General features: G+C 41.4%; 4 protein-coding genes and 1 long non-coding RNA gene across 21 annotated transcripts; 3 read left to right on the top strand and 2 right to left on the bottom strand.

Moving 5' to 3' along the window:
• Nucleotides 1-19,111: 19,111 nt before the first annotated feature.
• HECW1 (HECT, C2 and WW domain containing E3 ubiquitin protein ligase 1) lies at nt 19,112-498,260 on the bottom strand. 8 transcript variants are annotated; one of them, XM_060304845.1, is made up of 29 exons: nt 497,944-498,260; nt 343,594-343,651; nt 275,948-276,272; nt 265,737-265,844; nt 240,105-240,199; nt 201,693-201,768; nt 191,613-191,782; nt 144,561-144,703; nt 141,222-141,322; nt 138,305-139,588; nt 133,456-133,557; nt 128,191-128,341; nt 120,331-120,473; nt 118,148-118,269; nt 115,771-115,956; nt 99,726-99,860; nt 91,110-91,215; nt 90,093-90,189; nt 84,012-84,095; nt 83,502-83,611; nt 78,600-78,720; nt 77,513-77,626; nt 76,535-76,687; nt 43,360-43,458; nt 42,551-42,680; nt 30,966-31,112; nt 29,270-29,384; nt 27,030-27,228; nt 19,112-20,307 (listed from the first exon to the last, which is right to left on the bottom strand). In XM_060304845.1, exons 2-29 carry the CDS (start codon nt 343,618-343,620, stop codon nt 20,196-20,198), a joined length of 4,755 nt encoding a protein of 1,584 aa, XP_060160828.1. In that variant the 5' UTR covers nt 343,621-343,651; nt 497,944-498,260; the 3' UTR covers nt 19,112-20,195. The 8 variants fall into 8 exon arrangements, with proteins under 8 accessions (XP_060160828.1, XP_060160825.1, XP_060160826.1 ...); XM_060304842.1 differs by lacking the exons at nt 343,594-343,651; nt 497,944-498,260 and adding exons at nt 496,483-496,716; nt 496,967-497,201; XM_060304843.1 differs by lacking the exons at nt 343,594-343,651; nt 497,944-498,260 and adding exons at nt 496,483-496,716; nt 497,011-497,201.
• LOC138842806 (uncharacterized) lies at nt 497,024-499,539 on the top strand. The gene is made up of 3 exons (XR_011377691.1): nt 497,024-497,241; nt 497,992-498,148; nt 499,100-499,539. It is a non-coding gene; the product is annotated as an uncharacterized lncRNA (long non-coding RNA).
• A 76,775-nt stretch (nt 499,540-576,314) lies between these two features.
• MRPL32 (mitochondrial ribosomal protein L32) lies at nt 576,315-583,851 on the bottom strand. The gene is made up of 3 exons (XM_030871192.3): nt 583,688-583,851; nt 582,202-582,383; nt 576,315-579,794 (listed from the first exon to the last, which is right to left on the bottom strand). The coding sequence occupies exons 1-3, from the start codon at nt 583,815-583,817 to the stop codon at nt 579,540-579,542; spliced, it is 567 nt and encodes a 188-aa protein (XP_030727052.1). The 5' UTR covers nt 583,818-583,851; the 3' UTR covers nt 576,315-579,539.
• Nucleotides 583,852-584,008: 157 nt separating this feature from the next.
• Nucleotides 584,009-594,435, top strand: PSMA2 (proteasome 20S subunit alpha 2). Of its 2 annotated transcripts, XM_030871189.2 has the most exons (8): nt 584,009-584,097; nt 587,709-587,785; nt 588,823-588,955; nt 590,385-590,507; nt 591,238-591,319; nt 592,828-592,901; nt 594,009-594,066; nt 594,154-594,435. In XM_030871189.2, exons 1-8 carry the CDS (start codon nt 584,057-584,059, stop codon nt 594,268-594,270), a joined length of 705 nt encoding a protein of 234 aa, XP_030727049.1. In that variant the 5' UTR covers nt 584,009-584,056; the 3' UTR covers nt 594,271-594,435. The 2 variants fall into 2 exon arrangements, with proteins under 2 accessions (XP_030727049.1, XP_069902366.1); XM_070046265.1 differs by lacking the exon at nt 590,385-590,507.
• Nucleotides 594,436-598,990: 4,555 nt separating this feature from the next.
• Nucleotides 598,991-923,687, top strand: C9H7orf25 (chromosome 9 C7orf25 homolog). 9 transcript variants are annotated; one of them, XR_011377686.1, is made up of 8 exons: nt 598,991-599,226; nt 613,130-613,203; nt 673,609-673,694; nt 708,365-708,442; nt 773,932-774,049; nt 841,674-841,874; nt 908,411-910,232; nt 922,365-923,687. XR_011377686.1 is itself a non-coding variant. In XM_030871188.2 (2 exons), the coding sequence occupies exon 2, from the start codon at nt 600,178-600,180 to the stop codon at nt 601,441-601,443; it is 1,266 nt and encodes a 421-aa protein (XP_030727048.1). In that variant the 5' UTR covers nt 599,056-599,226; nt 600,157-600,177; the 3' UTR covers nt 601,444-601,823. The 9 variants fall into 9 exon arrangements, 1 of the variants encoding a protein (XP_030727048.1); XR_009565145.1 differs by lacking the exon at nt 773,932-774,049; XR_011377690.1 differs by lacking the exons at nt 908,411-910,232; nt 922,365-923,687 and adding an exon at nt 918,293-918,382.
• The last annotated feature ends 4,621 nt before the right edge of the window (nt 923,688-928,308 follow it).

Here is a 928,308-nt window from a genome sequence, read left to right as displayed (position 1 = left end):
AAACATCAGAGAGTTTCAAAAGCAGCAAGAACTCGGGTGACTAAGATCCTGGAAAGAAGGGCAGCCCAGAATGACACCACTTTCCCATGAGGCATTTGATAATTCCAAAGCAATGACTGAAAGGGTGAGAAAATAAGTAGGACTTTAGGCATCTCACCAGGCTGGGGAGATGAAAAATTGGAGTTTAGGATCTACTAAGGAGAAAGAGCTGGTAAACACACTAGACTTGCAGTTGGCACCCCAGAGTGCTACATCCTAGGAGCATTGGTAAAAAGGAAATAGACCAGCCCTCCCAAGGACTGAAGAACAGCTTCAAAACTCGATAGTAAATCCCCTCTGGAGAAAAACACAACCATCCAGAGCCACACATTATCTGTACAGCATTTCATACCCAATGTCTGGCACTTTTAAAATTTTTAAAAGGGGCACACGAAAAGAATTATCTTAAACACTGAGAGGAAAAGGCAGAAAACAGAAATAAGCAAGCAGGAGATCCAGATACTGAATCTTAAAGACAGCTTTTTGAATAATTCTGTTTAATATCTTCAAGAAATTAAATGACAAGATAGAGAATTTCAGCATAGAACTGAGAACTCCAAAGAAGAATAAAATGGACTTTGTAGAATTGGGGGGGGAACCCCACAAACTAAAACTATGACTGAATAGGGACGGGTTTAATAACAGATTTGATACAACTTAAGAAAAAATTAGTGAACCTGATTAGTGAACTTAATAGGTCAAAAATTATGCAAAATGAAACACGAGATAAGAGGACATAATGTTCAGAAAACAGAATATAGTAAGTCTCCTACATATGAACGAATTCAGTCCCGAGAGCGGGTTCATAAGTCCAATTTGTTCCTAAGTCCAACAAAGTTAGCCTAGGTACCCAACTAACACAATCGGCTACATAGTAGTATACTGTAATAGGCTTATAATGCTTTTCACACAAATAATACATAAAAAACAAAACATAAAGAAAACATTTTAATCTTACAGTACAGTACCTTGAAAAGTACAGTAGTACAGTACAACAGCTGGCATCCAGGGACTGACATCAAGTGAACAGGCAAGAAGAGTTACTGACTGGAGGAGCGAGAGGAGGTGGGAGATGGTAGAGCTGCAGGATCGCCAGCAATAGGAGACGGAGGGCAAGCTGCAATTTCACTCATGCCTGATGTTGATGGCATAGGTTCAGGTTCCTTGCTGGATTCAATTGTATCTATCCTCTTGAAAAAACAATCCAGTGATGTCTGGGTAGTAGCTCTTTTTTTCTCATCACAGATGACATGGTAGCACTGGATTGCATTCTGAATGGCTGCTGCAACCTTCGTGTACCGTTCTACGTTTGGGTCCTGTGCCTCAAAAACTAACAGCGCCTCCTCAAATAAAGAAAATCCCCTTGCCGTTTCCTGAGTCGTGAATCTCAGCAGTACCAGCTACAGCACTGTTGCTTTTACACTTGCTCCTGGACATCCTGAGCTTGAAATAAAGATACTGTACTATTGTAGTTTATACAGTACTGTACAGTAAAGTACACAAAAGCACAACCACTTGTAGAGGATGCACACACATGACAACGTATGCCAGACAGGTGAACTAACTTACGTGACTGGACATGTGAACGCACGTTTGCATCTTTGAAAGTTCGCAACTTGAAGGTTCGTGTGTAGGGGACTTACTGTAAAGCATGTAAGGTATGTGTTAAAATGTTCTAACACACATGTAATTGAAGCATCAGAAGGAGAGGGGAGAGAGAAAAAGAAGCACTAGTGTAAAGGATAGTGGCCAGGGATTTTTCAAAACTAATGAAAGACAACAACTCACAGAATCAAGAAACATTGTGGATATCAGCAGATTTCAAGCAAAGAAAACCATACCTAGGCAGATCACAGTAGACTACTGAGAATTAAAGACAAAGAGAAAAATCTTCAAAAAAAATAGGCACAGGAAGCAGATATATTACCTGCAATAGAGCAACAGTAAGATCAAGAGCTTATTCTCAAAGACAAATTGGAAGCCTAAAGACCTTCAGATAGCTTCAAAATACTAGAAGAAATTAGCTGCCGATCTAGATTATATACTACCCAGTAAAAAATATTCTTCAAAATTGAAAGTAAAATACAGGCATTTTTATGACAAACATTAAGATCATCAGCTGACCTACATTAAAGGAAATTCTAAAAGGAATTTTTTAGGTAGATAGAAAATAATCCCAGATAACATTGTGCAGATGTCTGAAGGGATGCAGAAGAATGAAGGGACTAAGCCGTGGCTAGATATAAATAAAATAGGAACTGTATAGAATAAGAAAATAGAAAGCAATTTTTAAAGGGACAAATATAATAAACTCATATCAAATGTTTAAATTTGCTAGAAGTCAACGAAATTATAAATTAACCAATGGGGCCATAAAAAGAAATGAAGTTGAACTATTTGTAGTGAGGTGGTTGGACCTAGAGTCTGTCATACAGAGTGAAGTAAGTCAGAAAGAGAAAAACAAATACCGTACGCTAACACATATATATGGAACCTAAGGGAAAAAAAAAAAAAAGGTCATGAAGAACCTAGGGGTAAGACGGGAATAAAGACACAGACCTACTAGGGAATGGACTAGAGGATATGGGGAGGGGGAAGGGTAAGCTGGGACGAAGTGAGAGAGTGGCATGGACTTATATATACTACCGAATGTAAAATAGATAGCTAGTGGGAAGCAGCTGCATAACACAGGGAGATCAGCTCGGTGCTTTGTGACCACCTAGAGGGGTGGGATAGGGAGGGTGGGAGGGAGACGCAAGAGGGAGGGGATATGGGGATATATGTATATGTATAACTGATTCACTTTGTTATACAGCAGAAACTAACACACCATTGTAAAGCAATTATACTCCAATAAAGATGTTTAAAAAATTAAAAAATAATTAACCAATGGGGTTCCATTTTTGCAAGTCAAATTAGCAAAACATTTTAAGGTAATTCAATGCCCATCACTAGTGATGATGGATGGAAAGACAGGAAGAATAAAAACATAAGTGCTTTTTTTTCCTTCTTTTGTTCTAATCTGTGTTTTTCTGCACTTTTCCAAGAACTCAGATATCACTTTCTATAGGGTATCTAACCTCATTCTACCAGGTAAGAGTCTGGCCTCCCTGCTTCCATATCAACCTGAACTTATCTTTATCAAACTGCGTTCTAAGTGTATAATTCTCTATTTTCCTAGTTAGAGAGGACAGAGACCATTTATTTCTGTATCTCAGTGTATATAAGTAAAACTCCATAAATATTGATGAATAAATGTGGTTGAATTGAATATGCAACACTCTAAGTGTCTCTCTGTAGGAAATAATTAAATGAATTATGATATATTTACTTGATAGGTCATTATGCAATAGTTTCACAGGGATTAATCACACTGCTTTATACTTGTTTTGCAATGATAGCTATAAAAAAAGAACGATTCGAAATTGTTTCTATTGTATAGTATACTTTTAAAGTGCGCTGAAAAGAGGTGACATGGCATTAGCACTCTAATAGTGATTCTTTTTGAGGTATGTGACTATTGTTGAGTAACTTTCTTTTATATTTTGTATTTCCAATGTCTTTAGATGATTATATATTACTTCTATAACTAAACTAAGTGAAAAGAATTTTAAGCTTTGTTTTTAAAATAAACATTCCATAGTCCTGCCATCCAGGCATGGACTATGGTTATTATTATTACTTTTAACATCTTTGTTGGAGTACAATTGCTTTACATGGTTGTGTTAGTCGCTGCTGTATTACAAAGTGAATCAGCTATACGTATACACACACCCCCATATCCCCTCTCTCTTGCGTCTCCCTCCCACCCTCCCTATCCCACCCCCCTGTGCTATGCAGCTGCTTCCCACTAGCTATCTATTTTACATTTGGTAGTGTATATATGTCCATGCCACTATTTTAAACACAACTCACACCTACCCAGCTGATCCTAACTTTCCATCTACTGATGGGGAATTAAATCACATTCTCTTTCTCCTACTTCAAATTGAAGCTTGTTGTACGTCCAAACTTCGATTATGTTTTAAATACCAGAGCACTCTCTGGGAAATTATGTGTAAGTTACAGATCTAAGCTCTCTGAGGATGAATATGCGTTTGAGATCAGCATTTCAGATAAACAACATAATTTCCTTTGACTTCTGCTGTTAAAGAAGATGGATTTGTACTTCTCATTTGGGTGCCAAAATTAGCATTTAGGTCAAATGTAAGACTGGACTCTAACCTTTCACTGACCATTTTTCATAATTTAGCTTAGGAAGGGGCAACTCACTAGGGTCATCTCTTCTCTCTTTTCCTTTGCCATCTAGCCTTTCTAAATCAGGTTGACATGTGAGAGAATGACAATTGTTCTACCAGAGTTATAAAAGATAACTTTGGGGAGATTTATTGTGAAACTAAATACAAATTTACACACATGTGAGGGTTCAGATTTGAAAGCACATGGATCTGAGAGAACACAAGTGAAGCAGCTACAGCATGTCATTCAATAGCTGTTCAGTGAATGTTGTGGAATCTAACGAAATGATCAGCTAACACACTTTGAAATATTGATAAATGGGCAACTCAATTCCCAGGTTAAAATTTTCTATATGACTTCTGAGGTGTTTATCGATTAAGAAAACTAAATATCTTTTTCTTTTTTTTTTTTTTTTTCCGGTACGCGGGCCTCTCACTGCTGTGGGCTCTCCCGTTGCAGAGCACAGGCTCCGGACGCGCAGGCTCAGCGGCCACGGCTCACGGGTCCAGCCGCTTCGCGGCATGTGGGATCTTCCTGGACCGGGGCACGAACCTGTGTCCCCTGCATCGGCAGGCGGACCCTCAACCACTGCGCCACCAGGGAAGCCCAAGAAAACTAAATATCTTAATAAATGTAGACGAGCTAATGAAAAGCATAACAAATATTTTCATGAATTGAATGAAATTCTCTGCAATTCTGTGTTTTACAGTGCAAACTCTAAAAGGAGCATATCAGCTCAAGAGAGAAAATGTGTATCCACTTCAGATTGGTTGAAAATGTAATATAATTGGTATTTCATCGACTGTAATGTTTGGAGTTTTGAATTATTATTATGCGAAATACATAACAGATTGATGGAAATCTTTGAGCACGAGAAAACAGCATCATCAAAAGAGCCTACACATCTAAGGAAGCATCAGCAGCACAGGAGCCTAGAATCCCGTCTCCTAACTTCTCATTTAAACACTCATGAAGAAGATGCCTAGAGGAAATAACCACATGAGCTCTAGAAAATAAAAGGGGGAAAAAATCAATCTTATAGTGGACTCTAGGTTTAGTTTCTATGATTTACAGTTCTGAGGTCTGAAGATACAGAGTAGAAAACAAGATTAATGGGCACACTCACAAAATCATTTCTGGTGATCTCCTCTTGGGAAATGAGAGTAAAGGTCAGCCTTTTATATTCTGCGAAGACTCTGGAAACACAGAAGTAATTATTTTGTACTGGACTGGCCTTTACTGGCCTGACATAGGAATGCTTTAATTCCTAAATTCTGTTTCCTATGCAAGATAAGGTGGTTCAGCCAGAAATAACATTTATAAATTCCCTAATGTATTCTAGGTACTGTTTTTAAAAATTTACCTGTACTTTCTTGAGGCCCCAAAATACCACCATCTTGATCTGTAGATTAAACACAATCCCAATCGAAATCCCAATGAAGTATCTTGTGGATACTGACAAGCTGATTCTAAAGTTCATATGGAGATGCAAAAGACTCAGAATAGCTAACGCAATATTGAAGGAAAAGAACAAAGTCAGAGGGCTGACACTACCAAACTTCAAGACAAACTATAAAGCTATAGCAATCAAGACAGTGTGGTAATGGCAGTATGGTGGAGTGTGAGGTCCCCAGCCCACATTTCCTGGGATCCAGGAAGGAGGTTGTGAAACCCCAGTGGAGCCAAGGACTGAGGAGGGTCACCTTGAGAAGACAGGCTTGTGCACCACTGGCAGGCCTGCTGACCATGGTCCCAGCTGTGGAACAGAAGTGGCCCTGTTCCTCTGTGGACTTGACTTTAACCTTCACTTATTTGTCCTTCAATGCTTGTCCTTTCTTTATACAGTTCTGAGTTCCTGACCTATATTATTTTCCTTTCCTCTAAAGCCTTTTTTTTTTTTTTAGATTTATTTATTTATTTTTGGCTGTGTTTGTTCTTCGTTGCTGCACACGGGCTTTCTCTGGTTGTGGCGAGTGGGGGCTACTCTTCTTTGTGGTGCATGGGCTTCTCATTGCGGTGGCTTCTCTTGTTGCAGAGCACGGGCTCTAGGCGCGTGGCTTCAATAGTTGTGGCACATGGGCTCAGTAGTTGTGGCGCACGGGCTTAGTTGCTCCGCGGCATGTGGGATCTTCCCGGACCAGGGCTCGAATCCATGTCCCCTGAATTGGCAGGTGGATTCTTAACCACTGCGCCATCAGGGAAGCCCTAAAGCCTTTCTTTTAACATTTCGTTCGAGACAGTCTACTGGCAACAAATTCCCTCAGTTTTTGTTTGTCTGAGAAATTTTTATCCTCCTTCACTTTTTAAAAAAAATTTATTTTATTTACTTATTTTTGGCTGTGTTGGGTCTTCGCTGCTGCGTGCAGGCTTTCTCTAGTTGTGGTGAGTGGGGGCTACTCTTTGTTGCGGTGCATGGCCTTCTCATTGTGGTGGCTTCTCCTGTTGCGGATCATGGGCTCTAGGGCACACGGGCTTCAGTAGTTGCAGCATGCGGGCTCAGTAGTTGTGGCTCGCAGACTCTAGAACACAGGCTCAGTAGTTGTGGCACACGAGCTTAGTTGCTCCGCGGCATGTGGGATCTTCCCGGACCAGGGCTCGAAACCGTGTGCCCTGCATTGGCAGGTGGATTCTTAACCACTGTGCCACCACAGAAGCCCTTCTCCTTCACTTTTGAAGGATAATTTGCAAGGTACAGAATTCTAGGTTGGTGGAGATTTTTCTGTCACCACTTCAAACATTTCACTCTACTCTTAATTTCTGAGGAGAAATTGGATGTAATTCTTATTATTGTTCCTCTATAGTTAAGGTGTTTTTTCCTTCTGGCTACTTCCAGGATCTTTTATCTTTGGTTTTCTGTAATTTCAAAATGATATGCCTAAGTGTAATTTATTTATTTATTTGCATTTATCCTGCTTTGGTTCTCTGAACTCCTTGGATCTGTGGTTTGGTCTGATATGAAATTGGGGGAAACTTTATAGTCATCACTGTTTCAAATATGTCTTCTATTCCTTTTTCCCTTCTCCTTCTGGTGTTGCCATTACACACGTGACATCTTTTTTAGTTGCCCCACAGACCCTGGATATTGTTTAGCTTTTTCTGGTCTTTGTTCTCTTTGCTTTTCAGTTTAGGGGGTTACTATGGAGATATCCTCAATTTCAGAGATTCTTTCCTCAGCACATCTAGTCTATTAATCAGCCCATAAAAGCCATTCTTCATTTCTGTTACATTGTGTTTGATCTCTAGCATTTCTTTTTCGTTCTGTCTTAGGATTTTCGTCTGCTTACATTGCTCATCTGTTCTTGTCTGTTGTCTACTTTATCCATTAGACCCTTAGCATAGTAACCATAGTTGTTTTAACTTCCCAGTCTGGTAATTCCAACGCCCTTGCCATGTCTGGTTCTAATGCTTGCTTTGTCTCTTCAAATAGTGTTTTTGGGGTTTTTTTTCTTCTAGTATGTCTAGTAATTTTTTTCTTGATAACTAGACATGAGGTGGTGTAAAAAGAAGTGCTGTAAATGGGCCTTTAGTCACGTGGTGGTGAGGTGTGGGGCAAGGGGAAGCATTCTACAGTCCCATGATCAGGTCTCAGTCCTTTAGTGAGCCTGTGCCTCTGGACTGTGAACTTCACAAGTGTTGCTCAGTTTTTTTCTCCCTCCTTAGGTGGGAGAGTATGACTAGAGTAAGCTGGAGTTTGGTATTTCCCTTTTCTGAAGTCAGTTAGGCTCTGGAAAGACCCCAGCGGGTTAGGGTCTGTTTAACTAGTTTCCCCTGTAGGCTGGCCTTGTTAAGAAGAACCAAGTGCTCTGGCATGTTTGGGAATGGTTCCTTTTCCCCACTCCCTGCCAGAAGCTTGAGGGTATTTTTCTCTGATATTTGCTGTGGGAAGCTGGTTGAACTGGAAATAAGTCTCACAAGATTGTGGAGACCTCCCTATGATTGTGGGGTCCTCCTGGAGTTTTTAACCCTCAGATTTGTTCACATTGAGTTTCCAGCAATTGCTCGATGACAGTTCAGCGTTTCCTCCTCCAGCACTGGCTCCTGTGGCAATTTCTGAGGGTCTCTGCTCCGATAAGCCAAGACTCCCTGTATGTGTCCGTCTGTCTCTCCAGTCTTGCGGGCCCCGGTTGGCCCTGTGTCTTCCCCTGTCTTATGGAGCCAAGAAGAGTTGAGCTTTCAGTCTGTTTCTGCTTTTTATGAGTTGTTAGGACGAAGTGATGACTTACAAGCTCCTTACATGAGGAACCGGAAACTCTTATTGATTTTTTATACCCTGTATGAAATTCATTCATTTATTCAAGAAATATCCAGTGATTAATTAAATTTGATTAATTAACTAAATTAATTCATGACATTGGTATTTAGCCAGAGCTGTTTTAGGCCTTGGTGTTATAAGGGTAAACAAAACAACATCCCTGCTTCTCTGGAATTTACATTCTTACGGAGGAGGCACAATAAACAAATAGAGATACGTCAGGTAGAGATAAGTAGTAATAAAAAAACATGAAACAAGAAAATGAGATTGGGAGGGTCTGAAGACTCTACTTCAGATTTGTTGAACAGAAAAAGCCTCTCTGGGAAGGTGAAAGATGGAGAGCGACCTAAATGGAGAGAGGGAGAGAACCTCGCAGACACACAGGGAAAGAGAATTCCAAGCAGAGCAAATCATGACTGCAAAGGCTCTAGGGTGTTTGGGTGTGTGGCTGGGAGAGAGAGGTCAGAGATAAGCAAAGCAGCCAGAGGCATGTCAGGTAGGGATCTATACACGGATGGGAAACCATTGGAGGGCTTGATCTGGGGAGTGTTGTGATTTAACATGTTTTATACAGATTATTCTCGCTACAGTGTGGAGGATAGACTGTAGGGTGGTGAATTGGATCCAGGAAGGCCAGCTAGGAGACTGTGACACTAATACAGATGAGAAATCACTGTGGGTTGGACTAAGGGAGGTGACAATGGAATTGGTGAAAAGCAATGGAAATTCTCTCCAGGTAGGTCCAGCAAGAATTGCTGGTGGATGAGATGAAGAGCTTGAGAGAAGGATGTCTTTTTGCAGTTTCTCTGAATCCTGGGTCAGGTATGTGTGTAGCTCCATCATGAAAGTAGCCGTCACTTTCAACAGGTCACCAACATGCTTGAGGCAGCTTCTAGTTTGTTCTCATGGGTTTCAGTTCATCCTTGTGAGCTTCCTTTGTCCTGGTTCTCCCCTGCTGCAGATCTGGCTTCTCTTCCTGATTCAGACCAACCATTGTCTGCAAAAGCTTCAATGGGTTTATTCACCAGCCCCACAGCTGTGCAAGGTCCGGCCCTATTATAAAGTCCTTATTCTGTATCATTCAGAGTGACTCTACTTCCCTGAGCAAAACCTTAACTGATACAAGTTTGATCTGTTTTTCAGCCCAGTGAATAGAGATGTTCATGGGCCAGTTGGATATAAAGTCTAAGAGATGTTTTAGCGATATTCATGAGTCGTGAGTATCTAGTGTTTTCTTATAATCCTGTGGTAAATAATTTTTAAAACTCTTCGCTTCTAATTACGTTGCATTGTGGTCAGAGAATGTGGGACTATGGCTTCTTTGGCATTTATTGAGACATTGTCTATAGTCTTATTTATTTATTTAGGAAATGCTTTTGTGCTTGGAAAGGATGCATATTTTCTGCTTGTTGGGTAAAGGTTTTTATGGGTATCTACACAATAGGTAGGATGTGGATACCCATAAAATCCTTAATAACTCTTAAAAATGAAGACAAAAGAATTTTAGGTTAATATTGTTGGGGTGTAAGACAGTCACTACATATTTGTAAAATAAACAAGTCACCAAGTAGACCCAACCATCATTAACTTATATACACATAATACATAGCCTCAAAATAAACGAAGCTTACTGAATTACAAATTCAAAGAATTTTGATTTATAAATTATTTATAAAATTGACCAAAACAAATTAATAACAATAATTAACAAACCAAATCATATTTATGTGTGTTTCTATACCAAGGAAACAAACTATACTTCTTATAACAAAAACAAATTTGAATGACATTGATTAAGCCCCTACACATCAACGTTTTGGAAGCTGGGGCTCAGCGTTCTCAGGGTAGAAGTCCCGCGTTCTTATCTCAACCTAATAGTTTAATCTACAAAATAAATATCAACTGAGCAATATTTGTTTGTACCATATAATTATGACAAAACTACATTTTATAAACAAATATATGAAAAATATAGATTCATTTATTTTAGAAGCTATATCTTTCAAGTACCATGAGCTGCTACACTTTTTCATATGTTAAATACTTAAAGAGTTCAAGTGGCTTGTTCCAGCAAAAGACATACAAACAAACAAAAAAGCAAAGACACAGTATTGTTCTTTTCATACCTGCTTTTTCAAAGTTTATAATCTGCCATCCCTGATTTACATATTTTATTTCTTCTCTGTCTGAACATTTCGAAGTACTTACTTTATGCCTCTTTTAGATTGCAGTAGTATTTCAGTTTCCCCTTGTTCATTCTATCTGGCAGTTCCTCACGTATTTTATAATTTTTTGTCGATGAGCTCATATAAATACGCCAATTTCTCTTCTCGCGTCAGCATCATTATTAATTTAAATTAAACAGTGGCCACCATGCATAGTAAGGTTAAGCCAAACTTTCAATGCTTGGTTTCAAAAGTTATCCCAGAAAGGAAAGGATGCCTAATGGTCTTCGAATCAGTTATCTATTGCCACCATAACAATGTACAACAATTATAAACTATCACTGGCATGTAACCATGTCTCAGCTGGAGTTTGGCTGGGTGGCTTTCATGATCGTGGCTGAGTTTGCCCTAATACCTGGGGGTCAACTGGCTGTTGGTTGATCTAGCCTGGTCTCAGCTGGGCTCCCCCTGTTTCTCATCCTCCTCTTACACTGGGCATGCACTCCTCACGACAGGAGAGCAGCAAGAGAGAGAAGTCAAGCTCAATTGTGCAAATACTTTAGAAGCGTCTGCTTGCAGTATGTTGGCCAAAGCAGGTAGGTCAGAATGCTGAGATCCCAGTAGGAGGTGACAGCAGAGTTAGGAGTGTGGAAAAGGGTGTGGCTATAGGCAGGGGTGATGAATTCCATTTTATGATCTACTATAATCTTAGAAAAGAGATAGTCCCCACTGTTATTTAATTTTTTCCACCAAAGGAATAAGCTTGAAAGAAGAGAATCTCTTTTTATGGGCAAATATAAAAGTTTGGATAAAAGTCGTGACCCAATTTTTTATTACATTTAAAAAATAATAGGTAACACAACATTGTAAATCAAGTATACTTCAATTAAAAAAAGTAATAGGAATTATGTAACTATAAAGGCAAAAAGAAAACTCTATAACATACACTCCTTGGAATAAAATGAAAATTAAATGGAAAAGAAATACAAGTTCTTGGGCATATAGGAGATGGCTAATGAAACACGTTTTAACACTAACTCACTCAGAGTTCCCAGACATTAAAAAAATCTCTATGTTCTCCCAGCTCTTCAAGATGCGAAGGTTTTAAGGCTGATTTACTCACTTCTAGGCCCTTCTCTGCTTACCGTTTCAGGAAAAACATGTTTCTCTCTCGGTGATAAACCTAAATTATTTTCCCCAATTTTATACATGCTCAAATCCTGCCGCCATTATAAACACATTTCTGTCTGACTTTCCTCTCCAGCGGAGCCAATGGCTTCTGTTCCCTTTCCCCATAGCATTTTGCTTATTTATTATTATTATTTTACAAGGACATCACATCTTACTCTGGGGCTGGGGTGGGGAATGGGAGAGGGACTATGCATATTAAAAACAGGGGCCAAATCTCAAATGAAGGGGAAGAAGGCAGTGTTATTTGCTGGACGATGGACTCCCTGAGGGCAAAGACTCCTAAGCACAGGACCCAGCATGTAATAAGTATTCAAAAAATGCTTAAAGGAATGAAGGTGGTGGGTAGTGGTGGTTGAGTGCTTGGACCCTGGAGCCAAGCTCCTTGTTCAAATCTTGGCCATACATTTACTTTGGGTAAATTAACTTCTCTATGTTTCAGGGTTTTTTTTTGTTTTTTTTTTTCCAGCTTTAGATGGGGATATAAATGTAGCTAAGGCAATACTGGGTTGGCCAAAAAGTGCCTTCAGTTTTTAAGTAAAAATAAAAGACACATTTTTCATTTTCACCAAGAACTTTATTGAACGTATTCACCCTTTTGTTCCACTACCTTCTGCCATTTTTTCAGGCAACTTCATAGTTCCGTCTTCCCAAAACTTTTAATCTTTTTGAGCAAAGAACTGTTCCAGGTGCCTTTTACAGTCTTCCAGAGAATTGAAATTTTTTCCATTAAGAGAATTTTGTGAAGACCGAAATAAATGGAAATCCGAAGTTCTAATGTCTGGTCAATACGGTGGATGAATCAGAACTCCCCAGCCAAGCTGTAACAGTTTTTGCCTGGTCATCAGAGAAACATGCAGTCTTGCGTTATCCTGATGGAAGGTTAGGCATTTTCTGTTGGCTAATTCTGGACGTTTTTCGTCAAGTGCTGCTTTCAGTTGGTCTAACTGGGAGCGGTGCTTGTTGGAATTAATAGTTTGGTTTTCCGGAAGGAGCTCATAATAGAGGACTCCCTTCCAATCCCACCACATACACAACATCACCTTCTTTGGATGAAGACTGGCCTTTGCTGTGGTTGGTGGTGGTTCATTTCACTGGCACCACGATCTCTTCCATTCCACACTGTTGTACAGTATCCACTTTTCATCGCCCGTCACAATTTGTTTTAAAAATGGAACGTTTTCATTACGTTTAAGTAGAGAATCGCGTGTGGAAATACGGTCAAGAAGGTTTTTCTCACTTAACTTAGGTGGAACCCAAACATTAAAACGATGAACATAACCAAGCTGGTGTAAATGATTTTCAATGCTTGATCTGGATATTTTGACTACGTTAGCTATCTCCCGCGTGGTATAACGTTGATTGTTCTCAATTAACGTCTCAGTTTGATTGCTATCAACTTCAACTGGTCTACCCGACCGTGGAGCATCATCTCCAGCAAGAAATCTCCAGCATGAAACTTCGCAAACCACTTTTGACATGTTCGATCAGTCACAGCACCTTCTCCATACGTTGCATAAATCTTTTTGTGTGTTTCAGTTGTGTTTTTACCTTTCTTGAAATAATAAAGCATAATATGCCAAAAATGTTGCTTCCATCTTCAAGATTAAAATGGCTACACAAAAATTCACCGATTTTGATGTCTTTTTTGAAATGCACGCTGATATGATGGCTGTCACATACAATCTAACAACATGGTTTCGAATGAAGTTAAAGACAGCTAAGTGCTACTAGAGCCATCTTACGGAAAAAACGGAATGAACCTTTTGGCCAACCCAATACATGAAAAGCTCCAGTTCTTTTTTTTAAGTAGTGAAAAATTTACTGTGGTCCCAGTCATCTTCATTAATCCATTGATTAAACAGATACTATAATTTTAGTTTTTTTAAAAAAGTGGATCTTTTATTTTTTTAATTTATTTTTGTCCATGTTGTGAGGCTTGAAGGATCTTAGTTCCCCGACCAGGGATTGAACCCAGGTCATCAGCAGTGAAAGTACAAAGTCCTAACCACTGGACCACCAGGGAATTTCCTGTAATATTAATTATTGATTTACTATATTAATCTATTTTATTTTTTATTGTAGATAAGGTATTTCTATTTTATTTAAATACTGCAAAATGATGATAAAAATGTTTTAATGTTTACTTTTGAGAAAAGCAAAAACAATAAGAATTTAGCTGGGAAGGGACTAATATAATAGAACTTAGTCATTTATTTTTATTTAAAAATTTTCTTTATTGAAATATAGTTGATTATATTAAACTATTTTAAATAGCAGTAACTTATAGGTAACAATTTTATTCCTTCCATGATGATTATTATTGCAATTAAAAAGCCTTTGGTAAATTTGTGGTGAATCGTGTGGTTCTAAATATGATAGCTTTTATTATTATTACTATTACTGTTGGGGCTGATGACACTGATTACTGTGGCAGGAAGGAGGATGGCATGGATTGAATTGTATCCTCCAAAGAAGCTGGTTGGAGCCCTAACTTCCGGTACCTCAGAATGTGACCTTGTTTGGAGTTAGGGTCTTTATAAAGGTAATCAAGTTACAAAATGAGATCACAGGGTGGGTTCTAAGGCAATATGACTGGTGTCCTTATATAAAGGGGACATTTGAACACAGACACACAGACACACACAAACACACAGAAGGCAAGAACATTACCCGAGGATGAAAGCAGAGATCTCCAAGCCAAGGGACGCCAAAGACTGCCAGCAAACCACTGGAATCTGGAAGAGAGGGAGGGAACAAATTCTCTCTCTCAGCCTCAGAAGGAACCAACCCCACCATCACCTCGATCTCGGACTCCTAGCTGTGTTGAAGCCACTCCCTTTGTAGTCCTTTGTTATACTATACTTTGTCATACAGCAAACTCATAGAGGGTGAATACACACTGGCTGTGGATTCTTGGCCTCCCCTATGGTACCCCAGGTGGATCTTGGTTCCATTTCTTCTACCCTCCTGGCAAATTTCCCAATAGTTATGCCAGGTCCAGAGGCCCAGGACCCCAAGGGATATTCTGTGACAGGGCATACCTTCTGTCCCCAAGATAAAGCTTAGTGGCCTGAGCAAATGACCTCTTCTGGTCTCAGATTCCTTGTTTCCAAGATAAACTAGTCAGACAAAAGTATCTAAGGGCCTGTTCCCAGCTATAAACGTGATGATTCCTGTGGCACTGATAAAGGTTCGCCTGACTTTCCATAACTCCCTTCATTTATTCTGCTAGAGAATAATCCTCTATAAACATATTTAAATCACATCTTGAATATAAGCTATACATGTCAATTTTTTTTTTTTACAGTATATAATTAATGAGTGGTCAGCACGGTGTATTGGAAAAGTATGGCCATAGAAATCAGGAGATCTGAAATTTAATTTTGATTTCAGAATGATCAGATTAAAACACAAGATAATATCATCTATTCCTCTTTGTCAATTATGGTCTAAGATCATTTTTTTTTCTTATATCTAAGAGAAAAATTATTTTCAGTTTGAAATGAGTCTCACATAAACCCAACACGGGTATAAAAATGCAATAGTGAGACTTCTCAGGTTTTTCCTTCTCTCAATTCTACACATACTTCTTTTCTAATAATAACATATTTTTCCTCAAAGAATAAATCAGCTTCTGACCACCCAGTGAGAGCCACATGGTTTTCTTTTTGAGACTTGGAAGGAGGTAAGGAGAGAATATCACTGTGTTATTGGCAATCACGGTATGTGCCATTGGACTCAACACTTTTGCCTAGAGTGTGTCAGGCTATGGCCTGAAGCCTTTGTAGAAGCATCTCAAACAGGGAGGAATTCAACAAGCCAGTGTATGCTTGATTTGATATAAAGCACACTCACAAAATCCCATAGTTTGTGTGCCGTTCTCATAGGCATACACCAGGAACTTGTTACAAAAGCTGTCCCTTTATTTGTGGACTTGTGAGCACAGTACTTACGCTTTTTTGATAAATAATCTTCCCGGGGAGTACTTACCGTAGCAGCTGGTAGTCTTCTGTGTTGTTTCATTGCGTACACCCAGCATGAGCGTGATGCAAACTGTTATGCGTGACCCTAGCCTTCTCTTTGCAATAAGGAGCACACACAATGCCATACCAAAGTGTTTATTGACATTCCTTGAAGGTGGCAGGATGGAAGAGAAAGCTCGGCCTGAGTATTACGTGACATTTCTCTTGTCAATATAAGCAAAATCAACCCAAGAACAAGGACTTCTCCTGCTATTGACTAAAACAAAGACTTTGAACAAAATCGTTATAGACATTTCCTTAGGTAACTTGGAAGCTTCAGGAAGTAGGTTAATGGAACAATATTTACTCTAAATATTACCTCTAGGCACCTTTTTTTCCACTAGAACAAAGGGACTACATGTCACTAACAAGAAAATAACACTTTCTCTTTTGGACTTTACGATAGCTGGAACATCCATCCCAGATTTTGATGATATAGTATTGCAGTAGTTTTAAGAATGAACACTGAAGTACATAATAATAATAATAAAGCACCACATTTGTTATGTAAAGTTCTAACTACTTTCATGTGAAAGTGTTTCATCTTGACTGGGAAAACATTTGTGGGAACTGAGAAATTTTCTGAACCCAAATTTGGGACACATGGTTTGACACACAGACTGATGGTGCCACAGATGTAACATTAGAACTGTTCTGGAAGGTCCAGCTCGTGGGCTGGCCACACAAATGCACTTACTGTTAAAGCACACATGGTCATGTATTAGAAGAGAAAAAGATTGAGATTCTGCATAAAGCCTGCCAACAAATCATATATCACTTTTTCTTAATTTTCTCACTGCATGACAATCGTGGTAGCAGTAAAAAATTTTCACAACCACGGTCAACTTATAGACATAGGGATGACAAAGAAATTAGTAGCTTTATAGTACTTCTCCTGATCCTGCAGAATCCATTTCTGTTTTTAGGATTATCACCTTCATATGATAGAATAAAATGGGATATCCATGAAATTATCATAAATATTTCATAGTATTTTTGAAGCATTTTTCTAATGGAAGCATAAGTATTCTCTTATTTATTGTTCTTATTTGTCTCCCAATCAAAGGTAATACACTCTTACTAAAAATAGCTCTAGGGCTTCCCTTGTGGCGCAGTGGTTGAGTCTGCCTGCCAATGCAGGGGACACGGGTTCGAGTCCTGGTCCAGGAAGATCCCACATGCCGTGGAGCAGCTGGGCTCGTGTGCCACAACTACTGAGCCTGTGCACCACAACTACTGAAGCCTGCGCGCCTAGAGCCTGTGCTCCGCAACAAGAGAAGCCACCACGATGAGAAGCCTGCGCACTTCAATGAAGAGTAGCCCCCGCTCGCCACAACTAGAGAAAGCCCGCGCGCAGCAACAAAGACCCAATGCAGTTAAAAATAAAATAAATTTAAAAGAAATAGCTCTAAAAGATCTTGTTTTAGGGAAATAGTGGTTTATAAATGATTAATTTTATACTATGCCTCCATGGAGAAAACTAATACTTTAAGTTAAAAGGAAATTTACACAAGGTAACAAATGGGTGAGATCTATCTTGTCCATTATGAATTATATGATTTGGGGTGGTTTGCACCTCCACCTGGTGAAATTAATAGCACAATCGAGTCCTATAGCTGTTTTGTTATATGTGTAAATATATATATATATATATATATATAATGTTATACATAATTTAAAAATCAGCCTCATATATGAGGGAATATTAACTGAAGAAACATCATCTGGGACAAAGAGAAATAAAGAGTTTTCCATAGCAACTCTCTGTCCTCCTCTGCTCTTTGTTTTCCTTCCTTAGGGATTCTGTGCAAGGCTGTAATGGAAATTGGGACCCTATTAAGCACACTTCACACTTTTTCAGGGACTCTGACACCAGTATGTCTTTCTGGAATTTTATACTTTTATGAAATAGTGCTCCTGGATGCTTTGTGGGATATATCTGAGCCATGGCATTGGGTGGGGCAGTGGGAATAAGGAAAAGTTAGTTAAAAATCATTCATGCCCAAGTTTTCCATCTATATATAACTTCTATGCTACCTTGTTCCTTCTGTATGTGGGAAGAATAGTCATCAATTAATCTAATTAACAGATTAATTAGATATGTGTGTAAATTGTGAAGCTCCCCGGGAGCAGGTTCCATCTTCGGATCAGCCTTCTCCCTTGTCAATGTTCTAATAGAAGAACTGAAAAGAAGAACTGAATGCTTGAATTGAGTATTTACATATATCTAACACCAAATTCTAAAAATGAAAGATGCCCCCTGTACTAGAGATGCTATTCTATATAGGATGGTGAAACGATCTGCATCACCCTTATGTCCTGATTTCATAAACAACAGCTCCACATGCTGAAATGTGTCCTGAAGTTTACAGATCCCTCATTCTGTATTATGTAACTTACACATTCCATCATCCTATCTTGGTAAATATTCTTTTTAGACAACAACAGAAGGGCAGATTTCTGTAACACACATATTCCCTGATTGACAACAGGTACACAGCAGCAAGGGGTGCGCACGAGCATTCTAATCCCTGCTAAAGGAAAGTCTCCTTGTACAGTGCAGGAAGCACAATTAACACATTGTCTGGACGCAAACCAATATGAACTCTAGACCTGGCTCTGGATGAAATTAACTTTCCCACATTTCTCACATTTCTCCCTTGCTTAATATACTGAAGGACAACAATGTGACATTTCAACAGCTCTTTTCCCAGTGAAGAAAAACACTTTCATTAGTGACATATTTCAGACGACACGATAACAAGGTTAGACAAATAGCAAATGACCATCATGTTTGGGTTTATGGCAAATGTAATTGAGAGGTTAGGCTGTCCCTGGAGCCTGCAACTGTTGTTCTGAAAACACTACGTTTTCTGAGACGTCTCTTTACTGAATGCTAAAAGAAACTGGATCCCTATTTTGACACAAATCAGCGTGCCTTTGGGGAGTTAGGTCTTTGCTCCAGGAGGACCACTATGGAGGAAGGAGATGTATTATATTGCCCTTTGGGGGGTTAGGTCTTGCGCCAGGGATGACTGCTACGGAGGAAGGAGATGTATTATATTGCCCTTGATTCCTAACAAGCACCATCGCTCTCTGCGGCTTCCGATTTAGTGCGGTCCCTGTGGACAATCAGATGTGAAGGAATTTGAACACTCTGATGAAGGAAAAAAAAAAAAAACCATGAAAAAATGAAAACACTATCAAAGTTGAAATAAAAGTTTGTTTGCCAAACAGGTAATTACTTGGCTTGAACAAAAGTCATGAGATTATCAGGACATTTTTCTTCCTCTGGGAAGGAGACCTGTGGCTAGATGGAACAAAGCAAAAGAAAACAGTACAGGACTCAAGTATTCAGACCAACTGAATATGTCCTTCTAATATGCCCTAATGCCCTTCTCCCCTTTCTCCTGTTTGCTTCAACGCGTTCTATACAACACAATGGGGGTAGACGCCTCGTTGTTTATGCTACATAATGAGATCTCCTTCTTGGACTTGTGCACAAGTTTGTGCTTCTTGGGTGGTGGGTGTTCACGGGGGGTGCACCTCCCTCCCCCCCCCAGGACTTCTCTGAACTCAAGTCGAGCCACAATCCCCACAACCATTGGGATGCCCTGTGTTGCATCAGCAGGAGGTGTTTTTCTTAGTGTTATTATTGGTTGGAAAGTGTAACATTTGCACCATATGTCTAGGCTAGTTCCAGGTGACGGGACCAATGCCACATATGAATCATGAGTTGAATGTATCAAAATTGTGGTGTTGTCACTGCTGTTTTTGGATGGATTGGATGCCCAGGGAAAAAGTAGAGGGGGAGGAAAAGAAAGAGTTGATCAGCTCCTATTCTGGCGTTTGTTGTTAGAAATTATTAAAAATGGTGGCTCTGCTCAGAAGAGATGGGTATAGAAAAGCTCGGAATGCTTAATGCTCAAATTTCCCCTTAAATCATAGAAATGGAAGTAAACATTTATTACCATTTGGTCAAGTGTAGCATAACTTGCATTCATATTTCATTGTCAGTAATGGAGGTATGTGGAGATATACACAGACCTTGAGACAGCTGTTTGTTTGTTTGTTTGTTTTTAAATATTGCATACAGGCTAGCAGTTCATTGAAAGTAGAGGAGATAAGCCTGAAGGTAAGATCTGAGAAGAAGGCAATGCTTCATGCACAGCTCGTCAATCCTGATTTGGTTTGAAAACGAAAATCATGGAATACCAAAATCAAAGGAGAGTTGATTCAGGGAAAGGGAAAGGATGATGTCACTGGCCAGGAAAAGTTTTGAGTTCCTCATTCAAGTCCAAAGGTGCTGGTTTCTTCCACCGCCGTTAACAGCTTTTCATACAACATGGAGTACGAGGGATAAGGTGGAAGATCCAATCGATTGAAGCACGTGTGTGCCCTGAATGGGGGAGAAAAGGCTGGTCAAGGTGTTTGTTTCAATGGTACAACTGGCTTGGCTAGTTCTGTGATCAGTCTGAATCTGTGAATCAAAAGTGAATCTAAAGAGGGTAGAACCATGTTTTAGGACCACCATAACACACCTGCAAACTAAGAAGCACAGCCTTGGGTTTCCCTGGTGGCGCAGTGGTTAAGAATCCGCCTGCTAATGCAGGGCACACGGGTTTGAGCCCTGGTCCGGGAAGTTCCCACATGCCGCAGAGCAACTAAGCCCGTGCGCCACAACTACTGAGCCTGTACTCTAGAGCCCTCGAGCCACAACTACTGAAGCCCGCACGTCTAGAACCCGTGCTCCGCAACAAGAGAAGCCACCGCAATGAGAAGCCTGTGCACCGCAATGAAGAGTAGCCCCCGCTGGCTGCAACTAGAGAAAGCCCGCACGCAGCAACGAAGACCCAATGCAGCCAAAAATAAATAAATAAATAATTTTTTAAAAATTAAAAAAAGACAGAACCACAGCCTTCCAGACAGGAATAGACCAGTTGAAGGACTGGAATATCTAGAAACTGGAGGGGTGGGTTTGCATTTGGAAGCACACCACGTCATACTAGCACTGCACTAGCAAACCAGCGACATTTTACAACTGAGAGATGAAGTTGGATGTGGCCAGCAAAGGAACATAATTAGTATTAGAGGATTATGTTCCCAAGTCTCCTTGCCCAGCTCTGATTTCTGGGCCTCTGTAAACCCTGTGCATTGACCTAGAGGTGCCAACGGATACCCTGGAACTCTCGAGATCCAATGCCCCATCGAGGCAGGTGTGATGGAGCAATGACAGTCCGACTCCTTTACCATTCATAGTGGGGCCTGCTTAACCTGAAGCAGAGATGCCGCATTTCCAAGAACAGCTGAGCTTGGGGGATAATCCTCCCTGCGGCATCCCGGTGCCACTTGCCCTGGGTTCAGCTTATTTGGTCATGTACTTCATCCTGCGGGCCCATCTGTGTGGGCCAGTGTTGGGCCTAGACAAAGAACGGCTTTCCCTGCTATGTGCCAATGCATGGACCAGGACCAGACCCTGCTAACCAAGTGAAGAGAGGCAGAAAAATGCCAAGTGTGCTTCTGGAACTGGCTGGGTTAGCCAGGGGCGGGATACGGGCAGACAGCATCTTCTTGGTTTTTTTTTTATCTAATCATTTTCACTGTCACTCCGAAGTGGAAATAATACAGAAAAAACAAATCCTATTTAGAAGATAGCTGGGATCAGATTAATTCTGTAAAAGATAATTTCTGGGAACTGAAAACAGTAGCAAATGGCCCCTCTTCAAGACCTAGTCTGAACACCCAGAGTTTCTTCAAGAGTTGTTCTTAGTGCATTAATCTATAGGCCTGGTTAACTCTTAAATAAATCCTAGTTTGTAATCTAGAATGAATGAACACAATCAAATCACGATTTGATTCCTCATTCCTAAGTCCTCTCCGCTCTCCACGTGTGGTCCTGACAGCACGGAGGACCTGCTTACTTCATTACCTGGGCACTGGACCCACGGCTCCCAGGTGGGCTGGGGTCGTGGACAGAATCTGGAACCAGGGTTCGGAAGACCTCTATTCTGGTCACGGTCCAGCCACTGACTAGCTTTATAACCTTGGGAAAGTCAATGAATCTTCCTGAGCCTCAGTTTTCTCACTTATAAAATGGGATAATAATACACATTCCATGCACCTCAGAGGGCTGGTGTGAGGACAGCACATAGATGCCTTCGTAAACCGTGAATCATCATTTGAGCATCAGGGTCGCTTACTAATCATGCGACCACCATTGCAGTCATGACTTTAGGAACTGTGTCACCCACGTGGGGACTTCAGACCCATGGCCTCTTCCACGTGACTGCAAGCAAATGAATCAGCCTCATCTCGTATTTGTGAGGTTGATATTTTGGGACTCCACTGGATCTGTTCAGTTGTGTCGTGTCAGATTCCACGCTGTCGGTGTTATTCTAGGGTTCCAGCATTTTGAGATCATTTTGGACGGTACTACGTGTGATACTTCTAACCTGTGTCATCTACACAGTCGATCTCTCCGTCTCCTCGAGGTTTTCCAAGTTACCGACTAAAATGTGCACCAAGACAGTACCGAAGCCGGTCCTGCTCCTCTGCAGTAGAGACCACTCTAAGCTTGGTTATGAGCAAACGATGGAAAGAGGCAGCACCGCTACCGCGTGCGGCTGTGAGGCCAGTTCTTTAAGTGTGACTCCTTTTCAAGTCATCTTCTCCCACCGCCCAACTACGGCCTCAATCTCTGGACAGCTTCTCACTCTATCACTGCTGAATCTACTCTTTTCCAAGTTTGTCAATGACCTCTCGATTCCCCAATCCAGAGGCACATTTTCTATGCCCACCTCCTCAGGCTGTTTGAAAGCATCTGACAGCTCTTCCTCTGAACATCTCTCTTCCCTTGGCTTTCTTTTTTTTTTGCGGTACACAGGCCTCTCACTGCTGTGGCCTCTCCCGCTGCGGAGCACAGGCTCCGGACGCGCAGGCTCAGCAGCCATGGCTCACGGGCCCAGCCGCTCCGCGGCACATGGGATCCTCCCGGAACGGGACACGAACCCACGTCCCCTGCATCGGCAGGCGGACTCTCAACCACTGCGCCACCAGGGAAGCCCTTCCCTTGGCTTCTTGATGGCTTCTCAGTGGCTGTCAGTTTCTCTTAGGGACTCCCAATGGCTCCCTCATGCCTCCTTTGTAGCCCGACAGCCTACAGAGCAGGGCTTCCCACCCGGCACCACTGACACTTTGAGCTCGATGACTCTCCAACGGGAGGGACTGTCCTGTGTCTTGTAGGTGTTTCGCAGCATCCTCGGTCTCTACCTGAGAGAAGCCAGGAGGACTCCTCCCCGACAACCAAAAATGTCTGCAGACATCGCCAAGTGTCCCCTGCGGGGACACAATCACCTCTTTCCTGCCCTCCCCCACTTGAGAACCATCCCTATAGAGTAAGCCAACTACCAACTTAACCAGGCCTCCACCTTCATCCTGGGCTTGGGCTCAGTTTACATCTGCACTGAAGCATGTTTGTGTTAGAATTTTAGTCCTGTTAATCCGCCCATGACTCATACTTCTGTTGCCCCTGGTCCTTACTCTAAATGTAAACCCCTAAGGTTTTCTCCTCTCCTTCATCTTATCTCCACGCTGCCTGTGCTGGGTCTACCCTGACCAGCTCCCGAGTTTTCTTTCCTCCCAAGCCTTTCCTTGTCAAGTTCCTCAGTAAGGAAACTCTCCCACCTCCTGGTCTGGATGTGGCCTCCAAGCTCTGGATGTGGTTCTCAGCACTCAGGAGTGGAGATGGTCACCGTTCACCCTGCTGCATGCTGGGCTGTGGATGGATGAGCGACTTTTCCACTCCCCACTGCCCATTCTACATCATTACTTTTCAATCTTTGATCAAACATTTCTGTTCCTCTGAATCTCATGCCATTTAGATATTTTTTCCCCCAAACTACAGGTTTTGTCCGGCATTTTATTTCAATGAAATAGGATAGGGTAGGAAATAGGGTATTACCTGCAGGTAATAAGGATGAAGTATTGTTTTGAAGAACATGTGTTTCAGATACACACACACAGGAGTACCTATGCATGTATTGTGTTGGGATGTGAAGGGCCCTTCTCTCTGTGGGCTGTAGTTAAGACACGTTTGACCATCAGTGATCTAGACGTATCTTCCATACCTTCTGACCTTCTGGGTAACACATTTATCAAAATCTCTGGTACTTGGCTTCAATGCTCTCCATTTTCAAGTCTTCCCACCAGACTGTGTAGCATCTGAGTCCACTTGGTTGGCTGTTCAGTGCCCTGGCCTGCCAGCTCCTTGACCCCAACCTCCGTGACCATTTCACCCCTCTTACGCTCCAGCGATGGTGGTTTATGAAGTTTCTTCACCAGGCACTGTAAACTTAGAGCCTAGAAACCTCTACCCTCAGAGTCCTTTGTCCTAATCCCCACACACTCTGGAAAGCACGGACTGATGTATGGTTTTGCTGTGACGCTCCCTCGTCTGGGAGGCCAGCTGCCTTTCTAGAGGGAAGGTCTGAGGAGAATGCAGCTCGTCAGAGCGTGGGTTGCACACGGGGCTCACGGTCTCTGGGGAGCCCTGGGTCACCCCGAGGGTGTTCGGTGCTCCTGCTTGCCTCAGGCTTCTATCACCTGCCATATGGCCAGGCCAGGTCTTTCTGAACTACCATTATTGGAATCCAGAGGTTCTTTCTTTCTCTCCACACATAGGTGACACTTTCTAGGTTCTTGGATCATCAGAAAATGCACAAGGGAGACTAGTCGGGGGTTACTACTCAGAGGGTCGTCTTCACTGTCCCCTTAGAGGCATCTCAGCACTTGATTCTTGGGGCCCTTCTGGCCTACGGCAAAGTCCCCGCTTCCCCCAAGAACCCTCTCTGGGATTCGTGGGGCAGCAGCCTTTTTAGGAGCGCCTTGGCCCAGATGTGCTGAGCCTGTTCATACGCCTGACGTCCACCCTATAAGTTCTCTGTGTGGGTTGATAGGATTAATGTACATTTCAAAGCTGCCCAGAGCATATATGTAATTAGACTCAATCTCTGACCCCAAATGACAAAAGCAGTGACTTCCCTTTCCTAAAGAGTAAAACAGACTCCTCAGCGGGTCTTCTCTCCGTGGCCCACCAAACTCTCTCTATCAACTGCGTCCCCTGCAAGTGTCGCACTGGACATCTTGTCCTCCAGGCCAGCTTTGTGATCTTTCCTGAACACAGCCGACCCTTCCCACCCCCAGGCTTTGCTCCTGCTGTGGCTTCAGCCCAGAATCCCCTCCATCCTTCCTTGCCCCTCAGGGCTCACCTAAATGCCAGCTTCTCTGTGTCATCGTCTCCTGTCAACTCAATCAGGTTTAGGTCTCTGTTCTACAAACTCACAGCATCCTGCTTTTATCTTCCCTTCTTACTGCCCCTCTGATTGCACCTGGAGTCGTAATGACATACTCTTCCGCTCCGTTCCTCCCTAGACTGTAAGCCCCTCTGGGCAGGTTCATTGCTGTAGCTCAGGCCCTCCTTCAGGTGCACACTGAGGTGCCCACTATGAGAGAATCATCAAATGTGACTCAAATTCACTCCTCTAAAGTAAGAGCAAAATGTTTCCCAAAAACCTCATCCTCCAAATCTATCATTCAACTCGACAAATGGAAATCTTGCCTTTTTAGCCTTATTTTCTTGCCAGACTTCGTTCAGCAGGTTCAGTGCTCAGCAGAGCCGTGCAAATGAGCACTGAGGGTCTGCTGATCGAAGTGGGTGAAGCCAGGGCTGAAAAGTGCCCCAACGCTTTAGGCTGTTATTAACCAGCTGGGCATGCACTCTGCCTCCTGGGCCTGCTAATACGCACCGTCATCAGGTGAATTATCTCCGGGATGCTAGAAAGTCTAGGAAAGCTAGATGAAAATTATAGTTCAGTCAATCCTTCCACAATAGGGATTTAGCAAAGTGTCTGGGAGGCCATGTAGAAATACAGCTGAATTAAATACGAATCTTCTGTTATAATTAGAAAATATCACAGTAGAAGAAAATAATGTGGATCAATCTTATGTTTGCTGAGCGGGTTTTAATACTATAGTACCTACACAGAAGTATCTCTTTAGTGCTCCTTATTTCACCGATGAGGAATATGCTACCCAAAGTGGCACAGAAAGGACGGAGGAAGTGTTGGGATGAAAACTCATGGTGCGGGGAATTCATTCCATTAAACTGCCTGGAGCCCTAGTGCCTCCTTTTTTTTGCATTATCTTACAATAATTTCATCAATAGCTTACTGCATAGAAGCCACTATAGAGACCGGAGATATACACGTGGTCTTGTCTGCACACAGTTTGAAACATAGTAGGAAAAATGCAACATGCACATGCTAACTATTCCAGGGAATATCAAGTGTATCCAGTGCTACGTCATAGTGAGACAGGCTGGGACCTGGGATCCTTTACTGCAGTGCTTGCACCTGGACAAACATCTCCTTGAGCAACAGAATACAAAGAAACTCGAAGGGACTAAAAATAACTGCAGGCACGGGCAGTTAGGGGCAATTATGAACAATAAGATACAAAAAGGCCACAAACCAACTGCCACTTCTGAGATGCCGGGAGCAAAAACGGGGGACTGTGTGTGATCCCTGCACACAGCACCACCAAGGGGGTGTGCAGAGCACCGAAGCCCCGCCTCTGGCCCCACCCAGCCATTGGCCCCCACCCTCACCCCATTTAAGGGAACAGCTCACCACCCTGCCTTGGGGGCAAGTCCCAGTAAACCCTTTCCTGAATTTGTCTGGCCTCTTATCAATTTCTGTTGATTAAAGTATCCAAGAACCCGGGTGGGTAACAGTAGAAGTCCAGACACAGTGCTGGCAGGGCCACTTTGGACGCTCCCCCAGATGAGGCATTCCTCTTTCAATTAAATTGGGCTACGTAGGACTGACACATGGACCGTGATACCACTAGCCCAAATACCATCAGTCAACAAAAAATCACTAAGAATATGGTCTAAATGCACCTCCCTGAGACTTCTCACCCACACCTTTCACTAATGACTCACGGAACAATACTTTGGGTGGCAGGAAAGAATTCCATCCCAACGGTTAAGTGCCCAAGCTCAAATGACAAAGGGTACTTGGCCTTCTTCGGCAGGTTTCCCAAAGGTGGGCAGGAGCTCCATACCTGGGGAGAGATGTAATTTTCCCCCATTTCTCTATGCAAAAACGCCGAAGCCCGTTGCTCCCTCGAAGGGCTGCGAAGCCTTCGTAGGGCACGCTTGACGTTCCCGTGACGAACTGCAGTAATCTGAGTCTCTGCTCGTTGTTGAAACGTTCCACCGCAGCCCAGAACCAGCGGATCACGAGATGCCCATCGTGATAACCTGAGTGGAGCAGGAGGGAGACCGAGAGGATGTGTAGAGGGGAGGAGGGAGTGGTGGGGGGGAGATGAAATACACATCAGGTGTGCCAAGAACTGAACAGCAGCTCTTGATCTGCTGATTTCTCTCGTGATGGCCTTTCGGTAGGTCTAAAACAATTTGTATAACTGACTCCAATTTAAAAACAAAAGTATTTAGAAAATAGGCACTTTGTAAAAAGGCTGTATGCTGTGAGGGATGTCCTCAGAGATGTTTGCTTTCTATTTAAACAACTGGGACCCCGGGAGTCCTTTTCCTGCCTGATATAAATGTGGACAAGGAGTGACGAGGCCTGGTAGAGATCTTTGGGGTTCCGAAGAGACAAAGCTCTCTACGAATATGGTATTTCCTGGTATTGTCTTTGTTCTGATGTCTTAGCTCTCGGGACCCACATACTGTGGCGCGTCTAGGACTTAAGAAAGGCTGGAGGTGAATGTGAAACTTGGTCCACGGAAGATGCCGGGCTCTCCAAGTGCCGTTGGAGCCGCTGCCCCCAGATCAGCCCTGGGCCGCAAAGAGTTGGGCCCATGGAAGTAGTATGGGGCCTCTCACAGGACAGTAAGGAAACCAAGCTTGGAGCAATCCCTTATGATAAGGTAGATGGTTCCCCACTGACTGCAAATGCACGAAACACTCAAAGATGCAGAAATCTATGTGGACTGGGGCAGAAAGAAGGAAAGCTTCACAAGGGAAGGGAGGTGTGAGTTCGGCATGTGAAGGGCTTGTGGGAGTGCAGGAGGGGAAATAGAGAATGATAAGAATGCGGAATCAATATGCAGGGAACAGCAAGCGGACTAGACCAGCATAGACCAGCATAGACCAGCATAGGGGTTCTGCTGAGGACTGAAGGGACCTTGCTGGGGCCTCAGACACCTTAATAGCTAGGCAGAGACACTGTGACTTGACACCTGAGGTCGGTGGCTTTCCTACCAAGCCAGGAAGGGCCTCGTGGTCCCACAGAGGTTTCCTGCTACATGGCTGAGTGTACCGGGGAGACAAGGTAGGCTTAGATGATGGGCCCCTTGTTCACCCTCTATTATATTGATAGGGGTTTCTCTGTAATATTTTACATGAAGAAAGGATTTTCAGCTTAAAGAACGTTCAAAGGTTTCTAAGTAATAAGGAGCTTGATTGTTTTGTGGGGTGGGAAATGCCCTGATCAAAATAAATGTTTCAGGAAGGCTGGTACGGCAGCGTGAAGGTGAATAGCTAGGAGGGGTCAGACATTAGATTTGGAGAGATGACAGTGAGAACCGTGTTGCAGCAAACCAGGACTGATGTGAAGGGGGCTTCACTTCTACAGGGAGCAGGACACCCTTTCCTGCCAGCAAACGACCCAGCTCTGGAGATGGCCCGTGGACGGTGGCGTTCTCTGGAACGCATCTCCACCGAGTTATGCCAGAGACGACCAGCAGGGATTACTGTCACCCAAAGGAAAGTCTAGGTTGGAAGCTGGCGGAAGGCATGGACCAGAGCCTACCTTGCACACGTACTGAAGTAAGGCCAAGTTTTTTGTAACCTTCAAAAAGTGATATTATTTTATATTTATATTATCACTACATATGGAATATATATATGAACAGTATTCAGCCATAAAAGGGAATGCAGTAGTGAATCATACTACAACGTGAACAAACCTTACTGAGTGAAAGAAGCCAGACCCCAAAGGCCACATACAGTATCATTCTATTTACATGAGGTATCCAGCACTGGTACATGCACAGAGACAGAAGGCACACTGAGGTTTGCTGGGGTGGGAGGATGGGGGAGAAAGGGGGAGTAACTGCTTCCTGGGTCCAGGGTTTCCTTTGAGAATGAGGAAAACGTTTTAGAATTAGCTAGAGGGGATGTTTGCACCGCACTCTGAGTGCGCTAAACGCCACCACGTTGTTCGCTTTAAAATGATTAATTTCATGTTACGTCAGTTTCACCTCAATAACATTTGTTAAGAAGTGAAGGACTGTGTCTGTGAGAGCCGATCCGTCAACAAGCCCCGCTCGCTCACCTCCCCGGTACTCAGCGTTGTTCCGCCAGTCGACTAGGTCGATCTCCGCCGTGCCCGCGATCACCAGCTCCAGCTCCCTGGCATCGAACACGGAGACCAGCCTCGAGTCCACCACCTGAAATCCACATTAGGCCTCAGCCTCCAGGCTCAACCTCCTGGAGAGGTTACATTCATTATTATTTCTGTGGGTTAAGCTGGGAGGCTGACCATTGTTTACACCTTTTTCCCCCAAAGTGCTATCGTGTTTAAGTTCAGAATCAGGAGCATTTTGAGACACTACCCCTTCATGAGCTGGGAACTCAAAAAAGGTCTGCTGCTTTTCACTGCTGTGATATTCCCTCTCGGAATGATGTTATGAATAAGCCTGACTTGACATTCCAGAGTCACATTTAAGTTTCCAAATAACGTCACCTTTTGAAGGCAAAAAGTCCAAGTCCCTGGACTCCTCTCCTCTACATAAAGGGATCCTCTCCTCTACATAAAACTAGGACTTATTTCCTAGGAATGGACGTTATATATTAAAATGACTGCCTTTTCCTTCCTTTCTCCCCTTACTTCCTGAATTCCTCCTTCAAAGATCCGGGAAGATCTGCTTGGTTAGTGTTCTAAGCTCCGGCTTTACATCTTGTTGCCAAATATATCAGGTACAACTGAACACCTGCAGTGGGTACCTCCTTTAATCAAACCAGTGGACCAGCCAGTCACCCACGCTGTTCTCTATCACAGCAGCAAAGAAAACCTTCCAACACCCAAACCCTTGTTTCTAAATTGCAAAAGTTTAACCATGTCAATTTTTGGTGCACACAAAGGCTAGCAGTTGTCACTGTCCTTTTTTTTTTTTTTGATTACTATTGATCGCTGATGCTTTTTTTAAAAAACTTTTTTTAATTGAATGAAAGATTCTTTAAATTCTATAGTGCTTTAGAACTTTCAAAAGTTTCACACACGTGATTTCATACAATCCCATAATACGTCACTGTCCTCCTGATTTACCATCTCAGCATGGATCATGTGGTACAAAGTGACACTAGGAGCATATCTCCTTTTATTGTGTTTTGCTTTATTGCATTCTACAGGTACTGCTTTTTTTTTACAAATTGAAGGTTTGGGGCAACGCTGCATCATCAGATGATGGTTAGTTTTTTCAGTAATAAAGTATTTTTTCAATAAGTTATGTACATTGTTTTTTCTAGACATAACGCTATTGCACACTTAGTACACTACAGTACAGTGTAAACATAACTCTTATAAGCACTAGGAAACCGAACAATTCACGTGACGCTTTATTGTGACATCGGCTTTACTGCCATGGTCTGGAACTAAACCTGCAGTATCTCCGAGGTCTGCCTGTGTAAGAAAATAAAAATCAAGCGAGAGCGGACAAGGCCCTCCACTTCATTTCACTCATGTTTATTTCACTGAGTGAAAGGAGATGCAACACGCACATGTCTTGGCAGGACGTGTCATGTGTTTTCACAGGTGGCACAGCAGGGCCACACCAATGCCAGTTTTGTGAGACCACGAGAGCTGGGTTTCCCAGAGAACTCTGACCCCTCACCCTCTACCCCCAGGAGGCCCTCTTTGCACGCTGGTGAGTAGAGCTGAGCCCTCTTCCTGCCTTGCTTGTCCTCTCCCTTCTCCTAACAAGCTGTGTCGGGGGTGAAGGCCTGGCGTGCCTGCCGAGCCTGGGTCTCACCTCGTAGAAGCCCCGGACCAGGGCCTCGGTCTGCTGCACCGCTCCGCGCTCCACCCGCCACCTCACCATCCTCTCGATGTACTCTTTCTTGTTCTTTTCTGTCACTTGGGTGTTCGCTCCTCCAGACTTTAACTCCCTCTCCGTTACCTTGAGGGGAAACAAAGATCATGATGCTTGTTGACTCAGCTTATCTTACAGTGAGACAGATCGATTTTAGGAGTATGAACTCTTTGCAAAAAGTCGTCTTCACAAGCATTTGGCATCATTACTTTCTTGCTTCTTTTTCCTTTCCTGGAAGTTACTAGAAAGGTTCTGGTTGTTCTAAGCAGATACTTCAGTACCTTAGAAGCATTTTTGTTTTATAAAGAGAAAATGTGTTTCTTTAACTCAAGAGGCTTAATGGAAATAAAAGAAAAATGCCCCTGGTTGTCCCTAAATGGACTGGAATGTCCTTATCCTATAGTCACATACTTGATTGCCCCAAATCCCAATTAGATCAAATTCTTAACAGCCAAATTCTTCCCCAACCACAGCAGATCATTGGCAGGAAAACAGTGGAGGGTGGGAGGATACTTTTGCAGCCAGGTATAAGAGTGGCTGAAGAGTGACAGCCTGACCTTGAGAAAGGAAACAGAGATTGAAGTTGCCACGTAGTATGAAGATGCATGTTTGTTAGGACAAGCTAACAAGAAAAGTGATGATCTGCGCTTTACTGTTTTGAAAGGCAAGAAGGCACATAACATATTAGACATTTTTATCAAAAAGAGTTGGTGTGTTAAATTAGGAAGATGGCGGAAGAGTAAGACGTGGAGATCACCTTCCTCCCCACAGATACACCAGAAATACATCTACACGTGGAACAACTCCTACAGAACATCTACTGAACGCTGGCAGAAGACCTCAGACCTCCCAAAAGGCAAGAAACCCCGCACGTACCTGGGTCGGCAAAAGAAAAAAGAATAAACAGAGACAAAAGGATAGGGACGGGACCTGCACCAGTGGGAGGGAGCTGTGAAGGAGGAAACGTTTCCACACACTAGGAGCCCCTTCGCGGGCGGAGACTGCGGGTGGCGGAGGGGGGAAGCTTCGGAGCCGCGGAGGAGAACGCAGCCACAGGGGTGTGGAGGGCAAAGCGGGGAGATTCCCGCACAGAGGATCGGTGCCGACCAGCACTCACCAGCCCGAGAGGCTTGTCTGCTCACCCGCCGAGGCGGGCGGGGGTGGGAGCTGAGGCTCGGGCTTCGGTCGGAGCGCAGGGAGAGGACTGGGGTTGGCTGCGTGAACACAGCCTGCAGGGGGTTGGTGCACCACGGCTAGCCGGGAGGGAGTCCGGGGAAAAGTCTGGACCTGCCGAAGAGGCAAGAGACTTTTTCTTACCTCTTTGTGTCCTGTTGCGTGAGGAGAGGGAATTAAGAGCGCTGCTTAAAGGAGCTCCAGAGACGGGCGCGAGCCGCGGCTATAAGCGCGGACCCCAGAGACGGGCAGGAGACGGTAAGGCCGCTGCTGCCGCCACCAAAAAGCCTGTGTGCGAGCACAGGTCACTGTCCACACCCCGTTCCGGGGAGCCTGTGCAGCCCGCCACTGCCAGGGTCACGGGATCCAGGGTCAACTTCCCCGGGAGAACGCACGGTGCGCCTTAGGCTGGTGCAGCGTCACGCTGCCCTCTGCCGCCACAGGCCCGCCCCGCATCCGTCCCCCTCCCTCCCCGCGGCCTGAGTGAGCCAGAGCCCCCGAATCAGCGGCTCCTTTAACCCCGTCCTGTTAAAGGAGAACAGACGCCCTCCGGCGACCTACACGCAGAGGCGGGGCCAAATCCAAAGCTGAGCCACTGGGAGCTGTGAGAACAAAGAAGAGAAAGGGAAATCTCTCCCAGCCTCAGGAGCAGCGGATTAAAGCTCCACAATCAACTTGATGTACCTGCATGTGTGGAATACCTGAATAGACAACCAATCATCCCAAATTGAGGAGGTGGACTTTGAGAGCAAGATTTATTATTTTTTCCCCTTTTCCTCTTTTTGTGAGTGTGTATGTGTATGCTTCTGTGTGAGATTTTGTCTGTATAGCTTTGCCTTCACCATTTGTCCTAGGGTTCTATCCGTCCGTTTTTTTTTTTCTTAAAAAATTTTTTTCTTAATAATTATTTTTTTATTTTAATAACTTTATTTTACTTTATCTTACTTTATTTTATTTTCTTTTATTTTCTTTCTTCCTTCCTTCCTTCCTTCCATCCTTCCTTCCTTCCTTTTCTTTCTACTTTTTCTCCCTTTTATTCTGAGCCGTGTGGGTGAAAGGCTCTTGGTGCTGCAGCCAGGAGTCAGTGCTGTGCCTCTGAGGTGGGAGAGCCAACTTCAGGACACTGGTCCACAGGAGACCTCCCAGCTCCACATAATATCAAACGGAGAAAATCTCCCAGAGATCTCCATCTCAACACCAGCACCCAGCTTCACTCAACGACCAGCAAGCTACAGTGCTGGACACCCTATGCCAAACAACTAGCAAGACAGGAACACAACCCCACCCATTAGCAGAGAGGCTGCCTAAAATCATAATAAGTCCACAGACACCCCAAAACACACCACCAGACGTGGACATGCCCACCAGAAAGACAAGATCCAGCCTCATCCACCAGAACACAGGCACTAGTCCCCTCCATCAGGAAGCCTACACAACCCACTGAACCAACTTTAGCCACTGGGGACAGACACCAAAAACAACGGGAACTACGAACTTGCAGCGTGCAAAAAGGAGACCCCAAACACAGTAAGATAAGCAAAATGAGAAGACAGAGAAACACACAGCAGATGAAGGAGCAAGATAAAAACCCACCAGACCTAACAAATGAAGAGGAAATAGGCAGTCTACCTGAAAAAGAATTCAGAATAATGATAGTAAACATGATCCAAAATCTTGGAAACAGAATAGAGAAAATGTAAGAAACATTTAACAAGGACCTAGAAGAACTAAAGATGAAACAAGCAATGATGAACAACACAATAAATGAAATTAAAAATACTCTAGATGGGATCAATAGCAGAATAACCGAGGCAGAAGAACGGATAAGTGACCTGGAAGATAAAATAGTGGAAATAACTACTGCAGAGCAGAATAAAGAAAAAAGAATGAAAAGAACTGAGGACAGACTCAGAGACCTCTGGGACAACATTAAACGCACCAACATTCGAATTATAGGGGTTCCAGAAGAAGAAGAGAAAAAGAAAGGGACTGAGAAAATATTTGAAGAGATTATAGTTGAAAACTTCCCTAATATGGGAAAGGAAATAGTTAATCAAGTCCAGGAAGCACAGAGAGCCCCATACAGGATAAATCCAAGGAGAAACATGCCAAGACACATATTAATCAAACTGTCAAAACTTAAATAGAAAGAAAACATATTAAAAGCAGCAAGGGAAAAACAACAAATAACACACAAGGGAATCCCCATAAGGTTAACAGCTGATCTTTCAGCAGAAACTCTGCAAGCCAGAAGGGAGTGGCAGGACATATTGAAAGTGTTGAAGGAGAAAAACCTGCAACCAAGATTACTCTACCCAGCAAGGATCTCATTCAATTTGATGGAGAAATTAAAACCTTTACAGACAAGCAAAAGCTGAGAGAGTTCAGCACCACCAAACCAGCTTTACAACAAATGCTAAAGGAACTTCTCTAGACAAGAAACACAAGAGAAGGGAAAGACCTACAATAACAAACCCAAAACAATTAAGAAAATGGGAATAGGAACATACATATCGATAATTACCTTGAATGTAAATGGATTAAATGCTCCCACCGAAAGACACAGACTGGTTGAATGGATACAAAAACAAGACTCATATATATGCTGTCTACAAGAGACCCACTTCAGACCTAGAGACACATACAGACTGAAGGTAAGGGGATGGAAAAAGATATTCCATGCAAATGGAAACCAAAAGAAAGCTGGAGTAGCAATTCTCATATCAGACAAAATAGACTTTAAAATAAAGACTATTACAACAGACAAAGAAGGACACTACATCATGATCAAGGGATCGATCCAAGAAGAAGATATAACAATTGTAAATATTTATGCACCCAACATAGGAGCACCTCAATACATAAGGCAAATACTAACAGCCATAAAAGGGGAAATCGACAGTAACACATTCATAGTAGGGGAATTTAACATCCCACTTTCACCAATGGACAGGTCATCCAAAATGAAAATAAATAAGGAAACACAAGCTTTAAATGATACATTAAACAAGATGAACTTAATTGATATTTATAGGACATTCCATCCAAAAACAACAGAATACACATTCTTCTCAAGTGCTCATGGAACATTCTCCAGGATAGATCATATCTTGGGTCACAAATCAAGCCTTGGTAAATTTAAGAAAATTGAAATTGTATCAAGTATCTTTTCCGACCACAATGCTATGAGACTAGATATCAATTACAGGAAAATATTTGTAAAAAATACAAACACATGGAGGCTAAACAATACACTACGTAATAACGAAGTGATCACTGAAGAAATCAAAGAGGAAATCAAAAAATACCTAGAAACAAATGACAATGGAGACACGATGACCCAAAACCTATGGGAAGCAGCAAAAGCGGTTCTAAGAGAGAAGTTTATAGCAATACAATCCTACCTTAAGAAACAGGAAACATCTCGAATAAACAACCTAACCTTGCACCTAAAGCAATTAGAGAAAGAAGAACAAAAAACCCCAAAGTTAGCAGAAGGAAAGAAGTCATAAAGATCAGATCAGAAATAAATGAAAAAGAAATGAAGGAAACGATAGCAAAGATCAATAAAACTAAAAGCTGGTTCTTTGAGAAGATAAACAAAATTGATAAACCATTAGCCAGACTCATCAAGAAAAAAAGGGAGAAGACTCAAATCAATAGAATTGGAAATGAAAAAGGAGAAGTAACAACTGACACTGCAGAAATACAAAAGATCATGAGAGATTACTACAAGCAACTCTATGCCAATAAAATGGACAACCTGGAAGAAATGGACAAATTCTTAGAAATGTACAACCAGCCAAGACTGAATCAGGAAGAAATAGAAAATATGAACAGACCAATAACAAGCACAGAAATTGAAACTGTGATTAAAAACCTTTCAACAAACAAAAGCCCAGGACCAGATGGCTTCACAGGCGAATTATATCAAACATTTAGAGAAGAGCTAACACCTATCCTTCTCAACCTCTTCCAAAATATAGCAGAGGGAGGAACACTCCCAAACTCATTCTATGAGGCCACCATCACCCTGATACACAAACCAGACAAGGATGTCACAAAGAAAGAAAACTACAGGCCAATATCACTGATGAAAATAGGTGTAAAAATCCTCAACAAAATACTAGCAAACAGAATCCAACAGCACATTAAAAGGATCATACACCATGATCAAGTGGGGTTTATTCCAGGAATGCAAGTATTCTTCAATATATGCAAATCAATCAACGTGATACACCATATTAACAAATTGAAGGAGAAAAACCATATGATCATTTCAATAGATGCAGATAAAGCTTTTGACAAAATTCAACACCCATTTATAATAAAAACCCTGCAGAAAGTAGGCATAGAGGGAACTTTCCTCAACATAATAAAGGCCATATATGACAAACTCACCGCCAACATCGTCCTCAATGGTGAAAAACTGAAAGCATTTCCACTAAGATCAGGAACAAGACAAGGTTGCCCACTCTCACCACTCTTATTCAACATAGTTTTGGAAGTTTTAGCCACAGCAATCAGAGAAGAAAAGGAAATAAAAGGAATCCAAATCGGAAAAGAAGAAGTAAAGCTGTCACTGTTTGCAGATGACATGATACTACACATAGAGAATCCTAAAAATGCCACCAGAAAACTACTAGAGCTAATCAATGAATTTGGTAAAGTAGCAGGATACAAAATTAATGCACAGAAATCTCTGGCATTCCTATACACTAATGATGAAAAATCTGAAAGTGAAATCAAGAAAACATTCCCATTTACCATTGCAACAAAAAGAATAAAATATCTAGGAATAAACCTACCTAAGGAGACAAAAGACCTGTATGCAGAAAATAATAAGACACTGATGAAAGAAATTAAAGATGATACAAATAGATGGAGTGATATACCATGTTCTTGGATTGGAAGAATCAACATTGTGAAAATGACTCTACCACCCAAAGCAATCTACAGATTCAATGCAATCCCTATCAAACTACCAATGGCATTTTTCACAGAAGTAGAACAAAAAATTTCACAATTTGTATGGAAACACAAAAGACCCTGAATAGCCAAAGCAATCTTGAGAATGAAAAATGGAGCAGGAGGAATCAGGCTCCCTGACTTCAGACTATACTACAAAGCTACAGTAATCAAGACAGTATGGTACTGGCACAAAAACAGAAATACAGATTAATGGAACAGGATAGAAAGCCCAGAGATAACCCCATGTACATCTGGTCACCTTATCTTTGATAAAGGAGGCAAGAAAGTACAGTGGAGAAGGACAGCCTCTTCAATAAGTGATGCTGGGAAAACTGGACAGGTATATGTAAAAGTATGAGATTAGATCACTCCCTAACACCATACACAAAAATAACCTCAAAATGGATTAAAGACCTAAATGTAAGGCCAGAAACTATCAAACTCTTAGAAGAAAACATAGGCAGAACACTCTATGACATAAATCACAACAAGGTCTTTTTTGACCCACCTCCTAGAGAAATGGAAATAAAAACAAAAATAAACAAATGGAACCTAATGAAACTTAAAAGCTTTTGCACAGCAAAGGAAACCATAAACAAGACCAAAAGACAACCTTCAGAATGGGAGAAAATATTTGCAAATGAAGCAACTGACAAAGGATTAATCTCCAAAATTTACAAGCAGCTCATGCAGCTCAATAACAAAAAAAAAAAACAACCCAATCCAAAAATGGGCAGAAGACCTAAATAGACATTTCTCCAAAGAAGATATACAGATTGCCAACAAACACATGGAAGAATGCTCAACATCATTAATCATTAAAGAAATGCAAGTCAAAACTACAATGAGGTATCACCTCACACCAGTCAAAATGGCCATCATCAAAAAATCTAGGAACAGTAAATGCTAGAGAGGGTGTGGAGAAAAGGGAACCCTCTTGCACTGCTGCTGGGAATGTGAATTGGTTCAGCCACTATGGAGAACAGTATGGAGGTTCCTTAAAAAACTACAAATAGAACTACCATACGACCCAGCAATCCCACTACTGGGCATATACCCTGAGAAAACCATAATTCAAAAAGAGTCATGTACCAAAATGTTCATTGCAGCTATATTTACACTAGCCAGGAGATGGAAACAACCTAAGTGTCCATCATCAGATGAATGGATGAAGAAAATGTGGCAGATATATACAATGGAATATTACTCAGCCATAAAAAGAAACGAAATTGAGTTATTTGTAGTGAGGTGGATGGACCTAGAGTCTGTCAAACAGAGTGAAGTAAGTCAGAAAGAGAAAAACAAATACCATATGCTAACACATATATATGGAATTTAAGAAAAAAAAATGTCATGAAGAACCCAGGGCTAAGACAGGAATAAAGACACAGACCTACCAGGGAATGGACTTGGGGATATGGGGAGGGGGAAGGGTAAGCTGTGACAAAGTGAGAGAGTGGCATGGACATATATACACTACCAAACGTAAAATAGATAGCTAGTCGGAAGCAGCCGCATAGCATAAGGAGATCAGCTCGGTGCTTTGTGACCACTTAGAGGGGTGGGATATGGAGGGTGGGAGGGAAGGAGACGCAAGAGGGAAGAGATATGGGAACATATGTATATGTATAACTGATTCACTTTGTTGTAAAGCAGAAACAAACACACCATTGTAAAGCAATTATACTCCAATAAAGATGTTAAAAAAAAAAGTGTTGGTGTTTGAAAGGGGTTAGCATCAGTTATCTTAAATTTGCTTAAGGGGTTCACCTTGCTGCTCAATGCTGTAAGAAAAATGAGGCATAACTGTACTCAGTTACTGATTGAAAAATATATGTATATATTTGGCACTCATGGACAAGGTACTTAAACAAAACAGTTCACAGAAGTCTTCTGATTACATTTTCTTCTATCACTTGGGTGACTAAAGTAAATATGAAATACTTGTCAATTATAACATTAATTTCCACCCAAGATCCATATTCTTCGGAGCCTCTGGATTTTAGCTGCCCAGTTAAAGACTATTTCCTGACACTAAGTGTGTGATGTAATTAAATTCTGGCAATTAGGTATAGCGGGGGTGTTGTACAGCACTTTCAGGGGGCCTCCTTAAAGGGAGGGGCTATGCCCCTTTGTCCTGCTACTTCAGACACGGACGTGATGGTTGGGGCACTGTATGCATCTGGGTCATGAGTGCAGGTGGCCACTGTAGGGATTGCAGCCTTGGGTTGCCTGCCTCCACACTTTTATGTAAGAGAAAAATATACTGTTCGTTTCCGCAGGGTCATTGGGTTTCTTCATTAGCAGCTGAACCTAATCTTAACTAACACACCCAGGAAAAGCCTATGGTGTCTTTCAGCTGCATCTGTCTGTCTGCTCTTCATAACTTGCCAAAAGAAGGGCTGAGACTCGATCTTCTAAAACCAAAATCATCATTCTTGGTGACCTCATTTGAAAAGAAACAGGATCGTTTAAGCTTTAAACAGATAGATATTATTCTAGATCTATAACACATCCTGATTTTTATCACTGGGAACATTTTGAACTTTCTCTGAGGTGTTCAACTCCTACGCTATATACACCTGAAAAATTGCTCTTTTTATTTTCAATGTTATTTTTTTCCCTCTAATTTATGTATTTAGTCATTTGTAGTTTACTTGATTTCTTCCTGTGTCCATGGAATAAAATTTAAGTGCTGTAAATGGCCATACAGTGAAAAGCAAGTTTCTCTCCCACCTCATCGCCTAGCCATACAATCTCTCTACTTGGAGAAAATCACCCTTCCTTCCCTTCCAGGGAAGGGGGATGTATACACTAGGGATGTATACACTAGGGATGTATACATGTATCAGTGTATACACTAGGGAATACGTATAGATCATCTCTTTTCCCATAAATGGTAGCATATTATACACACTGTTCATCATCATACTTTTTCAATTAAAAATACACCTTGACCATTGTTTCATACCAATTTAGACCTGCCTTATTCTTTCTTTCTTGTCGTTATACTACTCGGTTTATTGTTTATGATTTATATGTAAATGGATGGGCTGGGGTGTCAGACCACACATCCCACTAGTCCACTATTCCGCTGTGTGAGTGAATCGTCATTTATTTCACCAATGCTCTACTGCTGAACATTTAGATTGGTTCGGATCTTTTGCAATGATCAACAATGCTGCAATGAAGATCCGAATCCATTAGTCATTTCAATTGGATGTGAATATGTCTGTAGGGCAAATTTCTAGACGTAGATGCTGAGTCAAAGGCAGGTGCATTTAGAATGAGGATAGATATCACAAAGGTGCCTTTCATAGAGGATGAAGCAAACTTCTGCTTACTCCCACCTACACTCCTGTATAGAGTGCCTGTTTCTCTACACCATCTCCAAAATAGAATACTGCTAAGCTTTCTGATTCTTGACATTCTCATGAGGGAAAATGGTATTTCACAAGGCTTTAATTTACATTTTACAAAATAGTGAATGAGGGTGAGTATTTCCTCCCCTGGGAACTATCTACTTATATTCTTTGCTAATTTTCTATTGTGGGGCCGATCATTTCTTACTGATCTGCAGAATCTCTTCCTATATTGAAAGAAATGGCCTTTTGTCTGTTTTATGCATTACAATGTAGTAAATATTATGCCATTTTACTTTATGTTGTATTTTTGCCATGTGGTATTAAAAAAGTAATTTTACTTGACTATCTCAATCTTTTCCTTTATGACTGACAGTTTGTGTCACATCTATAGCAGCATTCCTTACTGCAAGATTAAAAAGGAAAATCCTGTCATTTTCATCTTTTTGTTGTTTTTTTAAACAGTCAACTTTTTCACCCACGTGGAATTTATTTTAGCATAACGCGTTAGGTTTGGGATCTAAAGTTTTTTTAAGATGGGTTCCCATTTGTCTTAATATATTTTGCTAAATAATTGTGTTTATTTTACAAATTTACCCTCTACTATAGGGCAAATGTGAAGGATGGGCTAAAAAGTAGTTATGCAGAGGAATAGTGTATTTTACACGTTCCTCTGGTATACAGGAAGACAGTTAAGTGAATCATACATTCTTGAACATAGTTACAACATATAGTTGTAAGAAATAATTTTTTGTCAAATATAGAAGAGAATATCCTTCAGAGGTATGTTTACACACAGGCAATGCACCAGAACAGTGACATTTTCCAGGACCTGTCCAAGATGCTTGATTGAAGCTGTGGGTGATGGGAGGTCTGCAAGGTTCAGTGGGTAACTCTCACCCATGGACTCAGCGTGCTGTCCACAGTCACGCAACGTACTTATAAAGTAAACCAGCTTAATTCTCACAACATCCCATTACAAATTGCACACGTCATGGAACCTCTCGTAAATGATATTCTCAAAACCTTAATTGCTAAATCTGCTCAGGCTGTGGTTGGTCTGATAAAACTGTAACCCAGAAAATTCAATGTTATATAAACACGGGTAGAAAAAGAAATGGAGAGCTTATCTTATTAAAGAGTACTGAAGTATATGCATTTTGGAGAAGTAAATATCTGGACGCTAGTGATAAAAGAAGTATTATTGTAGTTGCACAGATAAGAGAAATACCTTACAGATGTATTGCACACTTTACAAAAATGCTTTCTGATCCATTATCACATGTGATTTTCAAAAAAACTCTATAAACTAGATCCATGTCAAAACAAGAAAAAGAAGACATGGGTACCTTTAATAAAGGGAATAGTCCTCAAAGAACTATATCTTAAATGAATGACAGTCCTTGTTTTTAAATACAAAACCCCATTACTACGTGATCCTGCAATCCCTCTTCTGGGTATATATATCCAAAAGAATTGAAAGCAGGGACTTGAACAGGTATTTGTACACCTGTGTTGATACCAGCATTATCCAGGATACCCAAAAGGTGGAAGCCACCCAAGCGTCCATCAACATATCAATGGCTAAACAAACTATGGTATTTACATACTATGGAATGTTATTCAGCCCTAATAAAGGAGGCAATCCTGTCACGTGCTGTAACGTGGATGAACCTTGAAGATATTACGCCAAGTGAAATAAACTGGTCGCAAAAAGACAAACACTGTATGATTCCACTTATATGAGGTACTCAGAGTAGCTAAATTCAGAGAAAGAAAAAGTAGAATGGTTGCCAGGGACTGGGGAGAGGGAGAAATGGGGAGCTATTGTCTAATGGGCACAGCTTCAGTTTTCCAAGATGAAGGAGTTCTGGAGATGGTCGCACAACACTGTGAATCTGCTCCACCACACTGAATGGACTGTACCCTTCAACGTGGTCAAGATGGTAAATTTCATGGTATGTGAATTTTCCACAGTAAAACCCCAAATGTCTTTTCCAAGACCCACATCTCACAAACCTGGCCAAAAACTTCTTCATTAACCGTGAATGTGAGGTCGAGGATGTCTGTGATGTTGTTGTCTTTCATCCATTGCAAGCTCTGGTGGAATTCCTCATCCAGATATTCCAGGTCACTCAAATCACAGGGCCTGGGTGTATTCAAAGGGAGAAAGGTAAACGGATTGTTTCAATAGACAGCTGCCCAGACCTCATGCCAAAATGTGGTTATGTCACTCCTGGCTAAAGTGACACAGACGTATTCTAACAATTGGATACTTTTGAATATACTGATGAATCTTTTTAGTTCATTCAGTAGTTTTTTATTGGAAAAGGAAATTTTAAAATGTTTACAATAATAAACACAAAACGATTACTGACTCAGGGGCTCTCCATGGCCGTTGGAGAAGAGTATCATTTGAAAACAACTAAATTATAGACAGATCAATTCTTTTTTTTTTCTTTTTCTTCTTCCAGTTTTATTGAGATATAATTGACATACGGCACTGTATAAGTTTAAGGTGCACAGCATAATGACTTACATACAAGGACAGATCAATTCTACTTAGTAGTTTCATGCAATGCTTGTAATGTTACTATATTTATATAAACTGATTTATATCTGTTATATGATGTTTTCTTATGCTTACATTAAAGCTCCAAATGCATTTTTATTGGACTAAAAGGTTTATGTGATATCTAAGCACTCAGAAAAGTAAATCACCATAAACCTAACAGGAATGATTAGGGGAAAAACAGGGACAAAAGGGTCAGAGGTGCCAGAGAGGCCAGTGCCTCTGGTCCCACAGGCAGGGCCGGGTGGACACTTACAGTCTCAGGAGTGCCTTATAGAAGGGCCTTGTGAAGAAAGCGTCCAGAAGGTACTGATGGATCAGAGCCAGGCCTAGGATTCGACCACTAAACCTGAACCTGGAACACAGACAAGGCAGAGCAACTGAAGGGCAGCTGGGAAATTACACTGTTAAATATTTTCATTTGTACTGTTATCTGATATGTTTCTTCATAGTACTCATCTTTTAAGTTGCTTGAAAAGTTTGCCAATTGATGACACAATGGAGGCATCCATTCTTCTTATTCTTTACCATAAACAATGCCTATGAACTAGGTATGTACTAAGGAACCCTCCTCTCCCCCAAGTACCCAAATAGAATCATTTTGCTGCAATCCTTTTCTCAGACCTGAGAGTATAAGGACCTAAGTGATGAAAAGAGCTGGTGGAGGGGAATTCTGGGACCCTAGACAAACAGTCAGCATTTAAAAAAAATTATTTATTTATTTTCTTTGGACACATTTTTTTTTTAACATCTTTATTGGAGTATAATTGCTTTACATTGTTGTGTTAGTTGCTGCTGTATAACAAAGTGAATCAGCTATATGTATACATATATCCCCATATCCCTTCCCTCTGTGTCTCCCTCCCACCCTCCCTATCCCACCCCTCTAGGTGGTCACAAAGCACGAGCTGAGCTCCCTGTGCTATGCGGCTGCTTCCCACTAGCTATCTATTTTACATTTGGTAGTGTACATATGTCCATGCCACTCTCTCACTTTGTCTCATCTTACCCTTCCCCCTCCCCGTGTCCTCAAGTCCATTCTCTACATCTGCGTCTTTATTCCTGTCCTGCCCCTGGGTTCTTCAGAACTTTTTTTTTTAGATTCCATATATATGTGTTAGCATACGGTATTTGTTTTTCTTTTTCTGACTTCACTCTGTATGACAGACTCTAGGTGCATCCACCTCACTACAAATAACTCAATTTCATTTCTCTTTATGGCTGAGTAATATTCCATTGTATCTATGTGCCACATCTTATTTATCCATTCATCTGTCGATGGACACTTAGGTTGCTTCCATGTCCTGGCTATTGTAAATAGTGCAAACGGTCAGCAAGGAACCTGAGGGTCTGAATCTAAGGATATGGAAAGTTTTCTGGACCATGCATCCTCACCTATTCGGGCATTCCAAAGATACCACCTGAAGGTCTAATGTGTGCCTGACCCTATGCTGGGAGGTGGGGGACCTGAGTATGAATCACATATGGCGGTCGTGCTCACGGTCAGTGGGGAGAAGTACGTGGAATCCCACTGTGGTAATCGGTAAGTGGAGCCTACGTCGTCACACATGAAGAACAAGGTCTCTGCTGGGAGGAACTGATCACATAGACCTGGTCACCTCCAGATGTAAGCGCCTTCACTGATTTAAAACCTTGTTGGGGTAAACTGCTTCCAGGCAGTTTTGCTGGTGATCTGCCTAGCTGCCTGCCACGGCTCCCGAGGGCTTGGCCCCATCGTTGCCCTGCTCCTAAACCAGTTTCCCATCTGCCTGGTCTAGCACGCTGTTTCCCTCACCCTGTGTTCTGCCCATCCCTGGTGCCTACCTCCATGATTGGGGTCTCTCCTGTCTCTTCCTATCTAACTAGATTTTCACCTAAGCATAGACTTAGCTGTGACTTTTCTCAGATCCTCCCAGTTGGAATTTCCAACTAAGCCATGACCTTTCATGAGGCTCTTTTTAGACTCAAAAGACTTTGTACTCTGTAACTGCTATAAGAATGGTTTCAATGAATAGATTATCAGATCCTGTAATAAGTGTAATCAAATTGCCACTTTGGAAGGAGTCGATTCTTTTTGCGTGAAATAACATGTAAATATTATTGACTCCGGGGAGACCAGAGGCGAGTAGAACGTTAGTAAAGGTGCTAAAGGGGCACTGTGGACGGGGAGGCTCATGGGACAGCTGAACATCTTACAGTCCTTGAGGCCGGGCTACACCATCGGTGCTGCATTCCCCCAGGGCTCTTTCCTGATACCCCAATAACCAACGGGTCCCCAACATGGCGGCCACAATCCTGCGTACTCCATGCAGGCTTACCCACGCTAACGGACTCTGAGGCATCACAACTGATGCTCCTAACATGATGTGGGGCTGTGGCCATGTGGTGGAGACGGCGAGACCACCCACAGTGGGAAGAGAGCAAACGTCCACACAGAGGTGCCTGCCAAGAACCTCCCTCACTTAGAGGTGGCCCTGAAAGGCCTAGTAAAGAGAAATGGTAATCTCAGCAGGCAGTAGTGTCTGCAGAAATGGAATAGATAAAAATATTACACGAGAATACTATTTTCAGCTCAATGTTAAAAAAGGGACTATCTCAATAAATTGTAAATTCTCCAGCAAAATACACATTCTTCAAATCTATTCAAGAAGAAGAACTTAAATAAACAAATGACCATAGTATAAACTAGAAAACTTTGAGGAAAAAGAACTATGTTCAAAATTGATGCTGGGACAGTCCATACATGGACAGAAAACACCCCTACTATTTAAATAGCTCCAGAAACCAGAAAAGGGTAGAAAACTTCTTACTTCATCATTATGAGCTACCATAACCACAAAATGGAATCTGGAAAAAAGGAAAGGAAACTAAAGACATCTCACTCATACATTAAAAACATCATAAATAAAACACAAGAGAAAGTACCAGTCCATTCCCTGAATAATGCCAGATGATTCAGGATGTTTGATTTTAGGAAACTAAGGACAATTTACTATTAGGCATTCTCTTATTAAAATTAATAACGATGTCAAGAGACAAAAATCATATGGCTTTTCTTTTTTTTTTTGGTTAGAAGCTGAAAAGTTACTTGAAAATATTCACCATCTATGATATCACTTATATGTGAAATCTAAAAAAAATGACACAAATGAACTTATTTACAAAACATAAATAGACTCACAGACTTAGAAAACAAACTTATGGTTACCAAAGGGGAAAGGTGGTGGGGGAGGGATAAATTACGAGGTTGGGATTAACATATACACACTAGTACATATAAAATAGATAATCAACAAGGTCCTACAGTATAGCCCAGAGAACTCTACTCAGTACCCTGTAATAACCTATATAGGAAAAGAATTTGAAAAAGATTTTATATAAATATGTGTGTGTTTATATATATATATATATATATATCTGAATCACTTTGCTGTATATCTGACAGTAACACAACATTGTAAGTCAACTGTACTCCAATATAAAATAAAAATTTTTTAAAATGGGGTAAAAGGGGACCAAGAAAAAAAAATATCCACTGTCCATTTCTGAAGAAAAAAAATCTTTGTAGTAAACAAGGAATAGAAGAATACTTCCTTACATAATGAAGAACATTCATCTCAGCATCGTATCTGACAATAAAAATACAGGGTGCTGGTTACCACCACCCTTCACACTGTTCCATCAGTTCTAGTCACTGTAGTTCATTACAAGTGAAAAATGGGAAACAGATTAGAAATAACGTTTATGGGATGCCGATTGGGCCAACACATATGATGTTACCTTGTTGATCCTTGCTGCACTATTTTATGACTATGGCTATCTTCATTTCACAAGGAGTCTAGGGTCAATAATTAGCCCCGGGCAAGTGGTACACTGGGGAAACTGACCCATGCCTGCCAGAAGCCCGACCAAGCCTTTTCCTTTGCGTCCATTTTGAGAAGCTGGACAGTAGTGAGGTTAATCCTCTGGTCCAGGGGCCAGGTTGCCTGGTGTGTGACCTCGTGCCGGGACTTAACCACCTATGCTTCATTTCTTCTTCTGGAAAACGGCACCCTTCAGGTGATAACTATTATTATTTTATGTTGGCTTCCAATACCTCCTTGTGCTAATTAGGAATATTTTGATTCAAGTAACCTTCCACGAGTTTAAGCCAAAGGGGGAATTCATTATAAGGTCCTGGCAGTGTCTAAAGAAATGCAGGGGCAGGAATGCAGTTGAGCGTCAGGTACTGGGGTGACTTCACCCTCCCTCACCCAGTGTCTCCCCTTAGCTCTTCTCTGTGCACATCTGCTCCTTTCTTCTCTCTCACTGCCAACACGGCTCATGTCTCTCAGCCTGGAGTTCAAGCCCCTAGAGAGACCAACTTGACTTTCACTGACCTAGGTCCAAATTTCCAGCATGATTCCGTGATTGTCCCAACTCAGCTTGGATGTCCACCCTGCACCAATCCTGAGCGGTCAGGAAAGCAGGGTCTGGGGAAGAGATCTCAGAGTCTGGTGTCCTGCTCAGCACTTTGAAGCTAGGATCAGCGTGGCTTGCCTCTGTCTCCACCAGGGGCTGGGATCAGATGGAGGGTGGCAGATGGGGTTGTTTTCAGCACATGGGATTGCAATGCAGACCACCCACTGAGAACTGTTTATTTGCTTTGAATGGGGTCAGGCATAAGATGGAATTTCGAAAGACAAAATCATATTGGTTTCACAGGCTGACGTGGGCAACTCGTAGGCCCTTGATATTTTCTCATAGCTGTGCGAGCAAGCCATGATAATGTGGTTTGGCTTTATATAAACACAGACAGGATGGCTCATAGCCAGTCCAGTACATACAGTAAAATATATTCCAGAGAGATGAACTATGGTCTGGGATGTGTTAGTACAGAGCACATAATACAGGGACTGCACAATTCAAATCCAAACAACAGCTTAAAAGGCAGCGACGGGAATGGAAAGCCTTTCCCAGTTGATGAATTGCCCTGACAATCTCACGAGAAAACATCTTCCAGTGCTTGTACATCTCCTTATCCGTCTCACCCAGCTTGAACGACTGCTTGCTGGGAAACTGATTGTGCTTGTTGCCAGCATTGGTTGGAAACGTGTAGGAATTAGGAGACGGAAAGAAAGTCCTTTTCTTTAGCCTACGGATGGATCACTGGAGAAACCATCCAGATAATTTAAGCAAAACAAAAGAAAAACAGTTTACTTTTTTATTTTATTTTATTTTGCGGTACGCGGGCCTCTCACTGTTGTGGCCTCTCCCGTTGCGGAGCACAGGCTCCGGACGCGCAGGCTCAGCAGCCATGGCTCACAGGCCCAGCCGCTCCGCGGCATGTGGGATCTTCCCGGACCGGGGCCCGAACCCGCGTCCCCTGCATCGGCAGGCGGACTCTCAGCCACTGCGCCCCCAGGGAAGCCCTCATCATCTAATTTTAATAGACTCCAAAGTATTTCATTTTCTGAATGTTCTATGCTTGGTTTGGCCCTCCCCACGCTGATGGAAACCTAACTGGTTTTCATCTTTACGCATCTGCTCACAGGTATTGGAGGGGGACAGCATACAGCCAGTCAACTCTGGGACCATGGGAGAACCTCTGAAATGGGCAGATGTCCCTCTTCAAGCATCCTCATCAACACCTCAGCAGACATCCGGGAGATTAACTTGAGTTGCCTCGGATAAAAGCAACTGCAGCCACTCTGAGCTTTCCTAACGATGCTGAGGGACATCACGGCAGGAAAGCTGAAAGCAACCCATGTTACTGGCAAAGGTTTATCTCACTTCCATCTCGGTTTTGCACATTGCAGTGAGCGTTCAAAGGCAACGGAGTTTCACATATTTCCAGCACATCTTCCCACCTGGTTTAAAAGGCCCAGCAAAGACTTGACTCTCCCCTTGAGAGGGTTACTGTTTGTTGATTCATTACTCTTTGGGTTGTTTGCCAATAATCCAAGAAAAGCAGTATAGTGGAGAGGACCACGTTGCAAGCTCTGATGTCAGGCTGCTTCGGTTTAACTCTTCTGACCTGTGTGACTTTGGGCAAGCTGCTTACCATCCCTGGGCTTCAGTTTACTCATCTGCACAATGGGATCATAATGGTACCTACTCTATAGGGCAATTGCTAAGATGCTGAAAGGCTTTGCCCAGGGACTAGTGGAGGTCAGTCTACCTGGATGTTTATCCAGAGACTGGCATGCCTGATCCCTTTTCCAGGCTGAGGATCCTAGGGCTACACATCCAGGCCTGATCAAAGGACGAGAATGTGGGGCTTCCCTGGTGGCGCAGTGGTTGAGAGTCCGCCTGCCGATGCAGGGGACGCGGGTTCGTGCCCCGGTCTGGGAAGATCCCACATGCCGTGGAGCGGCTGGGCCCGTGAGCCATGGCCGCTGAGCCTGTGCGTCCAGAGCCTGTGCTCCGCAATGGGAGAGGCCATAACAGTGAAACCCGCGTACCACCAAAAAAAAAAAAAAAAAAAGGATGAGAATGTGGACTTGACCAGTGGACTAGCCTGCACTTTCCTGCTGTTACAGAACTGCAGACTTCTGCTTTGCTTACAGACAGCACTCCTGTATCGCAGTGCCTGGCTACGGGCGAGGGCACAGTCCAGATTTGCTGAATTGAATTAAATCGAAAGTTATCATTTGGTTTGATTCCAGTGGATAAACTGTACAAACCTACTGAAAATTCCTGAAACATCATTTGAAGCTTGTTCGATGAGATTAATTGTTCACATTTCCAATATCCTGAGTAGGTCTCTGATCCGAAAGATGGACAGAAAGACCAAACTGCAGAGAAGACTTGAGGTCATGGAGTCAATGTATGGGCGAATATGATGAATGTTTCACACCCAGAAGCTGAACTAACAGGTCTCTCTCTCCCTTTCTCTCTCCCTCTTCCATCTCTCTAATGAAACTTTGTGTAGGAACATGTTTTAGCAGCAGGTAGGATGTAATGACTTCACGGTGTACTTTTCAACTGATTCTTTAAACAAAAGCAGTTTGCGTAATGGCAAAAAATTTAGCCAGGAAGTTTGGGAGAGGGATTTCTTGTCCACACGTCAGATTTATGGAAGGGGAAGCAGGATGGTTTGCCAAGTGAAGAAAATAAAAGACCTAATTACACAGCATTGTAAATCAACTATACTTCAATAACATTAAAAAAAAAAAAAAAGACCTCATTACCCAGGAAAGACATTTTAGATAGTGCAACAAAACCCTTTAAAAAGGCTTCTAGTTAATTCCTTTATATGAAAGGGATATAAAAATGGGATAACACCCTCATTGCAGTGCCCAGGCAACATCTCAAGTCTGAAAGGTTCTGTCGTGGTCTTTCTGGTAGTTTGATGCCCTGGCATAAAACTTGTGCCCCTGATAATTGTCTCACGGTGTCTTTTCGTTCCGGCGACCGTCTCAGGCTCTTCTTGACCTGTAAGCCATCCATCTCTCCCTGTATGATTCTTGGCTTCTGCATCTTTTCATGCATCACCGCTAAGCATCAGAGATACTCCCTGTACCAGCTTCAGCCTTGAGGAACCCAAAGCTGGTCCCATCTCTGGGCCTTCCTGCCTGGAAAGGGCATCAGACAGTGTATTAGGGAGCTGTAAAGAGCTGGACACTTGGTGACAATGTGCTTGGCTCTGCTGCCTTTGGTGAGGGGACGGGGGACTGAGGCAGACACAAGAACAGCTGGCGGGACACTGAGATCTGCTCAAAACCCGGCACAGAGTCAACAGACCTTGATGGCTTCTTCCAAACACCATGGTATCTTCCGGAGCACAAACACCTTCAGAACCAGCACTGCAATGGCAAATACCAGAGGCTCAAAAACATTTTCTTGGTCACTGAGTGAAGCCAGAGGGCTGCTAAAACTGCCCCCGGGCCTGAATGCCCCCAGACCACCGTCACAATGGCCTGTCTCCCAAGCTATGACTCTGGGACTGAACCCACCTGTGCACGGCCTACCTCCTGCAGACTGACAGCTGAGTTCTAGAAGGTTTTCTCTGCAGCAGTCATGTTTTCCATCCCTGCTCATTTCCGGCTCTTCCCCCATCGCTACTTCCCTGGCAATGGGCCAGGACTTGCAGGGGTTAAGGTCCTTTAAGATGGCTTTGCGGTCCTCCGAAGAACAGAGCCGGTTCCTCAACTGTAGCACAGTTGGCATTTGCTGTCCTGTGCCCTGCAGCGTGTTTCACACACCCACCCTGGCCTCTGCCCACCAGACGTCAGTACCACCCATCCCCCCAAAGTTGCGATCACCAAACTGTCTTCAGACATTGCCAAATGTCCCCTGCTGGGGCTGGGGCAAAACCACCCTCTTCAGGAGCAGGATATCCTAATAGGTGGTCATGGTCTCCTTTCTGACACATGGGCACCGTCTGCCTCTCCTGGGCTCTCGAACGCAGTGAAGGTCACAACCTCCAGGCTTTGTGCTCCACTCTGCACACATCTGAGCAGTTTTCATCACTCCCTTAATTTCTTTTTTTTTTTTTTTGCGGTACGCGGGCCTCTCACTGCCGCAGCCTCTCTCGTTGCGGAGCACAGGCTCTGGATGCGCAGGCTCAGCGGCCATGGCTCACAGGCCCAGCCGCTCTGCGGCACGTGGGATCTTCCCGGACCGGGGCACGAACCCATGTCCCCTGCATCGGCAGGCGGACTCTCAACCACTGCGCCACCAGGGAAGCCCACTCCCTTAGTTTCTAAGTGTGCTTTCCGACTCCACCAAACCTCATTTCAGACTCCCGCCTAGAACTTGGGCTCTAGGTCTCTCTTGGGAAAAGGATGGGAGGGGAGAATAATGCCTCCCAAATGTACCAGATTATGTTATCCTTTCTGAGGGGATGATGTCTGATCTGAATTAAGAAAAGGAGTGAGCTTCCAGGAGAAGGAGCGTTGCAAGCTGGGGGAACAGCAATGCCAGAGGTGGGATCATATATGGTTTGCTTGAATAACAATAAAGAGGGCAAAAGGGCTGGACACCGGAGAGAGAACGAGAAGATGGGAGAACATGAGTTTGGAGACACTCCCCAGGAGACAGGTCATGCAGGGCTTGGCAGGCATGGGAAGGAGTGTGGATTGTATTCTGAGTGTGATGGGAATCCACTGGAGGTCCCCTGGAGGGCTGATGGGATGAACTGATTGATGTTGGGAATGATCACTCTGGATGCCGCAGGGAGAGAGGGGAGGCTGGCAAGCGTGGGAGCAGACACTCCCAGGAGACACTGCAGGAGTTCAGAGGCTCCTGCAGTAACCCAGGTGGGAGGTGATAGCAGATGACACTGGGGTAGTGGGGGTGGAGGTGATGAGCTCAGATTCGGGATGTATCTTCATGACAGAGCCAAGAGGATTTGCTGATGGATTGGATGGGAGACGTGAGAAAAAGAGGCATCAAAGACAGTCCGTGGTCTTGGGCCAGAGCAATTGTGTAGATGGTGGTACCATTTAAGGAGATGGGAAACACGAGAAGAGAAGGTTTGGAAGAGAAACTTGAGAGTTCTCTTTTAGGCCTATTAAGTTTGTGATGCTTACTAAATATCCAGGTGGAGCTGTTGAGTGGGCAGTTTGACCAATCAGTCAGGAACAGGGCCAGGCTGCAGATGTTAATGTGGGGTCATGAGGACGGAGCTACATGAATCCATGACGCTGGATGAGATCACCAAGGAAGTGCGAGCGGTTGGAGCAGTGGACCAAGGGCTGAGCCCTAAACAGTGCAACATCCAGGGGTCTGGAAGTTGACAACAAAGGCAACTGAGCAGGAACAGCGGATGAGTTAGGATGGGAACCAAGGGATGTGGAGAGTGTTCAGGAAAGAGGCAGAGACCGACTGTGTCAAGTGCCTCTGAGATCAAACAATAGGAGGTCCAAGAGTTGCCCCCTGGGTTTGGCAACCCTGATGAGAGCTGTTTCTGTGGAGGGAAAGGGGAGGAAAGGCTGGAGAGAATGGTAGAAGAGAAAGCAGAGAAAGTAAGCACAGATAACTCTTTGTAGGAATGTTTCTTTAAAGGGGAGCTGTGAATCAAAGTGGTAGGTGGAGGAGGGTGTGACATCTAAGGAAGCTTGGATTTGTTTTTAAATGTGAGAGAAATGACAGCGTGTTCATGCATTTTTTTTTTTTTTTTTGCGGTATGCGGGTCTCTCACCGCTGTGGCCTCTCCCGTCGCGGAGCACAGGCTCCAGACGCGCAGACCCAGCAGCCATGGCTCACGGGCCCAGCCGCTCCACGGCATGTGGGATCTTCCCGGACTGGGGCACGAACTCGCGTCCCCTGCATTGGCAGGCGGACTCTCAACCACTGCGCCACCAGGGAAGCCCCATGCATTTTTAATCTCAACAAATTTACCGAGTGCCTCCTCTGTGCCAGGTGTGTACAAAGATATGAAGGTAAACGTTCGTTCTGAAGAATGTACAGTTCGATAAGGGGGAGAGATCTAGCAATGCAGCATTTCATTACCATGTAGCACGTGCTGTAGAAGAGGGCACAGGAGGTGTGAAAACCCAGAGGAGGGAGACTTAGCTGACTTGGGAGGGATTAAATCTAGGTAGGCTTCCTGGAGGAAGTGATGACTGAGGTGAGCTTTGAAGAATGAGTAGAAAATTAGTCTGCTTCAGAAGGCAGGGAAGGGCTTTCCAAGAAAATAAAATCATATGAGGAAAGAGTCAGGAAACAGAATGGAATATGTTTAGAACAGCAAGAAATTCACAATGACTAGAGCAGAAAGAGGGAAAAGGGGCAAGATGAGGCTGAAGAAAGAGGAAGCGGGAGGTCCTGGAAGGTCTTGTTCTCCATGCCAGCGAGTTCAGCCTTTAAATTGTAGAGAATGGGGACCCACTGAAGGGCTTAAGCCAAGGGGGTGACATGCTTGCTTTGGGATTTTAGAAAAATCAGCCTGCAGCCATGTGAGGGATAGTTCTGAGGATGGACGGTGGGGGGGGGGGTATTACAGTATGTCCAGGGAATTGTGAGGAACATTTTGGAGATAAAATTTGCAGGACAGGGAGCTTTATGTGAGCAGAAGGAGAAGAGAAGGATGACAGGAAGTGGCTCCTGGGAGAAATTAGATCTTAACTTCGAGGGGAATCAAGTTGACAATGTTTAGCAGGGATAAAAGCTGAAAGAGTTTGAAGCTCAGCAGAGAGGTCAGGATAAAAGCATAGATTTAGAATTCATAGTTTGACATGGAGAGAACTTTATGGAAGTTTATTTTGATTCCATTGCTATAGTTTCTGTAAAATTATATCTTTCCATCTATCTGTCTGTCCATCCAGCCAGCCACCCATCCATCCATCCATCCATCCACCCACCCATCCATCCATCCAATAAAATAGCATGGAAGGACTTAAGGCAAAATATTAATAGCATTTATTTCTGTGTGGGCTTATTTCCTTATGTATATTAAATATTTTTACAATGAATGTGGGTTACTGATGTGATAAAATTATATATGTTTATTTGCATATAATAGAGATACAAGGAAAACTAGAAGACACTGGTGTCTCAGAATCTAAGGGAGTAGACTTTGAGGTAGGAGTCCATATCTACCGCAGTGATGTTTCCATTAAGGTAGAGAGGGATAACAGTCCCCTAAGTTTGCGATTAGGTGGTCTCCACTGTTCAAGGAAAGAGCAATTTTGGTGAATACTGAGGTCAGATTTCAGTAGGTAAAGGAGGGAATGAGGGAAAGGAGCCGTAAGCAGGGGGGAGAGAGTAAAGTATAAAGACAGATGAGAAAGAGAACATTTCTGGAGTAAGGGCATGGAGGAGATGGGAACAGAGGGAGCCAGAACCTCAGTGGGAGATCTGCCTGGACCGGGAGAAGGGCGATGCAGGGAAGTGTCAGGGTCGAGTGGGTATTTGTAGTCATGGTGGGAAATGGAAGTGGTCCCCTCAGAGTTTCCACTTCAGTAAGATCTGAAGGCATCTCCTCAACGTGAAGGAGTCTGGTTGGTAGGGGCTTTCAGGCCAGTGGAATGAAGGATGCATCAAAGGACAGGTGAGCTTTGCCTGCAGAGCCTGCTGAGGTCAGAGAGTATGAATTAGGATTGTACCGTCTCTCAGGATCATTTCATTTTCTCTGGTGCTAGAGGTGCCGGGAACAGCTCCGGTGTTGAACATGGGAGACTGAGTTCTGATATTGAACCAAGGTGGCGTTCTGCCCATCAGATGGGGTGTAAGCGTGGAGGGGAGGGGGAATTGTGTACAGGGGAAAGAGGCGTTCAGGAGGCCTGGGGTGAAGGCAACCATGCCAGATGGGCAGGGGATGGTGAGTCTGAGGTGCAAATGAACTTGGTAAGCAGCTGCGGTAGTGGGAGGAGGTGGGAATACTGGCTGTAGAATGAGGGATGGAGGGATTTTAGAGTCGTCAATTTCAGATATGGCACAGTTCTGGGTGATAATGAGGCTGGGAGGGCCATTGTGGGAGCAGGTGGCTAGAGTGGAATGTAGGTCAAGGTCACTGGGGCTAGGAAAGTTAGTGTTTTTTTTAATCTAAACTAGTATATATATATACTATTTAATTTTTTTATTCAAGTAGAGTTGATTTACAATATTGTGTTAGTTTTAGGTGTACAGCACAGTGATTCAGTCATATATATATATATATATATATCTGAATCTATATATAATATATGTAACAGTTTTATATATGTATATATATATGTATTCTTTTTCAGATTCTTTTCCCTTATAGGTTACTACATAATATTGAGTAGAGTTTTCTGTGCTATACAGTAGGAAGTTAAGTCTATTCTCTTCAGCACCTTTACTCAGATAATGTTTCAAGGCATGGGTTGAAAGGCATCGCCTCCCTCATCCCCCCTCAAATTGTTTAAATATTGTAGATGCGAGGCCTGATTTATATTTGGCTTTCATAGCTTCCCTGTGTGTGGAAACAGCACCGCAAATTGGCTGAGAAAACTTGAAGTTTTCTTCATCTGTCCTGAAAGAGACCCTGCCAACACAAGATAATGACAGGATATGGTCTTCTGACTGCTAATTAGCAACTGAAATGAATGTGTCTAGCCCAAGTGCCCTTCACTACAATTAGCCCTGCAGGGGGCAAAGGACTAAGACCAGGGCTGCTTATTCCTCAACATGGCAACATGGTGGCCAAATGGGCACCTCCCGTTCAGAGAAAGCTCTTCTAGAAGTAGATTATGCAGATTATCTGTATCTGTAGCGGGTTGAATGTGCCCCCCAAAGACGCATCGTCTTCCTCAACCCTGGATCCTGTGACCTTAAGAAAAAGGGTCCTAAAAACAAAAAAAAAAAAAACAAAAAACAAACAAAAAAAAAGAAAAAGGGTCCTTGCAGATATCATTAAGGATCCCAAAATGAGATCATCTTGGATTATCCACGTGGGCCCTAAATCCACTGCCAAAAGTGCTTATAAGAGACAGAAGAGGAGAAGACACAGAAACAGAGGAAAATGCCATGTGAAGACAGAATCAGAGACTCAAGTTATGCAGCCACAAGCCAAGGAATGCCTGGAGCCACCAGAAGCTGAACGAGGCTGGGAAGGATTCTCCCCCTGAGCCTGGGCAGAGAACATGTCCTTGCTGACACCTCAATTTTGGATTTCTGGCTTCTAGAACGGAGAATACCCAGTCTGTGGTAACTTGCTAAGGTACCTCTTGGAGAATAATATAGTACCCAATGCAAAGGACACCCCTCTTCCTTCATCTTCTTGGACATTGATCACTAAATCTATAATTGCAGAGTTTATACGTTGACCCACTAAAGTCATATTTTTAATTTCATGCAAGAGGAGAATTTATCTAATTTTCAGTAAGACATAGACTCTGGTTCCATGCCCAGAATTATATAGGGAAGTTGAGCAAAACATGCTGCTTGCCTGGATAACTGAAATGTTCTGAGATCTGCTGGGTAAAACAGGAAGGTGAAGGTTGAAAAGGTCTTAATTATCTGAGCTGCAAAGACCAGAGAATAAAGGAATAACAGTGTCACTGTGCTCTAGGCAAAACCCATAGCGCCCTACTGACCCTTTAAATGTTGTGTCCTTCTCTGCCTGTGACTCATTAAGCAATGCACAGTATTACACAAAAACTGAGTCAGGGGAAAAAAATAATCAATTTGATATAACCTAAACAACTTTTAGGTTTTTCATTCATTCAATCTTTCAACAAATCATATTGAGGTACCTACCATTTTTGAGGCACTGTCTAGTTGCTGGGGTACTTAGAGCACAACAGACAAGGCTCCCAAGCTTCCATGGGGCATACAGACTAGTGACATTATGGTTCAGGAAATTATTAGAGTTACTGAACTACTACCTAAGTCTCAACTGAAATGACATTCTGTAATTTTCACCTGACTGGCAAAATAATAATGGCTCTGACAACATCATGTTCTCATGCTACACAAAAGCATACGTACTGGTATAACCACATACCAGGAATACCTGAAGCTATCTAAGTAATTGGTTCTGAATTAATTGTATTGGTAGAGGGGAAGTAGGAGAAGCATAAACAATATATAAATGAATCAACATGATGTCAGGGCTTGCGACTATGTTCTATTTAGCTTGATTGTTTTGAAGATTTATCGACTGATTATATTTTTCTTTACAGCATAGAATTAGTTGATATTCTTTGAGATGAGAATAGAAGAAGAAAGTCCCTAGAAGTCTGGATAGTAAGGAAAGCCAATCTTGGAGTCTACGTTTGCTATTCATCATCTGAAACCTGAAAGTCCTTCATGCCCCTTTGTGCCCCAGAGGTCCCAAGGCATCTGTCTGGTCCGTTCCCAGCCTGTGCCTGAGGGTCTGTCTCCTGGATTATGTCACACACTTTCTTAGATGTCTGGAGTGATTCCCACGTGTCTGTCGTAATGATGTTCCTAATCATTAGATTTATGCGTCTCCACCAATTATTCCCCTTCTCAGATCCCGAGACCCTTTAGGTACCTTGATCCTGTTCTCAACTTGACTAGGGTTGAACTTTTGTCCCAGGTCCACCTGTGCAAATGTCCTTTTCAATACATTTTTTTTCCCAGACAGCTTTACTATTCTTAACTTAGGAAATCCATTCCAGGTGGTTGACCCTGACCCTGGCCCTGGCCCTCCATTCATTCCAAATTCTGTTGCTGTAAAACTCTTCACCCTTCCCACTGCTCTGAATATATATTTCCTCTAATGAAGTTGAGGCTAGAAAGAAGATAAACCTTTGTATTTTCACATAACTTATGTTTATAGAAAAGCTCTTCCAATAGACAAAAAGTCTTTTGAAGACGAGATGTTGACTCTCTTAATTCTGTTTGGTATTTAAACAAATCCGAAAATGAACACCTCTCTCGGACAGTACATCTTTCGATGACTTAACCAATAGTTGCAATTTTTAACATTTTTATACTTAGAAAGGGTCAAGCGTAAGGATTTCTCAGCCATGATATTAACTACATATTGTAACTTATTCTCGGGCTTGTACTGTTACTAGAGTATTTTCAGTTCCTTTGTCCTCAAAGCAAATTTTTAAGGTGGGCAGGATCCATTTCCATTTACTTAATCAAGCCACAATGTATCCACAAAAAAGTCTGAGGCACATAATCGAAGCCTAATTTTTAATCCCCAGGTTACATGTTAGGACACTGAAGTAAGGTAATGTAAACAGCCTGGTCAAATTAATCAACTTTGATTCTTTTGAAACCTTTGCTCAGTTTAAATCCTAACACACCAGGGAAATTAGGAGAATAGGAAATGGCATCTCCCGCCTCTGTGCAGCACAGAAGCTTATTCACACCTCCACCAGTGGTCACTTATACAAAACGTGCTGTGACATCTTGTCCAATCGTATACGCATGCAGGAGAGCTAAAGGTGGGAAACCCAGATCTCTATGGCGGGAACTTATTATTATTTTTTTAAGTCCTTTCAATGTTAGGTTGAAACAGCCTCTCCACTTCTCTCTCCCCATCTACAAATAAGGGATAATAATGTTCAATTTTGCTTACCTACCTCGAGGGAGAATTTTAGAAAAGAGTACTTTAATGTTCATAGGTTCTTTGAAGATGAAACAGCACTCCATAATTGCTAAATTCTATATTTTAAAAACCCATCTCAAAGATACTCCTTTTTCCTTATGCTTGTAACTTTGATTAATTAAAAACAATGATCCTTTCTCAACTTCACTATTTAAGTGCATTATATGTGTTTCCATGCTCTACCCAATATTATTGCCTTCCTCTTTGGAACTTCATGTTTTCTAACTTCTCATGTATTGGTAAACGGAGTGAAAATCTATTGTTTCTGGCTGGGGTGATTTCATTTCTTTGTGTGAAAACTGCACCCGCATCTGGCTTTCTTCTTCTCACACTCTCTGGAGGGCTCCTGAAGCCGCCGCCAGCATCTGTGGCAGTGTTTCTCCAAGGGTGGCGATCCTTCCTTTGGCATCAGGTTCCCTGGGGTGCTTGTTCGAATATAAGTGCCCGGAGATTAGACTCTCTATGGGGTGCACTCTGGGAATCTGCATTTAAAACAAGCTCTGCAGTTGCTGACTGAAGTGTGAGGACCACAGACTCCAAGTCCCTCATCCTTTTTTTTTTTACGATGGAAAAATATGGCGTGAAAGTCGGAAGTGAAGTTTTGACTTAGGCAACAGTCACTGTGCTCTATGCGTGGGCACCAGAGAAGGATGGAGTTCAAAGACCTGTCTCTTCCAAAAGCAGAGGATGTGAAGGGTCCTGCTTGGCCTCTTCTCAGCCCAGTGGCCTGCATCCATGGCTCCTCCTGTCCCACTAAATAGGGGAGGGGTTCTTCCTTTTGTCCCAAGCTAATCCCCTTCTTGTGTCACCAGCCTGTACGCGGTGACACTTGCCATGCGTTTCCCTCCAGTCCAGAGGACGAAGGGCTGCCCTGGTTTCAGTTTCTCTTTCCACCTGTGCCGTACAAGTCTTTCCCTTTCTTCTTTCATCGTCTCCTCAAAAACCTTGCACCCTTCCAGCTGCCCCACCCAACTGAGCTTCCAGAAAAAGCAGTGATCAGGTCTACAGACGGCTAATACAAATTAAAACAAACAGAGCTCCCTTTGGAATGTGAACGCAGTGCAAACAGCGGGGGCAAGTACCAGCAAAAAGCGCGTCCCTGCTATGCCGTCAGTATTTGGGAAGGGCAGTGTTGATTCTTTGCAGCTCCCTGTACGTACAGAACGACGTTTCCCGCTCCCACGCCACGCCCGGCGCGGTCTGCATTCTCTCTGCTGGGCGCACATTCCTGCCAGCTGAGTTCAGGGTTTGGCCCTAAGCTAGTGTCCCATCTCTACAGCTAATCGTGGGTTGGGCTTGGTCCTGACATCCCGGGTTTGCTCTGTAATTGTTCCCTCCTGGTCTGTGGGAAGACTGAGGCGTGGCATCTGGCCCTCCTGCACACGCAGGCCCGCGGGGAGGGACAGGGTGGCCTGCCGCTGGGCAGGTGACAAAACCACCTGCCTGAACACTCCCTGCCCTCTACCCTCCCAATCACCCAGGAATGCTGTGGGAATCCTGATTCCCAAGGGGCGTGGTGTCTGTCCCTGAATGAGTCGGGGAGGCAACCGTCCTGGGAAGCCTAGAGCGGTGGGATAGGGAGGGAAGGAGGGAGACGCAAGAGGGAGGAGATATGGGGATACACGTATACGTATAGCTGATTCACTTCGTTATACAGCAGAAACTAACACCATTGTAAAGCAATTCTCCTCCAATAAAGATGTTAAAAATAAAAAGCAAGTGGAAGAATTACTGCTGAAGAGGACTAACTAAATAATTTCATTTCTATGAAGTTCTAGAGCATACCAAGAAAACAGGTGCTGAAAATATCTATTCAGTGGTTTCAGGGAGTTGAGAGGGGTCACAGATAGACTGGGAAGGCCCACGAGAAGATTTCTGAGGTGACAGAAAAATTCCATATCTTTTTAAGGGTGTAGGATATAAATGTATATACGTTTGTCAAAAATATACAGATAAAGTTTGTGCACGTAACGTGCAAATTTTACTTTAAAATGTCAAATCCAGGTCTGGAGAAGTGTACAGGTTCTTGAAACTGGGTGATAAGAGCATTAGGCATGTCTGTTGTTTGTATATGTTTGAAACGACTCACAAAGGGTGTTAAAAACAAGGGGAAGCAAGTGGGAGGTTCCCTTCTGGATGGACTTGAAGGGAATCAGAGCGTGGACTCAGCTCAGGGGCCTGACTACACGGTGGCTCTTGCCCCGTCCCCGCTCAAGGGCTGGGTTACGCTGGTCCAGGAACCAGAGATGTTGAATATGAACATGTTTTTTTATAGAACTATAGGCCAGGGAAGTATTCTTAATCCTGCAAAAATATTGCTGCCCTTGGTCAGCCATGTGACACATTTATTTTCCCAAGCTTTTTCCATATGGGAACATTAAAGCCATAGTTCTCAATAGGGACATATTTGGCAATATCTGGAGACACTTTTGGTTGTCACAACCCCGGGATGGTGGTAGTGGTGGGACTGTACCTAGTGGGCAGAGGCCAGGGACGCTGTTCAACATCCTCCAACGCACAGGACAGTCCCCACCATAAAGAATCATCTGGTCCCAAATGTCATAGTGCCAAGACTCAGAAACCTGGGATCAAGAGAACCAACCTAGCTTTCTCTAACGCTTTCTGATGTCCCTATAAGATACACACATACACTCAAGGACAGAACGATGGCATCCGCATCTGTTAAATGCCTACTGGGTACCAGTCACTTTTCCGGTACCCTTACGACCATCACACAGAATAGGCACTGTTATCACCTTTTCATGGGAAAGGAGGTTAAGATTCAGACCCTGCCCAGGGTCACACAGCAGCTGAGAGTTGCAGCAGGAAGTTACTCCTCTGGCTGTGTGGCACCCTGCCTCAGGAACTGAAGGGTGCTGCCTGTATGCCAGAAACCATGCTGGTTGCAAGGGGCGATAACGTGCTTGCTGCTTGATCCAGTTTCGAAGCTAGCACGAATCCTTACCATACAGAGTAGCCAGGGACAGATGGAATGAGAAATGCAGACAGCCCAGAGTGGTGTTTTATTCAAACTGTTTTGCACAGAAGTATAAAGATGGGGGGGGGGGAGGAAGAAGAGTCTGAGTGGACAAATGACCAGCCCCCAGACTCCCTGAAGGAGACTAGCTCCACCTTCTTCTGTCCTAGATACTGGGACTGAATATAAATTTCATTGGAAAGCAAGGTTTCAGCTAAAAGTGTCTGAAAACCTTTGTTTCTAAAAGAACTCAAGGGGATTTTCCTGGTGGTCCAGGGGTTAAGACTCCGCGCTCCCAATGCAGGGGGTCCGGGTTCAATTTCTGGTCAGGGAACTAGACCCTGCATGCATGCCACAACTAAAGATCCTGCATGCCGCAACTAAGACCCGGTGCAGCCAAATAAATAAATATTAAAAAAAAAATAAAGAACTCAAGAGAAGATGAACTTACTCTTCAGAAGAAAGTTCAGGAAAGAAGTCACAAGAGTACTATAAAGTATTTTAAATGGGCTTTAAGGGTGGGTGACACGTGGACCCACCCTTAAATGAGAGAACAGAGGAAATGATGGGGCCCTTAAGGGAGAGGAGCGCGCCTGACGGAGCTCAAGGACTGGGTGGAAGAGCTGGCGGGAGAGGTAGATGGTGTCCCAAGACAGGTGATCTTGCACCTTGGGGAGTCCCTGAGGATCTGAGGCATCTGGACTTCATTTTGTAGACACTGGGAATTATTAAAGATTTGGGGGCTGAGGAAAGGGAGGGCAAATGGGATGGAGAATGGAAGACACCAGAGGTAGAGTGAGCGAGGTGGGAGTGCGTCTGTGTGGCATTTCTAATACACCAGAGGCTCACTGACTGCCTAGCAGTTCGTGCGACCAGCATCGGGTCCTCAGAAATCGGAGGGCGCATTGAGGAATTCACGTCTAAGACACTTGTTTCTTTCTAATAACTTAGCTAAGCCATTTGTACCGAATGGCATTTCAGTCGTTAGGGATTTATTTTTAAAAATGTATACACACTTGTAATTTTTATATTAATTCATTAATATGCTCATAGACACTTTTTTATTATCATTAGTTTCGTCTCCTTCTGGCCTGGTTGGCTGCTCTCTCATCTCATCTCCTGGGACCCATGCTGACTAAGATGTATCCTTCCATATTTTTCCTCTAAATCAGGTAATCACAGACTAAGTTATTTATATATATATATATATTTTTTTTTTTTTTTTTTTTTTTTTTGCGGTACGCGGGCCTCTCACTGTTGTGGCCTCTCCCGCTGCGGAGCACAGCCTCCGGACGCGCAGGCTCAGTGGCCATGGCTCACGGGCCCAGCCGCTCCGCGGCACGTGGGATCTTCCTGGGCCAAGGCACGAACCCGTGTCCCCTGCATCGGCAGGCGGACTCTCAACCACTGCGCCACCAGGGAAGCCCAAGTTATTTATATTTACGTATCTATTTCCATGCAGGTACAGGTTTTGCATCGTTATTTTTTGGTTTTTAAATTGTGTTGTTCATAGTTTTCTGCTTTTCTTCCCTTAACAATATCTTGAAGAAATCCTCTTCCGTCATCTGGTAAGATTCTAATTCAGCTCTTTTATGCCTCATATCATGGTGCAGTGTGGAGCTGCTGTGATGAAGTTAACTGGTCTCTGCTGATGGACACTTGGGTTGCTTCTACATTTGTGTCTTTACAAACGATACTGAAATGAACATCCTGGTATGTTTTGTTAGGGAGGATAGGATAGCTTTTAAAAGTCTGCACTGGAGAGCCATGCTGCCTGGGTTGGATTCCCGGCTCTGCCATTTATTAGCTATGCTACCTTGGGCAAGTACTAAACCTCTACGGGTACCAGTTTCCTCATTTGTAAAACAGGGAGATCATAACAGGATGTGCAACTCACGTAGAGCTTTTACAAAGATACCTGGCCCATAATAAGGGCTCAATAATATTAGCTGTTATTATAAGAGTCCTTATAGCAGTGCTTTTATTTCTATGAGAGAGATTCATGGGCCAGAGGGTATATGGGTTCAAAAGTTTTAGTATATACTGTTGATTGTGTTTTTAAAAAAGCCTATCAAAATTCATGTTTCTATTGGTGATGGAAGAGAATAAACGTTCACCCATGTCCTCCTGAAAAGAGGTAATATAATTCTTTTTAATATTTGCCAATTTGATTGTAATAAAGTGATATATCATTGTTTCTTTATTTTGCTTAAATATCCCTGCCACTGATAAAACTGAAATTCTTTTTATGGGTTTGGTGATTATTTGGATTTTTTCTTCTCTGAACAGCTTTTTTCATTTTCTTTGCTGATTTTTCTAGAGTTGTTTCTCCTCTTCTTTTCGAGGTGGAAGAGCTCTTTGAAATCTATATCGCAGATTTTCAGCCTCTGATTTTCCTGAGTTGCAAAGATTATTTTTCAAAATCAAAGCTTGCCTTTTGCCTTTATTTATAGTATTTTTGCCATAAAAATATTTTCATTTTTATCTATTCAAATATATTTTCCTTTTCTTTGCTAGACTCCAGGGTTCCAACCTTGAGTGAAAAAGCCTCTACCACTCAAAGTTTCCTGAGTTTGTTTTCTGTTCTCAATAATGTTTATTTTCTAGAATATATAGTAAGTCACCCAGAGTTCTTTGAAGAAATCTTACTGTTACATTTTCTACATGTGCTTTCAAGTTGGAGAGGAATTTAACCTAATTTTTTTTTGGTTGTATATTGGCCTCATTGACTACATAGTCCATTCTCTTCCAACTGACTTGAACTGCCACCTCTGTCATATAAATCTCGTACATCCTTAGGCCTATTTCTGCATAAGGCAAGTGTTGAAAAAGAGTGTTCTCGCTAATTGTTTTGAAAGCTTTACTAGAAGTTTCTCGCAAGTTCTGAAGAAAGCTAGGTTAAGCAGTGGACATAGTCACAACCAGACATGCACATTTTATGGTGACTTCTCAGCTAATGTGTGCCCTGAGCCTCTCTAGGGCGTTGCTAGGAAGGCTACTCAGATGCAGCCAGAGACGGAACCAGGGAAGCTCTTGTAGGTGCCTAGGAAGGAACCTGGGGGCTGCTATTGGGATGACGTGGCATGGGGGAGCTTATCTGACCCTTGACTCAAATGAAAACGACACACTGAGCTCTTCTCTCAGGAGGGGCCCTTGGGGGTTGAAGGGCCAGGAGACATCCGATGGAATCTCGCGATATTGTGGTTCCTACCTACTAATTCAGACTCTGCAGATATAGTAAGGGATATTTAAAGTGTGTTATCCATGACTTCTTAAGTTCCATAAAACTCTGCAATGATACTTAATACCCACTTGGCCAAACTCTAAACACGCTCCAAGAAGCCTCCCTCCCCCCTCCCCCTCCTCTTGCTAAACACCTGAAAACAGAAGATTTTTGCCACCTGGGTAGTGCCTGCTTGGAAAGGGAGAGGTCAGAGCAGGGGGTAGAAGGACAGCGGGGAGTCTGGGTCACAGTTAGCAAAGGTTCTTGGAGATTTTGGCTTGAGAGGTCCCAGGATTTCTGGTTATGATATAGGAGGGTTAGATCTGTCACCATCACTGACATGAAATGAGCAAACGGATCTTCTGGTGGTTGCACAGAAACTGATTAAACAGCATCAGATTTGAACCCTGGCTTCTGAAAATTCTTCCTACACTGATGATTATGTAAAGAGTGACTCACATCACCATGACTTCTTAAAATGAGACGTGCTAATACTTAACGAACAGCGCACGTCGACACTCTGGCACTCTTCCTCAAAATAGAGAAGTTCACCTCTTTCAGCTGTTTAGTGCATCTTAGATTTGCTCTGGGAAAAGTGGCGTTCAGAATCATTGAAACAGAAAAAGAATTTCCAGTGGTGATTTCAGAGAACATCTAGTAGAACTTAAATGATGCTTGACAATGACCCGTTTTTCTGAATTACAAATATTCTGAACTAAAAATTGAAATGAGATTGAAACTCATCCATCCATCCATCCATCCATCCACCCATCCTCCCTTCTTCCCTCTGTGCCTCCTGTCCTTCTTTCTTTCCTTCCTTCCACACTCATTTATTGAGTGCCAAGTTTGTGACTAGGAAAGCAAGACCTCAGTCTTTCAGGGGGAGAGACACACAGTAATGAGTTACAAGTACACAATATAAATCTATAAATACAGTTTATTTCAGAGAGCGATAAGTTCTGTCAATATAATGAATTAAGATGTTAAGTTGGAGAGTTATAAATGGCTGCGCTCTTTTAAAATGAGTGCTGAGGGAAGGCCCTTAGAGGAGATTTTTCAGCTGGAATGTGAATCTTTTCTATTCAAGCATAATGATTAGAAAATATATACATTTTGCTCTATTCATAATTTATTAGATATAAAAATAAGTTTGGAGCTTTTCACATTTATAGTTTTGTTGTTTATGCCTCCATTAAAAATAGATAAGAGGACTTCCCTGGTGGTGCAGTGGTTAAGAATCCGCCTGCCAATGCAGAGAACACGGGTTCGAGCCCTGGTCCGGGAGGATCCCACATGCCGCGGAGCACCTAAGCCCGTGTGCCACAACTACTGAGCCCACATGCCACAACTACTGAAGCCTGTGCACCTAGAGCCCGTGCTCTGCAACAAGAGAAGCCACCCCCATGAGAAGACTGTGCACCACGACAAAGAGCAGCCCCCGCTCGCCGCAACTTAGAGAAAGCCCGCGCGCAGCAACGAAGACCCAACACAGCCAAAAATAAATAAAATTAAATTAAAAAAAGATGAGAACTTTTGACCTGGTATTTTCATATACATCATTTTGTGCAAGTGGGAAATTTCATATACCACCACTGTCTATAATCCATCACCAAGTTTTGCTCATTTGCTCATCCTGCTTATGAAACAGCTTTCTGTCCTAGTTTGATTCTTTATCCTCTTTTCAAAGAACTATTTCAAAGAACTGCCACTTAAATGACAACCCCATTTCCACTCCAATTCACCTACTTATAACCAGGGTTGACTTTCTAAAATACAGACCTGATCAAGACATTCCTCTACCCCCCAAAAAATACATCGTCATCTTTGGGATAAAATCTAAACTCCCTGGACGCCATTAAATGCACTTCCCTATTTGACACAAGGTGCCTTTACAGCCTTTCTCTTTCTCTTTTTTTTTTTTTTTGGCGGTACGCGGGCCTTTCACTGTTCTGGCCTCTCCCGTTGCGGAGCACAGGCTCCGGACGCGCAGGCTCAGCGGCCATGGCTCACGGGCCCAGCCGCTCCGTGGCATGTGGGATCTTCCCGGACCGGGGCACGAACCCGTGTCCCCTGCATCGGCAGGTGGACTCCCAACCACTGCGCCACCAGGGAAGCCCCTCTTTCTCTATGTAGCCAAATCCAACTGACATCTGCTTGCTCACCTGCCATCCTGCTATGAATTTCGGGCCCTCTCCCTGGAAGTTTCCTCTCCCCATCTCTACCAGCCAACTAACTATTCTCACTCATTTTTAAAGCTCCTTGTACCTAATACTTATTACCATGCAATGTGATAAGTTCTATAATAGAGGTACGTATAGCATTTATCACATTGTATTGTAATTTGCCCAATTAAATATCTTGACTTTGCCTTAATGGGGGGCTAGAGCCTGACACCGGAGCCAGGTTTTCTGGGTTCCAATCCCAGCTTGGTCTGTGACTATCTCTGTGATTTTGGTTATATCTGCACCTTATTTTCTTCATCTGTAAAAGCAGTATACTAAGTAGTATCTGGGCTATAGTGCTGTTAGATGAAAGTGTCTAGAACAGTGCTTGGCATGTTTAATAAGTTTTCAATGGGTGTTTCATTGTTTAGTTTTATATTAACTTCTGTATCTCCAGGGACATAAAATCAACATGCAATGGTGATTAAAAGAATAACAAGATCATCATATGAGCACCTCACTAATATGCAAATGACAATCATAATCAAAGAATGAAGATATGGAATTTGGAATATTACTTTAAGATTTCTCGGTCGGGCTTCCCTGGTGGCTCAGTGGTTGAGAGTCCGCCTGCTGATGCAGGGGACGCGGGTTCGTGCCCCGGTCCGGGAAGATCCCACATGCAGCGGAGCGGCTGGGCCCGTGAGCCATGGCCGCTGGGCCTGTGCGTCCGGAGCCTGTGCTCCGCAACGGGAGAGGCCAAAACAGTGAGAGGCCCGCGTACCGCAAAAAAAAAGAAAAGAAAAGAAAAGAAAAAAACAAGAGGGGGCTTTCCTGGTGGCGCAGTGGTTGAGAGTCCGCCTGCTGATGCAGGGGACGCGGGTTCGTGCCCCGGTCCGGGAAGATCCCACATGCAGCGGAGCGGCTGGGCCCGTGAGCCATGGCCGCTGGGCCTGTGCGTCTGGAGCCTGTGCTCCGCGGCGGGAGAGGCCACAGCAGTGAGAGGCCCACGTACCGCAAAAAAAAAAAAAAAAGATTTCTCGGTCAAAGACACATACAATTTAGCAAATGGTAATATTTCTAGTGGATGGATTGAAAGTCCTGAATGGTAGAGGCTCCTCTGGTTACTTTCAGTCCCTGCCTTACACCCCTCATGGGTTTCGCACAGTTTTCTGTCCTGCTCTGTGACCTTGGGGACAGGCTGCTATGGGCTGCAGTAGCTGGAGATCCTGTGCCCTCTGTGCATGGTTGGCTTGGCCAATGGGACTGGAGGATGGAAGAGGGTGTTGTGCTCTTTCCCGGCCCCTCCAGGTGGGGGGCAGGGCTGCATCCATCTGTGACCACAGCTCCCTTGGGAGGCTCAACGGGGTTCCAGCTCCACCTCCTCTCTCTTACTTGGCATGAGTGTTACCCTTGCTGATTTTGACAGGGTCCTTATCAACTGGGAAAGTCAGTGGTACAAATGCTGCCATAGATGCTCCAGGTCTTTGCTCAAAACCTGCCAACCCCCGCCTTTAGCAGGGATTAACATAAATCTTTAAGTTAAAGGGTCCAGAGATAAGAAAGGAAGCTATAGGGGCTTCCCTGGTGGTACAGTGGTTGAGAGTCCGCCTGCTGATGCAGGGGACATGGGTTCGTGCCCCGGTCTGGGAAGATCCCACATGCCGCGGAGCAGCTGGGCCCGTGAGCCATGGCCGCTGAGCCTGCGCGTCCGGAGCCTGTGCTCCGCAACGGGAGAGGCCACAACAGTGAGAGGCCTGCGTACCGCAAAAAAAAAAAAAAGAAAATGAAAGGAAGCTACAAACAAATAAAAAAAACCCAGATGGAACCAGCTGGGACCAAGATGGCAACGAATCTGACCTCCAACAGACCCTGAGTCTCATTAGACACTGATTTTACTACATTAGCATACTAAATGACACAACTACCCTGGCCATGACCGGACATTAAGGACCAAAAAAGGATAAGGGCGTGGCATCCTACTCCCTTGAAAAAGCCCTGCCCCTTCCCCAGTAGACTAATGCATAAGCATCTCCATCATTAGCCTCATTCCTGCTCCCCTTGTCTTTACTCCTAAAAATTAAGTCTCTTTCCTGGTGGGTGAGAAGTTGATCTGTGAACTTAGTTCCTGCTTCTCCGTTCTTTGGTTACTGAATAAAGCTTGTGCTGTGTCGTTCTCAGCTTTGGTTTCATTATTTGGTTGCTCCAACCAAAGGGAAAAAGAACCCTCCCCTGTTGCTGCAGAGAGCCTGGTGGGGCTAGGGTCCCAGCAGGGTCCATACAACTTAATTGGGTAATACACATAAGTCATGAAACAGCAATTACACGAATTCCTTTTAGGCTGAAGTTCAAAGAAACAGATTTTTTTTTCCGGTTTACTTAATGCGTGTATATAGAAATGTCACCACATTTATTCATATTAATATCTCTCGACGCTTGACTAGGCATAAAGGGAAGGAGGTTGAATCGCTGTGCCCCGTATGCAGGCTTTTGATTTCCGGTCTGTATCCCAGGGTATGCAAAACCCACACACAGGGAGCAGGAAGCAGAGAATTTCAAGCAGCTACGGTCAAGGAGGAGCTAGCAGGAGAAGGATGTGGTGCCAGAGGCCTCTCTGCCCATCTCTGGGGTAGTGCCTGACCTGGAGGTGGCAGTGTGAGAGGGGGCGGGCACTGTGTCAGTAACAAGCTGAGTGTGGAGCTCGTGCAGAGCTCAGTGCAAAGCTCCCAGGGGACATGCGTGTTTATTGCCGACACCGTAAGGGCTTTCAAACCAGAGATGACAAATAAAAGTGCGACCTTTGAGCAATGAATTGCACATGGAAGATACGAGCCCTCTGTCTTAACGGCCCTGGTACAAGGAAGTGGCTGGTGTGGCTTGTGGAACCATTCTCACTTATGCACCCAGTGGTCAATGAAATGTTATTTTGAACACCTCAAAGTGCCAGGCCTGTGCCAAAGTAAAATAAGACAGACCCATCTCTGCTTTCACGGAGCTTACGCTTTAAAGGGGACACAACAGACAAAACAGAGTGTGGGACACAAAAGAAGGGCCAGTGGACAGATAAAGAACCAGAATAATAATTTACAAAATGACCTCTCCCAGCCATACGCGAGCAATGTTTCCATCCTGGGTGATGTTTAATCCTGTAAAGCGGATCAGTTTTCTCCCTGTTTATTTCTGGTCTGCAGGGCCTCTCTGCAGAGGGGAGAGGAGGGCAGGGGGCAGAAGCCACTCCCCTTCCAGGCGGACTCCTGCTCTGGCCTGTCCTGCATCAGGGACAACTTGTAGCTTTACAATGTCAAGGCTGTGACTGTGATGAGCCCTGTAATCTTCTGGTCCCTGTTTTCTTATGAGTGATGTGTTGGTCCTAGGAAGTGTCATCTTCCTCACAGCCCACGTGGATCACGGGATAAAGGGTCCCAGCGGGGAGTGAAGAAGGAAGGCGGGCCAGGCGCCTACATCTGAGATCAGCCCCAGCCTTGCCCACCCTGCCGGTGGGGAGTGGCACCCGGTTGGGCAACAGAACTGAGAACTCGGGAGTCAGGTTTCCTCAGTGGCATCGACCCCTGACTGCAGGAACCACAGTGACAAAGCCGCAGGCAGGGGGTCTCACCACCCGCTTGCTGCCTACACTTTGCGTAAGGCCCGGAGCGACTTCATTCAGGTGTTGAGCCCTCCTGCGTGCCCTTTGCCAAAATGGCCCAGCGCTCAGGGGTGCTTGGTTTTCTTATTAAATCCATTTGGCCCAAGGTGCAGGATGGCTTGTAGGAAAATACACAGAAGGAATAACTGCAGCGTTACCGTCGGGTTGAGACACCCACAGCCAAGCAGGGCCTCCCATTCAAAGCCACAGCAGGCTCGTACCCAGTGGCTCAAGTTCTCTCTGTGCGACAGTGACGCCCAAAGGAAACCCTCTTCCTTCCCCCAGGACCTCTGAAGCACTGATGAGACAAGAGTCTGACCCCACGTGAGGGTGGTGGTACCATCTGGGACCAGTGCTGGCTCTGCATCCTGGCTCTTCTGCCAGCCCAGGGCTCAGGGGACTGAGGTTCAGAGTCAGAGCCTCGGATCGGAGGGGAGGCCCCGGCTCACTTCATGACAATTCATCATCCAACGTTGAGCTAAAAGGGAGCTCTCACCTGCATGAGCTCCGTTTACACTGCTAGTTGCTCAGTGAGGTACCTGCCATTTTGCTTCCGGGCTACACAGCAAATATTCTCAACAGGAGTGGGAACCTCAGCGGGTGAAATTCCTCACGTCCTTTCCTTTGCAAAGACAGAGGGTAACTAGCACTTCTGGGCCAGGCACTACGGGCCTCTGACCTTTATAAAGGATCCATCCAGAGAACTTTGCTAATTCTTAAAACATCCCTGTGGTGTCCTTCCTCCAAGCGCTGAACTGTAGCAGACATATTGACACGGGCTGCTCCAGCCAGAGATGGTCAGAGACAGCAGAGTCAGGACGAAAGAAAGCAGGGGCTGGGCAGTTGGCGAGGTGCTTTCCCTGGTGGAAAGTGACTGAGCAGGCCAGGAGTCCAGCGTTTCTCCTGTGCTTTTCATCAGACCTTTGCCTGTGGCCTTCCCCTGCGTCTGTGCTGAGACATGCTGGATCCCAAGGTTTCCTCCAGAACACTGGGTTCCCTTCACGCCGCCAGGGCGCTCACCCCCATGAACCTCTGCCACCATCCAAATGCAGCTCCCTTGGTCATCTGAAAGCTCTCCCTACCCTGGTGTCCTAAGCTCCGTCCTCCCAATCCTGGGCTCTGAACCCCTGGGGACCCCTTTCTATTGCCTGCACACCTCCTCTGGCCGCCACCTTCTCAGACTGTCTTCTTCCCCATTAGCAGGTCCTCGTCGGAGCACCTCCTTCTCTGTCCCATTCCTCCCAGGCTAAGCGCTCTGACCACTCCTTCTTCCTTTTTTAAAAAAAAATTTATTTATTTATTTGGTTGTGTCGTGTCTTAGTTGTGGCTCACGGGCTCCTTAGTTGTGGCTCACCGGTTCCTCAGTTGTGGCATGTGAACTCTTAGTTGCGGCATGCACGTGGGATCTAGTTTCCTGACCAGGGATCGAACCCGGGTCCCCTGCATTAGGAGCGTGGAGTCTTAACCACTGTGCCACCAGGGGAGTCCCTGGCCACTCCTTCTTAGCTCCCCCCAGGGACCTTTGGCTCCGCCCGTCCCTGACACATCAGCATGGGCCACCTCTCTGCGAGCTCCCATCTCCTCCCATGGCTGAGCCACTCCTGCTGTGTTGGTATCTCTCAAACTCAGTTTCCAGCCCAGCTCCCCTCCTGCTGCCCAGGGCCATATTCCAGTTACATACTAATACATCCGTGTGTATTTATAAGGGAAACTGCAAATTCTACGTGTCAAAGGGTGAATTCCTCATCCTTCCTCTAAGTATCATCTATTTCACATAACTCCCATCACCCTGAATGATCCCAGTCCAACGCACGGTGCAACCAGAAACTTTGAACTTATTCTATATTTCTCTCTCCCCCTCACCTCAACATTAAACCAGTGAACCAATTAGTTCAGTCTCTTCTCCCTCCGAGAAGTTCCCAAAGTCAGTCCCCTCCTCTCTCAGACCCTGCTTCTGCCTCAGTTCTGACCGTCTGTTTCTCCCCAGGATGTATCAACAGCTTCGGAGCTGGTCTCAGCTCTTTCCAGCCTTCCCGCCTCAACATTTTCCCCACATTACAGCAAGCTTTACTTTTTGAAAACACGAATCCAATGATAGCATTCTCCCTATGGGATGAGACCATCTGCCTCTCTGTCTCCAGCCTCATTCCCACCACAACCCCAAAGGCCATCCTTGGCTCTGATCCATCTACACTGCTTGCCGAAGGCTCTATTCCCTCCCACGCCTTTCGAGTGTTGCTTCCAATTCGGGATCCTTAGAACGTCTTTTCTCCCCTTCCCTGCCTAGTCTCCTACTCAACCGCCCCTTAAGGCTTGGCTCGTATACCCACTCACTCTAGGAAAAAAAAAAAAAGATGGCACAATTATCCCCTCTCTTTATGAGATCCCCTGGTTTCACTCCCCACTCCCCCATCCCTTGCCTTGGGCTGAGTGAGACATTTTCCCTTGTGACTTAATACAATTCCCAGGCTTATATATGCATCTCGGGGCGCTCTCTCTCTCTCAAACACACACACACATGTGTATTATGTATGCATAACCTGGTATTTAAGATATCGTAGTGGAATTATTGATTTACTCACATGCTCCCCCCTTGAGGGAGGAGATCTCATTCACTTCGTCTTTGTATCCTCCTAGCATATAGCACATGCTTGACTTACAATTGCTTAATTAATGAAGGTATCCCACAACACCCGGCGTAGTCCTTCCTATATGCTACAATATTTGATGAAAATATTTCCTGACTCTAATTCATGACCTTCAAGACACCATCTTAAATTTCATGCTCACAGACTAAGAGAATTAAGGGATTATATGAAGTATAATCTGTACGTATATATTCTTGTGGCATGGGGTACGGCACTCTCCACTGCTGGAGTGAACCCTGCCTGAACGTGACTAAGTTAGATGTGGCCTTCAATTCTCATTCCTATGTCCCCTCAGTGGCCACTTCCTGCTCTGCCTGCCCCATCTACGTGTTTCTGCCTCCCAGGTTTCATCATCCCCTTATTTGATAAGTTATAGGAAAAGGAACAACAAAGGGCCACATTTGCTTCTTCACCTGCGGAGAGTCAAGAGACCTACTGTAACACTTGATGCAGACATGCCTGCTTCAGCTCAAGAACTTCAGAGCTGACACATGCAGATCAGTGAAGTTAGAACACACCCTCGCACCATACACAAAAATAAACTCAAAATGGCTTAAAGACTTAAATACGAGGCATGACACCATAAGTTCTTAGAAGAGACCATAGGCAAACATTCTCTGACATAAATCGTACCAATGGTTTCTTAGGCTAGTCTCCCAAGGCAATAGAAATAAAAGCAAAACTAAACAAATGGGACCTAATCAAACTTACAAGCTTTTGCACAGCAAAGGAAACCATAAACAAAATGAAAAGACAATCTACGGACCGGGAGAAAATATTTGCAAATGATGTGACCAATAAAGGCTTAATTTCCAAAATATACAAACAGCTCATACAACTCAATAACAAAAAAGCAAACAACCCAATTAAAAAAATGGGCAGAAGACCTAAAGAGACATTTCTCCAAAGAAGACATGCAGATGGCCAGTAGGCATATGAAAAGATGCTCAATATCACTAATTATTAGAGAAATGCAAGTCAAAACTACAATGAAGTACCACCTCACGATGGTCAGAATGGCCATCATTAAAAAATCTACAAATAACAAATGCTGGATGGGGTGTGGAGAACAGGGAACCCTCCTACACTGTTGGTGGGAATGTAAGTTGGTGCAGCCACTATGGAGAACAGTATGGAGGTTGCTCAGAAGACTAAAAATAGAACTACCGTATGATCCAGCAATCCCACTGCTGGGCATATACCTGGACCAAACTATAATTCAAAAAGATACATGCACCCTTATGTTCATAGCACACTATTTACAATAACCAAGACATGGAAACAACCTAAATGTCCATCAACAGATGAATGGAAAAAGAATATGTGGTACACACACACACACACACACACACACACATATATACATACAATGGAATACTACTCAGCCATAAAAAAGAATGAAATAATGCCATTTGCAGCAATATGGATGGACCTAGAGATTATCATACTAAGTGAAGTAAGTCAGACAGAGACAAATACCATATGATATCACTTATTTGTGGAATCTAAAATATGACACAAATGAACATATCTACGAAACAGAAACAGACTCACAGACATACAGAACAGATTTGTTGCCAAGGGGGAGAGTTGGAGGGGGTGGGATGGATTGGGAATTTGAGATTAGCAGATGCAAACTATTATATATAGAACAGATAAAAGGTAAACAGCAAGGTCTTACTGTATTGCACAGGGAACTATATTCAATATCCTATGATAAACCATAATGGAAAAGAATATGAAAAAGAAAAAAATATAGATCTGAATCACTTTGCTGTAAAGCAGAAATTAACACAATGTTGTAAATCAACTATACTTCAATAAAATAAATTCTAAAAAATGAAAAAAAAACGAAAAAAGAACTTCAAAGCTGAGAGTGTTTGGAGAGAGAGGTCATGGGCTGTAGCTGGCAGCCGTAGCAGAGGTGGGTGGTTCTGTTGCCATAAAACCAAAATATGGGGATTTGGGCCATACGCCCAGCAGGCCCAGGTGTCACCCGAGAAGCACCCTTCACCAGCAGCCCCATGACACATCATCAATAAGCAATGTCAGACAAAAACCCACATCAGCAGTTTCCGAGACTTGTTTCCCTCCTCATGGCAGAAGGTCCTGCAGTGAAGTCAGGGGTACTTTTCGAGTCAGGTGTGGTGGTGACACAGTAGGAAGGTGCAGGCATCCCAGATGTCCCATGCAGCATTCTGGAGACTTCTAACACCCATATCTGAGGTATCTCACCCACAGAACTACACAGAATTGACTGATACTGATCTTCTTACTCATTTCAGTAAGTGGCAACTGATGTCTCAAGAAGAGGACCAAAGAGATATTGGATTTTCAAGTCAGAAGGATGCTGAGAGATCATCTGACCCAACAGACTTATTTTACAGCAAGATGCAGAAGCTGATGGCCACAGTGTGAAAGCCATTGGTCCAAATCAGAGAATTTCCTACAAATACCTTCAAGAAGCCTCTGCAGGGGACTCTTAGGATTTTAGTAGAATTATCAACATTCGGAACCTATGTCTACTTACCTTCGCATCTCCTCAGAAGGCAATGACAGTATCTTATATCAATTTGCAGTTGATAGGAAATTTGTATGTCTTTAGTAATTTATTTTGTATTCTGAGTGAAGACTGGCAGAGAACCTTCGCTCTAGTGCCTTGTTATTCACTCCCATCAGCCCTCATGATATCGGGCCGCTGCTCCAAACACAGTGGCCCTCAAGAAACACCACCGTCTTCTGACTAAGGAAGACCAGAACTTTCCAACACGAGAAAGTAAAAATTCCAGCTCTTACCATTCAAGATGGTTTTCTACAAACGCAGACATGGGGCTGATCTGCACGGTGTAGGTGTCATTGGCGGAGTACTCGAAGAGTCCATAGTAAGGGTTGAAGAGCTCCTGAGACAAAAGGAAGAAGAACTCTCGCGAAGGACCACTGTAGTCCAGGCTGCAAAGGAAGCAGAGGCCCGGGAAGCTCATTACGTGCGAGAGGCGGGGGACCTGTCCCTAGGCAGGGGCTGGCTTGCCCTTTCAGAGTCAGTGCTAGGAAAGCAAAGAGCAGCCTCTGCTCTTTACAGTGGATCCCAAGGGAAGGATAATTTGCTGTAGAAAATGAGAATGCAGTGATTGGTTTGGGGATGATGTCCTTACTAGACGGCCATGCACCAATGCTATGGCAGTGTTCCTTAACCTCTGTCCTCAATCATATCATACCTTTTGGATAAAACACACAACTGGCCCATTCAAAACTGGGACTTCATTGTGGGAGGTACAAAAGAATTTCCTGTGATGGTGCATGTGTGCATGTGTATAAATTGAAAACACTTTCAAATCCATTCTGCTGTGCCCTCCTGGGTGGGCTTGCCCTCCACGGTGGAGATGGCTTGCCAAGAAATCACTGAAATTATATGAAAAATTCGGTATGTAGTTATATACGTGCACGCTTGGGGGAAGAGTTCTTTGATCAGAAACTCAGAAGGGTACCCACATGAGAAAGTAAAGATGCAGTAGTTTAGGTCTGTCTTTTTGGCTTATACTTTGACCATGTGACCTCAGACTCTAGAACATGCCAATCATCTTAGGCTTTTAGAGAACATGAAACCTAAAGATTGGCAACACCTGGAGAGAAAGGCCTCCTGGGAGGACATGATCAGAATCACCTTGGGGCAAAGGCTTAGAGACATCCTGCTCCTTCTTGAGAAGAATCACCCAGGATCTGGGGTCTCTGGTCTACCCACACTAAGGTGTCTCCATAAAAGTGCTGGTGCCTCACCCCTCCTCTCCAACAAAGGTGATGTAGAGCTTGTTTCGCTGGAGCTCCTTCCGGGAATAGGCCATAACCTGATTGAAGGTTCCCTCCAACAGGTGGTCTCGCCGAATGATGAGCCTGGAAAGGAGAAGAAGTCATGTGGGTGGTGAGCGGGTGCTCGGGCTCCGATGTTAGGGAGTGTTCTAGGCGAGCTGTGGGGACCCAGGCTGATGGTCTCATGGCCCAGCCTCTCCAACAAGGTATAGATTCCGTCAGTTCAGCTATGGCCTTATGTTGACACTCTTTTCAAAACCATGAAAACACAAGGACAACATGCACTTTCATAATGGGACATATTCCATCATGTTGGACTACCTTTAGGATTCTTGTTTTTTATTTATTTTTATTTTTTTGTGGTACGCAGGCCTCTCACTGTTGTGGCCTCTCCCGTCGCGGAGCACAGGCTCCGGACGCGCTGGCTCAGCGACCGTGGCTCACAGGCCTAGCCACTCTGCGGCATGTGGGATCTTCCCGGACCGGGGCACGAACCCGTGTCTCCTGCATTGGCAGGCGGACTCTCAACCACTGCGCCACCAGGGAAGCCCTAGGATTCTTTTTGATCAATTCCAAAAAGAATCTCTTAAGTTGGATTCCTGAGTTTGGGTTTGGCTTTTCAAGATGAAAATAATAAACCCAAAGTGGAAAAGACCACAACTCTTTACTTAGATCCGAAGATCAAAGCTATCTGACTAACGAGTAGGTAAATTTGTCCCAAGAATGTGTAAAGGGAAACATACGATTTTTTAATTTAGTTCAAGATACCTTGTTTTCTGTAAAGGTCTACCATTGATTTTATACATGGTTTTGTTTGCAATCTACTTTTCTTTCTCCCTCTCCTTCCCTTCTCTTCTCTTCCTGCCTCCCTTCCAATTTCTTAACTTCCTTTCTTCTTTCTTTCCAACTTCCTAACTTTTTCTTTCCTCCCTTCTATGAAGATGACTGATACTACACCATGGCATCCAATCTCCAAACACATAATACCAAGTTATAGGGGAGAAAAGGATAGAAACATCTACCCTCTGAGTTCAGTGCCAAGCACTGGAGCACTCACTTAATTTTCCCTGGACCCTGACCAAATCCTTTGGCTTCCAGTTTTCGGTAGAAATTGCGGAGCTTGGCCTCAAAGTCTCTCCTGTAGGGTGAAGGGGCTCTTGCACTGGCTCTCTGTAAACCTGCAGAGAGAAGCACACAGGCTGAAGGTCATCATCTTTTATTGAAGAACAAATATGCAGGGCAACGGAGGAGAAAGGGCCAACCAGAGGCACAGTCCTGCATCTTCGTGTTTTACTTCTCCAAGACATTTCCCTTCATTTCTGTCACTCCCTCAGTTACTTTTATAATAAACAGGTATAATATAATAAAGAGAAAACTGAATTCTGAGGACAGTAGATATTTATGTCTTCCACTCCATTTCAAGTTGCTTTTCTCTTCAGAACACCTCGATGAGCATATTTCTTGGTCTAAGTTATGCTGGAATATTCTAAAACAACATAAATCAAACTAGACTCTTGTACGTTACTATATTATAAGAAGTGGTTGTAACTATAATGAAGCAACTAGGATTGTAATATATGTGTACTTTGTACTTCTCTAACTATATTGACGCTAAAATAAATATACATGTCCCTTAGGCCCCAGCGCATGCAGGAGTTTATATCAGATTACCTTGCACTGTAAAAGCAAAATTAATAACAATTATTAATAATAATTCCTTACTCTTTACAGAAGAGAGTTTTTGTATCACTGAGAGTGCTTTGTAGATGCTTTATTATCTTTATGTACCTTTTAATGAAAAAAGGAATGGAAAAAATAACATTCTTCTCTAAGTTTCGCAGATGGCTATGATCGTGGTTTGCCCCTTCAATAACTATTCATTAGTTTATATTCCAGGTACTGAATTTATAATCTAGATAAAACTGATACAACCAAACTCACAGAAATGAGATTATTATTATTAGTTGAGATGATTCCTACCCATGAAGGAAAGGAACTTAGTTCTTTGAGGTCACAGAATACTCTGGCCAAGTTCAGGAAGGCTTCCCTGGGGAATAGCTGAAGGATAAGTAGGCATGAATTAGATTGAGTGAGTTAGGAAGGGCTTCCACTTAACTTAAGAGAAGAGATGAGCTGGGGGAAGAGCAATCTAGGTAGAGGACCAGCACATGCAAAGGTACCGTGGCAGGATGGAAAATGGTGCTCCAGTCTATCTGGAGCATAGGGTGTGAGGACCAGAGTGATGCAAAACAAGGCTTGAGAGGTGGGCGGGAGACAGATCAAACAGGATAAGGTACACTGTATTAAGCAATTTTGTTTAATGTTAAGCGCAACAGGAAAGCCGTTGTGTGGGGACCAACGTGATGTGTCTTGAGTTATGAAAACCTTTGTCTTTCTGCAGTAGAGAGAAAACACCGGAGAGGCCCAGAGTGGATTTAGACAGTCTGCATTGCACTAGGGTGGTGTCAGTGGAGATGAGAAATGGGACTACATCAAAAAAAAAAAAAAAAAGAAGAAGAAGAAGATAGATTGGAGATGTGTTTAGGAGGCAATGAACTGGATATTGGTAGTGAGGCCCAGGTGGGTTTCAGACATCATAATGGAATGGCCTGTGGTGACATTCACTGAGATGGGGACAAATGGAAGAAGCACAGATGGGTGAGATCACGAGCTTGGTCTTTGACGGCAGTACGTTCGAATGCTTGATTGGAAAAAGACATAGCTTGAGAGAGAGGAGAAAAAAACCTGGCACAGAGTCTTGAGGATGGTTGGAAGGGAAGGATGAGTCCGCAAAGGTGGCCAAAGACGTAGATGAAATGCCCACAGCTTGTGTCCCAGAAGCCAACTGAAGAGGTGACTTAAGGGGAGGAGCCATCAGTAGTGTTCAATGTGGCTGAAAAGTCAGGAGGAGGGCTGAGAATTACCCATAGGACTGGGTACCCAGAGCTTGCCGCGACCTTAGTGAAGACGCCCTCTCTAATGCACAGGTGTGAAGGAGGAGAGGGAGGTGGCAGCATTGGTAGGCTTGTAAGATGGGCAGCAGGCCTTTGAGACAGTTTCTGTCTAAGGGCTTCAATTTTCTCAGTGAAGGAAGAAGGCACATCATTTGCTAGGAGAGACCCAGGGGTTGGAAGTTTGAGAGGAGCGGCAACGTTTGAAATAGCAGTAGAGAAGAGCATACGTTTACCAGTGAAATGTGGTTGAATTTTCTTTTGGGTGTTTATGGTCCGTGTGAGGTGGAGAGATGACTAATTTATAATTGATAATCTGCCTTGTCAGGTGAATTTGCCCAAGAATGCCTGACTACAGATGTAGGGGAAGCAGATATTAAGGTGACCTACGAGTGGAACTCTGTAAATGAAATGCAGAGGATCGGGGAGCTCAGGGCATTGTCAAGAAATGATGAACCAGGGATCCTATGCTGGAGGAGGGAGAGGCAGTTAGAAAGGAGAGGCGTCCGTGAACTGGAGGTCCTGATGAGGGCACAGGGTGGTATCGGGGAGAGCAGCTGAATAAGCACGTTGGATGGGAGTCGGATGCTTGAGTCAGTGACGTCAGAGATGACAACAAGACAGGAAGGGGATTGTGGGACCAGTGGTTGAGGAGGAGGAGGGCAGGGCAGACAAGGAAGCCCAGAAACTGGGAGGCCAAGGAACTGCACGGGTGCCCTGTGGATGCTGATGTCATCCAGGATGGCGGAAGGACTTGGGGAGGAGAGGGAGACTGTGAGACGGGTGCCACAGTCTTTAAGAATGAGAAGAAGGTCGGTGGATGACAGCAACTAGGGGCAGAGATACGGCTGATCTGTGTTAGCAAGGAGGCACACGGGGCACCAGCGGCACCAGTCTCACCAGCGAGTCCTGCAGCATCTGAGGTGTGGGGGGAACAAGCAGCCACCACTTGAAAAGGAAAGAGTCTCTGCTGAAATACTACGTTTCAGGACATAGGTAGAACTAGAACACAAGTCTGTAGGTGCAAGTATAGTTTTCTGCCATCAGATTACAGTATATTTTATAATACAACTTTCATTACTGCTGGTACTACCACTATGGCCCATGGTCCCTACGATGCATTTTTCTAATAATTTAAGCTTTACAAAGTGCTTTGGCATGTATGAGTCACTATGTTGCCCCAGGTAAATGTCATAAAGGTCTGGAAAAATGGGAATTGTAAAGTTTAACCTCAAAATGCCTGGCTTACATAGTCTAGGACCCCAAGGTCAAAGCTAGGAGAGTAAAGAATTACGCACTTTGACAACATGAACTGGATGATTCTTTGTGTTCACGGTGTCAGTAACGCCTGCATCAGGAAGGTTGATTCCTTTTATAAAACTTATCCAAATAATCCGCAGTTAGCAAGTAACTCTTTATACTCCCTTATTCTTTCTATTTGCAGTATGGTATCTCCCCCGTGTAATGATACTCTACATACCAGAGGTACGCAGACACTCTACTGCCAAAGGTTTGGACCAAGATGTAGACACATTATCAGGCTGGGACCATCTCTACAACAAGATGGCAGATCATCATGCAGACCGACAGGTCCCCCAGATGGAGGTCTCTGCCCCCCAGAAGGAAGTCATCCTGTGCACACTGGAGACAACTGATTGTCCTGATGCTGGCTCTGACAAAGCTCCGGGTCCTCCTTTTCCCAAGCCGTGTCATCTCAGCTATGCTGTACGTCAGACGCAGCACACGTGGGACATTTCCTCAGCAATGCTACTGATACACTTGTTTGGAGGAAGCCCTAACAAGGAGATACTGACTTAAAAACAGATTTTAGGAATTAGCGAAACTACCTCTAAGAGATAGTCCTGAACAACATGACGGGGGTCATTCTGAACAAATGAAAAGATATTCTAGTTTTAGAGACCTAGGGCAGTATTGAGTGACACTAGCTGAATGAGACATCCCTTCTGGGGGACACAGCGTATTGCTAAATTCTGTTTTTCTTCTCCATTTCCCCCCGGCTTCAAAAGCCAAGTTTGAACTCTAACTCTGGAGGTCATAAGATAAGAAGTTACTAGATTTTTCAACTACACCAACACCCATGACAATGTGATCTTGTAAACCAAGACAATGGGGAAAAGCTCTTCAGTATCTGGATCCCATGTGGGAGTACGGATTTGCCTAAAGCTAATTATCTTGATGAATACGGATTTGCCTAAAGCTAATTATCTTGATGAACCCAGGAAATACTGGCTTCTTTTTCCGCTAAACGGTTCAATAGATACTTCCTCATTTGGAATGGAAAATACCCACAAAAAATATCATGAGTTCTAATTCTAAGTTCATTCTAATACACAAAGGAAACTCTAGGGAAACAATTTCACATCACGTTACAAACTTCTTTGGCACCTTCACGGGGGCACAATGGTGGTCCCTAGTAAGCATGTAACCTAGTGACTCCTTTATGACTTAATAGAAAGTTACTCAAATTGGTATCTAATAACATTCTGATTCATGAGGCAGAATGTTCCAGAAAGGGCTCTTCCCTTTTAAATGCTCAGAGAGTGTGTTTTAGAACAAAACAGCGATTTAGCGCAGGGGTCTGCAGACTTTTTCTGTAAAGGGCCAGATAGTAAATATTTTAGGTTTTGGGGGCCATACGGTCTCTGTCGCTCTGCTGTTGTAGCATGAACGTTGACACAAAATATATAGATAAATGGGTGCGGCTGGGTTCCAATAACATTTTATTGATAGACACCAAAACATGAATTTCATATAATTTTCATGTCATGAAATATTGGTTTAGTGAAAAATGTTTCCAAATCATTAAAAAATGCAAAACACATAATAGCTTGGGGTCATTACCGAAACAGGTGGCACTGTGTCAACACCCAACTTAGTGTGCAGATGATCAGAAAATTGAGAGGGGACTAAGGGAGAGAGGGCACCTTCATCAGGTGGAAACACAGGTGGCCACTTGCAGGAGACAGAATGCCAGACCCTCACGTTACCTGGGGAGTTCTGAGGTGACGAGCAGGGTGAACAGCGGGGAGAGAAGCTGTACCCAGGGTGGAAGGCAGCCTGCAGGGGGACATAGGACATAATCTCTTCTTCAAAGAGACTGCAAAGTAAAAAAAAAAATTTAAAGTTGGTTCTCTGTCCATGAGAGCATGTTCACAAATTGGTGTAAGAGTGGTTACAATTCTCACGAGACAACAAAAGCACTTAGATTCACTTAGATGGGCACATCCCGGCATGCAAACTCTCCCTGTCATTTTAAACCCTAATTAATCCTACAACAAGGTCTCCATCAAGTACCATATGTAGCTCTTGATACCCCAGTCTTACATGTAGAGAAAGAGGTGAATAGCAGGTATAAGGGTGGGAGCCCTACTTCAGTTGCAGCCACTAGAATATTCTAGAACAAGCAACGTGTGTTTCAGTCTGGGCTGTCCTGGAGAACTGCCCAGAGCAGCTTTTCCAGTTGCTTTTCCAGAACTGTTTCAGGCTCAGCCCCTTACCTCAGCAAAATGACCAGATCTGCATCACAGGACAACTTTTCAAGCCCATGATTACCCTCGGTCCGAATGTAATGGATTTTCTCCCTAGAATAATGTGGGAAGGAAAATAAGAATTACACACCGATGCATAAGTTAAGGAACGAAACCCATTCTGATCCCCCTTTCTCTTCCAATAGGGCTGAACAGTGATGTTCTAATGTCCAGAGTATTTCGAGGTATTTAAGTTCATATTGAAGGTTCCCATGATGCTCTCCAAGGGATCACCTTTCCTCAGACTCACACGGGGACAGAAGCCAAGGAGCACAACACAGGTAGGTCCTCAGAGAGCCACACAGTTGGGAGTGGAGCTGGGGTGGAATGTTGTGGGTTCACGGCATCTTGGAAGCCATGGGAAGAAAGAGTGACGAGGTGTCTCCTGAGAAACCTTATGCCTGATGGAAAATGAATTAACTCCACACTCAGTCCAGAGAGGGTCTGGCCCCAGAATACAAGAGAGTCTTCCAGGTCAATCTGAGTATAGGCATCAATTTCTCTCTGTTTAATTACAACTCATGCATTCTTTTTCACAACCTCCAACTCCAACCTGGCAAAATGATTCCAGTAAGTCTACGGATAAATAGCGTTTCTTTTGATCAAATGAACTTTGTAATGTGCTTCTCTGACATTCAGATATTCAAAGATTACAAACACTATGGCCAAGAATCATTCCCTTATAGGTATGCTTCAAAGAAGTTAAAAGTTTTTCCCTTTTCTTGAAGAGATGCAGCAGAAATCTGAGAAGACTTAAGGATTGATTTTTTAAAAATATTTCACTTTTTTTCTTTTTTTGTTTAAATTTTTGAGATGATTTTAGAGTCGCATGTACTTGTAAGAAATTAATAAAGAGTGGTCTAGTATACCGTTTACTCAGTTTCCTCTAATGAAAGATTAAAAATAAATCTATTAATAAAAATACTATAGATACAACTTTTTTCTCTCTCTGATTATACTAATGTGAATCCAAATCTTCATCATAACTTGCATATTTTCAGGTAAAAATATAATGAACTTGACATTTTGGTGTGGGTATTTTTAAGAAGACAAGAGAAACTTTTTGGCTTCTACAAAGATACACAAAATGGGAGTAAACAGAGATGCACTGTGGTCCAACCTGAAGTTATGGGTAGAGTACTGCTGCAGTAAATGCCTTCTCCAAAACCTGTGGGTGATCATAGTGGCTCCTCTGACCAGGGACTTGGAAACTGGAGCAGACCTGTCCACACATCATTTTTCAGGGAGGAGGTGGAAGCCTGGCCAAGGGTACAAGCATCAAGCCTCCTCCACCAGCTGCTTCTCCCTCCACATCCCTGTGCCCTTGACTCCGTGTGCCTGAGCACTGTCCTGCAATCCTGACAGCATCTCACAGCCCTCTTGTTTGGAGGATTCTCGTGGACCCTGTTCCTCTGGTTTACCAACTGCAGCCCCACGAGGGACTCTCAAATTGATGTGTTCCCCCAGTGGCAATGTCCCTGGGGCAGGTCACCCTGCTGCCCCAAGGGACCCACATCTGGGCAAGCCTCTGGTCTCCCTGCCTGGGGAAAAAGGGGGAGAACATTCTAGGGGGTCACTCTTTATTCCCTGGGTTCCTGGGGAAACAAAGTCCAAAGAGAGTCAAGTCCATGAGGGCAGGAGAGCACCCTTCCCAGCCACGGGAAGTGGCACCCTCTATAGTGGTTCTATCATCACCCTACCTACTCAGACCACATACACGTATCAGAAAGCCAAGCAGAGTTTTCTGAGAGCTTTGGTTGTTCTTCACGGGACATTACACCCTCTGTCATGTATGTGAAAATCTCATGCAGACCTAGTGTTCTGAGGGGCCTCCAAATGTCCCTGGGTCCAGACCAAAGGCACTGAGACCTGGGGGAGATCTCTGAGGGTGAGAATGCCAACCGCCTCTCCTACACGCATCCCATCAGGAAAACTCCAGTGTAGAGCTCAGGTCAGTAGAGCCACCTGCCTCCTTGACATCCTGGCATCTTTATCTGTGGCCTCAAAGACCTTAAAACTCAATATCCACAAGGAAATCCTTGCCATCCTTCCATCACTATCACTCAATTCTGATCATGTCCTTCATGGCCCATAATACAATCTATAGCTCTATATTTGGCTTTAAAAAAAAGTCACACTTGTCTATCATCCGTCTTCCCCAATAGACAGTAAGTCCCATGAGAGAAGGACCGATGTCTGTTTGGCTTAGATACTGGGTACACAGCCCTCGCACAATCCTGATTCAGAGTAGCCGCTCAATAAAAGCACTAGTTGAAGGAAAGACAGAATGAATGAGGACGGCTACCATGACCCTGAAACTTAACAGATGTCATTAACCCCTGGGTTTTATGCCTCCGTCTTCCCTCTCCCCATGCGGTTTCCTTATGCTTCGTTACTTCTGCTCAACACAGTTTTCTGAGAACTCATCCTCCACCCTCTAACCCAACGACTGGCTTTGCAAACCCAAGACAGTGGATCCATGGCTCCTGGAGAATAGCAGTGACCATGGGGTCATGGTCCCCATGTGGGAACCACAGAGGAAGCAGTAAGTTAGTTCTTCCTCTGGGCAGAGTCATGGGGAGAGGAGGTTTTCCTTTCAACTACTGGATCTTTAAAGTCAAGCTGACTCACCCTCACACCACATCTAGGCGCAGGCAGAGGCCTAGTCATAGGCCCAGTGCCCTGTTTTTTGGATTCTTAAACCTGACACCCTGAAGAGCAAACTCTTGCTCTTGTTCTGCCTTTTGGATTCCATGACCTCTTACGTCAGTTTCTGATGTCACTGTGGGCTTTCTGGTTTTGATGAGCTCTTTGGGTTTTCAACCTGGGGTCTACAGGTCCTTTAGGATCCATTAACTCTTTGAAATTATATGCAAAGATTTATGTTCGTATATGGAGGAGAGTCTATAAGAGCTTTCATCAGACTCTCAAAGGAGTCCTTAACCTTAAAAAGGTTATTAGTTTCTACATTAATTTCCAATATTTTTCCAGTTCCAATATTCCCTAATTCCAAGTCACCCACATCTGGAAAATCATAATTGTACAATTCCACACTGCAACCCCCCCCCCCCCCGCCCGCCAGAGGTTTCTTAGATTCTGTTATAACGTGATACTACACAACAGTGCTGAAATTGTTTACTTCCCTTCAGAAACACATTCCACTCTTCTACACAGGGGATTAATTTGATTACTTTAAAAATGATTTAAACAGGACTCTAGGGCCTTTGGGGAGCTCACATTTCTCCCAAAAGTAAGCAGTGAACTCCTTATTTAGTGGTAGAATCTGTAACGTAGAAATGTTCAAGAGCAGTGATGTGTCAGAAAGTTTTCAGATAGTACAACACCTCTGAAAATCCCTTGGAAATTCCCTTAAATTATTATGTACCGTGAGCCAGAGAGCGGCCCACGAATGGACCGAGGATGGCCCTGCCTTCCGTGACACAGTAATAAAACTTGGGCAGAGGTGAACACAAGTGGAAGTGATGATCAGTCAAGCTGAAGTCCTTTTGTTCACTCAAAAAGTAATCAGTGTTTCCTATCTTCGAAGTAGAGGAACCAGGCTCTGAGGCAAGAGTGGTTCAAAGACTAAGAAGATATAGACCCTGCCCTAAGACACTTCCAGTGTCGTAGGAAGACATTAGTACATGGTAGAATACGAGGGATAATGGGAAAATATCTTAGAGGTACAAAACCAAATGCTATTAAATCAAAGCAAAAGAACTACTGAAGTCTGCCTAGATCACCGAGACTTTGCGTTTGACTTGAGCCTTTAAAATGGGTTGAAATGCCTTTAAGAGAGAAGCCACTCCAGGAAGGGTGTGGGTAGGAGAGGGCACAGGCTGTTTGACGGAGGTGGAAGACACCAGAAGGACGTAAGTACAAGCACAGGATGGTGGAGAGTTAGATTAGAGCCAGTCTTAGGAGACTATGGCAATTGTGCTTAGAAATCTTGACTTTATCACATACCTAACAGGAACCATGGGAAGTTTTTGTGTGGGGGCATTATTTTGTTGGTATTGAGTAATGAAATTGAAAGTATTTGTCAATGAATTTTGAAATCCTGGAGAGAAAAGCTGTAGAAGTGACTCAATATAGTTCATCTAGTTCTTCAATGGCAAAGAATTCCAGTCTTACGAGAGGGTTTCCATCTTTCCTTAGCACGAGCTCTGATGTAAGAAAGGTTCCATCGAAACCAGTTCCTTTTTGGAGAGGGAGCTGGTAGTTTCATAAGGAACTGAACAAAGAATTCCTCCCCCGCCCCAAAAACCCCATGTATATAAGCCAGTTTTATTAGTTGGTGCATTTTTCACAAGTTCTCAAAGTATGCTCAGATTCCACCTCCCTCCCCCTCCATGAAACTAAGGTCTTATACTAATGGGTAGGCAGGAAAACCTGCAGTAGATCTACATAAATAGCCTCTTTCATGTGGCCTCAAAACCTCAGGAGGTGGGCAAGAGTCCCTGAGTCACAAATCTGGCCTAAACTGCTCAGTGGACTGGCTAGGGTGGGCAGAGCAGGGATTAGAAGAAAGGCAGGGCTGACCAGAGGCCCTGCGGGGGTGAGGGCCAGCGGCCGGGTCTGGGACAGAATGCCAGCCGGCCCCCTCACTCACAATGAGGTTAGTATCACATGCCCATCTCTGCCTTCCTCCTGCTATTGTGTGGTGTACTTCCTCAAGGACTGAATTCCAGAGAGGGTCCTTAGCTGCTCTGAGGTCCCCCGAAAGACAGTCTGAGAGCCACTGCGGCGGCCAGCCCTGAGGATACTCCACGGGAAGCTTTTTTCAAGGGTGTGGGTGACACGGGTTATAAGGAGGTAATGCTGTTTGTAGTAGAGCGATAGGGAGTATCTTCTTAAGAGATCCCTGCCAAGTCCGGGAGAGAGATGATGAGACTCCAAACCTAGGCCACGGCAGGGAGAAGAGAAAAGAAGGGCTGGAAGCAAGTGAGGAGATAAATGTTTAGATGTGAAGCTGAAGAAAGAGGGCGGAATTGAGATGATGGGCATTTGGGAGGATGCAGGTTCTAATTTGCACAGAGTAAGACCACAGGGAAAAGAAGTGTCAATGGGGGTGGTGATGGAGGGGAAAAGAACAGTGAGTGATCCATCCTGGCATGACTAGCAAAGAGGTTATTTTTAGGTGTTGGTGACTCATCGAGGAGGTCAAAGTAGAGGATTACAGTTGTCAGCCACATTCAAAAGACCACCGGATGGGAGGTGAGGAGTTAGGGGCAGTCACTGGCTGCATCCCTGCCCACCTTGCCTGGTCCTTTATACACAAACCCAGTGAAGCATCTTAATGGTGCCCACATTGTGACCCTGTCTCAATGATTGAGGAGGCTGAGGGTAGAGGATTAAATGACATGCCCCCATCCCTGGTCCCTAAGGGCTGGAGCGAGTATTCAAACTCTGAGTGCACACACTTAACCATTGTTCATCTCCAGCTTTTGAAATGCTGGGTAGTAAACTGAAGGAGAGATATGCTTGAATATCTTGGTGAGAAAGTGGGATTTAAGTTCAGAGGATATTTTCTCTTTTCATCACTTTGGGTGGCTTTTCCTTCCAAATAAAGTGATTCAGAGTTTCAGAGACACTCATTCAGAAATGACCGTAATGGACATTAGGATTTAAGGTGTTAGAACACATGTGATACTTTTTGTTCGCTGGTTTATTTTTGAATATCGTCATCTAATATCTGGTGCACCATCAGACAATTATATTCTTAAAACAAAAATAATTTACATGGTGCTTTACATAAATAATTTTTTGATGAAAACTATTTTGCTCCCTTTCCATGCTTCTCTCCAAATCAATGGAAATCATTTTAGCATCGTAAGAATAATAGGTAACCTGGCATGATAACTATCTCTGACTGCAACCCTTTAGAGAACATTAGAAACCCCTGGATCCTTCATTTTAAATATTCAGGTTATAATTTAAATGCATGAATAAAACACATCTTAAGTGTCTGCCCTCTCTCCACAGAGGCTGCCCCACCTGGAAAACCAGCAGGAGAGACCTGTAGGTAGAGGGTGGTAGACAGGCCCCTACCTGAGTGTGTGGTTTCTCGCCAAACTTGGCTGACGCTCTTGCAGCATTTCAAAAATGTTAGGCTGGCGAAGAAATGCCACAATCTTGTCATTATATGCTGAAACAGACAAAAGCACAAGTTGTGGTTGAGTCTTCAGCCCAGAGATAATTTTGCTCATGATTGGAAAATGGCAACTAGATACCAGGATTTAACGGAGGAATTGAAAAGGCAGGGAGCAAACTCATCAAAAAATGTAAGCTCTTGAGGGTTTTTTTCTGTGACATAATGGTAGGAGTACTTTTAAAAGATCAAACCCAAAGTGAAGCAGATCTAAGTTAATCATCTTTAATATTCTAGGAACTTAACTGGGTGTTAACTCATCCCCTTGGGAACAGATGGAGAAGAAAATAGATCTTCCAGGAGGGGAGTACTACTCTGTTCTTTCTGACTTCTCTTGCCATTTTGCCACGGCAAAAGATTCTTTATGAGTTCAAAGAAATCCTCTTCTGAGCACTTGCACTTATGACTTTGGCCATCCGTTGATTTCCCAATGGTGATAATGAAAACATCCGAATCCATTTAGACTCTCTCACCTCATTTCCCTTGATACAGGCGGCATGTGTTTTGGAAAGAGGTAGCTGAGGTTAGGAATGGAGACTGTGCCAGTTTATCCCCATACATGCATGGGAAGAGAGGTCTAAAGTAAAAAGTGCACCTAAAAGCAACAAAATCCGTCACCTCATTTAAACTATGCTCTCCTGGGACCCAGCTAACAAATCACTGAATGGAATAAACAAGGCGGGGGGAGGGGAATGACGGTCTGGAAGAGACGGGAGGGAAGAGAGGGAAGGGAAGAGAGAAGGACAAAATGAGGAGGAAGGGAGAGGGAAAAGCGGCAAGTGGGGGGATGGGAACAAAGGATAGGGGTGTGGACTATACCATACGAGAGGAAAAACAAAACACAGAACCCTGAATATTAAAGGAGTCACGATAAGAAACACAAAGCTATCCAGGGGTTCACAAAGCGTGATACATACCCAGTGGTAGTGACTCATGTTGATGTTGGCTTCGAATAGCAGCTACTAGGCTGTGTCCTGGCCTAGCCAGTAGAGAGGCTCCTCTGTTTCTAGAGACTTCTGAGGCCTAATTGCAAAATAAAATTGTTAGCGTTAGAAATCTCAGCCATTTCGGATGAGCTCTGGAAACTAATTTTTCAAAACGAGGGGTAAAAAGGCCCTGACATCACCTCAATTAAAGAAGCAATGAAGTTATAATCCTCAAAGTGATGGAAAATAAGCAAGTTTTAAAAAAATGACTCAGTAGAATGGTCATTAATACACTGAATAGACTAAGAAATATTTCTCATCAGAAATACGTTAAAGAGATGTAAATAAATTCTACATGAATATTACTGGTAAGGTAGGTTTATGACCTTCATCTCTAACAGGCAGCACTGAACTCCGTAACTGAATGTGGAATGGGCTCGTTTTCTTAAATAGTGTTTATTACACTCAAATGGCATTTCTTTGTTTAGTGCCTATTCTTTCGTTCACTGTGCTGGCTACTTCACATAGTATCTCATATCCTCACAGAATTCAGCAAGATAAGCATTATTCACTCCCCTTTACAAATGGGGAATCTGAGGATCAGAGAAAATTAAGTCTTTCCAAAACTTTCAAGTGTAAGAGAGAGAACCAGGATACTTACTGATGACTGATGGCAAAGAATTTTGTTTACTTCCCCATACTACTAGCCTGCATCCAATGTCTTGGTTTGGGTTGGACCTTTTGACATAACTTCATGGAATATGGAATTTGCTTAGCTTAAAACTGATACTTGTGATGATTAACTTTAATTTAGCTTGACTTAAAATGTATATAAATTCCCTAGGTTCTAGAGCATGACAATGAGTTTCTACCATGCTTCCATTCATATTTTCCTCCTTGTAGGACCCTTGCAGGGTAAGCCATTTAAACCAAGGCACCACAATGGAGATTTTCCACATTGGAGTACATTCACCAGATATACTGGGTTTGGTGTAAATTATGACTCATTCTATGATATTCGGCAGAGTAGCCAAAACAGACTTTAAAATATTTAAGAATTTTGAAGATGACATTGTGAGATACTCATAAAGGGCTCAGACATCCAGACAGAAAAAGGAAAGAAAATTCTGAGACCAGAATTCACTCACACAGAATTCACGAGAGGTGATGAGCTCCTATGCTCCAAACCCCAGAAAGGTCCAGGTCAGTCTCAAAGTGGTCACTTAAGACTAGGCCACATGTGATATTGCAGATGACACACTAGGGCAGATGACTTAGGGTTTCCTAATTACAGAAATGGTAATTGCTGGTTTTCCTTTAGGTCCTACTTTCATGTCTCACACAGACAAGAATCATATCCTTCGTATGAGATGTGCTACCAGTTTGCTATCTGTATGTGGCAGTCTTTGAACTGCTCTTCTGGAATTAGTAGGGATACAGATCCATCCTTTTCCTCTCCAGATCCTTCTCCTTGCCCATGGCTCACTTGAGGGACAAGGGAATAGATTTTGTGCCACTCTGGGTGACTTCTCACTTTGATGCCATTAGCACCCAGCTCTGTTCAGTGGGTGTAGCCAGCCACCGACATTTAGACGCCAGCGCTTCTGTAACAGCACTTTCTGGTTATATGGTTATAATGCAAAGTGATGAAAGAAAGGTTTGCTGATGGCTTACATGCAATAGTGAGTCTCATATTTCTTTCTTCTCCATGAATTAATAAATACATAAAGGCTTTCCGGGACTGAAATATCTCTTTTCCTTCAAGGGAAATGTGTCAGTCCACCTTAATGTGTGTTTAAAATATTTTTTGATGCTGTAAAGACAGGAATCTCAAAAAACCCTCAGTTGAAGATTATCCAAGTGATGAATTACAGAGAGAAATTGGGGAAGCAGATAGATTTGAGAGCGGAACTCAAGAAGACTTGGCTGTGCACTGAACCTGGGCGATGCCTGCAGTCACACCCCGAGCAAAAGTGGCTAATTGTCAGTAGTTGTCTGGAAATGAATAAGGCTTTGAAACAGGAAGAGGCTCACTTCTCTTCCTGGGGGGGGGGGGTCATAGGGAATTCAGGTGTTGCAGATATGCCTTAGGGAAAACTGGTGCCTACTTCTGAGGTCACCTACTTACTGGCAAAACTAAGCCAGATTGAAAGACTTCAGAAGCACAGGAAGGTCAGCTACTTTGAAGGCTGAGGGATATGCCACGAGTGAGATGGAGGAAACAACACAGGGTAGCGGTGGGGTTTCTGGGGTCCGCGGGCCACGGAAACGACGGCCAAGAATAGAGGAGGTGATTGTGAAGTGGTACTGGATGGCTTACAGGGGAGAGAAGCTGAGAACGGGAGGGCTGAATAGAAACGTGCTTCTCCAGCCAGGGGCCAGGAATTTACAGGGATGGAGACAATTCAGGTAGGGCTAAGGAAGGCTCTAATATTCTAAGATTGCGTAGAACTTGGTATGTACTAGGATCTTTGTGGCCCAGAAGTGGTACTCAATGCTCCATCCTGAGGGATGTCTGACATCAACTGAGTGACCGATTTGGATCTCACTGCGAACATGATGCTAACACTTGCTTTCCTAACTACTGAAAATACCTAGAAGAATGGCGTTCCTATTTAAAACCAAGATGATATGACTCACTGAATTCCCCAGAATTTGACATTTTGTCTCACTGAGGTTTTCAGGCAGGGCTGTGTGTGTGGGTGAGAGGGTGAGAGAGAGACAGAGAGAAGAGAACCCCATGTGACTACTTTTAAGATTTCTTTCCCTTTTGATGTTGAGATAGCTTCAATCATAATTGCAAATGTGCAAACTTCAAACATTTAGCTCTCCAGACAACACGAAATAGATATGCTCAGAAAATAGTTTTCAGTGACTGGTAAACAAGCTTCTCTTCTGTGTTGCAACTTGGAAATGTAAATTGGTGGTTTTAAAAAAATCTGTGATTGCAAATTGTAGGTTTTAGACTGAATTTGGGTTAATAATCAGCTAATGCTCTCTTGAAAACACTGGAGACCTGATGATAAAAAAGAGCGAGTTCAGGGGAAAAGCCCAAGGGATGAATTTACGTTCATCTCTCGATTCCTTCTGTACTCTAAAAATGGAGAATTAACAAAGTTTGGAAAGCAAAGAGAGATCTATGTTTGAGTTTTTCAACATATTTATAATAGTAAAAAGTGGGTGATAAACAGAATGTCCAGAGAAAGGCTTGAGTCAAATTATGGCAAATCCATATGATAAAGTATAGCAGAATTCTAATGGCATAGAAACTATCCACAATGTACTATAATGGTAAAGGAAGATACAGAACCATAGACAGTGTGATTCAATTGTTTACTTCTATGTTCACCAGGAATTGTCTCCAGATGGGGGACTGTACCTGCCTTTTAACTTCTTTTCCATCTGTGCTTGTATTTTCTCCACTCATTATACACTGTTTATAATTCAAAAGTGTATTGTCACAGGTGTCTGAATTTTACAAACTTCCAAACAAACTGTAACCAAGTACAGGTTACATGGAATCAAGAGGGAAACTACCGATTTTAAAACACAGTGCAAAAGCTACCCTCCCCAAAGGGCAGCTTCCTGCATGATGGCCTCTGTCATCAGAGCTGATGCAATCACTTTTGTCGTAAGAACAGCTCACTGCAAAGAATGACTCACGGTGACTTCTGCTTTGAGAGTGAAAAGTCAATTTTCTTTCCTGCCAGACTCCTGCCCTTTCCTTGAGGCAATTACTGTTAAGCATTTTTATGTGTACCCTCCCAGAAATTTTCTTTCACTAATGACTTTCTAACCTGACCAAGATAAGGTGGTGAAAGAAATTAACATTATGTGTTCTGCTATCCTTCCTTATTAATGTTAATTTATACTGCAAACTGCAGTATAAACAAGACAAAATTTGACCTTCCGTGATTTCCTTACTGATAGAGAGATGGGATCCAATATTTATGGCCCCATGTGCCCCTTCCATTTATCTATGTCCAATTCCATTTGGACACTATGGAAGAAACCAAGCCTGTTTTGTTGGTACTTAAATATATTGCACACAGATGTGCCACTGTATTAAAATGCATGTTAGGGCTTCCCTGGTGGCGCAGTGGTTGAGAGTTCGCCTGCCGATGCAGGCGACACGGGTTTGTGCCCCGGTCCGGGAGGATCCCACATGCTGCGGAGCGGCTGGGCCCATGAGCCATGGCCGCTGAGCCTGCGTGTCCGGAACCTGTGCTCTGCAACGGGAGAGGCCAAGCAGTGAGAGGCCCGCGTACCGCAAAAAAAAAAAAAATGCATGTTAAAGTGTCAAATAATGATCTTTTTATGCATAAAATCAAATATTCCTGACAACTGCTTTCAGGAAATGGCCTGAACAATTTTCAGGTGAGGTAAAGGCTAATTCAAAAGATGTTGAGCAGGGTCTCTATTAATAACCTATTGTTGTGGTTTTGAGGGGAATTTTTACCATTTAGGATCTTGAATATAGAAATTGATTTTGTTTTTTGCCTCGCCGCACGGCATGTCGGGGTCCTAGTTCCCCGACCAGGGATCGAGCCCACGCCCCCTGCAGTGGAAGCGCGGAGTCCCAACCACTGGACCTCCAGGGAAGTCCCTAGACACTGATTTTAATTCCATCCTTAAATGCAATGGATAAAAAAGATCAACCCCTGGGTAACACTCAAAAAATGGCTCACAAAGGTGAACAGAAGAAAAAACTGGTTCCTAAAGTTGAGGTCTAAGAAACATCTATAGTGAGTTCCCCATTGCCCATGAGAGGTGACACAGAAAAATCGCAGATTATGGAAACAGTTCACTGATATTCCTGAGTCTCATATTTCCGTCTGCTTAGCTGTCATTTCTAATCGGCTCTCCTACTGTTTCCATACTCATCAACTTACCTAAAGGCACACCTACCAGCCTCCCCACCTGGCTTTCCTGCTCATCTTACCTGTGAGCTGTTTTGGGGACTGTGGGTCAAGCCTCACAGACTCTAAGAACCACAGAGCTGGAAGGGGCTTTAGTGGCCATCCAGTCCCCTTGTCTCCAGATGCAGACGGGGAAACTGAGGCCCCGGAAAGGGAAGGAAGGCGCAATGGCACACAGCACCTCTGCGGAGAAGCCACAGCTGGGACTCCCATCTGCTAACGCAAGTCCCAGGTACCCCTCCTCCACAGCCCTCGACTCCCCTGAGGTTTTGCTGTCTCTTCGTCACCCCAGCTTAGGGCCTCATCACCTCCTACCCGGTCTGGGGCAGTGGCCTCTCATGGCCTTTCTCTCTCAAATCTCTCTGTGCCACAATTCTGCCTCTTCTTGGCTGTCACTGTCTTCTTTAAAAATATGAGTTTATACTGGACTGGGAGTTGGGAAATCTGGACTTTGGTCCTGAACTCCCTGGGTGACTTGAGCTCTTGATATTTCAGTGTACTTGACTGTGAAATACGATTCTTAACTGGAGTGGAATTACCATCTAGGAGTGTTTGGAGATGCTCAGGGCTATTTTGTTTTGTTTTTGTTTTTGTTGTCATAGTAACTGGTGAGGCGGGGACATTCCTGAAATTTAATGGATGGGACCAGGAGAAAAGATCCTGCAATGGCAAGGGATGCTTTCACGCATCCGAGAACTGTCATCCCAAATTGTCAATAGTCTTCTCCTTTGGAGAAGCAATGGGCGAACTGATCTCTAAAAGCCCATTTTTACATATCAATCATCATATTCTTCTTCTCAAATTCATTCAATGGACTCATAAAAAAGTCCCAGCTCTTCTACGTGGCATTCAAAGCTTTCCAAAATTCAAGACAAAAACCAAGTGAAAACGTACTATTCTGGTCACAGTGAACTATTTATTCCTCGTCTTTCTGCAGACCTTTCTCAATCCCACCTCGGCACTGACGCTTGTGCCGTGCTCTCTGTGGGGCTGTCCTTCCTCTGTCTTTGTACTTAGCTAGGTTTTACCGATTTTTCTAGGTCTAGGTCAAGTACCTTCTTTTAAAAGATACTTTTCCTTGGCCTCTTTTGAACTGTGGCATCTGTCCTAACGTCTCTCTTGGCACTCAGTCGTATTCTAATTTCTCCTGTTACCTAACTCTGTGTGTGTTTTTGGCCTGGCTTCAAAAATAGAATACAAATTTCTCCAGGACAGGGATCGTATCTCATACATCTTTGCACTTCACAGTGCTCATGGCAGGCCATGCACTTAATCAATGTTTGGGGCACAGCAAACACAATTAGCATTTCTGCCACACCCCTCTCTCTATTTTTATACCCAGGTCCTCCTGACTCCTCAGTCCCTAGGCTGTGCGTTCTCACAGCAGGTATTTGTTTTCACAGAGGCTGGGTCTCTGTTTTCTCTGGTGCGCTGCCTCTGGGTCAGATATCCTCTGCCTCCCAGCTTCTCTCTTGGTTGCTTTCTTGGTTTTCCCTTGTGTCAGTGAAAAGCTGCCAGCAGAGAGAGGTTGGGCAGAGAGATGAGAGGGGTTTAAAAACCTGACGGACAGTCAGTTGGAGACTGAATGAATTAGGAGGCAACCAGATGGCTGAGGCACACTGACACCCTTTTGTCATCATGTGTTAGACTTTCTTGGCTTGATTCAGACGGCATTTTGTTATTAATATTGATATTCAACGTGACTGTGTTTGGGCTAGTCAATCACATCAAATAAACGTTTTGGAACAGGGAATGCAAGTAATGCTCACGATCTTAATCTTGTTCTTTCAACAGGAAGGCTCTAATATTTACATTTTCGGGTTAATTTCGTATATGTGTAACAGATCTATATGTTTAGGGTTTTCACTGAGTGATTGACTTTAAAAAAAAATGAACCGTGGTGGATCTGTCTGCGGTACCGAGCTTCTTTTATCTTATGCAGTTACTCTATGTTAACACTGAAATTACCTTAATAATATTAAATATTAAAATTAAATAAATTAAAATTAAATAATATTAAAAATAAATATTAAATATTTAAATACATTAAAATGGCATATTTCAAGTTGATGCAGAATTTTGAATTTATCCGTTATCATATGAAGACAATACATCTTGAAATTTCTGACGTGTTATAAAAGGGAGGGGGACTATACGTGTTGAGCTGAGAAGTGGAGGCTTGGCTTTCTGTAGCCTGTGAACGTGTCTGCCGCTGAGTGCCTGGTATCTGAAGCGTCCTGAAACCCACAAAACCCTTGGGGAGGTATAATACTCCCTCTCTGCATGGTCACATACAGATATTACGTATATGCAGAAAGAGTTAACATGCTTTCAGAGGCATCCTAAAACAATGATATTTAAGATGACTCCATGAAAGAAAAATTCAATTTATCACACTGGCCTTAAACCATGAGTACCCTTGGTTGGAAATAGTTACGTTTCTCAGTGTATACAGATGAGTCCCCCGAAAAACCAGTGAAGATTTTCTTTTTGTGCACTAAGCTTTCATTAAAACAACAAGCTCTTCCCTTGAGACTCATGTTTATTCTCTGGAGGCTGTCAGGTAGATGGTTATTTTCTGTTTCTCCAGAGACGTCCACTGTGGCTCTCCCTGGAATGACTCTCTGTGGGACCGCATAGATATATTTCTTTGCTCCCTATACCACTTTCTTCATTTTTTAACCTCACGGTAATCTAACTCTACAAGCTGCTTCATGGGAAATGGTTTTCAGAGCCCACACCTCCTGAGATCCTGGTGGTTTGTATGAAAAGAAGGTGTAGCTATTCGGGAAATGTCAGTGAGGACATAAAGGGATTTGCTCATTTTAATATCAAGAGCTGATTAGCGATAGAAGAGAGCTATGTTTTGAGTTTTGGTTTGAGAAAGGAGAACAGGAAAGGGTATGGGATATAGAAACAGGAATTCAGAAAGGCAAGGAACCTGATGTTTAAGAAAGGGGGCAGCCTTTTAGGTTGTTACGTAATATTGAGCAGTATTCCCTGTGCTATAGGAAAAGAATTTGAAAAAGAATAGATACATGTATATGTATAACTGAATCACTTTGCTATATACCTGAAACTAACACAACATTGTTAATCAACTATACTCCATATAAAATAAAAAGTTAAAAAAAAAAAAAAAAGAAAGGGGGCAGCCTTTCACGGCCCAGCAGAAGATAATCATGTCGAGTGAAAGAAAATATAAATCAGGGAAGAGCAGATGGTAGGGTGGGAACAGAGTATTCATGTGGCCCAGTTGATTCCCCCAGTTTTCGGTCCACGAATGCATTACTGAAGTCTTTTCCAGGATCCAGGGAGAGGTAGAAGTTTAAATGCAGTCATATGCTGCCTAGCACTTCCACGGTCTTTTAAGAATTTACATGTGACCAGTGGGCCTGAGGAAGCACCTCTCCAGTCATAAGTGTAGGGATGCATTTTCAGTCTCCTTTAAACTAGATCAATTTTTCAGTAGCGTGATTGTGTAGGACAAAAGAGGAGGCAGAAGGAAGGCAATCTGAAGATGGGTCTAGGGCACAAAGTGGGTGCCCCGAGTCCTCATGCACTCTGCTAAAGAGCATATGGATATGGCTCAGCTCCTGGAGGAACAGACAACCCTAGATCCTGGCTCCACCAGCAGAGGTAGAGTCCATGGTCCTGTGAACGGTGGGGCAGGGGGAGAGGGGTTTACCTCTCCAGCGCTGTAACTTCGGAGTCTCTGGAGGTGCTGTCGATGTGTCAGATGGTTGGGAAGACGCCCATTCTGAAGAGGGATTCGGGGGTCAATGAAAGTGGTAGCTCGACTGTTGTGGTCCACGAAGAAAGACTATGGACAGACCAGGAAAGAGCACATGCATGAGAACCAGCCAAATGAAGCCAGTGATACCAGGGCTCAGTCATCATGTTTACGTGTGTCCCTCCTTTTCATCTACTCAAAACTAGATGGAAGATGTGCCTCTGCTGCTGCTTGCTCAGCAGTTCAAAGAAGCAACGCCAGTCGCTGATAATCACTTTACACGGTGGAGTCATGGAACAGTGAGCATAACACCTTACCTATCATGGAAAATAAGAGAAATAGAGCCTTTCATGGATAAAAGTCATTCTAGTAATTAATCATTTGTAGAGCATTTTGTTTATTTTTTAAATAAATGCTCTTTTTTTTGATTATAGGATTAGCATAGTCTCACGGAGAAAAAAACTTGAAAAGGATAAAAACGTGGGAAGAAGGTAGCTAAAACCATCCCAAATATTACAATCTAAAGGTAATTGCCGAAATATTTTGGTGAATGTTTTCCATTTTTTTCTCTTCCTATGCAAATATACAAATATATACATACCTTCCCACATCAGCACCTACAATTTTGTTGTAAGATTTTTTCACCTATTATTTTATGAGCCTTTTCCTATGTTATTAAGTATTCTTTTAACACAGAATTTTATTGATTATATGGTGTTCAGTTTGATGAATGCATAATAATTAATTTCAGTACCCTCTATCATTGGACACTTGACTTTTTACTGTTTTATAATAATGCTTCAATAAACACTCTTGTGTATAAATCTTTGTGGCATGTCTGATTAGTGTATAAGTTCCAATATATGACAAAAGTCATTCTTTAAAACTAAAATTAGTTACCTTTCACAAAAGAGAAAATTAATACTTATTTTTTTTTTCTTTTACAAAACCTTCTGTACTAGAAAATAATCTTTCAAATACTCTCTTCTGAGCAAAGTGTAATATTTGGTAACGATATCTTTGCCTTAAATGACCTCAACCAGTGCTTGTTTTAGACATGTTCAGGTGTCACCTGACAGAAGTAGGCCAAGAAATATTATACAGATTTAGAAATTATTCTTGGGGAATATGAGCTTATGATTTAAAGTACTGTAAACAAGACTCATTGTAAACCAATCTTTTAAAAAGCTTTATAAAATGTCATACAGGAAGTGGGTTTCATTAGGGAGATCAAAAATACTCACAGATACTAATCATGTGAATTAGTATCTGTGCCTGGTAATAAAATTTCCCAGAACAGCTTCCCACATAGAGCCAAAAAAGAGCTGTATGTCCAACAACAGAGGGGACTGAAATGATGTCCCCTGAAACACCGTGTTAGATGCTCAAAAAATGATGCCAGTGAGATAAAAAAAAAACAAGAATCTGAATAAGAATGCAATGTGAGTGGGAAAAAACCCAACATTTATCAACATGTTTACATGAGATTTTAAACACGCAAGTATAAGCTAAATTAGTGTATAGTAAAAGGAGACATTATTCAACTATATGTCAAAGTTTATAAATTAAAGTTAAATGGGTTCCTTATATATATGTATATGTGGTAATTTTTTAGTATAAATTCCTAAAAGGTGAGTTAATTACTGGGTTAAAAGTTAGGATAACATTTATGTTTATTGATCCATATTAACAAACTACCTTCACAAGAGCCGGACATATTTGTCATCTTACCAAAAGTCCATGAACCATTTTCACGGACTTTGCCAGTGCTGAGTATTGGAAAGAACTCTTAGAAATGTTGAATGGTAAATAATGATGAATTATAAGGGAAGCCAAACATTTTCTCCTAAGTTTATTTGTCAATTTCTTCATTGGAGTGTTGTCTACTTTGCCTTTTCCCTTTTTTGTTGTTAGGATGTTAAGATTTTCTTTAATTTAAACGTGCTTACTCATGTGCCTTCACACTGCTTTTGATTTTCGTTGGCTTTGTTTTTTAATACACAGAATTTTTTAGGTTCTTATGTATACAAATCTCTCAATTATTTCTCTCTAGCTAGAGGTCAGTTAAATGCTTAATTATATTTTTCTAGCTTTATTTTTGGTGGGTTAATTGTTTCTGGAAACTTGTTTTGGTATGATGTGAAGTTGTAATTGGATTTTTTTCTCCAAGGGCTTATTTTTCTAAATCACCCATTCCCTATCGTTTCATTAAATATAAATTCTTATAAATACCATGGTGTGTTTCAGGAATATTTTATCTGTTCCAATGGTCTGTGGGAGTTTCACTGTTCCAATTATTAATGTCTGTAGGGCAAGTTTCCTCTTATTATTTATCTTTTCCAAAATTTTCTTAGGTATTCTTGCCTGTTTATTTCACTTTTCCAGATGAACTGATATTAATTTTATTAATTTCCAAAATAGTTTTAACTGGCAAATAATGATAATTTTGTCTCCTTTTTTACAAGGGCTCTTTTACCTTTTACCTCCTTTTTTTGTAATACATGCAAGAACTTCCAAAACAATGTTAAATAAGATACGGCCGCTGCAATCTTCTTGTTCTGTATTTTGATAGGAAAACTTACTAGGGTCCAATTGTAAAACAGGACATGGTTCATTATGTTAAGGGAGCCTTTATTTTGTCATGAAAACACACTTACTTTCCTACTTTTCTAAGACTATGTTTTATTTTTAAAACATAAATGTGTATTTCATTTTTATCAAGTACTTTTCTAGTATTTCTTAAAATGATCAACTGATATTCCTCCTATAAACTATTGGTTAAAATATTAGAGATAATAGATTAACTAGTAGTAAATGACCCTTATATCTTTGGGAGAAAACCTATTTAATTGTGGTGGGTCATTCTTTTAATATACTGTCAAATTCAACTTCATTTTAATTTTTTTAATTTGTTTTTTAATTTTTGTTTCAAAAGCATTTATTTATTTTTTGTTATGCTAATTACAGTCTTCACCAAATAGAGTATAAACTTGTATCTGCTAGGACAGTGTTTTACTTATCTCTAAACCGCTCATGCTGTGGCACTGTATTAGGTATAATACATAACTCAACAATTTGTGAGCACAATTCATGAATGCATGACATGAGAACTTTGATTCCAAACACTTCATTTTTAAATATGAGCTTTTTGGAACTCAAGTGAATTTTGTGTATAGTTTTTTTAAAAATTCAGATTTCCCTAGTTCTACTTGTACTCATCTGTTACGTTTAGTTTTACACAATTTAATCATGTTCATGTATCCACCACCACAGTCAAGATACTGAACAGTTCAATCACCATAAGGACCCTTCATGGGGCCCTTTCCAATTACACTTACCTCCCTTCCTTATTCCTCTACCCCATTCCATCCTTGACCCCTAGCCAATAACTGTTCTCCATTTCTGAATTTTTGTCACCTCAAGAATGCTATAAAAATGGAATCATACAGTATGTAACCTTTTGAGATTGACTTTTTTCACTTAATATAATTTCTGTGAGATTCATCCAAGTTGTTACATGTATCAGCAGTTCATCCTTTTTTTTTCACTGCTGATTACTTTTCTATGGTATGGATGTACTAAATTTGTGGCAACAGTTTTTGCTTTCCGCCTAGTTTCATAAGCAAAGTTATAATGGCTTCATGAAATAAACTATGCAGTTTCCATTTTTTCCCATGTTCTGGAGTAGAGCATGAAGATATCTGGGAGTGGGAAATGCATTCACTGATACATTCTCCAAATTATTCTATAAGTCTATTCAATTTTTTATATTTACCAAGTCAAATGTATATGAATATATATATAATATGTAAATTATTCATTTCTTCTAGATTTTCTGTGATATCAAACATTTATTGAACTATTTGTTAAATAAAGAAAGAAATGTATTTTCTTTTTTCCTTTTAAAAATTTCCCTGCACCTGCTACATCTCATTTTGTTGATTTTATTTACTATTTATCTCTCTTCTACAACAACTCTTACATTTACTTCTTACATTGTTTTCTAATTCATACACTTCTGCCTTTTATTTTTTTCAAATACACATTAAAATACATTTCTGCTTTAATTACTGTTGCTTTTTTATCTTCTCTAAATCATTGATTTGGAAGCTTATATTTTATATTTATTTTTCTTCTTTGATAATAAAAACCAGTGCTGCTAGCCCTTTGAGTACATGCTTTCTTATCTCATGCTTTATTAAGTACTACTTTCTTGCATTTTCAATAACTTCTTAAAGATTTCTAAGTCTTAATTTTATTTAAAACCCAACAGTCACATAGAATATTGTTTTGAATTTCCAACTAGCCCAGTTTTTGTTTCTGATGGTGGTTTTTAAATTTGTTATTTAAAATTGGGCTTTATTGCTTGCGGCCATGGAATGCAACTTGAGTATTTTCTGCTTTTTTGTTTTCTTTGTGTTATAGAATGTTATCACTTAGAAAAATGGTCCATAGATCTTGAAAAGATGTTGTAAGCTCTTTTTTTTATTGTATTTATTCCTTGGTATTTTATTCTTTTTGGTATGATTTTAAATGGGATTATTTTCTTCTTTCTCTTTCTGATAGTTCACTATTAGTGTAGAGAAAAGCAACATATTTCTATATATTAATCTTGTATTCTTCAAATTTACTGAACTCTATTAGTTCTAATAGTTTTTTGGTAGACTTCAGGGTTTTCTATACATACTATTATGCCATCTGTAAATAGTGACTCTTTTACTTTTTTTCCTTCCAATTTTTGATATTTTTTATTTCTTTTCCTTGTCTAATTGCTGTGGCTAGAACTTAAAACACTATGTTAAATAAAGGTGGCAAGAGTGGGCATCCTTGTGTTGTTCCTGGTTTTAGAGGAAAAGCTTTCAGTTTTTTACCATTGAGTATGATGTTGGCTGTGGGTGACAGTATGATGTGGATGTTTGTCATAAATGGCCTTTATTATGTTGGGATATGTTCCCTCTATACCAACTTTGTTGAGAGTTCTTTATCATAAATGGATGCTGAATTTTTTTTTTTTTTTTTAACATCTTTATTGGGGTATAATTGCTTTACAATGGTGTGTTAGTTTCTGCTTTATAACAAAGTGAATCAGTCATACATAAACATATGTTCCCATATGTCTTCCCTGTTGCGTCTCCCTCCCTCCCACCCTCCCCATCCCACCCCTCCAGGCTGTCACAAAGCACCGAGCCAATATCCCTGTGCCATGCGGCTGCTTCCCACTAGCTATCTACCTTACTGCGTTTGTTAGTGTGTATATGCCCATGACTCTCTCTCGCCCTGTCACAGCTCACCCTTCCCCTTCCCCATAACCTCAAGTCCGTTCTCTAAGAGGTCTGTGTCTTTATTCCTGCTTTACCCCTAGGTTCTTCATGACATTTTTTTCTTAAATTCCATATATATGTGTTAGCATACGGTATTTGTCTTTTTCTTTCTGACTTACTTCACTCTGTATGACAGACTCTAGGTCTATCCACCTCATTACAAATAGCTCAATTTCGTTTCTTTTTATGGCTGAGTAATATTCCATTGTATATATGTGCCACATCTTCTTTATCCATTCATCCAATGACGGGCACTTAGGTTGTTTCCATCTCCGGGCTATTGTAAATAGAGCTGCAATGAACATTTTGGTACATGACTCTTTTTGAATTTTGGTTTTCTCAGGGTATATGCCCAGTAGTGGGATTGCTGGGTCATATGGTAGTTCTATTTGTAGTTTTTTAAGGAACCTCCATACTGTTCTCCATAGTGGCTGAACCAATTCACATTCCCACCAGCAGTGCAAGAGTGTTCCCTTTTGTCCACACCCTCTCCAGCATTTATTGTTTCTAGATTTTTTGATGATGGCCATTCTGACTGGTGTGAGATGATATCTCATTGTAGTTTTGATTTGCATTTCTCTAATGATTAATGATGTTGAGCATTCTTTCATGTGTTTGTTGGCAGTCTGTATATCTTCTTTGGAGAAATGTCTATTTAGGTCTTCTGCCATTTTTGGATTGGGTTGTTTGTTTTCTTGTTATTGAGCTGCATAAGCTGCTTGTAAATTTTGGAGATTAATCCTTTGTCGGTTGCTTCATTTGCAAATATTTTCTCCCATTCTGAGGGTTGTCTTTTGGTCTTGTTTACGGTTTCCTTTGCTGTGCAAAAGCTTTGAAGTTTCATTAGGTCCCATTTGTTTATTTTTGTTTTTATTTCCATTACTCTAGGAGGTGGGTCAGAAAGGATCTTGCTTTGATTTATGTCATAGAGTGTTCTGCCTATGTTTTCCTCTAAGAGTTTGATAGTTTCTGGCCTTACATTTAGGTCTTTAATCCATTTTGAGCTTATTTTTGTGTATGGTGTTAGGGAGTGATCTAATCTTGGATGCTGAATTTTGACAAATGCATTTTCTGCATCTATTGAGATGATCATGTGATTTTTATCATTCCTTTTGTTAATGTAGTGTATCCCATTGATTTGTGGATGTTCAACCATCCTTGCATTCCTGGAATAAATCCCACTTGATGATGGTATATGATCCTTTTAAGGTATTATTGAATTTGATTGGTTAGTATTTTGTTGAGCGTTTTTAATCTACATTCATCAGAGATATTGCCCTGTAATTTTCTTCTTTTCATAGTGTCTTTGTCTGGTTTTGGTATCAGGGTAACAGTGGCCTCTGAGAATGATTTTGTGAGTGTTCCTGCCTCTTCAATTTTTTGGAATAAAATACCTAGGAATAAACTTAACCAAGGAAGTGAAAGACCTATACTCTGAAAACTATAAAACACTGATGAAGGAAACTGAAGATGATACGAAGGAATGGAAAGATATCCTGTGTTCATAGATAGGAAGAATTGTTAAAATTTCCATACTACTCAAAGCAATCTACAGATTTAATGCAACCTCTTTCAAAATACCTATGACATTTTCCACAGAACTAGAATAAATAATCCTAAAATTTATATGGAACCACAAAAGACCCCAAATTGCAAAAGCAATCTTGAGGAAAAAAGAACAAAGTTTTCATGCTCCCTGACTTCAGACAATACTACAAAGCTACAGTAATCAAAACAGCATGGTACTGTCATGAGAACAGACACACAGATCAATGGAACAGAATAGAGAATGCAGAAATAAGCCCATGCACTTATGATCAATTAATTTATGACAAAGAAGGCAAGAATATACAATGGAGGAAAAACAGTCTCTTCAATAAGAGGTGCTGGGAAAACTGGACAACTATATGTAAAAAAATGAAATTAGAACATTCACTAAACCATATACAGAAATCAACTCAAAACAGATTAAAGACCTAAATATAAGACCTAAAACCAAAAACTCCTAGAAGCGAACACAGGCAGAACACTCTTTGACATAAATTGGACAAATATTTTTTGGGGTCTGTCTCCCAAGGCAAAAGAAAGAAAAGCAAAAATAAACAAATGGGACCTAATTAAACTTAAAAGCTTTTGGACAGCAAAGGGAACCATTGACAAAAAGACAACCTACTGAATGGGAGAAAAATACATGCAAAAGATATGACTGATAAAGGTTAATAACCAAAATATATAAACAGTTCTTATAACTCAATATTAAAAAAAAAAGAACCTGATTAAAAATGGGCAGTAGGGGCTTCCCTGGTGGTGCAGTGGTTGAGAGTCCACCTGCCGATGCAGAAGACATGGGTTCGTGCCCCAGTCCAGGAAGATCCCACATGCCACAGAGCGGCTGGGACTGTGAGCCATGGCCGCTGAGCCTATGCGTCTGGAGCCTGTACTCCACAACGGGAGAGGCCACAGCAGTGAGAGGCCTGCGTACCGTGAAAAAAAAAAAAAAATGGGCAGAAGACCTGAGTAGACATTTTTCCAAAGAAGATATACAATTGGTCAACAGGCACATAAAAAGATGCTCAACATTGCTAATCACCAGAAAAATGCAAATCAAAACCAGAATGAGATATGTCACCTCACCCTGTCAGAAGGGCTATTTTCAAAAAGTCTACAAACAACAAATGATGGTGAGGATGTGGAGAAAAGAAAACCCTAGGACATTCTTTTTTTTTTTTTAACATCTTTATTGGAGTATAATTGCTTTACAATGGTGTGCTAGTTTCTGCTTCATAACAAAGCGAATCAGTAATACATGTACATATGTTCCCATATCTCTTCCCTCTTGCATCTTCCTCCCTCCCACCCTCCCTATCCCACTCCTCTAGGTGGTCAAAAAGCACCAAGCTGATCTCCCTGTGCTATGCGGCTGCTTCCCACTAGCTATTTATTTTACGTTTGGTAGTGTATATATGTCCATGTCACTCTCTCACTTTGTCACAGCTTACCCTTCCCCCTCCCCATATCTTCAAGTCCATTCTCTAGTAGGTCTGTGCCTTTATTCCCGCCTTACCCCTAGGTTCTTCATGACTTTTTTTTTTCTTAGATTCCATATATATGTGTTAGCATATGGTATTTGTTTTTCTCTTTCTGACTTACTTCACTCGGTATGACAGACTCTAGGTCCATCCACCTCACTACAAATAACCCAATTTCGTTTCTTTTTATGGCTGAGTAATATTCCATTGTATATATGTGCCACATCTTCTTTATCTATTCATCTGTTGATGGACACTTAGGTTGCTTCCATCTCCTGGCTATTATAAATAGGGCTGCAATGAACATTGTGGTACATGACTCTTTTTGAATTATGGTTTTCTCAGGGTATATGCCCAGTAGTGGGATTGCTGGGTCGTATGGTAGTTCTATTTGTAGTTTTTTAAGGAACCTCCATACTGTTCTCCATAGTGGCTGTACCAATTCACATTCCCACCAGCAGTGCAAGACTGTTCCCTTTTCTCCACACCCTCTCCAGCATTTATTGTTTCTAGATTTTTTTGATTATGGCCATTCTGACTGGTGTGAGATGATATCTCATTATAGTTTTGATTTGCATTTCTCTACTGATTAATGATGTGAGCATTCTTTCATGTGTTTGTTGGCAATCTGTATATCTTTGGAGAAATGTCTATTTAGGTCTTCTGCCCATTTTTGGATTGGGTTGTTTTTTTGTTATTGAGCTGCACGAGCTGCTTGTAAATTTTGGAGATTAATCCTTTTTCAGTTGCTTCATTTGCAAATATTTTCTCCCATTCTGAGGGCTGTCTTTTCATCTTGTTTATGGTTTCCTTTGTTGTGCACAAGCTTTTAAGTTTCATTAGGTCCCATTTGTTTATTTTTGTTTTTATTTCCATTTCTCTAGGAGGTGGGTCAAAAAGGATCTTGCTGTGATTTATGTCATAGAGTGTTCTGCCTATGTTTTCCTATAAGAGTTTGATAGTTTCTGGCCTTACATTTAGGTCTTTAATCCATTTTGAGCTTATTTTTGTGTATGGTGTTAGGAAGTGTTCTAATCTCATACTTTTACATGTACCTGTCCAGTTTTCCCAGCACAGAGAATCCCAAAGATGCTACCAGAAAACTACTAGAGCTAATCAATGAATTTGGTAAAGTAGCAGGATACAAAATTAATGCACAGAAATCTGTGGCATTCCTATACACTAATGATGAGAAATCTGAAAGTGAAATTAAGAAAACATTCCCATTTACCATTGCAACAAAAAGAATAAAATATCTAGGAATAAACCTACCTAAGGAGACAAAAGACCTGTATGCAGAAAATTATAAGACTGATGAAAGAAATTAAAGATGATACAAATAGATGGAGAGATATACCATATTCTTGGATTGGAAGAATCAACATTGTGAAAATGACTCTACTACCCAAAGCAATCTACAGATTCAATGCAATCCCTATCAAACTACCACTGGCATTTTTCACAGAACTAGAACAAAAAATTTCACAATTTGTATGGAAACACAAAAGACCCCAAATAACCAAAGCAATCTTGAGAACGAAAAACGGAGTTGGAGGAATCAGGCTCCCTGACTTCAGACTATACTACAAAGCTACAGTAATCAAGACAGTATGGTACTGGCACAAAACCAGAAATATAGATCAATGGAACAGGATAGAAAGCTCAGAGATAAACCCACGCACATATGGTCACCTTATCTTTGATAAAGGAGGCAAGAATATACAGTGGAGTAAAGACAGCCTCTTCAATAAGTGGTCCTAGTACATTCTTGACGGGAATGTAAATTGGTGCAGCCACTGTGAAAACAGAATGGAGGTTCCTCAAAAAAATTAAAAATAGAACTACCATGTGAGCCACCAATTCCACTCCTGGGTATATATCTAAAGAAAATGAAAACATTAATTCAAAAGATACATGCACCGCAGTGTTCATAGAAGCATTATTTACAATAGCCAAGATATGGAAGCAATCTAAGTGTCCATCAACAGATGAATGGATAAAGTCGATGAGCTGTATGTATGTATGTATATATGTGTGTGTGTGTGTGTGTATACACACACACACACACACACAGATTGAAATACTAATAAGCCATAAAAAAGAATGAAATTCTGACATTTGCAACAACATGGATGGACATATAGGTTATTATGCTTAGTGAAGTAAGTCAGACGGAGAAAGACAAATACTGTATGTTATCACTTATATGCAGAATCTAAAAAATAAAACTAATTAATGAATATAACAAAGGAGAAACAGACTCTCAGATATAGAAAACGAACTAGTGGTTACCAGTGGGGAGAAGGAAGGGGGGGAGGGGCAAGACAGGGTAGGGATTTAAGAGATACAATCTACTATGTATAAAATGACTAATCAACAAGGATATATTGTACAACACAGGGAAATATAGCCATTATTTTATAATAACTGTAGATGGAGTACAAGCTATAAAAATATTGAATCACAACTGAAACTAATATTATATTGCAAGTCAATTATACTTCAATTAAAAAAATAAAAGATTATTATTAAAAATTGTGGTAAAATATAAAATTTGTCATTTTAATTATTTTTAAGTGTACAATTTAATGGCATTAAGTACATTCTCTTTGTTGTGCAGCCATCATCACTATTCATCTTCTAAATTTTTTCACTTTTCAAAACTGAAACTATGGCTCCATTAAAAAATAACTCCTCATTCCCTCCTCCCCTCACTTCCTGGTAACCTCTATTCTACTTTCTGTTTCTATGAATACTATTTTAGATATCTCATATGGGATATAATATTTGTCCTTTTGTGTCTGACTTATTTAACTTAGCATAATGTTTTCGAGGTTAATTCATGTCGTAGCATGTCAGATTTTCATTCCTTTTTAAGGATGAAAAATGTTTCATTGTATGCATATAACACATTTTGTTTACCCATTCATGTAAGCTCTATTTTTCCACCTTTATTGAGATACACTTGACAGATAAAAATTGTTTGTAATTAAGGTCATAGGTTTTTGAAAGAGATTGCATTAAATTTAAATAAAAGAAAAGAAAAATAAAGTTTTCTTTATATAATATGTATGTTGTTCTTTGGTTCACAAGGTGTATATGATTATTGTATCTTTATTTTAATTGCACCATTGATTAGTATAAAATTTTTCTCTGACTCCATTTTAATGATCTGAATTTCAACTCTCCTTTGTATGATATTAATACACCATCACTGATTTTTCTGTTACTGTTTTCACACTATATTAAATATTTATTCTTTTACTATTAAACTTTCTGAATCATTTCTTAGGTATGTTTCTTTTTAAGCTGGGTTTGTTTGCTATCAAATCTGATAGTATCTCCTTTTGGTAAGGAGATACTATTTCTTACTAGGAATACTAAGTTCATCCTATTTCCACCTGCTGCCACGACTGTTATGCCTGGCTTTACTGTTGTTATTTTATTTTATTAATTTAATTTTCTTTCCTTCCTTGTGGATTTTTTTGTGCGTTTTGTTTTATCAACTGTATTTTGTTTGATTTTATCTTTTGTAGGAATTCAAAAGAGAATACTCTTGCTTTAAATGGTAAAATGGTTGCTTTTTAAGTTTGTCAAATAACTATATTTAGCCATTGTTTTTCAAATTATCCGCTTTGACCCCCCTTACACCCAACTAGGAACTTAGCACAACTTTCCTTGCCCTGTTCACTAACCCACTTCCTGTTTCCTTATTTTTTAATTCTGGTCTGTGGATATTGGTCCAGATTGTTCTTATACACATATTCCATTTTTATTATACATATTTCCCATATTTTATTGAGCCTTTTCCAATATATTTTAAAGCATTAAAATCTTAAAGCAATTATTTACACTTGTATTTGTGGATTTGATTGATTTTAAATACCCACCGCCATAGTTTTTAACGCTATGATTTTCCCATTATTGATTTCCTCTGCTTTATTTGTGAGTCGTCTGGAGAATGGTTTTCTTAGGGCAGGCAAAAGAGTAGGGTGAGCTCTGAAGTCTTGTACATGAGGTTTTTTCCCTACTGTCATCACACTTCAGTGATAACAATTTTTCTGGAAATAGGATTACTGGGCTACTACCTTTCTCATCAATAACCTGTAGTCATTGCTCTCTGGGTTTCTACAGTTTAGTTTTATGGATGGGAAGTTTGAAGCTTGTCTTATTTTAATTCTTTTGTAAATAACGTTCACATTATCATGGCTGTATATTGATAAGATTTTTTAAATCTCTAAAGACATTCCAGAGTATGTGTAGAGATAGAATTTATTTTAATTAATTTTACTATAACTCAGTGAGTCCAATTAACCTGCCCACCTGAACAGTTTGTTGTAGATCAAAGTTGTATTTTCAATATTTAACAATTTAATATATTTAATATTTACTTATTGCTACTGCATTCTGATTTCTTCTTGAAGAACATCTATAAGTCATTCATCCAACAGAGATTTATTGAGGGCCAACTATGTGGCAGGCACTATTCTAGGCCCTTAGAGGTTTCATCAATGAGTAACACAAAGATCCCTGCTCTCAAGGAGCTTAAAATTCTGCCAGGAGAAACAGACAAAACAGTAAATCAAGTAAATATGTAACTTATATAGCAGAGCACACGGGTAAGGGATCTTGAGGGATCTTGTAATATTAAATTGGTCAATATTAAACTGGTTCTTGCTGAGAAGATGAGATATATATTTTTTCTTTTTTTTTGGTTTTTATATATTTTTTTTCACTTTATGCTTCACTGTTTGCAATGTGGTGCCTTCCCTGTGCTTTGGGGGCTGTTTCCATGTTCATATTCTATATTAATGATTTGATTTTACATAGTGTCAGTTCTGCTCTGTTTTATCCCTGTGCTATTACATTTTGTTGTTCCCTGCAATCTTAAAACATTTATTTAGCCCACGTCCTTTTCTTTTCTTGTTTTTAATTGTAGTAAGAACACCTAACGTGAGTTTTAGTTTCTTACAAAATTTTTTTAAAATTTACTTATTTATTTATTTTTGGTTGCGTTGGGTCTTCACTGCTGCACGCGAGCTTTCTTCAGTTGTGGCGAGCGGGGGCTAGTCTTCGCTGTGGTGCGCAGGCTTCTCATTGTGGTGGCTTCTCTTGTTGTGGTGCACAGGTGTGTGGGCTTCAGTAGTTGTGGCACGCAGACCCAGAAGTTGTGACTCATGGGCTCTAGAGCTCAGCCTCAGTAGTTGTGGCGCACGGGCTTAGTTGCTCCGTGGCACGTGGGATCTTCCCGGACCAGGGCTCGAACCCGTGTCTCCTGCGTTGGCAGGTGGATTCTTAACCACTGTGCCACTAGGGAAGTCCCTGCAACAAATTTTAAAGTGTATAGTACAGTACTGTTAACTATAGGTACCATATTGTATAGCTGATCTCTAGAGCTTATTCATTTTGTGTAACAAAGACTCTCTACCCATTGAACAGAAACTCCCCACTTCCTCCTGCTCCCATCCCTTGGCAACCACCATTCTACTCTGTTTCTATGAGCTTGAGCAGATCTCTTGTATAAACGGAATAGTGCAGTTTTTGTCCTCCTGTGACTACCTAATTTCATTTAACATAATGTCTTCCATGTTCATCCATGTTGGAACATGTGTCAGAATCCCCTTCTTTTTTAAGGCTACATAATACCCCATTGTATGTATACACCACATTTTCTTTATCCATTCATCCATCAACAGACATTTAGGTTGTTTCCATATCTTGGCTATTTGATTAATGCTGCAAAGAACATAGGAGTATGGATATCTCTCTGAGATTTTGATTTCAGTTCTTTTGGATCAATACCCAGAGTGGGATTGCTAGATCCCACGCTGGTTCTATTTTCTTATGTCTGCTTCCTCTCAGATTGTTTTCTGTGTGTGGCTTCTTTGTGCTCAACAGAAGTCATACCGTCTCGTGCCCTTCTGTGTATGATAAGCAGATTATCTTTAAAATATTCATTTCTATTTTCTGAAGAAAATTATATGCTTTTTCTCAAGATAAAGATTCTGTTTCCTTCATGTAGTAGTAGGTCTTCAGAGGTCCCTTCTTATTTTGTTGCTATGTGTTCAGTCCTTAGGAGAGGCCGTCTCCATCTCATGCCTGCCACAGATGGGGTCTCACCTGTCTCACCACCTGAAGCCCCACCACCTCTTGGGTAACCATCCTCCTTAGCACAGCCCTGGAGCCAACTTGAGGCTCACATGCAATCTCCACCGATGCTGGGCGGAGGCCGTGTCCACCTTTCTCTGATTTCCAAGACAACAGATGAGTCAGAGGCCATTTTGTCCTCCTTGTGGGGATGACAGTGCATTCAAAGACACCAGACAGCTCGGCCCCAGCCCTCCTCTTCCTACGCAGTACACACTAAAAGTGAAGGCTGTTGACTCTGAACATGTCAATAAAGAAAGAAGCAGACTGGCCGAGCGAGGAACAAGAAGATGGTCCAGTGTTCTGGAAGCTGCTCTGTTTCTTTTGCACAGAAAGCTATCACCACACCATGAAAATGACCATGTGTCACTGTCATTCTCCCAGTGGAGGCAACACTCAGTAAACAAGGAAGTCCTGGGGAACGAAATCTGGCTGTGGTGGCTTTTTGCATACACGAGGCACCCCTCGCCCAGTTCATCCCCAACTACAGAGCTGGTCATAGACAGTCATCGTACTGACGGACTTGCATTAATTAGTGGACACAATCTTTCCCCCCATACTCCAGAGAGCCCAGGTTCTTAGGCACGATAAAATGTTTGTGGGGGGATTTCTGGCTCCCAGGGCACGGTGATGTCCCATCAACCCACTTTGGGGAACCATGGCTTTGCACGTTCACCATCACAGAGGAAAGGAGCTGTGTGATGCAGTTTCCCACTTAGACACGTGTCTGCTGGCAACACTTCTGATTCCTTTGCCACTAAAAGAGGGAGGGATTCTCTCTACCAAAGTTTGTAAAAGATTACACAGGGACAATTCCTTGGTAAACTGTTTGGCCCTGTCTTATAAGTGCACTGAGATGACTGATGGTGGTTAAGGAAAAGCATCCTCGCCTTAGCAGACTCAGCTAGGCTTCTAGAGCATCCCTGGGAAAGCCCAGTGTTGGTTAAGGTCACATGAAAGCAAAATGCAAGCCAGGAACATTGCACGGGCCCAATTCACCCGGTCCCTGTTTGCCAGGCTGTTTTAATAACTGAAGGCTTATTAGGGAAATCACAATGAGTAATCTAATAATGTCACTCCCAGTTAGCTAATAATTTCATTACCTGAGAGTGAGCTGTCTAAGGAGGCAAAACAATAGAAAGGTCACGGAACAGAATCTGGTTTCAGGTTCCAAACCGAAAACCAGTTCCAGATCTCAACTGGGCGTGACACTGTCCCCCCACCGCCAACACCCCACCCCTTCCCCACCCAGAGAACACAGAGCAATGTCACAACTTGGTGGAGGTGCTGCTGGCACCAGTGGGCAGAGCCAGGGATGCTTGAAGACATCCCGCACATCACAAGACAGAAACCCAGGTGTGGGTAGTTACCCCTCCTTCCTTCCTGGTGGCCAATGGCACGTCTGAGGCACAGCCTTCCCTGTCCTCCCCATGCTCCCTCCTCACTGCCTGCTCACCAGTGTTCTCCTTTTGCTGTAAGGCCCCCCACTGCAGTCAGGCTCACCTTTCCCTGCTGGTCTGTTTTGACCTCCCAGCCCCGGGGCAATTCCAGCCGAGTGTCCGCAAACATGTTGATGAAATTCACCAAGTCCCGGTTGTGCTGGTAGCGTTCAAAGTTGCGCGCGTCCCGCCGGACCTTGAGGATCATGTGCTTCAAGCAGGTGCTACTGGTGAAGACTCGGTAGGCACTCTGAGAGGGGTCGGGGCCGACGGGGAAGGCAGTGGGGTTAGGAGAAACACAGACCAAGCGTACTTTGAGCCCCTTGATGGGATGGGATGTGATTGCTACACAGGGATTTACTGGGAGCCTTGGGCGTTGGGGGTGGGGTGTAGAGCTCTTGCTGCCCCCCGGAAACACACATGGACCTCCGGGCTGTCTGGCTCTACCGCTGCTTCAGCACCCTGGATGCTGTCGACCTGCCCTGCATCTCAGAGCTGCCCTCCTCCTTCCTCCCTCCTCCCGCCCCAGCAGGGCTCTGCTCTCTCAAGTCTCCCTCTGACTCTCTGAGCATCTCCTTCCTCTCCATCCGGCTGCCTCCTCTCACTGCACAGGTGCGCCCGTGCTCCATCTTAGATGTCTTTATAGCAGGGTGTATTAATTAAGGTTCCCTGTGGATTTAGGGCTGACCTTCAGAGGTCTGCCACTCCTTGCTAGGTAAAAACTGTGTGTGTGTGTGTGTGTGTGTGTGTGTGTGTGTGTGTGTGTGTGTGTGCGTGTGTGTGTGTGTGTGTGTGTGTGTGTGTGTGTGTGTGTGTGTGTGTGTGTGTGTGTGTGTGTTGGGGAATGAGAAGAAGTGAAGAAAGTTTCAGGAGTTCCTCATTGTGCCAAGTAAGCATTTTATGCTACCTGGGGCTGGTGTGTGTGGGGTTCCAGGAGAGACTGCTCACAGCCAGAGCAGGCTGGGGCAGTGGCTCCTTCCGGCTCAGGGCCACCTGGTGCCCAGCGCTGAGGGCATCGCTACTGGCATCCTTGCCCCCCTTCGTGACTCCCCCACCTGCACCGCTGGGCAGCTGCTCCGGGTCTAACCACTGGATGTCCCAGAGGCTTCTCTAATATAACCTGCTCAAATCTGGTCCCTCCTCCCCTGCCATAGCCTGCATCACTTAATCAAACTACTGCTAACTGGGGACATGACCACCTAACTCAGGGGCCCGAAGCAGAGAGGACTCACTTTCTGGAGTCCTCATCTCCCATCCCCCTCCATCACAGTGGCCCCAAGCGCGACTGAAATAGCTCCCGAGCAGAGTCCTTCTTTCTCTGCTCCCGGCCCCTTCCGTAAGGCAGCCCTTGATCATCGCTCACTTGAGCGCTTGAACCAGCCTCTGGTCTTAGTCCCCTCAGTCCCTCTCCCACAGTTCTGCCAGAGAAAAGAATTCCTCAAACACTGGATCATGTAACTGATGATAACATCGGAGACTGCTGGCTCCTGTCGCCTACTGAGGTAGATCCAGGTTCCTTTCCGTGACGTACCAGGCAATTTGCTGCTCATCTCTCCACGCCCTCTTCCCAGATCTGCCTGTTGCCACACTCCAGGCTCACTGGACCCAGCCCCAGGCTGAGTCCTTCCTCCTGCAGCCAGGAACCTCTGCCCCTCCCACTTTCAACCTTCAGGACTGAATTCAGCGGTCACCTCTTCAGGACCACTCCCTGTGTTTCCTGAGCATCTTGTTCCTCCCTGAGGTCAGGCACTGTCCTGTCACGTTAGACACATCTCTGCACGTCTGTTGCTCCACAAAATGAGGAGCTTCTGCTCAGCAGGTGTCACCCTAATCTGTCTTTATGACTCCAGCACTTAGATCTGTGCCTGAACTGCAGGAAACATTTGTTGAATGAGAAAAGTAATGACTATAGTAATATAATGTCATTGCTTCCTCGACAATAACAAAAAAAAAAAAAAAAAAGGAATAAAAAAACTACATATGTAAAAATCACATCAAATTTACCTTAAGCATGTTACTTGCAAAACTAATTACAGGAAAAGGAAACCTAGTTATTTATCTATTCTAAAATTTCTTTAATGAAAGTGATTTTATAAAATGATTCAGGCTGAAGGGAATCCGTCAACTTCACAATTGTGTTCCTTAAAAATTTTAACAATAATAAAAACACATCTTTGTTTCCAAATCACTTTCACTGCTATTAACACATCTGAACCTAACAAAAACCCACAGAAGCTACAGCATTTCCAAATCTAGCTTTTCTCCTTTTTGGGAGACTCACAGAGAGCAAAAAAGAACCATCTTTTTTCTTTTCTCTCTTTTTTTTTTCTTGCCTTAGTTAAAATGCTATCCTCTTTAATCTATCCAATGACTTTGCAAAGTTGTGTTTCGGGTCTTGCTGGAAGCCAGGCCAGGCCCCTTCTGTGTGTGGGAACACTCACGTAATTGGCGTGCAGTACAGTGAAGAACTCGGGGTTGGTGATGAACTTGACAGCCGGGGACTGTAGCAGCAAGGTGATTTTTTGTGAGTTCACTGGAGAAAGTGACCCATCTCTCCTCAGATCTGGAAAAAGTGAAGCAAAGCAATGAAAGGCACTGGGAAAAGATCGTTTCAAATAGAGGACTTCTCTCTTGTGGCACCAGCAGCCCACAAGGTTCACCTGCACAGCTGGAGAGGACTGTTGTTTTGAATAGAGATCTGACCAGCTGTCGCAGTGATAGGGCCAGGTGTTCTATCACTCGGTGTCTGTCAGTTAAGAATCATTATTTTCTAGGAGTGTTCCTGTACAACGTCAGTTAGGATCAAGTCCTTGAATACCTCATCCCTTTTATCCCAATGACTTTTTTCTTACTTTCTTTATAAGTTGCTCACCATAGCTATGAGAATTTGTTTGCAGAAAGGACCACAATTCTCCCCCCCCCCCCACATCCCCATTGGTATGGAACTCTGCAACCCTGTTGAATCGAGCTGGCCTTGTGCCTTGCTTTAACCAACAGAATTTGCCAGAGGTTCTGAGCGGCCTGTGGGTCCCCACTTTCTCTCCCTCAACACGAGAACAGTCTGTGCAAGATGAAAAGCCATGGGGAGTGGGGACAAGCCGCCCCGGCTGAGGTCACATCAGGCCAGCCAGCTTGCAGCTAATTCCACAGCTGACCAAGGATGCAGGTGTGAGCCCAGTGGCCTGAGGAACCACCCGGCAGGGCTCAGCTCAAGTTGCCCACCTGCAGGATTGAGGGCTAAATGCATGGCTGTGAACTTAAGCTTTGGATGGCTTGTTATACGGCAAATGCCACCGGATCCAATACCAAACCCAGAAAGAAATTTTCTTTTCCTTTTTCCTCATGTTTCTTATTACTCCATCACTTTACTACATCTCTCTCAGAGATGAATAGAAATTAATAATAGAAATACATAAACTAGTCACTTTAGTATATCTGATAAAATGAATAGAATGGAGGCAATTAAAATAGTTGGTGGAACTGTGTACATACATATTTAAAAGAGGGCGTGAAAACGTCCACTCTTCTGCTTTTGCAGAGACAGCTGAGACCTGGCAGTACAGGAAGCACATGGCTGTTTGCTCCGAATGTTCTAGAGCCGTCAATCTGCCATCATTTACCCAGTTCAAAAAGAAACTGGATTATTAGGATGTTACAGTAATAATCTTACGCTATTACAGGTATAAAAAGCAGAAGCCAATCTCTTCAGAGAAAACAATCTTATGGCTACCAAAGGGGAAAGGAAGGGAGGGGATAAATTAGGAATTTGGGGATTAACAGATACACACTACTATATATAAAGTAGATAACCAACAAGGACCTACTGTATAGCACAGAGAACTATATACAATATCTTGTAATAGCCTATAATGAAAAAGAGTCTGAAAAAGTGTATGTATAACTGAATCCGTTTGCTGTACACCTGAAACTAACACAACATTGTAAATCAACTCTACTCCAATTAAAAAAAGAAGAAGTCAATCTCTTAACGCCTTTTGAATATTCTCGTCTGAGTTCCACTCAGTCAGATTCAAAGAAATGAACACCAGACCCCCCTAGTGGATGCTGATGGTATTTGCTAAAAAATGCTCCCAGGCGGCCATGTATAATCGTAAGCCTGCCGGTTCTCTTTACTCCCAGGTTCCTCCCTCAGGGGGGATTGTATTTTATTCTTTAAAAAATTTTTTTTTTTTTTTTTACTATTTCCTATTTTTTTAAAAAACATCTTTATTGGAGCATAATAGCTTCACAATGTTGTGCTCGTTTCTGCTGTGTATTTTATTCTAAATGCAAACAAGTCTTCCTATTGTTGTCATGTGGCTCCTTGGAAGCAGACCATGAATTCTTATCGTATGTTTTATTTATAAGCGGAAAACAACCTTAGGACACCAACAAATAAATTTACTTAATAAGAAGTGATTAAGCCACCGAAACCAAAAATTGCCTTGATGCACAGGTGCAAGGTCTCTTCACTGTGAATCCACTTTCCCTTTACGTTCCTGGTGGGAAACGTCTGTCTGTTTTACCCTGCTGGTGCCAAGCCCCTTTCTCCCGCTGGCCCTCGCCCACGCCCCGCTTTCCTTTCCCCATCCGCATCCCAGGAGTCTGGGCCCATCCTGCATACCTATGCTCGACTGAGAAGTTTCAGCCTCTGAATCACTCCCGCCACCTCCTCCGTTGCCTCCTGCTGGGACCTGCTCACAACTTTGGCTGCCAGAGTCTTCTTCAGGCCTCTCTGTAGCAATGGTTCGCTGAATATTTTGGTACCTTTGTGTCAGAAAGTGCAAAGACAGGAGTTAACTTTGGTTTGGTGGCTCGTGGAGGGGCTGATGCTCTGAATCAGATAAGTGGGGAAATCAGTAAAGGATTGTCCTGGAGGTCAAAAAAGTCAGGAAAGAAATGCTCAAAATCCCCACAAGATACCCAAGACAATTAACACTCCAAGTATCTCTGGATGATTTGATTTCTTTTTGTTTTGTAAGCTGTGATGAGTTTCAAGTACGGTGACTTCAAAAAACTCACCCTGCGTTAAATGAAATTAGGCTAAATCTAAAATAATGGTATGGGAAGGAACTTAAAATATTACAACTAAGATATCAAAGCACCTCTCCCTGATGGTGATAAGTCTACAAACTAAAATAAAAGTTCTACTCACTTGTTTTTATTTAACAGGTAACTGACAGGACTGGCAAGGGGTGTGCAAAGGTTACACGCTAAAAACACACTGGCAGACAAATAAATGCTTTCTGCTTACTTGAATTACTTTGAAGTAATTGAATTACTTTGATTTTTCTTTCCAAGTTGGGAATCAGTCAGTCAGTTGGCCAGTCAGTTGCCTAACCAGGTGCTTACTAAATATTTACTGACTTTTCCAGTGTGTCTGGCTCTGCGCTGGACTTCCAGACCAAAGAGAAGACTGGAATGCGATCTCGCCCTCTGAACCCTCACGGTCAGGACAGAACAAAGAGGGGAAATGCACATAAACCGTGACTCTAGTGAGGTGAACAAGCTGCCCTAGGTGTGTAAGAGGTGTGGACACAGACGAGGAAACACCCAAGGCACATGCGTCCTGAAGTCAGAGTATGACGTGTCGGGGAGCTTGTAGGGAAGGTACACGGAGGAAATGACATGTGCAAAAGGCTGCAGCTGGGAGAACTCCAAGAAGGTTGGTGGTGGCGTCAGGATGTGTGGGCCTCGGGCAGTGCCAGGGAACCAGCAGGGGCGGCAGGGAGCGCCTAGCAGGTGGCCAGCGGCGGCTGGAACGTTTTTCTCTAGGCCCAGGTCCTCCAACTTGAGCTGCATCAGGATCACCTACGGGGCCTGTGAAAACACAGGCTCCATCCCCAGTGTCTCTCTGATTCAGCAGGTCCAGGGATGGGGTGGGGGAGGCAAGAATGTGCATTTCTGACTAGTTCCCAGGTGATGCAGTTTCTGCTGCTGGTCCGGGGACCAACTCTGAGAACCGTCACTGCAGGGGCTGAGCAGCTGCTGGAAGAGAGAGGCAGGTCCAGTTCTACAAGGACCCCCACCTGTGTGGAGGGTGCGGGAGGAGAAGACCCTGGAGTCGGGGAGAGCAGCTGAGAACGACTGCATCGCTCCAGGCTGGAGATGCAGAAGCCTGGAACCAGGCAGGGGTGGTGGAAAAAGCTGGTGTCTAAGGATGCTGCTGGGGGCAGGGGACACCCACATTCTGTAGGGATACTAAGATCACCTATATCTGCCCACAAAACACTCACAGAAATTTCCTAAACCTCCCTGCCTAATTCACACTGTGTTTTGTAGGCAGGTGTCCAGCTGTCTTGTTCCTTTTTGCTCTGCTCTGCGTCCTTCACTCTTTGTAGCCCCTCTTCCTCCTAGCTAAATGACCTTGACTTTGCCTGCTGTCTCTCGGCCCCACCAGGGCACAGGACAGGAATTCCGCTTCCCTTTTCTTCTCGGCACAGCAGGAATGAGGGAAGCGGTCAGACTGACGAGATCTTTAGTGGCAGAGTTTGTAATAACTTTACATGTAGACTCAGCAGAATTTGGGACCTGACTGGGTATGGAGGTTGGAGAAGACAGAGGAGACAACTGTGAAGTTCGAGGCGCCCACTTAGAGCAGGTGGGTGGAGATGCCGGTACTGATGAAGCCCATGTAGGATGGGCAGGTTGGTGGGAAGATTTTAGTGTGGATTTGGACATGGTGACCTGGAGGTCCTTGAGGTCATACAAGTGACAATAGCCAGGGGAGCGTTGCTGTATGGGTCTTGCGCTCAGAGAAGTGAAGTGGGAGTGGAGGAAGAGGCGTGAAGAGGAGGGAGCCTCCAGGGAGCAGCGAGTAGCCAGGTCGCCAGGTGCAATCCAAGGTGGGGGCATGGGGAACGTATTATTACACGGACAAGCTCTTCCATGGCAGGGATTCTGAAGACTAGTGACCTCTCCTTGACCTTTAGAGAGGAGTTTTGGGGACTTCCCTGGCGGTCCAGTGGTTAGGACTCCACGCTTCCACTTCAGGGGGCACAGGTTCGATCCCTGGTTGGGGAACTAAGATCCTACATGCCACCCGGCCAAAAATAAATAAATAAATAAATAAATAATAAAGAGGAGTTTTGTTCTCAAGTGTGGTCTCCAGACCACTTGCCAGAGAATCAACTGGGTGATAATTATAATTACAGAAATTGGGGCAAAATTGAAATCGGCATTTCTAACAAGTTCTTCAGGTGGTATTATCTACATCTAGGTTTGAGGCTCTCTGGTGCGGGGCTTTCTTTAAGTTTTATTTTATCTAAAGAGACTCAGCCACTCGCTCCTGCCACCTGGCGGAAGACGGCTCTGCCTGCAGCACTTACTGGGAGGCATTCCTGAGAAGGCCTCTTATGAGAAAATGCGGAAGGGGTAGGAATGAGCAAGGAATCGGAGAGAGAAACACTTGCTTTTATTTACCCCTCCACACGCCTGTGGCAGGGAGGCTGTGGGGAAGGTGCAGGCTGTCTGTCTGTGATGTTCTTTTTGCTGGAACTCAAGTAATGCAGCCACACGTGGGGTACTCAGTGGGTCGGTGAGAAGCCACCTGAGCTTGTGACCTTGACCTGGGAGAGGAAGGGGGACTGCCAAAGACCAAGGAAGCTGCTGTTGGAGGATCTCCTAAGTGGCTCAAGGCAGGCTGCATTTTCCAAAAGTGGCTCAACGATATTTTCAGTCCACAGCTTCTTCCAGAACCTGACTACTCTCCTACTAAGAGGCAGAATCAATGTCCCCTCCCCTTGAACCCGGGAAGGTCCTGTGGCTACCTGGACTAACAGACAATAATGAAAGCGACAGCTTGTGATGGAACACAGAGGCCATGCTGTGAGGAAGCCCAGGCGACGTGGAAAGTCCACGTGGAAGTGCTCTGGTTGACAATCACAGCTGAGATCCCAGCCGACAGCTGGCATCAGCCTCCAGATATGTGAGCCTCCAGCCCAGCCACCCTCTGACTGCAACCATGAGGTACCCAGAGGAGGGCCTCACTGAACCCAGTCAACCATGAGAACCATGAGAGAGGATGATACTCATGAGGATAATGGTGATAATAGTCAGTTATTGTTGCTTTAAGTCACCCAGTCTGGGGTGCTTTGTTACTCAGCAACAGATGCCTGGAAAGGGCTTAGACAAACCTCACGTTGTAGCCTCTCTTTTACTTCCCAAATTGCAGTGATCACTGAAGAGGATTTTAACGAGGAAATATTTTATTTTTATTATAATTTTATTCGATGGAAATGTCAGCAATTTCACAAACTGCTTCACATGTCCTCAGTTGCACCTGGTTTATCTCACGCCTTACTAAGTCAACAGCCTCAAATCCCAGGTGCCAGACCCAACCCCTGGCCTTGGCTGAAGTCAGGACAGTCTTGGGGAAGCAGGACACACAGCAGTTGGTGGAGGATCACCCAGCAAGGGCAGGGCTGCAGCCTCAGAGGCTCTCTTTGTTCTAAAGATGAGAGAGGGGATCAGAGAGTTGGTTCTCTTCTATTTCATCAAAATTTATCCTTCAGGGGCTTCTCTGGTGGCGCAGTGGTTGAGAATCCGCCTGCCAATGCAGGGGACATGGGTTCGAGCCCTGGTCCGGGAAGATCCCACATGCCGCGGAGCAACTAGGCCCGTGAGCCACAACTACTGAGCCTGTGCGTCTGGAGCCTGTGCTCCGCAACAAGAGAGGCCGCGACAGTGAGAGGCCCCCGCACCACGATGAAGAGTGGCCCCCGCTCGCCGCAACTGGAGAAAGCCCTCACACAGAAACGAAGACCCAACACAGCCATAAATAAATAAAATTAAAAAAATATATATATCCTTCAATGCCCCCCTCACACTTTATTTTTTTGCAGAAAAAGGTTAAATATTTATATTATATAGGGTTTATGGAAATTGGTAAGGAAGGCAGCTGGAATGTCTAATTTGCAAAGGGACACACAGAGGAACACACACAAAACCGAACCGGGAATAAAGAAACCTTCCAAAACCAAACCGAACTGAACCAAACCAAACCGAAACCAAACGAACAAAGCCCATAGGAGCAGACGATTCTCACGGGAGGAGCTAAAATTGGGAAAAGAAAAGCTCATGGAAACAGAAGTTGACCTTCCCTCCAAGAAGTGAAATGTAAGAAGCACCAGAAAACACGAGGAGAATCACTTAAGTCAGCAAAAACCCACCAAAAGATGAGATGGAAGGCAAGGTATTGCTGCTAGCAAAGTAAACCCGTAGAAACACACTTTAGAAAACCTTTAAGCATTGATATCAAATACCAAAACCACGCAGATCTCTCTTGGCCTGCTCTTTTGGGAATATAACCCTGAAGAAACACTCTAAGACAATTTTAATATTTTACATACACTTGGGCCTTATCCAAAATAGTGATTAAAAGCAATAAGTGAAACATCCAATATGTCAGATTAACTAAATTACATCTGTTCATTGGAATACCATCGTTTAAGTGATCATCTTAAGACTATGTAGCAATATGAAAATGCTTATAATGTAGGAAGTGAAAAATGAATATAAAGCTATATTATCATTAGAGCTGTATAAGGACTGTGCATATGAAATTTGAAGATAGGTAATTTTTTTAAGAAAGCTAATCCTTCGGGCAGTAGGATTATAAGCCTTTTTTTTTTGCTTATTTAAAACTTGCATTTCTCAATAGTATAATAATTTTATCCAAATAAGTAAAACATCAAACTTGAGTTGATGATTTAAAATGAGATTATGTATTTATATTTTCGGTTTCCTCAATAAATATTTGCGAAGAAGGTAGAGTTAGTTCGTTCAGGATATTTTGAACGTGTAGGAATGAACTCGGGAAATGGTCTTGTACTGAGTCCTGGTAAACTCTGGCCCCATCCAGGCACCGGGACGAGGGACACAGAAGAATGAGAAAGAAGGGAAGGACAGTTACCAGTGGCAGGCATGATGGGCCATCAGTCATGGGGCTGCAGAGGAGGTGGCCACTGGCTCTGTGCGGAGAGCTCTGGGGAGGTTCCAGGGACCATGTGACATTCGGGTTAGGCTTTTGCAGGATGGAGATGAGTGCCAGGTGGAAGGCACGCAATGAGGGACTTTCCTGCAGTGGAAGCGTGTGGTAAAGCCACAAAGGCCACTTGGGGGGTGGCCGAGGGAGTGTGGTCACCGCACACTACATTGTCCACTCATTTTGCAGTGTGCATCTCCTTGCACAAACACATTTGTCTTTCACAATCACCCTGTCAGGAGTCAAGAGAAACTCCTTCTTGCAACACTGAGAAATATTTCCATCTTGCTGTGAGAAGGTGATGAGTGCAAATTTCTCCTGCTAACCAAACACATGCCCCCCTGTGTGTGATCACATCTGCGATGGATAAAGGACTGACAGTATACCTTCTGTGGCTGCCATTATCAGGCCAAATCACTGGAAAACTGTAAATGCTTGAAAGCAATAGGTTAAAATAAGCATTGAAGAGCCTGAATACTTATCTGAAGGTTATCTGACCTTCCCTAGGTAGGATTTTTCACAAGAAATAAGCACTTTCTCAAATCACTCAGTTCCTTTTCTTTTTATCTGTCCACATGGATGCAGCAAATACAACTTGCTATTCAGCAAAGTCTGGTCTCTCTCAGCATGTTCAGCTCCACTGGAGGGCACAGGGGTTTACACATCAAAGCCTGTACACTTCTCTAGAGGCCTGGTTCAGGATGGAATTGGCTTCTTTTTTTTTTTTTTTTTTTTGTGGTACGCGGGCCTCTCACTGCCGTGGCCTCTCCCGTTGCGAAGCACAGGCTCCGGACGCGCAGGCTCAGCGGCCATGGCTCACGGGCCCAGCCGCTCCGCGGCATGTGGGATCTTCCCGGACCGGGGCACGAACCCGTGTCCCCTGCATCGGCAGGCGGACTCTCAACCACTGCGCCACCAGGGAAGCCCTGGCCTCATTTTTATATCATACAACCTGAACATCGTGAACGAACTTCCAAGGATTTTTATGTCACAGGTCAAGGTGTTTACTTCTGCTTCTGGTTTACTGTTTTGTTTTAGTGTTCAAACTACACCTCTTGTAGATATAGACTGATGCTGCTCTCCGTGTTTCTTAGTCTGGTAAATTATTTCAGCTTATTTGTCTGGCAAGACAGACCCTGAGGCTATTTCTGCCTATGGCATCTGAACACAGTCTCTATGTAAAATGAGCTTGCTGCGTCCTTTGCATTTTTAGTTGTAGGAGTCTTGTTGCAATCACCATGAAAGGACACTCCCAAGGATTTTGGTGCATTTATATTTAGTATGTTCTTCCTTGTAATATGCTTTCTTTCTGTGGGAATGACTAGAGAAGTACACTGCCAATAAAAACCGGTTATGGTTCTTATTAATGACCGAAAACACTCAGATACTGATGGGGAGAAATGGAAAGCAAATGTCTTCCAAATGCTCAAGCAATAGAAGAACCCCTGGTGATTTTCACCTAAAGCATCCTTCTCTCTCTACAACAACGGTAAGCAGAAGTTCAATGTTTTGTTTCTGTGCAATTTTAATAGGACTGAATTGTCTACTTTTTTTTTTTTTTCTGGAGGCTACAGTTAACTTTCAAAAGATATTTGTTATCAATAGCTGTGTCCCCCAAACCCAGTTAGTTATTCTTTTTAGTCCCTCTCCACCTTTTTCCTTTATTTTACACTAGCAAGACATCATGTGGATACAAACGAAGTTGGGCCTGCAGTCTGCATTCCTGGCTACTAAAAGTATCCAAAAGCCACTGTCCTGGTCTTAAAGAAGCAAGATATTGGGTATGATGCTCATACTAGCTTATGGCATGGGAGAGGTGCTGTTTAGGGTTTCATTTGCATGTTGAAAACAAAATGACATCCTTACATACTTACTAAAAACTAGTAAGGGGTCTAGTTTTTAGACAAAACAATTCTCAAAAAGTATCTTTAAATGTTTCTCTTTCTATGATGAAAGCTTTTTAAGAATGTATATTTCTGAGTATATAGCAATTCTGGGACCAGGGTAGGCATGAATATAGAGATATATGAGGCAGCTTTTTCTCCAGGCAGCTTTTAGTATTCTGTTGACCCTATCCTTGGAATGTTTTCAAACTGTTTGGGTTCTGGACCTGTTTGAGAATCTTATGACAGATATGTATGAGTCTGGTAGATAAACGTGCATCCGTGTATAATTTTGCATATAGTTTCTGGACGGTTCCTGGAACACTGACGCCCTCAGTGAATACCTGGGTGGGGGGTGGTCCATGGGCCCTTGGCCAAGAACACCTGTGTTCGAGCCTGGGCCGTCAAGAGGATTCCCCGTCTTTAAATGACACTTAGGCTTAGCTTGTCTCCTCAGCAAATTTTAAATCTAGCTTTCCAGGTACTAACTATGAATGGGTTAATTACTTTGCAGTTTCCTCATACAATCTGAGCAGGAGAGTATAAAAGGGGGTTTCTTTAGCTGCCCTTCTCCTTTCACTGCTTTACAGGGGCTCACCGCACGCTGATCACCCACCGCCTGTTGAGTTGCTCCATCTGCTGGATGGACCCGGATCTCCGCATCCCGTCGGGGGTGGCTGCTGATGTGGGACGCTGCCAGGTGGTCGTGCGGTTCACGTGGTCCACATAAAAGACCCGCCCGTGGCTGTCAATGCGAGCTTCCCAGTCTAGCGCGTGACGAAAAGGCAAAAAGAAAAATCAAGGACAAACTACGGATCCATGTGAAACAGACACCACTTCCAGGTCTTTTGCAGTTGCTGAAGACCAAGCACTGCCCAGAGCACCTGGGTGACCTCTGAGGCATTGGCATGGAGTTGGCATTCCAGGAAAGAGCCCATGGGACTCAGATGCTCTGCTGGGCCATTTTAAACAGTAACTGGGGATACTCAAGTATGACCTGTGTTAAAATTCTAACAATTTCTAAAGAGAAAATGGAATGTTTATTTCCTTCTTTAAAAAATTCCATCTTGTCAATTTTCTTGGCTACTCAAATGACAGCTGGAAGACTGGAAATGTCCTCTGGTGACAGCTGACACTCTAATGCTGGAAGAATCCTTTCTTTGCTAAATCTGATGGAGGATGGCTGCTCAGAAGGGAATAATGGCCCTCATATTAAAACCAGGTTGGACTACAGTTCTCAAATGCACTGTATGTACGTGCAGCTTCATATAACCTCTATCTAATACTTAGCAGCCTTAATTGATTGCCATTCCTCTTGAGAGAAAGAATGGACACATTCAATCCTTAGAGTTGTGAATTCACAGTGTACGTTCAACCCACCTGTGGCTGCCAAATATCTCTCGACCAAAACAAAGCCAATCACGACTATTAACTAGCTTTGGAGTATCTCCTTGTTGATAAATAACTATCCCAAACAGTAGAGGGAGCCCAAGATAAAGCTAAATTCCTTTCCTTCTCAAATTTAAGCACAGCAACAAACTAAAAGGTGGAAGCATAGATGATACAGTCCATGATAAATGTAGGAGCTGGGCTGGGGTGATAGGATGAAAAAGTGCTCAAAACTGAGAGAGCTGGAAGTCATACGTACACACCTGAGCTAAAAAAAGATGAGCAATGTCTGCTGTACAGAGATGCGCAAAGCTTTTAGGTTCCACGTGTAAAACTGTGGTGGAAATAACAGCTTCATGATAAAGTTATGCTGAAAACTACGTTAGACTAAAGAAGAAAAAGCAAAAATGACTGCAAATGAGGAAAACCATTCAGGCTTTTAAGTGAGAAAAGCCATAGCTTTTGGGAGTAGGTCAGATGTTTAACAATTCTATTGAAAAAGTATCATTCAGGTAATGACATAGCAACTCCCAATTGTTTTTAAAATGAAAACCTCAATATATTTGGTATAGTTATGGTTTGATATGTGTGTGGTTCAAGCTGTTTGAGAACATGATGGCTTATGTCTGACATTTACCTGAGGGATTGCCAAATAATGCCCAAGGAAAACTAAAACTACCAGAAAACACCAAATTCAGCTTATAAGACAAATTGAAGAAAAAAAAATGTGGTCAGATTGTATAAATATATTCTAGAAGGTTGTGATTAAAATTGCCTACTAGATGATCCAGTTGTCAACTGTTAGTTGTAAATGTTAATTAGCTCATTGATGAAATTGTATATTTGTGTAACTACTAGGTAATTAATCTCGAGCCAAACATTAAAAAATTTCAGTGATTTCCAAACTAGCAGCAACTGGGTGTTTTTTTTTCTTGAACCCAACATGACTGTCATCCAACAAAGAATGAGTGTTAATCTTTGAAGAGTATCGTGTTACTCAATTCAGTTGAACAAACTCCTCCTTGTACTACGAACTAGAGACCATGCCAGGTCCTGAGGACACATTGCTGACTAACACACATCCCTGCCCTCCAGGTGCCCACAGTAAAGGAAGGATTCCTTCAAAGACAAGCCTCCAGTCTGATAGATTCTCCAAGGAAAATAACTCAAGTATGGTGCAGCGAGAATAATAATTTCTATGAGTTTCAACATTTCCAAGCCACTCATGGAAAAGAATGGCAAGCCAGACAGTTAGGCCCTCTTGTCAATACATTAAGGACCTGGAAGGCAGAGTGCTAATTAAACTCTTATCAATAATCAGAAAATAATAGCTAAGCGCAATTAGAGATTATAAGTGTGTTTTCTGGGTTGCTTTGTAAAGAATTTGCTTTCACATACTGTATAAACAGTATCGCATAAAGAAAACACGTTCCGAATGGAACTTCAGTCCTCAGCATGTCTGATGCACTTGGCCCTGTGATGCCAAAACAGACTCCTGAAAATGGTACCTTTACGGATGACCTTGGGAGAGTTAGAGTCATTCATGTGTGTCCATTCATCTGTGGTTGGGGAGCCTTGTCAGATATTAAACTATATATTTTCCATGAAGTCTAAGAACAATGTAGAGCCTAATAATGAATCCTATTTTAATTACTATACCATGAAAAGCCTGTAAATTTGTACTTGTACATTAACAAGTGCAATACCATGTTTGTAGTTTAGACCTTTATCTTGAACTTCAGTTGCATCTCACTGTCTTCTCAACACCGATACCTGGATGACATCTCAAATATAACACGATCAAAACCAAGCTTCAGCTCATTCCCACCCAAACCTGCTCTATCTGCGCCCTTCTCTTCCTTTCTCAGTTAAAGGAAGCTCCATCCTTCCAGGTTAAAACTCTTGAGGTCATTCTTGACCCTTCTCTGTATCTCACACACCACAACCAATCTTTCAGCAAATCTACCCACAAAATATCTGGCCAGGATCTGACCACTTCTCACCCCGTCCTCTGCTCCCCGCCAGCTCAAGCCACCACTCTTTCTCACCTGCAAGCATCTTATGTTGGGTCTCGGGCTTCTATTTTTCCTCCTCACAATTTGATGCCAACACAGAAAACCTTTTAAGTCCTAAGTTAGGCAATGTCACGCCTCTGCTCAAAAACCTACAACGTCCCCCTTTCATCCACTGTAAAAGCCAAAACCCTTAAGTGGTCTACAAGGCCCTAGGGGATCTGGGCCCCCGATAGACGGACCTCTTCCTGCTGCTTCCTCGCTCCCAAATCCGCTCCATCCAGACACACTGACCTTCTTGCTGTTTCTCAAACCCACCAGGCAGGCCGCTCTGTTTGCTCAGAAAGCTCTTCTTCCCCAATACTTGGGTGGATAACCTTCTTAACACTTCTAAGTCTAGCTTCAAATGTTGCCTTGTCAGCGAAGTGTACCCAACCACCCTATTTAAAATGGCAATCCAGCCACCACCACATGCTCCAGATTCCCCTTACCCTGCTCTGCTTTTGTTTTCCCACAGCACTTAAGACCATCTAATGTGCTGCACTATTTCTTCATTTATTCTTTTTCCTGTTTATTATCTGTCTCTACCAGCCTAGACTGTAAGCTCCTTGAGGGCAGGGATCTTTGCCTTTTTTGCTTGCATAGAGTAAGCATTCAATAAATACTTATTCAATGAATAACTATCTGATGAAGTCATCCATGTACTATGTGAGATTAAGAAAATTCAGTTGTTAGCTTCACTACCAACTTTTCTAATATTTTTCAGTGTCACATGGACAGAAAATTGAAACCTATCTGGAAGAAATTTGTTTCATTATCAAAAGCAGCTTATATAAAGCAATTCTTTAAAACAGAATATATTATATTCAATTATCTATAATATCTGTATGAATAACTAGTTATTACTCTTGCATGGATTGAGGGTCAATTCATGTACACACCCACTGATAGGTTTTTCTGTTGTGGGGAAAATGTTCCTTTCTTGGAGAGAACATGCTATAGGTATTTTTCTAAGTAGGAAGTACCTTCAGTGACACTGAAATTTTACTATTCATTTATGGAATATCCATAAATCAATGTATAAAGAAAGAAATCAGGGATCAAAAGTTAAAGAACATAATGTTTGTCTTGGTCTCTCCAAACAAATGCGGTATTCCTTTAAGTTATTCTACATATTAAAGACACTGTTTATCACTGATAAATTACAATTGAAAAGAAGAATGGTGTAAATGTAAAATATATCACATTGCCAAGAATAGATGAATTAAGGAATAAACCTTTCTTCTTTCAAAACTGTAACGGCTTAATGTAAGCACGGGCAAAAGAATGGAAAGAAACACTGATTCTTTGCATCCTGGAAAGATCTTGCAGTTGTAAAATTTATCAAATTTTAAAGGTTATCTTTGCTTGAAAAATGAGCCCAAGCCAAAACAGGGATGTTCTAGAATTCACGAACATATCTGATGCTAAGTGAATATTTAATGTCTGGGGTGTCACTTCCTTCTTACAAATGTTACATATAAGGGAATATTATAAGGGTAAATTACACTGGAATGATATCTAGAGACTATCTAGTCCAAATCTAGCATTTAGCAGATGAGAAAATTAAAGCTTTACTTTACAACTAAGAAAACTGAGTCACTGAGATTGATTTTCCCAAGTTCAAATGACCAGTTAGATAATTATCAATTACACATTACGGTTACCAGGAGAATGTGCTATTGAATTCTATCCCTAAAGATGATACTTTGCCTGGAAACCTCTAAGAACTACAGAAAAAATTTGAGGCTGTCACCTACTGGTGCAAATTAGAGTAAGGAAAATGCAAGTTCATGGGTCCTGATGGGTTGAAATGTTTTATTACGTGGAGATGCTTGAACCATAAAAGGTCCCATGGAGAACAATAGGATTATTCCATCTCGAGCTGCAAACTTTTAAATATAATACAGTAAAATTTGCGAATTAAGGGTCATGAACAGTTTGCAAGGCCTAGTCAAGTCTTGTAAAGAAATGCTCTCCATTTCAGAAGTTGAAGGGTGCTGAAAATACTGGGTTTTCTCATTAAGATCACATCCTGAAACCACACGAGAAAAAACCAACCAACCAAGCAATTTCTATGGTAGGCGCCATATTGGTTTTTTTTTTTTTTTTTTTTGTGGTACGCGGGCCTCTCACTGTTGTGGCCTCTCCCATTGCAGAGTACAGGCTCCGGACGCACAGGCTCAGCGGCCATGGCTCACGGGCCCAGCCGCTCCGCAGCATGTGGGATCCTCCCGGACCGGGGCACGAACTCGTGTCCCCTGCATCGGCAGGCGGACTCTCAACCACTGCGCCACCAGGGAAGCCCCCATATTGGTTTTTGATCACAGTGTGAGGTATGGAGTGGAGGAAGAGTTTGGATGTTTATATACAAAGTTCATACCGACCTGCTTACACTTGATGGGAAGTTATGAACATAGATTTTCAAAACTAAAGCTTACTTGGTGGAAGAGGCTCATCGATTGTTGGGTAGTGATGATGTTCAGGCCTCAAGGAAGGAAGCTGGCTTACTGGCTGGGAATTATGGAGTATAGGACATTCACCTACGGACAAGATAGTCGAGACATTCAGATTCATTCATTGCCATGGCAATGTCAGCAAAAAAGCACGACTGTAAAACAAACTACTGCAAGAAAAAACCCCAAAGAGCGGGCAATTGGGGAGATTGGGATTGACATATATACGCTAATATGTATAAAATGGATAACTAATGAGAACCTGCTGTATAAAAAAAATAAAATTCAAAAAAAAAAAGAGTAGGCAATTGATTTTTTTCTGTGTCAGTTTGCTACATACAGAGTCATTCATGAGCCAGTGAATAGAGGGAACTATATCTTTTAAGAAACTCGAAAAAAGCCAGCCAAACACTCCATGGCTGTGATCTGTACCGCAACAGACCAATAGGTAGGATTGGGGTCTGATGCTGTAACCACCCGGATTTTCTTGAGGGGAAGGTGGCATCAGAAAGGGACACAAAAGAAAATGAGCAGAGCCTGAGTTTAGCCCAGGAAAAGAAACAGGCCTTTTGGAGGGAAGGGCAGCATTTATAAGGTCTCATAAAAGTTCAAGGGGTCTGTGCAAAATGACAGCTCCTTGTTTGGATAGGTTTCATCGGAGGGCTACCCAGAGGCCATCTTTCAGAGATTTTGTGTTTGGAATGAAACTCTTAGCTGGTGCCTTTCTGAGATGGGGTTAAGGAACTCGTGTAGTATGGAAGCTAGGGGCTGGGGTACAGAGCCCAGGAGCTATGGCATCTTGTGATTGGTCCAGATTATTCTGAGGAAGAATCTGATAAGCCAGGGTGTTCTGGAAGAAGACAAGAGACGAAGGAAGTAGATAAGAGGTGGGAAGACCGAGACAGGAAAACTTGAAACACAGAAGTGGGATAGACGGAAGAAGAAAGACAGACATGGAGAAATTTTAGAAATAAACATATTCACAGAATGCGCACCCTCAGTTATAACAGACACAGCTAATAGTACTCTCAGGCAGCCTTATGATGAACTGAACGATGTTGTACAATGCAGCTCCTATTTCATGATGTCCTCTGGCCATGTGCATGGAAGGCCTACAGCACCAGCTGTTTGGGTCACATAATCAGAGGCAATTGCTCTTGATCTCTGGGGAGCTAGAAGGGCCCAGGCCACGAGACAGCTCTCAGACTGGTAACCCCCCACTAACACTGCCTTGGATTTCTCACAGTAGCCCCTGTTGGCCAGAGGACAAAGGTCAGGCCTTTTCCTTCCTCTGCCCTCCACGGCTCATGCAAATACCAAGTGTTCCATTATTCCTTGGGCCAAAGAGAGAGAAACTGTGAAAAACAGTGGTTAAGATCTTCGTGGGATCTCAAATTTCAAAAATACTCCCCAGAATGTCCACACATGGAAAGGATGTTTATTTCTTCTCACTCTAGATCCACAGAACGGATTTAAAACATAAAGAAATTAGCTAGGAAGGAAGTTAGGTGGATTTAATTTAGCCATTTAATTCCTAGAGCTAACTGGAAAACAAAAACAGGGATGTATTCCGGAACAAAGCGTCCTTTTAAATGTTAAATATGTAACATTATTTCTTGTGCAAACTCTGGTGTGTGACTGAAATTCTTGGGGTCCCTGGAGACTAAGGGCAGTCAAGGAAGGTGCTCCTCATGCCAGCACATAGCTCCTTGCAAACAGACTCCTGTTTCAAAGTTGGGCTCTGAATTTAGTGGATACCACACTCATGTTTGTCTTTATATATGTTTAGTGTCAGAAACTAAAAAAACAATGGTACAGTTGTTATGTCACCAGCTGCTGCATTTTTAATTTAGTTTCTTAACAAAAACAACCACAACAAACTTACCTCATCATAATTAATTCAACCAATCAGGTTAATTACTCCTCCAAGCTAGTGGAAACATAATATTGTTGCTTGCTGGAGTTAATGGAGCTGACCCCACCTGCCTGTGAACCCCAAGCAAACGCAATGATGTGACTGAATGGAGCGCACAGAGGAAGCGAGCAATCCTGTTCTGCCGGCGGTCGCGGCTCCACACCATCCCCTTCGCCTCAAACACAAAGCAAGTGTCAGACCTGCTAGACCTTCTGAGAAGGAAACTTATTCTAATTTAAAAGGGAGTCTCGCTGCTCATCTACCTGGAGGAACCCTCACTCAGTGAGGGGCTGGGCGCATCATACGAATCATCTCATTGAATCTTTCCGATAACCCCTCAGGGTACGTTCTACATTTGCACCCATTTTACACGTGAGGCTTGGAGCAGTTAGGTAACTTGGCTAAGGTGTCATGGCTGGGAAGTGGGGGGGACTGAATATAAACCCAGGGGAGCCTGATGGCAGGGCTGAGCTCATAATCATATTACGTTACTTTTTTCATTTGATCGGCAGGTTTTAAAAAACCATTTTATGTTGAGATTGAAAAAAAAGGTTTTTATGGAAGGAAAAGCAGCAAAAAGTAGATAAAGAAGACATCCTCCACAAGCTGCTACAGACTCGTCCGCGTGGGCATGTATATAGTACATCTACCTTGGCTAACCTTGGGCAAGAATTTGCAATCTTCAAAGTCACGGTGAGGGGGCAGCAGAGACTCTTAAGGGAGAAGAGAGCACACATGCATATAACCAGGCCTATGTGCTTTCTTTGAGCAGGTGCTCTTGGAAACATGGTGGTCAGTAGGGGACAGATCTGCCACGCCGATCCCATTAGCCCCGGGGATGCACTACCAAGGGAGAGAAGAACTGGCTGGAGAATGTCACATGCCAAGGTATGCACAGCTTTCATGAGATCAACAGTCCTTCCCAGGAATCCTCATGTTGCCCTTGGTAACCACCACAGTGAAGCATGTAGGTGCTTCTTAACTTTTTCCGAGTTTACAATCTGCAAAAAATTCAGGAAGCGAGAAATTTCTTTACAAACACAGACTTCCACTATGGCCCTGAAACACTTTCCTGTCCTTTCAGTTAAGGGGATGGCTTCCCCCTCCTGGACTGTTAGGCCCTCAAAGGCGTGGGCAGTGTCTTTTTTATGTTGTTGTTAAACATGCTTTTATATCAATGTATACTGAGTCAATTTTCAATTACCCATGTGTGGACTGTCTCCCAACATGGTGGTCAAAGTATACCCATTGGCTACAACAGGTTGACAAACTCCGAATCCAGCCTTGTTTTTGTATGGCCCTGGGCTAAGAACGGTTATCACACTTCTGAAGGTAAAACTGTTTTTAAAAATACCCCTTAGGTGAGAAGAGTTTTTTGATTTTGCCTCTTGACCTACAAAGCCTAAAAGTTTTACTATCTGGCCCTTTACAGAAAAAATTTGCTGAACTTTGGTCTAAACATCGCTGGCAGCTCCGAGTTATGCTGTTGTAGGGGTGTATCCCCCAAACTCCTTGTAATATACTTATTTGCAATTCTATTGTAATTATTGAGTTCCTTCCACACAGATCTACTGCTGAACCATCTTCCTGTGCCCAGCACAAAGCATCTGGCTCAGAACGAAGAAGGGACTCAAAACCACCTTGTTAAAGAAAGGAATTGTCCACGCCATTCTCACACTCACGGGTGCCTTTCCATATTGTATGTCACTATGGTTTTCCTCCCTGTGTCTCTTTATTACCAATTTCCTTGGGCTTCTCCTTATCCTATGTGCCACTTTCCCTCACCCCTTCTTTCTCTAAAATGTAGAATTGGGCATTGTTAAGTACTTAAAATTATTTCTTTTTAGCTCGCGTTAGTTCCTGTAAAAAATCTGTAGGTGCTAGGCATTTGTTTAGGGGCTGAGAATTCAAACATAAAGATGCTATAACTCTGGCCCTTGATGAGCTAGCTAGCCGTCTAGAGACAAGACCAACGCATTTTGTTTGGAGGCTAATTTAAACAAATGAGAACAGCAAAATAGCAGAATCTATATCTTTCTCTTTTAAAACAACTGAATTATTTCCTATTATTATGTGACTTTTAAACGATTTCCCTTGATGTCACTGTCACTTGATTGGAAGGTGGTTCCCAATTCTGGATAAGGAAATGCAAATTAAATTTATATATGATTCCACAGGCATGACTAAGAAGGAAGGTCTTTGGTTAAGACACAGAATACATTTTGAAACTAAAGGGGGTACCTACTGGATTAGGATCTTACTTGAGACAAAGCGATTTACACATTCATGTTATTCTTCCCTTCCATTAGAAAAAATAGCCCCCGGACCCCCAAAACAACACAAAACAAAACCAACAACAATAACAGAATTGAGGAGACAGAAATCATGACACATACATGTAGGCTATACGTATCCGTTTGCACACAGGTTAGCTAAACTCTAAAACAGGTAATCTCAATGTTCCTCCAGTTATATTAACTTACTGCTAATCTTCAATAAGTTTTGGGGATCAGCAGATGCTGACACATTATCCACCTAATGTTGATGATCATTTCCTGCTTATATTATTTGATACTAACCTCGATGCTCCAGTTGTTGTCAAGACTAGAGGGTAACACGTACCCTATAACCAGTGATTAGTTAAAACCGAGAAGCACACATACAAGTATACGCTCACATCCAACTAGCTGTAATTCTTGGTGTGTATCTGGGCAGTGGCGGGGTGTCAGCTACCCACAGTCTGGAGTACTGACATACACATATACACATGCACACATGTACGTACAGGACAGGCACCCACGGCTGCTACAGCAACCTCATTTGGGACTGACCCTCTCCCTCTTGTTTTGAAACCATGTTGGCGAGACCTGCGTCCCCCTGGTGGTCCTATTTTCTCTCTGATTGGGTGTGAGGTCTAACCTTCTCTCCGACTGCTCGGCCCTGCCACGGGGGACTCCAGACCTTCCACGGTTCTGGCCACGCTCCCGGTGGCGGCAGCCGACTCGTCTTGCCACCCCGCGCCTTTCGCCGACTCCGGCTCCAGCTCCGGGCTCTGCACCGAGTCGGGCACCGACTCGAAGGCGCTGTTCTCCTCCTCCTCGTCGTCGTCCTGGGAGGAGAAGACGGTGCTCTCGGAGATCTTGGCGCTGTCCACGGAGGAGAAGCGGGTGTGGCTGGCGAACCTGCTGCCGTTGTAGCAGGAGGGGCTGTAGCAGGAGGCGCTGTAGCAGGAGCTGCTGTAGCACGAGCTGCTGTAGCACGACGTGCTGTAGCACGAGGGGCTGCAGCAGGATGCGTCGCAGCCCTCGCAGCTGTGGTCCCCGCCCTGCCGCGGGCTGGAGTCGCTCTCGCTCCCCGTGCTGGGGAGCGTGTCGCCACCTGGGACAGAGCCGTTGGCCAAGCCCGAGTGGCCCGGGGGCGCTGTGCCTGGAGTGGCCCCCTCGGGGGCCCCTCCATCCTCTTCCGGGGGAGGCGGCTCGGCGGCGACCGTGTCCACCTCGCTGAGCGCCTCCTTCTCCGAGGCATCCTTGAGGGTGGCCTCCTCCTCCGCGCCATCGTCGTCTGCGCTGCCGCCCTGCGCGGAGGGCAGGCTGTGCAGCAGCGTGTGGAGGCGGATGTAGTGGGTCCGAGGCGTCTCGGGCTCCCCGCAGGCTGACGCGATCACCGTCTCCAGCTCGGACACAGGCAGGGAGCACGGCCTGCTTTTCCTCTTCACCGAAGCCCGCAGCTGCAGCCTGTCCTCCTCCTGCCCGCCAGCCCGGCTCTCTGTCGCCGCCTCCTGGGCCACTGGCTCCCCGGGGCTGCCCGGGGCTCGACCGTCCTCCAGCAGCCCGGGTAGGGCCGCCTCCCCGCCCAGGTCCAACCGCTCGGCCAGTTCTTCCGCGCTCAGGGCGGGCTCCGTGTCCTCTGGCCAGGGGGCCAGAAGCTCCCCAGCCGCCTCAGGCCTCACACAGACCGTGCCATCATCTCCTGCCTCCGTGGTACCTGCGGCGGCCTCAACCGGATTGGCAAGCTCCAGGCTCTCGTTCCCTGCAGGGCCCACCGCGCTGCCCTGGCTCAGCTGCTCTGGCCCTGAGGTCCCCGAGGGCTCTGGTGCATTAGTGCAAGGCGGCTCCCCACGGCTGCTTGCCACCAGGTTATTCATGGGGCTGTCCTGAATTTCTGCAGACTCAGGTTCGGTACTCAGGGAAATCTCCTCATCATCTGCAGACAAGAAGAAAATGTCACTGTAGTGTTAGCCTGCTCCGGGGGACTGAGCCATCCTAGGGATTTCTGCCTTAGGATATTGGATGTAGGGGTTGATGAGGGCTTCCCATTGGCCAAAGCTCTGCTAAAAATACTGCAAGAATGAGTTCTCCTTATGTTAAGGACACTTGCAGTCATGATATATTTAAGAATTCTGTTTCAAGGAACTTCATTTTTTGGTTAAAATGCCCAAAGCCTAGCATTACCCCAGTTCTAGGCACATAAATGTTTGCTACATGTTAGACCTCAGAGATGGGGGGCACGGTTTATAGTTCCTTGCTGGCTCCAGGCAGGACTAATTATATTGGTTCAGAGTGTTTACAATGGCTGGGTCCCCCAGGGTGGCAGAATGGGGTTCTTAGGTGACCAGAGAGAAGAAAAGGCCAATGATGGGAGCAACCACAGTCATTCAGTGGCTCAGACTGGAAGGTTTCCAACATATGGAGGTACTGCAGGGGAAGATAAACCAGGTCTCCATACCGAGCACCCATTCAAGGAGCGGCAAGCATGGTTTACCTCTACCTTCCCCCAGTTGCTCTATTGCATCCCTGCCAGACAGGAATTCCCATTTCAAGCTCTAGTGCTATTCACTCATCGAAGAAAAGCAATCTCTCTGGTGCACTGTAAAGCTGTCCTTACTGAAGGAAGAGTCAGTTTTATTCTCAGAATGTAGAAAATGCTGGATTTGAAAGGACGAAACAGTCAAGTGTTTTCTTACAATCTGCTTTGTATATTGGGCATAGAAGAGTGCAACTTCTGTTTGATGAGTGGGCAGTGATAAACTTCAGACCCTGAATTCTCAGAAGCTATATTAGCTTTAATGGCAACCTATAAATGTGGCCCAGGAGGACCAGACAATTCTCAGTGTGATCTACACTTATGAGGGGGCTTGTAGGAGAAAAGCAAGGGGGGAATTAAGAGGTATCTCATCATTCTTATTTGGAGATATGTTTTGGCCTGAAAAACTGAACACGGGATGATTCTCAAGTTTTCTGTCCAACTTATAGTTTCCATTTTTCCTGCGATATTGTAAAAATCCACTGGGTAATCACAGTTCAACACTATGATGGGTATCACATTCATTCACTCACTCACGTATGTAATGATTCAATATCTGTTGAGCAAGTCCTATGTGGATGCTGGGAGTAAAATGATAAATTAGACATGGCTCCATACCCACGTTGGCCTCTTTGTCAATTCCCACTCGAGTGCCTAACCCTCTACCTTTGGATCACCGAATGAAGAGGAGCCTCTCAATCCAGGGGACAACAGAGACTTCCCTGGTGGTCCACTGGTTAGGACTCTGTGCTTCCACTGCAGGGGGCCCGGGTTTGATCCCTGGTCGGGGAACTAAGATCCCACGAGCCATGTGATGTGGCCAAAAAATAAAAATAAAAAACATAAAAAGGGGGACAGCAACCTGGCTTCCAGAACAGATCACTGGCTTCTAGGCCTCAAATGGAGAAGATGGATAGAGAACCATAAAACCTAGGACATGTCTGGAGAGAACAATGGTTATTGTATTTTGGGGAAAGGAACCACGCTATGACACTCGGCTAGGACAACACATGAAAGTACATGCTGAAAATACCTGGGTGGATGGAGGAAGTGATCTCAAATCGGAATTGCAGCTGTCCACTCACATGATCTGTTGGAAGCCTGCGGCCAAGTGTGTAGCTGACCACCCTGTCCCTAGAAGGAAACAAACACCGTCACAGATCTGGTCAATACCTGTCCTCCTAAAGACCACGCAGTGTGCTTTCTGTGTCAGTGGGCAAAGCAGCCCAGCCCAGGGAGGCCCTGCTATTAGGAGGTGGTGATCTGCTCGGGTACATATGAGATGGTCCTAAGGGAACGATGGGAAAGTACATCTGCTCAACAGCGATGAAAACCTTCAAGAAAATCCTTATCGAATACTCCTAAGCAGGGATCAGGAAACTACAGCCCACGGGCCAAATCTGGCCCATCACTTGTTTCCATAAGGCCATGAGCTTTTTCCATTTTTAAATAGTTGGAAAAAAAGCAAAGGAAGAGTAGTATTTTGTGACATGTGAAAATGATACGAAATTCAAATTTCAGTTTCCATAAATAAAAGTTTTATTAGAATGCAACCTTGCTTATTATTAAGTTTACTTCTTGTCTGGGCTGACTTCATGCTACAATGGCAGAGCTGAATATCTGGGACAGAAACCATATGGCTTATACAGCCTGAAACATTTACTATCTGGCTCCTTATAGAAAGTTTGCCAACCTGTGTTCTAGAGAAAAAAAGAAAAGATATGGATATCCTTTGCTGCTTTTCCTGTGCAGGGTGATATTTTCCAAATATGCCCTTAATAATAGACAGTGCCAGCAGCAGATGTGTGTCTTGCGATATCTATCTATCTATCTATCTATCATCTATATCTAATATCTATGGAAGGATGCTGTCCTGGTTACCAGGGACCCTGTGGAGGGGTTCAGAAAGGGACCTGCTGCGGAACGGAGCAAAGCAAGACTTGTGGGCTGGGTCCACTGGCCCATGACCTCTGATTACACCAACTCCAGGGTCCCACAGAGAGACTCTGAAACTCCACCCTGGACTCTGGCACCATTCCCTCTTCCGACTCAAGGCAATTTTTAATTACTAGGAAGACAATTATCCAGGGAGAAATCAACCTGAAACTTTGCTATTATAGTTTCATCAACAATGCAGCTTCAGCAGAGCACATGGTCCCCTACCTTCGCCTAAATAGGAAGAGTGATTACCTTGGGATATTCAGAAATGAACAAATCCACTCTATCCAATAATAACAAAGACATAGTCCCAAACCAGTTGTTACTTAGATAATTCTGTATTCACTCCATTTATTCATTTGTGACATTCAAATAAAAAGATAAGTCACTGGCTGGTAGTGTTTTCATGTTTCTTCCTAGAAAGCACCAGCATTATGAAACAACATATATCCCAGTGATCCACTGACTTCGTATTTCTATTTGGGAAGCCCTGGTTTCATGCTTGGAGTTTCTAGGAAGCCCACTGAATAAGGCATTATATGCAGGGAAAATAGAATGAGCTACAATATTGACATGGGCCTTGGTCAATATTATGAGGTAGGTCTACTAGGACCATAAGAGATCCTGAACCCCAAACCATGCCGGAATCAGAGGAGGCCTAAAGACCATCAGACAGTGAGACAAAAATTAAATCGATCACGCTTTGCATTTGTTTTCCACGTGTTTCTTTCCTTTGCTTTCCACTCACTTTATCAACAAATATTTTTTGAGCCTCTCGCAAGTCAAAAGTAATTCCGGTGATATACAGCAGGTAGTGCATACCGCTGCCTTTAGACAGCTTACATCCAGCTGGGGGCATGAGGCAGGACCACTACATAAAGGGCTCAAGGCAGCGGTGATATTTCCAATGTGAGGCTGAGGCAGGCATGGGTAGAGGACTTGAGGGAGGCAGACAGCCAGGCAGAGAGCTGCGGGCTGCGATACAGGCCAAGGGATTGAGGGAGATTTCTGAGCTTTATTTTAGAATTTTTTTTTTTTTTTTGGCCGCACAGCATGGCATGGGGGGGTCTTAGTTCCCCAATCAGGGATGGAACCCACGCCCTCTACAATGGAAGCGTGGAGTCCTAACCACTGGACTGCCCAGGAAGTCCCATGAGCTGCCTTTATTTTATTTTATTTTATTTTATTTTTTTACGGTACGCGGGCCTCTCACTGTTGTGGTCTCTCCCGTTGCGGAGCACAGGCTCCGGACGCGCAGGCTCAGCGGCCATGGCTCGCGGGCCCAGCCGCTCTGCGGCATGTGGGATCTTCCCGGACTGGGGCACGAACCCACGTCCCCTGCATCGGCAGGCGGACTCTCAACCACTGCGCCACCAGGGAAGCCCTGCCTTTATTTTAAAAGGCATACAGTTTGCTATTTTAAAAATGAACAGTTTGGAATCATTTAGTCTCTATGTGCCACAGACAGCTTTATGTTCTTTAGGTATATTTTTGCTTGTTTGTTTGAGTGGAAAATGCAAACACCTTGTTCGACACACGACTGTAGCTTCGTAAATGTCAACTCCCTTTGGCTTGAGAATTAACACGTGTCTATGTGCACACGGCTGCACACACGCTATCAGGTTCTGATTACATGTCCTTATGATAACTGTGAGTGATTCCAAAGTCCTTCTGAAAATCCAAAGAGCTTTAAATTAAGACCCTTGGAAATTCTGCATAATTTTCCTCATTCCTTTGATATCATTCTAAGTATTGCACTGAGGCATATCTATGACCAGAGAGTTAGTGTTTTCAAACATAGTTGCCATTACCTACGGAAATACATATTATGTACAAGGATTTTATCTGGACAGAGTTCAATGAGAACCTGAATGGACACGAATGTAGAAGATACAAAACACAGAAACACATTCTCATATACAACTGAACGATGCAAGCAACATAATTGTGGTTGCACCATAAGGATTCACGCTTTTAAAATTTCATACATATTATCTAGCATTTTCTATAAATACTAGTGTTTTCTAAGGCACTCTGGTCTAGTAACCCAGCATTTCATCTTGTTATGGAAATGTCACAAATGATTAAATCCTACACACAAGACAGGCATATGAATGAAATGTTATCCTTTGTAGTAAAACAAATTTTAATTTCTATCTGTACAGAAAAAATGCTGCATTAAGGGCTTCTTTCACTATAGTGTCTTAGGAATTTTTACTCGCTTGCATAAGTAACCAGTGGTACGCAAACTAGGGGAAAGAGAAGGGTCTGTTTAATTAAATGTTGTAGCTCAACAACATAATTAATGGGAGAAGCCAAGGAAATACAGCACCACCTTTTCAGTTCAAGTCTCTATGAGACTGTATTGTTGCCTCCCTTGGGCCTGGCCTGCTGGCTGTTGCCTAGTGATACTGAGCTCTTGGTCAAGGTTTACCCTATGGCATGTCTTTCCAGGAGTCTCTGAACGGGCATCGACAGCTTTCCCAAGAAGCGCTTGATGATGGGGCGGCTCTTGGCAAACTTGTCCTTCACCTCAATTTCCAGCACATCAGTGGGCAAGGACACAAAGCTGAATTGCTGCAATGAAAAAACATGTGGCATCAATTAATTGCAAGGTGAGAGAGCTGGTCAGTCCCCAGTCCATCTGCTTTGAATGATGTCATTGTCAAACACCCCAGCAGCAATATCTCTATCTATCTATCTATCTATCTATCTATCTATCTATCTATCTATCTATCTCAACCTATCTCTATCTATCTATCTCAAGGTTTTAGAAATGCTGCGAACCCTGTTTATTCAATAAATGAATAATGGTCACAATGAGATGTCTTCTCAGTGCTTAAAAATAAGGTCCTTTTCTTTTTTTTTTTTTGGCCACTTGGCTTGCAGGATCTTAGTTCCCTGACCAGGGATCGAACCTGTGCCCCCTGCAGTGGAAGTGCGGAGTTCTAACCACTGGATTGCCAGGGAATTCCCTAAAAATAAGGTTATTCTTGGAGATTCAAATAATAAAATCAACTCACTTTAAAGGGAAAGAATGCTACCCAGGCCTCACCATACTTGACTGAAGGTATCAACCTACTTAAAGAAAGAACAAGCAAAACTCACCTATAATTAAGGAAATGCACTTCAAATCAACAATGCAATACCTTTTTTTTTCAGGATTATAATGGCAGAGATTTTTAAAAGTTTGATCATACACCGCCTTCTGGAAAGTGGGAAGGGACAAGAACTCTCACACTGTATTGATGGAAATGCAAATTGATTGGACCCTTGGGACGGGAATTGGTAATATTTTTTGGCATTTAAACTACAAACTCCCTTCAACCCAGAATTCTACTTCTAGGAATTTCCTCTCTGGATTAACTTGTACAAGTGTGCAAAATACATTTTTTTAATAAGGATGTTCAATAGAGCATTATGAACAATTACAAAAGGCTGGAAAGATTTAAAATACGCCTACCAACAGGAAACCGGCTAAATGAAGGATGGTAAGTTTTTGAAACAGAGAACTCTGCTGCCATTCAAAAGAAATAGGTAAATAAGTATGTTCTGACATGAAATGATACCTGACGAATTAAGAGAAAAAAGGCAAGATGTAGAAAAATGTGAAGAGTGGGATTCCGTTTGTATTTTGAGTTGCAGAGGAAATGCCTGGAGGGTACAATCCAAACTGAACTTGAGGATGTGGGCTCATGGTGGGGTTGGTGGGGAGAGAAAGCAGATCCTTTTCCTTCTGTTGTAAACTGTTCATTTTTAAAATAGCATACTGTAGGGCTTTGAAAATAAAGGCGACGACAATTAAAGGCAGACTGTTATCATCAGAAGTTGGCTTGGCTATCAGTAAGTGTAGAAAAGGAGAGAGAGGAAAATATTTTCATTGCCCAGCTCAGACTCTCTGGGAGGGGGGAGTTGATTAAAAGTTATAGTACCCTTAATTGAGGGTTGTGAAACAGCTAAAATATATAACTACTTTCTTTTATTCTGATGAATTCCTAACAGCATTCTTTTCACCTTAGTTGATTTCTAATTTCAGAGGTTAAATATGTCAGGCATACCAATGTTAATATCCCCTCCGTACCAGTCAGTATGGGCTGGGGTATGCTGCAGTAACCAACCAATTCCACGTCTCAGTGACTTATGGTAGCAAAGTTTTTTCCTTGCTCATTGTGGGCCGGCAGAGGGCTCTGCTCATTAGTCACTCAGGGGGCCAGACTGATGGAGCAGACACACTCTCTAACACTGCCAGCCATGGTGACAGCAGGAAAGAGAACTCTGGAGGGTTTTCCTCCTGCAAATAAGTATTCACTTTCAAACCCAAGTCTTCGTCACAACTAGACACATACCCCAGCCACCCCTGCCACCCCTAGGGAAGGAGGCCTGTGAGCATCCAGGCTCCCTAACTATCTCGGGTCCCAAACTCCCATTTCTTCTGCCTAGTAATTCCATTCTGAAGTGTACTGTAATGGATCTCCTAACCTAAAAGCTCAACCATAGGCTAGGAACATTGTAGTATATGTATATGACAGAATAGTTTATAATTTTCTAAATTACAATAATTTATATTATGATTGTACCTAAATATGCGATTACAATTATAACACATTAAATGACAATAAGATAGAAAATGCTTATTTTCCAATGCTAAGTGACAAGAGCAAGGAACAGGTAGCTCATGATCACAATAATGTGAATGAAATGAATAGAAAAAAGACTGGAAAGAATTACAACGAATTTCAACAGCAGTTGCTTTACCAAGTAAGATTATGTCCCCCACCCATTTCTTTCTGTGATGAACATGTATTATTTTTATAACGAAAAACGTAACCACCTTTAGTAAAACACGAGTATTTCCGGCACTAGCAGCCTACATGGGACACGAAAGTCAGCTTACTAAGACGTTCTCTGAAACTTGGTGGTAAATCCTGAGCTCTTTTCCTCCCTCCACAAAGACTTCCTTCTCAGCCTCTCTTCACAAATCCACCCCTTCATGGCTGGCATCAACCCCTCCCCACCAGGCCCTTACTTCCATGCCATGGTTACTGGAGTCCATGTAAACTTCCAGCTAGGTCAGGTTCTTCTTTTTTTAAAAAAAAATTTTATTGGCGTATAGTTGACTTACAATGTTGTGTTAGTTTCAGATGTACAGCAAAGTGAATCAGTTATATATATATATATATATATATATATATATATATATATATATCTCCATTCTCTTTCAGATTCTTTTCCCATATAGGGTACCACAGAACTTGAGTAGAGTTCCCTGTGCTATACAGGTCAGGTTCTTTTAAGAACCAGTGAGCAGCTCGAAAAATATAAAAGTCTGCCTATTCCTGAGCAAGCTATTTGCACCCGTGGGTCTGAGGCCAGGGTGATGAATTTTGTCTGGCTGCTGACCTCGCTCTTACTTTGAGCCCCTGAAGAACTTGCGGAGTGAGGTGGACTTGGCTTTTTTTCCTAGATCTGCACATCTAAGTTCTTGACTTTCTCATGCATGACCTCACTGAACCTCAGCATCTTCAACTGTAGACTAGGAAAAGAAGGTTCATGTTGTGTAAGATTAAACTGCATCTTTTCCTCTCCATTCCTGGTCTATCCAGATTCTACCTGCCCCATCCTCTAATATTTCCTTCTCCTTTTGACTCTTTAATTATTGGACTTCTTTCAAATCTACGACCTTATTTCAGCTGGTCCTTAACAACCAGTAAGTCTATAAAAGTGATTGTAGTATCCGTAAACCAGGTCCAAATGCCTAGTGCACAAACAAAAGCTACAGTTCTCCTACTACTAATGCCCACTCTGTCTTTCCATCCAGAGAAATGGCCTGGTTAATGGTCAAAAGAAAAATCTGTGAACTATATCTGCACAGGATTAAAAAAAAAAGATGCATTATTGATCCAAGCCCCCGCTCTTTGTGGAATTCTGTCACCTTGCATCCTAGTTCATCTGTGAAAGAAACCAATGTGGCAAATGAAAAAGCCAATCCTGGATCCTTAGGGATGGGAAGTCTGGCCATTTCCCACATCATCCTCCTTGAGGATGCTTGAGAGCATCTAAGGGTAACTGTACTCCATGCTTGGACCAATCAATCAATCAATGTCTCCTTATCTCTGCGTAAGTCATGAAACTATCCTAGATAAAGGAACTCCTGGTGCCTTGAGGGTCAGAGAGTAAAGTTCCATAAGTCACCTTTCCATCAGAACATTAAATTCGGAATTCTCTTTCCTGGCTGCACTTGAGGAACCAACTGTCAGACCTCTTATGATTGGCAACAATGGCAGGAAGAAAGCTGTATGAGGCCCAATGCTGGGGCATGAGCTGGAATGAATACAGTATTCTTACAGCATCAATCCTCCTTTTGGTTTTGTTTCAGCACAGGTTGTGGGACTCTTACTTTTGCTTTGGGCCATTGGTACTTAGCCCTGGCTCCCATTAGAATCATCTGGGGAGCTTTAACAAAAATACCCATTACTGAATCCCATCCTTGACTAATTAAATTAGATTCCCTTGGGGGTAGAGCTGGGTACTGGTAGTGTTTCTAGCGTCCCAGATTACCGTGCAACCAGAGTGGAGAATCACAGTTCCCACAGTAATAATCCATTTTAACATAGAATAATCTCATTGTTATAAAAATATTTCTTAGATCAAATATAAATCTTTCTCTGTGGCCTGAATATTTAGCCCAGTGATTCATAACATATTCTTCAAATCCCAGCTTAGTAGTACTAAGCTGGGATTATTAAATTATTAAATTTAATAATATTATTAAATTTAATAATATTTATTTTAATAATAATAATTAATAATAATATTTAGTTTTTTGGTCTTGGCATTCTGATTAATAGCAGTAGATGGTAGTGGGCCTCTATCCAATAGATGCCAGTAATACCCTTCTAGTTGTGACAACCAAAAATGACTCCAATCATTGCTCAACGTCTCCTGGGGGCAAAACTGCCCTTGTTGAGAACCACCGATGTAGGCCTACCTTCTTCAATTTTCCAGAGAGATGTTAGACTAGTGTTGCAATATAGGGGGTATCCATTTATTTTGGTTTGCATTGTTACTCAATAGGCCACTTACAGAAATAAGATGCTTTATTTATTTATTATATTCTATCTTGCTTCAGAAAAGACACGGAGTAGATCTTCTATAAACAGAATTTCCGTAAACTGAACTTACTGAAATAAAAACAAAGTAGAGAACCAAAAGAAATATTAAATTAGAAATTATGTTAAATTATGGCAGCAGTTCCATAATGGGCAAGTGAGGCAGAGATCAGGAGAATGTTGGTCATAAAGCAGCCAATGGCTCAGAAGAAGGGAAGGGTTACTTATTCACTCAAAAACACCTCCTGAGCACTGACTCTGAGCTGGGTGCTGGTGACATGGCCACGTCCCTACGAGCTCGCAGTCTTATGCTGCAGGTAGACAATGACAAAGCAGACAGTTCCACGGTAAGAGTCCCCAAAGGCTCAGCCTGATGGACAGGTACAGAGAAGGGGTGGCGATGGTGGTGGGGAGAAGGCTAATGAACAGGCAGAGACAACTTCCCAGAGGAGGTGATGCCTTAACTAAGTCAAAACAGTTAAGTAGGCATCAGCTGGATGAAGAAGGTGTGGGAGGAACATTCCAGGTAGAGAGGACACTATTGGCAAAAGGCTGAAGTTCACAGAGTGCACGGGTCCCTTTGGGAAATGTGGGTGCCTCACTGTGTCTGGATCATAGAAGGGGTCAACTTATGAGAGGAAACTGGATAGATAAGCAGGATCCAGCTCACAAACAGCTTCCTGGACAGAGCCTAGACTTATCCCAAAGGCATCTGGGAACAATGGAACTGAATTATGCAAATGACACACTCAGATGTGCATTTCAGAGACGTCACTGTAGTAGTGCTGAGGAGGTGTCCATAGATGGTCAGGCCAGGAGGCAGACAGACCAGCTGAAACAATGGAGGAGTGAGGAGGAAGCCTGGCAGGGAAGGAGGAAAGGGGTGGCAGATTTGTGGACTGGCTAAATGTCAGTGAGAGCCATGGCATGAGGGAGAGGAAGAGACCTCAAGTTCCCAAGGCTGGATTTGCAAGATTGAGGGCATGTGGGAGGATTAATAGCTAGAAGAGTGGGGATGAGTGATTGAATGTCCCAAAGCAATGAAGGTACAGAGTGATGGAAATAGGGGTTGGTTATGGAAGGATATTAGGTTGTAAAGAGAAAGCTGGGAAGCCTGTGATGTTTTCACATGATCGAAGGTGTAAGCATTGGAATGGATGACTGGTGATAAATGGAAGTAAAGGTCAATGGGATCGAGGACGTTAAGGAAATTAGGTCATTCATGTGGACTCTGTGATCATCCAGAAGAATGGTTGGTCTTGGGTAGAAAGGGAAGACGGTGCCACAGGTAGAAAGGACGAGTTGTAGCCGAGTAACTAATGGGACCCATTAGTGCCTTGATGTAGCCAAAACAATAAGGACATCAGTGTGAGAGGGGACACTATAATCAAACATGAAGAAATAGTTGTGGGACGTTTCAGAGAAGTGTTCAACATGATTTGGAAAGTATTTTCACTCAGGCATTTAGGGGCAGGTATGATAAAAGATGATCCCAGTCTGAGAGAGCAGAAGTGCAGTTGATTCACTTATGTCCACTCATAAACTTACGGAAGTCGGGAAAGGTTGAGAAGGGAAAAGTGGTAGGGATGGTTGACTTGTTTTGGGTCATGTTACATTCGAAGAGGTAGGAGGATGTTGAGGAGTAAGGCAGGAATACCAACTCGAAGCCAAGACTGGATGCCTGGTGATGTAGGGGAGGAGTGGTCCTAACTGTTGTGTGAAATAGGTCATGATATGCAGTTAGAGGGGCATCTCGTTTTGCCTCTCTTCTCTTGCAGACATAAGGGGAAAATAAAACACCAACTCCATTCACAAGAGGCTGCCTGGTGCGATTCAGCCAACACCATTATTCATTACTAGTGAAAGTTAAATGGACTAGGCTTAGCGCTTCCTGTGCAAAGGTTCTCCAAGGAGAAGGAAAGCAGGAAGGAAGTAAACGGAGCATGCAAACTGCAGCTACTCTTCCTTAGAACCTTGCATGGTATGTGACTTTCAATTCAGGTGGCACTATTCATTGAGCTTAAAAATGACACTCAAAAACAGTGCTGCCTAAAGTCAAGGATAACAATAGAAAACAACTTCACTAGCAGAGCAATCATTGAGTCAGGAGCAATGTTTTTCTCTCTCACTAGCAATGTCACAGGGTTTTATATTAAGGGGTGATGCTCTTGGACTCTGGGCATAGGAGACCTACCCCTCCAAGCAGTGCATAGCCTGACTCTACCCCAGGAAGGACATGCCAGAATCCTGTTGAGATGTGAGCCTTGTATCTGCAGAGAATCTAACTGCTTTGAATATTAAAGGCTGCTCTTACAAATCTGTCGTATATGGAAAGTTTACATTTCTTCTTATGCATAAGAACAAGGGAACTGGTCTTGACTGGGCCTCCACCGTCTCCGTATCAGGCACTGAGAAAACTCAGCCACAGAAAAGAATATTATTAATTTTATTTGCAGGCACTGCTGTGGCAAAATTAGGCCAAGATTTAGGCTTGGCAGAGTGGGAAGCAAGGTCTGCAAGTGTGTGCTTGTAAATATGTAATGTTATATACTTTTATACTATATATAAAATACATCAAATACAAAAGTATGTATTATACTTACTACTTACATGTATTCTATCTATATCTGTATCTATATCCATATTCTTAACCACAGGTGTCCCTAACCCCCAGGCCACATAGCAATACCGGTCTGTGGCCTGTTAGGAACTGGGCTGCACAGTAGGAGGTGAGCGGCAGGGGAGTGAGTGAAGCTTCATCTGTATTTACAGCCGCTCCCCATCGCTCGCATTACTGCCTGAGCTCCGCCTTCTGCCAGCATTATGGAGAGTTGTATAATTATTTCATTATATATTACAATGTAATAATAATAGAAATAAAGTGCACAATAAATGTAATGCACTTGAATCATCCCCAAACCATGCCCCTCCCTCCCTGGTCCATGGAAAAATTGTGTTCCACGAAACCAATCCCTGGTGTCAAAAAGGTTGGGGACCACATCTACATGTCTAAGTCTTTTGCTTCTGAAGATGATTCATTTCAATGCCTATAAAAAAGGAATAGGATTAGATTACTAGATTGAAAACCAAGAAGACCAAAATTTGCTGTGTGATCATAAGCAACTTAATCAACCTTTCTGTGTCTACTTTATAGTACCCCTAACAGAGAAGAAGCACCGTCTGCACAGGCTTTGTGGGTAAATTGTCATCTTCACTGTACAGTTCCTCAAATGCATACCTTGGTCATCCCTGCATGTTCTTTGTACCTTTAGGAGCCTATATCCAATCAGTCATTGAATCTAAACTCTCTAGAGTCTGTTCTCTCCTCCCCACTTCTGCTGCCACTGGCCAATGTCATTCCCTGCCCATGGAATAACCTCTTAACTGGTCTCCCAGTCTTCAGCTTCTCTCTTACAGTGGCCAGTAAAGTTATGTCTCTGAAACACAGATTTGGTCCTTTCATTCTCTTGCAGAATAACTTTCCCTGATTTTTTTCTCACTCACGGGATGAAATCCAAATTTCCCAATGACGCGTTTGGTTCCTGCCAATCTTTCCACCTTCACTTATTATACTCATTCCCTGGCAACCTCATTTTCTTTCACACATTTTCACAGACTTACTATTTTCCTAGAAGGTGTTCTTTCCCAACTTCCTGGCCATGCCAAACTCCTACTCATCCTTTAAACACCCATTCAAGTAAAATTTCTTCTGTGAAGCCTTTTCTGACTTTGGGAACCACCAACAGAGACAGCTGTTTTTTCTTCTGCTTCCATATCTCCTCTATAGTTTTTATCACGTTATTTATTTTCTTGTGGTTAATAAGGATGCACACAGAAATGTGTAATTTGAATATGGAAATGAACATTGACAAGAGAGGGAATCAGTGACTGGCTACTCCTGGAGGTATTTCCACCAGAAGTCACATATTGATGCTGCAAGAGTGGAATATAATACAAGCTTGTGTGTAATCTAAGATGCACTCTCTATGAATGCTAGATTGCAACTTCAGTGCCCAAGCCATTTTAGTTATTGTTCCAGCAGAAAATCTAAGTACTAGATTTTAATAGAAATAGAAAATATGAACAGACCAATCAAAAATACTGAAATTAAAACAGTGATTAAAAAACTCCCAACAAACAAAAGTACAAGACCAGATGGCTTCACAGGCGAATTCTATCAAACATTTAGAGAAGAGTTAACACCTATCCTTCTGAAACTATTCCAAAAAATTGCGGAGGAAGGAGCATTCCCAAACTCATTCTATGAGGCTGCCATCATCCTGATACCAAAACCAAAGATACCACAAAACAAAAGAAAAAGAAAATTACAGGCCAATATCACTGATGAACGTAGACACAAAAATCCTCAACAAAATACCAGCAAACTGAATCCAGCAATATATTAAAAGAATCATATGCCATGGTCAGTTGGGATTTATCCCCGGGATACAAGGATTTTTCAATATCCACAAATCAATCAGTGTGATACACCACATTAACAAATTGAAGAATAAAAACCATATGATCATCTCAATAGATACAGAAAAAAGCTTTTGACAAAATTCAACACCATTTATGACAAAAACTCTCCAGAAAGTGGGCATAGAGGGAACATATCTCAACATAATAAAGGCCATACATGACAAACCCACAGCTAACACCATACTCAACAGTGAAAAGCTGAAAGCATTTACCCTAAGATCAGGAACAAGACAAGGATGTCCACTACTGCTACTTTTAGTCAACATACGTTTGGAAGTCCTAGCCACAGGAATCAGAGAAGAAAAAGAAATAAAAGGAATCCAAACTGCAAATGAAGAAGTAAAACTGTCACTGTTTGCAGATGACATGATACTATATGTAGAAAATCCTAAAGATGCTACCAGAAAACTACTAGTGCTCATTAATGAATTTGGTAAAGCTGTAGAATTCAAAATTAATACATAGAAATCTGTCGTATTTCCATACACTAACAATGAAAGACCAGAAAGAGAAATTAAGGAAACAATCCCATTTACCATTGTATCAAAAAGAATAAAATACATAGGAATAAACCTACCTAAGGAGGCAAAAGACCTGTTCTATAAGGCACTGATGAAAGAAATCAAAGATAAAACAAGCAGGTGGAGACATATACCATGTTCTTGGATTGGAAGAATCAATATTGTCAAAATGACTTTACCACCCAAGGCAATCTACAGATTCAATGCAATCCCTGTCAAATTACCAACAGCAATTTTTTTTTCAGATCTAGAACAGAAAATGTTAAAATTTGTATGGAAACACAAAAGAACTCAAATGCCAAAGCAACCTTGAGAAAGAAAAATGGAGCTGGAGGAATCAGGCTCCCTGACTTCAGACTATACTATAAAGCTACAGTAATCAAAACAGCATGATACTGGCACAAAGACAGACTTATAGATCAATGGAACAGGATAGAAAGCCCAGAGATAAACCCATGCACATATGGTCAATTAATTTATGACAAAGGAGGCAAGAATATACAATGGAGAAAAGACAGCCTCTTCAATAAGTGGTGCTGGGAAAACTGGACAGCCACATGTAAAAGAATGAAATTAGAACATTTCCTAATACCACACACAAAAATAAACTCAAAATGCATTAAAGACCTAAATGTAAGACCAGATACTATAAAACCCTTAGAGGAAAACATAGGCAAAACATTGGCTCCACCTCCTAGAGTAATGGAAATAAAAACAAAAATAAACAAATGGGTGCTAACTAAACTTAAAAGCAAAGGAAACCATAAACAAAACAAAAAGACAACCCAAAGAATGGGAGAAAATATTTGCAAGTGATACGACCAACAAGGGATTAATCTCTAAAATATACAGACAACTCATGCAGCTCAATATCAAAAAAGACAAAAAACAAAAAGCAAAAAATCAAACAACCCATCAAAAAATGGGCAGGAAATCTAAGTAGACATTTCTCCAAAGAAGACATACAGATGGCCAAAAAGCACATGAAAAGATGCTCAACATTGCTAATTATTAGAGAAATGCAAACCAAAACTATACTTAGTTATCACCTCACACTGGGCAGAATGGCCATCATCAAAAAGTCTACAAATAGTAAATGCTGGAGAGGGTGTGGAGAAAAAGGAACCCTCCCTCCTGTTGGTGGGAATGTAAATTGGTACAAACACTATGGAGAATAGTATGGAGGTTCCTTAAAAAACTATAAATAGAGCTACCATATGATCCTGCAATCCTACTCCTGGGCATATATCTAGAGAAAACCATAATTTGGAAAGATACATGCAGCCCAATGTTCACAGCAGCACTAGTTACAATAGCAGAGACATGGAAGCAACCTAAATGTCCATCGATAGGTGAATGGATAAAGAAGATGTGGTAATTTTATACAACGGAATATTACTTAGGCATAGAAAAGAAGGAAATAATGCCATTTGCAGCAACATGGATGGACCTAGAGATTATCCTACTAAGTTAAGTAAGCCAGATATGGAAAGACAAATATCATATGATATCGCTTATATGTGGAATCTAAAATAAAATTGATACAAATGAACTTATATACAAAACAGAAATAGACCCACAGATATAGAAAACAAATTTATGGTTACCAAATGAGAAAGGTGAGGGGGGATAAATTAAGAGTTTGTGATTAACCTATACACACTACTATATATAAAATAGATAACCAACAAGGACCTACTATGTAGCACAGGGAGCTATACTCAATATTTTTTAATAACCTGTAAGGGAAAAGAATCTGAAAAAAAATATGTATGTATGTATAACTGAATCACTTTGCTGTACATCTGAAACTAACACAACACTGCAAATCACCTATACTTCAATTTTTAAAAATGCTATTGCACATTTAAAAAAAAGATACATCACCATACAAAAAAAGAGTGGAGTAAAAATAAAGACATTTTCAAATATAAAATGACTTTGAGAGTTTACCATCCATAAACTTTCAGGACTTTTTTCAGACACAGGTTACAATTATAATTAAAAGTCAAGACATCAGATTAAGAAAAAGAGATACAGTAGCAATATAAAAAATCATGGTATATACAGACATTCCTTGACTTGCGATGGTTCAACTTAGAATTTTTGACTTTACAATGGTGTGAAAGTGATATGCATTCAGTAGAAACCATACCTTGAGTTTTGATTTTGATCTTTGCCCGGGTAATGAGGTGTGGTACAATGATACTCTGTCGTGATGCTGGGCACTGGCAGCCACAGCTCCCACTGGACCACACGGGTGAACAACCCATACACTTACAACCATTCTGTACCCAAACAGTCATTCTGGTTTTTACTTTTAATACAGTATTCAACAAATTACATGAGATATTCATCACTTTAGTATAAAGTAGGCTTTGCGTTAGATGATTTTGCCAAACTGTAGGCTAATGTAAGTGTTCTGAGCAGATTTAAGATAGGCTAGGCTAACCTATGAAGTTCAGTAGGTTAAGGGTATTAAATGCATTTTTTAAAATGATGTTATTTTCTTTTAAAAAACCTTTTTATTTAATATTGGAGTATAGTTGATTAATAATGTGTTAGTTTCCAGTGTACAACAAAGTGATTCAGTTATACATATACATGTATCTATTCTTTTTCAAATTCTTTTACCAATTAGGTTGTTACAGAATATTGAGCAGAGTTCTTTGTTGGTTACCCATTTTAAATATAGCAGTGTGTACTTAGATATTTTCAACTTATGATGGGTTTATTGGAATGTAATCCCATCGTTAAGTAAATATCTATCTATCTATCTATCTAATCTACCATTTATCTATTGATATAGATATAGCCTCCACATTTTGGTGTGTATTTTGTATATATTTTTGTGAACAACTTTATGAAAATAGAAAACATAAACCATGGATACTTTCTAGAAAAATAGTTTTAAAGTTGATTCAAGAGAAAATAGAAAACCTGAATAAATCAATAAACCTTTAGGAATTGAACTGATAATCAAACATCTTGTTACCAAATCACTTTATAAGTAAATTTTACCAAAACTCCTTAGAATTCCTTGGAATCTCTATCTTATATAAACTGTTTAAGAAAAAATGAAAATAAAAAAAAGAGACAGCTACACAAATCATTTTCTGAGGATGACATCATTGACACAAACTGTACATGGACATTGTAAGAAAACTAAAGACATCTTAACTCTTAACACAGTTGCAAAAGTCCTAAATAAGAATAGCTGCAAATCAAAAATAACATTTTAAAGAAAAAAACCAGAGTGTATCTTCCAGGCTGAGTGCTACCTGTGTGACCTCTCCTCTGAGACCAGTAGCCCCCTCCTCCTTGGTCATTCCTTATGTTCTTGCAGAGGGTATGTAAGATGTGAGACATTCATTTTATGTACTTACTTTATTTCATCTTACTTTTTACTCAAAAACTTCTCTGATTTCATTTTTCTCACCTATATTTAAATACATTTTTCTTGCTGTATTGTATGCATTTCATATATTTTCAGGAACAAGAAGCGATATGCTGTGTGCTCTCAGATTTGACACTTCCTATGGGAAACGTCAGGTCACTAAGTGACCCGTATCTAAAGAGATGGGCCAACAGTTGAGGCCAGTACCCCTCCTCTTCCCTCCAGCATCAGGCAGCCCATTAAGTAAGAAGACCTCTGCCTCCCCTTTTCCCAATCCTAGCTTCCAACAATGGAGCCATTATCCCTGCAGGAAAAGGTGAGGGGATCCCCAGACTTCTACTATGATTTCATTTCTCTTGAAGGTGCTGGAGTGGGGAGATGGCAAAAAAGAAAAGGGTTTGTCTCCTTTCCACTCGAAGACCCTCAAACCACAATCCTGGTCTGTGGTGGATGGGAGGAAAAGAGATTTAAACTAGATTTGATTGGATTATAACTAAAAGTGATCAGCAAGTTACAGGATGTGCCCAAGACATCTTTAAGAGATAGCTGAGCATGGCTGAATGCCGTGACTGGAAGAAATTAAAACTGATTATGGTATCACATCACTGAATTGAGGCAGCTCAATTAAGCAGATTGTCTGTCTGTCTGTCTATCTATCTATCTATCTACCTACCTACCTACCTACCCACCAATCTATAGTGTGTAGTTTGGCAGGCATATAAAATATCTGCTTCTCAAATATTCTCTTGGTTATTTTAGCTGGGTTTGAAAGCTTATTGCTAATTTAATCATTATGGATCTGCCATCTACTGTTCCATATTATCTGTGGGCTGCACAATATTCCCTTTTAATTACACTGTAAGTCATTGGACTTGTGCTGTATTTCTTCTGTCTGTATGTTTCTCTCACAAATATACTAAGTTATACCCATATCCGTTAAATGCCTCGCTTAAATGTAACGTTCTTTTAGCCAAAGTTGGATACAGCCTAAATGCTTACCGTAACCTTTTTATAAAAATAAACAAAATCTCAGAAAATATGAGATTAGCTAATTAATCATGGTATTACTATAAAAATAATTTTGTAATGTATGAAATCAATAACCTAAACAAAAATTCAGTCATTACGAAATTGCAAATTAAAGTCATTGATAATATGACAAGAACTCTACTGATTTTCCCTGATATTTTTAACTTGAAAATGCTGTTGTTTATATTGGCTTTTGTTCATATTTCTTTATTAACTTTATTCTAGGCTAATTATCCAAAGCACTGAAAAAAGCTGAGAAAGCTAAATAGAGTAAAGCCTGATGTAACTCAAGATTTTCCACTCGGCACAGCCATTACTTCCCGCAAGACAATCTTGATGGAGAAAAAGATGAGAACCTGCTAACAGACCCCCCAGAAGGATGGAATCATAGTCAGAAAAGAGCCTTGCTGAAGTGGAATTTCTGCTGTGTAAGGAAAGCGCGTCCAAAGGATTTGGCCATTTCTATGACTTAATCCCCATTGGCTATTTCTTTTTCATTCTTTAAATGTGGTCCGTTTGTGTAGATATGCCAAGGGCAACTACATACCACCTCTGAAATTCCCTGGATCGTCTCCCACCTGCCTGCCCCATCGTTCCTGAACCTTGTCTCTCCTGGTTCCTAAATCCTCCTCTTTGGCTCATCTGTGCTTGGTTTCTATTTTTCTCAAGACTGCATGCTCAGAAATGCACTTAGATTGGTTCTCCCTGACTCTAGCCCTACCTTTGGTTTTTGGTATCAGCCAAAACAGGATGTCGCTTCTGGTGCTGGTCTTTAGCTTAACAAATTTCAGTCAATGAGAGACGCACTACCCGGCTCTGATTTGCAGTGTTTGCCAGTTTTCTTGGTGTAAATACTCACACCTTGGCTGACTCCACTAAATGTGGAGCTGGGAAGAGATGTGCACGGTGGCTCCTGGGAGCCCACATGAGTCGCCTCCGGCACACCACTGGCCCCATGGATGGTGTCCTAAGCCAACCCCTCACCCAGTTCACTCTATTCCTCCATGAGAAATTAGGAGGCACTTGGTTTTACTGCTGCTCTCAGAACCTCTGCTTCCATCTTATTTCTTCAGAGACTGCAAAATGATGCTAACAGACAAGTACAAAAAATACTTTAGCCAGTGGACATCAAACTGTGTGTCTCTCTGAGTCCTAGGTTCAGTGGCAGGCATCACCTGGGAACCAGAGGCAGTACCACTGGAGTAGCGTGCCTTAAGTTTTAAAGTTGGTGTTCCTTTCATAAGAGTTTAGCCAATGGAAGAAATGATTTGGTGCTTAGGTGATGGTTGTCTATATCAAGGAACTTCAAGAATCTTTTTTTCTTTTTTTAAAACTATTATCCTGGAGCAGGGCTGCTGGTTAGGGCTTCTTGTACACTCACTGCCAGTGCCAGCTTTGCATGTTGAAGAATGCTTTTCTTCCATAAAAATGAATTTTGGGTTTATGATCCTGTTTCCCTTGTCCAGGTCAAAGTGCAATTTAATTTCTGATTAAATTACTTCTTAATTTCTAATCAATCAGGACAGAAGTTAACAATCTATTTCAAACCAATCAGCTTGGTTAAAGCTCATTAGGGTTGGCTTATTACAGTAATCATTTAGCAATTGTGCTTACTTTCTGGGGATCAGGGGCCTCGGCCAGGCACCTGTATTTATCTCTAGAGGATGGGGGTGCTTTTAGCTTAAGCTGGTCTGCTTGCTCTGCTCAGTCAATCAGGTTTTGGCAATTTCCCCACCCAGTAGGTCTCATTCTTATTTACTCATGATGATGTGGGGATGATTAAGTGTGATAACTCTGGTAAACAACTTATTATTACTGGCTATATAGAAGAATACTCTAAGCCTGACCCTTGTGAGTTTATGCTCATGCTTGACTCAAGTTGTCAGGGCAGTGGCTTGTGGTTTGGTTAACTGTACGGTAATGTCTGGGTTATTGGTGTCTACTCACAGCCAGTCCCAGCACTAGAAGCTGCCCTGATCTACCTGCACTGTTCTTCTCACATACCAGAGCCCTATTTTAAGTGCACTGTAGCTGGGGGATACTGAAGGGACCCAGTAGACAAAAGTGAGTAATAACAGCTAACTAAAGTTACATCTACACTTCTCCATATTCACTGCCACTGTTCTGGTCCAAGCTTCAATATCTCCCACCTAGTTTCTTCCACTGCCTCTTATCTGATGCCCTTTCTCCACCTACGTGCCCACACCCCTCACCATGCATCAGCAGCACAAGAGTCTTATTTGTTTCACATCTCACCAGCATTAGATACTGATCTTCATTTTAGTCATTCTGGGGGATGTGCAGTGGTATCACAACAGTATCTTTAATTTTTACTCCTGGATGACCAGTTAAGTTGAGCATCTTTTTATATATTTATATTGCCATTTGGACATCCTCCTCTGTGAAGTGCCTGTTCAAGTCTTTGGTCCATTTTTCTGTTAGTTTTTGCCCTTTTCTTTTGGATTTGTAGGGGCAGTAGGGGTAGTATGTGCATTCTAGATACTAGTTCTTTGCTATCTAGAAATAGCTCAATATTTTCTGTGGCTTGCTCCCAATGTAGAGTTTTGATGAACAGACATTCTGAATTTTAATGTCATCCAATGAATCAATCTTTTATTTTATGGTTAATGTTTTCTGTGCTCAATTTAAGAATTTTTGAGGGAGGGATCAAGATGGTGGAGGAGTAGGATGTGGAGTTCTCCTTCTCCCACATATACATAAAAAATACATCTACACATGGAATGACTCTCACAGAACATCTACTGAATGCTGACAGAAGACCTCAGACTTCCAAAAGGGCAAGAAAATCTCCATGTAACTGGGTAGGGCAAAAGAAAAAAGAAAAAAAAAAAAAGAGAAAGGAATCGAGACAGGACCTGTGGCTCTGAGGGAGCTGTGAAAGAGGGAAGGTTTCCATACATCAGGAAGTCCCCTCACTGGTGGGGACGGAGGGGGAGCTTTGGAGCCTTGGAGAACACAGCAACAGGTGTGCTGAGGGAAAAGTGGAGAGAGACATGCAGAGAGGGTCAGTGCTGACCAGCATTCCCCAGTCTGAGATGCTTGTCCGCTCAGTCCTCTGGGGTAGGTGGGGGCTGGGTACTGAGGCTCAGGCTTCAGAGGTCAGACCTTGGGGAGAGGACTGGGGTTGGTGAAAACAGCCTGAGGGGCTAGGGTGTGGTGCTCCACAACTGAGGGAGTCTGGGAAGAAGTCTGGGCCCACCAGAGAGGCAAGGTGCCATTGTTGGGAGGCACACAAGGAGAGGGATGGGTCCACTATAGGCCACCTTCTCCTGGCACTTAAGGTGGCAGGGCACTGCCTACACGAGTTCCAGGGGCAGGCGGGAGCTGCTGTTCCCATCTTGGACTCCAGAGGCAGGCTCGGACTGCTGCTGCTGCTGCAGAGGGTCCTATGAGCAGGTGCAGGTCACTGCCCCCACCTTCCCAGGAGCCGGCACATTGTGCCACTGCTGAGGGTCCCGTGACCCAGTGCCAACCACTTCTTCCTCCTCCCCGGGGGCATGCAACCCACTGCAGCCACTGCAGAGGGACCTGTGACCTGACTGGAAGCCAACTGCTGCCCCTGCCTTCCTGGGAGCCCCATGCAAGCCGTGTACCTGCACACCTGCATGCCCCCTATCAAGGGGATAACAGCCAGCACACACTGAGGAAAGAGATGGCAAGCATCCAAACCAAAAACAGCCCTCATGCCAAAGAAATATTAAATGAACACAAGCTGTACCAGGATGCTCCTGCTTATAAATAGCCCTCCAAGACTACAGTAGATAATTGTTTCTCCTAAACTCACAGACTAAGAGAAATATAAACAAAATGAAGAAGCAGAGGAACCACTCTCAGCTAAAAGACCAAGAAACTTCCCCTGAAGGTACAAACAATGAAACAGACCTCCTCAGTCTAACAGACACCAAGTTCAAAAAGAAGGTAATGAAAATACTGAAGGAATTAAGAAAGGCTGTCAACAGAAATGCAGAGCACTGTAAAAAGGAACTAGAAATTATCAGGAGGAGCCAAGAAAAATTACAAAATTCATTTGCCAAGACGAAAGCTGAGCTCAAGGCAATGAAGAGCAGAATGAATAAAATGGAAGAAAGAATAAGTGATCTGGAAGACAGACTAATGGAAATTACCCAATCAAAATAGCAGACAGAAAACCAAATGAGAAAAAAATGAGAGTAATATAAAATAGCTGTGGGATAATATAAAGTGGGCCAATCTATGCATAATAGGGATTCCAAAAAGAGAAAAAAGAGAAAAGGGTATTGAGAATGTATTTGAAGAAATTCTGGCTGAAAATTTCCCATACCTAAAGAAGGAAACAGATATCCCGATACAGGAAGCACAGAGGGTCCCAAACAAGATGAACCCAAACAGACTTACACCAAGACATTTTAAATAAAAGTGGCAAATGTTAAAGATAAAGAGGATTCTAAAGGCAGCAAGAGAGAAACAAAGAGTTCATTACAAGGGAGGCCCCCATGGGCTATCAGCTGATTTCTCTACAGAAACACTGCAGGCCAGAAGGGAGAGGCAAAAAATATTCAAAGTCTTGAAAGAGAAAAATTTGTAACCTAAAATACTCTACCCAGCAAGATTATCATTTAGAATAGGAGGAGAAATAAAGAATTTCTCAGACAAGCAAAAACTAAAAGAACACAGCAATACTAAACGTATCATAAAGAAATAGTGAAAGGTCATCTCTAAAGAGAAAAGAAGCAAGAAGAAATAGGAAGGAGGAAATCCCAATTGGAAAGTAAATCACTTAAATTAGCCAGTATACAGATAAAAAAGAAAAAAAACCTATTTGTGAAAGCAATGATAAACACAAGGAACAGCAAAAGACTAAACATAAAAAGGGACATCAAAATCATAAAATGTGGAGAAGGAGAGTATGCAAATGCAGATTCTTTTTCTTTATTTTAGAATGTGTTTGAGCTAATATGACTATTAGTCTGAAGAAAGCAGATATACGAAGGGGTTAACATATTTGAAAAATAGGGCAGCCACAAATCAAAAACATACAACAGACTCACAAAAAGCTAAAAGAAGAGAACACAAGCATAAAATAAAAGGAAATCATCAAACCATAAAAAGAAAAAGAAAGGAACAAAGAAGAAACAAAGAATCAACTGGATTTGGTTTGAAATGGCAATAAATACATATGTATCAATAATTACCTTAAATGTCAATGGACTGAATGCTCCAATCAAAAGACATACAGTGACAGACTGGATAAAAAAACAGGAGCCTACAATATGTTGCCTACAAGAGACCCACCTTAGGGCAAAGGACACACATAGATTGAAAGTGAGGGTATGGAAAAAGATATTTCATGCAAACGGAAATGACAAGAAAGTGGGAGTTGCAATACTCATATCAGACAAAATAGACTTCAAAGCAAATACTATAAAGAAAGATAAAGAAGGACACTATATAATGATAGAAGGATCAATACAAGAAGAGGATGTGACACTCATCAACATATATGCACCTAATAAAGGAGCCCCCAAATACTGATACATAAAACAAATACTAACAGACATAAAGGGAGAAATCGACAGGAATACAATAACAGTAGGAGACTTTAACACCCCATTCACATCAATGGACAGATCTTCCAGACAGAGAATCAGTAAGGCAACAGAGGTCCTAAATGATACAATAGAACAGTTAGACTTAATTGATATTTTCAGGACACTACATCCAAAAAACAAGAATATACATTCTTTTCAAAGGATTGACCACATATTAGGCCACAAAACTAAACTCAATAAATTTAAGAGTATAGATATTATTTCAAGCATCTTCTCTGACCACAATGGTATGAAACTAGAAATCAACCACAGTTAAAGAAATGAGAAGAAAATGATTATGTGGAAACTAAATAACATGCTACTAAAAAACCAATGGGTCAATGAGGGAATCCAAAAGGAAATAAAAAATACCTTGAGACAAACAACAATGAAAACACAACCATATAAAATCTATGGGATGCAGCAAAAGCAGTTCTTAGAGGGAAGTTCATAGTGATACAGGCCTTCATGAAAAAACAAGAAAAATCTCAAGTAAACAACCTAACCTACCATCTAAAAGAATTAGAAAACGAAGAACAAACAAAACCTAAAGTCAGCAGAAGGAAGGAAATTAGAAAGATCAGGGAGGAATAAATAAAATAGACATTAAAAAGACAACAGAAAAAATCAACAAAACCGAGAGCTTATTCTTTGAAAGGGTAAACAAAATTGACAAGCCTCTGGCCAGGCTCACCAAGATAAAAAGAGAGACCCCAACTAAACAAAATAAGAAATGAAGAAGGAGAAATCTCAATTGATACTGCAGATACACAAAAAAAGTAAGAGAATACTATGAACAATTATAGGCCAACAAAGTTGACAACCTAGAAGAAATGGGCAACGTTCTACAAACATACAGCTCACCAAAGTTGAACCAAGAAGAAAAAGACAGTCACTGTTTGCAGATGACATGATACTATACATAGAGAATCCTAAAGATGCTACCAGAAAACTACCAGAGTTAATCAATGAATTTGGTAAAGTAGCAGGATACAAAATTAATGCACAGAAATCTCTTGCATTCCTATACACTAATAATGAAAAAATCTGGGAGAAATTAAGGAAACACTCCCATTTACCACTGCAGCACAAATAAAATACCTAGGAATAAACCTTCCTAAGGAGACAAAAGACCTGTATGCAGAAAACTGTAAGATACTGATGAAAGAACTTAAAGATGACACAAACAGATGGAGAGATATACCATGTTCTTTGTTTGGAAGAATCAACATTGTGACAACGACTGCACTACCCAAAGCAATCTACAGATTCAGTGCAATCCCTATCAAACTACCAATGGCATTTTTCACAGAACTAGAACAAAAAACTTCACAATTTGTATGGAAACACAAAAGACCCCGAATAACCAAAGCAATCTTGAGAAAGAAAAACAAAGCTGGAGGAATCAGGCTCCCTGACTTCAGACTATACTATACAGCTGCAGTAATCAAGACAGTATGGCACAAAAACAGAAATACAGATCAATGGAACAGGATAGAAAGCCCAGAGATAAACCCACGCACATACGGTCGCCTTATTTTTGATAAAGGAGGCAAGAATATACAATGGAGAAAAGACTGCCTCTTCAATAAGTGGTGCTGGGAAAACTGGACAGCTACATGTAAAAGAATGAAATTAGAACACTTCCTAACACCATACACAAAAATAAACTCAAAATGGATGAAAGACCTAAATGTAAGGCCAGACACTATACAACTCTTAGAGGAAAACATAGGCAGAACACTCTTTGACATAAATCACAGCAAGATCCTTTTTGACCCACCCCCTAGAGAAATGGAAATAAAAACAAAAATAAATGAATGGGACCTAATGAAACTTAAAAGCTTGTGCACAACAAAGGAAACCATAAACAAGATGAAAAGACACCTCTCAGAATGGGAGAAAATATTTGCAAACGAAGCAACTGACAAAGGATTAATCTCCAAAATATATGAGCAGCTCATGCAGCTCAATATCAAAAAAACAAACAACCTAATCCAAAAATGGGCAGAAGATCTAAATAGACATTTCTCCAAAGAAGATATACAGATTGCCAACAAACACATGAAAGGATGCTCAACAACACTAATCATTAGAAAAATGCAAATCAAAACTATGAGGAGGTATCACCTCACACGGGTCATAATGGCCATCATCAGAAAATCTACAAACAATAAGTGCTGGAGAGGGTGTGGAGAAAAGGGAACCCTCTTGTACTGTTGGTGGGAATGTAAACTGATACAGCCACTATGGAGAACAATATGGAGGTTCCTTAAAAAACTAAAAATAGAACTACCATATGACCCAGCAATCCCACTACTGGGCATATAATCTGAGAAAACCATAATTCAAAAAGAGTCATGTACCACAGTGTTCATTGCAGCACTATTTATAATATCCAGGACATGAAAGCAACCTAAGTGTCCATCGACAGATGAATGGATAAAGAAGATGTGGCACATATATACAATGGAATATTACTCAGCCATGAAAAGAAACGAAAGTGAGTTATTTGTAGTGAGGTGGATGGACCTGTCATACAGAGTGAAGTAAGTCAGAAAGAGAAAAACAAATACCATATGCTAACACATATATATGGAATGTGAAAAAAAAAAAGGGTTCTGATGAACCTAGGGGTAGGACAAGAAGAATGGACTTGAGGACATGGGGAGGGATAAGGGTAAGCTGGGAAGAAGTGAGAGAGTAGCACTGACATATATACACTACGAAAGCTACCAACCACTACCTAGTGGGAAGCAGCTACATAGCACGGGGAGATCAGCTCAGTGCTTTGTGACCGCCTAGAGGGGTGGGATAGGGAGGGTGGGAGGGAGACGCAAGAGGGAGGGGATATGGGGATATATGTATACATGTAGCTGATTTACTTTGTTATACAGCAGAAACGAACACAACATTGTAAAGCTATTTTACTCCAATTAAGATGTTAAAAAAAGGAAATAGATAATTTGAACAAACCAATCACTAGAAGCAAAATAGAATCTGTGGGAAAAAAAAAAAAAACTTCCTGCAAACAAAAGCCGAGGACCAGATGGCTTCACAGGCAAATTCTACCAAACACACAAAGAAGAACTTATACCAATTCTTCTCAAACTCTTCCAAAAGACTGCAGAGGAGGGAACACTCCCAAAGACATTCTGTGAAGCCACTATCACCCTGATACCAAAACTAGACAAAGATACCACCAAAAAAGAAAATTACAGGCCAATATCTTTGATGAACATAAATGCAAATATTCTCAACAAAATATTAGCAAACCAAATCCAACAACACATAAAAAAGATCATACACCATGACCAAATGAGATTCATCCCAGGTTCACAAGGATGGTTCAATATATGAAAATCAATGTAGTACACCATATTAACAAAAGAAAAGTCAAAAACTACATCATCATCTCAAGAGATGCAGAACAAGCATTGGACAAAATTCAACATCCATTCATGTTAAAAGCTCTTACCAAAATGGGAATAGAGGGAACATATCTCAACATAATAAAAGCCATTTATAACAAACCCTCAGCCCATATAATACTCAGTGGTGGAAAGCTGAAAGTCTTCCTACTAAAATCTGGAACAAGACAAGGATGTCCCCTCTCACCACTTCTCTTCAACATAGTATTGGAAGTCCTAGCCACAGAAATCAGACAAGAAAAAGAAATAAAAGGTATCCAAATTGGAAGGGAAGAGGTAAAACTGTCACTATATGTAGATGACATGATACTACATATAGAAAACCCTAAGCATGCCACACAAAAACTACTAGATCTAATAAATGAATCCAGCAAAGTAGCAGGATGCAAGATTAATATTCAGAAATTGGTTGCATTTCTTTACACTAACAATGAAATATCAGAAAGGGAATGTAAGAAAACAATACCTTTTAAAATCATACCAAAAAAAACCCCCAAAACAAAACAAAAGCTAGGAATAAACCTGACGAAGGAGGTGAAAGACTTATACACTGAGAACTATAAAACATTAATAAAGGAATCTGAAGAGGATTCTAAGAAATGGAAAGATATCCCATGCTCTTGGATTGGCACAATTAATATTTTTAAAATGGCAATATTACCCAAAGCAATCTACAGATTTAATGTGATCTCTATCAAATTATCCATGACATTTTTCACAGAACTAGAAAAAATAATCCATAAATTTATATGGAACCATAAAAGGCCCAGAATTGCCAGAGCAATCCTGAGGGAGTAAAAAAACAAAGCAGGAGGCATAACTCTTCCAGACTTCAGACAATACTACAAAGCTACAGTAATAAAAACAGTGTGGTATTGGTACAAAAACAGGCATACGGATCAATGAAACAGAATAGAGAGCCCAGAAGTAAACTCACACACTTACGGTCAGTTAATCTTCAACAAAGGAGGCAATAATACAAAATGGGAAAAAGATAGTCTCTTCAGCAAGTGGTGCTGGGAAAGTTGGACAGCTGCATGTGAATCAATAAAGTTAGAATACACCCTCAAACCATGCACAAAAATAAACTCAAAATGGCTTAAAGACTTAAAATTAAGACATGACACTATAAAACTCTTAGAAGATAGCACACGCCAAACATTCTCCGACATAAATTGTACAAGTGTTTTCTTAGGTCAGTCTCCCAAGGCAATAGAAATAAAAACAAAAATAAACAAATGGGACTTAATCAAACTTACAACCTTTTGCACAGCCAAGGAAACCATAAAAAACAAACAAACAACAAAAAAAGAAAAGACAACCTACGGAATGAGAGAAAATATTTGCAAATGATGTGACAGACAAGGGCTTAATCTCCAAAATATACAAGCAGCTCATACAGCTCAACAACAAAAAAAACAAACAACCCAATCAAAAAATGGGCAGAAAACCTTAATAGATATTTCTCCAAAGAAGACATACAGAAGGCCAGTAGCCACATGAAAATATGCTCAACATCACTAATTATTAGAGAAATGCAAATCAAAACTACAGTGAGGTACCACCTCACACTGGTCAGAATGGCCATCACTAAAATGTCTATAAATAAAAAATGCTGGAGAGAGTGTGGAGGAAAGGGAACCCTCTTACACTGTTGGTGGGAATGTAAGTTGGTACAATCACTATGGAAAACAGTATGGAGGTTCCTCAGAAAAGATCCAGCAATCCCACTCCTGGGAATATACCTGGACAAAACTATAATTCAAAAAGATACATGCATCCCCATGTTCACAGCAGCACTGTTCACAATAGGCAAAACATGGAAACAACCTAAGTGTCCATAGACAGATGAATGGATAAAGAAGATGTGGTACATATATACAATGGAATACTACTCAGCCAAAGGCAAAAGAATGAAATAATGCCATTTACAGCAACATGGATGCAACTACAGATTATCATACTAAGGGAAATAAGTCAAAAAGAGAAAGACAAATACCATATGATATCATTTATATGTGGAATCTAAAACATGGCACAAATGAACCTATCTACAAAACAGAAACAGACACATAGACATAGAAAACAGACTTACGGTTGCCAAGGGGGAGGGGGGGAGCGAGAGGGACGGACTAGGAGTTCTGGGTTGGTGATGCAAACTATTACATTTAGAATGGATAAACAACAAGGTCCTAATGTGTAGCATGGGGAACTATATTCAATATCCTGCAATAAACCATAATGGAAAAGAATACAAAAAAAAATGTATACCTGTGTATAACTGAGTCACTTTGCTGTGCAGCAGAAATTAGCACAACATTGTAAATCAACTATACTTCAATTAAAAAAAAAGAATATTTTGCCTTCCACAATTTATGAAATATCCTTATATGTTTTGTTATGAATTAGAAATCAATTATTGTTATATTAATTATTGTTATTTCATAAATAGATTTACAATCTATTTGGAATGAATTTTTGTATATCTTGTGAGACTGCATTCAAAGTTCATTTGTTTTATATATGGATAGCAAACTGACCCAATTCCAAGTTTTGAACAAGCCATCCTTTCCTTACTTCATTGCAATATTACCATTGTCATAAAACAATAACGATATGTGTGTGCATCTACTTCTGGATTATAATCAATTCTATTACCTGTTTGTCTATTATGTGCCAATGCTGTACCATCTTAATTCTTACAGCTTTGTATGTGTTGTGACATCTGGTAGTGTAAGTCCTTCTGCTTTTTTTCTTCAAGATTCTCTTGCCTACTCTTAATCTTTTTCATTTCTATATAGATTTTAGAATTAGCATGTCAAATAACATTAAATATACCTCTTAGGATTCTGATTGATACTTCATTGAATTTACAGATCAATCTGAGGAAGAACTGACACCTTAACAATTTGAATTTTCTAAGCCTTGAACATATAATATCTCTCCTTTTATTTAGACTGCTTTTAATTTTCATAGAAATGTTGTAGTGTTCAATATGGATATTTCCACATTTTTTGTTAGATCTATTCCTAGGTATTTGATGTTTTCTGATGCAATTGTAAATGGTATCTTTATTTATTTATTTATTTATTTATTTATTTTGTGGTGCGTGGGCCCCTCACCACTGTGGCCTCTCCCATTGTGGAGCACAGGCTCCGGATGTGCAGGCTCAGCAGCCATGACTCACAGGCCCAGCCGCTCCGTGGCATGTGGGATCTTCCCGGACCGGGGCACGGACCCACGTCCCCTGCATCGGCAGGCAGACTCTCAACCACTGCGCCACCAGGGAAGCCCCAATGGTATCTTTAAATTGTTTAAAATTTCTATTTGCCTAGAGAAATGCAATTTACATTGATCTTTATTTATTTAGTGACATCACTAAATTCACATATTAATTTGAATAGTTTGTTGATTCTTTTACACTGTTCACTTATACAACAATGTTATTTGGAAGTAAGCACAGTCTTCCTTTCCACTTCTGATGTATTTTACTTATTTATTTTTGCCTTATTGCATTGGCTGGGATCGCTAGTACATTATTAAATCCCAGTGGCTAAAGGGTGTATCCTTGTCTTGCTCTCAGTTTCAAGGAAAAGTATTTCAACATTTTATCAAGTATGATGTATGCTGTGGATTTTATTCTTCTTCTTCTTCTTCTTATTTTTTTGCAGTACACGGGTCTCTCACCTGTGGCCTCTCCCATTGTGGAGCACAGGCTCCAGACGCGCAGGCTCAGCGGCCATGGCTCATGGGCCTAGCCACTCCGCGGCATGTGGGATCTTCCTGGACTGGGCCACAAACCCGTGTCCCCTGCATTGGCAGGCGGACTCTCAACCACTGCGCCACCACGGAAGCCCTATTCTTATTATTTTTATTATTTAAAATCCTGTATTGGATTGAAGAAGTTCCCTTTTATTTTCTAGTTTTCTGAGAGTCCTTAAAAATAAGGAATGAATATTAAATTTTATCAACTATTTTTTCTGGATCTACTGAAATAAACATACAATATTTTTCCTTATGTTGTCAATGTGGTTTCTCTTATTGACTTTAAGTTTATACTTTAATAGGACACATAAAGAACAGAAGACAGACAACTATTGTTACTTGCTTTTAAAAAAGTCCAAATACTGGCAATGTCTAGAAAAACGTACAAGAATTGTTTGTAATTGTTATACAGTTGAACTATGGGCACTTGTTCACTGAAACAAGAAACTGGCATGGAATAAGTTCTCCATATTTGGGGGTTTTGACCTGAATGAAGCTATAGTCACTGTAACAGTGGTACAGAGCAGATAAAACTCCAATAAAAATTCTATCATCTTTTTGGCTGGAAGATCCAGGCAAAGGAGCCCAGGGAAACCGGTGTTACTAGAGAATGAAAGTGGAACACTAGAAAGAAGAGAGGCAAATTCTGTATATAAACTCAGCCCAAGTTTCTGGCCAATCCCAGAAACATAAAAGCAGAGGGCAAATGAAGCCAGCTTGCATTTAGGGCTTAAAGAACTGAACTGTGATCTGAGCTACTGCTTACCATATGCATGAAAATGTGAGCTCAAGCCATATTAATTCAGTACTCTTTGAAGCAATATAACAAAATGCAGAATCTCTTCAACATGGCATTCAATGTTCAAGATATCATCCAGAATTACTCAGCATATGAAGAATCATAAAATGTAATCCACATCATAACTACCAAAGTCAGTAGCTTATCTTAGGGTTAATTCTTGCTGTTGTATATTTTATTAGTTTGGACAAATGTATGACTTATATCCATCATTATAATATCACACAGAGAATTCTGACTTTCCCCAAAGTCCTCTGTGCTCTGCCTGTTCATCTTTCCCCTCCATAAACCCCTGGAATCAACTCTTTTTACTGTCTCCATAGTTTTGTCCTTTTTAGAATGTCATATAGTTGCAGTTATACAGTCTGTAACCTTTTAAGATTGGCTTCTTTCACTTAATATGCATTTAAGGTTCCACCATGTCTTTTCATGGCTTGATAGCTCAAAATAATATTCCACTGTCTGGATATAAAACAGCTTATTTATCCATTCAACTGCTAAGGACATATTGGTTGCTTCCAAGTTTTGGCAATTATGAGTAAAGCTTCCATAAACATTCATGTGCAGGCTTAATGTGGACATAAGTTTTCAGATCCTTTGGGTAAATACCAAGGAGTTAGACTGCTGGATCATATGGTATAAGAGTATGTTTAGCTTTTCAGAAACTGCAAAACTGTGTTCCAAACTGGCTGTACCATTTTGTATTCCTGCCAGCAACGTATGAGAGTCCCTGTTGCTCCACAGCTTCATCAGAACTTGGTATTGTCAGTGTTCTGGATTTGGGCCATTCTAATAGGTGTGTAGTGGTATCTCATTATTGTTTTTATTTGCATTTTCCTGATGACATATGATGTGGAGCATCTTCTCATATGATTATTTGCCATCTGTATATTTTTTGGTAGTCTGTCAGGATTCTTGGCACTTTTAAAAAATTAGGGTGTTTGGTTTCTTATTGTTGAGTTTTAAGAGTTTTTTGTATATTTTGGATAATGTTCCTTTACCAGATGTTTCTTTTGCAAATATTTTCTCCCACTCTATGGCTTTACCTCTAATTCTATTGATATTGGCTTTCACAGAGTAGAAGTTTCAATTTTAACGAAGTCCAGTTTATAAGTTATTTCTTTCATAGACTGTGTTTCTGATGTGGTACCTAAAAAGGCATCATCCTACCCAAGAAACCACCCTACCCAGGAAACCCATCTAGGTTTCCTCCTGTGTTATATTCTAGGAGTTTTATAGCTTTTCATTTTACCATTAAGTCTATGATCCATATTGAGTTAATTTTTGTGAAGAGTGTAAGGTCTACGGCTAGATTCATTTTCTTTTCATGTGGATGTCCAGTTGTTTCAGCTCCATTTGTTAAAGAGATTTTCTTTTCTACATTATATTGCCTTTTGCTCCTTTGTCAAAGATCAGTTGACTATAAGGGGGTCTGTTTCTGGGCTCTCTATTCTGTCCCATCGACCTATCTGTATGTATGTACGTATGTATTTATTGGCAATACCACATTGTCTTGATTACTGCAGCTTTATAGTAAGTCTTGAAGTTGGGTGGCATCAGTTCTACAACTTTGCTCTTCTCCTTCAATAATGTGTTGGCTATTCTGGGTCTTTTGCCTCTCCATATAAACTTTAGAATTAATTTGTGAATACTATAAAAATAACTTGCTAGGATTTTGATTGGGATTGCCTTGAATCTGTAGATCAAGTTGGGAAGAACTGACATCTTTACAATATTATCTTCATATCTATGAAGATGGAATATATCTCAATTTATTTAGTTCTTCTTTTATTTCATTCATCAGTTTTGTGGTTATCCTCATAGAGATCTTGTACACATCTTGATAGATTTATACCTAAGTATTTCATTCATATATTTTTAATTTCAAGTTCCATTTGTTCATTGTTGGTATATAGAAAAGCAATTGACTTTTCTGTATTAGCCCTGTACATTGCAATTTTGCTATAATCAGTTATTAGTTCCAGGAGTTTTCTGTTGATTCTTTTGGATTTTCTAAATAGACAATCATATAATCTGTGAAAAATTTTAAGTCTTCATTCCTAATCTATATACCTTTTATTTCTTTTTCTTGCCTTGTTCCATTAGCAAGGATTTCCAGTACAATGTTGAAAAGGAGTGGTGAGAGGGTACACTGTTGCCTTATTTCTGCTCTTAGTGGGAAAGTTTTGAGATTATCACCATTAGTATGCTGTTAGCTGTAGGACTTCTGTAGAGATTTTCTATCAAGTTGAGAAAGGTTTTCTCCGCTCCTAGTTTACTAAGTTTTAATACTGAATGGGAGTTGGATTTTGTCAAATGCTTTTTCTGCACCCATAGATATGATCATGTGACTTTTCTTAGTGTGTTGATATGATGGATTACATTAGTTGACCTTTGAATATTGAATCAGCCCTGCATACTTGGTATAAATCCTACTAGGTTGTGGCACATAATTCTTTTTATGCTTTTTTGGATTCAAATTGCTAATCTTTTGTTGAAGGTTCTTCATCTATGTTCATGAGAAACATTGGTCTGCAGTTTTCTTTTCTTGTAATATCTTTGTCAGATTTTGGTATTAGGGAATGCTGACCTCACAGAATGAGTTGGGAAGTATTCCCTCTGCTTCTATCCTCTGAAAGAGATTATAAAATTAGTATAATTTCTTCATTAAATGTTTGTTTGAATTCATCAATGAACCCATCTGGGCCTGCTGCTTTCTGTTTGGGAAGGTTATTAGCTGTTAATACACTTTCTTTAACAGATATAGGCCTGTTCAGATTATCTCTTTCCTTTTGTGTGAGTTTGGGAAAATTGTGTCTTTCAAGGAATTGGTCAATTTCATCTAGATTATCAAATTTGTGGGCATAGAGTTGTTCACAGTATTCCTTTATTATCCTTTTAGTTTCCATGGGTTCTGTAGTAATGTCCTCGCTTTCATTTCTGATGTTAATAATTTGTGTTCTCTCTCTTTTTCTTAGTTAGCCTAGCTAGAGGCTTATTGATTTTATTGATCTTTTAGAAGACCCAGTTTTTGGTTTCATTAATTTTCTCAATTGATTTCTTATTTTCAATTTCATTGCTTTCTGTCATAATTCTTCTTATTTCTTTTCCTCAGCTCCTTTGGGCTTAATTTACTCTTCTTTTTCTACTTTACTAAGGTGGAGTCTTAGATTATTGAGTTTAAATCTTTTTATTTTCTAATAGATCCATTCAATGCCATACATTTCCCTTTAAGCACTGCTTTCACTGTATCTCACAAACTTTGATAAGTTGTGGTTTCATTTTCATTTAGTTGAGAACAGTAAAAATTTTCTCTTGAGAGTTCTTCTTTGATCCATGTCTTATTTAGAAGTGTGTGGTTTAATCTCCATGTATTTTGGGATTTTCTAGTTATCTTTCTGTTACTGATTTATAGTTTAATTCATTGTGGTCTGAGATCAGACACTGTGTGATTTCTATCATTTTCAATTTGTTAAGGTGTGTTTTAAGGCCCAGAATTTGGTCTGTCTTGGTAAATGTTCCATGTAAACTTAAGAAATATGTGTATTCTGCTGTTGTTGGATGAAGTAGTCTATAAATGTCAACTATATCCAGTTGACTGAAGGTGATACTGAGTTCAACTCTGTCCTTACTGATTTACTTCCTGCTGAATCTGTCCATTTCTGAGAGAGGTGTGTTGAAGTCTCTTACTGTGATAGTGGATTCATCTAGTTTTCCTTGCGGCCTACCAGTTTTTGCCTCATGTAGCTTGACATTCTGTTCTTGGGTTCATACACATCAAGAGTTATGTCTTCTAAGGATCAATACTGTGAAAATGACTCTACTACCCAAAGCAGTCTACAGATTCAATGCAATCCCTATCAGATTACCAACGGCATTTTTTACAGAACTAGAACAAAAAAATCTTAAAATCTGTATGGAGACACAAAAGACCCCGGATAGCCAAAGCAGTCTTGAGGGAAAAAAATGGAGCTGGAGGAACCAGACTCCCTGACTTCAGACTATACTACAAAGCTACAGTAATCAAGACAATATGGTACTGGCACAAAAACAGAAATATAGATCAATATAACAGGATAGAAAGCCCAGAGATAAACCCATGCACCTATAGTCAACTAATCTATGACAAAGGATATATAATGGAGAAAAGACAGTCTCTTCAATAAGTGGTGCTGGAGAAACTGGACAGCTACATGTAAAAGAATGAAGTTAGAACACTCCTTAACACCATACACAAAAATAAACTCAAAATGGATTAAAGACCTAAATGTAAGACCAGACACTAGAAAACTCTTAGAGGAAAACATAGGACGAATGCTCTTTGACATAAATCACAGCAAGATCTCTTTTGATCCACCTCTTAGAGTAATGGAAATAAAAACAAAAATAAACAAATGGGACCTAATGAAACTTAAAAGCTTTTGCAAAGCAAAGGAAACTACAAACAAGACGAAAAGTCAACACTCAGAATGGGAGAAAATATCTGCAAATGAATCAACGGACAAAGGATTAATCTCCAAAATATATAAACAGCTCATGCAGCTCAATATTAAAAAAAACAAACAACCCAATCAATAAATGGGCAGGAGACCTAAATAGACATTTCTCCGAAGAAGACATATAGATGGCCAAGAAGCATATGAAAAGCTGCTCAACATCACTAATTGTTAGAGAAGTGCAAATCAAAACTACAATGAGGTATCATCTCACACCAGTTAGAATGCACATCATCAGAAAATCTACAAACAACAAATGCTGGAGAGGGTGTGGAGAAAACCCTCCTGCAATGTTGGTGGGAATGTAAATGGATACAGCCACTATGGAGAACAGTATGGGGGTTCCTTAAAAAACTAAAAATAGAATTACCATATGACCCAGCAATCCCACTACTGGGCATATACCCTGAGAAAACCATAATTCAAAAAGACACATGCACCCCAATGTTCATTGCAGCACCATTTACAATAGCCAGGTCATGGAAGCTACCTAAATGCCCACTGACAGATGAATGGATAAAGAAGTTGTGGTACATATATACAATGGAATATTACTCAGCCATAAAAAGGACCGAAATTGGGTCATTTGTAAAGATGTGGATGGATCTAGAGACTCCCATACAGAGTGAAGTAAGTCAGAAAGAGAAAAACTAATATCGTATATTAACGCATATATGTGGAACCTAGAAAAATGGTACAGATGAACTGGTTTGCAGGGCAGAAATAGAGACACAGACGTAGAGGACAAACATATGGACACCAAAGGGGGAAAGTGGCAGGTGGTGGTGGTGGTGTGAGGAACTGGGAGATTGGAATTGACATATATACACTAATATGTATAAAATGGATAACTAATAAGAACCTGCTGTATAAAAAAATAAACAAAATTCAAAAATGCAAAAAAAAAAAAAAGAAAAGAAACCAATCTAACCACATGTATCCTTAAAAGCAAATAACTTTCTCCCACTAAAGGCAGAAGAACTGTAGCAGAAGGTTGTCAGAGAAATTAAAAGCATGAGGAGGACTCTCTGTGCTGTTGCAGGAATGCAGGCAGTCTTTAGGAGGTGAGAGGACTCCAGCTGACAGCCAGCAATGAAATGAGGACTTCAGTCTTACAACCACAAGGAACCGACTCTGCCAAAGACCTGAGTGAGCTGGGAAGCAAATTCTCCTCCAGAGCCCACAGATAAGAGTCCAGCTCTGCCTGTATCTTGATTTCAGCCTTGTGAGACCTAGACCAGAGGAACCAGCCAAGGCAACCCAAGGCTTCTGATCTAGAGAAACCGTGAGATATTAAGTGCGTGCTGTTTTGAGCTGCAAGGTTTGGGGTAACTCGTTACAGCAGCCAAAGAAAACAAATACACACTTCCTATAGCTGGAGGCCTGAGGCACCTTCTCCAGGCCTCCACACCATCCTTTTGAAAGGCAGTCCAACCCTTTACTCCCTAGCCTTCCCCCTGCCTTATTACACTAATATCACATAGCAAAGATCACTTTCTAACAATTTATATAGTTTCCTGATTGGCTGGGTTTATTGCCTGTTTCTTTGCACAAGGACAAGTGCCAGGAGCATAAGAAAATGCTTTTGAAAATTCAATTTAAAATTGAATGAATGAATGAATGAATATTGCTGTATTTCCAATAGGTTTGGATTGTGGCAGTACGCAATTAAATCCATGGGACTTGGGTCAAGAAGTCCACGAATATAAAGCTATAAAAAAATAAGTATCAGTGCCACTGACCTGCTCCATGGATTTGGACGGTCACTGGTCACCTGAGCAGCAGTGTGTCCTATGTACATGCTCACAGATTAATTAGTAATTTGCTTCAAAGGACACCTAGCTACACATCGTTTCGCTCATTGATTGTCCAGGACGTGGCTAGACCCTTCCTCCCTCTTAGATATCCTGGAGCCACCCATTTAGTGCAAGAAAGCTGGTAAACCTTGACTTCAGCATTTTTTTAGCTTACAAATCACATTGACACCTGTGATCTGGTTATTCTGGTGAGGTCATTCAACTGAGGTCCAGGCAATACAGTCTCCAACTGAGAGATAAACTGAAGCTCAGAAAGATAGTCATTTGCTCAGTCATGCAAGTAACTGCAAGCAGAGCCTGCACTCAAACCCATGGTTTTTCATTTCAAAGTCCATATTCCTCACATTGTGATACGCTGTCTTTTGGTTTGACTAGTTTAAAAAATTATGAATGGGAAAGAAGACATGTAGAAACAGAGAAATTGGTTTAAGAGATCTAAGTGTGGGAGAGTGAGAAGATTTTGAGAAGGGAAAAAAAATATAGGGCATAATACATTTAGAAAGAGTACCAAAAAGCTTTATTTTTGAACATGGCTAAAAACAGACCACGTACATTAAATATGTACATAATCATTGGGGATTCAACCACATATCTTATTAACCTGGATGTGACCCAGGGAAAATTCTAATGAAAATCATGACTCCAGATGCTCTTTTCTCAATGCACTGAGTACAAAATAAGGAGAGAATCATAAGCAGTGCTGAAGTCAGAACATCTTAAATTATCATCTTTCCTCAAGCCCCCTGGCTTTCACCTGACTAGGAAAGAACATCAGGTATAGGTGACAATGCTTTCCTCATGCCCCATGCTGACTGCTACCCAGCTCTTCTTCTAAAATGGAGGCTGCCACGATTGTGCCTATAACATGTATGGTTTTTAAAAACGGGGAGATAACTACAAAAGTAATACTTGGTTATTTTAGAAAATTTGAAAAATGGAGAAAAATATGAAGTGTAGAAGAATATTGCCCCAAATGTTACCTTCCCCAGTCACTGCCTATTAACATTTTAGTATACCTCTGTCCAACTCATTTTTGTGGGTTCTTGCATATTATAAAGAAAACGTTATAAATAAAATGGAAGTACTTTAAATTCTCCTTCTCCAGATCCATTTTCTTCTCTCCCCAGAACCAGCTGCTTTCAAAAATGTCATATATCCTTCAAGTTAATATTTTATTTTTTTGTTATATACATATTTGTATTATTTTGTTTTTAATTTTTTTGCACAAATGCTACCATACTGTAGTAAAGTTCTCTTCAACTCAGTTTTCTTCATTCAACCTGTTTTTAAAATCTATCCTTATTGTCAAAAGTGAATGCATTGCTCATGGATTTTTAACTGCTAGATAATATTTCATTATATGACTAGACCACAATTTATTTATTCCCTCTGAATAACATTTACTTTTCCATTTTTTCTCTTATATTAAAAAACACTACTATGTATGTAACTATGTTATGGTGGCAAATGTTAACTAGACTTATCGTGGTGATCATTTCGCCATGTATACAAATATCGAATCATTATGTTGTACATCTGAAAGTAATATATGTCAATTATATCTCAATTAAAATAAAAAATAAAATCTTTTCACATTAAAAATAAATAAATAGGGCTTCCCTGGTGGTGCAGTGATTGAGAGTCCGTCTGCGGATGTAGGGAACACGGGTTCGTGCTCTGGTCCGGGAAGATCCCATGTGCTGCGGAGCAGCTAGGCCCGTGAGCCCTGGCCGCTGAGCCTGCGTGTCCGGAGCCTGTGCTCCACAGCGGGAGATGCCACAACAGTGAGAGGCCCGCATACCACACACAAAAATATAATAAATAAATAAATAAATAAAAAGAGTTATGTCTCCTAGGAGAATTTACCCCTTTTACCATTATGTAATGTCCTTCTTTATCTCTGGTAACTTTCCTTACTTTAAAGTGTGCTTTGTCTAAAATTAATGTAGTTAGTCATCCTTTCTATTGATTAGTGTTAGCATGGTACATTTATTTCCATCCATTTTCTTTTAATCTATATGTGTCTTTATATTTAAAGTGGGTTTCTTTGGACAACACACAGCTGGATTGTGTTGTTTATCCACTCTGACAATCTCTATCTTTTAATTAGTACATTTAGACCATTGGCATTAAAGTGAGTACTGATATAGTTGGATTAATATCTACCATATTCATTAATGTTTTCTATTTCACTTGTTTCACTTGTTCTTTAGTCCTACATTTGTCTTCCATTCTTTTTCTGCCTTTTGTGGTTTTAATTCAGTATTTTGTATGACTTATTTTCTCTCATTTCTTAGCATTAAGTTGTTCTTTCTTTTCCCTGCATTTTTTAGTGGTTGCCCTAGAGTTTGCAATACACATTTAAAGCTAATTTAAGTCCCATCTCAAGTAACACTATACCACTTCATGGGTAGTGTGAGTACCTTATTATAACAAAACAATGCTAATTCCTTCCTTCAATTTCTTGTAACATTGCTGTTATTTATTTCATCTATACATATCATACATAATCATATATATAAAATACATATATACATGACGTACATAATTGAATATATTGCTATTATTTTGAAAAAAATTGTTATGTTAGATCAACTAAAAATAAGAAAAATAAAAGTTTTTATTTTATCTTCACTTACTCCTTCTTTGATACCCTTTATATAGATCTGAGTTTCTGACTTAATATTTTTCTTCTCTCTAAAGAACATCTTTCAACATTTCTTGCAAGGCAGGTCTACTGACAACAAAATTCCCTCAGTTTTTGTTTTTATGAAAATGTCTTTTTTCTCCTTAGCATTTGAAGAATATTTTGCAGGGTACAGAATTTTAGGTTGGTTTTTTTTTCCGCTCAACCACTTCTCACATCATTTCATTCCACTTTCTTCCTGTTTGCTTTGTTTGTGAGAAGTCAGATATGATTCTTATCTTTGTTCCTCTGTAGGTAAAGGTGGTTTTTTCTCTGGCTTCTTTCAGGATTTTTTATCTTTGACTTTCTGTAATTTGAAAATGATATGCCTAATGTGTCAGCTTCTGGCATTTATCCAGCTTTGTATTCCCTGAGCTTCCTGGGTCTGTGGTTTGGTATCTGACATTAATCTGGGGAAATTCTGATCATAACTGTTTCTTATATTTCTTCTGTTCTTTTCTCTCTTTCTTCTCCTTTTGCTATTCCCATTATGTATATGTTATTCCTATCGTAGTTGCCCCACATTTCTTGGGTGTTCTGTTCTCTTCAGTCTTTGTTTTTGAGGATTCTACTGATATATTTTCTAGCTCAGAGTTTTTTTCTCAGTTGTGTCCAGCCCACTAATTAGCCTGTCAAAGGCATTTTTCACTTTGGTTACAGGTTTTTTGACCTCTATCCTCTCTATTGGTTCTTTCTTAGGATTTCCATTCCTCTGTTCACACTGCTCATTTGTTCGTGCATGTTGTCCAATAGAGCCCTTCCCATATTAATCATGGTTGTTCTAAATTCTTGGTCTGATAATTATGACATCCCTGTCATGGCTGGTTCTGATGCTTGGTGTGTATCTTCAATTTTTTTTTTTTTTTTTGCCTTTTGGTGTGGCTTATAATTTTTTCTTGATAGCCAGACATGATGTACTGTATAGAAGAAACTGCTGTAAATAGGCCTTTAGTAAAGTGGTGGTACGGTGTAGGGAAGGAGGAAGTGTTCCAAGTCCTATGATTAGGTCTCAGTCTTCTAGTGAACCTAAGCATCTAGTCTGTGAACTTCACAAGTGTTTTTCAGATTTCTCCCCTCTTAGGTGGGACGGGATGGCTAGAGTAGACTGGAGCTGGGTATTTCCCTTCCCCCAGGTCAGTTAGGCTCTGATAATATCCGAGCAAGTGAGGCTCTGGTTAGATAATTTCCTTAGTGCAGGCCTTGTTAAGAAGAACACAGTGCTGTGATTTATTTAAAAAATGGTTCCTTGTCCCCTCCCCGTGCTAGGAGCATGAGGGGATTTTTCTCTGATGTTTACTATGAGAACCTAGTCGGGCTCCTGGAGGTAAATATCACAATATTGTAAATCTCCACCCTACAACTGGATTCCCCTGGAAGTTTTAACTGTCAAAATGGTGCACACTGTGCCTCTAGCAATTCATCAATTACAGTTTGGGTTTCCCTACCCCGACACAGATTCCTGTGGTAGTTTCTGCCGAGAGTCTCTGCTCTGGTAAAGCCATGACTCCCTGTATTTGCCTTTCTGTCTCTTCAGTCTTGGGGACCAGTTTACTCTGTGTCCTCCTCTCTCTCATAAATCCAAGCAGAGATGTTGATTTTTCCAGTCTGTTCAGCTTTTCATCATTGTTAGGATGGACTGGCAACTTGTAAGTGCCTTACATGTGGAACCAGAAACTGAAAGTTGCTGAAATAATTTTTTTAAATGAAGAACAAAGTTGAAAGACTTTTACTACTGGTTTCAAGATTTACCAGAAAGCTACATTAATCAAGACAGAGTCATAATGATGAAAGACAGATCGCTCAATGAAATAGAATAGAGAGCCCAGAAACAGACCCACACATATTTGTTCAATGGAAATTTGATAAAGGTACCAACACAGTCCAAGGAGGAAGGAAAGTCTTTTCAACAGAGGGTGCTGGAACCACTCAACATCCATATGGAAAGAAATGAACATTAATCCTTACATCATACCATACACAAAAATTAACTGGAAATGAATCCTAGAGGCATATAAAAAAAAGCTAAAACTATAAAACCCCTAGAGGAAAGTTAGTAGTTATCTTTGCTAACTTTGGTAGATTAATTAGATAGAATGAAGAAAGCATGAATCATAAGAGAAAATTACTTAATAAACTGGGTTTTATAAAAATAAAAAACATTTCCTCTTTGAAATACACCATTAAGAAAAAGGCAAGCCACAGAATGGGAGAAAATATGTGTAAAATATATGTGTGACTAAGAACTTGAATCAGAATACATAAAGAACTCTCAAATCTCAGTAAGTTAGACATCTCCAAATACTTCTTAGGAGAAGATGTACAAATGGCCAATAAGCACATGAAAAGACGATCCACACCATTAGTCGTCACAGGAATGCAAAGTGAAACCACAGTAAGTTACCACTTCACATCTATCAGAAGAGCTAAAATTAGAAGAGAATACCAAGTGTTTACGAGGATGCAGAGCAACCAGAACTCTCAAACACTGCTGGTGGGAATGTGTACTGGTGCGATCACACTGAAAAACTTTTTGGCAAGTTTTCACCTACCAAAATGATCCAGCCATTCCACTCCTAGGTATTTCCTGAGAGAAAGACTGTACCTGCATGTTCACAGCAGCTTTGTTCACAATAGTCAATATCTGTAAACAGTCTGAATGTCCATTAACAGGTGAGTGGATAAACAATATGTGGCAGAGCCATATAACTGAATGGCACTCAGCAGTAAAAGGAACAAACTACTGATGTATGCAACAGCATAGATGAATACAAAAACATTATCCTAAGCAAAAGAAGCCAGAAAGAAAAGAATGTATACTGTAGGATTCCATTCATATAAAATGCAAACTAATCTATTGTGATAAAAGAAATAGTTCAGAATTGGACAGTGGCCAGGAATGAAATCAGGTCGGAACTGTGAAATGGTACCAGTAATCTTTTGGGAGCGATGGAAATGTTCTGTGTCTTTAATGTGGTGTGGTTTCATGGGCATCTAAAATTGTCAAAGCTCATCAAATTGTTTTGAACGAATGCATTTTTTTTCACTTGTATGTAATTAATTGTATTTATTATGTAAATTATCTCCTAATAAAGATAATAAAGATAAAAATACTCATGAAAGGCATATTAGAGACCAAAAAAAAACTACAATTGAAAAATCAAAAAAACAATGCCAAAGCCTGCGTCTGAGCACTTTTTTCCTATTTGCAGTTATATACTTAAGAAAAAAAATTCTGATACTCACAATTACCAATAACAGGAAGATTGCTGTTGTTTTTTTTTAAGAGAATGAAATTTTTACCATTATGGTATCAACAGTTTTTAAGCACATTCTCCATATGTGATTTTCCTAACTGGGTATCGTATGGAACAGTTGCTGTGGGGAGCATACAGCTTGGTGACTTTGAACAAAAAATCAATAGCAGTGATCTGGAAGTGCAGATCTGGTTGAAGTCCTAAGCAGTTATTATACCAGATACTGGAGGGAAGTTCATGAACTAGAAATTAGGTGAACTTCTGGTAACGTTGGCACACTTTTGTGAACAAGTTTTGTGTCTAATTGCTTCCCGGGTGTTTTGCCATTGGCAGATTTGTGGGAAGTCTGCCTGTTATAAACCACAGCATAGACAACTAGTTACTCCCTTTTTTGTTCAGCTGGAGTTCAGAAAATGATGAGTTCACTGGTGCCAGAAAGAAACTGCTGCATTGATTGATGTTTTTTTAGTATTTGTATTCTGGGAATAAACACAATTTGGTAAAGTATTAGCCTTTTTATATTCCTGGATTCAATTAGCCAATGTTTTATTTAGGATAACTACACAGATTTTCATGAGAGAGCTTGGACTGTAATTTGCATTTTTTGTATTGACCTTGTCAGATTTTGGTATCAAAGTTTTGTTGGTCTTATAAAACAAGCTGACCTCTTAAAACAATTTTCTTTTCTTTGGAAGAATTTCTACAAGATCATTGTTATTTCATTAAATGTTTAGAATTCAATAGTGACAATCCTTGTCCTAGGAATTTCCTTGTAGAAACGTTTTAAATTACGTACCAAATTCCCTTAAGAGATAAAAGACTACTCAGCATTTCTGTTTATTCTTGTATCAGTTTAGTAAGATATGTTGCTCTAGGAATTTTCCATTCAAATTTACTAGCATAAATGTTATAACATTCTCTTCTCTTTTTAATAAATATAAGAACACATTTTGATTTTTGTTAATTTTCTCTGTTATGCATTTGTTTTCTAATTCAGTGATTTTTGCACTTATCTTCATTATACTACCCTCTGCTCTTTTTGTTTGATTTGCTCTTAATTTTATAGCTTATTCACATGGAAACTCAAACAGTGATATTCAGCTCTTCTTCTTTTCTAATTTAGCTGCATCCCACAAGTTTAGATATGTCATATACTCATTGTTATTTAGCTCAAAATATTTTCTAATTTTTGTTGTGATTTCTTCTTTGAGTCAGATTTTTAAGGAGCTTTTCCTGCTTAATTTTCAATTTAGGGCATTTTATAGTTACCGTTTTATTGTTTATGTCTAGCTTTTTAAGTTTAAAAACACATAAAAAGTATTTAAAATCTATGTCTAATAACTCCAATAATAAACCTCCATGTGTCTGTTTTTATTGTTAGTGGGGTCAGATTATTTTATTTAATCAGGGACTGAGCTGTCTGAGCTGTCTTAAAGTTTTCTACCATAGCTTGGCCCTGATCCTGTACTTAGCTAGCCAGGGGTCCATGTGAGAATCCTCCTTGGAGGATCCAGAACTCCTAGTTTGCCTTTTCAGTACTGTGAGATTACAGCAAACTCCTCTTTGACCTTCAGTAGCTTTTTGCCTACTTGCTTATCCCTCTTCTAAAACGTAGTAGCAGAAAGATGGCTCACTTGCAATTCCTTTCTCTCCAGGAGCCTGACTACAAGAGTTCTGGTTGATTAAACCATTCTCAGATGTCATCACCATTTTTTAAGTTTTGTATTTTATCTGGCCTTTCTAGGTGGTTTTGCGTTAGTGTGCCAACATGCCGCTCCACGAAAGCCAGAAGCGAAATCGACTGCTTTCATCTTAGCCTCTGTATAATCCAATCCACACATAGCAGCAGGACCATTTTTATAAACTTTTAATCAGTGTGATGCTTCCCTGCTCCAGTGGCTTCTTACCACATTTACAATAAAACCCCAACCACTTTCCAGAATTTACAAGATGCTGGTCCCTGCCTCTCTCTCCAACTTCGTCTTAGACTCCACCCCATCCCTTCCGCACTTGCCATCCTCCAGCCACCGTGACCTTCTTGCTTAGACATCCAAACCCGTTATATGCAGGACTTCACACTGGCTGTTTCCTCTGTCTGAAATGCACATCCAGCCTGGTCTGTATGTCTGGCTTCTCAGTTCACATGACAGCAACTCAGAAAGGCCTTCTTGGACCACCGCTATCTAAGGCAGCTCTTTTCCATCAAACACATCATATTATGATGTGGTGGTTCCTTCATGTTACTTGTCTTCCATTGAAATTATCTTGTTATTTATTTTGTTTTGCTTTTCTCACATTAATGTAAATTCCACAAGGCCAGGCCTTATCTACCTAATCTTCTAATCTTATGACCAGACTGGAGTAGCCGATAGCGCATGTATGGGGATTAATCCACCCAGCTTTGAGGGCAGAGACAGGGAGAATGGGGTAGAGATTACTATATACCAGGGCCCCAGGCCTGATTTTAATATAATCAATCTTCTTGATGTTTCTGAGACTCTGCTTTTAGGAGTTCCCTGTTTTACTTAGAGGTACAAATATACAGTCTACATAAGCACTCTGAACAGATAACCCGAGACACTTTAGTTGCTGCTGTTTCTGTTTAACTTCTCTGTGAAGCTATAATCTTATAAACGCTCATTATATCCATACTGGAGAGTAAACAGACCTAAAAGTCAAGGACAGTGTTCCCAGAGTGAAAACAGTTTCTAATTACAGGAATAAAAAAGAGGAGATAAATCAATCACCATGGAAGTCTTCTTTTTAATTTCTTTAGTTTGCATTATGTTTAACATGTATTTCTCTCAATTTTCCCTCATTTAAAACTTCTGACAGTAACTTTATTTTTTCTCAGATTTATCATGTTTTAATTAGCAAAAATATGTTTCCAGTTTGAACTTGAATAAATTTGAAAAAAAACACGTAAGACTTTAATGCAACATTAATCAAAGAAATAAATTGAGCATTTAAACTGCACATTAAAGGGTATTCTTGCTCTTAAGTGCAGGCAACTTCGATGATTTCTCACTGAACATCCTTGGTATGTTAATCAACAAATACGGAAAGTAGGACAGTTTAGTTCTCCTTTACCTTCTTGCATACAGAATCTTGCAGGAACAGGGAATCTTCATTTCACTCACTACGGTGCAATGTGAGACCCCAGAAGCCAACATTAGCTTCCATTTGTAAGCAATCAGGAAACCACGCCAGATATGCATGATTGAAATAAGCCCAGCCCAGTCGCCATCTCTTATCTGAGAACACCACAAGCTCCACCCACATTTCTGAACAGTCCCCTAAGTGTCTGTGGTTGCCCTGGTACCTTTGCACATGTTCCATCCACCTGGAATGCTCTCCCCGTCCCCCAAATATCCTGCCACTTGTCAAGACCCAAGTCCAAGAGCACACCCTCTGTGAGATCTTCCCTCAGTGCTTTGCAGCATTCTGTCCACACCTTGATTAGGACATTTATTTCATCGTATTTTCTCCTTCCACTAGCCTGCAGGGTCTTATCTATCCATCATTTTTGCCGCTTCGATTTCTAAAACGGAGTACATGCACAATAAATATTTCTTAAATGAATTAATAATCAGCCATGAGAACTTCACCTTGCTTTCCCCCATTTAAAAAAAAATTCATTTATCCTTCAAACTTATCCTCCAGAAGGAGGGGCTCATATGATTAGCAGGAAAGACGAATTTAAGCTTTTGATAACTGCCTTTGGCCTTATCACTCAATGCTGTCAATTTTAACTGATTTTTTTAACCAGAAATAAGAGGAGGTATAATGATCATTTTGAGTATCTGATATAAGCTATGGATATTTTCTCCAGAATTTATTCACAACCACCTGTGCACAAAACTGATCAGTATCAGGCTCTGAACTGGTTCAAATTCTGGTTCTGCCATTTACCAGCTGTGTGACCTTGGGAAATTCACTTGACTTCTCTGTGCCTTGGTTTCCTCATCTTTCAATGGGGATAATAATAGTCCATATTTCATAGGGTTGTTGTGAGGATGAAATGAGTGAATTATATAAAATGTTTCAAACACTGCTTGGCATAGTAATCCCTATAGAACCTAGTAGTATTAGGTCCAGGAACTGGAGGTATCAAGATAAACTGGATGTGATTCCTTTCCTTGAAGAGTTCAAAGTCTCGTGAGGAAGACAGCTGTGCAAATAGAAGACACTATGTAGAGGTCTGGACAAAGGAGCAAAGAGGAGGAAGCACTTTCCTTCTGAGGCCTGGGATGGGGTGCCAGGTAGGAGGTGGTATTTTAGCTGAGAATTGATGCGTGAGCAGGAATCTCTGGTTGGATTAGTTGAGGATGTACAGATTAGGTAGATATAAGCAAAGACACAATTTATGCAGCCATGTGAAAGCACAAGGGGCCCTGGGGCACAGCAGCTACTGACAGTGGTCTTAGTGTCATGTGGGAGGTAAAAGGTGCTGGAGAGCAAAGCCGAAGCACATTGCAGACACTATAAACTGGTTTATTCAACACCTATGTTCAACCGTCTAGTCCCCGGCCCTCCCGACGAGAGAGTCAGGGAAGCGAAACACTAGATTTTCCCAACCAGGTGAGGTCCTGTGATAGGTAATAGGGCTTCTCTTACAGGACAGTAATTCAAAGCCTTTCAAGGAGAAAGCTTCTTCGTTTTTTTGCTTTCTTCCTACCCGGAACTTGGGTTTGGAGGCTTTAAGACAGGAAGAAGAGAGCCACCTGCTAAGGTGTAGTGGCAAGACCCAGAGAGCTTGGGTCCCTGGTGGCCATACTCAGTAGCTGCACTGCCTGGACCACCTCCTTCTGGACTTCCGGTTTGTGAGAAATATCACAGCTGACCAGGCTTCCTCTAGCTTAGAGCCTGAGGCATCCCTAACTGACACAAGTGGAAAGCAATGCTGGGTCACTGAGGCCTTGAATGTTCTGCCTCGGGGCTGAGACTCCCACATTTGAGCTCTGGGTACTGTAAGCTAATTTAGGGGTTTGAAAATACAGCTTTGCAATCACGCAAACCACGCTGTGGTTTAAATCACGGCTCAGCCAGTTCCTTGCTGTTTAACTTGAGAAATCAGTTATCCTCAGTCTGAGCCTTGTCAGGGAGACATGTGGTGAAACTTACCTTAGGAAGCCGACCTCCACCACAGCACACTGGAAAGAACAAGGAGGTCAAGAGCAGAGGGAGAGTGAGGGTTGGCCTGTGTCCTTGCAAAGTATAACTGAACTAAAGATTCGGAAATAATTTCAGGACTTAAAGTGGATTCTAGCTGACATTTTTAGCCAAAACATATTCTGATGGTACTGGATTTTATAAATGTTCTTTGAGACTTATAACACCTTTATGACTAAATGTCTTAGTACAAGCTGCTCTAAAGTTCTTTAGGAGAGGTTTTTTTTTTTTTTTTTATGTGCTATAAATTCCTGTGGCATCTTGTATTATCTCCAGGAATGGAGTGAGGAGTCCATAAATAATTGGCGAGAACAGCCAGGACTGAAGAAACAAATAATGTAAGATTCACGATTCCATGCTAGCGGTCCTGTGGGTGCTTTAGAGTCTGCTGATAACCAAAGTAGTAAGAAGTTCAAATACAACTCTATTTCCCTGATGGCCACTTAAAAGCTCTAATGTTGATCTTCTGTAAAACCTGGGTCAGGCTAAATTAAACCTAGGAAGTAGGTGGTATCATTTAAGAGACAATGAAAAAGCTTTGGCCCCAAACATCTACACTTTCTTGTCAAGGATGCTTGAAAGTTCTGCATCAGAGATGATCTACTTTGAACAATAAAGGAAGGAACCCCGCCCAGAGCGAGTGCCCAGGGTAGTAGTAACACATTTCCATCAGCACCAGCCTGATGAGGATAATCTGATGCCCAGATTGAGGATAACTGATTTCTCCAAGTTATACAACTGGCGGGGCTGGGATTTGAACCAAGGTCTGTGTGACTGCAGATCTGTACTTTTAACTCCTACATTATATACTGTGGCATTTCCATGCCCTAAACCCCGCTGTCTCCCAAGCCATGCAGTTTGCAGGTTATTCCCTCAAGCTAAAGCAGGGAGCTAGGCAGTCAATGGGTGTGACAACTTCCTGCTGTTTCTCTAGGACAGGACTTAGTCACTGGGAGGCTGGGCCTGATGAGGAACCTCCTAGCTCCCAGCTGGTGGTGGAGACACGTGTAAGAGAGGAGAAGGGCCTGTATCAGATAAAACAAATATCTGAAACTCCAGCAAGTTGCCTAGCACTGTGTAAACCAGGAAGACGGCATGAACAATCAGCCTCCGGGTCTATTTCAATCAAACAATATGCAACCCCATATCTTAGTGTTATTTTAAGGCTTATGGATTTACCTGTCCTAGGAAACCTGACAGTTTCAGAATCTCTGGAACCGGCCCAGAGGGACACAATTCAAATTTGGCACTCTTGCGTAAGGACCACATGCGTGGGAAGAATGAGAATGCTTGGATTAAAACACATCACTTCCTTCTCCTGTCCTGCTTTCAGGTGCAAGTTCAGAATCAGAGCAAGAGGCTATTATAGTTGTCCCTCGGTATGTTGGGGGACTTGTTCCAGTACCGCTGAGGACACCAAAATCCATGGAGGCTCGAGTCCCTTACATAAAATGGCGGAGAATTTGCATATAGCCTACACACATCCTCCTGTATGCTTTACGTTATCTCCAGATTACTTACAATATCTAATACAGTGTAAATGCTATGTAAATAGTTGAAAATACAATGTAATGTTAGGTAAATAGTGCCTGTGTGCAGCAAATTCAAGTTTGGCTTTCTGGAATTTTTTTTTTTCCCCAAATAGTTTCCATCCGAGGTTGGTTGAATCCCTACATGCAGAACCTGCAGATACAGAAGGCTGACTGTGTATGGCTACTGAGTGCAGCTGCAAGGAATAGTTTCATGGTCCCACGCTGTGAGACTAATCAAGATGTCTAGGAGTTGTAATCCAAAGAGAACATGGTGACTTTCCAGGACCAAGAGAACCATGAACTTAGCAGCAGAGTTTGGGGCTCCAAGGAGGGAGGGAGTAGCATGTGGGCTTCAGGGTCAACTGTTTTGTTGTCCCTTAAGCTCCTTTTCAGGGCCAGGGCACTCACCTCGGCCTGCCAGATGGGGTTCACGGTGTTGCCGATAATCTTGGATCGCCTCTCCTGTCCGTGGTGTGGGAGGGCAGGGAAGATGCTGTGCTTCCCAGGCTGAATGGAAATCTTCAGGTAAGGGTCTGGGTTGAAAAACATCCCTTTCTTCAACCCCATGGCCTGGAAATCTATAAAACAGAGGATATTCTAATATCACGTGTGTTAGCAAGGTTAAAGATTATATTAGGCTTCACACAAGGAGAAGAGTCCATCTGAAACGTGTAAAACGTTTTTCAATCTTTAGACCATTTTCCACCTCATTACAAATATAGACTGATATGTCTCCAGAACCCATTACACGGAACATTTACTGATTTAAATGAACATTTACTGTATTAAACTGTTTTGGTTAAGAAGTGTCTGTAATAAGTCAAGACTGGCATTGTGGTCACTATGCTTTTCAAGAGAGGACTATTGGCCCCTAGTGGTCTGGGCTTCTGGCGTTCCTCAGGCAGGTTGGGGTGAGGGGCTGAGGGTCACCTCGGGAAACCTGGTGCACACTGAGGGAGGAAAGCCAACTTGGAAAATTCAGTGGGTCCAGGTGAATTTTATTTTATTTTTGGCTGTGTTGGGTCTTTGTTGCGGTGTGCGGGCTTCTCATTGTGTTGGCTTCTCTTGTTGCAGAGCATGGGCTCTAGGTGCATGGGTTCAGTAGTTGTGGCTCACGGGTTCTAGAGTGCAGGCTCAGTAGTTGTGACGCACGGGCTTAGTTGTTCTGTGGCATGTGGGATCTTCCCAGACCAGTGCTTGAATCCGTGTCCCTTGCATTGGCAGGTGGATTCTTAACTACTGCACCATCAGGGAAGCAGGAACCACTTCTTCAAATAGAAGACAGAAAACCAAGGGCTCTAGCCTCACAATAAATATGATTTTCACTGAGTAAGGAGACAGTGCATCAGAAGAAATAAAGAGAAAGGTGAGGATTAAAAGAGCAAAGAGGGCTTCCCTGGTGGCGCAGTGGTTGAGAGTCCACCTGCCGATGCAGGGGAAACGGGTTCGTGCCCCGGTCCGGGAAGATCCCACATGCCGCGGAGCAGCTGGGCCCGTGAGCCATGGCTGCTGAGCCTGCGTGTCCGGAGCCTGTGCTCCACAACGGGAGAGGCCACAACAGTGAGAAGCCCGCATACCGCAAAAAAAAAAAAAAAAAAGATGGTAAAAAAAAGAGAGCAAAGAGCACAGACATTGGAGGAAAGGAAAAAACATGGCCTCCATAGAGCTAATGCACATCAGTGAGGAGAGTTCTGAGGAGAGACCGTGTGGTCGGGAGGGAAGGCTTTGACAACTGAGCCGTTCCATGTAATTGAAAATGTCTGATCATGTACAATTTCATGCTCTGTGTGGGGGAGAGAGAAAGAGGTCATTTGTGATAATGGTTTATGGCTGTTCTGAGATAATTTGAAATCATCTTATATTAGAAATATATGATATCAAAAAATATAATTAAAATTTTTCTATTATCAAAGTACTTTTCCCCCCAAATTGTTCATATTTATATATAAGTGAAAGAAACAGGTAAAAATACATTGAACTGATTCTCAAGTATGGTATAAGTTGTGAGGTGTTGGAGGAATTTGTTACTGATGAGAAAAGTACAGAATTTTTCATGTGCATTTACTTAAATGTTATTTTGAGTTGATTCAAGGATGTCTCCATAATGAAATTATTCTTACTCTCTTGCATTATAATATACTGCCATGAGGCGGAATAAAGGTTAGAAAGTACAAACATCACAGAAATTTGCAAAACCCAGGCTACACCCATGGGAATGTGTGCAGAAAAGAAGTAACAAAGCAGCCCGAGACTTCTCTCCTTCGAAAGGTCTGTTTCTCGGGTTGGTCCTTGGCTAGGATCTGGGAACTTGGATCTCAGGAGGGTTCCCACATCTCAGAATTGATAAGAGTGGCTCTCTGTGCCTCAAGTGTCTGTGCAAACTACGTGGTTTATGCTGAACACCTGCTTTTCTTCTGGGAGTCTGGAATTTTGGTAGGTGCTAGGAGCACTTCGGCCGTATGACCAGCCCCCAATCAAAACCTTGGGCTCTTGAGTCTGTAATGCGCTTCCCTGGTATATAGTATTTCATAGTATTTCACAAATTGTTGCTGGGAGAAATAAACCCAAGCTGTGTGACTCCAGTGAGAGAGGACTCATGGAAACTTGTGCCTGGTTTCCTCCAAACTTCATCTCAGGCACCTTTTTCCTTTGCAATTTGCTGTGTATCTTTTCAATGTAATTGATGACATTGATTATAGTCAATGTAATTGACTATTGATTAGAGTCACGAGTATGACTGCATGCTGAGTTCTCCCAGTGGACCATCAAATCTGGGGGTGGTGTTGGGGAATATGGCCCAGAGTGTGACATATAGATTTATCCATCATAAAATAATGACTACCATCACCTTCATCACCTCCATCACCACCAAAAAAAAAAAAAAGACAACTTTGGCATAGGTCAAATTCTCAAGCATAAATGGGTCTTTTTTTTTTTTTTTTTTTTTTTTTTGCGGTACGCGGGCCTCTCACTGTTGTGGCCTCTCCCGTTGCGGAGCACAGGCTCCGGACGCGCAGGCTCAGCAGCCATGGCTCACGGGCCCAGCTGCTCCGCGGCATGTGGGATCTTCCCGGACCGGGGCACGAACCCGTTTCCCCTGCATCGGCAGGCGGACTCTCAACCACTGCGCCACCAGGGAAGCCCATAAATGGGTCTTTTTAAAAAATTCTCTTCCATCAAACAACTTGTCTAAATCTGCATAATGTTTTTATCATACGTCTGATACCTGATAAGCCTAGTTACTCTTTATTGTTCTTGTTTTTTCCCAAAAGAAAACATCTTTCTTTACCAGTCACACATTTATTCTTCCGGATTAATCTTTTAATTTTTTAATCAGCTCCCCTCCAAAAAATTGAGATTTTGATTGGAATTGCATTGAATCTATAGATTAATTTTGGGAGAAATGGTAACTTTACAATACTTCCTATTCAAGAACATAGGTTTCTTCATTTTTTCATGCCTCCTTTCATGCCCTTCAGTGAGCTTTTATAGTTTAAGTTCAATTTGTATACTTATAAAAATATATGTTTCACGGAGTAAAAATGTTTGAAAACTGCTGCAATAAGGAGCTAATTAGGAGTTAAAAGAACATTCGGCTGGGAGTCAGTATATCCAGATTTTAGTTCTGGAACACTCTCTATTGAACTTTGTAACTTTAGAAAAAAACTTCTTCAGGTCTCAGTTTCTTCAACTATGAGATTGTTGGAATGGATGTCTATAAGAACACAGAGTTTTGTGATGTTCCAACAGTAAATGATACATTAATGGGAAAATACTTAATTTTCCCCCATTTTTTCCTGCATTGTTTTTTGTTCTGATGATAAACATGATGCCTACTGTAACTTTTTTAAATATAGAAGGAAAAGAAACAGAATTTTAAAATTATTTCAAATTGTACTGCATAGTGGCAAACATTGCTAGACTTTTTTTTTACTGCCTTTCAGTAATTTTCTTTGCATAGTTGCAACCATACTTCTATACAAATTTGTACCCTAAATTGTTTCTTTTGCCTGGATTATACCGTAAGGATGTCCCATGTCTTTTAGAACATTTTGTATACATAATTCTTAAACAGTATATAATTATTTGGCTCTGTGGTAATTTTGAATATTTAAATTGTCTCCAATACTTGTGAAAAAAAATCTGTATTTGCATTTATGATTTTTAAGGTTGTAGTGTTAATTCACTGAAAATTAAAGGGATAGTAGTTACACAGGAAATTTATTACCACCAAGGAGTGGTAAAAACTGAATATATAAACAGATTTGAGAAGTAAAGCATTTGCATCAACAATCTTGCTTTGACATGCTACTCCGTTCTGGAAATTTTCCAGAGGAGACAATTCCATGATCTATCTTTCTGGCTATTTCTCATTTTAAATTCTAAAAACAAAAGCAGTCCAATTATATGCAGTATCTCCAGTTCTTGAGTTTTCTTAAATTAATCTCTCTGTATGCTGGCGTGGATGTTCACATATTACTTTAGATAAGATGCAAAGATGAAGTTCTTTGAGCCCTAGCAAACCTGAGAATGTGTTTTTCTTGCCTTCTTACATAAATGACAACCTGGTGGGCACAGAAATCTTCGGCTAAAACATGCTACCCTTAAAACTCTGTAGCCTTTGTTTCATGATTTTAGCATTCTGTATGATAAGAAGACAAGTCTGAGATTAACATGGTTTATTCTTTTGTAAGTATCATGCTTTTTCCACTCAGATATCTACTGTGTCTGCATTTGAAAATTTCTTTAAAAAAATTGGCATTTGTCTAGATGTTGGTCTCTGTACATACATTTTTTTCTTAGCACCTTATAGTCTAATTTAAAGATTCAAAATCACATTCAACTCAAGAAACCTTTCTCCTATTATTTCCTTTCAATTTGTTCTGATCATTTCATCAAAAACATTAAATATCTATGTATTGGCTCTGTATATGTCATCCATCTTTTTACTTCCTTATCCTTTTTATGTCTGACCCTTCTTCTATGTTTTCTAGGAGAGAAGCTCAAGTCAGTCTACCATATCATTGATTCTAATTCTGTAGTGGTGAGTATGCTCTTACTGCTTTCTAAAAGCTCTCAAAGCTCACTTTTAATTCTGTGATTGCATCTTTTAGAATTTATTTTAAATCTCTCCTTGACTATGATAGACAGAAAAATGGTCCCTCACAGATGACCATAACCTAATCCCTGGAACCTGTGAATATGTCACCTTACATGGTAAAAGGGACTCTGCAGATGTGGTGAAGGATCTTTATTGAGATGGAGAGATTAGCCTGGATTATCCAGTTAGGCCCAATGTAATTATAAGAGTCTTTATAAAATGGAGGAAGGAGGGGCAAAATGAGGAGAAAGTGATGTGACAACAGAGCAGAGATTGGAGTGATGCAGCCACGAACCAAAACATGCAGGTAGACTCTAGAACCTGAAAGAGATGAGGAGTGCATTCTCCTCAGGAGGCCCCAGAAGAGTACCAGCCCTGCCTGTTGACACCCTGATTTTAGTCCCTTAAGATTCATTTTGGACTTCTGATCTCCAGAACTGAGTGAATACATGTCTTGTTTCAGGCCACTAACTTTGTGGTAGCTTGTTACAGCAGCAACAGGAAACAGATACACTTGACTTTCTTTTAGCTTCAAAGAACTTCAAAGATATCCCTTACCATTTTTCTTCATCCTAGACCTCTTACTTAATAGGTCCTGCACTTTCCTGTATTTTATAGAGAGTACAAGCAGACGAGTGATAAATCCCTTATTTCTCTTGAGCAGATATTTGCCAACAAAATACTTGTCTTTTTCCTCTTGAGTGTTATGTCCTTCAACGTTTTTTGTTTTTTTTTTTTAAGGTAGAATCTATTCTCCACACACTCTTCAAGCCACAATGTCTATTCTTGATCCATGAGTAGGTTGTGTACCCCTGGTATTGTCCATCTTTAGTTAGTTTGGTTGTCCAACGAGCTGCTATTGGAATCCTCGTCCCTACTTTTACACCTGGAGATGACCAGCATCTAGTCAACTTTTTGATACTTTGTGGGCTTTGCTTAGCTGTAGATTTGATGATCTTTTTATCTATCTCATCTTTCTTTGAGGCATGGAATTGATTATGCTACTTTAAGCAGTATTTACTTTTATTTTTCCTTGACAGACGTAGTGAATTAAACATATACACATTCAACTACTAAGTATTACACTTCCACGACCATTCCAGGCTTGCTTCTTTAGTTGCTAAGTTTACATCTCCAGTCACATTTCATTGCTGGCAATCTTTTCCTTGCGATAAGTGTAAGAAAAATGATATATTGGGGGCTGTAGGAGATAAGTCCGTCCTGATCACCTTATAAAGTAACTTTTTGAACCAAGCTGCTGGTGGTGGTGGTGGGGGCGTGGTTTCCTTTCCTGTGGTGAGTCTGTGAGCCCATGTCTACATGGTAGAGCCAAAATGGGAACCAGTGACTGGATATTTCGTCTCCTTCCCCAGCCCCATGCGGTCCCTCCTGTATGGCATCCCTCTTAGGCTTTAGGATTTTAGTGAGCTTTGGTTAGTGAAAATTCTTCACTTCTGGCAGACAGTAGAGTAGTTTTCCTCGTTTCTACTGTTTCTGAAGGTTTGTACAAATAATTGTTATCAAGCATTTCAATGGGAACATAAGAATAACAAATCAGGAGTTGTTAGTTTTCTGTCCTAGTAATACAAAAGTATTGAGTTTCTTCTTTTTTCTTTTCTTTTTAAACCTAGACAGACACATGCTAATGTTGTCAATGGGTTTCTTTTAAGACTTAATGTTTTAGATTCACAGCAAAATTAAAAGGAAGTACAGGGATTTTCCCATATACTGCCTGCCCACACATGCATCGCCTCCCCCATTATCAACATCCCCTACCGGAGTGGTACATTGGTTATAACTGATGAGCCTACATCGACACATCATAATCACAGTTGAGAGATACTTCACTTCTTTTCCCAAAATCCATCGTTTACGTTACAATTCACTCTTGGCATTGTACACTCTCTGGGCATTGATAAATGCATCATGACGTGTACCCATAATTACTGTATCATACAGGGTATTTTCACTGCCCTAAAAATCCTCTGTTCTCTGCCTATTCATCTCTCCTTCCCCTATCTCCCAGCAACCACTGATCTTTTTATCATCTCCATAGTTTTATCTTTTCCAGAGTGTGATATAGTTGAAATCATACAGTACGTAGCCTTTGCAGACTGGCTTTTTTCAATGAGTAATACGCGTTCAAGATTCCACCATGTCTTTTCATGGCCTGATAGCTCATTTCTTTTTAGCACCGAATAATATTCCATTATCTGAATGTACCACGGTTTATTTATGCATTCAGCTACTGAAAGACATCTTGATGGCTTCCAAGTTTTGGCAATCATAAATAAAGCTGCTGTAAATATCTGTGTTTGGTTTTTGTATGAAAATTACTCCATTTGGGTAATTTCCAAGGAATGTGATCATGGGGTCATGCGGTAAAAGAATGTTTAGTTTTGAAAGAAACTACCACACTGTGTTCCAGAGTGTCTGTGCCATTTTGCACTCCTACCAGCAATAAATGTGAGTTCCTTTTGCTCCACGTCCTCACCAGCATCTGGTGTTTTCAGTGTTCTGGATTTGAGCTATTCCAATAGGTACACAGCTGGTATCTAGTCGCTGTTTTAATTTGCATTTCCCTAATGGCATATGATGTGGAGTGCCGTTTCATATGATTACTTGCCAGCTGTATAGCTTCTTTGGTGAGATGTTTGACAAGATCATAAGATCTTTGGCCCATTTTTCAACTGGGTTGTTTGTTTTCATATTGTTGAGTTTTAAGAGCTCTTTGTATATTTTGGATTAACTTTCCTTTATCAGATGCGCCTTTTGCAAATATTTTCTCTGAGTCTGTGGCTTGTCTTCTCATTCCCTTGACATTGTCTTTGGCAGAACAGAAGTTTTTAATTTTAATGAAGTCCATCTTATCAATTTTTTTTCATGCATTGTGTCTTTGGTGTTGTATCTAAAAAGGTGCCACCCTACCCAAGGTCATCTAGGTTTTCTCCTATGTTATCTTCTAGGAGTTTTATAGTTTTGTGTTTTACATTTAGGTCTATGACTCATTTTGAGTTAATTTTTGTGAAGGGTATAAGGTCTGTGTCTAGATTCATGTTTTTTTTGCATGTGGATGTCCAGTTGTTCCAGCACCATTTGTGGAAGGGACTATTTTGCTCAACTGTACTGTCTCTGCTCATATTTCAAAGATCAGCTGACTACATGGGGGTCTATTTCTGGGCTCTCTAGTCTATTTCATTTATCTATTTTTCTGTTTTTTTTTCTTTTTTTCACAAGTACCACACTGTCTTGATTACTGCAGCTTTATAGTAAGTCTTGAAGTTGTGTAGCATCAGTCCTCCAACTTTGATATTCTCCTCAACATTGCGTTGGCTATTCTGGGTCTTTTGCCTCTCATTATAAATTTTAGAATCAGTTTGTCAGAATTCACAAAATGACTTGCTGGAGTTTTGATTGGGATTGCATTGATTCTATACATTAGTTTGGAAAGACCTGACATCTTTACAGTATTAAGTCTTCCCATCCATGAACATGGAATATATCTCCATTTATTTCGTTCTTCTTTGATTTAATTCATTAGAGTTTTGTAGCTTTCCCTATAAACATCTTGTACATATCAACATTTTTTTAGATTTATACCTAAGTATTTCATTTTGGGGAGGTGATAATGTAAATGGTATTGCGTTTTTAACTTAAGTTCCATTTGTTCATTGCTGGTATATAGGAAAGAGACTGACTTTTTGTATATCAACTTTGTTATTATCACTTATCAATGGATTTTTAGACACACGTTTGCTTTACTGGGGGCTCACTTAGACGTGAAAAGCCTCAGGTGACCATCCGTCTCCCAAGGACACTCATGAACTTCATTTCCGTGATCTCAGATCTCTGATATTTATGGCCTACAATATTTGTTGGTTTGATAATAAGTGAAGCAATAGTTTTCAAACTGTGCTGAACAGTTCTGTGCCCTACAGTTTCATGCCATCGTGTCTTCACAAACACCACGTAGGGTGAAATTGAGTGCATGGGGCTCTGAACTCTGTATATCATTTTAGCCAGAGCAACTCAGTTTTTGTTTATAGTTTTAATTTTGAAATTACTTTAGATTCACAGAAGAGTCTACCCAGTCTCCCTTACTGTTAACAGGTTACAGAACTAAGGTACATGATGAAAACTAAAAAATTAACTAAATTACTCTTAACTATTAACTAATTATGATTAACTAAATGACAGGCTTTTTTTGGATTTCACTGATCTTTCCACAAGTGTACTTTTTTGAGCAGCTCAGTGTTTAATCTGTTTTACCAACTGGATTTCATGTGAGATTTTATTTAGACCAAGGGTCTGCTAGCTGCTGCTTGCCTCAGGCTTTCCCCTACCTCCACTTTATAAACTCTCAATTACTGCTAGTTAGCCATGAAGGAAAAGTAGAACGGTAGCTTCTCTTCTCATCATCTCAACTCATCTAAGGAATGCATCTATGCCTTATTGAATCCTCTTGTACCCTTATGAGGTCAAGGGGTGAGAAATGGAATGTTTCCTGCCATATCAGTAAACAAAGGATGTCACAGTCATCAGCGACTGCAGCCACCACCCATGGTGAGTTGGTGAGCCCTGAGGAAACTCAGGATATGAAAACACAGGATACTGGCCCCAGATAGCTGAGGTGCATATCAAAGGAATGCAGACTCTTGCATCTTCCCAAACACAGAAAAGCACTAAATGCTTTAACTTGAGATCATCTGGTTTTCTTTACTTAACAGTAATCTTTTGACATTCAGACTACCTGCCCTTTTGTGCAAAACTCCTATATACACTACCAAGCATAGGGTAGCTAGCTAGTGGGAAGTAGCCGCATGGCACAGGGAGATCAGCTTGGTCCTTTGTGAACGCCTGGAGGGGTGGGATAGGGAGGGAGGGAGGGTGGGAGGGAGGGAGACACAAGAGGGAAGAGATATGGGAACGTATGTATATGTATAGCTGATTCACTTTGTTATAAAGCAGAAACTAACACACCATTGTAAAGCAATTATACTCCAATAAAGATGTAAAAAAAAAAAGAAAATCAGCTGTAACCAATACAATAATAAATTTAAAAAAAAACAAAAAACTCCTATATATCCTAGCCCTACCCTTGCCTCCTCCGAGCAGTTCTCTTGGGGTTACTTGAGACGCTACCTCCCCAGCTTGAAGTCCTAAAAATTCCCACCAAATAAAACATAACTCTCAACTTTTAGGTTGTGCCTATTTTTTAGGCAACAGGGGAATGGAGCGGATATTTTAAAATTTTGTTTTACAGGTGGAGAAACTGAGGCACAGAGATGTTGAGTAACTTATAGATAAGAGTCAAATTGAAGGGGTCTCCTGACTGTTGACTGACATTCTCATTCACTCCACAAGGCCTTCATATGAGCAATACACACCTGAGAGAGAAAAGCTGATCAGCCTCCGACTCCCTTGCCCTTGCACAGTCTCATCAGAGCCAATACTTTTAAAAATCTGTAAGAAGACAGAAAATGGGAGACAAGCAAAAAAAGCATTGAAATAGATACTTACACTTCAATACAAACATGCTTAATCACAGTTATTTCTGTAGCTACGGAATACAAAGACAGTAGCATTGTGACTTCATGAGGCTACTACTGATTAAAAGAAGCTTTTAGCAACCTAATGTCTTTCCCAGGAATAGAGTGGGAAATGCTAGTGGGGATGAGGGGTACTTTTCAGAGAAATGGAAATCAACAAAAATAACTACTGTAATATTAGAGGCCCTTTATAACCACTTATGTAAACAAGGCCTTTTCACATTCAAATTTGCAAAAGGTATTTATTAAAGCAGACCCTAAGGCAGTAGAATGATAGGTCAATAGATGTTTACTGTTGTAATTACAATATGTTTCCATTAGCAAAGTATAGCGTTAAACTGCTGTGTCTTCATTCCTTCTGATCTGTATTACTACCTAGAGATTTCCAGGAAATTCTGTTTATTAGGGAGGAGACTGAGCATGGCATTAAGAAGCTATTCTGAGGTCTCTTTATTTAACTGCCTTCCTGGGATGTTTCAGAACACAGTTGTTACATGGGTTATCTTCGTCTAGTAGGTATTTGCAAACCAGGTTGCCAAAATCTTTTACTTTCCATCACTGCTCAATATTTATCTGTTAATGGATTAATCAAAGCAGCTAGAGTCCCTGCTTCCATTCTCTTCTAGGCAAGTTTTACTTAGAAATGATTCTGAGTATTTATTCAAAGGCAGGGTTATCTTTGCATACGTTATATATTTGCAGAAAATAATATACAAATCTGAGCATTAAGCAAATCCATACAGTGTCCACTTTTTAGAAGGTAATCTGTACTGAAGGAGCAAAAAATGGAGAACTCGATGACCTCTTGCGCAAAGTCTCTCTGTTTCGAGGTTCTGTGGGCTTGCTCTCTTCCTACTGCCTCTCAGTATTTTTGATGCTGGAAGAGTTGTGACTGGATGTGACCATCATCTTGCCTTACATGAGACTGGGAGTAATGACCGGGCATCACTAGGGCTCACAGCTTTCTCCCAAGGAGAATACAAAGGGATTATGAGAACACCTCCTCGTAAAGCAGGTGCCCCTGGTGGGCCTACATGCTCGGCTGCAGCTCGTGTGCCAATCTTCTCAGTATGTCTGCTTTTAGGCCCACATGCAAGAGGCATTTCGGGGATGCTGGGCTGCTCAGCAGAGGGAACAAATGTGGGTGACATACGGAATGGGGTGAGTCAGAACGCTGGTTGGGCTGAAGGATCAGCCCTCTTCACAATGGACAGCCTGCTCCTTCCCAGTCTGTGTTTGCTCTTCTCTTTGCCTGGCTGACCCCAAGCAGCAGAGGTCAACAGTTCAGAGGCTGCATCCTCAGGTTGGACGACTCTCCTAGTTCTCAAAGTGGCCAATGTGCATGGGCCTCATCAGGGTTCAAAATCCCTTCATGTTGAGGATTTTTCTTCATTTTCAAATCTATGCCTGGGCAAAGGCCATGGGAGACTTGGGCAGGCTGGCCACACTCCCTTCCAGTGATGTACCCGCCTATGTGGGACAATTACAATTGACTGTTCCTAATTCTAGTTTAAAGATGTCCACATCTAGCTTGTTCCATCTCAGAACATAAGTTCCTTGAGGGCACAACAAAAAGTATACTTTTAATAGAGCCTTGATTTTACACTGTTTAAAAGGTAGGATTAAACTGCACATTTCATGCTAGTCTAAATGAGCTTAAACTTGCAATGATAGCAAAGAATAGTACATCTGTTCCTTCTTATTTAAAACATAATTTTGATCCCTCGTATTTAAATATTTTTCTGCTGGAAATTCAAGGTATTTACAAAAAGGTCCTTCATATTTATTGCATCGAAACAAGCCTGTAGACAAGAAGATAATGTATATTTTTCAGAAGCTACTAAGTTCAGAGAGGAGACACACATTTAAAACTTCATAAACATTTCCCTAACTCATGGCTTTTTGCTAACGTTATTTATCAAGTCATCTCAGCGCCAGACTGATGATACAAAGGGGGAGGCAACAGGTGATAAACAGTTTCCAGGAAGTAAAGATGTTTGGGAAGGTTTTGCATCCTGGCTTTTTGCTCCAGATGAGTTCCAGAGGCTGGTCTCAGGTTCAGAAATCTGCTGTATTACAGAGATATGCTCCACCATTTACTGACTGTGAAAATGGTGTGAAGACTCAGGAAAAGTAGTCTCACCCTGGAACAACCTAAGACTGAGGGGAACATCAGGGAATTGCTCATCTTCTCAGGTCTGCACATTCCCTCGGCTTTTCAGCCTGTCTGATGCCCAGTTGTTATTCCAAGCACTGGGCACTGGGTCATGATGTCCCCTCTTAGACGCAGTGCACAGTGTCACCGTGTTTTGCATGCAACTTATTTCCACAACCAAGCCTACTTGGCAAATGGTTTAACAGATTCAAGGCTGAATCTTCTGGGAGGGGGGGATCAAGAGGGTGGAGCAGGAGTGTGTGGGGCTCACCTCCCCCACAAAGACAGTGAAAATTACATCTACATGCAGAACAATTCTCACAGAAAACCAACCGGAAACTGGCAGAAGATCCCTTATACAACCAAAGCTGCAAGAAAGATCCCCATGTAACTGGGTAGGATAAAAAAAAAAAAAGGCATCAGGATGGGACTGGTGCTCCTGGAAGGGATCTGTGAAGGGGGAGTGTCCGCACAGGAAGGCTCTTGCTCTGAGAAATCCCTGTCTGCTGGGAGGTCTGCTGGGACAGATAGGAAGCTGGAGGAGCCTGTACTCCACTTGCAAGGAGTGTCTGCATGCTGGCTTGCTAGCAATAAGGGCAGAGAGAGACTGGTGTTGATGGCTGCCACCTCTCTGTACCTCCCAGTCCAAAATGCATGCTGGGTGGGGCTGCTAGTACAGGCATCAGCTAGGCACTAAAACTCAGGTGGAAGAACCCTGGGAGAGGACTTGGTCTAGCTGCACGGAGACAGCCTAGAGGGCCTGGCGTGTGGGCCAGGCTGCCACGGTTAGTGCACTTGAGATAGGATGTGCGTTCACCATTGGAGCCCTACTATCAGAGTGGTGCCGGGTGGGGCACGGGTCCGCCAATGAAGCCCCGCTGTCAGTGTGTTCACAGCAAAGTGCGACTCTGGCTGTTGGCGGGCTTTGCGGAAGACTGATAATGGACTCACATACCAGTTTCCCTGGTGGGCAGCCCCTGGGGAGGAGTATGCAGAGGTTCCTTTCCTGGTGGGTGCACTCCTCACATGGCAGCTTGGAGCCAGATCTCGGTGAAAAGGTCCAGGGAGAGCCCTACCATAGAGGCAGCCTGGGTCCCAGGCAGCAGCACAACCACCTCAATGCCTGCAGTCACGATGCTCCGGCCCCACTGTCAGCCTAGCACTAGGGTCTGGGATGAACACAACAGAGAAAGGGATGTGACCTTGGGCTGCTTATGTGCAAAACCGCAGATACCTGCACGGGCACAGCGCATAGGTTTGCTGTGACCACAAGGGCCTCAATGGAGTCTGTGCTCACCTCCTTGGGGACATAGGACATACAGCAATGAAACCTTATAAAACCCAACCCTCAGGGCTTCTACTCCAACAATTAGGGAGCAGACCCTGCCCCTGACAAGGCTATGACAGCCATGCAGCAAAGAGGAGGACCCACCCAACATCTGCAGGCTCTGGATACCACATGAATCACACCTCCTATCAAGGGGATAATGGTCAGAACACTGAGGAAATAGCCCTCACACCAAAAATATTGGACTGACACAATCTACACAGGGACGCTCCCACATAAAAACAGCACTTCAAGACCACAATAGACAACTATTTCTCCTAAATTCATAGAGACAGAAATGAAAAAGCAGAGGAACTACTTCCAATTAAAAGAACAAGAAAAATCCCCTGAGAAAACAAAAATGAAATACCTCTCCAGGCTACTGGACCCCAAGTTGAAAAAGGAAGTAATAGAAACACTAAAGGAATTAATAAATATTACCAATAGAAATGCAGATCGCTGTAACAATGAACTAGAAACTATAAAGAGAAACCAATCAATATTAGATAACTCAGTTGCCAAGATAAAAACTGATCTAAAAGCAATGAACAGCTGACTAAATAGTGCATAATAATGAATAAGTGATCTGGAAGACAGAATAATGGAAATCACTCAATCAGAACAGCAGACAGAAAGACAAATGAAAAAAATGAAAGCAATGAACAAGATCTATGGGATTATATGAAGTGTGCCAATCTACACATAATACAGGTTTGAGGAGGAGAAGAAAGAGAGAAGGGGACAGAAAATGAAAAAATGTATTTGAAGAAATTATGGCTGAAAACTTCCCAAACCTAAAGAAGGAAACAGGTATCGAGGTACAGGAACACAAACAAACCCACATTAAGACATATCATAATTAAAATGGCAAAAGTTAAACATAAAGAGAGGAGCACCAAGAGAAAAACAGTCAGTTACAAGGAAACCCCCATAAGCCTGTCAGTTGATTTCTCTACAGAAACTTTGCAGGCCAGAAGAGGGTAGCATGATATATTCAAAGTCCTGAAAGGGAAAAACCTGCAACCTAGGGTACTCTACCCAGCAAGATTATCATTCAGAATAGAAGGAGAGAAAAAAAATTTCTCAGACAAGCAAAAACTAAAAAATACAGTAATACTAAACCTATCATGAAAGAAATATTGAAAGGTATTCTCTAAATTGGAAAGAAGCAAAAATCTACAGGAAAGGGAAAAATCACAATAGGAAAGGCAAATATATAAAAGGACAGAAGATCACTTAAATAAGCCAGTCCATAGATTAAAAAATAAAACCATTTTTGTAAAAGTGATCATAACCTCAATATAGTAAAAGGATAAACATGAAGATGTAAAATAGAGCATCAAAACCACAGAATGTGGGAGAGGGGAGTTAAAAAATATGGATTTTAAAAAAACATGTTTGAACTTACATGACTATCAGTCTAATCAAGTAGATATAGCTATGGGTTACACTTGAAAACCAAGGTAACCACAAATCAAAAATATACAATAGATTCACAAAAATAAAAAAGAAAGGAACTCAAGCTTAATACAAAAGAAAACCATCAAACCACAAAAGGAAAAATAAAAAGAACAAACGTGGGATTCCCTGGTGGTGCAGTGGTTGAGAATCTGCCTGCCGATGCAGGAGACATGGGTTCGTGCCCCGGTCTGGGAGGATCCCACGTGCCGTGGGGCGGCTGGGCCCGCGAGCCATGGCCACTGAGCCTGTGCGTCCGGAGCCTGCACTCCGCAGTAGGAGAGGCCACAGCGGTGAGAGGCCCGTGTACCAAAAAAAAAAAAAAAAACAAGGTTTAAAATGGCAATAAATACATACTTAACAATAATATCTTTAAATGTCAATGGACTAAATACCCCAATCAAAAGATACAGAATGGCAGACTGGATAAACAAACTAAGAACCTACAATATGCTGCCTACAGGAGATCCACTTTAGGCCAAAAGACACAGATAGATTGAAAGTGGAGATAGAAAAAGATATTTCATGCAAATATAAACAACAAGATAGCAGAGGTAGTAACACTCATATCAGAGAAAATAGACTTTAAAACAAAGTTTGGAAAGAAAGACAAAGAAGGACACTATATAATGATAAAGGGATCAATACAAGAAGAGGATATTATACTCGTTAACATATATGCACCCAGTATAGGAGCACCTAGATATATAAAACAAATACTAGCAGACATGAAGGGAGAAACTGACAGGAATACAATTATAGTAGGAGACTTTAATACCCTTCTGACATCAATGGACAGACCTTCCAGACAGAAAATCAATAAGGCAACAGAGATCCTAGAAGACACAACAGAGCCATTGGACTTATTGATATCTGCAGGACATTACATCCAAAAAGCTCAGAATACAAATTCTTTTCAAGTACACATGGAACATTTTCTAGGATTGACCAGATACTAGGACACAAAACAAGCTTCAACAAATTAAGAGGATAGAAATTATTTCAAGCATCTTTTCTGACAACAATGGTATGAAACTAGAAATCAACCACAGAAAGAAAAAGAGGAAAAAAACCCACAATCACATGGAGACTAAACAATATGTTATTAAAAAAACCAATGGATCGGGGCTTCCCTGGTGGCGCAGTGGTTGAGAGTCCGCCTGCCGATGCAGGGGACGCGGGTTCGTGCCCCGGTTGGGGAGGATCCCACATGCCGCGGAGTGGCTGGGCCCGTGAGCCATGGCCTCTGAGCCTGCGTGTCTGGAGCCTGTGCTCCACAACGGGAGAGGCCACAACAGTGAGAGGCCCACATACCGCAAAAAAAAAAACAAAAACAAAAACAAAAAAACCAATGGCTCAACAATGAAATCAAGGAGGAAATCAGAAAATACCTTGAGACAAATGATAATGAAAACACAACCTTACAAAATGTATGGGATGCAGCAAAAGCAGTTCTAAGAGGCAACTTCATAGCAATACAGGCCTTCCTCAAGAAACAATCTTGAGGCCTTCCTCAAGAAAAATCTCAAATAAACAACCTATCCTAACACCTAAAAGAACAGGAAAAAGAACAAACAAAACCCAAAGTCAGCAGTAGGAAGGAAATAATAAAGATCAGAGAGGAAATAAATAAAATAGAAATTTAAAAAACAATAGAAAAGATCAATAAAACCAAGAGCTGCTTTTTTGAATAGACAAAAAAAGTTGACAAACTTCTAGCCAAGCTCATCAAGAAGAGAGAGGAGCCAAATAAACAAAATAAGAAATGAAAGAGGAGAAATAATAACTGATACTGCAGAAATATAGAAAATCATAAAAGACTACTATGACAACAAACTGGACAACCTAGAAGAAATGGACAAGTTTCTAGAAACATATAGCCTGCCATAATTGAGTCAAGAAGAAACAGATAATTTGAACAGACCAATCACAAAGCACAATAGAATCTGTAAAAACAAAACAAAAAACAAACAAACATAACTCCCTGCAAACAAAAGTCCAGGACCAAATGGCTTCCCTGGGGAATTCTACCAAACATACAAAGAAAAATTTATACCAATCCTTCTCAAACTATTCTAAAAGAAGAACTTATGTCAATCCTTAAACCATTCCAGAAGACTGAAGAGGAGGGAAAACTCCCAAAGTCATTCTATGAAGCCACCATCATCTTGATACCAAAACCAAAGATATTACAAATAAAGAAAATTACAGGTCAACATCTCTGATGAATATAGATGCAAAAAATCTCAACAAAATATTAGCAAACTGTATCCAACAATACATAAAAAGGACCATACACCATGATAAACTTGGATTCATTCCAGGGTCACAAGGATGGTATGACATAAGGCAAATCAATGTGATACAACACATAGTAACAAAAGAAGAGACAAAAACATATGATCATCTTAAGATATGTACACAAACCATTTGATAAAATTCAACATCCATTCAACATCCAAAATTCAGACAAACCATTTGATAAAATTCAACTTCCATTGGATAAAATTCAAAGTGAGTATAAAGGGAATATATCTCAACATAATAAAAGCCATTTATGACAAACCACAGCCAATATAATACTCAGCGGTGAAAAGCTGAAAACCTTCCTGCTAAAATCTGGAACAAGATAGGGATGCCCACTCTCACCACTTCTCTTCAACATAGTATTGGAAGTCCTAGCCACAGCAATCAGACAAGAAAAAGAAATAAAAGGTATCCCAATTGGAAGGGAAGTGATAAAACTGCCATTATTTGCAGATTACATGATACTACATACAGAAAACCCTAAAGTCTCCAAACAAAAACTACTAGAACTGATAAACAAATTCAGCAGAGCAGCGGGATACAAGATTAACATACAGAAATCTATTGCATTTCTTTGCACTTACAATGAAATATCAGAATGAGAAAGTTAAAAAAAAAGATCCCATTTAAAATCACATTAAAAAAACCCAACAACCTAGGAATAAACTTAATCAAAGAGGTAAAAGATCTATATGCTGAAAACTATAAAATACTGATAAAGGAAACTGAAGATGATTCAAAGAAATGGAAAGATATCCCATGCTCTTGGATTGGAAGAATTAATATTGCTAAAATGGCCATACTACCCAAAGCAATCTATAGATTTAATGCAACCCCTATTAAAATACCCATGACATTTTCCACAGAACTAGAATAATCCTAAAATTTACATGGAACTACAAAAGACCCAGAATTGTCAAAACAATACTGAGGGAAAAGAACAAAAGCTGGAGGCATAACCCTTCCAGATTTCAGACAATGATAGAAAACTACAGAAATCAAAGAGTGTAGCATTGGAACAAATACAGGCATATAAATCAATGGAACAGAATAAAGAGCCCAGAAATAAACCCATACACCTATGGTCAATTAATCTATGACAAAGGAGGCAAGAAGATACAATGGAGAAAATGGACAGTCTCTTCAGTAAGTGGTGTTGGGAAAGCTGGACAGCTACCTGTAAATCAGTGAAATTAGAACACTCCCTCACACCAAATATATAAATTAACTCAAAATGGTTCAGAGATCTAAATATTAGATATGACACCATAAAATTCCTAGGAGAAAATGTAGGCAAAACATTCTCAGACATAAATCATAGCAATGTTTTCTCAGATCAGTCTCCCAAGGCAAAAGAATTAAAAGCAATGATAAACAAATGGGATTGAATCAAACTTATAAGCTTTTGCACAGCAAAGAAAACCATCAACAAAATGAAAAGACAACCTATGGAATTGGAGAAAGTATCTGCAAATGATGAAATCAACAAAAGGTTAGTATCCAAAATATACAAACAGCTCATACAACTCAATATCAAACAAACAAACAATCAAAAAATGGGCAGAAGACCTAAATATACATTTCTACAAAGAAGACATACAGATAGCTAACAACCACAGGAAAAGATGCTCAACATGGCTAATTATTAGAGAAATTTATATCAAAACCACAATGAGGTATCACCTCACACTGGTCAGAATGACTACCAAAATGTCTACAAATAATAATGCTGGAGGGGGTGTGGAGAAAAGGGTACCCTCCTACACTGTTGGCGGGAATGTAAATTGGTGCAACCACTATGGAAAACAGTGTGGAGATTCCTTAAAGAATGAAAAATAGAGTACCACATGATTTAGCAATCCCATTCCTGGGCATATATCCAGAAAAACACAAACACTTTAATTAGAAAAGATATATGCACCCCGCTGTTCTTAGCAGCACTATTTACAACAGCCAAAACATGGAAACAACCAAGTGCCCACCAACAGACAATTGGTTTAAGAAGATGTGGTGTACTGATATACAATGGAATATTACTCAGCCATAAAAAAGAATGTAATAATGCCATTGGCAGCAACATAGATGGACCTAGAGAATATCATACTAAGTGAAGTAAGTCAGGCAAAGAAAGACAAATATTATAAATCACTTATATGTGAAATCTAAAAAATAATACAAATGAATGTATATATAAAACAGAAACAGACTCACAGACACAGGAAACTTATGGTTACCAAAAGGGAAAGGGAGAGAGGGAAGGAATAAATTAGGAGTACGTGAGTAACCGATACAAACTACATAAGGTAGACAAGCAACAAGGATTTATTGTATAGCACAGGAAACTACATTCAATATCTTGTAATAACCTATAATGGAAAATAATCTGAAAAAATGTATATATAATTGAATCACTTTGCTATATACCTGAAACACAGTATTGTAAATTAACTATACTGTAATAAAAGAAAGTAGTTTATATCTACACAGATGAACATTTTTTATTACTAGAGTGAGACAATTTATCACCAGTTTTATTCCTTCTTATGTACACATTTGAGACAACTGTTCATATATAGAAGTAGCTGCAAATACAAGCAGCTTTATTATAGTAATGTCCTTCATTTTCTTTAAATCTCTACAATCTATGTACAAAACAAAAACATAGTAATCAATCAGTAAAAATTAATTTACATTGCCTATCCACTGACAATCCCTTTAAGTCTTCCTTCAGCTCTAATGAGAGCCAAGAATTGGAACCACCTGAGTTGCAAATGGCAATCACTGCAATCACTGCAGCCACTCACTTTCTCAACAAGCACCAGGATTCTGAAGTGCCTGCTTGGTTGCTCCCTAGATGCTTCTCCACCCCAAGCCAATGCACATAATAAGATCTAGAATGGGTGAGACCGATGCCTTTCCTTAACTATGTGTGAAAGAGGAAGAGTGAAAGAAGTTGGAAAAGAGAACCTACAGACCAAGGCAATTCTCAGGCAGATCAATTTCAGCAAAGCAAACATATGGAAACTGAGAATCTGGAATCATTGCTCCCGTTACTCCTGGGAATGCCATCATATATGCCCAGGGAAATATTTACCCCAGGTTGAAAACAGGTGGGATAGGTGAACGGGGTAACACCTGGTTTTGAGACAGAGCAATGCTAACTGCAGATGGTTGAGAAGTACCTGAGAGACAGATGCCCAGCTGAGGTGGCAATGATATTCCGAGCATATTTGTAACTATTTCGCACTCCAGAGATTCCCAGAAATAGTTGGTGATAAAAACTGGATTTCTTGCAGTCGATGTGAAGGAATCCCAGAGTATTTAACCATGTAAATGAAATAGCATTTGATTTTCAAATGAGAGGAAAAAGCTGTTCCCCTATCATCTCATGAGTCACCCAAAATCAACAAGGAAAAGAAAAACAAAAAGGCAAACTCCGTCTTCAATAAAACCACAAAATATCTATAACTCTGAGCACAATATATGAAGTGTGGCCTCCATATGCACTGGAGGTAAAATTGGGGTGTGGGAAGACACCAAGTCAAGATGCACAGGACTACAAATGAGGAGAAAAAAGGTAGTACATGCACCTGGGGATATACTGAAGAAATATGCAAAAGAAGAAAAAGATATTGAAAGGCATACCATGTTCCTGACATGATAACAATTTCAACATAACAATTTCAGCACTTCCTTAATCTATATTTTTATACGATCCCAATGAAACTACACATAGGATTTAAAATTAGAGAAGCCGACTCAAATTTTCCTATGGGAGAAAGAAAAATCAAGAATAAACTGGATTCTAAAAGGGGAAAATAATGAGGAAAATATGCTATAGAAGATACTTAACAATATAATGAAGCTAGAGTAATTAAAACAGTGTGGTGCTAGTACATGAATAGCCATAGCAACAAAATAGACTAGAAAGTCCAGAAATAGACCAAAAATGTTTTTAAAAACCATACAGGAATTATAATAAAGGTGAATTTTCAAATCAGTGGAGAAAATATGGATTATTTAATAAATGGTGTTGGGACATCTGGATAGTAAATCCGGAAGAACAAAACACATTTGGATTAATATCTCATATTATATAATAGAAAAAATTCCAAATTGATCAAATATTTAAAATTTAAAACCAAAATCATAAGAGCATTAGGGAAAAAGTGGAAGAACATTTTTAAAATATCAAAGTTGAAAAGATCTTCCTACAGGTTAAGAAAAACCCTGAAGTCACAAAAGAAAACATTAATAAACTCAACTCTGGAAAAAATTAAAATGCATACATGGAAAAACCACCATATATCAAAAGATAAATGACAAACCTGCATAAGTATTTCCAACTCACATTATATTCAAAAGCCCAATTTCTTTCATGTCTAAGAAACAAAAACGACGACCAAAGGAAAAGAAGCATGAACAAAGCATATCAAAAGACAGTTCATAGAAAGGAAAATCAAACAATTCTAAAAATTAAGAGGTATTCAACCTCAGGCCCAATAAGAAAAAATGCCAATCAAAACTACAAGCTCTGAGTTTTCACCTGTCACGGTGGCAATGAGCAAAAAGTTTGAGAACTTACCAGCGTGACCTGCCAGGTTTTGAGCTGTCTTTCCACTCCATTCCCACCCTTCTAAACTGTGACGCTGGAGCGGAGACTGCTCACCCCGTCTCTGCTTTGCCACCTGGCGCCTGCGCAGGCACTGCCAATAGGAGACGCCACAGTGAAAGAAGGAGGCTGAAAGAGGAAGAAGGGACTAGCTCCGCCCTCTCTGCTTCCTGTGCTGGTCCACGTTAGCCCAGCAACTGTTTCCACCTGCAGCGTCAATGCTTCACCTTTGCAGCAGCAGAATCCAGTTTTGGGGTTTTTCCAGCACTTTAAGATTCAGTCTGACCTTTTCCATCTCAGTGAAGCATCAGTAACCTTCTCAGAAGTCAGGTCCAGGCCCATGGGGTCCCTCCTCCAAGCTCACAGCACGGCTGAATAAAATCCTCCTCCAAAGAGGTCTGCGTTTCAATACTGCGAGGTCCCTCCTCTAAGCTTCTAAGTTGATTATTTCAATCTCTTCACTTGCTCCTCGAGACTTACAGATGGCGGCTGTTTTTGCAATTGCTACCTCCCTGATACCTTAGGATTCTCTTCTTGTTTTCTTAACAGCTTTATACCTGTTTAACAATTATTCATATGAAACTCTAAGTAATTGGTATGGCGTCTAATTGGCTCTTAACTGGTACAGTGGATAAAGGTGTGGAGACACAGGGAGCCTCATACATCATTGGGGAGAATGTTAATTGATACACACGCATACACCCAAGAAAGCTGGCAACTGACCATTAATTTCACGTCTAGGAGCTTATCACAGCTTTACTTATTTGTGTGTGAAATACTGTGTATAAAAGGAAATTTATTGTAGGTTTGTTTATATAAAGCAAAAGATTGGAGGGGAAATTAAAGGTTAATCAATAAAGGAATGTTAGATAAATTACAATGTATTCATTAGTTAAACACCTTGCAGAAATTAAATACTTTTTTTTTTTTTACGTAAAAAAACCCCCTAATCTGTTGGTGGCCTGCAGAAGTGTATATAAGGTTACAGTAAGTCCCCTACATATGAACCTTAAAGTTGCAGACTTTCAAAGATGCGAACGTGCACTCGCACATTCAATTACGTAAGTTAGTTCACGTGTCTGGCGTACATTGTCACGTGCATGCATCCTCTACAAGTGGTTGTGCTTTGTGTACTTTGCTGTATTGTATAGAGTACAGTAGTACAGTATCTTTATTTCAAGCCCAGGATGTCTGGAAGCAAGCGTCAAAGCAGCAGTGATGTAGCTGGTACTGCTAAGAAGCGCCAAATGATAACGATGGAAACAAATGTGAAAATAATCGAGAGTGGAGTGAGGCCATCACTGTGAATGGGGTTTGGAAGAACCTTTGCCCACAGTTTGTTCGTGGTTTTCCTGGATTTGAGAAGGTAGATGAGTCCAAAGAGATCTTCAGCAACTTAGTGACACTCAGCAAGAAGCTGGAGCTAGATCTGCAAGAGGACAACTTCACTGAACTCCTTGTTGTGCAACATAAGAAGCTTACTAATGAAGACCTGATGGAATTGGAGGCCCACAGAAAGGACTAAGAGAGACAAGAGGAAGAAGTAACTGAAGAGATTCATGATGCAGGAAATAGCAAGAGGATTTTCTTTATTTGAGGAGGCACTGTTAGATGCTGAGGCACAGGACCCGAACGTAGAATGGTACATGAAGGTTACAGCAGCCGTTCAGGGTGCAATCCAGTGCTACTGTGTCATCTATGATGAGAAAAATAGAGCTACTACCCAGACATCACTGGATCAGTTTTTCAAGAGGGTAGATAGAATTGAATCCAGCAAGGAACCAGAACCTGTTCAATCAATGTCAGGTGTGAGTGAACTTGCAGCTTGCCCTCCATCTCCTATTACTGACGATCCTTCAGCTCTACCATCTCCCACCTCCTCTCCCTCCTCCAGTCAGTAAGTCTTCTTGCCTGTTCACTCGATGCCAGCCCCTATATGCCAGCTGTTGTACTGTAATAATGTATTTTTCAAGGTACTGTACTATAAGATTAAAATGTTTTCTTTGGGATGTCCCTGGAGGTCCAGTGGTTAAAACTACCTGCTTCCAAAGCAAGGGGCGATGGTTCGATCCCCGGTTGGGGAGATAAGATCCCACATGCTGTGCAGCGTGGCCAAAAAAAAAGGTTTCTTTATTTTTTGTGTTTGTTTGTTTTTTATGTATTATTTGTGTGAAAGGTATTGTAAACCTAAAACAGTACAGTACCATATAGCTGATTGTGTTAGTTGGGTACCTAGGCTAGCTTTGCTGGACTTACAAACAATTGGACTTTACAAACGTGCTCTCAGAATGGAACTCTTTTGTATGTGGGACTTACTAGAGTCCCACTTACTAATTTTTACTTTGTTGCTTGTTGTGGTGGTGTTATATCCAAAATATCGTTACCAAGACCAATGTCAAGGAGCTTTTTCTCTATGTATTCTTTGAGGGGTTTTATGGTTTCAGGTCTTTCATTTAAGTCTTTAATCCATTTCAAGTTAATTTTTGTGAGTGGTGTAAGACAGGGGTCTAATTCATTCTTCTGCATGTGGCTATCTAGTTTACCCAATACCATTTATTGAAAACACTATCCTTTCCCTACTGAGTGTTCTTGGCTCCCTTGTCTAATATTAGTTGACTGTATACTCGAGGGTTTATGTCTGAGCTCTCATTTCTGTTCCATTGGTCTGTTTCTATTTTTATGCCAGTACCATACTCTTGATTACTACTGCTTTGTAGTAGAGTTTGAAATCAGAAAGCGTAATACTTCCAGTTTTGTTCTTCTTTCTCAGAATTGCTTTGGCTATTTGGAGTCTTTTGTGGCTCCATACAAATTTTAGGATTTTTTTTCCTATTTCTGAGAAAAATGCCATTAGAATTTTGATAGGGATTGCAATGAATCTATAGGTGGCTTTCAGTAGTGTGGACATTTTTAAAAAATTAATTATTTCACTCCATGAGCATGGAATATCTTTTATTTGTGTCTTAATTTCTTTCATCAAAGTTGAGTACTTTTCAGTGTACAGATAGATCTTTTTCCTCCTTAGTTAAATGTATTTTTTTTTCTGAATAACTTTACTGAATCAAAGATGGGTCACTAAGGAAATATATAATTATAACATGGTTAAATACATTTCTAAGTTTTTCATTGTTCTTGATGCTACTGTGAATGGGATTTTTTGCTTTCTTTTTATATTTTGTTAATATATAGGAATACAATTGATTTCTGTATGTTGATCTTGTATCCTGCAACTTTCCTGAATTAATTGACTAGTTCGAATAGTTTTTTGGTATAGTCTTTAGAATTTTCTCTATATAAGATCATGTTATGGCAAACAGACAATTTTACTTCTTTCTTTCCAATTTGTATGTCTTTTATTTCTTTTTCTTGTCTGATTACTCTGGCTAGGACTCCAGTACTATGTTGAATAGAGTTGGTGAGACTAGACACCTTCGTCTTGTTCCTGATATTAGAGGAAAAGCCTTCAACCTTTCACTGTTGAGTATGATGTTAGCTCTGAGCTTGTTATATATGGCCTTTATTACCTTGAGGTATGTTCCTTCTATGCCCTATTTGCTCTATGTTCTTTATCATCATGTGTTTTCTGCATCTGTTGACATAATCATTTGATTTTTATTTCATTCTGTGTTTCTCATTGATTGGTTTGCATATGTTGATTTGCATACTGTTGCATATTTGCATCCCAGGGATAAATCCTACTTGGTCATATTGTATGATTCTTTTAATGTACAGTTGAATTATGTTTGATAATATTTTGTTGGGAATTTTTGTATCTATATTCATCAGAGATATTGGTCTGTAGTTTTTTTTTTTTCTTGTAGTGTCCTTACTTGGCTTTGGTATCATGGTAATGCTAGCCTTGTAAAATTAGTTTGTAAGTGTTCCTTCCTCATCAATTTTTTTGAAGTTTGCAAAGGATTGACATTAATTCTTTAAATGTTTGATTGAAATAATTGATAAATCATCTGGTCCTGGGCTTTTCTTTGGGGAGCTTTTTAGTTACCGAGTCAGTCTCCTTACTCATTATTGATCTGTTCAGAATTTCTATTTCTTCATGATTCAGTTTCAGTAGGTTGTATGTTTCTAGGAATTTATCCATTTCTTCTAGGTTATCCAACTTGTTGGTGTAAAATTGTTCATATTAGTAGCTTATTATCCTTTGAACTTCTGTGGTATCAGTTGTAATGTCTCCTCTTTCATTTCTGATTTTGAGTCTTCTCTCTTTTTCTCTTAGTGTAGCTAAAGATTTCTCAGTTTTGTTTATCTTTTCAAAAAATTAGTTTTTAGTTTGTTAGGCTTTTCTATTGTTTTTCTGGTCTCTAGTTTACTTCTGCTCAGATTTTTGTTATATCTTTCTTTCTCCTAACTTTGGGCTTAGTTTTCTCTTTTTTTTTTGTCAGTTCCTTTAAATATAAATTTAGCTTATTTATTTGATATATTTCTTTCTTCTTACTGTAGGCATTTATTTTTATAACCATCTCACTTAAAACCGTTTTTGCAGCATCCCAGATTTTTTTTTTATTGGAGTATAATTGCTTTACAATGTTGTGCTAGTTTTTGCTGTACAATGAAGTGAATCAGCTATATGTATTCACATATCTTCTCCCTCTTGGACTTCCCTCCCATCCTCCGCATCTAGATCATCACAGAGCACCCAGCTGAGCTCCCTGTGCTATACAGCAGGTTCCCACTTGCTATCTATTTTACACATTGTAGTGTATTTATGTCAAACCTAATCTCCCAATTCATCCCACCCTCCCCTTCTCCCACTGTGTCCACATGTCCATTCTCTATGTCTTCATCTCTATTCCTGCCCTGCAATATGTTCATCTGTACCATTTTTCTATATTCCACATATATGTGTTAATATATGATATTTGTTTTTCTATTTCTGACTTACTTCACTCTGTATGACAGACTCTAGGTCCATCCATATCTCTACAAGTGACCCAATTTCGTTCCTTTTTATGGATGAGTAATATTCCATTATATATATATATACCATATCTGCAGCATCCCATAGGTTTTATTATGTTATATTTCCATTTTCATTTGTCTCAAGGTATCTTTGGATTTCCCTTTGACCCAGTGGTTGTTCAGGAATGTGTTGTTCAATTTCCATGTATTTGTGAATTTTCCAGCTTTCCCTCTGTTACTGATTTCTAGTTCCATACCTGTGTGGTTGGAAAAGAGATACTTGGTATGATTTCAGTCTTTTAAAATTTGCTAAGCTACCTTTGTGATCTATCACATGATCTGTCCTGAAGAATGTTCCATGTGTGCTTGAGAACAATATGCGTTTTGCTACTGCTAGATGGGGTGTTTTATATATGTCCATTAGCTCTATTTGATCTAAAGTATGGTTCAAGTCCAACATTTTCTTATTGGTTTTCTATCTATATGACCTATCCATTGTTGAAATTAGGGAATTGGAGTTTCCTACTATTATTGTATTATTGCCTGTGGCTCTCTTCAGATATGTTAGTACTTGTTTAGTATATATTGGGGCTCCAATGTTGGGGGTACATATACATTTATAATTGTTGTATCTTCTTGATGAACAGGCACTTTTATCATTATATAATGACCTTCTTTGTATCTTGTTAGCGTTTTTGGCTTAAAGTCTACTTTGTCTGATATAATTATAGCTACCCCTGCCCTTTTTTGGCTTCATTTGCATAGAATATCTTTTTCCATTCTTTTATCTTGAGCTTATGTGTGTCCTTAAAGCTAATTCTCTTGTTGGCAACATAAGTTGTGCCTTTAAAAAAAAATCCATGTAGCTACTCTATGTCTTCTGATTGGAGAATTCAATCCACATACATTTAGAGTATTATTGATAGATAAGGACGTACTAGTGCCATCTTAAGAACTGTTTTCTGGCTATTTTGAAATTCCCTTGTTCCTTTCTTCCTCTCTTACTGCTTTCCTTTGTGAATTGATGATTTTCTACAGTGGTATGCTCTGAGCTTCTCTTTATCTTTTGTGAATCCAATTTAACTTTTTATTTTGTGGTCACCGTGAGGCTTACATAAAACATTTTATAGATATAATCATCTATTTTATGCTGATAACTAAACTTTGATTGTATACAAAACTCTACCCTTTTACTCCCCTTGTCTTTAATGTTTTTGATGTCACAATTTACCTCTTTTTATATTGTGTATCCATTAACAAATTATTGTAGCTACAGTTATTTTTAATACTCTTGTCCTTTTCCTTTATCCTAAAGTTATGTGGTTTACCCTCCACTATATTATAGTATTAGACTATTCTGAATCTGACTATATACTTACCCATAACAGTATGTTGCACATTTTCATATGTTTTCATGGTACTAATTAACATGTTTTCATTTCAGCTTAAAGAATTCCTTTCAAGCATTTCTTGTAAGGTAAGTCTAGTGGTGATAAACTCCCTTAGTTTTTGTTTGCCTGTAAAAGTCTTTATTTTGCCTTCATTTCTGAAGGTCACATTTGCCAGGTAAAGTATTCTTGGTTGGCAGTTTTTTTCTTTCAGTACTTGGAATATATCATCCCACCCTCTACTGGCCTCTAAAGTTTCTGCTGAGAAATCTGCTGATAGCCTTATGAGTGTTCCCTCATAAGTTAACAAGTTTTTCTCTTGCTGCTTTAAAATTCAATTTGTCTTTGATTTTTGATGGTTTTATTATTATGTGTCTTAGAGAAGATCATTTAAAGTTGATTTTGTTTGGTGAGCTTCATGAACTTGGTGATACAAATCTCTCCCCAGATTTGGGATTCTCAGCCATTATTTCTTTAAATAAGCTTTCTGCTGCCTTTTCTCTCTCTTCTCCTTTTGGAACTCTAATAATTTGTAAATTGGTTCTTTTGATGGTATCCCATAGATCATGTAGATTTCATCACTCTTTTTCATTCTTTTTTTTCTTCTTGCTCCTCTGGATAATTTCAATTGATCTGTCTTCAAGCTCACTTATTCTTTCTTCTGCCTGGTCAAGTCTGCTCTCTATTGTATTCTTCAGTTTAGTCATTGTTTTCATCGACTCCAAAATTTCTGTTTAGTTCTTTTTTATGTTTTCCAAGTCTTTGTTAAAGTTCTTACTTTATTCTTGTATTGTTTTCCTGATATTGTTGAATTACATATCTGTGTTCCCTTGTATCTCTCTGAGTATCTTTAGAACAGTCATTTTGAATTTTTGGCCAGGTAATTCTTAGACTTCTGTTTCTTTGGGGCCAGTTTGGAGGTTTACTGTATTCCTTTGGTGGAATCACATTTCCCTGATTCTTCATGATCCCTGTAGCCTTGCATAGGGGTCTGTGCAATTTAAGAAGCAATCATCTCTTCCAGACTCTATAGACTAACTGTGGTAAGGGAAGACTTTCACCTGTGGGTGGGAACATGCTGGAGCATGCTGTGACCTCAGGTCTAGTGTTGCAGGGTGCTAACTGCAGGGGCTTTTGGAAGCTCTGAGTCTAGGGGGGACACAGTGTCTCTTTGGCCCAGGCTGTTGGGGTTTACAGCATTGACAACTTTTTGGTTCACTGATCACTGTTGGGGGGCATCTGTTGTGGCTGCCAGGGCTACTGTGGTCTTCAGCAGTCTCTCCAGGTCCAGCAGCTAGGGACCAGGGCACACAGTGGTGGTGGCCAGAGCCAATGGTGAGCACACACTCAACTGTGAGGTGCAGCTGCAGGTGCTGTGTAGTGGCAGGGGCCGGTTGCAGACACACATGTAGTGGTGAGGGCCAAGGCAGGCAGCAAGGGCTGGGGCCAACTGTGGGTGCTGTGGCTTTCAGCACATACTACTGTTCCTGCTGAATCTTGCCACGAGTGCACAGCAGTGGAAACTGGAAATGGGGGTCAAGCGAGGGGTGTGCAGGTGCACAGCTAGAGGGGCTAGCTTCAGGTAAGCACAGTGGTGCAGGCCAGTGACAGAAACCAGTGCCTAATTTGGGCCCACAAGCAGCTGTGGGGGCTTTGGCTGTTAGTCGTGCTCTCCTGTGGCTGTACAGTCTCCCCTTGAGTGTGTGCACACAGTGCAGGCTGATGACAAGGGTCAGGCTGGCAGCATGCAGGTGCACAGCTGGAGGAGCCAGCCCCGAGTGCATGCACGATGGTGGTCAGCCATAGGGTGTTGAGGATGGCATCTTACACTTGTGCATCCTCAGAGGCCTGGGGTGGCTCTTGTTGTGGTTCCCAGGCTCTGGCAGGGGCAGGGAGGGACCCAGATAGTTTGCATGAGCAAACGCGAATACCTGTGGGGCAAAAGCTGCTAAAATCTGCAGTGGTTCCACTGCAGGTGTGCTGGTCATTGGTTCCTTCTTCATTGGTAAAAGCTGCTGGGTTTGTTTATAGAGCAGGCCACTGTGGACCACCATCACTCCCACCTCATGGCGGCTATTGGTAGATCCTGCTTTTCTTCCTTGTTCTTAGCCATCTTGATTTTGCTGGTCTGGGTGCACTGAAAGCCAAGAAGGACCTTTGTGTGATGCCCCCAAAGCCTGGAGAAGCTGGTTGCTCATTCTGCTTTCCCTTTCCTAGTGAGGAGAACTCTTTCTAGCTGGGGAGTTCTCTTCTGGTGCTGAGCAGTGCCAGCCTGGGGAATGGGATGATGCAAGCAAATGAAGCTGTCTTCCTTCTCTTCTTGTGTGATCATTCTCAGGTTTTCTGTTGACTATGTTGCTAAAGTTTCTTAAGTGGACTCCACAGATCTCCCAGAGCTGTGTTTGTTAGTGGATAGCTGTCTAATTGTTGATCTTTGTAGGGGGACAGAGATGGGGTCTCCTATACCAGCATCTTGATGATGTCATTCTCACAGTTTGTTTCCTACTCTGGTATTTAACCAAAAATTGATCTTAGCCATTGGTTTAAAGATGATTTTATATAGTATAATAACCAATTAATGTTTTATTCCTACTTTGCAAAGAGATGAAAAATTCAGGAATGGATGTTGAATTTCCTGAATCTGGAGTGAACAGATGGACAGTCTGGGCATTTATGGAGGTTGTGATAGGCAGGTATACAATATGATGTTGAGAGCTCGAGCTGGTTGGTGCTCCCCTTTCTCTGCCAGCTCCTCCCCATACCATGAGTCTCAGAGACAGGCAATCAATTCCACTAATTCTCAGTTTTCCTTTCTAACAAATGGAGGCCAGAATAGAACTACCTCACGAGTTCTCCTGAGAACTAAATGAGATGAAGCACGTACAACACTTAGCATGAAGGTTGGCGCATAGTAAGTGCTCTAACTTAGGCCAATTATTATTTATATTGTTAGTTGTTTTTTAACCTCTGACCTTTTATTATTAAGAATTATGTTAGCAGATTGTCTAATATTTGATTCTTTACTTTACAGACCAGAAACATGAAGCACAAAGAGGTCAATAAAGGGACATGCTTGGCTGGCTGTGAGAAAGAGATGTGACCAAAAGGTAGTTCTGGAGGCTCTCTCAGCCCTTTCCCTACGGCTAGATCATTTTTCTGCTAAGGCAGACTGTATTATAAATATACACCTCAGGACCACAAATGGACTGTCTGCTGTGCCACATTCATCTGGATTAACTTAATATGCTTGGAGTCTTGTCCATATTTTTCTATCCTCAGTTTTCCAACAAATTCATGTCAAGCTGCTCTTTTAATCATTTTTCAAGCAAAACCTGGCCTTAATGAAATAAAGAAAAAAATAAAAGCAACAGTGCAGTGAGCTTATGTTCACTTCTACACCCTTCATTTGGCAGACGAGAGAGCTGATGAATGCATCTCCCTCAGCTCACTTTGGAGCTGATCTTAGGGCCCATGGACCTGGGATGAGGGACCATGGTTAGAGATCCTGGGATGGGTGGCCATGGTTAGAGATCCTGGGATGGGTGGTCACAGGGCTGATGTGGCCTGGGAGGTGGGGGTGGGCAGAATTTCTGGAGGCATTCCATCAGAAGACAGGAGAAGCAGGTAGGGAGTTAGGGATCAGGCTGAATATAGGGCAAGAACTTGTCAGCTCATGGGGGAGGAAAGCTGTTTGAGGCAGGGCAGCATTCCTTTCTCAAGGACCAGCACTGGGAGTGGGCTTCTATATTATGTGGGTATTTAGGAATTCTGGACTGAGTTGGGATAGCTTGTCTGCTCTGTTTCCTCCTCCATCTTCAACTCCCAAACACCAGGAGGGCTGGAGGGGCCCTTTCAAGCCTTTGTGGCAGGCAGAATTCTAAGACAGGGCCCCAAGATTTCCTGCCCCTGGTATATGAGCCCTGCATAATCGCAGGGACTGTGAGTTATTCCTGTGATTAGGTTACATTATATGTCACAGATGACTTTGAGAGAGGGAGATTATATTGATGGGCCTAACCTAATTACAGGAGACCTTTAAATTTGGGTCTGGAGGTGAGAGAGGGAGAGAAAGAGGGAGAGAAAGAAAGGGAGAAGGAGTGAGAAAGAGAGAATCGGAGATTCAAAGTGAGAAGGATTTGATGTGCTATTGCAAGTTTGAAGAGGCAGCAAAGAAATGGGAACCTCAGTCCTACAACCACAAGGAACTGAATTCTTCCAACAAGATTGAGCTTGAAAGCAGGATTTCCCCTAGAGTGTCCAGATGGAACTCAGCCTGGCTGACACCTTGATTTCAGGTATTAACCTGCAGTACACTGAACAGAGGACCCAGCCATCTGTGCAGAGCTTCTGACCTGCAGGACTGTGAGCTAATACATGTCATTTTAATTGCTAGCTTTGTGGGAATTTGTTCTGTGACAATAGAAAACTGAGACGACTTTCTTCACTTTATTTCCTTGGTGATCCAGAACTCATTTTCAACACATTGTTTTGCCTTGCAAGAAATATCTGCCTGATCATAGAACCAACAACGGTTATGTTTCTCCTGAGCAACTGTGGTCAATTTTCAGCACCCTAGAAACTATGAACAGTATAACTATCCTTGTTCCTTTTCTAGCAAGGACCGATTGAACACTTAGAGATCAGTGTGCCTGCTACTGTCACGGGCACACTTACCTGATCCTGGAGCCCCACTCTTCACTGGCAAAAAGTACATGCTCATGTATTTTGAAAGTTAGCCTGAAATCTTTTCTGGATCAAGGCAGGGCATGTGCCTGTGTACACACACACACACACACACACACACAATTTTCTTTGTGTTTACAGACTTTTAGGACACTTAGTAGGGCCAGAAATTGGCAGCTCATGATTAACAATTGAATTCATAGCTTTAAATTTAAAACACCAGGAGAGGTGTTCGGAGGCAAAGAAAAATATATTAACTATATTATTTGGAAATATAGCTACCTGTTCTAAAAGTGAGTTTCCCAACTTTTTGGAAATACATGTGTGTGGATAATACACTTGATACAGCATATAGAATAATTTATGTTCTGCATTATACGTGTAAGACTATCTCTCTAGTCTCCTTGAATGACAACCTCCCCTTAAGTAACAATCCTTTTATCATCCCATGTTCCTTCTGTAACTGCAACCATTCTGTGTGCTGATGCACTGACAGGTCATACTAAAGTCAAACCATGGCAGAATATATTCTGAAAGCCAGAGGGACAGAAGTCGGGGGGGGGGGTGTCACAAAAGTGCACGAGGGGGAGAAATGCAGTGAGAGAGGTGAGCGAGGGGCTGCTGTGAGTGTCACAGGGGGAGGCTTGCCCACCGTCATCACTCCTGAGGCCCTGGAGAACCAGGGGGAACCTGGCATCTTCTGTTAACAAATTAATCTTTGACAAATGGGGCAACCCACTGCTTCACTACTTCACAGTTGGAGATGTGACCGAGGTTTGCTCAGAAGGCTGAGGGTTCCTGAACTGGGAATCTCTGGATGAGAAGGAATGAGCCAGGGGAGGACGGGGAGGAAGGATGCTGTGGGCAGAGGGAAATGCAGCAGCAAAGGCAGGGAGATGCACACCAGCTTGGTGTTTGGGGAGCCACAAGCCCTTTCACCTCCCTGGGCTGGAATGTGTGGTGGCCGTGCGGCTCTGCAGGGGATGGGCAGTTCCATGTTTGAGACATTTTAATTATTTTTGTTTCTTTTTGATTGTGGTATATGTTTAGGAATTTGAACTTTACCATATAGGCAAGAGACAGCCATTGAAAGTCTGGCTTTATTTTTCGGTAAATAACATTTTAACACATATATGTGGAATCTAGGAAAATGGTACAGATGAACCAATTTGGAGGGCAGGAACAGAGACGCAGACGTAGAAAATGGATGTGTGGACACAGTGGGGGAAGGGGGGGTGAGGTGAACTGGGAAATTAGGACTGACATATATACATTACCATGTGTAAAATAGATAGATAGTGGGAACCTGCTGTATAGCACAGGGAGTTCAGGTCAGTGTTCGGTGGTGAACTAGATGGGTGGAATGGGGGGGTGTTTAGGAGAGAGGTCCAAGAGGGAGGGGATATACGTATAGATATAGTTGATTCACTTTGTTGTACAGCGGAAACTGACACAGCACTGTAGAACACGTATACCCCAATTTTAAAAAAAAAGATAAAATTTAAGAAGTAACATGTACTCATTGAAGACGATCAGAGATGCTCTGGACAGGGGACTGCAATGCTTAGATTGTGCTCTGAAGGTTCACTGAGCGACAGCCCAGAGGCCACAGTGCAGGGGTTTTCTGTAGGGGCAAAGGGCCTCTCCAGACCAGGGGAGGCAGACCCTGTGGGGGTGGACCAGAATCAATCCTGAAAGCTCCCCAGGTGAGTCTGAAACCCAGCAGGAACCTTTGGGGCTCCTGGGCATGGAAGCCTTTCCATGTCTCCCGTTTCTTGTTTCTAGGGAACAGCCTCCAGCCTCCATAACCTTCCCTGAGTTCCAAAGGGCAGATTTGAACAGTTGCTAATCAGGGAAGAGAGGGGATGCAGAGACAAGGGAGGAGCAGTCAGGAAACAATAGTGCAGCCTTGGGGCAGGATCCTGGTTCCCCCTCAAGGGATACACATAACAATACCTTTGAGCTCTTCTACAGAACTAAAACTCCCAACAAATGGAAGATGTCAGCATTCTTCATTCCAGAGAAGATCACCTGAGGCCAGATGAAAGGAACCAGAGAAGCTCATCAAGAGAGTACCTGATACCAGATTAAAGCAGTGCAGGCCCTGCAACTCACTCTAATCTTGTCAGCAATGCCACCCTTGAACCATTGCTCTAAAACTCCTCCCTAATCCTCCCAGGTTGGGGGACACAGTTTTTGAGGGGCGCATGCCCACTGTGTCCCCCTTTGCCTGGCAAGGCAATAAAGCTGTTCTTTTCTACTTCACCCAAAACCCTGTCTGAGATTCGATTCGGCACCAGTGCACAAGGCCGAGTTTTTGGCATCAAGTCCAGGGTGGACCCCAGGCTGAGAACCATGAATTTAGAAAGCACAAGATAGAGGCAGAGGACTAATTTGGAGACAGCTGTAATGGTCCAGGCAAACCCTAAAGAGGGTCTTGACAGTATGGTTGGGAGGGCAGAGCGGAGGCTTGTACCATTGGATGATAAATGGATGGAATTTGGTGACTGATTGGAAGAGGGTGTTGAGGAAAAGAAAGGAGTCCCTATTTGGACTATCTATTTCTTTGTACTCTCTTTAAATTTAGCATCTCTTTTTTACAGATTATGAACTTCCTCAAAATCACTGTCCTTCAGATGCTGGTTTTGTCCTTTACCACCAGCAAGTCCAGCTAAGGATGGAGGAGTGACAAGAATTAGGTCTTTGCATCTAAGTCTATGAGGTTGGAGGGAAAAAAATGCTTTAATTCTACTTTTTAAAAACAGCTTTTAAATTAATGAACTGCAAAACCTTTGGGTGAGTTAGATCATAGGAAGTATGTCAGCTGCCTTTCCATCTGGATCACACAGTCTGTTCAGTGAAAGACAGGGACTGCATTCTGCACAGAGCTCTCTGCAGCCACCCACTCCCTCTGACTGAATAGACAGGCAACGTGAGGGATCACCCGGGGAGGGATGCACACGGTTCATCCGCAAGAGTGTTTGGTGAGACTGCAACAATATTTACTCCTCACAGAATGAAAGATGTTCCCGAAAAGATGCCTATAAAATGATTTTGCTTTCATGTAAACCATTCCCCCCTCATTGACTTGCTTTAAAATTTCTAAGATGTATTCCCATGGAAAAATATACCTAGGTTCTAGGCAAAATGTGTGTCTCTCTCTAGTGCAATGTCTGTCGTCCCGTGACATGGCACAGGGATACTCATCTTCCGTGAGAAGTTAAGCAAAGCCCACTAAGGTCCACGGATGGGCTTGTTAGCCCCCAGGCACGCTGCCACCTCAGGGCCCTCATCCCCTCACAGCAGCAGCTGCCTTACCTCCAAATGCATCGTGGAGGCTCCTGCTCTCTACAACTTGCTGGATCACGTGATGAGTGGGTACCTCCCCTTCTCTCAGATGGCAGGAAAATTCTTGCTGTTTCCTTAAATACTGGACAGCATCCGAGAACCTCATACCGACGCCCTCTGCCTTTCCAGGGGCTGTGTGGGAAGCCGAGGTCCACCCTCTCGTTGCCTACATTGTGATTTTCTAAGACAAGGTCTCTAAGCAAAAGACTCACTTGGGCACTAGAAATAATCTGTAGTACTTCTGACCTAGTTCTTTTCCCACATGTTAAACTATAATCCACAGTTCAGGCATCATTTTGAACTACTCCTCATTCATCCATCCATCCATCCATCCAACCATCCATCCATCTCACAGGTACTATTCTTGGGGCAGTGAATTCCTTTAAAGAAAACATCTTGATTATACTCCAATACAGATGTTAAAAAAAAAAAAAGAAAGAAAGAAAACATCTTGAATGAAAGAATTAAACCCTTGATTATGGGTAGTAACTCATTCTTTTTGGCACTTTCAACCTTTCTGTATATTGTTTAAATATGCGTTTAGCTTCACTGAAATCTATGTATTTTGCAACCAGAGAGGTGAAGGAGACCCACAGAGAAACAGTGACAGGATCAGCTCATGAGACTCATACTACAGATCAATTCTTACTGTATCCTCACTACATGCTGGGCAGATGCTGAGCGCATCCATGGCATCATTTCATCTCATCCTCAGACAACCTTTTAACGGTCTGATGAAGCGTGTCCTATTTTTATCACCCATCTATATTGCTGTAGATTCAGAAATTGAGCCTCAGAGAAGTTAAAGGCCACCAAGTTAAGCGGCCGAGCCAGGGTCTGGACCCATGCCTATTGGGTACAAATGTTTTATGGAGGGCCTATCACATGCCAGGTATTGTTCTAGCCAGTGCTGGGAAACAGCTCTGAATAGGACAGGCAGGCGCATCCTTGACCTTAGAGGCTATACTTTAATAGGGGGAGCAGATGCACAGAAATTACACCATGAGCACCATGAGTGAAAACAAAGCATGATGGAGCCTGGAGAGTGACTGCAGGTGGGTGGAGGCTGTTTTACATTGGGTGGTTACGGAGGCCACTCTGAGGAGGCCTTTGACATTGAGAAAAATCCTAAATGAAGAGGGGGAGTAAGCCATTTCAGTACCTGGGGTAAATGTTCCCAGCATCAAGTACAAAGGCCCTGAGGGCAGACTGGCTTGCTGTATTCAGGGGTGGGAAAGACAACCAGTGAGGCTGAAAGTAAGTGGAAAAGGAGGAGACAGCAGTAGGTGGGAGCAGGCCATCTAGGACTTGAAGGCTATGGAAAGAATGTTGTATGAAAAAAGCCACTTTTGAGCAGAAATGTTACGTGACGAGATGGGAAAGTTCCAGCAGAGAGGAGAATTGACTATGCAGGAGACAGATCTCAGGACCAGAGCTTCTTAGAAGGCAAGATGGGCTAGGATCCTGCGCACAAATAGAGAGGTTGACCTGAGACGGTGGGAACAAGAAAGAACAGAGCCTGTGAGTCCACGTGCAGGCAGGTTAGCAGAGTGGGTAGTGCTGAGGCAAGTTGGTTGGGTTCTGATGGCCTCCATTGTCTCAGCGAAGGAAGGCAGGTCATCAGCTGCTGATGGTGGAGAGGGGACAAGTGCTATAGGTTTGAGGAAAAAGAAGAAACTATGAAATAGCCTTCTTTAAATGTGGGAAAGGTGAGTGCTTCCTGGCAGTGCTAAAGGGCCCTTGAGATTTGTGGTCAGAAAGACTCTTCTGCTGCCTAGAACAAGTAAAGGGTAGACAGAATTGGGTTTAACCAAGGTTGGACTTTGCCAGATGAGCGTGACAGAGAGATAAAGGGGCAAGTTATATATGGAGGAATCTCAGCTAAGGAGGGAGGTGAAACATGGGTGCAGTCATGTAGTTAAGAGCAATAGACTGCAGGCAAAGAAGCGAGCTGCAAAAGGGAGAGATGATGGTCCATGAGTGGTGTACTTGGATCTGAGAGTTTGGAAGCGATGCAGTCACTGGTGTTGGGAAGACCTAGAATAGAACCACGGGAGTCGACGGCTGAGGTAGGTTGGCCTTAGGAACTGAGAAGCCAGAGTGTGGGATGGATTGTCCCTTTTCTATGAATACGGAAGCCATCAAGAATCATAACAGAGTTATCTCTTAGCTGCATGTTATAGTACCAGTCTGGGTAGTAAGAACAGTAGTCACTGAGTTTTGCTCATGCTCACATACAGGATTAGACTCGTGGAGGACAGAACCCTGGACCCATAACTACTACTTCTGGACCTTAATTCTACATGAGTAATCCTGATGGTCAGGAGTATGAACTCATCTTCTGCTATCTCTGTTTCACTGTTTGGCAAATACAGGGCAGTGGGGTATTTTCTCTAACATTCGGCAACAAATGCTTGCTAAGCGAATGAGAAAAGGCATTAGTCCCATTTTAATTCGCACAACCCGAGTTAAGAAGAAAGATGGTGAGAAAATGGTATTGCCCGTTACTTTATTCCATTCTTTTTCTGTATTATTCAAGAAAGGATTCTAAGAGTGGCAACTGAGTGTAAAAAGGAATGAGGCAAGAAATGCCCATGTAACTGTTGGGTTTGGGTATCCAACTGGCCTGAAACGGTCCCTTTGTCCCCCTTCAAATGCCCACAGCTAGGAAGTCCGAGAGCAGGGATTTGAATCCAGTTCTGTTGGATTTCAGTGTGATCTTCGCTTCCTACTCTTATTAGTCCTACAAGGTGGACTAATGTCCAACAAGGTAGACAGAGTGTGTGTGTGTGTGCATCCCCTCCCCCACCCATAAGCAATAATTACCCCCACGTCCTACACCTGGAATGGAGGTTGTCCATACTTTCTTTTCAGTTCCAAGTATTTCAACAATGCGTATTTGGGATGTCTGAGGGCGCAATGCAGAATCTTCCTAAGGCAGGTTATCTGACAGAGCTCCACCCATAGACCACGGGGTTGTTTCAGGTTATAAAGAACTCTTTGAAAAGTTAGATTTTCCTGCTTGAATAAACCTCCTCCTTGACAAGTCTCCCCCTTTCCTCACCAGTAGTCACTGTGCACCCAGGAAAGCAAAATCACCTCAGATTGGCTAAGTCGTTAAAAAAAAGGCAACTAAAGAGACTTAGAAATTGCTAGAAAGGGTCTGGAAAGAAAAAGAATAATGACTTCAAGTAGCTAGATTAAGAAAAAAAATCTTAGGTTAATGTTGCCAATTTTAAGCAAGGAAGATTTTTTTTTTTAATCTGAAAGTGTAACACGCAAATAGGCTGATAAAATTAGAAAGGCTCCAGTTAATCTCAGGGAACTCTCTAAAACAACCTGTTAGTGACCGTGTAAATGAACCTAGTTGGGTGCACAAACAGCTGTACCCATGAACTGAAGCATTAACGCTAAGGTTCTACTAACCTCCTGTGAAAAGCAGTCCTCTTTAGGTTCTGACAGAGCAGCCATTTTTCGTAAAAGTTAATTGCAGTCAAGAACGTGGGCAGGGAAATGGTCCACAGCCCTGGGGGGAGGTGTAAGAAGATCCCGAGGGGCAGACTCTGCTTTGGATCCTAGGGCTGCCTGATAATTCCGACTTCCCCTTGGCTGGACACAGACAGGGGCCTTTACACCCTCGCATATGCCTGAGGACTTCACTCATTTAAGGGCTTCTGCTACCTTTGTTAAGAGCAACACAGGAAAACTCCAAAGGAGAAAAAAATTATCTCCGTGCATCAGAATGCACGGGTTTGCTCCTGAGTTTTGGGGACTCCTTAATGAAACAGCCCTGGAGAAGACCCCTGATCTAAAAGTGTGGGCCCTGACTCCCCGGGCAGCCAAAGTACCTTAAATTCGGGGCCCAGTTCAGGTGGTTGAAAGGGGTAGGACCTAATGATCTACCAGACGCAAGATTAATTATTGTGAGGGGCAGGGAGGGCGACAAACCCTTGAGTAAGCACATTTGACGGCTCTGCTCCTCAGACCGGTCTTGTAGGTCATGTGTTTTGAACCAAAGACATGAGGAGAGCAGAGTTAATCCGCTCGTTAGTCAACCTGAACTTTGCTCTCCTCATAGACCAAGAAAGACAAAAGTACTGATGTCAGTTTGCTGTACAGGATAACTGTGGAACTCTTAATTAGGTCTGAAATTGGTGGGTGTAAAGGAGGGTGGCCCTCTGGGTGTGGGGAGGAGGCCACCTGGCCTGCCCTTCTCTCCAGCTGGCATCCCAACCTGTGTGGGCAGTGGGTTACTTTCCTGCTTGAGGTGGGGAGGACCTGGGCCCTACCTGCCAATCCCAGGTATCTCTGACCTACTGGATGCTTGATACCCTGCCTTCATTCACTCTGCTCACAGGTCAGATTTAATTTACTATGTCAGCTCTGTGAGGTCCTTGGGAAGGAAGAACTTACCTTCTCTCAGACTCTTTCCCTGAAGGAACGTTTTTCCCGGAGTGTGACTGCTGAGTTGAACACTTGAGCTGAAAGATGCAAATCTGGAATCTTTATAATTTGAGATTTCTTATCTTTCAGTGAAATGTTAATAAAAAGTGTTTTTATAGAAAGGCCATTTAGGGTTTAAACCAGAGTGTTTTCAGCCGGACTTTTGTCAACCTGATGGCCATTTATCGGACACTTTCTGTGTAAAAGCCACCGTGCCAGTGGCCCGGAGGGTCCACGGAGCCAGGTACCGGCTGGCCACCCTCTCACTGTGACACTTGTTGACCTTATTCCAAATGCTGTCTCCAAGGCCAGAGTCAATCAAAAGTCCTTCCTTTCTGCAAGTTCCTGAGGCTCTTTGAGTGGTAGGATTATGGGTGATTTTTTTCTCTTTGTTTATAAATATTTCCAAAGAGGATACATTATTTGCGTATTTTTAAAGTGTTAAAAATGGTGACATCCTATATACTTATTTTGGTCCTCATTTTAGTTTAAAAAGTCTCTCGTGTTTCATGGTTAAGTATTGGATGAGTATATGTTTGTTTTGTTGGACTGTGTAGAAATGATCAAGTTCATGTAAATAAAAATAAAATAAAATTATATATATATAACTGTATATAAACATATATGTGTATATATAAGTGTGTGTATATTTATATGACCAGGGAGACAGGACTGGCTCTTTGAGATCAGGGGTCTTCTCCAGTGTTGTTTCATTAAGAGTCCCAGAAAATTAGAATCAAATCCTGTGTGTGTGTGTGTCTGTCTGTCTGTCTAATAACAGTTAAAAGATAGATAGATGAATGATTACTCCTGGAGCACAGAGACTGCAGCAGATGGCTGGGATAGACTTTGTCAAGTCAACCCAAGGAGACAGCGGGTCTCTGTTATGGACTGAATTGTGTCCCCCCGCCAAATTCATATATTTAAGCCCTAACTCCCAATGTATTTGGAGATTGGGCCTTTAGAGAGGTAGTTAAGGTTAAATGAGGTCTTTAGGGTTGGGCCCTAATCCAATAGGGCTGGTGTCCTTATGAGAAGAGGAAGAGGCACCAGGGGTGCAGACACACAGAGAAAAGGACATTTCTGGATACAGTGAGAAGACAGTGGTCTGCAAGCCAAGGAGAGAGGCCTCAGGAGAAACCACCCCTACGGACACCTTGATCTTGGACTTCAGCCTTCAAAACTGTGAGAAATAAACATCTGTTGTTTAAGCTGAAATGAGGCTGGTGGGGAAACTTTATCAGGAAACAACAACTCCAGACTCAAGACCCCAAAATACCACGTTAGAGCGAACTTTGAACCTCTTCCCCTAAAACTGAACAAATTTCTTAATCTTGGGCCAGGATGGGATCTGAACTTCTGGGGTGCCTCTTAGGGAGGGGTGACTGTGGGCAGGGCCTGGGTAAATCCTCCAAGAGAGGATGCCTGTCGTGGCAGTGACTTCCCTTCCGCTTCTTTCTCTTTTGGAAGAGTGAGTCCATCTGATGTGTTAACCAAAATACAAGTATCTAAATATCACCCTGCTTTAGTTTAATCAAAACCTCAAGGGACTTTTGCTGAAGCTACGCATGTGAATAGCAGATCCCCACACTCTGGGTTAAACTGGCATAGACAAAATAAAGGGCTTGATCAGGAATCGCGGCTATGGTGTGCAGATGACTGGGTTTATTCCATCTAGAAAGCCCTCCATCACGTTCTGGGCCTGCCCATCCTGGCTCTTCCCAAAGTGTCCTGTAGGTCCACTAACACGGCACATGGAAGAGTCCTTTGTCATTGCCTCTTTTCTCATCTGTCTCCCCACTACTCACTTGTCCCATCCCAGGCAGGTGGCTTCATGAGGATGGGGGTTTATCTTGTTCAGTTTTCTGTACATTGTGATTAGCATAGAGGAGCTCACTCACACATATTTACTAAAAAAAATTATTGAAGCCACAGGCTACACAAAGATGCACGAAATAACTATTGCTAAGCAGACCTCCAAAGTGGGGGAATCAGAGGACTGCATGTACTGGCAGGCGGGTAGGTGCTGAGGAGGTGGGAGTGGGTCCTGGGGAAAGAGGATCAGAGGCAGGAGACTCTGAGCACCATACATCACTTTGCTAAATTGGGAGTGAGATGAAATGGGGCTGTGGATTCTCAGCTAGAAGAAATTATATGTTCTGTCAATATCTGTCAACCTCTCTATCCCCCTTAGAAACTCCATTCCCATTCCACCCATGGCTTTGTGGAATGGAGACAGAATTTAAAGCTACAATAGCCCGGAGATCTTGTCAAATACTGCCTCACAAAACCATTCTAAGGCTCACCAGTAAATGTCTGGGCAACACTGATCCCTTGCATGTAAATAAATCATGTGTGCAATTCTAGCTTAAGCACTTGACTTTACACGGATCATGTTTCATCTGTAACATATGATTAATAGCTTCTACAAATCGAAATATTCCCTTAAATTCTCCCCTAAGGAAAGTCCAACAGAAATACACACGAAAGAAAGAAATGAAAAATTAGAATATTATACTGTGCAATTGCTTCAGACTTCTTGCAGTCTTAGTGTAACAGATTATTTCATTCAGAAACCAATTTTCAGAATATTAGGGACTGAGTCCTAGACTTTTGTCTTATCATAGGATCGCCGATGAAGTTCCTTTTTAGTGCCTGGTTTGACATGCTGCAAAAAATAAATCATGAATGTGTTGGTGAGGCAACAGGCAAAACAGAATAAGTTCATAAAAGGCTCCTATGGCTATTACAAAATCCAAGTCATAAAAAAAATATCATGTCATCTTCCCAAAATGTCATGGGACCAGGTTTCCAGATCAGGACTGGAAATGAGGGCAGATTTAAGAATATGATATGACTGTATGGCATGAATCTGGTGAGATCACGAAAGGCTTGATTCTGACTAAATCCTCACGAGGCACTGTTGTCTGATGATTTAAGGAAAATGGATCTAAACTTTCCTCAAGTTCCTCTTTCCTTGTGTAGAGGCGATTCTTCACATAGCATAACTGATTAAAAACTGAAATGGTGAAAAAATAACTTAGGAAATGCTTCTGTCCAGAAGTTTGTTTAAGGCTGTCTCTGACTCGGGGGCTGTGAAGATCACTGGCCAGTCTCTGGAGGATCTCAATGCTGGGGCCCCCTTCCCTAGAGTAGTACAGTGCGTCCCTGTTAAAAAGAGAAGATAAACTCTCTGCTCCTTCATGAATTTTTTTGATTCTCCCTCTTGACACATTTTGGGGTGAAGTTGAGACTCTATGTGGACACACAGGATGAAGGGGACCCTTTGGTAAATTGGGAGACCTTCATCCCCAACGGATGATACATTGTGATTGATGTTCACCAAGAGCACCTTCCATTGGCAACAGGTCTTGCCACTTAATCTCTGCCAAATACAAGGGCACACGATCATTTATTACAAAACCCAGGTGCCTTCCAAATTCACTGGCTTATGTTCTAACGATTCTAGATGGCTGGTCACATCAGTCACCTGTGAATTAATTCTGCAACTAATTTTGTTGGAGTGTTTTCCAGCTGGTTTCATAACTTTAAGTTCGCTGTTCCACAGCTGCTTTATTATGATTTAAAATACGTTTTGAAAGATCTGCTTTTAAAACTCTCAAGTATTACTATTGCCAACCTTAATAACTTAGAGTTTGGGGGTTATTAATCACCTATTTGTCTGTTGCAGGAGACCCAGACTATCTGTGGAGGAAAATCCTGACCTGATCCTACCTTAGAGTATGGATTTAACCTACATTCCCAAGGAAATGTCCTATTGAGTTGCTTTTTTTTTGAGAATATCGACTCTACCTTTGCTTAGGGGTCTGACAAAGCAAATGAATCTGTGAACATGAACTCACAGAAAGATATTTCAAGTTTTGGCAGAGAACTTTACTTTGAACTTTATGCTGTTCAATTATTATCAAAAGCTTGGTTTCAGAGACACTAGATGAAAATGGTGGAAGAAGAAGAAAAACTTGAAACGTTCACTTCCAATTTCTAGAAGTACAGACTATGTAAATAGATAGACAATAGCAATGTGAAGTAAGGACAAGAAACATCCAGCATAATGAAATCCTGAAGGGATTTCCACAATTTTTAACGTTGGTGAAGACAGAGTAAGAGATACATTCTTGGGCTGCACATGGTCTGGCCTCTCAGTCTGGGGGACCCTCAACGCTTGGCCCCAGAGAAGGTAGGAACATTCCATCCTCTGCCTGCCCCCTCACTCTAGTGGTCTCTCCCCCGCTCCTTGGGCCCCGCCCCCTGGGCTTGCAGGTGTCATCGCTCCAACAGCCACCTATTTTCTGTGTCCAGAGGTCTAGTCCCCAGGTCTCAGCACTGCTGGGGGCAAGGGAAACGTGGTGGCCACTGCACTGCCAAGTGATTGCTCCTCAGAGCAAGTCTTGGAAACGAGGCTCAGGACTTTGAACTTATACTGAGAACAGCTACGGATGCGTCTGAGTCTCCGCACTATGGGAGAACCCAGCAGGCAGAGGGAGCGCCCTCATCCCATCCAGAAGATGCCCACCTATCAGAGGATGTGTGATGGTCCCACAGAGGGAAGGGCGGATGTATAAACCTCCTGTCGAGACACAGACCTGGAGGGAGAAGCTTGAAGGCTCACACAGTGGAGAGTGCACTGAGCTGAGGACTATTTATGCATAGATTTCTGTCCCTTGATGTATAAATGGAGAGGGGAGAAAACTATCAGAGGCTTATTCAGAGACTTTGAAGCACAAAGGGAAGAGAGCCTGGACAAAAATATTGAGAGGAAGAGCTTACTTTTGAAAATGATTTTCTACAGAAAATAGAAGAAAAATATAAAGCATATGCTAAGTGCTCCCAGTAAGATACAAAATCCATGAAAAACAAAATGCAGGGTGATATATGGAGAAAATGGAGTAAGTTATATGTTCTTTAGACCTGACACAATTAGGTCTGTTCCCCACCAGGCCTGTGACATTTCATACCCCTGTGATCTTGCACATGCTGTCCAGGCTGGGCCTTACTTCCCTTCCAAACCTGGCAAAGTGCTCTTTATTCGTGCCGGCTGACTCAGCCTGCACACCACCTCCTCTGAAAGCCTTCCCAGGGGTTACAGGCACCAACTCACTGATTTCTCTGCACACAGCACAGTGGGTTTTCATAATCCAGTACTGGACATTTCAGACAGTATTATCATTTATAACAGAATAACTATGCCTTCTCTATGACACAGCTTATATGACATGGACCTCTATGACCCTTCCTCATCACAGATTCTGATATACAATTAAGACTAATAAATAAATGAGAGCCTCTGAAAGATAAATGACAACTCTTTTTATCACAGGGACCTCAACAGATGTCAGTAGAACAAAGGCAAAAGATAAAGGGAAATGAGAAAAGAAACACACAACAGAGACCCTGTTCTGCTCAAAGCATTGAAGTGCTCGTTATACTAAAGGAAAATGGGAATCTTTTCCTTCCTTTTCAAAGAATTACGGTTTTAGCATAGTGCCACAAACTCACAAAATGACTTTCGGGACGTGATAGAGAGTGGCCATAGAGAAACAACTCTTCATAAGAGATTAGTGCAGCACCAGACATCCTCAATTTAAACATGGATACTCCAAGTTTATTGACAAGTTGATTTTGGAAAACTTGAACAGCCCTTTCTGCTTAGAAACAGTGAGCTTAACTCCCATACCAAACTGCAAAGGCTTATTCAACCTGGAAGTCTGCTAGATTATATCAGTCACTGAACTGAGTTGCAGAAAGCAAAGACTAGATTTAATTAAGCTCCACTAGCATATAGCCCATGGTCACTTAACCAAAAAATGCTTCCCGCCTGTCTCACAGCTGTGCTGTGAATCACCTAGAATACTGCAAGTAAAATGCCTTTGAAAAGTACACCATGGTACAGAACGATAACGTCCACCAAGAGTTTAACTATTACAGAACCCAAATGCACATTAAAATACTCTCTTGCAAGAAAATGCATGCTCTCTTCAGCCACAGGACTCATCACCGATGAGGCAGTGGGAAGATTACCCTCTGCCCCGGCCAAGCCTGCCAGGGGAAAGCTGCAAGCCTGCGTCTGCACCACCTAGACTCCACTTCCAACCTCTTCCTTCTCTCTTGTGTGTTCAGTGCATTCCTGCTTTGTCCACCTCAATCCACCTCGCCTCTGGTTCAATTCAGACCCAGCTTCACTGCCTCCATTTAGCCCTCGCTCCTGCCTGAACAGCTGGCAACATGCTTCAGCTTTTCTGTGTACGCTCTTTGGAAGATGGACCTTACAAATGCGTCTGGAAATGGGGGTCTGGCACTCTGGGGATACTTCCTCAGATTCTCACACTCAGAGTCCTGACCCACCCAGTAAAATGACAGACATCACATTCCAGTTTGCAGGGAGAGCGTAGGGAGAAATGGTGGGGTCAGGGAAAAGCGTGTCTGGCACCTCCCTTGCTTCTCCCTGCCCCTCCCGCTGTGTGTCCCCTCACGGGAAGCCCTGTCCACTCCCACCCTCCTTCTGCCCCAGCCCGGTGTCCAGTTCTGCTCCATCTGCAAGAATGGAAGCAGATGGGTTCCTGGTCCTCAAGCCTGTTTGTCTTACTGCTCCCACCAAGGACTCAATACAATCCTCTTCAGCACATGGAAGAAATGACTTGTGAAACAGCAAATAGTATCTTTTAGAGCCGAAATTCTTTCTGAATCATTCACATTTCATTTGAATTTCTCTCTTTCTTCCTTTTCTCTCTCTCTCTCTTTTTTACATAGGAGAAAGACCCAAATCTTTTTTACTTACACTAGCGTGACAAAGTCTTCAGTGGTTTTTGTCCAGCCTCCCCAAGTCAGTCATTTTTAAGTTACATGAAAGGAAAAGGAATGCCGTTTGTAAGGAGATTTCAGCTAGCCTCATCTGATGTATTGAGAACTAAGGTAAGAAGCACAACAGAGGTAAAAACTAGCTGTAATTGAGGAAAAGATGGCATTTATCACCATAGAACTAAGCAGAGCCACAAAGTAGGGAACAGAAGGTGTGATTTAAATGCCTGATCTACAGCTAGCTAGCTGTGTGACCCTAGGTACATTACTTGAGTTCCTTGGGCACACTTTCCTCATTTATATAAAGAAAAAAAAGGATCAGAGATTCTAGTCTTTTCTAGGTCTGTCATCTTATAATCCTATGACTAAAATCAGTCTAAAATCATAAATTCTATCCCAGAAATTTACTTAAAAGCCTAAAAAATTTGAAATATACAGAAATTCAAATACTTAACACCAAGGAATTAAAAAAAAAATGTGTCCCAAAGAGACTTATCATTCACTGCTATTACGCATGAGTCTATTAGAAATATCTGGCTAGCCTGACATTTCTCTAACAACGAGTGGTATGTGTGCCTTCCAATGAGTTTACTTCGGACCTCATTCCTCTTCAGGATTTTGAGATGCGTTTCTATCTGTCTGTCTGCCTACCTATTTATAATCTATCAACATATCTCCATATGTGTGTGCACACCCCTACGCCCAACACACACACACACTAAAACATACGAACAGAGCAGGAAAGTAAAGAAGCGCCAGAGTTAGCTCTGACCAAAGAGGAGGACACAGGACTTACAGGAGCTGCTGAGTTTTTGACGGTGACACTGGGGGTGGTGGCTCGCAAGGCTCCACTCACTCCATGGTAGTATTTGAAGCAGATCTTAGTTTCAGCTGAAAGACAAAAATAAAATGGTACTGAGAAGTAGGGTATAATCCAGGAAGAGAAGCCATGGCCAGAGAGGACTCCCCCAGGAACTTCTACCCAATTCCTCCCATGAGTCAGGCAGCCACACCTGGTAACCCTGCTTCACTTGTGGCTTCATGAACAGGTCCAACTTCTTTCTGAAAATCCATCATCCAAAATTGTTTTGGTTTTAGCATTTTGTACCCAAGTTAAATCCATCATTTAGACTTCTCAGCATCCATCCTATCCCATCAGAAGTTATTGCTTTTAAACTCTCAGTTCTAAGATTTCAGGTGGTACCAATCTGTTTCTTCTGTAATTTTCTGTTATTGAATTCACTGTGATTAGCATCTTGGTGATCTGAAGGAAGACTCTGAGAAGTTATGGAAATACATGGATGAGAGCCATATTTTCTGATGACGATGACTAGACAATAATGCTGAAACTCCATAACTTTTTGGCATTTTGTACAGAAAAGAATCTGTGGCCAACCTGAGTTTGGTTCATTGGAAGGTGACCTCCTTTTCCCAATTTACTGTTTATAGCATGTTCTTCTTTAAATTTGAAAAATTTACCAGGCTTTGTCTTAGTCCCTTACATTAGTTTTGTTTGGAACAACATGAGGAATCTCCAGTTAGAGGTCCTGGTTCTCAAATGTGGGAATTTGTCTCCAATTATAATGTTTTTATAACTAATGTCTACAATTTTCTTAGCAAGCATTTTAATGTTCATTACGGAAAATATGGACAATGCAGAAAAGTATAAAAAATCTTCTATGGGTTTTTTTTTGCATACTTGAGTGTATGAACTTTAATAATGAATTTTAATCTTTTTTTGAAATCAACATTATTAAATAAGCATTTTCAACTACTAATTCCAAACTTTGTAAATAACATTGCTTGTTCTATGGAATCATTGAATCAATCTGTAACTTGGAAATACTTCCCTGATCTTGGAAATTTGGGATTTTTCCCTTAAAATTAATGTCTTTTTGAAAATTATTTTTAAGTTCAAGTTTGCTCTCTAGGATAATGGAGCAAAAATTGCTACTTCTCTATCAAAACTCATTCTCCCTTTCCTCCTTAATGACTGAATCTCAATTTTATTTTGGGTGGTAATGCCCAGATAAAGAACTACGTTTTGTAGCCTTGCTCGTAGATCACAGTTATGTTGTTTGCTGTTGTTATTTTGGATTTTCTATTATATGTAGTTGAACCTAAACCTAGCTAACGTGGAAAGGTTTCTTTCTATATATCATATAAATGATACGAGAATTGCAATATTCTTCCTTAGAAGATAGGACTATTTTAAGGATTCTCCCTTCCTGTGGCCAAACTGCTTTCCAAAAAGCGCTGTGTACTTCCACCAGAAAATGTAACTCTGATCATCTCTAAGATAGCATCTCATTTTTATATCATTTATTTACTAGTGAGATTAAACATGGTTTATCAGATTTTAATTAGACATTTGTATTTAGGTTTTTTTTTTTAATCTATTGAATTGTAGTTGTTAAGACTTCCCACTGCCTGGATGATGTCTGGGTGTTTACCTTTTAGTGGACATATTCTTACTTTACATATATCAGTACTTTTTGTTTCCTCCCTTCATTCTTTCCCTGCAGTGATTTTGCATATCTGTGATTGCCTTTTAAGCTCTTGGTGGACAATCTTATAACTTAGTTCCATATTCTCCAAGGCACCCCACATTAGGTCTACAGATCTAGATCTACTACTGTCTCAGCCTGAGAGGCAGGTATCTTGTAGGTTAGGGATCATGCGGGGACCATGAGCAGCGAGCTATATGGCCAGGTAACCACACCGAGTCAGTGCAGTTCAGAATACGAGTTACTCTGCCTGTAGGTGCCACTGAGATCGGCATGGAGGGGCCGAATGACCTCACCTCAAGTTTAGTTGCACAGAAGGAAATTATATATACCAGGTATCCTGGAAAGGCAGTACTAGCTTTCCTGTCAAAGAAAATTATCCCAGTGCCTTGGAGTAAAAAATGTCAGGGAAATTATAGACAGTCTTGTACTGAATCCTTTTGCTAGGTGAGCAGGTCAGTTCATGTTTAGAGCCAAGAATGCATGGAAACCTTCAAAGTATTGTAATCTTTTTCTGCAAAATCACTGGCAAAGGTTGTATTTTTTTTCCTAAGCTTTTTAAGAGTCTGTTCCAGTATTTAGCAACTTGATTATTAATGGATCTTCCTTTTATTTAATCTAAATAATTGTAATTATATTATAAACTGTAATTTAAAATGATTCCCTATTTAGTCTTGAAAGAGATATTAAATTATTTAAAATTTCTTATTTAGGGATGGGCTCTGAAGGGAAGTCACCCACAAATGTTAAAACACATGCAAAAATATAATATACAAGCGATTTGTCGTATGGATTAAGATTACTTCACCTCGCAAAACTCCACGCTGCTTTGGTGACAGTTACATTCAACTGGTCTGTTTGATTAGCCCCACACTGAGTTTTTGCAGAAGAAGGAGACTAAATATTATTTATCTTTATATTTCCGGTGTCATGTAGCGTAGGGATTCTCTATAAATGCCTGTTAAAAAATGACTGATGAACTACTGGTTTCCTTTGATTGACTCCACTGCCTTACTGTTAACCCAGGAGCAGGTACAGTGTCCTGGTGGGTCCTAATTCTTCACAGAGAATTTTCTATGGCCTAATATTACATGACTTTTGGAATAGATTCAAGTATAGATAAAGACATTGCTACATTTTCGCTATTACTGCTGCCTCTGAGAAAAGTATCAAGGTTCAAAGGCCAAGAAATATTAGAGGGTTGTGGGTTATTATTTCAGATACTTCATCTAAGGAGACCTGTGGTAGGTAGTTCTATCTTCCTCTGCTTTTCTAGTTAAAATGATAATAATTCAAAAATCCCCTCAAAGTCTGAACACAAGGCATCTCTGTTATAATAGTTTTTATTGTTTATTTGAGTCATTATGTATGTAGTAACAGAAGTTTAGGAAGGCACAGTGATCTAAGGAAAGAGTAGGAATGTGGGAACAAATCGATGTAAGTCCAGTCCTTGACTTGCCCGTCATTAACAGAGTAAGTTATATAGACTCTCTGGGTCTTAGATTTAATGTAGAATGGTGATACCATTGCCAGCTTTGTATGTATTGTTTCATGTATGGCTGTTGTACACAGCAAATGGAATAATGGGTGAAGCCTAGTATGCGTGAAGTAGTCAACACATAAGAGCTGCCCTTCTTCATCGTATATTCATTTACCGTCAACAGAACTGTCTTGTATAGTTGTTCAGGCATGTCCTACATAAAGCTGTCCAACCGAGGGGTGAGTAGGGGGTTGAAATCCAGCCCATACTCCACTCACCAATGGGTGTAGTCCTTGCCCTTCCAGAGGAAGAGGTTCACATCTTAAAATCTCGTGGATTAATGGTGGACCTGCAATAGATCTCCTTATCACATTTTGGTTGCTTTTGCCTGGCACATGATTTGTTTTCAGATTTGGGCACGAGTGACCAGCTCATTCACAAAGCGGAATGATACTGAAGTTTCTACCTCTACAAATTTGTGTGTTTACAACTATAATTTTTATTGGGTGGGCATGTATTCAGAAAGTATAGACTGTTTCACTTTACTTATAGTATCACTTAAAGAAACAAGAAAACTATCGTTTTTCTTCCTCTCCATTTTTTAGGGATTAGTAGGCCTGTTGTAGCACTTGAGACATCAGTATGTAATGATGGTAGTAGCCCTGGTGTAAGTATAATATTTGATTTAGTTTAAAAATTATAACAAATTGGTCTTAACAGTTAATTAGCTCTTAGTATGCACCAGACCATTCATACTATTTTCTAATTTGGCCCTCACAAAATCCCTGTGAAGTACAGGTAATTATTATTAACCTTTTAAAAAAGTGCTTAGCACAATACTTGGCATATAACAAGGCCTCAATAAATGTCATCTATCATTCCTATTTTACATCTAAGGAAAATGAGGCCAAAATGTAAGGCCACTTATACAAGGTCACACATGTAGTTCATGGCAGCTAGGATTTCAGCAAACATATTAACTTTTCATTTGGTAATTTGTCTCTAAAAAAATTTTTTTAATAATGCTAGATTGTTGACCGGCTAGCAAAAGTGAACTTCCACTTTGAGTGATGATGTACTAGGTAATTCAGAGAACATCTAGACAAGCTGGAAAAATATGGAAATAAATCTGCCTGAAGTAGGATTGCTGGATAAAATACAGGACACCCACTTAAATTTGAGTTTCAGATAAACAGGGAATAAGTTTTCAGTATAAGTCTGTCCCAATTATTACAATGGACAAAAAACTATAAAAAGTATTCACTGTTTATCTCAAATTCAAATTTTATTAGGAATCCAGTAATTGTTTCCTCCTAAAACTGGAAATCCTAGCCTGAGGACATCAGAGACCTAGCAAGACAATGGAAAATACTGAAGACAAGATCCAGAAGAAGAAAACTTCTGCTGTTTCCCTTGGTGGGGGGGCTGTGTTGATTCCAGAAAAATGCACTGAGAGGCTGGGAAGGTGAAAAGAACTTTTGACAGACTTGCAGGGCTAAGGGGATAAAAACTTAAAGAGTTCAGAGCCTGCCAAAGAGGAGGACTCTGCTAAGTCCTTCACAATTCAAGTTGGAGCCCTGAACAGCAGAACAGATACCAGAGAAATACACCAGCCCTGGCCCTTCAAATCATTTTAAGTCTTGAAATTCAATTGAGGTTATTCTGGATTGCTAGGTATAGCCCAGAAGGAAATGCAGATCCTCTCAGCAGGAAAAGAACCCATTCTAAGCCTCAAATTATCTCCATAAGTTTTCATTTACAGTGTCCAGTTTTCAACTAAAATTGATCAGGCACATGCAGAGTATTTTTCTACTGGTAAAAATACCAATAGAAAGACCAGGCACTATAAATAGACTTATAGGGTTTTCAGATATCGGAGTTATCAGACACAAGCTTTAATGATCATATATTTAAAGCATTCAAAGAAATAAAATATAAGATTGAAAATATCAGCAAATAATGAAGACTCTATAAAAGAACAAAACAGAAAATTCTGGATCTGTAAAACTACAATTTTGAAATAGTGTACTCCATGGGTGGGTTTAAAGCAGATTTAACAAAATACAGGAGAAAGCTTAGGAAACTGGAACATAGGTCAGAAAAAGAAATCCAGAATAAGGCATGCAGAGAAAAAGGATATAAAATATTGAAGAGAAATAATAAACATATGTGATACTAGGGGGTGGTCTAAAATACCTGTAAATTGTAATCCAAAAAGAGAAGAGAGAGACAGTGGTGCTAAAGTTAAAAATTCTCCAAAAGTTATGAAATACATCAAGCTATAGATACAAAAAGCCCTATGAATCCAGAAAGAACACAGCAACCAGACATCACTGTAAAAGTTCAAAAAAGAAGAAAAATGATCACTTCATCAGCCAATGAAGAAAAGAGCTAGGTTACCTTCACAGGAGCAACAGTTAGACTGACAGATGACTTCTCAACATAAACAGAAACAATGGAAGGGAAGGGAATGACAGCTTCAAAGTGCCGAAAGAAAATAACTGTCAACAGAGAATTCTGCAACTGGTAAAAGTATTCGTTAAGAATAAGGTGCTTACTCCTGTTGCTATCTGGACATTGCACAGGTTGAAGCACCACAAACATCTGAACTTCATAGCAAGTTTTTAACTATCCATATGTTACAATGTCTGCAGTGCAGAAATGCCCAAATCTCATGAACAGAAGTGTGATCAGAGTTGATAAACTAGACAGACATATGGATCACTGCATTGGCGAAATGTCTTCCATTGTGAATCACTTATTTGTGTAAAAGGAACCAAATTATCTATGTAAGTAACATTCTTTAGCAAGAACAATGAACGTAAGTCTATGAATCTTTCATTTGCAAAATAGACAGGAGACAAATGTAAACCACATCCTCAAAATCCAGGAAACCCAATTTTAACTCAAGAAGCTATCATCACTGTGAAAGAAACAGTTTCAGTAGTAATCTAGAAGGAGTAATGGAAAGTACAATATCTTCAAATGATCAAAAAGATCAAGAAGCAATGCAATAATAAGACATAAATTAACTTTTGAGTCTGAAGAACATTTAGCTTCAGTAAGAGGAAACAGCAAGAGCAGTTCTTTCAAAGAAATAATCAACATTAATGGTATAAAACCTGAGGTCCTCCCAGTCTATCCTACATGGCAGTATGTTCACTTGTACTTGGTTTTTTATTTAAAAATATGAATTAAATGGGTTTTAAGAAATAAGCAGCTTAAAGAAAGGCTGTGACTTTTGATCAAAACAAAAGGAAGGGTGAAGGGCTTCTTAACAAATGGAATGCACTTGTCAGTGCATTGACAAGGCATCTAACATTGCAGATTCTACTACATATGTAAAGATATAACATTGGAAAGGTATTTTAATTTAAAGTTGATATTGCCTGCTAGATCTCATTAAGGTAAAGTTTTAAAGCTCCTCACACAGGGGGCCCTGGTTTTAGACCAAATCCAAAATGAAGCAGTCACCTTGTACACACGTTTGTTCCGTTACATTTAATCTCAGCAACTTGAATCCAATACCTCATTCAAAAGAAAAACATTATATAGGTGTATAAACCATATTAAGTTTTACCAAAAAAAACTTTGCTCTCCTATAAACAGCCCTGAAAGACATGGTGTTTCTATTTGGTTCTCAGATGATATCTTTTGTAGTAAAATTCTCATTAAAGTAATATATGACTCTAACAGAAAAAAGTCACCTTATTATATTAGAGAGTATCATATTGATTTGTCAAAATTTTGTAATTTGGTAAAGATATAATCTTACTTGGATCTGCACTTCCAGAAATGATATAGAAAGCTGTATTATGGACTAATTATATTCACTTTGTACAAAATTGGAAAATAAGTGAAGAAAATAAAGTCATAAATTTTGAATGAGCAGAGAAGATATTTGCATCTTTAGGTATTCCACATTTGCCTAACATAAAAATTGCCATGTGATAAAGTCATGCTTCTCTAATAGCTAACTTATGATTATTTGAATGAAAAATGGTTAATTGTAACTTTTTTTCAATTGTGTTAACTGGTACATCTTTTTAATACCAAGAACTGTATATCATTTGACTAATTTCCTATTTAGAACAGCAGCATAAATCCTATGTTAATGCTTCAAATATGGTACCACAGCAAATGTGGGAGATTGATGAAAATGAATCACTATGTGAAATGATGCTAGAACTTTACTTTATGGGAAGTACTTATTTCGGGTGTTACAAGGCCAAATCCAAACTCAAAAACAATCCAATAAATGCTTTTTTTTCCTATTTCAGTGCTGGTTATTATCACCCCCTAGACAGTGTTTCTGTTCTCTGGGATCACCGCATGTGGAGTGTTTGCTAAAAGGCAATTAGAGCCTTCCTCTTCCTGCTAGGATAGAGTAATTGTAGCAGATTAATGCTTCTGCTGCCAACTAGATAAGCTTTTTTTAAAAACAAAATATTTAAAGCACTGCAGAATAATGGAAGCAACAAGGACCACAAATTCTAGACGACGGAGTACTGGTGAGACGAGCTGATTACCTGCAGTCCCTTTGTCCTGCTGGCAGGGAAACCAGCAGAGCTGCTGTGGCCCTCTGGGGCCAGAGTGAAGGACCAGAGACCTCAAGTACCCAGCTGGTTTCCCCTCAGACATTTGCTGAATCCTGCATCATGAAAACGTCTGAAAAGTGAGCCGAAATCTTCTGTCTCTTGGTGCTGAGGAGACCTGGCAGGGAGAGTCACGGAAGGGTCCCAGGTGAAAACCCTCGGCTCTCCATGAAAGACCTGGAGAGGGATCTCTAGGAAGAGGGCGAGCTAAAGGGAGACTGAGGCTTACCAAGACTGTTCTTCACTCCACTAAGCTCATCCTCTTATTGGGTCAAGGCCACCAGCACCCCAACAAGCTCACTGAGGGAAGAGCAAAATCTTCTGAGGGAAGATGCCATCGCCGAAGTATCTACAATATTCCACATCCAGTTTACGGCAACTGAAAATCACCAAGTATGATAAGAGACAGAAGCAAATGACCAAAAGCAAGAAAGAAAATGGAACTAGGATCCTGATATTGAAGTCATTAGACAAAGACCTCAATGAAACTATGATTTTATACATGCAGAAAATGAAGTGCAGACTTTGCCAGAAAATTAGAACCAACAGAAAAGAATCAAATGGGGATTTAATTATTGAAGAACCAAAGAGTTGAAATTAAGAGCTCCATACGTGGGGTTAGCTGCAGATCAGATACAGCAGAAAGAGGGTTAGTAAAGTGGAGCATAGGTTGATTGAAAATATCCAAGGCTTCCCTAGTGGCGCAGTGGTTGAGAGTCCGCCTGCCGATGCAGGGGACACGGGTTCCTGCCCCGGTCCGGGAAGATCCCACATGCCGCGGAGCGGCTGGGCCCGTGAGCCATGGCCACTGAGCCTGCGCGTCCGGAGCCTGTGCTCCGCAACGGGAGAGGCCACAACAGTGAGAGGCCCGCGTACCACAAAAAAAAAAAAAAAGAAAATATCCAGGTTGAAGAAGGAGAGAGAAAAGAGGATGGAAAGGACAGAGGAGAGAATAAGGGACACAGTGGAATGAGTGGGGCAAAGGCAACTTTTGAGGAGACAATAACTTATTTTCAAGCCTAGATAATAACAGGAATCACTTGTAAGCATGTCGTAGTTAAACTCCTGAAATCCAAAGGCTAAGGGAAAAGTCTTAAAAGCATCAGAGTAAAAAACAAACAAAAAACAAAAAAACCAAACCTACATTATCTTCAAAGGAAAGACAAAAACACTAAACTTGATTTTTCAGAAGACAGAGAAATGACATTCCTAAGTGCTGAAGAAAAGAACAGCTAACCTAGAATTCTCTGTATCTCGTGAAATCATTGCTCAAAAGTGAAAGTGAAATAGTGATGTTTTCAGACAAACAAAAACAGAGAGGATTTATCACCAGTAAGCTTGCACTAAAAGAAATACTAAAAGGGAGCTCTTTCTGTTAGGAGGAAAATGATCCCAGAGAGAAGGAAGGAGGCAAACAGAACAGGTTGACATGTGAATTAGGCTCTGCTTCTTGATTTGGGTGCTGTGTACATGGATGTGTTCACTTTCTGAAAATCCCTAAACTCTGCATTTAAATTTATGCCCCTTTCTATGTGTGTTTTGTGCTTCACTTAGGATTTTACCAAAACAAAGCAAAACCAAACAAACTGCTAAGGGGAAAACTTACGGCCTTACATGCATACACAGAGAAGAAGAATAGCCCCAAACCAATGAGCTAAGAATCCATCTCAAGAAGTTAGAAAAAGGAAAACAAATTAAACCCAAGGAAAGTAGAAGGAAGGAAATAATAAAAAATAAAAGTAAGAGCAGAAAGTAATTACACAGAAAACAAATATATATAGAAGATCAAGAAAACCAAATGTTGGTTCGTTGAAAAGACTAATAAAATTTAAAATCCCTGCCCAGTGAAGCGTAGAGGATTAACGTGTATGTGAAATGAAACAGGAGTATTGCACAGCTGCTGGCCCTCTTAGCAGTCCTCCCTCCTGGATGGAGTGGGCTGAGCTGTCTCGGAGCTGCCCTGGGGCATTCAGGCTGAGGTGGGGGTTCCCAACAGATCCTCCAAGGCCAAATACAGACCGCAAAGTCAAGTGCCTTCTCTGTCGTATATTTTTGTCCCAAATCCTGGCTTACTGGGATGGGTCTCTGCATTTCAGTCCAAGTGGAGGGGAGGGTCATGGCTGGTCAGACGGTGGAGGACTGAGTTGCCTGGAACTGAGATAGGACACAAACCAGAAGGCTGTAGACTGACAGACTACCATATTGAAGAGCTCCAGAGGTAGAAAGTATGGGTCCTAGCATGAAGGCAGAGGGCCATACCGAGACCCTTCCCCATATCCTGTGCTGATTACGTATGTCTTGAGTCAGCTCTTGACTTGCTAGAGGGTGTTCCAGAGGTGTTTCTGGGAAGTACGTACTCTTGTTAGGTATTAGCCAACCTCTTCCAGATTAGGTGACAAGAAGTGTGAGGATATACTGGGGGATCAGTCTGATGTATGAAGAGTAAGGTTTTTGAGAGTGTGGGGTGGAGGGGGGATGCAATCTCAGCATGACTTTTAAATGAACCCTTTACAGTCAGGGAGAGGATTTTGAATGTCACCTTTTAAAACTGGATGGAGGTGAGAGCCACAAATGAATGGCAGGTGGCTATTTTAGAAGATGTAACAGATGAACAGGTTTCATGATATTGGAGCATGAGATACCCCACAATTTCACAGTAAAGAAGGGTAGAGCTCAAACTCATGGCTGGTCTGGAGGCTGGGAGGGTTACAGTAACCCTTTGGGCTAACCAGGTATATCCTTGGCCACACACAGATCTTAGGAATGGTAGTACGAGGCAGGGTATACTTTCTGATGTGTGGTCACCAGACATTCCTGTGACCTTATTAACAGGGCTGATGTGTTACCAACTCCAAGGGCGCCATTCACACAGAATTCTATGGAAATGGCTCTCCTGGAGTTATGTAGCAGGCAACCATGCTTTAGTCTCGTGAATGGGCTGCATGACAAGGTGAAATCCTCAAGGGTAGGCTTCCTTGGCAAGAAGTACAGGAGTCCATCCTAGTGGGGAAAAAACTGCTCTTACCTGGATTCCCCCTTTCCTCTCAGGGTGTCTCTCTTTTCTCCCTGCCCAGTTTTCCCTTGGAGATTCCAAGGAGACATCGTTAAAGTTTCTCACAATTTGATGCTCAGTTGGGACTAACTTGGTCAGCTGCAGATGGGGCTGAATGACCATAGTTTTCTATGGAGAGATTTTGCAGCCTGGGAACACTCAAACCTGTAGTTCTGGGCCCCGAGAGCACCCACCCACCCACCATTTTGGCTTCCTGGTACATAGAACTTGGTAACTCAAAGCACATATAAAAATGCTAGGCCATCTGGCATGCTGCCTATTGGATTGGCTGCTGCCTTTCTCAGTTGCAGTTGATTCTATAAAAAATTAATAAACAGAAACCTACATTCAATAGAGTTAGGAAACCAGAAAGGGGAGCTGTCTCGCCCTGTGGTGATAGCAGAGCCCAACAGGAAGAAGAAAACCTCCTCTTCTTTCCTGGCAAGGACTCAGCCAATGAAAAGCCATGGACTCTTTGTTTACTACAGCCCTTCCGACTTCCTTATCCTCTCTATAAAGTGTTCTGCCCTTGCTGTAGGGGGACGTGCAAGTGGCTCACCGTGGTTGCAGACCCTGAACTGTGGTTGCAATCCTCTGCTGATCCTGAGTAAATGATCTTTGCTGGAGAAATATCTAGCAGTCCATTTGTTTCAGGTCAACAATTCTGACCTGGGATACAGTAACTGGATGCTGGGTCCCTCGGAGGGATCCCTGACACCAAAAAAGCAGCCTGAAAAAGGAACACTGCACTCCATTGGTGTGGGTTTCATGAAAAAAAAAATATTTGCAGGTTTGGAGTTTACTGGAATTGTTGCCTCTTGGGAAAAAACCATGTCTGAGTGGAGGCACTGATCTTGAATATTTGGCTGATTTGTGGAGGTCAACCGGGAAGGGTCTGCAGACATGAGATGCTTTGACTGGGCAGGTTAGTGTCAGGGCTGTTAGAGAAGAAAGGGATGAAGGAGGCACAGATGCCATCCTGTAAAACCTGGGAACTATCAACGCAGGTTAACGGTGCTGCCTTTGTTCAGCTGGCAGGGGTTCCCTTTTTGTCTAGAATGTATAGGCCACTCAGCTGAACTGGAAATTTCAGCATCTTTTTCTGGGTAGGCTTAGCGATGTGTCTATACCAGATGACCAAGAACTGTCCTGGAGGAAAGTGTGTGGAGGTGGAAGAGGTGATAGAAGACCCTCTGCACACCAAATTCAGGCTCTTGCTTGTATGGTACTGACTCTACCACTTACTCGCTTCTACCCTTCCTCTGGGTACAAGAACAAGGCTTTATGAAATTATTCCCATCATGCACTCACTTTAGCTTGGTGCCCACTGACAGCTTGGAGCGTCCTATAAGCTTCGTGTCATCCTCCCGTGTTTCGTACGAGGGCTCTCAGGACACCTTTCCTGATCCCTTTGCTGAGTTCCAAGTTCCTGCCTGTTGTCCAGCTTCAGCCGGTGTCAGCAGCACGCTCTTCCTGCTACTCTTCGCTTGGCCTCCGGGGACCTGCCGACAGAGGGCGCTGCAGGGGCTGCGCAGCCGGAAACCCCACCGGAGGTCCAGCCGAGAGCTGAGCTGGAGCCGAAAGATGGAGACGGAAGGAAGTCTTGCCCATCTCCATCCCGGAGAGCGGGCTGGGTCTTCTTTCAAGAGTCCAACCCTTGTAAGCATTTGCTTTGTACTGTTGTAAGGTCACTGTGGTCACTTCATCTGTGTCAAGTACCCAGGACTTCCATTTAACTGGTCTTGATGTTTCTTAACATTGAGTTTGCCTGTATTTTTCATTGGGAACTGCCGATGATTAGGCTAGTGAAAAGGATGAAGTCTAATCGTAGGTTATTTTAACTATTACTTCTTTTCCATGTTCCCATACTCTTTTTACTGTTTCCCTTCTATTATTATTTTTTGTTTAATTTTGACATAATCCACTCTTCCCCCTTTGAAAAATATTTCATATTCCTTCTATTCTTTGACTACTTATCTTTTCCTTTGTTAAAGGCTCAGCCAGGCCTTAAAGGTTTAGTTTTCACTAGAAATTTGTGTTCTCTGTTACAGAAAACTCACACTGTAAAATAAATCTCTTTTTTTTCAAGGGTAACTATTCATGGAGAGAGAAAGAGACTAACAGGTTTTAAATATAAGGAATAGGAGTCCCATGAAAAGGCTTTAAGTCTATGGGCTCAAATTTATAGATTTTGTATAAAAGTAGGAGTGTTTCCTATATGTCATTCTCTGGTAGAGGGTGCAGTATTTATAACTCTATTTTTTCCCAAGGAGATGGAAGCATAAGACACAATTCCCCACTTATTAGATGAGTTCTCTGGTTTGGATTTTCAGCTCATTGGCCTTGAGCAACCTGGGAGAAACTGGCATTCATTCTGGTGAAGGTTAAAAACAATCAGCTCCTTTTTCCTTTCTGCGTTTTGTCTGCCCTCTTCCCTCCAGTAACAGCTGGCAATAGCAATGTGGGCATAAATACGGACCAGGTGCTGCAGACTGTCGTTTTGCTTGGAAAGAGGGAAACATGGCTTAGATTAGCAGCTGCTGCAATGGATGAGGCATTGCTTGCATCTTCTAGATTTTGTGGGTGTTGGTGGGTTTTGCAGTATTCTTGGGTTTCGTATCAACTCTGGAATTTGGGGCAAGTGAGATACATGAGAATTTGTGAGGAGTTTTTACTTTTTCCATATTATTTGGATTCTGAACTCTTTCCTGGCTGTCCAAGGCTAATGTGGACAGTATAGCTGTCATCATTTGAAAATGGCTTTGGAGTTGACTAGAGACCTATCTTGGCTAATGTCAGAGACTCCTGGGGGTGACCTCTGAACTGGCTCCAGGTACGTAGTGTCCGGGAAGGTACACACGGTGTGCAGGCAGGACCACCCTGACCTCTGTGGCTCTCTGTCTTCACCAAGAACTCTGCAGCTGTGCGTGACCAAAGACTTGGCCGAAAGGCTCAGGGGGTCAAAAGAGAAGAATGAGGTGGAAAACCGGAAAATTCTCCCTTCCTACTGCTCTTCTGGCATCGACTTCCTGGGCCTGAATCAAGGGAGGAGGTGCTACAGTGTTTGGTGAGATTTCCAGTGTGGACTGGGCTGTGTTCACTAGAGAGCAGAGTCCTCTGCTTTAAAAGGTGGTACCTCTCTGCCACCTCCATACTCCAAGAAGCTGGGTGGGTTAGTTGACTCTGTTCTCTTTGTGGTACCCTCTTGCTGTGGGTCTGACCAGAGACATCGTGGCTTCTGCCCTCCATCTGTGTTTCTCTGTCTCTTTGTCCTGATGGCTCAGGGGCCATCGGTGGGAAAGATAAGACATGACGGTTGTAGCCCTTGAGCACAAATCTCCTGCTTCCTGCACAGGTGTTTTGAGCACTAGCTTCATTCATTCATTCATTAACTGAATAAATACTTACTAAGCCCCTCTAAGGGGAGATGCTACCAGCAACAACAAAAATCTTTAAAAATGTTATTTTTGCTGAAATGATGGATGCTGTTTGATATTTTCCTCAAAGTGTCTAGAGGGAATAAGTAATACTTTTAAAAATGTGTACACAAATTGGATTTATACACATATAACAAATACATTGAAATGAAGGACATTCTGGATTTGTGTGGGAGGAAGTGACTGAAACCTTGGATAGCCTCTGTCTTCTAGTTTGACTTTCTCACAGCTCTTTATGGTGGGGACTATGGAGCTCCCCATTCAGAATCATCTGGAGGGGAGGAAGGCCATGTTAACCATCTTGACTTTCCTTCCTCTAGTTAAGGATTTGCTAGCCCAGTGACAAATGCGTTCCCACTTTGATGCCCAGATAATTGCCTTGCCAATCACTCCGGGAGGAAAGCCCCCAGCACTGACTCCAACTTCAGAATTCTATCTAATGTATTACCTGGTATCCAGCCCTCCATGGGATCAGAACTCTGTACCGAATCTCCACCTTAGTGGTGGGGACCCTTCTGGCCAACTTTAGTCTTATCAGGACATCATGGTGGCTAAAGAGCAGGCTCAGAGGTCAGACTGCCTGGGTTCAAGTCCTGACCCCACCATTTGTTTGTGACTTGTGAATCTTAGACCAGTTGCATTTATCTTCCTGGACCTCAGATTCCTTATCAAAAAAGGGGGGAAAAAAAACCCTGCCACCTAGGGTTTTCATGAAGATTAAATGGGGCAAGATGTGTGAGGCACTCAGCATGGTACCTGGCACATTGGGAGAGCTCAGAGACAGTTAGTTGCTGCTATTACTATTATTATTCCTCTATTCAGGACAGCAGCCTTACCCCAAATGATAGCCCAGGGGTGGGATCTTGTGAGACATGCACAGATTCCCCAGGGACAAGCACAGGCCACCCTCCTGGGATGGCTGCAGCCACCTCATTCCCATCTGCTGTGTCTAATTGGACATATGGCAATGAGCTTGCTATGCCCTTCAGATACCTGGCTGTAGGTCCAGACACGGCATCTTAGTTAGGTCAGTTTCTCTTGTCTGCCCCACATACTCTCCTGCCAATTTGGCCTCTGTCGGCCTTGGCCTGCCACAGGCCTTTATGAGAGAGCTATTGTCCCCGTTTCATGGAGATTAAAATGGGCACAATACTCCCTCCTTATCTTGCTGAAGCCTTCTCTGGAGGCAGAGATATGGAGGGCCTCTGCAGCCCTGGTTGTTTCTAGCTCCATGTGTCTGCAATTTATAGTAGAAGAGATTCATTCTGTGTATTGAGTGGCTTTGAGGGGGATGGAGAGAAACCGTTCTGTAGAGTTCTAATTTGACTCCACCACGTCTGTATAAGTGATAATCACTCCTGAGTTCTTCCTGTGTCGTCTTCTTTCCCTTCCAATTAGGAAGAGGGGCACCATAGAGTGGTCAGCATAACACATTTTTTTCCTTCCCTCTCTTCTGTCCCCATCCTGTCCCACCCACACTTCTGACTGGAAGTCCATAGTGGGTCAAGGGCTTCCAGGAAAGCTTGGACTCCTTAACTGTTCTCTGCATCCTGTTCCTTCCAACTCCTCATGGACCTCAGTTCATTAAACGTCCCTTCTGTGTCCCGCATCTCCAGCATGCCCATAGACCCTTCCCTTGGGCTAATGAGCACAAGCAGATAAGCCTGGTTTAAATTCCAGCTCCACCACCTGCCACAAAGACTACCATGTCTCTGAGACTGTTTTCTCCTCAAATGCAATGGTGATGGCACCCAACTCATGGTGCTCTTATCAGCGTAAAATAAAAGGCTGTATTCAGACTATACTACAAAGCTACAGTAGTCAAAATATATGGTATTGGCACAAAAACAGACACATAGATCAATGGAACAGGATAGAAAGCCCAGAAATAAACCCACGTCAATTAATGGACAACAAAGGAGGCAAGAATATACAATGGAGAAAAGGCAGCTAATAAGTGGTGCTGGGAAAACTGGACAGCTACATGTGAAAGAATAAAATTAGAACATTCTCTAACACCATATATGAAAATAAACTCAAAATGTATTAAAGACCTAAATGTAAGACTGCATACTGTAAAACCTAGAGGAAAACATAGGCAGAACACTCTGACATAAATCACAGCAGTATTTTTTGGATCCATCTCCTAAAGTAGTGGAAACAAAAGCAAAAATAAACAAATGGGACCTAATTAAACTTAATTAGGTTTGCATGGCAAAGGAAACCATTGATAAAACAAAAAGACAACCAACTGAATGGGGGAAAATATTTGCAAATGATATGACTGAAAAGGGATTAATATACAACATATATAAACAGCTCATACAACTCAACATCAAAAAACCCCACACAATCTGATTAAAAAACAGGCAGAAGAATGGAATAGACAGTTTTCCAAAGAAGAAATGCAGATGGCCAACAGGCACATGAAAATATGCTCAACATTGCTAATCATCAGGGAAATACAAATCAAAACCACAGTGAGATATCACTTCACACCTGTCAGAATGGCTATCATCAAAAAGTCTACAAATAACAAATGTTGGCAAGGATGTGGAGAAAAGGGAACCCTTGTACACTGTTGGTGGGAATGTAAAATGGTGCAGCCACTGTGGAAAACAGTATGGAGGTTTCTCAAAAAACTAAAAATAGAACTACCATAAGACCCAGAAATTCCACTCCTAGGTATATATCTGAAAAAGATAAAGATACTAATTCAAAAGATACATGCACCCCAATGTTCTTAGCAGCATTACGTACAATAGCCAAGACATGGAAACAACCTAAGTGTCCATCAACAGATGAATGGATAAAGAAGCTGTGGTATACATATATATACATGCACAATAGACTATTACTCAGCCATAAAAAAGAATAAAATTTTGCCATTTGCAGCAACATGGATGGACTTGGAGGGCATTATGCTAAGTGAAATAAGTCAGACAGAGAAAGATAAATACCGTATTATATCACTTATATGTGGAATCTAAAAAATACAACAAACTAGCGAATATAACAAAAAAAGCAGACTCACAGATATAAAGAAGAAACTAGTGGTTACCAGTGGCGGGGGCAATATAGGGGTGGGGTGTGGGAAGTACAAATTATAGGGTGTAAGATAGGTTCAAGGATGTATTGTATAAAAGGGGGAATGTAGCCAATGTTTTGTAATAACTGCAAATGGAAAGTAACCTTCAAAACTTGTATAAAAATTAAAAAAAATTTTTAAAAGGATGTAAGATCCTTGCCAAGAAGTGGACACAAGGATATCCTAAATAAAGGAGAGCACTTACTTGTAGGCTCATTTCATTCAGTCCTTACACGTGTTCAAGCTCATCTCCATTCTGTTTCTCGTGCTGCCCCCTCAGAGTCACTCTCACAGCCACCCGTCCTGGAGGATGCTTCACACACTTTGCCTCTTCTCTATAGACACAGATTTACTGGGGGGCCCTCACCATTCCTGTGTGAGAGGTTTCCTGGGACTAGGGACTTTCATGGCCCAGATCAGGATTAATCTGAACTGGCCATTCTAACTCTTCAGCCTGCAGTCTTCCTCATCAGCTCCTTAAATTATTTTTTTTGGCAAACATCACCGCAAGCCCCATGTTCCAACCCTCTGCCATGCATTCTAGACCACATGTCCCTTGAGTCCTCTGATGGCACTCACCAGGTCCTGTCGACGACGCTCCCTTTGATAGCTTCCCCGCCTTTGACTTCCATGGCCCTGTTCATCTGGATCCCCTGATGCTACAGTTACTACTGCTGCGTAACAATCAAACCCAAAACGTAACAGCTCTGTACTATCATCTCTCAAAGTTCTGTGGGGTGACTGGGCTCAGCTGGGCAGCTTTCCCTTGCTGCCTTGCATGCTGTTGCCATGGGTAACAGCTGGCTGGCCCTCTGCTGTGCCCTGGGTGGGGATGGCTGGAGCAGCTGTCTCCATGCAAACTTTCACATGGCCACTGTGAAAGCACAGCTGTCTCAGGGCTCCAAGAGCGAGTGTTCTAAGAGATAGGAAGTGGGAGTTACCAGTCTCTGAAAGCCTGGCCTGGAAGCTGCACAGCCTCACTTCAGCATGGAAACCAGGGCAGGGTCACAGAGCCCTCCCAGGCCCAAGGGGAGGGGACACGGACCGGGCCTCTTGATGAGAGGAATGCCAAGGAACTTGTGGCCATACTTAACCCTCCACACTCAATGATCTCTCTTCCTCAACCTCTATCCCTTCCTCCTCCTTGTCCTTCTCTTCCTTTTTCTCAGCACTCCACCCTCAACTCTCACATCTGCATGCCTTCATGCCTTTGCAAGTGCTGTTCCTTGCCTAGAATGATCTCTCTACCTCTTGGCCCCCAATGCCGGTCCTTCCTTCCCACTGGCCAAGTCTACCTACTGGCTCCTCTTATCCATGGGTGGTGATCAACTCTGGGCCCCAAAGCCAGGTTTTGTGGTCCCCTTCACTGACACAGGACAAAAAGAAGGAGGTGCTTGTCCCCACTCCTGCAATGTGAGAGCCTCAGCGGGCAGGGACCAAGCCTTCACCTGTAGATCAGAGTCCCTGGAGACCAGCACAGTTCCCAGCAGGCCTCCAGCACTGTAGGCTTCAGAGAGGCAGGTGAGGCTGTATGTTCTCTTAATGAAATGGAAACTCAAGGTAAATGTAGAAAAGTCTCAGTTTGGGTTATTAGGCCTTTGACCCTTTATCTGTGTTGATTTAGAGGTTTCATCTCATTGGAAGAATCTGACACACACCAAACTAGAAGGTAGCTCTATCTATATTGCTGCAAATCTGAACTGAATGATTTGGTTGTATCTTTCTAGCTGTTTTCTGTAACAATGCTTAGTCACTCTTTAATGGTCTGATATTTAATCTATGGACTAAAGATGCATTTTGATGCCCCAGATGTAATGGACTATTGGACCTGGTAAGAGATGGTTGCACACAACATTTGGGCTCTTCACCTTGGGTGACCTGAAGATGAGCCTGCTATGTGTGTCCCCTCATTCCTATGTCCTGTCTTCCCACCTGGACCCCTGCCCTCCCACTGCCACACTCCCATTGTCTCATTGGTCCCTTTCAGTCAGAACCGCTGCACCTTTATGTTGGCCTCTGGAAGCCCAGACGTTATTACTGTATGAATATTTCCAACCATTTCACTCTGGTCTGCTCAAGTGTGAATTTGGTGGCTTGGGTTCCTTCTTCTACCATTCCAGGACGCTTCTCTCTAGCAAGAGTACTTCATTTAGGCTTTTAAAGCAAAATGTGCTGGAAATCAGGAAGGAAGAAAACCAGCATGCGGTGAGGAAGGTTTATGGAGAAGTTTAGCGGGAGGAACACCAGGGGAGTTGTGTGGCAAAAGGACACAGGTGAAAGAGGAAATGCATTTTAGGAGTGCTGCTGTGAACTGTAGACTCTTTTCTCCAGATTTAAGAAAGGCAAGTAAGAACAGAAGCAATACCGAAATTACTTTATGATTGTGTAGAGTGCAATTTTGACCATGGTTTCTCTTTAGGGTAGTGTGAACCTGGATAAGCGATGGGGGTAGTCATGGCTTCCAGGGAATTATATAGTAAAATTAAGATGGCATAATAATAAAATAGCCATTATCATGCAAATATTTACGGAGGCGCACTTGTTCCTAAAGGAACGCCTTTGTGAAGTGGTATGATTGTCATAAGATTATGATACACTTTTACAATTTAGTCTCTCCAAGTAGACTTCCACAGAGCCTATGACTCAAACGTTTATTGCGGTACAAAAGGAGACATAGCTCCTCGGGAAGAACAAAACAGTGATTGAAAATGGCAGCCCACAGTGCAGTTCTTAGCCATACCAGTTCTAAAACCAGAGCAGTCCTGGTGGAAATATGTCCAGATTTAAATAAAAAGCTATACCAACGTGTCACCTGAACCATCTGGATTGCTGACCCGACGGGATCCCTGCGGCTGCTCTGGGCAGATCCGGGTGGCCTTCTGGCCCCAGCACAGCTTGTCCTGGCTCTGCCGCATTGCCGCAGAGGAGAAAGCACCAGCCAGAAGTGCCAACCAGGGGAGTCAGCTAGTTCTCCTGGAGCCCTGCTTTTCCTTCAGTGCCCATCGGTCTCCAACTTTGGCTGCAAAGGCTTTCCCCACGGGAAACTCCCAGAATAAGCCATTCAGTTCACAGCTGTCACCAAGACACCACCATGTCCATTCCCAGAGGAGAAATGCACTGCAATCCCTAATTCGAAGCCTTCTCATTATACCGCACACCTGGCTGTACCAGACACGTGGCTGGCCCTTCACGTGTGCTTTCTCAGTCTTCATGGGGTCACCGGTGGGGACTGTACATTAACTTCCTTTTATAGTTGAAGGAACAGAGCCTTAGAGTCCAAGGGCCACACCGGGTAGACACTGAGTCCACAGGCCTCTCACTGGGAAGCCACCTGCTGAAGGGTGGGGAAAGGAGGCAAACTCTGCCCCCTGACCTGTGTACATTTCACCTTGCCACTCTCAAGGGGTGTTGTTAAAAACTTTGTTAATCAACTATACTCTAATATAAAATAAAAATTAAAAAAAAACCTTACAGCACGACTAGGTGCTTAGATTTGCTGTTATGTGTAACCAGGGGCCACTGTGTTTTTTTAATTTGGGAGGACGTGATGGAAAAGGATTGGGAAATGATGTACTGAGAAGGGGTTTGAGGTTCGCTCTTCTGACAAATGCAGGGAGTGATGAAACCAGAGCAGGTAGCAGTCAGGGTGTGAATCTGGAAGCGAGGGCAGAGATGGGGAAGGGGCTGAACGTGAGGGTCTGAGCTGCAGGCGATGCATGACCAGTGGTTCGGAGTGGGCAGGAAGCCACGGCAAAACAGAGCAGTCGGAATGACTGCAGATTTCTGGTTTATGCCTGGACAGCTGCAGAAGGCTGTGATCATGACCGTGATTACATGACTTGACACAAGGGTGGGAAGAGAAAGGAGGTCCGTTTGGGAGAAACTCTCTTGGCCGTAATCAGCTGTCCTTCCAGACCCACTACTCTATTGTTCCTGCTAGCAATGGGGAGTGACAATGAACAGGGAGCTACACGTAACAGGTCTGGGCCAGAGATCAAAATAAAGATACCTTCCAGGCAGAATCAATACCTCGCTGCAAGGCAAGCCCTGATTCTGAAGGACTTCTTTCTTCTTTAACTTCGATTGGAGTGTAGTTGATTTACAATGTTGTGTTAGTTTCTGCTGTACAGCAAAGTGAATCAGTTATACATGTACATATATCCACTCTTTTTTAGATTCTTTTCCCATATAGGCCATTACAGAGTATTGAGTAGAGTTCCCTGTGCCTTACAGTAGGTCCTTATTAGTTATCTATTTCATAGGTAGTAGTGTGTAGATGTCAGTCCCAATGTCCCAATTTATCCTTCCCCCCACCCACTTACCCCCTGGTAACCATAAGTTTGTTTGGGGAGCACATAGTCAACAAAGACTGTGGTAGCTCCTGAAGGCTTCAGACTGGCCCGCTGAGCCCAACTGCACACATTAGAATATAACATTTGAGTTACTATAACAATAAAACATTGTAAGATTTTGTCAGGATAGGTAAAGCTAAAATTTCACGAGTTCTTTCTTTTGTCAGTGTTAAAATTTGCATCTTTACAGCTCTCATATTACAGCAATTATTACCATAGTCAAATAGCCAAGTGCCCTCTAGGGCGAAATTATGCAGGGACCATAGGAAACGAGTCAGGAGTTATTTTCTTCTGTATTTTATCATGTTTGCAACTCCTTGGAGAATACAGAAAGTATTTGTTTTGAATGTTTCTAATTTGGGGGTACTTTCAAAATCTGATTTAATCAGACCTTTAAAATATCATATAAATCAATAGCAATTACCTAATTCTAAACTGAATCATAACTCTGAAAGAAATGTGCGATTAGAACAGATCCCAGACAATCAGTGATATACCTCTACTTTCATAAAAGGAAGTAATAAAAGGTAAACATAAAGAGAAAAATGGAAAAACCAAAACAAAACCTCATTTATTATTTTAACTCCCACTTGGAATGACCTCCTGTTGTACTTCAAGATTTAATGTTCAAAGTTGATAAAGTTATTTTTATTTTAAGAACGTCTAATTTACCAATTAGATTAATGTGTTTATTGCTACCTAGAGACCGTGAAGAGCTTATTTGTGATTCGTAACAAAACTTCTCTAACCTTTCCGGATAATGGCCTGAATTCTGCATTTTTATACTATAGCAAGAGGACCTCTGATGCTTTGATTTGCATACACTTTGATAGTTACGTTAGAACATTCTGTACATCCAGTCTCTTCCTGTTCCTTAATTTGGCACTTGTTCTATCAAACAGGTTTGAAAATGCAAATTATTTCACATTAAAAATATAAATTTTTATAGCATATTATATAGAGTTTTAATGCATTCAGACTCCTATAATTCATTATTGTTTTAATTTATCTGATTTTTTTGTGTGCCCTGAGTCCACAGTCCAATCATTTGCAAACTCAATTAAGCTTTGTCTCAATGAATTTTTACTTTTTGACAAATCGTTACATTTGTACAGAAATACATTCTTAGTATATTATTCATTCATTTGATACATTTGCAAAATGGAAATTCATCCATTTTCTGAAAGCACTGAGGTATCGCTAGTCTAAGAGGTATATTTGGAGTGGGATTGTCTCCAGTTTGCACTTGAAAACATGTCAGTTTTCTAAAGTGCTGAACTTTTAGTTTAGTTTTTTTTTTTTTTTTTTTTTTTTTGCGGTACGCGGGCCTCTCACTGCTGTGGCCTCTCCCGTTGCGGAGCACAGGCTCCGGACGCGCAGGCTCAGCGGCCATGGCTCACGGGCCCAGCCGCTCCGCGGCATGTGGGATCTTCCCGGACCGGGGCACGGACCCGCGTCCCCTGCATCTGCAGGCGGACTCTCAACCACCGCGCCGCCAGGGAAGCCCCTTTTAGTTATTTTGAATATGACTTGGCAAACTATCTGTTTATTCTAGGACGTTGGAACTTCACCAACTTTGAATACACTTTCACTCAATTATGACAACATTTTATGTATTTTACAGAGCTGATTTTACATTATAATACCTGTCTAATGATATTTAAAGTGTGTCTTCATACTGCTCATGAAGACAATTATGTTAAATGGTTTGTTATTTGAGCTGAATGTACAGGAAATGCTCTAAATGTCCCAGAAATCTTGGAGAACTGCCTTGAAAGGAATGGTACTAGTGCTAGATTAATTTACACACAAATCCCACTTTTTCACACTGGCTCATGCAGAATGAAGACAGAGTCATGAGGTTTCATATTATCCTTAATATTTATTTCCTTGACTCTAAAAAGATAAAAGAAACACCTTCAAGGTGTGTTTATGCCTGCACATTTTGAGCTGATACTGTATTATGACCCTGAATTATGTCTATTTCTCATTTAGTTAAAACCCAAAAGAACAAAATGGGTATGTAGTAAGGAAGGACTCTTCCACTGAACTTCCAGTGTAGACTGGGGCATACAGTCAACAATTATATCTAATATTCATTGCTACTGCAAGTTTTCACCTCTTTTGTTCTTACTGGCATTTGGGAAGTCATATTAGGTACCACTAGCTGGAGCCCATCTCTTTATCCCCACATCAAGCCTGGCCATGTTCTTTATGATAAATGATGCCATTTGTGGGATAGCGAAAGATGCTGGCATGACTAGGGCAAAGGAGGGCCTGCTGGGGAGGATGGAGAAGTAGGGTTGAGGGATGTGGTGGGTTTTGTTGGGGTTTAGCAGCTGGGCAGAGAGGTTTCAGCTGATGTAGCATGAAAGCGCAGCCATGAGGCTTGGGGGCACATGGTAGCAGGATTGCGTTCAAGACATTTTGTCTGGGATCAGCATGCAGGATGGATTAGAGTGCAGAAGAGCGGGGGAGGTAAGTATTAAGGAAAAGGAACTCTCTTGCTGGGAGTTTCATCATGCTTAACGCAAAGTCAAGGTCAGAAAGCACATAACGCAAAGTCTTGTCCCCTCTACATCTGATAGTATCAAACCTCCTGACTGTCTACTCATTCTGCATGTGCCAATGCAAAAAGAGGGGCATTTGTGTCATTTCCCAGGGCAGAGACACCATAAGTAGAGGACAGACACTGAGGCTTTCATCTCCAATCTCTATTCTTTGGAGTACAGGAGGTCTTATAAAATGTTTATTAAGTGAATGAAAATGAGAGTTTTCATCTGGAAAAAAATGGAAGCAAAACATTCTAGAGGATAGTTTTCGTGAACTACAAGTCAAATGATAATAGACAACTTTAGGGGGACTTCCCTGGTGGTCCAGTGGTTAAGAATCCGCCTTCCAATGCAGGGGACGCGGGTTCAAGCCCTGGTCAGATCCCACATGCCACGGGGCAACTAAGCCCGCGCGCTCTACAGCCTGTGCGTCACATCTAAGGAGCCCACGTGCCGCAACTACTACTAAGCCTGCGTGCTCTGGAACCCGCGCACCACAACTAGAGAGAAGCCTGCGTGCTGCCACAAAAGATCCCGCGATCCACAACTAAAGACCCGATGCAGCCAAATAAATAAACAAATAAATAAAATATTTTTTTAAAAATAGACAACTTTAGGTTCCTGGCCATGTGTCATCTCCTCTGAGCACCAGGCAGCTGGAACAATAGACTATTCCATTTCCTTTCAGAAGTGTTATGCTGAATGAATACCTGCTATGAACCAGAAAATGCATGAAGGGATTTGTGCACTTAGCACTCTCCAGTACCCATGTGGGAGGGGAAAGGGTACATTATAGGTAGTCCGTGCATTCCTTTGGGTGGCAAATATGAGGCCCATGTAGATATTTCCTCATGCACCAGTATGGGACCTATGAAAAATTCCTTCCATAACTGCAAAATGACTTATTTTCAAAGAGAGTGGAAAATTTTAGAAAATATAAAATAAGATACATGATGATGAGTTTATACATCCAGAAATGTCAGTAGATCAGGAATGAAGGAGACAGATTGGTGATAGTAATGTATCGTTCCCATCCCGAGGAATTCCCCAACACACTGGGGAACAAGAAGCCTTGAAGAACTGGGTTAAGCAAAGCCCAAACTGGACAGCAGGATACAGAAGGGGCAACCTTCACAAAGTTGGAAAGCGCCTGGAGGAGCCAGGGAGAGAACGTTAAGGGCCACGGGCTGGTGTGGGTGGCTGCTACCCAACTGCTCTACAGCTCACTACTCACTGTCTTTTAAGCACCTCATTCAATCCACATCTTTCACATATGGCACATTTCTAAGTGAGGCAATGCAGCACAAGAGCAAAGCAGTTGAATTCCGCTTCATCCCGAGCAACAGGAATGGGAAAGGTACTCACGCTCCACAAAGTAAGAGCTGGCGTCAATCTTCCAGATGATCTGGCCCCGATGAGAACCAGTGACTCCACGGTTCTTATAGTCCAGAAAGTTTTCCGACAAGACCTCATCTATATTCCCAGGAAAGAAAGAAAGCAGAGTAGAGAAACACATCAGCTAACAGCAGATTTAGAAAAAAAAATAATAAAAGAGCAAAGATATTAATGCCACCTCCAGCTCAACAGAAGAAAAAGCACCTGGAATCATAGAATCAGGGAATTCTAATTTTAGAATTTTAATGCAGGAATCTCTTCCCCTCTCCTCAACACTCCTGGCAAGTGATCATCTAGCTGGTTCTTGAACACCTCCAGAGACAGAAAAAATTGCTGCTACAGCAGTTCATTTCACTTTTTCTTCTTTATTTGCCTGTGCCGTGCAGCATGCGGGATCTTAGTTCCCCAACCAGGGATCGAACCCAAGCCCCCTGCAGTGGAAGCTCAGGAGTCTTAACTGCTGGACCGCCAGGCAGTTCCCTCATTTCACTTTTGAAAAACTCTTACACGTGGGGAGTCTCAGTGTGAAAATCTCCCTCCCAAAGCTTTCATTAACTGGTCCCTATTTGGGTGTGAGAATGAGGCATAAAGAAAACATCCAACTGTACTTTCTATCTGGGGCCCTGTTCGCATGGGCTCCGTCCTATATGATCTCTTCTCCAGTGTGGACACCCATCAACATCCAACACTTGGGGACCATCCATGAATTTATCCATCCATCCTTCATGCAGCCATGTCTGTTCATTCAACAGACACTTATCGAGATCCAACCATCTGCCAGGCTGGGAAGGTGCAGGGGCCACGGTGTTGGGCAAAACCTTTCTGAACTAAAACCACAAACAACTGAGGACACAGACTTTAAACACTAAGTAAAGAAATAAGTGCATTATTACAACTTGTAAGAGGGGAGAGGAAGGAAAAGAATGGACTGCTCTGACAAGAAGCTACAAGTAGGAAGGCCAACAGGGGGTCAGGGGAGAGCTGAGGGATGAGAAGGCGCTGCCAGGGTGGGGATGGAGGGTGGGTGGGTGTGTGAAGGGTGGAGCAAGGCCCCCATGGGGTGTCCAAGGCCCGAGGGGGGCAGAGCCTACCCTGTGCGAGCACTGAGAGGAGCTGCGGGGGGCGGGGACGGTGCTCCTCCCATCTCCTGCCCTTCCTCTGCTTGTTACATTGCAACCCATCAACATCCTTCTTCAAGCTGGTGCCCAGAGAACAAGGCAGCATCCTTAGAGAGGACAGATCTGTGAAGCCCGAGCCGACTGCCTCCCCCTTGGTTCCAGACCTCATGTTCTCAGTGCAGGCGAAGACAGGGATATGAATTTTACCTTAATCTTCGATGGGGCCCTTGCAGTACCCACTTCACCCAGAAAGGAACCATCTGAGCTAAATGGATCTGAAGCTGTGAGACAACCATGTTCTGAGAGTCCAAATCCACTGCGCTGGTTGGGGGGAAAGCCAGAACTCAGGACCTCCCGAGGGGAGGCCCAGAGCCCCAGCTCTGCAGAGAGGGGCTAGGTCATGGTTGCCCTCTTTGCAGCTGAAATATTCTGAGGTTCACTTCCTGCAGCTGGATGGATTTGGAAAACAGAGGAGGAGGTGAAAGAGGGCAGAGCTTATAGCGAAAGGACCCAGCTCCAAGGACCTTTGCGCCATTTACCAATACTGTCATTTCTACAGCTGCAGGCCCTCATCTGCGAGATGGGGGGTGGTAATAACTGGGACCTCATGGGGGTGGGGGGCATGGATTACGTGAGATGACTGGTAAGCGTGCTTGTGACCTGCTAAGTCAATTGCACATTTTTGGCTGCCTCTTCTTTGGCCGAGATGATCAGACAGACTAACACCGTCTCTGCCTCATTAACAGCAGGAACTGTTTGTATCCCTTGGAAAATCACTTGTTTGCAAAATTCGTCTGTCTTTATAATCACAGTGTGTGCTCACAGCCCTGTTTGGGCTGCTAAGATGATTGCATAATACGTCTTTTACAGTAATTGCCTCATTTCTGCAAAAAAAGGCATAATGTTTTCCTAGCTCCCTAGGTCTTCAGTACCCAGATAGAAATTTGCCTCATTATGGCAATTCTCCAAGGAGAGGTATTTTCCTGAATTTATCCACTCTGATCACCAGAATATTCACTTTAATAGTCATGATCAGGTATCCATATAGAGTAACACCTAGAAAGGGGGTGTTCATTCATGCACTAGGTAAATGTGTATTGAGTATTTATACTCCACTCTAGCTAGTATGCTAAACCCTGGGGATATACTGCTGAACAAGACAGGGCCTATGTTCTCAGGAAGTTCTGAATAGATTTGAGGATTTATTCCAGAAAACAGGCAATTTCATTAGAAGATAGTGGGTATAAGAATGGGTTAAATATCAAGGAACCACAAGGGCACAAATGAAAAAAGGATGGGCGTGAGTAAGTGGGAGGAATCAGAAAAAATCCAAAGAGAATGGCAAAGTAACACACATTTTAAAGACAACAAGATACATTTCGCTGTACAGGTTTAAACACGTTTTCAGAGACTGCCAGTTGGTCCTAATGAGTATCCCATTCCCTTATTATAACAGTAACACTTCATAACAAATATCATGCAAGAAAATAGAAGAGTCGGTATTCTTGCCTGGACCATCTGTGCTGAGAAGTCAGCTCCCTCCCCCAAGGCATGTATTACCAACTGTTAGAAGTTACTAATCTTTGCTTGGGAATCCAAGTGTATTGTCAGGGTCAGATGCAGGAAAACAGAATCAGACCAGATATTTTATGCACTAAGGGATTTTATGTAGAGAATTAGGTGCTAGACAAATGGACGCTAGGCACAGCCTCAGCAACTGCCTCTCCACCCACAAAGAGAGTGACCAGCTAGTGGCAAGCTGAGTAGGCTCCTGCCACTACCACCGGGCTGCCTGTTCACAGCCAGGAAGCGAGTGAGGGGACGCTAGGATGCCGTGATAGAAAAGCTTAATTTCTGAGAGCCATGCTTGTGGCAACCACAGGCTAAACATCAGGAGGAACCACCCAGCTCACTTCCGCCTTCCCAAACTTGCACAGGTGCGTCTAAATGAAGGGACCAAATTTGCATCTGGAACATGGCTGCACAGGAGACTGAGAGACGTAATTTTCAGGGACCAGAGTCTACACTAGAGGAAGGCACTGGAGGAGAGAAGAGAACTGGGATGGATGATGGGGACCAAGGCTTGCTCTCCATCACACTGAGGAATGGCAGCCCCCTGGCTCCCTACTGCGAGGTTCCCTTTTCTGCATCCTTTGTCATGGTACAAATTTTTGTAGGAGCAATGTTTGTGTGGTTACAGGGATATCTACAGCCACCTTGAGAGAAGTAGTTAGGGTACCATTACTAGCTATGGGATCTTAGGCATTATACTTAATCCCTTTGTGTCTTTGCTTCCTCACCACAAAATGGGGATAATATTAATCCCAACCTCAAAGTCTGTTGTGAGCAATATATGAACTAATACAGGTAATGGTCTCAGAACAGTGTTAAACATCTAATAAGCAGCTATTTATATTTATAGTATGGGCTAAAAATACGGCCCTCTTTGGCAAAGCTCCATGATACTGTGCAAAACCACTAGTAACCTGAAACATTAGCTTAGGCCAGTACTATTTAAATTTTTCGCATTACTCATTCTGTACAGAACATATAGAGATGTATTAAGTTTCTCAAAAAAAGACTGCATTTGCTAGATGATACTTTTTTCTTCCAGTATGAAGAATCCTACCTCCTGCTCCACAGTTTACAATAGAGAAAAGATCTTTGCAAAATTTTGAGTCACAAAGTTCTAGTGAAGCTTGCAGAAACAAGCACATCTAAGAAACCAGGAGTATTTATCTTGCTTTGTCTTCAAAATGAAAACTAGAGCTGTGCTTCCTACACTTTAATCTACAATAGAAGAGTATACAACAAAGACTATTGCTGTTGAGAACAGAATGGGCAAGTGAGCACAGAAGCAATTAAAGGAAGAGTTGATCCACTACCTAAGCCCAACAGAAAAAATACAACATTGCTTCCATTTCGCAGAGGAACTTGTGCCTTCTGATAACCAATCTCAGAAGAATCTCCAAGGATTCTCCCACTATCTCTAGACTATGGATTTACCAAATAGCAGGCCAGGAGATCTGGGGACAATCTACTTGCCTTTCAAAGGCAAGTACAAAGCCAAGGATGTAGAATCTCTATTCTCTTGTACTAGGAAGGGAATCTAAGGATAAATGGCAGGGGAGGTCCTACATATCAGTGCCACTCTGTTTTCTGTTGCTTTTCCCTCAGATTGTTTATTTGAACACAAGTATTCTCACTGGTTGTGCCATAATTAGGAAGCACAGCTTCAGCTCTTCTATATTCTAATAGAGTGTCTGATGTACAAGAAAATCTTCAGTTCTTCAAGAATTGATGTCCATAAGGAAGCATTCTGGGAGTTTCTGTGTGAAGGTATCTAGCCAGAGAGAAAATTTTAGCTTTCATCCTAAATCATTACATTTTAAGGCTCAGCCTATTAAATGCTTCTTAAGGGCAAGGGTTGGGTTTCTATTCTATAACTTCCCATAACTCCTAATGTGTGGTTTTCCACAGTGGAACACCTGACAGGCAAATATTGGGAAATAAGAAAGTGTTTCTTGCTCATGAAGGTATAGGAAATGCTGGGTTACACCAAGTAAAGTGTGCTGCTTACTCCAAGCTTCTCAAACCTTTAATATATATTGTGAGTCTCTAAAGTGGGGCATTGTAGGCAGATTTTTCCATCCTTATTTAACCATAGAACTATTTCCCCATGGAGTGATAACTCAAATCCACTGAAACTAATGTGTAGGATATGAGTGCTATTCATGTGGCTATTATATTCATGCCTTCATCCATCATTGCACTATCCTACTATAGTGTATGAGTTTTGGTGAAAAATGGATTAGGAAGCCAGAGATCTGATTGAGAAACACTTCTAGAAAAAAAGTTCAAAAATATACAAGAAAGACTAAGGGATATTGAGGATAAAAGGAAAAGTGTCCATATCTGGAAAATCAAAGTCCTGGAAGACCAAAGGAACATGAAACTACACTGGATGAACTACCAGTCTGTTGGAAAAAGAGATATTGATGAGATTAAAAAAATAAATGGGGGTGAATATGGTGGTCTAGACAGGGCTTCTCAACCTTGGCACTGTTGATATATTGGGCTGGATAACTGTTATCTTTGTTGTGGTGGAGCTGTCCTGTGCATTATAGGCTGTTTGGTGGCATCTCTGGCTTCTACCTTGCAGATGCCAGAAACACCTCCTACAATGTGACATCCAAAAATGTCTTCAGATATTACCAAATGTCCACTGGGAGGCAAAATTACCCTTGATTGAGACCCACTGGACTATGATTAAAAGCAGTCCATAAGAACAATAAAAAATGTATAACTTTGAAATCAACAGATCTAATGGAAAGCAGAAAAGAAGAATCAAAGAAACAAAAAGAAAACACAGTAAATAAAGAATCTAAAGAAAGATGGCAAAAATAAGTCCTAATAGAACAGTAAGTATAAGAAATATAAATGTGCTATTCTAGCCAATTAAAAGTCAGAGACACCCAGATCAGAATAAAAAAGCACACACAAAGAGCTACACTTAAAAAAAGATAAAGGTTGAAAATAAAGAAAAGACAGATCAAGTAAATATGAAGCAGAAGAAAACAGAGAGACTAGCAGCCTTAAATAGTTAAAAAAAAACAAAACAACATTCAAGGCAAAGAATAGCACAAGGGGCACTGGCAGATCTATAATAATAACTTGTAAGAAACTGTAGAGGAAAAAGATGTAAATATCATGAACATTCATGCACTTAGTAATCAGCATCAAATCTGCAAAGTATAAAACTTACAGAAGCAAAGGTAGAAATAGATGAACCAATTAAAACAAAATTTTTGGCTAGTGATTTTGAGACACTCTATTCAAAAAATGGAAGAGACAGAAAATTAGAATATACAATTTATGTGATTGAACTGAAATACACACACACACATGAGAGAGAGGGAGAGAGAGAGAGGATCCTTGCTTTGTGAGTTACCCTATGAACTGAAACTTGTACATATCCGAATTGTGTCCTGTTTTGCATGGTTCTATGGGAACTGTTACCACTGTATATTTATATAACATAAAAATATTTATATATAAATATTATATACACGTATATTAAACCTTTGTATATATTGATATCTATGTATAAGATATCTATATCTCTCTATATATAAGATATTCTCTATCTCTAGATAGGTGACAGATAGATAGATAGGTAGAGTGAACCTTATTCACAACAAAAATACACTTTATGATCATACATGGAATATTTATAAACATTGAACAGGGATAGGTCACAGAAGTCTCAAAAAATTAAAAAAATAATCAGTTTGATACAGACCATAATCTCTAACCTCACACAGATAAGGCAACCAAAAGGTATGGAAGAGAATATATGTCCTCAGGCACCAGTCTATGGAGATCCCTCAAAGATGCCATTTTAGGAAATTTTAAATCTTAATTTTGCTCTGAGTTATCATCTCTTGATTTGTTGAAATTTAAATGCATGAATGTACTCTAGCTTCATTATGATTTAAATTACTGAGCAAATTCTAGCATGGTATAGGGATAGCATGGTATAGCATGGTATAATAATGATATGATTTATTAAAATGCTAAATTTATCAGAAGGCTAGTTTTGTGAATTATGAGCATATTATGCCCACTTTACCAATTCAATTATATTTTCATAATTTTAATTGCATACTTACTTCATGTTTCAGCAGTTTTAATAAGGGCTCCTTCCAACAGAGTCAAAGGAATGGCTATTAAAAAAAATTGATCATCCTAAAGAGGGTTTTAAGATATTAAAATCTTTAAAATACTGGAACGTAAAATGAAGAGGTGAAAATACTTGAATAGATCTGCTCTAATTAATTTAGCATTCTTATGGTTAGAGGTCTTGTGTTCTTCAAGTTATGTATCCTAACCCAGTTATACAATACTGTTCCCTCAGTGTGCTGAATCTTTAACACTAAGTATAGGACTCACAAATAATTAGCTTTTACTTGTCAAAGTCAAGTAGGCATCACTGAATGAATAATTGCAAAACTATTTCCTAGGAATACTGATGACTAGCGAATCTGCCACGAAGTACTTGTTTTTGACCAAATCACAAGCTTCTGCCTGTTTACTGACAATTAAGATCTCTTTCCAGGTCCCTGTGGGTTTGGTAAGAAGCTTTTGTCTATAACATACAACTGAAACAACTGAGCACACGTCTAAGGGCCATGGTTAGGCTGAATGAAGCCTGGGAATTAGGGTAATTTGCCATAATGCATCCAGAGACTAGAGCTACCTGACAAGTTAAATCAAGACGTATTTATTGATCAACAGGCAGTAAACGCACAGTATCTCGTCAATTCCATTCAATGATCCTGAGCAAGTTATTTCTCTATTTTGAAGATAAGGAGGCTGACGTTCTGATGACTACCTGGCTGAGGCCACACATCCAGCCAGTGGCAGAGTATGATTCTAAGCCAGGTCAAGCTGTCACTGAAACCCCAGGATCTTTCCCCTTTCTGTGTCACTAGGGGAGAGAAAACTTCATCACGCTCCTCCAGTTCAGGAACCACTCCATAAATGAGGGCAACCAAATGCAATCTCGCTGTGAAAGTAATGGTAATACTTTTATTGTCCCATTGCTGGGTTCCTGGCTGAAGACAGCACTGGTGACTCGGTGACAGTGTCAGTGAGCAGGGCCACACATCCCCTTCCAAATCCAGATATCTCACTCACTATGGCTGGAGAAAAGTCACGTTTGTCCGGAGAGCTCTGGAGGGCAGAGCTGAAAGCATCACAAACCTGGCCTCATGGGGACATTTAGGTTGCCCACTGATGTGGAATGGCCCATACGTGATATTGCACCCAAATGTGCCAAGATGTCCTCATGGTCATTGTGGGGTCTGCCGCCAGGGTAGGCAGCTGTGTGGCATTGGGAACCACTGACTTGGCATTTCCTCAATTGTAAAATGACAGATTAAATGAAATCACAGAGCTCTATGATTTGCTCTTTGGCAAGGCACGGCAAATCTGGAAGGTGAGTTACTAAGGACCCACCAATGATGAACTTTTAAGATTCACGGAGAATTCTGGATTTGGAAGTTGCTTTTGAAACGCTATTCTGCCGAAAGTGTTGGCATTTTGCATTAAATCACTTCACAGTTATATATGTGCAGCTACTGTGAGAAGAATAAACTGTCAAATTGAGATTCTCAGAGGATGAACTGTGTTTACTTCTGTCTCAGTCAAAATGTCATGTTAACACCAGATCTTGTTCATTCATGGAGCTTCCGGACACTTCATCCCGCCGACCATCCCTTCCTTCCTCAGACACCCTCTCTCTCGTCTTCTGTGACGTGGTCCCCTGATTCTCATCCTACCTCTCCATCACGCCCCCATCTCCTTTTTGAGTTCCTCTTCTGCCTCTCTCTCTAATAGGGACCTTCTGGTGCTTTCTTTCTACACCCAATCCACGAGTGAATTCGTCTGCTCTCAGGGCCAATTATCCCAGATCTACACCGCAGCCTGGATCTAGGGCTGAGCTCCAGATCCATCCATCCCTTCCCCATGGATGAAGGTATCCACCTTTCCCCCTGCCACGCTCTACTCCAGCTGTTCCTTGACTTGAGAGATGCATGCCACTGACACCACTGCAGGAAGGTACAGCTGTGAAGAGCTGCTTCAAAACTAGATCTGGGGCCAAAAATCTAATTGCCTAAGGCGCTGAACAAGTAACCATCAGCATTAAAGTAGGGACAGGTGGCAAGGAGTCAAAAGGGGGAAGTTAATGCTTGACTCTAGCCCACTAGAGCCACAGGAATTATGGGATCAGTCAGCCAAACGGAGAGCTTTTGCACAAGAAGCCAGAAAGGTGGATTTCAGCGAGAAACCTCTACTTTTTGAAATACTGACAACGAACCAAATTTAAAACAATATGGACTAAACAGAATGTGCTTGGTGGTCTGTCCTTTTGCAGGTTCTGTTTGAGATTCATGGTACTCAAACACTGATTCCAGAACTATTTTTAAAGCCAAGTAAATTTTACCTGTTTGGAAGTCCAATTTAGTTGAGTAACCACTATTTGTGTAACAATTTCAAAAATTATGTTTTTCCATCTTTACAGTAGTGTGTGTATTGCAAATACACTAACCAAACTGATCGCAAAACCTTCAAAAGACCCAAAAAAATTTCCCTGACAGCTAGTTAGTCAGACAAGAGCCCCCGAATTTTATCATAAAGATGATCCGGGTTGTAAAATACTCATAACAATCCTTTGGTGTCTTTGATAGTCCATGATGCTAAATCTGGCATTGTGTGTCTGAATGTGCAAATGTTTCGTTGTGCAGACTGAATGCAGAAGGCCTGGCCTCTGTTGAACTTGAACCGTCCCCTCACCCCACCAACAATTACAACCCTCACCTGTGGATTTACCAGCGTGAATGTGTCCCTTTTCACCACATCTGATTCCACCATGGAAAATAGGTGAAATCCATTTTCATGTCAATTTCTCTTCATAATTTCAAATTTGTGAGATTTATTTTCTCCAGTCACTCTCCTTTCAGCCAGCACAGCTATTCCTTAGCCTGTGGTGTGCCTGCTCTCGCTGGCTGTATCATCCATTATGTTTTTGGAATACAAAGCAGTAAGAATCTTGAAAGAGCAGGTGAAAAGAGGTCTACGATCATGTTGAAAACTTAAGTGAAATGACCCCACATACATGTGCATACCTTGGTGTTGCTTTGGTCTTACAGACACATGGATTTGAAAACAAGCTTCTCATATTAACTTACTCATAAGCAGAAGAGCTTCTATAGTTGCAAATGGTAATGACATTTGCGTTCAGCCACACCTCGCCCTGCTATCTCATGATTCTTTTCCATTGAATAGAGCTGGCAGGTGAAGCCTCATGTGCGGTCCTCTGTGTGTTAATGTGGTGTATAACACATTTCATGGTGAATGGTGCGTTTTCATGAAATGATCGAGTTTGCTGAAATAGTAAGGCATCCGTTAAAGTGAATTATGAATTAATGTATTTGTTGGATACCCAAACCACACTGCTAAGACCATTATTTCCGTGGCACTAAGTGCTGTTCTACTCACCGATGAGGTACATGCCAATCCAGTCCCCAGCATCCACTTCCTCCTTTATGTCCCAGTGGATCACCAGGTCCTGCGAGTGCCCTATGTTGTAGTAGGAGCTGCTGACCATGAGTGTGGAGCGGCTGTCTGAGGTGACCAGGTCGGTGTCGCTGGTGGAGCGGGGGATGGTGACAGCGCCATGGGGGCCGGTCCTAATGGCCATGCTGTGGAACTGGCCCGGGTTGTAGCTGTGGCGGAGGGGCTCCTTGCACCGGCGTCGGTTCTGGGAGTTTCTGGATGGAGATGCCATGGCGGCCAGGCCTAAGAACCTGTTCTGGTACAGATTCTGTCGGGGTAAACAGACAGTCAGCAGGGGCGGGAGATGCCGGCTACACCGTCAGTCACTGTTTTCACAGGGAAGGGAGGATGGGCTGGGGGAAGCCAGCTGGGACAGAGCAGCCCTTTCAGGAAGATTTGAAATAGACATAGAGCATCTTCCTCGGGGCCAATGCTGTAGCTGTGGTTCATGCCGGGAAGGCAAGAACTAAATGCACACTCACCAAGGGGCCGTGCGTTTGCGCTCTGCTGGGGTCCCAGCCTCCTCTAGCCTGCTTAGCACCAGAAGGCCAGGAAAGTCTGCAGAATGGCCCTGGAGGTATGACTGCCCCCAAACGAAGTGTCATCTCTTGAGTTCTCCAGCATAAATTCAACTGGATCCAATTTTACCCTTCTTTAGGGTAAATGATGGTTATTAGCATTGCACATTTTAGTGATCCCTACAGCATTCAAGACCCTACACACAGCTCAGAATTAGAGGCGGCCCCTGCTGGGTGAGGCAGTCACTTTTTCTCCATTTACAGCTTTTTCACTCTATAGAATGTCTCTGGACCACCTGAAATTCCTATAAGGATCTCAGATATCCCAGTAATATTCAGACCGTTTTCACTAAAACCCAATCTCAGAGGACCATGTCTCCCTCTGAGCCAATGTTATTGTAGAAAACATTGCTTCTGTGGAGAAAAAAAAATGCATGTTTTTTATCATTTACCACATGGAGCACTTAAAACTAGCTGAGCTGATGCAGAGCAATGACCCGGTTGTTCTGGAGGCAGAGAGCTTTGAAAACATGGGGAAAGGGGCATCCTATGGAATTAGAACAAGGGATTCTTTTTTTTTTTTTTTTTTGCAGTACACGGGCCTCTCATTGTTGTGGCCTCTCCCGTTGCGGAGCACAGGCTCCGGATGCACAGGCTCAGCGGCCATGGCTCACGGGCCCAGCCGCTCCACGGCATGTGGGACCTTCCCGGACCGGGGCACGAACCCGTGTCCCCTGCATCGGCAGGCGGACTCTCAACCACTGCGCCACCAGGGAAGTCCTAGAACAAGGGATTCTTTTGTGAAACAAGCAAGGGTGATTTTGACTTCATCAAAGTATACTACAATTGGGATTTAAATGTACAATTTGGGGGCTCCTGGCTATAAAAGTACAAGCTGTTGTACAAAAATAAAACTTTTGTTTTCAAGAAGAGAAGATTAAGGCCTTAAAATGTGTTGAATCATGCAGTTTAGGTCCCAGAGACTGTAACTTATTATACACATCAATCAAATGCAAGTTATTGACTTTTTGTTTACCAGCCACAAGGACCAGACCCCAGCACCAGTCTACTCTTCAGATTATATAAGTCTATTTAGCAGTAATTTAGGCCTATACTTGTTCCATCTTCCAAGACCAGGGCATTTGTAAAGAGTCTGTTAACCTGATTAAGCACAGCGTTGGTATTTGGAGTCTTGGGCCTTAATGGCCATATGGCGGGCCTATTCATTCATTATCTGAGTCTTTTGTTAGGAATTTTTCTAGCCCCACTGGTGGTTACCATGGAATTACTATTGGTGGAAAAGCCAGACTTCAGAAAGCATCTCATCACACTATTGGTACCATATGTCCTATGTTTTAAGCAAAAAAAAAAAAAAAAGCTAGTCACTGCAACAGTATGAAAATAGATGGACCACAGTGTTTCCTGGAAACCAGTCCACCTCTCAGGAAGACAGGCACAGCCTTGAGCCCAGGAAACATGGACAGTCCAGCCACCTGACAGGCACCCTGCCTTTTCAGGGCATCTCCAAGAGGATCCCAGTAACCTCATCATCCTCCAGGGTGCTTTGTTCAGAGACCTTTGTAAAACCTCCAAAACAAGGAGGGCTGTTGCTAGAGCATAACCTTTCTTCGGTTCACGTGTACTTTATGTGCACTAGTAGTAACTTACAGTATTATCATGGAGATTAAAAATGACTACTTGGGGTTAAATGAGATAATCAAGTATATCTTATGAGTTAGACCAAACTATGGGCAAATCTGGAGCAGCACCTCCCAGTTTCCAAGCTGTGTATCCCTGGACAACTTACTTGATCTCTCTAGTTCTCTATTTCCTCATCTGTAAAGGGGCTGCTATCAGAATTTAATGAGATAATGCAAGCCAAGCTCTTACTATAGTAAGTGCTCAATAAATAAATAAAATAAAAATAATAATAATAAATAATAATAATATTATTATTAAAAATAATAATAATAAAAATCTACTAAAATATTCAATACTACTGAAACAGAGGTCCCGGGCAGTCAGCCAGGCTCCCGCAATGGCCAAGGGTCCCCTCATGTTGTCCCCAGAGACTCACACTTGAAGTCATTCAACAGCAAACCTACAAATCATTCGTAGTCATGACCCTCCAGGTTTCCTCTTACAAAACTGAAGTTGCAAACATTGAACAGGCTGGCATGTTTGGAAAGGTGTCCTATCTACCAATTTTTTGATAAATCTTCCTTTTGCTTTTTGGGGAAATAAACCTCCTTTTATTTGTCAGGTTACTACCTGAGTGGGATATTTTTGCATTCATGTTGAGGCTGAGAGATTTTTATCCATGTCGTGTCAGTCAGGGCCTCAAAAAAGACTACAGAGTGCTTTTCTTTTGTTGAAGACACTTCTGCTGTGGTATTATTATTAGAATTCCGTGGAAACCAGACACTGTCAAATTACACCAGTGAACACTGTCTACATGGTGGGAACAAAAGCACAGAAGGAAACATGAGTCAGGGAAGACATTTGTCAATAATTTACTAGACTGGAATAATGATATTTGCCTGGTATTGGAAGGGCAGCCTCAACGCTGCTCCCCTCACCCCACCCCAGCTTTGCCCACATCCTCCCCACTCATACTTGCAGGCAGGATTTATATTCTGCTTTGAGGTTATGCTCCAGCACCAGCCCTGCTATAACCTCTCCTTACATCCTTTCCCATTCCCAAGAGAGCGGGGCTTTGTGCTCCATTATCCCACAGGAATCCCATTGCCCTGCAAGGATTCTCATTGCATTATTGCTAGTTGACCTGTCTGTGTTCTGCCCTAAACCATGAAGACCCTGAGGCCAGTGTTTCCTGCTGGAACGGCAGGACATCTGGCACACACAGAGAAAAGCGCTAAAAACTTTAATTCATAGAATTTATTTTATTCAATTATGTCCCTTCTTGTTCCAGAAAGGGCTTAAGATGACTAATACAAATAGATAAGATACAGAACGATGTGATAAGTTAGTAGTAGATGGTGCAGAGGTGAAAAAAATAGACAAAAAGTTACCTAGGAAGAAGGCTAACGTCAAACTTTAAGCTGTCATGTCCTAAACAGGTGTTACTGTCAAAGGCTCAAAATAGCTGCTTCTGGAATGCAGCAGGCGGATAGTTGGTTCCCAATGCGTGGTTCCTTTGTGGCCATGTTTCCCCCAGGTCTTCACACGTGTTTAGTTTACACTATAGACTCATCCGGCTGGAAGAAGCAATTTAATCATTCTCCCTTCACATCTGAACTGTGGAAGATAGATGAGCATCTGTCCTGTTTTTAAATAGCCCTGGACAAAAGACCACTCTCTTCCTAGACAGTGATTCCAATGTTTTACAACCTCACAATTCTTCTTCATCTCTCAGGCAAATCCTGTCTGACAGAGATCTCCCTTCTTTCTCCAGGCTCTCCCACTTGACGGATGGTGAGGAAGTTAACTGGATCACTAAAGTTTTCCCAGTGTTTCCTCCATCCCATCAAGTAATTCAAATATCCTTTATCTTCTCTTACATTGGTGATAGGTAATAGACATGGATAAGAAAACCACAAGAATATTGGTAACAGTTTCAGTAACATTATAATTTTCTAATTATTGGTTGTAATCAAGGTCACCTAGTTATGGGCTATGCTGGGCATAGATTTTAATTGACCCTTGAAAAAGTAGGTCCAGTGAGTGAGCCAACGTGTGAGCCGCTGGAAACAATCTGATCACACTGTGTTCTGCTCAGTAGGAAGTGAGATTCCATGTACTGGTTTGTTTCCTATTTGTCTCCGAGGATCCAACAATGATGTTTTGTTTACTTGTTTTGCTTTCTGATTTAAATAACTTGTAATTGTGGAGATGTTTTGAATTAAGTGATATGTTCTTTGATTATTTTTTAAATCTTGGAATAGGCCTGTGTGTTTAATCTGTTTAGTATGCATTATAGTATATTAGCAAAGACAAAACCTTCCAGAAGGAGACAGAATCTTAAAAGCAAAAAAACCCATCACTTCTAGGGAAGGAACAGTTGCTATGTATATCCCTTTTTTTTTTTTTTTTTTGTTAATTTGAGGAACAACATAGGGTGACAAAAGATTCGGCTATGTCAATTTCTAACTGACAGAGTCATTAATAGCTTTTCTGTTTTGGAATATAAAGCTGTGAGTGAGTGCTGTCTCAGAAATGAAAAGAAAGTGGACAAAAGGCATATCTAGAAGACAGAAAGTGATTCTTAAAAATTGCCTCTACACTCAGGAATCAAAAACTGTGAGTGGAAAACATAGGCCCTGAAGGAAACGTCATTAAAGTATACAAGACGAGGTTATAGAAACCGGCATTATTTAGCTGGAGAAAGAGCATAAGAGTTATTTGAGTTCATGGACAGATTGTATTTTGAGCAAGCAGCTGCCTGAAGCTTTCTTATCCTACACTCAGATCTTGTTATGCCAACAGGGGGGTAATGGAACTTAAAAGAATTATATAACGTGTCTCTTTCTACAGTGGATTTGAGAAAATTTACAACAAAAGAAATGGACAAGGAAATAGAGAAATATAAACCAGACAAAAATCGGGAAGTAGCAATAAGAAAGAGGGTAATAATATTAGCAGCATTTACTCTATGTAAGGAACTTGGTACGTTATCTCATTAAAACCCTATCAATGATCACTCTCCCCATGTTGGTGAGAAACCCAGCTCAGATGGTTCATAAACATTCCCAAGGTCACGCCTCTTGCAGCAGGAGGTAGGGATTTGGGCCATTCTGTGTGATTATAAGTGGGCACTTGGACCACTCGTAAGCACTCTCTCCAAATTAAAACACGGGAAGATGAAGTTGCAGTAATTGAGACTCAGATTCTCCTCTGAGATTCTTGGCAGCCAAAAAGATAAAGGAAAATGTAATTCTCGCGATCAGAATATCGGAATTTTTTTCTCCCTCCAAGTTCTCAATAACATGCTTCATTTTTAACTTTACGTAGGGGACACTACATGATGTGGTGAACAACATCTTAAAAGAATATCTTTTTCTAAAATCACAAATGTAGCGGCTGATTGCTTGGACAATCTTTGACAAAAGCTGAGGTCATAATACAAAGAGAGTTTAGCAGGGGCTGAACGAATGGGTTCAGATACTGTTGCCTCTGATCACATTCAAAAGTCCCCATGGCTTATTGCACCGCGGAAGCCCCAGACCTTCTGCTCTCATCTCTGTTCTCAATTCTGAATCTCCCTCTCTGGCCTTGATGCTTATAAAATAAATTTTCACATATTGAGGTGCGGGGAGGTCATTCTGGCTTGTACACGAGTTAACTTGAATTTTACCCCAGCTAGAACAGCCTGTTTGTGGCCTAGCAAACATACATTGTACATCTGCTTTAATTATTAAGGAAAAAGGCACATTGACCAGAAGTAAGGAATGTCCATGTTAAGAATCAGGATTGAATGCCTCCCTTCCTGGGTGCCAATGCTGGTCCTCCTTCCATGATAAGACTCCCTTTTCAGGGGCCAAGTCCTTACTGATGCGCTGTGTACGTGCCGATCTGTTTTCCTGGAAACCTTGAAGGAATGTATCCCTGACTTGTTTGGTGTTCTTTGTTCTAACAAGACATAAAACCGTGCTGAAAACCATCTCCGGAGAAGTTCCTCAGAGTTGTCTGAGAGACTGTCTTTTGGGATATAGTCCTCAGTCTGGCTCATATAAAACTCTTCTCTATTCCTACTAGAGATTGTTTATTGATTATTTTCATTGACAGTGCAAGTAAACCAGAGCCTGATGGACATGTTCTCTCTGCAACTGTCTTGTTAACCTACTTCTCATCAGTGCTCCTCCACTAAGACGCAGGCGCCAGGACAGCACGGTCCCTGCCTAGTTCCTTTAGCATTTCCAGCTGAAGTAGTGCAGGGCAAGGATGCAGTGAATGTTCAGTGAGTGAATGAATGAGTGGGCGTGTGTGGGATGCAGGCTGGAGTGTACCCGCCTCCTCTGTCTTGGGGTCACCATGTGACGCTCTGTTCCCTGACCTCAGGAACCCATCTCAGTGCCTTTTTTGTCTCAAGCACATGACTTTGGTGCCCAGAATTCCCCGAGTTACCGGTTCCCGAATGACACGGGTCAGAAAGGAGAGGTGAGGGCAAGATGAAATACCGCCCCTGGTCGATCCCCTTCTCCACCTCACATCCTGAGATCTGAGTCCCATGAGTACATTCCTATCTCTGCTGTTGTGAGTGAGACTGTGGGACAGAGGTGGGCGTGAGGGGCTGAGGTGACCCTGACCCCACCCGACGGCTGTGTACGTCTCAGAAGGAGAGTGGGAGGCAGCTAGGATAGCATCATCTCTGTCCAACTCTTCAGCTCCTGGGCACCCGTCCCTGACACTGTGCCTCCAAACTGCTTTTAGCCTCAAAGCCATGTGTTGAAAGCTCTGTCTTTTATGCCGGCCATTGTGCACAAGAGTATCGCGGAGTTACATAAACTAAATTGTGTGGGCTTCCTTTCTTTGAAGGAGAAACAGAATCCCACACATTGCCGGCTGAAAGGGAACGTTAGGCAGAGAAAAATTTAATAAGCAAAGCAAGGCAAGCCACGGCATATCTGCCTAGGAAGTCAGGATTTACAAGACATGGGACTTGTTAAAATGACAGTCAACACGTTATTTTAGGAACACATAGAGCCTGCTCACTGAGGACGAAGTCCCGCAATACGCCTATTAGAGTTGCTCAACCCCACCCCACTTCCCTTGGGCCCCACTTACGGGGAGGAAAGTCTTTGTTTGTGGGTCAGGTGCCTTCTCTCTGCTCACACCTAAGAGCACCTAAGAGGGGTGAGTGGGAGGCCCTGCCACGCTTTGCTGGGTGTGTGCCTTTCACCGCTATGGTCAAGTCTGGAATTTCTTGGTGAAACTCTGGGCCACTCTGGAGGTTTATGCTTGGAGGTGTTCAAGAACCAAGTTGTCAAAATCTGGGCAGTTTGTAGAGCCGGAACCGTGGGCAGGGGCTGGAGGTGAGGGGAGATAGGAAGGCGGGAGGTAGGGGGGACTTCCCATGTTTTTTAGGAGAAAGCCCCGATCCCTAGCACCTCCTTCCGTTCTACGTTGAAAGGAAAGGTCCTTGAAAGTGGTATTCCTGTGTGTGTGTGTGTGTGTGTGCGTGTGTGTGTGTGTGTGCGTGTGTGTGTGTGTGTGTGACAGACAGATGACAGAGAATGAATGGGCACGCCCAGATATGAAAAAGGTCCTGTCTTTCCCTTTTCAATGTTAAAGAGGTCTGTTTCCTCCTCAAGAGTGTCTCATCCTGATGGATGTTGGTAAAGTTCCTTCTTTCCCTATCGACACTTGCAGGAGAAAAGGAAATACTTTCATCTCTCAGAACCACAGTGATGGTCAGGCCAGGTCAGGGCACCCAAGCTCTCAGGGATCCTGCTGACCGCTAGGGAGGCCCCTGGTGGGAGCGCAGGGGAGCAGAATGTCTGCACGTCACCAGTGTCCTCCTCCTGGCGTCCAGCACTGGGCAGCCATGAGGAACATCCCGACCCCCAGAAGCTCCGCTCCCGGAACTCAGCAGGGTGCCAGGACACTGGGGTGACGGTGTCTCTCCCATACCCAGGGCGCCTGCTTGGTGACAGTCCTGTCTCCCAAACCCAACCCAAAAAACAGTCATGCGGACTCCCAGAGTGAGTCGTGGGAGGTCCTGCCCAGCCCTGCTCCTGCCCGCTAGAAGCAGAGGCCCCCAGAAAGGCAGCATCAGCACCGACCACAGCAAGTGAGCAGCAGAGTCTCGAGGGAACCCGAGGCCCATGGCCTGCCTCCCTCAGCAGGGACGTCGGGCTTCTGGAGAACATGAGGCACTGTGTGTTTCCCTCCTATTTTCATGATTCTGATCAGATTTGCCAGCTAATTGGTAATGCGGCCAGGCAATGAATACAGCTGTAAGAAGGACATTTCAGGAGGACTTCAAATGAGGGGCTAAGTTTGCATACATATTGGACTTAATACTGAAAAGTAAGTGATTATCTGTTGTGGAGGTTCGGGGTGTCATATAGATGCTTTCTTTTAAATTCTTCCGCCCCCTGGAAGGTTGGACCCAGCATAGTTGGGTGGATTTTTCAGTAAACTCTTGGCTTTCTTCTCCCTTCCTTTATCCCGTTCAACGAGCAAATGTTTATTGAGTCATTAGTATGTACTAGACGCTGTGCTCAGTATTGAGTATGGAGGAGAGATGAATTAAACAGTGTTCCTCTCCTCAAAGAGTTCTGTGCAGGAGGCGCACATCTAGGCAGTCCACCATGACACAATGACCAGGGCAGTGACGGGAGCGGCGGCAAGGTCCTGCGTGGGAGGGAGACAGATGCTGGCAAGGACTTCCCAGGTGGCGGAACAGCGAAGCAGTATTTGGAAGGAGCGGTAGGAAGGTCGCCAGCTGGGCAAGGGCAGAGGGAGAGCCAATCCAAGCAGAAGGAACTCGGTGTGTAAAGGCACAGTTTTACAGAAAAGCATGGTGTGCTCCTGGATTGAGCAGAGCTTCTCCCAGCTGCCTGCCAGAGAATCAGGCAGCACAGCTGAAAGAGTGGGAGGCGGGTCTCCCGCATCACACAAGAAAAAGGACCTCCTCCCTTGGAGGATGGGAAGCCACAGGACAGAGTTGATCTGGGAAACACAACAATTTGCTCACCTTAGAAGCATCACCCTGCAGCAATAAGGAGGAGAGCAAGAAGCCTGCTGTGTCTGGGGGAGCTTGTGCTAAAGCAACTCTGAAAGTCAAGTCCATGTGGAGGGAGAAGCTGCACCAGTCAGATGGTCCCTTAAGTCTAAACCCTCAGTACCATCTGCAACGTAGCCACTAAGTCTCATTGTGAGAGGAGGAGAAGTAAAGGAACAACATACATCCTGGGTCCTTGAAAGGGTGTGTAAATGAAGGGCAATGTGAAGGCACAGTCATGGAGACCTCGGAGGTACCACACATGGCCTGTTTCTACTGGGATCTCACCACCGTTGCAGTCATCCTGGAGTACGGCAATGTCATGTACCGTGCGGCGCGTTCTAAGACAAATGGTACTTGTGCCTAATTTCACTGTCAGAAAACTTTGCATCATTTAGTAGCACGTGCTCTAGAATACTCTGCTTCTCAGAACTAACTGGGAGAAGTACCTTTCAGGATTTTTGCACTCTTCATTTGCAAAGCTTGCCCAACACATCAATACAGAGTGAATGAGACCAACTTTCTGGAACATATTATATTTGTAACCTTATCTTGCCATAGAATTCAGTACAAAGGCTATCCTTCCTGGTTATATAGCAAAGTAATGTTACCAGTGGTGACCAGGGCCAATTAATATGTATGTTAAGTTAAACACACATGAATACTTACAATGTGAGCTGTACCACACTGGGGATGAGGCTTTGGGCTAGCGTCTATCGAGTGCTAAGAGATGCATAAGCAATCATTTCAGCACAGGGTGACAAACCAACAAGTTTGGGAAGACACAAAGGATAGGGAGAGAACTACTCATTTTGTCTGATGAGGAAGGAAATTAAGACTTTAGGGAGAAGCGGAGAAGGTATATTTTAGGCAGAAGGAATATATGCAAAGGCATGCGAGTTCTAAAGCCCATCCACGCGTGTTCAGGGGACAGGAAGAAGACCAGTGTGTCGGGGGCAGGATGCTTGGGGCAGGAGCAGTGGGAGGGATGAGGCTGGAGTAGAGACAAGACTGATCTAAAGGCCCTGTATGCCAAAGTAAGGAGACGGGCGTTTCTTCTGGGGAGAGTGAGCCCTTCCGACGATAGGAGAAGATGTAGTAGCGGGCTCACCTACATTGTGCTTTCACAAATGCTGTGAAAATGCTACTGAACGACTTTCTTCAGGAGCAACTTGGTAGAAGTTTCTGCCAAGCTACTAGGGGCAGCTACTGGGAGGATAGATGGATACTGCACAGCTGTCACCGCAGGAGTATGGGAGGTTGTCAGCACTTCCTTTTTCAGATCACCTATCAGGACAAAGGAAGGCACCATCTTGGACTCCAGCTCTAACAAAGGTGCCAGTTGTTAGGACCGTGGACCATAAAGACTCATTATCAGGACACAAAGGAATTGGGCTAGCAGCAGCTCTTTGCTTCTGTTATCAACATGCCCAGGAAGAACACATCCAGACCTGATACAAATTCAATACCTAAGACCACTTTTGGAAGACAACTTAGGGCAGAAATGAAGAGTAAAACGTAAATAGCATTTGGCAATATAAATGAAATGCATCTGATCTCTCTTTATTTCTGTTTCATGTCCCTCCCTCTGCCTCCCTTGAGAAGTGAAAAAGGCAGTTCATATCCTGGATAATACATTCCTTCCCAAGTTCCTTCCTTGTCATTCTTGGGGCCACTCCTGTGATATTTGTAGCCCACATGACTCAATTCCAATTCTAGCTGTCACTCATTCTCTTATCCACTGCAGACTGCACCAACTCAGCACCCAGGCTATAAGACGAGGAAAGGCAGAGATGGCTTAAATCAAGGGTTATCTGTGGAAGAAGAAGGAAATAAGAGACAGCTGGTGCTATCAAAAAGGAATTAAGTGTATCTTCAGTAATTTACGATGAAATGATTGGGACAGCTGAAATGATAGGGAGGAAAATCGATCCAGCGGAGAAAAGAAACTTAGCTACTACCTCTTAAACATGCTCACATCACACTCGCTACTGAAATTCTTCTTTTTTTTCGCTACTGAAATTCTTGAACAGCCTCCACAGAAAGTCCCTTCTGACTTTTTTGTCATACCAATTAATCTTTTGGATTTTTCAGAACTCAAGAGAAGGGACAATCCGTCGAGGCAGCTTGGAGACCTTGAACTCATGGGCAAGAGCTGTAGTCCGCTGGGGATTTTAGAGAGTATTTCCAGTTTTACAGACTAGAGAAAAGGAATGATTTTCTCATAGGCATCTCTTTCTCTTGGATGCCTGGGACCATCACCTGAGCTTGTCTGTGATACAGAAAAGATGCAGCTGCCACAATGAATGACAAACGCCACTGCCTGTCCCACCAGTTCCTGGGGGAATCTTTGCTCAATAGTATGGTATGGGCTTACATAAAATTTAATACAAGTTAATTTGACTCTCTATAGCCATCACCAGAAGGCAAACTAGATGATTATCAACTGGCTAAGACAGTTTTCACTCGGAAGCTGATGCCTAGAAGTTGAGGGTCTCAATGATATGGTAATCTATTCCAGGGCACTCACTGCCATTTCAATCACTTAAAAGACAAGCCTCCTACACCCGGACAAATAGAAACTCAGAAGTCTCAATGATCTAGATATTTTAGAATTTTTTTTCATTTGAGGCTGGAATTAATTATTCAGATAACATCTCTAATTTTCCATTTTCCCCTGCAGGCAGAAAACATCAGAGATGAAAGTTTTGTCCTTCCAGGGATGTGGGAGCAGCAGACACAGCTCTCACTTCGTGGGGCGGCAGCGACAGAGAATCTGTCATCTGCCTGGGTTACCATTCAAACTGCTCATTAAGCTTTTGTGCCAAGACCCAAGAGACAGCGGAATTAAAAGGAAAATGAAAAAAATGAAGTAATTCAGGTTTCTGAAAGGCTGTTCAAGACGAAACCTGAGTTCTGAGGAAGAAAGCACCACATGGTAAACATTAGTTCTGAGGAAGAAAGACTCATGGTAATGAGCCTTAAACGCATCCATTTCCAAGATGTTAGCTTTGTTCTTTGCAGGCAACAGTCTCATCCCCACTAGTCCTGGGAAGGTGACACACTCCATGTCAGCAGCTTAATTATGACCCACCCATCAGAGGCCAGCATTTTACTCTTCATTAAAATTACTCTAAGGTCGTTAAAGCCACACATCAGTGTGGCATTAAACTGCTAAGACTGCATTTCCCAGACAATCTTCATTTATTTATTCATTCAGTCAACAAATGAACGTGTCAAACACTGGAAAATGAATCAGAGTGTAACTACGGCTTACATCTGCCCTGGAAAGCCAGGTCACACTCGTATGAAAAACTAACAACGGCCCAGGGTATTCTCTGCAGTCTTATCTCCCCAACTGCCAAAGTAAGTGTCGCCAAGAAGAAACACAAATGCAGGGCCGGAGTAGGATGGGTCTTCCTGACAGGGAGAATGGTGCCTGCCCAAACGTAATATAGAGGATCCAGGACACGTACTTTAAGTCCTACCCAATTTAGGTTTTTAAGAAAAATACTGCAAGCACTGCTTTCTAGTGACTCTATTTTATATGTGTTTCAATGGACATGTTATCAACACACTGAAGAAGGATGCTTAGAGCCGAACCCAATGTAACTACCTCATGTAGCTCAGAAAATACTGCTCTGTCTTGGGATACCCATCGAAATCTGGGTAGCCATTGTCATTTTCACCTGTAGGGCATGTAGGGCGTTTTTACCTGTAGGGCATGGGGAGGATCCTTGCTGGGACTGGTGACTAGAAAGCCTTGCAAACCATTTTGGTGAATGGCTCCTTCTGCCTATTATCTGAACCATCTCTCTTCTTGGCCGCCACGTCAGCACTATCCCTAGAGAATACTGGCCACACACAGCAAAGGGAGACCGATTCCACATAGCCTCTGTTTTACAGGATGCAGAAACCATCTGAAAGATGATAAAAAGCCGTCTCTGTAATTAACGTTTCCATCTGCTGATTAGGAAGTGTCAGAAATAAACAAAAGTAATTGTGGCATTTTGACAAGGACTTGAATACCAGGACTCAACTGTGCCCTTGCTTTGATCGTCTATAATTCAATTCTGTTTAACAATATCCACTGAGTATCTAGTCTTTGCAAAGCTCTGGGCTAGCTGTTTAAGACATGATCCCTGGTCAATATAACTGAGGCAGTAAAAGCTGACTGTACGAGATGAAAACAAAACTAATAAAACAAATGGGCTGACTTCATAGAGATTCTAACTCAGCAGACTGGGGTGGGGCTCAGACAACTGTAATTTAACCATCCCCCCAAAGGGTCCAGCACTGTCTCTAATGGGTGGTGGTCACAGAAAGCCGCCAAGAGGAGGTGGCCATTGGGATATTTTAACAACTGTGCATTAAGTGCCTTGAAGGCATGCATCAGACTTAAGGAGGCAGAGGATGCAGAAGGAGGCGGTTTCCAGCCAGAGGCAGAGCTACAGAGGCTGCCAAGTGCACCCTGAAGGCTGCTCTTCAGAGGTGCCAGGAAGAACCTTGGAACGGTTCATTTCTAAACGAATTCACCAGCCTTACTTCACATCCGGGCTCATTTCTCAATCTACAGTGGTCGAAAGGGTCATAAACCTGTCAAGTGAAAGTGACATGGAAAAGTTTGCTCTGGACCTGAGAGCACCAGCGGCGGACGAGAGCGGAGACTGTCCCTAGCGCTTCTTTTAGCTGGAATCGCCCCACCTCAGATTTCAGCTTCGTTGCTGACCTCAGAGCTGAACATGTGGGTGTGTCTTGTAAGGGCCGCAGACCTTGCCTTCACCACTCGGCAGACACTGTCACAGCCTTTCCTGGGCATCAAGAAAAAACAAGCCATATTCTGCAAATTCCAAGGACCTGAGGGAGTCCAGAGTTGGGACTTTTGAGTATAAAAATGATACATGCTAACATGTTGAAAAATACACAAAAATTAAATTTAAATGAAAAATTAAAAAAAAATTCACACCCCCATAACCAAGCCACTCAGAGGCTACCAGAGTGGTCATCTGCCAATATTTCCTTCCATTTCTCTTTATCCATTTTGTTAGATAATTGAGACCACACATTTTTGTATTCTGCTTTTTTTTAAAAACATCTTTATTGGAGTATAATTGCTTTACATTGTTGTGCTATACAGTTGCTACTGTATAACAAAGTGAATCAGCTATGCATATACATATATCCCCATAACCCCTACCTCTTGTGTCTCCCTCCCACCCTCCCTATCCCACTCCTCTAGGTGGTCACAAAGCACTGAGTTGACCTCCCTGTGCTATGCGGCTGCTTCCTACTAGCTATCTATTTTACACTTGGTAGTGTCTATATGTCAATGCCACTCCCTCACTTCGTCTCAGCTTACCCTTCCCCCTCCCCGTGTCCTCAAGTCCATTCTCTATGTCTGTGTCTTTATTCCTGCCCTACCCCTAGGTTCTTCAGAACCATTTTTTTTTTTTTTTAGATTCCATATATACGTGTTAGCATACAGTATTTGTGTTACTCTTTCTGACTTACTTCACTCTGTATGAGACAATCTGGGTCCATCCACCTCACTACAAATAACTAACTCAATTTCATTTCTTTTTATGGCTGAGTAATATTCCATTGTATATATGTGCCACATCTTCTTTATCCATTCATCTGTCATTGCACACTTAGGTTGCTTCCATGTCCTGGTTATTGTAAATAGGGCTTCAGTGAACATTGTGGTACATGACCCTTTTTGACTTACGGTTTTCTCAGGGTATATGTCTAGCAGTAGGATTGTTGGGTCATATGGTAATTCTATTTTTAGTTTTTAAGGAACCTCCATACTGTTCTCCATAGTGACTGTATCAATTTACATTCCCACCAACAGTGCAAGAGGGTTCCCTTTTCTCCACACCCTCTCCAGCATTTATTGTTTGCAGATTTTTTGATGATGGCCATTCTGACTGGTGTGAGGTATACATCATTGTAGTTTTGATTTGCATTTCTCTAATGATTAGTGATGCTGAGCACCCTTTCATGTGTTTGTTGGCAATCTGCATACGTTCTTTGGAGAAATGTCTATTGAGGTCTTCTGCCCATTTTTGGATTGGGTTGTTTGTTTTTTTGTTATTGAGCTGCATGAGCTGCTTGTATATTTTGCAGATTAATCCTTTGTCAGTTGCTTCATTTGCAAATATTTTCTCCTATTCTGAGGGTTGTCTTTTCGTCTTGTTTATGGTTTCCTTTGCTGTGCAAAAGCTTTTAAGTTTCATTAGGTCCCCTTTGTTTATTTTTGTTTTTATTTCCATTCCTCTAGGAGGTGGGTCAAAAAGGATCTTGCTGTGATTTATGTCATAGAGTGTTCTGCCTATGTTTTCCTCTAAGGGATTTCTAGTGTCAAGCCTTACATTTAGGTCTTTCATCCATTTTGAGATTACTTTTGTGTATGTTGTTAGGGAGAGTTCTAATTTCATTCTTTTACATGTAGCTGTCCAGTTTTCCCAGCACCACTTATTGAAGAGGGTGTCTTTCTCCATTGTATGTTCTTGCCTCCTTTATCAAAGATAAGGAGACCATATGAGCGTGGGTTTATCTCTGGGCTTTCTATCCTGTTCCACTGATCTATATTTATGTTTTTGTACCAGTACCATACTGTCTTGATTACTGTAGCTTTGTACTATAGTCTGAAGTCTGGGAATCTGATTGCTCTAGCTCCATTTTTCATTCTCAAGATTGCTTTGGCTATTCAGGGTCTTTTGTGTTTCCATACAAATTGTGAAATTTTTTGTTCTAGTTTTGTGAAAAATGCCATTGGTAGTTTGATAGGGATTGCACTGAATCTGTAGATTGCTTTGGGTAGTAGAGTCATTTTCGCAATGTTGATTCTTCCAATCCAAGAACATGGTATATCTCTCCATCTGTTTGTATCATCTTTAATTTCTTTCATCAGATTCTTACAGTTTTCTGCATACAGGTCTTTTGTCTCCCTAGGTAGGTTTATTCCTAGGTATTTTATTCTTTTTGCTGCAATGGTAAATGGGAGTGTTTCCTTAATTTCTCTTTCATATTTTTCATCATTAGTGTATAGGAATGCCAGAGATTTCTGTGCATTAACTTTGTATCCTGTTACTTTACTAAATTCATTGATTAGCTCTAGTAGTTTTCTGGTAGCATCTTTAGGATTTGCTACGTACAGTATCATATCATCTGCAAACAGTGACAGTTTTACTTCTTCTTTTCCTATTTGGATTCCTTGTACTTCTTTTTCTTCTCTGATTGCTGTAGCTAAAACGTCCAAAACTATGTTGAATAATAGTGATGAGAGTGGGCAACCTTGTCTTGTTCCTCCTCTTAGTGGAAATGGTTTCAGTTTTTCACCATTGAGAATGACATTGGCTGTGGGTTTGTCATATATGGCCTTTATTATGTTGAAGTAAGTTCCCTCTATGTCTAGTTTCTGGAGAGTTTTTTTATGATAAATGGGTGTTGAATTTTGTTGAAAGCTTTTTCTGCATCTATTGAGATGATCATATGGTATTTTTCCTTCAGTTTGTTAATATGTTGTATCAAATTGGTTGATTTGCATATATTGAAGAATCCTTGCATTCCTGGGATAAACCCCACTTGATCATGGTGTATGACGCTTTTAATGTGCTGCTGGATTATGTTTGCCTGTATTTTGTTGAGGATTTTTGCATCTATGTTCATCAGTGATATTGGCCTGTCGTTTTCTTTTTTTGTGACATCTTTGTCTGGTTTTGCTATCAGGGTGATGGTGACCTTGTAGAATGAGTTTGGGAGTGTTCCTCCTTCTGCTATATTTTGTAAGAGTTTGAGAAGTATAGGTGTTAGCTCGTCTCTAAATGTTTGACAGTAGTCACCTGTGAAGCCATCTGGACCTGGGCTTTTGTTTGTTGGAAGGTTTTTAATCACTGTTTCAATTTCAGTGCTTGTGATTGGTCTGTTTATATTTTCCATTTCTTCCTGGTTCAGTCTCAGAAGGTTGTGCTTTCCTAAGAATTTGTCCATTTCTTCCAGGTTGTCCATTTTATTGGCTTATAGTTGCTTGTAGTAATCTCTCATGATCCTTTGTATTTCTGCAGTGTCAGTTGTTACTTTTCCTTTTCCATTTCTAATTCTGTTGATTTGAGTCTTCTCCCTTGTTTTCTTGATGAGTCTGGCTAACGGTTTATCAATTTTGTTTATCTTCTCAAAGAACCAGCTTTTAGTTTTGTTGATCTTTGCTATTGTTTCCTTCATTTCTTTTTCATTTATTTCTGATCTGATCTTTATGATTTCTTTCCTTCTGCGAACTTTGGGGGGTTTTTGTTCTTCTTTCTCTAATTGCTTTAGATGTAAGGTTAGGCTGTTTGAGATTTTTCTTCTTTCTTGAGGTAGGATTGTATTGCTATAAACTTCCCTCTTAGAACTGCTTTTGCTGCTTCCCATAGGTTTTGGGCCATTGTGTTTTCATTGTCATTTTTTTCTAGGTATTTTTTGATTTCCTCTTTGATTTCTTCTGTGATTTCTTGGTTGTTTAGTAGCGTATTGTTTAGCCTACATGTGTTTGTATTTTTTACAGTTTTTTTCCTGTGATTGATATCTAGTCTCATAGCGTTGTGGTTCAAAAAGATACTTGATACAATTTCAATTTTCTTAAATTTACCGAGGCTTGATTTGTGACCTAAGATATGATCTATCCTCGATCACATTCCATGAGCACTTGAGAAGAAAGTGTATTCTGTTGTTTTTCGATGGAATGTCCTATAAATATCAATTAAGTCCATATTGTTTAATGTGTCATTTAAAGCTTGTGTTTCCTTATTTATTTTCATTTTGGATGACCTGTCCATTGGTGAAAGTGGGGTGTTAAATTCCCCTACTATGAATGTGTTACTGTCGATTTCCCCTTTTATGGCAGAAAGCACATGTCTTATGTATTGAGGTGCTCCTATGTTGGGGCATAAATATTTACAATTGTTATATCTTCTTCTTGGATTGATCCCTTGATCATTATGTAGTGTCCTTCTTGGTCTCTTGTAATAGTCTTTATTTTAAAGTCTATTTTTTCTGGCATTAGAATTGCTAATCCAGCTTTCTTTTGATTTCCATTTGCATGGAATATTTTTTTCCATCCCCTCCACTTTCAGTCTGTATGTGTCCCTAGGTCTAAAGTGGGTCTCTTATAGACAGCATATATATGGGTCTTGTTTTTGTATCCATTCAGCCAGTCTATGTCTTTTGGTTGGAGCATTTAATCCATTTACATTTAAGGTAATTATTGATATGTATGTTCCTATTACCATTTTCTTAATTGTTTTGGGTTTGTTATTGTATGTCTTTTCCTCCTCTTGTGTTTCTTGCCTAGAGAAGTTCCTTTACCATTTGTTGTATAGCTGGTTTGGTGGTGCTGGATTCTCTTAACTTCTGCTTGCCTGTAAAGGTTTTAATTTCTCTGTTGAATCTGAATGAGATCCTTGCTGGGTAGAGTAATCTTGCTTGTAGGTTTTTCCCTTTCATCACTTTAAATATGTCCTGACAATCCCTTTTGGCTTGCAGAGTTTCTGCTGAGAGATCAGATGTTAACCTTATGGGGATTCCCTCGTATGTTATTTGTTGCTTTTCCCTTGTTGCTTTCAATATTTTTTCTTTGTATTTAATTTTTGATAGTTTGATTAATATGTGTCTTGGTATGTTTCTCCTTGGATTTATTTTGTATGGAACTTTCTGTGCTTCCTGGACTTGACTATTTCCTTTCCCATATTAGAGAAGTTTTCAACTATAATCTCTTCAAATATTTTCTCAGTCCCTTTCTTTTTCTCTTCTTCTTCTGGGAGCCCTGTAATTCAAATTTTGGTGCATTTAATGTTGTCCCAGAGGTCTCTGAGACTGTCCTCAATTCTTTTTGTTCCCTTTTCTTTATTCTGCTCTATGGTAGTTATTTCTACTATTTTATCTTCCAGGTCACTTATCTGTTCTTCTGCCTCGGTTATTCTGCTATTGATTCCTTCTAGAGAATTTTAAATTTTATTTATTGTGTTGTTCATCATTGTTTCTTTGCTCTTTAGTTCTTCTAGGTCCTTTTGAAACGTTTCTTGTATTTTCTCCATTCTATTTCCAAGATTTTGGATCATCTTTACTATCAGTACTCTGAATTCTTTTTCACGTAGACTGCCTAGTTCCTCTTCATTTGTTTGGTCTGGTGGGTTTTTACCTTACTCCTTCATTTGCTGTATGTTTCTCTGTCTTCTCATTTTGCTTATCTTACTGTGTTTGGGGTCTCCTTTTTGCACACTGCAGGTTCATAGTTCCCGTTGATTTTGGTATCTGCCCCCTGTGGGTAAGGTTGGTTCAGTGGCTTGTGTAGGCAACCTGGTGGAGGGGACTGGTGCCTGTATTCTGGTGGATGAGGCTGATCTTGTCTTTCTGGTGGGCAGGACCATGTCCGGTGGTATGTTTTGGGGTGTCTGTGAACTTAGTATGATTTTAGGCAGCCTCTCTTCTAATGGGTGGGGCTGTGTTCCTGTCTTGCTAGTTGTTTGGCATGGGGTATTCAGCACTGGAGCTTGCTGGTCATTGAGTGGAGCTGGGTCTTAGTGTTGAGATGGAGATCTCTGGGAGAGCTCTTGCCAATTAATATTACATGGGGCCAGGAGGTCTCTGGTGGTCCAATGTCCTGAACTCAGCTCTCCCACTCTGAGGCTCAGGCTTGACACCCAGCTGGAGCGCCAAGACCATTTTGGGAGGTCTGAAGTCTTCTGCCAGTGTTCAGTAGGTGTTCTGTAGGAGTTGTTCCCCATGTAGATGTATTTTTGATGTATCTGTGGGTAGGAAGGTGATCTCCACATCTTACTCCTCCACCATCTTGGAGGTCCTCCCTGGAAAACTATTGAGTCTTTTTTGTATTCTGCTTTTTAGGTTTAACTATTACAGTATATAAGAATTTCCCCTTGTTATGAAAAATATATCATATAAAATTTAATAACTACAATATTTTAACACATATATATTTATAATAATTATCACACAAATTCTATTTTTAGAAATTTAGACTGTTCTGATTTTTGTCTATTATAAGTAATGCTAGTTAAGCTGGCATGACCACATATCAGTGAAAATATTCAAGTCAAAAGCAGCATTTTGTTTATAGATTTGAGATTTTAAAAATAATTAAAAACAATATAGTGATGTCACAGATGCCATTAATATTTAAAACCAATTTAGTGAATCTTTTTCTGTTTGTCTGGTATGAATGGGCTTACCATCACTTGTTTTTCTCTCACCACAGTGATGTAAGAACTATTGATTAGGGCTATGAGATGGAGAGATAATCGGATAGAAACAAAGCTTGATTTGAGAGTCTTCAGAGGGGCTGGAAAATATATGTGTTATGTAGACATCCTCCTCCATTAATCACTCAGCCTCACTCTTGCCTCTGGCCACCTCCCTGTCCTCTGGTCTTCCCTGTATTCTATGGAAAGCCTCACCTCCAAGAGGGGGCTGATCTGGGTCCAGTGCTCGTATGGTCTTCAGTCAGTCCTGCTGCCAGCATCTAGGATGACAGGGCAAGGGAACATCCTTCCCAGTAGTATAAAGGCAAGGGATTGGGGGCAAATGTCTCTGAAGTCAAACTTGGGCATAAATACTCTTCTACCTGCTGTGTGATCCTAAACAAATCACTGGTTCTCTCCAGGCTTCATTTGACTCAGCAAAACAAGACCTGACCTTCTTCTCCTCAGAGAGTCATTGCCACAGCCAGAATTGGACTGGGATGTGGATTAAGGAGCCAGGTGTTAGCAAAGGGAATATTCTGTGTTTGCTTGGCCTTATATAAGACTGCTTCCTGTGGGACTGGAAGGAGCTAGTTTTACAGCAACGGTGGCAGCCAATCCCCTAAGATTTCTCTGAGTCACTCCACTTCTCTCTGCCCAGAAAATGGTCTCTCAGAAATACCCTCCCTCCCACCACCCCGCTCCCAAGCCCCAGAAAGGCTGGTTGTAGGACTGTTGCCCTTGTCTTGAAGGTTTTTCCTGTTGTGGTCACCCGTGTGGGTGTGCACGTTGCTCTCAAAGAGAGGTGACGGACATGTGGAAATACTAGAGCATCTGAGGCCACAGGCGATGCAGCAGTAAGTTTTGGCCAGCTGGCACCGAGAGGTTTCTCTTTTAATGTATGTTAGACTTTTTCCCTCTGGGTTTAAAGGTTATATAATGCACTTAAGGTTGGTTCTAACTAAGAGAAACAAAATCCCACTGCCACACCAGAAAACACATTTAGATCTGAGAGCGCCCTAAAGCATGTGATGCCCGAGGTTGAGGACTGGACTTTGGAAAGGTGCAGATGCCAGCAACGGAGCATTATTTGATACAAACATCCAGAGTTTGCCTTGTACCATCAGAAGAGCTGAGCTGAATGCAAAGCGCCCACAAGTCCCTGGAAAATGTTTCCTTGCATTCATGGTAAAGTCACAGAGGAGTGCAGGGTGGTGTGGGGAGTGCTGGGTGGAGGAGGGTGTCATCCAAGCTCACAACCTGCCTGGCTCTGTCCTCCAGCCCTCCTCTTGCTGCTGGTGGTACCGAGCTCCCTCTCAGGCTCTGGGCCACCCCTGTGCTTAGTCCTTAGAGGGGAACTTTGGTGACGCAGCGTGAATTCCAATTTGCTTCTATTCTGCCGTGACCTTGTGGCCTGCTTATTAACTGGGCTTTGGTTGGTCTTGTAGCTTATCTCTACTTTGGCCCCCTGTGACTGTGGCTGGTTCCCTGGAGCCACATGAGATACAGAGGAAAGAGCACTTGCTTTGGATCAGGACACACCTGTGCCAAGCAGTGGCTGTATCACTGACTAGTGATGCGGTCAAAAGCCAGCTACGCTTAGCCAGAGAGTCCTAATGTTTCCTTCCTTTCTGAGCATCAGTTGCACCAGCTGGACAACTATCCTGGATGGTTATAAGAAGTAAAGAGAACTGAGGCGAGGTACTGGGTCCAGGGGGGCTCCTGGCAATGGTACATGTTACTACTGAGTATTCTTACCTCTTGTCTTGATGGAAACCTCATCCCTCTCCTTTAACCTCTGGAACTGGGTCCCTGTCTTGTCCTGCCATCCTCCCTGGACAGGGAAGTTCAGTCTCACCATCAGCTCTCAGACCTCTACCATGTCAACAGCCAGCCTGGATCCCCAAATGCGGCCTCCTAGACTCCCTCTGTGCTTCACACACCGGTTACTCCTTGTTGGGTTTCAAGGATACTCTGCCTGCATGGACCTGCCAGTTGTCACTATGGGCTCTGGATATTATGACCTTCCCACCTACCTCCCCTGTACCACCTGTGGGCCCCATCAGTCCTGCACATGCCTGATACATCAACAGTGGTTTAATAACTGTCTCCAGGTTCTCCTTCTCTTCTGCTCTAGCCCATGACCTCGTAGCAAGTGAGAACATCAAGGAGGTCTCAGAAAGGGGCTAGAACCCAACCCCATCGGGTGGTGCTACCATTCACACAGGAACAGCATTACTGGGAGACTGCACCCCATTCCTTCATTGGACAATATTTGTTGAATGCCTGCTACTAGCCAGCGCTATTGTGGGCAATGGGATAAACCAGTGAACTAAAGAGACAGAAAGCCCCACCCATGTGAAGCGGACATCCGATCAAGCCCAGCACAGCGGGATATTGACCTAGTTGGAAGGTGAGGATAAGGCGGGAGAGACAGGCTGCGGCCAGATTTGGGGAGCCTTGAATGTAGGCAGGCGAGTTTGTCTTTGGGATTCATTATCTCCGATGGGGAAGCACATGCCATTACACATTCTTCAGGAAGGGTGGATGGTAACGGGATGACCATGAACTTCTAGCCAAACCAGTCTGATAGAAGAGGTGGGTGAATAGAAATAGCAATCTTTCACACAGCATTTGCCAGCTTGTAAGAGGCCTCCTCAGCCATCATCTCTAAAAACTCTCCCGGTGGTGGTGGCCAGGGAGACAGATCAGAGTCCCCATCAGAGGAGGAGCTGGGCTCGGAGGGCAGCACTTGCCTGGGGTCCCAGAGACAAAGAGCAGCAAAGTGGAGCCTCGGACCTCAGGCTTGCGACTCCTCGGTTTCTAGTCTGTGTACTTCCTTTCCCAGCTAAACTTCCATTTACTCCAAATACACTGCATATCTTCTCATCAAGAAGAAGATCTGGAAAACTTTATCACAATGTTCCCAGAAAAATAGCAAAGCAAAAAAAAAAAAAAAAAAAAAAAAAGCAAAGCAAGAGAAATACTATCAGAACTCCCTGGGGATTTTTTTCCAAATACATATGGGCACCCTGTTCCCCCCTCCCTGCTCTTCCCCCAGATTCTGACAGTGTCACCTCCATGTGTGCAATTTGCCGGAGATCCTGGGACTCTAGCATCTATCAGCCTTCACTATGGCCTGTCCACTAATCCCCCACCCCTCCCTTCACTGACGAAGCTCAGTCCCGGCGGTTTCAGCTGTGTAAGCCCTAAGAGAGAGATGTTAATACAACACTCCCCGTGAGAAGAGACTTGGGGAGCACGTCCGCATGTGTAACATGCAGAAAATCATCCGCTCAGTGTTGGTGGGTCTCCCCTTCCAACCAGCTACACCTTCGTGGATCTCTAATAGGCATCTCAAGCACAGTATGTCCAAACACAAGTCCTTGGTCAACCCAGCCCCTGGTCTGCTCTTCTGCATCTCAGGAGACGGTGACTCCATTATTCCAGGTGCTCAGGCTGAACATCTGGAGGCATCCTTGCCTCTCCCGCTCACACCTCCGATCCAGCTCAGCACAAATGCCAACAATGCTCGCTTCAGAACAGGCCCCGCCACCGGCAACTTCTCAGCCTGTCCCCCAACTGCCGTCTTCTTAACTTCAGCTGCCAGGGTCTCCTCCAGACTAATGGGTCCCTCTCCTTCCACCCGACATTTTACTTCCCACTCAACAGCCAGAGCAAGCTTTAAAGGATGTATTTAAATCGGATCACGTCTCCTTCTGCCAAACCCTCCACAGTTTCCTTCTACCACAGTTTAAATCCAAAACATTTACCACGGCTTCAGGGCTTCCGTGATGTATCCTCCCGCCCTAAGTCCCCAACCTCAGCTCCCATCCTCCCCCTCCTCCCGGGGCTCCAGCAGCCCCGGCCTCGTGACTATTCCTCCAGCCCACCAATCACAGCCGTGACACAGGGCCTCTACCCTTCTTGCTCCCTTGGCCAGGATACTCTTCCTCCAGGATCTACACCTCTCCATCTCCCTTCCCTCAGGGCTCCCCTCCAACGTCACTCATCACCTACTCATATGCTCATCCCTCATCTCCCTGCAGCAAGTACCATCCTTTTCCCACGTTCTCTCACTTTCCCCTTCCCCCTGCGCTCTCTTCATAGCATTTAACACTGCTGACCAACAAATATGCATCCATTTGTCCATTGTCCACCTTCTTCCATGTTTGGAAGAACAGTCCTCGCTCTCAGGAAACATGCCTTTCAGCTGTGTAAGCCCTAAGAGAGAGATGTGAATACAACACTCCCCATGAGAAGAGACTTGGGGAGAACGTCCGCATGTGTAACATGCAGAAAAACAATCATGTTTCCTGAGAGCGAGGACTGTTTTGTTCACTCCTGTATCTCCCTGCTGCCCGGGACACAGCAAATCACTCACTAACTTTTGAGTGGGTAAATGAGTGTTACTACCATCATGGTTGTAAATCCTTTGCAGATCTATTGTCTTTCCCATTTAATTAGTACGGAGACGTTAAAGGACCACCCCAGGAAGTTCACGGTTCTTCACGGCAGGCATTTATGCAGCATCATGGAATTTTCTAAACCCTGTCCGTGACCTTCTAATTGTAATAAGCAGCCAGAACACCACAGCTATCCAGCAGAGCTAAACGGTGTGATTCTGGGTGAGGATGGTTAGTGATGCTCCTCTTAGGGGCGTCAGTTTGGATTTCTACTGGATACGAAACCTTTTAAGTGCCAAACAGAAACTGTGTATCTGCCAATAGGAGTAGCAACGAAAAAACAGTAGCTACAATTTTTGAGAGCCTACAATTTGTCGACATTTTTGCTAAATATTCTTAAATATTTATAAATATACATATAATGAAATACATAAATATACAAATAATATAAAGATAAATGTACAACGAAACTGACTTTACTTTTTCCAGGGCAGAAACTGAGCTGTGATCAACTGAACAATCAGGAGAAAGGAAGCAAGAGCAGAAAATGCCACAGCCAGCCTTCCTGCTGTGCTACACTCTTCAGAGGACCCAACCAAGCTGCAGTCTAAAGGAAGGCGTCCTAAGGGCTCCCCATGGCTGCAGGACAGGTCGGTCTTGGCAGCATCATCACTGGGCTTCATAATTTGTGATGCAGTCAGCGCCAGTGCAGGCTGTTTGGACTGTGCTGATTTCTCATCCCGTCTCTGTTCAATTTGCTTCTCTACCTGCCCTCCCTGACCCCCCCACTCCTCAGGGTCTTCCCTTGGAACCAAGGGCAATGATATATTTGCCCTTGGTCTGTCCTTTCCCTCCTGGAAACAGCTTCAAGGCCTCTGTCATCCCACCTCTGTGCTCTCTCATTAATTTGCAGGGTGTAAGTATAGACTTACAGACCACAGACTAAGAGACCTCTCCCCAGTTCTTGCATTTAGACCACTGACCTTCGCCAAATTGGACTCCTGGTGCTTTCAGTGCGACCTATTCTTCCACCTCTAAGCATTTTCCTGGGATTAAAGAGATTAAAGTTGGCTGCCACAGTATTTGCTGGGGTTTTTTTGTTTTTTTCTCCAGCCTACTCTGAGTCCTTTATTTTTTGTGACCCTGAGTAACTTCATTCCTGACTGTACTTCCAATAAGTAGTTAGAATCCAAGCAGCATATGACTTGTGAACTTCAGGGAACCCCAGTGATCTTTGCAGGGATGTTTCTTGACTTTCTAGTCCACTGGTTGTCAATCCAGAAAGCACTTGGAGTAGCCTAAGGAGCTCATACCTGGCTCCCACCCCCCAGATATTCGAACTTAATTGGCCTGGGCATCCCACTTTTTCAAAGCTCCCCATGTGAGACTCTGATTCAGTTTGTCTAAACATCTAATCCTGGGAAGCTCTCACAATGACCTATTTCCCTTCCCTGAACCCCATCCCCTGCCTTTGTCTTGAAGGCTCAAGGAATTAATTACACTATGTCTATAAATATTTTCCCAGCAATTCCCAGTTACTGGTAAACCTGCTCTTTTTAAAAAGAGCCAGCTCATTTTGTAACAAAAAATTATACTAAGTTCATATAACTAAGTTTAATAAATTTAAATAAAAATCAAAGCCTTAAAACAAGAAAAAAAATCCCTACACAAAAAAGACAAATGTGAATAAAACACAACTTGAATAAGATCAGAGCCCTTCAAGATTCTGAATGACAAAGGCTGCTAAGGTCCTTGCTTTACCACATGCTAGACTTGCAATCTTGGGCAAATCTCTTACTCTCTTACCTCCTCCATTTCCTCATTTTTAACATCAAAACATAAACACTATGACTTCTCAGGTGGGAAGAAAATGGAATAGTGCTTGTGAATGTATCTCATTTGTTTAATTCAGAATAGAATGAAAATTAATTCAGATTCTGGGGAAGACGGTCCTCCCACTTTTCACAGTAAGATGACCTGTAAGTAGGCAAGCCTGCAGACCCAAGAGAAAGGCTCTGAGTCTTGGGACTCTGCTTTAGAGAAGCCACAAGTCCCAAACACAGGAGAGTCCCTACTGCTGGGGACCCCAGACCCCAGGGACATGCTCCCCACCTGTACTCCCCAGGTCCTTCACTCTAAGGGCAGCCGCTGTGTCTGAGCACCAGAAAGGAGATGGGTGGTTGTTCCACTGCTGACCCGGAAGTAGCCTCTGCTTTGGGGAGGATTTGAACAGAGCAGTGCTCAGATAAGAGGTGAAGAAGATTTCATTAACTTGTCAAGTGTGTCTCTCAGAGAGCATAAAGAACATAGATTGTTGCATAATAAAGGATCCTTTCCCAGCAGGGTCAAGCTCTTGCTTCTCTTCCTGTTCCAATTCAGTGTCCTAGAGGTCTCAGGACCTAGTAGGTTAGAGTCTGTGGGACATTCACATCATTAAACAATACCTATTACTCTTAAAATGGTATTCTTGTAGCTCTAATTCAACAGTTCTGTATTTTGGTTTCAAGATCGCTTTACACCCTCAAATATTGTTGAGGAACCCAAAGGACTTTTATTTATGTGGTCTATACCTATCAACATTTATCATATTATATATGAAATTAAGACTGAAAAATATTTAAGTATATGTATTAACTCATTAAAACAACAATAACAAACTTAAATTAACATGGATAACATTTTATGCAAAATAACTATATGTTTCAAAATTAAAACATAGTGGAAACTGTAGCATTTTACATTTTTGCTACTCTTTTTAAGGTCTGGAGTAATAGAAGACAGTTGGATTCTCATGCCTGATTCCGACTTTAGACTGCTGATATCATCCACCATGAAGCTTTTGAAAAACTCCAGAGCACATATGAGAGAAGTGAGGTAAAAAAGGCAAAAAAAGTCTTGATATCACTATGAAATTAGTACTGACCCGACAGACCCCCTGAAAGGCTCTTGAGGACTCCTTGGGGTCCCCCAGGCCATACTGTGAGAACTTCTTTTCTAGATATAACGTGTGAAGCACGATATGATTCTTTCCATTGGCAATTAGATAACCATTAAAGGCTAGAATGGCGGATGGCCTTGTAAACTATTTAATGAAATGTAATGAACTTTTGAGTTTTAAAATCAGCTCTGTTGAGATAACTTTGATATAAATTTGATATTTATTTTACTTAACAATTTAAAACATACATTGAATAATATTCATTCATTTTCTTATATTGAACCATTTGCAGCTAGTTTTATAACTTCCAAATGTTTAACCATATGGTATGTGGGCCTCCATGATGACTCTTGCTGTGCTCTGGGGTGGGCAAGTGGTCGGATTCGAGATGCTCATGAGCACTGAAAACCAGGCAAGAAGCCCATCAGCGGGGGGTAGACAGTAACTGTAAGGGAAGCAGTTCTGACCCTTCTTGACAGCTTCCCGAGGTCTGGTTGGCAGCCAGGGAAGGAAGATCTCAGCTTATCAGTGAAATCAGCCAGACAGAATGTGGTGCAGCAGCGTCACTTTGTGAGCGTATGACCTGTCACACCACCTGCCTTTACACCCCTCCCACTCTGTTTGCTGAGGTGATTGTGCCTGCAGATTGGCGGGGTGTGGCCGTCAGGCATCCTGTCTAGAAGGGCATGAGAGACACGCAAACATCCATGAGAGGGATGTGGGGTATCTAAGCTGAGCAAGACATGGCTCCTGCTTTAAATAAAGGTCCCTCAATCTAGCAGTAGACATTAAACACGTAACTACGTAATCACACTACCATAATCTGAGGCAGAGAGCAGTAGAGAAGTCACAGTGTTCAATGATAGCTGGAAGGGAAAGGATGGGATACAGAGGAAATCACAGAAGGCTCCATGGCAGGAGGTGTCATACGTGTTGGGCCTTGAAGGACGGACACAGGGGTTGGTGGGGCAGGGCTTTGAATACACTGCACGTGCAGGATGTGGTCTGAGCCACATTCTGCAGGCAGACCTAGAACAGGCACACCTAGAACAGGCACAGTGAGCAGTCTGGCTGGTAGAGTGCGGTGTGTTGGAGGGAGAGCAGAGGTACAGCTCAAGAGCTGAGGCTGGGAAGGGAGCTGCGAACTTGAAAGAGCTGATGTTGGAGTCCAACCTGGGTTTAAATTCCATCTCTACACTTACTATTTCTGTAGCATACGAGTTATTTATCATCCTGAAGAGCAGGTTTTCCATCTCTAAATGGGGGAAAATCCTATTTCCCTGATAAGGTTGTTTGAAAATTAGGGCTCATGTATAGAGCTTGGTACCCAGCAGGTGTCCTGTCAATGTCAGCTGTTGTTGGAACAGGTGGTGGAGAGCCTGGAGACCAAGCTAAGGGGAGGGACTTGTTCTATAGGAAACAGGAAGCCGGGAGTCAGGGAGCATGAGATGCGCTGATCAGAGCTGAGCCTGAGATGGTGACGCACGATGCCAGTTATTCAGCTGGAGCTCTCTGCCGCGGAGGGGGCCAAAGGCTTGTGAAGAGAGCCTCTCAACATCACTCTTTGCTATTCTCTCAATCGGGGGAGGGTCTGGCAGCTGGTCAGACAGAAGGTGCAGAAATGCTGTGCAGACGAGCAGCCACATCTATCCCGGCGCGAGAGAAGAGGGTCAGAAATCCCCCATTCTCCATGCTCTCAGCCTGGGATCCCAGAATCTCAGAGCCGTCAGCAATCTTAAATGGGGCAAAGAAAATACTGCATCAACGATGCATGAAAGCCCAGCACTTGGATTACATGTCCAGTCTTCCTCTAACGGGCTTTTCTTCCCCCTTTCACCTGCCTTCTGCCTGTTCCTCAAATCCATTTAGTCCTCATGACCAATACTGTAATTTTCCAGATTAGGAAACTAGTTGGCTGGGGTTTTATTTTTTCCTTCAAGAATTTCAGGGTCCTCAGGTTATGGTGTTTATGGTCTTTCTGACAACTAAGACGTGAAAGGAATGAACCAAGACGTCACGTGAAGTGAAATGATGACCCAGTTCAGATACCAGAGGGGGGGCACTGGCTTTCTCATTTTACTAGAATTAGCATGACTGGTTGCACCTTCTCCCAGAAGTCTTCTGAGTGTGCTCTTACACTACTTGGTTAAATTTGTGAAACCTGTCTCCTTGTATTTACAGCCACTAGGAACTACAGTTCATCAATGAAAGAGAAAGCAAGGTGGGCTCTGTTGCTGGGGGTGTCAGCTACAGGAGGCGTGCTCTCCTTTAAGCATCTGTCCCCTCGCGGGAGAGGGGGTAGAGAGGCCCAGTCCTGACCCAGCATCTGGGCTAGACTCATCCCAGGAGCCAGAGTTCTTGCACTCACCACTCCCTTTCTGTATTTGATGCACTCCCACCCAACTCTGATCTTCTCTTCTGCATCCCCGATGGGCTGTGCACACCCAGTGGAGGGAGTGCTGCTGACTCATGAACGAGGGAAAGTGCCCAGTGGGCATCCACTGTGACAGTCACCCAGCTGCTGGGTTTACACGGCTGACCACCACAGGCATGGCCCATCCTCAGGCAACTTATAGCTTAGGGAAGGCAGTCAAGCCTTCGCTAAATAGAGAAAGAAAGAAAGGAAGGAAGAAAGGAAGGAAGGAAGGAAGGAAGGAAGGAAGGAAGGAAGGAAGGAAGGAAGGAAGGAAGGAAGGGAGGGAGGGAGGGAGGGAGGAAGAGACAGAGAGGGAGAGAGAGGGAGGGAGGATGGAAGGAAGGAAGGAAGGAAGGAAGGAAGGAAGGGAGGGAGGAAGGAAGGAAGGAAGGAAGGAAGGGAGGGAGGGAGGGAGGGAGGTAGAGACAGAGAGGGAGAGAGAGGGAGGGAGGATGGAAGGAAGGAAGGAAGGAAGGAAGGGAGGGAGGAAGGAAGGAAGGAAGGAAGGAAGGGAGGGAGGAAGGAAGGAAGGAAGGGAGGAAGGGAGGGAGGAAGGAAGGAAGGAAGGAGGGAGGGAGGGAGGGAGAAAGAGACAGAGAGGGAGAGAGAGGGAGGGAGGATGGAAGGAAGGAAGGAAGAAAAAGGCAACACTACAAAAGCCTAAGACTGTCCTGCTCTTCAAAATGAGTTCATGAAAATGAAACTTAGTTCATTAGCAGAGAGTCCCCTCAGCTGGAAAGAAAGAGCCCTTATTTAGACCTCAGATCGAACACCTGCACCTTGAGCCCACTGCAAATGTTGCATCTGAGATAAATGAGTAGGAAATGTAGGCTAGACCCAACTCAAAGGAATAAAATTTGCCTCTACACCCGTGTCCTCGTTCTTAATCACTGAAAACCGTTGGATTTATTCATTCATGCAACTAATTTTGGTAGTGCCTACTGTGCTAGGCATACTAGATGAAGCAGCAAACAACAGAGAAAAACCTCTGCCTTCAGAGCTTCAATTCTCATGGAGGAGAGACCATAAGTAAGACAATTAAATAAATTATAGACCATATTCGAAAGGGATGAGGCCTGCAGAGAAAGACAAGGTGGGAAAGGGAGTGAGGGTAGTTTCAATTTTAAATGGGGTGGTCTGGGAAGACCTCCTGGAGGTGGTGTCTGAGGAGGAGAGGAAACAGGCCACCTAGACATCAGGGGAAAGAGCATCCGGGGCAGAGGGGAGACCAAGCAAGAAACCCCCAGGCAGGCAGGCCTGGAGTGTGGGAGGGACAGCAAGGAGGCCCATGCGGCTGGAGCAGAGTAAGCAAGGAAAGGGGGCCAGATCATGCAGGGCTTCGTAGGCCACTGAAACGGCTTTGGGAGCCATGGGAGGCTCAACCAGAGAAGCGACATGCTCCAGATTAGGTTTGAAAAGGTACATGCTGGTGGATGGGTAGCCATATGTGCCAAAGGCGGAAACAGGAAGAGCAGTTAGGAAGCTGCTACAGTAATCAGGGCAGAGATGCTGATGGCCAGGGTGGGTAGCTGTGGACGTTCTGAAAAATGATCTATTTTTGAGGATAGAGGTTTGGATGTGGGGTGCAGAGAAAGGATGAGTCAAGGATGACTCCACAGTTTTTGGCCTGGGAAACAGGAAGGATGGAATTGCCATCAACTGACACCAGGGAGACTGTGACCAGAGGAGGTTGGCGAGCAGATGAGGATGCCAGCTGGAGAGTTTAAATGTGAGGTGTTTATTAGGCATCTTACTGGAGATCTCAAGCAGGAGCTGAATTCAAGTTTGGAGTTCAGGGGAAAGGTCTGAAATGGACATAGAAACGTGGGAGCCACTAGCCTACAGATGTTTTTGTAGTCATAAGAGTGGATGAGACCACAAAGGGGGAGGTGTGTGTACAGACAGGAGGAGAGGACTGAGGTCTGAGCCCTGGGGCAGCCCCCAGTTCAAGGTCTGGGGGAGTCAGGGTAAGAGCCCAAGACGCAATCAGCAAATTAGGAGAAAATCCAGGAAAGGATGTTTTCCTGGAAGCGGAGAAAGCAGCGTTTCATGAAAGGTGATGTCAACCGTGTCAAGTGCAGGAAGGTGAAAACTGAAAGTTGACCAATGGATTTTCCAAAGCGGAGACTAGTGATGACTAACAAGAGCTTGAGTTAAGGAAGCTTGAGCAGAGAACTTGAGGGAAAGTGCAGGCAATCCAGACACCTGACTGGAGAAGTTCTGCTGAAAGGGGGAGGAGGAGATGGTGGGGAGATGGAGAGGGACGTGGGTGATGAGATGAGATGTGGGAGAAAGAGCTGGGAGTGATCTCACAGAGAGGGAGGGGCGTGCTGGGGTGGTGTCCTCAGCAGGCGACAGCGGGCAGGGTCTAGTGCACAAGTGGTTTAGAGAGGACCATGGGCAGTTCTTCTACCATAAAAGTCAGGAAGGTTTTCCTGATCCTTTCAATTGTCTCAAGAAAGTATGACGCGGGGTCATCCATCACCTGAGTAGGTGGTTGGGAAGGAGATGACGGAGATTTATTCATTGTCACATTTTAAGTGACTAATGGATTGGTTTTTCTTTTACAAATATAAACTCTGTTCCTATGTTATATGGAGAAAGAAGACGGCAGGACTAGAAGAGGAGGAGAGAAAAGAGCCCTGAGCATCCTGAGAACCCAAGAGAAACCCCAAATGAAGCTTCCGGCCAACACTCAGAAGATCTAACTGATGTTTTCTGAGAGACAAGGAGAACCTGACAAAGTGGGATAAGAGACGTTTGCATTTCTGCTGAACGAACTTTCTATTCCGTGGGCAAAGGAAGGCTATGATGAATTCTGTGCATCTCAGGTTAGTTGACTGCATTTTAGAGAAAGCAAAACAGAAAACAGAAAAGCTGGAACATGTGCCCAAAATAGGAATCACTCCTCAGCAAATAATTCTGCACATACTATCAAATATTAATTGGCTTCAGTTTGAGGTCTACTTCAAATGTGGAATAAATATGTCAGTGGACATGCGTGTTCCTGGAAGAGGTTCCCACACTTTCACATATTCCTAGCATTCTTGGCCTGTTCCCTTAAGACATTTGGCTGGAGGCACCTAGCTGTGCAAAAATAAATAGTATCATCCAAAAAACTCCCACATTTTATTAGGATTAATAATTTATAATGAAGGAGAGTTAGGGAGTTTGAGACTGACATTGTCACACTGCTATATTTAAAATGGATAACCAACAAGGATCTACTGTACAAGCGCAGGGAACTCTGCTCAATATTCTGTAACAACCTAAATGGGAAAAGAATTTGAAAAAGAACAGATACATGTATATGTATAACTGAATCACTTTGTTGTACACCTGAAACTAACACAATATTGTTAATCAACTATACTCCAATATAAAATTAAAAGTTATAAAAAGATAATAAAATTTATAATGACATAAAGATGATAGAATTCTTCTTCATACAGGAGAAGAAAGGGCTAATTATCACAACTTTAAAAAAAATCATGTGAATTTCTGCCTACATTTTATTTCGAATAGCATGTGGTAAAATAAAATTTAAAAACAATTAAATTTAACATCTACTTAAATTCTGCATGCCACTGTGTGAGACGGAGACGCTTGAAATTTTTTTTCTTTTCTTTTTTTTTTTTTTGCGGTACGCGGGCCTCTCACTGCTGTGGCCTCTCCCGTTGCGGAGCACAGGCTCCGGACACGCAGGCTCAGCGGCCATGGCTCACGGGCCTAGCCGCTCCGCGGCATGTGGGATCTTCCCGGACCGGGGCACGAACCCATGTCCCCTGCATCGGCAGGCGGACTCTCAACCACTGCGCCACCAGGGAAGCCCTTGAATATTTTTTAAATCAGTGACAAAGTGTGAGCAGCAACACTGAGGGTCTCTAGTCACTTGCTAGGACAAAAGGGGAATTCTCAGGGGAGTCACTTGTACCAGGAGTTATGAGTCTTGACGTGGAAATCAATGTTGCTGGCCTTTAGACATCTCTAAAGAACAGGCCAGGTGGTAAGTCAGTCTGTTAGACTGATCCAAACAAGCTGTCCATTGCATGGTTTTTATGTAACATGATTTCTCACTGTTTCTGCTATCCTCTACACAGACAACAAGATAAATAAAGGGTCACTTCTCACCACAGGGCCTCCATCAACTGGAACTAGAGCGAGCCCTTTGACAAGGGATCTTAGGCACAATCAGTTCTTGAAAACTGCCTCTGCCTCCTTCCAGCGCCAGTACTGAATGCCATTCCCAAGAACAGATCTTAATCTATGAAACAACTGTAACGGCAAAAATCCAGTAAGGAAATTCAATAAAATCTGACACCATAAAATGCTATAAATCCCTAGAGGAAATGGCTCCTTGGATCAATTAGCAGGATATTGGCAAAAATGCTACAAAACATTTGATTGAATAAGCCTAAAGCTACCTCTCCAGTGAAAGAACAATGACTGACTGGATTTGTTGCAGGTGTGTGTGCGTGTGCGTGTGCGTGTGCGTGTGTGCGTGTGTGTGTGTGTGTGTGTGTGCGCAAGTGATGGGTGGGGATGGGTGGGGGGAAAGAAAGAGAGATTGTTTAAGTAATCAGGAGGGATGAACTAATGACCAGGCTGCAGGGCAGCACCATAATATAAGCAGATATTTCCTGCATCTACATTACTTCCTCCTCTTGCCTTTTCAAAACTTAATACTATTTCTTCCGTATTCACAGTTTTTAATGATAAAAACAATGCTAGCTAATAATAAATAGCTTACAAACAAAAGCATACAGAGAACCAAAAACCACCTCAAGCCTCATCACCCCGAGATAAGTAAATACTCTTGATACATCAAGGATTTCCTTCCCAACTATTTTCAATGCAAGCATATGTGCTTCTCAGCCAGAAAATATTGTGCTGCATATAGCAATAATAGTGTGCTTGACTTACGTAACATGTCATGAGCAATTTTTATTCTATTAAATATTCTTTGGAAATCTGTTTTATAAAGCTTATACATTATTCCATGTTATGGTGTTACTTTAAGTACTTTAATATTTTTGTTGGATTCTGTAAGATATTTCTAATTTTTCACTACTGTAAATATACTGCAAATAAACAATTTACAGCTTATTTTTGGTACCAGTATCTGAGTATTTTGTTATGTTATTCTCTGAGGACCCCAGTAACTCAGCCATACTCGATGTGTCCTGCCAAGCTAAAGGCTGGCAGAACTCAGCTCACTGACACTTCCTCTGCATTTTCTGAGTGCCTGTCCCAGTGCATTTTCAACGGCATTGAGTAGTATCGTATAAAAATTTTAGTTTGGTAGGCAAAATGGCAGAGTATTTTTCATTAACTTGTGTTTCATTTTTTAGTACAGCTAAATATATTCTCACTGCTTTAATCATCTTTCACATATGTGACTCAAACCCATCACAGTGTCTGGGACATCGTAGGTGCTGGATAAATATATATCAAATGAATAACTAATGGAGAGATGACTCATGTCTTTTCTATTTTTGAAATAGGATTGTACTGCTTTTCTTATTATCATAAAAGCATACTTACTACTATCCAGACTTTTCAATACATATGACAAAATTTCCCAGTATTTACTTGTCTTTTCATTTTGTGTATGTGTATTTTTATTTTAACTTACAGAGAGTTTGTTATATTGGCAAATATCTGGATTTCTTTTCCATTGTTATCATTCTGTTATTTTATGCCTGGAATCACTCCCTCTCTCTTTCCCCAACTCAAGATAATATTCAACCATATTGCCTTTTGACTTATGACTTCACATTTATATTTAACTGAAATCTATTAGGGCCTGGTGTGTGGCTAAAGGAGGGAATATATATTAGGGTTTTTCAAAGTAGTTAATATCAGTAGCACTTATTGTGTAATATGTTTTTTACTCAAAGAGATTTTTATTCCATCACTATTATTTTTTATTTATGAGTCAGGATCCTTTTTTTAATTTTTCTTTTTACTACTTTTTTAAACATCTTTATTTGAGTATAATTGCTTTACATTGTTGTGTTAGTTTCTGCTGTATAACAAACTGAATCAGCTATATGTATACTTATATCCCCATAACCCCTCCTTCTTGCATCTCCCTCTGCCACCCTTCCTATCCCACCCCTCTAGGTAGTCCCAAAGCACCGAGCTGATCTCCCTGTGCTATGTGGCTGCTTCCCACTACCTATCTATTTTACATTTGGTAGTGTAAATATGTCAGTGCAACGCTCTCACTTCGTCCCAGCTCACCCTTCCCCCTCCCCGTGTCCACAAGTCCATTCTCTACATCTGCGTCTTTATTCCTGTGCTGCCCCTAGGTTCTTCAGAACCATTTTTTTTTTATTCCATATATATGTGTTAGCATACGGTATTTGTTTTTCTCTTTCTGACTTACTTCACTCTGTATGACACTCTCTAGGTCCATCCACCTCACTACAAATAACTCAATTTTGTTTCTTTTTATGGCTGAGTAGTATTCCATTGTATATATGTGCCACATCTTCTTTATCCATTCATCTGTCAGTGCACACTTAGGTTGCTTCCATGTCCTGGCTATTGTAAACAGTGTTGCAATGAACATTGTGGTACATGACCCTTTTTGACTTATGGTTTTCTCAGGTTATATGCCCAGTAGTGGGATTGCTGGGTTATATGGTAGTTCTATTTTTAGTTTTTTAAGGAACCTCCATACTGTTCTCCATAGTGACTGAATCAATTTACATTCCCACCAACAGTGCAAGAGGGTTCCCTCTTCTGCACACCCTCTCCAGCATTTATTGTTTGTAGATTTTTTGATGATGGCCATTCTGACTGGTGTGAGGTGATACCTCATTGTAGTTTTGATTTGCATTTCTCTAATGATTAGTGATGCTGAGCACCCTTTCATGTGTTTGTTGGCAATCTGCATATGTTCTTTGGAGAAATGTCTACTGAGGTCTTCTGCCCATTTTTGGATTGGGTTGTTTGTTTTTTTGATATTGAGCTGCATGAGCTGCTTGTATATTTTGCAGATTAATCCTTTGTCAGTTGCTTCATTTGCAAATATTTTCTCCTATTCTGAGGGTTGTCTTTTCGTCTTGTTTATGGTTTCCTTTGCTGTGCAAAAGCTTTTAAGTTTCATTAGGTCCCCTTTGTTTATTTTTGTGTTTATTTTCATTTCTCTAGGAGGTGGGTCAAAAAGGATCTTGCTGTGATTTATGTCATAGAGTGTTCTGCCTATGTTTTCCTCTAAGAGATTTCTAGTGTCTGGCCTTACATTTAGGTCCTTCATCCATTTTGAGGTTATTTTTGTGTATGGTGTTAGGGAGTGTTCTAATTTCATTCTTTTACGTGTAGCTGTCCAGTTTTCCCAGCACCACTTATTGAAGAGGGTATCTTTCTCCATTGTATGTTCTTGCCTCCTTTATCAAAAATAAGGTGACCATATGTGCGTGGGTTTATCTCTGGGCTTTCTATCCTGTTCCATTGATCTATATTTATGTTTTTGTGCCAGTACCATACTGTCTTGATTACTGTAGCTTTGTAGTACAGTCTGAAATCTGGAAGCCTGATTCCTCCACCTCCGTTTTTCTTTCTCAAGATTTCTTTGGCTATTCAGGGTCTTTTGTGTTTCCATACAAATTGTGAAATTTTTTGTTCTAGTTTTGTGAAAAATGCCATTGGTAGTTTGATAGGGATTGCACTGAATCTGTAGATTGCTTTGGGAAGTAGAGTCATTTTCACAATGTTGATTCTTCCAAACCAAGAACATGGTATATCTCTCCATCTGTTTGTATCATCTTTAATTTCTTTCATCAGATTCCTACAGTTTTCTGCATACAGGTCTTTTGTCTCCCTAGGTAGGTTTATTCCTAGGTATTTTATTCTTTTTGCTGCAATGGTAAATGGGAGAGTTTCCTTAATTTCTCTTCCAGATTTTTCATCATTAATGTATAGGAATGCAAGAGATTCCTGTGCATTAATTTTGTATCCTGCTACTTTACCACACTCATTGATTAGCTCTAGTAGTTTTCTGGTAGCATCTTTAGGATTCTCTATGTATCGTATCATGTCATCTGCAAACAGTGACTATCTGTTTCTTCCTGATTCAACTTTGGTGGGCTGTATGTTTCTAGAAAGCTGAATTTCTGCAAACATTGCCAATCATCCCCTTCAGGCAACTCACCCTCCATGCCCCTGCTCAGAATCACTGCTTTGTTCTCTTAGCTACATTAGACCAACTGTGTGTTGTCAGACAGTTTAGATTTTGACCACACTTATAAGTGCTCCAGAAACGCCCCAGTGTTCTATGTACTGGTTATTCCTTAGATTTGCTGCATTCACAGATGACTTGTCCTTTCCATCCATTAATTTTCTTTAGTTCTCCCAGTATCCTCTCCAGCTTCATTCACTCCTGTATTAAAATTGTCTTCCTAACCCAAATCTGTTCCAAGTTTCAATTTCATGTAACCCTAAAATAAAGTGTTGTGTATGTTAGGGAAGAGCCAGGGAGAGCAGTAGATGCATGTCCAGGCCTGGAGTATCACAGAAAACCTCCTGGAGAAAATGGCATCCACACCGAGATGGGAATGAGCTAATCAGGTGAAGTGTGTGGGTCATAGACAATGCCAGACTGCTACAGGCAAAAAGAGGAGAATACGGGAGTGCTCTTTGGCCAGTGAAGCATGACACGTTCCAATTATATAGGATTTAGTGCGACTAAAATATGAAATGCCATTGGTAATTCGATAGGGATTTAATGAATCTGTAGATTGCCTTGGGTAGTAGAGTCATCTGAACAATATTGATTCTTCCAATCCAAGAACACAGCATATCTTTCCATCTGTTTGTGTAGTGTTCAAATCTCTTCCTCAGCGTCTCATAGTTTTCAAAGTACAGGTCTTTTGCCTCCTTAGGTAGGTTTATTCCTAGGTATTTTATTCCTTTTGATGCAATGGTAAATGGGGTTGATTCCTTAATTGATCTGATATTTTTATTGTTAGTGTATAGAAATGCAACAGATTTCTATATATTAATTTGTATCTTTCAACTTCTACTTACAATAGCCAAGACAAGGAAACAACCTAAATGTCCATTGACAGATGAATGGATAAAGATGTGGTATGTATGTGTGTATGTGTGTGTGTATATATATATACATATATAAAATGAAATGTTACTCAGCCATAAAAAAGAAAGAAAGAATGCCATTTATAGCAACATGGATGGACCTAGAGATTATTATACTAAGTGAAGTAAGTCACAGAGAGAAAGACAAATATCATATGATATCACTTGTGTATGGAATCTAAAAGAATGATACAAATGAACTTATTTACAAAACAGAAATAGACTCACAGACATAGAAAAAAAACTTATGGTTACCAAAGTGGAAAACAGGAGGGATAAATTAGGAGTTTGTGATTAACAGATACACACTACTATACATAAAATAGATAAACAATAAGGCCCTACGATATAGCACAGGAAACTACATTCAGTATCTTGTAATAATCTATAATGGAAAATAATCTGAAAAAGAATATACACACACACACACGTATATATGCATACACATTGTTGTTTTAATTTGCATTTCCCTGGTGATATGTGTGTGTATATATATATTCACTTTGCTGTACACCTGAAATGAACACAACATTGTAAATCAACTATACGTCAATAAAAAATATATGTATGCATGAAATGTTCCCAGCATGCTTGTTACAGGAGCGGCTGGGAGCATGAATGGCAAGAAGGCTGGAAGAGTAAGGAGAAGTCCCACCAAGGAGCATGGTAGATGGAGTCAGGAGATATTTAAGAGAGAAACTGTCAGAATTTTATTAAATATAGGATTTCAATGGCAAGGGAAAGAACGGCACTCAAATTTCTGGTGTGAGCAAGTGGGTAGATGGTGGTGTCATTTACTTAAAAAAAATGAACCCAGGAGGGGGCAAGGTTTTCAGGGGAAGATGACACATATTGAGTTTGAAGTGGAAAAGTATAGTGGACAGTTAGTTATGGCTCTGGTTCTCAGAGTCCTCCTCTAGAAAAACAGGTCTGAGATTCACATCATGTGCTAGGGTTTTTCAACCAGCACTATTGATATTTGGGGCCAGATAATTATTTGGGGGACCATCCTGTGCACTGCAGGATGTTTAGTAGCACTGCTGGCCTCTACCCTCTAGATGCCAGTAGCAGCCTCTCCAGTTGTAACAACCAAATGTGTCTCCAGACATTACAATGACCCCATGGGGGCAAAATCACTCCTTGTTGAGAACCACTGGGTTAAAGATTTCCTAGCTAATAAAGCAGCAGATCTTTGATACAAATCCTAGGGGTCTGGCTCTAAACTACATCTCTTAACTACTGAGCCCCTTGTTACACACTGTCATAGCCTATTGTGTATCTCCTTCTACTTATTTTGTAGTTAGTTGTGTATGTCTGTTTTCCCCACTAGATTGGTCAATTATGAATAAAAATGCTATAAACATTTGTGTACATATTTTTGCATGTATATAAGTTTTCAATTGGTTAAGTTCAATACCAGGAAGTGTGATCACTGGATCCTATGGTAAGAGTATGTTTAGTTTTGAAAGAAACTGTCAAACTGTCTTTCACAGTAAAGGTACCATTTTGCATTCCCAACAGCAATGAATGAGGGTTCCTGTTGCTCTACATCCTCACCAGCATTTGGTGGTGTCAGTGTTCTGGATTTTATCCATTCCAATAGGTGTGTAGTGGTATCTCATTGTTTTAATTTGTATTTCCCTAGTGACATATCATGTGAAGCACCTTTTCACATGATTATTTTCAATCTGTAAAACTTCTTTAGTGAGGTGTCTGTTAAGATTTTGACCCATTTTTAAATTGGGTTGTTTGGTTTCATAGTTGAGTTTTAAGAGTTCTTTGTGTATTTTGGATAACAGTATTTTATCAGATGTGTCTTTTGCAAATATTTTCTTCCAGTCTGTAGCTTTTCTTTTCAGTGTCAACATTGTCTTTCACAGAGCAGAAGAGTTTAATTTTATTGAAGTCAGCTTATTAATTATACCTTTCATGGATCTTTCCTTTGGTTTTACATCTAAAAATCATCACATTACCCAAGGTCATTGACATTTTCTCCTATGCTACCTTCTAGGAGTATAGTTTTCATTTAACATTTAGGTCTATGATCCATTTTGAGTTAATTTTTGTGACAGATGTAAGATCTGTGTCTAGATACATTTTGTTTTTTTGCAGGTTGATGTCCAGTTGTTCCAGCACCATTTGTTGAAGAGACTATTTTTGCTCCATTATATTACCATTGCTCCTTTGTCAAAGATCAGTTGCCTGTATGTAGGTCTCTCTCTGGGCTCCCCATTGTATTCCATTGATCTATATGTCTATTTTTTCACCAAAATTACACTGTCTTTAAAATGTCTTGAAATCAGGTATCATTAGTCCTCTTTGTTCTCCTTCTTCAATATTGTGTTGGCTATTCTGGGTCTTTTGCCTCTCTGTATAAAGTTTAGAATCAGCTTGTCAGTATCCACAAAATAATTTGCAGTGAATTTGACTGGAATTGTATTAAGCTATAGATCATGTTGGAAAGCACTAACATCTTGACAATATTGACTCTTCTAACCTATGAATGTGGAATCACTCTCCATTTATTTAGTTCTTCTTTGATTTCATTCGTAAGAGTTTTGCAGTTTTCCTCATATAGATTTTGTACAATGTTGTAGATTTACCTCTAAATTTTTTGGGTGCTAATGTAAATGATACTGTGTTTTTAATTTCAACTTCCACTTGTTCATTGCTGGTATATAGGAAAGCAATTGACTTTTTGCATATTAACCTTGTATCCTACCACCTTGCCATAATTGCTATTGGTTCCAGTATTTTTGTTGTCATTGATTTTTTTATTGCTGTTGTTGATTTTTTTCTACATAGACAGTCACGTCATTTGTGAACAAAGACAATTTCTTCATTCCCAATCTGTATACTTTTTATTTCCTTTCTTTGTCTTGTTACATAAGCTAGAACATCCAGTATGATACTGAAAAGGAGTGATAAGAGGGGATGTCCTTGTTTTGTTCCCAATCTTAGTAGAAGAGCTTTGAGTTTATCACCATTAAATATGATGTTATCTGTAGGTTTTTGTAGATATTCTTTATCAAGTTGAGGAAGTTCTTCTCTATTCCTAGCTTACTGAGAGTTTTTATCATGAAAGATTTTTGATATTGTCAAATGCTTTTTCTGCATCTATTAATATGACTTTGTGATTTTTCCTTTTTAGTCTGTTGATGTGATGGATTACATTAATTGATTTTCAAATGCTGAACTAGTCTTACATACCTGGGATGAATCTCACTTGCTTTTGTGGTATAATTCTTTTTATACATTGCTGGATTCAATTTTGAGGGTTTTTGCATCTAGGTTCATGAGAGAAATTGGTCTGTAACTTTTTTTTTTTTCTTATAAGGTCATGGTCTGGGTTTGGTATTAGGCTAATGTTGGCCTCATAGAAAGAGCTGGGACTTATTTCCTCTGCTTCTACCCTCCGAAAGATATTGTAGAGAAGTAGTATAATTTCTTCCTTAAATTTTTGGTAGAAAAAGTTTTTGATAAAATTTGACCCCCTTTTATGATAAAAACTCTCCAGAAAGAGAGCACAGAGGGAACCTAACTCAACATAATAAAGGCCATATAAGACAACCCCGCAGATAACATCATTCTCAACGTTGAAAAGCTGAAAGCGTTTCCTCTAAGATCAGGATGTCCACTCTCACCACTTTTATTTAACATAGTTTTGGAAGTCCTAGCCTGGCAATCAGAGAAGAAAAAGAAATAAAAGGAATACAAATTGGAAAAGAAGAGGTAAAACTGCCACTGTTTACAGGTGACATGATACTATACCTAGAAAATCCTAAAGATGCTACCAGAAAACTACTAGAGCTCATCAATGAATCTGGTAAAGTTTCAGGACACAAAATTAATGCACAGAAACCTCTTGCATTCCTATACACAAACAATGAAAGATCAGAAAGAGAAATTATGGAAACAATCCCCTTTACCATCGCATCAAAAAGAACAAAACACCTAGGAATAAACCTACCTAAGGAGGTGAAAGACCTGTACTCTGAAAACTATAAGACATTGATGAAAGAAATCGATGACACAAACAGATGGAACGATATACCATGTTCTTGGATTGGAAGAGTCAATATTGTCAAAATGACTACATTACCCAAGGCAATCTACAGACTCAAGGCAATCCCTATCAAATTACCAATGGTATTTTTACAGAACTAGAATAAAAATTCTTAAAATTTGTACAGAAACACAAAAGACCCCGAATAGCCAAAGCAATCCCGAGAGAGCAAAACAGAGCTGGAGGAATCAGGCTCCCTGACTTCAGACTATACTACAAACCTACAGTAATGAAAAAAGCATGGTACTGGCACAAAAACAATAATATAGATCAATGGAACAGGATAGAAAGCCCAGAAATGAACCCATGCACCATGGTCAATTAATCTATGACAAAGGAGGCAAGAACATACAATGGAGAAAAGACAGTCTCTTGAATAAGTGGTGTTGGGAAAACTGGACAGCTACATGTAAAAGAATGAAATTGGAACGTTCTCTAACACCATACACAAAAATAGAATGAAAATGGATTAAAGACCTAAATGTAAGGCCGAACATTATAATACTCTTAGAGGAAAACATAGGCAGAACACTCTTTGACATAAATTGTAGCAAAATCTTTTTGGATCCATCTCCTAGAGTAATGAAAATAAAAACAAAAATAAACAAATGGGACTTAATTAAACTTAAAAGCTTTTGCACAGCAAGGGAAACCATAAACAAAAAGACAACCCACAGAATGGGAGAAAATATTTGCAAATGAAGCAACTGACAAGGGATTAATGTCCAAACTGTACAAACAGCTCATGCAGCTCTATATCAAAAAAGCAAACAACCTAATCCAGAAATGGGCAGAAGATCTAAATAGACATTTCTCTAAAGAAGACATACAGATGGCCAAAAAGCAGATGAAAAGATGCTCAACATCACTAATTATTAGAGAAATACAAATAAAAACTACAATGAGGTATCACCTCACACTGTTGGAGCGGCCATTACCAAAAAATCTATAAACAATAAATGCTGGAGAGGATGTGGAAAAAGGGAACCATCCTACACTGTTGGTGGAAATGTAAATTAGTGCAGCCACTATGGAAAACAGTATGGAGGTTCCTTAAAAAACTAAAAATAGAACTACCATATGGCCCAGCAATCCCACTACTGGGCATATACCCTGAGAAAACCATAATTCAAAAAGATACATGCACCCCAATGTTCATGGCAGCACTATTTACAACAGCCAAGACATGGAAGCAACATAAATGCCCATCAACAGAGGAATGGATAAAGAAGATGTGGTACATATATACAATGGAATATCACTCAGCCATATAAATAATGAAATAATGCCATTTGCAGCAACATGCAGCAAACTAGATTATCATACTAAGTGAAGTAAGTTAGAGAAAGATAAATATATCACTTATATGTGGAATCTAAAAAAAAAATGATGCAATTGCACTTATTTACACAACAGAAACAGACTTTGGAAACAAACTTATGGTTACCAAAGGAGAAACATCGGGGGGAGAGATAAATTTGGAATTTGGGATTAACATATACACACTACTATATATAAAATAGACAATCAACAAGGACCGACTGTAAAGCACAGGGAACTCTACTCAATATTCTGTAATAAACTATATGGGAAGAGAATCTGAAAAAGAGTGGATATATGTATATATATATATAACTGAATCACTTATCTGTGCACCTGAAACTAACACAGCATTGTAAATCAACTATAATCCAATATAAAATAAAAATTAAATTAAACAAATGTTTGGTAGAATTCACCAGTTAATCCATCTGGCCCTGGTGCTTTCTGTTTTTGAAGATTATTAATTGTTGATTCACTTTCTTTAATATATACAGACCTATTCAGATTGTCTATTTCTTCTTGTGTTAGTTTTGGAAAATTGTATTTCAATAGATTGGTATATTTCATCTTTGTTTTCAAATTTGTGGGTGCAGATTTTGTATTAAAAAGATAATAAAGGAATACTATGAACAAATACCATAAAATCTGTAGACATTTGTTCATAGTATTTATCCTTTTAATGTCCTTGTGTTCTTTAATAATGCCCCCTTTTTCATTTCTGATATTAGTAATTTGTGTTCTCTCTCTTTTTTTCTTAGCTTGGCTAGAAGCTTACTGATTTATATTTTCAAAGAACCAGCGTTTGGTTTCATTGATTTCTCAATTGATTATCTGTTTAAATTTCATTGATTTCTGCCCTAGTTTCTATTTTTTTTTCTTCTGTTATTTTGGATTTAACTTGCTCTTCTTTTCCTGGTTTCATAAGGTGGAAACTGAGATTATTAATTTTAGATGTTTCTTCTTTTCTAACATATTCATTCAATGATATAAACGTCCTTGTAAGCACTGCTTTTGCTGCATTCCACAAATTTTAATAAGTTGGTTTTCATTTTCAAATAGTTAAAATATTTTAAAATTTATCCTGAGGTTTCTTCTGTGACTCGTGTTATTTAGAAATGCTTATTCAATCTCCATGCATTTTAAGATTTTCAAGTTATTTTTCTGTTATGATTTCTAGTTTAATTCCATTGTGGTCTGACAGTACATATTGTATGATTTCTATTCTTTCATATTTTTTAAGGTTTGTTGTATGCCCCAGAATGTGGACCATCTTGGTGAATGTTCCTTATGAGCTTGAGAAGCATGTGTATTCTGCTTTTGTTGGATGTAATAGTCTATAGATCTCAGTTAAATCCAGTTGACTGAGGGTGTTGTTGAGGTCGACTCTGCCCTTATTGATTTTCTGCCTGCTGGATCTGTCCATTTCTGATAAAGTGGTGTTGAAAGCTTCAACTATGCGAGTAGATTAATCTATTTCTCTGTGTAGTTCTACCAGTTTTTGTCTCATGTAGTTTGATACATTGTTGTTTAGTGCATAAACATTAAGGACTGCCTTGTCTTCTTGGAGAACAGACCCCTTTATCATTATGTAATGCCCTTCTTTATCCCTGATAATTTTCCTTGCTTTGAATTTTGCTCGTCTGAAGTTACTACAGTTCCTCCTACTTCCTTTTGATTAGTGTTAGCATGCTATATTTTTCTCCATTTACTTTCAATCTATATGTCAATTATATTTACAGTGGGTTTCTTGTAGACAACATATAGTTGGGTCTGGTTTTTTGATCCATTCTGACAATCTCTGACATTTAATTGGTAAATTGAGCCCACTGATCTTCAAAGTAATTACTGATATATCTGGATTCATATTCACCATATTTGTTGCCCTGTTCTTTGTTCCTACTTTTGTGTTCCACTCTTTTTCTGTCTTTTGTGGTTTTAATTAAGCAATTTATAGGATTCCATTTTTTTCTCCTTTCTTAGCTTACTGGTTACGCTTCTTTTCCTCAGTTATTTTCTTGGTTGTCCTAGAGTTTCCAATGTACACTTCAACTAATCTAAATCCACTCTCAAATAACACTATACCACTTCATGTGTAGTGTGAGTACTTTATAATAACAAAATAATCCTAATTCTTCCTTTTCCTCCCTTCTAACATTACTGTCATTCATTAACTTGTATATAAGCACACATAAGCATAACCATGTAGGTGTGTGCATGTGTATACACACATACATAAGATATGCACATAAGCATATACAATCAAATATGTTGTTATTTTGAACAAACTGTTACCTATTAGATCAATTAAGAATAAGAAAAATAAATTTTGATTTTATTTTCACTTATTCCTTCTTTCAAGGTCTTCCTTTCTTTATGTAGATCTGAGTTTCTGACCTATGTTATTTTCCTTTTCTCTAAAGAACTTCTTTCAACATGTTTTTCAAGGCAGGTCCACTGGCGACAAATTCCCTCCATTTTTGTTTGTCTGAGAAAGTCTGTATTTCTTCTTTATTTTTGAAAGATAATTTCACAGGGTACAGAATTCTAGGTTGGTGGTTTTTGTCTCTCAACACTTTAAATATTTCACTCCACTCTCTTCTGGCTTGCATGGTTTCTGAGAAGTACCTGGGTGTAATTCTTTTCTTTGTTCCTCTATAAGTGAGGTGTTTTCTTCCTCTGGATTCTTTCAGAATAATCTTTGATTTTCTATAGTTCGAATATAATATGCTTAGGTGTAGGTCTTTTGGCATTTATTCTGTTTTGTGTTCTCTGAGCCTCCAGGATCTCTGGTTTTGGTGTCTGACATTAATTTGAGGAAATTCTCAGTCATTATTATTTCAGTGACAATGGCAATAAATTTCTTCTCTTCCTTTCTCTCTTTCTTCTCCAGTTTCCCATTATGCATATGTTACACCATCTGTAGCTGCCCCACAGTCCTTGGATATTCTGGTTTTTGTTTATTTGTTTCTGCTCTCTTTTATTTTCAGTTTTGGAGGTTCCATTGAGATATTCTCAAGCTCGGAGACTCTTCCTCTGCAAGGACCAGTCTTCTAATACGCCTGTCAAAGACATTCTTCATGTCTGTTACAGTGATTTTGATGTCTAACATTTCTTTTGGGTTCCTTCTTAAGATTTCATCTCTCGTTTACATTGCCCATCTGTCCTTGCATATTGTCTACTTTATTCATTAGAACCCTTAGCATAGTAATCACAGTTGTTTTAAATTCCCGGTGTGATAATACCAACATTCCTGACATGTCTGGTTCTGATGCTTGCTCAGTCTCTTCAAATCGTAGTTTTGGGCTTTTAGTATGACTTGTCATTTTTCTCTTCAGAGCTGGACATGATGAGCTGGGTACAAGTAACTGCCGTTAACAGGCCTTTGCAGTGGCGAGGTGTGGGGGGAGGGGACATGCTCTCTAGTTCTGTGACTAGGTCTCAGCCTTTAGTGAGACTGCACCTCTGAAATGTGAACTTCACAAATGTTTCTATTTTTCTCCCCATTTAGGTGGGACAGGATGGCTAGAGCGGGCTGAAGTTGGGTATTTCTCTTCCCCCAGGTCGGTTAGGCTCTGATAATACCTCAGCAGCTTAGACTCTGGTTAATAAGTAGCTTCCACCAAGAGCAGGCCTTGTTAAGAAGAACCAAGTGCTCTGGTATAATTCAAGTTGGTTCTTTTTGCACTGCTCCTGCCAGAAGCACAAGGGGTTTTTTCCCCTGATATCTACTGTCAGAACCTGGTTGAGCTCCTGGAGACAAATCTCACAAAATTGTTGGTGTCCCCCTAAGACTAGGTCCCTAGAGTTTCTAATTCTCAGAGTCATCCACACCAAGCCTGCATCAGTTCAGGTTTTTCTACCCCAGCACTGGTTGCTGTGGCTGTTTCCATTTACTCTGGTAAGCCATGACTCCCTGTATTTACCAGTCTGTCTCTCTGGTCTTGGGGGCAGTGGTTTGCCCTGTGTCTTCCCTTTTCTTAAAGATCCAAGCTGACTTGCTGATTTTTCAGTCTGTTCAGTTTTTATTTGTTAGGATAGGGTGGCAACTTCCAAGCTCCTTAAATGTGGAATCAGAAACTGCCACACAGAACTGGAAACTGGTATAATTTAAAATTTTATATATTACATTTGATTTCTATGCAATATCCTTCATCTCATATTAGTATGCCAAAGAATGAGTTAAAACTCTCAAAAGAAGTACATATCTGCTCATTTTGTATACTTTTTGCTTTAGCTATTTAAATGCGATATTATTCAGAGCATAGAGATTAACTTTTATCAATATAATATTATCATTGTTGTTGCATTAAGGACTTTTTCCCATCAAAAACTACTTGATTTGATATAAGCTTTTATTTTATTTTAATTTCTCAATTTTATTTTTATACCCATCTCTTCTAAATACAATATAGATAAATTCTGTAGTTTGGTTCAGTTTGAGAATTTTCTGTTCTTAGGAGATACTTATTTATGTTAATTCTTGTAAGAGGTTTGTCGTTTAATAAAATATATATATTTGGTCTTTGTCCTCTGTTCCTGGCACAGAGCAACTAAAACCCTTGTAATTTCCTGCATGATAGAAGTTTTTGTTATTCCCAATGAGCCCCTTTCAACAAAAGCCGAATTTATGCTAATGATGTGACTCTGGTGGGTCCCTTCAGGATGGGGGCTGGTCACCAGAAAAACCAAAAATGTGATTAGCGAGTTGAAAGTTTCAGATTGCAATGAGGTGAGAGGGGCTGAAATTGAGTTCAGTCACCAATGGCCAATGATTTAATCAATTATGCCTGCGTGATGAAGGCTCCGTTAAAGCACCTAAAGGAGAGGGTTCAGGGCAGCTTCCAAGTTGGTGAATACACTCACATGCCAGGAGGGTGGTGCACCCCGACTCCATGGAGACAGAGGCTCCTATGCTTGGGACCTTTCCAGACCTTGCCCTATGTACCTCTGGATGTTCACTTGTATCCTTTATGATGAACTGTAATAATAGGTATAGTGTTTTTCTGAGCTCTGTAAGTCATTCTACCAAATTATCGAACCCCAGGGGAAGGAGTTGTGGGAACCCCAAAATTTATACTTCACTGGGCAGAATTTATAGTTGGCCTGCAGATGGGTACCCTGGGCATGCCATTTGTCAGTGGGGCCTGAGGTGGGACTGAGTCTGTAGGGTCTGCACTTCTACAGGAATGTCACAATTGAAGAACTTCTGGACACCCAGTTGGTGTCAGAGAATTGGTATGGGAAAAGCACATACTTAGTGTCAGAATTTGTGTCAGGAGAAAGACAACGTGTTTTAATCTTATTAGTGTGAGTCTTATGAAATTGCCGTTTTTGTAGGTTAAAGTAGAATATTAGCAATTATGTACAGTTCAACACATATTACCTGATACTAGGGTTTCTCTCTAGTATGCTTCCTTTCAGTGATAAAATCTGTGCCCTTCTCCAAACATGTCTTCCCTCAGCTGTCCAGGCACACGGTAGGATGTCATTTCCTGGTCCCTTTGTGGTTAGGAGGGCTACTGGACCAATAACCGCCAAGGAGTTGTGTGTCATTTTCATGTTGAGGTGTTTAAATGGCTCTGCAAAACATTTCAGAACTCTCCTCTGAGATGGCAGCTGGCAACACTGGAGATGGTGGCTGTCTGCCACCCAGGACCCACAGTGACTACCACGAGCAGAGTAGAACCATGGACTAGGAATTCAGTGAGCAAACATAGTATTTGTTTAAGCCACTGAGACCTTGGGGGTTGTTTGTTACCACAAATAACCTATTTTTCCTGACCTATTTTCTGTCCACTTTGTGTTCCCAATTTCTTTATTATATGAACAATATAATTTTGCTTCTATGTGCTCAAGTTTTCGTGGTAAATAAGAAGAAATGGAGGGATGAATTTAATATACTAAGTCATTTAGACTAATTACCTTCATAATAATATATTTCATGAAAGGAAAGCAGACTTTAGATACATTTATTTCTTAATAATAGTAATTATTTCTTACTGAAGGCAGATACCTTAAGAAAAGCAAAGAACAAAATTTTTAGATTTATGCATTTTATCATTTTTTTTGTATTTTGTGAATGGTAAATAGTGAAAAAGAAATGTAAGGTATGGAAAAATATGAGCTTAAGCTTAAAAAAAATGATACTAGAAAGAATAAAATAAATCCTAGAGCCTCTTTCTCTTCCTCTCGTTTTTTCCTCCCTCCCTTCCCTCTTCCCTAGTATTTCTCCCTGTTTTCATTATTGGTAACAGAGCTCAGAATATTTTAGCAATAGATGACTTGCTCTGCAGAACTATTCCTGACAATAATTTGCAATTTCCTATAATTCTTTGTGTTTACTAGTAAATTAATGAAAATCCACACCTGTACGTCTCTTTGAAGAGGCAGAGGTCTCTTTAATGTTTTTAGATGCTTTAGTGAAATTACGACTTCCTCTCTGAGGGAAACAATAAATTTTCCCTCTTTAGAATGTGGAAATTAAATTGCATTCTTTTCTTTTTATTACATAGGTAAGTAGGATCAGGACATGGAGATGAGAAAAATTATTCAAAATCCTACCAACCCTCAATAACCACTCTTGTCCTTTTGGTGTCTAGTCTTTTAAGTGCAACTTTTGCATACAGATGTGTAACCTGCGTTTTTCAACAAACATATAATGTAACCGTATATAAGAGGTTGCATCGGAGGGTATGGATGTGAATGTATGGCAGGAGGAGCTGGGGGTGGGGAGGTGGGGAGAAAGTCGATGTAACAATGAACAGGAATACTGGTCCTGCTTGTCTCCCAGGGCTGGTGGCAGTTACTTGTACAGTCTTTTTGCTCTACCTATAGAAGCTGTTCAGAGGAAACAAAGCAGGAAATGGCATTTTTAACTATGAAGTAATTATTTTTAATAGTCTACTTCTCCTAAGAATGCACGTTAACCTCATTACTGGATTGAAGACTCTTTGGGGAGAAAACTAGGTCTTATATTTTCATAACTTAGTTCTGATAAGACAATTGCTAACTAATTATACAATTGACCTTTGAACAACATGGATTTGAACTGTGTGTGCCCACTTACATGTGGATTCTTTTCAGTAATAAATATTATTGTACTACATGATCCATGGTTGGATGAATCCCCAGATGGGGAACCATGGATACAGAGGAACCCAACTGCAGATATGGAAGAACCCCCAGATACAGAGAGCTGACTACAAGTTTTTGACTGCACACAAGGTTGGCATCCCTAACCCCCATATTGTTCAAGGGTCAACTACAAGATTTATTTGGAGACATCATAACATAGGGAACAGAACCTCAGGTTTGGACCCCACAAAGCCTGAGTCTGAATCTCACCTCCACCTCAGTAGTTATGGGTTCTTGGAAAAGGGCCATGACTTCTCAGAATCTGTTTTTTCATGTATGAAATGATGATATCATTGATACCTTGTTGGTTGCTGTGAATGTTACATCATATAAAATAACATAGCTGATGTGTGGACATTATTTAGTCACTGATAGCTATTATTTTCTAACTTTCTTGTATCTTCAAATATTTATCAATTTCATAGATTTGTAGATTTTTTACTGGCTAATTTGGCTAGGCAAGGAATAAGCAAATAACACTGAAAAATAAAAATCTACCAGTTACTGATTTGTTACAAAACAGAAGCACTAGTGATGGGCCCCTCACCACCAAAATAAAGATATAATTAGTATGGCTAAAATTCATGAAATCTGAGTGTTAATTCTGTCAACAGCCACTTGCTAAAAAACTACAGCATTGGTGTGGAAGAAAACACTTTCTGGCTTGTCTGCCTGCTGGTGTGGTTATCCCTCCTGTTTAATGAAGATGCTGTGTAACTGGTGTGGAAGTTGTAAACTGTGCCACATATTCCAAGAGTCACAGAGCTGCCTGGTCCTGAGGTCCCACCAGAAGCAGCCAGGACACAAGGGGTTAAAATGCCTTGCACGTGGGGCAGAGCTTCCAAGGGTCACTAGAGGGAAGCAGACAGGTGCAGACTTGTAACCGTGATGACAAAAAGACATTCAAGTAATGCTGCTTGTTCTGCCCCATTCAGAGAGCATACTTGGGATGCTATGCAGAGCCCAGCAGCAAAACTGGTACTCTAGACATAAGGTTTTTAAGGAGAAAAGGCAATTTTACCTACATCCAAGACAATCTACCTACTCAATGCCAATAACCTTCAAATATTCCCCTCTAGCCCAAATCTCTCTTCTGAGTTCCCTCCGTATATCCACTCAGTAAATGTCTCAGTCTCTTGACACTCATTATCTTTATGCTGTCCTACAGGCAACTTGGCATAATGGTCAGGAACATATTCTCTGGAGTCAGACTGTCACCTCTCTCCATCTTTACCAATACCACCCAAGTCCAAGCCACCACCATTTCTCACTGGAATGACTCCTATGGCCCCCTGATCTCTCCTCAGCTACACCTGTTTCTACTTTATCCAGCGTTCTAAGAGTTTTTCAAAGCACAAACATGTTTTTAAATAATCCTTCCTGCTTAAAATTCTTTAAAATCTCCCCATTTTTTCTTAGAGTGAAAACAGAAGTTAATACTGTGGGCTGCAACAGCTAGCCTGGCTCCTATGTTTTTCCTTGATATCTGTGTTCCACCTACTTTGGACCTTTCGGTTTTTCCATGCGGCATGTCTTCTCTTGCCACAGGAACTTTGCCCATACCTGGAACATCTTCCCTACTCTTGCCTACTTAGCATCTCATCTTTCAGATCTTAGCTCAGATGATACTTTCTTGAGGAAGCCTTTCTTGACCCCTTGACTAGGACATACTGTCTGTTATTTGTCCCCAGAGCACGGTGCATTCTTCCTCCACACAACCTTTCTCAATTTAAGATCCCTTTCCATTGCCTTCTTACTTTAATTGTTCTTGATAAAAAGTCAGCCACCTTTTTTTTTGTCATTGTTCCCCTGTATGTAATGTGTTATTTTTTTCCTGTGCCTGTTTGCATGATATTTTCCCAATCTCTGGTTTCCAGAAATTTGACTGTGATGTGCCTAGGTGTGGTTCCTTTGTATTTCTACTGTGTGGAGTTCACTGACATCTTGGATCTGTAGTCTGATATTTTCCCATGATATCTGAAAATTTTCAGATGTTATTTTTTCAAATATATGTCCTGGTCCATTTTCTCTGTCTCTCTTCTCAATTTGGAATTCTGAATACATGTGTGTTAGGCCACTTGACAGGTCACTGATGATTTGTAAAGTGTTTTACAATATTTTTTCTCTCTGTGTTTTAGTTTGAACAATACCTACTAACCATCCTTCAGGTTCACTGATCTTTTCTTTCACAGTTTCTATTCTTCTGTTAGGCCCACTGCCACAGACTCAATGTTTGTGTCCCCCCAAAATTCATATGCTGAAACCTAGTCCCCAGTAGGATGGTATTAGATGCAGCCTTTGGGAGGCAATTAGATCATAAGTGTGAAGCCCTTATAAATGAAATTAGTGCCCTTATAAAAGAGGCCCCAGAGAGGTCCCCCATCCCTTCCACCATATGAGGTTACAAGTAAAAGATAACTGTCTATGAACCAAAAAGTGGGCCCTCACCAGATACCAAATCTGCCCATGCCTTGGTCTTGGACTTCCCAGCCTCCAACACTGTAAGCTATAAATTTTTGTTGTTTATAAGTCACCCCTTCTGTGGTATTTCACTTTAGCAGCCCAAACAGACTGAGATACCCACCTAATCTATTTCTTTATTTCAGATATTTTTAGTCTAGAACTTCTATTTGGTTCCTTTTTTATACTTTCCATTTCTCTGCTGAAATTCTTCATCCATTCATCCATTCTAGCTTTCTTTTTCAGAAAATCCTCGAATGTGTTCACAACAGATGTTTTAAACTCCTTATCTTTAGTTCTGATATCTGGTTCATCTATGGGCCTGCTTCCACTGATAGATTTTTTTGTTGATTTATCACATTTTCTTGCTTCTTTGCATGTTTTATAATCTTCCAAATTATCTATGGAACACTGTTTATATAAGAACAATGGAGCCTAAAGTATACTATTTTTTTGTCTGTTTGTTCTCCCATTACAATTCCAATTCTTTCCTATATCTGGAGGTTAAGAGGAGGAACGGATCATTCATATTTTGCTAAGAGTTCAGCTGGTTTAAAGCTGTGCTGCATCTCCCATGGCTAGATGTATGGATTTTCTATCCTAGCTTTCATCCTACAGAAGCCACTTCCCACCCTCAACAATATAACTGCTGCCTAGCTCACAAATTTTGCCTTTGCCAGTTCTAACCACACACACACACACCACAAATATTTTTGCCAACAAGTTAGGTCAGTGCCAATGCCAACTCTATGAGTACAGGTTGTTTAACAAGTAAATATGACACTTTCAATCACACTTGACTCCTACTGGACAAGTGGAGTGTTTCTAGATTTCCTGGGCCAATACATCAAAAAGAGTCTGGGTCTGTCCTGCCTGTCTATATTCCTATTCAATTATGCCACCTTAGTCCAGTTTTGGAGCCATTCCTGATTAATATCTAGCTGCAAATGAAGTCTATAATTAGTCCCAGTATCTGTATGCCCCTGAACTTCATATTAGAATGTTATACTAGAAAAGACATGGGATTTGGAGTTAAACTAACTTGAGTTTATCTTTATTTTTTAAAATATGTTGGGGGTAGGAGTTTATTAATTTATTTTATTTATTTTTGCTATGTTGGGCTTTCTCTAGTTGTGGCAAGCGGGGGCCACTCTTCATCGCGGTGCACGGGCCTCTCACTATCGCGGCCTCTCTTGTTGCAGAGCACACGCTCCAGACAAGCAGGCTCAGTAGTTGTGGCTCACGGGCCTAGTTGCTCTGCAGCATGTGGGATCCTCCCAGACCAGGGCTTGAACCCATGTCCCCTGCATTAGCAGGCAGATTCTCAACCACTGCGCCACCGGGGAAGCCCGAGTTTATTTTTTTTTATTATTATTATTTTTTTCAGTTGTGACTTTTTTTTTCATCTTCATTCGAGTATAATTGCTTTACAATGTTGTGTTAGTTTCTGCTGTACAACAAAGTGAATCAGCTACATGTATATATCCCCGTATCCCCTCCCTTTTGAGCCTCCCTCCCACCCTCCCTATCCCACCCCTCTAGCTTGTCACAAAGCATCAAGCTGATCTCCCTGGGCTAAATGCTAGCCCCACTACTTCTTATATGTGTGATCCTGGCATCTTATTAAACTTTCTGAGTCCCAGTTTTGTTATCCATAAAACAGAGAAGACAATATCTGCCTCATAGAATTGGGAGGATTAATGAGCATTTAGTAAGTAATGAGCACTGAATGAAATCTTGCCATGTGCCAGGCATTGTGCTAAGTGCTTCTCCCATGTGATCTCATTTAAATGTCACAATGTTCTTTACAATTCATATTGCTATGAATTTATTTACATTTACATATGAAAAAATGAGCTTTAAAGAGGTAAAGTCACTTGCCTCAGGTCATATAAATCAGCAGCTGTAAAACATGGATATAAACCTAAAAGAAATCTGAATCAAGAGCCTGTCGTCTTTATCCACTATGCTGAAATTGCTGGAACTTACTGACCCTCAACACAGTGCTTTTACTTTTACTAATTAAAATTATACAATTAATAATGTAAATAAAATCAATCCCCATTAAGTCGACTTGGTCTAGATGACTATGCTCTATCTTAGTTTTCTACCTCCTCGCCACTAGAGGTTTGCTGCTAAGCCCGCATCAGAGTTAGAACTCTGACCTAGACCCCATGCCTCTTGCTTGAGGCCCTAACCTGTCCTGCTCATATCAGTTTCCTTACTCAGAGGTAGAGTCTCACTCAACTGCTTAGATGAACATTCCCAGAGCGTACTCAAGGAATCATGTTAGTAGATGGTATGTTTTTTAAAATGCCATACAAATGCTGCATTTCTAAAACCCCTTCTCGTCACATATTAAACATTCTGAGAGGTCCTTCAGCTAAGAAATCAGATGAAGCTGGTTCGACCTAGTGTTTCCCAGGCTTACGTGAACACGGAACCCTTTTTTGAACAGCTGTTGATACCTCACCTTGAAGTGTTAACACATATACTGCCTTTATGTAAACATCTGTTTGTGTCTTGTGCCCTTGGGTGCCTCACAGCCCCTAATGCAGAAATCAGTAAAGGCTCACAGAATGCATGAATGATGGAAAGAATGAGCAAACACCTAGTAGTAATCATTGTGACACAAATTGCTAATCTGGAAGGGGAAGAGAGTAGACATTTTTCCTTTTTGTTCCCTGACTTCTGTATCAAGTATACTAAAATGTTTAGACTCAGGTTGAAATGAAGCCTTAGATAGCACAAATGGAACCAAACAAGCAATTCACAATACATTATCTATATACACGTCTTTCCTTTTTTGGGGGGAAAGAGGAACCACAGAGAGAAGGGAGATAAAGGAAGATCTGTCCTAGGAAATGTTGCTTTAGTGCAGCAGCTCTTACTGAACTAATCACTCCCTTGGCACACGTTAGGTTAATGTCTTACTTACTAATTATTCCAGTATTGTACTGTGGTATTATTACTCAGGAGAAATTACTTTGGTGCTCATCTTTTATTCTATTATATTCTTACTTGGCTTGAACTGTAATTCTTCCTTTTTACAGTGCTCAGTGGGCCTCTTACACCACATAGAGCTTTATGACCAACATACTCACCCTTCCCATTCACTATTTTGGGTAGTATGATAAAGTACATAAAAAGTCATTATTCTTTTCCTTGAAAGCTCTCAAAATACTGATGAGCGCCTACTATGATATGGACCTAGAGTATGCAATAACTTGAAAAGCAATTGCCCAGAGCAAAGAGTCAAAATCTACCTACTTAATAATAGGAGCTGGTGTACAAGGTAATGAGCAGTACACTTTGAAAATTAAAAAGATGGTTCTAGAAAAGACCAACTAAAAAGTACCACTTGTCTTATTTTTATACCTGTTTATATTAAATAATGAGGTCCAGATTTTCTTAGAAGCAGATGACATCACTTTTTGTAATAAGGAAGAGATACTATCCGCTCTTATCTAATCAACTACAATTCATGTTTCCGTTTCCAAGGCAGCATCCCTTCCTTAAGGACACTTCATAAATCCAGGTAAAGTTCTCCCCTTGTCTGTGCTCACAGAGCTATGGTCTTTGCCTTCAGAATACCCTTATTGGCTATGATTTGAATGAGTTTCCCCTTCACTGGACTGTAAGCCTGGAAAGTCAGGGCTGGCTTTGCTCACCATTTTATTACCTGCACTTAGCACAGCATCTGGCCCCACAGTAGCCACTCCACAAATATTTATGAATAAATAATACATGTTAAATAGTACATATTTGTGGAACAACTCTTGCTGCATACAGTGGTGACTGAAGTTCTCAAGGCAACGTAGTATCTGAAACGCTACTTGACTCCTCAGTTGTTTCTATTTCAAACATTTTTCCTCCGAAGTAGAATTCCAGATAAGGAATGAATACAAGTGAGCTAGCAACTTGGATCCCACTGGGCACACTTATTCAGCTTTTAGATGCCCTAATTCTTAAATAATATAGAGTTGGGGTTCTAACTTTTAACTCATTGTATTGATTAATAGGACACTGTGCTTCTCCTTCTTGACTTGTAATTGTACTTTTCCACACATGTCTGCAATAAAGAAGGGAGTGGGTTACTGGACTGAGGGAATAGAGATGCTATTGGGCAGCCCAGTGAGGAAAGACAAAGTGATCCCGGAGAAAGTAATTAAATACCCCTCCTTCTAGTAACACCTAAGGGTCTTAGGGGTATAAGTGACTGTGGTGGAGACAAATGTAGACAGACAACAGGTACAATCGGTTCTGTGGTTTGCAAGGAAGTAAAGTGTGACTCTTTCTTGGGGAGAGAGACCAGTGTCGGAAGCGGGAGGAGAGAAATGATAATTCAATGGAGGTAGAGCTGAGAGGAGCCTGGCTCCCCGTCCGCTTTCGCAAAGGATGTTCCAGGGCAGCTGGGGGGATGAACTGTCTGCTGAGGAAAGCAGAGGTTTTTATTGAGTTCCTGTGTGTATGATGTCATTAGATTGTATATTGACTTAATGTTGATATGTGCACTTTCTAGTATATTCTGCTGAATTCCTTGACATAACTTTCCAGCGAGAGTGCTTGTCTGGTATGTCAGATATTTTCAAGAGGGCTGGGAAAACAGAAAAGAACACCTGGCAATATTTCATAAAATTAATTACTTGGGGGAATTCATGAAAAATTGCAGATACACGTGCTACAATATAAGGTTAGTGGACCATGTCATATTTTCTTCTAACAATTGCCTACATTGTGTTATTTTTCACTTAAGTGAGACTCTATTAGTTTACCCTTAGTGGTCACTGATTCTCCAGTGAAAAAAGGATCCTCTGTGTTTGGTCTCAGATTTGAAAAGACCCGAAGATAAGATGAAATTGGAACCTGACTCAGGAAACAAAGCTATTCCCAGACAATTGTTAATCTAACCTGGGGAGACTTATTAACAGTCAGTCACGATTTGCCTGGAAAATTCCCCTTAATATGAGCTTTTGGTAGACAGATGGCGGTCTTTCTACACAGATCCTCAGTCCAAAGACCTGAACTCCATTCCAGGTTGTTCAGTGGGCAGCTTTAAGCAAGCCCCTTGCTTCCCTCAGCCTGTTTCCTCAGGTATCAAATGAGGATAAGTTCCTGTGATAGCTCTGTCCACCGCTTATGATTGGAGGGAATGTCATGGACATTAAAGCACTTGGAAACTTGAAAGTAATGAACAAATGTAAAACAGAATTATTAAAAGGGTGGACTCAAGCCTGCTGCAGACCTACCGGCAGCCATAATAAAATAATCATATTTAATCTGGTAATTTGTTAATGGACCTCCATACAGGCCCATATATAAAGGGAAGCTCATAAAGAATGTAGATTTGTCCATATCCAGATGGTGTGTGAATGCAGCCTGCATCGTCATCACTGTTGCCACCATCACCTCCATTATCACCGTCATCAGCATCACCGTCACTATCAGTATCATCACTATTGATGTTGGACAACCACTGTGCGTCAGGCATGAGACAGGGCTTTTCCCTTCACGCTACCATTAAGTTCTCTCAGCAACCCACAAGACTGCTCTTTTATTATCCTCCTTTGAGAAAAGAGGGGCTACAGGCTCCATGAAGTTGCCAGTGGTTCCCAAACTCAGCTGTGCATCAAAATGACCTGAGGACTTTTCAAAAATGCAGATACCTGGGTTTCACATAAAAGCTACTGAAGCGGGGACTCTATTGATGGATCCCAGGCAGCTGGAAATTTGTTTTCAAGCTCTACAGATGGTTATCCTGAGCAGGCAGACTTGTGAATGACTGGGCTAAGTAACTTCCTCAAGGTCGCATAGCTGGGAGCAAAGCTGGACCCTAACCCAGGCTAGCCACTGGAAACCCATGTCAGCTCTCAACCACTTTTCTGTCTTGCCTGCCTGCAATCTATTTAACTGAACAACTGTCTTTTAATGACTTTAATTGGCTTTTCCACATTCTACCTCCACTATTAAACTATACTGCAAGATTACTTTTCCCTTAATGACCATTTAAATGTTTCATATGAATGACTTAGTTCCCAAGGATATTTTATACTGTGGCCAGTTGCTAATGATATGATAGCATTTACCTATAGCTGAACGTAATAACTAATAAAAATTAAGATCACAAAATGTGTGGGTCTGTGTTTGACTGCGGGGAACTCACAACCACTGATCAGAGAATATCCATTCGGTGCTGAAGGAGTTTTGTACAAGGGGCTGTGAGGGGAAGTGGATAGGGCCCAGGGCAGTAGTGGAAGCCTATGCTTTTTCTACTTAAAGGTCCACGTGAATTTCCCAGGAATCATACTAAAATGCATATGTTGATTTAGCATTTCTGGAGTGGGCTTGACAGTCTGCATTTCTAAGCTCCCAGCTGGTGCTAAAGCTGCTGGCTCCTGGGTATAGGCAATTGTAACCGTAGGGTGGCTATGAGGAGATCCACTCTCAGAAGAATGAGCACAGGCCTGAGAAGTGAGGCCTCAGACTGCCCCTCACTGATGGGGATACTGAGTGTGGAGGACACCCAGAGGTATGCTTCCGACATGAGAGAAGCAACATGGGGGACGCATGGCCCAGCAAAGACTCTTTTATCTACTATGGAGTAGGGAAAGGTTATTCGTTTAAGTAAAAAGCACATTTAAATATTGATTAGAGGGCTTACAAACATACGGTTATGAAATTTATATACATTTGGAAATATTCTGTATAAGTCAAATGAGTGAATTCTAGGCCAACGTCGGTTGACCAGCTGGAACAAGAAGGAGGGTGCTGCCGAACGCTGACTTTCTTGGGAGGATCCCATGAGCCAAGGCTCCCGTGGCACGTGCCCCGTCTAGCTCAGGGACACTGCTTCCTGTAGTCGCTGTGGCCACATCCCTACCTGTCAGGTGATGAATGGCATGGTACTCTGAAAAGCCACATAGAAATGAAAATAAACAGCAATTGGAACAAAGCATGTGCTTTGGCTAATGCATTTTGTTCTTCAAGTCTGGGGAAGGTTTTGCTGGTGGAATTGTCTAAGGGACAAAAGATGAAAATAACCAGAGAACGGGCTTGCGTTTTCATTAGGCAGAAGTGTAATGAAACCGTAACTCTAAGACCTGCGACTGTCCAGAGTGAAAATATACTAGGTGTGGTGAATTGCATTAAGTCTCCTGCTCTGATGGGCCAAATGAAAGCACTCTGGGATTGCAAAAGGATGGGGCTCATTCTTCGACTAGATGGCTTCTCCAACTTCACCTGGGACCACGTGAGCTTGGCAACGCCCTGACAGTCCCTTGCAGCAGGCAAAGAGAGTTAAATCTACAGAGAGTGATTGGTGGGGAAGGAAGGAGGAGAAAGTTTCACAGTGCCCATCCAGTAAGGAAGGGTCCTGATGCTGGAGACATCACTGCCCTGCACATGTGCAGGGCTGGCATCAGAACAGGCTGGAACCATGGCTGCCTTCAGAGGCCAACAGGAGGCGAGCTAAGTGAGAATAATGACGATCGGAAGGTCCTAACAGGGACCCCCTCATTTAGCTCTTGCCCACCGCTGCCAAGCAGAACGTGAGTCCAGGGCTGCAAGAACTTTTGCTTTGTTTCAAAAGGAGCTATGATTCGAAAATTTTATATAAAATTATCCGTTTTTCTAAGTCATCCACAAAATCACATCCAAAAAATAAATAAATAAAGCCACTGGCAGCTAAATAAAAATAATGTCATTAGGGAGTGTAGAGGTGGTGACCATGGGGCTATATTTTTACACAAGTTCAGAGACGGCATGGGTTTTCAGAGACTGAACCCAGAGGTGGGATGCGGTAGCAGAGCAGGTGAACACAGGGTGTCCCCAGGTCCTCTCTTCTCCATCCATCTTTACTCTGTTCTTTCTTTCTTCTTAGCCCTTCTCCATTCCTGACATCATGTTAGAAACTTATTTGTGACCTTCATCCTCTGACAACCCCTCTCCTCAACTAGAATGAATGCTTCATGAGGGTTGGGGCTTGTCTGTCTGTTCTCGGCTGTCTCCTCCACACCTCTACCATGTCTGGTACGTAGTAGGTGTTTGCTTAATAGGTGCCCCGTGAATAATAAACGACTGGTACGTGCCTCCACCTAGAACATCGAAGCCAGGATGAACTTGTGTCATAGGGCCCTTACTCCAGAGTCTGATGTCCAATTTCTAGTGGTTCACGAGGCTGCTTTCGGCCAGGGTGACCCAGGATAACGTCTATACGAAAATTTGAAGGAGAACAAAATACTCCCAATCCTACTTCTACCTTGTTTTAAAAACTCTGCAAGAGAGAAAGGCAAATACACATCCATTTGTGGTGTGTATTTAGCTGTGATCATGAAAATACTGACTTATTATTTGAAATCGTGTAAAACAAGAACTTTCGTTAAGAAAGCATAGCTGAACAAACAGACCCAGGAGCCATATCTGCTGACACACAGTGCCGTACTGAGACCGAAGGAGGACATCAGCAACGCCGCATTCTCTAAGAATTCTGCACCACACAAACTGGCCATGAGGGGATAAAAAGAATGCTGGGGAACTTCTAGCTCTTTCTGAAAAAGAAAATCCTGGCTCTAAATCTGGCACTACCCAGTAAGAGGGGCATCTCATCTGTGGCTGCCTATAAAACTGGCACTCCTTTGCTTGAACAAAACCACTTACTATACACTACTTCAAATAAACAAAGCTCAAAACAGACACACATGCATGTTTTTTTGCCACCTGCTGTCTGAGGAAATTAGCTATGCAACCTGTATGCCCTAGTTTAAACCAGTCTTTGAATTTCACACAAAAGCCTCCTTCCTCTACCAATTTCCCTTTCTAAAGTTGAGTCCACAAAAGGACTAGAAATATATTTCCTGTTCAGTGAGAAAAAAAATATGTTTCAAGGGCAGTCCAGACCTTTTGTAAAAACACTTACTTTGAAAGAACAGGACAGATTACGTATTCAAAACAAGACACCTTCTATAGAGCAGACCAAAAAGCTGTTCAACGCCCTGGTCTTGCTCTGTGCTTGCAGCTCCGGCCCTGCTGGGCATAGTTAACAGAAAGGGTTGAGCCTGCATGGTCTGGTCCTCTGGGGCTGCTGCATCAGGAGGATGTTCAGAACAAGCACTGGGACAGGCTGTGAGCAACTCAGCAGGGCAGTCTTATCTCTGTGCTGAGGCTACTGCTTCCTAATGGGGAAGTATTGGTGGTAGAGCTCTCCCTTCAGGGACAGGCAGAACCAAGGCTCCCCAGATGATCTGACTCTGGAGGAGGGAGGGGCGCCCATCACCTGTTAGGCAGAGGCAAGCAGTTCCTGAAGAAGGCATCCTTTGTCAGGTCAGACCCCTTCCAGACTCACCCAAGGCTATTGGTCTCCTTGACATAGTTTCTTGACTCTGCCGAGGGCGTGACCCAGCTCACTCACTAGCAGTGGGGATCACACTATTTCTCTCTCATAGTCAGGAGGGCTGAACTGAAGGCAGTGACCAGAGAAAGGTTAGAGGGGAGACCACGGTGGTCTCAGTGAAGTTGAAACTCAGTGAAGTTGAAAGCTCGTGGCTTCACATGCAGGGAGATCTAGCTACAGTAGTCATTGAAATACAGTGGCTTAGGACTCTGGAAATTGAAGGCTATTTTCGGGTGGGGGAGGGTGGGGGAGGGGGAGGAAGGGGGAGGACAGCAGTCAGCTTTTTAATTGAGTTTCCAAATGAATACGTGTAGAGAATAAATGATATACTGATTTTCTACTGGTGTCAAGATGACAAATTGTGGGGTGGAATGGAAGGCTTCTGATGACCTTTTCCTTTTATGCCTGGATGATACCGTAACTGAAAAGCGAGACAGAGATATAGAGGAAATTTAAGGAAGCTGGCTGTGGGCTTCAGAAGCCCAAGGATTCACACCTCTGTCTAGTAATACATTCTAGACACGGAGCTCACCACTGTGGACGTGATGGGGTGGGGATAAGTTGTAGGAAATCCTGGGATCATTTTCCGTTTAGAAGACGTAAACAAGAACACAAAAGTTATGGAACCATGAGGTGTCCCTTATCATACAGAATTTGGGGTCAAGGAGAAGCAGTGGGCCAGGAACATTCCACATCAGGAGTCGTGAGCAGACACGGGTCTGTGGGGTGTGCAGTCATGAACGGACAGGAAGCTGAGTGGAGCTCGGGACTGAGCCTGGGGCTCCCCTGGGCCCTGCCATCTCTGGGTGATCCTGGATAACACACAACCTCTCTGGGCTTCAGTTTCGGCAGGAGGAGGTTTAAGATCCCTGGAATTTTAATGCACTGTTCTTCTAAGTCTGTCCACCTAGCACATGCCCTGATCCAGAGAGAAATCGAATGAGCCATGCTTTTCCCCCTATTTCTTCCATTCCCTCCCCAACCTTCCACGTAAGGCAGTAAATTCCAGCAAAGGACCATTTCTGACCAAATTCTGAAAAGCCCAGAAGAACAGATTTTCTGGAGTCTTTGGAGTGTTGCAGATGAGCTGCTGGGATACTCCTTTAAGAAAGGACTCCTCGCCCGGCGGCTAGGAGGGTGGCAGCTGACAGCTAGACAACTCCTTCAGGCCCACCTCAGCCTTGGGGTGTGCGTGGTCTTCTTAGGGGGCCCTGAGCTACGAGAGGGTACAAGGGCCTGGTTGATCCCACCCAACATGGGTGTCTCAAAACAGGCAGGCTTTGCTCCTGAGGGCTCACGGGGCTGGAAGGGACTGTGAGGCTGCAGCCCCAGCCTGATTCTACGTCCTTCTTCTCTCCCAGGCTTTACTTCTCTCTTGAACAACCAGCATCTACATCCCCGTGGACCTGACAAACAGAGATGCTACTCACTGTAACGTGTAAAGCCTAAGGTTTTTTTGTTTGTTTTTCCGAAAAGGAACATTGACAGACTATCTTTGAGTAAGAAGATTCTCTTTGTAGCATAAAGATATGCAGTGTAGATTTCTTTCCCATTCTCTCATTCACAGACACACAGAGACTTAGTTCCCACCAGCTGTAACCACTGGTTCTCAACCAGAGGTGCCTGTAAGACATTTTCAAAATGCAAATGCCCAGACTCTACATGCAAAGCTATACTTAGTGGTTTGAGATGTACCCTGGTTGAGAACCACTGGTTTTAGCATGAATGCTTCGTCTTCTTCCAGAGATGAGCATTTATCCTGCTGAGGACCGTATCTACAGAAGCTGAAAAGCATATCTACATTAAATGCTCAATTAAATGATCCCTAGTTCACCTCCAGCTATTTTGGTAAACCCAGCCCGTAATGCTGCAGACTCATTCTGCAACATGGTGAATCTTCTTGGAAAATATTATAGAGAGGTGTAGAAAACCTTAGGATCGCTTCCGACTTTGAAGATTTAAGCGAAAAAGGCCAAAGTTATGGGGCCATAAGATTTCCTTTACCTTGCAGCGTTTGGGGCAGGGAATTTTAAAGCGAGTTTCCACGGAAACTGGGAATAATGCAGCTGGTTCCGTCCCCTCAGCTTTCTAGCGTCACCATGGTGCCAGAGGTTGTGGCTATGCACATTTCACAAACTAAGTCCTTTGGGAGCATCAGTCGTGCTCGCTGTCTTCTCTCCCCTGTTAATCAGGGACAGCTCACTCACACAAATGTCAGGGGAGAATATTCGATGATGGTGTTTCCTGCATCACTGAATAAAGTCCCCTGAGATGATGTGTGTGCCCATGTAGCTTTGCTATTGGATTCAGAGAGGTTTTCTTCGAGGCAAGGTTTGTATCTGAAGACACACAGGAACTGAGATTCCCTAGGACAGGGAAGCCCTCCACTTGCCAAGGACATTAGTCTTGGAAAGAGGAAAGGGGGGGGCATACTCCCAGCATGTTAAATGCACCCAAAGGAACTACTTGATATTTTAAAAAGATTTCTCACTATATGTTCACAGCCAAAAAGAAAATTCAGAAGTCCCAGGGGAATGTAAACGGATGAGAAGGCTGCGCATCGGGGAAAATTTTCTCTTAGCAAAAGTCAAGTGTTCTCCATTTGGGGAAGACGAGGGGCGGGAATAACTGAGTGAACTTCGAGAAAGCAACTGTGCTGACAGCACAACCAACTGGGACGTGCAATAAGAAAAGGGCATTTAAAGTCACTGCACTGTGACTGCCCCTGGACATTTCGCAGCACATGATTAAGTCCTAATTTAATGCTTCCTGAATACAACCCATTAAATGCTCGTCTCTAAGTGCGTTCCTCAAAACTCACTAATTAAGAAAGCGCCCCTCTGGGTGCTCTGGAAGCGGTGCCCTGGGGTGGGGTGGAAGAGAAGAGCGGAGTCTGAGGCTCCCTCTTCCTCCTGCGAGCTGGGCAAGACCAGGATGCTCACGAAACACCCCACGCTTCCTTCTCCTTACCGCACGGTTATTTCCGGGATTAGCTGAGTCCGCATGTGGATATGCTTAGTAAATCTGTGAAGAGCTATGCAGATATGAGCTTTTATTATTATTAGTTTTTAAAAGCCTCATCTAAAGATTGGCAGCATCAGGGGCCGGGAGTCCAGCTCAGAGAGGCTGGCCGCATTGGAATTCGTGTTCCTCACTTACCCACCAGGAGACTTAGAGCAGTGATGTAGCCCTCTACGGCCCAGTTCTCTCATACATAAGATGGGAACTATGGTCGTACCTACCTCTTCAGATTGTCATGAGTGGAGAGGAACTCACGCAAGAAAAGCACACTATACAAATCATGATGTACGGTGTCCAGTAAATGTGGGCTGTGATTATTACAAACCAGGGCTGCCACTGAAAGCTGTTAAACTGTGCAGTACTAGCAGGAGAGGACGTGGAGGGAAGTCTGAGGGGTCTGAGGAAGGTCCTTCTGGGAGAGCCACCAGCTGCTCGGGGCCCCTTGCAATGACCTGGCAACCTCCCAGCAGCCGGCCCGACTCTGAGTAAGCAGGAGAAACCGTTGCTCTGGTCTCCAGGCATACTCCTCAACTGTAAGATAAGTACCCACCGCCCAGCAGAGCTCTCAGCTGTGATTCTGGAAGGACCATCAGAGAGTGTTCGCTTCCAGGTACAAATTCACTTGTGACAACTAGACGTTCACATCACACAAGAGGAACTCGACATGCAAACCAGATCATCTCAAAATGGAGCACAGTCAAATTCGGGGTGGAGGCAGGCAGTGGGGGAGGGGTGGGTGATGGAGCTCAAATGTCAGGGCTGCACTCGAGAGAACTCCTGGGCTGGGGCAACCGCGAAGGGCTCCGGGTTGAGGCACATTCCATTATGAGTGGAGTGGGTTTATAATGGAATGACATGGATGGGTTCTTATAATCAGAAAAACACACTGACCTTCACACTACACAGGTGCAGCAGCATAATGACCCACCACGTGTACGCGCATCAATTCCTGGGGAAAGTCCAACGAGGTTAACTCAGCGTGTATCCCAAGCAAACAAAATCAGTGACATCACCCGCGTGAGGCACACTCTGCCCCCACCCCCGCCAAGAGAACTGGTTTGGGCAACCGACATGTACAAGGAAAGATGACACGAAGATCATACTCACTTTGAAAAAAAAAAAAAAAAAAAGGACAAATGGCAGCATTATTTTATACTGTGAATAATTTGACTTGGATTTTTAAAATTTAAGGGGTAAGAATCATGGGTCTAGAAAAAAAATTAGTTTTCCTTTTCAGGAAACAAGGATTTGGTGTGGGATCTGAAGGGAGGGAAAGTTCTGTTCCCCCAGCCTTCTGAGAAAACTACCTAAAAGCGTCCTCAGATACGTTCCACTCGTAAGACCCCCTCAACCAGAAAACAACCAGATCTGTAGTTAAACTGCTGAAAGTGTCACTGACTTATCTAGGCGCCTTTAGTCACTCAGGCATTTACTCAGATGTCAAAGACTCAAGAGGAAGCCCCATCCCCTTGCAGGGTGTCACCCCAAACGGCAGTCACTCGTCACGCCATCAGCACTTTAAATAGAGAAACCACGTCAAAAATTAGGACTTGAACAGAGAGATGCCAGGTGTAGGTATTCCACCAGGGTCCTCTTCATCTGGGGATCGCTTTGGTTCCTGAGTTTTAAATTCTCATTTTATTCACTCATCTTCCTCTGAAGGTACAGTTGTGGTCAGAGTAATCAATACACCCTTATCCCAGAAGAAAGCAGTATGCGATCCAGCTTTCCCAAACCCCAGTGAGACCTGAAGCTTTGCTGATAAATGGATTCGTGTAAGAATGAGCTGCAAGCTTGCATTTTGTGTGCCTGGATTATCTTCCCGTCCCTGGTCCAAGCAGATTTGGATAGGAAAGAGAGAGAGGTTCAGCCTCCGTATTCTAAGATCCCGCTCTATGCCAACGTCACGTTGGGCACTCCTGGGCTCTGCATGGGTGAGGCCCCTTTCCCTGACATGACCACTGGCCTCCCAGCTGCTCTTAGGCTGCTCCCAGCTGAGCTCCATCTGCAGGCTTTCCCATGTTGGAAGTCCCCAGACCCTCCTATATCCACACGAGGGCCCCTATTCCCACCTATGGCCGCGATGACTCTCTCAATATTGACAACATCCACGTTTCGTTGACAGTTCAGTGTTCTCATCTGAAGTCCAAACCCAGCATCCCCCGGGACTTCTCAGAGCCCCTCCAAACACAGTGCAAAAGGAGCTCAGGATCTTCATCCTCAAGCCTGACTCAGTCAGGGTTCCTCATCCACTGGGTCTCCCGCTGGGAACTCTGGCATCACCTCAGGTCCTCTGTCTCCCCCAGACCATCCTCTACATCCAACCAAGCCCCCAGTTCACTCACTCGTTCCTCTTAACCATTCTAGATCCATCTGCTTTTCACCATTTCTACCTTCTCCGTAATGGCCCAAGCCTCCCTTTCCTTCCCAGTCTCAGTTGATCCTAACTGGTCTCCAGCCCCACCCCAAAGACATTCTCTGCAACAGGCAGAACGTTTCTTAAAAAGGGAACATCTGAGCACGCCACTTCCTTGCTTCGGTGGCTTCACACTTCTTTTAGGCTAAAGTGCTAAATACCAGTTTGACACTTACTGCAGACAAACGTGCCAAATGAATCTGGCCCTGCTTCCTCCCTGGCCCCGCTGCTTCCCTCTCTCCCCACCCTCTGGCCACTCGGGGAGTTTCACAGCCTTCAGAGGCACTCGCCTCTCTTTTCTTGGAGGCTGCAGCATGCTGTTCCCTCTGTCTGAAACACGCTTCCCTCAGCCCTTTCCTCTCCACAACCTTCAGGTCTTGGTCTCCCTGGGACCACCCTGCCCCACCTCTCACACCCGGCCAGAACACATGCCGCTGGAACAGAGCTCTGTATTTATTTTAGCAGGTTTGAAAATAATTCTAAAGAACTAGGTATGTAATTTATTTAACATCTGTCTTGCAAAGATGACCTGGAATTCTCAGAGCTGGGGCTGTACAAGGAGTGCTCTCTATGTGCAATGAGAATTGGACAAGTGAATGAATGAATCATCAGGGACTGTGTACACCCTTGAGGAACTCACAGTCTAGACTTCAGAAGATATAAAAGGAGCCTTTTGTTGCATCTGCCCTAAGCCAAATGTTGAACCAATTAATAAAACACACACACACACACACACACACATTAGGAGAGTAAGCAGAAAAGAAAAAAAAGACCATTCAAATTAGACATTACCTATTTAGCACTCAGCCCTGGAGATACTGGTGTATTTCATTTTACAGTTTACCGTAAATTGTTTTCTTACAGTTTACTAACTGTTTAACTGCAAAGCTGGACTCTGGCAAAGAAGGAGGAGAGCAGAAGTGGAGACTTTATAGATAGAGTGAATGAGATTAAAAGGGACCCATCTCTAGATCCCCAAATTCCATGCCACCCTACCAAAGAGGACCCAGAGAGAAACCGCTCCCCTCAGGAGTAACCTGGAGCTCAAGGAAATTAAGGAATGAAATGGGCACCAAGTGACCTGTCTACATGAAAGCAACCAGATATGTCTCTATCCTCTGCTTTCAACCCGCCTAAGCTTTATAAATCCACAGGGGCTCTTCCCAGTGATTTAAGGCAGCTCTAGCCACTTCTTCTATTGCTGTGACCCTTGGGGAACACTACTGGAGCCCAGCGCACAGAGCGGCAGGGAAGTCAAGTGGGAAGGACACACACGAAGACCCTGGCAGCAGTGCCTGCGGTAGAAGCCCCAGGAGAGCAGGGACTGCATCGCAAGGACAGTGCTCGACGAGCTGCTCCTTCACGGGTCCCTGCGTCAGCTCTCCAAGCCCCTGGCATCCACACTAGCAACCTGTTTAAAAACCTCCGACAGTGCCATTCTATCGGTCGAGGCTGAAAGGTGGCAAAAGCTGTGAAATATGGAAAGGAGGGGACACTGTGCCTCCGCTACTATGTCACCTGGTTAGAAGTTACCATCATTAAAAATCAAATAAACCAGTTAAGATACTACTCCAGGGCCAATATTGATCCCGCCCCAATCCAAATGGGCTAAGATTAAAAACCCAATCCAGAAAGCATGACACTGGCCCTCAGACCACACGGTGATGTATCACGTGCTAAAACAAACTTGTTTTCGTTTTGCTTCCCTCCTGTTCCGTTCTGTCAGCATCTGATAAGTGGAGGATTATTGAGGAAGAGATCAAGATCGTTCACAGGTGGAATGGATGAAAGTGGGCAACGTACAAGATGACACCGTTTGAAAACTTTTTTTGTAATTATAGAAACAGTGTACATTTGCTGTTTAAAAAGCCAAGCCATACAGATAATACGAAGAAAAGTCACTCATAACCTCATCCCTGAAGAAAGCCAGAGATTCTGGTTGGCACTGGATTCCTCATTTCTAAGGAGTCCTCTGAGGAAAGTCTAACCACGGTGCCACCTTCTGGGTGGCCAGGTCTTTGCGGTCCTTCTGGCCTGTAGGTGGGCATCACGGGAAAGGAGCCCCAGAGTTGCTGGCCCTCAAACGAGGTTTGTGATACTGAAAAAGAATTTACACTACCTTTAAATGGATGTATCTCTTATCTTCAGAAACCCGGTCAGCTAGTTCAATCACCCCACCATCATGACTATCAATCACTTTAACTTGTCCTCAGTACGGATGATTGACACCTAGAATCTGCTGAGTTCCGATGAAGGATGCCAAGTTGCAGAGACATTTAAAGACCTCCAGTTTCCATTTCAGAAGCCTCAAGCCCTCAACAAAATCTAATACCCTCCTTTTTATCACCTGCAAACACCCTAGCCCAGTGACCACCATCTGATAAATATTTGTTGACTGAGTGAATGAGCAGATCAATGGATATGCGTTCCTGCCACTGGGGGAAACTCCCAGGATACCACACCAGACTCCCTGGGAAGGACGAATTACATTCCCTTGTACGTGTTTTGAATGAGACTATGAAAAACTTATTTCTTCTTAGAGACCAGAAAAATTCCATTTGCTAATTTAAGAAAACGATTCTCGTTGGGAGATCTCAAGAACAAGTATTCAGTAGTTTCACTAGATCACCCCCTCCTGTTGGCATCACAACAAGGACTCGTCAGCTGACAGCAGTGAGGATAGGATGCTGAAACAAACGGCGGTTTGGTCCTGTGTTCAACTTTGTGACCAAGGGCCCATCAGTGCTACTGTTTTTACCATCTGACTGGTTTTGTTGCATCCCAAGCTCATCTCTTTTGGTCCCTTGTCTGGATCCCAGTTAAATGCTCAGGAGACATAAGATTGACTATCACACAACCTTAAGGGTTTTATTATCATCGAATTTGTTTTCCTGGGAGGAGGTCTCTTCATGAGCCAGTATCGAAGAGCATCATTTTCTGTCATTACTGACTTACAATGTCTTCCAATTTCTTAGGTCCCTCTTTTCTTATAGATCATCTCTCAAATTGAAGAAAAAGGCTTTGACAAACAGGTCAGGCTTTACTTGAAGAGCATGGACTTGGTGTCATAGCCAGTGAGCTATTTATTCATTTTCTTAACACTCATTTTAACATATTTTAATTTTTCATTTATTCATATATTTCTCTAGTTCTGCAGCATACCCCTGACTAAATCTCTACGAATCATAATGCATTATTACTATCAAAACTTCCCATCTGACATTTTCTTCCCAAGCTGATGGACTCACGCTGGTTCTAAGGAAGACTGTTTCCAAAGATGGCCAGTGTGTCCTCAGACAGGCAGTTCCAACTCCATGACCAGGCGACATAAATGCGTGGGTGCGGCCTCCCCCGTCCCCAAACCTTGTTCCTCAGACCCCAACTCTGAGCGGCAGAGGGGCAGTGCCAGGCGGAGGAGTAAAGCTGAGCCCTACAGCCAAGGTGGTGAGTACAGGGTCGGGGCAGCCCGCAGCCAGCCCTTCTGCCGGGGTCAGCGTTCATGGCCATGGGCTGGGTCCTCTCCCCACTACTCCCTCCCTCCCTCCCTCCCAGTGCTGTGAGTTCCTGCTGCTTGGCCAGGGCTATTCGCTCTTCCCCAACCTTCACGTTGCATCGAAGGACATCTGTGATGAGGAAACGCTCAGAATAGAACTCCATACTTGACTGACTCCACAACAAAGCCGTCTTCTAAGAATAAGAGCTGATCCCAGGATGTTTTCATTAAAAACAGAGTTCAGTGACAGACTATCAAAACATTTCCCTTGTATTGTAAGCAGTATGATGGGACAGAATTATACAAAACATATGGGCTTAACTCTGCCCTCCGCAACTAGGGGCTCGCTGCCACTGGATTCAGTAACTCATTTCACTTACCCATCATGGGTTTGCAAACAGACTTTGTCCTGTTCAGTGCTTTTTCATGCTCCAAGTGGCAGAAGAAAAACAAAAAGGCTGGTGAACTGCTTTTCTGCCTCTATTTTCAAAATCTGTCACCGGTTGCCTTTGAGGGGTGGGATTCGCTTGTAGCCTGAGGCAGTCAGAGAGGTGCGTTATAGCAAAGCAGGCTCAGAGTCATTCAGCGCTTACTGACCATTCACCATGCACCCGGCATCACTTCAGCACCAGAAAATACAGTGACGAAAGCTACCATCCAGCATGTATATAACTTTCCATGCGCCAGGCATCCTTTGAAGTCCTTTATGGATACGAATTCACTCAGTCCTCGCAGTGACCCCACAGGGCAGTGCTAGTATTGTCTACATTTTACAGATGAGGAAACTGAGGCATGGAGAGGTTATGTCATGTGCTCAACGTCACACAAAGAGTACGGAGCAGAGCCAGGACTCAGACCCAGGCACCGGGCTTCAGAGGTCAGACAGACCTGGCCCCTGCTCTCAAGGAACCAACATCCTAGTGTATCTGTTAAGAAACACTGAACAGATAAACTGAATACACAGAATGCCTCAGGTCACTGAATTGAAGAGCCAGGGAGGGTCCAGGCAGTTTCTGTTCAGTGATTTAAAGTTTATTTTGGTCATAAATACCGTGAAGACACTGAGGAGAATGTACCTTCCCTCTTCCTGTCACATCTGAAGCCCCAGCCTCCCTTCAGGTAAATAGACACCCTTTTTCGCTTTTTAAGTTTCCTCTTTATAGCCTAATCTTTCTGAAAGTTATCTTTGTGTGTGGCTTATTCTATTGACTATCTCTTTCATTGTAGGCTTCTGCCCCCCAAATAGGTTTGCAAGTGCTGTTAGTTAAGCACTCATTTAATATGCTAGAACATACTAAGTTTGTTATAAACTCACATGTATTTCAGGATTATCAATCTCTTCTATGTTTTTTTTTCTATTCATATACTGACACAAAGTTTTCAGTTGTGCATCAGTTTACACAGACTAAAACATATAAACTTATGTGTTAATATTTATAATAATATATCTCATTGGGTAGCACAAGTACCTCCTTCATTAATTTTTGAAGTAAGTGCTTCTCAAAAATCTCCTAGCTATGCTTGCGTTTTTATCTGTCTAGAATCTGGAGAGCTGTGTTGTTATGGCCCCAAATGGGACATGGGAGACACCTACGAGAGCATCATGGTTACAACCATGGGTTTACAAAGCAGGGGGCCCAGGGAGTGCTGGCCACACTCCCTGCCCAAGATTCAGTGGAACTTCATACTTACACTCAAGTGCCACTTTCTAGAACATAAACATCACATAGATATTGTTAGTTGGATTAAACTAACAAATGAATATGAGAAGGTTTTATGCATTAAGTTATCCCATCCAGGAGCATGGTTTGGGGTCCACCAAAAGCCAGGGAGGGCAGAATCCCACCTATGCCCCTCTCTAGGGAGGGCCCAAATCTCCTTCTCCTGCAGCCAGGGCTGGAGTAGGGGCAGTGGGTTTCTGTGGGGTCCCCCTCCAGGGAGGAGCCCTTGGGGATGGGATTTGCCTCTTCCTGCAGCATTTTAAGGGGCAGAGCTCTGCACGCCCTTGGGCAAAGCTCTGCCCAGTTCCAGGTGAGCACTCTCCCTGTCCAGGTCTTCTGAGGCAGGTGTCCTGTGGCCAGGCCTTGGAGAGACAAGTGTGGTCAAGACTTGGGCCTGGACCATGGGTCTGGCAGGGGATTGGCCCTGGAAATGAGGCAATGTTAGTGAACCACAGACTACAAGCCCTGGCTGTGGAGCTCATGTTTGAGGGAGAGAACAACAAAAATCATAATAAATAAGTAAGATACACGTTAGGTGGTAGGAAATTTTAAGAAGAAAGAAACGAGAAACGAAGTGTTAAGATGTGGGTAGGAGGTGACATTTTAGACTGGGTTTCTCAAAAATGGAGAGATTTTTGAGTAAAGATTGGAAGGAAGAAAAGGAAGTGACCAATGAGATGTCCAGGGAAAGGACATTCCAGGCAAAGGGAACAGCAAGTGCAAAGGTCCTGAGGTAGAGAGTGCCTGGGTCTTCTGAGAAACAGCAAGGAGGCCAATGTGGCCAGAGCGAAGAGAGGGGAGAATAGTAGGAGATAAAGTTGAAGATGTGATGAGGGGCTGGCTGGTGGTAAGGTTCCTAGTTCAGTGGAAGGGCTTTGGTGTCCACACAGAGCAAGGCGGGGAGTCATTGGAGAACTCTAAGGAGGGAGTGACACAACCTGCCTGGCAATGAACAGGGTTATCTCTGGCTGCTGGTTTAAGAACACACTGAAGAAAGGGCAAGGGAAGAAGTTGGGAGACCTTGAAGAATCCAGGCAAGATGTAAAGGTAACACGATCAGAGTGGGGGCAGAGGGGGTCATGAGAATTTGATCAGGATTGTAGCTGGAGGAGAGCTGTTACTGGTGAGGCCGCATTGCATTGAATTTGTAACGCCTCTAACTAACCTTGTGTTTGTCCAGCACAACCTGCTCTTGCAGGCTGAGGAGGGATGCTAGCTGTTCCTTAGCTGCTTATCGGACTCCTGCAATGAAGCTGATTTCTGGATAATCTGAGGAAGCTTCTCCTCCTCTTGCCAGAAACTATCATCTGTTCCCACATCTATCCCTGAATCTGCCTTTTCTTACTGGGGGGCATCACAGCTCTTATTATGCCCATTGTATCTATATATCCACTTCCAGCTTTGCCCATTTTGGGGAGTGGAAGACCGCAAGGGAGAACAGGAAGAGTGGAGCAAATGGAGCCTAGGAGGTTGGTTGGTACAGGCCTGGAGCTACCGAGGGCAGGCGGAGTGTGCGGGCAGGCAGAGGTCTGGCCCTGGTCTTCAGGGTCCCAGTCCCACTTTGTATCCTGGAAATCAGTCTTGGAGTCAGATATATCGATCACTATTCCTGGGTTCCAGAACAGTATCGTTTTGCATCATTTCTGAAAGCTTTTCATAGAATTATTTTTATGGAACTTGTTCTGGGAGGAGAGAGAGGCATCCAGTAAAATCTATCACGACCCATTAGTCAGCTTGGTAACTGGATGTCACCCCATTTTCTTCAGTCTTGTATTTTTCCACTGGCTCATATTTTAAGACTCCACAGACACATAAAAGTGTTTCTCAGACATTGAAAAGCAAACAATAGCAGCTTTCCTTTGAATACATAATCCATTAAAGATAAAAGAAATCCACAGGCGTATGCTGACCCAGATATATGTGACTGCGTGTGGCCAAACCTTGTCTTTTCCACAATAGCATCTCAAAACTCCTGGAGGCTAAACGTAAATAAATCATTCGATAATAAGGTGTTGAGGTCCTGAGGCAATGATAACATCCAGCTGTACTGTGTCCACATTGATGATGTACAAAGACATAAAAAGAGTTTCCAAATGTAATATCCAACACCGTAACGCCAACCAGCTGGGCAGGGAGAAGGAGTGTTCGATTTTGGACCTGGTCTCAGTATTTCAGCCAAAGGGAATATTTACCCACTGAGAACTGTGAACCTATGGGGACCAATTTCCACAACTCTGAAGGCTTGGGTCTACTAAACCTAAGCAACAAAAGTCAGAAAGTTAAAAAGCTCAAGTGCCAGGAAAAACGCTCTATGAATATTTTCAAGTTTCTGAGCAGAGAACACTGGCATCTGGGTTAAAGGATTATAGGTGGTTACCCCAAGGACAGAGATCTCTGGAAAGATACAGTCGTATCTCCTCTGGAGACATCTATTTACATCCCAGAGTCTTTTGCCTTGTCTTCCCAGAGAAGATTTTCTTATATTCCAGAACAAAGGTCCTCCCTTTTTCTCTCCAGAGGGTAAGAGGGCCAGATGTGCCTGCAGCTCCTGTTTAATCTCTGAGAGTCATAATTTCCGGGTTTCTCTCCTGTGGCACAAATCCCTGTATGTGCAGGGAACATCTGGCTCCCATCACTTCACCCCATGGGGAGCTGAGCATGGGGAAATGATGATGAGATTGCTATGGTAAACAGTCTGTTTTCTGATCTGGAAACCTCATGTTTTCTGTCACAATAAATAAATACAAATAGAGGTATAACTTAATAAAAGGAGAGCTGGCAGTGACAGTAGTACCATTCACTATTGTACAGCACATTATCATCATAATCCATCCATCAATCGTTTCATTCTCCTCTTCAGGAGCATCATACAACCCTCCTGCCATGGGACTTGCCCGTGATGCCTGTGGGGAGAGTATACACACCCACCTCATAGGTTTTGGACTTGGCCATGTAATATGTAATACGCTTTGGCCAACCAAATGTGATATTCACTTCTGAGCATCATGAGAGGCCTTTTAAGAGGCATCCTGAGTTTACACCAGCCTCTTGCTCTTACTGCTTCTCCCGCAACAGCAGCATGTTCTACTTCTAGACTGGGCTGTGTCTTCAGCCTACACTTCAGAAGAAAGAAGACATATGCAGCACATCTGAACCCAACTCACAAAGTGAAGGTGCGCGGCAGCTGACCCACAGCCTAAATGTGAACCAGGGGAAGTAAGCCTCTAGCACCATCCAAGGGCTACTTCTCCTCCTTGAATCTGCTGTTTTGAGTCCTTTTCAATCTCTTAGCTGGCAAACAGCAAGTCCGAATTAGGGCACTAACACAATTATAATATTGGAGTTTAACAGACTTAAACTGGGTCCTCCTGGAGGCATTTACACTTCAGAATGAAGAGCAGTCTCACATCACAGCAGCTGGAACAGGGAGGGAGTAAGAAGAGACCTGCCAGGAGAGGTTAGTGTCTGGTCTCTTCTCACCGTCTACCATGGCCAGGAGAGGCTTCTGACAAAACAGAGCCAGAGTGTGTTAGGGATTGCTCATATCAAGCCAAAGAGCTCAAAGGATCTCAAATCTACAGACTTAACGAAATAGCTCACTGCTTCATTTTCCCTATCCAAAATCCATTCGTTTAAGGGATTTTAGGGCAAGACTTCAACGTGATTTTAGTGGTGGGACACTGAGCAAAGTGAGGTAACACACTTTGGTACATATCAATCCTGGAAATCCACGTTGTGTGCAGAGACCACGCAGATGCTTTTAGATTGGTAAAAAGAGTTACACTGAAAGGGTTTTGATGAGAGAGACAGATGATTTCCAGATGTGGAACAGACAGAAGAGCAGAGGGAGGTGGAGGAACCCAAGTTCAGTCTCATTCTGCCACTTCTGGCTCTAGATTCTTGAGCAAGTTACTTAACCTTTCTAAATGGTAGTTTTCTTACTTGTACATGAGGATTATAACTGTAACTACTCCCTAGCCCTGTCAACAGATATGGGTGGGAAAACTGAAAGAAAGGCCTTAGCAGCACCAGACGCGTGGCACCTGTTGCCTAACAAGACAGAGAGCGCTCAGTGAGAAAAAGCTGTGTCAAGTTTAAGAGATAAGGGGCCTTTATACTCCAGCCAGGGTCCTAAAGATGTACTAGCGCTTGGCTAAGCAGGCAATCAACTGGCCACTTTCTGCTTTAATTTTGACATGTTTTAAATACTTTCAGAAAAGTCACGAGAATATTACAATGAATGATCTAAAATATTTCACACAGATTCTCCAAACGTTAATTTTTTGCTACAGTTTTTCCTTTCTCTCTCTGCATATATGTGTATATATACACATATATAATTTATATGATTATGCATACTTATATATAGACATATGTGTGCATATCTATTTTTTCCTGAACCATTCAGAAAAGGGAATCTGTAGACAGGATGCCCCTTTACTCCATAATTTATATGATTATGCATATTTATATATAGACATATGTGTGCATATCTATTTTTTCCTGAACCATTCAGAAAAAGGAATCTGTAGAGACAGGATGCCCCTTTACTCCTAAATACTTTGGTGTATATTTCCTAAAAACAAGAAATTCCCTTACATAACTATAATACAATTATAAAAATTAGGAAGTTGACCTTGACATAGTTCTATTATCTGATCTACAGACCTTATTCAGATGTTTCCATTTTTTTCAGTAATGTCCCTCATGGCAAAGGAAAATCCAAGATCCAAGATCACGTGTTACATTCAATTGTCTTTCTTTGTCTTTCATGACACTGATCGTTTTCCAGGGTACAGGCCAGTGATTTTGTAGAATGTTTCTCACCTTGAGTTTGTCTGATGTTTCCTTGTGACTCGAATTCAGGTTATGTACTTTGGGCGGGAATACCACGGAAGCCATGCTCACTCTCCGTGTACCATATCCGATGCAGATGCTGTCACTAGTCCCAGTTCTGGTGATGTTAACTTTGATTACTTAGTCAAGGTGGCGTCTGCCAGGTTTCTCCACTGTGAAGTTACTACTTTATCTTTTGTAATTGTAAGTATCTTGTGGAGAGATACTTTGAGATTACGTAAATACACTATTACCCCTTAAACTTTCACCCACTTCCTATAGCATCCATTAATTATTTTTGCCTGAATCAGTTATTGTTTTGATGGTCCTATCCTCTTTCTTAACAGAAGTTTTGAATTTTGTCCTTTGAGGAATATTTTCCATGGCAGTGGATTTTATAATGAGTCTCACAAATGCCACTACATTGTAAAGCACATTTGTAAAAACTGAGCTCTTGCCTGGTGTCAGCTGGTGCAAAGACTTCATTTTAAGGAAGGTGAGAACAATCAATGACGGAAATGCAGCTTATTTGCCAGAAAGTGAGTAAAAATTAAATTCCTCTTGAGTTTAAATTATAGCCATTTTACACCTGGTTTCAACACAGCATTGTTAGTTCTTCCTTTTTTTAAAATTATAAGTCATTTTCATAGTGGAAAATCCAAATGCTATAAAAAGCAGAAAACAGAAGAAAAAAAGACCCCCATAATCCCGAATCTATCACTGTTAACAATTTAGTATATTCTTTGCAGTTATTTTTTCCCTTTTCTTTTGTCTTAAGACATATCGTCTGTATCATTTTATATTCCAATTTTTCAATAAAATATAAGCATCTCCAATGCTGTTAAGATTTTTTCATAAATAAATCTTAATGGAGGTCTTTGAGAAACATACCATAATTTAGTTCCTTGTTCCCTATTTTGGACACTTAGGTGGTTTTTATATTTCTGCTATTTAATAATGATGGGACAAACATCTTTGCATGCACAAAAAATATTTTCTGCATTTTGCGTTATTTGTGCAGGAAAAATTATGGCCTGAATGAGTATGGCTGGATTAAAGTCCATGGCTACGTACTGGCAAGTGGCCTTACGCAAAGGCCTCACCAATTGATACCCCAAGTAACAGTCCGTAGAGTGCTGTCTCCACACACACTTACCAACACTGGGTGTTCTCATGGTTCTATCTCCTGATTATACTTTCAGCCTCCTATTGCCCTTTTGTTAACTGTCTGCTCTTGCTTTTTGAGTGCTCATCTGATGAACTGGGGTGTTATTTTTTACTTAAGAATGTAAGCTCTGTGCACCCTAAAATATTCAGCTTTTGTCCAACGTATGTGTTGCAAATATTTTCCCAGTGTATTATTTACCTTTGAATTTTGTGTATTTGGATATTAATGGAAGATTTCCAATTTTATGTAGTTAAAACTCTTCTTTCTGATTCCTTCTAACGCCTTTAATCTTAGAAAGCCCTCCCCTCTGTCCCTCCTGCATCCACCTAGTATACTATGGCACTATTGTGAAAACCTCAGCTCTCTGTAATTCATTTGGGAGCATGGGAATAACATCCCTCTTCCTTGCTGACACCTGATGCACCTTATCATGTATCACACTTTCCATGTGTTAGAACTGACTCTCAGTCATGCAGTTTCATGGAGCTATTGCTTTTCCTGGAGTTGGGACCACATTTTTATTCATTATTGAAGCTTTAAATATGGAAATGTTCATCTCACTTCATTCCTCCTCTTTCGCCCTCTTAAAATCCACCTCTCCTGGCCTGTTTATTCTTTCAGAATATTTTAGAATAATTTTATTAATTTAAGTCAATATTTTAATTAACAGGAAAATTGAGTATATTTTAATTATAACATTGTGACCAGTATATGAATTAACATGAAACAGATCAACAACTTTAACATACTCAGTTTTCTCATGAAAGAACATGGGGTGTCTGTAGATTAATTAAATCTTTTATGCTTCTCAGTACAGTTTTAGAGTGTTACTTTCTGCTCTTCGTGAGTATGCATGGACAGTTTATGTTTTCATTATCACTATGAAGAAGAGGCTCTTAAATGACTTTTTAATTTTATATTCTGAGTATTAACTTTGCAAACTGTCTTAATAATTCAATTAACGAGCTATTTCTCTTACATTTCACAGGGATACAATCATATCTCTAAAAATAATGATCATTTTGTTCTTAATTTTGTAGCAGCATCTAGAGCTTTGGCTCTATATCTTACTTCATTAGCCAAAACTTCAAGGTCAATGGTAAATAATCACTAAAAATGGTGGTCAATCAATTTTACATTGTTTCTGACAGTGACAAGAATGTATTTAACATAAAGCAGAACCACTGGCCATTAGTTTGAAATAGACATTAAGTTCCATCTTATAACATCTAGATGAATATATTTTTAATGTCATTTTGCTATAAGGAAGGGCAGTTATGGTCATCAAACACAAAACACGATCATAGGTAGTTCTCATGACACTGTAGCAGCCGTGAAAACACAGCTCTCAGATTTCTGACAGCTGGAGGTGGAACCCATGACCTTCACACAGTCCCAAGGCCATGCCTCCACAGGCAACTCCCACCAAGGACTGGCTATGGCAGGGGATGCCAGGGTGGGCCCATTCTTGGGAGAGGAAAGGCTCCTCTGTAAGGTGACTCTCAGCATCACACTGTGGCTCACGAGGCTCCCTCTGCCTTCCAGACCCCCCCCATCGCGCCACCCCCCAGGCTCCTCCCCAGCTCGGCACCTGCTCAGAGGACCCAGAGTAACACAGACATTAATTGTTTTGGTCCATGCATAAAAAATTCAGACTGTTTTGCTGACCTTTCGGTTGAGTGACAATGTTATTTTGAAATCTATTACTTCAGTAAGATTAAAAACAACAACAGCATTTGGGCAGTGAATTACTGGCAACAAGCATAGAGGCACTTGTACTTTACAAAGCCCCTTTCCTGGACACTGTCTCACCGTCATACCATCGGAGTCAGGGAAGTTTTCCTGTCTTCATTTTACAACAAACAGTAGAAATACTGGGGAGTTTATAAATCTGAGCAAAGTTGCATTAAGAAGAAGAACAGAACCAGGGATAGAGCTTATAGCTTTTTAATTTTTATTCAAAACCCTTTCCATTTTAACCCCAATGTTCCCTAAATTCACATAAAACATGTTATTTTTATCATCTGGTTTACAAAAGAAAATATGATATTTAGCAGCGTTTTGACTTTTCATGTCTGCAACTAAAAATAATCTAATAATGCAAACCAGAGGCATATTCTATTGGTAATCACTGTACCCTATGCATATTCTATATTGATCTCATAGAAAATGGACAGAATTTTCTATTATTACTCTTGCTTTTTAACTAACCTTTTTGGTAGCATGAATGATTTCACATTAGTATGAAAAGAAGTTCTTCACGTTTTAGAAATAACAACTTTATATTTGGAATATTTACCTATATTAATACATAGTTGTCGATTTCCGGTTTAATCATTCTATAATATCTCATTGACGTGTATTCCAAAATATATTTATCTAGTCTCCTCCTGACTAGCACTTAGGCTGTCTCCAGTTGTTTTTTCTTTCTTTTGCTATTACAAGCAATCTCACTTTCTTGTAATAGCCAGGGCCCCATCATGCACACGTATGAGAGGTTCCCGAGAACATACACGGTTATGGGTTCGTTGGAACAGGAAGATTTCTCATCCCACACCTTGCCAGATGGGGCCCTGGTGCTCACCAAAGGGGCAGAACCAGTTTATTCTCCCATCATCTGGGTAGCTCCCATGTTCCTACAATCTTGCCAAACTTCCTACTGTCAGCCTTCTTTGTTTTTAACTGGATGGATGTGAAATAGCATATCACTGTGGGTTTAATGTCTATTTCTCATATTACTAGTGCTTATGACTTATTCCCCAGTCATGACTCTGGCTATTAAAAACAGGCCCATCACCCTTTAATATCTCTGCAAGTCCCTGGGTCCTCCTCACTCCACTGCCAGGCCCTAGACAATCCTGCAGCATCTCAGCAGCTGGCCTTCATTCTCCCTCATCCTCCCACAATTCCACTGGAGGTATTTACCTACCATCAACTTAATCACGTTATCTCTTTGCTTAAAACACTTAATGGTCCCCCGTTGCCTAAGGATCAAATCCAAACTTGCCAGCACTATAAACACCCTCCACCGGCTGGCCTCACCCTTCTTTTTCCAGGATTATCCCAGCCACTCCTGCCTGCATACCACACTCCATCCTGCTGTCCGGTGACTCCACAAACACTTCTTACCTGTATCCCTTTTCACATGGTGCTGTCTCTAGCTCATAGATGCATGGCTAATGGAGTAGGGCCTGGTAAATACTGGGTGATCCACACATGATGCTTTACATTAAATGGGGTTTAGTTTTCTTTGAACAGCAAATATTACTTCCATTCATTTGTTTTATGTGCCTTTCCCAGATTCTAGGAACGCAACAGCGAATCAAACAGTGGAAACTCCTTTTTCCACCATCATGGCGCTTACATTCTAGAGTGAGAAAACGGATAATGAACAAAAGTGATTGACTTATGTAGTGTTGTAGGAATTGATGTGAACTATGGAGGAAAAGAGAGCACAGACATGAGATAGGGACTGTGGCCACGGGGGTGTGCTGTGATAGGGCTGAATCCTAGAAGGGGCAGTGGAGGACGATGGATGGGAAGGAAGGAGGGAGAGAGCCATATGACTGTCTAGGGGCAGAGCTTTCCAGGCAAAAGTCATGGCGAGAGTAAAAACCCAGAGGAGGGAGCGTGCCAGCCCGCTGTGCTGGAGGCAAGCTGGAGCAGAGACTGAGGAAGAAGCCTGGAGACGCAGATGGAGAGGGGAGGGAGGGAGGCACTCAGGTGGCATCTCATGAGTCAGTAAGGACTCTGCCTTTGCTCCTAAGAGATAGGAAGCCATCGAAGGGATCTGAGCAGAGAAGTTGTAATGGGCTCCCTCAGAGTGCTGTGCTATGGTCAGCCTGAAGGTGACCAAGGAGAAAAGGAAGGAGAGAAACTAGGAGCCCCTGCAATAATTCCAGTGAGAAGTGTTGGTGGTGTGGATTAGGACGGTGGCGAGAAAGTTGTTGCTGGATTCTACACATGCCTTGACGATAGAAGCAAAGGGTCTGCTGCTGGATAGCACGTGGAGCGTGAGATCAAGAGACGGATGACTCCATTTTTTGACTTGAGAAAATTATAAGGATGGATCTGCCAGGAACTGAGATGGGGAAGGGGAGGGAGCAGGGTTTGAGGGGAAAACAGGAGTTCCGCTTTGGACATTTTATGTTTGAAAATGCTTATTAGACATCCAGGTGGAGAAAGAAAAACAACTCTGGCATTCAGGGGAGAGGCGTGAGATGGGAATAAAAATTTGCAAGTCATCAGTACACAGGTGAAACTGAAAGTCCTAAGACTGGATGGGATCATCAGGGTGATGAGTGGAGAGAAGAGAGGAGGCCAAGGATGGAGCCCTGAGGCACCCCCATGAGTGCAGGGGAAGGAGGAAGAACCTGCAAAGGAGACACAGAAGCCAAGGTGGCCGGGAAGGTCACTTCGTGGCTACAGGAAGATAAACTGAAGGTCACAAACCTCAAACGGATCAGGTTTCCAGATTAATTTGGTAAACCGAAGCATCTGTGCAAGCTGCCCCCCACTGAACTTGTCTGTTTATAGAAGAAAAACAACTTCTCCAGATTCTAATTCAGGAGTGGCAGCAGAAGAAAGCATTATTAAACGATCTGACCCTACACAGGGGCACTGCAGATTTCTTGTGCTGTTCCTCAAATCACTTCAACCATCCTCTTCAAAGTCCACATTTTGAAAACAGCTCATCTTCAACATGCCCCCAGTGCAATCCCTCATACACAAAGCACCTCCTAGACATGAATATTCTATAATTTTGCAAGATGTGTAAGATACAGAGATGGAACCAGACTTTATTGGAAAGAAAGGTGACTCAGTTCATCATGGTGGCATCTGATTTCAGATCAAAACACCAGATTGTCCAAACTGATCAAGACTGCTTCCCCCTAACCTGCAGTGCTCTACCCCAGTGGTTTTCCTGGGGAACTGTGAAAAATACTGAAGCCTGGCTTTCACCCACAGAAAGTCTGACTTAATTGTTCTGGGATTCTAATTGCCACTAAGGTTGAGAAACACTGTTCTAGAATGGGATTCTTAAACTCAGATGCATATGAACTTCCCACAGAACTGTAAAAATGCAGACTCTGATTAAGTAGGTTTGGTGGGGGCCTGAGATTCAGCATTGCTATAATCTCCCAGGTGAAGACAGGATCTGGTCCAAGGACCACATTTCAAGCAGCAAGGATCTATACTGTATAATCGTCTCTACAGAAGTCATTTGGCATCATCATGTATGATGATAAAATGCAGTCAACTCGACTATTAAAAGCTAGTTCTCCAGACATTTTATTTAGCAAATATTTAAGGAGCACTTAACTATGCATGAGGCTTGGCGTTAGAGGCTTCAAGAGATACAGAGGTTAAGGGGAGAAAAAAGTCATGGCTCTGACCAGAGTTAGGAAGGGCAAACAGGCTTCAATTAGAGTATCTTCTCTGATTGATTGGTATATATGTCATCCTTGTCCCAAGACAGCAAAATATAAAATGACCTGGAAACTCAGCATCAGAAACCACAAACTCTCCTTAATCCTCTAATGTGGTACCAGGTACCATTACATTCTTTAGGGCACATGAAATGGGACCCCTGGCAACTGTCTGTCCAAACTCCCTTAGCCTTTAAGCCCAGGTATTTGATAAATGAAATACTGCCTGCCTTATCAGTAAACAAAGGATGTCACAGTCACCAGCGATTGCAGCCCTCCAACGTGAGCCAGTGAGCCCTGAGGAAACTCAGGAAGGAAAGAATACCTGCCATCTAGCAGCCATCAGACTGCATCCGCTCCCTAAGGTGAGCCCTGAGGAAACTCAGGATGTGAAAACACGCGGTACTGGCCCCCGAGAGCTGAGGTGCATATCAAAGGAATGATTTCAGTAAGTCCAGACTCTTGCATCTTTCCATACACAGAAAAGCACTATATTCCTTAACTTGCGACTTCTGGTTTTCTTTATTTAACAGTAATCTTTTGATGTTCCGACTACCTGCCCTTTGTTGCAAAACTCCTATATATCGTAGCTCTCCACTTACCTCCTTGGAGCAGTTCTCTCAGCGTTACTTGAGATGCTGCTTCCTGGGCTTGAAGCCCTAAAAATTCCCGCCGAATAAAACATAACTCTCGACTTTTAGGTTGTGCATATTTTTTTAGTCAACGTAATTAACCACTAACCCCTCTATTTGACAAGGGACCTATAAACCGTGCTCAAAGTGCTTCCAGGTCCTTGAAGAAAGATTCTTTAATGCATTCAGCAAGCCCACAGCATCTTGCATAGGTGGCCACCAAATGATGCACCCAAATGTCCCTCTAGGGGTGCAGGATCTGACATAAATATGCATTTCTCATGACTTCCTTCTGTGAGACCAGCCACATCTGATTACGCACAGTGAAGCCTGTGAGTTTCTGGTCCAACTCTGCCCATGTTTAGAGACAAGGGGCACCATAATGGGAAGTGCGTAAGAAGCTGGTCTCCCCCTCCCCTTCATCCTAGGGTAAGGCCTGGGGGGAGGAAGGGGTTGTTTGCTGCCCTGAAGCTAATATCTGGTTGTCTGGGACCATACCTTGCCACCTGCTCAGCCAAAATGACTAGGGGTTCCTGTGTAATAAGGAATGTGGCTGGCCCTTGTCTCCAGCTTGTGGGAGGAAGACTCTAAATCCTTGACACTTCTCAAGTGACAGCACTGTCTTTGCTATTCATGGTAGGCCCTGATAGTTTATGCTAATGAGGTTACGGATGGTGGCCCCCCAGATAATTGACACTCACGAGATGACTCAGGATGGGAGCTGGTCACACCAGGAAGACCAACCATGTGATTAGAGGGTTGGGGCTTTGAGTCACGTGATATCAACCTGACATCTGGGGAGGTGGGGGTAGCTGAAGATGAAGTTCAACCACGGGACCCACGATTCAATCAATCCTGCCAAATAATGAAACCCCAATAGAAGCTCTGAACAGCAAAGCTCAGGTGATCCTCCCTGGTTGGCAAGACTCTGCATATTGTCACACAGTGATGGGCTGGTAGGGTAACCCACTGTCCACATGGAAGGGACACTAGAAGCTTTGTGCTTGTCATCTTCTCAGACCTTGTTCTATACGTCTCTTCTTTGGGCTGGTTCTGATTTGTATCCTTTTGCTGTAATAAAACTGTAATTTTAAGGATAGCACTTTCCTGTGTTCTGAGTCATTCTTGTCAATTACTGAACTGGAAGAGGTAGTGAGAACTCCTGAATTTGTAGCTAGTTGGTCAGAAGTGTAAGTGACCTTGGGGTCCCAAGCTTGTGGCAGTGGTGGATGGAGGCCGTAACTTGTGAAGTGTGACCCAGCTCCAGGTAGTTGGTGTCAGAACTCACTGCCGGAGTCTGTCTCAGTTTCCTGAGTAGCACTGCCCTGGAGGGCTGCCTGACTGACTGAGGCTGTGCCAATGTCCTCCAGCCAAAAGAACCTTCCCCTATTCACCTCCCAACCCTGCTGGGGATTGGCTCCCAACTAATGAACATGACATTTTCTTCACCTTGAACTTTGCTCATCAAGTACCATCAATCCAGACGATGACTTAGGCTGCAACAGCCCATCAGTAAAATGCCTATGGGGACACTGAGATGTGTGCAGTGTCACAGGCACACTGTAGCCAGGCTTTCCCTTGAGCCCGGCCACACCCCTTTCCCTGCCTCTTTTCCTTCTCCACCAAAACACATGAGGTCCCAGGTGCTCCTAGGATAAGGCCATCCACCAAGAGGTGCTATCCTGAGTCACTGTCATTTTCAAATCCATGATACATCTGTTCCTCTTGTTTGGAAAAAATAGCCCGAGCTCTAGAGAAGTTAAGAGCAGGGCTCTCAAGGTGACCCAGTGCCGCTGCATGAGAAACAAGAACCAGGACCTCCTGACTCCTCTCACCATTCTCTCAGATCATGCTGCTGCTCAGAAACAAAAATTCAATCCGTGATCTAAATATACCTTAGGTTGAATGGTCCAACATCACGATATTGATTTTTTTTTAAGTTAAAAATACAAGATGACCTATCGGTTTTCGCCTGCAAAATTCTGTTCTGAAAGCTTCACAAGCCTTTTTGACACAGAATCTGTTGGGCCATTTACACAGGTCTTCTCCAGAGGGGAAGATACAGCTCCTCCTAGGGCTTGGTGGTACTCTGCCTCTTCCGCCTATACACCGCACAAGCCTCCCTGCCTGTCCTTCCAGCTCAGACTCTCCTCTTCTGGGAAATTCTTCCCTCTCCATGCCCATGAGGAGCAGCGGCTGGCGGCCAGGTTTGCCCTGGATGACGCCACTCCTGGGCCAACACTGACTCCCAGAGATGGATGTGGCCCCAACTAATTAACTGGCTGGTCAGTAACCAGCAAGAGTTCCTTTCCTGACGATTCTAAGATACTTGAGTGGTGGGTGTTCTGTGAGGTCATCCAAACCTCAAGGCCATGTACAGGGACACGTGCAAGGACATGTACAGGGACAAGCAAAGGAATACAGTCCAGAAAGAAAACAGGAGAGGAACCTGTGCCCGTTATGATTTTGCAAGGGCATGTGTCATGTGATTGTACAACACTGTTCCTTCTCTACTTTGTTTTTCATCATTTAAATAGGTTCCTCTTCCTTGCAAGCAATGATTCGAGAGGGAGTAAGACATACCTTCCTCTCTAGTACCCTGAGATTCACCTACAAGTGGAAAGAAGCTGCAACAGATCTCATTAATGTGATGTAGACATTCAACCATAATCCAACACTGATCCTATCTAACAGAACACACGCATTTTAAAGTAGGAAGAAACCTGTTTCCTATTTCTTATCTGCATGCCCAGGGAGGGACTTCATTTAGCTAGAGCCAAGAATATATTTTACAAATCTGAGACTCAATTATAATTTATAGTACTGGGTTCTGGATCAGAACTCAGGCATGAATTGTCTACGAAGCAAAATACAGAGAGAAGATAAAAGTAAGGGAGTCTCAAATTTTTCTAGTCCATTTAAAGATTTCTTTTTATTAGATCAGGGGCCAATTTGATAGCGTAATTGGTAATAAGCTGCTGCCATTAAAACCTGTGCACGGTCTAGGGTTGGGACACAAACAGGAAAGGGTGATCAGAGTAGGAGTGTTCAGACGGTGTCACAAAGGACTCTAATGCCACTGTGACCAGATTTTGAACAGCATTCCCTTGATAGCTAGTCCAAGGATGCTTTTAGTCCAGGGATGCTTTAAGTATGTGACAAAGGCACAGCGTCTGTCACTCTGTTAAAGGCAAGCAGGATGTATGCTGAGACCTTTGCCCCTGGGCTGACAAAGCATCTGGAAAGCAGCACCAGGCAATGTTTTCAGCTTATTGTGGCCCAGGAAACACAGAAAAAGGCAACAGTGCTGATGACTAAGCTGGACGGACTGCTTGCTGCCATAGCTGAGACCTTTAAGGTCTTAAAAACCTGCTTCATCTCACCAGATTCAAACTTCATCTCATCAAACCAAGATCACACAAAATGACAGTCAGACCCACCCATGTGACTTCCAACTCTGCCTTCTCTCTGACTCAGAGGGCCCGAGTCTACTCCCATGAAACACTGGAAAAACATTTCTCCTTCATGGGCGTCAGGCGTTTTGAAGAAACTACGGTGGTTTCTGCCCAGCCCCCTCCTCTGCCCGGATCTCCCACACTGTCCCTACGTGTCCTCTGAGACAGCAAAGACCAGAACCAGCTATGGAGGAAAGCTTTCAAGATCCTGACAACCAAAGAACAGACTTTGTTTTCTAATATCTGTGGGCCATTTACAGAAATCAACTATACAAGGGTCGTACACAAATACTGGATAAATTACAAAATGCGGCACGAGTATGGATGACATTTTCTGACCACAAAGCAACTAGGCTAGATATTAATAATCCAAGTTTGAATTTTAACGCTACCTCAACCAGTTTAAAACTAAGAACCCAAATAGCTTCTTGGTGAAGAAGAAATTCTAAATTGCAGTTACAGACTTTAGAAATGAATGACGATGAAAAGGAAGACAAACAGAACTGTTCTCAAGAGGAGAATGAGTAGCATTAAATGGGATTGGCACCCAGCCATCACTCACTGGTTTGGCCATCTTACTGTTAAAACGTGGGAACACTTTTCAGTGGGTTGGCAAATAGCACCACTCTGAGCCTCTCCCCTGGGATTACCAATCCTTCAATTCTGATTGGTCAGTTCCTACACAGGATTGGTAATTAAATATTGTATAGTTTAATTGCTTTTGTGATAAAACAAAAAAAATAAGATAAATAAATGAACTGAGCATTCAATCCTCACACTTTTTAAAATTAGGGGAAAAAAGCAAGAGTCAACGCAAAGAGAGCAGGAAGGATGAATTGAGGAGAACCACAAATGTGAGAGATATCTTCTGTCTGCTTCTCTTGTCCCACCTCCTCTGCCTGACCCAGCGGAGGCACTAATGGTCTCCCTCGCCTTCTGTGGTCCAGTCGGTTCAGCCAACCGTGAGCACTGCAAGAGCCTGGAGGGAGGGAGAAGTGGGAGGCTAGAGGTGTCCTTGAGGCCCCTCACGGCCAGCTGTGAGCTGGCTCGAGGTCCCGGCCCCCTCAGGGGACCCTCTCCACTCGTCTCTGTGTTCCTTCCACATTGGCTCCTGTGCTCACTGAGCCGTGGAGTGGTTTCCTCCAGTCCCTTTACTAAAGTCTCCTCAAACTGCCTGCTTTGAGGTTGCCATCATTTCCTGATGGGACCCTGACTGATGCACTAACAGTGATAACAACAGAATAATGAAAAGGAAAACGTGGGCAGGAAAATTAAACAGCCCAACTCCAGTGTGTCTAGTGTTTTGCATATACATTATTCAGGAAATTTCCTTGAATGTGTCATTTCCTGAATCTATTTATGATAAATAAATAAATTACCCAAGACCTTTAGATAGCTTTCTTTTATTCCTTAGAAGTTGTCTTCCCTATCCGTGGTAGTTATAACTTCCTTTCCTATCACTCATCTTGTTTGCTTCATTCTCTTTAATTTTATATGTATATATATGTATACAAAAAGAATATATTTGAAAAACTAAAAAGGAACTAGAAAAATTAGAAATATATATGAAAAACTAGACATGCTAGAGAAATAAATACATGTGTCTATGTACATACATATGTGAATTACACGCACACACAAGCACGCACACACAAGCACGCACACACACAAATTAAGAAAAGAAAAGTTAGAGGGAAAAAACAAATATGCAAAATTAGTAATATGAAAGGAAATTATAGTTACTACTGTTGGTAGGAAAAGTGGTTTCAAATTATAAAAGAAAGGTACCTAAAGTGCTAATAAAATAAATTCCCAAATCCTGATGAAATGGTTAATTTTTCTGAAAATTTGACTTTTCTTCTACAGACTTTCCTTCTGAAATAAATAATACTGAGACTTATAAATATGGAAGAAACTCAAAACAATTTTCAAGTGTTTTTTGCTTCCGGAAAAATTATTTCATAAATTCAAGGAATTAATAATTATATAATTTCTCTATTTCAGAAGGTACAAGATAGTTTCCTAATTTATTTAAAAAGCAATGTATATGTCATACCCCCTCTTCAAAAATTAGAGTCTTTGCATTCTTAAGGTAAACTACGCAAAAATTCTAAATCAAGATACAGAAAATGAATCCAGAAATATGTTTAAAGAAAAATAATACATGAATGGAGGGGAGTTTGGCACCTTTACTCCAGTGGTGTGCTGGTAAACTGGCTTTCTGGGGTGGCAGGTGGTGTCAGCTGGTTTCTGGGGGGTAAAGCCCCTACCATACTGATTTCACGTTATCAATGGTTTAACAGCAGGCTCCCAAAATTCCTGAAAAAGTAGCAATTTTTCTTATGAGTCTCTGTGTGAGTGAGTGCTCTCCAGGGCCCACGGCTCTTCCATGCAGCAATCCCACCTCTAGGAAAGTAAACTGAATATTCGCCTCCAGAATATGAAAATACAGATGCATGAGGGCATCCACAGGAGGTTCCTTAAAAAACTAAGAATAGAACTACCATATGACCCAGCAATCCCACTACTGGGTGTATACCCTGAGAAAACCATAATTCAAAAAGAGTCATGTACCACAGTGTTCACTGCAGCTATATTTACAATAGCCCAGAGATGGTAACAACCTAAGTGTCCATCGACAGATGAATGGATAAAGAAGATGTGGCACATATATACAACGGGATATTACCCAGCCATAAAAAGAAACAAAATTGAGTTATTTGTAGTGAGGTGGATGGACCTAGAAACTGTCATACAGAATGAAGTAAGACAGAAAGAGAAAAATAAATACCGTATGCTAACACATATATATGGAATCTAAAAAAAAAGAAAATGGTTCTGAAGAACCTAAGGGCAGGACAGGAATAAAGACACAGACGTAGAGAATGGACTTGAGGACACAGGGAGGGGGAAAGGTTAGCTGTGACAAAGTGTGAGAGTGGCATGGACATATATACACTACCAAATGTAAAATAGATAGCTAGAGGGAAGCAGCCGCATAGCACAGGGAGATCAGCTCGGTGCTTTGTGACCACCTGGAGGGGTGGGATAGGGAGTGTGGGAGGGAGACACCAGAGGGAGGAGATATGGGGATGTATGTATACGCATAGCTGATTCACTTTGTTATAAAGCAGAAACTAACACACCATTGTAAAGCAATTATACTCCAATAAAGATGTTTAAAATTTTTTTCATAATCTTTGAGCTATACATTCAATCATTCTATTTATGGAAAATATCTACCATATAACATAAGTGGTAAAGCCAGTTCTCTTTGTCAAACCAATTACCCAGATTAGATTTTTTTGGTCCAAAAAATGTCCGACCTCATTTTCAAATTTGAAATCAATGTGCTAATGTACATTTCAAAGAATATTATGAACATGACTAGAAATAAGGTGAAAGATGCAATTTGTAAGTTAAATTACTAAAAACTTCCAGTAAGATTACAATGATATAGATCTAATATATTTATCCTTTTTAAAGTAAGTTGTACAAACAAGATACTAAATTATTCTCATGTCTTAATCTGTTCTAGTGCAATGTAATTTGCAGCTGAAATTACCAGTTATTGGAGAAGAGTAGAGCATGATAATTGCCTTGGCATTCTTTCTGTAATTGTGGTTATATGGTTTGGTTCTGAAGGACAATTAAATGAGCCTCATTTATTATAAAAATCCAAAATAATTGCAATAATTTCATTAGACATAGTTATTAAAAATTTTACATCTATTTTAAAAAGTGAGAAGAATGCAGTGCTAAAAATAATCAGTCTAGCAGCTAGTATATATTAAAATTTTGTAGTAACAGGAAGAAAATATTAAACATTTCATAATATGACAAATAATTGTAAAGAAAGATTATGATATGATTTTAAAAACTAGGTTTTGACTGCCTTAATTAATAACATTTTGCTAATATAAGCGAAGCCAGGTAAAAGTTACATTCAGGAATTTTATTTAATAGCCTTGAAAATGCTGGTTGTTCCAGGAAACATCTGGAATGAATGACTGGCTCTCGGGGTGAGTACTGAGGACAGATGTGAAGAAGTGATTACATTTAAATATGGGTGGGCCTGTTTTTTAGTTTCATTATTTTGTACAGAAGCTCTTTTTGCTTTGATCCCCAGTAAATCTCCCTTAAGAACTTCTTTCACTACAGGCAAAGAATGGACAAGAAAAAGTCATTAAAATGAAACCTACCCTTAGTCCACAGACCATGTATCTGATGGATTCAGAACCTTGCAAACATGCAGGGCCAAGCATCCCCTTTCCAACACCACACTTCATTCTTAACAGAAACTTAGAAGACAGCAACAGCGGGGGGATGTTCTGAGGGTTTATGGTGTCTTGATTTATTATTTTGAAAAAGGTTTTCGCTCTGTTTGATGTCCTTGACGTTTACAGTCTGTGGGTAATACACCAGGGTAAGAGGTCTGAGGTAGATGTGGGGAATGCCTCCTTTTTGTGAAGAGACATTGTGAACCCAGGTTTATCCAAGCAGATTAATTTTAGAAAAGAATAGAGAGAAGTTGAGGGTATGAGAACAGAGTTCTGTAAAATATTCATGCTTGAGTATTCCTTGGAAAGTCTTCTTTAACCCCCACTTTGAATCATGTTTACCAATTTGAGGACAACTGTCCCATGAGACTGTGAGTTCCCTGAGGAGAGACAATCTCAGCTACCCCTGCATCTGTGGCCCCTCCTGGCACAAAGCATCACAAATAAACATTTACTGAAAGGATTAGTTCACTGATTTGCAGAAGAGAAAGGCGGGACGTTTCAGAAGGGACTTAAAAGTGGGGACTGCTTAGTAACTCATATAGCTCAATATTAAAAAAAAGCAAACAACCCAATAAAAAAAATAGGCAGAAGATGTAAATAGACATTTCTCCAAAGGATACATCCAGATGGCCAACAAGCACATGAAAAGATACTCAAAGTTGCTAATTATTAGAGAAATGCAAATTAAAACTACAATGAGGTACCACGCCACACCAATCAGAATGGTCATCCTCAAAAAGTCTACAAACAATAAATGCTGGAGAGGGTGTGGAGAAAAGGGAACCCTCCTACACTGTTAGTGGGAATGTAAGTTGGTGCAGCCACTATGGAGAACAGTATGGAGTTTCCTTAGAAAACTAAAACTAGAGCTGCCATATGATCCAGCAATCCCTCTCCTGGGCATATATCTGGAGAAAAACATGGTTTGAAAGGACACATGCACCCCAATGTTCATTGAAGTGCTGTTCACAATAGCCAAGACATGGAAGCAACCTAAATGTCTATCAAGAGATGAATGGATAAAGAAGATGTGGTACTTATATACAATGGAATATTACTCAGCCACTAAAAAGAATGAAATAAGGCCATTTGAAGCAACATGGATGGACCTAGAGATTATCATACTAAGTGAAGTTAGTCAGATAAAGACAAATATCATATGATATCACTTATATGTGGAATCTAAAATATGATACAAACGAACTTATCTACAAAACAGAAACAGACTCACAGACATAGAAAACAAACTTACCAAAGGGGAAAGAGGGGGAGGGATAAATCAGGAGCTTGGGAGTAGCAGATACACACTCCTATATACAAAATAGATAAACAAGATCCTACTGTATAGCGCAGGGAATGATAACCAACACCTTGTAATAACCTATAATGGAAAAGAATCTGACAAAGAATATATACATAACTGAATCATTTCCTTGTACATCAGAAACACAACATTGTAAATCAACTCTTCTTCAATAAAAATTTTTAAAAAGTGGGAACTACCTGAATAAGCCAAAAGCAAGTGTATTCATATAAAAGTGTAAAAGTTGGATTTTTCCATCCTGATTTTTAGCCTACCTGCCTTCCCAACACACACACACACACACACACACACACACACACACACACTTCTATTTAATACTTCTTGAGTCCCCTCTGAGCCTTCCCCAAGCATGCACAAATTCTGTCTTTTAGATTGTCCGAGTCTCTGTACTATTCTACAAGAGCCGTCTCAGGGCCTTGTAGGTTTCCTATATTCACTCTGCTATGGTCTGAATGTATCTCCCCCCAAATTCATATGTTGAAGTCCCAATCTCTAATGTGTTGGTATTTGAAGGTGTGGTCTTTGGTGAGGCTATTGGGTTTAGATGATGTCATGAGGGTGGAGCCTCTGTGATGGGATTAGTGCTCTTGTAGGAAGAAGAGGAAGAAATCGGAGCCCTTTCTCTCTCTGCCATGTGAGATAGAGCAAGAAGGCAGCCATCTACACACCAGGAAGGGAGCTCTCCCTAGGAATCAAATCAGCCGGCATCTTGATCTTAGCCTTTCCAGCCTCCAGAACTGGGTCTCCTGACCCAGGCAGACTAACAGGCTGCAGGGGTCCTGTGGTTGAGGAAAGCCCCAAATCAGACCCCATAGGAGGCTGCCTCCAGCCAGGCCAGGGACTGTTGGTTCCATAAAGTCAAAAATCAAGGACAGTGATTTCAAATCTCTCTCAACTCTGCCCACCCCTTTGGGAGAAGAGCCCATAGTTAGAGCTGTGGCGTTTTTATTAGTGCAGTTCCCCCCCTGATGCATCCACCACATCACCTTAAATGGAGACGCCGTGGGGCTGTGAACGTCAGATCACCCCACGGCAGAACACCAGCACTGGTCCTCCTCTGTGACTTTGTGCTGTTATTAGTCCTTCACTCGCCTGGAAATCCAGCCTTACTTTACTCTGGCTCCTTCCCATCCGCATTCAAACATGTTCACTCCTCTCCCACGTTCCTCTCACCCTAATAATCAGTTTATCCTCTTCCCTTCTCAGCAGACTTGTAGAAAGACGTTTATACTCTGGGCTTCACTTCTCCACATCTTCCTCAAATTTTTCCCAGTTGTATCCTGGCTGCAAACTCACCCTCCAACTGAAACTTCGCTCATAGAGAAAAAAAATGGGGTGGGGGCTTCTTCTTGCTAATTCCAATCTGTATGACACAGGAGAGAGGGGGAGAGGTTCCCTCACAAATATTACAGGGCTTCACAGAGCAGACAGGAGCCCTGACATATCCCTGAGAAAGAAAATCATATCAGCCTGAAAGAGACAGAGAACTGGAATCCAGAAGGAGCCACTCAGGAAGCAGAGTGATGCCTCTTGTGTCTGGAGAACGTCACATACCCACGGTCACTGACTTAGGACATCTGCCTGGGAAGGCTCATCTGCTCTGAGTCAGCAGCAGTGACAGGGAAGCATCCATCTTCAGTGTGCCCAATGCCATCCTGAAAACATTCATCACGACAGCACTGTGGGCAAGTTTATCAGGAAGGCTTGGCAGTTTTGATGTCAATGTTATGCCAGCTTCATAAAACAGTTTGAGGCCTCATGCAACACGGCCAGCTGAGTTGACGTGAAAGGCCCCTGCCTCCCACTCCTGATGCTGCCCTACCTGCTTCAAATTCAGCTGACCGGGACTTCCTGGTGGCACAGTGGTTGAGAATCCGCCTGCCAATGCAGGGGACATGGGTTTGAGCCCTGGCCCGGGAAGATCCCACATTCCACAGAACAACTAGGCCCGTGTGCCACAACTACTGAGCCTGCACTCTAGGGCCCGCGAGCCACAACTACCAAGGCCTGCGTGCCACAACTACCGAAGCCCGTGCTCCACAAGAAGAGAAGCCGCCACAATGAGAAGCCCGCACACTGCCACAAAGAGTAGCCCCCACTCACCGCAACTAGAGAAAGCCCACGCACAGCAACGAAGACCCAACACAGTCAAAAATAAATAAATTAAAATAAATAAATTAAAAAAAAATCCACAATGAGAAACATTTAAAAAAAAATTCAGCTGACCTTTGAAGAACATAGGTTTGAGCAGCTCTGGCCCACTTAAATGCAGATTTTTCCAATAGTAAATATTATAGCACTACACGATCCAATTAAATTTTATTTTTTAACAGCTTGGTGGCAGGATCAGGACTGAATCAAACTTCTGATGGCATTTGGGGACAATAAGAAATGCAGGCGGGCTTCCCTGGTGGTGCAGTGGTTGAGAGTCCCCCTGCCGATGCAGGGGACACAGGTTCGTGCCCTGGTCCGGGAAGATCTCACATGCCGCGGCGCGGCTAGGCCCGTGAGCCATGGCCGCTGAGCCTGCATGTCCGGAGCCAGTGCTCCGCAACAGGAGAGGCCACAACAGTGAGAGGCCCGCATACCACAAAAAAAAAAAAAAGAAATGCAGGCATGGTGCCCTTGAATCCCTGCTCCAGTTCACTGTCTTTTTCACCATTTCCAAGGGCTGTTGGTAAGTTTCTCTCAGTTGATCACCACTATTTTTGCATTCAAGTATTGGATCTAATTGCCTTTTCAGACCACAATTCCTGAGCTTTTGAGTGGAAAACGTCAGGCCTTAATTCTGTCCCTAGATTCCACGTTGGGAGCTGCTGTAGTTCCCCATTTGTTAGGAACCCTTCCCAGTTCCACATAATTGGGAACTGCTGGTGGCAGCTGCAGGTCTCCATTTGTTCAGAATCAGTCTGCAGTCCCCATACTTTGAGGTATGCTGGGTTCAACCCCTTCCCCGGTCCAAAGTTACATGGGATTTGGTGGTGGTTACTGGCAGAGCTGGACTGGGTCCGACTTGAGAACTGAACTGAGTCTGATTTAAGAACTGGACTGGGTCAGAACTGGGTCTGATTTGGACTGTACTAGGTCCAGCAGGAGGCTTCAGGGAGATAGTAAATAAAGGCCTTGCTAAAGAAATGGGATACTTTATATTCAAAGAGTTGAGAGCGGCACCTTCCAACACATCTGTTTATTTTATGTTTAACAATTATAGTCCTGGAAGTTGCAGATATCTAACAAGAGGGCAAGATTTTACTAAAAACCTAGAACTACAATGGTCATTTTGGGAAACGCTTCAGTTAGACAAGATTGTTCATTTAAGAAGTACACTTGATGTCCATCGACAGATGAATGGATAAAGAAGATGTGACACATATCTGCAATGGAATATTACTCAGCCATAAAAAGAAACAAAATGGAGTTGTTTGTAGTGAGGTGGATGGACCTAGAAACTGTCATACAGAGTGAAGGAAGTCAGAAAAACAAATACTGTATGCTAACACATATATATGGAATCTAAAAAAAAAAAGGTTCTGAAGAACCTAGGGGCAGGACAGGAATAAAGATGCAGACGTACAGAATGGACTTGAGGACACGGGAAGGGGGAAGGGCAAGCTGGGACGAAGTGAGAGAGTGGCACTGACATACATACACTACCAAATGTAAAATAGATGGCTGGTGGGAAGCAGCCGCATAGCACAGGGAGATCAGCTCGGTGCTTTGTGACCACCTAGAGGGGTGGGATAGGGAGTGTGGGAGGGAGACACAAGAGGGAGGGGATATGGGGATATAGGTATATGTATAGCTGATTCACTTTGTTATAAAGCAGAAACTAACACACCATTGTAAAGCAATTATACTCCAATAAAGATGTTAAAAACAAAGATAAATAGCTCAACCTTCCTGGCTTCAGCTATACCTGGAGAGCTGATAGGATATATTTTTGCACATGACCCAAGGACGTGAAGCCACACCAAACAACCCAGCTCCATTTGGTTCCCAACTTAAAATCATCGTGTGTCTAAAAGCTATTTGGTAAAGAAAGAAGAGCTGCATGAAATCATGACCATTGTAGATAACTATGTGCGATAAGAATTTGCTGTACTAAAAAGCCTATCCTAATTTACTGCCATTGGCATGTCATCCTTCAGGGCAGTTGTTCTCAACCAGGAGTGATTTTGCTCCCAGAGGACTTTTAGCTATGTCTGGAGACATTTTTGGTTGTTATAGCTGTGGGGTGCTACTGGTGTCTATTGGATAGAGGTCAAGGATGTCGCTAAACATCCTATAACACATTTGTCCCTTATGACAAAGAATTATCCCGTCTAAAATGTCAATAGTTCCATGAAATCCTGCTTTAGGGGATGTCAGTTTCTATTGTGTATTTTTATTTTACTTTTGTTCTCATAAGTTTTAACTATTTGTTACCAAAAACCAGAAGTGTCACCCATTTTTGACAGAATGGAGTCCTGGCCAGCAATAGGTAAAAGCAATTATAGGGAATCACTATGTTCAGACGTCTTCCTTCTCAAGATTCCCCATGGGGTATTCAAGTGATGTCTAGGACCTGGCGACTGGTACCACAGGAACTGCAGTGGGCCTTGTCTGGATTTTTCCCAATGCGAGGTCTCCTTGGGCTACCCTGTGCATTCTGACATGACACTGAAGTTGGTGTTAGTGTCTCGTGATCATTTCACTTAGCCCAGGTTGGTGCTGGCCCACTCCTGTGCTCTCCCTAATCCAGACCGAGAATATAATTTTCAGAGGAAAAGAACCTTGACTCTCAAGTCACTATCAAAATGTTTGAAAGTTTAAAAAAAAAAAGAAGTGCACTTGAGACCAAGGAATCCCAAACTTGACAAAGAGAATGGATGCCTACTTTAATTGGTACGCAGAGGCTTACAGAAGCCTTCAAGATGCCAAAACAGCTTCATTACAAAAGGCTAATGAAAAATGAAAGGCACAAGAGGTACCAAAAACAAAAGACGATAGGACTGAGGTGACTCTTACTGCCCCCTCCCCATTCCTTTTCACCGGAGTCCTGAAGCACTCACATTTTACTAATTCTCTGTCTCAACTGCCTTTCTACTCCAAAGAGACTATTAGAGAGCTGGCATTTAAAATAAAAAACTCCCCAAGGTCACAGACAAACCTCCTTAGGTATCTTGCATACCTTGGTCAAAGATTGAACTAAGAGCATAGTTAAAGAATTTCCTAAACCTAGAAAGGAACCCCAAAAGTTTTTTGAAGAATTTAGAGTTATTATCAATCAGGGCTATGTCTCCAGATTGCCAGACCTTTATCAGCCTGTGCACATGCTTGTAGGACCTGGGGAAGGCCCCCAGAATGGATTCAGGAAGCAAGATGGCAAGGCCCCAAGGATGATATTCAAGATACTCAACTGGAAAGGGCTCGAAAAATAGCAAGTAACTTCTACAAGCCGTTCTTAGAGTCTTCCCTGCCTGCACGGATGGTCTATTATTCAAACATGCAAACAAAAGAGAGATGAAACTGGCCAACTTTAAAGGCCCCTTGGAAGCCCTCTTCTTTTGGCATCCTGGGTTCCAAAACATAAGTAAGGTTACCCAGGCTGCTCTAGATGCCCTCCTTGTAAATGGATTGTCTCCTGAGATTAGTAGATCAATAAAAAGGCAGAAAATAGGATGAGAGGCCATGGGCCTGACCAAACTCATGACTATGGACAAGCGTTTTCAAAGGACCCTGGAGCAAGATGGTAAACAAAAATCCACCAGGCTAATAGCGCTATAGCTACAACAGCTACCAGGGCCAGAGACCCAAAATAACACGTAGGCCTTCTGCACTGCATTCCCCAGGGGGCCATCATCAAAACACTGGTCTAAAGATCGATGTCTCAATTGTCATCAACTGGGACGCTGGAAAAAGAGAGCGTCCTCAAAGTTCCTATGCAAATTCCTCTCAAATGCCCTCATATCTATCTCCAGGGGAGGGCCCCCATGTGCGCCCCTCCCACAGTTGGCAGGGCTTCGAGGGGTTCTCTGGGAAACTATTACCAGTAATCTCCTTAAACAGCCAAGGGGAAGTCAAAATTAAAATTAATGAGAAATTTTGTCAGATGCTAGTTGATATCGGAGCTATGCTTTCTACTTTAAATCCCACCCTAATAGAACAAGAAATTCCTAAAAGTAAAAAAGGAGGTTTCTATACTGGGGGTATCTAATAAAGTTCAGGGAGAATTTTTATCTCAACCAACACAAATGACTCTGGGACCTTTTACTAAAAACACATTCCTTTGTATATATTGTATATATGTACCACATCTTCTTTATACATTCATCTGTCGATGGACACTTAGGTTGCTTCCATGTCCTGGCTATTGTAAACAGAGTTGCAATGAACATTGTGGTACATGACTCTTTTTGAATTATGGTTTTCTCAGGGTATATATACAATGGAATATTACTCAGCCATAGAAAGAAATGGAGTTATTTGTAGTGAGGTGGATGGATCTAGAGTCTGTCATACAGAGTGAAGTAAGAAGTCAGAAAGAGAAAAACAAATACCGTATGCTAACACATATACATGGAATCTAAAAAAAAAAAAAAGGTTCTGAAGAACCTAGGGGCAGGACAGAATAAAGATGCAGACAGAGAATGGACTTGAGGACACAGGGAGGGGGAAGGGTAAGCTGGGACAAAGTGAGAGAGAGGCATGGACATATGTACACTACCAAATGTAAAATAGATAGCTAGTGGGAAGCAGCCGCATAGCACAGGGAGATCAGCTCGGTGCTTTGTGACCACCTAGAGGGGTGGGATAAGGAGGGCGGGAAGGAGATGCAAGAGGGAGGAGACATGGGGATATATGTATACATATAGCTGATTCACTCTGTTATACAGCAGAAACTAACACACCATTGTAAAGCAATTATACTCCAATAAATGTTAAAAAACATTCCTTTTCTACTATGTGAAACAGCCCCAGTCAGTCTATTAGGCAAAGGTCTCCTGTCTAAATTTAAAAGACTGATGTGTTTTACCTCCAATTCTAACCTTAGAATTTCCTTCACCAACCTGAACCTGCTCTTTTATGTTCCTTGCTGTTTGTCCTTGATGTAGAAGAATTTCAACAAAAGTCCCCTGATCTAGTTGAGGTACCCCAAAATTTGTGGGTTACTTCTAATACTGATATTTGAAGAGTAAAAAGCTAAAAAACTATAAAGATTCAGATACACATGATTAAATTCTCCGTCAATTACCTCAATATCCATTAAAGCCTGAGGCTACATAAGGCCTCACACCCACAGTAGAAGACTTAATCACCCAGGGGCTAATCATCTACCTGACTCAAAAGGGTTCACTGCTGTGAACTTTTGTCCTGGCTTTTTTGGCATCCCTGTAGATGCCAACAGCCAATGTCTATTTGCCTTTACTTGGAAGGATCAACAATATACCTGGACACTCATGCCTCAGTCGCTCACTGAGGCCCCTTATTTCTCCCAAGTGCTCCACTAAGATGTAAGCCCCCTCCAGTCCCTGAGAAATCGGCCCTTTTACAATATATAGACGACTCTCTGCTGTGCTCAGTAACCAAAAAGGTGTCCATAAAAGATTCCATTTATTTATTGCAACAGTTAGTTGTAAAAGGACACAAAGTCTCTAAGGAAAATTACAATTATCTCTAGACACTGTTCATTACTTAGGTCATCATCTAAGTGCTGAAAAATCCAGCTATCTCCAAAAAGAAGTGAACCAATCCAAGAATTTCCTAGACCCATAGCTAAGTGCCAGCTTCATGGATTTCTATGTCTGGCTGGTTATTGCAGACTATGAGTCCCTATTTTTTCTCTATTAGTTTCCTATTAGCTTTCTTTTAACTTCTATGAACTTACTGAAGTTTCAGTCCCTGAACTCTTTCCTTAGGAAGACAAGTATGAGCAGGCTTTTATAAGACTAAAACAAGTACTCCAAGCACCACCTGCCTTAGGGCTACCTAACTGTTCAAAACCTTTAACCTGATTTGTGGATGGAAGAGATACCCAAGCCCTGGGAATGCTCACAAGACCATGGCGATAAAACATGGCAATAAACATAGGCCTGTTGCTTATTGCAGCATTCCGCTTGGTTCAGTGGCTCATGCCTGTCCCAGCTGTCTTAAGGCTATTGCTGCAACTGCAAAGTTAGTAGAAGCCTCAGCAGATCTATCCCTAGGAAATGATGTTTATTTATACACTCCTCACACTGTCCAAAGTCTTAACTCTGAATTGACTCAACTTTTCTCTGAAAGCAGACCAACCTCCCGTGAGATCCTTCTGCTTTCACCTCCTAATCTGCATCTTAAACGTTACAACGTTCCTAATCCTGCTGTGTTACAACCTCTCCCTGGTGAAGGCAAGCCCCATGACTGCCGTCCCATTTTGTGACACCGCATCCTGATTTACGAGACACCCCTTGAACCAATCCTGATTTAATCTCGTTTGCTGATGGGTCATACTGTAGAAACAAAAAAGGGAATTTTCAAGCTGGTTAAGCCATTACTACCCGATATGACCTACTCAAAAGGGGAAACGTCCCATAAGTTAAATCAACTCCACAAGCACAGCTGCATACCCTTACCCAGGACATGCCCGTTATCAGAAGACAACTGTTAATACTTATATTGACAGCCAATATGCCTTTGGGGTCGTCCATGATTTGGGGATATTATGGAAACAAAGATTTTTTTCTTACATCCTCTAGAATTCTAATCAAAAATGTGAAACAAGTTAAAAGATTTTTTTATTGCTATTCTCTTACTTTCTGAAATTGCTGTCATCAAAATTGAGGCTCATACTAAAAGGGCTGAACCTGAGTGTCAGGGAAATGCCCTGGATGACTTTCATGCAAAGATAGCAGCAACAGAATCTATAAAGGTTACAGCATGTGTGGATGAAGTTCATTCTACTTCTGCAAAAAAAAATGGCCCCTCATTGCCAGACTTTTGCTGTCCTGATGTCCTTGTAACATGGAAACAGTCTGCTACTGAATCAGAGAAATTAAGGTGGGCAAACAATGGCTGCAATTCAATAACTAGTTGGGACTATGGGAAACTCAAGACAGCCACTTGGTTCATCCCAGCTTCCTGGAAAATGCCATTTTTTTGTTTTTGCCTTCTTTCATCCGCCATAGTGCATTTAGGATGACTCAAATTATGAATAGATGTTGATGGGGAGATGTCTATAAAATTGTGAAAACAGTTTACCAGCAATATTTGACCTGTCAGGTCCATAACCCTGGAAAAACTATTTTTGTCCCCAGACCTCCTCCCTCTGGACCCTTTGAGCACCTGCAGCTGGACTTCATTCAACTGTCATCCAGGATGGGTTATCAATAGGTTCTTGCCATTGCACGTATGTTTTCTGGATGGGTTGAAGCCTTCCCTTGCTGCAAGGTTGATGCCCTCACAGTAGCAAAAAATTGTTAGAAAATGCATTTCCTACTTGGGGTGTTTCTTCCACAATCTCCAGTGATCGAGGCACCAACTTCACTGGGCAAATCATCTGAGTTTTAGCAAAAACCTTGCAAATGTAGGAATTATCACTATCCTTATCACTCTCCATCATCAGGGAAGATCAAAAGAACTGGATTCAAGCAGAATAAGAATGAATAACATGTAACTGATAAGGATGAACGTAACTGATAAGAATTAACTGATAAGGATAGTTATAATTTTTATGACTTTGTCTTTCAAATATTGTTGGTTCTTTAATGTTTTTCCCAGATTTGAATAAATCTTTCCTCTTAAGCTATCAGTAATTTGGTAAGATATACCTTTGTGAACAAAGATGAAACATTTACTTTTTCTCCCTACCCGATCTTCCAGAATTCAGAAACTCTTAGTGAGTATTCATTCTTATTGTCATGCTCCTTGTTAATAGGACACAATTAGAAACAAGGCTTTGGCTGGAATGTCCTATTTGAGAGAGGTGTGCATAGACTCAGATATGACCAGACAGCTTGGAGGAAACACTTGGAAAAACTGACCTGGTAGGTACCTTGCCTATGGAGTTCCAGCAAAGCAGTCTTAAAAAGAACTTATACAGTCAATGATAGTCTTGCTGCATTTATATAAATAATCAGGCCAAGTTAAATATAAAAAAATCCGTTTTACTGTGATTATCTCTGGTAAACGATCGGGGTCATTGTGGAGAGAAGAGTTATGTTCGTACCTTTGTAGACATTAGCTTCTAGTCCTGTTAATTGTCTTTGAGGTTTTGTTATATACATGTAAACTGGACTGGATCCTGAATTCTTCTAGTTTCCTCACATATCTGGCTAAAACTCACAAAATTAGTGTTTCTAATTTTCTCCCACCCTTTTGATTTAGAATCACTAAGAACAAAGGCAGCCTTCAAGTCCCGTTCTGACCACTGATCCTGCTGCAAAACTAGAAGGTATTGAGCCTTGGGTGCACACCTCACAGGTAAGGAGGACTCCACCTGACACCTGGTCCTACACAAACCTGGAGGCCTCCAAGTACAATTGACTAGGAAGAGAAGTGGCTGACATTGAGGTAGACTGTTTCCACTCAAGATGACAGATCAAGACGTTACACTTTAGTTAAACATGAAACTTCTTTTCTTTCTTTCCTTCACTCTGGCATTGACCTGGAAAGATAATGCCATCATCCACAACTCTCAGGCTCAGGAGGATAATCTCTGGAATTTATAAAACCTTTTTATTTCAGGTTAGGATAAAAATCTAACTGACACCTACCTTGAATGGGCAAATGCAACAAATTCTTGTGAATCTATTAACAGTGCCACCTTCATGGAAATGTCTTGTGCCCTGATAAGCCACTGTCTGTGTGGTTATCATTTTCTTTGGGCCTATAAATGCCTAAATGGCTGTCACATATAACCAGACAATGCCTCTTAGGTTATCTAACTGTGCCCCTACCTGTTCTAGAAAGGACCTACCAGGAGGCATTCACTGTTCAGGTACCACATCCTTTGGCAAGGCCATATTTCCCTGTTGAGGAATAAATACAAATGAGAATATGATCCTGACTCTTAACTCTTAAAAGTATTGCAGAATCTGCTGCTAAAGCATTAGCTGCCCAGCAAAAATCACTAGACTCTCTGGTCACAGCTGTTCTTGGTAATAGGATAGCTCTTGTTTCTCTTTTAGCCAAGCAAGGAGGTGTCTGTGCTGCGGTCAACACCGCCTGCTGTACCTGCATTAACACTCCTGGAGAAATTGAAACTCAGCTACCTAAGATCACTGAGCAAGCCACTTGGCTTGAAAGGGTGACTACTTTCAACGGGGCCTTTCTTTGATTGGTTTGGTCTTGGGGACCATGGCTTTGGAGTGCACTCTGTAAGGGAACAAAATTTGCCACCCCAAAATGTCTCTTTAGCATACGGATTTATTTTAAGCTTATTTTAAGCTGAAAACAAGGCCCAAAAGACTCAAGAAGATCCTTTGACCTTCCCTCTAACTGCCTAAAAATGCAGACAGAGGACCTGTTCCAGGAAGAGAGCTATCCCCATAGATACCTATAGTATGAACTAGGTGTGTAGACAGGGAGGAACCTAGCAAAGTCTGTTTGTTAAAACTTCTATGTGTCCCATTGTCTCTGCATGGCCCAGCAAATATTTTTTTTACCAAACATTTGCTTTTCCATTTCCATGTCAATTGCCTCTCTCCCCTTTGAGGTCCCAAACTACTACCCCCAACATCCTCTTCTGTCTCTAGCTGAAGATGGTATTTAAGGTACAGGTTTCAGCCATTTTGGTGAGTTATTCAGTTTTCCTTCCTCTCTCCCATGTACACATGTTATTAAACTTTTGTTTGATTTTCTCTTGTTAACCTGTGTCACGGCAATTTAATTCTTACACCAGCCAGAGCAACCAAAAAGGAGAGAGGAGAATTTCCTCCCTGATAACTATAAACATTGGGAATTATCCTGTTTATTATAATCATAGCAATCCCCCTGGTGCATTATATTCTCTCAAAAGCTTTAAATGCATGTTTGCAGCTGCTAACTACCAAGCAAATGATCTCCCTAAGACTGGAACATCAGAAAAGGAACAGAGAGAATGATCGACTTAAAGACTGTGAACCTGAAACTGTAACCTGTGAACATCCCAGGGATTAAGCAAAAACATCATGACCTCTGGATACCTCACCAAAGATCAACAAAGCTGTGAAAACCTTAGCTGAGAGTGGCCTCATGCCTTAAATTTTGATCACATCTTTCAGGCTGAAAGCTTTGATCAAAAGGGGGAATTGTTAAAGAGAAAAACCGTGGGCCCAAAATGGCATCACTTGTGCTAAAACCCATGATACCAAACCTAGATTTAATACCTAACCTAACTGTAGTTTCAACTTTCCCCAGAAATGTAATCTTAATCAACCAGTTTGGAGTTGTCTGGTCAGCACCAGTGAGGTAACCTGTCATGTGGGCCTTCTGTATGATAAAACGTGTGCCATTCCCTTCCCCCAAAAAAGAGATGACCTGGCCCAAAATAACCCTTTCTTTTCTTTTGCTAATAATTCCCTTATCCCACCCTCCTTCCTGAAAAACCTTCCATTTTGAACCCCTCCTTGGAGTGCCCTCTGCTTGCTAGGTAGAATGCTGTCTGATTCTTGAATGATTGAATAAAGCCAATTAGATTTTCAAATTTACTTGGTTGAATTTTGTTTTTTAACAAATTAAGAATGTCACCTTAAACTGTTCAAAGAGACAAAGGAAGGTATAAATCATAAGACAATAACAGGATCCTACAGAAAAAGAACAAGTCGATTTGCAAAAGAGGCAAAGAAACTCTACATATGAAATATCTAGTCATGAAAACAGATAAATCAACACACAGGTTGAAGAGACCTCAGAGAATTAGTCTGTTAGAAGAAAGGTATGAGAAAATCACCCGGAAAGCAGCAGTAAGAAGCAAAGATATGGAAAATAAGGTTTAAATAATAGGGAGGGAGAAAGAAAATAATACTATGTATTAACAGGAGTTCCAGAAACTTAGAATAAAAATGGGGAGGGGCGATATTTGAAGGAACGACAGTGGAGAAATTTCCAGACGTGAAGAACGATATAATTCCTATGATTTGCAGAAGCACAGTGAGTCCCAATCAGTATAAATTAATCTACAAATACAGCACAGTGAATCTTCAGTACAAAAAGAAATAATTTAAACATCACCAAAAGGAAAAAGAAAGATTATCTAAAGCGTAATGGCAATTAGACAAAAGTACATTTTTTTCCTAAGCAACAAAAGACTCTGGAAGACAATGTAATGATATATTCAAAGTGCCAAGGAGAAATGGAACAGCTAGCCTAGAATTATATACTTAGCAAGTCTGTAATTCAAGAGCAAGGGTTAACTTTCAGATATAACAAAGACAGAGTTTTTTCCCATTCTAAATAGCTGACAGATTATACCAGCACACAGGATATTGAACCTATAAGTGAATTGGATTTAAGACACCACATGAACCAAACACTTTGGTTCATCTAAATGTGAAATGACTAAAAATAATGATAAATGACCAGACTTGGAAGTTCATGAAAAAAAGGAAATAAAAGCAGTGCTAAATATGGCAGACAGAGGAGGGGAGCTGGGCATTTTAAGGCTTTTGTGTCGTTAGAGGACAATGCAGAGATTAATGAGTTTCAGTGTTTGTAAAGTGAACTATGCCTCTTAAAAATGTAAAGTTAACCAATAAAAGAACTGAAACAGAACACATTACTTCCTGCGGGGGAGGGGAGAAAACGATAAAGAAAATGTGACTGATTCAATAGAAAGAAGAATAAAGGAAGACAAAAACAAGCATGACAGGCTTTTTCAGCCAGCCGTCCCCTTTGCACTGTGCCATCCCCGCTTCTGCCTACCTACCCCGGCTTTACGGAAGTGGAAGTACCGACGCCTCCTGGAAGACTCCTGTGTCTCTGCTGCAGACTGGCTGATGTGTCCCGGTACCTTGCTACTGGAGCTCCCTTACTTTCTCACCAGAACCCTTAAATTGCTCCTTGTAAGTGCTTCTAGCAGAGTCTTATCTAGGTGTATTTATCTATGTACTTCCTGTGTTCTTTAATTTGCTCTTGCCACTGCAAAGAGGAAGAGAAGACAGGAAGGAGGCCCAGCTGTAGGTGTCAGACAATGTCTGCTTATAGAGATTTTACTCTCCAGGTAGAAAGGGCAGGGGGCAGGGGGCGTCCTGGATGGGAAGGTAGGTAAAGACCTTCTCCCTGGAGGACCAAAGGACAGGATGAAAGGAAGTTGGGGCTGAACTGTGCTCAGTGAATGGATCCACCCACCCAGTAGTTTGAACCACAAATAGCCGAACAGTCTAATGCCCTCAAAAGAGAATGAGGGACTTATATGTCATGGGTGGGGACAGGAGAGGAGGAACCTTGCCCACAGACAAAGAAGGGACTGAAGAGAACCAACGGGGAATTCTTTTACCATCGAAAGTAGCTGTGTTCACAGGACTGCTGCATGTGGCCGTGCAGGCTGTGCACTGAATAACTCAGGGGTAGGTAGTCATTCACGAAGGCTATGAAGTAAGTGGAACTCCTAGAGTTGTGCAGTGTACAACTTGCACACCATTCCTGGCACTGACACAATAAGCCTTGTTTTAACTGGCTCTTTAAAAGACTCTTTCCTTGACCAAAATTTACTTAGGCTCCTGAGCCCAGTTCTCCACTAGGCTTCAACATTGGCCTATAAGGAGTGCAACACTCAGCACAAACAATTTTGTCCACTGTCACCACACCCCCTCCCACACACAAACACTAAGAAATCTGAACAAACACTAGCACAGTTCCTATCAGCTCAAGGTTGTGTTCCTATGATGACGACTCCAGCCCCCTTTAAACACCTGCCTGAGAAAACACAATGTGGCGGAAATAATTTATTGTTTGTTCTAGCCTAAAACACTTCTTTAGAAAGCTTGCTGTTACAAATCTTTTCCCTGCCTCTTTTAGATGTAAACCTTAGATGTAAACCACCCAGAAATGTCTCCTCGAGGTCCTAGAAGCTGTCTCTGAAATGCAGAGGGCTGGGAGATACTCCTTTCTCCCAGTTTCTGTGGGAGGGTTTAAGACACTAACGTCTACGGCTGCCTTGTTCCAATTTGCAAAACTACCTCCTGCCCTAAAGAGATGAGGAAGCTGTTTCTCCTCCAGTTAAGCACCAATGAACAAACCCAGGGGCCTAATCATGTAGCCCGACCCCCTTTAACATCATTATTACCTTTCCTTTAGCACATCCCAGGTTTTAAAGGCCTTCTGCCTTTTGTTTTGGCAGAAAATTGAGCTCAGGTTACACTGAGGTCTCTCTCCTACTGCAGTAGTACTGAATAAAATCTGTCTCACTGCCTTTAGCGTCCAGCTCTGTTTTTCTTTGACAGCCCCAGCTGGGCTGTAAGTTCCATCAGGGCAAGACCATGCCTGTCTTGTACAATTGGCTATCAGAAGAGTGAAGGTGCTCAATAAATATTTGCATACTGAATAAATGAGTAGAATATTCTTTTTCATTTCATTTGGACTCTGATAGTGACTCGCTCCCTTTAACTGTCATCTTGCAAAAAATACAGTGCTGGACAAACTGATCCACAAAGGAAATGAGTTAGCGTTTCTCAAATAAAATCAGCAAATAAAAAAAAATGGAGTGATCTCACTGCTTTAGATTTCTTTTGTTTATTCAATAAACTATGCATGATTCATGCAAAATGATCTTTAGTTTCAAGCCTTTTTCAGTGATTTCCTTATCATAAGGATGAACTTACACAATGATAGAGCAACAAAAGTAGCTGCTTTGACACCTACTGTTGAAGAAAGCAAAAATATTTATTGTGATGGCGGGGTAGGTAAAAGATTTCTAACCATAATCTGCCAATAACTGCAGGAATTATTCATACCCTGAGCTAAATAGCCACAATCAGTATTCTTGTTAAATGAAACTTCGTGATTACTTCAAAATAAATCCTTTGGGTAAGACAAAGAGACTTTATTTATATTTCAATTTGTCCTTTTTTCAGCAATACACACCTAAAACAATGAATACAAGCTATTAATATGTGACAGTCAAACATGTAGGCTATTAAGTATATGTAACTTAAGAAAGTGGGGTACAGTTTGCAAAAGGATTGTAACATTAAAATACATGAACACTTGTGAGATTGTGGAGGAATGGATAGCACACTACATTACTGATGACCACATATAGCCACCCATTTGAAAAGTAATGTGACTTCTTTTTTTGCAAGCAACAAAAAAGTTCTTATCTAAAAGTCTAAAAATGTCTAGTAATCTCCCTCCTGGGAATTTATCCTTACGAAGCAACCCAGAAGAAAGAAGAGAAATAATGTATGAGATGTTCACTGCAACGTTATTTGCAATATCACACAAAAAAGGAAACCAAGAGAAGACAGTCTCAATAGATTATGGAATATCAACTTACTGAAGCAATTTACAACTATTAGAATGATTAAAAGATGATGTTTCAAAATAAAAGTATTTGAAATAAAGTAAGTAGAAAAAGTAGGGAGCAAAATTTTATCCATCCTATAATTATAATCTTACAGCAATTGTGAGTATATATGTACCTAGAAAGGAATATAGAAAATTAAAGATACTTTTCCTTTCAATTCTGTAATCATTGTCATTATCGCTATAGTATTTTTAGTACCCACAAAACTCCAAAATATGCACACAATTTTTTAAAGATGAGAGAAGGATCCTATAGGGTATAGATCTTCACTGAAACATATGAAAAATCTGCTAAGGCAAGTGTGCATAGTACAGACTCTAGAACCAGAATCTGAGTGTTCAAATTCTGGCTCTGTTAGGTATTCTTTGGCAAATTACTTAACCTCCATGTCCCTTGATTTCCCCATCTGCAAAATGGTAATCTTAACAGTACCTACCTGTCCTTCTTAGAGTTACTGTGAAGATTAAATGAGTAAGTGCTTAAAATGGTATCTGGAGCAAAATGAATAGCTCAATGTTGGCTAAGTATTATTTTTATTATTATTAAAACCCTTCTTCACATAGAAGTCTTGTTACAAATCTCTCTGAAGATTTCATAAATAAAGCTTCTATCCCAGAGTTCTATACTCACTTCACATGTGCCATAATTTACTCTCCTAAATATTTTTGGACACTTAGGCGTTTTCTTTTTGCCTTTATGTTACAATGTTAGTGAAATTTTCATGCACATAATTTTTCACCTAGTAGCAAAAATCTGGCATAAATATTTCTTTCCACACAAGACAGTTCTCTAGACATAAGTCATGGAAAACAAATGCTCTAAGATTCTCTAGCCTAGCATTTAGGAGGATTGCTGAGTTTTTTCTGGAGACTTTGTGTAGGAAAAAGCTTTGGAAAGTTTGTGAAGAAAATGATAACTTTAGCCAATTATGTACTACGAATCACAAATGTACCATGGGAAACATAAAGACGAATTAATGCTGGCCTTACTATTTTTCTGACAATAATTATCCCAACAATATGACAGGTTTACAGAAAGACTCCCATCACAGCCAGGAGGTGTCCTTCCTCCATGGTGTACACAAAGCACACTTTGCCCTGCACATTCAGGGTCCCTTCACCTCACATGTCACCTTTACAGACCCGTGGACTGCTGTGACCTCACCTATCACCCCCTTGAGAAAGACCCAGAAATCTGCATTTGTAATTTCCAAAAGCCCCTATATTGGAGACCAGTGACTGGAACCATCTCTTCCTTTTGGATTGCCCTCAAAGTAACCACTCCCTTAACTCTGCACAGCATGAAGGAGGGACTCAAACAGGCCAGTCAAAGGAGATCTTGATGAAAAGGAACCAGTGTGTAAAGAATCTGAGTCCAGTCTAGAGCAAGGCTGTCACTTCATGTTCTCAATCTTCAAACTGGGTTTGCACACACTTCCGTTTCACAAATGCACTCTTTCCATGTTCCAAAAAACCAAAGGTATATCTGTCCCCCACCATGAATCTTACATTGACGGTGGATATAAAACCTCCTGGAAAACAAAGGATTAATGTGAACATATTCCTGAAGCTTATTTCAATCAAGGTGCTTTGGTAAGGTTTTATAACTATTTTTGTTAAGGTCAAAGCATAGAAACACAGAGTCAGAAATGAGTATTTTAGCTCATGCTGCCACGCTCGGTAACAAGATGTACTATCGAATGGGGAGGCAAAGTGGTGATAATTTTTAAAGACCCTGCCTCTTCAATTTCCCATATGCGGCTCCTGAGAGAGACTCCCACAAGAGCAAAGCAAAGATCCTGATGCAAAATACTGGTGGCAGAAGGGCTTTATTTCATCAGCAAGAGATTGGTAGCAAAGCTTGGGGGCTTATCTATGTAATTATCTCAGAAGGAGAATTCAGAAGTGAGATGCAGCAACACGTGTTAACACACTGTGTGAATCTAAAAAAATAAGAAGATAAAATTTTCTGACACAGAGTAAATCTGACTTGGCTAATTGTTTTGTATATTTGGTTAAAACTGACTATTTTACCAATTAAGTAACATTGGGACAGGAAGAAAGGGGGCAGGGCATAATTATTAAAAAAATGACGCAACCATTAAGAACAGGACATGACAAAAATTGCTTAGAACCTACTAGGCCCAAGATAGCAGGAGATTTGACTTCCAGTGGACCTTGAGTCTCATTATACACTCACGTAATACATTAGCATATGCTAAATGACACACCCACCAGCGCCATGACAGTTCTATTTAATTTAATTTAATTTTATTTTATTTTGCTATCAACATTTTTTAACATCTTTATTGGAGTTTAGTTGCCTTACAATGGTGTGTTAGTTTCTGCTTTATAACAAAGTGAATCAGCTATGCGTATACATATAGCCCCATATCCCCTCTGCCTTGCGTCTCCCTCCCACCCTCCCTATCCCACTCCTCTAGGTGGTCACAAAGCACTGAGCTGATCTCCCTGTGCTATGCAGCTGCTCCCACTAGCTATCTATTTTATGTTTGGTAGCGTATATATGTCAATTCTACTCTCTCACTTCACCCCAGCTTACCCTTCCCCCTCCTCGTGTCCTCAAGTCCATTCTCAACATCTGTGTCTTTATTCCTGTCCTGTCCCTAGGTTCTTCAGAATCTTTTTTTTTTTTTTTTTAGATTCCATATATATGTGTTAGCATACGGTATTTGTTTTTCTCTTTCTGACTTACTTCACTCTGTATGACAGACTCTAGGTCTATCCACCTCACTACAAATAACTCAATTTCGTTTCTTTTTATGGCTGAGTAATATTCCATAGTATATATATGCCACATCTTCTTTATCCATTCATCTGTTGATGGACGTTTAGGTTGCTTCCATGTCCTGGCTATTGTAAATAGTGCTGCAATGAACATTGTGGTACATGACTCTTTTTGAATTATGGTTTTCTCAGGGTATATGCCCAGTAGTGGAATTGCTGGGTCATACGGTAGTTCTATTTTTAATTTTATAGAGAACCTCCATACTGTCCTCCATAGTGGCTGTATCAATTTACATTCCCATCAACAGTGCAAGAGGGTTCCCTTTTCTCCACACCCTCTCCACACTTATTGCTTGTAGATTTTTTGATGATGGCCATTCTGACTGGTGTGAGGTAATACTTCATTGTACTTCTGATTTGCATTTCTCTAATGATCAGTGCATTTCTCTAATGATCAGTGATATTGAGCATCCTTTCATGTGCTTGCTGGAAATCTGTATATCTTCTCTGGAAAAGTGTCTATTTAGGTCTTCTGACCATATTTGGATTGGGTTGTTTGATTTTTGGATACTGATCTGCATGAGCTGCTTGTATATTTTGCAGATTAATCCTTTGTCAGTTGCTTCATTTGCAAATATTTTCTCCCATTCTGAGGGTTGTCTTTTAATCTTGTTTATGGTTTCCTTTGTTGTGCGAAAATTTTAAGTTTCATTAGGTCCCATTTGTTTATTTTTGTTTTTATTTCCATTTCTCTAGGAGACAGGTTAAAAAGGATCTTGCTGTGATTTATGTCTGGCTAATAGAGTGTTCTGCCTATGCTTTCCTCTAAGAGCTTTAGAGTGTCTGGCCTTACATTTAGGTCTTTAATCCATTTTGAGCTTATTTTTGTGTATGGTGTTAGGGAGTGTTCTAATTTGATTCTTTCACACGTAGCTGTCCAGTTTTCCCAGCACCACTTAATGAAGAGGGTGTCTTTCTCCATTTTATATTCTTGCCTCTTTTATCAAAAATAAGGTGACCATATGGGCATGGGTTTATCTCTGGGCTTTCTATCCTGTTCCATTGATCTATATTTATGTTTTTGTGCCAGTACCATACTGTCTTGATTACTGTAGCTTTGTAGTATAGTCTGAACTCAGGGAGCCTGATTCCTCCAGCTCCATTTTTCATTCTCCAGATTGCTTTGGCTATTCGGGGTCTTTCGTGTTTCCATACAAATTGTGAAATTTTTTGTTCTATTTCTGTGAAAAATGCCAGTGGTAGTTTGACAGGGATTGCATTGAATCTGTAGATTGCTTTGGGTAGTATGGTCATTTTCACAGTGTTGATTCTTCCAATCCAAGAACATGGTATATCTCTCCATCTATTTATATCATCTTTAACTTCTTTCATCAGTGTCTTATAGTTTTCTGCATACAGGTCTTTTGTCTCCTTAGGTAGGTTTATCCCTAGGTATTTTATTCTTTTTGTTGCAATGGTAAATGGGAGTGTTTCCTTAATTTCTCTTGCAGATTTTTCATTGTTAGTGTACAGAAATGCAAGAGATTTCTGCGCATTAATTTTGTATCCTGCTACTTTACCAAATTCATTGATTAGCTCTAGTAATTTTCTGGTGGCATCTTTAGGATTTTCTATGTATAGTATCATGTCATCGGCAAACAGTGACAGTTTTACTTCTTTTCCAATTTGTATTCCTTTTATTTCTTTTTATTCCCTGATTGCTGTGGCTAGGACTTCCAAATCTGTGTTGAATAATAGTGTGAGAGTGGACATCCTTGTCTTGTTCCTGATCTTAGAGGAAATGCTTTCAGTTTTTCACCATTGAGAATGATGTTGGCTGTGGGTTTGTCATATATGACCTTTATTATGTTGAGGTAGGTTCCCTGTATGGCTACTTTCTGGAGAGTTTTTATCATAAATGGGTGTTGAATTTTGTTGAAAGCTTTTTCTGCATCTATTGAGATGATCATATGGTTTTTATCCTTCAATTTGTTAATATGATGTAGCACATTGATTGATTTGCATATATTGAAGAATCCTTACATTCGTGGGATTAACCCCACTTGATCATGTTGTATGATCCTTTTAACGTGCTGTTGGATTCTGTTTGCTATTATTCTGTTGAGGATTTTTGCATCTATGTTCATCAGTGATACTGGCCTGTAGTTTTCTTTTTTGGGGACATCTTTGTCTGGTTTTGGTATCAGGGTGATGGTGGCCTCATAGAATGAGTTTGGGAGTGTTCTTCCCTCTGTTATATTTTGGAAGAGTTTGAGAAGGATTGGTGTCAGCTCTTTTCTACATGTTTGATAAAATTTGACCATGAAGCCATCTGGTCCTGGGCTTTTGGTTTTGGAAGATTTTTAATCACAGTTTCAATTTCAGTGCTTGTGATTGGTCTGCTTATATTTTCTATTTCTTCCTGGTTCAGTCTCTGAAGGTTGTGCTTTTCTTAGAATTTGTACATTTCTTCTTAGTTGTCCATTTTATTGGCATATAGTTGCTTGTAGTAATCTCTCATGATCCTTTGTATTTTTGCAGTGTCAGTTGTTACTTCTCCTTTTTCATTTCTATTTCTGTTGATTTGAGTCTTCTCCCTTTTTTTCTTGATGAGTCTGGCTAATGGTTTATCAATTGTGTTTGTCTTCTCAAAGAAGCAGCTTTTAGTCTTATTGATCTTTGCTACTGTTTCCTTCATTTCTCTTTCATTTATTTCTGATCTGATCTTGATGATTTCCTTCTTTCTGTTAACTTTTGGATTTTTTTGTTCTTGTTTCTCTAATTGCTTTAGATGTAAGGTTAAGTTGTTTGAGATTTTTCTTCTTTTTTGAGGTAGGATTGTATTGCTATGAACTTCCTTCTTAGAACTGCTTTTCCTGCATCCCATAGGTGTTGGGCCATCGTGTTTTCATTGTCATTTTGTTTGTAGGTATTTTTTGATTTCCTCTTTGATTTCTTCAGTGGTCTCTTGGTTGTTTAATAGCATATTGTTTAGCCTCCATGTGTTTGTATTTTTTACAGGTTTTTTCCTGTAATTGATATCTAGTCTCATAGTGTTGTGTCGGAAAAGATACCTGATACAATTTCAATTCTCTTAAATTAACTGAGGCTTGATTTGTTACCCAAGATATGATCTATCCTGGAGCATGTTCCATAAGCACTTGAGAAGAAAGTGTATTCTGTTGTTTATCGATGGAATGTCCTATAAATATCAATTAAGTCCTTCTTGTTTAATGTGTCATTTAAAGCTTGAGTTTCCTTATTTATTTTCATTTTGGATGACTTGTCTGTTGGTAAAGTGGGGTGTTAAAGTCCCTTACTATGATTGTGTTACTGTCAATTTCCCCTTTTATGGCTGTTAGCACATGCCTTATGTATTGAGGTGCTCCTATGTTGGGGCATAAATATTTACAATTGTTATATTCTGTTCTTGGATTGATCCTTTGATCATTATGTAGTGTCCTTCTTCATCTCTTGTATAGTCTTTATTTTAAAGTCTATTTTTTCTGGCATTAGAATTGCTACTCCAGCTTTCTTCTGATTTCCATTTGCATGGAATATCTTTTTCCATCCCCTCACTTTCAGTCTGTATGTGTCCCTAGGTCTGAAGTGGGTCTCTTGTAAACAGCATATATATGGGTCTTGTTTTTGTATCCATTCAGCCAGTCTATGTCTTTTGTTTGGAGCATTTAATCCATTTACATTTAAGGTAATTATCGACATGTATGTTCCTATTTCCATTTTCTTAATTGTTTTGGGTTTGTTTTTGTAGGTCTTTCCCTTCTCTTGTGTTTCCTGCCTAGAGAAGTTCCTTTACCATTTGTTGTAAAGCTGGTTTGGTGGTGCTGAATTTTCTTATCTTTTAGCATGTCTGTAAAGGTTTTAATTTCTCAATCAAATCTGAATGAGAACCTTGCTAGGTGGAGCCATCTTAGTTGTAGGTTTTTCCCTTTCATCACTTTAAATAGGTCCCTTCTAGTTTGCAGAGTTTCTGCTGAAAGATCAACTGTTAACCTTATGGAGATTCCCTTGTATGTTATTTGTTGCTTTTCTCTTGCTGCTTTTATAATTTTTTCTTTGTATTTAATTTCTGATAGTTTGATTAATATGTGTCTTGGCGTTTTTTTCCTTGGATTTATCCTGTATGGGACTCTCCATGCTTCCCGGACTTGACTATTTCTTTTCCCATGTCAGGGAAGTTTTCAACTATAATCTCTTCAAATATTGCCTCAGACCCTTTCTTTTTCTTTTCTTGTTCTGGGACCCCTATAATTCGAATGTTGGTGTGTTTAATATTGTCCCAGACATCTCTGAGACTGTCTGTCCTCAATTCTTTTCATTCTTTTTTCTTTACTCTGCTCTGCAGTAGTTATTTCCACTATTTTTATCTTCTAGGTCACTTATCCGTTCTTCTGCCCTGGTTATTCTGCTATTGATTCCTTCTAGAGAATTTTTAATTTCACTTATTTTGCTGTTCATCATTGCTTGTTTGCTCTTTAGTTCTTCTAGGTCCTTGTTAAACATTTCTTGTATTTTCTCTATTCTATTTCCAAGATTTTGGATCATCTTTACTATCATTACTCTGAATTCTTTTTCAATTAGACTGCCTATTTCCTCTTCTTTGGTTAGGTCTGGTGGGTTTTTACCTTGCTCCTTCATCTGCTGTGTGTTTCTCTGCCTTCTCATTTTGCTTAACTTACTGTGTTTGGGGTCTCTTTTTCACAGGCTGCAGGTTCATAGTTCCTGTTGTTTTTGGTATCTGTCCCCAGTGGGTGAGGTTGGTTCAGTTGCTTGTGTAGGCTTCCTGGTGAAGGGAACTGGTGCCTGTGTTCTGGTGGGTGTGGCTGGATCTTGTCTCTCTGGTGTGCAGGGCCACATCCAGTGGTGTGTTTTTGGGTGTCTGTGAACTTAGTTTGGTGTTAGGCAGCCTCTCTGCTAGTGGGTGTGGTTGTGTTCCTATCTTACTAGTTGTTTAGCATGAGGCGTCCAGCACTGGAGCTTGCTGGCCGTTGGGTGGAGCTGAGTGTTTGTGTTAAGACAGAGATCTCTGGGAGAGCTCTCACCAATTGATATTACGTGGGGCTGGGAGGTCTCTGGTGGACCAATGTACTGAACTTGGCTCTCCCACCTCAGAGGCTCAGGCCTGACACTAGGCCAGAGCACCAAGACCCTGTCAGCCATACAGCTCAGAAGAAAAGGGAGAAAGAAAGAAAGAAAATAAATAAAAATTTAAAAAATAATTAAAAACTAAAAAAAAATTATTAACATAAAAATTTTTTTTAAAAAAGCAGAGAGCCACCAAACCAATAAACAAATCCACCAATGATAACCAGTGTTAAAAACTAAACAAAGATAAATATAAATATCAGAAACAAATCAGTCGCAGACAGCAATATCCTAGTCGACAGTTGCTCCCAAAGTCCACTGCCTCAATTTTGGGATTATTTACTGTGTATTCATGTATTCCACAGATGCAGGGTACAAGCTGATTGTGGAGATTGAATCCTCCGATCCTGAGGCTGCTGGGAGAGGCTTCCCTTTCTCTTCTTTGTTCGCACAGCCCCTGGGGTTCAGCTTTTGTTTTGTCCCCACCTCTGCGTGTAGGTTGCCCTCAGGCATCTGTTTCCCACCCAGACAGGAGGGTGTTAAAGCAGCAGCTGATTATGGGGCTCTGGCTCACTCAGGCCAGGGGAAGGGAGGGGTACAGTAGTCATAATTGGAATGCAGGGCAAGCCTGCGGTGGCAGAGGCTGGTGTGACATTGCAACAGCCTGAGGTTCACCGTGTGTTCTCCCGGGGAAGTTGTCTCCCTGGCAGTGGCAGGTTGCACAGGCTCCCGCAGGGTGTGGATAGTGACCTGTGCTTGCACACAGGATTCTTGGTGGCAGCAGCAGCAGCCTTAGCGTTTCATGCCCGTCTCTGGGGTTCGAGGTGATAGCTGCAGCTTGTGCCCATCTCTGGAGCTCGTTTAGGCAGTGCTCTGCCTTCTTTGGGCAGATGGGGAAGGAATCTCCTCTCCTCGCGCACCCTGAAAAAATTGTCTCTTGCCTCTTTGGCAGGTCCAGATATTTCCAGGGCTTCCTCCTGGCTAGCTGTGGCGCACTAGCCCCCTTCAGGCTGTGTTCACACAGCCAACCCCAGTCCTCTCCCTGGGATCCAACCAAAGCCCGGCCTCAGCTCCCAGCCCCTGCCAGCCCTGGCGGGTGAGCAGACAAGCCTCTCGGTCTGGTGAGTTCTGGTCAGCACCAATCCTCTGTGCGGGAATCTCTCCGCTTTGCCCCCCGCACCCCTGTTGCTGTGCTCTCCTCTGTGGCTTGAAGATTCCCCCCCACCCACACCCCGTCTCTGCCAGTGAAGGGGCTTCCTAGTGTGTGGAAACCTTTCCTCCTTCACAGCTCCCTCCCAGAGGTGCAGGTCCTGTCCCTATTCTTTTGTCTCTGTTTTTTCTTTTTTCTTTTGCCCTACCCACGTACGTGGGGATTTTCTTGCCTTTTGGGAGGTCTGAGGTCTCCTGCCAGCATTCAGTAGGTGTTTTGTAGGAGTTGTTCCATGATTTATTTCTGATGTATCTGTGGGGAGGAAGGTGATCTCCACATCTTACTCCTCCACCATCTGGAAGGTCCCCGCCTCCCACTGCCATGACAGTTCTGAAGCCGACCATAAAAGGCCAAAAACGGGCAGTGGCCCAGTTCCTGGAAATCCTCACCCCTTCCCCAAAGTAGCTGGAATAATCCTCCCACACGTTAGCCTATGAAATTACCCAACCCCCCAAAACTAACCACCCCCATACCTCAGGGCCACTCTCACTTTCCAAGATGACCCCATGCCCTGGGGCTGCCCCTCTCTCCTTCTGAGAAGGCCCACACTCTGTCTATGGAGTGTGCACCTCTCTGAATAAACCTGCTTTCACTTTATCATGTCTCACTCTTTAATTCTTTCCTGCCTGAAACCAAGGACCCTCACTTAGTGGCCCGTCCCAGGGACTCACTCAAGACCTGGGACATGACCATCTTCTCAAGCCCCATTTTTCCTACAACATTAGTGAGCTAAAATTGTCAACTTTGAAGTTTTTGATAAAAACATTAAAAAATATAAGATTAAAAAACATTGTATCACATTATCAGATGCACATTAAGTTAAGAATATTTCAATCTTACCCTTTCTAACTATACAGATCGAGTTATAGAAGGTGCCTCTAAGTGAAAGAGTAACAGGTATAACTAACACTCATTTAGGAAAGCCTTTTTTGTTACACGTTCCAGAAACTGGGGAAATAAATGACTCTGATGACTGGGCCACTCAAGTCCTTTTGAAAGGACTATACCTTTAGAAACAAATTGAAGAAGAATCTAATCCAAATATCAGATAATAGAACCACTATTATATATAAATAGATAACTAATAAGAACCTAATGTATAGTACAGGGAACTCTACTCAGTATTCTGTAATAACCTATTTGGGAAAAGAATTTGAAAAAGAGTGGATATATATATATGTATAACTGATTCACTTTGCTGTATATCTGAAACTAACACAACACTGTAAATCAGATATACTCCAATAAAAATTTTTAAAAAATAATTTTTGTGATTTTTACCATGGACCCTAGAAGGAGTTTAAAAACACTGAGTAACACTGAGTGACTTCTTCTCTATGTCATTCACAGATTATTACTATAACCATGTCTCTAAAACTGAACAGAATTAAAGCTGAAAATTGTTCCCATTACTTTTAACTCTGGAAAATTTGTTTAAATGTGCAGGACTGATGACTGTCTCAGTCTAGCAGTAAATAATATTCATCCATGGGTACATGAACACTGGAGAGATACACAATGCTTCCTACCACTAAGAGATGCAGTTCTAATACAATTTTATATTTTTCTTGATAAAAAATTTATAATACATTTATGTTGTGATCTATTGTGTACTAATAATTGTAACAATATATCAACTCATATATTTTTAACACATAGAAAAACTTTATGTTCAAAAGGAATTTAAAGAAACTTAATTCCTACTTATGTACATAAGTTGCAAAACTTTGTTGCAACTTCCCTGCATAAAAATATATTTATATTAGAGTAAAATTCAGTGAAGTCAAAGAAATTAGAAATATGAGTTCCAGAGGGCAAAGAGTAATGCAAATGTCCAATTGTTAAAGGAAAACTTTACAAGTATTTTATAAATCATGATGATGACTACTGAAGTACTATAATATTTAGATTCCACTGGGTATATATTTTTAAACAAAATAAGAGTTTTATTGTAAAATCTCAACAGTAAAATAAGAAATGATATACCTTGCAACTGTTTAGACTTAAGAACATTTTTTGAATGCCAATTTAAAAGTGCAAAAGAGTTCACAGTTTAAAAAATTCTTTTAGGGAGGACTTGTGTGACAGAGCACAAAGAGCACTACTGCAGAGAATACTCAGTAAGAGATACACAGTGTGGCCTGAAAACATCTGTGAGCCGAAGGGAGAGATGAGGACAGGCAAGCACACCTTAATTGTGACAGAACATTCCGAGTGTCAGAAGGAAAGCACAAAGGATGGTCCCTGAGTGAGAGGTAGTTTAGCTTCTCTGGAGAAGGGAGTAGAGAGAGGCAGTATGGAATGAGGTTCTGCAGAATCGTGAGCATTGAGGTGGAATGCTTGGACTCTGTTCTAGAGACATTATGAAGCCATTCAGGGCTTTGGATTTGGGAAGGGAAAGCATTTAACATTACAGAACAGACACAAGGGAGGAAGCACACCGTTAGAACCTTTAGAGAGAGAATACCCAGCTGGGTCCTCTCGGCAAGACTGCTGGAAAAGTGTGGTTCCATTTTACAATCCTCTGTGGCCCAAAGTGATCTTGGGAGGAGTGTGTGTGTGTGTTGAGGGTCAGGACGGCCCAGGGGCAGAGCCATGAAGATGTGGGTTTTGCTGCTCAGACTGCATGAGGCAGTGACAGCTGAAAGGGAGCCCTAGGGTCCTGGACAGACCTCATACATGTGGGACCCACACCTGCGCTTGGAAGAACCCCACACTGCCATCACCACCTTGAAATTCTGAGTAATTTTTTCACAAGGTACCCCACATTTTCATGTCTTATTGGCTCCCACAAATTACGGAGACAGTCCTGGAAGGGGCTGCCCTGATGAGAGGGTCCCCACCTCCCCACTGGGCAGAGCCCTACATAGATTTAGGAGCTCAGAAAATGGAGCAACTGCTCAGGGCTGGGGGACCTGGGGAAGACCAGAGAGAAGACTCATAGCAACTGCTCTGTGCGTTGACCCCTCTGCCTTCTCTTCAGGACCATCGCCTGCAGCCATCCAGATGTCCATGCACACCTCCAGGGGAGCCATTCACCCAGCAGATATCACGGCTTTGAAGCATATTATTACTACCCTCCCACAAATGGCAGGAAAGAGCTCTCAAGAAACAGTGCCTTGCTCTAATCTGCATGAAGTCATTATACAGAAAACGTGTGTAAGGGGTTTTCTGCTCCCACCCCCTCCCTTAACGAGTGCCTCCCATCATAAGACAGTGAGCCTCACCGATATCCACCCCTCCCAAAGAAATGCTTTTCTGTTTTCTTCTTTCTTATTTTCTCGAATGTACACAGGGTAAGAAATATTTTTCTAAAAGTTGTACTTTTGATTATATCACCTTATAGAAAGGCATACTGGGGCCAGGGATGAAATGTCTTTATATTCCAATTAATAATACATTTTCATTTTATTTAAGACATGTTCCTTTTATTTAAGGATTTATTGGACTATATGAATGGGTTCAAGATAGATGAACTTGTCCTCTAAATGGCTCACTGCTGTCCTACAATGAGCAGATGCCTTTATGAAATGAACACACACGCACACAAACATGCTCATACACTTACATGCTTAAAACAGCTCAAGTGCAGGGAAAACCAAAACTCTCTTAAAACTAATTTTTTTCTTATGAATGCATGTATGTGTATATAAACTATCACAAACTATTCTTTTTATAAATAAATGTATTTATTTATTTTTGGCTGCATTGGGTCTTCATTGCTGTGCGCGGACTGTCTCTGGTTGCAGCGAGCGGGGGTTACTCTTTGTTGCAGTGCGTGGGCTTCTCATTGCGGTGGCTTCTCTTATTGCGGATCACGGGCTCTAGGCGCGCGGGCTTCATTATTTGTGGCACGCGGGCTCAGTAGTTGTGGCTCACGGGCTCTAGAGCGCAGGCTCAGTAGTTGTGGTGCCCCGGCTTAGTTGCTCTGTGGCATGTGGGATCTTCCTAGATGAGGGCTCAAACCCATGTCCACTGCATTGGCAGGCGGATTCTTAACCGCTGCGCCACCAGGGAAGCCCTCACAAACTATTCTCTTTTCTTTTTTTTGCAGTACGCAGGCCTCTCACCGTTGTGGCCTTTCCCGCTGTGGAGCACAGACTCTGGACGCGCAGGCCCAGCGGCCATGGCTCACGGGCCTAGCCGCTCTGCAGCATGTGGGATCCTCCCGGACCGGGGCACGAACCCGTGTCCCCTGCATCGGCAGGCGGACTCCCAACCACTGCGCCACCAGGGAAACGCACAAACTATTCTTTATGTGACTTTTAAAACCACCGTGTGTTTACATTTTCAACAAATAAAGGTATGCAATTTAACTCTAAAACTTAACTAAAAACCAGCGGAAGTGACTTCTTAGCTGATGCGTATGGTGAAAGAAGCCATTGAACCCACACTCCTAGCATCTCAATCTGAGCCCAGCCACGTCTCTGACTCAGGGTGGCTCTGACCCTTGAGTGGGCAGCTGCGTCTCTGAAGGTGTTGAATCAAGGAGGCAAGAGACTTCGTGCACAAAAAATTACCCCCAAGAGTCAGAGCCAAAGAGCTAGGATGCGTGTGGCAGTCCCTTCCTTGGACAACACAAATGCTGAATTACGTCATCACTGAGGGGCTGGCTGTTTGTCATCAAAGTGTGATTCACTCCCTGCAAAGCGCAACAACTGAATATGAAAAATCCCATCTGGGCCCTAGATACTTAAGAAAATAATGGTCTTAGAAATAGTAAGACATGTTTGGGTTAAGATACAATCAAACTTATGGTTACTGGGGGAAAGCTGGGGATAAACTGGGAGATTGGGACTGACATATACACACTACTATATATAAAATAGATAACTAATAAGGACCTACTATATAGCACAGGGGACTCTACTCAACACTCTATAATGGCCTATGTGGGAAAAGAATCTAAAAAAGAGTGGATATATGTATATGTGTAACTAGCTCACTTTGCTGTACAGCAGAAACTAACACAACACTGTAAATCAAGTATACTCCAATAAAAAATTAATAAAAAAAGATAAAATCAGGTGAAGATAGAGATCCAGTCTATTTTTTGAATTAAAATACCCACAAAATACCAAAAACTTAAAAATACAAAAAAATTGAAGTGCTACAAAATGTCAAAATTAAGAAACAGACAGAAAGGACTATCTCCTAATAGTATCAGGGAGGAAGGAAAACAGCCACCCATTTGTCATTAGGAAGGATTCCCACGAATCACAGCACTGATGGTGCCAGCCTGAGGAGCAACTCATCCCCCAGGGCTTTGCCCTCTGAAGCAGCAGAGTGTGAAGCAGGGAGGAGAAGGGTTTGGCTCTACCCAGGGGCCCTGGGTTCAAGTCACCAAGTACACCAGCAGCCCAGCATATCACCTACCACAGGTGACAGTTATCTATTGTTCTCAAGTCATTTTTACCATCTGCCTGTCCCTCTATCTAGAGAACAAATTAGACCTGTTGCAACAAACAAGGGGAATACAGCGATTTCCAAACTCCTGCGAAAAAAAACCCTTCTCCCTCATTAAAAAAAATCGGTTTGCTGCTCTTTCAATGTTCCCTGCAGAGAAAACTTCCTCATCGAACCCCCCTCGCATGAGCCAGCAGAAGGTTGGATGCTGGCTACCACAGCCCAGCTTTCTGGTTCATGGAAAGTAATAGTAGGTTAAAACACCACCTCCCCTCCTGTTGAAGCATTTCCCTGGTTGTACCCACAGAGCTGGGTCGCCATAATGAATTTAAGAAACAGGGGTGGAGGTCAGCTAACCAAGGAAAGGACATCATCTCTGAATTTGGTGAGGTTTTGTGGAAAAAAGGAAGAGCAGGACGGGGGGCACACACACTGGGGTTATAGTGTTTCATGTACTGTTACTGATCAGAGAAGAATGACAGAGTACCCCAGATTCTTAAGGACAGAGAAAAATCTCATGTTAGGTCAGCATTTAACGCAAGATTAAATTCCCACTAAGTGCAGAAATTAGACTATGTCCTCAACCCAACCTTTCTAGCTTTAGGAACTGTTACGTGGGTATGTAAACTGCAACACCCTAATGGAGTGTCATTTTTGCATATCTATCTCTAGAGCCTTAAAAATATTTAGGTGCCTTCAACTCGTTATCCTACCACCATCCTTTGTAAATAATATGAAAGAGCAAAAATGCCTTATTCCTAAATCCATTCACGCAGCGTTACGTACGTTATAGAAAACCCAGAACACTCAATAAATCCACAAAGAAGGACATGATTTATTGAGTTACACACTCTAAAAAAGATATATTTGCACTAAATGAATTATTTATCAAGAGTTTATACATAGTAAGATAGGAAGCTGCGTATGTGGTAATATCTAGGGAAAAGTCAGGATACAGAAGTAAACCTAAAATCTTAACAGTTGAGGAAAGATGTCTACTAAAACAAGACTAAAAACTACAGCACACCAAAAGTTGACATTGACTTTCACAAGGCGTGGCATCAAGGATGACTTTTGTTTGTCCTTTATACTTCTCTGTATTTTCCAATTTCCTAAAATGAACATGTATAACTTACAATTAGGAGAATTAGTTGAAGAACTTCTTTCGAAAGAATCTTCACTAATGGACCATTTGTTAAAGCAGCAGCAATTTCAGGCTAAGCCACCACACGTGCACTTTTCACAGTGTGTTTTTCCATCAGTTCTCCTACTCTTCTGCATCATGTGAATTTGCCGTCTCATTTGAGACTATTCGATTCAGTTGAAGAGACAAGAAAAGCGAATAAAACGGATGAAATGCATAAGCAATGTAAGGCATAGAGGGTGAGTTAGCAAGCGGCTTGTGAGCTATAGGAGAAGCTCATAGTATATGTTAGGTATAGATGATGATTAAGCAAGTGGCTCGTGAGGCATGGATAGAATTCATAGCGTGTGCTAAATACAGTAAGTTAGAAACCCATAATGCTAAAAATACATAGAAAATATAATGGCACCAATGTAAATGGTACTCAAAGTTAGGAATGGATGGACAGACTGAGTCAAGAGCTGACACCTAGGTCACCCCTGACATCAACCGTCCGTTGGTGACACCCACTGTGTCCCTGCTCTTGTCTCACACATGCTTTGCCCAAGAAGTACAATTGGAAACTGCCTGTTTCGTGGCTAATTGGTAAACTACAGCCATGGGTCAGCCATACTTGCTCCCATGTTTCTCCCACAGAGCAAGGGTGTGTCAATGTTCCCAGGCACCTTCAGCCTGTGGGCCCCATTGCCCAAGCCCAATTCTGGCACCACTGGGGAAGTTTGCTTTGATAGAGAGACAGGACACATCAGCTTTACTAGCCCAGGATTTCGGTAGTGTGGCCCTATCCGCTGATCTCCTACCCCAAGAATGTTAATCTACCCCATCGTTTCCCCTTGTTTGTGTTTTAAGTAGATTTATTAAACTTGGGGGGATTCAAGCATCTTAATTCGGTCTTCAAGCCTTTCTGTTTTGTGACTTTTGGAATATCTTTCCTGGTAGGTACTTGCATCGTGGTCCCTTCCTGTGTGACATACGGAAAGGGAAATGTTCTCCTCTAGTCTAGTCTCAAGAATGATAGTTGAGACAGACTCAAGTTTGGGATTTGATGTGAACTCACACAGTAAACCTATCAGCAGTCAGAAACCAAGATTGGACCTAGATCAGGAATAAATAAACCATTTGTGTAGAATAATCCTTTACAAACTTAGTGGAACTGAACAAGGTAGAGCAGAGTTTGGAGTATGGAGGGTAAGTATCATGGGAGGAGGATGTGTGTGCAGATGGGTTTGTTTGTAAACCATGAGACTGCCCCAGTTGAGATGGGTGGTAGAGGGGCCATTTCTCAATTTATCCTACAGCCACAAGCTCTCTGGTCCTTGGACACACTCTAGAAGATGAGGACCTGAAATTATTCTTGTTGTAAATACATCACTGACGAACTGACTTTATGAGAAATAATTCTCAACCCATGGCTCCCCCTCACCAATGTATTTCATTGTCATTATTCTTTTGAAAATCCCTCAGGCTTATCAGGATTTAGTTGTACCGGGAAGAAATTCATTCTCCCTCCCATTTCCTACTATAACTATGAAATACATTCCCCCAGCAGTGACCATGGGTGGGTGAAGGCAACGTCAGAGTGAAGAGCATTTATTTGCTTTAAATCCACTCAGCTCAGCTCCTTCTATCCTCAGAGTAACCTTGAAGCGTTGAATATCTACCACAGTTAATAATCTTCCCTGTATTAGAAAACAAAGCAATACACAAAAAGCTCCAAGGTTCAAGGCATGTTGCAGGTCTGCTATCATATTCTGCGGAAAAGGTACCCCTGGAACTAAGCAATGAGGTGGTCCTGCCTGAGTTTTTGTCAGATGCATCTGGTTGGAGGCTGGTTAACTGCTGGAAAGTCTTAGTACCTTCCATTGGTAACCGTGCACTCCATGTAATATAGCAGAAGCTCTCTTCTCCAACATGACTGGTCAGTTAGTGGGAAAAGTGTTTTGAGTAGGGAGTTACTTAAAAACAAATGAGCACCAGAAACTTTTACTCTTAACCCCAAACATCTATTTTTCATAATAGGGTCAAGGTCTTTTCTTTGACTATTTCTCCAGAGTGGGGTTCACACAACCTTTGCGACGCAGCCAGATCTCATGCAATTTCCATGCTCCCCATGTCCAGCTTCTATAAACTGCAACAAGATCATAGAGAACTTCAAGCACAAGAAGGGTAACCTGAAAACCATATCCTTCCGGATTTTAATGATGTTCCAATTAGCTTTTGTAACTGTCTCATAATTTGCTATTAACAGTGTGATCTGTGGACCAGAAGTATCACTGTTGACTGGGAGCTAGTTGGAAATGCAAGGTCTCAGGCCCCACCCAGACCTGCAGGATCCATCTGCCTTTTAACGCCATCTCTGGGTGATTTGTATGCACATTAAAATTTGATCAGCACTGATGTAGCTTTTACATATTTCAGTAGCAATTTTTAAAGAGATCCATCCATGCTTCTTTCTGTCCTCATATTTTATAGTATTATGTACTATTTAACTGAACATGTAATTATAACAAGTAAGCATAACTGGCAAGTTTGGGAGAACACTCAGCTGACTCTTTGGAAGCATTCAACTCAACCAGTGGGAAGGGACGCAAGTGAGTGTGGTTAGCTGAGTGCTCATCACGCTGTGGGCACCACTCAGGATGTTTGACAGAGGAAAGAGAGAACTTCTACTAATCCAGGGAGTGCTTTAAATGTAGACTGTTTAAAAGCACCAGTACTGCCATCGTAACCACTATTCACTGATGAATTTTTGTGAATGGTTTTTAACCCTAACAACAACATCGTAAGAGAGCACAGAGGTAGACATTGTGCCTTTGGTAGACATCTCCAATTCTCCTGCTTCCGGACACCTGCAGGATGGCTCTGGCCCGCTTGGGGCATGGGGGCAGAAGGCTCCTATGGTCAATGAGTTGTGAGGAATAACACATTTCATTTTCAGCAAGAGCATTTAATGTTTACTATGAGACCTGCCAGAGCACTCTCTTTCCCATTGGCCCAGAGACCAGTGACATCAAAGGGACTCGGCCAGCAAGGAGACACCTCTGATATTCTAAGATTCTGGGGTTTATTGCAGAAGAACATAGTCCATTCTGACCAAGACCGTGTTCTTACTCTGAGTGTAGAGTTAGCGGCAATTTGGTGACCGAGATGGTTAGCTATATGCGTCAACTTGATTGGGCTAAGGGACGCCCATATCACCGGTAAAGCATTATTTCTGGGTGTGTCTGTAAAGGTGTTTCTGGAGGAGACTAGCATTGAATCAGCAGACGGAGTAAAGACATCAGCCCTCACCAATGGGGCCGAGCGTCAGCCAACCAGCTGGGGCTCTGAATAGAACGAAAAGGCAGAGGAGGGCGAATTCTTGCTCTTTGTGAGCTGACACATCCATCTTCTCCTGCCCTCAGACCTCAGAGCTCCTGGTTCTCAGGCCCTCGGACTCAGGCTGAATCACACGACTGGCTTTCTCGGGTCTCCAGCTTTTGGATGGCAGACTGTGGAACTTCTCAGCCTCCGTAACTGTGTGAGCCAATGCCTATAATAAACCTCCTCTTACATCTATCTATATATATCCTATTGGTTCTGTTTCTCTGGAGAACCCTGACTACATTACAGAATTCAGACGATGAAAGGTGTGAAACATGACACATAACAAAACTGCAATGATTCAAATAAATGTTCGACAAAAGGAGAATTTTATTGGCCTAAAAACTTTTAAATCTGTAGCTCTCCATGGTTAAATATGATGAAATTGGGTTGGGGGGGGAGTGCTGGGAGAATCTCTGTTTAATTCTCCTTATTAAATTCATTAAGGAGATGCTGAGGGCAGCCGCAGAGACAGAGAAAAGAAATCTTTCAGGTTCTACAGTTTATAGTGTGGCCCTATGCTCTCCATGCTTACTGCCTGTGATTTCAAAAACATTTTCATAGTAAAAGTAAAATGTAGATAATAAATCCTATATTAAGGAAATGTGAGATTAAAACCATGCAAAACAAAAAACAAGTGACTGCGAAGTTAAAGGTAGGAAGAACCCAATAAAGAGAATAAAAGGAATGATTAATATGTAAGGTAAAAATAAATTTAAGAAACTAAATTTTATGTTATGTTTCAGCAATTAACTTTAACACACCTCAGTACAGATGGTACGCTTGAGTTTAATCTATAACCCAGGGGTAGTTAATTGACACCTGAAGTTCCCTGACTCAAAGTCCCTGCTTCCCACTCAACAGAAGCAGTTAGCTAGCTTTGGAAGGGTTGTAATGAAGAGTCTTCAGAATATGACTGTTCTTCAAAAATCCCTGAATCTGCATTAGAAAGATGATTAATTGGTCTATGGGATTTGGAAACAATTGTTCATTGACCAGAAGTATTGTTCAGGCACTTCCAACCTGGTATGAATGCGGCTGAAGAATCCAAGAAGCCAGGAAAACAAACCCCTTGGGGGAGACAACCTAAGTCTAGAACTCCATTCAGTCCTGTGCCCACAGAGCATTCTCTCTCCTGATCCCACCACAGGTTAGCTCATCCTGTCATCAGGATATTTGCTACACTAGCACCGGAATTAGTCTTTCCTGCCAGGTGTGTTCTAGAATTGTGAAAGGGCAGCAGGTGGAGTCTTCACTGAGTTTACAGACAGGACATACAGCTCTTTTGTACCTGTGCCTGCTCGCTCATATATGTTTGCACACGTGGCCCAATTCAGTCTAAGACTTCCTTTTGTCGTAACATCACTCCTTAGTGTGCCTGTTGGAGATACCAGAGCTCTTACTCACCTCTAAGTGTCAGAGGTTACCCATAACCATCAAAGACCTGACAATTATCACAAGAACCTGTTTTGGTTAAACTGGGTCAGTTTGCAACAGTTAAAATATAAAATAGGTGGAAGTTTCAAATCAAAAAGACAGACTAATGGAGATAAACAAGGAAAGTATAAGGAGTTAGAAGTAAATCCAATTATTGAAAGATTATCATAGTTAAAATAGAAAAGCAAATATTAATACAAGTGAAAATTCTGAATTTGATCATATAAAATCAATAAATGTTTCAAACAACATTAATTAAGACTATTAGTCATAAAAGTCATAAACAAGACTTTAGAGTGAATAAAAGGTAACAGTGTCTATAAGAACAAAATACAGATAATGCAATGAACCATTAAAAAGTAAAATAAAAATCCTAAAATTTGAAAGCATAGATTAGAATAACAAAATGGACTAAAGTTATCTAAAACTATGGTATGTGGTGGTTCAAAATATGTACACAAACTCTTTCACACTCCCTTCAAAAGGTGTGGCCTAACTTCTCTTTCTTTGAGTGGGTTGAACATCATGACTCACTTCTAATGAACAGAATAAAGCTGATGTGGTGTGCGACTTGTGAGACCTGGTCATGGAAGTCTTCACATCCTCCTGCCTCCTCTGTCTGGGATCTCTCGCTCTGGCCAAAGCAGCAGCCACTCAAGCAGCCCTATGGAGAGGTCTACACAACAAGGGAAGCAGCTGTGGGATGAGTCATCTCAGAAGCAGATCTTCTGGTACCAGCCAGGCCTTCAGATGCTGCAGTCTTAGCTGACATCTCTACTGCAACCTCATGAGAAACTGAGCCAGAACCTCTAATCTAAGCCACTCTCAGAAACTGAGTGAGAAGCTAAGTATTTATTATTTTAAGTAACTAAATTTTAGGCAATATGTAAAGCAGAAATAGATAATGAACACAAACTGTTAGAACTATTTTTAAAATAAGCAAATACATAATCTGTAGAGGATAGAAAGGAGTCAAATAAGGAGTGTTCTAATGGGACCCTCTCACTCAAGAAAGAGAGGATCTCAAAGCATGAAATTCCCAGAGAAGCTCTCTGAGGATGATCCTACTCTTGACCTTTGAGCAGGGAAGCCCTGGCAACTGTTCCTTATCCAGGACCTTCCTCTTCTGCAAACATGTGTGAGGACTCTTAAATGCATGACTTAACCCATATGCCATTCTGGCTTGCTGGAGCAGGCCCATCCTCTTCTGCAAACATGTGTGAGGACTCTTAAATGCATGACTTAACCCATATGCCATTCTGGCTTGCTGGAGCCAGCTCACACTGGCTTGTGAGAGAAGACTGTCAAATTTTCAGGAACTCTGCATGCCAGTTGTTAACTAAAACCATGAAATCATTATGAAAATTAAATTATATAAAATTAAAATTAAATCTATTCTATTAAAGAAACAGGTAATAGGGTTTTAATGAGTTTGCCCCTATCCTCAGCAGTGTGGGTGAAGCTGGTGTCTGAAAGTTTCCAGACTGCTGAAGAACTCCTAGAGAAGTGAAGGACTGAGAGGAGCTTCAAGATGGTGGAAGAGTAAGACGTGAAGATCACCTTCCTTTCCACAAATACATCAGAGATACATCTTCAAGATGGTGGAAGAGTAAGACGTGAAGATCACCTTCCTTTCCACAAATACATCAGAGATACATCTACATGTGGAACAGCCCTACAGGACACCTACTGAACACTGGCAGAAGACCTCAGACCTCCCAAAAGCCGTGTGGATGAAAGGCTCTTGGTGCTCCAGCCAGGCATCAGGGCTGTGCCTCTGAGGTGGAAGAGCCAAGGTCAGGACACTGGTCCACAAGAGACCTCCCAGCTCCATGTAATATCAAAAGGTGAAAATCTCCCAGAGATCTCCATCTCAATGCCAAGACTTAGCTTCACTCAACGACTAGCAAGCTACAGTGCTGGACACCCTATGTCAAACAACTAGCAAGACAGGAACACAACCCCACCCATTAGCAGAGAGGCTGCCTAAAATCATAATAAGGCCACAGACACACCAAAACACACCACCACACGTGCACCTGCCCACCAGAGAGACAAGATCCAGCCTCATCCACCAGAACACAGGCACTAGTCCCCTCCACCAGGAAGCCTACACAACACACTGAACCAACCTTAGCCACTGGGGACAGACACAAAAAACAATGGGAACTACGAACCTGCAGCCTGCGAAAAGGAGACCCCAAACACAGTAAGCTAATCAAAATGAGAAGACAGAAAAACACACAGCAGATGAAGGAGCAAGGTAAAACCCCAGCAGACCTAACAAATGAAGAGGAAATAGGCAGTCTGCCTCAAAAAGAATTCAGAATAATGATAGTGAAGATGATCCAAGATCTTGGAAATAGAATAGAGAAAATACAAGAAATGTTAAACAAGGACCTAGAAGAACTAAAGAGCAAACAAACAGTGACGAACAACACAATAAGTGAAATTTAAAATGCTCTAGAAGGGATCAATAGCAGAATAACTGAGGCAGAAGAACGGATAATTGACCTGGAAGATAAAATAGTGGAAATAACTACTGCAGAGCAGAATAAAGAAAAAAGAATGAAAAGAATAGAGGACAATGTCAGAGACCTCTGGGACAACATTAAATGCACCAACATTTGAATTATAGGGGTCCCAGAAGAAGAAGAGAAAAAGAAAGGGATTGAGAAAATATTTGAAGAGATTATAGTTGAAAACTTCCCTAATATGGGAAAGTAAATAGTTAATCAAGTCCAGGAAGCACAGAGAGTCCCATACAGGATAAATCCAAGTAGAAACATGCCAAGACACATATTAATCAAACTGTCAAAAATTAAATACAAAGAAAAAATATTAAAAGCAGCAAGGGAAAAACAACAAATAACACACAAGGGAATCCCCATAAGGTTAACAGTTGATTTCTCAACAGAAACTCTGCAAGCCAGAAGGGAGTGGCAGGACATATTTAAAGTGAAGAAGGAGAAAAACCTACAACCAAGATTACTCTACCCAGCAAGGATCTCATTCAGAATTTTTTTTCTTTGTTTTTTTCACACACACACTGTATTTTATTTTTACAAGAGATAAACAGACTGACACCAAGCATTGTAAATGGATGACCACAACAAAAGCAACAATGATTGCAATTACCAAGCATGAAGCACACTCATACTATGTCATAATATTGACATTCAGTCCAGTAGTCCTCCACTGTAACAGCTCCTTTACTTTGCAGTGAAAATTGATTTGTATATTTTTTGCCTCTGAGTCCTTGTGGGGTTTTTTTTTTTTATTCAAACAGAAAGTCACAAAAATTATAATCATCCTCATCAGTTCACTCAGTCCCATGTAATTGATTTTTTTTCATCTTGAGCTTTTGTTAGCACTTTTATGAGTTCATCAGTTTTCCATTACAGTTCTGAAAATGCTTATTCATTCAGTTCAGCAGTACAGTCAGTTACCAGAAACCTGTACTTGTCAGAGTCTTTTCCATGAATTCCTTGAAGATGAAACCCTTCTATAGGAACATATTTGCAAAAGCATCAGAGTACACCCAACACTGTCTGTAAATGACAAAAGACTTAAAAATGACCACAGTTAAAGATTTGATGAAAGTTCATAATAATGTAATTGACAAGGAATTTAGTTATTTCTGAGATAAACATTTTAAACTAATAACTAGAATTATGACTTATAACATTATACCAGAACATATAAGATTTTTAGAAATTTCATGTAATGTCTGAAACGTTTATATTAACCCTCATTCAGATTTGATGGAGAAATTAAAACCTTTACAGACAAGCAAAAGCTAAGAGAATTCAGCACCACCAAACCAGCTTTACAACAAATGCTAAAGGAACTTCTCTAAGTGGGAAACACAAGAGAAGGAAAAGACCTACAATAACAAACCCAAAACAATTATGAAAATGGTAATAGGAACATACATATTGATAATTACCTTAAATGTAAATGGACTAAATGACCCAACCAAAAGACATAGACTGGCTGAATGGATACAAAAACAAGACCCGTATAATATGCTGTCTACAAGAGACCCACTTCAGACCTATGGACACATACAGACTGAAAGTGAGGGGATGGAAAAACATATTCCATGAAAATGGAAATCAAAAGAAAGCTAGAGTAGCAATTCTCATATCAGACAAAATAGACTTTAAAATAAAGACTATTACAAGAGACCAAGAAGGACACTACATAATGATCAAGGGATCAATCCAAGAAGAAGATATAACAATTGTAAATATTTATGCACCCAACATAGGAGCACGTCGATACATAAGGCATGTGCTAACAGCCATAAAAGGGGAAATTGACATTAACACACTCATAGTAGGGGACTTTGACACCCCACTTTCACCAATGGACAGATCATCCAAAATGAAAATAAATAAGGAAACACAAGTTTTAAATGACACATTAAACAAGATGGACTTAATTGATATTTATATAACATTCCATCCAAAAACAACAGAATACACATTCTTCGCAAGTGCTCATGGAACACTGTCCAGGATAGATCATACCTTGGGTCACAAATCAAGCCTTGGTAAATTGAAGAAAACTGAAATCACGTCAAGTATCTTTTCCAACCACAACACTATGAGACTAGATATCAATTATAAGAAAAAATCTGTAAAAAAGACAAACACATGGAGGCTAAGCAATATACTACTTAGTAACCAAGAGATCACTGAAGAAATCAAAGAGGAACTCAAAAGATACCTAGAAACAAATGACAATGAAAACACGACGACCCAAAACCTATGGGATGCAGCAAAAGCAGTTCTAAGAGGGAAGTTTAAAGCAATACAATCCTACCTTAAGAAACATCTCAAATAAACAACTTAACCTTACACCTAAAGCAATTAGAGAAAGAAGAACAAAAAGACCCCAAAGTTAGCAGAAGGAAAGAAATCATAAAAATCAGATGAGAAATAAATGAAAAAGAAATGAAGGAAATGATAGCAAAGATCAGTAAAACTAAAAGCTGGTTCTTTGAGACGATAAACAAAATTGATAAATCATTAGCCAGACTCATCAAGAAAAGAAGGGAGAAGACTCAAATCAACAGAATTAGAAATGAAAAAGGAGAAGTAACAACTGACACAGCAGATATACAAAAGATCATGAGAGGTTACTACAAGCAACTCTATGCCATTAAAAATGGACAACCTGAAAGAAATGGACAAATTCTTAGAAATGCACAACCTTTTGAGACTGAACCAGGAAGAAATAGAAAATATGAACAGACCAATCACAAGCACTGAAATTGAAACTGTGATTAAAAACTTCCAACAAACAAAAGCTCAGGACCAGATGGCTTCACAGGCGAACTCTATCAAACATTTAGAGAAGAGCTAACACCTGTCCTTCTCAAACTCTTCCAAACTATAGAAGAGGGAGGAACACTCCCCAACTCATTCTATGACGCCACCATCACCCTGATACCAAAACCAGACAAAGATGTCACAAAGAAAGAAAACCACAGGCCAATATCACTGATGAACACAGATGCAAAAATCCTCAACAAAATACTAGCAAACAGACCCCAACAGCACATTAAAAGGATCATACACCATGATCAAGTGCGGTTTATCTCAGGAATGCAAGAATGCTTCAATATATGCAAATCAATCAATGTGATACACCATATTAACAAATTGAAGGGGAAAAACCAAATGATCATCTCAATAGATGCAAAGAAAGCTTTCGACAAAATTCAACACCCATTTATGATAAAAACTCTCCAGAAAGTAGGCATAGAGGGAACTTTCCTCAATGTAATAAAGGCCATATATGACAAACCCACAGCCAACATCATCCTGAATGGTGAAAACCTGAACCCATTTTCACTAAGATCAGGAACAAGACAAGGTTGCCAACTCTCACCACTATTATTCAAAATAGTTTTGGAAGTTTTAGCCACAGCAATCAGAGAAAAAAAAGAAAAGGAATCCAAATCGGAAAAGAAGGAGGAAAACTGTCACTGTTTGCAGATGACATGATACTATATATAGAGAATCCTAAAGATGCTACCAGAAAACTACTAGAGCTAATCAATGAATTTGGTAGATAGAAAATTAATGCACAGAAATCTCTAACATTCCTATATACTAATGATGAAAAATCTGAAAGTGAAATTAAGAAAACACGCCCATTTACTACTACAACAAAAAGAATAAAATATCTAGGAATAAACCTACCTAAGGAGACAAAAGACCTGCATGGAGAAAATTATGACACTGATGAAAGAAGTTAAAGATGATATAAATAGATGGAGAGATATACCATGTTCTTGGATTGGAATAACCAACATTGTGAAAATGAGTATACCACCCAAAGCAATCTACAGATTCAATGCAATCCCTGTCAAACTACCACCGGCATTTTTCACAGAAATAGAACAAAAAATTTCACAATTTGTATGGAAACACAAAAGACCCCGAATAGCCAAAGCAATCTTGAGAAAGAAAAACAGAGCTGGAGGAATCAGGCTCCCTGACTTCAGACTATACTACAAAGCTACAGTAATCAAGACAGTATGGTACTGGTACAAAAACAGAAATATAGATCAATGGAACAGGATAGAAAGCCCAGAGGTAAACCCATGCACGTATCCTCACCTTATCTTTGATAAAGGAGGCAAGATATACAGTGGAGAAAACATAGCCTCTTCAATAAGTGGTGCTGGGAAAACTGGATGGGTATATGTAAAAGTATGAAATTAGAACACTCCCTAACACCATACACAAAAATAAGCTCAAAATGGATTAAAGACCTAAATGTAAGGCCAGACACTAGAAATCTCTTAGAGGAAAACATAGGCAGAATGCTCTATGACATAAATCACATCAAGATCCTTTTTGACCCATGTCTTAGAGAAATGGAAATAAAAACAAAAATAAACAAATGGGACCTAATGAAACTTAAAAGCTTTCACACAACAAAGGAAACATAAACAAGATGAAAAGGCAACCCTCAGAATGGGAGAAAATATTTGCAAATGAAGCAACTGACAAAGGATTAATCTCCCAAATTTACAAGCTGCTCACGCAGTTCAATCAAAAAAACAAACAACCCAATCGGAAAATGGGCAGAAGACCTAAATAGACATTTCTCCAAAGAAGATATACAGATTGCCAACAAACACATGAAAGAATGCTCAACATCATTAATCATTAAAGACATGCAAATCAAAACTACAATGAGATATCATCTCACACCGGTCAGAATGGTCATCATTAAAAATCTTCAAACAGGGGCTTCCCTGGTGGCGCAGTGGTTGAGAGTCCACCTGCCGATGCAGGGGACACGGGTTCATGCCCCGGTCCTGGAAGATTCCACATGCCGCGGAGTGGCTGGGCCCGTGAGTCATAGGCCACTGAACCTGCGCATCTGGAGCCTGTGTTCCACAACGGGAGAGGCCACAAGAGTGAGAGGCCCGCGTACCACAAAAAAACCAAAAAAACCAAAAACAAAAACAAAATCTACAAACAAATGCGGGAGAGGGTGTGGAGAAAAGGGAACCCTCTTACACTGTTGGTGAGAATGTAAATTGATACAGCCACTATGGAGAACAGCATGGAGCTTCCTTAAAAAAACTAAAAATAAAAATACCATATGATCCAGTAATCCCACTACTGTGCATATACCCTGAGAAAACCAGAATTCAAGAAGAGTCATGTACCAAAATGTTCATTGCAGCTCTATTTACAACAGCCAGGACATGGAAGCAACCTAAGTGTCCATCAACAGATGAATGGGTAAAGAAGATGTGGCACATACCTACAATGGAATATTACTCAGCCATAAAAAGAAACAAAATTGAGTTATTTGTAGTGAGGTGGATGGATCTAGAGTCTGTCATACAGAGTGAAGTAAGTCAGAAAGAGAGAAACAAATACCGTATGCTAACACATATACATGGAATCTAAGAAAAAAAAGGTTATGGAAAACCTAGGGGGGCAAGACGGGAATAAAGACACAGACCTACTAGAGAATGGAGTTGAGGATATGGGGAGGGGGAAGGGTAAGCTGTGATAAAGTGAGAGAGTGGCACGGATAAATAAACACTACCAAACGTAAAATAGCTAGTGGGAAGCAGCCGCATAGCACAGGGAGATCAGCTCAGTGCTTTGTGACCGCCTAGAGGGGTGGGATAGGGAGGGTGGGAGGGAGGGAGACGCAAGAGGGAAGAGATATGGGAACATATGTATATGTATAACTGATTTACTTTGTTATAAAGCAGAAACTAACACACCATTGTAAAGCAATTAAACTCCAATCAAGATGATAAAAAAAAAAAGGCAATAAATACTGAACATTCATCACATCCTAATTATTTTACTACTTTATGCTATTATCTGTGCTTTTGAGGTACTTTTTGTGTATTGAATCTATACGGTAGAAATTCCGATTAATGATCTGACACTGTAAACCTCTTCCCAACTGCTTGTTCAGTGGGATCACACTGGTACCTGGAAATCAGCCACGTTGGGGGTATTTACACCCTTGGAATTGATAAATGCTACAAATCAGGACTTGGTTTATTGGTTTTTTTTAATTGTCTATTCTTTAGAAAGTGATGGAGAAGATGTTAATAATGCAGACTGAAGTGTGTCTTTTCTATACCTGCTACATTTGGAATAGCACAAAACTGAGGAAATATTCTCCCCGTATTCAAAAAAATTATCCAGTTCATCATGGATGAATGAATGAGGGTCTAATACACGTTTTCATTGTTTCACTTTTGTCTTTCTAGTTAAAGTAAATGAAAATATCAAACAATATTCACTCATCTGTCAGGTGTAACCATAGGATGACTATGGATACAAAAATTTGCCAAAAATCAACATAAACTTTCCATGAAAATCAATTGACTTTATAGAACTTACAGCAAGAGGATTGTACATTTCATTATAATTTGTAAGATGTTTGCTACACATCGTTTATATCAGTAAAATTTTCAATAAATGTATGTATATTTCATTAGGAAAAAAAAGCCAGTTTTTAAACATTTATCAGTATACCAGTGACACTAACGCTGACTACAATACGTAAATTGTTTTTCTTAACAGTAAGCCAACACTGATCGGCAGGGACTATGCTTAGGGGCAGGTATGTTAGGGCATCTTTACCCGAGGGCAGGATCAGGAATGCAAGAACAAGGCAGGAGAACCAGGTATCTAGTCTCCAGGCAGATGGGTCTACAGGATCCATCCAGATCTACGGGATGGAGGGCTTGTGGCAGAAGCTGTTTTCACAGGGGAAAGGTTTAGGAAGCCAGTGTTACCGTAACCTAAGCAGTGAGGCCAGATGTAAATGACAGGTGAGCACCTGCACACAAAGACCACATCTTACACTCTTTGCTTCACAAACCAGCACCCACCCTCACAGAGTCTAGTAGACACTTGATAAATATTTGGTGAAACCTGTATTAAAATAAAGATGGAGAGTTGCTTTCACTTTATAATTGATAATTGTATACTACCGGCAGGGGTTTTGTATGTGCACTTCAGGGATGTCTGGGGAGGTTCCCTTGAAAGTTACAGCCAAAGTGGCACTGAAAATATACAGAAAGAAGAATATATTTGGTGCAAACAAGCCTAAGTCGATCTGGATACTCAAAACTGTTGGGTTCTTTGGATAGCCTCTAGCCATCAGAGGGGATGGAACTAGGGAGGCTTGTACCAGGAGCCATGGTGCGGTGGCAGGAAAGCTCCGTCTCAGTTGGAAGCGAGCGCTCCTCACCCACAGGCTCACACAGTCATACAACTTGTTCTGTAGACTGGTCACGTCCCCAGCCTTTGTCTGATTATTTTACCCTCTGCAGGCAAAGGTGACTGTAAAACCTTCCAGGTCATATGGGACCTTTACTCATTTCACCAATGAAAAATTACTCCTAACATCCCTTGTGCTAATTAACGAATCTTTTAGGACTGATTTGGATGGCGATAAATAAAGTTCAGCCATGCTCTGGGTAAAGAACTTTTGTAGTTTTACACAACCCTGAGGTATGGGCTTCTGATTAGGAAAATCTGGTCGTTACCTAACTTCTCTAAGATATCAATAAGGTAATCATAGTCTATGCTGCCGTATTTAATATGGACAATACACAATACTAAATATATTAAAAACACACTTGTTTTGTATTCATCTGTTTTTAAAACTGGAAGTATCATTTTTGCATTTAGATATATTTGATCTCTCAGCCAAACAAACAAACAAAGCGTATATAAAATTTCCCCAAGTAACCTCCGGTCTTCATTTTAATGGGTGAACATAAAGGGGTTCGGGTACTAATAAAATATAAAAACTGTTCAATTTGAATATCACACCTAGGCTCTCACACACAGGGAACTTCTACTGAAGCACAGGACAACTTAAGCTAAGGCTGGCATTAATAACACACTTGGAGCTCTAAGATTGGGAGTAAGAACGTGATGGTACAATCTCCTTTGCTCTCAGTGCAGTAGATTTCAGCTTCACCTTTGAGGTCTCACAAATAATACAGCTTGATTCAAACTGGAGCCCTTCGGTGGAGCTGTCAGCCACTCTCTCCAGCATCCTAGGATGGCTATTTTCCGTGTATTATTTCCCATGGAAAGCAAGAATCTCTTTTGAGTGTCAACAACTTTGATGGTTTCTCACTGCAGGAGAAAAGTGGATGAATTATTCTGGAGAAAATACTTTCTCTTCTCTTGGTGATATCTGTAAAAGGCCCGGCACTTCCAAGAAACTGGCTGCTATTCTCTGGGGCCTTATCCTCTAGACAATATTATGTTCACGGTTTCATTAATTTAAGTCAGGTATTATGCTCCAGAAAGAAGATATTTTCAGGAAGAGGTCTGAAAACGCCACTTTTTCAGTTGAGCTTTCCATTTCACTGAGCCCTCTCTAATTGAAAGAATATACAATGAAAGGACCTCTGCAGGACTTAGAGTGGCCCAGGATAGGGCTGGGGGCATCAGAATGGTGCAGCAGTTCGAAGCGTGAGCTACGCTTGGCTGTCTGGATGAAGAGCGTCGCCTGCCATATCAGTAAACAAAGGATGTTGCAGCCATCAAGCCGCCAGCCACTGCAGCCACCACTGACTGTACACCCTGAGGGGAAAACAGGATACTGGTCCTAAATAGTTAAGGTGCACATCAAAGGAATGATTTCAATGAACCCAGACTCTTGCATTTTCCCATACATAGGAAAGCACTAAATTCATTACCTTGAGATGTCTGGTTTTCTTTAATTAACAGTAATCGTTTGATGTTCCCACTACCTGGGGGTTTTTTTCTTCTCCTTTTTTTTTTTTTTTTTTCCAAAAACTCCTATATATCCTGGCTCGTCCCTTACCTCTTCAGAGCAGTCCCTTAGAGCTAACTAAGAGGCTGCCTCCTGGGCTTAAGTCCTCAGAAAGTCTGCCAAATAAAACATAATTCTCAATTTTTTTTACATCATTATAATTGTTAATTAGTATAATTGTTTTACAATGTTGTGTTAGTTTCTGCTGTACAACAAAGTGAATCAGCTATATGTATATATATCCCCATATCCCCTCCCTCTCAAGCCTCCCTCCCAGCCTCCCTAGTTCTCAACTTTTGGGTTGTTCGGTTTTTTTTTCTTTTTTTTTTTTCAGTCAACAGCTGTACAATCTCTAACTGTGGGAACCTGGGCACCTCTCCCTCACCTCTTTAAGCCTCCACATTCTCACTTTTAAATTCAGGTGTAAGAGAACCCATGTCAAAGGGCTCTTGTAAGGATTAGATGAGGTAGAGCTTTAGAGTGACCAGTGCATAATAAACACCAAACAGCTATTCAATAAACATATACTATTATATAAAGCAGATGATTGGTAGACAGCTGTCTGGAGGCCAAGCTGTAGAATCATTTGATATTTGATAATGTCTTCTGGGTTACAAAGTCCCTCGTTTACTCCACCAAATTTATGGGCAATGTAGAAGACACGCTAAATTCCCGTCTATTAATGACTAGCATTAAAACTAACTTCTACCTAAATGTCCATCAACAGAGGAATGGATAAGGAAGATGTGGTACTATATACAATAGAATATCACTCAGCCATAAAAAAGAATGAAATAATGCCCTTTGCAGCAACATGGATGGACCTAGAGATTGTCATACTGAGTGAAGCAAGTCAGACAGAGAAGGACAAATATTGTATGATGTTGCTTACATGTGGAATCTAAAAAAATGGTGCAAATGGACTTATTTACAAGACAGAAATAGAGTTACAGATGTAGAAAACAAATTTATGGTTACCAGGGGGGAAAGGGGTGGGGAGGGATAAATTGAGAGATTGGGATTGACGTATATACACTACTATATATAAAATAGGTAACTAATGAGGACCTACTCTATAGCACAGGAACTCTACTCAAAACTCTGTAATGACCTATATGGGGAAAGAATCTTAAAAAAGAGTGGTTATATGTATATGTGTATGGATAACTGATTCACTTTGCTGTACAGCAGAAAGTAACACAACACTGTAAATCAACTACACTCCAATAAAAATTAAAAAAGAAAAAAAAACAAACCAACTTCCAATTCAGTACCTTCTATGTGCAAGAAGGCGTTTGGCTGTGTCCCTGGGGATAATCAGACAGGAATCCTGCCCACAGGGAACAGGGGAGATAAGACAGATACATGAAGTCACACACCTTGTGATAACTTTTGACTTATTTTTCCTCTTTTCACTTAACTTCAGATATATCTCAAAAGGCATTTGGTGACCCGCCCACCAAAAGGAAACAGCGCATTTGATACAAACTGTCAAGAACTAAGTGTCTAGTTAAGTTTTCCAAATAAAAAATTTTCTCCTGTGAAATCTGATACCTTCTACTCTAAACAATGACATATATGTATGGAGCAGACATCTTATCAAAGTGATGAGATAATAAGTACCCCCATCACACCATCCTATAATTTTAAATGAAAAAATTATTTATACTTTCAACAGAATTTTGAAAAACATGTCACGGTTTTTTTTTATTTTAAAAACTAAAATAAAAAGTTATTCCAAAATAAAGTTGCTGAGTACAAAAATGGCAAAAAAGAGAAAAAAAAAAGTCACACAAAGTAGGGAGTGGTCAATGCCAAAGAAAGATAAGAATAAAATGTTACCGGTATTTAGGAGAGGGAGAGAGCACCTCCTGCAGGGGGGAGTAATGGGAAGATCCAAGAAGACTTCAAGGAGATGGACAGGCAGGGGGTAGAGAAGAGGGAAGGCAGAGGGGCAAGAGCAAAGGTGCCAGCATTTGTGCTCTTCCCTGTGTGCCAGACACCATGCTAAGCTCCATGTCTGCATGGACTCTTTTAATACTCCCAGAGGTTTGCTGAGGCACGTGCAATCATTCTCATGTTACTAACCATGAAACTGAGGCTCAGTGTGATTAAGTTACTTGCCTGGAATCACACAGCTGACACGTGGCAGTGCCATGGCTGGAGCTCAGCACTGTCTGACCCTGCAATACATGCGGAATAAAATGGTTGACAGAGCACATGGAGGACGGCTGGGTGGAATAGACTGAACAACTTCCTTAGGGACCAGCCCAGCCCAGACCGATTCTTGTATCAGGTGAAAAACTCATTACGTAGTGGGAAGCACAGGGAATTTTTGAATGAGGGGTAACGTGACCAGAACTGAGAACTGGTAGAATAACTGCGAAAGTCCTCATCACCTATGGACTAGAGAGGGGAGCCCTAGGGCTTGGTTCTGCCAAGTTCTCTGAGCCATTAAGCCTCTTTGGGTGCCATTTACTACGGAAGCCAAGCCACTCAACCCGAAATCGTAAAAAAAGGCAGTATTAATTCCTTCAGGGCCCAAGCGTTCTGTTTCCCAGAGTAGTAGTTCCAAATATTTTAACCATCATGGAAAAATGTTCACATGCAAATCACCAGAATATCTGCATACAATTTCAGGAGACTTCCGACCCTGAAACTCTAAAGAAGTGGTTCTCAAACTTCATTGCACAATAAAGAACAGCCAGAAGGGCTTGTTTAAAATGCAAATTCCCTAACTCCAGCCCTCAAAACAGTAATCCAGGGGCTCTGGGGTGAGACCCAGGAACTTGCCTATTGACAGACACTGCCAGGTGATTCTAATGCAAGTGGCCTCTACACAAACTTCCAGAAGCTCTGATCTAGAGGTCCCCAGACCCCAGAGGAAGAACCCCTATGCTACAGCATCACACACACATACTGAAAAATGACCCCCAAATACAAAATAACAGCTGCTTCACAGCCCCTCACTATAGCTCCATTGTATAGGTCTCCTGGCTGTAGCCTGTCTCTTTCTTCTTCCCGAAAAAAAATATGGCGGAGCAAAAGGAGACACTGGGGGTCTCTTTTACAGTGCCCCCACAAAGCACTTTGCACACAGTAATGGACTCCAGAATTGAATCCAGGGTTACAAAAGGTCCACTGTCATTTATCAGTACTTGCCCACTTTGCCACTCTATCTGCAAATACCATCTCCATCAGGTAATCCATTTTTCCTCCTCAAGGAATACTTGCAAAATACATAAATATTATGCCAAGAAAATATTCTGTGGCCCCCTGAGAAGAATTATCTAAAAGGTTACTCAGATGTGAGCACGCCGTTAGCCACTGTGAATATTAAGAGGCAAGGTGCTCTGGTGGGACAAGGGAAAAATAAAACTTGAGACATAATTAGATATTGAAAAGGCAGCAGAGCTCAGAGACTGTTAAAAATAAGGTATGACTGTAAGGAGGACTAGAATATCCAAAAACCCTCCATGAGAGGAGTGGTTTTATCAAAATGGGAAGTTTATGGAAAGGAAGTGAGTCAAATGCCACCCCAGTGCCCCCATGAGTTCTTTGTTACGTAAAAGCTTCATGCTCTTCCCAAAATGTTTCATCTTACACCACGGAGGAGATCTGACAAATGTTAGTAGATTTACTCTGCTTGCCTTCAAATCAGTAGCATTTTGGCAGTGATTTACTGTGTTTATAAAAAGCCTTTCATCTGAAAATTCACAATCTCTAAGGTGAAGGAATCTCCTACCTACTTGAACAAGAATCAACCAGCATTGATAGAATATTTTGTTACTGAAACTCAGTCTTTAACATTCCAGAAGAAATTTTACTTTAAAAATGGAAATGTTCACACTAAAATTCTTTTAACCTTCCTATGTGATTGGAAATTTTCACAATAAAATATTGGGGAAATGATGTCAGGAAATCAGGAGGATGGGTGAGGACAGCACATAAGTAGTTGTGTAAACTACCCAGTGGCGCAGGACCCTATGGGGCCTTCCCAGGACAGACCTCTCCATGTCCTCTGCCTGCTTTTTGTCTGTAGAACTTTAGCCAAAGAATAAGTTTAATCAGAGAAGCAAGAAAATGCAGAAGCAAAGGCAAGCAATCAAACAGGACAAAGCAATAATGGTTTAGTCATTAAGCAAAGTCAAGGACTTCTAGTTCCTCCTCAAGGGCTACAGATAATATTCTGGGCCATGTCCTTTGAGCTGTTTTGCAGATACTAAAACCCCCACCAGGTGGAAGATGTTAACTACATGATGACCAGACTGTAGCCATGACACAGCTGCTTCATCTTACACAATTTCGAGAACTGGCCTCAAGAAAATGGGAACAAACTGACCCTGGAACTGAAGATTATCTGTACTTAAAACAATCAATATGACGTTGATCAGACTACTGCATGACTAATTTCAAGGTGACTGTCAGAGCTGACTGTGCTGCTCTGCACATAGCCCCCTCCCTTTGCCTATACACTCCTCTAACCCCCCTTTAAAAGCTCTTGCCCCCTGATGAACAGTGGGAAGTTGGCTTTTTGACATGAGTCCACCTTCTCCCCAGGTTGCCAGCCTCCTGAAGAGAGCAAACTTTCCTTTCCTACCAACACTTGTCTCTTGAAAGTACTGGCTTTCAAGTGGGAGCAGCTGAACCTGAGTTTGGTAACCGTTTCAGCTGTTCTAATTCTTAAATTGCAAGATGGGTTGCTTGCATTAATATGCCTCATCACTTACATATACATATATTTCTTTTTACCAAAGATTATAAAATAAAAATTTTAAACAGAACAACAACAGAACATGATCACAGGAAATTAAGTGTATCCCATTTGAGTTGCTTTTGAGGTCAGAGCAAATGTCAACTATTTTAAATCATTCTATTTTGCTTACTATCCACGGACAGCCCAGAAGAGGCATTTTGATAGTGTTCCCCATGTGTCAATGAGTGGGTTGAAATAAAAACTTTGTACATCTGGCAATAAGGAAACAAAATTCTCTAGAGGTGTTTCTGTTACTGTGAGCTGAAAATCTTGTTTTATGAGCAAAAAAAGCTCTGAAGACTGAGGGCTCATTTCAGCACCTAAGAAGGTCCAAGGTAGGGCTGGAGAGTTATTTCTTGGTCCAGGCTGACACTGGGAGAAGACTGAGGAAGCAGAGCAGGAATTAGGGGTCATATCTTGGTCATATCAACAGTACACAGAACAAAGACAGTTTGGAGTGAGGAACAGAACAGTTGCAGAAGCTAAGGAAGAGAGAGTGTTTGGGGAGGGGGCTGGGAGGGGGCACTGCTCTGACACCACCTACCCATCATGACCCAGGAAACCCAGATTAATAATATTCCAGCTTCTTCAAAAGAGTTTTCCATGGACCCTTCAGTGGCAAAGATGATGCTTCAGACACTGGGGCTTTGTCAGGCACTAGGATAAAAAACCCCTCCCTACGCAGTAGGACATTTATGCCATCTTTCTGAGCCTACCTGAAATTCCACTTACCAGGATTCTTTTAAAATAACAGGCATCGAGGTAGGTGGTGGTGGTTATACTGTGAGTCATCCACACCCTGGGTAACTTAATTTAATCCGATTGTTTTCCTGACACAAGGTTAGGAGTGGACATCCTCTGGAAGGCAACATATGGTCACTGGTGCCAAGGGAGTAACAATCGTATCAGAACTTCACATCTGACTGTCCGTAAGAAGGTTAGTGTCTTCTCCTTGAGTCCCAAGATTTATTGCTTTCTTCACTACATAAGGAGCCTCCACTTCATGCCTAGTTTATCACCAACCTGAGGACCACTCTCAGGTGGCCCAGGTATGGTGGTCACTTACAACTGAAAGCTGGGGTTTGCTGTCTTTATTGTTTCCCCAGAGAACCCTAGTTTCAGATTAAATTTTACACAAAACCAAAATGTATCAAACAGAGAACTAGGGAACCTTCAGCTGTAAGGGGTGGGAGGTCTGAACTCTTCCCCAGGATCTGAAACTTCTGTGAATATAGAGTGTGAATCACTGCCTTGGAGGGAATCAGGGTTAAGAACCCCAAACAGTGGGTACTTCAAGGCCCAGTTAGGGATTTAACAAGAGCAAACAAACAACCCAGGTAGGAGTGAAATGGTCCAGTTGTCTGTGTCCTCCAACTGCTCATCTGTTCCATCCTGAGTCAAAAAGCATCCTGTTCACTGCACACATGGCTTTCTACAGAATCTCTTCATGCTGTGACCAAGGACCGCTTGGAATGCAACTGAGAAAATAAGAGTATTTCCCAACACCATGTATTCCTTTGAGCCTCTTATAATGAGGGCAGCTTTCTAATTGTCACATTGGTTCCCTATAGGGATCTGTGCCAGTTAAGAGGATTCTGAGCTCTGGGAGAGTGGAATAGGGTGAGAAGGGCTTAGCCCTAAGCATCTCACATCTCTTTTGATTGTTTATTTTCCTCAAACCTAAAACATGTTTATAAAAGTAACATTGAACCTTAATTAACACATTACATTCAAGTGAATATATAGTTTAATTAGTACATAAGTATAATTTGACCCTGTCTGTATGTGTTTGATTTCAAACACAGGCATATGTGAAAGAATTTATTTAAAAAATCCTAAGTCTCTAAAGCCCATAATGAAAATACTAAGAGTTGTAGTTTTCCTGTTTTTCACTTATAATGGACATAAATGACACTCAGTGACTGTAAAAATCTTGCATCTGCTCAAATATTCAACTCTTCGGAACTTAAAGCTCACAGCACACAAATAACATTAAACTAATCTCAAAAGCTTTCAGATGAAATACCCAAAAAGTATTTTACTTTTATTACCTAAAAGAACCATCTTCCTGGAAATGATTTCCTGCAGTGCAGTTGACAACAGGGAGCGGGTAAGAGCCTTTGAGGAAGAGTCTGTATTAAACACTTTCAAGTCTGATAGCTTATCATTCACAGGAAATTCTTTAAAATTTCAGAACTGGAGATTTTTCTAGGATATGATCTAAAATTCCCTCCCTTTCCCTTCCATTGTTTCTCATACCTCTGTTATGGTCCATTGCATTGAATTATATTTTATGAGACTGCCTTTTCCCACTAGGTTGTCTGAGCGGGGCTAAGTGTCCTATCCATGCAGGCTGGCCAGCGCACAGTGGCTTTACTGAAAGCATGATGCTTAAATTTTAAATGTTTGCTCAAACTTTGAGCAGGACCTAAAGAAATACGACTTGAAAAATGAGATTTTATAACAACAACATAACAACTTAAACGCGTGTGTGTGTATAACTAGTGGCTCAACACTGAGTGGATTACCTTTCCCATCACTCAGGATCGTTTTGGAACTCCTTGATTGTAGTCATAATTTTCACCCCATATAAGAAAGTCAACCACTTTATTTTTTTAATAAAATCACACACTTTCATCTGTTTTTATTTTAAAATTAAAATTTGAGGAAAGGAAGAATCAAATACAAATACATGGGCTTTTCATGCTTGCATTCTCATGTCTAGCCCACCTGCCAACCTTTTATAAGTGGGCATGAATGCATACCAAGCCTTGATGGTATCACATTCTCCAAGTTAAAGGATGCTGGTTTCATTCATGTTCCCCTTGCTGCCTAATCTTTTGCAGGAATATTCTCCTTTCCTCGCTGTGTGCAAAAGGACCTTTGCCCTGCATATGTGCTGCTCCAGCCCCATTTCCAGCTGAACCCATCGTCTGACTTCCTTGGGATCTGCACACTTGCTGTGTCCCCACTGGCACCATGATCAGCAGAACCACTTTCATCTCTCATTGGCTGCTGGCATCTACTCAGTGGCTTCTTCCTCACCCTGCTCTCGCTCCCCAACCCAGCCTCCAGGCCTGGACGATCCGTGACTTAACACCTTCTCTTCCCTGTGGACAAATCACACACAATCCCTGATGCCGCTGACAAGTTCCCCTGCTATCACTCTGACTTTGTTTTCCAGCTCTCTGATCTCTGCCTGTGCCTGCTCCCTTCAGGGTCTGTCCACAAGCTGTAATCTTACGGTGGCTGACCCCATCTTTTGGCTTAAACTAGTTTGTGTGGGTTTCTGTTACAACCGAGATCCTGAATGCATATATGACTAGAAGCCAAGTGTGTCCACTGGAATGATCGTCTGTCCAGAGGCTCTGATGATGCTCAGCAGACAAAATAACCACTTCCTCTCTGTCCTTGCACCACTCTGAGCTACCCTGGAGGGTCAAAACCTACCAAGCCTTGGCAAGTGGAGAGTTGCCCCTACCTGGGCGTGGGGAGTGTATCTAAGGTACAAAGATAAAAAAGCAATAAATATAATTTTGTCAAGGAATGTATAACAGCTGTTGTTTTAGGGAACAGCAAAGTACTGTATATAAAAATTAAGTCCTTTATCTTTTTTTCTTGCAGACACGGAACGGGGCTAAGTACGATGCTTAAGTTCTTCTTCTGGGCTTTCCCTAGACCAGTGGTTTTCCTTGGAGGTATGGGTGTGTCACCCAGGGGAGATCTGTCAATGTCTGGAGACATTTTTGGTTGTCCCAAATTGGGAGATGGGTATGTAACTGAGCAGGACACTATGGGGCCTTCCTGGGACAGACCCTCCCATGTCCTCCCCCTGCTTCTTGTTTGTAGAAAAGTTTTAGTTCCCCAGGCCTCCCCTGAGTCACAAAAGCCTGGCTCAAGAATTAATGATTGACAGAACGTGAACATCTAGTAACAAAAAAAGAGCAGTTGGGCCAGGAAAACTCATAACAATTTAAACAGTAAATCAGCCATATAGCAATCACAGAATCTTTAGTTCCTCCCTGAAGGACACAGATAACAGTCATGCACAGTCCTGAGCTGTTTTACAGATACTAAAACCCCCACCAAATGGACAAAGTTAACTACATGATGACCTTGAACACGTAGCCCCCAGACCAGCTGGAGCCTGAGAATTGATAACGTTAACCCCTGTGACATCCCTATTACCATGAACCAATCAGAGAATTGTGCATGAGCTGATCACACACCATGCAACTTCCCTTCCTCACCTTGCCTTTCAAAGGTCTTCCCAGAAACCCATCAGGGAGTTCTGTCTCTTGAGCACAAACTGCCCTGACTCCTGGCTTGGCACTTGCAATAAACACTGCACTTTCCTTCACCACAACCCAGTGTCAGTAGATTGGCTTTACTGCGTGCATCTGAGCAGACCCAAGTTTGGTTTGGTAATCAGCAAAAGCCAGGGAAGCTGCTGCACATCCTACATTGCAGAGGACAGCCCCCAATAACATAGAAACGCCTAGTCCAAAATAATAGTACTCCTCTTGAGAAACCCTGCTCTAGACACTATATTTCCCCTCTGGAAACTGGTATTTCCTTTATTACCAGATTCCACCTTACTAATCCTTAAAATGTAATGGAAAGATAACAGAATTGGTAATGAAAGTCCTAATTTTCCTGCTGTGAAAGTAACAATGAATAACACAGATCATGATTCCTTGTAATTACCCAATAACACAAAATGAGGAGAGGCAATGATTCCTTTCTTTATTAATTTAAAATAGACAAGTAAGGCATGAACACATTCTCCTAGTAAAACAATTTAAACATTACAGATAAAAATAGAGTTTCCCTAGCAACCACCTCCCTTTGCCCTCAGAAATAACCATTTCAGTTTATTCTCAGTTTGGTTTGTATTTTTCTGTGGCGATAACACAACTTTCCTGCCCTCCTTAAACTGTTTATTTCAGCAATCTGGTGGGAGTAAAATAATATTTCTTGTTGCTTAACTTGCATATTGTTAATTACAGGTAAAACTGAGTATGTGATCATTGACTCTTTATTTCCTCTGAGAATTGCTTTTTCATTTCCTTTGCTCATTTGTATCACTATATACGAATGTGTCCCTTATCCCCACTGAATAAGTACATAAATACCTTGACAATTGCACGCGTATGTACTGCAAGTAGTCTCTCCCAGACTCTCTCTGGGGAAAACACATCTCTCTTCTCTGCTTATATTTTATTTTCGTGACAGTCTCTTGGACAGAAGCTTTCAACACTGATAAGTCAAATTTGCCAAGCGTTTCCCTTCAAGGTATAGCTTTTGTGTTTTGTTTAAGAAGGTCTTCCCAAATCGGTGATTTCCAAAACTGTCCCCAACTCTAAAATTCATTCTTTCAGAGTGCAGGCCTCCTACTCTTCAGACAGCTCCTCCAATTCAGGGAGCCCAGGATGCAAAACGCAGCCCCTCCGACAACGGCACACAGAGCTGCGCAGCTCACCAAGCCCCAAGCCAGAGCATTAACTCCCTTTCTCCCAAATGCTCCTCCCCTGAGGCCCAAGTCAACCTTGACCCCTCCTTTTCCCCACCCCCGCTTTTTTTTTCCATAGTGACTTGCACATATGTAGCAACAATGTCATTTGTCACACTTCTTGCAGTCCCATAAAAATTAGTAGTGTTTGGACAGTCATAACCTGACAATGTGGGGATCCTGCTACCATCGCTCCCAGCTTTTACTCACATATGGAAAGGAGAAAAAAATGACAAACATTAACTAAAAGGATGCTTATAATATGATACAGAGTCACTTATATGTACCACAACGTATTACTTGGGTTAACATGAAACTCTCATAGACAGTTTGTGCGGTTGTCATTTTTTGCCTTCCACATCCTTCCCACAGTCAGTGGTTTTGTCTGGATAGACAGAGCCAACATAGTTATATTTGAAACATTCAGAGACACAGAAACTGATACTTAGCTACAATCCTTGATTTTCCTGAGACCTCGAAGCTCAGTGAGAAAAACTCAAATCCTATACCCTTCAATTAAGCTAAAGCCTTATGGAGACATGGCTGATGAAACAGGATAGGCATGCAAGGTCATGGCCAAGATAAAATCATTACAAGTTGTTAATTAGATAGAAAGACACGACTTCACAAGAGTGCTTGGACATTGGAAAGAACTAGTTGTGTTCTCATCTTTTCACAGAAATCTTTCTAAAATAGATTTACACAAAGTTGCTGTTTGAAACAATGAATTTGCTGATGTTTGAATGGGCTTTCAGTTACTTTGATGTGTTTTTGCTCTGAGAACCCTTCCAGGCCCACTCCCACTTCTGCCACCAAGTTCTTTTGATCCTACCTTCTAATGGTCACCACTTTTTTTTAATTAAAAAAATATATAAATTTTTTTAATTAAAAATTAAATTTTAATTTAATTTTAAAATAAAATTTTAATTTTTTTTAATTAAAAATCTGCCCTGGGTCTTAGTTGCGGCATGTGGGATCTTCGCTGTTGTGTGTGGGATCTTTGTTGTGGTGTGTGGGATCTAGTTCCCTGACTAGGGATCAAACCTGGGCCCCTTGCATTGGGAGTGCAGCGTCTTAACCACTGGACCACCGGGGAAGTCCCTGGTCACCACTTCTCGTCCCCTCTCTACACCTGGGCTGTCACCCCTGGCTTCTCACTGCCCATACTCTCCTCCTAGATACACAGCTGGCTCTCAGCTGACCCTCCTGCCTCCAGTCTCATCCCCTTTTAGCCTATCTTCCACCATGAGGATGCCTGAGAGCTCTCACCAACACTTGAGTTTGATCCTTTGACTCTTCCACTCTTTAAAGTCTTTCCATCGTTTCCTCTGGATAAAGGTGAAACTCCTCGGCACAACACAAAACGTTCTGATGGTCTTGCTGCTGCCTACCCGACCAAGCTGATCTCTGGCCACCATCCTGCCCTCCCCACCTTCAGCTATACTGAGCCACATGCAGGGCTCCAAACAGACCCTGCTCTGTCTGCCTGGAACCGTCCAGGGCCACCTCTACCCACCCCTCCAGGTGCAGCTCAGGCCTCAGGGCCCAGGAACCTGCCCTTCTCTGAACCTACCCTCTCCCTCCCCAGCAAGTCTGAGGTGAGTGCCCCCCTCTTAGGCACACCTCAAGGTCCTTATGCTCACTTCTACCTGGCACACAACATACTGTTCAATAACTGTATGCTTCCTTGTCTCTCTCTCACACAGGCAGGACATCTAATTGTATTCTGGATTATTACTAGTCCTTTAGTCAGCGGACACTCATGAATATGATCTTTGTGCAATGCAAGGTGTAAGACACTGGGGGCACCAGGCAAAAGTGAAACGGGTCCAGATCCTGCCCTCAGGACACGTACACAAATCTATATATAAAAATAAACTAGCTAGAAATTGACAAAGGCCCAAAGAGAACTACAGACCACACGGCATGAGGGTTCAAAGAAAGGAAGACTAACTTTACCAGTAGCGGGTAGGGGTGGCGGTGGGAACATGTGATGTGTGAGTATTTGGGAGCCGTGGCTTTGGAGTGCCATAGGCTGGTTCAAATCCCAGTTACAACATTTCTTTCCTAGCAAGTCACCTGACCTCTCCAAGACTCAGTGTTTTCATCTTTAAAATGGGGTGGGTGATCACAATAGTACCTGTTTCTGAAGAATGTTTAAGACTTAAATGAGATAATGCTAGCAACACTCTTAGCACAGCGCTAGCCATAAAGTGAGGGATAAAAGTGTTAGAGAGAGTGGCATATGAGCCAGGACTTAAATGACAGAAAACACCTAGATGTGTAGACAGCAAATTTTGTGAAGACTGTATTTCTAATCCATAAGCGTTCATCCTTCTTTTTAAACTTTCCTCCCTCATTCTGCCTAAACACACTCTTATTGAAACCTGCCTACACAAGCTCTCTCTCCCTCCCCTTGTAGGTGCCTCCCTATAATATCTTCCCAGGTCCTTCTAGAATCTGATTATCTGAATCTCTTCCAACCTCTTCCCATCTGTCGTGGACTGACCAGTGTGCCCCCAAATTCACGTCTTCTTGGAACCTCAGAGTGTGACCTTACTTGGAAATTGGGTCTCTGTAGATGAATTAACTAAAGATCTCTAGATGAAATCAACCTGGATTTAGGGTGGATTCTAAATCCAATAGCTAGTGTTCTTATAAAAGGGGAGGTGCCCCCAAAGACACAGGGAAGAAGGCCATGTGAAGACAGAGGCAGTGGTTGGAGTGATGTTGCCATAAACCAAAGAACGCCTGGGGGCCCCAGGTGCTGGAAGACAATATAGCAGGATTCGCCTCTACAGCCTGTGGAGGGAGCATGGCCCTACCCATACTTTGATATGAGACTTCTGGCCTCCAAAACTGTGAGAGAATAAATTCCTCTTGTTTTAAGACACCATATTTGTTATAGCAGCCCTAGGAAACGAATCCACCATCCATCAGAGCGTAATCACCAGGATCTTTCTGAAACACCCCTCTCTGATCATGCCTCTTGCCTGTCTAGCATCCTCCAGTGGCTGCCCAGAACTCTGGACTTCCTATCGGGCCATTTCTGAACTCTGCAGATGCTCCTGTCATCACTCTTGACCAGACACGCTTGTGCTGCCTTTCCTGGCCCCACCACCCAGCCTGGCATCTGGTAACTTCTACCCTTCTCTAAGATCAAGAAATCTGGGTATATATCCGAAGAAAATACTAATTCAAAAAGATACACGCATCCCAATGTTCCCAGCGGCATTATTTACAATAACCAAGATATGGAAGCAACCTAAGCATCTATCAACAGATGAATGGATAAAGATGTGATACATTGTTTGTGTGTGTGTATACACATACATACAATGGAATACTGCTCAATATAAAAAAAAGAATGAAATTTTACCATTTGCAACAACATGGCTGTACCTTGGGGGTATAAGGCTAAGATTATAAGACAATAGAGAAATAAGACAAACAGAAAGACAAATACTCTATGTTATCCATGGAATCTGAAGAGTAAAACAAATGAATGAATAAAACAAGAAAGAAACAGACTCACAGATATGAAGAACAAACTAGTGGTTACCAGTGGGAGAGGGAAGAGCAGAGGGGCAAAACAGGGGTAGGGGATTAAGAGATACAACCACATAAAATAGGGCTTCCCTGGTGGTGCAGTGGTTGAGAGTCCGCCTGCCAATGCAGGGGACACGGGTTCGTGCCCCGGTCTGGGAAGATCCCACGTGCTGCGGAGCTACTAAGCCCGTGAGCCATGGCCACTGAGCCTGCACATCCAGAGCCTGTGCTCCGCAATGAGAGAGGCCACAACAGTGAGAGGCCCGCGTCCCGCAAAAAAAAAATAAATAAAAAAGAACGAAAAAAAAGAGATACAAACATATAAAACAGATAAGCTACAAGGATATATTGTACAGCACAAAGAATATAGCCAATATATTGTAATAAATTTAAATAGAGTATAATCTATAAAAATATTGAACCACTGTGTTGTACACCTGTAACTAATATAATATTGTAAATCAACTATACTTCAATTAAAAAAAATTCAAATGAACACCTCTACTCAACACAGAATGACTACAGAACCATTAAGGTCATTCACCTTAATTCCTTATTACTCTCTAATGGGCAAAGGTTCCTACTATACTTTCTCTCAAGTAACTAACCATCTATAATATTCTATAAAACATAATCTGAAATGTAATACACAATCTGTAATGTGAATTAAACAATTATTAACATTTTTTGGCAAAGGAAAGCTTTTAAAAAAAAAATGTGGTTAACTGCCATCCTTTGTAAAAATATCAATAATAATGAAGATTTGGCTCAGACGTCAGCTTCTCCAGGCAACCTTCCCTCACGCATCTCTGCCTTGCAGTTTGATTAGGTGTTTCTTTTATTTTTTTTTTAAACATCTTTATTGCAGTATAATTGCTTTACAATGGTGTGTTAGTTTCTGCTGTACAACAAAGTGAATCAGCTCTACATAAACATATATCCCCATATCTCCTCCCTCTTTTAGACTAGATAACGTTATATCTTGGGCAGCTTCTAGCTTAATGCTTAGCATATTAAAATCATCCGATTCCTTGCCAATCTCCTTCACCAGATTGTAAGGCCTGTGCCCATGTACCATTCATGTTTGTGTCCCAGTGACTGTAAATGTGCTTTGAACCACGTGGGTGCTCATAAACGCTGGTTGAAAAACTGAATGAATGAATGGAGTGAGAAGGGAGGTCTCCCTTTTGGGACCCAGAATCTCAACACATGCCAGTGGCTTACAACATGGTTTCTTACCTCTGGCACAAGTGATTGGTAGACATAGTCTCTAACTTTATTTGTCTGAATATAAAGCTCATAACATGTTTTCATAACTGCTGGCAGGATTGACTGATAGGGAAACCACTACCAAAAGAGTTAAATGATTATACTACGTTCACAATGCTTGTCTGTGGATTAAAAACTTCAAAGAAATGCAAAAAAATCTGTACAGGAAAGCCATGTCCTTTTCAAACACACAAAGAGCAAGAGGAAAAACACCCCGATGTTCTCAAAGTAATCTAAACTTCACAGAATAAAACTCTTATACCTTTATGGATAATTAATTGAGTTGTTATTAATAACCTCTGATAGTGAAAGAAGACTGGATGTCAGAAGATGCTTTATTCATTCACACACACACACACACACACACACGTTTCCAAAAGTCCAGGCTCCTTGAAATTATTTTCTAATTTTGTAACCTCACGATATGTATATTCTAACATAATTCATACATAGTGTATTAAAATTAGAAATTTCATATAAGTGGCTACCAATGTGTTTTGGAAATCTCCACCTCTGGACACATGAGTCTTTGAAAACTTCGGAAAAGGAAAAAAATATACATATTAATTTTATATATACACACATATATACACAATAAACATCACAAACAGTTCAGCAACGACCTGTAGTCACACTTGAAATACGTGCCAGTGAAAACTGAAAATCTTTCATTTTCATTATTTCATTCTTTTCATTATTTAGGGACTGAGAAACCCTTGATGTTAAAGCCAAACTTCAAACTAGACTAATTTATGGCCTTTCTGAAAAAGTGGAAAGGTTCCAAAGCAGGTGAGTGGTTAAAAATAGACGGATATATTCCCAGCTCACAGACGGGAAGGGGCCAGTTCTTTCTTCTGCTACCAACCAGGAGTCCTCACTCCTAAGACACCCCCTGATAATGAGTTCTTATTGTCCTGACCCGCGGACTGTGTGTCAGCATCTAAAGAAAGCAGCAGGTAAGTGCCGCTACACTCTCGGCATCCTTTTTGACTCTGTAAAGAAGGGTCTGCGCCTGTCCCCCACCTCTACCACGCTAGGGCGTGCTTTCTCCTCCTCCACCCTCCTCCATCACTTCTTCTCCCTCCTTCCACGCTAGGTTCAGCCAAGGTCACCAGGCTGGGCCAAGGTTGTGGCACATGCAGGAGACCCTGGGGGCCGGCTCCCCCTCCGTGCAAATGGAAACGAAATGTGCCTCACTGTTCAGAAATGGGCTTCCACCTTTGGCTGTTGCTGTACTTTTTGTTAGATGGCTCCACTCTTTTTTTTTTTTAAGTAACTGAGGTATAAATCAATCATAAAAACAAACGAGAAACAGTGAATGGCAATGGAGCAGCCGTTCTTCCTCCTGCCTTCGCTGCCAAATCCCTGTCTCCAGCCCTTGCAGACAAGATGCCCACGCTGACTGCCCCTTACAGCCCAGCCTGGTCCGTGGCCTCCCTTCCAGGAAGGGAAAGAAAACCCAGAGCATGTGCGAGTCCACGGGTCAGTGGTGACCACAGCAAGCTCACGGTTGGCTGGCCGGTGGCCTTGACCTTCAGATGGGAGGTCCAGAGCTCGGTCACGGTGGGTTAGGGATGCAGACTGGAGCAGTTCCTGCTTCCATATCCCGACTCTTCCTGGCACCTCCCTCCACACAGAACGAGGGAGGTGGCTGGCAGACAGACCGCAGTCCTGTCGCTGCACACAGGACAGGAGTGGGTGTGTGTGTCTCCTTTCCATATCTGGTTCACAGCCCTCCCCAAGACCATTATCTATTTGGTATCCCCAAACCAACGACAAATCTGATGGCCTTTGCATTCTTTCTCCAATAGCTTGGCAATGGAAGGAAACTGCTCTGGAAACTCAGCTGGGTTTTTTTGCTTTCTCTAAACTGGGATCCCTTCCCAAGGGACAGGACACAGTAGATGGCTTCGAGATTGTTCTCTAACTAATCTGGGCCACCGCACTCCTAGTCTACTTCCTCCCCTGCCTTTGCATGTGCAGGTCACAGGGGAGGCTGCATGGCATCTGTTACTGTGCTGAACGGTCATGGTTACCAATACAGGACTTGGAATCTACCAAATGGGACTCTCCCACCTACTGCTCACATGACCTTGGGCAAGTTCCTTAACTTCTCTAAGACTATAAGACAACACTAATAATAGTTGCTTCCTCACAGACCCGAATTAGCTGAGGTGTTGCTAGCAGAGTGAGTCAGAACAGTGCCTGGCACATAACAAGTGCTCCATAAATTATAGCCGCTATTATCGCATTACTATAACAGTCATATGGGATCTTTGTTAATAGAGACCACTAACTCAGCAGAAAGTGGCATCCCCAGGATAACCAAGTGAGACCTCACTCAGTTTCCTTTTCTCCCCACAAGATCTCCTGGCTTATTGCCATAGTGGCATGAATGGTGGTCCCCCAAACAGATATGTCCAAATCCTAATCCATGGGAATGGTGAGTGTGACCATATTGGGGGAAAGGGTGCACATGTAATTAAGTTAAGGATCTTGAAATGAGAAGAACATCCTGGATTATCCAAGTGGGCCATAATCCAGTAACGAGTGTCCTTGTAAGAAACACATGGAGGAGAAACAGAAGAGGAGGCAATGTGACCACGAGACAGACATGGAATTGACGCAGCCATCGGCCAAGGAACTCTTCAAGCCACCAGAAGTGACAAGAGGCCAGGAACTGATTCTCCCCAGAGACGTGGGAGGAAGCACAGCCCTGTGACACCTCCTGGCCTCCAGAACTTTGAGAGGATAAATTTCTGTCATTTTTAAGCCACGAAGTTTGTGGTCATTCATTCTGGCAGCCACAGGAAACCCATCCACTTCTATGTGCTTTAAATTATCTTGGATTTATTTTTTATTTCCTTTTAAAAGTTTAATTTGTTTTGTAAAACAAAATGAAGCAAACAAAAACTAGCCAAAAGCGATTCAATCATAAAAGAGGTAAACGTCCTAATCGATAAATCTCGACGTTCGCTGAAATGGACATCCAACTGTCTGGGGTGTTTAATAACATGGAATCACTTTTCTCCTTCCATCGTTTATGAAAAAAGAGAGATCACAGAGCAAGTGACAGATGGTTCCATCACATTTGCATATTCAATAAAGACAAATGGGCTTCGCAAGCCGCACGCAGATGAAGGGCAGAGGCATTTCCCAAGGAACTACCAGGAGGTGGAGGGGAGCTGCACTCATAACTTAGAGGACGCGCACGCACGCAAGCCACACAACAAACAAGCTTTGTACAGTAATGAATAAAGGGAACTAGGGCAAGGAGAAAAATGAAAGGAAGATTTTACAACATAAACTTAATTAGCCAGGAATAGCAGAATCACTGGATCTTAGTGACACGGGGACCTCACCCTCCAAGAGAATGAAGGTAGTAATCACCTCCACAAAACCCACAGACAGCCATCCTTCAGCCTCTGCTTGAATACTTCCAGGAACAGGGAGTTTACTACCTCACAAGCCTGCATTACCTGAAAGCTGTCTTTGAAAGTTCCTTCTTAATCAAAACAAGATAAAATATATCTCCCTACATCATTCATCCACTGGTGATGGTTTCGATTTAAGAACTTTACAGATTTTTGCATTAGTTCACTGAACAGAAAGTGACCAGGCCTATGAGGCAAGCACTATAATACACGAGGATCTAGAGGCTCCAGAAGCAGTCTGCTCTCAGGGCTGGGCCAGTCACACAGGGTGAGGCAGGTAGGGAGCAGAAGGGACAGGGCAGCACTGCTCACACAGTTATGACAGGATATCTGAGAGGGGAAACCAGCCTGAAGGAGGAGATTAACACACAGAGTTTCCTGCAAGAGGGAGCCCATTAGCTGAGTCCTTAAAGTTGATTAAGTCTCAGCCTGATGAAGGGAGTGTGTATGTGTGCTTTTGTGTATATGTGTGTGTGCGTAGAAAACACAGGGCACCTCTTGGCAGGAGAGGGTCCAGGCTTTCAATCACTGAGTCAAATATATGTGCTGTTTGACCTATATGTGCTGTTTTCAATGCTGAGGATACACAGAGAAGGAAATAAAACACCCAAGCCTCATGCAGCTTCCATTTTGGTAAAGGACACAGACAATAAATTAAATTGTTGACAATAGGGACAATAAACAAAATAACCAAGAAAATATATTGTCTATCTGGTGACAGCAAGTGCAATGGAATAAAATGTAAAGCAGAAAAAGGGACCAGAGAGTATTTGGGTGGAGAGGTTGATAATAAATAGGACGTGCTTAGCTGAGCAGAGCGAACCAGGGAGAAGCCCAAGGAAAACCATGTGCTGACTGTTCTCTCCTCCAAGCCCCCAGGTTGGCCCTCAGCACGTCTGACAGTGTCTAGCCAACCTTCCCTTCATCAGCTCGCTCTTCTTATTCTCAGGCTAAGTCTAAACCGTTATTGATATGAATACCATTAAACAGAATAATGAGAAAATAATTGTATAATAGCATTTAAAAAAACCCAAAGTAATCTCAAAAAACACTATCATAGAAACCAATAAATAACTGCACCTTTTGGGAAAGTGACACTAAATTAAATTATTTTGTCACCCTTCATGCCCAATCTTCATTCTCAATCAGTCAGGACAAACAGCCCCACCTGGACCCGGCAAGAGAGACCCCTGCCCTGGACCCCAAGCTTTCAAAGGCCCTGCCAACCCCTCCAGCCCTGCATCGCCCCCTGCCCTGGGTCAGGGGACACACACACCCGGAGCCCACATCCCCTCAAGAAAACTGCTGATACAGAAGGAGAAATTAGCTATATAATTGAGGGAAAGACAAGTTACAAAAATTAAATAAGGTCAATAAATTGGATAAGGTAAACAAAATAAAACAAATGAAATCAATGGACAAAGGGGCAGAACCCTGGTCTGGAACAGTTGAAGTGTTGAAACTCATGAAAGAAAGAACTTGTTATTGAGGTGAAATTTGACACAATTTTTTGGCTTCTCTGAGGTGAGACAAAATAACATTTTCTTTGGAAGCAGTAAGCCATTATAATTGCTAAAGATATTTGGGGAGGGGGGGAAGGAAACGAAATTAATGAAATGTATTAAAACATTTTAAATATCAGCTAATTAAAAGTGAGACAGGTTCGACAAATCAATGGAACAAAAAGAAATTCTAAGAACAAACCCTAATACGTTTAAGACCTTGCAGTTGATAGAAGTGGCATTTCCAAATAATGGAGCATGGATGTATTATCCAACAAGTGGTTCTAGGACATTTATGGGGGGAAAACTATATCTCTGTCTTCTCAAAATAAAGTCTAAACATTGAAACATAAAAAGAAATCAACAAAAGTATTAGTAAAAAACACAGAGAGATAATTACATCCTGTTGGGGGTAAAGGTGGTTTTTGTTTTCTAACCATAAGGCTAAAACCCAACACCATAAAGTGAAGGATTGATAGCTCTAAGAAAGGAAAAAATTATTTGAAAAATAATCATAAACAAAATCTAAAGCCAAACACGAAACAGGGGGAAATTCTGAAAACATATATAAGACAAAGGTTGATATTCATTATAAATAAAGAGTATCTGAAATTATAAAACAAACAGACACCCAGAAAAATGGGCAAAGTTCATGAAGTTGCCACCCAAAAATCAATAAGTGCAGAGGGACAAAAGCATATGAAAAACCGATTAATCTCACTGGTTACCAAAATAACTTGAAGTTAAACAATAGTTTCATTTTCTCATTTATCAATTGGCGGGGATTTTAATGAATGATAAAATGCTCTACTGTATTTGCAAAGATACACAGAAATGCATACTTTCTTATATATCGGTAGGATTTTAAGTTTATAAAAACTTTCTGATGGGCAACCTGGCAGTAAAGACCAAAAAAAAATTTGCGTACACATGGACCCAAGTTCTGCTTTTAGGAAAATTTTTGAAGGAAACTAACAGTTCTGTGTGTAATTTACCTAAAAGGATATAAATGTCAGAGTTACTTGATAAGGGAAAATGGATGGTTAAGTTAACTGTCAGATTCACACAGTGGAACAAATGTTTAGTGCAATGGTTCTCAAAATGTGGTCCCTCCAAGGAACATCTGGGAACTTGTTAAAAATACAAGTTCTCTGGCTCTTCCCAGACCTACTGAATCACAAATTCTCGAGGGTTATGCCCAGCAATCTCTGGTTTAAGAAACATTCCAGGTGATTCTGATGTTTGCACACTACAGTTTGAGAACCTCTCGCTCTGTGTAAATCAAGGGTTTTAGGAGGAACAGGATGGGACACTCAAACTGGGTAGTTTGAAGAATTTTTAAAAGGGACCATTTACAAAAGTGAGCTAACCACAAGAGGTGGTGCTGAGACTGATAAGAGTGGGGCTGCATTCTCACGCCTGGAGGGGATGTAACTAGACCCAGAGAGAGGTAGCTGGATGGGAATGACTGTGACCTAGATGGGGGCCTCAGCAAACCCCCAGGGACCCCATAGCAGGAGAGCAGTAGAAAAAATACCTCTGCCTTGCTTGCCTTCCTCTTGCTGATCTCCTGCTGGGGGTCCCCACTGGATGAACCCAGAAGGCAGGGGGGCCCACTGATGTGGTCCACTCCAGCAAGTCCCCAGGCACAGGCAGGATGAAAGGGTAGAGGAGGGCTTGGAGGTGCGACTGAAGATACGCAGCACGTGCAGCCATGGAAAAGGATTACGCAAAATATTCATGTGGAAGGTATTTATGAAATATCAAATTTTTGAAAAGCAGAATATGATCCCTTTTTCATTAAAAATATATATCATACATATTTTGTGTATACCCACACATATACATGAAAAAATGCTTGCAGGACATCTACCAAAGTATTAATAGTAGTTATTTCTAGGTCTTGAGATAATGAGTAAGTTCTTATTACTTGATTGTTTTTGCTTGTCTCTATTTCCTTGTTACTTGATTCTTTTTACTTGCCTATATTTTCTAAAAGTTCTATAATAAACATGTAAGAATAAAAGTTAAGGCACTCAAACAAAATCATGAATAAAGGAATCTCAAAGAACCTTAGAAAACCAGTATGTTTTTCTAATACCTGACTTTATTGTTTATGAATAATACACACCCATATGAGTCAACATTTATTGCCTTTTAACTTTAAGGAATGCTGGAAACAATGTGACTATAGAAAGAGAAAATGTAATGAGTAACAATATGAATTAGTACTGTTTAATACAATTTCTTGAGTGACTACTATACATAAAGCATGTGAACACAGTGCTTCCTGCCTTAACTTAATCAATCCTCACAAGAAGCTTCAAAGATGGGAGCTTTACTTCTACTGTATAGATAAGAAAACTAAAAGTCTTACACATGAGAGTAACTAGCCTAAGACTTCACATCTTATCAGTGGGGGAGCAAGCATCAGATCAGAAAAAGGCCAAAATCTGTGCTCTACATATCTGTGGACGTGAGTGAATTTGATTTTTAAAAGAACATGTCAATTCTATCCTTATAAAAGTAAACCCTGTGACAGAGCAGTTCACTGCATAATTTCACACAGTAATTAATTAGCTTAAGAGCAGATGATGGTTTCATGTTGAGGTAAGTGAAAATTATTACTTTAATGGTCCAGAGAAAATTTATATATCAAATATGAAAACATTTCCATTTTTTCTGACTCTAGTCTTAGTACAGCCAGAGGAATGAATCTGCTGATAAAATATCTTCTCAGTATTTGACAGAAGCTACTGGTAAGAATTTGTTTTCAACTATGAAACTATGAGTTTAAAGATGTTTAATTCAAGCCACTGTACCTGAAGCAACACCTTCCACAACTTTTAATCCATCCTATAAATGTTAGACTTATTGTACTTATATAGGCTGACTGGCTCTGTTTTGTGCATCTGCCTCTCCTATTTGAAGGTAAACTCCTCTGAAGTAAAGATGCATATTTTACTAGCACGGGCTTCTGCTACGCCTAGCACAATGCCCATTGTGAATGGGTGTGTATTAGCTGTGAATGGGTGTGTATTAGCTGTGAATGAACGTGCATCAGTGAGGACAGGCTAAATCACACTGTGGTAACAAATAAGATGCAACCCCAGGTCTCACTGGCTGAATCCAACCAAAGCGTCTTTTCTGAATCACACTGCATGTCAAATCTGGGTTGGCAGGGGAGGTCTCTGCATCAGGAACAGACACTGATGGTAGCTTCCAAGTGACACATGCTTTCCCAAATACCTCTGTGTGGAAGAGAATGTGGTGAAGAGCCTCCTACATCTCCCCCTAGAGGTAATGCCTATCACTTCCACTCATAACCCATTGGCCAGTGTAAGTCATATGGCTACACCTAACTTCCGGGGAGGGAAGTACAATCCTACCCCAGGCCTGGGAGATGGAAAGCAAGAAATATCTGATGACTATATTAAGGACTGCCACAAAAGGTTTCAGGAATGAATCATGAAGTTGTTAGTTAGTACTTGTTAATACATTTCCTCACTGGTGATGGTTTACAATGTCAGTTTACCATTTTGGGTACTAACAAGAACCAAACAGAGAAACAGATAAGTTTTATATATCTCCCTGACACTACAGTTGTGTCACTGCTGAACTATCTATTACTGCTACTTCATCATGTGTGGCTAATTCATATCTATTATAAATTTTATTCCCTAGTTTCATCTTTCCATAGGTACAAAGACAAAAGAAATAACCATTGATTAGTAATGGCCAATAGGACAGATGAGAGAAGAAAAAATGGCTTGAGGGCACCCCATAATTCATTCACTTGATTCAGTGAACATCTACTGAGACCTGATACCTGAGACATGCTAGGGTTATGAGGATGACTAAGCCATAGATTCTGGCCTCAGGCTGAAGGAAAGTGCACCAAAATATTAGAGTGTTGGAATGAATAAAATTTTTTCTTTATATGGTAGTCTTTCATGTATTAGACTTTTGATATCATGTGTTTCTTTTACAACTTTGTTAAAAAGTAATTTTTAAAGAAAACCTCTCTAATTATCTATCCTTTTCATCAGAGCTCAAATTGGTGTAATTTACTTTCCCTAATTAAGTGTTCTTAGGTACTTAACTGCAGCTGCTAATTTTCTTCTTGTCTAGCTGTCATAGGATTCATTCTGGATTTAATGTTTTAAACACTTAAACAAGAAAGGGACAAGTGAAATGTTTCTTGCCAGTTCAAGTGGCTTCATCCATGAATACAAGACTTTACTGAGGGTTTCCCTGGTGGTGCAGTGGTTAAGAATCCTCCTGCCAATGCAGGGGACATGGGTTTGAGCCCTGGTCCGGGAAGATCCCACATGCTGCAGAGCAACAAAGCCCGTGCGCCACAACTACTGAGCCTGCACTCTAGAGCTTGTGAGCCACAACTACTGAGCCTGCATGCCACAACTACTGAAGTCCATGTGCCTAGAGCCCGTGCTCTGCAACGAGAGGCCACCACACTGAGAAGGTCACACACCGCAGCGAAGAGTAACCCCCACTCGCCACAACTAGAGAAAGCCCACGTGTACAACGAAGACCCGACGCAGCCAAAAAGAAATAAATTCAATAAATCTATTTTTTAAAAGGACTTTATTGAGCACATGCTTCTTCTGTTCATTCATAAATTTATTAAACATCACATCTGTGAGATGATGCCAGGCACACAAGGTTGGCAGGACCTATCTGAGCACAGCAAGCCAGTGAGTGCAAGCGTTGCTACCAAGTCCATTTCCTAAAACAGGTGTTTGTTGTATCCCATGATAAATGCCTGCTAGCTTTTATTATCTTGGCGATAATAAAAATTATCATAGAGAAAGAGCAAAACAATAATACTCAACGAATATATGAATACAGACTCATAGGAATACAGACCCAATAAATCTATCAACCAGCATGTTTAAATTATCTTCACACGTTTAAATAATATATATTTACAATTCTTTTGCCAAAATACAATTCAATTTCCGTAAACACTGCATAGGCACTTTTAATAAACTCAGGTTTCTTAAAACATAGATTTATTTTCCCTGTTCGCTAATTTTACTTTACACCTTCTATGTGTTCTTTTCATCCAAAAAAATTGTCTCTAGTGAGTTCTAAACTATTTTTGGTGCCAAAGTCCTCTTTGTTTTTCCCATTCCCAGTTGCCATGGATCCTAACTGGCTTGGTGTGTTCTTTGTTTATTGTTTATTTAAAACAATTTTATGTCCTTGAGGACATTTGAAAGAGCTGTTAAGTTTGACGTCAGTACAGCACATCTTCATAAGGATGTTTACACTGATGTGCAGTTTCATACTTTGTACAAACTTTCCTGTATGTTATCTCATTTGGTAGAGCAACGTACAGGTTTGTTATTTTGAAGGTTATGCCACCAGTTAACCAGCCACCCAGAGGCTGTTAGGTACATGGATATACTTCATGGTTTGAAAGCAAAAGGCAGACTCACTAAGGACTTCAAGTCACAGACTCTGGTTTGCAGTCTGTACCCCTTAGAAGCTAATGCAAAATACAAACTCCTCCAGAACCAGAGGGTAGGGGGCTGTGAGACAGGCTGGGATCTTGAATCCTTTGCTGCAGTGCTTACACCTGGACAAACACCTCCTCCTGCAGCAGAATCCAAAGAAACTTTAAGGGACTAAAAGTAATTGTGTACATGCACAGTTGAGGCAAATTATGAACAACAAGACACAAAAAGACCAAAAACACAACTGCCAATTCTGAAGGGTCTGGAGCAAAAGCAGGGTACTGTGTATGATTCCTGCACACAGCACCATCAAAGGGATGAGTAGACAACTCAAGCCACCCCTCTGGCCCAGCCCATGGATCTGCCCCTACCCTCACCCCATTTAAGGGACCAGCCATGCCCTCCCCGCCTCAGAGAGTGGGCAAGGGAACTGATTTCTTGTTTGTGCTGCATCATGAGTCCCAGTAAAGCCTTGCCTAAATTTCTCGTTTGGCACCTTATCAGTTGCTACTGATAAAGGAGTCCAAGAACCCTGGTCAGGAACAGGTGCACCCAGGTAGATTCAGAGGTGTTCTAATATTCTAGTTCGGAGGTTAAATACCTTCTTTTATATTTTAAAATTTATGTAATTTTAAAAAGAAAAAAGATAACCCCTAATATTTCCACAGAATATTATTCAACTTGTTTCACTATGTAAGAAACATTACTCTGCAAAAATACATCTGAGAACCTACCAATGACAGTAGCTGTGAGAGAAGAGAGAGACCTCTGGCAGGACTGTGACCTGGCCTTTGATGGAGACGTGATTAACACCCCAGCATAGCTTAACACTCCTGCCTGCCTGCACTCAAATAGAGGGTGTTCTGGAAATTTCCTCATTATAATGCAAACCCAAGAATTGTTTTAAAAAATGCTATCAGAATTGATATGGAATTCAAGTAACACATCAGGATTAAAGATATTTCTCCAAAGAGAAATTACTTTTCTAACAACTATCAAAGAACACTTAACAATACTGAAAGTAAACTTCCCATTTACTGTAACAACAAAAACATAGAATAAGTACACACGGATCTGGAAGTACCTTATGCTAATGAAATAGTAAAAAGAACTATTGATACCACAGAAGTCCACCCACTGGAGTGAAGGGTCTGAGCCCCACGTCAGGCTTACCAACCTGGGGGTCTGGCAACGGGAGGAGGAATTCCTAGAGAATCAGACTTTGAAGGCTAGTGGGATTTGATTGCAGGCCTTCGGCAGGACTGGGGGAAACAGAGACTCCACTCTTGGAGGGCACACACAAAGTAGTGTGCAAATCGGGACCCAGAGGAAGGAGCAGTGACCCATAGGAGACTGAACCAGACCTACCTGCTAGTGTTGGAGGGTCTCCTGCAGAGGCGGGGGGCAGCTGTGACTCATCAAGGGAGAAGGACACTGGCAGTAGAAGTTCTGGGAAGTACTCCTTGGCATGAGCCCTCCCAGAGCCTGTCATTAGCCCCATCAAAGAGCCCAGGTAGGCTCCAGTGTTGGGTTGCCTCAGGCCAAACAACCAACAAGGAGGGAAGCCAGCCCCACCCATCAGCAGACAAGTGGACTAAAGTTTTACTAAGCTCTGCCCAACAGAGAAACAGCTAGCTCTACCCACTACCAGTGCCTCCCATCAGGAAACTTCCACAAGCCTCGTAGACAGCCTCATCCACCAGAGGGCAGACAGCAGAAGCAAGAAGAACTACAATCCTGCAGCCTGTGGAACAAAAACCATATTCACAGAAATATAGACAAGATAAAAAGGCAGAGGGCTATGTACCAGATGAAGGAACAAGATAAAACCCCAGAAAAACAACTAAATGAAATGGAGATAGGCAATCTTCCAGGAAAAGAATTCAGAATAATGACAGTGAAGATGATTCAGGACCTTGGAAAAAGAATGGAGGCAAAGATCGAGAAGAATTAAACAACAAACAAACATAGATGAACAATACAATAACAAATGAAAACTGCACTAGAAGAAATCAATAGCAGAATAACTGAGGCAGAAGAATGGATAAGTGACCTGGAAGACAGGATGGTGGAATTCACTCTGTAGAACAGAATAAAGAAAAGAGAATGAAAAGAAATGAAGACAGCCTGAGAGACCTCTGGGACAACATTAAACACAACAACATTTGCATTACAGGGGTCCCAGAAGGAGAAGAGAGAGAGAAAGGACCAGAGAAGATATTCGAAGAGATTATAGTCGAAAACTTCCCTAACGTGGGAAAGGAAATAGCCACCCAAATCCAGGAAGTGCAGAGTCCCATACAGGACAAACCCAAGGAGAAACATGCTGAGACACAGAGTAATAAAATTGTCAAAAATTAAAGACAGAAAAATTGAAAGCAGCAAGGGAAAAATGACAACATACAAAGGAACTCCCATAAGGTTAACAGCTGATTTCTCAATAGAAACTCTACAAGCTAGAAGGGAGTGGCATGATATACTTAAAGTGATGAAAGGGAAGAACCTACAACCAAGATTACTCTACCTGGCAAAGATCTCATTCAGATTCGATGGAGAAATCAAAAGCTTTACAGACAAGCAAAAGCTAAGAGAATTCAGCACCACCAAACCAGCTATCCAACGAATGCTAAAGGAACTTCTCTAAGTGGGAAACACAAGAGAAGAAAAGGACCTACAAAAACAAACCCAAAACAATAAGAAAATGGTAACAGGAACATACATATCAATAATTACCTTAAACATGAATGGATTAAATACTCCAACCAAAAGACACAGGCTCGCAGAATGGACACAAAAACAAGACCCATCTATATGCTGTCTACAAGAGACCCACTTCAGACGTAGGGACACATACAGACTGAAAGTGAGGGGATGGAAAAATATATTCCATGCAAATGGAAATCAAAAGAAAGCTAGAGTAGCAATTCTCATCTCAGATAAAATAGACTTTAAAATAAAGAATGTTACAAAAGGCAAGGAAGGACATTACATAATCATCAAGGGATCAATCCAAGAAGAAGATATAACAATTATAAATATATATGCACCCAACATAGAAGCACCTCAATACATAAGGCAACTGCTAACAGCTCTAAAAGAGGAAATTGATGGTAACACAATAATAGTGGGGGACTTTAACAACTCACTTACACCAATGGACAGATCATCCAAAAAGAAAATTAATAAGGAAACACAAGCTTTAAATGACACAATAGACCAGATAGATTTAATTGATATTTATAGGACATTCCACCCAAAAACATCAGATTACACTTTCTTCTCAAGTGCACACAGATCATTCTCCAGGACAGATCACATCTTGGGTCACAAATCAAGCCTCAGTAAATTTAAGAAAATTGAAATCATATCAAGCATCTTTTCCGACCACAACGCTATAAGATTAGAAATCAATTACAGGGAAAAAAACATAAAAAACACAAACACATGGAGGCAAAACAATATGTTACTAAATAACAAAGAGATCACTGAAGAAATCAAAGAGGAAATAAAAAAATACCTAGAGACAAATGACAATGAAAACACGACGATCCAAAACCTATGGGACGTGGCAAAAGCAGTTCTAAGAGGGAAGTTTATAGCAATACAGGCTTACCTCAAGAAACAATAAAAATCTCAAACAATCTAATGTTACACCTAAAGGAACTAGAGAAAGAAGAACAGACAAAACCAAAGTTAGCAGAAGGAAAGAAATCAACAAGATCAGAGCAGAAATAAATGAAATAGAAACAGAAAACAATAGCAAAGATCAATAACACTAAAAGCTGGTTCTTTGAGAAGATAAACGAAATTGATAAACCATTAGACAGACTCATCAAGAAAAAGAGGGAGAGGACTCAAATCAATAAAATTAGAAATGAAAAAGGAAAAGTTACAAGAGACACCACAGAAATACAAAGCATCCTAAGAGACTACTATAAACACCTCTATGCCAATAAAATGGACAACCTGGAAGAAATGGACAAATTCTTAGAAAGGTATAAACTTCCAAGACTGAACCAGGAAGAAATAGAAAATATGAACAGACCAGTCACAAGTAATGAAATTGAAACTGTGATTAAAAATCTTCCAACAACCAAAAGTTCAGGACCAGATGGCTTCACAGGTGAATTCTATCAAACATTTAGAGAAGAGCTAACACCCATCCTTCTCAAACTCTTCCAAAAAATTTCAGAGGAAGGAACACTCCCAAACTCATTCTATGAGGCCACCATCACCCTGATACCAAAACCAGACAAAGATATTACAAAAAAAGAAAATTATAGACCAATATCACTGATGAATATAGATGCAAAAATCCTTAACAAAATACTAGCAAACAGAATCCAACAACACATTAAAGGATCACACACCACGATCAAGTGCGATTTATCCCAGGATGCAAGGATTCTTCAATATACGCAAATCCATCAATGTCATACACCATAATAACAAATTGAAGAATAAAAACCATACGATCACCTCAATAGATGCAGAAAAATCTTTTGTCAAAATTCAATGCCGATTTATGATAAAAAACTCTCCAAAAAGTAGGCAAAGAGGGAACCTACCTCAACATAATAAAGGCCATATATGACAAGCCCACAGCAAATATCATTCTCAATGGTGAAAAACTGAAAGCATTTCCTCTAAGATCAGGAACAAGACAAGGATGTCCACTCTCACACTATTATTCAACAGAGTTTTCGATGTCGTAGCCACAGCAATCAGGGAAGAAAAAGAAACAAAAGGAATACAAATTTGAAAAGAAGAAGTAAAACTGTCCCTGTTTGCAGATGACATGTATTATACATAGAGAATCCTAAAGATGCTACCAGAAAACTACTAGAGCTAATCAATGAATTTGGTGAAGTTGCAGGATAGAAAATTAATGCACAGAAATCTCTTGCATTCCTATACACTAATGATGAAAAATATGAAAGAGAAATTAAGGAAACACTCCCATTTATCACTGCAACAAAAAGAATAAAACACCTAGGAATAAGCTTACCTAGGGAGACAAAAGACCTGTATGCAGAAAACTATAAGACACTGATGAAAGAAATTAAAGATGATACAAACAGATGGAGAGATATACCATGTTCTTGGATTGGAAGAACCAACATTGTGAAAATAACTCTACTACCCAAAGCAATCTACAGATTCAATGCAATCGTATCAAATTACCAATGGCATTTTTTACAGAACTAGAACAAAAAATCTTAAAATTTGTATGGGGACGCAAAAGACCCTGAATAGCCAAAGCAATCTTGAGGGAAAAAAACGGAGGTGGAGGAATCAGGCTCCTTGACTTCAGACTATACTACAAAGCTACTGTATGGTACTGACACAAAAACAGAAATATAGATCAATGGAACAGAATAGAAAGCCCAGAGATAAACCCATGCACATATGGTCACCTTATCTTTGATAAAGGAGGCAATAATATACAGTGGAGAAAACACAGCCTCTTCAATAAGTGGTGCTGGGAAAAATGGACAGCTACATGTAAAAGAATGATATTAGAACACTCCCTAACACCATACACAAAAGTAAGCTCAAAATGGATTAAAGACCTAAATGTAAGGCCAGAAACTATCAAACTCTTAGAGGAAAACATAGGCAGAACACTCTATGACATAAATCACAGCAAGAATCTTTTTGACCCACCTCCTAGAGTAATGGATATAAAAACAAAAATAAACAAATGGGACCTAATGAAACTTAAAAGCTTTTGCACAGCAAAGGAAACCATGAACAAGACGAAAAGACAACCCTCAGAATGGGAGAAAATATTTGCAAATGAATCATCGGACAAAGGATTAATCTCCAAAATATATAACAGCTCATGCAGCTCAAAATTATAAAACAACCTGATCCAAAAATGGGCAGAAGACCTAAATAGACATTTCTCCAAAGAGGACATATAGATGGCCAAGAGGCACATGAAAAGCTGCTCAGCATCACTAATCATTAGAGAAATGCAAATCAAAACTACAATGAGGTATCACCTCACACCAGTTAGAATGGGCATCATCAGAAAATCTACAAACAACAAATGCTGGAGAGGGTGTGGAGAAAAGGGAACTCTCTTGCACTGTTGGTGGGAATGTAAATTGATACAGCCACTACAGAGAACAGTATGGAGGTTCCTTAAAAAACTAAAAATAGAACTACCATATGACCCAGCAATCCCACTACTGGGCATATACCCAGAGAAAACCATAATTCAAAAAGACACATGCACCCCAATGTTCATTGCAGCTCTATTTACAATAGCCACGTCATGGAAGCAACCTAAATGCCCATCGACAGATGAATGGATAAAGAAGCAGCAGTACATATATACAATGGAATATTACTCAGTCATAAAAAGGAACAAAATTGGGTCATTTGTAGAGATGTTGACGGATCTAGAGACTGTCATACAGAGTGAAGTAAGTCAGAAAGAGAAAAACAAATATCATATATTAACGCATATAGGTGGAACCTAGAAAAGTGGTACAGATGAACCAGTCTGCAGGGCAGAAATCGAGACACAGATGTAGAGAACAAACGTACGGACGCCAAGGGGGAAAATGGCAGGGGGTGGTGGTGGGGGAGTGAATTGGGAGATTGGTATTGACATATATACACTGATGTGCATAAAATGATGACTAATAAGGAAATAAATAAATAAACATTTTTAAAAAATGGGAGTACTGCATCCATGGAGAAATGAGACCAACCTGTAAAAGAAAAAGAAAAACAAAGAACTATTACTTTTTATCTCAATTCTGTATGCTTTTTACACAGACTCCTCCTAATTCTCACAACTCCACCAGGTGGCTGTTAGGTCCCACTGGGACCAGTGGAAAATGAGGTCAGGACAATTGAGTAAACTGTCAGATGACACAGCTCTCAGCAGAGTCAGGCTAGGAACCTTTGTCCTTCTTCAAAGCCTCTTCAAAGTCTCTTCAGTCCCCACCATCCTTTGATCAGCACGACCCATACAGAGAAAACTGCAAGACGCTGCAGAGGATGCTCGAACTGAATATAGATTCATCAATGTTCCCAGATGGGAAAACTGGATAGTAAAAAGAAATCTTTTTTTTTTCTCAAAATAACATACAGATTTAATGTAAGGTCAATCAAAATCCCAATGGGACTTTCTTTTGGAGGGGGATAGCTTTTTTGTGGAAATGTTACACCTAAGTTCATTAATATGCATAAACAGGGAATCAATGCACTATCTTAGCTCTGCCCCCTCCTTCCAAGCTGATGAGAAAGCAGTAGAAGACTTTAAAAGCCATAAAGCCACAGGAACAATACAAGAGATAACGACAGTGAATGAGATAATCCACATATTTTTTTTGAACACTGGATGGTGTGGGGATAAGTGATTTAAAAAATAAAATGCAGAGAGCAAAGAACTAGCCCAAAGAAAGAGCAGTCAGTAGGAAACAAGCCAATTCACATCACAGAATCAAAGAAAGTTCCAGAACTGAAAGGGAAAGAAGAGGGGGCCAATCATAGGAGAAAGTGTATATAGAGTAAGATGGCCTCTTCCCCACCACAGCAATAAATAGAAAATTTATTTTCAGAGGAAATTTTTGGAAAGAACCTCCAGTTTTTGAGGCACCAGGCACAGAAGAGGGGAGAGGTGCATTCCTGAACTAAAGGATGCTGACCTCTGCCTGTCCCAGCTCCTAGAACTCTGGCAATCAAGCTCTGACCCACAGGAAGAAGTCTGGAGGCTGCTTCTCCAAGAGAAAATGACCAGGGAAATACCTACAGATGTTAGGATTAGCGGACTCTTCCAAAAGTGAGGTCCACCAACTGATAGACTGTCTCATTCTTAAATATGACCAGATAACCAAGGATGACCAGATATTTTAAGCAAGCTTCTAACAGGAAATACAGAGATGGAAACAAATAGGCATGTGAAAAGAATTTGGAAGAAACAAACATCAAGGAGCAGAAGAAAACTAACGACAACAACAAAAAAAGTAATGGTATGCCTTTATATGAGAGAGTTGGTCCATGAAAGAAGAATATATAAATAAATAAATCTTTATTAAAAAAAGTCTGTAAAAATAACAGTACAGTAAATAAAGCTCTCAAAAATTAAAAATGAAATATTTGCCTCTCCACCATGTAATTTTTAAAAAATCATATGGAGCCTCAGTTCCAGATTGTTATTATGATGTTAATTTATGTGTCTTATTTAAGGATTTTCTTGTGCATGGTTATATTAAAGTTCCACACATTTCAAAACATATTTTGGCTTACCTATGAGATTACCAGTTTCAGTGCTTATACCTATTTCCTGCACGCACTTTCCCTTTCATTGGTTCTATATTCCAATGGATTTTAATGAACTTTTTTTCCAGAAATAATGCACTGATAGACTATTTCCTAAGAATTGACATGTCACAAGGTGTATTTCTTTTGTGCTGTACAAGTACTGGCTTGTCTCTACGAAGTACTCTAGGTCCACAATCCTGATGAATCTTGTTCCTTTGTCAGCAGGCAGCGTGGCAAATGAGCTAGCTGACAACACTACTGGTCTCTTCCATTTTTTAAAAATTTAAATGTTGATAGAATTTTTCTCTTTACCCGTGCAATTGAAACATATTGTTAGGATATGTATATGTTGTCTGTCTTTTTCAATACCTTATATAGGCTTGGGAGGATTTTTCCACCAGAAACCTCAAATCTTTCTTTAGCACAGATAAATTTTCTTTTATATATCTTTAAATATTACTACTTCCCCATCTGTTCCATGTTAGAGTGGATGAGGGGAATAAACATATGTTAGATACACTAAATCTATCCTCTCACTTATCTTTTATAATTCCTACTTATTTATATTTTCACTCTATGTTCTGTGAATGTTCCTCAAAATAGTTTCTAAATCCCCATTTCAATTTTTAGCAGTGTTTAATTGGTATTTGTTGCCAATATTGGTGGGACTTTTCCAGCAATCAAATTTTCAATTTCCTTTTTCATAGCAGTCTACTTTTTTAGCACAATATCCCCCTCAACTTTCCTCGAGGTTGGTAATTGGGGTGTATTTAAATGTCTCTTCTGTTTAGATTAATTCTATTTAATGCATTTTCTCTGAACAATCAACATCTCCACCAATTTGCCCTGCTACTTTACTCCAACATAAAATAAAAAGTTAAAAAAAAAACTTCCAGTTTAAAAAAGAAAAGATTCCTTATTGTTTGCCCATGTTTATCAAAGGAAAAGTGCAAATCAATCTTTCTCTGTGCCAAGCACAGTGCTAAATAATATAAAGTTTGTCATGTAAACCCCAAAATAATCTGAGATAAATGTTGTTATCCTCCCTGAGTGTCACCTGGAGGTGAAAAGACATAGGTTGCTGTGCTGAGTTAGGGATTCCGTCCAAATTGCTGAGGTCTTTTCGGCCCCTCAACCCCACTGGCTCTCCTAGCCTCTGATTGGGACCACAGGTTCATCTGGGCAGTCAGAGCTGCAGGTACCCAGAGGAAGTCTGGGAAGAGACCAAGAACCAATTTTTCTCTTTTCTCTGTATTTATTTATTTTTAGTTTTGGTTTTTTTTTTTAATTTTTTGAATGTGCTCTGCGGCATGTGGGATCCTAGTTCCCCGACCAGGGATGCAACCCGAACCCCCTGCAGTGGAAGCGTGGAATCTTAACCACTGGACCACCAGGGAAGTCCCTCTCTGTATTTATTGTGCAAGTGCAGAGTCAGTGGAGACCTCCTGTCTTCTACCCAGGTGGGAGCCAGCCAGGGCCCAGACCCATGTCCATGTACCTAGCCAAGCAGCCCCCAAGTAAAGCTGGGGGTGAGACTACAGCTGTCCATGGGGGATGCTCAGGGACAACTATCAAAGTCCTTCTTCTCCCACCCCACCCTCCCAACCTCAGTGGCTCAAGGGCAGGAGTTTGCAGGGTCGCCCAGGACACCCATCTTCTCTGGACTCCCTGCTTGGCCTGTACTGGTCTGAGGATCAAAAGCCGCTGACTGACTTCTTGGTCATTCTGCACTCATCTTTAAAATGGTGGTTCAGTGACGCTACCCTCCCATGTTAAAAATAAATATATCTGAAATCAATTGTAAATATTATTAAGCAGACATGTAACTAAAAGCTTAGGTCCTGGACTAAGATAACCTTGGTTCAAATCCTGGCTTAAAAAATTACTACATGAGGGCTTCCCTGGTGGCGCAGTGGTTGAGAGTCCGCCTGCCGACGCAGGGGACACGGGTTCGTGCCCCAGTCCGGGAAGATCCCACATGCCGCAGAGTGGCTGAGCCCGTGAGCCATGGCCGCTGAGCCTGCGCGTCCAGAGCCTGTGCTCCGCAACGAGAGAGGCCACAACAGTGAAAGGCCCGCGTATCACCAAAAAAAAAAAAAAAATTACTATGTGAACTTGAGCACGCTATTTTACTTCTCTAAATATTTCCTTTTCTGTAAATTCAAGATAATAATAGGGTTATTGAGAAGAATAATGAGATAAGGCATTTAGCGCAGTGCCTGCTTTGCAGTAAACACAACAGATGTTTGTTGTTATTTTTGACTGACCTCCAGAGTCAGTAAAGCTACCAAGGGATATAAGATCGACACAGTGGTTTCGAATTGTTTGAGTTCTAGCTTTTTTGGGGGAAAAAGAGGTATAAATAAAAAATTAAGGGCAAAATCATCATCATTTGCAAGTGAAATGATAAAGAAATTTAAAGTCTAAACAAATCTACTGTATGAGCATTTTTGTATATAAAAATGTCTGAAAAAAGTTTTAAAGAGTATATCCATAGATTTGTGGTTTTTTTACTTTTTATTTTTAAACAATTTAGGCACATAGAAAAGTTGCAAAAATAGAACAGAGTTCCAGTTTATCTTCTACCAAGTATCCCCTACTGCTAACATCTTACACTATCACCATGATGCCTTTGTCAAAACTAAGTATTTGTGCAATACTATAAACTAGAGACTTCATTTGCACGTTTTACTGTCCTTTTTCTGTTCCAAGATCCAATCTGAGGCCCCCCTCCCCCAGTGTATTTGTCATGTCCCCTCGGCCTCCTGTAATCTGTAACAATTCTCCCGTCTGTCTTCCCTTGTCTTTCGTGACCTTGACACTTTTACAGAATTCTTGTCAGTTGTCTTGTAGAATACCCCTCATTTGGGGTCTGATATTTTCTCATGATTAGATCGAGGTTGTGTGTTTTGCACAAGTATGCCTGTTAGTGATGCGTTCCTCTCAGTGCACCCTATGGGGAGGTCAACATGTTTTACTAGTGGTGATATCAACTTTGATCACTTGGTTAAGGTGATGTCTGCTATAAACTTATTTTTTTCCCTCTGTAATCAGTAAATCCTTGGTGAGAGATGCATTGATAGTATACAAATATCATGTTCCTCCTCAAACTTCCACCTTCTAATTTTAGCATCCATCCACAGATCCTACCCGAAACAATTATGATAGGGATGCTCGGTGATATTCGCTTTCCTTTTTTTCTTCTGTATTTACCGACTGGAATTCTTCTGTAAGGAAGAGCTGTCCCTAAATGTTTCAGACCCACTGAGTTTCAGAGCTGGAGGAGACTTAGGGTCTTCTGAGATCTCAGATGCCGGCAGCTTTGGCATCACCTGAGCACCTGTTACAAATGCAGAATCTCAGGCCCCACCGGGACCTACTGGAACAGACTCTGCATTTTAACAAGATTCTTGAGTGATTCATGTGCTTCAAAGCTCATTTTAGCTCCACCTTAATGGACTTGATAATTGAGGTCACACTTGGAATGTGTGGCAGGGGCAGCCAACGCTCCGTCTCGTGACTCCCAATTCATGCTCCTCTTCTAACTTGGTTGACCCGTTCCCAAAAGAAATCCAGAGCACTCAGGCTTTGAGCTCGGAGCTGAATTTAAACATTTAACACTGTTGTATCTATCTGCCTACCTATCTATCTACCTATCTATTCATTCTTAGGCAAGCTAGTCAACCTCTCTGAACTTCAGTTTCTGTACCTGTAATTTGATGGAAATATTAAATTACATTAAGGATAAGAGTGAAGACAAGAGATAACATGTGGAAAGCACCTGGTGGAGTAAGCCGGCACCTGACAGACCCAGATGTGCATGCAGATGTGGCCCAGCTGTTGGGAGTGCTATCCATACACCCCTTCAGCTGTGTCTTCAGCCCTTCCAGGGTCTGCCTCGGTGGTAGAGAGCTGCCTCACCCAAGGTCAGGCCCTTCCAGTGGTGACCCGTATCCAAAGACAGGAATGGCAAGGCCCAGTCATTCCGGTCCCACATTATAACTCTGACAACCACTTCAGCTCCAGAGGCACACTCGGCTAAACATCCTAAACACCCAATTCCATCTCAGAGTCCATTTCTAGGGTGCAAACTGCCATATGATACAAAATAGATTCTTAAGAATCGGGAACAACTATTATTAATATGATTGCTATGCCTCGGGGATAACCTTTGCAGACTGTCCATATCACTAAATACAAATGGACCCAAATATGTATTAAACACCTATAATGCATCTGGCACCATGCTAGTTATAGAAATGTAGAGTGCAGCAAAACAATGCTTGCTGTCAAATGGGGAAGACTGAAAACTAAACAAGACTGTGCAATTAACCAAAATACCATTTTGGCAAAATTACTGTTGCCAGTGGCTAGTCCCTTCTCAATCCAAACTCTCCTAATATTTGAATCCTGATACAGCACCATCAAGGACTACCCATCACTGGAGAACCCTGGAGTTGGGAGGTGGAAGGCCACCAATGGCTTTCTAACAACAAAAAAATATAAAATAAAGACACGACCTGATTTTAAACTAAAGAAACGAACAGCTGTTTCCTGGACAACTCTTTGCTTACCCTTGATACAAAAAAGTCCACAGATAGGTGTCAGCAAGTTCCAGACATCCAAATCACAAAGAATGTGAAACTGAGTTTTACAGCCCTGCTTTTAAAAGCACCTTTAAATGTTTCTCTACACCTTCATTCCAGCTGTTCTGTGATAACAAAAGGAAAAGTACATTGTGTTTCTATTGCAAAGGAATGTGCCTGAAAGCCAAGTGAAATCATGCTTCTTCAAGAAAAGGGCAAAATTGCACTCTGTCACTATTTCAACAGGCAGAAATTGTGTAAAGCTCAATTATTTACTCTGATGAAAGCTCTCTTAGCCTGAAGTGTTGTTAAAACACACCCACACCACATTACCACATGATTAGATCTTCATTACCATGAGAAAAATCAGAACAGGCACGTTAAAATGCTCACCTGGGCACTACCTATGATTCTGGAGCTCTGGCTTTGAGAGCTTACTAAAGATTTCCTTGGATGACAGACAACCTAAATAGTCTTTCACAGAAAATTTAAAAAGTACAAAATTTCCATTACCTACTCCTGTCCAGAGGCAAGTCCCTCAAGGGGTACACCATTCTACTAGCACATAAAGCAGCCTTCAAATAGTCGTTAGAAGCAATAAGACCCTGACCACAGAGTGCCAAATAACCCAGTTCTGTGTCCCAATTTGATCGTCTCTATGACCAACTCATGTTCTCTGCCTTGGATTTTCCCCACAGTGTGTGGACGTGGGGCTTGGCCAGTGCCCTGCTACTGCGGGCTGCTGATCTGCCCCACTTGTCTTCCTGGTTTGTAGACGACTGGAGTGGCTGTACCCAGAGGAGCTTGTCCATTACACTATTCCTATTTCTCTGCTTCAGAAGCTTCTCTCTTTAAAAACACGGCGCCAAATTCTGCTCTAGAACCACCAGGTGAATATACCCCCAGGGGTTCGGAACTGTGGCAGCGACGCCCGGGCCACTCAATAAGCCTCTAATTTCTAGGTCCATATGTAAATACACCATTCCCTGCTTTTTTCCACCTGTTTAATGCTTATTTCATTATTTATTATTTAGCATTTTGAACATTGCCTTATAGCCAAAAATATTTTAGTGATGACATAAATACATATCATCCAATGGTCCTCAACCAAGGGGCTATCTTGCTCTCCGGGAAACATTCGGAAAGGTCTGGAGAAATTTTTACTTGTTACAACTGGGAGTGAGTGGGGTTGCTGCTAGTGGGCAGAGGCCAGGGATGTTGCTAAACATCCTACAAAGCGTAAGGGCAGATCCCCACAAGAAAGGATCATCTGGCCCACGATGTCAATGGAGCTGAGTTAGAGAAACCCTAAATCCAACATTATAAAAAATCGAAGGGAGGGACCTCCCTGGTGGTCCAATGGTGAAGAATCCGCCTTCCAACGCAGGGGATGAAAGTTCGATCCCTGGTCGGGGAACTAAGATCCTACAGGCCACGGGGCAGCTAAGCCTGCGTGCTGCAGCTACAGAGCCCATGCGCTCTAGAGCCTGTGTGCCACAACTAGAGAGAACCCTGTGCACCACAGTGAAAGATCCCACGTGCTACAACTAAGACCTGATGCGGCCAGAGATAAAAAAATATTTTTTAAAAAGAGTGAATGGAAAAGGAAATGAGGACAATCCAAACATTAGAAGCAGGATGGCAAAATTCAGTCAGAGGCAAATATTTTGCTGTCAATGGACCACCGATGTGGCTCTCAGTTTCCTATCAGCCAAACCATAGAGGAACATACCGTGTGATTGAGGAAACTGACCATAAGATAAAAAACAAATCACCAACCACCCTGGGAAAGTTTCTGCTGGACCACAAGCCTGACAAGAATTCTTCCAGAGGCCAGCAGGAAGGAGATACAGAGTGATGGAGAGGACCCCATCTTCCTTCCTAAAGTCCCCAAATGATAAATCCAAGCGTGTTTCAGTGTGGCTAGTTCTCACAGCAGCCCACAGTGCAAGGATGGGACAAAAATCAACACAAGAGCAAGTCTACAAAGGACAAAAATCAGTAGACCCAAGGTCTACATCTACTTAGTTTTCTTTTGCTCTTTTCTGCCCTTGGGGTAACCTGGAGAATAAAAAGTGTTGGGTAGACCATAGATCTTTCAGGAAATGTTTTATGTGCCCTGTTTCTCACAACCACACCCTGATAATGCTTGGGCAGTGGAGAGTTTGAAGTTATCTTCTGTGGCAATAAATTAGAATAGACTTCCATTAAGGGATTTCCAGAGGAGTCAACTGAAAGAGCTCACAAGCGGCTAATGCAACACGAGGGACACTCACAGCAAGAAGACACACAGCCATTGCATCTAGAAATTGTTCATTAAGATATAAGAAAAAAGGAGATTAGATTGAGTTCACACAGCTTAACCCATAATCCAATCAATCAATATCTCAAGATTCAAAGGCCAAGGAAAAATTACTTAAAAAGTGTAAAATAAATCCTATTGAGGATAAACTAGTAATTTATTTTGGAAAAATGTAGAATATCTACTTTATGCCATGCACCAAAAACACAGCTCATATATTTAAAGATTCAAATGTTAAAAAATAAAGCCAATGGGCTTCCCTGGTTGTGCAGTGGTTAAGAATCCGCCTGCCAATGCAGGGGACACGGGTTCAAGCCCCGGTCCAGGAAGATCCCACATGCCACGGAGCAACTAAGCCCGTGCGCCACAACTACTGAGCCTGCGAGCCACAACTACTGAGCCTGTGTGCCACAACTACTGAAGCCCACGTGCCTAGAGCCCGTGCTCCACAACAAGAGAAGCCACCGCAATGAGAAGCCCACACACCGCAACGAAAAGTAGCCCCTGCTCGCCGCAAACAGAGAAAGCCTGCGCACAGCAACGAAAACCCAACGCAGCCAAAAGTTTTAAAAAATAAAAGAAACAAATAAAAAAAAAATGTTCCTATTACTTCTCTTTAAAAAAAAATAAATAAAAAAAATAAAGCCAAGAAATAACTAAAAGGACATATGTGCATATATTTATGTCTAAATTCATGTCATCCATCCATCTATTCTTAGAAAGAAGGCATTTCAAGTTTGTTCTTCTTGCAAAGCAAGAAAGTAGTAAGTAAAATATTGATAATTTTATTAAATAAGACTTAGTTGCCATAAAATGCATCAAAAATGCCATAAAACCCAGGACCCAGATTTTAATGTCTAACTTCATTCTCCAATAAAAGAAACCACCTCCTTGGAGAAACGGCTGATTCTAGGACTGAAACAGGAAAGACTCAAGATGAGCCTGGGTGCCTTTTCTTGTTTTTTCTCTGGCCGCGCCACGTGGCATGTGGGATCTTAGTTCCCCGGCCAGGGATCGAACCCATACCCCCTGCCTTGAAGCGTGGAGTCTCGACCACTGGACCACCAGGGAAGCCCCCTGAGTGTCTTTTATAGTGCCAGAAAGTAAGGAAATGATCAAAAAAACACAAAAAAATGCACACAATGGTGAACATGTCAAAAGGACATGGGAGTCAACTGAAAGAGCTCCCAATGGCCAAATCTGGGACAATTGGAGCAACAAAATAAATAATGCATCACTAGATTATAACTTGAAATATGAAATAAATACACGAGTCCATACTGACATAAATGACTGAATCAACTAATAAGTGGAGGAGAAGGGACAAATCTGTGGAGAAGAATTCTAAATAATTTATGTAGGTAGTCTGCCCACAAGGAGGTGAAAGCATAGTCCTTGACCCCTTGTGTGTGAGCTGTACATAGTGACTTCTTTCCAAAAAGCACTGTGTGGAAAGGGGAAGAAAGAGGAACTTTACAGTGGAAAAACCTGACAAGCACCATCTCAGGCAGTTGATCAAGGTCAACATCAACAGTGACAAACTAGTCACACTGATAGCATGTACCTTTGATATGACGTGATGAAAACGGCACTTTACCTCTGTGGTCTTCCAACTCAAAACACATAACCCCAGGCTAATCGTGATGAGAAAGTTCAGACAGAGGGACATGCTACCAATACCTGACCAGTACTCCTCGAAACTGTCAAGATCATCAAAAACAAGGAAAGTGAGATACTGTCACAAGAAGAGGAGCCTAAGAAGGCATGAGGACTGAATGCAATATTGTATCCTGGGCTTGATGAATGGAGGTGTGGGGGTGAAACCGAGCAGGACCCTGTGGGGCTCCTGGGCATGGAAGCCTTTCTGTGTCCTCCGTTTCTTGTTTGTAGGGGATAGACTCCAGCCTCCATGACCTTCCCTGAGTTCCAAAGGGCATATTTGAACAGTTGCTAATCAGGGAAGGGAGGGGCAGCCAAGAAACAATAGTGCAGCCTTGGGGCAGGGTCCTGGTTCTGCCTCAAGGGATACACATAACAATATCTCTGAGCTCTTTACACAACTAAAACCCCCAACAAATGGAAGATGTTAGCATTCTTCATTCCAGGGAAGACCACCTGAGGCCAGAATAAAGGAACCAGAGAAGCTCATCAGGAGACCTCCTGAGACCAGATTAAAGCAGTGCAGGCCCTGCACACGCCCTAATCTTATTAGCAACCCCAGCCTTGAACCATTGCTATAAAACTCCTCACCAAATCCTCCCAGGTTGGAACACACAGTTTTGAGAGGCACAAGCCCGTTGTGTCTCCCTATGCCTGGCAAAGCAATAAAGCTATTCTTTTCTACTTCACCCAGAACTCTGTCTCCAAGATTCGATTTGGCACCAGTGCCCAGAGGCTGAGTTTTCAGCATAAGGGGCTTCCTTTTAACAAACAGGATAAGCCACCCTATGCATACGTAGCCCCAGGACCATGCCTTCTCAGGGTTAATGAGGATAGATAAACCAACCCTCAGAATGTCCTGGGAAACTGCCAATAGCAGAAGGTCTCCCCATGTCCCTTACGGGCTCCTCTATCTACTCTGTAGATTAACCAGGCGAGTAAGGCAAAGTTACTGACACCTAATCAGAAAGGAAAGTGAGGTCTACAATATTGAAATGAATGAGTTGTCCTTTGATTAGAAAGCTGAGAAATCTTTTTAGAATTCAGAAGCATCTCCCCTGAGTTATAAAGTGACAAAAAAATTAAACTGTCGACCAGATCTGGGCCAGCCCAGGACCAGCCATTGCTCTCAGCCAAACACTGCATCTCCCAAACTCATGTACGTTCTGTGTGTTCTTTTTTCTTTATTAAGTTACAGAAAATTTTTAGAAAGATTTAAACTTGCTAAGAAACAGTGGCACCCTTTCCAAATTCTGATTCACATGTTCTATCACTAAGTGGTTCACTGTGTTTTGGGGTGTGTGTTGAGGGGGTGAGTGAGGATATGTGTGTTTGAGCTCATTAACAGTTCTTTTCAAACTAGGAACTGGAAGAGAAACCTCAAGGTGCGGTAGATAAAATCTTAACTTATTAGGATATAGAAGGAGAAAGCCCTGACTTAAGCTTCGGGGCTCTTCAGAGAGCACCAAGTCTCCCACTGAATCTGACACTTTCTTTCTTCTCAGCCTGTGTCCAAGGAGCTTCAGGACACCTGTGTGTAAATTAAGATGAGCGAAGAATGAGCACTTGCTAATGATAGTGAACAATTACTGATACTTATTAAAGGGTACTTATTAAAGGGCCAGTCACAATGTTAATCACATTACGTGTATTTCCTCATTTAAGCCAATAACGACCCTAGGAAATGAGTGCAAGAATCATTCCAATTTTACAGAGGAAGAAACTGAAGCTTTAAACTTGCCCAAGGCCCATGGCTAAAAATGGCTGGAGAGTTCACACTCTTGACCTCCACGTTCGTCCACTCTGACAGCTGCTTCACAGATCTGCACATTGTAATGGTGCTGAGAGGTCTATGACCCGATGAAGAGAGTCTGAGGTAACCAGGGAGGAGTGAGGGACCCACAAAGGGGTGGAAAGTCCAAAACCAGGTCACTCATCCAAAGATTATCAGAAGTGGACACTGCCAAAGGGAAAGATAGAGTGGGTAGTGATGTCCCAGGTGCTGACATGCCAGCATCATCCAAGGTGACGGAGGGAGAAGCTGAGGCATCAGGGAGGTGACAGAGTGACCACATATTTCCTTGGGGGCGAGTCCTGTACTTCCCGCTGACTGCACTGAAGGGGCTAAAGTAGAGGAGCCAGACCGCTCCTCACAGCTCCCCACCCCGAAACAGCAGGGAGGGAGAGGACTCCCCAGTGGGTGCAGGGGGAGGCCCTACTGCGCTCCCATGGGCTGCTTTTCCTCCCAGCCCAGCAGGTGACGGAGCCAGCTGAGGGCAGGATGGTTGTGGATAGAGCAGCAGGCGGGCTACCAGCTCCATGAAGACCGACACCCTGGGCAAGCAGAAATAGCAGCTGGTCCTAGCAAAGGGTCCTCTTCCCTTCTTTGTGATCAGCACTGGGAACAGGTGGGACTTGGTGAATCCACGTGGGGTGGCATTGGTGTTTGTGCCTGTGTTTGGCTCGATAACAAGGGCACCTAGGAGCTCTGTCTCAGAGCTTCCCTCCTTACAGGATGCCTCTCCCCTCCACCCTGGCAGAAGACCCCTCCTGGGGGTAGCAGATCAGATAAGAATTGTGGAGATACAAAAAGGAGAAGAGAGCTTTCAGGGGATGTCAGAGCCAATGTTGGTGACAACACTGAGACAAGACACCGTGTGGGGCTTCCCGATGAGGGTAGGGGCTCAGGGTTTACAAGAAAGAAAGACCAGGGCCCAGGGACATCATGGGCAATGAAACATAGCTCCACCTCTGGGCACATACAATGGATGTATGGCCCATGGGCCACTCAGCAGCTGCCTCCACCTCCACGTCCATGAAGGCAGGTTAGGTTCCAGCAGGCAGTGGGGCAGGTCAGACCAGAGCTTGGCTAAACACTGCATTACATCCTGAATCTACCCTGATCTCAACCCTGAGACTTGCACCCATTGCTCAAAGTGCTAGGGATGTGGTACTTGGTCTCTCCAGTTGGGAACGATGTGTAATGAGGGGTTTGAGCAAGTCCTCTGCAGTTCTCGGTGGGAAGGGTGTGGTCACTCCACATGCCAGGCTTTTGTGGAGAAAAGCAAAACCCACTCCTACCCCAGGGCATGCGAAGCCATTCTGCCAGGCAGTGAGTCGGGGCTGAGGCATTGTAAGGGAGAAAATACAGGTCCAAGTGGGTGGACAGAATAAAAGGTTGGTGGGTGGGGGAGGGGAGGGCTGGGAAAAAAACAGAAGCTTCAGGTGCCCTGACCCATTAACTTTGTAAGAATTAATTAAAGTTAATTAATTAAATTTAAATTTGGGGGCAATGATAGAGGTAACTCATTCTGCTCTAGGTGTGACTATGAGGTAGAACCTGGAGCAGCCTGCCCCCAACTACAGCTAAAGGACCCTGGTCAAGTCTTTCTTTTCCCTTAAGGTGTGTACTTTTATTGAAAAGTCTCAGCCAACTCCCTGGGAGACCAAGAATCTTCATACACTGAAAGTTGGATGACAAAATAGGGGTCATGACAACTGACCATTCAAACTGAAACAAAATAAAAAGAGCAAGTGTTCAGGCAGAAGATTCAAAAATTTGGATTACATAATTTACACAAAAGCAATGCTATCACCCTCCCCTGAGTGAACTTGGGTGAGGTCTGGGCCTTTCTCCTTAGGGAGACATGAGGAGGTGTTTGAGAAGGTATGGAACTTCCTCTAACAATGCATCTCATGATATTCGGAATGACTCTTTAAAAAAGGCCAGTCAAAACACTCAGCCACATTGCAGATCTTTGGGGGATGCAACTTCAACTGACTGCTATCACCTTCACCATTCAACTAATAAATGCTGGAGAGGGTGTGGAGAAAAGGGAACCCTCCTACACTGTTGGTGGGAATGTAAATTGTTGCAACCACTGTGGAAAACAGTATGGAGGTTCCTTAAAAACTAAAAGTAGAGCTACCATATGATCCAGCAATCCCACTCCTGGGTATATATCCAGACAAGATAAAAACTCCAATTTGAAAAGATACATGCACCCTAATGTTCATAGAAGCACTATTTACAACGGCCAGGACATGAAAACAAACCAAGTGCCCATCAACAGAGGATTGGCTTAAGAACATGTAGTATATATATATATATATATATGTATATATATACACACAGTGGAATATTACTCAGCCATAAAATGGAAAGAAATATTGCCATTTACAGCAACATGAATGGACCTAGAGGAAATCACACTAAGCCAGGCAGAGAAAGATAAATATTATATCATTTAGGTGTGGAATTTAAAAAATAATAAAAATGAATCTATGTACAAAACAGAAGCAGACTCACAGAAACTTATGATTACCAAAGGGGAAAGGGGCAGGGAGGGATAAAATAGGAACTTGGGATTAAAAGATACACACTACTATATATTGATATAATAAACAACAAGGTCCTACTGTATAGCACAGGGAACTATTGAATATATTCAATACCTTGTAATGACCTATAATGTAAAATAACCCGAAAAATATATATATATAAATATAACTAAATCACTTTGCTGTATACCTGAAACTAACACAATATTGTAAATTAACTATATTTCATAAAAGAAATTAGTTTATATACAGAGATGAACATTTTGCATTACTATGATGAGACAATTTATCATCAGTTTTACTCCTTTTTTATGAAGCATTTGAGACAACTGTTCATCTATAGAAGTAGGTGCAAATGCAAGGAGCTTAATTATAATAACATCCTTCACTTTCTTTAATTCTTTACGAGCTACATACAAAACAAAAAATACAGTAATCAATCAACAGAATTAATTTACATTGCCTACCCATGGACAATCTCTTTAAGTCTTCCTTCAGCTTTAATGAAAGCCAGGAATTGGAACCACCTGAGTTGCAAAAGGCAATCACGGCAATCACTGCAGCCACTCACTTTCTCAACAAGCACCAGGATCCTGAAGTGCCCGTTTGGTTGCTCCCTAGATGCTTCTCCACCCCAAGCCAATGCACATAGTAAGATCTAGAATGGGTGAGACCGATGCCTTTCCTTAACTATGTGTGAAAGAGGAAGGGTGAAAGAAGTTGGAAAAGAGAACCTACAGACCAAGGCAATTCTCAGGCAGATCAATTTCAGCAAAGCAAACATATGGAAACTGAGAATCTGGAATCATTGCTCCCGTTACTCCTGGGAATGCCATCATATATGCCCAGGGAAATATTTACCCCAGGTTGAAAACAGGTGGGATAGGTGAACGGGGTAACACCTGGTTTTGAGACAGAGCAATGCTAACTGCAGATGGTTGAGAACTACCTGAGAGACAGATGCCCAGCTGAGGTGGCAATGATATTCCGAGCATATTTGTAACTATTTCGCATTCCAGAGATTCCCAGAAATAGTTGGTGATAAAAACTGGATTTCTTGCAGTCGATGTGAAGGAATCCCAGAGTGTTTAACCATGTAAATGAAACAGCATTTGATTTTCAAATGAGAGGAAAAAGCTGTTCCCCTATCATCTCATGAGTCACCCAAAAGCAACAAGGAAAAGAAAAACAAAAAGGCAAACTCCGTCTTCAATAAAACCACAAGATATCTATAACTCTGAGCACAATATATGAAGTGTGGCCACCATATGCACTGGAGGTAAAACTGGGCTGTGGGAAGACACCAAGTCAGGATGCACGCGACTGCAAATGAGGAGAAGAAAGGCAGTGCACGCACCTTGGGATATACTGAAGAAATATACAAAAGAAGAAAAAGATATTGAAAGGCATACCATGTTCCTGACATGATAACAATTTCAACATGATAACAATTTCAGCACTTCCTTAATCTATATTTTTATACGATCCCAATGAAACTACCCATAGGATTTAAAATTAGAGAAGCTGATTCAAATTCTCCTGTGGAAGAAAGAAAATCAAGAACAAGATTCTAAAAGGGGAAAATAATGAGGAAAAAAATGCTGTAGGAGATACTTAACCATATTATGGAGCTAGAGCCGTTAAGAGTGTGGTGCTAGTACATGAGTAGCCATAGCTGAAAAACAGATTAGAAAGTCCAGAAATAGACCCCCCCCCAATTTTTTTAAACCATAATAAAGGTGAATTTTCAAATTGGTGGAGAAAATATGGATTATTCAATGAATGGTGTTGGGACATCTAGATGGTAAATCAGGAAGAAGGAAATACATTTGGATTAATATCTCATCTTATACAATAGGAAAATTTCCAAATTGATCAAACATTTAAATTTTACAACCAAAACTATAAAAGCACTAGGGGAAAAAATGGAAGAACATTTTTATAATCTCAAAGCTGGAAAGGTCTTTCTACAGGTGAAGAAAAACCTCGAAGTCACAAAAGAAAACACTGATAAAACTCAACTCTGTAAAAATAAACATGCACACGTGGAACAGCCACCCTATATCAAAAGATAAATGACAAACCTGGAAAAATATTTCCAACTTATATTATATTCAAAACCCTAATTCCTTTCATGTCTAAGAAACAAAAACAACGACCGAAGAAAAAGAAGCATGAACAAAGCATATCAAAAGATAGTACATAGAAAGGAAAATCAAACAATTCTAAAAATGAGAAGGTATTCAACCTTGGCCCCAATGAGCAAAAACGCTAATCAAAGGTACAACAAGCTCTGAGTTTTCACCTGTCCCGTTGGCAATGAGAAAAAGTTTGAGAACTCACCGGGGTGATCTGGCAGGTTTTGAGCTGTCTTTCGACTCCATTCCCACCCTTCTAAACTCTGCGATGCCGGAGCGGAGACTGCTCACCTCATCTCTGCTTTGCCACCTGGAGCCTGCGCAGGCACTGCCAATAGGAGATGCCAGAGGGGAAGAGGGAGGCTGAAAGAGGAAGAAGGGACTAGCTCCGCCCTCTCTGCTTCCTGTGCCGGTCCACGTTAGCCCAGCAACTGTTTCCACCTGCAGCGTCAGTGCTTCACCTTTGCAGCGGCAGAATCCAGTTTGTGTTTTTTTTCTAACACAGGAAGAGTCAGCCTGACCTTTCCTCCTTCAGTGAACCATCAGTAACCAATTAGCGCTCATTTCTCAGAAGTCCACTTGGGGCCCATGGGGTCCCTCCTCCAAGCTCACAGCACCAGCTGAATAAAATCTTCTTCCGAAGAGGTTTGTATTTCAATACTGTGAGGTCCCTCCTCTAAGCTGAAATACCGAGTGTTATGAAAGAGAAAATGTGACAGTAATAACATAGCAAAACAGGAGTGTCTATGCAGGAAATGGGTTCCCCCAGCATGGTCTGCCCACAGGACTAACATGCAATCTTCAACACACGTATGCTATGAAGAGGGTCTTCTGAGCATTTCTGAGCTCAGAGGCTAGAGGCTAGAGGCTAAACTCTAGCAAATCTCTAATTTTCCCTTGATGACAGGATTTGTAACAGCCCAGGCTGAGGTTTGACCCGGTGTTTTCCATTAAACACTATCCCTGAAAGATATTCTTTTAAGGAAAAAAGCCTCATGCCAGGTACTTCTGGAATGCCACTCTAGTCCCCTCTGTGGTCACCTCACTGGACCCCTCCCAGAGGCACAGTTCCCCAACAGTACCTGCACCAGTCTGCCAAAAGCACTGAGAAGTCCTGCAGCACAGAAACCTGTTTCCTTTTGTTCACACCGCCTTTTAATCGACTTCTGTAATCCGCCCCCACCCCCACCCACCCCCGCTCTTTTCACAATGAATAAGCTCTATTTTTATCCTAAAGCAGTTTTATGGGAAGCGCTTTGGAAAATGCTGTCCTAACAGTGGGTCACTTGGTCCAAGAGAGAGGACAGTCTTTTACTAAAACACAGACCACTGTCCGAATTGTCCAATTTATTTAAAAGCAAATGTTATAGACATAAATCAGGAAGATGATGCTTCTGTGTGGCTGGTAAATATATCCTGCAGGCAGGCACATATGCAGACAGAAAAGTTAGGCCTTTTGTAACAGCAATTCAGGAACCAGAAATGTGGGGAAAAGGACATGATAAATGAACTCCACCAAAGCGACCCTAAAGTCCTGCTTTCCAGAAGAAAAGCCACTTGCCATTTGTGATTAATTTACTAGCAGTGATAGAGCAACCTGTGCTTTAGGAACACCAAACAAACAAGCAAAACAACAACGAAAAACCCACAAACAGAAATGAAAACCCCCAGAAACTTGTGTTTTTAATAAAGAGATATTTAATCTTCAGCACAGATTCAACCATTGAACACGTGTGCTGAGAAAGTATAAAGCATAAAATGATGACTTCACCCCGCATCCCAATAGTCCCTGTGCAACTGGGGTTATGCCAACCTGAGCAGCACAATTTCAACTGCAGAGACTAACATCTTCTTACATTACCTCTCAAAGTGCGATGGTTATTATTCTGACTTATAGCTGGGGGGAGGGGGGAGGAAAGGGTACTTATCGCAATTCTTTTCAGGAATAGCACAAATAAGATACTTAAGTGAGCGTGATGTGAAAGAAGTCTCATACAAGGGGAAGCTGGGATGAAGTGAGAGAGTGGCATGGACATATAGACACTACTAAATGTAAAACAGATAGCTAGTGGGAAGCAGCCACATAGCACAGGGAGATCAGCTCGGTGCTTTGTGACCACCTAGAGGGGTGGGATAGGGAGAATGGGAGGGAGACACAAGAGGGAGGAGATATGGGGATATATGTATATGTACAGCTGATTCACTTTGTTATAAAGCAGAAACTAACACACCATTGTAAAGCAATTTATACAATAAAGGTGTTAAAAAAAGTCACATACAAATCCACTGAAATAATTTCCAAATGTGTACATCTCTCTTATTTAGTTTATAATGACCAGAATCATTAAAAATATATCGGTCAGTCCAAACTGACAGCTGTATTTGAGCTGGGTCTTTGAGCAGGGGTAAGATCTAATCTGGTGATTAAAAAAATGCAGAAAACATTCCGCTAGAAAAAAGTCATAAGTAAAATCTAAGATCTGATGATTAGTATAGTATGGATGTGTGGAATAGACTAATGAGATGAGTATCATTTTATTTTATTTTATTTTTTAGTATTCATTTTAGAGAGTAGTGGGAAGTAGCACTGAGTGGATGAGTGGAATTCAACTATGAAAGGTCTCTGAACCAGATACTGCAGGTCAAAGGGAGGAAATGACAGTTCCTCAGCAAAGTAGTAGCATCCCTGAAGCTCTGCCTAAAAGATCAACCTGAAATTGATCTGCCTCTTGAGAGGGAGCGGGGAAGAGACATTAGGAAGGAGATGAGCAGAAATTCTCCTTCGGTGATTCATACATGAAGTAATTAAATTCTGCACAATAGTGGCAGCAATGAGAATGGAAAAGATGGAAAGTGAAATTCTGGAACAATCTCAACGGCATTTAGAGAGTGATACTTCTTGTGTCTGATGCTTAACGCCAACATGTTAACTTGGTCACGGGTCAAGTTTTAAGGGCTGGGAGAGTTACAATGTCACTATAAGGAGGTCATAAATTGGGCTTTAGACGTATTAAACTTGAAACGATAAGAGGATTTCTCAGATGAAATGCCTTGAAATCTCAGTGGGATCAGGCTTAGGTCAGCAAAATCCTGGGCTGGATTTGGCCACCACCAAAACAGAGGTGAGTGTGGACTTCCATTGAGGGTAATGGTCCTGAAAGTACAGCCCTGGGAATTGAGGATACTGACCAATATTTTTAGCTCCCTGGAAGAACTATCTCTTAGCTGCAGTGTGGATAAACTGGATTACAAAACTGCGATCTGCTCAGGGGGTAACTTTGAAGAAAACGGGGGAGGCAGAGGGAGCTTCCACCTGTAGCATACCACCCAATGCCAGAGATGAGGCAAGAGCCACACCCCGCCAGAAAATGTGCCTGGCTCCTCCAGCACTGGAGGAATAGCTTCCTCAGGTCATCTGTTTTTACTGGCTCTCTTCCCTGAGTGCTCTCTCTTTACGTCTTTTGGGAGACGAGGTCACCTCCCTCCCTATATTTCAACCCAGCTGAGGGAGCATCATCAGGCATATAAGATCTAACTTGGTGAAAGATCTAACTTTCTTGCAGAAATCATTCCAAGCAGGTAAACACATCATAAATATCATCTAAGAGTTGAGGTTGTGTATAGAAGGGACGTGAGGAAGATATACTGAGCTGAGCAACCATTTTGGTGAGCAGTGGGAAGTGACACTGGGTGGACGAGTGGAATTCAGCCATGGAGGGTGGCTGAACCTGATATCACAGGTCAAAGGGAGGAAACGGCAGTTCCTCAACAAAGGAGCATAACCGAGCAGGACCCTATGCGGCCTTCCCAGGTCAGACCTCCACCCCACTCCACCCAATGTCCTCTGCCTGCCTCTTGTTTGTAGAAAAGCTTTAGTCTCCCAGGCCTCCCCTGAGTCTCAAAAGGCTGGCTCAAGAGTGAATGATAAGGAAATGTGAAGATGTAGAAACACAGAACCCTTGCTGGGCGGGGAAACTGGTAACAATTTAGACTATAAACCAGCCACAGAGCAGAGTCCCTGAACTCCCAGTTCCCTGAACGATATAGATAAAGGTCTGACACACATTCTCAAGCTGTTTTTATAGGAAGCAGACCCCCGCCAGTTGAAAACTGCTGACCTCAAGCACGTCGACCCCACACCGGTTGAAAGCAGAAGATGCTTGAAACTTCACCTTGATGCCAACCAGTCTAAGAATTGTGCACGAGCTGTTCATGCACCCTCAGCCTCTCCCTCATACTGCCTTTAAAACCTCCCAACCAGCAACGTGGAGATGGTCTTGGGATATTAGTCCACCATCTTCCCGGGTTGCTGGCCTCCTGAATAAAGCAAATTTTCCCACCAACAGTTGTCTCTCAAGTACTGGCCTTTTGAGTCGTAAGCAGCTGAACTTGGGTTCAGTACCGGCCTCGTCTGGTTACAGGAGTAGCATCACCAAGGCTCTACCCTGGGATGGGAACTGGCCTCCCTTGGGAAGGGAGAGGAAAAGCCCTGCAAGTACATCCCTGGAATTGTTATCTGGGGACAAACCCGATGCCAGTGATCAAAGAACCACATACGGCAATGCTGGGAAGCTACTTATTCAAAGTAAGCCCCACTAGATAAGCTCCAGTAGAGAAACGCCAAGGAGGCACTAAAATCCGGCTGGAGCTATGTATCTCAGCACACCCCTAGTTAACATTGGGACTACTCTGATTCTAGCAGAACTCACATAGAAGTGAGGAGAACAGACAGGAACATGGGCCGCTAGTCATCTGGTAAACATCAACCTGGATGGTTCTACTGTCCAAAGGTGAATAAACTGAAACAAAATGTGTAACAGGTCGATAAGGGGAGTACGACTTTAAAGATTCAGGGAAAAGCATACTTTGAGCTACAGCAAATAATAAGGAAGTCTAAAGTGTATTTTGCATTCTGAATAAATGTCATAAATTCATGAAAGGCCTTGTGAGACCAGATGAAAGATGAGGTGGAAAAGAAGTTAAGAAACTTAATTTCAGAGGAAACTTAAATTCGGAGATAAGAAGAAACTGAATGAAATGCAAGTTGAAATAACAACAAAACTATAGCAAGAAAAACTAAAAGTCAACAATAGAAATAAAGTCTGCTTTGGAGTGAAAATTCAAATTAGAGAGGTAAAAAAGAAATAAAAAGCTCTCTAAGAATACAAAAGATAGGGTCAAAAGAAAAAGCAATGCATGAAAAGATGATAATTGTAGACAGTTTACCTTTAGGAAAGAGGTATGTTTATCAGAGAAGGATTTTGTTCAAAGATATTGACCAAAACAAGCCACTAATGGTGGCTTAGCCAAGAGACAAGTTTATTTTTCCCTCCTGTAGCAAGAAGTCCAGAAATGACAGATCTGGGCTGGTAGTAGCAGTTACCTTACCAGGGACCCAGACTTTTTTTAGCCCTTGCTACACCATCTTTAGTCTGTGGCTCTCTTCCCCAGCTTACAAGATGGCTGCTGGCACTCCAGCCACCATAACCACATTCCAGATTGAATATGGAGGAAAAGGAAGAGCAAATGCAGCATACCAGATGAGTCAGCTTCCCTTAAAGAGCTTCCCCAGAGGCCCCCACCCAATGACTTCCAAATATATCTCACTGGACTCAAGTATGTCATATAACTACTTTTACCTGCATGGAAGACTGGGAAATAGAGCTTTTAAACTGAGACCATTCCAAAATTAAAACAGAGTTCTATGAGTAAAGAAAAAGGAGAGAGGGGATATCAGTTGACAAAGAGCAGCTTATAACAAAATTCCTGAGATGAATGACAAAGGAGCAGAACCAAGTCACAAAAATATACAGATGAAGATTGTCCTGTGCTGATTTCTTCCAATGCAAATCAGAAGATTTCAACATGTTTCCAGTAAAGTCCAATAAAAACAATAGCGAGAAAAACCTATATTCCTAGATATCTTGGAAAAATGCTCTAATTCCATTTTTTAAATCCTAAAAGTATCCAAGCAATAAAATTTAAAAAAAAAAGGTTATCTAGAAAGAATATAAATTTAGGCTAACCTCAAACTTATCCATGATCTCCAAAAGTAGAGAATCACAAAATAATATCTCAAGAGTCTTGGGGCAAAAGTTATTACACAAAAATAATAGTCACAGTCCAAAAACTATTTATAGAAGTAAGAGAAATATACCCCCCAGAAATCAAAAGACTCAGAAAATAGCCACTTAAAAACTTGCTTAAACATATGTTTTCCTTCCAAATCTATGAATAGGAAACTCATTCTGTTCATGTTTAAGAATAAATTTATTCTGGATAGACCTAGAAGTTATCATACTAATCGAAGTAAGTCAGACAGAGAAAGACAAATATGATATCACTTATATATGGAATCTAAAATATGATACAAATGAACTTATTTACAAAACAGAAACAGACCCACAGACATAGAAAACAGACATATGGTTACCAAAGGGGAAAGAGGGTGGGGAAAGGATAAATTAGGAGTTTGGGATTAGCAGATACAAACTACTATATATAAAATAGATAAACAACAATGTCCTACTGTACAGCACAGGGAAATATATTCAATATCCTGTAATAAACCATAATGGAAAAGAATATGAAAATGAATATATGTATAAGAATAAACTTATTCTTAAAATTTAAGAGTGAGGAACATGGACTATAACACACCATAATTTGGATAAACTGGAACATAGTAAACAGGTCTTGCAACCAATTATATTTTCCAAAGATGGACACAGCCGTACCTTCCATCCTACATGTGACGATGTATGGCTCCATGTTGAGAAGAGTTCTTAGAACATATCTGTGCTCAGCAGGAAAGGATGACTGGCTTAAAATTACTAACACGGCAAGATGGAAATAACCAAATTAGCTTTTTATCCAAGACAGCATAAAGAGAAAAAAGTAGGACTTTATGGGGCCTTCCCAGAACAGACCTCACCTCCAGTGTCCTCCACCTGCCACTTCTCTGTAGAAAAACTTTAGCCTCCTAGGCCTTCCCCAAGTTACAAAGAGTAAATTTAATCAGAGAAGTGAGAAAATGCAGAAAGAAAGGAAAACAGTCAAGCAAGACAAAATAATAACACTTTAGCCATTATACAAAGTCAAGGACCTTTAGTTCCTCCTCAAGAGCTATAGATCATATCCTAAGCCACGTCCTTTGAGCTGTTTTGCAGATACTGAAATCCCCACCAGGTGGGAGAAGTTAACTGTATGCTGCCCACAAGCACCTAGACCCCAGACCAGTTGGAACCAGAAGGTTGATCATGTTGACTCCTGATCATCTCACCACCAACCAATCAGAAGAATGTCCACAAGCTGATCGCACACTTTACAACCCCCCTCAACCCTGTCTTTAAAAACCTTTTCCTGAAAGCCTTGGGGAGTCCAAGCCTTTTAAGCACTAGCTACCTGGACTCCTTGCTTGGTGCTCTGCATGCACTTTCCTTCACCATAACCCAGTGTCAGTAGATTGGCTTTACTGCGCATGGGCAAGCGGACCCAAGCTTGGTTCAGTAACATAAATAGTGCAATCACCATGAGATGAATGAATTAACTTATCAGACAGACCCTGAAAAGGCCTAAAGCCCAAGGAGAGTTTACAGATAAATGTTTTCTAAATTCCAGGTAATAATAATCCTGACATCATATTCATTTTTCAAGACAATTAAAGCAACAGTTTCCTGATTCATTTTGATAAATGGCAAATACATAGTATAATAAATATGCAAAAAATAATCTCATCCATTCATTTATATTTAGTTATATATAATACAATAAACATATTTATTACATGTATGCATATATAAAACTAAGCATAGTGAATCAGCACAGAATTCAAAAAACATAAAAAATGTTCAAATTGAGTGTATTTGAAGACAATAAAGATAGTTTAATTACTAGGAAACCTATTAATGTAATTGATCGTTTCATTAGGTTAAAGGAGAAAACACCCTGCTTAATTCAGTAAATTCCCCCTTGAATGCAAAGTTTACGACATGATTCTAAACTAGGAATAGAGTAACACTAACTTTAAAAACTGAAATAAGCAGCCTGTACTATTTAACAGTGGAAAACTAAATCCAATTTAATTAAGGACAAGGACAAAATAAGGTTTCTTTTTACCACTATTACTTAATATTGCTATGGTTTTAGCCAATGTTATAAACACCTCCTACCCCCACCAAAGAGACAGAAAAGAAAGAAGCGATGGAGGGAAGGAAGGGTAGAAAATTACAAAGACATGTAAGCATTCAATTTCTTGTGTTTGAAATAACATAAAAGCTCCCACTGGCCAAAATTGTGTTAATTTGAGGATCAAAAAGAATCACAACTGTAATTGATTATATCACACTGAGTAGATAAAAATCTACTAGGACACAGTGATTTCTCTCCTCCCAAAAGAAGAGAGCAGAAAAAAAAGGAAAGCTCTTTTTCACAGAAGAATGGCAGCTAATAAACGTGGAAGGAATTAGATCATTGGAAAGTCACGAATTTGCAGTCCCCAGTGGATAACGGATTCTGAGAAGGAAACAGTGGAGGATAAAACAATTAAGTGACAGGTTATTGGGAAGTAGGAATTTGCCCCTATTATTAATTGTGAAGACCAACTGTAACTTTTGTTGCAGACATCTGAAGATCACCAGCTTAACCAGCAAGTCATCATAAATAAAATTAAAAGACATATTACAACCACATCAAATATGATAGAGTTAATATCTATAATAATAAAGACTTCATACAAATTGGAAAAAGGCGCACCAAGGCCTTGCCTGGGGAGGAGGTGTTGGTACAGTACAGGTATAGAGGATTTACAGAAACAGCCTCACTGTTCCTTTGTCCCTTCACTGGAAGTGGATAGGATGGCACCTGCCTGAGTATCAGAACCCCAGCATCGGAGACTTCATTAATCTGGGGTATTTTTCCCATGAGGTACGCAGAGGGACCCAGGACCCCAGACCTCTTTCCTTTTGCTTGCTATTCCTAACCTTCAGCTTCCTGTCCTCGGCTGGAAGAAGTGGAAGGGCAAAGGGAAAAGACTTGTGCCAACCGAGCCTGTTATTTTTCATCCAGAAAAAACATCTTTCCCAGAAGTCACTCTCAGAGGAGTCACCTGGTCACACAGAGAGCCAGCCTCCAGCCCCCCTCTTTCCTTGACAAAAGAGCAAAAATAAAATGGATAAATCATAGTACTTGGTACTGAATATTTGGAGATTGGCACTCACAGACCATTGGTATATGGCATACGTTGTTACAACTTTTCTGAAAAGCAACTCTTCAGTGTGTTTAAGGAAACTTCAGTGTACCTCTAGATTCATCAGTTCTGCTTTGGGGAATCATTTCTATGGAAATAACGTGAAATGTAATTAATGGTTTATGTACATTGATATTCATTAATGCAATATTTCTAATATGCAATCCCCTGACAAAAACAAAAGGATAAATTTAACTTCAGTGTCCAGTAATAGTTGAGTGGTTGAAAATATAGGGTCAGTTGTCAGAGAGCTGGGTGAGTTGGCCACAGAAACACTTCAGGTCTCATTTGTAAAATGGAGTTAATAATACGTCCCACATAAGCACTAAGAAGGATTAAATAAAATTTTATATGTAAAACATACCTCAAATACCACAATAAGAATCAATGCATAATATAAGGAATTCCCTGGTGGTCCAGTGGTTAGGACTCCGCCCTTTCGCTGCTGAGGGCTGGGGTTCAATCCCTGGTCGGGGAACTAAGATCCCACAAGCTGGTGGTGGTGCGGCCCCCCCAAAAAAATCGTTGCATAATAGATATATACATGGAGTATTATATAGATTAATATATAGTCGATTAAAATAGCATAGATGTAGAATATTAAAAATTGTATGACGAGAAAATTCATCTGCTGTTAAATGAACACAAAATTGTGTTTATAGTGTGGTTTCAATTTTATAATGTATATATGCATTAAAATACATTGAAAAGCCAACGGTTGTTACATCTGGTCATTGCGGGTGGTTATTATTTTATCCTTTGTACATGTTCTTGTTTTCAGATTATCTATCTGGTATAATCATTTTCATATAGATCAGGGGTCAGTAAACTTTTCCTTAAAGGGCCAGTTAGTAAATATTTTAGGTTTTTTAGGCCTTATGATCTCTGTCTTCACTACTTAGCTCTGCTATAGAGAAAGCAGTCATAGATAACATATAAATGATGGGTGTGACTGTGCTCTGATAAAACTGTACAAAAACAGGAGGAAAGCTAGCCCTAGTTTGCAGACCCTTGTTCTAGATAATGATAAATACATGCTGTATTAAAAAAAAATTTTTTTTTAAGGTGGTGTAGCAAAAATCAAGAAAAGAGGAATTTTCCTAGTGGTGAGTGGGGATGTAGGAGGTGAAGAAGGCTTGCACAATGTTTCATGGACAAGAGAGAACAGAGCAATTATGGGGGAAAATAAGAAGTAATCCCTTGGTAGAAGGAATCAAGCTGATGGGGTTTTATATGAAAAAGAAAGAATGAGAGCTATATACACATAATTTTATCTCACTGGATTTGCCCTGAAAGCTTTTGACCCATTTCCCATGGCATACTGAGGCAGCAGGAGACTCCCAGGATGACTGCAAAACCAGTTAGAGAACAACCTTGGAGTTTATCACCAAGTCGGTCGTGGAAAATGCTGGTACCCTAGGCCTCCATCCAGCCTCCCAACAAAGGGCCCGGTGACCTCTGCTCAGTGGCACCCTGGCACACTCATGCCTCATTCCTCTTAAATAATTCTGAGTAACAGAAAATACTTATTATTGAGCCAAAATCCTCTGCCCACTAGTTTTTTTCCGGACTTGGAGCAAGTACCTCTGCCACCTTTCAGATTTTAAATATTTGAAGCCGTGATCATGGTCCTTTCTTTCCATCCTAGAAATCCTCAAAACACAGTTTTCCTAGAGGAGAAGTTGCAAATTGGAGATTTACAGTTACACCTGGCTGGGCCCACTGAGTATTGTAAAATCATTAAATTAACTTTGTAAAAAAAATCTTGAAATCATAAAATTTCTCTTAAATATCCAGGCTTTTGGTTTTCTTAGAAAAATCAGAAGAATTACTGACATTGGATCACCATCCACATGCCAACAGTTGGCTTGAAGCTGACTAACGACAAGCATGAGCTCCTGGTCCAGTCCCCCTACCCGCCCCCCCAAACCTGAAACCCACATCTGCCTAGACCCCAAGGATATCCGAGTTTCCTGCTCTGATCTAGATGAGCTAGCAAAGGATGCTGCAGAGCACTGAGCCAGGAGCCCAGAGACAGCTTCCCATCTCAGCTTTAACAGATGCAAGTTCTGTGACCCTGGAGCTGGCTGTTTCATCACATGAAATATTAGGGGGTTAAGTGCGATATGGCTCAGGTTCCTTGCCCAGCCAGCATTCCATGAATCTATAAATGGCTTAGCTAATTTTCAAATCTCACTGAGCTCATTGCCTGAAAAATGCCTGAAGTCATGAGTTCCACCTGCTAATATCACTTTGAAAAAAAATAGATTGGAAAAATAAAATATCTGGATCTCTCAAAAGCAATTTGCAAATTCATACCAAGATATGCTAAATGTAAAAACAAAGGCATTCACTCTTTTGCCTCTAAAATGAAATTTCAAAGGAGAGAGTTCTAAAAATTAAGAAAAAAATCCTGTCCCAAAGCTTAATGTTTCTGTAAAAATAGCGCATCAATTACACTATTCAGTAGAGACAAATGAACCCTGGAAAAGGGGAGAGGTCAGGACCACAGAACTATGGGCGAGCTTGACACTTCTCCCACCCAATTCCTACCCTCCCCAGTCACTCCCACTCCCATACAATGTAGGTTTAGATTTGTTTTATTTCTCTTGCTGTAAACCCTGAACTTTCTCTATCCAGCTGAAATGCTTCATTCAATGCTTTCTCCAAGAAACTAAAAACTATGCCAGGTTAGCGTCATCTACACCATTAAAGCAAGAGCAAGACGCAGACCTCTAGAGACAAGCGTCTGGCCTTTGGTAATCTTGTTTCCTCTCCCCTCCCCACCAGCATCCCACCCCACCAGAAGAGCTTCGATATCACTATTTCACAGCGTAAGGTAGGCAAGCAGGCTGGGGCCTGGCATTCAGTGTAGTCTGTGAATATCAGACACCACTTGTGCACCAAGCCAGGCCATTCACTTCACCTGGTCCTGGAAGCCTGTGGGTCCACAGCAGGTGGCGAGTATGATAAGAAAAAAAAAAGTGCTTCTTGTTCCAGAAGATTCTCTGGATCAATGTGAAAAGGAAAATTTGTGGCAAAGCTTCAAGTCAGGAGGGGAGCATGTTCCTACAACAGTGAGCTCTCAGGTAACAGACTCAGTGTCTTGGCCCTAAGGTGCCTGAGATCAATGACAGGAGCATTCAATTTTGGTAAAATTAAGCTTAATCAAAGAATATCACAGTTAAGTAAGTTCTAAGTCCCTGACAAGGGAGATGTCTGTTTAATGACCAGGAAGCAATACTGTAAATTGGAGGACCTCAACTCTAAGAATGTGACTGTATCTATTCACCATGGTAATCCAGTTCCCAGTCCACTGCCTGGTATATAATAGATGCTCCATTAATAGTGTGAAGAATAAAATAATCACTCTTAAAGGACACAACTTTTTCAGTTTGCCTTCTACAACTAGATGTTCCTCTGCGGCAGGGATTTAATTCTGCTTTGTCTTTTGCACATTTTCACCTTAAACTGTAAGCAGATTTGTCTGGTTGGAAAAATCTCACAAACAACAAAAACACTTTTACAGTCCTCATATAATAGTATGCATATATTATACTATACACACAACATAAATACTCATATAACAGAAGCTTAAGAAATGTCTTCTGAGTGAATGAGTAATTGAAAATTACTGGAAAACAGTTAACAAAGATTTAAAATATATATACATATATATATACATATATTTCTGTTATATATGTTTCTATATATTTGCATATATAAATGTGTGTTTACATACATATAATGAATTTTTATTTTTGTTTGTGATTTAACAGTCACTTGGTCAAATTTCTCATTCAAAGCCTGAAGCCTCCTCTTTTTAAATTTTTTTAATTTTTAATTTTTTTTTTTTATTGGAGTATGGTTCCTTTACAACGTTGTGCTAGTTTCTGCTGTACAGCAAAGTGAATCAGCCACATGTATACACACATCCCCTCTTCCTTGGATTTCCTTCCCACTTAGGTCACCACCGAGCATTCAGTAGAGTTCCCTGTGCTATACAGTCTGTTCTCTTAGTTCCTTATTTTATACATAGTAGTGTATACGTGTCAATCCCCATCTCCCAATCCATCCCACCCCCACCCCCCTTGGTATCCACACGTCTGTTCTCTACATCTGTGTCTCTATTTCTGTTTTGCAAATAAGTTCATCTATACCATTTTTCTAGCTTCCACATATATGCGTTAATATACAATATTTGTTTTTCTCTTTCTGACTTACTTCACTCTGTGTGACAGTATGCATATGGTGATATTTTTCCTCTATCCTGGGAAAAGGATGAAAATAACAATTTGTGACTTTCAACTCTTTTTCTCAGGGATGTCACATCATGATTTGAATGTATGTTTCTAAGAAAGATAAATTTTACTTGCTTGCAACAAAAGGATGGTGAATGTTCGCAAAGTTCCTGTGGGAGATATCTCAACAGAAACTGTGCTAGGTTGCCATTGGAAGTTTCGTGAAGATGGGGAGTAGCATTGCCAATAAGGCCCCCACTGAAATTGTGAGTGGGTAACTTCACTGCCAATTATTTCTACCACTGCAGGGATTCTGAGACACACTGACCACCTCATCGTTCCAAGTAGACACCACGTCTAAGCAAGAGTCCCAAGCACAGCCCACCAAAGTCAAGGGTCCACATCTGCTTAGGTATCTGCATTTGCAAAATGAATGGACCACACAAGCAGAAAGAGAACCAGTGTGGGAACAAATACATGTTGTCTCCTGTTGCAGAGTCTCCGAGTCCTTTGAAATTCTGCTGTTTCTACTTTGTTGCTTCTTTCAAATGATCTAAAAAGTTAGGCTTCTTCTAAAGAAGGAAGTCCCTCAGACGGGATTGGTAAGGAAGCAACACCAGTGTTGGAAAAGGATAACGGGCATTCTTACTTCAGCTCTGACACTATTCATGGAAGAAAACAAGTTCCCTGTCCAGCTGTGTGATCTCGGGAGAGCCTCTCCAGTCCACAGGTTTGCTCATTCATATAACAAGGATATTGGAAATTGAAGATGTCATCCAGCTGTAAACTGCATTCAGTCTTTAAATAGTTACTGTGTTCTGTTACCGAGCACTGTTCTGGGCACTTAGGAGAATCAATGAACAAAGCAGATAGAAATTCCTGTCCTGTAGAGTTCACCTCTTCCTTGTTCTACTTACCATTATGATACGCATTCCATGGATGCACACGCGATGTATAATGCTGTTCTAGAAGTAATAAAATACAGACCTTCTCAACTCATTCATTTAACGTTCAGAGAAGTACCTGCAGAGAAGTACCTTCAGAATACTAAGGTAAATGTGACACAGTCTTAACCTTGAGGAGTCATCATTTGGTAGGGAGACTAAAAGGCAGGATAGTTAGTCACGAGCATACAGTGATACCCATCACAGGGGAGCTCAGTGTGGGAGAGTCATATCTATTGGGAGACTGAGGGATGGCTCCTGTTACAAGGTGAGGTTTAGGCTAGATCTTAAAAATGGGTAGATTTATAGAGGAGTGGGGAATCTAAGAGGAGAAAAAGCATAAGGAAAAAAGTACATAATTATAGGAAAGCACAGAGCATGTTTAGAGAAATGGAAAAAAGATCCATTTGGCTGTCGCTGAAGCCAAATGGTACACTGGGCACAGGGTGGGCCACAGCCCACAGACCTATGAGGCCAGCCTGGGGAGCTGGTTCTTTATGGCATAGACTTTGGCGGCTCCCAGGGTTTTGGACACAGGAATGACAGGCTCACATTGAAGATGCAAAGTCAAGTGGCCCCGAGGAGGCAGAGACCAGAGGGCAGAGAGCAGTTTTAGCAAGTCCTGGCAACAACAGTAAAAACATAGGAGGGGATATGGGGATATAAGTATACGTATAACTGATTCACTTTGTTATACAGCAGAAACTAACACAACAATGTAAAGCAATTATACTCCAATAAAGATGCTAACAAACAAAACAAAACAAAAACATAGGAGGGGCCAATTCAACAATAACTGAGTGACCAGTGGCTGCATGTTGGATGTTGAGGAGGAAGCAAAGACAAGCTGGAGCTCTAACAGTCAGAGAACACCGGCCAGGATAAACAACACAGAGACCCAGTACCAACAAAATGCCCACCTTGAGGAGTGGGGGAAATAGTTATGGAAAAGAAAAAGTATTCTCGGAGGATCCAGAAGCCTAAAAATACCATCCAAACTCGAATCCAGCAGATTCTAAAGGGATTTTTATCCTGTAAAGGATGTCCATTATATTCCAGGCACTGGGCAAAGAGACAGGTCCCTGATTGAATGAGTTTACAAGTTAGAAGGGGAGACAGACAATAGACACACAAGAAAGAAAATACACAACAACGGATTGGTTCAAGATGGCCAAGTAGAAGGACGTGCGCTCACTCCCTCTTGTGAGAGCACCAGAATCACAACTAACTGCTGAACAATCATTGACAGGAAGACACTGGAACTCACCAAAAAAGATATCCCACATGCAAAGACAAAGGAGAAGCTGAAATGAGACGGTAGTGAAACAGGAGGGAAGGAGGCAGGGCACAACCTTTGAAAGAATGACATAGCCAGAGGACATGACATAAACTGATTAGAACCAAATGGATCCAAGCTGGTGGACGAGTCGACTTTTTCCACTACACCTTGGGCCTCAGAATCAGCAAGCTCACATCAGCAAGCGAAATGACACACCCACAGGCGCCATGACAGTTCCAAGACTGACCATAAGGATCAAAAGTGGGCAGCGGCCCAATTTCTGGAAATCCCCGCCCCTTCCTAAAATAGCTGGAATACTCCTCCCATTCATTAGCCTATGAAATTACCCACCCCTATAAAAACTGACAACCCCATACTCTGGTGCCTTTCTCACCTTCTGAGATGGCCCACACTCTGTCTGTGGAGTGTGTTTCTCTCTAAATAAATCCACTTCTTACCTATCACTTTGTCTCTCACTGAATTCTTTCTGCAATGAGACATCAAGAACTTGAGCTTCATTAAGTCATGAAACCAGGTGTGTGATCTCAGTTGGAAGACTGTGGGTTTTGGCTGGGTTCGAGTCCCAGCCGTGTGGGTTCTAGTCCCAATCAGGATTTTGGCCAGGTTCAAGTCCCGGCATGTGGGTTCAAGTCCAAATCTGAGGTGCACGGTTTTCAGTAGGAGGGGCGCAATCACAATAAAATCAAATCCCATAACCACTGGGTGGGTGACTCACAAACTGGAGAACAATAATACCACAGAAGTCCACCCACTGGAGTGAAGGTTCTGAGCCCAACGTCAAGCTTCCCAACCTGGGGGTCCAGCAAGGGGAGGTGGAATTACCAGAGAATCAGATTTTGAAAGCTAGCGGGATTTGATTGCAGGACTTTGACAGGACTGGGGAAATAGAGACTCCACTCTTGGAGGGCACACACAAGTAGTGTGTGCATCAGGACCCAGGGGGAAGGAGCAGTGAATGCATAGGAGACTGAACCAGACCTAGTGTTGGAGGCTCTCCTCACTGTGGGGACAAGGACACTGGCAGCAGAAGTTCTGGGAAGTACTCCTTGGCATGAGCCCTCCTGGAGTCTGCCATTAGCCCCACCAAAGAGTCTGTAGCCTCCAGTGCTTGGTCACCTCAGACCAAACAACCAACAGGGAGGGAACTCAGCCCCACCCATCAGCAGACAAGTGGATTAAAGTTTACTGAGCTCTGCCCACCAGAGCAACAGCCAGCTCTACCCACTACCAGTCTCTCCCATCAGGAAACTTCCACAAGCCTCTTAGATAGCCTCATTCACCAGAAGGCAGACAGCAGAAGCAAGAAGAACTACAATTCTGCAGCCTGTGGAAGGAAAACTACATTCACAGAAAGACAGACAAAATGAAAAGGCAGAGGCCTATGTATCAGATGAAGGAATAAGATAAAACCCCAGAAAAACAACTAAATGAAGTGGAGATAGGCAACATTCCAGGAAAAGAATTCAGAATAATGATAGTGATGATGAGTCAGGACCTCAGAAAAAGAATGGAGGCAAAGATCGAGAAGATGTAAGAAATATTTAACAAAGACCTAGAAGAATTAAAGAACAAACAAATAGAGATGAACAATACAACAACTGAAATGAAAACTACACTAGAAGGAATCAATAGCAGAATAACAGAGGCGGAAGAATGGATAAGTGACTTGGAAGACAGAATGGTGGAATTCACTGTCATGGAACAGAATAAAGAAAAAAGAATGAAAAGAAATGAAGACAGCCTAAGAGACCTCTGGGACAAAATTAAACCCACCAACATTCACATTACAGGGGTCTCAGAAGGAGAAGAGAGAGAGGAAGTACTGAGAAAATATTTGAAGAGATTATAGTCGAAAACTTCCCTATCGTGGGAAAGGAAATAGACACCCAAGTCCAGGAAGCACAGAGAGTCCCATACAGGATAAACCCAAGGAGAAACATGCCAAGACACATAGTAATCAAATTGACAAAAATTAAAGACAAAGAAAAATTATTAAAAGCAACAAGGGAAAAAAACATACAAGGGAACTCCCATAAGGTTAACAGCTGATTTCTCAGCTGAAACTCTACAAGCCAGAAGGGAGTGGCATGATATACTTAAAGTGATGAAAGGGAAGAACCCACAACCAAGATTACTCTACCCAGCAAGGATCTCATTCAGATTCAACGGAGAAATCAGAAGCTTTACAGACAAGCAAAAGCTAAGAGAATTCAGCACCACCAAACGAGCTCAACAAATGCTAAAGGAACTTCTCTAAGTGGGAAACACAGGAGAAGAAAAGGACCTACGAAAACAAACCCAAAACAATTAAGAAAATGGTAATGGGAAAATACATATTGAGAATTACCTTAAATGTGAATGGATTAAATGCTCCAAAAGACACAGGCTCGCTGAATGGATACAAAAACAAGACCCATATATATGCTGTCTACAAGAGACCCACTTCAGACCTAGGGACACATACAGACTGAAAGTGAGGAGATCAAAAAAAGACACTCCATGCAAAGGGAAATCAAAAGAAAGCTGGGGTAGCAATTCTCATATCAGACAAAATAGATTTTAAAATAAAGAATGTTATAGGAGACAAGGAAGGACACTACATAATGATCAAGGCAAGGGATCAATCCAAGAAGAAGATATAACAATTATAAATATATATGCACCCAACATAGGAGCACCTCAATACATAAGGCAACTGCTAACAGCTATAAAAGAGGAAATCAACAGTAACACAATAATAGTGGGGGACTTTAACACCTCACTTACACAAATGGACAGATTATCCAGAGAGAAAATTAACAGATGAATGGACAAAGAAGATGTGGTACATATATACAATGGAATATTACTCAGCCAGAAAAAGGAATGAAATTGAGTTATTTGCAGTGAGGTGACTGGACCTAGAGTCTGTCATACAGAGTGAAGTAAGTCAGAAGGAGAAAAACGAATACCGTATGCTAACACATATATATGGAATCTAAAAAAAAGGGTTCTGAAGAACCTAGGGGCAGGACAGGAATAAACATGCAGACATAGAGAATGGACTTGAGGACACAGGGAAGGGTAAGGGTAAGCTGGGACGAAGTGAGAGAGTGGCATGGACTTATATATACTACCAAATGTGAAATAGATAGCTAGTAGGAAGCAGCCACATAGCACAGGGAGATCAGCTCGGTGCTTTGTGACCACCTAGAGGAGTGGGATAGGGAGGGTGGGAGGGAGACACAAATGGAGGAGATATGGAGATATATGTATGTGTATAGCTGATTCACTTTGTTATAAAGCTGATTCACTTTGTTATAAAGATATATGTATGTGTATAGCTGATTCACTTTGTTATATTCACTTTGTTATAAAGTGTTATATATTCACTCCTCCACTTTGTTATTCACACAAATGGAGGAGATATGGAGATATATGTATGTGTATAGCTGATTCACTTTGTTATACACCATTGTAGAGCAATTATACTCCAATAAAGATATTTTTTAAAAAAAGAAAAAAGAAACACAAGATTTAAATGAAACAATAGACCAGATAGATTTAATTGATATTTATAGGAAATTCCATCCAAAAACAGCATATTACGCTTTCTTCTTAAGTGCACATGGAACATTCTCCAGGATAGATCACATCTTGGTTCACAAATCAAGCCTCTGTAAATTTAAGAAAATTGAAATCATATCAAGCATCTTTTCCGACCACAATGCTATGAGATTAGAAGTAAATTACAGGGAAGAAACATAAAAAACACAAACACATGGAGGCTAAACAATACGTTACTAAATAACCAAGAGATCACTGAAGAAATTAAAGAGGATTTGAAAAACTACCTAGAGAAAAATGACAATGAAAACATGACGATCCAAAACCTATGGGATGCAGCAAAAGCAGTTCTAAGAGGGAAGTTTATAGCTATACAAGCCTACCTCAAGAAACAAGAAAAATCTCAAATAAACAATCTAAACTTACACCTAAGGGAACTAGAGAAAGAAAAACAAACAAAACCCAAAGTTAGTAGAAAGAAGAAAATCATAAAGATCAGATCAGAAATAAATGAGATAGAAACAAAGAAAACAATAGCAAAGATCAATAAAACTAAAAGCTGGTTCTTTGAGAAGATAAACAAAACTGATAAACCCTTAGCCAGACTCATCAAGAAAAAGAGGGAGGGGGCTTCCCAGGTGGCGCGGTGGTTGAGAGTCCGCCTGCCGATGCAGGGGATATGGGTTCTTGCTCCGGTCCAGGAGGATCCCACATGCCGCGGAGCAGCTGGGCCCATGAGCCATGGCCGCTGAGCCTGCGCGTCCAGAACCTGTGCTCCACAATGGGGGAGACCACAGCAGTGAAAGGCCCGCATACCGCAAAAAAAAAAAAAAAAAAAAAAAAGAGGGCGAGGACTCAAGACAATAAAATTAGAAATGAAAAAGGAGAAGTTACAACAGACACCGCAGAAATACAAAGCATCATAAGAGACCACTACAAGCAACTCTATGCCAATAAAATGGACAACCTGGAAGAAATGGACAAATTCTTAGAAAGGTATAACCTTCCAAGACTGACCCAGGAAGAAATAGAAAATATGAACAGACCAATCACAAGTAATGAAATTGAAACTGTGATTTAAAATCTCCCAACAAACAAAAATCCAGGACCAGATGTCTTCACAGGTGAATTCTATCAAACATTTAGAGAAGAGCTAACACCCATCTTTCTCAAACTCTTCCAAAAATTTGCAGTGGAAGGAACACTCCCAAACTCATTCTATGAGGCCACCATCACCCTGATACCAAAACCAGACAAAGATACTACAAAAAAGAAAATTACAGACCAATATCACTGATGAATATAGATGCAAAAATCCTTAACAAAATACTAGCAAACAGAATCCAACAGCACATTAAAAGGATCATACACCATGATCAAGTGGGATTTATCCCAGAATGCAAGGATTCTTCAATATATGCAAATCCATCAATGTCATACACCATATTAACAAATTGAAGAATAAAAACCATATGATCATCTCAATACATGCAGAAAAATCTTTTGACAAAATTCAATGCTGATTTATGATAAAAACTCTTCAGAAAGTGGGCATAGAGGTAACCTACCTCAACATAATAAAGGCCATATATGACGAACCCACAGCAAACATTATTCTCAATGGTGAAAAACTGAAAGCAATTCCTCTAAGATCAGGAACAAGACAATGATGTCCACTCTCACCACTGTTATTTAACATAGTTTTGGAAGTCCTAGCCACAGCAATCAGAGAAGAAAAGGAAATAAAAGGAATACAAATTTGAAAAGAAGAAGTAAAACTGTCACTGTTTGCAGATGACATGATATTATACATAGAGAATCCTAAAGATGCTACCAGAAAACCACTAGAGCTAATCAATGAATTTGGCAAAGTAGCAGGATACAAAATTAACGCACAGAAATCTCTTGCATTCCTATACACTAACAATGAAATATTAGAAAGAGAAATTAAGGAAACAATCCCATTCACCACTGCAACAAAAAGAATAAAATACCTAGGAATAAACCTACCTAGGGAGACAAAAGACCTGTACTCAGAAAACTATAAGACACTGATGAAAGAAATCAAAGATGACACAAAGAGATGGAGAGATATATACCATGTTCTTGGATTGAAAGAATCAACACTGTGAAAATGACTCTACTACCCAAGGCAGTCTACAGATTCAATGCAAACACTATCAAATTACCACTGGCATTTTTTACAGAACTAGAGAAAAAAATCTTAAAATTTGTATGGAGACACAAAAGACCCTGAAGAGCCAAAGCAATCTTGAGGGGAAAAAATGGAGCTGGAGGAATCAGGCTCCCTGAGTTCAGACTATACTACAAAGCTACAGTAATCAAGACAGTATGGTACTGGCACAAAAACAGAAATATAGATCAATGGAACAGGATAGAAAGCCCAGAGATATACCCACGCACCTATGGTCAACAATCTATGACAAAGGAGGCAAGAATGTACAATGGAGAGAAGACAGTCTCTTCAATAAGTGATGCTGGGAAAACTGGACAGCTACATGTAAAAGAATGAAATAAGAACACTTCCTAACACCATACACAAAAAGAAACTCTAAACGGATTAAAGACCTAAATGTAAGACCGGACACTACAAAACTCTTAGAGGAAAACATAGGAAGAACACTCTTTGACATAAATCACAGCAAGATCTTTTTTGACCCACCTCCTAGAGTAATGGAAATAAAAACAAAAATAAATAAATGGGACCTAATGAAACTAAATGAGGGGTGTGAGGAAAGAGGGGAGGTAGATGGCACAGTGTAAACAGAGGGTCAAGGAAAGCCTTCCTGAAGGTTTGTTATTTCATTAACTGAGGGGGCAAGCTCAGGGAGCTGGGAGAGATGCCCTCGGTCCAGGGAACAGCATGTGAGATGAGAATGTGCGCGGCATGTTCTAGGAAGAACAAGGAGATGGGGGACTGGGACCCAGTGAGCAGGGTGAAGAGAGAGTGAAGCAGGAGCTGTAGGCTCAGGTATACAGAGCCTTGGAGGCCAAGTGAGGGGTCTAGATTTCATTTTGAGCAGGATGGAACCATTGGGGGATTGTGGGCAAAGATATAACAGGGATTTGTGACTGTTTGTGTCATGTTTCCGTTACATGCCAACATTTAAAATAATGCCTGACACATGGAAGATATTTAGTCAATATTTATTGAATGAATGAATGATCACTGGGGCTGCTGTAGAGAGACTAGACTGCAGATGGGCAAGAAATGCAGGACACTGGTTAGGAGTCAAGGGCAAAAGTCAAGCCATCGTGCTAGCTTAGTTAGGGGTGGTGGTCCTGGATGAAGCGGGTGAGGTGGAGAAAGAATCATCTACTGAAAACTAGATGTGGGTGAGAGAGAGAGAGAGAAATCAGGGGACTCAAAGGCATTTGGCCTGAGCAACTGGAAAAACAGAGCTGCCGCTTACGGAGATCACTGGAGGGGAAGCAGGTTTGGGGAGTGAAAATCCAGAGTTGTGTTTTGCACTATAAATTTAATAATGCGTGGCATTCACGGGGAGGTGCTGGTGGTAGTATATTCAAGTCGGGCATTCCGGGAATGAGTGAGGACTCGGGAAAGAAACTGGGGATCACCCGCATGAAGGCAGTATTGAGACCAAAGGCGGAAATATATATACGTACAAAGAGACCTGAGAGCCAAGTCCTGCAGAATTCCATCATGTAGAGGTCAAAATGCAGTAGGTCAGTAGGGATAGAACTTCAGGGGCCATCAAGAATGCCTGAGAAGGAAGACCCAGAGAGGCAGCAGGAAAACCTGGAGAACCCAGTGTCCTAGAAGCCAGGGGCTCGAGAAAGAGGGAGTGGTCCTCGGTGTGAGATGCAGCTGAGAGATGGAGAACCGTCTTCTCCTCCACAGGGCAGACAGCACTGGTGACTGTCATGGGAAGAGTGGAAGGGATGGATGGGGACAGGAGCCTGGCTGGGGTGCTGCCGAGAAAGGCAGAGGGAGAGATGAGACGGGGGCACCAAGAGAGCCTCAAAGGAACGGACGGTGCTCTGGTCTCAGGCTGCATGGCGGGTATTTGTTTTGCTTTGCTCATAATCTACATGTGTGTTAAGTGTGTTATTTGTCTAAATCAAACACTATACATTAAAATGTGTTTTAACAGCCTGAGATGGAGAGAGTGGAGAAACCCCGTGTAGACCATTTTCTCGAGGCTTGTTCTAGAAGAGGAAACAGACCATCGATGGTCAGGGGAGGAATCTGTAAGGTGTAATATGTTAACAGTGCACTTGTGCACCCACTGTTTCCTTACCATGATCCCCTTTAGCTGCAGGTGCTGTGCCTGGTCACTGACAGAGCAGACACGGAGGGCTGGGGGGAGGGGAGAGAATGCCAGCAAAACCCTCAAAATGATTGTTTTTCCCTCAGCTTCAAAAAACTCACTGCCACAAAAATAACTTGTGCTCAAAATAGAGGGAAACGTTTGTTAATTAAGTAGTTTTAAGGTTTGATGGCAAAGGGGATTAGGAATAACAGTAAAGAAAAAGAGAAGTCCTTTTAAGGAGAAAAATCTATTGATTGTGTTCTGTAGTTTTCCCGCTGGTCAGTGTATTACAGGAAGGAAGATGACAAATAGCTCATGGGTCCATTAGCTTTGCTACTCACAGTAAACAAGCAAGGTCTAATTTGTTTATTTCTAGTCTCCCCATCTTTTTCCCCCCTTAACCTGAATCTCTGAATTTCAATAATGTGTAGGACTGAGATTTCTGTTTCTGAAACTGCTGTGACTTAAACCCCGAAAGCAAAAGCAGAAAAATTTGTACAAGTTAAATGGGTGTCGATTTAAGGACAAAGTGATTGAATTACAATCTGTGGCCGTGGATGTGAATTCTGGTCCTTTTTTTTTTTTTCTTTCACACGCATGATATTTCCCTGACATCTGTGCAATACAAATAGATCTAGAAAGTGTGAAAGGGAAAATCTGCTCTACTAAATCTATAAAAGGGACCCCGCATGAAGTCTCCATGATAACATTCGTCATCATGGGCACAGATGGCGTCCTTTCCCAGCTCTCCCCACCTGCCCCCCCTCCAGTACCGGTTTAAGCTCCATCCACTGAATTCTCCCCAAGATATTGCAATGCCATAGATGCCTGATCACACCAGAAGAACCCGTCTGTACAATATATCCTCATTTTTCAGTCCTCCCGTGTGCTTCAAACTTGGGGCTATAAATCAGGTGGGTTCTGAACTAATCCTGTGAACAGCGCACATCACTTGTTGCTATGGAATCCAGATGTTTTCTCCAGTGACCTGGGAGCTTAGTCGTCCTTGTGATATCTTGCCAAGAAGCAGCGGTATTATTGTCATCCCACACCGACTACTTATTTTCCCTACAGTGCCCATGTTATAGAACGTGACAGCCATTTACCAATACCCACACATCCAAATATTATGGAGTGAGATATATAAAACATCTATCTAGTGCTTTGTTTCCTGAAGTGTTTAAGGAGGCTTTAAGACAGAAAGGCCCAGTGGTCAGAAAGTCTGTGAGGCACACACAACTACTATAAGCACAATTAGCCGACGAGCAGGTCTGCCTCTATCCCTCTTTGTATCTTAACTTGAGAAGCAAAGCTCATGAAGAAAGAAAAGGCTGCGACAAGGAGGAAAGTTATGAGGCTTCGACACCTGCATTTGGTGGGGCAGGGTGGCCAGTGCTACTACAGGCATATGTTTTATGGGTGGGACAGGAGGTCAGTGGAGTTTAAGGAAGAACAAAACCAAGAAAGAGCAAAATGAGAAGCAGACAGAAATGGAAAGGGACGTTGCTGGATGAATCTCAGGGAATACTTTCGAATGCAAGAGTTAGTTACTCAGCTGGGAGACACACTCAACGACCAGAATAAAAATGCTTTACAGTAGCTCTTGGAACTTTGACCATCAAACCCTAAAACTCTAAGCGTTTGATCCAGGATTTAGAGATGGTTTGTTCTTCCACCACTGCCCTCCTCCCTGGGATCCGGAACTGCCACAAACCTTTGCTTTTAATACAGCAAGTTTTACAAATAAGAAAGAATTACTATACTTATAAAGAAGAGTGTTAACAGAGGGCTCAAAGGGATTATTAGATAACCCGAAGCTGACACACGTGGCCTTAAGTATTTCTACTCTGTATATCGCAAAGTTAAATTCTCGCTGATATATTCTGCTCTCCAACTGGCACAATGGCATAAACGGAGAAAAACGATCACAGAATCATGGTGTTAATCCTTTGGGATTACCTGGTTCAACTCCCTACTTTTAAGGAAGAAGAAGGTAAACCTCAGAGAGGAAAAGTGTCTTGATAAACACCCCTTTATCACACCTTTTTCTCTAAAAGTCCATGAACAGCAAACATGCCCAGGACTGAATTTTAGAAATGGCACGTGGGCACTTAACTTCCTGGTTTCCTAACCATAACCTGTCCTGTTTTCTAAGATGGAAAGGAAGGAGGTGATGGGAGAGAAGCAGGGGTCTCTCTGATGGGAGATCCCGTCAGGGTGGGCTGGCCAGCAACAAGGGTTGTCTATGGGCTAACTGCTGGCTTGTTTCAGAAGCTCAGCTGAGGGTGGTTAAATGTGATTTGAACAAACAATGCGTCCATCAGTGGCTTTCCCTGGATGACTCCATCGTCCTAGCAACCTCTGGGTGGTGGGACCAAGACGTGGAGAGAAGGAGGGCTGAGGGGTGCTCATCCCTTCCGTGTAAGTGCAGGTAAGAGAACAAAGTGCTTGGGCTGGACACATTTCCTTCTAAGGCTACACCAAGAAGAGAGCAGTGGTCAGCTTGGGGTTTCTCCACGCTCTCTGTCTCAGCTCGATTTGTCAAAATGGACAATCCAGGTCTTAAAAAGTTAAAAAAAAAATGCTTTTAGTTTAAAAAATAAAATAAAAATAAGTAAAAAAGAAAAGATTTAAAAAATAAAACAAAAAATAAAGAGCCCCAAGCTGCAGGATCTGAACTTGCAGTTTACATGGCTTTTTACTGAGGGTGGGGCTGGAACCTCTCTGCCTGGATTTGAGTCCCGGCTCACTGGTTCCCTTCAGCGTCTTACATAACCTCTCTGATTTGCCCATCTGATTCACGAAGGGAAGAATTCCCACCTACTTCCTGCCTAAACAAGTAGAGGACATTTTTCTGACCTGAAACCCACTCAGTCAATATTCCGCTCAGGGCAAAGTCTGAGGTGCCAGAGAGACGAGAGATGAATTTAACAATGCCCTTGTCCTCAAGAAGCTCACACCAGGAGTGACACCAGGGGACTGTGCCCATTCACAACTCATGTAACTGCAATATGATAGGTGATGCCTTAGCGGTGTGGGCGAAAAGGCTGTGGGAAAACAAGACCAGAAGCGATACATTATGCTCGGCAGGTACTGTTATTCCAGGATGTTATTTTGTTCGTAACTTTAAAAAAAAAAAAAAAAAAAAAGAGCACACTACTGGGGAAAATTGTGTGAATGAGCATATATCATTAACCAAATACCCCAAGTACCCCTAAATTGTAAAAATTGCTATAAGCACGTGAAAACACTTTGCTTGCCTGTTTAAAGTAATTGTTGCCTTATCATTTTTGTAACAGCCAACAGTCCTAGCGAGTTTTAGGAGCAACACCAAATTCGATCAGGGAAAGTAAGTTGGATGCTACAGACAATTGCTATGTAGGATTAAACAGCTACCCAGAGTCTTTCATTCAAGGCAGACAAACAAAATCAATGATTGGAAATAAGCTACATTCTTGATTATCCACAAAAGATGGGGCAGGAATCGATAATGAAGCCACAATAAGGAGAAAATCTGTTATCCAATTAATTCAACATTCTTCTCTGTCCCCCCAATCCCCATTAAATCTCTTGATATAGTGGAAAGAAAAATGAACTGTTGGCTAATTGCATCTATGGGAAAAATGCAGATGCTGAGGTTAAAAAAATGCAGGTGTAAAAATAAACCATAAATTCTATAATCAGTCCGTGGTTTGCTCGTATAGTTTTGGGCTACAGTTAGCCTTGCTAAATTGGGTGACTTTTCTTACTTCTCTACCATTATCATATAATGCTGGAACTGGAAGGAACCACAGAAATCAACTAGTCCAACTTACGTTACAGATAAGGAAGGGGACCGCAGAGGCTTGCCCTCCCATGGTCACATCTGGCCTTTTAGCATCTCCTATATTAACGGTCATATCTGATGCAAGTACCGTAGAAGGTAAAACTTAAAACAATCTTTGAAAGCACCCATCCTTAAAAGCCAGAAGTGTAAAAGGAACCAAGTGATGCTATGTGCACACATCTCAGCGGCTGCAGTCCCTCAATACTGATGCATTGATAGGCTGTCCCGGCTTGGGATGTGGTCTCCTTATCCAGTCAGTAATGTCATAGTCTGAACAAACTTAGGTGATTCGCCTTCATGAAATAAGTACCCCAGACAAAAACAACTGGCATTCCACAAGGCTGCCGACTTGCACTAGCCTGGGATCCCAGAATGAGTCAGAACATGGTTTATTAAGCAAAACACTCTGAAATCCAGCATGCCTGTAGGTCTAGGAATTAAAATAGTGCTGTTGTCTCAATGCCACACTCCAGAGGAGGGAGCGAACAGGAGGGGGCAACAGGAAATTCTACCACACTCTATCTCTCTACCAAACAGACACACACATCATACCAGGGTAGACATGTGGACTCTAATCCCTTCTTAGTGGAAAACACACATTTTCAAAATGAATCCCCGATCTAGGATGAATTACCGTAAGAGCCACAGCCGGAGCTAGTCCGCTGATGAGAAACGCAGATCTGGCCACCTGCTTTGAGATGCCTTGGGCCACGACACTGCCGGGGTCTTTAAAGGCTGGTCTTTTCTGGTAGGGCATCTGCCCTCCTAAATCGCGTTTAAATTCCAGAAAAAGAGAGACGATGCCTCCCTTGGTCTTTGAACTATGCTGCTCTTCCTGTATCCATTTCTGCTGAACACAGCTTTATCTCTTCAAAGAGAAAAAAAATAAAAACAAGAGGAGAATTGCACCACTGCAGATCCCAAGAGAAGTAGGCACAAAACTACAGCAACGTCAAATAATATCTTCAGCAACTAGGAAAATCCCCACACGCTAGCTGGTGTCAGCCCAATGCAGACTGGGGCGCGCTGTGCCCGGAACCACAAGAAGCCGGGCAGCTCTGCAGCCTGTGTCCCTGCCAGCTCCCCCCACGCGCTGAAATTCGGCAGGAAGAACTTACGATGCCCAGCCTCTGTATGCAAGACAGACAGACAGATCACGCACCCACACACCGCAAATCTGCCAAGGGGCCGGGACATCCAAGAGGCAGAGCGATCAGAAGGCCCTGGAGAAACGGGTGATGGTTTGAGCCCACAAGGTTTGAGCCCTCGGATTTTGCTGCACTGTCACGATCCAGGAATGTAGCGGCAGGAGCAAACGCACCTCCAGCCAAAAATGGACCGGACGCGTTTTTCCCCGCGGCTCCCTCCCCGCCTGTGTGCAGGTCTCAATACGGTAGGCGAAAGGACCGGCCGCTCCCGCTGAAACTCGGCTGGCAGGCCCGGCTGAGCGGCCGGGGACGGGGCGGCGCTGGAACAGCCTGGATGCGCCGCGCATCCTCCCCGCCTGCCACCACCCAGGGGAGCAGGGGCCGCACCTGCCACGCGCCCCCTGAGCCAGCACCAGCGAGCACCTGCGGGGCTGCGGGCGTTCGCTCGGCTAACCCAGGGCATTGCCGGGGACACAATTGTCCAAGCCAAAAGGGAGCCCGAGGCAAAGCCCAAATCCAGGGCTTTGGTTCACAAGGGGTGGGTGTGGGCTGGGAAGGTGGATTACGTAGGTCTCTCCGCCCCCTCCCCTGATACCTCCTCACCACTGGGAGGGCGCCGGGGGGGAGGGAGGGAGGGAGGGAGGCGGAGGCGCCGCGAACCCGCTTGAGGGCTTCTTTGTTTCTCTCCGTGCCCGGCAGGAGGGCCCGGTGTGCCCGCCGTAGCCAAGCCGGGGTCGCCACCCGGGGACGCCTGCCCAGCCCGGGTGGCGGCACGCCCCAAGCTGACAATTGAACCTCGCGGGAGAAGCAAGAGGGTGGGGAGGAGGGTGGATCCAGGGCCCTAGGGAGGGAGGGCGCTGACGGGGCCTCGGGAGCGGCGGGGAAGCCGCCCAGAGGAGGGCGGGGGAAGGGGCGGTAGGTAGAGTCCCCGCCCGGAGCCCGCTTACCTTGGCAGCCCCGGCCTGGGCACAGATCATGCTCCCATCCGCGCGCAGGTTGGAGCCGGGGGGCGCACGTGCCCTGCCTGGCGCGCCGGACGCTGGGGACCTGCCGGGGGCGGTGATGACCCGGGCGCTCACCCGCTCTCGTAACGCTCCTGGTGCCTGGGGAGAGCGGCGGCCACGGCCACGGCGGAGGGGCGCGTATGACTTGGTGAGTGTGTGCGCCAGGAGAGGGCCGGCTGGGTCAGAGACGCACCGTATTCCTGCTCCAACAACCGCGCCTGATGCGCGGTAACGCGGCGCACTTCATCGCTTTATCCTCCCGCCCGCATCCCCTCCCTCCCTGCCTGCTCTTCTGTGGGTACCAGACTCCCGAACCAACCACAAGACGGGCTTGCTCTCATTAGCGCTGCCCCGCCCTGCAGCCTCCGCGCACCCGCCTCCCTCGCCCCCGCCGTAAATATATATTGATTCTTGTTACCGCCGGTCCCATCCTTCCAACCCCCAGCACGAGTACTGGGCATATCCAGCCCCAGCCCCAGCCCTTTTGTGTGCGTGCAAACAGTGCGTTCAGAAAGGATGTGGTAGAGACACCCCAGCAGGTACCCTATGACAGGTGTTCTTGGCCTCTGTCTTACCCACTTTCCTTATCTACGTTATGCACCGTTGTGCGCACTCACACATGTCTGGGCACCGTCCTGTATTTGCACCGCAAACACACGAAACAAACATGGTAATTAATTACAAAGGCAAAGGATGAAAATCGCTCCCCGCCCCCCGAAAATCTATTGTTGGGCAAGACTGGCTTTCAAACTGGGTTCTACATTAAACTGCACACGGTGTCAGAATGCTGGAACTGGAAAGACATAACCTCCACAGTCTGTGATTTCCTGCATTCTTCACAATGTTTTTTTTTAAATTTCTTCCATCTCCTGCCCAGCATCCTTTACAGTAGATGTTTTTTCACATCCTGAGAAGTTATCTTTATTCCCATATGCCAAATGCAATCCTCCCTAAACTAAACGAAAGACCCTGACTCCAGACTCCTGACTGAACACCAGAGGACAGACCTCCCAAGTTCCAGACTGTATGATGGGCTGCTTTTCAGTGGCTCTCATTTCACTGACCCGCCTCTTGGTTTTGATTTCTCTCTCATGACCAGAACTTTCCAGAAGTGGAAACCTTGGAAGATGTGAAGGCAGCTTCACCAGCTGTACCCCTTTCTCCAAGGAGACACACACATCATCAAGCCTTCCCTTTCCGCATTGCCCTGGCGATGGGGGTGCCCAGGCCTCCGCCTTCCCTGAGAGACACCATCTCTTTGCCTGACGCCCTTAGATCTCAAACCTCAGCTAAGGATCCATGCAGAAAGCTGGGCACACAGTTCTCCAAGAGATTTTTACATTTCAATTATTATCAACTCCTAGATGAAGAAACCCCTCCAAGAGTAGACTAGGGCAGGCTGAAGCAGTGAAGAGCAGCATTAACCAACCATGTGATGTTTCCAAACAGAGACTTGCATGGAAACAAGAACTCTGCATTAACCAGCATCCATGGTTTCTAAATCGGCACAGGATCACCAAACCACAATAAAGGCTTTAATTAATTTTTAAAAAGCCAATATTTCGTAACAACGGTAAATGGAAAATAACCTTTAAAAATTGTATGATTGAAAAAAAAAAAAAAAGACCGATGACAAGATTTTGGAGAAGACTAGTAAGTTATTCTTCCCAAATTTAAAAAAGAAAAAGGGTAATTCTTTACGTCAATTAATTGCCAGGATGTTCACCTCATTGTTTTCAGTGATGAAGCGTCCACTTGGCTCAGAGATCCTTCTCTCTGTTCTCTCTATCAAAGAGAGAACTTGACAAGTCAACGTCTCTCCTAAAGACTATTGATGTAACAATCCTGAGATGGGCTTTATTTTCCTCTGGAGAGTTTCTTTTCTTATACTGAAGGCAAAAAATACGAAAGAAGAAGTACATAAAGTTTCACATTTTAACATGTTGGATTGATAAAGTCCTTGTCAAGCACCTCCTACATGCCAAGTGCAATGGCAACGTACACTCCTGTGTTTTGTCCTGTTTATCTCTCACCTCACATGGTCTCACTTATTCCTCACAGTCCCACTGCAGTCTGAGAATAATAGCATCATCTTATTTTACAGAGGAGAAAAGCAAGGCTACATAGGGCTCTATAATTTCCTTAAGGTCTCATTGCCGGCAGAAGACCTCAAATCTAAAGTTAACTGACTTCAGCTGCCCTAACCTTAAAGTGAGGCACATTTGGTGGAGAAATGACAAGACTTGCCATGGATTTTAAAGCCATCCATTTATTAATCACATTTATCAAGCTTCTAAGATACTCCAAAAACTGTTAAAATACAATAGTAATGTCACAGTCCCAATGCCCCCAACAATACTAACCTCATATAATGGCATAAGATGGTGAGGGCATTTGGAGAAGCATATAGAAACGCCGTGTACTATCATGATGCCAGTACATCCCCATGTTCCCATCTTTTGTAACTCAGGGTCCAGCACGATTCAGGCAGGAACTGGCATGCCTGCCCATCTCAGGCTACATGCAGGGAAAGGCGAGCAAACAGGGCAAGCGGTGCCTACTGTGCTGAGAAAGCTATGACTTGGGCTGACCTGGGGCTTCACCTTGGGGAACAGACCTTCATCGTAATGTCAGAAGTAAATAGCCTGTGGCTAAGGGAGGGAAAGGACCAAGCTGTTGGAACTGCACTCCTGGTGTCAAGTCTGACACAGTCTATCGCCGCAGGACTAACTCTAGCCAATGATACCAAATTACAATTTGAAGACCCCTCTGGTCCTAAGGCTTAGGATACTAACCCAGAGGGCAGGTGTCTGACTTGGTCAGCTGAGCAAGTTACCAGAGAAAGCAGGCCTCCTCTGATGAAAGGATTTTAATTTTGAAGGGTGATTATACCTGCACATGGCTGAGGAGTGGCAGTGGCTGTCTTGGCAGCTATAAAAACCTTGGGTGGTTTTGGGTCAGGGAGGTCAAGCAGAGCCTGAGATTACATGAAGTAGCATTGGACTTTTCTTATGTGAATTTATTCACTCAGTCTACCATCTGTAGTATGCTAATTTCTGGAGACGTAACATTAAAGATGGAGTCTCTGACCATGGAGATCAGAGTTGAGAATATTAACATCTTTAATTAAAACAGTTAGCACTACATATTTGATAGATGAAGTGATAGGTCAAATGGAGGGCCATCATCACAGGTTACAAAGGCCACTAATCTAGACCCAGGTGAAGGGAGTGAGGCTGGAGTTCCAAGGGCAGACTTCTTGGAATCAATGGTGCCCACCTGAGTCTTAAAGGATCAGTAGCAGTTGGCAGGTGAAGCGAGTGAAGGAAGGGCATCCCAGATGAATATGGCAACGTCAGAAGACAGTCAGAAATGTCTGTAGTATATTCAAGAGAATTTCTGTCCTATTGAAATGCAGGCAGCTGCATATGTGTAGTAGAATCTTTCTGTGATTTTAATTTGCATTTTCTTAATGACCAGTGAGGATGAGCATCCTCATAAGTGCTTATTTTCCATTTTTGCTGAAGCGTTTGTTTAAAACTTTTGTCCATTTTTAAATGCGTTATTTCCCTTCGTGTTGTGAGTTTCGAGAGTGCTTTCTATGTTCTAGATATAAGTTTTTGTCAGACTGTGATCTCTAAATATTTCCTCTCAGTGTGTGGCGTACCTTTTCATTCTCTTGGTAGCATCTTTCACAGAGCAAAGATTCTAAGGCTGATGGAGTTAAATGTATCAACATTTTTCTTTGATGAATCAAGCTTTTAGCATCATATCTATTATAAAACCCCTTTGAATAACCCAAGAGTTGTGTTCATGTTTTGTTTTACAAGTTGTACAGTTTTATATCTTACACTCAGGTCTTTGGTTCATTATTTTTTAGTGAAGGCATGGGTTTTTTGGTGTTTTTGCATAAGGATGTCCAATTATCTCAGAACTATTTATTGAAAAGACTATCTTTTCTTGATTGAATTGCCTTTGCAAGTTTTCAAAAATAAGTTGACCAAATTTGTGTGGATCTCCTTCTGGAATCTCTATTCTGCACCACTGATCTATCTATCCTTTTGCCAATACTGCGTTATCTTAATTACACAGATTTATATGGTCTTAAAATCAGATAGTGTGAGTCCTCCAACTTTGTTTTTCTTCTTTCAAAACTATTTTGGCTATTCTTATTTCTTTGCCTTTCCATGTAAAGTTTAGAATCAGTTTGTCAATATCTACTAAAAAATTTCTGCTGGGGTTTTGATTGTGATTGTGTTAAATTGATAGATCAATATCAGAAAAACTGAAATTTTAACAATCTTCCAAATTCTTATAGTATTCCAATCCATAAGCGTGGTATGTTTCTGTATTTACTTAGGTTCTTTGATTTATTTTATCAGTATTTGGAGTTTTCAGCACACAGGTTTTACACATTTTTTGGTTAGATATATACCTAAGAATTTCTTTTATTTGGTACTATTGTAAAAGGCATTGATTTTAATTCTGAATTTCGCCTTGTATTAAAATGTATCTGGGATTTATTTTAATCAATTATGGACATGCAGACACAAAAATGATTTTCAAGAAGGAAGAAGTTTATACTCACAGATCCCTAGAAACAGGAGCCATGAGGGGCCGCGTGGGGAAGCACAGGGGTCAATCAGAAGCCGGGGGGCAAGAGGAGAGCGTGGCCCAGAGCATCTATTTTGTTCTCTGCAGAAAAGGGTAGAAGAATCAGACCAGGCAAATTTGAACAAATTTAGGATTTGATAATGTGAATAATTTTAGAGGGCTCTGGGCTAGAGGGGTAATCTTGGGTTGTTCTGTACTTGGCCCGGGAGTGACTTAGGGCATGAAAAATATTGGATTGATGTGTGAGAGTTAGACATAGGAAGTGGCAGGGAGCATGGACTCAGAATTAGTTGGTTTGTATATGGAAGATGTGCTCATAAGAAAGTTGTTTGCTGTCTCTAGGAATTAACTAGTCCTGGGAGGGGATCTCTCCCCAGACAACAAGGCCCCTAAGATTTCAAAACATCATGAAATACAGAAAATAAAAAACATGATTAATACAGACTTGTTCATTGCTAGAACAGGGGAAAAAATGTGGGTTTTTTTTTTTTTGTATATTTACTTAGTATCTTGTGATTTTACTAAAATCATTTATTAGTTCTTTTTTTTTTTGCGGTACGCGGGCCTCTCACTGTTGTGGCCTCTCCCGCTGCGGAGCACAGGCTCCGGACGCGCAGGCTCAGCGGCCATGGCTCACGGGCCCAGCTGCTGCGCGGCATGTGGATCTTCCTGGACTGGGGCACGAACCCGCGTCCCCTGCATCGGCAAGGCAGGCAGACTCTCAACCACTGCGCCACCAGGGAAGGCCTCTAGGAGCTTTTGTGTAGGTCTCTTGGAATTTTCAGTGTAGACAATTATGTTGTCTGTGAATAGAGAGAGTTTTATTTCTTCTTTTTCAATCCGTATGCCTTTTGTTTGTTTCTTCTTTTGTATTACCTTTTCTATTCCTTGAATATATTTTAACGTTATTAATTAATTTAATAATTCATTATTTGCTGAGCTTCAGTTGGAAGATGAATAATATTTAAAGAGCAAAAAATGTGTGGTCAAGTTAAATAGTTAAGTACAATATGATGTAAGCGCTAAGACGGATGCGTGCTGTCAGTGTGACAGGAGTGAGCTTGCTAACTATGGCCAGGGAGACTGGATGCTTCCAGTAAGAGAGTTTTAGAGGAATAACAGGAGTTTGTTGAAAGACCAAAAGGAGAAGTGCATCCTAAGAAGAAAGAACAGCATAGAGACCGAAGGAATAGAATGTACTTGAGAAATGGTGAAGAAGAGCTCAAATTAACTGGAGAAAAGAGAGAGTAGAGTCAGGGATAACTGGAAAGAAAGATTTGGGACAGATTATAATGGGTCAAACATGCCCTGCTCCAGATTTTAGAATTAATTTTGTGAGTGATGAAGAACCATAAGGATTTTAAAGTCAGGAAGTAAAATAACAATATGTGTAATTTACATATACAGCAAAGCAAAATTTACATTGTGACTTCAAGTTTGTAATGTTTTGATAACAGAAGTGTCAGGTTAGGATGGCAGTTGACTAACTTGCCCTCACCCACCTTTCTATCAAAATACTTCTTAAAGAGCACAAGACATGGAAAAGTGGCAGACGATCATGAGGTATGAATGTTTAGCAACAATTTATCTCACTCCAGAAGGATTTTCACTAATCCTTCATGGATTAGGAAACATGGATTAGACATTGAAACACAGCCAGATAGAAAAAAACAAAAACAAAAACGATATGACTGGTTTCCCTTTCCTCAGAAGTGCAATGCCTCCATTTAGGAAAGGAGGATAGTGGTGAAGAGTTTGGACTCTCCAATGATCTGGTTTAAAAATGTGATTCTAATATTTACTTGTTCTGTGTCCTTCAAAAATTTATTTAAATTCAATTTCCTTTTATGTATAAAATTGACTTATTTATATTATTTACCTTAAAAATTGTTGAGGTTATGTGGGATAACAAATGTGAAGTTCATAGCATTGTGCTTAACATACAAGAGTATTTAATGTTCCTTAGCTTGTTCTATTAATAATGTTCTTTATAAATCCATTTGAAGATTCCAGCATGCTGTAATGCATGTGACTAAGTTTTAAAGTGTTTGCACAAAAGTTAGATATTCAAAATATGTAAAGAGTTTTTCAAAAAGATTTTTAAAAATCAATTTGTATAAGAGAAAAATGGGACAACATTCAAAAACTTTGACAGATGATTTAAAATTAACAATGAATGCATGAAAAAATTTAAAATACCCCTATGAATCAAAGAAGTGCAAATTAACAGACCATTTTCACTACTTAGGTTGCACCTAAAAAATACACATTTAGGAAATTCCCTGGTGGTCCAGTGGTTAAGACTCTGCACTTCCACTGCAGGGGGCACGGGTCTGATCCCTGGTTGGGGAACTAAGATCCCTCATGCCACGCAGTGCAGCCAAAGAAAAAAAAGTACACATTTAGCATAATTGCTACTTAGGGTGCAGTGTATTTCTGCTGGTGAGAAAGTAAATCATGCCAACTTATCTGAAGAGAAATTTGTGACTTGTTTCACAGATCTTTAAACAACTCATGTGTCTAAATGTAGGTGTATTAGTTAGTTGTTGCTGCAAAACAAACATCCCAAATATTAGTTGATTAAAACAACAACCATATATTATTTCTCATGAGTCTATAAACTGGCTGTAAATTGCTGATCTGGGCCAGACTAAGCTGATCTCAGCTGGACTCATTTATATGGGCAGTTGACAGGTTTCCTGAGAGCTGGCTGATCTCAGACAACTTCACCTGGGACAACGGTGCTCTCTTCCAAGTGATCCCTCATCTTCTCACAAACTGGTCCAGGCTTGTCCTCATGGCAGTGGCTGGGGCTGAGGAGAGAGGGCAGAAATACATGAAGCTTCTGAAGTCTAGGCTCCCATTGACCATAGCCCGTCATAAGACCAGCCCAGGCACAAGGGGAACGGAAATAGATCCCACCCCTTGATGGGAGGAACTGTGAGGTCCCGTTGTAAAGGGTATGAATATAAAGAAAGATTGAGAATTGAGGCCCCAAAAGTGACTGTTATGAGAAACAAGAGACAAGACCACATTGACCAAGATCTTGGATTTGAACAATTACATCCTTGATATGAAGGACTGAGAAGTACATTCTTGGACTATACTTCACAAGTTCCATCCTTTAGCATACCTCATATGACACCAAATAAAGTAAGATAAAACTCTGGACCCTCTCCCGTTTTTCTGCAATCTTCTGAACTAGCTAAAGAAAATCTTGCAACTGCCTCCTTTTTTTTTCTCTATGCATCTACTCAGATCTCTATTTCACAAAATAGACATAACAAAGAATAGAACGGCCAGCCATGGATGCACTGCTCTCCAGAATGCTTATTTATCCATGACAAAAGCTTTACAATCTAAGCTTGAGCCAGGATAAGCTGTGGAAACAGTGGATACTGCAGTAGGAGTACAGACTAAAATAAACCATGCTGTTCAACAAAACTGCAAACTGAGTCTCTAATTTAGTTAAATAACCTGAGCTGTCAAAGGAAGCACACGTTTAACCACAATCCTGCACACCCAGGTCACCTGCAAGTTTCTGAATATTAAGTGGAAACTGTGCACCCACAGCTGACTTTCAGGTTTATATCCTGAAACCATCAAATGAGCAATGACAGGGCTAAGAATGTTCCAGCCAACCCATGTCCACTGAAACTGGATAACCCTCTGGCCATAAGACAAACAATCCAAAAACAAAAATGGGAGTTCTGAAAGAAAGAGAGAACATTGCTCCTAGAAATTAAAAAGCATATCTATGAAATGACTTTTTATTGAAAAAATATTTTTACAACTTGGAAAGTATAAGCTAGGTACCTTCATGAAGTTGACAAAGGAAATAAAAAGAGAAAAAATGTGATGCGGGTAGAGATGTAAAAAGGAGAGTGAGAAACAATAAAAATGCAAGAAAACTTCAAATGCAGGTACAGACTGAAAATCCATATTGGAGACTGAAAGGGGAGAAAAGACACTACCGGAAAAAAAAAGATTGATAAAATGATATAAGGATAACCCTGAGAAAAGTGTCAAACTCTAGAGGAAATGACAATGAAACAAATGAGAGAAAAAAATGAAAGCCATATATAGCAGGTAAAGGAGCTCCACCCTTAAAACTGTTATGTATTCCTTGGGAGAATGGGGAAACACTTGAACCAAAAAATCAAAAACATTTTAGAAGCAATCTTTCCCAGGATGAAGTAATCCTTGGGTCTACAAATCTAGAGGATTCTTCTGTTCAAAAGAATAAAAATCCTACACCTAAATACGTGCTAAATTTTAAATCATCATCAATACAGAAAAAAATGATACAGGTTGCCAGATTAGAAATAGAAGAAAAACAAAGGAATGAACAAAGTCTGGCTGGACTCAGATTTCTACTCTGCAACGTCAAATGCTAAAACACAATGAAAGAGCATTGGGGAGGGCAAAATGTTTTGTAAATAAAAATTCTCTATCTTTTCAAGTTATTCACTTGCAAAAGTGACAGAAGCTATCTCAAGATACAGAGGAATTCAGAAACATAACACTCATGTTCTCCCCTCCCAAAATAATTCCTCTAAGACATGTCAAGGCAGCAAGATAAGATATAAGCGAAAATGAAGAAATGCAGGACTACCCATGAGCATTGAAACCAAATAAATATGTAGAGTTCCGCGTGACTTCGGTAAACAGAGTCACATCAAATGCAAAAAAAAATTTTAAACCTCTTATTGAAATAGATCTGTAAGAAAAACTCATAAAATAATAATTGTGTGATGATAAATTAGCTTGATAAGGACAACAAAATTAACGTCAGGTGGGAGGTAATGATGTACCGTATTTCCTGTTCTGATTCTGATAATTTAAAAAGTACATAGTTAATCAGAAATTTTTTGGCAAATCATAGAAGAATTTAAGATAGGGATTCAGGACTTCCCTGGTGGTGCAGTGGTTAAGAATCCGCCTGCCAATGCAGGGGACACGGGTTCGAGCCCTGGTCTGGGAAGATCCCACATGCCGCGGAGCAACTAAGCCTGTGCTCCATAACTACTGAGCCCATGTGCCACAACTACTGACGCCCACGCATCTAGATCCTGTGCTCCGCAACAAGAGAAGCCACCGCAATGAGTAGCCCGCACACTGCAACGAAGCGTAGTCCCCGCTCGCCACACGTGCAGCAACGAAGACCCAACACAGCCAAAAATAATTAAAAAATAAAGTTGGGATTCAACTACTTAAATGTGGACTTTAAAACAGGATTTTATCTACAGAAATAGTAGAATTTAAAACAAAATTTTAATTGTTTCTTCAATCCAGAAGATAGAAACAAATAATAGGTTGTATTCTTAATAACATAAAACAATGACAGAATTGAGGTTAAGCATACCGTTTTGGGCTGATAGAAGTTACCCCATTTAAAACCAACGGGTTAAATTCCCCTATTAAACTTCTTCAAAAACAAAATACAACAAACTAAATCACATATATAAATTATATATGCATATATTAAAAGCCTAAAAATGCTAACATAAATTAAAAATGAACAGTAGGCAAATTAGGATAAGCAAGTGAATACATTAAAATAACATTTGCAACCCTGTTCACAGGCAAAATTCCAGCCTTAAAAATACCAACAAAGCAAAAAAATGCATAACAAATAATTTTACATTGATATGAATTATCTATAAGAAGTTTTAAAAGTCAAAATGTAGAGAGTAGCCTTCTATCAAAATGTTTACAAGTGTTAAGCACAGAGATTTGTTCCTACTATCTTTTTTTAGGAGACTTTAGCATGTCTCCAGCAGTCAAGGTAGACTGCCCAGGGAAATTTAAAGTACATATGGTTAGAAAAATATGATGGAAAATCTCAAGTAGGAGACATATATCAAACGTTTTAAAAATCAAACAGATGTGTTTTATTTAACCAGCCATGAAACATTTATAAAAATGGACTATATACAAGGCTACAAAGTAAACCTCCAGAACATCTAAAGTAAGACATTTTATACTCCATATATTATATTAAAACTTTTGCATTCCCTCACATTTTCCTCCACAGGATAAATATTTTCTGGTCATTTCTTCCTAGGTCTCAACCGCAAAATCTCAGATCATGCTGGTACACATTAGCCAGGTCCTGCATTTCCTTCAGTGTGAAACCTATTTCCTTCCGGAAGATAGACAGTGATCATTAGTACTTGACCCTAACTTATCGGAATGGAGACAAGGACAGGAGATGAAGGATAAGTGTCATCTTGTAAGGCTCTCATGTCAGGTGAACCTCTGCAAGACTTTAAGCTGGGGAAGCTTCTCTCCTCTAACAAGGGACATTGTCCCATGCCTGGGACTTTTAGGGCAATCAACCAAATAGCCCATTCTCAGTTCTCAGGGTCCCACTGTTTTCTTACCAGAGACCTAACTTTGACATAGGGGACCTATCAAGGATCCTCTGCATCACTATCTTACAATAAGATCCTAGGTCCGATCTTCAGCAGCGCCTGCCCTGCGGCTGAAAGACCTAAGGGTTTCCCAAAACCCTGCCTAGAGACCTCTGGTTTTCTGTAGTGTGCCGTAAGTGGATAGCTTATTAAAGAATTCCAAAGCAATTTAAAAGACCCAGCCAGGATATCATTCCCGTGCACCTACAAAGAGAGGGTTATACATTTGTTTTGCTTCGTTGCAAATAGCGTGCATCCAAAAAGGTACCCATCCTCTTTCACTGCCGTAATCTTCACCCAAATAGTCAATGCCTTCGTGACCTAGATGTCATGTGGAACCTCTGTTCACTATGGTTCTTGATATCTTCATGATTGGCTCAAACTCTAATTCCACACTCCGAGAAAGTTCAAAGCCTTTTCAAGGGTTCTTCAAATTGCTAGTGTGCATGCATCTTCACAGGCATCTCTGGCCGTGGACAACTTCTTCCGTGTGTTTTCATAATGCACAGATGTGATGCTGTTCTTCACATAACCAAAAAGGAAAAACGAAAACAAAAAACAACTACTGACAAAAGCATTTCTGGATGTTGGGGGTAGGTTGTGGGAAGGAGAGGTGGCATTGCGAACATTTCCTGAATCAACGTTTAACAATCCCTTTGTTAAAATTCTTTTGGGGCACCCTGTCACAGGAGCTTTGCCCCGTCCCACTGACTCTTCTCTTTTCTCTGTTCCTTGTTTCCTCCCACCCAAATTGCCTGGGAAACCAAAAATTTTTCTCCTCACCTTTGTAGACAGCAATTCAGCTTTCTGCTAACTCTTACTCCCAAACTTTCCCACACAAACTCTTCAGCCAAACCAGAAAGGCTGCTATTCAACACCAACTACACAGACCGTAAATAATAAAAACTTTTTTCTCTTACACTGTTCTGATGTTATGACTTTTTGTTATCTTCCAGTAGTCCCAGAGATGTAGCTCCTAAGTACCTTCTGCCAACTCTTTTATGAAGATGCAAGAATACTCTTCAAAGGTCAAGGTTTATTTATCCCATGGTAAAAACTTCTCGAATTCTGCCATACTTTATCACCTTATGTAGCCCTAAAGCCCAGTTCCTTCTTTTTCTAATGATTTCCAGCAAAAGTGGCTCAAGTGTCTTTGGGTATGTTTTTCAACCTTTGTGTCAGTTTCCTTCATTTGGAAATGAGAAGAAGAATAATGTCCTCAGCATAAAGTTTGTTATGATGATTAAATAAATACACTTAGAACAGTGTCTACCTAGCACAAATAAGGGTTCAGTGTAAGTTAATCATTTTTGTTTTCTTTATACTTATCATATACAGACCCAAGAGTCTCTTAGTTGCTCCAAAGAATAAAGTAAAGAAGCATAATGTCACAGAATGTCAGCTAGGGGCTGGACAGGGGCTATCTGAAAACCCTACTGCAGGGTTAAAATAGAACTCCCTACAAAATCCCATTTTGTTCCTAACATCTGACTCCATATTTAATTTAATACCTCTCTAGCTAGAGACGATCAAAATAGACTGAGTCCCATGTTTTCTCCACATACACCTACACTTACATATACACAATGTATGAAAAGAGAAGCCTAGATAGTATCAGAGAGATTGGAGAGAAGATCCACATGACATCTTTTCTAGCCATGCCTCAAAAACCTCCAGATTTCAGAGCTTCCTCCTAGACATAAAGCCCATCTGCGACAGTCCTGTTTCTATGCATGTTGAACAGCACATTTTCTCTCCCAGGGACTATTGGGAACATGTACTGCCAACATCCTGGCAGAGCCTTCCTGGGGAACCACGCTCCTCTTTTTCTTTGGCTCTCAGAAGTGACTTATACTCAAATTTGCCTTTGTCAAATGGAGAAGACAAGCAATGTGTCTTAAATAGCACTCTTACAGTTAGAAATATGCATGCAAAGATTCATTTTGGAATTTATGCTTTTTTTTTTCCCTGAAGAGCATAATTTTCTAAAACCTTGGGGGAAAAAACGTTTATGTTCTCACTACCTTTTTAAAAACAACAGTCTCAAGAAACCTTCTTTTTCCCTCAAATTTCATCTTGCAAAGTGAATTTTGTAAGCTGAGCATAAATGCAAATGGTAAGAAAAACTAGGCAACCTTTTTGGTCATCCATAGGATGGAGAAATCCGTATTTAAAGATTACAAATTGATGAGAAAAAGGAGTGATCTATTAAAGAAAAAAATTAATCCAGATATGAAAGAATTGCAAGTGACTAAAAAACATGAAAAATGTTCCACCTAACTAGTAATCTAAGATAAACAAATGTTAAAACAATAATGATGGGACTTCCCTAATGGTCCAGTAGTAAAGAATCCACCTTACAATGCAGGGGACGTGGGTTCGATCCCTGGTCAGGGAACTAGGATCCCACATGCCGCGGGGCAACTATGCCCGCATGCCACAACTACTGAGCTCGCGCGCCTCAACTAGAGAAGAGAAAACCCACATGCCACAACTAGAGAGAAGCCTGTGCGCCACAATGAAAGATCCTACATGCATCAACGAAGATCCCGCATGCCTCAACGAAGATCCCGCGGGCCAAAACTAAGACCTGACGCAGCCAAAAATAAGTAAGTAAATAAATCTTAAAAAAAACCACATAAAAACAATAATGAGAGCTCATTTTGCCTAAGAAATGTGCTGATACTAATGATAAAGTAAAAAGAAAAATATTTGATTTTGGTGATGGGGGTGGTAAACTGACACTCTCTTATAGTATAGAATAGAAGGAGGAGAATTTGCTTCAAATTTTGTAGAAGGCAAATTGGCAATGCATTCAAAATTTTATCCTTCGATCCCCAAATCTCCCTTGTAGGAAACATACCTAAGCTATATTTAACTACTTATCTCTGGCGATGCTTAAGGGAGTATCTTTTTGTAATGAAAAAAATTGTAAACAACCTAAAAACCCAAAATAGTGGATTTGTTAAAAGTAATATGACACATTCTTAAAATGGACTATTACGCTGAAGCAGAAAATGATAATTTATAAAGATTATGTATGATACGGAAAAATATTTATGGCTTTTTTTTTTTTTTTTTTTTTTTTGCGGTACGCGGGCCTCTCACTGTTGTGGCCTCTCCCGTTGTGGAGCACAGGCTCCGGACGCGCAGGCTCAGCGGCCATGGCTCACGGGCCCAGCCTCTCCGCGGCATGTGGGATCTTCCCGGACCGGGGCACGAACCCGTGTCCCCTGCATTGGCAGGGGCAGTCTCAACCACTGCGCCACCAGGGAAGCCCTTATGGCATTTTTAAGGGAGGATGAAGGTGAGAAAACTATCTCCCTAGTCACACTTCTTCTTTTCTTAACACGATTCAAACCTTCATCACTCCTCAAAGTCCCTAACCAACACACTTTATTCATCCACAGGGACAATTCTCAACTCTTTAACGGAAAAGAATCTGCCAGACGGGACCTCTCTCCACTTCTATCGTGACACCTACAAGTTTCCTGACTTACACCCACAGCTGCTTAATTCTCTCTCATGACAATGGAAGAGGCACCCCCAATTCTAGCCTCAAGCTCATTCTACCACCTGGGTTTTTGGTAGCTATCTGTCTACCTGTAATGTACAAGGGACGAGGCAGATTTCAAATGAAAACTCATATATATGTGTCTAAACATTTTAGTCATAAATCAAGCTAACTCTTCTGTAAAACACGTTCCATCTTTCTGATGAACAAATATGCCTCTCTGAGGACCTGAGAAACAAGAGTTGGAATTCGAATTCTTGGGAAGTTCTGAGCCAGAATGGGAGATGCGCTCTCAGCCTGCTCCCCTTCTCTTCCCACTCTCATTGCAGTGTCTTTTCTTGTTGCAGAGCACAGGCTATAGGCCCACGGGCTTCAGTAGTTGTGGCACACGGGCTTAGTAATTGCGGCTCACGGGCTCTAGAGCACAGGCTCAGTAGTTGTGGTGCATGGGCTTCGTTGCTCTGCGGCCTGTGAGATCTTCCTGGACCAGGGCTTGAACCTGTCTCCCCTGAATTGGCAGGTGGATTCTTAACCACTGTGCCACCAGGAAAGCCCCCTCCAGTTTCTTACTCCATTGGTTAATACCTCTCAAACTCATTGAGAACTGCAGTGACAGCAGGCTTGGTCTTTGTCCTGACTTTTTTTTTTTTTTTTTTTAACATCGCTGTTGGAGTATAATTGCTTTACAATGTTTTGTTAGTTTCTGCTGTATAACAAAGAGAATCAGCTATACATAAACATATATCCCCATATCCCCTCCCTCTTGCATCTCCCTCCCACCCTCCCTATCCCACCCCTCTAGGTGGTCACAAAGCACCTGGCTGATCTCGCTGTGCTATGCAGCTGCTTCCCACTAGCTATCTATTTTACATTTGGTAGTGTATATATATCCATGCCACTCTCTCACTTCGCCCCAGCTTACCTAGGAATATTTTCAGTATTTCCCTATTAATTACAATATAGGTGGTAGGTATTTATTGCATTAAACAAGCCACTTTTAATTTTGGTTTTATTAAAGTTTATGTATCTATTTTAAAATCAGGAGAGATGATTAATTTTACAAATACTTTTTCAGCCTCTGTGACTCAAGGATCTCGGTCCAAGTAAAACTAAGTCTGACTGATCCTGGGTAGCCCAACCATGCCCAGGGAAGGGAACCAGGACTGCAAAGTCCTCAGGAACCGAGGGACATCACCAAGATGACCCCCAAATCATTGCATGAACCAGTGCAATAAGATCATTTCTGAATGCCAGATGACCCAGGTGATATTCCTAGCACAGCTACCCTGCAGCCCCAGAGCTGGGGCATGGTACCACCACTGCCCCTACTTCTTTGCTTTACCTACTTAATTTTGATTTAAACCCAGTGTCAGTGTGGTTGGCTAATTCTAGGACATGTACTCATGCCCCGGATGCAGGAGAAGCTGCTTTCATCTTCATCCTCACACCAATACTCACAAGGTACAGGATTCGCCAAACAAATGAACATGGTTTTGATGCTGGGTGGTCGCCCACACACAGTCAAAAAGTTGGCTTCTCCACTTTAATTAAAATTATTGAATGGGTTGTCTCCTTTAATCTATTAAAGAGAAAAATATATGTATTATTAGAGTCTCCAGTGTTGCTCATCTGGAAAGTCAATTCTCTTTGGCTGTGGTGCATTATTCTTCATAGTCCTGGGTTTCAACTTGTTCATATGTACCTATATTTATCATCAAGAGTGGCCAGTAGTTTTCTGTGCTAACTCTGTCAGGGTTTTCAGAGCTACACAAAATGTGGTGGGAAGATTTCCAATTTTATCTAGGTCCTTGAGAAACTCATGTAACAGAGACATCATCTGTTCTTGAAGGGATTGGACTAAATGACCAATAAAACAGCCTGGTCTAGCATATTTTGGGACAGTTCTTTGACAATATTCCCAAAGTTTTCCATGATTGTTGATCTATTCAGGTTTGTGTCTCTTCTGGAGTGAACATCTTAGAAAATGTCAGAGGTTGAAGTTAGTATGTTAAAAGCTGTGAGATGCCAGCAAGAACTGGTTTCTGGTCCATGAACATAAGTTACAGAGATTGCAAATGAATTATCTTTAGAGGGTGTGTAAGAGAAGCCCTTTCAGCTTAGTAAGGCTGTCACACTGTTTGTTGTTACCTATGTTGGATATATCGAGGAAGCCTCTGTCCAGAGCTTGAAAACTGATGGTGTTTGTTTTGACGTATAGGGTAGATTTCTTCTTAACTGAGCTGGTTCATTCTTGTTTGCTACGGTTTCTCGAATTCCCAGGCTTTGTCACACATTCACATCGTCTACAAAGCCCTGCAAGCATTCAGGTCTGTTTCCCTTTATAGTACCATTTTTTAATTCTTTTTTTGAGCTTTGAAAATTATAACAATAATACATGCATGTTGCATAACAAGTCAAATAGTAACATTATCGTATATATATATGTACATATGTAAATATGTATAACAAAGCTAGTCCTCTCCCTGACCCCTCACCCATCCCTTTGAGGTAACCAGTATTAACAGCATGCTATATACCTTATTCATACGTACTCATTTAAACATATATGCTTTCTTTGTATCTTTGCTTGCTTTTACTGACATGGAATCCTACTATACTCAGTCAACAAATTGTTTTTCCTTTAAGGTTGCATTGTGGAAAAATCTCAAACATATAGAAATAGAGAAGATATTATAATAAATCCCTATGTACCCACCACAGAGCTTCAACAATTATCAGTTCAAGGTCAATTTTGGTTCAAACTCTACCTTCATTTCTCCACCCTCCCACCCCCGTGTATCTTGGATTATTATTTTTGTAACATGCAGAATTTTCCCCCCAAATTTTTAGTTTAAAAATTCAAACCTATAAAAAAATGTAGGCTAGTACAATGAAAACTCCATCTATCCATCACCTAGATTTACCAGTTGTTTTTCATCATAGACAATATTTTATGGATGGCTCTATATTTAGATATAACTATCCTTTTCCCCCTAATTTCTTGGTGCATAACACACACATATATTACTTTATATAATTACTCATTTTTATAGAACACCATTGACGTGCGGAAGCAAGAGCTGGCTGAGATGCTTAAAGCAAGGTGGTCAAGTTCACCCAAACAGAAGGATTGAACCAAAACAGACGCCAAAGGGAACAACATAAAAAGAAACTGTATAACAGTGGCACTCTTCATGCTTAGCTGGAAGAAACTCTTCATGCTTAGCTGGAAGAAACTCTTCATGCTTAGCTGGGGAAACTCCAAAAACCTCTTCTGCCAAAGTGCTTGCAGACACCTCACTTTGGGCCCAGGCACCTGTCTATGTGAAGTAGCCTCACCCCCTCAGGGGAGAGAGGGCCCATGAGAGCACTAGATCTTGGCCTTGAGCTCAGCAGACCTCTCCAATGGCCAATTGCTGGCCAGTTTCCTTTAATAAACTGTTGGAATAGTAAGTCATTCCAAGACAGCTATTTTTAGATTGCTCCAATTGCCTTTTGGATTGGGCAATGTTTACCACTAATCTTGTATTTTTCATCAATTCTCCTTGTATCTCTAATTGTGCTTTATACACTTTCCCAAAATATTATCAGGCACATCAAAATTCACGATTACAGCTTCATTTTAAATTTCAGTTTTTACAAAAGAAAAACGATCCAATTTGACCCTGACTAGTAACAAGTAGCACACAGTTACCTAACCTTCTCTGAGCGTATCTCCCACCTCACCCTGCAGCAGCAGGAAGCAAGCCTTCTAGATCTGAGAAAATTTGAATACCAACCCTTTCTCTCCATATACATTTTCCTATCTCGGACAATGATGAATTACATCACAGACTAAACCCCACCTAGGTAGTGTTTAGATCTCCCTTCCAGATTCAGATATGAAGGGGATGTTGGATTTTGACCTGAAGTCTACAGCAACTAACATTAGCGTGATCCCAAACGCGTTTTGGTTTGCATTTCCCTGATGTGCTGTTAGCCATTGGAATAGGTTTAATGTATCCTTTTGTTCGAGGTTTGTTTGCTTTAACTTTGTATTTGTTACTTATTGTTGCACAACAAATTGCCCAAACCTTAGTGGCTTAAACTGTACCCATTTATTATCTCACAGTTTCAGTGTGTCAGGAATTCAGGAGTGGCTTAGTTGCGTGGTTCTGACTCAGGGTCTCTCATTAGGTTATAGTTAGGATGTCACCCAGGGCTGCAGTCACCCGAAGGCTAGTCCAGTGCTGGAGAATCTGCTTTCAAGATGGCTCCCTCTCATGCCAGGTAAGTTAGTGCTGGTTGCCAGCAAGATGCTTCAGTTCCTCACCGCTGGACTTCTCCATAAGGGTGCTTAAAAGTGTATCCTCATGGCATGGCTGCTGGCCTCCACTGCCGGGACTGATCCAAGAGACAGGCAGGCAGGAAGTCACAGAGCCTCCTGACATCTTGTTTCAGAAGTTACACATTATTGATTCTGCCATATTCTATCCACCGTAGCAAATCACTGAGTCTCCACTTAAGGGGAGGAGAATTAGGCTCCACCTTTGGGAAGGAGTATTAAATAATTTGTGAACCTCTTTTTAAACTGTGATAAACTCTCATATACAACAATAGTTGGAATTTTTCTGGGGACACAATCCAAGGCTCTTTGTCATCTAACCGTAGAGTTTAAAACATTTACATCAATTATAAATCATTGATCTCTTAGAGAGGCTTTCATCTCTTCTTATTTTATTCCTTCTGATGTTATGCATTCTCGCTGTTTTGCTCATTTTCTTGAACTGTAGGTCTACTAGTGAGTTCTTTCAGGTTTTGTGTGTCTGAAAAGCTCTTCATTTCACCTTTTTTTTTAAAAGACATTTTTGCTGGGTATAGCATTCTAAGTTGACAGTGTTTTTCTGCTTTTGTTGTTTTTCTGTCAGTATTTTTAAATGTATCGTTTTAAATTTTTATTTTATATTGGAGTATCATTGATTAACAATGTTGTGTTAGTTTCAGGTGTACAGCAGAGTGATTCAGTTATACGTATACACGTATCCATTCTTTTTCAAATTCTTCTCCCATTTATGTTATACAGAGTATTGAGCAGAGTTCTCTGTGCCATACAGTAGGTCCTTGTTGTTGTTTATTTTAAATATAGCAGTGTGTACAGTATTTTAAAGATATTGTTCCACTGTGTTCTGGTTCGTAACAGCTTATATTGTTCCCAATAAGAAGTCCACTGTCACCCACAAGTTTTGTTCCACTGTACGCAACATATCTGTTTTTACTCTGGCTGCTTTCAAAATTTTCTCTTTATTACTGGTTTTGAGCAATTTGATTATATGATCTTCCATAGCGAAGTTTTCTTCATATTTCTTATGCTTGAATCATTGAGCTTTTAGAGTCTGTGGGTTTATACTTTCATCACATTTGGAGGAATTTCAGCCATTGTTTCTTCAAATACAAGTCCCTACCCTTCTGTAGATTTCATTACATGTGTACTTGGCAGCTTGAAACGCTACCACGTATTATTGGTGCCTCATTTATTTTTCTAAATCTTCTTCTGCAGTGTCCAATTTGCTGTTCGTTCCATTATATTCTTTTTTCTAACTTAGACATTGAATTTTTTATCTTCAGAAGCTTAATTTGGGATTTTTTTTACACCTACCATGTCTCTCCTTCACATGCTCATTCTTCGCTCCTCTTACTTGAACATATGAAATATAGTTGTTCCACTTTGGTTGGTAAAAATGCAAACTGTTCTTGGTCCTGTGTGAGTTCCCAGGATTGTTCCTTCTAATCCCCTTGGGGATTGTTCCTTCTAATCCCCTTGGGTAGGTGTTTCATCAGCACCCAGTCGTTTCATCAGCTACCTTGGGTAGTTTCCTCACACATGTGTGCAGAGTAGTGCTCAGCTGGAGATTTGAGGGGAACCCTCTGTAGATCTCTAGAGCTCCCTCTTTGTACAGCTCTCTCTTCTCTGAGCAGGTCCCTACTCTCTGGTACTTTGCTCTGTAAAGTCTAGCCTCTCTCGAATCTTGAATTCTCTATCTATCTCCTTACCTTAGGGAGACTGCCAGGTCCTATTCCCTTCCCTGCACTGCAGTCTGGAAACTCTCTCTGGGCAATAAGACGAGACAATCTTTGGGCTTATCTCACTTATTTCTCTTCTGTCGGGTTCTGTGCTGCTTGTTATCAGCGGTTTGAAAATCTTTGATTCCTATATTTTGTCTGTCTTTGTAAATACTTAAGAAAGGAGAATACATCTGATCCTCATTACTCCACTGGGGTTAGCAACAGAAAGCTCTCCAGAAATTGGTTTTGAGATCAATAGTCTATAGAATCATCGTATCTGTTACCTATGTTGTGCAATAACACCCCCCCCCAAACTTGTAGTTTAATATCTTAACCACTTATTTGCTCACAATTATATGTGTTGGCAATTTGGGTTGAGCTCAACTGGAAAATTCTTTTGCTCACTATGGTGTCAGTTGTGCTAAGTCATGCATTTGAAGTCAACTGGCAGTTGGGCTGCTGGCTGGGCCAGGAAGACCTCACTCATATGTTTGGCTATTGGTAAAGGCTTTTGTCTGGGCTCCTTCCTCTTCATGACCTCTCACCCTCCAGTACCCTAAACTTGGCTTTTTAAAAAATGTGATTACAGAGCATACCGTTCTTTCTATTTTTTATGGGTGGCTATATGGACCACACTTTCTTAACCTTTCTTTGTCTAGTGTAGTATTTTGGAAGGTAAACATGTATGTATCGATTATTGTGACAAAGAAGGCCAATAGTTAGTTCTACTCTCCTTCCTGGACTCGAAACTAACTACATTTCAAGCAACTGTCCCTCCCCCAACCCACATCAGCTGTGACCTTGTGACTATCCATCGAACGTCAGCCCTGGCCATGAAATAACCAGCACCATCTTCCTCATGCACAGTCTCTCTCCTCCTCTGCATGGCTGGAAGTGATGTTCTCCAGGATGGTTGGAAGAAGCCCAAATTCCCGCGGAGGGCCATCCAACCAGAAGATCTGCATTGGACTTTGGGTGACTAAAGAAATAAACCTCTGCTGTGCTAAGCTACTGTGGTTTTGCTACAGCAACCTGTGGCTTACTGAGTCTAATACAATTACCTTCAATTATCAAGTGTTCTTTACGTTTCTCTGATATCGTATGGAGAGCATGTTTTATCCATGCTACTTAAGCTGAGGACTCTGTAAACTTTCAAGTTTCTTTCCTTCCCATCCCATGCAATTCTTGTTACTTTCTTTATTAATATAACATACATTGATAATAGACAGGCAAACCTCACCTTATTGTGCTTTGCATATACTATGTTTTTTACAGATTGAAGGTCTGTGGCAACCCAGCATCAAGCAAGTCTTTGGGGGCCATTTTTACAACAGCATTTGCTCACCTCTTGTCTCTGTGTTACATTTTGGTAATTCTTGCAATATTTCAAACTTTTTCATTATTGTTATGTTTATTGTGATGATCTGTGATCAGTGATCTAAATTTGATGTTACTATTGCAATTTTTGTTTGTATTTTTAAGTTAAGGTAGGTGCACTTTTTTTAGACTTAAAAGACACTTAATGGACAACAGTATAGTGTAAACATAATTTTTATATGCACTGGGAATCCCCAAAATTTGTGTGACTCACTTTATTATGGTATTTGCTTTATCGCAGTTGTCTGGTACCGAACCTGCAATATCTCTGAGGTGTGCCTGTAATATATATACATATGATTCAATTTTCAAATTTTTTCTTAGTAAGTGTCTAGATATAAGTCTCTTTCTTTTGATTTTTGCTTAGAATATTGTGAGGAAAAGATTTATAATTTGATGTTTTATCAGCTAAAGAAAGTTTTCTTAAATGATGTCTTTAATTTTAATGGCTTGTTTCACTTGTCTGTGTTTCTTGCTTAAGGGAACTGTCATTCCTCAGTTGGATCTCTGTTCTCTGCATATCATATACAGACTCTACAGTCCCTTGTAATGTTTATGTTTTTCTCCTTTTGTCTTGCACTCTGGGAGATTTAACCAGGTTTGTTCCTCATGTTATTTACTCTGTGGTAATACATTTCCTTCTTCATTTCCTGCCATCATATGTGCTTTAATTCTTCTGATGTATTTGGGGTTTCCTTGCATGATTTTCCTACCTTAACAGTCTCACTCTGCACCTTTAAAATTTTCTCAGGCTGTTCTCTCCTTATGGATTTATTTTAGAAATCACATCTTCAGTTTGATTTGAGGGTACAGAAAATTTTGTAAAAATCTCCTGATATATGTGCTTCTTCTGAGACTTTGTGGTTTTACTCCATTTGCTGGATTCTGCATACTTTTTCCTTAGCACTCCCTTCCCTACCCCTATGATAGTTTGAATTCATCCTGGAGTAAGGGGTTATTTGCAGACTGGGGTATGTTAACTTGCTTTCTGACCCTTTTCACTGTCCATAGGTGTTGTTGCCAGACTTTCTTTTTCCTTTTAATTTCAGATGTTTAAGAAAAAGAACTCTTAAACAGAGTTTCAAATAAAAATAACAGATGAAAATTTTATATGGCCATAAGTCTGTTCTTGTTATTCACAGTAGTTATGTTTATAAAGTTGCCCTTGACATCGAATTAGTAAATCCTAAACCATTGCTCCTAGCGGAAGTATGCGGTCGTGTCCCAGCAAACTTCTGGTAACAACATTTCGTCAACTGATCAAACATAGCCTTGTTTTACGTGACTTTCTGTTTAAAGATACCTTGTTTAACATTTACTGTTGATTCACTAACATTGAACTCATGGCCAACAGCACTATAGCCCATACCTGAATGACGTTTATCTGCACACATATTTTCTCCATAAGGCACACCAGAGCCTTCTTGTGTTTGGGACAACTGGACACCAATTCAGCACTACTCTTGGGGACACTTTCTTTTTCTTTGAGGTACGCGGGCCTCTCACTGTTGTGGCCTCTCCCGTTGCGGAGCACAGGCTCCGGACGCGCAGGCTCAGCGGCCGTGGCTCACGGGCCCAGCCGTTCTGCGGCATGTGGGATTCTCCCGGACCGGGGCACGAACCCGTGTCCCCTGCATCTGCAGGCGGACTCTCAACCACTGCGCCACCAGGGAAGCCCTTTTCGCATTCTTTGACATCTCCCTTTGAAGAACTTGAAAAAATATAGTGCTCTCTTTTGTGTTCCTGGCTTCCTGAAGTGTTGGGATAAAAGCCTGAAGGCTTTGCATCTGAAAGAGTTAAAACAATCTGCATGGCAGAATATCAAATCCCACTGCTTCTCCCTGCCAAATGGAAAAAAAAAAAAAAAAAAAAAATCAAAGCAAGCAGTAAGAAGGAAGAGAAAAGGGGAGCATCAGTGTTAGTAAATCAATCAGGTCCTGTACAATAATCTTCTTAAATCCATCCCTCAAAGTGGGGAGGGCCTTCTTTGGGTCTTTGGTGAAATTGACACCAGAGTCTGTCGACCCTCTCCTGGTTGATGGTCCACAGTTATTTCTATTTATCTGGATATCAGGAAATGATCCTATGGAAATGATCCACTAGCACAGTTATATGAGTACCTAGTAATTTTATCCCTTTACTTATTAATACTAATTAGTGTTCGGAGGGGAAAGAGGACAGAGAATGGCTTCTCCAATCCAAGATAATTAACTTTCTCTAGCTTCTATGAAAGTGAGAAAGCACTTTATTAAAAACCGTAAGATAAGCACTCGAGGGACTCTTATTTTCTGCTTAGGCTAAACTGTGATAACATTTGGATTTGAGAGACTCCTACGAATTGCCAGTGAGAATAAAAGGATCATTACTGGAGAGCAGAGTCTCCAGCATGGTTTCCAAGGCACCCACTCAGTTGGTGTTAACATAGATTTGATGTTTTCATGCTATTTTAGGAAATGAAGAGTGGTTTCCAAGCTTCCTATACAGGACATGATGCTATTCCAAGTGACCAGGAAAAGTAAGAGAACAGAAGTAGTTGTTACTTCTTTTTTAGTCACATGGATTGATATGTTATCAATACTGAAGCAGTGAGCTGAAACACTTTTTAATCTAATGCCTAAAATGTATTTGGTGTCCAGCTAGTATTAGGACACTTTTCTAAACCAAAGATTTCATTAGACATATTTACTATCCCCTAGGAATGAAACACTGTAGCAACTACATAAGGGTGGGTAGCAATTAGAAGCTATGCATTCCATGCGATTTTTACCATAATATTTATTCCTTCATTTGTTCTTTTGACAAATTTGATGGAGTACCTACTATGCAGGAGGAACTATATTGAGCTCTAAAACTTTAGAAATCAATGCAAAAAAAAAAAAAAAAAAGCTATCCTAGTTTCCCCTCATGTTTATGCTCTCTGTTTGTCCAAGTCCTTTGAGAAGCAGACACCGAGACGGGATTAAACATGTGAAGATTTTATCCGGTGATGAAATAGATAGAAAATGGAGAGGGAGCTGGGAAAACTAAGAGAGCTATCAGATTGCATTGCAAGGCTGTCCTCTAAGAGGAGAGAGGGAAGGAAGACTGTGTGGGACCCGGTCCAGACCCCGGTGCAGCCAGCATAAAGAACATGCAGCAAGACTGTCCAGGTCGGGGTGGGGAACTTAAAGGACAGGTGCCTGTCAAAGGAGTCCCGTTTCTCCCCTAATGGGCCTACTTTAATATTCCTGCTGTGCTCATTTCCTGGCTGGAAACATCCCATGGGAAGCATGGCTTTGACTCACACAAGGCAATGAATTTCCTAACAAGTAGCTGGGCTACTGGTCAGCTATAATTCTTGCACTTAGAGGCTGTGAGAGGCATTCTCATGGCTGCCACAGGCTCTGTTCGTATCTTTATTGCAACTTGTACCTATTTTAATTTGTCTTCCTGACTGATAGTGAACAAAAAAATGGAATCTCATTTATGCCCAAATCATCAAATGTTGATTCTGTTCTGTAGAATTAGATTTTGGAAACTCTACTGTAAAATCCCTAAAATATCTGGTATTTCAGTCCAAAACCTAAACTTATTTCTGGTTTATATATTCAGTGCTTGATGCTAACCTAATGGCAACGAAATGTATTTGCAAAAAAAGAGCAAAGTTTAAAAATCTTTTATAGCAAAATTGCATGTAAAATATAGACAATAGAGGAAAGCTTCTGGGATGTCCTAATAGTATTTTATTTCTTCTAAGCATCTTGAGTTGGTATTTTTGAATTGATGTCAAAGTTGGTGTCTTTCCATTGTTTGAAAACAAGGTCATTGTGAATTCAAAGCATTGTCAAGCCTCACTGATATCCTTTACTTCATCAGTCTAATTTGAGGCCATTGATTCTTACTGAGCTTTTGCCAGTTTGGACCTTGATTTTTTGTTGTTGTTGCTCTTTGCTGACAGTAATTCTCTATTTTAAAATGGCCTTACTGCTTTAAGGATTTGTTTATTTTTTTAAGCACTTTTGCAGCAGAAGTTTTGAAGGCTGTGTCATATGGTGTAAAGATCGTGGTCTTTGAGGTCAAATGGATGTATTTGGGTCTCACTTCTACCACTTTTTTATTGCATGACTTTAAACAAACTGATGAACCTATCTGAATTTGCTTTCTTCTCTGTAATTTAGGGATAAAAATTCCTACCTCTCAAGTTGCTGTGGGAAAGAAATGAGGCAGCTGCACGAGCTGACCCTGAGGCTCCCCATCTGGACCGTCACATTACCCAGTATTTTGGCCTCCTTCTCACTTGGGGTCACTGGAGATGCACAGACCTCAAGCCTGCTCAGTCTAATCGCCCAGGTCTCCAGCACAGCCCCTCTGCAGCTGGTTGCATGGTGCCTTAGCTGACAGGGCCATGACTCCTTGGCCTCCTAGGGTCTTGTGCAATCCCTCCTTCAGCACAGGTGTCAAATGCTACCTCATCCTCTCATGCCCATCGCTATCGCATAATTATAAAAGAGGGAGAGTGTGTTGTCTGAAAAGGCCCAGGAGTACAGGAAGCAAGTCCCTCAACGTCCCATAGACCTAGACCTGCCCGTGGTCTGCAGTCATTGAGGTCCAGCAATCAGATGTGGCATGACTTCTCTTCTTGTCAGGTTTGCCATTCATCTTTGAAACTGAGCAGGACCCTGTGGGGCCTGCTCAGGGAGAGACACCCCCTGTATCTCCCACCTGCCTCTTGTCTGTAGAAAAGCTTAAGCTTCCTAGGCCTTCTCCAAGTTCCGAAGAGCAAATTTAATCAGAGCAGTGAGAAAATGCAGAAACAAAGGAAAACATTCAAGTAAGACAAAATGATAGTTTAGCCATAAAACAAAGTCGAAGACCTTTAGTTCCTCCTTAAGAGCTATATATAATATTCTGAACGATACCCTTGAGCTATTTTGCAGATACTAAAACCCCCACCAGGTGGAAGAAGTTAATTGCATGCTGACAACCAGTATGTAGACCCTAGACCAGTTGCAACCAGAAGGTTGATGACTGAGATTCCCAAAATATCACTCTGTTACTTCACCATCAACCAATCAGAGAATTGTTCACGAGCTGATCACACACCCTGTGACCTTCTCCTTCACACTGTCTTTTAAAACTCTTCCCTGAAAGCCATCGGAGAATTTGGGTCTTTTGGGCATGAGCTGCCCATTCTCCTTGCTTGGCCCTACAATAGATGCTGTACTTTCCTTCACCACAACCCAGTGTCAGTAGATTGGTTTTGCTGGAGACACAAGTTTGGTTGGGTAACATCTTCTATAAGAGCTTCCTCAGTCAAGGTTCTCATACCTATCATCTTGGCTCTTAAAATCCTGTTCACCCTACTCTCTTAACTGCATTCTCTAATTTCCCACCTCCACACACTTCAATCACATACCCTCACAGACAGAGGGTCCCTACAGTGCTGGGCACCTGTGTGGCAGGGGCTCAATAATGCTCTTCTCCTGGCTTCCTGCCTCTCAGTCTGTGTGGCCTGAGCTTGACAGCTCTGCGGTGCTCAGCACATGTCCCTGTGTGAGATTCTCCTGTGAGCTGTTTGGTCTTTGAGAGACAGTTTGTGTTGGATATTCCTTAGAGACTCTAAATGACAGAACTTCAGCTGAAGTATTTTTAAAGGCCTTTTTGTTGCATATGTAGAGCTGCAAATAATCTTGTGTACTTAGTCCATAGTGTGTTTGCATTTCATTCGTGAAGTCACAGAAAGAAATACATGCTGAGCAAGGAGAAACTTCGAGTTTGTGTGATTACCCATTCTGTGGTCCACTGGGAATCTGTGGGCAGGGCATTTGTTATATGCCTGCTGCTTGTTTGGTTTCCTCAACTTTTTGTATCTAGGAGAGCACAGTCTCAATTGCGATGAAGGGTCTGGTGAGTAGAGGGGCTCTGAAAGTGCTGGGGGAGGTGCTAACATCTCCACGCTCGTGATGACATGCACAGACCAAGGGTTATTACTGATATTGGTATCCAGGGATAGAGAGTGTTTGAATATTGAGAGGTAGGATCAGGGTAAGGTAGGTAGGCACTTGCCTTGGGTGAAAATTTTGTAAAGAATATTTTAATGCATTTTTTTTTTGCCATGTCCCATGGCATGTGGGATCTTAGTTCCCCCATCAGGTATTGAACCCATGCCCCCTGCTTTGAAAGTGCAGGGAATCTTAACCACTGGACCGCCAGGGAAGTCCTTAGTGCATTACTTTTGAAAACGCAAAATGTATACAAAAAATCCATCATGAATGAAATGTCAAAACTGTAAATGAAGATAGGGTTAGTAACGGTGTCTCACCAAGAGTCAAGCCATAATGGAGCCTGCAGCAAAAGGGAAAACCAGGAATGCTGATTCTGGTTTTATTTAAATTTTTAATATTTTATTCATCATGGACGTTTAGCATTCATTTGATTTTTCAGAAGATTGCAATAAAGTATTATTTTTCTTCATTACTGCGTCTTCTAGCATCCCTTAAACTTTGAGCCCAAGGCCAGTGTTTCACTCACCTCATCCTACTTGCAACCCTGCTGAGAGCTGCTGGATTTTAAGGTCATCAATTTTGTTTCCTTTCATCTCTTGCCTACTGGTCGAAGGTAGTTATGGCCCAAGGGCACAAAACTGCTGTATATCAGAAACTGCATTGACAATATTTAATATGAATTTGCATGTGATTTATTTGGGCTTTGTAAATCAATCTTCTTCTCCACCAGAAATCCTTCAGGGGGGAATTGAATAGTACTAGAATAAATTAGTAATAAAAAATAATAAATGATTTTTTTTAAATAGATTTTTCAAGCACTATAAACCTTCAGGGTGTGTTTAAGTAATGGCAATATTTTTCACTCCAACACGTTTTCTAAGTAGAAGGATAATCATCTTGTTTATGAGATTACTGCATGGTGGTGTATCTGAGGCATATTTCAAACTTCTGCCAATTGGGAGTCATCATCGGCGTTAGCTTGTGTGTGTAGAGCAGCTGGTAGAAAGCTTGTGCTTCACTTTATGCCTCGCTTGTATCACAAGATGACACAGAGTAAGTGCACAGGATTCACAATCAGAAGCCACTGATTCCTATTTGTCACTTATTACCGGAGTAAGCTTCAACTTCTCTAAGTCTTGATTAACTACATCCTTTCAATAGAAATAAAAATAGATTCTTCCCAGGGCTATTGGAAAGAACAAATTGAATCACAGGGGAAAGTGCTTTGTAATCTGCCAAAGGGCTTTACAAATAAAATGAGTTCTTGCCTTGATCAATCCTCCACCACAGAGCTGATGAGTGTCTGATGGAGCTGAGGTTGATTTCTCTGCCAGAAGTCGAGAGAATATCTACCAGCTAGGTTGCATTTTCAGTTGTAGCATGTTATTCTAAAACACACTACCCAGATAAAGGGATGGTGAAAGGAAATCCTTCATTGAAAAGTTTATGCTTATAAAATGCAAAGCAATCATAAAGAGTAACTTGCAACAAAGCTTCCTGAGAAAGGTATACAGACTTCAGATGAACTCTAGCTAACTGCACAAGATTTTCATTGATGTGGCAGTGTCAAAATAATGAACAAAGGAACGGAAATATGCCCCATGGAGAAGACAATTGTTTCTTCAGGAAATGCAATATTTGCACCAATTCCTGGAAGCCAAGGGCCAATACATCCTAACTAACTGGACAAGCACTTGGTCATCTTGACTTTAAAAGTATCCTACCTATTGGAGACTGGAATAGTCCCTTAACATACCTAAGGGGAAAACCAAAGGGATAAAGTTATCTTTTAGAATTTTCATCTGTCAGGTAAACAGACACCATTTTTGAAGAGTAATTACTTTTTAAATAAAACCCTTAATTCAGAGAATGAAAGTTTCATTGATTTCGTTGCCCTTGTTTGTGCAAGATGTACGGAGCGGGTGATATACAAAAGTCAGGTCTTCAGTTAAGCTGCTGGCAATTCCTGTGGCGAGGAGAAGACGTTCTTAGATGGATCTGCATGAACGCATAAGAGAGCAAGCAAACTGTCGATTTCTTTTTGAAAACGCAGTTACAACAGGAAGAAGGAGCAGAGTAATATGTATCATACGTGAGCCCAATTTTGTGGAAGAAAATGGATGTTAGGATTTTTATGGCTTTCTAGTCATTACTTTTATTTTCCCAGGTAAATTTCTCCTTGCTCATTTGCAACTTCCCCATGAGGTTTTTTATGTCAGATGATTTATGAACTATGGCATAACATAGTATGTTTCAAGCGCAGTATTGTAGTAAATAGGTCCTAAGTGATAGGAAAGTTAATAATCCATACAAACTAATAAACACATTCTAAAACCTTAAAAAACAAACAAACAAATAAAGAACATTCTTTGCGGACTGCACTGTAAGATGGTTATGTCTGAACGTGAAATTAGAGGTGAATCAACTCCTATCTGACAAGGCCCTTGATTGGCATTAGTTTGATCTTTGGAAAACCTCAAAGCCCCAGAAGAACTCTCCAAGGAAAATAGCACTGCCTTCAAGGAGAAAGTTGGCAGGGGCTCACTTCTACCATATACTCATCCCAGGTCCCAGGAATGCAGTTCCCTGCAGTGCAGGGTTTACTTGGTGTTGTGTAGTGGTCAAGTCTCCTAAAATATCTGTCAATAGTAGACTAAAATATCTTGGTAGGTGAGGCTATTTTAAACAACATTGCTCATTGGGCAGCATTTTAAAAACTTGAGGATTGTATAGAAGCCGTCAAAGGAAAGTAACAGACACCCGTTACTGATTTAAATTATTTTTCTTATACTGTTACTTAAAACACAATGAACACTGTGATGCACTGAGCAGAGTTGTAGTGTGTACACACTGGGTTGCCTGGGTGATGAGCGAGCAGGGACTGGGGGACCCTTCTCCCCCGTGGCTGGCAGCTCCTTTCTCCCGACAGCAGGGCCTGGGCTGTCCTTTGCAGATCCACTCCTGCAGACAGCCGGCACCCACATCCCCACTAATGGTTTGATTATCCCCACTGAGGAGACTGCATCCCATACTTGTCATATAAAGAGGAAGACTTACATAAGGAAGGTCCCTCTATTGGGACACAAGCTCCAGCGGGTGCCTGGGCTTTCCTCTCCATGGGGCATGGGAAGGTGGGATATCCCATGACTTCTCTTGTGTTAATCCGGTCTTGTTAGTTTTTTTCTTTTCTCAGTAAAGCCTATTCCTTACCTTTTTCCTTGTGGAATTTGTCCCAAAGCACGATAGATGACAGATGAAGACTGTTGGGATCCAGTTTTTATGACAAACATGAAGTTAGGTATAAATGCCCTATGAGTTTGGCTCTTTTATAACCATGAAACTAAAATTTTAAAATTAACTGCAAGTGTAAAAAAATCATATTATAACATTAATTATTATTAATAATAATTGTTGTCTTGGTGAAACTAGATCATACAAGTTGTGTTTAATAAAAGAAAAGAGTATCCTTAGTTTCAGTTGTATATTAATCCATTTTATATTTTAACTTAAATGATATTAAATTTAGAGAATGCATGTTTGGGTAAGTTTGATGGGCAAAGTGATATTAATAACTTCAAGGCTTTTTCAGTAAATAGAGCCTCGTTTAACCAAAATTCTTGCAACAATTCTTGAGTGTGTATTTTGAAGGGATGTCACATAATAACTCGGAAAGCTGATTCGTTCACATGAAAATAAGGTCAGCGTTGTGATGATATTGAATTCACTATACCCGGCGTCTAATCCAATTACTGGAGGAATTAGAAATAGAAAAGATTCTTTATTGTAGTTCTGACAGTTGCTGCTAATGAATTGCTCTAAGTCAGTGCAGAGGAAGATGGGCTGGACTGTATGCTATGCGCCCACCCGAGATGGGAACACAGAACTATTGCTCATCTGGTGCAGGCCCTTCGAGTTTTATGAAATTAGTACCACACACTGTGTGAGAATTCACATCTTCCACCACTGTTCCCTATTTTTAGCACGATGAAACTTCTATTTAAGCAATGAGTTATATGTGATTTGGCCTATATTCCACTCACTCATCCATTCATCTATCAGAAACTTAGTTAGCACATACCACGTGCCAGGCACTGTTCTAGGCAATTACGCACATCAGTGAACAAAACAGATAAGATCCTTGTCTTCATGGAGCTCATACTCTAGCAGAAGGAGATAGAAAACAAAGCATGCTAATAAATGAGCTTTATAGTGTGTTTAAAAATGATAAATGCTGGGCTTCCCTGGTGGCGCAGTGGTTGGGAGTTCGCCTGCCATTGTAGGGAATACAGGTTCGGGCCCTGGTCCGGGAGGATCCCGCGTGCCGCGAGCGGCTAGGCCCGTGTGCCACGGCTACTGAGCCTGTGCTCTAGAGCCTGCATGCCGCAACTGCTGAGGCCTGTGCGCCTGGAGCCCGTGCTCCGCAACAAGAGAAGCCACCACCATAAGAAGCCCGCGCGCCGCGGCGAGGAGCGGCCCCCACTCGCTGCAACCGGAGAGGACCAGTGCGCAGCGGCGGACACCCAATGCAGCCAAAAATAAATAAATAAATTAAAAAATATATATATATATACCTCATATAGCTGAATATATGATAACATTGGGCAGACTTCTATTCTGAATTACATATGTGTGAACATCCCCATAAACATTTATTTAGAAAACAGAATGTTTCTACGCTTCTTTTAATAATAGAAAGATTAAAAGAGAAGTTGATCACAACTGGCTTCCACCTCGAGCCATGGAAAAGCCACTGATAGATAGGGATGAGGGAGCACCAAAACTTTTGGTGAGGAAGGGGTGCAACAGAGAATGAGCTTCTCCTGAGAAGCCATTTAGGTCTTCCCAGGACCTGCCCACTGGAGCCCACCAGAGCTGCAATAGGTCACCCCCTCTCTTCCAGTTGGTCTCCAGTCAAACACGTTCTCCAGTAGAAACACCCTGAAACCTGCTCTCATTCATCTATTGACCTGGCTCAGTGAACTGTGGGTTAAACGAGCTTCTTGAACTTGCCTGAATGTATTTTTTCTTAAATGGAAAAGTTCATTTTGCATTTCAAACAAGCAACTTAGAATACAATCAATTGTAACTAAAGACTTGTTCATTTCTTCTAATGTGTTACAATTGTAATTGACAGTCTCTGGGATTGTTTATCAATATTTCTCCCATATCGTGTTTATATATTTGCAGTTTATATTTGCAAGACTTTAAGTAGTATTCACTGCATGTGCAATATATTTGTATGTAATGATTGATATTCTATGCAGTGTTTTTCCAATATACCAGTTGCTTGATTTGGAAAAGCATTGTCTTGAAATGGTAAATATTTTTCAAAGGACATTGTACTAAGCCCAACAATTCAAGGTGTGTTTCATGGAAAAAGAATAGAGAAGCAGAAATCACACTGATTTCAGCTTTCTTTTCTAAAAGAGACCTAATGTGGCTCTAAACATGCCGATTCATAGTTGTTTTATACAAAACAACAAAATTTGGACATTATATATAGCCAAAGTAGTTTTTCTGTGATTGTGTGGAGGGGAATTTTCCTGTAATATATTCCAAAAGTGTAATTTGACATCTGGGGTTTAATTCCTGCAATATAAAACTGTAATGCACCATTTCCTTCATTGAATTGTTTCCGAACTTTTAGATCAAAAAGTAAAGAACTACAACACCTCTTTCCACTGACAGACCCATCATTTAAATATGACCAAAAGGATTTTTATGTCAATTAAATTTTATACATCTTTTTACTCTTGACAAAAATAGTACATGCTCATTGTGGAAAACTAAGAAAATTCAGATAAACAAGAATGGTGCATGTTGCAAGTAGAGAATGTATGTTTTTCAATTTACATGAACTATTTATAAAAGTTATCCAGGTCACCATCTCTGAGTACAGTATGAAAAAACTCAAATTAATTCAAAAAATAAAATTAGGAGGGAATTAAAAGTAGACTTTTCTAAATAAAGCTTGAATAAAAAGGAAAATTAAGATCAAATCACAGACTACTAGATAATATACTACATTTATAAATGTAATGGGATATGGTCTAGGTCATACTTAAAGAAAATTCCTGACTTTAAATATTCTTATTATTAAACAAGAAAAAAAATACTTGGTTAAGCATTCAGAAATACAATGTAGAAAACACAAATGGATAAAAGACACCATAAAGAAGAAAATAGAATTAAATGTTAATAATTTCTGTTAAAAACCCAAATAATAGAATTGTTTAATTTAAGAGCAGGTAGTTCTCCACTGTTTCCAGTTTTGCTCATCTGAGGAGATTAACTAGGAGAACTGGCTCCGTATCTTTTAGTGCTGTGTTTGGTTGGTCCTTTCATTATTCTTGACAATTATGTCTTAATTTTAGGTCCTGCCTTTGGTTTATGAAATGGCCCCCATTTCCCCAGTGCTTCCTTTTCCCTTCATTCTAGTTGGTCTGATATTAATATTGTCATGCTACTTTCTATCTGTGCTTATCTGATGTATCTTTGTCCATCTCTTTAAAACTTTTTTTTTGTGCTTCAATTTGTTTTACAAGTTTCTTGAAAATAATATTTAGCTAGATTTTGTTTTTCTGACCAAATTGGAAACCAATCTCTGTTAAAGATGGAATTTGACCCATTTGCACTTTATCTCAGTTAATGCAATTGTGTGTCATGCTTCTCTGTTGTTCTGTTCTTCACTTTTCCTGTGGTTTTGTGGGGGCTTGGGGGAGATGTACCATATTTTATCTTTCTACTGATTTGGAGAATATACATTCTACTCATAGTCTATTCAAGAGCATCTTTCATTAAAAATATGTAAACCCTTCTTGCCTTGTTAATATTATCAGTAAAGCCTCAGTGTCTCATATGAGGAATTTTAACTGGCTTTACATTTTTTCTTTTTTCCTTACCTCCCAGATTGTGTTAGAATTATCTCAGCTTTTTAAACTAGGGTGTTACACTTAAGCTTTTCACTCTGTAGTTTCTCTTTCAAAACATTTTGACATTTTAATTACATATAACCATCCAAACAACAGTTATTCAATGGGGACTTTGTTTCATTGGTATTGCTATTGTTCATCTCCTTTACTTCCTTCCTGGGCATTTTTAATATGACAAGCGTGTTCCACTTTCTGAGTAATGGCATGTATCAGAATATGTTTATCATCTCCTAGTGCTGGGATGGTAAGTTTTCTCCGTTTAGAACTCTGGGCCACTCCCTTTTCCCTCAAAACTCTGTGGATTTTGTTCCACTATTTTGGCAAGATTCTATTACATAGAAGATGGGAGCTAGAGTCTGAAGTTTACTTGGTTTTACTGCTTGTGTCCTTGATCTTTAAAAATCTGAAATGTCACCAAGACATTTAGATGTAAGTCTCTTTTTGTTTTCAAGGCAAAAAACAAATCAAAACCATACTCTGTTATTTGAAGTCTCAAAACTTTCTTCTATTATTTCTTTGTTTTTTCTTCATTTGCTCTGTTTTTTCCACTCTGAATTTCCTTATTCCAGAACTTCAACCCACTGTCTTTTTCACTGATATTCTAGTTTCCATCTAAGTCTCTTCTTCTAGCAAATTTGGGAAGGTTGCAAGGTTGGGAAAGAGGCAGGGAGAAAGGTGTATGACTTTAGCTGTCTTGCAAATTGGCATCACTGCAGAGAGGTGTGGCCTATTAGCCCCCCAGGCTGCTGAGATGGTGCTCATAGGCTCTCAAGGAGTCTGGATTCCCAGCACCCACATCACCTGAACATTTGGGCTGTTCATGGACTCTGCAGACCCATTTCTCTGGACACCTGAGCTTCTGTGTGATGGATATGATCTCTTCCTTTGTAACTAAGATTAAGCTGCTGACATTGGCCTGCTGTAAACAGAATTCTCAGTCATCATCTTGGGCAACTTCTTTTGCTCTCTTTCCTAGAGATGCATTCCACAAATGAGTATATTCCAGCATTCTTTCTGTTGCAGGAAGGGGACTCTTTCCAGGGCCCGAGAGTGGGCTCTTGTCTAACACTCAGAAATGAATTGTCCGAGGAGACACACGTGCTGACAAAACAAGAGACTTTAGTGGGAAGGCGCGCCCTAGCGGAGAGCAGCAGGGTAAGGGAACCCAGGAGAACTGCTCTGCCGTACGGTTCACAGTCTTGGGTTTTATGGTGATGGGATTCGTTTCCAGGTTGTCTCTGGCCAATCATTCTGACTCAGGGTCCTTCCTGGTGGTGCACGCATTGTTCAGCCAAGATACATTCCAGTAAGAAGGATTCTGGGAGGTTGGTAGGATATATGGACTGGCGTCTCCTCTCTCCTTTTGACCTTTACCAAATTCTACCGGTTGGTGGTAGCTTGTTAGTTCTACCAGGACCTCCTATTTAAGATAATTCATGCGAGTGGTAACTATCAGGCCTGGCCAGGGCAGGTGGTTTCAGTCAGTGTTCCCCCTAACATTTCCAGAGTTCTGACCTGCAGCTGGGGTCCTGGCGTTTCTCCTTCCTGCGTGTTCCTTCTCTGGGACCATCTTCTTCCATTCCAGCTCTCACTTTTCATCTGGAGTATGTTCGGGCCCGAACATTTTCACTGTAAGCTTTTGTTATGGTTGTTTCCTTCTCTCATCCCACCAAATCTGCATCTTCTTGACCAGGGATTCCCTGGAAAATTGACAGGTGTCATATTGTTGATTTTACTTTTTAGTTTGTTCCTTTCAGCCATGAACTCCATAATGGTCTTTGGATATGGACTCCAAAATACTCTAAATAGCTTCAATAAACATGAATGGTACCCCATTCATGGCCTTTACTGGGAAATAATCCAGCAGCAAAGAACATGCATTACAGAAACGTTGACTTAAAAAATACACACAACCTAAAAGTTGAAAGTTATGTTTTATTCGGAGAAAATTTTTAGGACTTAAAGCCCGGGAGGTAGCAACTCAAGTAACCCTGAGAGACCGGCTCTGAGGAGGTGAGTAGAGAGCTAGGATATATAGGAGTTTTGCAACAAAGGGCAGGTAGTCTGAATCTCAAAAGATTACTGTTCATTAAAGAAAACCAGATATCCCAAGTTAAGGAACTTAGCACTTCTCAATATACGGGAAGATGCAAGAGTCTGGGCTCACTGAAATCATTCCTTTGATATGCACCTCAGCCCTCTGGGGCCAGTATCCTGTGTTTTCACAACCTGAGTTTGCTCAGGGCTCACCTTAGGGAGCGGATGCAGTCTGATGGCTGCTAGACGGCAGGTATTTTTTTCCTTTCTGATTTCTCCCAGGGCTCACCAGCTCACCATAGGCTGTGGCTGCAGTCGCTGATGACTGTGACATTCTTTGGTTACTGATATGACAGGAAATATTCCGTATCTCAGAATGAATTTCCATGCCCTCACACTGGTAATCAGAGTCCACCTTTCCCAGACATAGGAATCCTTCAGTCTTGGGACTTTGTTCTTTCAGACACCTCTGGGGCTGTACTGTGAGAAGCAAAATGTCGGAAGACCATCATATATTCATTAATTCTTGTGGGGAAGAAAGGGCTGGCTCCCAGCACCATCTCAAGCTCTCAAATTCTGCTTTTGATCCTGTTAGCACAAGTTTGTGTGCCTGACGCACAGTGAGGCCAGACACACCAAAACTTCGAGTCTGGAGCAGAGAAAGGTTTATGTAAGGAGATGGGTGGCTCACGCCCTAAAAAGCTCTGAGTTCCCTGAAGGGTTTTGTCAAAGCATTTTTAAAAGCCAGGTTGGGGGTGGGGTCCGCAGGGTATGTGATCACCTTCTGCACAATTCTCTGATTGGCTGATGGTCAATCAGAACAGGGCATTGTCACAGGGGTTAACTTTATCAGTACTTAGGCTCCAGGAGGCCTGGGGGCTATGTGCTCATGGTCATCAAGTAATTAACCTCTTCCATTTGGTGGGGGGTTTTAGCATCTAAAACAACTCAGGAGATGTGCATCAGATACTGTTATCTAGTACTTCAGAGAGGAGCTAAAGCAGAGGATATGGGGGAAGGCCTGTCCCAGGAAGACCCCATAGGGTCCTGCTCAGTTACAATTCCTCTGCGTCACTATCCACCTTTTAGGAAGGATTTGACACATTTAAGCCCAAATTCACTTTGAGGAGTGCCTTTCTTCTGCCCACCAAGTAAGCCTAAGGAGGTTAAGTGTCCTTTTACCATTTACAGATAACTTCCCTGAGCCATTTACATTGAGCCCATTCTCCCCTTCCCTGCATTTTGTCCATGGATCTCCAACTGCTCCACCAAGAGATGGAGATTCAACTGGGATGGCCAAATTCCACAACAGAATCTAGAAACCTTTCTTCAGCTCCTGGCCTTTCAACAGTGTTACAGTTTGTAGCTGTGTCCTGCCTCCTAGACCTGCAAAACTGGTGTCTGGTTTATATTAACTAATGACTTACTAGAACAGCAAATGTCAGCATGGGGTCAGAGGTGGGCTGTGCTGGGCTGGACAAGCCACCAGGGCCTGGAACACCTGCTCACATTCTTTTCTCCACTGACCTCCAATTATTTAAGAGGATCGTGACTCTCTTCCTCCTCTTGTCTTCCAAATGCTCCTCTGCGCTTCTCTCCTTACCAGGGACCCAGTTTGGAATGGAAACCCTGAGGTTGGATAATTAAGCAACTTTGCAATCATGGAATAATTTTTTATCAACCTTCCGCTGTCTGCGGTGACTCTCGCGTTCATGCTGAAGGCCCACAATGCCAAGTTTCGAATTTACTGTTGTTCCTTCTGCTTTGGTTTTGCTTTCTCTTTTTAAATTTCCCTTCTCCATTTTAGTTTGTTTTGTATCTTCTATGTTCTCTATACTTTATTTTCCCTGGAGATTTTTTTACTTATAAGAAAGATTTTTGATATATGCACTAGTTTAAATCCTATGTTTCACTGCTAGTGCTGTACCTACAACATCTATATAAACCTGCAATTTACTTATACCAAAATTTTGCTATTCTTTTATTAGTGTTTCAATTAACTGGAATATGTTTCGATAAATCTATAGGAAGGTTACATATGAGGTATATTTCAAAATTATTTCATATGTGATCATATCTCTGTTGTTTTCTTTTGGTTTTATTTTTATATATCATGTAATATTGTGAAGGTGAAATCTGAAACAAGCTTGATTTCTTTTCATTGTAGGTAAGTTAAGTGAGTTTTCTTCCTAGGCTGAAGTAAAATTTTTAATTTATATGTGGGGTTGTTTGTGTGTATGTGTGTGTGTTGTCTCTGTGTGTGAATGTCTGAATGCTTTTCTAAAGTCTTTCTTTAACTTTGAAAATCAAAATTTCCCTATGATTTGTTGAGATCTTTTGGGATAAATGCATGGAGTGGAAATACAGAAGACCAATGAAATTTAAAAGATGTTCAGTCTCCGTGGTAATTAGGGGATCCCAGATTAAAACCGTAACACGATACTTTAGGTTGTCAAGCATTTTTAAACTTTTTGTTTGAAGTATAATATATGTACATATCCTAATTGTACAGCCTGACACATCTCCATAAACTGAACCTTGGTGTGTAACCGGTAGCCGGATCAAGAGCAACACCGTGCCGGCTCCCCAGAATCCCACTTTGAGCCCCATCCAGCTATTCCTCAGCAGAAGCAACTGACTTCTAACAGCCTAGATAAAGTTTGAGTTTGGTAAACAATTTCAAGTTCGATGACATCACGCAATGACAAAATTGGGGGAAAGACTTCTCTTTCACAACTGGGGAACGTGTAAATTTGCGCAGCCGTTTGGAAAGCAGCCAGACAATGCCCACGTTCTCAATCTGTCAGTCTTCCTTTTACATCATCCATTTCTTACTCTCCTTGTCCTCTTTAATGCAGGTTTAGTTGTGTTTCCTCTTACCTAATTAGGATCTGGCCAACCAACCTTTGCTACCGTATTTCCTCATTAAACAAGCTTGCTCTTAGAGATGACTGTGAATGTTGACCTACGATGCCTCTCACCTTCATCAATTCTATGCTGCCTGTCAAATGTATCTTGCTTCCAAATATCTTTTTCAATGCCACCCTGTCCTTCCGGTCATCCCCAATCCATTGATTACTTCCCTGAATAAAAGCGAAATGTCTGCCAACTGCAGAAACATACTTAAAGCTCCCCACAAATGGAATAAGTGGAAATGATATCTCACCATCTAGCACAGAGCGTGTAGTTAAAAAGGGGAGTCTCCTTCCTTTGCCCCTTAATTTCAAAAGCCTCACTTTTAACCTCAAAACATCATGAAAGGCCACACTGGAGCACTTGCATAGAGTGGAAAGAATCCTTTTCTCTTTCAGAGAGATGTTAATTGGTGGGTTCAAGTTTTTAAATAATATTTTGGCTTATCCTTTTGACAGTGATAAATACAATCTATGAAAACGTAATTTCCTCCAGATTAATTAAAGTGTTTTCCAATTGGTAAAAGCCTTGTGGTGTTTTGTACTCTGAGATGAGCAGAATGAGTGGGGACTGAAAGCAAGCAGTGAAACACAAAGACGTGGCCGGGGCATGCAGGGTACATCACCTAAAAAGGCAGAACATAGTATTGTTTGGGGTAGACGGCAGAATGTATCCCAGCGCATGGTCTCCTGGGCTACTTCAGGTACTGCAACATGGTGACATTTAGCCAGATTCTCCCCATTTCCATATTCCTCCGAAATGACTTCCCCCAGTTTGCTGTGGCTTAACTTGTCCGACTTAAAATTATGCCACAGTGCCCCAGAAAATATTTACTGTGATAGAAACCTAATTTTTTTTGGATCTAGAGAAGTAGGCAAGAAGGCTGAGAAATGGAAACATCCCTTCAAAAATGAGCTGCTGGAAGATTTACAGAAAGAGTTGTAAATTTCATGAAACCACTACTGGCTTATAGACACCAAAGTAAAATGCCATCCTGCACTCAGAGAAGGCTCTTTTCTTTCTATAGTTCAAGTGAACGTGCTAAAAAGTCATGCACGGATATATATGTGGAGGTGTCTTTTATTTCCTGGTTGGAGTGGATTTGTACTTAACTCCTTCATCTGCCTCTTTCTCCAGCGTCCCACGTCACCGTGACACAGAGCTTTGAATTTATTTAACTTGCTTATTTAATTATTACCAAAAGCTTAGAGAATAATCTGCAAAAAAAATATCCCTTTCAGAGACTGCATCTTTAATCATGGTCTCATGAGTACCTCTGCCCATGGAAATAACCAACATCTTGGACAGATGCAAAGCTACAGTTAGTCATTGAGAAGTCCTTTATTTGTTTCACCGTCCTCACTAAGGTTAAGTGGATAACTTCTTGGCCCTTGATCTTCTGAATCTCTCAAACACTGTTTGTATAACTATGGCGGCCATCATCGAAGGGCTCTATGACTGATCAGAACTCGAGGGAAATTGGAAGCCCAGCATGGAAACAACTATTCTTTCTCTAACTTCTCTGCTTCTCTGCTTTCCTGCCCCGGGCCACAGCCTTGCCCTGCAGCTCTATCCGAGGGCACCTGTTTTTCTCTCACTGTGCCTGGCTGCTCAAGGTCCTTGTTCACTTTCTTATTTCCTTCGGGAGTTCAGGACAAGCCACCCCTAAATGTGCCACTTTGGTATACTGATTATTTTGAGCTGAAGACACTTGAAAAACAGCAAATGCAGGGACAGGCTTTCTTTTTCTGAACTCCCCTCATCTGCCTGAAACCTGATCCTCCAAAAGGAACTCAATTGTCATAAAGCCCCCCCCCCCGGAAGTTTCATCAACCAGGGAAGATGACCTAATCACCGGAGAGGAGACTAGAAGTTGACACCACATCCAGGCACACTTTGTCACATGCTGTCATACCTCCCATCTATTCTGTTAAGGGCCCATTCATCTCTCCGAAAAATCATTTCCCCTCCTTTAAATTGCCTACACCCCTTCTCTCCTTCCCCTATTGAGACAGGTATATAAACTCTCAAATATCTTTTGCCTATTCACATTTTTTCCCCTGTGATGCCCCTTGTATGTAATATTAAAAAATAATAAATGTGTCTACTTTTTCTCCTGTTCATCTCCTGTTGTCAGTTTATTTTATAGAGCCAGCTACAGAAGTTAGGAAGGGAGAAGCAAAGCCTTTCTTCCCCTGCACTTTGATCACTCCATCCTGATGAGTACGTAACCAGTCCATAGACACGTGATCACCAATTTTCTATTTCAGCGTCTTCGAGGATATTGCCATTTAGATGGCTCCACCTCCCTCACTTCCAATAAATGCACCCAGAGCTGCTTATTTCCCCCCGTCTCCTAAAACCAGCTTCTCTTTCCCATTTCTGGATTAATTCTGGTTAGATTTTCCAAAAGACTGTTGACCCGATCTGGAACCTGAAGTGTACAAAGTATTTATTTTCTTCTGCGTTGGTTAGAACAAGGGATGATGAGCTTCTTGAGGGTAGGAATTACTCTGCATGATTTGTATTTCCTATAGTGCCTAGTAAAGTATCTCAATGAATAGCTATGGACTGACTGATTAAAATGCCATGATAAATGAGGCAAAATATTATACACCCCCAAATGCGATCAGCCATTAACTAAAAATGTGTAAGAAGATGTACAGCCTCCCCATTTCTGCTACTACCAAAACACTTACAGGTGCCCGGCTTGCCTGGTGGGCAGGTAGCAAAGTTTCTGATCCCTAACTGTCAGCTTTGGTCCTATTTAACCAAACTTGTGGGGTGGACAGAGATAGAAATGACTTATGCTTTACTCATTTAATTTTAACTGGCCCTTTGGGTGTAAAAGATAATAAATTAACCCCGAATGGTGAAATCCTAAGACTATCTTCAATCATGGCATTATCATAATAGTACACGGAGTAACTAAAAACAAAACAAAATAAAAACCAACAACCTTCATTCCAAAAATATTCAAACTTCCTTATAAAGGTAATGATTCTGTGTGCATAATCACTTTGTGCAATACACCATTAAGGGGACTGTGTATAGCCTAAATTCTTCAAAGGCATTTTTTTTTTGAGAAGGAGAATGTCTTCAGAGACTCTAACCTATAGTGATACATGAACTGTTTACTTTGATGCAAGAAAAACAACAGCAGAGGCTTACTGAGAGGGGCCTGAGAAGTAACACTCCTTCCGTTAAGAATTACCCTGGCGTCCTAGATAATTAGTCAACTGCGCAAGATTTCTTTCCAGCTTTACAAACTAACTGTATTGCCATTCAAGATTAGAAGGTAGGTTGGCAGGATTAAGGGTTTTGCTATTAGAAAACAATGGCTTGAATACCTAGGGTGACTTTGTTAGAAAGATGTCACAACTCCCCGCTGTGATATCCTTAATGGAAGGGATACAATGTGACTGCTTTGGAAAATAATTACCTTTTCAAGCGATTGTTGTGAAACCTATTTACAACATTCTTTAGTTAATGTCTTCCTGCTTATTGCATTTTCTTTTTCTAAGCCTGGAATTGACAATTAAATGTGTTTTGTGGGCTATCATCTAACTTTGGGGTTAGATGGGTTTTTAAAAGGTGTTTTCCTAGTGTTTAATGATAGGATTATGTATGTGTGAGTAAATTAGTTTCAAATTTACAGAACTAAAAAAAATGTAGCATATAAGTCTTTACAGCTCTCCTCATCTTTGAAAATAGGACCCATCGTAACGGTCCTACCTTCATTCTGCTGCACTCAGCACAATAGGTTGAGTCAGCAACTTGTGTTTATTGTATTCTGCTAATGTGTGCACAGCCTGGCACCCGTTCACTTTCTACTACGGGCACAAAAAGAAGCGTAATTCCTCCCCTGTGCAGGATATGTGAACAGCATATCCTGCTTGGAGAAGCAGGGCTGGGAGCCGGTTTCCTTCCCCATCCATAAGTGATCAAAGAAATCATATTCTGTTTCCACTGTGATCATCAGTAAGGCTGACGGGCTGTTTTTCAAAGCTAAAAGTAGAATAAGCATCTGTTGAAAGAATTAACAGGATTGCTTATTTTGTTTTTCAATGAAAAATAAGAGGTTGTAGATATTGGAAAAGACGACACATATCTGGTTTGGAACATCATTAGGATAGGTTTTTCGTCTTGTGATCTCTCAACAGATATCTACTGCACATCCAACCTTCTGATAATTACACGTCTCTTCTGCAGTTTTGTGGATGCATTGAAACCCCAATTGCCTAGGCTCTGCTGGCCAAGGGAAATATTAAAGAATAGAGGAAAAGGTCAATAAAAGAACTACCATGTACTAGATACATTTTATATATTATAAATACTTCATAGTAAGTCCACTGTAAATATTAGAAACTATTTTGGTTAGCTATGGGTGGGATTAGAGGAAGGTTTGCAAGATTGGATTGGAAAATCTTGAGGCCAACCACATGTCTGTGACCACAGACGAGAGCTATGCTGCTTCTCTCCTCCAGGTAGAGGGAAGGATGCCTGAAGATGAGTGGTTGTGTCAAAGAGTCACAAGGAAGTATGACCTATTGTTCTCAGCCAGTCTTTCTGCCTTCCACGAGGAAAAATATTTCTCTGCCTCAGCCCAAGCCTCACCAGCAGAGAAGACAACCACCCTCCAAATACTCATTGTCAGAACTTGGACAAGTGCTTTTGTCTTTAAGCCTAGGCCTCCCCCTCTGTGGACTGAGCAGGTTCTCCCCAGTGATCTCTAAAGCCCTTCTTGTTCTAAATTTTGATTATTCTTTTTATCTAGGGACTTGTCCTCTAAAATAACTCAAGAAATTATTACTTTTAATACCCCGTGAGAAAGGGACAACTATTGTTCACCCTCCTTAAGGATGAATAAAGAAAGAAGGAGGAATTAATTTTGTACTGTATCCATAATAACATATGATTAGTGAAATAACCAGAAATAGATTACAAATACACAGATGACTTGACTTCAAGTCAGTTTAGCATCCGGCTTTAGCAAAGCGCACGACGTAAAGGGTCAGAACAGATGTCAGGGTCAAGCAGGCAGGAACCTGAAGTCCAGTTCCACTTCCACGTGAGCCCAGTTTACTTTCCTCCTTCTCTGGGGAGTGGGAGACACCGTACGATTCAGAATTATTGCAGGACTGAAATTATTAAGCTATGTAACTAGTACGATGTTTGATGTGCAGTAGTCCTCAATAAATCTTTGTTTCTCCCATAACCACTCTCTTTTTCTGTTTATCTTCATTTCACTAGCCTTTCTAAGGGTCTATCCAGGAAAACCTTTGATTTTTGTAATCGCCCTTGCCCATTACTACATTCTAATTATGTACCTGACACCATGCTAAATCCTTTACCTGCATTTCTTCTTTCAATATTTGCAAAAACTCCCTGAGGTAGACAGTATTCTTATTGCCCACATTTTCTAAATAAGGCAGCTCTGTGTTTAGAGATGTATTATTCACCAGGGTTACACAACTAGTAGGCCCCAGGATTTGAACAAAGTTCAGTTAAGTACCAAAGTCCATGCAATCAGCCACCACATTATAATTTATTATTTCCTGTCTTGAGAGGCGTAGAATAAGAGACCATTATTCTCTTTCCTGGTGGAATAAATAACAAATTAGTAATCAACTGCACTGCCAGCCTTGGTTTTGTTACCTAAAACCTAGAAGGTACAGTTTAGACAATGAGTCTTCATGAATGAAAAATGTCCACATAACCTTCTGGTTCTTGACTTTTAGGTAATAGTTCCAGTGGCTGCTGTCACTGGACAAAGCACATGCCTTCCAAGAGTTAATTGTTGCTATTTTGCCCCCTGACATTCCATCAACTAAAAGAAATACACATTCTCTTTTAGAAAGAGAGAGAGAGCGAGAAAGAGGCTGCAATATAATTAGTGATCATGCAAGATATCAACTCTTTGAAAGTTGGGATGCATGCTGAGTTCAATAAACAGATATGTACTTTCCATTATTGGTATTGTTTTGAGTAAAAATTCTTACATGCAGCAATGAAGATGTAAAACACCTGTGAGTTAAAAGAATTTTTTCTGAGATATGCATTATTACTCGAAGACTTTGGTATAAGCTTCCTTCTTTAACAGGAGAAAAAAGTAAAATATTTTGATTTTGCCTAAGGCTGTTCTGCATTAAATTAATGGGTATATTTTCTTTAAATGCAGTCTTTGCTTAATTAGAGGAGAAGGTGTCTTATAATGGCAAGGATATTATGGTATACAATGATAGCATACGTTTTAGCGTCAGACAGACATGTTCCAAATGTAGCTTCACCCCCTACTAATTGAGTGGCCATGAAATTTCATACATAAAATGAGCACAGTTATTCTTAGTGTTGTTGAGAGAACTAAGTGGGCTTCAGTTTAAACCTGGGAGCTTAAGCACACACTACTGCTACTCTCTTCTTTGACCCCTTCAGAATGGGAGAAATAAAGTAAACGCATATAAACCCAGAAGGGAAAACAGAATGGGAAAGAAAAGGGTAGCAGTTGAGGGATATCAGTACATTTTTTGGAAGATGAAAAGGGGAAGAAAAAGTGGCAACTGACTTAGCAGAGAAAGTTAAATCCTATGTGTTTGAAGAAGGCTGAGAAGCAGGCAGACTGTGTCACAGAAATCCAGAAAGACCCAGGAACTGGAGGCATGGGTGGGGAGTACACTAAATACAGGAGGATTTATGAAGAGCCTTTGCAAGGAATACCTAGACCCATAGATCTAACTCGTATCCCCACACAGTCAGGTGACTGCCCCTCTCCTACCCCAGCATAAGAAGGTAAATGTACCCTCTGAAGGAATAGAGCACAGGTGGCACAGAACTCAGAGGCAACAGGTGTGGCAGAAGGTAACTGTGAGGGGCACAATGAAGCAGGAAGATTAAGAGAAAGTCTACTTACTGAATGGTGATGCCAGCATGATTGATATGAAGATAGAGAGACACAGTTAGAGGATGTAAAATTTCATTAAAATTTGGCAAGTATGAAAAATTAGAGAGAGAATTACATGAGCAGAGGACAATATAGCATGAGTCCAGATGGAAATGAAGGCTTCTTGGGACACTTAAGTGTTTCTTTAAAAGGTCACATGCCGCTGCTGTTATCACTTGCCATGCATGAGGGAAGGACGACCCAGTTCTCCTAACAGGGTTTACAGGGTTTACCTTTCTTATAACCCAATTCTACATCACTGTTCTGCAAACTTCTTACAAATCCTCATGATCACCAGGTATAAGTCAAGACTGAAAAGCAAACCCAATATATCCCTGAAGTTTTACTAGAAGATTGGATGGAGTGAAGATCAATTGTCCAGTCATAGCACATATCAGCCTGTAAGGTCCTTTCTGAAGCCAACTTCCATAAAGCTGCAAGTTTCATTCCAGATTACTCCACTTAGAAATAAATGACAAGATATGACCACATAAAATGACTGTAATCAGTTTTTACATGCTTCGCTCTTAAGTAACAATGCACAGTCCAGGAGAATTAGTCATATGAGAAACTAATTCTCTAATTAAAAACAGAGATGAACACCAAACAGAAAAAATAATGACAACACAAGGAACATGAGAAAGTTACATGCATATGTGTACACATAGGTGTGTATATGCAAGTGTGTGTTCCAGACAGAAATTTAATAAAATATCATGAAATATCAATAAAGTGCTATATAAAAAAAGAAAAATTAGAGGTTATTCAAACTCTTACACTAAAGAGAATTAGAATGCTGGAAAAGAAATACATAAAATCTGCTTGACTGAACCAAGAAGGTGAAAGACTTGTACATTGAAAACTACAAAACATTGCTGAAAGAAATTGAAGAAGACAAGATAAATGAAAGGTATCTTATATTCATGACTTGGAAGACTTAAAATTGTTAAAATGCCAATACTACCCAAAGTGGTCTACAGATTCAATGCAATCTCTATCAAAATCGCAATGACTTTTTTTTTCTGGAAATAGAAAAGTCCATCCTAAAATTCATATGGAATCTCAAGGAACCTCAAATAGCAAAAACAATCTTGAAAACAAAGAAAAATGTTGGAGGGCTCACACTTCCTGATTTCAAAATTTACTATAATGCTACAGTAATGAAAACAGTTTGGTACTGGAATAAAGACAAATATGTAGATTAATGGAATACAATAGAAAATCCCCAAATAAATCTTCACACATACAGTTTATGAAAAGAGTGCCAAGATCATTCAATGGTGAAAGGGCAGTCTTTCAACAAGTGGTGTTGGGAAAATTGGATATCCATATACAAAAGAACGAAGTTGGGCCCTTACCTTATACCATATCCAAAATGGATCAAAGATCTAAAGTAAGACCTAAAACTGTAAAACTCTTAGAAGAACACGTAGGGTAAAAACTTCACGACATTTGATGTGGCAATGGTTTCTTGTTTATGACACCAAAAGTACAGGCAACAAAGGAAAAAAATAGATAAATTGGACTTCCTCACATTTAAGAAACACTTGTATATCAAAGGACACTATTAATAGAGTAAAAAGGCAACCCACAAAATAGGAGTAAATATTTGCAAGTCACATATATAGTAAGGAATTAATAACCAGAATATATAAAGAACTTCTAAAACTCAACAACAAAAAACAAACAACCCAATTCAAAAAAGGGCAAAGGACTTGAATAGACATTTCTCTAAAGAAGATATACAAAAGACCAATAAGCACTTGAAAAAATACTCAACATCATCAATCATTAGAGAAATACAAATGAGAATGACAATGACGTACAATTTCACATCGATTAGAATGGCTTTTTTTTTTTTTTTAAAGCAAAACCAGAAAACAAGTGTTGGAAGGATGTGGAGAAATTGAAGCTCTTGTGCATTGTTGATGGGGAGGTGAAATGGTGTAGCCACGGTGGAACACAATATGGGAGTTCCTCAAAAACTAACATAAAACTGCTACATGGTCCAGCAATTCCACTTTTGGGTATACTCCCAAAAGAACTGAAAGCAGGGTCTCAAAGAGATATTTACAACATGTTCATAGCAGCATTCTTCATAATAGCTATGGTAGAAGCAACCCGAGTGTCCACTGATGGATGAATGGTTAGCAAAATGTGGTATACATACAATGAAATATTATTCAGTCTTAAAAAGGAATGAAATTCTGATGCATGCTACAACATAGATGAACCTTGAAGATATTATGCTAAGTGAAATATATGTCAAACATAAAAGGGCAAATATTATTATTCCGCTTATATGAGGTACAAAATATAGTCACATTCATAGAGACAAAAGGTAGAATGGTGGTTACCAGTGGCTGGGGGAGGAGGGAATGGGAACTTATTGCTTAATTGACACAGAGTTTCAGTTTTTGGATGATAAAGAAAAGTTCTGGAAATGGATAGTGATGATGGTTGTACAACAGTGTGAACGAGCTTAATTCCACTGAACTGGACACTTCAAAATATTTAAAATAGTAAGTTTTATGTTGTGTATATTTTTGCCACAGTAAAATAAATCTGCTTGAAGTTATCAGAGGCCTGACAAGAAGGTAAAGATAACTAAGTTAAGTCCCAGAGAAGGCAGCCAAAACCAAGCAAAAAAAACCTAAAACAAGAAAACAAGAAAGATAAGCCCATCATTTGGGATACCTTTCTGCCCAGGGACCATTGCCAATGCGGACAAGGTAGCTGACAGTCTAATCAGCATTTTTCACAGCATTGTGGAGTCTGAGAGAAGAAAGTATTCAGGAAGAAGTAAGAGCTCAAGACTACTACAGCTGAGGTCCCTGGTAAACTCCACATGCTCTGGGGTGGGTCCTGAAAGGTTGTACCCTAGGGAGGGAGAATTGGAAGAAAATGCTCATGCACATTGCATCCCATCTTCAAATCATCTGAGTGGCCCGGAAATGCCAGTTCTGAAAATGAATTGATGTAATCTGGATTGCTAGGATCCTACAGGGACATGGCAAGAGTAAATAAAAATTGTTTTTGGAGGAAAATGATATGACCCCAGGTTTCAAGTTACTTCTACAAATTTTTAAATACAATTCTTGAAATGCCCCTCTCCACCTCCAAAAAAATAAATAAGTCACAATCAGAGTCAATACTACATAAAGGAGAATCAGCAGAAACAATAAAAATAAAAATAAAATAGCTCTGCAGTAAAAATAGCTCTGTAGCTCCAGACATTCCAATTAATAGGTTTAAAATCAGTCTTCTTATTCTGGATTAGGAGCTAAACCACAGGATTGACTATTTCTTCACAGATCTAGGAAACAAAAAATAACATGTCTTTAAAAAGAACAAAATGTAATTACAGATAAAAAGTTTAAATATAATAAGTCAAATTAATAACTCAATGTTAGAGTTAACAGAAGACTAGAAAAAATTGAAGAGAAAATTAGTGAATTGGATAAAAGATCAGAAGAAAAATATCCAGAAGAAAGCATAAAATAAAAGAATGGAAAACACAAAAGAGAGGATAAGAAATACAGGGAATACAGTTAAAAGTCCTAACAAACACAATGGCTTTGAAGTTTCCAAGATGAATGAAATGCATCAATTCGCAGATTCAAAAATTTCAAACAAAACCCAAGCCAGAAAAATAAAAAGAAATCCACACCTAAAAATACCAGAGTAACACCAGGGACAGTGGTGGCAGAGGCGGGGTGGGGGTGGCAGGGCGGTGGGGTAGAGAGACAAGAAAAAATAAAAGAAAAAGTATCATAGAAGCAGTCAGAAAAATTACTTTCCAAAGAACAAGGATGTCTAAAGTTAATGGGATCGTATCTGCAACATTCTGAATCCGATTTTGCAGCAAAAACATCCTTCAGAAATGAAGGTGAATTAAATATATTTTCAGACAAACAAAAACTGAAATAATTCATCACTAGCAGATCTAGTTTTAGAGAGAAAACTAAAGGATATTCTTCAGGCAGAAGAAGATAGATAGAAAGTTATTCCAGATAGAAATTTAAGATGCAGAAATGAAAATAATAGATATATAGATTAATCAAAACTAATATTGACTTATGCTATTATTTTCATAAGGTTTCTATTGTAGGCAGACTTAAAATCGCACAACAGGAGAATAAACTGAACTAAAGTGTTCTAATGTCCTTGCAGTACCCAGGAAGAGGGTAAAAGTGCAGAGTAATGTACAACTCTGATGAGTCAGGATGCATGCTGTGATCTCAGGAAGAACTGCTAAAAGAATCGTAAGAGGGCATATCTTCCACACTGCCAAAATAATGAAATAACTTTTTAAGTTAATAACTTTTTAAGTTAAGAAAAGAGAGACAAGAGAATATGGAATAAGTAAGAAAAATAGACATTATAAGGGTTATATATAGAATTATATTCAAATGTAATATAATATACAAATGTAATATTTGTATGTTATACTCAATATAAAAGAATAATAGCTCAAATAAAAGACAAAGCTTATAAGTATGATAAAAAAAGTCTATATGCAATTTAGGGGAGACATCTAAAACACAAGGATACAGAGAAATTGAAAATAAATCAATAGGAAAAATATTTCATGTAAACATAAACCAAAGTAGAATGAAATAGCAATATTAATATCAAAGTAGATTTCAAAGCAAAATCATATTGATATTACTAGATAGGAGGAGAGGCACTTCAAAATAATAAAATATCTAATTACATAGCATCACATGTATGTATCTAATAACATAGCATTACAATACATACAAGAAAAAGTGGGAGAATTACAAGGATAAATAGACAATTAGTGGTAAATGATAAAACAAATAGGGAAAATACCAGTAAAAATTTAGATTTGAATATATAATCAGCAAATCAGATCTAAAGAACATCTATAGAGTACTGCAGCCAACAACTGCAGAATGAGCATCATTGTCAAGGGCAAATGGACCACTTACAGATATTGATCATATATTGAGTCATAAGGCAACAAGCCTCTACAAATTACAAAAGATTAAAAGCATACGGTACCTTCTCTGACCACAAAGCAACTAAACTAGAAATGAAACATAAAATATAGTTAGCAAAACATCATGTGTTTAGAAATCAAGAAAAGGTTTATAAATAATCTAAAGGTAAAGAAAGAAATGCAGGAAGGAATTAAAGTTGAAATTAAAGAATAATAAAAATCAGAAAATACTGCAAGATGTTAATTAAATAGTCCATATCAAAACCTGTGAGAAAAAAGCTGTGCATAAAAGGAAGATTTTAACTCTAAATGCTAGAAAATAATAAGTAACTACATCAATAAATCAGAAAACAGCAAAACACACAAAAGAAAGTGGAAAAAGTGAGTAATAAAGATAAGAGCAAAAATTAACAAAATAGAAAATAAATATACAAATAATTCAACAAACCAAAAGTTGTTTTTCAAGTTGATGTTTTCTTTTTTTTTTTTTTTTTTTTGCGGTACGCGGGCCTCTCACTGTTGTGGCCTCTCCCGTTGCGGAGCACAGGTTCCAGATGCGCAGACTCAGAGGCCATGGCTCACGGGCCCAGCCACTCCATGGCACGTGGGATCTTCCCAGACCGGGGCATGAACCTGTGTCCCCTGCATCGGCAGGTGGACTCTCAACCACTGCGCCACCAGGGAAGCCCTCAAGTTGATTTTTATTGAAGAATATTATGCACACAGAAAAGTTCACATATTATAAGTATACAGCTCAATGAATTTTCACAAAGTGAACATTCTTGTAATCAACACCCAAAGTCAAGAGAGTACTATCAGCATCTTTCATGCCTACCATGCTACTCTCTCAAGAGAAACTACTAGCCTGACCTCTGACACCATAGATTAATTTAACCAGTTTTTTATTTATATTAATGGACAACAATTCATTTCTTTAAATAAAATTGATATATCCCTGGAGGAGGCTTATTAAATTAAAAAAGAGAACAAGTACAAAAACAGCCAATGTCAAGGATGGGAAAGGCAAACATCATTATAAATCCCACAAAATAAATGTAATAACTGAATATTATTAAAATCTTAAATGTAACGGGAAATTATTTTTTAAGTTCCATCTTAAAAAAAACAGAAATGAGAAGAAATAGAAATCTGAATAATTCTGTAACTAATAATGAAATTAAATATGTAACTTAAACCTTTCATGACAAATCAAAAGGGCCATATGTCTTCAAAGGGAATTCTTCAAACATTTATGGTTGGAATAATTCCAATTTATGTAAACTCTTTCAGAATATAAGGAAAGAGGAAATAGTCTCCAATTCATTTTATAAAGCAAACATATCTATGTTACCAAAACTTGACCAGGATATTATGAGAAAGGAAAATTATAAATTAATATCACTCATGTTCATCAGTGCAAAAACCCTAAATACAATATGAGCAAGCCAAATTCAGTGAAATATAAAACATCAAAATTAACTTTATTTTTTCCAAGAATACAAAGATAGCTGAACATTAGAAAAAAGTCAATGTACTTTGCCACATTAACAAAATTGTGTAATAATCTCAATAAATGAGTATGGTAGACTGATTTATTGATCTCAATTCTGTACTCATCTGCCACGATTAGTTATTGTCACTGCCACATTGTGGAGTTGGCCTTGTGATTTACTTTGACCAATATGATATTAGTAGATGGGATACAAGAAAAGACTTAAAATGTGCTTGAACAGTTGGAATTGCCCTCTTGCATTTCTGCCATCATCATGCTAAGAATATGCCCCCAAGAAGCTTGCTGTTTCCAGAATGAGAAACATGAGGAACAGACTTGAGCCCAACTCATGGTCAGTTCTGGGACCAACCAAACCCAGCAAAGCCCAGTCTACATCAGTTGTTCAGTTGTCACAAGTCACTGAGTTTTGCTGTGGTTTGCTAAACAGCATCATTATGACATTGGCTGCCTGATATTATACATGAAAAGGATTTGGTAAAATCCAACATGTTGTTATAACACAAACTCTTAGCACACTAAAAGTAAAAGAGAACTTCCTTAGTTTGATAAAGAATATCTACAAACTCCTAGAGCTAATATCATACTTAATGATACGGTTGAATATGTAGAAAATTCAGAATCATCTGTAGATAAATTATTAGAATCAATAATGGGTTTATACAGATGGCCAACAAACACATGAAAAACTGCTCAACACCACTGATTATTAGAGAAATGCAAATCAAAACTACAATGAGGTATCACCTTACACCAGTCAGTATGGCCATCAGCAAAAAATTTACAAACAATAAATGCTGGAGAGGGTGTGGAGAAAAGGGAGCCCTCTTGCACTGTTGGTAGGAATGTAAATTGATACAGTCACGGAGAACAGTATGAAGGTTCTTTAAAAAACTAAAAGTAGAACTACCATATGACCCAGAAATCCCACTCCTGGGCATATACCCAGAGAAAAACCATAATTCAAAAAGATACCTGTACCCCCATGTTCATTGCAGCACTATTCACAATAGCCAGAAACTGGAAGCAACCTAAATGCCCATCAACAGAAGAATGGATAAAGATGTGGTACATATATACAATGGAATATTTCTCAGCCATAAAAAGGAACGAAGTTGTGCAATTTGCAGAGACGTGGATGGACCTAGAGACTGTCATACAGAGTGAAGTCAGAAAGAGAAAAACAAATATCATATAATATCACTTATATGTGGAATCTAGAAAAATGATACAAATGAACTTATTTGCAAAGCAGAAACAGAGACACAGACATAAAGAATGAACATATGGGTACCAGGGATGGGGGTGGGGGGTGAATTGGGAGACTGGGATTGACATATATACACTATTATGTATAAAATAGATAACTAATGAGAACCTACTGTACAGCACAGGGAATTCTACTCAGTGCTCTGTGGTGACCTAAATGAGAAGGAAGTACAAAAAAGAGGGGATATATATATATATATATAGCTGATTCACTTTGCTGTACTGCAGAAACTAACACAACATTGTAAAGCAACTACACTCTAATACAAATTAATTTAAAAAAATAATGGATTTCGAAAGACTGCTGGACACAGGCCAATATACAAAAACTAATTGTAGGGTTTCCCTGGTGGCGCAGTGGTTGGGAGTCCGCCTGCCGATGCAGGGGATGCGGGTTCATGCCCTGGTCTGGGAGGATCCCACATGCCACGGAGCGGCTGGGCCCGTGAGCCATGGCCGCTGAGCCTGCGCATCCGGAGCCTGTGCTCTGCAACGGGAGAGGCCACAACAGTGAGAGGCCCGTGTACCGCAAGAAAACAAAACAAACAAACAAACAAAAAACTAATTGCATTTCCTTATACTAGCAGCCCAGGTAGAAAATATATATAATAGCAAAACCATATACTAGCAACATTTTACAGAAAAATAAATTTTTAATAAGGTATTATATACAACATCAAAATAAAGTAATTATTGGGAATTAATCTTTTAAAATAGTTTTGAAGAATTCTAAGCAAAAATGTAATAATACTGTGTTGAGAAAGAATTATAAAAATTAATTTATAATAGAGATACAGATTGTGTTCATGAAATGGAAGATTCACTATTGCAAAATATCTCACCCAAATTGAGAGATTCAATGCAAACCCAATAAAAACACCAAAGTATTATTTCTGCATGTGTGTGCATAAGTGAAACTTGACGAGCAGATTTCAAAACTGCTATGAAGGTGCAAGAAGAATTTGGGAATACTTGTTCTATTGAATATGAAGACATAATAAAGGTGTGGTGATTGAGATAGAGTGGAATTGCTGCATGGAAAGACAAACAGACAAATGCAACAGAATCAAAAGCCCAGAAACAGAAGCATGTATGCATGAACACTTGATTTATACTGTAATGAAAACTACTACAGAGCAGAAAACAAGGACAGATTTCAATGAATAGCTCTGGGAAAATAGGATATCCTCATTTAAAAAAACTTGACCTTGCCCTCACACAATCTATAGTATCAATTTCTAGTGAATTTTAACTGAAACGTGTACAAAAAGTAGTGAATCACAACATCATCTGTCATCAAGAATACATACATTAAAACCACAATAAATTACTATCTCACACTCCTAGAATGGTTAAATTAGGAAGCTGACAAGTCTAAGAGTTGGTGAGGAGCAACTGGAACTCTCACACTGTTGGGTGGAGTGGGAATTGGGAGAACATATTGGCAAACACTTTGATTTTCTTTACTAAAGTGAGGATGTGCTGACCCTATGACCCAGAAATCCCACTCCTAGGTATATGTCTAACATAAATATCTATCAATGGTAAAAAGGGTTCATGCATTCTAGCATATTTATAGAATGCTGTAAAGACTAAAAATGAACTTACAAGCAGCATGGATGAATTTCTCAGACATAATGTTGAGCAAAAGACTAAAAATAACATATATAGTATAATTCCAGTTACATAATGTTAAAAAAAGAAAGGCAAAACTTAGCTGTAGTTTTTAAGAATGCATGATGTGATGACTATTACTCTAAAGAAAGCAAGGAAATGGCCATTTCCAAGGTCACGACAGTGGTAACATTCAGGGAGTAAAAGGAGATTATATCTGGGGAGGAGTATGTATGAGCGTACTGGGGCAGCTGACAGTGTTCTATTTCTTACTTAGACTGGTAGGTATCGGGGCTTATTTTATAATAATTCATTAAGGTGAACATTTATTATTTATACACTGATTTTCACGCGTTGCTTTACAATTCTTAATAAAGTTTAAAAAAGGAAAAAATCACAGAATAAAAACAGGTCTTAGAAAATCAAAATATGATTTCAAAAAAAAAACAACTCTAGAATATAAAGTCCAGTATATTTCTTAGAAAGACAAAGAAATAGAAAACAGAAAATAAATAAGATAGAAGATCAACCTTGAAGGTGTGCATTGAATGGTTAGTACATCTGAAAATAGAAAAGAGAGAAAGTGGTTGGGAACATATTCACAAAGAGACAATGAAATAGTTTTCCAGAATGGGAGGACATAGTTTTTTAGATAACAAGGGCCCCTTCAAAATAGCCCACACTAAGGCACATTATTGTGAAATTTCAGAACACAAGAGGTGAAGAGAAGATTACAAGTTTCCTGGAAACAAACAAACAAGATAAGCTTACTTAAAGGATCAGGGATCAGAATCCTGTTGTGCTTAACGACAGCAATGCTGGAAGCCTTCCAGTCTCTGGAACATTATTACCAATTTGTAGTTCTACCCCAACCATGTTGTCAATCAAGTGCGAGGGTGGAACACAGAATTTTAGACCTGTGAAGTCTCAGTTTGCTTCCTTGTATTCTTTCTCAGAAACTGAAATAATGCTTCCTAAAATGAGTTAGTACAAAGTGATACGTCATCTGATGCAAAAGAGAGGATTCAAGGTGATAGAGCGAGAGCAATTTCAGGAAGAGGTTGAAGAGGAGAGCCAGGCTGCCATCAGTGCTGAGAGAGAAAAAGACAGATCTGACAGGAGGTGAACAAAGGGTCCTGGGAGTGTGTCGGAAAAGAAACCAGGAGCTGGTAGATTTCCTAACTGGTGACTAGTGAATGTATTGAGGAATTCTAGAGCTTTTAAAGCTTCGGGGCTTTGGCAAGATTTAACAATAGTATACAGAAAATCAAGCAGATGAAAAAACAAGGTAATGACTAAATCCAGGAAAACAAAACATGTATAAGAAAAGAAATGTAACAGTGAAAGAAAAATAATTAGTATAGATTCAGCCAAATATTTTATGAATCTATTGAAAGATGGAAGGAGCGGGAGAGAGTGTGGGGTAGTGGGGAAGGGTTCGAGGGCTAGAAGGTCTAAATTGTAATATTCAATCATTAGGCAGTCGATCAATAAGGACTAAACTTGTAAAGTCAAGGAGTAGGATAGGCATGTTATTTAAACATAAAAGCTCAAGTATAAGACTTCCAAAAGAAAGCATAATAGAAAATCTTTGAAACTTTGAGCTAGGCAAAGAATTCTTGGACAGGACATATTTTTATATTATATGCATTATAGCACAAGCTATAAAAAATTGATAAATTTGACTACAATAAAATTGGCTAAATCTATACTGTCTTGATTACTGTAGCTTCATAGTAATTCATGACGTCAAGGAGTCTAAGTCCTCCAGTTTTGTTCTTTTTCAAGAATGCTTTGGATATTCTAGGTCCTTTACATTTCCAGAGTCATTTTATTTCATTTTATTTATTTTTATTGACATATAGTTAACTTATAATGTGGTATACAGCAAAATGATTCAGTTATATATATATATATATGTCATATTCTTTTCCACTATGGTTTATTACAGGATATTGTATATAGTTCCCTGTGCTATACTGTGTGACATTGTTGTTTATCTGTTTTCTATACAGTAGTTTGTACCTGCTAATCCCAAACTGCTAATTTATCCCTCCCTGCCTTTCCCCTTTGGTAACCATGTTTGTTTTCTATGTCTATGAGCCTGTTTCTGTTTTGCAAATATGTTCATTTGTATCATTTTGAAAGATTCCACATGTAAGTGATATCATATATTTGTCTTACTCTTTCCCAAAGTCATTTTAGAATTAGCTTGTTAATCTCTACCAAAACAGCCTGCTGAGATTTTGACAATTTATTATACTAAAACTATATCAAAGTTCTTGACAATTACTTAAAAAGCCCCCAAATCTCCATGTCTGAGTTCCGCTGTTAACCGAGTATTATATTTGTGAATTGGGGGTGTGGCTTAGTGGTCAGGATGTCAGTGCCATAGCTACATGGCTCAGGTCCAAATCCTGGCTCTGCCAGTTACTAGCTGTATGACACGCACATGGTACTGATGAATGCTCTACGTCTCTACTGCCTAAGGTGTAGAAACCCTGTAATAATTGTACCTAGTCCATGAGGCAGTAGCAAGGTAGATGAGTTAATATGTAGAAAACTCTTAGGTCAGTGACTGGCGTGTATCAAGTACTATGTGAATCTTTGCTCTTACAATTATATACTGTATATATATTTTCCTTACCTCATCCCAAAATGTATTTAAGGTGGCTTACAGTGGTACATAAAACATCAACATAGTTAAATTAAAAATCAGAACAAAAGCAAAGAAAAATAACTTGCACTAACTGATTCTGGATTTTTCCGTATTTTCCAAAAGTTCTCATTAAAGATTTTTTTTTCCTCTCTCTCATGGGCATTATTTTTATGAGGAATTTTACATTTCTAATTTAGATACATGGATGTAAGAGAAAGTAGATCCAAAAGGAGCAAAACTGTGAGCAAAGCCTCAAGGGGACCTGTGGAAAACCAAAACCAGCAGAGCATCCGGAGCAAACATGCACTGGGAGTAACAGGAAGGGAGAGGAGTTCCCACAGAGTCACTTTACAAACAGCGTGGAGCTCACGCTGAGGAATCCCATCGAGGGTAACAGGCTTTTGAGAAAGGAGTTTACATTATTTGACTGATGTTTCAAAATATGAATCTGAACTTGGTCCTTATTAATTTCATAATCAGATGTGTAAGAGTCATTGTGGTGAGATCCAAGTAAACTTTTAGTAAAAGGAAACAAATATAAAATAAAATGACGGTAAGGAAATCAAGCTCTTCTCTTCATAGGGTCGACCACGCATAGCACACTGGCGATCACTCGTTTTCAGAAATCTAGGTCTAAAAAACATATGGCCTTTAGGTAACTTATACTGAGCATCAAAGGGAAATATTTTAAGGCCTCAGAGCTCCAGACTTTCTTACATTTTTCATATCATTTTCCATAGTGCAAAGACATTTAATAGAAAGAGGGAGAGCCAGTGTTCCTGAGAAATGACTTTCCTTTTTCACCCTTCTTTGCAGTCAAGGTTGAAGTAGGCTGGGAGACATTTACCCTGCAGGTTCCAGTGGCCTGGGACTCTCACTCGTCCAAGCTACTTCTAGGCAGCTGGTTAAGTTCACAACTTTGCTGTAATATCATACCCAGGACTGAAACAGAAAACCCCTGAAGGCAATGGACATTTACTTCCCTGAGGGGTGATCTGCTCTTTCTCTAGTTTCCTGGGATAAACAGGGAGGTGATGGAAGATGAGCCCTCAGCACAGAGCGGTGATACTCCCTCTTTTTTTCCCTCAATTTTCCTTTCTATAAAACTTTTCCAGTAAGTCATAGAGTAATAGAAGGTTCAGGGGCTTGATTAAAGTAGAAAAAAAACACATTCCAGATCACTAACATGAAACCAACAGTATTTTAAATGTAGGAAATATAAAATAGAACAGAAGGGAAAATGGCATAGGGTCCAGTTACAGTATCTATATTGCCAAACCTACAGAACAGGGGAAATCTAAATATAAAACTAAATAGATGTGTTTGTTTATTTAAAGATAGAGGGAGGTTAAAGATAAATAAATAAGGTTGGCTAGGACACTATATCCCGCATTACAGGTGAATTTTAATTTGGACAGTAATAGTTGTATGAGCAGAGGACCATATGATCCAAACATTCCATAAACAATATTTCCTTGTTCCACGATGTCATTCTTTCTTTTGAGAGGAGAATAAATTTTTCTTCTGGAAACAGCCAATATGTCTGTTTTTAATAAAAATCCCTCAGTTGAATGCCTGAGCTGCATTCTGTGCTTCCTGAGTCAGAATCTCAAGGTGGATGGAAGCATCCCTACATTCTTTTCATGCCAAAGGTGATTCACAGGGTTCTTTTCCAGCACTCTTCCACGTTTGGCTGAGAACTATACCCAATGACCGTATTCGTTGCTCAGGCTCTAAAAGCCGGTTCTGTTTTTAGCCAATACTTTTCTTCCCTTCTAAATTACAAAAGAATCAGCTTTTCTCTCTCAAATTTCTTCTGGATATTTTTCAAGAGCAAACGAATTCTGAAGCAGGAGAGGAAACCGAAAACGACAAGGTTCAGTGAATGGGTTTTATCAGCCTAGTTAACATTAAAGTAAATTCAAGGTAAGATTCCAGGGGAGAATAAAAACATTTCTTGTTATGCTAAAGTACTGTAAGCATTCATTTCATTATACATTCATGTTGCATCTTTTGGTGACATTTTTTAAAAAATAAAGGAATAAAGAAAAGGGAAGCTGTGTTAGTCATATATCAAGTCTCGACTCAGTCTGCTGTACAATGAAAGGTTGAACGTGGGCGAAAGTGCCTTGAGGTTGGAAACCTATTACTAATTCAGGAGCAAATGCATTAGGAGGTGCTTCAGAGCAGTGGTCCCATCAGATACTATCAAAGAGCTGCACATGGAGACAGCCTCTTCATAATTCATAGGGCAATTCCACTTTCTTTCGGTGGAGGGGAGAAGGTTTCTTATCAACAGAAATGTGTCCTTGTGAGTAAATTGTTAGGAGTATCAATTATGTGCCTGAGTATTTAATTCTACAGATATTTTTAGTTAAGTCGTGAAAGCATGTAGCTGATCAAAATCGAATTTCAGCATCTTTCTTACAGTGTCATTCTTCGATAGCTCCAGTCTTGTTAAATGTGGGTTAATACAAAGTGAAGTTTATTAGGAATAATTTCTTTGATGTTCAGAATAGCTCTAAGGCTCCCCTTCTCCCAAATCACTGAAGTATCAATGCTCTAGCTGCCCCCTGCCCCTCAAAATACTCCTGACTTTGATGCAAGAAAAGTAACATTTCCTTTTTATTCAGCGTTTAATGTTCTCTTCTTCTTGACTTACAATGAAAATGATTCCCAGCAAACACTACTGATGAAAGCAAGTGAATTCATTTACAATCAGTTGTCTATGTATTTTAAGATGTTAAAAAGGGACTTCCCTGGTGGCGCAGTGCTTAAGACTCCGCCCTCCCAATGCAGGGGGACTGGGTTCAATCCGTGGTCAGGGAACTAGATCCCACACGCATGCCACAACTAAGGAGCCCACATGCCACAACTAAGGAGCCCTCAAGCTGCAACTAAGGGGCCCACCTGTTGCAACTAAGACCCAGCGCAACCAAATAAGTAAATAAATACTTTAAAAAGATGTTAAGAGAAAAACTTGGTGGGGGGGTTAGATTGGGATTTCTTGCCTATATATATCTCTCTTAATGACTCTGTGTTTTTTAAAAAAATTATTTCCCGTCTACTACTAAGAGTTACTGAGTTTTAAGTGTTCATTTGCTGGAATTCAGTCCAGTGCTGACAGCATTTAAGGGCATTTCACAACTAGACAGGGCAAAAAAAGTAAAAAGTTTAAATGGAAAACAATGAAAAGTCTACATAATCTCTGAGATTTACAAAAACCCTAAATATTAGATCTTTACCAATTATGACAGAAAGGGACTGATTCCTTTTCTCAATGTAAGAATAATCCTAGGAAACCAAAAGGAGCTTTGAAAAGAAGATACGTAGGGAAACGTACTCAGTCTTCCAAAAATTTATAGTGGGGAATATTTTACTGGAACATACCCAAATACCTTTGCCTTTTTATTTCCAAGAGTGTATATTTTAGAATTCTAAGAATAAAATTTTTGAAAAAGACATCAAAATCAATGAATGTAATATACAGCCACTGGAAAAATGAAGTCTCTAAGATTTATTTATACTGAGTACTGAAAAGTAGGCATGAGTACTGAAAAGTAGAGGGGAGTTTGGGCCATGGCTTTTTTCTGGGGGTGCCCAGTGGTGTGACCTAGAAATGGCCAGAGCAAAGGGGATTTAGGGGAGAGAGAATTTCCCAAGTGGATGGAAACTAGCAGTGTCTCCCTTTCTACCATAAATGATAAAGGATTCAAGATTATGGTGTTATGCAAGAGGGCAGATGTGGCATCCAGGAAGAAACACCAGTTTTAGGAAGAGATTCTCAATGGTAGACATTGAGTGTGGTTTGCTGTCCAAGTCTAAAAAGCAGTTGGAAAAGCTGACCCAGATCAGGAGGGTGATTGGTCTGAACATGGGGCAGCAAAGGTAGAGCAGACCCTAGGTTAGGATGCTTTGGTGAGAGGACCAGAGATTCCAGAACTAGATTTGGGATATATTCGATATTAGGGGGAAGGAGGCCCTGGTGCCAGAGATAGGCTTCTCCATGGCTTTTAATTTAATGCACACTTAATTCTCAGTATAGAGATTTATTTAGAAAGTTGGGTTATTTTCTTGATATTGGGTAGGGAGAATTTCTAAGGGTTCATGTTAATCACTAAATTACGTTAGGCTTAAAAATAGCACGATGTTTCATACAGACTCCCACTGAGTGAGCACAGTGTAGTAAATAATTTAACATTGTTCAGCCAGGCAGGTTTTTTTTAAACTGAAATACAGTTGATATACAATGTTATGTAAGTTTCAAGTGTAAGACGTAGTGATTCACTATTTTGAGAGGTTATACTCCATTTATAGTTATTACAAAATATTGGCTATATTCCCTGTACTGTAGCTTATTCATCTTATACCCAGTAGTTTGTATCTCTTAATCCCCTACCCTTATCTTGCCCTTTCCCCCTTCCCTCTCCCTAATGGTAACACTAGTTTGTTCTCTATATCTGTGAGTCTGTTTCTTTTTTGCTATATTTACTAGTTTGTTTTACTTTTTAGATTCCACATATAAGTGATATGATAAAGTATTTGTCTTTCTCTGTCTGACTTATTTCACCAAGCATAATACCCTCCAAGTCCACCCACGCTGTTGCAGATGGCAAACTTTCATCTTTTTTTATCAGCCAGGTAGTTGTTTTCTCTCTTTTTATTTTATTTTTCCCCTTTACTTGCTACCACATCTAATACTGACCAGCAATTTCTTTGCAAGGCAAGGTTATTCTCTATTTCTTTATCTTCCGCACAGGTCTTGAGAAATAGAATTAATTTTTTAAATTGAAGCAGTCGAAAGATTGCTGACTAGATACAGTTTTGCATGTGTGAGTTGTAACAATATTGGTTCCTCCAAAAGACATTTTCTGCATCTGACTGAAGACAAGCTCTTGCCTCAGTTAATATTACCAGATTCTAACAGAATGCTTTCTTAAAATCTGAAGCACTCAAAAGACAATGATGATTTCAAATCACATCTTCAAGATTTAGTTATCACTCAAATCCCTAGTAAGGTGTTTACATTCTAGGCCTTATACCCATATGGCCACAGCAGCCAATACAAAGGCAAATTTATGATATGGGGATGGAAGCCTAGCTTTCGTTCTATTGTACCTAGTACTTCTAGTTGCCTCTAACTACTGGAAGAGATTATTCTCTCTGAAGGGAAGGTGGTAGCAGGGCCACGTGGCCAGAGTGAGGTTGGGTCTCTCAGATTGTGGGTTGGGAGCAGGAAACTGTCACCTGGGACAAAGGGAGAAATCAAGGAATAGAGTAGTTGGAGAATCCAGAGTCCATAAAGGAAATGTGAGGATCAAATGCTTGGGGGAGTAGAGGTGGAGCTGCACCAAGATGAAAGCTAAACTTGGAGTTTGGGAGGCAAGAGGATGTGAATGAGAGACCAGGCACAGGGGCCCCGAGCTGCTTTCTGGAAAACTACTTTCGGGAAGGCTTCTTTGATTTCTCTAGCTGGTGTCTCCTCCTTTAACTCCCTATTAATATCTTTTTATGGTACAGCTAGTAACGTGCGTTATGATCTTTTGAGGGTATATTCACCGCACCAAGTCCACTGCGCCCTTCATTCTGTGTCTTAGTAAAGGTAAAAAGGAGATAAGAAAACAGGCATTTATGGAGCACCTGCTATGCAGGAGGTACATGTATGCATTATTTAATTAAAGAGTTTATGTAATTGACAGACAAGGAAACTGAGGCTCACGATCGCTGAACTAACAAGCAAGGGAAGAGCCAGGACTGAGTTCACGCCCTACCCCGTGGTCTGCTTCTCACAGCATCATCAGCCTGCTGGCCATGAAGGAGAGAGGGACCCCTGTTCCTGCTCTTGAAGCAGGAGGAGGCCCACAAGCCACAGCTAGCTCCTGTTTGCTCCAAAGTGGACGCTCCAGCTTGCGCATTATTCAAGCCCTGGCTTCTTAATTTGCCTGTTCTCCTCTTACTTCATCTTTACTATGACCTCCACCCAGGGAAGCAAAGGCAGGACAAGGAAGGAGAACTCTGGTGTGGATTTTACTCTTCATTGGAAGCTCCGGAGAAATTTTGCAGATAGAAATTATTTGCTTAAGTTAGTTTTATGGAGTGACTTTCTGACTTCAGAGAAGCTTAAAATTTCCTTTTTTTTTTTTTTGCCACACAGCAGCATACGAGATCTTATTTCCCCGACCAGGGATCGAACCTCTGCCTCCTGCAGTGGAAGTGCGGAGACCTAACCACTGGACCACCAGGGAAGTCCCAAATTTCCTATTTTGAAGACGTCGAAGGGATCACCTGTATTACGCGTTTGCCTCCTATTTCTCATGACAGATAAAAGTGACTTATAAGCACACTCCGGAGATCTCTGGAGATAAAGGCCTATTGTTATCTATTGTAGAGAATACCTTTACTATTATTTTTTAAAATATCTCTATCATTTTAATAAGAAAGGGGGCAAAGCTAAGTCTCCAGAATGCCTTCCCTTTTGACTGTAGAACCTCAGAAGGTAGATATTTAGCAAGGAATCTGCTAAGCTGGAGACTAATTCCCTCCAACTTTGGTTTAATTTCTGACCCCTCCATCTAAACCTCCAAAAGTAAAGTTGTTAGGAATGTTCATTCCTGTCTAAGAGCCGGTGTGAACCCCAGATAGTTGTGAATTTTAATTTTTTTTAAAAAATATTTATGCTGCTCTGGGTCTCAGTTGCTGCATGCAGGATCTTTAGTTGCAGCATGCAGACTTCTTAGTTGCGGCATGCATGTGGGATCTAGTTCCCCGAGCAGGGATCAAACCCGGACCCCCTGCATTGGGAGCACAGGGTCTTACCCACTGGACCACCAGGGAAGTCCCAGATAGTTGTGTTTTAAGCACAAAGGTCCCGTGCACAAGATTTGCAGCATCATTGAGAACCCTTCTGAACACCTCTTTCTAAAAGATACTTTCTCTTTGTGGCTTCCATCATTATGATCTGATCCCAGGCTCCATCTCCTCTGTAACCTCTCAGACAAGTAAAAACTGCAGTTGTCTTTGAATGACAGGAAATAAAATGAAAAGTAATGAGGAGTTTCTGCCAGAGAGGTTTTGTTTTGATGCTTTCTCCCATCTCCCTTTACCTCCCCTGTGGGGAAAATTAGGGCGATGCATTCATCAGCTTTTATTATCTTGATTTATAACCTTAGGTCACAGTTGGGAGGTAAAACATAAAGGCATAGATTTAAATATTGCCAGTTGTGCCGTCTCCATTTTGTTCTGATCTCTCTTTTGCTAGAAATGAAATTCCTCATGCCCTGTAATTGTGTATAGATCCGCCAGTGCAGAGACTGTGTCATTGCTCCCTTGTCTTTACTTAACACTACCCTTTTCTGCATTAACTCCAACCCACACGCTATACATTTGTGTCCTTTCATGTCTGGTTTGCACCCATTCAATTAGATGTACAACGTGCCTCCCCTAGTTTAATGAGTTGATTATGACAAGACTTGAGACGAACGACATTCAGTAGCTTCAACTGATCAGCCAGAAATTTTCATTGTCTGACATCTATCAGGGAATTAAAAGAATAGCTAGTAAGCTGACCTATTGTGAGTCTTCATTCTCTTGCATCATTTCACATTCATTACGGTTCACAGTGCAAAACGATGACATTCAGTCATTCATTCAAACAAGGTTCATTAAGTTGCCTTCTATGTATCAGATACCAGTCGAGGTCCACGGGCAACAACAGGGAGATGACAGGCAAAATCCTGGCTCTCAAGAGGCTAGCCAGCTAGGGGCAGGAAGGATCTCAGACCAATAAACAGTCTGTTTTTAATACATCCAGGGGGATGACAGTAGGCAAAGGGCTTGTGAGCCATGGAAGGGAACTGAGGTCCCGGGAGTCTGGAAGACCTCTCTTAGAGGTCTTAGGGAAGACCTCTGGGTAGCCTTCCAAGCAGAGGGAGCAGTGCACGTCACGAAGCCCAGGACGGAGCAGGTTTGGCATGTGTGAGGAACAAAAGGACACAAAATCTGGGGCACAGGGAGCAAAGGGAAAGTGGTTGAGAGAGTAGGTGGCTGATGGACAGACTTAGGTATGGCCTTGTGGGTCAAAAATAGCAGCTTAGGACTTCCCTAGTGGTGCAGTGGTTAAGAATCCACCTGCCAATGCAGGGGACACAGGTTCGAGCCCTAGTCCAGGAAGATCCCACATGCCGCAGAGCAACTAAGCCCATGTGCCACAACTACTGAGCCTGTGCTCTAGAGCCCACAAGCCACAACTACTGAGCTCATGAGCCACAACTACTGAAGCCCGTGCGCCTAGAGCCCATGCTCCACAGCAAGAGAAGCCACCGCAATGAGAAGCCCACGCACCGCAATGAAGAGTAGCCCTTGCTTGCCACAGCTAGAGAAAGCCCGCACGCAGCAACTAACTCAAAGCAGCCATAAATAGATAAATAAAGTTATTTTTTTTTAAATAGCAGCTTACATTTCATTCTGATAAGGTGTGGATACCACAGGAGGGTTTTGAGCAGAGGGGGCATAATCTGACCTTTGTTTCAAAAGAGTCACTCCAACTGAGAATGGACTATAGGGGTAACAGTAGAAACCAGGAAGGCAGTTATGAGTTAATCACAGTAAGCCAGTGAAGGACCAGGATAGGAGTGGTGGAGGGGAGACAGGCAAGGTTAGGTTCATGCTGTACTTTGAAGGTGAAGCCAACAGGCTTTGCTGAAAGACTGGACATGTGGTAGGAGAGAAAGGAGACAAGGATAACTCCAAGAGCGGGGGACGTACTAGATGAATAATGCTAGTGTTTACTGAAAGAGGGAAGCCTGAAGCAAGAGAAGATCAGACAGAAGGAGAAAGAAATCAAGGATTCTCTTTCGGACATACTAGCTTAGAGAAGGTTGTTGGATCTGTAGGTGGAGATGAAGTTCAGAGTTGAGGTTAGGTTGCAAATGTGAGTCCAGCCTCTTTTGACATCTATATATCAAGCTAACCTTAGGTTTGAGTCTTGTTTATGTCTGAAGTTTAGTTCCTTTTTTTCTCTTCCCTTACCCTCACATCATTTTATTTCCCCTCAGGAGTAGACCTTCTGATTTCCCCTGTCCCCAGCCCACAAACCAATATTCCCAGGGTGCTGCATGTGAACTCAAGCACTTCTTCAGAAAAAAAACAAATTCCAAAAAGAAAAAAAAAAAGCAAATTCCTCTTCTCTAAAGTGTGTCTTGATTACTCCCTCATATGCCACTTACACAGTATGACCGAGAGCCTTCACATTTTGAGAAATGTGAAAGATTCTTTTGGGGAAAGTAGTTGCCTGTAGAATAAAGGCTGAACTTGTCAGGCTGGCATTTAAGTTTCTGAATAATCTCACCCTGTCTCACCTCTTCAAGGCTCCATGTGTTCAAATTCAAATCTCAGATCTGACCTCTGAACTTCAAGAGTTGGTCTAACCTTCACTCGGCGGGTACAGGCAGTTACTCCCAGACACTCAGGGAGAGCAGGTGGTCACAGCATAAAAGGAAGATCCACATGAACAGAAGCTCAGTCCCAGAGGGAAAGACCCTTAATTTTGAGGACAGAAATGGCCCTGGAAAGATGATCTCCTGTGTAGGGAGGAGCGATTCCACCACCCCCAGAGCTTCCATGCTCTTTTGTGATTCCATGCTCTTTTGTGATTCCATATCTCCAGAGCGATTCCACCACCCCCAGAGCTTCCATGCTCTTTTGTGAACATCTAGTATCTTGTTCCTGCAAAGAGGGGTGCCCTAAATTGCAGAAGAAGTATTTGGATCATTGGAAACAGGGCTCCCATCACGATCATCACTAATTAATAAATTGTTGTTCTTCTTATAGACAGATTAGTCTCATTTGCTGCACAGAACTATGGTTGAGCATGGTCCCTGCTGCCTGTCTACCTGGACTTGGAACCTACCCATCCTGGGTCTGTGATGTGGAAGAAGTGACTTGACTTTTCTGTAACTCAGTTTCTTTCTTTTTTTTTAACTTGTTCTTTATTTTACTTATTTATTTTTAAAATATTTATTTAATTTATGCATTTGGTTGTGTTGGGTCTTAGTTGCGGCATGTGGGCTCCTTAGTTGTGGCTCGCAGGCTCCTTAGTTGTGGCACGCAGACTCCTTAGTTGCAGCATGCAAACTCTTAGTGGTGGCATGCATGTGGGATCTAGCTCCCAGGCCAGGAATCAAACCCAGGCCCCCTGCATTGGGAACGAGGAGTCTTAACCACTGCGCCACCAGGGAAGCCTCTGTAACTGCGTTTCTACACCTGCAAATCTACTTCAGAGGGTTAGGGTGAAGAGCAAGTGACTTCATAAACATAATGTGCTCAGAACCATGCTAAGCATGGAGCCACTGCTTAGTGAATGAGAGGTATTGTCATTACCATCCGTCCACCAGGACTGAGAATCTGATCATCTATGGGTTACGAAGAAAATGCAGTTGAAGGAATTGAGAAATGTTGACTTAGAAACTGGTTCGGCCATGGTGGCATCCTTGAGTGGTTCTGCCAGTGAAGGGCCACCTCTCCACGGCCCTCTCCTCTCAGACCCAATCCTGACCCCCATCCAGGCAGATCCACTGTCTTTCTTTGTTTCTCCCTGAAAAATACTTCTTCACTGGGGTAAAGTTAGCTATTGCTGAGTAAAAATTACTCCAAAACTTAGTGGCTTAAAACAATAAACATTGGGCTTCCCTGGTGGCGCAGTGGTTGAGAGTCTGCCTGCTGATGCAGGGGACACGGGTTCGTGCCCTGGTCTGGGAAGATCCCACATGCCGCGGAGTGGCTAGGCCCGTGAGCCATGGTCGCTGAGCCTGCACATCCGGAGCCTGTGCTCTGCAACGGGAGAGGCCACAACAGTGAGAGGCCCGCATACTGCAAAAAAAAAAAAAAAAAACCAAAAAAAACCAATAAACATTGACTATCTTGCAGGATCCAGAACCCGGCTCAGGCACACAGCTGTTGGTAGGAGGCCTCAACTCCTCACCAGAGACCCCTCTGCAGGGCCACCTCATGCAGTGGCAGCTGGCTTCCCCCAGGGTGGGTGATTCAGGACAGCAAGAGGGAGCCATGATGCCTTTTATGACTAGTTTCAGAAGTCACCTACTGTCACGTCTGCACATTCCATTTGCTAGAAGTAAATCTCTAAGTCCCACTCATGCCCGTGCAGTGAGGAACTGAGCTCCACCCTCTGAGGGGGAGATTGGCAAAGAATTGTAGACATCTTGTAAAACCGCAACCATCGGTGACTGACACTCAGAGCTAGTGAGTTATAACATTCAGGACAATATAGACTCCCTCCTCTTTAAACCTCTAACTGCTTTATAAGACCTTGGGCCATCCACCCAGATATTCACTAAAAACTCTGAGAACCCCAAAGCAGTGCTTTGTGGTCATAAAACTGAGCAGGGGGCTGCAGGGTCCTCCTGGGTACGAAAGCCTTTCTGTGTCCCGTTTCTTGTCTGCAGGAAAAAGGCTTCAGTCTCCTATACCATCCCTGAGTTCCAAAGGGCAGATTCAAACAGTAATTAGGGAAGTGAGGGAATGTAGAAACAAGAGTGGATTTTGTTTGTTTGTTTGTTTGTTTCAAACCACTGAGATTTCAGTGCTGTTTTAATATAGGCAGACCCTAGCCTATCCCAATAGATGCAATTGTTAAGCAGAAAAGGCAAGTGCTAAGAAAACTTTATTTCTTCTGTGTCCTTACATGAAAGAAGGGGGAGAAATATAATAGATATAGGTATTTGCTTACATTTTCAGAAAAACAGTGAAAGAATAAAACAAGAACAAAATTTTAAAAAATTATTAATAATGAAAGAGAGGAAAAAGAGTTAAGAGGATACGGATGGAAGGCTGACTTCTCTAATTATGTCTTAATATACAGTACTCATTTTTGAATCACGTAATTATCTTCCATATTTAAAATATAAATCAGGAGAGGGGTCCTTGTGGTGATGGAATTGTTCAGTATCTTGACTCTGATAAAATTATTTAGAGCTAAACACACACACACACATACACATACACACAAGTACAAGTAAAACTGGAAGAATCTGAGTAAGATCCATGGATTGTTTGAAGGCTGATATTCTGGTTGTGATATTATACTACAGTTGTACAAACGTTACCATTGGGGGAAACTGAGTTAAAGTATATGTATGATCTCTCTATGATTTCTTACCATGTGAAAAATAGCATTTCATCCCAAGAAAGTTTTAAATATTCAAAACACAAGAAGAAAACTTCAAAAACTCAATTGTCATGGAAAGCTTTAACTCATTACTCCTACACTATGACAACAGATGAAAAACATACTTAGATTTGACTAATTTTATTTTTATCCGTTCATCTATTTAGATAAATGGATATTTATGAAATAATAAAGGCAAAACTCTGATGAATGAATTGAACAAGGAAAAGAGGGTCAAATTTATAAATAAGTACAGAAATTGTTTCTTTTGAAGAAAGGATCCTAAAATAGAAACACATCTGTAAAATGGATTCAGTGTTGGTGATGTCACAGTGAGATGGATTTTCACATGTAAGCCTGGGGAATTGTAAATTATCATTCATTTAACTAATATTGTCTTAAGTATAAAATACAGAGATGAGTAGAGGGTGTGTTAATCCCAGTATTTTGACACTAAGGAGACTTTGAAAATTGAGAGTGTTCAGAGTGAACTCCATCAAATCCGTTTTACTCCTTGATCAATTTTCTGTAGAGCAGTGCTGTCCCACGGGCCTTTCTGAAATGATGGAAACGTTCTACATCTGCACCATTCAACATGGTAAACCTAGTGTTAGAAGGAAATCACCAGGTCTATTGTACTTACTACTCTTTGTATAAACTGGTATCATAACCATGGGAAAAGAAGTATTGTTACCTCCAAAAGTTACAGTGAGAATGTCTCATCACCTCAATTTCTGATGACGTTTGGTATTTGTGTTATTAAAAGAATGAACATTTGCAAAGTCATGTATGGCCAGGATCATGATCCAGGTAAACAGTTCTAGACCCACGTGTAACATTCGTTAGCTTTGTGATCCTGGGTGAGTCTAGGCTTGAATGTCCTGAGCTCCAAGTGAAGCCATTGGACACATCATTTCCTTTCAAGCTTGAACAAATTCTACTATAAATATCCATATGCCACCTGGGAAGCTGGCCAACATTTGTTCTATAGAATTAAAAGGTGCAGCTTTAAGATGTGCACACACCGACTCTGCGGAGGCCGTGAGGAGGAACCCAAGCTGGCCTCAGACTCCACCTCCCCACTGTGAGCTCCGGGCTGTGGATAAATGTGTGTCATTTTTTTTTTTTTTTGCGGTACGCGGGCCTCTCACTGCTGTGGCCTCTCCCGCTGCGGAGCACTGGCTCCGGACGCGCAGGCTCAGCGGCCATGGCTCACCGGCCCAGCCGCTCCACGGCATGTGGGATCTTCCCAGACCGGGGCACGAACCCGTGTCCCCTGCATCGGCAGGTGGACTCTCAACCACTGCGCCACCAGGGAAGCCCTCTATAATGTTATTTTAAAGATTATTTATAACGTATGTAAAATGTCTGGCATATAATACATGTTCATTAAATGTCCCCCATCACAGTGAAGAAAATGGTTTTGAGTTTAATATAAAGACTGATAGTGTTTTCGAATGATGGCGTTAACTGGAAATAATAATTTTTTAAAAGACTTTGAGAATTTATCTTTCCTCTTGCTCATTTTTATCTCCTGACAACCACATCCGATGCTAGCTCAAAGTATATACTTAGATGTCCCTGGCCTTCATATTCTGGAAGATTGTATCAGCAGAAATAACCATTAAGCCTCTGGAATGACACATGACACATAACACCGGCCATTAAATCATCAATATATTGACCAAATGGAATTATTTGCTTCATCTAAGTCTAATGGCAGGAAAATGGGAAAAGCAAAATTATAGATTGGGCTGTTGTGAGGGCAGATTCAGAGACTCAGACTTCTAGGTATATTCCAGAAAAGTATGGAAATGAATCAGGCTTCTCAGATATCTTTTGGCTTCTTCAGCTACTCTGGTAAATAGGACGTGTCTGATGGAGGTGGAAGCTCCACTGGCTGACTAATAGGATACAGTCTCCTCTCCACTGCCAACATTTTGGGTCAAGGGCATTGAACTGACCCTTGCAATGAATGCATGGGATCCGTATGAGGAGAACCAGAGAATCTTAATTAAGGGTAGGAAATAAGATGAAATAAATATAGAAAATACCATGTTATGTAGAAAGACTAAATATGCCGAATTCATTAAATTTTAGGGTTAATATTATCCCAAGCAAAATCCCAATGAATACAATACTGGCCCAAATGATTCTAAAGTCTGTTCTGAAAAATAAATATAGAGCTAATTTTTTTTGAGGCAATGAAGAGTAAGGAGGAGATACCTCCTTTACCATGCAGGAAAATGCACTATAACGTGGCAGTAATTAAAATGGCATTGTTGTGGTTCACGAACAGAAATGGGAAGGAAGAGCCTGAGACAGACCCTACCATATGTAAGAATTTATAATGGAAAAGTGTGTAAATGTTAAATAGTATTCATCTTTTGTGCATCAAAGGATGTCATTCATAGAGTGAAAAGGAAATCCATGAGAAGATATCTGTAAACCATATATTTGATAAGGGGTTAATATCCAGAATATATAAAGAACTCCCACAATTCAACAACAACAACAAAATCAAACAACCTGATTCAAAATGGGCTAAGGACTTGAATAGACATTTCTCTAAAGATGAAATCAGTGATGTACCCGAGGGTAAAAAACAATCATTTTAGATTCTGTCCATATATCACGTATCAAAATTAATTCCAGATGTAGTAGAGCTTTGCATGTAAAAAGGAAAATCAAATCATAGGAAAGTTGAAGAAACGATTTTTGTTAATCTGACAACATAGAATAAGGTCATAAGCATAAAAATAAAACCTAAGAAAAGTTATCATACATGTGGCTACCAGCCTGGGGATTCAAAAGAGTTAAGCTGCAACTGTTGTTTCCTTTGCAAAACCAAGTTTTAGTTTCTCCCCATAAATACTACAACTACTCTCTACTTATTTTTTAATTTTATATTGGAGTATAGTTGACTTACAATGTTGTGTTAGTTTCAGGAATACAGCGAAGTGATTCAGTCATATATATATATATATATATGTGTATATATATATATATATATTCTTTTTCAGATTCTTTTCCCATGTAGGTTATTGCAGAGTATTGAGTAGAGTTCCCGTGCTATATAGTAGGTCCTTGTTGATTATCTATTTTTTATATAGTTCTACTCATTATTTTTAATGAGCAAAACCATTTGCTTGATACGAACTTGGTGCAACCTTGTCGCAGGTCTTCCTCCTGGTATAACCTTCAGATGTTAGGTTAGAGGGTGCATTCCTCTTTCTGAAGAGTGAGCCTTGCGCCCATCCTCTCACTTCATTAAAGACAGCTCCCTCTATCTGGCTGTCGGGTTGTCTTTCTTTCCATCATTTTGCCAACAGTCTCCTCTTTTACTGGATAATTCCCATGAGCATAAATACATGCTTGCTCTCTCAGTTTGCAAAACACACGCGCACACACACACTCGCACGCACACACTGGCCCCTCCCTCCCCACCCCTCCTCCAGCTGTTGTCTCACTTCTCTACTCCCCTGCAGAGCATGACTGTTGGGAAGACCTGTCTAGGAACACAGCCTCCATATATCCTCAGTTCACCTGTCCTTCAGCCCACACCTATCTGGCTTCTGCCACCAACACACAAATGAAATCGCTTTTGTCATGTCACAAACCAATTCCATTTGCCGCAATCGTTGGGCCCTTTTCAATCCTCATTCCAGGCACATTTGACAGAATGGATGGCTTCCTCTCCTCAACATGCTCTCCGCTCTTGGGATCTGTGGCAGGACAACATCTCCTGATTTCCCCCTCAGTTTATGGTTCTCTTCTCTCTCTTGAATACTTGCCCTGGATAATCCCATTCATTTCCATGGCTTTAAAAACATCCCATCTGAGGGAGTTCCCTGGTAGCCTTATGGTTAGGATTCTGGGCTTTCACTGCCATGGCCCAGTTTCGATACCTGGTTGGGGAACTAAGATCCTGCAGAAAAATTCCATGTGCTGACTGTTTCTGACTTTACACACTCACATGTCCATCAGCTGCCCCTACATCTCAGCTTGGAGGTCCAATAGTATTTCAAAAAAAAACTTGTCAAAAATGGGCATCTTCAGTTTCCCCCATAAGCTGCCTTCACCTCACACAGGCTTCCTAATCACATCTCCTGTGTTGCTCAGGCTAGGAACTTGGGAATCATCCTTGATTCATAATCAGAGTCCCATCTATTCTGTTTCTGAAATACATCTCAACTTCCTCGCGTTCTCTCTACGTCCACTGCCACCATCCTGGTCTGTACTATATCATCTCTGACCTAGATTACTGCCCCAAGACGCATTCTTGCCCCTCCCTAATCATTCTCTTTGCATCCCTGCCTATGGCTCCAAACCAATTGCCTCAGGTCTCTGATATGTCATTGGGATAAAGTCAAGAGGAGTTGCTTTTGAATTCTATGTCCAATGAGAAGGGAAGAGAAAAATCAAGAATGACTAGGGTTTTGCTTGAGCAACTTTGCACGAGGCAATGACTGTTATCAAGGTGGGAAAGTTTGGGTCAGGTACAGGTTTGGCTGATGGGATGGGTTGGGGGGGTGATCAATAGTTTTTCCATGTGCTAATCTTGAAATGTCATTTAGCCAAGCAGGAGTGTGCTATAGTTGCAAAGAAATATTAGACAGGATAGATGTTTGTTGAATGAATAAGTGAACCAAACTAGGCTACCAGAGAAGCAAATTCTGGGGGAAAGATTTGGAAGAGTTGGTAAGGCTGTGAGGTAACATTCTAATGGAAATCCCTGGTATTATTTGGATATATGGGCCTGGAGAGCAATAGGAAAATTAGACCTGGAGGCTTAGAACTGAGGGTTATCTTAAGAATTTAAAGTAGGGAAAAGATAAGATGAAAGTGAAACTTCTAAAAAACTAAAATATTTTCTTTTCACATATTTTATTCAAAATAAAATTAGTTTTATTGAGTTTGATGGGGAAATGTTTAGTGTCATCCCTTTCTTTTACCCACTAGGAGCCAGTAGCTCTCCTCTCCCTCCACTCCAAGTGGTGACAACCAAAAATGTCACTAGACATTTCCCATCCCCGGGGTCGAGGAGAGAATCGCCCCTTGATGAGAACTACAGGATTACAGCAATGGCAATGAGAACATCGGTACTTCGTTGTAGCCACTGAAATGTTAATATTAGAGAATACTGGAGAGATAACTACCAAGTAGTGGCATTCTGAGCTTTTACCCTGCAAAAAGCTCTTGGAAAGAATTTGATCATGAAGCAGGCTGCGTGACTGCGAGGGCGTGGGGTCGGGAAAGAGGGTGGAGGAGCGCTCCCACGCAGGAGAGCATCGCTGAAGGCCAGGGCAGAGGAGAGCAGCCAGCACCTGGGCTCAGCGTTGCAGGCAGCGCTGTCTCCCCGTGAAGCAATCCTGGCTGCTCTCCACACGCGGATGGCTTTGGTGGAAATAGGCATGTCCCAGCATTGCCGAACCCGATGGGTGTCGATCTCATTGGAGATGACTCAGTACAGTTCACCTGCTGCCCCCTAGCGAGGCGGCTCGGGATGCCTGGTAAGTCGTGGTACCTCCCGAACTGCGTGTCCAGGCTGAATGCCAAGCTGGCTCTGAGCGTGAATAACAGGGGTGGTGCTGTTTGCAGCAACCTGGATGGACCTGGGGATTGTGCTGGGTGGGGTGGGTCGGACAGAGATCGAGGTGGTGTCGCTTATGTGCGGAATCTAAAAGAAAGGTGACGGGGGTGAACTTATTTGCGAGGTGGAAACAGACAGAGAGAAGGAGCTTGTGGTCGTGGGGGTCGGGGTGGGAGTGGGGGGAGGGAGAGTTAGGGAGGTTGGGATTGACATGTACCACTGCTGTATTTAAAATAGATGACCGGCGGGGACCTGCTGTGTAGCTTGGGGAACTCTGCTCAGTATTATGTGACGCCTAGATGGGAGGAGAATTTGAAAGAGAATAGATACACCTATATGTATGACTGAATCATTTTGCTGTGCACCTGAAGCTGACACGGCATTGCTAATCAACTATGCGCCAATATAAAATAAAAAGTTTAAAAAAAACAAAAAACACACAAAAAACCAGGATCCAGGAGACCGGAACAGGTTGGCCTTCTAGCTTTCCTCCCGTCCTTGCTCCAAATAGCATCCTTAACAGTCACTAGCGACTTCCCAAACGTGGCGAAGGGGACGGCACAGGACGTCAATGGGACAGCGGGGGCGGGGGGGCTGGTGGTGACGGAAAGGCTCGATCACTACAAGTGCTTCCCAGGCGAAAAGTAGCCCGGCGAAAAGTGGGCTGGGGCAGCCGCTAGGGCACCAGGAACATGCTCTCTCGGTCGCCCTCTGCTGTCGAGACGAGTGAGGACAGCTCCTGCAAGAGACACCGTTCTGTTCCGGAGGCACAAATTAAGATGCTAGGCACCGATATAGGCCACGGGATGACATTGCTTCTTACCAGCTGCAGTGAAGACAGATCATCTATTTCAGTGTGTGTGCCAGGAAAAGAAACGCTAATCATAGACCGTAGAGTCCCAAAGCACAGATTTAGTGATATTGAGGGACTAATCCTGTCCCTGAAACATAACAACTGCATATGGGAGGATAGCAGTAGGGATAAGAATTAGTTCTCTGAGGAAAGTGTTAAAATGATCTCCATACCGGGGATGTATGCAAGGCCCCTACTCTTTGTACTTCTTTTGAGAGGAAATCTTGAGTTTAAGTCATACCACACGAATTATGAAAAAAATCATTCATATATTAAAAAGATTTATCACAACTTCTTTAAATAGAGGTCATTCTAAATACCTAAAATATTTTTGATTTACCAAAACTTACAAGGAATTTGTATATATACATATGTTTGTGTGTTTGTGTTGATCACATAAAGCAAAAATCCTCATGTATCTGCATGTTTCATCTGAGTTAAGGTTTTGAATAAAGGAATTTGAAGAGAGAGGAGACATGATTAGACCTGTTTTGCAAGGATTCTGGCTGCTGTGTTGGGAATAGACTACAGGAGATCAAGGTGGTGGCAGGGAGACCAGTTAGTGGGGTACTTTGGTTTTCTAGGCAAGATGATGGGGGCTGTGATCAGGGCAGTAGTGGTGCAGGTGGTGATGAATGGTCAGAATCTAAGTATATTTTAAATGTAGAACCAGTGGGATTTGTGGATGTGCTTACAGATTGGGTGAGAGAGAGAGACAGAGAGAAATCAAAGTCAAGGATGACTGAGCAACTAAGAGAATGGACTTGCCATAAACCGAGACGGAGGAGATTGTGGTCGGGGTGGGAGGGCAGGGAATAGTAGGACCTGGAGAGAAAAGATTCTGAGTGTAGACACTGAGTGAAGACATCTGTTAGACATTTGACTGGAAGGCCAAGCATAGTAAGTCTCCTACATACGAACGAGTTCTGTTCTGAGAGCACGTTCGTAAGTCCAATTTGTTCCTAAGTCCAACAAACGTAGCCTAGGTACTCAGCTAACACAATTGGCTATATAGTAGTATACTGTAATAGGTTTATAATACTTTTCACACAAATAATACATAAAAAACAAACTAAAAATAAAGAAAACATTTTTAATCTTACAGTGCAGTACCTTGAAAAGTACAGCAGTGCAGCACAACAGCTGGCATCCAGGGACTGGCATCAAGTGAACAGGCGAGAAGAGTTACTGGCTGGAGGAGGGAGAGGAGGTGGGAGATGGTAGAGCTGAAGGATCGTCAGTAATACGAGACGGAGGGCAAGCTGCGATTTCACTCACGCCTGACGCTGATGGAACGCGCTGATGCATCTTTGAAAGTTCGAAACTTGAAGGTTCGTATGTAGGAGGCTTACTGTACACAGTTGAATATGAATCTGGAGTTCAGGGGAGAGGCCTATGCCAGAAATTTGGCCCATCCCAAATTGGAAGGCGTCAAGATAGAGTTGCCGTTTAAAGCCATAACAGTGTATGAGACCCCCAAGAATGGAGCCTTGGGCACTCTCAAGAGGTTAGGGGGAAGAGAAGGAATCAGTAAGGGGGTCTGAGAGGAAGACTCAGTGAGGTGGGACAGAGTGGGCCCAAATGGGGATGGGGGGGTGATGCGTGCTGAGGAGGGCGTCACAAGCTCTGCTACACGTGGTTATGATTTCAACAAACTGAGGGGTGGGGTGTGTACCTCGCTGTGTTGGGAGGTGGGCACAAAGACTGGGACAGATCGTGCGGACACCAGAGCGGGTTTCATTAGGAGTCTGGTTTTGATCAGGGAGTTATACGATCAGAAGTGTTTCAGAAACCAGAGTGTGGCATTGAGAAGCATATACTCCATAGCGGTAGAGTAACAATTCTTCACTTTTCGCTTATACACTGTGCATTGCTTCATTAACTATAGTGATGTATTAATTTTGTAAGTGAAAAACTATTAAAATGAATGAGAAATACGAGAAGGCTGAAAACCAGTAATTGGAAAGTGCATTGTAACAGCTCGGAAAAGAGATGATTAGGGTTTGAAGGAGGACCCTGGCTAGGAGATGCAGTGAAGTCAGACGCTTAGACCTTCAGCATCTGGCAATCTGCTAGGAACTGGCTAAAGGAGACAGGAAGATGGAGGGGACTGTCACCAAGCTCAGAGGGGACATCACCTCCTGACCCACCTCTCCCAAACAAAACTTGGACCCCTCCTTCCAAAAGTAATCTGTCTTAACATCTTGATGACGCAGACAGGTAGGGATGAAGTTCATCTCTACCGTTCAGAACATGAACGAATCGGTTACGTAAATGATTTTATTCAAACTCATGTGTTTTCTTTTTCCTGAGAGTAAAAAAAAAAAATGGAGGTATTAAGTGATATAATCTGTTATAAAGATAACTTTGTGGGGACAACCTCTTCAAAAACAGTGATAGGCACTTTCCCTAATGACATGGCTTTCTGACATGAACCAGATATCTGGTTTTGCTAATTTGGGGATGCATTTGGTGTTTATCTGCCCATGAGTAGCAAACAGAAAAGTGGACCTGCCCACACATTCTCATTAGGTTCATCTGTGTGGCTTTCTGCTAAATCAGTGGACAATGTTACCCAGACATACACTTGGCAATCTGTTAAGAGAGTCAACTGAGATGCTGAGTAGGCGGTGGAAGACTCAGGTGTGTACTTTTTAGCCTTAGCTTCCAAGTATACCTACCTGAAGTTTGACACTAGGCATTTCTAAGGCTTGTCAGAGTGAAAAATCAGTATCTGCAGAGGATTGCCTTAATAAGAATACGCAGACAATTCCTCCAGAATTTGTTTTTTTTTATGTGTGGGTGGAGCTAAGTCTTAAAGAGCTATTTACTGGGACTCCGGTACTTTGGAAGATTTAAGGATTTGCTCTCACTGAATTGCACTCCGATAGATCATCGATCTGTACTGTACCACATGACATCGATCATTTTACTTCTAGGAATGTTAACATGGATGACCCCATCAGAGTCCTCATGAAGTCCCAGGGGCAAAACTTACCCTAGGCCTCAATACCAGGATAGAGGTATACTTCTGGATTATGTCTTGTGGAGACTTATCAATGGACGTCCTTTTCAAGGCAAAGCAAGTTCAGGGTTGAATTCACTGCCTAATTCTTGTAAGTACTCAGGCTACTGTAGCATGCATTTTGTTTTGAATATATCCCTGGGCTTTATCTTATTTTACCCATTAATTTTCCATTCAACTGTAATTCTCTTACTTTGTGTTTTAATACGCCACCTCACTTTTATCATTTTTTTCAGCGAGGCAGGAAACAGCAAACCTTGGACTCAGGGTAGACACAGGAATGGGGGAAGGAGACGGAAATATGAAATGAATTGCGTTAAGTTAAAAAGGCCATTGCTATAGAGAGAAATATGATGAAATGTGAAATAAACTAAAAGGTCATCCTAGAAGGAAAATGCAAGGGCAACCCCCTCAGCACATTTTCTGTGTGCTACTGAATTCACTCACATCTCCTTTAAAAGATCTCTCTCCCCGGACTACAAATTACAGCTCTCATGAGCCATCTAATGAATTCTGAATGTCATCTTGATTTAATGCGATCAAGAACTACTTCTAAGTAAACGAACATGTCTCCTATAAGTGCCATACAGAGGCCATTTTAATTTGCTGAAACAAAAAACGAAAAAACCAAACAGAACGAACTTTTTCTTCCTGCTACATCTACCATCTTAAAAAAGCGATACCCAGAATTTAAATAACCTATTTTCAGGTGTTACTTAAACAAAAGCATTTGTGTAAGTATTCTTGTAAGAAAAACCAGTGGCAAACAAACAAAACCAGAGCCCAGACGCATAATTCTGGCTGCGAATTTTAAATTAGGTTTCATTTTTCTGTCCTGAAAATTCTGTTCACTAAAACTTCATAGTATAATAGAAACAGACACATAAATCCATTGAGCCTCCGCATAAACAAACATTTTCAGACTTTACTCCTGATGCATTCTTCAAATTACCCGCAAAAAACTAAGTGCTTATAAAGAATGTTTTAGGCTATGCTGATGATTTAAAAACAAGCACACAACCAACATAAAAACAAAGAATCTTCCTCTTTTTCAGGAGAAACGACTTGTGTGAAGTTATCCTCTAGAAACATGTTTGCTGTCAATTCTGGGTGAACCAGGATGGCCGCTTCCGTTCTCGCTCGATGATCCTCTTGCCCTGGTCTTGCTTGGAGGGTGTCTCCCCCAAGTACAGCACCATGGTCTCCACGGTAGGAGCCTTGAAGGGGCCTCCCTCTTGCTTCCCTATCTGTCGTCTGATTTCCGCTGTCTCTTTACGCACCTTCTCATAGCAATAGCCACAGAGGACGTGTTTCTGTTTCAGGTGACCGCATTCAGGACAAACGTCTATATTGTTCTTAAAAAAAACCCAACCAAACAAAAACATTTTAACAAGACGCAATATAACGCACACATCACTGACAGGAATGAGGCTTATATGTAAACTTTCTTGGAATGTCCATGCCGCACAAGGTCACAGGACCACCCAGTTCAACCTCATTTTAATAGGGAAACTGAGGACACACATTGATTTGAATTAGTAGAAAAATTGGGACTAGAATTCAGGTCTACCGACTTTGAATCTGGTACATTTTTACTTAAATACAACAGTCTTATTATGTGAAACGGTACTCCATTCCCCCATCCTCAAAAACTAAACATCTGATAAGGAGCCCATCAACACATTGGGGTGAACCACACAGCCAGCATCTTAAATAAGACATCAAGGTAAAGGGAATTGACTTTTTCTTTCAGTCTATCTTGGGAAGAACAAGGTGATAAGCACATTACAAGTTGGCTTCCCCTGGTCATCAGAGTGTAATTCAAATTCCTGTATGGTATGTGGTGTGAGTTTTCTTCCTATAAATTAACACTGATTATTCCTTAATGTAAAACTCCCTATATATTACAATTTGAGGGTTTCATGAGTTTTATATGTCTACCCAACTTTAATAAGACAATTCTAACCTCTAAAGAAGTCCTTTCATTGTGTTCTAAAGGTAGGTTTGAAATATAAAGAAAAATAGTAAACGGGAACATCAAAGAAACTCTGAGCACTTCCGAAGATTAATCTACAAACATCTGTGAGGCAGACGACAAAAAGAACTCCATTTTCTGAACGAAACAAAAAACCTTGCAAATCATTTGCCTCACCGACTTCTCATCTTACTCCAATACCTGGAAAACTGGATCGCACATCCATCTTCGAGGTATGGAAAAAATACCCACCGTCACTTGGTGCCCTTTTCCTAACAAATCCCTCAGCATAACACACTATATGTAGCAGAAAACAATTCACCAAAGGAAATTAATGCACAAGACAAGAGATATTCTTTTCCCTCAGAAAAAACAAAGTCAGGGAAGTCATGTAACAGATCACATTCCTAAACTCTTAAATTCTCTCAACCAAACTGTATGAATTATTGGTGCCTTAATTAATGAAGTATTTTTCAGTTGCACATCTTAAATCTGGTCCCAACTGTGACTCAATAATACTTTAGAGCTTAAGTTCTAAGGGTTTGGTTTAATACTGAACGTGGAGGCTCATGAAAGTCCATTTTCTGTCCTTGAGTTCCATCTGTACTGCCCCATTGCTGGGGAATGCCGTGGAGTAAACAGGAACTCAAATCACGGCTATTAAAGCCATAAATTAACAAATCAAAGGTAAGAAACGCTGGGCTTCCCTGGTGGCGCAGTTAAGAATCCGCCTGCCAATGCAGGTGACATGGGCTCGAGCCCTGGTCCGGGAAGATCCCACACGCTGTGGAGCAACTAAGCCCGTGTGCCACAACTACTGAAGCCCACGTGCCTAGAGCCTGTGCTCCACTACAAGAGAAGCCACCGCAATGAGAAACCCGAGCACCACAACAAAGACAACAGCAACTAGAGAAAAGTCCATGCGCAGCAACGAAGACCCAACACAGCCAAAAATAAATAAAATTTTTTTTTTAAAAAAGGTAAGAAATGCTAAAATTTTTGTTACTAGATCAATGAAGAAAGTGTACCCATGGGACATGGTGGGGAGGGTGAGGAAGAAGAGCACTGAGATCTAGAACTGTCTGAGGATAGGAACACACACAAAGTTTCAAGAGAAGAATGTGACTTCAATAGGAGACTGCTAGGGTTCAAATCCTGCTTCACCTTTTAAGTCTGAGACCACGGGCAAATTCTTTTTGCCTCAGTTTCTTCATCCTAAAACTTAGCAAAACAATATTTACTCTGGAGGATTGTTGTGAGAATATGATGAGAAAATTCATGTAAAGCGCTTAGATACATCATTAGCACTTAATAGATATTAGCTATTTTTATTACTTATCTAAGGATTTTCCTTCACAGTACCTTATTGGATACAGTGAAGAACAGAATAAATCTGTAAGGGCTAGTAAAACCCCATAATCGAATAGATCTACGCTTCTGACTTTAATTTTAGGGTCTGCCATAGTTAAAATGTTTATTCATATATGGTTCAAAATCACACAGCTCAGGACTGGCACAGCTCACAATACGAAAGTCACACAGACTCTTAACAACCCAGTCCTCTGTCCAGACTCTAAACTCCCTCCTTGACTATGTTCCTAAGACTTAGGCTACAAGACAGTAGATACACACACATACATAACGAGAATATTGTATTTAATTTAGGCCAGAGGAATGTAGGCATGTAAGATCTGAAAATAATTCACTCATGGGTTATGTGAATAAACCAACAGAATATGCGGTGGTGGACACGAGAAAAAGCACACCCACAAAAATCACCATCTTACCTTAACTTTAATAAGCTTATGAGGGTTTCTTCTCCTACACCTGTTAACTTCAATGCTGCGTCTGTTTTTGGGAGCTGCCATCCAAAAGATGTTCTCCAAAAAGCTGGAAATCTCCTTACTGCCATTGGTATCATTTGCTGGTTCTGTAAACATAGCTGGACCTTGGACCGCTAATGCTGGTCCTACAAAACAAACATGGAGATACAGAATCAGTTTCTAACTTCTAAATGACCATTTACAGGTATCATTCTCCTTAACAATCAACAATGATATATCAAAAGGCACACATAAAATATTACACTCAACAGGCATTTAACAGGAAACCTTAGTAGCTACTGAAATATAGTAGAGCTCACACATAATTTTAAAGAACACAGAATTTTTCTTAGTGGCATCTGCTTAAATGAATCGGTTAAATTCTACCAAGAGTTTCTCATAATACAGAACTCAGGGGTTTAGTAGTAAACATGAATAAATCTAAGCTTGAGATTTCCAAAATCCACTTCCTACTGGCACTGAGATAACTGTTGATTGCCCTTTTATATTACATTCAAATTGGGTTAGCTCCTCAGTCATATCCTGGTAGGCCCTTTAAGTCACTTCGTTCTTCATAATATTTAATCTCAATCCCCGTCAGTTCTCTAAGGAAAAGAACTAGCTCATCACTCTTTGTAGAATATTAATTGATTTATGTGATCATCAACATTTCACTTTTGTTTTTAAAATTGTTTATAAAATCAGAGAGATTCCTTTACCCTCTCTTTGCAATATTCCTCAGACTTGCAACAGTTCTTTTGACTTTAGGAACTCTTAAAAATATACAAAGCTGTCTAACACTTAACAACTTGTATTCCTTGTCAATATATCTAAAAGTATTGCTACGCATAGCCTGATGTAATAGCGCAGGCTCTGGAAGGTCTGTGTGACCTTGAGACCTTTCTGAGCCTACTTCTTCAGTTGAAAAGTGGAGACACCTAATGGGATTGTTGTGGAGATTATCTCAGGAAGCACATGTAGGCTTTGACCTATAGGAGGCTCACGGTTCAGACTGCCTGGGTATTATCATTATTACGTTCGGGATACCTTGGAAATCGAGTGGAATGTAAATGTCAAAGCATGACAATTTTAACAACCAAGACATTTCCCTTTAAAATCACTTTCCGGGGAAAACATGGGATCCGGATTCAACTTCACAAAGCTCAAACGCCACAGAGAGCAAATTGCTTTAGGGGGTGGGATGACTGGAAAGGAAAGATAAGAGAATCTAGATAGTGGCGTCCCTTGATGCTAAGTTAATGAGCTTTGGCTACATTCTGTGTACGAATGGGACGATCAGAGGACTTTTTTTCCTGTTTCTAAGTAAGTGAAAGTCCAGGACAACGTCCCCTACGCGTGGCCGAAGATCAGGACGCGGAAGCAGGGCAGAGCACGAGCGGTGCCCACCACTCTGCCTGGGGTCCCCTCCCCACCACCCCTCTCCACGTACCCCACTGAGGACTGGGAAAGCCTGGCCGGCTCTGCCGAAGTTTCCGCTGCAGTTGCTCCCAAAAGTTCCGGAGGAGTCCCTGGGCTGCGGGCCACAGCAGAACCTTCCGCATCAGCATGGCGGGCGCCATCTTGCTCCCGTAAACCACGCCCACCGAACCGCTGGGTCCCGCCCCTACCTCGAGCATGCGCGCACACACGCAGAGGCGGGCAAACGCGCACCTAGAACTACAACTCCCAGCATGCCCCTGAAGCGTCTCTGACTTTCCTCCAATCAGAGAGAGGGAAAGGAACGCGCGGGGAGGGGAAATGAAAAGAAACGGGCCGCAGTGCGCATGTGTGCGGAAGTGCGCTGGGTCTTCGGGTAAAGATGGCGGAGCGTGGTTACAGCTTTTCGCTGACTACATTCAGGTATGGAAGGGGCCCCGGAGGTCCTCCTCGTAACCGAGGTTGCAGGAACTCTGCTGACCCGGTTTTTACCGTCATGGTCTCTGGCTTGGTGCTTCCGGAGGGCCCAGTAGGGAACGGGGGTGGAAATGCCACTTTGCAAAGTCATTTGCAGGGCCCTCCCGCGGCCTGGGGAGCCGTAGTGCCTGGGGTTCGTGGGAACGCGAGTCGGGGGGTCCGGGGCGACCTTGACGCTGCTGGAGGTTGAGGCCCTCACCCAGGGATTTTCTTTAGTTTTGGAGATTAGGGAAGAAGGTAGCTTTGCATTAGTTGTCTCCGGGTGTCCCGTTCAGAATTCAGGATTTCCTTCCTGACCGAAGTAGGCCTGATTCGGGAGTTTCTGGAGCTCGGAATCTTGGTCAGACCTATGGGGGGCCCTTTTTCTCGGAAAGCCCTAACTTTACAGTTTGGTCCGGGTCTTAGTCTCCATTTGGCACTAATGTCTCTCGAAACCTCTTCCCGCTTTCGTTTTCTTTGGTGCCCCCACTGGAAGCTTAAGGACTGAAAGTGAAAGCGTTATTTATCTTTCTATTCTCTAGTCTTTGTAGGCGCCAAACTACTAGGCTACATTTGCGTTTTGGCTGTTATTTTGGGAAGGGGATGTATTTATTTAAAAAAAAGATTGTAGGCTTTTTAAATTTTAGAACAGGTAGATAAGTATATTTTTCAAAGTAAACTTGAGTTAAGCTATCATCATTCCCAATGTAAGAAAACCGTCACCAAAGGATTTAACAAATCGACTGGGGAAGGATTCAGTTTGCCCATTTTCCTACAGACCAGTGATGCCCCGTTTAATTAAAATGTATTCTTACCTGACTGCTGAAGGCGGGCCGCATCTGACTTGTTGAGGACTTTCTGTGTGGGTGGAGCTTAGTCCATCTCTTTGGGCTACCATCTGTGATAAATGTTATCTCAACACCTTACAGATGAGCTAACCACAGCTCAGGCAAATTAAATAACTCGTCCCTGGTCATAGGTGAGTAGCTGAGTTAACATTCAGACTGGGTTCTTTCTGACGACAAATTTAATACACTTTCCATTACTGTGCGACGTCTTCTTAAAATGCTAAAATACCTTTCTTTTAATAAAAGGTCTCATCATATACAACAATAGGGAGCAATGCTTGCCAGGTAGTCACTGTTCATATTCGTGAACAAAGCAAACCTGGACCTTTATCTTTAAGAGAGTGTAATCCTAGTGGAGCTGAAACATAAAACAACCATATGTTAGCAGGGACTGAATCTTTCTATAATAAATTTCCTTATTAAAACACACTCTTTTGTTTTTTAACATGATAGTGCATGTCTGTTTTAGAGTAAAAAATTTGTTTCCAGCCTGTTGTACTCAGAGTTAAACTACTAAAGGTGGAATGACAAGAGACTGTACTATAGGAGGTGTTCTTGTGGATTACATTTAGTTGGGGATATTGACAATAAGTGGATAATCAAATGGGTGCCTACTAATGCATTCTGAAGAATGTTTTTCCTTTACTCAGGAATTTTTATCAAGAGAGGGAGAAAGAAGGAACAAAACTTTAGATTGGGTAGTCAGGAAACACCAGTGTTCTGGGGGACTGAAAGATGAAAGGGAGCCAACTGTTTGAAGATTTAGGGATAGAGAGAGTTGCAGACAGAGGGAAGAGCATGTATGAAAGTGCCAAAGTTGAGAAGGACCGAACTGATAAGGCCAGTGTGTTAGAGTATAATGAGCAGAGAGTTAGCATGGGTCAGGCCAATTTTGCGGGGCCCTGTAGGCCAGAGTAAGGAGCTTTTATTGTTAAGTGAACCAAGAAGTTATTATAGCATTTAAATGGGGAATGGCATGGTACAAAAGTAACTCCGGGTGGGGGAAGGGAAATAAGAGTGGAAAAGATGAAAACTAGTTGGACGGCTATTTCAGTCAGTTTCAGGTAGAGATGCTGGTGCTTTGGAATTGGGTAGCGGCATGATTGAATACAAACATGGTTGATAGCTCGGTGAGCTCCCAGGTTCGTGAGCTTTCATACAGAAAGATGCGATGACAGAAGTGTACATGTGTGATTATGGCAGCGGAAGAAAAGCTAACTTTTAAGTTTACCTAATCCTTTAAAATGTCCCCAGAGGTATTTGAACTAGGTATTGAAGAATAATTGAAAGCTGGATGGACCCAGAAAGTCATGATGTGATTATCGAAATAGGGACCATTAAAGGAAAACAAGTACAGCCTAATTTAAAAAATGTAAATGCTTATTGCTGTTATTCTGCTCAAGTCAGCTAATTTTGTCATTTAACAGTCTTTAAACTGCTGCCCCTAGGCTTATTCCTTAAATAGGTCTAGATGTGTGTCTTGTCAGTCAAATGAACCTGGTCATAGGCTGTGTGTTGGAGTACTGACTGAACAGAGCTTACACTTTGTAAATGTTGAAAAAATAATTCAAGTATGATGAATCTTAGCCAAAGAGGAAGCATAGGACAGTATAGGTATGAGTGTGTGGGATTCAACCTAGTCTGGGTGGTCAGGGCAGCTTCCCTGAGGACGTGACATTTCTACTAAGGATTAGAGGATGACTTGGAAGGAGTTCACCAGACAGTGGTGAAGTGCATTGCAGACAGAGGGATTAGCTTGTCAGAGGGGTTTTTGAATGTTGAGTAGTTGTGTGTCTGGAGCAAGATGGGATGGTGTGAGTTGAGACTTGAGTGACAAAGAGAATATCTATAATTTTGTGAAGATAAAACAGATGACCTTCTGAAACTGAAGATTATATTTTCAGTAGTAGACTGGAGATGTGGACCTAGCTGTGTGTCACTTTGGACAAATTACTTTTCATTCAAGGACTTTGTCAATAAAATAGAAAGGTTGGTGACGTTTATAGTATTTGTTCTAACTCAACAGCTAGGTTGAAATAAAATGTGACCTAAAAAGCCAGTTTGGGCCTAGCTAGTAGCATTTGGCTGCCAAACTCATGGAACCAGAAATGTTAAGTATAACCAGCTCATGGCATCTCGAAATAGTTTTGTATTATATAGCAGATACTTTGTTGTGACTGATATCTAGGTTTTATGTCTTAGGCCATGTTTGCTTTATAAAATGTTTAACTCCACCCACATGGATTATTTGCTGTTATTTGGTATTTAACAGACACATACCTGTTCTTAATAATATTACTTTTTGGTATTTGCTTGCTGCTAATTTTGTGCCAGGAACAAAAGGCATCACTTCATTTAATCTTCACAACAACCTTTGAAATATTCATAGGTAACTACTATACTCCTATTATCCCCTTTACAGATGAGAAAACTGAGACACAGAGAGGTTAAGTAATTTGCCCAAAGTCACAAGGTTGGTAAGTGGTGAAAGGCAACAGTAATGATGCTGCTTTAAGGGGCAGACAAGAAAAAGCAACCTAAGGAAAGAGATTAGTGTTACACTATGAATAAACTTAGTTTCCGTACAACTTCATGATAAATTTTCGAAGCCCAGCTATTCCTTGATGCTTGATTAATGGATTTGGCCTACTTACCTGCCCTTTCTCAGAGGTGTTCCTCTAATAAGTATTTGGGAATGTGAATTTAGCAATACCTTTGTTTCTCTTTAAGCCCATCTGGTAAACTTGTCCAGATTGAATATGCATTGGCTGCTGTAGCTGGAGGAGCCCCTTCAGTGGGAATTAAAGGTAATTAAATGCTTCATTCATTTCAGATTCCTGTTATTAGTTGTCATAATGTGTTCTTTTGGAATTAATAGGTAATTAATGTAAAAGTAAATAGCTGTGGCAGCATAATTTTTTAACAGTTCTTTTTGGGTTGTTTTGTTTTATAAATTTATTTATTTATTTATTTTTGGCTGCATTGGGCCTTTGTTGCTGTGCGCGGGCTTTCTCTAGTTGCAACGAGCGGGGGCTACTCTTTGTTACGGTGTGCAGGCCTCTCACTGCGGTGGCTTCACTTTGTTGCAGAGCACGGGCTCGGGCTCTAGGCTCATGGGCTCACTACTTGTGGCTCGCGGGCTCTAGAGCGCAGGGTCAGTAGTTGTGGCGCACGGGCTTAGTTGCTCCGTGGCATGTGGGATCTTCCCAGACCAGGGCTTGAACCTGTGTCCTGAGTTGGTAAGTGGATTCTTAACCACTGCGCCACCAGGGAAGTCCCAACAGTTCTTTTTATTAATCTACAGTATTTTGATGTTTAAAGAAAGTAATAAGCCAAAGAAGATGAATATTTTTTTTCAGAATAAATAACCGCACCTTTATCTATTGTGATAACCCACAAATAGTTTTTCCTATTCAGAAAACTGAGTATTCTTTTGTTTTTTTCCACTGATTATGTATCACTGTTCTCTGGCAGTTTTTTTCTTTCCATAACTTAGAAAAGGTTAATCATAAGATAACTTATAAAAAACATATCATTGGTTGTAAAATTTCAGATTATAAGAACAGTAGGCCAAGTAGGCAGAATTCCATTAGTTTAAAACATATGGACTCTTTCTTAAGAAAAGTTGTGTAATACCTTTAGCTGAGGGACTTCTTAGTGCAATCCAGATGACCATTGAGGGAAAGTTGATTTACCTTTCCTTGGGTAATTTTAATATAGAAATCCAGAAGAAAAGCTTTTATAAATAAGAAGAAATAAAGGAGTTTGGCTGAAATGCTTCCGCAACTAGAAAACTGTTGAAGCAGAGTCTTTAAATAACATTTAAGTCTTCTTTTTTTTAAAGCTGCAAATGGTGTGGTCTTGGCAACTGAGAAGAAACAGAAATCCATTTTGTATGACGAGCGAAGTGTCCACAAAGTGGAACCAATCACCAAGCATATAGGTTTGGTGTATAGCGGCATGGGCCCAGATTACAGGTACCTTGTACCCTTTATTCTTTTTCTCACCATCTCATGAATTCCTTGTAATCTATACTTTGAGGAGAAAAATCGAAGGATGTTTTTCCTTTAATCTCCCAACTTCTCATCGTTGGCAGCTGAACTTAGTTTGCTAGTATGAGACAGACTGGGGCTTATTTGAAGGAGAAGAGCTCAGTGCCACTCAGTCGTAAAAGAGGAGATGGATACTTACCCCTCTCATCTCTGTTCAGTGGTTTTCCCTTCTGATCATAATACCTCTTCTACCATCCAAGGGCTCAGCAAGGGCTTTGCTGTTCTCTAAATGTATTTTAAAAACAACAAAAGCAATACATGTTATAATAAACTATATATTTTTAAAGTTGTCAGACAGCAAAAGAAAGCATACCATCCAGAGTTAACCTCATTTTATTTATTTCTGTTTTTAGCAAAGGGACAGAATTCTCAAAAGGCCACTGAAAGTTGTGGAGTATGACAGCCAGTGTGGATCCAGATGTTTATATAATCATTCCTTTGATATTTCACAGGAAGAGAGTAATCCTGTTACATCAGGGTGCCAGCAGGTTTAAAGAGATTGGCAGCTTTCTGTTTGTCATTTAAGAAGCAAAAGGAATATTATTACTTCATTCTTGAGTTTGTGGAGTAAGATAGGTAGAGCCAAAATTTCATGAGTTAGAAAAAGCACCAGTGTCACTGGCATGTGATCAGGCTTCACTACAGTGGATCCTGTTACCACTGCACGGAAGGGAGACTGCAGTGTACTAGCACTCACAGAATAAACTGACACCACAGGAGTATTGTTCAGAGGGCTAATGTGCAGAGCTCAGATTAGCACACGAGCAGGTAAAGGTAAATCCTGCTTCTCTTGCTAGTATATTTAATTGTTACACTTTTGACAAATTTTACATTTTTTTAAGTTATAATTAGTTTCACGCTGTTCATTCATCTCTGGAAGGTACCCTTTGAATTCCAATCTGTGGAACAAGATTGAGGCAGAGTGAGAAACATATGCCTGAACACGTGTGTGTGTGCGTATTAGCGTGTTGCCTGGAGTGAAATATAAAAAGGCAAGGTGCCTGCCCTTGGGATAAGGGGCGCACAATCTTGAAGACGCTGTGGCGAGATATAAAGTTCTTGTATACGCTAGAGCCATGGCTGCTAAGCTAATGGGTACCCCCCAGTCCATAGTTTCCTTCCTTTTGCCTTGTTCTTGTTCATCTATGGTTTGTCTCCTCAGTGATGCTCTGATATTTTCTTGTAAATTAACCATAATCAGATTTAAGAACAAGACTGGCTTAGAGCGAAGAGCTACTATTAGAGATACATGTCAAACTTGTGCTATAGGTATATGCCTACAGAAGGAGAATGAGTCTCTAGATAGTAAAGCATCTGAATTTTAATTAAATCTTATTTCTTTTCTGTTTGTCAGAGTGCTTGTGCACAGAGCTCGAAAACTAGCTCAACAATACTATCTTGTTTACCAAGAGCCCATTCCCACAGCTCAGCTGGTACAGAGAGTAGCTTCCGTGATGCAAGAATACACCCAGTCAGGGTAGGTTGATTTTATTACTTTAAATGTGTCATGAATTAGAAAAAAAATCATTTTATGAGTAGACATATTTTTTTAGAAAGGGCTTAGTATTCCTATATTTCCTTAATCAGTGGAGAAAATCACTATGATGAACACTTCTGATCTTAACTGGACCCGAAATATTTTTTTAAAGAGAAAATGGGAATGTTTTCTTGCTGTTCGTATAGTAGCAGAAACCAACTTCTAGATAAAGTCCTTTTGCTAGTAATTAAAACATTTCTGTATGGGCAGACAGTCATTGCTGCTTCCAAATTTATCTTCTAACCAGAAATGATTGTAAGCACATGATGAAAGCAATAACTCTGACACATCCGTATTTATTTAATTCCAGTGTTCTTCAGCTTGGGTGTGAACACGGATGAGGTAGCTGCTGATTTGTAAAGCCAGTGGAAAAGCTGCGTTTGTTGAAATGTGTCATTTTGTTAGGACACTGTTACTCCACACTTATTAACCCTGATGTTTGTATCACTCCATTTACCAAAATGATTTGACTGTCTTTTCTCAGTACCATAAAGAAAATTCATTTTGAATTGATTTGTGTAGAATGGTGTTAAATACTTTTTAAGGAGCTTAGAAGTCTAATTCGGTTTACCTGATCACTTGCTTTACTTGAGGGTATTAATAAATTCTTAGCTTAGGTTGACTTTAACACCATGAAGATGGCAAGTAATTTTCATTTCTCTCTCTTCAGTGGTGTTCGTCCATTTGGAGTTTCTTTACTTATTTGTGGTTGGAATGAGGGGCGACCATATTTATTTCAGTCAGATCCATCTGTAAGTATCATTAGATGTATTGGAGGGATTTGTCGAAGGGCTCTTTGAATATCTAGTAAAAATAGAAGCCATAAAAAGCTTAAAAATTAGAGTATTTTCTCTTTTTGTTTTTCATTTGGGCTTTAGAAGTGGTGTATATTCACTTGCACATTTAAAATGTTGGTAATTCAGTCTTCTGATAAGGAAGCCACTTTAGTTCTGCCCCCCGTGTTCTTCTGGTATGTTGCTTGACTTCACATACTTTGAATGATTAGTTGAAATAGTTGTTATCAAGTCTCTTTAAATCTGTGGAATTCTTTTACTTTTAAAAAATTATAATTAAAGGTAAGGGTCTGGGTGGGGGCAGTGCCCTTGGCAGTCAGTTTAATCTTGGGGCTGACTTCAGTGTGACTCTTCCTGTACAAATATTGATGTCCATCTTGAATTCGATGTTTTGCAAAATGGGTGAGTTGTCTGCTCTAAAGCAGAAGATTGGTGTTCAGGTTAGCAGGTGTCTGTAGAGGGTACCACTCCTCCACGTGTCTCACATCTGTCACTCATGTTTGCTGTGAGGAGACCTGAAAGAAAAAACTCGTGATTAGAAACTGATCTGTCATAGTTTATAGATCACTAGATAATGGCAAGTTCACTCAATTCAAACTAGCTTTGTAATCTGAAAAGGCAAAAAAAAAAAAATTTTTTTTGGTTGTTACTTAAATCAGAAAAATTAAGTATTTGGGGAACTTTGACAGTGTCTGCTACCCCATATCCGAGCTTCTGAAGCTAAGTGACATGCCCTCTTACCTCCCTTTCCTGGGGGTAGCAGAGCCAGCATCACTGGCATCCAGCTTTCACCTTTTGCCCTTTTCCCCCTGTTGTGTCTAAAAGGCAGTCGGTTCTTTTAAAATAGGTTTTGTCTGTTTCTTTCAGTGTCTGTGTGTATGTGTGTGTATGTATTTTTTCAATAGATGAGTCATGTTATATAGGACATACTGCTGCTGCTTTCATTCAACATTAGATTACAAAATATCAACACCTTTGAAAAATTTTAATGCAAAGCTGTGTCTTTTTAATTTATTTGCTGCTGCTGCTGAAGAACTGGTCACCATTTTTCAGATATATATGACAGATTTCTAGAGCCCTTCAGTCCTAGTAAGCTACAATATTATTTGTGATTATTTGCTCTGAGTCAACCTCAGTTTCTTTTTTTTTTAACATAAATTTTGTACAATAAGTTGCACATATTTCAAGTGTACAGTTTGTTGGGTTTTTGATGTATGTAAATGCCTGAGAAAACCATCACTACAGTGAAGATGCTGGACTTCTCCATAACCTCCAAAAGTTTCTTCATGCCTTTTTGTTATTTATCTCACTAACGTATTTTATGGTGTATTCCGTTGCATTCCAGTAAATATTTTGTGACCTTAGAAGTTAGAGACGAAATTATTGAACTGAGACATAAATGTCAGCATCCTAAGTAATTAGGTTAATGATTTAAAATGTTCTTTTCCTCTTCCCTTCCTGACTAGGGAGCTTACTTTGCCTGGAAAGCCACAGCAATGGGAAAGAACTATGTGAATGGGAAAACTTTCCTTGAGAAAAGGTGGGCTTATAAAACTAGATTCATTAGCAAACTTACTTTACAGTTTTCAGCTCTCTTTAAATAATACCATGAATCTAAACAAATTTGTTGTATGACTGTGTATTCAAGCCTATTTACCTGATAGAACAAACAAACTTTTCTCTACTCTGGCTCCCCAGCCTTCAGTATATTAAGTGGTAATATTCATTTCTTACGAACTTCTCTTCCTGCATTCTCATGCTTTTTTTCCTAAATATTATTTTTATTTTTTTACTTCATTTTTCCTACTATCTCAAAGAAAAAAAAAAAGACCATTGGATTTGGAGTAAAAAAATTGGGGAGGAAAATTTTTAAATGATGTAAGTGATAACAGCTTACATTTTGACGATTACAAAAAAAAAAATTGTGAAGCCAAACCCGGTGTTGATGGTGGATTAAAGTTGTGATGTATGTACTTGATAAAAAGCGGGGCGATGTGTAAAAATCTGTCCTGCCAGCACAGCAGACTGCTTTCCCTTACTTCCAGCTGTATTCTAGACTCAGCATTATTGTAGCCCACCAAAAAATGTCCTACATTTTGAATGGGAAGAGTTCGCAATTGATTTTAACCACCAAATGAACCTTCTCAGTACATTTTCACATAATATTCATGTTAAGATTATTTAAAAATCTTAGACTCGGGATTAATTGGTAAATTTAAATAAGCTTCGGATTTTAAAGCAATTTTTTTTCCTTTTACATATTAGTGAGTCTTCCAAACATAAAAAACATAAGAAATTTTAGCAGAAGTCTGATTTCTCTGCTTTATTTTTATAAATTGTTATAATATTGCCACCACACTCTGATTGTATTAAAATGTTTATACTTAAGGAAGTTTCCTAAAATAAACTCACGTTAGGGTTACACTCTTCGTGATGTCGGGAATGCACACCAAATAATTGTCAATTTCTTATCTGGGGGCAGCTAGCTCCGTGAGGTGACAAAAAGAATTAATCTGTAACTTAATATTTTTAAGAGTGTTTTAGATGTTTAAGAAATCTTACGCTGTTGCTATCATTGTGTTTACATAGTCATAAATAATGTTAATAGTGCCGTAAATCATTGGGTTTTTTTCAAAAAATTCTTCAGATATAATGAAGATCTGGAACTTGAAGATGCCATTCATACAGCCATATTAACCCTAAAGGTTAGTTCAATATCTAACAGTTGGATTTGTAGTGATTGTATAATTAACTGCTTAGAAAATTGAAATTTTTCCCTCCCTCTTGATCAGGAAAGCTTTGAAGGGCAGATGACAGAAGATAACATAGAAGTTGGAATCTGCAATGAAGCCGGATTTAGGAGGCTGACTCCAACTGAAGTTAAGGATTACTTGGCTGCCATTGCATAACAATGAAGTGACTGAAAATCTGGAATTTCAGATAACCTCTCTACTTAAACATGTTTAAAGTATGTTTTTGTTTTGCAGACTTTTTGCATACTTATTTCTACATGGTTTGATGGACTGATGTTTTTAAAATGAGACTTATAAATCATAATAAACCGTTAAATTCAACTTCCTGCTTTTTAGGAATTAGTAAAATTTTAACATAGTTATATCCTGCTTTTCATCACAGTTGATTTCTGGAAACTACAAAGCAGAATGGTGAAACTGTCTTTAGTCCTCATGCAGTTTGGGTTAAGTCAAATCTTGTTACTCTCTTTGCTGTCAGATGTCTGCTTCAGTAAAGCAAAATGCTGATTTCGGTAAACATCACTGCTTTTAGAGCTGGGAGAATCTGCAGACTTTCGTGGATTCTGAGACAAGGTGGAAGCATAGATGTTTTTCAGGCACCGTTCAGTGTGTGTCAGTGAAACCCTAGCATGCTCTGTGAGGTTGCGCTGGAGCTGCCAGGAGTGCTAAGCCAAACAGTCTCCTATAGGAGATATATTGTGTACATACGTAAAAAATGGTGCGCTAGTTCCTGTTGGTTTTCCCATCGCAAGTAGGTACATGTATTTAAAAAGAGCCCCCTAGAATCTACTAAATCTTTTTAACTCAAGGATGAACGTGAGTGCTGGAAATAAAATACTAATACTTAAATGTCAAAATTATGGCTTAAGTCTCTCCCTCGTTCATGTAATCTCAGTGTAATCAGAACCTTCACTGCAAATTAAGGCTCATAGAAGCAAGCAGATAATGGGGTACCTGAAGCCTGTTTTCATTATATGTGAAGGCATAGCACTTAGTTTTCTTTTTTTGTTTTTAAGGCATTGTAGGATAAGAGAGATCATGTCATTAGTCTTGCTCACAGAGCATAGAGTTTATGAATGTCACTGTTCTTACCAACAAAGAGATCGCGGGCATTTCTGTGATTTAAATGTGGCTCTAAAGATCTTGATTATGATCTAGCCAAGTTTAGGCTCTTTAGGCAAGAGCCTTATCTTGGAGCATGTCTGTCAGGATTCCCAGTTTTACCCACTGTCACTGTAACACCCCTGTAAGTGGCTGAAGCGTTATGATGGGAGATGGGAGATACCAACTTGACCTATTTCTAGACATTTGTCTTGAACGCCTCAGTTAACATAACAGTCTCTCCTCGTCGGCTCTTGGTACCTTGTGAATCCAGCACGCTAGAAGGTGAACTGTTAAAAAGGAATGGTTTTTGGAGTTAGGTCTCAACTCTCCCACTTAACTGGCCAAGTGACTGCACAAAGTAATTATCTCAGAGTGTTTTCTCAGGACTAAACTTGATTATGCAAGTGAAAGGCCTGGCAAGGTTAATGGTTAAGTACCCCATAAGTTTTAGCTCCTTTGAATTTGCTTAGGCTCTCTCTAATGTCTCATATTAAGAAACCAGAGGAATGCCAAAATTCTACAAATCAAAGAAGGGAAGAGTAAAGGCATTTTTATTTAGGACAAAAAGAAAGCAACGTGGAGGTTCTTATTGAGTGCTAACACAGTAAGTCCTATGGAATAAAGAAAGGAAGAATTAGCTGAAGCAGATCTGTGTCCAGGTTCTATTCTTTGCCTCTTTGCCCCATTAAGTACAAAGCCTAGCCCAGCTGAAGCTGCCTAGAACTCCCTTGGTTCTCAGTTTGTTCTTTCCATTGACCTAAATTTTCTCTTGTCCCCTTTTGTTCCATTTCTTGGGAAACTCAAGTTTTTGGTCTGACAACCCATTATGCATCCCTGAATGTTCTCCAACTCTTCTGTCATTTCTAGCCAGTGGATTCTAGCTTCTTTTAATCTTATTTAAGTATCATAATGCTCCTAATATACAGTCCCCTCTCCATTTTTGGTCCAATTTTTTTGTATCTTCTCTTAAAAAATTTGCTTCCACTTGTTTTCCTCTTCCAGTTCCTCAACTGAACCGTGAATCCAAGTTTGCAAAACAATTATTAGCAGTGAAACATGGAAATGTTTAAAATTCACACATGGGGGGAAGAGGGAGTTGAAAAGGAAAGGGAAATAAGGAAGAAAAGTAATATTGATCTTTATCCAGTGCTGGCTTATTGGGTACTGATTAGGTGAGAAGGGTGATCAAAGGATTTTTCATCTATTGTTCGACTATGTTCATGGACTGAAACCGCCAACTCTAAGCCTTAACTTCACCTCTTTATCACGCGTCTCCTTGCTGATGTAGGCAAGCTCTGAGCCCCTGTTGTAAAGAAACACAAGCTGATACTCAATGAAGTGCCTGAGAACATGTAAGAGTTGGTAACTCCTTTGGTTTAGAATCCTAATTTCCTGAAACCCAGTCCAGTGGTCCTGTATTAATGTCACGTTGCCTCACACGGTTCCTTCAGTTCAGACTCCTCCCTTGACCCTGCTCTCAAGTACCTTATTATCGAACCAGCAATACCTGCCTGCCAAGTAAGTGATAGCTTCCTAAGCATGAGCCTATTTTAAAAGTTAGATAACTTTTAACACTTGATCAAAGGCCCTGTCCCTGAGTTTCATCACTTTTCCCATTTTGAGTATTCCATCAGGTACTCCCATATTTCAAAACAGTAGGCTTATTGTGGTTATTTCTGGATTCCTGAAGGTCAGCCATCATATAACCATTTTATTCTGCAAGATGAGAATTTAGAACTCTTATACCACCCTCACTTCCCTTCTGCTTTAATTAGATCACAATGTTTAGCATAAAAGATTTTTATTAGGGGTATGTAAGTATACTGTGATTGCTTTTCCTCACTTTTTTGCTTTGTTTTCCCTGTAGCTGTCACTAATTCTTGCCAGTTCCCCCCTAACGGGATTGCAAAACCCTCTGCACAGTTTTCCTCACTGTCAGATACAAGGTAATCTGACAGTTCTCACCCAACCCTTCGCAGCCCCTCTCCCCCAGCACCATTCCAAGAAGTTTCTTGAAACCCTCTCTTTCTGCTCTAATCCAAGCTGGTTGCGTCTTTGAAACTCTTTCTTCTCCTCTTGTCTCTTGATTGGCTGGGTTTAAAAATTCTAGGTTAGAAAGAAATGTCTCCACATTTAAACTCCTATTAATTGGATACTGGAGCCTTTTGTTTTTGCTATATTTTTCACCTATTTTTTTAAATCTACTTTTTAGTAGATTTTTACACTCTTCTTTTCTATTGATGTTTTTAAGATTTGGGATATTTTTAATTTTGAAGAACTCTTTCCTATACTCCATTATCTCCCCTTTAAAAACAATTCTTCTTTGATTTATGGCTGAAATATCTTCTATCTGAGGAGGCTAGTTAAAGATATTTAAAAAAAATTTTTTTGTTGTTCTGCTTTCTGTTTCCTTTAGATTCCAAACAGAAAAATGTTTGGAAGTGCTGTGTTTGTGAATCCCAAACCTACCTACTGGGGGATGCCGAATATCAGCACCTATAAGCCATTTCTCTGTGGTCTTTCATTTGCTCTGTTTCTGCAGAGAAAAAGGGTTTGAGGGAGAGGGTGATGAGAGGAGTGGGACAGGAGTGCCAGCGTTCCGTGAGGGGCAGAGAAGGGGCCGACAGCATTTTACTGTTCAGGACGAAAACTTAAACTCTTTTCATAATGTGTCTGGAACCCCTCTGATTCCCTGTCTTCAACATCATAAACTCGACTTCCGCCTGGGGAAGGATGGGTAGCTGTCCCAGCTCCACAGGACGGGAGAGAGGACTTGGTGTCTGTTCCTTATACAACATGTAAGCAATGCCCATTTTCAGCCCCTCCTCACTGCCTCCTTTCCTTCCAGGCATCTGTAGTCTACTAACTACTTCCGCAGAGAGGCTTCCTGGCTTCAAATAACCTCTCTCTGGCGGACTTAACTCTAAACCATATCTTTTAGGCTCAGAGGATTGAATAAATATGTTGAAAAGCACTTGGAACAATGCCTGCCACATAATAAGCATTGAATAAGTGTCATTATTGCTCTTTGTCTTGAAAAATGTATCGACATATCTCATGTGCAATCATCTCTTGTTCTTTTTAGTCTTGTGGGTTTATTCCTTTCCTGTCATTTAAGTAAGGTTTAGGAAAGGAGCAGGCAGACATAGGATTAATTTTAAAGTCCTCTTAAAATTTTAAAGTTAGCCTTACTTTATGGGTGACTCTGGACACTCTACTAAAGCTAATATCAATTTCCCAGCCCTTCAGAAGCCAGCCACCGATCGTTTGTCCTCTTCAGAAAGGCAGCGCGTCTCTAATATGACACTTTCTAATGGAGAGCCCGTGGTGGCTCAGTGGCAAGTGCTTTGGGGTGGGGTCGAAATCCCAGCTACAGCACTTAACAGCTGTGAAACCTTTGACAAACCTCTCCAGCCAGTTTTCTGTTAAAATGAGCCAAACTTTTTCTAAGACGACAACCACTGTCTGGCACTCGTAGGGGTTTGAGCTTGATGGCAAAACGGTGTACTTGACCCGCGGAGAGGAGGTGGGCGCGATCGGGAGGTTTTCTCCACCAAAATGCACCGACTGCCGCCCCAGGCAAAGTCTAACCATGATTAGATGCTAGGATACGGGTTCAGCCTGCCTGGCACGCTGGGGATCGAGTGGCTGGTGCCCCAGTGGGAGATCATCTTTCCTGGGGCCAGGCGGTCGCGCGCCCCGTACTCGCCTCGCGGCGGGAGTGGAAGAAGCCTCTTCCCTTAACAAACATGGCCGCCGCGCTAGCGTCAGCCCCGCTCTGGAGGCCGCGCTGCCGCCTGGGAATAGCGGGCTCGGCGTCACCCGGCGCGGGGCCACGTGACGCGGGAAAAGCCCGAGGCGGCGGGGCTGGCGCAGGCGGAGCTCGCGCCAGCGGAGCAGCAGCTGAGGCCCTGGTGGGGAAGGGGCTGCCCAGTGAGGTTACTCGACGGGTCCCGGCCTCGCGCGCACGTGCCCGCCTGCTCGCGCTCGCGGTCTTGGGCGCTGACGGTGAGGAGCCGGGGAACGGGCGAGGGGGTGGGGGAGCCGGGCGCCCCTTCCGAGGCCGGGAGGGGGTTGGGCCGGGTCGGCGGGTCGGGTGGCGGGCGCCGAGCCGCCGAGTCGCCGAGCGCTCTCTGCCCGCGCCTCCGTCCCGGCGCTGGCCGTGGGGCCTCTTGGAGCCCGAGCTTGCCCGACGGGGCCAGCGGTGCAGGTGGACCGAGCAGGGCCGGATGCCCGCCCGGAAGGCCCCGCCGACCTCAGGCCCGCCCGCCCGGGCCGCCGCGGGCTGCTCCGTGGAGTTTATCTTCGGGCGTTTTCCTCGGAGTGGGTGCGGGAGCCGAGTTGGTGGGCGCCTTCGGTCTTTAGAAATGGCCTGGGTTGACGTCACATGCAGGTACGAGGCGGTCTGGATTCCTGGGCGTGTGTACCGTGTGCCCCTGGGAAATCACGAGGCAGCAGGTTGAAGGAGACCCACTCATGGAAGGTTAGCGTGGTCAATTGAGGAGAGAGTCTCCTGTTTTGGACAGTTTGTTCACCAGCTAGTCTGTGTGGATACATTTATCTTAATCATTTTTATCTTGACCCTTCCACTAAAATTTCTCGACAACCGAACAGTAAGGCTGCTTATAAGGGAATTCCTTATGTAGCAGGTTGCCAGCCCCCTGCGTTTTATCCTAACCCGGGATATACTGTGGATCCCATGACCTTCAAGCTGAAGAAATGAAGGCGCAAAGAGTGTTAGAACCCAACGGACGTAAGGAGCAGTTCAGAAGTCTAGCTATCATCCTTTCCTTAGCTCTCAGAGGAGGGAGTCACTTCAGAATCAGACACACAGAATCCCAGGTTCATAGACCCGGCCTCCATAATCTTTGTGGTCCGAATGAAGTCTTAGACTCCTGAGTGGAGAATTGCTTGCGGTTGATTTGTTTCTTTTCATAGGAAAGGCATAATGCTGTCAGCATGTCTGCACACTCCATGCTTTGTGAGCGGATCGCCATAGCCAAGGAACTGATGAAGAGAGCAGAGTCACTCTCCAGGTCGAGAAAAGGTGGCATCGAAGGTAGTGCCAAGCTGTGCAGCAAACTGAAGGCAGAATTAAAATTTCTGCAGAAGGTAGAAGCTGGGAAAGTAGCCATTAAGGAGTCCCATTTACAGAGCACTAACCTGACACACCTAAGAGCCATCGTGGAATCGGCAGAAAACCTGGAAGATGTGGTCAGCGTTCTCCATGTATTTGGTTACACAGACACCTTGGGCGAAAAGCAGACCCTTGTGGTGGATGTCGTTGCCAATGGTGGTCATACCTGGGTGAAAGCCATCGGCCGGAAGGCTGAAGCTCTGCATAACATTTGGCTGGGCCGGGGCCAGTATGGCGACAAAAGCATCGTTGAGCAGGCTGAAGACTTCCTCCAGGCCAGTCACCAGCAGCCGGTGCAGTACAGCAACCCTCACATCGTCTTCGCATTTTACAACAGTGTCTCCAGCCCCATGGCCGAGAAGCTGAAAGAAATGGGTGTATCTGTGAGGGGAGACATAGTAGCCGTGAACTCTCTGTTAGAGCCCCGTGAAGAGCTCCAGGCCAGCGAGAGCGAATCAGACGATGATGGCCCCGAACTTTTGCGGGTGACCAGAGTAGACCGAGAAAACATCCTAGCCAGTGTCGCGTTTCCAACGGAGATCAAGGTTGACGTGTGCACAAGAGCCAACCTGGACATCACTACTTTAATCACATATGTATCCGCCCTCAGCTATGGAGGCTGCCACTTTATCTTCAGAGAAAAAGTGCTCACCGAACAAGCAGAGCAAGAGAGGAAAGAGCAGGTTCTGCCACAGCTGGAGGCATTTATGAAGGACAAGGAGTTGTTTGCCTGCGAATCTGCCGTCAAGGACTTTCAGTCTATCCTAGATACCTTAGGAGGACCCGGGGAGAGAGAGCGGGCTGCTATGCTAATTAAGCGAATTAACGTGGTCCCAGACCAGCCTTCTGAGCGTGCCTTGAAACTAGTGTCCAGTTCAAAAATCAACAGCCGCTCTTTAACGATTTTTGGGACAGGAGACACCCTAAAAGCCATCACAATGACTGCCAATAGTGGTTTTGTCAGAGCTGCCAACAACCAGGGTGTTAAGTTCAGTGTGTTTATCCATCAGCCCAGAGCACTCACTGAGAGCAAAGAGGCCCTAGCTACCCCCTTACCAAGAGACTGCACAACTGACAACCAACACTGATGATATCCTTTAAATACTGTCATGGGAATAAGTTATTTATACCAAAGGCTGTGTCTTCCCATTCTTAATTGGAAAAAAAATGGTCTATAGTAAAAATAATGCTCTTTAATACTCTTTAGAGCTCTTAAACCAGTCAGGTTGACTGTCTCATCTATAAGGTATATAACCTAAAGTACGCAAAAAGCACAAGAGGCAACCTTATTTATCAAACTGGCTACATTATAATTAGAACAGAAATACATCTGTATAAGGCTTGTAGCTGTATCACGGTATTTTGATTTGTTTCATTCAGTAGGGCTATCACTCCCCTAATGGTAACCGCCTCTCTTGGACTGTGGCTACGTGGCATCTTGCATTAAATATCTGGAGAAACCTCTGAAGCTTGTTTTTCATTGTGTTGATTTAGCAATCGATATGGGTTGAGGCTGGGAGGTAATAGTTTTCAATGAATTTTAGATTCCAAAGTTATGGCTGTTACTGAAAAGACACTTGTTTGATTGTTATCTGTCAGGTGCAGTCTGGTGGTTATGTTTACAAAGAGGACATTAATATAGAAGGAAATAAAGGGAATTCTGATCATGGGAGTCCCATGAATCTCTTGATACACCATCGTGAGAAGATAGACAACAGTCACACTACTACAAACCTAAGGTGTTTAAGGTTAAATATTTATTTGAATATATTGAAAAAGAATTATATAAAATAATAGGTTTTACTTTTAAATACAAATGGCCCCCACATTAGCAGTATTTGGATTATGAATACTCCTTTTCCCATTCCTTTTGCAAGTGGGAAGGGACAGCTGCATTATTACGTCTCTCTCGTGAAACTGGCAGGGAGATTCCATGCCTGTTTCATGACACAGTTGTAATTAAAAAGAAATTTTTATGTCCGTATTGTGCTAGGTGTTTCATGAATGTGCAGTGAGGACAAATTAGCAAAGTAGGTACATAGTCACATTTAAAAAATTGGGAATTGAGTCTTAAAGCTGAAGTATTAACTTGTGCTGAGTGTAGGAGCCATTATTAGAACTTGATTTTGTGTTCTCACAGCCTGGCCTTTCCACTGAGCCAGCCCCTCTTCTGTGAGTAGGGAAACTTCAATTTCCAGCCACAGTGTTGAGACCGTGGAACTTGATTGTCAGGGCCCATGAAATGAAATGCAAAATTACGTGTATGGGGCGGGGGGTTTCTCCTGGGAGAGATTCTGTTACTAACTCAACACATTTCCTAGGGGAAAAGGCTGTGATTGGGGCTCCAAGTTAGTGTGGAGAGGTAGATTTAACTTTCACTGGAGCAGAAATTGTCTAGTGTTAGAAATTGGGCTTAGGCCTTTTCAAGCACCTATTAAAGTACTAATTACTTGGTACTATTATGTACCAAGCATTGTAACAGTTATTGGTATAAAAGATGAATAATTGCTCTTTGGTCTAAGGGGTTCTTCATCTGAAATGGAAGGAAACAATTGAAGTATAATTAATGTACTAAATTTTCTAAAAGAGTTACATTTAAAAGACTGGGAACAGAGTAAGGGAGTAGTTCGTGCTATGGGGACAGGAAGTCAGAGAGGCAGTGACCTCTGAGGGGTTGGGTGTGAGACTCAACAGGAAGTGTACAGGGAGTGGATTGGAAAGGTACCGAAGTGTGAATATGAGGGCCTGTTCAGAGACAGGGCTCATGTGGACAGTTTATAAAACTGGAAGTGAAGTAGAAAAGCAGGCAAAGTTCTCTGAAGAGTTTGGCATTAGAGAGCCATTGGCCATTTTTAAGAAAGGATGGGTCATGATCAAATCTCTTAGTAAAACGAAGACCTGTAGTGTGGAGGAAGAATTAATGGAAGGAAAGATAGGATTATAATGATAGCTAGTACAATATGGTGGAATGTAGTATATGCTGGGTGTGTTCAAGGCAGAATTGATGTGATACTCATTCATTTAATAAACATTTATCAAGTTCCTGTCATGTCAAACACAGTTTGCCATAGAGCAATATAGTTGCAGGTATCAAACAGGAAATATTACTGATACTAAAAGTGAAACCAAGCTGAATCACTTCCAAGGGGCAAGGGTGGAGAATACATGTGGTCCATATAAGAGAAGACAAGTCAAAAGAATTCTCAAGGGAAGCATAAAAACCAGAAAGTACAACATAAGAGAGCTGTAAGACCAAGAAAGATAAAACAGCTTTGGAGAAGCTATAATTTCCCTAATTAATTATAGGGAAATATACAATAGCTAGATACTATTTTGATAAGTTTAGACATCTCAGTGAAACAGATGATATTCTTAGGAAATAGGAGTTAAAATTGAGGAAGAACTAGAAAACCTATTTAACCCATAGTCCTTGAGAAGATTGTTCAAGTAGTTAATTAACGACCTCCAAAAAATGTCCGGGTCCAATTAACTTCTTTAGGTAAGTTTTTGCTTACATTTAAATATCAAATAATCTCCTTGCTCTAAAAAATAATGTGGGCAAACTGAATCTGACACATAAGTATCATGCCAATTCTGCCCTAAACAACTTGGGGTGATGAAAATGTTTTGGAACTATATGATAGAGATGGTAGTTACACAACATTACGAATGTACTAAATTTTTCGCTTTAAGTCAATTAATTTTATGTTTTGTGGATTTCACCTCAATTAAAAAAAAACAGTACCCCTAAGTGGGGTGGAACTATTTAGCATGGTAAGATGTGATGTTCCATTTACTCGCCCTCCCCTACCCCCAAATGAGAACTTGGGCTGCTCCTGCTTGAGGACAGGGTCCTGTGGAGGTGTGCAGCCTGGGAGCTGTATCTTAATTTGTGTAATTGCAAGCTGGTTGTCTCAGATCATTACTGTATTGGGAATGTTTTCAAATTCATTTTGTGGAATATAAGCATGATTCTGATACTAAAACAAGATACCCTAAAAAAGAAAGCTGCCTGAAAATTTCAATCCCAGGCAAAGAACACCTCACCCTGTGGGAATCTTGTTTGCCAGAGGATAAAAGACAGAGACGATCCCCCCAACTTAAATATTAGGAACTTGGGGATTAATCTCCACGCTGCAATAAAATTGGAGGCAGGAGGCTTACTTTGAGATAAAGAGGTAACCCCAAGACTCCTCCCTGCATGAAACCGGAATCTTGGAAAGGCTGGAGTCCCTGAGAAAAAGGATCTTGTAAACACTGCCCAGGGTGACAGCAAGGAAATGTGACTCCAGTGGCTCTGAGTGGAAGAAAAGGAGCCTGAGGGATGTCAAGTCCAGACTGTGCTCTGCTAGGAGCGTCATGGGGAAGGCCCAGGCGTGTGAAATTAGTATAAAAATGGGTCCCAGGTAAGTACTATCGTTCAGATACCTCACAGAAACACTCATGGCATCATTCGTGACTTGTGGGACACTTCAGTTTCCCAAGCTTCACAGAGTCCAATGGAAATGAAGCTTTGCTTGGATGGGCTTTCAGTGAGATATTGTGAAATCATGTGAGGAAATCTTCCACCACCAGTGAGTCAGCAGCACAAAGTTCCTCAACAACTTAAGATCATAGTAAAATAATCTGATAAATAATATAAAGTAAATATGGAGGGTTTGACGTGTTCCCCACGTATATTATTAAAAAAAAAAAAGAGGAATGAGTCAAAGAGGCAGATAGAGGCTAAAATACCATCTGTGACAAAACACTGCGTGTAGCTAAGATGGAGGATGTGGTTTATATCTGCAGAAAGTGGGCTGAACCCCAGAATTAGGCAGATGCTACCCACCCAGGCACAAGTAGTGCTGGGCGTGTGATGGGAGAGCATGTCTGGTGCAGAGGACACCTCACTTGTGGGAAGCTTGTTCCCAAGAGGAAAAGGGCAGAGCTGAGCAGAGCATCCCAGGTGGTCCAATAAATGACTCTGTGTCCCCAGAAGGGGAGAAGGGCCAGGAGTGCACTGTGGGGAAGACCTCCCCCGACCTGGCATCGTGGAATCAGAAATCTGTCTCCATATAAATAAAAAATGTTTTAAGAAGGTAAAGTATAGAAACCGTAAGGAGAGAATACAGGCAATCGGGAGTTCTAGTAATAGAAAAAGCCTCACTAAAATGAGAAGTTCAGAAAAAACTTCGAAAACGTCAGTCAGACAAAACTAAAGAAAAGATTCTGAACTGAAACATAGCTCTTAATAAATTTCCCAGAATGCGGCAAAGAAGTAAAAGGATGGGAAATCCGAGAGGCTGAGACCTGGAGGACAAATAGTGAGGTCCACAAAGGTCACAGCAGACAGCAGGAGCCAGCACACTGCACCTGGTCCAAGTTCTCCCTGCCTTTGCCTGCCTGTCCTGTAGGGGCTGGAAGCACCCACATCCTTGCTCTCTTAGCCTGAAATCCTTGCCAGTGAGACCCAGGGCAAGTCTGTTAGTTCTGCCTCCTCTTCCTTCCATCTTTTTCCTGATTTGACATGGACAATGGCCAGGCTTGCCCCGTGGAGGAATGCTAGCTAGTGCGCCAAGGAAACAGTAGAGTCGGGGAAATCACCATTTTGTGACAGAATAAATGATTTTATAAGGATGAGAGGAAGGCCGAGGGAACGTCACAGACTCTGGTGCTGACGTCAGCTTCCCTCAGGACTTCTTGCTGAGAGAAAATATAAAACCCCGATTTATTTAAGCCACTGGAGTTGGCTTTTCCTTTCGTCTATTAGGAAATATTTCTAACTGCCATTATGGTTTTTTGTCCCCAAAAGGAAGAATAGACAAAATGGGAGAGAAGCAATAAATACAGTTTTCAAATGTACAGAAAAACAATTAGAATAGAGTACGAGCATTCATATACCCATCACCTCAGTTAAACAGGTGTTATTATTTTGCCCTATTTAAGTTTTTCTTTTGCTGAAATATTTTAAAATAAATTACAGACACCATGATGTTTTTACGTATACCTCCCTCAGTATTCAGTTCCAGAAAGAACATTTTTTTGCACAACCATGATTCCATGAGCACACCTAAGAAAATTAGCAATAATTCTGAACATCATCTAATGCCCAGTTCATATTCTGATGTCAGGGGTTCTGTCTAACCAGGATCCAGTCAAACACTAGGCGTTACTTTTGGCTTTAATATTTCATAATTCTATTTTGATTTAACACATAATCTCACTCTTTCATGACTTTGGCTTTTGAAGATACCAGAACTGTTGTCTTACAGGATATCCTATATTCTTGATTTGTCTAATTGTTTCTGGTGGTAAATTTTATTTCCTGTAAACTGGAAATGAGATCTAAAAGCTGGATTAAATATTTTATAGGTGATACTGTATTCTTCATTTGCATTACACCAGGGGTCATATCATATCTGGTTGTTCCACTGTTAGTAATGTTAAGTATTGTCCCTTTGAATAAAGTGGTGACAGCCAGAACTTTCCATTGTAAAGTGATGTTTTTCCCCTTGGGACTAGTAAATTAACTATGAAATAATACTTTTGCACTATGTGAATATTCAGTTCCCCATTGTCCTTTCACCTGATGATTTTAGCATGCATTAATCATTATAACCTTGAATCAATTATTTCGTTCAGAGTGACAAAATGGTGATTTTCCCACTTCTACCATTTCCTTTACACTTATTAGGTATCATTCTTCTATAAGGGTACGGAAAAGCTTTCCCTATGAGCTGGGGCCGTTTTGTTGCTCTGAAATATAGTTTCTTCTTGAATGTCAGGGTATCCTTAATTCCTTTTCTCTAATTAATGGTTTTCAGAGTATGGGATTGGTATAATAGTCACCTTCAGTAACAGCAATGAAATTTTTGGAGGGAGATTCTATTTTGTGAGTACCATATTGGACTCATGAATTATTATATATTTAAATGTGCCCAAATCAATTACACTTCTTTTTTGTTACAATAATTTATTTCATTTTATTTTATTTTTTACTAATGATACCGAAAATTGGCCTTTGTATGCCGGCGCCAAATTGAATCTCGGAGACAGAGTTTGGATGAAGTAGAAAGGAATAACTTTATTGCTTTTCCAGGCAAAGGCGGGCTAATGCCCTCAAAACAGTGTGTCTCAAGCCAGGGGGGTTTGTGGGGAGTATTATAGTCAAGGAGCAGGGCTGCTGATAAGGATCAGGGTGCTTGCAAGGCCTGCATTCCTTCAATCCAGAGGTCGCCTGGCTTCAGGTGGTTTTGTGATGGGCTTCTGTGACCTTCTCTCTGGAATGAAGAATGCTTCATTAAGTAGGTAACATCTTCCATTTGGTGGGGGGTTTAGTTCTGCAGAAGAGCTCAAAGATAGTGTTAGGTATCCTTGAGGTAGTGTTAGGTATCCTTGAGGTAGTGTTAGGTATTCCTTGAGGAGGAACCAGGACCCTGTCCCAAAGGTATCCTTGAGGTAGTGTTAGGTATTCCTTGAGGAGGAACCAGGATCCTGTCCCAAAGGTATCCTTGAGGTAATGTTAGGTATCCCTTGAGGAGGAACCAGGACCCTGTCCCAAAGGTATCCTTGAGGTAATGTTAGGTATCCCTTGAGGAGGAACCAGGACCCTGTCCCAAAGGTATCCTTGAGGTAGTGTTAGGTATCCCTTGAGGAGGAGCCAGGACCCTGTCCCAAAGGTATCCTTGAGGTAGTATTAAGTATCCCTTGAGGGGAACCAGGACCCTGCCCCAAGGCTGCACTCTTGTTTCTTGACTGCTCCTCCCTTGTCTCCTCAACCCCTCACTACTCTGATTGACAACTATTTGAACCTGCCCTTTGGAAATTAGGGAAGGTCACGGAGGCTGAAGGAAGCCTACTTCATACAAATAAGAAACAGGGGACATGGAAAGACTTGTGCAGGGGATATGGAAAGACTTTTGTGCCCAGGAGCCCCACAGGGTCCTGATCAGTTTCGCTAAGACTTTATGTTTTTTTAGAGAAATTTTAGGTTCACAGCAAAATTGAGAGGGTAAACATACAGAGACCAATAAAGTACAGAGATTTCCCATAGCTGGCTGACCCTTGAACAATGCAGGGGTTTGGGTGCCGAGCCCCAAGCAATCAAAAATATACGTATAACTTTATAGTCAGCACTCTGTATAGGCAGTTCCACATCCAAGGATTCAACCGATTGCAGATCGTGTGGTACTGCAGTTCCTATTTATTGAAAAAAATCTGCATATAAGTGGACCCGTGCAGTTCAAACCTGTGTTGTTCAAGGATTAACATACTCTCTGAACTCCATACGCACAGCCCCCCCATTATCATCCCCCACCAGTGTGGTACATCTGCTACAATTAATGAACCTACAGTGACATGTCATAATTGCCCAAAGTCCATAGTTCATATTACTGTTCACTCTTGGTGTTGCACATTTTATGGGTTTGGACAAATGTATCATGACATGTATTCATCATTATGGTATCAAAGAGTGTTTTCAGTGCCCTAAAAATCCTCTGTGCCTCACCTATTCATTCCTCCTTCCAACCTCCCCCAAACTCTTGGCAACCATTGATCTTTTTACTGCTTACATAGCTTTGCCTTTTCCAGAATGTTATATAATTGGAATCATCCAGACTTTTCAGACTGGCTCCTTTCACATAGTATTAGGCATATAAGGTTCCTCCCTGTCTTTTCATGAGTTGATAGCGGGTTTCTTTTCAGTGCTGAATAATATTCCATTGTCTGGATAGACCACAGTTTATCCATTCATCTAGAGAAGGCCCTCTTCATTGCTTACCACTTTTGGCAATTATGAACTGAGCTGCTATAAACATCCATGTGTGGGTTTTTGTATGGACATAAATTTTCAACTCTTTTTGGCAGATACCAAAGAGTGTGATTGGTTCTCCCTTCAGGTCCATTAATATTTGCTTTGTATGTTTAGGTGACCCTATGTTGGGTGCATAAATATTTGCAAATGTCATATCCTCTTGATATAATTATCATTATATAATGATTTTCTTTGTATCTTTTTACAGTCTTTGGCTTAAAGTTTATTTTGTCTTTTATGAGTATAGCTACCCTTGCTTTCTTTCATTTCCATTGGCATGGAATATATTTTTCCATGTCTTTACTTTCAATCTCTGTGTGTACTTAAAGCTGAACTGTGTCTCCTGTAGACAGCAAATAGTTTGGTCTTGATTTTCTGTTTGTTTGCTTTTATCCATTCAGCCACTGTATATATTTTAATTGGAGAATTTAGTACATTTATATTTAAAGTAATTATTGTTAGGTATGGACTTAACTATTTCCATTTTGTTAATTTTTCTGACTGTAATTCCTTTTTCCTTTCTTCTTTCTTTGCTCTCTTCCTTTGTGATTGGTTGATTTTCTGTAGTAGTGTGCTTAGATTCCTTTCTCTTTATCATTTGTATATCTAGTCTAGGTTTTTGCTTTGTGAATACTACACTGTTTTGATCACTATAGCTTTTTTTCTTTTTTTTTTTTTTTGCGGTACGTGGGCCTCTCACTGTTGTGGCTTCTCCCGTTGCGGAGCACAGGCTCCAGACGCGCAGGCTCAGCAGCCATGGGTCACGGGCCTAGCCACTCCGCAGCATGTGAGATCTTCCCGACCCGGGTCACGAACCTGTGTCCCCTGCATCGGCAGGCAAACTCTCAACCACTGCGCCACCAGGGAAGCCCTACTGTAGCTTTATAATAAGTGTTGAAGTCAGGTAGTTTCAGTCCTCCAACTTTATTCTTCTTTAATATTTTGTTGTCTATTCTAGACCTTTTGCCTCTCTATATAAACTTTAGAATTGATTGTTGATATATGCAAAATAACTTGCTGGGATTTTGAATGAGATTGCATTAAATCTATAGATCAAGTTGAGATAAACTGATACCTTGACAATATTGAGTCTTCCTATCTATAAATATGGAACATCCCTCCATTTATTTAGATCTTTGATTTCATTCGTCAGTTTTGTAGTTTTCCTCATATAGATCTTATGCATATTTTGTTAGATTTATACCTGAGTATTTAATTTTGGTGGGTGCTAATGTAAATGGTATTGTTTTTAATTTCAAATTCTACTTGTTCATTGATGATATATAAGAAAGTGAATGACTTGTATATTAAAGTGTATCTTGATGTCTTGCTATAATCATTTATTATTTCCAGGAGATTTTTTTTTTTTTTTTTGCTAACCCTTTCAAATATTCTACATAGATGATCATGTCATCTGAGAAACAGGACAGTTTTATTTCTTCCTTCCCAGTCTGTATACCTTTTATTACCTTTTCTTATTTTATTGCATGAGCTAGGACTTCCAGTATGACATTGAAAAGAAGAGGATATATCCTTGGCTTGTTCCTGATCTTAGTGGGAACATTTTGAGTTTCTCATTATTAACTATGATGTTTGCTGTGGGATTTTTTTGGCTATTCTTTATCAAGTTGAGAAAGCTTCTCTCTGTTCCTAGTTTACTGAGAGTTTTTATCATAAATGGGTGTTAGATTTTGTTAAATGCTTTTTCTGCACTTATTGATATAACCATGTGATTTTTCTTTTTTAGTGTATTGATAGATTATATTAATTGATTTTTGAATGGTGAACAAGCCTTGCACACCTGGGATAAATCCCACTTGGTCATTGTGTGTAATTCTTTTTAGATGTTGTTGGACTCAATTTGCTAATTTTTTGGAGGATATTTGCATTTGTGTTCATGAGAAATATTGGTTTGCAGTTTTCCTTCCTTATAATGTCTTTGTCTTTGTTTGGTATTAGGATAAAGGTGGCCTCATATAATGAGTTAGGAATTGTTCCATCTGCTTCTATCCTCTGAAAGATTGTAGAGAATTAGCATAATTTCTTCCATCAGTGTTTGATAGAATTCACCAGTAAACCCATCTGGGCTGGGTGTTTTCTGTTTTGGAAGGTTATTAATTCTTGAAGCAATTTATTTTATATATATATGCCTATACTTGTTATCTGTTCTTCTTGTGAGAATTTTGACAGACTGTATCTTTCAAGGAATACTCTATTTCATCTGGGTTATCACATTTGTGGCATAGAGTTGTTCACTGTGTTCATTTCTTACCTTTATGTCCATGGGTTCTGTAGTAATGTCTCCTTTTTCATCTCTGATATTAATTTGTGAACTCCTCCATTTTTTCTTAGTTACCCTGCCTAGAGGGATTGATTTTGTTGATCTTTTCAAAGAATCAGATTTTGGTTTTACTGATTTTTCTCTGTTGATTTCCTGTTTTCACTGTCATTGATTTCTGCTCTATTCTTATTTTTATTATTCTTTTTTAAATAAAAATTTAAATTTTGAGATCATTATAGATTCATGTGCTGTTGTAAGAAATAATACAGACAGAATCCATGTACCCTTTACACAGTTCTCCCAATACTGTAGTAACATCTTGCAAAACTATAGTACAATAGCATAGTAAAATATAGAACATATCCATCACCACAGGATTTCTCATGTTGCCCTTTTATTATGCTTTTTGATGCTTAAGTTGTTCAAACTTTGGCCAGTAGGAACCCTTTTGACTTCCCTGTGTCTTTTTATGTAATTACATTATCTTTATTTTCTTGCTTTCTGGCAGAACGAGATGTCTCAAAATTACCTGTACTATTTTACCAGAGACCTGGAATCAGCTATTTCTTCAAGGAACCTTTAATAACCAATGGCATTTCAAAACAATATTCTGATGGCCAGGGCATCATTTCTCCTGGGCACTTTCAAAGCATAAAGATGAAAATGTTTACATATTTCAAAGTAATTATACTGATGTCATCAAATTAAATCAACATTATAAGATTTTACTTAATATTAATTTCAAACTCTTTTCTCCTGCTCTGAAGATCTTTTCTTCCTAACAAGATTGCTTATTTGACTTATGCTACAATATACATTAAAAATTTCAAAATTCTATTATTACTGATTATAATAAAGTCACTAAATAAATGTGAATATTTCTTTGTAGTTCTTATCCTTATAGCCTATTAAAGAGATATGGTTAAAGTACTGTTTTAAAGTCATGTAACTATTTTTTTTCCTTGCAGTGTTATGTTACTAATTACATATCTAGTTAGGTTCACTAGTATCAGTTTACTATTGATTTTAGAGTTTTAAAAATTAATTTTATTCTTTAAAATATGTAAATTTATGTGGTTCAAAAGTGAAAACTATATAAATGTGTCATCAGAAAAATATTGTTTCTATCTCTCTCTCTCACATAATTTCCCTCCACCCCAATAGAAACCCATTTTTATTCATTTCATGTTTTTTTCCTTCCTTCATTCCTTCCTCCCCTTCTTCCTTGTCTCCCCTTCCCCTCCCCTCCTTTCCATCCTTTCTCCCCTCTCTCCCTCCTTCTGCTATTTGGCTCTTGTTATTTTATTTTTTTAGCTTGAAATGATATAATCTGTTTCCCAACACTTATTTACAAGTAAATCAAGGAACTAATCATACTTTTTCCTTTCTTTTTTTCTCCTTTTTAAGTTGTGCTGTTTTTACTTTGTCAGGTGGTTTAATGTTTACATACTGTTCTTTCACCCTTATTCTCACCTTTGTTTTAGTCTTAGATCTTCAGTTAAATATATTTAATGCTCCCTACTAATTTCCTTTTACCAGTTTTTCCAAGTATGAGCTTCCTCACAAGGAGCTCATCGGTCATATCCCCTGAGTTTTTGCATGTTCAAAACTATTTTTCTGTAGCTTTGATATGTGAAGGAAGGTTGCTTGGATATAAAAGCCTCATTTCACACTCTCTTTTCTTGTTTTATTGTAGATGTTTCTCCATTATATTCCTGCGGTAAATGTTACTGTCAAGAAACCTGATGCCAACTTGATTTTCTTCCTTTGGTAAGTGATTTGGTCATTTTCCCTGGAGGTTCAGAAGATTTTTTCTATAAATTATAATAATTTCTTTGGTTATGACTTGGAGTCTGTTTTCATATATGTGCTATACCTTTTTAATATGTAGATTCGGTACTTCTATTTTTCAGGAAAGCTTTCTTAAATTATAGTTTTACGTATTCTAGTTCTTGTATTTCATTTTTCTTCTTCAGGTATTCTACTTATATTTGTGTTAGATTTGATTTGCATTCTTGTCTCTCTGCTTCCGTTTTCTTGGCTTTTCTCATTCCTACTTGTGATTTCTATTTGTGATGTCCCTTATGACATTTTTTTGGTCATCCTATTCTCCCTTAGGCACCTAGTAATTTAATCTTTACTTCTGAGATGTTTTGTCTTTTATCTCAAATTCTTAACCGAATTAGGTCAGTTCTTATTTTCGTCTTATTGTTTATCTGTTTTCTGAGATGTTATGTAATATCTCCAATTGCTTATTTAATTATTCTTTCCAATCAGAAACATTACCCTTAGAAGTAACCATTATTCTGACCTGGATAGGTCTTATTTGTTTTGCATTCTATATAAATGGAGTAATACATTATGTATTCTTTTGTTTCTGCCTCTGTTACTCAATATTTTTTCCTCAGGATTCATTAATATTGTTGCGTGTAGTAGTAGTTATCTTTCATTTCTCTAGGGCTCTATTGTGTGGACACAAGACTTACTTTCATTGTAATATTGATGAGAATTTGTTGTTTGCAGCCTTTAGTTATTATGCATAAAGTTGCTATGAATGTTGTTTTATGTGTATTTTATAGGACATATGCACTCATTTCTATTAGGTATATACCTAGAAGAGGAATTGCTGGGTTGCAGAGTATATGCATGTTTAGTTTTGCAGAGTACCACCAAGCATTTTTCCAAAGTGGTTATACACATTGACACTATTAGAAACACTGTAAGTGTTTTAGTTATACCACATTACTATCAAACACCCAGTATTTTCAGTCTTTCTGTCTTAGCCATTCTACTGAATGGGAAGTGTTATCTCATTGTACTTTTAACTTGTAATTCTTCTTACTGATGATATTGAGCAACTTTTGTGCTTAATTTTGGCCACTTTAATATTCTTCTATGGTAAAGTTCAAGTGTTTTGCCTATCATTTAATTGGCTTGTCTGTGTCTCCTTATTAATTTGTAGGAATTCTTTATATATTCTGAATATGAGTCTGTTGTTAAAGCATGTATTGCACATATCAACCCTCATTCTGTGGTTTTCTTTTTCACTGTCTTGTGGTGTTGTTTCATGAATGCATGTTCTGTTAATGATGTCCAATTTAATTATATTTTATTTTTTATTAGTAGTTTTTGTTGCATTTTTAAGAAATATTTGCCTACTCTTATGACGATGTTCTCCTGTATTATTCTCCTATATTTCTTTTATAAGTTGCCTCAACTTTTATATTTAGGTTGGTATAAGGTAGGGGGTTCAGGTTTGTTTGTTTTTTCTGTATAACTGTCCAACTGACCCAGCCCCATGTACCTTTTCCCACTGAATTGCAGTGGAGTTTTTCCCTCACAAATGAGATGCAGGAGGCTTGTGCATCTGTTCTGAACTCTTATTTCTATTATATTGGTCTCTTTGTGTATTCTAGTAACAGTACTGCATTGTCTTAATATCTGTGGTTTTTTAGTATGTTTTATATCTAGTGGATTAAATGCACTAGCTTTGTTCTACTTCTTCAGTATTTCCTTGGGCATTTTAGGTCCTTTGCACTTCCATATAAATCTTAGAATCAGCTTATCCATTTCTACCCAGCTCCCCAACAAAAAAGAAAAACGATTAGGATTTTATTGGAATTGCCCTGAATTTATAAATCAATTTTCGGAGAACCGATATCTTAACAACATTGAATTTTCCAGTCAATGATTAGGGTACACCCTTCTATTTACTTAAGTCTATTAAAAAAATTCCCATTAATGCTTTGCAGTTTTCAGTGCAGACATTTTATACATCTTTCATTAGATTATTTAGAGATATGTTATGTTTTGATGCTATGGTAAACGGTAATTCTAAATTTTATTTTCTGCTTGTTTGTCACTCTCATATAGAAATACAACTGATTTTTGTATAGTGATCCAGGACCCTTGATAAATTTCTTAATTATCAATAGTCTGTTTGTAGGTTTATTTGAATTTTGCTCATTTTTCTCATTTATTGTTTTTTCTCATTTATTTTGTTAATGTCATTAATTACATTGGCTTTCATATGTTAAACTAGTCCTTTATTTCTGGAATAACCCCCATTTGGTCAAGACGTATTATTCTTTTTTTTTTTTTTTGGGGGCACACGGGCTCAGTAGTTGTGGCTCACAGGCTCTAGAGTGCAGGCTCAGTAGTTGTGGTGCACGGGCTTAGTTGCTCCGCGGCATGTGTGATCGTCCTGGACCAGGGCTCGAACCTGTGACCCGTGCATTGGCAGGTGGGTTCTTAACCACTGCACCACCAGGGAAGTCCCCCCACCCCAAATTTTTGTAAGTAATTTTTTCTCAAAATTGTATACACTAAGGAAAATAATTGTCCATAATCTAAAGATTAAGGGTGGAATTCCTGAATGAGGGGGGTGTGTGTGTGTGTGTGTGTGTGTGTGTGTGTGTGTGGAGTGGGGCCTAAAAGAGGGCAGAGGGCTGTGTTTCCTAAATCTCCAGCTCAGAAAAAAAAGGCAAGAGCCTCTGACACTGCTTCTCCTGGGACAGTTCACAGTGAATAAAGGAGGAGGAATTCTCAGCCAGTCGGACCCTTAGAAGATGAAAATGAGGACAGTAGTAATTATAATACTGGTAATACCAATATCGATATAACAAAAATGTCGTCTCTGGGCCTAATTTAATCACTTGTAAAACAAAGAGAGTGAACTGAATAAATTATCTTTAACTTCAATTCTAGCTCCATTAGCTCCATTTTTCCCCCAGTTTTTCTTTCCTTTTTCCAAAAAAGACAAGTATGGAGGTGGCTTAATGGTCTTACATAGGTCCCTGAGGATGTGCTAGTCGTTTCTGAGACCCTCTGGTGTGAAAGACAACTGTTCCCAGTGCCGAGAATGCAAAGGTGACACAAATGAGTCATAATGTGTAATTTATAAATTCCGGGCTGAATAAATCGGCATCAATTTGGTCATGAAGTCAGGATACTTAAGAATCGATTTGATACGTGGACATATTTTTGCAAATCTGGTGCAATGAAGAATGCTGGGTAAAAAATGGACTTTGGAGATCATTTTTGCCCAACCCATCTCATCTCATAGGTAGAAACAGTTTTAGAGAAATGAAGGAGGAACAGCTAGAATTCATGTTTGGTAATTACCAGCTCTTGCCACTGGGAGGCAGCACAAGGTAATGGTCAGACCTCACCTGGGAGGCAGGCAGGCCCTGATTTGATTCCTCATTTTGCTACTCTTGGCATGAACCCTGAGCAAGTGACTTAACCTCACCAAGCTTTAGATTCCTTATCTGCAAAATAAGAATAGTATCTGTTTTACAGGGTTGTTATGAGGATTAAAATGAAATAACACACTGTATGGACAGCATTTAAAGCAGAATCTGACACATAATAAGGCCTAGTAACCAACAGTTCTTGCGAGTTGTCATACTTTTTGTATATTTTACATATGATTGCTTTGAATTTTCATGCTGATTATTTCTTTTTGGAATAATTTATACATTTATATTATATATACTACATATGCTACACACACACGTGTGTGTGCATGCACGCACCCAAACTTTTGGAACCCTTTCTTTTGCATCATTCGACCCTTTATTACTTTGCACCTCAGCTACGTTTCATTTTGAGAATTCCAATTCCTTCTGATTTTTGTTTGAATCCTAAAATAATTACTCCCCTTTCCTGAACTTCTGGTCATCATTCTGGCAATAATTCAGACATGGCAAGTAGAGGACCTTGGCAATGGCACTGCACGACCACACAGCTTCCAGAACAGGGTAGGTATTGTTAGGGGATCCTAACAATTTTAGGGTCATTTTCAGTGTCTGTGTTGAAGAGCACACGGACTTGGGAGACCTTTCCTGTATGTCTGTGGGTCTTCGGGGGTGGGGAGCGTGGAGTCGGGGGGAAGTTGGGACTTTTGTGGGCAGGAAAGCTGTATGTGGGTCAGGGGAGTTACAATGCTGATGGCGAACAAAGATGTACAACTGGATGTCGGTCTCCACGTTCCAGACTGTGCCTCTACACGTGTGCAGCTTGCCATCTGCTAACTACATTCTGAGTTTTACGTCTGCCCAACCACGGGGGGGTGCGTGGGTTAGATGGCGGCGGGAGAGCAGAGATGCCACACGCATTAGAGTCACCCAGGTGGGGCAAGGGGAGCCACACGGCATTCATTCCTAGAGATCTGCTTCAGTTCTGATTGTAGGTAAAGCTCTGGCCTTTGTTTACCCTTTTTCCTTCTCACCTTAAATCCTTTTTTGAATCAAAGTGGTGATGCAAGTAAAATAAGCTCCTATTAAATGTCCTGTGATTTTAATAACCATCAATTTATTATTTAAAGTCATGTATGACAAAAAGGAGTGAACCCTACAATGTCACTAGCAGAGCATTTTTGGACGTGACGCGTGATTCTGTGTTCCGTATTTTACCACGGATAATGTGGAAGAAATGAAGCTATTTGGCAAGAGGCAGAATTTGGGAGGGGGGAGCCATCTCACAGTATTTATATTCTTTGTGTCATTTTCAGACTTGATGACTCTGTCATCAGTTCTAGTTTGTTCCATTATTAATGCCACCATCTGGTGAGATTCTAGCCCTCTTGGCATTTCTTCTGTTGAAGATTCTCGTGATCCTAGTCTATAAAAGAAAAACAAATGGGCATAGTGTGAGTAAGGCCCAGAAAGTCAATTTACTTCTGCCCCCTAAAAGGGTGCCCATGCATTCTCTGCTGTGTCCCTTTTCTCTTTCAGTTTTGCACAATGTGTATTGGAGATAGGGAACATATATTCTGCCTGCATGATTTCTAGAACGTAGAACACTGTTTCAAAAGACAAAAATGTGACAGTAGAGCAAGGTTACAGCTCTAAAGAAAATTCTGCAGGAAGAAAATCAAATGGGAGAGGCTAATAAGTCCTACTGATTTTTGAATTTCTGAGAACCGAGTGAGGTGATGGCTGGACCACAGCAGAGTGGTTGTTTTGTTTCCATATTTATCAAGGATGGTAGGGTGGGAGCCAAGCAGACTGGTGGATTGTAAAAGGTACATGAATGAAGAGGGAAAAACCGACACAAATAGGGTGATCAAAACAAATCTGGAATGTCAACCAGGAGTCCCTACCTAAAGTCAGGGAGCAGAGTGTGCTTAGAGGCAGTGGAACTCCCAGGTGGGTCTGTTGGTGTTTCCTCAGTGGCACCGCTGGTCTCTGAGCAGCCATCATGTCATTCAGGTCGGTGACATTGATGACGTCTGGTTCCTGGACTGACTGGTCTCCTGGGGGAGAGGGCAGATGGTCCATCCGTGGTTGCTTCATTTTCAGCTGGCTGCATAACCACAGTGTAATCATCTGTTGAGCCTTGGCTAGATGGAATAGTGCTTTCTTCTGTAAGCATTGGACTTAGGTTCTCAGGTGGCAAAGTTTGAGATAACACTGGAAAATAACAATGACAACAGCAACGAGTGAAACATGACTCTCTATTAGATTATTTTCTTCATTCAGTTGCATTTATCCCATTCCTAAATCAAGGAAATTAAGTCAGAGAAAAGGGACAATGACAAGCTATTTTAGGAAAAGTCTGCTTTCACTAAAAATCACGCCTGACATCAAAAGATGCTCAACATTGCTAATTATTAGAGAAATGCAAATCAGAACTACAGCTTCAGCTCAAACCTGTCAGAATGGCTATCATTAAAAAGTCTACAAATCATAAGTGCTGGAGAGGGTGTGGAGAAAAGGGGACCCTCCTGCACTGTTGGTGGGAATGTAATTGGTACAGCCACTATGGAGAACAGTATGGAGGTTCCTTAAAAAACTAACAGTAAAGTTGCCATGTGAGCCTGCAATCCCGCTCCTGGGCATATACCTGGAAAAGATGAAAACTCTAATTCAAAAAGATACATGCACCTCAGTGGTCACTGCAGCACTATGTACAATAGCCAAGAGACAGAAGCAACCTAAGTGTTCATCAACAGACGAATGGATGAAGAAGATGTATATACATGATGGAATATTTCTCAGCCATAAAAAAGTGAAATATTGCCGTGGGTGGACCTAGAGATTTATCATACTAAGTAAGTCAGACAGAGACAGACAAATGTTATATGATTATCACTTATATGTGGAATCTAAAAAAAATGCAAATGAATCTATTTACAGAACAGAAACAGACTCACAGACATAGAAAACAAACTTATGTTTACCAAAGGGGAGAGGGAGGAGGGATAAATTAGGAGTATGGGATTAACAGACACACACCACTATATATAAATAGATAACGAACAAGGACCTACTGTATAGCACAGGGAACTGTATTCAATATCTTGTAATAACCTGTAATGGAAAAGAATCTGAATATATATATAACTGAATCACTTTGCTGTACACCTGAAACTAACACAATATTGTAAATCAACTATAGTTCAATAATAAAAAAATAATCATGGTTGCATCACATGGTCCAGTTAATGCAAGCCCTCCTCCATTTCCTTTTATAAGAATTGCTCTTGGCCTCTAAATGTTGATACAATGATCAGATAACCAGGTCTGGAAAATAATGAATTTACAAAATTTGTACATTGTAAGGTATTTGTTATGTTAAATCAAGGCAATGTCTTTCCATAATACGGCACTTGTATTTGAATGTGTCCTGGGAGGGGAAATAATCTTTCCTATAACTAGAAATCAACAGAAATTCATGATAGTCAACCCAACATATTTAAATTTCAAGAAATTTCTTTTACCATGCTTGCTATTCCTTGCTCACATCTCTCCAAACAGTGGTTTAGATGACTGACGTGTTCTATGCTTAGCCAGGGATGAGACAGTCGCAAGCCAGGAACACAGAGAATAAACTTTTCATTCAAGAAGAACCTTTTCATTAAGGAAGAAACAAAGTCATACTGAGCAGATTTTCTTATCGATGAACTCCTAAGTCGGAAAGTACAGAAAAACATTTTTCAACTTCAGAATCATCATAGCAAAATACAAGCAAAATACATGCTAAGATGTCTGGCTGCCAAAAGTCACCTAGAGTATAAAAGCAACTATGTTTTTAAGAACTCGAACATGAATCATTCGCTCCGAAAACGTCAGCTTCTCCAAAGGGTTTGTGGTGACTGGGAAAGAGAAAACTCAAATTCAAACTGGAAAGCAGCTCAATTCAGGTGCTGAGCTAGAAATAATATAGACATCAAGTGCAGGCTGGAGGGATTGCTGCCCTGAGCTCTCCTGCTCCAGCAGCTGTTAATTAATATTGTGTTTCATTCATAATGCCTGTGACTTCAGCCAGCTGCCAGCTACAACCTGGCAGTTGCCACCTGCCTCTAAAAGGACTAAGCCACACACCGCTGCAGCTGCTGACCTTCAGCATCCCCTGAAAGGGGCTCAGGGTGGAGATCAGGAAGGAGGCACCCTGTGCTCTGGGAAAAACCGGCAGAACAGGCCTTTAGATAGTTAGATATTTTCAGGAGAGGAATTTTTTTGGGGGGGTGGGGGGAGGTGTGAATCTTTTTTTAAAAAATTTTTTATTGGAGTAGAGTTGATTTACAATGTCGTGTTACTTGCTGCTGTACAGCTCGGTGAATCAGTTATACTTGTACATATAGCCACTCTGTTTTAGATTCTTTTCCCATATAGGTTATTACAGAGCAGGAGAGGATTTTATGAGCCCAATTCTTGCATCTTCTCATATCTAGAAAAGCACTAAAGTCATTCGCGGTGAATCTGTTCCTCGCGACCAGCAGCAAGCCTTTGTGAAAGCATGTGTGCGCGCCCCCCTTCACTAAGACCGTATATAACACTGACCTTCCCCCCTACCCCTTTGGAGCAGTTTCTCGGAGCTCTCTGAGATGCTGTCTCCGGGGCTGTGGTCCTCATTTTGCCCCAAATAAAACTTAACTCACAACTCTCACGTTGTGCTTTTTCTTTTCAGTTGACACAGCCCAGGCATTCATTCATCACCCACCTTTCCCTCCATCTTTCCTTAGTGAGGCATGGGGGAACCATCCCCAAATTTATCCTGTCTGAGAGCATGTGTCCAGCAGGCAGAGGTGTGTGGGAGATAGATGAGCTGTGTCTTCTGAGCTATGCTCCATTCTTACTTCTTCCCTAAACTGCATATTTCTTCCAAAATCTAGTTCATAGTTGCTCCTGCCTTAGTTAGTACATTCCCAAGGCCACCTGGGGTCTGGACTGTTCCCAGCGCTCAGAGCATTTTCTCAACTGCAGCGATCGGGCTCTCAGGACAGCAGGCTCACCTTCCTGGGTCCTTGTTGGACCTGGTCACCTCTGTCACCCAAGTGGCCCAATGGCCCAGGCTCAGAGGCACACTGGGCCTTAAGACGCACAGTCCAGTGGGCAGAAATTGAAGATTTTACAGAAAGATGTAAAATAAGACCTTCGTAGTCTCACCCTTGAGGATATTCTCTGTCAACCATTTGGTTATACATCCCTGTAGACATTTTCATCTCAGATGCTACATTATCATCGCAAAAGAGTGAAACTCTACGGACATTGCTTAGGAATTTGCTTCCCCCTCCCCCATTAAAATACATATAAATTGAGCATTAATCATATCAGCTCCGAAAAACCTGTCTTCAGGCGTCCTAGACCAAAGGGCCAGTTTCTTCACAGGAGAAAAATGTTGGTTTGTTTCCTATAGAAATGTACCTTTTCCTTATTTATTTATTTCTGTAGGAATGTACCTTTTCCTTTCCAGAGATTTTTACCTTCATGCCAAGTGAAGACACTGTGTATCTGCCTTTTATTCTACAAGAACGAGGCCTAACCAAGGATAAAACAAGAGCCTTTCTAAAGACAAAGCCCACTACCACCCTTAGAACCAGTGGGTGCCCGTTTCTGAAAGCTTTATGAGTTCTCTTTCCTTGAAATTTTAGAATACCACTGAAGACATTATTGTGGTCCAGTCTCAAAGTAGCAATCTACTTTCCATAAAATTTGTAATATTAATAAACTTTTGTGTGATCATTAATTATTTTTCACTTTACTAGACAGGAAGCAAAAACCCCAGACTGTCTGCTTTGTCACATACATGAAAAGAAATCCATAAGAATTCATTTAGAATGAATTTAGAACCATTGTTCCACCGAAGTAATTTTTGGTTTCCTTGATGAAGCTTTTGTTATCTGTTCAACCAAATCGTTCCGTCCCTTAGCCTGTGAGATTGTTACTTGACCCTGTTGATTCTGTCAGAGAAAACCTTAGGAAGATTATTCAAGACATCTTTAAACAAACAAAAGGAAAGTCAAAAGGGCATGGAGACAGGCGCTGTGAAAAGGCTCACCAATTAGCCCTCTGGATTAGATATTCAGGAAATGTGAGTGAGGGAAGTTGGTTTATGAGCACTTTATTTCTCCTTTGAAAGATGATTGTTGACATCCCCAGGTCCTAGTGTACATCTGATCCCTCTACAGGATCTCAGTTGTTAGGGGATTTGTCTTGCTCTGTAGACATAATAGCAACCTTTTAACCCTTTGATTGGAGATGTCCCTGCCATGACCAGCCCAGTGTGCTCTATTGAAAGGTTTCACGTTTCTCTTTGCTCTAATCCCATCCTGCACCTGGGAAAATACATACCACCTACATCCCGGATCTCTCTACTAGCAGCTTTCCTATCACAATATTTTAGTAGGGCGTCTGAGGACCCAACAGCAGCTATGGCTCTTCACCCGCCCATGAACCAGAGACTCTCATCATGTCCCACGGGCCCTCTGCATCACTGAGAGGAAACAGGAACTGGGCCGATGTTCTGGGTGGGCCTCTTTTTTAAAAAATTTCATTTTATTTAATTTATTTTTTAAAAATTTATTTTATTGAAGTATAGTTGATTTACAATGTGTTAATTTCTGCTGTACAGTATACATTCTTTTTCATATTCTTTTCCATTATGGTTTATCACGGGATGTTAAATATAGTTCTCTGTGCTATACAGTAGGATCTTGTTGTTTATCCGTTCTCTTTATAATAGTTTATACCTGAGCAGGCCTCTTTAAGATCTTCACCAGGGGGCTTCACCAGCCACCTCTCTGTCTTAGCTTCCCCAAACACCATGACCAGCCCTAGCGCATCGCTGGTCTTAATGGGGACTCCTTTGTGTAATGCTGTCACTTTATTCCTTCAACTGCCCATGACTTTGGGAAAGGAGACCAATAAATGTCTCCTCCAAGGACATTTCCCTCTCTCTAGTCTCTCCTTTTGCATCTGTCAAAGTCCCTCGTATCACATGATATGGTTGCCCTCTGTGGCTCTTCTGTGCTTTGAAGCGTTTTCCCAAAGCTTGTTGAGGGTACTGTCTGCTCCCAGTGCCTCTGCACTCTCCCGTAGAACAGTGTACTCCTCAGGGAGAGGGACAGAGAAGTTATGGCCACACACCACGGTCACCAGTTCAGATGGTTCCCTGGAACAGGTGTGGGATTCACAGCAACACACCAAGATGTTTAGTACGGTGGACTCAGTTTTCAGGTGAGGAAGCTGGGGCTCTGGGCGGGTAAGTGACAAACCCACAGCGACAGGGTCCTTGGTCCCGTGGCTAGACTAGGGACCAGCTCTCCTAATTCTCTTCTGCTCACTCCCATTCTCACCATTTGCTGCAAACACAGCTCTGCTGCAAACATAGCTCTGCTGCAAACAGGTATAACCAGGCAGGATGGGAACCCTCGTGATTTTGAGTTAGAAACATATACGCTTCAGAAATGATGAAAATGTACATGTATCTTTAAATCAGGAAATTCACCAAGATGTAAGACTTCACCAACCGACACTTCCTATTACTTGAGAGATCTATCTAGACAAGGGTTTGTTTTTCTAAGAATTAGCTAGATTTTTTTCCTACTACAGATAATCCCTGGAAAGATAACTTTTCTTTTGTCTTTTAATTATGGGTTTCTACTACTCTGACAGTTTCTAAATTCCTGTCATATTTAAAAGCATTGTAATAGTAATAGATAACTCTGTTTCTGAAAATCCAAATTTGGAAAATTTTGTTTCTAAAAGTGCCCTGGTTTTATTTGTTTCAACCAGAATTTCATCGTTAACAGACATTCATATATTAAAATATTTATTATTTTTATTTTTCCAAGTAGAAAAGTGACATGTGTATTAACAAGAACATTGGAAACCACAGAAAGTAGAAAGGACTTCAAAGTACTCCATAATTCTACTCCTATAGTTGACATTTTAGTACCTTCTTCCAGTCTTTCTGTGTCATTTTTTGTACATGTATAATGTAATATATATTATATATATATAAAACATATGTAATATACATAACCTCTTATATGTAAATTTCATATATATGAAGATCACTGTGTTTTATATATACATATATATATGGTAATTTGAACATTTGTAATAGTAAGAACATTAACAAGAAAATTATCCAAGTGTTATTATAAAAATGTAGATAGAAAAGACAGTTGGTTTTTAAAAGCAGGAATATGGTTAAAATGATGGAGCCTGTCTTCAAATGTAAATAAGAACACTGATGGACTCAAATAGCTATACGTAATAGATGAATGAAAGTATAAAAAGATGCATACCGGAAGTTAAGGAGGAATATTAATAGCACCTATTTATTTACAATACAAAGCACTTTGTTCCAAAAGGTCATTTGCAGATTGTGCTGGGAGGTTTGCATTGAGGGCCCGAGGACATCTTCCCTGGCAGAGGGGCGGTGGGCACTTTCATGCCCCAACACTGGTTGGGGGGTCCCGGGGTTGGGCCTGGCTGGGCTCCAGAGGTGTAAGCGAGGGGCAGGCAGATGAGGCTGCAGAGAATGGGGCTCAAAGGAGTTCCTCTGTGGGTGCAGCTCTCTTTCCTATTTGCCTTCCTGCCTCCCCTCTCTTCCTCTGGCTGCTACTGAGGACAGCACTGAAGTGGGGGTCAGAGAAGGGGAATGGTGAGGGGCTTCCCTTCCCTCTCTCCTTGCATCGTCTCCTCTCTTTCTTCCTATCCCCTCTTTCCACCAGATATGCTTTCAGAAGACTAGATGCTCCTGGCCCGGGATCTGGGGGTCAGAACCAAAGAAGTGTAAGGATGGTGACAGGTGAGGGTGGGCTTGAGTCTGTAGGTAGGCTAGCAGCGTGTGGGCCAGGCAGGAGACCCTCTTCGGCTTTAAAGAGAGAAGGGGGTTATTTCACAGCCGTACGCATGCAAACAGCCACTGATCTACAAGGCGCATGTGTGTCTTATGGACAATTGAACAGCATCACCTTGATTTAAAATCCTGGTCACATCAGTCAGTAGACAAATCAGTAGGTATATCCAGCTCTAGGAGGTGGAAGGAAAGAAACTGAAAAAGCTAAGTCTACAAGGTACAGGGCATCGAGATAATTCTTATTTAAGAAGTTGAGTGCACATTGGAACTTTTGCAAATTTAGAAGAGGGTGACTCATACCGTACATATGTACGTATGAACTTAGGAAATTTTAACATTGGTTCCTCCTCAATGGTTTTTACACCTCCAAGAGGCACGTCGTTTTCTTCTAAGAGATTCTGGTACTTGTTATCTTCTTCAGGTTTAACCTTCTTGTTCATAGGTGCTTATTGTTACGTTGGGCCAAATGACACCAAGTAATGAAATTTATCCAGATCCAGCATCGATAGAGGACGTAGATGGTCAACCCTTACGTGTATCACCAAGCATCAGGAAAAGTCATACCGGGATAGCAAGGGAAACAAAGTTAAACAAAACAGTATATTATTTCCAGATTATCTCGAGGGTGGAAGGAAGGCAGGGAACGTGTGATGATAGGGCTGAGCAGTGAAATCACAGCGCTTTTGGGGAAGAGGTTCATTGGCAAAGTTGAATGGAGACAGACATAGAAAATGGGAAAATAATCGAAATCGGGCATAAACAGCCAGTAACTCTTTATTAAGTGCCCACAATGTGACGAATGTTGTTCCAAAAAAAGGCTAGAAAATGTGAAGAAATTATCCCAAGTAAATCTTTCTAAATGATTTGGTTGGTTAAATGTTGCTAGAAAGAAAAAATGGCCTGGCATTCTTACTGAGTCTCAGTTCAGAGGCAAGCAGATTTTGATCTTGGCTAGAAAAGTGAAATGAGTAAGTCAAGTTCTAAAACAGTAGGACCTTGGGAAATGTCTGGGGGACGGCCCTGAATCCAGCAAAGGTGGGTGGTTCCTGATGCAGTATAGGAGACATCCTGGCCCCAGGCATCCTGTTGCCATGGGCCATCATTGGGTCTCAACACTGTTAATCTGTAGACTGTCTCGTCTGTGGCAAGGGCCAGAGCATGGGCAGAATTGCCATAAGCAAAACTCACAAGACAATAGTGACGGGGAACCTCTCGTATTAGTCTTTTAAAAAAATGTTTATTTAATATTGGGGTAGAGTGGCAATGTCGTGTTAGTTTCAGGTGTACAGCAAAGTGATTCAGTTATATGTATCTATTCTTTTCTTTGTTAAAGATGTGGTTTTGATGTGGACCATTTCAAAGTCTTTATTGAATTTGTTACAGTATCGCTCCTGTTTTATGCTTTGGTGGTTTGGCCCCAAGGCATGTGGGATCTTAGCTCCCTGACCAGGGATTGAACCCACACCCCCTGCACTGGAAGGTGAAGTCTTAACCACCGGACCGCCAGGGAAGTCCCTCTATTCTTTTTCAAATTCTTTTCCCATTTAGGTTATTACAGAATGCTGAGCAGAGTCCCCTGTGCTATACAATCAATTTAAAAATAAAATGAAAACAATTGTTCGTTTTAAGACTCACAGATTTAGAAAACAAACTTATGGTTACCAAAGGGGAAAGGTGAGGGGAGGGATTAATTGGGAGTTTGGGGATTGACATATACACACTACTATGTTTAAAACAGATAACTCGTATGAGTCTTTATCAAAGCCTGTGACTGTTCCGCCGGCCAGAATGCTCTGTCAGCTGATCACATGGTATCAGGGGGGTGATGACACCCAGGAAGCCCAAAGACCCTGGAAGTCACCTAGGAGCAAGGGCACCTGAGTTACCTGGACACTAGCTAGAGTATTTTCTTTTCTGTTTGGTCATTTGTTTCGTTTCTTAGCCTGGTTTCTCCCGATCCTGCTTGGGAAGTGGCATGCTTTTTAAGAGGCATGTTAGGGCTTCCCTGGTGGTGCAGTGGTTGAGAGTCCACCTGCCGATGCAGGGGACACGGGTTCGTGCCCCGGCCCGGGAAGCTCCCACATGCCGCGGAGCGCCTGGGCCCGTGAGCCATGGCCGCTGAGCCTGCGCGTCCGGAGCCTGTGCTCCGCAACAGGAGAGGCCACAACAGTGAGAGGCCCGCGTACCGCAAAAAAAAAAAAAAAAAAAAAAAAAAAAGAGGCATGTTTGAACAGATCTGTATTGTTTTTACTCGTTAACTCTCAGAGCGGGAGCTGGGCAGGCCTAATCGCCAACCCTGGGCATGGATGGGCGGCAAGGAGCGCTATCACAGAGGGTCCTTGGAGAAGGTACCTTCTCGAAGGGAAGGGAGCAGCCTGAGTAGAGTTCAGGTTTGCTTCTGTGCTGTCCGGTGTGTGTACGAATTTCTAGGAAATACGCCTAAAACTAGGTGAAACTTCCTTCCTTCCTTCCTCTTGTTCCCCTTCCTGCTGTTTTCATTCAGTACTCCATTAAACAACTATCCGTGTTGCTCTAGTCATGTTTAGCTTATTGCTTCTAAGCACATCTGTCCTGTTTCCTTATCTCTTCTCCTGCGATGGACCTCTAGGTAGCTTCCAACTCCCCATGAATACAAATAACTCTGGGATAGAAATCCTGATGTGCCTAAGAACCGACTCATGAGAGTTTCTTGGGGTACATCCCGGAAGGGGGATTTCTGGATCCCGAAGGATGAGCGTATTAAAGTCCAGAGTGACTGCACTCCGTTACATTCCCCACCTACACTTACCTACGCTGCCAACAAATGCATTTTCTCTTCACTGTATCTAGAATCATGTGGAAGCCCAGTTTCTAGAATGGAGCCCAAGGTTGTCTGTTGGCTGGTAGTGTGGAAATACCAGTTTGACCCCTCCAGATTAAGGTTAGGTCCTCGGGCCAGCTGAGTCTGTAGGTGGGGTCGGGTGGTCTCACCCAAAGGAGGGTGTGTTCTTGAGGCAGTTTTCTCACCCTGGCTGTCTAGACTCGCTGAAAGAGACATTTAGGCTCCAGTATCTGCATTGGTCACAAGCACCTCCTCCCCACACGCGTTCCCTCCCCAGTGATTCTGCTACAGCTTGAGAACCACTGGGTTAGGTCAAGCTTGGATAGAATAGAGATAGTGAATCTGCTGGGGTGGAACATTAAGCCATTCACTTTCATTCATCACCATCATCATCATCATCACTGTCATCATCAATACCTAATGCTAATAGTGTAAGAACAAAAAGTTACTGAGCCACTTTCCCGTGCTAGGCGCCAAGCTAAACCCCTTATGACAGAGTCCTATTTATCAATAATTCTTACAAGAATCCTACCCCTGGGTACTACTCCCACTTCAGAGATGCAGACCCCTGCCAGGGAGATACAGGTCTCACACATACCACTAAGACACCAGGCTCCTGGAACCCCGCAGCCTGGCTTTCATTCCCTCAGTGCTGCCTTTGATGAGCTCCTTCTGAGATGGAGGTTTGTGGGCCTGTGGAGGTCTCTTGGGGGGCGCCCTTGGCGGCAGTACTGCACGGAGTGAATGGAGTAGGGTTTTGCAGAGGGACTAGTTAAAATTCGATGCACAGCTGAGGCTGGGGAGCCTGGTGCAGTGGCAGCCCTTCAGAATTGCCCAACATGAGGCACCAGGGCTCAGTCTCTGTGCCCCTCTTTGGGTCACTGGTGTGATCTTTTCCCAAAGAGGGGCATCACTTTGGGCAGGAGGCTCCCCTTGGCACAGAGCAATCTGAGGGGAGAGGCCTGTGTCAGAGCTGGGCAGTAAAGTGTAAAAGCAGATTTTATGCAGGACTGTTGCAAAAGGGGAAAAGTGACCTCAGGATAGAAGCGGGCTTGATTCCATACGCAGTGAGAGCAAGCGGGGATTTATAGTGAAGGAGCAGAGTGGGGACCAGTGGATGGAAAATTACCAAGAGGAAACATCGGGGGTGAAGGAGATTCTGGCTAAACCGACCTAACAGGATCTTTGCTGGAGGCGGAACCCAAAGAACAAGGATGGAAGGGCACCAATATTCACCCCATTTGGCGTGTGTTCAGTCTGAATTTTGCCCTGGCATTTGTCGCAAAACTAGGAAAGTGTCTACCGAACAAGCTTTGCCTAAACTTAGGCTCTGAGCACATTTCAGTTTCAATCATTAGAGAAATGATAAAGGTTTGGCCTTGGAATGGAATGATCATCTAGCCCGATGCCCTGATTTTGCAAAAAAGAATGGAGGCCGAGGGTGGTCATAACCTGCCCAGGGCCTCACAGTCAGAGAGAGCTTCCCTGGCAGCAGATACAGAAGGGACGTGGCTGGGTGAGGCAAGCTGGGCTTGTATGTCTGCTCTGCCGTGTGTTCCTGGGCGAGTCACATCCCCTCTGTACCACAAAGACAGAAACGTCGGCCCCCTGGAGCTGCTATGGGGACTGAGTCCCTCTTTCCCTTTCTGATCCCCAGACCCGTGCTCCTTCTGCTGCCTTGAGGCTGCCCCATTCATTTATGTGGATGGAGTGCCCTCTCGGAGAAAGTCAGATCCTTTACACTGTTATTTTTTAGGATTCTTGTCTATTTGGACCCATTGATAATTTACTATAAAGCAGAACAAAGCGTCTACACCTTTTTATATGCCGAAGAGGTAGAAATCACCTAAGACATTTGCAGGAGCTAACGCGTAAGACCACAAACAGACAAAATAATCCAAACCTTTTAGAAATATCATGATTGGAGATTGTTGTTCTCTTCCAAAGAGAAGTAATTTATTTTTGATTACAGTTAGGATGGGAGATCTTGGTTAACATTTAAGAGTGTTATCAGACCTGGGACTTCCCTGGTGGTCCAGTGGTAAAGAATTCGTCTTACAATGCAGGGGAGGCGGGTTCGATCTCGGGTCAGGGAACTAAGAACCAACAGGCGACAGGGGCAACTAAGTCCGCACGCCACAACTACTGAGCTCCTGCACCTCAACTAGAGAGAAGCCCGTGCGCCGCAACTAAGACACGATGCATCCAAAAATAAATAAAATAAATAATAAATAAATCTTTAAAAAAAAATAGTGTATCAGACCTGGCAAAGTGTGCTCTCTTACAAGATCTGCTGTCTTAGGACAGAAAGGGATAAGGAGGCATCCAGCCGCCTTTATGCGTTAAGCAAGGCACGGCTTGCTTTAACCTGTACTGGCCACACGGGGGCGCTTTAGTCCTTTTCTGCTTAGTCTAGTCGCCCCTCTAATATTAATTGGGCGGCTCCAGGACCAGAACCACATTTTAACCAAATGTATGACCCCTCTTTTAACAAGTACACCAAATGGTCATTTGAGGTGGGCTATGTCACTAGAAATCAGTGTTAATTTAAAGATACGTAGGAAGACAATGCAGATATTGCAATGATTGCTTTGTGGAAATGGCCTGTGTGGAACAGGTCATCTTTGAAGCGGAAGAAAATTTGCAAGTACGTCCCAGACTGCATATGTTCTGTTTTTACAGGATCAGTAAATAGAATTTGTTGCCAAGTTTGGAAGGGGGAAAAGGCGCTATTTTATAAGGGTTCTTGAGCTCTTTGAAAACTTTTTTATTATTGAAAATTTCAAACATATACTGAGAAAACAGTACAGTGAACCTGATGGATCATTACTTATTCATGTATATCCTATTCATGTATATCCTATGCAATTGTAATTATCAATACCTGGACAATCTTATTTCAACTATACTTTCTTCAATGTTATTCTGAACCCAGATCCAGACCAAACCTTCTCATTTCATCTGAATATTTCATTATGTACCTCTGTAAGAGAGTCATAATACTATTATTCCACCCAAGTAATAAACATTAATTCCTTCATATTCCTGGATATCAAATATCTAGTCAGTGCTCACAGTTTCCTGATTGTCTTGTACATTTTTTTAATAGTTTGTTTTAATCGCAATCAAGATGTAGTCCATATGTTGCGGTATTTCTCTTATGTCTCTTAGGATCTATATGTCCTTTCTGTTGTTGTTGAATAAACTGGGTCTTTCGTCCTGGAGAACTTCCCACAGTTTTGATTTTGTTCTTGACTTTTGTTCTTGTATTGTTTCACACGTTTTCCTATCCCCTACAATTCCTATTGGGAGTTTAGAGTTATAGGCTTGGTTCGATGCAAATTATCTCTCTGGATTCATTAATACTGAGCAGTTGCTAAATAGTGATACTCCAATTCTTTTTCTGTTTATTAGCTGGAATACTTCCACAAAGAGACTATGCCCCTCATCAACTACATGGCTCACTTAGGTTCAGATCATACAGAAGAGATGGGTAAATGGTGGAGGATTTCTCTCTATTTACCACTTTTCTCAACAATGTGTTCATTCCATAGCATCCACGAAAGGTGACCGATAAAGTTTATGTTGTTGCATCGCTATGAATTGTGGATTTTAAACATATTTGATCTGTTTCAACCCATTGCAGTTATTGCGTTATCTTTGCCAGGTGGGGGCTTATGCAGGTTGACTTCTGTCGTGATCTTAGTGGTCACCAAGAGCTGTGTTGCTATTTGGTAAGGCAAGATGTCCCAGGCTCATCTTGGACTCCTGGTTCCTTTGGTGAGAAATGATATTTAAGGCCATAAACTGGGTGTGCCAGACATTTTATGCTTTTCATCTCCTGAGTCATGAGGAGAAGAGGACCGGGCATTATCAGCCCACTTGTAGATGTGCTGGTAAGATCCAGCAGCAGTGTGCCGTGTTCTGTCCTTGCATCTTTTTCTCCGTATAGCCAACCAGTACTGCTGCGACAGTGCAGTCAGCAAGGGACTGGTGACTTCTGCTCAGTCTGGGCATTGGATGCACTTGTTTCCTCATGGAACTTAAGGGGAGACCAACTCAACTACAGATGGTGGCCTGACATTGTGGAAAGAAGCAAGGGCATCGAGCTCACTGACAACCTAAATCCAGGTCATGGCCAGCCAGTTATTAGCTCTGAGCCATGGCCTAGTTATTTAAACTCTTTGAGCCTCTGTCTCTTAATCTCTAAAATGGAATGGATAACATCTAATACATTTTTTTATGGGGATTAAAATGGATGATCTTTTCTAGCTTACAGACAACCCGTAAAGAGCCTAGCATAGAACCAGATACACATTAATATAGACCATTACCTCACACCCTAAAATAGTAAATTGGGGATGACCATTTTAATCCTAGATAGTAATTAGATACCCTACTTCTAATTAAATCAAGCATCATGCTGCTGTGAAAACAAATAAATAATGAGGAAGAAGTCCAAATAAGGGAACATGTGAGCTGTTCCCTGGTCTGATTTTATCCATTAGATTAAGGTCTAAAACATTTCTGTTTTTTTGTTTTGTGGTACGCAGGCCTCTCACTGTTGTGGCCTCTCCCGTTGCGGAGCACAGGCTCCAGACGCGCAGGTTCAGCGGCCATGTCTCACGGGCCCAGCCGCTCCGCGGCACGTGGGATCTTCCCGGACCGGGGCACGAACCCGTGTCCCCTGCATCGGCAGGCGGACTCTCAACCACTGCGCCACCAGGGAAGCCCTAAAACATTTCTGTTTTCAGATAAATTTGTTAAGGTAAACACCTTCCCACTTCTCATCTCCCAATACATTAGTGGTAAGCATATAATAAACCTTCAATTTATGAAATCAGGCAAGAGTCCATTTCATAAGCATGAACCTAAAAAGGCCACGTCCAGATGGAAGGGCACCTGAGACCAGTAGATTTCCAAGAGTTTCCAACATGGTGCCGTCTTTGTCCCTGTTTTGTCATGTTTATTCCCCTCTGGGAAGGTACCTTCTTCCACCCCGTTTCACCTTTCTAGTTTGGCCCAGTGCAGTGATTCCTTACTATCCAAAGTTCAATTCTTTGACCCTGTTTCTCACACTCATAAAAATCCCCAGAAGTAGGACTGGGACCATTGCCTATGTAAATATTTGTACATGAAATCAAGCCTGTGACCAGCACTCTTACGCCTTTTGAAAAACAAAAAAAAATCAAAGATCCCAAAGGAAGAAATGAATGCAGGTAGAAGTATTCTTGTGTATCACATCATCAAAATGCAGATAATATATTCTGAGGCTCAACTGTGGGACCCCTACCTACAGTGCTATGTACACATATCTGTTCACACTTACCTTACCACACTGCATTCTTCGTTTAGTTGACTGAGAGCAAGGACTATTTTTTTTTAATGTTAAGTGGCAGTGGTGTTACATGAAAGCTTAAAGATACTTCTTTAATGGTGGTCACTGAGCTCTATTAAGATTCCTTCCAAAAGACTTGTTTTCATTTTAAAATAACATATTTGAATTGTACAGAATTTGGAAAATAATGACAAGAAAAAAGATAAACGATCCTCTCATCACCTATATAACTACTGTGAGCATTTTGCTTTCTTCCTATACATAATGAAATTTTAGAAAGTTTACACATTTTCAGTACTGTGTTTTTCTTAATCTAACATGGTATCATAAACATTATGTTGTTACATAGTTATTATGGTCATATTTAAATAGTTGCACTATTTTGGAAACTTAGATTATTTCCTGTTTTTCTGGAAATAATAAATAGCACCATAATAAATATGTTAGTGCATATAACTTTTAAATGCATTTTGAATTATTTCTCCATGAAAAAGTTAAAGATATGGAATTTCTCTATTAAAGGATATGAATATTTTTATGGATGGTGACACATATTGTCCAGTTACTCATAAAAATTTTATATCATGTTATAACCCCGTCACTCTTATGCATGAGTATCTGTTTCACCACACTTTGGTGAGATGTGGGTGTTTTTCTTTAAACTCTTGGGAAGAACGGAATTGCATTTGGTTATCGTTGAGGATAAGCGGTTTTTCATGTTTTGTAACTAGTTGTTCTTCTTTAGGTTATAGAATGATGGATCTTGACTAGATCTTAGCAATCATCTGGTCCAGTGTCCTTCAGATTTTTTTAATCACAGTAGTATGCACTTTTCAAATGAGATTTACACACTCCAGTCTCTAGAACAGCTACACATACAAGTGCTCTGGTTGGAGTGGGAGTGGAGAGTCCTGTAAGCCCTGCCACTCAACTTTCCTTGCACTCATGAGACTGCTCCATGAAACCCCTGGTCTCTGGGAAAGAGTGTGCAAATCACCCATTTTCCTCTAGCGTGGTCTTACCCCCTTCGTAGCCATTCCTGCTGAATCCCTGCAGGAGTAACTTAGTGACCTGTGGAAGCACAGCCTGTGTGATCAGAAGGTACAAAGTGCTGTGAGGGATGCCAAGGACCACCCACAAAATCCCACTGGGCAGGTAGGCAAGGCGTGGTGTTGAGGAGGTGTGTGTGGGTGGGTGATGGTGCTGGGAATATTTCTGCTGAGGAGGAGATATAACCTTTCTTTTATAGGACAGCCTTTTACATTACTGAACAGTACACCTAACATTGGTATCTAAACATTTATCTTGCAAAGCTGAAACAGTATAATGGGTGTAGTGACTCACATTACAAAAGGACCATAGGGTCTCTTTAAGTGGCATCTTCTTGGGAGCTTATTTGCAAATCATTAACTACTTAATAGAGGGAGAAAGAAATAATTGATGTGCTCTGGGCCACTGGTGTTTAAGCAGTAATCAGATATGAAAACAAATCGGGTCTGAAGTTACACTGATTTATGTGTCTGATTTTGAAATTTTGCCTTTTACTGGCCAGGGAGCTAAAGAATGAAATGATGCAATTTTATATCTAGGGACCTGCCAATGAAAAGTTGTTTCTCCAGTCCATACATACCTGCTGGTGTTGCCTATGCGGTACGTTTCAATGTGCATACCAGCCCCCTGGGCATCTTGTTAAAATGCCCTCTGGGGAGGGAATGGGGCATCTTCATTTCTGACAAACTCCCAGGTGGTACCAATGGTGTTGGTTTCTGGACCACACTTTGAGTGGTGAGGGTCTAGGGAACCTTTCAACAGAATCGAAATTTCCTCCATTGTTCCTCTCTTGGAACAAATTAGGACCACTTTTTTTCCCCTACAGATAATAGTGTTCAAATATTAGAATCACTCACTCGAATGAAAGACACCACCGACCAACTAACTGATCAATAAACTAACCAAACACAGAAACCCCAGAAGTTTTTCTGCCCCTTACAATACTCTCATGGTCGTCACCAAATCCCGCTGTCATACTTGTTATCTCTACACCTCGTAGGTTAAATACAAACAACTCACAGAACTGAAGAGCCACTGAATGAGCAGATATTGAGCACAGTGTGTGAATTTCTGGGGTTTCTCAACATTTTGGACTGGATTATTCTTTGTTCTGGAGGGCCATCTTGTAGGATGTTTAAGAGCATCTACTCACTAGATGGCAGGAATATTCCAGCTCCCCCCCTCTCCCCCAGCCGGACACTGTTCTGGACAATCAAAAATGTCCCCTGGGGGTTGGGGAATCACCCTGGTGGAGAACCACTGCTCCAGACTGTGCATGGCTTGGGGAGCAAACAGAAAAAACTTTTGAGTGGAGCAAGGAAGAAAGCAACATTTTCGCTTGTCGGATCTCGACATCGACAAAGTCAGGGACAAGGTGCTGGGATCTCTGCTTCAGCCACTGCAGAGTAAGGGCCACTGTACTTGAAGATCTTGGCTGCCACCCTCCAAACTTTGTATGGGTGCGTCTCACTGGGGGAACCCAAAGCATTTGCTGAACCCTACTTTCAAGGGTGTTCAGGAAATGTGGTGGTTAGTTTTTCACCTCTGCAGTGAAGGAAAGGCTCTCTAGAAGAGTGTGTAATGGACATAGAGTGGGCCAGTCCATAGGTCCACCCCTCCCCTAAGCCTCAGAATTCCCTGGTAGCAGCTGCACCTGGAGAAATGGAACTTTGGCTAAACCCAAAGGCCCACTAGAGCTTTTTGTAACAGCAGGGCAATTCTCCTGAATAGTTTTAACGCGATAATTTGCTTCTTTTCCACCACCATAAGTAAGATTAGTTATCACTAGAGAAATATACAAAGCCTATACAAGACATCTCTCACCAGGCCCATCTGTGGCTGATTGTTTATGATTAAAAAATGTGCAGACGTTCCATCAGTAGAATGGCCTTTCCACCTGGGACCTCATGAAAGATTAACAATCATGGCTGCTGCTTATAGATGTTTCCTGTGTACCAGGGGCTATTTTTAAGGACTTTTTTCTATTGTGGTGGCTATAAATGCTTCTCAGAATATTTCCTACTTTACTTAAGCAAAGGCAGGCCTTCATCTTTGAAAACTTCAGTCTTGAGGACAGGGCTAAATCAATGTATCGTTCATGAAAAATTCAGACTAAGACTTTATCCATTTGGCTTAGAATGTCATTGTGTTTTTTTAAATAATTGATTTGTATCTATTTTATAGATTCTGGAAACTTCTAACTGTAGAACTGGTTTTATGAGCAAAATAAATGTATTCATTGGGAAAAAAACTAAACGATATAGTGAAAATATCGATGAGTATTCTTGTTATAAAAATTAATGTAATTATGGAATTATGTTAACAAATATGTGCCTGTTTCCTCATTGAAATTGTGAAAATTCATGTCTTCTATGTATGTGCTTTTCGGCTTCTTTCCCAGAACCAGGGCTGGTTCTTGGTCCAGCGTTTACAAAGGGTGGGGCGGGGTGGTGTGTCAGATGCTTCCGTCTTTTGCCCCATCTAGGCTTTGGATTCTTCATTTTTGAAGGTAACCTCGGAAGGATGTCTTGGCATTCATAGGATACTGTTCTGTGGTTTAAAACCTGGTTTACTATTCAGAAATAGTCCCGGTTAGTGGTAAAAGCAGGGGAAAAATTGTAATGACTCCATTTACAGCCCCAATTTAGGACATTTAAATGGCACAGACTTTTTCTCAGAGCAAACATACTTAGCCCCGGAGAAGAGGCTGAACCTCGGTGTTCTAACTGTGAGATGGCAGGATTCATCGTTCCTCAGCGGAGCCAGTGGTCGGGAACTTAGCACAAGGCTGACTCGTAGCGCAGTGCTCAGTGTACTGTGGCAAGAAGGAAGAGCCACTGCTAATCATCAGTAGCACGAAACCTCGTCCTATCTCAGCAAGACTGCAAGGTGATCCAGGGCTCTGGTTAGCAATTTCATAGCTCTCCTTTCCAGAAATTCTCTCCCACTTGGGATTGTCACCCCCTTGCCAACTTCTCTTTTGACCAGATGCCCACTGTCTTAGGTTCATTCCTCCCCTTGCTTCCCCTTCCTCCCCCCTCCCCCCTTTCTTAAGAGAGAATCTCAGGGCTTTGACTCTTGCTGTAAGCACTGTTTTGGACAACGGTCCACAGGTTGCGTGTAACTGCGTCATCCAGGGCACTTAGGAAACTGAGGTCCCTCAGTCCCAGTTAAGACTTGGATCAGGTTCTTGTTTTAACAGACTCTTTTTTATATTTTAAATTTTTCTTTATTATTTTCTTTTATTTTTAAAATTTTTAACAGAAGTACAATTGATGTACGATATCATGTTCGTTTCAGGTGTCCAGCACAGTGATTCAGTTATACATACATATATTTTTTTCGTATTCTATACCTTATAGCTTATTACAAAATATTGAGTATACTTCCTTGTGCTGTACACTAGGTCCTTGTTGGTTATCTGTTTTATATATAGCAGCGTGTATATCTAACAAACTCTTGAGCTGATTCTCAGTGCTCTAAATTTTAAGAGTCAATGCTCTAGGTACGAATGATTCCTCAACTTTAAACATAAAAAAATACTTAAAAGGGATACATGGTTTTAGGTCAAAAACATGGAGCTTAAATTCTGTATTTCAGGCGTTAGGAAGAAGGCAGGAGAGTCTGAGACACTCGTGGGAACTCTGGAAATTCTACCCAAGTTGTTACTCACTTTCTCCGTCTACTTGCAAAACCGGCCTCACTAGACCCAGTGATTTCTAGCACCCTCCTCCCCAGACAAGCCATTTCGGAGGTTAGAGTGACCTCTCTAGAAATGAGTTATTCAGGAGTGACAGATCTTTCAGAAGTCATAATTCAAGATCTTCGGGCAGGGAGGGGTGTGGAATAATGACCAGACTAAATCCCAAGTTTTAATTGGAGAACGCTAACTTAAAAACTTTGGAAAATATCAGGGTGCTTGCTTGTGTGTGTGCGTGTGGTGTGCCTGTGTGTACCAGTGTGTGTGTGTGAGTGATAGGGGTGAATATGAGTGTGTGGCATACGTGTGATTGTGTGTATATGGTACGTGTGTATGTGGGTTGTGTATGTGCTGTGTGTGTGTGTGTGTGTTTGTGTGTGTGTGTGGCAGGTTTTGACCTCTGCTGAAACAGCAGTGCAGGTGATGGAAGCCTTCTGTTCAACCACAAAACAGATTGTTTTCCTCCAGATCCCTCAGACGTTGCCAGACCTCTGAGCCAGGGTCTCTATCCCCACCATGATAAACACTGTAAGGCTGACAGATTCCCAAAACGAACTTTAGCTTGGGCGCCTCTTTACTATAAGTTCCTAAGAAAATTATTTGAGAACATAATCTGTGCTCAAAATGCCTCAGTTGGAGTGAGCTGTGGGACGGAAGAGACGATTTGAGTGTTAAATCTGTAAAAATACCATATCACGTCTTTTTGTTTTATTGTATCTTTATTGGAGTATAATTGCTTCACAATACTGTGTTAGTTTCTGTTGTACAACAAAGTGAATCGCTATACGTATACATATATCCCCATATCTCCTCCCTCTTGTGTCTCCCTCCCACCCTCCCTATCCCGCCCCTCTAGGTGGTCACAGAGCACCAAGCTGATCTCCCTATGCTGTGCGGCTGCTTCCCACTAGCTCTCTATTTCACATTCGGTCGACATATATTCATGTCTTTTTTTTTTAAAGATGTTTTTTAGAAGCAGCTCAGGCAGCATCAGTAGCCTTTTCTTCCCTGGCTAATGCCTACTTGCTCCTTTTTCCTTCGGCTTTTCTTTCTGATCCATCACCCATCATTCCAGGACTTGCTAATCCAGCACATACTTGCTGTTACCAAGTCCAAGCTCATTCTGCTCTTCACTTGACAGGCCAATAAATCGGGAGATGAGGGGTTAGGACGTGGAATAGTGACTTTAATTCAGAAATCTGGGAGTACAGGAAGATGGCGGACTAGTGTCTGGAAGAACCATCTTACTGGGGTCTGGTTGCTAGTTTCTTTTATAGAACAGAGAGACGGGGGAGGTGAGGAGGTGAAGTAAAAAGGCCATAAGTTTTGTAAATGTCTCCTGGTTTTGCCCGACTCAGGGAGGGGATGTGTTAATTTCTTCTTTCCTGCAGCTGTTCATAGGTGGGCAGGATAAGGATGCTCCCCTGTGAGCTGAGCAAAGGCACAGTAAGTCCCCTACGTACGAACCTTCACGTTGCGAACTTTCAGAGATGAGAACGTGCGTTCCATCCACATCAGGCGTGAGTGACATTGCAGCTCGCCCTCCGTCTCCTGTTGCTGGCGATCCTGCAGCTCTACCATCTCCCACCTCCTCTCCCTCGTCCGGTCAGTAACGCTTCTTGCCTGCTCACTCGATGTCAGCCCCTATATGCCAGCCGTTGTACTGTACTACTGTACTTTTCAAGGTACTCTACTGTCAGATTAAAAATGTTTGCTTTATTTTTTGTATTTGTTTTTTATGTATTATTTGTGCGAAAAGTATTACAGTACAGTACCATATAGCCGATTGTGTTAGTTGGGTACCTAGCCTAACTTTGTTGGACTTATGAACAAATTGGACTTACGAACGTGCTCTCAGAATGGAACTTGTTCGTATGTAGGGGACTTACTGTATTTTAGTTTAATATTCAGGCAGAGGGGGCAGGGTTTCCTGAGATGGGCCATTATGTATGCTTGTAGCTACAGGCAACATCCTTTTAGTGACTAACTTGTATCAAAAGCAACAGAAAGCAAAGGTTAAAGTAAAAGAAACAGATCTAATAGGGAGTCAGATTTGTTCTTCCCTGTTACATCACCATCCTAATGATCCCATGGACTTGGACGCAGACCTCCAGGTGGAATATACTGGACTCTTCTCAGGCAAAGAATAAGGACTCTGAACCAGCAGAGGGAGCTTTCTATCCAAACTGAACTGCCTCCGAATTTGCTGCGTGGATCCACAGCCTCTCCCCTTTTAAAACTTCAGAATGAGTTTTCATGCAGCCTGGCTGAACTTGAAATCCCAGCCTGGCTTGGTGCATCGAATGGCCTGTGTAATTCCAGATCTGAGGCATGTGTTCAAAGCTTCTCACCAGCACCTTCCATGCGGTGGTTTGAGGCTGAGAGAGAAGGCCTAGGACATCCTGTGGGTTGACTTCAGGTTAACTTTCCGAATCCTGTTTCACTGTCCTGCCCTTGTCATAAAACCATGGTGTGAGATTGGACTCTCTGTGAACTTTCTTGTTCTTTGTTCCTTCATTTATAAAACGAGGCTGCTACAGCTATGTGGTAAGACAAACAATGACCTCAGCAAAAGAATACAATGCCGTGCTCGAGCCAAAACCAGGATCAGAGAATCACAGCATCTTGAAGCTGGAAGGAGATGGGAGGGGGCACCTGATCCAGCCCCCATCTGAGAAGGCAGAACAGCTTCCAGGATGGAAGGGCAGTTTTCCCTTGGCAGCCAGCCCAGGACTTGGGATCGCAGCCTATTGTTATCCGGGATATTGGGTTTCTGCAGCCTTGTGTGTGTGACCCCGTGGAGCCACAGTTTTTGACTCTGGGACAGGGAAAATGAGCTCTCTGATGTGGCTGATGCATGACCCCTGGGTCCTCCCACGAAACAACACCATTTCAGCTTTTCTCTGTTTCTACTCCATCTGCAGAATTCACTTGTTTTATGTGCTCATTCATTCAGCAAATACTTTTGAGTTCTTCCTGAGTATCAGTTACTGGACTCCATAGTGGGGCTGTTGCCATGAGACATCACTGCCTTTGCACAGCTTACAAAGAAAGCTGGGATGAATGCAGCCCATCTGACTTTCTTACATCTTCACCTGCGTCCACATCCATGGGTATGGCCTTCTGTCTGAATCTCCATACTGCACTTTGATGCCAGTTGAGTTACTGTTTCATTTACTTTCCATGGTGCCATTCATGTAATTCACCAAATATTCCCAACTGCCTTGCAGTTTGCACGTCCTGGCCCTTTGGACTTGAGTGGGGTCACGTGACTAGTTCTGGCCAGTGACCTGTGAGTGTGATGGGTTTTGCTTCTAGGTCAGAGCATTCATCATGGGTTCCAGACTCTCCAAACAAGAACAATTCTGGAGAAGGAATGATGGCTGCTCCTCTGCCTGGTGTCCGAAGTGACTGTAACAAGCACAGTCTTCTGCTGACACACCAGGACCATGTGTTAGGAATGAGAAAAAAATGACCACTGGGCTGTTTCTTAACCAGGAGCCTATTCCAACTGATTACTCTCTTATAGAACAAGCAGTTTGGCTCCTGCTTTCTCTGGGCTAAGCAATGGGATAAATTCACTTATCTATTCATGAATCCAGAAATAGGTAGCGAGTGCCTCCTGTGTGTCAGATGCAGTTAGGAGGTTGCAGCGTGAACACAGAGTCAGTAACTGGCCCCTCATGGTGCTTACTTTCCAGCAGAGAAGAAGAGGCAGGATCACAGTCACCTCCAAATAAAAACAGAAACACAAAGCCCATGGGCTCCACAGTTAATGAGGCTATTCCTGATACATCCTGACATTTCAGAGTGTTGTGCACAATGCGTGTGGATGACAACACCAGAAACTCCCATACTGCCATCCAATAGATTGTGCTCAAAGGACACCTCACGAAGGACTAGGGGGCCCCCGGCGTATAAACTTACTGGGTACCACTGTCGAATACTTTGAGGCATCAGGTCATATGAGGAGAGACCGGGAGCTCCCCAAAGCAGTCACGTGAATTCCAAGACTGAGGAGATTCTCCCCACTCATCTGCTTCCCAACTCCTGCTCTCACTCAGCTCCATCTGGCCTATTCTTTCGCCACATGGGTGGGGTCAGGAGTTAGTAGGAAACAGAAAATAGTCTTCACGGGAGTAGAGGGGACCATCTGTGAAAGGCGGGGTGGTCTCTTTCCCCTTTTTCCAGGCACGAAGGTGAGAATGAAGCTCACAGAGAATGACTGTTACTGTTGTTTAGAATCATCTTCAGGTGGACTTCTAATCCTCTGCTTTCTCGTCTGTGTGGCCTTGGCAAGTCACTTCCCCTCTTTGAGCCTCAATGTCCTCCTCTAAAATGGGAATACTAGCTACCTTACGGTATCACTGTAAAGATGGGAGGCAATAGGAAGAGTGCCTGACCACACACAAAGTACTTACTGGTAGCCATTATTTTATGGAGGTAGAACATCTTTCTCCAAGGGTGTTAGAATCTACCGTCTCCTTTCTTATTTACAACACTCCCAAAGGGGATGGCGGAGAGGCACTGGCATTGTTGTGGTTCCCCCAAATAAGAAAGATGCACACAGTCTACATAATACTACCTTCTTGTTATTAGGTCACTGTGGTTTTTTCTTGAGACATCTGCTTTCTCCTGAACATCAACTTTTCTATTTCAAATAAAGAAACATCTGTAAAGGTGATTGAGCAGAGAAGTGGCAAGCCTTTTAAATACCTGGGTCGTGGGGGTTCTGAATGCCAAGTTCTGGGTTGTGTTTGGGACTCATGAATTAAGAAATACTTCTAATGCAACATACTCATAGATATAGAGAACAGACTTGTTGCCAAGGGGGAGGTGGGATGGGGGAGGGATGGATTGGAAATCTGGGATTAGCAGATGCAAACTATTATATATAGAATCGATAAACAACAAGGTCCTACTGTATAACACAGGGAACTATATTCGATATCCTGTTACAAACCATAATGGAAAAGACTATGAGAAAGAATATATATATATATATATATATATATACACTTATAACTGAATCACTTTGCTGTACAGCAGAAATTAACACAACATTGTAAATTAACTATGCTTCAATAAAATAAATTTAAAAAAAAAACAAAGATTTTGGTGCCAGTGGCTTTAAAGTCACTAGGTATTCATCCGTTCAACTAAAAAAACAAAAGAAAGAAATGCTTCTAATGGTACTTATTAGTTGGTACATTAAGGAACTTAACATCTAGTGCAAGTATTTAGACCTATCCCACCTGTGGTTGTGGACTCCTAGGAACAGACATAAGCCTAGAAGGTGTGAACTTGTGACTGCTCACCTGAGCTGAACCTGTGGGCAAGACCTGTGGGCTGCCCTTTCTCAAGAACTCAGACTGGTTCTTAAGTTTATTCTGTGTGGGAGGTATCCTGGACTCCAAATCCTTAAGCAAGCATCCAGGTTAGAGTTCATGGTAGTTTATACATGAAAGCAACCTTGACCATTTACTTTTTCTTTTTGAGGTGTTGGTTAAGGCCACCTGGGCACATTATACTATGGAAGACCTATTGCTTTCTAGAAAATGGTTCCTTCCTTTACATATGTCATGAAACTATGTGTAGGTGTCGGCCTTTGGTATTTTAGATGATGAATAATAAGAGATACTGAATCGAATCAATGCTTTTTGTTATCACTCTAATGGCGTGTTGGACATTATTGCTCTAATGCCCTTAAAATAACTGAGTGAAAAATGAAAAACCCTCTTTCTGTTCAACTACAGCCAGTTAACTTCCTTATATAAAAGATGTAGGTTCTTTTTTTTATTAGGCTACAAAACTATTTCAAGAAAATGAAAACCAAATGTATACCAAACAAGCCCATGTGTCATTGGTCCATGCCTTTGGGCTCCAGGGCAGAGATCAGCCAAGTCTCCCTCTTTCCTTTGTGCCTTGAGGTGGGAATAAAATATATACCTGTTAGGAACATGCTTGTGTCATTGGATTAAATAAATGATGTATTAAAATAGCCCCAAGCATTTTGAATGGAACCATTCCAATATTTGGTTAAAAGCTACTTAAATACTAAACACAGGATCATTAAGCTCCAAATACTTACTATGGAAGAGAACCGTTCTTTATAGAGATTAATCTTAGTTTTTAATAGTCCTGAAATTGGAATATCTCTGATTTCTTGAAGTCTGTTGAGCAAGGGCCTGTGGATCTCTTAATCACCAATGCTCATGGAATTTAGCTCTAAAATGACAATGTCCACTTGAAATCAGTAGGAACTGTTTACATACCACAAAAGTCTGTGGGGTAAGAAATGGATGGAAACATGACCAGAACAGCAAGCGATCAAGGAAAAGAACTAGATGCTACAGTTGCATACACATAGTCAAACCCACAGCCACATGCTCAGACACCCAATTTGTAAGGCTAAGTTTAATTCACGGCAAACATGGGATAGTTAAAAAAAATTTTGTTTCCAAAATTGAGAAAAGTGGTATTCAGTGGAAAAGACTTTGAAGAAAATATCTTTAATTTCCTTGCATATTACTCCTTGAGCCTTGCCTGCTCTCTTTTAAAAGACTGGATTCACATAATGTTATCTTCTTGGCAAGCTAGGCCACTGTGGCACACACAGTGTCATCAATAAACAAGCAATTAAATGCCCTATTACAGAGGGAAGCAAGGCTGGCCATAATCCAACAAGAGCCTTCCCTGTCCTCTGTATTTATTAGACTTCGTGTTACCCTTGTTCACATGAGGCTTAATAAAGGCTAAAAGAGGTGCCAAAGAATAGATTTGTTGAATATTCGACGCCCGTTTTTCTCACCATCAAAGCATCAGCTCTGATTAGGAGGAACACTGTCTCCAGCAGGACCCAGAGCTGGAAGTAGCATTCGGTGGGCGGATGTCAAGTGCACAGATGTGATCTTTGAAGAACTGAAAATCAAATGAGCTAAAGTTGGACCAAACCAGATGCAGAGCCTCCAAGCTCAACCAAATGAACTGTAAAGAAGCAGTTGTTCTGCTAAGGCAAAGGGATCCAAAAGTTATCTATTTGATGCTGAAGTTAATAGGACTCTCCCAGCCTCCTCCATCTTGAAGTTAACACCCCTTTTCCCTAAGATGAGGAAATCATCTTAGCACGGGTGCTGTAAAGGGATGCAAAGAGGGTGACAATCTGTCAGAGCCTTAGAGATGCAGCATCTTGATGGGTCCAGGGTCTGGGGGACAAGGTACTCATGCCCCAGGCTCATTCACTCAATTTATCAGTTCACCCAGAGGTAGTTCACTTCAAGGGAAGTGATTCAGGCTAACCGTAAGTTTGTAAACCAAAGAGACAGTGTTTTCCCAGCGGTGCCCATGCCTCCCTTTCTTGGTATGAACTTGCCTGGGGAACCCAATTTGCTTTCAAGGGATTGCTTACTAAGCCTCAGAAATGGAGCAAACATTTTGAGGTCTTGTCATTCAGAGCCTTGTGAACCGCTCCCTCCTTCACTATAAATGCAGCTTTCTGGAGAGAGTTTGGGAGGCCCCATGGTCTGTCTCACTTGACTTGAAGTGTAGAACCACTGATACAACTTTACCTGTGTCCCCATGTCCTGCCTATGAGGAAAGTCTGAGATCCTGTCTGTCTCTTCTGCATTTGCTTTTTTTCAATTCAGTTTACTTTCATGGCATGTCTTAGTGTGGGCCTGTTTGATTTCATCTTCTTTGGGATCCTCCATGCTTCCTGTGCCTGGATATCTGTTTCCTTCTTCAGGTTTGGGAGTTTTACAGCCATAATTTTATCAAATACACTTTCAACCCCCCCTTCTCTCTTCTCCTTCTGGGACCTCTATAGTGTGAACTTGGTACACTGGATGTTGCCCTAGAAATCCTTTAAGCTGTTCTCATTAAAAAAATTTTTTTTCTGTTCTGATTGGGTGATTTCCATTATTCTGTCTTTACGATTACTTATGCCTTCTTCTGTATCAGCTAGTCTGCTGTTAATTCCTTCTAGTGTGTTTTTCATTTCAGGTATTGTATTCTTTAGTACTCTTTCTTTTTTATATTTTCTAGTTCTTTGTTAAAATTCTCACCATGTTCATCTATTCTTATCCCTATTTCAGTTAGCATTCTTATTACTAGTTCTTTGAATGTTTTATCTGGTAAATTGTTTTTTCTGTTTCATTTGTTGTCTTTTTCAGGGGTTTTCTCTTGCTCGTTCAATAAGACGAACTCCTCTGTCTTCTCATTTTCTTAACTTTCTTTGTTGTATGAAATTACGTGCAATAGTTACCTATTGAGGTCTAGAAGGGGTGTCCTTACGTAGGAGTGTCCTGTACAGTCTGTGTGTGCCCAGTACCTTTGGTAGGAGAGCTGGATTTGATGTGAACACAAGTCATGACTTTCCCCAGGTGTGCTGGCAACGATCACCTTGGGAGCAGATGGGCCTAGAGATGGAGGGGCTAGGGCCAGAGCCATGTGTGAGCCAGGGCTTCTCCTCTGCTCATTGGCCATCGCTGCCCTATTTGGGTTGGGGCTGGGTTCCAAGTTGCTCAAGTAGAAGACTTGAGGGTTGGGTCCAAGCTAGCTGTGTTTCCCACCCCTGCCCCAGCACTGGCACTCTTGCCCTAGAGGGGAGCAGGGTGGTACAGGCACTTGGCATGGGTCTGGGTGCAGGCTGTGGTGGTCCAGTTGCAGCCAGAGACCCAGTGCTTCTGATGCTCTGCCTGTATAAGCTCCAGTAATGGCTGCCTCTGCCCTGCTCTGACGTCACTTCAGGTCTGAGCCACCTTTGTGCCTCACAGCCGAGTTCTCTTCTAGGTCACAGCAGCTCTCACCCCAGTGTGGAGCTGCACTGTGGGGCAACTGGGGTCAGCGAGCTTGCTCTGTTCAGGCTGGCACATGCGCTGCCACAGTCTCGGAAAACTGGCCAGCAACCCATTCAGTTTGAATCCTCCCTATCTGCGTGTTTCGGGAATAGGCAACCATGTGTGCACGCTCCTTACAAGTGTAGTCTAAGCTTTCCATGGCCCTCCTGTTAGTCCCACCAGCCCTCCAACCAGCCTAGGGAGCTAGGCTGTCCAACCTAGTTGGACTGGGGTCCAACTGGGGTTCCCAGTGTCCAACCCCAGGACTGGGGTGCCCAGTATGTGGCTCAGACCTCACTCCCCAGCAAGGTTCTCTGCTTGTGTGATCTCCCTCCTCTTCTGAGTCCCCTCCCAGAAGCACAGGTCCTGACCTGATGGCTTCTCTTCCCTTCCTACCCAATTCCATGTGGATCTTTCTTACATCCTCGATTGTGCAGGAGTCTTTCTGCCAGTCTCCAGTTAGTGAGAAATTGAGAATTTTCCCGCACGTAGATGTATATATTTTTTGTCCGGGCGGCATGCGGGATCTTAGTTCCCAGACCAGGGATCAAACCCATGCCCCCGGCAGTGGAAGGGTGGACCTCCAGGGGAGTCCCCGTGTAGATGTATTTTTGATGTGTTTGTGGGGGGAGGTGAGCTCTGCATCCTCCTACTCTACCATCTTAATTTTTATGAATCCTCTCACTCTAGCTTTCCTGCTCTGGCTCTTTCCATGCATTATTTTCTTTATATAAGTGTTTTAATTTTTTTTTTTTTTTACATTTGTTCCTGTCTATGGATTGTCCCAGTCAAGAGGTACTGGATCTGATAGTATCCAAAAGTGCTCTTGTGAGGAAGACTAGAACCCAGGACGCTGCTGGACAAAACCCCAGTAGGAAGTAGGATAGCAGGCTGCAACATGAAGAGTCAAATCTTTTCTCCAAAGGAGTGATGAGCGGGAAGAGCAAAGACAGAAGGAATTTAAATGCTACCAAAACTTAATATCCCATAAGACTATCTGGCTGAAATTCAGGCTCCATCTCTAAGTAAAATTGCAAGATTTGACATATAAAAATATAGGATTTCAAATATTGCACGGGATATCCCGTCTGTTAAAAAAATTCCTTGTTTATCTCAAACTCAAGTATAACTGGGCTTCCTCTTAGTCTAGAGATTAGGATGTATCAGGCAACCTTATCTCTAGAGGTTGTAACCCAGGGGTTAGTAATCTATCAGGTAGAAAACGTTTTCAACCAAAGCTGTCCTCTACATTGGAGACAGTATAGTGTTTTCAGAGGAAAGAAGTGCTACCTTTAGATAATATTTCTTAGACCTGAAAACATATTTGTTGCTTCAAAAACTCATATTTCTGATCAAATTAGGCCAGCTCTGCCCCACACTCTTTCTAGTTGGATGTCCTTGAACTTAAGGTCGCTTATCTTCTCCGAGTCCCAGTTTACTCATCTCTAACTGCTTCGAGGACTGAATGGTGACTTACAAAAAAAAGTACTTCACAAACTTGTAAAGTGCTGTACAGACATAAACTATTATTATTATTTCCTCACTAATTTTCTTTTTAATCTCTTTTCTACCAGAATAATGATGCATGTTTTGATGTAGTTTTAGTCTACTATAACCCTGTAGACTTTTCAGAAAAATATTGTATTCTTTTACAAGGAATGACGTCTCACTGGGCACCACTTAACACGTGTTCCAAATTTATTTCCCTCCAGGAAGTCCTATCTCTCAACTCCTAGAAAATCACAGACATTTGGGCTTCAGATAAACATAGAAAATGCTTCCAAAACTTTTCTTGCTTCTCTGACCCAAGTAATGAACTGCATAAATTTTCCAAATCTCCAGTATTTCCTGTTGACTCCACATCGCAGGAGGCCACTTGGTCACTGGATCACAGGTGATCTCACGTGGCTTTATTGACACTCTGTGGTGGTTGAGAGGTCAACAGATTCATGGGTCCCACAAAATTCCCTCCATAAGTGGTCAGCCAGTGGACCACAGCTGACTCCAAACCCTGCCACCACCAAAACAAAACCCAAAAAACGTTTCAGGGTTAACTGTAGAAAATGTTCAAAGTGCAAAAAAGTATGACTAAGGAATTAGAAGTAATCAGAAAGCTCACCACCTAAAGAAAACCACTGGTGGCATATATATATAGTTATAGTTGTAAATTTTTTTATAGAGTTGGGATCATACATCATACTGTGAATTAAGAGTTTTGCATCCTACTTTTTTTCACATACCATTATGATTTTTTCAGGCTATTTCATAGTTTTCAAAACAATAAAAAAAATAATTATCTTTATACTAGTCTATCATATGGATGCACTCTGGTTTATTCAAGCATTTTCTATATTCTGAGGCATTTTAAAGCACAGTACATCCATTAATCAGGCACTATTCCAGGGATATGTTCCAAGTGCCTATTTATTTTTGTGTCCTTAGTTTTTCCCCATCCTATGGCAGGACCTGTGGCTTCTCTGTTATGTCCTAGGTAATAGAAGGTCCTGGGACTTTCCATTTGATAATTAGAATGCCCAGTCTGGTGTGTATTTCAAAACCTCTGAACTGGATTTAGAGTTAAATCTCCTTTACTAGCCGATAGCAGGCAACAAGCTTCAGTGTGGAAAGTGAGGGTGGCTTCTCCCTGTTGTGCATTTTGGGCCTGGTTGCTGTTGAAAGCTGAGGATTTTCTCCAAAAGCCCTTCCTGTCTTCTTCAGAGGGTCCCCTGCTGGACCTTCTGACTATGCCCTTGACATGGTAGCGCCCCCCTCGCCACGCTCCATCTCACCTGGACTCTCCCTGTTCCCTCACCCTGTGACAGGTGTCCTCTTGGATAGGATCCGAGAAAAATGACCTCAGGCCCATGTTCCTTCTCAGGAGGCCACATCCAGTCTTTGAGCGTCCAGCAGCTTGGACAAGCTATCACTCTGCTCAAGCCTTTGCACGAACTTATACTTTCATCTCTCTTTGGTAAATATCTAACCGTGGAAAGGCTGGTTCCTGTTTGGAAGTGATGATTTTACATTCCCACCAGCCATGTAGGAGAGTTCAGGTTAATCTAAATACCCACCAACTCTTGGCGTGGTGTCTTTTAAATCTTAACCATTCTACTAGATGTGTCGTGGTATGTGTAGTGATTTAAATTTGCATTTTCCTAATGATTAATGATGTGACAGTTTTCTTGTGACTCACAGCCAGAGCATAGAAGGTTAAGGAGGCAGAAGTTTTGTGTGTCCAGTTTGGGGCAGGGAGAGCCCAGAAGTGCTGATAGAACTATACGCTGGAAGGCCCAGGAAGAGGAGGCCGAGGGAGGGACTAAATTCATGAAGATCATGGTGGGAGCTGCATACTCTAGCAGTTGGTGTCAGCGTGACATCTCAAAGACCAGACACACCTTGGGAAACATCAGTTAAAGGAGACCAGTGACCTGGGGAATCAGGGAGACCTTTATGCCCAGGGGACAGCATGGAGGCCAGAATCCTCTCCTCCGCTCCTCTGAGGATGTGTGAAGGGAAAAAGTAGAGTAGGACCCCCACTGGAGAAGAATCATTCCTAAAAGAGAGTCTGAATTTTGAATTGACCATATATTCACTCAAAAGAGACTGCTTTAAAGCCAAAGGAATGAACACAACACAGAGGATAGATACGAACAAGCTCACTGGGAGTGAAGGGGTGAGGACAGTTGATTACATAGGAGAGGGAACCCTGTTGATGCCTGGGTGCCACATGACCCTTGCAACATGATGGTTTTATGAGTGAGTCAGCCAGGTTGAAAGCCAGATCAAGAATGAGCAACACACTTTTGATCAAGTCAGAGTATATTCTCAACTAATCTCTCTAATCTCCTTTTATAAGTCTATATTTAAGACAACTTGTATAGCTGTGTTCTTTAATTTGATTCCATGTCAAGAGCCTTATGTTTGTGCATTGTGTTTATCTTGTTGAATATGGAATATATATATATATATATATTAAATTTTTATTGGGGTATAGTTCATTTACAATGTTGTGTTAGTTTCAGGAATACAGCAAAGTGAATCTGTTATACATATACATATATCCACTCTTTTTTAGATTCTTTTCCCATTTAGGCAATTACAGAGTATTGAGTAGAGTTCCCTGTGCTACACAGTAGGTCCTTATTAGTTATCTATTTTCTATCTAGTAGTGTGTATCTGTCAATCCCAATCTTCGAATTTATCCCTCTCTCCCCTTACCCCCTCACCCCAGTAACCATAAGTTTATTTTCTACATCTGTAACTCTATTTCTGTTTTGTAGATAAGTTCTGTAGACTTTTTAATTTTATTTTTAACATCTTTATTGGAGTATAATTGCTTTACAATGGTGTGTTAGTTTCTGCTTTATGACAAAGTGAATCAGCTATACATATACATATATCTCCATATCTCTTCCCTCTTGCGTCTCTCTCCCTCCCACCCTCCCTATCCCACCCCTCTAGGTGGTTACAAAGCACCAAGTTGATCTCCCTGTGCTATGTGGCTGCTTCCGACTAGCTATCAGTTTTACATTTCATAGTGTATATATGTACATGCCACTCTCTCACTTCGTCCCAGCTTAACCTTCCCCCTCCCCGTGTCCTCAAGTCCATTCTCTAGTAGGTATGCATCTTTATTCCTGTCCTGCTCCAGGCTTTTCATGACTTTTTTTCCTTAGATTCCATGTGTATGTGTTAGCATATGGTATTTGTTTTTCTCTTTCTGACTTACTTCACTCTGTATGACAGACTCTAGGTCCATCCACCTCACTACAGAAATGAAATAACTAAGTAAATTTCATTTCTTTTTATGGCTAAGTAATATTCCATTGTATATATGTTCCACATCTTCTTTATCCATTCATCTGTCAATGGACACTTAGGTTGCTTCCATGTCCTGGCTACTGTAAACAGAGCTGCAATGAACATTGTGGTACATGACCCTTTTTGACTTATTGTTTTCTCAGGTTATATGCCCAGTAGTGGGATTGCTGGGTCATATGGTAGTTCTATTTGTAGTGTTTTAAGGAGCCTCCATACTGTTCTCCACAGTGGCTGTATCAATTTACATTCCCACCAACAGTGCAAGAGGGTTCCGTTTTCTCCACACCCTCTCCTGCATTTATTGTCTGTAGATTTTTGATGATGGTCATTCTGACTGGTGTGAGGGGATATCTCATTGTATTTTTGATTTTCATTTCTCTAATGATTAATGATGTTGAGCATCCTTTCATGTGTTTGTTGGCAATCTGTATGTCTTCTTTGGAGAAATGTCTATTTAGGTCTTCTGCCCATTTTTGGATTGGGTTGTTTCTTTTTCTGATATTGAGCTGCATGTGCTGCTTGTAAATTTTGGAGGTTAATCCTTTGTCAGTTGCTTCATTTGCAAATATTTTCTCCTATTCTGAGGGTTGTATTTTCATATGGTTAAGGTTTCCTTGGCTGTGCAAAAGCTTTGAAGTTTCATTAGGTCCCATTTGTTTATTTTTATTTCCATTCCTCTAGGAGGTGGGTCAAAAAGGATCTTGCTGTGATTTATGTCACAGAGTGTTCTGCCTATGTTTTCCTCTAAGAGTTTGATAGTGTCTGGCCTTACATTTAGGTCTTTAATCCATTTTGAGTTTAATTTTGTGTATGGTGTTAGGCAGTGTTCTAATTTCATTCTTTTACATGTAGCTGTCCAGTTTTCCCAGTACCACTTATTGAAGAGGCTGTCTTTTCTCCATTGTATGTTCTTGCCTCCTTTATCAAAAATAAGGTGACCATATGTGTGTGGGTTTATCTCTGGGCTTTCTATCCTGTTCCATTGATCTATATTTCTGTTTTTCTGCCAGTACCATACTGTCTTGATTACTGTAGTTGTGTAGTATAGTCTGAAGTCAGGGAGCCTGATTCCTCCAGCTCTGCTTTTCTTTCTCAAGATTGCTTTGGCTATTCAGGGTCTTTTGTGTTTCTATACAAATTGTGAAAGTTTTTGTTCTAGTTCTCTGAAAAATGCCAGTGGTGGTTTGATAGGGATTGCATTGAATCTGTAGATTGCTTTGGGTAGTAGAGTCCTTTTCACAATGTTGATTCTTCCAATCCAAGAACATGGTATATCTCTCCATCTGTTTGTATCATCTTTTTTTTTTTTTTTTTTTTTTTTTTTTTTGCGGTATATGGGCCTCTCACTGTTGTGGCCTCTCCCGTTGCGGAGCACAGGCTCCGGACGCGCAGGCTCAGCGGCCATGGCTCACGGGCCCAGCCGCTCCGCGGCATGTGGGATCTTCCCAGACCGGGGCACGAACCCGTGTCCCCTGCATTGGCAGGCGGACTCTCAACCACCGCGCCACCAGGGAAGCCCTGTTTGTATCATCTTTAATTTCTTTCATCAGTGTCTTATAATTTTCTGCATATAGGTCTTTTGTCTTCCTAGGTAGGTTTATTCCTAGATATTTTATTCTTTTTGTTGCAGTGGTAAATGGGAGTGTTTCCTTAATTTCACTTTCAGCTTTTTCATCATTAGTGTATAGGAATGCAAGAGATTTCTGTGCATTAATTTTGTATCCTGCTACTTTACCAAGTTCATTGATTAGCTCTAGTATTTTTCTGGTAGCATCTTTAGGATTCTCTATGTTTAGTATGATGTCATCTGCAAACAGTAAATTTTGCATTTCTAACAAGATCCCAGGTGGTGTTGCTGTTCTAAGAACCACACTGTGACAACTGTTGACTTAAAGGATGAAGCTTCAAGTCCTTATATGGTGTGCATTGTCTTTATGATGTGACCTCTGCCTGCCTCCAGATGATGGAGTCTTATACTCAAGCCATGTGGAACTCTTAACCGTTTCCCAAATTTCTGATGCTCTTTTATGCCTTCATGCAAGAGCTGCAGTTCTTGTGTCTGCAGGAAAATTTCTGATTCTCCCTTCAACATTCCTTTCCCCCATCCCATTCCTCCTGCTCTAAGCAGAGAGGCGCCTTTGCTCTGCTGTACGTCAGCAGTCACTGTGCTGACTGTCCACGTGGGTACATCGTGGACAGCAAGTGACTTCATCTTTCATCTGTGTCTTTTCAGGGCCTAGCACACTCTGAGCCTTCAATAGTTGGTTCAGAGGATACGTTCATTATTTGCTCTAAGTAGATACATGATTGCTCTTCATGATTCCTGTTACCTGGATAGAATTTCAGAATGAGTGAGGGACTTTTCCTTCCAATGCCTACAAGTTGTCTTAAAAAGGCATGCTACTGGTCCCAAAGAGAACCAGACTAGAGGCAGAGGTACATCATTGTCAATCCATTTCTAAAGGTGGGAAAACAAGTCAAAACATATTCTTTACTGAATCAGCCTTTTGATTTTTGCCTTTAATGAACAGGTCTCTAAAAGACATCTTCAGCTCTAAAGCTATTACCATAATATTTTCTACATAATGAGATAATCTTTTGCAAAGAGCGATGGGAGCTTAAGGAAGAGATCCATTCGTATTTGGGCTTTTGTTTTTCCACTTGATTGCTATGACCAAACATTGACTGGGTTAGAAAATGATGTGAAAATGAGACTACAAACACAGATGTATAGTTGAAAGATTAATGAAAATATAGCCAAAGTTTTGGGGTCAGTTGTTGGTCCACAGAGCCCTGCTTTGGGGTGTGTGTATGTGTGGTGCATGTGAGTCTGTGTGTGTCTGTGTGTGTGTGTGGCTGTGGGTCGGGGAGGAGGTTGTGGGGGAGCAGAGAGGTTTCTTGAGGTTTCTCCCTCGAGGCATCATGCACACCCACATAAAATCCAAATATAATAAATTTTGGAATGCAAGCACAGATTATCCATCTAGCTGCAGAGGTGGAAGGCTGCCTTCAGACATGGGAAATGACAGATAATTACCCAGTCTTTTGACAGCCTGTCTGCTACCTAATAATTCAAACATGGGTATGAAGAAGAAAGCCAAGAATCTTGATGAAGTTAGAAGAGGAGCCTAACAATTTGTCTCCACCTTCTGCATTGGAGTCTTTTCTTCTATATTTAGCTGCAGGAGTGGTAAAAGGTGGCCAAGCAGAGAAGAGCTCAGATGCTTAGGACGACTGCAACTTCGTCTTTCAGCCCATGCTCAGTGCCTTTTTCTGCAAATGATAAGTGCAACTCCAAAGAATAATGGAATGACGACAACCCCTTGCATTTGCAGAGTGCTTCAGAAGTTAAAGGAGGCCTCACTGATTTCTGAGAACAGCCCTGTAGTGGAGGCAAGATACACACCGTTGTTTCTCTTTTACAGATGGGGGCCTACAGGGCCGTGCAGAACGGTCGCCGGCATAGCTAATAGCAGTTCATGTCTCCGATTCCTTGTCCACACGTCCCATTTTAAGGTTAAAATTCAGTGCTCCCTTTAGATTCATGGGGTTGGGTGTTTAATAAGGGGCCCTTAAGACAGTGCCTGAGCAGTTTTATTTGGAGTAATTTGATTAGTGCAGATGGAGTTCACAAATTCCTTTTACATCAAAAGGAATTTTTAAGGAAAGAATTACATAGGTACTTGTCTCAAAACTTCCCCTGATTCTGCTTCCTTTTACTCACACATTCTTTATGTATTACCTTCCTTTCCTTCGTATGATCTGATGTAACGAATCTCGAGTGATACATAAACCACTATTGTCAGCGTCATCAGCCCTTGTTAAGAGCTGGAGTCCATCCAGGGGCCTCAGATGCACTGTGACATTCCTATCCCATTGGTTATCTGGTTTAGGGCCCCAGAAAGAAATGTGTCATTCAGCTGTTTGATAAATATTGTTCAAATGCATTTTCTTTCATTGTTAAAGTGTAAATGCACGTGTGCGTGCACACGCGCGCACACACACGCGTTCCTGAGTTAATTAGGCATGTTCAGTAGGTGCATATATCACAGATTTCACAATATAGGGAAACTAAAAATGTTTTCCTGGGTCCCAAGTGAACTTGGTTGAAGGATGATGCGTAATGAACTAAAGCTCAGTGCCTTGTATTTTCCTTCACAGGAGAACCAAATAATCATTCGGTTTTATTATTTAAAGAATTTGATGAAAATTCTTTAAAAACTATTTTTGAGTCTTTTATACTACACATCAAAGCAGCATGAGTTGAGATGAATATAAATAATAATTCTCAAATGGACTTCTCTTTGTCACAGTTGATAATGCCAACACCGCTGTCTCTGGGGCAGAGGAAAAGAGCAAACTTTCCTAAATTCTTCTCCACATCGTTTCCCTTCAGCCAGGTTCAAATGAGCTCACACTGGTGTTCTCATTCTTTGAGAAACAGCCAGGACTTTTGGGAAAGGCATCAGGCGTCGCTGCTGGGTATGTGGCCGCGTCCTGGGGGCATGGCCTCCCCAGAGTCCTGTTCAGCCTCTCTGGGCTCGTCATTCTTCAGAGCTGAAAACCGTGGAGAAAGGAGGTCTCCTTTTTATTCTCCCTTTCCTAGGATACCGAGGACAGCCCTGAACCAGTCTGTGCACACAGGCAGTCCTGAGGAAATCGCCTCACCCGTGCCGCGCAGCGTTCACCATCCAAGGGAAGAAGGAGACTTTAATGAGGACAAAGCATGGCAGGGTCTGTGGCCAACTATTGAATATCTGACCCCCTGGTCTAAACGTGCCTCCTCTTTCTCACCTTCATGCTTTTTTTTTCTTTTTTTCTCATCCGTCTGAAGTTCTCTTCTCATCCCTCTTCCCAAAGCCAGCTTGCGATGCTCCCTCCCCAAGTCCTGGGGACTAACCATCACCTTCACTTGCACACCTGGGAGAGGGTTTTCCCCGGGGACCAAAATAGCTTCTTCTAGTTGGAACCCAGGGCAAGGCCAATTTGACGTAACCATCATTTAATGAAATAATCTGAGGATTTGTGCAGCATCGACTTTTCTTAAATCCCAAATTCCATTTGGAACCGCAACTGCTGTTAATCCTGCAGACCCCCAATCCTGTCGTATTTCACTTCTGCCCCAAAGACCCACTGGTCGTTTAGCTTTTCCTAATGCTCCAGACACCCCCTTTTCTATTCCTTCCTCTTAACTTCCTACTTCCCTCCAAACTCTCCCTGGTGCCCTCTGTCACCCCTGTTCCAATAGAAACAAACTCCTTTGCTGTCTGCTGACTCGTTATTGTCATCAGCTCTCCCCAAGGACATTGCTTCCTCTGCTGATTTTTCAGGGGGGCTCACCTTCCCATGGCTAGCACAGTGAGAGGTCAGGAGAGAAGATGGTATAGCACACCTTCTGTGCTTATAGCTATAATGCATCCCTTTAGGTTCCTCTTCTCTCTTCATTAATGCTTTGGTCATCCATCCTCCAGCCTCAATCCTGCCATCAACCAGGGCAATTCCAATGGCCAGTGGGTGACCTAGGCAACAACTTAGCAGCAGAATTCTTTGACAAAGGCAGCCACATTGAACTTCACCTTCATTTCAGCCACCCATAGCCACGGCCTCATCCTGGGACTGGACAGGCCGTCAACCTTCAATATTAACATCCCGCACTTGGACACAGTGTCTCATTTAAAACTCTCCTAATTCCTTTATTCCCATCATGCTTATCTGGCAGCTTCAGGAGCAACTCCCCTTTAATCCTGCAGTTCTCAAGCTTTAATGATGGTAACAATCACGCAAGAAGATTGGAAAAATGCAGTTCCCTAAAGCCTGCCTCCATAGATTTCAATCGCCTAGGTGTGGGGGCAGTGCCTAGCAGTCTGCACCTCATAGATCTCCAGATGGTTCTGGTCCAGGTCCCACAGACAACTCTGAGAAACTGCTTGAACCCTTTACTTTTTCCCTCAGGGTGTCAGTTTTCTCCTGCTGCACTCTCACATGTAATCAGTGCGGGCTTTTAGCTGCAATTTCAGTCACTCGCTTACTACGATCATTGTGATGGTTAAGTTTATGTGTCAACTTGGCTAGGCCACAGAACCCAGATATCTGGTCAAACATCAGTCTCGATGTTACTAGGAAGGTATTTTTTTCTAATCACTTTTTTAAAATGTTTTCTATTATCTCTTTTTTTAAAGTTGTTGTTGAAATATAGTTGATTTAAAATGTGTTAGTTTCAGGTGTACAGCACAGTGATTCAGTTATACACACACACACACGCACACATGTATATATATATATATATATATACACATTTTTAGATTCTTTTCCATAATAGGTTATTCCAAGATATTGAGTATAGTTCCCTGTGCTATACTTGTTGGTTATCTACTCCATATATAGTAGTGTGTGCATTTTAATCCCAAACTCCTAATTTACCCTTCCCCCTTTTCCTCTTTGGTAACCGTTAATTTGTTTTCTATGTCTGTGAATCTATTTCTGTTTTGTAAATAAGTTCATTTGTGTTAGTTTTTTTTAGATTCCACATGTAAGTGATATCATACAATATTTGTCTTTCTCTGTCTGACTATGAAGGTATTTTTTTAGATGAGATTAACATTTAAATCAGTAGTAGGGACCCTGGTGGTCCAGTGGTTAGGACATCGCCTTCCAATGCAGGGGGTGTGGGTTCGATCCCTGGTCGGGGAGCTAAGATCCCACATTCCCCGCAGCCAAAAAACCAAAGCATAAAACAGAAGCAATATTGTAACAAAGTCAGTAAAGACTTTAAAAATGGTCCACATCCCTAGAGACTGTCATACAGAGTGAAGTAAGTCAGAAAGAGAAAAACAAACACCGTATACTAATACATATATATGGAATCTAAAAAAAAGAAAAAAATGGTGCTGAAGAACCTATGGGCAGGACAGGAATAAAGACGCAGACATAGAGAATGGACTTGAGGACACGGGGAGGGGGAAGGGTAAGCTGGGACGAAGTGAGAGAGTGGCGTGGACATATATACACTACCAAACGTAAAATAGATAGCTAGTGGGAAGCAGCCGCATAGCACAGGGAGATCAACTTGGTGCTTTGTGACCACCTAGAGGGGTGGGATAGGGAGGGTGGGAGGGAGACGCAAGAGGGAGGAGATATAGGGATATATGTGTACATATAGCTGACTCACCTTGTTATACAGAAGAAACTAACACACCATTGTAAAGCAGTTATACTCCAATAAAGATGTTAAAAAAAAAAAGGTCCACATCAAAAAAATCTTTAAAAATAAATAAATCAGTAGTAGACTGAGTAAAGCAGATGACCCTTCATAATGTGCATGGGCCTCACCAATCAGTTGAAGGACTTACAAGAAGAAGACTGAGGACCCCAGAGGAAGAAGGAATTCTGCTTCTAGACAGCCTCCAGACTGGAGCTGCAACATCAACTCTTCTCTGGGTCTCTAGCCTGTTGGCCTGCCCTGCAAAATTTGGTCTCTCACTCTCTCTCTCTTTTATACACACACACACACCCACACACGCTATTGGTTCTGTTTCTCTGGAGAAGCCTAATACAACCATATACTTCTATGCCCATTTGAATAAGTACATCCTTTAGGCTTCTAGGCTTCTGTCTCTGAGTTGCTGAAGCAAACCTCAGGGATCGAGGCCACCAGGCCTTCACATTCTTCAGCCCTGCAAGGATCTCAGTACAGTAAGTCCCCTACATATGAACGAGTTCTGTTCTGAGAGTGCGTTTGTAAGTCCAATTTGTTCATAAGTCCAACAAAGTTAGCCTAGGTACCCAACTAACAGAATCTGCTATATAGTACTGTACTGTAATAGGTTTATAATACTTTTCACACAAATAATATATAAAAGACTAACAAGCACAAAAAAAATAAAATATTTTCAATCTAACAGTACAGTACCTTGAAAAGTACAGTAGTGCAGTACAACAGCTGGCATCCAGGGGCACGTTTGGATCTTTGAAAGCTGGCAACTTGAAGATCTGGATTCAGGGGACTTACCGTATTTCCTGGTTGTCCTTCTGTGCATCTATACATTCTGCAGCACCGAGTTCCCACATGTGCTTTTTCAAACCTCACCACTGTTTTCAAAGCTCCGTTTCTAATCATCTCTGCTATAGATACTGACTGATGACTGGTCTCCTACTTTGCTGAGAACGTAGAAATCAGGTTAGGAACTTTCGAGAGTTTCTTACCCTCTGTGAAGTTTCTCTGTGTACATCTATCATTTGGTCTGGTGTTGGCGGCAAGGCAGGTCCAAGATGGATGATTTCCACTTTGGACTCCATCCTTTCACTCTTCCTCAAAGGGCCTTCTGTGCTCTATTAATGGCCCACGCTCCTCTGCTGGCACCATTGCTACTGCCCTAGCCTTGTTGGGCACACTCCATCCATACCATCCTAAACAACTTAACAAGACTTCCCCCCTCACCCATGTTCCCCTCTAGCTCCTCCCATTTCTCCTCCTTTTATGGCTGTCTCCTCTTTTTCAACTCACAATCACACAACGGTGCCCCAAATTGGCCTGCTACTCCCACTGTTTTACTGAAAATGCTCTTGGCGAAGTCACCTTCCAGCTGCTAAATTCAGAGAAAATTTTCGGTCCTTCTCTGTCTCAGTATCTCTGCACTATTTTGCACTATTCATCAATTTCTTCATGAAACTGTCCTTCCACTTTTCCCCCTCCAAGACACCAGACTCTATTGATTATCTCCTATCTATCTGGTCTCTCCTTCTCTCTTAGTTTAGTTTTTCCCTCCAAGACTCTGAGATGGGGGGGTGGGTGGAGGGAGAATGCAGGTTGTTTATTTGGGAAGTGATCCCAGGAAGTGCAAACAAGGAAATGGGGAAAGCGAAATAAGACAGGAAACAAGCCAATGAAAGGCGTGTTAGTGGTCAGGTGGGGGCAGTGGGCACCATGGGCCTTGGGTAAACCCTGTGGAACACAGGTCAGAATTGACCCACCAAGGATGGGAAGCTGGATTATTTCTCTACCTGAGTTCATTAAGTTCTCAGCACCTGTGAGATGCCCTGTGCTAGCTGAGTCAGTTCTTCTGGCACCAGAGAGGGCCCTCAGACAATGAAGCAAGAGGTGGGAAGAGGCCAGCTCAGCAGGAAAATGAACTCAGATGTGGGTGGGCAGGGGAAGAGGTGGCACCAACAGCTTCAGAATCCTTTGTGAGCTCTTCTTTCTCTTCCCTCCCTTAAAATGCTGGTTTGCTAGTGTTCTGTCCTTGCTCCATTTCCTTCTCTGTCTCTACATGTATCTCCCAGGAGCGCTTATCCACTTTCATGCCTTCAATCACCTCTTGATTCTGAAGTATATATTGGGTTGGCCAAAAGATTCGTTCGCTTTTTTCCGTCACATGGCTCTAGTAGCACTTAGTTGTCTTTAACTTCATTTGAAACAATTTTGTCAGATTGTATGTGACAGCTGTCATATCAGCATGCATTTAGAAAAAGACATCAAAATTGGTGAATTTTTGTGTAGCCATTTTAATATTGAAGATGGAAGAGAAAAAGCAACATTTTCTGCATGTTATGCTTTCCTATTTCAAGAAAGGTAAAAACGCAACTGAAATACACAAAAAGATTTGTGCAGTGCATGGAGAAGGCGCTGTGACTGATGGAACATGTCAAAAGTGGTTTGCGAAGATACGTGCTGGAGATTTCTCTCCGGGTAATGCTCCATGGTCGGGGAGACCAGTTGAAGTCAATAGTGATCGAATCAAAACAATAATTAAGAACAATCAACGTTATACCACGTGGGAGATAGCCGACATACTCAAAATATCCAAATCAAGTGTTGAAAGTCATTTGCACCAACTTGGTTATGTTCATCACTTTGATGTTTGGGTTCCACATAAATTAAGCAAAAAAAACCTTCTTGACCGTATTTCCACATGCGATTCTCTAATTAAACATAATGAAAACATTCCGTTTTTAAAACAAATTGCGGTGGGTGATGAAAAGTGGATACTGTACAACAATGTGGAATGGAGGAGATTGTGGGGCAAGTAAAATGAACCACCAACCACACCAAAGGCCGGTCTTCATCCAAAGAAGGTGATGGTGGGATTGGAAGGGAGTCCTCTGTTATGAGCTCCTTCTGGAAAACCAAACGGTTAATTCCAACAAATACTGCTCCCAAGTAGACCAACTGAAAGCAGCACTCAATGAAAAGTGTCCAGAATTAGTCAACAGAAAAATGCATAATCTTCCATCAGGATAACACCAAGAGTGCATGTTTCTTTGATGACCGGGCAAAAACTGTTACAGCTTGGCTGGGAAGTTCTGATTCATCCGCCATATTCAGCAGACATTGCACCTTCAGACTTCCATTTATTTCAGTCTTTACAAAATTCTCTTAATGTAAAAAATTTCAATTCCCTGGAAGACTGTAAAAGGCACCTGAACAGTTCTTTTCTCAAAAAGATAAAAAGTTTTGGGAAGATGGAATTGTGAAGTTGCCTGGAAAATGGCAGAAGGTAGTGGAACAAAAGGGTGAATATGTTGTTCAATAAAGTTCTTGGTGAAAATGAAAAATGTGTCTTTTATTTTTACTTGAAAAACTGAAAGCACTTTTCAGCCCACCCAATATTTTCTACCCAGACCTGTCCCTTGAATTCTAGGCATATATATCCATTTGGCCGTGGCAATCTCCTCCTGTGTGTCCCCTGGGCATCTCACCCTACATAAGGTTGAATCCATTCATGTCCACGATGCTCCCTCTTCACCCCTAGACTCCAAATTCACTCCTGCTCCGTGATTCTCTCTTGGAGAATGACACAACTAGGTACCCAGTTGCCAAAGTGAGAAAACCCAGAGAGAAGCCATCCTTGAAGCCACCACACTCTCTGTTAGCATCATATCCATTGCTGAGTTTGCATCAAGGTCAGCTGTCCTCAGCCCGACCGCACCTCTCCACTCCCACAGGCATTAGTTCAAGCTCTTATCAATAATGCTCCCTCCTCAGTAGGTCTCCCTCCTGCAGTCTTACTCACTCCCACACAAATATGACTTTTCTCCCATGCGGGTTGTAATGTACTTAAAAGTAAAGAACTGGTATTAACTGACACCTCACATATATGGAACATTTTGCAGTTTAGAAATACTTTCAATTCCCTTTTCCTCTTCCCTTCCTCTATGCCACCAATGATCAAGGCCAGGTCCAGAGTTATTTAGCAAAGCCTATGAAAGTGAAGTTGCACTCGGAACCCAGATTCCATTGTCCTCTCACAATCCCAGGTGACCTGACACCAAACATGGAAAGAGCACATTTACTGAATCATCAAACAGACTGAAAGTATGAGGGCAATGCCATTAATACTTACAGAAGTTTGGGAATTGTTTATTCCTGTTTTGATTCCAAAAGGGATTTGAGGAAAATTATGGAATTTTTCCTTTTGTAGGAGAACAATAAATAGCAAATGTTAAAAGATAAGACACAGAGTCTCGTGACTGATCTACCAAGATTAAATGAAATCAGTGACGTGAGCATTGCTGGTTATGGACAGAGCGGGCTCTACCCTCACTCCCCGCATTACCTGGATGTGTTTCCTATCTTAATAGCTAGCTTAACGTTTATAAAATGAAATGGAAAACAGACTGAGTCCATAAATCCAGGTGAACCAAATGAATTCCTAGGGGGAAATGCACTCCACTTGTAAATAATTCTCATTTAAAATATCTTGTAACTTGGAAAGGCTGAAACCCACAATCATTAAAATGACATTTCCTGTATTTTTATCATTTTAGTAGGAATGTCAGTAATCACCATATTAAAGATCCCTAGAGGAGAGGATTAGTGGGAGGATAGACAGATCCTACAATATTCAGGAAGCATAAATCCAGCATGCAGCTTTATAACCTTAATGCTAAGGAAAACACTTTTTTGGAAAACTCAAGGTCTCTTGTTTAATTATTTTGAGAAATTTGACAAGCCTCTCACTACATTTATAAAATTCAACTAACGTTTTAAAGAAAATAACTGAAGACATTGTTAGAGCAGGGCATCTAATTTCTCTCTATAAAAAAATTCCAAAGGTATTTAGTGGTTGTTAAACACATCTATGCACTCAGTAAATAGTAGGTCTCTTAGTGTTGTCATTATTAGATATCAGGCACTCAATAAATGTCTGCCCACTGAATAAACCGTTTTTCCATACTAAAAATTCTAAGTGCTTCCCAGATTATAATGGTTCCTTGGTCAGAACCATTCCACAGTTCCCTATTGTTTAGATCAACATTGTCCAATATGGTAGCCAAAAGCCACATGTGGTTATGAGTACTTGAAATGTGGCTAGTCTAGACTAAGATGTGCTGTAAATGTAAAAACACACTGGATCTTGAAGACTTAGTATAAGGGAAAGAATGTACAGAGTTCATTAGTACTTGTTATACTAATTATCAGTTGAAATAATATTTCACATATATTGAATTAAATAACATATAATTCCTTTCATTTATTTATTTTTACTTTTTGTATTGTTTGGCTGCTAGATAATTTAAAACTAGTTTTGTGGCTTGGATTTGTGGCTCACAGTATATTTCTATTGGACAACACTGGTGTAGAGACCAAGCTCTCTTTTGTTCTCTATACTTAACTTCCACACCTTATTTCCTGTTATGGTTTCTTTTTTGCTTTTCTCTTCCTCCTCCCTCCTCTTTTTGTTCCTTTTAAGGACTAACCACACTTTAGGATTTTTTTTTCTTTCCTTTTTTTCTTTTTTTTTTTTTTTTGCGGTACGCGGGCCTCTCACTATTGTGGCCTCTCCCGTTGCGGAGCACAGGCTCCGGACGCGCAGGCTCAGCGGCCATGGCTCACGGGCCCAGCCGCTCCGCGGCATGTGGGATCTTCCCGGACCGGGGCACGAACCCGTGTCCCCTGCATCGGCAGGCAGACCCCCAACCACTGCGCCACCAGGGAAGCCCCCACACTTTAGGATTTAAAATCCTCCCTTCTTTATGAAGATTATCTGCTTCTCCTAGCCAGAAGCACCTTTTTCCTCCTCTAAACCCCTAAAACTCTTTACTTATAGATTTTTTATGGCAATAATCAATTTCTGTTTGTATTATAGATGTTTGTGCCTATGTATTATTTCCTCCCTAAGTTGTGAGTCTTTGAAGAAAAGGGGCACTTTGAATTCTGTTTCAAATCCCTCAAACTGGGTGAAGATATCAGGGTATCAGTCAGAAACCACACTCAGTGTTTTAACAGAAATTGTTTAATGTAGGAACCTGATTAAATAGGTATGGGAGACCTAAGAAGTGAAAAAGGGAATACCGAGGTGATGTAGAGTTAGTAACTGCAAGAAGCAGCTACCACCCTTAGGCAGCGGGGTCCAGGGAAGTGGCAGGATGATCAGAATCCAGGAGCTGGGAGAAGGGGCTGGGGAAGGTGGAACTCAGACCTCTGAAGAGGTGGGCTCTCAAGCTGGTGCTTGGAGGAGGGGCTTCATGGCGCTAGAGTTCTACTCTCTAATGAGAGGATGCTGCCTAGCTGGTGTTAGTACCTAAGAGGAGGTGTGATGAGACTGGTTCTGTGAGTATAGAAAAGTCTGGAGATTGTAACTAATTGCTACTTGTTCTAACTGCTGCTTCCAAGATGAAGAGCCATTGCTGCAGTGACACTAATAGGAACGGTAGGAGATCGAAAGGCACAAGATTCTCTCCCACTTTGGCCTTCCTACCTCCTCTAGGGCCCTATATTGATGGACCTTAATAGGAACCAACTGACAATGAAGAAATGTAGAATCCCAGTCTGGGATAAGAGCTTCTGGCATGTCTCCCAATGATCCCTGCATCTGGTGTTAATGCACCTGTATAATCTCCTCTCCTTGAGTGTGGGCTGGACCTAGTGACTTGCTAGCACTTGGCAAGAGGTACACGATATCATTTCTGGTGCGACTTCCATCTACCTATTGTCTTCTTGGCTCTCATACTTTAATAAAGAAAACTGCCATGTGAGAGAAACCCATATGTCGAGTAACTGAGGTTGGTTTCCAGCCAAGAGCAGGTGAGGACATAAGGCCTGTGGTTCAATAGCCTGTGAGAAATGGAACCACTGAATGAGATTGGGATTGGGCCATTCCCCAGGTGAGCCATGAGATGAGACCCCAGACCCTGAGCTAACACATTGCTAGCAGCTCTGTGAGGGATAGTGAGACATGCAGCTCAGCTATGCCCGGATTCTTGGTCCACAGAAATTGGGAGATAATAGATGTCTGTTGTTTAAAACTGCTAAATTTTGGAGTCATTTGTTACATAGCAACAGCTAACTAACACATAGCCCTAGAATCACAAAGTATTAAAAGATAGATTTGAAAATAGGAGATGATAGCTTAATAACTGGTAAAACTAGTATCTAGAATCTCTCTATATATACATACATACAGAGAGGGATAGATAGAGAGGTAGAGATATTTATCTAGCCGTCTATAAAACAATCATTTAATCATCTATCTATATTTCTTTAAATTCATAAGTAATAAATACCAACGACCCAATAGAAAAATAGACAAAAGAGTGAACAAGCTCTTAACAAAAGAGGAAAAATAGGACCAATAAGTATATGGCAAGAAACTCAATTTCAGTAATCAGACCAGTACAAATTAAAGCCACAGAGAGCAACAGTATTATGTACATACTGGCTGCAATGGATTTAAAAGATTGACAATACCAAGTGCTGGTGAGGTTGGGAAGCAATGGAAACTCTTATTCTTTGCTCGTGGGAGTGAATATTGGTCCAATATCGATGAATATTGGAAAAGAAGTCAGTATTGCTTAGAAAAGTAGAATGTTTGCACAGCAAACAACTCAGCAGTTCTACCCTGAAGAATAGATCTTAGAGACACTCTTGGACTCATAGGCCAGAGACTACTCAAAATGTCCATGGAAACATGATTTATATTAGCCAATAGTTGAAAACCCAAATGATCATAATCAGAGGAATGGAAAAATAAACTGTAGTATTTTCATATAATGGAATAATATACAACATCAAAAATGAATGCATTACAACTATCCATATAAACATACATGAATCTTAGAATTATAATAACAAAAGAAGTAAGCCACAAACTAGTGCGTACAGTATGAGTCCTCGTACGTTCCATTCACATCTGGCAGACCTAAACAAACATTGTTCAGAGATGCTTCCATATACAGTAAAACTCCTAAGTAAAACAAGGAAATGATCATTACAAAAGTAATGAAGGTGATGTGAATGTGATCTAGGAAGCCCCACAGAGAGTTTTAATCTCTTAACCTGGGTGATATCACGTGGATATATTGACATAAGTATAATTCTTTAAAATACACAGATTAATTTGTACATTCCATTTTCAAAAATTTCTCTGAGGTTCCTTTGGAAAGAATCCTTTTAGATTCCTTTAGAATCCTTTTAGATTCCCCTTTTTTGTGTGTTAAATTTGAGGGGATTAAATGAAATATTACATATACATAAAAATAGCCTATGATTGGGACATCATTCCTGCATCCATCCATCATTTATCTTTGAGAGATACCTAGAAGGATGTTCGCCAAATTTTGATGAGCATAAAGTTATTTCAGTACAATTAAAAACATTTCCAAATTATCACATTGATCAAGGATAGCAATAAAAAAAGTTAATATTTGGATATTCTTGCAAGTTGCAGTCATAAAGTACTTTAAATATTCACATTTTGAGGGGCTACAGAGTGTTGAGAAAATTTGTATTCACACAGTCTAGGAATGGAAATTGTACACTTTGCAACTGTTCACCTTCAATCTTGGAATATTCTTCATTCAATTAAACAGTGATGGCAGAAGTAACTTTACTCTTTAGTCTTAGGAAAATCCAGTTCACTTACCTGAATGGTAACAGGTGGGTAAATCTCTAAGTTGGGTTTTTAAAATGAAGGTTCTAAAAAAAATTGAAAAATGTTTAAAAAGTGAAACTTGAATCAAGTATTTGTGGAAGTACTTCTGTGGAACCTTACGGTTGGCAGGGATGCTACTGGAAAACTATCATGCTGGGCATTGTGACAGATTTTACTCTAAATATATGACAGCAATTTAGCAACACTTTTGTAAAGTTGGTCAACAGAGCCAGACAATTTAGATTAAAGCAAATGCTGTGTTCTTCTCTGGGCAACTAATTTAGTAATTAACTTAGTAAACAAAATGAAGCTGTTCATACAGGCACAGAATGTTTACCAAAGTTTAACACAGATCATTTCTGTAAGATAAGAATTTGGGTGATGTGTTGCTTTATTTTTGAAATGTTCTATATTGTTTGAAATGGATGTGACACACATGCATACTTTTTTATAAAATAATAATGAAATTAGTAAAAACAAAGAAAAGAAAAAAGCATTTTTACTCATTGCCTCAATGGAGTCTCAGGATAACCACATGAAACTTGCACTAGATAACCTAACTTGCCCAATGTCAGACAGAGACTGGCAGAATTAGAGGGCAGATCTGGAATTTCTTTGGCCACATATCTGGACTCCAGTGCCTATGGTGTGTAGCTTGATGTCCTGCGCATAATCCTTACTCATGAAAAGTTCAGAGTCCTTCCATCCCCAAAAGACTTTTATACAAGGCAGCAGTTCTGCTACTCACTTCAGTGACTCCATGGCTTAGCCATGTGACTCCAACCATTTGTTTTTACCTTGATGTCATCTAAACACTCCATAAACATTTAACGCTATGGCCAAGCACACGTGCACCAATTAATTCTCTGTCTGATCACTTCTTCCATTTCATCATGCGGAGAAGGTGACCTGTCAAGTCTGCAGTGCAGCCCTCTTAATGGATGATGTAATGGAAGCAAGGCACACCAGCCTTCTCATGTGACTTGAATCAATCCGTTTCTTTTCCTCCATTCATTGCTGGCATCTCAACTCCCGCAAGTGAAATCAGATTTTCCATGTTTGGACCAAATTTCTCAAATTTCCTACTGGCAGGGGGTAAAGTTCTAATTAGTTTACGTGTACCAGCTAATTAGGTAAGAGGTTATTTTGCTAAGAATCTCATGCAAGCCTTAACCTGGGGTCAATTTGATTGTATTTGAATCAGAAGCTGCATATTCATGTCCCTGCTCTAGTGACAAAATGACAGGACAATCATTTAGTTTAGAAAAAAGAGAAACAAATGGAAATTATGATTTTTCCTATGATTCAAACCAACTTCAGGCAAAATTGTGCAGAGGCCAGGTTGGTCCCAGGTCACACCAGTCTACACTCCCGTGGATTTTCTCTTACCTAGAAAGTCCTCTCTTGCTTTTTTTTGTCTCTGAAGTTTCTCTTAGAAAATGAACTGATAAACTTACTCATCCTAAGGGATAAATGACTATTTCTCATGGAGATATCCTTACTTCATAATGGGATAAATCATTTCACCAAATGGATACATTTTTAATCTGTGATTCAGATTTGAGCCACATTAATAAAACAAAACTAGTTTCTAGGTAATTGTGAATTTCATGTATTTTCATATTATCATTTTCTATATGAAAGACAATAAGAACATTCTACTTACTTTCTTACACAGGAAACCTTTGGACAAATGTTTTTAGAGCAGCTCTGAAATGACTTCACTGACCATGGATTTCATTAATTTGGTCCATGTCCTTATTAAGAACTAATTAATTACACATGCACACAATTGTCTAAACAACCACAGACCATCAGTTCCGGAGGTGTTATTCATGTTCATCTGGCTCTATTTTCCTATCTCAGAGAGGAAGAAACTGATACCCATAAAAGCAAACTTGACAGACCCCAGAATGCTGCTGGTTAGTGGCCAAACAGGGATTAGAACCCAGGTTGACCAATTAACAACTAAAATAAGGAGACGGACTATGCCCGTCTCTCCTTAGGGCACAGAGAAGGAGGCTCCATGTACACAGGAGTAGTGAGCTAAAGGAGAGAGCTGGACTCCACAGGGGAGTTTGATGCCTTAAACAGTTCAGAAGATTACTCTGTATGTATCCTTTGTAGAAGTCTGACCCTGGTACTAAGCATCTAATACTAAAAAAGGAAGTGAAGCATATATTTAAAACTTGTGTTGCATTGGGTTCCATCCAATGTTCAAAGGATCAGTGGTGCTGTGTTTATTCTGTCCAAAAGGGCAAGCATCACAGATGACCACTGTGTTTTTCTAGTGCAAATAGAAGTAAAGCCCCAGGGACACAAAGCTGATCGTGGGTCTCCAGGATTTAACGAAACACGATGAAGATTTCCAGAAACACATAGTAATTTACCTTCTTTGCAAGAAATATTACTTTTACTGGCTTCAAAGTTTGGTGGCTACTGAAAGAACAGAGGTGGGTAGGCTTCTTTCACATAACTTTTATGTAGAATAGTCTTCACTGTTTCGAAGTATTATCCCATGTTCTCTTGTTGGAGTATAAAAGAAAGCAACACATACTGAAGCTGTTCAGATGAGCTCTTTACTCCAAAATGGGGTAAAGGATCGAGACATCTACCTCTTCATAAAATCTCCTGCATGATTAAACTTGTAGCAGGCCCACATGGTTCTAGCGTATTTGTCTGATCGGTAACCATTTACTGTGTTATTCAGGATCATATTTTCTGTAATTGTGATTGGCTTTACGTGCAGTGAAACATCTAAGTCCTGTTTCCCTATTTCCTGGACTGGTTCACACTTTCGTAGCCTTTATGGGGAAGCCTAATTCTTTAAGTTTCAGAATTTCTGGTGTTAAAAAAAGCTGCAATGTCCCTATCTAAGCTATATCAAATGATTATTCTATATTAATAATCATTTTAGGAAGGCAGAAACATTTTAAAGGTTAATATTAAAATAGAAATAGTAAGAGCTAACACTGATACCTGAGTCGGCCAAGGCCCCCATGCATAATTACGTTTGAGATTTAAACTCTTGCACTGGAAAGCAGTGAGGGTCTTTGGTTGGAGTTAATGATGTGGGTTAAGGGCGCCAGGGCTCCTGGCAGTTCCTTGTACATAGGGTGACAATTGTTATTAGCAGAAGTGATTTGCAGAAACTTTTCTCCTCCACTGGAAGAATAGAGAACGGATGTGGGAGGGGAGTGGGTCCCAAGGACTGAGTTCTGGAATTCATTCTCCTTAAAAATAGGTCAATTCTATTTTTCCTAGGAAGTCCCCTGGGCAAAGACCCCATCTCCTGCACTCTTTCGAATATAAATTGACCCTGACAGTAAAACAACTTCTAACTTTTGCAACTCCCCTTGGGGAAGGGCTTTAAATACATTTCACCCTGCAAGTTTAGAAATGACCTTGGTGCTCTGGGGAGCTTGGGCTCAAGGTTGTAACCTCTCTTGGGCCCTGGGGCTTAGAAATCCAGGGACCAAAAGACCCCAGAAAGTAGGCTCACTGGCCTGCATTACCTTTGCTGAGAAGGTTGAAAGTAAACACTTTCTTACTTCCCACAGAAGCAATGCTTTTCTTTCCCTGGGCCTAGCGTCTCACATACATGATGATATCCAGACAGTGCTAACCTCTGGACTCCATGAAAAGCCTTTTAACTAATCATTCCTCCCTCAATAGTCAAGTTGTCCAGAAGACGCAGATTGAACTGATCTGAATAACTTTGGCTTTTTGGTTTCTTTTGAAAATATTTTTTTTTGTCTCTGTGGAAAATGAACTCTTTTAAATAGATTTTCCTTTATTGTTGAGAATTATGGGAATGGGAAAGAAAAAGAAAGAAATTGTACTGGTGAAGGAACGTGTTAAGAATCTCAGAAACAAGACTGTATTGTTGAAAAATATTGCTTAATAAATGCAAATTGTCTTCTTATAATAAAAACTTGCCTCATTCCACACTTTGCAGTTGCGGTTATAACACTATGTTCAAATTTGATTATTTACAGAATCAAAGGACACATGTCAAATTCAGATTGGACAAAGGCCCTTCTGTTTGTGTTTTTAAACCAGATCAAAGGGGCCCCTTATTTAAAACAGTGACTGTAACGCTCAGCTTGTGTCCAGACACTAGCGACCCAGCCTCTTGGGAAAAGAGAGAGAAATGGTCTTGAAACCTTTTGGTCTGTTTTTCAGACTTTCTTCCAGATAAAAGGAGGCTCACTTATGAGGTTCTCGCAGCCCTGTATGGCTAGGGTTGTTCTCCAGGGCTGGTTCACAGGGGACCTTGGGTGGTTGAGAAAACGTTCCACTCTCCTGAGCTTACCCCTTTTGTTTGGTTGGCCTGGGTCTGTATATAGAAGAGAATCTGCATAGGTATAAAGGCTATGAGAAATGCTAAAATGTTTATTAAAAAAAATCACCAACACTGGTATCCTACGAATTCTATTAAGTCCCTTTATGTACTAATCAAGTTGAAAGCCATAACCCTTGCCTTGAACATCTTAACATCTAAATATGCTCTACTGGCAGAGTCAAAGTCAAAACGTAAAAACTCCAGAAACCTACAACATGACGTTATCCATGTGACAATCATGGATGATTGATGAATTTTAGTGCAAGTCATAGTAAAAGTCTAATTGACATATGTAGTTTGGGAATTCGTGGATATTAGGGAAGGAGATTTATTTCCCTCTATTACATCCTCTAGTAGAAATATTGAAAAGGAGATTCTGGGATCCATCACTAGGCCCATTGGGTACACAGGATTCCTTCACTTATTTATTTGATAATATTGATTGAGTTCTTGCTACGTGCCAGGTGCTGTCCTAGGGACTTGTGAACCAAACAAGATTCCCTATTCTCGTGGCACGTATTCTAGTGAATATTGTGGGCCAGATAGTAAAATAAATATGTAAGTTATATAGTATGTTGGAAGAGGATAAGCACCATGAAAAAACAAAGTACGGAAATGGGAATGGGGAGTGTAACAGCATGGGGGCTGAGTATGCCAGGGCAGCCCTCCTTGAGAGGGTGACAGCTGGGCAAAGACTTGAAAGAGGAGGGGAAATTAGCCGTGCAGATATCCAGGGGAGAGGCATTTCAGGAAGGAGGAACAGCCAGTGCAAATGTCCTCCAGTGGGAGCATACTGGGTGTTAGAGGGACATAAAGGGAATAAGTGTAGGTGATAAGGCTGGAGATAAAGGGGGAGCAGACTGTGAAGGGCTTTGGAGCCATGGCAATGACGTTGACCCCGAGGAACACTCCACTCTCAGTGAAACGGGGCATGACATGATTTGACTCAGATTTAACGTGATTCCTCTGGCTGGTGCTGAGAACAGATTGTACGGGGCAAGGGTGGAAGCAACAAAGCCAGTGAGGAACCTATGGCAGTTGTCAGGGAGATCGATGATGGAGGCTGGGACCATGGTGAGGGCAATAGACGTGGTGATCAAGAGTTAGATTCTCCGTATTTTGAAGGAAGAGACATGAGAAATTCCTGTGTGAAAGGATGTGTGGAATTAGCCGAGTTGGATCTAGGATTTAAAGGGCCAGAGGTTATACAATTTGAGGGCAGAGGCCGGCATGATGCTCACCCATCCACGTGTCCCTCTTGAGTACACAGGACTTCATTTTCCAATCTTCCTTGCAGTGATTTTGGACCACGTGACTGCGTGACGGCCAATGGGAATGTGAAAGGAAGAGATGTGCCACTTCCTGTCTGAGGCGGTTGAGTAGGTGAGTGCTCTTCACACTCTCTCTTGCCTGTGTAGCTGGAAGTGGAGGACTGTAAGGTGCTAGAATTATAAAATGCAAGCAGCCTGAACTGCTGAGTCACCACTTGGACAGCAAAGCAGCACAGAAAGTCACCAGAGCCGTGTCAGACTGTGACGTGAAATAAACTTTTATTAGTAAGCACTTGACATTCAGGGATTTATGATTTATTGCAGTATAGTAATGCCTTCTTTAGTAACAGGTCCAAATCTGTGAAGATGTGAACACAATCTAACAAGGAGAAAATGTATACGTATGTGTGTGTGTATATACAGAGATCTCCATGACCCTTGCTTTGTTGTTCATGGTTAACAAGAGGAAACAACTTTGACCCTAGCAATCTAGTGTCCCACACATACTTCCTGATTGAATCCTAGAGGGCATGAAAAAGGAAATATTGAAATCAGAAGAACAAAGATATTTTATAATTCCCTAAAGGTTGTACAAAGGTCGACCTAAAGAGCTCAAACCTTTTGAGGTAAAATTTTTTCTAAGTTGCAGCATGTAGGTATAGGATCAGTACTGAGAGGGAGCAAAACATTGGGCTTGAGTGCAGGCAGGCGGGGAGGTACTAGGAACTCGGAGCAAGTATGTTGGCCACCCCAAGAAATGGAGGCATCTGAATGGCTTGGAACCCCGATTCTGCCGTGCTCAGAGCTACCTGTGCAAGATAGTGGCCACAGGTGAGTCCTTACATGTAAATCACAATGTGGGTTCCACAGGACTCCACAGTTCAGACGGGTACAGCTAACTGGTTCATGGAAGGGTCACATGATCTAAAGGTGTTACAGCACAAAGAGCATGAGCTTTGGAATCGGATCATCTGGGTAATTCACCAACTAGCTCAAAGTCTTGGTTTCATTTTCTGTAGAAAGGGGCTAATACTTAGCACGTTACATGGTCCGTGGTACAAGATCAAAAACTTACAGCTATTGCTATTATCATCATCTTTTTCATCATTATTGTCACTTTTCATGTGCCAAAAGCTGGAAGTATTGATGTGAGAGATGGTCCCCATGGACTCTTTGATAAGCAAATTGTAGTAATGCTAGAGAACTAGCACAAGAGTATTGACGAATAAACTCCTATGCTAATCACCCTGTGGTTGATGGCTAGAGCATAACTGGTTATTGTGTGGACTCTGTTTCAGTCCTTACAAGGTCTAGCTTCTTGGCTGTGGTGAAGTTCCTTGCGTTCTAGCTGAGGTTTCTATCCTTCTCATTTCCATATGTAAGTCTGCGGTATCCTCTCCCCCTGTTACGTGCTTAACCTCAAGGGAATCCCTGAGCTGACCTGTTCACCAGAGCTTTGGGGCTATAGAGAATCCCCTTTACTGTTCCAGAGTTGTTTCCTCACATATAAAATTAGAACATTGTTCTAAGTACCTATTCCATTGGCACTGGCTGATATGACAGACATGTCCTGCGAGAGAGACAAAACCTTATAAACACGGCAGGGGGTGTATCTGGGTTGGATGCCACCACATTTACAGAGCAGTCATCATCAGTCATCAGGGATAGCATAGCTAAGAAGCCACCTGATAACATTTATTAGCCATGGTGACAAAGAGTCCAATTTATGACTGGAATTAAGTTAGTCTTTCTGTGATCCTCAAAACGGTCAGCTCTCAGGAGTTATCTCTAAAGCCTAGTTCTTGGCTTGCAAGGAAATCTAACTTGTCTTATAAGCCCATGGAGCAGGATGTCTCCTGAATATTTTAGCCTACGATCTGTCATAGAGGTCACAACTTCACCATGAGAAAATCACTCCTTTCTTTTGGGTGTCTTTCCAGCCTTTAAGAGATCCTTTATAAGAACTCAGCAGAGAAGAGTAAAATGATTACCAGGATGGCATTGGTGTAACAGGAAAGGAAAGACACGTGAGGGAGTCAGATGGTTTAAGGCATTCGTATTTGCTATTATGTAACTAGCAACTTCCTCTGGATAATATTTTCCATTTGCTCCAAAGTCGCTCCTCTTGACCAAAGCAGAGTCATGCTACTTAAAGTTGCAGTAAATCATGGATTGCTAAGAAACACAGCTGGTCAGCCTCTTTCCCTTCCTGAAGCTACCATTTGATACTGGCTGGTCTAGCTTCTCTGCCTCAGATCTTTTGGACTGCATCATTTCCATGGCTACTGATTTGCCAGGATTCCAGAGTCAAGTCCATTACTCCTAGGGTCATATGGATGGAATATAATCTGCGTGGCCTTAAATGGGGCTCAGTTTTAGGCAGTGGAGGCATTTTAAAAAATAATAAAATAATAAAAGATGAATAGAAATATAAAATATGAAAATGATAAGATTATCTATTGTTAGACTAGATTAAGATAATGAAATATTACACAGTAGTGACAAATATTAAGTGTTTCTTCTGAGATGGTCTTATCTTGGTATGCAGGGTCATCCTTAGGTATTTAGGAAGTTAATCTTGCAATTCTTTGACTTCCACTTACGATCTACAGCACAGTCAATAAACTTTTTCTATGTGCCTCTGTCTCCCTACTTCTCCCAGTTTTCAGTTGAATTATTTCTACTTTGTCAAAACATATAACATTTACATAAAATTCTTCCACTCTTCCTCCACCTTTGTTTTATTCTCAGCTCTATTCAATATATTTTGTTCTCATCACCAGACTTTTTGCCAGTTTCTCCAGTCATCTCTTGGTTTAAATCCTTTAGTAGATTTTTCAGGAAGGACCTATGAGTGCAGTATTCTCCGAGTTCTTGCAGATTAAAACTGTTTTTCTATAACCTTGGTACTTGAAGGAAAGCTTGAGTGGATTTAAGATCATTGAGCTTATGCTTTACCATCTTGAGTTTTTCAAAAATGTTGCTGCAGTGTTGTCTTGCATCCTTGTTGCTGCCAAGAAGTCTGAGACTCACCTGACTTCTTCCCTTTGTAAGTGAGGTGGCCTTTTATGAATGAAGATTATTTTTAATAAAAAATCTAAATTTTGTTTAATAAAGTTTAAACACTTTACTAAAATACATTTTGTAGTTGACAGAAATGAATACATTGTAGGCATTTTCAGTATGAAGATTCAATTCTGTTATTTTTAGAAAGCTGCTTCGGATTGCAGTTCCCAGAATGCTCACATTAAATGTATGTTGCATCTTCTTTGTAATTTTATTTCTCATGTTTTTTATATCTCTTTATGTGTTTTCTCAGCGATCCCTCTCTTCGATGTCTCCAATCACATTTTTATCCAAACCTCTTTTCCTCTGGGCACCTTGTAATTTAGTGTTCATTTCTGAGATGATTTAAAAAATTCAATTACTTTACTGAGTTTGATCAACTCTTTTTTCTCATCTTTGTGGGTTTTTTTTTTTTTTTTTTTTTTTTGCGGTACGCGGGCCTCTCACTGTTGTGGCCTCTCCCGTTCCGGAGCACAGGTTCCGGACGCACAGGCTCAGCGGCCATGGCTCACAGGCCCAGCCGCTCCGCGGCATGTGGGATCTTCCCGGACCGGGACACGAACCCGTGTCCCCTGCATCGGCAGGCGGACTCTCAACCACTGCACCACCAGGGAATCCCCTTTGTGGGTTTTTTGTTGTTTATTTCTTCACTGAGTTTTGAATCTCTGTTTTGAGATATTCCTTCATTAAATAGATCATTAAACAAATCGTTGTATAATAATACTTAATTCTTATTGGGATGCAGTGTTAAATTTCTTACAGTTTTTCTTGGGTCAGTAATTATAGGTGTTTACTGTAGGCAAGGGAGAGGAAACTGGGTGGTTTACTAAGTTTCTTGGTCTAAAAGTCTGTTGGTACAGTAAAATGATATTTCTTTAGTAAATGATGGCTTTTGGGTGAGGGGGTGGGAAATTCAGTGTGTTTCCTTGTTTTTACTTTCTTTTACATCAGTTGCCTTTTTCTTATCCTTCACCACCATGTCCCTAAACATTACCACCCTTTCCAAATATCCTCCTCTCCCAGAATCTGTGCCTTTCCAAGACTGCTGCCTCTGGTCAAACATACCTGCAAGCACCTTCCTTTCAGATCCTTAGTGGTCATGACTCTGTTTTACCACCACTGATCAGAAGTGCTTTACTATTTTTCCACTCAGTGTGGACTCTTTGGGGGGTGATTGTGTCTATATTCTGCCATTGACAGGCTCTTATCTCGCTGTTGTGGACTGAATGTTTGTGTCCTCCCCAAATTCATATGTGGGAAGTCCTAAGCCATGATGTGATGGTATTAGGAGGTGGAGACTTTGGGAGGTGCTTAGGTCATGAGGGTGGAGCTCTCATGAATGGGATGAGTGCCCTATTAAAAGTGACAGTGGAGAGCTCCCTTGCCCCTTCAACTGTGTAAGAACACAAGGAGCAGACAGCCATCTTTAAACATGAAGCAGGCCCACACCGGACAAAGAATCTGCTGACACCTTGATCTTGGACTTCTCAGCCTCCAGAACTGTGGGAAACAAACTTCTGTTGTTCATAAGCCACCCAGTCTATGGTATTTTGTTACAGCAGCCTGAATGGACTGAGACACTCTCTTTCCTGATTTCTGCCATCCGTCCCTGCCTGACTCTCCACTCCACTGTGGGCTTCAGAAACTAGCTCATATGGTCCAGAATGTTTATTTGCCCATTTCCATAAAAGTAAAGTTTGTAGTAGTCTTGGTCTTATGTAAGTATAGGCAAAGGAGTAAGTATGGGTAGCTTGATTTGTCTCCTTTTTGAGCTCTGTGGTTTTGTAGTGTTGTTAGATTTGGCTTTAGAGAACTTCCATTATCCCGTGAGCCTTGAGAGGGCTTCCACTATCCCGAGAATAGCCTTGGTTCTAGAGGCCTTATTCAAAAGGGAGACGGCATAGTGCCTGCTGTGTCTGTCGTTTATTAACCACTTCCCAAGTGTGAGTGAGGTCTGGTCCATGATGTATGTTTATTAAATTGTGATGAATTAAAGTGCAGCAGGCACTTAATATATTAAGATATAAATATATTATATCTGATTCTATACGGTGGTTGTTATTATCCCCAGTTAATAGAGGAGGAATCAAGGCTGAAGAGGAGTGAATGCTTTCCTCTTGGCTACACAGCTAGTAAGTAATAGAGCCAGAGTTTGAGTTCAGATCTCTCTGACCCCAAACTGCACATCCTTTCATTCTTACTAGGCTGCCTTAAGGGCCTTAGGAAAGAAACGCTGAATAAAAATTAGGAAGAGAGCCCTGGGAATGCAGAGAAAGGAGAAAAAAGGCACTAGATGAAAAGAAACAAGAGTTTTCAGATGAACAACACAGATACTATGAATCAGGAGGTAATTATCCTTTTCTACATCTTAACTTCTTAATTATGCCAGAAAAGCAGACTCTGCAGAAAGGGTGGAGTTGCAGCTGCATCATCTGTTGATGTGGTCACATATTAAGTCAATCCCATTTAAAGTCTGTAAACTTCTAGATTGCTTCATCTCATGTGTCTCAGAGGAAACATAACTCCTCAGAAGACCATATCGAAGGTAGCGCAAGAGCAGGAGGGAAGGGCATGAAAATCTCAGAGGACCAAGTTCTCAGAAGGCATGTGGAGCTGGAAGCCAGATGGAATGAAACTGAAATTGCAGTATCTTATCTTTGCTACATGCTTTACAGTTTACACAGCATTCTCGCATAAATCATTGCTGTCCACACATCTCTGAAGGAGGTGGGGAAAATGTTATTAACATAATTTTAAATACAGTGGGGCTAAAGTTTAGAGAAGTCAGGTATCTTATCCAAAGGTCCCAAAGTAGAAGGCAAATCTGGGGCTAGAATTTAGATGTTCTGCTCCCCCAAGCAGACCTTTTCCCACAGAGAAATATATTTACCTACAGAGCAATGAAAGGATTTATTGTCACTTTAGTTATTAACAAACTTGATTTTTAAAAAATGTGGTGAGTCTGTTTGGCCCTCTCCTTTGGGTGACCGATCTTCCCTCTTGCTTGAAAGACACTTGATCCCTTCTTGCACTTTGTAAGATTAACAAGTTCCTGAAATAAGACAAAAAGTACTTTCCAAAAGAACAACAATAAATAGATTAACCTTGTTTTCACTCTTGAAACTGACAATGTCAATATGATTTGATTCGTTGATTTTATTATAAACACTGATCTCTGGGATAATGAAGAGAGCAAATCTAAACATATCAAGAGTTTTTTTATTTATAGCCATCTGAGTACTAGTCCAACTGTTTGCTTCCAGTATAGCGATCAGCCATTTTTCTAGAATACAAGACTCTGGAAGTCAAATAGGGGTCAAAATAACATGGCAGAGTAGTACATTTCTACCTCTCTCATCTACTGCTATTGTAGGATTTTAACATGCTCCTCTAAGACCCCAGACCTCTAGTCTTTATAGTTTTGATAATATCGTTGGTGTACCCACAAATGCATCCTCTAAGCTATCACATGGATAGCTTTTTTTCACTTCGTGTTTTTTTTGAGATCCTCTCTTAGGGCCTCTGATCCCTGTGAAGCAGCTAACGTCCACCAGGGGCGCTAGACTTTGGACGCTGGACAAAGGTGTCACAGCTTTTGGTGATATTTGCCGGTGTTTGAGTTTCAGTGACTCACGCTTGTTCCCCAGGGCACTGGTGTCTGTCCCCCCCAAGGGACTGCCAAGAACTCCAAAGAATACAACAAACCGATAGTGGCTGAGTCTGTCTCCCTGAACTTTGTGCTACCAGATTCCAAAGCAGGTCTTCCCGAAGCTTCCAAAGTCTTCTAGACACTCAACGGACACAGTTCTTTCTGTTTTCACTCACAGGTACATCCCAGAGTAGGCCCATTCGTGCTCTAATCAGCCCTCCTCACTGATGAGGAAGCACTGCTCTCATTTACACCCTCTCCTTCTCCACGGTCAGTCCTCTGCCAGGAAGCTCCTCCGACCCTCATGCAAACATCCTCATGGAGCCCACTTCTCAGCCTGCTCTATTTTTCTCCTCTTTTCAGAGGAGCCTTTGAATCGAAACTTTTTTAAAAAGTCAAATGTATACAAATGTATGCTTCTTTTCAGTAACTTCCTATTAATCACTGTGAAGTTATCCAAGTTAATCATTATTTATCCCCCTCAGTTATTAAAATAATTAAGTTTTAACTACCCCTGAAATTTAGCCTAGGGAGTTCAGTGGTTACTGTATGACTCCAGTAGGGGAACAAAAGGCACCTTTCCAATTAAAGTTAATAGTGGGATAAATTCAGACACACAAAGGGAGAAAAAGGCAGGTACAAGTCATGTTGAGTTCAAAGGGAAAGCGTTAAGGTGGAATCACGGAGCATCATGGGAAGGGCTATTCAAGCCGCCATGTCAAAAAGGCTGATTAACAACAGTCCCCAGTCAGCCTCATCACCAGGGAGTCTTACTGATAAAATTATTTCCCCTCCAGAGAGAATCTCCCTGAACCGAATAAATGTTTCACTTCTGAATAGGATTCATGAAAAGGCAGGGGGATGGTAGCGGCAAGAAGAAAGAACCACATTCACAGAACGATCTGAAATGTGTCACCTGATACTGCATCCTCAGTGAAATCAAAATTTATACTTACGTCATTAGTGTGCCAACATTTCAAGTGTCTCTTTACAGACGCATAATTAAGAGTGCTACAATACGGGGAGCAGCTATTCTAGATTACTTAAAATATTATTTGATTGTCTCTCAACTTCTGAGTTAATATTTTCAATAAACACGTTGGTAAATCCTGCTAGGTATGAAGCTTTGAACAGCTTGATTTTTTTGGTAGTAATTTGATAGTCTTTTGAATTTCTTATTGTAAATGTTTCTTCTCCCTTGGATCTACTTATTTTAATACCTTTGTGTTGCCTTATTTCTTTTAAGCAAGAAAGAAACAAGCAAGCAGTGTGCAGTATATATAGGAAATGATGCAAACCACAGGGAAATAACGTAGAGTCAGGAAGAAGGGTATTAATGCACGCCATAGGAGCACGTTATTTAAAGGGGCGATATGTTGTCCCTGCATACTATAAATATGTCATCACCTTAATGAAATGATAATGAGGTTCTTGTGACTGCATATTTGTTACCATGGAAACAAACCATGACATCATAAGCACAAATGATTGACATAATTCTGGACGGCAGCTGGATGAGGAAGGAAGAAATCTCACATAGATCTAATTATTTCTGATGGCAACAGCTGAAATAACATTTTACAAAATTAAATGCAGTAAAATGATTTAGAACAAACTATAATGATAGCCAACAGCTACAGCTAAAATAAAGGACCTTCTCAAGTCTTTACCACGTATGAAATTCCTCTACAAAGAAGGACCGTCTTACACAAACAGGGTGTTTGCCAAGATATCCAATTAAAAAGCTGCAAATGATCTTGTGGGACGTTTTGGGGTTGTCCAGAGAAAGAGCTGGAAGCTTTGGGTAGAAGCTGGGAAGATTGCTGTAAGTAAGCAGGGAGGAGAACAGATGATCTCAGTCAAAGCGAAGAGAGTTGCAGGAGTGCAGGGGTGGTCAGTGCAGCAGGTGCTGCACAGAGAAGTAGGTCATAGAAACACGTAGGACCTGGCTAAAGGGAGAATGTGCTGCAGTAGGGTAGTTGGAGTAGAGGAAAAGGAGAATGAGAGGGTGGAAAGGAAGTGCATACAGACCTCAGCCGGGACCTCATCTCCTTTTGGTGTCTAAGAGTACACTTTGAACATTGATGTTGGAATTTTCTAGATTCTTAGCCCCATCTTCTTAGTACAAGCTCTTTCTGCCTCTCCTCAAAATCTTCATCCCTCATTTCTCAGAGTTTCGGAGAGAGGGTCACATGGGCTCAGACATAAATGTGCTCATGAGCTTCTAGAAACTCCAGATGGCTTGTGGGATTGCTTCTGCAAATTATTGGAGGGAAGAATTGGTACTAAGAAGCAGCAAGGTTGGCCTTGCCTCAGTGTGAGAGTAACGGCCCGTCTCTTCCCGCCAGCTCTCCCACTCTCCATGGGCGTGAAGTCGTGCCACTGTCTCTCCACAGCCCTCAGGGGTGCAACACTGCAGACACAGCCAGGTGGCGGGGAGGAAAGTGGCCCCGCCTATGCTCAGGAACTCACAAAATCGCTCCGAAAAACACGGACTGATACCCACTTTCCAAGGTGTTCAAAATAGCCCAAGGTAGGGACAGATATTCCTGTCATCTTAACATTATCCTGCTTTCCCCTCCTGTCTCTCTGGCACCCATGTACAGACCTCTCCCCATGGACTTCAGGAAGAAACGTCCATTGTGCACATCAACTCATGTGTAGAGACCCAGGCCCGGGGGAATGAGGGTGGAGGAGTGGCGGGTGACGCTGGACCCGCAAACCCAGCCTCTGTTTAAGCATAGCTGTCTCCATGGCTACTTGAGTGTTTCACACTTCATCATCAAAGCAACTGATGCTTTCCCTAGCTCCAAATCCTCATGTGACATTTGCTGTTAGTTCTCTCTGCTTCTATCCCCAGTCTCCGATCAAAGTGACGGTCTTCATTCCTGGAAAGCAGAATATTTTTCTTTCTTGGTCCTTTATTAAGGCAGCCACCTGGACCATGAATGCTGGCCCTGGATGCTGCCTACCTATATTTTGCTAAATAGTTCTTCTGTAGCTCAGAACACAGAATAACCTTCTTACTTTCTCTGAACCCAGTGCTCTCACAGATTTCTTCACTCTCCCTCTGATCTCCCGGTTTTCTAAAGGTGGCTCAACTAGATGAAAAATCATCTACCTCAACCTTGATATTAGGAATGTATCTTGGGTTTTTAACCTGGGACCAACGTGTCCCTCCCCCCTCCCCTCCCCTCCTCCCCTGGGGGAGGCTTGTATCCCAGTTGCCATCCCACATTATTTCCGCTCAAGTCAATGTGACTCTAGCGTTACTTCAACATGTCACAGCTGACGTTTTACCCTCTGTCGGGTACCTTCCAATGCATCTTATGTTTGGAAGTTTTTGCTCTGTCCCCAAGTTCTTCTTAGACAAAGGATTTTTTTACATGGATTTCATAGATTTGCTTAAAGTCACAAAACCCTTTGAGAATTATGAATGATCTTCTCAGAAAAAATGTGCATATTCTCATAGTCATATAATACTGCATCTGATTTTACAAATTCCTAAAGTCCTTCCTTGCTCTACAGGTTAATCACCCCTGAACGGTCCTTTTCAGGATTTAGGGTTTAAGTTAGCCTTCTCTGCTGCTGGCCTACCAAAACGACTGCTCATTCAGGAGCAATGGTAGGTACTGAGATAGACCCTCCTTTACATTCATTGGATCAACAAAACACCCCTGGACCAAATGTCAGTGAAAAGGAAGAGAAATGATCAAGCTGGTACATTGGATCATCTTTTTTTTTTTTTTTTTTTTTAAAGAAGATGTTGGGGGTAGGAGTTTATTTATTTATTTATTAATTTTTGCTGTGTTGGGTCTTCGTTTCTGTGCGAGGGCTTTCTCTAGTTGCGGCGAGCGGGGGCCAGTCTTCATCGCGTTGCACGGGCCTCTCACTATCGCGGCCTCTCTTGTTGCGGAGCACAGGCTCCAGACGCACAGGCTCGGTAGTTGTGGGTCACGGGCCTAGTTGCTCTGCGGCATGTGGGATCCTCCCAGACCAGGGCTCGAACCCATGTCCCCTGCATTAGCAGGCAGATTCTCAACCACTGCGCCACCAGGGAAGCCCTGGATTATCTTAATGATTCGATGGTAGCTGATAATAACTATTTTGCATAAATGAGCTTGCCTTTAGTAAGGTGTTTAGTAAAAATGAGTAAATAAAAACGTGGCTACATTTCCATAAGTTGAAATTGCAAACACATGGGCGTAATGGGAGCCATGTTCAAGTAGCATTTTCATAGGCTGACAGCTCTCAGCAAGGTTTTAGACTCAGTACAAACGTTACGGTATCTGTGGAATCGTAGTTGATGCGTTTGCTAGTTCTTCTTCCTTGCAGGGACACTTGAGTATCTTTTTTCACTTGGGACTTGGAGCGAACTCATCTTCCAGTTACACCAGTGAACACCTGTATTTAACGAAGTCAAATTCTAGTGTGCGTTGCTCGGACCTCATACTTTGAGCCCCATTGGGTTTGGTTTGTGAATTCTGGTCCAAGCAGTCAAGTACAGATTGAGTACAGAATGGATGGAAGTAAAGTGCTGTTGGATATTCCTCCTTTCTGAGTCATGTCTGGGAATCAACTCTAAAAGTTTACTTCATGTCTGTTTCCCAGATAGCGATTCAAAACGAATCTATGAACCCTAAGTGGTGGTATTTATTGGTGAGTTTGGGAGACGAGCCTCATCTTGTTTAGGTTGACATTTTCCTCAAAAGGGCATATGTTATAGGAAAAGTCTCTTGTTCCCTCTCTGGACCCTAATTATAGAAAAGTCAGTGGCCCAGCCATTGAATGCATCTTCCCCAGGGGCCTCGACAGAGGGTTGGCTTCCAGCCTGAGGCTTTGGGGTGGAAATTTGAGGAGTTTCTTAACTGTCTTCCCTGCTTCTTGTGGCTGGTAGGCTGGGTTTCGTGGAAGCACAGTGAGCTGGGTGGGTTCTTAAGACACAGTTGTCCAACTCCTCATTCTACAGCTGAGGAAACAGAGGCTCAGTGGAGTTCAACAACGTGTCTAAAATTACTTCGTTCTGCCTGAATCACACGCTCGGTGCTCAGAGCCTCTCCTCTCCTGTTCCTCTGCCTCAGGCTTGCTCATTATGCCCCCAACCCACACTCCACACACACAAGCAAACCAGAGCCCCGCTTTCCTTTGACTACGTCTCTTTCATAGCATGAGTAGTCTCCATCACAAAGAATTTACTCCATGTCTGCATAGCAAAGGTATTCTCTGATAAACTAAATTTATATTTTATCTTTGGAATTTAAAAAAGATTTATCGAAGTATAGTTGCTTTACAATGTTATGTTTAATTTCTGCTGTGTAGCAAAGTGACTCAGTTATATATATATATATACATATACATATATATATTCTTTTACATATTCTTTTCCACTATAGCTTCTCACAGGATATTGCATATAGTTGCCCATGCTCTACAGTAGGACCTTACTGTTTAGCCATCCTACATATATAATAGTGTGCATCTGCTAATCCCACTCCTTCCCTCCCCTACACCCCCGCCCCCGCTGACAGCCACAAGTCTGTTCTCTATATAGGTTAGTCTGTTTTTGTTTCGTAGTGGCATTTTTGTTGTTGTTATTTTTCTATTTGTACCAGTGTAGGAATAAGTGGAACGGTAGCTTTAAGGAACCAAGTCAAGAGAACTTCAATAACAATCAAATAAAAAATCGGTAGTTTTCGACCATCATCATTACTCAGTAAACCCATAGGCAGCGTCCTATGAACAATTACATTGTGTCTGCAAGGTTAACTAAGTGTTAGGCGAACAAAACCACCCAGAAAAGGCTTTCACAGGCTGCCAAAGCCAGCAGGGCACCAGCGGACATGTGCGGCTCTCGCCTTTGGAAACTGTGCTTCAGACAGTGATGAAAGTGTACACCACACAAACCACTTGGTTTCTAAGAGAACACATTTTGAAAAACCGTGTTTTGGAAGAAAGCCTCAATGTTCCGTATCACAACAAAACTCCCCGAAGAAATTTTCTAAAATTATAAGGAATACTGAGGAGAGCGTGAGTAGAGAAGGCTTGAAAAAAGAAAATAAGAACCTAGTTTAATCACGAAAGACTTGATTGCCCAACAAACAGAGCTGGTGTCTAAAGAGGTGTCATTCCCTCTTTCCTACCTCACAACTTCTTTTCACAAAACCCCAACCTTCTGCCACGGCTTTTCAGTTCAAGGCTCCCTAAAATTTCATTCCTAGGGCTTAAGCTCCAGAACTCTACTAAAAGTGAAACTTTGGTGGATGAGAAAACACCAGGCTGCATACTCATATTAACTGATTTCATATCCTCCTTGAGCATAGGTTTTGCTAAGAAATTAGCATGAGAGCATTTGGACGCTTACAAGAGTCAAAGGGAAAAGTTATAGGACAGAGAGTTTGGAGACATGGGATCATTTTGTCCATTTCATCATGTCTGGAGGGGCTAAGGCAGCTGGCAGACCCCAGTTCTCCTTATGGTAAGGATGAGGTGGGAATGGAGCCAGAAGTGGGCTTTCTGATCTCTGATTGAATAGCCCTGAGCAAATGACTTAGCTTCTCTGAACCTCAATTTCTTTCTCTATAAAGTGAAATTATACCTGTCTCCTACCTGAGAGCATTATTAGGAGTCCTGGATGTGATAAGAGATACAAGCATGCTTAATAAACTTTCAAGTGTGATTCATTTATAAGGATAAGCTTACACGTAATTGTATCTTCACTTTATAATCAGAATTTATTATTTTGAAAGGTTAAAATAAACTGAACACACTGTAAGTGGTTTGGTTGTCTTCTATTCCAGCAATTAGTTACAAATACTTTTTGTTGTTGTTGTTGTTATTTTAAATAGCTAGTGGGAACTTGCTGTATAGCACAGGGAGCTCAGCTCAGCGCTCTGTGACAATCTAGACGGGTGGGATGGAGGGGGAGGGAGGTTCAAGAGGGAAGGGATATATGTATATGCGTAGCTGATTCACTTCACTGTACAGCAGAAACTAACACAACGTTGTAAATCAATTATACTCCAATAAAAAAAATAGACATTGAATAATTTAAAATCAATGCCAATCCAATTTTAATGTATAAAAACAATGGAGGGGGAACATCTGAAGGCTCACCCAGGAATGTGAACATGTGGTATACAAAAAACGAGGTCATTACTTTAAAATTATTACAACTGTGTCGTTATAGTGCTGTGTGTATCTGCCCACATTAACTTGATTACCATCAAATTTAAAAACAAACCTTTCAGGCATACTACATAGCCATTTCATAACATTTGTTCAACTTGGGTGAACTTCTCTTCCTATAAAGGTGAAAAATACAGAAAAAGACGTGACCCTGAATGCAAAGCATTTATATAGACATAAGACAACTGATAGAGAGGGCTGTGGGAACTTACACATGAATGATGGTGGAGATGGAATCTGGTTGTTTACCAATGTATATATACTGAGAGCAAAGCCAAGTGACTGAAAGGCAGCTCACACCCATTGCTTCTCCCCCTCACCCCCTGTCATACGGATTCAAAACAGTTCTGTTTTCCCAGGCGTGAACTTCAATCTTGAACTAGATTAATTTGCAAACTCAGAGTCTGTCTGAGCATTTTCAAATCCATCTCAAGGATTCCCAGAAAATATTGTGTTGACTCACAAGTTTTCCCAAGGTCAAGAACTCATTCCCAAGGTCAAGGATGTTTGCAGTCTGGCATACCTGATCGATTTTCCAACTTCCCTGTGGTTGGTTAAGGTCTGATTTAGTCAATTCTTGGTTTTCCCTGGTTAGCTTCCCAAGTCAATTGCAGGCAGCATTCATTAGAATTACACCCTTTCATTAAATCATTCTTTTTTGTTTCCTGTGACTTTTTATAAGTGAACTGTGTGTTGACATTTAAAATTTGAGTTGGGGAAAAGTGCCTGTTTGCAGCTGCCCCCTGCTTTGGTGTGGATTTCTTATATGAAATGTTTAAGGAAAGCCATAGCCGTCACCAGGGTGAGTAGCCTGAAAACTCATAAAAAGCAGCGTGCCTGAGCTGGAAGGAGTTGTAGAGTTTGTCTAGTCCAACTCCTCAGATTGGAAATGGAGCTCAGACAAGTGTTTGGACCCATAATTCAATGTTGTGTGGTAGATAAAGGACATGAACCCAGCTTTCCGGATCTTGGTCCTGTAATTCCATTAAACCACTCCTAACTGATGAAGAGATGCAGTGATTATAAAGGCTTCATCTATTGCTTTGCGTTGACTCTGAAATAATAAGTCGTTTCTCTGGGTAGCAGGTGCTGTTGGCACCTTGCCATATTTCTTCACCAAGCACAGTTGCTCTGTGCAGTGAGCTGTCAGCTTCCTCCTGGACTCATCTGTGACTCCCAAGAGCCTTTAGGAGATGCCCTCAGAACAGCCCTCAGGCTGTTAAGTTGTCCCTTAGAATGAGACAACTCTGAAGTGAGTTCTACACCATCTGCCAATGTCCCCAGTAGGGTTGAGCCCCCAAGTGCCTACTGTAGTGACCTGCTTATTAATGCACATTCTATGGGCTTCCATCTCTTTTTTAAAAGAATTTTTGTTGGAGTATCGTTGATTTACAATGTTGTATTAGCTTCTGCTGTACAGCAAAGTGAATCACTTAAACATATACATATATCCACACTTGTTTAGATTCTTTTCCCATATAGGTCATTACAGAGTATTGAGTAGAGTTCCCTGTGCTAAACAGTTGGTCCTTATTAGTTATCTGTTTTTTATACAGTAGTGTGTATATGTCATTCGTAATCTCCCAATTTATCCCTCCATCTCTTTTTTTTTTTTATTGAAGTATAGTTGCTGGACAATGTTATATAAGTTACAGGTATACAATATAGTGATTCACAATTTTTAGAGGTTATACTCCATTTATAGTTATTGGCTATATTCCCATGTTGTATAATATGTCTTTGTAGCTTATTTTATACCTAATAGTTTGTATCCCTTACTCCCCAATCCCCCTATCATCCCTCCCTCTTCCCTTTCCCCACTGGTAACCACTGGTTTGTTCGCTAAATCTGTGAGTCTGCTTCTTTTTTTGTTATATTCATTAGTTTGCTGTGTTTTTTAGATTCCACATGCAAGTGATATCATACAGTGTTTGTCTTTCTCTGTCTGACTTATTTCACTTAGCATAGTACCCTCCAAGTCCATCCATGTTGCTGCAAATGGCAAAATTCTGTTCTTTTGTATGGCTGAGTAGTATTCCATTGTATGTGCACACTATATGGGATTCCACCTCTCTGATGTCTCACTTCCATGCTCCCTTTGGTGGACAGAATGATGGCCCCAAAGATGCTTACACCCTAATCCCTAAAACCTATGAGTATGTTACGTTACAAGGCAAAGGGGACTTTGCAGATGGGATTAAGGTTATGGAATCTGAGACAGGGAGATTATCCTAGGTTATTTAGGTGGGTTCAATCTAATGGCCTGGGTCTTTGAAAGCTGAGAACCTTTCTCAACTGTGGTGAGAGAGACATGATGATAGATGAAGGGCCAGAGAGATGCAAAATTGTTGCTTTTGAAGATGGTCTCCTTCAGGTGGAAGAAGGGGGGCCATGAGCCAGGGAATGTGGGTGTGGCCTCTAGAATCTGGAGAAGGCAGTGGCTACTGACACCTTGATTTTTGTCCAGAGACATCTATGTCAGACCTCTCACCTACAGAACTATAAAACAATAAATTTGTGTTGTTTTAAGCCACTAAACATTGTGATAGTTTTTTTTTTTTATGGCAGCAATAGAAAGCTTATTCATTCCCCTACTCATTCTAGAATTACCTCTGAAGTAAACCTCTTGAATTCAAACCTTTTTCTCCGGGTCAGTTTCTTGGGGCAGCCCACTTTGCAATGTACCCTACGGAGTCTTCTGTTGCCTATACCTGTTCTTTGTATGTCTGTGTTCCCTAGTCAGGAATTAGACCTTTGTGTTTCATAGTGTGCCTCTCACTATTTAGTATAATGTCTAGCAGTAAGCAAATACTCCATAAATATGTGTTGATTCAACTGAAGAAATAAAAACATCTATTAAGTTTAAGTTCAGCAACTATGTATGTAGTCATGTGCTGGGGTAAAAGTGGATTTTAGGGAAATTCCACCTCAAATATCTTAGCAATGGCGACCGCCTTTCTCTCCTGGTCATTTCAGTATTCGGAGTTTTCTAGTCTTAGTTATACCTATCCAACCAAAGAGGAAATTGTTCCAAATTGGAGAGTAGGGACTATTGTGATTAGCTTAAACCCACATTGTGTACATTGTGTTTGAATTCAAGCCTTTGCTTGAATCAATAAGCACTCAGTAATTTTTCTTTTAGTGGAAATATGACAGTAAGCAGTCTTACTTTTATTTGAAACCACAATTCCTGCAACTTATAGAAGTAATGTTGGCAGAGTTATCAGATTACAGCTGTGGCACAGGTCACAGAGTTACTTTACTGGTGTCCACCAGTATCTGCTTCTCCCCTTCTGAGCTCACAGAATATGGCATTTCCCAGTCTCTTGTGGTTGGACGGGGCTGTGTGATTAGCTTTGGGTCAGTGTCACCCTCTGAACTGAAGCATTTCACTGCCAGTATGATACCCTCCTCTCACTTCCTTTTTCATGATAGTTAAGGAAGCTGTGTGTTTCAGATGTTGCAGCGTCTGAAGGACATGGAACCACTTTCTACTTGGACAAGATGGAGGACAGTTGCTCTGAAGATTAGGCTGGGTTTGCAGTGGGCCTTTCATCAAAAAGAAATAAGCCATTTATGTGTCAAACCACTGAGATTTTGAGGTTGTTCCTCAGCATCACCTACCTTAAATAGGCCCCTACTATGGTTACTATAAATATGGGAAATACCTCGATTAGGGAACAGATTAGATGACTGGAGGGCCAGAGGAATACATAGATCTTCTCTGCTTGTGGTCGATCCATGCTGGCTTGTCTGAGCGGTCTTGGAAAAAAACAAGATTGGAGAAGGGTGATAGGAAGTCTTTTGAAAAGACACATGGATGGACATCTTGGAATGGGTGCAGAGAATGAGGACATTTGTGTTCCATGTCAATACCTCAACAGAAAGCACTCACTGAAGAGGAGGCTCTCTGGAATCACATGGACAACATGCCCCAGGGCTAAGTTTGCCCCCTCTTCTTGTCACATGGGCACTCTGCAGTGGTAGTGGCCAGGCAAACCTTGATTGAGAGAGTCCTGGTTGTCGGCCCCTTCTTAACCTTTATGTTTGGACTTGCAGCTTCAAGGATGTCACATCTCACTCCTGGGGGCAGAAGTAGGCACTGGCCACAGGAATCTTTCCATTAGAGAAAACAACCATTGTTTAAGTACCTATTAGATATTATTTAATCCCCTCATCATGTCTACAAGGCAAATATCATTAAAGTTTTTAGATAAGGGAACCAAGATTCAAGAGGTAAATTAATCATGACTTACAGAGCTGGTTAGCAGAGGAAACAGCAACTGGTCCGGACCTGTCTGACACTATGCCCATGCCCCCTTCATGGTACCCATGATCTCTCATCTGCACGGAATAAGTGACTCTCCACTCAGAGGCTCTTCTACCCCAGGTGGAACTGCCTTCTTTTTTTTTTTTTGCTTTCAACTTCCGCATTTCTCATTTTTAAAAAAATTTTTATTGGGGTATAGTTGACTTACAATGTTGTGTTACTTTCAGGTGTACAGCAAAGCGAATCTGTTATACATGTACATATAATCCACTCTTTATTTATTTATTTTCATTTTTTAACATCTTTATTGGAGTATAATTGCTTTACAATGGTGTGTTAGCTTCTGCTGTATAACAAAGTGAATCAGTTATACATATACATATATCCCCATATCCCCTCCCTCTAGCGCCGCCCTCCCACCCTCCCTATCCCACCCCTCTAGGTGGTCGCAGAGCACCAAGCTCCACTCTTTTTTAGATTCTTTTCCCATATAGGCCATTACAGAGTATTGAGTGGAGTTCCCTGTGCTAAATAGTAGGTCCTTATTAGTTATCTATTTTATATATAGTAGTGCGTATATATCAATTCCAGTCTCCCAATTTATCCCTCCCCTCTCTGGAACTGCCTTTTGGAGCTGATCTGTGCTGCAACTCTGGGCCGTTCATTCCAGTCTGTCTGGAATGTGAGCACTTCCCTCCGCTCTGATGTTTTAACCTAGTCCCAACCTTCATCACCTCTTGCCTGGATTATTGCAATGCCTCCTACCTGGGATCCTGCTTCTACATATTACTCTGTATGCTTATTCTCAACATGGCAGGTGTGATTCTGTTAAAAGTCAGAACCTGTCACTCCTTTACTCAAAGCCTCATGGCTACCCATTTCCCTTGGAGTAAAGCCACAGTTATAGTAGTAGCCTCAAAACCTTGCAGATCTTGCTTTATGCTTCGCTTTCACCTTCTCTGACCTTCACTCCCTCTAGTTCACTCCACTCCAGTCACAATGACCTACTTGCTCGTCTTCCAACACAGCCGGTGTGCCTAGTATTTTATTTTTCCAGATATCCTATGTATAACTCCCTCACTTCAATGTGTTCAAATTATCATCCTCCGAGTGAGCTCTTCCTCCACCACTCTATTTACATGGTCCCTCCCAGCCCAGAATTCCCTTTATTTCTTCCATTCCTTATTTTTTCCATAGCACTTATCACTTCTACCATATTTTATCATCCATTTACATTATTTTGTTTACTCATTGGTTCCCCACACCCTGCACCTCCCTCTTCCCCACTGGACTATACGTTTCATGAGAGTAGGACTTTTAAAAAAAAATTAATAGAGTTTACTTCTTAGAGCAGTTTTAGGTTTACAAAAATATTGAGTGGCAAGTGCAGAGTTCCCATATTCTCCCTAACCTGCTCCTCCCTCCCCCACTCTCACTCCTTCTCTTCCTCTTTCTCTCCCTCCTTCCCTCCAATCCAACCCATGGTAACCACCGATCTTTTTATTGTTTATCATTTTGCCTTTTGTAGAATGTCATATAGTTGGAATCATACAATACGTAGCTTTTACAGATTGGCTTATTTCACTTAGTGATCCGCATTTAAGTTTCCTCCCTGTCTTAGCCTGGCTTGCTAGTTCATTTCTTTTTGTGTACCAGTTTGTTTATCTATTCACCTATTGAAAGACATCTTGATGACGTCCAAGTTTTGGCAATTATGAATAATGCTGTAATATTGCTATAAATGCTTATAATAATGCTATAAATATTCATGTACAGGTTTTTGTGTAGACATCTGTTTTCAATTCATTTGGGTAAATACCAAGGGGTGCAGTTGTTGGATCATGTGGTAAGAGTATGTTTAGTTTCTTAAGAAACTGCCAGACTGTCTTCCAGAATGACTGTACACTTTGCATTCCCACCAGCAATTAATGAGAGCGCCTGTTACTCCACATCCTCGCCAGCATTTGGTGTTAGCAGTTTTCTGGATTTTGTACATTCCGATAGATACGTCGTGGTGTCTCATTGTTGTTTCAATTTGCATTTTCCTGATGATATATGAGGCGGAGCATCTTTTCCTGTGCTTATTTGCCATCTGTATGTCTTCTTCGGTGAGCTGCCAGTTCGGATCTTTTGTCCATGTTTTAGTTGGGTTGTTTGTTTTCTTATTGCTGAATTTTAAGACTTCTCTGTGTGTTTTGGATAACAGTCTTTCAGCAGATATTTTTTTTCAAAGGTTTTCTGCCAATCTGTGGCTTTCCTTTTCTTAGCAATGTCTTTCACAGAGCAGAAGTTTTAAATTTTAGTGAAGTCCAACTTCATTCAATTTTTTTCTCTCATGGATTTGTGCCTTTGGTATGAGAGTAAGATTTTTCACCTGTTTTTTTCATTGCTTTATCCTTAGCTCATAAAACATTTCTTGGCACATAGTAAGGACCCAATAAATATTTGTTGAGTGACCAAGTGCTGTTACCTTGGGAAATTACATGCTTTCCTTTTTGTTTTGTTTTTTTTTTCAAGGGAAGTTTTCATTTGTTGCATCACCCTTGAGAAGCAGCCCCAGTTCAAAGCCCATCTATCCTACACAAACGATCTGTAATGCAGATGTGAACGTCATCTACCTGTGTGAAGTGAATGGCAGTAGCTTAGAGTGCATACATTTTTTCAGGACGATAAGATTTGGGGTTAAGCTATCATCTGAGCACCTTTGGTAAATGTGGATTCTCACTCTCTCTCAGGTTAGAATAAAAAAGAAATAATAAGGCTAGAATTTGTGATGACACATAAAATACTAAGTACGTAAAGCTAAATAAAGCGTGGACTTTTCTTTGTGAAAGAGAAAGCGCTTCTTGTTTGAGGGCCAGAATGAGCACGCCTCTGGTTCTCTTAAAGAAGTACCTTTGTGGAGCTGAACTGCTAAGTAGAGTCAAGAAAAGGGACCCCACCAAGGATTGAGCCTTCATCTACTAAAAGCAAGAGAATGGCCTGCCTTCCTTCCTGCCTTCCTTCCTTCCTTCCTTCCTTCCTCCCTTCCTCCCTCCCTTCCTCCCTCTCTCCCTCCCTCCCTCCCCCCTTTCTTTCTTTCTTTCTCCTTTTTTTCTGGGAGAAATGATTTTAGTAAGCTTTAATTACATCATGCAGTGATAAATGGAAAATACTGATGCATAAATATATGTAGATGGGTAAAATTTGATGAAGGGTAGTGGGAAAAAAAGTCCTATGAAGAGTAACAGGAATGAGAAAATGTTCCTGAATTTGGTTTTTTGTTTTTTGTTTTTTTGGTACGCGGGCCTCTCACTGTTGCGGCTTCTCCCGTTGCGGAGCACAGGCTCCGGTGCAGGCTCAGCGGCCATGGCTCACGGGCCCAGCCGCTCCGCGGCATGTGGGATCTTCCCGGACCGGGGTACGAACCCGTGTCCCCTGCATCGGCAGGCGGACTCTCAACCGCTGCGCCACCAGGGAAGCCCTGAATTTGTTATTTTTGACTAAGATGTGAGGAAGGAGAAATGCAGGTATAATCTTTTCGAGTGAGAGGGGTAGAGGGGCTGCAAGAAGCAGCCTGATGAGCCTTTATCATCTTTATTTTGAAAACTTGGAATGCATTGCGTCACACTGCTGCTGGAGTTTTAACTTTAAATGTTTAGGATTTCTTTTTAAAAGAGAAAGGTTCCTTTGCCTCAGGTGTGAAGTCTTTGGCTTTTCCCCATCTCCCCACCTCATCTATAGACAGACACACGGAATCCTCGGAAGTACTAAGATAAGACAGTGAAAAGAAAATGATCTTTCATGAACAGTTTCAATTTCGCTGTACAGAACAAGGCTCAAGCTGGGAGCATCCCGGGGCTGACCGACCTGTACAGCACATACCTGAGAGTACGGCCTCCTTAGATGCTGGCCCTGGGCGCCTGCTTGTGTGGGAGTTTCCATTATAACTTTAAGTGTTATATTTTTATTTCTTATTAAATTTTTTATCAGAAAAACAGTTACCACAGCTAAAAAAAGGAAACGTCAATAGAGACTTATAATGAGTACCATTATTTTAATGGGCCCATTGGATGGAGCAAAGGCATGTACACGTGCTCAATTCACCATCTTAAACCCAAGGTCTGACTGGGAAGCAAGACATCTCGGTTAATAGCATGAACTCTGCAGGAAGTCTGAGTTCTAATTCTTGCTCTGTCACCTCCTGGTTGTGCAACCTTGGGCCCTATGTGCCTAATTTTCTTTATCTCAAAAGTTAAAATGCAATAATGCCAGACTTCTAAGTTTTCCATGAATGAGAGAGAATGTCCTGTACTGTAAAATATGTCAGGATTTAGACTGCACCTGTGGCGCACACTGACTCTACGAAAACCATGTCATCTTGGACTTCTCAGATATCAGTGAAAATGTATCTGCTCAGAGCTCCCTCCCAAATTGTGAGGACTCAGTTAATGAAATAGGACACATAAAAGTATCTAGCATATGGTAGGCACTCCTAGAGAAATGCTAGTTTCTCTCTTTCAGTTCTGTTAGGAATAGATGATTGCTCTATGCACGAAGATCTTCTATAGTTTTCTATAGTATCACTAACAGTTCCTGAGCTGCTTAATTGCTTACAGAATGTCTGTCAGGGGCTGCAATTGTTGCGTGAGCCTAAAAAGTTCAGCCTTTGATAAAGAAGAAAAAACATTTCTCATTCTAACAATGACAGAGAAATGCAGGAGGACACAAATTTCTTCTATTTAAATTAATGTGTGATTATTCATATGTTGACCATGCTCATTTTTATTGATTATTTGAGGAGAAATGCCATTTTATTTAATTTTCATTAACATTATTTTACCTTGGTTATTAGCTGTTCCGGTGTTAAAATCAATTATAGTTGACTTTCTTTAGGTCATATATATTTCTGATTTTGATTAATTTGAAGAAAGCACTCTAAATATGAAGAAACACGAAGATTTAGTATAATGTTTGCTTATACTTCCCCACATACTAAGATTAATACTAAACTTAAAAACGCCCAATTATACTTGTGCAATAAAAGATATCTGTTACAACTTCTAATGTTTATGATGTCGTACAGGAAGATATTTCAAATTTCTAGTTAATTGTCCAAAGTAAACAGGTCGGTGGATTCTGGGAGCCCATTTCAGGGGAGAATTCTAGCTAAAGGGAAATACCAGCAGCAATATTATAGAACATTAACAATTTTCTGTATTTGGAAAAGGAACTATGGTGTGGAAAGAAAAGTCTTGATGACAAAGGTGTATCTGATGTTGGTGTACAGCATACTGTTTGAATTATTTTCTTTCATCTCTCTAGCTGGTTGAATTTGGATGAGATTTGGCGTACTGAGTAGCTTAGACTGAGTTTCCCAGACGTCAACCCTAAGTCAACGACGCCAGTTTATTAAGGACTAACTTCCAAGAGAATCTAGTAAGGAAGTGGTTACAGCAGCACGGGGAATAGGAGGGGGCCAAGCCAGGGTGCCATTTCAGCCTGATTCTTAGTGAGCTTCCACAGGGAAATTCCCTAAATTGCACGTGGGAGAGTCCTGCCCTGAGTGTGGAGGGCTTTCGTGTTTCCTCATCAGTCAGTCAGTTGTACCATGAAGGCCTCGAATGTACTCCCAGCTACGGAGACAGCAGATCTGTTGGCTTAAGGACAGTTTCCTCTAGGTCACAGATGGGAGCTGTTAGCATCAAAGCACATAGCAGCTAGGGGAGTGTCCAGGGGACTGATACCAAGAACCAGGGAATCTGGACCAAGAACAGTGTCTGCATCTGGGCAAGACTGTTAGAATTCAAACTTGAATTCTAAGCCAGTCCAGACCAATCAATGGCATTCGAGAGAAAACTAGAGACATTTTTGCTAATACATAAGCAGCAGGACAAAATAAAACCTTGAAGACATGTAGATTCCTTTTGAAATTTTCCATCTATTTGTGTTTTTAAGTTCAGAATCCAACAGCCTCTGGAAAGATGACAATGTATAAAATTCTTAGAACCAACACGGCCTGGATTCACTTTTTCCAAAATGGTTTATCGCTTACTAGGCCTGCCGTTTCTTTTTATAGAGGTAGATTTTCATTCATACAATTAATATTCGTGGAAAATCTAACGATATGTTATGTATTCTGCCGGGAAGTCTGAGAAATATAAGCATTGTTCCATTTCAGCCCTCAATTTGACTTCTAAAACTTCGAAAGTCTGGGAAAACAAAGCCACTGTCCTACGCTCTCCTGTGGGCAAACAGGTAGGAGAGAGGGAACAGCAAACAGGGAGTAGGGACTTTCACAGGCTACTTGATGCCTTGAGTTAAAATTCAGAATGGTGACTACGTGAGTTATGTCTCCAATGTATGCAAATTCTATCAACCTGCTAATGTGCATCACCTGTCCATCCATCTAGAGCACTGCTTCTCAAACTGATGTGTGGAGAGCTAGCCTCACACTCAAGAAATGTTGATTCAGGGTGTCTCAGAAGGGTCAGAGCATTTGCATTGCTAACAGGTTCCCAGGTGCCACAGATGCTGTTGGTCCTTGGACCACACTTTGAGTGTATCCTTGATGTAGACACATTTGCATGCTATTGGATTTGTTTTTAACAGAAAACTTCAGTAGGCAGTGGCACATCAAAGTCATTTTTCTAGAGCTGGCAAATTAACAGATTAGCTTTGTTTTTCCTTCTTTATCCTTAGTTCGATATTTTGATGTGAATATTTTAATGAGGCAAGAAAGTAAATTCACTGTGTCATACATTTAGCATAGAGATGTCAGCACATGCGTACTTAAAAAAATTTTTATTGGAGTATAGTTGATTTAAAATATTATGTTAGTTTCTGCTGCACAGCAAAGTGAATCAGTTATACGTATACATATATCCACTCGTTTTTAGATTCTTTATCCATATAGGTCATTACAGAGTATTGAGAAGAGTTCTCTGTGCTATACAGTAGGTCCTTATTAGTTATCTATTTCATATGCGGTAGTGTGTATATGTCAATCCCAATCTCCCTATTTATACTCCCCCCCATTCCCCCCTGGTAACCATAAGTTTGTTTTCTATATCTGTGACTCTATTTCTGTTTTGTAAATAAGTTCAGAGTACCAAGGGACCTTAGAAGCAAGACATACAATGCCATTACCTTACTGATCACTTTTGGTCAGTCAACAAGATAATGCGTCCATTTTTGTTTCTTGGCTTTCAACAACATAGACTGCTTTTGTCCATGTACAGTAGAAAATCTAGTACTTTGAAATCAGTTTCAAGGTTACATTAGATCCATCTGGAATAGTCCAAATGTAATATTCAGGTAATGCTGTTTTATTTGTTCAGATCTTGGGCTAAACCACTAACTGGCTAGACACTCTAAAGTCTCGTAGGAAACTCTGTCTTTCTTTATTCCCCTTCTCACCTCATTCCCAGTTCTGATCGACACCATCGAGAAAAAGGGCCCCTGATATGAGTCAAGGAAAACCTAGTCTCCAAGGTCACAGTGAGACCACGAGTATAGATTTTCTAGAGTAGGAATAGGGAGATTGCAAATAGAGCCAGACTACGGAAAAGGCACTATTGTGATGTTTCTCACACTGGAGAGGCTGTAGATCCCTTGTGCTCCTGGTGTTCAGCAAGACAGAGTTTAAAAACAATTGCATTGCCTTTTTTTTTTTTTTTTTTTTTTTGCGCTACACGGGCCTCTCACTGCTGTGGCCTCTCCCGTTGCAGAGCGCAGGCTCTGGACGCGCAGGCTCAGCGGCCATGGCTCACGGGCCCAGCCACCCCGTGGCATGTGGGATGTGGGCTGTGGGATCCTCCCAGACCGGGGCACGAACCCGCGTCCCCTGCATCAGCAGGCGGACTCTCAACCACTGCGCCACCAGGGAAGCCCTGCATTGCCTTTTAAATGATATCACTTAAGTGATGACTTTGTGTCAAAAGATTTTGCACATATAAGTAGAAATGCAGGCACTGAAATGAAGTGGCGATACTCAGGTACAAAATGGTAAGCAAAGACATTTAGAATACGTTTACAGTAACTTATTTTAGGTTATAGATGACATAAATTAAGGAAACAGATTTTATGGGAAATCTCCAGATGTATGATAATAAATGTATAGCCCTCCAGAAGCCCAGCTTGAAAATCACGTGCTGGTGGGTCTTCTGTATCATGTTTTCTCTTTGGATTGAGCCTCCGTTTCCCCTCCATGGGACTGTTGTGATGAGAAGGCAGGTTCTTCTCTCTTCTAGAGGAGGCATATCTTCTCTGACTTTGGAAGGCCATCTGGGGATGGGCTTAGAGGAAATGGGAGCACACATCATAAGCCAGCTCTGTTCTAGGCTGTAGGGAAAATATTTCCCTTTGAGTTCATCCTTTCATGCCATTTACTGATTAACCTCGAAGGCTACAATCAGACTGCAAGCAAAGGGGCAATGCCTAAGCAGAATGCTCTAACTATCTTTGCTTTTTAAAGCCACTTATTGAGGTGTGCTGACATGTAAAACAAGCTGTACTTATTTACTGTGCACAAGTTGATGAGTTTGGGGATAAGCGTATGCCTGTGAAGCTATCACACAGACATACCCGTAACCTCGCAAAGTTTTCTCCCACCCTCACTATGATTAGTAATAATTTTTTGTATGTGTACGTTATATGTACCTGTGTATGATAAGTACCCTTAATCTAAGACCTACCCTCTTGGAAAAGTGTAAGTATACAATACAGTATTATTAGCTATAGACACTATGCTGTAAATCTCCGGAATTTATTTATGTTGCGTGAAGTTTTGTACCCTTTGACAATCACCTGCCCATTTCTCCCGCTCCCCAGCCCCTGGTAACCTCCATTCTACTGTCTGCTTCTATGAGTTTAACTATTTTAGATTCCACGTATAAGTAAGCTCATACAGTATTTGTCTTACTGTGTCTGGCTTATTTCACTTAGCATAATGCCCTTTAGGTCTATCCATGTTGTCATAAAGGGCAGGAATTTCTTCTCTTTTTAAGCCTGAATTATATTCACATATATTCATATATAAAATGTGATATATATATCTATATGATGTAAGATATAGATCTCACATTTTCTTTATCCATTCATTGTTGATGGACATTTAGATTGTTTCCATATCTCGGTTATTGTGTCCAACGACTTTAAGCTCAGGCAAAAAGAGTCCTCAAATCTTACCCAGCATCCAACTCTGATCACAAAAGTAGGAGAATAGAGAGGGATTTGGGGCTAGGGGTCAATTTTATATATATATATATATATATATATATATATATATATATATATATAAAATTGGGGAAGGTGATCATCAAAGGATACAAAACTTTATGCAAGACAAATTCTGGTGATTTATAGCATAGCACCTATAGTTAATGATATTGTATATATTATTATACTATATATATATATATTTATGTGTTTGTATAAAAAGCATGTTAGTGAGTTAAAGGTACTCTTTAGAAATCTGGGGTAATGAAATGAGCCAAAGAATCCTGGTGGAACCCATCATGGCAAATAAAAAACAGTGGATCTATCCATAAGTGTAGTTCTCTGCCACAGAGGCAGTGACACCACCCTGCATTGTGAAAATAGATGCTCCCATTACAGAAACAACATGGAAGCATTTTCCATTTCTCTATCATTTTAAATTCTAACTTCTAACATGAGCTTGGCTTGCTGACAGATCAGCCGGGTTTCCAAGTTTTTCGTTTTATGTGAGCTGAGTTTTTATCCAGTTTGGATTGAGTGAGGAGTCAGTGAGTGGTTTGGGGGGATGCCCTAAAACAAGGAAATTTGGTCAGGATTATCATTTAAGACAAGAGAGTTTTTGAAATCCTGGACACTGTTTCAACTTGAAACTATAATTATGAAAGTATGTAATTGCAAAGTCATAACATCGGTCCCAGACCTCCAAGAATATTCAAGGAATGTTTAAATATTTTCTACGAGGTAAACCCATCATTAAACACATTACCCAAAACTCTGAGCTCATGGGAGATTTCCTTATGTAGTTATTAGAGTTTTATGGGGTTTTTTCGGAGTCTTTTTCCTTCTTTTCTGGATTATTTATAATTGCTTTTTAGAGTAACATTCCACTCCAAAGTATTAAGTACTTCTACTTAATTTTAGAGTCTCATTTCATAGAATCATGACTTGAATATTTTCAAACCCATTTTTCCTAATGTTGTTGATCTCAATGGCCTTTTCCTGGTATTCAAAAGGTGGTAAGGTCACTTTCTGCCTACCTCTTATTTCTAAATGCAGATCAAAATTAGTTTTACAGTATTTAGTGTCCTTAAGTAATTTCCACTATCAGGAGATAGTTTTTCACTTTAATTTTTCAAAACTTATTTTACAGGTGCTACAGTTTCTTTGGAGATTTGTTTTTGTTATTTTTTTTAATTAAAAGAGGTATAGTTTACTTGCAATATTATATTAGCTTCAGGTGTACAACATAGCGATTCAATACTTTTATACACTACCCACAGTACAAAGTTATTACAATATTATTGACTACATTCCCTGTACTGTACATCACATCCCTGTGACTTATTTTATATCTGTTAGTTTGTACCTTTTAATCCCCTTTACCTATTTCACCATCTCTCCACCCCCATCCCCTCTGGCAACCACTAGTTTGTTCTCTGTATCTGTGAGCCTGCTTCTGTTTTGTCATATTTGTTCATTTGTTTTGTTTTTTTTAGATTCCAGATATAAGTGAAAAAATACAGTGTTTTTCTTTTTCTGTCTGGCTTATTTCACTCAGCATAATATCATCTAGGTCCATCCATGTTGTTGAAAATAGCAAGACTTCATTCTTTTTTATAGCTGAGTAATATTCCACTGTATGTATGTATGTATGAATATATATATATATATATATATATATATATATATATATACACACACACACCACATCTTCTTTATCCATTCATCTGTCGATGGACACTTAGGTTGCTTCTGCACCTTGGCTATTGTAAACAATGTTGCTATGAACATTGGGGTGCACGTATCTTTGAATCTCTGGAGATTCTAGACAGGCAATGATCAATGGAGTAACTCTTTAGATATGGCAATAAATGAATATTAATGCTAATTTAAGCAATAACCTATATATCTTTCACGTGGGGAGGCAAGGCTACCAGAGCTTCTTAAGTAATTTTACAGTTGAGGATTTGCGGCACACGGTTAATGATTGCATTGTCACCAAAGTGTTTGTAAGACTATGTAGAGATGTGGACACCAGAAAACACATTTTATGTCTGTTTTAATTCATGCACTTTGCATACAAGGTGGAATTATATGCCACCTAGATCCAGGTAAAAGCTGGTTTTAAATCGCACCTGTGCAGATGTAGAAAACAATCTTATGACTACTGGGGGGGGGAAGGGGGGGTGGATAAATTGGGGGATTGGGATGGACATATACACACTACTATATATAAAATAGATAACTAATAAGGACCTACTGTATAGCACAGGGAACTCTACTCAGTACTCTGTAATGACCTATATGGGGAAAGAATCTAAAACCAGAGTGGATAAATGTATATGTATAACTTATTCACTTTGCCATACAGCAGAAACTAACATAACATTGAAAATCAACTATACTCCAATAGAAATTTAAAAAATAGAACAAAACAAGTCACACAAACACCCTCAAAAAAAATTGCACGTGTGCACAGAGTTGGCAGTTCCAATTGGTCTGCTGTAAGCTGTTGGGAAATGGGTGAATGCTTTCAAATTGTTTATGGATGAAAATGCAGAATGTTACTCTAAGCTTTGCAAAAAGTTGTGGATCCAGTTGGAACTTTTTGCACTAAAATAATAACTTGAGAAGGGAATTTACTGCCTTTTTTAGACAATTAGGCAGTGCTTAATTCACCCTGACAATTCTAGAATTGTGTAATTTATTACTATTTTAAGAATTAAGTTTGTTTATTTATTTATTTATTGGCTGCCCTGCAAGGCATGCGGGATCTTAGTTCCCCGACCAGGGATCGAACCCGCACCCCCTGCAGTGGAAGCGCAGAGTCTCAACCACTGGACCACCAAGGAAGTTCCAAGAATTAAGCGATTTTTAAATTAGTGTGCTAATTTATTTATATTCCAGAGTTTGAGGAAAAAAATTGGACCCCAAGTCCTGGTGGTCCTCAGACTTACCTGACTTGTCTGCTTGTGGGTGCTCTTAATGCAATTCATCAGAGTGGCACACACGCGCCTTCAACTCAGAGCAATCAGAAAACAAAATTGCTGTCCAGGAGACAAGCTTAAATAACATCCCCTCACATTCTCCAAAAACTGTGCTCTGAGTTCGTTTTGAGAAAGAGAAAAAGAGAAATCAGATCCAGCCTCACACGCTACTGACTTGGGTTCTAAAACGATGAAATGAATGAGGATGAAGGGGCTTCTGACACATCTCTCAGTCACGGGCACTGACCTGTCATACATCTGTCAAAGTCACAATTAACCCAGGGACTTAATATCTTTGAGGTAATAGAGAACTCGTCTTTCAGGTGGACTTAAAGAAATGAATGAAGGCTGGTCAGTGGGGTTTTAAACACACACAACTCTGGTTTAAACCTTCTCACTGGAAGATAGATGGATCTCCAGCATCATAAGTTCAGGAAGGAGTACTCATTGGTTATAAGAGCCGATGAGATAGAAGGAATGATAAAAGATCTCCAGGGGACATCAATCAATTGGCCTGCTGTTTGAAACTCTCTCCCTCTGCGTGATCTGGGGACTCATCCACTGCCAGGGGGCTGGTGAAGGCCTGCTTTTTCCACCTTTCCCTCCTCCGCCACTACAGCCCTTGCCAACTATTCTAGAAGAGTCCACAGCCCAGTTGCTGCTTTTTGGATGTCTGCACTAATAACTTCTACATTGTTGTGTATATTTTCCCCAGTGGGTATGAAAGGTTCTAACTCTGCACAAGCAAAATGACAAATAGTTGTTGGGTGGAAACGACTTGTGTTAAAAACGCAGTGAGCTATGTGGAGATCCTTCTAATGAGCTACGTGGAGACCGTTCTTTAGGTTTTACTGATTACCTGGTCTGGTCAGGCCAGGCTGCAGAATCTGGGACCCAGTAGCAGGGAGAAGCCACTCCATGCAGGGATTGATATATCACAATATCTGCACGAATTGTTTAATTCATGACTTTATGAAAAAGAACATGTATAAATTAGTTGATTGCAATACACTGTGAAATTAGGATTACATATGTTTTATAATGAGGAGGCCCAAAATATATAAACATGAAGTACAGTAAAAACGTATTCTCCTCATAAAAGGAACCCTCTTGTACTGTTGGTGGGAATGTAAATTGATACAGCCACTGTGGAGAGCAGTATGGAGGTTCCTTAAAAAACTACAAATAGAACTACCATGTGACCCAGCAATCCCACTACTGGGCATATACCCTGAGAAAACCATAATTCAGAAAGAGTCATGTACCACAGTGTTCATTGAAGCTCTATTTATAATAGCCAGGACATGGAAGCAACCTGAGTGGCCATCGACAGATGAATGGATAAAGAAGTTGTGGCACATATATACAATGGAATATTACTCAGCCATAAAAAGAAACAAAAGTGAGTTATTTGTAGTGAGGTGGATGGACCTAGAGTCTGTCATATAGAGTAAAGTAAGTCAGAAAGAGAAAAACAAATACCGTATGCTAACACATATATATATGGAATCTTAAAAAAAAAAAAGTGGTTCTGAAGAACCTAGGGGCAGGACAGGAATAGAGATGCAGACATAGAGAATGGACTTGAGGACATGGGGAGGGGGAAGGGTAAGCTGGGACGAAGTGAGAGAGTAGTATGGACATATATACACTACCAAACGTAAAATAGATAGCTAGTGGGAAGCAGCCGCATAGCACAGGGAGATCAGCTCGGTGCTTTGTGACCACCTAGAGGGGTGGGATAGGGAGGGTGGGAGGGAGACGCAAGAGGGGGGAGATATGGGGATATATGTGTATGTATAGCTGATTCACTTGTTATACAGCAGCAACTAACACACCATTGTAAAGCAATTATACTCCAATAAAGACGTTAAAAGAAAAGTTTCAACAAAGGAAAAAAAACCCATATTCTCCTCATGAAGAAAAGACCCGATACACCTAAGAAACAGGGGAGCGTTAACTCCTCCACTCCCCACAAAAAATGTTGACAGAAAAACGTCTGGCCAGAGAGGTGAAGCCCAAGAGAGAGTTCAAAGTAGTCAGTTTTTTAAAGGAGGGACGTGAACAACCAAGCCTGCTGAAAAGTCATATAAGGTGAGCACCAAAAAGTGACAAGTGGATGTGAAAAATATCTCCTTGGCGACTCAACCCATTGTAACGTGACCCAAGTCACGTCTGAAGCCTGGAGTTAGTTCTGGGCAGGGTTTGGCCCCTGGTCATCTCACTGACTCTGAAGGCATCTGGTATATCCACACCACCAAGCAGCTTTCTCAGGGCCGGGCTGGTGATAGTCTCCTGAGAGCCAGAACGCCACCCAGACACTGTGTCATCCAAGCGTGCATGCCTAATGTCCATGGGCTCACTGCTCCGTGCTGATCATTTGTCTGAGAACTTCCCTCTGGGCATCCTGGCTGAGACCTCACTGCCCTTTCCAGCTGGCTCAGTGAACTGGTCTTTTTTGGCATATCACTGTCCTCCATGCCAATGTGGAGTCTTCCTTACGGCTGTTGTGCTGATAATGATTTTTGTCTGTACATCCCTGTCAGGGAGACAGTTTCCACGGGACTCTCCTTCACTTGGTAAGGAACTAGAAATGGGGGAAGGTGGACTCTGTGCTGAACTGTAGGAGCAGAATCGACATCACGGAATTGAGTGCAAGCAGCTTACCTGGGAGGTGACCCCAGGAAACATGGAGGCTTAATCCCACTGGGGAACTCTGGAAGCCAGTGCAGATGACGTGATCCAGAGTTATCCCAGCTGGGGGTGAGAGTTAGGCGTTTCTATATCACCTCCTCTCACTCATTGTTGGAGGGCTGCTGGGTGAATGGAGGTTACTTAACCTCTGGTGTTCCTGCCTACTTCCAGGGCGGGCAACACAGACTCTGGCAGCTTAGGCACAAACAGGCGACGCTGGCAGGTGGAAATCAGGCTTGTGTGCACTTATGGGCTATAGAGGAGGAATATGGGCGGGGCCCTGACAGCCTCTGTAAGTCTGATGAGCTCTCTTCCAACCCATCTTCATCCATTGTAGTCTCTAGGGAGCCTTGCTTCACTAACTGGGCTGCACTCTGCTTCTGCTTCCTCTTCATCACAGCCACCCAGATTTTGGACCCTCCTTATGTCTCTGGGAACCTCTGAGACCAGCTCCCCCTAACTACCCTGGGCTTCTCTGTGGTCAGCCTACACATGATCCACGTGGGTCTGAACTTTGCTCAGCAGAGTCTGGACACAAGCTCACACATACTGGTAGAGAAGTAAGGCAGGGAGATGAGTCCGTATACTTGGAAGAGGTTGGACTGAGGTGCATAGTTTCCAGTCCCCAGCTCCCACGGGCCTCCTCGGGTGCTGAGCAAGGGGGCCCTTTGGCGGGAGTGTTGCACAAAGATGGCGCCCAAAGTCTTAACTTGAGGCTGTGTTTCCAGTCTCCAGGAAATAAGGAAAACCATACCCCTTTATTTCAGCCTCTGTAGCCTCAAGACAAAAAGGTTTTGTTTTTAATCAATCAATCAGCCAAGTAACAAATGTTCATTAGGCAACCACTGTTTGCCAAGCAAAGTGGCACATGTTGAAGGAAACACAGAGATGCTGGAAGGCGTTCTTGCCTTTGGCAAGTGTACAGTCTAGATGAAGAGACCACATTGATAACATGTGACTCTAAGGTAGTTTGACTTAATTTTTAGAACAAACATGCCAGAAGTTTTACACGGCATTCTCCCTCAGATGTTCCTATACTAAAGTGTTATCATTTCCTATCACGTCATGTTGATTATTGTCATTACACAGCTTTGCACAGCAACATGTTTGTGGTAAGTACATGGGGCGGCAGAAATGTGAAAATGACACGATTTTTCTCAGTTGCCACATAACCTGAGGTTATTCTCCTTGATCACCGGACAGTGATGTACCATGTTTAGTAAATATGCACAGGGCTTGCAGAAGCATTTTAGAGAAAACGCTAACAGTGCCGAACCAGCAGCAGGGCACGGAGGCGCATTTGTTTCACCATCACTGGATGCTGTAATTCGAACTTGCATAGAACGAGGGATTTTTTTTTTTTTTTTTTTTTGCGGTACGTGGGCCTCTCACTGTTGTGGCCTCTCCCGTTGCGGAGCACAGGCTCTGGACGCGCAGGCTCAGCGGCCATGGCTCACCGGCCCAGGCGCTCCGCGGCATGTGGGATCCTCCCGGACCGGGGCACGAACCCGTGTCCCCTGCATCGGCAGGCGGACTCTCAACCACTGCGCCGCCAGGGAAGCCCAGAACAAGGGATTTTTAACTTCAAAAAGCCTAATTTAGGATGATTCTTTCTTTACATGGAGGAGAGCTGGTTTCTGGAGATACAAAGTACTACTGTGAGCCCAGGAACTGATATGTATTTTAGCCTCACACAGCCCTATAGATCAATTTCGTTTTCCTTCATTTGCCAGATGAGGAAACTGTGGCTCAGAGAGCTGAGATAACTGAGCATGGAGCTGGAAGTCCATGGAGCACACCTGGAAGTCAAGGTAGGCGTGAATGCTGGCTCTTGGGACTCCATAGTCAGAATAATATACCTGCTGCCTCAGCCCAGTGAGAAGTCTCTCCCAGCAAGGGCTGCAGTTAATAGGAGACTTGTCTCTTCATTGAGGTATAAAAAGAGACCGTTGCCAACAGCCCTGCTGGATTTTGTTTCCAGGAAAACCAAGGTGGACGCCTGCCAGGGGCTGCCACAAGTTAGCCGTCGCTGCCGAGACACAGAGGCTCAAGTGACGTTATCTTTGAGAGTAACAATCAAATCTGTGCTATCAACCTGGGTGCAAAAACCCAAATCTAATTCTTGGGGTGAGAGCTACAGAGCAAGGGAGAGGGCAAGAAATGTTCTAATAAAAGAACCGGTGCCGTGTGAATTCCGTTTCTTAGAAAGAATCTTAAGAAGTTCTTTCTTTTGTCTGCATTGTCATCAACTCTCTGCCTGCTGTGCTGGCTTTCTTTCCACTACCCCTTCCCCTCAATGTGCATCGAAACTTCTTTCTCCTCTTTTGTTCAGTTTAGCAGGAAAGATCTTTGGAGCAGAAGGAATGGGCACCTTTAGCAAGCTCAGATATCAAATAATTTTTCACCTCCCTGTAATTGAAATCACAGGATCGGGATTTGCTTCCCTTTGGCCTGCTCTTCTCTTGTTCTCTGGGATCACAGATGGAGTGGGGTGAGGGTGCTATTGACTCCCCACGGCTTGTCATCTGACAGACGGACACACCAGCCAGGAAGGGGTCTGACTCTTAGATGAATTCTTTTATCCTCAAAGGGGCTTCCTGCAAAGGAAACCATTAGTGTTTTGCTATTGGGTTTCTACTCCCCATGGTGTCTAAGAAATCATTCATTTAATTTTGTGACATTTTGAGTGGATTTGGAGAGCTAAGCCCATTTGAAAAGACCTGTTCCTGTCTAGGAGGACAGAGGAAATGCAAATAAATTCCAAATGGTCAAAGGCCCAGCAGCCTGAGTGTGGGCCGGCCTGCATCTCTCTTCAGCCTGGGTTACATGTCTGAATAGCTGGTGATGCATTACCCAGCCTCCTCCCTGGCCACGGCCAGGAACTGACCTCAGAACATGAGAAAACTGGCCTGAAGTTCAGCAGCAGAGAGCTTAAGAGATCTTACGTCTTAAAGAGAATGACACTGCACATGTTCCTTCCTAATTCTCATCTGGTGGATGAAGGTGAGGCTGGGCGTCAAGGTGGAGAGTACGTGCTCTGTCCCACGCCGGCCATGTCACCTGGGTAAGGTCACAGTAATGCTTTTAAAAGATGTAGCAGTTACCTACCTGCCCTGTGGGGTCGTTCTGAGACCAGAGGTGAGATCGTTTGTGTAAAATAGTTAACACAGTACCAGTACACAGTAAAATCGCAGTAAATGTCTGGTGTCACTAATACTGTTTTCAGTATTGCTTTTACGTTCATGGTAGTTATCCACGGTGATTTGTCACGTGCCCTGTTGGTTACCAGACCAGCATTGTCCAATCAAAATATAATGCAAACCGCATATGTAACTTTAAGTTCTCTAGCAACCACATTTAAAAAGTAAAAGGAAACGTAAAATTAATTTTAGTGATATGTTTAACCCCCCAGTAAAAGGCTAGTATCATTTCAACATGAAATCAGTATAAAAATTATTGAGATATTTTACATTCTTTTCTCCATCCTAAGTCTTTGGAATCTGTGTGTACTTACATGCATAGATCATCTCAGTTCAGATGAGCCCCATTTCAAGTCCTCAACAGCCAAATAGAGCTAGTGGCTCCTTCCATAGAATGGAGAGGAGGTAGGTTCTGTGATCTATAACACAGGGACTATACACCCCTTGACATTTGGGGAAAAAAATATGTAAAACCATTAAAGGCAATTCTTTGGTGATTTCATTTTTTTAGGTCAAGCTTTTGTTTCTTTGAGTCAATGTTGATGATTTGTGTTTTTCTAGATCCTAGTCTGTTTATTCCATTGAGGTTTTTAAATTAAGTACTGTTTAACCTACTGTTAACTTTTGATCTAAAAAACACCTCCTATGCTGGTGGTTATAGCCTCCATTCCAGTCCTAATTTCATGTAACAAAGAGATGTTAGTCCTGTTCACCCTCACAAGGTACACAGTTACTGAAGAGACTATACACAAGTCTCTTTTTTGAGAACTCTTCGTGATTTCCGTTTAACACAGACTGGGATGTGTTTAGAGCCAGGAGGTCATGATGGTTAGAGCAGATCTGGAAGCAGAGCTGAAACAGAAGCCACATGACCATGAGCTGAGGGGTCAAGGGAGTCAAGGATGTAGAGATACAGAGTATTCTGAAAAGAGGTCCAAATAAGGGGTGAGGAAGGGGTGGTGACCAAGATTAAGAAATGACCAGCTATGTGGTGGGCAGGCTGACACCCACGCCAGATCCTGGCTTACCCAAACCCATCCTCTCAGAGAGAAACCTCTCCACCCTGGGCCCAGGAGATCTCCCCCGATACAAGCTCCCGTGGCGGCCTGTGCTTCTCTTTTATAGTTCTTTTAATGTTTGTCATTATATACCATCTGTCTCGTTCACTAGACCCTAAGCTCCATGAAGTGGGGGGGGGGGTCATGTCTGCCTTGTTTTCCAGTAAGTTTTCTTGCACCTGTCGTAGTGGATGACACCTAGTAGGCTCCCAGTCAATATTTCTTAAGTGACAGAAAATAAAGAATGCACTTCAGCTTTGATTTTGTGTTAGATGGGAGATAATTGTAGGGTGTGAGGAAATTACCATCAGTGATGAAGAGGTTGAAGCTATGAGAGAGTGTAATTATAGCAACATCCTTCACACAATGGGATTGAATGGGACTAAGAAGAAATATAAAAGGACAATTATTGAGAAAGAGGAAGAAGGGAGACACCCATCTTTTGAAGAGGATTAAAAGATTGCCATAAGTATTTGTAAGTGAGAAATAGAAATTTGGAGCCACTATCTCTCAATAACTCTGTCTTGATGAAATGGGTTGAAGGGTGTGTGAGGGGATTAGTAGATCAGTTGCTGAAGAGAAAGGGGACGGGAAAAGAAATGCAGACGGACAGGTATATAAGCCAGTGATGGACCTTGGGATTCAGCAGAAGATGGAGAGCATAGATGGGGCTGTTTCCAGCCCCTCAGTAGCCCAGCTGGAGGAGCAGGTGGATTAAGAAAAGCTCCTTGGAAGATTTCAGATGGTTTGGTATATGTTGGAAGACCAGGGGATCAAAGATGTTGAGGATCTGGGGAGAGGATCCAGGGGACTAGCCCTGGGGTGTGGACTGAACAGGTGAGAAATTATGACCAAGAGGCTGTAATTATGGGAAGCATCGAGGAACAGAAGGATGTGGGTCAGAGACATGAAGATTGGAGTTTAAACTTCCACAGGTGGAGTTGTTCCCAGTGATGGCATGGTCCCTGGAGAGAGCAGGGAAGTAGGTGGCTGAAGCCAATAGAAGTGAGGATGGGGTTTTGGATGGCTCTTATCCTGACTATTGATATCCCTGGCGTGCTTTTAGACCATGTGTTAGAGAGGAAGACAGGTTTCACATCTTGAAGACCATGGAATGGGTAGTTGATAAGTAACAGAAGCAAGGAAAGGTGAAGCTAGACGGTCATCTGTGAACCGGATTTTGTCCTTTGTCCCTCTTGCTGTCTGTCAGTTTCCCATCAGTGACTCCCAGACTACAAACCTTGTGTGTAAGGCCTGGGCAGCTTCATGAAAGTCTGCAGTGAAATGGACGCCTATCCTTCAGTTACCTGCTCACAGTTGGGAAGGTAAAAGAAATTTGCCAGCTTAGCAAACTTTCAAACTTACCTAAGGATGATAAAAATCTTAAGGGAAAAACTATTTGGGATGTAGGCCAAAATATCTTCAGATTAATCAGATGTTCACCAGAGGCCTGGACAGCCTGTCAGCCAGTGACTGAGATATATGAAAGATCCCGTAGTAAGTTTGGAGCAGAGTTGAGGCCACAGACAGACACAATCTGCTTTCTCTGAAGCATCTGGTTTTTAGGGCTGCAGGCCTGTCTCTCCAGGGAATGTATGATTCTGCTGACTGATGAATACAAGAGAAAGGAGCGATCCACGGAAGCCTGGCACATGGTCTGCCGCTGTAATTACTTGGCAAGTCCGTTATCACTCTGGCCCTAGTTTCTTCATCTGGAAAGTGAAGCTGGTGGTCAAGATGGATGTTTTCAAACAATGTTCCAGTTAGAAAACCTGGGGGATGTCTCAGCACACCTCATGGCTCTTGTCCTCATCTCCTTGGCTTTCAGATTCTTGATCTCATGGTCCCAGCTTTAATACCTGTCTTTGGTGACTTATTTGAACCTCCACTTCGGCTTTTTGGATCTTGTCTCACTACTCAGCTCTTACCTATACTCATTCTTCCAACGTGAGGATCCCTACCAGCTTCCAGAAATTGAGTCCCTCTTCTTTTTCCAAAGGGACCTTAGGCACCCAATCACCAGAACATCTCTGAGTGTGCAGTGGTACCCACCTTCCACATCCAGTCCTCACCTTCATGCTAGATGTCTACATCCAGGACCACACGAGGCTACATTCATGTGTTCATGAGGGGAGTTGAGTTCAGCATCCTCCTATTCTGCCGTCTTCATCCCACCTCCCCAGATCCATGCTTTTAAAGGACAGCTCCCTCACCTTTGTCAGAACCAGTCATCCTCCCTGTGGGAGACTTTGTGTCTTGTCTTTGATCCTCTCCTTCTCTGTATGACTTTGAAGCATTCACTGTTTACTAGCATCTCTCATTTTGAGGCAAAGAGACAAGATGCAATAGGTTCACAAACTTGCGACTAGAAGATGGATAAGTTCTGGAGATCTGAAGCACAGCATAGTGAATATAGTCAACAGTACTGTATTGCATACTTCAAAGCTGCTAAGAGACTAGATCTTAAATGTTCTCACCACAAAAATGAAATGATACTTATGTGACACCATAGAGGTTTTAACTAATGGTATGGTGATAATCATGTTACAGTATATAAATGGATCAAATCAACACATTGTACACCTAGCACTTATACAATGTTGTATCAATCATATCTCAATAAAAAATAAAAATATTGGTTGGCCAGTATTTACCAAAAAACCCAAACAAACTTTTTGGCCAACCCCATAATAAAATAGGAAATAATTTATATAGGACAGGAATAGCCGGAACTGTGATGGTGTCACACTGTTTCCCTACCTTGACTGCAGGTTCTTCCAGCACAGCCAGGACGATGCTTGTTTGGTCCAATACATTCACCATGTTTGCACTGTGGTTGGCACACAGCTGTGGAAGGAGAATGTCATGTATTATTTCTAGGTCGGTTAAAAAAAAAAATGGAATTCAATAGATTCACTTGTCTCTTTGTTAGTAAGCCACCAGGTGGTTTGGCAGTTTGAAAACAAGGTCTCAACTTTTGATTCACGCTGTCAATTTTGATAGTTTTATCCTCTATATGATCCTTACTTCTTTTTCACTTAGTTGAAGTCAGTCCTGATGGAAGAACTAAATATATACATATAAAAATATTTATAATATATATAATAAATACATATAATAATATATAATATAATAAATATCATCATGTATATTTTATATTCCTTATAATATTTATAAATATTATAAATATAAACAAATATTTATAATATAAATATATTTATAAAGAAATACTTAATATTTATTATATTTAAATTATAATAATTTATAATAATATTTATTTATATAGATAAAATATACACAAATAGGGCTTCCCTGGTGGCGCAGTGGTTGAGAGTCCACCTGCCGATGCAGGGGATACGGGTTCGTGCCCCGGTCTGGGAAGATCCCACATGCCGCAGAGCGGCTGGGCCCATGAGCCATGGCCGCTGAGCCTGCGTGTCCGGAGCCTGTGCTCCGCAACGGGAGAGGCCACAGCAGTGAGAGGCCTGCGTACAGCAAAAAAAAAAAAAAAAAAAAAAAATATATATATATATATATATACACACACACAAATATATTTTAATAGTTAGGGTAATAGAGCTTATGAATATTTAATCAGGATGAAGAAGATCTGAACTTTTTAGGCAGGTGATTGAGCTCTGACCCTGTGTCAGGCACTGTGCTAGATGCTTTAAATATATCACCTTATTTAATAATTTCAGCAATCCCATGAAGGAGTATTACTCACTATTTTAATATAAGATAACTGAATCTCAGGGATTTGAAGTAACTTGCCAAAGTCTATACAGCTAGTGGGAGATAGATCCAGAATTTGAATCTGGTCAGGTTGAAAAACTTCTACTCATTCCCTCACACTATCCACAGGGAGACAACCAGTTACTTGCTGTCACCCAGGAAGGTGACTCACACTTAGACACTCTTCCAGGCAGAATGACCTTTGCACTCTGTCATTCAGAAGAAGTCCCTGAGTTGGCGATTTTGGCTTGGAACTTTCCAAGGGTTCGCAGAAATATTCTGATACGGGGAAGCACAGTCAATGGCACCTTAAACTGTGGGCTTGGGGACTGAAACATTATCATTTATCCTGTTCCTCCTTCAGAAGAAACTTTAGGTTGGAGGATTAGGTGGTCCTGGGACAGAATGGACAACTCGTATGTGTATATTGGTTCAGATCCCCAGAAGAGGCAACTGTAGTTGCATAGTATGCGTCCTCCCATCCTTTACCTTGGGCGGAGTGTCTTTCTATGAAGTAATGTCTGAGGATATCAGCTGTGATGGTTCAAGGAAGTGTACGCTTTGCCAGTAAGTTGAAGGCAAGAAGTTGGGAGATGGTCTGAAAGGGTCAGGGTGCGGAGAAGGTTCTGATTCAAGTTTCTTGCCATTTGATGAGCAACAGGCTGACTGTCTGCAAGCTGAAGTCTGGTCTTCTGTACTGAAGTAGCTGGAATTTGAGGAGGTCCCAACCTTCTCAAATGTCCCCAGTCAGGAGGAAAGGACCTTCTGTTTCTAAACTGGGTATTTTAATATTAAGTAAAATATACAAGAGTTTTTGTAAGTATTATACCATCCAAGCAGGCGTTGGTAGCAGATCTTCCATATCATTCAGGAAATAAAAGGTTCTCAAATAACTTATTTGTTTGAAATACAACGAGTGATGGTCCCAAGAGTTAGTTTTGTGTAACACTATCTACGTGACTTCTGCTGTGTAATAAAAAGAATGCTGTGATCAAAAAATGTGAGGATGAGGGCTTCCCTGGTGGCGCAGTGGTTGGGAGTCCGCCTGCCGATGCAGGGGACACGGGTTCGTGCCCCAGCCCGGGAAGCTCCCACATGCCGCGGAGCGGCTGGGCCCGTGAGCCATGGCCTCTGGGCCTGCACGTCCGGAGTCTGTGCTCCGCAACGGGAGAGGCCACAACAGTGAGAGGCCCGCGTACCGAAAAAAAAAATGTGAGGATGTGTAACCTACTGTATTCTACTCCTTTTGAAGATTGAGTGACATATAAATTCTGCAATATAGTTTGTTTATGTTTTCAAACCTGTTTGACCAAGGAATCTCATTGTATTTAATATCTATCAACATCCCTTAAAACCTATATTCTCCAGCACCCTTTTTGGGAAAGGCTGGGAAATGAGCGAGTCAAAGGACAGAGCCTGGGACCAGAAGCCTAGTGGTCCCAAAACCAGCTGGGCCCAAGACATACCAAAAAAACAGAACTTGGCAATCACAGAGGTGGTTTGATTCACAAACTCAGCTGCGTCATTCTGAGCCCTATTGGTGTGCTGTCCACACGGATTATATTAATCAGATGACTGCCAAGTGTGTGCATCCTTTTAACTCCTTAGGGTTTTAATGGTGGAGATGGAATAAGTCCTTTGATTTTTGGTACCTAAACTTCACCATCGATGAAACGGGACCTATTTTCGTGCTTCTCAGAGATAGAGTAAAAATGAGGTGAAAGGCGCCCTGAAGTCTCCAGCCCATGGGGCATTATCTCGGTGCTGAGTACAACTCTTAGAGGTAATGACTGCTATTAGTACCACAAAGGAGGTGAAGCACATTTAATACAAAGGAAAGTGAAGCTATTTTGAACAAAGGTCACAGAGGGTGCATGTTATGTGAATTTAGCTTGAAGTTAGAGTGAGGAGAATGGAGAAAGTAAAAAATTCTACCAGTGGGCTGAGAAACTCCGTGCCTGTGCTCATGTTTTATATGAAAATGCAGGATAATAAGAATTTAGTTAATGAGAAATCAAAATGCCTCTACATTTTCAGTATTGAGTATTTAGGAAAATAAACGGATATTGGTGACTTGGTTTAATTATCCCCGCATCCCAACTCAAAGAAGCCCTTTCCATTTGAGGGGTTTAGTGTGTGTTTAGTCCACCTTTTTGTACACATTGTACATGGATTGATTTTTATATCTAGCCTACTGTACAATGAGAATTTATGTTCAGAGATGCACAAGATATTAAATCTATCAAAAATATTGTATCTCCGTGGTACTTTGCTTACACACAGGAGACAGACAAGCACTTATTTACACATTTTGTGTCATTAGACCCTGCCCCATTCCAAAGGATTTATAGGACTTCATAAAGAGACATATAATAAGAAATATTTAAAATAAATTCAAATTCAGGTAAAGAGAAAATACGGTAGAAAAAATAAGACCCGGCCATAAATAATGTTAATAAAAGGAATTTCAGTGCAACTCACTATAGTTTTATTTCAAACCTAAAGAGGATTTCATAGAATTTGACAAGCTGAATCTGAAAGACACTTAGAAAGTAAAAAGGGCAACAAATGGCCAAAGCAAAGTTTTTGAAGAAAGACATCAGAAGGGGAGTTTTGTCCTCTGGGATACAAGGTATTAGAAACCAGAGCACCTTGGGCAGCATGGTATTCATGCAGGATTCAGAAGCCGACTTCACCGAGTCAACAAATTGACTCACATGTGCCTGGAAAACTGACCTATGACAGAGCTGGCCTTAAAAAAATGGTGGGGATAGATGAGCTGTTTAATAAAGGACGCGGGCAGAACTGGTTAGCCATCTGTAAAAAAATAAAATAGAATCAGCTGTCTATCTCATACGGTGCCTCCAAATCAATTCCAGGGTGAACGTTGACTTAAAGATGATGGCGGGAATGGGATAATGCTTCGGAAAAAAGATAAGGAGAATATCTTTATGGTATCAGCATAGGCAGTGCACCTCAGACAAAGATAGAAAAAAGGAAAACATATTAATGCAACTGTATTAAATTACAGACTTTTGTGTAAAAATTTTTGAAGAAAGGAAGAAAGGAAGGAAACAAGAGTCATGCTACAGATTAGGAGAAAATATTTTCAAAACTTACCCAAGGGGCTTCCCCTGGTGGCGCAGTGGTTGAGAGTCTGCCTGTCGATGCAGGGGACACGGGTTCGTGCCCGGGTCCGGGAAGATCCCACATGCCGCAGAGCGGCAGGACCCGTGAGCCATGGCCGCTGAGCCTGTGCGTCCGGAGCCTGTGCTCCGCAACGGGAGAGGCCACAACAGTGAGAGGCCCGCGTACCGCAAAAAAAAAAAAAAAGTTTTCAATACTTTAACATTAGCACAACCATGTTATAGAAACATGATGTAACATGTTAAAAAAAGAAGAGGACTTCCAAGTCAAATACCAGAGTTACAGTAGGTTAAAGGAAATGAAAAATAAAATTGGATATTATTCCTTCATCTTATTGATTTTTTTATTTCTCAAAATATGGTATATTTTACAAGGATGAAAAAAAGCATGGAAATATGACCTAAACACAAATCAACTGAACAAAATACAACAGAAGGTTTTGCTGTTGACTGACTTAATACAGGCTATATTTTTGACAGGTCGTCAGCAGAACGACCAGGTGCTAAAAGATCTCCATTACTTGTATTTCTACTTTCTTCGATTGTATTTTTGGATGAACTGAGGATACGCAAGAATTCCTGATCTGATTGAAGCGTCTTATAGACCAGAGTTTTCAGTTTGCTCCAGAGAATGTATGGCTCTTTCCTAATTTATGGATCCTTCGGTTATGCTATTACCATGTGGTTTTTAAACTGTATTTTAAAATAGTGGTGTATTTTGTAAGACCCCAGTCTAACACTCTTTGGGGCAGTTAAAGATATTAGCTAATAAATTTGAATTAATTTTTCAGAAAGTGAGTATAGGATGAGTTCTGGCACTAAAAGGCTTTCTCCAAGGTTGACATAGATGAAGAAGGAGTGAGACGGGAATGACACAGTGACCTACCTGGTCTCCCCCCCTGGGCCCGGGCTGTTGATGCTCAGCACTGAACAGCCCAGCGCCTGCAGCAGCTAATAAACACTTGGCGTAAAACCCAGGTGGAATAAAGCTATTTGTTTCCCATCAGCACATCCTCAGGGCAGAAATTATAAATGAAAGCCGAATCTGGAAATCCTCACTAATGGGAATCCCACTTCTGGCTGAGCCTTGATTTTTCATGAGCAAATGTATGGGAATCCCCTTCCTGTCTCCTCTCTCCTCCGCCTCTTCTCCAACTTTCCCTAGTCAGGGCTTTGGTGACAATCCACCCTCTCTATTGCTTTTATTTATTTATTTATTTATCTATCTATCTATCTGTCTATCTTTGGGGCCACACCATACGGCATGCAGGGTCTTAGATCTCCGACCAGGGATCGAACCTGTGCCCCTTGCAGTGGAAACGCAGATTCTTAACCACGGGACCTCCAGGGAAGTCCCTCTGTTGCTTTTATTTGTAGGATGTCTCGCTTCAAACTGCCCATAAGTTACAACAGAAAAGATAAGAATAGTGAGTAGTAATGGTTATATACCAAAATATAGATATGTATATTTAATATAAAATTTAATATAAATATTCTTATTTAATTCCCAGAACAATCCCACACAGAGTTACTATTAGCCTTATTTTACAGATGAACAAATGTGAGGTTTGGAGATGTTAAGTAATTAGTTGGCCAAGGTTGCACAGTTAGTTAATTACTAACTTGGGAGTCAAACTCAGGCCCTTCTGTTTCCAGAGTCCCAGTTCTTGAGATGCTGCATGAAGTGGGCAGGGCAAGTGGGAGCCCCCGTGGGCAGGAGGAGACCCGCGCATGGGTGCGTGAGCATGTGTGGAAGTTGGGGGTGAAGGTCTCCTGCACGTCTAATCTTGCGCTTATAACTCTGTTAGTTTCCCCTCCTCAGGAGCTTGCATACACTTGGGGTGTCAAGAGACTGGGGTGGGGGTTTGGAGTGAGTGCTGTTGACTGTATGTCCTATGACCGGCCTTTTCAACAATAGGGATAACTAACTCTGAGAGAACCTGGTGTGGCCTTTCTTCTCACTGTCTTTAAAAAGTAAAAACCAAACAAACACAAAAGCCCTTCTTTGGTTAAAGAACCCAGAATCAACATTACCCAGTATTGCTAAATTCAGTAGATAGCCCCCAACTTGGAAACACGTTACCACTCAACACTTATTTTTAGTTTGGGTGTTTAAAATTCAGAACACATTTTCAGAAACAGTATTATAAATGGCAGTTGGGTCTCCAGGCTACCTTATAAAAACCTATTTAACACACAACATTGACGAAATATTTTGTATTTCTAATAAAGAGAATAGACAAGACTGCTATTGAAATGCTAGCAATTAAAATAAGTAATAATGGCGAGCTCGTTAACTTTTACGTAATTTACATGACTTATACAGGAGATCCAGTGTAGCCTAAGAGCCAAGAGCTAGCTCTAGGAATAGAACATCTGGTCCAGATATTAGCTTTACGGACTAAGAGTGACCGTGGGACAAGGTACGATTCACTGAGCCTCCATTTACTTAACTGTAAAATGGGGGTAAAAACACTTCGTAAGTTAGATGTGAGGATTCAGTGAGATAATGTATTTAAAGCACTAGTGTTCTGGGGTTTAACACAAAGTTCCGAGGGTATCATAACTGTGGTGGATATGATTGATACCTGTTGACTGTCAAGCCCTTCCCACTGGACAGAAATGTGCCAAGGATTTTGCTTGTAATTTAAACCTATAGCCCAGTGGGAAAATGTAGTACTTGAGGGTCTCCGAGATGAAACAACTTTGCTCAGAGTCACATAGAAATGTGTCGACTTGACAGGGCCACAGGGTGCCCAGATTTTTGGCTAAACATTATTTTGGGTGTGTCTGTGAGGGTGTTTCTGGATGAGATTAATATTTGAATTAGTCAACTGAATAAAGCAGATAGCCCTCCCCAATGGGTAGATGCGTGAGCCTCATCTCATCTGTTGAAGGCCTGAATTGAACAGAAAGGCTGAGTGGAAGAGAATTTTCTCTCTCTCTGCCTGACTTTCTTTGGGTTGGGACATTGGTCTTACCCTGTCTTGAGACTCAGACTCACATGAAACTTATACCATCGGCTCTCCTGGTTCTCAGGACTGGACTCAGACTGGAAGAGCATGACTGGCGTCTTCCCAACTGCTGCAGATCTTGAGACTTCCCATCTTCCATGATCATGTGAGCCAATTTCTTGACTGTAATAATCTTTCTCTTTTTCTCTCTCTTTCTATGTCTCTATCTCATTACAACTCTTCCTGTGCCCACTACGAACACTTCAGCCACACTGGCCTTCTCTGTTTCTCAAACATGCCAAGGTCATCTTAACCAAGGAACCCTTACACTAGTGGTTTCCAATGCCCGGAATTCTCATGACTCTTCTCATTCAGCGGCTTCTTCTTATTATGCTGATATTGGCTTAAATGTAATCTTTGTTGTTTATATCACGATGGAATCATAAAGGCCTATTTTATTCAGTGTGCTATAATCAATAACTAGTGTTATTCATTGTGCTGCTCAGAGTGGTCCTGACTTGGCCATTAGGAGTCCCTTCGAGTTGCTTCCCATCTGTGCCCTTCCTGTGCCCTTTTGAGATGTCTCTGTTATTCTTTGAGTACTTTACTATGTTCTGGTACCAAAAGATGTTTCAGGCTCGCTCATTGTATACTTTCTCTGGAATCAGCCATTTCTTCAAGGAGTTTTGATTCCTTTTAGTAGAGAATGGTATTTAGTAACCAAGATATGGGTTCTAGATGTGCTCATTGTTACTGGGGTATCATTGTTTTTAGGCCTTCTCTGTAGACAGAACTAGAAGACACATCTCCTTTTCTTTTTCTTTCTTTCTTTCTCTCTTTCTTTCTTTCTTTCTTTCTTCCTTCCTTCCTTCCTTCCTTCCTTCCTTCCTTTCTTTCTTTCTTTCTTTCTTTCTTTCTTTCTTTTCTTTCTTTCTTTCTTTCTTTCTTTCTTTCTTTTTCTTTCTTTCTTCCCTTCTCCCTCCCTCCCTCTTCTTTCTCTCTTTCTTTCTTCCTATCTATTATCTATCTATTTATAATGTGTATATATATATTTCTGTGTGTGTGTGTGTGTGTGTGTGTGTGTGTGTGTGTGTATATATATATCCTCTATTTGTTCTGTTTCCCTGGAGAACCTAACACAGTCACATAAATGGAAGATGAGGGCCTAGAATCCAGGTCTGGAGGTTTGAAAGCTGAGACTCTTCTGAGGTCTGGTGGTGACTCCCTTTGGGTCCACGATTTGGACTCCACAGTTCTTACTCTGTACAGGGCTGTACTGCCCAGGGAAGGGCTGGGGGCAATCAGGGTTATCTGAGCCAGGATGGGGGAGGAGACATAGTGAGGAAGAACTTTCCAAGCTGAGGAGTTGTGTCAGCCAAGACAGAAATGAATCTCCAACTCTTATCAATTTTGCTTAATTTAACTTCGGAGTTCTGCCAAGGCTTACACTGGAGACATCTGTTAACTGACTCCAAAACCTGATACTAGAAGCCAAGAGTCTTCCCAAGGACATTACCTGAGGGCTTCCAGCACAACACCTGGTGCACAGTAGGTGTACGATAAACCTTGTTAACTGTGAATAAGCTCCCATAGCACTTACGTCATTTTAATGACTTTAACTTCCTTGGGAATGGGTGATGAAGCCTTTGATTTCTAGAGGTTCCTGATGGGCAGAGTGCCCCATGCTCACCTCTGAACTTCCAAGTGACTCCCTGTGTGAGGGAGCAAGGGAAAGACATAGGTTTGCTAACTACAGGTGCCAAGGGAGAAATTCACAAATGCAGTGCCCCCACCAGAACCTGAACCCACAACTTTACAATTTTCCTGACCAGAAGAATTCTCTCTCCTGCTCTACTAACTTGGCTCCAGGCTTCTCCATTTCAGAAGTTGATTCTTGCCAGATGGTGGTTCATTATCTTCAATGCAGTGATTATGTTTATTTATTTAAATGTCCTTGGAGCTTCAAATCATAAACTTGGTTTTGCTCATCTTCCTTTTGACTCAGAGTAAATGCTTTAGAATATAATATTCCCCATTTAAGTTTAACAGAAAGAACCTCACAGCGTTGAAACACTGGCAGAATTTAAAATGCAGATTTATAAATAAAATCCAGTTAAAAATAAATATATATGGATTAAGAGCAATAAAGCTATCATAGAAAATCTAGAAAACAGAAAACAGTGAAAAGCAGACAGACGTTCTTAAGTAGCACTAACTGATAAACCCACCGCTACCACCATTCCGGAGTAGCCCTCTTTGGCATTTTCACTATTTGTTTTTGTTTGTTTGGTCAGTAGAGTTTCTTTTTCCTTGGCAATTTTACCATAAATAAAGTAAAAGAGATTTTGTTCAAAATGCATTGTTCAAAGCAGAAGTGTAAGTGATTCCTTCTACTTTGTTAGAGCTCCCTTCCTGCCTTGCCAAGTGCTGCGGGCACAGAGAGTGACCCTGGAGACAGAGACAGTGCCAACTGTAGTTCTCCATCATGACCAGCACTGCATTTCCTGGTTAGGAAAATCCTGGAAAATCCAGGATGCTGAAAATACCCAACTCAGGCTTTCTCCTCTGGAATTCATTGAAAAGGTGACAACATTATCTACTCAGGACCCAGCTGCCCTGTTCTTTTTTCTCTTCCACATGCTTTTTCTCTGTACAGAACTTCTGACACTGAAGCAGACATTTGTACATGAAAATGATACACAGAAAGCTGAAAGAGACTGGAATCTCTCTCCTTATCTACCTCCATGTGGCTGCTGACAACAGAGATATATAACTTCTGGGGTACATCCAACACATGAGCGATTGGGACATCCATATATCACCCTTTTCTTTCTTTCAAGAGTAGTTTCCTAATTTTTGCAATCACTTGACAGGTCTATATTTCACTGTTTTATCTGCTTTCTCCCCATCATTGATTGCTGATATAAATGTGGGTAGCAAAGAATCATTCTTAAGACTTTTCCCTGAGCTTTAGAGTTGCTACCAACTGCTTTGACACAAAAACTACAAGTAAAAATAGGCTCCACAATGAGGGGAGTCAACTGGGAACTTTTATTTAGAACCCAATGAATTGGTGTCTAGAAATAGGTTTTCCATCTGTGTGCAGCCTCTTGGCAAAACATGTGCATTTTCACTAACCTATGTGCTAAATTACTGAGCTTTACTGCATTTTAAATTATTTCATATCCAACTCATAGTTGCAGAGATATGTGGCATTCATCCAAATTTTTTTTTTTTTGACTTAAGTTTTTCTCTTCTAGGGATTAGGACAGAAGCAGATTTAAAGCAGAGTGTTACTGGTCAGGATCTACCCCCTGCACAGGCCAGCTGCCAATATAATAGTTCAGTGTTTGACGGTTACCTAAGTGAAATTGCCGAAAAAAAAAAACAATGTTTAAGACAAATCTTTACCCCCATTAATGAATGAGTCCCAGGAGAAGGAAATAATGTAAAACTTAACATATGCCAGCAGCTGTTGTGAATGTAAACAGTCATTCCAGCTTGATTAAGGTCATCAAATTTTGTTCCCCCATTCTACCATACGTTCTGAGTAGAACGATGCCCTGGAAGTGACTAATAGTAGAGGGACCAACTTTAAAACAAAACTAAACATCTAGATAAACATCGTGGATTAAAGAAATTGAGCACTATACACATATTCCAGTGACTGTACCAGTTCCTTCCCTTCTCATTGGAGTAAGTTTGAGTCGTACAGAAAAATATGCTTGTTTCATTATGATCATTAAATCTACTCCCAAGGATGAAGGTCTGTTACCATTGATTATGTCCTCAAAACTGGATCTATTTGTGGGTTAGAAATAGGTCTATTAAAAACAAACTCATCTAGCCATTGACTATCTTGATTACCGCCTGTAGGTGTATGACGACCTACACCCACGTCGAGCCAATTTGGAAATGCTCAGGCCCCTCTGGAGGGGGTGAAGGCAGGGCCTGCCATGGTTCCATTTCCATTGAGACAGATGGCCGCCAAAGAGTAAGACTCTTGGGAAGCCCATGTACTCAAGATGGTCCAAGAACAAGGCATCATTGTTCGAAGGGAGGGCTACCTCAGAGTCTTCTGTCTGTCACTTATATGTGTCTGCTGAGTAGGAAGAGAAGACTGTAATTAAAATTAAAAGTGTTGCGGTTATTTATTGCAACTGTGCTTTAAAGAAAATAATTCATAAGAAAAAAAGATTGCAAATAAATACACCAAGAAGTAAAAAAAAAAAAAAAATTAAAAGGGCTGCTTCACTAAATGGCTGAAACTGCTTAGTGGTAGAGTGAGGGGTAGCAAAAAATAGAGAAATGCTATTTTCATCGTTATTTGGATCAGAACCATGTTTATAGCTATCTCATGAAACAACTCAGCATACCTGGTCCTTCAGCCTTTAAAACAATTATTCATGGAGTCTTCAGATCAAACTTTCATAGTACTTATCTAGAGAATATAAATTATCACCAGAGTTTTCATTTAACAAAGGCAGTGCAGTGGTTAAGAGCTCAGGCTTTGAAATGAGGCTGGTGTGGGTTTGAATCCCAGCCCCACCCTTCACTGGATATATGACCTCAGGCCGGCCATTTACCCTCTCTGAGACCCAGTTTCCTAGTCTTACCAGAAAAAATGTTGGTTAAAAACATAGTACATCATCTAATCACAGTTGAATTTCTGGATTGCCCAACACAAGTCAGGAATGAAATCGGCCTCCACTTTTCTAGTCAAGTTGCCAACTACCAAAGAAAACTCTTATTTATTCCCAAACTACTTCTATTACAGCTCTTCAGATAAAAATTGGCCTGGGAAAAAATAAAAATAAATAGTGACGCTTCAAAGCAGTGTCCTGTGGTTCTTTGCTTGTGACTTGTCATCCTGTTGCTCCTCTGGGGACAGCAGTTGTGGTTTGAAGCAACGATGGTTCCTATTAGACCCAACTTAACTGAATCCTATATTCCCTGAATCTTGTTCGGAATTTTTTTTTTTTTTTTTTTGCGTTACACGGGCCTCTCGCTGCTGTGGCCTCTCCCATTGTGGAGCACAGGCTCCGGACACGCAGGCTCAGCGGCCATGGCTCATGGGCCCAGCCGCTCCGCGGCATGTGGGATCTTCCCGGACTGGGGCATGAACCCGTGTCCCCTGCATCGGCAGGCGGACTTTCAACCACTGCGCCACCAGGGAAGCCCTTGTTTGGAAATTCTTATTCTTTTTCTTCTACAAGCTGTATGATCCTTCTCTCTCTGATCTCTTCTGTACTCTGTGTATTTACCACTCAACTTCTTTAATCTTTTTCTAATTATCACAGGGCCAAACTATCACCCACACGTTGGAAATGTTCTTGATTGAAAAGAGAGAGTAAATCCTTCACTTCTTTTATCCCTTCTTTCCTGGAAACCCTGCTCTGGTCTCCCTGCCTCCAATCTTGCAGTCCTTCAAACTAGAGCAGGAATCATTTTTCTAGAGACAAAAAATTATGATCTCTCTTTTCATCCTTCCTCCTTTAAATAGTTCATTGGTTCTCCATGTCCTTCAAGATGAAGGTCAAGCATCTTCGCATCGCTTACACGACCCTTTACAATCTAGCTCTTGCCTGCTCCTTAATTTGCTTTCTCCATCCCCTGGCTCCTGCAGACCCTTCACCTGGCCACACTCCCTCTTGCTCTGGTGTCTTTGCCCACAATGATTCCATGCCCTGGCCTCCAGGGCTCCCCTCTTCTTCCTGCCACGTGGCTGACCACTGCTCCTCATTCAAGAGTCAACATAGGGCCCACTCTCCCCAGAAAGTCTTCCCTGACCCAATCTACCCCCTACCAACCAGCCAGGTGCCCCGGATATAGGATTTGAAGAAGGGTTGATGATGGAGAAGGGGATAAAGCAAGTGAAAATGTGCAATGCACAGTGGGCTTTCAATAAACGTTCATTCTTTTCCAGTGATGAAGAACAACTCTGAACATTATCTAGCCTGCTCCTGGGTTGCCTTTCAGAGTTTCTTCAAAAAATTATACCTTCTTTCTTGAACCTAGCACTTTCCTAACCCTTGCTGCAAAAACATACTGAGCATCTTGTCAGCTGTATAAATTATTATCCAACTCAAATTTATTTTCCGAAACATTCTTATCAGTCCCTTTTTCCGGGATAAATGTGGCCTTATCTATCTCCTTAAATAGATGGGGTTCTAAGGATCTTTTTAAAGGTCTCTCCCAGCTCTAACATTCTTTGATCATAAGATTTATCTTGGTAAAACTCCTTAACGCAGATGAAGTCAAATTTCTGGAACCCGATTATACAATTTAAAGATTATCTGGGGCCTCAGTTCCTCCTCCCCATTCCCTTCCTCCCCTCTACTGTGTGCCCTGTAGTCATTTTTACTTCTCATAAACCCCCCCACGCGGGGAGGCCGGAAGGAGAGGCAATGCTAACACCGCAGCTTTGGTAAAATGCATGATGGGGGAGGTTGAACTGTGGATCAAAAGAGATTTCTCAGATTCATTTTCCCTCCATGTCTTTAGACTGACCAAGATAAGTTAGCTGGAAAATTACTAGACTTCTAATTTTTTTTAAATAACAATTGCTGGGTCCACATAAATCATTTGCTCCTCACCATGGCGCTCCAATGCTTCCTTTTATTTTTTATGTTTCAATTTTTATTGGAGTATAGTTGATTTACAGTGTTGTGCTAATTTCTGTTGTACAGCAAAGTGAATCAATTCTACATATACACATATCGACTCTTTCTTAGATTCTTTTCCCGTGTAGGCCATTACAGAGTATTGAGTAGAGTTCCCTGTGCTATACAGTAGGTCCTTATTAGTTACCCATTTTATATATAGTAGTGTGTATATGTCAATCCCAATCCCCCAGTTTATCCCTGCTCCCCCCTTACTCCCCTGGTAACCATAAGTTTGTTTTCTACATCTGTGACTCTATTTCTGTTTTGTAGGTAAGTTCATTTGTACCCATTTTTTTAGGTTCCACTTATATGCGATATCATATGATATTTCTTTCTGTGTCTGACTTACTTCATTCAGTATGACAATCTCTAGGTCCATCCTTGTCACTGCAAATGGTCCAATGGCTCCTTTTACAACTTTCAGCGAATCCCCTCTCTTCAACTAAGCTTTCCTGGACTTTGCCTGTCTCTGCTTCTCTCTGTGCCCCGTCACACTCACATCTCTGTATTTTGATGAAACATGAAATGAAGGACAAGAGAGCTCAAAGGCTTGGAACATTTAGCTGTTTCAACCTGGCGTCTTCTATTCCCCTCAGGAAACCTTGCTGAACTTGCCAGTGAATGCCATAAAGAGATCTCCTAGTTGTAACATCTGAGACTGACCTGGAGACTTTGTGTAGAACTTTGCAATGTCAGCAGCTGCTTAGCTATACGTATTCCACACACCACCGCTTTTATAGCTTGACTTAGAGCTAACTTCTGTTTCCAGCTCCAGTGCCAAGAGCCAATGGCTGCTTGGGTTCTAGATAGCTTATGCTGCCCTAGAACTGTCTTTTCAATGCAGCTGACAGAGGCAGAGCGCTGCAGTCCTTAATTATCCCAGGGGATATCATGACACTGCTTGCAGAATGAAGATTGGGTCCTGGTAGCCAGCTTGAATGCTGCTGTTTCTATGACTTTGCTGCCCTGGGTCTGCATTGTCCCCAGGTGTCTTCTACAACCAAGGCCAGGCAAACCAGTGAGTCCAGTTCCGGTTTGAGTTTAACCATTACTGACTTGGTTTCTTTCTTCTTAGCCATGGCCAAGAGTGTTTTGGCAAAGTTTACCAGACTTGAGTTGGGGGAAGAAAACAAGAGTAATGTGTGATCAAAACCTTTTCTAAACCATTTAGCACCTCATGTCCCTTCATAATACAGCAGACCTCAGAAACTGGTCTTGCTTCCAGCTCGTGAGTTATGAGAGGAGAAATCGAGTTGACGGCTGCTGTCATGCGGATTGGGAACCGGCCCCATTGTCAGGGCAGTAGCCTTGATTAAGGGAGCTTTTGAATGATGATAGCAGCCTAATATTTCTTAGCTGTGTTCACATAATTGTAACACGGCCCTATTCGTTTTGTAGTAGTCTTATCCCCATATTACAGATGAAGGAGTATGGATTTCTCTATGGTCATAGAACTGGTAAGAGGCAAAGCTAGGCATTGAACCATGGTCATGTGCCTTCGTTTTTACCAGGATTTCATACTGTTCCTTCTCCTTGGATGACCTTTCCAGGTTATGGTTTTTCTATTCAAGTTTAAAGCAATGACTATGCATCAGAGAAAGCCTGGTAGGACATAGCCACCTCCAACTCGAGGTGTGGAGGTTGGGTGAGTTCTGTCATTAATTCAACAAGTACTTGCCAAGTGTCTTGCTAAAGCCTGGCACCAAGCTTCGTCCTCATGGCCATGGTCTTGTGGGGACACGGGCTCTCAGCAGATTGTTATAACTGGGTGCTATAGAAAGGAATTGACCAGGTACCAAGTTAGGTCATAATGAGGCCCCAGTCCTAAAGACCAACTGGAATCTGAAGGATGAGTAGGAATTACTCTTATGATGAGCCCGAGGAAGAGTGTTTTAGGTGGAGAAGAGGCATATCCAAAGCCTGGAGACCAACTAAAGGCATTTAGCTGAGGTTCTCTGGTTCTCCAGAAATCACAGAGGGGATGGAGGGGGCGAGGAACAAAGCTCACAGTTACTGAGGTACATGTGAGGAACATGTGGGTACACCTAGGCATGGAATCTTTCGGGGCCACCCCTGCCAACCTCCTGCCCAGCCACCTCCATGGAGATGTAAGGAAGCATGGAGGCTTATTTCTGAGTTTCGGTTGCTCCAGGGAGTCGTGTAGGTGGGGAAGAGGCCAGTGGAGTCCAAACCACTGTGAATCAGCACAGGATCGCCAGTAGAGTGGAAGTCAGGTTGAGGTCTATCATAAAAGTAAAATAAAGCCATCCAGCTCACCATTTAGGCAAGGAAGCCCAGTCCTCCAGTGAACTGTGATCATGTGGTTTTTCTTTCAAATATTTTTCAGAGTTTGTTCTTCACTAATATTTAAAATCTTGGGAAAGAAAGTGCTATAGGCTAGATCAGGGCTATCCATCAGAAATAGATAGGAGCGATCCTAATACATTTTGTTTCTGGGAGCTTTATGATACCCGAGACTCTTGCTGTCACAAGTGGAGTTTCCTTTTTGGAGTGATGGTATCATCTCTGTGAATATCATTGATCCTGGTTACACACTAAGCTTTTATTCATTGATGAATGCTCTGTGCAGGTTTGTCCTCACTGGAGTGAGACCAGTAGAGGCACTAGGACAGTTATGTAGCAGGCAAGGAAGGAGAATCACTCATTCCAACATCCCTCAAATATTTGAGCGCCTACAGCATCCCAGGTACAGTACCAGGCACTGAAAAAATACACCCTTTGCTGGAGGTCACTGGGGCACATGGTTTCATGTGGGGAGAGGCTGGGGAAAGAGGAAGAGATTAAAAAGGGACCCAAGAGAGGGCTGGAGACAAAGCTCACCTGCTTTCCAGGTGTACACAATGAGCAACGGGGCCATAAGCCCAGGCACCGGGGAAGAAGCGCTGACATAAGTAAGATAATAAATGTTCTGAGATTTCATCACCATTGAAGAGTCCTAACGGATTACTGCCAGGACTTAGTTCTCTCTCTAATTCATATTTCTTCTCTGCTCTGGGATCATTTGGTTCTTGAACCTGTAGAATTACTGGTTGATTCCTTTCTGGTCAGATTCTTCTTAGCTACACACAGACTCCTCTGGTAATGAAAACCAGGTTTCCTGTTACAGCTTGCTTTACGTTCAGGTAACACGTTGCCATCTGGAATGAGCAAGTGTCGAGTTTGAGTCATATTTTCCACCCTGATGCTAAGCCCCTGTGCTTCCTACGTCTGGTGCTGGAGGGGAGACTGGGAAATAAAAAGCTGCAGTTAGGTCAGAAAATTTATTTCCCACCAAAGGGTTAATTGGCTTCTGGAAACAAAGACACAGAGCTACTGTGGCTGCTTCCCAAGCACCAGAGTTAGTATAACACCTTCTAAGCCTCCCCAGAGAGGCTGGCCTCAGTCCATGGAGAGTGGATCCATCTCCCCATCGGGCACAGAACCGGAGGGAAGCTCGAAGAAGCCATCTGATTTTCGGTATCTCTGAGAACCTCATTTTGAGTTGCCTTCAGAGACACATAGAAGACGTTTAGGTCCCTGACTGAAAAGGGCAAACTGGGAAGAAAACCATTACTGGAATTATCTTCCCCAGGGAACAGTCCATGTAAACAGGAGCAAGTGTTTGGGGGAAAAGTCCAATCATCAGCAAACGACAAGAGTTCTATGCCAGTGTGAAAACTATATGGGCACATACAGTAACACAGTAACCAGATTTTTTTGTGTTATTGAAGAGATTGGATAAACTTTTAAAATAGTTATTGGCACTAATTTGTTTGCAATCATTTTCCCTCTGCTCCAAAAGCAAGGATGAGGGAAAGACACACATGCGCACACACACACACACACACACACACACACACACACACACACGCACATACACACATATACACACACACATATACACACACACATACACACACACACACACACACACACGAAGGACAGGATCTGGGGGGAGAGTTATTTCAAAAGTCTGATAACACTTTAAACCTATCGCTTAGGAAGAAGACAAGATTACTTTTTATGGAGGAAAATACCTTAAGGTAGTAAAAAACAGTAAGACCACTTGGGCATAGCTTAGATAAGAAAGAAAATCACAGGAATTTGGTAACTGCAGCAGGAGAAGTTTCTTGAAGAGGGGATAAGCTGGGGAGACAGGAAGGATGGACCAGGAGGCAACTCCCTGTGGTGCTAAATGACCCTAGGGGTTTTCCTGTATGATGATGCCTAGAACTGAATTTGGAGTTCTTTCTTTTCTGGTGCCGTAGTTATTCTCAGCTACTCCAAACCTTTACAATTCAATACTCTGGTGTTGAACTTTGTGAGGAATGAAGGAAGAAGAGACTAGGAACAGCAGGAAGAGGTCATCAGATCCAGAAGCCCAGAGGGAGGGGATGAGCATGCTGCAATGAAGGTTTGGAAATGGGACACAGCTCATTTCCCCGAGATGTATTTGAAAGTGACACCAGAAAACGGGGGTGCAGCTGGAGGAGGGGAAGGGGAACATTGGGGTTACTCCTATACTCAGGTGTGTTATCTTGAATCCCAAGAATATTTTCAGTAGCTGCCACCTTGCTCTGTCACCACCGCCCCCCCACCCCTGGCCCCCATGCTTCTGCTGCGGAAAGGTAAACAAACACCTTCCTAGAGCTCCAGAGATGTTGCTTTAGTGTGAAAAGTCTGAATGCTTGTGTGGCTGCTAAGAGGAGTTTGACCCCTAGGGGGTGATCACACCATATGGTAAAGGGGAGGGCAAACCAAAGATAAGAAAACAGTCCTACGTTCCCGATTTCAGCTCCAGCTGGTGGGTAATGACACACATGCACCCCTGCGAGTACAAGACATCTGTCTAGTTACAGCCCCAGGATTGAAAGACAAATTCTTCCTGGACTTGGAGTTTGGTGGCTTCCCAATGCAAGAGGTTGAGAGCAGGTGAGCCAGCCCCTCCTGTCACTCACAGGAGGCTTGGGAGTGAGGATGGGACAGGACGGGACTCCTTCTATTTCTGCGACAGTGACCCCAGTCCCTGAGGAGACAGCCTTCTCTGCAAACACTGTGACTAAGCTCGGCAGACCTCGTCTGTGCGAGGGACCGTGGACCACCCCAGGGGGACATGGAGACTGGAAAGTAGGAATTGGAGGCAATAAAATAATACAAGTTCACCTAAATATGACTGAGTGACTCTCAGTAGAGGTGGGCTCCAGCTTTGGCACAGTTCTCCAAGGTCACTCCTGGGATTGGAAGGCCCAGAGTTGAGAATAGCTCCACCTGGTTTCCACATGACAGTTTCTCCTCTGGCCCCTGTCTCGTTGCATGAAACTGGATGGTGAAGGTGGCTTCTCTCTTCTGCTTAGTTGCCGGCAGATTGTGTGAACCTGGGAGCTCTCTTCCCAGCCCCAGCAGGCGGCAGGAAATCCCCAAGATCCCCCAGAGAAAGATGGGGACCAGTGCATGACAGACTAGTTGACTGGGAAATACTTATTAGTTTGTTCTTTAAAGAAAAAAACCCTACTTTTAAAATGTGTACTTTTCAATGAATTTTGGTAAAATTTTACACACATATAACAACCATCACAATCAAGGTATAGAACATTTCCATCACCCCAGCAGCTCCTTCCCAGTTTCCCCTAACTCTGCTTTCTGTCGCTATGGATTGTTTTGTTGTTCCACATAAATGAAATCAACTAGCATTCACTCTTATGTCCCTTCTTTCACTCAGTGTGTTTTTGAGATTCATGTGTGTGTGTGTTAGTGTGTGTATCATTCCTTTTAATTTCTAGCTAGTATTCCATTGTATGGATGTGCCACAATTTATCTGTTTATATGTTGGTGGACATTAGATCGCTTCTAGTTTTTGACTATTGTGAATAAAGCTGCTGTGAACATTCATGTGCACGTTTCTGTGTAGTCTAATATTTTCATTCCTCTTGGGTAAATAATAGGTATGGGATTTCTGGCTATATGGAAACTGTATGTTCAACTTTATGAGAACCATCAAATAGTTTTCCAATCGCTATTACTAATTTGCTTTTTGACCAACAATGTATGAGAGTTCCAGTTGCTCCACATCTTTGTCAACACTTAGTATTGTCAGTCTCTTATTTGGCCATTCTAGGGGGTGCGAAGTGGTATGGAATTGTGGTGACTGATGTTGAGCAACTCATCATGTACTTATTAGTCTTTTGAATATATATTCTTTTGTGTAATGCCTGTTCACACGTTGTTCTCATTTTTTATTATGTTGTTTGTTGTCTTATTAAGTTGTAATAGTTTTTAAAAATATATTTTGAGTTGCCTTTCATTTTCTTAACAGCAGAAGCTCTTAATTTTGGTGAAATCCAATTTACCATTATTTAATGGTTTGTGCCTTTTGCATCCTATCTAAGAAATATTTGACCATCCTGAGATGATGGAGATTTTCTCTATATTTTCCTCCAGCAGTTTCATTGTTTTAGATCTTATGTTTAAGTCTGTGATCTATTTAGAGTTAAATTTTGTGTATGACATGAAGGAAGAATTGAGATTCTTTTTTTAATGAATAGCTAATAGTTCCCACATCATTTCTTGAAGAACTGTAATTTTCCAATTAGTTATTTGGCACCTTTTCTGAAAATCAATTAATCATGTATGTATGCATCTACTTTACAACTCTTGATTTTGTTCCATTGGTCTAGAATATCTGTTCCTTCACTAATTATATAGTGAGTCTTCAAATCAGGTAGTGTAAGTCCTTCAACTTTGTACTTTTTTCCCAATTGTTTTGGCTGTTCCTTATCTTTTGCATAATCATTTAAATTTTAAAATTAACTTGTTAATTTCTACAAATAATCTACTATAATTTTGATTGGAATTATGTTAAGTTTATAGATCAATTTGGGAAGACTCTACGTCTTAACAATGTTGAATCTTCCAATCCATGAACATGGTATGAGTCTCCATATACCTAGATCTTTTTGAATTTCTCTTGATAATATTTTGTGCAACTTTTCTGCTAAATTTATGCCTAAGTATTTCATGTTTCTTGATATTACTGTTAAGTGGTATTTTTATTTCAAATTCTGCTTGTTTATTGCTTAGTACATAAAAATAAAAATTTTTATTTTTAAAAATTATTTGTATATGTCACTTTACTAAACTCACTAATTAGTTCTAGTAGCTTTTTTTCTGGATTCCTTAGGATTTTCTATATTCATGATAATGTGTCTTCAGATAAAGTAAGTTTTGCTTCTGCTCTAGTGTGTGTATCTTTTACCCCTTTTTCTTGCTTTATTGCACTAACTAGGATCTCCAGTTCAATATGGGATAGAAGTTGGAAAAGTGGGCATCCTTACTTTATTCCTGATCTTAGGGAGGGGGGCATTCAGTCTTTTATGACTAAGTGTGATGTTAGCTGTAGGTCTTTTGTGTAGGCTCTTTATCAATTTGAGAAAACCCTCCTATTCCTACTGAGATAGGAGGTTTTATCATAAATTGGTATTAGATTTGGTCAAATGCTTCTCCTGCATCTGTTAAGGTGGCCATATCCATGTTCATTTTTAGGTCATGTTGCACAGCTGGTGGATCCCAAATTTCCTACTGCCTTTCATTAGTCTTTTTCCTGTGTTTTACTTTTAAAAATAACCCTGCCTGGCTCCTGATCTATCTCTCCTTATTCCTTATGCCGCACCAGACTGAATCACAGCAGAGGATTCAGCAGACTGAATCACTGAATCTCCCATCTCTAAGTGGGAGAGCAGAGGATCCGAGGCATGACTGGGCTATGTTCCAGGTCGTTTCTACCTAATAGGTCTGTTTAGGATATTAGTGCCTCTATCTTTTCTTTCTCTGTCTATGAAATGGAAATAATGTCTGTTGCACTTAAAAATATCATAAACTGAATGGGACAACTTGCCCAGAGAGTTACATATATGAGATATTTGTAACATAGTCGAATCATTATTGATCTCAAAACAATTTTCTTAAGGGAAACTTAAAATGAGGAAATAAAGCAAGAGAGTGAAAACAAAAATTCTGGAAATACTTGCACTGGAAAAGTTTCCATACATTGTTAATCCCAGCTTTCCTGCTCCTACTTACTTGCAACCCATTCATACCTGGATATGTTAAGGAAATAAATGTTAGCATGAGGAGTATCTGCTGTCTAGGTGGCAAAAAGAGAAAAGTCATAATATATCTCCCAAGCAAACAAATGAACAAAAACTCTGATTGCTTATATGATTGGGCATGGATTTTATACACAAATTATTTCAAAGGCCAAGGAAGAAAATAAGAGAAACCTAACTAGAAAAGCAGATTCTTGACTTACTTTTCTTGGAAATCTCTGATACTGGATTTCTTCACCTGCTGGATTCCATTGACATTTTGCAAACATACTGTAAAGTATGATGAAAATTACTGAATATTTATGAATTTTGTTTCATTTTGTTTTGTCTTATTTTGGGTCAGTCTAGTGTTTAAACTTAAAAGCCTACAAACATGCTAAATACACAATGATACAATCATGAGCAATTACACGGATGCCTACTGGCTTTTCTTGGGACACCCTTGTTCATGCCAAGAGCTGTCACTGTGTGGATGTAGATGAATTATTTTCTGGGAGTAAGAAGTGGAGAAAAAGCAAAGGACATCTCCCTCGTTGCTTTAACCTTGGGGGAAAGAGAATACATCTGGTTTTGGCATCTCTCTGAGGAAAAGAATATCTTGACATATACACAGAGCTCTTGGAGAAAGCCTAGTATCCATTGGCAAGAAAGGGCGAGATTCTGAATGCATCTAAAGAATCGGCATAGCACTGAAATGCCTGACTGTGGCAGGGTGCTCACCAGGATATAAATCATGCTGCTTTGCCATGTGAGACACATCACGCGTGACTATGACTCCAGCTCACGTAATGAGATGGCTTTTTATGAAGTTTGTGCAGGTAAATTAAAGCAAAATTGCTAAGAATTATGTGCCAGAATCCAGTTTTGGGAACAGAACTGAATGGACAGAGCTACACCTGTAATGAAAACGAAGTATTTCTGTTAGGATGCTCGCAGATAGGTCTATGAATTGAGTGCCTGTAGGATCTCCACATGCTCCTCCTTAAAGGTGGGGTGACTGGTGTGAATTTTGGCATCCATCCTAACTTCTAAGATTTGTCCTTAATTTGTCCTCAAACGGTGAGGTACAAGAGCCTCTTGGGGGCAGTGATTGTAAGGACTCTGCCTAGCCTGGGGAGAAATCATGCTGCCAGAATCACTTTTCATTCCCTAGTGGGTCGTATTTGTTAAAATAATCCTAACATTGAAATTAGGATTCCTTTCATATCTTCCCCAGGTTTTTTTCTTCAAAAAATGTAGGACAAAAATAAAGCAAAAGGCATCTGATTTTTCTCCTACTTATGTTATCTAGAGGATAATTTTCTTTATTTTTCTTTATTTTATTATTATTTTTTATTGGAATATAGTTGATTTACAATGTCGTGTTAGTTTCTGTTGTGCAGCGAAGTGAATCTCTTATATGTGGAATCAAAAAAAGGGTACAAATGAACTTATTTTCAAAACAGAAATAAAGCCACAGATGTAGAAAACAAATTTATAATTACCAGGGGGGAAAGCCAGAGGGGTGGGGGAGAGAGATAGAGGATAAATTTCTGTGCTTCTCTCCAAGTGGTCTTGGCTCAGAACCCAAGAAAGAGGGTCCCTCTCTTCCTAGGAGTCTGTAATGGCCATCACAGCCCGAGCCTGTGTGAAAATTCTCCCAGTTACCTGTCTGGCTGGTTCAGCTTTGTTCTGATCAGAACGTACTTTTTTCTTCGTGATGTTATTCCAGGGTCAAATTCCTAGCTTCCCTGGTGTAAATAAATCGGCTGTGTGTAACTTGTCTACAACAGAAGGCACATCACCGTATATAGAGTGTAAGAGAGATTTCCCTTTGATGAAAAAAAAGTTAAATGTTTATAAGAAATTCTGCAGGTCTGGATACCATTAACTTTAAACAATTAATAAAAGTGACACTAGGACACAATAAATTCTAGTTTTCAAAGAAACAATTTGACTTTCTACATTGCTTCTGCCTCACTGGTGTTTGAGATGAAAGGGACAGTAATTGAAGTGAAACTCATCAGCATTAAAGAAGCCTCATGGGGAGAAGCAGAGGGGGGTGGTGGTTAAGAAGGTTGTGGAATCCTGCAGCACAGGCAGGGGCTCAGGGATCTGAGGGAGAGGCAGCCATGGGGACACACGTCTACTTGAGAGCCAGACCAGGACCTGGTGAAAATATTTTTAGTTAAAAGAAAAAGAGAGGGAGAATAAGCAAATGGTGGACGAAGTACTTTTTTGCATCTTACTTCGTTCCAGTTTCTTTATTTAAAAATAAAAAAACCCTCATGCTTTTTTTTGTTTTTTACTTTATATTTTATACTGGAGTATAGTGGTTTTACAACGTTGTGTTAGTTTCAGGTGTACAGCAGAGCGATACATATACACGCATCTATTCTTTTTCAAATTCTTTTCCCATTTAGGTTGTTACATAACATTGAAAAACCCTCATGCTTTAACAAAAGAGGTTTCTGTAAACTGACTCTAGAAACCAATGGAAGAATAAATCTATTATGCGAGTAAGGAATAATGAATATGTAACCTAAGTGGTCCCAAGTTTTCTCACCAGTTCTGAGGTTCCCCTTCTTTTGAAATCTAAATAGTTCTACTGGCTAACACTTGTTGAGTGCTTGCTCTATACCACGTGCTGATCCTCTACCTGTCTTTACTGGGACCGTATCTAATCTCACCTCCCTTACTCCCTTACTCCTAAAGAGTTGAAATTATCTTTTCAAAGCAAATCTAATTGTCCTTCCCTTGCTTCCACCTCTCAGTCACTTCTCATTACTCAGGAAAATATCCCAAAGTTTTGACTTGCCCTACAGGTGCTGCAGGTCTCCAGACACTTTATGGCCCCCATATTTCAAGCACTGTGCTCCGCCTCTTTTGGGGGCCTCAGGTTGCTGGCTTTTCGGTTAATCTGGTGCTCACACCACCTCCTGCCTCAGGGCCATTGCCCATGCTGGACCCTTTCCCTCTGCTTGCCGTGGTGAACACCACGTATGTCTCAGATCTCAGCTGAAATGCCACGTCCCGAGAAGAATATCTTGACTCCCCAATTTAGATCAGTTTCCATATCACACTCTCTCACCACACCTGTATTTCTCTCCTGTTGTCCTTATCAGAGTTGCAGTTGTGTGTTTTGAGGATGACCCTTTGGTTCCTGTGTGTTTCTTCCACTAGACTGGATGCACTTTGAGGGCAGGGTCGTCTCTAGTTTTGTTTACCAGAGTTCCTCCCAGCATCGAGCACAATGCCTGGCACAGAACAGGCATTCAGTACGTTTATGGAATGAATGGACGGATGGATTCTGAATAAAAAGACCAACCTGACTTGTTTTAAATTAGGACTCACATTATGCCAGGAACCAGCATTCCTATAGGAAGAAGCACCTGCCACATCAACTGTTGTGCTCTCAAGAGGCTACATTGCTGTCGTTGTTGTTTTCAGGAACTCTAGACACACTAATTTAAGCCCCGTTTTCCATTGTTGAAAGTGACTTTGCCTGAATGCGTCAGTTAGCAGTGAGAGGGCTGGGGTTATTTAGAGCCTGTGTTCCACAGGCTACATTTTACTTAAGGCTTATATTCGTCATAGCATCCTTTCTCTCTCCAAAGTATTTCACAGTCCTTCTTCGGCAACCTGTCTTCACCATAACTGCATCCCTCCTACGTTTTTATGAAAAAACTCCTTTCCTTTGAAGCTCATAGTTGACTTCAGTTACTTTTTCTACTCCTAGTTACTGCATCACGTTCCTTGAAGACATAGGTGCCTGCCTTACAGTTTTCCTCTTTGACTCAGTTCCTTCTATTATCTGGGGGATTTCAATGTCCTTGAAGCTAATTCATACCAAGCACTGTTCTAATAGCTTCCTTCACCCACCACAACTATAGGCACACCTAGGATCTCTCTACGCCAAACCAGCTTCCACCTGCGTTCTCACCCACAACTCCCTGCATCTCACACTTGCCCCTAATGCAACCGCTCTTCAGCCACACAAACTTCCCGCACTGTATTTCCTCTTCTTCTACTAGTCGGCACCCTGTACTCTCTCTCCAGACTCTACCTCTCTAGAAACTCTGCCCTGAAAATCCCCAAATTTACATTAATCCCAACATACACCATCTCCCTTCCTGTACCTGAGCTTGAATGGAGCTCAGCTCAACTGTGCAGGTGAGTGCCCTGGCACCTGGGTGGTCTGCAGTGGCAGCTGAGCCCAAGTTCTGTTTGCAATGTCTTTCTCCTGTCCTTGACAGCACCCTGGGACAGAAAGCTCCTCTCTCCCCCTACCCAACTCTCACCAACACTCCATGAAGATGCCGTGGTCTCCAACTCTATCGAGCAAGTGACAGAGAAGGAATAGAAAGGGCTTCATCATCCACTGCCCTTCCACCTTCAAATTCGTGTGCAAGCACATCCGTCCTTCTGCCTGCCTAAACCCCATGGGCTGATGTCCTCCCTGCTGCCTAAGGAGAGCCTCCTTCACCTCTGCTTTTGATCAAATCTCCTTCCATGCTCCCTCCTTCTTCCTCCCTTCTGGACACAATAAACGATGACCCGTTCACTCTGCCTCTGCCTCTGTAATGATCCTGGTGAGCTGGCAACCATGCCTGCAGTGGCCTTGTGTCCTGCACTGCTCCAGGATTCTTCCTCCTCCAGCTCCAGGATTGCTGTATCCCATTCTTCATGATGCTCTCTCAGATAGTTGACCCACTTTCAGACACTTTGCTATTGTGTTTACCTGGTGTTGCTTCAGGACACTACTTCTAGAAGCCAGGTTGTAGTTCTGAGCATGGAACCCTCAGGTACTAGGAATCTGTCAAAAGTGCAGAAATCCTGGGAACTGACCTTGCCAGGTACAGCCCTTTGAACTTCCCCTCTCCCAAATGAAGAAAGAATGGAAGATTAGACACTTACATTTAAAAAATGCTCTCTTCTCTTTGCATACTGTCTTCTCTCTTCGTTCAGACTCACAGACATAGAAAGCAAACTTATGGTTACCAAAGGGGAAAGGTAGGATTGAGGGAGGAATAACTTAGGAGTTTGGGATTAACATATACCCACTACTATATGTAAAATAGATCAACAACAAGGACCTACTGTATAGCACAGGGAACTCTACTCAGTATTCTGTAATAACCTAATTGGGAAAATAATCTGAAAAAGAGTCTATCTATCTATCTGTCTATCTATCTATCTATTATCTACCTATTTATCTATCTATCTAATCTATTTGAATCACTTTGCTGTACACCTGAAACTAACACAACATTGCAAATCAACTATACTCCAATATAAAATAAAAATTTAAAAAAAAGAAAAAAAATGTTCTCTTCTCTTTGAATACTGTCTTCCCTATTCAAACTTTCGGAACAAAGTCTACTTAGGTGATCTGCTCAGACATTTGATCAATTCATCATGGGATGAGCTCATTCAATGTGAATGCAATGCAGTTTGCTTACTGGCAGGGAAGCGGGGGCAGGGAAAAATGAGGGTATGAATAAAGGAAGAAATAGAAATTTAAAAATCAACAGTTAGACACCAGGGCATGATACGGAGACTATCGTTTATTACTCTTTATTTTCTACATACATAAGGTAGGGTCAAAAACTGGGGAAGTTCAGAACATAAACATGTGCCCATTATACCTTGTCCAAAAAAAGGATGAAATAAAAGGAATATGTCCTTAAGTCTATCTCCTGGAAAAAGATAAGCTTGGCAAATAAGGGAAATTGCATGCTTTACCTGAAGGGGCCTTGGAGACAGTTCTCACCTGGTGAGCTGGACATCCTGCTTTATTATGTCACCTCCAAATGCCACAGTCTCTCACCTCTAATGAACGAGCCCTGGACTACGTCATCTCCAAGAGCTCTTCAGGACCTAAATTCTGCATGAGCTGTGTTCATCTTGGTGGGCACAGGAGTAGAAACCTAGAAAGTGCTTTTGCCTAACGTTTAATTCCACATGCACTTTAGATTGCCATATAATGAAAATTCCATGTTTCCTCAAAGGCCAGATAAATTCCATGAGTGAGAAAACATGTGTTAGAGAAACGGTCTGTCTGAGAAGTCAGTTCCTAATCCAATATCTCACCAAAGTACCCTGACAGCAGAACTGGGATTGTGAGGGTGAGACCACTCTGACCCACTGGGAGAACAGAAAGTCTGCAGGCTCCTCTGATTTTTCAGCTAGCACAGCCATCATTCCCAATAAGTAATTAAAAACCTGATTGTGTCCTCTTTTCTCCATGCATCTGAAATTTCACATAGACTCTTCTGTTGTTCCAAAGAGAGTGAAGGGAAACCTGGAAAGGAGGATGACAACATGGTAGCGTGGGGTGAGAGGCAGAGTGGGCGAGGCACAGTCTGGAAGTGATGCTGAGTCCAGGTCTCCAGGTGGCCCCGGCGTCCTCGCCCCAGACCCTCCATCTCACAGGAGAGGTCAGTCCCATTTGCAGCCTTTTCCTCATCAATTCTGGTTCCTGACTTTAGGAACACTTTGTGTGACTTTTTTAAAACAAGTTCTAGGGGATTGAAGTTTATGTTTTTGTTTTGTTTAGTTTCTTTTCTTAACCCCTTACATATCTTTCTAGAGGACTGGTTCCCAGACATTCGTGGGAACGTTTTTTTTTAATTGAGAACATCGTTTGCTCTAGTGCAACAATTTTTAAAAATCCCACAAAACTACTAAGATTATTATCATCTTCTTTAAAACAGGACATTATAACACTAAACATGTAAAATGGAGAGAGGGTCTTATATCACAGAACAATCTCTACCACAGGAGTTGAAAACCTTACAAAGATGTAGTTCAGAACATAACACTATCTTTATTTTTCTCATTTTGTCTTAAACCGGTTAAAACGTTGCCACAAACTGACACTGGTACATGGACCAGCATTTTGCAATTACATTACTCTTTTAGGGAAGACTCCTAGAAAAAACCGATGGTCCTTTCCTATATTAATACATTTTTAGTCATGCTCTCGCATTAGTGAACTCCCCAGAAAGGTGGGATCACTCCTTTCTCATACTGTATGTGTGTTGGGCATATTTTAACATAGCACATTCTCTACTGAAGTGTGTGTCTTCCTCTTACCTATTGGGGGGGCAGGGACCCTTTCAGGCTCTCCACCCTTCTGCAAAGAAGCAGGATGGGCTGGTTTTCACTGGAAGCTGTTCTTTTGTGTGTTGGAGAGGAGCCAGGGTCCACACTCTTGTCCACAGACAATGGCCCCTTATCTCTGGTCATTATCCTTAACGGGGAGCCAGAAACGCGGTCTAAACATTGTTATTGAGTATAGAAATGATGTTTCCCAAGTCAAGTGGATGGACTTATGAAAATAAATATGGAATGATATGTTTTGTAATTGAGTCCTTCTGTTAGGGAACCACTGACTGAAACCACCCACTTTGACCAGGCATGATGATGAGTTGTCTCACAACAGGACATCTTGATAAAGAACACAGTGCTGCTGTAGAAAACGAATCAGGAGAATTCAGGAGGGGCCAAAAGGAGGGAGGAGATGATATGTCCTGACAACATCCCAGAAACCCTCATGCTGACATCCATCTTGGCTGAGAGATGCGCTTGCCACCAGAAAGGACCCTGAGTCAGACCATATATGGGCCAAGCAAGATGATTGGCCAGGAATAACCCAGAAACTAACCCTATTACCACAAAACCTGAGACTGCGAGCCACATGGCAGAGCAGTTCTCCTGGGTTCCCTTACCCTGCTGCTCTCCGCCCTGGGCACGCCTCCCCGGTAAAGTCTTTTGTTTTGTCAGTACGTGTGTCTCCTGGGACAATTCATTCCTGAGTGTTAGACAAGAGCCCACTCTCAGGCCCTTTCTGCAACACTGATTTCTAATGCGAATGGGTACATTACAGTATTACGGTAACTTTTAAATTACTGATTTAAAACTAATAGAGTGGATGGGAGTTGAGAAACAAAGTTTAGCTGGCAGTGGGATTGGTGGTTGTTGAATTTTCTCAGGGAAATAGATCCCAGACCTTGGTGTGGAGAGGAGGAGTGAGACAAAGAAAATTCAATTGGCTTGCCCAATAAAACAAGGAGAATTCAAAAATTTCATGGTGGCTCAAAAGGAAGGCAGTGTGAGACCTTATGGATGGATAGGGAATAGGGAAGGATGGGGGCCAACTACATGGAAAGAGGTCTGAGGTGGGGGTCAGCCAGGGAGCTGCTTCCTCTGGGGAAACGGCCAGGAGACTTCCAGAAACAAGAGGGTCTCATATGCGCTAATAGGCAGCTTCCAGCCATCTGCTGTACGTCTATGTGAGCACTCTCCTTAATTCTGACTCCTTAGGAAACTTTGCTACAACTACCATCCTGTGTGAGCAAAACCTTGTGTGGAAACATTTTGGAAAAGTATCCATGTTTCCACGTTGGGTTTGATGCAGAATAGAGTGAGGGAGAGGTTGCAAGAGATGAGAATCTAAGTGAAACAGACCATTGAACAGAAGCTATTAGGAGAGGGAACCACTCTGAGAAATGGAAAGTCCCTGAGATTCCTGGGAAATACAGTTAAATGAGGGATGGTGGGGAAACTAGTTTTTATTTCAATATTAAAGAGAAGGGTGCTCTCATAAGATGGAGGACTTGGAAACACCCACACAGCTGATTCTTGGGATGTGCTAGTAATTCATCTGATGTTTTTAGAAACGGCAGCTTCTCCTGACTTGCTGCTGAATGAGATGAGCGACGTCTTCAACTCTACGGTGTAAACAGGAGCGGAAATCCTGCCTACAACATGCAGCATCCTCACGTCCTAGGAGAACCGTCCTAGAGCTTTACTCAGCACCCAGAACTTCTCATAGGAAAATGATTATAATGGTCAGACTCCTTCCAAATGAACTGGTTTAGTGCTCAAGCCCATAAAACTATATTTTTTTTTCCTCCAGAAATTATGGGTTTTTTGACAAAGGAACATCAAACAGAAATTTCTTAGATCAAGAACAGGAAATGAATGATTCAGCAGGCTGGATTTCACCCAAGGAGCTGTCTTCACAGCTGTAGAGAATAGCCAAAAAAAATTCCTGGGGACTTGCCTGGTACTGCCTGAAAGCAGTCAGGCTGGGAACCAGAGAGAACTCTTTGGAGCGTGATGTAGGACGGTTGGAAAGCCCACCTTAGGCTCCCCAGAAATATGTCAACTTGGTGCCACTGCTCCACTAGAATATCCTTTAATTGCCTCTGAATCCACATTTGGAGGTGGTCCAGGGTGACTCAGGATTTGGGAGAGAGAGGGAGCCGTTTCCCAGACAGGAGCATCCAGGTGTTTATTCTGCTCCAAGAGACGAAAAGGACAATTTACCCTGGAAGCTGGCACTGCCGTGCTGTGTTCCAAAATTGAATACAGTGCTGGTTATTGGGCGAGGACTACCCTTCGGGCAGGGCTGGGCAGCGCAGTTACCACTGATTCATTTGCTCACTGTCTTTCTCTCTCTCATCATAAAGTGCAATCAGCAGACACCTAACTTTGCTTGTTATCATCTGACGATTCTATGTGTCCAACTCTGCTGAGTCTGTGGAGAACCATTTTGGAGGGCATTGACCAGGCAATAGGACTGGAGGCTGGCCATTGGAAATAAGGAGTAGCCCTCAAGTGTGTCTCCTTGAACCCACTGTGCCTTGATTTCATCAGGGAGCAAAACCCTTCTACCTTCTGTTAGCATTTCGGTACTCAGTCAGTCCCCAGACTGGTTCCACACATCCTTCTCTCACCACAGCTACCTGCTCACCCACAGCCAGATACTCTTCAACCACATGCTTTCTGTAACAAACCTGTTTAGCGGGTCTTCTTGTCTCCAGATTTTTCACACTCTCATGCATCCCTCTACCCACCCTCAGTTTAATCTTTCTCAGACATTTTTATCATGTCACTCTCCTGCTCAAAGAACTTCATGTCTATCTGTAGTATCTTTACAGTATCAGATGGATTTTTTTTTTCTGGATCTTACTGGCATTATTTTTATGCATTTTAAAATTTTATGCATTTTATGCATTTTTATGTATTTCAGCAGCTGCATGCAATATTTTCGAAATGAGCTGGGGTATATACCCTGGGGCATGTACACGCATTGTATGCAATAAAATACCAGTTAGACTTTTTCTGCCATCCAGCACTTCTGTCAAGGCCCCAAGCTGAGGAGGGTTGGTAGGTACCCCCAAATTCTTGTAAGTGCCCAAATAGCCTGTATGGATTATTAGGAGGTGACCAAAGTGCTCTCACAAGTCTCTGAACCAAACCCCAGATACTCATAAAAGAGATGACTCGAAATTTGAGGGGAGTTTACTATAGTGGAGAAGTTTTGGTAGTTTTGGGATTACTCTGATGGCTGAGAGGGGAGTGCCAATCACTTCTCCTCTCTCAGACCAGGTGGGAGGGGCTTGAAGAAAGCCACGTGTGAAAACTGGGGGTACGTGAAAGAAGGGAAGCCACATTTCCCTCCATGGCGTGATATTTGCCAAGCTATTGTGTCTTCAGGCCTTCCCTAGGGCTGGCAGCCCAGCAGAGGGAAATGTGATGAAAGAGTCCTTGGGATAATTTTATGTGTCCCCAAGAGTCTGTGGTGTTTGTGAACATGGATAACAATGCTCACTTCTCGCCTGGAGAATCTTGAAGGCGGGAGACTGGACTGAACAGCCTGTAAGGACAGGTGAGGAAAAAGGTCAGCAGCTTGGCAAGGATGCTTGAGTTTCTCCAGGTACCCAGACATTGAAGAATGTAGCAACCTCCAGACTTCTTAAAGGTGCCTCTGTGAAAAAGACCACCTTCAGGGCCCCATGCCAGATGTAACAGTCTTTGTGGAGGGATCCTCCTAGGGATAGGGGGTTGAGGATGGTCAAGAGGAGAGGAGAGGAGAGCTGGAGAGTGTAGCACCTACGTCAGAGTCTGCACGGGGCTTCTAGAGAAACGACATATGCACCCCAAGGGAAATGGAGCCTCAGGCTGGCCTGTGTTGACCAAAAGCACCAGCAGGAAAAATTATGTTAAACAATTTTTTTAAACCCCATTCTCCATACTTGAGAGGGACTGTGGAATCTAGCCCAGATTGATAAGGGAAGGGAGGGCTGGTACAGAATGTTTAAGGCTGTGGATGGACAAAATAAGACTGTTTCTTGTTTTTACTCCAATGAGTTTAGACTATAGGATAAATATGTTACTTGTACATATATGTAAAAAATACTATAGCTAAAATTTTTATTTTTAAAATATTGATTCAATAAGCACTTTGCAGATCTATTATATCTTGGCAAGATGTGTGTCACTTGTGCTATAGAAAGACATAATTAACAGATCTTTCCTTAAGGAATCCATATGAGGGAGACTGTCATGAAAACACATAAACAGAACGTAATATGTGCTGTCAGTTAACAGACACTTACTGCTTATTTTCTTTGTACAAGGAGTTTGCACTAAAGCAATGCGATGGGAATGCAGAGGAAGGGGCATCCAATGGGTATTCCCAGCTCTGATGACTTGACCACAACTGAACTAATCAATTTCACTTATCACTTGTTCAAAAATCTATTGTTTTGGTTTTCCCTAAAACAGAACTCATGCTTCTCTCTCCTTGTTATCTCATTGACTTATTTTCATTGAAAATCCCATGATTCCCATTCTTTGCTTACAAGATATTACCCATCTTTGAGTTCCAGCTCAAGTCCTGCCTCTTTCCCTAACCACTATCTACTGCTATGGTCTAAGACATTTTTGTCTCTCCTTGGCGCCTAACCACATTGTGTCTCTTGACTGTTATTTAACTTTAAGCTTGTGACACCATCGTTTGCCTATTAACGTGTACTCCCCACTTTAAGGGTCAGATACTCAGTTTTCTAGCTTCCTTTCACTAGTCACTGGTATGTGACTCTCTCTGGTCAATGAGGCTTGGCAGGAAATCTTCATCTCACAAGAGAAAAGTCCCTCCACGTCCTTCTCCAGAGAGTGTTTTGTCTGTGCGTAACATTTGACACAGAGCAGCCACCTTTTGACTATGAGGGGACACTCTGACCATGCATTAGGTGATGCACCCTTCAGGGTCCAGTCAGGGGACAGTCATTTGACTAGAAAGCTTCATATAATGGATTACTAACCAAACAGAGAATTAACTACTAAAGCATAAGGAGAACTCTAAGAATACAGGAATAGGAGAGTGGGGCCATGGCCCATTGGACCGTGGAGGACTTAACTGAGGTGTCCCAGAATGGGGCTGGCAAGCTGGAACTTGCCCAGTGACATGCAGGCAAAACACACTAGGAAAGCACCAGACTTGCGGGATAGCGGCTACCGCGGGTGAATGCTGCCACTCACCAGGAGCTGGCTGAGGTGCAGGCAGAACTCCCTGGAAAGCTGTTCTTTGGGATGCTGCTGAAACTGACTGGGAATCTGCCTGCTCGGATACCCACTGGGACGCTGATGGGTGCACGGGCGGGATTCACTGGGAACCCACCCTCTGGAGTGGGGGTGAGCATTACAGGATGCCTCGGGCACTGCCAGCCTTCAGGTGCTGTGGGAACCAGCAGGGAATTGCTCGGCAGCACCGAAGAGAAGCCCTTTCCTCCTGCAGTGTCCTCAAGTGCCGTCTACTGAAAAAACTTAACAGCATGCCTTCTGGCAAGGGAGAAATGTTTCCAGAGCCCACCCCCAGCATCACGAAGCAGAGCAAGGAAGGGTAAATTTGAGGCTGAGAGGCAATAAACTGATAACCGGCACAGGTGAAGAGAATTAATAAATGCTAAGACACCGTGCAGGATGGCACTGATGGACCGCCAATGCGAGCCCCAACCGGCTCTGCTTCCAGACCTCTTCTTAGGTGAAATCATAAATTTTTTTTTTAATATTGCTTTTACTTGGAAATTCTGTTACTTGCAGCTGAAAGCATTCCATCTGATAGAAAATTTATTTGTTTTTATCAGAATACTATATGCACATGGCTAACAAACCTAAATGGTACAGAGAGACTTTTAATAAAATATAAGAGTCCCATATTCCACTTATCTCTAACCCGGAGCCAACCAATTGCAACCTGTGCTCTCTCCTTAAAAATTGTTTAATTATGGCAAAATGCACATAACATAAAAGTCACCTTCTTAACTACTTTTATATGCATAGTTCAGTGGCATTAAGTACATTCACATTCACACAGTTGGGTACTCAATTCTGTTTTATAATTTTATTTTGGTTGCCTCCATGTAACTGAGATATTTGCTTCATAAAATGCTGGTTTTATTTATCAGCTGAAGATATTCTCTTTTTAACTTCCTCCTAAATTACATGCATTAAGTTCACTTATTTGATATCTCCTCCTTCTTCAGCCCAAATAACTGTGTAACTGTTTCAAATGTGACTCTGACTCTGTTCATTACTTTAGGAGTTTAACCTTTAAACAACCATTTCTTTACCGTAAATGTTAGGAAACATTTCTCTCGCTGACTTTTTGAAAGTCAAATATGCCTCATTTTCTAAAGGTAAAAGGAGAATTATAAAACCAGTTTATTTACCAAACTACCATGTAATGACTGAGTAAAGTGTTGGATTTTTTTTACTGGAATCCCCAAGTGACCCGAGGTTATAGGCAGAAGGCCAAATTTCTGTGTTGTATTTCCCAGCCTAACTTTATGAAGCCTTCTAAATAATGTCAGTCCTTTTCAGTGGTGTCACCTTTGCCAGGGAAGGTCCAGGCATTAGAGATGCCATACGCACCACTGCTAGCAATTTATGGCTGAGCACCTCTAGTGTATTCAAGACATCCTTTTGAGGAATTTTGGCAACAAAGGCCCTTGTGTTTCTGCTGAAGAGCCTGCTGCTCAGTTCTTATTCTTGGGACCTGATTTCTGTGTTCCCTGGGTTTCATGTTCTCCTCTTCTTGGTTAAATCTTTTGTTTTCCTATGGTATATTCTTTAGTAACTTCTTTTTTTTTTTTAGCATCTTTATGGGAGTATAATTGCTTTACAGTGTTGTGTTAGTTTCTGCTGTATAACAAACTGAATCAGCTATACATATACATATATCCCCATATCTCTTCCCTCTTGCATCTCTCTCCCTCCCACCCTCCCTATCCCACCCCTCTAGGTGGTCACAAAGCACCGAGCTGATCTCCCTGTGCTATGCAGCTGCTTCCCACTAGCTAGCTCTTTTACGTTTGGTAGTGTATATATGTCCATGCCACTCTCTCAGTTCGTCCCAGCTTACCCTTCCCCCTCCCCATGTCCTCAAGTCCATTCTCCGTCCACGTCTTTATTCCTGTCCAGCACACACTAGGTTCATCAGAACCGTTTTATCTTTTTTTTTTAGATTCCATGTATATGTGTTAGCATACGGTATTTGTTTTTCTCTTTCTGACTTATTTCACTCTGTATGACAGATTCTAAGTCCATCCACCTCACTACAAATAACTCAATTTCGTTCCTTTTTATGGCTGAGTAATATTCCATTGTACATATGTGCCACATCTTCTTCATCCATTCATCTGTTGATGGACACTTAGGTTGCTTCCATGTCCTGGCTATTGTAAATAGTGCTGCAGTGAACATTGTGGGACATGACTCTTTTTAAATTATGGTTTTCTCACGGTATATGCCCAGTAGTGGGATTGCTGGGTTGTATGGGAGTTCTATTTTTAGTTTTTTAAGGAACCTCCATACTGTTCTCCATAGTGACTGTATCAATTTACATTCCCACCAACAGTGCAAGAGGGTTCCCTTTTCTCCACACCCTCTCCTACATTTATTGTTTGTAGACTTTTTGCTGATGGCCATTCTGACTGGTGTGAGGTGATACCTCATTGTACTTTTGATTTGCATTTCTCTAATGATTAGTGATGTTGAGCATCCTTTCATGTGTTTGTTGGTAATCTGTTTATCCTCTTTGGACAAATGTCTGTTTAGGTCTTCTGCCCATTTTTGGATTGGGTTTTTTGTTTTTTTGATATTAAGCTGCGTGAGCTGCTTATATATTTTGGAGATTAATCCTTTGTTAGTTGCTTCGCTTGCAAATATTTTCTCCCATTCTGAGCATTGTCTTTTCGTTTTGTTTATGGTTTCCTTTGCTGTGCAAAAGCTTTTAAGCCTTTTCATTAGGTCCCATTTGTTTATTTTTGTTTTGTTTTGTTTGTTTGTTTGTTGCGGTACGCGGGCCTCTCACTGCTGTGGCCCCTCCCGTTGCGGAGCACAGGCTCCAAACGCGCAGGCTCAGCGGCCATGGCTCATGGGCCCAGCTGCTCCGCGGCATGTGGGATCCTCCCGGACTGGGGCACGAACCCGTGTCCCCTGCATTGGCAGGCGGACTCTCAACCACTGCACCACCAGGGAAGCCCTATTTTTGTTTTTATTTCCATTTCTCTAGGAGGTGAGTCAAAGGGATCTTGCTGTGATTTATGTCATAAAGTGTTCTGCCTATGTTTTCCTCTAAGAGTTTTATAGTGTCTGGCCTTACATTCAAGTTTTTAATCCATTTTGAGTTTACTTTTGTCTGTGGTGCTAGGGAGTGTTCTAATTTCATTTTTCTACATGTAGCTGTCCAGTTTTCCCAGCACCACTTACTGAAGAGGCTGTCTTTCCTCCATTGTATATTCTTGCCTCCTTCATCAAAAATAAGGTGATCATATGTGTGTGGGTTTATCTCTGGGCTTTCTATCCTGTTCCATTGATCTATATTTATGTTTTTCTGCTAGTACCTTACTGTCTTGATTACTGTAGCTTTGTAGTGTAGTCTGAATCCGGGAGCCTGATTCCTCCAGCTCTGTTTTTCTTGCTCAAGACTGCTTTGGCTATTCGGGGTCTTTTGTGTTTCCATACAAACTGAAATTTTTTGTTCTAGTTCTGCAAAAAAATGCCATTGGTAGTTTGATAGGGATTGCACTGAATCTGTAGATTGCTCTCGGGAGTAGAGTCATTTTCACAATGTTGATTCTTCCAGTCCAAGAACATGGTATATCTCTCCATCTGTTTATATCTTTAATTTCTTTCACCAGTGTCTTATGGTTTTCTGCATACAGGTCTTTTGTCTCCTTAGGTAGGTTTATTCCTAGGTATTTTATTCTTTTTGTTGCATTGGTAAATGGGAGTGTTTCCTTAATTTCTCTTTCAGATTTTTCATCATTAGTGTATAGGAATGCAAGAGATTTCTGTGCATTAATTTTGTAACCTGCTACTCTACCTAATTCATTGATTAGCTATAGTAGTTTTCCGGTAACATCTTTAGGATTCTCTACGTATAGTGTCATGTCACCTGCAGTCAGTGACAGTTTTACTTCTTATTTTCTGATTTGGATTCCTTTTATTTCATTTTCTTCTCTGACTGCTGTAGCTAAAACTTCCAAAATTATGTTGAATAATAGTGGTTAGAGTGGGAAACCTTGTCTTGTTCCTGATCTTAAAGGAAATGGTTTCACGTTTTTCATCATTGAGAACGATGTTGGCTGTGCGTTTGTCATATATGGCTTTTATTATGTTGAGCTAGGTTCCCTCTATGCCTACTTTCTGGAGAATTTTATCATAAATGGGTGTTGAATTTTGTCAAAAGCTTTTTCTGCATCTATTGAGATTATCATATGGTTTTTACCCTTCAATTTGTTAATATGGTATATAACATTGATTGATTTGCATATATTGAAGAATCCTTGCATTCCTGGGATAAACTCCACTTGATCATTGTGTATGATCCTTTTAACGTGCTGTTGGATTCTGTTTGCTCCTATTTTGTTGAGGATTTTTGAATCTATGTTCATCAGTGGTATTGGCCTATAGTTTTCTTTTTTTGTGACATCTTTTTCTGGTTTTGGTATCAGCATGATGCTGGCCTCATAGAATGAGTTTGGGAGTGTTCCTCCCTCTGCTATATTTTGGAAGAGTTTGAGAAGGATAGGTGTTAGCTCTTCTCTAAATGTTTGATAGAATTCACCTGTGAGGCCATCTGGTCCTGGGCTTTTGTTTGTTGGAAGAGTTTTGATCACAGTTTCAATTTCAGTGCTCATGATTGGTTTGTTTATATTTTCCATTTCTTCCTGGTTCAGTCTCAGAAAGTTGTGCTTTTCTAAGAATTTTTCCATTTCTTCCAGCTTGTCCATTTTATTGGTATATAGTTGCTTGTAGTAATCTCTCATGATCCTTTGTATTTCTGCAGTGTCACTTGTTACTTCTCTCTTTTCATTTCTAATTCTGTTGATTTGAGTCTTCTCCCTTTTTTTCCTGATGAGTCTGGCTAATGGTTTATCAATTTTGTTTATCTGCTCAAAGAACCATCTTTTAGTTTTATTGATCTTTGCTATCATTTCTTTTTCGTTTATTTCTGATCTGATTTTTATGACTTCTTTCCTTCTGCTATCTTTGGGTTTTTTTTTTTTTTTTGTCCTTCTTTCTCTAATAGCTTTAGGTGTAAAGTTAGGTTGTTTGTTTAAGATTTTTCTTGTTTCTTGAGGTAGGATTGTATTGCTATAAACTTCCCTCTTAGAACTGCTTTTGCTGCATCCCATAGGTTTTGGATCATCGTGTTTTCATTGTCATTTGTTTCTAGGTATTCTTTGATTTGCTCTTTTATTTCTTCAGTCATCTCTTGGTTGTTTAGTAGCATATTGTTTATCCTCCATGTGTTTGTATTTTTTAGTTTTCTTCCTGAAATTGATATCTCGTCTCCTAGTGTCATGGTTGGAAAAGATACTTGATATGATTAAAGTTTTCTTAAATTTACCAAGGCTTGATTTGTGAACCAAGATGTGGTCTATCCTGCAGAGTGTTCCATGAGCACTTGAGAAGAAAGTGTATTGTGTTGTTTTTGGATGGAATGTCCTATAATATCAACTAAGTCCATCTTGTTTAATGTATCATTTAAAGCTTATGTTTCCTTATTTATTTTCACTTTGGATGATCTGTCCATTGGTGAAAGTGGGGTGTTAAAATCCCCTACTATGATTGTGTTACTGTCAATTTCCCCTTTTATGGCTCTTAGCATTTTTCTTATGTATTGAGGTGCTCCTATGTTGAGTGCATAAATATTTACAATTGTTATGTTTTCTTCTTGGATTGATCCCTTGATCATTTTGTAGTGTCCTTCTTGTCTCTTGTAATAGTCTTTATTTTAAAGTCTATTTTGTCTGATATGAGAATTGCCACTCCAGCTTTCTTTTGATTTCCATTTGCATGGAATATCTTTTCCATCCCCTCACTTTCAGTCTGTATGTGTCCCTAGGTCTGAAGTGGGTCTCTTGCAGACAGCATATATAAGGGTCTTGTTTTTGTATCCATTCATCCAGTCTGTGTCTTTTGGTTGGAGCGTTTAATCCATTATCATTTAAGGTAATTATCAATATGTATGTTTCTACTACCATTTTCTTAATTGTTTTGTGTTTGTTTTTGTAGGTCTTTTCCTTCTCTTTTGTTTCCTGCCTAGAGAAGGACCCTTAACATTTGTTGTAAAGCTGGTTTGGTGCTGCTGTATTCTCTTATCTTTTGCTTGTCTGTAAAGGTTTTAATTTCTCCATCAAATCTGAATGAGATCCTTGCTGGGTAGAGGAATCTTGGTTGTAGGTTTTTCCCTTTCACCACTTTAAATATGTCCTGCCACTCCCTTCTGGCTTGCAGAGTTTCTTCTGAAAGATCAGCTGTTAACCTTATGGGGATTCCTTTGTAGGTTATTTGTTGCTTTTCCCTTGCTGCTTTTAATGTTTTTTCTTTGTATTTAATTTTTGATATTTGATTAATACGTATCTTGGCGTGTTTCTCCTTGGATTTATCCTGTATGGGACTCTCTGCTCTTCCTGGACTTGATTGACTATTTCCTTTACCATGTTAGGGAAGTTTTCAACTATAATCCCTTCAAATATTTTCTCAGACCCTTTCTTTTTCTCTTCTTCTTCTGGGACCCCTATTATTCTAATGTTGGTGCGTTTAATGTTGTCCCAGAGGTCTCTGAGACTGTCCTCAATTCTTTTCATTCTTTTTTCTTTATTCGGCTCTACAGTAGTTATTGCCACTATTTTGTCTTCCAGATCACTTATCTGTTCTTCTGCCTCAGTTATTCTGCTAATGCCTCCTTGTAGAGAATTTTTAATTTCATTTATTGTGTTGTTCTTTATTGTTTGTTTGCTCTTTAGTTCTTCTAGGCCCTTGTTAAACGTTTCTTGTATTTTCTCCATTCTATTCCCAAGATTGTGGATCATCTTTACTATCATTACTCTGAATTCTTTCTCAGGTAGGCTGCCTATTTCCTCTTCATTTGTTTGGTCGGGTGGGTTTTTACCTTGCTCCTTCATCTGTTGCATATTTCTCTGTCTTCTCATTTTTTTCACTTACTGTGTTTGGGATCTCGTTTTCACAGGCTGCAGTTTCGTAGTTCCTGTTGTTTTTGGTGTCTGCCCCCAGTGGGTGAGGTTGGGTCAGTGGCTTGTGTAGGCTTCCTAGTGGAGGGGACTGGTGCCTGTGTTCTGATAGGTGGGGCTGGATCTTCTCTTTCTGGTGGGCAGGGCTCCGTCCAGTGGTGTGTTATGGGGTGTCTGTGAACTTAGTATGATTTTAGGCACTCTCTGCTAATGAATGGGGTTGTGTTCCTATCTTGCTAGTTGTTTGGCATGGGGCGTCCAGCACTGGAGTTTGCTGGCCATTGTGTGAAGCTGGGTCTTAGCGTTGAGATGGAGATCTCTGGGAGAGCTCTTGCCAATTGGTATTATGTGGGGCTGGGAGGTCTCTGGTTGTCCAATGTCTTGAACTCAGCTCTCCCACCTCAGAGCCTCAGGAGTGACAGAAGGCCGGATCACAAAGACCCTGTCAGTCACACAGCTCAAAAGAAAAGGGAGAAAAAAGGAAAAAGTAAATAATGATAAAGAAAAAAAGATAAGGTATTAAAATAAAAAAATAAAAATAATTTAAAGAAAAAAGAAGAGAGCAACCAAACAAACAAATCCACCATGATAACAAGCGCTGAACACTAAACTAAGATAAATGTAAAAATCAAAACCAAATCAGTCGCAGACAGCAAACCCCAAGTCTACAGTTGCTCCCAAAGTCCACTGCCACAATTTTGGGATGATTCGTTGTCTATTCAGGTATTCCACAGACGCAGGGTACGTCAAGTTGATTTTTGATTTAATCCACTGCTCCTGAGGCTGCATGGAGAGATTTTCCTTTCTCCTTTGTTCCCACAGCTCCTGAGGTTCAGCTTTAATTTTGGCCCTGCCTCTGCATGTAGGTCGCCCTCAGGTGTTTGTTCCCCGCCCAGACAGGAGGGGATTAAAGCAGTGGCTGATTAGGGGGCTCTTGCTCACTCAGGCCAGGGGGAGGGAGGGGTATTGTAGTTATAATTGGAATGTGGGGCAAGCCTGCAGCGGCAGAGGCTGGCGTGACATTGCAGCAGCCTGAGGCACACCTTGTGTTCTCCTGGGGAAGTTGTTCCTGGATCATGGGACCCTGGCAGTGGCGGGCTGCACAGGTTCCCCGGAAGGGAGGTGTGGATAGTAACCTGTGCTCGCACACAGGCTTCTCGGTGGCGGCAGCAGCAGCCTTAGCGTCTCGTGCCCGTCTCTGGGGTCCGCGCTGATAGCCGCGGCTCGCGCCCATCTCTGATGCTCTTTTAGGCGGTGCTCTGAATCCCCTCTCCTCGCACACCCTGAAACAATGGTCTCTTGCCTCTTAGGCGTGTCCAGACTTTTTCCTGGACTCCCTCCCGGCTAGCCGTGGCCCACTAGCCCCCTTCAGGCTCTGTTCACACAGCCAACCCCAGTCCTCTCCCTGGAATCTGACCTCTGAAGCCTGAGCCTCAGCTCCCAGCCCCCACCCGCCCCAGTGGGTGAGCAGTCAAGCTCACCAGTCAGACTGGTGAGTGCTAGTCGGCACCAATCCTCTGTGTGGGAATCTCTCCGCTTTCCCCTCTGCACCCGTGTTGCTGCGCTCTCCTCCATGCTCCGAAGCTTCCCTTCCACCCACCCCCCCATCTCCACCAGTGAAGGGGCTTCCTAGTGTGTGGAAACTTTTCCTCCTTCACAGCTCCCTCCCAGAGGTGCAGGTCCCATCCCTATCCTTTTGTCTCTGTTTTTTCTTTTTTCTTTTGCTCTACCCAGGTATGTGGGCAGTTTCTTGCCTTCTGGGAAGTCTGAGGTCTGCCAGCGTTCAGTAGGTGTTCTGTAGGAGTTGTTCCACATGTAGATGTATTTTTGATGTATCTGTGGGGAAGAAGGTGATCTCCACATCTTACTCCTCTGTCATCTTGAAGGTCCACCCAGTAGCTTTTTAAGAATGGGTGCATGAAAGGTACATTTTCTAAATCCTTGCATAACTGAATTGTTTTTATTTTCATGTACACTTTATGAATAGTTTGAGCATTTTTCATAGTTGGTGAATACAATTCATGTAACATAAAATTCATCCTTTTAAGGTGTACAATTCAGAGGGTTTTAGCATATGCACAAAGTCGTACAACCATTATCACTTATTCCAGAATATTTTCCTTATTAACTCGGTATGTAACTTTTATGTATTTCTGTGTCCAATCTCCCATGTAAATTCTTGGGAGCAAGGACTACACATCAAACACCTAGTGCTAAGCAAAAGCAGTTATTCCTTTATGTATTGAGTAAGAGGAAAGGTAAATGAAAGTTTAGAGACTTCCATTGCTGGCTTGATGAAGCAAGCACCATGCTGGGAAGGCCCATGTAGTAGGGACTGGCAGGCAGCCTCCAACCAACAGCCAGTAAGAAGCAGAGGCCCCCAGTCTTACAACTGCAAAGAAGTGAATTCTGCCAATAACTTGAGTGAGCTTGGAAGAAGATTCTTCCCCAGTAGGGTCTACAGATGAGAACACAGCTCAGGTAACATTCTGATTGCAGCCTGATGAGATCCAGAGGAAGACTCAGCTAAGCCATCTGGAACCGTGACTCACAGAAACTGTGAGATAAGCGTGTGTTGCTTTAAGTTGCTAAGTTTGTGATAGTACATAACACAGCCATTGAAAATGAACACATCTGGCCTTAACATATTCTATTGCTCAGTGAGTACTACAGCATCCTGAATTGGGGGCAGCCAACCTTCGTCCAGCCTTTGCCAGCACCAAGAATAGAACCTCATAAACTGAAGAGAAGTCATAAAGATGTTATTATGGATGTTACTCCAACTTTTGAAGAAGTCAATATTCTTCATATTCCTTTGAAGAACAGTAGCCTGAAGGTCTGAAAGCAAATGTGCAAGGTCAAGACATGATGAACGGCTTCAGGAGTCTTTCCTCCCATATGGAAAAGGCTGAGATATATAGCATTGATATTAGCAGTGCCATTGCTAGGACTGATAATCTGAAAGACAGAAGGTATAAATCTCCTTCCCCCACCTCCCCAAGGTATGATAGGAAACAGCTTGATAGAGTGTACAGAGCATCAGATTTAGAGTCTGGTAGACTTGTGTTCAAATCTCACATCTGCTACTTCCTGACCTTAACAAAGTTACTTAATCTCCATGATTAAATGATTCCATATGAAAACATGCAGCCATAATTTACCTTAAAATTTTCTTGTGATGAATAAATATGTAATGTGTAAATCACTTAAGATGTATTGGCACTTAGTACATGCTCAATTCCTTTTATAAACTTCCCATTCTCACCCCATTCATGGTCACATGGTTAACGCTATACACAAGTTTTATTTTGTTAAACATTTCCATCCTAATTACTACAACGCTTCTCCAGGAAGCCTCTGACCCAGCCATGGCTGGGGCTATTGTGCAGTACACCCCACAGTGCATTGGCAGAAGGTTGGCCATCCAGGTGACTTCGGAGATTGCGTCTTGAGCTTTGCAGCTAAACAGGGAACAAACATCCAAGGAGACAAAGTGTTGGACTCTATTTTCCTACTGGGATTTGCTTTTCTATATTAAACCCTCCTTTCTCAGGTTTCCAGGAATCTCCTAGGAAACATGGCATGAGATGCTACCTTCCACTTGGCTCCAGTTTGCCCTTGTCCAGAAATCCAGGACTCACATAGCTCTCAAACTCATTAAGTTGGATGGAACATGATGGTTAAACATTGAGGGTCAATGTCCTCACTGCCTGAGTTTGACCTTTTTTCTGAGGAGCCCTTTTATACTTTCCAGGGACACATTTTTCCTGAATCTGTATCACTAAGGTTTCTGGGCCAGAGAAATAGCAGAAAAGGCACTGAGGTAGGGAAATATTTGGAGCATTTGAGGATATAAAAGAAAGTCAGTGTGTTTGGAAAATAAATGAATTTTGTTAGAGTGGCAGCAAATGAAACTGTAGAGGTAGAAGGAGGCCAAAATAAATAAATCCCTGCTGATTGTGTCAAGGAATTTGAAAACTTTCCTAATGGTAATGAGGTGTTTATCTTTTAATGATTTAATTTATCGAATAAACAACCAAATATAAGCAACAGAGCATCATGTATAGTGCCAGCTTGCCAATTCCCCTGAAGTCAGTCTCTTTAGGTTCTTTCTCTTAGTTGGGTAAGATTCTACAAAGAATAACTCTTAACTTGCTATCTTCCATGTCTTACTCTTCTTTTTTAATATTTTCCATCTCCTTATCTCTCTGCTGCCTACCAGGTAAATTTATTCAGTTCTGCCTTCCAGTTTATGATCATTTCAGTTGTTTAATCCATTGATGATATCTTCCTTTAATAAAATAGCTGTATCTGTTTCTAAAAGATTTTAAACAAATCTGCCTGACCATTTTGTTAGTTTTGTGTTTCTTAGAAATGTTTTATAGTCTGTATTTCTTTTGAAATATTTCATACATACTGACTTTATATTCTAAATTTTTATCATTTTAATATTAGTAGTCTTTGAGGGGCTCTGATCTTTGTTCTTCATCTGCTTACTTTTCTTATGGAGGACTATTCCCTTGAATGTATGGAAATATATTACTGTAAGCTCATATTTGGTTGAGCATGAGCTCTGGAAGCACTGGTGATAATTTTCTTCAGAAAAGATGTTGTTTTATATTAATAACCTGTTACCACTTTAATTAAAGTTTTTGGTCTTGGATCTCCCTGAATGCAGGTAGTATATTTTTGAACTCTAGATCTGCAGGAGAGCAGGCTTAAGATTGCAAATTCTTAGTGATAATCATTATTATTTTATCCCATTTGCAAGAGGAGAAAAAAGACATGTTTCCTTGTAGGCAACTTTGTATCAGTCAGAATAGGCTCTGTAATGCTGGGTAACAAACAACTCTAAGTGATTTACACCACACTCTCAATGAGTTAGACTAAAAGAGTTAATTTCTTGTGCAAAGTCTGATGTGAATCCACAAAGCTCTTCAGGGGAGTTGTCTTCCATGCAGTGGTTTAGAACACATACCACTTCAATTCTGTGGCTTTTCCAGCTTAATATGATGCATCAGGATTTACCACAGTGGTGGAAAATAGCTTGGAGGAGATAAGCACCAAGAGTTCTACATGAAGTGACACATGTCCCTTTCACTCCTAGACTGCTGACCAGAGCTGTTTTCACCCATCTGTAAGAGGGCTGAAAGCTTGGTCCAGCAAGGGGAAGAGGGCTAGAAGTATTTGTGAGTACTTGTAATATCTACCACATTCTTTTTTGACTGGCATTGGATTCTTTTTCATCTTTTAAGATTGTCCTACCTTAATGGAGAAGACTCAGATTTAGCTTCCTGATCTTGTAGAATCCTATAGCTTAATATATTTGTGGCATGCAAATGTTAATCCCCTAAATGCTACGTTCTTCGTATCAGTATTTAGCCCAGGGCAGTCTTCATTTTTATATTCATTTACTGCTTGCTGCTCTGTTTTTCAGTTCACAACTTTTTTCTTTGGGGCCTGGGGATTTCCCTTAATTTCTTGCTAGCTCCACAATTGATTTAAAAATATGTTCATGGTAATTTATCCAGAATTTGAGTTGTGTTAGGGGCAATTTTGAGAATAGCTAGTTGATATTACTTCCAGAAGCAGTTAAAAAAAATATTTCCAAGTGGCAAATGACAAAAACATTTGAGACAAGTAGCAGACCTCTAACTTAATAAGAAGCTAATGAAGACCCAAGCACTGCTCAGTGGTTATCTACAGCATGGCGTTGGAGTAATTGGCATTCACTTAGATCGATTTTTGCATCATGTAGAATTATGCTATATGTTTTGTCCTAATGTGAAACATTTTTTATGGAGTAGAATCATATGGTAATGCTAGAGGATTTAACAAGGAGCTAGGAGAAACATGTCAGTCCACACATAAAATCTTCAGAAAGCAGTTTTGGAACTGCATGGTAAGAAACCAGTTAAGGAATGAAAAATCAACTTGTATCAGAGAAATCTAAAATTGAGGAGCCAATATTTACATGTTTGATAGAGCATTGATTCTGCTAGTATTGCTCCCACAGCTCTGCTAGATCAAAACAGCTTCATAGGGGGATCAGATACAGGCCTTTCTATGGTCAGGTCCAGATCACCCACACGCTGTTCCTTCTGCTTCAAAGCAGACCCTGTGTTCTGACCCAAGTCTCTTGACTTGATGACAGTTGCTCCTACTCTATCCCATGGGTAAAGGTCCCCAGATTGGCTCTGGCGTGGAACAGTCCCCAGGCACATCTTCTCATCCCTGCCTCTGAAGGTAGGCTCATGTATCCTTTTTCATATTAATGGTTTTATGGAGGAGAAAAAAAATTGTGTTAACATAAAGACATACTGAAACATTAGTAATCCAATTTTCTAATTGTTTTAGTCCCTGATTTCCTTTCTCAGAAGGAAGCTGGGATCTAGATTGTTCTCTCTGTCCATATAGCAGAGAAGGACTTACCAGTGTTCTCCTTTAGGTGTGACTGTGATCCCTCCTTCCAGGAATTCCCTTCCTTCCTGTCAGGCATGTCATAAGATGCCACGAAAGCTCAGGTGAGTGTTCACATTTCTGAGGACCAGGAGATTAAACTGAATCAGACCCATTCCACAGAAGCTCTTTCCCATAAACATGTCTTAACCAACATGTCCTTTGGGAGGTTGTTGGAGAGCCAACTAGCATAGCGCCAAAGAGCTGGACAAGTTAATTCACATTCTGAAAGGAACTTAGTAAGTGGCCACACCTACAAGCAAAAATCAGGGAAAAGAAAAAGCTGGGAAATATCACCTTCCATGCAGGTCCATGCTGGAATGTGGAAAATTGATACTGGGAAGAAATTAGCAGGCTCTGCGTCTTGAATAATTATTTAACCAGTAGCTATCACAGGCACATCCTGGCCAGTCTCAACACCTTGTTAGGTAACTGGGGTACAAAAATGAGAAAAGATACACATCGTGTCGGCTCGTGGAGATTATACCCTCATGAGTAAGGCAAACATTAAAGAAATTAATCCATAGTTAATGACAACAGTTTAAGTATTAGGAAGAAATATCACTATTTTTTCCTTCCCTGTATTTTTCTAAATGCTTCAGCTTTTCATTTGTTTATTGAACTCTTTTTGTCTCACGTGGGGTTTTCCTTCCCAACTGGTGTAACTGTCTGGATATAATTCAAGGTCATGTTTAGTGCAAGTATATGGGTTCTGTCCGTGCACCAAGTAGTACTCCAATCGTGCCCCACACCAGCGATGTCCATCCCTGTGTCCCTGAGGGAAACTACAGATACAGGAAAATGACCAGCAAGTAGCGCAAAGAGAAACTTTGTTCTTTAGCTGGGACTTTGGTCCCAAACCACAGTGTAGAACTCTACAAATCTGGCCTGCACGACATGTCACCCTCCTGTACTTAAATCTGTGTGAGCTGGGGGACGGCTGGGCATTGCATCTCATTCAAAAAACACTGATTCAAAAACTCTTGAAAAGTAATGCAAGCCTTTGCTGAAATTCTGGAAGACGTAGCAAAAGGTTGAATTACTTCCACACGTGCAGTGTCCTAAAATTCTTCTTCACACCTCTAACTCCCTCAAGTCCCTCCCAGTGTGTTAGCTGCCCTAATCTCTCTTCTTTCTCTTCCCCTTTATTTCTGCTTCTCCTCAGAACCTCAAAGTCAACCTGCAATGGCTTAAAGTTCTCCATCCTTCTCCTGCATCGCCCTCACCCCTCCAGAGGGACTCTTTTGCCCTTACTCATGATATCCCGTTAGAAATTTCACATCTTTGTCAGTGCTGGCTCAGCTGATGTCAGCCTGGCACCTCTGCCTGGCTCTTCCACGGTCTCTTTGCAAGGTTTGGCTTAGTCTGCCAGCGACTGCCTCTCGTGTAAGATCTGGAAGGCAAGCTGGAAGAAGCCATCATTCTGGAGGAGACACAGTAGTTGCAGGTAGTTGCAAGGCCAGAGGTGGATCTCGACAACCACCAGCAATTCCTAAGATTCACTGGAGCTTTGGGGCTGGTTCCAGGAGTTCTATCCCTGACCTTGCTCCACCCGTGCTTCTTGTGGAAGTAAAGCTCTCATCCCCTGTCCAAAAGCCCTCCTCATTTGACATGTCTATAGTTACAGTGCTCAGACATCTGATTTACCTGGGACGGTCTCATTTATACCTGTTTCTCCCAATTAATTATTAATAATACCTCCCTTTGCTCTCCAAGTGTTCCAGATTCAGTGATAAATTATACGATGGCTTTGCCTAGCAAGGTTTTTGTTTCTCTGATGGAGTCCTGCATGATACACCGCCGCTTATAATTCTCTCCAGTCATTGGCCTGTGGTACTGAAACAGGGAGGTCTGTGAATGCTTCCTTTCTGTCCCTGCCACACTTCAGATCAGATGAGGTAGTCCCAAGTGGAAGCCTAAAGCAACCTCTGGGTGGAGCCCTCTTGCGCCTCTGTTTCTGGGTCGGGTCCTGGGTACAGCAGGGGCAGCCCTCAGAGAAGTGCGGCTGAGCTTTTGTATCTGAAGGAGAAAGCACACACTCACATGGGCTCAGAAACTGCTGTGTTAGCTCCACCGCTAGAAACATGGCTTGATGACAGGTCTTTGAACTTGACCAAACCTGATTATCCACTCCCTACTTGGGGGTGAAGAGAAATGAATTAGATGAGAGAGACGGTCTTGACTTCCCTCAAGAGAAAAAGCATCTATGGTTTCAAGCTGAACTGTTTCCCTCTTTGCTGACAAGCAAAGTTCTGGTGGTAGGATTCTCGTGGTTAGTCAGACCACAATAATTTCAGTGCTAAATGGTGAGCTTGAGATGAGATGTGCTGGGACCAAATTAGCGAACAGCCCTCACTGCCACTCCAAATGCAGCTGGGTGTCTTCAAACTGTATTTCAGCAAGGGGAAAAAAAAGAGATAATAGAAGATACTGAAAAATAACATCAAGGAAGACACGTTGCCTCATTTTGAAGTCAGGGGGCCAGTGCTGGCCCAGCTGGGGTCTCCAGAGTGCCCCCAGCTTTAGGAATCACCAATGGTCTGAATGCCAGACAGTGACAATAGGGAAACTCTGGATCTTGGCTCTGTATTAATGGGATGGGCTGAAGATAGAATTTTCTTTGGACCCCCAAATGCTTTCTCTTTCATCTGAGTTTGTCCTCTAAAATCTTTGATCCCAAGTCTTTAGATGTGGGAGAAGGGTGAATATAAGAGAGTCAGAGGCTATAAACTTTATCTACTGAAATAATGCTGTTTCATTTCCTAAAGGTCAGGAGAAGAACATTTAATGGGTAGAACAGAAATGAGAAGGAAAATGATTAAAGGTAAAAAAAAGTAAGCAGAAGGAAAATTCTAGGTGGTGAAATAAAAGAAAAAGAGCCTTCCCTTGATTGGAGAAATGGGAACACAGCGGAGGAAAGGATTTGTCAATTTTTTTTTTTTTTTTTTTTTGGCCAAAGCTATAAGTTCCTGTCACTTGTGGGAGCAGTAGTTCTGAAAGGTTCATAGTTACCCACCATGGAAGACAAAAAACTTTTGTATATCACTGCTTTTAATTCTCAGCTAATTTGGGGTCTACTCAGTTCAGTATGAGGGGGGAAGCTGGGAAATGATTTGGATCATCACCAATGGCTAATTTAGATCATTCAGGACCTCAAATGTGACTTCCTTTTTTTAAATTTCTTCCAGTTTTCTTGAGATATGATTGCCATAAAGCATGGTTAAGTTTAAGGTGTACAGCATAATGGTTTGACTTACATACATTGTGAAATAATGACCACAGGGAGTTTAGTGAACCGCCATCATCTCCTATAGATACAAAATTAAAGAAATAGAAAAAATAGTTTTTCCAATAACTCTTAGGATTTTCTCTCTTCACAACTTTCATAAATAACATACAGCAATGTTCATTATATTTATCCTGTTGTACATCACATCCCTAGTACTTATTTGTCTTATAACTGGAAGTTGGTACCTTTTGACCGCCTTCATCCAATTCCCCCTCCCCTCACCCTCCACCTCTGGTAACCACAAATCTGATCTCTTTTTCTATGAGTTTGTTTGTTTTTCCCTTGTTTCGAAGTATAATTGACCTATAATGCTATGTTAATTCCTGTTACACAACATAGTGATTTGATATTTCTATACGTTTCAAAATGATCACCATGATAATTCTAGTTATGCTATGTCACCATACCAAGATATTACATAATTATTGAATTATAGAAAACATTATGGATTCCTCAAAAAATTAAAAATAGAAATACTGTATGATCCAGCAATTCCAGTCCTGGGTATTTATCTGAAAAAATGAAAACACACCCTTATGTTCATTGCAGCATTACTTACAATAGCCAAGATATGGAAGCAACATAAATGTCCATTAACAGATGAATGGATAAAGAAGATGTGGTATATATACACAATGGAATATTACTCAGCCATAAAAAATAATGAAATCTTGCCATTTCTGACAACACAGACGGGCCTAGAGGGTATAATGCTAAGTGAAATAAGTCAGAGAAAGACAAATACTGTATGATTTCACTTATATGTGGAATCTAAAAAACAAAACAAATGAACCAACATAACAAAACAGAAAGAGAATCATAGATGCAGAAAACAAACAGGTGGTTGCCTGGGGTCAGGGGCAGTATAGGGGGAGGAGAGAAATAGGTGAGAGAAATTAAGAGATACAAACTTCCAGTTGCAAAATAAATGAGTCACAGGTGTGAAATGTACAGTGTGGGGAATATAGTCGATAATTATGCAATATCTTTGTATCATGATTTCTTTTTTAATTAACTGCACAAAAAGCTGCAGCATCCCCCTCGGTTTTGATAATTCTTTCTCTTTCTTTCCTATTCTTAATTCCCTATATCTTTTTGTCCCCTTCTCTCTACTTATCATTCAGAGTAGTCACTGACCACCAGCTTTTCCACAAGGTTATTATTATTACTATCAGAAATATTTATTGTGATGCTTGCACAATTATACTAAAAACCATTGAATTACACTTGAAACAGGTGGATTGTACAATATGTGAATTATACCTCAACTAAAGTTGTCATTAAAAAACACAAAAAAGGGAAATATTTCTTGAGTGTTCAAAGCATGACCAGCAGTCTTCTGTTTGTTCAAGTGTTTTACATATGTTAGAAAATTTTAAATTCCTGCAGAGCTGGGTGATAGTACTATAATCATCCCCATTTCTCATATGAGGAAGTAGAAGTAAAGTGGTGATAAGCAAGTTGCCAAGATCACTCAGTTAGTAAATTGGAAAGTTGAAGTTTGAACCCACATCTCTCTGAATCAAAAGTCTGTGCACTTTATCACTCTGAGCTAATGCCTCAAATTAAGGCCAGTTATGAAAATCAATACAAGATTCACATTCAGTGACCAAACCATATGGTTACTCTTTTTTTTTTTTTAACCATTTAGCCACACTGTCTGAATAGAGGAGCTGCTGCTGGCTCGATTGTGGCCTCAGGTCTGGACACACTGCGGTGAGGTGCTAAATATGGTCTGTTAGTAGTTTGTTGTAATTTTTTTTTGCATCATTGCTTATAAGGGATATTGTTCTGTAGTTTTCTTTTCTTGTAGTGTCTTTGTCTAGCTTTGGTACCAGGGTAATGCTGGTCTCATAGAACAAGTTAGTAAGTACTCCCTCCTCTTCAATTTTTTGGAAAAGTTTGAGAAATATTGTTATTAGTTCTTCTTTAAATATTTGGTAGAATTCACCAGTGAGGCCATCAGGTCCAGAGCTTTTCTTTGTCAGAAGATTCGATCCCTTACTGGCCATAGGTCTATTCAGATTTTCCATTTCTTATGATCTTGTCTTGGTAGGCTTATGTTTCTACGATTTTTTTCACTTCACCTAGGTTATCCAATTTGTTAGTGTATAATTGCTCATAATACTCTCTTACAATCCTTTTTATTTCTGAAAAATTAGTAACAATGCCCCCATTTTCATTTTAGTAATTTGAGCATTCTCTCTTTTTTTTATTAGCCCATCTAGCTAAAGGTTTGTCAATTTTCTTTTATCGTTTCATAGAAACAACTTTTGGTTTTATTGATTTTCTGTATTATTTTTCTATTCTCTATTTCATTTACCTCTGCTCTAATTTTTATTATTTCCTTTCTTCTTCTAGCATTGGCTTTAGTTTGTTTTTCTTTTTCTAGGTCCTCAAGTTGTAAAGATAGGTTGTTGATTTGAGATCTTATTTTTTGTAGTAAACACTTATAGCTATAAACTTATTCCATAAGTCTTGGTATGCTGTGTTTTTGTTTTCATTTGTCTTTAAGTATTTCTAATTTTCCTCGTGATTTCTTGTTTGATCAATTGGTTGTTTAAGAGTGCGTTGTTTAATTTTCACGCAGCTGTGAATTTTCCAGTTTTACTTCTGTTGTTGATTTCTAACTATCCTGTTGTGGTCAGAGAAGATGTATGATATTTATCCTTCAAAATCTATTGAGATTTAATTTGTGGCCTAACAGATAATCTATCCTGGAAAATGTCCCATGTGCCCTTGAGAAGAATGTGTATGCTATTTTTGTTGGGCAGTTTTTTCTGTAGATATCTGTTTGATCTAGTTGGTTTATTGTATTGTTTAAATTCCTATTTCCTTACTTATCTTCTTTCTGGTTGTTCTATTATTTTTACAGTTCTCAGTTGGCAGCTCTTTTTCTTTTAGTACTTTGAAAATGTAGCTTTTGTGTCTACTTGCTTGCATCGTTCCTAACAAGAAATCAGCTGTCATCTTTTTTTGTTCCTTGTATACAATCTATCATGTTTTTCTCTGGCTGCTTTAAAGACTTTTCTCTTTTTTCACTGCTTTTGAGCAAGTTAATTATGATGTGGCTTGGTGTAGTTCTCTTCATTTTTCTTAAGCTTAGGGTTTGTTGAACTTCTAGGAACTGTGGGTTTATAGTTTTCATCATTTTTGAAAAATTTCAGCCAAATGGTTTTTTCCTTCACATTTCCCTCCTCTTCTATAAGGACTTCAATTACATGCTTGAAGTTTTTCCACTTCCACTATTCACTCAAGTCCTGTTAATTTTTTAAATTCTCTTTTTCTCTGTATTTGAGTATTTCCTTTTTTTTCTTTTTAGCTTTTTTTTTTTGGCCATGAAGCATGTGGGATCTTAGTTCCCCTACCAGGGATCGAACCCATGCCCCCTGCAGTGGAAACACGGAGTCTTAACCACTGGTCCACCAAGGAAGTCCCTCTGTATTTGCATTTGAATAGTTTTCATTACCATATTCTCAACTTTACTAATCATTTTATTCTGCAATGTCTACTTGTCATTAATCCCATTTATGTATTTTTCATCTCATTGTTATTTTCATCTCTAGAAGTTGATTTTTTAATATATCTATCTTCCATTTCTCCACTTATCTTTTTAAAATTTTTTAATCTCCATTTATCTTTTAAACATATGAATTACAGTTATTTTAATGTCTTTTTTTTTTTTTTTTTTGCTAATTTTAGCATCTGTGCCAGTTCTGCTGTGGTTTCAATCGATTGATTTATCACCTCATCAAGTACTGGATTTTCCTATTTCTTTCCATGCCTGGTAATTTTTATGGGATTCCAGATATTATGAATTTTATCTTGGATGCACGTTATCTTTATATTTCTATAAATATTCTTGAAGGGTTTTTTGGGGGGGGAACAATTTACTGGAAAACATTTTAATTCTTTTGGGTCTTACTTTTAAGATTTATTAGGCAGGATCAGAGCAGCCCTTCATTCAGGGCTAGTTTTTTTCCATTAGTGATGCAAGATCCTTCAGGCACTCTATCCAATGTGCCATGAATCATGAGATTAGCTAGTCAGTCTAGATTAGGCATTTTTCCTGGTCAGGCTGTTGTTACTTCTTTTCAGGTGTTCTTTTCCTGGCCTTGGGTATTTCCTTTACATGCATGAGCTGATCGGCACTCAGCTGAGTACTTGGGGCATACCCTTTACATATCTCCCAAATCCTCTCTCTGTGCTTCCCTGTTCCCTCAGTACTGTTCTGTATATCCTAGTCACTTTGTCTCTGCAACTAAGGGATTCCACTAGGCTACACCAAGGTTCCCTTGCCTGTGCCATGATCCGGGGACTCAGCTGGGTCAAAAGAAGAACTCACTTCATTTGTTTTCATAATTTCAGGAATCACTTTTCTTCGTTGCCTGGTGTCAAGTGTGTTGAAATCTGTTGTTTCATGTATCTCAGATTTTCTATATTTTGTTCTTTTTAAAAAAAGAACAGTTGGGAGAGTCAGTTGGGAGAGTCAGTCTGGTTCCTGTTATTCCATCTTGGCTGGAAGCAGAAATCACTTCAGTGTCTTTTAACCTCTCTTTCATATATTCCACATCTTTATCACTTTATTTTACATTCTGCCTGTGCTTTTTTAAATCAATCTTCCAGTTTTGAATTCTTTTCTTTTTAAAGCTGTGTTTATTTAATCTATTTAATCTCTTCAATGAATTTTGAGTTTCAATGGCTACATATTTCACTTTTAGGAATCCTTTATATTTTTTATGGTTTCTATTGCTTCTATTATCCTTTTTATTATTCGTTTTGAACAGACCTATTTTATTAATATTATAAAGACTTATAAAGGTTTTTCTGTCATTTCTAGATTGTAGAGCACCAATTTTCCCTTTTATTGTATGTACAAAGTCTCTCTTGTGGTTATTTATTCCTTCATGTGATTTGATTTTTTTATTCTGACTATTAATCTTAGTCTGTGTTTTTTATTTGACTTAATTTTGTTCTTTGTGAATTCAAGGAATTGCTGTCTATGGGCCCTGAGTTATAGATGTGCCCTTACAGAACAATTTTCTATTTCTTCTGCAGGATCCCCAGGTATTCCTTGGTTTTGGGATGGGATTTCATTTTAATGACCTGGTTAGTGTTCACTGAACCCCATATGCAGTATAAATTCTGACCCTACACCTGCCCATTGTACAAGCTTATATTTGATTTCTCACAGTATAATAATTTTTTTTCTCCTTCTTACAACTGGTTTCTCCCCTGGAGTCTATATATTACAGTCTGTTCTATCTTAAAATAATAAAATTTACTTGAATATTATGCCCTTTTATCTTCTTTCATCCTTAAAGTCCTTAAAATTATAGTTTATACTCACACCTACCCATTTCTCAACAACCAACACTGTACTAAAATAGCTTATTAAAGAAATTCTCAGAAGCTCCGTAGAACTGCCTGGCATAGTCTTCATCCTCTTTTATTTCCATGACATTCTGTGGTGCTGACCCCCTTCCTTTTTTGCATCTTCTCCTTGCCCTTGATGAGAACTCATTCTCAGTATAGCAAGGGTGCCATTTAAACAAAAATTTTGCACTTAACCTTCTAATGAGTGAAGACATGATATATATCTGGAAGGAACTAAGTGTTGATACTATTCCATCAACAGTTATGGATATTGGTGGGAAAAAGCAAAAGAAAGGAGATTTCAAGGCTTTGGCCAATTCTTCCATATTACTAAAGTGTAATTTAGTAGGATGACACTTTGTTTAACCGAATATAAGTCTTCAGATATGTAAATACAGATCCAGTTCCAAGGATGAGGTGAGGAACACAATTGGTCTGAATCATAAAGAGAAAGGAATTACATTTTAGCAGGGAAGGAGGAAGGAAGGGAAACTCAAGAAACAAAGAGACATAGAGAGGCTGGCAGGAACTTGAAGGGGACAGGAGGTAAGCCAAAATAACTCCAGGCTGGACACCATGAAAGTATTGGCCAGGGAGAATCTTCCTGTCAACTACTAGCTTGTCTCAGGACCTGGGGGCATGGTGGGGCTGTCACAGATCTAGTTTCCAGGAGCTAAAGGAGAACAACATACAAGGGGCAAAATTATTCATGTGGAGATCTGTCAGAAACCAGCCAAGACTCTTTTTTGCATGACTCATACTGTCCACACCACTTCAGTCAAATTCCTTAATCAAAGCAACAAGAAAGAAACTTTATACTAGAAATAAGCCCGAACAGTGCTACCTCAGACCTTGACAGAAAGTTTATCTAGACCAGTACAAACGCAATAGAACTTGCCGCAGTCGTGAGAATGTTCTCTATCTGCATTTTTCAACATGGTAGCTTTTAACTATATGTAGACATTGAGCACTTGAAATATAGCTAATGTAACTGAGAAACTGAATTTTTAATTTCCCTTCATTTTAATGAATTAAAATTTAAATAACAGATGGCTAATGGCTACAGCAAACTTTTCTGTCAAGGGCTTTGTGAGCCCCATATGGTCTTTGTTGCATATTCTTTGTTTTTTTGTTTGTTTTATTTTGCTTTGACTTGTTTTAGTTTACTTTATTTTCACAACCCTTTAAAAATATAAAGTATCCTTAGCTGGAGGGCTGTGTACAAACGGGCCACAGGACAGATTCGGCTTGTGGTCCATAATTCGTCCACCCCTGACCTAATCTCTCAGAGCTTTTGAAAATCTTTGTTTTTAATATTATTAAAAGTAATCATTACTATCGTCCCAGTGTTAGATGTGTTAGTGGCCTTTCTTCTTCTAATAGAATTTTCTGCAAACTGTGTTCCGTGGTACACTCATCCATTTTAGGTTCTCTCCACAACGAAACAACTCTGTTTAAATAAGCTGTGAAATACTCAATACTAAAACGCTATTTTTAAAGATTTATAATGCACATTAGTATATGAAGGCTCTGATGAGTTGATGCAGAATATTGGTTTTACATTAATTTGGGTTTTCTCTACTTATTTGACCACCATGCAGGTGGCATGCAGGGCATATGTGTGTGCAAGAAGAAGTGTGTGTAGGTATTATACGCAGCATGCATAGCTACACGATATGTGCATGTGTAGGTGTGTACATGTGAGGGGGGAGCAGGTTTGTAGCAGGTGACACGTATTAATATTCGGAAGAAGGAATGTTCTACAGAACCCACTCTTGAGAAACACTTGCTGAACAAGCCTGATGATCAAAATCTTTCTCTCGGGGCTCAGAGCAGAGGCACAGGCAGTAAATAAGTGATACTCGGGAGAAGTGGGAGGATTTATTCCTGTTGAACCAGTTTAGAGAAGCTGTCATTAAGACTTTTCAAGAAGGGCTGGTGAGGTCAGCTCTCCCTGGAATGTTCACAGATTTAAACAATGGGGTGAAGGAGGCTGCTACCTGGAAGGATGCTCCACGGGCCCCTCAGGTGGCCAGAATCAGCTTAGGTCCACGCATCACGCAGAGCAGGCTGTGAGACCCAGGGAGACGGCTGGTGGAAATGGCTCTAAAGGGACTTTGGCAGAGCAATTAAAAGTCACAAGACCTCTGTGAGGAAAAGAAAGTTCTTGGTCGACTTTAATTGAGGAAATGGAGAATGGCCTGAATTCAGTAGAGACCGAACAACAGATTTTGAAAACTTAGGAAGCCTAACTAGTTAACAAGGAGGAAATCCTGCCCTGAGGGGATTGAACAGCTCCATTGCTCTGCTAACCTTTGGAGAAGGAAGCTGGGTACAGAAATGGCACTCAATTCAGGGGCCTTCAAGGAACACTTTCAGCTTCTCTGAGAACCAAATTCCTAGATCGTCTTGTTTGTTTTTAATTTTCCAAGATGCTGAAGAGACAGAATAAAAGTAGAGTCGATTCACTGAAAACGCCTGGGTTTGAGTGCGGCCAGGAGAGGAGCAAAGCATCTTCTGCAAAGTTCCTCCTTCCTTTAGGATATCTGGAAGCTGAGCTGCCACTTTCTGAGGACGTGACTTCATATATTTACCTCCTGCTAAAGGCATTTTCTTGTCTGCATCTTGCCTAGGGAGACTGGTATTTTTGTTCTTTTCTGCAGATGTTTATAGTAACATTCTGTCTCTACAATGGCCCAGTTATGCTCCATTGATTTCTCCTCTTGATGACTTTTAATAACGTTTGAGGGAAATGGGTGGGTGAGTGAACAGTTTTCCTTTCTTGGTCCAACACAGATGGTGGATAGCTAAGCCCATGCCTGCCTCTGCTCTCCACATCTGCTGAGGCTGCCTGGGCCTCGGAGCGTGTTGCTCTGTGCCTGAGAGAGCCCAGTAGCTGAGGATGTGAGCCTCATACACTTGGCCTGTGGTTGAGGTAGGTCCAATGGGCAGTGGGGATCCAGTCAGCTACACGTGAAGGAGCTGGGCGTGTGATATCAGCACACATGCCTCCTCTCACAGACAGCTGTTTAACCTTTCCTGCGAGTATTCAGATTTTGAGAAGAATCTAATGAAGATAGAAATTCCTTTGCTATATAAAGGGACCCGTTTCTGGTGGTGACATTTCATATCTACTTGCCTTGAGCACTCATCAAAGGCCCTCATAGATGTGAACATCTGAGCTACTGATCCTGAAAGCCAGCGTGAAAGAGAATGCCGGTGACCCAATGTCAGGGCCGAGTGGTGTTTCTTAGTTGGAAGCAGCAGTGGCGAATGAGTGGCTGGCACCTTTATCAGAGCCCACGACTGGGTACGGCCAGAGCAGCGTGAGTACTAAGTTTAAACAAAGAACACAGGATGGCCGTGGGGCCGGCTGAGGCAGAATTCCCACTTCGACACCAAGACAATCTTCTTGCTTTGCTGAGTTTTACTACCGTGATGTCACCGAACGCTGCCGACAACAGAACTGTTATATCGCTAATGAAAGGGCCTTAAAACTAACTGAGGGACCCCATTATGCCAATACTGGAGCTTGTCATAAAAATCATCGGTCACCGATGCCTCTGAGCTTGAGTCGGGCCTGGAGGGAAAAGAACTGTGAAATTTGGGTTCTATTCAGTTGTTTTGATCTGGACTTCTTTATGAGTAGAAAGAATGAAATTGGCCATATGCGACCTTGTATTTCAAGGGAATCAAATCATTCAAACGAGAGAATTTAGCCTCTTGCCCAACAATTCCTCCAGTTCTCTTCAACGCCACGGTAATGGACCGAAGCCCTGCGTGGCTACATTTTACTAGCGTTTAGAGGACTGTAATAGTTGCATTGTTTCTCTGGTTACACCCCAAAATGCATTGCAGATTTCCTCAACTGAAATCACTCCCTGCCATTAATATGTTGTTGGAATAAAGGGCTGATTTTGGCACTGAAACTGCACCACCGGTGGGAACAGCATCAGGCAGTGAAAACAGCCTGACTCCTTTCTTCCTGTCTTCACAGGATGACAGATATTCACTGAGCGCCAACTATACACCAGGCATTTGCACTAGGAACTGGAAATATGATGGTGCCCTAAAAAAAAGTGTCACTCCTGCCCTTACGGACCTTTGCATTGCTGGTAGGAAATATGCTTTTCTTTCGTTTCCTTAACTCCAAAACATATCATTTCATTTACAGCTTCTTGGTGGCAGGACATATTATCCTGGTAAATGATGGGTCAATAACAGAAGGTGGCCTTGAATCAAAAAACTAAATAAATGCTCATGGAATTCTACATAGGAGTTGAAAGAAATATACAAACATACAAAACAATCCTCTCTGTATAATATACGCGGGAATGTTCAGAACACCCAGACACAGGCGAGGCTCTTCTCTGTGTGTGTGGAGGAGAATGAGCTCAGAGACCAGGGAGGGATGCAGGGGATTCCAGCAAATGTTAATATTTAATTTTTTAGCTGGGTACTGTGTACACAGGTGTATATAATATATAGACATAATTATATGTACACGTAAAATGTGTATAAATGCATCTACACATGTATACACACATCCATATACAATACACAGAATATTTTGAAATACAATTTCCATTTTACAATTAAATTTTAATTGTAAAATTTCTCAATTAAAAAGCTATGGCTGAACAGCCCCTGCAGAAAATCAGGTACGGGCACTGAGAACTAGTGGGACTCACCTATATCTGCTCTTCACTACACCCTTATCCCCAAAGACAATTCTCTGAAACACACCTGTCTATTTCTTTAATATTTTACTTTTTTTTTTTTTTTTTTTTTTTTGCGGTACGCGGGCCTCTCACTGTTGTGGCCTCTCCTGTTGCGGAGCACAGGCTCCGGACGCGTAGGCTCAGCGGCCATGGCTCACGGGCCCAGCCGCTCCGCAGCATGTGGGATCTTCCCAGACCGGGGCACGACCCACATCCCCCGCATCGGCAGGCGGACTCTCAACCACTGCGCCACCAGGGAAGCCCATATTTTATTTTTTTATACTAGTCCCTGCTCCCTTTCTTTCCCAGATCTGTATCTCTAGATAGTTCAAAAGCTCCCTGGCAAGTGAGAGAAGCTTTCAAGGAAGCAACAAGGGATAAAGTCACCTCCTCTTTGCTCACTTACACCCGTTTAAGAGGGGATGATGAGGTGTCTGAGAGCATCCTTAAGGAGTACCCAGTTCAAAGAGTTCATATTTATTTGTTACATTTTACAAATTGCGGAGAATGGTGTAGAAGCTGAGATACAATGGAGAGCTAACACTTACCGTATGAGGGCCAGAGTGAACTTTCAGTAACTCCTTGGGATTTCTCAACTGGAAGATTCCCATGAAGTTTTGTGTTGGATTACCCTGGGGGGTAGGGGAGGGATTAAGTTGTTTAATTACTGTTGCCATTCTGTGTTTTGTGCATTTTAGTTAGTTTTAATTTTGTACTCTACCCTGAGTCAATGCCACCAAAGGCACAATTTGGAAAATAATAATGATAAAAACATATCAGTTTTTCAAGTAAATGATTCTATGCTTGTCACAGCAGTGGAGAAATCTGTCAGAGCCAGACCATGGTATTTGTTCTGTCTGTTTTATGACTGTGTGAATTCTGAATGTCTGAGCTGTCCAAGACAGACATTGCATTTATCCAGACTTTAGACCTACCTTGACTTGTTTTACGGCTTTTTTTTTTTTTAATTCTGACTTCCTTGCAGTTAGGAAGTCAGAATTTCTTTTTTTTTCTTTTTTTAAAAATCAATTAATTAATTAATTAATTTTGGGCTGTGTTGGGTCTTCGTTTCTGTGCAAGGGCTTTCTCTAGTGTGGCAAGCGGGGGCCACTCTTCATTGCTGTGCACGGGCCTCTCTTGTTGCTCCAGATACGCAGGCTCAGTAGTTGTGGCACACGGGCCTAGTTGCTCCGCGGCATGTGGGACCTTCCCAGACCAGGGCTCGAACCCGTGTCCCCTGCATTAGCAGGCAGATTCTCAACCACTGCGCCACCAGGGAAGCCCCTTTTACGGCTTTTTAACACAGCTGATGTATCAGCGAGCAATTTACTTTAAGACATCATGCATCCAAATTGGTATTTCAAAGGTTGATCTGAAATGCCAGAGTAGAGAATGCTAAGTGGTTAGAAGGCATTAGTTGGCTGGTAGGGGTTGGAGGGTAGAGGAATGGGGCATGGAAATGAAAAACAAATGAGAATTTCATAAACTGATTTCATTTGGAGGGCTGGGCTCACAGTGGAGATAGGGTCACCCAAGTATAGGCTTGGCTTAGAGAACTTCCAGAAGTGAGCACTGCCACATGAGTTAACCCTCCTGTGTCCATAGCCTGGGCAATTTCTTCTCCCAGATGTTGAAACAAAAACACTTTCGTATATGTGAGAAAGTAAGAATATATGGTCTGACATGGTTTACTCATAGTCACAATGGGAAAGAATATTTGAAGTCTAGATTATTCTGGAAATCTAATCACTACAATTATGTTTTGAACAGATCAATTATCTGATTTTGAAAAAAAAAAAAGGTATGGGCTTCCCTGGTGGCGCAGTGGTTGAGAGTCTGCCTGCTAATGCAGGGGACACGGGTTCGAGCCCTGGCTGGGAGGATCCCACATGCCACAGAGCAACTGGGTCCATGTTCCACCACTGCTGAGCCTGCGCATCTGGAGCCTGTGCTCCGCAACAAGAGAGGCTGCGATAGTGAGAGGCCCGCACACCGCAATGAAGAGTGGCCCCCGCTTGCCACAACTAGAGAAAGCCCTCGCACAGAAACGAAGACCCAACACAGCAAAGATAAATTAATTAATTAATAAACTCCTACCCCCAACATCTTCTAAAAAAAAAAAGAAAAGGTATGTATGGTATTAGGAGAAAATCTTTTGTGTTCAAAACTTGAAAAATCAGTGAGGTATTTACAAATGCCTATTATTTGGTTTTGAAAGTGGATGTGACACTTGGGAGCTACCTGAGTCCCAGAGTGGGTGATGGGTCAGTAGACAATAATGAACAAAAATGTGCAGATACAGAGCTCCCTGGGTCCCAGCACTTGATAGTGACTCTGGAAATAGGTACTGCAATTATTCCTATTGAACAGCTGAGAGAAGCTGAGGCAAGTAACTTAGCCAAGGTCACACAGCTAGTAAGAGGTATAGTTGGTATTTAAACCTAAACAAGAGGACTCCAGAGTCCATCTTCTTTAACTATTATACAACAGTTTCTCTTACACTAAGCTTCCCTTTTGTTAATTTGCCTCCTCTCTGCCCCTCATCACCATTTCCTCCTGATTCTCTCTATTTTTTTCTCTTCTTACCTCTTCCAGAATTTCCTCTGGCTCTATTCCTACCTCTGCTTCTTTTCTGTCTTTGTTTCCCATTTCCTCACTTTGTTCTTTCTTTTATGGTCTTTGTTTTTCCCTTACGCTCCGTTTACGTTTCTTTCTCCTTTAACTGACTTTCCTACTACACGTTCATGGGTGTGCCTCTTTCTTCTATGTCCTTGATAGTCCTTTTCGGTAGAAATAAGGAAGGCATGGTACATAGTCAGTAAGGCTGCTTATTGATCTAGCATTAGATGTGTATATGTGGTATATACACAGAATGCTCTACCATATGGACTTAGTATTCTTTGATTGATTTAATTTAAAAAGAGATCATTCTAATATCTTCTACTTCTAAAAATAATGCCAGTAGAGATGACTATATAATACTTGATAGTTATATTACACTCCTATGTCTTTTCCTTTTTCCCTTAGTAAGTTAAAAAAAAAAAAGGAAAGAAAAGGAATTTTCATCCATGATCTAGAACTCATTTAGAAATCTGAGTATACATTTTATTTGACAAAAGTGGATTTCTCCTTGTGAGATGGTGATGGAATACGTGCCTTTTCAAAGAGTTAAGAACCACTGCTGCCCAGGAGACAAAAGCATAAATGTATTCAGAGCATATATATGACCAGGTAACCTTTAAGGACTCATATAAATCTGAGGTTCTATAAATCTAGGCAAAGTAACTTAGTGCAGGAACATTAGCATTAGCTAGACTTTGCCAGCAATACTCTAAAATTAGACTAGTTCTAAATCAATCTGCCTACCTGTGTCCTAAAAGACAGCTGGACAGACTACCATGTTCATCTGTTACCTTGGATTCGAGTTCATCTCAACAAATACTCACCAGTGCCTTCTTGAGGGAGGAAGTGGGTTCAACATTGTGGCTACCAGGAAAATGAGGTCAGAGCTTCACCAACGGAAGAGCTCAAGGGTCAGGGTAGAGACAGATCCCTGCGGTCCCCCAGAGGAACAGACAGTGAAGCGACATAGTCTCGCTGAGCTGTCCGCCCAGCAATTAGAGGGGCATGAGAAGCTGCACAGTGACACAACCACAAGGAAGTCATCAGCGTGAGTCATCTGCAAATACAGCCAAGTTCATGTCAGCTCCTTGCTTCAGCAGGTGGATCATTTATATTTTCCCTGGAAGCCATCCGCTGGTCTAAATGTTGTGGTTGAATTGGTTTTCTGTTGCAGGGGAGAAGCTGGCATTCCCAGAAGTAACTAGAATATGCCTGGACTCAGGCAGAGGTCCAGGCACAGGGAGAAAGATGGGGAGCTTTTGAAATTTTCTCTCTCCTACTGTGTGCCAGCTGAAGTCCCACTCATCTTTCCAACGCTCTAATCCTGAGCGAAACATGCAGCTCTAGTGGGGTCACCGTGGGGCTGCTTTGCTGGCTTCCTGATCTTTCGGTATTTGGCGGCTGGCAGTTAAAAAACAAGACGTAGCTGAGAAAGGAGAATTCATAACACACCTCATCTTTTCTGCACACTGTTAATTCCTCTCACATCTAATGTTTAATCAGAAAACATTTTGACGGCTATTGAAAAAGAAGAGTAGCAACTATTGACTATTTCCATGAACGACTTAGTCTGGGAAAGAGAGATCCTGAGATGGCAAATCAAAAATAAATAAATAAATAAAAGTCTGAACCTGTGAGATTTAGGGTGGGGAGGCTGAAGGGAAGGCATGCTTTATCTACTTGAACACAAGTGTTGCAGCACTATGACAAAATGGAATTTCTCCTGTATGTATTTGTTTCCCCTTAGAGTTGGAGTCATATTTTTCTGGAAAGTTCTGTAGAATCTGGGTACAATCAAATAATAATTAATATTACAGTGGGCTTTGAATCATAAATATAGAGGAAAACTAATTCTCTAGTTAATGATTATAATGAGTAGATTAGCAATGGTACTATATTATTTTCAGAAATGGCAAAATAAAAGGAAAAATGAAAGGGAAGAAGGAATCACTTTGGCCAAGTAATTACCGACCTTGGTTTACATCTTACTCCCAGCTTGCAGTCTCAACGTGTGGCAGATTCAGACTTTCATGGTCTGACAACTGTTTTCACTGAAGCAAGAGGACAAAACAGCTGGTTTTCAACTCCCGTCCAGTACGATTCTGCATGCTGGAACCACGCTAACTAAGTCTCATACCCCTTCCTTCTGGAAATGCTGAAGCAGCTCAGCCTGTTCTGGAACATTCTTTCCAGTTGCATCTTGTCGTGGGCACTCTTATTTGACATCACCCAATGCAATGCCCCAGCGAAATCAAAATTCACACTGTCTCTGGGACTTCTGTGGGCAGCAGAGTCTGGAGGAAGGGAGTAGGGAGTGGGGTGACAGGAGAGGAACGCCTCACAAATTGGTGCAGAAGAGGCTGCGGACCGTTCCCTTGTGAGTGGCCTGTTTGCTTTTTCTCTGGCTAACAGTGGGAGGAACTGCAATTCCTCTTGACCAGCCTCGATTTATGACCAGCTTTTCCTTTTGCTTCAGGGAATGGGGTTCCCAGACAGCAAACCTCTGACTCTTGCCTAGTTTTCAGATAAAGACCCACTTTCGGACATCTGCCCGGCTCTTGGTGCCATTCTACAGAGCTGACTTTTCATGGTGATCATTCCTTTCTCTCACATATTTGTCTGTTACACCACAGAAGGCAGACCTATATGGAAAAGGAACCATCAAATGTGGGCTTAACCAACATTTAAGAGTAAATCTCTGGCCTGGAAAGACAAATATATGATATCACTTCTAAGTGGAATCTAAAAAACAAAAAATGGTACAAATGAACCTGTTTACAAAAGAGAAATAAAGTCACAGACGTAGAAAATAAACTTATGGTTACCGAGGGAGAAAGGCAGGGGGAGGGACAAATTGGGAGATAGGGACTGACACATACACACTACTATATATAAAATAGATAACTAGTAAGGACCTGCTGTATACACAGGGAACTCTACTCAATACTCTGTAATGTCCTATATGGGAAAAGAGTGGATATGTGGATATGTGGATATGCATTACAGTGGATATATGTATACGTAACAGTTATACATATACATATGTCCTAACAGTTGATATACGTATATGTATAACTGACTCACTTTGCTGTACACCTGAAACTAACACAACATTGTAAATCAGCTCTACTCCAATAAAAAGTAATTTAAAAAAATTCTCTGGTCTGCCTGTGAAGTTGGGTGACAAGCACCCACCAGGCATGTGAGATGGACTGTTACTTCCCAGGATCTCACGCATGGTTTTTAACCTTGAATAGGACTGGCCATTAAATAAACACATGGTCAAACTCTCCATCAATTGGGCTACACATCAGCTCATAAATATCTAACTGGGCTGGATTCTTTCTGTGGCTCTGGGTATGAATGCTTCTATCACTCACCAGATACAACTGCTGCAATTCAGGAAAATGCCTCTCTCTTCCAAGGCTGGGAAAGTCCCAACTTGCGTCCAGAGATCTCTCATGGCCAGTTACCTTGGGATTAGGAGAGATCCAAGCCACAGAGCCCCTCCACTGATGCCTTCCACTGTCCAATCAACATTTGAATGAGTGTATTCACATGTGTCGAGCTGATTGTAAAGCTGAGGCGCTTCATATTGTTTTGTTTTATGGAAAAGGAAACCAAAAACTTCCTGTATCAGTATGTTCAGCGTGGGTAGGCTTGCGAGACAGAAAACGGGGAGATTTAGCATTAAAATGTGAAAGCAGTACTTTAAAAATTGACTCAGAAAAATATGACCTTATTCAAATATAGGTTATAACTCCCAGGAGCATTCTAGAACTGATTTAACCCCACCCATTTGTTTTGGAGAAGTAACAAAGATCAGAGGTAATTGACAACAGGGCAGTAGTTTTTGTTTGTTTGTTTTGTTTTGTTTTGCGGTACGTGGGCCTCTCACTGTTGTGGCCTCTCCCGTTGCAGAGCACAGGCTCTGGACGCGCAGGCTCAGCCATGGCCATGGCTCATGGGCCCAGCCGCTCCGCGGCATGTGGGATCTTCCCGGACTGGGGCACGAACCCGTGTCCCCTGCATCGGCAGGCGGACTCTCAACCACTGCGCCACCAGGGAAGCCCAGGGCAGTAATTTTGAAGAACTACCACATGGCTACAGGAAGACCATGAGGACAAAAAGCCCTTCTGTCTCCCAGGCAGCGTGAGTGAGTTTAAAAAGTGAAAGGGGGCCTGGTCTGCAAAGGCATCAACATCGGCTCTTCTGCTTGCACCACAGAAAACGTGAGGGTGTTCTGGGCTCTGTCCCGGCTTTGCTGCCACGAACTTGCTTTGCCATTTTATACTCATCCTGTGATTCCCCTGGACCTCATAATTGCTCATCGCACACCTTTATAATGAGGGTATTGTGCCAGAAAAACTGCAAAGTATCTTCTCAAATTTGAGGGTTTAGTCTCCACAGTTCTTAGACGGAGTCAAGCAACACAAGGAAAGACGATGGTTACATACACGTTTCTTTTCTTTTTCTTTCTTTTCTTTATTTCCACCAGAGACACTTCTGGTTGTAGAATCAGGGGAAGGTAGTCTAGGAAACACTTAATGAATCTTCCTGGTCTTCTGATCCTTTTCTGTTCAGTCTTCAGAAGTACTGGGGTGTGCTTTCCTGGGCCTGCTTCTTCTCAGAAAGAGACCCCAAGCAATCTGGATGACCTGGTGGAGAACCACACCACTGGCGTAGATTAGGGACCATTCTTTTCAGGCTCTTCCTGAGGCAGGTCTGCACACCTTGCTCAACCAACACAAGCTGCCTCTTTCCCCATTCTACCCCCCTTCCTTGTGCCCCACACTAACCTTCATTCTTCTCCTGAGGAAAGCTCCTTCCCATCTTAAAATCTCCAACCGATGGGATTGCATCTGTCAGGTATGCTCCTTCTCACTCTTCTTCACCCAGGAATGTCCTATTCACCACTAAGCCTTGACTTCCTTAGGGAAGCTAATATCACTTCTTTAGGGAAGCTTTCCATAGCCCTCTGTCCTGATTACCGTCCTAGGTTTGGGACTCTCTGGCATACTCTTTATTTCCTTCCAAGTGCTTATTGCAAATTTAATGATATAGTTTTGTGTGTAGGTATGTGTGTGTGATCCTTTATTTATCGCTTTCCAGCCCTTCACTTTCAGCTTATGTGTGTTCTTAACGTTAAAGTGAGTTTCTTGTTGGCAGCATATTATTAAAATCTGTTTTTAAGAAATGCATTCAGTCACCCTGTGGCTTTTTGATTAGAGAATTATTCCATTTCCATTTAAAGTTCCACTTATTTGATAGGTAGAACTTAGAACTGCCATGTTGTTAACTGTCCACTCTCAAATCTCCTATTCAGTATTGTCCTACAGTGTTATCCAAAGCAATAAGGCAAAAAAAAAAAAAAAAAAAAAGGAAGAAAGAAAGGAAGGAAGGGAGAAAGAAAGGGAGAGAAAGAAAGAAAAGAAAGAAAGAAAGAAAAGGTTTACAGATGGGAAAGGGAAAAATAATTCTGTACCTATTTACAGATAACATGATTGTCTATGTAGACACTGCCAAAGAATAGGGAAAAATCTTCTAGAATTAATAAGTGGGTTTAGCAAAGTTACAGAATACAAGTTGAACACACAAAAGACAATGTTTTGAAGTATATAGAAATATATTTCTATACACTAGCAATGTACATGGAAATCAAATATTTTAATAACAATCAATGTGAAATACATTCAGAAATGAAATACTTAGAGATAAATTTAACAAAACATATATGCAATTTGTAATCTGAAAACTACAAAATGCTGATGAAAGGAATCGAGTAAGAATTAAATAATTGGAGAGTACACATGATACTTATGAATTGGAAGAGTCAACTTAGCAAAGATGTCAACTCTGCCAAAATTTATCTATGGATTTAACACAAGCCCAATCAAACTCCCAGCAGGATTTTTTGTAGATATAGACATACTAATACTAAAATTTATATGTAAAAGCAGGGAACCTTAGAACATCTACTAAAACAATTTTGAAAAAGAGGATAAAGTTGGAGAAATTATATTGAGATTTTAAGGTTTACTGTAACGCTATAGTAATCAAGGTAGTGTGATATTGGTGAAGAGATAGACACGTAGATTAATGGAACAGAATAAAGAATCCAGAGTAGACTCACACAAATATGGCCAAATAACTTTTCGACAAAGGTGCAAAAGCAATTCAGTTGGGAAATGATAGCTTTTTCAACAATTGATGTTGGAACACTTGGGCATTCATATGTAAGATAAATAAATAAGTAAATAAGGAGAACTTTAACCTAAACTTCACACCTTATAAAAAAATCACCTCCAAATAGATCACAGATACAGCTAAAGTTATAAAACTTCTAGAAGAAAACATAGAAAAAAATATGACTTTGTATTAGGCAAAGCATTCGTAGACATGACACCAAAAGCACTCCCCATAGAAAGAAATGTTGATAAACTGGATCTCATCAGTTAAATACTGTTACTCTGTTAAAGAAGCTGTTAAGAGAGTGAAAACACAAGGTATAGACTAGGAGAAAAATATTTGCAATCACACATCTGCTAAAGGATTTGTATGCAGAATATATAAAAACTCTCGAAACTCAGTAAGAAAATAAAAAGCCGAATTACAGAATTGGCTAAAGAGCAATTATCTGGTAACTCCCAAAGTTCACTGTACTTGAACGACCTTCTCAAACTATTTATTAATGAGTTAGATGAATCCCTGCTTTCTGTGTCCCCCTTCTGCATTGTCTCTTGGTATAAGAAGTCCTTTTACTCATGTAGCGTTCTTTTAGATAACCTTCACAAACAAATTCATTCAGATCCCATTTACACACTTACTATGTTTTTCTTCTTCCTTAAAGAATGATTGTGTGCACGTGTACATGCGTACGTGTGTTAACACTATGGGTCTTCTTTTTTCGCTTGTAAAGTTTTATTCAGAAATCCTTTACACGTTATGCAGAGGTGGAAAAAGGTAATGTTCAAAGCTTCCGTGCTGGTTTTGGGTCTGTGTGTATAGATGGTCGGCACTCCGGGGGCAAGGTACGGGGCTCTTGGGGTAAAGGGGCCTTCTCAACACCCCTGAAATTGTACCACGTGGGAGGTGTGTCCACTTTTCTGAGAATGCCAGACAGTTCCCTAGAGCAGAAGGACGTAGCAAAAGGGCACTCTCCATTTTGTTCTGAGAATGTAAGAAATTGCCTCACTTCAAAAGGAAAAGGAGAAATTAACCATTTAAGGAAAGTCTCTGCATCATTGATTGAAACAAGTACGACGACAGAACTCTCAGACGTCTGTGCGGAACAAATACCCTCTTGCTGGCTCAGTTCTCTTTCTGCCCAGGGAACCGCTGATGCCCCAGCCTCCTTTCAGAGAGGAGGGGCCAGAGGTTTAGGGAGAAATGAGTCAGCGACGTAGGGGGCCTCCTTCTTGTCAGCCCAGGGAGCTGGACTCTCACCTGGAAGGCCCTGCTGGTGCCCCAGGAGATGCACTGGGAGCCTATCCTGTGGCTGCTGGGGGAGGGACCACGGAGGGAGGGCAATGGTCCCCACCCAACCCCCAGCCTCTGTGCGAAGGAAATGCACTCTCTGTGTCCCACCCAGGGTTGCTGCGATGATTAATGAGCCCGCCAGCTCCCGGAGTCCTTCCTGAGCTGGCCTGGAGCTTTTCCACAGGGACCGTGGTGAGCATGTCTCAGGCTCCCCTGTCTCGTTTCACTTCCCGTCTGATCATTTTTCCGCCTGCGCCAAGCTGCCTTCTTGTGGATTCGTTGCATTTTCTTTTTCTTTCAAGTTTATGTCTCTTCAATAGATAACCACCAGTCTGTAGAAGAAGCGTGACATCCGTAAACATGCATCAGAGCCCCGGGGATGGGGATACAGCTGATTATTATATTGATGGTGACAGTAAAATAACTTGAGATTTAAGCAGTGAATTTCCAAAAAGCTGAAAACACTGTGTATATAATCAGTCATTTACTCCCAAAACAATCCAGGAAGAAAGAGAGCATATTATATTTCCTCCCTTTCTTCCTTCCTTCATCCCTCCCTCCCTTCCTTCCTGCTTTCCTTTTCTCCTACCCCATCTCTTTCCTTCAATAAATGGAACATACTAGGCACCAGGCATTTTGCTGTATACGATACACAATAAAGCACAAAACAAAGTATTTTCCGAAGTCACCTGCTGACTCAAGATATACAATTGCAAAGCTTGTGCTTCTGGTTCTATGACATTCATAACTCAGATATTAGACCTTATGAGATGACATGGTCCAGGCAAGGAGGTAGAGGCAACCAGGAGCCTGCTAAACGTCCTTTGAACTGAATGAGACTGGGGAAACCCATCTGCCTATGCAGCCCAGTGAGTCAGGAATAATGTGAACAGTAAGAGAGTTTGAGGTCAAGATTTTAACAAGTGGGCAGAGCACAGGGAAAGGAAATCTTGGAACCTGCTTCTCAGGCAGGAAGCAGACATCACCTGCGAAGGACTTCCATGGGTTTCCTGCCTTAGCCACTGCCGGGGTCAGGGACAAGGTTCTCATGTCTAGGAGAGGACTTGGAAGACCAAGATAAGGTACTAACTCCAAGTCCATTGGAGGACAGGTAGACCATATGAAGTAACCAGCAGAAGCAGGGAGAACTGAGATCAAGGCAGAAAAAGCAAACGTCAATGGCAAGGCCAATACAGGTGGAGGAGAGAGATCCAACCTGTGGGCTACATGGGGACTGACAACCTTGAACTTCGTCTGAGCCCTGCGTTCCTGGAAAGCAGAGACAGATGAGAAATCTTCTCATTTTGGGTTTCAGGAGACAAGGACCACCTGCTCTCCATATTCTGAGACAAGACCCACCTCTACCCTTTCTAAGTGACTATAAGTCCCTGTTTCTTTGCCTCTATGGAACCCTAGGCACCCTTCCTTTTCTTTTAGATGATCCTCATGAATGAACATTCTTCCATAAGAGCATTTTCTTTAGGTGTCTGGTGCATTTTGTCTTTCGCAGGACCCAGATCAAGTTACGGTTAGCCTAAAAACTCAAAGTGGAGAGGAATAACAAGTAGGCCAGCCTACAACGTGGCTCCGCGGTCTTCAGATTCTGGAGCTGGTGAGGTCAGCATTCTAAGTCCCAGAGCATGGAGACCTGGGCCGTTTGCTCTGTATCCTGCAGCCGTCAGGATTTGCTTAGGAACCGGAGTAAGGCTGAGCATTGTGTAGTGGCTCCAGCGTGAGAATACGTCAGAGTTACCTAAAACACCCCAAGTTCCTGATTCAGTAGGTCTGAGGAGGGGAGGGGCTTAAGAACTTGCCTTTCTAACAAGTACCCAAGTGACGCTGATGTTTCTGGTCCAGAGACCACACTTGGAAAGCCACTGGGGTAGTCAATGCTAGTAGAACCATCTGTGAAAATTCTAAGAAGACGAAGATCAAGAAAATGAAGCTAATTCTCAATAAGATGAGAATGCCTTTGACATCCATTTCATAGGATTGTTGCAAGGCTCACAGGCATAGATAATGTATGTGCATATATCTATGTAAATTATCAAAAGCTATACAAACAAAGTATTTTATATTACCTTCAATATATGGGGTTCTCTTGAATACTTCCGTACCACAGTCCTTCATTTTAAAGAATTAAGTAGTAGTTGCCCGTGTAAATCACTGAGTTTAGGAAATGCAAGCTAGGGGAGGAGTCGCTGGCATTTAGGATGAATGAAAGGTATATTTCATGGTGGAAGAGATGAAGTACTTGATCCTCTCTCAGTTTCTCGGCTACACTGCTAAGGATTAGGAAACTTCTATGACTGACACTTAGATGTAAATCACCTTGGAGATTCCCAGTGTATGTATGAGTCAGTCATTCAGTGTTGGATACACTGAGTTTTACGTTCACGCAGAACAGCAGCCGTTTGTCACTGCCCTCCTTGGAACATTTTACACCCTCAGAGTCCCATAGGGTGCATGCTTGCATTGTACTTCTATTAAAAAATGCTATTCTGAAGGTGTGGCTGCTGCTATATCCAACCTCAGCGCCTCTTTGCAGCTCCTACTGCTGGTTTTAGCATCTTTAGGGGAAAGGCCCTGCCAACCCCTTTAACTGCTACCTTGTCAGAGGGAGACATTGCCTGTGCCTCTTACATACAATTGCTTGAGAAACGGGCTCTTCTTTCCTTCTTCCCACCTCCCTACGCTCCTAAGTATAAATCAGCAGCCACAGTCACCCCATTTCTTTCTTAGGGCTCAAATGCATTAAGCCTATCAGAAGATGGAAAACAACCCCAATTCTTAAAAAACCCAAAAGAAAGATAGCCAGTGCTAATTCTCTTGAAGTAATGTGAAAGTTATTTTCCCCAATTACCTACTAGGTAGGCTCCAACCATTCTGCTTTCTTTAAGCCTTTTCCTAAAAGTCTTAACTTTTTCTATAGAGAAGATTCATTGTGGTACAGTAATGGGAATTCCTCCCTCCTTAGCACTGCCTGGGGCAGATCAATCCCACAGTCATGTCTGCCCTCAGTTCTTTCAGAATCAACTCTGGGGAGCATGGTCTCATTATCGTAATAGGACAAGGAAAAGAAGGAAGGAAGGTTTGACCCAATATTCCTGGCTCTGGTCAAATGGGGATCTTCAACCCCAATAGCTCCAGCATGGAGAAGGGCAGGATAATCTTCTCCACTCTTGGATGGTCGGCACCTCTTTTCTCTCTTGTCTCCACCATCAAGCACAAAATGTCCTGGGACTTCCCTGGCAGTCCAGTGGTTAAGAGTCCACACTGCAAATGCAGGGGGTGTGGGTTCGATCCCTGGTCAGGGTACTAAGGTCCCACATGCCGTGCGGTGCGGCTAAAAAAAAAAAATTTCTTCAGGAGAGAAACAGAGTTATTCGTTTTCCCAAATGTGTCAGGAGGCCTTGTGAACACACGTCTCCTCTGATAAGACCACACTGTTGATACGCTTTTTGCATCGGTGACCTGGGCAGACTACAGATAGGCTCACAGAAATCATCCTTCCGACAACGGCTGGTCCTGCAAGCAAACCCTTGCTTAATTTCACGTCCATGACGTTTACATAAATGTACGGTCTTACACAAATATCAACCTCTTTAGGTCTCAAGTCTCAAACAGAAGTTAAGGGGCTAGGCTACACGATGTTTAAAAAACGTTTCTTTTAGTTCTGCAGAGTTTTCCTATGAGAATAAAAATGCATGGATTTGAGTTCCAGATCACTGATCCTTGACCCAGCTTTAGTTTGTTTTTATGTGTTCATTTGTTTGTTTAATGACTGTACTCTATAGTTTATAGTACGATATATATAACTGTAGCAGATTGAACAGTATGAAATTTGGCTTTGTAGGTAAAAATGGTTGAATATTTTCTATGGTTCAACCTAATATATTCTAGTAAAGATAATAAAAACCACACTTTAAGTGGACTTGAATTTTTTTATTCAATGTTATAGAATCAGGTTTTAAATTGGACATGATCTCTTAAGATCTAAGACATTTTTAGCTCTCACTTAATGTTGAAGAAATCTCTTTGTCAGAAGGAAATTGATATATTTCTTTTTCTTCCTTTCCATTCTTCTTCACTTCTGGGAAATCTAGATCCTCTAGCCTGAGCTGATGGCCTAAAAGATCTTGTAAGCCTGGAAACTCTCAGTCAGTAACTGGCTTACAGGTGCATGGAATCTTGGGTGACTTTTCTTTGGCATGGAAGTTCAACCTATGGAAACATCCATACTTTTCTTTTTTCATAAGTCACACTACATTAGCACAAAAACTCAGGAACTGACCAGAAATTTCAATAGCACTGGGCTCAGCGTTCTCTCTCTAACCATCCATTTCTCCCTTTCCTCATGTCTTCACCAGGATGTACTTGCCCTAGTGGGCTGAGATGCTTCCCGGCAGGCCTCCATCCAGCCAGCTCACATCTATCTTAATTTCTTTGGCTTCCTTCCCTTCTGCCGGAAGGATTTGTTTTAAAGGTCTAACAAATGGGGAAAGTGGGGTCCATCATATAGAGTGTGGTGCTAAAAGCACAACAGAACTACCAGAGGATGTAAGGGACCAAAGCCATGTGGGCCCGTGGTTTTGGAGTGCACTCTGTGTTTTTACGGATTCCTGTTGGCTTCATTCTTCAGCTGTAGGAGCTTAAGGATACCTCAGATTGATATATTAATATCTCACCTTTCAAGAGGAACTGTGTGACATCTTTGGAATGTTTCAGCCAGAAATCTCAACTCTCATGCTGCTCAAGTCTGTTCCAAACGGAAAAAAATGGAATTTTGATACTTATCCCCTAATATCGGTTTCTTTTTTGTTCCTGCCACATCCTGTGTACTCTTTAGATTCTGGACTAGTGTTTGTAGGAAGGGTTGATTATAAACGATCATTATTTTCCTAGACAACTAAAAAGAGTTAGTTACTTTGGGGAATTAAATCAGCTGAAATTGTACACAGCAACACAGATCCCCATACAGAGCTGGGGTACTCACTCAGAAAGAAGGAGGCGTGCCAAGATGGGCTATCATCTGAGAGGCAGTACTCATAGCCTCAGGGCCCCAACTGCTGCCCTAAGTTCTTAACCGGCTTCATACCTCCAGTGTCCAGCCCCATAAAGCCCATAGCTCCTTCCTTGGTTAATCTTCTCTAAGCACCAATGTTTTCTTGTTATTCCACAGCTTAAAGACTTATCCTTAAAGACCATATCCTGCCCTTCCCTTGTTATGGAGAATGGGTGGCCTTCAGCTTGGACTGGAATACAGTATAGGCCGTCTTTTCCCATGTTAGCATCCAAAGATTAACCATTCCACTCGTCCATCACAAATCTGCAGCACATTCAGCTCCCTGTTTATTTCTTTATTTTTTAAAATTTATTTTATTGATGTATAGTTGATTTTCAAAGTTGTGTTAATTTCTACTGTATAGCAAATTGATTCAGATATATATGTGTGTGTGTGTGTATATATATATATATATATATATATACTTTTTTATATTCTTTTCCATTATGGTTTATCACACTATATAGAATATAGTTCCCTGTGCTATACAGTAGGACCTTGTGGTTTATCCATTCTATATATAATAGTTTGAATTTGTTAATCCCAAACTCCCAATCCATCACTCCCTCACCCTCTTCCCCCTTGGCAACCGCAAGTCTGTTCTCTATGTCTGTGAGTCTGTTTCTGTTTTGTAGATATGTTCATTTGTGTCAAATTTTAGATTCCACATATAGTGATATCATATATTTGTCTTTCTCTTTCTGACTTACTTCACTTAATATGATGATCTCTAGTTCCATCCATGTTGTTGCAAATGGCATTATTTCATTCTTTTTATGGCTGAGTAATATTCCATTGTGTGTGTGTGTGTGTGTGTGTGTGTGTACCACATCTTCTTTATGCATTCATCTGTTGAGGGACATTTAGGTTGCTTCCATGTCTTGACCATTGTAAATACTGCTTGCAGTGAATTCTGAGGTGCATGTGTCTTTTCAGATTATGGTTTTCTCTGGATTTATGCCCAGGAGTGGGATTGCTGGATCATATGGTAGCTCTATTTTGTGTTTTGTAAGGAACCTCCATACCGTTTTCCACAGTGGCTGTACCAATTTACATTCCCACCAACAGTGTAGGAAGGTTCCCTTTTCATGGAGCTCCCTGTTTAGAGATGAATGTCCACTTCAGGCACAATTCAGAAACTCGACCTCAAAGCATTCCTGCCAAAAATATGGCAGAAACTATTATTTAGTAGACATTGTTTAAGGCTTATACCCTTCATCCACTTTTGCAGGTCCTCTACCCACTCGTAAGTTAGGTTACCAAAAACCAGTGCACGTGTTTGGCTCTCTCAAGAAAGCTTTCCCAGAGAATCATGACTATACTTGCCTTCATTTAAGGAATGCTACAATATCAGTATTTGAAGAAAGGACTTGTGAATCCCATGAAAGTACAGCTAAAGATAGCATTCCTGTTTCCTCCACATGTGTTACGTGGCAAGTATAATGGACAACTCTCAGGCCAGCACTTTTTTTTTTTGGTATTAAGAGTGTTGCTGACTCTAGTTTGGCTGCCCCCCGCTCCACCTTCCTTTTTTAAAAAACTCATTTATTCCTCACCTTAGTTACTCGGGTGTATTTCAAATAATATTGTAAACCATCCTCAATTCTTTCTGAAAAAATGGTAGGTTGCCAGTAAATACCCGAGTCTGACCTTCAGTTGGACACCAAGAGACAGAAGAGTCAGGTCTCCAATGCCAAAAAAATGCTCCACGTAGCACCGATCAGAGCTGATGCCTCCTTGACCACATCACAGCCTCGGATGCTCTGAGCCTCCTCGCAGAATCCTTAGTTGCCCATCCTATTTTCTCATGGGTCCCATACTGCCCCACATTCTTCGCTTGCTTTGGCCCCTGTGGGTAACTTCATTTTCAATTCAGGTGCTTTCTGAATCCCTCCTCAACCTGACTTCTAAGGTCCAGTCATTTGAACTATTTAAACTAGCCTGCATAGGAAGGAACTTCTCTTATTGCAGCATTTTTCAAATTTCAGTCAATTGCGTCCTGCTTCACATCTGTATCCTTAGTTTGCTTAGTATCTTTTCTTAAATTCCCTCCCTGTATTTCCGATTGGACCTGAAATACAGAGTCGAGTTCGTCATTATTTTTGGTTCTTGACAGACTCTTATCATCGACACAATCAAGGCTTACATTTCCTTATTTTGTTAATTACTTAGTTACTACGAATATGTAATAACTGTCTTTAAACCACCACCCCAAACAAAAGCCAAGATGTTGACAATAAATCCAGCCCTATGATCCCCTTCCACAACCTATCCCCGGACCATTGCCCCCTGAAAGGCATCTTGAATCTTGTATTCATTGTTCAGTTGCTTCCTTTAGTACATGGTCTCATTTCATCAATACGTACATCTAAAATGTGCATTTTTAAATTTTAATTGTTTTTAACCTTAAAAGAAGAATCTAATGGCATGTAATCTTTTGAGTCTTGCTTTTTTCACTTTATATGACTTAGATCTATCCATGTTGTTCTCCATGGCTGTAGTTCATTCATTCTGACCATTAATATAATATTCTGTTATATGAATTCACCACCATTTATTCTATTCATCTGCTTTCCTGCCATTGGGTATTTGGGTGAGCTCCATGATTTTGCTGTTGTTAAGAGGGCTGCTGTGAACCTTTTTCTGCGTATCTCCTGCATTCAAGGGCTAAAATGTATCTTGGATATGGATACACAGGTGGGATGGTGGCTTGTTAGAACAGGCAAATGTTCCATTTAAGGAGGCAATGCCAAACTGTCTGTTTTCCAGGGCAGTCACACCAATTTTTCCGCCACCAATCACTACAGGTAGCTCTGAATTCACACCCTGCTCAGTACTTGTGAGTGTCAGACTTCTCAGTTTATACCAACAGGATAGGTGACAAGTCTCACTCAAACACTTTTTAAAGGGAAATTTTATATTTTTAACCATAAGTAGAAAATTCATATCACTTGTTATAAATAGGAAACCATGAAAATAAATAAATAAAACAAAACCAAAATCATGTTCAAGATCATCACTAGATACTCCTACCTACTGAAAACAATTAGCCTGAGGTCACCTTTTCCTTTATTAAAAGGGAAAGCTAGCAGGTGTTAGAGAGCATTAACGATTTAACAACAAACTAAGACAGTCTGACTGAAAGAGCATTGAAAAGGAAGTGACTTTCTCATTCTGTGACTTACAGTATTTAACTTTGAATACTCTTAATTCTTAAAATCATCTTCATTGTCACCCACACATTTGCCTTAATTTGGTTCTCTGCTGTATTTCCTTAAATAATCTCTTGTGAATCACAGCCAATCCCTGAGTGATCCTGTGAGGTTCTGATGCACTGTTGACAGTGTCAACTTGTCATATGGATCTCTTTGAATAAATTCCTGTTACATTTCATATCAGCAAACAGTTCATTCCTCGGCTGGACCTAAAGAGGACAGCAAAGTCCATTTAGATTTTACATTCTGCTTCAATAGTTAAGAGATTCGTGTTGTCCTTGAGGGCTCTTAGTTGAATAGTCTCTTGTCTGTCTGAACTGTTTCTGATTTTTCTGTCTTAGTTTTAACATTTTGTATCATGTATATTTTAACACTGGAAGCTGCCTCAAGTGTCTTGGATGTGTTATTAAATAAACTATGCCATAGAAAAAAGAGCTTCCACTGTGAATGAAAGAATGAATGTGAATGAAAGCAGTGATCAATACTGCTTTACATCATTTTTAAACTATTGTGTATGGTTACCTCATGTCTTTCCACCTAGATTATAAGCTGCTAGAAGACAGGCAGTTACATTAAATGTATGTGTTCCTTGGTCCGTAGCACAACATTGGATGGTAGGCATCACATAAACACTTGTAAAGGAGTGTGTTTAGCATACCTTCTAAAGTAATGGCAGCAAAGCTGGAAGTGGCAATGATCTCAGAAGGAGGTTGCCAAATTTTGCTTGAAGACTCGAAACTGTAATTCAAGGCTTTATTTAAGTTTAAGGAGATAGTTGTGTAGTGAGAAGAACATATGCTTTGATAGTCAAAGAAACATGGGTTCAGGTTCAGTTCGGCCAATGATCAGTTGTGCCATCTTGGGTACATTAATTAATTTTCCTGGTATGAGTGGTTAATCTATAAAATAGGACTCATGAGTCCTTCCACATTTGACTAGGTTAAATAAAGGCAAGACGTGGGCTACAGAGCAGATGTTTAAATATTGCTCATTTCCCCTCCTCCAGCTTCTCTGAAGGAATTGTTTCCTATGTAGATTTGAACTTCAGAGAGAATTTCTGCTCACACCCAATAATAAGCATTCATGTTAGCATCAGTTTGATTATATACAATGGATTCGAGTGCTGAGTTTTCATTGCCTTGATGTATGACATCAGGCAAGCATTGTCTTATGTTGTTATAGGGAAGGACAAATCTGACTCCACTTTAGATTTTTTCCCTTAACTTTTTGCTTTGTGCTCTGTTGCCTATGCTTAGTCATGCCGGCTCTGCACCTTTTGTAAAAGAATGTCGCCTATAGCCTGAAATATATAGGATAACCCATTCCCAAGGTTCTGACTTTTAAGAGTCCATTCATTTAGAGATAAGAAGTTGGAGAACGGAAAATAATATCTGTGTTTTCGGAGGTTTACACAAACAGCATGACCTGACCTACCTAGACAGCTGCAAGAACAAAGGATTCTGACACCAAGAATTCTGCAACAACCAACCTCATCCCTCCCTCACCTTGCCTTTAAAAGTGCTTTGCTGAAACACTTTGGGGACTTCGGGGTTTTGGGGGGCAGAGGGCACAAGCCACCTGTCTCCCTGGTTGGCCCTTCAATAAACCTTTCACTGCTACAGACTCTGATGTTTCAGTTTGTTGGGCCTTACTGTGAGTCGGGCATAAAAACTTGCATTTGGTAACAAAGTCAGCTATCCTTAAATGACATCTGGGTTATCTGTCATTCTCCTGAGATCAAGCCTTATAAAACAGAATGAGGAAGGCCTTCTAAAATCATGTTGCCTTCCCATGCAATAGAACTGCTACAATACTGTTTTTCTTCGTAAAACCAGTCTGTCAGTTTGCTGGGTGACAATTCTGCTTCAGCTCTGAACACTCAATGTTCCTTCACCTCATACATAATCAAGGATAAAAGATATTCAGACTCGTGTGGACACTGCAGCTCTCCCAAAGGATTCTACTGACCCTGAGAATACGTGCTGGAAATGACGGATAACATTTGCGTTCCGTGTGGGATAGGGCCTTGCATACTCCAAGACACCCTGATGAGGAGGCTGGAGAATGTTATTCAGACGAGGCCAGCATCAGATCCTGGGCAAATCAATGGGGGTTCTTGTAAGATATGAATCACGTCCATTATTTGACCCACACTTAAGATTCTGAGTCTGTCAATGAAGTTGGTAAAATTGGCAGAAATGTCTGTTCTGGTCTCTGTGAACAGTGGAGAAGTATAAAATTGCTCTGAGTGGAAAATTCAACTCTAGCAGGAATTACGAGTCTGCAGCCAACACCACCAAGCAAACTGAAAACCAACCAGAATATTAAAAAAACAAATGACCACAAACCATACAAAATGTTCAGGTCCGTGGTATAAAGAAAAATACTCCAAGGACTCCAAAGGTCTGATTTATTAAAGACTTCGGTTCCCGCAAATGCATAAAATTGCACAATGACTCATAGAAAATCTGTCCCTCAATGCATTTTGCACCAGGTAGAAGATATATGAAGAAAAACCCCATTTATATAAGGAGCCCATGATCACTGTGATTTATTAGGCAATTTCCCCACATGCAATACTGTGTGAACACCAGGCCCAGCATGGAACCCTAACCAGAAGAAGAAATCAAGATGAGGCCAGAGGGCCCAGCAAATGTCTGGATTCAAAGGCATGTTTGTGCGCAATTTGGCAGCAATGAGAACAAGTAGGGAGGTGGGAAATCTTAAAGAAAGAAAAACATTTCCTCTTGGGCTCCAGCGACTAGAGAATGAAGGTTTTCCCAGAGACCATTCATTCCCAGCTAGCTCTCTGGTCCTACAAAATATTAGGGCCTCACCACATCTCCACTTTCTTCCAAAGAAGGCAGAGGTGGCCTGATCCACTGTGGACTGGCTCCCAGGGGCCTTTACTGGAAGTGTCTGTTCCCCTGTGGGCCCCCCTTCCCTGAGATGTGCTTCCATCGTGCTGCTCCAGAAGATTAAGATTTACACTGAGCTGCACTGAAATATTATGGCTTAGGGCTGCAGAGGCAGGGAAGAGGGTACTAGATGATGATGCTGAAGTCATGTTGGCTGAAAACAAAGTGTGGATTTTACTCTAAAAACGCCTGAAACCACTCCCTCTGTGATCCTGGATGCTACATCTAAAATGGAGCCTGTTTGGGATGCTTAAAGTGCATTAAGGAAGTTTCATTTAACCAGATGACTAGGAATAAGTCGTGACTTTCTCCAGCTAGTTTCATGGAGTATTGCCACGTGGCCTATTTCTGTCTCCAGGCACTCGCAGAATATTTAAATTACATGGCTGGAACTCAACATGAGATGATATTAAAAAGTTTAATGAAAGCTCAAGGTGGGCTTCCATGGTGGTGCAGTGATTAAGAATCCACCTGCCAATGCAGGGGACATGGGTTCGAGCCCTGGTCCGGGAAGATTCCACATGCCGCAGAGCAGCTAAACTCGTGCGCCACAACTACTGAGCCTGAGCTCTAGAGCCCGTGAGCCACAACTACTGAACCCGTGTGCTGCAACTACTGAAGCCTGCGTGCCTAGAGCCTGCGCTCTGCAACAAGAGAAGCCACCTCAATAAGAAGCCCGTGCACTGCAACGAAGGGTAGGCCCCACTCGCTGCAACTAGAGAAAGCCTGCACACAGCAGTGAAGACCCAACACAGCCCAAAACAAAATAAATAAATAAATTTTAAAAAAAGAAAGCTCAAGGCATATGCAGCCTTATTTCAGGCTTGGTAGTTTGAATGTCATGATGGAATTCTGTCTACTATGTTGACTACAGCTGTAGAAGCTGGTGGGCCTCCATGTCTCTTCCTGTACCTCTGGCCTTCTCCTGCGTGTTTTCACTGTAGATGCTCAGAGAATGAATGGCCTTAGTCTCAGGCTCCACTCCGTGTTTGATTTTTAAACTTGTGGCTGCAGGTCAATGAGACCAGGATCCTTCAGGGTGCGGGGATGGGGGGAAAGGAAAAGAAAACTTGAATGTTTCACTTGGGGTCTTTCCTGTCCTCTCTTTTCTCCAATAAGATTTTTCTGTCTGCAGAGCGTCATCCCCTGATTTCTTGAGTTCCCCTTTTCCCATATTTACCTAGTCAGCTCTCCAACTGCCTTAAAAAAGCACAGTCAAGGAAAGCAAACAAGCCAACAGTTAACTCATCAAGGCACCTATTTTATTTTATTTTTTTACTATGCATTATTAAGTGAAGCCTAGTTAATTTACAATGTTGTATTAGTTTCAAGTGTACAGCAAAGTGATTCAGTTATACATATATATATATATATATATTCTTTATCAGACTCTTTTCCATTATAGGTTATTACAAGATATTGAGTATAGTTCCCTGTGCTATGCAGTAGGTCCTTGTTGTTCACCTATTATATATATAGTAGTGTGTATATGTTAATCCCTAACTCCTAATTTATCTCTCCCCACCTCCATCTCCTTTGGTGACCATAAGTCTGTTTACTATGTCTTCATAGCATCTATTTTTCAAAACAACCATTGGAATTCAGGTGCAGGTTCTAATCTCCGTTTCACAATTTGCCAACATTTAATGAATCTGTCTGCACCTCTGTTTCCTCATTTACCAAATGAAGATAGTGATAACCAACTCAAAATGTAAATGTAAAACATAGGGCCTGATACATGCAAAGTGCTTAATAAAAGGTTAAAAAAATCATCGTTATTAATATTAACAGCTGCTAAATGATGTTGCTTGATAAATTATTAGCAGTTCAAATTCAGACAGATTTTTTTCAAACAGATGTGTGTAGCTACTGTCTCATATAGCCTTGGACATCCTCAGAAGTATATCTGGAATATTGACATGGAAAAATCCACTAACAACCCTTCCTTGCTGTTTCTCAGTTATTATCCTATGTTCCCTATTCAGATCCTTGCTTATACTTAAAATTGATGCTTTTTCTTTTTCGGTACGCGGCCCTCTCACTCTTGTGGCCTCTCCCATTGCGGAGCACAGGCTCCGGACGCGCAGGCTCAGCGGCCATGGCTCACGGGCCTAGCTGGGATCTTCCTGGACCGGGGCACGAACCCGCGTCCCCTGCATTGGCAGGCGGACTCTCAACCAGTGCGCCACCAGGGAAGCCCTGATGCATTATTTTTACCTCTCATACTTGCTTAATGTTTTTTCAGCTCTCTGTCTGTGATAACTATATGCAACTATATGCTTTTTTTTATCTTGCTTCATGAACAGACCAACAGTCATGGTGAAGTCCACATACACTTTGTGTAGCACAGCACTCGCTATAAAGGCCGTTGATAATCCTGAATGCAGAAGGGTTCATCACATTTTAAAAGCCTTTCTGTGATTTTTTTTTTTGGTGGTTTGTACCTCACATTGGGCCTTCACATAAGCCTACCTCTAGTTACCAAATCGTTGATTGTCTTCTGCAGCCAACCCTTATCAAACTGTATGGTTTCAAGGGGAAAGTCACGAAAGGAATATGTAAGTTACTCACATATATTGTTCCAGTACATGACCCCAAATTTGAAGGCAACCATCTCTCTTTTTATTCTTTAAATTAGCTCAGAACATCTGTTCTAGTGTCAGAAGTGTTGTTAGAATGATGGTGGTAAAATAATTTTTGACTTATTTGTTGGTCTGGCTACCAGTGTACAGGAGTCACTAGTTCAGGAAAGTTCTTCCCATAAGCCCAAGTGATACAGATATATTACTATCACCCCCAAAGCAAAGATGTCTGATTTTCAATTTATAAACTGATAACAACTTAACAGCAATTATTATAAGTGGACTATATTAGGTCATTGTGTTAATCATCAGCCTGCATTTCAGAGCCTTGTGAGGTTCAATTGTCAAAAAGTAATTTATAGTTCCATGGGTAAATGTGGAAAATATATCTCAGCTTGAAAATAAAATTAGATATTGTGGTTTCAAATACTGTATTTTAGAGAGATGTACTTAACAATTACTGAAGTTAATTAAGTAACCATGAATAGTAAATGCCTTGCTTCCCTACTTTTTGAGTGAGACTATAGAGCACAGATGGTACTTGGCATTTGTGGGCATTTATGGGGAAGGGGGGAAACGTGAACTTTGAGTTAAAAAATTCCTGAGGAGTTTCCCCCCACAAATAAATTTCTGATGTCCCATTTTGTTTTACCAATAAAACTTCCAGGGAGTAGCTGAGTAATTAGAGGATATATTTGAGAATATTCCACTCATTTTTTTTTCTGGTAAGACTAAATGATGGAAAAGAAGTATAAAGTATAAGAAATTGATGATTTTATGATCTAATAGGAGTGGAATCATGCACAAGTTGTGTGTGTGTGTTTTTTCTTATTTTGGGGCCCATCCTGATTCACTATTAATATGTTTTTAAAAATCAAGGAGGAACTTGTCCAAACCTCAGTTCATAGGAATGGAATTAATATTGCTGTAAAAACAAAGAGTGGGGGGAACAAACTCTGGCACTCTAGCTAGCAGGAACCGTTGAACTCAGCAGCCGTGAGGACCATGTGACTCATTCCGGGAAAGAACTTTCCTCTGCCATTCTCTGATGGGGATTCGACTGCTCCCATCAGCTATTAGCTCAGCTTTTTAAATTAACCATATTAAGACCCACCAAAGTTGCCTAGAAAAAGTCGTGTGTTGATGTATCGTCCATGTATTTGAAGATACAAGGATTGTGAGAGATGGAGGCTCTGAAGAATGTTTTTTTCTTTTTGTAGCATTTCTTGTAAAATTTAAAAAAACGGAGTTGGAAAAATAAAGTTTTATGGAAAAATTTCTGAGTCCTGTTCAAATGAAAAACATTACAGGGATTTTTTTTTTTTTTCTTACCTCAGTTGGTCTTGTTTTCAAAAAAATATGACACATGTCATTTAAAAACTTCAAGATGGGAGAAGAAAAGTCATATGATTTCAATTAAAATAGGTTCTTTTTGTCTCCCAGAGAGTATTTAAGTATTCCATGGGAGCCTGAGAAATCAGTGAAGTATTATACGTTTTTCAGAAGGGACGTGCTGCATTATCGCACAGTTTCTTGCCTGTGGTCTGGTCTCATGCAAATTTCTCAATTTGCTTAGAAGAGGAAGGCTATTTCCTGGTTGAAACAAATTTCTCTTTCACGTATTTTATCAGACTAGGTTTCAGTGATGAACCCTCACATCTCAATGGCTAAAACCACAGTGATTTATTTCTCATTCACGCTACACAGCTACACATCCATCAGGCTCATTTTGGGCACTCGGGGACCCAGTTGCTGAGACGCAAGCCAGGTGGAAAGAACGCTTTGGAAGGTCTTGCCTTAGCAATTAAATACTTAGCTCATAATTGACCCAGTTCAGATACTGGCCAGAACTAGTCACATGATGCCACCCTACCCTAAGGAAGCCAGGAAGTACAATCTTTCCGTGTGTTGGATTTATTTGATTAACTGTATGAACACAACCGTGCATATAATGGCACATTAATTACATTAATTACTTGGAGCTTGGCTTCCAATTCTTCCTCCTTGGTAGGAAGGTGTCCATGAATTCTAAAATCACTTGCAATTCATGTAATATGTTGACCCATCTCTTCCCACCTTGTTTCTTATCAACAGACATCAGTTTAGGTTAAACATATGGACATTTTGAGTATGGTCATCATCAAGCTAGAGGTTGGACATATATTTACCTTAGATTCCTGTATTTTCAAAAGGCAGATAATTCACCAATTATCATTTGGTGATAATATCATTATCAATTATCAATTGAGAATTTATTTGTGCTCTTTTTCATTAGTATGAGATTTTAAATTTCTCTATTATGACGCACCAGAGAAATCACTAGTTGGAAATTGTTTCCCCTCCAGGAACTCACAAAATCTGACTCAGCTTTCTGGTTAGAAAGAGAGATGTTTTCAAAAATTAATTTTAATAGCTGTCCATTCAGTGAATACTTTGAAGATAGCGTGAGGATTTTGCAACAATTTTGGAAAGCGCTTTGAAATGTACTACTAATAATTTCAAGATTATGTCTAAATCTATTTTCAGTCTAACATCTAGGATGTGAAGGTATTTGGCAAATGCCTTGAATTCCTAATTTTAAAGATATCAATCATGAAAATTTGAGAAGCTGCTCGAACTAGATACTACTGCTAGGAGAAATATCCTAAAAATAATCAATGAAAGAGTTAAAGAAATGATGAGTTTAGAGATCAAGGGCACTGGTCTTGAAGCTTTCCTCTTCCCCAAATAAATATTTACTCAGAACTCTAAAAATATTAAAAGGTAAAAGCAGGTCTGCTTTCCTTGACATGGAGCCACTGCAGGTGGTAAGGATGGGGAGGGAGGATTGAGGCTGGGCTATGATGGAGGTTTTCTGCCCTAACCATCTGGCTTTTTCCTTGCTCCCCTCCACCTCATGATGGCTTTGGGGGCACTTTCAGAAACCTCTAGGGTTCCACAGAGTACGGGTTCAAATTTGCTGATCTATTCCAACTACTTATTTAGCAGATGAGTGCAACCAGGTTCAGAGAGGTCAACCCGTGAACCAAAGGGTGAAAAGTAAATTGACTGAAAAGCCAGGTGTCTACAAGTAAAAGATTGAGGTTTAGGGGTTTTACAAAATTATTTTATTGACACGCTCCAAGCCTGGCTCCTATACTGGCAAGATATGCTAACTATACATGTAACACCTCAATTGGCTTCCATTTATTATGTCTCTACTTATTTACTGAGTAGGGCAATATATCCTAGGTGCCATGGGATTTAAAAAATAAGTCCCATTTCCCACCCCCAAGGAATTTGTTGTCTAGTTGGAAGAGAAAATTCTTTTAATCTATTTTTCTGAATCTAGCATTCATCCATCTAGGCATTCCAGGAGCACTTATTCAATGAATATTTAATGAACATCTGATTTATCAGATATACTCTATGTCAGCTCATATGCCTCTTCTACCTCTTGTATATCTTCTGCCTTGCAACTTGTCCCTTTACCCCTCCTTATTTCTGGTCTCTTCCTTCTTTTCTTTCTCCTCCTTCACCACTACCATCTAAAATATCCCTGAAAGCTAGTTACAGCCTTGTAGCATAGAAAATAGCCTTTCATTCCACATTGGAAGATAAAAGGATTAAAATGCAAATGAACAGTTGAAAGCACAGGTTATACTTGGGTGACTAGATTTCAGTTAAAGTGCAATTAATCAATCCATCATCAAGGGTAAGTGACTGATAAGAGAGTCTTTCCTGTTTTCATAGGTGTAGTGGGTGGGAAAGGGAGAGGGGGAGTGAAGACAGTAAGAGGCCTTTGGGCAAAGGGAGGGCATGGGGGAGAGGTACCATCAAGAAACAGAGGGGTTCTGGGACTGCCCAAGTTTGATAGTTTTGCCTGGGACTAATAGAAGCATTAACCTGAAGTATCTGTGCAGTGCAGCTGCGCCGCAAAGGCAGCGCTACGTGATTTATGAAAGAGCTCTCATGATTTATGAAGACTTAAAAAAACATCAGCACACAGCTGACTTTCTATAAAGGAGCTTCTTTCCCCCGGGATTCAAGGAGCTTGGAATTTAATGAGGGAAACGGAATCTACAATGAGAGACGATAAGCAAACTAGATTGTTTCTCACACAGACAGACCAGAATTTATGTATCCTGATACTCTGGCCTTCACAGGCCTCTCAGCCAAACCCAGCAACGCCTTGTTCTCAAAACACTCTTTGGAACTCTTCCACTCTGCCCATCACCCTGACACCCTTTCTAATATGGATCACCCCTGAGGATTTTCTCAGAACCTTTAGTTGGCCTGGAATGCCGGCCCATCTCCTCTTCGCCCTCCCCCAGGGCTGCCAGTTGAAATCCTATGCAGCCTTCAGAGTTGGAATCCAAATATCACAGAGCATCTCTCTTGCCTCCAAATGTTTCTAGCACTCTGCTCATGTCTCAATCATACTATGTAATATATTTTACTTTGTTATTGGTAAACATTTTTTCAGGTGTGTTTAAACAACAAGAGAAAGGCAAAACAAAACAACTAAAAACAAAAAAAAACAAAGATGGGCTTCCCTGGTGGCGCAGTGGTTGGGAGTCCGCCTGCCGATGCAGGGGTCGCGGGTTCGTGCCCCGGTCCGGGAAGATCCCACATGCCGCGGAGCGGCTGGACCTGTGAGCCATGGCCGCTGAGCCTGCGCGTCCGGAGCCTGTGCTCCACAACGGGAGAGGCCACAACAGTGGGAGGCCGCGTACCACAAAAAAACAAAAAACAAAGAAAGGTCATGTTAAGTCTAGGTGGCTTGGCCGTGCATGGCTCTGGTATGATGTATAACAGATAACAAAGGAATCCCCATCTCCTAGTTCACTCCCTTTGTCTGTGTGTAGAGGATGGAAATTGCTTCTGTTCCTTTGCCTGGCAAGTATTCCCATTACCCTGGTCTTTAGCCATCCATAGTCAGGGTGGAGCAGTGAAGGGCAGGGGAATGGCCGTATAGAACAGGACTGGGTTTGGTCCGTTACTTTAGTCCCTTTTCCGGGGATGTGCTGATTTGTCTAGGAGCTGGCAGGTGTCTCAAGTCCAGCCAATCAGAGTCTGAGACCTCTTGATGTAAAATTAGATAAGAAGCATTTGGGGCTATGATGTGGGGCAGCTGGAATGGAGTCAGATGGACAAGTAAAGAAGCAGACAGAGGTAGAAAGAGACCTGGGTCCATTACATCCTTGTTCCAATCCCCAAGGTCATGGTTCCTCCAGGTTTTGTTTCTAGATATACCCTAGTACCTTTTTTTTTTTTTTTTTTTTTTTGCTTGTGCTAATTTAAGTTAGCTTTCTAACACTTGCAACCAAATATCTTTGCTAAATTGATCTCAGTTAAAGAGACTGATCTTAAGACCTGAAGGAGTAGGGTGAACTTTTTTAAGTCACAATAGAATCACTTAATGAATGGGTGGAGTAATTCTAACAGAACTTTTAAAAAATTGTTTTGATGTCCTGGTCTCCTGACAAATGCCTGTTAGCAATGCCCAAGGGCAAAAAACGAGAGAAAAAAGAGGTATAGATATTTGCAAATAGAGTTACAGTGTTCAAAAGGAAAACAGGAAATATCATTGCCGACATGGCCAGCTGCCCAACAAAGATTTCGTTTCCCTTTCCATAGCTTAGAGTGTGGCTGGAAGAGGCTAGAACAGCACCATTCGGTAGAGTCATGTGTCAGGTTGTCATCCATGATGCATGGGTAAAGGTGATAGAAAGTTAAGGGGCAGGTGTACCTTCTCCAGTTTCTCTTTCCCTTGGAAGCCCTGGTATATAACAGAGCCATGAGTGATAAAGTCCCTAAACCATGACGTGGATGTTATAAGAATTGTGAACTACTCTGAGAATGAAATAAACTTTTGTTACATTGATCCACAGAGATTGTGGAGCTTACCTGTTACGCCAGCCAGCAGAACCCTACTAGTTCAGGGTTTCTCAAGCTCAGTTCAGAGAACGTACCACTAAGTCTTGGAAAAATGGTGTGCCAAATCTTGTATGTTAAAAAAGGAAGCTAGCACCTAAGAATAAGTTATGTCAGACTAACCTCAGTCCTTATTGAAACAGCTCCTTATTGAAACAAGAGTGGGGTGTATTAGTGCATCTGGTATCTCTGGATGTAAACAGGAAAACTGACGTGACTCTCTTGATATCCTTGGAAACAAGGTGAATTTGTAAACAACTGACCTAGAGGAGTTACCATCCATTGATTATTAGATTGATATTTCCTGGGGGAGACACCAGTGGTACACAACAGGACCTGATGCTCTTCTTAACCCGTCATATTCTGTACACATTTTTAGATTTCATCAAAGGTATAAAACATTATCCTTATCCGATTAGAGCCCTTGTGTAAAAGGGACGGGTTATTCTATGTTCAACAACAGAATCAAAAATCTAGACGACGCCTTGGCAAACTTCTCCTGTAAACGGACACACAGTAGATATTTTAGGCTTCATGGTCTTAGAGGTAAAATTGAGGATGTTATGTGGGTACTTGGACATAATTTCCATGTGTCATTAAAATATTTTTCTCTTGATGTTTTTCCAATGATTTACAGATATAAAAACAATTCTTAGACGGTGGGCAATAGTAAAACAGGGGGTGGGTCAGATTTGTCCCATAGGTCACTATTGTCAACCCCTGATCTAGAACAAAATATTGGAATGAATATAAAAAGAAGTTACTATAGACTAAAAATAGGACAATGACATTAGACCTAAAAAATCAGCCTCGCAAGCATAGAATGAGGGAGACAAGGCTTAGGAGTAGATGAGTTTCCCGCATGGACCACATCCCAGAGAGATAGCTGAAGGCCCTGGAGACAGTGCTAGGAGGGACAGAGGACACTAGGTTTGGGATAACTGATGAGCTGCTTCCCGGGAGAGGAACCAATGCCTTTAGCTTAAGCCAGAGTGAGTCATCAGGGGCATTCTTCCTGGGCTCTAAGTCTGCCCGATAAGGAGACAAGCCAGGGGATCTGCGCTTCCAGGGCAGGCTGGCCTAGAGGACCCTTAAGCCCTTTCCAATCTCGAGAGTCTGTTTCTCTTCTCTTACAATCAGGCTTCTTTAAGACATGGGAGGTATCTATTTCATGATTCTATCTCTTACCATAAATGAATATTTACTAGTGAGTGAACCTACTAGAATCTGCCAGTTGCTTTGATATATGAGACAAGGAGAAGTAAATTCTCTAAGCAGAGGGAGGTGGGCTGCCCAAGTGAGGGGCTTGGTGGGGTGAAATGCTCAGAGGTTACTGGATTCAATGCAAAGTTTGGTTCCTGTCCTTTTTAACCCTGGCCTTGAGAAGCAGAGAGCAGCCCTGGGGCTTTTCTTCCCAGCCTTGGATTGCATCCCATTACCCCTTTCAACACCAGGACAAACGTTCCTCCGGCTTTCAGGCTCAGCTAATCCAGTATGCCCTCTGACACTCACCCACACACGGCAAGGCAGGAATCGTCCCCCAGAAAGGCTGAGTTTTCCAGCCTGGCTCACAAACAGACAGCACTCAAGTCCTTGGAAACCCATTGAACAAATGTCATCCAGGACTTACAAGCTGGCTGCAAAACTAGAGAGAGCTCAGTAAAACACCCAGTGGTGGCACAGCTTCTGGAAACCGAATGCAGGGACAGGCACCAGCGATCTTTCAGCGAAAGTAATTTCCAGAGCTCACATTCAGCGCCTGGCACTTTGATAAGCATTTAGAAGGGGTCCTATTACTACCCAGAAGGAACCGGCAGCTGCCTCGCCTGGATTTTGCCCCAAGGGAGAGAGGTCAGCAGAAGGTCAACCCAGAGCAAGGCTGAGACCAGGGGGATGGGGGGGTGGTCCCCATGGTCCTCAGTTCTCACCCTTAGGAGTAGATGCTCTTCTCAGAATAACTTCCATCAGGAAGGTCGGGCCTGGATGACAGGTAAACAGATTATTTTCAGGACAAAAAGGATGTGGCTAACTGCATCCCAGAGACCTGCAGACCCCACCTCCTAGGAGCTCACATGCCAAAGCACAAATGGCTCTTCCTTTCTGCACATCACATCTAGCAGGCTTTAAACAGACACCGAAAAGCTTGTTGATTTAATGAGAAGTTTTCTTAAGAGACAAGTCCCACCTGTTCCTTCTGCTCCCATGAGACTGTCTGTTTACTCAACAATTCAGTCCTCCCCCTGGGAATATAATCAGGAAGACAGAGACTCAGTGGCTGCCGGCTTCATGTAGCTACCTAGACGGCCTCTCACCGCAGGGCCAGGGCACCCAGAGGACAAGGTGGGCCACGCACAGCCCTGCAACCCAGATGTTCCACTAAGACTTCCAGTTTCAGGTTCTCTGCGTGGATTTGAGAAACCCCAGGTAGAGCTGGGATGCTGCATAGGCCTGGGTGAGATTTGGCAAAAAGCTATTAGTACACTTACTTATTCCCGGGTCATCCCCTGGCCTTGAGCCCATTCCGGGCCTCACTCCTGCTCCTCCGCTAAGGACAAGCAGATCAAGAAAAGGAGGCTCAAGGGACCAACATTCGTTGCTACTCTGAGGGCAAGAGGGGCAAATGTGCAGATGAGAGACAAGACGGCAGATGTTTAAGAAACATCTTCTGTGCTCTGGTCTCACCTCCCAAGTAGCCAGCTGGCCCCTAGGGCAGGCCTGGAACTTGCTGGTTCTCTGGGCCCCTATTCCCCCAACTACGGGGGGTTCCCCAGCCAGCTCAGAGGGGTGGCCCTGCTCTAAGATGACAAATGCTCCAGACTTCCACTGGCACTGCTCCAGAACCCACATCTGCTTTGATCGTGCCTTGATTAAACTCCTTTGGAGTAAAGTGTAAAGTTCGAAAAATCATGTCAAAGGAGTTTTGGGCCCTTCCGACCTCTTTCATAGCATCTGTTGATGTTTTACTCTCTGCTGCTCTTCACCACCAGTTTTCCTCCAGGTGTCCGCTCTTCTACTGGCCCTCTCCACACGGACACCCCGTCAACCCCAATGTACGTGCAGACACACACACATACCACCTGGCTAACACCTATTTGCATCTACAAATCAGCACTGATGTCACTGCCCTTAGAAACCTTTCTTGATTCCTTACTTCTCAAAGTATATTAGATGCCCTTCTAAGTTCTCTCTAAAACTTTGTTCTAACCTTCATAGTTCAAGGGTTATACCATCATGACTGAATCACCCGCGACACAGGACATTCCAGGAAGGTAGGACCGTATCTGTTTTTCTCTCCGTTATGTTCCAGGCACTAGCACAGAGCCTAGAACTTAGTAGGAGCACAGTGAAAACTGGTTTATTCAATGAATGAATGAATGCACTTTCCAAGTGCTTAGTTCCTTTGGTTGGCTTAGTCTCGGTATCAGCTGCCCGTCTGCAACGGTGGATGAGTTACTGAAGGGTGCCCTGTGGTGGCAGCTAACCTGGACCATCTCTTGCATTGTCAGCTGGTTCCAACACAACACCTCTCTCATTCTCATGGGGAACTCTGCTTCCAGGTCCTGTCCTCACCTAATCTGCTACCTTGGGTGATAGTTGACTGGGCCTTGCCATGTAGTACCTATAGACCCAACAAGTGGAGCTGGATAGAAATGCAACTTTGCATCAGTATATCAAGAAACAGCCTCAGAATTTTAGTTGCTGGAACATTCTGGGTGAGTCTGCCAGGAGCTCCCGAGGAAGCAGGTGCTAGGGTCTACTTTTCCTGAACTACGGTCCTGACGAAGAGGAGGCAATGGCCTATCCTACTGGGCATGTTTCATACCAAACCCATAGAGCCAAACTCAATTCAGCACATCCCCAAAGAGGGAAAATGAACAGATTCAATTTGGGAGAAAAACATGGCAAGTGAGGAAAGACTTGCATAAGTCAAGTCAGAGGTAGCGAGGAGAAAGAGGTACTTGAGAGCTCTCTTCAAATACTCGAAGCTTGTCATCTGAAGGCATAATAGGTCCGATGAGGAGGAGGAATGTGTTTTGTTGGGATGGGGCTGGTACATGAATTCCCTGAATTATCAGCATAACTTCAACTGTAGTTACGTTTTTCTTCATACTTTTATTTTGTTTTTCAAAGAGGTCCCCAAAATATTAAAAAAATATAAGATTGAAAGCCAAAAAAGTATTAAAACTGGTGTCTATTATCAAGCAGAATTGGAGAGAGATTCAAGGCAGGATTAAGTAGGAAATGAATATGTCTAGTAGGAGAAGGGACAAGGGAAAGGACAGAAGGAAAACCATAACATTGGTTATGGCAACTGTGTATAAAAATGCTCTTGGAGTGAGGTTTCCAGATGAGATTTTCTCACATTCATTTTGCTGAAGCCTGACTACTCCTGTAGTTTATTCGCGTGGTTTCCTTTAGTTGGTCTTAAAGGTGAGCTTTTCTAGCATTTGACACATTTAGTATATTATAAACCCTTAGTTGGATTCGTTTTTTTCTAGATGTCTTTAGCTGTGTACAGTTGCTGGGCAGTGTTGAAGAGAAATCAGCTCAGAAACAGCCTCAGGTAGCCCCTGAAACAGTCTCGATTCAGGGCACTCTCTGTGGAATCATCCAGCATCCTTGACACTCCTCCATACACCCCAAGAAGCAACCACACAGGTGTGTAATTACGTAGCAGTAGGTACGAGAAGCTTTAGCCTTCCCTGGTGGAAGAGAGGGAGTCTGTATAGACCAGGGTGGGGGTCTAATTCTCACTCTCCAAAACCCCAAGAGTGGCCCTGCTTCCAGGAGCATGACAGAGTTGAGTATTAATTACTTGCTGAATTTCATGCCGAATAAAACCACATGTGTCTTTCAGCTGTGGTTTGGAAACATTTCTACCCTGGATATTATCTGTGAAAATTGGATGGGATTACATCACCTTGCTGCTGGTTTATGCATGTTCAGATTTCACATCAGCAGGGGAAAAAGGCGCTTCTGTGTGCATTTAACGTCAGCCTGCACACCACGGAGAGCTACGTCTGCCATCTTGGGAGCCCGGAGTTGATCCTGCAATCAATAGGGAACCCATGAAAAGTTTTGTTTGATAAGTTGAGTGAAATGTTAGCATCAAGCTAACAGCATGGAGTAAAGAGAGTATAAGAGGAGAAGCAAGAGAAAAGTTAGGGATTGAGAGCCTGAGAATACGAGATATAAAAGGTGAGAAGCATTTTGAAAAACACTTAGGATAAAAAGTGGATAACTTTCATGATTCTTTGGACATTGGATAGTGAATGGAGGGGAGACTCTCAGAGGAATCCCAGGTTTTTGGCCAAAGTGACTGGAGCTATGATAAAAAAAAAGGGGGGGTGGGGAGGGACTTCCCTGGTGGTGCAGTGGTTAAGAATCCACCTGCCAGTGCAGGGGACACGGGTTCGAGTCCTGGTCCGGGAAGATCCCACATGCCGCGGAACAACTAAGCCCGTGCGCCACAACTACTGAGCCTGCACTCTAGAGCCCGTGAGCTGGACTATGGAGCTCACAGGCTGGACTGTGGAGCTGGCCTGCCACAACTACTGAAGGCCTCACACCTAGACCCCGTGCTCTGCCACAAAGAGAATCCACTCAATGAGAAGCCCACTCACCACAACGAAGAGTAGCCCCCGCTCGCTACAACTAGAGAAAGCCCGCACGCAGCAACAAAGACCCAATGCAGCCAAAAGTAAAAAAAATAAGTAAATAAATAAAATAAAATTTATTTTAAAAAGTGTGTGGGGGAGTAATTACAGGGAATAAGTTTTAGAGGAAATAATGAGGCATGTTGGACCCTTTGAGCTGTGAGGTATCTGTGTGACAACTAAGTTACATATTTCAGGGAGCAGGTAGGTATACATATTTGATGTGCCTGTGAAAAGTCAAGGTGAGAAAGACAGTTTGGGGGTCAGTGTCCCATAGGTGGCAGATAAACTTGAGTGTGGGTGCAATTGCCCTGGGACAGCAATCGAATGAGGACCATTGCAGCCAAGTTGGGAATTCTGGGAACACAGATGTTCCCATGAAGGAGACTGAGAAGAAATGCTCAGATTTGAGGAGGATGTGTCAGATGGGAATAAAAAGGGAGAAAACGTAGTGGGTTTGGAGAGAGAGGGAATATCAGGAAGTCATGGTCACAGGAACCCAGGTCTACACAGAGTTCCAAGAAGTATAATAGTAAAGTGAATCAAATGATGCAGAAAACCAAGGACCGTAATAGCAAAAGATAATTATTTTTTACTGAAATGTCAATGGGGAGAGAGTTGGTGATTTTTTTTTCTGGAGCAGTTTTAGGGTTTTCGTGAGGGTGGAAGCTATATTATGAGACTTTGAGATGAGAATGGGCAGTGAAAGAAGTTAGTGAGGAAATGTATTCAACTTTTTCAGGATCTTTGACTTACAAGAGAAGAAGTGGGATAAGTCAAGGGTAAAGGGATACTGTTAAGGGAATTTTTCAGTTTTAGGGTTTTTGCTTGTTTCTGTTTTTATTTTGATGAGGGAGATGTTATCAAGTTTATAAACCAAAAGAAATGAGACAGTAAAGTAGAATAGGTTGAAGGCAAAAAGATTATAGTGATAAGAAATGGAGTCAGGTCTTTGGGCGACAAAGGCAGAGAGGATCAAGTGGATATCTTGGCTGTTAACAGAGGGAAGAACTAGGTGGGAAGGAGAATGTGATATCTAAAGACTGAGACATTCATAGCCAATTCCCTCAATATCCTCCAAAGATGTTATAGAATACAAGGTCACCTTTGGAAAGAAGGGTAAGTATAGGATAGAGGGCTTGAGAGAAGTTGTGAGTGTTTTAAATTATTGCTTAGGTGAAGACTGAGCTAATCAAAGACTAGCAAAGGAGTTGTCAAGAACTATTACTGGGAGAATTGGAACTTTGTTCCTAGAATTAGTAGGAAATTGTAATTGCACGAATGCCCAGAGTTGTAAGATTTTCCTATCAGCTTTCAGCCACTAAAGTGCATCAGTTGGCATGTGGCCGTGAACTTGAAATGGTGGTGCAACTGACCACAAGGACACGAAATTCACGTAGGAAGAAACATGGAATAGAGAGAGGCTGAGTCTTTTGTCATTGTCTTTAGTGAAAATGAGGGAGTGTTCCGTAGTATGTTTAAGAGCATGAGTTTTCAAAACAAATACATCTGGGTTTGAGTCCCAGTTCAACCACTTACTAAGTGTAAGATCTGACTAGTGGCCTTGTGGCTTTTTTTTTTTTTTTTTTTTTTTTGCGGTATGCAGGCCTCTCACTGCTGTGGCCTCTCCCGTTGCGGAGCACAGGCTCCGGACGCGCAGGCTCACCGGCCATGGCTCACAAGCCTAGCTGCTCCGTGGCATGTGGGATCTTCCCGGACCGGGGCGCGAACCCGTGTCCCCTGCATCGACAGGCGGACTCTCAACCACTGCGCCACCAGGGAAGCCCCGGCCTTGTGGCTTCTTGTGCCTTGTAGTCTACAATGCTGACCAAGGAACCACAAATTGGTATACCAGGTGGCCAGAATGCTTCCCTCACCATATCACTGAAACCGAAAGGAGTGAGTTGTCTTTAACCACTGATGTCTGACCCAACTAGTTTGCCAGCCACCATCCTGCATGCTGTCTCACAAGAGAAGAGTTTCATGTGGGAAAATCTGAGGTAAGAGAGAAGTTGATCGCTGATTGTCTTTCTGCTCTAACCAGGCCATAACGTGAGAACTCTGGTCACTAATCATGCACCTCCTCCACTCCTAGATGAGACCATGGCAGAAGCTGGAGATAAAAAGTAGAAGTGTGTCCAACCTTACATCCAACCTAGTGGAAAGTTACATTAAAGCATCTACTACTACTTATAACTTGTTAGAAAGTGAAAAATCCAGGACAAATGCAAAACCAAAGGGGGTTCCAAGACAGCAGGCATAAACCAGAACTCTTTGAGGCAAATCAGAAAGTAAGGTCACCTTTGTGGAAGCATGAACACCACCCCCAGAGAAGAATAGATTGAAGGTAACATCCTCAGGGAAAGCGCTTTACATACAGCTGAGCCCTGCTCTAACTTCAAGCAGCTGTCTGCAAGCCTGTTTCCTACTAGACCAATAGATCTCCACCCTCAGACACAGCTAAAGATGCAGGCATTTCCAGGCATTTCTCAGCCTGGTCAGAAGAACAGACAGTGCTTGGATGTTTTCCCATCATGGCCTCTGCTAGGGTTGACTTCTAGCTTTTTCAGTGGCAGCAGCTAAGAAAATTTTTTCTGCTGTGAAGATTAGCTTTCATCTTTGAATTGTGGCTTCTGGTTTGGAGGCCAGAGGGATAAAGTTAAAGGCTTCTTCTTGCCTTCAGAAGTCCCCTTGCTTAGAATAGACAAAACCTTCCAGGGCAGAGGGTCTTGGGTCTGCTCACTGCAAGAAAACAAAGGTAATGCCATCCTGATGTAATGTAAAAAACTCATCCAAAATCTCCCCCAGTATTCTATCACCATGGCTGATCCTTTGTGGTAACTTTTCCCTTACCATTGCCCTTGTTAAACGTAGACAGCCTCTAGAAATATAGAATAATCCCTCCTTTTTCACATTCCACTGTGAATTATTTTATCAGATTCTTTTTCATCAGACATGGAGAAATCTGCATGAAGCATGGTGCAGGGGTGGGATTTGCGGATCAAAAAGGAAAACACAGGGCAAAAGGACAAACAGGTGTATGTATGTGTGTGAGGGGGGCTGAGGGCTGTAAGAGCCACGTGACTGAGACAATTTACCAGCTCCGTAACTTTGCCAGAAGCAGATCTGCTGCGGAAATCTGGCTGAGTGAGCACTTCTTTGTTTTTGCTGTTTGAATTTTGGTCTTATAAACACTTTAGGTGAACTTACTTGACAGAGTCCATATTTGTCATCCCTGTGTCTGGTCTGGACTTGGCAGCCAAAGTAGAAAGATTGAGGTGTTTGAGAAATGACTTTCATTCCAGCCTCTCTGGAAATATTTAATGTCTAAAATATTTGGATACTTAGGATTTACAACTTTAAGGGACCTGCAAAGAGTAACAGCATCTACCTAACTACTTAATCTGACCTTTCAGAGTTTTATTTTCACTTGTTTTACTGTAAAATAAAGCATATGCATATATCTTTGTATAAAATACGTATGTATGACTTTAAAATAATACAGGCATACCTCATAGACATTGTGAGTTCAGTTCCAGACCATCACAATAAAGCAAATATCACAATGGAGTGAGTAACATGAAATTTTTATTTCTGAGTACACATAAAATTTATGCTTACACTGTATTGTAGTCTATTAAGTGTGCAATAGCATTATGTCTGAAAAAAACACCAATGTACATACCTTAATTGAAAATATTAAAAACACCCAATTATAATAGTAACATCAAAGATCACTGATCGGGCTTCCCTGGTGGCGCAGTGGTTGGGAGTCCGCCTGCCGATGCAGGGGACACGGGTTCGTGCCCCGGTCCGGGGGGATCCCACATGCTGCGGAGTGGCTGGGCCCGTGAGCCGTGTCCACTGGGCCTGCACGTCCGGAGCCTGTGCTCCGCGACGGGAGAGGCCACAGCAGTGAGAGGCCCACATACCACAAAAAAAAAAAAAAGATCACTGATCACAGAGAACTATAATAAATATGGATAAGTTTGAAATATTGCAAGAATCACCAAAATGTGACACAGAGACATGAAATGAGTGAATGATGTTGGGAAATAGTGTGGATAGACTTGCTAGAAGCAGGGTTGCCACAAAAGTTCACTTTGTAAAAAATGCAATACCTATGTGACACAGTAAAGCTAAGTGCAATAAAAAAAAAAAGTAGGCCTGTAAATCAGGGAATGAACAAGCTATTTACGCATGGGACAACATAGATCAATTTCACAAATAAAATATGGAGGGAAAGCCGCCAGAAAAAAAAGAAAAGAGTATATACTATATAGTTCCATTTATATAAAGTTCAAAAACAGGCAAAACTGATCAATGGTGTTGGAAGTAAGAATAGGGTTACCTTTGAGAGGGAGTTAGCAACTTGCCATTCCTTATTTTGTGTATTTTCACTTGCTATCGTTTTCTTCGTTAGGATAGCTAGTGATTCAGATGTAGGAAAGTTTTGGTGCCAGTGCGCTGGGAGCTTTACCTTCATTCATTGAGCTGACTTCTCTTTGTGCACTTTTGTGTATATATGTTCTATTTCAATAGCTTGCTAAAAGTAAGACAGCAAATACCTGAGAACTCAACACCCATTGAGACTGTGCCATTTTCTTAGATACTCCCTGTGTGCTTTGCTCCTATCTCCCCACCACATGTAACCACTATCTTGACTTTTGTCATAATCATTGCTGTGCGTTTCTTTAGGACTTTTGAATGTATCCAAGTATTGTTTTGTTTAGTTTGGTCTGTTTCTGAAGCAGTACTGCATGTACTTTCCCTGACTTGATTACTTTGCTTACCATTATGTTTTGGGGATTTTTCTGTGTACCAAGCTGTAGTTTATTCATTTTCACTACTCTGTAGTATTCCATTACGTAAACATAACACAAATTATTTGGCCATTGATGGGTTGCTTTTCATTTACGCTATAAAATTAAATACATACATATATATATATATATATATATATATTGCATTCAGGGTAAGAGGCTGGGTCTTTTTTGTCTAGGAGTGAATTTTGCTGAGAGGTCTAAGGTCTGCCATCACTGTTCTTCTTGGCAACATTACTGCATGTCCATGGCTTCTGAAGCTATGTCATTTGGTGTGTATACATTTAGAATTGTTACTGTATATCTTACTGGTAAATTAAATCATTTATAATTTAAAATTAACCTATATCTAGGAAAACTTTTTTCCTTAAGATCTCTCTTGTATATTATTAACATACAGTGGCTTTTGTTTTTATCATTAATATTTCATGATTCATATTTTCCATCCTTTTACTTTTAGCCTTTTGTGTCCTTATTGTTGGGAATCTGCCTTTTATAAACACATATCTTATAGAGTCAGATTTTAAAATATCCAGCCCAACAACTCTAGCATTTTAATTGGACTATTTGGTCTATTTATATTTACCATAATGTCTGATGTGCTATATTGGGATTTTTATTTATTGTCTTATACCTGTGCTTTATTTTTTGGCCTCCACACCCCACAGGATCATTAAAGCTTAAATGGTCAAGCTTTGCAAATCTTCTTAAGGTACAAATACTGGATGAAATGCTTGCTTCTCCAGGTTTCCACCTTCACTTAGATTTTGGCCTAAGGATTCATTTTTTTTTTTTTTGCTAGCTCACCAAATTAATTATTCAACAAATATTTGGGGACTTCCTGCAATACAGCAGCTACTATTTATGTTCTGGGGATATAGCAGGGTAAGAAACAGGCAATAGTCCCTTCCCTCAGGGAATTTATATCACAACAATTGAGTGGTTATTTTAACAAGATTAAAAAAAAAATTTTTCCTCCAGCATTTTTGTTTGTTTTCAGTGGGTTGATGTAGGTACCTAGCCTGACATATACCAAAACCAAAATATCTTTCTTTCCATCAGGCCTTGTAAAACAGAATAGCGACAGTTTTCAGGGTCTTTTTTGTTTTGTTTTTAGGTGTCTTGGATTTAGTGTTTTGAAATGAGCACAGGACTGAGAAGCGGGAGACCTAGACATTAGTCCCATTCTGTATCTCACAAGTGCAAATATCAGACCTTCATTTTTTTCCTCCTGGGTTTAATGGGCTGATCATGTCTCCAACACAGGGTTACCTGGGGGCACTAATTATACAATGTAAAGGAAGACATTTTGTGTAGATTATTCTTCAAAGGTCAGTGTTCTATTACTTTCGAACTAGGGAATTAGTTTTAAAGGATTGAAGTATCATATCCGAAGTCACATAGTAATAATTTAGTGTTCAAATCAAGTCAGTTTTCTTTGAGTAAGAGAGTAAGTGTGAAAGAAAAAAAAAAACCTTCACTTCTAATAGAGGCTTTTAGTTTTTCCAGCTTTTAGTGGGAAATCATTCTCTTGAATTCCCAGGACCCATCATGCCTTACCCACTAAATGAGGTGTAAGTGACATCAGTGCGGTCGCTCTGAAGAGCTACACTAAAGCCACGTTCTGTGCATTCATGAGAGCTGGAGAAGGAGATGGAAGATGGAGTGTGTGTGTGGAGGGGCAGGGGCGGGTGGTAGGAGGCCAACCCTTCTTCAAGGTCCTACTTTCTGATACCCACAGCCCTTTAAAAAACGATCTCATCTGGATCTGCTTTATCCCCTGATATCAGTGAGGAGGTTGAAGGGCAAAGCAACTATTGATGGTCCTCTTCCGTGTTCTGATAATTAGTGAAGTGCTGGCTGAGGTGTGTGTCTCTCGCAGGAGCCCCAAGCACCCCTGCACAATTTGGTTGTGATGTAAATCAGGAAAATCAAGACCATGTTCCAGGACTCTTCCGTGTAGCTGAATCAGCTGCTACAGGGAACAGAGCAAAAGCCTGCCATGGACTAGCTAATTGTTTGTCTACTCTGTGTCCACTGGTGGATTCTGGCGAGATTTAGATCATACCTCGTGTTTCTGCCCCAGTGATCATGTTGCTCAGGAAACGCCAGTCCTTGGCCTAATGGAATTTACAATCTTACCCGGACAAAGTGTTTATTTATAATAAAAAGAGAATTTTTCTAATAAAGAGAGGCAGATGTTAACCATCTTGATTCATTTCAAATGTGCTTGGACTAATTCAACAGGCTTCAAATGGAGATCAGAGGGCAAGCCCTGTTTTGCTTAGACCCTTCAGGGTCACATTAAATCCATGTTGTGTTTTCTGAAAGATTAGAAACAGACTGCTAAATGAACTCAGCAGCTCTAAGATGCAACTTTTCTGGACTGAATAGAAAATCCCACAGTTTCGTTTTCATGCTTATGAGTAAGAGTTCTTATTTATGCTAAAGAGTCTTTTATGCAAAACTCTGATGTGCAAGGAGGATGGCTTAGTTGCTGATTATTCTACACGCTCTTTATTCGCTGTTTATTCATCATCAAGTGCCTAGCGATATCAAAGTAAGTAAAACTCAAGGGATGTGAGGAGAAACATTCATAATTTCTTAACAATAAAAGTACATGTTTCCCAAACAGAAAAGACAGCGTTACATGAATAAGATTCCCTCGAGTCCAGGGGGTGATGTTCAACTCTGAGAAGTTTACTCTTGCCTCAAGTGAAATAAAACTACTAAATATTAAACCTGAATGCAGACCGACCGATTAACAAATTGCTTTAGTGCAAATGGAGAGGCTCAAATATTTTGACTTTACCATTTTTCACTAAAGTCTTTCACTAAACCTGACCACAGCTGTCCTTGAGGCCAGATGTTAGCTGTAAAATTCAGTGAATTTAATATACCATGCAATCTCCCTGCCTTTTTAGACAGGCTGAAGCCCACAGCGTCTGTGTGTATTAGCTTTACATAGCTCCGATCGCAATGCTGAGATGGCTATTATCCTCATGTGGTTTGGCTGTGGCTCACATCGCCCCTAAGCTTGTGCACAATCGCTCCATTTAGAACCTTCTGCTTCTCTTTGAGTGAAGGAACCTCACAAATGCGCTCGAGACTGGCTGTTCCTAAAAGTATTTGGATGCAGTCAAATACCTTCCGTTTTTTTATCATTGTTCAGCTGCCCAAGCCCAGCTCATTGTGGCCTCATCAAATGCATTTTCCTGGAGGGTTGCAGGACTGGGGCTTGGCATGCCTCACAGGAGAGCAAAGCAGTCTGCAGAGTGCAGAGTTGTCGGGGTCCTCCACTCCCCTGCCTCTGCCAGTGCATTTTCTGGTCTGTTAATTAGAGACTCGGAACGGCAAATGCTTGTCTGAAACTCCTCAGGGCGAATTCACAAAGCCTGGGGAGCAGTGATGCAATGGAAAGAGTACAGGGTTTCAAAATTGGAAAGACCCAGGCTTAAATCAAGCAACACCATTGAATTCCCTGAATGCCCGTTGATTCCAGTCTAAGCCCTACTCCTCCCAATTTAAGGCAGTCATTTTCAAGCCAGGTTCAGGACTGCTTCAGGGTCTGCAAATGTTTGAATGGCTTTTTAAAGAACACATTAAAGGCTTTTAATAAAATTGTGCTTTAAAAAAGCACACATACTCGAATGTGTTAGGTACCAAAATGTGCTTTTCCCTAAACTGCCCCGTTTTTCTTATTGATTGCCCTTACAAATGTGAAATTATAAATTAAACTTTGACTCATAAAGTTCTACTTTAATCTATATTATATGTTGGAATCTCAAGTAATTTTTCATGGGAAAAACAGGCCTCCATCTTTAAAAATGTTTAAAAATCACTGCTTCACAGCGTGAATTCCAGCTCTTCCAAAACGTTCTTTCTCTCCCAGGGAATTCACTGTTGCCCATCAACCCATGAAATGCTGCAGTTTTAAGGTGCTTAACTTCCAGATCTCTCTTTTATAATTTCTTTTGAGGTTTGAAAAATGACAGGGATGTGGGCAGGTTTGGTGAAACACATCCTCTGTGCTGGCCAAGAGATAGCAGGGAACCTGGGCCCAGGTGGCCCCATCCAATGAACCCTCCGTGGAGGAGTCTTTATCCAGTGGTTGGTGTGGCTCCCGGGCAAGGTGAGGGCAAGCTTTGTCACAGAGGGAGCAGTACTGGTGGAGGCAGAAGACAGCAAAAGGCATTTGAAAGTCCAAGGTGTGACCGGAAGTTGTTCTGTATGATACCGTAGAAAAGTAGGTCATGAGCAAACGATGCAGGCTCTGTATGTCATGAAAATGTGTTTGGATTTTATCCAGTAAGAACTTGCTAAGCCCTCAGTGCTTCGTGACCACCTAGGGGGGTGGGAGGAAGACGGGAGGAGATATTGGGATATATGTATGTGTATAGCGGATTCACTTTGTTATACAGCAGAAACTAACACACCATTGTAAAGCAATTATACCCCAATCAAGATGTTAAAAAAAAAAAAAAAAAGAACTTGCTAAACCGTTGGAAGTTTTTTTTGTTTTTTAAAGAAAGATGTTTGGGGACTTCTGCCTGTGTCTCCTGTATTTTCCCAGCGGTAGTATGACTCTTCTTTTTTTCAGCTCAGATGGTTAAATTATACAGATTTTTTTTTTGATCAAATCGGTCAAATAAAGCTGTTTAGGTTTTGTCTAGTCCTTGTCACTTCTGCGTGTGCCTTTGGCCAAGCCCTTAAACATCTGAATTGAGTTTCGTAGGTCTGGTACCATTCCTCTAAAGCAAATTTGAGCTCACTGTAAAGGAAAACCTCATTTGCACATGCTCTTTCTTTCCAAAACACTCTTCTGACTCCTCTTCACAAAGTAAACTTTTCTTGATCTTAGCCAGATGTGCTTTCTCCAGGGACACCGTTCTCAGATGCTCAGGCTGGATCCAGGTCACGTTCCAATGGCACCCAAAACTAGCCTATAGCAGTGATCACATCTGTAACGATTTGCAATTCTTTACTTTTTCTTTTAAAGAAATTATCATAGATGTTATGTCCTCTGGGATAGCTTGATCTTTTTCACCATTTTTAGTACTCGGTTTCTGTGCTTAGATGACTGAAGAACTAATTTTTAGGGCTTTGGGGGAAGTATAATTTACATACAATAAACTGTACGTCTTTATAGCGTACAATTTGTTGTTTGAAAATATTTCTATTCCTATGAAATAATCACCATAACCCATAACCCAGGTAATACACATGTCCATCACCCCCAAATGTGTGCTTGTCCCCTTTGTAACTGCTCCATCATGTCCCCACCTCCCCCTCCCTGGCAACCACTGTTCTGCGTGTTTTCCTGTATTCCTAGTGTTGTATATAAGTGGAATCATACAGTGTACCCTCTGTTTTTTGGTCTGGCTTCTTTCACTGAGCATAATTATTTTGCGATTCATCCATGTTGTCGCATATATGAATCGTTGCTGATTAGTATTCCATTGTAGGCGTATACCAACATTTATTTTTCCATTCACCTGTTGATGGCATTTCCAGAGTTTTGCTATTGCAAATAAAGCTGCTATGAACGTTTGTGTGTGTGTGACTGTGTGTGTATGTGTACATTGGAATTTATGAAAACAAGAACTTCTGCCCTCTTTGAAAGACATTCTTTAGAGAATAAAAATACAAACCACGTACTGGGAGAAAGTATTTGCAGACCATGTATCTGGAAAGGTCTTGTATCAAAAATACATATATTGTATATCTGAAAGTTTCTAAGAGGGTAGATCTTAACATTTCTCATCACAAGCAAAATAGTTTGTAACTATGTGAAGTGACGGGTATTGAGTAAACATTCAGTGGTAAACTTTGCGTTATATACGGATATTAAATCTTTATGCTGTACACCTTAAACTAATACAACGTCATATGTCAATGATGTCTCAATAAAACTGGATAAAAAGAATATATGAAGAACTTTTAAAACAGTAATAGAAAACAAAAAATTCAACTGAAAAAAATAGGCAGCAGATTTGGTCAGACATGTAACCAAAGGAGTTATTTGGAAACATTGAACAAATTGGAAACATTTGGGGTCTTGCTTGTAAGATTTGTTAGGCTGGCCCAGAGCAGCATTTAGTCTAGAGGGAATTTTTTCCTACGACTGAGACAGCAGAGCACTCTACCCGATGGCCCATGGTTTCTGAGGTTTCCCATCTGGCTGTTGGGAACAGGGACAATTTCTGGCCTTCTGTGATCCTCAGAAATGATTTCCTCTAATCCTTTCAGTGGTTCTCGGGTCCCTTCCTGTAGTGCGTGTGTTGCCCTACTCAGCTGCAGGCAGGAGGGGGCGCCCTGCAGATCTCCAGAGCCACCATGAGGCAGCGCTCTCCTCTCCAGCACTCCGCCCTGTGTCCTCTGGGCACGTGGCCTCCCGGATGTCCAGCTCAATCTCCTCAGCTCAGGGAAACCCCTCTGCTTGGCCTGGGGTCCCCTCTTCTACACTGCAGCCTAGAAACTCTCCCCAGGAAGAAAAGTGGGGCAGTGATAGGGCTCATCTTGTTACCAGTCTCCCGGGGATCACTGTGGTTTGTTGCCCGGGGGTCTAATGTCTTGAAAACCTTTGCTTCATATGGTTGGTCCATTTTTTCAGTGTCAGGAGGGAGAGTCAATCCAGTCCCTGTTACTCCACGTTTCCCAGAGTGGAACTCTGATTGTTTTTTTATGGCAGTGGTACCTAACAGCTAGAGACACACTTACTGACAGTTGGTTAATCCTCACGACACCCCTGAGAGATGAGTACACTCTGAGCCCCCAGAGAGGTAGCACAGATTGCCTGGGAAGACACATGGTAACTGGAAGAACTGTGGTTTGAACTCTGGGGGTCTGACTCCCAGCCCCACACACTTCAGTGACATACCATACAGCCTTTTTCTGAAATGTGATGCCTTAATCAGCATCTCTCTCATATCCAAATTCTCTCTATATTTTTTTCTCAGTCAGAGTATATCTTATTTCATGGACAGTTTTTCCTTACAATTTGAATGCATCTTCAAAAATCTATTATTTGAATTGTTAATTCAGGTACATCTGCCATGTATATGTTAGATTATCTTTGAAACAAATATTCATCAATGGCGGAATGACTCAATGGCGTATTTTCTTACTAAGCGGTAGCACTCACAATTAGGTAATGCTGTGTTACATTGTGTTACTGAGTATTAAACAGAAAAAACACAGACATCAACAACTCTGAGTTGAAAAGGGACTCGGAGCAATTCGACACCATGAGAAGAACTAGGAATGTCTTAACTAATTTATCTGGTTATATATCTTGATAATGTATCCTTTTTGTATGCACCAGAAGGATATGTGATGTAAAACAATCAATGTCTAAGATTAAATGAGCTCCTTCAGTAAATACAAAAATTCTAAGAAATAAGACAGCCTTGCATCATAATGTGATTTGCAGTGCATTTTTGCATTTTGAGTGGTACATAAAATAATGGTGTGTCTTACAGTTGATGGTACCTTTGATTTAACAAAACATGGTATCATCTATCTTAATGTTTTATTTTTTTATATTTGCCCTCTGCACTAACTCTTGTATCTCAAGCCTTTATTATAATAATTAAATTTCAGGCATGGTGTTCTGTTTATTATAGCTTCTAATATTGTTGTTTTATTCCTTGTTTTATTTCTTTAACTGCAATCTCCTTTTTTCCCCAATTAATTCTATTGTGTTTACTATTCCTTTATTTTGAGCTCTTTCTTTGAAAATCAGTTGTCATTAAGTCCTATAGTGGGAAGGGAATTTATTTCATTTCCTTGGACTGAGTTCTTGCCTATGGAATCAATTTCCCAAAAGAACTTTCCCACTTTATTTTTTCTACTGAAGCTCTGGTCAGTTTGTTCCATATTTATCCATTCCTCCCTCCTGCAGTGTTCTGCCCTGGCCTGCCCTGCAACTTCTGCTTGTCAAAATTCCCATCAACCTTTCAATGTCTATCTCAAATACATCTTTAATAAAGATGTTATGGGAGTTGATGAGACCTTTCCCTCCTTCAAACCCTCATAGCACCTTTTCTCTCTCTTACAGATCCTACCAGCTTCTCCCTTGAAGTTTAATTATTAAGGTAATTGTGCAATAGCTTTTTGGTTTTTTGTTTGTCTGTTTATTTGTAGATATCCTTGTATTCCCCAATCAGAGGAAGGTGACCTGTGCATAATAGATTCTCGATAAATATTGGTTGAGTTGAACCAAATTGATATATTTAAGTTATATGGGAAAACTCTGTTATAGGAACAATGAATTTTCTGAAATCATCTTTAAGATCATTGAGAAGTTATTATTATGTCTCAAGATCATGGCTCTCTACCTTCAGGACATATCAGAATCACCCATGTGAGTTTCATTTGTTTGTTTTAAATAGCAATCCTTGGTTCCAGTCAAATCTATTAAAACGGTAATCATTGAGAATGAGCCCCAGGAAATTGTTTTGAAAAGCTCTACAGAAGATTTTGATGCTCAAAAAAGGTGAAAATACTGGTTTTAGGAACTCAGATGATGATTGTCTTCTGAGCTCTGTGTAGACTTTGGGACCTTTCTTGGATCTCCTAATGATTGGGCACGTGTCCTAATTAAACAAAATGGTGACTGAACTAGAATAGTGAAAATCTATTTTTCTGAGAAAGGGAAAGAGAACAAATAAAATGTGTTACTATAAGCCATTCCTTCACAAATCCAATATATGTGTTGATGTAGAAATGATCTAGCCCTGACAATATTCTCTTTCCATGACTATATCCTCACAAAAGAGAGAAATGCATATTATAATTATGTTGTGCCCTTCCAGTAACATAGACTGCGATACAAAAATATACAAATCGATAATATACATACATCCTTTCAACCAAGAGTAAAACACTTCTTTTGGCAGCTTCATCTTTATTTTGTGTAAATAGTCTGGAAACGCGATTCTCGGCACGACTAGCGAAGCGTGTATGGACAAATTTGTAAAAGAGTATTTATATACCACCCCAGGTACGTCGTTAATCAGATAACGTGCACAGTTCTCTACTATGTACTGAGTAACCCGGCGTTAATCATCCTGAAGCATTAGAGTCTTTATTAAGAATTAATGTGTTTAAGTTAGTGTCTGTTCAAACTTCAGAGTACCCTGCGGGGTCCCTTTCCTCCAGAATTCAGAATCTAATGTGGATGAACGAATGTGGATATTACTGAATTTATTTAAAAGACACAGAGTTGATAGAATAAGTACTTTTTGCCCCCATTGGCTGTAAATAAGCATGTCTTTGCAGATCTGAGACTACTAATGAACTTGCACAAACCACGTAGGAGAAATGCTATAAATCGTCTATAAAGCTACAGACACTTGAAATGCCAAGCTTTGGAAAATCAGGATTACCACCTCTGAATTTTAGAAAGAGGATGAGTCTGGACTTAAATCACCCATAACTTCCGTTATGGCGTCAGGTACCAGATCACCTGGACAGAAATGTATGGCTCATCTATGAGTGGTCCACAGTTAACCGATGTTCACACAGATAGAGAACGCCTGCTGAGTTAGTTGAGTTAGGATAAGATTTCCCACTCAGTGCTAGCTGCTTTAGCCCCTGAAACGTACTTGCATTGGCAGTAGAGTCTCAGGGAGATGTTTTTGTGTGATCTGTTCTGAGGATGTAAGGTTCTACAGGGGAGGAAATTTGTCTGTTTTATCCCTATTGTATCCCCAGCACCAAGAACAGGGCAGGGCACATAGTAAATAATAAATGTTTGCTGATTGAATATTTATGACTCAATTATACAATTCTATGCGATGCCTTCAATTTAAAACTATGTTTTAATCTTAATAACTTAATTCCCACTTATAAAATAAATAGGTTTACTATAAAAATTTGGAAAAAATTTTAAACACAAAGGAGAAAATAAAAATTATCGATGATACCATTGACTAGAGCTAATCATCATATACTTTTTGATATATTTTTTCCAGTTTATGTGTGAGTGTTTTTATACACATGGTTTGGTACTTTTGTGTGTGCACACATGTGTGTGTGGGTATGTACACATAGAAAATAACTGGAATCATGTGGGTAAAGTTTTTGACTTGACATATCATGAGCTTTTTCTCGTATGATTAAATTTTTTGAAACCATGATTGTTAGTAACTTTCAACCATGTGGTTTTACCATAATTTTTTGGGCGTGTACCTTATTGGGGATCATTAAGTTTGCATTATTTAGTTATTGTTGGTAAAAATAAATAATACAATCATGTATATCTTTATGTTAGTTTTATAACATCATTATTTATTCCCTTAGGATAATTTCTCTCTGAAGTGGTTATAGAAATTGATAGTCAAACTAAAAATTTTTAAGAATGCCCTTTTACTTTGAACATGATAACAGTGATTATCATTCCTTTAAAATTTTTCAACCTATGGAAAAAAACTTCATTTATTACTTGTTTATGACATGCTTTCATAAGTGGACTTTTTAATTGAATAACTTAATTTTATATGTTATTAGTATTTTTAGTTGTCCTTTTCTAAGTGATGTGTAAGAGCACTTTATATATTACAGATAGGAAGCATTTATCTGTTGCACAAATTTTTCCCTCTTTGCAATTTCACCTTAAAATTTTATAATGCTTTTTTATGTACAGAAGATTTACTTTTTTATATATATAAACACATTAATTTGTTTTCTTTTATAGCTTTTATTTCTATGTGGCTCTTACTCAACTAACATCACCTATATTTACTTCATTTTAGTTCTTTTATGGCTTTATATCTTAGAAAAGTTAAATTTTTTAACCTATCTGTAACATAATTACTTTAAAGTACAGTGTGAGAGAATAATTGAATATTACCTTTTAATAGTTGTCATAATTTATTCAACAATTGTTTCTCTCTCCAATTATTTTGTATACAAATTTAATCACATACCATTGAATTATGTTCCTGAGCTATTCTGTTTAAGCAAAATATCTGCTTCTTCATACTTATACAGGTACTGAAACTTGATAATACTGTATATGTGGTAGAATAAATCTATTTATTCTTTTTTTTTAATTACAAGACATTTCTCAAAGTTAAAATTTTCAAGTAAACATTATAATCCTATTAACAAGTACAGAAACGGGAAGATGAGCTTTTTACAGAAATTAGTGAAATAATTTACTTAAAATTTTAAAATAACTTGGGAAGATTTAATCTGCTTATAATATCAAATTCTCCAACACGTTATGCACTCACAAAGCACAAAATTCTGTTTACACAAATGCATAAGTCCCTTTTTTTTCAAATTTTCTTTTATGTCCCTCATCAAAGTTATAGCATTTTCTTCACATAGAACAAGTGTGTTTCATGTTATATTTATTAACATATATTTTAATATTTTTCTTGAGATTTTTTAAAACAGTTGTTGGACATATGGGTTGTTTTCACTTTCTAGCTGTCATGTATAATGTGTCTCTGAATATTCTTCTGCAAGTTTTTGTGTGGACATATGTCTTCATTTCTCTTGGGCAGATACCTAGAAGTGGAATTATTGGGTCATATGGTAATTCTATATTTAACCATTTGAGTAATTACCAGACTATTTTCCATGACGGCTGCACCATTTTGCATTCCTACCAGCATTGTATGAGGGTACCAATTTCTCCATTTTTTGATGTTAGCCATCCTAGTGTATGTGAAGTGGTATCATATTGTGGTTTTGAATTGAGATTTTTATAATACCTTTAAACTAGTTATTGCTGCTATAAAGTAAAGCTATAGTGACTCTTGTAATAGATATCCCCAAGACCTCTTCCTCCTGTGCCTCTGTCAGACATATTGGCTAATGCCTTCTGCATGATGAACACTCGTGGTCTGTCAGCTGCTCTCCAGCACTTGCACAGGAGAATCAAGGCAGTGCACTGCTTAAGAATACAGGTTGTGTGTCCAAACTGTCTGGGGTCAAACCTCAGCTCTGTCATTTACCTGCTTGTGTGACCTTGGGCAAGTTATGTACATTGGGTCACAGATGTCCTTGAGGTCTTGGCATTAATTGATGTGATTTATGTAAGAAAGAGAAAAGGGAATTTTAATGATTGCACACACTCTAAAAGAGATAGCCTTGGGCTTCCCTGGTGGCGCAGTGGTTGAGAGTCCGCCTGCCGATGCAGGGGACACGGGTTCGTGCCCCGGTCCGGGAGGATCCCACATGCCGCGGAGCGGCTAGGCCCGTGAGCCATGGCCGCTGAGCCTGCGCGTCCGGAGCCTGTGCTCCGCAACGGGAGAGGCCACAGCAGTGAGAGGCCCGCGAACCGCCAAAAAAAAAAAAAAAAAAAAGAGATAGCCTTAACTTTATGCACCCCCCCCAAAACGGCAAATTGTCTTAAATATTTAAGTTGAAATGTATATAATTATATTTTAAAATATATACTATTTAAATAAATATATAATTTTAAATTATTCTTTACTTAATAAGTTGTTTTCAATTAACAAATCAAATACTGCTATCAATTTTATCAAATAAAATATTTCTGTAAGTATTTTTGCATTTATTTATACAGTTAGTTTTTTTCAATGAATTCTTATCAACTTTTAGGATATAATTATCTACAAAAAGTGATGTGCTGGTAAATGTTTAATAACTGGCTCTGGAACGTACGTATGTACATACATATATATACACATACACAGAGGCTTATACATTTTACTGATAAAAGGATTATAGCACCGATCTTTAAAAACTTGCAATACTTCTTATTGAAAGTCCTATATAGGTGATTGATTCTCACAGAATGCTTTCATTGATTTTTGCCAAACTCTAGTATTTGTAGCCAACTTATGGTTTCAATTCAGCCATGAATTAAAAAGTCGACTCACAACCCAATTTGCTTTTCCTGATAAATTTATTGTCCTCAAATTGGGTGTGTGATCTATGGTTAAACTCTTTCTCACCCTTGATCAAGTGCAGGCCAAGAACAATAATCCATAACGTTCAGACCTTCATCACTGCCAGGGTTCTGCTAGAGAGGTTGTCAAGAATGTTGTCTGTAATTGGAATACAGTCATCCCTGCTTTGATTGCAGAATGAGTTATTAAATCATTCAACAGGACAGAGGCTGCTCAGCTAACAGTTAAGACACTGTTCATATATATCAGCCAATGGTAGTAGAGGCAATTACCTTTTATTTATTATTTTCCTCTTTTTATCTTTTCCATGTAACTTTAAGATTTCTCATACACGTCTACTAGTTTTCCAATGTGATTTTTACAAAAGCTAATCTATCACACTCTACTTGTTTTGTTTATAATCCCTCAACTAGACCGTATATATTTTCATTCTTTTTGCCGACTCCCTTGAGCCCTATTCATGGCTGCTCAAATTTGTTTCAAAGATAAAATGTCCTCTTCAATCATTTAGAATTGAACATGAGAAATTCTCTATATCTTCCTCCTATTCCTCATAGCAAGTTACTCTGTTTTCCTAGAAAACCTTTTTTTTCATTGATATGCACTATTTTTGAAGACAGTTGATGCTTTTCTCATTGTGCTCATCTTCACACAGTGGACTATGGTTAAACATGAGTTATAGTTATCCCAAGAATGGGATAAGCATCTTCATGAAATTTTTGAATCCAGAATGAAGAAAAAAGATGACATTTACTGTACTTACGTATTAGTTTACAGACATCCCCCAACCCTAGCAAAGTGGGTAAGCCATCACTTGACAATCACAGAGTACTTTGATTCTAATAGTCCTTCACGGAGTTTGAAAAAACACAAGGTGGGCACAAGCTCTTCTGGTAACCAGTTTTCCATTTAGCATGGCCCAAACTCTAGGAATAAGCAAAGGCAGGAGACGGTCAATCATGTTCTCCCTTCACGCCAATCACCCCAACCACTGTGGCCTCCAGTGCTTCGGTGGCTTCCAGGTGGCACAGGGCACCATATGCCCCATGGTCTTTTCTCACCTCTAGCTCTCATATTGTTGCTGAGTTAGGAGACCTTAGAGGAGTTTTATTAGCATCTTCTCTGATTACTTCTCAGACAGCTGCTGTTTCTCAGGAATGGAGTCTGATTTATACTACTTCCTGCTAACTATATTCCCTGACGTTTCTAGTATGTGGATGGCAGTTCCAATGCTGGTGGAGGCTGATCTCTGTTTTCACTTCCATTCATCATTTAAATAAAAAATCTGAGAGCTGGAGATGCTATGTGCCTATGCTGGTTTTGGTATTCTTCTCTGGAAGTCTTTATTTTTTATGTTAATTTTTATTATACATGTTTAAATTTATTTTTATACATATTTTATGCTAACTTTTTTTTAATATACATGGAAGTCTTTCTTTAAAATCTCATTAAAGAAGGAAAAGCAAGAATATTCAACTCAAATTTAAAAAAATATAATTTTAATTAGGTGTCACCTTGAGGCAAATTTGATCTGTTTCATAAGCTGAAGGAAGTTTACAGGTAATCTTTATCTTTGATCTTTTAGGAAAGCATGAAATATTCTATGTGAATTTTCAAATACTATTTGAATGAAAACATTTCATCTCTGACTTTCAAAGGAGAAGCCAAGAAAAATAGAGGGAAGTGTGGAAGAGAAAATTATATTCAAATTAGATAAACAGATGAAATCAAATGCAAGTCTGAAGTTTCAGCTGACCTTAGGGCTTTCACAAAATGATCTTCCTTCCCTTCCTTCCTTTTTCTTTTCTCTCTCCCTTTCCCTCCTCCTCTCTATCCCCTTCCCTCTCTCTGTCTCTGTTTCTATCTCTATCTCTATCATCTCTCTCTTTTTTCTTCCACAGAGATTCCTAAAGAACCATTGGTTCTGGCAAATTAACTGTGATGCATGTAGTCAACTTCATAATCCACCGTGATTCCCTCATGTAGATCCTACTCCAGAACCTTAGTATATTAGTTTCCAATTAATGATATAACAAATCACCATAAACTTAGTGGCTTAAAACACACAAATTAATTATCTTATAGTTCCTGAGGTCAGATGTCCTCAATGGTTATTATGGGGCTAAAATCAAGGACAGCATTCCCATTGGAGGCTTTAGGGGAGAATCCATTCCTTGCTTTTTTCATCTTCTATAGGCTGCCCTCATTCCTTAGCTCTTGGCTACAGCACTTTCACCTCAGATTCCATCATCAACCTTCTCAGCTCTTTCTCTTATGAGGAAGCTTGTGATTACATTGGGCCCGACTGGATATTCCAAGATAATCTTTCTGTCTCAAGGTATCTTTAACTTAAACACACTGCAAAGTCTCTTTTGTCATATAAAGGAAGATATTCACAAGTTCAAAAGATTAGGACATGGACATCCTTGGGGGATTGTTATTTTGCCCATGACACTTGCTCTCTTATGCATATCTTATGTTGTCACTTCTGTGTTTGTATGGGGTTTTTTCTGCAAACAGTGTTACCATGAGAAAGAAGCTTCTAAACGTCTGCTTAGTTTTGTGTACATATGCAGTGATTTCTGGAGCAAACTATGACCATGGAGTATTGATCATCTGCTTACCATAATGTAAAAAATACCAAGAAAATCCAAGCAGTCAAATATTCTTGGCATAAAAAAAAAATCAGAGACCTTTCTTATGAATATAGTAAAAATTTTATTTTGGGGCTAAGTAAGTGCAAAAATTACCCTTATACTTGGTGGGCAGGAATCTGGGAATAGAGCTCAAAATCTTGGATGTAAAAGGGGACATTCATCACGTAGAGCAGAAGGGATTCTGAAGCTTGTGGATTATTATTTTACATAATAATTATTTTACATAATATAATAATAATGTGAATATTAATCTGATCATCTACTCTTCTATTTTATGGTATCAAAAGACTACCTGCAAGTTACTATTGGTTCTTCTGATCAGTCGCTTCCAGTCCTTTGTAGTACAGATCATGCGTCCCATATGCGATCTCACATTGACCACGTCTTACTGTTGGCCTCTGTGGAAAATTGATCCTTCTTCCCCTTCTCTACTTTTCATTCAATCTGGTCTTATTTAAATAGGTGAATTGTCACTTTATTTAAGGATAATAACTCTCTTTGAATATGATGATACAATTATGGTCATCTAGTAAGTTACATTGTCTATAAGGTGTTTATGTCCTGAGGTAGCTGTGAATTCAGAAGTCTTGATGTTGAAAATGTCAGTATGGTAGGTCTTAAAGATGGGTGGGAAAAAAAAGAAAGAAAGCTGTAATCTCAGCTAGTGAAATTTGTCAAAGACTTTAGATTGAATTTAACCACACCAAGTGCAACATAAAGCATAATAGCTTTACATTGGTGGTAAAACAAAATGTTTTCAGAAGAGACTAAAAAGACATATCAGGCTATACTATGAGAATAAAACAACACCTTTTTTTTTTTTTTTTTTTTGCGGTACGCGGGCCTCTCACTGTTGTGGTCTCTCCCGTTGCGGGGCACAGGCTCCGGACGCGCAGGCTCAGCGGCCATGGCTCCCGGCCCTAGCCGCTCTGCATCATGTGGGATCTTCCCGGACCGGGGCACGAACCCGTGTCCCCTGCATTGGCAGGCGGACTCTCAACCACTGTGCCACCAGGGAAGCCCATCTTTTCCTCTTATGTTGTATGAAACATGTATGCAGTTGAGAGAAAATGTCATAGCATTGTCTATAATAACAGTTTTCAAGTGTGTAGGTGTAATATATGACAACTACAACAAAGGATGGGGGAGAATAAAGACACCTATGTGATGGGAAGTTTTCAACATTCCACTTGAAACAGGAGAATATCAGTCCTAAGTAGACTGTGAAAAGTTTAGTTTGTCTGTTATAATCCCTGAAGCAACCACTAAAATGACTATACAAGGAAATATAGTCAAAATTCCACAGAAAAATGAAAATAAAATGCTCCCAAAATTCAAATAATTCAGAAGAAAGCATCAAAGGAGAAAAAGAGGAATGAAAAATAGAGGAAACGAACAGGAGACAAAAATCAAAATGACAGGTCTAAATCCAAATATAAAATAATCACATGAAATATAAGTTAAAAGATGGAGATTATTGTTATGGATGAAAAGAAGATCCGACCATGCACTATCTAAAAGAAGCCCACTTTAGAATAATGGTATGGGTAGGATAAAGGTAAAAGGATGGAAAAGATACTGCACGCGATCAGTAACAGGAAGAAAATTTATGTGGTATATAAATATCACATAAAGTAGATTTAGAGCAAGGAAAATTACCAGGGATGGAGAGAGACATTGCATAATGATAAACCCCAAGTGGGGCTTCCCTGGTGGCGCAGTGGTTGGGAGTCCGCCTGCCGATGCAGGGGACGCGGGTTCGTGCCCCGGTCCGGGAAGATCCCACGTGCCGCGGAGCGGCTGGGCCCGTGAGCCATGGCCGCTGAGCCTGCGTGTCCGGGGCCTGTGCTCCGCGGCAGGGGAGGCTGCAGCGGTGAGGGGCCCGCGTGCCGCAAAAAAAAAAAAAAAACAAAACCCAAGTGAACCCCTAAATGCTTAGATACCTAACAAAAAGCTTCAAAAAAGTGGGAAAAGTGATAGAAATAAAAGGAGAAATTATAGTTGGAGACCACGTCACTTCTCTCTCAGTAGTCAAAAAACAGGTCAAAATAAAATCAGTGAGGTAGAACAAAGTAACACCTCAGGAAAATGGATCTAGTTGATATTTATAGAATGTTTTATTCGATAGCAGCAAAATTCACATTCAAGTGCACATGGACATTCACCAAAATAGACCATATTCTGGGTCATAAAACAAACTTAACAATCAAAAAATATAAAATCATAGGAAGAATGTTTTCTGACCTTGGTGAAATTAAACTAGAAATCAATAACAAAAAGATAATAGTAAAATCTCCAAAGTCTTGAAAATTACACAACACACATCTAGATAGTCCATAGGTCAGAGAAGAAGTCTCAAGGGGATTTAGGAAAATAGTTTGAATGGAATAAAATATACATATATATGTATAACATATAAAAATTTGTGGGGTGCAGTTAAAGCAATACTTGGAGATTTATAAGAATGAAAGATCATGCGGGTGCTGAGATGTCTAGGACCCAGCTAGTGACTGAGGGATTGCTCCGCTAGATGGAGAAGGTCTGGAGCAGAGGCATGAAGGATCTCAAGTTGTGTGTTCAGGCTCCATCAGGTTTCCAGGAATGAGGACAAGCTTAAGGAACCTCATTTAGTGAGAGTTTATTGAAAAAGTACACAAGGAATACAGAGGAGAGCAAAAATCAGTTTAAAAACTTGTTGGTAAATATATAGCCACGTCTCACTTGGGACGATCTGTGTTCATCATCTTTCAGGGTGTAAAAGCATGGGCTTCTGGGCATATTTTGGTTCGGATCTAGTATCTGCCACTCACTAGTTAGTTGATCAGAGGTGATGGACTACACTTCAGTCCTTGGCACACAGCAAGTCTTCCATACATGGTAGGTAATGGTCGGTGCTGAAGGTGGTGATGATAGCAATAGTAGGTAGTACCTTTAGAGACCCAGCACCCCGGCAGTCTGTGTGCTGTTGACTCAGCTCCTACACGTATGCGTCTTGCTGCTTTCTTCTCCTCTCTTATTTTATTGTCCTTCCTTCAGATCTTGCTTCAGGATCCTTCAGGATCCTGGATTAAGACTTGCCTGTTTGGGGGATGAGCCAGGGTTCCATGGTTTAGCAACAGCAGCATCATAGAGATACAGTGTTCCATGCTGAGGATTCAGTAATCCATTTGGTTCTTACCGGGACACCATGATGTAAATAGTTTCCTCTCAATCTTACTAGTTATGAACAGAGTATCAATGTGCCAAAGAATGATGTCTAACCAACTGTGAATCTCTCACTGTCCTTTCTGTCCTAGACTGTTCCCGAGAGAATCCAAATGGATGGCATTCCCCTTATTGCAATTTATGAAGTAAATTCCAGTCCCTCTGAGTTTTAGGAGGTCGCTTTCTCTAGCAGAGCTAACATATAGCAGGACTGACTTGAGTTTTCCCCTTCAGTTTCCATCCACGATGAACACTTGGTGGAAATTCTAAAAGGCAGTGAAATGATTAAAAGCCAGTAGAAGTTATCCACCAATGAGGACATTCCTTTTCATTAAGAGTAGACGGATTTCATCCTCTAATTTGGATTGTCAGGAAGTTCCCAGAGGATCCTTCAGAGGACTGTTTAAACCTAACAGGCTCTGTTTGCCTCATTCCCTCAAGTCCTCGATGTTTGGGCAATCCATGCATTAGAAACCTTTATACATCTGCTGCTTTGGATGGATTTTGCAGAGACATCCAGGACTATCTCAGGGAAGGGAGAAAAGCAGCTCTGAGTGCAAGGGGCACCACTCTAGCAGGCAGCACCCTCTGGGGAAGAACCTTCCTTAGCCTCCCGCTGTAATCCATGCTGTGTCTGATCTCAGGACTTTCCCTTTAGAAAGGATCTCCTTACACTGCCCTGCATCCCCTGTGTTGCTACTTAAGCCCACTTCCTCTGGGAGAGGGAAGACAGCTGGTCACCCTTCTCTGTGTCATTATCCCTCAGGAAAGCAAGCACTTGTTGCTGGCATGTTTAATATATGTTGAGGTCACCGAAGCTGCCAAGACACTTGTTGAAGGGTGTGTGTGTCTTCGCCTTCCATTATTCCAAGATGACACTGCTGAAGAGTTGTTCTCCATGTGTCAGGAGGGCCGAAACAACTGACTTGTGATCTTAGAAAATGTGTATGTTATCCTTAGCCTGTCTGTAGAATCTGTTGCCGTTTAGAGCTCTGCCTCTTGACTGCACAATCACCTAGTGCCTTTGCTCAAACGCTCTCCTCCTGTTCTCTGCCCTGTCCTCTTCCCAATACCTCTCAGATCGCTGAATCCTGGCTCCTCTGTCTTCCTTGCTTTCCAAGTATGGCTTGAGTCATGCCACGTTATCTGAAAGAGCTTCTTGACTTCTTTCTGCACAAGCTGCTTCCAAATCCTGGGGCCACACAGTTTCCAATCTGTTCAAATTCATGGGCTGTTCTCTTTTTCTTTTTCTTTTTTTAGATTTATTTTTCATTGAAGTATAGTTGATTTACAATGTTGTGTTTATCTCTACTGTACAGCAAAGTGACTCACTTATACACATATATGCATTCTTTTTTTATATTCTTTTCCATTATGGTTTATCACAGAATATTGAATGTAGTTCCCTGTGCTATACAGTAGGCCCTTGTTGTTTATCCATTCTATATGTAGTAGTTTGCATCTACTAACCCCAAACTGCCAGTCCATCCCTCCCCCACCCTCCTTCCCCCTTGGCAACCACAAGCCTGTTCTCTATGTCTGTGAGTCTGTTTCTTTTTCACAGATAGGTTCATTTGTGCCTTACTTTAGATTCCACACATAAGTGATAGATATTATATGGTATTTTGTCTTTCTTGTTCTGACTTACTCCACTTAGTATGATAATCTCTAGTTCCATCCATGTTGCTGCAAATGGCCTTATTTCATTCCTTTTTATGGCTGAGTAGTATTCCGTTGTATATAGGTACCACAACTTCTTCATCCATTCATCTGTTGATGGACATTTACATTGCTTCCATGTCCTGGCTATTGTGAACAATGCTGCTATGAACATAGGGGTGCAGGTTCTTGAATTATGGTGACTGTCCCCACACATAATTTCAGCCACCAATCTTACCTTAAACTTTGAAATCTAGCCGCTAACCTTACCTTAGACATTTTATCCTTTTCCAACAGTGGCCCTCAAACTTGAGTATGCATTTGGATTACTTGTGGAACTCTGGGAAAATAAAAATGAATAAGCACCATCTCAGACCAGCCGAATCAAAATGATCAGAAAAGAGCTCCCCAGGGTGGTCTGTTAAGAAAAATTTCCCTCTGCGGTTCTGAAGTGGCCAATGGTTAAGTGGTTTTTAATTCTCTCTGGACAGTGGTGGTCCTCGAGCTTAAATGGGCTTCAGAATCACCTGCACAGCTTGAGCAAATACGGATTGCTGGGTCCCAAGCCCAGAGATTTGCATTAGCGGGTCTAGGATAGAGCCAGAGTATCTGTTTTTCTAACAAGTTTCCAGCTGATATACATGCTCCAGGATCACACTTGGAGAATCAGTCCTTTAAAGAATCTTTTTTTTTTTTTTTTCTGATTGGCTTATGGAGTTAGTAATCTGTACAAGGAAAAAGAGAATATAGGAGTCAGAGAAATGTTTCCTTCCAAGTGAAGATATCTGATCAATGGGATAACTAATCAAGGAACCAAAGATGATAACTGTGACATAGGTTTAACATACACACTACTATATATAAAATAGATAATCAACAAGGACCTACTGTAGAGCACAGGGAACTCTACTCAATATTTTGTAATAACCTATATGAGAAAAGAATCTGAAAAATAATGGATATATATATTTGTATAACTGAATCACTCTGCTGTATGCCTGAAACTAACACGACATTGTGAAACAACTATATTCCAATATAAAATAAAAGTTAAATTAAAAAAATAAAAAGGTAAAAGGCCTCAACTGGGAGGCACACAGACAGACTTTATGTTTGTGTGAAAAAAGTTAGTGGACATCTGTTGATTTTTTTTGCCTGTCTGGCATCACATCTTCTGTCTTGTGTTAAAACAAACAAACAAAAAAACTCCCAAAAAACTCTCTTATCAAGAACCTGCTCCATGTGTTAGAGTGGAAATAACCCCCCCTCCTTCACCTCCATTGTGGGGTGAACACATGACCTCGACCTAGCTCCCCATCATTCTGCATTCCCCTGTCCACAGTGTTTGGATTACAGATGGATATATCACTCAAGCTGGCCAATGAGCGCTCTCTCTGGATCGTGCTGGCATTCCCAGAAAAGAGGCATTCTTTCCTTCTGAACTCACAGATTTGCCACCTTATAGAAAGAGCCTTTTCAGGGGCTGGGGGAACAGAGAAAAGCAGAGCTGAAAGGTGGAAGGAGAGAGACAGAAATTGACCAAGAAAGAGCAGGAGACCAAGTCCCCCACCTGAACACCTACTCAGCCCTGCACCAAGCTGCTCTGTAATGCTTCTCAGCTACGCAGCCAGTGCATTTTGTTTTTTGGGGGTTCGTGGGCCTCTCGCTGCTGTGGCCTCTCCCGTTGCGGAGCACAGGCTCCGGATGCGCAGGCTCAGCGGCCATGGCTCACGGGCCCAGCCGCTCCGCGGCACGTGGGATCTTCCCGGAACGGAGCACGAACCCGCGTCCCCTGCATCGGCAGGCGGACTCTCAACCACTGCGCCACCAGGGAAGCCCTTTCCCTTCTTTTTCTCACCCTCACCTTCTCTCTCCCTCTTCTCCTCGTGCTCCTCCCCATTTCAGGTCACGTGTAAAAGCAACTGCAGTTTTCTGGTCGTATCATTTCTCTCCTTTACAAAACTTTGTCCCAACAGCCCCTCTTCTTGGAAGATCTTCTCCACACCATGCAACTCTGCCAATTTCAACACTTCCATGGCCACTCCATCAGCTAAACCCCACAACCCTTCCTCTGACACCTGTCCCCTCGCCGCCATAACTTGCTAAGATGGCTGATGTCTTCCCCTGTAGAACTGCACATCTCCTTTTATGGCCTTTGACACACTGTACTGTATTGCTTGTTTTCCTGTCTTTTTTCCCAATATTTCCTTGAGGGTATAGTTATGTCTTCTTTTCCACGGGATCCCCAAGACAAAGCACAAGTCCGGCAGAAGGAAGATTGATGTATTGAATGAATAAGCAAGCTATTCTGCTTTAAATCTATGAAATATTGGCCTATAGATAATAATACTATTTTTGCTTAGGAGGTCACATTCTTAAAGATAACTAGTGGCCGTCTAGTGAGATGACTATACCTTTAAAAGGCATTTTAGTTTTATAGTTGAAATTCTGCATAGTAAGTCTTAAGGCTGTTGAAAAAAACTCTCCAATATCATGTCCAATATGTGAAAAGTATAATTTTTTTTCAGAAGGGTCATTGGAAGGAAGAAAAAAATTACTCAAAATTATACCAATGTCCTTTCATACATGGAACTGATGAAGGAATTTTAACTTTTGGTCTATTCGAGCCTCAAAAAATTTGATAACTGATATTTAGATATTTCAAATAAAGGAATGGAGCTGTCTTTAGGCAACCAAGGCGTAGACCAAAGGCTAATGGATGGAAGCTATAAATAAATGAAGTTTATCCCTGGAAGGAATGGGATGAGGCAAGTTCCCTTCACTACCGTTATGGAAGTGTAGTTTCGATTTAAAGCATCAGATTTGGGGAGAACTCATCAGATGATATTTGAGGTTCTTTTTGACCAAGCAGTAAAATTTTGGTTTTGATGACTTATGTGTTTAGATCATACAATTTCATGCCTGAAAAATATCTTACAAGTTAATGCAGAATCTCAGTGTTGAAACCTATGAGGCTTTGAGTATGTATGTTTGGTTGAATAGCTAGACTTTTTATTATTTTAAGAGAAAGTAGATTATTTCTTGAGATTAAGTTGCTTTCTATTTAGGATATTTTAAATGATGATTTTTGAATAAAAAACCTCTAGTATAGCAAATAAAGATGAAAGTAGCATTGCATGAACATCAGCCACTTTTGCCTACAGCTCGTGACCTAGTGGTCAGTTGGCGGTGTGTACGGTAGGGTCTTTGCCCAGCCATATCAAACAACCATAAAGTTGCAAAGTTCATCTTTCTTCCTATTTGGTCCCTTTATCTTTCCCAAGTCCTGTGCCCATTTCATCTTCCAGTGCTTTCACACTTTCACTATGATCCCTGAAATGGCCCCCTGGACGCCTGGTCTGGAACAGCTCCTCTGGTTAGTGTACCACAAACCAATGGGAATAGGCCACACCACCACAGCTTGTCCAATAGACTGGTCTGTAGCCATGTATTTTAGACAACACACGTGCACGGAGTAACTTTGGGGTATAGGCCATTGTCAAAAACCAAACTCTGCAGACTGAGTAAAACAAAGCAGAAAGATGAGTTGGTTGCAAGGGTTTCAACCTGTAAGCTGGGAAGCTCAAAGCTATGGGAGCAATGAGTTCCAAGTTCCTCACAGACTAAAGGGTTTTTATGGGGTAAATATGTAAGTTATTTGACTTTTTCAGCTGATTGATCGCCAAGTGGTCTTCTTCCTTACTTAGATCAGGGTAGTTGAATCAGGGAAACAAAGAAGTCCAAAAATGGTGTGAACAGACTTGGCATTTGGGAGCTGGCTGGTGTCCTTTGGTGGAGTTTCATTCTTCTTTAATGCACCTGTGCTAGCCAGTTGGCTTTTGTTCTCAACATAAATGGCTCCATTTTACTCTGGGTTCTTCAGCAGGTACTTCTGAACAGGCCTCTCCCACATTCACCATTCCAGGAGAATAATGCCTGACAGTCACATTTTTTTTTTTTAATTATAATTTACAACAGTAGAGCTCCGGGAAATACAGTAATGACAAGACCTTTCCAATTCCTGCTGAGCCCTCCATTCCTGATTTTTTACTCTATGATATGCTAGCTTTGGGCTTATCCCATGATTCCTTGGTTAGATAAAAGCAAATAAACAAACAAAATAAAGGAATCAACAGGAAAGACTAGAAAAATTTACCAAAGCTGCATCACCTCAGCATGCCATCTCTTGCTCAATTACTCCTCTCTTAATAAAACTACCTGATATATTATCATTTCCTCAGAGCCCTGCTAAATGAATTGTCATCTAATATCTGAGAAATCATTTCAGTAGAGTACTAACGCTCGCCATTATTTTACATATTATCCTCTGCCAGATAATATTTGCATTTTAAGAGACCTTCAGTGCCTTAATCAGAATACTGAGCAATATGTTAATTTTAGGCGCTATGTCAAATCTTTGGGAGGCCTATATCCGCGCGTTAAATCTTAGAGGAAGCCACCTCATTTAGCACTGTTCCAATTTACGGTTCCAGTCATTAGGGTGTTTTTGTTTTTTTAACCAATGTTGGGCAAAAAAAATGTCCCAGAGGATGAAATTCTAGATACAGCTGGTGGAGGGTGGTTAGTGAGGGACCCGTTTTGGATCCAGTGACCACAGTTCAGCTTCCAGACTTGATACTTCATGGCTGTATAACCTTGGACATATTATGGGCCCTCTCTTTGTCTTTGTTTCTTTCTCTAAAGTGGTGCTTGCCATAACAAGAAACACCATTAGAATTTGCCATAAATTATGTTTTACAGGTTGAAAAAGTCCCGTTGAGACACACTATAAATCTGAAATATTTATTTACTAAGAAATGCCTGCGTTTTTCAGCTATTTGTTACAGTGAGCTATAGAAAAGCCATCCTTTCGTGGATGACAAGAGAAGTGGCTTACACGTGGCTAATGACAAATACCAGTGAGGGCTGAGCTATTTGAGAGTTGGCCTGGCTTTATTGCTTGGCAAGCTCTCCTTTTTCCCTAACTGGTTAATTCATCTTTTGTTTACAGAGTCCTGAGCCTCTGCTTATACCTTAAAGGCAACAGAATTTTACTTAGTTCCTAAGGCAGTTACGCCTAGAGGAAGATCTTAAGAAGATACCCTGAAAGTGGCATTTGACATTTAAAGGATGGAAAAGTCATTCTCAATGTCTCCAAAGTTAAACTCCGTGGCTATTATTTTTATTTTTATTTTTTTTTCCCGTGGCTATTATTTTAAAGAGGGAAATACAGTCTGCTTTCTACCACAACCTAGAAAATAGCAAGTTATTTTCTCTCCAGGGGTGACCATCTTTTCCTAAACAAATAGAGATAATTGCCTATTTAATTTATGACTCGAGGCAAGTCACTTATTGCCTGAAAATACTCATTGGAAGAGCCTGGCATTTTTAAATTAAAACACTCTGTAATTTAGGTTACAATCTGTCATTTCTTTTTAATCCAATCGTCATCCATTTTTATATAAACAATTTTGATTGAAGATGTATATTTTTATAAAATAGCTGCTTTCCCAACTTCCTGCTAAATTACCTCTTGTAGACCCAGGAAAACATAAACACTCAGAACAACAGAGAAAACTGCAAGTTACCAACAGTCCATCATTGCCAGAATCTGGGGGAAATTTCTGCTAATGACAAAGATGAGATAAATCGTTTGGAGCACTATTAGGCCACCAGCCAAGTGGTGAGTGTCCGAGATTGAATTCCATGAGGCTGGAACTAAGAAAAGAAGAAGGTCTTACCTAAAGCAACATAAGACATCAATAAATGGAGGAACATTCCAAGTCAGAGCCTTTTCAGGAAAATTAAGGTTTCTACCGTAGCAACAACTGGTTTTAAATATCAAATATCTTTACAGGATTTCTTACACAGAATACAAAAAGCATTAATAATAAAAGAAAAAAATGATAAATTCAACTTTATAAAAACGAAAACTTTTGCTCCTCAAAGACACCATTAAAATATAAAAAGGCAAGCTACAGACTGGAGAAAATATTCACATATTGTAACTATATATAAGAATATATTTATATATAAATATATATAAGTGGTCAAAAATTTAAACAGGCACTTGTCAACATAAGATATACAAATTGCTATCATAGACATGAAAATTGATCAGTAGCCATTGGGGAAATGCAAATTAAAAACACAGTGAAATACAATTCCATGTCCTCTGGAATGGCTAATATTAAAAAGAATGACAACACTAGATGATGGTGAGGATGCAGAGCAACTGGAAACCTCATATCTTACTTTGGAAAACATATATTGCTTTTTTAAAAAATTGTAAACATATATCTACCCTATGCTCTATCCATTTCACTTCTAGGTATTTATCCAGGAGGATGACAACATAGGTTTTCAAAAAGACTCATACAGTCAACAAAGAATTTGTCGTATATTCACTCATACACTGGAATACTTGCAATGCAGAGGAAAACAACACCTTTATTCCCTAAAAGACTGCATGAACCTCCCAGATGTCATGTTGAGAGAAAGAAGAAAGACGTAAGAATATATACAACGTGGGGTATGTACCATCCTAATTTCTATCATCATCATTGAATTTTAGAAAAGGCCATAAGGGAAATTTTTGAGATGATAGATGATCTATATCTTAATTGGAATGTAGATTACACAAGTGCATCCATTTGCCAAAACTCCTCAAACTGTATTCTTAAGATATATGCATTGTAGTATGTCAACTTTTAAAAAGTAAAACATTAAGTTAAATTCTTAGGTTCAAGGAATCAAAAGATAAGATGGTGAATTTTGGAAGGGTACTTCCAACTTGTTTTAATTTGGGTTCCCATAAAAGCACATTTTGAGACAATATTTCAAAAGTTTACAAGGTAAGTTTGGGGAACACGAGAAGAGGCTGGATAAGTAAAACAGGGCAAGAAAGTCAGCTAGTTATGGGTGTGTTTTAGAACAGATTCCACATTGGACAACTAGAGTTTCGTTTCCTGGAGAAACCTAGGAACCAGTGCAAAACACAGGCCTCAGTGTTATTCTCCTCGGGGAAGAGGACACTGGAGTGTTTATATAACTACTCTCAATAGCCTTTGGTTGAGGCTGTTCACACAGGTTGTTAATTTCTGGACACCCCCAGCCTGCCATGTGAGTAAGCAGAGAAAAATTCTGTGATTCCATAACATGTCTGCAGGCACAGTAATACAGATACCGGCAGTTAGCATTTATTTGTCCCACACTGAATGATAGTGTCCAAGGGATATATGGGGACATGGATAGCATCTGCTAAAAACCTTTAAAAATAATCAAATGGGGAAATTTGGCTTCAGGTTGACATATGGGCAATGTTAGACTGCACGCTGCCCAGGAAAACTGTAAAAGATCAACTAAAAACAATCAAACCAAAACCAAAAACTAAAAGGAAAGGAAAGGAAAAAAAATAAGGAAGAAAGGAAGAAAACAACTGTCTTAAGGCACTGGAGAGCAACCAAGGTAGTCAGAACTTGAGGGGCTACATTTCTTGGGAAAAGAGAAGAACGTTGAAGTAAGCTCCACATCTGAAGTTACTTTGTCCCTTTGGGACAATTGCCAATTCATTGTATGAGGCACAGAAGCCGAACAGAAAACAGTAGTTTAGAGTAGTGCTGTCCAATAGTAAGCCACATAATCTTAAATGATCTAGTAACCACATTCAAACAGGTAAAAGGAAACAGGCAACACTAAATTTAATAACATATTTTATTTAATCTAATAGAAACAAAATATCATTTCAACATGCATTTGATGCAAAGAAAATGAATGAGATGTTTTACATTTTTTTGTGTACTACAACTTCAAAATCTGGTGTGTATTTTACACTTACAGTGCATGCCAGTTCAGATTAGCCATATTTAAGTACTCAGTAGCCACGTATGACTAATGACAACCATATTAAACAGCAGAGGTCTAGAGCTGGCAGCAGTCTCACTGGGCTGTGATGTCTACAAGGTCATCCAGGACCTGAGGTGCCAGGATCCTGGAGAAAAAGAAACTGTAGACAAGTGAGCCAGAAAGTCTGCATGCAACTTTTACCCTAGATATCTGCTAAATCCAGTAATGTTTCAATAGAGTTTCAGAGAGACTCTGAAAACGAGAATTTAGCTGCTAATATGGTTAGAAGTTTCAGCATTCCAAAGGAGCTGAAAAGACAAAAATTGGAGTTCAGAACCTCTCAGGTTGGGAGGGGACTGGGTCAACAGTACAAGGAGTAGGTTGAAACCATTTAAAGGGTTATGGCAGAGAATACGAAATAGCAGAAATGAAACAGTATCAACTGAATTCAGCTGAGATCCTCATACTATATCCCTGAGAGTAAACATTCAATTCTCTCTAGAAGAAAACATCATTATTGAGAGTTTCTATGTCTTTAAAAATATCTGACATTTAGCCAAAAATTGCCACACATTTCAGGAAACAGAATGGCGTGGCCAAATCCAAGGGGAAAAAGCAGACAGTTGAAACATACCTACGTACAGTTGAGCCTTGAACAACGTTAGGGGTTGTGATCCCCTGTGTAGTCAAAAATCTGCATATAACTTCATAGTTGGCACTCAGTAGCCTCCATTCTGCATCCACGGATTTAGCCAACCATGGTTGTGTAATACCATAGTAGTATTTATTGGGAAAAAAATATATATTATATATATATATTATATTATATATATTATATTATATTATATATATTATATTATATATTATATATATATTATATATATATATAAAATTGGACCCACACAGTTCAAACCCATATTGTTCAAGAGTCAACTGTAATTCATACACAGCTAAATTTTAAAAAGTGGACTTACCAAGTGTTACCAAAGATATGGAGTAATGAGAACACTCAGATACCATTTGTGGGAATGTAAGTTGGTACAACCACTTTGGAACATCTGAATTTATAAATATAAGATTATACATATAATTCACTCCTGGATATATACTCGACAAAAATGTGAAAATGCACCAAAAAAACATAAAAAGGAACATTTATAGTAGCATTATTTATAATAATTGAAGACTTAGAACTACTCCGATGTCCATAAAAAGAAAAATGAATTAATACATTGTGATATATTTATATAAAGGAATACTACTCAGCAATGGGAATAAATGAGCTGTTGCTGCACACACACAAGAGTGATAAATGAATCTCATGTACATAATATTGAGGACATACACCAAAAAAAGCAAGATTATACTCCACTTTATAAAATTTCGAGACAGCCACAATGAACTATGTGATAAAAGTTAACAGCTTCAGAATTGGAAGAAATTTCACCAGTATTTTCCTGATATTATGCACTTAGAAGGGCAGAGCATCACTTCTATGGTATCTTGTAATGGATTATATAAAATATATATATTACATCATATACATATTTTATATATATATATATAGTGACAGATTTATTATTATCAGGAATTGACTCACAAGATTAGTGGAGGCTCAGAAGTCCTGCAATCTGTCATCTGCAAGCTGAAGGCCCAGGAAAGCTGATGTTGCAGTCTGAAGGCCTGAGAACTGGGGAGCCAAAGGTGTAAATTCCAGTCCAAGTCTGAAGGCCTGAAAACCAGGAGTAAAAAGGGCAGATGATTGATGTCCCAGCTCAATCAGTCAGGTGGAGAGAGAGAGAGAGAGAATCCTCCCTTCTTCGAGGTTTTTGTTCTATTCAGGCCCTCAGTGGCTTAGATGATGCCTACTTACATTGAGGAGGGCAACACACTTTACTCAGTCCAGCAATCCAAATGCTATCTCTCTGGAAACATCCTCACAGACACACTCAAAAATGTTTAACTGGATATCCAGGTACCTGTGATCCAGTCAAGTTGACACATAAAATTAACTGTCACGTGTGCATAACCTAAATCTATTCATGAGGAGGTATCAGATAATTCCACATTGAGTCATTTGGATCCAAAATTTTATCTTCAAACTTCTCAGACCCGTGCGCATGCATGTGAGAGAGACCTGGACAGGAGCGGGGAGCTGGAAGCCAGGCCTCAAGTGTTGCATGTCACTTGAACTTACAGCCTGTTGCCCAGAACCCCATAATGTCATCAGTCTAATCACAGGGTAGCTGAGAAATATGAGGAGCATGTGGGTATGAGTGAGCACTGACAGTCTCTGTGACAACAGCTCAGAGCCAGCAGAGCCCAGTGGAGAATGGGAATGAAGCCAGGTAATGTGTTCACCCAGCATTCACCCAGCACCACAATGACCAGACAGAGCCAGATGACAGCCCTCCAGATCTGCCTGTTGTTGAGTGACAGGTCTTACAAGGTCTCTTTAAGTGTGAGCATCAGAACATGCAATGATAGAACCCATAAACGAATCTGTGGAACCACAGAGAAGAAATATTATTCTGTGAAGTCAGAAGCATAGACTTCTAAAATTCATTTTTTACTGAAACCTGGGGAAATTTTTAGGAAACTGTTTGGTATCACCTCTGACATAGGAGCCTAAAGACATACAGATATTACTGAGGTAGAATGAAAAAATGTGAAATGTATGAGATAAGAATGATTTATTGAGCACCTAAAAATGAAATCATAGAAATATAATATTTATTGGAGTTAGTAAAGAGCAAAATCAACAGCACAAAAATCATATCCGTGATGTGAAAGACAAAGATCTCCCAGGATTCAGAGAAAAAGGACAAAAGAAAAAAGAGTGACTGTGGGAGATACAGAGGATAAGGAGCAGAGATACAAACTAAAGATTTACATATATTCCTAAGGAAGGTTGTAGAACAATTGCAACAGAAGTAGTTGAAGAAAACTTTCATGAGCTGAAAGAAAAAAAGGATGTATATCAATTTTAAAATATCAACATAGGCATGATAAATGCAAATATAATCACATTTAGGTAAATCCTAGAATTTTTTTGTATTTACAGATATAATGGAGAAAACCTAGAACAAGTAAAACCTGCAAGAGAAAAATAAATAAATAAAACTGACCTCATATTTCCCTTTACAATAAAAAATCTCCAGAAGACAATGGAATATTCTACAAAGTTTTGAGGAAAAAGGAAAGTAACTGGAGAATGTAAACACAGTTTTTGTGATTGACCCTTGGAAAAATACTAAAACCCACTAATATCGCCATTAGACGACCTTTTTTTCTTTCTTATGAAGAACAAATGGAATTTATAGATGTGACTATTGTCTTAAACCATTTATATCTGTGTGCTTTTCCTCCAGAATATTAGCTACAGGTTGCAGCAAAGTGGAGAAGAATCAAGGGAAAACATACAGTCCTTGCAAATTTCCTATTAAAAAATCATCTTTCTTTTTCAGTGTGCTACCTTATTTCATGTTAAAGGATAAAGAGAATCTTATTGATACCATGTATAGAATAGATAACTAAGGAGAACCTACTGTATAGCACAGGGAACTCTACTCAGTGCTCTGTGGTGAGCTAAATGAGAAGGAAATCCAAAAAAGAGGGGATATATGTACACGTATAGCTGGTTCACTTTGCTGTACAGTATAAACTAACAAACTATTGTAAAGCAACTAGACTTCAGTTAAAAAAAAAAAAAAAAAGAATAAAGGGAATCTTACCCTTCAATGCCCCAAATGAATACAAAGTGTAATGACTGCAAGTCTCCATTAAACTTTCCCAAAGGAAAGGGCCTGATTCCCTATCCAGAGCCAACTCTTCCCCTTAGGCACTGACTCCCAACCCCTCTTATCTATTCAAAGACATCTCATCTATTTTCCCCTACGTGATCAAATTTCCTTCTCTATCAGATCTTTTTCATCAGCAGAAAAATAAATCCTGCATATTTCCCCTCCTACTAACGTCCCATTTCTCTGCTCCCCTTTACAGCAAATGACTTTTAAAGATTTCCTTTCTTTTCTTTCTTTCTTAGTAAAGTTAACACATAGAATGGATCATCACATCTACCAAGGGCCTTGGCATTTATTCTTCCCTCTTCTTAGAACACTCTTTCCCTAGGTATTCACATGGCTCCCTCTCTCAGTTCCTTCAGGTCTCTTCTCAAATGCTGTAATATCAGAGGGGTATATTCTGACACCCCCCATATCTCACACTAGCATTCCCTGGTCCCCCTTTCCAACTATTATTTTTCCTCTTTAGCCTGTACCACCACCTGTTATATTATGTATTTCTTTACTGACTATCTTGCCTCTCTCAGCCCCCACTTGCATGTAAGCTTCATAAAGGCAGAGATTTTGTCTATTATATTCACTACTGAATCCCCGAGCCTGGCATCCCCGAGTCTTTCAGTGAATATGTGTTTAATGAACTAAGATTTAATTACAACCATGAAAGTCATCTCACCAATGCAGAGAGAAGAGGGAGAAGATAGATGAAATTCACATATGCCAAATCATGTAATATTCCCTTGAGTTTTAGTATTTTGAGGGATTTCTCTTTCTTTTTTTTCTCTAGTTCCATTAAACAAAAATATGTTAATAAAAGTTCTATCCATTGAGAAGAACAAAGTTGGAGGACTGATGCTCTTTGACTTCAAGACCTATAAAGCTATAGTAATTAAGACAGTGTGGTATTGGTGAAAGAGAAGACAAATGGATCAATAGATCAGAATAGAGAGCGAGAAATAGACTCCAATAAATATAGTCAATTGATCTTTGACAAAGGAGCAAAGGCAATACAGTGGAGCAAAGGTAATCTCTTCAACAAATATTGCTGGAACAACTAGACAGCCACATGTAAAACATGAATCTAGACACAGACCTTATACCATTCACCAAAAAGAACTTAAAATAGATCATAGACCTAAATGTAAAACACAGAATTATATAACTCTTAGAAGATAAGATAGGAGAAAACCTAGATGACCTTGGGTATGGTGACACCTTTTCAGACACAACACCAAAGAGATGATCCATGAAAGAAAGAAAGAAAGAAAAATGAGATGATCTCATTTCTAAGGCATTGACAAACTGGACTTCGTTAAGATTAAAATCTTCTGCTCTGCTAAAGACAAAATCACATGAATTAGAGGACAAGCCACAGACCGGGAGAAAATATTTGCAAAAGACACGTCTGATAAAGGACTTTTATCCAAAATATACAAAGAAGTCTTAAAACTCAGCAGTACAAAAACAAATAAGCTCATTTTAAAATGAGCCAAAGACCTTAACAGACACCTCACCAAAGGAGACATACAAATGGCGAAAAAGCATATAAGGAGATGCTCCACATCACGTGTCATCAGGGAAATGCAAATTAAAACAACAATGAAATATCATTACACATCTGTTAGAAGGGTCCAATCCAAACACTGAAAATGCCAATGGCTAGTAAGGCTGGGAGCAGCGGGAACGCTCACACCTTGCTGGTGGGAATGCAGCCACTTTGGAAGATGATTTGGCAGTTCCTTACAAAACTAAACATACTTTTACCATAAGATCCAGTAATCACATTCCTTTGTATTTACCCAAAGGTTCTGCAAACTTATGTCCACACAAAAACCCACACAGGCATGTTTATAGCAGCTTTATTCATAACTGCCAAAACTTGGAAGCAGCCAAGATGTCCATTAGTAGGTGAATGGGTAAATAAATTATGGTAGGTCCAGGCAATGGAATATTACTCAGGGCTAAAAAATAAATGAGCCATGAAACCATGCAAAGACGTGGAAGAACCTTAAATGCATATAACTGAGTGAAAGAAGCCAATCTGAAAGCTTACATATGGAAAAAGCCACACTATGGGAGACAGAAAGAAGATCAGAGTTGCCAAGGGTTGGAAGGCAGGGGAGAGATGAATAGGTGGAACAAAGAATTTTTAAGGCAGTGAAAATACTCTGTGTGATATTGTAAGATTAATACGTGCCGTTATACATTTGTCCAGACCCATAGAATGTGCAAAACCAAGAGTGAACCCTAAGTTAAACTATGGGCTGTGGGTAATGTGATGTGTCAATGTATGTAAAAATGTACCCTTCTGATGAGTGGTGTGATCATGAGGGAAGCTCTGCATGTGTGGGAGCAGGGGATATACGGGAATCCTCTGTACCTCTCTTGAAATTTTGTGGTAAACCTAAAACCACTCTTAAAAAAGTCTTTAAAAAGGTCCTACCCATCTACACACTATAATATTGCTGATTTTGTTGGTGTTTGAACTACAAAGCAAGGAACTGAAAATCAGAATTCAAATCTCTTTTTTGTTCCTCAACTTTTTATCTTGATGAAAATATTTGTTTTGATGCCTTTTGTTTAAGAAAATGATCATTGTCTATTTAAAGTGAAGGGGAGATCGTGTGAATTTTTTTTTCATGTATGGGTATGAAAATCTGTTTTTTTCCACCAAATATCTCAGTTGAGAGAAGAATATTAATTTTTTGGACATCTCTCATAACATTTTAATAAATGTTTATTGAGCACTTATATACCTGGCATTCTAAAAGAAAGTTCTTATTTTCTTTGTTGTTAATAAGACTGGGGTTGACATACTATGGTCTCCAGGCCAGATCTGGACCATTGCCCATTTTTATTAAAAAATGTTTTATCGGGGCATAACCACATTTATTCATATAGGGATTCTCTATGGCTGCTTTCGCTTTACAATGATGAAGATGAGTAGTTGCAATAGAGACTGTAGACCCACAAAGAAAATATTTACTATCTTGTACTTTAAAGTTTTCTGACCCTTGATCTAGGGAATATGCCGTGATATAAAGGCATTGCCTCTAGGACAGAAAAATATGAATGGGGTTAAGAAGAATGGAAGGAAGGCTGCCTTGGGTGACCAACGAGGCAATGCAGGGCCAAGGAGATAAGACCCTGACCCAGGGGAACGCTGGTCAGGTGTGTGAAAAAAAGAATGATTGGCAATGAAGGGTTGGTCCCAAGGGAAGATGGTGACCTGCAGAGTTGCAAATAAGGGGTGTCTGTTGGAGTGAAAGTCGGCTGAGACAGTCTGCTCATAAATCATGTGGAAATCCTTGACAGAAAGAGACCTGCAAAGGAACAGGAATGATACTGTGGCTGGAGAAAAATGTGTAGCAGAAAATGAAAACAGAAATGCCTCATTTTTCTTATGCTTGAGCAAAAAAACACGCGGTTGGTAGCACAGTGATGGGAGGAGAGAAACAGGTAACCACAGCCTCTTGTTCTTCTGCCAGGCCTGCAGCTGTTTGTCAGACTCTCAGAACAAACATACATGTTCACATTGGTCGTTAGTGGAGCGGAGTCTTTTGAGGATTATCCTATTGGGGAAATACTTAGCTTTGAGCAAAGGGAGGAGACATTTCAGCACAGCTGTCTCCGTAGTAGGTGGACAGTATTGGATACGTTTGAAATGAGAAGAAACGTACATGATTCAAACAGGAGTTCTCATAGGTCCAGGGACAGGACAGGGAGAGGGAATGTCATAGAAGCAAAAGGTACCCCACCTGTATCCCCGTAAACAACTGCACAGCAGCCTAAGTTCCAGCTGCCTACAGGCTCTTTCTGGCAACTGAAGCCCACTCAGTTGGGCACAAAAAGCTGGAAGTTCGAGAAAATACCACTCCCGCAAGCAGCCCTCCATTAGTGACTAAAGGGAGTGGGCAAATAAGACTCTAATTCCTATAGCCCTTAGGTGGGATAATTCTGAGGCGCGTGTCTCCCTGTTTCTCCCAGAGTTCCCTTGTGGGGTTGAGCTCCTATCAACCGCAGTGACACTGGCTTGAGAACCTACCATTTTCCTGTCTCACTTCCCCACTCCCCTAGCAGTCCCGGGATCACTTTGAATCCTTGTCTCCAGGTCTCCTTCTGGAGAATCCAAATTACGGCAGTTCTCTACATTGAGGTGAGAGGTGGCATGAAATTGGGGGCCTACATGAGAATATATCTGAGTTGTACTCAAGGAAGAGTATTAAGATTGTATTGAGACCAACAGGTTCAACCTCCTGGCTTGAGAAGCAAGATAAAGCCCTAAATATGAGAACGAGTAACTAAGATCACACACAAGAAGAAAGATGGAGGGCATTTGGGATGGTGTTGCTGAGCCAGTTGGGCTAGTGGTTTGGAATTAAAGCCACAAATGACAGAAAGCAGTTCGCTGAAGATGTACCACTTTTTGGCCCAGACTTGGAGCAGGTAAATAATAAGAATTAGTAATACTTAGACATCCATTACATGTAAATTCAACCCAAACAATTTTTATAGAAGCCAAATTGTATACCTTATACTGCATTAGGAACTTGGGGGTATGAAGTTGAGTAAACAAAATTCCTGCTCTCAAGTGACATGACAATAGTACGGCTTTAGTCACCACCATATTTTGTCATTAAAGCAACCCAGTAGGCAGCCTGGGTGTGCATACTGACATCCTAAAAAGAGAAAAGCTGAGAAGTCAAGAGCGGTTGATATTCACAAAGATCGTGAATGGGAGAGGTAGATCAAGAACCCAGGACTCTAAGAACTGGTTGAGTTTTAAATTTTTATTTATTTTTTAGTATTTTTTCTTTCTACCACTCTACTCCTTTGTAATTATAATGTTTAATCAGAGGATCAGAATTGCACAGTACTCAAATGGAAAGAATTTCTCTGTCTAGTCAATTATCTACAGCAATTTAATACTATTCAAGTCAGCATGTGTTTATAGAGCATCTACTAGGCAAGAGGAACTGTGCTTTCTAGTCTAGGGGAGATGAAGGGCACACACTTATGTACAAGGAAATAAGGTAGCAGTATATGTTGCCTTTTATATATAACACCGTAACAAATATTGAAGTGATAAATTATGTGTTTCAGACAGGGCCAGTATTAATGAATTGGTAATGAGTCTATTTGTCAAAAGTAGCACTAAGAGGAGACCTTCAAGATGGCAGAGGAGTAAGATGCGGGGATGACCTTCCTCCCCACAAATGCATCAGAAATACACCTACATGTGGAACAACCCCTACAGAACACCTACTGAACGCTGGCAGAAGATCTCAGACCTCCCAAAAGGCCAAAAACTCCCCACGTACCTGGGTAGGGCAAAAGAAAAAAGAATAAACAGAGACAAAAGAATAGGGACGGGACCTGCACCAGTGGGAGGTAGCCGTGAAGGAGGAAATGTTTCCACGTGCTAGAAGCCCCTTTGCGGGTGGAGCCTGCGGGTGGCGGAGGGGGAAGCTTCGGAGCCGCGGAGGAGAGAACAGCAACAGGGGTGCAGGGGACAAAGTGGAGAGATTCCCGCACAGAGGATCGGTGCCGACCGGAACTCACCAGCCCGAGAGGCTTGTCTGCTCACCTGCCGGGGTGCGGGGGTGGGGGGCTGGGAGCTGAGGCTCGGGCTTCGGTCGGAGCGCAGGGAGAGGACTGGGGTTGGCGGCATGAACACAGCCTGCAGGGGGCTAGTGCACCACGGCTGGCTGGGAGGGAGTCTGGGAAAAGGTTGGAGCTGCCGAAGAGGCAAGAGACTTTTTCTTCCCTCTTTGTTTCCTGGTGCGCGAGGAGAGGGGATTCAGAGCGCCGCTTAAAGGAGCTCCAGAGATGGGCGCGAGCCACGGCTATCAGCGCGGGCCCCACAGATGGGCACGAGACGCTAAGGCTGCTGCTGCCGCCACCAAGAAGCCTGTGTGCGAGCACAGGTCACTGTCCACACCCCCCTTCCGGGGAGCATGTGCAGCCCGCCACTGCCAGGGTCCCGGGATCCAGGGACAACTCTGGGACAACATTAAATGCACCAACATTCAAAATATAAGGGTCCCAAAAGAAGAAGAGAAAAAGAAAGGGACAGAGAAAATATTTGAAGAGATTATAGTTGAAAATTTCCCTAATATGGGAAAGGAAATAGTCAATCAGGTCCAGGAAGCACAGAGAGTCCCATACAGGATAAATCCAAGGAGAAATACGCCAAGACACATATTAATCAAACTATCAAAAATTAAATACAAAGAACAAAAAAAATTAAATACAAAGAACAAATATTAAAAACAGCAAGGGAAAAACAACAAATAACACACAAGGGAATCCCCATAAGGTTAACAGCTGATCTTTCAGCATAAGTTCTGCAAGCCAGAAGGGAGTGGCAGGACATATTGAAAGTGATGAAAGGGAAAAACCTACAACCAAGATTACCCAGCAAGGATCTCATTCAGATTCGACAGAGAAATTAAAACCTTTACAGGCAAGAAAAGCTAAGAGAATTCAGCACCACCAAACCAGCTTCACAGCAACCCAATCCAAAAATGAGCAGAAGACCTAAATAGACATTTCTCCAAAGAAAATATACAGATTGCCAACAAACACATGATAGGATGCTCAACATCACTAATCATTAGAGAAATGCAAATCAAAACTACAATGAGGTATCACCTCACACCAGTCAGAATGGCCATCATCAAAAAGTCTACAAACAATAAATGCTGGAGAGGGTGTGGAGAAAAGGGAACCCTCTTGCACTGTTGGTGGGAATGTAAATTGATACAGCCACTATGGAGAACAGTATGGAGGTTCCTTAAAAAACTAAGAATAGAACTACCATATGACCCAGCAATCCCACTACTGGGCATATACCCTGAGAAAACCAAAATTCAAAAAGAGTCATGTACCAAAATGTTCATTGCAGCTCTATTTACAATAGCCTGGAGATGGAAACAACCTAAGTGCCCATCATCAGATGAATGGATAAAGAAGATGTGGCACATATATACAATGGAATATTACTCAGCCATAAAAAGAAACGAAATTGAGCTATTTGTAATGAGGTGGATAGACCTAGAGTCTGTCATACAGAGTGAAGTAAATCAGAAAGAGAAAGACAAATACCGTATGCTAACACATATACATGGAATTTAAGAAAAAAAAATGTCATGAAGAACCTAGGGGTAAGACAGGAATAAAGACACAGACCTACTGGAGAACGGACTTGAGGATATGGGGAGGGCGAAGGGTGAGCTGTGACAGGGCGAGAGAGAGGCATGGACGTATATACACTAACAAATGTAAGGTAGACAGCTAGTGGGAAGCAGCCGCATGGCACAGGGATATCGGCTTGGTGCTTTGTGACCGCCTGGAGGGGTGGGATAGGTAGGGTGGGAGGGAGGGAGACGCAAGAGGGAAGAGATGTGGGGACATATGTATATGAATAACTGATTCACTTTGTTATAAAGCAGAAACTAACACACCATTGTAAAGCAATTATACCCCAATAAAGATGTTAAAAAAAAAAAAAAGAGTCATGTACCACAATGTTCATTGCAGCTCTATTTACAATAGCCAGGACATGGAAGCAACCTAAGTGTCTGTCGACCAATGAATGGATAAAGAAGATGTGGCATGTATATAAAATGGAATATTACTCAGCCATAGAAAGAAAGGAAATTGAGTTATTTGTAGTGAGGTGGATGGACCTAGAGTCTGTCATACAGCGTGAAGTCAGTCAGAAAGAGAAAAACAATTGCCATATGCTAACACATAGATATGGAATCTAAAAAAAAAGAAAAAAAATGGTTCTGAAGAACCTAGTGACAGGATAGGAGTAAAGACACAGACGTAGAGAATGGACCTGAGGACATGGGGAGTGGGAAGGGTAAGCTGGGACAGAGTGAGAGAGTGGCATGGACATATATACACTACCAAATGTAAAATGGATAGCTTGTGGGAAGCAGCTGCATAGCACAGGGAGATCAGCTCGGTGCTTTGTGACCACCTAGAGGGGTGGGATAGGGAGGGTGGGAGGAAGATGCAAGAGGGAGGAGATATGGGGATATATGTATATGTATAGCTGATTCACTTTGTTATAAAGCAGAAACTAACAGACCATTGTAAAACAATTACACTCCAATAAAGATGTTAAAAAAAAAAAGTAGCACTAAGTGGTCTTCTAGTCTCCAGGGAAATCTCACTAAAAAATCAGCTTCTGAGCAGACATTGCTGGCTGGATGGAATACGGCTGATGGGGAGGAGGAGGGCTGGCTGGAGGAATAGCATCAATGGGAGGTGAGCAGGGTATGGGTGGAGAACAGTGGATAGTATTAGAAGAGTATTTTACAGCTGTTCTGATGGGTTTTTCAAGGTTTTTTGTTTGTTTGTTTGTTTGCGGTACGCGGGCCTCTCACTGTTGTGGCCTCTCCCGTTGCGGAGCACAGGCTCCGGATGCGCAGGCCCAGCGGCCATGGCTCACGGGCCCAGCCGCTCCGCAACATGTGGGATCCTCCCGGACCGGGGCACGAACCCGTGTCCCCTGCATCGGCAGGCGGACTCTCAACCACTGCGCCACCAGGGAAGTCCAGCCATGGTGGGGTTAAAGAGAAAAGGGGAGATGAATGTGTAAGAGCCCTGGAAAGGAGAAGGAAAAGGCTAGCCAGCAGTAAGGAATGACTAAGTGTTTGACTCAGAGTTAGGGGAACACTTGATTTTGAAAATAGATGGCTAGAGGAATCCCTTCTAGTAGGGAGCTCCTTTTATATAGATTATCATTTTATGATGGGTAAACTCAGTATCATCTTTAAGTCTGATGTAACTTAATAAGTATGGTGGCTATAAAAATATCCACAATTCTTTGCCTCTCCTCCCACCAAAAGGTGGAGTCCATAGCCTCACATGTGCTGGCTCTGGGCTGACCCTGTAATTTGCTTTGACCCATAGAATGTGCTGGTAGTGACATTGTTCCACAGCCTTGGCCTTCTGAGGCCTGGCAGCTTTTGTGTTTGCCATCTTGGAAGCCAGTTGCCATGTAAAAAGTACAATCACCTTCTCGGAAAGAGGGGCCATGTGCAGAGAGGCTCTGGAGAATGGGAGATTACAAAGGGAGAGATGCAGCTCTCCCAGCCGCCCAGCTGAGGCATCAGACATGAGAGGGAAGCCATGCTGTGTCTTCCACGCTCATGAGTGACCCCACTCACACCACAGCGAGCAGAGACAATCCACCCTGCCTCGCCTCACGCTGGCTGCAAATCATGAACATATAAATTGTTGTTGTAAGTCACTAGGGTTTGGAGTAGTTTCTTCCACAGTAGTAGATAACTGAAACAAAAATTGGTACTTGAAGCTCAGGTACTGCTTTTAAATAAGTTAAGTAACTAAAGCCCTAAGACGTGTGGTGTTGGCATTGAGGATGAGCTGACGGCAAAGACTGGCAGGGTGACAAGGAAACTATTAGAGGAGCCTGAAAAAGCAGTGAGGAAATTACTAATGGAAGCTGGATACAGGACAATCCCTGTTTGGTAGAGGCAGAATTTTGGCAACACTATTGCCTGCGGTAATGTGAAAGATAGAAAATCCAACTAATAAATTTGTGGATTTGGCTAAGCAGATTTCTGGGCAGAATGTTGAAAGTGCTATTTGGTTTCTTTCAGCTGTATATGGTAAGGTATTAAGAGAAAGATGAACTAAAATGTTAAGTATTATGAGTGCAAGCGAAACAGAAGAAATACAGAGGCCGTAGACAGTCTCTCTGGAAAGCAGAAGTTTTTCAAAATGAGATATCGCCGTATGGCGAAGACCAAATCCAGGGTACACTGAGTAAAATATGGCCTCAAGCTACAAAGCAAGTTAAGGAGGTGGACGTAAGATGCTCCTTAAGATTTCTGGAAGCTTCACAGCAGAGTCTCCTGTATTTGAAATCACAAAATTTTGAAAGTATCCTGAAGATTTATCCTCAGGAGACTGGATAAATAAACAATAATGTATCTACACAATGAAGTACTATGTACTCATAAAGAAGAATAAGGGAGATCTCTATGGACTGTTATGGAAGAATTAGAAAGATAGATTGTTGAGGGGAAAAAACTCAACATAAAATGAATATACAGAGTATGAGCTCTTTTGTGAAAGAAAGAAGAAAAAAGATATATAGGTTATATATTTTTTAAAAGTATTACATAAATATAAATACATAAATATAAATGGCACACACACACACACACACACATTTTTGCCAAAGGAAACAGTTAAGAATAAAGCAGATACTAATGTAAATGTTACCAATAAGAGGTGGGTGTAAATGAGGTGAAAGAGATAGGAATAGACATAAGACCCTTCTAGTATATCTTTTGATATAACTTTAAATTTGAATGATTTAAAAATATACACAGTCGAAAGTATAATTAAATTATTAGGGTAAACTTTACAGTTGAATACAAACAGAAAAAAATGAACTCAACTCAGTATCAAACAGACAATCTAACCCCACAGGAAAAAATATTCATTCCTATAATGTCTATACACATCATACTCTGATTCTACACCGTTAGTAGGATAGATTTTAAAGACAACAAAAGAAATCTGGAACTTTGCTTAGTAGATTCGTTCTTGGTAGAGGTATTGCTGAAATCATTTTGCATGAATTGTAGATAAGTAAATACATTGATAGTTGGTTAATTCAGTCCGACTCACCAGTGGAAACAGAACACATTGTGCACCTTAAACTTACACAATGTTATATGTTAATTAACTCTCAATTTTTTAAATGTACTAGGTGTGAGAATGATTTTGTGATTATATGTAGAGAGTGTCTTTTTCAAAGAAAGCAGAAATGATTAAGACATGAGTTACTTCTTGCATATGCAACTTAATTCTACCTGTCTTCGTAAAAGTATTTTAAAATCACAGATTTAGCCATCTCAGCCTTCATTTTCCCCAATAACAGAGTTTTCCTTGAATAAATTTGTATTTCTGAAAAGAAAGCTAAGTTACTGCAAAATTCTCTTACGAGGGCTTATGATTTGCTAATATGTGCTTTCCACGCCAGGAAATCAGTTCATGAGTCTTCAGACCAAGATAAAATCTGAAATTTCTTTTAAAAATTTTAAGTAGATTTACTCTAATTTTTCTGTGGAAAAAATCCTCATTACTTTGAAAAGAGGAATTACTTTCCTTTAGAAGATTCTGTCTTTATGATGATTGTTTTAGTAACACTTTACCTAAGGCTTAAGTCTCTGTAACCCATTCTTCTCTTCTACTGAAAGCATTCTACACTTGCTCTCTTTTTTTCTCTGTCTACATCCTCACCTCCTACAATTCCTTGTTTTTTTCCTTAAGTTCTCTCTGACCTACTCTCCCATGTGGTTGCTTTTGGCTTCATGCCCACAAGCCAATAAAGATGGACCAATCTTTCTTTCCAAAGCTCCCAAACACATGCTCAATTATAAAAATCCTAATAGTTTCCAATAATCAGAATTTCTAATAATCAGTTTTCTTCATGAAGTCTTCTCAGTTTCAATTTTTATCCTTTCTCGTCTGTTTGCAATTTAGAATGGATGATTATACATGTTTTCAGTGATTTAAATTTAAAATAATATTAGTTTAAATTCTTTCAATTAGAATTTCTCCCCATGACCTCAGACCCACATAGTCTTACCCTAGTAGTAGTCCTAACACAATGCAGCCATTTGTTTAGGCTTGGAGTACTTTAGAGCAGGAAGGCATAGGTAGGAAGTTGCTAAACTGGAATCATCAATGCTTAAGACGGAAGAAATAGCCTACCTGAATAGAATGTTGGATGCTTTCAAATGTGTTTTAAAACTATATTGAATTTTGAGTTTATTGTTCCCTTGCTTTTTTAAAGTCAAAAATATTGATGTGTAATACGTACCCAATAAATATCACCCATTTTAACTGTACAGTTTGATAAATTTGGACAAATGTAGAGTGTTATGTAACCAACACCGAAATCAAGACAGAGAACATTTCCATCAACTCAAAAAGGTCCCTCCTGAGTCATGATCTTTGGGGACATTCCCTTCTCTCTACTCCCAGCCTTTGGCAACCACTGATCTATTTTCTGTGCCTATATGACATTTTGCAGAGTCTCGTATAAATAAAATCACACAGTATGTAGATTTTTGTGTCTGGATTCTTTCATTTAGCATATTTGAGACTCATCCATGTTTTTACATGTATCAGTAGTTCTTTTTATTTTACTGAATAGTATCCCATTGTACGGATGGACTACAGTCTGTTTACCTATTCACCAGTTAATGGACAGTTGGGTTCTTTCTAGATTTTTATTATGAAAAAGTCTCTTTAAACATTCATGCAAGGTCTTTGTATGGATATATGTTTTCATTTCTTGTGGATGAATACCTAGGAACAAAATGGTTGTCATGTGGTAAGTGCATATTTAATTTTATAAGAAAATGCCAAATTGTTTTTGCAAAGAGATTGCACCATTTTGCATTCCCACCAACAATGTATAGATTTTCAGTTGCACCATATATTATACCTACCAAAACTCAGTAATATCAGTTGTTTAGATTTTATCAATTCTAGTAGGGGTGTAAAGGTATATCACTGTAGTTTTATTTTGCACTTTTCTAATATCTAGCAAATTTTAACATCACCTCATTTGTTCATTTGCCATCCATATATCTATTTTGGTTAAATGACTGTTTCAACCTTTTGCTCACTAAGAAAAAAAGAAAAAATCTGGTGGTTATCTTCTTATTGAGTTGTAAGTGTCCTATATATATTTGTAATACAAGTCCCTTAACAGATATGTGTTTTGCAAGTATTTATTCCAACCTGTAGCTTATCTTTTCATTTTCTTAACAGTTTACCTCAAAAACCTGATGTTTCAAATTTTAATAAAATCATTTCTATTAATTCTTTGATAGTTCATGGCTTTTTTTTTCCCCATTCTATCTAGGAAACTTGCCTAGCCCCAAGGCCACAGAGATTTTTGTCTCATGTTTTCTCCTAGAAGTGTTGTAGTTTTAGGTTTTACAGTTAAGTCTATGATTAATTTGAGTTAGTTTTTGAATGGCATGAAGTATAGATTGAATTTTCATCTATTTGTAAATATCCAATTGTTTCAGCACCATTTGTTGAATAGACTATTCTGTAAACATTGAATTGCCTTAGCTCCTTTGTCAAAACTCAGTTGATCGTGTATGTCTGTTTCTAGACTCTATTTTATTACATTGGTCTTTATATCTACTGTTATGTTAATATGTAGCTTTGTAGAAAGCCTTGAAATTGGGTAGTATATGCCATATAACTTTGTTTTTCTTTTTCAAGATTTTGCTTATCCATGTAAATTTAAAATTTTTGCTTATCAATTTCTATAAAATAACTTGCTAAGATTTTACTGATTTTTACCGGCATTATGTTGAATGTATAGATTACTTTGGGTGAGAATTAACATCTCAGTCATATTACTCCATATTACTTTATTACATATTTCTTTCTCTTCCTAGTTTCTATCTCTAGTTTTCATAAATGGATGTTGAATGGTTTTGTACCTACTCACAGATATTTGCTCATGTGGTAAATTACAGTGATTTATTTTTGAATGTTGAACCAGTCTTACATTCCTTGGCTAATCCCCAATTGGTGATGATTTATTATACTTTCTACACAGTGCTGGATTCAATTTGCTAATATTTGGGTAAGAATTTTTGCATCTATGTTCATATGATATATTTGTCTGTAGCTTTATTTATTTTTTATTTTTTTGAAATGCCTTGTTTAGTTTGGGTATCAATGGCTTCACAAAATAATTTGGGGAAATTTTCATCCTCTTCAATTTTCTGAAAAAAAATTGTGTAGATTGATATTTTTTCGTCTGTAACGTTTTGTAAAAATCACCTGTGTATCTATCTCAGCCTGAAGTTTTTATTTTTATCTATCTATCTGTCTGTCTATCTACCTACCTATCTTTCTTGTGGGAAGACATTTAACTATACATTCAAATTCTTTAATAAATATAGGATTATTCAGGTTATTTATTTCTTCTTGAGCAGTCTTTGGTATGTTTTGTCTCACAAGGAATTTGTTAATTTTGGTTAAATTATATTTATTGGCAAAATGTTTTTTCATAATATTCCATTAAAATTCTTTTATCATCTGTAGTATCTTTAGTAATGTTCCCACTTTCATTCTAATATTAGTAATCGTGTCTTCTCTTTCTTGATCAATCTAGCTAGAAGTTAGCAATTTTCTTGGTACCTTAAAAAAAACAGTTTTTGCTTTTGTCATTTTTCTTTATTGTATTTCTGTTTTCATTTTCACTTGCATCTGTGCTTATTTTTATGGTTTTCTTATTAATGCTTGTCATGTATTTAATTTCCTCTTCTTGTTTTAGAGTATTAAGTTGGACACAAGTCACAGACTTGAATCCTTGCTTGTTTTTTTTTAAAGCATATAAACCTATAAACATCCTTTTTACTACTGCTTTCATTGATCTTACACAGTTTGATATGTTGTGTTTTTATTTTCATTCAATTTACAGCATTTTCTTATTTCTGTTGTGATTTCATTTGTTACTTGTGGGTTATTGTGGTATGCAAAAAAATCTTAATCGTTTAAATATCTTAATCGTTGCAACCAGTGAGTATGATAAAAGGGACTTTGCAGATTTGATTAAGTTAAATATCTTGCAAGGGAAAGATTATCCTAGATTATCCAGGTGTACCCAACATAACCACTAGGGTCCTTATAAGGGAAAGAGGGAAGCAGGCGGTCAGAGAAGGAGACGTGACAACAGAGGCAGAGGGTAGAGAGGTGCAGCCTTGAGCCAAGGAGCGCAGGAAGATTCTAGAAGATGGAAAGACAAGGAATGGACTTTCTCTTAGGGCCTCCAGAAGAAATGCAGCCCTGCCAACACCTTGATTTTAACCTGCTGAAACCCATTTTGGATTTCTGACCTCCAGAGTTGTAAGACAATACATTTGTGTTGCTTTAAACGACTAAATTTGTTGTAATCTGTACAGCAACAGTAGAAAAATAATATAGTCATGTAGAATTATTTTAGAATAAATACTAAATGGGATGACTACTTTAGAATCTCTCTCTCTCTCACACACACACACACACACACACACACACACACACACACACACGTTGTGGACTTTCATTACAGTCATGTAATCCCCCCAGATCAAGATATAAAACATATCCTTTTATTTTTAGTTTTTTAAGGAACCTCCATACTGTTCTCCATAGTGGCTGTATCAATTTACATTCCCACCAACAGTGCAAGAGGGTTCCCTTTTCTCCACACCCTCTCCAGCATTTGTTGTTTGTACATTTTTTGATGATGGCCATTCTGACCTGTGTGAGGTGATACCTCACTGTAGTTTTGATTTGCATTTCTCTAATGATTAGTGATGTGGAGCATCTTCTCATGTGTTTGTTGGCCATCTGTATGTCTTCTTTGGAGAATGTCTGTTTAGGGCTTCTGCCCAGTTTTGGATTGGGTTGTTTTTTTTTTTGAACTTGAGCTGCATGAGCTGTTTTTATATTTGGGAGATTAATCCTTTGTCACTTGGTTCGTTTGCAAATATTTTCTCCCATTCTGAGGGTTGTCTTTTTGTCTTATACCTAATAGCTTCGACCTCTTAATCTCCTACTCCTATATTGCCCCTCCCCCCTTCCCTGTCCCCACTGGTAACCACTAGTTTGTTCTCTATATCTGTGAGTCTCTCTTTTTTTGTTACATGAACTAGTTTGTTGTATTTTGGGGGGTCATTTAATTAACTGCACTTCGTGATTATCTGCAAAGCAGCAGAAGCAGAAACCTAGAATAACTTCAAGTCTATGCTTGGTCAGCTGGGTGCCTGGTAGCGCCATCATAATGATAAGCGATGCTCCAGGAGGAATAGGATTGCCAGAGAAAATGATCATAAAGATTCTGACTGTGTTGAGTTGGAACCATTTGTGGGAAACCTGGGGGTGATTTCCAGAAGGGGGTTTAAAATAAAAATGTATATATCTGGACAAAATTTAGGGTTGGAGATAGTGATTTAGGAGACATCTGTGGGAACATATAAGTGTCTCCAAAGAGAGTGGGTAAATGAGTACAGAACGAGGTCAAGGTTAGAACTTTGAATTATATTAAAACCTAAAAGTGAACCCTATCTGCCTATAAATTTCCTTACTAGTTCCTATGTTAGACTCATTGCCCTAGCTAAATTGTAATCCCTTTGAGGGAAAAATAACGCTAAGCAAAAAATGTGTCTCATAGTACGGACGAGATTATTTGACACAAGATAGGTGAGGAAAAGCCAGGTCAGAAAACAAGATACAGGCCTGAAAGTTATTGGATGCATCCATTGAGTACAGAAGATAGAAAAGCATATAATAAATGGAAATTAAATGGATAATTTGAATCAAAAGCCATAGAAATCAGGGTCTCTCCAGACCTGTAAGTTATTAAATAACTAGTATTTACAGCATGATCCAGTGTTAACTGGAAAATGCAGAAGTTTGGTTTTCATGAGAAACAGACTTGATTTTAATGAAGTTGTTGAAACCCTTACTTTCACATGAGTAGGGATAACTTAAATCATATTCAAGTGTTGTGTGGTTCTGTTTCTAAAATATCTTGCAAGATGATTTTAAGGCAACACCAGCGCCTAAGAATCACTTGGGGAATGCAGGGTTTTAATTGGCTTAAGCCTTCAGCCTCAGTCTTCTCATCTTGGGTTTCAATTTTCCAACTCATCCCTGTGGAGCGATCGTCTTCTAACCAGGAAACCCCTCCCAGCCTAAGTCCCTCCTGTGGGGCCTCCAAACGGGGACATCCTAAAATTCCCCAGATTCCTTTGCAGATTCAGCCACCACCTGGGCTTCATTTCTTTTCAAACCAAACCTATAAAAGATTTGTCAGCACTCTTCCTGGGGGTAAGGGTCACTTTTTTCTTAGATAACAGGTCAAGCGAAGAAAGTAGAATCTATTTGTGCCTCTTGAAACTAAGGACAAAAGGGTCAAAGAAAGTGCTTTTGCTGCTTCGTTTAGCCATTCTATGTTGTTACGAGAAAGTTGTTTTAAGCCTGCCTCAGCTCCAGCCAAATCCCTGTTTAGATATCAGTCAAATCTCCCTGATCCGGCTACTCCCAGCCTGCATTAGATTTACCCTCCGCTGGTGTCTTGTGGTTGGGAAATGAATCACTCAGACTCATGCCATTTTGACAGAGAGCTTAGAGGCAGCTCAGCCGGGCAGAGTTGGACACATATGCAAAGGGCACCCCAGACCCGTCATGCTACACTCGGGTCTGTGTAGCTGAGCTACTTAATTGGGTTTTTGCTCTTCTCAAGCCTCCAAATAGTTCTTCAAGTCCCAGAGTTGGTGGTGGAATTTTTCTTTTTGCTTTTTTTTTTTTTTTTTTTCTCATCTGGCTAATAAGATTTTCCAAGTCACCAAAGCCAGAGGGGTTTGGGAAAGAAAAAGCCTCCTTTGTTAAACAAAGCAAGTTCTATGGGACTTTCTGCCTTTGAATTTAGGGAACCTGTCCCAATTAAAGTGTGAAATGATTGTGAATATGGAGGGATCTCAGTGGAAAAAGCAGCCTCTAACCCTGATGAGCATGGACTAGAAATATTAGTTTTAGTGCAAATCCCTTCTTTGAAAGATCCGGAGGCTTGGACTTTGTTCAAAAGAATTTAGAGAAATATCACAGAGTTAAAAGCAGCAAGAGACTCTCCAAAGAGTCTAGGAATTTTAAATGTGTTTGTTTTTCCAGTTATCATGCTACTGATTCTTTTTTTTTTTTTTTTTAATAGAAACTCAGGAAGTAGCCAGCCCTGGCAGATGAATAGAATTCAGTGAAATTTCCTTTAGAGCCCCCAAGTGAAGTGTTGCATCAGGTCATAGTTTAGGCTTCTAAGCGAAGGTAGGCGTCCTGGGGTATTATTTTCATCTAGCATATTTCATGTAAATTTATAGTAAGCTCTATTTCCTGCAAATGTATCCATATTTAACACGATGATATACCGTATTATATATAGATAACAAATACAATAGGAAATGGCTTTCATTCTTCAATGGCATTTTGAGCAATGGGAATAGGGAGGAATGATCCTGAACGATTAGTTGCACAGCTCCAAAGATACTTCCCATGGGCTCTGAGATTTGAATAGGCGTGTAACTCTTTCCTTGAGAATTTGGAGAGCCTGAGGGAGAAGCTGCAGGAAGGAACATGTTCATCTAAGGGGGCAGCAGTTACCTCATCTCCAGCAGAGGGCTGCCTTGTGGCAGTGCAGGCTAAGTGATAGTAGCCTGTGTGCACTAGTGTTGAATTGAATCTCAGAGAGAGGGTTTTGGGTGAAGTAGAAAAGAATAGCTTTATTGCCTTGCCAGGCAAAGAAGGACACCGCAGACTCATGCCCTCAAAACTGTGTGTCCCAACCTGGGGGGATTTGGTGAAGAGTTTTAGAGCAAAGGTTCAAGGGCAGGGTTGCTGATAAAGATCAGGGTGTGTGCAGGGCCTGCATTCCTTTAATCTGGCCTCCGGTGGTTTCCCGATGAGCTTCTGTGGTTCTCGAGGTTATCAAACTGTGACCTTCTCTCTGGAATAAAGAATGCTTCATCAAGTAGTTAATGTCTTCCATTTGTTGGGGGTTTTCGTTCTGCAGAAGAGCTCAAAGATATTGTTATGTGTATCTCTTTAGGCGGAACCAGGATCCGGTCCCAAGGCTGCACTATTCTTTCTTGACTCTCCTCCCTTGTGTCTACATCCCCTCCCTTCCCTGATTAGCAACTGTTTGAACCTGCCCTTTGGAAATCAGGGAAGGTCATGGAGGCTGAAGCCTATTCCTTACAAACAAGAAACGGGGGACACAGAAAGGCTTCCATGCCCAGGAGCCCCACAGGGACCTGCTCGGTTTCACTAGTTAATCTGATTTTTCAAAAGAAGCTGGAAAATCCAGATTAATGTGTGACATTTCCCAATAGAACGTGGTGGCATCTAATTTTAAAAATGGGAACTTGCATTTGGCAAACGAGTTTCTGACATCTGGTTGAGAGGACTGTGGGCAGGGCTACATAAAGTTATAATGTGCATGCATATGAATATGTCAGATGGTACTAAAAGTCATCTCTTATTCGAATTACAAGATCACAAAATCCATACCATTGCCAGCTTCCTATTTCTAGGGCAGTGGTTCTCAAAATGTGGCCGCAGAACAAGCAGCATTATAACCCCACCTGGGAACCAGTTAAAATGCAAATTCTTGGGCTTCACCCCAGACGTACTAAATCAGATAATCTCTAGGAGTGGAGCCCAGGAATCTGTGTTTTAACAAGGCTTACAGTGATTCAGATGCAGCTGAAGTTCAATAACCACTGTTTTAGGATATTTTCTCTTGAGTTTCAGAACTCCAATTTTTGTTGCTGTTTTTTGTTTTCAGATGTTTTAAGAAGAGTATTTATTTAAGAAGAATATTTATTCCCATTTTATTTGAAATTTTAGTAGGTACAGTACAAACCAGAGCTTGCTTCGGGGAAGTGGAGATGGGGGGCCCCAGTCCTTTTGGCTTCCTTCCTGTCCACTCCCCACCAAGGGGCTCCAACCCCACCCTCATTCAACAGTTTCATAGAGCAGCCAGCCAACCATTTGTCAAAATCTGCCTCAGCTTTCTCTCTACAGAAAGGAGGCAAAACACTAAAATGAAATAACCTCTCATCTCAGAGGAGACATTTGCTAAGAACAAGACCTTATAATGTCAGTTTAGCAAAAATGTAGACAAAGATTTGGAAGATAGTACAAAAGAGGGCTCATTAAAAGTGTAACTTAAAAATTCATCAAGGAATCAGCACTGCCTTTATACAGCAAAGCACTGGAAATTCGAATATCCTAAGTAACAAGATGCCACAGAGGAAGATGAACCAAGGAGACTGAAGGACTTACATGACCCTACCCTGACTTCTCCTAGGGCTGTTAGAATCAAGGACATGGAATTGTCGGGAAAGTCATTTTTTTATTATTACTTTTTATTGAAGCATAGTGTACAAGATAATGATTCAGTATTTTTATAGATTGCACACCGTACAAAGTTATTATAATATTATTGACTATATTCCCTGTGCAGCACATCATATACCTGTGATTATTTATTTTATAACTGGTAGTTTGCACCTTTTAATCCCCTTTACCTACCTCCCTACCCCTAAACCCCCATGCTTGGCAACCACTGGTTTGTCCTCTGTATCCATGGGTCTTTCTGTTTTGTTATATTTGTTCATTTGTTCTGTTTTTCAGATTCCACATAAAAGTAAAACATACAGTATTCGCCTCTCTCTCTCTGACTTATTTCACTTAGAATAATACCCTCCAGGTCCATCCATGTTGTTGCAAAAGCAAGATTTTATTCTTTTAATGAGTAGTATTCCATTGTATACATATAGATAGATAGATAGATAGATAGGTATAGATAGATATATATCACATGTTCTTTATCCATTCATCTGGCAATGGACACTTGGGTTGCTTCCATATCTTGGCTGTTGTAAATAATGCTGCTATGAACACCGGGGCGCAGATATCTATTCTAATTAGCATTTTCATTTTCTTTGGATAAATACCGAGAAGTAGACTCTCTGGATCATATGGTAGTACTATTTTTAGTTTTTTGAGGAACCTTGATACTGTTTTCCATAGTGACTGCACCAATTTACATTCCCACCAGCAGTGAACGAGGGTTCCCTATTCTCCACATCCTCTCCAACATTTACTTCTTGGCTTTTTGATTATAGCCATCCTGACAGGTATGAGGTGGTATCTCACTGTGGTTTTCATTTGCATTGATTAGTGATGTTGAGCATCTTTCCATGAGCCTGGTGGTTATCTGTATGTCTTCTTTGGAAAAATGCCTATTCAGGTCCTCTACCCATTTTTTAATTGGATCATTTGTATTTCTGCCATTGAGTTGTATGTGTTCTTTATACATTTTGATTTGGGATATTAACCCCAATTCACACATATTATTTGCAAATACCTTCTCTCATTCAGTAGGTTGGCTTTTCTTTCTTTCTCTTTTTCTTTGTTTTTTCTCCTCTTCGTTTTGATGGTTTCCTTAGATGTGCAAAGCTTTTTAGTTTAATATGGCTCCATTTATTTATTTTTGCTTTTATTCCCCTTGCCTGAGGAGATAGGTCCAAAAAGATATTGTTAGGATTGATCTTAAAGAGTGCACTCATATGTTGTGTTGTGTCTAAAAAGGTTGGGTATGGTGACACCTTTTTATGGTTTCAGGTCTTACATTTAAGTCTTTAATCAATTTTGAGTTTATTTTTGTGTATGGTGTGAAAAAGTAGTCCAGTTTGATTCTTTTGAATGTAAGTGTCCATTTTTGCCAACTTCATTTATATTCTTGCCTCCTCTATCATAGATTAATTGACCATATGTGCTTGTGTTTATCTCTGGGCTGTCTATTTTGTTCCATTGATCTATGTCTTCTTTTGTGCCAGTACCATACTCTTTTGATTACTATAGCTTTGTAGTATAGTTTGAAGTCAGGGAGCATGATACCTCCAGCTTTGTTCTTCTTTCTCAAGATTGCTTTGACTATTCAGGATCTTCTTTTCCATGCAAATTTTAGGATTATTTGTCCTATTTCTATGAAAAATGCCATGAGTATTTTGATAGGGATTACACTGAATCTCCAGATTGTTTTGGGTAGTATGGTCATTTTAACAATATTAATTCTCCTAATCTGTCCATTTATTTGTGTAGTCTTCAATTTCTTTTATCAATGTCGTATAGTTTTCAGAATACAGGTCTTTCACCTTCTTGGTTAAATTTATTCCTAGGTATTTTTTCTTTTGAATTAAATTGTAAATGGGATTGTTTTCTTGATTTCTCTTTCTGATAGTTCATTATTAGTGTATAGAACGCAAAAGATTTCTGTATTTTAATTCTGTATCCTTCAACTTTACTGAATTCATTTGTTATTTCTGACAGGTTTGTGTGTGTGTTTGTGTGTGTGTGTGGAGTTCTTAGGGTTTCCTATATATAGTATCATCTCACCTGCAAATAGAAACAGTTTTACTACTTCCTCTCCAATTTGTGTCTTTAGATCTGGAGTGAATCTCTTGTAGCCAGCATATAGATAGGTTTTGGGTTTTTTAAATTTATTCAGCCACACTTTGTCTTTTGACGGGAGTATTTAGTCCATTGATGTTTATTTGTTTTCTGGTTGTTTTGTAGTTCTTCTCTGTTCTTTTCTTCTTCTTTTAGTCTCTTCCCTTATGGTTTGATGATTTTCTTTAGAATTATGCTTGGCCTCCTTTCTCTTTGTTTTTTGTGTATCTATTGTAGGTTTTTGGTTTGTGGTTATCATGACATTCATATCTATCTATCTATCTACCTACCTACCTACCTACCTATCTACCTATTTATCTATCTATTTGTTTTAAACTCATAGTCATTTAAGTTCAAACCCATTCTACATTTTTTACTCCCCCATCACGTTTTATGTTTTTGATGTCATACTTTACATCTTTTTGTATCCCTTAACGTCTTATTGTGGATATAGATAATCTTACAACCTTTGTAATTTAACATTTCCACTAGATTTATAGGTGGTTGACCTACTACCTTTACTGTATATTTGTCTTTACCAATGAGATTTTTCCTGTCATAAGTTTCATATTTCCAGTTGTGGTCTTTCCACTTAAAGAAGTCCCTTTAACATTTCTTGCAAGGCTGGTTTATTGGTGATAAACTCTTTTAGTTTTTGCTTGTCTGGGAAACTCTTTATCTCTCCTTCAATTATGAATGATAACCTTGCCAGGTAGAGTATCCTTGGTTATAGGTTTTTTCTTGTAGCATTTTAAAAGAATATCTTCTGTTCTGCAAAGTTTCCACTGATAGCCTCATAGGGGTTCCCTTGTATATGACTGTTTTTCTCTTGCTGACTTTAAAATTCTCTCTCTTATTTTTGCCATTTAAATTATATATGTCTTGGTGTAGGTCTCTTTGGGTTCATCCTGTTTGGGACTCTCTGTGGTTCCTGGACCTGTTTCCTTCCCCAGGTCAGGGGAGTTGCTAGCCATTGTTTCATCAAATACATTTTCTGCTCCTTTCTCTCTCTCTTCTCCTTCTGGGACCCCAATAATAATGGTAATGTTATTATACTTGATATTATCTCAGAGATCCCTTAAACTATCCTCATTTTTTTAAGTTCTTTTTTCTTTTTGCTCTTCTGATAGGGTGATTTCCAATATTTTGTCCTCTAAGTCACTTATGCATTCTTCTGTATCACCTAATCTGCTTTTGATTCCCTCTAACGTATTTTTAATTTCAGTTATTGTATTCTTCAAATCTAATTGGTTCTTTTTTATAATCTCTAATTTTTTGTTGAAGTTCTCACTGTGTTCTTCTACTCTTCACTTGAGTTTGATGAGTACTTTTATGACCATTTCTTTAAATGCTTTATCAGGTAAATTATTTATCTCCATTTCATTAGGGCTTTTTATCCCCCTAGGGTTTTATCCTGTTCCTTTGTTTGGAACATATTCTTCTGTCTTCTCATTTTGTTTGACTTTCTTTGTCTTTATGAATTATGGGAAAGAGCTTAAATTTGTGTCCTTCTGTGGGTGCATCTCTATGCAGACTGTGTATGCCCAGTGGCTTTGGCAGGAGGGCTGGAGCAGAAGTGAGTGCAGGTTGGGGCTTTTTCTGTGGTGAACCAGGCCTATAAACTTAATGAGGGGGCCTAGAGCTGGAGCATGGTGCAGACCAGGGCTTCTCCTGGGGCATGCTGGGGGCCACTGCCTTGGTGGGGGCTGTTGGAGCTGGATGCAGGTTTTGGGGTGTGCAGGCCAGCTAGACTGCCAGGCTCTTTTCAGTCTGCTGTCTCCACACTGGGTCTCAGAGCAAGTAAGTTTGTGCACAAGTCCTTTAAGGGTGTAGTCTGGGCTTCCTCTAGCCTTCTGGTTCTCCAGGCTGTGAGCCTCACTGGCTTTCAAAACCAGTTAAGGGGGCTTGTCTTCTCAGTGCCAGTCACCAGGATTGGGATGCCCAATGGGGGGTTCAAACCTCTTGCTTCTTAGGGAGGTCCTCCAAGTTTGTGATACCCCCTTCTTTTTTGGGTCACCTGATTGCTCCTCTTGCCCGCTAACCTATCTTGGTATGATGTTTTCTTTATATCCTTAATGGTAGAAAAGCTGTTCTCCCAGTCTTCAGGTCATTCTCAGAGAGAGTTGTTCTGCATGTAGTTGTAGTTTTGATGTGTCTGAAGGTGGAAGTGAGCTCAGGGTCTTCTTACTCCACTATCTTGATCCCACCTCTCTCAGGAAAGTCTTCTTGGAACACAACTTCAAATGATCTGACTCTGTCACACTTTTTGCTCTTGCTTTTCACGTGACCCTTGTTTAGAGAAAGTCTAATGATTGGATTTTGATTTTACAGTTTTTTGGCTTGTTGGGAAAGTACAAATATAAGAGCACTGGAGCTAATTAATTGCTTCAATACATGGTTTTATCATCTTTTCTGCTTACATCTGAAATGTATGCCATCTTTAGAGTATATGAGCTCTTAATAAATGTTTTTGTACTAAATGAGTTAATGATCAACTCTCAATGGAATAATTATCCCATGAGCTTGTTAATGCTGTTACCCTTAAAGATAATAACTAGATGGAGGAAGGTTTGGTGAGAATTACTTCCAGTCTTTCTTTAGCTCATTTATGGATTCAGTTTTACTCTAATTCAGAATTGGCAACTTTCTGAAGTGAAATGCATCTCCACCTTGTAAAGTGGAGATACAGGGAAGAGGGAGGAGGGTGAGAGTCTGCAGTTATTCTCCAGCTGAGATAATGTATCTTTCATCTCAAGTGCCAACTCCAATCTGTCTGCCTGGAGCCATGCATAGAAAATCAGTCTTAGGCAGAGTACATCAGAATCACTGAAGGGCTGATTGAGTAAATCTAGGATGAAGCCTGATATTTTTTTTAATCTCTGCAAATGATTCTGATGTTCAGCCAGAGGTAAGAATTATGGCCATAAGCACATGTCTACATTTGCTTATGGAGGAAAGTATGCTCAAATCAATTAGTGATGTCTGCCTAGAGTGTCAGAAGAAAAAACAGAGGTGTATGTCCCCCATATTTTCTGACCTTGTTTTATAACCTTCTCATTTTCCTATAAATACACCATTTAAGCCTTTATTGTTGCTAACCTATCAGGAAAGATTATAGGGGAGAGAGGGAAATCACACACACAAAAAAACAGTCTAGGAAAGAAAGCCCACAAAAGCCAAGGTTTCGGGCTTCCCTAGTGGCGCAGTGGTTGGGAGTCAGCCTGCCTATGCAGGGGACGTGGGTTCGTGACCGGTCTGGGAAGATCCCACATGCCGCAGAGCGGCTGGGCCCGTGAGCCATGGCCGCTGAGCCTGCGCGGCCGGAGCCTGTGCTCCGCAACGGGAGAGGCCACAACAGTGACAGGCCCGCGTACCGCAAAAAACAAAAACAAAACCAAAAACCCAAGGTTCCATAACTTTGTATTTCTTAAGAACTTATGCTCCTCTCCAAAGTAAAGTCATTGAACCATCAGAAACTATCTCATATATCTAGGGTTTCCTCATTCTAAATTAAAGAATCTATCAACATTGGTTAGACCTAATTGTTGGGAATAAAATACCTTAACTTATAGCATCAAAAATCAGGATGGGGGCTTCCCTGGTGGCGCAGTGGTTGAGAGTCTGCCTGCCGATGCAGGGGACGCGGGTTCGTGTCCCGGTCCGGGAAGATCCCACATGCCGCAGAGCGGCTGGGCCCGTGAGTCATGGCCGCTGAGCCTGCGCGTCCCGAGCCTGTGCTCCGCAACGGGAGAGGCCAAAACAGTAAGAGGCCCGCGTACCGCAAAAAAAAAAAAAAAAAAAAAAAAAAATTGATTTCACTGTTTGGGCTTCCCTGGTGGCGCAGTGGTTGAGAGTCCGCCTGCCGATTCAGGGGACGCGGGTTCGTGCCCCAGTCCAGGAAGATCCCACATGCCGCGGAGCGGCTGAGCCCATGAGCCATGGCGGCTGAGCCTGCACGTCCGGAGCCTGTGCTCCTCAATGGGAGAAGCCACAGCAGTGAGAGGCCTGCGTACTGCAAAAAAAAAAAAAATCAGGATGGCCCCAAATCAGAACCCTATCTCAGAAAATTTTTATATCAATAAGCTTTCTAGACACCAAGTTATATATACATGTATCTTTAATTTCCTAGAGTCATATTTCTATCACCTAAGAATTAGAAAGATTCTTATTAATCTAAAACAATAAAAGCTGAAAAGATACTGGGGGCGTCTAGGTTAACCCGCTGAACTTACTGATAAAGAAACCAAGGCCCAGTTTGGTTGATGACTATTCTACTGATATGCACTTCCAAGTTTTCCCCTCAGTAATTATCATTTTACCTACTTCTTATACTTATAGAGACCTTGAATCCAGACTCTCTACTTTATCTGTACCCATCAGTTCTCTCTTGTATTCATTGCTTTCACTATCCGGTTTACATTTCATGGTTCCCCACTTCAGTCACTTTCTTGCCAATATCATCAACTTCCATTTGCCACTGAACCATTCCTTGAACCCTCTTTCAGAACCCCAAACCAAGACCCTTTTAACTGTCTATATTCTCTTGCCTGGGCTGCCATGTCTGGCCAGATAAAATAATACAACAACAAAATATAAGTTCATTTACTTTTCAGCCCATTACCCGATGCTGCTAAAATTATCTTCACTAAGATCATCAATGACATCCTGGCTGCTAAACAGAGCTGCTTTCTAGCTTCACTTGGATGAAACTCTTAGCCACATTTACCCTTAGGAATCATATTTTTCTTACTGAAACCTTTTTTCCCTTGGCTTCTATATTTTGTCCCTACTTCACTGACCAATCCTTGTCAGTCTCTCTCAGGGGATTTTCTTTCCCTTTTTGGTTCCTACATTGGTGCCTTTCAGTGTTCTATCCTGAGGACTCTTATCCTCTCACTTTCTAAACTCATCCACGTTCATGGATTAGGTACCAACTCTGTCAGTGGTTCTCAGCTGGGGCAATTTGTCCCCAGGGGACATTTGGCAAATGTCTGGAAACGTATTACGTTGTAACAGCTTGAGTGATGTGCCGCTAGCATCTAGTGGGTAGAGGTAAGGGGTGTTGCTGTACATCCCACAGTGCACACCACAGGCCCCACAGCAAATAACTATCTGGTCCCAAATGTCAATAGTGCCAAGGTCAAGAAACCCTAGTCTATGTGATAATGAATCACAAATCTATTTCCCTAGTGGGGGCTTCTGAGAGTCAGAGCCACAGATATTAACTGTCCACTAGGCCTTTCCACTTGTTATCCCACTGGGACTTCAAACTCAAAAATCCAACACAATGATGTCGTCTCCTCCTGAAGACCTTGCCTCCTCCTAGGATCATTTTTTTAGGTAAATGGTACCACCTTTTACCCACTTATTCACAGCAGAACTCTGAATGCCAGCATTGAGGCATCCTGTCCCTTACCACTGGAATCCTCTCTTCAATGAAATTCTGAAATATAGCTCAGAGATCTCTTGAATCCTCTACTTCCTGCCCTCCTTTGTTGGATTTCTACTTCTCTAGTCTTCTTGCCAGTCATGGTCCCGCCCGATCCCGTAACAACAAGCATGCCAGAAACACTCTATAGTTTAACTGTGCTAAATACAGTACAACAGGAATGTGCCATGCTTCTACTGGCCACCGAGCCCCCGTATATTCTGTTCTCTTTGTCTGCAACAGTTTGAACTTGACTTTCCCTCACAGACATGCCATGACATGTGTAATGGACTTCACCTGTTGAATTCGTTCAAGTCTCAGTGTGGATGTGATTTCTTCCAGGAAGCTTTCTATAATATATAGAGTCTGGGCACCCCTCTAATCTTCTCCCCTGGCACCCTGTCCTTTCCCTAACACTATTTGAGTGGCTTGTCTACTAGACTGGAATTTCTGTTGTATCTTCGTATTACTGATGCCTATCACATTCCCGGCACCTGGCAGGCACTGGATAGATGTCTAGCAGGTAAATGAGTAAATGAATGTTCATCTAATTAGCACCAAAATGTATATTCTTTGTGAACACTCTTTTTCAAACAAGTTTTAATGTGAACCTGGCCACCTTGAAAATGTTTTGGTTAAAAGCAATTTAATTTAAGACAGAGGGAATCAGAAATTGTAACACACTTACTTTATGTGTTTGGTTATCTACAGCTATATAATATGCAAAGATTTTTGTGAAGAATGGAGCTTACCCATGAATTGGATAAATACAGTTGGTATGTGTACTTTCAATCCTTTAATGACAACTCATTCCTAAATTTGAGTAGAGTATATGAGTGGTATCTGAACAGCTGCAAACCCTTGGATAATAAAAAGAAAAGTTAACTGGACACTTTTATCTGATCTTTTAGCTCAAGTAAGCACGCAAACTCTACCAGAACCCGAACTCGATCCTCATTTCTTAAATGTTCAACACTGCTTACACTTAGCTTTCCAAATAGGATCATTCTAAAGCCACCCCAGTGAGCTTTCTTTGCAACTGTGCTTAAGGCTGATATTCACACACCAGCGCTAAGTCTAAGTAACTTTTACAGATAAAAAAAATACAAAGAAAGTAAAAAATGGAAAGTCAATGTGAATCCCTCTCCTGCAACTGTACTCTTTGGATCTTAGATATTGCAACATCCTTGCCACAGAAAAGAAGAGATTACTGATGGGTTTCAGCCTCCTATCGTATTAGGTTACACTATGTAAAACAAATCTACCTCCAAGATGTGGGCAGAGGGGGTGCAGGAAAAGCTACTCCACAAGATTTGGACACCTCTATGGATTTGACCTTAGTTTTCTTATTTTAGAGGTGTGTGAATTTAGATCTCAGTCATTATTTGAATCTCTGTTGAGTAGAAATTCTTTCACTGTGATATAACATATACGTGAGAGGACTCTCTATGGAACATAAAAGAAAGTAAAACATTGTTTACTTATATACTTTCATAATCTTTACCCAGTGACCCTGCAGAAAATCAAATGACCTCTTCTGAGGCTTCATATATTTTCAAATCCCGAGACCATTTGGTGGACCTTCTGCTTTCTGGCCTACGGACAAATTAGAACATGCTCTGTAATACCATTAGAAATGAATTTAAAAAAAAAAAAAAAAAGCTGTGGAACTCGGTTGGTAGCTACAATCCTTCCCTTTCCTTCTTTGGAAAATAACCCCAAATATTGTAGCCCCTTAGCCCTCCAGTGCAATGGAAGAGTACTCTTCATCAATGGATCCTTCATATGGCATTCTTCTAGGTTGTCTGCAAGCCATTGCAAAATTGGAAGAAAATTAATTATTCCTTCAAAAAAACCTTAACCAACCCATGCTGTAGGTCAGGTTGTCTACAAAGCTTTGGGTCCATACATGAATAAGAGACTTCAAAGTCTAGGAGGGAAAGCAGACATGTAAAATAATTATAATACAGTATAATATAACAAACGCTATATTGAGAGCCAACACTTATTGAAGCCTTGTCACCTACCAAATACTATTCTAGATGCATGACATGGATAAGCCCATTTACTCTCTATAATGGCCTTACGAGGTAGGTTCTCTTGTTACTCCCACCCCACCCCCTCACCTTATTAGTGTGACGGCCTTTTGATGTGTCAACTTTGTTAGGCTATAGTCCCCCAGGTATCCAATCAAACACTACTCTGAGGGTTGCCACAGTGATATTTTGTAGATGAAATTAAAGCCCGTTATCAGTAGACTTTAAGAGATTATTCTAGATAATCTGGGTGGACCTGATTCAGTCAGTTGAAAGACCTTGACAGCAAAGCTGAGGCTTCCCTGATGAAGAAGAAACGATAACTTTGGACAACAACTTTATCTGCTGCCCCAGTGTTCCAGCCTGCCCTTCCTGATGGCCTTGCCTTAATGGATTTCACACTCAGCCCTCGCAATCACGTAAACAAATTCCTTGTAATAAATCTCTTAATATACATCTCCTACTGGCCCTGCTTCTCTGGTTGAACCTGGCTGATACAATAAGTGAGTAAACAAAGCCAGGGAGGTTAAGTAACTTGTCCAAGGTCATAGAGCTAATGCATGGGGGAGAAGCTTTAACCTCAAGGAGTTTGAGTGCAAAACCCCTGCATCGAACAACCATATTCACGTGTCTGATAGAAATTCTGGTTCAAAAGAGGTTCAAAGGAAGCAATCCTTAATTCTGATTGAAAGGATTGGCAGTGGAGTAGGAAGGCTTCTCATAGGAAGATTTACGATGGAGGAAATGTTTGGACTGGATTTTGAGGGATAAGATGAACTCCGTGAGCGACTAATACATGAAGGATACACCAGAAAACGAAGGCACAAAATCCATGGGTGCGATTCAACAGGGTGTGGAAACATACATATGTCCGTAGATAATTAGGGGCATTTCACGTCACCACTGGGACTGTATCTCTCCAGTTTCTCATCTGGGAAAAGTTGGATTAGATGATCTCTATAAAGCTTGCTGTAAAGAAAAATTAGACAAGATGTGTAAAGTATCTTGCAAGCTGCCTGGAACAGCTGGGTATTCCATAACAGTCACTTCTCTCTCTCCACCCCAACTCTACTCTCCCCACCAAAGTCCTCTCCAAGTGCTGTGTGTTCTGATCCTGATGATAAATTTATACTCATGACAGACATTCCATGATATTCAACCCCTTTCTCCATGGAATTGAACAGAATATACCCACCCAGTGCCAAGAACAATGAAGTCACGGTCTCTAACATCGAGCTGCTTGCAGTCTGGTTTGAATGGCATAATTTTAAGCGGGCGATGATAGCTGATATGCAGAGGAAAATGCATTGGGCTAAGAGAGCAAATAGGCAGAGGCTTGAGAAAGCAACTCAGACTGAGGTTGTCAGGGAAGGCTTCCTGGAGGAAGGGACATCTCAACCCGAACCTGAAAACTGAGTAGTAATCAGCTACATGACTGGGGCTCTAGTTAGTAGGTAAAATGTGTTTGAAGTCTGGACGTGAAAGCAGGTCTAAAAGGCCCTTGTCATTGTTTATTGTTAAAGGAGTAAGTAGCATTAAGTGTTCCTAAAGAAGACGTGGTACATATATACAATGGAATATTACTCAGCCATAATAAAGAATGAAATAATGCCATTTGCAGCAACATGGATGCAACTAGAGATTATCATACTAAGCAAAGTCAGTCAGAAAGAGAAAGACAAATACCGTACGATGGCACTTATATGTGGAATCTAAACTATGACACAAATGAATGGGGTTAGCAGACGTAAGCTTTTATATACAGAATGGATAAACAACAAGGTCCCGCTGTATGGCACAGAGAACTATATTAAATATCCTATGTAAAACCATAAAGGAAAAGAATATTAAAAAAAGAATGTGTGTGTGTGTATATATATAAAATTGAATCACTTTCCTGTACAACAGAAATTAACACAACATTGTAAATCAACTATACTTTAATAAAAAAATAAAAGAAGTAAAAAAGAAACTCTAGACGCTTAAACTTAGAACCTAAGAATAAAACTGAATGGATCCAGTAAAAAAAAGAGTTTCGAAAGTATCCCCTACTCACTCTCCCCCTCCTCAAAGGTTGTCTGTAGGCTGACAAGTTACTGAGGTCTGCCTTTTAGCTGGCAGTGCTCAGACAGTGAGAAGGACCCATATATGGAATCTCCATCCTGTACAGACCATAAGTCAAAATAAACATTCCTGAACTCAAGTTCACTGCATTTCACATTTGCCTGTGCGTCCCCTGAAGCTTGGAATATTTACTCACTTGGCGTTGCAACCAGACGCCAGCTTCTGCCTAGTTGGCTAGCTTCCAATGATAATTTAATGTCATGTGGTGTGACAACAATAATTTAGTCTCTATAGTAAAATGGAAGGTAATAATTAGAGTGTGAGAGAAAAGCGCAGATTTTCCTGTGGCAGTACAAAAACTTTTATAGCCACGTCGGATCCATTTTCATCTTGATTTTTTTTTCCCCTTTACATGCCTTCTTTTCTTGTTGTTACGCAAAACTACATTTTATAAAGAAACTCATGCTTGATATATTTTATGAAGTAGAGTTGTACTTATGGATTGATGTGAAATCCATCTCTGTGTGGCATCTTGAGACAAGATCATGAGTAAACTGTCCTGATAGGACTAACTATACCAGCCCTTCAGACAAAAGAGCAGAGGAAGGTCATAATCAAGTACGTGAGGTTCATCTAAATGGGCCCCAGGCCTCAGGAAGAGCTAAAGCAAAAGTTTGCAAAGAAGGGTCCCAAGGACTTCAGCTACTTGGCAAACTGAGCCTTATGTGATCAGGCCTGTACCCTACTTCATGCATCCAGGGGGGTTGGAATTCCTCAGACAGTGCGGCTCAAGGGGCCTTAGACTCAGGTCTCAGAGAGTTGAAGGTGGATAGAGGGCATTCCTTGGAAGTCCCGGTAGCATGCAACATTGCATGCAATTGGGTGACTACGTAAAAGTAATGAGCTTAGTTATTTGTTTGAAGGAGTCATGACTCTCTGGTGAAGTCCAGTCACCTCTGGGGCATAATTGTACTGTATGGGCCCAGGAACAATAAAAGGTATCTGCAGTCTCAGAAATAGTAAGTCAGCAGCAAATTCCAGGGAAACACACCCTGAAGTCGCAGAATAGCAGTAGGCCTGGGGGTAAGGGGGTCAGGGCCTGTACAGAGCTACACAGAGGAGTAGCAGCTTCGGAAGAAGGTACAACAGCAAGGACCAGCAAGGAGGACATCAGAGTTCAAGATCGTGGCATGAGAACATCATTTGTCTGCAATGAAGAGGCTCAGAACCTGCATTCGTGTACCTGAGGGCATATGTGTGTGTTTGGGGGTTGGGAGCGTAGAGAACATTTATTCTCCACCAGTTTGACTGAGACAGTGAGGCCCCATCCTGGAGCAGAAGCGACAGTCTGAGCGTCCAGGCTCTGAGACAAGTGCAAAGGGAAGAGTGTTTGCTCTGCTCTGTCAGAGTTCACGCTCTCTCCCTCAAGCCTGAATAATTGTAGAATAAAATTCCAGCAAGTGATTGGAGCCGTTTTTCCCGGTTAAGGGAACACCCCTGATTTGATCATAGCTGTCCAAAGAAGAAATGCCTAAAAGGGGAAAGAGTCTGCTCCTAAGGGAAGAAGGAGAGGGAGAGTGGAAAAGAGAGAAGGAGAGTGAGAGAGAGAGAGAGGTCCTCCATTTAAATAAACCAGAATCACTAGGCATGGACAGAGTTCTCTGGATTTCTAAATCTCAGTAGCTGTGCTATTCCTGCCTTAATTGGGTCTTTTATTTTTGCAAAGGAGAGAGAGAGAGATTCTCGTGGCAGAATGTAGGGGAGTTAAACTAGAAGATAAATAAATCCAACAGATGTAGAGCAAGGTCTCACAGAGTAAGACAGGCAACTGCAGGTGGAACTCAGGCCTTCTAGAGAAGCAAAACATCATGAAGAACTCACACAGCTCCAGCAAACTGACTCTCTGACTGTCCGTGTCATAGTTGTCAATTATGGCTGCTTCATGCCCTTCCATTCTAGTATGACCTGCTGGTCAGTTCGCGTGGACTGACCAGCAGGTTTCAGTCCCCTTAGGGCTTCAGTTTCTTATGTCTTCTGCTACGTCATGGCTTCCTCTCTGTTTATTACTTGTTCCCCAACTGTCTTCTAGAGTCTACTCTTCAGGCTCCCTAAGAGGCTGATCTGAACACTCAGTGGGAAAGTTTAGAGCCATCAGCCACGAATCAGCCACCTGCCCTTCCAGCTGTGGCCACGTGATGAACTGCTTGCAGTTCTTACTTGGTCAGTAGGGATCCACGGGCAGAGGGTCATGACCAATCTGTTATAGAGATAGAACGATATATGGGAATATAGACATGGTAGGAAACAAGTAGATAAATTGAACATGCTCAGAAAATACTATGAAGATATGTCACCATATACCTCTTAAAAAAACCCTGTATTTTTCTAAAACACACACACACACACACACACACACACACACTTGCTAATAGAAGATGATATTCCAAGTGATCTCTGTGTGGCTAGAACCTCCACGCACATAGATAGGAGGGATTTTCTGGTTCATCTAAAGATGAAGGGAAAGGGGAGAAAGGAGGAGGAATAGAAGAGGTGAATAATTATTAACAGTGTCACAAAATATTTAGTGTGAGGAGAATTTTGTGAAATTGGTGACGGGATTGGGTTCACACCTGGATGGATGAGAAGAAAAGTAGTACATGCAGATGCAGAAACAGAGGGCACAGAGAATGTATTTTTGAAAAAACAGCGTTATATTTAACAATTTGAGAAAGTAAGAGCCTTTGTTAAGCAGAATGTTTTATAAACCACTTACTGATCACTCACTCATTTCAATTCTCTGGAAAATACCTTACATGCCTTGTCTTAAGTAATTCTCTTAACGCCTTAAGATATATAGATCTTCAATTTACAGAAGTGCAAACTGAGGCTCAAAGCAGTTATGTAACTTGCATGAGGTCACACAGCTAGTAAGTGTCCCTGTTATGTGTTCACTTGTGGCGTTAAAGTTCTCTGGTATAAAAATGCCCAGGAATTGGATGTAGGGGTGCCCGTCGGCCAAGGAGCCAGAACTGGGCTCCCTATGTGAACTGGAATCCAGGAGGATATGGTAAGTTTAGAAATAAAGACCCAGAAATCATTATCCTCTAGACTAGAAATTAGCCTCCTGCACTATGTAATGAGTACAAGATGTGTCACTTGCTTGAGCTTGGAATACTAAGCCTTTGTGTGACTAGATACGAACCCTGAATTTGAGCTCTATGTCTGGGCAGTATAAACCCGGAGGAGGTACACTTACATAACAATTGACTTGGAGCCAGTGAAACCCACAGGATCAGGCATAAGCAAACAGCCTTTTAGGAGGTCCCCATATCCCAAGGCACAAGATGCATGATGAACTCGCAGTCCAAAATTGCAAAGCGTGTGAGGAAGTTTAATATCATGATAGACAGTGGCCAGACGCAGCCACTGTGCGAATTTACATCTTAGGAGTTACAGATGACAGAACAATATGAAAGAGACTCAAATTATGAATGTTTAAAATTTTCTAAGGAAAAAAAACTGGCATCTGCAAAACAAGAACAGGGGTTATGAAATAAGATCCAGTGGATTAAAAGAAAAAGAAGTAGAAATGCTGGACATGAAGAAATATGGTCACTGAGAAAAAAAACATTTTCATCAACAGTTCTTAATTCTGGTTATACATCATAATCACCTTCAAGCTTTAAAAATATTGATGTTCATGCCCTTACCCACACCAATTAAACCAAAAACTCTGGAGGCAGGGCCAGGCATTGATATATTTTTTAATCTGCCGGGTGATTCTAAGATGCAGCCAGTACTATGAAGTACTTTGTTAAATCAATTACTGGACACAGCAGAAGAGAGAAATAACAATTAATAATAATACTGATACTAATAACAAAAACCAAACTAGACATAGCTTAAGACAGAGGGGAAAAAAAGAAAAAGAAAGATGATAAGATAAATATACAAGAGAAGTTAAGGAATACAAAGGCCATAATAAGAAAAGTTTGGCTTCTGTCCCATAAGCATTCCAGAAGGAGAGAATAGAAAGAATGGTGGAGGAGAAATAGTCAAAGAGAAAACAGTTAAATATTTTCTCACTATGAGAAAATACATGAAAACCTGTATTGGATTCTGAGTAGATAAACACAAAGAACCTAGACACATCACAGGAAAATGAAAAGAGAAAATGCCAAAGTAGGTGAGGGTGGAGGGCAAGCAGGCATCTCTAGTACAGATGTGGCTGTTCCGAGAAAAAGTATAAAATGCCATTGGAGTATCAGAGCTTATTCAAGGCACAGTCCTACTCAAACCCATACAAGGTTACTTACCAAGCGTGGTCTGCGTACAAGTGCAGTCCTAGGAACTGGCAGATCAAAAGGTGAATAAGGCACAATGAAAGATCTCCAAGGAAAGAGAAGACAGGCATGTACAGAACTGTGGTAGGTTACACTGATATTAATACCAATACTTCAATTCTCCCGGTGTCCATCCACTGTGTCTTGTGACTTTACAGGTCTTCTTAGAGTTTATTTCTCAATGTCTTAAAAACGGGCTGATCTTGAGACTTCCTTTGGCTAACAGAGTTTATTGGACTTGACAATGGGCCAGTTCTGAGCCTAGCCCTCAAGAGGCTATGAGGGGGGCTTCCCTGGTGGCGCAGTGGTTGAGAGTCCGCCTGCCGATGCAGGGGACACGGGTTCATGCCCCGGTCCGGGAAGATCCCACATGCCATGGAGCGGCTGGGCCCGTGAGCCATGGCCGCTGAGCCTGTGCGTCCAGAGCCTGTGCTCCGCAACGGGAGAGGCCACAGCAGTGAGGCCCACGTACCGCAAAAAAAAAAAAAAAAAAAAAAAAGAGGCTATGAGGGATTCTGCTGCACTTGGTCTTCACTCGGACAACATGCCCAGGTTAGCCTCCTGGAGGCTGAGGTGTGGGGAGCAGAGATCAGTCACCCCAGTCAAGTATGTGAGTGACCCCAACAGAGCTGACCACCCCAGATGTCTGATGAATAAATAATTATAACTGTAGGCCACAGAGATGCCACTGGTAGGTAACAACCCCCCATATTCCAATGTGACAGAGGACACAGCAAATATCACCAGGAAAATAACTCTAAAATCTAAACTCTTTCTCCTCTACCGTATTAAACCTGTTTTAAACTTGTTTCTTCAGTTTCACAAAGTTCCAGCTAGTTCTGTCTGGCAAATGCGTTGGTGGCAAAAGCTGTGAAGGGTGGTGTCAGCCGAAATCTCTTGCCCTTAAATAGCTGTCAGCTCGGAACTATAAACAGTAAATACTGTGAAGCCTGTCTTAAAACCGCAGCCCAAGGGAGCGGCAGAAATTGGATGCCTCGTAGAAATGATCTTTAAGTAAAGGTTGAATACAATAGCCTTGGGGATACTTTCAAACGGTGACTCCAGACAGAGTTGTCTGACGGTTGGCATTGCCAATCTTGGCTTCGCGGGGCGCGCTGGCTCGGAGACACCTAATGAAAGAGAGGCCTTCGGAGTTCATCTCGGTGTTCGCAGAGGGGCCAGGAAGACCCATAGTATTTGCAGACGTCCAGGGAAATCGTCTGCTTGTGGGTGCATTCATCAGACTTGAAAAGATAATAGGCCAAGTGGAGAGCTGAACTCTGTCTCAAAGCCTCCATTCATTTCGGGAGCGGCGTGCGCCACGCCCCTCGCCATCAATCCTTCCCTTTCCGGGGAGAGCACCCCGCCGGGGGCGCGGGGGATGGGGGAATGCTGAAAGCCAGCCAGAGCAGACAGGGGAGCCCTCTCGTCCACCGACAGGAGGTGGCCGGCAGCTCTGCCTAGCAGTCGGAAGTACTCGCTCTGCAGAGGCCAGAGTAGCTTAAGCTCTTGAGAGGAGACTTAGGGACCCAGGGGTCACAGGGGCAAGATGCTACAGCCCCGGTAGGAATGGCCTCGGGGTCCTGTCGTCGCCAGAGCCACCTTTTCGTGGGCGCAGCGGGAGTGAGGTGAGCCGGCCTGGGGAGTGCAGTGCCCGGGGAGGGGGAAGGCGGGTGCGGGGGTGGGGGGGGGAGACAGGTTTACCGTAAACACTGCTCATTCCCGAAGCGCTTAGGGGCTGGATGCCCAGAAGGTGGACAGTCCTCTAGGAAGATGCAGACGCCGGCTCTTCCACGCCACCACCCAGCAGCCTCAGAGCACCCGCAGCCTTTTATTTTCCGTGTCCGCTGAGTCTGTAAAACCTCGCCCTGGGTAACTAACAAGAGCCCCTACTCAGCGATGGCCGCGGCGGGGCCCAGAAAGCAGAGCCGGCTGCGGGTCCCCAGCCGCTCACCTGTCACCTGTCCCTAGCTGGCGCTCCCTCTACCCCGCATTCCTGGGCCTCAGGCCGCCACCCAACTGCGTGTTTCCCGACTCCCCCTCTCCATGAACCGCCACCAATAATTTCAGGCACCTGCCTGCGCATCTCAGCACCTGGCGGGAGGGGATTGGAGGGTGGAGAGTGCTCTCCTTATCCTGTGGAGTCAATGCCAAGGGCATGAGCGGATGTACAGTTTGACCCTGAGCCCTCACCCTGCCTGGACGCTAACAGGTCATTCACAGGTTGGAATAACACGGCATCATGCTAACAGTTCCTGATGTGCGATTTCTCCATTGTATTAAAATGCCCCCAATTTTACACAATATACTCCGTTTTGTTATCCCATTTATGGTCTGTGGATTTCTTCTGCATGGGCCTTGCAGGAGTAAGGATCCTATGAGGAGGCCAGACGAGCCATCCGTACAGATGCCAAGCTGACTCCACCCTCAAAGCTCTTCCGTATTTCCCGCCTCAGTTTTCTCATCTGTAAAGTGTGACTATTAATAAAACCTGTTTTGAGAGTATCTGTTTTTTGCTTTAAAAAAAGGTAATCCATATTAATCGCTTAGCTCCAAGGCTTGGCACACAGTAAGCCCTCAGTGTTAGTTAGCTACTATTATTCTAACGATTATTTCTAAAAATGCTGTGGCAACGATTAAAACCTTTTGTTTTTGAGTTAGCTCTTAATTGGTGGGCTGTATGAAACCTTTTCAGAAGTAGCTGAAAGTACTTTTTATAAAGCAAAGCCTCCGAGTTTTCATATTTTTCTGACTAAATACAAGAAAAGCTTACAAAGAAAAAAGTAAAGCTATTCAGTGAAAAAAAAAGCAGGGTGATCAATTTTATCATCAAGTAGAGCAAAGACATTAAGAGGAAGATAGAGGGTCCTGTTTGTGCTTATTGAAGACAACATCTAAATCAAAGATGTGACAGTAGAAAACGTACAGAGGTGCTAACAACTTCATGTTCATAATTTTGAAATATGACTCCTAAAATGGTATAAAATTTTGGTCTCACAAACCTGAATCTGCCCCAGGAAACATGTAAAGTAAAAAGTAGTAGATCCTGATATATTACATAGAAGAAAAGAACACATAACGTAGATTTTTTTTGGGGGAATCATATGGTACTTTTTTTTTTTTTTTTTTCTTTTTTTGCAGTACGCGGGCCTCTCACTGTCATGGCCTCTCCCGTTGCGGAGCACAGGCTCCGGACGCGCAGGCTCAGCGGCCATGGCTCACAGGCCCAGCCGCTCCACGGCATGTGGGATCTTCCCGGACCGGGGCACGAACCTGTGTCCCCTGCATCGACAGGTGGACTCTCAACCACTGCACCACCAGGGAAGCCCCCTATGATACTTTTATTTTAATTTTTTTAGGGACTTCCATACTGTTCTCCATAGTGGCTGCACCATGTCACGTTCCCACCAACAACAGTGTACAAGGGTTCCCTTTTCTCCACATCCACGTCAACACTTGTTATCTTTAGTTTTTGTTTTGTTTTTGTTTTTGTTTGGGGGTTGTTTTTGTGTGTTTTTTTTAATATCTTTATTGGAGTATAATTGCTTTACAATGTTGTGTTAGTTTCTGCTGTACAGCAAAGTGAATCAGCTATACATATACATATATCCCCATATCTCCTCCCTCTTGTGTCTGCCTCCCACCCTCCCTATCCCACCCCTCTAGGTGGTCACAAAGCACAGAGCTGATCTCCCTGTGCTATGCAGCTGCTTCCCACTAGCTATCTGTTTTACATTTGATAGTGTGTATATGTCAATGCTACTCTCTCACTTCGCCTCAGCTTACCCTTCCCCCTCCCCATGTCCTCAAGTCCATTCCCTAGTAGGTTTGCGTCTTTATTCCCGTCTTGCCCCTAGGTTCTTCATGACCATTTTTTGTTTTTTTAGATTCCATATATATATGTGTGTTAGCATACGGTATTTGTCTTTCTCTTTCTGACTTACTTCACTCTGTATGACAGACTCTAGTTCCATCCACCTCACTACAAATAACTCAATTTCATAATGTAGATTTTAATACATGTGTCCTGAGGTCAAATCAGTTGTGAAACACTCAGACCAGTTCACCTTTTGGAATTTACCTTCAAACTCCTAACTGGCATATCAATGGCTCTGAGAAATCCTAGGACTGAGTTTAATTCTTAAACCTAGTGTTTTCCATCACTTTTATATGATCATGGAATACTCTTTTTCACAACACCCATATTAAGTTTCTTTTGAACTATCTTTAATAGACACATTTTGGGGATATGCTAACCTAGAAGCATTCCCATTAAAATCAGGTAAATAAAAAGGAAGGATAACTCTATCAGAGTTATATATAGAGAGAGATATATATTGATAGATATATATATATGTAAATACTATATAAAAGGGTACTGGAAAGAACACCAATTATCATTTTTACAGATGACAGTTTTCTCCTTAGACTACTCAAGATGGTCAACTGAACAAAACTGGAACCATTATAATATTCTAGAATATATAAAACCAGTTCTTCATATATGATGTTTATAACGTCTTGGAAAAGATCATGAATAAAAAAAATTATTCCCAGTAATAAAATCAACTACCTAGGAATGACCTTCAGACTTGGTTCAGTTAACTTACTCAGACTTTGCCTGAGCTGCCTTCCTGTGTCCCTGCCCACCTTCCATCCTGTGCCTCCCTTGAAACAGAGCTTATCTTGTTGGACTGAAAGTCATCTATTTGCCTGTTGCTTTTGCCCAGCTCACACACGTAAGTCAGCTCCTCCTGAGCTGGGAGGATGTTTACTTATCTTAGCATCACCAGTACATAGCTCAGGGGCCTAGGCGCTCCACAAACATTTATCCATTTAATTAATTAATCAACTATTTGAGACTTACAAGAATGTAAATATCCATCTCTTTGATGTCAACTTCTTTGACTTAATATTTTTATCTGTTACCTATCTACACTGTTTGAAATTTTATTTTCACATGATGTATTTTTACAATGTAAAAAGTCTCCTCCTTTAAAGTCATGAAGGGTTAGACATTTAGATTGAATGTAACTGACTACCAAATTTTTTTAGAATCAAAACTTTAAAAAATCAGTTAAGGAATCAGTAGTGTCAAAGTCTGATAAGATAAGAATCTCTCAAAATGATATGCATCTCTGTGGAGCAGGCCTCACTCCAGTTTGCTTGGAAATGACCTGGAGCTCAAGGCCCAGTTTCCTAGGTCTCCAGGTCCAGCAGGAGAAGAGCTGCACCCAGTTCAGTTTCCGTCAGGCCCTGGGTCTTCCATGTCTCCAGGCTGGGAGCTGTGGCATTTCTCGGCATCTCACCAAACAGGTGGCATCTGGGCTCAGCCTGATGCAAGCCCCAGAGTTAATCCCCTGCCCACCAGCTCACTCACACTGTCATTCTGCTTTAAAGAAAGAGCAGCAAGGGAGATGGGTCTCTCTTCTGAGCAGAGCCCAGAGTGCTCAGGCCCAAACGCATGGCCACGAGGACCTGTGACCTGCTGGTCTCTGCCCAAGTGACCCTGTCTGGTGTCTGCCCGAGGCTTTGGCTCAACAGGTGCACACTACCAACTCACCTGTGTCTTCTGGTTGCTTACAGAGTAGGACTGTGCAAATGAGTTCATTTTAATGAAGCGAGATTGTTTGGGTACTTTAGCGATGACACTATCACCTCAAAACATCAAACTTTACTTCTGGTGGTAGGGACATGAACTCAAGGGGTTTGTCTTCTTAGTTTTTATTTTTGCTTTGTTTTGTTTTCTTTGGGTAGGCACTTTGTACTTACAGTACTTCTCAAATGAGAATTTCAAAGGGATTCAAAGCTGATGGAAACCATAATGCCCCCATGTCACAGAAGGGGAAACTGACTCACGGCAAGGTACTGTGTTTAGGCTTTAATTACTAGTAACTGAGCTGGGTGCCTCAAAAGTCCATCCTAAATTCTCTTTTGTAATCTGTGTCGTACATGAAAGAAGAGCAGGGCGTCGGGGTAGGCTTTCCTGCTAAGTCACTGAGTGGAAAATATTAATAATTTTCTTTTTCCCAAAGATAATGCCTTATCTCCTTACCATGGGCATTAACCTACAATAAATATATTATTGGGAGAAAAAAAACTTCAAGGTGGATAATTCAGCCACTGGCAGCCACTTATTAAATATGTTTAAGGGGCTAATAAATCCATTTGGACTACAAATAATTTGAGAACCAACCTAGTTATTTGCATGAATTCAGTGATTCCCTGTAAATCTTCAAAAATCAATATTTTCACCAGATTATAGCAGTCGATTCTTCTGTGAAGGATCACGTATTGGCCAAACAGCTCATGATTTTTAAGCTCTACCAATATTTTATATCTCCTCCTCCTGTTTACTCAAATTACATTATGAATTCCTGGAGAGTATAGTAGGAGCCTAATAATAGCTTGTTGAATGAATGTACAAAGGATATTTCAAGTTCCGTGTGATCAGAATATACGGTATTAGGGCCAAACATTATAACACGAGCAACTGAAAACCCACCATGGAGGGGAAAATGGGAACAAGGGCTAGAGGTTGGTGCCCACACCCTACAGCTCAGGCGCATTTCTATCCTACAGGCACCAAGAGGAGTTTGGCAGTGAGATATTCAGGGTGTAGGGACATGCTCTTTGCTATCTCTGAGGGGACAATCAACACAGATCCCCAGGGCCATTTGCCAACCTTCTCCTCACACGTTTCCAGGACCCCGTAACTGGCTTCTTTTACTACAGAAAAGCCCGTTGGGAACAGTTGCAATTGGCAAAAAAAAAAATTCAAGCTAAAGAAAACCTGGATGGACTTTTCTCTTTCTTTACCTTATATTTGATATCCTAGAGAGAACTAGGAGATACATATTGCTAAGGGGCGCCAAGAGAGACGAGAGGAAGAAGAAGTAACTGAAGAACCAAAGAGATTCACGTCACAGGAAATGGCAAGGGGATTTTCTTTATTTGAGGAGGCACTGTTAGTTTTTGAGGCACAGGACCCAAACGTAGAACGGTACACGACGGTTGCAGCAGCCATTCAGAATGCAATCCAGTGCTACCGTGTCATCTGTGATGAGAAAAATAGAGCTACTACCCAGACATCACTGGATTGGCTTTTCTAGAGGGTAGATAGAACTGAATCCAGCAAGGAACAAGAACCTGTTCAGTCCATGTCAGGCGTGAGTGCAATTGCAGCTTGCCCTCCATCTCCTGTTGCTGGCGATCCTGCAGCTCTACCATCTCCCACCTCCTCTCCCTCCTCCAGTCAATAACTCTTCCTGCCTGTTCACTCGATGCCAGCCCCTGGATGCCAGCTGTTGTACTGTACTACTGTACTTTTCAAGGTACTGTACTGTCAGATTAAAAATGTTTCCTTTATTTTTTGTGTTTGTTTGTTTTTTATGTACCTCTTATTTGTGTGAAAAGTATTATAAACCTATATAGACGATTGCGTTAGTTCGGTACCTAGGCTAACTTTGTTGGACTTATGAACAAACTGGACTTCGGAACGTGCTCTCAGAATGGAACTCGTTCGTATGTAGGGGACTTACTGTGCTATTTCTGGTGAGCCAGGATTTAGCTCTTTTTTTTTTCTTTAGGCAAGTAATTATCAAGAGAGCATAGCCTTTTTATTGTTCTCAATCCAATGAAACAGCTGCCCCTCGTCTGACCTCTGGGGGCTCCGCCAGCTGAGGCTCAGCCTGGCAAATCCCGTGAATCCTCCCATTGTCATCTCTTCTGTGGGTCCCCCAGTTCCTGCCCACTTCCCGGCCCTTCACCCTCCTGCACACATGCACCCTCTCACACCAGCTTCTCAGCACGGCTCCAACCACTGAACGGGAAGCTTGTCTAAGCTAAGAAACCAAGATCCTGTCTTGCATCCCTTGCTAGCAAAAAAGTTCCAAACCTTTTTTAGGAAGGCAGAACTTGTATCACATCCAGACGTACATACTAGCCTAGAGAGATGGCTACCAGGCACCTGCCCCCTATAAAATCCTTGCCAGGATTTTCTATAGTGTTTTTCCTCTTTATTTTTTTTTCCACTTGGATCTGTGTTGGATGAAACTGTTTGCATAATCTCTCAAACATTACCACCAAATTAGTAGGTGAGAAATAAAGATTCTTGAAATTACCTACTTCATATATAAAGCATACGTATACATGTAGCTGAAAATGTTACACGAAGCTTAAAAATTAACCATTTGGAGATGCATTTTTGGCTGGAGCAATGGTTCATACAAGAGTATCTATCATGTAGGGAATCCACCCAACAGGCTCACACAAGAACTCAGATGATAGAGCGAATTGACAAGATTGACATTTACCACATAGAATTCCTATCCCGAGTACAATTAGGGCAAACTCATTATCTTACAAGCAGTCTCATGCTGTCATTTGAAGGTACCTCAGAAAGGACCTTCCTATGGAGAATGTCAAAGGGTAGAAAAAAAAAGAGCATCCCATAGCTCTTGTATTATTAGTTTAAAAAGGTGAGTTTGACTCCGGGGGAAAATGGCCTCAGATCAAAATAGCCTCCGTCACCATCATGGCAGGTAGGGTTTATGGTGGCAAACGAAGGGGTGGGCATGGCTTCCAGCTGGGTGAGCGATCATCCCAGTGGAATCCAAGGACTCAGGTAAGCCAGGAACGTAAGGGACCAGAAGCTGAGTGCAAGGCAGGTCCTAAGGAGCACCCAGGAAGCAGGGAGCTGTAGGGGCAAAGCAGGATACGAAGGACACAGGAAAGACTGAAGAGAGAATTGAACACAGCAGCGTGAGTACACAGGAGTGTGAAGCCAGGTGTGTGGCACATAGGTGATTTGGTCTGGTTTAAAGTCACGGCTTCATGGCCAAAAGGTCAATCGACCTCCATCCTGAATTGTCCTCTATTCTTGCCCAGCTGGCGCCAAATAGGAGAGTGGAGTTCCCTTGGGATGTGAAGGACCACTCTGGAATTGAAAAGGGAAACTAGACTTTGGGTCGTGGTCAAGAACCAGATGTCAGCAAGGAAGCTGCTAATACAAAACCTGAGCAAGTGAGAGAGAAAGTCCAGGGTCCAGCGTTCAAACCCAGCATGAGCTGTGAAAAAAGGAAGGCTAGAGGACTAGGACAGAGTCACATGGCTAATATGCAGCTGCACTGGCTTCTAGAAGAGAATAAGGAAATCTCTTCCCTGATATTATCGACTCTCCTCTCTTTTCTTAAAACTACTCATCTTCTGGTTAACATGTTCCATTCTCTCTGGCTAATGTTACCTGTCATGCATTCTCCCTTACTTGGAGAGGTGATGGCCAAGGAGCCTTTGGTAGTGTCACTGCTTTTTTTTCCCTTCTCTTGGTACCATGGACAACTATAGGCTCCACCCCCATTTTCTGCCAAGCAGGGGGTCTTAAAGATGGAGGGAGGTGTTTTGTGTATATGTATATGTATAAGTGTATGTATAGGTATATGGATATGGGAGTGTATATAGTGTTGATACATTTTTTTAACTTGATAATAACTTATTTAGGACCCAACACAGCAGTCTACTCCATGAAACTCCTACCTGAGGTTAGCCAAAATCACTCATCTAGTCAAACTTTCTGAGAAGAAACATCAGGTTATTACTGTGTGACATTTCTTTTTTCTTTTAAACGTCTTTATTGGAGTATAATTGCTTTACAATGGCGTGTTAGTTTCTGCTTTAGAACATAGTGAATCAGCCATACAGATACATATATCCCCATATCTCCTCCCTGTGTGACATTTCCAAATCACAAAATTAGGTAGGCATAGAAGCAGGTTTAGTCATCAGAGGATCTGACATCCAAGTTTTATGATAACTATCCAGCTATCAAATTTTCATGAGAGTTGATAGATTCCAAGAGGACAAGCTGTTAAAACTCAAAAGTTTCCAAGTTTGACAAGAGCCTTGAAAGGGGCCTCACAAATGCGAAAGCAAGCTCTTTCCTGGTGATTGCACATTCAGAAATCCATCTGAAAACAATCACCAAAACATGGGCTAAAGAGCCATTACACAATTATTTATATTAGCCGAATATTGTAAACAAATGTTCAACGCTGCGGAATTATTAGGTATATTGGAAGTGATGAAATTCCATGTGATGGTCTCTCGTTCAGCTATTAAAACTGATGTTTACAGTTTTTTAAAGCTGGGAAAGATGTTTACATTATAATGCTAAGTGAATTATGAGGTTTCACCAATGTATGTGCCGTGTGACCTCAACTTTTCTTAACATGTACCAAAAAATGAGGATAGAACATATATACATTTTAACCGTGATTTTTTTTCCCTAAGATTATAGGTGATTTTTTTTTCTTTTTCTCTTCTGCTGTCTCCATTTTTTCCAAGTAAGCCTATATAACTTTTATAGTAAGAAGAATATATAAATATATGACATTTCTTTTAAAAGCAGTCCCAAGGCAGCATTTGACGTCACTGTCCTTCTACTCATGAATCAACATGACATTGAGAACAGAGGACCTCTGAGCCATTGTAACAAAATACATGGGCCCCCAGAACCAGAGATGAGAGAATTCACAGAGAAACCTGAAACATGAAGCCCAATTTACAGAAGAATGGTGAAACGGAGATTACTATTTGTGAAAAGTGAAAAACCTCATAGTGGATTTTCAGTTACAATTTGGTTATGCTGCTTTCTAGAAGCCAGGAGAAGCATCTCTTCTTTATTTCACAGAAAGGGGTGAGGAAAGCTCAGAGGCTAAATCTGTGATAAAATTCAATATTTAATGTGGCCAAACTCACCGCGAAGGAATCAAATATGGTTAACATTTTTGGTTGCAAGTTTCGGAGACTCACTCAAGTAAGTTCAACTCAAAGGACCAGTTATTAAGGACACACACGGAGTGAGAAGCAGGACAAATTCCCCTGGAAGACAACAAGGGGGGAGAGAGGGTAACCAGGAGCTATTATTAGAGCAAGTTTCACAGACATGTGACCTCAAGGGTCCCTGGGTATAAGGTGTTCTAAAGACTTCAGCAGAGAGAGTTCATACCTGGGGGCTGGTGATCCTGTATTCATACAAGTCAGAACTGCTGATCACCTCTTTTTTCCTGTCCTGTATCATCTGACTTCTACACCTTACGCTATATGTTTTCTGAACTGTGTATCTTCTGCTCTGTTCTCCATAAGTTCATTTGCCTACGGCTCATTATGGCCATCTTAAATCTCCTCTCCTCCATGGCATTCTGTGAGCTTCAACTCTGGTCAGAGAGAAGCCAACTACCTCATTCTCTCTGTATTCCTAGTACAGGAAGGAGTTGACGTGTCTCATCTCTTATTTACAGTAAACCATTTAATAAGCCCCTGATAAGCCCATGTCATCACTGCTCCGGGTTCACACATTTTCTCCTTGTCCGTGAAACAGAAATTCTACCTGTGACTGTTCAATGAGAAGCATTCTTGGGCTAAGCAGATTCACTTAGAAGAGACAGGAAAAAAAATATTATAACATAGGGATGGCACCTAAGCCTTCACACCTCACATCCTGTGAACGGCCATTGGCTGAGTTCTGTTTGCCTGATGAACATTTAGGGTAAAGAATCCTGACTCTGGAATGTTGACACATCTGTCTCGAGTCAAATCAACATCACTGAGCCCGCTGAACAGGGTGGCTGTATAAACTCTTGATACTTTGTGCCTATTTGCTAACAAATATTTCATGAATATTTTTATGTCAAGAAAAAAAATATATAGGTTATTTACATGGTTAGCTAAGAACCACGCCACGTTTCTGATCCTTTAGTATGTTTCACACAGACATACTATTCTCTGTGTCGGTTATGTTACCAAAAGGAGTGGTGACATCTTGACTGCTCTAGGTTTCTTTCTTTTTATTTATTTATTTTAACATCTTTCTTGGAGTATAATTGCTTTACAATGGTGTGTTAGTTTCTGCTGTAAGGGTAAGCTGGGATGAAGTGAGCAAGCAGCGTATATACACTACCAAATGCTCTAGATTTCTTCATCACGATGTTGCCTAAAAGCCAGTTACATCAGCTACTTAAGACCTTGATGCCTATGTCTTCCGAGCCCCGCCCCCACCCCACCAAAATAAGGAGCTTCCTCCTTTTCCTGCTCACTACTATTTAGATTACTTTGGGCAAAGCTATAAGCAAAACAAAAACAAAATGGAAATCTTGCCTTTGGTATTATCAATGAAAAAACTGTTGCCAGCCATATCAGTAAACAAAGGATGTTGCAGCCATGAAACCATCACACTACAGCCAACCAGAGGTTAAGCCCTGAGGGAACTCAAGGTAGAAAAAGGATGCCCACCATGGAGCAGTCAGCTGCTGCAGCCACCGCCCCCCCCCTTCAATGCTGCATCCTGAGGAGACTCAGGATAAGAAATCACAGGTTGCTGGCCCTAAATAGCTAAGGTTCACATCAAAGGAATGACTGCAGTGAGCCCAGACTCTTGCATCTTCCCATACACAGAAAAGTGCTAAATTCCTTAACCTGAGATGTCTGGCTCTCTTTAATGAACAGTAATCTTTTGATATTCCAACTACCCGGTCTTTGTTGCAAAAAAATCCTAAATATCCTGGTTCCTCCTTTATCTCTTCGGAGCCATTCCTTAGAGCTATCTGAGAGGCTGCATCCCTGGCTTAAGTCCTCAGTTTTGTCCACCAAGTAAAGCATAATTCTCAACTTTTAGATTGTGCTTTTTTTTTTTTCAGTCAACAGCATCTAGATGTGTTTATTAAACTGAGAGTCTAGGGGACTTCCCTGGCGGTCCAGTAGTTAAAACTTCGTGCTTCCACAGCAGGGGGCACAGGTTCAATACCTGGATGGGGAACTAATATCCTGCATGCCGCACAGTGTGGCCAAAAAATAAATAAATGAAAATAAAGTACAAAGACTGCATCCATTAAAAAAACAACAACTGAGAGTCTGAGATGAAAGCAGTTGAAAGGAAAAAAATGGTCCTAAAGGGGAGGCCAATGGCAATTTTGCAAAGAAATGTTTTCAAATGCCCTTTCCATGGCAGGATCAGCGGGCCTCAGTGCCCCTCGGCCCCTGTGATTCCATTACTCTCAGGGCTTGGCAAAGAAATATTCAGATAGCAGTTTGATGCTTGAGGATTGGAGGGAAGGAATGGAACATTTATCAAGCGCATGCTACACCAGACACAAGAGCTGGTGCCTCTCTCACACGTTATCTCATTTAAACCTCACAAAAATGTTGGGAGTTAGGCGTAACAATTGCCAAGTCTCAGGAGGTTGAGGCTTAGAGGGGTAGCCTTTAAGAAGCCTAATCGGAAGAAGGGAAATTATAACTGATATAATACAGATTTAAAAAATCATAAAAGAATATTATGAACAGTTATATGCCAACAAATTAAGACAACCTAGAAAAAGTATTGTTGTACAAATTTCTAGAAACATAAAATCTTCCAAGACTGAATCAGGAAGAAATAGACAATCTGACCAGATTGATTACAATCAATAAACTCCCAGCAAAAAAAAGTCCAGGACCATACAGCTTCACAGTGGAATTCTACCAAGCAAAGAATACCTATCCTTCTCAAACTATTCCAAGAAATTGAAGGGGAGGGAACATTCCCAAGTTCATTCTATGAGGTCACCATTACCCTGTACCAAACCAGACAAAGACACTACAAAAAAAGAAATTTACAGGCCAATATCTCTAATGAATATAGATTCAAAACTCCTCAAAAAATATTAGCAAACCAAATTCAACAATGTATCAAAAGGATCATGTACCATGATCAAGTGGGATTTATACCAGGGATGCAAAAATGGTCCCATGTTCACAAATCAGTCAATGCGATATACCACATTAGTAAAAGGAAGGATAAAAATCACATGATCATCTTAATAAAAAAAAAAAGAAGAAGCCTAATTAAGTGAGCTGGGTTTATTCCTTTTTGCCTCAACTTGATAACTGAAGATTAACTGTAATTATCTAGATTAATAATAGATAGTACATTCCTCATGTCCTCACAATAGAGGTGGCATCCAGCCGTTCGGAATACTGGCCAGTGGATCAGGTGCTAACAGGAATGGGCATACCTGGCCAAGGGGAGGAAGACAGAGCCTGATGAGAAGGAGAGAAGGACAGTCAATACCACAGAGGACCAGAGTGGGGATTTCACAGATGGTCACACGTTCAAATAGAGACAGGCCTTGCTTGAAGGCTGGGCTTCCTGCCTTGCTGCCTCGACCCGTTTAGACCTCCATCTATTTCTGTCCTTGACTGCCAGGTTTACTTCAATCATCGATGCCTATTGGTTTAGAACCCCAGATAAAGTAATGAACATCCTAACATGTTTGAGCAACGCATGGTCAGTGGAAAACGTAACGCTCTTCCTTGGTGGTTACTCTCTGTCCAATGTCTGCTAAGAAAATATAAAGCTTCTTCTTTGCCCTTATGTGGTAGGAAAGGTCTTAGAAATACCCTTGGTTTTAGGCAGGCAAGAGCTAGCTTCAAGGCTGAGCACTACTTGACTTCCCCCCACTTTTCAGAGACCCATCACTCAACAGTCGTTTCCTGCACACGTGGCAGAATGCCGTGGGCCGGGAGAAGACACGGCTCTAAGTTTCACTCTTAGGGCCTTGTTGGTATTGTGCTGTTCATTGTTTTCTAGCACTTAGGTGGAAGTTCCCTGCCTGTCGATACCCCTCTGTTAAAGTTCAAAATGACAGGAACAGTGAGTAACAATGGTATGAATCAGCAGGGTCACCAGGGAAAGGACTGTGTGCCTAAGAATGAACTTGAAGTCTTAGTAAAGTGCAAGCTGAAGGAAACAAGCCAGTTTCTGGATCCAAGAAGATTCTTCAGATCAATGCCCAATCGTGTGGGCCAAGCAGAAGGGACGCAGAGAAATGACCCCCTGAGTGAATGAAAAGGAGAAAATGAAACTCAGACTGAGCAAGAAAGCACAGGAGAAAGGAAGCCTGTCTATTCAGTGGCCAGTGCCTCAAAGTTCAAACTGAGCAGGAAGAATCAGAAGGGAGTTTTTGCAAATGGTCCCCACCAACATATAACATCTGGGTTGGCAAGTGGTTCGACTTGAGCCTGAATCAGAATTAACTCGATGAAACACAGATTGCTGGGCACCTCCACAGGACTTTTGATTCAGTAGGTCTTGGGTGGGACCTGAGAATTTGCATGTTTAATAAGCACTCAGTTGACACTGATGCTCTTGGTCTGGGGACCAACTTTGAGAGCCATTAGAATAGCAGATGTATCCAAGCAGCCTGGTTAGAGGACGCCTGTTGACCTTGGACAGTAGCCAAGCGTCCTCTTGCTGTAGCCCTCCTCTTGCTGTGAGCACACTTGTGCTGACAGATGGCCAAGGCTGCCCACTGCAAGCCATCATGCATGCTTCTGAGTTGATGAAGTTGATTTCTTCAGGTGGGCCTTGAGGATAGATTTGGGATTTTAAATAATAAGGAGGAAAGAAAAGGTCAACTTAGGAGATTGCTATCACATGATCAGTTTTTCTTAAAGATTGAAAGAGGTAAGAAGGGCATACGTAAAGGATGGTGAGGAAGATGCTTGAAGCTAAATAAGGGCTAATTTTGACAATAAGTAAGCGAGACTTCCAACAGATAGTATTCCAGTGGCATAATATGTCAGCTCTAGAAGACCTCAGGCCTCCACGCTTACTGCCAAACCCGGCCCTGGTTCCCGGAGCAAAGCGGAAACCAAGACTCCTGAATTGTTGCTGGGTCACTAGGAAAACCAGACCAACTTCCTGTGAGCCCTGGCCTCGGACAGCTCTCCTCGCAAAAGCGACAGCTTATAGTAGAACAAGGAGGCAGTCACAGGTCTGGAAAAAGGCCAGAAGGGATTCGCCAGGATCTTACACAAGGTCACCCACCATAAAACAAGCACCAAAGCATTTATAAAACGCCCCAGAAACACACAGATCCAGCCCTTCTACTCTGCCCACAGGGTTTTGTGAGGTGTCTCATGGCTCCAGTTCAACTTCCTGTTGTATTGTCAGAGTTTCCAGAATACTGGGACATTTGGCGAAGGCCAGGCGTTACATCTCCTGTCGAGGGACCCTCTCCTGCCAGGAAGGGTGGAGTGGCTGCAGTGGAATAATCCATTCAGGTCTTTTCCATTCCCACTTCTGTGGTCTCCTTTAGACTCTCATCACATCGTCACATGAATCAAAACAATCTGGAGACACGTGATCAGACGAATGTCCCAACATGCCTTTTGTCCCTAGTGGCATCCTTCTCAAGAAAAAAAAAAAAAAGACAGAAAAACAAAGTTTCCCAAGTAAACATCATTCCCATTTGCTTTGGAATTGTCGGGAAAGAGAAGGCAGCTGAGCAACTTCTACTCCTCCACGCAGCCATGTGGCACTCTGTGTACACTCAACTATTAGGATAAGCGCCGAAAGCAAGGGTACAGGAATCTAAGGCTTTCTGGCCCCAGGCTGGCTGTTTACTTTTGCCTGACTGTCAAAATCCATCATAAGCTTCTCTTATTATCTTTCCCGTAAATATACCAGACTCAGTGGAAAGGAAGACATTCCTCTGGGCTGCTTAACAAGCAAATTATTTTTCAACTGCTTCATCCCCTTCCTCTCCACCCTCTTTTGGATAAACATTTGGGAGACACACTCCTGCAGCCTGGCAATGTGCAAAGACTCTCTTTGTCCTCACGAAGGCAAAACAAGATGGACGAGGTTAATGGAGGATGTGAGTTATCTTGGATAATCAGTTGAAATATCTGCATCTCTAATTCAAGGCTTCCTTTGATTCATCAATGTCAGATTTCACATTAAGGCCCCCAACGCCCATTTGCTTCATTTCCTTTCTAATTATTGCTTCCCAACTCAATAATTGGCTGTTATATAGCTTCTGAAGTCTTGCATCTAGTTTGTTCAGCATCTTGGAATGTGATGAGAAAAGGGGTCTCTCTGTTGGAAAATGCATATGGACTTTTTTGTTCTTTTCATTTGTTCATCCCGTCCATCCTTGTCAGTGAGCATATCCAGGCTGGTGGCTAAGGATGTGGGACACGAAGAGTATTGAACTTTTCTCAGAAGCTGAGAGGAAGGGCTGGAGAGAATGGGCTCAGGACCCAGTGTTACCCTTTACCCGGGGCAGAAACTGTACGACTTTCTTAACCTATAGGATTCACAGATACCTTATCTATAAACTGAGAGATTTCAAACTCTCAGAAGATGTAGACTCTGAGGGTTAAAAATAAAAATCAGTTCCGGGGTTGTTGAGAGAATCAGAGAATGGATGCCACTTCTTACCCCTCCACTGTTTCCACCCCAGTACAAGCCACTAGCATCTCTAGCCTGGATGTTGAAACAGCCTCTGCTCCCAACCCAAGTCCATTCTCAGCACAACATCACTCAAACCATGTTACAGGCATCCTCAAGACTTTCCCCATAGGACAGACCCCTACTGTCTCTCTGACTGCAACTGTTACAACTTTCTTCCTTGCTTACTCCACTCAGCTACGTTGGTCTTCTGGTGTTCCTTGAATGCCTCTGGCATGGTTCCTCTCACCTCAGGACCCTTGCACTGGCTGTTTGCACTGCCTGGAATATTCTGCACCCTGCCCTACGCCCTCAGCCCACCTGACTTTGCAGCTCTGATGGGCTGTTCCATGTATGCCACCAACCTCTACATCATGAGTATGCCACTACATCGCCCTGTTTGGCTACCCTGGAACCTTGGCTAGCCTGAGTTCAGGTGCAACGCGGTCCCACAGGGAAGTTAATGTGCCAACAGCATCCTGAACCAATGGGATTTGGTAAATCAATGGCCAACCTCCCATCCTATGGTTGGGATTCTACATGGGGCCTCAGAGGGCCCCTGAAGGATTGAGTCCTAGTTGTGCACAGTGGTCAACAGCTGATGTACCCTCGGTTGATTTTCTTACTTCCCCATCTCACTCTTCCCCACTCTTTACTTCTGGTTCTGGGATCATCTGGGGTCTCCAATCTCAAAGCTGTTTTCCTTGATGACATTCTAAGATGAAAAGCAAAAGGCAATGTTCCTTTTTGGTTGGATTACCATGGGAGCCTAGAAAAGGATGCTTCTGAATTTCTCAAAGTCAGACGAAGACTCACCTGCTCTTTTCCCAATTGTAGCTAGTTCTGGGAGTAGACAACCAGTGACATCTCTTATCAACAGCAGATTTGGAGATGAAAGTCAAAGCATGTGTCTCAAGGGGTAAGAGATAGGTCTTTCTAAACGTATTCGTGAAATCCCTTCCTGCTCTTGTTAATTTTCAAGTCAGGCAACACTATTCTCAGATCAGAAAGTGCTTGTCTCTGCTTACCATGGTCTGAACTTCCTGATGGACCCCAGCACAGGTGATCTAGAAGGAATGGGAGGATGTCGGTCTCATCATTGTTCAGGGTACTTTTTCTCTCTGAGAAGAAAATCTCCCTGAGGCTTTAACAGAGAATAAAATGAAGTGGTGTGTTAGTCCGCGCAGCCTACCACAACAAAATACCACAGGCTGGGTGGCTTAAATAACAGATATTTATTTTCTCATAGTTCAGGAGGCTGGAAGTCTGAGATCAAGGTGTCGGCAGGGTTGGTTCCTCCCAAGGCCTCTCTCCTTGGCTTGCAGATGGTCGTCTTCTCCCTGATTCTCACATGGTGTTTCTTCTACGTGAGCACATTCCTGGTGTCTCTCTGTGTGTCCAAACTTCCTCCTTTCATGAGAGCACCAGTCAGATAGGATTGAGGCCCCCTCTGATGACCTTGTTTTACCTTAATTACCTCTTTAAAGGCCCTCTCTCCAAATGCAGTCACAATCTGAGGTCCTGGGGGTCAGGGCTTCAACATGTGAATTTCCAGGGGCACAGTTCAGCCATAGTAAGTGGGGATAGATAGAATGGTTTAAACAGACACGGCCCTCTCTGGCTCACTCTCACTCACTCCCCACTTTACATTCTGCCCCAGATTTTAACCTTTTCTAGCAAGGTATCTCAGGATGACCCACTTTGTCTCCTGTCCTGACCCTGGACCCTGTGGGACACTCGTGGGCTGGCATGTGGACATATTTCCTGTGTCACTGTCCCTGATTCTGCTTCCTGTGAGTCACCCCCTCAATTGCTCTGTGCCCCTGACACATTATGCCAAAGGCACTCTGCTGGAGTAGGCAGGTGCCCCTCAGTGCCACCCCCCAGCATGCCAGCCCTAACATCTCTCAGAGATGGCCCTTGACATCCACACTGCCATGTCTGCCTCTGGTTGTAGTCTCTAAGACCCACTAACAGATCTTGGAGACAGACACCACGTTACCTCCAACCCCTCCCCTCAAGGGCACAAATGCCCCTTCACCAAAAACAATTTCTCTTTCTATCACTCACAGAACACCTGTGTAATCCACTCACTTTGAAATTTCTCCTCACCTGAAAGAACCATGATTTGCAAGACTCAGATCAAGTGTTATTCCAAGAGGGACTCCTTCAGTGAACTTCCAAACATAATCCTACTGAAAACTAAAAAAAAAGATAGCTCAAGAATCTCTTACGGGGACTTCCCTGGTAGCCCAGTGGTTAAGACTCTGGGCTTCCATTGCAGGGGGTGCAGGTTCGATCCCTGGTCGGGGAACTAAGGTCCCACATGCTGCACGGCGTGGCCAAGAAATAAAAATAAGTAAATAAATAAAAGCAGAGAGAGAGAGATTCTAAAAAAAAAAAAAAGAATCTTTTACATTCACATAGCATTCTAGAGTTTACTAAGAGCTTTTCTACACTCATTAAATCATTCGATCTTCCAACAGCCCTGGAAGGAAGGCATTTCCTCATCTTCACAGGTAACCTGAAACGTGGAAGTTTGCCTGGCATGGCCACATTCAAAGGTCAGTGAAGGGAAGATCTAAGATTAGAACTTGGGTGCCTAGTTCAATGTTCTTTCAAAACTGCTGTCACTCTTCCCAAGCCTCCCTTACAATATACGGCAAAATCCCTAAGTTAATTTTTATTTGAAGGAAATACCCACGTCAAAGTGGACATGTGTGACAAGTCATTAAACGCTTTCTACGTTCTTTTAAAAACAATTAGCTATCATGTACCAACTTACTGTTATAACAACTCAGTTGATTCTTTTGACCACCTGTGAAGTATTGTATTTATTTCTTAGGGCTGCCATAACAAGGTACCATGAACTGAGTGGCTTAAAACAGCAGAAATGTATTCTCTCACACCTGTGGAAGATAGACTCTGAAATCAAGGTGTCAGCAGGGCCATGTTATCTCTGTAGGCTCCAGGGAAGGGTCCTTCCTTGCCTCTTCCAGCATCTGGTCCTTGCAGGCAATCCTTGGCTACCCTCAGCGTGTGGACACATCACTCCAATCTCTGCTTCCATCTTCACGTGGCTGCCTTCCTTCTGTGTTGCTTCCCTCTTTCTTATCAGGACACAAATCGTTGTATTTGGGCCAATTCTAACCCAGTATGACCTCATCTTAACTTGATTCCATCTGCAATGACTCTATTTTCTAGTCAGGTCACATTCACAGATACCAGGAGTTAGGATTCGAACATATCTTTTGGGGGGACACAGCTCAACTTGTAACAGGTATGGTGTTGTGATATTATTACCTATATTCTGTAGATGAGGACCTCTGTAAGGCTCAGAACAGGGAAGTCAGTATTTCTCTATGCTTGGTCCAACAGACGCCCACATCAGCTGCACCTGGGGGTTATTACAGTGCAGACTCCTGGATTTCACCACAGAGCTGCAGAATTGAAATCCAGAATCTGTGCATCTAACAAGGACCATAGGTGGTCGTAGGCACACTAGATTTGGGGAAACCCTTAGATTCGTGAGAGCCACCAGAGATCTTGTGAATAAGTAAACACAAGCCCAAGCACTTAGATTTCATAATTTTGTTTGCATAGTGGGTCACTTTATCTTTTAATTTTCTAATCCGAGAATTTGCTTGATTCTTTGCCCCAAACCCTTGTGAATACTCATCTTCCTTGCTTGGCATACCTGTCCCTTGCAGGAGCCCTGGGCAATGTTGTACAGGTCGGCCCTGCTAGCCCATGTGGAAGCCCCATTCTCTCACCAAACCCTTATTCCACTTCCCTTATCCTGCATCATTTCCTCCACATCACCTTGGGCTACGCAGCTGTCTCATCCATGTTAGTGGGGAGGCAGAACCAGTCTCCACTCTGGTTGCTTACAGAATCTTCAGGTTGTTGCATTTCATACCATTTCCTCCTAAGAATTATACCAACTCTCTCTTAGGAAACACTGGGCACTTTCACTTCAGCCATCACTTTCCAAGATACCATAGTGGTTTTGTCACGCTAAATCCTTTGTTGAAGAGGACAATACTACCACTACGTATAAATAATAATGATAATAATAACTATAAATAGCACAGGGAACTCTATTCAGTATTCTGTAATAACCTATATGGGAAAAGAATCTGAAAAAGAATGGACGTATGTATACGTATAACTGAATCACTTTGATATACACCTGAAACTAACATAACATTGTAAGTCAACTATACTCTAATATAAAACATAAATTAAACTAAAAAATTTGAAAATTAATTAATTAAAAAATAATAATAAACATTTATTGAGTCTCAACTATGTGCCAGGCATCATGCCATATCATATAGTTTCTCATTAGATCCTCCTGTAGAGGGATACCATTATCATACCTCTTTTATGGGTGAGCAAACTAGGTCTTAACACCAAGCTCAGAACCAGGATTCAAGCCCAGTTCTTTAGACTCCACCTTTTGCTAGTCTGCCTTCCAGCCCTGCCGAGGCAGTCCGGTCCCAACTCCTCGTCCTGGATTCCAGTAAGGCTTCTCCTTTTCATCTGACACCGTCTGCAATCACCATTCACTCTTCTCTACTCAGCCGGCCTCCCCACTATAGCCTTTCACTTCCAAACACCACTCATTCCCACCACTTGATCTTCCAAAGACATCCCATTGGGGCCCTTAGCATGTACTGTTACACGTTGTTGTTATTTATGAGAAAGGACAAGGTTGGGCGCCCACCACTCATCCTACCAGGAGGGCAGTTAGCAGAGTCACCAGATCTTGAATGAACGATGGCAGCCTGTCCTGTGGATGGCCCCTCTGCACACAGGGGAAACCCTGCACTTAGAGTCAAGAGCCTTGCTTTCTCTCCACCCTCGTCTCTGTGACCCCTTAGAATCATGCCTGGACATGTCCATTCATCTCCCTGGCCTGTACAAAGAAAGGTTGGACTACAACATTTCTGAAATTTCATCCAGGTCTAACACTCTCTAAATCTAAGTCCTACTTCTCCCATGAAGACACTCCTATAACTTTTGCCCATACCGATCGCTTCTGTTCTTAATCAAGTCCGTATTTCAGTACTGAAAATCAGAACACTATCTGACCAAAATATTTTGTACTGTTTCTGGATATGGGAAGCAATGAAATTGCAGCTTCACTTGCTACTGTGCTACCAAAATGCTGCTATGCTTGGGGTATTTTAGTAGCAACGAAGGGGCAGGATATTTGAAAACAAGGTTGCCCCTGAAACAACAGAATGCGTTTAGTCCTGACGGCAGAGCTAAACAGTAAAGGGAAAATTCACAGCCTATACGTTCGTGCTGTATATCGCATACCTTCTTGTGTACTTTTCATGTACTTTTCTACACTCTTTATTTGCAATGTGTAGAAAACTTAGCTCCTTTCCAGATAAACTCCTTGAGACGAGAAAGTATCTGATGTGCTTTTGGTATCTCCACAGCCCTTACCCAATGCGGCCTCACAGTAGAAGCCCAATATGTAAAGGCAACAAAGCTAGAAATACAATACAAAGTACTACCTGGATTAAGCATTAAATACTTACTGCAGGCTGTTAGCAAGCTAGAACTCCAAAAAAGGGATAATTTCAGTTGGAAAGGAGTCGACAAAAAGGGAGAACAAATGTATCAACCGAGGCTTTCCACAGTCATTCGTTCGTTCACTGCCAATGACAGCTTGCGGTGACTTTTCAGAGATCATCAGATCTAATCAAAATTGAATAATTAAATTCATCTTTTTCTTTCTTGACAGCCACAAGAGACTTGTACCCAAACCTAAAGGAATTTGGGGGTACAAGAGAATTGCCTGTTTCCAACCACAGGTGCACAAAGTCATAGAAACCACCTGGATCTAGAATTTGAGCATTCAAAGGACCTTTTAAAATGACCAAATTCACATTCCTCATTTTATTGATGGAGGAAGTGAGGGCCAGGATGATAAGGCAACTTGCCCAAGGTCCCAGAGTAAGTTAGAAGCAGAGGCAGAGATGGAGAAAAGCCCTCTGACTTTCAGCCTGGCGTATTTTCCAGGAGATAGACTGAGACTTCTTTTTCAGTAGTACCATAAGGATATATATTTGACTGGAGTCATTTCTTCCCTTGACCCCCATCTCCCCATTTGGGTTTAGGATCGAGGTGGGGACCACTAAAGAAATGTCGGTTGTTTATTACAGAATAGTGTGGTCAGGATAACCTTCCTGGTTTGCCCAGGACTTTCCAGGTTTGGCCCTGAAATTCTCATATCCGGGAACTTCTTCCGTTCCAGACAGGACAGGACGTGGCCCCCTTATTCCACAGGAAGCCTGTGTTCCGATCACTACAGCTCCCCATGTTTGATTTGTGGCAGAAGCTACTGCAGCAAGGGCTCTGTCAGCTCCCACTGTTCTGGTCTCTTTGACACACAAGTTTCAGGATGTCACTGTGATGCCTGTTCTATCTGATAGATGTTCAAAATCTGCCAGATCACACTTTTATTTGCAAAAGCTCTTAGTCTTAGTTTCAGAAGAAAAAAAAATTCTCCACTTATCTACCACCCACCCCAAATTTTCTGTTGCCCACCTACGGGAGATGCCCAGCACTGCTGAAGTCCAAGAGCTCCCTACAGTGACAGCACTTCAGGGGACCACAGAGCATCCCAGCGTCTACATGGACAGTCTCCTGTCACCACAGCAGCAGCTGCATGCCCTCTGTCTGTCACTTTGCCAGTGTCTTTTTTCAGTCATCAAGAGGCACCCAGAGTATTCACTCAATCCCTTGCTTCAGAATCTTTCCTTTAGATCAAGAGTGGGCATACTACGGCCTATGGACCAAATCCAGCCCTGTGGCCTCGTTTTTCCAAATAAAATGTCACTGGAATGCAGCCATACTCATTTGTTCATATTCTGTCTGACTTCTCTCTACGCACTGCAATTGAGTAGTCGTGACAGAGAATGCATGACCTGCAAAGCCTAAAATATCTACTATCTGGGCCTTTTACAGAAGAAATTTGCTGACTCATGAGCTTTGTCAATAGTCATGGATAAGATACTCATTACTAGTGGAATTTTCTATCACCACTATTAAATATGTTGATACAACTTTTTAACTTATAATTGTCGCTTTATTCATTATTCTTGCCAGTAATATTGAGATGCACACATCATAAAGGGTACCTAGCTTTTGGCAAATGAAGAAATTAAGTCAAGGGTCTAGTGGAAATGAAACGCAGAAAGATAAGTGACATTCCTGATTAGCACTTTTGTAGGAAGCTCTCCTTCCTGGTGAGGGCTGGATCAGGAAGTGACAGATCACAGGGAGGAATAACCACAAAGTCATTCCCAGCTTATCTAGAACAAGTGGAGTGGTCATTGCCAACAAAACAGCACTGCTAACGTCCCCAGGGCAGAGTAAAATGGGTAAAATGATTAGTTGTAACCAGATACAGTGAATATCCGAACAGATTACAAAGCCATCACCCACAGGCAACTTGATCTTTTAAAGGACCAGATGGCATACAGAATAGAAACAAAACATTATTTTTTAATCCATGGCTTAAACAAGATAGACACTTATTAATTACACTCTCATGCAAAAGTCCAAAGGAAGGACTGGATTGGCGGTACCATGGTCTTTAGGATCCCAGTCTGCTTTATCAACCTACCATAGGGCTTCCAGCCTCAACATCACCTCACAGCCCAAGATTGATGCTGTCACTCCAGCCATTGTGTCCCACTTGCAGGCTAAAAGAAGGAAGAATGCTGATGTTGCAAAAAGGGTATTCCCCAGCAGAGTCAACTCTCTTAAAGAAGCCTTCTAGGAAGTACCACCCTAGACCTCAGCTTACATCTCATTGGCCAGAACTTAGTTGCAAGGGAAACTGGGAGCTGTAGTCTTTTAGCTGGGTACATGGACTTGTAGAGTACAGTTGGAATTTTCACACCAAGGAGAAGGGAAAAAATTCCTCCTATTGGCACTGAAAACCTTGAGGAGAAAACTTACTTCTCTAGATTTACTTTCAAGAAGAATTTGCTCTGACTTTTGCACTTTGTCCATAGATAATGAAAAAGCTAAAAATAATAATATTTACAAATGAAGTTTCTGTCATTTTACCACCCGTTCTTCCCCAGGGGCTTGACACCTGAGAGAATGTGATGGATGCCTGTGTACGTAGCTAAGAGACGGGATTGATGTCCGCCTTGCTTTTCTGTTCCAGAGACAAGAAAGTCTGAAAAGCCAGAAGCACAAACATGTGGGTTTGGACACCTCCCACTCATCATGCTTTGCGTCTCACTTTAACTCGCTCCCCTCCAGGGACAGAGGGCAGAGTCTCTGGTCAGCCCCTTGGCCACGTGGCTATGCCCGCGGCTGCCGCGTGGCCAGAGGAGCACCTTCCCTACTCTCTGCTGCGGACCATGTGATGGCATCGCAGAGAAATGCGGTCACAGCCCCTGCCTAAGGACCAGACACTTGCTGTGTAAATATGCCGCTAAAATAGATCCCTCCGCCAGGACCAGGGAGGGGTGTTCCGAGGTAAGGAGGCCAGAGTGGAGGGTTGTTTGTTTAAAAAAGAGAGACATGGCACATCGTCAAATACCTGCGTGTTTTTTCCCAGCGTCGTTTCTGCTTTCTTACCCCCTAGGTAATCTTTACCAAAACAAACATCAAAAATCAAACAAAGAAAAAAAAGCAAATAAGAAAGTGCAAGAAGTCCGTCACCCTCACACTCAGTCACCCCATAATAAGATGCCAGAGGAAGCCGGCAGCTAGAGGGGAGAGATATCAGACAAGGCCCCCCAGAAGAGCCAGCGCTGCAAACTCCGCGGCGACAAGGGCAGGAGGAGCCCGAGGAGGGGCCGCGGGCCAGGATGGGCGTGGCCAGATCGTGGGGCGGAGCCAAGGTGACTGCGTGCTCACTGTAGACCATGCCGCCCCAAACTTCGTCTGGCTCCCGCTTCTTCCGCTTCCATCCTTCTGCCTTAAGTTCCGTTCTTCTGCAAAGGAGGGAGGAGGGTTTCCTTGACTAGCAACGGTGCTGTAGGGAAGGGTCCGGTGAAAACCCTCAGGCGGGAATTCCAAGTCTGGCCAAAGCCACCTCCGTCCATCTCCCTGCAACCATAAGCCGTTATGATGACACACTTTATATCGCTGCATTTGCCATCTCCCACTTACTAAAAAGTCAGAGAAAATGGGAGAAAGCTATCCAACGCTATCCCCAGCGGTAACAAAGGTCACTTTTCAGGAAAGCTGAGGGTCCTGCCTCAATGGGCTTCTGGGCTCTGTGCAAACTACTCCTTTTCCAGGTGGTCATACACTGTGTGTTGAGCACATTTTTCCCCAGGGAGAGACCGTGTCACAGATGTTGACAGAAAATGCTGGATCGATGACCGATGCGTCCCCAAGCCCCAAATCTCGCCGTATTTGAAGGCATTTTTCTGGTGGTGTGTCATTTTCTGCCAGAAGGTCTGTGTCCCCCAGCCTGCCTCCCGCCCTGCGCACTCCACAGCATGGGTCTCCCAGGACTCGTCTGTGCCGGCCTCCAGGGAGACACAGACCTGGCCGTGACCACAGATGCGCTGAGCTGTGTTCTCAGAGCACCACACTACACTCTCCAAGGCCCCATAGGTTGGGACTGAAGGAGCACAAAGACCAGATCTGCACCGCGGGCCCCCTTAGCTGCAGGTTCCAAGCCATTAGCAAGGAAACAGCGTGGGGCCGTTCCTAGCTGTGCTGTTTGTTCTGATGCATGAGCCCTCACTTATAAGAGAGGCTGAACCCTAAACAAGTCTCAACACGGCTCCGCTTACGTTGTCCACCGACGGTTAGAACAGAGACCGACTCCATTCGATGTTTGACTCCTAAATATGAACTGAGAGCAAACCCCTCCTACCAGTAAGTAAATTGTCTGCGTTTGGATTAGAATTGAACTGTTTGGCTGCAAGCGCTGCACTTGGAAAATTATAGCTGTATCGCAATAAGGAGCCAGAAAGGGTTCATTCACGTCCACTCTTTCCTCCCCGGAAGGATCAGATCAAGAGGTAATTATAAATGACTGATAATCTTATTTATGTTTTTATTGGGCCATAATGAAACAGTATGATATTCATCCTCATTATTCTAGCAGTTCCAAATTGGGTATATCCTCAGAGAATCTGGAAGTAATAGACCAGAATCTTCTCCCCTATGAACTTTGGCATCTTCTAAAAGATGAAGAGTTCTAACATTGAGGGGCAGAAAATTTGATCTACAGTAGCAAGACCTGCTCTCAGAGTCCAGTGCAGGTTCCAGTCATTGCTTGCTGATTCTCAAGGTGCTAGGAGGAGACTGGAGGGACCAGAGGAGTGTTCATACTGACCACTGGGCTTTCTTCAATGGCTTGGAAATAACTGCCTTGCAGGGCTCAAGAGCTGTCTTCAAATAGATATCAAAAAGCAGATCTGGGGGCTTCCCTGGTGGCGCAGTGGTTGAGAGTCCGCCTGCCGATGCAGGGGATGCGGGTTCGTGCCCTGGTCCGGGAAGATCCCACATGCCGCGGAGCGGCTGCGCCCGTGAGCCATGGCCGCTGAGCCTGCGCGTCCGGAGCCTGTGCTCCGCAACGGGAGAGACCACAACAGTGAGAGGCTCGCGTACCGCAAAAAAAAAAAAAAAAAAAAAAAGCAGATCTGGACACTGAAGTCAAGAACATTTAGGTTCACATTTAAGGACTTCTTTTTTTGTTGTTTTCTTTTCCATTATGGTTTATTACAGGATATTCATCGTAGTTCCCTGAGCTGTACAATAGGACCTTGCTGTTTAGAACTTCTAAACAATAAGGTTCTATGGGAAAATGTTGGGTATTCAGTAGTACATAAAACAGATATACTCCCTGCCCTTTATAGGTCACAGTTTGGGGGGAAGTGAATTTAAAATGCATTAAAATATGTAAATCATGTTTTCCAACTCTGGCAGTGGCAGGAGTGAAGGGTAATGGCGTGAGAGTGGAGAATAAAGGGCGATGATGAACTTGCTTAGGAAAGGTTCTCAAGGAGATGACCATTTGTCCAGACCTGAAGGCTGTGGGGAAGGGAGAGCATGTGTGAAGACCTAGGACAGAGAAGGAGCCCTGCCAGCTCACAAGCGAGCAGACTGGTTAAGGAGTTGAAGTTGGAGAGAGAACGTTTCCAAGTGGCAACTGGTCAACCGCTTTGTTGGAAAGGTGATAGTGGGGAAGTGTACCTAGGGGCTAGAATTGACCAGTATGGACCTTCCTAATGTGAGGATGTTTGATTTTGCCATTTAAGAGGGGCTTGCCACGTTGTGGCACAGGTGGCAATAGAACCAGGAAGCCTACCTCGTGTATTTGCTTGGACGGAAGAGCCTGCAGATGTCCGTGCTGCCCCTGGGCCCCATTGGGGTTCAGGAGCTCATCCTCAGAGCCCCCAGCTCAGCAGCTCCCTGCCTTTCTCCTGGCCATTCCTCCTCCTCTCTAATCCATTCTCCACGCTGCACTGGAGATGGTTTTCTAACACCAGATCCGACTAGATCGCTTTAATAAATCACTCCCTGTTAGCTACAAAATAGAGCTACCGAGCAAATTCTTGTTATTAGTATTCTGCTCATCCCTTTCTTGGCTTCATCTCTTGCTGGTTTGCACTCTCATAATCTAAACTACCCGTAACTTTCTAAACTCCACTCCACCCGCCTCCACTTCCTTCAACAGTCTTTGCAGATCCACCCATCTCCAGGCTGAGATTTGCTGTCTTCCAAAGATGCTCACAGCCTGCATCCTGCTGACCGCCCCTGAGAATTCCTCAGCTCCCCTCTCCCTCAACTGTCACATGATACTAAGGAACTTCTTTTACTTTCTTGGCCACCCTCCTCTTAGCTATGGCTTCTGTTCCTAACTGCTCTGGGAACCAAAATTGCAAGGCCACTATAGTTGCTCACAGGCCCACCCAGATTGGACTGAGATCTGGGGAATGGGAGGCAAATGTGTGTGTACGTCATGCAGTCCTAGGGTTCTTGCTCTTTCTTCTGCCTGGAACACTCTTCCCTCATTTCTTCACCTGACTCTCTTGTTTTGAGCATTTTGCAATCAATCTACGATGTTACTGCCCTCAGGGGTCCATCCATAAGCAACCAGTTAGATCTAATTATTCCTTCCATCTGCTCAGTATCTTGTAGACAACACATACATTCAGACTGTGTGTGTGTCTCTTCAGCCTGTATATCCATTTCATCACTCTCTGCCGAGTGTTCAGTAGACCCTCACTAAATGCTCATGAGACTTTGGAAACGTACAAGAAAAAGAACCAAACAGAGAGCCAGTTGTAGAAGACAATCTTTGACTCTCCAGTTCCAGCCAGTGGCACATCCTGAAGACCTTCAAGTTGTCAGCTTAGCCCATCTGATCCCTGAACCACCCGTAGCCTGGATGTACAGGGGGGTCCAACACTATTTAGATTGGAGGCCTGGGCTTAATCTTATAGGAATTGATTCTTAATTCCCACAGCCCCTTATCTGAACCTCTTCGAGGGTACTTGTTACTTTCTACCTGTATACATTTTTATCTTTGTAACTTTATAGCTCCTTAGAGCTGAAATATAAACTCAGTCAGAGTTGTACCTAGCACACAAGAGGTACTCAATACATGACTGGTGAAAAATTAAATTATGTCTTTTGCTGCATTCACATAACTCATGTGTGCCCAATAAGTTATATGTTGTGATCAAATTCAATGTAAATCCTGATCTGTGATTTCTAACACATAATGAAGGCTACTACAGTCGTCAGCTGCTACTGAGGATGCCAGTACTGATCCTAGATCTAATAATCAGTTCACAAACAAATGGAAGCATGAGGATTCCTCAGGAAGTTTCTCTCTCTCTCTCTCTCTCTTTTTTTTTTTGAAGTCTAGTTGATTTACAATGCTGTGTTAGTTTCTGGTGTACAGCAAAGTGATTCAGTCATATATATTCTTTTTCATATTATTTTCCATTAAGGTTTATTACAAGATACTGAATATAGTTCCCTGTGCTATATAGTAGGACCTCGTTGTTTATCTATTTTATATATAGTAGTGTGTATATGTTAATCTGAAACTTCTGATTTATCCCTTCTCCACACTCTTTCCTCTTTGGTAACCATAAATTTGTTTTCTATGTCTGTGAGTCTGTTTCTGTTTTGTAAATAAGCTCATTTGTATCATATTTTAGATTCCACATATAAGTGGTATCATATGGTATTTATCTTTGTCTGACTTACTTCACTTAGTATAATTATCTCTAGGTCCATCCATGTTGCTACAAATGGCATTATTTCATTCTTTTTTATGGCTGAGTAATATTCCTTTGTATATATGTACCACATCTTCTTTATCCATTCATCTGTCGATGGACATTTAGGTCGCTTCCATGTCTTGGCTATTGTAAATAGTATGAACATTGGGGTGCGTGTATCCTTTTGAATTAGAGTTTTCTCCAGGTATATGCCCAGGAGTGGGATTGTGGGATCATATGGTAACTCTAGTTTTAGTTTTTTAAGGAAACTCCATACTGTTCTCCACAGTGGCTGCACCAATTTACATTCCCACCAACAATGTAGGAGGGTTCCCTGTTCTCCACATGCTCTCCAGCATTTATTATTTGTAGACTTTTTAATGATGGTCATTCTGACTGGTTGGGAATTTCTCAAGAGTATCAGAACTACATCATTTTGACATTGACACACAGCTATGTTTTTAATATTTGTACATAGACATAAACTTTAGAACACTAAGTTATTTTTAAAATAATAAGACTGATTCAATTAAAAGGATTCTATTCCAATAAACAATGACAACAAATACTCACTCTCACATACACCTAAAACGTCCACTCTGACGTTCAGTTCACATGAGGATCTATTCAGCCTAAAAGGATTATGTTGAGTAAGACAGAAGTAAGTGTAGAATGTACTGTGTGTGGAATACTAACTGCAGAATTCACTTCACTCCACAATGATATTAATGATGACTGACATTTTGACTTGTGTAGGACTTTTTGTCTAAGGTGATTACATTGTAGGTGCAAATCACCGTATAATTGCTCTAACGTGAGCTTAGTTTTAATCACAATACCAAAGTTTGATCTTGAACAATTCATCACACCATTATCCAAGAGAGAATTTATAAAATGGTAAATTGGGCTATGAGAACCCACCTTACCCTTGGTCATGGGCAATAAAAGTTGGGTTTCAGTTGATGAGACATGAAGACAAGAAATCCTACCTACACCGAATTTCTTATGCTTCGTTTATGGACTCCAGAATATGATGAACATCAAATAAAATGGTGTTCAATCTTGACTTTTTTTTTTTTTGCCCTACGCGGGCCTCTCACTGTTGTGGCCTCTCCCGTTGTGGGGCACAGGCTCCGGACACGCAGGCTCAGCGGCCGTGGCTCACGGGCCCAGCCGCTCCGCGATATGTGGGATCTTCCTGGACCGGGGCACGAACTGGTGTCCCCTGCATCTGCAGGCGGACTCTCAACCACTGCGCCACCAGGGAAGCCTGTCAATCTTGATTTTTTTAAAAAAGAGAGCACCGTTAACTGAGTGAGAAAAGAAAATAGTTGTGATGTGTGGTTATAGAACAAATAGATCTCTTTAAACTTGAATATTTTGTAAGCATGCCCCTAAAAAGTCTTCTGGTTCACAATAGTTATCTACTTCTATTTTATTTTTATTTTAAATTTTATGTGTATTTCTTTCTTTTCTTTCACTATGCATCCTGTATGTGGCCATATTTGAACATAATCCAGTTCCATTTATTGTACTAATAATGTGTAGTGTTACTTCTATTACCTTGTTTTATGCTTTATATGTTTTATAACTCATGACTGTTTCCTTCTTGTTTTTCAGCCTTTTACTGTGTGGGAAATGTTTTCTAATCTTTTTGTAATCTGGTAATTTTCAAGCTGTGTATTCTGGCTTCAGTTATATGGATAGTTAATTCAACTGCAAATTTTAAAATGCTCCCCCGTGTACATTTGTTTCTCAGGAAGGAAACAGAATTGTTGACTGTTTGCATTTAATAAATAAGATGGCAAAATGAGCGTTATTTTACTGTCCTTCCCTTTTTCCTTTTCCTGGCTTCCCTGGAATAGAGCATGATTCTGATGCTTCTGATGACACTTGCAATTATCACTATTATGCATATTACTTATATTTTTCCCCCTTTTTACATCTCCATTCAACTTTCTAATCACAATTACAATAATTATTTAGCCTTGATTCAATATTGACATGCTTTCCATAATACCACTACTTGCTGACTTTTAGCTGTTTAGTTTTGATTCATTTATTGGTCAATTGCAACGTGTCATCAAGCATTTTTCAGGATGAAGATACAGGTGGTTTACTTGATGAGCTTTTCCTATAGTACGTCTTTATTAGAGTGCTATATAATTCTGCACCTTGACATTAACGATACAGTTCTTTTATTGTTCTATTTGTCCGATGAGAGTTTTTTTTTTCCTGTTTACTCACTCTTGAATGATCTGAGGGTCCTCCGTGCCTGAAGTTTGCCAATATTTAAAAATGCAAGGCGTCACTTGGTCCCATCGATAACCATGAACTCCACCAGCAACTTCCTCCTAGACCCCAAACTGGAAGGCAGCTTCATTGCAAAGTTCCATGTAAATTTTAGGCTTTAAATGTCAGTTATATAATATGGCCCCTTAGAAGCGGTGAGGGTCTGCTTCCCCAGCCTGATCATCTTATAACGGGAAATATAAGTTATTCATAGATAATTGACAATCTGCACGTCTTTCCTTTTCAGATGCGAGCTGAGGCTGCAATTCCCACAGTATTCTCTTCTCACTATTCTTTTCTGTCCCCTCCATTTATCATTGTCGGTATCTCCTACCTGCATCTGACTATTTCTGACCGGCCCCTCTTGCATTACCAAATGGTCCTCCCCAAATGGATATCAAAAGGGGAGTGCCAGTGAAAGAGCTTGATTGGATGAAATAAACTTAGCCAAGACAGAAAGCTGTAGCTTCACCATTTCATTGGTCAAGGCTCCAGAATTCTAAGATACGTAACTCAGTAAGACAGCGTGGAAGTTTCTCAGTGTCTTTCTACTTGATCTGGCTTGTCTACCTCAGGCACCATCCAAGCCTTGGTTGGTAGAAATTCCTCTGGCATCTAGCAAATCGTTAGTCTGTATTCCTACTTTCCAGTACTGTGGAAGATTTCATCTCTCGTTCAGTTTCCATAATTATTTCAATTAGAATTTGGGAAGGTAAATAACACGCCCCTAACTACCTGCCATCTTATCTGGGAAGTTCACCTTCATAGGAATTTTAATGGGACCTGGGAGAAGGAATGTCAATTTGACACCGTCTTAAAAGATAGTTTGACTTTCTTTACAGTAGAAATAATTTATGTAAAAGTAAAATAAAAATAATAGGCAAGGGCTTCCCTGGTGGCGCAGTGGTTGAGGGTCCGCCTGCCGATGAGGGGGGCGCGGGTTCGTGCCCCGGTCCGGGAAGATCCCACATGCCGGGGAGCGGCTGGGCCCGTGAGCCACGGCCGCTGGGCCTGCGCGTCCAGAGCCTGTGCTCCGCAACGGGAGAGGCCACAACGGTGAGGGGCCCGCGTACCGCAAAAAATAATAATAATAATAATAATAATAATAGGCAAAAAGATGACACTGATTCTACAATGCTGCCTTTTTCTGCTGACCATCAAAGTAGCCAAGGGTCAGCGCCTGGTGGAAGCAATCACCTCACATCTGGCATTTCTCAACAGAGAAGAATTAACCAAAGCAGCAGCTGATCTTACAAACGAAGGCTGCCAAGAACAAAGCAGAGAGGTTGCTGGAAGAGGGTCTCTGTCTAAGAAAAAGATGCCAAAAGCTAATGTGGGGGATTAGGGCAGAGTTTAGGACACAGGCTCTGGCCCCTGACTGCTTGTCTTCCAGCCCTGGCTCTCCTGGCCGATTAGCTGTAGGTCCTTAGATGGGATAGCATGTCTAAACTTCTGGTTCCTTATTGCAGAGATTGTACCTATCTCAACAGGTAGCTGTAAGAAAAAAATGGCCTTACGCATACAAAATGCTTAGCATAGTACCTGGCCCATGGTGAGGGCTCATTGATGTTCACTATTGTTATGTTTGCCCTCATTTCTTAAATAGAGATCAGATACAAACAAAACAGAGCCAGCTGCTGGACATACCGTCGAGCCAGGTGCGCAGATGAGAGACAGAACTACATGTGTGCTGTTAGTTCCAGGACATCCTAGTGGCTCTGGGGGAGAACGAGGGGACACAGTGACCTGGACTCAGGGGGGAGGATGGCTGTTGAGATTCTGGGAGAACGAGACGTCACCGGCCTCCATACTCCCTGACAACAGGAATAGGGTCTTATTTTCCTCAAAAACACTGATTTTCTGTGTCTAGCCTAGAGATCTGTCTATCACAGACATCTAATGAATATTTGTTAAAGGAATGAATTTGTTCACTGACTTCGGTAGGATCAGTACAAGCCTGGAGCAGTCACGGCAGACCAGAGGCAGCGTGGAAACAGATACAAAGCCTGAGTAGATAGTCATAATATTAGTGTCCAAAATATTACCTTAGGTTATTTATTCACCAATTTACATGGCCCAGGTGAAGGACTTAGTATATTTTAAGTAAGTCACTTTATTTTCAGTTCTTACCAAACTTTCCATTTTTGAAATGAAGAAACTGAGGATTAGGGAAAGTAACTCATTCATTCTCTCTCCACTAGCTGGTGTCCAAGCCCCAGCGTACACCTCCGCCTGACTACACCGCCACTCAGAGTCCTGGGCACTGGGCAAAGCGCTCTGGGCCTGAGAAAGTGCGTGCTACAAGGCCACTGGCTTTGGAAGCAAGTGCTCACATCAGAACACGTGCTTGAGAGAGAGGGAGAGGAAGAAAGCTGAGGGATCTGTACCTCAAGATTCAGTCTGGAGGTACCGGAAAGAACAACGGTGCCTTGAGATACTGGTGAATCAATATGAGATCTCTGGCTGGACCAAGCCTCATACTATTTTGATCATAGTTCGTCCCTTACTAGGAATTGAAATCCTAAAATACTCAAATATTTTTTGATTAGCCTGCTACAACATCCAAAGGGGCAACTGCCATGACCGTCACCAGGAAAACCATGAATCTGGATACTGCTGGGTCATTGCAAGGAAGGAGGTAAGAGACAACCTGAAGGGAACCATTATTATTATATGATTTTAATTCGCTGCAAATGAAAGTCATGTATTTAAAAAGAAAAACGCCACGTGAGTGTTGCTATGGAACACCCATGGTACATCCCAAATTAATAAATAACCTTCCATTTCCACCTCCCAAATGACCATGATTACAAGTCTGACCTTTCTGGCCGATGACGTGATGCATATTTGCATTTTGAAGGAAATCTTGTAACATTGGAAACGTCCTGGAAGCTCTCTGAAAGGTTACAGGTGAACAGAAAAGTACCATCCTGTGGGCTTCTCAGAACCCTTTTCCGCACCAGCCTGCAGTGCCAGTGCATTCCCAGTGGACCCAGAGTGGACTCAGTGGGGGACACCTTGGCCCATGGGGTCAGCTGTGCTCTAGGGCCACCAGAATTCCCAAAATAGCCCCCCAGAAGGAGAGACTTCCCACTGGTCATAGGGGAGGTGATGATGTCCCAGCCATATCACATTGGCCCTACAGCCCTGGTGCCACACCTGCCTGCCCAGACGCGGCTGCTGTCCAGGGAGAAGCGCTGCTGCTCACCGGGACCTGCCCACGCTTCCCAGTGGGAGGGAATACAGGGGCAGCACCTGGCCCCTCATCTGTTTGTAGGTAGATGACAGTAGAATCTTCCGCAGACTGGGGCTTAGAAATGGCTAGGATCTCACCCACTGCCCCACGGGTGGGAGGACAAGAGGATGTTTGGGGAAGGGTAGACCCTACCGCACTTGCCCAGATCGGTGGGTCTTTCACGGGATGTAGGGGGACTGGAGCCACCTGGGAAGAGCGTTTCGTGAAACCAGGATCTGGAGCTGAGAATTTTTGTTGGCGCTGACAGAGGATGCTACAATGCACAACACACAAAGTCTCAGACGTCCCGAGTCCCATGATCCAGGTTCTAGGGGGGGTCACAGCATCCAGGTGCCTCAGGGGCAGGTCTGACGGAGATGAAGGTCCAGACAGGCCAGCGTGGGGGGAGGGGGCCAGAGAGAGGGGGCTGCTGCCCGCCCACATTGGAGTTTGAGCCCCAGACTTATCAAAGTGTGGTCCAAGAATCAACACTATAAGCGTTATCTGAGTTCCATGTTACAGAGGCAGAATCCTGTGTCCCATGTGACACCTAGGAAGTGGAATCTTTGGCGGTTAGTGTGATCTGTTCCTCGAGGGCCGGAGAAAGAGGGAGAGACTCAAACCCACCTCACCAGAGGCTTCCTTTCTTTTCCCAGCCTTTCCCAGGCCACCGCCTCTCAGACTGTCTCCAGGGCCAAGAGTCCCTGGGACAAAATGACTTCAAACCTGAGAATCCACTTAGCTGTGTACAAGGCTCATTACCCCCGGGGCTAATCCCCAGCGCCCTGCCTGCTGCGCTAAGGGGCCCGCATCATTAGTCTACGCCTCACATGGGCCAAGAGCCCGGCTCCCCAGGGTCACAAGCTCGGAGCTTGTCGCTCAAACGGGGGGGACCTGTGCCAGGCCCCCACCCCCTGCCCTGCCTTAGCCTGGTCTTTCCCAGCTCCCTGGGGCCAAAGCTGCCCGGAGGCCCAACCGCAGGCTGCATTTGGTGCAGTTACGAAAACAGTTACAGGCCCAGGACATCTTCAGTTCCCAGCAGTCCTGACAGGGTCAGAAGAATGATCTGCATCCAATACCTGCCTTCTGGTGTGACTCAGAATCAAGATCTCCTATGATACATCCGAGATCTCCTGGCTGTGCGGCCTGCAGTGCCAGGTACGATCACTCAGCCACAGAAAGGAACGAAATTGGGTCATTTGTACAGATGTGGATGGACCCAGAGACTGTCATACAGAGTGAAGTAAGTCAGAAAGAGAAAAACAAATATCGTACATTAACGCTTACATGTGGAACCCGGAAAAATGGTACAGATGAACCTGTTTGCAGGTCAGAAATAGAGACACAGATGTAGAGAACAAATGTATGGACACCAAGGGGGGAAGGGTGGTTTGGGATGAATTGGGAGATTGGGATTGACATATATACATGAATATGTATAAAGTAGATAACTAATGAAAAGCTGCTGTATAGCACGGGGAACACCACTTCGCCGTACAGTACAAACTAACACAACATTGTAAAACAACTCTACGCCAATTAACAACAACAACAAAAAAGCCACACAGGCAAAACTCAAACACTTGAGATGCTCCCAGTCACAGACCCCCTTGCTCCGCGCCACAGCACGTGGCCTGCCTCGTCACCATGCCACCTGTTCGCTCTGGAGCAGACACTGTCTTTTTTTTTTTTTAAATAAATTTATTTTATTTGTATTTATTTTTGGCTGCGTTGGGTCTCTGTTGCTGCACGTGGGCTTTCTCTAGTTGTGGCGAGGGGGGGCTACTCTTTGTTGCGGCGCGCGGGCTTCTCATTGCTGTGGCCTCTCTTGTTGCGGAGCACGGGCTCTAGGCGTGCAGGCTTCAGTAGCTGTGGTGCATGGGTTCAGTAGCTGTGGCTCACAGGCTCTAGAGCACAGGCTCAGTAGTTGTGGCACAGGGGCTTAGTTGCTCCGCGGCACGTGGGATCTTCCCGGACCAGGGCTCAAACCCGTGTCCCCTGCATTGGCAGGTGGATTCTTAACCACTGCACCACCAGGGAAGTCCGACACTGTCCTTTAAGACCCTGAGGAACTGTTTCTGTTCTCCTCGAAGTTGGTTCTTGCTCTGTGTGCTCCCAGCCTCCAGCTAGAGGTCTAATAGCCCAAAGAAGGAATCAGCAAACTTTTCTGTAAATGGCCAGAGAGTCAATCTCTTAGGCCTGTATGGTCTCTGTCACAAATGTGTCACTCTGCTGTCCCAGTGCCAAAGCCCCTGTGGACACTAGGTAAATGGGTGGCTGTATCCAGTAAAATGCTCATTGCAAAAACAGGCAGCGATCTGCACTTGACCCGAGGGCTGTAGTTTGCCAACCCCTGGCATAGAAGGGGAGACCCTAAAGACAGATGGTTCGTTTCAAATTTGAGCCCTATCAGTTTCCTATCTGTGCAGCCTTAGATTATCCGACTTCTCTAAGACACGTTACTAATACCTATAGCACTCTCTTCTGAGAAGACTGCAGTGAGAGCCGTGCATATAGTGAAGTGCTTCAGAGGGTTTCCAAGCACATGGAAAGCAAAGCTACCAAAAAAGCTCCAAAAAGCGCTCATCACTCTTACTATGACCCGTTCAGACAGTGACAGTTCTGCCTAGGACGTCTAGCAACGGGCTGACGCCTTCCCCTGCAGCCCAACGTGTCCCATGTGCTCGCCAGTGGTCAAACCAAGTCTGAGTTTGTGCCACTCTCAAAACATTATGTTATCGATTGGTCAGCTGTCCTTGCTGTAGCCAGCCTCTGCGACTGGGCTGTGTGCCACGGGCCCCTCCCCTGCACTACTGAGCAGGGATCCTCCCAGCTCCTGTGTCCCCTATCCCCGCCTCAGGGCTGCCACGTGGTCCCCGATGCCTCAAGCAGCAGCCTCTGCCCTTTTGACAGCCTGGACAAACCAATAGAGTCATGGGCCAGGCCATCAACCTCCTATCAGTACTTGCCAGTGACCTTCTTCAGAATCACCATTCTATGAGAGGTACAAGTGCTCACAAAAGGGTTAAATGACTTGCAGCCAATGAAGTATCGGGAACATAGGGCTAAAGGCCCTTTAAAATGTTTCTTTTGTAAAGAACATCTCAGGGCCTTTAATACGCTACTACGTTCCGTTCATCTTTAAGAGGGGAATCCAAGCACTCTGGCAGCGTTTCCAAACTTTATTTTAATATGGGACCCTTCTCAAGGGCCATAACGCCATCAGGATTCTAGGAGACACATTTTGGGAAATGCAGCTCTGGAGGAAGGGCACTGCGTCTCCGCTTTCTGAGTTGATTGATGGCAAAGGTTAAGAGTGTGTGCCTGGTAGAGACATCTTGAAAATCCTTCCTGTCTGTAATCCATGTCCTTGTTTCCCATCACAGGTCACTCAGCACATTGGGGCTGTAGGTGCTGCCTGGGGAGCTGGCTTTTCCCAGCATCAAGGCTTGTTCCTTCTGTCAGCCAGACCGGCCGGATCTATAAAGAATTCCCTGAGTTCGTGAAATCCAATGCGCCTTCCTTCCTGAAGACACCCCAGTCACCCCAGTCAATCTGTATCTTGCCAAATGTTCTCCTCTTTGACTCTTAAAAGAAGTTCAAAGTGGCCCACAATTCATGTCAAATGGACCTGCCATTTCCTCGCTGTCTCCAAGGGCTCCTTATATAAAACCGTGGCTTTATGGGTCTTAGTTATCCTATACCCTCAGGGCCCTTTTCTGAACTCAGTGAACTTGTTTAAACATCCCAGGCCTTCTCCTGTTTCCCTTGCCCCCCTCTCCCTGTGCCTGAGCCTGGTGGCACTGACCTTGAGGGGAGGGGAGGGCACCGTGGAAATGCTAAATCTTCCTAGCAGTTTCCAGCACTGGGGATTTAATTCTTCACCCCCATCTCTGTCCGCGGCAGCCTCAGCCATGTCGTCCGGAAAGAATCTCTCCCTCTGCAGGGAGTGGAGCTGAGACCCTTATCCTAGAGGCAACCCCGCTCCTGCTGCTGGGCTAGTACCTGTTCACTGGCAAGAGACTGCTCTTCCTCGTTTTCTTTATTGCAAATCAGTGGGAAAAGAGCTCCCAGTCCAACGATGCCCAGGAAGAACCTTGAAGTTTTCCGACGAAAGAGGCCGTGGAGGTGCCCATACTATGATCTACAACCCGCGAGGCAAGTTTGTGCCGGTTCCTCCTTTGGGTCCCAACACCCACGCGGAGGGAACAGGTGCATGTCTTTCCCAAGCTGGGGGCCAAGATGCTGGAAAGATGCTCTGTGGGGACGTACGTAATCCTCACCAGCTCGGGTCAAAGTTGGCCTCTGACTTACCTTTCTTCCCTTTTCAGATTCATTCTCAAAATGGAAACGGGAGGGTTGATGTAGTTCATGGTTCCCAGGCTGCTCCTCCCAGGTATCGCATTCTTCAGGGGACGCTTGCGGCCTCTCCACCGGCCGGGAGGAAGCCTGCTGGGCAAGGGGTCTTGGACCTGACCGCAGCATCAGATCCCCTCTGATTCTCCACGGTATACGTGGGATTCTCCATGTGTAGTTCCCCATGAGATTTTATTTGGGGGACAAACAAAAGGTTTCTTCTGTCTGAAAATGACCAGGTTAAAATATTGCTAAGAACTTTTCACTCTTCATGTCCTTTGATCCCAGGTCTAAGCACCTCCCTTTCACCCCAAAACCTAGCTTTTCACGCCCCATGTTTTCTCTCATATTTACCCAGCTGTCAGTGAAAACTATTAGGATGTATTTGTGGGGATGAAATAAATGTATATTGGTTTGGGGGTTTGTTTTTTTTTTGGCTGCATGGCACGGCATGTAGGATCATCGTAGCTCCCCGACCAGGGATCGAACCCATGCCCCCTGCACTGGGAACGCAGAGTCTTAACCACGGGACCGCCAGGGAAGTCCTATATTGGGTTTTTTTAAATCTAGTCGTCTGGTGGAGCTAGAACCCCACCTTTTATATTCTGGGTCGTCAGGCGTGTTTGTTGGAATAGTTTCCCGTATCCATAGTTTTCCTCAGTCCTTCTGCTTTTCCAGGCCAATCCCTGCCCGCTCCGCAAGGATTTTGACACCTCCACCCAGCATCAGGCTAGAAACCATTGACGTCATAGAGCTTCCACTCCTGTGGTTTTTTTCTTTTTCAATTTTAATGATGTACAGTTGATTAACAGTGCTGTGTTAACTTCTGCTGTACAGCAAAGTGACTCAGTTATACACATATAGACATGCTTTCTTAGCTATGTTCTTTTCCATTCTGGTTTATCTCAGGATATTGACGATAGTTGCCTGTGCTCTACAGTAGGACCTTGTTGTTTACCCATCCTATATACACTGGTTTGCATCTGCTAATCATAAACTCCCAGTCCATCCCTCCCACACCCCACTCCCCCTTGGCAATCACAAGTCTGTTTTCTATGTCTACGAGTTTGTTTGTTTGGTAGGTAAGTCCATTTGTGTCATATTTTAGATTCCACGTATAAGTGATATCATATGGTATTTTGTCTTTCTCTTTCTGACTTAATTCACTGAGTATGATAATCTCTAGGTCCATCCACGTCACTGCAGATGACATTATTTTATTTTTTATGGCTGAGTAGTATTCCATTGTGTGTGTGTGTGTGTGTGTGTGTGTGTGTGTATCTATTTATTTATTTATATTTATATATACCACTTCTTCTTTATCCATGCCTCTTTCTATGGACATTTAGGTTACTTCCATGTCTGCCTAGTGTAAATAGTGCTGCTATGAATATTGGGGTGCATGTATCTTTTCGAATTAGAATTTTCTCTGGATATATGCCCAGGAGTGGGATTGCTGGGTCATATGGTAATTCTATTTTTAGTTTTTTAAGGAACCTCCATACTGTTCTCCATAGTGGCTGCACCAACTTACATTCCCACCAACAGAGTAGGAGGGTTCCCTTCTCTTCATACACTCTCCAGCATTTATTATTATTATTATTTTTTTTTTCGGTACGCGGGTCTCTCACTGTTGTGGCCTCTCCCTCTGCGGAGCACAGGCTCCGGACGCGCAGGCTCAGCAGCCATGGCTCACGGGCCCAGCCGCTCCGTGGCATGTGGGATCCTCCCGGACCGGGGCACGAACCCGTGTCCCCTGCATCGGCAGGCGGACCCCCAACCACTGCGCCACCAGGGAAGCCCCAGCATTTATTATTTGTAGACATTTTAACGATGGCCATCCTGATGGGTGTGAGGTGATACCTCATTGTAGTTTTGCTTTGCATTTCTCTAATAATTAGCGATGATGAGCATCTTTTCATGTGCCTGTTCTTAAAGCATCCCTCATGTTTCAGTTTCCCAGTGAGCTTGGCTTCTGCACACAGCCCGTGGCCAGGAGCCCTCCTTTATGTGCTTTCCAGCTGTGGCGCCTGTGCAGGACAAGCGGCACCCAGCCCAGCTCACCCCCTTGTGAGCTAGAACTTCTGAGGGAGCTCAGGGGCCCCTTCGGAGGCCCCATTTCATCTCCTCTCCTTCCTGCGGTTTAACCTCTCCCCTTCCAATGCCTCCCCAAGTGCTTCTTTCAGAAGAAAAGGGTTCCCACCTGCTGGCTCCTTTCCTCCCTCCCCCAGCCTGCTCACCTCCACCAGCCTGATCTGTCAGAACCTCTGCGAGGACTGCAGACCCTCCCTGTGTCCCTGTAGCCCCCCCCGCCCTCCCTGAGTTTCTTCAGGGACGCTGACACCCGTGGTGCTCTTGAGCAGGACACAAAAGGGACAGAGCAGGGAGCCTTCCGGCAGGCTCGCCACCTGCTCCTACCAAGGACGTTCCCCCTGCCATCAAAGGCTGCCTTGGCCCCAGATGTTGCACCTCCAACCCCAGTTCTCTGGCCATGGACTCCCACAGCACGCAGCTTTGTTCTCTGAGGCCTTAGGGAGCACGGGGAAGGGGCGGGCCATGCTGATGCCCTGGTCCTCACTTTCCTGTACCAGGCCGCACCTAACCACTGGGGCTCAGTCAGGCGGGGTCCATGGCTCCAGTGGCTCTGGAGGTCTGTCTGGCCAGTTGAGGAGGGATGGGAGATGACCTCAGGGTATTCCTCCTTCTCCTGGGCTAGACACAGCTCCCTGAGAAGCTGTCTTCCTGTCAGCTTCCTTCTGGCCTTCGTCCCCAGCCTAGAACAGCCCTGTCCCCTCTCCTTCCCCTACCCCCAGGCATACACCCCACCCTGACCTCCACTAGGCCACCTTTGGCCAGGCCCTTGGAGAAGCACATCCTTTGCCAGTGCTCTTCTTAAACCTCATTTGGCCCAGGACCCCACGCGCTTCATGGGCTCCTCCCTTGCTGGGGCCTGTACCACAAGGCTATTAGTTAAGATGTTTCCATGCCGCAGTCTGACCCCACATTTTCTGGCTATGTCCTTAACTTCCCTTCTTTGCCCCCAGCTCCAGGGCTCCCACACGTCGAGTTCTCATCAGGGCTGGGGGTCTGAGAGCATAGCTTTCCTCTCTCTCTAATTCTTTTCCTAGGAGTCTGAGCGAGCATCTGGCTTGGGCCAGTCTGGAGAGATCTGGAATCCAAACAGTCTTTAAAGAGTTACGACTCCAGGAACCGTGGATGGCAACGTTTTCTATTATTCACAGTTCCAACTTTCCCATCTGGCTGTTTTCAGAATGAAAGCTGGAGATTACTGTCAGCATTAATTACAATCAGGTGTACTTTTCTTCTACTCCATTTTGCCCCAATGGTTTCTCACACAGCAAGAAATCCCTAAAATGCATGTCCTTTGAAATGGGGCACATAAATCCTTGCTGCTGGTGAGAGCTGCTGTCAGCCCGTGGGGCTCTCCCTGGATCCGGTGACCTTGGTGAGGTTCACCGAGCTTCATCAGGTTGAGAGGTTCGCCTGAGCCCCTTGAATCTTCAGGGCAGGAAATGTCAAAAGAATCAGCTTCCTTGCAAGATTTCTGGCACTCCCTGCCCCTAGTCAAACCCGAGCTACCACAGGAACGGTTTGGGGAATGTCTGTCTTCAGGGCCCTAGCTGAGCCTGAGAGGGGGAAGCTGCAGAGGAAGAAAGTCAGTCGGGTGGAGCAGTGGCCCACCCGCTCCCTCTAGCTCTCATCCCAATCTCCTTCCTCATGTCTCAATTTTCACGTCTTCTCCCCGGACCCCTTGCCTATTTCTAGTCAATGTTTGAAAAACATTATCTCATTCTGAAGTATTTTCTCCCCCTCCATCTTTGTCCTATATGCATATATATATATGTGTTGCTTTCCTTACATTTTCCAGAAGTGTCTTTTTTTTTTTTTTTTATTGGAGTAGAGTTGACTAACCATGTTGTGTTAGTTTCAGGTGTCCAGCAAAGTGATTCAGTTATACATATACATGGACCTATTCTTTTTCAAAGTCTTTTCCCATTTAGGTTATTACAGAATATTGAGCAGAGCTCCCTATGCTATACAGTAGGTCCTTGTTGGTTATCTATTTTATGGTTTTTTTTTTTTTCGGTACGCGGACCTCTCACTGCTGTGGCCCCTCCCGTTGCGGAGCACAGGCTCCGGACGCGCAGGCTCAGCGGCCACGGCTCACGGGCCCAGCTGCTCCGCGGCATGTGGGATCTTCCCGGACCGGGGCACGAACCCGTGTCCCCTGCATCGGCAGGCGGACTCCCAACCACTGCGCCACCAGGGAAGCCCTGGTTCTCCATTTTAAATGTAGCCGTGTGTACACGTCAATCCCAAGCTCCCAATCTATCCCTCCCCTCCAGAAGCTTTTTTAAATTACTCTCGTCGGGTTTATTTTTCTCTACAGACTATTCATAATTTTTTTTTTTTTGCTTAACCATCCAACACATTTAATTTATATTTTTAAATTTTTTTTTATTGAAGTATAGTTGATTTATAATGTTGTCTTCATTTCTGCTGTACAGCAAAGTGACTCATTTATATATATATATATACACATACATATACATATATTGGTTTATCCCAGGATATCAAATATAGTTCCCTGTGCTATACAGTAGGACCGCCATAATTATTAGTCTTCAGGATTAATTATACATCAGGACCATTCTCCTTTCGTAAAGACATTTGAATTTCATTCAGAAAGGCCATTCTGATACGTTAGTTATTCTTTTTAACGGCTCTGCTATGTAAGCCACGGCTCTACTACTGCCAGTTGGGTGATGCTGGGTAAGCTGCCACTGCGCTGGGGTTTCCTTGTCTGCAGAAGGGGGATGCTATATCTTCACAGGGCTGCTAAGTGGATTAGGGAGAAGAACAACTCAGCACTGGCAAGTGTAAAGCGTTTGCTACTCACCTAAGGCATGCTCCATGATTTGGGGCATTGGAAGAAGGAACAAGGGTCCTCGT

This window comes from Globicephala melas, chromosome 9 (genome assembly GCF_963455315.2).
Source record: "Globicephala melas chromosome 9, mGloMel1.2, whole genome shotgun sequence".
NCBI lineage: Eukaryota > Metazoa > Chordata > Mammalia > Artiodactyla > Delphinidae > Globicephala > Globicephala melas.
Note: the sequence above shows the minus strand (reverse complement) of the source record. Positions and strands in the feature narration are given on the sequence as shown.

Excerpts from the sequence above, each read along its gene's own strand:
- HECW1 (XM_060304842.1), bottom strand. The coding sequence starts at position 496,605 with ATGCCCTACCAGAAAAGACCAGCCTTTAAAGACCCCGGCAGTGTCGTG. Across the intron at positions 76,688-77,512 it reads ACCTTTGTTGGAGAGGAGGG|CCTGGACTACAGTGGTCCTT; the intron begins GTGAGGCACCAG and ends CTTCCTTTGCAG. Across the intron at positions 29,385-30,965 it reads TGGTCCGGGGCTTCTACGAG|GTGGTGGACTCGAGGCTGGT; the intron begins GTGAGACCCAGG and ends TGTGGATTTCAG.
- MRPL32 (XM_030871192.3), bottom strand. The coding sequence starts at position 583,817 with ATGGCGCCCGCCATGCTGATGCGGAAGGTTCTGCTGTGGCCCGCAGCC. Across the intron at positions 582,384-583,687 it reads CTTTCCCAGTCCTCAGTGGG|GACCAGCATTAGCGGTCCAA; the intron begins GTACGTGGAGAG and ends TTTGTTTTGTAG. Across the intron at positions 579,795-582,201 it reads ATAAGCTTATTAAAGTTAAG|AACAATATAGACGTTTGTCC; the intron begins GTAAGATGGTGA and ends GTTTTTTTTAAG.
- PSMA2 (XM_030871189.2), top strand. The coding sequence starts at position 584,057 with ATGGCGGAGCGTGGTTACAGCTTTTCGCTGACTACATTCAG. Across the intron at positions 588,956-590,384 it reads GGCATGGGCCCAGATTACAG|AGTGCTTGTGCACAGAGCTC; the intron begins GTACCTTGTACC and ends TCTGTTTGTCAG. Across the intron at positions 592,902-594,008 it reads AAAACTTTCCTTGAGAAAAG|ATATAATGAAGATCTGGAAC; the intron begins GTGGGCTTATAA and ends AAAATTCTTCAG.
- C9H7orf25 (XM_030871188.2), top strand. The coding sequence starts at position 600,178 with ATGTCTGCACACTCCATGCTTTGTGAGCGGATCGCCATAGCCAAGGAA.